The sequence below is a fragment of the Phocoena phocoena genome, chromosome 9, assembly GCF_963924675.1.
Source record: "Phocoena phocoena chromosome 9, mPhoPho1.1, whole genome shotgun sequence".
NCBI lineage: Eukaryota > Metazoa > Chordata > Mammalia > Artiodactyla > Phocoenidae > Phocoena > Phocoena phocoena.
Genome location: NC_089227.1, coordinates 24,746,376 through 25,752,463, shown reverse-complemented (window position 1 = coordinate 25,752,463; position 1,006,088 = coordinate 24,746,376). Strand labels below are relative to the sequence as shown.

General features: G+C 37.4%; 2 protein-coding genes across 8 annotated transcripts; one reads left to right on the top strand and one right to left on the bottom strand.

Annotated features, from left to right (window-relative positions):
- Positions 1–51,459: 51,459 nt before the first annotated feature.
- LOC136128472 (josephin-1-like) lies at positions 51,460–52,290 on the bottom strand. Its single transcript, XM_065884320.1, has 2 exons — positions 51,878–52,290; positions 51,460–51,658 (listed from the first exon to the last, which is right to left on the bottom strand). The coding sequence occupies exons 1-2, from the start codon at positions 52,288–52,290 to the stop codon at positions 51,460–51,462; spliced, it is 612 nt and encodes a 203-aa protein (XP_065740392.1).
- A 305,548-nt stretch (positions 52,291–357,838) lies between these two features.
- Positions 357,839–862,714, top strand: CACNA2D1 (calcium voltage-gated channel auxiliary subunit alpha2delta 1). 7 transcript variants are annotated; one of them, XM_065883779.1, is made up of 40 exons: positions 357,854–357,948; positions 442,969–443,050; positions 459,572–459,688; positions 617,619–617,678; positions 659,286–659,327; positions 677,315–677,444; positions 715,978–716,109; positions 735,218–735,287; positions 737,839–737,889; positions 740,046–740,145; positions 766,277–766,435; positions 771,264–771,368; positions 782,742–782,820; positions 783,710–783,759; positions 784,913–785,002; positions 788,859–788,936; positions 790,821–790,895; positions 791,169–791,243; positions 794,440–794,496; positions 798,248–798,319; positions 799,574–799,645; positions 802,192–802,253; positions 808,983–809,059; positions 810,348–810,368; positions 811,037–811,097; positions 818,830–818,927; positions 828,731–828,818; positions 829,916–829,978; positions 830,654–830,757; positions 831,648–831,734; positions 834,469–834,536; positions 834,919–834,957; positions 836,716–836,787; positions 837,650–837,802; positions 837,889–837,941; positions 839,559–839,614; positions 840,018–840,147; positions 842,349–842,458; positions 843,598–843,680; positions 858,617–858,733. In XM_065883779.1, exons 1-40 carry the CDS (start codon positions 357,854–357,856, stop codon positions 858,731–858,733), a joined length of 3,333 nt encoding a protein of 1,110 aa, XP_065739851.1. The 7 variants fall into 7 exon arrangements, with proteins under 7 accessions (XP_065739854.1, XP_065739851.1, XP_065739852.1 ...); XM_065883780.1 differs by lacking the exon at positions 810,348–810,368 and adding an exon at positions 808,594–808,596; XM_065883782.1 differs by lacking the exon at positions 794,440–794,496 and having other exon boundaries at positions 357,839–357,948; positions 858,617–862,714.
- The last annotated feature ends 143,374 nt before the right edge of the window (positions 862,715–1,006,088 follow it).

Genomic DNA, 1,006,088 nt, shown 5'->3' with positions numbered 1-1,006,088 from the left:
GCTAATGATTAATGATGTTGCACGTTCTTTCATGTGTTTGCTGGCAATCTGTATATCTTCTTTGGAGAAATGTCTATTTAGGTCTTCTGCCCATTTTTGGATTGGGCTGTTTGTTTTTGATATTGAGCTGCATGTAAATTTTGGAGATTAATCCTTTGTCAGTTGCTTCATTTGCAAATATTTTCTCCCATTCTGATGGTTGTCTTTTGGTCCTGTTTTTGGTTCCCTTTGCTGTGCAAATGTTTTTAAGTTTCATTAGGTCCCATTTGTTTATTTTTGTTTTTATTTCCATTTCTCTAGGAGGTGGGTTCAAAAGGATCTTGCTGTGATTGATGTCATAGAGTGTTCTGTCTATGTTTTCCTCTAAGAGTTTTATAGTGTCTGGACTTACATTTAGGTCTTCAGTCCATTTCGAGTGTATTTTTGTGTATGGAGTTAGGGAGTGTTCTAATTTCATTCTTTTATACCTATCTGTCCAGTTTTCCCAGCACCACTTATTGAAGAGGCTGTCTTTTCTCCATTGCATATTCTTGCCACCTTTATCAAAGATAAGGTGACCATATGTGCGTGAGTTTATCTCTGGGTTTCTATCCTGTTCCATTGATATATATTTCTGTTTTTGTGCCAGTACCATACTGTCTTGATTACTGTAGCTTTGTAGTAGAGTCTGAAGTCTGAGAGACTGATTCCTCCAGCTCCGTTTTTCTTTCTCAATATTTTTTTGGCTATTCGGCAGCTTTTGTGTTTCCATACAAATTGTGAAATTTTTTGTTCTAGTTCTGTGTAAAATGCCATTGGTAGTTTGATAGGGATTGCATTGAATCTGTAGATTGCTTTGGGTAGTATACGTATTTTCACAATGCTGATTCTTCCAATCTAAGAACATGGTGTATCTCTCCATTTGTTTGTATCATCTTTAATTTCTTTCATCAGTGTCTTATAGTTTTCTGCATACAGATCTTTTGTCTCCCTAGGTAGGTTTATTCCTAGGTATTTTATTCTTTTTGTTGCAATGCTAAATGGGAGTGTTTCCTTAATTTCTCTTTCAGATTTTTCATCATTAGTGTATAGGAATGCCAGAGATTTCTGTGCATTAATTTTGTATCCTCCTACTTTACCAGATTCATTGATCAGTTCTAGTAGTTTTCTAGTAGCATCTTTAAGATTCTCTATGTATAGTATCATGTCATCTGCACACAGTGACAACTTTACTTCTTCTTTTCCAATTTGGATTCCTTTTATTTCTTTTCCTTCTCAGATTGCTGTGGCTAAAACTTCCAAAACTATGTTGAATAGTAGTGGTGAGAGTTGGCAACCTTGTCATATACCTCATCTTAGAGGAAATGGTTTTAGTTTTTCACCATTGAGAACATTGTTGGCTGGTGCTTTGTCATATATGGCCTTTATTATGTTGAGGTAATTTCCCTCTATACCTACTTTCTGGAGGGTTTTTATCATAAATGGGTGTTGAATCTTGCCAAAACATTTATTGCATCTCTTGAGATGATCATATGGTTTTAATCCTTCAGTTGGTTAATATGGTGTTTCACATTGATTTATTTGTGTATATTGAAGAATCCTTGCATTCCTGAGATAAAACCCACTTGATCATGGTGTATGACCCTTTTAATGTGCTGTTGGATTCTGTTTGCTAGTATTTTGTTGAGGATTTTTGCATCTTTGCTCCTCAGTGATATTGGCCTGTAGTTTTCTTTTTTTGTGACATCTTTGTCTGGTTTTGGTATCAGGGTGGTGGTAGCCTCGTAGAATGAGTTTGGGAGTGTTCTTCTCTCTGCTATATTTTGGAAGATTTTGAGAAGGATAGGTGTTATCTCTTCTCTAAATGTTTGACAGAATTCGCCTGTGAAGCCATCTGGTCCTGGGCTTTTCTTTGTTGGAAAATTTCAATCCCACTATCAATTTCAGTGCTTGTGATTGGTCTGTTTATATTTTCTATTTCTTCCTGGTTCAGTCTTGGAAGGTTGGGCTTTTCTAAGAATTTGTCCATTTCTTCTAGGTTGTCCATTTTATTGGCATATAGTTGCTTGTAGTAATCTTTCATGATCCTTTGTATTTCTGCAGTGTCAGTTACTTCTCCTTTTTCATTTCTAATTCTATTGTTTTGAGTCTTCTCTCTTTTTTTCTTGATGAGTGTGGCTAATGATCTATCAATTTTGTTTATCTTCTCAAAGAACCAGCTTTTAATTTTATTGACCTTTGCTACGGTTTCCTTCATTTCTTTTTCATTTATTTCTGATTTCATCTTTATGATTTATTTCCTTCTGCTAACTTTGGGGTTTTTTTTATTATTCTTTCTTTAATTGCTTTAGCTGTAAGATTAGGTCGTTTATTTGAGATTTTTCTTGAGGTAGAATTGTATTGCTATAAGCTTCCCTCTTAGAACTGCTTTTGCTGCATTCTTTAGAATTTGGGTCATTGTGTTTTCATTGTCAGTTGTTTCTAGGTATTTTTTTATTTCTTCTTACATTTCTTCAGTGATCTCTCGGTTATTTAGGAGTGTATTGTTTAGCCTTCATGTGTTTTTTTGTTAGTTTTTTTTTTCCGCAGTACATGGGCCTCTTGCTGTTGTGGCCTCTCCCATTGCGGAGCACAGGCTCCAGATGCGCAGGCTCACTGGCCACGGCTCACGGGCCCAGCCGCTCCATGGCATGTGGGATCCTCCCAGACCAGGGTACGAACCCGTGTCCCCTGCATCGGCAGGCAGACTCTCGACCGCTGCGCCACCAGGGAAGCCCAATGTATTTTTTACAGTTTTTTTCTTGTAATTGATATCTAGTCTTATAGCATTCTGGTAGGAAAAGATGCTTGATATGATTTTAATTTTCTTAAATTTACCAAGGTTTGGTTTGTGACCCAAGATAAGATCTATCCTGGAGAATGTTCCATGAGCTCTTGAGAAGAAAGTGTGTTCTGTTGTTTTTGGATGGAATATCCTATAAATATCAATTAAGTCCATCTTGTTTAATGTATCATTTAAAGCTTGTGTTTCCTTATTTATTTTCCTTTTGGATGATCTGTCCATTGGTGAAAGTGGGTTGTTAAAGTCCCCCACTATGATTGTGTTACTGTCAGTTTCCCCTTTTGTGGCTGTTAGCATTTGCCTTATGTATTGAGGTGTTCCTGTGTTGGGTGCGTAAATATTTACAATTGTTATATCTTCTTCTTGGATTGACCCCTTCATCATTATGTAGTGTCCTTCTTTGTTTCTTGTAATAGTCTTTATTTTAAAGTCTATTTTGTCTGTTATGAGAATTTCTACTTCAACTTTCTTTTTATTTCCACTTGCATGGAATATGTTTTTCCATCAGCACACTTTCAGTCTGTATGTGTCCCTAGGTCTGAAGTGGGTCTCTTGTAGACAGCATATATACAGGTCTTGTTTTTGTGTCCATTCAGCCAGCCTATGTCCTTTGGTTGGAGCATTTGATCCATTTAATTTAAGGTAATTATCGATATGTATTTTCCTATTACCCTTTTCTTCATTGTTTTGAGTTGGTTACTGTAGGTCTTTTCCTTCTCTTGTGTTTCCTGCCTAGGGAAATTCCTTTAGCATTTGTTGTAAAGCAGGTTATGTGGTGCTGCATTCTCTTAGCTTTTGCTTTTCTGTAAAGGTTTTAATGTCTCCATCAAATCTGATTGAGATCCTTGCTGGGTAGAGTAATCTTAGTTGTAGGTTTTTTCCCTTTCATCACTTTAAATATGTCCTGCCACAGTCTTCTGGCTTGAAGAGTTTCTGCTGAAAGATCAGCTGTTAACCTTATGGGGATTCCCTTGTATGGTATTTGTTGTGTTTCCTTTGCTGCTTTAATTTTTTTTCTTTTATTTAATTTTTGATAGTTTGATTAATATGTTGGTGTGATTCTCCTTGGATTTATCCTTTATGGGACTCTCTGCGCTTTCTGGACTTTATTGACTATATCATTTCCCATATTAGGGAACTTTCCAACTATAATCTCTTCAAATATTTTCTCAGTCCCTTTCTTTTTCAGTTCTTCTTCTGGGACCCCTATAGTTCACATGCTGGTGTGTTTAACATTGTCCCAGAAGTCTCTGAGACTGTTCTCAGCTCTTTTCATTCTTTTTTCTTTATGCTGCTCTGTGGTAGTTATTTCCACTATTTTTTCTTCCAGGTCACTTATCCACTCTTCTGCCTCAGTGATTCTGCTATTGATTCCATCTAGAGAATTTTAAATTTCATTTATTGTTCATCATTGTTTGTTTGCTCTTTAGTTCTTTTAGATCCTTGTTAAATGTTTCTTGTATTTTCTCCATTCTATTTCCAAGATTTGGGCTTATCTTTACTATTACTCTGAATTCCTTTTTCAGGTAGACTGCCTATTTCCTCTTCATTTGTTTGGCCTGGTGGGTTTTTACCTTGCTCGTTCATCTGCTGCATATTTCTCTGTCTTCTCATTTTGCTTAACTTACTGTGTTTGGCGTCTCCTTTCCTCAGGCTGCAGGTTCATAGTTCCCGTTGTTTTCGGTGTCTGCCCCCAGGGTAGGTTCAGTGGGTTGTATAGGCTTCCTGGTGGAAGGGTGTTGGTGCCTCTGTTCTGATTTATGAGACTGGATCTTGTCTTTCTTCTGGGCACGACCTCATCCAGTGGTGTGTTTTGTGATGTCTGTAAACTTATTATGATTTTAGGCAGCCTCTCTGTTAATGGGTGGTATTGTGTTACTGTCTTGCTAGTTGTTTGGCATGGTGTGTCCAGCACTGAGCTTGCTGGTTGTTGAGTGAAGCTGGTTCTTAGCATTGAGACGGAGATGTCTAGGAGAACTCTTGCCAATTGGTATTATGAGGGGCCAGGAAGTCTCTGGTGGACCAATGTCCTGGACTTGGCTCTCCCCGCTCAGAGGCTCAGGCCTGACACCCAGCCAGAACCTGTCAGCCACATGGCTCAGAAGAAAAGGAAGAAAAGAAAGAAAAAAGAAAGAAAGAAAAAGATAAAATACAGTTATTAAAATAATTTTTTTTAATTTATTAAAATTAAAAAGTAATTAAAAAAAGAGAGCAGCCAAACCAATAAACAAATCCAATTATAACAAGTGCTAAAAACTATAATAAAAAAATGGGCAGACGGAGCCTAGGGCAAATGGTAAAAACAAAGTATACAGACAAACTCGTAGAAAGAAGCATACACATACACACTCTCAAAAAGAGAAAAAGGAATAATATATGTGTGTATATATATATATATATATAGAGAGAGAGAGAGAGAGAGAGAGAGAGAGAGAGCAACGAAATCAATAAACAAATCTACCAATGATAAAAAGCTCTAAATACTAAGATAAACATAAAAATAGGAACAAATTAGATGTGGAAAACAAACCCCAAGTCTAGAGTTGCTCCCAAAATCCACCACCTCAGTTTTGGGATGATTCATTGTCTATTCAGGTATTCCACAGGTGCAGAGTACATCAAGTTGATTGTGGAGATTTAATCTGCTGCTCCTGAGGCTGCTGAGAGAGATTTCCCTTTCTCTTCTTTGTTCTCACAGCTCCCGGGGTTCAGCTTTCGATTTGGCCCCACCTCTGTATGTAGGTCGCCTGAGAGCATCTGTTCCCCACGCAGACAGGACGGGTTTAAAGTAGCAGCTGATTAGGGGGCTCTGGCTCACTCAGGCCAGGGGGAGGGAGGGGTACGGAATGTGGGGTAAGCCTGTGGTGGCAGAGGCTGGCATGACGTTGCAACAGCCTGAGGCGCGCCGTGTGTTCTCCTGGGGAAGTTGTCCCTGGATCACGAGCCCTGTCAGTGGCGGGCTGCGCAGACTCTCAGGAGGGGAGGTGGGGATAGTGATCTGTGCTTGCACACAGGTTTCTTGGTGGCTGCAGCAGCAGCCTTAGCAGTTCATGCCCATCTCTGGTGTCCGTGTTGATAGCCACGGCTCACGTCATCTCTGGAGCTCGTTTAGGTGGTGCTCTGAATCCCCTCTCCTCATGCACCCCAAAACAATGGTCTCTTGCCTCTTACGCAGATCCAGACATTTTCCTGGACTCCCTCCCGGCTAGCTGTGGTGCACTAGCCCTCTTCAGGCTGTGTTCACTCAGCCAACCCTAGTCCTCTCCCTGGCATCTGACCTCCAAAGCCCGAGCCTCAGCTCCCAGGCCCAACCCACCCCGGTAGGTGAACAGACAAGCCTTTCGGGCTGATGAGTGCTGGTTGGCACCAATCCTCTGTGCGGGAATCTCCCTGCTTTGCCCTCCGCACCCCTGTGGTTACGCTCTCCTCCATGGCTCCGAAGCTTCCCCCATCTGCCCCCTGCAGTCTCCGCCCGCAAAGGGGCTTCCTAGTGTATGGAAACTTTTCCTCCTTCACAGCTCCCTCCCAGAGGTACAGGTCCTGTCCCTATTCTTTTGTCTCTGTTTTGCCTTTTTACTTTTGCCCTACCCAGGTACGTGGGAAGTTTCTTGCCTTTTGGGAAGTCTGATGTCTTCTGCCAGCATTCAGTAGGTGTTCTGTAGGAGTTGTTCCACATATAGATGTATTTTTGATGTATTTGTGGGGAGGAAGGTGATCTCCATGTCTTACTCCTCCGCCATCTTGAAGGTCCTCCCTTTGGTTTGGTTTTTAATATGAGAGAAGATTGAGTAAATTGCAGTGTCAATGGAAAAAACGAATTTGAGAGGGAGTGATTCTCTAAACTCCCTCTATATATAAAGAACAAACAAATTAGTTTGAGTGTATGATATGAGAAGATGGAATGTTAATACTTGTTCAGCAACTCCTCTTTAAGAGGACAAAGAAAAATTTTTCTAAGGATTGATTCCCAGCCTTGACTACGCATTAGAATCATATGAGGAGCTTTCAAAAACATGGATACCCAAACTCCAACCCAGACGATTTAAACCAGCATCACTGGTGTTTGAGCCCAGGCAGAAGTATTTTTTGAAAGTTCCCCAGGTGCTACTATCAATGTGGAGCCAAGGTTTGAAACTACTACTCTAATGAAACAAAAAAAGAAAGGGAGATCTTTAGTACAGAAGTAGACATTGTAAGTTTGATAGGAAGAGGTTAAGAGTCTTTGCTTCTGATGGCTATATTTTTCTCAGTGAGCTATGAGGTCATCTTCTTTGAGTGAAGAGGAAATGAATAGAAGTTAGATATTTGAAGAGCAAAGGAGGTTTAAAATAGTCCTGGAAATGAGTGGGAGAGCAAGTAGACAGGAAGAGAAGGATGCTGTGCTGTATTGAAGGCTCTTTGGAGCTTAGTGACAGCACATAGTCTCACCAATCTTCCTTCCACATGGCTTTCCCCTGCCTTGACTTGGTTTATTTCTAGGAGCAGAGAACAGACACTGTAAATTTTAATTAAGTGAATTAGACAAAAAGATAGATGTGCAAGGGAGCACAGGTCTCAGGATCTTTACATTGCCAGACCATAGAAGGTATAACTTTGGCTGTGTCAGGTCTTTGTTGTGGCACGGGGGATCTTTGTTGAGGCATACAGGGTCTTTCATTGTGACAAGTGGGCCCTCTTGTTGAGGCACACGAGCTCAGTAGTTGTGGCACGTGGGCTTAGTTGCACCACTGCATGTGGGATCTTAGTTCCCTGAGCAGGGATCAAACCCACCCATGTCCCCTGCACTGGAAGGTGGAGTCTTTACCACTGGACCACCTGGGAAGTCCTGGTATAATTGTTAAGGAGGGAAGTAAAGAAAGTGAATGATGATTGGATTGGGTAAAAGAATAATATAAAAAATTAAGTAAGATGGAATAACTAATTCTTCCTGGGAAAATCAGGGAAATTTTAGGGAACTATGAGTAAAGTTTTAGAAGGGGACTAGAATTTACCAGTTGAAACAAGAGACTAAGAATTAGGCTAAGGGAATATTGTAAACAAGTGTTGTGAAAACGCATTGCTTATTTCAAAAATACTGAGAAACTGTATTTCCCAAGCTTACAATGGTAAAGAAGACCTGAAAAGAGAGGTTTATAAAGTATCAGGATCAGATTGCATAAACTGTCATAAATTCTGATTTTTGGTAATAATGGTATTGCTATAAAATAAGTGTTATGATTCCAGGGGGGCAATATCTGATTCTATCTTTTATTTATCAATTGAACATTTTGCAAATAATATATTTCTAAACATATTTTAGTCTCTATTCTTCAAAGAATGTTTCCCAAAAAAATAAGAGATTACCACTTTCTTCAACATATACAGTATTGCACCTAAAAGTTTGAAAAAAGCTGAACCAGAGACAATAACTGATTATTAGCGAAACTGACCAATTTTCCTTCATCAGATGACATTTCTGCTTTCAATGAAGAAAAGTTTCTAATGTGGGGGCCAGCTTTATTCTGTTGAGCTGGAGAATTTAATTTTCTGTTCTACCTGTGAAATTCAAGGAACTATTTTTGTCAATTGATTGGAGCTTTTGAATGCTTCCCATATTCCCTTGAAAGGGACTACTCAAATCTGCTGTAGACCTTGAAAAGAAAGTCATACACTATTGAATTACTTCCTTTTAACAGTAGTTAGGACTTGCACACTAAATGAATTACAGCTGCCTAGAATATTTGATTCAGTTATGCCTCATTCAGACTCTATCAACTCCTACTTGGATTTCCACAGTAGCTTCTTAATGGCTTTGGCCACCTCCTCTCCTTCAAATGCATCCCCTGCACAGTCACCTGTGACTTATCTAAAATCCATATCTGACCATAACAGGTCCCTTCTAAAACGTCATAGTGGTTCCTATTGCCAAACCATACCAAGAAACTGGACAACATCCTTGACACCTTCTTCTCTTATACTCTCCCCCTCAAATTCAAGCCATTAAAAAAACTGCATCCTTCTGTTTTTCTAATTCTCTCTCACACTTGAACTATTGCAAATGCTTCTTGTTTGGTTCACTCACTTGCATGGGGAGTTGTTTTTCCATTGGTATAAAGTTTCAGTTGTGCAAGATGAGTAAATTCTAGAGATCTGCTGTACAATGTAGTGCCTAGGGTTAACGATACTGAATTGTGCACTTAAAAATGTAAGTGGGTAAATCTCATGTTAGGTGTTCTTATCACTAAAAAGGGAGACATGAGGAAAGTTTTGGAGGCGATGAATATGTTTACTAACTTGATTGTGGTGATGGTTTCCACATTTGTATATGTCCAAACTCATTGAATCTTATCCATTAAATATATATCTTTTGTATATCAAGATTATATTAAGAAATTAAAATTAAAGTAAGCTCTAAGGAAAGAGAGGTCAGGGGCCTAGAGGCAGAAAGAAGCCTGTCTAAAGTTTGGCAAAGCTGAATGAAATGTTAAGGCCATTTTGGTCACTAACTTATTTCTCACTCACCCCCCATCCTCAACATACACACAGACACACACACACACAGACACATACACTTACACATACATACTACATACACACAGACACTTTTCCTTTTCTCTTGAAAGAAAAAGGATAAATACCAGGTGGGATGAAAGTCAGGAGAAACACTGATAGAACAGAGAGTTACATCTGTCTTAGTCTTTATAAGCAGTAAGGTTAGGAGGGAGGTGATGGCTTGTCAGAAAGTGTGGTGTGGAAAGGGAGAAGGGGAAAAAGGACTTTGAGGCCAGAATGGTATTGGTATAACAGTAAAAGATTTTCACGAGTTTCAGTACTTTAGAGAATAGGAGAGTGGAAAAATCACTTTAACTTTCTTGGCCTTATGTTATTTCCTTTCTGATTCTAGCATTCAGTCAAATCGTAGACAAGTGGACCTTTTTTCTTACAATTTCTGATAGAACATTTCTTGTCATTCAATATTTTTGTCAATGAATTTAATGTAAGGTGCTCATACAAAGTACATTTTACATAATAAAAAATATTTCACAGTAAAAGGCTATCGAATTTATAAAATATATAGAGAAGAAGGAGAAAATTATTCTCAGATAAACTTTTGTCACCTTATGATCTCAGAATCATCACCTGAGTGATGAAAATACTTACACTGATGAGGAATCTGAGAAAGAAAAAAAAAATTCAAGAAAATCGGTGTGAAATGCTGATTAGCTAGTGCTACAGAAATAATCTGAAGTTTAGAATCGGAAATGGGAAAAACCCTGAAAGTGAGCTCTTGTCGGTAAACTGATCAAAAGCAAATTTAAATTTTAAATGAAATCTTAGAGTTGAGGATGGATAATCTATAACCTCATCTCAGGAAGGTACATGGTAATCAAAGAAGAGTGTCCAGGGGTAGAATAGGTTGATTAACATTTTCTAAAAAATGGCACTATTAAATATGTGAGAAAACAGCTGGTATAAATTAATAATTTAGAAAATTACCTGTTATCAATGTTCATACTTTTCAGCATTATCACCATATCCTCAAGTTGCATTTTTAATTCTTCTTTTTTTTTTTTTTTTTTTTTTTTGCGGTATGCGGGCCTCTCACTGTTGTGGCCTCTCCCGTTGCGGAGCACAGGCTCCGGACGCGCAGGCTCAGCGGCCATGGCTCACGGACCCAGCCGCTCCACGGTATGTGGGATCTTCCCGGACCGGGGCACGAACCCACGTCCCCTGCATCGGCAGGCGGACTCTCAACCACTGCGCCACCAGGGAAACCCTAATTCTTCTTTTGAACAAAGCAAATGCAGGATTTATTCAGGGCCACCATTAAGACGAATTAAGAGATCAGTTATTTCAAGGAATATGAATTTCATGTAGGTAACAACAGTATTTTCAAATAACATTATTCTAAGTACAATAGATTATATGACATAGTGGAAAAATAATAGACTGTCAGAATAGCTGGATTCTAACAATAGTTTTACCACTAATTAGTGCTATGACACTGTCTTCCTTCTCAAGGCCTGATTTTCCCAGACTAAAGATTTGAACTACATAATCTGCAAGGTACCCCCACAAATCTAACAAAATTGAGAATGCAATTGCATTCCTGAAACAAAACCGTTCTGCTGACTCATTTGCTCCCATTTTATGTAATTTCTCCCCCCACCCCCACCAAATCACTATAAGTAGCCATGTTTTAAAACAAGATTTTTCTACAAAGTCTGAGTCAAAATCTGAATCTAAATAAGTGCTATCAATAAAGTAAAGCTCGGACTTCCCTGGTGGCGCAGTGGTTGAGAGTCCGCCTGCCGATGCAGGGGACGTGGGTTCGTGCCCCGGTCCGGGAAGATCCCACATGCCGCGGAGCAGCTGGGCCCGTGAGCCATGGCCGCTGATCCTGCACGTCCGGAGCCTGTGCTCCGCAACGGGAGAGGCCACAACAGTGAGAGGCCCGCGTACAGCAAAAATAAATTAATTAATTAATTAAATAAAGTAAGGCTCACTTTCTGTGGAACTTACTGTGCTTCTGGTTGAATACTGTCTTGCTACATAATTCTGGTATTGATAATTTTCTTCTAAACCTCATGACTTGTTTATGTAATTCTTGGTTCTATATTTTAAACACAATAGAAACGTATGGGGACAATTAAAAGCCAAAGCAGTAAGCATAAACATCCTTTAAGCTTTGCCCATTAAAAAAAAAAAATCTTTGCCCATGATCAAGAAATACCCGTAGTGTGACTGTGGCCATTCCATTCATGTGTCCCTAATGCCAGTTCTAGACTGGACAATGACAAAAGTGGCTAATGTCAACTGAGCCAAATCATTTTGTCTCCTTCATTGTTCAGTGCCTCTTCTTTGGTGGATACTTTCTGTTAGGCGTTAATATATGATTCAAAAATTATACTCAGTGCCAACTCCCACATATCCATCCACAGCTATCCCAGACCTTCTCGTCTCTGATTTTCCAATCTTTTCCTTCCATGCTCCTGACCAGTCTACTAGGCCATTAGCAAATGGCCAGAAATGTACATATGTTCTCCCCTTAGGTCACTTCTCCTTCCACAAAGAGTGGGTGATCAGATTCTCCATTTGGACTTCTACCCATTGGGCAGGTTTTCTCTCTTCACTATTATCAAGAAATACTGCTCTCCACTGTTATCCAGTTTCAGTTTGCATTCTTATACCCATCTAGAAATTAAGCTTAGGCCTTTTCCTCTTTCTTCAGCTGGTCATAGGGAATTTACCCACAAAGGGGCTCTAGTACAACAATTGTGAATGACGTGGGGTCTGGGCCACCTGCTCATGCAGCTTGCCTGTGCCCTCTGTTGTCATTTACACTTGATCCCAAATGCACTGTTTCTAACTTACGATGGACTGCTGCTCAGCCTTCTGCTTTTTGAGGTTGTGGGCCTAAGAGAATTCAACCCATCATGGGCAGTTCCAGACACATGGTCACTTGGTGCCCCTTTGTCAAGTATCATGCCAGGAGATGATTCTCTAATGAAGTAGAATTCTCCACTGCAGATGGCATGGCCTTGTTCCAGAAGCCCAGGAGCACGCATTAGGATTCTCTCGCTAAGGTTTGCCGTAAACTTGGATTCCATCTTTCCCACAACTGACACTTCTAGCAATATAGAACCTACAAGATTATGTGGCCCGAGTAGCAGGACCGCTTGTACCGTAGCCTGGGCCAGCTGCAGAACCTTTTCTACTCTGGGATTTTATTCGATTCTGGTAAGCTTCCATATCATTGTACTTAAGCATCATAACATTTCTATGTGCACAATGTGTTCCGGCCAGAACCCCAAATGTTCTACCATGTGCTGTGGTTTCTTTCCTATTTTTTTTTTTTTTTTTTTTTTTTGCGGTACACGGGCCTCTCACTGTTGTGGCCTCTCCCGTTGCGGAGCACAGGCTCCGGACGCGCAGGCTCAGCGGCCATGGCTCACGGGCCTAGCCGCTCCGCAGCATGTGGGATCTTCCCGGACCGGGGCACGAACCCGCGTCCCCTGCATCGGCAGGCAGACTCTCAACCACTGCGCCACCAGGGAAGCCCTCTTTCCTATTATAGGAATTGTAAGACACATCAATTTGTCTTTTACCTTTCAGGGGATATTGCAAATGTCCCTGGCCACTGGACCCCTAAAAACTTTACTGAAAAAGCAGTTCTCTGAAATGTGTCTTAGCAAGGCCTCCAATTTAATAGCCACCAGTTTTTCATAGTGCCTAACTTAGCATCAATGTAATGTCATCAGTGTAATAATGTGATAATCTGTCCAGATAATATATTCAGAAGAAATCTGAATTATGTCAGAGGAGTGAGAGAGTTAATATAGTCCTGGGGGAAAGCCATAAGTAAATGTTGTTTTCCATTCCACAAAAATGCAACTTTTTCCTGATCTTTGGTGATCAGATTTTTTTTAAAACACATTCGCAAAACCCATGTCTGTATACCATGCACTTGAAGCCTTATTAGTAAGCTTCTAAAGCTTACTTATTAGTAAGCTTTAGCAGCAATACCACATATAACATAGCAACTACGACCAGAGCCGTTACTTACCATTGTAGTCTGTGGTCACTCTCCACAATCCATTCATTTTCTCTGAGGGCCAGAATGAGGAACATCAGGGCCATGCATCCTTTACGTCTGTAATGGTGGTGCTAATTTCTACATTCCTTCCTGTCCCCCAGGGATGCTTTGATTTACTATCTTGGCTGGGAGGAGAGTAGAGGAAATTATTTTGGAGTCTTCCACTTGGTCTTTCCAGTAGATTTGAGGACTCAATATGGGGAATACACCAACTTCCAAGTGACATGCCAATTGTGTATTTGGAGACCAAGAAATGACTATCAGTTATATCTATTGACACAGTGGATCCACTGTAAGCCAGATTTTAGCAGGATTCCATTTATTCCATGGCTCCTGTAATCCGCAGAGTAACTAGGGGGTCATGATGATACACTAAATCTACAAGTATCACTGTCAGCTCAGACTCTGTGTCTAATAGTCCTCTGGGTGTTTCCGTCTCCCCAGTATATAATCACATGGGAAAAATGGCTGTAAGTCTCTTTGGGGAAGGACCTGGGGAATCAGTACAGCATATACTTGCTGTGGTGTTACAGACTTGTTCCTCCTGGATACGTGGTCCTCTCTTCAGTCCATGAATTCTGTTTTAGGTTTGAGAACTGAGCAAGGAATTGCGAGTTTTTATTGAGACAATAGCCCTCAGCTTCCTGCTTTTCCGTTCTAGGCTGCTTCTGACTGTACAAGTCAAACAGCACACTCAGTGGCTACCTGTCTATTTTGCGTGTGGTGGTGTCATGTTCTATTAACAATCTCTGTAACTCCCTGCAAGTCCAGCCCCCTTTGGCTACTACTCCAATCCTACGGGCCCCTTGTTTCCGGCAGTTAATCACTGCCACCTAGACTCAATTACTTCAGGGCTTGTCATCCTCAAGGATGGCGATCACACCAGCTCTATGAGCACTTCTTCTAATGACTGCCCTGTCACTCCGAGATGAGCTGCCCCTGGACTTATGGATGCTGGTACCCCTACCAATGCATTCCTGACTGCCCTGCTGAATGCTGGATTCCCCTGAATGCTGGCATCCTCTAATGGGTCTTCTGACCTCACATAACATCAGTTCCACCGGGCCCACATTCCTGAGTCTTCTTCTTCTTCCTCTACAACCTGCCAGGCAACAAAGGCATTTGCACTTTGCTCAGTGTAAGCCATCTTATTTTTAGCTTCTAAGAGCCACTCTTAGCGGTGAGTGTTCCGTTTTCTGGGGTCCTTACCCAGGTATAAAATAAAACATTCCAAGAAGATGCTGCCGAGTCAATATATTGCTCTTGTTCAGTTTTTAATTCTGGCCCCCTTGATCAAACAGCCTCAAAACCTAATCCCAGTGGTATTCCCTTGGCTACCACTTGTAGCTTCTTCAGTGTATAACCTCATTCCTCCCTTCTCAGGCCCATCACATCTCTCATTAAATGATGCTAGGATTTAATCATAGTCATCAGCCTAGTAGCCAGGATGCAGGGGGAGCAACTCTTGAGAAGGGCACCTGCTTGGTGCCTTGCAGGCTATTCCTGCCTGGAGAAGCATTAGCTCTTACTAAGGAGGGACAGGCTCCTCCCCTCTGTAAGTCCCCAAGGTCAGAGGGATCTGAAGAACTACTATTCTCAGGGATGTTGTTAAAACAAAAATTGCACAGGAAAACTTTACTCAAGGCTGTTGAAATAGGGGAGAGAGGCCAGAACTCATCTGACCTCAACCCCATGGAAACAAATGTCAAGAGGGTTTTCCAGCTCCGGCGTGACCTAGCAGAAGTGTGCTGGAGGATGTCAGGGGCAGGGTTGACAATGGGGTGTGTCTAGCACGTTGAGTCATTCCTGAGTTCACAAATGTTCTTCTCTGTTACTAGGCCTTCTGTATAATTGGTGCCCATGGAAGTTAGGCTCCTATTTTCCCAGAGAAACTGGGAGAAGATGCCCTAGCTTCCAGATGGTTAGGTTTTGAAAGGATGGCTCCCAGTTCACCCCAGAAAGACTTTCCTGGGTTGTAAAGCAGTCAAGATGTTTTTTAAAGGATTTACATAGGAAAAGGACAAAGAAAAATGTATAACACATTTTCTAAAGTAAATGCTCGAAGGAAAGAGAGGTCAGGGGCTTAGAGGCAGGATGAAGCCTGTCTAAAGTTTAGTCAAGGAGAGGGGAGCATTAAGGCCATTTTGGTCAGCATTTCCAAGGTTCACGTTTTTCCAGCCACTGCCCTGACCTCAGGGTACCAGGACTGTCTGTGCTGAACATCCAGTTGTCTCTGGAGCTCTGCAGTTCTAAACATGAAATCTGGGTCAGCTCCCCTACTGCATCTGCTCTTCCAGTACAGGAAACAAGGGCTTCTACTGCACACTACAATAGTGGTCCTCCAGCCATCACATTTTAATTACTTGTTAACTGCCCTCAATTTGCCATTGTCCTTCTATAAAGCCTCAATTTGATTCAGTAGTAAACAGTCAGCTGTGCTGTCCTTACAGGCTTTTTTAACCCTATATCTTTAAAATGCCTTAATCATCACACCAGCAAGGACATTCCTCTCCATGGGGACATCTTCCTAAGTCACCACTCATGAAATCATGGCAATTGGGCTGCCTCTTTTTTCTTTTTTTTTGCAGTATGCGGGCCTCTCACTGTTGTGGCCTCTCCCGTTGCGGAGCAACAGGCTCCGGACACGCAGGCTCAGCGGCCATGGCTCACGGGCCCAGCCACTCTGGGGCATGTGGGATCTTCCCAGACCGGGGCACGAACCCGTGTCCCCTGCATCGGCAGGCGGACTCTCAACCACTGCGCCACCAGGGAAACCCTGGGCTGTCTCTTTATGCAGGAACTTTCTTTGCCTCACATTTCATTCAAGATGAGGTTTCACTTGCCAACTGGACAGTGACCCCAAACCACATCTTGTCACCTGTATACAATTTGTGTCCGTTTGTGTCTTCCAAGAAGAAGACATCTGGAGTAGACATCTGGGCAGGATTGGATGTGTCAGGGATTTGGGGTATTACCTGTGAAGGATGAGGCGGTGGGGAGGGGAAGCAGGCAGGGAGAGCATTCAGGATGAGATGGAAGGGTGACAACTGTGAAGACAGAGAAGAAGAGGAAGGCTGGGCAAGGAAGGGAGCCTCAGATCACAGAACAAGTCTGAGAAAATCTTAGACAAGCTAAGGGAAGGCTCCAAGGAAAATTCGTTCCTTAGAAGTATGACTTCAGGCAGGCCTGGGCTGGGTCTCATCCCCTGTCCTGCTTAGCCATTGGCTGGGAGTAGTTGGGATGCATGGCTTCAGGGCTCATGGGGGTAGCTCATTAACGTGCTTGATCCCCTAGTCTCCACACAGCAGGTTTTCATGAAGGCGTGGCCACTTCCCCAGCTACCACAACTCATATGCAAGAATCCACTGTACGACACAGAAACAGGCTAGAGAAGTTTAAAGGCAATGAAAACTTAAGACTATGGAAAAATTGGGATTGGGTTTAGAATTAGAAACCAGTGTACCTCATATTCCATTCTACTTTGGAAAATACTGAACACAACTTTTTGTTTGTTTAAGTAAAATTTAGATATTTAACCCAAATGAATGTTTCCCTCAAATAGTCTATTTCTTACACCAAATACAATGCATAGGTAAAGTTTGCCCTTTAAAAAATTACACAATTTGCAATTGTATAAATGTGCAATTAAAGAGAGATACAATGTTTCAGCTGTAGCTTCAAGTCTGGTGATCTTGGAATTTTCAGAAATACGTTGTGTGAACTATGTTATCTACTTATTCCTTTAGTTCAGAGGAGAGGCTTTCGAAATGTTTCCCAGAGTCAGAAATTTAGTGGTCTTAGGTTAGAATCTGCAAACTCTAATTTTAGTGTTCTCTTAAGTTTCCTTTCGAGAAAAAGATTTTTTATTTGTGGAATTTTTGTTTGCTTACTAAAGAAAAACAGTTTTGGAAAACAAATCATGCCTTCTAGCTAAATTCAAATAATTTGAGAAGTTTGAGTGCAGGAATAGGGCTAAACATTTTTCCAAAAATCAGATGTGAATCTGATAGTAAAAATTTTAGGAAGCATAAGTGTTTATGTCTTTATTACTTGTAATAAATAAAAATAATAAAAAAATTATACAAACAGAACACTAAAAATGCTAAGAATATGCTGGCCAAGTGCTTTATTTGTTGATGAGTAAACAAGAAGAGCCCTTTTTAACAAATGATTTTGGATGGCTTGATGTTCTTTTAATGTATGAAAGAAATGTTTGAGCCTAGTGTAAACATGCTTTCGGTCCCTGAATTTTAATACTGGCTTTTAATGATAGCGCAGCAGACATTTAGTAGAGCTTGAAATGCCTCCTTAGTAAATACTTCAAAGGAATGCCGAGCCACTGCCTCTGCAGTTCTTTGGTACTCTCATAAAATGGAAAATGAAAGTGTGTCTGCTCCCAAGGAAGAAGAAAAATCCCAGGACCTACATACATTTAGATATGTAATTGAGATGGATATTTTATTTTTTTCATTGGGGTCCAGGACCTCATTTGAAACAGCCTATTGCCCTTTCTATTCGTATTTGTTTTCCATGTTCTCTATTGTTCTTTGTTCTATTTGCACAGTGTTGTTTTTCATTACCATTATCAAAAGTCACTATTAAAACTATCACTTTGCCTTCAATGTGTTATATGTTACCCAATCTGAGATAATGTCTGAAATCTCCTATGTGCAACAGGACAGATTCAGGACTGAGGGCCAAACACAAGCTAAAGCTAAAAACTCAAAACCCATCGTTTTCAGAAACATCGAGATCCAATGTTGGGATCTTGAGTCAGAAGGTGAGAGAGAGCTATTGGGGATTTTTTTCTTCCAGTCATCATAAAGTTTAGCCTGACTTGGACAAGGTGTCTTCGGTGGGGTGGGGTGACCCCACCCACAGAGGAACGTTGTACGGAAGCTGCTCTGAGGTCAGGACATTTTGAGTAGGCGAAGAAATCCTGATGATGGAGATTCGTCCCTCAGCTCCTCTACCAGTTTCCTCATATTCCCTGAATATTTTTGACCTCAGGAATATTTTTAAATTACAACATATAGATTTTAAGACACTCGCCTGAGAAGAAAAGCTAATTATTATTCAGTGGTGGGGTTTATGTATGTGTGCATACATGTGCTGTTTAGAATTCATTATTAAGAACTCTTATCAAGCTCTGGGTGCTTTCTCAACTGTAGCCACCTTTCCTTCCTAAGATAGGCTGTCAACTTGGCATTAAAAAATATGTTTTTTCCCCCTCCTTCAGTTTCTGGACTCAATAAGGCAGCTCATATCCATAAAGAAAGAAACATAGTCAGGCATTTTAAAGAAAAATGCAATTTGCCAAAAAGAATCATTTTTCAGTAAATATTTTATTCAATAATTAATCTCTCTCTAGAAAACCAGCTTCCTGTTTCTCATTACCATTTTCGTTTGTTTGTTTGTTTTGTTTTTTGCGATACGCGGGCCTCTCTCTGTTGTGGCCTCTTCCGTCGCAGAGCACGGGCTGCAGACGCGCAGGCTCAGCGGCCAAGGCTCACGGGCCCAGCCGCTCTGCGGCATGTGGGATCTTCCTGGACCGGGACACGAACCCGTGTCCCCTGCATCGGCAGGCGGACTCTCAACCACTGCGCCACCAGGGAAGCCCTCATTGCCATTTTCTAGGGTAAAAAACATGAAGTATATTAGCTTTCATTACTAACTTCCCTGAATGGAGCCCACTACAAAAGGAAAGCAATCTGAGGTTGAGAGAAATTGGAAATTTCAGATCCATCTCCAGATAGATGGATGGATAGATAGATAGATAGATAGATAGAATAAACAGATAACGCTTCCCCCTCTGCAGCATTTGTGAATCATGCCCTCTGCTGGAGTCCTACAGCTTTGGTTTAAAGATGTGGGATCAATACTGCATGATTATACTGAGCGCACCAAGAGCTCTTTCATCAGTGCCAATCCTGCTAATGGAGAAGATGCGCAAAGTGTATGCTCAGCAGTCCCTCAGAGACGACAGCTTTTCTATTGTGATCTATTTATGATTTATTTCTTAAATGACTAACGTGGCTTTGTCAGATTTTTCTGACAGCTTTGGGTCTTCAGCTTTCTGCTTTCATCATTTGTCCTTAATAGCAAAATCTAGATTTAAAGTGTTTTCGTTTTCTATTCACTTATACGTAGTTATATAGATAAAAAATGTCAACATCCTATACAAATGCACCCTTCCCTACTTCTACCTCTCATTATTTTGTGGAGACTTTTGTCTTTATGCAGAGAGTGTATTCGGAGTGGGGGGGAGCGGTGGGGGGAGGGGGGCCCCTGTTTAAATAAAATTGCATTTAATATAAACCAAAATCAATATTTTATACCATTAGTACCACCAATATGCCACTCAGGCTGTCCTAAAAGCATCCGTAAAGCAGTTCCTGTGGAAAACAGAAAACAGGCTGTTTGCAGTTCATGAAGAACACCCCAATGCTATTCCATTGTATTTTATGTCAAAAAAATCACGGTCTCTATCAATTTGAGACATCATGTTTTAGAAAATTCGGATATAAGATGCATTTTTTCCCTTTCCTAGTGAACCTAAATTAATAGCAAAAGTAATCATTTATTGAGCACCTACTATGTTACACAAATTATTTATAATCTTTATGACACACCTGCAATGTAGACATTATAGTTGCCATTTTTTAAATGAGGAAATTGAAACTCAGAAATACAATATAAGCTGAGCAGTTACACAGCTATTGAACAGCAGAGCTAGTATTTAAACCTGTCTTGTCATATACCAAAGTCTGTGTCTGTATTAAGATAGGAAGACTATAACTTTCTGATACTTAATACACCTTAAACAGTGAAATTTAGAGAATTTGAAAATTCCCCCCATATCAGAAAACTAGTCTAATTTTTAAAAGAAGTATCGTGAGCAGAATCAGGCAATGAAGTAAAAGTACTCTTCAAGTACACAAATCACCGTGATCATTGGAGAACATGTTACTGTCACATGAAAGGCAACGAGAGAAGAGTAGTGTTTACAGCGGTGGGAGAAAATTTCGATATCTTTATGCTTCTTTTCCTTTTAAAATGTTAATCTCATAATGATAAAACTAAAGGAACAATAAGGTTTTGTTTCCAAAAGCTGCTAATAATGATGTGTTCACTCTACCATAGGCTGGCTAGGCCAGTGTGTTTGTGCATTACTTGTTTATTTATGTATATACTTAATTTTTAAAATAAGTCTTTTATTATAAATATGATATACCTTCATTGCTACATATTCAAGCCATAGAGAAAGGCACAGAATCGTTTTTCATTATATTCTTCCAGATTTTATTATTTTTTCACTTCCTTTTACTTTCCTCCCTTTATTTGAGGTTGTTATTTATGGAAAGGCTGGCCCAAAGCTTGAAGTTTCTAATGACTCTATTAAGCTTCTACCATCCCACTTCCTGTTTCCAAGTGGCAACCGCTTTGAATTTTTCAGCTTGATCTTTTGGTATTTACCTCTGCATCTCCATGTAACATGTTTAAACATGTTTCTACTTCTTGTATTTTCTCATTGAAATTACCTTTTGACTTCCCATTTTTGGAAGATGAGGATTTATATCTTTTCAAAATGCCTTCTCACCCACCACTACACACACACACACACACACACACACACACACACACACACACACATATGCACACACATCCTTTCAACTTGGTAAGAGTGAAATTTTGGTTTCACTTTTTAGGACTGAATCCCGTATACTATGATCACTTTTTCTTGTACATTTTGTTTAACTATGAGCTAATATTTTCTTATGTACTCTGCACTAATTCACTCCCAAAGGCTCCTTCTCTTATATAATAAACTTCTTATTATATCCAAACACGTTAGGTCTTCTCCGAATTTTCTCTTCTTACTAAAAAATAACTTTCCTGGAAACTTCTGAACTGCTAAAATCTGGACTCAATCCTTTCTGTGCCCACCTTTGGTCCTGGACACACTTCACTATCATTTTGATTCCCTTCATTGTAGGATCTCCTATTTCCTGGGTTCCATCTCCTGTTGGGGAAGAAAGGAGTGTTTGTTTGTTTACTTCCTGTTTGGGTGGAGTGTATCTTCCAGCATATTCCTAATAAAGGGATGCATGTGAAACATTTTTTGAGAATTTGCATATGTGAATATTCCCTTATTCTATCATCTTTCTACTTAATAGCTTGGCAAAGTATAGAACACTAGATTGGAAATTGGTGTCTCACAAAATTTTGAAGGTATTTCTCTGCTGTCTTCTAGGCCCAAATGTGACTGAAATCATTCAAATTCTTATCTTTTCTTTGAAACCTAGTTGTCTCTCTCTCTCTCTTTCTCTCTTACCTTGTCAATATTCCTCTGATTCGCAGGTATATACTTTGATGGGCTCTGTTTCCTTCCATTATGTTAGGCACTCTGTGTGTGAATCCCTTTTGAGTGCAAATTTATATCCTCCAGATCTGCTAATCTTTTGAAAAATATTTTATTCATGACTTTATCCTTTCTACGGACTTTTTTTCTCTTTTTGGAAATTTCTATCAGATCTCTTGGACTGTTTCCTTTCTTTTTCCCCCTCACTGTTTCCTATTTATTTGCTTCTTTACCTTACTTTATGCGAGAATTGTTGACTTTATATTCCAAATCTTGTGAATTTTTTTCTTTTCTGCTCTAATAGTTTCAATTTTCAAAATATCTCTATTAGTTCTTTGAATGTTACTTTTTCAAAGCATTCAGTTTAGTTTATGAATGCAATATCTCATGGCTCTGAGGATACTTCTGATATTTTAATAATGTTTTTCTTCTCTCCACTTAATTCACATTTTCTTTTTCCTTTTTTTTCTACCTGTTTTGTTGCTTGCGTGTTTGCTCATATTTAAGAGTGGTACATTAGAAACCCAAATGGAAACTCTGAGAGCAGATGAATTTTTTAAACCATGATCTTTATGTAGAGTGATCTGGCGGGGACATTTCCTTGTGGAAATCCCAATGTTGACGTATTTAGAGCTTTCCTCTGGGGCTGCTCAAATTCCCAAGCATAGTCTTCCTCTGTCCTGTTTGGAGGGAATCCTCCTGGTTGCTACTTAGGGAATTTGTTTTTTCCCCAGCTTGCTAACACACACCCAATTTTGTGATTTATTATTAAAATTACGTTCTCTTGGGACTTCCCAGGTGTCCAGTGGCTAAGACTCTGTGCTCTCAATGCAGGGGGCCCAGGTTTGATCCCTAGTCAGGGAATTAGATACCACATGCCAAAACTAAGAGTTCACATGCCACAACTAAAAGATCCTTCATGCCACAACTAAGACCTGGCACAGCCCAATAAATAAATAAATATTTAAAAAAATAATAAATAAAATTACATTCTCTCACTTGAACACAATTTATGTGAAGGAACTAGGATAACTAGGAGGCAGAGGTGTCAGGCACTTAAAAATTATCTCAACGGAATTTTTCTTTTCACTGACGTCCTCAATACTTTATTGTTTGTGAGGGCCTGTTACAAGAGCAAACTCTTGGAGTTAAAAAAACTGTGTATAAGGTATGGGATTACGAAGTTGAGGTCAGCTGATAGAGAAAATTGAACCAGGTGACATTAGCACCACAATTCAGGGTTATATTTTTTCTGTAAACTACGGCACCAAAAACTTAATTGACTAAATCAAGTTGTCCTTCCTGATAGAGTTCACAGTCTATAATGTTGAAAGCTATTTTGGTGAGTGTGATTTTGCAATTTACAATAAAAAGTATATATTCAGTCTTCAAACCCTGTTCGTGCCACAAATCTCCTAAAAGTCTTGGAATTTCCTAAGTTATAAGGACAACAAAAGTGTGTTTTTACGTTAATGAGGTGACTTTTGGAAGAACCTAAGGATGGGGGCTGGTTGCTAGCTGAGTCAAAGATTTGATTAGAATGTTGGAACTTTCGCTTTCCTCCCCACCTCTGAACCTCCAGCCTCAGGGGAGAGGACAGGGCTGGAGACTGAGTTCAGCCATCAGTGTTGTAATCAGTCGTGCCTTTCAGGGAGCCTCCATAAAAACTCAAAAAGAGGGGTTCCAAGAGCTTCCGAGTTGGGGAACAAGTGGAGATTTGGGGAGTCACACCCAAAGAGGGCAAGGAAGCTCCATGCCCTTTCTCATACCTTACCCTAGGCATCTCTTTTATCTGCCTACTTCTGAGTCATATTCTTTTATAATAAACCAGCCATCAGTTAAGTAAATGTTTCTCTGAGCTCTGTGAGCCACTCAAGCAAATTTACCCCAAACCAAGGAGGGTCGCTGGAATTGCTGATCTATAGTCAATCAGTCAGAAGCACAGGTGATAACCTGGACTTGCGATTCACATCTGAAGTGTGTGTGTGTGTGTGTGTGTTTGTAAGGAGGTGGGTGGCAGTGGAGGGCCATGTGGTCTGGTAGGACTGAGCCCATAACCTGTGGAATCTGATGCTCTTTCCAAGTATGTAGTGTTAGAATTGAGTTGAACTGTAGGACACCCAGTTGGCGTCCAGAAAACTTCTTGGTGGTGGGAAACACCCTCCCTCCACACATTAGAAATGAGGTGTTCAGAGGACCAAATAGTGCGTTTCCAAGATAATTGAGATCGGTTCAAAAGTGACAGAGATGCGGGTGCACAGACACACACAAATCCTTCACTGTGTTCATGAAATTCACATTTATTTAATAGAGTAGGAGGTTTGTCAGTGTGTGGGGGGAAGAAAAAGAATACAAACCTCATTAAGTAGAAGTAAATAAACTCATATTGAATCAGACAACAATCTGTGACTTCAGATATTGAATAAAAATGTAGCACATGTGCTGGTAAATTTAAGAGGCCCCCTACAGATGACTTTAAAATTGTAAAATTACCTAATTTTATTTCCAAGTCAAAATCTAGAATAACTTTATGAATATCACCAGCTAACTCATGGCTTCTTGGGATAGATCCTCAACCACATGACAGCTTCTGATAACTGGAATATTACTTTTATGTATTAGTTCAAATTCCTTGGAAAGTGGATCGGTTTGGTCTAGCTAATCTTAATGAGCCTGTCCATCGAGTTCACTGGTTACCTGTCACCTTTGGAACTGCTGCTCATTAGTCACGTGCCCCCACCTGAGCAATGAACTCTGGAGGAAGGACAACTGGAGATGGGCTGCACGTCATGGTCACTAGGCAAGAAGGAACTGTCTGAAGGAAATCTTTTACCGAGAAGGGAAATATCATCATTTCCTCCCTAGCTTTAAGATTCAATGTTTTTCCACTGCTTTTTTTAAAAAAATTTTTTATTAGAGTGTAGTTGATTTACAATGTTGTATCAGTTTCTGCTGTACAATAAAATGAATTATATATATATATCTGCTCTTTTTTAGATCCTGTTCCCATATAGGTCATTACAGAGTTCTGAGTAGAGTTCCCTGTGCTATACAGTAGGTCCTTATTAGCTATCTATTTTATATATAGTAGTGTGTATATGTCAATCCCAATCTCCAAGTTTATCCCTCCCTCCCATCCTCGCTGGTAACCATAAGATTGTTTTCTACATCTGTGGCTCTCCTTCGGTTTGGACAATGATTTTTTTCTTTTTTTACATTTTTATTGGAGTATAATTGCTTTACAATGGTGTGTTAACTTCTGCTTTATAACAAAGTGAATCAGCTATACATATACATATGTTCCCAAATCTCTTCGCTCCCATCCTCCCTATCCCACCCCTCTAGGTAGTCACAAAGCACCGAGCTGATCACCCTGTGCTATGCGGCTCCTTCCCACTAGCTATCTATTTTACGTTTGGTAGTGTATATATGTCCATGCCACTCTCTCACTTTGTCACATCTTACCCTTCCCCCTCCCCATATCCTCAAATCCATTCTCTAGTAGGTCTGTGTCTCTATTCCTGTCTTACCCCTAGGTTCTCCATGACATTTTTTTTTCTTAAATTCCATATATATGTGTTAGCATACGGTATTTGTTTTTCTCTTTCTGACTTACTTCACTCTGTATGACAGACTGTAGGTCCATCCACCCCATTACAAATAGCTCAATTTCGTTTCTTTTTATGGCTGAGTAATATTCCATTGTGTATATGTGCCACATCTTCTTTATCCATTCATCCGATGATGGACACTTAGGTTGTTTCCATCTCTGGGCTATTGTAAATAGAGCTGCAATGAACATTTTGGTACATGACTCTTTTTGAATTATGGTTTTCTCAGTGTATATGCCCAGTAGTGGGATTGCTGGGTCCTATGGTAGTTCTATTTGTAGTTTTTTAAGGAACCTCCATACTGTTCTGCATAGTGGCTGTACCAATTCACATTCCCACCAGCAGTGCAAGAGTGTTCCCTTTTCTCCACACCCTCTCCAGCATTTATTGTTTGTAGATTTTTTGATGATGGCCATTCTGACTGGTGTGAAATGATATCTCATTATAGTTTTGATTTGCATTTCCTAATGATAAAGGATGTTGAGCATTCTTTCATGTGTTTGTTGACAGTCTGTATATCTTCTTTGGAGAAATCTCTATTTAGGTCTTCTGCCCATTATTGGATTGGGTTGTTTTTTTGTTATTGAGCTGAATGAGCTGCTTATAAATTTTGGAGATTAATCCTTTTTCTGCCATTCTGAGGGTTGTCTTTTGGTCTTGTTTATGGTTTCCTTTGGTGTGCAAAAGCTTTGAAGTTTCATTAGGTCCCATTTGTTTATTTTTGTTTTTATTTCCATTTCTCTGGGAGGTGGGTCAAAAAGGATCTTGCTGTGATTTATGTCATCGAGTGTTCTGCCTATGTTTTCCTCTAAGAGTTTGATAGTTTCTGGCCTTACATTTAGGTCTTTAATCCACTTTGAGCTCAGTTTTGTGTATGGTGTTAGGGAGTGATCTAATCTCATAATTTTACATGTACCTGTCCAGTTTTCCCAGCACCACTTATTGAAGAGGCTCTCCTTTCTCCACTGTACATTCCTGCCTCCTTTATCAACTATAAGGTGACCATATGTGCGTGGGTTTATCTTTGGGCTTTCTATCCTGTTCCATTGATCTATCTTTCTGTTTTTGTGCCAGTACCATACTGTCTTGATTACTGTAGCTTTGTAGTATAGTCTGAAGCCAGGGAGCCTGATTCCTCCAGCTCCGTTTTTCATTCTCAAGATTGCTTTGGCTATTTGGGGACTTTTGTGTTTCCATACAAGTTGTGAATTTTTTGGTTCTAGTTCTGTGAAAAAGGCCAGTGGTAGTTTGATAGGGATTGCATTGAATCTGTAGATTGCTTTGGGTAGTAGAGTCATTTTCACAATGTTGATTCTTCCAATCTAAGAACATGGTATATCTCTCCATTTATTTGAATCATCTTTAATTTCTTTCATCAGTGTCTTATAATTTTCTGCATACAGGTCCTTGGTCTCCTTAGGTAGGTTTATTCCTAGACATTTTATTCTTTTTGTTGCATTGGAAAATGGCAGTGTTTTCTTGATTTCACTTTCAGATTTTTCATCATTAGTGTATAGGAATGCCAGAGCTTTCTGTGCATTAATTTTGTATCCTGCTACTTTACCAAATTCATTGATTAGCTCTAGTAGTTTTCTGGTAGCATCTTTAGGATTCTCTATGTATAGTATCACGTCATCTGCAAACAGTGACAGCTTTACTTCTTCTTTTCTGATTTGGATTCCTTTTATTTCCTTTTCTTCTCTGATTGCTGTGGCTAAAACTTCCAAAACTATGTTGAATAAGAGTGGTGAGAGTGGGCAACCTTGTCATGTTTCTCATCTTAGTGGAAATGCTTTCAGTTTTTCACCATTGAGGACGATGTTGGCTGTGGGTTTGTCATATATGGCCTTTATTATGTTGAGGAAAGTTCCCTCTATCCCTACTTTCTGCAGGGTTTTTATCATAAATGGGTGTTGAATTTTGTCGAAAGCTTTCTCTGCATCTATTGAGATGATCATATGGTTTTTCTCCTTCAGTTTGTTAAGATGGTGTATCACATTGATTGATTTGCGTATATTGAAGAATCCTTGCATTCCTGGAATAAACCCCACTTGATCATGGTGTATGATCCTTTTAATGTGCTGTTGGATTCTGTTTGCTAGTATTTTGTTGCGGATTTTTGCGTCTATGTTCATCAGTGATATTGGCCTGTAGTTTTCTTTCTTTGTGACATCCTTGTCTGGTTTTGGTATCAGGGTGATGGTGGTCTCATAGAATGAGTTTGGGAGTGTTCCTCCCTTTGCTACATTTTGGAAGAGTTTGAGAAGGATAGGTGTTAGCTTTTCTCTCAGTGTTTGATAGAATTCGCCTGTGAAGTCATCTGGTCCTGGGCTTTTGTTTCTTGGAAGATTTTTAATCACAGTTTCAATTTCAGTGCTTGTGATTGGTCTGTTCATATTTTCTATTTCTTCTTGGTTCAGTCTTGGCAGGTTGTGCATTTCTAAGAATTTGTCCATTTCTTCCAGGTTGTCCATTTTATTGGCATAGAGTTGCTTGTAGTAATCTCTCATGATTTTTTGTATTTCTGCAGTGTCAGTTGATACTTCTCCTTTTTCATTTCTAATTCTATTAATTTGAGTCTTCTCCCTTTTTTTCCTGATGAGCTTGGCTAATGGTTTATCAATTTTCTTTATCTTCTCAAAGAACCAGCTTTTAGTTTCATTGATCTTTGCTATCATTTCCTTCATTTCTTTTTCATTTATTTCTGATCTGATTTTTATGATTTCTTTCCTTCTGATAACTTTGGGTTTTTTTTGTTGTTGTTCTTCTTCTTTCTCTAATTGCTTTAGGTGCAAGGTTAGGTGGTTTATTCAGGATGTTTCCTGTTTCTTAAGGTAGGATTGTATTGCTATAAACTTCCCTCTTAGAACTGCTTTTGCTGCATCCCATAGGTTTTGGGTCATCGTGTCTGCATTGTCACTTGTTTCTAGGTATTTTTTGATTTCTTCAGTGATCACTTCGTTATTAAGTAGTGTATTGTTTAGCCTCCATGTGTTTGTATTTTTTACAGATATTTTCCTGTAATTGATATCTAGTCTCATGGCATTGTGGTCGGAAAAGATACTTGATACAATTTTAATTTTCTTAAATTTACCAAGGCTTGATTTGTGACCCAAGATATGATCTATCCTGGAGAATGTTCCATGAGCCCTTGAGAAAAATGTGTATTCTGTTGTTTTTGGATGGAAAGTCCTGTAAATATCAATTAAGTCCATCTTGTTTAATGTATCATTTAAAGCTTGTGTTTCCTTATTTATTTTCATTTTGGATGATCTGTCCATTGGTGAAAGTGAGGTGTTAAAGTCCCCTACTCTGAATGTGTTTCTGTTGATTTACCCTTTTGTGGCTGTTAGTATTGGCCTATGTATTGAGGTGCCCCTATGGTGGGTGCATAAATATTTACAATTGTTATATCTTCTTCTTGGACCAATCCCTTGATTGTTATGTAGTGGCCTTATTTGTCTCTTCTAATAGTCTTTATTTTAAAGTCTATTTTGTCTATTTTGTCTGATATGAGAATTGCTACTCCAACTTTCTTTTGGTTTCCATTTGCATGGAATATCTTTTTCCATCCCCTTACTTTCAGTCTGTATGTGCCTCTAGGTCTGAAGTGGGTCTCTTGTAGACAGCATATATATGGGTGCTTGTTTTTGTATCCATTCAGCCAATCTGTGTCTTTTGGTGGGAGCATTTAGTCCATTTACATTTAAGGGAATTATCGATATGTATGTTCCTATTCCCATTTTCTTAATTGTTTTGGGTTCGTTATTGTAGGTCTATGCCTTCTCTTGTATTTCTTGCCTAGACAAGTTCCTTTAGCATTTGTTGTAAAGCTGGTTTTGTGGTGCTGAACTCTCTCAGTTTTTATTTGTCTGTAAAGTTTTTAATTTCTCCATCAAATCTGAATGAGATCCTTGCTGGGTAGAGTAATCTTGGTTGCAGGTTTTTCTCCTTCATCACTTTAAATATGTCCTGCCAGTCCCTTCTGGCTTGTAGGGTTTCTGCTGAAAGATCAGCTGTTAACCTTATGGGGATTCCCTTGTGTGTTATTTGTTGTTTTTCCCATTATGCTTTTAATATGTTTTCTTTGTATTTAATTTTTGACAGTGTGATTAATATGTGTCTTTGTGTATTTCTCCTTGGATTTATCCTGTATGGGACTCTCTGTGCTTCCTGGACTTGATTAACTATTTCCTTTCCCATATTAGGGAAGTTTTCAACTATAATCTCTTCAAATATTTTCTCAGTCCCTTTCTTTTTCTCTTCTTCTTCTGAAACCCCTATAATTCGAATGTCGGTGCATTTAATGTTGTCCCAGAGGCCTCTGAGACTGTTCTCAGCTCTTTTCATTCTTTTTTCTTTATTCTGCTCTGAAGTAGTTATTTCCACTATTTTATCTTCCAGGTCACTTATCCGTTCTTCTGCCTCAGTTATTCTGCTATTGATCCCTTCTAGAGTATTTTTAATTTCATTTGTTGTGTTGTTCATCATTGCTTGTTTCATCTTTAGTTCTTCTAGGTCCTTGTTAAATGTTTCTTGCCTTTTGTCTATTCTATTTCCAAGGTTTTGGATCATCTTTACTATCATTATTCTGAATTCTTTTTCAGGTAGACTGCCTATTTTCTCTTCGTTTGTTAGGTCTGGTGGGTTTTTATCTTGCTCCTTCATCTGCTGTGTGTTTTTCTGTCTTCTTATTTTGCTTATCTTACTGTGTTTGGGGTCTCCTTTTTGCAAGCTGCAGGTTCATAGTTCCTGTTATTTTTGGTGTCTGTCTCCAGTGGCTAAGGTTGGTTCAGTGGGTTGTGTAGGCTTCCTGGTGGAGGGGACTAGTGCCTGTGCTCTGGTGGATGAGGCTGGATCTTGTCTTTCTGGTGGGCAGGTCCACGTCTGGTGGTGTGTTTTGGGGTGTCTGTGGACTTATTATGATTTTAGGCAGCCTCTCTGCTAATGGGTGTGGTTGTGTTCCTGTCTTGCTAGTTGTTTGGCGTAGGGTGTCTAGCACTGTAGCTTGCTGGTCGTTGAGTGAAGCTGGGTTCTGGTGTTGAGATGGAGGTTTCTGGGAGATTTTCGCCATTTGATATTATGTGGAGCTGGGAGGTGTCTTGTGGACCAGTGTCCTGAAGTTGGCTCTCCCACCTCAGAGGCCCAGCACTGACTCCTGGCTGCAGCTCCAAGAGCCTTTTTTCCACATGGCTCAGAATAAAAGGGAGAAAAAGAAGAAAGAAAGAAAGAAAGAAAGAAAGAAAGAAAGAAAGAAAGAAAGAAAGAAAGAAAGAAAGAAAGAAAGAAAGAAAGAAGGAAAGAAAGAAAGAAAGAAAGAAAGAAAGGAGGGAGGGAGGGAGGAAAGAAGGAAAGAAGATAAAATAAAATAAAGCTAAAATAAAATAAATTTATTAAAATAAAAAATATTAAGAAAAAATTTTTTAAAAAAGAAAACAAAAAAACGGATGGATAGAACCCTAGGACAAATGGTGGAAGCAAATACAGAGAAAATCTCACAGAGAAGCATACACATACACACTCACAAAAAGAGGAAAAGGGGAAAAAATAATAAATCTTGCTCTCAAAGTCCACCTCCTCAATTTGGGATGATTCGTTGTCTCTTCAGGTATTCCATAGATGCAGGGTACATCAAGCTGATTGTGGAGCTTTAATCCGCTGCTCCTGAGGCTGCTGGGAGAGATTTCCCTTTCTCTTCTTTGTTAGCACAGCTCCCGGGGCTCAGCTTTGGATTTGGCCCCGCCTCTGCGTGTAGGTCCCCGGAGGGCGTCTGTTCTTCATTCAGACAGGACGGGGTTAAAGGAGCCGCTGATTCGGGGGCTTTGGCTCACTCAGGCTGGGTGGAGGGAGGGGCACGGAGTGTGGGGCGAGCCTGCGGCGACAGAGGCCATCGTGACGTTGCACCAGCCTGAGGCGCGCCGTGCGTTCTCCCGGGGAAGTTGTCCCTGGATCCCGGGACCGTGGCAGTGGCGGGCTGCACAGGCTCCCTTGAGGGGCGTGTGGAGAGTGACCTGTGCTCGCACACAGGCTTCTTGGCGGCAGCAGCAGCCTTAGCATCTCATGCCCGTCTCTGGGTTCCGCGCTTTTAGCCGCAGCTCACGCCCATCTCTGGAGATTCTTTAAAGCCGCACTCTTAATCCCCTCTCCTCACACACCAGGAAACAAAGAGGGAAGAAAAAGTCTCTTGTCTCTTTGGCAGGTCCAGACTTTTCCCCAGACTCCCTCCCGGCTAGCCGTGGTGCACTAACCCCTGCAGGCTGTGTTCACGCTGCCAACCCCAGTCCTCTCCCTTCGAACTGACCGAAGCCCGAGCCTCAGCTCCCAGCCCCCGCCCGCTCCGGCAGATGAGCAGACAAGCCTCTCGGGCTGGTGAGTGCCGGTCGGCACCGATCCTCTGTGCGGGCATCTCTCCGCTTTGCCCTCCGCAACCCTGTTGCTGCGCTCTTCTCCGCGGCTCCAAAGCTTCCCCCTCCACCACCTGCAGTCTCCGCCCATGAAGGGGCTTCCCAGTGTGTGGAAATCTTTCCTCCGTCACAGCTCTCTCCCGCTGGTGCAGTCGACCATGATTTTTGATTCCACATATAAGCAATATTATATAATATTTGTCTTTCTCTGACTTACTTCACTCAGTATGACAATCTCTAGGTCCGTCATGTTGCAAATGTTACTATTTTTTGTCATTCTTTTTTATACCTGAATAATATTCCATTATGTATATATGTATACACACACACACACACACATACACACACACACACACACACACACACACACACACATCGTGTCTTTTTTATCCATTCATCTGTTGATGGACATTTAGGTTGCTTCCATTTCCTGGCTATGGTAAATAGTGCTGCAATGAACATTCGGGTGCATGTATCTTTTTCAAATTATGGTCTTCTCTGGATATATGCCTGGGAGTAGGATTGCTAGAACTTACGGTAGCTCTAAAAACAATTAATGCTGGAGAGGGTGTGGAGAAAAGGGAACCCTTGTATGCTGTTGGTGGGAATGTAAGTTGGTATAGCCACTGTGGAGAACAATATGGAGGTTCCTTAAAAACAAACAAAACCGGCGAGGTGGTGGTGGTGGTGTGATGAATTGGGCGATTGGGATTGACATGTATACACTGATGTGTATAAAATTGATGACGAATTAAAAACAACAACAAAATCTACTAAAAATAGAGCTTCCATTGCTTTTAGGATAGATCCTATAAAGGCTGATGTGACTGGGCCCCTGCCTCGCCTCCTCTCTCATCACTCTCCCCTCCTTCTTTCTGCTGCAGCCGTGCTTACTTTGCAGTTTCTCAAATCACCCTTGTTTCCACGTTGCCACACAATATTTGCCTAGGCTTTTCCCTTTGCCCACCTAATAATCACCCTTTAGATCTCATTTCAAATTACATTCTCAGTGTCTGTGAAGAAGTCTGCAGAACAACTTACTTCCGGAAATTAGAGCTGCCAATTAAATTCCATTTTGTTATGAAACTAATTGTGTGAATCTGTTGATTGGGGTTCAGGACACACTAACCCAAAATATGACACCGTGGCATACTGAATATTTTAAGCTGAAGGAATTTGAGAAAGAGCATATGTAAAAAGGACTCTCTGACCTTCCCCTGAAGGAGACCATAAGACCCTTATGTGAGGGGTGCCTTTTCTTTACCCAGAGAAAATGTTCATCCCCATCTCCAAGATGTCAAGAGGAATTAGACTGAAAAGGCTTTGCTGTTTCCCCTAATTTACCGCATTAAACTCATACCCCTTTTTGTCCTATCATATTTTCCATGACTTTCCAGTCTTCTTCCAACCAAACAGAAACACTCCCAGGTTTAACCACTTCTTCAGGTCTCCATTTTTCTAATGAAGTTTCCAGTGTCACGTGAAACTTACAATAAACGAATTTGTATGCTTTTCTCTTGTCCATCTGTCTTTTGTTAGAGGGGTCTCTGTCAAGAACTTAGAAGGGTAGAGGAAACAGCTCTTTTTCTTCCCTACTTCAGTAACCAGGTAAGAGGCTTTCAAGGTAGCCAAAAAAGAGGAAGTGTCTAGACGGTGAGAAGGGTCACACTGTGTTGAGTAGTGGTTAGCAAGGAGAGAAGAGTTAGTAGCAGGGGAGTGGTACTGCTCTCAGAAGTCATCTCTCCCATCTCTGAAGTCTCCTCACATTTGCTACTTAGGCAGTGAATTGTTCCCATAGTATATTTTTTTTCTTCTCCTTATCTGAGATGCTCATTAAAGACCACATTTATAAGGTTCAATTTGATAAATATATGTGGATGGCTTGGTGCATTATATTTGGAAAATTTTTAATTGTTATTGAGTAATAAGTAAGCTTTGTTGAAGCCTTGTCTTTTTTTTTCAGTGTTTGTAATATACTTTGATTTGATTTTTTACTGAAGTATAGTTAATTAACAATGTTGTGCTAGTTTCAGGTATACAGGAGAGTGATTTAGTTTTCTATATGCATATATTAAGATTAAGTTATATATATATTCTTTTTCAGATTCTTTTCCATTATAGGTTATTACAAGATATTGAATATAGTTCCCTGTGCTATACAGTAGTTGCTTTTTCATGTTCTTATTAGGTTTCCTCTTCCTGCATTTTGTTTTTTAAGATGCATTTTTTTTTAACATCTTTATTGGGGTATAATTGCTTTACAATGGTGTGTTAGTTTCTGCTTTATAACAAAGTGAATCAGTTATACATATACATATGTTCCCATATCTCTTCCCTCTTGCGTCTCCCTCCCTCCCACCCTCCCTATCCCACCCTGCATTTTTTTTTAAACGGGAAACTTTTTTCTGATTATGTTAGTCTATGGACTATCATAGTTCTCTAAATTCAGAAATATATATTAGTAAATGTTCCCTTCCGCATCCCTACATTCATGGGTAATCTCCTGCTAATTATTAGCATAGTGAAGTAAATTAAGGAAGCTATTATTGGGTGTATATGTTACTAGAGTGATAATTGGATACCAGTGGGTAAGAATTAAGTAGGAAATGGCCAGGTGAATTCAGAGACGTTTCCTTAAAGAAAAAAATAGGAAAATGCTGAGGAGCTTACAATCAATTGCTTATTTTACACCAAATGGCTTTTTAAAATTAATCTCATCTGGTCACAAAAAGTGGATAAGCAGTAGAATCTACATTTGAGCTGATACAAATTGTCAGAAGAGAAATAAATATTGACACGTTTCACATTTGAGGTCGACTAGATAAATGTTTGATTTTTGAACATTCATTTCAAACAACAAAATTGAAATAACCTAACATTTTCATGAAAGCTGTGCTGACCTTCTAAATCAGTTATGCCATCATTTTGAAAATGGTCAAGATGGGAAGGGGAGGTAGGAAGATGGGATTCCACGTAAAATTCATCCGAAATATTTTTCTAAGAGGATTTGAACAACACACTTAGGATTTCAGGGATGCCCATTCTGTGTATAACGTATCTATCTGCAAACGTGTTACGGCAAGCATCACTTGACTGACACACCTGCCTACTGTCCTACCTACAGTGAGCTGTCTGAGATGTCGTGGGAGTTGCCTCTAACCGGGACCTGATACCCAATGCCCTGACACCGCTGCCTTTTCAAAGCTTGAAACTGCGGCTCTTCACTTGGCTTCGCAGGCCCAGGGCAACTTGAACACCTGGCAAGACAGTAAGTTGGTAGATTCCTGCCTCTGAAAGATTTGCAATTTTCAAGTGAGAGCCACATTTCTCAATTTTACTTTTTTGTTTAGGGATTGGTTTGCTTATTTGTTCACTTATTCATTCACACATTTACATTTATCGGCCAATATTTGTACAATTACATTTTGTTTCCTTACTTGAATAAATAATTATTTTCTCCGTGATGACTAAGGAACAAGCTGGTAAATGGTTGTTTTCTCTACAGTCATTTTGCCACAAGGTGGTGGTATAACTCTTTGAAGTTAAAAAAAACTTGCAAAAAGTGTAATTTCAAGATTTATAAAAACAAATATAACTCATGAGAACGGCTTATTTTTGTTTCATAGTTTAACTTCTCTACAGCTTTAATAACTGTAGAAATTAGATTTCTATTGCAAATGAATTTTTCTTAAATGATATATAAATTCTAAGAATTGAAGTCACTCTGATAATGTTGATGATATGCAGTTATCACAGCTAACATTATCTAAGGCCTTATTTTGTGCCAGGCACTGTGCAAGGTGTTTTACGTACAGTGAGTCAGTGCTTACTGTCCTATCATTACTTGCATACAATCACTGCTACCCTCTTTGCAGATAAGAAAACCAACACTTATATTAACAAGGATTCTTATTTATCTGGTCTTTTAATACTGTGTCTTATGTTAGGTTTTATAGTTGAATTAGAGCTATGTTTCCTGAGTTAGCAGGACAGTAATCTCCAGGGGGTACATTTTTCCATAAATAATTTTTGCAGAGTCCTAACCGGAAGATTCTAATTCCGAGGGTCTGGAATTGGGGCCTAGTAAACTGTACTTTGAACAAATGTCCCTTATGATTCTTACTGTTAAACAAGTTTAAAAACTATTGATTGATAGTTAGTTGTCTTTGAGTTTAACTGCTCTGCTTAAAAGATGCTTAAAATCACTTATTTCCAGCACTGCATCATTTACCTCAAGATTTTAAAATCAAGATTATAAAATTACAATAATGTTTCATTAAGGCTCTTCAATACCACTTTCACCCTGATTTTGAGGATTTGGGCAAGTGATGTATTATAAAGAGGTGAATGCTTTTGTATTTTATTGTAAAAAAAAAAGTGATATGTAAAGAAAGTATTTTGTGCTCTGTTACAGAAATATTTTGGTGAAATTCATACTACACAATGTAGTAAAAACAGATATAAAATGCTTTATCAGTTTAAAAGCACTGAAAATTCTAATTTGTCTTTTAGGGACCCATATAAACTATTAATTCAAATATTATATGGCAATATTGAGTTAGTAAAATCTCTTATAACATAACTGATCCCAACTTTTTAAAAAGCATATAATATTTCACCTCACAAGCTTTACACTGGTGGAGTCTTTAAGGTTTTCTATATATAATGTCACATCATCTGCAAATAGAAACAGTTTTATTTCTTCTTTCCGTCCTTCCAAACCTATACCAAATAAATGTGACAAGACTGGGCATCCTTGTCTTATTCCTGATCTTAGAGAAAAAACTTTATGTTTTTCACTGTTGAATATGATATTAGCTGCAGGCTTGTCACATATGGCCTTTATTACGTTAACATATGTTCCCTCTATACCCACCTTTTTGAGAGATTTTTCATAAATAAATGTTGAATTTTGTCAAATACTTTTTCTGTGTCTATTAAAATGATCATATGATTCTTACCCTTCATTTTGTTAATGTGGTTTATAACATTGATTTGCAGATAGTGAACCATCCTTGAATCCCTGGAATAAATCCTACTTGATCATGGTGTATGGTCTTTTTAATGTATTGTTGACTTAGTTTGCTAATATTTTGTTCAGAATGTTTGCATCCATCTTCATCAGGGATATTGGCCTGTAAATTTCTTTCCTTGTAGTGTCCTTGTCTGGTTTTGGTATCAGGGTAATGGTGGTATCATAGAATGAGTTTGGAAGTGTTACCTCCTGTTCTCTTTATTGGGAGAGTTTGAGAAAGATTGGTATTAATTTTTCTTTAAATGTTTGGTAGAATTCACCAGTGAAGCCATCTGGGTGAGGACTACTGTTTGTTGGTAGGTTTGATTATTGATTCAATCTCCTTACTAATAATTGGTCTGTTCAGATTTTCTGTTAATTCATGATTCAGTCTTGGTACGTTCTATGTTTCTAGGAATTTATCCATTTCTTGTAGATAGTCCAATTTGTTAGCATATAATTTTTATAGTAGACTCTTATGATCCTTTGTATTTCTGAGGTATGAATTGTAACATCTTTTTCATTTCTGATTTTATTTATTTGAGTCCTCTCTCTTCTTTTCTTAATGAGTCTGGCTAATGATCTATTTTGTTTATCTTTTCAAAGAACCAGCTCTTAGTTTCACTGATCTTTTCTGTTGCCTTTTTAGTCTCGATTTCATTTATTTCCTCTCTGACCTTTGTTATTTTCTTCCTTCTACTAACTTTTGTCTTAGTTTCTCCTTTTTCTAGTTCCTTTAGGTTAACAAAGTTAGGTTGTTTGATATTTTCTTTTTTCTTCATGTAGGTGTTTATCCTCATACATTTCCCTCTTAAAACTGCTACTACTCTATCCAGTAAGTTTTGGTATATTGTATTACCATTTTCATTTGTCTCAAGATTTTTTTTTAATTTCTTTTCAACCCACTGGTTGTTCAGTAGCATGCTATTTAATCTCCACATATTTGTGAATTTTCCAGTTTTCTTCTTGTAATTGATTTCTAGTTTCACACCACTGTTGTTGGAAAAGATACTTGATATGATTTCAATCGTCTTAAATTTAAGATGTGTTTTGTGGTCTAATACATGATCTATACTGGAGAATGTTCCATGTGTAAATGAGAAGTATGTGTATTCTATTGCTTTTGAATGGATGTTGTGTAAATGCATGTTAAGTCCATCTGGTCTAACATATTGTTTAAGTCTAATGTTTTCTTGTTGATTTTCTGTTTGATATTCTATATCTGTCCATTGACGAAAGTGGGGTGTTGAAATCCCTTACTATTACTGTATTGCTGTCTTTTTTTCCCCTTTGTGTCATGAATATTATATATTTAGGTGCTCCTTTTTGGGGTGCATAAATATTTACAAATGTTACATTCTCTTGTTGGATTGACTGCTTTATAATTATATAATGACCTTCTTTGTCTCTTATTACAATCTTTGTCTTAAAGTCTATCTTGTATTATATATTACCTCAGCTTTCTTTTGGTTTCCATTTGCATGGAATGCCTTTTTCCATCCCTTCACTTTCAGTCCGTGTGTGTCCTTAAAACTGAAGTGGCTCTCTCACTTAAGGCAGCATATATAAATTGGGTCCTGTCCATTTACCTTTTATAACTCCCAGTGAGATACATTTATCATGGAATAATATATTTAATAATATAAATGCAATTCACTATTAGCATTATTATGAAGAATAAGAAATATGAAAACAATTCCTGGGCTTCCCTGGTGGCGCAGTGATTCAGAGTCCACCTACCGATGCAGGGGACACAGGTTCGTGCCCTGGTCTGGGAAGATCCCACATGCCATGGAGCGGCTGGGCCCGTGAACCATGGCTGCTGAGCCTGCGCGTGCGGAGCCTGTGCTCCACAACGGGAGAGGCCACAACAGTGAGAGGCCCGCATACTGCAAAACAAACAAACAAACAAACAAAAAACAAACAAAAAACCAATTCCTATATTTATTTGTCTATTGTTATTCAAGGAAGTGAGTTTTTAAAAAGAAAAGTCTGATCAAATAAGTTACTGTTAAACTCTAGAAGGAAACAAGTGAAGAAATCCCTTCTCCATTCACTGTTCTCTCCTTTGCTCACTGTGCTCCGGCAACACTGCCTTTCTTGCAAGCTTTCTAACATGCTGGGGACACTATCCTTGAACCTTTATTCTGGCTGTTTCTTCTGTGGGTCTAGATGTGGTCAATCCAGGTTGCATCACAACTCGTGAACGAATTTTGTAAGAATTTCTCTCCCTCTCACTGTCTCACTTTTTTCTTTTCTAATTAATTTTAATAATGGGGTATAGCAGATTTTCAATGCTGTGTTTCTTCCTTCTGTACATCCACTTGATTCACTTACAGAGAGACATCAATAAATCCTTTTTCAGATTCCTACCAGTCTTAAATATTCTTTTCCAGTGACTAGAGTGTGCTGACTAAAGTGCTTTGAGCTATAGAGTAGGCCTTGTTGATTACCTATTTGGTCTATGGAATGGTATCTGTGCTAATTTCAACCTCCTGATTTATGCCTCACACCACCCCACCTTTCCCCTTTAGCAGCCATAAGTGTGTTTTCTAAATGTGTGACTCTGTTTCTGTTTTGTCATTTAGTTCATGTGTAGCCATTTTTAGATTCCAACTATAAGTGATATCTTATGATAAGTCTCTTTTACTGTCTCACTTATGTCACTTAGAATGATCTTACCTAAGTCCACCCGAGTTGCTGAAACTGGCCTTCTTTCATTCATTTCATGGCTGAGTAATATTCCATTTTACATAAGTACCACTTTTTTTTTTTTTTTTTTTTTTTGCTGTACACGGGCCTCTCACTGTTGTGGCCTCTCCCGTTGCGGAGCACAGGCTCCAGATGCGCAGGCTCAGTGGCCAGGGCTCACGGGCCCAGCCGTTCCACAGCATGTGGGATCCTCCTGGACTGGGGCATGAACCCACTCCCCCTGCATCAGCAGGCAGACTCCCAACCACTGCGCCACCAGAGAAGCCCAGTACCACATATTCTTAATCCATTTTTTCCTTCCAAGGTCATTTACGTTGTGTGCAAGTCGAGGCTCTTGTAAACAGAGCACCACTAAAGGTTGGGGTGCCTGTGTCCTGTCGATTTTTGATTTCCCAAGAAATATGCCCACGGGCTTCCCTGGTGACGCAGTGGTTGAGAGTCCGCCTGCCGATGCAGGGGACGCGGGTTCATGCCCCTGTCCAGGAAGATCCCACATGCCGCGGAGCTGCTGGGCCCGTGAGCCATGGCCTCTAAGCCTGCGCATCCGGAGCCTGTGCTCCGCAACGGGGGAGGCCACAACAGTGAGAGGCCCACGTACCGCAAAAAAAAAAAAAAAAAAGAAAGAAATATGCCCATGAGCAGAAGTGCCGTTTGCTCTGTAGCTCTGTTTTTTAGACTTTTAAGGAAACACAATACACTTCTCCAGAATAGCCTTGGCAATTTACATTCCCACCATCAGCGTAACAGGGCTCCCTTTTCTCCACCCCCTGTCCTGCATTTCTGGTTTTTACACTTTGTGAGGATGGCCCTTCTGAATGATGCGAAGTGATACCTCTTTGTAGTGTTAATTTGCATTGCCTGCTTGTTTGGTTGGCCAAAAAGGGCGTATGCGTTTGTCCTGAATATATTCAGGACAAACGCATACGCCCTTTTTGGCCAACTGCATCATTGGCAAAGTTCAGCCGATTTTCATGTGCTTTAATGACGAGTCCATTCTACCTCTTGAAATCCCTTTCCTGCAATTGTGCTTTGATTACAAGTCCTTTTCGATGACTTACCTCAAGACATTTTTCGATGATAGGTATCATTTACAAACCTGCTGGTTTGTGAATTGCAGTGCCCCTGAGCTCCATTTTTCAACTTGTATTTTTGGGAACGGGCCACAAAACAGTAGGATTGCTTCAAGCCCTATTCTGGTTCCAGCGGTAAAGTGAGCCTTTGGTCAGTTTCTCTTCCTGATTGGTAATTAGCGTGGCATGTGCCTGTCCAAACACCTAGGGCTTGTCTCTCATTGGTTTCCCCCTCTTCCACTTCATCCTCCAGACAACTTCCAAACTGTGTGAAACAGGGTGTTGAAGGTGCTGACTTCCCCAAGTGGGGAGATTTTTAGGAAAGAGGCTGCAGGGGAAACCCGAGCACCTGGAGATGAGGAGATGAGGTGCCTTTTCCAAACTCTTCCCTATCAGACGGTGTACCATCCTCTGGGTGTGACAGGCGTGTTTTAGGTGTAGGAAGCGTCCCCTCCAAGTAAGGGGAACGCCAGGGACCTTTCCAAAGTAGTGTCTCCCCGAACCCTAAAACTGGGGATGTTTTAAGCTACGGGTACTTGCATGTTCATGAAGGGCCTTGGACAGTAGGCAGAGTCCAAGCTTTAGATGATTGAAGTCTTGAGTGTCAGAAGCGGTCATCATCGGCCTCCCTTAGGTTCCATTTTATCTGGCGTTTATAGATGATGTACATATAGATATCTATTCATTTTCAGATTCTTTCCTCTTATAGGTTATTACAAAACGTTGTGTGTAGTTCCCTGTGCTATACAGTAGGTCCTTTTTTATTATCTATTTTATACATAGCAGGGTGTATATGTTAATCCCAAACTCTTAATTTATTCCTCCCCCCGCCTTTCCCATTTGGTAACAATAAGTTGTAAGATTTTATATTCCTCAGAAATGGGGGAGCTGAAAGAGGGGTGTCATTTTCAATAGAAAATTGTTCAAAAGAAGATTGAAGCTTCAGCCCAGATTATTAGATGTACATCCTTGGAAAAAAATCACTTAGTTTCTCTAAACTTGACCTGACAAATAAGACGAAAGCCCTTCACTGAACTTGCTTATAATAAAGTGATGGAAAAATCAAGTGGAAGTGTTAGAAACATCTTATTTTACCTGAGCCTTATACACTGCTCTATGTTAATTACAGTTTGGCTCACACATCTGTTCATTGAAGTTACAATGTTCTCAAATTCTGTCACTGATCCTCCAGAATGGGTCCCAACAAGGGTCCCCCTGCCCAGTGTCATTGGAGCCAACAGAACAAGACTGAGTTTGGTTCAGAAGCAAAGGAAAACTTTATTACTGTTATTTTTGCGGTACGCGGGCCTCTCACCGCTGTGGCCTCTTCCGTTGCGGAGCACAGGCTCCGGACGCGCAGGCTCAGCGGCCATGGCTCACGGGCCCAGCCGCTCCGCGGCATAGTGGGATCTTCGCGGACCGGGGCACAAACTCACGTCCCCTGCATCAGCAGGCGGACGCCCAACCACTGCGCCACCAGGGAAGCCCAGAAAGCTTGATACTTTAATCGGAGAATGGAGAGGTGAGAGCGTGCCCTCCCCCGCAGCTGTGGGCGGAGCTGCTGTGTAGGGATCCCGTTAGCGTCAGCGGGAGGGAAGAGGCGGAGCTCTCGAGGGCCGGGTTGGCTGCAGCTCAGGCTCTACGTCGCGGAGTCTGCACCGGGTCCCGCGAGCTGAGGTGTCGGCCCAGCCATTCTGCACTAGGAAATCGGGTCTGAAGTGCCGGGTGTGGGACCTCTGCATGTGGAAAGCTAGGAGCAAGTGAAATTAGACAAAGCACAAAGGAGAAAAAGGTTAGACTTTATTTTATTGCCCAGATTCTATTTTTATCTCCCAGGACTTTTTCATGGGCTTTGCCGGTGACAAACCCCTCCTCTGCCTTTTGTCCCGTTCCTCATTGTTGGGGTGCTGAGGGTGCAGACCCCTCCTCTGTAAATGCTTCGTGCTGAGTTGGGAGTCCTCATACCCGGGGGGAGGGGCAGAACTGCTCCCCAGCAGCCTCCAGGTGAGGTTGATTGTCCCCAGGCCTCCTGCCTCCCTGCTTATCCGCCTGAGCGCCAGCATTGGAAGTGTTATAGATTCTAAGGACCTTTAAGGGTCCAGGAAAGAGATGCGCAGAGACGCTGGGGGGGCCGGTTTTACCCCGCCCCACATTTGTTCGGCCAACTTAGGCTGACGGTTTCTGCCAGCCTAGATGCTCTGACCTGTAGTCTGCGCTTTCTTCAATTAGGCCCCTGGATTAACGTACAAACAGCACCAGGTGTCAGAGCCCAGCCCGTTCAACTCCCAGACAGTCCAGGGCCGGTGGTGGTCCAGGACCATGACGGCCACTGAGTCAATGGCCTTTTGAAGTAGCCAGGAGTCCAGCGGGTCTTATTGGCCGCCGTCACCGCGGTGTCTGTAGGCTTTTCTATGGTGACAGCGTGATATACGGTTCCCCCGCCAAGCTTATTAGCTCCCCTCTGGGTGCAGTAAGTCCTGCAAGCAGCAGTCTGCTCTTTTGGGGCACACTCGTGTTGTTTTCTGAGAGAAGCTCCAGGTCAAGTGATGGTCACACGAGTCGTCATGGGGGCCCGTTGCCCCAGGTTGTCTCTCTGGAGGTTGGAGTTGGAGGGCCTCCTCACTCGAGGTCAGTGTGCCCACGGAGCGACCCCTGCAACTTCAGGGAATGGTGGGTGGTTAGGATCACCACGGGGGTCCTTTTCCCTTAGGAGGGAGCTGGCCTTGCGGGCTGCTGATTTCCAGGTTTTTAGATACCCCCAGTATCCTGGCCGGATGGCACGGCGGGCCAAGCCCTTGGTGACCGTAGTTTCTCCTCCCTGGAGGGCATTCTTGCGTTGTTCCATTTCAAATGGTCCCAGTTTTTGCACTAATACTCCAAGGGCGATTCACCTTCTATGGGAAAGTAAAGGTCAAAGGGTTTAGCTAAATTAGGGAGTTCCAGGGCAAGGGTCTGGATTGACTGCTCTTTCCATTCTTGAAAGGCTGCTTCTGGATTCTATTCGAAAGGATCATCATCTTTTCCTTTCAGTGTTTCCTATAGAGGCCCAGCTATTAGACTGTAGTTAGGGATCCTGATGCAGCAATCTCCAGCCTCCCCAGGAACCCCTAAGCAGTCTTCTAGTTTTAGAAGGGGTAAGGCTGCAAGTGGCTTCTTCTCTTTCCTGGGATGGGCTTCTCCGACCTTCTGTGAGAATGAAGCCCAGGCAGGTCACCTTAGTCTGTGATATTTGAGGCTTTTACTTGGACACCTTCTATCTTTTATTGGCTAGGTAATTCAGAGGCCTCCTTAGTAGGGCTGGTGATCAGAATGTCGTCTGCATATTGAAGTTTCCTTTCTCCAGAGGTAGATCTTTTAGGTCTTTAGCTGAAGTTTCCCCCAAAGATGGTGGGGGAATTTTTGAACCCTTGGGGCAGGACGGCCCAGCAGTATTGTTTTCCTTGTATGTTGAGTCCTGCCACTCAAAAGCCAAAATTTTTTGGGACTCTGGGACTAATGGAATACAGAAAAAGGCATTTTTAAAGTCTAATACGGAATACTAGGTCCTGGTGGATGGTAGAATGACCAGCAGGATGTAGAAATTAGGAACTACTGGATGTATATCCTCGGTGGCTTCACTGACTATCCTGACATCCTTTACCAGGTACCCAGCAGCCCACGGGGCTCTCGTGGTCAGGCCCCTCCCAGGATATGGAGCTCGCCTGGGCACGTACCCAGCAGCCCACGGGGATCTCATGGGCAGGGCCCTCCCAGGATACGGAGCTCCCCTGGGCAGGTACCCCGGCAGGGCTGGGCACACAGGAACCGTGCACATAGCCCTTATTGCAGAGCACCCCCAGCTCACCTGTCACTCAGGGCTGACACAGAGCACCTCAGAGCAGGACTTGAACTAATAAACAGCAGCTCCGACAGGTCTGTGACCCTGATCTACAGTCTGTGCGGCCTCCCTCCACCTGGTCTTCCAGAGGCTTCCACTGCAGCCGGAACGCCAGGCCTCTGTCTCCACCCACCACCCCTCCTCTCCCTGACTCCTGGGTTCCATTAGGGGAGGGTCTTCTTGAAGTTGTCTCCCACTCATGAACCATATAAAAAGATTAGAAAACAAGCCAGAGCTGCAGTTCCTTGTCTAGCCTGTCTCTAAATATCCTACACCTGTTCCTTGGACCTGGCGGGTGCAGCAAGGCCCATTTTCTGCAACTATGAGCCCCTGATGTGTGAGGATTCGCTGAACTGGGCAGCCCGACCCGGCCTGCGAACCCTCCCCAGGTGTGCCTGGGTTGAGGTCAATATAAATACCACTCCAGGCAGCAAGAGCCCCTGCAGCTGTGCCTGACGCCGTATTCTCTGCCCCGTCAGCAGTGTCGGGGCTGGGCTGGTGGTAGGGCGTAGGGCCCACGGCTCTGTGGGTGGCCCGGTGTGAGTGGGGCTCTGCTGGACTTTCTGCAGGAGTTTCCAGGCTGCCACCTGCTAAAGAGGAGGATGTGTCACCCATACCTGCCGTTGGAATTTCTCCCCGGGCAGAGGTGAGGAAGGAAAAAAGTAGTGGGGGCTGGGACAGGAGGGGTAACTCAGGTAGGGAAATGGAAAGCTTCCAGAAGAGCGTCCGGGTCCAGGACCATCCTAGCTGCCCTTCAGGCACCATCTCGGGCCTGTGTGCTGTCGCTGGTGTGACTGCAAGCCCCTTCCTCTAGGCTTTCAAGTCCTTGCACACATTCAGGTGTTTTACCTGGGAAGGGTAAAAGTTCAGCAGCAGCTGGCCTGGGGCTCAGCTCACATTTACTGAGAGATGCCTCGGCACGGTCCCCCAGCTTTGCTATGAGAATGCTCCTTGCGGGGGTGCTGCCGGCTGCATGGGAGACGATTCCCCACCTCTGACCAACTTCAGAATTGTTTACCACTGGAGCAAGTGCCCTGATAGGGTTTTCCTCTGTATAACCAGTAGGTTCTGTTTTTTATTTTTTGGTTCAAGGTAGGTTTTATTCCTCTTTTTTGTATTTATAGATATAAGCGTGGAAATCATTCATTCATTCATATAAATAGGTCTATGGGAAGGGAAGCAATTCTTTTTAATTTTATTTTTTTTAATTTTTGAGTTTTATTTATTTTTTTATACAGCAGGTTCTTATTTGTTATCTATTTTATACATATTAGTGTATATATGTCAATCCCAATGTCTCAGTTCATCCCACTCACTCCCCGCCACTTTCCCCCCTTGGTGTCTATACGTTTGTTCTCTACATCTGTGTCTCTATTTCTGCCCTGCAAACTGGTTCATCAGTACCATTTTTCTAGGTTCCACATATATGTGTTACTATACAATATTTTTTTTCTCTTTCTGACTTAGTTCACTCTGTATGAGAGTCTCTAAATCCATCCACATCTCTACAAATCACCCAATTTCTTTCCTTTTTATGGCTGAGTAATATTCCATTGTATATATGTACCACATCTTTATCCATTCATCCGTCGATGGGCATTTAGGTTGCTTCCATGACCTGGCTATTGTAAATAGTGCTACAGTGAACCTTGGGGTGCGTGTGTCTTTTTGAATTATGGTTTTCTCTGGGCATATTCCCAGTAGTGGGATTGCTGGATCATATGGTAATTCTGTTTTTAGTTTTTTAAGGAACCTCCATACTGTTCTCCACAGTGACTTGGTATGTTCATACAAATTGAATGTATCAATTTACATTCCCACCAACAGTGCTAGAGGGTTCCCTTTTCTCCACACCCTACAGCATTTGCCGTTTCTAAATTTTCTGATGATACCCATTCTAACTGGTGTGAGGTGATACCTCATTGTAGTTTTGATTTGCGTTTCTCTAATAATTAGTGATGTTGAACAGCTTTTCATGTGCTTCTTGGCCTTCTGTATGTCTTTTTTGGAGAAATGTCTATTTAGGTCTTCTGCCCGTTTTTGGATTGGGTTGTTTGTTTTCTTAATATTGAGCTGCATGAGCTGTTTATATATTTAGAAGATTAATCCTTTGTCTGTTGATTCATTTGCAAATATTTTCTCCCATTCTGAGGGTTGTCTTTTCGTCTTGTTTGTAGTTTCCTTTGTTTTGCAAAAGCTTTTAAGTTTCATTAGGTTCCATTTGTTTATTTTTGTTTTTTATTCCATCACTCTAGGAGGTGGATCAAAAAAGAACTTGCTGTGATTTATGGCAAAGAGTCTTCTTCCTATGTTTTCCCCTAAGAGTTTTATAGTGCCTGGTCTTACATTTACGTCTCTAATCCATCTGGAGTTTATTTTTGTGTATGGTGTTAGGGAGTGTTCTAATATAATTCTTTTACATGTAGCTGTCCAGTTTTCTCAACACCACTTATTGAAGAGACTGTCTTTTCTCCATTGTATATTCTTGCCTCCTTTGTCATAGATTAGTTGACCTAGGTGCGTGGGTTTATCTGTGGGCTTTCTATCCTGTTCTGTTGATCTATATTTCTGTTTATTTGCCAGTACCATATTGTGTTTATTACTATAGCTCTGTAGTATAGTCTTAAGTCAGGGAGTCTGATTCCTCCAGGTCCGTTTCTTTCCCTCAAGACTGCTTTGGCTATTGTGGGTCTTCTGTGTCTCCATACAAATTGTAAGCTTTTTTGTTCTAGTTCTGTAAAAAATGCCACTGGTAATTTGATAGGGATTGCATTGAATCTGTAGATTCCTTTGAGTCGTATAACCATTTTCACAATATTGGTTCCTCTAATCCAAGAATGTTGTATACCTCTCCATCTGTTTATATTATCTTTGATTTCTTTCATCATTATCTTATAGTTTTCTGAGTACAGGTCTTTTACCACTTTAGGTAGGTTTATTCCTAGGTATTTTATTCTTTTTTTTGCAATCGTGAATGGGATTGTTTCCTTAATTTCTCTTTCTGCTCTTTCATTGTTAGTGTATAGGAATGCAAGAGATTTCTTTGCATTGATTTTGTATCCTGCTACTTTACCAAATTCACAGGTCAGCTCTAGTAGTTTTCTGGTGACATCTTTAGGATTCTCTATATATAGTATCAATGTCATCTGCAAACAGTGACAGTTTTACTTCTTCTTTTCTAATCTGTATTCATTTAACTTCTTTCTCTTCTCTGATTGCTGTGGCTAGGACTTCCGAAACTATGTTGAATAATAGTGGCGAGAGTGGACATCCTTGTCTTTTTCCTGATCTTAGAGGAAATGCTTTCAGTTTTCCACCATTGAGAATGATGTTTGCTGTGGGTTTGTTATATATACCCTTTATTATGTTGAGGTAGGTTTCCTCTATGCCCACTTTCTTTATCATAAATGGGTGTTGAATTTTGTTAAAAGCTGTTCCTGCATCTATTGAGATGATCATATGGTTTTTAGTCTACAGTTTGTTAATATGATGTATCACATTGTTTGAGTTGGGTATATTGAAGAATCTTTGCATCCCTGAGATAAACCCCGCTTGATCATGGTGTATGATCCTTTTAATGTGCTGTTGGATTCTGTTTGCTAGTATTTTGTTGAGGATTTTTGTGTCTCTACTCATCAGTGATATTGGTCTGTAATTTTCTTTTCTTATAGTATCTTTGTCTGGTTTTGGTATCAGGGTGATGGTGGCCTCAATAGAATGAGTTTGGGAGTGCTCCTTCCCCTGCAATTTTTTGGAAGAGTTTGAGAAAGATGGGTGTTAGCTCTTCTCTCAATTTTTGATAGAATTCACCTGTAAAGCCATTTGGTCCTGGACTTTTGTTTGTTGGAAGATTTTTAAGCACAGTTTCAATTTCTTTACTTATGATCGGTCTGTTCATATTTTCTATTTCTTCCTGGTACAGTCTTGGAATGTTATACCTTTCTACGAATTTGTCCATTTCTTCCAGGTTGTCCATTTTATTGGCATAGAGTTGCTTGTAGTAGTCTCTTAGGATGCTTTGTATTTCTGTGGTGTCCGTTGTAACTTCTTCTTTTTCTTTTCTAATTTTATTGATTTGAGTCCTCTCCCTCTTTTTCTTGATGAGTCTGGCTGAAGGTTTATGATATTTGTTTATCTTCTCAAAGAACCAGCTTTTAGTTTTATTGATATTTGCTATTGTTTGCTTTGTTTCTGTTTCATTTATTTCTGCTCTGATCTGTATGATTTCTTTCCATCTACTAACTTTGGGTTCTTTTCTTCTTTCTTTAGTTCCTTTAGGTGTAAGCTTAGATTGTTTATTTGAGATTTTCCTTGTTTCTTGAGGTAAGCTTGTATAGCTATAACTTTCCGTCTTAGAACTGCTTTTGCTGCATCCCATAGGTTTTGGATCATCATGTTTTTGTTCTCATTTGTCTCTAGGTATTTTTTGATTTCCTCTTTGATTTCTTCAGTGATCTCTTGGTTATTTAGTAACGTAGTGTTTAGCCTCCATGTGTTTGTGTTTTTTACATTTTTTTCCCGTAATTGATTTCTAATCTCATAGCTTTGTGGTCGGAACAGATGCTTGATATGATTTCAGTTTTCTTAAATTTACTGAGGCTTGGTTTGTGACCCAAGATGTGATCTATCCTGGAGAATGTTCCATGTGCACTTGAAAAGAAAGTGTAATCTGCTGATTTGGGATGGAATGTCCTATAAATATCAATTAAATCTGTCTGGTCTATTGTGTCATTTAAAGCTTGTGTTTTGATTTTAATTTTCTGTCTTGATCTCCAGTGATGTAAGTGAGTTGTTAAAGTCCCGCGCTATTATTGTGTTACTCTCGATTTCCTCTTTTATAGCTGTTAGCAATTGCCTTATATATTGAGGTGCTCCTATGTTGGGTGCATATATATTTATATTGTTATATCTTCTTGGATTGATCCCTTGATCATTATGTAGTGTCCTTCCTTGTCTCTTGTAACATTCTTTATTTTAAAGTCTATTTTTTCTTTCTTTTTTTAAATTTCTGTATGGAGTTTTCCATTTTTAATATTTGGTTAAACAAAATACATCTTTTGTAAACAAACCCAGCACGAGGCCAACAAAAAGGAATAAAAGCAAGAAAAACAAAAAGCCTAGGATTGCCCCTTACTGGGCATCAGGGTCAGGACTGCCCCCTTTCTAAAGGAAGTGGGGCTTTTTGCCCTTGGGCATCAGCATAGGTCCCTGTTCCTAAGCACCAGAATTGGATACGAACAGAGAAACCAGCCCTGAAATGTTAAAGCGTCTTTGCATATATCCCACTGGCTCACAGACTCCAAGTGCATGGGGACTCCTTTGAAGTGCCATTTGCACAGGCCCAAGCAGACTGGTGGCGAGGAGTTTCCTTCTCCTCCCAGGAAATGGCTTACATCACTGACAGTGCCAATGGACACAAGGTCCTGCTTGTGACAATGAGCAAGGTTGGCTGGAACTTCTGGCTGGTGGTGGTTGGAATGTCATTGTGCGGGGGCGAAGAGCTCCCTGTGGTGCCAAGCAGGTCTGCTGTGGAAAATGGTGCAGAAGACAATGCGGCCACTTGCTGAGAGGGTGTAATGCAGTTGCCGCTTGGTGGCCTCTGTTACTCAGTAGAAAAAATGGCCTTGTTGGATTGAAGATACATGTGCAGAGAAAGTGCTGGCGTAAACGTGCACTCCAGTCACAGTGGGGAGAAAGCCTCAGCTTCATCCCGTTAAGCTTGCTCAGCCTGGACACGCAAGCCCCAGGCTGGCTCTGCTATTGGAGAGGTCTGGCCAGTGGGGCAGCTCTCAGACCTGCCAAAACCACTGACCTGTGAGGGCTGGACAGGCCATCCTTGCCTGCCCGCCTGCCCTGAGAAAACCACAGCCCCTGTGGTTACAGGCGGTGTAGCATGACCCTTACTTCTCCTTTTGTTTTCCCGAGTTACGGGGAGAATAGTGGCCTACAAGTATTTAAAGAGGTAGGGGGCAGGTCTATCCTCAGTTGATCTGTAAAGGAAGCTACAGAGAGATGACAAAGCGTAATGCACATGTCCACCCAATGTGAGGGCTCTGCTTCTTGTCACTATAGTGACTCCAAGCCTAGGATTTCTACCCATTCTAGCTGCTCCAAGTCTCTGAAGGCTTATCTTCCCAATACTTTCCTTGCCCAGCTCTGTCTCAAACTAGTAGAATTTGATGTCAAAGGCAGTCTTATTTTTTTCCTGATTTTTGCCAGAGTGGGTCAGCTGGAAAAACTGCCCTTTTGACTATCTTGTGCCCCAAAGCCTCCTAAACCAATGCAATGCAGTGAAGTGGGAGGGATGATGCTGGAGTGAGGCGGACAGGCTGCCCATGCCTTCCCCAGCCTGGTTCTGGCCACATCCTCTTAGGAATCTAGCTCACCCTGTCACACTAGACTGTCACAGGATTCAACCACCCGGCATGGAATATTAGAGAACTTTTCATTATAAAACTCCAAGGATGGCCATAAAACACTCTTAAAAATGGGGTAAGGGCTGCATTAAGTGTTGGAGACAGCATGCTGTACTGCTGCTGCAGTTTTGGAGATGGTTTCCTAAGAGGCCTTTTTGCTCTAAGTCCTTCAAACCCGTCCACATGGGCTTTGCCTGTACTATGTCTTCAGATCCACTGGTTGCCAGGAAAGGGGAATTGAAGGCAATATCTCCAGGTGAGTCAGAGTAGCAGTGAACTCCAGCAGAGCCTCTGCCAAGTCCTCAGAGAAATGGGGAAATAAGCTAAGACCCACCTTTCTTTCTCCTCTCTTAAATAAAACAAAAGTCTTCCATAACTTTCCCTAAGCACACAGAGCTCCCACTTTCCTTCCCCAGAACAAGCAACACTGGTTGGTTCTGTAACAGTCTACACGTCTGTCCTATTGCACTGTCAAACCTGAGGGGGAAAACCCGTTGAGACGTTTGGGGACGTGGCAAGGGCAGACCCACTGTAGAGGCCACAGCACATCACAGAGGATTTCGGGGTTTGAGGTGAGGGAAGGCTGGGTAGAACTGTTACACATCAGCCCTCCAGCTGTGATGGGCCTCCACCTCTTCTGGTACCACCAGCAGGAGTTCACAGTTCTTTCCTCGCAAAAGATGTTTTAGAAATTTCCTGAGCTTGCCCTCCCCTCCAATCCATTCGGGAGTCTTCAGTTCGGAGTCGACGTTGTAATGGGCACCTCCCACCTCTCGAACACAGATCCAGTGCTGCCTTTTTTTTTTTTTTCCCGCGGTACGTGGGCCTCTCACCGTTGTGGCCTCTCCCGTTGCAGAGCCCAGGCTCTGGACGCGCAGGCTCAGCGGCCATGGCTCACAGGCCCAGCCTCTCCGCGGCATGTGGGATCTTCCCGGACCGGGGCACGAACCCGTGTCCCCTGCATCAGCAGGCGGACTCTCAACCACTGCGCCACCAGGGAAGCCCTAGTGCTGCCTTTTGAGTGGCAACTTCAGTGGACCCCAACACAGGCTGGAGGGCAGATTCATGATGAAGCCCATAACGTTAGTGAGAGCAATGGCTCCGACATCCTTGAGCTTGTCCCACCAAACATCTTCACAGTCTTTGGTTTGAAGTGCTGCCATAATGACGTTCACATCGTAGTTCCCATTTCCCAGCATGCTCTTCTTGTGGGGGGTCATCACCATGGTGTTTGGAGACAACCTCTGGAAAATCTCTCGCAGCGTGTCCCGGGTGAAGGCATTGCTGTCCTGGAAGACGTTATTGAGGGCGTGCAGAGCACAAAGCTCCCTGTGCTGTTTCTCATGGTAGATTTGTAGGGGTGCAGCCTGGGGCAGCTCCAGTGATTCGGATTTGGCTTTGTCTCCTTTCCATGGCACGCAACTCATGTTTTTCGTTTTAGGTTCCAGAGAGGGCGAAAAACACCCCACTCTTCCCTCCTGAGGAGGAATGTAAGCTTCTCAGTCTTTGCAGGATTCCTGAGGTCTACCTTATTTTCTGGTGTCCATGATTTATGTTTTGTCACGGGGAGAAAAGGTTGTAATCAAAAGGAACAATAATCCCCCTCTTCTCAAAACAAAGATAACTTTTGGATTTAGTGTATTTTGCCACCACTGTCGAAATGCAGCAGTTTAAAAAAAAATCATATAAAATCTAAGACCTTGTTTTCCTTCTTCCACCCTCCTCTTCGACCCCTTCCAAAAAAACACGATTTTCTTGCTGTATTTTCCTTTCTGCAAATGCCAAATAGGCCTCAAGGCTGGAGGACCGAACGGAGTCGGTCACATCGCTCCTTTTCTTCCATTTCTTTGGTACCACAACGCCACTGACTCAGCAGACAAGGCCTAGGTGGCGGATAAAATGCAAATTTCAAGCAGCTAGCGAGGGTCGGCCAGCGTGGGATCGCGGGCCCTGCTGGGGCGTCGTGGGAGGCTCTCCATCCTCTCGGGTGCGGTGGGACCCCGCGGGGCCGAGGACAGCGCAGCTCCCTCGGAAAGCACGGACTCTCACCCTCTCGCCGCGGCCCGCTGCAGGCCGCCACCTGGGCCGCACTTGGGCGGGCGAGCGAGCGCGCGCACCTGAGCCCGACGTCAGCGGCCCCAGCCCGGCGCCGTGCTCTGAAAACGCCCTCCTTCGTCGTCCCAGCCCCCGCCCCGCTGCGGCATCCCCTCTGATGTCGGCCTGACGTCAGCAGCGCCGGCTTTGGGGCCGCGGCCGCCGTGCGTCTGTTGCGCGGGTGCAGGCTGCGTTGGGCCCCCTGGCGGTGTGGGGTGGGTAGCCCGGCGGCGGCTGTAGCGGCGACTCGCCGCAGGTAGAGATAGTGCCCGGCTCCTCGGCTGGTGCCCGGATCCTCTGCTCTCTCCCTCCGGGGCTGGGCAGGGCGGACGGAGTCCCGCCTCCGATGCCTGTCCAACCCCTCTCCTTCCCCGGGGCGTCGGCTCAGTTCCCAGTCGATTTTTTCTGATATGAGTGTTGCTACTCCAGCTTTCTTTTGATTTCCATTTGCATGGAATATCTTTTTCTATCCCATCACTTTCAGTATGTATGTGTCCCTACGTCTGAAGTGGGTCTCTCCTAGACAGCATATATATGGGTCTTCTTTTTGTATCCATCCAGCGAGCCTATGTCTTTTGGTTGGAGCATTTAATCCATTCACGTTTAAGGTAATTATCCATATGTATGTTCCTATTACCATTTTCTTTATTGTTATGGGTTTCTTTTTGTAGGTCCTTTTCCTCTCTTGTGTTTCCTACTTAGAGAAGTTGCTTTAGCATTTGTTGTAGAGCTGGTTTGGTGGTGCTGAATTTTCTTGTTTTTGCTTGTCTGTAAAATTTTGATTTCTCCATCGAATCTGAATGAGACCCTTGCTGGGTAGAGTAGTCGTGGTTGTAGGTTCTTCCCTTCCATCACTTTAAATATGTCATGCTACTCCCTTCTGGTTTGTAGAGTTTCTGCTGAGAAATCAGCTGTTAACCTTATGGGAGTTCCCTTGTATGTTATTTGTTGTTTTTCCCTTGTTGCTTTCAATAATTTTTCTTTGTCTTTAATTTTTGTCAATTTGATTACTATGTGTCTCGGTATGTTTCTCCTTGGGTTTATCCTGCCTGAGACTCTCTGTGCTTCCTGGACTTGGGTGGCTGTTTCCTTTCCCATGTTAGGTAAGTTTTCAACTATAATCGCTTCGAATATTTTTTCGTGTCCTTTCTCACTCTCTTATCCTTCTGGGACCCCTATAATGGGAATGTTGTTGCATTTAATGTTGTCCCAGAGGTCTCTTAGGCTGTCTTAATTTCTTTTCATTCTTTTTTCTTTATTCTGTTCTGCAGCAGTGAATTCCACGATTCTGTCTTCCAGGTCACTTATCCGTTCTTCTGCCTCAGTTATTCTGCTATTGATTCCGTTCAGTGTAATTTTCATTTCAGTTATTGTATTGTTCATCTCTGTTTGTTCTTTAATAATTCTTCTAGGTCTTTGTTAAACATTTCTTGCATCTTCTTGATCTTTGCCTCTATTCTTTTTCCGAAGTCCTGGATCATCTTCACTATCATTATTCAAGGTTGCCTAACTCCACCTCATTTGGTCATTTTTCTGGGGTTTTATCTTGTTCCTTCATCTGGTACAAAGTCCTCTGCCTTTTCATTTTGTCTGTCTTTCTGTGAATGTGGTTTTTTTTCCACAGGCTGCAGGGTTGTAGTTCTTCTTGCTTCTGCTGTCTGCCCTCTGGTGGATGAGGCTATCTAAGAGGCTTGTGCAAGCTTCCTGATGGGAGGGACTGGTGGTGGGTAGAGCTGGGTGTTGCTCTGGTGGGCAGAGCTCAGTAAAACTTATTCTGCTTGTCTGCTGATGTGTGGGGCTGGGTTCCCTCCCTGTTGGTTGTTTGGCCTGAAGCGATCCAGCACTGGAGCCTACCCGGCTCTTTGGTGGGGCTAATGGCAGACACTGGGAGGGCTCGCTCCAAGGGGTACTTCCCAGAACTTCTGCTGCCAGTGTCCTTGGCCCCACGGTGAGCCACAGCCACCCCCTGCCTCTCCAGGAGACCCTCTAACACTAGCAGGTAGGTCTGGCTCAGTCTCCTATGGGGTCACTGCTCCTTCCCCTGGGTCCCAATGTGCACACTACTTTGTGTGTGCCCTCCAAGAGTGGAGTCTCTGTTTCCCCCAGTCCTGTCAGAGGCCTGCAATCAAATCCCACTAGCCTTCTAAGTCTGATCCTCTAGGAATTCCTCCTCCCGTGGCCAGAACTCCAGGTCGGGAAGTGTGATGTAGGGCTCAGAACCTTCTCTCCAGTGGGTGGACTTCTGTGGTGTAAGTGTTCTCCAGTTTGTGAGTCACCCACCCACCAGTTATGGGATTTGATTTGATTGTGATTGCGCCCGTCCTACCATCTCATTGTGGCTTCTCCTTTGTCTTTGGATGTGGGGTCTTTTTTGGTGAGTTCCAGTGTCTTCCTGTCGATGATTGTTCAGCAGTTAGTGGTGATTCCGGTGCTCTCGCGAGAGGGAGTGAGCGCACGTCCTTCTGCTCCGCCATCTTGAACCAATCTCCACTGGTGAGTTCTTAATTAGCAGTGTGAATGGTATTGTTAAAGGTCCTGAATCAGGATTGAAATACCCCCCCACACACGTAAAGGTGTAAGAACCTGGGGAGGCCGTGTGCAGACAGCACCCTTAGGGCTTCCGACTTGACCCCTCAACACTCTGGTGTCCAGCCACTGCTTTAGGATTTCTGGGGGCCCAATGCTGACTTTAAGGGTTCCATAATCCAGCCTCTGTCTGCCTTTAGTGAGACCCACATTTCCAGGATCCAACAGAGCAGGGTCTGTGTGACTGTTCTGTGGCTTCTCTAACAAATGACCACAAGCTGAGTGGTTTAAAACAACAGGAATTCATTCTCCCCGAGTCCTGGAGATCAGACATCTGAGATCAAGGTGTTGTAGGACTGAAGTCCCTCCAGAGGCTCCAGGATAGGGTTTTTCCTGCCTTATCCAGATTCTGGGGGCTCCATGCGTCCCCAGGCTTTTGGCTGTATCCCTCCCATCTCTGCGTCTGTCATCACGTGGCTTCTCCTGTGTCTGGGTTTCTCCTCTTTTGTCTCTTGGGAGGATGCTGTCATTGGATTGGGGGCCACCCTAACCCAAAATGACCTCACCTCGAGATCCTTAGCTACATATATGAAGACCCTTTTCCGACATGTGGTCCTGTTCACATGTTCTGGGGGGGGACACATCTTTTGGGGTCACCATTCAACCCATTATCTGTGTATAAAATAACCCTAATTTTAGGAGATTACCAAGGTCTCAAACAAATTGGCACAGACAACAGCCATGTGGGTGGGGGTCTGGTGATGATGAGGACTCTAGAATCACCTGGAAAGGATCAAGGCCTGGCTTCATCAGAAAGTGAGCTCTTCTACCATGGGGCCCGTGGAAACAGCCACTCCTCTCTTTCCGTGGAAAGAGACACAGTGCCAAGTCCAGAAGTGGTTACATTGCAAAGCTGGCTTTTCTGGGATTTCCTCATCAATAGCATTATGTAACCAATAACTACTGGCTTGGAGAAATCGCTTTCTGGTACGTGATGACAGCACTGTCACTTTAGGTGCAGCAAGCCTAGAGTAGGAATGTTTGAAGGAGAAGAGTTTGAGAGATTGTGAAGCTTGTTTGTTAAGGAAACTGAGCAGATTTTTTAAGGTTGTCAAAGAAACTTCTCTCTTAAACCGAAGGCAGGGCCGAGAGAGCTGAACTCCAGGGACCTTTTAAAGGGGCTGGTCTGAAGCACCATCACCTAAGTGGTGGTCTCAGCATGAGCTGGGGTTTGCCAAAAGTGGGATGAGATTAAGCCTCACTTTATGTGACAGGTGGGGAGGGGTTCGCAAAGCACCTTGGCTTTTAGAGTAAAGGTTTGTCTCCCAAAAATGGGCCGAAGCTGAAGATGCCTCTGTCCCCCTCCTTGTGAAAGTCCAGGGAAGGTGGGTGTCAGGGCCCAGGCTATTGCTGTCAGTGGAGGTGGTGGAGCCAAAGATCCACAGTCCAGACTAAAGGTGCCGATGTACATACAGGAGAAAACCATCTCATGTGAATGTAGTTCAGGCACGTTTAACATGAATGCAGTCGTGTTAATGCCTAACATCTTCTATCTTGTGCCTCCCCTCTGGGACCCCCTCCTCAGTTCCTGAGGCTCCTGTAACACATGTACAGGGGAATGGAGAGTGAGCTCTGTCCCGTCTGGGCCCTGAGTTATCCTGTGTGTGGGTCTATTTGGGGCTGCCGTAACTAATACCACAGACAGGACAGCTTAAACAACAGACATCTCCCAGTCCTGGATGCTGTCTGAGATCAAGGTGTTTCTTCTCAGGCTTCTCTCCTTGGCATGTAGACAGCCATCCTCTCCCCATGTCCTCACATGGTCTCCCCCTGTGCCCATCTGTGTCCTAATCTCTTCTTGTAGGACATCAGGTTTTTGGATTAGGATCCACCCTAGTGACCTCATTTTTACCTTGATCGCCTCTTTAAAAACCCCGTCTCCAAATACAGCCACATCCTGGGGTCCTGGGTTTTAGGGATTCAACACGTGAGTTTGTGGGGGACATGGCTGAGCCCACACCATCCTGCTTAGGAACCAACATGTGCCTCGGTCCCTGCTTCCCTCACGTCCCACGGGGATCATGCAGTGGCTCAGGGAGAGTCTGGGCAGCGTCTGTGTCCCGGCCGGGGAACCCTTCTCTGCTCCCTTTGATCATGCAGTGGCAGTGGATTGCTAGCCCCGTCCTGAGGTGAGCAGTTCTGGGGTTTTGTGCCGTGTCGCCTAGCCTGCTGAGATGCTCACTGTCAGGGGACGCAGGAGCCAGCAGCCTAGTGGGGATGCCAGGGACTCTCAGGGCCATGATGGATGCCTCCCCCACCAGACACCCCAGCAAAAGTGGGGAAACTTTGCGGGGGTGTACAGGTGGGAGAGAGTCAAAGTCTCATTTATGCTTCAGAAAGACCACTCTTTGGGGTGGGATGTGAGATGCACTTTGGGGGCAGCGAGGTTTGTCAGGGCCTAATGGAGGGATCGGGCTTGGGCCAGGGCTGTGGGTGTAGAGGTGAAATAGTGTGGAGACTGGCCACAGACTCTGGAGGAGGAGCTGACAGTCACTGGGGCACAGGGAGAGTGAGAGGCTGGGAGGCCCCAGTGTTACTGAACCAAACTTGGGTCCCCTTGCCCAAGCGCAGTAAAGCCAATCTACTGACACCGGTTGTGGTGAAGGAAAGTAGAGCTTTAATTGTAAAAGTGCTGATACATGGAGGACAGGTGGCTTTTGCTCTAAAACCCCGAACTCCCTGAGGGATTTCAGCAAAGCATTTTAAAGGCCAGTTTAAGAAGGGAGGTCACAGGGTATGTGATCAGCTGGGGCACAGCCCTCTGGCTGATGGTAACAGGGCAGTTAACATTGTAAATTCTTAGGCACCAGAAGCTCTGGGGCTACCTGTTCATGATCATCGAGTAGTGAATTTCTTCCACTTAGTGGTAGTTTTAACATCTGTAAACAACTCAGAAAGCGTACATCAGATACTGTTATCCTGGTACTTCAAAGAGGAGCTACAGAAGAGGATATGGGGGAGGGGTCTGTCCTGGGAAGGCCCCATAGGGTCCTGCTCGGTTACACCTGGTGCCTGGGCTCGGCAACCTGGGAAGGTGGGGCTGCTCCTGGGTGTGGGGAGCTGCGGGATCACAGTCCTCTGAGGGGCCTGGTAGCCCCCAGGGTGAGATGGGGATGCAGTGGCTGGACAGAGGCGTCTGGCCTGGGAGAGGGGTCCAGGCTGGAAATGTCACTGGAATCATCACAGGGAGGGAGAGGAAAGGCCAATGAGGGCAGGTAGGTCACAGCAGACTACGTGCAGGTGACGACTGCGGTCCTCATGGAAACACCTCAGAGGCAGAAAGGAGTGGCCGTCAGGGACTCAGCTTCATTCTCTTGTTCCTTTGTAAAACCACTGTGTCAGAGTTTGAGTCACTGCCAGGAGACTTCTGAGCCCAGTGCTGCCATGGCTTCATCAAAGGGCCCAGGTGGAACACAGAACCACTGCAGGCCCCGCCCATGTCCCCACAGGGAATGAATCCCATCAGGGCACCAGGCATCACAGACTTCAGAGAACCTCTGTCCTCAGGACCAGTCTTCCTCCTTCCTCTCACCTGCTGGTCAGAGGCCCAGGAACCCTCAATCTGGCTCCACCCCCAGGGCCTGGATTCTGGGACAGCTTAGGGGTAAGCAAGACCCTTGGGCTCTGCTATCTGCCTAGTGGTGAGGATGTCTTAAAAGCTACAATTGACTGATTATGCAGGACTGAGTGTTTCCAGCAGGTATGGGTGGAAAGATGGGGTGTGAAGTTCCTATGCCTGCAGGGTCTTCCCAGCGTGAAGATCTGTGCGTTTCCCCCGGCCAGTCACCATCCTCCCAGGAAGCCCAGATCCAGGATTATGAGGGCAGAGGCTCTCCCCTTGCTTACTTGTAACTTCCCACTCCCACACCAAGGAACCTGGCTCCCACCATCTGCCATTTATCTATGCATTGCTCCTTTCCAGGTTACACGTGCAGAGGTTTCAGAATTGTTAGCTACTACACCCTGGAAAGAACTTCATAAAATAAAGCCCACTGTTTATGTATGGTCAATTTTACCTTTAGTCTACAGATTCTGTTCATTTCCAAAGGTTACTTAGGTCAGCACCTTTTGCCCTATCCCTTACCCCTACTGTGAGTTTTTTCCATACATTTCTTTCTTTTTTGGGGGAGGGGTTGCATTGGGTCTTCATTGCTGTGCATGGGCTTTCTCTAGTTGCGGCGAGCGGGGGCTACTCTTCGTTGTGGTGCGTGGTCTTCTCGTTGTGGTGGCTTCTCGTGTTGCAGAGGATGGGCTCTAGGCTCGCAGGCTTCAGTAGTTGTGGTGCGCAGGCTCAGTAGTTATGGCGCATGGGCTTAGTCGCTCTGCAGCATGTGGGATCTTCCTGGACCAGGGCTCGAACCGTGTCCCCTGCATTGGCAGGTGGATTCTTAACCACTGAGCCACCAGAGAAGCCCCTTCCATGCATTTCTAATGCAGTTACATTCTGACACATTATGTATTCCATTCTGTGACACTCCTACATTCTAAATAGCTAAAGTTGAATAGATTATGATTGACCCCTTGGGCTATACAAATCTATGGGCATAGACAAATGTATAGTGACAGGTATCCATCCTAGAGTATCACATGGAATACTTCAAACCCCCACCCAGGATATGCTTATCATCTATGTAGCTTTGTCTTTCCTAGTGTGTCATAAATGGGGTCATGCTGGGTGCAGCCTCTTCAGACTGGGTCCTTTCACTTAGCAGTATATACTGAAGATTTATCCATATGTTTCCATACGTTGCTGGTGCATTCCTTTCTACTGCTGAGTAGTGTTCCATTGCACATGTATGGGAGGAAAAACAACTTTCCCTCTACTTTTCTAGGTTCTTGGTTGAGACGCCCCCCACCCCCAATAATAAAAGACAGATTACCAGGAGAAAAACAGAAGTTTAATAACATGTATACCCTCCTGTGTACAGGGGGGATACCAAGGAAAACTGACTCACTCCCTGAAATGAGCAAAGCCATCACCTTAAATACCATCTTCAGCTAAAAACAGAAGATGTTGGGGAAGGGGGGAAGCCAGTTACGGCAGGTTATCATGCAAAGCACAGCAAACAAATGTATGATTGTTAGCACATTTAAGTCAGGACTTCTTCACTGCTAACAGTTACTTGAGATTTCATTATCCTTCTTTCTGGTGCAAAGAGGGACATGCCCTTATAAATAGAGACTTCTATATTGTAAATGTCCTTCACAAAAGGGAAATCTCTACTCAGTTTTCTGAGATTCCTTTTTTTTTTTTTTTAAGCAGACTGAAATAAACCTTATGCCAGAGAGGCATATTTTGGGGTGGCATATTCTACTTACCTTGACATGGATGTACCCCAGTTTGCTTATGCATTCATGTATTGAAGGACATTCTGATTTCCTCAGGTTTTTAGCCATTTATGAGTAGAGCTGCTGTGCATTATTGCATCTTTGTTTGCATTTGGACATAGATTTTCAAAGCAGTTGTCTAAATACTGAAAGCACGATTGTTGGATCCCAAGGTGAGACTTGTTTAGCTTTGGAAAGAAGTGACAAACTGTCTTACAAAGTGGCTGTACATGCATCCCACCAGTAAGCAGGGAGAGTTCCTGTTGTTCCTCACCGTCCAGCAATTGGTCTTGTCATTATTTTTTTTGAGTTTGGCAGTCCTGATTTTGGAGAGGCAGCAGTGAGTGGTGGTGTGAAGTGAGATCTTAATTCCCTGCCCAGGATTTGAACCTGGCTATCCTGGATGAAAACTAGGAATGCTAGCCACCACACACCCTGGCTCTTGCCCCAGTGAAAAATGCATTTCTTAAAGAGGCAAAACTGTAAAAACAGGTACAAAGTTTATTGTTAGAGACATAGCACAACAACAGGTGGGAGAGCACACAGAGAAACAGTTTGTTTAGTTAAGACAGAAGCAAGGCAGAGATGCACACCCGGAGAGAAAGCGTGTGGGCATCCCCCCAATGAGAAGGAGCGCAGTAAAGAGGTGGTTAAGTCACTTATATAGGGCAGTTCTTCCAGGTCTCTGTTTACCTCTGGCCAATTATCTGGTTTCTTTTTCCGCACCTGCCCTGCCCTAGGACCCTCCCCAACATGCGTGTGCAACTTTTTTCCAAGATGGATTACAGCCCAAGCGACCTATGGGACGTCCTTAGCATCACCTATTTTGGTGTGGTGCCCCTTCCTTTTTGTCCCCCAAGGAGGCTTTCTGCACATGTGCAATGTCTCCCTTGCCCCAAGGATGAGAAATGTATGACCTCTTGATCTTTTAACAGGGTTTAGTCCCACTCTGTCCTTGCCATAAAAATGTCCAATGTCCAGTTACTTACCCTGTTTCTGTTGCTGGTTTTTGTATCGAGGTGCAGATCTCGAAATATAGACAGGAGTCCAGTCATAAACAGGTAGCCCTGGAGCCCGTTTGTCTCTTGCTTCAGGAAATGTAAACAGGGGGCTGCTAATGAATGTCCGGCCTGGAGCCCATCTTCTTCTCACCCCAGGAAGTGTGAACAGGAGGCCAGTTTTAAATGTCTATCCTGGAGCCCATCTATCTCCTGCCTCAGTCCTAATAGGTGTGCTGTGGTATCTCATGATTTAAATTTGTAATTCCCTAACGGTGTATGATGTTGACCATGCTTTTGTATGACTTTTACTATCTGTATATCTTTTTTGGCTGGGTGTCTGTTCAGATCCTAACCTATTTTTTACGGGGTTGTTTTAGAGGTCTTTGTCTATTTTGAGTCCAAATCCTTTATCAGATACAAGTTTTGCAAATATTTTTCTCCCAGTTTGTGGCTTGTCTCTTGATTTTCTGAATAAGGTCTTTGAGAGTAGAAATTTTTAATTTCACAAAGCCCATAAGATTACTTTTTTCTTTTGTGCATTGACATTTGTGTTGTGTGTTAAAGCTCACAGCTCATGATCTCCAGACCAAACCCAAGGTCATATAGATTTTCTATGTTTATCTCTGTAATTTTTATAGTTTTACATTTTAAATGTCTGTTAATAAATTTGAGTGAGTTTGGCTTAAGTTTTAAAGTTTGTGTCTACAGTCATTTCATTTCATACAGTTTCCAGTTAATTGTTCCTTAACTATTTTGGAGAAGTCATGGGATACTTGACAGTTTGAATTTTCACAGTTTATCGGATGCAGCAGAAGTGCCCTTAAAGGGCGGGGCCTCCACTGAACTGGGAGGTGGCTTGGTCTGCACGTTTCCATTGGCTGGCAGGGAACGTGAGCCCGCCTTCCTGACCCTCGGCAGGAATGCGCATTTTGCCTGCGGACTTGGCTCCCCGCGCAGTCGGCGGGAGCCCCGTCTCCTCAGGACCTGCTGGGGCTTTGGCTTCTGGAACACGCGGGGCTGAGTCCATGCTGACGGCCAGGCTTCAGGACAACCCAGGGTCGAGTCCACACTAAAGGAAGCCGGGGTCTCCTCAGGACCCACTGGGGCTTCAGCTTTGGGACATCGTGAGGTCCATTTCTCTCTGACAGGAGCCTGGGCTCCTCAAGACCTGCCAGGAGGTGATGCCGCTGAGGGAAAAGGTGTGGAAAAGTGGGGAGAAGGTTCCTGTGTGTGGCTGACCACTGAGGGTGTCTGTCTTCAGAGGAGCCAGGAGAGGAAGGGCTTTATGTGGAAAACTGGGTTTTGGGCCACTTTTGTAGTGTTGTTCTTTGGTGTGTGGCGTCTGGTTTTCCCAGCACCATTTATTGAGAGGACTGTCCTTTCCCTGGTGTATGTTCTTGGCTCCTTTCTTGTGAATTAACTGACCACATACCTGTAGGTTTATTCCTGGACTCTCTGCTCTGTTCCTCTGGTCTGTGTGCCTGTTTTTGTGCCAATTCCACACATTTTTGGGACTGTAGCTTTGTAATGTAGTGTGAAATCAGGGAGTGAGATGCCTCCAGCCGGTTCTCCTTCCCCAGGGTCGCTTTGGCTCTTCTGGATCTTTTGTGGCTCCACAGAAATGTTAAGATTGTTTTTGTTTCTATGAAATGTCATTGAAATTTTGGTAGTGGTCACATGTATGTGTACATTCCTTTGGGTAGCACGGACATTTTCACAATATTTTCACCCACGCGCGTGGGATACCTTTCCATTGATTTGTGTCTTTCAGTTTCATTCATCAGTGTCTTAGTTTTCAGTGTGCAGGTCTTTCAAGTCCTTGGTTAAATTTATTCCGAGTTTTTTGGGGGATGAAATTATAAATGGAATTGTTTTCTTAATTCTTCTTTCTGATAGTTCATTATTAGTGTATAGAATCACAAATGATCCTGCAGTTTTACTGAATTCATTTTTTCAGTTCTGACAATTTTTTTGGTGGTTTTATGTGAAAACCTAGAATTCAGAAATCCCACTGTTTTCCACTACACCCAGGTCATCCACAGCACCCAAGACCTAGTGAATCCTAATATTATCTTCCCACAGTGCCTCTTAATACCATGTGGACAAAGTGATTAGCATCACTGCTTTGGTTGAATTTGGTCTGGGTAAGTCTTGGCCTCTCTAGCAATGTTTGATGTCATCTCTGATTTTCTGGCATGTTACTGACATGGTTGTATTGAAAAGTATTTTCTAGTAAATTTCAAACTTTAAATAGCAGTACAAACTTTTCTACATTCACACCAAATACTGCAGTGTGTTTTGGCCAAAACAGGGCCAGTCTCCCAGGGAACCAGGACATAACCCCAAAATGAGGGATCATTATGGTTTCCACATTATAATCCTATCCACAGGACCACTTCAGCTTTCACCAGCTGCCCCAACTTTGTGGAAATGTCTTTCTCCATTCTAATCCAGTTTTCTTTTTCTGGAACCATCACTGGGGCTTTCCCTCATTTTAAAAACCTTCATGGATTTTAAGTGTACAAGATGAGTATGATCTGGGTGGCTTTTCCTGTATGGCTTCTTTCACTTAGGATGTTTTCAGTGTTTACCCATGTTGTAACATGCATCATTTTTTTCATTGTGATTGAAAACACATAACATTTACCATTTAAGTCATTTTAAGTATACGCTTCTATAGCATTAATACATTCACATTGTTGTAAAAACATCCTCACCATCCGTCTCCAGAACTTTTTCCTTTTCCCTCAAGTGAAACTGTAACCGTTAAACACTTACTCCCTTCAACCCCTGGCAAACTTATTCTACTTTTTGTCTTTGACTTTGACTTATCTGGATACCTCATACTAGTGGAATCATAGAATATTTATCCTTTTGTGTCTGGCTTGTTTCACTTAGCATAATGACTTCAAGGTTCAGACCATTGCAACCTGTGTGAGAATTACCTTAGTTTTAAAGGTTGAATCATATTCCATTGTGTATATACTACACTGTATTTATGCATTCATCTGTTGAAGGACACTTGTGTTGCTTCCACCTTTTGGCTACTGTGAATAATGTTGCTATGAATATGGGGTACAGATATCTGTTCCAGTGCTTGCTTTCTAATATTTTGGGTGTATGCCCTGGAGCAGAACTGAGGGATCATACGTTAATTCCATGTTTAAGTTTTTGAGGAGCCGCCATACTGGTTTCCACAGCAGCAGCACAATTTTACTTTATTTCTTTATATGACAGAATAATGCAGCTTATGGATCTACCTTATTTTGCTTATCCATTCACCCGTTGGTGGACATTTTAATTGTTTCTATCTTGGGCTATTGTGAACATTGCTGCTATGAATATTGATGTATAAGTTTTTATTTGAACACCTGTTATCAGTTCTTTGGGTGTATATCTAGGAGTAGAGTTGTTGAAAATATGATAATTATATTTGTGAGAAAATGCCAAAGTTTTGTACCCATAGATTGCACCATTTTACATTTGCATAAGTAAAGTTTAAGGGTTTCAATTTCCCTACATTGCTGCCAACATTTGTTATTTTTATTTATTTTTAATATAACCATTTTAGTGTGTGTGAAGGGGGATCACACTGTGGTTTTAATTTGCATTTCCATCATGACTACTGATGTGTGACATCTTTTCATGTGCTTGTTGACCATTTGTATGCCTTGTCTGGAGAACAGTCTATGCAAGTCCTTTGTGCATTTCAAAAATTGGGTTGCTCTTTTATTGAGTGGTAAAAATTCTTGATATATTCTGTAAAGACTCTTAATCAGATATATAATGTGCCTAAATCTTCTTCCATTCTGTGGGCTGTCTTTTTACTTTTTGGATAGCCTCTTTTGATGTACAAAAGTTTGTAATTTTGAGGAACTCCAGATTATCTGTTTTTTTTCTTTCATTGCTTGTGTTTTAGTGTCAGATCTGAGAAACTATTGTTAAATGCAGGGTCATGAATCCCTTGGTTTATTCCAGAGTACCATCATCCCTCTGTATCCACGAGGCTAGGGTTTAGGTCTGGGGTTTGAGTCAGGTCATGGGGGTCAGGGTAGAGGGTCTAGGGTTCTGGGGTTAGGGTGTTAGGGTTAGAGGTTAGGGTTCTCTAGGGTTAGGGTTAGGTTTAAGCATAACTGGCCCCCATTACCCTTCCTTTCTCATCTCTGAGGTCTCCAGGATGGATAGCATTTGCCCAGGATCACACACGAGTCAGGGAGTTGAGCTGGACCACTGTATTTCTACCCCCGAGTCCTGGGCTCTGAGAGAAGAATGAAATGTCTGTACTGTCTCTGACTGTTTCAAATCGAACTCGATGTCAGTCATGGGCTGTGGAGGGTGTCAGGAGTCATGCATGGTTGCTTCCTGCCCTCCCATCTGGGAAAGGTGGTGCTGGCCTACTCTGCCTGAGCAGCCCCAGTTCCAGCAAAGTGCCCAGAGAGGAGGGCACTCAGTGGACATGTGTGGATTAATGCAGGACTGGGTGTAGCAATGTGCCAGCCCCCTGCCTACTTGAGGGCTGGTGGGGCCCTCCTGGGACTGCAGGCATCCTTTGTCCCATCTGAGTGGGTATCAATAGACAATCAAGTCTCAGGACAGTCCTTGACCTCTGACCATTCAGGGAGGCATCTGTGGTCCTCTAGCTCAGTTCAGCCTGGGCCCTGTCAAGACCCTGTGGACAGTTAGTGAGCTGACCATGGTGGTGAGCAATGGAATAGCCATGTGGGCAATGTAGCCTTTCCTTTGAGATGTTTCAACTACCAACATCCATGTGGTTGAGACAAGGGCCTCCCCTTCACAGCCTTCACAGCCTCATAGCCTGCTAAGAGAGGTAATAACCCTCTAAATATTTGAGTGTGTCCCTGACACAACAACCATACAGCAGACCATGGCCCTGCAATCCTTTGTCCTTTTAGTTGTTAGAAATTTTGACATTCATATTCATTAAGAGTCAAAGTTATGGGAGTAACTGGGCCTCCCAATGGTAGGTTCACACTGAGACTGCATTGTCTTGGAGAGACGTGTGCATCCATGTGGCCTCTGGAAAGCCTGCCAATGTGGGTTCCATGGCATGGAATAATTCTGAGCCTCCCATTACTTCATTGCACAAGAGTTTCCTTACCACCCTAGCATTTGGTTTCTTCCCTTAGTAAAGGAGACAGAAGAAACTGGAAAAGGAGCAGTATTGTTTCTCAGGGATGGGTAATTAATATGGCAAGGGGGATGGCATAACTCAAGGGCTCCCACCTCTCAGGGGCAGGAATGAGGTCTGTGTGTCTTCTGAGGGCACATGGGCTGTTCTGGGCCAGCCTCTGAGATGTGAGGACCTGATGCCCAAGGCAGGAGACTTGAGTTTACCAACAACAATGATCCTGCCTTTTCAGCAAGTCAAAGAACTTCTTGCAGTCTTGGGAAGACAGTAAAAGCACTGGATGAGTAGCTGCAGCCCCTGACCCTAAGTGAACCCCTTTTTTCCTTTTGTGTCAGATTGTGTGCTATGCTGTGAGCTGTTATTGACATAGAATCTGCTGCTTTCTCACAGCCAGCATCTGTTCTCATGCTCAAGTCTAGTGCCTCAGTTTTCCTTTGGGAATTACATCTCACCTGCTTCCAGTCCAAATAGTTCCAGAAGAATGAGCCCATGTTCCACCCAGCTCGAAGATGGGTTTACAACCCACATCTAGCCAGTTCCATTTTCCATCTTCTGGTGATGGGTCAAGGATGAGAATGAAACCCAAGCCAGGCCAAAGGTATTCAAAACCATGACTTTTCTTAGAAGCCAGGAAAAGGAGAAACTTTTTATCGGAAAAAGGATGGTGAGTGGTTGTCAGCCTAGAGTTGCTGTTGGCCCAAGGGCAGTGAGAGAGACTGTGCCTGTGAATGGGGTCCCCCAAAGGCACTGAGCAGGACAAAGGTTTGGTGAGAAACAAGGTCACACGGAGAGTGTGAGACACTGGACCTGCCAGGTCCAAACCCATTCTTAAACTTGCCACTTGCAAGTATTAATTTATTTCTACCCTTATAATAAATACTAATTTATTTTACTTCATTAAGTGTGTCCATTTCCTGGGAATAAAAAAAGTCCTAGTTGACACATCCAAATGAATAATCCCTGATCCATCCTCAGGTGTCCTCACTGGGTAGGTGTGGCTGGGGGAGATGAAGACACTGGCTGGGGTCATATACTAGGGGAGCTGCCAAACAGCTCTTTCCCTGTCCCGGGAGAGGAAAACCCTGGAACAGTGATAGGATAACCAATAGGGGAAGAGGTTCCTCAGTGGTTAATTAGTCTTTTTGTATTTTCCTTAATTTAGGGTTCATTTTGGTAATGTGTTTTTACAAAGAAATCACCTGTTTCCTCTAGATTTCCAGTTTGTTACAATAGGTTTCTCTTATTTGACTTTTAATTTTTCCAGTCTAATTTTCTACAGAATCATCACAAATAATGAACAAATATTGATACTTTATTATTAACTTAAGTCTCTATTCATGTTTCCTTTGTTATACCTTTCCTTGTTCCAGGGTCTCAAAGGACATGGGGTAATCATGTCTGTTTAGTCTCTTCTGGGCTTTGACAGTTGCTCAGACTCTCCTTGTTTCCATGACCTTGACAGTGTGGAGGAGGACTGGTCAGGTATTGTGTAAGCTGCCCTGCACTGGAATTTGCTTGGTGTTTTTGTTGTAATTAGACTTGGCTTTGAAAAAGCAGATCACAGAGGTAAAGTGCTTCCTCTTCACTGTATATCAAGAGAACAGGCTCTTAAGGGAACTGCTCACTTACATTATTAACTTTGGTCACCAGGCTGAGGTAGTGTTTGTGAAGTTTTCCCACAGTGCAATTAATTTTTTCCCATGTCCATCCTGTGTGTCTTATTAGGAGGAAGTCATAATGCAGAAGCCACACTTGAGGAGAGAGGGGTTAGCTTCACATCCTTGATGGACAGCTGATGTCCATCCTTGATGGACAGCTAGAGTTGCTTAGTCTACATGAATTGTTTAGAAGCTTTCTGCCTAGGAGATTTCTATTTAACATCATTCATCAAAAACTATGTAACTTATTTTTACCAGTTTGGACACGTGAATAATTATTGTAAACTTTTGGTTATAATCCAGCACTACATTATTAGACTGCTTAGTTCATTCTTGCTTTGGCTGTTGAGAGCATTTTCTATTTGCTCCTGTTTTCATTTTACATAATTTTTCTTTTGTGGGTTTTTAAAATTTTTGGTACTTCTTTACTCTCTGATATTTTAAGATTATCCTGCTTCATATATTTACTGTCTCAGTCCTAGCATCAGCCCTTTCTTCAAAGAGCCCTTGTTCCTTTTATTAGAGAATGGTGTTGAAAACTTACATGTGGGAGCTAAATATGCTCAGCTGACAGTGCGTGGAAATATATGCATGTATCCCAGCCTATGCATATACACATAATTATAAAGATTTCCATGTGGAACTATGTGTATCTCTATTAGCCTAAAGATAGTTCATACTGATGCCTCCAACCTGATCTGTTATGACATGGATATTGTAACCTTCTCACTTTGTTTGTCTGTGACTTCCCACTGCAGTGGTAAGAAACCTGGCTTCCACCATTTGTCATTAAATTCAGTGCTTGTTCCATTCGACTACTGATATAGTAGTTTCAGTACTGTTAGCTACTACTCCCCATGGGAAAGAACTTATAGAGTCCACTGTGTATGTACTGCATATTTTGCCTTTGGCCTACAGAGTCTGCTCATTTCCAAAGTTAACTTAGGTCAGCCCATTTTGTCCCACCACCAACAGTGAGTTTTTTCATGCCTTTCTAAGTCAGTTAGATTGTTTGTTACATTCTGTATGCCAGTCTTTGACACTCCCATATCCTAAGTAAATAATTTGAATAGATTATAATTTATTTGTCGGGTTGTAAAAAATCTGTGGGAGTAGACAAATGCACAGTGACAGGTATTCACTAAAGTATCATATGGACCTTTTCAACTACATATACCATAGACTGTTTACCATGTCTGTTTTGCCTTTTCTAGAATGTCATATAAATGAGGTCATACAGTGTGTAGCACTTCAGACTGGATTCTTTCACTTAGCAATGTGTTAGATTCATCTATTTTTTTTTTTTTTTGCACGGGTTGATGATTCATTCCTTTATATCTCTGAATACTATTGCATTGCACTTATATGAGAGGAAAAATAATTTTCCCTCTACCCTTCTATATTCTTCATTGAGATCCCCCTTGTAATGAAAGGGAGATGAACTGGAGAAAAACAATCAGAAGTTTAATATATACCATGCATACCTCCTGTATTCTTGAAAGATACCCAGGAAAACTTAGTCTGGCCCAAGCCATTACCTTAAAGGCTACCTTCAGCTAAGAACAGAAGAACGATGTTAGGGAATGAAGGAAGCCATTTAAGGGAGGTTATTAGGCAAAGCACAGTAAACAAGGGTATGGTTGTTATGCAGATTTACATCCAGACCTATTTCATTGACAAGCTTTTTTTTTTTTTTTTTTAATATTTATTTATTTGGCTGTGCCAGGTGTTAGTTGCGTTATGTGGGATCTAGTTCCCTGACCAGGGATCGAACCCAGGCCCCCTGTATTGGGAGTGTGGAGTCTTAACCACTGGATGACCAGGGAAGTCCCAACAAGTTTTTCTTGATATTTATTCATCATTCAATTCCTGGTCCAGAGAGGGACATACCCTAATAAATGGAGATATCCTCAATAAATGTGAATTTACCTCATAAAAGGGCATTTTCTACTTGGTTTTCAAAGATTCTCCTGGGTCTGCTGTTTTTTAAATTAATCCGTCCAAAATAATCCTTTTGTCTAATGAGCATATTTTGGGGTGGTGTATTCAGCTCCCCTTGACATGTATGTGCCCTAATTTGCTTATGATTTCATCTACAGAAGCACATCGTGATAATTTTAAGTTTTTAGCCATTATGAATAGAGCTGCTGTGCATTACTTGATGCTAGTTTTTGTTTGAACACAGGTTTTCAAAGCAGTTGTCTAAATACAAGAGGTACGCTTCTTGGATCCTAAGGTGAGACTATTTAGACTTGGAAAAAACTGCCAAACTGTCTTCCAAAGTTGGTTGTACATGCATTCATTCCACCAGCATCTTGAGTATATTCCTGTATGCTTATTTAGTATCTGTTTATCTTCTTTGGCCAGGTGTGTGTTTCAATCTTTATCAAATTTTAATGGCATTGTTTGGTATAATTTGGGTACAAACCCTTTATCAGATATGTGTTTTGGTAATAGTTTATTCCAGTTTGTGGTTTGTCTTTTGGTTTTCTGAATAAGTTCTTTCATAGAGTAGAAATTTTTAATTTTATAAAGTCCACATTATCCATTATTTTTCTTTTGTTGATAGACTTTTGGTGTTGTGTGTTAAAAACACATCACCAGACCCAAGGTCATGTAGATTTTCTTTCTTTTTTTAAAATAAATTTATTTATTTACTTATTTTTGGCTGCGTTAGGTCTTCGTTGCTGCACGCAGGCTTTCTCTAGTTGCGGCGAGTGGGGGCTACTCTTTGTTGCCATGAGTGGGCTTCTCATTGCGGTGGCTTCTCTAGTTGTGGAGCATGGGCTCTAGGTGCGCAGGCTTCAATAGTTGTGGCATGTGTGCTCAGTAGTTGTGGTGCGTAGGCTCTAGAGTGCAGGCTCTGTAGTTGTGACGCACGGGCTTAGTTGCTCTGTGGCATGTGGGATCTTCCCGGACCAGGGCTCGAACCTGTGTCCCCTGCATTGGCAGGCGGATTCTTAACCACTGCACCACCAGGAAAGTCCTAGATTTTCTTTTTTCTTCTAGAATTTTTATAGTTTGGTAATTTAAACTTGTCTATGGGCACTTTTGAGTGAATTTCGGTTTACATTGTAAAGTTTGTGTCTACATTCATTTCATTACATATGGTTTCTAATTAATTGTTCCTTAACCATGTTTTGAGAAGATAAAGAGAGATACTTGTCTCCATTTCAGTTTGGCTTTCCAAACTTAGTATGTACAGCAGAACAGCATTCTGGATGAGGCCTCTGGGTTTGTGAGTGTGGCACTCCCGGCACTTTTCTGATGTCCCACAGGGGGCGCTGTCTGACCCTGGGGGCACAGGTGCATCCGGCCCACAGACTTTGCTCTGTGACAAGCAGACAGCAGCTTTGACTCCTGTCAGGGTTTAGGTTTCTGGACCATGGGGCAGTGTCTACACTGACCGGAGCTGGCTTTTCTCAGGACCCATTGGTGAGGAGATGCCACGAGAGGAAAAAGTGAGAAAGTGTGGAGAATCTTCCTGTGCAGCTGACCGCTGGCTGGGTGGGGTGCATCTTCAGGGCACTCAGGAGAGAAAGGGTTTAATGTGGAATACTGTGCGCTTTTAGTTAGTTTTATGTGCAGTGTAGATGGTGACCAGTGTTGTTCTTTGGAGCCTGGTGTCTAGTTTTCCTGGCACTGTTTGTTGATGGCTTTGGGTAGAATAAACATTTTAATAATAGTCATTTTTCTCATGCATGAGCATGGAATATTGTTTTCTATTGTGTCTCCAATTTCTTTATCAATACTTTATAGTTTTCTGAGTATAGGTCTTTCATGTCCTTGGTTAAATTTATTCCTAAATAGTTTGTTCTTTTTGATGGAGTTGCAAATGGGATTGTTTTCTTAATTTTTCTTTCTGATGGTTCGTTTTAAGTGTATAGAAACAAAACTGATTTGTGCGTAATGATTCCATATTTTGCAAATTTACTGAATTTATTTTTTTAACATTTTTTTGAAGTAACGTGAGAAACTGTAATGCTAAAATCTCATTGTTTCTACTGCATCCCAGGTAATCCACAGGACCCAAGACATGGTAGCTACTAATGTACTCCTCTCACGGTGCCTTTTTTTTTTAATTTATTTACTTTTGGCTGTGTTGGGTCTTTGTTGCTGTGCACGGGCTTTCTGTAGTTGCGGCAGCAGAAGGTACTCTTTGCTGCAGTACGCGGGTTTCTCATTGCAGTGACTTCTCTTGTTGTGGAGCACGGGTTCTAGGCGCATGGGCTCAGTAGTTGTGATGCACGGGCTTAGTTTCTCCACAGCACGTGGGATCTTCCCGGACCAGGGGTTGAACCCGTGTTCCCTGCATTGGCAGACTGATTCTTAACCACTGTGCCACCAGGGAAGTCCCTCCCACTGTGCCTCTTAATACCATGTGGACCCCTACAAAGGAAATAACAATCACAACTTCGGTTGAACTTTGTCTGGGTAAGTCTTGGCCTCTATAACAAAGTTTGATGGCTGTCTTATCTGATTTTCTGGCATGGTACTGACGTGGTTGTTTTGAAAAGTAATTTACTTGCCAGTAATTTAAAATGTACAGAAAAGTTTCAATGATGGCAGAAGTACTCACATTTGCCACTTCACACAAAATGCTCAGTGTGTTTTACCCAAAACAGGGACACTCTCCTGAGGAATCAGCATATAACCCCTAAATGAGGTTAGGGGTTAAATGAGGAAATCAAGATGTCTACATTATAATTTAATATAATTTAATTATAAATTATATTAAATGTATAATTTAACATACAGGCCCACTTCAACTTTTGCCTGTTGTCCCAACTGTATGAAAATGTATTTTTCCATCCTGATCCAGTTTTCTTTTTCTGGAACCATTACTGAGTTTTTTCCTCATTTGGACAACCTTGATGGATTTGAAGCAGACAAGATGAGTATGGGATCTGGGTGGCCTTTTCTGTATGGCTTTTTTCACTAAGGATGTTTTTAATATACATTTAGGTTGTAAGAAATATCAGCAGTACACTTTTTTTTTCATTGTTATTAAAAATACAAAACATGACATTTACCATTTAATTCATTTTACATATATACTTTTGTGGTATTGACTGCCTTCGTATAGTTGCACAAACAAGTTAACTAACATGTACCTCCTGTGTGCATGGGAGATACACAGGAAATTGAGTAACACCCTGAAATGGCCGAAGACATCACCTTAAATATCGTCTTCATCTCAAAGGAAAAAAAAAGGAATGTTATGGTTGTTTCTGTCTACATTCATTTGATTGCATATGGTTTCCAATTGATTGTCGTATTACTAGTTTTGGAGAAGTCATGGAATAGTTGGCTTCATTTCAGTTTGAATTTCCAAATTTAGTGGATTCTGCAGGCTTGATACAAGGTTTACAAACTTGATATTGGATCAGGACATCCCATGGTGTAATCGGTATTAATGTTTTTTTCAACAATTAAAGTTCTGTGTGATATGAGTTCAGACTGGAGTAATCCTGGTTAGTTTCTATCTGTTATACATTTGTCCCAGGATGAAAGGACGAGAAAAACAAGGCCTACTTTATAAAAGTGCCTTCAAACTAATTGATGGTATAATCTCCACCTAATTTTTTTTTTTTTTTTTTTTTTGCAGTACGCGGGCCTCTCACTACTGTGGCCTCTCCCGTTGCGGAGCACAGGCTCCCGACGCGCAGGCTCAGCGGCGATGGCTTACAGGCCCAGCCGCTCCGCGGCATGTGGGATTTTCCCGGCCCGGGGCATGAACCCGTGTCCCCTGCATCGACAGGCGGACTCTCAACCACTGCACCACCAGGGAAGCCCTCTCCACCTAATTTTTAAAAAATTTATTTCATTGAAGTACAGTTGACTTACAATGTTGTTAATTTCTGCTGTACAAGTGATTCAGAGAGATATATATATATACACACACACACAAACATACTGTTTATTACATATATACATATGGTTTACTACAGGGTATTGAATATAGCTTCCTGTGCTGTACAGTAAGACTTTACTTTTTATCCATCCTATATATAATAGTTTGCATCTGCTAATCCCAAACTCGCAATCCATCCCTCCCCCGTCTTCCCCTTGGCAGCCACAAGTCTGTTTTCTGTGAGTCGGTTTCTGTTTTGTAGATTGATTTGTCTCATTTTAGATTTCACATATAAGTGATATCATATGGTATTTGTCGTTCTCTGTCTGACTTCACTTAGTATAATTGCTAGGTCCATCCATGTAGATGCAAATGGCATTATTTCACTGTTTTATTGTTGAGTAATATCCCATTGTATATATTTATCATATCTTCTTTATCCATTCATCTGTTGATGGACATTCAGGTTGCTTTCTTGTCTTGGCTATTGTGAATAGTGGTGCTATGAACATAGTGGTGCATGTATCTTTTCGAATTATAGTTTTGTATGGATATGTGCCCAGGAGTGGGATTGCTGGTTCATATGGCAATTCTATTTTTATTTTATTTATATTTTTATAAATTTATTTATTTTATTATTTTTATTTTTGGCTGTGTTGGGTCTTCATTGCTGTGTGCGGGCTTTCTCTGGTTACGGCGAGTTGGAACTACTCTTCATTGCGGTACACGAGCTTCTCATTGCAGTGGCTTCTCTTGTTGGGATCACGGGCTCTGGGCGCATGGGCTTCAGTAGTTGTGTCATGGGGGCTGAGTAGTTGTGGCTCATGGGCTCTAGAGCACAGGCTTAGTAGTTGTTGCTCATGGGCTTAGTTACTCCACAGAATTTGGGATCTTCCCGGGCCAGGGCTCGAACCCGTGTCCCTTGCATTGGCAGGCGGATTCTTAACCACTGCACCAACAGGGAAGCCCCAGCAGCTCTATTTATAGTCTTTTGAGGAACCTCCATACTGTTTTTCATAGTGGCTGCACCAATTTATGTTCTGACCAACAGCATAGGAGGGTTTCCTTTTCTCCACACACCCTCCAGCGTTTATTTGTAGACTTTTTATTGATGGCTATTCTGACCACTATGCGGGGATACCTCACTGTAGTTTTGATTTGCATTGTTCTAATAATTAGCAACGTGGAGCATCTTTTCATGTGCCTATTGGCCATCTGTATGTCTTCTTTGGAGAAATGTCTATTTAGACCTTCTGCCCACTTTTTGATTTTTTTTTTTTTGAGTTGTATGAGCTGTTTGTATATTTTAGAAATTAGGGCCCTTGTTGGTCACATCATCTGCAAATATTTTCTCCCAAACAGTTAGCACAGGTGCTGGGACAGGTGGATACTGACACACAGAAGAAGAAAGTTAGACCCTTACCTTCCCCCCATCCCATAAACAAAATCAACACAAAATGGATCAAAGGCCTAGATCTAAGAACCAAAATTATAAAACTCATAGAAGAAAACATGAGAGTAAATCTTCATGACCTTGGATTTGGGTATGATTTCTTAGAGCTGCTACCAACAGCACAAGCAACAAAAGATAAAATAGATGAATTGGACTTCCTCAAAATGAAAAAAACATTGTTTATAAAAGGAGCAAGGAACAAGATAATCCACCATCCGAAATGGCACAAGATGTTTGCAAACCATGTATCTGATAAAGGACTGTAGCCCACCAGCCAAGCCCCCGGTGGTCCAGTGGAGTGTCTGTGTGGCTCCTCCCGTCCTAGGTGATCAGGAGATTTCAGGCCCCACAGCACCCAAGGGGTGGACACTGGTCATCCTCAGCACCCTCAAGGAGTGAGTGCCAGATTGTTTTGAGCCCACATTCCCTCCCATTACTGCCCTCAAAGGCTGGAGGCCTCAGCATGCCTCCAGAAGGACACAGAGTATTTGCAAGTCTTTGAGAACCAAGAGAAGAGTCTTTACTTTTCTGAAAAAGGCATCTTATTATTTCACAACATGAACATTTTCAATCTGGCTCCCAGGGGCGCCCTCCCACCTTCTTTATTTCTCTGAAAGTGGGCATGGTGGTTTGGATGTCCCCAGTCCCCACACCAGGTGACAAGGCCAGTGGGGCCAGCTCCTGGTGGTCCTTAGCTTCATTGGAGATTAACCCAGACTCAGCCTGAGATTGCACATGGACGCCCTTGCTTCTCCCCATCATTGATTCTCATCTCCTGCCCTGTCTCGTTTCCTCTTGCTTTTCAGAATCAGATTTACCTGGTGGTTACCACTCACAGTTCCCTCAGAATCCAGAGATTTCTCCTCGAAGGAAAGGTTCTGGAAAAATCAGAGGGATAAATAAAGAATGCAGCTGATTCCGGCCTTGTGCTGATGCCTAAGAGGGTGATGAGAATGAGTGTTTTCATTAGAATTTTAAATCCTCCAAGTGATAGATCCTTGGGGGGGGGCATCCTGTGCCTTCCTGCTCATTCTAATAATGTCATTCCTGAATTTTAATGTGGCAAATAATTTGTATTATAAATATGCCGAGGGGGAGATCCATTTAAAAAATGTTAGAGGTAACTCCAAGGGTTTTACAACAAACAAGGACACAGAACCGTGTCCAGACACTGGCTGAGTGATTCCTACCCTGAGCCGCAGTCCCCTGGACGGCAGAGTGGCCATGACCCTCCTCCCGCAGGTCAGCTTATTCAGGCACATCCCACGTGGGACCACTGCATCGTAGAATCTTAGGGTGGCAAATGGCAGGCAGCTGGCTAGAGATGCGGACAAGAGAAAACTGCCCATCAGCCTGGGACAACCCCGATGTGAGGCCTTAGTAAGGGCCAGTGTCATGTCATTAGTTAGGGCCAGCATCAGGACCAAAGTTAAGACCATTCTCAGGGCATTAGTGAGGGATATAATTAGGGTGTTAGTTAGATAAAGAGTCAGGTCATTAGTTACAGACTGTGGCAGGGCCACAGGTAGAGACTTTGACAAGGCCTTAGATAAGAAGAGCGTTGGAGCTTCATCGATGTTAGGGACAGCGTCAGGACATTAGTTAGGGCCAGCCTCAAGGCCTTAGTTAGGGATAGTGTCAGGACCTCAGAGAAAACTTGAGGGCCTTAATATAAGACAGTTCAGGCCGTTAGTTAGGGACACATCAGAGACTTTCTTAGGGACATATTCAGGGCCTTAGTAATGGTCAGGATCGGGGTGTTATTTAGTGACAGTAAATGCTATTAGGGACAGCTTCAGGGCCATGGTTAGGGACAGCGTTAGGGCCTCAGAGATAACTTAGGGCCTTAGTAAAGAGAGTTCAGGCCGTTAAGGACATCGTAAGAGACTTTCTTAGGGACATATTCAGGGCCTTAGTTATGGACAGGATCAGGGTGATAGTGTCGGATATCTCAGTCTATTAGGGTCACCGTCAGGGACTTAGTTAGAAATAGTTCAGGCTGTTCTTTAGGTATATTCTCATAGACTTAAATAATGCCAGAATCAGAGCTGTAGATAGGGTGAGTGTCAGGGTATTATTGTGGGATGTCTGCAGCTATTAGCGACATCATCAGGGTATTAGTTAGGGAAAGAGGCAGGCCATTATTGTAGACAGTGTCAGGGCCTCAGGTAGAGACAGCGTCAAGGCCTTAGTTAGGAAGAGCATCAGGGCCTTAGTGTCAGGACCTCAGAGAAAACTTGAGGGCCTTAGTAAGAGATAGTTAGGGACACCTCACTGACTTTTTTAGGGACATATTTAGGGCCTTAGTAATGGACAGGATCAGGGCATTATTTAGTGACCACTTAGGCTCTGAGAGCATCAGGGCCTAAGTTAGGGAGAGTATCAGGGTCCTAGGGACAGGGTTAAGGACTTTGCAAGTTCTAGTTCAGACCATTAGCTTGGGACAGCATCAGGGGCTTCGTTAGGGAGAATGTCAAGGCTTCAGTTAGAGATAATTTGCGGGCCTTAATTGGACACAGTTCAGGCTGTTACTTAGGGACATCTTCAGAGCCTCAGGGACAGCATCAGTGTGTTAGTTAGGGAAAGAGTCGGGCCATTATTATAGACAGTGTCAGTGTCTCAGGTAAAGAGTGCATCAGGGCCTTAGGGACAGCATCAGAGACTTACTTAGGGACATATTCAGGGCCTTAGTTAGACGGAATCAGGGCATTATTGAGAGGTATATGAGGCTATCAGGGACAGCATCACGGTGTTAGGGAAAGAGTTGGGGCATTATTATAGACAGTGTTAGTGCCTTAGGTAGAGATATCATCACAACCTTAGATAGGAAGAGGGTCAGGGCCTTGGTTAGGGACAGGGTCAGGCCAACAGTGAGGGCATCTAAGGCTATGAGGGACATCATCAAGACCTTAGACTGGGTCAACATCAGGGCTGTTGTGTCGACCAGTGTGAGTGCATTAATGAGGGACAAAATTAGGGTGTCAGGGAAAGAGGTCATTAGTTATAGGCAGTTTTAGGGCCTCAGGTAGAATCAGCATCAAGGCCTTAGGAAGAGCATCAGGGCCCCAATTAGGTTCAGCATCAGGACGTTAGTTAGGGCCAGCAACAGGGCCTTAGGGACAGTGTTGTCAGGACCTCAGAAATAACTTGAGGGCTTTAGTAAGAGACAGTTCAGGCCGTTACTTAGGGACACTTCAGAGACTTTCTTAGGGACATATTCAGGGCTTTAGTAATGGGCAGGATCAGGGTGTTATTTAGTGACAGCCTGGTCTATGAGGGAAAGCGTCAGAGCCCAAGTTAGGGAGAGTGTCAAGGTCTTAGGGACAGGGTTTGGGTCTTCACAAGTTATAGCTCAGGCCATTAGCTTGGGATGGCATCAGGGGCTTGGTTAGGGAGAATGTCAAGGCTTCAGTTAGAGATAGCTTGAGGGACTTGATTAGACAGTTCAGGCTGTTACTTAGGGCCATTGTCAGGGCCTTAGTTAGGACTAGTGTCAGGGTGTTAGGGACAAAGTTAGGGTGTTAGCTAGGGAAAGAGTCAGACAATTAGTTACAGAAAATGTTAGTGCCTTAGGTAGACACAGCATCAAGTCTTTAGGAAGAGTGTCAGGGCCTCAGTTAGGGACACTGTCAGGACATTAATAGGGCCAGCCTCAGAGTGTTAGGTAGGGCCATTGTTAGGACATTAATTAGGGGCAGATTCAGGGCCTTAGTTAGGGACAGCGTCAGGGCCTCTGTTAGAGAAAACTTGAGACCCCTAGTAAGAGACAGTACAGGTGTTAGGGACATTGTCAGGGCCTTAGGGACAGTGTCAGGTACTTAGGGGTAGCGTCAGGACCTTAGTTATCGACAGTATAAGGGCCTACGTTAGCAACACTGTCAGTATCTATTCAGGGACATGTCAGGGCCTTTGTTAGTGCCAGTGTCATAGAGTAATTAGGGAAAAAGTTAGGCCATTAGTTAAAGACAGACTTAGGGAATTAGAGACAGCGTCATGGCCTTAGTTAGGACCAGCGTCAGGACATTAGCTAAGGATAGTGTCAGGACCTTAGTTATTGACAGCATCAGGGCCTACTTTAGGGACAGCACCAGCGTCTAGTTAGGACCAGCATCAGGGCCTTAGTTAGGGAAAGCACCTCAGTCATTATGAGAATAAAATATGTTGTTTATAAACTACCAAGTCTCTGGTATTTCATTTTAGTAGCCAAAGAGCTGGCTGAGGATAAATATCTCTCAGCTTGAATACCTATCAAGAGAAACCTTCAAATCTCAAAAGAAAAGAGAAAATGGGCTGGAAAGAAACCAACAGAACCAAATAATTGTGGAACAACTAAAAATGCTATGACATATACATAATGGGTATAGCAAGAGAAGAATAAAGATAGAAAACAGAAGATATTTTTTAAATGACTGAGAATTTCCTCAAATGAAAGTCTGACACCAAAAACACAACGTGGGAACTCAGACAAAAATATGAATAGTAAAGGAAACTACTGACCAATATCTCTCTGGAACTTAGATGCAAAACTCCTCAAAAAAAATATTAACGAATTAACGAACCCAACAATGTTTTGACAGAATTGTGTACCGTGAATGAGAAGGATTTATTCCAGATATGCAAGGCCTGTTCCACATTCTAAAATCCAATAATTACAGCCATCATATTAACAACCTAAAGAAGAAAACTATATTATCATATCAATAGATGCAGAAGACTTTTTAAAAAAATCCAACACTCATTCTTCATGAAAACTCTCAATAAAATAGAAATAAATAGGAGTTTTCTCAAGTTGATAAAAATCTACAAAAACTTTCACCACACATTGTGCTTAGTGGTTAGAAACATGAGATTTTCCCACTAAATTCAGTTAAAAATCAAGGATGTCCCTTGCTCATGCAGTAAGGCAAGAAAAGAAATAAAATACAGGTTGGGTCGAAAAAAAAATAAGAAAAGCAGCTCAGTTAAAAAGTGGACCAACACAATTTACAGCCACCTCACCAGAGAATACAGACACTTTGCATGTAAGTATATGGAAGAATAATCCAGATTACATGCTGTCATTAAAATGCAAATTAAAAATACAATGATATACCAATTTGTAACTCTCAGACTGGCCAAAATGTGGAACAATGACAGCAACAAATGCTGTAGAAGATGTGGATCAATAGGAGCTCTCGTTCATTGCTGGTGGAAATGAAAAATAATAGACCTACTTTGGAAGACAGATCGACACTTTCTACAACGTTGAACATACTCTTACTATACAATCCAGAAAGTGTTCTCATGCATGTACTGAAAGGAGTTAAAAACATTTGTCCATAAAAAATCTGCATATGGATATTTTTAGTACCTTTATTCAATATTGCCAAAATGTGAATGAAACTAAGGTGTCCTTCAGTAGATGAATGGAAAAATATGCTCTAGTATATTCTGGGAAGGCAATAATATTCAGCACTAAAAAAGTAAGCTATCAAGCCATAAAAATATATGGGAAATTCTTTTTTTCTCTTTTGAAGTATAAATGATATAAAATAATGTTAGTTTCTGTTGTACAGCATACTGATTTTTTTTTTTGCAGATTCCATTCCATTATAGGTTATTACAAGCTACTGAATAAAGTTCTCTGTGCTATACAGTAAATCCTTGCTGCTTATCTATGTTATGTATAATAGTTTGTATATGTTAATTCCATACCCTAATTTGTTCATCTTCCCCGCCTTTCCCCTCTGGTAACCATAAGTTTGTTTTCTATGTCTATGAGTGTGTTTCTGTTTTGTATATAAATTTATGTATTATTTTTTTAGATTCCACCTATAAGTGATCATATAGCATTCGTCTTCCTCTGTCTTATTTCATTAAGCATAATGTTCTCTAGGTCCATCCATGTTGCTTTAAATAGCATTATTTTATTCTTTTTTATGGCTGAGTAATATTCCATTATACAGGTACATACACCACATCTTTTTAAAAATATTTATTTTATTTCTGGCTGCGTTGTGTCTTCATTGCTGCGCATGGCTTTCCCTAGTCGCGGCAAGTGGGGGCCACTCTTCGTCGTGGTGTGCAGTCTTCTCATTGCGGTGGCTTCTCTTGTTGCGGAGCAGGCGTTCTAGGCACGTGGGCCTCGGCAGTCGTGGCATGCAGGTTCAGCAGTTGTGGCTCATGGGGCCAGTTGCTCCACGGCATGTGGGATCTTCTCAGACCAGGGCTCAAACCCATGTCCGCTGCATTGGCAGGTGGATTCTCAACCACTGTGCCAGCAGGGAAGTCCCTACCATATCTTCTAAGGTCAATTGTCTGTTGATAGTAACTTGTGTTGTTTCAGTGTCTTGGCTACTGTAAATAGTGCTGCTATCAACATAGAGGTGTAAGTATCCTTTCGGATTAGTGTTTTTGTTTTTTTCAGATTTATACCAAGTAGTGGAATTGCTGGATCATATGGTAGCTTTTAGTTTTTTAAGGAATCTCCAAACTCTTTTCCATAGTGGCTGGAATTCTTAAGTACACATTACAAGGTGAAAGAAACAAGTATGAAAATGGTACAAGATATATGATTCCAAAGATATGATATTATGTTAAAGACATATGTATAAGACAGTTAAAAGGTCAGTGGTTGCCCAGGGTGGCAGAGATGGGACAATGAATAGCTTAAGTCTAGAGAATTCTCAGGATAATTAAAATAATCTGTATAATACTATTGATATAATGATGGATTCTTATCATTATGCATTTGTCCAGTCCCACAGAATGTACATCACTAAGGATGAACCATAAGGTAAACTGTGGTCTTTGAACAATTATGATGTATCAATGTAGATCCATCGACGGTACAAATGTACCACTCTTTTGTGGGGTGTTGAGCATGAGGGGCCTATACCTGTGTGGGAGCAGGAAGCATATGGGAAATCTCTGTCATGTTTTCACTTTTGCTATGAACCTAAATGGCTTTTTTTTTTTTTTTTTTTTTTTTGCGGTACGCGGGCCTCTCACTGTTGTGGCCTCTCCCGTTGCGGAGCACAGACTCCGGACGCACAGGCTCAGCGGCCATGGCTCACGGGCCCAGCCGCTCCGCGGCATGTGGAATCTTCCCGGACCGGGGCACGAACCCGCATCCCCTGCATCGGCAGGCAGACTCTCAACCACTGCGCCACCAGGGAAGCCCCCTAAATGGCTTTTTAAACAATCACTTAAAATTTAAATATTTACATTGGTAAGTGGAGCATGAAACACTTATTGGCATATATTAAAAGATTCCAAAACTAAAAATAGAACTACCATATGACCCAGCGATTCCACTCCTGGGTGGATAACAAAAACAGCCCCAAAACACTAATTCAAAAAGATACATGCACCTCAGTGTTCATAGCAGCATTTTTTACAACTGCCAAGATATGGAAGCAAGCTAAGTGTTCATCAACAGATGAATGGATAAAGATGATGTGATATATATACACACAATGCCATCCTACTCAGCCATAAAAAAACATAAAAATTTTCCATTTTCAGCAACACGGGTGGAGTTGGAGGGCATTATGCTAAGTGACATAAGTCAGACTGAGAAAGGCAAGTACCGTGTGATATCACATATATGTGGAATCTAAAAAGTACAACAGATCAGTAAATATAACAAAACAAACTCACAGATATATAGAACAAATTAGTGGTTACCCCTGGGGTTCATGGAGGAGCAATATAGGGGTTGGGGAGTGGGAGGTACAAATATTGGCTGTGGGTGGGGATGTATTTTACAAAACAGGGAAATAGCTAATATTTTATAATAACTAAATGAAATGTAAACTTAAAATTGTATAAAAAATTAATTAAAAAAATACAATTTTTAAATGATTCAGTATTCTCAAAGAATATTTGAAAAAGTAGATATGCTTTTCTCTAATTTTTATTTAATTAATGCACTTTAAAGATGTTAGAAAGTATAAAGTGGGGGTCAGGAGAACAAACTGTGACTCTACAATTCATAACACACACACAGTAAGCAAATTATTCTGATCTGTTGATTCATTTATAATGTGCTTTATTAATATAGATCATGACTTTTTTTGTTAATCATCAGATACGCATTCATGTCATTATTTTCAAAGGTTTCTGTCCATTCCCAACCCAAAATGTTAACCCACCCTCCATCACTGCCTTCGGTTTATTTTCAAACAAATCTGTGATGTAAACAACTTTGTGCTCTGCATCTTTTGGGGTATGGAGTCTCAGCTTACCTAAGGACAGGTGGTCATGCTCTGCCCCCAGGAAGTCCTGTGGGTCAAGTGGGCCCTGAGAGGAGAGGGGGCTAGAGGACCTGAGGACTAAGGGTACCTTTCAGTAGATTTCTATGGGTGACCCCTCACATCTCCCTAAACCCACCACATGATTTCCACCAACACAGTAGCATCTACCCTAGGCAACAGCAAGGCCACACTCATTCCAGGAAGAGCTCAGTCCCTAGGAATCAGGCCCAGGGAACCTGCACTTCTAGAAGGTCTTATCCCAAACCTTCACGCTACACAGTGGACTCAGGTGTGCTATGCCTAATATCTCTAGCTCAGTGCTGCTGAATACGGGTCTGAGGGAGTAACATCTACTCCAACAAAAAGCTTGTTAAAGATGCCATTTCATGAGCCCCATAAGGAGGATCATAACTTAAAGTGGGGCCCTGATCTCCCTCAAATTTATATGCACTTTGAAGCTGCAGAAGAAATGTTTGCTACGTGGTTCCCATGCAGTTTTCCATTAGTACTACATGATGAATATTTAGAAATAACATCATCTGTGCCCTCCCCACAGAGTCTGTCTATTGATCTGGGTGGGAGCATCCATGTTGTTTTAATTCCAGGTGATTCTAAGGTGAGGCCAGGTTTAAGCCCGAGGGCTGCTGGGTAATCGGTGAGAGTTGCTTCCAGTCTTTGGTCCTTCTTCCTTTGGGGAGGCATCAGTGTCTGCTCTACATGGGACTGGAAGGGGCGGGGCAGTATAGTCCACTGACTCTGTGCTGTAGCAGAGTTTTGGGGCATCTGCGTGAGGGGAGAGTGTGTGTAGACAGGAAGGAAAAAGCTCACAGTTTGGTCTCCATTCAGGGGTCATCGTTCCTGAATCTCTCTTTTTCAAAATGTTGGCATTTCAGCATTTCGAGGTCCATTTGTCTGTGGCTGTAGTGGGAACAGGTGAAGGAGCTGTGCTGATGGTGCTGAAAGCATATTCTCAACATGCTGATGTGGTGCCTCAACATAATGTCCATGAGAAGACGACCAAAGCAGGAGGAAGATGAGGGAATGGCAGCTCCCCAGGTGAGTGTCCTGTCCTGGGTCAGAGGCTGTGTCTGCTTTTCCTCCTGAAATTTCATGGATTGCGAACCTACAAACCTTTACTTTTCTACTGATGTTCCTGCCTTGCAAAGTTCTTTTCAACTACTTATTTTTTTCCTTCTTATGATAGTCAGAGTCCACTCTTTAGGGTACCTCTCCCCTGTGATCCAGAGCCTTTTCCCCATTGTCTGCATCCATGCTCCCTACAGAGCATGGCAAATTCTCACTATGAATAAATGACATTCAACTACTGAAATTATTCTCTTTGTGAAAGATCAACATGGGAAGGCAGTAATAGCCGAAATGCCCTATGGCATAATTTCAGATGCTGGGTATTAGTGAAGAAGGGAAAGTGGAATGATTAATGTACATCTGAATGCAACAGAAACGTCAGCTTATCAGAGCAGGATTAAGAAAATGCTCTTTTAAGTGGGATGGCATTAGTGGCCCAGATAACTCAAGGTTCTGGGACAAAAAGTAATTAGGAGAGATTTGCTCTGTATATTGATAAGAAAGACTATTTAAATACAGTGTAACAGTCAGGGAACATGGGAGGTATATGTGGACTGAAATTTGCATAAAAGTGACATTTTTTTCATGATAGTTTCAGATTTTGCTTTTCTTATGTATTTTCACCTGGAATACCACAGTAGTGATAATGTGTCTTGTGAGCTTCAGTCACCTGATAACCATTTGTCCCATTACACCTGCCGTTCACTGGTTCAGGTGCTTTCCGCAAGATTCCTCCACTATGAAGTTCATATATTTTATCTTTAGTAAATGCCTGGTGTGATTCACTGAGAAAATGTGCATAAACCATTAAGGTAAATCTGGAAAATCCCATTTCTTCTTCTTCTTTCTTTTTTTTTGCTTGTAGTTTTCTTTGGAAAATGAACATTGTCACCTTTGTTTATTAAAGATATTGGCTTTTCAAGTGGAGGTTGCAATTGGTCAAGCCTTGTTCTTGTAAGTTTCTGTTATACTCCATACTAATGTAACAGACATACTCTTCTTTATCACTTCTTTGTATTTTCAAAAAAGTTTACAAAAATCTCATTATTAATGTATGCTCATTTGTGTTTAATTTATGAAACAAAGCTCAACTCAAATGATAAATAATTTTTCAAAGAAATCAGAGATTAAGAACCAGTAGCTCTTATTTTATATCACTGTGGGTATGTCTCCCCTAGTGTATTTATAATATACAAAGTGTATCACCCACAAATAGATTTATATGATTTACCCAATTAAAAATGATTCATATTAATTCTTCTTTAAAAGTTTCGTAGAATTCACCGGTGAAGCCATCTAGTCATGGTATTTTTTTGTTAGAAGGTTTTTGAGAACTGATTCAATCTCCTTAATAGTAATTTGGTCTGTTTAGATTGTTTCATTTCTTCATGATTCAGTCTTCTTATTGATTTTTTAAAATAAATTATTTGTTTTTATCTTTGGCTGTGTTGGGTCGGCGTTGCTGCATGCGGGTTTTCTCTGGTTGTCGTGAGTGGGGGCTACTCTTTGTTGCGGTGCACGGGCTTCTCATTGCGGTGGCTTCTCTTGTTGCAGAGCACGGGCTCTAGGCATGCGGGCTTCAGTAGTTGTGGCATGTGGGCTCATTAGTTGTGGCTTGCGGGCTCTCGAGCACAGGCTCATAGTTCGGCGCATGGGCTTAGCTGCTCTGCAGCATGTGCGATCTTCCTGGGCCAGGGATCCAACCCGTGTCCCTTGCATTGGCAGGCAATCTCTTAACTACTGTGCCACCAGGGAAGCCCGTGGTCTTTTTATTTAGTTTTTTCCTTTGGCCCATTGATTATTTAGGATCATGTTGTTTAATTTCCATATATTTGTAAATTTTCCAGAGTCTGTCCTGTTCATTTCTGGTTTCTTACCATTATGGTTGAAAAAATACTTAGTATGATGTCAGTCTTCTTAAATTTGTGAAGACTTGTTTAGTGACCCATCACATGATCTGTCCTGGAGAATGTTCAATGTTCACTTGAGAAGAATATGTATTCTGCTGCTGTTGGATGGACTGTTCTGTTTTGGTCTGTTCAGTCCATTTGGTCTAATGTACAGCTCAGGTTCAGTACTTCCTTATTGATTTTCTTTTTGGGTGACCTATTCATTGTTGAAAGTTGGGTATTAAAGATGCCTACACTTTTTTTTTTTTTTTTTTAGTATTGTCTATTTGTCTCTTCAAATCTGTTAGTGTTTGCTTAATATATTAAGATCCTCCACTGTTGGGTGCATATTTATTTATGATTTTTGCCTTGATAAATTGAAAACATTATCATTATATAATGCCCTTATTTTTTTTTTTCCTTGTTGCAGCTTTAGGCTTAAAGTCTATTTTGTCTGGTATAACTCTACCTACCACTGCTTTCTTTTGGTTTCCACTTGTATGGAATATCTTGTACCAGAGCTTCAATTTGAGCTTATTTGTGTTTTTAACTCTGAAGTGAGTCTCTGATAGCCAGCATATAGTTTGATCTTGTATTTTTATCTGTCTAGCCACTCTATGACTTTGGACTAAAGAATTTAATACATTTATGTTTACAGTAATTATTGACAGTTAAGGACTTTCCGATGCCATCTTATTGTTTTCTGGATTTTTTTGTTGTTTCTTGTTCCTTCCTCTGTTGCTGCCTTTCTTTGTGAATTAGTGATATTCTGTAGTGGTATGTTATGATTCCCATCTCTTTATGTTTTCTGAATCTACTGTAAGATTTTTGCTCTGTGGTTCCATGAGGCATACAGAAAACATCTTACAGATATAAGTGTATTTTATGTTGATAATAATATAATTCCATGACACAAATGCAAAACTCTTTTACTCCCCTCCATGAATTTTTGTATATGGTGTTACAGCTTACCTCTTTGTATATTGTTTACATGTTAAAATTATTATAGCTGCAGTTATTTTAATAATCACATACTTTAACCTTTATACTAAAGTTAATCGGTTAACACACCACCATATCACATTATTAAAAGTATTCTTACCTTAACTATATACTTATGTTTACAAGTCTTGCATATTCTCGTATGTTTTCATGGTACTATTTAGTTTACTTTTATTGTAGCTTGAGGAACTCTTTTAGAATTTTTTAAAGACAGATATAGTGATTATGAACTCAGCTTTTTTGGGAAAGTTTTTAATCTCTTTATTTAAGAAGGACAATTATGACGGAGAGGATATTCTTTGTTGGCAGATTTTTTTTTCATTGGGTAATTTGAATGTATTATCCCATTCTCTCCTAGCCTGTGAGGTTTCTGCTGAGAAATCAACTGATAACCTTATGAGGTTTCTCCTGTAAGTTATAAGCTTCTCTCCACTTGGTGCTTTTCAGATTCTTTGCTTTTGATGGTTGACAGTTTTACTATAATGTGTTTTGGGGAATGTTTTTCTTTAATTTTTTTTGTTTTGGTGCCCTGTGAGCTTCATGAACTTGGATATCCAAATCTCATCCCTGATTACAAAAGTTCTCTGCAACTATTTCTTTAAATAAGCCTTCTCTATCTTTTCCTTTTAAGACTCCAAAATTCACAGAAGGTTTCTTTTGATGGTATCTGATAGATCACAAAATCCTTCTTCACTCTTTTTTTCGTTGTTCTCCTCTGAGTGGATATTTTCAACTTACTGTCTTCTAACTTACAGAAAATTTATTCTGCTTGATCTGTTTGTATATTGATTATGCTTATTGCATTTCTTTTTTCTTATACTTAACATAAAATATTACTTGAATTTAATGGTGCTTTGATACATTTAAGTGTTATGCTTTGCCACTGTAGCAGTAGCTCTCACCTCTGTCATGTCACATAATTATTATTTCTTTATTGTGGTTAGAAAAATTAAGATCTAGTCTCTTAGCAAGTTTGATGATTATAATACAATACCATGGTCTGTATTGACTATCGTGTGCATCAGATCTTTAGGAATTATTTACTATTAGTTAAAAGTTTGTATCCTTAAACAACATCTCTCCTATTCCCCACATGCCAGCCCCTGGTGACCAACACTGTATTCTTTATTTTTATAAGTTTGGCTTCTTTTTATTTCCATATATAAAGGATATCACATAGTATTTGTCTTTTTCTTTATGACTTATATCAGCATAATTACCCAAGGTACATCAGTGTTAAAAATGGTAGAATTTCCTTCTTTCTAATGGCTAAATAATATCCACTGTGTGTATGTAAATATAGGTAAGTATATAGATATAATATCTTTCTTATCCCTTCATCTTTTGATACGAACTTAGGTTGATTCCATATATTGGTTATTGTGGATAATGCTGCAAGAAATATGGGAGTGCATATTTCTTTTCAAGTTAGTGCTTTTATTTTTTTTGGATAAATACCCAGAAGTGGAATTGCTGAATTGTGTGACAGGGCTATTTTTAACTTTTCTGAGCAAGCTTCATATTGTTTTTCATAGTTGCTGCAAAATTATATCCCCACTAACAGTTCACAAGTGTTCCCTTTTGTCAACATCATCACCAACACTTATTTTCTCGTCTTTTTGATGATAGCCATCCTAACAGGTGTGAGATATCTCATTGTGGTTTTTATGGGCACTGTACTGATGATTAGTCATGTTGAGTACATTTTTGTATACTTATTGGCCATCTATATGTCTTTTTTGGAAAAATAATGTTTCCTTTGCCCATTCATACATTGGATTGTTTGATTTCTTGTGGCATTTTATGAGTTTTTTTTTTAAATGTATTTTGATTACATGCCCTTATCCAGTCTATGGTTTGAATTTTTTTCCCATTTGGTAGGTTTACTTTTCATTTTGTTGATTGTCTATATTGTTGTACAGTGGCTTTTTTTTTAAGCTTTATTTATTATTCATTCATGTATTTTATTTATTTTTTGGCTGCACTGGGTTTTAGTTGCGGCATGCGGGCTCTTTGTTGCTGTGTGCGGGTTTTTCCCTAGCTGTGGTGTGTGGGTTTTTTTTTTTTTCTTCTCTCTCTCTAGTTGTGGTGTGCAGGCTCCAGGGTGCGTGGGCTCTATAGTTTGCGGCATGCAGGCTCTCTAACTGAGGTGGGCAAGCTGAGTAGTTGTGAGCACGGGATTAGTTTCCCCATTTCCGGCATGTGGGATCTCAGTTCCCCGACCGGGGTTCAAACCCGCGTCACCTGCATTGTAAGGCAGATTCTTTACCACTGGACCCCCAGGGAAGTCCCTAGAAGATTTTAAGTTTGATTTCTTCTTGGTTGTGGATTTCTGCTTTTGTTGTTTGTGCCGTTAGCGTCACATTAAAAAAAATAATCATCAGAACCAATGTGGAAGAGTTTTTTATGCTTTCTTTTAAGACTTTTATGGTATCAGTCCTTAGGTTCAAGTCTTTGATCCATCTTGACTTAATTCTTGTGACTGATCTAAGATAGGGGTTCAAATTTCTGTTTTGCTTGTGCTTATCCAGATTTTCTAACCCCATTTATTGAAAACACTATTATTTCCCTATGGTTGCTCTTGGCTACCTTGTGAAAAATTAGTTAACCTTAAATGTAGGGGTTTAATTCTGGGCTCTCTGTTCTGTTGCATTGGTCTGGGTGTCTATTTTGATGCCAGCACTTTATTGTTTTAATTAATATAGATTGTAGTATAGTTTGAAATTAGGAACTGTGATGCCTCAGGTGTTGTTCTTCTTTCTCAGGACTGTACTGGCTATTCAGATTTTCTCTGGTTCCATAGAAAGTTTAAAATTGAATTTTTTATTTCTGTGGAGAATGTCATTGGATTTTTGAGAGAGATTGTTAGAATCTACAGATGGTGTTAAGGACTTCTAATCTTAGAAATTCCTCCAATCTATAAACATAGGATATCTTTCCATTTTTTTAGTGACTTCAGTTTATTTTATCAGTGTCTTGCAGTGTTCAATGTAGAGACTTTTCAACAACTTTGTCAAATTTATTTCTAGATATTTTATTATTTTTGATGCTATTGTAAATTAGATTATTTTCTCAGATGTTTTACTATCTGTGTATAGAAATACAACTGATGATGTATGTTGATTTTATATACTGCAATTTTACATACTTTCTTGATTAGTTACAACTTTTTGGTGAATTCCTTGGGATTTTTTACATACAAAATCATACCATCTTCAAATAATGATAATTTTAGTTCTCTCTTTCTGATTTGTACACCTTTCTTTGTCTTGCCTAATTGCTCCAGCTAACACTGCCAGTACTATATTGAATAAGAGTGATTAAGTGGGCATCACTGTCTTGTTCTTGATCTTAGAAAAATAGCTTTTACCTTTTTACCAACGAGTATGGTGTTAGCTATGGGCTTGTTACATATGGCCTCAATTATGTTGAGGTACATACCCCCCTATACTCAATCTCTTCAGAGTTTTTAATCATAAAAGAATAGCATTCTGCCCATTGCTTTTTCTGCATGTATTGAAACGATCATGTGTTTTATATTTTTACTCTATTAATGTGATGTATCTCGCATATTCACTTGTGTATGTTGAAACATTCTTAAATCCCAGCGATAAATCCCACTTGGTCACAGTGTATTATCCTTTTAATGTATTGTTGAAGTTGATTTGCTAATATTTTGTTCAGAATTTTTACATCTGTGTTAATCAGTTTTATTGACCTGTAGTTTTCTTTCCTTTTCTTTCTTTTCTTTTTTGCGGTATGCGGGCCTCTCACTGTTGTGGCCTCTCCCGTTGTGGAGCACAGGCTCCGGATGCACAGGCTCAGTGGCCATGGCTCACAGGCCCAGCCGCTCTGCGGCATGTGGGATCTTCCCGGACCAGTGCACGAGTCTGTGTTCCCTGCGTTGGCAGGCGGACTCTCAACCACTGTGCCACCAGGGAAGCCCCTGTGTTGGGAGTTTTTTGATTACTGATTCAATCCCTTGTTATTGGTCTTAGATTTTCTATTTCTTCCCGATTCATTCTTGGTAGGTAGCGTGTTTCTAGGAGTTACCAGTTTCTTCTAGGATATCTAATTTGTTGGCATATATTTGTTCATAGTAGTCTCTTATGACCTGTATTTCTGTCGTATCAGTGGTACGGTCTCCTCCTTCATTTCTGATTTTGTCTTCTCTCTTTTTTCCTAGTCTAGCTGAAAGTTTGTGAATTTTATGATTTTGAAAATACAGCCTTTATTTTGTTGATCCTTTCTATTGATTTTCTTCTATTGATTTTCTTTTATGTATTTTATTTATTTCTACTCTAGTCTTTATTGCATCCCTCCCTCTGCTAACTTTGGGGTACATTTCTTCTGTTTCTAGTTCCTTGAAATGTACAGTTAGATTATTTAGGTGCTTTCTAATTTCGTGCCATATGCACTTATGGCTGTAAACTTTCCTCTCTGACTGCTTTTGCAGCATCCCATAGGTTTTGGTAGGTTGTGTTTCCATTTCCATTTGTTTTGAGGTTTTTTTAAATTCACTTTTTAAAAATTTATTTATTTTTGGCTGTGTTTGGTCTTTGTTGCTGCACAGGGGCTTTCTCTAGTTGTGGTGAGCAGGGGCTACTCTTGGCTGTGGTGTGCAGGCACTACTCTTCATTGCAGTGCACTGGCTTCTTATTGCGGCGGCTTCTCTTGTTGTGGAGCACAGGCTCTAGGCGTGTGGGCTTTAGTAGTTGTGGCACACAGGCTCAGTAGTTGTGGCCCGTGGGCTCTAGAGCACAGGCTCAGGGGTTGTGGCGCACGGGCTTAGCTGCTCCGTGGCATGTGGGATCTTCCCGGACCAGGGCTCGAACCCATGTCTGCTGCATTGGCAGGCAGATTCTTAAGCACCGCAGCACCAGGGAAGTCCTTTCAATTCACTTCTGATTTTTTTTGACCCATTGATTTTTCGGAAGTGTACTGTTTAGTTTCCACATTTTTGTAGGTTTTCCAGATAGACTCTTGTTGATTTCTAGTTCTATATCATTGTGTCCAGACAGTTGATAGGATTTTGATCTCCTTAAATTTGCTAAGACGTATTTGTGTTTTATGATATGACCTATCCCTGGAGTATGTTCCATGAGAACAAGTTGTTGGATGAAATGTCCTGTAAATGCCTGTTAAGTCCATTTGGTGTAATTATAGGTCAGAATCTTGATTGTCAGGAAGTTGCAATGGGGGATACGGGGGATGCTGTTCAAATGGTATAAAACTTTGGTTATGAAAGATGAGTGAATTCTCGATCACTGAATACAGCCTGGTGAAACATTCAATTATGGAATGTATTATACTTAAAAAAAACCTTAGATTTAAACAACAAATTATCAATAACATTCTGAAACATACCGTGCATTACAACAGAGTTCACCAGTTAAAGTATAATGTTAAAGCAAATCTTCTGCGGTGAAAAATTACTCCTTTTCCAAACTATCCTTGCACTCATATATCTTTTTTAATGCAATTTATTTTTTATATTTTTTATTGAAGTATAGTTAATATACTATATTCCTCCCCCCCATCTTTCCCTTTTGGTAACCATAAGTTTGTGTTCTTTATCTGTGAGTTGATTTCTGTTTTGTAAATAAGTTCATGTATATCATTTTTTTTTAGGTTCCACATACCAGTGGTATCATACGGTATTTGTCTTTCTCTGTTTGACTTACTTCACTTAGTATGATTATTTCTAGGTCCATTCATGTTGCTGCAAATGGCATTATTTCATCTTTTTTATGTCTGAGTAGTGTTCCATTGTATATATATACCACATCTTCTCTGTCCATTCATCTGTCAATGGATATTCAGGTTGCTTCCATGCCTTGGCAATTGTAAATAGTGCTGCAGTGAACACTGGGGGTGCATGTGTTTTTTTATTAATATATTTTTAACATCTTTATTGGACTATAATTGCTTTACAATGTTGTGTTAGTTTCTGCTGTATAACAAGGTGAATCAGCTATACTTATACACATATCACCATATCCCCTCCCTCTTGCGTCTCCCTCCCACCCTCCATATCCCACCCATCTAGGTGGTCACAAACCACCAAGGTGATCTCCCTGTGCTATGAAGCTGCTTCCCACTAGCTACCTATTTAACATTTGTTAGTGTACATATGTCAATGCTACCCTCTCACATCATCTCAGCTTAGCCTTCCCCCTTCCTGTGTGCTCAAGCCCATTCTCTCCATCTGCGTCTTTATTCCCGTTCTGCCCCTAGGTTCATCAGAATTATTATTATTATTTTTAGATTCCATATATATGTGTTAGCATACGGTATTTGTTTTTCTCTTTCTAACTTACTTCACTCTGTGGGACAAACTCTAGGTCCATCCACCTCACTACAAACAACTCAGTTTCGTTTCGTTGTATGGCTGAGTAATAGCCCATTGTATATATGTGCAACATCTTCTTTATCCATTCATCTGTCAGTGGACACTTAGGTTGCTTCCATGTCCTGGCTATTGTAAATAGTGTTGCAATGAACATTGTGGTACATGACTCTTTTGGAATTATGGTTTTCTCAGTGTATATGCCCAGCAGTGGTGTTGCTGGGTCATATAGTGGTTCTATTTTTAGTTTTTAAGGAACCTCCATACTGTTCTCCATAGTGGCTATATCAATTTACATTCCCACCAACAGTGCAAAAGGGTTCCTTTTTCTCCACACCCTTTCTATCATTTATTGTTTGTAGATTTTTTGATGATGGCCATTCTGACCAGTGTGAGATGATACCTCATTGTAGTTTTGATTTGCATTTCTCTAATGATTAATGATGCTGACCATCCTTTCATGTGTTGGTTGGCAATCTGTATATCTTCTTTAGGGAAATGTATATTTAGGTCTTCTGCCCATTTTTGGATTGGGTTGTTTGTCTTTGTGACGTGGAGCTGCATGAGCTGCCTGTATATTTTGGAAATTAATCCTTTGTCAGTTGCTTCATTTGAAAATACTTTCTCCCATTCTGAGGGTTGTCTTTTCATCTTGTTTATGGTTTCCTTTGCTGTGCAAAAGCTTTTAAGTTTCATTAGGTCCTATTTATTTTTTGTTTTATTTCCATTTCTCTTGGAGGTGGGTGAAAAAGGATCTTGTGATTTATGTCATAGAGTGTTCTGCCTATGTTTTCCTCTAAGAGTTTGATAGTGTCTGGCCTTACGTTTAGGTCTTTAATCCATTTTGTGTTTATTTTTGTGAGTGGTGTTAGGGAGTGTTCTAATTTCATTCTTTTACATGTAGCTGTCCATTTTCCCCAGCACCACTTATTGAAGAGGCTGTCTTTTCTCCTTTGTATATTCTTGCCTCCTTTATCAAACATAAGGTGACCATATGTGCGTGGGTTTATCTCTGGGCTTCCTATCCTGTTCTATTGATCTATATTTCTGTTTTTGTGTCAGTATCATACTGTATTGATTACAAAAGCTTTGTAGTACAGTCTGAAGACACGGAGCCTGATTCCTCCAGCTCCATTTTTCTTCCTCAAGATTGCTTTCGTTTCTTTGGGGTCTTTTGTGTTTCCACACAAATTGTGAAATTTTTTGTTCTAGTTCTGTGGAAAATGCCATTGGTAGTTTGACAGGGATTGCACTGAATCTGTAGATTGCTTTGGGTAGTAGTCATTTTCACAATGTTGATTCTTCTAATCCAACAACATGGTATATCTCTCCATATGTTTGTATCATCTTTAATTTCTTTCATCAGTGTCTTATAGTTTTCTGACTACAGGTCTTCTGTCTCCTTAGGTAGGTTTATTCCTAGGTATTTTATTCTTTTTGTTGCAGTGGTAAATGGGAGTGTTTCCTTAACTTCTATTTCAGATTTTTCATCATTAGTGTATAGGAATGTAAGAGATTTCTGTGCATTAATTTAGTATCCTGGTACTTTACCGAATTCATTGATTAGCTCTAGTAATTTTCTGGTGGCATCTTTAGGATTCTCTATGTATAGTGTCATGTCATCTGCAGATAGTGACAATTTTACTTCTTCTTTTCTGATTTGGATTCCTTTTCTTTCTTTTTTGTCTCTGACTGCTGTGGCTAAAGCTTCCAAAACTATGTTGAATAATAGTGGTGAGAGTGGACAACCTTGTCTTGTTCCTGATGTTAGAGGAAATGGATTCAGTGTTTCGCCATTGAGAATGATGTTGGCTGTGGGTTTGTCATATATGGCCTTTATTATGTTGAGGTAAGTTCCCTCTATGCCTACTTTCTAGAGAGTATTTATCATAAATGGGGTGTTGAATTTTGTTAAAATGTTTTTCTGCATCTATTGAGATTACAATATGGTTTTTATCCTTTACTTTGTTTATATGGTGTATCACATTGATTAGTTTGCATATATTGAAGAATCCTTGCATTCCTGGGATAAACCTCACTTGGTCATGGTGTATGATCCTTTTAATATGCTGTTGGATTCTGTTTGCTAGTATTTTGTTGAGGAATTTTGCATCTATGTTTATCAGTGATACTGGTTTGTAGTTTTCTTTTTTTGTGACATCTTTGTCTGGTTTTCGTATCAGGATGATGGTGGCCTCATAGAATGAGTTTGGGAGTGTTCCTCCTCTGCTATATTTTGGAAGAATTTGAGGATAGGTGTTACCTCTTCTCTAAATGTTTCATAGAATTTGCCTGTGAAGCCATCTGTTCCTAGGCCTTTGTTTGTTAGAAGATTTTAAGTCACAGTTTCAATTTCAGTGTTTGTGATTGGTCTGTTTATATTTTCTATTTCTTCCTGGTTCAGTCTCAGAGGGTTGTCCTTTTCTAAGAATTTTTCCATTTCTTCCAGGTTGTCCATTATATTGGCATATAGTTGCTTGTAGTAATCTCTCATGATCCTTTGTATTTCTGCATTGTCAGTTGTTACTTCTTTTCATTTCTAATTCTATTGATTTGAGTCTTCTCCCTTTTTTTCTTGATGGGTCTGGCTAGTGGTTTATCAATTTTGTTTATTTTCTCAAAGAACAGCTTTTAATTTTATTGCTCTTTGCTATTATTTCCCTCTTTTTAATTTATTTCTGATCTGATCTTTATGATTTCTTTCTTTCTGCTAACTTTGGGGGTTTTTGTTATTGTTCTTCTTCTTTCTCTAATTGCTTTAGGTGTACGTTTAGGTTGTTTATTTGCTTGTTTCTCTCTTTTTTTTTTGTGGTATGTGGGCCTCTCCCATTGTGGAGCACAGGCTCCACACGTGCAGGCTCAGCGGCCATGGCTCACAGGCCTAGCCGCTCAGCGGCACGTGGGATCCTCCTGGACCGGGACACAAACCCGTGTCCCCTGCATTGGCAGGCGGACTCTCAACCACTGCACCACCACGGAAGTCCTACTTGTTTCTTGAGGTAGGACTGTATTGCTATAAACTTCCCTCTCAGAACTGCTTTTGCTGCATCCCATAGGTTTGGGCTGTCGTGTTTTCATTTTATTTTGCTTCTAGGTATTTTTTGATTTCCTCTCTGATTTCTTCAGTGATCTATTGAATAGTTTAGCCTCCATGTGTATGTATTTCTTACATATTTTTTCCTGCAACTGATATCTAGTCTCATAGCATTGTGGTCGGAAAAGATACTTGATACAATTTCAATTTTCTTAACCAAGGCTTGATTTGTGACCCAAGATATGATCTATCCTGGACAATGTTCCATGAGCACTTGAGATGAAATTGTATTGTGTTGTTTTTGGATGGAATGTCCTATAAATATCAATTAAGTCCGTCTTGTTTAATGTATCATTTAAAGCTTGTGTTTTTAAATTTATTTTCATTTTGGTTTATCTGTCCATTGGTGAAAATGGGGTGTTAAAGTCCCCTACTATTATTGTGTTACTGTCGATTTCCCCTTTTATGGCTGTTAGCATTTGCCTTGTGTATTGAGGGGCTCCTGTGTTGGGCGAATAAATGTTTACAGTTGTTACATCTTCTAGGATTGGTCCCTTGATCCTTATGTAGTGTTCTTCTTTGTCTCTTGTAATAGTCTTTGTTTTAAAGTCTATTCTGTCTTATATGAGAATTACTACTCCAGCTTTCTTTTGAGTTCCATTTGCATGGAATATCTTTTTCCATGCCCTCACTTTCAGTCTGTATATGTCCCTAGGTCTGAAGTGGGACTCTTGTAGACAGCATATATACTGGTCTTGTTTTTGTAGCCATTCAGCCAGTCTGTGTCTTTTGGTTGAAGCTTTAACCCAGTTACATTTAAGGTAATTATCAATATGTATGTTCCTACCATTTTCTTAATTGTTTTGGGTTTGTTTCTGTAGGTCTTTTCCTTCTCTTGTGTTTCCTGCCTAGAGAAGTTCCTTTAGTATTTGTTGTAAAGCTGGTTTGGTGGTGAATTCCCTTAGCTTTTGCTTGTCTGTAAAGGTTTTAATTTCTCTGTCAAATCTGAAAGAGATCCTTGTTGGGTACAGTAATCTTGGTTGTAGGTTTTTCCCTTTCATCACTTTAAATATGTCCTGCCCCTCCATTCTGGCTTGCAGAGTTGCTGCTGACAGATCAGCTGTTAACCTTATGGGGATTCCCTTGTGTGTTATTTGTTGCTTTTCCCTTGCTGCTTTCAATAATTTTTCTTTTTAATGTTTGATAGTTTAATTTGCGTTTTGGTGCATTTCTCCTTAGATTTATCCTGTATGGGACTCTGAGCTTCCTGGACTTGATTGACTATTTCCTTTCCCACATTAGGGAAGTTTTCAACTATAATCTCTTCAAATATTTTCTCATTCCCTTTCTTTTTCTCTTCTTCTGGGACCCCTATAATTCGAATGTTGGTGTGTTTAATGTCCCAGAGGTTTCTGAGAATGTCCTTCATTCTTTTCATTCTTTTTTCTTTATTCTGCTCCATGGTAGTTATTTCCACTACTTTACCTTCCAGGTCACTTATTCGTTCTTCTGCCTCAGTTATTCTGCTATTGGTCCCTTCTAGAGAATTTTTAATTTCACTTACTGTGTTGTTCATCATTGTTTGTTTGCTCTTTAGTTCTTCTAGGTCCTTGTTAAACGTTTCTTGTATTTTCTCCCTTCATTGTAGTTTTGATTTACATTTCTCTAATAATTAGTAATTTGAGCATCTTTTCATGTGCCTGTTGGCCATCTATATGTCTTCTTGGGAAAAATGTCTATTTAGATCTTCTGCATTTTTTTCATTGTGTTTTTTTATATTGAGCTGCATGAGCTGTTTGTAGTTTTTAGAGTTTAATCCATTTGTTTATTTTGGATGGATGTCCCATTGGTTTATTTTTGTTTGTATCATCATTACTCTAGGAGGTGGATCCAAAAAGATTTTGCTGCAATTATGTCAAAGTGTCTTCTGCCTGTGTTTTTCTCTAGGAGTTTTATAGTATCCACTCTTACATTTAGGTCTTTAATTCATTTTAAAATTATTTTTGTGTATGATGTTAAAGAATGTTCGAATTTCATTCTTTTACATGTAGCTGTATAGTTTTCCCAGCACCACTTAATGAAGAGGCTGTCTTTTCTCCATTGTATATTCTTGCCTCTGTTGTCATAGATTAATTGACCATAGGTGATTGGGTTTACTTCTGGGCTTTCTTTCCTGCTCCATTGATCTATATTTCTGTTTTGTGCCAGTACCCTGTTGTTTTTAGGACTGTAACTTTGTAGTATGGCCTGAAGTCAGGAAGTCTGATACCTCCAGCTCCGTTTTTCTTTCTTAAGGTTAGTGTGGCTACTAGGGGTCTTTGTGTTTTCATACAAACTTAAATTTTTTTATTCTAGTTGTATGAAATATGCCATTGGTCATTTGATAGGGATCGCATTTAATCTGTGGATTGTCTTGCATTATATGATCATTTTAACAATATTGATTCTTCCAGTCCAAGAACATAGTGTATCATTCCATCTGTTTGTATCATTTTTAATTTCTTTAATCAGCATCTTATGATGTTCCTAGTATGGTTCCTTTGTCTCCTCAGGTAGGTTTGTTCCTAGGTATTTATTTCTTTTGATGTGTTGGTAAATAAGATTGTTTCCTTCATTTTTCTTTCTGATCATTCATTGTGCCTTAAGGCTCCAGTTCCCCCCTCTACTCCCGGTCCAGCCACACACACAGGGACCTTGCCACCTGGCTTTCAGTCAAAACCTTGTAAAGATCCATGAAAAATCTGGACTGCAGAGGTGGTCCCTGGGGCCTCCAGCTTAAGAAGTGCTGCCCCAGAGGTTCCAGAAATTGAGAAAGGAAAAGTGAATGGAGTAGTGGGGTGGCATAGAGAAGGGTGAGTGCCCTGGGAGATTTTGAGAGAAATACCTTCCATCCAAAACCCCTGTCCCTGCAGCTGACCCAATGGTGCCATGGGATTTCAGTGTATTTTGTGAGGTGATGGCTCTGCTTCTTTACTCCTGTGCTCAACACTGTGCCAAATGAAATCCTCGCCTCTTACTGATTTCCAATGTCTTTATATGCATGTGTGTGTTTATTTGTTTATTCATCATTTATTCAGTCTCTCTTTTTCTTATTCTTGCTAACAGTTTGTCAGTTTTGTTTATCTTTTCAAAAAGAAACTCCAATATTATGTATCCTTGTATTGTTTTTGTAGTCTCTATTTAATAATTTTTAAATTTTTTTGGAGTATAGTTGATGTACAACGTGTGTTCTGTAAAGTGAATCAGTTATATGTGTGTCCACTCTTTCTTAGATTTTTTTCCCATATAGATCACTACAGAGTATTGAGTAGAGTTCCCTGTGCTAGACAGTAGGCCCTTTTATAACTGCTCTAATCCTTATTATTTATTTCATTCTGCAAATACTGGGCTTAGTTTGTTCTTTTCCTAGTTCCTTTCATTGTAAAGTTAGGTTCTTTGAGGTTTTTTTCAGAGACAAAAAGTTTTATTACCTATGGCACAGCAAGCGTGAGCATAATTTGTGTTGGTTCTCCTTCCCTATACCCCAGTTCCCACTGGGATGACAGAGAGGGATCCAGTTGAGTGCTATGCATGCACTCGGTTGTGTTACACTGAGGAATCCGGTATTTGAGGACTCCACTGCTTTTAAAATGAGAGGTTAGCAGGTTCCTGTGTGTCTGAGGGAGAGACATTAGCTCATTCTTCAAGGCTGTTCATTGCAAACACACTCCCAAGAAATGGCTCAGGGGAAATTCTGTCAGGGCATGCTTTCTTTTTCTTTCTTTCTTTTTTTTAATTGAAGAATAATTGACATAATATTACATTAGTTTCATATGCACAACAATGATTTAGGATTTAAGTATATTACAAAACGATCACCTGATGAGGCTAGTAACCATCTGTCCCCACCCACAGTTACTGCAATATCATGAACCATATTCTTTATTCTGTATATTAAATTCTTGTCAATTTTCATCATATAACTGAAATTGTGTACTTCTTACACCCCTTCACCTACCTTGTCCAAGACTCACTCACCTCCCCTTTTGCAACCACCAGTTTGTTCACTGTGTATGTAAAACTGGTTTTGTTGTGTTTGTTTTTAGATTACACATATGAGTGAGATCATGTGGTATTTGTCTTTCTCTGTGTGACTGACTTCACTGAGCATAATACTCTCTAGGTCCATCCATGTTGTCAAAAATGGCAAGATTTTATCTTTTTATGGCTAATACATAACTGTATATGTACATTTGTATACACATATATACATATATGTATCTATATGTATATCTACATACGTATAGATACATGTGTATATATGTGTATGTGCGTTGTGTATATTCGTATGTGTATACATGTATGTGTGTATGTATATATATATATATATATATAAAACACTTTTTTATCCATTTGTCTATCATTGAACATTTAGGTTTCTATCCTATATCGGCTATTGTAAGTTATGTTGCAATAAACACGGGTGCGTGTATCTCTTTAGTTTTTTGCTTTGTTTTATTTTCTTTGGATAAATAGCCAAAAGTGGAATTGCTAACTCATATGTAGTTTTATTTTTTTGTTTTCAGAACCCTTCGTAATGTTTTCAATAGTGGCTGCACTGATTTACATTCTTAGCAAACAGTGCAGGTGAGTGCTCTTTTCTCCACATCCTCAGCAACAGTAATTAATTGTTGTCATCTTGATGATAGCCATTCTAATACGTTTAAGGAGATCTCTTTTTGTGGTTTTGATTTGCATTTCCTTCCTGATGATTAGTGATGTTGAGCATGTTTCCATGTGCCTTATAAGCCATGTTCTTTTTTCTTTTTTTTTGGCAAAATGTATATTCAGTTCCTCTACCCAATTGTTTTTATTTTTGTTTTATCTTTTAAAAGTATAGATTATTTACAATATTATAACAGTTTCAGGTGATCTGGGAGTTTTTACAAATTACACTTGATTAAATGTTTTTACAAGAGAATGGCAATAATTCCATCCTATACAATATATCTTTGTTGCTTATCTATTTTATACATAGTAGTTTGTACCTCTTAATCCTATATGCCTAATTTGCCCCTTCCCACTTACCTGTCCCCACTGGTAACCACTAGTTTGTTTATAGGTCTGTGAGTCTGTTTCTGTTTTGCATATACATTCATTTGTATTATTGTTAGATTCCACATATAAATAATATCACAGAGTATTTGTCTCTCTCTGACTTACTTCATTAAGCATAATATTCTTGAGGTCCATCCACGATGCTGCAAATGGCAGAATTTCATTCTTTTTATGGCTGTGTAATATTCCACTGTACATATATACCATATCTTATTTATCCATTTGTCTGTTCATGGGCATTTCGGTTGCTTTCATATCTTGGCCATTGTCAATAGTGCTGCTCTGCACATTGGGGCTTAACATATTTTTTGAGTTAGTGTTTTCATTTTTTTCCTAGATAGGTACCCAGGAGTGTTATTGAGGAATCATATGGTAGTTGTATTCTTAGTTTTTTGAGAAAGCTCCATCCTATTTTCCATGTTGCCTGCAACAATTTACAGTCCTACCCACAGTATACAAGGGTTCACTTTTCTCCACATCCTCTCAAAAATTTGGTATTTGTAGACATTTTGATGAGAGCTATTTTGATATCTCATGGTTGTTTTGAATTGAAATTCTTTAATAATTAGTGATGTGGGGCACTTTTTCATCTGCCTTTTGGCCATCTGTATCTTCTTTGGAAAGATGTCTGTCCATGTCTTCTGACCATTATTGATTGTGTTTGTTCATTTTTTATGTATGTGTTATTGAGTTGTATGAACCATTTATATATTTTGGATATTAACTTTTTGTCAGACCATTTGCAAATATTTTCTTACACTTTGCACTTTGAATTTTGATTTTGTTGATGGTTTTCATGGCTGTGCAAAAGCTCTTAAGTTTTATTTAGCTTCTATTTGTTTATTTTTGCTTTTATTTCTTTTGCCTTAGAGGCCAGATCCCAAAACAATATTGCTACAATTTATGTCAAAGAGTGTTCTGCCCATGTTTTCTCCTAGAAGTTTTATGGTTTGGTGTATTACCTTTACATCCTTAATCCATTTTGAATTTTGTGTCTGTTTGAGGAAATGTTCTAAAATCATTGTTGTACATGTAGCCCTCCAGTTTTCACCACACCACTTATTGAAGAGACTGTCTTTTCTCCATTGTATATTCTTGCATCCTTGGTGGTAGATATTTTCACCATGAGTGTGTGGGTTCCTTTCTGAGGTCTCTGTTCTATTCCCTTGATCTATGTGTCTTTTTTTGTGATTACTGTAGCTTTGTACTCAGGGAGCATGCTATCTCCAGCTTTGGTCTTTTTTTCTCAGGATTGCTTTGGCAGTGTGGGTATTTTGTGGTTCTATATTTATTTGGGGATTATTTGTTCTGTTTGTGAACAATGTCATGGGTATTTTGATAGGGACTGCTTTAAATCTGCAGGTTGCTTTGAGTGATAAGCCTATTTTAAAAAGATTAATTCTTCTGATCCAAGCGCATGGGATATCTTTTCACTTATTTGTGTCATCTTCAATTTCCTTCATCAGTGTCTTATAATTTTTAATATAAAAATCTTTCACCTCCGTGGTAAATTTATTTTTGGTACAATTGTAAATTTTTTTCTTAATTTCTCTGATAGTTTGTTATTAAAGCAGAGAAAAACTATATATTAATTGTGTATACTTCAATGAACATAAAAACAAAAATTAACAGATGGGACCTAATTAAACTTAAAAGCTTTTTTACACAGCAAAGGAAACCATAAACAAGACGAAAACACAACACTCACAATGGGAGAAAATATTTGCAAATGAAGCAACTGACAGAGGATTAATCTCCAAAATATACAAATAGCTCATGTAGCTCAATATCAAAAAAGACAAACAACCCGATCAAAAACTGGGTGGAAGGCCTAAATAGGCATTTCTCCAAAAAAGACATACAGATGGCCAACAGGCACATGAAAAGATGCTCAACACCATTAATTATTAGGGAAATGCAAATCAGAACTATAATGAGGTATCACCTCACACCGGTCAGAATGGCCATCATCATAAAATCTACAAACAGTAAATGCTGGAGAGGGTGTGGAGAAAAGGGAACCCTCTTGCACTGTTGGTGGGAATGTAAATTGATACAGCCACTATGGAGAACAGTATGGAGCTTCCTTAAGAAACTAAGAATAGAGCTACGTTATGATACAGCAATTCCACTACTGGGCACATACCCACCCAGAGAAAACCATAATTCAAAAAGACACATGCACCCCAATATTCACTGTGACACTATTTACAGTAGCCAGGACATGGAAGCAACCTAAATGTTCATCAACGGAGTAATGGATAAAGAAGATGTGGTACATATATACAACAGAATATTACTCAACTATAGAAAGGAACGAAATTGGGTTATTTGTAGAGATGTGGATGGACCTAGAGAGAGTCATACGGAGTGAAGGAAGTCAGAAAGAGAAAAACAAATATCATACATTAACGCATATATGTGGAATCTAGAAAAATGGTATAGATGATCTAATTTGCAAAACAGAAATAGAGACACAGATGTAGAGAACAAATGTATGGACACAAAGGGGGGGAAACGGGGATGGGAGAAATTGGAAGATTGGGATTGACAGATATACACTATTGATACTATGTATAAAATAGATAACCAATGAGAACCTACTGTATAGCACAGGGAAATCTTTACTCAGTGCTCTGTGGTGACCTAAATGGGAAGGAAACCCAGAAAAGAGGGGATATATGTATATGTATAGGTACTTCACTTTGCTGTATAGTAGAAAGTAACACAACATTGTAAAGCAACTATACTCCAAAAAACTTAATAAGAAGAAAAAAATTGTGTATACTTCAAATTTACTGAGTTTATTTATGCTGATAGTTTGATGGTGAGATCTTTAGGGTTTTCTCTAAATATTATCATGTCATCTGCAAACAGTGACAGTTCTACTTCCTTTACAAGTTAGATCCTATTTTTTATTTTAATTTTTGTCTTTTGGCTGTGGCTGGAACTTTTCATCCTGTGTTGAATAAAAGTGGTGAGAATAGGCATCCTTGTCTTGTTTCTCTTCTTAGAGGAGATGCTTTCAGCTTTTCACCATTAAGTACGATATTAGGTCTGCTTTTGTCTTATATCCCCTTTATATTTATTTATTTATTTATTTATTCATTCATTCAGGCTGCACCACACAGCATGGGGGACCCTAGTTCCCTGGCCAGGGATTGAACCCACACCTGCTGCAGTGGAATCGCGAATTCCCAACCACTGGACTGCCAGGGAAGTCCCTGTCCTTTATTATAAAAAGGTATGTTGCCTCTATACCCACCTTGTTGAGAGTTATCATAATTCAAATACTGAATTTTGTTTAATTTTGCCAAATCCTCTATTGGAGGTATGAAGTTGATCATATGATTTTATCCTTTGTTCTGCTAATCTAGATTGTCACTTAATTGATCTGCATAGACTGAATCATTCTGCATTACTCAGATGATCCATTTGATCATGGAGTATGGTTCTTTTAGTGTATTGTTGAATTCAGTTTACTAATATTTTGTTGAGGGTTTTTGCATCTATGTTCATCAGGGATACTGGTCTGTAATTTACCTTTTTTGATAGTGTGTTTCTCTGTTTTTCATATATGGGTGATGTTAGCCTCAGAAAATAAGTTTGGAAGCATTCCTTCATCAATTGTTTGGAATAGTTTGAGAAGGATAGATGTTAACTGTCCTTTAAATGTTTGGTAGAATTTATTGGTAAAGCTACCTGGTCCTGGACATTTATTTATTGGGAGTTTTTTGATAATTGATTGATTTCATTTCTAGTAATTGATCTGTTTAGATTTTTTATTTATTGCTAACTCAGTCGTGGAAGATTTATGTTTTTAGGAATTTATCCATTTCTTCTAGGTTGCCCCATTTGTTGGTGTATAATTGTTTGTTGTAATCTCTTAGGATACTTTGTATTTCTCTGGTGTCTGTTGTAACTTCATCTCTATCATTTCTGTGATTTCTATTTGGGCCCTATCTTTTTAAAAAAAACATATTACTACAGTCTTTCATTCCTTACAGAAGATTAATAAGTGTTTGATCTACTACCCTTACTCTATGTATACTTTTTGCAGTGAGATTTTTACTTTTGTGTTCTTGTTACTATCAATAATTAGTGAGACTTCTTTTAAGCCTAAGTAAATTCCTTCAACGTTGCTTATAAGGCTGTTTTATTAGTGATGAACTCTTTTAGCTTTTGCTAGTCTGGGAAACTCTTGATCTCTCCTTCAATTTTTTTTTTCCTTAAATTTACTTATTTATTTTTGGCTGCGTTGGGTGTTCGTTGCTGCGCACGGGCTTTTCTCTAGTTTTGGCCAGCAGGGGCTACTTTTTGTTGTGGTGTGCGGGCTTCATTGCGGTGGCTTCTCTTGTTACAGAGCACGGGCTCTAGGTATGCGGGCTTCAATAGTTGTGGCTCGTGGGCTCAGTAGTTGTGGCTTACGGGCTCTAGACCACAGGCTCAGTAGTTGTGGTGCACAGGCATAGTTGCTCTGTGGCATGTGGGATCTTCCTGGACCAGGGCTCGAACCCGTGTCCCCTGCATTGGCAGGCGGATTCTCAACCACTGTGCCACCAGGGAAGCCCTCTCCTTCAATTCTGAATCATAATCTTGCCAGTATTCTTATTGTAGACTTTTTCCTTTTAGCCCATTGAATATATCCTGTCATTCCTTCCTAGTCTGCAAATTCTGCTGAAAAGTCAGCTGTCTTATGGGAATACCTTGAACATAACTAGATGCTTTTATTTCACTGCTTCTATGGTCTCTTTTTACCTTAAATTTTTGGCACTTTATGTCTTGGTTTGGACCTGTTTGTCTTCATCTTGTTTGGGACTCTGTGTTTCCTGGACCTGGATGTGTGTTTCCTTCCCTAGGTTAGGAAAGTTATCAGTTACTATATCCTCTAATAAGCTCCCTGCCCCTTTCTCTCTTCTCCTCTTTCTGGCACCCCTGTAATGCTCATGTGAATATTCTTGATGTTGTCTCAGAGGTCCCTTTACCTATAGTCTTACTTCTTTTTTCTATTCTTTTTTCTATTCATGCTATTAAGCTTGGGTGATTTTCACTACTTGGTTTTCCATTTCACTGATCTGTTCTTCTGTATCATATAACTTTGATTCCCTCATATGTGTGTGTGTGTGTGTTTTAATCTCATTTATTGTATTTTTCAGCTGTTTGGTTCTTTATGACATGTTATTACTCTCTGTTGAAATTCTCACTATGTCCATCTATCCTTCTCCTGACTTGGGTGAGCGTCTTTATAATCATTACTGCGAACACTTTTTTTATCAGGTAGAATGCTTATCCCTGTTTTATTCAGTTCTTTTTCTGATGTCGTGTCTTGTTACTTCATTTGTAACATATTCCTCTATTTCCTTATGTTTCGTAATTCTCTGTGCATTTCTATTCATGAGGTTCAGGTTGTTACATTCCCAGGTCTCCGAGAAGTGGCCTTATATAGGAGATGACTCAGAGGGCCCAGCAGCACATTGTCCTCTGGCCAGCACAGCCACATGCTCCAGGGGTGTCCCCTGTGTGGGCCGCACACACCTTTCTCTTACAGCAGGACCAACTACTGTGGACAAGCTGGTAGGCGGTGTTGGACCCTGGCCTAAATGGCTGTGAGCCCCTGCAGTATGTGATTGCTGTGGGTGTGCTGGTAGCCAAGGAAGCCCTCCGTTATGGGTGGCTGTGTGGTGCTCCAGGTGCACAGATGGACAGGGTAGGCCCCCAGTGTGTCTGGTTGTGAGGCCTTGTGGTGCAGGAGTGCTATGGGCATGTTGGTTGATGGGGCAGGCCCCTGATTCTAATCAGTTCCAGGGAAGACGCTAAAATGTTGCTTGCCAATGTCTCAGTTCCTAGCGGGAATCTCAGCTGACTCTTGCCTCTCCAAGAAGCTCTCCGACATTAGCAAGTGGGTCTGACCCAGGTGTCTTTCACACTGTTGGCTCTGCATAGGGACTGAGAACATGTGAGATTTGTGTGTGCCCTATGAGAGCAAAGTCTCAGTTTTCTTTAGCCTCCAGTTTTCCTGAAAGTAAGCCCTGCAGGTTTTCAAAGCCACACCTGCTGTGTTCTTTTCTTCCCAGTGCAGGAACCCTGGGCTGAGCAGCCTGATGCAGGGTTCAGACCCTTCCCTTCGTGTGGAGAACCTATGCAATTGTGGTATCTTCCAGCTGTGGGTCACTTTGCTCGAGGTGTGGGTTCCAATTAGACTGTGTTTCTAGTGCTCCTACCTGCCTTGTGGTTTCTCCTTCCTTATATCTTTAGTTGCGGAAATTTTCCCTGCTAGTCTTCAGGTCATTCTCAGAGATAATTTCCCTGTACATTGTTGTAATTTGGGTGTGTCCATGGCAGGAGGGCAGCTCAGTATCTTCCTACTCTATCATCTTGATCCCTTCTCAAGAATTTTTTTAAATATATGCATTTATTACTGTAAACATAACTCTTTGAATTGCATTGTTTTTCCTGTATTCCATAAATTTAGGTACTTTGTGTTTTCAATTTTGTTTAAGATTTTTTAAAAATTTCCCTTTTGATTTATTCCTGTATGCATTGGCTATTCAGGAGCTTATTGTTGAATTTCTAAGTGTTCTTGAAGTTTCCATTTTTCTTTTTAATATTGAATTTCAGTTTCATACCATTGTGGTTGGAAATGATACTTGATATGATTTCAGTAGTCTTGGATTTTGAAGAAGACTTGTTTTGTGGCTTAACATATAATCTACGCTAGGAGATCTTCTTTGTGTACTTAAGAAAAATGGAAATTTTGCTGCTGTCAAGTGGAATGTACTGTATATGTCTGTTAGGTTCATTTGATATCAATTGTTATATGCTGAGAGGCTCCAGTGTTGGATACATACATATTTATCATTGTGATAATTTCTTGATGAATGATAACCTTCTTTCCTTTGAGAGGTTTGACTTCAGGTGTTTTCTGCCTGATAATAGACTAGTCAGGCAAGTATCATTTTTCATGGAGTATCTTTTTTCCAATCATTCAATTTTATGCTATATATGGATTTAAAGTTAACATGAATCTCTTGTACACAGTACATAACTGAACTTTCTTTAATCCATTCAGTCACCCTAGGGATTATTTAAATTGAAGTATAGTTGATTTATGATATTACATGAGTCTCAGTGCTACAACATATGGATTTAATATTTTTATAGAGCATGCTCCACTTAAAGTTATTATAAAATAGTGGCTATATTTCCCTGTGTTGTACTATATATCCTTGTTTATTTCATACATAGGAGTATTAGATTTAGAGAAACAAACTACTATCTTTCCCTCCCCACTTCACTCGCCCCACCAGTAACCACTAATTTGTTCTCTATGAGTCTATTTCTATTTTGTTCCATACATTCCTTTCTTATATTTTTTAGATTCCACAGAGAAGTGAGAATGTAGGGTATTCCCCTTTCTCTAACTTATTTAAGTAGGTATAAATATTGTAGGCCTATCCACTTTGTTGCAAGTGGCAGAATTTGATCCTTCTTAATGGCTGAGTAATAGTCTATTGTGTATACATACCACATCTTCTTTATCCACTCATCTGTTGATGGACATTTAGTTTGCTTCCATATGTTGGCAATTGTAAATAATGCTGCTATGAACACTGGGATGCATGTATCTTGTCAAATTGGTGTCTTCATTTTCTTTGGACATATACCAAGCAATGGAATTGTTGGCTAATATGGTAATTCTACTTTTAGCTTTTTTCAGGACCTCCATATTGTTTTCATAGTGCTTGTACCAATTTACAATCTCACCAACAGTGTACTAGGATTCCCTTCTCTCCATGTCAGGAACAACATTTCATATTTGTAGACTTTGGAATAACAGCCACATTGAGAGGGATGACGTGATGTCTCACTGTGGGTTTTTTTGTGGGTCATTCATTAAGTTTAATTTACAAAAGAAGGTGATAGGCTGGATGTGATCTGCAGGTTTAGTTTGCTAATACCTGGCATAGGTTAATTTGAGGAGAAGTAATACCTTTACAACGTTATTTATTGCTTTTTTCAGGGTGACGTTTTAAAAAACTTTTCTCCCTAAAGGATATCTGAAATCTGTCGGTTTCTGTTTTATAAATTAGTTCATTTCTATCATTTTTTAGACTCCTGTAAGTGATATCATAGGATATTTTGTCTTTTTCTATCTGACTTACTTCACTTAGAATGAAATAATGCCATTTGCAGCAACAGGGATGGACCTAGGGATGATCATGCTTTTTCATTTCTGAGTAATAATCGATTGTGTACATATACCACCTTTTCTTTGTCCATTCATTTGTTGATAGACATTTTGGTTGCTTCCATGTCTTGGATATTGTAAATAGTGCTGCAGTGCATGTTTGGGTTTGCGTACATTTGTCTTTTTGAATTCTGGTTTTCTGTAGATGTACTCCCAGAAGCAGGACTCCTGGATGATATGGTAACTGTGTTTTTACTTTTTAAAGGCATCTTACTGTGCTTTATAGTGACTGTTACCAGCTTACATCCCACCAACAGCATAGGAGGGTTCCCTTTTCTCCATGTCCTCTCCAGCATTTATGGTTCATAGACTTTTTGATGATGGCCATTCTGACTGTGCCGGTGATACCTTGCTGTAGTTTTGATTGCATGTGTCTTATATTTCGAGATGTTGAGCATCTTTGCATGTGTTTTCTTAAACACTGTGAGAAAAAGTTACAGTTGACATTGGCTTTTTGAAAGTCTATTTTGAATTTTTTTTCTGTAACTACCACAGGACATTTGTTAAGAGCAGGTGTCATTTACACCCTGGCAGTCCTTGTGAATATTAAGTGCCCATAAGCACATGTTTTATAGTTGCTATTGTGGAAATGGGCACAAGCAGTTGGATTTCCTTCATGCCCCTCTCTGATTACTTTGGTAACCAGAGCCACTGTGGAAGATGGGCACCTGGATTGTAAATGAGTGTGGACTGTGCCACGACAAACACCTTGGGTTTTTTTTAATTTAATGTTTCTTTTTAATTGGAGTAAAGCTGATTTAACATAGTGTGTTTGTGGTAGGCATACAGAATCTTGTTCAGTTGTGTATACTCACATGTCTATTCATCTTCAGATTCTTTTCCCATTTAGATTATTAGAGAGTGTTGACTAGACTTCCCTTCGTTATACAGTAGGCCTTTGTTGATTACCTATTTTATATGTATTAGTGTGTAAATGTTTATTCCCAACATCCTGATTTATTCCTTCCCCCCACCTTTCTCAGTAGGTAACCATAAGTTTGTTTTCTAAGTCTGTGAGTCTGTTTCTCTCTCTTTTATTTCTTTGGCTGCACTGCGAGGCAGGGATCGAAACCACACCCCCTGCAGCAGAAGCTCAGATTCTTAACCATTGGATCACCAGGAAAGTTCCTGTTTTTCTCTTGTAAATTAGTTCATTGGTATCAATTTTTAAATTTCACCTATAAGTGGTATCATATGATATTTGACTTTCTCTTTCTGACTTCACTTAGTCCGTCCATTATGCTGCAAATGGCATTCTTTCATTCTTTTTCATTTCTGAGTAATATTTCACCGTGAACATGTACGACTTATTTATCCATCCACCTGCTGATGGATATTTGGGTTGCTTCCATGTCGTAGACATTGTAAATTGTGCTGCGGTGCACATATGGGCGCATGTGGGTTTTCCAATTCTGGTTTTCTCTCGATATACGCCTGGGAGTGGGACTGCTGGATCATATGGCAGCTCTAATTTTACCTTGTAAAGGCACCTCCATACTGTTTTCTATAGTGGCTGTTACCACCTTAGATCCCAACATCAGCATAGGAGGGTCCCCTTTTTTCTACAAACTCTCAAGCATTTATTGTTTGTAGACTTTTTGATGATGGCTATTCTGACTCCTGCTAAGTGATCCCTCATTGTAGTTTTGATTTCCATGCTGCTAATAAACATGAATTAGAGCATCTTTTCAAGTGTTCTTTTATACAGTGTGAGTAAAGTTTACCTAGTGAAATAGGATCCTGAAAGTCTCTTTCTTTTGAATTTTTTTTTGTTTACCTACCCCTGGACATTTCCTGATCGTAGGTGTCATTTACAGCCCTACAGACCTTGTGAATATTAAGAACCCATAAGCATTGGTTTTAAAGTTGCAGTTGCAGGAAAGGGAAGCAAGGCAGCAAAATTTATTCATACTCAACTTGATAGCTAGGGCAAACAGAGCCTCAGTGGAACTCCTGTTCCTAGGTTGTAAATTAGAGTGGAAAATGCCAGGACAAATACCCAAAAGCTTGTGTCACATTACTTCTTGTTAATTTAATATTTATTTCTTATTGGAGTAAATCTGATTACAATGTTTTGTTTATACTAGGTGTACAGAATCTGGATCATTCCTACATATACACATATCTAATCAGGTTTAGATTCTTTCCCATCTTGGTCATCAGAGAGCATTGAGTAGATCTGCCTTGGCATCCAGTAGCTCCTTCCTGATTATATATTTTATATGTATTATTAAATGTATGTTAACCCCAACCTTCTAATTTTTACATTCCTTTCACCTTTTTCTAAGTCTGTACGGGTCTTCCTCTGTGGAAATATGTTCATGGGTATCAATTTTCAGATAACACCAGTAAATGATATCATCAGATATTTGTCTTTCTCTTTCTGACTTACTTTATGTAGTATGATTATCTCTAGGCTCATCTGTGGTGCTGCAAAAGGCATTGTTTCATCTTTTCCATAGCTAATATTCCATTCTGTCCATGTACCACTTCTTCTTTGTCCATTCATCTGTAGATGGACATTTTGGTTGCATCCATGCCTGGCTATTTTAAATATCACTGCAGTGCATGTTTGGGTGCTGGGTCTTCTGAATTCTGGTCTTCTCGGGTTATAGGCCCATTAGAGGTTCGGCAGGATCATATGATAGCTCAATTGTTACCTTTTAAAGGCACCTTCATTCTGTTCTGATTAGTGGCTGTTACCAGTTTACATCCCAGCAACAGCACAGGAGGGTACACATTCTCAGAAACCCATTCAGCATTTGTGGTTTGCAGACATTTTTTTTCTGATGGCCATTCAGACTACTGTGAGGTGATACCTTTCTGTAGTTTAAAATTGCATGACTAATAATTCTTGATGGTGAACATTTTTTCATGTCCCTTAAAAAAAAAAGAAAAACACTGAGCAAATTTACCTGTTGAAATTGTCTTCTCGAGAGTTTGCCTGCTTTGGATATTAATGTACATCCCTGACCCCATGATATTTTTTGAGGGCAGGTGTCATTTACAGCCCTGCAGTCCTTGTGAATATTAAGTGACCATTAGCACTGTGTTTAACGCTGCTGTTGTGGTAGACAGCCAAAAGGCGGCAGCATCATTACGTTCTCAACTCTTGTTACTAGGGCAACAGAGTCTTCCTGGATGTTCCTCCGATGTAAATTAGAGTGGAATGTGCTCGGAGAAACCCCCGGAAGTTTGTTTCCTTACTTAGGTTTGTTTTTTAAATTTAATTTATATTCCTTATCGGAGTCGATTTGATTAGAGTGTTGTGACTGTCTGGCTGTACAGAATCTGGTCAATTATTCATATATATATCTTTTCATCTTTGGATCCTGTCACCATGTATGTTATTACAGAGTGTTGAGTAGACCTCCCTTGGTATTTGGTAGGTGTTTGGTCATTATATATTTTGTATGTATTAGTGATTATATAATTCTTATAGTTTATATGTTTATATACATTTAACATACATTAGTATATGTATGTTACCCCCATAATCCTAATTTATCCATCCTCCCACCTTTCATTTTGGTTAACCATTGGTTCGTTTTATAAGTCTGTGAGTGTCGTTTTCTGTGGAAATATGCTCACTGGTAGACATCTATAAATGATATCATAGGATATTTGTCATTCCCTTTTGACTTACTTAACGTAATATGATTATTCCTAGGCTCATCTGTAGTCATGAAAACGGCATTGTTCATTTTTTTCCGGGGCCAATATTCCATTCGGTACATATACCACTTCATCTTTGTCCATTTATCTGTTCATGGACATTTTGTTGGCTTGCATGTCTTGGCTATTGTAAATATTGCTGCAGTGCATGTTTGCCTGTCTGTGTCTTTCTGATTCTGGTCTTAGGTTATAGGCCCATTAGGGGATCGGCTGCATCATATGGTACCTCAATTTTTAGCTTTTAAATGCAGCTCCATTCTGTTCTCATGATTAGCTGTTACTGGTTTACATCCAACCAACAGTGGGTATGCATTTCTCCACAAACCCGTCAGCATTCATTGTTTATAGACTTTTTACTGATGGCATTTTGAATACTGGGTGGAGAAATCTTTTTGTAGTTTGGATTTGCATCCAACTAATAATTCCTGATATTGAGCTTTTATCCATGTTCTTCTGTTTTTTTTTAAATGAGTAAAACTTACCTCTTCAAATTGTTTTCCTGAAATTTTTGTTTTCCTGAAATGTTTTCTGTGTTTTTAACATTTTTGCCATTACCTACCCCAGGAAATTTTTTGAGGACACGTGTCATTTACAGCCCTACAATTACTGTGAATATTAAGTGACTGTTAGCCCTGTGTTTAAAGCTGCTGCTGTGGGAAACGGCCACAAGGTGGCAGCATTTCTACATTCCTAAATCTGGTTACTAGGGCAGCACAGCCTTCCCGGAAGTCCTGTTCCTAGGTTGTCAATTAGAAAGGAATCTGCTGGGAAAAACCCCAGTAAGATTATGTCTTAATTGTTGTTCGTGGTTTTAATTTTTTAAATTGGGGTAATGATTAGAATATTGTTTTTTCTAGGTTACACAATTGGGTTCAATTAACATATATATATATTCATGTATAGGTCCTCTTCCAAAGTAAATTATTATTATTTGTTTTAATTATTCATGTATTTTTGGCTGAGTTGGCTCTTCATTGCTGTATGTGGACTTTCCCTAGTTGCGATGAGCGGGGGCTACCCTTCATTGTGGTGCATGGGCTTCTCACTACAGTGGCTTCTCCTGTTGCACAGCACCGGTTCTGGCGTGCAGGCTTCAGTAGTTGTGGCTCGTGGGCTCTAGAGCGCAGACTCCATACTTGCGGTGCACGATTGTAGTTGCTCTGCAGTATGTGGGATCTAGCTGGACCAGGGACCAAATTCGTGTCCCGTGCATTGTCAGGCAGATTCTTAACCATGGCACCACCAGGGAAGCCCCTATGTAAATTATTACAGAGCATTCAGTAGACCTCCCTTGGTATATGGTTGGTCTTTTTGATATATTATGTATGGTAACCCTAATCTTTTTTTGTGTGGTACGCGGGCCTCCCACTGCTGTGGCCTCTTCCGTTGCCCTGGATGTGCAGGCTCAGCAGCCATGGCTCATGGGCCCAGCCACTCCGCTGCATGTAGGATCCTCCCGGACAGGGGCATGAACCCGTGTCCCCTGCATGGGCAGGCAGACTCTCAACCACTGCACCAACAGGGAAGCCCCACACCAGGGCATTACTTGAAGGCAGCTGTCATTTACAACCCTGTAGTAATTGTGAATATTATGTGACAATTAGCACTCGGATTAAAGCTGCTGTTGCAGGAAACGGCCACAAGGTGGCAGCAATTCTATATTCCCAATGCTGGTTACTAGGGCAACAGAGCCTTCCTGGAAGTCCTGTTTGTAGGTTGTAAATTAGAGTGGAATGTGCCAGGACAAATCCCCCAAAACTTATCTCTCCTTACTTTTATCAGAGCAAATTTGATTACACTGTTGTGTTTGTTCTAGGTGTACAGAATCTGTTTCATTGCTACATATATCTTTCATTGTTTGGTCATTATATACAAATATTTTGTATGTTTTGAGATATAATACACATATCTGTGTATACATTAAAACGAATGTATACACCAAAAGGAAACAAAGCCACTAGCAGCACCATAGAAGAGTCAAGAAGTAATCACACAACTTGTAGTAACTGACAAAGTGAAAGACATATCCTATCATATCACTTAGAGGTGTTACCTAAAGAAAGTTGTGAGGATTTGATACATTACGACATTGGGGTTAACAGAGATATACAAACACTTGTGAAATAAAGAATTACCCAAGACCTACGGCATACTAAGAGAAGACTACTCAACATTGTGTCATAACCAACCTGGGAAAAGGATCTGAAGAAGAATAGACATATGTATCTGTGTAAAAGAACCACAACTTGCACACACCTAGAACAAACAAAATATTGTAATCGAATTTTCTCTGATACAAAATAAAAATTAAATTTAAAAAAGCGAACAGCAAGTAATGAGACATAAACTTAAGGGGCTTTTTCCTGGCACATTCCGTTCTAATTTACAAGCTACAACACAACTTCCATTATGGCTCTGTTGCCCTAGTAACCAGATTTGGTAAGGAGAAGTGCTGCCGCCTTCTGGCCGTTTCACACAACAGCGCCAATGGTCACTGAATACTCAAAATAACTGCAGGCCTGTAAATGACACCTGCCATCAGAAAGAAAAGGGGAATGGAAAAATGCTCAACATCAGCAATTAAAAAAGCCTTGCAAATCCAATCTACAGAAACGTTCACCTCACAGCCGTCAGAATGATCATCAGGAGAATGGTCTACAAAGAATGAACGCTGAAAGGGTTTGAGAGACCTGTGTACCCTCTGGCTGCTGGGGGGAGAGAAAACGGTAACAGCCAGTAGTGAGAAGAGAATGGTGGTGCGTGTAAACTTAAGAATTGAGCTACCATGTGATCTGGGAGGTCCTTTGATGCGCCTATCACCTGAGCAGACCAGAATGAACAAAGGAACAGGCCGGCCATCCTGCACTGCAGGAACGTTTACCACAGCCAAGACATGGAAGACACCAAAATGTCCATCAGCAGGAAAATGTGCAAGGAACAAGTGGTCCGTGGACACAATGGAATATTGGCCATGTTAAAGAATGAAACTGCCGTTTAGCGCCACCATAGAAGGACGTAAACATCATCACCCAACTTGAAGTACGAAAGAAACTGAAAGGTGTTCTATGACATCACTTACAGGTGTTACCAAAAAATTGATACCCACGAACTTACTTCCCAGAGAAGGAAAAGCATGGATTAAGAAAACAAAATTACGTCTAGCCAAATGGAAAGGTGTAAGGAATGGATGAATTAAGATCTGGGGGTTGGGGCTTCCCCGGTGGCGCAGTGGTTGAGAGTCTGCTTGCCGATGCAGGGGATACGGGTTCGAGCCCCGGTCCGGAAAGATCCCACGTGCAGCGGAGTGGCTGGGCCCGTGAGCCACGGCCACTGAGCCTGCGCTCCGCAACAGGAGAGGGCACGACGGTGAGAGGCCCGCGTGCCGCAGAAGAAAACCAAAAATAAGATACGGGGCTTAACAGACACGTGCTAATCTATATGAAATACATAATCACAAAATACCTATGGAATACCAAGAAAGGTCTACTAAACACTCTGTGATAACATACACGGGGAAGCATCCAAAGATGAACAGACAGATGCATTGATATAATGAACCAGATTCTGTACACCTAGGAGAAACAAAATATTTTTTATCAAATTTGCTCTCATAATTAATAAAAATTAAATTGAAAAAGTAAACAAGGAGATATGAGCTCTTGGGGGTTTGCCCTGGCACATCCCACTCTAATTTGCAGCCTACTAACACGATCTCCAGGAAGGCTCTGCTGCCCAAAACCCCGGAGTTGGAAATGGAGAAATGCTGCCGCCTTGTGGCCGTTTCCCGCAAGAGCGGCTTTAAGCCCACAGCTAATGGTCACTTAACACTCACGACTCAGTGCTGTAAAGGACAGCTGCCCTAAAAAATTGTGCTGAGGTAGGCAATGGGCAAAAAAATTTAAAACAGGCAAATGTGTCAAGAAGATAGTATGAAGAGGTAAGTTTCACTCACTCTCTTAAAAAAAAAAAAAGGAAAATGGATAAAAGCTCAACCTCAGGCATTATTAGACTCATGCAAACATAATATACAAAAAGTTTTCAACTCACACCTGTCGAATGACGATCAGCAAGATCTTAGTCTACAGTCAATAAATACTGAAGGGGTTTGAGAGAACTGTGTACCCTCTAGCTGCTGGTGAGATGTAAAGTGGTAACAGCCAATAATGAGAACAGAAAGGAGCTGCCTTTAAAAGTAAAAATTGAGGTACCATTCAATCCAGCAGTCACACCACTGGGCCACTCTCCTGAGAAGACCAAAAGCGAGAAGACCCGGGCTGCACTGCAGCCTATTAACAATCGCCAAGAGAGTGAAGCTACCAAAATGTCCATCAACAGATGAATGGATAAAGAAAAGCTCCATGTACACAATGGAATATTAGCCATGGAAAACAATGCAACACTGCGCTTTGAGGCACCATAGATGAGCCTGGAGATAATCACAGAACAGGGGGTAAGCTGGAAAGCAAAAGACCTACATCCTATGATATCACTTACAGGCGTTATCTAATAACTGACACAAATGAACATATTTACACAGAGATTCACACAGAGAAAGGAAATCACAGACTTAGGGGAAAAAAAACTGTGCTTATCTAAAATGAAAGGTGGGCGGAATGGATAAATTAAGATTAGCATTACAGGGCTTCCCTGGTGGGGAAGTGGTTGAGAGTTCGCCTGCCGATGCAGGGGACACGGGTTCGTGCCCCGGTCCGGGAGGATCCCAAATGCCGCGGAGCGGCTGGGCCTGTGAGCCGTGGCCGCTGAGCCTGTGTGTCCGGAGCCTGCGCTCCACCACGGGAAAGGCCACAACAGTGAGAGGGACGCGTACGGGGGGGGGGGGGGGGGGGTAAAAAAAACCATTAGCGTTACGATACGTATACAAATACGTATTATATACGTATATCAAGAAGACTGACCATGTATCAAGGGAGGTGTACGGAACACTCTAATATATTACATGGGAAGAGGATCTGTACATGAATAGACATATATAATATACAAATGAACCAGACTGTGTACACCTAGGACAAACAATACTCTAATCATTACCCCGATTACAAAAATTTTAAAAACCAAGAAGAAGTAATTTAAAAACCAAGAAGAAGTAATGAGACATAAATATAGGGGCGTTTCTCCTGGCACATTCCACTCGAATTTGCAGCCGACTAACACGATTTCCAGGAAGGCTCTGCTGCCCAAAAACCCAGAGCTGGAAATGGAGAAATGCTGCCGCCTCGTGGCCGTTTCACACAACAGCAGCTTTCAACCCAGTGCTCAAGGTCACTAAATATTCACCAAACCTGCAGTTCTGTAATGACACCTGCCCACCAAAACAATCGTGGGGTCGAAAATCGACCACAAAATTCAAAAAACGGCAAGCTTCCAAGAGGACAATTTCAAGAGGTATATTGTACTCACACTTTTCTCTCTCTCTCTTTTTAACAGAAAAGAAAAAGGCGTGGAGAAACGATGCATTTTAGGCGTTTCTAAAGACACGCAAACCCAAATTACAAAAACCTCTCGGCTCACAGCAGTCAGAAAAGCCATTAGCAAAAATGCTGCAAGCAATAAATGCTGAAGGGATCGGGGAGCAATGCGTACCCTCCGTTCTAAGGGGGACGTGGTAAGAGCCACTAATGAAAACACACTGGAGGTGCTTTGAGAAGGGAAACACTGAGCTAGCAGTCAATCAATCACACCCACTGCCGGGCCTATCCCCTGAGAAAATGAGAATCAAAGAGTCACAGGCTGGCACTCCAGCAATACTTACCGCAGCCAACACTTGGAAGCAATGAAAATGTCCATCAACAGAGGAATGCACCAAGAAGAAGTGGTCCACGTACGCAATGGAATCTGACCCCACTAGAAAACATAAATTAAATTTAAAAATCAAACGTAAGCAAGGACACAAGGTTTTGGGCGTTTATCAGGGCACACTGCACTCTAATTTGACTCTGAGGAACACCACCGGCAGGAAGGTCTGTTTCCCTAGGTACCAGGGTGGGGAACGTAGAAATACTGCGGCCCTCTAGCTGATACCTGCAACAGCAGCTTTGAAATCTCTGCTAATGGTCACTTCATAGGCACAAGTACTGCAGGGCTGCAAATGAAACCTGCCCTCAAAATGTCCTGACGCAGGTGAAGGCCAGAACATTTCAAAACGTGGCACGTATTTCAAGAAAACAATTTGAAGAAGTAAGCTGTGGTAACAGTTTGAAAAATAAAAGGACATGCCTGAAAGCTCAACTTCAAGGGATTAGGAGACACATGCGGATCCAACCACAAAGAGGTATCAGCTCACCCCGCCAAGAATAACCATCAGCAAAGAAACTACAAACGCTCAATGCTGAAGAGGTTGTGGAGAAAGGCATACCCTCAGTTTGAAGTGGGACGTAACCTGGTAAGAGCCACTAGTGGGAAGAGAATGGATGTGCCTTTAAAAGGTAAACACTGAGCTACTATATGATCCATCAGGCCCACTCCTCGGCCTATAACCTAAGAAGACAGAATTGGAAAGACACGGGCAGGAAATATGCACTGCAGCAGTATAACAACAGCCAAGACACGGAATCAACCAAAAAGTCCATCAAGAGACGAGTGGAGCGAGAAGAAGTGGTACGTGTACATTTGGAAAATTGGCCAAGGAAAAAAATGAAACAATGACATTTTGCAGCACGGTAGATGAGTCTAGAGGTAATCATGCAACTGGCAGTAAGTGAGAAAGCGAAAGACACATATCCTACCGTATCACTTACAGGTGTTACCTAAAAACTGATACCAATGAAGATGTCTCCACAGAGAAATGTAATCACAGGTTCATCAGGCAAACCTATGGCTCACCCAATGGAAAGCTGTGAGGACTGGATACATTAGGACGTTGGGGTTAACAGAGCTATGCAAACACACGTGAAATGTATCATCACCAAAGACCTACGGCATACCAAGAGAAGACTACTCAACATTGTGTCATAACCTACGTGGGAAAAGGATCCGAAGAAGACTAGATATGTGTGTATGTGTAAAAGAAGCACATCTTGCACACACCTAGAACAAACAAAACACTGCAATCGAATTTTCTCTGATACAAAATAAAAATTAAATTTAAAAAAGCGAACAGCAAGTAATGAGACATAAACTTAAGGGGCTTTTTCCTGGCACATTCCGTTCTAATTTACAAGCTACAACACAACTTCCATTATGGCTCTGTTGCCCTAGTAACCAGATTTGGTAAGGAGAAGTGCTGCCGCCTTCTGGCCGTTTCACACAACAGCGCCAATGGTCACTGAATACTCAAAATAACTGCAGGCCTGTAAATGACACCTGCCATCAGAAAGAAAAGGGGAATGGAAAAATGCTCAACATCAGCAATTAAAAAAGCCTTGCAAATCCAATCTACAGAAACGTTCACCTCACAGCCGTCAGAATGATCATCAGGAGAATGGTCTACAAAGAATGAACGCTGAAAGGGTTTGAGAGACCTGTGTACCCTCTGGCTGCTGGGGGGAGAGAAAACGGTAACAGCCAGTAGTGAGAAGAGAATGGTGGTGCGTGTAAACTTAAGAATTGAGCTACCATGTGATCTGGGAGGTCCTTTGATGCGCCTATCACCTGAGCAGACCAGAATGAACAAAGGAACAGGCCGGCCATCCTGCACTGCAGGAACGTTTACCACAGCCAAGACATGGAAGACACCAAAATGTCCATCAGCAGGAAAATGTGCAAGGAACAAGTGGTCCGTGGACACAATGGAATATTGGCCATGTTAAAGAATGAAACTGCCGTTTAGCGCCACCATAGAAGGACGTAAACATCATCACCCAACTTGAAGTACGAAAGAAACTGAAAGGTGTTCTATGACATCACTTACAGGTGTTACCAAAAAATTGATACCCACGAACTTACTTCCCAGAGAAGGAAAAGCATGGATTAAGAAAACAAAATTACGTCTAGCCAAATGGAAAGGTGTAAGGAATGGATGAATTAAGATCTGGGGGTTGGGGCTTCCCCGGTGGCGCAGTGGTTGAGAGTCTGCTTGCCGATGCAGGGGATACGGGTTCGAGCCCCGGTCCGGAAAGATCCCACGTGCAGCGGAGTGGCTGGGCCCGTGAGCCACGGCCACTGAGCCTGCGCTCCGCAACAGGAGAGGGCACGACGGTGAGAGGCCCGCGTGCCGCAGAAGAAAACCAAAAATAAGATACGGGGCTTAACAGACACGTGCTAATCTATATGAAATACATAATCACAAAATACCTATGGAATACCAAGAAAGGTCTACTAAACACTCTGTGATAACATACACGGGGAAGCATCCAAAGATGAACAGACAGATGCATTGATATAATGAACCAGATTCTGTACACCTAGGAGAAACAAAATATTTTTTATCAAATTTGCTCTCATAATTAATAAAAATTAAATTGAAAAAGTAAACAAGGAGATATGAGCTCTTGGGGGTTTGCCCTGGCACATCCCACTCTAATTTGCAGCCTACTAACACGATCTCCAGGAAGGCTCTGCTGCCCAAAACCCCGGAGTTGGAAATGGAGAAATGCTGCCGCCTTCTGGCCGTTTCCCGCAAGAGCGGCTTTAAGCCCACAGCTAATGGTCACTTAACACTCACGACTCAGTGCTGTAAAGGACAGCTGCCCTAAAAAATTGTGCTGAGGTAGGCAATGGGCAAAAAAATTTAAAACAGGCAAATGTGTCAAGAAGATAGTATGAAGAGGTAAGTTTCACTCACTCTCTTAAAAAAAAAAAAAGGAAAATGGATAAAAGCTCAACCTCAGGCATTATTAGACTCATGCAAACATAATATACAAAAAGTTTTCTACTCACACCTGTTGAATGACGATCAGCAAGATCTTAGTCTACAGTCAATAAATACTGAAGGGGTTTGAGAGAACTGTGTACCCTCTAGCTGCTGGTGAGATGTAAAGTGGTAACAGCCAATAATGAGAACAGAAAGGAGCTGCCTTTAAAAGTAAAAATTGAGGTACCATTCAATCCAGCAGTCACACCACTGGGCCACTCTCCTGAGAAGACCAAAAGCGAGAAGACCCGGGCTGCACTGCAGCCTATTAACAATAGCCAAGAGAGTGAAGCTACCAAAACGTCCATCAACAGATGAATGGATAAAGAAAAGCTCCATGTACACAATGGAATATTAGCCATGGAAAACAATGCAACACTGCGCTTTGAGGCACCATAGATGAGCCTGGAGATAATCACAGAACAGGGGGTAAGCTGGAAAGCAAAAGACCTACATCCTATGATATCACTTACAGGCGTTATCTAATAACTGACACAAATGAACATATTTACACAGAGATTCACACAGAGAAAGGAAATCACAGACTTAGGGGAAAAAAAACTGTGCTTATCTAAAATGAAAGGTGGGCGGAATGGATAAATTAAGATTAGCATTACAGGGCTTCCCTGGTGGGGAAGTGGTTGAGAGTTCGCCTGCCGATGCAGGGGACACGGGTTCGTGCCCCGGTCCGGGAGGATCCCAAATGCCGCGGAGCGGCTGGGCCTGTGAGCCGTGGCCGCTGAGCCTGTGTGTCCGGAGCCTGCGCTCCACCACGGGAAAGGCCACAACAGTGAGAGGGACGCGTACGGGGTGGGGGGGGGGGTGGGGGTAAAAAAAAACCATTAGCGTTACGATACGTATACAAATACGTATTATATACGTATATCAAGAAGACTGACCATGTATCAAGGGAGGTGTACGGAACACTCTAATATATTACGTGGGAAGAGGATCTGTACATGAATAGACATATATAATATACAAATGAACCAGACTGTGTACACCTAGGACAAACAATACTCTAATCATTACCCCGATTACAAAAATTTTAAAAACCAAGAAGAAGTAATTTAAAAACCAAGAAGAAGTAATGAGACATAAATATAGGGGCGTTTCTCCTGGCACATTCCACTCGAATTTGCAGCCGACTAACACGATTTCCAGGAAGGCTCTGCTGCCCAAAAACCCAGAGCTGGAAATGGAGAAATGCTGCCGCCTCGTGGCCGTTTCACACAACAGCAGCTTTCAACCCAGTGCTCAAGGTCACTAAATATTCACCAAACCTGCAGTTCTGTAATGACACCTGCCCACCAGAACAATCGTGGGGTCGAAAATCGACCACAAAATTCAAAAAACGGCAAGCTTCCAAGAGGACAATTTCAAGAGGTATATTGTACTCACACTTTTCTCTCTCTCTCTTTTTAACAGAAAAGAAAAAGGCGTGGAGAAACGATGCATTTTCGGCGTTTCTAAAGACACGCAAACCCAAATGACAAAAACCTCTCGGCTCACAGCAGTCAGAAAAGCCATTAGCAAAAATGCTGCAAGCAATAAATGCTGAAGGGATCGGGGAGCAATGCGTACCCTCCGTTCTAAGGGGGACGTGGTAAGAGCCACTAATGAAAATACACTGGAGGTGCTTTGAGAAGGGAAACACTGAGCTAGCAGTCAATCAATCACACCCACTGCCGGGCCTATCCCCTGAGAAAATGAGAATCAAAGAGTCACAGGCTGGCACTCCAGCAATACTTACCGCAGCCAACACTTGGAAGCAATGAAAATGTCCATCAACAGAGGAATGCACCAAGAAGAAGTGGTCCACGTACGCAATGGAATCTGACCCCACTAGAAAACATAAATTAAATTTAAAAATCAAACGTAAGCACGGACACAAGGTTTTGGGCGTTTATCAGGGCACACTGCACTCTAATTTGACTCTGAGGAACACCACCGGCAGGAAGGTCTGTTTCCCTAGGTACCAGGGTGGGGAACGTAGAAATACTGCGGCCCTCTAGCTGATACCTGCAACAGCAGCTTTGAAATCTCTGCTAATGGTCACTTCATAGGCACAAGTACTGCAGGGCTGCAAATGAAACCTGCCCTCAAAATGTCCTGACGCAGGGCTTCCCTGGTGGCGCAGTGGTTGAGAGTCCGCCTGCCGATGCAGGGGACACGGGTTCGTGCCCCGGTCTGGGAAGGTCCCACGTGCCGCGGAGCGGCTGGGCCCGTGAGCCATGGCCGCTGAGCCTGCGCGTCCGGAGCCTGTCCTCCACAGCGGGAGAGGCCACAACAGTGAGAGGCCCGCGTAACGCATAAAAAAAAAAAATGTCCTGACGCAGGTGAAGGCCAGAACATTTCAAAACGTGGCACGTATTTCAAGAAAACAATTTGAAGAAGTAAGCTGTGGTAACAGTTTGAAAAATAAAAGGACATGCCTGAAAGCTCAACTTCAAGGGATTAGGAGACACATGCGGATCCAACCACAAAGAGGTATCAGCTCACCCCGCCAAGAATAACCATCAGCAAAGAAACTACAAACGCTCAATGCTGAAGAGGTTGTGGAGAAAGGCATACCCTCAGTTTGAAGTGGGACGTAACCTGGTAAGAGCCACTAATGGGAAGAGAATGGATGTGCCTTTAAAAGGTAAACACTGAGCTACTATATGATCCATAAGGCCCACTCCTCGGCCTATAACCTAAGAAGACAGAATTGGAAAGACACGGGCAGGAAATATGCACTGCAGCAGTATAACAACAGCCAAGACACGGAATCAACCAAAAAGTCCATCAAGAGACGAGTGGAGCGAGAAGAAGTGGTACGTGTACATTTGGAAAATTGGCCAAGGAAAAAAATGAAACAATGACATTTGCAGCACGGTAGATGAGTCTAGAGGTAATCATGCAACTGGCAGTAAGTGAGAAAGCGAAAGACACATATCCTACCGTATCACTTACAGGTGTTACCTAAAAACTGATACCAATGAAGATGTCTCCACAGAGAAATGTAATCACAGGTTCATCAGGCAAACCTATGGCTCACCCAATGGAAAGCTGTGAGGACTGGATACATTAGGACGTTGGGGTTAACAGAGCTATGCAAACACACGTGAAATGTATCATCACCAAAGACCTACGGCATACCAAGAGAAGACTACTCAACATTGTGTCATAACCTACGTGGGAAAAGGATCCGAAGAAGACTAGATATGTGTGTATGTGTAAAAGAAGCACATCTTGCACACACCTAGAACAAACAAAACACTGCAATCGAATTTTCTCTGATACAAAATAAAAATTAAATTTAAAAAAGCGAACAGCAAGTAATGAGACATAAACTTAAGGGGCTTTTTCCTGGCACATTCCGTTCTAATTTACAAGCTACAACACAACTTCCATTATGGCTCTGTTGCCCTAGTAACCAGATTTGGTAAGGAGAAGTGCTGCCGCCTTCTGGCCGTTTCACACAACAGCGCTAATGGTCACTTAATATTCAAAATAATTGCAGGCCTGTAAATGACACCCTGCCACCAAAAAACATCCTGGGGTCGTAAATCGACCAGAAAATTCAAACGACGTCAACATTTCAAGAAGACAATCTCAAGAGGCATATTTTATGCACATTGTGTCTTTTCTTTCTTTTTTTCTTTAAAATAAAAGGGAATTGAACAATGCTCAACATCAGCAATTAATAAAGCCATGAGAATCCAACCTACATAAATGTTCACCTCACAGCCATCAGAATGACCTTCAACAAAAAGCCTACAAAGAATAAATGCTGAAGAGGTTTCAGAGAACTGTGTACCCTCTAGCTGCTGGGGGGATGTAAACCTGTAACAGCCAGTAGTGAGAACATAACGGAAGTGCGTTTAAGGGTAAAAATCGAGCTACCGTGTGATCTGGTAGGTCCTTTGATGCCCCGCCTATCACCTGAGCAGAGCAGAATGGAAAAGACACAGGCTGGCAATCCCGCCCTGCAGGAACATTTAACATAGCCAACACCTGGAAGAACCCGATAACGGTCCATCAGCAGGAAAATGCACAAAGAGGAAGTGGTCCACGCAAACAATGGAATACTAGCTATGTAAAACAATGAAACAGTGCCCTCTGCACCACGATATAAGGACGTAGAGATAATCACCCAACTTGAAGAAAGAAACTGAAAGACAGATATACTATGACATCACTCATAGGTGTTACCTAAAAATTGATACTCATGAACTCATTTCCAAGAGAAGGAAAAGCACGGACTAAGAAAACAAAATGATCTTTAACGAAATGGAAAGGTGTATGGAATGGATGAATTAGGATATGGGGGTTAACAGACATGTACTAATACATCTGACATATATAATCACAAAATCCTATGGAATACCAACAGAGGTCTACTCAACACGGTATAAGAACCTTTCCTTTGGAAAGGATCCAAAGATGAATAGACGGATACGTTGATATGATGCAGCACATTCTGTACACCTAGCAGAAACTGCATGATTTATCAAATTTGCTCTGATAATTAATAAAAATTAAATTAAAAAAACAAACACGAAGTAGGAGATATAATCTCTTGGGGGTCTGCCCTGCCACATTCCACTCTAATTTGCAGCCAACTAACACGATTTCCAGGAAGCCTCTGCTGCCCAAAAACCCAGTTGGAAATGGAGAAATGCTGCCGCCTTGTGGCCGTTTCCCGCAAGAGCGGCTTTAAGCCCACAGCTAACGGTCCCTTAACATTCACAAGGACTCAGGGCTGTAAAGGACACCTGCCCTCAAAAAATGTCCTGAGGTATGGAATGGCCAGAAAATTCAAAACAGGCAAAATGTTCAAGAAGATAACATGAAGAGGTAAGTTTTACTCACTCTCTTTAAAAGGAAAAGGAAAATGGATAAAAGCTCAACATCAGGATATATTAGACTCATGCAAATCTAATCTACCAAAAGGTTTCAACTCTCACCAGTCGACTGACCATCATCAAAAAGTCTTCAAACAATAAGTGCTGATGGGGTTTTAGAGAGCTGTGTACCCTCTAGCTGCTGGTGAGATGTAAAGTGGTAACAGCCAATAATGAGAACAGAAAGGAGCTGCGTTTAAAAGTAAAAATGGAGCTACCATTCGATGCAGCTGGCCCACCGCTGGGCCTCTCACCTGACAAGACCAGAATCCAGAGGACACTGGCTGCAAAACCTGCACTGCGGCCTTATTCACAATAGCCAAGACATGGAAGCAACCTAGATGTCCATCAACAGATGAATGGATACGCAAGAAGTGGTCCATGTACACAGTGGAATATTAGCCATGTAAAACAATGAAACACTGCACTTTGAGGCACCATAGATGAGCTTAGGGAGAATCACAGAACATGAGATAAACTGGAAAGCAAAAGACAGATATCCTATGATATCACTTATAGGTGTTACCTAACAACTGACAAAAATAGACATATTTCCACCGACAAAGACACACAGAGACTTTAAAAAACAAACTGTGTATCTAAGAGGAAAGGTGGTGGCAATGGATAAATTAAGATTAGATTTACCATACCTATAGAAATACAGATTAAGTACATATATCAAAAAGACGGAGCACATAGCAAGAGAGGTCTTTGGAACACTCTGTAATCTTTTACATGGGAAAAGGATATGTACATGAATAGATATATATGATGTACAAATGAACCAGACTGTGTACACCTAGGACAAACTGTATTCTAATCATTACCCCGATTAAAACAATTAAAACAACGAACAGGACGTAATGAGACATAAACTTCAGGGGTTTTTCCTGGCACATTCTATTCTAATTTACAACGTGGGAACACGACTTCCAGAAAGGCTGTGCTGCCCTAGTAACCAGATTTGGGAATGGAGAAATGCTGCCGCCTTGTGGCCGTTTCCCACAACAGCAGCTTTAAACCCAGTGCTAATGGTCACTAAATATTCACACTCATTGCAGGCCTGTAAATGACACCTGCCCTCAAAAAAAAATTCCTGGGGTGGAAAATCGACCACAAAATTCAAAAGATGGCAACCTTCTAAGAAGACAATTTCAAGAGGTATATTGTTCTCACACTTTTTTTCTTTGTTTTTCCTAAAGAAAACAGAAAGGTGTGGAAAGATGCTGAACATTAGGGATTATTAGAGACATACAAATCCAAATTACAGAAACCTATCAGCTCACACCAGTCCGAAAGGCCACGAGCAAACATTCTGCAAACAATAAATGCTGAAGGGGTTGTGGAGGAATGCATACCCTTGGTGCTAATTGGGATGTGGTAAGAGCCACTAATGAAAACACAATGGAGGTGCTTTGAAAAGGGAAACATTGAGCCAGCAGTCAATCAATCACACCCACTGCTGGGCCTATCACCTGAGAAAATGAGAATCAAAAGTCACAGGCTGGCAATACTGCACTCCAGCAATATTAACCATAGCCAACACTCGGAAGCAACGAAAATGTCCATCAACAGAGGAATGCACAAAGAAGTGGTCCATGAATACAATGGAATATTACTTCACTAAAATATATAAATTAAATTAAAAAAACAAACATAAGTAAGGAGACATCAGCTTTTGGGGGTTTATCAGGGCACATTGCACTCTAATTTATAACTGAGGAACACCACTGGCAGGAAGGTCTGTTTCTCTAGGTACCAGAGTGGGGAACGTAGAAAGGCTGCCGACCTCTGGCCAATACCTGCAACAGCAGATTTGAAATCTGTGCTAATGGTCACTTAATATTCAAAATAATTGCAGACCTGTAAATGACACCTGCCATCAAAAAAAAATCTTGGGGTTGTAAAGCGACTACAAAATTCAATAGACGTCAACATTTCAAGAAGACAATTTCAAAAGGCATATGTTACGCATTTTGCCTTTTCTTGCGTTTTTATCTTTAAAAAGAAAACGGGAATGGAAAAATGTTCAACATCATCAATTAATAAAGCCTCGCAAATCCAATCTACAGAAACCTTCACCTCACAGCTGTCAGAATGATCATCAGGAGAATAGTCTACAAGGAATGAATGCTGAAGGGGTTGTAGAGAACTGTGTACCCACTAGCTGCTGGGGGTAGATAAACTGGTAACAGCCAGTAGTGAGAAGAGAATGGCGGTGCGTTTAAAGTTAAAAATTGAGCTACCATGTGATCAGCGAGGTCCTTTGATGCATCTATCACCTGAGAAGACCAGAATGAAAAATATACAGGCTGGCAATCCTGCAGTGCAAGAACCTTTACCATAGCCAAGACTTGGAAGAAACCAAAATGTCCATCAACAGAAAAATGTGCAAGGAACAAGTGGTCCATGGACACAATGGAATATTAGCCATGTTAAAGAATGAAACTGTGCCATTTGCACCACCATAGAAGGACGTAAACATCATCACCCAACTTGAAGTACGAAAGAAACTGAAAGACAGATATCCTATGACATCACTTATAGGTGTTACCAAAAAATTGATACCCATGAACTTATTTCCAAGAGAAGGAAAAGCATGGATTAAGAAAACAAAATTACGTTTAGCCAAATGGAAAGGTGTAAGGACTGGATGAATTAAGATCTGGGGGTTGGGGCTTCCCCGGTGGTGCAGTGGTTGAGAGTCTGCCTGCCGATGCAGGGCATACGGTTTCGAGCCCCGGTCCGGGAAGATCCCACATGCAGCGGAGTGGCTAGGCCCGTGAGCCATGGCCACTGAGCCTGTGCATCCGGAGCCTGTGCTCCGCAACGGGAGAGGCCACAACAGTGATAGGCCCACGTGCTACAAAAAAATAAATAAATAGAAAATAAAAAAAAGATATGGAGGTTAACAGACATGTACTAATATATATGAAATATATAATCACAAAATACCTATGGAATACCAAGAAAGGTCTACTCAACACTCTGTAATAACATACACGGGAAAGCATCCAAAGATGAATAGACAGATACATTGATATAATGAACCAGATTCTGTACACCTAGGAGAAACAAAATATTTTTAATCAAATTTGCTGATAATAAAAATTAAATTAAAAAACAAACATGAAGTAGGAGATATAAGCTCTTGGGGGTTTGCCTTGGCACATTCCACTCTAATTTGCAGCCGACTAACACGATTTCCAGGAAAACTCTGTTGCCCAAGAACCCAGAGTTGGAAAGGTAGAAATGCTGCCGCCTTGTGGCCGTTTCCCGCAAGAGCGGCTTTAAGCCCACAGCTAACGGTCCCTTAACATTCACAAGGACTCAGGGCTGTAAAGGACACCTGCCCTCAAAAAATATCCTGAGGTAGGAAATGGCCAGAAAATTCAAAACAGGCAAAATGTTCAAGAAGATAACATGAAGAGGTAAGTTTTACTCACTCTCTTTAAAAGGAAAAGGAAAATGGATAAAAGCTCAACATCAGGATATATTAGACTCATGCAAATCTAATCTACCAAAAGGTTTCAACTCACACCAGTCAATGACCATCATCAAAAAGTCTTCAAACAGTAAATGCTGAAGGGGTTTTAGAGAACTGTGTACCCACTAGCTGCTGGTGAGATGTAAAATGGTAAGAGCCAATAATGAGAACAGAAAGGAGCTGCGTTTAAAAGTAAAAATGGAGCTACCATTCGATGCAGCTGGCCCACCGCTGGGCCTCTCACCTGACAAGACTAGTATCGAAAACACATAGGCTGCAAAACCTGCACTGCGGCCTTATTCACAATAGCCAAGACATGGAAGCAACCTAGATGTCCATCAACAGATGAATGGATAAGGAAAAAGTGGTCCATGTACACTATGGAATATTAGCCATGGAAAACAATGAAACACTGCTCTTTGAGGCACCGTAGATGAACCTAGAGATAATCACGGAACATGAGGTAAGTTGCAAAGCAAAAGATCTATATCCTATGATATCACTTACAGGCGTTACCTAATAACTTACACAAATGAACATACTTCCACAGAGAAAGACACTCACAGATTTAGAAAAAAGCTATGCTTATCTAAATGCAAAGGTGGGGGGAATGGATAAATTAAGATTAGCGTTACGATACATATAGCAATACATATTATATACATATATCAAAAAGACTGACCATATAGCAAGGGAGGTGTATGGAACATGCTGTAATAATTTACATGGGAAGAGGATAATAGATATATAATGTACCAATACTTCTAATCATTACACAATCAAAAAAAATTTAAAAAAACAAGAATAAGTAATGAGACATAAAGTTATGTTCATTTCTCCAGGGACATTCCATTCTAATTTACCACCTAGGAGCACGACTTCCAGAAAGGCTCTGCTGCCCTAGTATCCAGATTTGGTAATGGGGAAATGCTTCCTCATTGTGGCCATTTCCCAAAACAGCAGCTTTAAACCCAGTGCAAATGGTCACTAAATATTCACCAAACTTGCAGGTCTGTACATTACACCTGCCCTCCAAAAAAATCCTGGGGTCAAAAATCGACCAAAAATTCAAAAGAGGGCAACCTTCCAAGAAAACAATTTAAAGAGGTATATTGTACTCACACTTTTTTCTTTTTTTTTTGAAGAAAAGAAAATGGCATTGAAAAATGATGAATTTTACAAATTTTTAAAGACATGCAAACCCAAATTACAAAAACCTATAGCTCACAGCAGTCAGAATAGCCATTAGCAAAAATGCTGCAAACAATAAATGCTGAAGAGATTGTGGAGAAATGCGTACTCTCGGTTGTAAGGGGGACGTGGTAAAAGCCACTAATGAAAACACACTGGAGATGCTTTCAAAAGGGAAACATTGCGCTACTAGTACATCAGTCACACCCACTACTGGGGGTACCACCTCAGAAAGTGAGAATCAAAAAGTCACAGGCTGGCAATCCTGCACTGCAGCAATATTCACCATAGCCAACAATGTTGGAAGCCAACAACGTTGGAAGTAACGAAAATGTCCATCAACAGCGGAATGCACCAAGAAGAAGTGGTCCATGTACACAATGGAATATTACTTCAGTAAAAAATATAAATTAAATTTAAAAAACAAAATAAGGAGATATCAGCTTTTGTGGGTTTATCCGGGCACATTCCACTCTAATTTATAACCAAAGAACACCACTGGCTAGAAGGTCTGTTTCCATAGTACCAGCGTGGGGAACGTAGAAAGGCTGCCACCCTCTGGTCGTTACCTGAAGAAGCAGCTTTAAAGCCTGTGGTAATGGTCACTTCATGTGAATCCTGCCCTCCAAATGTGTTGAGGGAGGTAATGGCCAAAAAATTTCAAAATGTGACTCATACTTTAAGAAAACTCTTTGAAGAACTAAGCTGTAATTAGTTTGGAAAATAAAAAGGACATGCGTTAAAGTTCAATTTCAACGGATTATGAGACACATGCAAATTCAACCACAAAGTTGTATCAGCTCACACCTGTCATAATATTCATCAGGAAGAAAACTACAAACAATAAATGCTGAAGGTGTTGTGGAGAAATGCATACCCTCAACTTTAAGTGGGACATAACCTGGAAAGAGCCACTAATAAGAAGAGAATGGTGGTGCCTTTAAAAGGTAAACACTGAGCTACCATATGATATACAGTAGGACCACTCCTGGGCCTATAACCTAAGAAGATAGAATTGGAAAGACACAGGCAGGCAAACGTGCATTGTAGCAGTATTACAATAGCCAAGACATGGAGGCAACTAAAAAGTCCATCAAGAGGTGAATGGACAAAGAAGAACTGGTACATGTACAGATGGAATACTAGCTAGGGAAAAAAATGAAACAATGCCATTTGCAGCACCATAGACGATTCTAGAGGTAATCAGGCAAATTGTACTAAGTCAGACAGTAAAAGACACATATCCTATTATATCACTTATAGGTGTTAGCTAAAACTTGATAGTAATGAAGATATTTCCACAGAGAAAGGCAATCACAGATTCATTAAACAAACTTATGGTTCACCAAATGGAAAGGTGTGAGGATTGGATACATTACGATATTGGGGTTAACATAGATATAGAAATACATGTGAAATATATAATCACCAAAAACATACAGAACACCAAGAGAAGACTACTCAACACTGTGTCATAACCTACATGAGAAAACGATCCGAAGAAGTATAGAGATATGTATATGTGTAAAAGTATCACATCTTGCACACCTAGAACAAACAAAACATTGTAATCAAATCTGCTCTGATAAAAAATAAAAATTAAATTAAAAAAACAAGAAGCAATGAGATATAAACTTAAGGGGCTTTTTGCTGGCACATTACATTCTAATTTACAACCAGAACACGTCTTCCATTAAGGCTCTGTCATCACTTATAAAGCAGCTTTAGAAGCAATGCTGAAGGTAGCTTAAAAGAAGTCTCACTAATTATTGATACTAACAAGAAAACAAACAAAAGTAAAAATCTCACTGCAAAAAGTATACATAGAGTAAGGGTAGTAGATCAAGCACTTATTAAACTTCTGTAAAGAATAAAAGACAACAGTATTGTTTTTTTTAAAAAGGAGAGGGCCCAAATAAATCAGAAATGAAAGAGATGATGTTACAACAGACATCACAGAAATACAAAGTATCCTAAGATACACAAAGGTAACTCAGGGCTCAGACTGGACAGAGCCCACTCTCCATTCCCCTGTACATAACTTACAAGAGCCTCAGGAACTGACGATGGGGTCCCTGAGGAGGGGCACAAGATAGATGTTAGGCATTAACATTACTGCATTCATCTTAAACGTGCCTGAACTACATTCACACGAGATGATTTTGTCCTGTATGTACATCGGCACCTCTAGTCGGAACTGCAGATCTTTGGCTTCACCACATCTAGTGACAGCATTAGCTTCACCTGCTGTGGACCGTCTCCTATAGGATATCTAGAACCACAAAGCATCAAAGCTTCATAGGACCCAGAGTCTGTGCGACTCCACTCAGTCTCAGAGTCTCAACTGCACTCATAGACTCACAGTTTCAACAGACTCTTGGAGGGCACACACAAAGTAGTGTGCACATCAGGACCCAGGGGAAGGAATAGTGACCCCGTAGGCGAATGACCAGACCTACCTCCTAGTTTTAGAGGGTCCCCTGCACAGACGGGGGGTGGCTGTGGCTCACCATGGGGACAACGACACTGACAGCAAAAGTTTTGGGAAATACTCCTTGGCGTGAGCCCTCCCAGAGTCCGCCATTAGCCCCACCAAGAGCAAGGTAGGTTCCAGTGCTGGGTTGCCTCAGGCCAAAAAACCAACAGGGAGGGAACCCAGCCCCATGCATCAGCAGACAAGAGGATTAAACTTTTCATTAAAGTTTTATTTAATCCACAGACAAGCAGATTAAAGTTCTGCCCACCAGAGCAACACCCAGATCTACCCACCACCAATCCATCCCATCAGGAAGCTTGCACAAACCTCTAAGATAGACTCATCCACCAGAGAGCAGACAGCAGAAGCAAGAAGAACTACAATTCTGCAGCCTGTGGAAGGAAAACCACATTTACAGAAAGACAGACAAAATTAAAAGGCAGAGGATTTTATACCAGATCAAGGAACAAGATAAAACCCCAGAAAAACAACGAAATGAGAGGGGATAGGAAAACTTCCAGAAAAAGAATTCAGAATAATGATAGTGAAGATGATCCAAGACCTTGGAAAAAGAATGTAGGCAAAGATGGAGCAGATTAAAGAAATAGTTAACAAAGACCTAGAAGAATTAAGGAACAAACACCTAGAAGAATTAAAGAACAAACAAACAGAGATGAACAATACAATAACTGAATTGAAAAATACACTAGAAGGAATCAGTAGCAGAATAACTGTGGCAGAAGAACGGATAAGTGACCTGGAAGACAGAAAGGTGGAAATCACTGCCACAGAACAGAATAAAGAAAAAGAATGAAAATAAATGAAGGCACCCTAAGAGACCTCTAGGACAACATTAAACTCAACAACATTTGCATTATAGGGGTCCCAGATGGAGAAGAGGGAGAGAAAGGACTCGAGAAAATATTTGAAGAGATTATAGTTGAAAACTTCCCTAGTATGGGAAAAGAAATAGCCACCCAAATCCAGGAAGCGCAGAGAGTCCCAGGCAGGATAAACCAAAGGAGAAAAATGCAGAGACACAGTAATCAAACTGACAAAAATTAAGGACAAAGAAAAATTACTGAAAGCAACAAGGGAAAAATGACAAATCACATACAAGGGAACTCCCATAAGGTTAACAGCTGATTCCTCCGCAGAAAAGCTACAAGACAGAAAGGAGTGGCATGATAAATTTGAAGTGATGAAAGGGAAGAACCTGCAACCAAGAGTACTCCACCCAGCAAGGATCTCATTCAGATTCGATGGGGAAATCAAAAGCTTTACAGACAAGCAAAAGCTAAGAGAATTCAGCACCACCAAACCAGCTCTACAACAAATGCTAAAGGAACTTCTCTAAGTGGGAAACACAAAGGAAGAAAAGAACCCACCAAGACAAACCCATAACAATTAAGAAAATAGCAATAGGAACATACATATCGATAATTACCTTAAACGTCAATGGATTAAATGCTCCAACCAAAAGACACAGGCTCGCTGAATGGATATGGAAACAAGACCCATACACACACAGGCTCGCTGAATGGATATGGAAACAAGACCCATACACATGCTGCCTACAAGAGACCCATTTCAGACCTAGGGACACATACAGACTGAAAGTGAGGGGATGGAAAAATATAGTACATGCAAATGAAAATCAAAACAAAGCTGGAGTAGCAATACTCATATCAGATAAAATAGACTTTAAAATAAAGAAAGTTACAAGAGACAAGGAAGGACACTACATAATGATCAAGGGATCAATCCAAGAAAAAGATATAACAATTATAAATATATATGCACCCAACATAGGAGCACCTCAATATATAAGGCAACTGCTAACAGCTATAACAGAGGAAATCGACAGTAACACAATAATAGCAGGGGACTTTAATACCTCACTTACACCAATGGAGTTCATCCAGACAGAAAATTAATAAGGAAACACAAGCTTTAAATGACACAAAAGACCAGAGAGATTTAATTGATATTTATAGGACATTCCATCCAAAAACATCAGATTACACATTCTTCTCAACTGCACGTGGAACATTCTCCAGGATAGATCACATCTTGCGTCACAAATAAAGCCTCAGTAAATTTAAGAAAAGAGAACTGAAATCATATCAAGCCCCTGTTTTGACCACAAGGCTATGAGATTAGAAATCAATTACAGGGGAAAAAAATGTAAAAAACACAAACACATGGAGGCTAAACAATACGTTACTAAATAACCAAGAGATCACTGAAGAAATAAAAGGGGAAATCAAACACTACCTAGAGACAAATGGCAACAAATACACGATGATCCAAAACCTATGGGATGAAGCAAAAGCAGTTCTAAGAGGGAAGTTTACAGTAGTACAAGCCTACCTCAAGAAACAAGAAAAATCTCAAATAAACAATCTAACCTTATACCTAGAGGAACTAGAGAAAGAAGAACAAAACCCAAAGTTAGTAGAAGGAAAGAAATCATAAAGATCAGAGCAGAAATAAATGAAATAGAAACAAAGAAAACAATAGCAAAGACCAATAAAACTAAAAGCTGGTTCTTTGAGAAGATAAACAAAAATGATAAACCTTTAGCCAGACTTAAGAAAAAGAGGGAGAGGACTCAAATCAATAAAATTAGAAATGAAAAAGGAGAAGTTACAACAGACACCACAGAAATACAAAGCATCATAAGAGACTATTACAAGCAACTCTATGCCAATAAAATGGACAACCTGGAAGAAATTGACAAATTTTTCGAAAGGGTAAACCTTCCAAGACTGAACCAGGAAGAAACAGAAAATGAGAACAAACCTATCACAAGCAATGAAATTGAAACTCTGATTAAAATTCTTCCAACAGGGCTTCCCTGGTGGCGCAGTGGTTGAGAGTCTGCCTGCCGATGCAGGGGACACGGGTTCATACCCTGGTCCAGGAAGATCCCACATACCGTGGAGCAGCTGGGCCCATGGGCCATGGCTGCTGAGCCTGCGCATCCAGAGCCTGTGCTCCGCAACGGGAGAGGCCAAAACAGTGAGAGGTCCGCATATCGCAAAAAAAAAAATCTTCCAACAAACAAAAGCCCAGAACCAGAGGGCATCACAGGTGAATTCTATCAAACATTTAGAGAAGAGCTAACACCCAACCTTCTCAAACTCTTCAAAAAAATTGCAGGGGAAGGAACACTCCCAAACTCATTCTATGAGGCCACCATCACCCTGACACCGAAACCAGACAAAGATACTACAAGGAAAGAAAATTAGAGAGCAATAACACTGATGAATATAGATGTAAAAATCCTCAATAAAATACTAGCAAACAGAATCGAACGACACTAAAAGCATCATACACCATGATCAAGTGGGGTTTGTCCCAGGGATGCAAGGATTCTTCAATATATACAAATCCATCAATGTGATACACCACATTAACAAACTGTAGAATAAAACCCATATGATCATCTCAATAGATGCAGGAAAAGATTTTGAGAAAATTCAACACCCATTTATGATAAAAACTCTGCAGAGTGTGGGCATAGAAGGAAACCTCCTCAACATAATAAAGCCCATATATGACAAACCCACAGCAAACATCATTCTCAATGGTGAAAAACTGAAAGGATTTCCTCTAAGATCAGGTAAAAGACGAGGATGTCCACTCTTGCCACTATTATTCAACATAGTTTTGGAAGTCCTAGCCACAGCAATCAGAGAAGAAAAAGAAATAAAAGGAATCCAAACTGGAATAGAAGTTAAGCTCTCAGTGTTTGCAGGTGACATGATACCATAGATACAGAATCCTAAAGATGCCACAAGAAAACTACTAGAGCTAATCAATGAATTTGGTAAAGTTGCAGGATACAAAATTAATGCAAAGAAATCTCTTGCATTCTTATACACTAACAATGAAAGATCAGAAAGAGAAATTAAGGAAACAATCCCATTCACCATTGTAAAAAAAAGAATAAAATACCTAGGAATAAACCTGTAGAAGACCTGTACTCAGAATAAACCTGTAGGAAGACCTGTACTCAGAAAACTATATGACACTGATGAAAGAAATCAAAGATGATAAAAACAGATGGAGACATATACCATGTTCTTGGATTAGAAGAATCAATATTGTGAAAATGACTATGCTACCCAAAGCAATCTACAGAATCAATGCAATCCCTATCAAATTACCGGTGGCATCTTCTACAGAACTCGAGCAAAAAATCTTAAAATTTGTAGGGAGACACAAAAGACCAAGGATAGCCAAAGCAGTGTTGAGAGAAAATAAAGAGCTAGAGGAATGAAACTCCCAGACTTCAGACTATACTACAAAGCTACAGTAATCAAGAAAATATGGTACTGACACAAAAACAGAAATACAGATCAATAGAACAGGACAGAAAACACAGAGATAAATCCACATACCTATGGTTAACTAATCTATGACAAAGGAGGCAAGGGTATACAATGGAGAAAAGACAGTGTCTTCAGTAAGTGGTGCTGGGAAACCTGGACAGCTACATGTAAAAGAATGAAATTAGAACACTCCCTAACACCATACACAAAATAAACTCAAAATGGATTAGAGATCTAAATGTAAGACCAGACACTATAAAACTCTTAGAGGAAAACAAGCAGAACACTCTATAACATAAATCACAGCAAGATCCTGTTTGACCCACCTCCTAGAGAAATGGAAATAAAAAAATAAACAAATGGGACCTAATGAAACTTAAAAGCTTTTGCACAGCAAAGGAAAACATAAAGAAGACGAAAAGACAACCCTCAGAATGGGAGAAAATATTTTCAAATGAAGTAAATGACAAAGGATTAATCTCCAAAATTTACAAGCAGCTCATGTAGCTCAATATCACAAAAACAAAAAACCCATTCCAAAAATGGGCAGAAGACCTAAAGAGACATTTCTCCAAAGAAGATATACAGATAGCCAACGAACACATGAAAGGATGCTGAACATCACTAATCATTAGAGAAATGCAAATCAAAACTACAGTGAGGTATCACCTCACAGCAGTCAGAATGGCAATCATCAAAAAATCTACAAACAATAAATGCTGGAGAGGCATTTATTGGAGAAAAGGGAACCCACCTGCACTGTTGGTGGGAATGTAAATTCATATAGCCACTAGGCAGAACAATAAGGGGGTACCTTAAAAAACTAAAAATAGAAGTACCATATGACCCAGCAATCCAACTACTGGGCATTTACCCTGAGAAAACCATAATTCAAAAAGAGTTATGTATAACAATCTTCATTGCAACTCTATTTACAACAGCCAGGACACGGAAGCAACTGAAGTGTCCATCGACAGGTGAATGGATAAAGAGGACGTGGCACATATATACAATGGAATATTACTCAGCCATAAAAAGAAATGAAATTGAGCTATTTGTAGTGAGGTGGATGGACTTAGAGTCTGTCCTACACAGTGAAGTAAGTCAGAAGTAGAAAAACAAATAACGTATGCTAACACAGATATATGGAATCTAAAGAAAAAAAAGTTTACAAAGAACCTAGGGGCAGGACAGGATTAAGGACACAGATGTAGAGAAAGGACTTGAGGACACAGGGAGGGGGAAGGGTAAGCTGGGACGAAGTGAGAGAATGGCATAGACATATATACATTACCAAAGGTAACATCAATAGCTACTAGGAAGCAGCCACATAGCACAGGGAGATCAGCTCCGTGCTTTGTGACCACCTAAAGGGGTGGGATACGGCGGGTGGGAGGGAGATGTAAGAGGGAGGGGATATGGTGATATATGTATAGCTGATTCACTTTGTTACACAGCAGAAACTAACACTCCATTGTAAAGCAATTATACTCCAATAAAGGTGTAAAAGTAAAAAAAAAAAAAAAAGAAAGGCCAGAGATAAACCTACACACCAATGGTCAACTTACCTATGACAAAGGAGCCAAGGATATACAATGGAGAAAAGACAGTCTCTTCAATCAGTGGTGCTGGGAAAACTGGACAGCTACAAGTAAATGAATGAAATTAGAACACTCCCTAAAACCATACACAAAAATAAATTCAAAATGGATTAGAGACCTTAATGTAAGACCGGACAGTATAAAACTCTTAGAGGAAAACATAGGAAGAATACTCTGACATAAATCACAGCAAGATCTTTTTCGATCAACCTCCTACGGTAATAGAATAAAAAAGAAAAATAAACAAATGGGACCTAATAAATGTAAAAACTTTTGCACAGCAAAGGAAACTACAAACAAGATGAAAAGTCAACCCTCAGAATGGGAGAAAATATTTGCAAACGAATAAACGGACAAAGGATTAATCTCCAATATATATAAACAGCTCATGCAGCTCAATATTAAAACAACAACCCAATACAAAAATGGGCAGAATATCTAAATAGACATTTCTTCCAAGAAGACATAGAGATGGCCAAGAAGCACATGAAAAGCTGCTCAACATGACTAATTATTAGAGAAATGCAAATCAAAACTACAATGGGGTATCACCTCACACCTGTTAGAATGGGCATCATCAGAAAATCTACAAACAACAAACGCTGGAGAGGGTGTGGAGAAAAGTAACTCTCTTCCACTACTGGTGAGAATGTAAATTGATACAGTCACTATGGAGAACAGTATGGAGGTTCCTTAAAAAACTAAAAATACAATTACCATATGATCCAGCAATCCCACTACTGGGCAAATACCCAGAGAAAATCATAAATCAAAATGACACATTCACCACAATGTTCATTGCAGCTCTTTTACGATAGCCAGGTCATGGAAGCAACCTAAATGCCCAGACACACGAACGGATAAAGATGTGGTACATATATAAAATGGAATATTTCTCAGCCATAAAAAGGAATGAAATTGGGTTATTTGTAGAGACGTCAATGGATCTAGAGACTGTCATACAGAGTGAAGTAAGTCAGAAAGAGAAAAACAAATATTGTATATTAATGCATATATGTGGAACCTAGATAAATGGTACAGATGAACCAGTTTGCAGGGCAGAAATACAGACACAGATGTAGAGAACAAACATATGGACACCAAGGGGGTAAAGCCATGGCGGGGTGGTGGTGGGATGAATTGGGAGATTGGGATTGACATGTATACACTTATATGTATAAAATAGATAACTAATAAGAACCTGCTGTATAAAAAAATAAATTAAAAAATTTTTAAATAAAATTATAAAAATAAAACAAAAAAAGTTCTTCCCTTCGCATAGATGTATTTATATGAATGAATTATTTCCATGCTTATATCTATAAATACAAAAAAGAGGAATAAAATCTACCTTGAACCAAAAAAGAAAAAAAAAACAGAATCCACCAGTTTCTGTTATAGAGAAAACCAGTTATAGAGAGGAAAACCCTATCAGGGCACTTGCTCCAGTGGTAAACAATTCTGAAGTTGGGGAATCATCTCCCATGCAGCCAGCAGCCCCCCTGCAAGGAGCGTCCTCGTTGCAAAGCTGGGGGACCGTGCCGAGGCGTCTCTGAGTAAACGTGAGCTGAGCCCCAGGCCAGCTGCTGCTGAACTTTTCCCACCCTTCCCAGGTAAAACACCTGAATGTGTGCAAGGACTTGAAAGCCTAGAGGAAGGGCCGTGGAGCCACACCAGCCACAGCACGCAGGACGACTTGGTGCCTGCAGGCCAGCCAGGATGGTCCTGGCCCTGGGCGCTCTTCTGGAAGCTTTCCATTTCCCTGCCTGAGATACCCCTCCTGTCCCAGCCCCCAGTACTTTTTCCTTCCTCACCTCTGCCCGGGGAAAAATTCCAGCAGCAGGTATGGGTGACACATCCCCTTCTTTAGAAGGTGGCAGCCTGGAAACTCCTGCAGAAAGTCCAGCAGAGCCCCACTCACACCGGGCCACCCAAAAAGCCGTGGCCCTTCACTCCCTCCCACCAGCCCAGCCCCGACACTGCTGACGGGGCAGAGAATACGGCGTCAGGCACAGCTGCAGGGGCTCTTGCTGCCTGGAGCAGCGTTTATAATGACCTCAAACCAGGCACACCTGGGGAGGGCTGCCCAGCAGGGTCAGACTGCCCAGGTCAGCCAATCCTCACCCCTCAGGGGCTCCCAGCTGCAGAAAATGGACCTTGCTGAACCGGCCAGGTCCAAGGAACAGGTATGGGCTCCTGAGAGTCAGCATAGACAAGGGGCTGCAGCTCTGGCTTGTTTTCTAATCATTTTATCTGGCCCATGACTGGGAGACAACTTCAAGAAGACCCTCTCCTAATGAGAGGAACCCAGGAGTCAGGGAGAGGAGGGGTGGTGGGTGGAGACAGAGGCCTGGTGCCCCAGCTGCAGTGGAAGTCTCTGGAAGACCTGGTGGAGGGAGGCCCCACAGAGTGATGCCCAGGGTCACAGACCTGTCTGAGCTGCTGTTTGTTATTTCAAGTCCTGCTCTGAGGTGCTCTGTGTCAGCTCTGAATGACAGGTGAGCTGGAGGTGCTCTGCAATGAGGGCTATGTGCACGGTTCCTGTGTGCCCAGTCTTGCCGGGGTACCTGCCCAGGGGAGCTCCGTATCCTGGGAGGGGCATGACCACGAGAGCCCCATGGGGTGCTGGGTAGCTGCACAGGTAAGCTCCATACCCTGGTAGGGGCCTGACCACGAGAGCCCCGCGGGCTGCTGGGGACCTGGTAAAGGATGTCAGGACAGTCAGTGAAGCCACCGAGGATATACATCCAGTAGTTCCTAATTCCTACACCCTGCTGGTCATTCTACCATCCACCAGGACATGGTATTCTGTATTAGACTTCAATGATGCCTTCTTCTGTATTCCATTAGTCCCAGAGTCACAAGAAATTTTGGCTTGTGAGTGGCAGGACTCAACATACAACAAAAATACTGCTGGGCCGTCCTGCCCCAAGGGTTCAAAAATTCCCACACCATCTTTGGGGAAACGTTAGCTAAAGACCTAGAAGTTCTACCTCTGGAAAATGGAACCCTCCTTCAACATGCAGATGACATTCTGATCGCCAGCCCTACTAAGGAGGCCTCTGAACTACTTAGTCAATAAAGGATAGAAGGTGTCCAAGAAAAAGGCTCAAATATCACAGACTAAGGTGACCTACCTGGGCTTCATTCTCACAGAAGGTCGGAGAAGCCCATCCAAGGAAAGGGAAGAAGCCATTTGCAGCCTTACCCCTTCTAAAACTAGAAGACAGCTTAGGGGTTCCTGGAGAGGCCGGGGTTTGCTGCATCAGGATCCCTAACTACAGTCTAATAGCTGGGCCTCTATATGAAACACTGAAAGGAAAAGATGATGATCCTTTTGAATAGAATCAAGAAGCAGCCTTTCAAGAATGGAAAGAGCAGTCAATTCAGACCCTTGCCCTGGAACTCCCTAATTTAGCTAAACCCTTTGACCTTTACATTCCCGGTCGAAGGTGAATCGCTCTTGGAGTAATCACCGTCGGCAGGTGATTACTGCACAGGGACTGAATGGAGCTTGGACCTACCCAACAGCAAACCTGCTCTAGCAGTGGGATCAGCATCATACACCAACAGGCACATACCAGCTCCAGGCACACCATAGCCCAGCAGCCTGTGTGACCAGAACACTCACTTGCAGGCCACAAGGAGCCATGGACTCAGCTGGGTCCTGACCCTGCCCATCAGAATGCCAACACAAGATTAGGGATACCCCAGACCCTGCAGAGAGCTGTGTCAGGAACAGTGATCCAACCCCAACTCTGCGACTCCTGGGCCCTGAAGCCAGAACTCAGGACCTGTGTCTTCCTCCCAGTAGCCAGCATAGCCCCAGGACCAGTGACTGGGCACTAGCCCTGATATCACCTAGACTGCAATTCTACCCATAAGTGAACCAGCACTAGATGTGCTGTCCCCCAGAGTTGTGCAGCCAGCTGCCTTATGATTTAGCCTCACCAAGCAGCACAGACAGCCTCCATACAAGGAGAATCTGGCAAACAAGCACTCTGGGGGCAGCCAAGCCTACCAGACCACCCCCAGTAGTCAGCCCACCACAACAGAAGAGCCCAAGCAGCCCACATAGGGGGTACAGCTAGAGCATATAGCCTAGTGACCAGGGGACAGTGGGCTGCTGGGACACATAGGACCTCTCCTACAAAAGGCCACTTCTCCAAGGTCAGGAAATATAACGAACCTACTACATACATAGCAATAAAAACAGCAAGTTAAGAAAAATGAGGTGACACAGAAACACGATCCAAATCAAGGAACAAGATAAGAACTCAGAAGAAGATCTAAAGCCAGTCTCCTCAAAAAGGAGTTCAAGGTAATGACTGTAAAGATGATCAAAGAACTCAGGAGAAGAATGGACGACCAGAGCAAGAAGTTAGAATTTTTTAAAAAAGAGTTAGACCATTAAAGAACAACAAAACAGAGATGCGGAATACAATAACTGAAATGAAAAATACACTAAAAGGGAACTACTGTAGACTAAATGATACAGAGGAATGAATCAGAAAACTGAAGGACAGAGTACTGGCAATCACTGAAGATGAACAGTAAAACGATAGATAAAAATGAAATAAGGAAAGCTGAATAGACTTGTGAAACAACATCAAGTGTACTAATATTTGCATTATACTGGTCCCAGAAGCAAAAAGGAAAGAGAAAGCAGTGTAGAACATACCTGAACACATAAGAGCTGAAAACTTCCATACGCTGGGAAAGAAAACAGACATCCAAGTCCAGTAAACACAGTAAGGCCAAAACAGGATCAACACAAGGAAGACCACACCAAGACTCATTGTAATTAAAATGGCAAAAAAATAAAGATAAAAAGACACTAAAAAAAGGAGCAAAGGAAAAGCAACAACTTACAAACATGGGAACTTGCATAAAGTTATCAGCGGACTTTTCAGGAAAACCTCTGCATGCCAGAAGGGAGTGGCATGGTATATTTAAAGTTATGAAAGGGAAAAGCCTATAAACAAAAATACTCTACCCAGCAAGGCTCTCCTTCAGATTTGATGGTGAGATCTAAAGTTTTACAGAGAAGCAAAACTAAAAGAGCTCAGCATTGCCGAACCAGCTTTATGAGAAATCTTAAAGGTGCTTTTCTAAGTGAAAAAGAAAAGGCCACGACTGAAACATAAAAATTAGGAAAGGAAACTTACTAAAGGAAAAACCTCATTGGATAAGACAAATATTCAACAAAGGTAGTAAATCAACCATGTACACAGCTAATAGGAAGGATGAAAGAAAACAGTAATAAAATCATCTATATTCACAATAAGAAGTTAAGGGACACACAAAACAAGTAGATGTAAAATATAAGGTCAAAATCAGTAACTGTGGGGGAGCAGAGTAACAGTGCAGGGTTGTTAGTGCCCATGTGAAATTAAGAGCTCAGCAACTTAAATAATCACACACAACGCGCACGCACGCGCACACACACACACACACACAGACACACACAACTGAAAGAAATCCAAACATAATAGTAAAGATAGTCCTCACATCACAGATGAAGGGAATAAAAGGGGAAGAAAGGAACACTGAAGAGATTAAAGAGGGATTCTAAAAATACCCAAGACAAATGAAAATGAACACACAATGATCGAAAATCTATGGGACACACACAGCCCATGCAGTTCACAGGGGCAAGTTACAGTGATACCAGCTTATTCTTAGGAAACAAGAAAAATATCAAATGAACAACCTAACATTACAGCTGCAGGTATTAGAAAAAGAAGAAAAAACAAAACTCAAACCTGTCAGAAAGAAAAAGATTAAGAAAACAATACCATATGCAATCACACCAAAAAGAATAAGATACATAGGAACAAACACACCTAAGCAGGTAAAAGACATGTACTCAGAAATCTATCAGCCATTGGTGAAAAAAGTTGAAGGCAACAGAAAAAGATGGGAAAATATAGCAGGTGCATGGACTGGAAGAATTAATACTGTTAAAATAACCATACTACCAAAGACAATCTACAGATTTAATGCAATCCCTATCAGAATATCAAAGCATTTTCACAGAACTTGAAAAAGTAATTTTAAAATTTGTATAGAAGCACAAAGACCCCAAATAGCCAAACAATCTTGAGAAAGAACAGAGCTGGAGGCATCACGCACCTTGAATTCAGATTATACTGTAAAGCAACAGTAATCAAAGAGAATCGAACCGGAGCAAAAACAGAAACAAAGATCACTGGAACAGAATAGAGATCCCAGAAATAAGCCCAGACACTTATATTTAATTGATTTATGACAAAGCATGCAATATGGAGAAAAAACTGTCTCTTCAATAAGTGGTACTGGGAAAACTGGAAAGCTACATAAAAAAGAATAAAATTAGAGTATTTTAGCACACCATATATAAAATAAATGCAAAACTGAATATAGACCTAAATGTAGGACCATAAAACCCTTAGAGGACAATACAGAACATTCTACAACATAAATGATAGCAGCAGTTTTAGGTTCAGTCTACTAAGGCAAATGAAACAAAACCAAAGCTAAACAAATGGGATTTCACTAAAGTTAAAAGATTTTGCACAGCAAAGGAAACCAAAGACAAAATGAAAAGACAGCCTGCTGAAGGAGAGACAATATTTGCACATGATAAGAGGTTAACACCAAAAAGATGACCAAGCAAGGGTTAATATCTAAACTACAGAAACAGCACATACAACTCAAGTTCAGAACAACACCCAAAATCTTTTTAAAAAAATGAGAAGACATAAATAGACATTTTTTCCAAGGAAAAAATACAGATACACCCCCAGAACTCACAAAGATGCTAAACACAGCTAATCAGCAATAAAATGCAAATCAAAACTATGAGATATATCACCTCAGTCTTGTCAGAAAGGCTGTCATCAAAAAGATCACAAATAACAAAGGTTAGTGAGGATGTGGAGAAAGGGAAACTCTTGTACACTCTCGATGTGAATGTGAAGTAGTGCAGCTACTGTGGAAAGCAGAATGGAGGCTCCACAAAAAACTAAAAATAGAACTACCATAATATCCAGCAATTTCACTCTTGGGTATATCAGAAGAAAACAAAAACACTATTTCAACAAAATAACTGCACACCAATGTACATAACAGTGTTATGTGCCATAGCCAAGATACAGAGTCAAACTAAGTGTTCATAAGTAGGTTAGGGGATAAAAAAGATTTTTTATGATGACTTCAGCAAAAAATGAAATTTTGCCATTTGCAAGAACATGGATAGACTTGGAGGGTATTACAGTTAGTAAAATAAGCCGCAGAGAAAACAAGCATGGTAGGTTATCACTTACACATGGCATCTAAACAACTGAATACAACAACAGCAACAACAAAACAGATTCACAGATTAAAGAAAAACTAGTGGTTACCAGCAGGGAGAGACAGGGTGGAGGAGCAAAATAGTGGTAGGAGATTCTGAGGAAGAATCCACTGTGTATAAAATCAATAATCTACAGTGACGTATGTGTAGCATGGGGAATAGAGCCACTCTTTTATGATAAATGTAAATGGATAAGAACCTAAACATTTATGAATCACTACGTTGTACCTCTGAAACTAATATAATAATGTAAATTAACTATAGATCAATAAAATATAAACTAAGAAACAATAAAGGGGAGACACAGATTATTAGATAGAAATCAATTAAATAAACACAAGTTTTGGAAATCAAGGAATTAAAAAACAACATGTAAGACACAGCATTGGCATTTAAAGTGTACAATCTATTCATTTAAAACAAATCATTTAAGTGGTGAAAAATGGTACCCATTCTCACAATTTTGTATATCTAGGATAAATTATTATCTACAAAATGTTACAGATATTCACTCAAAAAGAAAGAAAAAATTTGGACTAACCCCTTTTAGTATACAAATTTAATATCAAAGTCTCTATGTAAAACTGATTTGAATAAGTTGTTAGCCACTTCTAGTTTCTTTGTGATGTAAAAAATTTTAAAGCATAAAAATCTGCCTTTCTACATTATTCCATTAGACATACATAGAAGTTAAAAGAAATGAGAAGACAGAACAATCAACCAGGAAGGTGAATTTACTAAGAAACAGTCATTCGTTCCTCCTCCTTTTCTTTTCCTCCTTTTCCAGGTCTCTTTCAGTTCCAATCAGGAGAAGTCTTGAGAGTTCTGAGAATATTTCTTTGAGGGCTTCAAAATACCATACCTATATCCTCTGCCACAACTACACACACGGGAACAAAAATAACCTCTGCTATCTACTCATGTAGGAGGGATTCATGAAAAAAAAAACTCCTACGTGGAGACCAACAGGTGAGTTTTCTACCTGTTCTTTATAATGTCCTTCCATTAGAGTAAATCCCACTATATATAAATATATATTGGGTGGCGGTGAATGGGCTCCCGCAACCATGCACCTCCCCATGTAGAGTCTGGAGAAACAAAGGGCGGTCACACCGCAGTCAGCCTGTCAGGCTGTCGGGCCACTGGCAACCCCACCAGCCTGGAAGTGCCCCATCAGCTGCTGAAAGCAAAACTTTGTCCCCCCTGTGAAGCCAGGCAATTTGGACCAGAGAGTCAGAGGAGACCGTTAATCAACTCCTCTCTGCTCATTGTCCTCCTCCTTCCCTAGTCCTGGGGGCTGCCTTGGCCTCCTGCAGCTGCTGACATGATTTCATTCTTGTTTTTTATCCAATTACAATGAAGTGTCCTACAGAGGTCTGGAATCTCTTGAAGAAGGAAGATCTTTTAGTCAATACACCTTTACCGTGAGAAGTTGGTTTCAAGAATGAACCTGAAATACTCTATTTCTCTCCTGATGATTCCAAGGAGACACAGCTCAAGTTTTCTAAATCATAAGAAAAACCAAGGTAAATACGGTATTCTGAGCCAGAGATGAAAAGGCCGTTTTTAGCACGCCCTCCTCATGTCATATGACCGGGATTTAAATCAGTCAACTGCCACTGGTTTCTAAATCACATGACCCAACTTTAAATCAATCAGCTCCTTCCCTGTAACTCACGTGACTTGGCTTTGAATAGTAAGAAATGCAGAGGTATAAAAATGATGTTTGAACAATAAATGGAAAAACAACATTTTAGAAAGTTTTCTTCTTTTCAAATGGACCATTCATTGCATACAGAATATAGGATTCTCTTGTGGATTTCCTGAACTGTAAATGCATACAATGTCTCCACTGGCTTGATTGCCTTAGTTTTTTGGGGTTTTTTTTTTGTACTTGTTAACATCTTTATTATAGTATAATTGCTTTACCATGTTGTGTTAGCTTGTGCTGTATAACAAAGTGAATCAGCTATTCGTATACATATATCCCCATATCCCCTCCCTCTTGGATCTCCCTCCCACCCTCCCTATCCCACTCCTCTATGTGGTCACAAAGCACTGAGCTGATCTCCCTGTGCTATGCTGCTGCTTCCCACTAGCTAATTCACCTTTGGTAGTGTATGTATGTCCATGCCACTCTCACGTCATCCCAGATTACCCTTCCCCCTCCCTGTGTCCTCAAGTCCTTTCTCTACATCTGTGTCTTTATTCCTCTGCAGTGACTCCTGCTAGGGATGGATACTTCCTTTAATGCTCAAGGAAATCCTCTAGTTTGAATATGATTTGAGTTTGCTCCTGTGAAACCATCAGAACTTCCCACCAGAGATAAATGAGGAGATTCTGGCCTTTATTAGTATGCACGATGAACACGGGTGTCCTGGCTGTACTTGCCAACCCTCCTATTTTACCCACCCATTTTTATCCAGCTTCCTCCCTGTAAGTACCTTTGACCAACCCTTAGCTCAGACTCCTGACCTATTACAGTGACTTTGTCAGTCTTTCTTTAAGAATGGACAGGTAGGGCTTCCCTGGTGGCGCAGAGGTTGAGAGTCCGCCTGCCGATGCAGGGGACACGGGTTCGTGCCCCGGTCCGGGAAGATCCCGCATTCCGCGGAGCGGCTGGGCCCGTGAGCCATGGCCGCTGAGCCTGCGCAACCGAAGCCTGTGCTTCGCAACGGGAGAGGCCACGGCAGTGAGAGGCCCACGTACCGCAAAAAAAAAAAAAAAAAAAAAAAAAAAGAATGGACAGGTAATAAAATGAAATTAACCTAGAAGCAGCAGATCAGTAAGGGAAATAAAATCACCAGACATTATCTAATCACAGCCACAGCCATCCAGGGCTCTGTCTTATCTGCTGGGTCTTAAGAATGGAACCTTCCTAAACTTGAAGGGCATCCAATCAAATAAGTAATGGTGTTGCTCACCTCTGGCTCTTGGAGGGATTGCTACACAGTCTACCCAGTATATACTAACTGCAAAACACTGTCATGGGTTTGAAACACCTATGTTCCAGGAAAGCTTTTTGGGGTGTCATGGGGAAGGTTTCTTTTTGACATCAAGCAAAAAATAAATCACCAAGCTCTTTGAGCACAGGGGTTCTTAAGAGGGCAGTAGAAGTAAAGAATGGGCAAAAAAGACGATCTCCTCGGAAGTGAAGGTCGTTTTTCCAAAAGAGTAGGATTTAGTATCAGTTTAAGGAGAACACGTTTAAATAGCTGGGACAGCTCCAAACTGCAGTTTAGGGAATGAGCACTTCAAAAGAACAGTGATTTAGAAGTCCTGGCAAGGCAGCAGGAGGATGAAGAGTTGGTTTTGTGTAGTTCTGAACACAGGAGTAAAGAAGCAGTGGCATCTCTGACTAAAAGGCCCTGAGATCCTATGGCATCAATGGGTCAGTTGCAGGGGGCAGGGGGTGTGGGGGGCGATATTTCTCTCTCAACGTCTCCCAGGGCAGCCACCTCTCCCTACCCCACGCCCCTACTCCCTTCACCCTTCCTCCCTCCACTGTTGGGTCCCCAGGGACAGCACTTCTTAAGCTGGAGCGCTCAGGCACAATCTCTGCTATCTGGATTCTTCCTGGAGCCTGGCAATTCTGGGACAGGAAGGCAGGTCTGCAAAGCCACTGGGGTGCAGTCGGACCTGGAGGCCTGGAGGGGAATTGGAGCCCTGAAGCCCACCCACGTCCTTGAAGCCGTGGGAGGAACACATCCTCCTAACAGTACTTCTCAGGGCTCAGCATGCTCCCCACCCGACGGTGATCCATACTCATTTGAGGCAACAAGGACTGCCTCTAACTGGCCCCCTCGATTCCACCTTAAGGGTCCTCGCACATATGTGAGAGCGCAGGCCGAGGCTCTCTTTAGTCAGCTGAGGCCAGCGATGCCGGGGTCCCTCCAGTCCCATCCCCCAGCCCCTCCCTCTGGGACCCTATCTAATAAAAGAAAGAGCACAGAGGGATTGGCTGAATCAAGGGACCTGGGAGGCTGGGTATGAGTTTGAAGACCGAGAACCTAAGGAGCAATTACATATTATTGGAAACTCTTGTGGTGTGTGGAGGGAGGTTAGGAGGCTGAGAGGCTGAGTCAACCTGGTGAGTCCAGACCCAAGACACCACACAGGCCCGCCCCCCTTTCCCTGCCATCAGAGGGGGTGCCGAACTCCAGCCGGGACTCTGCACTTCCCGCTCCCTGATTCTCCTCAAGAAGTGCAGGTGGCCCCCCTCTGAGGGCAGGGGCAAGACAACAGACCAAGTCCCCCTGCACTAAGGTGCTACTGGAAGCTCTTCCTCAACAGCAGTGCTGGCTTAGAGTGAACCTGTGCACCACCAAAATTGGTCTCGTCCTGCAGCTGAGGGACTCAGGCTTTAAGTCAGCTGCCTTGGCTTTAAATCAATCAGTCCCCCCTTTAAGTCAGGTGACCCGACTTTAAATCAATGTGTGCCCCTCAAGCCTGCAACTTCAAAAGTTGGGAACTTCACTTTGATCCCAGCACCTAACATAGCTGAATGCACACTGTAGTCACCCCCAAGCCTGGCTTAGAGGCAGGATATAAGGTAAGGGGATGGGCGTGCACACATGGTGATGAGGGTGTACTTCATGTACCAGAACGGTCTAGGCACTCTGGGGTACAGCGAGCAGTGCACGACGCAGCAGCTCCCTGGCAAAGCTGGTGATGAACAGGGAGAGCAGGCACACGCAGGTATGCAGAGGTTCCAGGATGGGAGGTGGGGCACAGCCAGCCGGGAGGGTGTGAAAGCAGAGGATGTGAGACTTCTTGAGAGAGGCAGACACAGAGGATGGATGAGAAACAAAGACCAGATGAAATATGGATTTGAAAAACACACCGTGCTCTTGGAATTGGCGTCTGGGGGCACCCCAGATTTGAGTCTTCTTACTCCCCAGTACCTAGTGCTTTGGCATTTGCCCCATTACTGATAAAATTTACTGATAATATCTAAGCCACAGAATATTGCATTTGTAGTGGCATTGCGTGTTAATGTTTCTATAGTGGAATAATCTTTTCTACAAGAAAAATGTACACTATCTGAAATAAATTAAAACCCCTCTATAAAAAGTACTATATCGGACTTCCCTGGTGGAACAGTGGTTAAGAATCTGCCTGCCAAAACAGGGGACATGGGCTTGAGCCCTGGTCAGGGAAGATTCCACATGCCACGGAGCAGCTAAGCCCATGCGCCACAACTACTGAGCCTGCAGGCCACAACTACTGAAGCCCTCGCCTAGAGCTGGTGCTCCACAACAAGCGCAGCAAGAGAAGCCACCACAATGAGAAGCCACGCACTGCAAAAAAGAGTAGCCCCAACTCACCGCAACTAGAGAAAGCCCGCACATAGCAACGAAGACCCAACGCAGCCGAAAATAAATTAATTAATTAATTAATTTTTAAAAGTACTATATCCTTCTGTACAACTTTTCTGGGAAGAACAGAGAGATAGTGTGGGAGAGTGAGAAAGACCAATATTTAGTGCTCATCTCTCATGCAGATGCTCTGCTGGCTCAGATAGATTTATCCCCACTTTGCGAAGGAGGAAATAATCTCAGAGAGGTTTAGTAATTTTCCCAAAGCCAAACACATATTGAGTGGCAGAACCAAGATCTGAACCAAGTCTGTTACCTTCAAAGCCTAAGTTCTCATCACAACAAAACTCAATTAATATTTACATTTATCGAATTACATTGCAACCTGGGGAGTTCTTGGCATAATCCTGAATAAGAGTGAGAAAGAAAGAAATAGCGTTGTTCCTACAGTCAAGCAGCTGCTAGATGCCTGGCCCTTTTGGGGGTTCAGCAGTGATCAAGACAGGAAGAGTCCTGCTTTCATGAACCATGTAGTGGGGAGGAGAGACGGGTGCAACTTGGGTGAGGGATTTCACCTTGCTGGGCCTCTGTTTTCTCATCTGGAAAATGGGACGGGTGTTTCTCATTTTCTGGGATTGTCCAGCCCCCACATTCTCTGATTCTATAAGAAACATTTGTTTTCCTGTTTCTTTAAAATTCATTCAGGCCGTGAGCCATGATGAATGTTGTTAGCTGCTCCCCAAATCACTCTATTTCCACCCTTTTCCTGTGATCAGGTCTTTCCCAAAACATGATTCACAATCAATCAAGTCACAGAACCTAAGGGGCACCCAGCAGAAACATTCCAACCCTTGCTTCTCAGGAGCTCTGCGGTCTACCTGGCCAGGTAAACTTAACACACCTGGCACAAGTTGGCCACTCCTGGTTTCACATCAACATGATCTCAGGCACAAACCTCCTTGTTCTTCCATTTTGTCTTTAAGTTACTTGTTGAAAACACTGCACAAATATGACAAAGATATAAAGTCAGGCATCTTCTGCCCCTAGTGCCTACTAATAAATGATTTTCTGCCACTTTAATGATAAAGATAGAACATTTCAACATTCTGCTGCCCTTATTTGTCATTTTTGTTGATATTTCTATTGAACACATCTTTCAATATTTTAACAATGGAACATTTATTTAGGTTGTTCCAGACCCAGCCTTTAGTGGTAAAGGTTTTCTTGTTATATTTCTATTATGTTTCCCTTAAAAAATCATTATCCTATTTAAATGGATTAAGTCTCTAGGCATTTATCTTATGATATTGATGAAATTAATACATAGAGGGCAGTAGTACAAGTTGATTGGACTTGAGAACCTCTATTAGCACAGTTAAGTATAAATATTATCTATATGTAAACGAAAGTACATGCCGAGTGAGATTCTCCAACTCTTTTTCACTGTCTGCCCCTCAAGCCTGTGAGAAATGGAATATTTCTTGCCATATCAGTAAACAAAGGATGTCACAGTCATCAGCACTTGCAGCCCTCCAGTGTGAGCCGCGAGCCCTGAGGAACTCAGGATAAGAAAATACGGAATGCAGGCCCCAGAGAGCTGAGGTGCACATCAAAGGAAGGATTTCAGTGAGCCCAGACTCTGGCATCTTCGCATTCAAAGAAAAGCGCTACATTCCTCACGTTGGGAAAGCTGGTTTTCCTTAGTTAACAATCACCTTCTGATGTTCCCCATTACCTGCGCCAGTCCCCTGCCCTATCCCCTCCCCCCAGAAATTTAGCTCAGGAAGGAAGGAGCGCAGAGGGACTCGGCGGAATAAGGGGCCTGCGAGCCTTGGGAGGAGTGTTCAGCCGCTTTCCCCGCAGTCGGGAGGAGGGGCGCTGACGCTGCAGCCGGACCCTGCGCCTCGCTTGCCACGTTTCCCCTCAGGACGCTCAGGCCGACCCCCTCCCCACGCCCCCAAGGCCCCGCGAGCCAGGCCAAGGGCAGGGGCGAGAGGAGGGACCGAAGTTCCCCGGGACCAGACGCTGGGGGCCGCCCTTTCTGCACAACAGCGGTGGGTGGAAGCGAACCCCCGCCCCTCAGAAGCTGGTCTTGCGCTGCCGCCCGGGCACCGCACCAGGCGGAAGGTCGGCGCCCACTTACCCGGCCCGCCGTCCCCACGACTGTCGCGGCTTCGGCCGCCGGGGCCCCTCCAGAGCCGGCAGCCTCAGCGAGGCCGCCATCCCCTCGGGCTCCTGGTTAGTTTCCGTGACGGCGAAGAAAACGAGACCCCGAGACGGAAGTTACAACTCTGCGGAAACGCCGGCTCTGTTCCGGGCGGAGGGGGTGGGACCGCTCTGCCCCGAGGCCTTCTGGGAGGGAGAGGGGCGTCGGGGGAGGGAGCCGCCAGGCACGCAGGGCCCCGTCAGGGGTCCTGGAGGGGCGACCCGGCCTGGGGGCCCCAACCACTGTGACCGCAGCCCAGGCCTTTTTCCTTATTCCTAGAATCCTACACAAAAAAGTGAGAAAGATACATGGTCTACAGTAAATATTCACAAATGATTGTTGCTGCTGTGCTTACTATCCAATTAACGGTGTAAAATCCATAAAACACTTTAAGTTCAAAATTAAATATGAACTTTTACCTTTCTAATTATGTCTCTGCTATTCACAATTGTCGTTAATGAATCAGAGTCTGTGGCATCACTAGTTAAAAATAAGCTTGTTAAAAAAATAGAACTCAGGGGCTTCCCTGGTGGCGCAGTGGTTGAGAGTCCGCCTGCCGATGCAGAACACCGGTTCGTTCCCCGGTCCGGGAAGATCCCACATGCCGTGGAGCGGCTGGGCCCGTGAGCCATGGCTGCTGAGTCTGCGCGTCCGGAGCCCGTGCTCCGCAACGAGAGAGGCCACAACAGTGAGAGGCCTGCGTACCGCAAAAAAAAAAATAGAACTCAGGCCCACGAGACCTGCTGAATCACAATCTGCACTTTTACAATCTCCCCAGTGTACTTGTGTACCCATGAATAGTTGAAAGGTACATTGCTACCTCGACATGTCTTTTATGTCTGAGAAATACACACATTTTACCCAATTAGATATAAATAAAACACTCAAAAATGCATATGCCTGGGTTGAAACCATCATTTTACCATTTCTTTTCCAGATAAGTATAGTCTCTGTTACTGGTTTTGTGGATCACATGCCATACTCTTTTCTTGTAGCTAGAAATAAGGTAGAGAAAGTTACTTTGCTATATATATATATATATATATATATATATATATATATATATATATATATATATTAGTGGATAATTGAAGACACTCTTCTAAATTAAAACCAATTCTCTTAACTTGCTGTTTTCTTCTTGGGTCACATTATGAACTCTTCCCGTGGCCAAATGGCATGTGTACTTTTAATTTCAGGGACTGCTGACATTCCAGGATATGGCCATAGATTTCTCTCAAGAGGTGTGAGAATGCCTGAACCAAGATCAGTGGGAATTGTACAGGTACGAGTTTTTAGAGAAGTATAGGAACCTGCTCTCCTTGGGTGAGGATACCTTCCTTCCAGAATTCCTTATCCAACCACAGCGTTTAGAGTCCTTCATTTGTAGAATGTCTCCCGGAATCTTCTGCTTCCTACAATAGGGTTTCAGATTGCAACGTTTCGGGAAAGATTAGGAGTTTGTGGGTATAATTTATCTTATTCTTTTAAAATTGCAGCCTCCCTTTTAATATATTTTTTAACTGCTTGGGATGTGTCTCTATGAACTGTGTACTATATGCTTCTGTTATAGTCCTTACAATATTTTATTGTCTTATTTTCTGTAACAATTTTTCATGGATTCTTTGGGCTTAAGGTATATTAAAAGGGAGACTGCAATTCTGGGACTTCCCTGGTGGTGCAATGGTTAAGAATTCGCCTGCCAATGCAGGGGACACGGGTTCGATCCCCGGTCCAGGAAGATCCCACGTGCCACGGAGCAACTAAGCCAGTGGGCCACAACTACTGAGCCTGCACACCACAGCTACTGAAGCCAGTGTGCCTTGAGCCCATGTGACCTTCATTTTTTGGAGAATAAAACCACCTCTGAGTGATTAAAATTTAGACCAGCTAGTCAAAATGCTTTATCACCTGTTCTAAAACACTGATCAACGGAACAAGTTTTACTAGGGATAACAGTGTAATTGTATTCTGGAGTTCATATCGGCAATATGGTTTATGACCTTGATGCTGGATCACGACATGTCCATGGTATAACTGCTATTAATTGTCTGTTTGTTCATGATTAAAGTCTCATGTGATCTGAGTTCAGACTGGAGTCATCCTGATTGGTTTCTGTCTATTGCAGATTTCTTTTTCCCATTGCCCCATTGCCCCATTACAAATTTCCCATTGCCGCCTTTCCTCTCTTACCATTTAGACCTAAACTGTTTCTCATTTCTCAAAGTAACATCTTCACATCCATCATTTCCCATTGTGTTTTCCCTACAATTTCAGTAAAATCAATTCTCTGCCATTATTTATCCTGGGGAAAAAATACATCTTCCTGATGGTGACCAATATTATAGCAAAAAAAATCATGTCATTTATTACATCACATTTTTTTTTTTGCGGTACGCGGGCCTCTCACTGCTGTGGCCTCTCCCGCTGCGGAGTGCAGGCTCAGCGGCCATGGCTCATGGGCCCAGCCGTTGCGCGCCACGTGGGATCCTCCCAGACCAGGGCACGAACCCGTGTCCCCTGCATTGGCAGGCGGACTCCCAACCACTGTGCCACCAGGGAAGCCCCACACAGTAGGTTCTTATTAGTTATCTATTTTATACATATTAGTGTATCTATGTCAATCCCAATCTCCCAATTCTTCCCACCACCACCACATTACCCCCTTGGTGTCCATACGTTTGTTCTCTACATCTGTGTCTTTATTTCTGCCCTGCAAGCTGGTTCATCTATACCATTTTTCTAGGTTCCACATATATGCGTTAATATACGATATTTGTTTTTCTCTTTCTGACTTACTTCACTCTGTATGGCAGTCTCTAGATCCATCCGCGTCTCTACAAATGACCCAATTTCATTCCTTTTTATGGCTAATATTCCATTGTATATCTGTACCACATCTTCTTTATCCATTCGTCTGTCAATGGGCATTTAGGTTGCTTCCATGACCTGGCTGTTGTAAACAGTGCTGCAGTGAACATTGGGGTGCATGTGTCTTTTTGAATTATGGTTTTCTCTCCGTATATGCCCTGTAGTGGGATTGCTGGTTCATGTGGTAATTCTGTTTTTAGTTTTTTAAGGAACCTCTATGTAAGGTCGGATCTTAACAAACGGCACCACGAAACAGAGGAAAGCTTCAAGTGAGCTTTATTAGGGAGCGCTCCCGGGCGAGGTTCACTGGTCCGAGAAAAAGGGGCCAGAGAAGTCGCACCCGGGCGAGGGTTGGGCAAGATTTTATAGGGGAAGAAGGGAAAGGGGTGTGGTGAATCTGGGAGGGCGCAGGGTATTCCTTATTTGGTGGTCTTTTCGGGTATCCTGGGGGACTGTTAGTCCCGCCCCTCGAAAGGCGGGAAGGCTGGGCTGGGTTCAAAGTCCCCAGGTCAGTTCCTGGAACTGGGTGGTCCGGAATGTCTCCAGGGCAGTTTCTGGAACTGGGTGGTCCGGAGAATTTCGGTCTGATGCAACCTGTGAATCTGATTGTGTTTCCCTGCCTCGGGCCAGTTGGCCTTACACTCTATACTGTTCTCCATAGTGATTGTATCAATTTACATTCCCACCAACAGTGCAAGAGGGTTCCCTTTAGTATTTTTTTTTTAAGCCTTGTACCATGGACATATAAGTAATTCTATTTATATGAAGAACACATGAATAGTTCCATTTATGTGTAGTTCTAGAGCAGGCAAAACTAAGCTATGGGGGAAAAATCAGAATATCATTTAACTGTGGAAGTGGGGGTGGGCAGTGATTGGAAAGGAACGTCATGGAACTTTCAGAGACCTTTAGTGATGTTACACTTAAGATTGTGTATTTCATCTGGGATTTCCCTGGTGGCCCAGTGGTTAAGACTCTACACTTCTGCAGCACAGGTTTGATCCCTGGTCAGGGAACTAAGATCCCACATGCAGTGAAGCGTGGCCTAAGTAAGTAAATAAATAAGTAAATAAATAAGCTTGTGTACTTCATCATATGTAAATTTTACCAGAAAAAGAAACTGTAAACAAACATTCTGTGGGGCCTTTAGGGACTTTCCACCCCCTCACTTGTTCCCATAAACCAATTCTTCTCCCTATCGTGCGCCACTCCTTCTCCCTATCGAAACCAATTCTTGGAGTTTTTCAGTTGACGGGGACTTTCCAGCCAGCGGGTAATTTTCCAGTTGCCCGTAACAGGTATACGCCCTAACCGCCATAATGAACAAACAACTGTAACGGCCAGAAGGTGGGGCAAAAGTTCCTAAGCCAATGAATTCAAAAGTCACCACATTTACCCAATCATTGTGAGAATATACCCGCCCTATGAGTAAATAAACCTATAAAAAGTATGTGATTCCGCTTTTAGGGGTTCCCCATCGGCCTCCTGCGTGAGATTCAGGGAACCCCGGTGCATCGGCTCCTAATAAACCTCTTGCGTGTTGCAGCGGCTCTCGACTCTTGGCGGTTCTTGGGCGAGTTGGAATCCCTCATAGACGGTTTGGGTCTAACAATTCTAGCTAATTATATGCATAGGCATATGCTAAAGAGTAAGTGTGTTAAAATATTAATTATAGAATCTAGTTGATAAGTATTTGGGTGCTCAATGCACAATTCTTTCAATTTTTCTTTTGAAGATTTTCATGTTAGAAAAGTACAGATGGATCAAGAAGCTCAATCTAATAATTGAGAGAAGTTAAAATGAGGACAAAGAATGCAAATGTACAAATATGGAAAGCTTAAGTTGTAAAATTAAACTCAGGATATCAATGTGGCTTTCCTTCTTCCAGCTCTTTTCTTTTCAAGAAATGTAATAAAAATGAATGTGAAAATGTAACTAAAACCAAGTGACTCTTCAGTGGCAACATGATTGATTTTTAAAGTATTAAGTTGATATGATAGTTTTATATGACATTTGTCATGACAATAATGAAAAAACAGAGGAAGTAGAGTGAAAGCAATATCCCAAGATGTGTAATAAAGTTGGTCAACGGGTAGACATTTTTTCCCACTGAATATATTTGACATATAACATTATGTAAATTTAAGGGATATAGCATGTGTATTTGATACATTTATATATTGTATATGGTTGCCATTTTAAGGAATTTTAGCACTTCTATCACGGTGTAAGTTAGCATTTCTTTTTTGTGGTGGGAATAATTAAGTTCTAGGTTCTTAGCAAGTTTGATGATTATAAAACAATACCCTGTAGTTTTTTAAAATAATGCTTGCCCACTCTACCAAGGCAGCTTAGCCTTCCTCCCCTTTCCCTTTCTCTCTGCCCAGGTCATGCCTGGCTCTGCCCTGAGAACTCAGCCCCAGGGTCTCTCCACTAAATGTTAGAAACTCCCCACCTTCACTCTTCCTCCGCTGGAGTTCCTTTTTCAAGGAAGCCTGATGTCATCCTTCAGGCAGATTTCATGAGCAGCTTTTCTTTCATTGAACCCCTTATCTCACTTGTCAAATAAAAAACAAATCTGGACTGAGTAAGGAGAGACTTTATTTGAAAGGATTGTTGCAAGGGGTGGAGAGGGAGTGTGGAAGGAGGTACTATTACAGTAAAGAAAGCTCTGCCCATAAATTCTGGAAGCTTCCTAGGGTTAGGCAAAAAGGGTCTTTGTTTTACAATGAGGAAGAAATAAGCCTGGAAAAAAGCAGTGTGGGGAAGCAGAGTGAAAAGGTGGCTTGGTTGGATAATACATCAAAGAATATTTACCTTGAGGCCCATGTATACTCAAGACAGGCTGTATGCTGGATGAGGCTGAGGATGGGTCAAAGTTCATGTGTCTGGAAGAAGAAGAGAAGCTTAACGTTTAATAGTCATTGCACCAAGCTCACTAATTATTTCTGAGGCAAAGAATGGGAATTTGGAGCGTCTGTGTTTGGCCTTGATGTAGGTAAACACAGGGGTGAATCCATGAATCTTATCTAACTCATATAAGGAAGTATGGTTCTCTGCAGTAAGCCATTTCCTAGACACAAGGTAGGGGGTTTCTTTAACCAGTGCTCTTTTCTGGTATCACAGGTATCCAGTAAAGTTCAACAGCGTCACACTTGGTAATTATCCATTCATTAGTATGACTATCTGACTTTTGTGTGTCTCACCCATGACTTTATGTTACAGGGAAACATGGGCCGAGTCTATTTTTGCTGCATACAATTATAACCTCAGAGCTGGGCATTCTGAATACTAACTAGTAGTCATAGTATAAAAAGGAAAGAATGAACAAATGGTTTCAGAATAGTCAGTAGAAATTTTACTTCTTTTTTTCCACATACATTAAATGAAGGATTTATAGAGCTGTCTTCCTATTCTGAAATATTTTAGTTTTGTGAAAACAGGTTGTTTACACAAACACATAGTATATGGATGGAATTGATTTAACAAAACTTTTAACTGTTGAGGGCAAAATGGCATTTCATTGGGTATTTTATCTTGGGCATTTGAAGTTTTGTTGAAGTATAATTCATATAGTAAATGATTGCAAAAATAGAGATTTTAATTTGTAACATTAAAGTGTAACATTTTAGTTTAATTGCCTTTCTTCTCCATCTTCCTGAGAAACAGAATAAGCACTATCATCAATCTTGTGAGCACACCTGCACAATGTCTGATGACTCTCATGATGCTTTTTCTTCCCTTAGAATCTAACCTCACTTCCATCCATTCTCCTTTTAAGAAATTAGCCAATCCACAAGCACACTCTGCTTCTGATGTCCTGCCTGAGCAACTCCATAGCTCAATGCAATAAGCAATACAAACTTGCTCTCCTTCTCCTAATGAGATGCCATTTGGAATTGTCAGTATAAGGTGTTCTTCCTTGAGGCAGTAAGTCATTAAAACTTGATTTGTTTTTATAATTACAGGTTACTTTATTCAAGAGGGCTTTTCCACACTTTATTATGATGAAACTGGAAGAAACATGACCTCCTTTAAGAAAAGGAAGCATTTGAAGAAACTATCATGTAACTAAGCAGCCCTTCCAAAACATACCTCTCTTGAGGGTAAGGCCAGGTGGGAATTCTCTTTTAGTAAAATAGGGTCAGAGTTATATGCAAAATGGGAATCTCATATCTAACGTAGACCAACTGAGGGTTTCAACAGGAAAATGATTCTCAAAGTCCAAGATATGTTTACTATTACAGGTACTTGAGAAAAAAAATAATGGCAACTTGGGAGTCTAAGGAACCAAGGGTCATTTTGCCCCCTTCCAAGGTACCTTGAACTTAAGCAGAAGAAGCAGAAGAAACTTAAACACCAGAACTTTAGAAGGAGAACTTTAAAACGCAGAAGGGAACCTGAAACTCAGTAATTTTAGTGGGGGAGTGAAGTAGGATTTCCGGAAATAGTTGATTTAAAAGACAAAGCGCTGTGAGAAGTGGGTGGTCTGTGAGCTCCTCAAGAACCTAAAGCAGTGCTTCTCAGTGTAATGTGCGCATAAATCACCTAGAGATCTTGTTAAAATGCAGATTTTTATCTATTAGGTCTTGAGTAGTGCCTGAGATTTTGCATTTGAAACAGGCTTTCAAGTGATGCTCGTACTATTGGTCCTTGGTCCACACTTTGAGTAGCCAAGTCCCTGTAGAATGTCACAAGGCACACCCCAAAGACAGAGATGTTCAGCAGTAACAAGGAAATGGTACCAGGAAGTGTAGCCCCTGATCATCAACTGAATGGCTAAGCTCCATCTGGATTTATAAAAGGAATCCTTTGTAAGGATCTTTGCAAGTTTTCTTCAGTGAGACGGAGATTTGTATAGTACCGGCATGTGTCAAGCAGGCATGTTTAAGGATTTCTTCCTTGTGAATACTAAAATTTAAATTTCTTTTTTATTCTTTAACCCTCAAGGTGGTTTTTATATTGTCAATGAAAAAAAATTAATCAATAGTTGATTGAAGAAAGAAATGGAAAATTTTATTCAAGCCAGTTTGACGATTTTAACCTGAGAGACAGTCTTCAGAAAACTCTGAGATTGTCTTTCATTACATTTATGGTTTCCTTTGCTGTGCAAAAGGTTTTAAGTTTAATTAGGTCTGATTTATTTTTGCTTTTGTTTCCATTACTCTAGGAGACAGATCCAAAAAAAAATTGTGATTTATGGCAAAGAGTGTCTGTCTATGTTTTCCTCTAGGAGTTTTATAGTATCCAGTCTTACATTTAGGTTTTTAATCCATGTTGAGTTTACTTTTGTATATGGCATTAAGGAATGTTCTAAATTCATTTTTTTACATGTAGCTGTCCAGTTTTCCCAGCACTACTTATTGAAGAGACTGTCTTTTCTCCATTGTATATTCTTGCCTCCTTTGACGTAGATAAATTGACCATAAGTATGTGGGTTTATTTCTGGACTTTCTATCCTGTTCCATTGATCTATGTGTCTGTTTTTTGTGCCAGTACCATACTGTATTGATTACTGCAGCTTTGTAGTATTATAGTCTTAAGTCAGGGAGCCTGATTCCTCCAGCTCCATTCTTCTTTCTCAAGATTGTTTTGGCTATTCGGGATCGTCTATGTTTCCATACAAATTTTTAAATCATTTGTTCTAGTTCTGTGAAAAATGCTATTGGTAATTTGATAGGAATTGCATTGAATCTGAAGACTGCCTTGGATAGTATTTTCATTTTAACAATGTTGATTCTTCCTACCTAAGAACATGGTATGTATATCTTTCCATCTGTTTGCGTGGGCTTCAATTTCTTTCATCAGCACCTTACAGTTTTCGGATTACAGGTCTTTTGCCTTGTTAGGTAGGTTTATTCATAGCTATTTTATTCTTTTTGATGCAGTGGTAAATGGGATTGTTTTCTTAATTTTTCTTTCTGATATTTTGTTGTTAGTGTACAGAAATAAACTTAAAAGCTTTGCATAACAAAGGAAACCATAAACAAAATGAAAAGACAACCTGCAGAATGGGAGAAAATACTTGTAAATGACACAACCAACAAGGGCGTCATTTCCAAAATATATGAACAACTTATACAGTTCAATATCAAAAAAACTAAACAAACCAATCAAAAAGTGGGCAGAAGACCTAAATAGACATTTCTCTGAAGAAAACATACAAATGGCCAACAGGCACATGCAAAGATCCTCAGCATCATTAATTACTAGAGAAATGCAAATGAAAACTGCAATGAGATACCACCTAAAACCGGTCAGAATAGCTGTCATCAAAAAGTCTACAAATAATAAATGGTGGAGAATGTGTGGAGTAAAGGGAACCCTCCTACACTGTTGGTGGAAATGTAAATTGTTGCAGTCATATGGAGAACAGTATGGAGGTTCCTTAAAAAACTAAAAATAGAGTTACCATATGACCCAGCAATCCCACTCCTGGGCATATATCTGGAGAAAATGATAATTCAAAAAGATACATGCACCTTAATGTACATAGAAGCACTATTTACAATAGCCAGCACTTGGAAGCAATGCAAATGTCCATCAACAGAGGACTGAATAAAGAAGATATGGTACTTATATGCAATGGAATATTACTTAGCCATAAAAAAGAATGAAATAATGTCATTTGCAGCAACATGGATGGACCTAGAGATTATGATACTAACTGAGGTAAGTCAGACAGAGAAAGACAAATATCATGATATCACTTATATGTGGAATCTAAAAAAAAAATAAAAATGAACTTATTTACAAAACAGAAATAGACTCACAGACATAGAAAAACTTATGGTTACCAAAGGAAAAAGGGTGGGAGGGATAAATTCAGAATTTGGGATTAACAGATAGACACTAATATATATAAAATAAATAAACAAGGGCTTACTGTATAGCACAAGGAACTTTATTCAATATCTTGTAATAAACTATAATGGAAAAGGATCTGAAAAAGAATATATATATATATATATATATATATATATATATAAACATAACTGAATCACTTTCTGTACACCTGAATCATTGTAAGTCAACTATACTTCAGTTAAAAAAAAAAAGAAAACTTAAAAAAAAGAAAGCTCTGAGGTCACAGTTATTATACACAGTTTTTGAGACAAAGGGTTATGTGTCAAATGACATACTGACAGTTTACACAATCCAGATCTGCATATGCAAAGGCAGTAGTGGGTCATCTTGACCCTTTACAAGATGAAGAAGGAATGTTATCTCCTAAGGACGTCTGGTTAAGGAAGATGCACAATACACACCAAAGAGGAGGGGGTAGGAAAAAAAAAAAAAAAGAGGAGGAAGGCCCAAAGGGGCAGAGAAAATTTTGTTTAAATTTTTCTTGTCTTGCTATAAAATATGAATTTTATTTCATTGATATAAAAATATGGTCCTGGTTACAAATTTAACTTTAGTGTTAAAAAAAAGAGTTTCTGTTTATTGAGTCAGGACTTTGTCAATCTTTGAATTTAGCCTTGTCAATCTTTTCTGGCGCCTGCTCATTAATCCCCATAGAGGCTTGAGGCTAAAGTTGTGACTAACTAAGTACTTAACACTGAATGATGAAGAAGTGAAAGACATCTTTTTCCCCTGAAGCAGAATGTAAATTCATGCCTAATGGAAATCATGGCTTTCAATCTCTAAGTACATTAGTGAATTCGTATATCATCTCTAGCATGTCAATATTTGAACCACTTTAGGAAGTATTTCTCACAATAACCAGTCTATTTATCAGAAACATATTTAATTTTTTTCCCTGGAATTTTTAATGCTTTTAATTTAAATTTTTTGTTTTATAATACAGTTTTATGTATTTTGTAAAAAGCTGTTTACAAGTAGTGCATCCCTTTAACTGTATAGTAATTTTCAGTGGAGGTTGTTTAGAGCATGCCGTTGAAATGTAGACTCAAGCATAATCAATAAAAATACATGTACCAGGGCTTCCCTGGTGGCGCAGTGGTTGAGAGTCCGCCTGCCAATGCAGGGCACACGGGTCCATGCCCCGGTCCAGGAAGATCCCACATGCCGTGGAGCGGCTAGGCCTGTGAGCCATGGCCACTGAGCCTGCGCGTCCGGAGCCTGTGCTCTGCAACAGGAGAGGCCACAACAGTGAGAGGCCCGCGTACCGCAAAAAAAAAAAAAAAAAACATGTACCAGTTCAGCTGTCCCTAAACTCAAAGCTAAAGCATGCGTGTATCCTGAACAAAATAAGAAAGATCTATTTAATGAAAACTCCATCTCGCATGGCTGGAGCAGATGGATCTCTTTAAATTGAGTCACAGTTGATAACCATTTCTCCAAGATTTACATTTCATACCCAGTATTCCTGTAGAACTCTTATGCTGTTCAGTATATAGTTACTTGATAGGAAAATTTTCTAGAGACCATGTAGAAAATGAATTCATTATTTTAAATAATTTTAAAAAATATTATTTGCTTCCCAGTTAATGGTTCTGGAGGAGAATGTATAGTGAGATAATTGTTATTAAATACTTGACCTTAAGATTTTCAATCATTCTATGGAGTTGGGTATTTTGGATTTTTTCACTTAAAGTTAAAATGTGAGTATTTTTCTATTATTAACTACACTTTGAAAACATCTGATAATGTTTGTATAGTTTGTCATTATGTGGATGCTTTTACATTCAGTTTGGACATTTTTTCCTTATTTTTTCCCTAGTTTTTCACTAATTTTAGCAATAAATTTTGTCTGCTTGACCGTATGGTTTCTTCAAAAGACATTTATGTATTGCTTTATTTTTCTACTATATTGCTTAGAGATATTTTTTAAAACATTTTTTCACTTAAGGATCTTATAAAGCACTGAAATTTCCTATTTTTAACAGTTTTTTAGAGTTATTAACTGTGTCTTTTAGCAATCTAGAGACTTCTTGTTCTATCCATGTACATATTTTAGAAGGGAGAAAAGCTAACTTTATTACTGTGCCCTTTTTCTGTTTTAAGGACAGACTACATCTGATGTATTTCAAAAGATATATGGAACTTTCCAATTGTATTCTAATTACACTTTTTAATGATGTTTAATGTTGTCATATACAGTGAGCCATAAAATGCTATATATATGCCGAGGATGCAGATGTTAATGACTGCTTCAAAAGACTATAGCTTAGGGAATGTGCAGCATTGCAGACCGGAATATTTTTTTCCTATCTCTGGAGGGATTTTCAATGTAGCAGTACGTAGAGAAACTGCATCTATGATTCTGCTGAGTTTACCTCAAAGATATTTTCTGTTTTATCCTTTATTTACTAAGCAGCCTTCAAGCAACAAACTTACATGAGAAAACCGTAGTGTACTAACTTAATTAAAACTGCACACCCGGGGCTTCCCTGGTGGCGCAGTGGTTGAGAGTCCGCCTGCCGATGCAGGGGACACGGGTTCGTGCCCCGGTCCAGGAAGGTCCCACATGCCGCGGAGCAGCTGCGCCCGTGAGCCATGGCCGCTGAGCCTGCGCATCCGGAGCCTGTGCTCCACAACGGGAGAGGCCACAACAGTGAGAGGCCCGCGTACTGCAAAAAAAGAAAGAAAAAAAAAACTTCACACCCAAAATGCATTGGGATTGAATTTCAATATTTAATCAAAACACAGCTTTTAAATGAAAATAACAAAGGAGGGATTTGAGACTAAGTTACTGCCTGACTAAGAGACACTTTGATTTAACCATGACAGGTACACTGATGGGTCACTGTCTAGGGCACGCTTCTGACCTATGGATCACTAAATTTGTCTTGCTAATGAATAGCCCCTCCTATGTATTTTGCAGGCACTAAAGCTCAAGTCAGCCAACATTAAAATCATCATCCCATCATTCTCCTATACTTTTTCTTGTGGTGAATGACACTGACATCCCTCTAGTTACGAAAGCTTGAAGCCCTAATGTCTCCTACTCCCTCCTTCTCCTTAATAATCAGTGTCTTTTATGAAGACACCTTGGCACACAGCTCTGCCTACACAGGGACAATGCTAATTGACTGGCTTCATCAGAGTTTCTTTTTCTACAGTTTGAGCAAGGAATTTAGAAGAACACAAGATCAGTGGAGTCAAATCAATTCTAGCACACTCTTGTAGAAATCAATGAACTCTTGCTCTAGAGAGGGCAGCAAGGTCATGTGAAAGCCAGAGTGGCATTGAATTCAGAATGGTGTTGCATCCAATGAGTTGTGTCTGCAGCAATTCTTGTGTCTTCCCTGAAAGTTGAGCGTGTAGCTTTTGCTAGGTCCCAGTGAGATTTAGCCACAAAATACAATTCCTGTTTTTAATATTCTCAAATTACTTGAGGAAGCCTGAGCACGCCTTTTCTGCTAACAACCAATGCATAGATGATCCTAAACCATAAATGTTAAAGGGTATTGTTCAAGCACTGTATCAAATGGGCATTAATGGTGATAAGCATAGTTGGATTGAGTCCTGGCTCTGCCACTTACCAGCTGTGTGACCTTAGACAGATCATTTAACCTCTCTGTACTTCAGTTTCTTTATGTGTAAAATGATGATAATAGGACTTACCTCATGAGAATTTTCTGATTATATGACTGGAATTTCTTCTCTCTAATGGGCATTTTGTGTTTTTCTTTTGATTTATAGGAATTTTAAAAGTATTATGGGATAAATTTGATAATAAAATTAAAAAGTATTATGGGGCTTCCCTGGTGGCACAGTGGTTAAGAATCCGCCTGCCAGTGCAGGGAGACACGGGTTTGAACCCTGGTCAGGGAAAATCCCACATGCTACGGAGCAACTAATCCTGTGCGCCACAACTACTGAGCCTGCACTCTAGAACCGGCGAGCCACAACTACTGACCCCGCGTGCCACACTACTGAAACCCGCTCGCCTAGGGCATGTGCTCTGCAAGAGGAGCCACCGCAGTGAGAAGCCTGCGCACCGCAACGAAGAGTAGCCCCCGCTCGCCGCAACTAGGGAAAGCCTGCGCGCAGCAACGAAGACCCAGCACGGCCAAAAATAAATAAATTAAATAAATAAATTTATTTTAAAAATAAATAAATGAAATGTATTATGAATAGTAATTTTTATATGCATTTTGTATATTTTGAGAGATATGTGTGTTCTAACGTTCTTTTACTTCTGGCCTTGTCTATAGATAAGAATTATTCTGATCACTTGACACACTATTACAATGTTGATCCAGGAAGTTGTTATGTACCAGTGCAATCACCTTAAAGACTGTTTCCATTCACTTCCTAAATTCCATGATTTATTTTTCTAAATGTAGATCTCAAAGGAAATAGGTACTTGCAGGAAGACCACACCCAAAACAATGCACGATATGAAAAAGGAGCTATTTTGTATCATTTTCCCAAAGATTATATTTTTTTCTTCTATGCTAAAGCAATAATAAAGTAACATCAGTTTGGTGCAATAAGGGCTAAAATTTATTTTCCACTTTTACTTAAAAGGGGAACTGTCATTCTTCTTTGATCAGGTCATCCATGACCTTGAAACTCGTTGCTAAAAATAAATTTCAGTGTTTAATTCACTTGTGTGCTGAGGTCAGCATGTAATGGCTTTCACAAGCATTGACGTTTTAGGAATCTATAAGCCAGTTGACATGACGTTGGTGACTTGAAATTGTAAACGGTAGGAGTTCTTACATCAAGAATATCAGCAAATGCTACAAATTAGGGTTGGGTTTTTTGGGTTTGCTTTCTTTTTTCAGAGAGTTGGCTTTTAAGTGTTTGCCAGCACACCACTGATACCATTTTTCCAACATCCTGTGTTTTTCCCATTTGAAACCGAATGACTCTTTCAAATCCACTCAAACATTTGGCTGTAATACTCATTCCACAGTAAATGTAAGTAGATTTATGATAGAAGCCTGGTATCTTCTGTCCTTGGTAGAAAGCAAGAACATAAATCCATTCTGCTCAGAATATGGTCAGAGTAAAGACTTGCTCTGTCTTTCTTATCCCATCTGTCATCATAGGTAAAATTTCAGCTAAACCTTTTGAGAAATCTGAATAGAATATTTACACAGTCTTATAATTCAGGTCGTACTCAGCAATTTCAGTTACAGAAAAAGTAGATTTTCATCCAAGAAAAAACCAAGAATGTTCTCTAAACGAATATGCATAGAAATCAGAGAAAACTTTTTTACTTATCTTGGTAAATAAGCAATTCAGAAAACATTAGCTCCTAATCTCATTCAAACTGCCTTTGAGAGAATTATTAGGTCATCTTATTCTGGTGGTAATATTTGGGGCTCATAGAAAAACCTAGACTTGTTTCCCTTTATTTTTTGTTTGATAAGGAAAATTCTCATTAATAAAAACTAAACATAATGGATAAATGTAATTCATACAACTTACCAGGATTCCCTACTTACCTGTGGAATCCTCAAAATTACCCTTCCCAAATGTAGAGCAACAGGTAGATTTGTTATTCCCTTTTAGAGTTTCTTTTAGAGTATCTGAGCTAGTAGTATTTAGAACAACACTATCAACCAAAAAGCAGAAATTCTGGTTAACAAATAGCTTGATAAAAAGTTTTATCCATATAACGTAAGGTAAGACATCTCTCTGTATGAGTTGGTTGAAAGAAAAAAGTTATATTAGTCTAATTTGTGTGTATTTGTTTAATAATCACAATGTATAATGCATTTTACTAAGTGTTATTGGGAGTAGTAAGACATGACCACAGACATCCACAGAGAAGCTTATAATTATTTTCATGCTGAAATGATGCAAAGCCAGCAAGTACATCTTAGGCAATTAACCCAAAGACATATATTGTGCTCCCATTTTTCTTTACCTGTTTTTTCCTTTATTGAGGTATAATTCACATGCAGTAAAATCTACCTGTTTTAAGTATACAGATTGATGAGTTTTGGGCAAATATATATTGTCAGGTAATCACCATCACAATCAAGATATAGAATATTTCCATCGCCATAAAAAGTTCCCTTTTGCCCTTTAGAAGTTAATTCTTTGATTTCTAGTCCAAATGATCACTTGCTTTCTAGCGTAGATTAATTTGCCTTTTCTAAACTTTCAAACAAATGAAATCATACAGTGTGTATACACTGGATCTGGCTTCTTTTGTATCTGGCTTCTTTCACTCAGCATAATAATTTTACATTATCTTATTGTTACATACATATATCAGGAGTTCATTGAATTCACCTACTGATGGGCATTTAGTTGTTTGCAGTTTGGGGTTATTTTGAATACAAGTGTGCAATTCTTTGGTAAGACGTGCTTTCATCTCTCTTGGGAAAGTAGTTAGGAAGTAAATTGCTCAGTTACATATTAAGTGTATGTTTAACTTTATAAGAAACTGCAGAACCATCTTCCAGAGTGGCTGTGCAATTTTGTACTCCCACAAGCAATATATGAGATTTCTGATTACCCCATATTCTCACCCAACACTTGGTATTGTCCGATTTTTAAACTTTTTGATATTCTAGTGGGTCTGCAGTAATATTTCTTTTTAGTTTTAATTTGCATTTCCCTAATGACTAATGATACTAGTCATCTTTTCTCGTACTGATTGTTTGTCTTCTCTTTTGACCCCTAGTTTTTCTTCTACATGTCTATATCACATGCTAGTATTTAGGCCTCTTTCATATGTAAGCAAAAGAAACTCACTGGATGGTTTTGACCAAAAAGGCACTTTACTCACAAAATACCAGAGAAACTAAGAAAAGTTGTACAGTCAATCCTTGGGTGAAGAAGAAACAGGAGCAGGTATCCTTTAGTATGAATTTAAATATAAATAGATCCGTTTCTTACAGAGTTGACATTTAAATGACTCACTTCCAAAGCCTGCATACATCACAATTCCAAATTTTAGATTTCTGGAAGAAACAGTGCTTCTATTTGAATTAGGATCTTCTTTAGCAAATTATACTTCTTAAATGCTTTCCCTTTAAATTGTGGGTTGGGGGGGAATGTCACATTTGACACAATTTCCTCTCCTATGTTATAGTTCCTTCTCATTGCTCTGATCTTTCCTTACAGAATAGCTTATCCTCATATTCACCTTTATATGGTGATGATAAAGATTCTAAATGCACTGGGCAGAAAAGAGGATGGAAATCTGCCTCACACCCACCTCTTTGATGATGAAGAGAAGCAGACCATCAAATGGATTGTGCCCAGGTGTAACAGGTCGACATGGAAGGCAGAGTGGATGGTGGACCACAGAGCCTGGAGAACTGGGCAGAGAACTTGCTCATGCCAGAGAAAATGGACACTGGACCCCTGGGGCAGAGACCGGTGCTTCACCTGTGGAGGCAAGAGGTGACTGTGGATGCATGAGAATTTGTAGGTAAGTGATTTGAAAGTTGAGAAACTTCATGCCTAAAGATCTTATTTTCTTGGTCAAGAATTCTGACGGTGAGAGGAGAGATGGTGGCACTTGAAGAAATAGGGAAGAAAATAGCTTCAGTGAGGAATAGCTTTAAGAACCAAGGAAAATCTGAACTTATCACGCAAGGCTGGAGAGAGGCTCCAGGAGAGACTGTAGCCCACACATTTGTAATGATTCCTAAATGCATACTTTTGTAATATTTTCTCTTAAAGCCCAGCAATCTGGAATAGGGAGAGAACAGCAAGACAATTAAATTATTACTAAGACTGAACTTTTTAAGGAAGTTGCTGTAGAAGAGAAGGACTAATGTGATACAACATACTGTTTATTCTGGAAAGAGAAAAAAGTGGAGCCTTGCGTGTGAAGCTAAATTGACCTCATTGGGGTTTTTTTGTTGTTTTTTTTTTTGCGGTACGCGGGCCGCTCATTGTTGTGGCCTCTCCTGTTGCGGAGCACAGGCTCTGGAGGCGCAGACTCAGCGGCCATGGCTCACAGGCCCAGCCGCTCCGCGGCATGTGGGATCTTCCCGGACCGGGGCACGAACCCATGTCCCCTGCATCGGCAGGCGGATTCTCAACCACTGTGCCACCAGGGAAGCCCCTGACCTCATTGTTTTTGGTATTTGGTTTTGCTTGCGTGGTGAAGTCCTTCACATTAAGAAAGTAAAAGGAGAGACACTTGCTAATATTTCATTATATTTAACACTGGTATTGGTACTTTGCTGACTGTAAACCCCATTTTTTCATGTATTTTGTGATGAAATATGTTATTGGTAATCTTAATGGTAAGGTCATCAATATAATTACCTCTGAAAACCTCTGCTTATCCTGTAAGACTCACTTAGCTTAAAACATCTCCTCTGTATTAAATTTTCTTTAACCCCTCCAGGTCCATATATATTCCTTAATATTTTGTAAAAGTTCTCTGTTAACATAAGCCACATTGGCAATTTTGGGCACGCATATATTTCTATTTCCTCTACTAGTAATTAAGCACTTCCAGGATAGAACCAACATCTTTCTCTCATTCTTGCCTTAATACCTAGTACTTAAAATATTTATTCAGTAGATGAAAATTTTGGGGAATCAAGAGATAAAGTAGTACATCAGCCAATCACAATACATCTTTTAGAGAAATGCTTGATAATGGTAATTACTAATATTTATTGAATGCTTATGTTGTGACATTCCCTGCTGCAAGTGCTTTTCTTATTACACCTTACTACAACCCTATGATATGGGGAAACTGAGGGTTAGGTCAAGTAAGATGCTTAAGTCCACTGCTAGCAAACAGTAAAGCTGACATTTGAGGCCAGGAAGTATGACTGCAGCCTGAGTGATTAACCTGATGTCATTTTATATTACATTGGTGATGAATATAAAAGTCAGTCATGGATACATAACACACATCTACACAAAACCACAAGTGTATATCTATATATACAGAACATTGTGAATTATTTCCCCTGTTATATTTGCTATTTATTACTAGCATTATGTTCCTTAAAAATGGACTTGCTTTGATATACTAATGAAAACCTGCCTACCCTAATGGTTAATTACATTTTACTAATTTGCAGTGATGGATTGCTTTCTATATTAAATTAACCCTTGTGCTTAAATACTCATTTTCCAATGGCTTTGTAAAATCCCTGACAACAAAATCAATGCTTTAAAAAATAATAAGGCCTTCCTTCACCTGTACTTTCTTACCCTATATGCTGTTCATTCTCTCAATCATTTTTTAATTTATTTAATAAGACTGACTAAAATATTAATTAGGTTTCTAAATATTTATCTAAATGTAAAGAAAACACAGTAATCACTGATCAAAGTCCATTTGTTCTTGCAAAAATATGTAGTTAACTACATATGTGGTTAAAAATAAATGTTTATTCCTGGAAATTTAATGCAAATGTATTGTATGGAAACCATATTGTGGGGATGAACTCCGCTCTTTGGGCCTCTCACTGTTGTGGCCTCTCCCGTTGCGGAGCACAGGCTCCAGACGCGCAGGCTCAGCGGCCATGCCTCACGGGCCCAGCCGCTCCGCGGCATGTGGGATCCTCCCGGACCGGGGCACTAACCCGCGTCCCCTGCATCGGCAGGCGGACTCCCAACCACTGCGCCACCAGGGAAGCCCTGAGCTCCTCTCTTAATAGATTCTAACCAGACTTGGCACTCAGTAACCAGTGAGCTGACACTGACTCACACAGTTTGGGTTTAGGTTTGTTTTTATGTAAATTTGATATATTTGGCAACATTTAAAATGAAGGAGAATTCATACAAACTCTGATTTCTGTTTTCCCTTTTAATAATCAGATCTGGCCACTGAGCCCATCTTTTTTCAAGGCAACAATTCGCTCCTCCTGAGCAACGATAACCCCTTTAGATTATGAATATGACTTTATTTCCCTTTGTTCTCCCTAGTTACTGAGTTCACCCTGGCCCAACTCACTTGACTACATAACCTAGCCCATTCCTGCAGACATTTAATTTTGTCCCCCTTATTCCAAGCTGACTTTTTTTCATATAAGCACACGTAAATACCATTTATAATTTATTATTGTTTATAATTATTAACTATAATTATGTCATTATTCAGTAACTCTTTGTTTTCTACTTCTTAAACTTTAAAATAAATGGCACAGAAGATGCTAAATGAGCTAAGCTATTTTGAGAAACCCTGCAATATCTTTGGATTTTTATACCCGGGTCATAGTGCTTAATGAAAGTGACTGTTCATCCTTGACATGCTAAGAAACATGGAAGAATGCAAAAAATAAATTATGTGGCCTTCAGTTTGACAGCATCAATGTATCTTAAGGTTATGACTTTATACCCTCAATTTCTATTTTCAAGTGCAACAAAGAAAATGAAATCATGCATGAAAACTTCTAGGACAACAATGAAAGGAGTTTTCTTGATCAAAGAAAATTTGGAAATGAGGTACAACTGTTAGACAAAAATTTTTGGTCTTGGAAAATAATTTCTATTACAAAAAATATTTTTAGCATACTGAGTTGAAGTCATATTTTTCATCAATATTTTAAACTTCATATAGACTTCATCTAACCCTACCCCCACTTTTAGTCCCCTTGATGGAAGATTGCCCATTTTCTGAGGAAAAAAGTAACCAGTGTTAGTATACAGATTTTAAGAAATATAATGGCCTTTAGGAAAGCTGATGTAAAAAGTGGAAAAAAAAAGGTGACTTAAGACAGATATAATAGTTATGGACCAGCACTAAGGAAAGGTGTGAATAGGGGTGCATCTGTCCTATAATTTTCTTAAAACATCACTACAAACTATACAACTGGCCTTTAAAAATATTTTGAAAGCAACGTTGATTACACGTATGAAAGGTAGTTAGATTTCCAGTAAGCAATGAAGAATTATCTTTTGGGACTCTGTCTCTATTCACAGTACCAACCTGACGTTTTAAACTAGCCAATCCATTTATTGGTTAAAAATACACTGTACACATCAATGAACAGGTTATTTCCACCCTTACCATTATCGTGTTGACCATATAGACACTCAAATCTTGCCTTAAATGTTTTCTGGAAGAAAACATGGAATAAATATAAATAAGTAAATGAAAAGAATAAAAGGCCACACTTCCTCAATGGAGTTCTACAAAACCAAACAAAAACGAAAAGAGAATGTAGAACTAGTAATTCCTCAATAGCATACATTTAGGAGTTCATAAATATTTTAAGACATAGTTGTTGAGAGCAGAAAAACTGACCAAGAAACTAAGATATATTTATCCACAAGCTGTTAAATGATCATTTGCTTATATTTTAGCATCTTGTTCTCTCTTTATCTACCTTATATTTAACATACTCTGATAGAAACCACATACTTTCATTGGAAACACTTTTCTTGAGACTAGCTTAAGCTTTAAAAACACGTATAGGGTCTTCCATGGTGGTGTGGTGGTTAAGAATCTGCCTGCCAGTGCAGGGGACATGGTTTCAATCCCCGGTCTGGGAAGATATCACATGCCTTAGAGCAGCTGAGCCCGTGTGCCACAACCACTGAGCCTGCGCTCTAGAGCCTGCGAGCCACAACTACTGAGCCCACGTGCCCTAGAGCCCACATGCCACAACAGCTGAGCCCATGTGCCTCAACTACTGAAACCCCATGCTCTAGCGCCTGTGTGCCACAACTACAGAGTCCACATGCTGCAAGTACTGAAGCCCACGCGCCTAGAACCTGTGCTCCACAGCAAGAGAAGCCACCGCAATGAGAAGCCTGTGCACTGCAACAAACAGTAGCCCCCGCTCGCTGCAATTAGAGAAAGCCTGTGCACAGCAATGAAGACCCAACAGTCAAAAATAATAATAAGAAGAAGAATAACATGTATGTGTGTGTCTATATTCATATTCAAAATATTGATTTTTTTTCAAAATACAGAATAATATATAAAATAGTCCCAATTCTTACCATTTTCTCTTTTATTATTGAGTAACAATTGGGGATAAATGACAAAAGTATATATATTTAAAGTATACAATGTGGTGATTTAATATACATATACATTGTGGAATGATTACCAAGGTCAAGATAATGAACACATCCTGCACCTCACATAGTTAACATTTTTTTTTTTTTTGGTGGTGAGAACGCTTAAGATCTACTCTCAGTAACTTTCAAGTACCATATCCTTACCCTCTTGACTCCTATGACAAATAAAGTATTACATAAAGTTAGAAAATTTATATTTTCCAGGAAATTGCAAAATGCTTACCACCAGTTCCTCTCCTCAAAACATTCACTATTAACAGTTTCTTATGATTCCTTTCCCTCATCAAAATATACATTTATTCACATACATGTAGCTAGTTTTAAATTTACTTTCACAAAAATGATCTTATATTATTCTGTATTTTTCGTTTTTCCATTAACATAGATCTTAGAGATCTGTTTGCACTAGCATGTATATTAATATTTTATTATTTATCATTATGGTAGAGTATACCATCATATTCATACATTGTAATGTATTAACGTGTCCCCTTTTGATGAACAGCATTTTGGTTGTTTTTAACATTTTGCTCTTATGAAAATTTCTGCACTGAGCATGCTTGTACATAAATTTTGACAGGCTTTTGTAAGGCTATTGATAGATTAAATTTCAAGAAGTGAGCAAAAGGTATAAATATTTTAAATTTTGATAGATGCTGTGAAATTGTCCTCCAGACAGAATGGAGCAACATTTATATTCCTAACAGCAAAGTATGAGAGAGCCCATTTATCCACACCCTGGCCAGCACTGGAAAAATCAAAGTATTTTAATTTTTGACAGTTTAATAGGAGAATAATGTACTTTTTTCATAATTTGCATTTTTCCATTGTTACCACTGTTACTGAGGTTGAGCATCATTTACATGCCATTTATTGTCATTTGTATTTTTTTAAAAATGCCTTGCCCTTTTAAGAAATTGGTTCATTTTTTTCTTATTGATTTGCATAAGCTTTTTGTAAATTAAGAAAATTACCATTTTGTTATTTTTCAAGTTGTTATTAATTTTTCAGTTTTGATTTTGAAATGTATTATCATCCAGAAGTTTTGTTGTTAATTTTATAAGATCAATTTTTCAATCTTTTAATTAACAGCTACTCAAAAGCCGTTTTATATTCCAATATTGTGACTAGCTTCACTCACATTTTCCTCACTTTTATTTACGGCCTCATTTTTTTTTTTTTTTTTTTTTTGTGGTACGCGGGCCTCTCATTGTTGTGGCTCTCCCTTTGCGGAGCACAGGCTCCGGACGCGCAGGCTCAGCGGCCATGGCTCACGGGCCCAGCCGCTCCGCGGCATGTGGGATCCTCCCAGACCGGGGCACGAACCCGCATCCCCTGCATCGGCAGGCGGACTCTCAACCACCGCGCCACCAGGGAAGCCCATATGGCCTCATTTTTTAAAATGCTTACTCCTTTGTGCTATTGGAAACTTATCTTGTTTGATTGTTTGTTCCAATTTTCAGTCATTTTTACACCACTTATTGAATGATACATTTTGTATTGTACTTGAAATTTTGATATGCCACAATTACCATCAATCTAATTCTTCTAGGTGTTTAGGTCTATATAAAAAAAAATCTCTTTTCTGCTTCATGGCCCTGACATATTTCTCCCTCTATCATACTATCTTAAGTATTTTCAGTAAGAATAGGTACACTTTATTGAGTGACTTTGCCTTGAAACACTTTCATTTGTTTGTTTGTGTGTTTAGTTATTTAATTAATTTTAGGACTATGACTCCCTAGAAGTGAGAGGAGGTGTGGTACACCTGACTTTCCCTGAACGCCTGTATTTGCTATCTCATTGAATTGCTTAATTTATTCCTAACCATCATACTTCTATGCAGGTATTAATTATCCAGTGTTGCAGATGGTAAAAATAAACTTCAGAAAGGTCATGTATCTTGTGCAAAGTCACATAACTAACAAGTGGCAAAGCTGAGATTCAAACTATATATGTCTGACCCTAAAGCCCATGCTTTTTCCACACCCTACAGTGTTAGATGCACTTGAAAATACTAGAAAATACTTGACAGAGTCAATTGCAGAGCAATTTCTACCAGACAATTTTTTGTTGTTATAAATAAATTTTATGGGAACACAGCCACTGCCATTTGTTTACATAGTATCTGTGAATGCTTCTGTGCTACAAAGACTGAACTGAGTAGCTTCATATTGCATGAAAAGTCTAAAAATCTGTCCTTTATAGAAAAAGCCTGACAACCCTTGTACTAGTGTATTTTCTCAAAACCACACTATGGTTGCCCTGCATAAACAGATCAACTTTGTTTATGTGAACAAAATGCCAGGTAAGAATTTTCAACATTGATTCAATATTGACTGATTCTTCAACTCCCGTCACCTTGTATAAATGCTTGAGGCACCATTTATATTAAAACTTGTACTTATTTAATTTTGTCACTATACGATGAAACCCTTTAACTCATTGATGTCATTCAGAAAAGTGAATAAAATTTCAGAAGGTAAATTGATCAGTGGAGATATTTATAAGGCCTAGATATGTCATAAAATACCTTGGAGAACACTCTTTTAAGCTTTGCAGTAATATGAAAAATTTTAGAAATATTCAAGGGATACATCAAGAATAAAAAACTGAGTTCAATGTAATAAGGAAATAGTACTGTCTATATACTATGCAAATTTAAGAGGAGGCCAAATAGACATTAATGATACTGATTATTTACTTGAATTTTCATTGCTAAAATACTTGAGCCATTAGCCAATTAACATAAAGTGCAATTTGTGAGATGTGGGAGAGGGAAAATGTCGCTAGAGTATATCCAAAGTGATTTGATTCAGAGAGCCAACTGAGCTCTCAGCAGCTCTGCCTCTTCAGCTCCTTGACTGGCGACCACATCCTGTGGTACTCAAAGCGTCTCCTGCAAATGTCACCTTCCTGCTGAATGACCTCTTCCTTCTGAACTTGTATAGAGCTTGAATTGCATTTAAATCAATTGTGAATAATTTTTAGAAAAATGTGAACACAAAAATTCAGGGCTTATTTAAATTGATAAGGAGTAAAAATTAATAATATGCTTCTAATCAGGGTAAAAATGACTTCCTATCATTATTTACTTGAAGAATAAAGCTTTTCATATTTCAAGGCAACCTATATTTTTATCCGTACCCTAGACCAAAGTTTCTCATCCTTGGCACTGTTGACATTTTGGGCCAGATGGTTTTTGGATGTGAGGCTGTTCTGTATATTGCAGGATGTTTTCCAGATTCTCCAGTCTCTACCCACTGGGTGGCAGTAGCAACCCCCGGCCCCTTGCAAACAGTGGCAAAATTAGCCCTGGCTGAGACACTGCCCTAGATAAAGATGTGTGAAAACCTGTATCAGAACCTGTACTTTATCATCTAGTTAGTCATAAAAACCATGGTTTAAATAGGCAGCGTGCTGCTCCTCTTGTGCTCTTTTTCTTGAGAATTATATTTATTTATTCATCTTTTATGGGGAAGCAATGTGAAGACTCAAATGTTTAATCTTCAAATTAAACTATCTTTACCACTAGGCTCTGCCATTTGCTAGCTGTATGGCTTGACAAATTGCTTGACCTCTAGGGGGTTTCAAGTTTCTTCTGACAGGAATAATATAAAGTACTTAGCACTATGCCTGATATATGTTAAGTGATTAACAATTTGGGGTTATTATGGATGATTATATTAAACTGTATTATGATTAAAAATATTTTTTCCTTCCCTATAAAAATATTTTATACTTTCATCTTATGAATTTCCTGTATGGCTTGCTTTGGCCAATAAGTTGTGAGTGAAAGTAACCACTTTCAAGAAGAGGCTTTAAGAACCGTTGTAATGGTCTACTACCTCTACCCTGGCTCTCTCCTGAAACCAGCGATGTCTCAGATAGGGGCTGTTCCTTCAGCCTAGGACCTGTTCCCCCAGAAGAAAGATGACATGGAACAGAACAACAGCCTGTGATAGACATATAACTTGAACTAGGAATAAACCTTGGTTGTCCAGAAGGAATGAGTCGTAAGTTTTTTGTTTCTGTTTTTAACTGCAGCCTGTCCTGGCCTAAGGTAATTGATAAAATTATTTATCAAACATTTCTTGAACGTATATCACATGCCAGACATTATGTTATGGATAAAGCGATTAGCAAAACTCTCCATGCTGTTTTAGAACATAGATTTCAGTGGTAGAGAAGAGAAAAAATGGTATTAAACATAACACACTGTGATGGAGGCAGCTACCGATAGGGGACAGGGAAGAGCCTCTTTGAGTTGAAACCCTGAACAGAAAGGCAGAAAAAGAATCAAGCTAAAGGAAGTATAAGGCAGAGAAGCGTGGGAGCATGGGACATTTTCCTTTAATGGTGAAGAGTTGGGAGGGAATGGAGCATGCAATGCATCAGAACAGGAAACGGAGATGCCACAGATAGTTTAAAGACATATTGACGCCCATGTTCTGAAATTTGAGATTTATCTTTCAGTCAAAGGGAAACCATCAAACATTTTTTAAAATAATTTTTTAAAAAATTATTTATTTTATTTTTAGCCGCATTGGGTCTTCGTTGCTGCACGCGAGCTTTCTCTGGTTGCGGTGAGGGGGGGCTACTCTTCACTGCGGTGCCCGGGCTTCTCATTGTGGTGGCTTCTCTTGTTGCAGAGCCCAAGCTCTAGGCGCGTGGGCTTCAGTAGTTGTAGCACACAGGCTCAGCAGTTGTGGTTCGCGGGTTCTAGAGCGCAGGCTCAGTAGTTGTAGTGCACGGGCTTAGTTGTTCCACGGCATGTGGGATTTTCCCGGACCACGGCTTGAATCCACGTCCCCTGCGTTGGCAAGCAGATTCTCAACTACTGCGCCACCAGGGAAACCCCCCATCAAACATTTCTAATCAGGAAAATGACAATGTCCTAAATTATCAATTTGATCATTGACTGTCCCTACTTATTGCCTCTTTAGAAGACTTAATGCCCTTGCAACATTACTTACAGATGTTCATCTGTGTCTGAATATCTTATTTCTCAGAGCCAACTCAAAGAATATACGTGCTTCTAATGAGCCAACATTCAACTTTTCTAAGATTGAAGTTATTACTTTGAGAGATTATGATCCTAAAAGTAATCTGGAAAATTCACTTATTGAATATCATTAGATGTTTACTTCCTGTTGAAATGTTGCCAGTGATGGTGCACTAAGGTAGTGTTTCAGGGAGAAAGATAATAGCAGCAAGAGAAATAACAACAACAACAAAAACACAATACTGAGCAAGTCCAAAATAGAAATGCAAAGTTGTCATTGAAAAGGTTTCTGGAAATGGAAGACTCATCTCTTCATTATTTGAATTCTCCCTATGTGGGATTCATAAGGAATCATTGTCATTTTGTCATTTTTTCATTGGGGCTGGGTGGATCTATTCCATTGATAATAATGCCATCCTTTATAGATTTTCTGAAAGCTGTTTCTTGCTACAGAATACATTCCTAACTGATAAATCAGGACACTCAGCCCTTCCAAGAACTGTGTATCCATTATTGTCATCATCATCTTATTATTATTATCATATCATTATCATTATTGCTATTATATATCAAGTGGTTCTGTTCTCATGACTACACTCTGAGATACAGCCTCATCGATCATAACTGTGATACATGGCCACAGTCAACTGCAAAGGGATACAGAGAAAATGAGTTCTTCGTTTTTTAACTTCTATAGCCACTCTGTCCAATTTTATAGCCACAAGTGATTATTTAAATGTAAATTTAAGTTAATTTTTTATATTGGACTATAGTTGATTTACAATGTTGTGTCAGTTTTAGAGTACGACAAATTGATTCAGTTATACATATACATATATCTCTTTTTCAAATAATTTTCCCATTTAGGTTGTTACAGAATATTCAGCAGAGTTCCCTGTGCTATACAGTAGGTCCTTGTTGGTTATTTATCTTATATATAGTAGTTTGTATACGTTAATCCCAAATTCCTAATTTATCCCGCCCCGCCACCTTTCCCCTTTGGTAACCATAAGTTTGCTTTCTAAGTCTGTGAATTTGTTTCTCTTTTGTAAATAAGTTCATTTTTACCTTTTTTTTTTGGATTCTGCATATAAGCAATATCATATGATACTTGTCTTTCTCTGTGTGACTTACTTCACTTAGTATGACCATCTCTAGATCCATCCATGTTGCTGCAAATAGTTAAATAAAATTTAAAATTTAGTTCCGTGGTCTCAGTAGGCAGGTTTCAAGTACTCAAAGCTGTATGTGCCTAGTGGCTACCATAGTCCTCTGTGCACCAGGTATAGGACATTTTCATCATCACAGAACATTCTGTTGGAAACTGCTGCTCTATAGTAAAGACATGTAGTGGGGAAGAAGTTTTGCGAAACTTCCATACTGCCAGCATGGCTAATATAGAGCAGATCCATGTGCAAGGGTTCTTTTAAAAGATTAATAATCATTTGTCTATTTTTGTTGAAACCCAAATATTTTATCTCCTTACTAACATTTTATATTTAGAAAGGGGAAGGTAACAGTGGATAAATTAAAAAGTGACTGTACTCTATTGTCTAAAATTCAATGGAATCACCTACAAACTTTGATCCTCTACTGCTACTACAAAATTCAAGTAAAGGCGTAAAATAAAAAAGACAGCAGTCTCTCAGAGATTTAATGTCACTTTCTTTGCCAGCCATTCTATAAAATATTAATGAGGACATTTGTGGTAATAAATGTTAATACATTCTTCTGAACGTGTGAACACTGGCAGATGATTCTTTATAGTGGCATTCAGTAGTAGGAAGAGATTATTAAAACAAAATTTTAATTTTTAGGAAGCTAACAATAATGCTTAAATTCATATCCAAAGTTTTTAATAGTTTTCTATTTCTTTTCAATTGGAGGAAGGTAATATTTTGCATCAGAAAGTGTTTGAAACCAGGAACCAAAATACTGGGTCCATAAAGTACCTGAATCTTACTGTCATTTCTTCATCACAACAGTGCTAGGGTCAGGAAAGAATAACTAACATCTTATAAGCCTCCCCTCTATGACTGAGAGACACACTAATCCATCCCTAGTTACTTAATGGACATGACTTAAAGTATAGTATCACTCAATATGTGGTGTTGGGAAACAGTTCAAAAAACTCTTTCATATACTAAAAGCCAACTCTAGTTTGTGTATATACCCCCAAAATCCTTATTTGAGAAATAAATTGAATGGATACTCTCTTTTCCTCTGTTTTGTTGTAACAACTGTGGTCTATATGTTATTTATGTGGTATTTCTTAGACCACTCAAGGATGAGAGCATGATTTTGAAATTTATTTTTTCACTAATCTGTAGATCATGTCACTGTTGACATGCGTGTAACTGGCATGATTTTTGCAAACACTAATTACATTTGCCTTCTATAAGGTCGATAATTTTGTTTGATATTTCTGTTTATGGTCATAGTGATGTAACCTTACCTTTTTGGAAATTAGGAAGTGCAAGTAGAGCAACCCAGAGTAAGATTCAAAATTCTATTCTAGTGATCCTCATTAAGTAGTAAAGGCATGCCAAGAATATTGTAAGGCCTCATTTATTTAGCAAATATTTATGAAGTACCTTCCTCAGGCAAATCTTTGTACTGCATGTTTTGAGGGGCCAACGGAGAGTTAAAAACAAAACAGCAAAACAACTTAATAGTTGGTTTGTAGTCCCTACAAGGGTCATTTTCTTCTGGCAGCATACTGGAATCACCTGGGAAGCTGTGATGACCTGAATGTGTGTTTTCTCCCCCAATTGATATGTTGAAGCTTTCCCTCCCGATGTGATGGTATTGGGAGCTGGGGCTTTGGGAGGTAATTAGAGTTCGATGAGGTCATAAGGCAGGGCCCGCATAATAGGATTGGTGCCCTTATAAAAAGAGGCACCAGAGCGCTTATTTCTCCTGCCATGCGCACATTGCATAGGGGTCACGTGAGCACAAAGCAAGATGGCAGCAACTTACAAGCCGAGCGGTGAGACCTCTGAATGAAACTTGCCTTGCTAGCGCATTTATCTTGGACTTCCCAACCTCCAGAATGGTAAGCAACTAAATTTTTGTTGTTTAAGCCACCTTGTTTACGGTATTTTGTTATGGCTCCTGAGATGACTAATACAGAAGCTAAGAGAATTTTTAAAAGCCAACAACAAAATCTCAAACCCAATCCCACTTCCGGGTATTCTTATTTAATTGGGCTTGTCTTCAGGGCATTTGTATCGTTTTAAAACTCCTTCAGGTGAATTTAATGTGCAGCCAGGTGTGAGAAGTACTGTCTTGGGAAGGAGTCTGTTTTTGTTTTCAGTTCTTGTACTCCCGAGGGATGTAACAGTACCCACAGAAGCTTCTCAGTTAGCAGAGTCCTCTGGGTAAGGATATTAGTCTGCCCAGCTTGCAAAGTTTCCTAGACTAATGTGTCATTTCTTCTCTGTTCCCATCGGGAATCACTGTGTAAGGTAAAGAAGTATTAGGGCAGAAGATACGGCTGTTGTTTTCATGAGAGGCTTTTTGAGACCAGTGTTGTTGTTACTTTGGTGCTCAGGTGATAACAGTTGGCTTAGTGTTTAATGAGAGGCAAACCTACCTTTTGCTACATGGACTCCCTTTATTTCCCTTAGGTCCTGAGAGAACTGCATCTTAGGGACATATGTGGGACAGCAGGAAGCATGTGAGAGTTCTCAGAAGGTGCTATGTCTTGGCATGTATGTTATTTTTGCTCTTGGGAAGACTCACGAATTTTGCAGGGAGAATGGGAGGTCTTAGGGTGTAGGTTTGAGCTAAAACTGGGATGTGGGGTTATTTATGTGACTAGATTTTTTTCAGTTATAGCATTGTAGAGTCTGGGCGTGTAGTCACTTATATCTTTGTATGAATTTAAGCTGATTTGCCAATAATAATACGTATTATTCAGAAATTAAAGTCGAAGTTCCCATTATAGGAGTTTTAGTGTTGGGGGTTAGTGGGAAAGGCAATATTAGTTGCTTTCTCCATCTCATTCCAGTAATTTAAAATCATACGTGTAACTGGAAGAACAAAGTACATTATACTCCACGTTCCAACAACTCTGAGCAGGACAGGGCGGTACCTTCCCTGAGGGGCATTATCTTATCAATACAAGAAAGAATTTCAAAGCATTTATAGTCTGTAGAGAACACTGAGGCCAGAGCTGATGCAGGGGGTACCAAAAGCTGCATAAGAGAATGAGAATAATTTGCCATTATTCCAGCTTTTTTTTTTTTTAATTTATTTTATTTATTTATCTTTGGCTGCGTTGGCTCTTTGTTGCTGTGCACAGGCTTTCTCTAGTTGCTGCAAGCGGAGGCTACTCTTCATTGTGGTGCTCGGGTTTCTCATTGCAGTGGCTTCTCTTGTGGCGGAGCACGGGCTCTAGGCGCATGGGCTTCAGTAGTTGGGGCTCCTGGGCTTAGTTGCTCCGTGGCATGTGGGATCTTCCCGGACCAGGGCTCGAACCCGTGTTCCCTGCCTTGGCAGGTGGATTCTTAACCACTGCACCACCAGGGAAGTCCCTATTCAAGCTTCTTCATCCTTCTTCATTCTCATAATCTGCTCACTTGTGTCTCAGAGCTGGAGAAAATAAAATAGAAATTGGTTAAGTAACGAGAGTGCACAAAGAACTCTGATTTCATCCTAGTGGAGAGGGTCAGATAGTCAGTGATCAATTGGTAAACAAACTGGTTCTTTGGTTAAAATGTAAAACTTCCTCCATGTCTCTAAATCTTTGGTCAGGTCCACACATACATTTGTGTGACTGTTTGTTTGGTTTTGGTCAATCTCAGGAAAACAGACTGAGTCCCACATTTAGGTTAAAGCCAAAATGAAGCTGGAGGATATAAAGTAGAATTGAGGAATTCAGAAAGCACAAACATGAAATGAAATACAGGTGTAAGCCCTTATAAACTTGCTAAAATTCAGAATAAGAATTTGTTCTGAGCATATGGTATGGGATTTTAAGACATCCCTATCTAGATTATATGAGTCAGGTGAGTTATACCGTTTCCAGAGGAACACTCTAGTGGGGAAAAATGAGCCTTAAAAAAAAAAAAAAAGGAGTCCCACATTAAATAAACAAACCAAAAAACAAAAAAAATCTTCACTTGCTATTGAACAAAATGAGTCCTTTTTTCTGCATGGACCCTGATCTCACTTTCAGTATTTTAGACACACACACACTTGATGCAGCTCCCTGTGAAATTTTAGGAATTCAGTTACTTAGGAGACTTCAGGAACCTGCTTAAGTCCCTCAAAACATAGAAACAGTAAAATATGTCCCCTGCGGTTGTGAAATGAGCTATCTCCCTGCACCCTTCCTTTTGCTTGGGAACAATCAACACAGAAGTCTTTGCAAGGTAACTTTGCAGCAGTGGTTCTCAAAGGGTGTAGGTGGTGGTGGGTGGGTCAGCTGCCACAGCATCACCCGACACCAGTCAGAACTGCTGATTACTTGGAATCAGAAGCTCTGGGGGTGGGTTCAGCAGTCAGAGCCTCAGCAAGCCTTGCAGGTGATTTGGATGCAGGCTCCAATGTGAGAAGCATTGCTTTAAAATAACATCAGCTGTGGAGAGGTACAACAGTTGCTGCAGAAACAGTATTCAGTGGACACCTACAAAATAGGGGCAATGATAAGCCTGCAGAACCGTGACTCTGTGACAAGCACTAGGCTTTATACTTATTAATCAGGGACAGTGTAGTACAGTGATTAAGAGCATAGACTCTGGAACCAGATTTATAGGCTTGAATCCCCACCATTACCATTAAAGAGCTCTATTGCTGTAAACAAGTTCCTTAAATTCTTTTTTTTTTACATCTTTATAGGAGTATAATTGCTTTACAATGGTGTGTAGTTTCTGCTTTATAACAAAGTGAGTCAGTTATACATATACATATGTTCCCATATCTCTTGCATCTCCCTCCCTCCCACCCTCCTTATCCCACCCCTCCAGGTGGTCACAAAGCACTGAGCTGATCTCCCTGTGCTATGCGACTGCTTCCCACTAGCTATCTACCTGACGTTTGGTAGTGTATATATGTCCATGCCTCTCTCTCGCTTTGACAAGTTCCTTAAATTCTGTGCCTTAATTTCTTTGCCTTAATTTCTTCATCTGCAAAATACCTAACTCAAAGAGTTAGGGGGATTAATGCATTAATATGTGTAAAGCATTTCAAACGGTGTCTGGAACACAGAGCTCTAAATGTCTTGGCTATTATGTTTACATTTATCAATATAATGTATAATTTTATATTATTAAGACTCCTTACTCCAATTGTAAGCTTTGCATTATCTCTTTTTTGTACATATAAATACTGCATCTTCAAGAGTTTAAAAAACTTGAATTAGGATCCTTTCAATTACAAGTATCAGATCTAATCAAGGTGCTTTTTTTTTTTTCCTTTGAGGGATTCTATTGACTTGCATAGCTGAAAATTCTAGAGAGAGATCCAGGAAAGGTCTGTATTCATGGCGTTCAAATAATGGTAGCAAGACCTGTGTTCTCTCCATATTATTTCCTCGGGAAGACAACTGTTTACCCTGGCTCTGCCTCACCCATTCTGCTAACTCCTAGCTGAAAAGAGTGATAAAGTTAATTCTTAAATTGTGACCCACAAAAGGGAGACTGCCCCAGTGGCCTGGCCCACATCACAACTCTAAACCCAAGTCAGCCTACACTAATGGGAAACACCTGCCAAGGCATCATACCGTACGCTAGTCACAATCTTCCAACTTAGCTACCTTCCCTTGGTATAGAAAACAGGACCTGCTAGTCTTACAAGAAAATCCCCAAACTCCTGGCCAGTCATGCCGTTTCCACATTGCCTCTTCTAACTCTCTGTAACACTCACTCTTGCCCCTAATCTCTTGGGAACCGAGTTCTACTGCTTGTACGGCACTGTACTGCCCCAGTCCATGGATTGTTTTCCCTGGAATAAAGGACAGCAAACTTGTTACTAAGTTGTTTTAGTTTGGTCATTTGACAAGAGGCTTTCTCTTCCCCTGTAGTTTTAACAAGCTCCAGGCTTACCTGAAAAAGTCTGATGGATGATGTACCTGTCTTGAAGACAGGTTATTTAGCCTGGGTCCTGTGACCATCTTTCCAAACTGGGATGGGGGTCAGACCACCTGATCTACATCCTCTTTCTTCCGAAGAAGGGGAAAACTCAGGGTTCCACAACAGAAAGAAGGGGAATCATGTAGGAATTAAAACAACAGATGTTGACTGTTCGGTTTTTTTTAGTACATTTGTCTAGGTATCCAGTGGTTAAAGCCGTGCCTCAAAGCCAGATCTGTTTGACTGGGAAGACAGTGCTGTTAAATACAACTTCTTTAAATATGTTTGCTTTTCCCTGTGTGCTAATCAATGTCCTAGGTCCTACCTGGGAATGTAAAGATGTATAAGAATACTCTCGCCCCGAGGAGCTTTATTTAATGGTGGAGGCAAGTGTAAAGATGACAGTGCCGTAATTAAGGTGCTCAGAAAGAGGCTTGGAGGGCTCATTAGCAGCAATTAGAAGTACTTCCTGAATGATCATTAATCATCAACCCACACTTCTGAACTCCAGAATCTCCACTCTTCCTTTGCCAGGGAGCACCACGGGAGAGACTACATGAATACAAGATTTACCTCCCGGAGGGAGGAGAAATTGTCCTCAATTATTTTATTTTATTTATTATTTTTAAAATTAATTTATTTATTTTTGGCTGCTTTGGGTATTCGTTGCTGCGTGCAGGCTTTCTCTAGTTGTGGCGAGCGGGGGCTACTCTTTGTTGCGGTGCACGGGCTTCTCATTGCGGTGGCTTCTCTTGTTGCAGAGCATGGGGTCTAGGCGCACGGGGTTCAGTAACTCTGGCACCCAGGCTCAATAGTTGTGGCTTGCGGGCTCTAGAGCGCAGGCTCAGTAGTTGTGGCATACGGGCTTAGTTGCTCCGCAGCACGTGGGATCTCCCCAGACCAGGGCTCGAACTACTGTCCCTGGATGGGCAGGCGGATTCTTAACCACTGCGCCACAAGGGAAGCCCCCAGTTACTTTAATTTGACTAGAAAACCTTGATGTTTATGGTCAATTTCAGGGAAGTTACTGTACTGGATAAACAAAATTAGCAAAAAAAAGAAAAGTAAGAAATTAAATATTCTGTGATGACATATTAGAATAGATATTCTCCAAAAGTGGATATCTTGCCTAACCCCCTTACCCCACGGTTTTTCTTTCTTTTTTTTTAACATCTTTATTGGAGTATAATTGCTTTACAATGGTGTGTTAGTTTCTGCTTTATAATAGTGAATCAGCTATACCCCCCAATTTTTCTACACACGTTTTTTAGTACATTATGGATAGCCTGAATTCATTCACAAGGGAATAAAAACAAATTCATTTTCCTTTGGCACTTAATGGTGAAATGGTTCATTTAATATAAAAATGACACATTGGGTGAAACCAGCTCCATCTGGATAAACTAGACAGCTGACGTTGAAGCTACACTGAGTGCCAATTAAGACTCTGCATTTGACATTAAATGCTGTGCTTGGCTTGCAAGACAGAATGACCAGACTATAGTAGACAACAGAGAATTTTTCATTCATTTCAAGTAAATTTTGTGAATTTACAAAGAGAAATAAACACAAGTTGAAGAACCCGCAGCACTCCACGGTTAAATCTATGAGATGAAGGGAATAATGCAATAGTGATGCTACGTGTCTGATTTAGAATTAAATGATTCTGGTACAAAGAGAGAAATGAAAACTATTCTGGCATTTTATAAAACTTCAGTGATTTGTGAGACTATATGCCGTAAGTTCTAAGACTGTTAGCGTTGCTGAGCACTTGAAAGGTTTAAACTGTTCATAATGGACTTGTTCAGCTGCTGTCTGGTCTGGCAAATTCTTTAGGAAGAGTAGCACCCTGCTCAATAGCATTGCACCTATCAGTGGTCTCATTTTATACAATCTGTCGTGGACATCTGCTAAGGAAACATTTTGAGTAAAAAAAGATAAAAGCATTCAGAATTGAACAGACTGTGCAAAAAGGAATGCAAGAAATTTGAAAATCAACTCTATATGCTTTGATCATAAACAATAAAAAGTATACTTTCTATTTAGTATTGAACCTATAAAGAGTCAGGTTTAGTATTTGACAGAATTGGCTGATGTATCCAATTAAGTGGCTGATTATTTTTGTAGAATAATTGTCTTCACTATTTCAGTAGCTTACATATAGATAGATGTATGGACTGAATGGTTGTATACCCCACAAATCCAAATGTTGAAGCCCCCAAATCCAAATGTTGAAGCCCCCACCTCCAGACTGGCTGTGTTTAGAGTGAGGAAGTGAAGATAAATGAGGAGCTAAGGGTGGGGCCTGATCTGCTAGGATTAGTGTCCTTCTGAAAGAGAGATGACAGAGCTCACACTCCATGTGCGTGCTCAAAGGAAAGGTTGTCAGCTGCTTTGATTCTACTGGATGAGACCATAGAGCTATTCAGCTTTAAACATGCTTTAGCCTTCAAGACAAAGGAAGAATGACCCCAAAGGTGATTATATCATCTCAGGGCTGCCACCTCTACCACTTCTACCAGGTCCACAGGACAAGGCTGGTTCCTCCATTTTGAAGAGTGGGGCTAGATTCTAGTGCCTCAGGGGCAAGGCCTTGGCCCAGTGTTAGAAAGGCAGAGTTGCTCTACAGCCAGAGGGGTGATGTGGCACTCCAGTGGATCTAGAGAGCAGAACATCAAGCCAGAGAAATATTATCGAGCCTTAAGATCTAATGGAATTTGTCTTGCTAGGTTTTCAACTTGATTGGGATCTATCACCCCTTTTTTCTTCTAAGTTTTCCCTTTCGGAATGAGAATGTGTACCCTATGCCTGTCCCATCATTGTATCTTGGAAGCACATAACTTGTCTGGTTTCACAGGCTCACAGCTGAAAGAGAATTTGCCTCAGGTTAAATCATAGTTGGAGTCTCACCCTTATCTGATCTAGATGATACTTAGATGATACTTTGGACCTTAGACTTCAGAGTTGTTGCAGGAATAAGTTAAGACTTTTGAGGCTGTCGGGATGGAATGAATGTCTTTTGCTTGAGAGAAAGACATGAATTAGGGGTTGGAATGAAATGTTATGGACTGAATGTTTGTGTCTCTCCAAAATCCATATGTTGAATCCCTAACTTCCAATGTGGCTTAGAGTAAATAATTAAGGTTAAATAGGATAATAAAGCTGGGCCCTGATCCCATAGGATTAGTGTCCTTATAAGAAGAGACACCAGAGAGTTGGCTTTTGCTCTCTCGGTGCATGCTCAGAGGAAAGGCCACATAAACTTTATCTATTTACAAGCCAGGAAGAGGATTCTCAGCAGGAGCCAAATTCTGCCAAAACCTTGATCTTGGACTTCCCAGCCTCCAGAACTGTGAGGAAATAAATTTCTGTTTTTAAACTACCCAGCCTATGAGCTGACAAAATACAGTAGATAAGACCATGTTCCTATATGTTACTATTATATACACCCGTCTATATTAATGGAAATTACTATCTATTATTAATGGAAATTAGTATCTATTATTGAATTGATTCATTGATAATGTAAATTATTTTTCCAAATATACTGTTCTAGTAGCCCTTATATTGAAAAGAAATAATACTTACCTAGTATAAATTTTCCTAACTATTTCTACCTTAAGATTCTGCCATCTCTCACTTTATCTTCCTATCTAGCAATGAACCATTTGCAATTCCTAGCATACATAATATTTTATACCTTTATATGATTGAGCAAAATGTTCTCTTCATAGAATTCCCTTTTGCCTTCTGTGGAACTAACAAACTTGTAATCTTCCAGTGTCTGAGTTACATACTACATTGACATTCTTTGTGAAGCCTAACCTTGAAAGGCAGAAAAAACTCTTTCCCCTGAGATACCTGTGTATCATGTACATAGTTTAATGTGTTTAGACAAATACATAAGACGTATGCAAGGAGAGGGCTGGAAGAATAAGAGCTTGTCAGAGTTAGTGCTGATGTACAATATTTCTTAGATGTAATTAAGAAGAAGTAATTAAAGTTTTTTTTAGTACAAAAGTACAGGATGATGCCAAGATCCAGGTATCATCCAGAGATGGAGTAGCTGATGTTTTTTATAAATTTAGTTTTTGATGAGTCTAATCGATGCAGATTTAAGTGCAAGCTAGAATTCAGAGTTCAGTGACGCATAGGAGCGACTGGGAGGTCATTAGGGTTACTAGATTATAGAACAAGAAGAGTTACAGTTGGGTTACTAGTATGAACTTCAAAAGAGGATGAGCCTAAAGATGGGGATGGGAGAGTAATGGTCCAGAATGGGGAGTGAAATGGTCCATATCAGCAGAGGTAGTAAAATGGGGGGAAATACATCCCTTAAATCTCCTCAGTTACCCAAGCTAGAAATCTCAGAGCCTTGTTTGACTATTATTTGCTATTCATTTGGTACAGTTAGGCCACTTCCTGGTTATCATGCTTTTTACCTATTTTTCAAATCCTACCATCTTCTCTATTCCCAAGACCTTTGCTTATGTTACTAAATTAGAATCACAGCAATAATGGGTATCTTTGGTTTATCCTTCAAGATCCACTAGCTTGCCTTCTCTACCTGGCCCTGTGCCCTGGGAGGCTATGCGCCCTAGTTTCAGTTGGGATTGGCCAGTGGCAAGCCTTAGCAGGAGATGAGAGTGAGGGAAGAGAGCGAGGTTGGGGGTATTGAATCTCCTGGTTCCTTCCATGTGAGGTATTTAAGGATACCTGTGTTGTGGCTGCAGGTCACTGTTCATTTTGAAGCCAACCAGTCTGCGTGACTCTTTGTCCACGTTCCTATAACCTTTCATTCTCCTGTCCTTTTGCCCTTAGTGCCTGGTTCATGCACCATCCTTTGTGATTCCCCTACCGTCTGTCCATGCCTTTGGAAGTACTCCACGTGCATACCCTCTCTGGTTTATCCTACGTTGAGTGAGTGTGCCGGCTGTTGGGATCCTGCCAAATATTAACTCTTAGCTCCTCTCCTGAGTCAGTCCCACTCTGATAGCTGTTTCTGCGATCTTCCAAACACATTTCAAAAGGAGGCTCTGATCACGTCATTCTACAAACTTATAAATTGCCCTACAAGATGAATTCCATTTCTTTGACATGGTGTTTAAGACCATTTAATCATTAACCTTTTAGGGAAGAACCTCCCCCTCACCATACTCACAGAGGGACTCTGCACTCAGGCAACGATGAGCACTCAGGCCCTGGGGCAGCCTGTGGCCCTTCCTGTCTCTGCGCTTTTGCATAAATTGTGTTCTCAATGTGAAATGACTATCTCTTCCTTAGTTCACGTGGAAATGTCTCTATCTATGATCCCAAAACAAATAATCATAGGAGGCTGGCAGTAATTTCCTAACTTACCTCTGGCAAATTGTACCTACTTCTATTGCCTTGCCAGTGATACTGAATTTTCATGATTGTTTGGCAGATTTTCTTAGGTCTCCTAGATTCTGGGCTTCTTAGGGAAAGGAATGTGGTCTTTCAAAATCTTTACCTTATTCAGTGTCTACAATAGAGTAGATGCTCAATAAAATACATGGAATAAATATGCCAGCCTGTACATTATTACTCTAGAGATCTCATAGCTGGTTAAAAGGTGAGATGATCCAGTTGTGAAATTTTATTCTATTTATTTATGGCTAGAATGTGTTTATCTGATCCATCTGGCCAGGCAGATGTCCTTCTCCCCCAGCTGCTCATTCCATATATATCATTCCTAAACTTCAAACACAGAAAAGTTGATATGGGCAGAATATTATGAATGTTTACACTAAAAGTTAAATTTCATAATCATTCATAGGGGATAAAATTCATACCATTTTCTATCAAAAACAAATATTTACTTGCAGTTTACTTAGACATCTAATAATTTTTGAAAGAGCAGTAAAAAAAAAAAGTCCATGCCTTTTGACTATAGTTCAATGATTGAGATATATATAGTGGAGGTATAGTTAAATAAGACAAATTCAGTTTATTCTATTATAACATAGGTAATAAAATATTATTACATGGATAATTTATACCTAATAAGTTAAATGGAGACCATCTTTCTTAAATCTATGATCCTATTTTCCTTTGGTTTAATGAACTACCTACCTATAAATAATTGGTAAGTAAAATGCAAACTTCTAGTAGGATTTTTAACTCAGCCCTTTGCCACTCTTAGTTTAATAAACAGTAAGCTAAGGGGTATGCTTTCTTTGTTTTCCTGCACAGATGAAGCTTTCAAATAAAGTTTCCCACCTTCTGTTAAGCTTTCAGGGAGGCATCTGTGCCTCTGTAACTAAGCAGCTAAGAGGCTAAGGCACGTATTTTTCAACTGAAAAGTCAGATCTGGATTCCTCTGCTGCCTCATTCACGTGAGACTCTACGGCAGCCCTTGCAACCCTGCTCTGGTGAAGGACAAAGGTGAAAGAGTACGTTTGAGTTGTACTGAAGTTGTTCTAAGGCCAGACCATTTGGTGGTTCACAGATTTCCTATGATAAAACGTTCTATGAGACACTGGCCCACGAGGAACAGGAAGGATCTTTATTCTCAGGAGCAGGTTATTCTTAAAAGAGGTCAGAGAATGAAGACTGAAATGTAAATCACATTCAGCACTGAGGGTACCTGTTGAAGGAATAGCATAGATTCTTGTCATTATTTCTTCCCTTAGAAGAAACACACTATTGTAGAGAAATTAATAAACTCGTTGAGCTTGAACAGAAAAATGGTCAGTTGAATAATTTGGATAAACTCAAACTATTTCCTGGCACAGGTATATCATAACATATGAAATAAAGGTTCAGTTTAAGAGTTTATGTAAACCAAATTTTCCCAATGAATTAATAATAAATGCATTGGTTGAGTTTGCCTTTTAAGGAAGACCTGAGGATTCCTTGGGAAAAATCATTAATTTGGTAAAACGTATTTTTGGATCCAAATTTATCTGAACCAATTTAAATTTTTGTGTTCAGTGATGACGTTACTTCAGGTGATACCTGTACACTGTTTTTTTGCCACTTGGCCCATTTAAAGTGGTTTGAAGGTAAAGGTAGGATTACATCATCAGCAGTCTGTGTAGCCATCTAGTCTTGCAGCTGTTCACATTTGGAAAGTAAATGGAGTATATTCCATTCCCAGGGAAGACCTTCAGCAGTACCTCTTCAAAGCACTAGATCACACCAATAACCCGAAGACAAAATAAGCTGTCTAATCTGTGTCCATTTTATAAGACATTTTGCTTCATAGTTAAGTTTTGCTTAATACACCAACTCTTTGAGAAGCCATGGATCTTGAAGGAGATGAGGTCTGAAAATAAAGCAAGGCACGAGTTTCAGACCCAGAAATGCCTCAATTTTTTATGAGTTATGATCAATACCATTGTGTATGCTTTATTATTTCATAATAAATATTTCCATGTTAAGAGACTTACAGAATGTTGCCTTATACTGAGGTTCCACGATTACGGAATCATCTTTGTAGATTATTTCAACTTAAAAAAAAATAGTATAGGTAATACTGCAGTGGGTACCTTTATTTATAAACTTGTTTTTATTTTGACTCAATACATAAATGCTCGGTAATGTTACTTTCATATGGCAAAGAATTCTGCACAGTTACATCCTTCATATTGCTAGAGCTGAAGTTATCACAGTGCCACAACAGTGGTTGGTACAGACCCTGATCACTGTACTGTAGTATGGCAGCACTGGGAGATTGTCCTTCAGAATTTGTTCTTGCTAAATTGGTGTATATAAAAGAGTGTCTTAAGATAGCAGGTCTTTTACCTATGTGTTCGGTGATCTATCTGCAACGTGTCATTACCATCAAACATCTAAACTTGCAGATAATTTATTCCAGGGAGATACTCTATTGCTTCCATTAAATAATCCTATTGCTTCCATTAAATAATCCTCAAACTATATAATGAAAAGCATGGTGCTTCCTTCAGAAGCATTCCTTCTATAGGCAGCTGGACAAGGCCCTGACAGGTTTCGTTTTGTTTTGTTTTTTAATTAATTTATTTTGTTATTTATTTATTTTTGGCAGTGTTGGGTCTTTGTTGCTGCGCGTGGGCTTTCTCTAGTTGCGGCGAGCGGGGTCTACTCTTCGTTGCGATGCGCAGGCTTCTCATTGAGGTGGCTTCTCTTATTGTGGAGCACGGGCTCTAGGTGCGTGGGCTTCAGCAGTTGTAGCGCATGGGCTCAGTAGTTGTGGCTTGCGGGTTCTAGAGCGCAGGCTCAGTACTTGTGGCGCACAGGCTTAGTTGCTCCACGGCATGTGGGATCTTCGCGGACTAGGGCTCGAACCCGTGTCCCTTGCATTGGCAGGCGGATTCTTAACCACTGTGCCACCAGGGAAGTCCAGGTTTTGTTTTGATAACTTCAGAGAACTAAGGAATACAACAGTGCCTGGTGCAGGAAGGACAAAAAATTAACAGTGCTAAAGATGTATTAGAGACCTTTGTGAACCCTCCAAATTTATGAGTAGACAATGATATGAATAGCATGAGGACTTGGAAAAGTTTTATCCAAGACCTCATATGCACTCAGGAGTAAATGCTCAGGTAATTCTGTCCTTTCACATACACTTGTGCTTCCTTGTGTAGGTTTAATAAACTTTGTTTAGGGAGTAAATTCCTCTCCTTGATTTTTGAAAATCAAATTGCCCAGTTGCAGCTTCTTTGATTTCTTCCCTGTCATTGGCAATGGCTTATACAAACACACACTATATTTCATATAATTTTATCCCATTATTAGGATTACTAGGTAAACTAAATTAGAAATCAACACATCAAAATAAAAATTGTAAATGCTGTGCAGATGGCTAGGCTCAATGTAATGTTAATTGATTGAAACTAAAAATTCAGATTATAAATTACATGTTCAGTGGGCCTTCCAGATAACTCGTATTTAAAACTATAATTATTCAATTGTTGAAAAACAAAGTTCTATATTTTGAAAACTACTTTATAAGAATGACTCTCAGCCTTTATGCCTGGAAAGAAGAAACTCTATTTTACTTGAGGAAAAAATTTCCCTTGTGCTGGCTAATATTGAATAGTTTTATTAACCTGAAAGTTACTAATTTACAAAGTTTTAAAAGATCTTTTAACAATTTAAGGCATATGGTGATATATGTATAAATATATATGTATACATTTAGGGAGTGTGGTGATATATATTTCTAGGCTCCTAATTTCCCTGACCAGATGCAAGTGTACCTATCCCAGCCATAGTCTATGCATATACCAGTTCATATGACTGTGGATGTGCTACATAAACACACACCCTTTATAGTTTTGATACGTAGTATAGACCATCTTCTGCCCCTTATTTAAATTCTTTTTTCATTTTAAAATGTCTTGGAAATTATTCCATATGTGTCTTATTCTTTTTATAAGCCACACAGTGTTCCATACATCGTTAGGTATTGGTCAGCTCCAGTCTTTCACTAATATAAAAATACAGTGATGGATATTCTTATAAAAATACCATAACATACATATTTGATAATATTTGTTAAATAATTTAAAAAATTGAGTTGGTGTATCAAAGAATAGGTGCATCTTTATAACTAATAATTGCTACAGAATCTTTTTCCAAAGAGTTTGCCACCTTGCCCTCTAACAAAGAATGTGAAATCAGCACACTGCATACTGCATGGACATTTCAGATGTTACCTTTGTCAATCCTGTAGGTGGAAAGTATCTCCACGTGGTTAGTTTGATTTACATTTCATTAGTTAAGACTGAGGTTGAGCATCATTTCACATGCTCTTGCTGTCAACTGTGCTCTTTGTGAATACATGCTTTTTCCAAAACACATGGTAGGCTTGGTTTTTGTTTATAATAAACCTTTTATACAGACATTAAAATTTGGGTGGTCAAATTTATTAATTCTTTAATAGTTTAAAGGTTGGAGTCATGCTTAGAAAGACCTTTGTACTCAAAATTATTTTTTTATTCTTTAAAAAATATTTTAGATCATTTACTCACATTTAAATCTTTGATTCTTCTGGAATTCTCATAGGTAAAGGGAATGTGGAAGAGATTCAGCTTGTTTCATAGCCATTCCCCTCAACCTTTAAGAGTTATTACACTGCCTTAAGACTATGTATTCATCAATATTTACTCTACTAATCGGAAATGCCATATTTACCATACACTAAAAATTTATGTCTGTTTTTGAAATCTTCACTTCTGTCTGTATGTTCATGCTTCAGTACCAAACTGTTTTTTAATTCATATGGCTTTATGCAATCATAGAACTAGTCTTATTTTTTTCTCTTTGTGTTCCATATTTTTTATGAAGTCTAGTAATCTTCTCCAGTCACCTAAAATTCCTGTTGGTATTTTATTGCAATTAATTTAGGGAAACTTGGGGGGCTTCGCTGGTGGCGCAGTGGTTGAGAGTCCGCCTGCCGATGCAAGGGACGTGGGTTCGTGCCCTGGTCCAGGAAGATCCCACATGCCGCGGAGCGGCTGGGCCCGTGAGCCAAGGCCGCTGAGCCTGCACGTCCGGAGCCTGTGCTCCGCAACGGGAGAGGCCACAACAGTGAGAGGCCCGTGTAACACAAAAAACAAAAAAAAAATTAGGGAAACTTGATATTACTTTATAATTGAGATTTTCTATTCAATAATATTCTATAGAATAGAAAAGTATACATTTAGAATAAATCAATATTTATCTCCTCACTTTCAGAAGTTAGGTTTTGTACAGATCTTACAAATCTTATTTCTAGATACTTTACTTTTTTTTTACTACTATAAATATTTTTCTTTCAAATATATGGCTATTAATTTTGTTAATTGTATAACCTGCCGTATTTACTGGATTATGTTCTTAAAATACATTTTCATCAAATGTTTAAGTATAAAATTATTTATTGAAAATTTTGTATCTTCCTTTACAAATTTTTTGGGGACCCAAACTCTGGATCTGTGGATTTATAATCTTCTTCAAAATTAGAAAATTTTGGCCATTATTTTTCAATTATTTTTCTGCATACTGCCCTCTTCCCCTTTTTCTGGGTTTCCAATTTTATGATGTTAAACTACTTGATATTTTTTCGTAGGTCATGGATGTTCTTTATTATTTTTCAGTCTTTATTTCTATGCAGTCAGGAGCTCAGCTGAGCTGAAAGAGCTGAGCTGAGCTACCAGGTGTTGGAGTAGCTGGTGAAAGCAACTAGCCCAAAATAAAAGAGTTAAACCTTCATCACTTACTGTGATGGTGTAAGCAAGAGGATAAAACCAGAGATAGCTTCCACTTCCCCTCTTCATTGTCCTCCATAGAACACACCTGGTAGAGGGGAAAGTGGATCAGTGCAGACTCTTGGAGTCTTCCCACTGTTGAGCACCCGCACCTCACACCCCAACAAAAGACCTGGGCAGTTTTGTGTTCACTGGGGTCAGAGAGAAGGCAAGGGGGAAAGGCTGGGGTGGAGAAGGACTGTGTACTGAATCTGAGTGGGGAGAAGTATTTTCAGTGTTTCCCTCTGTCCTCAAGGCCTGATCTCCCCGCTGCCCCATAAGGACTGAGCAGATGTACTTGAACACCTCTTTTCAAGGCCGCAGTTAAAGAAATCCGAGAATGAAGGTGCCTGGGCCATGGATGCAAATATGCAAAGAGCATGGCCAGCCATCTGAGTCCTTGACCTCAGCTCCCTTCAGAAACAAATGTGCCTGAGTCCAATGCAGGGAGGGCAGCTTTTCCAGTATGGCCTATCAGATAAAGTCTCTGTAATGGCCTATGGTCAGGGCTCAAAAGTCACACATAGGTTTTTAACCAGGAACCAGATCCTCATGTGCTTAGTTGTGGGCAGTTTCTATTTATTCAAGTTACTGATAGGTGTTTTCCTACAGTGTCTGATTCAGTGTATTTTTCATTTCAGAGATGATATTTTTTTTTAAACATTTTATTTATTTATTTGGTTGTGCCGGCTCCTTAGTTGTGACATGCAAACTCTTAGTTGTGGCATGCATGTGGGACCTAGTTTCCTGACCAGGGATCGAACCCGGGCCCGCTGCATTGGGAGCGTGGAGTCCTGTCCACTGCACCACCAGGGAAGTTCCATATGTCTTTTTAAATATCATTCATTTTGCTCACTGTGCTCATGTTTTCGTCTGATTTCTTGAATGTACACATCATATGCACAATAGCTGCTTTAGTGCGTCTCTGTCTGTGTGCCACATCCACCATGTCTGTTATTTCATAGTTTGTTCGTATTACTGATTTTTCTCCTAATTATGGAATATATTATATATTTTCTTGCTTCCTTTGCCTGCCTGGTACTATTTTACTGGATGCCAGATATTGTGTTTTTTCACTTTGTTGATGGCTGGCTTTGTTGTATTCCTTAAAATCACTTTGGATTGTGTTTTGGCAAGCAGTTAAGTTAATAAAAAATCAGTAAAAACCTTTCGAGTCTTGCTTTAAAGCTTGGTCAGGAAAGGTCCAGAGTAGCCATTGTTCCAGGGGTAATTTGGCCCCTCTACTAGGATGATACCCTACAGAGGAGTCTACCTGATGTCCATGTGTTACAAGGTCTTTCCACTGTGGGACACAGACTAGGTATATATGAACAGATTAGCACTCAGGCAAAGATGCAAAAGGACCCCTGTGCAAATCTCCAGAGCCCTCTCTCAATCCATGTAATAATTTTCTTTTAGTACTGTACCCCATCAAATCTAGCTGTGTGGGCCTCCCTAACCCAGTGAGGCCACAGACATCTTTATAGATTCTTCCTCCCTGCACTGTAGCCTAGACTTTGACTCCAGGCAGAAAGCTGGTCAAATCATATAGCTCACTTTGTTCCTTATTATGGATATCACATTCCTTTGTACTGCTGGTTATCTAGTGTCTGAAAATTATTTTCATGTATTTTGTCTGGATTTTTTTTAGTTATTGAAGTGTATATTAGTTCCTATCACTGTGCGTTGACCTGAAATAAATAGCCTGCAAGATATTTAATTCTCTGGCAAAGATACGTTTATTTGGGATCAGTAGAGAATTGCAGTTTGAGGTCTGCCAGCCATAGCGAGGTATGTGCAAGTCCCTGCTTGGCAAGGGGAGGAGAACTGTTTTATAGAGCAGAAAAGAAAGCTGGGTGGGTTAAGTAAACAAAGAGTCTAGGACTTTTACCTAGGAATAAACCTACCTAAGGAGACAAAAGACCTGTATGTCAAAAATTATAAGACACTGATGAAAGAAATTAAAGATGATACAAACAGATGGAGAGATACACCATGTTCTTGGATTGGAAGAATCAATATTGTGAAAATGACTATACTACCCAAAGCAATCTACAGATTCAATGCAATCCCTGTCAAACTACCACTGGCATTTTTCATAGAACTAGAACAAAAAATTTCACAATTTATATGGAAACACAAAAGACCCTGAATAGCTAAAGGAATCTTGAGAAAGAAAAACGGAGCTGGAGGAATCGGGCTTCCTGACTTCAGACTATACTACAAGGCTACAGTAATCAAGAGAGTATGGTACTGGCGCAAAAACAAATATAGATCAATGGAACAAGATAAAAAACCCAGAGATAAACCCATGCACATATGGTCACCTTATTTTTGATAAAGGAGGCAAGAATATAGAATGGGGAAAAGACAGCCTCTTCAATATGTGGTGCTGGGAAAACTGGAAAGCTACATGTAAAAGAATCAAATTAGAACACTCCCTGACACCATACACAGGAATAAACTCAAAATGGATTTAAGACATAAATTTAAGGCCAAACACTATAAAACTCTAGGAGGAAAACATAGGCAGAACACTGTATGACATAAATCACAGCAGGAACCTTTTTGACCCACCTCCTAGAGAAGTGGAAATAAAAACACAAATAAACAAATGGGACCTAATGAAACTTAAAAGCTTTTGCACAGCAAAGGAAACCATAAACAAGACGAAAAGACTACCCTCAGAATGGGAGAAAATATTTGCAAATGAAGCAACTGACAAAGGATTAATCTCCAAAATTTACAAGCAGCTCATGCAGCTCAATATCAAAAAAACAAACAACGCAAAAAAAAAAAAAAAAAAAAAAAAAAACAACGCAATTCATTCAAGTTTAAATTCAGAAACTAAGACTCTGATCAATGTAGTACCTAGTTAGAAATTTTAAGACACTAAGTTTGATATATATATAAACTTAAGAATTATGTTCCATTGTTGTTCATTTAGATTTTGACAGTCTATATTATAAGCTGAAACTGTTTGATTTTATAATTTTTTATCCATGGTAGTAAAAATCAAGAGTTCTGAAAATTGAAAATTTTTTCTTAAATCATCCAGCTGCAAACCTTGGTGAGAAAAAAATAAGAAAGGCTGAGTTTTTATTTATATTTATTTTGAATATTCATATGATTTATTGCAGATATTTTAATGTACTTGATTATGGAGTGCTGCTTCAGACCCTGCTGGGGACTTAGGTAATATTGGTATCAGTATTCTACCTTTCAGAAACCCAAGCCATATTAAATTCCAAAATACATCTGGCTCTTGGGATTTCTGATAAGGGATTGTGAACCTATCTTTTTGCTAGAATTTACCTCCTTAGAGCAAATATATATAGGATAGATTTAGTTTGTTACCTTTAATATTGATAAGATATAGTCTAAGGTAAGATATTTTTCAGAGTTTTATAAAATACTTTATTCATCCACTTTTTAAATGTTGTAAAAAAAACAGTGTAAACAACTATTTATCAAAAATTAAAAGCAGGGATAACAACTACATTTCCTTTTATAGGGGAATAAAATATTTTATAAGTTTATATCTTCACACAAAATGTTTCAATTACGAGAAATGATGTTAAAATGCCCTGGGGTGCAAGTTAATACAATGGAATTTTCAGCTACAATAAAAAGGACTTAATAATTAAGTCCTTAGAACTTTTCAAACAAACTCCTAAAGGTAGAATCCTAATTAAGTTTATTGTTGACCCTACTCCATTTTCTTTCCCTGTCTTCCACAGAATCTGTACACTTAGTACTACAGATGTGTCCAAATGTACTGTCTCTACCCTAACTTTCAATACTCCAAACTTGTATAATCAATTCAGTTATTCACACTTGCTGCCAACAGTCACCTAAGCACCCAACAGAGATGAGGAGTAGCCCTAGATGCTGAATTCTTGGCGGGGGGGAGGGCAGTATGGGGACAGAGAGAGACAGAAACAGAAAATATATAATAGTATTACCATTTCTGGATGGCATAATGGAAGTTACAAAATGCTATGGGAAACAAATAGAAATAAGACACCAGTTTGCCCAGAGCATGAAGGAAGGCAGAGACAAGAAGAAGTATGGAAAAGCATTAGACGTGAACCTTAGAAATTGGCAGAAATTTTCTAATTAGTCCATTGTAGGAAAGATGTTAATTGACGAGGGAACAGCAACTGCGAGGCACAAAGATACTTAGAGAGGAAAGGCTGAAGACAGGTGGAAAGAAAGTTGACGATAAATGTTGTTTAGGGGTTGTATGTCTTGCTAGATGCTTCTGGCTCTTTCCATGACCGTATTACTGAAAGAAGACTGATGCATCATCTATCCTCCCATGTCTTGCTGCAGATTCCAAGCCATTATTATACTGAATGTGTTTTGTAAATTATAAACAGTAACACAAACGTTAAGTATTAGCTCCAGTGGGTTCCAAGATTGGTCCATAAACTTAAATATGGTACATAATTATCCTAGCTTTCAAATGACAATGTTCTAAAACTGATCATTGAATAAAATGAATAGAATGCTGATGGTAGCGTAGCTATCTTAAGTGGATGTGATGGTAGTGAAGAATTGTGGAAGGAAAGAATATTGTGCAGAAAAAAGTAATTTATTTTAATTTAATGTCACATAAGACTTGGCACTTTTATAAAAGGGAAGAGGTTATTAATCGTTTACATTTTTAAATTGTATATAGGCATTTTGCATTTCATGTTTTACTAAGCGGCTCATTTGACATTATCTATTAAATTCCTGGGCTTTATATTTCAGCACCTCTGTGCTCACTTTATCACTGTGGCTCCTATTAACAATATGTGTTTTATCTGTTTTTTATCATGGCCCAAGGAGAAAGTTCTTGGATTGTATTTTGTCAGATAATGGGAACTACTTAATAATAATTTATAAAGGGAAAAAGATGAACACCAGCAATTAATTTTTGCCTCCCTTTAGCTTTTCTGTATGAATAGACTGCAAACTATCTGAAACTAAGGACTTTCTTTTCAACTTCAAATTCTTAGTGTTAACTAGTGTTTGATCAGAAATACGCATTCAATAAATATTATTGAATGAATGAATAAATTCATGAAAGAAATTGTATTATAAAAGAGAGAATATTGATCATTGATTAGTCAACAAAAAGTTCAAACTCAAAAGTATAAAAGACAGGTCAATTAACTGAATAAGTTAACCTTTTTTCATCACATTAACATAATAAAGATGTTAATAGCAAGGGCACAGAGAAATTGGTGTATTCAGACAGTTCTTATGAAAAATAAATTGAACCAGTCTTTGAAAAACACTTTTCTCCTTAAAAAGTATTTATATCCTTCTATTCTAAATTCTTTTCGGAATCTATCCTAAGGAAATAATCCAAACTTTTAAAACAGATATATGTAAAGAGATAATCATTTTAAAAAGTGCAAAATAATTGAAGCAGCCTAAATGGCATCTAATGGAGAAATGTGGAGGTAAATTCTTGTACCCTTTTAGTGGAGCACTAGGCAGAAATAAAAAATTATGTTTAGGAATACAGTCGTAGAAACAACTTCTTAAAATGTCAGGCTGTTTTGTCAAAAGCCTTACTTTCGGTTTCAATGTTCGTAGGATTCGTTGGCAAAATAACCACTCTACATTCAGTTAATCAAGAATTTAGAGATAGTTTATTGAATTAACAAAGATTACAGTATACTAATTAAGAAAAGAATAGTATAACTAACCAAGCAAGAATAGTAAAGACAGAGGTTTATACGTCACCGAATTGGGGAAGCACCTACATCCGGATCCAAGCAGCGCAGGGAAATCCCTTGGACAGCAATCTGGAGTCCCAGTTGGGAAGGTCCCGGGCGGTGCGTCCATCCCACGGGTGACATTTCAGAGTGTCATCCAAAGGAACCCTGCTTTTATTGCCAAGCAACAAGCTGATAATCATCAGCTTATGTGTGCAAATGTTCAGCTCTGGCTACTATGTTAAGTGCTTGTATTTCTAATCATAAGTCTCAGAATGTTCGCTGATCCCCAGGAGCTGGCTAGATTCCCAGGGCCCAGGAAGCTCCGTGACCCACTCCCTTCTTTGTGACTTGCTCCCTTCCTTATCTGTTGGTTCTCAAGACCTACTTTCGTGGTTTCTGCCAGTCAGCAGTTTGGCATGTAACTCTTTCCAGGGTCTCTGTTCAGTCAAAGACCTGTTGTTGCCTCTGAAACCTGAACAAGACCATTTTACTAGCTTCCCCAACACAAGCAAAATTATTGGGATAAAAATTTATACATATAATCTTTTGACGCATACGCATGTTATATGCATAGGAGAAAAAATTAAAGTGGTCAATTCAAATTTTGCGTATGATATTTCTATGGGTACTTTTTAAAATATCTTGTAATTTGTATGGCAGTTACTTAATGACTTTTGCCAGTTCCATTTCCATGACTGTTGTTATGTATCCACTCACTGATAGTGAAATAATAGTGAATGTTTACTATATGCTTGACAGTCTGCTAGGCACTGAGAACATAAATTGAATGTAATGTACTTATGATGCTAGTGATCAGTAAAATGCCATCTATGGGGGAAGTTTTTGCTGAATTTCAGCCTATTATCTGCAACCCTGCTAGCCTTTCCAGGTATTGCATTTCCAGGTAGTGCATCACTAACAAAGCTGTTGTGAGGAAGGTAGTGACATAAGAGAGCTTAAAAACTTTATCTTTGGAGGTGATGAAGTCAAAAGAGGGTTTTATCAACAGATAGCTTTTCCAAAAAGCAAGTGGTGGGGAAGGGGTGAGGAGAGGAAGTTTTTTAGAGAGTAATTTAGGTGTTTCTATAAAATTATGAAAATATATAAAATCTAAATACTTCAGCTTTGTAGTAGTCTCCTGGCCCCAAATCCAGACTTGTAATACTATAGTATCCTGAGATTTTTCTCTGCCCTTGACTTTTCTCTGCTTGATACAATCACAAATGTCGTGGATTCGCTCACACGACTTTTTGAATTTAAAGGTGGTGGAATGCTATTGAAATGAATATCTGGAAGAAGAGAGAGCAGTGCCTAAATGTCACTTAATAAACCATAAAACAGATGATCTGAACTTAGGAACTGACTGTATTAGCAGCTTAGTGTGATTCAGAAAGACACTGGAGTTGGAATCAGAAGACTAGTGGTTGAGTTTCTGCTCTACTGCTGCTCAGAATAAGATCTTGGACAAGTCTCTAATTCATTTTCTTTACTTGTTAATCGATGATGAGGAATCGCTTTATTTACCTACCTACCTATGTTATCCGTTTATTAAGATCAGTTTAAAGTTTAAATGAGAAATGTAAATGAAAATGTGTTTCTCCACTAAAGTGGTATACTATATATACATATATAGTATGTATATATACATATGCATATATATATCATTATAAGTGGTAGTAACCCTGATAACATCAAGATACCATATTTTGCTTATGACCCGTATGCCTTTGCCTGAAAGAAAATGACCAAGAATATTTTAGTATTCTTTCTACTCTATTTTAACTACTTCTAGAATTTTTAGCAAATATTATAATTAAAACAACTGTAAGAAGAATTTCAGTAGTTAAGATTGACAGGGATAACTTGGCTATGCTACAAAGCAAGTTTGACTTCCATAGGGACAAAATCTCTTCATGTAGTCCATTTGTACAGTTGTCATCCTCATGTAATAAATTTTATACTTTCAAATTAATGGAATATTTTTAAAAGGTAGAATAATTGATACCGATGGAGAAATCATCCAAAAATTATTCTTAAATGTTCAAGTGTGTCCAAATTTCACTGCCCTTTTGAGTCTGAGAGCATTGTCTTTATAATTTTTGAATATTTTTATTGAAAACTTTGTAAACAACTTCATCATATGGGATTTTTAATCCATTTTCATTTCTACTGTGTGAAAAAGAATTGAGCTCTCTAAGAGAAGCAACTTGAACTTTTTTCTCTTTATGACATCTAATGAAAAGGCATATACATAGGTCCATAGACAAAAGGATGAACCAAGTGATAGAGAAATGGTTAATGACATTTATCATTGCATAAACTCTACATTTAGAATGTGGAGGGGTTTGAATTTGTCAGTAAATCTCTATGGAGAAAAAAAGCAATTTCAGTATGGCACATCTAATATTTATAGCATATGAGCTGGCACAGAAGTTGTTCTATTGAGATCATTAAAAAAAAAAAAAAATCTATTGATGGACTTCCCTGGTGGCACAGTGGTTAAGAATTCGCCTGCCAATGCAGGGGACATGGGTACCAGCCCTGCTCTGGGAAGATCCCACATGCCGAGGAGCAACTAAGCCCGTGTGCCACAATTACTGAGCCTGTGCTCTAGAGCCTGTGCTCCACAACAAGAGAAGCCACCACAAGGAGAAGCCTGCGCACAGCAACAAAGAGCAGTCCCTACTCACCACAACTAGAGAAAGCCAGTGAGCAGCAATGAACACCCAACGCAGCTAAAAAAAAAAAAAAAAAATCTATTGATTCAGGCATGCCTGGTACAAATTATCTGCTTCAGAAAACACATCATTATTCTTCCCTTTTATAAGTTTGACTAAATGGGCAGAAAGTCCAGTCTGGCGTGTGTGTGTGTGTGTGTGTGTGGTGTGTATAAATATTCATCCAACTTAAAGTTTAAAACAAATTTATCTCTATGATGACAGAAAAGAGTAACTCAGGAGAAATGGAAATACATAGAAATATTCAGACCCCATCATTCTGTCCTGCTTTCCCACTATCCTTTCCCCAAGACACATACCTACCTTAACTGAGTTGCATCAAAGTAGTTACTGAATGGTTCCTGGTCCTTACCTAGTCATATATATAATTTGTGTTAAATATTTGTTAGTTGCTTTTTATTTTCTTTTAGTTTTTAAGAGCCATGAAAAATAGACCCATACAAGAACTTGAAAAACATTTAGAACTGTCAAAGTTTATAAAATTGCTCCTAGCTAACTTAAACAAATTAAGTGTTTGTTTAAAGCACTCATTCAAAATGCTCTGTTTGTACCTCATCACATGCAAGCTTTGTTTTGACATTTTATTAATGTAACGCTTTTAGTAAGATTATATTATATAAATATTGTAAATATTAACAGTGAAAGAGCATCTGAATCGGTTATTCAGTAAATACCCACTAATATTCACAAATACTTCTTGTTACCTTTAGAAAAAGAGGCAAGTTAATTGCAAAATGATAAACACTTTCAATATTCAACACATTTAGAATGCAGACCTAGTTTGAGATATTTGATTTACAAGTTTCATATACAATTGCCCACATTCATAAAACATTGCCTACTGAGTAATATAAGAAGTCCTTGTAACTGTATACCTACAATAAGAGGTAGCACTGCCAAACAGCTAGTTGTGTCATTTTAGATTCCAGATTAATAGCCAGTCTACTTGGAGCAGATGATAAATCCTCGTTTACCCTGCTGTGCATCTATTGTCTATTTCCAGTGGAATGGGTTTTGCTCTGATCAATAAGTGTATCAGCCTAGTTGTTCATCTTATTAGAGAGGTCAGAGCAGTGACAGAGGTACATCTATTTTCATGTCAAATAAGGTTGGAGGTAATGAATCCTCCCCAAGTAAATAAACAACACTTCTGCGATTGTCCTTCGGTCTTCTACTACAGAGCCTATCATGATTAAGCGCAGGCACTTGGGGAATTGGAAGTGTTGGCACAACCTAAAGCATTTTTTACTCTGAAATTTATTTTCATCTCTGTGGTATTTTCAGTTCTTGAGTAGTGACCCGGTTGCATTACATACATCTAAGATGATGCTTGTTATATAATGCATTTACGTAAGTGGGAAAATGTAGCAGAGAGATGGTTCCAAAATACAGCCAGTTGAAATTGTTTGCAGTTGCCTTCGTAACAGTGAAACCCCTCTGCAAGCTTAAATATTACACTTATCATGATAATAATTAATAAACATGCCTAATGAGCACGATGCAAAAGTGCATGTAAATGCATGTTAACCTACATAGCTTGTTAACACTTGGTGGATGGAAGTCTAATATGGTACTCTCTTAAATGCCTAAATGAGGCCAACACAAGTCTACAGGGAGGTGAAGCACAAAAAGATGTTCAGACAAATCTAGAAAGTTTCTATATGGAAGTTGAGTTGTTTTAAAGGGAAAAATAAGAAGGTGATGTCTTGCTTGCTTGATGGACAGAGCATGTTGTTTCTGGTGGATTAAGTTACTGTATTTCATCAGGCCTATTTCCTGTAACAGACTTGGATGTGATGAGTAGGTTCAGTCACTCTGATTTGTAGTCACTTGCTGAACTGCTAGCATTCATTTTAGCCCCCATTTTGACCTTGATTGACCAGGTAGCCTTGTCCCTTGAGCCTTGTAGTCATCAGTAACTAGATTGGTAAAATGGAGAAAATAACCCCTCACCAAACAGCCATCGTTGGGGACAGAGAGTTCTTCATGTCATTAGAACAAGGTGAAATCTTGCCAATTATCAGAATAATTGACAGCCGTGGTAGTGGACAGGCCGTGAGCCTGTTGTTGGCCAGACTCTGGAGACCCAAGACCAGAATGCAGTTTCCAGAGGTCCAAAGTAGACAGCAGTACTTTGGTGTCAAGGCTGGGGTTCACAGGCCAACTCCAAGCCTGAGGGCAGCACCATGGATTTAGAGGAAGCAGGAACGGGCCAGGTTACTGAGGCCAGACTCAAATTTGAAGAGCAACACATTGAGACCAAGTCTCTAGGGCAAGGGCAAAAGTCAGTGATAACCATGTAGCTGAGCTAATAGTTCTGGCGTAAAAGCAGGAACAAAAGAGAAGCTTAACCCTGAATCTCCTCAGTTTCTGGCTTAGGAATAGTCTTTAAATTATGGAAAATGAAAGACACAATTACCATTGCTAAGGCCAGAGCAGAATCTTTATGTAGCAGTCATTTGCCCTGGTATCCAAGTGAGAGAGTTGTGGATTCAGGGCTCTTCATATCTCACTACATTGAAGGATGATACGGAGTGGTCCAACCCTATGCTTCGTGGGAAGCCTCTCTGTAGTCACTTCTTATTTCTCTGGAAAACTTGGTAAAATGTTTACATATAATTTTTTGCCTGTGGGATGGCAAAACAAAATACATATCCTTGTAAGTCCTAAAAAGCCAATAGCATGATTCCCACTCTAGGGTGAAAACTATGTAGCATTAATTGTATGGCAATTCATCAGCATGTAAGTCTTCTTGCATTTGCCAACAATCACTCTTTGACTTGTAGTTGGGATAATTAAGCATCAAGTTTATAAAAAGGTACAATATATGAATCACAACTTTGCATAGACATCTACAGCTAATAGTATTGGGTTTTATTTTTGTTATTCATTAAATCATATAGCTACAATTAAAATTGTTCCCACATTTTCTTAACTATTTTAAAGATGTTCAAATTTCGCTGAAGCATCTTTTAACTCAGTGGTTGGGTTGACAGACTACAGCCCTCAGGCCACATCCAGTCTACCACCTAATTTTCTATGAACTTCAATCTAAGAATGTTTCTTATTGATGAACATCTTCAGTTGATTTGTTGATGGGGAACAGTAACTTTGAACACAAATTGAGCAAAATATTGTTCCCTCAAAACAATTTTATTCTCATTAGTAGACTAATATTACAAAATATTATACTCAATTATTCCTATATTGAAGTTTGTCAATAAAAATTGTGGACTTTACGTTTTCCCTGTTACATGAGAAACGACATAATACTCTCAGTTTTGCCTCTTCTCCACAAAACCCAACATACATATTATCTAGTCTTACAGAAAAATTTGCTGACCCCTGTTATAAATCATCAAAGCAAGTTTGCTTTCTGTGCATTATACATTTAGACATAGGACAACTTTTAAGTCTTTAAGAGAATATTTGATATTTAGGGCAAATCTGGTTAATGACTGTTTCTATTAGCAAGGAAATAAATGATAAGGATAGTTGAGCTTAGTAGATTCTGTCCTACTAAATAATTCAAAACATTCACATTGATAAAAAGAATTTTGTTTCAAAATCTAAAATTAAAAAACCCTAATATCAAAATCTTATATTTAGTACTATATTAAGAAATTTGATATATCTATAGGTAGTTCAAATAATACCAAATTAGTAAAACAGGATATTAATGGAAAAGAATTATAAAGAGAATGAGAGCAAATGTTTTATATCAATATAATGGAAGTAAATCATATTTTTTGAAAACTTAAATGTTTTCAAAAGTATAAAGAAAAAATGAAAACAATCAATTGTATAGAAAGACAAAGCTTTTTTGTCAAGTTGCATAATTCTTAAGTTTTTAATTATCCACTAATAGGCACATTTACAGAAATACTAAATTAGTGATGCAATGAAGTCATATAGAATGTTACAGCATGGCCAATAGACCACAATAATAAAGGAGGTATCTTGTCATTAAAGATGGAAAAAGTATTACTTCTTGCCTTCAGTTTTTAAATAACATGCATTTATATTGTGTTTTGTATATTTCATTTCTAAACAGTGACATGAAGAAAGATATATTTTGTACCATGAAGGTAATTAGATTCTTGAGAACTCATCAACTAAAGTAACTTTAGTGATTAGAATATATGCAAACATTACACATTTTTCTTCAAAAAGCGAGACTGAATTAAGACGACAAAACAGTTTTTAAGCTCGAATTTTAAAATCAGAGATCAAACGATAGGACTGTGACCTGTTATTTCTCCTTTTTAATAAGGGATCCATTTCACATGATAAGTAAATTAGTAAGATGGAAATGGATAGATAAGATTTAATGTCCTTATTAACATTTTAAACAAAGATGCCTAGATAGCTAAATGTCACCTATCTTTTATTATTTTGTCTAGTTATTTCGATGATACCTCAAGTCCCCATACCTGGTCACCAGAACCACCAGGACCGTAAAACGGTTAAATGTAATAAGACAGTTAAAGCCAGTGGTACAGGGTCATGACAGTACATGGCACAGCCTGGATGCTAATACAGCCCTGCCTGAGTCCATAGGAATAAGAAGGAACGGTTCATCACTGTCATACTTTGCTGCTAAAAGTCCTCATTTTTAAGTTGAAGAACCTAAGACGTAGGAAGAAATACATTGTCTCAGATTGCCTGTATTATACTTCAGTTGTGCTCTGATCAATAAAATCCTGAAATTTAGATAGTTCTGTACAACTTATACCTAACGATTTTTATTGAAAACTTTTATTCTATTGTATATCCTGACATAATTTTGCTATGCAGATATGACTAACTAGTGAATGACCATTCATTCCATTTCAATAGAGAATAACATTTTAATGTCATGAAATATTTCAGTATTGCTCCTTGACCTGATGACAGCTGTGAGAAAGAGTTCCCCTTCCTGTAAGCTCTTAACATTCAATAGTCTTCTTAAGCTCTTTAACCAGCACCCATTTGAAAATCAGCTTTGTAAAATAGCTTTTATATTTATCCCTCTCTCATACCTGTTAATTCTCTACAGAGGTTAGAGTTACATGACTTAGTAAAAATTTCCTTTTGAACGATCTAAAGGTTAAACTCAACATACCCTAAATGTAATTTTGTTCACCACTAATACCCATACCTCAAACCCACCTTGGACATTAACTTCCCCTCATATTTCATTAGTATTTTATCACTGTAATCCTAAAATATTCACCCAGATCACCCCCAAGTCTTTATCCCTATGAAAATCATCTTATTTCACAGTTTCAACATGTTTTAAATCTGTTACAATAGTCTAACCTCTTCACACTGGAATTCATCCTCCACACTACTTTCCGAACAAACACACACACACACACACACACACAAATACACAATCTGACACGGACACTTGTCTGTTTGAAACTCTTTGGGATAGTCTAATATCTGCAGAATAAAGTTTGTCTCTTAGCATTAGAGGCTCTTCGTGATCTGCATCCATTTCTTCTCTAATCATCAGTTTTTCCTTGTCATGTTGCCCAATCTTTAGGCACAAGCTTGCTCCTCAGACCCAGATTTAGTTATGTCACTTTATGCTACTTGAAATTCCTTTTTATCTCACCTTTTCCGCTTATCCTTCACATTCTAGACCTTTCTCCTCTGTGTAGCATTTTTAGACCTGTCCTTGCTCCATTCAGAATTATTACTTTTTTATGATTTTATAACATGTTATATAGCATGCATAGACTATTCTATTGCAAATTTTCTCTTTCTTACCCCTACTAGATTGTGTGTGGCTAGATGACAGAGGTTGAGTGTTATTAATCTTTTTTTTTTTTTTTTTTTTTTTTTTTTTATGCGTTACGCGGGCCTCTCACCGTTGTGGCCCCTCCCCTTGCGGAGCACAGGCTCCGGACGCGCAGGCTCAGCGGCCATGGCTCACGGGCCCAGCCGCTCCGCGGCATGTGGGATCCTCCCAGACCGGGGCACGAACCCGCGTACCCTGCATCGGCAGGCGGACTCTCAACCACTGCGCCACCAGGGAAGCCCTGTTATTAATCTTTTAATTCTCCATAAGCTATTTGAGCTATTTAGTAGTGGCTCAAATATATTAGAGAACTAATAGTTTCGAATGAATAAAAGCATGAATAAAAATGATTCTATTCTTTTTTGGCAAAAAATCACATCTTAACTCCTAACCATAGTGTTAAGCCCTTTCATAGCACAACCCTAGCCTGCTCTAGGGTATTGTTCTGCTTTGAGTAAGTGTTCACAAACTTATACAATGAACAAACCATGTAAACAATAAATCTATATTGAGTACATTATGCCTCTAACTAGCTTATTCTTATGCTTGAAAATTTTAATAATATATAATTAACATTTTAATATATATTATATAATATACAATATAATTACAGATATGTATTAAATTATATATACATTTATTGTATATTTTATAGAGAAAATAAATTATGAATTGATTATAACATAATTATATAGTAATTGTTATTTAAATGCTTATTATTGAAATAATAAATGTTATATATTATCCAGGAAATAATAATTTGCATTTGTAAAGCACTTTTATAGCTGTAATGCCCTTCCATATAAATCTGACATATTTTTTAAAACTTGGTATTTGGCAAGACATATAATCCCCATTTTGTAGAAAATGAAATTGAGCTTTGAATTGCTGAACTAATTTGTTCAAGGTCACAAAGTAAGGAATGAACCAGGATAGAACACATGACTTCTGTTTCCCAGTGCAGTTTTTTTCTACCACATCACATTCACAGAAAAACAATGGGGTAAGTACACAACAGCATAATTTTATTTTGTCACCTCTTATATAATAAATGTGTCTGAGAAAATTAGATTCATTCCAGGTATGTGCTTAGCTCCTGTAAAGTTCCAGTACTGAAAAGCTGAAGGAGATGACAAAGGTGATTCTGTTGCTTATACACCAGTTGTTTCATTTAAAATTCTTCCTAAAGTTAGCTGTACTAGAATTTTTCCGCTCAGCAACCTCTTGTGACTGTTTACCCCCTGAGCTGTCAAAATTACATCGTAATGGAGGGAGAAATTTTTTTATCTTAAAATAAATTTTCTCTAAAAATAAAAGCAGCCACCCAAGTTCACCCTGTCCCTAGCCATCTTAGATAATGTGCATCTCTCTGACATCCTAGCAGAGCAAGGGTTGAGGTCTTTCCTGGCAAACTGAAAGTTGCTCCACTAAGAGAGGAAAGGGGGGAAAGGCATAGCTACGTCTCTGACCGATGTCTTCTAAGCAGACAGTGTGCTTCTACTGAGTTGAACCTCCCAAGCAGAAGACACCTCCTTGAGCAGAAAGACGTTTCTTTCACAATATCTATGTGTTAGAAGAAAACACCTGCACTGACTGGCAGTTTCCTACTTCACATGAAGGCCATGTTTGAATTTACTGATGATAGAACATTTGGACTTCTCATTAAAATAGTTAAAAAATTTTCTGCGCACCGTAGAACTTAGGTGGAACACATATGTAATTTTCTATCTATATCTCAGTAACCTAGAAATGACTGCTCACCAGTGATAAAAGAAAAAGACTCGTTCTCTTGGAATTTATCAATTCTAATCTATTCGATCCATTTCATTCTTTAAAAAAAATGTTTTTATTGAAGTATAGGTGATTTACACTGTTGTGTTAATTACTGCTGTACAGCAAAGTGACTCAGTTATACACATGGAGAGATTCTTTTTCATATTCTTTTCCATTAGTTTATCACAGGATATTGAAATAGTTCCCTGTGCTATACAGTAGTACCTTGTTTTTTATCCATTCTATCTGTACCAGTTTGCATCTGCTAATCCCAAACTCTCACTCCATCCCTCTCCACCCCCCTCCCCTTTGGCAACCACCAGTCCATTCTCTGTGTCTGTGATTCTGTTTATGTTTCACAGTTAGGTTCATTTGTGTCATATTTTAGATTCTACATACAAGTGATATCATATGGTATTTGTCTTTCTCTTTCTGACTTCACTTAGTATGAGAACCTCTAGTTGCATCCATGTTGCTGCAAATGGCATTATTTCATTTCTTTTTATGGCTGAGTAATATTCCATTGTATATACGGAATATTTTGATTCATTCATCTGTAGATGGACGTTTAGGTTGCTTCTATGTCTTGGCTATTGTACATAGTGCTGCTCTGAACCTAGGGGTGCGTGTATCTTTTTGAATTATAGTTTTATCAGGATATATGCCCAGGAGTGGGATTGCTGGATCATGGAATATTTATTCTTGAAACAAAATTATATATCTTCTTTGTGTCAGTAGTTAGGCATAAATAAAATACCTAGGTAAAAATGAGTTAAGAGTTGAATATATCAGGGAGAGCTTTCTGGAAGATCCAATGCTTTTGCTGATCCCTAAAAGACAAAGACAGAAAACTGGTCCCAGCAGAAGGACCAGTATGTGATGAGAACTAAAGACAGGAGAATACTTTACATATCTATGCAGAACTGTAAGTTCAATAATAGCAGAGCTAAGTGAGAATCAGCAGGGATGGAGAAAAGAAAACCGATTCTAGACATTGTAAAGAGGTAGAATTGAAAAAACTTCAGTGTTTGTGTTGGGAGTAAGTCAGAGAAGTGTGACTTTTAGTTTTTGATTTGGGTGATTGGCTGAATTACAGTGCTACTTCCGGCTTGGAAAAATACAAGAGGGTGGGGAGGGGGAGGGGCACATGAGGAGACAGGAGGAAGCAGCGGCAGGCTGGGAAATAAGGAGCTGGTTATGGACCAGGCAATGGGGGTGTCAAAAACTGGTAAGACAGACCGGTCCGGAGAGATATTTGAACTAGTATTTTAGTTTGGCAGTTATCGGCATAGAGTTCTTAAGTGGAAATTCTATTTTGAATCTTCTCATTTAGTTTTTAAGAAACTTATTATATGTTCATAGTTTAACAAGTCAAAATTTCTACCAAAGTTTAATGCAAAATGGTAGTGTCCTGCCTCACCTCTACCTATCCCCTTTATTTCACTCCCAGAAGTAAGCTTTTTAAACTCTGTAGCTCTTTATTCTCTTCTTTGCCTCCATATATCTAATATCATGCTCTACAACCATTTCTTGAATTGTTTGTTTTTTTCAGTTTTAGGTATGATATATTGACTTCCTATTACAAAAGCTTAGGATTTTCCTTTTACACCTACCCTGCCCATCTTTTTGATAGTTATGTCACAGTTTTCATTAGAAAAATAACCCATGTTTTTATCACTGTAACTATGAAAATCTTATTCATAATTAGCCATGTAATGTGCTATGCTTGTGTTTCCTTTCTTGTACAACTCTGTTCTTCTCCATGGAGTTAATAACTGCCACATTTTTTTTATTTGCTTAGTTTTATTTGTACATATCACCAATTCACCCTCAGATCTGCAGCGGACTAAATATTATCTCAATATTTTCAAACGCTTCAGGTAAATCTATGAGTTTACTGTTTCTCTTGTGGAAATCACTGGGGGAGTCTTGTATCTTCCTGTTTCAAGCTGTACTGGTTACTCTCTGACCTGCTGAAGCTGTCATGCTGGGAAGGTCACTAAAGCATCATCCGTGAGACTAACCTTGTTTCATAGACTCCTGCTATGGATTAAATTTTCTTTCTCCAAAACTCATATCTTGAAGCCCTAACCCCTGGTACCTCAGAATATAACTGTATTTAGAGATAGGGCCTTCAGACACATAGTTAAATAAAAATGAAGTTGTTAATATGGGCCCTACCAATCTGACTGGTATATTCATCAGAAGAGGAGATAGACATACAAAGAGAAAAAACAGGGACAAGTATACAGAGGGACAGGTATTAGAAGGGAGAGCAACAGGCTGGCCATCTTCAAGCCAAGGAGAGAGGCCTCAGAGGAAGCCAGCTCTCTCTGCATCTTGGACTTCCAGCCTCCAAGAACTGTGAGAAAATACATTTCTGTTGTTTAAGCCAACCCATCTCATTCTGGCAGCCCTAGTAAACTAAAACAACCCCATATATTATTCTCGCTTTTTTGCCTCTCCGCCCCACTACTTTTTAGGCAGAGTATATTTTCCAGATGTTTTTTGAAAAAAAAAAAAAAAAACACTGAGGAAATCTATTTTATCCTAGTCTACTCACATGGCGCAATGATAACCCAAAAATATGGCATCAAGAACTTCTAAGTTGAGTTGATCAGGTTCATTGGAGATGTATGACGATACAGAAACAGCAAAGATTGTTAAGTACATCACAAAGTGGGTGGTGATACAGATATTATTTTCAACATGTATATTTTGGGGGGTTATATATTAGCATCTTTTCTCAGAGATCTGGAACTTTATCAGTACTGAGGACAAGGGAGACTATCAGTGTAACCGTAATAATCCATCTGTACGCTAAGGGGCGCCAGGACCATGTGTTTAACACTACGTTTCTTGATTAGAATTAAGAATTTAATTATCAAACCTCAAGTATCGGTCACTTCTCAGTATAAGCCCCCTTCATTGTGACACTAAATGGGGGCCATCATTGTTTAATAAATATTTCCCCCAAGCAAAAGTTCATCGCGGTGCTTGAAATTCCAACTGAACCACACTGAAGAAATTAATGTCTTTTATTGTCCTTAATATTATTAACATCATTAAAGAGCTTTCCATAAATTAATTCATGTAGCAACATCTTACTAAATCTCAGTAAACAAGAAATTCTTAGTCTAAGTTTTGAAAAGCCCTGAATGAGACTAATGAACTATTATATGTTCGAAGCTTTATCTGGATTGAAGATCAGATAGTCCCATGTGTCTTTCCACTCTGCCTAATAGGAGAAGTCAGGTTCAGATTAACATCAGGGAATTTTTTTAGAGAGACCGGGCTATATCCTAAGATATAGGCGACCTCTCGAACTCCTCCTCCTCTGCCACCTAGAATCTCTGCTCTTTTTTTTTTTTTTTTTTTTTTTTGCGGTACATGGGCCTCTCACTGTTGTGGCCTCTCCCGCTGCGGAGCACAGGCTCCGGACCCGCAGGCTCAGCGGCCATGGCTCACGGGCCCAGGCGCTCCGCGGCATGTGGGATCCTCCCGGACCGGGGCACGAACCCGTGTCCCCTGCATCGGCAGGCGGGCTCTCAACCACTGTGCCACCAGCTAAGCCCGAACCTCTGCTCTTTTCAGGAGCATGAGGTGCTTCCAAAATGTCAGGATCATCACAGTTCACTATCCATCAGGGAAAGATCTACATATAAGAATACTGTTACTCTAAGGAAGAAGGGCCTTATAGAATCATACAATAAATCTATGAAGAAAACCCATTTAGTAATAACTTCTATAGATAGTCATGTTCACTGTTGCTTTAAATGTTATGTAATCCTCACAATAACTAAGCGGCAAGTATTCATCCTGTTTCAAATGTAGGAAAACAAAAGCTTAGAGAAGTTAGGTAAACTTGCCCTGAGCCTTACTGGACATAGATGCTAGAGCCAGGATTTTAATTAAAATCTGATTCCAGGGCTCTTAGTTCTGATATGTAACTATCACTTTAATTGCTGCCAAACAGTTGTACTGAAAATAATTTTTCTGTATTTATTATATTTTCCTTCAAAGATGGTGCAAAAGTACATTTTTGTAGTGGAAGCATAACATGATGTAGTTTTTACACCAGATCTTCTAAAAGTTACATTTACTCTGAATTCATGTGATTTATTTAAAATGAGAATAGTTAGATATAGATTTGACAGGCAGTATTCTTCATAGGACCTGACTTATAGATATCATTTTACAACTTATAATCAAAATCTATGAATTTCATATGCTGGTTTGTCTCTAGGGGGCTATAATGGTGAGAAGTTAACTAAGAATTAGAGTTTCAGCCAAATTGGGACTTTATTTTCCAAAGGCTTGTCACATCAGTGGGCTGTCTTATGTGTCAATGAGACTGAACGTATTAATATCTGTACACTTTAGTATATAATAGTGTGTTATCTATTCATCAACAGTACTTGAATGCTTTAATAAGGCAAAATAGGTGTATACAGTTAGAACACGGAAGGGTTTGAGCTTGTGAAAAAAGGAAGCAAAAGAAGCAAAAAAAAAGTTTAATCCAACATATAGTTCAACCATTTTTATGTTAATATCAAATAAGATCAATCGGTTTTCACATTCATTGATTAGAAAGGACATTTTCTGCACTTTGCTTCTTTAATTCCTAAAGCTGAAACTGGATCCAAAAAAAATTCTTATCACTAGTAGGCTGATGGCCAAACATGCAACTTCTGCCTTGTAGGTGATAAATATTCTAAGAGCATGGATTTTTAAAATATAAATAAAAAATTTACTTTGTTATCAGAGTAGAAGAAAGTTTTGTTAGTAGATACAATTATGTACTAGAAGTATGGGATAGCAATGTAACATTGGGAAAAAATGGAATGAGCGATATGAACTCATAACCATAGAGAGAACTTACGACCTTATGGAACTTATATCCCAGTTGTGCTGTAACCAGTAGGCCAAGAGCTATATCTTTCTTTCTATATGTCCTTCTTCAGACCCCAGTTCCTCCAGTGCATTTCTAGTGTCCACTTTTGGCTCTATCTTATTCTCACCCCCCTGAAGATTCAGTGCTTCTTGGAGGATGACTGATTGACCGTGCCAGGGCAGAAACTATCAACGTGGTGCTGATCATTTTCTGGAATACCCTTCAAAGATCTCAGGGGCAATGCTAAAAAGAATTAATGTCTAACTTAAACTAGGTCTTAATGGTCAAATTTGATAATTTGAGCAATAAAATAATAGTAAAAATGATGTTGATTACAATGGTGATGAAAATGACAACTGGAACATAGTGAATCTATGAAAGGGTATGGACGTACAATAGTCAAAAGAGGAATGTTATTTTAAAGTATGTGGGAAGATAATGATCAAGCAAAATTAGAGGGAATAGAAGAGGAAATGACTAGTTCTTTCATTCGCCTTAATATGTAGTAAAGCGGAGTATTCATTTTTATAGATATTGTTTTATTTTCTATGTCACTTTTAGAAACATAAATAAACATGTGTCTATCTGTTTAATGGAAGAATAAACACAAAGAATAATGAGTAAACCAAATAGAGCAGGGAAAGTAGATACTACGTGGAAAACAGGAAGGGCTAGTCAACATCAGTGGTCACAAAAAAAAACCAAATATGAAAAGAATTAACAAAGTGATGGATAGAAAGGTATTATTTATTAATAATATTTCATGGTAATAATAGCCCTATGTTCCAGTGCTTGACATATACTAACTCATTCGATCCCTCTAATAGCCCTGTAAATTAGGTGTTATTATCATTCCCAGGTTATAGGAGGAAACTGAAACACAGGTTCTGTACTGTGAGCTGTGATTTAATTCCAGGTAGTTAGACATAAGACCAGTGCATTTAACCTCTAACCTCATACATTTCACAGGGACCCTTTGAGTCTAACTACTCGGACACCTTCCTGACTTCCCAGAAGGCAACACCTTTGACGCACCTATGAATTAAAATTATTTTAAGGAGTTATAATTACATGCCATACATTGGTCAAAGAAGACTTTTAAAAAATCATTTTGTGGGAAAGACACCAGGCTCAAAATTATAATATATATGAGGACTTAAAAACCCACATTGATGAAACAAGCAAAATGTAGCTATTAAAAGGAAGTTCAGAATGACTAATGCCTTGATTTTTGAATCTCCTTGGCAGAAGCAACCAAGAATCAATGGATCCATTTTTATAGTTATATTGAGATATAATTCACATATATTTAATTTACCCATTTAAAGTATATGATGTAATGGTTTTTCGTGTATTGGCAGAGTTGTACAACCATCACCACAATCTAATTTTTCCACCCCCCAAAAACCCATTTAGCTATTAGAATCAATTGATCTTCTACCCAATAACTATACCTCAGCAGGTCTGAGAAGGTATTATTTGGGAGATGGGGCTCTGCAAGCGTTACTGAAACCCTCAGAAAGAATCAAAATGATATCACTGAATCCCTTATTGTTATCACAATAAGAATGATGATAATATAAGAAATATACAAAAATAGGTACAGGAAAATAGAACAAAGATATTAAGTCCATGGTGCTGACTGTTAAAGAAGGTGTATGTACATCAACTTAATGAGTTTTGCGGTCTTTTTTGCATGTCTGCAGTTTAAGGGGTTTGATGAACTAACCATAGCAACGTATAATTAAGGAATACAGTCAATCAAATTTATAGTAAATATTTCAATGCTCAAGAAAAACTTCCTTTTTTCTTCGATTTATTTGATTTCAGAGTAATAAATTTAGCATTTAAATTGTATACATCATCCTGTGTGCCCCTCTCCACAAAACCCTCTCCATACGTTAAAGTTCCCATGAACATGTATAATCTTTTTTTTTGAAGGTAGCATTTTATTTTATTTTATTTAACATCTTTATTGGAGTATAATTGCTTTACAATGGCGTGTTAGTTTCTGCTGTATCACAAAGTGAATCAGCTATATATATATAGACATATCCCTATATCCTCTCCCTCTTGCGTCTCCCTCCCACCCTCCCTATCCCACCCCTCTAGGTGGTCACAAAGCACTGAGCTGATCTCCCTGTGCTATGTGGCTGCTTCCCACTAGCTATCTATTTTACATTTGGTAGTGTATATATGTCCATGCCTCTCTCTCACTTCGTCCCAGCTTACCCTTCCCCCTCCCCGTGTCCTCAAGTCCATTCTCTACGTCTGTGTCTTTATTCCTGTCCTGCCCCAGGTTCTTCAGAACCACTTTTTTTTTTTCAGATTCCATATATATGTGTTAGCATACGGTCTTTGTTTTTCTCTTTCTGACATACTTCACTCTGTATGACAGACCCTAGGTGTATCCACCTCCCTACAGATAACTCAATTTCATTTCTTTTTATGGCTGAGTAATATTCCATTGTATATATGTGCCACACAAAGGTGGCATTTTATTTTATTATTTTTTTAATATTTATTTTATGTTATTTATTTTCTTTTTTTGGCTGCGTTGGGTCTTAATTGTGGCATGTGGGGTCTTTGCTGAAGCATGCAGGATCTTTCGTTGTGGCACAGGATCTTTACTGTGGTGTGCGGTCTTCTCTTTATTTGTCACATGCGGGTTTTCTCTCTCTAGTTGTGGCGCAGGGGCTCCAGAGTGCATAGGCTCTGTAATTTGCAGCATGTGGGCTCTCTCGTTGAGGCACGTGAGCTTAGGAGTTGTGGCGTGTGGGCTTAGTTGCCCTGCGGCATGTGGGATCTTAGTTCCCTGACCAGGGATTGAACCCACGTTGCCTGCATTGTAAGGCAGATTCTTGACCACTGGACCACCAGGGAAGTCCCTGAACATGTATAATCTTAATTACACATGGTATTAACTGTTACACTGTATACAATGAAGCCTTTCATAAGAGTATCTGGACTGTGTATTGTTAGAGTTCTCCTCACTCAGACCCTTATCTATACAGTTATTTACAAGAAGTTACTCTTGAATGTTGGTTATTCAAGAGAATTTACTAAAAGTGACTAAAGGGTTATATGAAATGAAAATCCCTTAATCACTTTATATACATATATATATGCTTAAGTATGTATATATACATATACATACATACATATAGCTCAAACCAGAAATACTTATACATGTGTTTTTTTTTTTAATTTAATTTAATTAATTTATTTATTTTTGGCTGCGTTAGGTCTTTGTTGCACGGGCTTTCTCTAGTTGTGGCTAGTGGAGGCTACTCTTTGTTGTGGTGCATGGGCTTCTCATTGCAGTGTCTTCTCTTGTGGAGCACGGGTTCTAGGCGCGTGGGCTTCAGTAGTTGTGGCTCGCAGGCTCTAGAACGCAGGCTCAGTAGTTGTGGCATACGGGCTTAGTTGCTCCACGGCATGTGGGATCTTCCCAGACCAGGGCTCGAACCCGTGTCCCCTGCATTGGCAGGCGGATTCTTAACCACTGCGCCACCAGGGAAGCCCCATACATGTGGTTTTAACTTCTGCAAGCTTTTCACTAAGGATCCGGTGAAAACACAAAGCTATCCATGCTATTCCTACTCAGATTTCAATCTTTCATCTTTCAGCTCTGCACCACCTGCTGGCCTCTTCTAAGTCCCATGAGCCTCATATCCTGCTCTGTCTGCATCATTGTAGTTGCTGCTTGATGCCATGGCATTTACTATCGGTTGCAGAGAGAACTGTTTACAGTCTAGACTTTGTTTACAGAATTTGTCTGTTTTATCTCTAGCTGTGCAAACATCTGTGCCCCCCTAGAATTTAAGAAAGTGTGTACTCTTTCAAACTGGACCCTTGAGAAAGACTTTCTCTAGTTGTTTATCATCAAAGAAATTGTATATATTCCTTGCATAGTTTTCAGCTCTGTCTTCCGTTTTTAGCTTTGTTCTGTTTTCTTCTATCTTGTCCACTATGGGATTAGAAGGTGTTTTATACAATGGTGAGTTTTTAATAGAAAAATAGCTTCTGGGCATATGTTGATTTTTGTTTATTCAATGTTTAATAGGTTCCAAGCTGATCTAAGTGCTTTACAAACATTGATTCATTTACTCTTTTGAACAACCCAATAAGACAGGCATTATCATGATCTCCATTTTACAAAAGAGGGAGCTGGGGAACAGAGAAATACAAAAATAAAAGTCTGCACTGAAGCTAGATCTTCATGGAAGTTATTGGAATTTAACTGGTGAAACTATCTCCTAAGGGGAAATGGCATGATCAGGCCAGTCCTAAGGAGCCACGTTTACAAGGGTGTTTTCCACTAAGAGTATCTCTAGTGTTGTAACAGAGTGAATATTTTGTGACAGCTAAAAGTGGCACAGATGGCATTTGAACCCAGGCAGTCTACCTCAAGTCCATGTTCTTAATGTAACATGGGAAGAGTTCCTCTCTTCCCAGAAATCACTGAATTCCAAGATTATTTTAGCCTAGAACTATTGCTTCAAGTCTCACTTCTCAGTTTCCCAGATGCTACTTTACCTGTAGTCTATTTCATGCCCAAGCCTGTGTATGCTTTATTACCCCCTCATTTGTCGCACATAACCAGTTTAAACTCAATAAATACTTGATGGTGGAGATAGGGACTAATACTGCACAAGAGTGGAAGACACTGTAATTAAAATCTGTAGAAAAGATGTGGTAAGTCTACTTTCAACACCAAAGTTCTGCTAGTGACCAGTCACCATAGTCCTAGGGGTTGTGCAAATCTAGAAGACAAAACCAATCAGTAAAAGGCACCTGTTTCCTTTGTACCAAGTTATAGTCACTGAGGTTTGTTTTTTTTTTTAAATAAATTTATTTATTTTTGGCTGCATTGGGTCTTCATTGCTGCGCGGGCTTTCTCTAGTTGCGGCGAGTGGGGTCTACTCTTCCTTGCAGTGCATCGGCTTCTCATTGCAGTGGCGTCTCTTGTTGCAGAGCACGGGCTCTAGGCACGCGGGCTTCGGTAGTTGTAGCACGTGGACTCAGTAGTTGTGGCTCGAGGGCTCTAGAGCTCAGGCTCAGTAGTTGTGGCGCACGGGCTTAGTTGCTCCATGGCATGTGGGATCTTCCTGGACCATGGCTCAAACCCGTGTCCCCTGCATTGGCAGGTGGATTCTTAACCACTGCGCCACCAGGGAAGCCCAGTCACTGAGGTTTGATGAAATTTTTTGAATTAAATGGAAAAAAATAAAATTGAATGTTTGAATAAGTAATTCTTTTTAGAATACTTAACACATGACTTATTTTAAACTACCACTTTCTTTTTTTTAACATCTTTATTGGGGTATAATTGCTTTACAATGGTGTGTTAGTTTCTGCTTTATAACAAAGTGAATCAGTTATACATATACATATGTTCCCATATCTCTTCCCTCTTGCGTCTCCCTCCCTCCCACCCTCCCTATCCCACCCCTCCAGGCTGTCACAAAGCACGGAGCTGATCTCCCTGTGCTATGCGGCTGCTTCCCACTAGCTATCTACCTTATGTTTGGTATAAACTACCACTTTCTGACTGACTTTGGTGATAAATAAAATTCTGTACTGGTGCTAGATCCTCCCATAGGTTATTGGGATTTTATTGGTGAAATAATCTCTTGAGTGCAAATGCACAATCAGATCAAGCCTAAGAAGCCACATTTTTGAGGGCTTTGTTTAGTAAGAGAGCTTTCCTAGTTTGTCAGAGCCAATATTTTATAAAGTTTAAGCTGCATCTTTATAAAGTTTTAACTTCCCTGATTAGATGAGGATCCATTATGGTCTCCCATCTTTAAGACCAATCTTGAGTATTATCATTCCAAAACAAGAGGGTGGGGTAGGGCAGTAAAAATGTGTCCTCTTTTCCAAGATAATTGTTTCAAGGCTTGATTTTGTGGTGAGGTGATTTGCTAAATAAATGGGATGACCTAGCATAGAGGATTCTTCCACAGAACTTATCCAAGTCCCTGGACATAAAGTCTGTGATAGAAAGAGATACTTGCAGGGAAAGGGAAGTCTGTCTCTTCTGGGCCTGGAAAGTTGTGGGAGGAGGAAAGAAAAGATTACCAGAGTAAGCGATATCATAAGATACTTGTTCACTATCTGGCTTACTTTACTTAGTATGATAATCTCTAGTTGCATCCATGTTGCTGCAAATGGCATTATGTTATTCTTTTTTTTTTTTTTGGCGGATCGCGGGCCTCTCGCTGTTGTGGCCTCTCCCGTTGCGGAGCACAGGCTCCGGACGCGCAGGCTCAGCAGCCATGGCTCACGGGCCTAGCTGCTCCGCGGCATGTGGGATCTTCCCAGACCGGGGCACGAACGCGTGTCCCCTGCATCGGCAGGCGGACTCTCAACCACTGCGCCACCAGGGAAACCCATGTCATTCTTTTTTATGTTTGAGTAGTATTCCATTGTATATATGTACCACATCTTCTTTATCCATTCATCTGTTGATGGGCATTTAGGTTGTTTCCATGTCTTGGCTATTGTAAATAGTGCTGCAGTGAACATTGGTGTGCATGTATCTTTTTGAATTATAGTTTTATTCAGATATATGCCCAGGAGTGGGATTGCAGGATCATAATGGTAGCGCTATTTTTAGTGTTTTAGGGAAACTCCATGCTGTTCTCCATAGTGGCTATACCAATTTCGATGTGGAATCTTAAAAAAAAAAAAAAGAAAGAAAATAAATGACACAAATGAACCTATTTACAAAACAGAAATAAACCCACAGGGTCATAGAAAAAAAACTTAGAGTTACCAAAGGAGAAAGGTGGAGGAGGGATAAATTAGGAGGTTGGGATTAACATATACATACTACATAAAATAGATAAACAACAAGGACCTACTATATAGCACAGGGAACTATATATTCTGTAAGAACCTATAAGGGAAAAGAATCTGAAAAACAATAAATACGTGTATATGTGTGTATATATATATATATATATATATATATACACACACACACACACACGTATATATTTTTATATATATAACTGAATCACTGTGCTGTACACCTGAAACTAACACAATATTGTAAATCAGCTATACTTCACTAAAATTAAATTAAAAAATAAAATATTCTTTGTAAATAAAATAAAACTTCACCTACTATTTAAAAAAAAAAAAATTACCAGAGTAAAGGAGGAAGTTGTACATAGGTTTTATTCTCCTATTGCCTAGATTCCAACTGGGGGTGGGTCACTAGATAAGGTAAGAGAATCACAATGGGCAAGGGGATTTTCCTCTCTTCCTGGGTGTCTAGAAGAAGATAATTTTAAATACTAATTTTACTTGAAGTGGTGTGGAGCAGAAATCTAAAGGTTGTGTGAAATGGCACTTTTAAATGACTTCGATGAGATAAGCACTTCCTGACTGAGAAGTTCCTGCCGCTGACCTCTATCCACAAGGCCTGAACCGACAGCAGAGAGACAGCTGCAGATGGGAGATGACCACTGTCTCAGAGATCAAGACCTAGCTGAAAAAGTATGAGGCCTTTGAGGAAGCCCCAGCTTTTCAACAGTATCCCAAGACGACTGTTTCTGCTCAAAACCTAACAAGCTGCATTTTATAGCACACTCGGTGCAGGTGCCTCTGACTACTGTTAAAAATTGTCGGCGACTCCCACCCACTGCTCATTTCACTTCCAACAACGGTGCACCACGCGAGGTCCGCAAGTGGCGGCTGGGATGCTGAAAAGCTGAGCAAAAATCCTGGCTGACTCACAGGGCAGAGGAGTTAAAACTGGACTCCAAGACTTGCTGAGGCTTTTGTTCACAACCTAAAAGGCCACCTAGTCATCAATAAGAGTGGCATGAAAACAGAGCAGCCCTCACAGGGATTATAATTAGAGCCTCAAATTATTTCTACAATTTTGCATAGGTAATCTGACATTCAATCCAAAATCACGCAATTGAGAAGGTGGCACTTGACAGAAAATCAAGAGAAAAGAATAAAGTAGAAACAGAACCCTCGCCCCTGTGAGCTCACTGTCTATCAGGTGTTTCTATATCACCTCCCCTTGCTTTATTTTTCTTTTCACCTTTCAACATACTATATAATTTATTTTGTTTATGGTCTGTCTCACTCACTAGAATGTAAGCCTCCTTGAGACATGGATTCATTTCTGTTTTATTCAGTGTTGCCTGATAAATAATAGGTGCTCAAGAAATGTTGAATGAAAGAGTGGTCAAGTTAATTTACATACCAAATAATTGCTGTGAAATTTTAGAGATGCGAGTTTTCGCTTGAGAATGGTCAATAAAAGAAAAACCTTACAGAGGTTATAGAGATAAAGCAAGAGTGTCTTAGGTGAAGACATGAAAAGAAAAAGAGGAGGGAGGAAGTGGTGGTGAAGGAGGAGAGTAAATCTTTTTCTAATGTACATTAGTATAGGAAAAATGAAAAAGAGAGTGGACGTTTGTGAATTCCAAATACATATTACAATGTTTTACCCAATATCATGATTGTCATCAATACTAATACATTTGAGAAATAATCAGAAATAAGAAACATAATGATAATAAAACACATGAGTTTCTGTATATTTTAATGAACTTAACTGAATCCAAGTCAGCAAAGCTGTATATTCAACTCTATAGAAGGGTCAATGAAGTAGTGATGAAATGAATCAGAATGTCTGCTACTCAGAATTAACTGAACCCATACTGAACCCGATTTTGATTTCTCATCTAAGGAAGGAGTTGAAGCCTTAAATGGTTTTTAGAGTCAAAATCGAGAAATTTTTGAAAAGTGAACCCAAAAGGAACACTTTAAAAAAAAACTTTGAGGAAGGAGAATTTTTTTAATGTATGGAATACACTAGTTGTGAATGAAACTATTCTTAATATACAAATGATAAATATTTAAGATGACTGAGGAAAGTTGTAGAATCATCCATCACATTTTAGAGCAAGGATTAACCATACATGGATGTTGTATTTTCTTATCTCAATTTTGTTTCTAATTCTTTGATTCCATTACTTGTATAATTATTTATTTATATGCTGTTTTTGAGTACAGAAATTCTTAGAATGTTTCCATAAAATAAAGGTTAAAAATTCCCTAAGAACAGACCACAGCTACATATTTTTATAATTAATATATCATGGATGCTAAGTGGTTGCTGAATCATAGCCAAATTAATAAAGTACAAACTATTCAAGCTATAACAAAAGTTTCCTGGAGTATGGTTGAAATGAGGAAAGGGAGAGAGTAACAAGGAAAGTGTATCAGGGATTAACAGTGAAAGCTAATTGAGTTTTTAATGGCGAATCTCATATGGATTTGGACAACCTTAAAATTGCAAGGAAAGCAGAATATGTAGCAAATCACTTTTTACACATTGAAAGTTTTATTGTAGGAAGATTTCTACAGAATTCAATAGCCATGGAAAATTGACATAGACTATAATTAATTATTCATCAGGAAAAAAATCCCTGGGAGAAATCAACAAAAATCAAATTGCAGACACATAGAAGAAAATGGTAGAAGGCCAAATAAAATCTATGCTTAGCCTGCCAGAATGGCCTGCCTCCCTCCTAGGAGATAGAATTAAAATTGATAGATGTGAGCTTTCAAACCCACCATGAGAGCTTGAATTTTTTTTTTCCTGGCATGTTTTCTGAATTTCTCTGCTTTCTTTTTCTGCATACAAAACAACTCCAAAAGGTCTATTTTTAAGCAAAATATTTTAAATCGTATTTTAAATTAAATTTAGGAGGGGGAGGACATAATTGATTCTGCTTAGTGGGGTTTTAGTGGCAGAAGCTGAAAACTCCCCCCAGTCTGACCCTTCACTGTGTTTTTGCTCTTCATCTGGTAAGATGGCTCTCAACACCTAAAAATAACCTGGCTGGTTTAGCACGAAGAATGATCCTGAAGTAACTGTGAGAAATGGAGTCCCCCAAGGCTGGCTAGATATTAAAAGCTTTGTGCAAGCGGGATCCAGTGGAGTTGATGAAACAAAAACCAGACAGCTTTCTCTCAGCTCAGTTTTACCGAGAACAGAGCAGTGCGGCGGGGACCGTAGCCCGTGGTCGGTTCTCTTCCTTAGATGTGAGGAGGGATTTTTCTTTTCACTTCGGTTAGAGAGAGCTCTGTTGCTTCCCAAAGAGAGAAAATACTACATCAGCTTTTAAATACTGGCTTTCTGTCTTAGCCGTGTTAAGAGCATAGGAGACGTGGAAGGATTTAAATAGGTTCCCATGCTCACAGTTCCTTAGCAGCACCTCCGTACAGGTTGAACCTTTCATGTGTAACTGAGCTCATGTTTAGCCGTACAGCTCAAAGCTGGAGGTACTGGATGAGATTGCATCTTCCCATATCAGAAATCCTTTACTCTTTATCCAGCCTCCTCTTTTCATTAAGCATTACTTTAAAAAAATTCGTCTCTGTGTATTATAAATAAACCAACAGACAAAGGCTGGTTCAGATGTTCACAATGGCATGGGAGATTCACAAGGTTTATAGTGTGTACATTTAAACACAACCAAATGTGTATACACGTGTGCACACAGGCTGTAATTTTGAATATGACCATTCTGTTTGGGGGAAAATAATTTTTAAATAAATCAATTGATACCTGATTTATTTAGTAATAATTGTATCTTTTGGAGCTCACAACAAATTAGTGAAAAAATGCACCAATAGTGAGAGTTTTTATCATGTACTTATGCGAACCTAGGCATTAAGCTGCATTTCACTCCTACCTACGAGTAGTCATTAGTCACTGCAGCACCTGAAGGTTCCATATGCCCCTGACAGTCCCCCAGGACAGATGTGCTGTTTTTTAAGATTGATGGTTATACCCGTGAATCATCACTATATATAATTCAAAAACTGGCACTTGCCTTGCGCTAGAACATTGATTTTTCCCATTCTATCAATGTCTACATCTTATTTTTAGAAGTTATAATTAGTTTTTCTTAATAAAAGAGGTAATGATATATGGTTGTGAGCCAAATGTTTACAATTTAAGTAGGAGAGGAAATATTATCTCACAGAAATAAATATATGTTTGAATTGTTTGGGTTAGATGTTTGGGTAAGTAGAAAAGGTTTGGTTTCGAGAGAAGGCCAAAATTATTTGAGCATGGAAGTCAAACTAGAGAAGAAAGCATGGCCTCTAGGACAACGTCAAGTCTGTTCCACATGCCTAGTCTGCTTCTAGGAATGAAGATGAAATGCGAGGAGCAAAACTGATGGTATCTGAACTGAAGCAGGTAAGCATGGTGGTCTGCACACACAATACAAAGTAGGTGGGCAGTTACGTAAAGTAATTGGACATTCAGGAAGGTAGATTCTAATCCTGTAAGTAGGTATAACAGTGCTAAGATTAACCATCAGAGACTCATTCCCCAGCTTAGTCCCCACCCTCACCCCGCTTTGGCTCCCTAGTGCCTAAAGGATGGAATCTGGAATCTGTGTTTTATCCTGTCATAAAATATCTCTCAGAATCTATCTTGAGCTTCGTTCCCAAATTCCCTCTGTCCTTTCCCATATATCAAATTTCTCATCGTCTCCCAGGAAACTCCTATGATTTTATAAAATTCTCTTTTCTCAGAATGCTGTTTCCATTTTTTCTTTAAAAACAAAACAAAACAACCTCTTAGACACCTTTCAAGACCAAATAAAATATCCCTCTTCTCTGTATGCTTTCCCTCTCTCTCCAGGCAAGAGTAATTGACACCCTCTGCTGTTACCCTTTGCACTTTGATCTATGTCTCTACTTGAGTTCTTACCCCACCATATGGTAAGTGTATGTGTATAGTTATTTATTGCCCATTAGACTTTAGAAGAATTTAAAGTCTAATGCATCTTAGAATAACTTAAATTCTCTTCTGAGTTCACAAACTGGAATGCATGATAATGGAGGGTTTTTGGAACATCGCAGCACAGTTATGACGATACATGGCAACTCACCGAGAGGGATGGAGACTGAATAACTGCAGGACACATGCTGAAAAATGCAGCTAAGTGATCTGAAAACACAAGTCAGGCAATGTCTCTCTATTGCCTAGTGCCTCAATGTTTTCCCATTATTTTACACATAGCTAATCAAGTCCTGCCTGACTTGAAATCTCCTGGCCTTTCTATGCTCACTATCACATTCCTTCTTGCTCTCTTCCAGCCTTCCTATCCTTATATCTTCGATCCTCTGTCATATGGCTTTTGACATGCTTTTTCTTCTCTCCTTCCTTTATTAACCCTCACTCATCTCAGTTTCTATCTCAAGTTCATCAACCAAACCACCAAACACCTCTGTTTGTACCACTAACCGCAATGTAGCACTAATTACAATATGTAAGTGGTAATCATGATTATCTGCCTCTGTAGATACATTCTAAGTTCCAAGAAGGCAAGGATCCTTTAACCATTGACTCTTACCATATTCCCAGAAATAAGCATAGTGCCAGGCAGGAGGTAAGTAATAAATATTTGTTGAATAGATGAATGAGTAAATAAATGAATAATACTAAGAATATATTATTAATTTTTAAATGGATGGATGGACGAATGGAAATGGGGAAGCCCTCAAAATTCCATGATTCTAATCACACAATAAGAGGATAGGTCTGTGAAAGAGACAAAATTATTTAAGATCTTACTGTACACCTTTAATTTATGCATGGAGTCACTATGCCAATAGCAAAATTATTAAATAGTAATATTTACATATATATTAGATGTCTGAGTTTATTAACATCGATGTAAATAATTTGATACCAGAAAGACGAAAAGTACTTTTAAAAGGTTCTTTTTCAGTTTCATTTGTGGTGGAGAATAGATAGCTTGGTGAGAAAAGATAACCTTTAGTCCTCAGAGAAGTGCTTCTGCTTCTAGTGCCAGATATTTTCTAGCCAAGGTTTCTGTACATCATTCTATTGTAGACTGATCTTTCCCCTTTTGTACTCAACTCTGGAGAGAAATAATATTTCACCAAGTGTTATTTTAACCTGAAAACAAAAATCCATATATAACAATACTAATTCCCTGCCACAAAATAGGAAATAAAAATCAGTAAAGATCAAGAAAATGCTTAACTGCTAAAAGACAAGAGAAGGAAACAAAAATACTTTGAAGGTGTGATAGGAAATTACATAATAAAATAGTCTTAATGCTTTCAGCATTTAAGTTTGAAATGTTTTTGTTTTTCTCAGTAAGATATTTAAATGATAATTCCACTGCTCTTAACACAAACAAGTTAAAAAATACTTTTTAGATTTCTTTTCAAATATGTGTTATATCCATATATATTTTTCAAATACATATGTGTAAATTATATGGTCTTCAAATATATCTAGAATATATTTGCTATATATTATATAAAATTATATTATATAATTACATTAAATTATATATGTAAAATTTTATATTACACATACATATATACATTTATGGAGAGAGACTAAGAATTTGGGAAACAGACGTTTTCCTGGCAGTTTTTAACCATTTACCATTTAAAAAAATATAGACTCTTTGCTCCCCAATTGACTTTTTTTTTTTAAATAAATTTATTTCTTTGATTTTTGGCTGTGTCAGGTCTTGATTGTTGCGCACGGGCTTTCTCCAGTTGCGGCGAGCAGGGGCTGCTCTTCGTTGCTGTGCATGGACTTCTCATTAACGGTGGCTTCTCTTGTTGCGGAGCATGGGCTCTAGGCGTGTGGGCTTCAGTAGTTGTGGGTTGTGGGCTCTAGAGTGCAGGCTCAGTAGTTGTGGCGCACGGGCTTAGTTGCTCCACGGCATGTGGGATCTCTCCAGACCAGGGCTCAAATCCGTGTCCTTTGCTTTGGCAGGCGGATTCTTAACCACTGTGCCACCAGGGAAGCCCTCCCCTATTGACTTTTCATCCACTTCATGGCTAGGTATTTGATGTACAGTGAAGTTTATTACAGGGGGTTTAATTACAAATGATTTACCACATTATCAAAACTGTGGAATGTCCTGTGTCCTCCTTCCTACCCCACAGAGGTAACCACTATCCCAAATTTTATGTGCATCTTTCATTTGCTTTTCTTTGTTTTTTACCATATTTCTGCACAAAAAATATTTTTTTCTGTTTGCTTTACATGACTGTTCAATCTGTACTTTGTAACTTAATTTTTCATTGAAATATGTTTCAGATAATCAGCCATGTTAATATGTGAGATGTAATCAGCCATGTTAACATGTGAGATGTATTTCAGTCATTTACACAGGGGCATAGTATTTCGTTGTAGGAATATGTTCTATTGTATTTATTTATTCTCTTTTGTTTTCCATGTTAATCTCTTAAGAACAAGGCTCTTATGAATAGTGTAGTTCTTCTAGTGGATGTGTGCAGAAGTTTCACTACAGTATATATCTAAGCTAAACGTGGCGAAATGCAAAACTGTTTATCAAAGTGACTCCACTAATGTGTACTCCCACTAGCAGTGAATGGGAGGGCCCACTGCTCCATATCCCCCGTTCTTGGCAGTATTTATTAGCAGACTTCTAAAATAGGCCAATCTAGTTAAAATGGTATCTCATTGTGTATGTGTATAAGAATACAATTCAGTGAATTTTAATATATTCGCAGTTTTGTGACCATCAACACAACTTAATTTTGGAACATTTTTATCACTCCAGAAAGAACCCATTAGGAGTCACTCCGCATAAACTTCTGCTCAGCAGTAGGTAACAATTTCTGTCTGCATAGATTTGTCTACTCTGAATATTTCATATACACGAGAACATACAATATGTGGTTTTTTTTTTTTGTTTTTTTTTTTTTTTTGTTTTTTTGCGGTACGCCGGCCTCTCACTGTTGTGGCCTCTCCCGCTGCGGAGCACAGGCTCCGGACGCGCAGGCCCAGCGGCCATGGCTCACGGGCCCAGCCGCTCCGCGGCATGTGGGATCTTCCCGGATCAGGGCACGAACCCACGTCCCCTGCATCGGCAGGCGAACTCTCAACCACTGCGCCACCAGGGAAGCCCCAATATGTGGTTTTTTGTGACTGGTGTCTCTTAGCATAATGTTTTCAAGGATCTTTGTTCACGTGTATCAATATTTCATTTCTTTATATTACTGAATAATATTTCATTGTATGGATATACTGCATTTTGTTTATCCATTCCTCAGTTAATAGACATTTGAGTTTGAACATTTTGGCTGTTATGAATAATGCTGCTATGAATATTTGTGTACAAGCTTCTTAGTGGACATATGTTTTCACTTAAGTGTATACCTAGGAGTGGAATTGCTGGGTTATATGGAAACTCTGTTTATTTAACATTTTGAGGTACTACCAAACTGTTTTCCAGAGTAGCTGCACCATTTTACATTCTCACCAACAGTGAATGAGGATTCTAATTTCTCCACAGCTTTGACAACAATTATTATCTGTGTTTTTGGTTATAGTCATTCTACTAGGTATGAAGTGCTTTCTCATTGTGGTTTTGGTTTGTATTTCTTAATGGTTCATGTGGGGAATCATTTCATATGCTTTTTTACCCTTTTTATATTATCTTTGAATAGATATCTATTCAGATCCTTTACCCAAATTTAATTAGATTATTTGCCTTTTTTACTCTTGAGTTGTAAATTTTTTATGTGTTCTAGATGCAAGTCTTGTACCAGATATATCCTGCAAGTGAGTCCATGTCAGGTCAAATAATGACAGCACTCCGTAAATAGGTATTTGCCAAGGCGCTGTAAGGTTAGCTAATAACAGTTCTCTGGCCATGGGACTTTTTGATGAACTTCAAACCTGGTCTGCCCCCCACCAGTGGCTGCAAGGCTGTTGGTTCTCACAGCTCTGAGGTTTTGAGGCTGATAATTTTCAAGGCTACTGTGGAGCTGGGAAGAAGACGACTTGTATCCAGAATACTGAAATAACCCTCACAATTCAATAATAAGAAACCAAAAACTCAATTTAAAAATTGGCAAGAGATTTAAAGAGACACTTTACAAGACAGGAATGACAACTTAGAACATGAAAAGATGCTCAACATCATTAGTCATTAGGGAAATGTAAATTAAAATCTCAATGAGATAACACTTCATACCCACTAGAATGGATAAAAATAAGACTCTTAATACCAAGTGCTGGTGAAAATGTAGAGCAACTGGAATTCTTTCACTCTGCTGGTGGGAATGAAAAAAATGGTACAAATACTTTGGAAAACAGTTCTGGAATTTCTCACAAAATTAAAGAATTTCTTACATGCTTCAGCAGTTCCACTCTAGAAATCTACCCAACAGAAGTGAAAACTGTCCACGCAAAATTCATTAAGTGAATGTTCATAGCAGCTGTATTCATAATAACCAAAATCTAGAAACAAGTCAAATGTGGATTAACAAATTGCATTACATCCATAGAATCTGTTCGGCACTAAAAAGGAAAGAACTACTGAAAGGTGCAACAATATGGATGAATTTCAGATGCATTACACTGAAGAAGCCAGACAAAAAAGGCTATATACCATAATGATTCTATTTATACGACATTCTAGAAAAGGCAAAATAGTAACAGAAAATGGATCAGAGTTTGACAGAGGCTGGGTGTAGGGGAATGGAATTGCCTGCAGTGAGGATCAAAGGAACTTTTTGGAGTGATGGGAAATTTTCAATATCTTGATTGTGGTGGTTTCCATTATTATAAATATTAATATAAAGTAGAATTTACATTTAATAGAGTGAATAAATAGACAAAAATAGCATTAAGTCCATAGCAACAGTGTCAACAACAGCAAATGTGTAAGGTTTACAGGAATAAATCTAATATGTGTGAAAACTTCATGTTGGAACCTTATAAAGGCTTATTAAAATATTTTAGAGAAAACATTTATAGATGGGGAGAGCCATTATTTTCATGGAGCAAAAAAAATGGAATGTTATAAAGATGTCAGCTTTCCCCAGATGAGCCATAAATTCTAGTTAAATTCATTGACTCAGCAAATATTTACTGAGTAGCTATCTTTACTCAAGCATGATCTGTTTTAGGTACTTGAGATGTACCAATGAACAAATCCAATTTTGAGTTTATAGTCTAGCTGGGTAGGAGATGGCTGGGTGAGAGGGAGATAAAATAATAGGCATACGAATAAATAAACCATACAGTATCTTAGAAGGTAATACTTGACTATGAACAGAAAGTAGACACAAGTAATTGATTAGAAGTAGTGGGGAGGGGATTGTGACAGGTTACTATTTTAAGTAGAGTTTTCTTTAAAAAAACTGTATTCTAAAATATATACATGGAAGATCAAATGGGCCAAAAATACTAAATAATTACTGAAAAAAAAATACTAGAGAGATTCTCTAACAGATATTAGGATTATTTTAAAGTTTTACTAATATGGTAGTATTGTATTGGTGACTGATAGGGAAAGGAACAGAATACAGAACTCATAAGTATACCGAAAGAGCTATGGAAGCCATATAAGTAAGGAAAGGATGGATTATTTATCAAGTGGTCCTGGAATAGAAATCTACTTCACATATACTGAGAAATAATTTCAAATGGATGAAAGACTTAAATATAAAAGACAAAGTATTCAAGATGGTAATGTAAGAGGGGAATACCGTCATGAAATTAAGGTAGGAAAGAAGTTCTTAAGCAGAATTTTAAAATTGGAAACATTTCTTAATGAAGATTTAAAAAGGAAGCTACATTATATTTAACTGTTGAATCTCACTATGAATATCCACTGTATTAGTAATTAGAAAATTTGAGTTAAATTCACAGCATCATTTCACATTCGTCAGACTGACAAAAATAGAAACTTAAAATTTCAAGTAACAGCAAGGATGTGGAACAATGGATACTGTTATATTTTGCTCACAGGAGTAGAGAGTGGTATAAATTCTTTGTGAAGAAAATCACGATGCCTCGAAAGTTTTGAGTATAAGGTCCTAAAGTCATGAACAAGAATGTTCATCAGATCATCATTTTAAATAAATTAGGGTGCAGGAAATCCTCATGAGTACATCTCAGGAGCATAATACTGAGCATGCAAAAAAAGTTACAGTGGAAAGCCTGTAGTACGGTTCTATTGACGTAGATTTCAAAATCAAGCAAAAGGAAACATACTGTTTGTGGATAGTTATGTATATGGCAAAACGATATAACAAAGTATGATGAACACAACTTCTGGCATTTACTTCTTTTTTTTTTATTTATTAATTTATTTTTGGCCGTGTTAGGTCTTCGTTTCTGTGCGAGGGCTTTCTCCAGTTGCGGCGAGCAGGGGCCACTCTTCGTTGCGGTGCAAGGGCCTCTCACTGTCGCGGCCTCTCCAGTTGCGGAGCACAGGCTCCAGACGCGCAGGCTCAGTAGTTGGGGCTCACGGGCTTAGTTGCTCCGCGGCATGTGGGATCTTCCCAGACCAGGGCTCGAACCCATGTCCCCTACATTGGCAGGCAGATTCTTAACCACTGCGCCACCAGGGAAGCCCTGGCGTTTACTTCTTAGAGGTAGGGAAGGGAAGTAATTGAGGAGGGCCACATAGGAACTTCAAGCATTAAAATATTCTATTTATTAAGCTTCAGTGTGGGTAGGTGGGCATTGTCTATTTTAAGCTATTACAAACATATATGTTTATAGATATACTTCATGATGTAAACATTAAAAGAATTGAATATATATTCAACTATCAAATTTCAGCCCTATGTTCATCTTATCCATTCCGTTTTACAGTAGATATATGAAACCCCATCTAATATTTTGTTTGCAGAGGTTAAGCAACTCTTAACTGTTTTTGAATAAAAGTTAACTTGCAAGTTTTTTGTTGTTGTTGTTGTTGTTTTAAATGGGGCAGATTTAACATTCTCTGGAGAAATCAGGGACACTTTAGAAAATAAGTGCTGTTAATGCTATCATAGAGAGGTTAAAATTGTTTTCTCTCTTCTCCCCATAGCATAGACCAGAATGTATTCACAAGTAATTGAGTCAATCATAACAAATTATAATAGTAAGAGTTAAAGCTTGCTGAATACTTACTATGTGTCAGGAACTTTTTTAGGTGAGAGAACATAGCCGGCAAAAACCTCTACCCTGATGGAGCTCACGTTGTCATGGGAGGAGAGAGAAAATAAACAAAATGATATAAACATGCTGTGTGTGTTAGAAGGTGATCCCAGATATGGAGAAAATTGAAGCAGAGAAGGGCCAAGGAAGTGCCGAGGTAGGGGGTGGGTGAATTTTAAATAGGATGATTAGGAAAGGCATCCCTAAGAAGATGACAGTCTGGCTCATGACTTGAAGCTGGTGAAGGAGACTGTTAAAAGGAATCCAAGGGGAAGAGCATCCGGGAACAATAAACAGAGTTACAAGCTCTGAGGCCAGAGTATGCCTAGTGTGCAAGAAATAGCAAGGTCAGTGATAGATGGATGGAGAGGGTCATCAGGGGCAACAGAGTAGGAAACAAAATTAGAGAGGCTTGATGATGGTAGATGTGTAGGTGTGGTTATGGGAGCTGGGGAAAGAAATTAGAATTTACAGTTTATGATGAGAGATCTTGCTTTTATTTTAAATGAGACTGACAAATTGTATTCTAATTGTATTCTACTGACTTACATTGTAACAGGATCATGCAGAATGTGGCAGGGAACTGAAGCTGGCCAAGGCAGAAGGAGGAAGACAAGGCAGAAGGCTATCACAATAATCCAGGTCAGTGATTATGGTGTCTTGGACCGTGTTTTAGCAGGCAGGGAGTGAGGTTTTTGGATTTTGAAGCTAGGACAGACAAGACATGCTTACAGAATTCCTGTGGTTTGTTAGAGAAAGGGGGAGTCAAGGGTGACTCCAGTGTTGTTGTCCTGAATAACTGAAAAATACAGTTGCCCTTTTTCCACCCTAAGGTGGGGAAAACTGCAAGTGAAGCATGTTGGGAGAGAAAGATCATGAGTTCAGTTTATTGTTCAGTTTGAGATTTATATATGAGCCTGGAGTTCAGAGGCGAAGCGTGGGCTGAAGACATAAATGTCACTTAAATATATGGTACTTATGGTCCTTAAGGGAGTGATAAAAGAGGAACAATGCCTGAGCCCTGGAGTTTTCCGATATTACAAGATCAGGAGAACAAATAAAAAGAACAGCAAAAGAGAGGAAGGGAGTGTGATTGGTGATGGGGAATGGGGAAGGACAAGGAGTGAATTTTGTCCTGGAAATGCAGGACATGTTTCAAACCAGGGGAGGGATATTAACTTTGGCAAATGCTGCTCATAGTTTGAGTAAGATGGAGACCAAGAACTGACTATTGGATTTACCTGTATGGAAATCACCAGTGACCAAGATAAGAGAAGTTTCCTGGTGGGAGTGGGGTTTGGGCTAAAGCTGATGTGAATGGGTCTTAGGGAGAAAATAGAAATTGGAATCAGAAAAGATAGACAACTACCTGGAGTTTCGCTATAAAAACAAGCAAACAAAAATAAGATGGCTGCTGCAACAGAATATGGGGTCCAGAGATTTTTTTTTTTTTAATGATGAGAGAAATGTCAGTGTATTGTACATGCAAAAGAGAATGATCAAGTTCAGAGGGTGATTGTATGAGCCGGTCTTTGAGATGGGAGAGGAAATGGGACCTAGTGCACAAGTGGAGAAGGAAGCTTTACAAAGGAGCACAGAGCATCCATAGTTACAGGATTGAAGGTTGAGTCCAGGAATGCTTGATGATGGTAGATGTGTTGGTGTGGTTATGGGAGCTGGGGAAAGAACTCTTTCTTTGAATTTTCTCCATGGCGAAGGAATCACAGATATTAACTGAGAGCAAAGATGAGAGAATAAATTACAAGTTTGACGAAAGAAGAGAGAGCTTAAAATATTTTTTTATGAGAGTAGAAGTCTGAATAGACTAAGAAGGAATGTGTAGTATTGCTAGAGAGCTCCAAGGACCCACTTGAAGTCAGTGGTCATGAAGTTCAAGTGAAAATGGTGATTATGGCCATATGTTTTTCTCCTACCGAAACTGATGCTTTGGTAGAGGCAGAGAGTACAACAAAAGACGGAAGAGATTTTGGGTATATGTAAGAGAATGAATAGAAGGTTTGATTGTGGAATGTAAACTTGGTAAAAGGGAGATGAGTTCGTAAGGGAAACGCAGAAAAGTGAAGTTTTTGTAAGATTAACAGATTGTATTACTGGGTTTGAAAGATTGTTTGATAATAGAGCGGGCACTTGAAATTGAGATGATGTGGGTTTGCAATGACTGCTAATGACAAATCCTCAGAGATGTATGCATTTGTTGATCTTTACCTGATTGTAACTTTTTAATAATTATAATCAATAGTATTCATTGTATTTTTATTTCTTAGAATAATATACTTAGTTTATTTATCACTTTGTTTTGTTTTTTACTGAGGTATAGTTGATGTATTCAATACAATATTATATGTTTCATGTGTACAACATAATGATTCACAATTTTTAAAGGTTATACTCCATTTATAATTATTATGAAATATTGGCTATATTCCCTGTGCTGTACAATATATCCTTGTAGCTTATTTATTTTATACATAGTAGTTTGTACCTCTTAATCCCCTACCTATATCTTGCCCCTCCCTCCTTCCCTCTCCCAACTGGTAACCATTAGTTTGTTCTCTATATATCTTTGAGTCTGTTTTTTGTTGTATTCACTAGTTTTGTTTTCTAGTTTCCATATATAAGTGATACTATACAGTATTCATCTTTGTCTGACCTGTTTCACTTAGCATAGTACCCTCCATCCATGTTGTTAAAAAAGAATGGCAAAATTTCATTCTTTTTGCCATTATGGTTGAATAGTATTCCATTGTGTGTGTGTGTGTGTATACACACATACATGCGCACACACACACACACATATATATATATATATATATATATATATATATACCATATTTTCTTTATCCATTCATCTGTTCTTGGACACTTAGGTTGCTTCTATGACTTAGCTATTGTAAATAATGTTGCTATGAACATTGGGGTGCATGTTTCTCTTTGAATTAGTGTTTTTGTTTTGGATAGGAGTGAAATTACTGGGTCATATGGTCGTTCTATTTTTAGGTTGTTCTATTTTTTGAGAAACCTCCATACTGTTTTCCACAATGGCTGCACCAATTTACATTCCCACCAACAGCGCAAGAGGGTTCCCTTTTGCCCACATCCTTGCCAACATTTGTTATTTGTGTTCTTTTTGATGCTAGCCATTCTGACTGGTGTGAAATAATATCTCATTGTAGTTTTAATTTGCATTTCTCTGATGATTAACAATGTTGAGCATCTTTTCATGTGCCTGTTGGCCATGTGTATGTCTTCTTTGGAAAAATATCTATTCAGGTCTTGTGCTCATTTTTTAATCGAGTTGGTTTGTTTTTTGATGTTGAGTTGTATGAGCTGTTTATAGATTTTGGATATTAGTTTCTTATGGGTCATATCATTTGCAAATATTTTCTCCCATGCAGTAGGTTGCCTTTTCCTTTTGTCAGTGGTTTCCTTTGCTATGCAAAAGTTCGTAAATTTAACTAGGTCCCATTTGTTTATTTTTTGCTTTTCTTTCCTTTGCTTTAGGAAGCAGATCCAGAAAAATATTACTACGATTTATGTCAAAGAGCATTTTGCCTATGTTTTGTTCTAGCAGTTTTATGGTTTCTGGTCTTACATTTAAGTCTTTAATCCATTTTGAGTTTATTTTTGTATATGGTGTGAGAAAATGTTCTAATTTCATTTTTTTACATGTAGCTGTCCAGTTTTCTCAGGACCACTTTTTGTACAAACTCTTATCCACATTATATATACTTGCCTGCTTTGTGATAGATTAATTTCACAGAAGTAGAGGAAATAATTTTAAAATTTGTATAGAAACACAAAAGACCTCAAAAAGCAAAAACAATCTTGAGAAAGAAGAACGGAAAGAATCATGCTTCGTGACTTCAGACTCTACTGCAAAGCTACTGTAATCAAAACAGTATGGTACTGGCACAAAAACAGACATGTAGATCAATAGAACAGAATAGAGAGCCCAGAAACAAACCCACACACTTATGGTCAATTAATCTATGACAAACCATGCAAGAGTATACAATGGAGAAAAGACAGTCTCTTTTAAGTGGTGCTGGGAAAACTGGAAAGCTACACGTAAAAAAAAAGAAATTAGAACATTTCCTCATGCCATATACAAAAATAAAATGGATTAAAGATTCTGCTTAGTTTTTATAACAGTTTAATGTTTACATAAGTAGTTTATTGTATTAAGGCATTGAACACTTTAATTCTACATAAAAATGAACTATTATTTTAATTCTTAAAAACATTTTTTCTTCATTCTTTTAATTCTTAGTAAAAAGTTGTAAATAGTGTTTCTTTCCTGTAATAAATAGAAGTTGGTAATAAAGAATATATTACTTATGTGTAGAGTGCTGCCACAAAAAGGACTCAAAAGTAGGTTGGCTTAAATTACAAAGCTATTTCTTTCTCTCATGAAAAAATTTGTGTTGCATCTTTTGGGCTGTGAGGAAGTTCTGTCAGGAAGTTCTTTCTCTTGTGGTCATTTAGGGACTCAAGTTCCTTCCAAGTTCTTGTTTCTCCCATCCTCCAGGGCAGGCAGGGTTCTTAAATTTTTTGTGCCATGGACCTCTTTAGTAATCTGCTAAATTATATGGACTTTCTCAGAATAATGTTTAGTAAATGCATAAAGTAAAATGCATCAGATTAAAAAGGAAACAAATTACATTAAAACACCATGATCAAAATATGTAAATGTGTGCTTCCTTAACACTTTAAATTATAAGATATAAAAAGTATATTATGGGTATAAATACCATAAGTTTGAAGCAATTAGGAACAAAAGCAATATTTTAAGATATCTGCAATGGCTATAATATGATTCAAAAATCCCTATGATTTCTATTTTTGCCAAAGCCACATGTGTACTATTAATAGTACTATAGTTTATTGTCTACATTTTCAACAGAAGAAAATCTTAAATTTTATCTTTATTTTTTATTAATTTTTCACCATCCAGATTTCATGAGCACATTGAATTCTATGTAGTGTTGGCCCTTGGGTTACAGGTTAAAAGCTCCTTTTCTATGGTGTTGATGTTATGTTCTTGGTCTACTCTGAGTGGAGGTGGAAGGAGAATGTGAAGGTCTGAAAACTTAGACCTAGACGTTGGCACATTGTCCTTCCAGCCCATTCCATTTGAGATAAATCAATCACATATGACACCCAACTGCTAGAGACCTGGAGAACTGTAGACCAGTCATACATCAAGAAGATGAAAGGACAAGTTAGAGTACCACCAGCAGACTCTGCCACAAAGGCTACACCCTTCATCTCCCCCGTTTGTCCTTCTCCTTCCCTTTCGGTGTTTGTTTTATTTTGTTTAAAGTCAATTAATTTTCTTGTAGGTATGTTCCTTCTGGGTAGTCTCTGAATCTATTAGAAAATCTTCTAATATTAGGATTTTCAGAGAAAATTTTACTTCAAGGTACATTAATCATATGAAGACATTTTTAGCATCATAATGCAACAAATGCTGGGAAGATTATTCAGAGATAAGAAAATGTAAGTATATTATACACCATCAAGTGTATGATTAAGTTGGTCTATTTTTCTAAAATTTTATTAAATAAAGTTCTTAAAATAAATGTCATCTGACAAATATGACATTAACTCTATATATATGTATTGTTTAAAAATTTCTTATATGTATGTACATGTACATATTGCTTTTACTTTTTAAAAATTCTAAATCACACAGATTTATTTTTTTAGACTCATACAAATTAGTAGCTAACATAATAATCTTGTAAACCAACAATATGATTATAAGCTGACCTTCTAGCATTGCCTAAGGAAGAAGGACCAATTCCGGACAATGAAGATGACTGTCCATCAGATTATTCTACTGCAGTATCTCTGGTATAACCAGTGAGACCCATACAATTATGCCTTCTGGTAGTTAGATGGGAGAGAGGAGAATCCACTTTTACTAACTTTTTATTTATCAGAACATTTTAAACTTGAAAAATTATTAGTTCTGAGAACTTTATATCACTTGTAATCACCTCAAAAAAAATTTTTTTAAAGGATATAAGAATGAAGGTAAAATTTGCTTCCAGGGAACCCAATTCCATGGGATCAATCTGCCTGAGGCCAACCTTGACTTCATCCAGGGCAGAGGTGTATAAATCAGTGCTTATTTTAATGGTTTATCTAGTCCATCTTTAAAGCAACAGTTCTCTTATTTAATAGATAATGATGAGTGATTTTTTGGTAATTATAAATAAAATACATTCTCTTGGATCTATTTAGTATTGATAATTACATAATTATACCACCATGTTCCATCAGTGTTTCTTAACCTTTTGCAGGGTACCACTGTGGAAACTTGGTAAAAGCTATGGACTCTTTCCTCCAAAAAAAAAAAAAAAAAAAATATATATATATATATATATATATATATACACACACACACACACACACAAATAAACACAAGTTTTGCATAAAGTTTAGGGGTGTTTACTGACACCTCAATACTCTTCCAGAGGCATCCTTAGAATTCAATTCAGGACCTGTTTAAAACCCTGCTTCTGAGTTTTCATGTAATGGCAAAGGAATCTATAAAAGAGTGGTAAGACCATTTTTCTCTAAGTTTCTTCTATAACAGATACTTTTTTCATTATGCTGGTCTTCTTGCTAGCAAAATCATCTTGGTGATATTTTCTTGTTCATTCTTGATACAAATATGTTAACTCTATCTTTCTACTATAGTTTGGTTCTCACCAGTACAAACTAATGGAAGTAAGTGATGTGAATCATCTAAAATAATACATTATTTACAAGGCTCACTTGTTTACTTACATTTGTTTAAAGCAAGATCCTAATTATATTTTAATTACTTTAATATTAAATTGTGTGCACTTCTCAGTGTATATTACCCTAGAAGAGACAGAAATCCAGAAGTGTATTGAATGTCGGAGGAAATTTCTCATGTATAACAGGATGATGAGTGGGAATTTTCTGGTTGTCCCAGAATTGGTGACTAGAACCCAAAGACTAGAACAAAGAGGTACTAGATACTCACTTCTGAAGAGGTACTCCAAAAATGGAGGCCAGAATCCTCTCTGTGGGGTTTACTAGGCAGGATCAGAACCAGCCCTGGAAAGCTGCGGAGTAGTTAGTAGCACAGGTGCTGTACTGAGTCCACTTGCTTCAAATCCTGGCCCGGCCACACTAGCTGTGTAACCATGAGCAAGTCACTTAATCTCCCTTCCCCCCAGCCTTCCCAGTAAAATGGGGATAATAATAACTACAAAAATAGTGCTCACAACAGTTACACTTAGCGCACAGTAAAGGCTCAATGCTGCTCACGTCTAGTGGTTAGTAAATACGACTCGGTATTTCCTCTGCTGCGCTGTCCTCCTTCGTAAATACCTACTTCATAGGGTTATTGTGACGATTAAATGCCAGCACAGGCGTAAATAACAAGAAAAATACCAGGGCCTAGATTAAGTACTCAATAAATGTGTGGTTTTGTCCTTAGTTAATACAACCGTTCCCCCGAGTGTGTGCACGTGTGCGTGTGCGTGTGAAAAACTGGAGGGGAGAAGAGACACAGTTGAAGGCATGGGTGTAGCAAGCCCTGTGGAATGGAAAGTGTGCTCTTTGATAACGCTCTTTCTGTATGAGAAAAGGTGTTCCCCCCACATCCAAAGCAAAATAAGGAGGAGGTTTCATTAGAATCACCCAATGAAGCCTCCCTGTAGAAAGAGCAGGGACTCCATTTCCTTCTTGAATGCCTGTTTAGCAAAAGACTTGCTGACATGCCATGTTGCCAGTATTCCTCCCCAGTCCATTTAATGTCTCATCATTCTTTAGGTATCACCTCCAGTGTCACTTCCACAGGTAGCTTTTCCTAACCCTCAAACCAGGTAAGATCTCCTGTATAGGCAGGTAACTCTTCTCTTTATAGCACTTACCACATCAGAGTTGACACTTTCATATTCATTTTATGTCTACTTAATAATTATCTACCTTATTAAGATATAAGGTTTAATAAGACAGGGACTGTGTATTCATATCTCACTCCAGTGCCTAGCTGGATGACTGGCTTATGGTTAAGTACTTGATAATTTGGGGGTAAATAAATGATGTAAATTGGGGGAGAGACTTATCAGTGTTGAGTTGAAATTGAATGGGGTTGAATGTTAGGTTCACATGATCCTAAAGAAACACAAGTGCTGTATTAGTTTAGCTAGGAAAGAATGAGATTAATTCTGGTTACATGATCATAGGAGGTTTATCATATAATGGCAGATTAGAATGGGAATTTTAAGGTAGGTACATTTAATAAACAAGTTCAAGAGGAGAGACATTTAAGAGAACGTGTGCTAAATAGACTGGATTATGAATAAATGAATATGGGAAAGAAAAGAAGGGAATTTATGAAAAAATAATGAAAGATACATCTATAATTGTGAAAAATTTGTCATTGTACAGCCCCTTTGGTGTGATGCTAATTATTTAGATTCCCACAAAGAGTGGTCAGGTATTAAAGCTTTTAAGCAGAGAAGGACATGAGAGGTAAAATACACAAGGTTTATATAGAAAACCAAAACTACGTTAGGTACTTTGTGCAGAAAGTGACTTGACAGAAGATTGTGTACAAAAATTTCTGGAACAGTTTGAGAAGTAAGCACCAGCCTGGGTCTTCAGAGGTGGCTGTACAATGATTCTCAAAACCTGAGAAGCTAAGACGTAGAACACTAAAACTCTGCCAGGAAAGTTTTAAAACTGCTGCAGGAAAACTTCATATCCATATGACTTTGAGCAACAGAAACAAACAAACCAGGTCAAACATACAAAATGTCTCCATATTAGTCCCGCCTTTCAAATACCCCAGCATTGCATGTAATTGGCAAAACCTAATTTGCATCAAGAAATCCAGCAGTGGAACTTCCGGGCTGATGAACACAGTGAGGTGCTGGGAGGATAGTACACCCAGAGCGGGCGTGAAAGCCCCTCACCCACCGTGCCTTGTCCTGTGCGTCTCTTCCATTTGGCTTTTCCTGAAATGTATCTTTTTTTTTTTTTAATAAACTGGCAATAGAGGCTGAATCTTGAACTTTATAAGGAACACGTTTGGGTTTCAGAGATCCTACCTGGTCTACCTATAGCTCCAATCAACTGCAGTTCTGTCACACCTTCATGATGTTTCCCTTGGCCAGAAATGCACTAAGTACAGTTGATTTGAACAACACAGGTTAGAATTGTGTGGATCTACTTATATGTGGATTTTTTTTTTCAGTAGTAAATACTATGATACTCATGATCCTTGACTGGTTGAATCCTTGGGTGGGGAACATCACATATATAGAGGGCTAAGTTTAAGTTATATGCAGATTTCTGACTGCACAGAGGGTGGGCACCCCAAACCCCCTCATTGTTCAAGGGTCAACAGTAGTCTCAAAAATCTAAGCATTCAGAAAGCTACAGCAAGAAAGAGCCGCTGAAAATACTTACCATATGACCCAGCAATCCCACTACTGGGCATATACCCTGAGAAAACCAAAATTGAAGAGTCATGTACCACAATGTTCATTGCAGCTCTATTTACAATAGCCAGGACATGGAAGCAACCTAAGTGTCCATCGACAGATGAATGGATAAAGAAGATACGGCACATATATACAATGGAGTATTACTCAGCCATAAAAAGAAAGGAAATTGAGTTATTTGTAGTGAGGTAGATGGACCTAGAATCTGTCATACAGGGTGAAGTAAGTCAGAGAAAAACCAATACCCTATGCTAACACATATATATGGATCTAAAAAAAGAAAAGAAAAAATGGTTCTGATGAACCTAGGGGTAGGACAGGAATAAAGATGCAGATATAGAGAATGGACTTGAGGACACGGGGAGGGAGAAGGGTAAGCTGGGACAAAGTGAGAGAGTGGCATGGACATATATACACTACCAAATATAAAATAGATAGCTAGTGGGAAGCAGCCACATAGCACAGGGAGATCAGCTCAGTGCTTTGTGACTACCTAGAGGGGTGGGATAGGGAGGGTGGGAGGGAGACGCAAGAGGGAGGGGATATGGGGATATATCTATATATATATAGCTGATTCACTTTGTGATACAGCAGAAACTAACACATTGTAAAGCAATTATACTCCAATAAAGATGTTAAAAAAAAATACTCACTGGATTTTCGTGACAAATTTGGTAATGCTGTGCTAGCCAGCCGAACCATTTTCTGTGTTGTTCTGTGGGTGCATGCAATCACAGGATGGAATATAATGCAACCTGGTAGAGTCACCCCAAAGGGGTAGAGAGATAAGTAACCATTACAATTGCTCTAATACAGAATTGTTTCAAAACAAATTTGTCATCTAAGCACTCTGCTGCTCATTATAGCATAATTGATGAAAGAAAATACATTAGAAACCTAAAGAAAGAAACAAAGCCAACAAACAAAAATCCAGCAGCAAAGAAATCAAAGAAATGCAGTCTTGGTCTCTGTCTCTGCCATCTCAATCCCTCTCTCTCTCCATACCACACTCTCTGTCACCACACTTTCAGGGAGAAGACGCAGAGTTTGGGTCAGTGCACTGTATCCATCACGAAAAGTTTCCTTTTTGATTAATTCAGTGCCAATGTACTAGTTGGCGTGGAGTTAAAAGATTGATTGAAGTTGTTGGTGAGGGAGAAAAGTCACCAATTGCTTACCTCCTGGGACATGTGTCGTGCATTCAAATAAGACAAAGAATTCAGCCAATGTATTAGATGACGTTTTCTTTCAGGGTGGTATATAATCACTTATTCCTTTTATATAGTCAGTATGTTTAAAAAATCCTTTAGAAGCGGAATTTGAGCTGTAGCAACGTTTCAATTTATATTGAGGGACCAAAAGCGCCGTAAACATTTTGAATTGTTTTCCACTGAAAGAAAGAAGATAAGCGGACGAAAAATGTAATATTTGAAAGTGTGTAATGTTATGGTATTAGCTTTTAAAAAAAGAGGTATCTGGGGGCTTCCCTGGTGGCGCAGTGGTTGAGAGTCCTCCTGCCGGTGGCAGGGGACACGGGTTCGTGCCCCGGTCCGGGAAGATCCCACATGCCGCAGAGCGGCTAGGCCCGTGAGCCGTGACTGCGCGTCCGGAGCCTGTGCTCTGCAACGGGAGAGGCCACAGCAGTGAGAGGCCCGCGTACCAACAAAAAAAAAAAAAAAAAGAGGTATTTGGTGTAATCACCACATTTCATTAATTTTTAAATATTAAGGAAATATGGCCTATGAGTATTACATTTCCAAGAATAGCATCCACACTTGGTTAATCACCAATAATCCATTCATGTAGTTTATGTACAGCCATGACCAGTCTACAGCCCACACCCCAGTCTACATTTTGCTTTTTACAGTCCTTCCATTTGGAAATGAAAGTCAGGATCCTTGCCAATAGCAACCACCTCCAGTGTTTTCAATATTGCTGTCATCACCCTGGCAACACAGAAGACAGGACATAAATAGTTGCTCTGCCAAACATATCTATTGCCTTATTATACTTGTGGGAGTTAGAGTTGTCAAGGGAAGTTTATACCGAAGTTAAAAGTAAATTTGGACTTATCAATAGCAAGATTTTCTAAAAAGTGCAACCCCACTATATGTAGACAATCAAGTGGAAGTGTAAATAAAATATAAGCTCCATGATATCAAAAAAAAAAAAAATAGCTGTCCTGTTCCCCAGCACTGAGCATTAGTAGATGCTCTATAAATATTTGCTGAATGAATTTGTTCAATGCATATGTGGGTTTCTCAAGTCAAAGCATACAGTTTGACATTATTTATTATCATGTTACTGTGTTGGTTGCATTAAAACATTAAAAAAAATCATAGTCCACAATATTTTTAGGTGACAGAGTTGTAAATGGGTATGGAAATTTAATTAATTAGTTTCACTTGAACCGTCTGGTATGTATAATTAGACATAATGTTATCAGATGTCATCAATGCTCTTGACACTGACTTAGGTGCTTTTTTATACATTTGTGGCATTTGTAGCCTCTCCAATGCCACGTGTTGTAGGTATTTTGCAGATAAGAAGACCTAGACTCTAATCAGTCAGCAAAGTTGACCGATATTAACTCAGCTTGTCAGGGGAGGGCAAGACGTGAGCTCAGTTTCAGCTGGCATCAAAGCTTACACTCCTGCTCATTCCCAGACTGCCTCTCCTGGTATCTCTGCTCCATCTCTACAGCTATTTGGGCCTTTCCGGAGGTAGGAAGCTAATCTACCAATCATACTGTTATGTGAATCTGGTTTTACTTTCTTAGAATCCCTGCTATCATCTCTCTTGAGTAGCGATCTTGGCACCTTTTCCATACTTCAGAAACTCCCCACTTTCAAAGGAGAGGGACTGTGGGCTCAGAGCAGAATGGAATATCCCACGTGTGTATTGAGGATCTTTTTGAGAGTGGAACTAGCTTTTGGAAATGGCTTAAGAAAAGCACTGGGTACAGTGGGTTTTGTGTCACTTTAGAATGAGCATAAGTTCACTTAAAAGAAGCCATTAGGGCTTCCCTGGTGGCGCAGTGGTTGAGAGTCCGCCTGCTGATGCAGGGGACACGGGTTCATGCCCCGGTCCGGGAAGATCCCACATGCCGTGGAGCAGGTAGGCCCGTGAGCCACGGCCGCTAAGCCTGCGCGTCCGGAGCCTGTGCTCCGCAACAGGAGAGGCCACAACAGTAAGAGGCCCGTGTACCGCAAAAAAAAAAAAAGAAGTCATTAAATAAGAGACTAATGGGGAAAAAAAATGAGATACATTCACTGATCTCCCAGATGAGGAAATACTGTGGCCTGGTAGTGAAAAAATGAAATTTGGAATCAGAAATTCCAGGTTTGAATCTTAGCCCCATAAACTACCAATTTTTCTCACTTAGACAAATTACTTAAAGCCTGATTCCTCCTATTTGTAAAATGGCCCATTACAAAGTTTGACATTCGAGGCTATTGGGAGTTTAACTGATAGCATAGGGAAGCATTTTGTAAAGGGTAAAGTGCTGCACAAATATGTTATTTGTGATAACAGTATGTTATCACAGTAGTGTTACCTTAGTGTTAATTCTAGGGCAGAACCCAGAGTATTTAATCCAACATTGTAGTTTTACAGATAGGAGAACTGAGGCATAGAGGAGTGAAGTGGGACAAAGATTCCCAGTAAAGGTGGAATAAAAAGGAATGTGAGGGCTTCCCTGGTGGTTCAGTGGTTGAGAGTCCGTCTGCCGATGCAGGGGACACGGGTTCGTGCCCCGGTCCGGGAAGATCCCACATGCCGCAGAGCGGCTGGGCCCGTGAGCCATGGCCGCTGAGCCTGCGCGTCCGGAGCCTGTGCTCCACAACGGGGGAGGCCACAACAGTGAGAGGCCTGCGTACCACAAAAAAAAAAAGAAAAAAAAAAAGGAGTTTGAAAATAGACACACACAATATTGCCCAGAATCTATGTATTCCAGTACATTGTTCAACCATATATACAAGATTTTAAATGGCAATCATTGCTTTCTGTATTTGACTAAAGTTTTCTTAAAAACTGAATAAAACAAAAATAATCATTATGATAACTGCTATCTGGTCCAGACAGAAAAGTCCAATTTGTAAGCTACTAAAAGTTTGCATGAGAATTTTGGTATTTTAATAGAGTAGGATCACTCACTCTATTTCTCACTCTGTTAGGGACCAAATGATTGTGTCTCCCTAAAATTCATATGTTGAAGCTTCAGCCCCCAATGTGATAGTATTTGGAGGTGGGGACTTTGGGAGGTAATTAGGTTTAGATGAGATCATGAGGGTGGGGCCCTCATGATGGAGTTAGTGTCTTTATAAGAAGCTTACTATCTCCCCCTGCCCTGGAGGGTGTGAAGGCAGCTGTGTACAAGCCAGGAGCTCTTACCAGAACCCCTCAGCTGAGCTGGTACCCTGATCTTGGACTTCTCATCCTCCAGAACTGTGAGAGATAAATGTCTATTGTTTAAACCTCTCATTCTATGGTATTTTGTTATAGCAGCCCAAACTGATGAATCCACACTCTGCTCTTTCAGATTTCTAAAGTGTTGGCCTAGGCCATGTATCTGTTATGCCTTGATTTTTCATACCTTATTCAAATCATTTTTTCAGTATTTGGAGAGGGTCCTCTGACCCCCACCAGTCCTTTAGTGGAAAACGATGCTTGTGATGATCCTCTCGACCCTACTCTATTAAAACAGAGAGCTTAACTTCCACCAGGTGGCGCCAAACCATAGCAGGGATGGGAAGGGATAGATTTAGCTCCTTCAGCCTAATTGCTGGAAACTGGGGGCCGGCTTCAGTAGGTCAGGCCTGGGCACTTGAAATAAAGCAACCCTTTACTTTATTCAGTTGTATTTTCAAGGCAAACTTCTCGGATATGGCAGATTTTACTGTAAGAATGAATGCTTCTTCCTCACTGCTTCTAAACATGCTGTTTCCTTACTAGGGCTAATGAAACTTCCTGACCTTTCAGCTAAGGCTTCCAATGCCAAGGTCTTTTGCAACCGGCATGTTCAGATACTTTTATTGACCATAAGACTGGATAGAGTTTGTTTTCCATTCTATTCACTTTTCGAAATTTTTTAATAATAGTAATTTTAAAAATTTAAGGACAATTTAGATTGATTCCCCCAGTACATCAACTCAGTGTATTAATATAACAGTGCCAATCTCCATCTACATTCAACTTGAAGTTGCTTAGCCAAGCAGTGCCATGTTGACAGTGTTCATTACGGTCAAAGTTCTCCAAAGGACGCTATACTTTAATCAACATTACAAGAAGCTTTGAACATTCGATCTTCTGTTTAGAACTATTAGGAATCTGCTTCTTGAGATTTTGACTACATAAGACAAACATTTCCAAAGGCAAACCACCCTTTTCTTCTAACCTCATTTCCATGGAAAGAACAGGAGCCATCAAAGTCCAGGTGGTCTGCTTTTGTTTAAGCATTATCTGTTAAAACATGTAAGGTCATCCCTTGGGACTTCAATCTCCCTGATAGTCTTTACCATCAGTCTTGCTGACATGAAAGGAATCCAAAATTTATTCATCAAATCTCACTATTTTTAATAATTTATTGTCAAAATTGGTTCTTGAGACTCCAATTGGAATACAAAATTACCGTGTGTATATTTCCACAATTGAGGCAAACATAAGTTTTTTTTAAATGCTCAACTGAAAGTGTTATTAGAGAACAATGAATCAAAACCCACTAATTTTACAATGAGAAAGCTGTGATATAGAAAGAACTTATTGAAACTTATACAAAATTAGTAAAAGAATAAGGACTAGAAGTTAATGTTTGTTCATATTTCCTTATATTCTGTGTCTTAAACCGACAACTTCACAGCTCATTTTAACAGGAGACCTTAGGGAGATTGAGGAGTCTTGTGGTGCCTAGTGAAAAATCCCTCTGATAGGTTTCTCTCTTGACTGATTCTGGATTCAATTAATCTGTTTCTCAGCTTTTAGAGTCTATTATCATACAGATGACCTTTTTGTTGTGGAAGAGTACAGTGCTCCAGACCAAAGCCATTGAAGTCAGACAGACCTCATTTTGAATTCAAAATGATCTGTTACATAATCTTGGGCAAATTAATTCATCTCTTATTTAATCTCTCTGCATCTCAGTTTCCTTACCTTTAAAAGGGGACAGCCAACTGTCTTTTTTTTTGGAGGTAGTCTGAGGATGAAGAAGATATCATGCTTATGATGGAGTCTGGAAATCTTCAGTAGTGTTAGTTGTCGTTACTGTCATTGTTGCTGTCCCAATCATCCCTGCAATGGTCATTTTAGTGTAAGTAATCCCAGATGGGTTTATTCTAATTTATAAAATCAGTAGAAGGTGAATACAAAATTTAAAAGACAACTGTAGAACTCAAGTATTACATCTCTAAATCCTCACTAATGTGTACAAAGTCAAACTGAGTAATGGGTGAAAGATGAAGTGATGGGGATATAGCAAATAACATTTACCACAAATAGTTATATCAGTGGGGGTGGGGGTGAATAGCATGTTTATAATTCATGAGACTATTTAACACCATTTGAAAAAAAACACATTTTTTGAAGGGTGTTAGAGTTTCATTTATTATATTTTCATTGGAGTAAACTAAGAAAGTATCAAGGTGTTCAAATAGACAAGGTTGGAGAGGAACCAAGATGGCAGAGTAGAAGGATATGCTCTCACTCCCTATTGTGAGAACACCAGAATCACAACTAGTTGCTGGACAATCATCGACAGAAAGACAGTGGAACTCACCCAAAAAGAGATCCCACATCCAAAGACAAAGGAGAAGCCACAATGAGATGGTAGGAGACGTGCAATCACAGTAAAATCAAATCCCATAACTGCTGGGTGGGTGGGTGACTCACAGACTGGAGAACACTTATACCACAGAAGTCCACCTACTGGAGTGAAGGTTCTGAGCCCCACATCAGGCTTCCCAACCTGGGGCTCCATCAATGGGAGGAAGAATTCCCAGAGAATCAGACTTTGAAGGCTAGTGGGATTTGATTACAGGGCTGCGACAGGATTGGGGGAAACAGAGACTCCACTCTTGGAGGGCACACACAAAGTAGTGTGTGCATCGAGACCCAGGGGAAGCAGCAGTGACCCCAGGGGAGACTGAAGCAGACCTACCTGGTAGTGTTGGAGGGTCTCCTGCAGAGGGGGGGGTAGCTGTGGCTCACTGTGGGGACAAGGACACTGGCAGTAGAAGTTCTGGGAAGTACTCCTTGGCGTGTGAGCCCTCCCAGAGTCTGTCACTAGCCCACCAAAGAGCCCAGGTAGGCTCCAGTGTTGGGTCGCCTCAGGCCAAACAACCAACAGGGAGGGAACCCAGCCCCACCCATCATCAGACAATCGTATTAAAGTTTTACTGAGCTCTGCCCACCAGGGCAACAGTCAGCTCTACCCACCTCCAGTCCCTCCCATCAGGAAACTTACACAGCCTGTTAGATAGCCTCATCCACCAGAGGGCAGATAGCAGAAGCAAGAAGAACTACAATCCTGCAGCCTGTGGAACAAAAACCACATTCACAGAAAGATAGACAAGATGAAAAGGCAGAGGGCTATGTATTAGATGAAGGAACAAGATAAACCCCCTGGAAACAACTAAATGAAGTGGAGATAGGCAACCTTCCAGAAAAAGAATTCAGAATATTGATAGTGAGGATGATCCAGGACCTCGGAAAAAGAAGGGAGTCAAAGATCAAGAAGATGCAAGAAACTTTTAAGAAAGACCTAGAAGAATTAAAGAACAGACAGAGATGGACAATACAGTAACTGAAATGAAAACTACACTAGAAGGAAACAATAGCAGAATAACTGAGGCAGAAGAACGGATAAGTGACCTGGAAGACAGAATGATGGAATTCACTGCTGTGGAACAGAATAAAGAAAAAAGAATGAAAAGAAATGAAGACAGCCTAAGAGACCTCTGGGACAACATTAAACACAACAACATTCACATTATAGGGGTCCCAGAAGGAGAAGAGAGAAAGGACCAGAGAAAATATTTGATGAGATTATGGTCGAAAATTTCCCTGACATGGGAAAGGAAATAGCCACCCAAGTCCAGGAAGCACAGCGAGTCCCATACAGGATAAACCCAAGGAGAAACACGCTGAGACACATAGTAATTAAATTGGCAAAAATTAAAGACAAAGAAAAATCATTGAAAGCAGCAAGGGAAAAACGACAAATTACATACAAAGGAATTTCCATAAGGTTAACAGCTGATTTCTCAGCAGAAACTCTACAAGCCAGAATGGAGTGGCATGATATACTTAAAGTGATGAAAGGGAAGACCCTACAACCAAGATTACTCTAACCGGCAAGGATCTCATTCAGATTCGACAGAGAAATCAAAAGTTTTACAGACAAGCAAAAGCTAAGAGAATTCAGCACCACCAAACCAGCTCTACAACTAAATGCTAAAGGAACTTCTCTAAGTGGGAAACACAAGAGAAGAAAAGGACCTACGAAAACAAACTCAAAACAATGAAGAAAATGGTTCTAGGAACATACATATCGATAATTACCTTAAACGTGAATGGATTAAATGCTCCAACCAAAAGACACAGGCTTGCTGAATGGATACCAAAACAAGACCCATATATATGCTTTCTACAAGAGACCAATTTCAGACCTAGGGACACATACAGACTGAAAGTGAGGGGATGGAAAAAGATATTCCATGCAAATGGAAATCAAAAGAAAGCTGGAGTAGCTATACTCATGTCAGGTAAAATAGACTTTAAAATAAAGAATGTTACAAGAGACAAGCAAGGACACTACATAATGATCAAGGGATCAATCCAAGAAGAAGATATAACAATTACAAATATGTATGCACCCAATATAGGAGCACCTCAACACATAAGGCGACTGACAACAGCTATAAAACAGGAAATCAACAGTAACACAATAAGAGTGGGGGACTTTAACATCTCACTTACACCAATGGACAGATCATCCAAAATGAAAATTAAAAAGGACACAGAATCTTTAAATGACACATTAGACCAGATAGATTTCATTGATATTTATAGGACATTCCATCCAAAAACAGCAGATTTTCTTCTCAAGTGCACATGGAACATTCTCCATGATAGATCACATCCTGGGTGACACATCAAGCCTCAGTAAATTTAAGAAAATTGAAATCATATCAAGCATCTTTTCTGACCACAACACTATGAGATTAGAAATGAATTACAGGGAAAACACACAAACACATGGAGGCTAAACAATATGTTACTAAATAACCAAGAGATCACTGAAGAAATCAAAGAGGAAATCAAAAAAATACCTAGAGACAAATGACAATTAAAACACGCTAATCCAAACCTATGGGATGCAGCAAAAGCAGTTCTAAGAGGGAAATTTATAGCTATACAAGCTGACCTCAAGAAACAAGAAGAATCTCAAGTAAACGATCTAATCTTACACCTAAAGGAACTAGAGAAAGAAGAATAAATAAAACCCAAAGTTAGCAGAAGGAAAGAAATCATAAAGATCAGAGCAGAAATAAATGAAATAGAAACAAAGAAAACAGTAGCAAAGATCAATAAAACTAAAAGCTGTTTCTTTGAGAAGATAAACAAAATCAATAAATCATTAGCCAGACTCATCAAGAAAAAGAGGGAGAGGACTCATATCAATAAAATTAGAAATGAAAAAGGAGAAGTTACAATGGACAGTGCAGAAATACAATGTGTCCTAAGAGACTACTACAGGCAGCTCTATGCCAATAAAATGGACAACCTGGAAGAAATGGACAAATTCTTAGAAAGGTATAAGCTTTCAAGACTGAACCAGGAAGACATAGAAAATATGAATAGACCAGTCACAAGTAATGAAATTGAAACTGTGATTAAAAGTTTTCCAACAAACAAAAGTCCAGGACCAGATGGCATCACAGGTGAATTCTATTAAACATTTTGAGAAGAGCTGACACCCATCCTTCTCAAACTCTTCCAAAAAATTGCAGAGGAAGGAACACTCCCAAACTAATTCTATGAGGCCACCATCACCCTGATACCAAAACCAAAGATACTACAAAAAAAGAAAATTACAGACCAATATCACTGATGAATATAGATGCAAAAATCCTCAAGAAAACACTAGGAAACAGGATCCAACAACACATTAAAAGGATCATACACCATGAACAAGTGGGATTTATCCCAGGGATGCAAGGATTCTTCAATATATGCAAATCAATCAATGTGATAAACCATATTAACAAACAAATTGAAGAAGAAAACAAATTGAAGAAGAAAAACCACAAATTGAAGAAATTGAAGAAGAAAAACCACATGATCATCTCAATAGATGCATAAAAAGCTTTCGACAAAATTCAGCACCCATTTATGATAAAAACTCTCAGAAAGTTGGATAGAGGGAACCTACCTCAACATAGTGAAGGCCGTATATGACAAACCCACAGCAAACATCATTCTCAATGGTGAAAAACTGAAAGCATTTCCTCTAAGATCAGGAACAAGACAAGGATGTCCACTCTCACCACTATTATTCAACATAGTTTTGGAAGTCCTAGACATGGCAATCAGAGAAGAAAAAGAAATAAAAGGAATACAACTTGGAAAAGAAGAAGTAAAACTGTCACTGTTTGCAGATGACATGGTACTATACAGAGAGAATCCTAAAATTGCCATCAGAAAACTACTAAAGCCAATCAATGAATTTGGTAAAGTTGCAGGATACAAAATTAGTGCATAGAAATCTCTTGCATTCCTATACACTAATGATGAACAATCTGAAAGAGAACTTAAGGAAACACTCCCATTTACCATTGCAACAAAAAGAATAAAATACCTAGGGATAAACCTACCTCGGGAGACAAGAGACCTGTATGCAGAAAACTATAAGACACTGATGAAAGAAATTAAAGGTGATACCAACAGATGGAGAGATATACCATGTTCTTGGATTGGAAGAATCAATATTGTGAAAATGACTATACTACCCAAAGCAATCTACAGATTCAATGCAATCCCTATCAAATTACCAATGACATTTTTTGTGGAACTAGAACAAAAAATCTTAAAATTTGTATGGAGGCACAAAAGAGCCCGAATAGCCAAAGCAGTCTTGAGGGAAAAAAACAGAGCTGGAGGAATCAGGCTCCCTGACTTCAGACTATACTACAAAGCTACAGTAATCAAGACAAAATGGTACTGGCACAAAAACAGAAACATAGATCAATGGAACAAGATAGAAAGCCCAGAGATAAACCCACGCACCTATGGTCAACTAATCTATGACAAAGGAGGCAAGGATATACAATGGAGAAAAGAAAGTCTGTTCAATAAGTGATGCTGGGAAAACTGGACTGCTACATGTAAAAGAATGAGATTAGAACACTCCATAACACCATACACAAAAATAAACTCAAAATGGATTCGTGACCTAAATGTAAGACTGGACAGTATAAAACTGTTAGAGGAAAACATAGAAAGAATACTCTTTGACATAAATCACAGCAAGATCTTTTTTGATCCACCTCCTAGAGTAATGGAAATAAAAACAAAAATAAACAAATGGGACCTAATGAAACTTTAAAGCTTTTGCACAGCAAAGGAAACCATAAACAAGACGAAAAGACAACCCTCAGAATGGGAGAAAATGTTTGCAAGTGAATCAATGGACAAAGGATTAATCTCCAAAATGTATAAACATCTCATGCAGCTCCATATTAAAGAAACAACCCAATCCAAAAATGGGCCAAAGACCTAAATAGACATTTCTGCAAAGAAGACATACAGATGGCCAAGAATCACATGAAAAGCCGCTCAACGTCACTAACTATTAGAGAAATGCAAATCAAAACTACAATGAGGTATCACCTCACACCAGTTAGAATGGGCATCATCAGAAAATCTACAAACAACAAATGCTGGAGAGGATGTGGAGAAAAGGGAACCCTCTTGCACTGTTGCTGGAAAGGTAAATTGATACAGCCACTATGGAGAACAGTATGGAGGTTCCTTAAAAATCTAAAAATAGAATTACCATATGATCCAGCTATCCCACTACAGGGCATATACCCAAAAATATATATATTTATATATATATTTTATATATATATATTTATATATATATTTTTTATATATATTTATATATATATAATATATATATTATATTTATTTATATAATATATATAATATATATAATATATATAAAATATATATATATAATATATATAATATGTAATATATATTTATATATTTTTATATATATTTATATATATATTTTATATATATATATAATAAAAATACCCTAATAAATATATATATATTTATTATATATATATAATAAAAATACCCTTCAAATTTCAACCCCAAAAGACGCATGCACCCCAATGTTCATTGCAGCACTATTTACAATAGCCAGGTCATGGAAGCAACCTTAATGCCCATTGACAGACGAATGGATAAAGAAGATGTGGTACATATATACAATGGAATATTACTCAGGCATAAAAAGGAACGAAATTGAGTCATTTATTGAGACGTGGATGGATCTAGACTGTCATACAGCATGAAGTAAGTCAGAAAGAGAAAAACAAATATCATATTTTAACGCATGTATGTGGAAGCTAGAAAAATGGTACAGATGAACCGGTTTGCAGGTCAGAAGTTGAGACACAGATGTAGAGAACAAACGTATGGACACCACGGAGGGGAAACTGCGGGGGGTGGGTAGGGTGGGGTGGGGATGGTGGTGTGCTGAATTGGGCGATTGGGATTGACATGTATACACTGATGTGTATAAAATTGATAACTAATAAGAACCTGCTGTATAAAAAAATAAATAAAATTTAAAAATTAAAAACAACAACCCCAAAACAAATAGAGGATTAAAAGTCACCTTAAATTCCACCATGTGGAGAGAACTAGTTAAACGTGTGTGTGTGTATTCTATAGACTGTAAAGGTAACATTTTGGTATACATTCTTGAATACTTTTTTCTATACATCTTTAAAGACTTGAAGAGAGTGAGGGAGTAGGCCATATGGCTAACAAAGAGAACAGTGGAACAGTTTTAAAGGCAGAGAAAATAGTAAGTACAAAAGCCCTAAATTGGGAACATGCCTAGTGTATTCTAGGAGCATTGAGGTGGGTAATGTAACTGGAGTAGATGGATGAAGAGAAAGAGTAAACTAAAAAAAATGTAGCTAATTAGAAAGCTAAAGATGATGGTAGTTTAGATCAGAGTGGTGGCAGTGGGATTGGGGGAAATGTGATGTATTTGGATGTCTGGATATATTTTGAAATTATAAACAAAATGATTTATTGGTGAATTGGAAATGAGATGAGCTGAAAGAGACCAGTCAAGTGCGACTCCAAGTTTTGTGTATGGATAATCAGAAGACTGCAGCTGCCAGCTACTAAGATTGGAAAGAATACAGGAGGAGCAGTTGAGTAGCTGGTGGAGGTATGTCAGTGATTCCATCTTGAATACGTTAAGCTTGAGTGGTAGGGCACAATTCCAACTGGAGACATGAAGTAGGCAACTGCATATACTAGCCTGGAGTTCAGTAAATAGTTCAGTTGCATATATTCTACCTGAAGTAGGCAATTGCATATATTAACCTGGAGAAGTCTGGGCTGGAGATATAAATCAGAGAGCCAACTGCTCATAGATGGTTTTTAAGTCAGAAGAATGGATAAGATCAAGATCCTCTAGGGAGCGTGGGTAGAAAAAGGGTTTTCAGGGTCTGAGCTGCGGGGCACTTCATAGAGTTTATAGAAATACTTGCAGGGCTAGCAAAGGAGGCTGAGATGAGTGGTCAGAAAGTTGGGAGAAAATCAGGAAAGTATGTGAAGAAAGTATCGTAAGAGGAAAGGAGTGATAGACCATGTCAAATGTTGTCTGTCATTCAAATTATACACCTGGGAATTGACCAGTGGATTTAGCAAGGTGGAAGTCATTCGCTGTTCTTCCGCTCTGTTAGAAAATTCTTTATCATACTTACAGAATTCTCTTCAAATTTCAAGCACCTCCTCTCACTCTCAGCTAATGACCTGCTACTTATTTCAATATGAAAACAGAAATAGAAAAGGATTTAGGCAATCTCACCTGTGTCTCTGCCCAGAGTGTACCTTGTCTCCTGTCACATGGAGAGACTCTCTGCGCTCTCAACTGCGCCAAGCCATCTGCTTGGGCAAGATCCCATCCCCTCCTGACTATCCATGAATACCGTTTCAGCAGTACTCCCTTCCAGCATCAGTGTTTTCTCCATATTTTATTACTGTCATCGGCATTCAAATTTCTGGAAGTAAGTTTGTTGGTCAGGTGAGTATGTACTTCTTAAAGGATGCACAGAATCTCCTTTTTTTACAGAAATGGTTTAATAATTATCACTATTCATGCACAGTCATAAAACCCCTGATCTGTAGTTATTCTCTTAGTATCAGAACCCATCTGTGTTGAGATTTAACTTTCTTTTAAATGGGGCAAAAGGGGCTATCCTAACTCTGACTTAGGTATAAGTATATACCTGACTTGGTTTGCAAGTCATCACAACTATCTGGTGATGGACGATTCTGATTCCATAGATCTAGAGAAGAACACCATCATTTTCTAGGTTGGGGAACAGCTGCCATACAGCATCAGATCTAACTTTACTCTAATGTGTGCCTGGAGTGGCCTGAACCTCCCTGTTACGTGATTCCTTCAGGCAAAGTATCTTGGATATATTTTATCAGGGGCAAAGAGGTTATTTGCAGTTGTACACACTGGGCTGGGTAGTAGAGTTCAAACAGTGATTAGTATGCAGTTTCTTTTCTCAAGTTTAAGTTCAGTAAGGGTACCCATACACAAACAACTTGCTTCAGTGCAGTGTCATTCATTCTTTGATAGGGTATTATGGGAACACATAGAAGGGAGAGTTAACCCAGCTTAGAAGGTTACAGAAATTTGATCAAAAGAGCACATACATGTAAGAGGTGAGGAGGATGGAGAAGGAGCCAACAGAAAGGAGTCAGGCAAAACCCAAAGACTCTGATGTCATGGAAGCAAAGACACCTCCCTATATTTCGAGACAGCAAAGTGAGGAAATAGAAGCAGAAGTTAGAGAAATGGGAGGATAAAATCAACAGTCTAGACTCATAGAAAAAATGGAAACCAAATTTAAAGACAGAGATTTAAACACATTCACCTCAGAGGTCATAAAGACACTGATTTTTTTTAAACCACTTTATGACTTTGCGTGGAGGACTGTGCGTATGTATGGTAATCACTTAGTAGGCACTCGTTAACCAGGAATAAATAAAGATAGAGGACAAAAGGGGGCAAGCCAAATAAAAAGGGAAGCAGACACAACACCCCAAAGTGGGTATGTGGAAACGGAAACAAAATCTGTCATAGTCTTCTAATGGCCAGGTTTCCAAGATAAAAGTATTTAACTCTTAAGGTGTACAGTAGCATTTCTGGCAGTTGCTTGAACTAAAACTGTCTTGTCTGCATGCTGGTCCAACAACATCTTTAAATGTGAAAGAAATTACTCAATAACCACAATATTTAATCCACATAATGTCAAACAATCAAGTCCTTTACTGAATTGAGGGATTGTTTTGGCATCCACAATCCATCCCATCTATAAGCACCCAAAGAACTAATCTTAAAAAAAAATAAATTTATTTATTTATTTATGCTGTGTTGGGTGTTAGTTGCTGTGCGCAGGCTTCCGCTAGTTGTGGTGAGTGGGGGCTACTCTTCGTTGAGGTGCTCAGGCTTCTCATTGCGGTGGCTTCTCTTGTTGCAGAGCTCAGGCTCTAGGTGCACGGGCTTCTAGAGCTCAGGCGCAGTAGTTGTGGCGTGTGGGCTCAGTTGCTCCGCAGCATGTGGCATCTTCCCGGACCAGGGCTCGAACCCATGTCCCCTGCATTGGCAGGTGGATTCCTAACTACTGCACCACCAGGGAAGCCCCCAAAGAACTGGTTTTGAACCAAAGGTACTTTAGGCAGATTGTGAAATTGTGAACTACATTTAGTGCTCGAAAATGCCAGAATGTAATGTGCTGAGAATCTAGTTTTTTAGAGGTGTGGCAAGGGACACGGCCAGTCTTGACAGCCATGGGAAGTAGGCTGTTTGCCCAGGGTGTCCAAGGCTTCACCTTTCCGTACCTGTTTTCTTGTTCCTGGGCTTCACTCTCCTCAAGACATTTTTTTTTCTTCAGAGAGGATCTCATGTCAGGACCTCATGTCAGGCAGTTATATTTTAATTTGAGTTGAGATAAGTGTGTTCTCCAGCCCAGGGTTATTTTGCATGTTAATTTCAGGAATTAGACAGCAGGAAGACTTTGGACATTGAGAGAAGATCCTTCTAGGGTCTCTAAACACACCAACCCATACATTTCAAATCCAGCTGAACATAGAAGCCCACTAAAGAGGTCTCCAGGGGACATAGAATTATACCTTAATCATGGTGCAACCTATTCTTGCTAGCCTGCCCTGAATCCATTTTCCCTTTTTTGGTTACAGCATCCTATTTTTCTGTAAGGGATTGTTAATCCCTCACTCTACCTCTCTGGTTTGTGTAGGGTTAATTCCAACTCTGGCTCCCAAAATGAGCATATGATTTAAGTTGAATTAATTTGGGCATCAGATTCCCCTAGACTCAGTGATTATTTATCATTAGTCAAACCATGAGGCCCTGATGTAAGGAAAACAAAGACACATTGACAACGTTCTGAGCAGGGCAAACCAGAACCAATGAAACTCAGTCTCGGGACTTTGCCTGGACCTATGCGGGAAGGAAGGTCTGTCTTTTCCTGAGCCGCTGAGTGGAATGCACGTAAGATGGAACTCTTGCTGTAAAGGGGAGTAGCATGCCTCAGAATACAGCCTGGAAAGGAAAGTAAGGTCAAGACAGGAGAAAGTGTTTCCAAATCTTCATCATCTTATTTGAGCCAACTGGTCTTTTCAGTTACGTGCATCAGTACTTTTTAGTCAGTTTTTGTTAGTCATCTACAACTAAATAAAGCGTCAAAATATTCCCATTTCTGTCTGTTTGATTGGATTTCTTGAACAAGCCCAAGCTAACCCTTTAATGATGTTCCAACTGCAGTGAAATCTCTGAGAACGTCAGGCTGCTACACTGACTCCCTTGCTCTCCTAGAATTTCTTCCCCTTTACCTCCAAAGCCCGATTTATTTTTCACATTTAATAGAAATTTACATAGTCATGACTCCTGTCCTACCTTACAAATATTAACCCGTTGACTTAGTTCAATAATCCCATGAGGTAGTTACTCTTTTCTCATCCTCATTTTATAGATGAGTACACTAGGCCACGATCGTACACCTGGGGGTTGGAGGCAAGGGGAGAGCCAGGAATCCACCACTAAGAGGGCCTAATCCTTACTAAATTACTTACATCAGTGTTTATCAACCCAAGCTTAACACGAGCATCTGGGGAATTTTTAAAAAATTAAAAATATTCAATACTATTTCCCAAGTTCCAGCCCAGAGATCCTGATTTAACTGGTCTGGACTGGGGCCTGGACATCAGTGTTTTCTGAAAGCTTTATAGGTGATTGTAACATGCAATTTGTGTAAAAAACCACCTGTTCACGGAAAAGACCAATTATCTTGTCCCAGGTTCTGGGTGTCTAAAAGGGAACTTGCTCTACAGCCTCACTGGCTTCTATACTATTCTCACTAGGGAACAATTAATGCTTTTAAAGGTTTATAAAGACAATCCATTATGATATACGTTTAAGTTATAGATAATATTTGCTAAGACTAACGGGGGGACTCTGGCTCATGAAACTATGATTATACCTAATGTGGGAAGTGGATCCGAAGCAAAAGCAAAGGTACTTAAATTTTAAAAACTACGAATGACCCAATCTTAGCTTTTCTTTCATGCTAAACTGAGAGTAAAATGGGATTTTTTTTCCATACATGACTCGTACCTGGCCCAGATAAATTTAATAGCAGTAAAATACTGTTCATTTGCATGTTGTCTATCTCCTAGGAATATAGACTCTTTCAAACTTGGTCCTCTCCTTTGTGTTTGGACTCTAAAATGAAGGAAGAAATAATGTCTAACTCTTCTTCCCATTTTCTACGCCCTTGTTACCATGCTCAATTCCCCAACTACTGTCTAGGACAGTAGTGTTTAGGGTCACAGATATATTATACTTTTTCAGAAATATATGGGTATAAGAGAGGAGTCAAGTTGTGAAGACATCTTAAAAATAATGGATAAAATACTTTGCTTTAAAATTTTTTCAGTTGCATTGCTTCTGATGAATTAATGGCCTTCATATCTTGGACTATTTGTGTAGCATAATTAACACTCTCTAATCCTCCCTCTGCTCCAACTTCCAGAATGTCTTTAAATATTACCATTCCTGTTCAATGTCATTCATAAATCTGCATGTTCAAAGTAGAGAATAAATACTTAAGCTTGGTTTCTAATTTCTCTTTCTTTGGGGGAAATGGGAAGCCAGTTTCCTGAAATATAAAAATATCGTGAAGCTTTTTAAAATAAGAATCTATGATCAGCAACTATGTTTGTAGTTCAGATAAATATAATTCTATGTCTAAATATTTTAGTTTATTTTGTGTGTTTTTAAATAAGGTACTTTTCCAAAATAAAATTTAAAAATTCTTGTAAAGGTTTTACTTAGCTCACCACAGGCTAATGGCACCCTGTCATCCTCACTCAGACTTTCCATAAATCATTTTGTATTTTAAGTAAATAAATTTCAACACTTAGAAGAACATAAAGTTATTAAAGTGGTGACAATAGAAAACAAAATCTTTCCACATTCTCATTATTTAAAGTTATCAAGAATATGTAAGTTTTATTAATTATTCCTTAATCCGAGAAAGTTAATCAGGGAGGGTAAAGTGGCACCCACTCCTTTAGATTAGTAATAGTTATTTATAGAATTCATGCTTGAGACTTACAACCTTTCAGGAGGGAATAAACTGCATTGTCTTCATGCAGTCTAAAACAACCCAAACATTTGTTGGTATTATTTGTGAAAGACAGCAGGAATAGATTAAAATATGCTTTTAACTAAGAGGGAACATAAGAAAACTATATTCTTAGTTACTGAAGGATAATACAGTTTAACAAGTAGCATTTAGCCATCTTTTTGACACAGCACTGGATTCTGAGTGAATTGTTTGATTGATTGTTGAGGCTTTTGTTGTTTATGTATCATGAGAGAGAATTTGGGAACTAGTGGTGTTCAAAGATTTCTCATTTGCACCACCGGCGGGCACATTCAATAGTTAGATTGCCTTCTAAAAAGCAGTTTCTCTATTCAATAATCACTCCTTGCTTATGCTTCCTCTTAAAAAAAAAAATCTCTTTTTTTTTAAACACAGAAATTTCTAGCATTTCTACTGAACCCCCTACAGCTCATTCCTTTCTTTCTGAGTCTCCTGAGTTGACAGGGTCAATTGGGTCTTGGATTTTTATCATATGTGTGGTAATAAATACCAAGGATGTTAATAATTCTAAAAATACAACAATGAGATGGGAAAGACATTCTCCCAAACTTTCTTTACTGAGTGGGCCAGCCAGTCCCACATTAAACTGTGAAACGGATAAAATATGCCATTTTCCTTCCATAGGAACTTGACTTCTTTGCCAGGTTCCTGTGTGGTTCAATAAACATGTACTGATATTTTAGTATATGCAAGGCACTGTGCTAAGTGGTTGGAATACAAAAATGGATAAGATGGATGAGTCATTGTTATTATAGTCTGTTTCTCAGTAAACCCAGGAAATTCTCCTCTAAATAGGATGACCATACACTCCAGTTTGCTCTGAACAGTCCTTGTTTACTCCTGTTGTACCAGTGCTTATAATTCCCCATCTTACTCTCAGGGAATCTGGTTTAATCTACGTGTATATGTGTGTGTTTCCTTTTATCCTTAATGACATCAGTCACCCGTTACAAAGAAAATGATGTTAAAAAGAGCTTAATATATGACTGTTTCTTAATAGGTATTGACCTGTATCCAACGATGACTTGATGCTAAGGAATGGTTTTTAAGTTTAAACATTTTTTTATTTTGAAATTAATCATACATACAACGATTTTGCAAAAATTGTCTAAAAATTCCTGTTTACCCTTCAACCAGATTTCTTAAATGTTAACATTTTATAAAACCACAGTAAAATGATAGAAACCAGGAAATTAATATTGATATGATGCTGTTTTCTAATCATAGACCTTACTCAGCTGCCCCACTGATGTCTGTTTTCTAGTCCAGGATCTCATAAAGGATCATGCACTGCATTTAGTTATAATTTCTTCATAATATTCTTTTAAGTCTGGAATAACTCTTTGGTCTTTCTTTTATTTCAAGACCTTAGTTTTGAAGGATACTGGCAAATTATTTTGGAAATATCCCTCAATTTCAGTGTATCTTACATTTTGTATGATTAAATTGGACAATGTCTTTTTAGCAGTAACACCAGAGAAGTGAAGTAGTATGTTCATTACCTCATATTAGGATATACTCACAGAAGTCCTTAAATTATAATATTGTACAAACACAAATTTTCACTTGTCTGTTTTGCAGTGATAGTCTTATCCACATGTTAGACCTTTTAAACCTTATATAATAAAGTCCTTTATGATACTGTACTTTTTCTGTTGGTTTTGTAAATCAAAGATTCATACTGATCTCCTCGTAGGAGGTTGACTGTGAGGACAGTTAACCCACTTACAAATTAAATTTACCTGAGTGAACTAGAGTGCCCAGCTCTGATGTTGAAAAGTTCTCTACGTGGTCTACTTTATTTAAAAATTCAGCCTGAACAAGCACCTGAAGAGAACATTTCCTACACCTTGTCCCCAATTCATACATGACACTGATGAGTGAATGATGTGAAGAGCTTTTTGAGTATGAGTTGAAAATTTTTTGAGCATTTATGTCTGTCTTAAGGGTAAATGAGAGTGGAGGGTTTTTTTCTGGAATTCAACAATGTATCTAATCAGTAAACACTGCCCTCTTCAAAAAAAGTACTTTTCTTCCCTTAGGAATTTACTTTTAAGGGCATCCAATTTTTTATATGTGTATCATCTTATTTATTAGATTTGCCTGTATCTTGGAAAAGAACAGGAAAGAAACACTATCTAAATTATCTGCAACTTCTTATTTGTTGACCCGATAAGGATTAACTAAGTATAGTTACGCTATGTTAAATTAATCTTACTGCTATATCACAAAATTATATATTCAATTGTTGGGGTGGAGTTTTGTTGGTTTTGTTTTTGTTTCCTTCTAAAAGAACTGTAGCTGTTCAAAAATGTGATAAAGCATAAAATGCTGTTTTGGTAACTTAAGTTTTTAAGGCTTTAAAAGGGAAAATGAATCAATATTTTTCATCCAAAGATTCATAGAAAAATGTTAGGATGATCAAAGACTACTTGTGAAGATGTGTTTTTTTATTTAAACATAGCTTCGAAAGAAAATATACTTTGTTCACTGAAAAAACATTAGAAATGAAAAATTTGACTGCTTATTTATTTATTTATTTATGGCTACGTTGCGTCTTCGTTGCAGTACGCAGGCCTCTCACCACGGTGGCTTCTCTTGTTGCGGAGCACGGGCTCCAGGCGCGCGGGCTTCAGTAGTTGTGGTACGTGGGCTCAGTAGTTTTTGATCACGGGCTCCAGAGCGCAGGCTCCGTATTTGTGGCGCACGGGCTTAGTTACTCCCCGACATGTGGGATCTTCCAGGACCAAGGCTCGAACCCATGTCCCCTGCACTGGCAGGTGGATCCTCAACCACTGTGCCACCAGGGAAGCCCTGACTGCATGTATTTTTTATAGCAGAGCTGCCTCATTATTCCTCAACCTTTGTTTCCCTTGTAAGTTAAGGGAAAAGAATGGCAAATTGTCCGTATGGGTGTTGCTGTGAAAGGAGACGGATTTTTCTGTGTGATTATGTAATTTATATCTGTACTTTCGTCCTCAAACCCCATATGTGCATAGGATGCTGGACTGTAAAATAATTTATTCATAAACTGCCTGAAAAAAATTTTAAGCCTCTTGTAAAATACAAATATTATACATTTTAAAACGAATGTTGAAGCAATTTGTTTTATTTTACCAAAATGCAAGTAGACAACACTCTAATGATTCCATTCTACTGAATTTGTACCAAAAGAAACATCAAAATGGGGGCCATATGTTCATGGCACGGGATAATCAGATAAGAATAAAATAGTAGGAGGTTCTGGTTTGTCACCACCTAATTATACATCTTTATGAGTACAGAAATTAAGAATTTGCAGACCTGCTTTTTATAATATTTTTAAATTAGCTGTAACAAATCAAATTACTGAAATTTTTGGTTATATTAAATTCAGTCATGAGCCTATAGACACAGCATGAGAAATGTAGTTATGAACAGACATGTCTACCAGTTGCTAGTAGTAACAATTACTATTTACACGTATTTTCTCTTGCGATATGTTAAACATTCCGTCTTTGGTTTCTACTTTTAACACAATTTTAAATTAGCACACTAAAATAATAGTGAAAACTTTACATTTATAAGTGATATAAATTCTCTGAAATTTAATGTCTCATCTGCTGAAATATAGTTACACTACCTTAGAAGTTTTTGAGAATTCAATGAGATAATGTATTGATATATGAAAACACCTCTCACTTTGCTTCATACATAATAGAAGTTTCTTTTATTTTTTAGCTACAGTATATGGTAATATTTTACCTTTATTGTCTTCTGATAATTTCAGCAGATCCAAATTCACATTCATTATAACAGCCTGGAATATCTTTGACCTTTATCATTCAGGCTAATTTTTTTTCTATTTATTAGAGAGCTCCACAAACTATTCTTTGCAAATCATTATTTCTGATGCCATTCTCTGAGGTGTGAGCATCTGCTAGCTGCTAACAGAGGGTGCAGCTGTTGTTCAGGAGACCGGCTGTGTTGTGTTGCCAAGCAACTGCTGCAAACCAAATCCCTGGGCAGGTTGCTTGCCCAGGCGCACCTGCCTGCCGACCCAGCTATTTATTTAATTAAAAATCTGTTCCTGCACGACAGCCTGGCCAGAAAGGCAACAGCAGCCATAGATTTACAACTATATTAAATGATCTACCCATATTGTTTCACTGACTATTCATTGCAAACCAAAGGTGTCTCAGACCACCCCCACTTACTCTTAATGACTTTTCAAAAAGTGTGTAAGAGCAAGGTAGAGATGGATTCTATGTGCATGTCAGAGAAGCTGAAACCAATTTGCCAGGCACATCACTTTCTGTAATCAAACGTGCAAAATGTTTCATCAATAAGAGAGCTTCTAACAAGGCATTATTGCATTTTTATGTGCAGTGCGGAAGAAAAGGATGTAAAATATGTATTTACTGTTAATTGGGAATTTGGAAAGTCAGTGTTTTCATAGACCAAGTTGTTTTTTCCTTTCAATTAAAAAAAAAAACCCAAACACTTCAGGTGCCTTAGAGTTCACTCTTAGATTACACTGGTTTTCTCTTCTCATTCTGCTCTCCTCATTTTCAAAATTTACAGTGGCTCTTTTATGTCAACCAGATGACATTAGAAATGAAACTGTCAAGAATTAATACCAGCCATTGCAGTTTCTTTTAAAAACCACAGGGAGTCTTGGCAATACTTATATACATGTCAACTGTGCTCTGTCCTTTGAAGCTCATTCCAGCTCCTCTTAGGAATAACTGGCTCTTATAAGGATTTCAAGAGAAAAACATAAAGGTTTTGGTTGTGATTGCCTTACAGATTTATTTTTATTTTTTTTTTATAATTTTTTTTTTTCGGTACATGGGCCTCTCACTGTTGTGGCCTCTCCCGTTGCGGAGCACAGGCTCCGGACGCGCAGGCTCTGCGGCCATGGCTCACGGGCCTAGCCGCTCCGCGGCATGTGGGATCTTCCCAGACCGCGGCACGAACCCGTGTCCCCTGCATCAGCAGGCGGACTCTCAACCACTGCGCCAGCAGGGAAGCCCTGAGATTTATTTTTGATACCTGTGAAGGAAAGACTTAAAAGTGGGACTCCAGTAACTGAAGTATTCCTAATTTTTATGGCAACTATTAAAGTCAAGAAAGGTCTTTATTAAGAATTCAATGTTTGCTATATCACCAAGAGCAGCAGAAATTATTATTAAAAAGCCTAGAATTCTCTTTGAGTGATGTATAAATTACATGTGCAAAGGAAGCTTGTTCTCAGAAAAGGTACTACATAAAATATAAGTAATGATAATTTGATATTAACTGAAGCTCACATTTAGAGACTATAAGAAAGTGTTTTTTAATAATGTATGTGTGTGTCTTATTTTTTTATTTGTGTCTTATTTTCTTTTTTCTTTTTTTACGGTACGCGGGCCTCTCACTGTTGTGGCCTCTCCCGTTGCGGAGCACAGGCTCCGGATGCACAGGCTCAGCGGCCATGGCTCACGGGCCCAATCGCTCCGAGGCATGTGGGATCTTCCCAGACCGGGGTACGAACCCGTGTCCCCTGCATCGGCAGGCAGACTCTTAACCACTGCGCCACCAGGGAAGCCCTTGTGTCTTATTTTAAAATGAGAGTGTTTTAAAGTTGGGATAAAAGTATAAAAAGTTCTGCCAACAAACATACCAGTGATCTCCCTTGTTTAATGCATTTTATACTTTTACTCAGATATACAACTCATAGGCTTCTGTTTTCACTATCTGCTGCTTTTCTGTGCCATATTTATATTTTCATTGTTGACATAGAAGTTATGTCTATTGATTGTATAGACAATGCTTAATCTTATTAAGTGTCTTACACCCATAAGGCACTGAAATTTCACAATACCTACTTCCAACCAAATGTCAAAGGAGGATCTTCTATGAATTTATCTGGTTCAGTCTCTTTTTATTCTACACAGAGTTTCACCAATGAAATGTCTACTTTTGTAGACACTAGCATCTACCAGTCATACAATTCTCCATACTATGCCTACTTACAGTATTTTTTGCTTTTTTTCCTTATTCCTTTTCCTTCTAATGAAATAACACATACACTGAATCTTCTATTGGATGTAATTTGGGAGCCCAAAAGTCATTTTAAATCTAAAACAGATACAATGTTTTCAGTCCAGATTGATGACTCCTAACCATACAGAGAGACAATATTTAATCAGATATTTCTTTTTTAAACCTGAAGGCTATTAGCTGGACCATCACTGAGTTTGAGATAATAAATTCATGTGAAAATGTTGCTCTCATATCAAGTTCCCAAGCTTTAGAATTTTTTCTGCTTCAGCATACTCATTCAGAACCTACCCATTCTTCAAAGCCTGGCTAAATGTCATCTCCTGTGTGAAGGCTTATCTTTACTAGTGTGTCGTGATTTCCCCTTTTCATCTGGTATTTAACATTTATGTCTGTATGTCTTGATTCCTTGAACTATTGATTGAAAATTATAGTGTACGTTCATGCATTCAACCATTTGTAAGCCAGGGATTGTGCTGAAAATGAAAAGGTAAATTACTTCACAACATCAAAGATTTCAAAACTATAACTGAAATTATTTACTAATTTAATTAGTAAATTGCTAGATTATTGATAGAGAACAGCGATCACAAGAAAAGCTATAAGGAGATTACATTCTGGTGTCTGGAAGTGGTACTGTACTACCGACTCTGTTTCCAAAATCTATATATCTAGCAGACAGATCCTCTTAAAATTCCCAAACCTGAACATGAAATTGCTCTCTAAATTTGCTCCTCCATGCTCAGTGTCAATGTCATCATCATCACCGAGTTGCTCCTTCCAGAAAATCTAGAAATCATTCTTACCATTCTTTTGTTAGCTCACAGATTGCATTTGTGGAAAAAAAAAAAAAAAAGACTGCCTTTCATTAACGTCTGCTGTCCATGCTTATTACGACCAAATAATTTTAATAGTCTCCTAACAGTCTCTCTGTTTCCAGTCTTGATTCTCTTTATGGATTCTGCGTGTCGTTAGACAAATCTTTCTGAAATACACATCTTGTTAAATTACCTGCTTAATCTTTCAAAAGCTACTTATTGCCTACATATCAAATCTGAAGTCGCTACTCTAGCATTCATGACCTTCCAAGAACTGGTCTTCATTTTAAACATCCAACTCAAAATTACTGCCTTCGTCAGGCTCCGCCTAATCCCTCCAGCTATAATTTAACACCCCATCCTGTGTGTATCCCACAAACTGCAATTATACTCCTGTCATAGCACTTACCATGATTTAATAGTCTTACTGAGACTCAGTAAATACTTGTTGACTGATTATAATCTCTTCAACATTCCAAGACTGTGACAGCTTCATCCTCTTCAGTTCTTCTTTTGTCACCTGAAATTGTATCCTTATTACCGACATAATGCAAGAGACATGGAGTCTTGTAATAAATAATGGAATGAGTATGTTTTAATATAGAGGGATAGAAGAGGTTAACACTGATAAGAATAATTTGGTCACTCTTAGGATTTATGACAAAACTTCCCAAACCTATAAAATTACCAGAATATTGGGAAGCTTTATTTAAAAAATAAATTTTTCATAACACCAATATATACCTTCTGAATTAGAATTAAGAAGGCTTCTCAGGTGATTCTAATGATTAGCCAGCTTTGGCAATCTTCAGAGGAGGAGACCTAGTAGAATAAGTATTAACATTTTGTGAGGGTGTAGGGATTTGATTTCTTATCTCCTATCCCCACATTCTGGAACCTGGCATACATAAATTCTAATACAAAAGGCAATCCTGTATAAGATCTTGGCTAGATATGGGCACCCTTTTAACATAATTTACAAAACTTATGTTAACAGGACAGTAACGTGTGAGCAGTATAATTTTATTTTTGATATGGCATCTGGAGCCCTGATCACCATGGAGGTTCCTGTTCCTTCAGGCCTCATCCTCAGGACCTGAAGCCCCATGAGTACTGCTCCCCTGTCACTCTTTCCAGAGCAGAACGGGATCAAGTAGTGACTTACTGCCAACCCAAGATGAAGTCAGGGTCTTAGGAGATTTATAGGGTGAGAAGTTGGAGAAGAAGCAAAAGAGAGAGAAAGCAGTTAGGGCATGGAGCTCCATGCCCTTTGAAGGCCCTCTTTCCAACAGGAACCAGTTTGATATCTTAGAAAAACTGCTCTCAAATCTCTACCACACTGTAGATTCAGTAAGGGTTGAATTACATTGTTTGCACCTAAAATTTTCAAAAAAGAAAAGGAAAAGAAAAGAAGAAACAAAAAGAACGCATTTAACATTTGCAAGATTTATTATGTGCTCAATGAGCTAACAAGAAACTATTTTGCTTACCAAGTATAGCAGCCATTTTTTACACAGTAGAGTTTAGTGTCAGAGAGATACATAATGATGCAGTGTTCTTGTGAGTGTTTATTCTGTGTTCCTTTTCTAGAGCTAAGCTCTGTGATAGACGGCAGGATCAAAGATATATATGATCTCTATTCTCAAGGAACTCACAGACGGAGGAAAATCCTATTAGAAAACAAGCAATTACAGTTCTCTGTGTTAAGTATCAGGGTGGAGACTGGAGGCTTGATCTGTGACTTCAGTGGAAGGATATACAGGAATTTTTCTGGTGGAAAAGAATAAGGACATTTCCAGCAATGGACGTTGAGGACATAAAGACGTGAGGGTATTAAATAGCATGGTGGTTTACGAGAAGTGAGTAGCAGGCTGTATATATAGCACCGAGTAGAAGAGCCTAGGCTTGGGATCATGTGGCGATAGGAATCCTCTCATTTGCTACCGACAATGATACTACAGCCTTGCCTGACTTTGTCTAAGTTTCCATTTCTTCTCCAGTGAGATGAGGGTTATTTAACAGTATGTCTGTCATAGAGTTGTTGTTAAGTTTCCTATTAGGTATGTAAGGTGCTAAACACAGTCCCTAGCAGTAGCAAAGTACGACAAATAGTAACTTAATAGTAGTTCAGTGTGGTTGGACCAAGGAGTACATAGAAATGAGTGATGGAATTTGAGTCTGAATTTATACATGACTAGATCAAAAGTGGCCTTACACCATACCAAAGAAAATCACTGCATCTTCAAATCATACTGAAATATCTTTTGTCCTTTTATGTCTTGCAATGGAATATAATTGATTTTGAGTATTTCCCCTGATATTTACAACCAGCAAATACCTCAAAGAAAAGAAGCCTCAAAGAAAAACCGGAAATGGATGCGTTTTTTACAGTGTTGTGAAGTATATTTATACAAACAGCTCAGAGAAATGTATCTATAAAGAAGATCTGTACTGGTAATAGACCTCAGGGTAAGTAAACAAGAAAATAGTAATATAACCTCCCTCTTATAACATACATTATTAGTAAACAAGAAAATGGTAATATAACCCCCCTTTCACCATATGTTATTGTATGCCTAACACAAAAATCAATAAACAAAGAACACATGAAATTATATAGGCTTCCTGTGATTTATTTACTATTGATGCTGTTCTTTTTTTTTTAACATCTTTATTGGAGTATAATTGCTTTACAATGGTGTGTTAGTTTCTGCTTTATAACAAAGTGAATCACTTATACATATACATATGTCCCCATATCTCTTCCCTCTTGCGTCTTTCTCCCTCCCACCCTCCCTATCCCACCTCTCTAGGTGGTCACAAAGCACCGAGCTGATCTCCCTGTGCTATGCAGCTGCTTCCCACTAGCTGTCTATTTTACATTTGGTAGTGTATATATGTACATGCCACTCTCTCGCTTTGTCACAGCTTACCCTTCCCCCTCCCCGTATCCTCAAGTCCATTCTCTAGTAGGTCTGTGTCTTTATTCCCGTCTTACCCCTAGGTGCGTCATGACATTTTTTTTTTCCTTAGATTCCATATATATGTGTTAGCATACGGTATTTGTCTTTCTGACTTACTTCACTCTGTATGACAGACTCTAGGTCATTCCACCTCACTACAAATAACTCAATTTTGTTTCTTTTTATGGCTGAGTAATATTGCATTGTATATATGTACCACATCTTCTTTATCCATTCATCTGATGATGGACACTTAGGTTGCTTCCATCTTGTGGCTATTGTAAATAGAGCTGCAATGAACATTTTGGTACATGACTCTTTTTGAATTATGGTTTTCTCAGGGTATATGCCCAGTAGTGGGATTGCTGGGTCATATGGTAGTTCTGTTTATAGTTTTTTATGGAACCTCCATACTGTTCTCCACAGTGGCTGTATGAATTTACATTCCCACCAACAGTGTAAGAGGGTTCCCTTTTCTCCACACACTCTCCAGCATTTATTGTTTCTAGATTTTTTGATGATGGCCATTCTGACTGGTGTGAGATGGTATCTCATTGTAGTTTTGATTTGCATTTCTCTAATGATTAGTGATGTTGAGCATTCTTTCATGTGTTTATTGGCAGTCTGTATATCTTCTTTGGAGAAATGTCTATTTAGGTCTTCTGCCCATTTTTGGATTGGGTTGTTTGTTTTTTTGGTATTGAGCTGCATGAGCTGCTTATAAATTTTGGAGATTAATACTTTGTCAGTTGCTTCATTTGCAAATATTTTCTCCCATTCTGAGGGTTGTCTTTTGGTCTTCTTTATGGTTTCCTTTGCTGTGCAAAAGCTTTTACGTTTCATTAGGTCCCATTTGTTTATTTTTGTTTTTATTTCCATTTCTCTAGGAGGTGGGTCAAAAAGGACCTTGCTGTGATTTATGTCATATAATGTCCTGCCTATGTTTTCCTCTAAGAGTTTGATAGTTTCTGGCCTTACATTTAGGTCTTTAATCCATTTTGAGCTTATTTTTGTGTATGGTGTTAGGGAGTGATCTAATCTCATACTTTTACATGTAGCTGTCCAGTTTTCCCAGCACCACTTATTGAAGAGGCTGTCCTTTCTCCACTGTACATTCCTGCCTCCTTTATCAAAGATAAGGTGACCATATGTGCGTGGGTTTATCTCTGGGCTTTCTGTCCTGTTCCATTGATCTATATTTCTTTTTTTGTGCCAGTACCATACTGTCTTGGTTACTGTAGCTTTGTAGTATAGTCTGAAGTCAGGGAGTCTGATTCCTCCAGCTCCGTTTTTCATTCTCAAGACTGCTTTGGCTATTCAGGGTCTTTTGTGTTTCCATACAAATTGTGAAATTTTTTGTTCTAGTTCTGTGAAAAATGCCAGTGGTAGTTTGATAGGGATTGCATTGATATTCTGAATTCTTTTTCAGGTGGACTGCCTATTTCCTCTTCATTTGTTAGGTCTGGTGGGTTTTTATCTTGCTCCTTCATCTGCTGTGTGTTTTACTGTCTTCTCATTTTGCTTATCTTACTGTGTTTGGGGTCTCTTTTTTGCAGGCTGCAGGTTCGTAGTTACCATTGTTTTTGGTGTCTGTCCCCAATGTCTAAGGTTGGTTCAGTGGGTTGTGTAGGCTTCCTGGTGGAGGGGACTAGTGCCTGTGTTCTCGTGGATGAGGCTGGATCTTGTCTTTCTGGTGGGCAGGTCCACATCTGGTGGTGTATTTTGGGGTGTCTGTGGCCTTATTATGATTTTAGGCAGCCTCTTTGCTAATGGATGGGGTTGTATTTCTGTCTTGCTAGTTGTTTGGCATAGGGTGTCCAGCACTGTAGCTTGCTGGTCATTGAGTGAAGCTGGGTATTGGTGTTGAGATGGAGATCTCTGGGAGATTTTCGCCCTTTGATTTTATGTGGAGCTGGGTGGTCTCTTTTGGACCAGTGTCCTGAAGTTGGCTCTCCCAAGTCAGAGGCACAGCACTGACCCGTGGGTGCAGCACCAAGAGCCTTTCATCCACATGGTTTTTAATGGGTGATCAACCAAAAATTTCCAAAACATGCAGTGGCATCAGGCCTTCCAACCTTGGCTTCAGGTAGGCTTCTTTCCAGCCTTTTCATGACAGAGTGACGATGCAGTGGTTTCCTGGCTGAAGAATTTTGTATCAACATCTAGTCAACGCTGTCCACAGATGAGAGAACAGAGTTTCCCCCTGTGTAGCTGAGAAGTAGTCAGCAGGACCCTCGCCTCCCGGGGCGAGGAGCTTTCAGGTGGCCGCAGCACGACGGGGAGTGAAGGACGAGGCTGTGATCCCACGTTCACTTAGAAGCACATGCATGCTTGATGCTGTTCTTAAAATTCAGAGCAACACATGACCCACAGTTTCACTTACTTAAATGTCATTTGTATTACCATCAGGACAGGAAATACATGAGCCTCTGTCGTTTGAGGATGTGACCCTCTTGCTCTTGTGACATGTAGTTCACTTTAAAATTTCAAACACTGGACCTTTTGTTAGACTCATGCAAGGGCTTCCCTTTCCTTCCACTTCCTGCTGCTTTGTTTTATTTGTATTTAATCTATTCCCATCCTCCACCTCAAGATGCATGAATATTATGAATTAACATAAATAAATTTAGCAAAAGAAAAAAATTTAACCAGAAATGTGTATGAGAATTGTCACCTGTTCAGAGATTATGGAAGTGTACTACAATAGGAAAAGAAAATGTGTTTTACTCCTATTTTGCCCATTAAATGAAATTAAGCAACTATTTAGCCTATATGAGTTTGAGTTACTATACCTAGAAAAGAGGTCACTTAAATAGTTGTACTCTAAAATCTATCTCAGAACTAAGGCTTTTTGACTGCCATAATTTTATTTATAAGTCAAGTGTGTTCTAGTGAAACATAAAAATACCATTGAAAAACCAACAAAATGGGTATGACTTAACAGCACTGAAAAACCGATGAAAGTATCAGTATTCTTTAAAAGAGGTATCAGTAATAAAGTAAAGGTAATAATTAAGTCAAGGTTACTTACTATAGAAGTAATGGAATAAACAAAACACAGGACAGTAATTTCCTTGGGGGATACATTTTAATTACTCTGAGTGACACTGAAAGGCAAAACAAGTTCTCGCTTATTAGGAGGTTTCTAAATCCTTCTTTTGAAAAGAAGCAAAGAGGTCAAGTGATTTAGAGTCACTCGGAATGAACATTAATAGTTTTTCAGCTACTCCTTATACGTCTCCTATCTTTAGTAACTGTATCCTGATTTTTCCCTGGGAAACACTTCGAAATAGTTCAAATGTTTCTCGAAGGAGTGAACTCTACTTATCTGTCCTAAACACCATCATATTCCACTTGTCCTTGAGATTAATTAGGTTGGGTATCTGGCCTACATAGTCAAACCACAATAAATCCCAGGACCTTTATTGAAACACAGAAAAAACACCATATCTTGTTCATAGCAGCGGGGCATTGAATAACGGGGAGCAGAAGCTGCCAAAGGCCACCACCCATGTCTTTTTGAGTAAAGTACCATGAAAAGAAAGAATTTAGGCATTTATTTCACAGAACCATGGACAAGTCAATCTTATGTCAAAAAACTCCTCAATTATGCAAGATAAATGAAATATAGATGGTAAATATAATTTATTCATATATTTTGTTTATTTTACATTTTCAGATATATGCAAAGAGTTTAATGTTGAGGTCAATTCAGTATAAAATGCCATTGCTTAGAACAGTACGTGCGATACAGTAGATATGCTTCCATATCTTGGCTATTGTAAATACTGCTGCAATGAACATAGGGCTGAATATACCTTTTCCAATTAGTGTTTTCATTTTCATCAGATAAATTCCAAGGAGTGGCATTGCTGGATTATATGATAGTTTTATTTTTAATTTTTTGAAGACTCTCCATACTGTTTTCCACAATGGCTGCACCAATTCACATTCCCACCAACGGTGCACGAGGGTTCCCTTTTCTTCCCAACACTTGTTATTTGTTGTCTTTTGATAATAGCCATTCTGACAGGTGTGAGGAAATGTCTAATTATGACTGTGCATTTCTCTGGTGATTAGCGATGTTGAGCATCTTTTCATCTTTCTGTTGGCCACACACATGACCATATGGCATATAGTTGTTCATAGTAATCTGTTTGATCCTTTGTATTTCTTTGGTGTCAGTTGTAACTTCTTTTTTACTTCTGAGTTGATTTGAGGCCTCTTTTTTTTTCTTGATGAGTTTGGCTAAAGGTTTATCAATTTAAAAAATATATATTTTGAAAGAACCAGCTCTTAGTTTACCTGACATTTTCTTGCTCTCTCTCTTTTTTTTTTTTTTTTGTGGTACTCAGGCCTCTCACTGTTCTGGCCTCTCCTGTTGCGGAGCACAGGCTCTGGACGCACAGGCTCAACGGCCATGACTCACGGGCCCAGCTGCTCTGCGGCATGTGGGATCTTCCCAGACCGGGGCACGAACCCGTGTCCCCTGCATCGGCAGGCAGACTCCAACCACTGCACCACCAGGGAAGCCCTCTCTCTTTTTTTTAAAGCTTCTATTTCATTTAGTTCTGGTCTACTCTTTATGATTTCCTTCCTTCTAGTCACTTTGGGTTTTGTTTGTTCTTCTCTTTCTAGTACCTTTAGCTGTAAGGTTCAGTTGTTTGAGATTTTTCTTGTTTCCTGAGTTAGGCGTATATTGTTTTAAACTTCCCTCTTAGAACTGTTTTTGCTGCATCCCATAGATTTTGCATTATTGTGTTTCCATTTTCATTTGTCACTAGGTATTTTTAAATTTCTTCAGTTATCCATTGGTTGTTTAGTAGCATATTGTTGAGCCTACACATGTTTGTGGGTTTTGCAGTTTTTTTCTTGTAGTTGATTTCTTGTCTCATAGCATTGTGGTCAGAACAGATGCTTGGTATGATTTCCATCTTCTTTAATTTTCTGAGATTTGTTTTGTGGCCTAGCATGTGAGCAATCCTGAAGAATGTTCCATGTGCCCTTGAAATGAGTGTATGTTCTGCTGCTTTTGAATGGAATGTTCTATATATATGTATTAAGTCAATTTAGTCTAATGTTTCATTTAAGGTCAGTGTTTCTTTATTGATTTTCTGTCCAGATGATATGCGCATTGATGTAAGTGGGGTGTTAAAGTCCCCTACTGCTATTGTGTTACTGTCAGTTTCTCCCTTTGTGCTGTTAATATTTGCTTTATGTATTTAGGGGCTCCTATGGTGGGTACATAAATATTTACAGTTGTTATATCTCCTTGGGTTGATCCCTTGATCATTTTGTACTGTCCTTCTTTATCGCTTACTACAGTCTTTGTTTAGAGTCTATTTTGTCTCATATAGGTATTGCTGCCTTGGCTTTCTTTTCATTTCCATTTGCATGGAATATGTTTTTCCATCCCGTCACTTTCAGTCTAGGTTTCTCTTTAAATCTGAAGTGAGTCCCTTGTAGGCAGCATATATATGGGTCTTGTTTTTATATCCACTCAGGCACTCTATGTCTTTTGACTGGAGTGTTTAGTCCATTTACATTTAAAGTAATTATTGATAGATATGTACTTATTGCCATTTTCTTCATTGTTTGGGGGTTGTTTTTTTGGTTCCTTTCTTCCTCTTTTGCTCTCTTCCCTTGCGTTTTTATGACTATCTTTGGTGATATATTTGAATTTTTTTCTCTTTTTTGTGTGCATATCCATTACAGATTTTTTATTTGTGGTTACTGTGTGATTCATGTATGTGTATGTGATTATTTTAAGTTGCTGCTCTCTTAAGTTTAAATACATTTTAACAACCCTGCATTTTTACCCACTCACCATGTTTACTGTTTTTGACATATTTTACATCTTTTTGTTTTGTTTGTCCCTTAACTACTTATTATGGATATAGATGGTTTTATTACTTTTGTCTTTTAACCTTCCTACTAGCTTTGTATGTGGTTGATTTTTTTCCTATTAAAAATAATCAAAGTATAATTATTCTACATTGATACAGTAAGGTTTACATTTTGCATTTTACATAGAGCAGCTTTACATTTTAAAGCCCTCAGATCCTTGGACTTCCAGAGTCCTTGGTCTGAATTTACAGGTTATATATTATGTACACCTTATGTAATCACTATATCTTTTTCAGTTTTACATAATGGTGTAGATATATCTGTATTTATTTCAAGAAATCGAATTTAATAGCATATTCAACTGTATCATTTACTGTGGAATAATAATAATTTGCCCAATTGTGAAGTAACTGATCCAAAATTTTATCTTTTTTTTTTTCAAAAATTTATCTTAATTTCAAACCAATTTAATAAAAATTCAGTAGAAAGTGCTGCCAGATAACAATCAGATATTTTGTTAATTTATGCACAAATTCAGCAGAATTGATGTTACCATATATCATAAATAATACTTATCTTGACTTTTAACCAAATTTTCTATGATAACTACCAGGTAATATTAAATAATTAGACTTTTCTCTAGTATCAACGTATTATCATGTGTGATGTCATGTTATGCATGACATAAAATCTAGACAGTAACATCTACTTTGACTATAGAGGTAAATTTTCTGTACTGCTATGGAGCTGAAACCAAAGTGGTCATCCAACAAACTTAACAAGGATGATAAATCATTGTCAAAAATCCAATTGAAATTGTGTTAGTTCTTGATATTAGTACTATTTCTTTAGAGTACGTTTATTTAAAAAAAGAAATCATTATTGAAAAGTTTTGTTCAGTAATTTTTTAAATAAATTAATGAGTTTGACTAGAAAATATTCTCCTTACAAACGAGAATAAGGATGCCGTAATATATATAGTAGAATTATTGGAATTTAACTAATTATTTTTTTTTTTAACTAATTATTATAATTTAAAAATGATTTGTCTAACAAGACCTTTCTAGCCCTGGTATTCATTATTATAATCCACTTTTAATTAATTCCTTGGGGCTCAAGGTTTTTTTATACCGTTTTATCAACTGCAAAAATATTCCTTAAATATGGTGGTCAGGAATTCTATTTCCAAACTCCATTCACCATTCTAATTAGCTTGCTTTTACAGAAGGAAAATGTGAAGTCTTGTATGCCCTGAATAAAATAAAATAAAAAGAGTATAATTCTTTTAAAACTGACTCTCCTCCTAGTTAGTTAAATATCTGATTAAAACTCTATGAAGGAAATGGGCATTAGGAATTAGTGAGGGTTCTTTATAGCAGTGGTTGAAATTATAAAAGATAGAGGCAGAACAAGTCTTGGACATATGATCACACCGTATTCCAGAAGTATCAATTTATTGAATAGATCCCCTGTGGTACCTGTGTCCCACCAAGAGAAATGGCAGTTAGTAAAATCATCCATTTTAGGGTGGCTCCTAAGTAGCTGAGAGTGCTGGATTTTATTTGCTGCCTTTCTAAGTATGCCAAGATCACCGTAGCTTTTAACAAAATGGAGACAGTTTTCAAGAAAAGAGTCGTGGGCTTCCCTGGTGGCACAGTGGTTAGGAATCCACCTGCCAATGCAGGGGACACGGGTTTGAGCCCTAGTCTGGGAAGATCCCACATGCTGCACAACTAAGTCTGTGCACCACAACTACTGAGCCTGCGCTCTAGAGCCCGCAAGCCACAACTACTGAAGCCCACACGCCTAGAGCCTGTGCTCTGCAACAAGAGAAGCCACCACAGGGAGAAGCCCACGCACCACAACGAAGAGCAGCCCCCGCTTGCCCAACTAGAGAAAGCCTGCGCACAGCAACAAAGATCCAATGCAGCCAAAAGTAAAATAAATTAAATAAATAAAATTTTAAAAATTCACTTAAAAAAAATGATCAAGGCAGTCAAATATTTCTAGACACTAAATCAACATAAGAACTAAGAAATGGTCATCTGATTTAGTGATGTGGAAATTGTTGATTTCCTTGGCAACTGCAATTTCAATGAAATTGTTGGTGGGAAAAAACCAGATTGCAACGGGTTGAGAAGTGGGTGGGAGATAAGAAAGAATTCATTATGAGTGTAGAAAACTCCTTCAAAGTGTTTTGTTATGAATCAGGACGAAAAAGATAGCCAGAGAGGGTTAGGGGACTAAAAGAGAGTTCTTTCTTTATTTTTTAAATGGAAGTATTTTTAAATGCTAATGGAATACAAGCAGCAAAAAAGAAGTTGAACTAGAAGAGAGAGGTCAATGTAGCAATTTCCCTGAGAAGGGGCAGAAGACTCTCAGGTAGGAAAAATGACATCACTTCCAACTTTAACAGAAACAAATGCCCAAGTGTTTATATGGGCATGTTTACTAATCCACTGGCAGAAGGTTGAGGGCTTTTCCTTCTAACAGCTTTCAATCTGAAATAGCAGAGAGGTTACCTGTTGAACATGATGTAGGTAGGAGATGAGGGAAGTGGCACCGTTAAAAGCTCAAAAAATGAATGTTATGAAAGTGGAGAACTGGAGAAAAAAAACTGACTTTATTTTTTGAGGTGGGCATTGTTACCAGCACAGCCAATATTAACACTTCAACAACAACAACAACAAAAATCAAACCTTAATCTAATTAAATCTCTATGTTATCTCACAGGAACTATGAGGGATACAAAGATATGTTTAGTGATATCAAGAAAATGTAATTAGCCAAGTCCATGGTATATGTGATCCAATTGCTTCAACAAAAAACAGCAGTTTTGAAGGGTAAAGGAACACTTTTTTAATACAACTAGGAAAAATTGAGCATTAATGGGGTACTAGATCATTTAGGATTACTATTATTTTGTTAGGTGTAGCATTAATAGTGTATTTATTTAGAAATGATTTTATCTCAGAGGTATGGGAAAGTATTTATGAGCAAAAAGATATGATGTCTGAGATTTGTTTTGAAAAGAAAAGAGAAGTATGAAATAGTACTGGAAACCCAGAAAGTGCTTTTCAGTGGGATCTTTCTTCTAACGAGTCTCGATAAAAGCGTCTGTTTATATATTAATGAAGGCTGTGATGTGGTTATAAAGGGAATGAGTACCATGTTTCTTAGATTATTTTCCTATGAAATCACTTTACTTGACTTTTGAGCGTCTGGGTAGTGAACAATTCTCAGTCATAGACTCTGATAAGGCTACTTACTTGCAGATAATCAAGCAAATGAAGAAAGAAAGGTATTTGTGACCCTCTTGCCACCAGGCGCTTGTGCCTCTCATTAGCCTTCAAACTGTATCAGCTGTTCAGACAGTGAGGTTCCACATGGCTTTATGTAGGAAATGCTACTGCGGATGCAGTGTCTTTCTTTACCTTCTTTGAAGATGTATCCTTTTAAAATCTCTGTAGAAGGACAGGAGAGTGATTAAAGGGAATACTCAAATGACACAATGGAACTTCGTTAGCATATCTGAAACCAGACTGTGTTCCCTCTGTGCCAGGTAGCACATATCATGTGAAATAATAATAGATTAACACAACATCCTGGTGGAAGTGGGAGTTTGAAGGCCAATTAGACAAAACACTTTTTTTTCTAAGGTGTCAAAACAGTGTAAGCGGCTGTGCTAAATAAATTCATGCTGGTGCACTGCTGTGAAAATCGAATGATTAATAACCTTCGGTATTATCCCTGCTTCGTTTAAGACCGGGTAGACTAATGATTAGATATCGTGCAGTGATACCCTTCTATATGGATTTTGCAAATTCCATGTTAATTCTCTGCTTTCTATGTGTCATATATTCCCCCCGATTTGCTTTTGTCCATTCTGAAAATTAATATAAAACCTCAGGCCCTAGACTTGAAAGAAAGTGAGCTTTGAAACTATAACCTAAAATGATTTTGCTGTGTGGAAGCGTGTTACTAATGAATTCAGTGTGCCCGAAATGCTCCCAAAATTTTGGGCCAAATTAATGTAGGAATATATATATTAATTTGTTTCTACCTGTAATGCTTACTCCATTTTGACTTGATATAAAGAGTCATTTTAAGGAAAAAATGAATTTAAAAATACTTTATCTGCATCAAAAAGGTAGTGCTTTATCATGGCTCTTTATGATTTAAAGTTTTTATAAAAATATTCGTGCTATTTGAGTCTTTCAATTTTACAGTGACTTTCATTAACTTATTGACTGTTTCCTTTATGTGGATTCAATAAATTATGAAGAAATAAAGGATAAATATTAACCCTTGAGGTACCTTCGTCATCTGGACACACTTCGTTTTCTTTGAGAAGGTTTTCTTGATACGGGATACAACTAATTTTTTTAAATTATGTGGTAAAAGTTTTATAAAATGCTATATGTCATGTTTCTTAAATTGAATGTGCATATATAATTTAGTTTTTTCATCATCCACTCATTGCAAGAAAATAATGTGAAACAAACAAAACTAGATATAATCTTTGCGAATCTCCCTACAGGAGAAGTCTGCAGTGACTAAACCAGCATATAGATTAATAGTCTCATTTCAAAGTTATTACATGGAAAATTGGAGTTTTGACATGCTATATAAATATTTAAAAACTGAAGTTAATAAGTGGCATTTTATTTAGCATTTTTAATGAAGTGATATAATCAACAATAGGTAATCACTTAGACACTTAGAGTTAGAAGAATTATAAAGCCCCAGAAGCCAAATCAGTTCATTCAGAGCGTTGCTAGATAGGACTGCTCTCATTTGCATACTGATATAATATACTCTTCTTTCCTTCATAATTTTAGTTTATAAAAGCATATATTAAGTAAACAGATTGTATCAAAGTTAAATTTCTTGAATTAAATAATTGTATTGTGGTAATAAGAGAGAACAGCCCAATTCTTAGGAGACATTTGCCGAAGTCCTGAGAGATGATGTGTAGTGCCATGATGTCTGAAAATTAGTCTTACTGTATAAATGTGTGTGCATGTGCACCTGTGAGTGTATGGGGGAGGGGAGAGAGAAAGAGACTGATTGCTGTATCAAAAAGCACTAAACATGTGGCATTGACTTTGGGAATGAGTGGTCAAAGTTGGAAGAGCCGAGGAGACTGTTAGTAAGGGTTTGAAAATATTAGTGTGAGATGGAGAGAAAGGAATCCTTGTTGTAGAGTAAAGGAAGGTTTGATAATACTGGCACCTGCAATTGAAAAAAAAAAATAGAAAGTGTACCTAATTGAGTTTGTCAGTCTGACTGCAAAGGTCTCCAGGAGGAATTGAGAAAGTGGCAGCTGGCTGTTTCTAGCTGCCTGCTATAGGTTGAAGAGGATCCCACCCCCAAAAGATACTTAAAGTGCTAACCCCAAGTTAGTGAATTTGACCTTATCTGGAAATAAGATATTTGCAAGTGTAATCAAGTTAAGTGAGGTTATTAGGGTGGGCCCTAGTCCAATGTGACTGGTATCCTTATAAGAAGAGAAGAGACATAAACACATGGACACACAGATAAAATCCCATGTTAAAATAGAGGCCAGTATTGCATTGATATGTTTATAGGCTAAGGAACACCATGGATTGCTGGCAACAGCAGTAGCAAAGAGAAAGGAATGGAACAGGTTCTCCTCTAGAATCTTCTGAGTGAGCATGGCCCCCTCCCAACACTTGATTTTGTACTCGTAGCCTCCAGAACTGTGAAAGAATAAATTCCTGTTATTTTAAGCCACCCGGTTGGTGGCAATTTGTTATGCAGTTCAAGGAAACTAATATACTGTCTATGGTAAAATAAAAGAAGAAAGAGATGAACTAACAAAGAGTCTGTTTGGTTTTGGGGAATTTATAAAATAATATAAAGGAGCTAAGACTTCCTGGATTTAAAAATAAAGCTGTTTCATATCCCCAGGCTTTCCCAGAAAGAATTCACAACATAAGACATGATTTCAGGGCAAAGATCAATCCAGGGTACCCCTGGAGGACCTTCTGTTTCTGTAACACAGAAAGAGCTAATTAACCTTCAGTTAAGCAAAAAACTTTCTAAGGTTCTGAAAAAGTTTCCTTGCAGTCTTTCTCAGTTAAACAATAGACTTCCGGGAACCTTAAAGCCACTGTCACACGGAAGCTTCACTTTGGGTATGAAATAGAGAGAGGCCTTCCTGAAGAGATCTGTGGGTGTGACTTTTAGATAATAGAGTGAATCCCATTATGATTCATAGGAAAGTATGAGACAAAGACAGCACGAAGTGAAAAGAGGCCTTTGGTTGCTGAACCTTCCAAAGGCAGTAGAAAACCCACAAATCTATTCAGTTGCAAGTACAGGCTATTTCTTATCAAAATGGCAAGATGACTCAGCCAGTAGAACCAGATGATGGATCCAGGGGTTTCATAGAATCATTCCCAGGGAATAGGACTAGATCATAATCAATTGAGACAGGTGCTTAGCTGGCTTGCAGGATTGCTGTGGATGAGTAACTACTATGACTCTGTTTCCTACTCTCCCTTCCCTTTCAGTGGTAATGTCAATTGTGATTATTGTATCTCAGCTTCACCATTTTAGGTTGGGTCTGTGGACAGCGGGTAAATTCTCTCTTTAGTTTATAGGTCTTCATATTGCAAGCCATCATGCTCAATAAATATCATCCATGTAGCTTCACCTGCACCTGGAGCTGAATTAGAAGACAGGATTCTAGGCTAATGCTGTAATTGTTATTACATTTTGGGTTCTGGGGATGGTGAAGGTGCGAAGTACATTTTACATATGAAAGAGATGTAAATAATTTATAGACACAAGGTGGACTATGGCAGACTAATGATGGCCACAAACTCTTTGATGTTCATTCCAGTAAGGGGTCAGGTTCAGGTACCCTCTCCTTGAGTGTAGGCAGACTCTGTCACTGTTCTGGCCAATAGAATATGGCAGGAGTGGTACAGTGCCAGTTTCTGGGCCCAAGCATTAAGAGACTAGTGGAGTTTACATCCTATGGACACTCACCATGCTATGGGAAACCTAAGAGATGTTTTTAAATGTAGGTTTGGTTAATTTTCAGCTATGGTGAGACCAACAGTTGAAGAGACAACTACTCTGGAAAGGATTGTTTGTTGCTCACAGTTGTCAAGAGGAAAGGACACATAGTACGACCCAGGGCCCTGCAGGGATCCACTAGGGTGGGTCAGGAGGCAGAAGGAGTGGGCAAAGTATGGAGTAGGAATCTTCATTGTGATGTCCCTAGGAAAGGCATGGCCAACAAGGTAAGAAGTTTTAGGATTGGCTAGTGTGAATAATTTCAGCAGGCTCTGGGATGTAGGGGCTGTCTTTACCGGTCTGGTACCTGGTGCTGGGATAACTAGACCAGAGGGAAGATTGCCCCATAGAGTGTAAGAGCCAGATAGAGGAGGTAGTAAAGAATATGGGCTTTTGATTGGTTAGTTACATACAAAGGGCATGCTCCCTTGCATGTCATTTGCTATCTCTGAGAAATAGCCAGCGCTGGGAGTGGCAATCTCTCTCTAGGCAACAAGGCCTCAGAGGCCAGCATATCAAGAATACAGAAAATGGTCTGTTTTTCCATCAGTCTGGAAGGACATTGTTGTTGAGGAGAGTAAGTACCACGGCTTCCAATTCTTTGATGAAACCTCAGATGCGTGGCCTTTTGGCCACGCATCTGAGATTTCATATTGTTGGAGCATTCATTGTAACCCTGGGGGTTGCAGCTTTCTATAAGTTTGCTGTGGCTGAACCAAGAAAGAAGGCATATGCAGATTTCTACAGAAATTATGATTCCATAAAGATTTTGAGGAGATGAGGAAGGCAGGTATCTTTCAGAGTACATAGCGATTCTGAATGTAAAGAATTTCTTTGGGTTGTGTTCCATGGAAGTTTGTCACTGACCTGTGTTCCTGAACCTTGAAGCTATGAACTGTGAGTATCTGGGCTAAGGAACACTTTCTCTTGGTAAATTAACAATACTGTGGGAGGGAAAAGAATACAGAGGAAAAGAAAATATAGTTAATACAGGAGACCGCTTTAGTCAATGCATGGTGGTCATGTGAATGGACCGTCTTGAGGGTTCAGTTAACTGAAACCATCAACTGACGTCAGCCGCATGAAAGACCCCAAACAAAAATCACCCAGCTGAGCCCAGTCAACCCACAGAACCATGAAAGGTAATAGTCAGCTGTGTTTTAAGCTCTAAGTTTTGGGGTGTACAATCCCAGCATTTGATAACCAAAACAAAATCTGTGTGTGCCTATGGATATACGTGTATCTGTACACACACACACGCACACACACACACACACACACATACAAACATACACAAACATACACAAGGGGAGAAGAGAAAGAGAAAACGTGGCAAAATAGTGCCAACTGATCAATCATCTAGGTAAAGTATTTAGGGATGTTCTCTGTAATATCCTTTTGACATTTCTGAGGACTTGAAAATCTTTTTAATTAAAAGTTTGAGGAGAAAAAAAGCACATAGAATACCAAAAAAAATCTTACGTGCAACATGGACACAAATTCAAATTGTATTATGAAAGCCAGAAGAAAGGACTAAATTTTTTGTTAGGTTGATGATCATATGAAAAGTATCCCCATTGTGAGTGAAGCCTGCATAATTAGAGGCCTAACTTCTCTGCTAAACTATTAAAGTGAAAGAAGCTCTGTAAATAAAGGAAATGTGAAAATACTGCCAGATTTAAAAATACTCTCACATTAGGCTTCTTCCAGAGATCTGGGAATTATTATTGTTGCCTCCCAGCAAATCTTTGAGGAAAAAAAAAAGTGTTCTTACATTCTGATAATTGCAAAATAAAAATGTCTCTAGCATTCAAAAAGTAAAATACACTTTATTAGCTCATATAACTGAGAAGTCTAGAGGTAGGTGAGGCTTCATATAAAGCTGACCATAATTTTTCAAATATATTAACAAGGGTCAAGTTTTTTCCTGTCTCTTCCCTGTGCCTTTCTCAGTGCCAGCTTGATCCTGAGCCTGATTCCAATATGGCAGCCACTGCATCCCAAGGCTACCTGCCTTCTCATTCCTTCAGGAAAGAGCAAGTGTCTTTAAATATCTGAGATTCCTTAAGACCAAATGCTCACTATGCTCACAAGTTTCCAGGCCATCGTCATGTCTAGAAGATGGAATGTGATGATCAGCCCTGCCTGGGTTTTGTGGTTTGCTCCACAAGACAGGAGTGATAGGAGCATCTTTCATACCACCTACAGGAGACGTAGATGTGCTGATAATTTAAAAAGAGAAAATAGATTTTCCATGGGCAACCAATCAATAACCACCACAGGATGTATTCTCTCTCCAGTTCTCATCGGTTTCGCTTTGTACAGAGCTTCATTTTCCTGTTATGCTGCAAAATGACTGCTGGCTACTATATCTGAGTTTAGAATACCTCTTTTCAAGAAGATAGCCAGGTTTACACTGGGAACTTCTTGTCCCAAGGCAAATTTACAGGAATCAGATACTGCCTGGCCTAGTCTGAGTCACGTGACCAAATAAATGTGGTCATGTCCTTGAGTCATTGCTGGTAAGCAGGAGGTATCTGGTGCACCATTCCATTTGTGGATCATGGATGTCACTGAAAAAAGAGGTTCACGGGAGGACCGTATAGTCAACCAAAAGTGGTGCACTCTAGGTTTCATCATAGATGAGGTATTGATTATTGGTTTAAGATAGTGTGATAGCCAGGCTCCAAGATGGCTTCCAGCCCTTCATTCTTGGTATTCATATCCTTGTGTAATCCTTTCCCACCATGAATGGTCTGTTCTATGTGAATACTGTGAACACGATGGAATGACATCTAAGGCTAGTTAATAAAAGACACAGTAGCCTTAGCTTTGCTCTCTTGGATTGCTCACTCAAAGGAAAGCCAGGTGCCATGTCATGAGGTCTCTCAAACAGCCCTAAAGAGGGGCTCACATAGACAGAACTCTGGCTTTCTCCAGCAGCTAGTCTCACCTGGCTAGCCATGACGTTTTGGCAACATGGGAGACAGAAATTGGAACCCCACTTAAGCTTTCAGATGGCTACAACCTCAACCAATATCTTGACTACCATATATCATAAGAGACTCTGAGGCCGAACTGCCCACTCTTGTCTCTTCTGAATTCTGGATCCACAGAAATTGAGAGATATATAAAAGTTTATTGTTGTCTTAAGCTGCTAAACTTTGAGGTAATTTACTATGTAGCAGTAGTTGGCTAATATAGATTTATATTCTTTATTTTATTAAAGAAAAATCATTTTATTGCTAGAGGGTATCTGTGTGTGTGTGTGTGTGTGTGTGTGTGTGTGTGTGTGTGTGTATGTGTGTTCGTTCTGTCCTGGAGTAGTTATATTAGGTATTATACTTTATTAAATGTTTTCTTAGAAGCAAAGGAAGCTACTCTTAATTTTTTCTTTTTAAGATTTATTTTTTATTTATTTATTTAATTTATTTTTGGCTGCATCAGGTCTTACTTGCAGCACACGGGATCTTTGTTGAGGCATGCGAGATCTTTTGTTGTAGCACACAGGCTTTTCCTTGTGGTGCGTGGGCTTCTCTCTAGTTGTGACGTGAGGGTTTTTCTCTAGTTGTGGTGCACAGGCTCCAGGGCGTGTGGGCTCTGTAGCTGTGGCATGTGGGCTCTCTAGGTGAGGCACATGAGCTCAGTAGTTGTGGCACACAGGCTTAGTTGCCCCGCGGCATGTGGGATCTTAGTTACCTGACCAGGGATCAAACCCGCATCCCCTGCATTGTAAGGCGGATTCTTTACCACTGGACCACCAAGGAAGTCCCTTAATTTTTTTCTGATTAGGTAGTTACTGATGTATCTTCTACTTTTAATAATAATTAGCTAGAGGGTGTATATATATATATTATATATATATGCATATTTCAGTTATTTCCCACCACAGTATGAACTAGGTTATTAAGGAAGAAACTGAGGCTTAAAGAGGTTTGGGAACCTATCCAAGTTCACCCAGGTAGTAAGCGGCAGCCCAAGGATTCAGGCCACGTTATTTTACCTCAGTGCCTATATTTTTCATCATTACATGTGATACAGATCTTCTATTCCTAGTCTTGACCCTAATTGCTCATGATTTAGTCTGGAATTTGGAATGGTGATATTTTACTTAGGATTTTGTATTACGTAGAGACTGCTGTCTAGTCATATATACTATATTTTGGCATTTGAGTGTCAGAATGATGTTAACTTCACAAACCAAATTGAACTGTTCTTCCTCTTTTCCTAGATTCTGCACCAGTAATAGTGTGAAGATTATATTATATATTCCAATAAAATATGAAATAACAAAATAATATATTTTGGAAGTTTGGAATCAAACTCCGTGGTTTCAGAATCATTTCAATAATTTTTTTGAGTCGATGTATTTTTTCTGTTTTTAATATCTTTGTTGAGAGATAATCACAAAATTTACAGAACAGTAGATTTTTCTGTTAAGTATGGTTGATTTACAATGTTGTGTTAGTTTCTGGTGTACAACAAAGTGATTCAGTTTTTTATATATATATTCTTTTTCATATTCCTTTCCATTACAGGTTATTACAGAATATTGAATATAGTTCCCTGTGCTATATAATCGGTCCTTGTTATTTATTTTTTATATAGCAGTGCATATCTGTTAATCCCAAACTCCTAATTTATCCCCCCCACTCCTTTAGTAACCATAAATTTGTATTCTATGTCTGTGAGTCTGTTTCATAAATAAGTGCATTTGTTTTTTTTTGTTTTTGTTTTTGGTTTTTTTGCCATACGCGGGCCTCCTACTGCTGTGGCCTCTCCCGCTGCAGAGCACAGGCTCCGGACGTGCAGGCCCAGCAGCCATGGCCCATGGGCCCAGCCGCCCCGTGGCATGCGGGATCCTCCTGGACCAGGGCACGAACCCATGTCCCCTCCATCGGCAGGTGGACCCCCAACCACTGCGCCACCGGGGAAGCCCTGTATCATATTTTAAATTCCACATATAAGTGATATCATAAGATATTTATCTTTCTCTCTCTGACTAGAAGAGTAAGATTTTTTAAATGAATGGTTTAGTTTGCCAAACTGATAGCGTATCACCGTCAGATGCCATATCGTGTAATTCCCATAAATAAAGACTTCCCCCTATACAAATTAACACTGATACATTTTCCCATCTAATTCTCAGATACCGTTCAAGTCTCACTACTTGTTTCAAAGATGTCTTTCTTGCAAAATGATTCAGTTTATAACTACTGGCTGCACTTAGCTTTCATATCTCTTTAGTCTTCTTCAGTCTGGAAGAATTACTCAATCTTTACTTGACTTTGGTGACCTTGGCATTGCTATAGTTTGCAGTTATTTTGTGGAATGCCTCTCAATCCGGATTTGTCTGATGGTTCTTCGTGATTGAATTCATGTATGGATCTTTGGCAGGACTGTGACAGAAGTGGCTGCATCATCCTCTTTGCAACCTTTCCGGAGAAACATGATTTCAATTATTCCCATCGCTTTTGGTGGTTCACTTTGACCCCTTGATAAGCTGATATCTACCAGGATTGTCCACCGTCAGTTTACTCTTCTCTTTTTGAAATTAGTAGGTATTTTGTGTGGAGGTAATTTAAGGCTATGTTAATATGTTTTCTATGTATTTATTAATTTAATTTTTTAATATGGATTTATTGTTTCTCATTTTATTCAATGGGTTATAACCCATTATTATCACTATTGGGTTGTTCATGTTCTTTCTGATGAGACAAGTGGGAGCCATTTCAAGCCAGCTCTTGTGTCCTCTTCACATGTCCCCGTTATTCTTTGAGCAATGCCCAGTCTCTGGCATAAGATATTCCAGATTCATCATGTAATTTCCTTGCTCCAGGCATGATATTATCATTTCTTTCAGGAGACCTGGTCACTTTTAGTGGAGATGGTTTTGGGAAGCCAGTGTCTGAGCTCTAGGTTTGCTTATGTTACTGAAATGTCACTGATTCCAGATAGAGAACAGAGCTAGGGAGTATATGCATGTATGTCTGTATAGATGAATGCATACATACACACACACACAACGTGCTCTGTATTTATTGCTTTATCTGTCTGTATCTCTACATTGGAAACTCTTAGTTCACACTAGCACGTGCAGTTTCAATTCAACAGCACAAGCTTCGTTTTTTTCTCCCTGTCCATACCCCTAACTCCCTTCTGCGATATTGAGGAATCCGGCTCTCACACTGCTTGACGTGTTTACTTATTTGATGAACCCCGTTTGTGACCTATCTCAAAATTTCCGTCACCCCTCTTTCACAGAGAAGCGTCCCTCTTCCTTTTTTGATCTAACTCTTCACAGTGGCCTCCCCATTTCCCCAGAGTGAATGCCAGCACAACCTGTTGGAGCCCAGTGTGTCACTGTCCTCCACACCTAGCTTGGGTTGTGACACCGTACTTTCTATTAGGCCACCCTCCTATGCAGTTGCTGTCCTTATTTTGCTCAAGATCTGACACTTCAGGCCACAGTCCCATGAAGTATCATCCTTCTCCCCCTGCTTGGGTTCTGACCTCAGTGACGCCTTCAACTGCTTGTGTTGATACCCCACTTCAGGCTCATTCCCCTCCCAGTACACTATAGACACCTACTTTTCTCCGCCACATCTCATAGACTTGGGATCCAGTTGTCTGGGAAGGGTAGGGAAAGGAGTGGAAAAGAAAGGAAAAGAAAAGGGTGGATAATTTTTCAGTAACTTTTCAATTTCCTCTATTAGTCTTTTTTTCCAATAATTTCAGGTTTGAACGTATTTAAATGTATATATTTTTTTCAGATAGATTTAGTCATTTCAAAAATTTCCAAGCGCAGAATAAAGAGGCCAAAATTTTAAATCACACCAGTTACAAATTTTGAAAAAGAATTCTCTGTTGATCTCACATGTGTGCACATCTTGTGAGAAGAGGCATTAACTGCCAGTTCTTCACAATGTTTCTACATGTGATCTTTTGTGAGATTTTCTTTTTCTTAGACTTAGCAAACAGCTTTGGAAGATAGAGGTCATTTTAGAGCAGAGGACAGATTTTTTTTTTTTTTCTTCCCAGTATAATAAAGATGTCTCTGGGCAAAATTTGAGCAGGTTTGCTTGCAGCCTATTATAGAAGATTGAGGTTTTCTCTCTTGTAACACAACCCCCTGTATGGTGAGACCGTTATCCTAACACTTGTGGGAGTTGCAGCTTGGGAAATAAACATAAGAAAATGATGATACTCCAGCTTCTGATGTTGCTGTAACAACTACCCTTTGTCTTTAACTCAGGTGTCTTGTGTCTCCTGCCAACTTCTAGGAAACTGTCAGCATAACTTGTGAGCTTGCAAAAATAGCAACATATCAGATACTTCATAGTTATTACAAGAAATGCATTTGGCTGCAAATAACAGAAAATCTAAATACCACTGGCTTAAAGATTTGGTTTTATAAAATATACAAATAGATAAATAAAAATCTTGAGGTAAGGGGTGCAGTAATGATGCAGTTGCTAAAGAATGTCATCAAGGATCCGGATTCTTTCTGTTTTCCTGCTCTTCCATTTTTGTCAAGCATTGTTTATTCTCATGGTACAGGCATTATCCATTTACCAGGCAGGAAAATGAGAGAAGAGAAAAAACGATGGATGGGACCATCAGTTTTGCCAGAAAAAATTTTTCCTGGGAGCCCTAGCCAAGCGAACTTCCACGGCCCTAGGGTCTAAGAGCAAAAGTTTGAGAATATCTCTTAGGTCAGCCAAGAAATGATATGTGCCATAAGTATTATCCTATAATACTTAATCTTCTTTTATTATCCTATAATACTTAGTCTTCTTTGAACATGTTACAAAGCTTTCTCATTTCTAATTTTGTGGATTTGTGTTTTCTCTGACTTATCTTGAATATATTTGCCAAGTATCTCTTTATTATTATTAGTTTTTGTTTGAAAAAATCATCATAGGGAACTTCTGCTTCTGACTACTGTGAAGTAACAGGAACTGGATTTACTCTCACACCTGAAAGAATTGAAAATCAGTGCAAAATATATTAAACAATGATTTTCAGACTTTTGACATCAGACAGTATAGGAAGGTGACACCTGAGAGAGGAGATGTCACATAGTCAAGCAGTTCCTAAGCAGTGGCATGGCGGTAGCTGCTAGGTGGATTTGCCCCAAAATGGATCTGGACAGTTTGATTCTTGCAGCAACGGTAACAACTTAGAGCTGATTTTCCAAAGTTCAATTCCCACAAGTGTTACCTGTATACCCACTGGGGGTGCATTACAGGAAAAGTACCTTGAGCTAGCAAGCCTGGCCAACCCATGCCCTAGAGGAAGACATTGTATTTATTATCTTGGTCAAATCTCTCTCCTCTGCCCCAGAGGGAAAACTATCTCTTGATGTTATACAAACATCTTTGAAAAGATAGTCCAGGACAAAAACTGTCACAAAACATGTAGAAATGCCATGGAGGATTGGCAACAGGGAAAACAAACAAGGTGAGCTCTACAATAGCTTCAGTTTACTGCCTGGAGAGGGTTACCAGGGTGCAGGGCAGGGATGGGCAACCAAGGCAGAGCTTAGTCCTCTGTCTGCCTTGAGGAACCTTCTGTCCAATATTAGTTAGAAGCGGTGAGTGTAGGGGTTTTTCCTCCTTGAAAAGCTCTGCCTTGCCTCGATAAATCACATCCAAATTTCTGTCTCATGTTCTGCTTCTGGAGATTTCAAACTATGATACAATTTTATAGTCAATTTTTTAATAAGTGCTTCATAGATACTTTAACAAGAATGTGTATGTAAGATCTACATTTATACACATATACCTATATTTATACATACAGGTTTTATGATCATATTTTGAAATAGTAATAGGGGTTTCTTTCCCCAAGTATCCTTATTTCCATTTCCCCCCTTAACAGTGAAGCAGCAGGACTAACCTTCTATATGCACCATCATGAGGAACGAGATGGATACAGCTTAGACTCATGAGTCACAATCATTTTTATGCTTTTCCAAGTGTACTCTGGAAATCAATAGCAGGGCAAATGATGTTGACAGCAAAGATGTGCAATTGCAAGACCTACCCTGTTCTTCCTCATCTCAATAAATGCCGGCACCATTTACTAAATGGTTAAAGTGAAATTTTTGGAGCTATTCTTGACCCTGCTCTTCCTATCACATTGCACATCCAATCTTCAAGTAAATATTATCAGCTCTACCTTCAAAATATAACCCAGTCTAATCTCTTTGCAACACCTCTACTACCATACCCATCTCTCATCTGGATTACTGCCATTACTTCCTAATTTGTCTCCTGCATCTGCTCATGCCACCATCTCATAATCTTCTCCCCATCACAACTGGACTAATTTTTTTAAACGTACGTGAGATCATAGCACTCCCCTGTCTGGAACTCTCCATGAACTTCTCACCTGATTTAGAAAATAGTTTTTCCTCCAGTCTTTTGTCTTTTCACACTTCCTCTCATTCACTAGATTCCAACCATCTTTGTTGCCTTCATATTAGTACATGGTCCTGCATCAGGACCTTTGCACTTTCTGAAACGACTTTTTCCCTACAGATCTAGGCTACTGTCTCCCTACTTAACTCATGTTTCTGCTTAAATGTTACTTCCTCAAGGAAGCCTTTCTTGACCATCATTTTAAAAATTATATTCTTTATCACTCTCTCTGTTCCAATCATGCATTAGATTTCTGCAAGGGACCTTTAACTAACATATTATCTGTGTCTTAGTAGTTTATTGTCTACCTCCTCCATTTAATAAAAGCTTAGAAGAGACATATCAGTTTTGTTTACTGTTGTTTTCTTCCAGGTATCTAACAGTGCCTGATACATATTAACAACTCATTGTTAAGGAATGGATAAATGAATGAATTATTCAAACTAATGCCACATTATGTTTAGTTTTATGTTTGGGTCATGAATATAGTGTACTGTTTTGTTGTTAGTTTCTTTTTTCTTGGAGCTTCTGACTTACTGGGGGAGGAAGAGGAAGAAGCATTTGCTTATCTCACTTAATCCCTAGTATCTTTAATCTCAATCACTCCATTTATTTCCTCATTTTATTCTTCTTGAAGTTACAGATTTTTGGCTCTAAGTTGCATTTATGTCCACATATTTAGACCACACATTTTTGTACAGATTTAATTGACTGTTAAGTTTCAAAGGGCCACTTTTATTCCCTCAGGCTCTTAAAGTAAAGGATTTTTGGACTTACACTTGACCCTCTTCTTTCTTTCACATAGAACACGTGTCTTCCACCAAATCCTATCAACTCTACCTTTAAAATATAGCCAAAATGTAATATTTTCTCATTTCCTCTACTACCATGCTTATTTCTCACGTGGAATATTGCCATTGCCCTCTTTTTTTAAATATATAAATTTATTTATTTATTTACTTTTGGCTGCATTTGTTGGGTCTTCATTGGTGCGCGCAGGCTTTCTCTAGTTGCAGTGAGTGGGAACTACTCTTCGTTGCAGTGTGTGGGCTTCTCATTGCGGTGGCTTCTCTTGTTGCGGAGCATGGGCTCTAAGAGTGCAGGCTTCGGTAGTTGTGGCACACAGGCTCAGTAGGTGTGGCTCGCAGGCTCTAGAGCACAGGCTAATAGTTGTGGCACACGGGCTTAGTTGCTCCGTGGCATGTGGGATCTTCCCAAACCAAGGCTCCAACCCGTGTCCCGTGCATTGGCAGGAGGATTCTTAACCACTGCGTCATGAGGGAAGTCCCTGCCATTGCCTTTCCATATCCTTAATTTATTTTAAATTTGTATTTAAATTTATATTTGTATATTTGTATTTATTTTAAATTTGTGTTATTTTAAATTTGTAGTCACATTGTCTTTGTTTTCTTTTTTTTTTTTTTTCCCCTGGAAATATCCTCCAAGAACCTTCCTTCCTTCTGTTCCAATTTGGACAGATTGCTCTTGTTGACCTAAAACAAATAGGCTGCCAATTATTTCTCCAGCAAAATGGGTTTAGCAGAGAATTGTAATTTGTGGTGTGCAAGCGTGGTGAATCACGTGCAAGTCCCCAGAAAAAATGGAGAACTCTTTTATAGAGGGGGAAAGGAAGTTGGGAGGGCTGTCCATAAACAAAGAGTCGAGGGCTTTTCATTGGCTGAGTTGTTGCCAGGAAAGAAGTCTTTCTTCTTCCTATTGGGCTCTGCTGTTGTAGCCAGGTGTGAGAGCTCACACTTCTGGTCTCCCTACTCTATTTACTTAAGGTTTCTGTTTATTAATTTTTTACACTCTCTAGACATGCTGTATGGCTATCGCCTCAGGACTTGCCTTTATTTCTAGTAACACTTTTCTAGAACCAGTTTCTTAACATTCTTCATGAAACCATTATTTTGCCAAAGTATATCCTCAAATTGATCTCTCTCATTCTTGCTCTCTCTCCACACAAACACACACACACACACACACACACACACACACACACACACAGACCTCTAATATCTTTCCATTATTCTTAGATCTTTTTTGATTCATCTGCATCAGCTCTCCATGGGAATATTCGATCTGAACATTTGTCCCTGGTGTATGTTTTTTCTTTCATAATTTCCTCTATTCCCACCACATTTGTTTTCTCTAATTTAGACTCAATCTGAACTACATTTAGTCAGATGTTGGGACATTTAGATTAATCATTTATATCTTAGATTTTTCTTTTATAACTTTTTTACTCTACACTCTTTTGATCTACATTCAGGGAGATTTTATTTACTTTGTTTTCCAAATCTAATATTGGATTTATGTTCATCAGTTGTACATTTTATTTCCAGTAGTTTTTCAATTTTTTAGTTGCTTTCACACAAGATATGATTATTTTTCATGGATGCGATATTTTAGTGAATGTCTTTAAGGACAGCAAACAATTTTTTAATGTTCTCTTAAGTTTTGGAAATTACCTTAGTTTCCTTTATTGTAGTCTTTTTATTTTGGTCTTGTACTTTCAAATACCTGATTATCAGTTCATAATGATAATATGACTAAGATCTTGGTCATTAATTCATAATTAAGAGGAAAGGGCGCATTTTATATATGCATAGACTATGTTGACTGATTCTTTTAAGGGTAGAGTCAGGGACCTGGCTTTTATGCTATGTGTGCCTTAAATTCCAGGATTAGAAGAGATTTGTGTGGGATGCCAATAAACATACTTGCTCTTTTACTTCTCAGTAGAATTCTGTTAAGTTATTTAGAGCACTATACTCTGTTGGAGGTTTTATTGCATACTTGCTAGCAGCAGGCTGTTCTCCATGCAGAAGTCTGGGAAGGGGGTGTCAAGTGCCTAATGCTCATTAATTCATGACATTTCCATGTTCAAATCTGGACTCCCTCCTCTTCACTTCCTCTGTCAGAATTGTACAGTGGATTTCCACTGCCTGCTCTGTCTGTTGGCATGCTTCAATCCACTTACTGTCTTCCAGATATTTGATTAAACCTTTTGTCTGCTATACTTTCATGTAGTAGAATACAGTTTTAGAAATTCTGTTGTTGCCAATGAAATGTGATTTGGGGAGAGAGAGGAGATAAGTGTAAGTTTTCAGTCTACCCTGTTGACCCAGAATCATTTAGATATTGTTGCTGCTTTTTTTAAATGTAACGAAATATTTTATTCAAGAGTTTTCTTCCCCCTCTAATAAGAAATAAAAGTTCAACCAAAGATCTCAGTCCTAGTGTCATTTCTGACCCTCACAGGAGATCTTGGCCAGGGAACTTCTGTGGACCTCAGACTCAATACTTGTAAAATTGAGCAGCTAGATAGAGAGATTTCTAAATTTCTTTCATCTCTAAATTATAATTCCAAGTGCTCTGTAAAATATTTATTAATTAATTTAAAAATATTCTGCTGGTTATCACAGAATGTTTTCTGACTGTATATTCTGGAAAGACAAAGCAAGATTAGAAGACTTAGTGTCATTAAACAAGGAAAAAAGTCTCATTCTTCAAGAAAAGAATCCTTTTTCTATTATAAATTGTATTCTGAGGGGGAAAACAAGCTGGCATTAAAACAGTAAAGTTTTATTTATAGAAAAAAAGAAAGACAGCTCAATTCACTTTAAAGCGAAGCCACACCAACAGCTCATAAGAAGAGATCCTCTCCTTTGCAAATGTTCATATTGCTGTCTGAATCTTTCCAATTATGAAAACCAGAGAGCATCTCATGTGCAGTGATAGATTTGCTTTTGTTTACAGCATGTTCACAACAATGTTACAGGTTTTGGGTCAGTAGGCTGCAAATGAGATTTTAGATTCATATTCTTAAAAGATTTATTTTTTTAGTTCTAGGGAGATGGACAGAGAAAGACAGTTGTAATTTTTTTTTAAGAACAAAATTGTACCATCATTTGAGACTGTTTCCTTTCATTGGTTCTTGCTTTGAGGCCCCTCACTTAATCTGAGTTAGTGCCTGCCTTTTAACATGTCATAAATGTGATATTATTTGAAAAGCTAGTAAAATACATATTAGTTCTCATTTCCCCCTTGGAGCTAAAGTGCTGTTCATTGGTGAAGCAATATATGGAATCCATGTTAGTAAATTCCAACACATACAAGTGGAAAGTTTTACTTGATGGGCATAGAGAAGAATTGGAAGGAGGCATGAATGCATCACAAAACATAATTGGCTGTGTTTTACCTAGGTCTCAGAAAAAACCTGTGCTTTCAGCTTGAGGTTTTTCTTCTGGGAATAGGAAAACCATGGCTCCTTTCTTACCAGTTTTATTCTTATACATCTTTAGCATCAATTTAAACTGCAGAGATAATGGTACTAAAATATTTATTAGAAAAAAGAAGTTAAGTAAACTTCATGGAAATAACAGCTTCATAAATCTGATCCTATGTCATAAGCTGTGCTTTTTTCAGCAAACTTGTTTTCATTGTATTGAGTGATTTAACCTATGTTTGTATTATGTATATTTTAAAAGCAATTGTAAGCCTATGGGAAGAGAAACAAAATAATTTCCAATTATAAAAATTATATAGGGCTTCCCTGGTGGTGCAGTGGTTAAGAGTCCGCCTGCCGATGCAGGGAACACTGGTTCGTGCCCCAGTCCGGGAAGATCCCATGTGCCGCGGAGCGGCTGGGCCCGTGAGCCATGGTCGCTGGGCCTGCGCGTCCGGAGCCTGTGCTCCGCAACGGGAGAGGCCACAATAGTGAGAGGCCCGCGTGCCGCAAAAATTATATAAATTAAGATTATTTGCAGAGCTAGGCAAGTTAAAGTAGAACCACAGGATCAAAATCTTTCATAAAGGATTTGTTGCTTTCTTTGGGTGACGGAATGTTTCTAGTTTTCTGTTATTACTAAAGTAGGATATTTAGAAAATTTTAAATATCAATTCTCACATTCATTACAGGAATAATAAAAAAGTTTTTGTCCTAGTTTTGTTTTGAATACTCTGTGTTGACAAACTTAGCCTCTTTTTTTTGGCCTTACGCGGACCTCTCACTGCTGTGGCCTCTCCTGTTGCGGAGCACAGGCTCCGGACGCGCAGGCTTAGAGGCCATGGCTCACAGGCCCAGCTGCTCCGCGGCATGTGAGATCTTCCCAGCCCGGGGCATGAACCCGTGTGCCCTACATTGGCAGGAAGACTCTCAACCACTGCGCCACCAGGGAAGCCAAACTTAGTCTCTTTTTAATTGCTCTTTTTACTCTAGTCCCAAATCCCTTTGTTCCTCAACCTAGCATGGGCCTCATTATGTTTATCTGCTTGTCTTTTTTTCCTGCATGTGGCATTTTTCTCAGTCTTGTGAGATTCCCGATGTCAGAGATCATATTTTATTAGTTGTGTTGTTCCAGTACTTAAATTGGTACTTGCGAGGGCTAGGTAGATATTTGTTGAATTTATTATTGAGTTATCTAGATTAAAAAAAAAAACAAACTAGTTCTTTTTAATCTTTTTCTCTTTCCTCTAAATTCATAGAGGACTGTAAATGTAATAAGAGAATATTGTACTTTGACCAAGTTGCTGAAAAGTAAGAAACAAAATGAACCAAGTAAATTGTTACAAATAACAAGTCAGACTAGATTTTTGAGGAATCTAATCAAATAACTAAGACTTAATAACTACAAGTTGACCCTTGAACAATACGGGTTTGAATTGTTAGGGTCCGTTTACACATGGCTATATTTCGATAGTAAATACTACAGTACCACACCATCCAATATTGTTTGAATCCGTGGATGCAGAGGAACTGTGGATATGGGGATCAACTATAAATTATAGGCATATTAACCCCTGTGTTGTTCAAGGGTCAACTGTATTTTTATTTTTATTTCTTTGGGTCAACTGTATTGAAAGAAATTTTATTTTTCAGGAGAAGATTCAGAAACAACAAATTATCATTGCAAAGTGCTTTAAACACAAAAATCGCTAAATATTCTAGGTGTGAATGTATTGTTTGTAAGCTGGATTACTGTTTCAATAATTTTAAAATGCCTGAAGTAAGAGGACCATGTCTTGCCCTAATGAAAACATTCATCATTTTCTTAAAAAAATTCTGTAACTTTAAAAGCTTATATTTTCACTCTCACCTACTTTAACTGTGTGTTTGAGTGTGTGTGTCTGTGTGTGTGTGTGTGTGTGTGTGCATGGCCACTTCCCTAAAGAAAGCGATTTCTGAGATACAGCCATTTGAAATGAATAATTATTAGATCATGACTAGAGAAAAGAATTATTTAGCCAATACCTTATTTTAAGTCAGCTGAATACTGGTCTGTCACACTTCCTTTTTCCTTTCTCCACCTTCCTCTCTTTGGCCATAATCTTTGGTTTCTGTTAAAGAGCCTATTCTTACACTGTTTGAACCTTGTCTTTCACCCGCATGCATCCTGCTGCTTTTCAGGTAACCATGACAATATTTCACAGTATTGAGGTTATGTGCCATATAAAATGCAGCCATGCTGTCTTAAATTTATTAGCAAACACACCTTTCCCAAAATACGCACATGCAAACAAATATCATATTAAAGCTGCGTGACATTTGGAAACTCTTAAAAGACCAAGTATGCAATCAAATGACTTAATGGGTGGGAAGAGATCATGATTCTTTTGTTAGGAATAAATAAAAGCATATGAATCCTTGCTAATACAGAAATAGTATCTTATTGTTTTGTAAATTATTTTAAATACTTTCACTTCTTCAGTATCTGCCTTCTAATATTTGCATTATAAGAAACATTTGCTAATTAATAATCACAATAAGGTTGGAAGTATATACATTTTCTGGTAAAAAAGAAGTATTAATAATTATTAGTTGCTTAATATCTCTAATCAGACAACTGTAGTACAGCATAAAGACACTGGTCAAGAAGTGAGAAGGTCAAGATTTAGATTCTGGGCAGCCATAGAAATCACTGGATCAATTCACAGCTTTTCAGCATACAGGCTATATCCTAAGGTTTTGTTAACCCACACTTAAGGATTTGGTTATCACCTCTTCAAAAATAGATCTTTTTTGAGCTTTGGTGGAAACACCTACCTCGACCCTGAGAATAAAAGAAAGATGTTAGATGTTAAACCAGAACTTGGAGGATTTACAATTAAGTTGGAGACATGTCATGTTTTAGTGAGCCTTTTTTCTAAATATTTTTCCCTTGTTAAACTAGTACATATTCAGTGATCGATATGGTTATACCCTCTCTTAGATGTGCACAGGAAAGTAAGACACAGTGCCAGCCCTCAGGGAGCTCATACTTTCCATCCCAGTCTTTTTCCTTCCACTTGCTCCCTTGGTTCATGCTCCTATCTCCATACTAGAGTCAGTCTTCTTTTCTTGAACCTCCTCTGTTGTCAATTAATTATGTATCAGATTAAACTCTTAAAAACAAACTTCCCAACATACCAACAAATGTGAAAGTTTCTAACAGGATGAAGTTTGTTATTGAAGGGCCTCCAAAACCTAGCACTTAGTAAACCTTGTGTTATTCCACTGTCATACTTTTGCCAACATTTTTCCTTCTACGTATCATTTCCTTTTGTTTATAGCTTATCAATATTTCAAGACCAATTCAGGCTACAACTGCTCTTTGAAGCTTTCTCAGACATTCAGAATGACATCATTAATGATAAATAATAAAAGCAATAATACTATCTAATAATTAGGAAATAGGTCTGCGCTTCAGATAAGCACTATGATCAGTGCCTTCCACACATCATCTCACTTAATCTCAGTATGAGTTTTTATTACTGTTGTAACAAATTGCCACAAATTTCCTGCCTTAAAAACAACACAGGACTTCCCTGGTGGCACAGTGGTTAAGAATCCACCTGCCAAGTCAGGGGACACGGGTTCGAGCCCTGGTCCAGGAAGATCCCACATGCCGTGGAGCAACTAAGCCCGTGCACCACAACTACTGAACCTGTGCACCTACAGCCCATGCTCTGCAACAAGAGAAGCCACGGCAATGAGAATCCCGCACACCGCAACGGAGAGCAGCCCCTGCTCACCGCAACTAGAGAAAGCCCGCACACAGCAACGAAGACCCAACACAGCCAAAAATAAATAAATTAAATAAATAAATTTTACAACACACACACATACAAATTTATTACCTACAGTTCTGTAGTTTAGAAGTCTAGTGGCTATCGCTGGCTAAAGCCCACGGTGTGGACAGGGCTGTATTTCTTTCTACAGGCTCTTGGGAGAATGTTTCCTTGCCTTTTCCATCTTCTGGAGGAACTGTTGTATCACCCCAGCTATCTTAGAATATATGGGTTGTAGGAGGGTGATGGTTAAAAATATGAGCTCTATATTCAGAAAGCCTGGGTTTGAATCCTAAGACTTCTGTTAATTCTCTGTGGCCTTGAGAAGTTGCCTTTACTAATAAACGGTGCTTCAGTTTCCTTTTCCTTAAAATAGGGGTAATAGTGGTCTTTATCTCATGGGGCAGTTATGAGGATTAAATGAATTAATCCCTGTAGGACTTGAAGCAATAAAAAATACACATCATAAAAAAATAAAATAAAATAAATACACATCAGTGGGACTTCCCTGGCTGTCCAGTGGCTAAGACTCCGTGCTTCCACTGTAGAGGCCATGGGTTCAATCCCTGGTCATGGAACAGATCCCACATGCCGTGCGGCATGGGCAAAAAAAAAAAAAGTTTTAAAATTAAAAAGTATGCATCATTGCCTAAGAAGAATCCTTGCCAAAAATTATCCAACTTGAATCTTATCATGTGAAAAGCACCCAGACAAATCCAGAATGAGAGATATTCTACATAATAACTGACCTGGAATCTTCAGTAAAATAGTTCGCGTTACGAGAAACAAAGGCAAGGCTCTTGTTCTAGATTAACAGAGACCAGAGAGACAAAACAATATTGTAATATGTAAACTTTCATTGAATCCTGGATCTGAAAGGAAAAAAAAAAAGCTCTGAGAGACATTTTGGAGACAATTAGAGAATTTTTTCATGTGAACTGTATATTGATTATATGGAATTGTTAATTTTCTTACAGATGAAAATGGTTGTGTTTTTTTTTTATTGCTACTGTACCAATTTGCCCAAAACTTGGTTAAAAACAACAAGTACTTATTATTTTAAGGATTTGTTGGTTAGAAGTCCCGCATTGGTCTAACTGAGCTAAAATCAAAGTATTGACAGAGCGGCCTTCCTTTCTGGAGGCTCTGAGATTTTAGAGGCCACCAACATTCATTGGTTAGGGGCCTGTCTTCTTCCATCTTGTAAGTTAGCAATGTTGCGTCACTCTAACCATTCTTTCATAGTCACACCTGCCTCAGACCACAACAGGAAAAGGTTTTCTACTTTCAAGGATCCATGTAATTAGACTGGGCCCACTCAGATTATCCAGAATAACTTCCCCATCTCAAGGTCCTTAATTTAATCACATCTGCAAAGTCCCTTTTGCCCTGTAAGTTAACTATTCATAGGTTCTGAGAGTGGAATTTGGGGGAGATGCGGTGGGAGGGGAACATTATTCTGCCTAACTCAACGGTATTGTGGTTATTTAGGAAATTATTTTTATTCTTAGGAAGCATAGTTAACTAGGAATAAATCAGCAGCTTAAATATTATATATATGTATAAAATACATATTATATATATACACACATACACACAACCACAAACACACACAGATAACCAAACAGCAAAATGTTAACAACAGTTGAATCTAGATGGAGGGTTTATGGTTATTTTTCTTCTGTTCTTTCAACCCTTCGGTAGGCTTAAAATTTTTCAAAAGATAAAAGAGAGGTTCTGTTGAACACCTTCATTCCCCTGACAATCCAGGAAGTAAATTCGAAGTGATTTTAGAAAAAGGAAAGTGGGGGTAATTCCCTGGCGGGCCAGCGGTTAGGACACTGTGCTTTCACTGTCAAGGGTGCAGTTTGATCCCTAGTCAGGAACTAAGGTCCCACAGGCTGTGTAGAGCAGCCAAAAAAAAAAAAAAGAAAACAAAAGTGGGGACAATTTTAAAATGAGATATTTCAATAAATATCTATAGAGAGAGCCAGCTAGAATAAAGATAAAACAGTAACTGGTTAAAAAAAAGTCACTCATATTTCTTGGGAAAGGGAGGTGTGTAGTAGTTTGTAGGTGACACGGTGACCTTGTTTGGTATGTTTAAATAAAATCACCAAGTGACCTTGTTTTGTCTCAAAGTGATCTTGTCTGATGTTGATGTTCTATAAGAATGTTTAATATTCAGCAGGATAGCATGGTCTAGCTGTGAGCGGCAGGCCAGTTTCTGACAATACTAAGTCCTAGCTGTCAATGTCAGACCAGTTTTAAGCTGGGTAGGACTGCTTTTTTCTTCCTCATTTTTTTTTTTTAATATCAAAGGTCAAAACATAGCAATGAGTGAGTTAATTTTAATTCCAATGGCAAATTTGCAGAATGCAATCCTTAAAAATGGTAACTAAACCTAGGATAAATATTTCAAGGAAAATGAATATTATTCATACACGTGCATTCATTTGACAAATATATTAAATATCAAGTAGGTGGAGAGTACTCTCAGTAGCCCAGAGGGGAATCTATAGATTCATAGGAGACAATAATTGTCTTTAAAAACTGTACACTTGGGCTTCCCTGGCGGCGTAATGGTTGAAAGTCCGCCTGTCGATGCAGGGGATGCAGGTTCGTGCCCCGGTCCGGGAAGATCCTACATGCCACGGAGCAGCTGGGCCCGTGAGCCATGGCCGCTGAGCTTGCACGTCCGGAGACTGTGCTCCGCAACAGGAGAGGCCACAACAATGAGAGGCCCAAGTACCGCAAAAAACAAAACAAGAAAAAAACTTACACTTTGGTCATATTTATGATAGATATTTCTAACTTAGACCATTTATTATAAATAAGGAAAAACTATCTGCATATTTATTAACTAAATCTTGGTTTAAAGCTGAATTCTAAATAATCATATGTGATAACTTTAAGAATATTGTCAGGGAATCCTTTTGGAATTATTTAGCTTGATATGTTTGTGAACATATTTGTGAAATTCAAATACTTATCTCCCATAGACTTTTATCAAGGCTGCTATACACTGAGTTGTCAGTAGAAATAAATACATGACTGAACTTAACCAAAGAATTCAGTGTTAAATAATATATGACAAATAGCTGCTACCCATAAGGATTGCCCAGCCACGCAGTCTCTAGCAATGCTGTGCATTCACACTGATACGATAGATGGATGATATAAAACCAGAATTGTGTCATATAGTCTTGGATATTCACGTATAAAATAAGTATTTCTTAGTAATTTTTTCCCATTAAGTCACAGCAAAATGTGATGCTAGGAACCATTGTTCTTTTTGCTATTGTCATCAGCCTTTTATATTCAATAACTACAATCCTCTGAAAGGACACAGTGCACAGGGGAAAGCACCCGCTTTAAAGGTGTTATTAACAAAGGTAATTGACATGCAGAAAGAGAGCCCTTTAAGTCCTGCCCACACTCCCTTACTAGTTGCTCTACAGAGGTCCATTTGAGTGAGTACAGTTTCTATGAGCTTAAAAAACTCCAAGTTACCCAAAATGAATGAAGCAGTTCCTCTTTTTGTTTTATGGTCACTTGAACATCCAGCTGGATTGGGATATTAAACTGAGATTTACCTTAATTTTGCTCTCATGTCTTCTGTTCATTTTCTAATTGTTATTTAGTTTGCCACTATTGAGTTTTGAGAGTTCCTTATTATTCTAGATACTACTTTTCAGTCACAACATCTCAGTACTTTTTCAGTCCTGCCCTCTCCCTACTTTGCTTCCAGGACTCTTGGAATGATAGAAATGTTAGATCTTTTGTTATTGTCCCACAAGGCCCTGAGGTTATGTTGATGCTCTCCCCTCCCCCCCACCTATTTTCTCTCTGTTGTTCCAATGGGTAATATAGGTCGTTCTGTCTTACAATTCACTGATTCTTTCCTCAGTCCTCTCTATTCTGCTGTTGAATCTAACCACTGAGGTTTTTTTTTATGGCAGTTATTGCATACTTTAGCTCTAAAATTCTTTTTCCTTCTATTTCTTTGCTGAGACTTTGTTTTTGGAAACTTTCCATTTTTTTCATTTATTTCCAGCATGTTTATAGTGCTTGTTAAAGCATTTTCAAAATTTCTGCTTTAAAATCTCTGTCAGATATTTCTAACATGTCATCTCAGTGTTTACTGTCTTTTTTTTTTTTTGTGGTACGTGGGCCTCTCACTGTTGTGGCCTCTCCCGTTGCGGAGCACAGGCTCCGGACGCGCAGGCTCAGCGGCCATGGCTCACGGGCCTAGCCGCTCCACGGCACGTGGGATCTTCCCGGACCGGGGCACGAACCCGTGTCCCCTGCATCGGCAGGCGGACTCTCAACCACTGCGTCCAGTTTCCTACTCAGCCTCCAGCGAGACTGGGGAAGGTCTTTTTCTGCTAGACAGGGGTGGAATTCCAGTTCCTCTCTAGGTCTCTGCTGATGCCACCCTGCCTGGGAGAGTTAGGAGTGCTTCCTTTCTACTGAGTGGGGATAGGAGTTCTGGCCTCCAGTGACATTGGGGCATAAGGAGTGATCTCATTATCACTGGGTTTTGGGGAAACTCCTGATTCCTCACTCATCCTCATCTGCCCTCACCTTGGTGGGGAAGGGAAGGGATGCCCAGTCACTGCAGGTGGTAGCAGAAGACTGTGCTCCCCACATGGGCTCCATGGCTACCGTGGGAAGAGTGCTCTCTTTACTGCTCAATGGGGATGAAAGTCTTAAGTTCCCAACTTGGCCTTCTCTTGCACCACCTGGGAAGGTGGTTATGGAATATTGTTAAAACATTTCCTCAACCTTGGCTGATGTGGGAGGCACATTTGGAGCCCTAGTTTTTTTCTCTGGTGTTTGGCTGGAGTAGAGCAGTTATTTATTGTTTAAAGCACATTTCCTGGTCTTGGGGCTGGAGAGAACAGGCTTTTGTTGGAGTTATTTTTGTCCGTCCCTATTTGTATTTCCAGGTTGCCACTTTTCCAGCACACAGTCTGGGATATATGAGGCTGGAAGAAAATAAATGCTTTTTTTTTTTTAAATCCATGCTTTAATATCACGCTTTTTTTCTGGTCCCAAGATCTCTAGCTGGTCTGCCTCTTCTCTTCACCTTTGAGAATTGCTATTTGTGTTTTATATATAATGTCCAGGTTTTCAGTTGTAATTAGTGGGAGGTATGTGGAAAAAAAAAAATCGACTCCACCTTCCCGGAAGTGGAAATCCCCAAATAAATTTATTTTATATATCTAAATTTATAACTTTTATTTATTATAAATTTTATTAGTGAGGACAGTGAGACTATTTGATGGTAGTCTCAGATGACCTTCAGCAATTGATTTATTTTGGTAGCTTTTTTAGCCTTATAATGAGAAAATACTGCTTGACACAAATAAGTAGTCACCACAATATCCCTTTTTATTTCTCCTATGACTCATAGACCACATCTCACCCACTGCCTGCTTTGGTAAGCAAAGTCATATTGGATCAGAGTCACACTGATTTATTAACATCTTGTATGTGGTTACTTTTGCAGTACAGTGGCAGAGTTGATTAGTTGTGACAGAGACATTATGGCACACAACACTGAAAATATTTCCTATGTGTACCTTTAGAGAAAAGTGTGCCAACCTCTACTTTAAATGTTTCACTTTACCTTCTCAGAACACTAGTGTGTTAATCCAACACAGAAGTTGGAATGAGGAAGAGTGGAATATGTTTGTCTCAAAGATGAATTGCTAATTATCCTCAATAATTCACTATTTTAGTTAATAAAGGAGTCCTTAGCCATGTAAATATTCATTTATTGGTGCAAAATATTTTTAGATTAATTTTTGTTAATGTGGCACATTCAGTATTGTCAATTAAATAAAATAATTGATGTCTCAGTTGGAAAGCGCAAGTTTTTATAAGCCCATTTATTAAAACGTGTTGAACCTAAAATCTTAAACTTATTGAATTGCTTATACTTTTTAGTCTCAGTGGAAGCACTGTAGTATTCAGACCCTGCGTTACCCAGGGGAGTTTTTCTGAGCAACATGCAGATGAGTGCAACTGCTCCACAAGTGAGACACAGGTGAAGGTGAAATAAGGAAAAAATCCACGGGAATAAGTGCAGAAGTTTTTTCTAAGACTGTATTGAAAATTTGAGAAGTAGTTAGGAAACTGTCATGGGTATAAAGAGTGAAGGAGGTGGAGATTGATCGAAGATGAGTTCAGATACATGGCCATGGACCAGTTTATGTAGGACCTCATTTACCATGTAAAACCTTAGCTTGTATAATGAGTGAACTAAGCAGCCATTGGAGGCTTTGAAGAAATCCTTCAGCTGATGTGGGGAGAATGGGCTGAAAGAAAGTAGAAGAATAAGAGGAATAACATTTTGGGAGCCATTACAATAGTCCAGGCAAGAGATAATGGTAATTTGGGCTTGTGCGGGGGTGGTGTATAATAAAATTTTGAGTAGCCTTGGTCTCTGGTTTCTGTGAGGTAGCCTCTCAGTCCTTGGAATTTCCTGAGTGATAGGAATGTCTTTGTTTTCATGTTGGGCCCTGATAATTTAAGCTAACCAAGTGACTTGTAGTAGGTCCCAGCATATTTCAAGCTGGCAAGATGACTCAGCATGGTTTTAATTCAGGCCAGAGAGACCAACCATGTGATTGGAGGATTGAGGCTTTGAGCCACATACCGTCAGCCTGACCCCTAGGGAAGAGAAGGCTCTGGAGAATCAGTTCAATCATGTGCCCAGTGATTCAATCAATTGTGCCTATAATGAAACCCCAATAAACAAAACTGGACACCAATGCTCAAATATAGAGATGTGTGCAGAGAGATTTTATGAAAAGAGGGTAAGTGTCACTTGGGCACCCTTTGGGTGGGTTAGTATGAAGCTGTCATGTTTGGAGAGTCATATCTGTTTTTGATACTATGATACTTTTTCCCTTAGAAGTAAGACATTGTATTTGACAAGTTGTTGGTCATGAAAATAAAATAAACATAGAGCTTACAATACTTTTGTAGCTAGAGGAATTTTCCACAACATGGTACATCGATATTTGCACTTAGTAAATACTGGGGTAGTTACAGTGTGATCCTGGCCACATTTCTGCACATTATGGCACCTTGGACTTTTAAAGCATGTGTTTGCTTTGATAGAAGATTAAACGAATACTATACTTGCCAATAACTACATTGTCGCTTACATCTAGAGAATTGGGGACACTCCTGACCCGACAATGCCACAGCTTTAAACAGTTTCATGTGTATATGTCAAATCACAAAGACTAATATGAAGTGACTGGCTAGATGGGATGTTCAAATAAGTGCATACAGCTTCAAAGGATCTGTAGATCTTAATTTAGACAGAAACTTAGACTTCATTTAGGCTTCAAAACTTTACCTGAAAAATTCTTGAAGGCATGGGAATAGCATTGGATAAAGAAACACTAAGAATTGGTGATAAAAAAATTATAGGGCTTCACTGGTGGCGCAGTGCTTGAGAGTCCGCCTGCTGATGCAGGGGACACGGTTTTGTGCCCCGGTCCGGGAAGATCTCACATGCCGCGGGGCGACTAGGCCCGTGAGCCACGGCCGCTGAGCCTGCGCGTCCGGAGCCTGTGTGCTCCTCAACGGAAGAGGCCACAACAGTGAGAGGCCCACGTACTGCCAAAAAAAAAAAAAAAAAACAGCCAAAACTTTGATGATTTGTCAGCAGCTCTATATTGTTGAAAGTTTAGCAGCAGTATACAGAACTCCTCTGATATAAAGGAACTGAAGGAATGTGTTCTTTTGCATTATGTTTAATACAAACAGTGAAATTAACTGAATGATTCAAATGCCTGGATTATCATCACTCTGTTTTTAGGTCATAAAAGGATATTGAATTACATCAACTAGACTCATGCAGGTGGTTTGTACTCACTCCGAATCTGTAAGCAGATATGAGCTAATTGGCCTAACTGGCTTAGATCCCAGTGTTATTTTAAAGGCATGGAGACTGTCTCAAATAAACTTATCAAAGATGGTAGGAAATTTATTTTGAACATGTGTATTTAAATAGCAGGGAGCAAAGCAATTATTTAGCTTTATCTGTAGACATTGATTATTGCTACTTGAAACCAAGACTAGTATTTAATCAACAAGTGTCAAGGCCCAGTGCTGTGGATAAAAATATATATATATGAGAAATAATTTCTGCCTTAAAGAAATTTATGATACTGTGGAAGGTATAAGATATGTTCACATGAAATAGAATTTATACAAGATAGTGCGATTACCAGGCAGTTAGGGCATAAGATAAATATCTCTGGCCTAAGACAGCAAGATAAAGTTGTTCACAGTAAGTATATGTTTACACGTAAGGGTATGTCACAGCTGAATATAATAAGGAGAAGGGTGGTTTCGACAGAGGCAAAGGATGAAGCAAATGCTCTGCGTGTTTAGAATTGGCAAGTTGATATATTTCCCAGGATATTTGAATATATGTGAGAGAGCAGCAAAAGTAAGATTGGGTTTGTTTGTGGAGGATATTAAATTCCAGATTGAGAAGTATGGATCTCAAACACTGTACTAATACTTTCATCTGGATCCTGAGTCACTACATCCATAAATCAAAACATAAGCTTAAGGTCTGGATCAGTTAAAAAGTGATGAACTTGTTTAGCTGAAAACAGCCGTTGTTCATTCCATGCCTCTTTGACCTGAGAGGAGATTTTGCAAAAGGAAACTGATGTAAAAATTTTAAACATTTGGCTGAAACAATGCTATGAATATCTTTATTAATCTTAAGAACGAATTCAGGTCTCTGAAAGAGGATTTCTCACTGCTGAAACATCCCCTGAGATGATTCCTCAGTGCTATCCAACAGTACATGGTGGGCTTTTGTGATTTTCCTGCCCGGCACCCTTTCCTTTGACTTCGCCTCTACAATAGAGGAAGCAAAACTTCACTGAAAGTTCTGCTTTCTCTGTTGTGGAAGATTTGCCAGTGAAAATGCCCTGACCTTCCCTAACCTTGAGAGGGACACACGACCCATACGAATCAGATTCCCTGTGTCCTTGGCACTGAAACCTTGGCAGAGTGCCACCAAATCTGAAACTCCGAGGCAAAATATCCCAGTTTGTAGCAGCACCCTAACAAAACTGTTAGTTTGTTTCTGTGACCTAGACTCCAGGAGCTGTTCTGCTTCCTGGGCACTGGGACACTGGCTCTTCAGTTTTCTCTTTATATGCTTCCAAGAAATTCATTGTTTGCTTCAGTTTTCCCAAAGAGTTTCTATGGCTTGCAACTCATAATACTGACTGGTAGCAGGCAACTTCTCATAATAGTTAGGGGGTTTCAGTGTGACATGCTATTGTTGATGGGTTATACTTTGGACTCATTAATGTCTTATAGGTAAACTAACTATAATTTATGATCTTAACCTGGGACACTTTTGGGAATCGAAGTGCGGGCATCACGCAAAATTAAGCTGTAACCACAGATGTAAAACAAAACTAGGACATAGGTCTTGCTCTTATTTTAGTGTATCTTGTGTAAAAAACTTCAGATAATAAGCTCCTTTGTTAATAGTAATGGTTTGCATTTTGGCTTCTTTGTTTTAAGAAGTAAGAAGGAGTGGGCTCGTCATTGAACAATCATCTCTTTCTATGAAATTTTGAGTATGCCCCCCCTAAGATGCTGGGATAGTGGTTTGCTATCTTGGGAATTTATCTGACCTTATAGTCAAGGCTTATGGTTTAAAAAATTATTGCTGAGGTTGTTACTGTAGCGGAAGTAATAGAGGAACAACAAACAAAACCAGCAACAAAGACAAAAAGTCCAGTTAATGCTCTACAAAAAATGTCACCTGTATGAAGTAGCCTACTTCTCAGATTCTTCTGAACATGTTGCGTTCCAAACAGGCCAGTAGCGTTCTTTGTTTTTTTAAGGAATAGAAAATTTGAAAAAATCCTTTTAATAGTAACTAAGCCATGCCTACTATATGTATATATCTATCTATATACACACACAATACATACATGTATATGTACATATAGATAGATAAATACTGATCATAATTTTCACCTACTGAGATACACAACACAGATATTGTGAATGAATTATGTGATAATGTAGGAATGTCCATATACCAAAAAAATACCAAAGAGAAAATGAAGAGAATATAAGTATAGTTTTGTAGTGTAAACATAAATGTAACTTGGTAGTTCACTTTTTAGCTATTTTCCACTTTAGAGCTTTTTTTTTTTTAACCTAGGGAAGATTTTTTTTTTAATGAACTATAGTTGATTTATAATGTTGTGTTAATTTCTGCTGTACATCAAAGTGGTTCAGTTATATATATACATACATTTCTTTCTTTTGTATTCTTTCCCATTACGGTTTATCATAGGATACTGAATATAGTTCTCTGCGCTATAGAGTAGGACCTTGCTGTTATCCATTCCATATATAAAAGCTTACATGTGCTAACCCCAAATTCCCACTCCATCCCTCCCCCAACCCCCTCCTCCTTGCCAACCACAAGTCTGTTCTCTGTGTCAGTGAGTCTGTTTCTGTTTCGTGGATAGGTTCAATTATGTCATATTTTAGATTCCACATATAAGTTATATCATATGGTGTTTGTCTTTCTCTTTCTGACTTACTTCACTTAGTATGATGTCTAGGTGCATCCATGTTGCTGCAAATGGCATTATCTTACTCTATTTCATGGCTGAGTCATATTCCATCGTATATACATACCAGATCTTCCTTATCCATTCATCTGTCGATGGACATTTAGGTTGTTTCCAGGCCTTGGCTACTGTGAATAGTGCTGCTATGAACACATGGGTGCATGTTTCTTTTCAGATTATAGTTTGTCTGGATATATGCCCAGGATCTGGATTGCAGGATCATATGGTGATTCTATTTTTAGTTTTCTGAGGAACCTCCTTACTGTTTTCCATAGTGGTTGCACCAACTTACATTTCCACCAACAGTGTAGGAGGGTTCCCTACCTTAGGGCTTTTAAGCCTACAGTTCTGCTGCCTGGAAAACTTGTTCCTCACTTTTTTTCTGGCTGATTCTTACTTATCTTTCAGGTTTCAGCTTAAATATTATTTCCCCAGCAAAGTCTTACCTACCTGCCCAAATCAAAATCACATACTTCTGATCTTCATTATATTCTTAATTTTACTTCATTGCAGAATTTGTAATCATTCATTTATTTATATTATTGTCTTATACCTTCTTAGAAGAATAGAAGATACCTGAAGCCAAAGGTCTTATCTGTTTTGACTCTTATTATATGTTCATCCAAATTAATGAAAATCCAGCTAATTTCCAAAACTGCTTATTTTTCTCTTGGTCATATCTTGATTCTGTGCCAGGATCACATAAGCAAAGAGGAAATAATGCACAGTCTTCTGTATGATTAAATTTGCTTCAAAAAATATATATGTAGTTACCAAGTATTATCATCATTGTGGTAACCATAAATTTTGTAGGCAATACTTAATTTCCTTTCAGTCAGAACAGCAAACAGATGATGGAAAAATCATAAAAATTCAAACCTATTCCTTATTATGTAATAATTAAAGGTAGGGCAAACTTTAGTGTTATTGGAATAATTAAAAACATGAAGAATATAATGTGACCTGAGAATGTTATCAGTGCTGCTATCAGATAATAAAATGCTTGAATTCTGAATCCTCCCATAAAATTATTGGGAGAAAAAAAAAGAAGAGTGCTATTTACAGAATTTAAAAATCACTCACGGACTGTCATTTTCTCCTTAATGGGTCTTAATGAAAAGTTTCTTGCATGGTTGTTTACAAACAATCATTTTTTACATATAGTCAACGTCATTGAGGGAATCCATGTAATTCTAATAAGACTTTTTCATGCTTGCTTACTTCACATTTTGGTCAAAACCAAACAAAAAAAATATAGTATCATAACAACATAAATGGTTAAACTTAAAGACAGAAACCAAAATAGCATAGTTTTTCATCTGTTAGCCATTATGTAGAAACTGGAATATATTTCATACTTCCAAATTAGATTAGTAAAAGGTGTGCATTGATCCTTCCTTTGTCAAGTTAATGATCTTTTACCACCTTGTTATGATTTTAAAATTGATTTAAAGATGAGGAACATTTGGGGGGCTTCCCTGGTGGTGCATTAGTTAAGAATCGCCTGCCAATGCAGGGGACACAGTTTCGAGCCCTGGTCCGGGAAGATCCCACATGCCACAGAGCAACTAAGCCCATGTGCCACAACCACTGAGTCTGTGCTCTAGAGCCCATGAGCCACAACTACCGAGCGCTTGTGCCACAACTACTGAAGCCCGTGTGCTTAGAGCCCGTGCTCCGCAACAAGTGAAGCCACCGCAATGAGAAGCCCGCACGCTGCAACGAAGAGTAGGCCCTGCTCACTGCAACTAGAGAAAGCCTGCGCGCAGCAACGAAGACCCAACACAGCCAAAAATTTAAAAAATAAGTAAAATGAATTTATTAAAATAAAAATAAAGATGAGGAACATTCGGAAGAATGTCAATTACTTTTTCCCTCCATGAAGATCTTTAGAGCATGTTTTGGAGGTATGACATACTCAACAAAATATTTAATTAGAAAAGCATGGGTAGATGGCACAACTCAAGACTTGAGTCCTTAGTCTATAAACATCATTAAAACAAAATAAATCCATTTTCTTTCTATGGCTATAAGAGTAGAATTTTAGTATAGACTAAAAAACTGTTATGCATGACTTTAGAGGTGATTAAATCATTTAACACTGAACTATAAAACAATGGTTACTCAAAGAGAGTAGAGACTACTGTGAATTGGTCCAAAGGGATAATGCAGTTTTAGAATAAGGCCACTAGAGGGCGAAATGAAAAACACAGCCACCATTCCATATGAAAACAGTTTTGCAAAACAACACTTTATTTAATCAATATATGACCATTTATTACATTTTAAAATATTATTTACCTTCATAGAATTTTATTATAGGAAAATATCCAACTTATACTTTGAGATAATTTATAAACACAGATGATTTGAGCCACTTGACTAGACAAATAGCTCTCCTTTGCTTTTACTTTGACAAACATTTTGATCCGTATTTTTTTTTTTGATCCGTATTTTTAAAGGGGGTTTATTTGAAAACAAACCAAAAGCTATTTTCAGTTATTATGATTATTTATTACTTAGATAAATCCAATAGGCTCAATTTAATAAGATAAACCAATAATTACTTTAAATGATAAAGCCTGTTATTCAAGGATAACCACACACTCAGTGGTAGAAGAGAAATCTGGCAATACACTTACAAAAAATGTTTAGATTGGTTAGAATTCATGATAAATCCTAAATTTACTTTTTAAGTATCAAAAAGGCTCACAAACTTCTTCAGAGTGTCTCCATTTTACCCATAAATTAGATGTATTTAAATCAACTTGATTAAGCCTTTGCAGCTAGATATCATTTAGTTCTTTTATTTTTAACCTGAAACTGCTGTTGGAAAATTTGTAATCTTCTGGGTATGTGCTTCCTTTTCAAATTTTACAAGTATTAATTTCATAGACTTCTTATTACTGTTTTTGATGATGAACCTGATGACAATGTTGATGGTTGGCATTACTGAACCAGGCACTGTTCAGAGTCCATAACAACCTCGTTAAATGTGCCAGAAACTATCTTGAGCGTGTCACATGAATTAACTCATCAAATCCTCAAAACAAACCTATGAGGTAGGTACTATCATTGTCTTGGTTCTATAGACAAAGAAACTAAGAAACAGAGAGGTTTAGTAACTCACTCAAAATCTCACACCAGTATGTGGTAAGGTCAAGATTTCAACCCAGGGAGTTTAGCATCTTATACATTGACAGATTTTTGGCTTCAGTTACTTAGAAGCAATTAAGTTCTGCTACGTGGAAACAACATATTGTTAAAAGTTACCAAGTTCTCATCTCTTACCATACAGTCTTGAAGTTTATTCACATTTTTTGTTATTTATTATTCCTTTCTATGTCTTAATATTTCCCAATGATATGACATATCTAAAAATCCTGTTTTCTGAATTATCAAACCATATAGATTTTCAATTTCACGCCACGTCTGAATAGTGTACATAATATTGCTCCAGGTGTCAAAAGAACTGACTGATTTATTTTTAATCTCTTTTCACATGTGTTCTTGCTATTCTGTTAAAGCTATATTAGTAGATATTTAATTATGTAAGTATTACTTAATATTATTTGCCTGTCTTTATGTAATACTAATGTTGATGATGCTAAAAAGAGTTCATATGATAACATGATACTGATGCGGTTTCTTAGTGTGAAAAAAAACAAACGTTGGATTAAGTATCAAAGATATAGATTCTGTTTCTGACTCTGCTGCTTAAGTGATACCAAGCAAATGACAACTTTTTGAGCTTCAGTTTCTTGACAAGAAAACTGAAGATAATTCCAACTGTGGTAGTCCCATCACAGAGTTTTCCAAAAATAAAACAAGACTATGTATTAGATGACATTTTTGCAAACTGGAAAAAATGCAATGCTGTGTTCATTATCATTGCTTTGGGTAGTGTTACCTCAAAGTCAGTGATCAAAAAATATGTATCAAAAGATGACAAAGGAGCATGTGACAGCTTATAATAAGTGCATAGCATAATCAAAGAACTTAAAAGTTACTATTTAAATAAGATAAATTCTAATTAAAATGCTTCAATTTATTTTTGACCAGAAAAAAAAAACCACCTAAATAAATAGTTTATGGTTTAGTTCTGCAAGCTATTACAATCCATGAAAGAGTGTAGAAGGGAATAAGTTTTGAAAAAGGTTGGGGACTTCCTTGGTGGCACAGTGGTTAAGAAGCCGCCTGCCAAAGCAGGGGGTCGATCCCTGGTCCAGGAAGATCCCACATGCCGCGGAGCAACTAAGCCCGTGCGCCACAGCTACTCTGCCTGCACTCCAGAGACTGTGAGCCACAACTACTGAAGCCCACGCGCCTAGAACCTGTGCTCCGCAACAAGAGAAGCCACCGCGATGAGAAGCTCGCACCCCGCAACGAAGAGTAGCCCGCAGTTGCCGCAACTAGGGAAAGCCCGTGCGCAGCAACGAAGACACAAAGCAGCCAAAACAAAACGAAAAAAAGGTTAGATTCAGATTATGGAGGGTTTTGAATGTCTAAGTCATTTGCCCTCCATCTAAGAAAAAATTGTACTCAATGCTTTCCAACGGAATAATGATGCAATACCTGTAATTTAAGAAAATTAGTTTTACCGTAGTGTTTAGGACAGACTGTTAGCTAACAGCTGAGAAGACAAAAGCCAATTATAAAAGGGTAGGTAACAGATATAGAATGCTTGCATGTTTTGCAATGACAGTTTAACTTCTAATAATTTGCTTCAAACTTGAAAATAAATTAATGATGGTAGGTAAGTTTAAATAAAATCAGTAACTTTGAACTGCCTATATTCTAGTTTATTGCAAATAATTTAGGCTCAGTTTAAAAACAAATTGTCTAGAGCAGTTAAATTATTTATTGATAATAAGATCCTACTAATTGTAAATAGGTTTGCTAAGATAACTTCCTAATCCCCATTTTAGTGAATTCCTTTGATCATTTAATTTCGAAAGAGCACATATATATTTCTGTGAGTAACAATGTTTTGATTAAGTGCTATATACTTATCCATTTATCAATATTTTAGAAATTTGGCTAACCATAATTTAATAATATAATAGAGATTAATCCATATTGACTTCTATATAACAATGGCCCATATTATCAAAAAAGATTAAAATATGAATACACACACATACAATCGCTTAGTGGTAATGCTGTGGATGGTTTTGTTTATTGGTAGTATAATGGCATAAAACCAACGTGAGTGAATCACAGCAGCTAAGAAGGGAGTGAGTATAAAAACAGAAGTACTGGGTCAAGATTTCCCTAGAGAAAGCTAGAAAAACAATATTAAGGTGTTTTCACTTGTGTTTGGCAATGAAGGAATGACAGGCTGGCAAGATTATCTTGGAGTGAGGCACCAAACTACAAGCAAGAAAGCAGGAGACTTTACAAGAGAGAATGAACAAGCCTTTGAATTAAGTATAAAATGACCACAAGGCAGAACACTGTGCATTTTGTCACAGCTTTTAAGATGTGAGGATAATGTCTGATTATCTTACAGAGACTCACTTTAACTGGCTAACGCTTCATGAGAAATCCATTTTGGTTTGTCTCTCCATGAATAATGAAACCTCATCTAAGTTTAGCTGTGCTGTGAAACTGAATCTCACTTATTAAATAATAAGTGGCATCTGTTGGCAAGTTAAGGAATAAGCATGTTCTATGGTAACTCAACCTCTGTTAGGTGCAATGTGAGAGCATATTTCTTTTTAGAAGTTCAGCTGATTGAACAAATCACAGCGAGTTCAAGTATATGTTGGTTTAGATAAGGAAATCTTTGTTCACTCATGGCTTCCTAACTATACAAATTCAAGTACGTTTAGAAGGCTTATGAACCTAGGAAACACAAGAAGTGGTCTTAAGTAACAATAGGATCTAATGCTACTGCTACTTTAAGGAAAAACTGTCTGTGTCGTAACAGCTGTTAACAGCTGTGCTCAGACTCTTCACACTGTTGCTTCTCATTTAAACATAGAAATGACTGATGTCTGTAAAAATAGTTCTCACTGTTTAGCTGGCAGTGGATACACTTCCTAGTTACCAGCCAAATATCAAGAGCTTGCTAGATAATATTATTTCTGTTGCTGATTAGACAGGGTAGCTCTGCAGCTCTGAGGTAAGAGTAAAATTAGAAGCTCATTGGAGTTGATTTAAAATAAAATTCTCAAGGTTGGTTAGAGATAGAAATCAATCATTCTTAAAGTCAAGCTGCTCCACAAACAGAGTCGTAAATAAGATTACACATAAAAGGAAAAAATGATATATGGAAGCTTCTTGGTGGATTCAAAAGAGGAATTATAATCAACTTTGGAACATGAAATAAAATATTGTTATTGCACTTAAGAGAAAAATACAAATTTTAAATTTGTATCTTCTCCACAAAAAATATAGACAAATTAGACCCAACCTAAACTGGTTTAGTCTGTTAAAATGTCTTGTGGTGTTTCTAGTAGCAAAAGGATTCTTATTCTATGTCTATGTATGCCTAAAAACATGTTGTTAAGGAAAATTTGTGTGTGTGTGTGTGTGTGTCAAGCACCTAAATTTTTATCCCAGATAATCATGGATTTGCTTTATTCTCTCAACTGACCAGTCCAGGGAACTAATTAAAGGAATAAATGGATGTTGCGATGCTGGTAACATGCCCAACATCCCTTCTGTGTTGATGATTTGCTCATAATTTCTCTGAATTCCTAGCTAATAGGACTTTTGTTTTTGAAAGTAAGCAGAATTATGAAATTCCAGATTGGATGGGTTGTTTTTTAAATAGAATTTGCTGGCAGTAGCAGACCATAGGAGACTGGGGAGCCTCAGCTGTAAACTTTACCCTTTGCTTTTACCTCCCTTCTGTGTTATTTCCCTCTTCAAAATACATTGTTTTTCAAAACATCCCTCCTTCTTGGCACTAAGGGATTAACAGGGAAGACAGAACAGAGGAAACAAGTGTATAAAGCACTGTGGAGGGGGAAATTACCTGACAATCAGAAGTCTGAATTCATCCTGTATTATAACGAACAAAAGCAACTCCTTAGCATGTGTGAGTTTTTGTTTCTTCATATGCAAAAGTAGGAGTTAGAAATTATGTTCTCTGAGGTTCTTCTAGCTCTATAATGTATTATTCTGAGTATGTGAGAATGGATAAAATAAATCATCATATATTATTGAAGCAATATTTGTGACAACAGAATGGCAGTATTTTCTTCACAGAAGCAAATGTGTCAATTTCAAAACATCATAATTTCATTCCTAGTTCAAGAAAAAGGTAGAATATAAACTTCAAGTGTTGGTAGAATCTGTGGAGAGTTTTAGAAATCCTATTATAATATACACCCTATGTCTGTTCAAGATACCTCATTTTACCAAATGTTTGCAACTAACAGCTCTTTTTCTAGTGGAAATAGCAGTCAAAATCATTTACTTAAGGCTCGAAAGTGCACAGTTTCTGTACGTTTTCAAAGAGCAAAAACTTTATGTAATGGGAGAATTATTGGGGGCTAAATATTAAAAGCTAGAAAGAAATCATTGTTTTCATGATCTTAAGCTTACATCACTGAGGTACATAATATGTATCAAGTACATTGGAAATTTTATCATACTTGCAAGCTAATGAGTTGGCCTGCCACAGTTTCACAGTTGCTGACGAAAGACATGAGACTTCTGAGTCAAAGACAGAGGACTTTATTCCTTGTGGTATGAGTTGATATTAGAGTATCAGGATTTATGTCTGTGCCCCACTTCCTACAGGGAGATTTGAAGAGGGACAAATGTTACCCATACACACAGTAGGTTACATTACTGCAGAGGAGTCCTGAGCTTAGGGAACAAGTCCTTTAAAATGGATATTAAGTCTGACTGACCTTTGCCGCAGTAGGAGACACATTTACACACAACAGTAAGCAAACCAGCTTTTTGCTCCAGAGGGAGACACTATCTTCAATTTCAAAGATTATTCCCTATATGTACTACAAACATCCTTGGGAAGACAGTCCAGAACAAAGGCTATCAGTTCCACTGCTAGCAGGATGTACAGAAATCCAAGAGATCTATGGAGAATTACTCCCAACAATATGTTAAATCAAGCTGTATAAGAGTGGCTAATCATTAAGGCCACATACAGTAAAAATATGTATTGGTCATCAAAAACCCCCATTTTGCTGAAGCCATTGGTCAATCCAAAGTCCTTCTCTCACTCCACCACTCTGCAGCACTGACAAAGTTGACTGCCTCTCAGCCCTGAAGCACTTCCTTCTATGATTTCCAAGATGCCACAATATCTTGATTTTCGTCTCACCTTATTGGTAGCTCCTCTTTGGGTTACTTTGCTTAACTTTACTCATCTGATAAAACTCTACATTTTAGTATGCCTGTCGACTGAAAAAACAATGCACAACCTAAAAGTTGAGAGTTATGTTTTATTTGGCAGACATTCTGAGGACCTCAAGCCCGGGAGACAGGACTCTCAGATCACTCTGAGGGACTGCTCCAAAGAGTCAAGGTCGGGGAGCCAGGATATATAGGAGCTTTTGCAAAAAAGACAAGGTAGCTGGAACATCAAAAGATTACCGTTAATTAAAGAAACCCAGATAACTGAAGTTAAGGAATTTAGCACTCTTCTGTGTATGGGAAGATACAAGAGTCTGGGCTCACTGAAATCATTCCTTTGATATGCACCTCAGTTATCTGGGGCCAGTATTTACTGTTTTCTCATCCTGAGTTCCCTCAGGGCTCACCATCAGCGGTAATGTGATGGCTCCTTGGCTGCAACATCCTTTGTTTACTGATATAGCAGGCAATATTTTTCATTTACATGACTTTGGATATAGTTGTTAACCCTCTTCTCCGCCTAACTTTTTTCTAGGTGATCTTACCTAGTCCCCCAAATTAAAATCACCATCTGAGAACTCTGTCCAGATCTCTAGCTCACATATCCAACTCTCTGTTCATATTTCTACTAGGGTGTAATCAGCATGTCAAACTCAAAATGTCCAAAAAAGAACTTTTGATTAGCCCCAGGTCAACAAGATCAGTTTCTCCTCAAGAATTCCCCACAAATATCAACTCATTTGCTCAAGCAGCAAACTCAGAAGTTATGTTCGGTTTCTCTCTTTTCCTTGACAGATGATCCCTTGACAGATATCCTTGACAGATGATCCCTTGACAGATATCCTTGACAGATGATCCCTTAGTAGGTCATGTCAGCATCACCCCAACATACACCTGGCATCTGACTCCTGCTCACCATCTTTAACACACTACTGTCATCCTAGCTATTATCATTTCTTGCTTGTTCTACTACATTAGCTTCTTAAATGCTTTTACTCTTGGCTCAGTGTAGTTCGTCCCTATACAGCAACCAGATTGACCATTTTAAAATGGCTTAAAACTTTCCCAGGCTTAAAAATCTTACAATGACTCCCAGTTACCAGTAGAAATAAATCCAACTCCTTCCAGTGGCCTACAAGATATTGGAGCTTTAGTTAGTGCTTATTTCTTGGTCCTCTTCTCATGCATTCTCCCCGATATTCTCTGACCGTCACACTGTCTTTCGTATGTTCCTCAAGCACATCAAACTTTTCCCTATCTTGGGTCCATTTCTCTTGCTCTTCACTTTGCCTGCAGTACTATTCCCCCAGACTTCTACGTGGCTGTGTCTTTCTCATCGATCACATCTTAGTTCAGTTTTATCTCAGAGAGATTTCTTGGAGCTCCCACTCCTTCCAAACCAGCCTTTCACTGTAGCAGACACTCTTATTTGCTTATTATACAGTTATTCTTCTTTGGTAACAGAATCTTGACATCCACTAAAAGAACAGAGTCTTCAAGGGAGACTGGACTCTTCCCAGCCCCAAGGCATGGCTCCGTTAATGTAAGGCCATCAGGACGATCTCAGACTATTGCCAGTCAGTTTAGGCATAAGCCTATCAAACAATTCACAGGAAGCTCTGGGTGGGGACAAGGCATTGCACTTCTGGAAAACTGTATCTCTTAAAAAGAATGCCCACTTTACTACCCCAGGATATCTGACATCTGAGACCCTCTCAGCTCTTTTGGAATCCTGAGATATCTAGGCAAAAATGACGGGCCAACATGCTGAAAATGGCAAAGAAGAAAGAATTTCTATAACTGATGAGATGACCGAGCTCTTGAATTAATCATCCTGGAACTTTTCTAGCCCTTGACTTCATATCACGTGAGGTAATAAATGTCCTTACTGACAAAAAATATTTTTTTTTCCAGTAACTTGAAACAGGAAGCATCCTGAGTGCTATATTAGTTAATCTCATTGTCCTATGTTTTTCTTCCTAGCACTTTTCTCAGTGAGGCTAGGGACCTTTTCTATCTCATTCATCCCTATTTATATAGCACCCAGGGTAGTGCTTGGACCACAGTACGTACTCAGTAAATGTTTTTAAATTAAACGAAAAAAGGGAAACAAGATCAGTGTCCAATGAGGCTTATAATATATTAAAAGGAATTAAAAATTTTTCATACATACTCATCCATGTGGTAGATGTAATAATCCTTTAAAATATGTTAAGGTTCTTTTCTCTCATCTTTCTGTGCTATGTAATCTTCTCCTAATCAGCTATCTTTGTGTGTGTTTGTGTGGGGGGGTGTTGGTGGTGGGAGGGGAAGAATGGGGCTGTTAAAGAAAGAGAAAGAAGTAACTGTTCAGTTTTTAAGAACAAAAGTAGTTTTTTTGGGGGGTGTGTGTGTCTTGCAAGACAACTGTCTAAACTCCAGGTGATTTTGACAAAGAAAAGAATTTTCTAAATTCTTTAGACATCTGTAGCATACTAAGATTTCAGCCTTCTGAGCTGGAGTGTTAGATCTCTTGTGAGAGAGAAACATCAAGAAAGTGAGTCTTGCCACCTGCGGAAGAAAATGTCTTAAAGAGGTTTCTAAGGTTGGGAGCAAGGAGAAATTACAGGAGAGAAAAAGGAAAAATATTTTCCCTCTTTCCATGAGATTTGTGAGTTTGAAAAACACTGTAGAAATATCAAGACAAGTATCAGAGGAAACTAAAAATATTTGGAGTTAGTACCTCATTTTCCTGGGCAGATCATGGAAGAGGCTGCAAGATTGTTGGAGAATTCATCTTTGTGATCCATCCCAAGGAAGGAAGGAGATGTCTAGATGGAGGTGCCCTGGGGGAATGGGAAGGTTGGTGTAAAAGGTAAAGCCTTAGAGGTTTTCCACAAAGCAAGTACAAATGCCTGGAATGAAGAGCTTTAGAGAGTGTCAATAGGGTGCAACAAAAGGTCAGAGCCCATCTCACTAGAAACATGGTGAGACCAACCATCCCACAGCGGAAGCCAGTAAGGTTCCCCAGGACAGTGTATAAATCTGAATATGTGCTACCTCTTTGCCACAAGTGTCTATGTGTAGTCTAAACCTCGCAAATGTCTATCTACCGTCCAAGCCTCACCTCCAAACATACCCAATGGCCTACTCAACATTTCCACTTGCATGACAAACTGAAGTCTTAAAACAAACATTCCCCCTCAAAACTGGCATACCTAAAATGGAAATCACATTCCTTACCCCAAGGCTATTCCTCCTCCTGCCTTTTCTCTCTCCATAAATGTTCACCTTACCCACTTGTTCACCTGGAAATCTTCAACATCAGTCTTGACTCCACTCTTAAACTAATACTTAATTTCAAATCCATCAGCAGGTTTGACCATCTGTAAATTCAAAGTACACTCAATATCTGGTTGCTTTCCACCCATTTCCTCTACCACCACTTGAATCTAAGCCACTATCATCTTTTGCCTGATAATCTCTTAACTGGTTTCCCTGTTACTAGTTTTGCCCACTCTAAATCTATTCTGCACACACACACCTGTCAATATGATGTTTTTAAGATAAGTCATATTATGTCTCTCTGTGCTTAAGCCCTGCAGTGGTTTCACAATGTACTCACAATAATATCCCTATCTCTCACTGTGGTCTAGGAGGCTCCTCTTCATCTGGTCCTTAGGTACCTTTCTGATGCACTCACCAACTACTGCTCACTCTGCTACAGGCTCACTGGCCTCATGATTATTCCTTTGCCGAGGCAAGAAGCACCTGCATTAGGGTCTAAGAACCCACTCCTTGGACTCCTTTGTCCTTCAGTGGTCCCATAGGTTGCTCCTTCACTTCATTCAGGTCTTTGATCAAGTGTCCCTTCGTCAGCAAACTCCTTTATGACCACTATCAAAGGGGGGGCAAACATATACCTTTACTATCCTAATGCCAAAACTTTTTCTTTACAATTCTTTTCACTGTCAACCAGACTGTAGTGTGTCAAACGCAAGCTGCAATCCTGTTACAAAAAATATAAGACAAAACTTAGAAGATGAAAGCTTATTATTTAAAATATACCAATAAATTATATAGACTATGCTCAAATGAAAGAGAAGTCATTTCCAATGAATGAAATGAGAAAAATCTTTATTTAGTAGGTGGCATATAAGATAGACCTTGAAGAATGCATATGGTTTATCAAGACCCAGTCAGAGGGAGTTCCCTGGTGGTGCAATGGATAAGACTGCACACTCCCAGTGCAGGGGGATGGGTTCGATCCCTTGTCAGGGAACTAGAGCCCACCTGCGTGCTGCAACTAAGAGTTTGCATGCCACAACTAAGGAGCTGGTGAGCCGCAACTAAGGAGCCCTGGAGCTGCAACTAAGGAACTGACCTGCCGCAACTAAGACCCGGTGCAACTAACTAAATAAATAAACATTAAAAAAAAAAAAAAAAGACCCCATCAGAACCTGAAAACCAATCAGATCCAAGCAATGAATTGCAAACATGCTTAGAAGGTACCATGTGTGTCCAGCTTCTAGGATACTGGATTCTATGATCAAAAGAATGGTTTTCGTTGGAATTGCAAGGTGAGAAAAGGCAAAGTGACAAAGGCTAAAGTCATAAAGTACCAGGTTGCAAGGCAACAATATAGGGATCAAGAAGCAAGAATTTTCTTTGTTTTGCAAGACTCTGGTACCTAAAATATGATTAATTGGTATATAAGAAAATGTAATAATGCACTTCATAGGTTTATTCAGGAAAATAATAGATATTTGAGGCTGGTTTGAGGTTGACACGCTCAGATTTTGGACTTTTCCTGTTACCCCTGCCAGAAAACAGGGTGGTATCTAGGACCCAAGGTGGTCTGTACCTAAATATCAAGGCTAAGTGTTTTGGTCCGCTCGGGCTAAACTATAGACTGAATTCTGTCTTCCCAAAATTCGCATGTTGAAGCCTTAACTCCCCGTGTGACTGTATTGGAGATAGAGTCTGTAAGGAAGTGACTAAGGTCAAATGAGCTCATAAGGGGCTTCCCTGGTGGCACAGTGGTTGGGAGTCCGCCTGCCCATGCAGGGTACACGTGTTCGAGCCCTGGTCCAGGAAGATCCCACATGCTGCGGAGCAGCTGAGCCCGTGCACCACAACTACTGAGCCTGAGCTCTAGAGCCCACAAGACACAACTACTGAACCCACATGCCACAACTGCTGAAGTCCACACACCTAGAGCCTGTGCTCGGCAACAAGAGAAGCCACCACAACGAGAAGCCCACACACTGCAACAAAGAGTAGTCCGTGCTCATTGCAACTAGAGAAAGCCCGTGCGCAGCAACGAAGACCCAATGCAGCCAAAAATAAAGAAATAAATTTAAAAAAATGAGCTCATAAGGGTAGAGCCCTAATCCAGTAGGACTTGTATCCTGATATGAAGAGGAAGAGACAACAGATCTCTCTCCCCTCCACGTGAGGTCATAGCAAGAAGATAGCCATCTGCAAGCCAGGAGGAGAGTTTTTACCAGAACCCAACCCTGCTGGCACCCTGATCTTGGACTTCCAGCCTCCAGAACTGTGAGAAAGTAAATTCCTGTTGTTGAAGCCACCCAATCTATGGTATTTTGTTATGGCGGCCCAACCTGACTGACATGTGGAAACAATCAGAAGTCTTCAATTTCATGATTATCCACATGCCAAAATGAGCAGACAACAGTCAAATAAGAATTCTAATATTACTGCATAAAACGTTCTTCAGATAACAGAAATAAGGCAGTTCTGAGAGATTGAGGGCCTCCTAAATGACATTTCCCTCTAGTCTTCCTGCCCTCTGATAGGAGCTGTACAATGCAGAAGGATGGCTCTACTGTGCCAACCCGATCAGGACCTTGGCTTGCTCTTCAATAGCAGCTCATCTATGGTATTAAATTCACACTGATCCTGGCAAACAGAGCCCTTTGTGATCTGGCGCCAGTGTTGCTCTTTTGATTCATTTCCTGCCATTTCCAACAACACCCTAATTATCAGCCTGAAGGAACTACCTCAAATTTCCCATGTTGCCATGCTGTTTTTACAGCTTTAAGCTTTATACTCTGCCTGGGAAACTGCCTCTCCTTCCTAAACCTCATCCATTTTTAAAACAGCAACACATTCTTCAAGTTCTGGCTAAAATTTTACCCTCATTCCTAACCCCAGAATCACTCCATTGCTACATTGCATCTTGAACATTCATCCACTGTATGTAATCAATTGCCATATCTAGTGCATGTCCTTCTCTTTACTGGATTTATTTCAGAGCCTCAGTGCGTCACATGTTATTCTCTTGGTCTGGAGATCTCTCTCTCTCTCCACCCCCCTACCCCCTACGATGCTTCTCTGTTTTGCTGGTAAAACTCCTGTTCATCAACCAGTCCTTGGCTCAAAATATTTTTAGAAAAACTTCCCAGTCTCTTAAGATTAACTGGTTTCTTTGTAAATACCCCTCATCATTTGCATCACACCTTGATTGCACTATATTTATTTATTTGCTATTTTCCTCACCCTGGAATAATGAATGAATAGCATCTATCTGCTAACTATACTGTCCAGTTCAGTAGCCACTAACCACATGTGACTAATGAACACTTGAAATATGGGTAGTCCAAGCTGAATTATGCTGTAAATGTAAAATATGCACTGCATTTTGAAAATAGTACCAGAAAGAGAGTACAGAGTATCACAGTAAAATTTTTTATTTTGATTACATGTTGAAATTGTAACATCTCAAATATATTGAGATAAAGTATATTATTAGAATTAATTTCACTTTTTTGTTTTACTCCCTTTAACCTGGCTACTAGAAAATTTACAATGTTCATATATGCCACACATTATATCTCTATTAGATTGCACTAGCCTAGATCATGGTCTTCAGTAGAGAAAACATCTTATTGATCTTCTACATATCATCACATGGCCCAAACTATGTATTGAACGAATCAATTAATAAATGGCAAGTTATCAGTGGAAAATACCTGCATTATTTAATTACCAACAAGTAAAGAAATTTGCACAGGTTTTATGTTACTCATCCAGCAAAGTGATTTTAGATCCATCATGGTAACACTCTCTTTTTTGGTATGCTTATGAAATGGAAGGAATCAGGGAAAAAGAAACCAGCTTGAAAGCCTTATGATGGTAAAGTTCTGACTTTAAAAGAAATATACATCCTGACTTTTCTTTAATATATTTTTTAAATTTTTCATTTGAATCTGTGTTTGGGGGGCAATTCTGAATGTGCCTGTCATAGGCAGATGCTTCTGTTCTCCAAGACTAGAGACATAGGAATCAGTAGGTGGTGGTGCAGATGGCAAAGAGAGGGTGGGGTGACATTTCAAACTGTGGGCGGGACTAATGCAAATTTGGCAGCCCAAATGGAATTTTTGTGGGCCTGATAATTTTTGTAAGACTCTTGCTTCCCAAGCAGTCTTCGCCCAACCCCACCCCCCAGCATATACATATATATATATTTTTTTTTTGCTAATGATACCAAACTTTATACTTCTCTAACATTGGACACCACAGTAATTTCTATTATAAAGAATATTAAATATAGAGAAATAGATTTTTTTAAGCATTAATTATTGGAAACATATGCAGACAGTTTCAACAGAAAGTGCAAATTATTTCATCTGATTTTTTTAGCCATTCTCATTGGACTTAAAAGAGACATAGAACGCAAATGGTTTGAGACAAGTCGGCGTTCACACCAAGCTTAGCTGGCATGACTCAATACTATTTCCAAAAAGTCATGGCAGAGGAATTTCATCTCTGTATCCTTGATCCCTAACCTTTCTATAGAGAATGCCCTTCAGCTTGTCAACATCCTCATATAGCAATGTTATGTTTCCAGCTGTCTAACCATATAACCCTCTGTGTTACATCCTTTTTTTTTCTTTTATGTGCTTGATCACAGGAGGGCCGATTATGTTACTGAAAAATTTTTACAAACTATTATTTCCAATATTCTCATCTACCAAAGTTGTAAGAATATTAGAAGTTTCAAAGATGAAACTGCTAACTATGATAAGACAATACATGTCTTTAGGCCTAGCAAAATACTGTAGATTCTTAGGCTCTGAATTCCAGGTAAATTTCATTTTAAGTTCTTGCTGTAGCAGGAAAAAAAAATACTATCAAGTGTAAGTGAGGCTCTGGAATAGCCCATATTCTTATATATTGTTAGTTAGGATGTGAAGCATGATAGCTATTGTGAAAAATAAATTGGCATTATCTAGTAAAATTGTGCATGCCCAACTACTCAACAATTCATTCTTAGGATTGTATGCTAAAGAAATTCTCAAATATGTGAGCCAAGAAACAGGTGCAAAAATGTTCACAGAAACACTGTTGGTGAGAATAAAGAATTAGGAACTATGTAAGGATCTATCAGCAATAAAATGGTTCAAAGAATTGTGGTAAATTTATACAATGGAATGTTAACCAGCAACAACAAACTCAGCATGAATCTACCTTGGAGTCATGAGATTAAGCAGGGAAATAAGATATGGAAGAGTATATACAGTAAAATCCCATTTATATAAAATTTTAAAACATGTACCATAAAACAGTACACTGATTGATTGGAAATACAGACATAGGAGATAAAAATACTTAGAGATTAGGAATTCCCTGGTGGTCCAGCAGATAGATCTAGGCGCTTTCACTACCGAGGCCTGGGTTTGATCCCTGGTTGGGGAACTAAGATCCCACAAGCCACGGTGCATCCAAATTAAAAAAAATAAAAAATAAGCAAAAAAATACTTAGGGATAAAGTTATGGCAAAGAAAAAGTTCGATATTAGTGAATTCATGGTAAATGAGAAGGGTTGATGGAACCAGGGCGGGGCAAGCAGGGGCTCTCAAGGTGTCCCGGTAATGCTCTATTTCCTAACCTGAGTGGTAGGTATGGAAGTGTTCAGTTTATAATTATTCATTTCAGTTTACAATCTGTAATAAATATTTTATTATTTTGTGCATGTCAAATATTAAATTTAAAATAATTTAAAACATGGAGTTATAAAGGAAAGGAAGGAAGTGAGGAAGAAAGGAATGAGGGAGAGAGGAAGGAAAAAGCATGGAAAAATAAAGATGGAAAATAATGACTAAGAAAGAGGAGTAAAATAGTTAAGCAGTCTGAGAAAATAGAAATCGCAAAGGGAAGGTTGGAAAGAACAGAGAAATGCTGGTCATGTGACATGTTAACAATAACATTAAAATGATGATGATGATGTAGTATTTAATGTTTATGGAGTATTTTCCAGACAGTGTTCTCAGTTTATATACATTAACTGATTTAACCACTTCAATAACTCCATGGGATATAGGTCCTACTTCTATTTCTATTTTTCACATTAGTAAACTAAGCAAATAAAATCTCAGTAAACTTGAAAAGGTTTCACACTGGTAAGTGGCAGAATGGGGATATTAATCTCATTCCTGATGGGTTCGTTCCTTCTGTTTTTGTTATTTTAATTGAGATATAATTGACATTGAACATATCAGTTTCAGGTATACAACATAATGATCCAATGATCATCACAATAAGTCTAGTTAACATCCATCCACCATATACACAGTTATACATTTCTTAACACCATAAAGTCTCCTAGAATCATGGTCCCCAGATGAGTGATTGATTTTTCTTAGTCAATCTGGCAAAGCTTCCATGAACCTCCCTCAGTCTGGCCTAGACTATAACTAGGTCATTTATGGGGATTTTGTTTGATCTCATGGAAATTAGGCAGACTGTGTCAGGGGCTATAAGATTAAAAGTCTGTCCAAGCCTCTACGTTCACCTTTTAAGAAATTCAACAGTTTCCTGACTCTTCTCAAGACTAGTCACCTTTCTTAAGATACTGAGTTTGGAATCTGTAGCAAAGGTATTAGGTCACTTTTATTAAAGGCATTCTTATGCATCACTGTATCTCTCTCTATTTCAAGTCCCTCTTCCCAAACAATGTCTTATGCGATGTATAGGATTTTCCATGCGTCACATAATCTTTCATTAAAGATTAAAATTGGATAATACTATTTCCCATAATTTCAGCTCAGTCTTAACTGAAAACTGACTAAGGGTGGTGCCACGTTTAGAGGTTTATACACAAACAGTCACAAACTGTTAGAAACAAAGAGAAATGATTAGATTCTATATATTTTTTCTAAAATGTCACTGTATGTTGTAGTTGTCTCTTGTTTTATTTCTTCTATCATTGTGATGACCTTATTCTGTGGGATTCTGTATGCTTATTAATATTTTACCATTCTCGTTAGCAGACATCATCATAAAACAAAATTATATGTGACTCACCAAGCTGGGCAAAAAACAATCATAATAATCAGTGAGTCACCTTCTCTTTATTACCCTACCCTGTGGTCCTGCAACCTGAGACAGCAATGATGGTACCTTTACCAGCCTAACTTTCTGTAGAACCCAAATTCCTCCTTCACTTCAGTCTTTCCTGAAAGCTGTGAACAAGGTTGTGAATATCTAAAGAGCAGGATAGAGTAAAAATACTACACAGGCTTTAAAGTCCATGACCTCTGTTTATTTCCAGTGCTGCTATTTGGCAGTGTGCCTTCCTAAACAAGTTTGATAATCCCTGTTTCCCTCAACAAATCATTTAAATTTAGCCTCAATTTTCTCACCTGTATAAGGGATATAAGACCTCCTTCACATGGTGGTTGTGAAAATTCAGTGAGATGATATATATATAAAACATATAACACAGTGTCTGACATGAATAAGTGCTTAACACTTGTTATTTTCCTTAACTTCCATTAATCCAATTAGATTTTTTATCTGTATTGTGACTATATGTAGCCTCAACATCTTTAAAATTATATAGATAAAAACAAAATAATGGACAAAGTATCTTTTCAGGATCTATGAGCAGAATCACATTGCTAGATCCTCACCTTGGCAGCCTTTAATTCCCCACAGACTTGATCACTGATCATTGGACCCTGTCCAGTCATTTCAGTCTTGACAGTATCCCAACAGCCACTGGTTAGAGGCATCTTTACAAGATCTCACTCACCACATGGAGACCTTGATGGTAGTTTTTCTCTTAACTTGTGCATAGTCATTCCAAATGTGCCTCCATCTTTAATATTTTTTGCTCCTAATTCTGGTAACCAGATTCCTATCTCCACTATTTATGCTTCCTGCCCAATCCATTCTCTTCAAAACTGCAAAGGTAAACTTTTAATTGTGCATATTTGATCATGCAGTTCCCAAATTCAGTCCTTCAATGACTTTTTATTACCCTAAGATAAAATCTAAAATCCTTCAAGATTCTCTGTAACTTTACCTGTTTCTTCCTTTTGCAGCCTCATATTGAATCACTCCTCCTTTATTTATTTATTTATTTAAACTGAAGTTCAAGTTTGACTTTAAAAATTTTTTCCTCAAATGTGGCAAACTCTTCCTGCCTCTGTTTCATTAAACTGCTTTCAAAAATTTCTCATTGTTTTTGATTTTCAGCAGTTTGTTATGTGCCTAAATGTGATTTCCTTTTTATATATACTGATTGAGTTTCACAGTCCTTCCAAAATCTCTGAGCTGATATCTTTCCTCAGTTTAAAAAATTCTTAACCATTCTCTCTGCTTCTGCTCCATTCTCTCTCCTTTCCTTGTGAGACTCCAATTACATGTATGTTAGGCCCTTTTCACTCTGTCTTGCAGGTCTGTACATACTTTTCTTTTCCTTTCTTTTCTTTTTATCTGGATAGTTTCCATAAGTCTGTGTTCCAGTTCCCTAGTTTTGTCTTTTGCATGTCCAACATGCTGTTAAGTGCAGCTATTTTTCAGTTCTAAAATTTCCATTTGATTCTTTTTTTTTTTTTTTTTAGTTTTTGATTTTCTGGCAGAAGTTTTCAGAATTTTATTTATTTCTGCATGTTTTTCTCTCTTTTCTTGAATACGTTAATCATAATTATTTGAATGTCCTTGTCTGCTATCTCCACTATTTAGATCACTGTAAATCTATTTTCTTAAGTTTTCTAAATGTTTAATCACGTGATTTGATCTTTTAGCATCTCTAGAATGTCTGACTAAATGCTGGACATTAAGCACTTAAAAAAAATAGAGATTCCAAATTATGTTATCCTCTCCTTTCTTCTTCTAAGAAAATATAGAGACTGATCTCCTTAATATAATCACCAACTTCTGGGTTGAGATTTTGATGATATTTTGTCTACTTCTGCATTTCTCCTGCTCCTAGGGCATGCTCCTCTAGGGCTTTAAAATGAATGAGCTCTTTTCCTGGAAGTCTAGAACTGTAATTCTTGTCCCCTAGGCACAATGAAACTATTGAAAACTCTTATGCTTTTCAGAAGCTTTCTTTTTAGCTAGTTAAACTGGCCACGCGTCAGACATAATTCTCCAAACCTCTCTTCTCATCAGGAACTTGGATCTTGGCCCTGCAGACCTTTTTTTTTCTTTCAGCCTTACAAGACTGCTGAGATCTATTGTCATTTCCCTGTCCTCCAGCAGTGAGTGATCTTCTGCCCAAGAAAAGCCCATATTCTCAGGCATTTGCTGAGGAATATTAGCTTCCCTCTCCACAGTTCCCACTTCTCCAGACTTCTGGCATCTTTACCATGGTTGATTTTGAAGATCTTTGGTGCTTTCTAAATGTTTTATGTGACTTTTCTAGTTGTTCTTGAAAGAGACTTTGTTTGCTACCAGCTACCTCATTCTATCAGAATGGAAACATGCCTCCATGTCTTCACACAGTTTTCCTCTCCCTGGGGTGTCTCAGCCCCACTCTTTACCTTCCTAACCATCATTCCTCTTCTATCTTCCTTTCTCTGAGAAATGACTTACTAATTCATCAACTGGTGTTAAGTCTTACTGTTGAACTCTCTTATAGTACTTTAGACTTTTCATCTATAGCACTTCTCAGCTTTTGTAATTATATGTGTGATTTATTTAATGCTTTTCCTTGACAAAATTGTAAGGTCCAAAAGGGCAGGGATCATCGTACTTCTTCTTTTTTTTTTTTAATGGTTTTTTTTCCCCAGAGCCTATTACAGTCCCTGTGTTTTCCTGACCTTTATCTCGGTACCTATTCAAGTATTCATTCTCCAAAGAATCAACATTCTTATGCTTGCTACTCCTCCTCCCAGGATGTAGCATAATATCTCTAAAGCAGTGGTTTTCCATCCTGGCTAGGGACATCGTCCTAGTTAGCAAAACCTTTATATATAAGAAAAATTTAAAAATACTCTGTTTCGAGTATGATGAATATGTATTAGTAGCAAAAACAGCTCACTGTCTAACAAAATGTGTAGCCCTCCTTCCATAGTATAAAACTATACCATAGCCCATGCTATGAAAAAAGACTATATATTCCCAGCATCTTTGCACCTAGACAGGACCATGTAATTAGTTCTTTCCATTGAAATGTGAGCAGAAATTCTGTGAGTTATTCTTATATCAAATGTTTTGAAAAGAAAGCCTGCCTTCTCCTCTCTATCTCCTGCAGGTGACTGTGAGTTTCAGGGAGGTTGGGGACGCAACCTGATAACATCTAGGTGAATCCCCATGTTGTGCTGTAAACAGAGTGAGGAAAAAAATGCCCATTTTGGTGGGCCACTGAAACGTATGGGGTTATTGGTAAAATAGTTAACATTCTCAAACTAATGCAGTGGTTGATTCCTTGAACTGGGGTGATACTAGAACAAAAACCTAAAATATGCAGCATTGGTTCAATGGTCAGGAGGTGGTCAGCAAAGAAACTGACCTAACAGGCTAGTAAAAGAGACTCATGTACACTGATTTCATCAGTGTCACCAGCAGAACTTAGTAAGGAAATTACGTAACTACCAGACCTATAGCTCTTTCTAAAAAAGGGATAGAAAAAAAAAAAAACCCATAATGAAGATAATGGATGTTTCTTATGTGACTTAAAGGAATTTTACAAGAAGGGCTCATGAAAGAACAGAATGAAAAGTCAGCCCTATGGCAAAGATTAAGAGTATTTCAATCCAAAGAAGTTTATAATCTCAAATCGTCCTAATGCAACGATATTAAGGGGAGAGAGTGAGAAATATAGGGATAGATAGAGGGAAGGAGGAAAAGAAAAGAACTAAAGCTGACGAGTAGGATGTCTAAGAAAGAACTTTTGAGTATGGTAATTGTAACTTGGTACTGATGGAATTAGATCAGAAGCCTCTATATTTTTAGATAATTTTATTGTTAATAACAAAACAACATAACAAAACATGAGCCTGGCCTAAAAAAAAATTTTTTTTTTCTAAAGCCTCTGTTCCCCCCTAATTTATAATAACAGGAATTGTGCTCTAATATCTATTGCTGCTATTATAAATTACCACAAATATAGTGGCTTAAAACAACACAAATTTATCATCTTACAGTTCTGCAGGCCAGAAATCCAAAATGAGTCTCACTAGACTAACTAAAATCAAAATGTTGGCAGGCCTGCACTACTTCTTCTAGGAGACAATCTGCTTTTTGCCTTTTCCAGCATTTAGAGACCATTGCATTCCTTAGCTGAAGTTCTTCTTCCATTTTAAAAGCCAGCAATAGATGGTCAAATCTTTCTCACTCAGCATTATTCTGACATTGGCTCTCCTGCCTGTGGCAGAGACAGCTAACAGTTCACCAAAATTTGTGCTCCAGCTTCCATAGTATTTATGGGAAGTTACTGCTCTGAAAGGGACCTCATCTGTCAACCTCCACTTGCATTTAGGCGGGACCATTTGACTAGTTACCACAAGGGAATGAGAGAAGAAGCTATTAAGAAGTGGAGATTCCTTGCCCTGTCTCCCTTTCTTCTTTTGTTCAGATGCAAAGGCCTCCAGGGCCCTAGGAAACAGAGGAGCTATGAGAAGGAAAGAACCTGTTTCTTTTAATTACCACCTGGAGCAACCTGCCTGGTGACAAGCGAGCCTGCATTGGATTACCAAATGAGCAAAAACAAAACCAAAACAAAAAACCTTCTATGTTAAGTCCTTGAATGCGAAGTTTTATTTAATATAAATAAACCAATGTTAACCTAATATCGAAACTACCAATATAACTAGTAAAAATAAAACAAACAAAAACAGCTTAATCTTATAAGACAAAAAATTAACTTTAGAGTTGGCTCATTTTTCCACCATTGAAACACCAAAATTTATGAAAACCGCAGTGTGATTGTGCAGATAGTTAGTTCTGCGACTATTTTAGTCAGTGTTAAATTTATAATTCTTTAGGTACAGAAATGCGTATTCTGTTGAATATTCCTTTAAAAGTAAGAATAAGATGAAACATTGGTATAATCTAGCATGATGCTCAATTTTTATTTTTAAGGGTCTTGGTTATTTTTAAGGATCTTGGTTATTTTGGTATGTGTGAATATAATCTTGTCCCATCAACTCCAAGGTTAGAAAAATTTTTGTATTAAAGAGAAACATATGTATATATATATATATATGACTATTAACAGCAGTCTTATTATTGTATATAAAAGAAGTATAAATAGAACCAAATTTTATAGGTGATAACACTTGGAAATGAGTATATCATAATAATAATTAGCCTATTTCGTTTTTTTTTTTTTTGGCGGTACGCGGGCCTCTCGCTGTTGTGGCCTCTCCCGTTGCGGGGCACAGGCTCCGGATGCGCAGGCCCAGCGGCCATGGCTCACGGGCCCAGTAGCTCCGCGGCACGTGGGATCCTCCTGGACCGGGGCACGAACCCGCGTCCCCTGCACTGGCAGGCGGACTCTCAACCACTGTGCCACCAGGGAAGCCCTCGTTATTTTTGTTTTAAACCCAAAATTTTATTTTTAATTAATTAATTTATTTTCGGCTGTGTTGGGTCTTTGTTGCTGCACGCAGGCTCTCTCTAGCTGCCACGAGCGGGGCTACTCTTCGTTGCAGTGCGCAGGCTTCTTATTGTGGTGGCTTCTCTTGCTGTGGAGCACAGGCAAGCGGGCTTCAGTAGTTGTGGCACGTGGGCTCAGTAGTCGTGGCTCACGGGCTCTAGAGCGCAGGCTCAGTAGTTGTGGCACACGGGCCTAGTTGCTCCGCGGCACGTGGGATCTTCCCGGACCAGGGCTCGAACCCGTGTGTCCTGCATTGGCAGGCGGATTCTTAACCACTGCACCACCAGGGAAGCCCGAACCTATTTAGTTTTATATATTATTGCTAAAGTTGCCCTAACATTTCAGGAGTTTAATTTTTTTTTTTTATGGTATCAAGGTATTTAATGATGTCACTTGTGCTTTAAACCCAAGAATTAGCTTGCTGAGTCACATAACATACACTAAATATAATAGTGAATTACCAAATAGTTACAATTACAATGCAGTATTTCTTAACAATTAAAATATTACATATGTACTTTTTGGCTTTGCAAATGGTTGTCAAAAGTCACTGTGCTCACAAAATTCTAAATTAAACTTCCAAATCTTACGGTAACCCAATCCATGTATTTACCAGTGTCAATCTCTATACTAGTGTGCCTATCTGTTTATTCATATTGACAAAATACAAATAAAGAACAAGCATCTATCTCCAGATGCTACACATTTCTTTGGTAAACCTGGGGAACTGAAGAAAAAGTAAGACTGGATTACATTTTACATTTCTGTACTTTCTCTACTGAATTCTTTTGGTTTTCATAACCCTATTTTCTTTGGAGCATCCAGATTACTTTTCTGCCCAAGGCACTTAAGGCCAATTCCTATCCAATAAGGAATTTTGTTTATTTTTTGCTTTTGTTCTCTGAAAGGATTCTGTGACCTATATGGGGCTCTAAGTCTTATTAAAAAGAGTGAAAGTGAATGAAATTGTCCTTCAATGTCACACAAAGTAGTTTTGAGAAACAGCTAAGACTATGTTTAAAGTACTCTTCGTTAATAATGCTTTCTTGTAGATTATGGTTCTTGCTAATTTATTTTCATGGTAAATTAAGTAAAATATCTTAATCATTTTATTTCAGAATGAAATACTTGGAATGAATCCAGTCCGTACTGACTTTTCTTACCAAAACCAAAGTAACTTCTAATAGAGCCTGGAAATCTCCTTTCAAGGTGATAGCTAGTTCATCTGATAAACAAATTTTTGATAACGACAAATGGATATTTATGTCTCAGTGGGAGAGGTGTTTCCACCTAATGGCTCATGCATTTGAATGTATTTCTTAACTAACCTAATGTAATAAATTTGATAGTGGAGTTTGCAGCTAAGTAGGAGAGGGATATGGCCTTGAGAGGTACATGTTTCAGGAAGAATAAGGTCTTTGATACATTCGAACTCTTATAATGAAGAGTGGACTTCCAACTTGGCCTCACATGTTGCTAGAACTATTTTAGGGGCATGCCGGTATCAGTGAATTTGAAACATGTAAGGTGGCAGGAGATCTGACAAGCAGTTTAACTCAGGAGTTGGTATTAAGGGCATCACCTGACAGTAAAGCTCACTCACTGAATCACGCCTCTCACCCGGTACCAAGATAATCTACCAGTGCTGGCAGCTTTGCTCTAAGTTAGTTTAACGACTTACAAAATTTGTATTCAGTGTGTCATTTCCTCTACTTTTCCCTAGCTCACCTCACATCATCTCCCACTTACAAACATTTAATTTATGAATGAGCAGCAGAATTCCCCTGACCAGCAGGATCAATATCACTTGTGAATTTTTTAGACATGCAAATTCTCAGGCTCCATCCAGACCTATGGAATCAGAAATTCAGGGCTTGGGACCAGTAATCTGTGTTTTAACAGGTCTTCCAGGTGTTTATGTTACCTGGTCAAATTTGAGAACCATTTGATATGTATGAATGGTAAGGTAGCTTCAGAGTTACAGCTATAGCTTTCTCCTGTCATTAGGATTTTCTACCTTCAACACCTCAGTCCAGCCTCTATCTCAGTTTCCTGGTGCTGAATATGTCCTTTGAAACTGCTTAGGAGGGATAAATCCTCATCTCTACAAATTCACCCCTCCCAGGAATTGATCTTGGCTCTTAGGAGGATAATTAAAACAAATTTCAGCTATGCTGGATTTACTTTAAACAGACAGAATACCAAATTTTGCTTAATTTTTCTTGCAAGTAATGCTTTTGGCTTGTTTACCTTCTGTCTTGTTTCTTTCATGATATAGCTGGAGAGTGCCTTCCACAGCCCAGATACTTGACTAAAGGCAGTATTGTCTACAAAATTTGCAACGTAGTAAATTGTACCATATATATCTATGGTATATATCTGAACTATAATCGAGGTAGAGTTGGTATGCCATTCACCCATGTAAAATATACGATTCAATGGTTTTTAATGTATTTACAAAGTCAGCAGCCATCATCACCACAATCAATCTTAGAATATTTCCTCACCCCAAAAAGAAACCTGATGCCAATTAGCAGTCACTCCCCATTTCCCCCAACAGCCCACCATAGTCCTAAGAAACACTAATGTACTTTCTGTCCCTATGGATTTGCCTATTTTGGACATGTCATATACATAGAATTACATAATATGTAGTCTTTTGTGACTGGCTTCTTTCACTTAACATATTTTCAAGGTTCAGCCATGTTTAGTGTGATCTGTACTTCAGTAATTTTTATTGCCAAATAATATTTCATTGAATGGATATACCATATTTTATTTATCTATTAGTTGATAGACAGTTGGCTTGTTTCTACCTTTTGGCTATTATAAATATTGCTGCTATGAACATTTCATGTACATGTTTTTGTGTACACCTAAGTTTTCATCTCTGTTGGATAAATACCTGGGAGTGGAATTGCTGGGTCATATGGTAACTCTGCTTCACCTTTTCCAAAGCAGCTGCCTTATTTACATTCCCACCTGTGGTGTAATTTACAAGGGTGTTTGACCTGGTATTCTGGATATAAATTTCAAGTTCTGAAACTTTTTTTTTTAGTAACAAAGGGTATCATGCATCCTAAGACTAGAAAGTAAGTGGGTGTCTCATCTAAACATTTACATATAACATACAAACACACACATTTCACCCAACTTCTGGGTGGTGAGTAGAAACATATATAAATTTATGATTTATATATGATAAATACATGATTTATCATGATTCCTATCAGAATATTTAGCTCTTAGCAAGTTCTAATGACAAGTGAATAGATTACTGGCTGAAAGAATAAATACGTGAACAAATTAATAAAGACACGGCTAAATTTCTAGTTTGCATCAAACAATTTGGTGAGTTTTTAGAGTTCTGTTATGTACTCCTGCATATATGCAACATGTGTGAAAGAGAAGATGTGTCTTTTTTTCTTAATGGAGTATAATAAATTACTCTTAATGCTATTAATGAGATTAAGTGATGACCATAAATCCACATTCATCAATTGGTACTTCCAAGGTTATTTATTTAAATGTTATTTGAAGTCTGTTAGACTTTATGACTAGAAATGGTAATTCTATACACAGCATTTGAAGCTAAGTGGAAACCTGAATGCATACTCAGGTTGCCAACTAAAATCTACATGTTCTCTCTATGAGAAAATGCAGCCTTATAAACACAGGCTGATATAAAAACAATTGTTTGGAACATATGTTTATAATTTGGGGATTAACTGTATTTTTGGATTACTATTACTATTATGGTGTTCAGAAAGTGTTTTTTTTTTTTTTTTTTTTTTTTTATGCGTTACGCGGGCCTCTCACTGTTGTGGCCTCTCCCGTTGCGGAGCACAGGCTCCGGACGCGCAGGCTCAGCGGCCATGGCTCACGGGCCCAGCCGCTCCGCGGCATGTGGGATCTTCCCTCAGAAAGTGTTTTTACTTAAGTTTTTAAAAACACTTCTAAGACAATGTGCTCAATTCAGTTTGTTGTCTTAATATTTCACTGAGAAATAAAATGACAAATACTCCACATATGCTACATTTGAGGATCTAACAGAGGTTATCAAAATAAAATGCATTTAGTTATGGATTTTATTGATCTAATTTTTCTGGTACTTTCATGTTCAGTTTTTAAAGCTTCTTATATACTTGATCAAGGTGAGAATATTTCATCTCTATAAAATGTTTCTGTCTTTCTCATCTCCATTGAAAGGCTCAAAAATCAGAACTATGAAGGTGTCCTACTGAGACATTGCTGTATATGGAAGAACAGTACATGAAGCAATAAATAGCTCTAGGCAGTGTTTAAATGTTGAAGCAGAGTTGATGCATCTCATGAATGCAAATGCCATTTTTAGCCTCATATCCTTCAGTATCATAAATACTATTCTCGTTGTAAAGATGGCAACACAAAACAAACTCCAGAGCATACACTTAAATGATACAAATGAAGAAGTAGGTGCATATGACAATCTGAATTATAATTTTTTTTTTTTTTTTTTATGCGGTACGCGGGCCTCTCGCCGTTGTGGCCTCTCCCGTTGCGGAGCACAGGCTCCGGACGCGCAGGCCCAGTGGCCATGGCTCACGGGCCCAGCAGCTCCGCGGCATGTGGGATCTTCCCGGACCGGGGCACGAACCCATATCCCCTGCATCGGCAGGCGGACTCTCAACCGCTGTGCCACCAGGGAAGCCCCTGAATTATAATTTTTATATGTTTTTATATGAATCTATCAGAGTGAGAACCAAATGATTATTTTTTTTCATATAACTTTAAATATAAAAATTTATAGTGATTAGTTGCTTGAGGTGGATTATGTGGAGAATATAGGCTAAGGTTTTATGTTTGGAAATACCCTAGTCATCAGTAGTTTGTATAATTTAAGTATCAAGGTCATTAAAATTTGTTTAACATTAATGTTAAGTTGAATTAATATTTGTTATGTCTGCATAGCTAAAACTTGCAGGTCTCATTAAGTACTCTCCTAGTTTCAATATGTAATGATTGATTTTTTAAAATAGAAACGGTAGTGAAAATCTTTCTGTAATACTAAAAGGCATTGGAACATACCCTTTAAATGGGTGAATTATATGATTTCTGAATTGTATATCAATAAAGCTGTTAACAATAACAAATTGGGAAAAAAAAAACCCTATCATATATTTTCAGCATCTATTTTTTCCCAGTCAAATTTGCCTACCTAAATTGAGCCTTGAAAATGGTTTTACTCTGAGACAATTTTTTCTTTATTATATGCTTTTTTTTCCTAATTCAGTAGTCTCTATCTTTATTGATCATTAGTATACTAATATATTATGTACATTTTAAGGCATGCACACATACAAATTGCAGAATGAGAAAAATAACGATACTTCCTTAGAGCATGTGTGTACCATACAAGTAATTAAGTGTATACTACCTGCCAGTCAATTGTTCTTACATATAATTGTTTAGTTTTCTTTAAAATGACTTGTTATAACTAGAGTTTTTTTCAACTCTTAAGTCCATAGAGATGGAGAAGTTTTTCCACCTTGCATGGCTAAGTGTTTTACCTGTTGTCTTATAGCATCCCTGACTTTGGGTGTGACTAAGGATGCATGAAGGAACTATGCTGTATCCTTTAATCCTCACAGGATTATTCCAATACTTAAAAATTGAAAAGCGAGGCTCAGAAAAGCAAATATATTTGGCCTACATCTCTGAACTACGATATTTGGTTTTGTAGTTAGGTAGGTCTGTGCCATTTCTAGTACACCACTGCATGTGATCATACTTTTGTGTAGTTACGGGGGAGTTTCTAATGATTTTAAGTCAGCCAAACATCTGGGGTCAAGAACTTGAGTATTTGATGGAGGTCATACAGGTTGATGAGTTGAAGTTTTCTCACTAATTAAGAACAAATTAATGTAAGACCTGGGATGAAACCTTGGACATTCGACACTTAGGTTTCCTGAATATTATCTAAATGTGAACAGTTTTTAGGGTGAGAACAAAGGCATCGAAGCAGTTAAGTCACTGTTGACCTTTCCTCCTAATCTCATTTACACATTCTTATTGTTCATGAATTTTTCTGGGGGGAAGAAAAAGAGTATTGGGAGAAAGAAGTGGTTCTGGAAGTTGAATATGGAAAGAATATAGGCTCATTAACGTTCCAAAGTGATTTACTATAAAAGTATTTGTTACATACAAATCAATGTTCCATGTGAAATGGATTATTTTTTTTTACTAGAGTTCATATAAAAATCCTACATGTCAAGTGATGATATTTTCTGTCCCTATCAAATACATAGGGAATTTGTAAACATATACAGTAGTTGTACCTTGTATAATGCTTTAGTATCATTTACATTTTTTATTTAAAAAAGTGGTTAAACATTAGCATCACGTAACCTGGCTAGAGAAAGAATCTTGAAAAATTATTCATGTTTTCTCTAAATAGGGAGGTATTGAAGATTATGTATCATATTTGTTTAGCAATAAAATTTTAGGTGATTAAATATTGAAATCAGTGATCTGCCCGACTCTTTTGCCTCACATATGCTACTAGTTTCATTCCCAGTTTTGGCCTTCATGTTTCTGGCTCTGTCCTACCTCTTTCTCATTTGTATTGTGTTCATCTGTGTTACAGGAACAAACTCATTCTTTGCTTCGCATTGTTCTTCCTTCATGTTTCCATTTTCTTTTTTATGGATAATTGCTCTTTGCATTCCCTGATTTTTTCACTTCCTTTTCTCCTTATTACTTTAAAGAAAGAAAGAAAAAAAGAGTCCCTCTTGTGGTATTGTTTTAAAGGCAGTCAACTATTGTATGTGAGGGAAGAAAAAGATAAAAAGAAGGGGTGGAGAAGGGGTGGAGTGGGGCTGGTTGGTTGACTTGGGGAAGAAAAGAGGAAAGAACAGCAGAACTGGGCTCTGTTCCTGGACACTGATGAATCATGGACATTTGTTAAGACTTGAAGTTTTGTCACTCAGTTGTAACTAAGTTTATGATGACAGTTCATCTTTGATAAGTATTTTGTTGTTGTTGAAAGGGAAAAGTGTTACACATTTTGAGGAAAAAAAAAGTTTAAAGGAAATGTATAGTCAGTCCAATATATAGGAAATCCAAAAGTACTCTCATAATATTCTGAGAAACATCAGGTCTCGCATATAAAGAATTTTCAGGTACTAACAGAGAAAGAGACAGAGATGTGTGAATATACACAGTCTTCCCAACAAAAAACATGCTTCTTCTTATTACAAATAATGACTACTAACCACTTGAGTGATGTAATTAAATAAATTATATCATTATCAATGGCAGCTAGATTATGAAATGTTACGAGAATATTATAAAGACAAAGATCTTCATTTTGAAGGTATTCATTTGATATTTTAAAGTTATGCATTTGGTTTAAACTTAGGCAAATTAATCTGCAAGTATCCTGACAAGTATAAATTCTATCCACAAGATGAATGACATCTTGGCAAAAGACAGATTGATCTCTATGTAACAGAAAGACTGGCAGTAACATCCAGGTAATAAATAGGCTCAGCTTGAAACTCAGGATTCAGTTCACCGTTTTACTTTGGACTATCGTCACCTAGGTTGGCAAATTTATGAAATCAATTCTTTTCTTCTAGGTAGCTTGGACATTAAGAGCATCATATTCGTAAAGAACAAGTTACCTTATAGTAAAGTTTAAGGAATTTGAATAAGAAAGAGAAAAATCAATTTATATAAATTGAGATTGTACACAATGCAAGCTATCTTTAGTATTGTTCAAATCTCTGTTCTTAGTTTTAAAGGTATAAAATGTTGAAATATTACTGATTCAATTATGAAAAAAACAATAGAATATTTGATAGCATATGACAATATCCTTCAGCCAATAAGGCATTACAGTATTTCTTCCCCAAATTATCAGGAACCCTTAGAAATTATATCCCACCACCTTATATATCTTGAAGAAAATACTGTTATTATATAAAAATGTTTGCTCTATTGATTTACCCGTGTTTCCAGATACAAAAAGTAGAAGTTTTCATCTCCCATTTGTTATAGATGAGTAAAAAAGAGATTGTATCATTGTCATCTGTTAGTGGAATATGGGATTTTAACTCTAAGTTTACTGACCAGATCGTCATGTCTTCTTTGTAATAACAGTAGGCATTTTAATCACCTAAGTCTAAAATATGTGGCTCCAAAATCAAATGATTGCTCTTTTATTTTCTCTCCCATGCTCATTACTGCAGAAGGAGAAATTCCTAGGAACACCCTTTTGTGGTGCTTCAATGGGCACTCATCTAATTAATTAATTATACGTATCTGTACCGAAGGTGAATTTAATTCCTAGCATATCCAAATGCTTATAGAAATATGCTAGGTTATAATGGTGTTTTATTGTGTGTAAAGCATATTAAAAACCTAGTCTCAGGAGAATCATATCAAAAAATGATCTTTTCCTTTTCCTCTCATAGATATCTGCATCCATGAAATTAAAAAAAAAACAACAAAAAACAACTGAAAAGCATGCCAACAGTTATTAGTTTTTGTTATTTCAAATGTTGCTGTCTCTTATTGACTACTTCCCATTGCATTTTTGTTGCTCGTGAATACTTAAATAACTGAATTCTCTACTTCCCTGTGTCAGTGTAGGTCTAAGGAAATGAATTCCATATACTTTGTTCTATAACTTACAATTCAAACAGCAACAACAAAACTCCACATCTATTTATGGAGAAGGATCTTACTATGAAATCTAGATTTTAGAGTCTAATAGAGTTTTTTTGTTTTTAATGGAAAGTCATACTGTAGGTGCTGATTTTTTCTGAGATATGCTTGAGTTTAATGGCTGAGGGAGGAGAGGAAGAGCAAAAATAAAAGAAAAATGAATGAAACATACTATGATTAGCAGAGATTGAAAAACAGAATAGCATAAAAACTACTGCTTGTTGCAGATATGGTATTTTAAACATAAGAGCTAATTTCTCTACATACTTAAGTTAGCATAAGTTTGCCAATACGAGACTCTGAAGGGCAAATGATAAACTTCCAATAAATACTTTTTCGTGTTACTTTGTGTCCATTTAGAAAAGGCATTTCTTTCCTCAAAAGCTTAATGCGGTATCTGTCAATAGCTGTATTATTCAGGCCAAGCAAAAATGTCTTCTAAATATTTGTCTTGTTTTTAGGAAATATTTGACCATATTTGTTATCTAAGATAGTGTCTTTTCTGTGTTGTTTTCTATCATGGCCTCAACATGCTGATTTAGTATAAAAGTACTGAATGTGAATGCTGACTTAAAAACCACTACACACTTTCTTAACAATTCTCCTGGGAATTGAAGCTTCTGAGTTGCTTTCTTTCGTATTCCCATGTCCTGAAAATATTCCCCAAGGACACAGATAACTGAAGCTTTCTGTCCATTTGTCTTTAACTTTGACCTTCTTCGGCACACATCTGTGTGTGTGCAGAAGCATGATAGGGCCTCAAATCACAAGTATTTCTGATTGTGGCTCTTCAGTATACATTTATCTCAGAGACAGGTCATTTACTCTATTTGCATATAAAAAAATAAGGTTTGTTGTCACAGTTTTTCCCTTACTTTTAAGATATGCTAAAAAGCTAGAAAATTCATCATTTCCTTTAAAACTTTTCTAGCCAAGGAGAATTATTTTGCATTCTAGTGTCTGTGTCTGTGTCTGTACATGAGAGGGAAAAAAAAAAAAAAAAAGGAAAAAGAAAGAGAGGCCATTTTTAGAGTTTCTTTGTCCTATTCTTTAATCCAAAATATTGAAGAAATTAATTTGATGTACTGAAAAATAAATAATAAAAAGCATGCTTATACATACATACATACAAAAATGTATGTATTCTTATACATACATACTTACAGAAAAATACAACAGAAATATCAATAGAATTTTATGCTACCAATATACATAGTATAACCTAAAACAAAAAGGGAGTAATAGGGAACATTTTGTGGCTATTATGTTCATATTTTTCTTAGTTCATTTCTAATTAATAAAAATGAAATGTATATGAACAAATTAAATATTTACATATAATAGAAATTGATAGTCAGACAAAAGTTACACATCATAAATATGTCATAAGTAAAAGTCAGTGCTCTGCATGAGATCTTTAAACTTTATTAAAGAAATGATTAAATACAAACATCTGTAACTCTTAACTAATCTTTATCAGAATATTTCCTCTTAAATGAATAGTAGATACTGATTTTTCACTTCTTGCTCACAGCCTATAATTCCAGCTTTGTCATCAATCTTTATGATTTATAAACATTTTATCTTGAATGGCAAATTTTGGTGACTTAATAAAATTTTATTAAAATTAATGGGATAGGATCTGATTTTCATGGAATTTTCCAAAATAACTGAACAGAAACAGTGCATTATGGAAGGCTATGGTTAATCCAGTAGACACATAATGCTATGTTGTGAAAATGGTCTTGGTTTACCTTTCATACACTAGAAACAAAGCCACATTTTGAATATCCTCATTAAAAAAAGCTTTAGCTTGATAAAAAGCAATTAAAGGCAAACTTCAAAACAGAGCATTAAGCAATGATTTAGGCTTATAGTTGACAACCAACCCTTTCAGAAAGAACTGCAGAAGCAATATCTTTCTTCAACAGCTTCAGATATTAGAGAACACAGTGCTTCATCAGAGTGATCCAAAGAAATTGCGATTTGGCTCAAAGGCCAGCAAAGTTAATGAAGCCTGTCTTACCTTCTCTAGAACTTTATTACATTCTCTTATTCCTTAAGCTCTTTCTCTTAAACATATAAAATTGGAAATGGTGTACCTTAGTAGGAAGTCTGAAGTCATTATTGAAATAATTGACAGAATATAATATTTTTCTGCAGTGTGGCTATTATGATACCAACATATCATGTAGACAGTAATGGACATCTAATTCTGCCATTCCTAATCCCCATGCTGGGGAAGAAAATCTGCTTTTGAATCATTTAAAAAAAAAAAAGTTGGATTTGACTATTTAGTTCTCTAATTTTGGAGTGGAAAGCTACCTTCAGTTATTTAAAATATCCATCTGAGCTCAAATTCTCAATCTCATTCCATCCCACTTCATCTCTCATATGCTACTCAAGTCACGGTGGGGTGCCTTTTATGAGGCCACTCAGAGTAAGAAGAAAGAAACAGAGAGCAAGATAGAGATGTAGAGAAGTTAAAGAAAACAAATAAGGCACACACACACAAAAAAGAGAGGTAAGGGGGAAGGAAAAATCACTGGGTCAAGAATCATAAAATCGCATCACCTTTTAAAACGTTGCTAGTAAGTACTCTCAGTCTTCCCTGTTTGGGGAGGTTGCCTTTAGAGAGATGGAAAATCAATTACAAATTAATAAGTGTCCTTCTGTTTTCATAAGCTCTACTGAAACTAAAGAAAGGCTAATTAAAAATCTGACGTCCTCCCCATAATGACACCTTTTACGCATACGCAAGATGGTCTTTTTTTTTTTTTCATCAGGAATGGTGTCAAAAGTGCTCTAATATACTACTACAAGGGGCTTAAGAATTTAAGATGTTCAAGGAAACCTTTCCACCCGGTACATCAGCGCCTTCCTGAAGGAGGCCTGTGTGGTCGGGAGAAGAGGCCTAACGCAAGACCCTTCTGTTTTTTCCTACGAGGAGGCCCGGGCACGCCTGCCACTGCTTCTCCTGGGGATGGAGGGAGGTGAAACTGGTCCGCAGACTTCTACTGTCTAGCTCTCTCTCCCTCTCTATTCCTCCTCCATATTTCAGGGGCATTTTGCAAATTGCCACCTGTTCCTGTTGCTTACCCTTTTAATGCCCTCACCGGGACAAAGTGAACTCATCCTGTAGCAACACTGTCAAGGCAGGGCAGCCCACCGGCCAGACCAGGGCATTCGGGACTTTTTGGAGGTAGTTACAAAGCCTTTGTCACGGCACTATGCTCCCTGGGTGTAGAATTCGTCCCTTCACCCCTGTCCTACCACACGGCAGGGCTAGGAGGATTTTACAGCATCAGGTTCTTCTCTGACTGTCCTCAGCCCGGATCCCGAGGCTCTGTCTTGCCAGGTGAGCGGTACCTGGGCATGGGGCCGCCGCCACAACTGGCACTCAGCCACGCCGGAGGCTCTAGCCTTTGGCACTCCCGGGCAAATAAACAGTGCCACCTGGTAGGGAGTCAAAAGTGGTGCTTTAAAATGCAAATACAAACCCCTCCTACATTTGTTGTCAAATCACTTCTCCATGATTCCTAGGCAGGCGGTGGATTCTGCGTCTGGGAGAAGGGCCGGGGGAACGCTGCCTGCCTGGGCAAAAATAACCCCCAAAGCCACGAGCCAAGTGCTCGGCCGGAGCCCCTGCAGCCTGTGGATACCCTGCGGGCGGCTGGCGGTCCCCGGGGAGCCCCGCTGGGCCGGCTCCGCTCCGCCTCCGCGCGCCGGGCGGCTGGGGCAAGCCGGCGCCGACTTTGGGAGTTCCTGTCTCCCTTGTATGGAGGGCTGCTCCGGCCCGTCTCCGCCCGACTGCTCTGACGCCCAGCCCTCCCGCTGCCCACCCCCAGCCGCCTCCCTCCGACTTGCCCAGAGAAGCCAGACGGAGCCTTTCTCTCTCTCTCTGCCACAAGTCTCTCCGCCTGCCATTCCCCCATTCCTGCAGCCACCCTACCCCTCCCCAGTGCCGTCACCCCTTCTCCGCCCCCTTCTCCGCCCCCGCCTTCTCCACGGCAATCGCGGGAATAAATCAAGGAGGAAACCGAGAGGGAGCGAGAGTGCGAGCGCCGGCGGGCTTGCCCAGGTCTGTTTCCAAAGTCGCCCTTGATGGCGGCGGCGGCGAGGCAGCCGCGGCGCAGAGCAGCCAACGCGCGCTAGTGGGTCCGCCCGCCGCCGCCCCTTCCCCCGCGCCGGGCTTCGCCCCTGCAGACCCCGGCGCGAGCCCGCGTCCGGGTCCCGGCCCTGGGCGCGCCGGCCCTCAGACGCCCGCGGTCTGGGCTGACCGTGCTCCTTCTCCTCCCGTGGTTTCCAGCACCGGTCCTTCCCCAGGCTGGGAAGGGAGGCGAGATTGATCTTCGATAGCGAAGATGGCTGCTGGCTGCCTGCTGGCCTTGACTCTGACACTTTTCCTATCTTTGCTGATCGGCCCCTCATCTGAGGAGCCGTTTCCTTCGGCCGTCACGTAAGTGCCCGGGCAGGGCGGGGAGTGCGGGCCGAGGGGTGCAGCGGAAGCCCGGCGTGGGCTCCATTCCCGAGTTGAGGGGCTTCTCTGCTCGTGGGGGTGGGCAGTGAGCCGGACTTGGTTCTGGAGAGGCCGAGCGGGAGATGCGCGCTGCTCGCCGCCGGAATGCGCACCGAGCACGCGTCTTGGGAGCCTCGGCGGGGCCGGGCTGTTCTGGGGAACGTCCGCCAACAACTCGCGGCGCCTCAGCCCATCTCTAAAAGGATTCCTTGGACTTAAAAGAGTTTAGGTGTACTGTGGAAAAAGTTTCCAGCCAGATACCCGCTCTCATCAAACCCAGTCCTATAAAAAGTTGTGTTTGGGTTGGGTATTTTGCACATAGGTAACTGCAGGCTGGCCAGGGTAGCGTGGACTTTTCCCGCACTTTCCCCGCACTTGACCTCTGGGATGCTCACTAATTGCTGTGGTATCCAAACTCGTTTGGATCCCAAATTACTGGGTGCGCTCGACAGCCTTCCTGATGAGAGGAGTGCTCGCTTCACGCGGTAGAGGTGCTGTCCACCCCAGGGACTCGCAGGTACCGGGACCTTGCCACCCAACCTCCCTCACCCTCTATTTGAAACATTTAAGTGCCGTAGGACACGCGGTTCCTGTTCTTAGAATGAATAGAACCTATTCTTTGGGGGAGGGACTGAGTGTTTCCAGTCTCCTGCAATTTTCTCTTATTTTTACCATTTCTAAAATAGCTTAAAAAAACCTCGCTGCTGTTCTGGAAATAGAGTGTTTGAAGGTAGCTGTATAGTTACAGGGCAGGAAGGGAATGAAAAATAATAATTCTCTTTTAGGCTGGAAAAAAGACAAAGTCAGTGGCACATATAAATATACACATATTTTTAAATGCGCGGAATAGCCTATCAGGCATTCTGGGAAAGCATTTTTTTTTTGGTTCTTGAAGCTACTTTAAAGCCTCTAAGAGTAGGTAATCGGAAGTGGCTGAGTCACTTTAATGAATTTTACATAACAAAAACAAAGCCCAAGGTAGCCTTCCCGGTATTTTTGCTATTGGGAATTATTTGCTGTCCTTTGTTGGCCAAGTGCTGAATAGTGGAGTTTGTGGTGGATACTAACCGTGAATCTTTACCAGCTGAAATCCTGCAGCTATTATTTAAGGTTCAGCTTAAAGTATTTATTACATTAGGTGTCAGTGCAAGAATCTGAAGGATGCACGTTCTAACCCGGCTAAGGGGAATGTCTAATATTTTTGTCATTGATTTACAGTCATGTACATTTTAGATAATCTTCCATAAAAATGATTGCAGATCCTTTTTGTTATGAAGCACGAGGCTAAATGCCATCTGTAGATCTTCCTGTAATTGGCAGGATGTTCCAAGCGGATATTTTGAAACATGAAAAGAGTAAGAATTACACCGAAGATGCTTCAAAATTATTCACTCTTATTAAGAAATTACACTTCTATATATTTGTTTCTTTAGTCTCTTTGTAGCTTGGCCTGTAAAGCTAGAACTCAAGTGAGTCGCTTGCATTTTGTGTCAAAGAAGTGATGCTTTAAAGCAGTCAGTGTGTTCAGTTTACACATTTTTAAAGTGTTATTTTTAACTGACAATTTACCAATATTTCTCTCATTTGGAGGGAATACTTCATCACACCATTGGGGCAAACTATGACTTTTTAATATACTACAAAATACAACCTTTTATTCCTGAACAGAGCATGCTAAAATATTAATAAAAGAATCCTTGTTGTAAGAAGGACATCTGCAATAAATGTTTTTCTAAAATTAAAATAGCTCAATTTTCATGGTCAGAAATTCACTAAAGACAAGAAAGAAAATAAATAGTGGGCAAAAATAGGACTTAGGAAGCCACAGTTTCTTTTCTTTGAAAGGATTTGAAATTTATTTTTTAACAATGAAAACTTAAGATATTTTCAAATAATATGAAACACTATTTTGTAAAAAAGAGCTTAATAAAAGATTTTGTAGAGCTAAGTCAGTCTCTTTTAGGAAATATTGGCAATGTTTTTGTAAGGCTTATGCATCTTTATTTTTTTGAAAAGTTAGTAACCTGAGGAAAGGAGAAATGAGAGTTGACATTTGTACTTCATGTTGTATTTCTGAGTAAACTTTATGAAATTAAAAAAAATACAGCATTAATTTTATTAAGATGTGGTGCTGTTTACTTTTCTTGCAAGAAAAGAGTTGATGCAGAGAATTTATCAGGATAAATCTCAAATCTTTGGGAAAAATTCCAAGTTCATTAAAAACTCAGTACAAAGATTATAGTGTCACTAAAGGCAAATTATTGTGCTTCTATATATACGTTTCTCTGGAAATCATTAGTAAATTCTTTTGGTTTTTTGATCATTTTATTTTTTCCAGAAAAAGTAATGTAAGAATTTTTTATCATCAGAAGAGGAAGAATATGCCATCAACACAGTATAAAATTCATTATGCACTCATGGGAGTGGGACCTGAATTAGAATTAGTAATACAAAGGTTTTTGTTTTTTAGAATGTTTACAATAATATTAAGGGGTTAAGTATTGTAATAAAACATAAATACCATTCTAAATATTTTCTTTAATTTTCTCTGGTTTAACATACATTCTCATGTAGCATATTCTGAATTAAAATAGTAGTTAAACTGTTCTAAGAGGTAACACTAAAAAAACTGGTTTTTTTTTTCGAAGGAAGGAATTTTGATACAATTCTTTTGCTAGGTTAGGTTTTTCTTTTGGCAGTGATTGTTTCAATAAGGTGTGAAACGTGAATATGCCATCTGGTAGCAGCCACCTAGTGCATATTGGTTTGTATATGAGTGGAAAGTACATCATTTTCATGTTATAGTATGCACATGTTATATTGATAGTTTAAAATGTAGTTTTCTAAAGGGAATTCTCCCTTGCTTTAGAAATAGTTTTTTGGCACATATGTGAAAACACTTCTATTTTAAAACTCAGGATAATAAGTATGGTAGCCAGTATTGTAATGTTAATTTAAATCGGTCGCTCCTAATTTTAGAATCTATTTACAAATCCAGTTTTTAAAAAAAGCACATAGTTATAACTACTATTCATGTTAAACTTTTATCTCAGTCGTATCAAAATGCCAATCAGTCCAGAATAATTGGCTGTGAGCCCTTTGGTATATGGGAATTTTAATATATTTAAACTATATAATGGGATAAATATATTAGTAAGAATTACTGGTATCTGTAGGAAATAAGCATAAAATCTCATAAAAGAATAGTACTTTGGGGTTTGACTGCTTAGGATATAAATATTTTTCTATTATTAGACAAATTTACATATAAAGTCTACAGAAAATAAATTCTGTGTCATAACTTTGGAATGGATATCTTTTTCATATGTTAGAAGTGATATAATTATTCTCATTCACATACAACAGAGAAGGAAATGTGCCTTATGATAAAATATGAGATACAGTATTAAATGTGAAATAATACCTAAAAACAATGAACATTAATAAATCCTTTTCTCAGATCTTTGATTAGTTTTCATCAGCTTAACCACATGACAACATTTATTATTCCACAGGTGTACATTTAAAATATGCAACAGTAGATATATTCTTCCAGACAAGTAGTAACATGATATTAAATTTAGTAATGTTTATACATGGTTATATGGGTAGCTGTTTGGATAGGCATTTGAATGAGCATTAGGCAGACTGAAATGGATACAGTCTGAAAAAACATTTTTGGGAAGGTACAAGAATCTAAGCTTATTATGGTTTATAAAAGGAAATAAAATGTGCCTTTTTTATTTTCCTATGGCTTTCACCAATTTAATTTTAATTTAATAAATACATATAAAATCAGATTCTATCGCAAGTTGTTCATTTTGAAAATAGGTAAAAACTTTACCACTCTCTTTCTTCAAAGAGACCTTGCTTTGTAGACGCCTTTCCAATACTTCTCCAACATTGATAAAAATAACATCATAAAATCCTCTTCCTTCTAGGGTTTACCCATGGTGATGTTTTGCAGAAACATAAATAACACGTGGAAATTATGTATTCAAATTGACTGTTTACATTTAGAAGTATATAGTCATAAGAAATGACAATGCATTTAGGAATTTAAAAAATAATACCAAAAAACATGCCCATAACAAACTGTATTATTTAAATTAATGTGTTCTCTGGAGTATTTCTATATTCAACACATGCACAGAAATTTCTCTTCTTCTTATTTTTCAATACAGATGCAAATATTCAAGAAAGTAATCTGTTCTTCTGAATTCACATCTTGTACCTAATATGTGTCGTCAAACTACTTATAACCTAAAAAGTGGGGATTTAAATGGTTAAAGTGAAATATTTTAGGCATATTGTCCAGTTTGTTGATTTCTTTCAGTGTCTTCCATGTGTGGACATAATCAACTCTGATATGAGCATACATAGATAGAAGTTTGGAAAAAAAAATCAGAATTTGTTTCAGTATTTCTGAAGAGTAACATTTTATTGTTATTAAAGTGACAGCCTTCCATCATTTGTAATAAAAGAGATGTCTATCCTAGTAGTTCAAAAAGTATGTAAGCTGCTTACCATGGGGAATGACCTCTGTTCTGTTACATTTATTGCACATCTACCTAAGGCATATGGTATGTATCAGGCACTGTGTCACACTGTGTGAGCGAGTCTTTCTTTTCCTGGACTATTTATGCATAGTACCACAACTGTTCCCTAAGCTTTCATATGGTTGCTTTCCAATAAACTTGGAACTGCACCGAGATAGTCAACCATGTAGCTTACACATGGTTCATGTTTTCTTCTGTGTGCACAAAACCTGGAAATTATTGTGTCAAATTGTTTACAGAGTTTAAGGAAAAATAGTGATTGACTTCAGTGTTAATTGAGATGAAATTGATAGCACTTTGTGAACAATATTGTACTTACCACCTTTTCCTTGAGGGTCCAAAATATGTTAACATTGCATCATTATATAATTTGTCTAGTTTATCTTACTGTAGTATTCTATTTAATAGATAATATTTTATGTGTCTATGTCTTTCTCTATGTATATATATGTGTACACACACGTATTTATTTTTAAACTTCTTCAGGTGTTTTGCTAGGGTAGAAGAACCTGAGTAAGGTAAGGTTGTTAACAAAGGTGCATGCTGAAAGCTCTCTGCCGATCCACAACTGTTTATGGGGAGTAAATCTCATTCAGAATATTTTATAACACCAGCATTTAAGAATAATTTTTTTAAGAGAATCAGATGAGCTATTGAAACTGTTCAGGTCCTGTTGGACAAGTTATTAACATAATTGATGAGTAACAACAGAAACGTGGTTCTAAAGATAGGCTTGCAGTCTGTTAAGCAAAACAAATATGAGGAAGGGACTATCGCATTTGAAGTGTTGGGCTCTTATTAAAAGGTCTTTGCATACTAAGCAGTTTTATTTCTGCCATTTAATTATGGGATATTTTGAAATTTTTAAGAATTAAACATTTGACGTACCATGTTTTAGGATTCAGGGATAGAACTTGCACAGGTTTTAAAATTTTGTTTGTAAAACCTAAACTTTTAGGTTTTTCTTTCTTATAGGCTTTATCTTATTTGTGGTAGTTCAATTCCACTGCTCCTTTAAAATTTGCCATTTATATAGATTCTAACAAGATTATAAACAAGGAAAAGATTGACATTGTGGCCTCAACAAACTGGCACACTTTTATAGTTAATTTCAATAATACAGAATCAGGCTGTTATATATGAAGCAATATTTAAAGTTCTCTTTGAATATGAATGTGGGATATTTCTGGCTAAATGTTATTTTAACATTTGCTTCTGCTGGTTTTTTTTTTTTTTTAACCATATGCTTCTGCTGGATTAAAAAAATTCAGATACATTTTAAATTCTATATCATAAATGGAAGAACAACTTAAACTAGAAATGATGGCAGTGGAAAATAATGGTGTTGCCCATTTAAAATGATTCAGATTTGGGGATAATCCTACTGTGTATCTGAAGTTCTTGAGTAATTAAAAATTTATTACAAAAAAAAAAATTTATTACAGTAGTCTCCTGGCAAATTTTGAAAAATAATTCCTGAATTCTTTTATTCAAATAATTAATTACTAATTCTTCTCTTTCTCTTTCTTACACACACACACACACACACACACAATTACTATTCATCATAGTTTATTATTATTATTATTATTTTTTTTAAATTTATTTATTTATTTTTGGCTGTGTTGGGTCTTTGTTGTTGCACGCGGCGAGCAGCGTGGCGAGTGGGGTCTACTCTTCCTTGCAGTGCACGGTCTTCTCACTGCGGTGGCCTCAGTAGTTGTGGTACATGGGCTCAGTAGTTGTGGCGCACGGGCGTAGTTGCTCCGTGGCATGTGGGATCCCCCCAGACCAGGGCTCGAACTCGCGTCCCCTGCATCGGCAGGCGGACTCTCAACCACTGCGCCACCAGGGAAGCCCCCATAGTTTATTATTATTTGTACATAACATCAAGTCAAATGGAGAAAAAGTTTTGGATTGTTTTCCATCAGGTTACCTGTGACCAGACCTCAATTTTGGGTCCTGTGCACTTGAATCTTCACTCACTGTGTCGGGGATCTCTTACTACTAGATTTTTCTCTCTATAGGGAAATTGTTGAGGGATTTTGATGCATAGATAAATCTGAAATACATTATCAACACTTTCACCAAAATTGTTAAACGGCCTAGACTGTTGTTCCTTTGACATTTGCCCACATACTGTGGGGATAATTGGGGAAAGAGTGAAGCGAGCTGTTGAGGTTGTCCTCTGTCAGGCTATATAAAGGGATGGTTAGACGTTAATGATGTTTCATTTTGAGGATCAGAGGAGGAATGGCTCAGTAAAATAAATGAGCTTATGCACACTGGGAAAATCTGTTTTAAACAAATAATCAAGAGGTGTTGTGGTGGTGGGACTTCCCTGGTGGCGCAGTGGTTAAGAATCCACCTGGCAGGGCTTCCCTGGTGGCGCAGTGGTTGAGAATCCGCCTGCCGATGCAGGGGACACGGGTTCGTGCCCCTGTCCGGGAAGATCCCACATGCCCCAGAGCGGCTGGGCCCGTGAGCCATGGCTGCTGAGCCTGTGCGTCTGGAGCCTGTGCTCCGCAACGGGAGAGGCCACAACAGTGAGAGGCCCGCGTACCGCAAAAAAAAAAAAAAAAAAAAAAAAAAAAAAAAAAGGCTGGAAAAAAAAAAGAATCCACCTGGCAGTGCAGGGGACACGGGTTTGAGCCCTGGTCGGGGAAGATCCCACATGCTGCGGAGCAACTAAGCCCGTGCACCACAGCTACTGAGCCTGCGCTCTAGACCCCAAGTGCCACAGCTACTGAAGCCCGCACGCCTAGAGCTCGTGCTCTGCAACAAGAGAAGCCACTGCAATGACGAGCCTGCACACCGCAACAAAGACCCAACGTAGCCAAAAATAAACAAATAAATAAGTTTATTAAAAAAAAAAAGAGGCGTTATGGTGGAGATGCTGTGAGGAATGATGCGTGTGTAAGTGGAGCAGAGGAGCCCTCAGATTTGCAAGGTGCAAAGTTACATTAAAGATGCTAAAGGTTGGCAGTTAGTTATTTTGTTTTGCTTTACTTTATTTTCTTCTTTTTTCCCATTTTCCATGTGAGCTCGATTATCCTGGAAATACTGTTTACTGCACATTGTTTTTAGAGACCTAAATATTCATATATGGAAATTCACCTTAGAAATCAAAGACAGTAAAATGGTCTAGAGCTCAAAAACTAGGAACAATTAAGCGTTCTTATTTTTTATATAACTCTGGGAAAATGGTTCATTGGATAAGAAATATTAGTACCTGGGAAAATGGTTCATTAGATAAGAAATATTAGTATAACACTTTATTAAAACCTTAAATGCTAATAATCAAGAAAGAAATTCCATTAGTAAATTCCATCCCTTAGATTATAAGAAATGAAATAGCTTGCAGGTTCTAGGCTTCTAGGTAGTACACTGAAGACTATTTAGACCTCTAAGTACATAGTACCTCTTACTTTTTAAAAATAGTTTTGATTTATGCTCTTTTAATGTCTCCTGTTTCAAAGATTTTTAGCCTCAAATGTAATTTAATTCAATGATTAATGCAATTATTATTATTCAGAGCAAATTACGTAGTGCACTGAACTACATGCTGAGAATCCACATTGAGGAAGAGAGTCCCCAAGGAAGACATTCCCAACTCCAGGCTGATTGTGAAGCAGTGGAATCTGACAAAGCGTGATCAAGAAAAAGCACATAACGTGGTGAAGAAATACGCCCGGGCTGTTTCGTGTCAGCCATAGGACTCCTGGGTGGGAAGAGATGTTGATGGGACTGAATCGTGAGTCTGAGTCTAGGTGATACAATTTTTGCATCAGAACTTTCTTCCTACGCGACCCAAAGGGGAGTCGGGCATTGTTCACAACACATGGACATTTGTGGTAGCCCAGCTCTGGGTACTCAAATTTGGCTTTCATCCTAAGACTTTTATTTAATTAAAAATAAAATTAATAGGTTTTGAATCATAGTATGTAGAAAATGGATTAAAGAGACAATATTCTAAGCAGGGACAATGGGAGCAGTTAGTAGACTCTTGCAGCATCCCAGAGTGAGAGATGCCCATTGTCTAAAGAGAATAGTGGCAGTGGGAAAGCAAAGCAGGGATGAAACATATTGTAGAGGTAAACATTCAGGTGCTATTGGTTATGGGATTGGGGGAATCAGGAAGAGAGAAGTGTTGGAGATGGCTCCAGGCTCTTTAACAGGTAGATCATGTTATACTGAACTTCCTAGGCTAAACACAGAGGAGGAATAGCAAGTTGGTGGTGGGGTGAAAGTAACATGCTCGCTGTTGGACATTTTGAGTTTGTGGTGTCTCTATAGATGACTATTGGGCCATTGGAAATACGTATCTGAAGCAGATTTGGAGGCGAATTGAGTAACTTTGAAGCCAGAAAATGGGTCCATTCATTCATTTAGCAAATATCTATTTGGTATCTATTATGATAGGCACTGTGAGTTTCAAAAGAAGAGTCTTGATCCTTCATATTGCAGAGATATTGGATAAGATGAGCCCTTTAAGGAAATCACGAGGTTGTTGCTGATGTGACAGCAGTTTCAGTAGAAGGTTTTGGATGCAAGCATGGTTTCCTTGCCTTGAAGAGTCGGTAGCAGGTGAGAATATGAAGGCAGCAAGTGCAGACTGTTCTTTAAAGGAACTTGACAGTGTGAGGAAAGGGAGAGAGTAGCAAGTTCAGAGGAAGATAGTGTAAGGGATTTGGCGTTCTTTTGTTTTGCTTAGAGAATAGGAGTTAGAATAGGCCATTTGGGATCGCAGGTAATAGAAAACCATAGGACTGTCTTGAACCAAAAAGGGAAATATTTTTCAGTGATAGTTGGAGCTGGATGGTCGGTCATTGGAGTCAAGGTGAAGGATATGCCAACACCTATAGAAAGTGGGGGTGGAGCTTTTATTAGGATCGTCTCTTGCTCTAGCCTCTGGTTTTCTTTTGTTTGACTCCTTATTCTTCTCTGTCCTCACAAACGGACTTTATCTGCTTCCTGACCCTCATGTTGTTGAATGCCTGTGAGGGTTTACAATTTCCCTGTTGAAGCTTTCAAACAGTTTGAGACCAGAATCCTAGTCCAAAACACAGCCTCCTAAAGAAAGATATGTTGGTAATTTGAATATGGACCAGATGACCATCTGTAGCTCATTCATTTGAGACCAGGAGATGGGATTTGGAAAAAGGATTTTGGTTGCCTAAGCTTGGGTCACTTCTCATACCCTGGTCCAATCTCATTAAGAGGTATTGCACTGCAACAGGCCAGTTGCTAGTACCATGGATAGAGGAAGAAGCAATTCTTAGAAAAAGGTTCCTGGGTGGCAGGGGAGGTTGTAGAGGCAACTAAGTAAGTGTTAACAGAGGGGAGATTTGAGCATATCAGAGAGAGAAGCCCAAATGGCAGAGAGATGAAAGGGATGGAAGAGGCCATGATTGATGGGTGAACCGAGGCAGCTGAGGAAGGGATCAAGACAAAAAACAGTGTCTTACAAAGTAACTTTTGAAATATGAAACAGCCTTGAGAATTAAAGCAGATGGTTGGAATATAGGATAGATACACTTTTAATTTACTGGGAGATGTTTTTGGAGGAATGTTCCAAGTTATATATTCCATGCTCAAGAAGGAATGACATGATTCAGAAATGTAATAAATGCACATTAGTAATGTTCACATTTTGAGATGTACAGACCAGAGTTTTTCTTCATTTGGTAGTAAGTAACAAGGCTCTAGTGCATCACTATATTTCCTTTGGACACAGCAACGTTTGGTTCTCTTTTGTCTTTCTCTTTCCTTTCCTTTTTTAAAATAGAGATTGTCATCTTGAAGACCCATGTAGTTTTGCAAAATGTCATTAGATTTAATAAGTGTATGTGCTTATGATAGTAAGATGTTACAGGAGTATCAAGCAAAAGAAAACAAAAAAAGAACAAATAGTTCTTGATTTTGGCAATTTAGCCTGAATCACTTATTAATTTTTTGGCAGATAGGGGTGACTTATGGCCCTACTTTGTCCGTGCTTCTCCCCGCCGCCCCCCACCTGCCCAAACCCCATGTCCATTCTTTAGCAGAGGGCAGAAATTTGAATTGAAACAGATCCTTGTAAAAAAACCCAAACAGTATAATGAATTTGATAAGACAACAAACCACTGACAAATATTCCTGCAAAGCATGTCCCTGGTCAACCCTTACAGAGGCATCTCAGGTCTCCTGAAGGTCTGAAAATCACTGGCAGCTGCCATCACAGCAGTTCCCTGAGTTTCCAAGATGACTGAATGAACGGTTAGGATTGCAAATGCCGGCAGATCTAAGAATCAGTCTTGATCTCATTGGTCCCAGTGCAGTGTGGAAAAACCACCCTTGTGGTCTGTAACAAGAGATGAGGAGAGTTAGGGTGGGTATTTGTTTCCATTTTGTGACTGCTCTTTTTTCTCTTCCATAGCTATTCACAGTTTACTTGAGCTAATTTTGATGTCTCTACCCACAGAAAGTCTGGACGCTAATAATTACAGCTATCTTTCAATTATTGTTATATTGCTTTCTAACATATTTGAGCTCCTGAATGTGAGGCACTGTGAATTAATACTCTGCATGTTTTTTAATCCATCCAACCTTTAAGTCAGTCCCTTAAGATAAGTATTATCCCTGTTTTATAGATGAGGAAGGTTAAGTTTTGAGTATGAAGGACTTTTCTGAGTTTTTTTTAGGAAAAAATTTGACCCCAAGCAGCTTGATTCTACAGTCCTACACTTAGCTGCTGTACTTTGCTGCCCTTACATGGCAGGAGCCTGGATTTCTTTGCACCCATCATCTTACCTGCTCCAGTTGTGGCTGGCTGCATATTCTAGCAATGTGGCCAAGAGGGTAAAGGAGTCAGTGTAAAGTAGAGCAGACTTAACACTAAGTCCAACTTCTCCATCTGCAGAACAAGGGTAATATTGACCTAATCCTGAATCACAGTATTATATCATGGGGATCAAGTGAATGGATGCATGGGGAATCTTGAAGGACTGTTTAATGGCCTGGCTTTATTATTTGTACCACGTGTGATTTTTCTGTCTTCAAGGGATCATGAATTGATGACTGAGGGTTAGTGAGCTAGATTACTGTGCTAACATATCATTTGGTCTGTTGTTTTCTTTCAGGAAAACCTGAAATGAATGGGAAAAGGGATGCTTATTAGCAGCCTTAAAAATGTTTCTTCTTAAAAAGTTGTGTAGCCTTTAATCATAAAGAGGAAATGAAAAGAGATGCAGTGGACTAGAGTGAGTGAAGTGTTCTGTCTCTAGGTTCAGGACGCAACCTATATCTTAAAAGGGACCACGAAGCAAACAGGACCACAAAGGATTTGATGTGCTTCGTCCTGACATTTCAGCCAGCACCTGTTGTATGAGATCTGTGCCACAGGAGATTGAGTCTATTTTTAAAAGTCACAACTTTGCCACTGATAGCCTCTCATTGTCAAAGATGGAAGTTTTCAGCTTCAAGACAGAATATTTGAAAGTGAATAAAGCAAGCTATCCACGATGTTTACAGAAATGATTTCAGACGACCCTGCAAATTGAGCGAGCACAGAATAGTAAAATTGAGACCAGTTGCATTTTTAGTAACGAACACAGAAGTCAGAAAAAAAATCTGCCAAGAGCATACTGAGAAAGGCCAATTTTCGTTTGACTCATCCAATTGATGGTTCGTTACACTCACTGAACCCCACTCCTTCGCTTTATATATAAATGGAGTTTAGCCTTTCACGAGCACTGTTCTCTTATTGGTAGAAATAAAGCGGTTACGTGGAATTTCTGCACATTTTTAATTGATTCGTGGAGGGAAGAGATGCTTTAGACGAAACTTTACATTAATACCAATGATTAATGAGTACAGCTTGATGATAACCATTGAAGCAGCAAGTTTTCAAGTGCCAGGAAGCTGCCTTTCTAGGGCAGTCATTTTGACATTTGTTACAGAAAGGAACGTAAAATTCTTACGACGTCTGTCACTTTAAAAATACCAACCCTGGGCTTCCCTGGTGGCGCAGTGGTTGAGAATCCGCCTGCCGATGCAGGGGACACGGGTTCGAGCCCTGGTCTGGGAGGATCCCACATGCCGCGGAGCAACTAGGCCCGTGAGCCACAACTACTGAGCCTGCGCGTCTGGAGCCTGTGCTCCGCAACGAGAGAGACCGGGACAGTGAGAGGCCCGCGCACCGCGATGAAGAGTGGCCCCTGCTTGCCGCAACTAGAGAAAGCCCTCGCACAGAAACGAAGACCCAACACAGCCAAGATACATAAATTAATAAACTCCTATCCCCAACATCTAAAAAAAAAAAAAAAAAAAAAATTATAAAAAAAAAAAAATACCAACCCTTCTTTGCCATAACATTACATTAGAATTGACTGAAACTTGCATCTGTGAAAATGTTAGGAGAGACAAACAAATGGGCCATGTGAAGCCTCAGGAGGATGGGCACAATGGGGTGTGTGCAGATTGCTCTAAATTAAACATGTAGAATGCTTGGTTGTTTCTCAAAACACCTGATTTTCCTGTCGATATAAATGTAGAAAACCGAATTAATTTTCATGAGGTGAAATTTTATTGTGCATGTGTAGCTGAGTTCCCAGGGGGTTTGATACATGGTATTAAGGTCGGCTGGTGAGTAATTGTTTAAAATTTATATTAATACTCGATGGTGATAAATAAACATAGGGGAATGGCAACTCATCACAGTGCAAACCATGCCTGATAATTAGATGAGGTCATTCATCTCCTTAAATTATCAGAGGTGACACAACCTGTCTGTGTGGTGTCTAAAAGCCAGCTGAGTCCCTGGGTGTAAATGACCGTGACAGAGGGGCAGTTTGAGGGTTGCAAGCTTTGGATTTGGTCCTACCCCTTCTGTTGTTTTCCGTAAGTGAAGTAGATTTGCCCCTGAGAGTCTGCTTTTATAATATACACAGGGATCTAAAACCTGAGTTTAATAGGCTGCTCAGTATGTTTTTCAGTTTTATTTTTATGTTTCTGTACCCCTGCCTTAATTACAAGCAAACACATTATTTATATATATATATATATATAACTGTATAACTATAACTAAATATATGTGTGTGTATGTATATATATACACATATACACAAACACGTAATGTATGAATATTAGATGTTGGTTCCATGCTGAGTGTCAGTGAAGCTGCGTTCTTGTAGGTGACTATCGAGTACTTCTAAATTCTAAAAAGTGACCATTTATGGTGTGGTTGCAGCCTTTCCAAGTTTTGTCATCTGAACCACAGAACACAGATAATGGTTTGAGTGACGATTTTTTCAGTTCTCTGAAAAACGGTTCATGGCTAGTACCATTCTAGAGGCATAGAGGAGAACTTAATAATGGATGGTTTTGAACGTTAGGGCTTAATTCCCTCTTGGAATTTGCCTGGTTGGTTAATAATGTGGGTTCAAAGCTCAGTTCTACCATTTATTAGCTGGGTAACTTGAACAAGTTAACTCTTTCATGGCTAAAACTTCATCAGGTTGTTGTGAGAATTAAGAATGTTAATTCATACGAAGCACAGCACATGGAAAGTACTGGATAAATATAATTTGATTAGAAGCAGGAGAATTTGGTGGAGTCAGGTGACTTGAGTTCCGGTTTGCCTCCACCACTAACTAGGTGTGGGACCTACCTAGGTAACATCTTGTGAGGAACAATTCCTGGCTTTAGCACCTTCTATAATTGCTCACCGCCCAACCATTTCCTAACAACTAGGTCTTAGTTGTCACGTGTCTGTTGAGCACAAACGAGATGTTCCTTGGTACCCGAGTACTCCACTGCCTTTGAGGGTGCCTCTGAAAAGGTCCCACCCCCAGCCCTCACATTTTAGTCTTCTCTCTCACAGTCTTTCTGAAAGCAAAAGTGCTAAAGTTCGATGTTTTCCTACCTTTTTAATACTCTGTGCTCTCCCCAGTTGTACTCAAGCATCGTATGGTACCAGACTCCTTTCTTTGTTTGAAGGGCCCGTTAAGAAATATATAAGGAAGTCAGTGACCTTGCATTCTTGTGTGCAGAGAAATAATGTTAGTGGCCTGTTGTCATGTGAGATCTTGATTCTGTGAAATAGGCCCTAGATGTTCTCATCTGACAGTATATTTCTAGCACTTGTTGCAAACTGTCTGAAAATGGTAACTTTTAAATATCAGCATATAATAGTGATACTTGTGTAACATAGAATGGTGCTTTCTTTTTCTTTTAAGATGAGCAAAAGATACATAATCCTATCTTACCCAAGGAATAAATGAATATTATGAAGTGTTTTTAGAAGCGTATAAATCAATTATATTGTACTGTTTAAAATACTTTTTCAAGGAGAATTAATATTAGGGCTCATTATGCATCTTTTTAAAAAATTTATTTATTTTATTTATTTATTGTTGGCTGCATTGGGTCTTTTTTGCTGTGTGTGGGCTTTCTCTAGTTACGGCAAGCGGGGGCTACTCTTCATTGTGGTGCTCTGGCTTCTCGTTGCGGTGGCTTCTCTTGTTGCGGAGCTCAGGCTCTAGGTGCACGGGCTTCAGTAGTTGTGGCACACAGGCTCAGTAGTTGTGGCTCACGGGCTCTAGAGCGCAGGCTCAGTAGCTGTGGTGCACAGGCTTAGTTACTCTGCAGCATGTGGGATCTTCCTGGACCAGGGCTTGAACCCATGACCCCTGCATTGGCAGGTGGATTCTTAACCACTGCGCCACCAGGGAAGCCCTCATTATGCATCTTAAAGTTTGGAAGAGGTGTGTGTGCAGAATCACATTAAGTATGGCCTTTCCTTCTGCCCAGTTAATTAGCTTTCCTCCTAGTAAGGTAATTCCTAAATGAGAGAAGTTAGAGAAACAGCTAAATCCTTAAGATTTATGCAAAAAAGATGTGGATCAGACTAAATGAAAGAGATTGAAGACTGACCGTGATCACTGGTTTAAAGTACAGTGAATGAAACAAATGAGACAGAATCTTCATAAGTGCATCTTATATGAAGACTGAGAGAGAAAATGAATTTAGAATTCAGTAATCTAGACTCACTTATTTTAGTTTGGTGTTTTCTACACTGTGTAATGTATTGCCACAAACCCAGTTGTTTCAAACAATGGACATTTCTTTTCTCACAGTTGACACAGTGACGAGTCCAGCCAGGGCTTCGCTGGTTCCTTTCCTCAAAGTCTCATAAGGTTGCAGTGAGGTGTTGACTGGCCTGTGTTCCTTTCCAGGGCTACTTTTCTGCTCCTTTTTCAAGCTTTGGTGGTTGTGGACACTTACTTGTGGTTGTAGGACTACCTCCCCTTTCCTGTTTGTTCTCAGCTCCTAAAGGCCCCTCACTCCCTTCCCACATGGCCCTCTCAAAGGTCTTCTCACAACATGGCAGTTTACTCTTTCAAGGCCAGTGGGAAGATCTCTCTTTTCAGAAAGGGGGCCCAGTCCCTCTTTTAAGGACCTTCAATTAGTTAAGTTAGACCATCTGCGATAATCTTTCTTTTGATTAACTCAGAATCAAGTGATTTGGGATCTTACTTACATCTACAGAATCCCTTCACCTTAGTCATATAACAGAACAGTCATGGGAGTGACAACTCTTCCTGACCCCAGCTCCCAGCCCCCCTCCAGTAGAGTAGATGATGCATGGGAGCCATCTTAGAATTCTTCCTCCCTTGGGTTTTATTATTAGACAACCATCCTAAAGACACCAACAACTAGAAAATGGGAATACTCACTCCTTTTGACTTTAGATGTTCACAAACTTTGGAGATCCTTGGAAGCAGTCAGATGACTATCTTCCTTTTTGCCTCAGGCAAAGTGTGATTTGCCACATTGGTGCCGATCCATCCTGTCAGGAGTCAGGAAAGTAAATCCCAAAAGTTCATTAACTACTTATTACTAGTGTTGTCATAATTAGTTAGCTGAACGTTCCCCCCTCTACAAAGAAAAGAATTCTCTGTGGTATGGTTTAAGCCAGTTTACACAATTGTTGTTAATAAATATGTAGAAAAATTGTAAGACAGTTCTTTTGAAATGTAAAGGATTAAGTTAACTCTAAATTAAGGTGTATACTTCGTGAAATCTTGGGTCTCTCCTTAAATTGTGTGCATTTCCCTGCCTGTATAAACTAGTGATTCTGTAAAATCCTAACCAGCATCTGTTTTTGCTTATATGTATCTTTCTGGACTGGTCACGTTCTCTGGCTAATGCTCCAGTTATAAAGTATTAATGCAGGAATGTTCACATGTAACTGAAAGCATCCGTATGTGATTTCTCCTCTTCACTGACTGGATTTTGGTGAATAGTTATGATATGACTTCTGCTTTTCAAAGCAGATGCTTTGAAAGATGCTTCTTCACAATACCTTAAGTACTGGGTACTAAGTAAGTTTACCTAAAAAGGGCCCCTCTTTTCTTGCATACAGGCGCTCCCTTGCTCTGCACTATGCATACCTAGTCATTTCATTTTGGAAGTACAGCTGATTCTCTGATTTGTTCAGGATTTATCTTGTTATACCTCTAGCACTAATTAATTTGCTAACACCAGGGGATTCTGGCCAGAGTAATTATCTATCTAATTCAGTGCTTTTCACACTAACTGTCCTAAAGGAACAGAGTTTACTATTTGTAAATTTCATATTCATTGCAAATGTATATTTTTGTAGAATATTACAATGAAAATCAGTTAGTAGAAAAATGAAAATAAAAAAGATATGAACCGTTGTTTTTAAATAATTAGATTCAATAGTCATAACATTACTTCTTCAAACTGTTATAATGTGTCTAAACACCCTCCATTTCTGTGCTTTCCTTGAGCTAGATTTGCAGAGCATAATCTGAGTATCTCTAGTTTAATTGATTTGGCTGTTTAAGGTAACTAAATGACTGTTTTCAGTTTAAAGTGGCATGTAAAAACACCTAAAATTGAAGATTTTCACATTGAATGAATTTTTAAAATGATGTGTCCCACTTTAATGCTTGCCTTTTATTTTGGCTATTAGATAGCTATGACTTTTTTCATCAAAGTAATCATAATAATTTGGCTCAAAAGGAGCTGCCGATTTCACATCATTAAATGCTGTAGTTCCTTACTGGAATTTTATGTTCTTCACAAGCAAATTTATTTGACTTTTAATGTACTCTCTTTAGAACATTTACTATTTGCAATGGGTCCAAGCATTTGCTGTCAGCAAAGCAAATATTTTGGTACTGTAATAAAGTTAAAGGCTGCATACCCTTTTTAGGACCAGTTCAATAAATCAGGACTCATGTGAAGGTAGCTATTATTCCCTTTTGATGGATTATGGGATTACTTGGATGTATTCAAGAAACAGATGGATACAAAATTTTTACTCCACAAAAATTTTATGTCCCAGTATCAAGATGAAAACACCATAAAACATTCTTGGGACAGGTTGAGGTTTTTGTTTTTGTTTTTTTCCCCCACTTTGTTTTTTTAAAAATTATCTGTATAAGACGTACTTGGTCTACGAGGCTGAGGCTTTGTAAAAATCTCCACCTATATCTCAGATCTCAGAGTGTCTGCCAAAGTATAAAAGTATAAACTTTCTCACTGTATTGAAACACATCCAGAATCAAACATAATGATTCTTGCAAAAGGCAATTAAAAGATTTTTTCAAAGAATGGAATGTGCCATTTACCTTCGGTTCAAATGTTCACTTAGTAAGTAGAGTGAATTGCAGAACTTTTTCATTTTGTAGAGTCCACTTTCTCCTTCAGCATCTGTTCACTTTGAAGTTGAAATGTATTAAAAAAAACTTGACTTTTTTGGACGAAGAATATTTTTATTTTCTGTTGGTTCGATGAGAGATTTTTCTGACCGTCTGTTGGCCAAAGATGTTCTTAAATTGCATGTAGGATTTTACCTAACAAAACTGAGGCATATTAAATTATATCAATAGACTGGTTCAACAAGATTATCTGCTCTTTATTTTATGCTTTTTCCATGCAGTACTTCTGAGTAATATCTGTCTATATACACTTATTCCTGAACGATTGTCTCATGGATTTTTATAGAGTTTTTCCAGACTGTTGAGATAAACTAGTTTCCTAAAAAATCAGAATTATATGTTTTAAGAATCTCTTGAAGGGTTCTAACTCTGTTCTTTAGCGGGTCACTTAAAACAAACCAAATTAAATTAGATCTTTTTATAAAGATGCTGCATCTTCCAGCTAATAGGATGTCAGGTCAAGAACAATACCAATCTTAACAGTGCTAGACACACTCTTGCTAAACTCAGAACAGCTGTCCCTTTTAAGTGACTTTCAGGATAAGCTCACAAAAAGTACCTTGTTGACAAATTTTCTTCTAACTTCATGGATTGTACATAGTAAAAATTATAGCTGTTTCTATGTCGTTTGAAGAAAGATTTCTTTAAGAAAGAGAATGTTCAGTTTAGCACATTACAAAGGCCATGATTCTAAGAAATCAGCTGAAATCTTACCAATGGAAATTATCCAACACCTTGGTACCCATTATAGTTAATTATTGCAATAAAATATTATTACATTTTATGTGCATATCATTTAAAATATCTTGGCAAGATGACCCTCATACATGAATATTTTAATGTAATTTAATATATTTGCAATTTGGCCAAAATTAGGGTGAGAATTTAGAGCCAGATGTCATTGTCTTATAAATGTCACATCTGAAAATAAAGTATTATCTTTTTTGTGAACAGCTTTGGTTAGGAGTTAGTTAGGCCTGTTTCTTAGAGCTACAAGGAAAAACAGGAAGGGAAAATAAGGTTAAAGACTGTATGACGTAAAATAGAAGGTTAAAGACTGTATGACGTAAAATAGATAACTAATGAGAGCCTACTGTTGAGCACAGGGAACCCTGCTCAGTGATCTGTAGTGACCTAAATGGGAAGGAAATCTAGAAAAGAGTGGATACGTATAACTGATCCACTTTACACAGCAGAAACTAACACAGCATTGTAAAGCAACTATACTCCAATAAAAATTAATTAAAAAAAAAGATCTCAGAGAGAAAAAAAGACTATATGAAAAAGGCAACCAAAACCTTGCTGCTTCGTGGAATTTTTTTTTTTTTTTTTTTTAATCTGTGAGGTTATTCTATTGACCTTAGGTGGTCCGGAAATGCAAGTCTCTGCATGGTTCTTCCTCTTCCCTGAGCATCCCCAGTTTTTAATTAGATTGCGAATTAAGGCACACCCATGCATACATGATCTGATTAAATCTGAGCCAGCCCTATCTCCAGGTGAGCATCCTAGAATTGACATGGCATCATATTTAGTGGTATTAGAGGCAGTCACCAGCTGTGGCTTTGTGTTCATCTTTGTGTTCATCTCCCTCTCTTTCCCTATCCCTCTACCACTGTATTTACTCCCTTCCTGATGGAACAGGTATACACAAGCTCTTCCTTGGTTTTATGTTCCATCCATGATTTGAGACCCCTCCCCACTTAAAAAAAAAATTCAAAGGACCTCTCATTTCCCAAACCCTTAGATAAACAGAATCTTCCTAGAAATGTCATTTTAAAGAGAGTTTATTAGCACTGATAAATCCTGAATACGTAGACCATATAAATGCAAACCATAGTTTTCGAGAGGATTTTTCTGTAGTTCTCTTTAGACTTTGTGATTGCAGCTGCCAAACACTGTGTCAGAAGAAGAACATTTGGGCTTTCTTCTACTGAAAGTGTGTTCGCCAGTGTCTTGCCATAGAGTCCTGGAAAAAGTTGTGAAAGCATGATTTCTTGGGGTTTTCTATCTAACTTCAGATACTACCCCTTAGAACTCCTGATACTATTCTGAAGTCATCATTGAAGATAGTTATCAGTGGCACATAATAAAGTGGTGATAAGAAGCAGGACTTAGCCAGTATAGAACTATTCTGGATATATGTGGTATTTTATGATAAAGCAAGAGTGCTATTTTATAAAATTATGGATAGTGGGACACCAGTGTGGTAGCTTAAGAGGGGAAGACGGTTGGATAAAAAAGACAAAGATGTTTTGAAGGACATGCACTTGAAGAAGTATAAAGGATAATTGAGTTACCATACTTCAAGAACTAAGTGATACAACCAATGTTAAATTGTGGCCTGATGTGGTTTTTTTTTCCTGTTCTGATTTTTCTGTTTTATGTCATTCTGAATTGAAGGTTGAAAATCTGCTCCACGTAAAACATAATACAAATTTTTATCAAAGACAAGTACTCTGCAGAATTGTTGTTGTTTAAAATTTGGAAACAAGAACCTCAAAACACTTAAAGCATTTATTCTGTAAAGTATATCAGAGAGAAGATATTCTGGCATTTTTTAAGAGAGAGCACTAGATTTCCTCTTTATATTCATTTAGGTACATTTCTGGAACCGTTTCTCATGCTTTTATCTTTCAGTGAGCATGGTTCTGTTTCTGGCCTTCATGATGTGGTGGGTTAAAAGCAGTGTTTTATAAAGAAAACAAAATCACGAGTTGGTTATGGGGTGAAAACTGGAAATTAAGAGGTTTTGGAATCCTCAATTAATATTACATGCAGTTCAGTTTTAATTCATTTATATTTCTTACCAATCTTGGTTTCTCCTAAATTCAGACACAGCATGATAAAGGCTAGACTGCTTAATTTTATAGTATTTTTTAGCATTTCATAATAATTTTATAGTATTTGGGAGCAATTCAGAATTATAATTTTGAGAAGTTAGAAAAATCATATCAGAGAAACTTCACTGAAAACAACTGTTAAAGTCTATTAAAATGTACCTAGGAAAGATAATATTACCACATGGAATTTATAAAAAAAACCCCACTAATTTTCCCACACAATCTAAGGCTGGGTTTCTCAAGCTGGCACTATTGGCATTTTGGAGCAGACAGTTATTTGTGATGGGGGTCTGTCCTGCAGTTTGGTCTTTACCCTATTAGAGGCCAGTAGCAACTCCTTCCCAAGTCATGATGATAAAAAATATCTCCAGACATTGTTAGATGTCTGCTGGGGTACAAAATCGCTCCTGGTTCAGAACCACTGACCTAAATGGAATCAACACAATAAATTGGCCCCTGATATGTGTTCCTTTTGCCAGTGATATGTATTTCCGGTTCTCTCCCACAATGCTTACGTGGTGTTTGCATTTTGCTAACGTTTTGTCGCATCAGTGAGTTTTATTCATTAATCCCTGATAATAAGTGTGCTATTAAAAAGGGTAAGTTAGCTAGTTCAAAATATTTTCTAAATTAAGCTGTTAAATTTAGTGCTTGGTGAAGCAGGAAGTATAATTATTTAACATATAGTCAAATGTGCAGGGGTAAAATTCTCCTGTTCCTGGAGATCTCTGAATTTCCTGAAGGAAAATTTGGTAGTGAAACATGTCTTTAACAGAAGCATACTGGTGTCTGCTCTTTCCTGCTGGGTCTGGAGCGGAAATGAGACAATCTCTCCTGTCCTTGTGCACACTGGATAAAAAGCTTTGTAGATAACAGAAATGCTGGATAGCTGCCAGGGTGGCCTGTGGGCAAACTAATTAACAAGGACACACACTCTTGATAGGGGTATTTGTTTCACCTGGGAAAGCTGCATAGTAAACTAATGAAGATTTTTCTTGGTTGAAAGTGCTCCATTTTTTTCAGGGGAGAACAATTAACAGAGACTCCAAAAGAATACCAGCACTTTTGCATCGAAGTCACCGTACTACTGAGCTTTATTTGTAAGTGTATTATATAGTGCTCTGTCTTATATGGAGCTTTGAAATTTTATAGGGCTGGTGTGAACTGATCACACACCAAAAATATCTTGATGAGTAAGAAAAAGAATACCACGTGTTTCTGCTCATCTACTTTTTCTGTAAATGGAGAACAGCTACATGCTGTTTGTTCTCTTTTAGGACAGTGCACTTACAAGAATGGCAACACAAAGTGGTGTAGTATAGAAACAGTTATCCTAGGGATCACTGTCTAAGTTGGTTACAAGGGAATGCTATTTCTCGAGGGAAAATGGAAACCCAGAATCTCTGGTCCAAGATACTCTGTTTTTCTGTTGTTCAGTCAAAAGTAATTTCTCTGCTTCTTTTTCTTCTGTTTGTTAAAAAAAAAAAAAAATATGAATAGTTGACCTCTTCAGTTGATTGGGCTTAAATGGGGCTCTTGAAGTACTTCAGATCCATTCTACTCTGATCAATTTAGGGGAGGCTAGAAAGATCCCCTTTTATGCGGTTAGTATCTCCTTTTTATATTGTCCACTTTCATACTTTTCTCATGCATATCATTTTATTAACAAAACATAAATGTATTACACTCTCAAACTATACAAAATCTAGTGCATTTCCACATACTTTCTCCCTTCTTTTAGGTATTCATACTGGAGCAGAATAATCACTGCCTTTCCCTTTCTCAACTACACACAAATGGAGGAAAAGGTATCCTACGCCTTCCAGCATTTTATTTCAGCCCAGCTCTTTTGCTTATCCTCGTGTGGGGTTTGACCAGGATGCTTTTGGTTTCTGCCTGTTACCCAGCGTAGCTGTTAATAATGCCCCTTCACTCTCACAAATGTCCAGGTTCAGACACCAAATTATATGATCACCCTGAGCTCAGGGTATATCACCAGTATGCCATACTGTGTATTCCAGTTTATGGTGTCACTGTTATGAAATTTAGATGATATATTATTAATATGTATATGTAACAGTAGAAATATTTGAGTATTTATACACTTCCATACATATGTCTGGATTGTGGATATCTTAACTCTAAAGAAACGCAATGATTGAGACATACTTGTTCTAGCTTCTTCAATATCTTGGATATACTTTTTCCTTTAAATGCATTAAGAAATGGAGTATTTATTATATATTACACAGTATTAGTTTAGACTTTTTAAACAGTTGTGAATTACCAAGTTATGCAAACTATTAATGTGAAGAACAATCCTAGTTTATGCATTACTTGTGAGACTGCTTTTGAGTCCCAGCACAGGACACGATTTTAGGTTGACTTGTGTTCTCCCAAAATTCATATGTTGAAATTCTAACCACCCTTGCCTCAGAATATGACCTTATTTGAAAATGGGGTCTTTGCAGATGTAATTAATTTGAATTAGGTCATACTGGAGTAGGGTGGGCCGTAATCCAATATGACAAATATCCATATAGATAGGGAAGATTTGGACCCTAACACACACACACACACACACACACACACACACACACACACACACACACACACACACGGACGGCACTATGTGACGATTGGAGTTACGCTTCCACAAGCCAAGGACCTATCAGAAACTAGGAGAGAGGCAAAGGGCAGATCTTCCCTAGTGCCTCCAGAGGAAGCATGGCTCTGCTGACACCTTGATCTAGGACTTTGAGCCCTCAGAACTGTGAGATGATATATTTCTGTTCTGTGCCACCCAGTTTGTGGGCTTTGTTAGGGCAGCCCCAGGATGCTGGAACGGACCCCATGTCTGAGCTGCTCTACTGGTGTGCTCAGGACATCACATTCAGTCATTTAAGACATGGTGGGTCAGATTGTCATAAGATACCATAATTATTAACGTGGTTGCATTTTAAATGAGACATCATTAAAAATTTAGAACATTTAGCTATGAATACTTCGTATATTTATATTCCCGATGGTCTTTTGCACGTACTAACCCTGCACACACACTGACCCTGCTATCTTGCCTGTTTTCTGGATATTTTTTTCTCTTGTAAAGAATTTAGATTGAACTAATGAACCTGATTTTTCCAAAGATAAGGTGCAGTACATTTAAGCTAAAGAAAAATATTCAAAGACTGCTGTTGCATATTCCTACACAGCCTGTGCAGTGGATAAGACTCGTGCATAACCTACCTGACTAGAATCAAGATTTATGCAGCGTAGCTTATCTTTGAGGTCTTAGGGGCAAAAATTGTAGGGAGTTTGATGCACCTCCTAGTCTTCATGTCCACGGCATTTCTCTTACAAAGAGAGACTTTTATCTGATATTATTATGTCCTGTACTCCTCTCTGGCACAGCACCAATTAGCCTGCTCCAGGTTTGGAAAAATATGTGATGGATGAATAGGATGATTCTTGCCAGGCAGACTTCCCAAGAAATAAAGAGGCTTTTAAAGATTAGTTTAATTAAAAAAAAAAAAAAAAGAGGCCAAATTGGAAAGCTTTTATTTCTTCTTATAAAATAAGATAATGTAATAATAGTACCTTCTACTTTGGGATATTTTAAGTTAGAAAAGTATGAATTTGTTACTGTGTACATTTGTAGAATGTTGATGATGTGATTATAAACATAAATGGATGGCTAGAGCCAGAACGTTAAACACACAGTTTCACAGAGGTGTATGCTCCCAGGGTGTACAGTCTCATAGAATCAGAGGTCATGCTCACTATGAGCTATCAGTGCTGGTACTATGTTCACCTTCTTGAAAAAAACATTTTTACAATAAACATTCTGGACACATGCACCTCCCTAGAATGGATCAAAATCCCTCGTACGCTGAATCAATACTGTGTGTATGCTCTTTCAGGACTTGATGTTATTTGAACCCTGGCCTCCCTGGATAGATGCTTGATATGTGCTTCTGACACTCATTGCTACTCTTGCTTCCCACAAATTAATACTCAGTATTTCATTGTTGGAGTTATGTTTAGTAGTTCTTTCCGCTAGTAATTTTTCCTGGCTTGTTTGATGCTTCCAATAACCAGCTGTATGATATGTGTGTAGGTGTCAGTTGTGACTTTGGCTTTCGTGCTAGCTGTGGGCCCATGGGTACAGTGCTTGATACCTCAGTTTCCGTTTCCTCATCAGTAAAATGCATTCAAATGCTCTGTCTTACTGAGTTCATTGTGTTATCATGACATTCAAATGTGGCAGTATTTTGGAATAATTTGAACAAACTCTAGAGCACAATTTTTAAAAAATTTTATTTATTTTTGGCTGCGTTGGGACTTCGTTGCAGTGCATGGGCTTCTCATTCCGGTGGCTTCTCTTGTTGCGGAGCACAGGCTCTAGGCATGCAGGCTTCAGTAGCTATGGCACTCGGGCTCAATAGTTGTGGCTCGCAGTCTCTAGAGCGCAGGCTCAGTAGTTGTGGCACACAGGCTTAGCTGCTCCGTGGCATGTGGGATTTTCCTGGACCAGGGCTAGAACCTGTGTCCCTTGCATTGGCAGGTGAATTCTTAACCACTGAGCCACCAGGGAAGCCCTAGAGCACAATATTGACATGTGATCTTAGACTGTTCATTTCCCTCATTTAAACCAGTGTGGTGGATTTGTATAACATTAAATGCACCATTAAGGTTGGTAGTGGGGCTCCGTTTCAGAACCTTGCTTTTTCTGCGCCCATCTTATGTTTGAAATGCAGTATAGACACCATGTTGTTTAGACACCAGCATTTGTATGCTATAATTTTAAAATTATGACTGTGTTACAGTTATATCTTGGTTTATTATTCTCATATTTCATTGGTTAAAATTCTGGCATATAGATTAAGTTATGTTATCCATGATAATAGATCCTCATTAGTAAACTATTCAGTGTATATGTATCTGTAAATATACATTGTATCTATAGATGCACATGCACATCATGTATCTCATATGCATCTATATAATATAGGCATATATGTATATATATTTGTATATATAATATATATACTAATTAGATTAATAGAATAATTTAATTAAGCATTGCCAATCATGGGCTAGGCAGTATGTTAGTCCGTGAAGAAACAAAGGCATTGAACAAGTTCATACCTTAGGTAATTCATAGGATAGTTATAACAATATTTAATACTTACTAAACATTAACATCTACTATTTTAAAGCTTTATTTTAATTTTACTTTTTCTAGATTATTTTGGGTTAACAAATGTTTTGATTGTAATGAAGAATTTTTAAAAAACTCAACTTTTCCATATGCATCCAGTAGAATAAACTCCATTTATTTTTCTAAGGAACAGTGGGGCTGTAGAGCCAAACCCAGTGTCAGCCATTGTCCTCAGGGAGTTGTTGGTCATAAGAATGAGACACGTGCAGCCAGGCAGAGATGGGAAGACTTCTGAAGAAACAGTCTCAGCCCAGGTCTGAAAATGCAGACACATCGCTTCTTTGGCTGAGAAATCAGGGCACGAATAGAAATAAACTTGCTGATGAGCCATTTTTCTTTGGGCAAATGTTAGATATTATAGAGGGAAAATTAATAAATCAATACAATGTTTCTTTTGAACAGACATAAAAGTGGTTCCTCAGTCAAAAAGAAAAAAAAAGTGATTGAGAAATATCCAGTTGAGAACTGCTCAGAGAAGTTATCCAAGAAATACTAATATAGTCTATAAATCTGTTTAGTTTATATAACAAATACAAATAGATATGCGAACTAGTTCAAATAGACAGAATGATTATAGTTAGAATAATTTAGCAAGCTAAATACCTTACTTTCATCAAACTGTTAATACTTATTTCACTAGTTCATAAGCAATTCAGAGCTTTTTTCCTCATCATTTTATATCTGAAACAACTTGGGAGATACTTAAATTAATTCTGAGTTTAACATAATGTTTTCTTAATCTCAAGGGAGGTATATGATGTTTACTCTAAATGGGCCTTCTAAATTTCAAGTATTCTTTTTAACATAGGTTTCTGCATAATTTTCTTCATTTATAGCAAGAATCGATGATTTCTGGTCTAAAGAGTAAGGTAAGAAGGAACTTAGTATATATTTCAAAAATAAAATGAGTACTTACCATATTAACAACCGGTTTCTATCTTCTTTGAGAACCAGACCAGTGGAAATGGTTTAAACAGGGCACAGATAGCTTCAAACACAAATACAAATGTGTAATTGAAGCCCTGAACAGTCTCTGGGAAGACTGATCAAGAGTCCAGGGGTGATGTCTGTGAGGTGAGGCCAGACTTTTGATCAAAGTTTACTTTTTAAAATGACTTCTCGTGGGTTCAGTGACACCTTGGTGGGCGGCAACTCAATGACATTGTTTGAGATTTAGGTAAAGTGATAATGATTTACCATGCATCAGGAATTTTCTGGGATCTGCAAATATAGATAATTGTGTTTGTGTGTATGTGTAGTTTTAGTTTGGGCTTGAGATTAGGAGTTGAGCATCTTGAGGCACTCTCAATTTCTATGAAATAATTTCATCTTTTCTTCAAATGTAGACGTCTGTAGTACATGCCTGTTGTGACAAATGTACCAAAATGCAGAATTTCCTCCAGCAAAGTTTACTACTCAGGAAAAAAAATTCCCCGAGGTATTTTCTACCCCTATTATATTATGCTGTATGTGCCAGGAAAACGGGAAGAGGCAAGCCTGTCTAGAAAAAAGGCTTTGAGATTTTGGATTGTTAGATATAAATATTGATAGTATTTGCCTATTTAAAAATATCAACAACATTTTAAATAACATTGCTTCTTGATGGTTGGATCATCAGCTGCTCATGGAATAATAATTTATTGTTAGCAGTAACCATCATTGGTAGTATTTATTGAGTGCTAGGGGCCAGGCAGTAAGCTAGTGTTCTACTTATATTGTCTTATTTAATTCTGACCTCAACCCTGTAAAACAGGGATAGACATTATTTTCCTCTTTTAATTAATTAATTAATTAATTAATTAATTTTTTTTTTTTTGCGGTACGCGGGCCTCTCACTGTTGTGGCTTCTCCCGTTGCGGAGCACAGGCTCCGGACGTGCAGGCTCAGCGGCCATGGCTCACGGGCCCAGCTGCTCTGCGGCATGTGGGATCTTCCCGGACCGGGGCACGATCCCGTGTCCCCTACATCGGCAGGTGGACTCTCAACCACTGCGCCACCAGGGAAGCCCTATTTTCCTCTTTTATAAGTGAAGAAGAAGCTGAGGTTTTGAGCAGGTGAATAACCTGTTCCAGAACACATAGGTAGTAACAGTGGGAGAGGGGATAAAACTCTGATCTGATTCCAAACTTGCTCTCAGCCTCAGCATTGTGTTACCTTCTCATGCAGAACTGCCTTAGACCAAGCATTTAAAATAAAATTGAAAATAAGGATGACCTTATTTGGGTCACTGAATATGTTATTAGAAAGTCTATAGTTTTCCTTTCTCTAGACCAGTGATTTTTTTTAATGGAGGACATTTAAACTGCTATTTCTCTGGGTACGTTAATGACTCTTTTAACTCTTGCTTCTTAAACATGAGTCCCAAAAAGAATACATAAAATATTAACGGATACACATTTTTTCCTCAGAATAATACATGTGAAAGAAATCTTCAAAGTAAAATAGGCAAATGAATATCAAAGAAGCTTATTTTAGAGTGTAATCCTGAGAGAGAACAGTCTTGAAAGATTAAAAAAGATTCTCTTTATGATTATGAACTTGAAACAGTTGGAATGAATTCAGTCATGACAACATAACTGAGGATCATTTCTGAAAGTGAGGGATATAGAAAGTTAAAAGACTCGCTTGGTTCCGAAGTCACCTGCTTCGTAAGGGACTAAAATAGAAGAGAGCAAGTGTTAAGAATTCATTCTGCCTTCCCAGTGCTTTTGTAGTTTTATTTTTAGAGCTCTGCCAACAGCAGTCGGAGCACTGTTTGCTCTTATGAGCCTGCTCCGTCTGACTCGCCCTCTCTCTTGCAGTGTTTGCTTCCCTTGACAGGTGTGAGGGACTTCCTCAGTGTCGCAGCCAGTCACCTGTCATCAGCCACCCTGATGTAGTTTGCTTCTTCACCCACTGAGCTCATAAGAGAGGTAATTTTTCTGACTGTTAACATGCATTACTTTCTTCTTAAGGCTGAAGTAATCAGAATGAAAGGGTGTTGGGTAGATAGTGGTGCAGGAGTGGTAGAACAATACTTAATAAAGAATATCTGTTTCAAATACTTCAATATTTAAAGCCCAGGAAGCAATAGTGGGCAGAAGAGATCTTGGACAATAACTTTCTCAGGAACTGTCAGCAATTCGTGTTGTTCATTGGAATTAAGAGAGAGACAGTGGTTTTAAGCACAGATGCATATTTGAATCACCTGGGAAGTTTTCAAAAATTACCAGTGCTTAAGTCCTACCCTAGAGACGATAGTAATTGGCTTGGCATTGGTATCTAAAAAAAAAAAATCTCTCCAGATGGTTTTATTGTGTACCCAGTGTTGAGAACCACTGACTTAGAGAATGCAACAGCAATTAGTTCTGCTTTTGCCAATATCTACATCGTTTTGGGTACCATACTTCACTTTGTATGTCAGTGTCCTGTATTAAGAACTATTAGAAGAAATAACGTATTTTAAAAACTGGAGACCTGGGCTTTCCTGGTGGCGCAGTGGTTGAGAGTACGCCTGCTGATGCAGGGGACGTGGGTTCGTGCCCCGATCCGGGAGGATCCCGCGTGCCGCGGAGCGGCTGGGCCCGTGAGCCGGGGCCGTTGAGCCTGCGCGTCTGGAGCCTGTGCTCCGCAATGGGAGAGGCCACAACACAACAGTGAGAGGCCCATGTACCGCAAAAAAAAAAAAAAATAAAAAACTGGAGACCTGTGTAAGGTGCTTTCAGAATTATATACAAACAGTTATATTTGGCTTGCATGATTTGTAGGAAATAACATTTTAAAATGCACTAGCATTATTTAAAAAAAACTCCACAAGTCTTTCATTGCTTGATAATCTACACATGATAGTCATTTCAGATATTTGTTGAATACCTACTATGTAGAAGACACTGATAGAAAGACTGAAGGATCTGGCATTTTGTTTGTTCTGAAGGGATTTGGGTTCTGGGGAACTAATAGATACAACTTAAGAAGTAATTAACATTCCAAAGCTATGTGTGCCTCACAGCAATGTACAATAGTGCTATAGTGAATGCAGAAAGTGTAACAACTCTGAGCTCATGTGGTCATGGAGAGTTCATAGGAAGTATGACACTTGTAAAGTTTACCAAGTTGTTGGTTTGCAGTCCTCCCCATCACAGATTTTCTTTTAAAGCCTCAGTTAGAAACTGATAGTGAACATTTGTTGGTGCCTTCAGATCGCTAATTTAGACCTATCTGGTCTTCCCCTGTAGATAATTTCTTCTCATTGAGTAACATTATGTTGGGACCACGCTTACTTAGCTGATTACCCCTTGTGTTTACAACTGCTTGGTACTTGAATATGATGTTTATCTAAGATAGAGTAGCTTTTGAGCTGGCCTTACAGAATGAATGGGATTTAGGTGCAAGTATAGAAGGTTGAATTTCCCTGTTTCAGATTAGCACGAGGAATATACTAAATTAAGGTTAAGAGTATACAGTCTGATTGAAAAAGGACTGTTATTGTAATGGGAGCACAGTTCATACAATTTTTCCTTTGTGTGCCCTGTCTGCTAGGTGCATTTTGATTATTATGTTTACAACTTCTGCCAGGTATTAATTACTTTTATTTAGTAAAATGTGAGGTTCAAAGAGTTTGTAATATCATACATAAGTAAGTCATCAAGTCAAGATTCATACATAATTCAGTAGCTATTCTGATATCAAAAGCAGTGGCCTTTCAACTCTGCCGTGTTGCCTTTTATAAAGGAATAATGAGAAGAGACAAAAGGAAGGTGCAAGGGAGAGGCTGGGTGGTGGAATGCCTTGAATGGATTTCAGCCTGATGGAAGTGGGCAGCCATTTAAGATTTTTGAAGGGGGAACATATTTTACGTATTTAGAAGGTTAATCTAGCAAAGATATATAGGTTATATTAGTTCAGTAAAAATGCTTATTCATTCAAAAACTATTTATTGAATACATATTGTGTTCTGCACAGTATTTAGTCCCTGGGAGTGGAGTTGCATTAATGAGTGCTTTTAATCTAGAACTCTCTTTGTGTAATACACTGTGCTACACCTTGGAGATAAAGAGAAATAAGACACAGCATCTGCCCTTTACATATCTTATTGTTGAACCAGCCTGTTGGATAATTGGGTCTGTATTGGTGTTTTTGTGTGCCCAGTTGCAACAATGATGGGTTCCAGGGGAAGAAGTCAATACTGGGATCACCAAGGCTTTTGTAGTGGTCCAGGTGATTTCAACTCAAGGGGTCAAAAAAATGGAAGGATGAAAAAAAAAAAAATGGAAGGATGGGAAGAAGAAATAATATAAAGGAAGAGTGGGCAGAATTTAGTTACATGATAAATATGAGAAAAGTAGGGACAGTCAGGACAGAATCAGAAGTATTAGTCTGGGTGACATTTTAAAATTTCCCATCTATTCACTCAGCAAAGATGTGAAATTGCTTAAACATAACTGTTAATTTATAATAATTACTGAAAAAAATTTTAAAACTGATTAACTGGTAAGGTTGATAAGAAAGTGTGGAAAGTCTAAAAATAACAAAGTAGTGAGACAGATTGGTTCAAGATGGCAGAGTAGCAGGACGTGTGCTCACTCCCTCTTGAGAGAGCACTCGAATCACAACTAACTGCTGAACAGTCATCAATAGAAAGACTGAAAAAAGAAAGACTGGAACTCACCAAAATAGACCCCACATCCAAAGACAAAGGAGAAGCCACAAAGAGATGGTAGGCGGGGCGCAATCACAATAAAATAAAGTCCCATAACCGCTGGGTGGGTGACTCACACACTGGAGAACACTTATACCACAGAAGTCCACCCACTGGAGTGAAGGTTCTGAGCCCCCACATCAGGCTTCCCAACCTGGGAGTCTGGCAATGGGAGGAGGAATTTCAAGAGAATCAGACTTTGAGGCTAGCGGGATTTGATTGCAGGACTTCAGCAGGACTAGGAGAAACAGAGACTCCACTCTTGGAGTGCACACACAAAGTAGTGTGTGCATCGAGACCCAGGGCAAGGAGCAGTGACCCCAGGGGAGACTGAACCAGACCTACCTGGTAGTGTAGCAATCAGAGAAGAAAAAGAAAGTAAAGGAATACAAATTGGAAAAGAATAATTAAAACTGTCACTCTTTGCTCATGACATGATACTCTACACAGGAAATCCTAAGGATGCCACCAGAAAACTACTAGAGCTAATCAATGAATTTGGTAAAATTGCATGATACAAAATTAGTGCACAGAAATCTCTTGCATTCCTATACACTAACAACAAAAGAGCAGAAAGAGAAATTAAGAAAACAATCCCATTCACCATTGCAACAAAAAGAATAAAATACCTAGGAATAAACCTACCTAAGAAGGTAAAAATCTGTACTCAGAAAAGTATAGTACACTGATGAAAGAAATCAAAGACGACACAAACAGATGGAGAGATATACCATGTTCTTGGATTGGAAGAATTAACATTGTGAAAATGAGTATACTACCCAAAGCAATCTACAGGTTCAATGCAATCCCTATCAAATTACCAATGGCATTTTTTACAGAACTAGAACAAAAAATTTCACTATTTGTATGGAGACACAAAATACCACAAAGAGCCGAAGCAATTTTGAGGGAAAAAAACGGAGCTGGAGGAATCAAATTCCCTGACTTCAGACTGTATTACAAAGCTACAGTAATCAAGACAATGTGGTACTGGAAGAAAAACAGAAATATAAATCAGTGGAACAGGATGGAAAGCCCACAGATAACCCCACTCACCTATGGTCAACTAATCTATGACAAACGAGGCAAGGATATACAATGGAGAAAAGACAGTCTCTTCAATAAGTGGTGCTGGGAGAACTGGACAGCTACATGTGAAAGAATGATATTAGAACACTCCCTAACACCATACACAAAAATAAACTCAAAATGGATTAAAGACCTAAATGTAAGACTGGACACTATAAAACTCTTAGAAGAAAGCATAGGAAGAACACTCTTTGACATAAATCACAGCAAGATGTTTTTTGATCCACCTCCCAGAGTAATGGAAATAAAACCAAAAATAAAATGGGACCTATTGAAACTTAAAAGCTTTTGCATAGCAAAGGAAACTATAAACAAGACGAAAAGACAACCCTCAGAATGGGAGAAAATATTTGCAAATGAATTAACGGACAAAGGATTAATCTCCTAAATATATAAATAGCTGATACAGCTCAATGTTAAAAAAAAACAAACAACCCAATCCAAAAATGGGCAGAAGACCTAAATAGACATTTCTCCAAAGAAGACATACAGATGGCCAAGAGGCACATCAAAAGCTTCTCAGCATCACTAATTATTAGAGAAATGCAAATCAAGCCCACAGTGAGATATTACCTCACTCTGGTTAGAATGGGCATCATCAGAAAATGTACAAACAGCAAATGCTTTAGAGGGTGTGGAGATAAAAAGGAACACTCTTGCACTGTTGGGGGGAATGTAAATTGATACAGCCACTATGGAGGACAGTATGGAGGTTCCTTAAAATACTAAAAATAGAACCACCATATGATGCAGCAATCCCACTTCTGGGCATATACCCAGAGAAAACCATAATTCAAAAAGACACATGCACCCCAATGTTCATTGAAGCACTCTTTACAGTAGCCGGGTCATGGAAGGAACTTAAATGCCCATCGACAGATGAATGGATAAAGACGTTGTGGTGTATATATATATATATATATATATAAATGTATATATACACACACACAATGGAATATTACTCAGCCGTAAAAAGGAATGAAATTGGGTCATTTGTAGAGATGTGGATGGATCTAGAGACTGTCCTACAGAGTGAACTAAGTCAGAAAGAAAAACAAATATTGTATATAAACACATATATGTGGAATCTAGATAAATGGTACAGATGAACTGGTTTGCATGCCAGAAATAGAGACACAGATGGAGAGAACAAATGTACGGACCCTAAGGGGGTAAACGCAGGGGTGGGGGTGGTGGGATAAATTGGGAGATTCAGATGGACACGTATACACTAATATGTATAAAATAGATAATGAATAAGAACCTGATATATAAAAAAATAAATAAAATAAAATTTAAAAAGGAAACTAAAGCAGTGAGATAAAAAAAAAGCTTCCATGATTAAAATAGATAAGGATTTACAGAAAAAAAGCAGTGTGATTAAACATCAAAGGTATGATTTCTCAGCCAGGTTTTCTCCAAAATTAGAATTTTTTAAAAAAGATTCTATATTTTAGAATAGTTTTATGTTCACAGCAAAATCGAGAGAAAGGTAATACAGAATATTCCCATGTCCCTCCTGCCCCCACATGTGCATAGCCTCCCTCATTATCAATATCCTATTCCTTTTACATGTAGCAGGAGAATCCCCCAAAGGTGGGAGGAGTTGAGGATGTTACAGTCTTTGAAGGTAGGTTGAGGAATGTCTTCTGACAAACACCATTCAGATTCTAATCCCCACACTTGAGAGATGGTTCCCATTGTACAGACTTGATAATTTGTGGTGTATAATACATGCTGAGCCATATTCTTTGGAATCCCCTTATGAATTCCACAGACAACATTGCTACCGGACACTGAGCCATACTGTGAATTCCTAGACTTTGTCCTTTATTTTCCTACTGACTGGCTCCTATAGTTCTATCCAGGTTTTGTTTTTCATTTTGGGTGTTTTTTTTTGGGGGGGGGCAGGGATGTTGTATTTTCTTTAGTTGTAAATAATTTCCCCAATTTTAGAAATATGTTTCTGTTCACATAAATTTAACTTACCTGTGTACCTCAATTTGTATATTGATTTTAAACCTTAATTCTGTGTCTTTTTTAGACCATTCTGCTAAATTTTAATATACAATTTCATATTTAAATTTTAATACATTTAAATGTAATGCATATTAATGGTCTATTATTTTCATGTTACTTTTCCCTGTATTAGACATACATCTGCACTTGTAAATCGAGAGCACTTGCTGTATTTCAACACTGATCATATTTAATGTTCAGAATCCTCACGAACAGTGACATGAAGTGACTAGTCAGATAATTAGAAAGGTGGTAAAGATTAAAATCAATGTTTTTTGCCAACCCTCCCCTTTTACCTCAAGAGAATTTATTATAACACCAATAGGGTTTTATTTAACTAGTTTTGAAAAACTCTAGCTCCATGAGAGTAATTCTCAAAAGCAGCTAAGTCAGGACAGGAAAGTATCTTGGATGCTTTGGATTCTTCTCTTTAAATCTCCACTTACTGCCCCATGTAAATATAGATTTAGTATTTGAGTGACAGCAACAAATGCTGAAACCTAACCCTAAATTCTCAGTGATGTGATGGACCATATCTGGCAAATCACTGTTCTCTCTGGACTTCACTGGTCTAGCAGATACCTTTTCTGTTGACACCAGAGAGAGAAACTACGTGAGACATAGGGCAGATAGGTTCATGGGTTTCTTTTCCGAGTGTAAAATTAGTAGTACTGACTGAGAAATAGCGAGGTAGTTTTAAGTTATCTCATGGTGCCAACTGTAGAATTAAAGTTTGGCTTTAAGTGAATGTTCTGTGGTGCATAAAAAAGCAAGCATGCAGGAGATAAAGCGAAATTTATTCACCTATAATTGAACTTTATTTTAAATTTGAGCCTTAAGCATGATAGTAGAGAACTTAAGCTGGTTACTTACAACTAACTTCCATCAATTTGAGGATTGTTCACTAACCCATTTGAACTAGGGGTGGCAGTTTGAGATCTAAGGCAGGCCTAAGTCGTTTCTAGGCTTTGGAAAGGAAGATTTCTTCTAGCATCCTTTGAAATGAAGCGAGTCTGTTTTGGCCTCTGTCCCTACTGCAGATCCTTAGATACGCATGTTCCTGCACATGTCGCTCTCTGTGCCCCTCACTGCAGCCCTGAGGTTCCTTCAGGTCACTGGCCTCTGTCAGCCACTTACATGTCTCTCTATTGGCCAGGGTTTCAAGAACTTATTTAGAGCTCTCATCCAAGAATTTGACTCTTACATCTGTGTACTTTGGTGTCCTCCTTTGACTACTGACTCAGTGTTAAGTATTGGGGGTGGAGGGCTGAGAAAGGGGGAAGGAAGTGAATTCTCAGTTTACTGCACTAGATTTTATCCCTTCACACCTACAAAAACTATTCCATATTTACAGTATTAATATATTTTCTCATAGAGCTTGAATATTTCCATTGTCACTACATCTGGCAAGAGAGTGTGGTTGGATTTGGGTGATGTTGGAAGCTTAATCAGTCTTAAAAAGTCCATAAATCACAGATAAATATTTTTTTCTTTGATATGGTTTTAAAAAAATAATTTCCTTCAGGGAAATGGAATAATAATAACCACGTCAGTCTTGGAAGGCAATTGAGCAGGACACTGGGATTGCTTCCCCAGCATTCATTCCAGTTTTCCCCCACTATGTGGTCTCCACATAGCTTAGGTGAGCCCTGATTCCATGCTAGTCAGTGCAATCCCATCCCTCATGACGGTGGTGGGAATGACACCCAAGTTGGTTAGAATGATGTCTAAGGCTATTTTTCAGTAAGTAGGGAAGAAAATATTTCTCTTCTGGAGTTTGTGGTCAACATATTGAATGAATGAATGAATGGTTTATTTATCTTTTATTTCTAATGCCTAACACATTAGCTGGCATATCTTAGGTATCAAAAAAAGTTGGCTGAATAAATGAATGAGTGATGCTATAAACCTGGAAAATTGGAAGAATGTGGGTTGGTGACTTAAATGTAGAAGGGTCTCTGTGATGGTTTAGGTACATTTAATTTTAGAGACTGTGGGTACGAATTGTAATGATAACTCTCAAGTGCCTCATTTTGGGCTTTTTTGTCTTTTTGAGATGGAGGGTATAAAATGGAAAGAAAAGGTGAGATGGGAGATGCAGCTTCTTAGTTTTCACCCATTTACAAATAGATAGTGAATTAAAATGGTGATATAAAAGTTTCACCAATCAGTTTATAAAAGGGAAATGTAAACCTAAAGTTGTTTTGTTGTTAACAGTATTTTTTTCTAAATTCTTTTACTATCTTGTGAGAACAGTTCAATTCCTACATAGCTATTTAAAACACAAAGCTTTGTTAAATCACAACATAGACAAATAGAATTGAGTAGAAGCAAGAGTGCCTTTTCATGTTGATTGTGACTTTTTTTTTTTTTTTTTCGGTACGCGGGCCTCTCACTGTTGTGGCCTCTCCCGTTGCGGAGCACAGGCTCCGGACGCGCAGGCTCAGTGGCCATGGCTCACGGACCCAGCCGCTCCGCGGCATGTGGGATCTTCCTGAACCGGGGCACGAACCCGTGTCCCCTGCATCGGCAGGCGGACTCTCAACCACTGCGCCACCAGGGAAGCCCTGATTGTGACTTTTATGTGACTGAAAACTTTACTCCATTTCACAATAAGAGTCCAGCAAGATTTTGGTGACTGACTGTGTTGTTTAGATTTGAATTGGTGAGTTAATTGTAGAAGGTTCTCTGTTCCAATATCAAAATATCTCCCAGCTTATAATTCAAAGAAAGAATGAAAGAGCAAAAGGATGAACAAAAGAAGGAAGAAAAGAAAAAAGGACAGATGGAAGGAAGGGAGGATAGGAGAAAAGAAGGAAAGAGGGAAACTACAGTAATTTTCTAGTGAAACCTCATTCAGAAATGAGTAGAGCAATTCTAAAATGTTACTTATTTTATTCATTGTGTCTATTAGCAGCATATTACGTCTCTGGGTATAGTAGTGTGAAGAGATACATACACACGCATATGTACACATGCATATATTTATGTAATAATAAATGGTTCAACACATAATTCATAATAAAGAATTAAAACATGCACACAAACTGACTTGAAAACTATATTGTTAAAATAAGCTTCTGTAAATGGAATAATGTTTGTACTGGGGCAAAGACAGTTAAACGATAGGAGGGGTAAATAAGCTGATTCTCTGTGATTAAAAATCATGAAGAGGTCATGATCCTTCTCTCTCAGCTCAGTGTTCTTTCTTCTTCACCCTCTGTAAGTCTCTCTGTCCTAACTGTTTATTAGGACCGGAGCTGTAAGGCTACTGAGTTCTTTCTTGTATGTTGATAGTTGTGGTTTAACCTGAGTTTCCTATAGATGTAATGTTTAAGGAATGACTTCACCTATAGATATTTAGGTAAAAAAGCAGTTGGAAGCAGCCTCTTTATGAGGCTTTGTCCTTGGCCACTCTCTCTGTCTGTCCAATCCTGTCCCGCTGGTGCCTCTCACCAGCCTGTTCACATAGTCATGACTATTGGCTGTTAGTCATTTTATTCCCACCACCGGCTTGCTCTTTTCCGCTTTTATCACCTATTGAGAAACATTTCATCTTTCAAGATGCAGTTTAAAGTCTTTTCTAGTAAGTGCTATGCATCTTGACCCACTACTGTGTTACTTTGGTAAGTTATTTAACCTCTCTACACATCTATGGTATGTAAGCGCCTATCACAGAACATGGCAATGATGATTAAATGACCTCATATGGGCTTAGCAGATTCTATAATATGGCAATATACATTCAGTAAATTTGGCCGGCAGAAGAAATTAGTTGCTACCTTCTGTACTAATATTGCTCTTTCATTGTTCAAGTACCTCATTAAAACCCTTATTGCATTATATTGTTATCACTGCTTTGCCTTTGTGTTTCTCCACTAGTTTGTGGGCTCCATCAGCATAGACGTCTACATTTTCAAATGCTCAGTTCTAGACAAAATGAATATTGTTATTAAGAATAACCACAATCTAAGAATATCATCATAAGCACAAATATATAAAGCCTATAAATATATTAAGAAAAGGAAGAAATATTGAGTACCGTTCCCTGTGCTATGCAGTAGGTCCTTGTGAGTTATCTACTTTATATATAGTAGTGTGTATATGTTAATCCCAAACTCCTATTTTGTCCCTCCCCCCTGCCTTTCCCCTTTGGTAACCGTAAGTTTGTTTTCTGTGGCTGTGTGCCTATTTCTGTTTTGAAAATAAGTTCATTTGTATCATTTTTTAGATCCCACATATAAGTGATATCATACAATACTTGTCTTTCTCTGCCTGGCTTACTTCACTTAGTATGATAATCTCTAGGTCCATCCATGTTGCTGCAAATGACATTATTTCATTCTTTATTATGGCTGAGTAATATTCCATTATAAATATATACCACATCTTCTTTATCCATTCTTCTGTCGATGGACATTTAGGTTGCTTCCATGTCTTGGCTATTGTAAATAGTGCTGCAGTGAACATTGGGGTGCATGTATCTTTTCGAATTACGGTTTTCTCTAGATATATGTCCAGGAGTGGGATTGCAGGATCATATGGTAGCTCTATTTTTAGTTTTTTAAGGAACCTCCATAGTATTTTCCATAGTGGCTGCACCAGTTTACCTTCCCACCAACAGGTTTCCCTTTTCTCCACACCGTCTCCATCATTTATTATTTGTAGGCTTTTTGATGATGGCCATTCTGACTGGAGTGAGGTGATACCTCAATGTAGTTTTGATTTGCATTTCTCTAATAATTAGTGATGTTGAGCACCTTTTCATGTGCCTCTTGGCCATCTGTATATCTTTGGAGAAATGTCTGCTTAGGTCTTCTGCCCATTTGTGGTTGGGTTTTTTGTTATTTTGATATTGAGCTGCATGAGCTGAGTGGTGGTTTAGATCTTGGTTTCAGCGTAGATCTATTTCCTTCATTATTTGGATACAGAAAGTAGGATTGCTGCCAGGAAAACCAAGCTTCAGAATAATAGTGAGTTTTACATAGAAAGGTTGTACATAGTGAACAGAGATGAAGGGCGATATTCTAAATTGAGGAATAGTTATTCGGAAGTAAAGAAGTAGCAAGTAGGGGCTTCCCTGGTGGCGCAGTGGTTGGGAGTCCGCCTGCCAATGCAGGGGACACGGGTTCGTGCCCTGGTCCGGGAAGATCCCACATGCCGCGGAGTGGCTGAGCCCATGAGCCATGGCCGCTGAGCCTGCGCGTCCGGAGCCTGTGCTCTGCAACAGGAGAGGCCACAACAGTGAGAGGCCCGCATACCGCCAAAAAACCCAAAAAAACAAAAAAAAGAAGTAGCCAAGTACAAGGAATCCCCAGGGCAGAAATATGTTGTAGAGCCACTAAGTGGTGAATCAAACATGAGAAATGCTAATATTAGAGAAATGTTAGCTGACTTGAGATTATCCAAATATTCATCTCCATGTTTAAAGACCTAGATTATGGGACTTACCCAGTTATACCTAGAACTCTGCATTGCTTAAAAATTACACAAAAGTTGAAAGCGGGGAAGGAGAAACTTGGAGAGTAAAGGACCAATATGGCAGTTCAGAGGTAGTATCAACTCAGAAATAATGGTTACTAAAACTTGAGTTTGGGTTAAAGAGTTAAGGGAAGGGTACATTTATTTTGAATTGTACATAGGCAAAATTCAACTAATAGTTACCAAAGTAATAAAATATACTAGAAAGTCCAAATAATTCTGTAATTTTGTGAAGAGAGAATGATAAAGAACAGTGCATTCTTTAGTTTGCATAGCATTTTTACATTTATCTCACTTAAGCCTATCAAACAAATGTCAGGAATGTGTCTTATGCCGATTTTATTTTTTACATACATGAGTGGAGACTCAGAGTAGTTAGAGGCATCTGCTTGGCTCTAATTACAGTGTTCTTTCTGTTACAGAATATTTCTTTAGGCTGAGAAAATATGTACTTACTACTAAACATTGATTAAAATGTCAAGTGTTTTATTTAAGTACAGATAGATATGCATGCTATTCTAACTTCCTTTAGGCTATTAATTGGACTCAAATAAACTATTAATTGTAATCAACTGTTTCTATCAACGAACATTGTAATATTCAGCTTAGTTCCTCAAACACTTTTAGAATCAGCATTTTTACTTTGCATATTTTGAGTTTTGTGCTTAGAGGTTTACTTTTTTAAAAAATATAACTGTATTACATTGAATTACTACTAATATAATATTTAGTGGGAAAATCTAAAATCTGAAAAGTAGAATGCCATGCCCGAGCCCTGGCAAGTGTGCTCTTACATCCATAGCAGCAAAGCACATGGTATGAGCGAATGGGTCCTGGAATCAAATTGCTTGACATTGCACTTGTCACTTACCTGGTGTTCAGTGCCCGGCAAATATCTTTTAAGTTCTCTGTAGCTCAGTTTACTTAACCAGATTGTGCAATCCATCGGAGTTGTGGTTTTTTGTCTTTTTTGTTCAATATTGTATTTCAAATGTCTACATGTAATAGACATTCAATAAGTATTTTTTAAATACATCTGCAAAGGGCTGATTATATTATCTACCCATAGGTTGCTTTGAAAGTAGCCCATTTACCGTAATTTTTGGCAATAGGAGAGGCCATCTCCTCTTGCTGCTATCATTATCATTATTAGTGTCTCATATTGTGGCTGAGGGTGAAGAGGTTTAAAAGACAAGGAACTGTGGACTGTTCCAAGTAAGAAAGCTGGTGTTTTGGAGAAGGGCTGTCCATTCTGGTAAAGTATGTTAGTACCTGGTAATTTGTTTCGTTTTAGTCAAACACAGAGAGAGGAGCGCAATGGCTTTACGGAAGTCCTGACGAATAAAGATCTGAAGTGGCCTTGAATCTTTTGGCTTCTTCTCCTGTTCTCCTTCTCCCTTTCAAACATAATCAGCCTTTGATTCTTTTACTTCTGATGGTTAGGTTTATTGTGTATTTGAGGCTGTAACTTAAGCCATTGGTGGTGTGGCTTAGTTTTTCTCTTCCCTGTCACTTCTCTTTCTATTTATGCTTTCATATGCAATAGCTCTAGCTAATTAAATGTAATGACTAGTGTGTAATTTTTCTCTTCCAAATGTAGAACTAATTTGGAAAGTCACAGGTCTAGTACAGTATTTTAAGGGTTTAGGGATTTTGTAATATACTAAATGTTAATAGTAGCCTGAAATGCTTGTCATTTTTTGAGAAATCTTTTTTGTTAAATAGAAAGGATTCTAGGAAGACAAACACAAAACAAACCAAATAGCCAACAAACAGAAGCAAAGAAGCCCCGAAAAGCTCCCCCAAATATACCTTATGCATGTGGCTTTTTGGGGAGCTGTCTCTTATTCTTTGTTCTCTATACAGGATACACTGCTCTCAGAAAGGGTCTGTGGGGCAAACTAGCTGGCAAGTGATATTAATTATCGATAACTTGACACTAATGCTCTCTCTTATCTATCATGATAGATTTCAGTATGGAAAATTTAGTTTTATTTTTTCCTTCCTTTCTTCTCTTCCTTCCTCTCTTCCTTTCTTCTTATTTTCTTTATCCTCCCTTCCCCTCCTTCCTTCCGTTTGTCTTTTTTCTTGTAAGCTATTTAAGATTTATAAAGAGGACTGAAGGTATTAATGATAAAATCACTAAATTCTGACTTAAATTCAGGTAGATATATCCAGAAATGTGTTCTCTAGAGCCCACTTTGATTCCTCTCAACTTCCATTTCACTGCAGAGTTAATCACACCGTCCTCTGGGTCATGTTGCACTTGTGCTTGCCTTTATTGATGTACTTAGTATACTTAATTTTTTTTCTGTATTATCTGAGAGTAAGAATTGAGTCTCTTTTATTGCTGTTCCTTGCATTGTATACCAAAGGCTGAGTAAATGTTGATATTTTACCCTTAACCTTTAGCAAATTTTTTTTTTCACTTCTTCTCACTCTAAGTTCCTGTTTCTTTTCAATGCTTATCTCAATAAACTGTCGTTTCTGCCATTTTCTCATTGGTATTGCATTAGTGGTGTGTAAGATAGCCATCTATAAATAAGATAGTGTATATAAATTATATATGTACCTATATCAGTAAGTCAAATGTCTATTTAATATTTATTTGATAATTTTACATTTTAGAATATCAGAATAAATATTTCTTTACAATTATTTTTCTTAGTCTTCTTTATATCAGACACAAGTGAAAGCTTTAGGATAAATACAATGCAGCATTTGGTAACTATGCCCAAGAGAGATTAGCTACTAGCAGATATTATAAATGGATTTTATGTGTTGGAAAGTTTTTTTCAAGTTTTTGTTTTTATTATGTTAAAATAATTTAAGAATGGACAGCAAGTACATCTTTTTTCTTTGCTTATTACATTGAAATAAAATACTCACGGGCTTCCCTGGTGGCGCAGTGGTTGAGAGTCCGCCTGCCGATGCAGGGGACGCGGGTTCGTGCCCCGGTCTGGGAAGATCCCACATGCCGCGGAGCGGCTGGGCCCGTGAGCCATGGCCGCTGAGCCTGCGCGTCCGGAGCCTGTGCTCCGCAACGGGAGGGGCCACAACAGTGAGAGGCCCGCGTACCGCAAAAAAAAAATACTCACGATTAAATTTTATTTTTAATTCCATTTCTAATTTAAATGTATATCTTATTAGCTCCTCCTTTCATTTGCATTTTTGTTCACATAGATACAGTACTATTATTTGAGCCATTGCATAACTGGACCACATCCCATATGTAGGTATATAGGTAAAAATTTTACATGCAATTGCCGTTTCAAGGTAATTCAAGGTTATTGCTCTTTTCCTTCTTTTTTTTTTTTTAAAGTATTTTTTATTTTTTTATTTTTGGCTGAGTTGGGTCTTCGTTGCTGCGTGCGGGCTTTTCTCTGGTTGCGGCGAGCGGGGGCTATTCTTCGTTGTGGTGTGCGGGATTCTCATTGAGGTGGCTTCTCTTGTTGCGGAGCACGGGCTGTAGGCTTGCAGGCTTCAGTAGTTGTGACACATGGGCTCAGTAGTTGTGGCTCGCAGGCCCTAGAGCGCAGGCTCAGTAGTTATGGTGCACGGGCTTAGTTGCTCCGTGACATGTGGGATCTTCCCGGACCAGGGCTCGAACCCTGGTCCCCTGCACTGGCAGGTGGATTCTTAACCACTGCACCACCAGGGAAGCCCTCCTTCTTTTTTTCGTAGTCTGTCATTTTATTATATTTGAATCTTTCAGCATTGATCTGGAAGACTGTTTACTTATAACTTCATATTTACAAAATCCATGGAAATTGTTTATAATACAATCAAATTGATATCACTCCTAGAATATTACCTGGAAAAAGGGAACATTATGTTTCAAAGTGAACGATAATAAATTTATTTCTTATCTTTGCTGTTTCCTAATGACTTACAGAGGCACTTGAACCTTTAAATCTAGGGGGAAACATTTATAATTAGGATTTTTGCATTGACATGGAACAGAACCCGGGGATTTTCTTTTTTTTTTCTCTGAGGTACTTAGTGTTCATATATTATTGCTTTATCTATTTTCTCAATCATAATAAATTCATTAATTCTTAGATGATAGTGCTTTAATATGTCAACCCTCACAGGGCTATTTTAAAGTAAAAGAACACTTCAGGGAAGGGAGAAAAGTTTATATAAAACAAAGAATGACTAATTACAGATGGGAAGGACGTTAATCTTCCCAGCTCCACTTAAATCCCACCATATGGGACCACCAACTTTACTTCTGCAAACAATTCCTGCCTTCCGTTTGGTTTGAATCTGTGCAAGGGAACAAAACAAAACTTAAGGAAAAAAATCTATTGTGTGAAAATATTTAAGGTATTTTTTTTTTTTTTTTTATATTTAAGGTATTTAAAGGCCAAATATATTTTTGTGCTGTAGTCTACCTTAGTCTGCCATAATATTAGTACCCCTTTATGACATGGATAATTAAATTTCACTGTACTTTGAATTTAAGCAGGTTACTTTGGATAATCTGAGGCTTCAGCGTTAGATGAGGGGGCAAAATGTCAGGTGAGTCAGCAGGAGAAGTGGAGATTACCCTGTATAATTTGCCAGTCCTGTTCAATCTACTGCTAGAAATTATGAGGAATTTTTCCCGGACACATAAAGCATGCAGAGGACATAACTTGTTTTCATCTAATTATATACTTGTGTGGTGAATGTGTTGTCAGATTCTAAAACCATCTTTGAATTAGCTTTTTTTTCACCTTGGTACCCTGTGCTTTCTGAGATTTTGTATGGTCATATGCACTGTGAGTGATGCTCAATATTGACAAGTACAGTGCAAACAGCAGATGGTAAGATATTGATAGAGGCATTTGTTAATGGGCCAGTTGTCTTGCTTGGAAGTACAGCTTTTTGGCAGAGTTTCTGGCTTTTTTTCCCCTCTGCTTTTCTACTCTATGTACCTGAGAAGGAAGAAAGAATCCAAAGGTTCTTTTGTGTTTTTTCATGGGAAAAAAAAGTTGACTATCAGGATAGCATCGACCTTAGATGAAAACACCCTTAGTAAATGGAGTCACTGTATCATGATAAAGAACACTTTTTCTAGATATACTTGGAAATAAACACCAGCTCTGTCATACGCTAGTTGGGAAGCTGGGACAGATTACCTAACCCTTTTGAACTTAAGGTACTTTTACTCTATGTTGAAGATCACAATATCTACTTTATTGTGTTTTCCATATACTAACACAAAGTAATATATGTATAGGGAATGGTACATAGTAATGCTCCTGGATATTATTATTGGATATTATATAAGGAATGTCATGGGAGATCATGGAGTCTACTAGCTTCAAGTATGGGCTTCAGACCCAGAAAGATCTGGATTTGAACCCCAGTCCTGCAAATTCCTGGCTGTTTGAACATAGACAAGTTACCTACCTGGTTTAAGCATTAGTTTGTTTATTTATAAGATGGAGATACTGGGGCTTCCCTGGTGGTGCAGTGGTTGAGAGTCCACCTGCCGGTGCAGGGCACGCGGGTTTGTGCCCTGGTCCGGGAAGATTCCACATGCCGCGGAGCGGCTGGGCCCGTGAGCCATGGCCGCTGAGCCTGCGCGTCCGGAGCCTGTGCTCCGCAACGGGAGAGGCCACAACAGTGAGAGGCCCGCATACCACAAAAACAAAACAAAACAAACAAAAAAGATGGAGATACTATTACCTTATAGTATTATTGTATAAATAGTGATATTCATACATAAATTAATCCCGAATTAGCCTGAAGTGAGTGCTCTATAGGTGGTAATTACTGTCCCTTTTTTTTCTCCTCACCAGTGACCATGCTGCCGCAGGACAGGTCATTCGTAATAGAATAACTATTTGAAGGAAATGTGGAAAGTTAAAATTATTTTTGACAGGTAGAAACATTAGCCATAGCTAAAAAGATGAAATTAAATGAGGATGAATGTAAAATCCTACCTTTAGGTTTATGAAAAATGTTTAAAAATGCAAAATGAGAGAGAGGATGAACCTTGTAAACATTATGTTAAGTGAAAGGAGCTAGACACAAAAGACTACGTATCGTATGATTCCACCTGTATAGTTATCTGAATAGGCAAGTTAATAGAGACAGAAAATATTAGGCTGGCCAAAAAGTTTGTTCAGGTTTTTTCTGTAACAGCTTGCGGAACGAACTTTATGGCCAACCCAATAGATTAGCAGCTGTTCAGGGCTTAGTTGGGGGACAGGTGGAAGAAACGGGAATTGACTACTAATGGGTGCATAGGTTCTTTCATGGAGTACAAAAATGTTCTAAAATTACATAGTAGTAATGGTTGCACCATCCTATGACTTGGCTAAAAAAACATTAAACTTTACATTTTAAGTGGGAAATCGTATGATATGTCAATCTCAGTGAAGCTGTTTAAAATTGAAAAAAAATACTACTTTAAAAATAATTTCTGTGATGAACATTAAAAGATTGATTTCACTTTTGGAACTCTGTTAATTCCTTCAGTAACATTTTCTACATTAGAGACATAGTTTTGTATGTGTTATGTACCAATGTGTGTGGTAGGTGCTTTCCCATGACCGATTGTAAACAGCTCAAGGGAAAAAAGATGTGGAGCAGGCTTCCTTAGTTCTCGGGAACTGTACACACTCACAGTTAATAAATCCCTTTTCTAGAATTGGTGTTTTGCATCTCTTCTGTTATTTCATTGTTAATTGGCTATTTCTTGTTGATGATGTGGTCCTTAAGACCTGCTTTCAGGAATCCCTAAAGAGTCTATCAAGCTTCAACTCTGTTTCACCTCCAGGTTTGCACATTTACCTGAGACCGGGGAGAATACTCAGTTTTCCCAGCAGGCTCTTCTTATACTCCAAAAAAATAGGAAGGTTAGCACACAGATAAGGGTTAGTGACCCTGCTTTCTGTTAGAGGCAGGTGAAGACCCAAAGAGAGGAATTGCTCTCTCCAGTCTTCTTTCTTCCGATAATATTACTGACTCTGAGTAAACGAAAGTGTTCTACTGATTGTCATTCAGATGACCACACCCTCATTGCCCTTTCTGTAAACCTTTGCTGATTCTGGAATGCTATTTCATCCTCATTTTGCTAATTATATATTAACCCCTGAAGATCCCAGGGAAAATCCTGACAGCTCTAATTGTCTTCTCCCCTGTTGCATGTCCGTATTTTTAAACCTAACACAAAATAGCATGTGAGATATATTTAACTTACCTGCTTACTTATTTCTACATATGCTAGTTAATATAATTCTCCCAACAACCCAGTGAATTAGGTATTGTTACCTGCATTTTAAAGATGAGGAAACTGAGGCTGACAGTTTCTTTTAGAAATTAAAAAAAAATTTTTTTTTATGTCTCGGCTGTGTTGGGTCTTCATTGCTACGTGTGGGCTTTCTCTAGTTGCGGCGAGTGGGGGCTGTTCTTCATCGTGGTGCACGGGCTTCTTATTGCAGTGACTTCTCTTGTTGAGGAGCATGGGCTCTAGGTGCTCAGGCTTCAGTAATTGTGGCACGTGGGCTCAGTAGTTGTGGCGCGGGCTTAGTTGCTCTGCGGCATGTGGGATCTTCCTGGAACAGGGCTCGAACCCGTGTCCCCTGCATTGGCAGGTGGATTCTTAACCACTGTGCCACCAAGGAAGTCCCAGGCTGACAGTTTCTGTGGTCACACATTAAGTAAGAATGAGGCATCAAATTCACGTATTAGCTAAGTGGGCCAGCTTCATTATTAGAAGGATGCTGGGGCAGGGAGACTAAGATCATCATAGTAGAGGTAACACCTCCATACTAATGTGCACCTACATGTGGCTTTACTAATAGAATGCGTATTTAAGAATGGAGATGAAGCTTCCTTGGTGGCGCAGTGGTTGAGAGTCCGCCTGCCGATGCAGGGGACGCGGGTTCGTGCCCCATTCTGGGAAGATCCCACATGCCGCGGAGCGGCTGGGCCCGTGAGCTATGGCCGCTGAGCCTGCGCGTCCGGAGCCTCTGCTCCGCAACAGGAGAGGCCACAACAGTGAGAGGCCTGCGTACCGCAAAAAAAAAAAAAAAAAGAAAAAGAATGGAGCATTCAAACCTTATTAACCTCTAGTGTGCATTAAAATGTTTGGGGTAGAAATGACAGTCAAAATGATAACTTTCTGTGAAAGAACATAGTCTAGGGATTACAAAAAATCTCCTATCCTTGTTGTCTGATTTATCTTAAATTATTTTCAATTGCACAGTTTCTTTTCTTTTTTTTCTAGAAAACAAAATTTAGAGTATTAAATATTGAGGTGAGTTCCTGAATATCCTACCTTTGAAGTAAATTCATATGGTCTCACCTTGTCTGCAAAAGGTGAACATTATACAGGACCTCACACTAATTTCAAGCATGTCTTTTGCGCTTTTTTTTTTTTCCTGTGAAGAAAATGCCACTTGACAGAAGCCAGTGAGCCTCAAGTTTGGTGAACTTTGATGCCCCTGAATATTGTTTGACTGTATCCTGCTGCTTATTTCCTCGTGTAGCCTAGAGCTGCTCAGGGCAGAGAGCCTCTCACCTCGCTGATCATACATGAAATGGAAAATGCTCTGCAAGATAAACAACCCACCTGAATTCATTTTCATTGTTTTGTGAATTTTGCTGTCAGAACAGAGTACTGTAGGTGGTTAGAACATCTGGAATTTATTTTCTAATCTGTTGTTAGCTAGTCACACCTCCACTTAGCCACTAGTAAAGTAAGCCAACACAAAATCAAACCATGACTCACCTCTTTCTTTGATTGCCAAGTAGAATGAAATTTCTAGAATATTTGCTAATTCATAGACTGAAAGTGAATTTATAAGTAGAAAGTCAGTAATTCTCTGTTTTCCTATAAAAAGATGACAGCCCTGCCAATGGAAAGTCAGATCTAGAGATGGAGAGATTAGCTCTGATTTGAATTTGAACTGAGGAACCTTCACTGTGAACCTGAACACTTTATGCTATTCTAATATATTTTAATTTCCTTTGCTACTTCTTATTTGCATCTAGCTAAGAAAATAAACTATTCATACTGTGTTCTCAGGTATTTTGAAATGGAAAATGTCTGAAATACTGTAGGGAAGTCAGGTTTTGATTAAAGTTTTTCCTCTTGACCATCTGAGTACCTCAGAGAATTAAGGGTCATTTACAATGTGAAAACTGATATTTTCATGGTAATTTTCATTGTTGGATCATCATATCAATACATTATAACTTCGTAAATAAAATTTGCCATCCTTGGCACTTACAAGCATGAGAAAACATTTGTGAATGTGAAGAAACATTATTAAATTTGGCAGTGCAAAACAAGCTAACAATATTGTCAAAAATGTGTATTTTTGACTCAGGTCTGATCTTCCTTGATCCAGCGCTGATCTTCAGTTTCACATAGAGAATAATATTCAAGAAAATGCCGTTTAAGGTGGGGAGGGACTGGAGCAATGAATGCTTTAAATTTTGAAGGATAAGAACGCTTCACTTATTTCCAAGAGTTATTTCACAAATATTTCTCTTTGCTAGTACTATTTCTTATGGTTGTTTATTAAAAAAAAAAAAAAAAGAGCCTGAGGAAGGGCTAACTGTGGATTCCTTTACTAGCCATCATAGTAAGGGCATTTATTGATTTATAAAGGACATATGGCCATTGTAAATGATACATTTTTTTCAAAGAAATATCTCAAGTGCAAGTAGTTAATTAAACTGCCACACTGTTCTTTAACCACATGATAAATAATTCTTTAAATTGCCACTACCTTATACTATATACATTAAGTGTGTGTGTGTGTTTGTGTGTGTGTGTGTGTAGAGGGTGCTAATCTAATTGCCTTATAATAATTCTAATTTCATTGTTAAAAGCCGAATTTTCATAGTATACTTTTTACAGTGAAACAACAATGGACTTGTTACTTTTGCATATAGAGTCTCTGAATAGGTATGGGAGTGTATTTTATTTCATTCTTCATGCCTGCATGTGTATTTCTGCTAAGTGCTTGTTCTTAATGGACGCTCCCTTGGCTATAGAAGGTTATGATTATTATGTTGAAATGTAGTTTGGGGCTTCCCTGGTGGCCAGTGGTTAAGGATCCGCCTGCCAGTGCAGGGGACACGGGTTCGAGCCCTGGTCTGGGAACATCCCACAAGCCGCGGAGCAACTAAGCCCGTGCGCCACAACTACTGAGCCTGCGCTCTAGAGCCCGCGAGCTGCAACTACTGAAGCGCACGCGCCTAGAGCCTGTGCTCCTCAGCAAGAGAAGGCACCACAGTGAGAAGCCGGCGCACCGCAACGAAGAGTAGCCCCCCGTCGCCGCAACTAGAGAAAGCCCGCATGCAGCGACAAAGACCCAACGCAGCCACAAGTAAATAAATTAATTTTAAAAAGACCCTATTAAAAAAAATGTTGTTTGAAACAAGAGCTGATTTCTTCCCGCAATCTCATGTGCAAATGTATCTCTAACGTAGTCTTACTATTTTTCACTTTATAATGATGTACAGTTGGATTTGATATAAAAGTTGCCACAGGAGAATAAAGCACAAAATAAGACTTGGGAATCTGGTTGATTAAAGCAGAGGGGTATTCAATACTATAGCAGTTTTTTCCCCCCTTGCTGAATGTGCTTATTGTAATGGTTATTGCCATTTAAGTGAGCAGAATCTGCTGCTTACTTAATGGTCGTGGGTAGTCTCTAGGGGACTTTGCAGAAGATTCCAAGAATGCATATTCATTCCATGAACCAAAAATATTTTGAAATTACCTGAAAAAAATCCTTTGTCAGTTATTTCTAAATGTGTTGACAACTCTAAATATTAATGCCAGGATATAGTTAATGTTATATAGTAAAAAACAAATGAAATGTCAGAAAGTATATCCAGTATAGGTGGTATCTTGCCGTAGTGTTCCAGAAGTGTATTTTTAAGTACATTCGTTGGAAAATGAACAATATATTTTATTACAAAAACAGTAGGTTCCCAGCTCAGTTGGTAAAGCCCATACATGTCCCAGACAGAAAATTTAAATAGAGCTATTTCACCACCAGGGTTTCTTGCTCATTTACTCACCATGAACATCAGTGGGAGACATATGTAGGCACTTTGGGTGAAGGATGGAGGTGTGAGGGGCAGAAGAAATATGTATAGAAAAGTCCCTTTCTCTAGAGATTTCTCTGATTACCGTGGCTAGGATTTCCCGGCTTTGTTGAATAAAAGTGGTGAGAGTGGACATCACTGTGTTATTCCTGATCTTAGAGGAAATGCTTTCAGCTTTTCACCGTTGAGTGTGATGTTTGCTGTGGGTTTGTCATACATGGCCTTTATTATGTTGAGGTATGTTCCCTCTGTGCCCACTTTCTGGAGAGTTGTTTTTTTTTTTATCATAAATGGGTATTGAATTTTATCTGAAAAGCTTTTTCAGCATCTATCGAGATGATCATATGGTTTTTACTCTTCAATTTGTTGATGTGGTGTATCACACTGTTGACTTTGAGGATATTGAAAAATCTTTCCATCCCTGGGATAAATCCCACTTGATCATGGTGTATGATCCTTCTCATGTATTGTTGGATTCAGTTTTCTAGTATTTTGTTGAGGATTTTTGCATCTAGGTTCATCAGTGATACTGGCCTGTAATTTTCTTTTTTTGTGGTATCTTTGTCTACCTTTCTCTAAAGATTTAATAAATTCCTTCCATGTTAAGTTATGGTCCATTCCAGTTTGACATTCTGAAGTATCTTCTTTCTTCCAGCAGTAGGAGTGAAGACCCACTCTCTAGCTCTTTGGGCAGCAGTAGCAGGGGTGGAAAGGGAAGCACAGCACAGCTCAAGCTGAGCCAAATGTGATCCTGCTCCTTAGGGGGCTTGTGAGCCGGAGGGAAGGCGGACAATTCTTAGTTTCACTGGTGAAATAGTGAAGTTTTGTAGGAGAGTTGAATGGAGGAGGAAGCTATTAATGCAGACAGAAAAGGATTTGCAAGGCCCAGTGTTTCAGTATGGGATAAGGGCGCAAGAGCATTTCCATACATTGTGATTTGTGGTTCATCTACATGCATAATTGATTCTTACATCATGCCCAGTTTTCCCTTGTGTCTTGCATCAACATTCAGTTAAAAACAACTCCATCTTTGCTATTTTCAGCAGCGAAATATACTTTCTGTTGATTTCTGCCCCAACTTCTACTGATTTCAAATTATGAAAAATATCTCTTCCTCAACCAGCCAGGTATTTTTGTCATTTATATACCAGGCAAAACAAATAACTTTACGTTTCTTTTATCTTGAGCATTTTAATGCAGTATTTATTTCATATCATAAAATAGAATTTTTTCTAGGGCAAAAGTGTTTTTTATTTCATTTTTTCTGTTTTCTCATTTGACAGTGATCTATTTTTTTCTTTTTTCAAAATATTTTACAACTAGTTATATTAGTCTGCTTGGGCTGCTATAACAAAATACCATAGACTGGATGACTTAAACGATAAGACTTTTTTTTCTCGCAGTTCTAGAGGCTGAGAAGTTCAAGATCAAGGTGTTGGCAGATTTGGTTCTTGGTGAGACCCCTCTTCCTGGTTTGCATACTGCCACCTTTTTGCTATGTCCTCACGTGGCAGAGAGGGAGCATCTCTCTCTTCCTCTTCTTGTAAAGCCTCTAATCCCATATAAACGCCCTACCCCCATGACCTCATCTAACATCAGTTATTTCCCAAAGGTCCCATCTCCAGATACAGTTAGCCACGTTAAGGATTAGGGCTTCAACATATTAGTTTTGGGTGGGGCACACCATTTAGTCCATACCACTGAAATTGAAAACAACAACAACCCTGGATTTTCTTCAATTGCTGCTTTAATTCTCTAGGGTTTTTGTCAAATGAAACTTGGGAAATGAGAGATTTAAGTGTATACTCTAACTGAAAAGGAGCTAGTTTTTCTGTATATTTTACCATGTCATATTTTCAGCACTTACTTGGCTATGCATGGTGGATATTCCCTTCATATAGACTTGCAAATTTTTCCAGAAGCTGCCTTTGGCTTGTTTAGTTTTAAATAAATAATTTGGCTTTTCAAATATGTAAAAATGATGCATGCAGGGAGAGTAGAGTTCAGGTGAAAAACAGAAAGCAGTGTAAACACTGTGTTTGTTCCTATTCTGAAAGCCTCGGCTCATTCAGCATTTCTTTGAACATTTCATGCATATTTGCTACCAATTTAATTTGCGTGTATGAACACCAAGGATGCTGTTTTTATTAGAATTGCTGAGGACATTCTCCATATTCCTTGTTTCAAATATCTTCCTTCTGTGATGCTCCTTTCCTCATAACTATTAAAAATCCTTTTCCTTCCTTCTCAGTCTACATATTTGCTGCTCTATTTCTCCTTAGTGCTCTCTCTTCCAAACAAGGGCTGAATATGAATAATTGAATGGCAGGTAGTTTTTAGTTCAGAGTGGCAATGGTACAGCTGGCTGTCTTGCCTACAAGCCTCCCTGGGATGGAATAGTTCAGCCTCAGGTCCAATTCTTCTCTTTTGGAATAGATCAGTGCCCAAAAATCTCAATAAAAGAGGCTGAAGCACAAGTTCTGTAAACTCGTCTAGTGGAGAAAAATACCCAATATGAATTATGATCTATTTTCTGATCAAGACTGTATTCTAAGTGACAAATGTGTAAATATCCCTAGTGGTTCATTTTACAACCTCTACTGACTTTTAGGTTACTAGAGAAAACATCATTGTGAGTCTTTCTTCTATGACTCTGCAACTGATGATTTAGAAGAAATCACAGTATCGCTTCGATGGAAGCAGTTAAATGATCAAATCCCAGACCTTAGGGAGAGAGACCTAAGTCATCTGCAAATCCCTTGTTACCATTGTATGTTTTCATGCAGAAATGTCTCACATATACTTACCCTTTTGTTTTTAGAACAAACATAGTAAATATTTATGAATACCAGTCATGTGATAGATTTTGTACTCTTTCTGTGTATCTAAACATGTCACTTGATTAGTCTTAAAAACCAATAATTCATCTAATCTTTTTGGAAGCCCCATTTTAGGCCATGTAACATTTACGGTATAACAAAGCGTATTATAGAGGAGGTGGTCCCCTTACACTACTTAGACAACCAATGACAAATAGAAGGTCATTTTCTGATTTAAGAGGTCACTTTCCTTTCTTCTCTGGAGGGCCACCATCCCGCCCACTGCCCCTCCCCTAACAGTTCTCTGAATAGTCTCAGTGAATGGGCCAGCATGCCTCTGTTTAGGCCTCAGGCACTCTTGGTGCAAACTTGAAAAGAACAGGTGCAGGTCAGAAGTGAACAGGACAGCCCAGGATCACTGCTGGGCAACACGTGCAAGCAAGTCTCAAACTAATCTGGGAATGACTTCGAACAAAGAAAACAAAAGAACACTTTAGGTTCTAAATCACCCACTTGACAGAGGAGGGCTTCAGAATGAGAAGGCCGGTAAGGACTAGTTAGTTGCTCCTGTTTTCCTTTCACTATAATTCTAGTGCATTTCAGAGGTGAAAGACAAAACTCTGACCATCTGAAAATTTCCTTAAATTTAAATGAATTCCTATATGAGATTATTCATCATGTATGTCTTCCTTCTCACTATAACTCTGTACTTCTACAACCCAGATTCAATTCAAACTTCATTGCTGTTACTGTGGGGTTCAAAATATCTTTATTAAGGATGCATTCTTCAAGTCTCTCCCCAATGTCTGTGGTTTTTTTTAGTAGTCTCTTACGTGATATGGGCAAAATTAGTCCATTAGGAAAGAACTGTGTCTATTAACATTTTTGTGTTTAGAAACACAAATATAAGAATATAAAAAATATGGTAGAATATGAAAATAATACATAGTTAAAGACAGGAAAAGGGTGAGTATGAATATGAGGCTAGGATAGTTTGAATGCAACTATGTAAACCACAGGATATTATTTAGTTTTTAAAAATTGACCAGCAAGTTTCTCTCCTAAATTTCCTAGAGGCCAAAGCAAGAAGGGAAATAAATCTATTTAATAATTTATATACGGATATACTGTATTCGTTTTATAGGGGAACTCAAGTATTTTATTGGTCTGAAAGAAAGTCTTCCCATGAATTTCCAATGCATGAGTTGCTGAAGGATTAATAACTGAAATACTGGATTTTATAAACTGTGTTCCGTTACAGCTGAGGGTATAATTGCAATGCCAAACTTAGTAAAAGTAATTTTACAGGGTTTTAAGATAATGTGGCCCAAGAACATAGCTTTGATTCACAAATAAAATCTAGACTCCCGAGTAATGTCTTTTAAATTGTTGTCCGTAAATATTATGTCTTTTCATCGGGCTAATGGTAAAGGCAATCACAAATAAGTTGAGAATATATCCTCAATATTTTCCACAGGACCCTGGAGTCTCGATAGTTTTTGTTGTTTATAAAGAACATATTTATGTACATTAATGGTTAAAGAGTGGTTGGTAGATCATGAAGTATTGTGAAAATTGAATTTACCGTATCAAAATGTTTTTTAAATGGATACCCTTCCCTCCCACCTGCCAGTTATGCTTTTCTTTATATAATAGTTCTGTATCGCCCCAACACATGCAAAATTGAATGGTCAATTCTGCAAACTTATTCTTGAAACAACCAATAACCATGGTGTATTTTTCTCTATGTATGAGCTCTGATACATAGAAAGTGTTGACAAAAAGTTGATACTATGAATTATCTGAAAGCACAAGCTGGAGTTGTTGTAGACTTATTTGACTTATACCTTTCTTTTCTTTTTTTTAAGTGAAAGTGAGTTTATTTAGAGAAACACACATTCCACAGGCAGAATGTGGTCCCTCTCAGAAGGTGAGAGCATCTCCGGGGTGTGGGGTAACTTATACCTTTCTAATCAGTCATAAAACTAATTTTTCTATTTAAATTTTATCACCTTCTCTAGAGGTGAGAAAATTTGAGATTTGAGACGAACCATGCTTTAATGACATAGAAACTTTCTGCTTCTTGGGTAATGTAATGGGAGACAGTTATAGTTAGAGAACAGAAAGTAAATGTAATAAATGCTGACAATTTAAAAGTAATGCTATAGTGGAGGGAATCTGGGTTTTGAGTTGGGGGAGGCGGTGGAGAGGGATATGGCAAGGTACTAATTTTTTCACTTTTCGTACTTAAGGAGTAAGTAATATTGCCTAAAGCCTAGGGATAGTCCAATAGATTCTATTTTTTTAAAAATGTATTTTATTGAGGTATAGTTGATTTACGATGTTATGTTAATTTCTGCTGTACAGCAAAGTGACTCAGTTATACATAAATATACATTCTTTTTCATATCCTTTTCTATTATGGTTTATCACAGGATATTGAATATAGTCCCCTGGGCTGTACAATAGGACCTTGTTGTTTATCCGTATCTATCTGTCTATCTGTCTTTCTGTCTATCTGTGCATCTGCTAATCCCTAAATCCCATTCCATCCCTCCAATACCAATAATAAAATACCGATTAAGTTATTATTTGTTAAAATGAAAATAATGGAAACGTTAAAAGTAAAATAAGTAGCAAAAGTTGGAAGAAGGGAGAGAAAAAGACAGATGGATATATGGGGGAAGAGAGGAAAGTCATACATGAGAGAAGTAGCAAAAGTTGGAAGAAGGGAGAGAAAAAGACAGATGGATATATGGGGGAAGAGAGGAAAGTCATACATGAGAGTTAAGTCCCATATATTTCATAGAAGGAGTGAGTAGGACTCCTTACAGCTGAAGAATCAAGAAATGGAGGTGAAAACAGATTATTTCAAGTTCTGAACATGGCCAAAACAAGGAATATAAAGAGAAACTGAAAAATATAGTTGTACTTCCATGGAATAAAACTGGGTATGGGATGAAAAGAAATGTTTACTTTTCACTTTATAACTTTCCATACCATGTATTACTTTTATATTTTTAAAGAGGTAATGAGTGATTCAGTAGAGATATTAGGTCTGAAATTTTTGGCCATTTTCTGAGTAGTCAATAATATTTTAACATGTCTGAGGGCAGTACAGATACTTAACACACACATTTTCCTAAATGCGATTTTCAGAGAAATTCAGATAAATGTAAATTACATAATCATGATTATTTTTGTAAAATCAGTTCATACAGTTGTTATAAAGGTAAATAGGAAAGAGTATGTTTGTTAAAGTGCTTTGCTAATTTTAAATGGTAAAAAATGTTATGTGCTTCTATTATTTATCAAGGTTATCTTTGAAGTGTTTTTCTAGGGAGAAGTAAATATTTAATAACTATGAGAAAAAATGGTGTATGAGTTATGTTTCCATGGATTCTTTTTTTTTTTTTTTGTGGTACGCGGGCCTCTCACTGTTGTGGCCTCTCCCGTCGCGGAGCACAGGCTCCGGACGCACAGGCTCAATGGGCATGGCCCACGGGCCCAGCCGCTCCACGGCACGTGGGATCCTCCCAGACCAGGGCACGAACCCGCGTCCCCTGCATCGGCAGGCGGACTCTCAACCACTGCGCCACCAGGGAAGCCCTCCATGGATTCTTTTGACCCATGCTCTGAAATTCATTATTCAGCAGACATGGGGCTGGACCAGCAAATGTGTAATTTTTTAAAAAAACTTTTATTTTATATTGGAGTGTAGTTGATTAACAATGTTGTGTTAGTTTCAGGTGTACAGCAAAGTGATTAAGTTATACATATACATGTATCTATTCTGTTTCAAATTCTTTTCTCATTTAGTTTAATACAGAATACTGAGCAGAGTTTGCTGTGCTGTACAGTATGTCCTTGTTGATTATCTATTTTAAATATAGCAGTGTGTACATGTCAATCCCAAACTCCCTAATTAGCCCTCCCCCACCTTCCCATATGGTATTTGTCTTTCTCTGTCTGACTTACTTCATTTAGTATGATCATCTCCAGGTCCATCCATGTTGTTGCAAATGGTATTATTTAATTTTTTAATGGCTGAGTAATATTCCATTGTATATATGTAACAAATGTGTAATTTTTAAAAGCATCTAATTTATTATAATGCAAGTAGTTGGAGAAACAGATTTGAGAAACTCTGAATAAAAAGTAACTGGTACAGGTCACTAAAAAATAGTTCCACTTTCCCAGTCTCTTCCCTCACTCCCATTTAAAAAAATACAGTTTCACAAGGAAAATACAAATTCATAGTTTAGGTTTACGATCTATAGTATGGAGTGGAGAAGAACTGGCTTGGGTACAGCTCCTGAGTTTAACTCACACACACACACACACACCAGCAGCGGCAGTAGCCAGTTGACTATAAGCAAAACATATCATCCCTACTGAGACGCAGAACTGTACCCTGGTCAGATGACAAACTTGAATGTTGGCTTCAGGTCTCAGAATCAAAATTTTATTTAATAAGGTTATTGACAAATCAGATTATTTTCAAAGAGACTAGGATGTTAAAGTAGCAAGGAATCATATTCTAGGAAGAATACCAATTAATAATTTGGTATTTTTTTAGCAAGTCCAGAGAGTTCATGACAGAAATAGACATGTAAGGAAAGCATCAGAAATTTAGGCTAGTGAGTGAAAATCATAGGGAGGCAGAGAATGGTTCAACTTAAAGAAGTTCCTTTTATAAATTACAAAGTTTAAAACAAACTCTCAAGAAGCTGAGCTTGTCATAAATCATAATGTTTAATATAATTCTAATAATTGCTATTTATTGAGCACTTGTATACGAAATATTCTTAAACCCTTTTAATCTTTCATTCTATTTAATCCTCACAACATCCCTAAGAGACAGGTACTGGTAAATAGCTCTGTCTTACAGGTGAGAAAATAAACATTCAAGAAGACTGCGTGTCCTGCCTAGGACCTCACAGGCTGCACACAACAGAGAATCAAATCTCAGCTCTTGTGAACATTGAACTCCCAAAGAAGAAGATAAAGTCAAAGTTTAACATATTCAGATTACATATGTTTGGAAGAGGGTCTGAGTTAGATAACATTAGGGGTTTTGTTTTCTTTTTTGAATGTCAACCACATTTCTTAATGGTTTTCTTTAATCTTACATAGATCCAGATTGACATGACCTCTTAGTAGTTACAGTTGTTGTATTTAACAGTAGAGGGTACGAAGGTCAATCCTGTTTCCCACCAAGTGGAGTTTGGATTTTATCATCTTGGGGGTTAGAAGAAAGTGTTTTGGTCTTACTCGATGGTATAACAATACAAAGAAGGGTCTAGAAATGCATGAATTCCTGCCAAACACTGCTCTCCTTTTTTGGAGTTTTCAGAGAAATTGTTTATACAGGCACGTAATTCTGGGAAAAAAGTACTATCGTAGGTGCTCACCAAGTGATTGATAGCCTCATCCTGTGTTTGGAGCTAATGGTTTAGCTGTAAATAATCTCTTGTGAATCTAATATTCAAGCCCAGTATGCTTGAGTGCTTGTGGAAACAGTGAGAGCTAAAGCAAGACAGAAAGAGAAAGTTAGGTCCACAAAGGGCACTTGTGCTTTTTTTCCCATCCAAATTCTTAGGACCAGGAAGAGAACGAGAACACGAATGATATAGTCTGAGGTCAGATAATCATGTGGCAAAGACCAAAAGGTGCAACAGAGAGAGATCTTTTCTCTTAAAGAATCCTTGCCCTTTAAGCCCTAGTAACCCCTGATCGTTAGTGTTCACTGGATAATCAGTGTTTCAAGTGTGAGGCAATACGATTATGAAATCCTTCTTTTGGATAGGGCAAGCTGACACGGTGAGATCCCATCTAGGAAGATGGAGACAAATGTTTCAGGCAATGGAGAGAAAGCAAAAATATTCCTTCTGTTGGATTTTTCTGCTTACATTCTTGACAATTTCCCCAAACTTCCTAAGAACCATACTAGTTATACGAACTCTGTAGATAAAATATGGGCCAAGACAAGCGAATGTGAAGAGCTGAATCTGACAGATGGCCACAAGTGCATTGATCTAGTATAACAGTCCTGATCTAAATGGAAAGGAGAATCTAATACCTTCCAAAGCAACTCTGAAGCTTTAATCAATAACTGGAATGTTAGATTTTGGCCAAAGAACAGATGTTAGAATTTTAAAGCTGACTATATGACCCCAATAAAAAAGAATCAGTTTTTATTAGGAATGGAGCCTGGCAGTTTTGCACAATAATCTAGACTTACCTTGACAAAATTTGAGTAATGGATTAGCTCCAGTGGGAATTAGGCAATTTTTTTGTGTGAAACGTGATGCACGAGAAGCTTCAATCAATACTACTTGCTTTGGCAAACAGTTTTTAAGTAGGCAAGCAGCGCGTATAATACTGTGTCATGTGTATATAATTATCTCAGCATGCCAAAGGGTGGAAAACAATCTTCAAGTGGTAGAGAATTAATAACACCCCATTTCATTGTTCAGCATTTTCCTCCAAGTTGTGTTGGTTTTGTTTCTGTTTTCCTTCATTGCCTGAGATTTTCTTAAACGTATAAGCCTGACATTGCTCAATACAGCTTTCTTTCATCAACAGTGAGCTCAATGCTGTTTGAAAGCCAAGTATTTTACTTATCAGTGTCTGAGAAGGCTAGTCACAAGGAAAAATTTAATCAGTCTAGATACTATATGGAAATTCCGTGAATATATAGATTTAAGAGTCTAACCCACATGAATTCTTCTAAATTAGATGCAGAGGATATATTTGGAAAAGAGGTGTGAAACTGTTCATTTCAGGTGAGAAGAGTTTAACCATTGCTAACACTACTGAATTAAGATACCTGCTGTTTTAGAATATCTATTGTTTACTAACTGTGACAAGAATATACGGTCCATAGTCAAAGATTATATTTTGCCTCTTAGTTCTTTCTCTTTGAAGAGAACATTAGCCTTGTAATAAGGAAGTCAAGCAAGGACAACATCTACTGGAAATCCTGAGTGCTTTGTTGGCATTGCCACGTTCCCAGCTGTTTTATGTTTATAATAACAATAGGGCGAACTGTAAGAGTGGTGCTATGTGCATTAAAGCTTGTTTCATTTCTAGTGTGTGATGACAGGAATTTATTGAGACATATAGCAAGATGGAAAAATATCCATTAAAAGCTCCTAGTCATTTAAAAATATATTTTAAAGAATTCAAAACTAAATTTGGTAGTTTTGGGGATCCAACTACATTTCTTACCAACTTCCCAAGCTGGTGAATTGGACAAAACCAGTCATAGGTTTTTTTGTTTTGAGAAAAGAAACACAGATTTCCTATGTTTCATAAGAGGGTAGGGTGCCCAGTGCCCTGCAGATCTCCTTTGTGACACCTGTTTTCTGTACCCCCAGCTCTAGTTGACGCAGAAATGCGGTGACACGTGGCCTTGTTCCACTGAGGGGCAGCCAGTGTGTTTTCAGTCATTAAGCTTGCTCCTGGAGCCGAGAGAGCCCGAGGCAATCACCCGTAACTGATTTTCACCCAAGACTTTGCAGACATGCTGTGTGGGCTGTAGGCAATTAAGACAGTCTACAATGAAGTCAGTCATATCTGGGGGGCATTGAGTATATTTACTAAGCACCGTGCCACATACACACATGCGTGTTTCCTCCCCACAAAAATCTGCATCTTTGTGGAGGAGAAAGTACACACAGACAGCTTGTTAACTCTATAATAAAAAATAACAAATACAAAATTGTAAGAAGTGTTGAAAGCAGTAACTGATAAGTGAATGAATAAGGAAGTGGTGTAGATAACAGGGGCTTCGGGAAGAGAGGAGGGAGGCGCCATGAGGCTGGGGCAATTGGGAATGATCTGTAGGGGAAGAGGCTTGAGCAGAGCCCACACCTCCACACTCCTGGGAATTTATTTGGGCACTTACAGCTCCAATAGGAGAGATTTTATGATGTGGCCAGGGAATCTCTCCGTCACTGAAAATGCCTAGGAACAATCCTGACAATGTCATCTCTAGAATCTGAAATGCAAGCAGTCTTTGAAATAAGTCCTTTATATTCTCCGGTGGCTTGAAATATGACTTAGGGTGATGGGCAACTAGACGACGCTTTTTTGTATTCTACAGACTCCTCTATGGGTGATGGGGCAGGGCAGATAGAATAGTGGCAAACCTAACTGTACTGAGTGTGTGTGTGTGTGTGTGTGTGTGTGTGTGTGCGTGTGTTAGGAGCATTCAGTTTGAAAGTTGTGTTTCTACATCTTTTCTGCTCCTTGTTTTTATTTTCTGTATTTCTGACCCCAATCTTTCATTTGAGTTATTCCCAGAAATTCAGATCCAGTGTGATACTCATGGGAATAAATCTGTTATATTCCATGAATTTAATGCCCTTAGCTTCTTGAGTATAAGAAAACTGGAATCTGTTTTCTAAATTCTAAAATCCAGCTACATCTTTAACCCGTTATGGAAATGCCTTATTTTCTCCCTTTTAGATGCTTTTGGTTAAGAGAGGTTTTCGTAGGGGTAAAGTGAAGCTACCTTGGTCAGCAGATGCTATATGCAGTACATCTCTGAGACGGCTGTTAATCAAAAGGACAGGAAAACATAATTGTGTTAACTTTCTGGATTCGCTGCCTTGCATAATGATGTGAGAATTGCTTGGCATATTTCAGGACTTCCGAGCTCCCCCTGATGATGTCTGTGGCTGATCTAATCAACAAACCCTGCAACTGTAGTAATTGTGTATCAGGTCCTTGTGATGAAACAAATGTTTCACGGTAAATTGCCAGAAGATTCAATTCTTCTGTATTCTGTGTGTATGTTTTTCTTGATTTGTTTTGTTTTTCTTTTTTGGATGTTTTGTTTATTGTGCTCTGTTTTTTACTAATTTTTTTAAAACAACTATCTTATGAAAAACATTGCTGTGTAAGAAATTTGTAGTAAGGTGTTGCTGAATCTGAATTCTGTTACCTTTCATTAGCTTTATTTTTCCATCTGTTTATTTGATCTTCTAGTCCTGACTGGAGCCACCATAAATTCTCATTTGCAGAGATGGATGTAACAATGACTAAAGCATGGATCAAAGCTTAGAAGGGGTGTCTGTGTTTGTCTGTGGTGTGTGTGTGTGTGTGTGTGTGTGTGTGTGTGTGTGTGTGTGTATGCATGTGAGATGTCTTGATCCATTTGTTTATTTCGCCAGGGAATTCTCAAGCAATTAAGTCAACCTATTGCAAATAGAGCCCTCTCTGTACATTCTGATTTGATAGGAGAATGGGTAATTCCTGTTAATGACTAGTACATCTGTTCAATTATATTGTTTTGTATTGATGCTTAATTAGGTGTCAAGTTGGAAGAGGGGGAGAATGTGAAAGCATGATTCCCTTTTAAATGTCAGAAAGGCTTCCTAAATTACCTGTCTTTTTAACGTACACAGAACACTTTGACAGGCATTGTGTTCTTCTGACCTTAAAACATTTATACTGTCTTGGAGAAGTGTAATGTTCCCTAGGAAGTGAGCTGTATGTATTGGAACTGGTTTGCCTTGAATGTCACTCAAGTCCAGTTTCTTGTGGAGTGACCCTTGTCAACCTTCAGCTGGCAACAGAAGGAGAGCTTCCCATCGATAATACATTTTTTGGTTAAATAGCTTTCTTTTCTCTGGGAGGGTTTTCTTTAGAAAATATTGTTCCAGATAAAATTGAGGCTATATTGTTTAAAAGTATAACTTGCTTTTTATCTAGATGTATTTAGATATAAGCAAATGAAAGACCAATTGCATATTTTTTTTAAATGATATGATCACACTGAACCTGTTTCTAGAATACAGAAAGACTAATGCATAGGCTTATTCAGTGAATAACAGCGAGTATTTATAAATATAACTCTTGAAAACAGAATGGGAAAAGATTTGTAGTAGAGTGGAGAGTGACTAAGGAGCTAACTACATTATTGGGGAGTTATGAGTGCCGCAGTATGGAAGCCTTTTAGCTGGCTTGTAGGTGTAATTTTCATTTTTTATTGATGTCCGTGGGTCAGTTGAGGTCAAAGATTATTACTCTTTACTGACAACTCATGCTGTGTCACAAGGCAATGTGATGTGTTCTAATAAAAGTACGTATTATGTATGAGATCCTGTAACAATTAAAAAGGGGGAATTGACAGCACAGAAAATCAAGTTCTTAAAAAGGAATACTTGAGGCTTGCTTGAGTAGACGACTGATCTTGTTTAATCACCTAGTCTATCAGCATTTGGAGTGTTTCTTGTGGCTTTCCATAACAAAGGAGAAGGATGTTAATATGATATTCAAAAAATGAATAAAGCAGTGTTGATTGTAGTAACTTCAGTTAGAAGCCTCTTGCCAAAAGAAAAAGAGTTATGTGGGTTAAGGCAGTCTAGTAACAATCTGGCAATTTTCAAGTCTCTTCAGTTCTCTGTTTAATATTGTTCATATTAGTAATCCTTTTTTCTAACTATACCTTAAGATAGTAAAATAGAAGAATATGTAAAGGAAACTGTAAGCCATCTCTAGATTCTAGACACAGTGGATAATATTTAATCATCCATTGTTGTAGGTTCTTTGCAAGTCCTCCCTTTCACACATTTTATCAATATTTAATGTTTTGTAAATAGTGCTCAGGATTCTTCTTTGTAAACTACATTCTAAATTTGGATAAGATTATTTTCTTTTATATTTTAGGTAAGATTAGAAAATAAAAATCTACTTTCCATTATATATTGCCATAGTTTTATACGGAATGAAATTTTACCTTACTGAATTTATTTCTGTTTTCTTTGTATCAGTTCTGTAAGTTATTGCTTAGAGAACTAATCCATGCATATCTTAAATGCAGTGAGGAATCTCACACTAATTTCCAGAGAACTGGACAAATATTTTGAGGAATGACTGTGCTAAAATTACCCAATAAGTTTGGAAATGCTATAATGAGATTACATAATATCTTAATCTTTATAGTTTATTTTTGTGTTAATATTTACTTGCTAAAATTTTTATTTTTGACAGTATTGGAGTAGAAGTTATATGTAAGTTAATGCTGTAACTGAGCATACTTTTTGTATTATATTGATGCAAAAATATGTATAATGATATATAAATCAAATAGCTGCAGTTTTTAAGCTTCTTACTAATTTGTTCATCATATAAAACTGAAGATCAGTTAATTTCATTTTCTTTTTCTAATAATAGAATGTTTCTTAGACATAGAAAAATACTGAGGGGGATTTTAATAAAAGCATGAAAATGACAAACAGTTGTATAACATTCTAGGCCTGCACTCTTGTAATGAAATTGCACATTAAGCATCTCATAGAATTTCATTATAATGAAAGTTATTTTTTAATCTTCTCTAGAACAAGTGATTTTTTAGTGGGGCTCTGTGTAAAGGGCACAGTTATTTCAATGTTGTAACTTAGAGTTACAAGTACTGGATGCAGAGGAAGTTAGTGTCAGATTGACCAGTTAGCGGGCTACTGCATAAGTCCATACACTAGAGGGAAAAGTCCCTAAAAGCAGTGACAGTGAGAATGGAAAGGAGGAAGGGATGGCAAAGAGTTACTCATGTAATAGAATTAACATTAATTCACTAAACATTTAATGAGTTCCTACTGTGTGTCAAGTTCCTACTATAGTCATTTTGATTGTTGCCATGAAGATAAGAGTGAGCTTGGCAAACAACTAATTACTATGAAATTCAATACCATTGTGATATTGTAAGTAAATTGAATGATATCCGGAGAGATCTGCTGAGAGGCAAGTATTTGCATTTGGTCTTTAAAGGATGATTGGAAATTTTCTAGGAGAAGGATTTCAAGGAATAGACGATTCCAGCAGAGAAAGTAGACTGTGAAGAGTTTGTACATTAGGATAAAGAAGAGTATGTGTTGTTGTCATACTCATGTTGTCAAACATGCCACACTGAAATTATTTCAGATTTGTGAATTTTTATACAAAATGATGTTAAGATGAACTCATGTTATTCTGGAGTGAGAATGATATAAGGATCATTGTTACTTGCAGCAAAAGAAGAGAAAATATTGTTAGAAGTTAGGATTGGAAATATAGGAGGTGCCAGTTTATGGAAGCTTCTCCTAAAACATTAAAATGTAACTTACTGGGACGTACTTGGAAATTTCTGAACAGGGAGTGAAATGATACGTTCTAGTTATTCTGAGTAACAAATTCATAGGGCTTTAATTTGTTGTTGTTGTTATTGTTGAATAATAGAATGCCAATCCTTAAGCAGCTACCTAGGGAAATGAGGCTGGATTAAAGAATTTGTAGAATATGTAAAATAACACATTCCTTGGAATTAATAGTCTCTAACAGTTTAAAAGAAAATAAAGTGGTATGTTGGTTTGTTTAAAGTCTAAAAATGCAGAAATAGAGATATTCTGTTTCCACTTTAATTTCAGATTCTACTTTTGGCTGTGAATGAGATATCAGCTATGGTGTCATTACTTTCCCACCTCATAGAACTTAATAAGCTTTTAAAAGTAATTTTAGCCATCAGCAAAGCCAGACAATGTTAAATAGTAACCTCAGTGTATTGCTACACAATTTGTGTAGCTGCTTTTCTCTGAAGAATCTAAACATTTACCCTAGTATGCCAGTACTTCAACTTCATAGGGAAAGACCTTTAATAATCCCTTGGGTTGAAGTTTCTGCAGATGATGCGGAACCTTCCCGTCATCAAAGCAGTCGAAGTCTGTGTAGCTGGGCAAATTGGCAGTGGCATGAAGTGCTGGATCAAAGCTGGTGGAGGTGGACAGGGCCCCAAAATTGTTAGCTCTGATTGCATTGCCATTGCTGATGCAGTGGCTTCATCCCTGTTGGATTGTCTAATTTTTGCTCTAGGGAAACAATGTTCCCTTTATTTTTCTCATTCCAAAATGACCTGACATAATTTTATAGATATTTTATATGAAAATTCAGACATTTGAAATGTAAGTTTTTCCCCACATGACTTTAATAGAAAGTTTATAGTCTCTGTGTCAGCCCAGATTATGTTTACCTATTCTCCATTCCATTAATTAAGAAAAAAAGAGAAGTTATGCTTTCCCAGTTGAGCCTTGTTTACCATGCCTTGTGCATAAATGTGGATATCCCATTTTGGCCATTCTCCTTGCTTTCCCCCAAAGAGTTGTTCATTTTTTAATTTAATATTTTATTAATACTTTCTTGGGCAACTATTTTATCCCAGTGCAAAGCTAAGTGCTTTGGATTTCAGGTGAGAAAGACCTTCCCTTGTGCTGTTTACATTTTACAAGAGGAAAGAGACTGAAAACAAGTAAATAGACGAATATCATAATTGCAAAGTTGTGAGTGTCCTGAAAAAACAATAAGGGCCTGACGTGAAGGACAGGAGGCAGGACAAAGAGATGGATTTAGCTAGTGTGGGCAGGAATGTGTCTGTGAGGTGTTGACCTTTGCCCTGGGGTTTAAAGGAATGAGAAGCCGTGGAAGGGAAATATGGTAGGCAGAAGAAAGCGTAGGCAAGAACATGCTATTCAGTGATGGTGTCAAATTCTAGAGTGGCAAGTTCAAGATCTACGTCTCTTACATCTCTGCTGTAGCAATGAGTGGTCTAGGAGAAGGGTTGGCTCAGGAGTTATTTGCCATTTGGGTTCATTTTCCCTTTTGAGGGTCCAAGTGCTAAAGATTCTCCAATTCATTAGCTGAAATGTTAGGGATCAAAACCCCCAGCCAGGGTTATAGAGCACAACCAAGACCACCTCCCCATAGTAGCTTGACTACCCAAATCTTGCATCACCCACTATGTTCAGTAGAAAATAACATGTATGGTTATACAACTCAAAAAATATGACTTCAGTCCTTCTTTAAACCTTTCCTTATTAGCCACTTAGAACTCCTGAAGAGAATGTGAAAGATGGGGGCCTAAGGTGTAGAAGTAGCAGATGCTACAGCTCTTCAGTATTTAGTGCAATAAAGTTGTGTTTCATGGAAATGTTCAAATATAAGTATAGGTAACATGTGGAGATGCACAAATATGAGCTACATTTCTCTGCAGGGAGCCAACCTAATGACTGCTGTAAACAAATCACCATTCATTTATTGATGTGTCATTGATCTACACAGTAAAAATCAGTGTTATTCAAATCCATTGTCCACACTGAAAAGATGTGTACTTGAACTGTAAAGATAAATGAACATTATTTTTCCTAACAATAGCTTGAACATAAAAAAATTCATACAAATAAACAGTCTTAAAAGAGATTTGGTTTCACAATTCCATGTGAAATAGAGCAAAACAGTCATATGTTCCATTATAATTGGATTAAAGGCTATATCATTTTAGTTTATAGGACTGTTGTATATCTTAAAAGTTTTGATGATTATTTGAACAATAGTAAATAGTGCATTGTTTATTAAAGTTTTTGGTAATGAGTGAAATATTCAGATGTGCAAAAGTAAATTTTCATCTTTTTAGGAGAAACCACATTATTTTTTAGAAATATGTATTTATTTTTAGTCTTCTTTCTCTTTGTATACTCTCCTCCTCACTCCTCCCAACTTCCATGTGTCCCTCTTCCTCGCTCCTTCTCCTGAGTTCTTTTCCTTTGGGGCCATTGAATCTCTTTCAATTCCTTCTGCTTCATTTTTCTTCATTTAATCTTATATACTACCAGGCAAGCTGTGTTATAAATTCAGGGAGAGTTGGTTAATCAGGAACATGTTATTTCCCCTGGGCTTCCCAGCTCTGTGCACTCCTCTGGATTTTTCTGATGAAGAGGAGAGATATTGTGATGGGTATAATGGAGTCTCTTCCATTAATTCTGTTGCCTACCCATTCATCCCGTAGACATCCCCTTCTGTCAGATCAGAAGAGTGAACATAGAGAACAAGACCAGCTTGGCTGGAAATGAGAACACCTTTACCATAGTCCTGAGAGAGGTGTTTGCTTTAGATGGAAAATATATACACTGTTCTTGAATTGATCCAAAGATATTTCCATGGCCTTTCTGAAAAATCCAGCAGGAAGAATCTGATTGAGAGAGTCAAGAATAAGGTTCTCATTTGTGCCCTGGCATTAATATAAAGATAAGTATATTTACTTCTTAAACTTTAGTTGTCTAAAAGAAATAGAAAAACCAAATTAACTTCCCATTTTAGTGGCATTTTGCATGATGCACTTTGTGATCTCAGAGTAAAAAATTATATACAGAGTAGAGTTCTTTAAACAAACCTTCATGGCCGTCTCTCTCATGGCCTAGTTGGGGCTTTTAGCAGCTCCCTTTGTATCCACAGGTAGACAAGAACACAGGAATTCTATAGATAGGTCCTTAACCACGTTTTGAAATTATTGGGCTACTCCTTTGATCCAAAATTATGTGCTGTTTTTGGCTTTTGCTCTATCCTTGTCTCTAGTGCTCTTCTCTTCCTAGAGCTCTCTACTCTTCTTATCTAGCCTCTTTGAACTGTTATTTCTGTGGGCAACTTCTTTGGTTCTTGGTTCCAACTTTCCTTTTGGACACTTGTGTTGGAGCGTCTTTATATCCATAGTCCAAAGAACCTGGCTGAAACCAGACGCAATCCGCTCCTAAACCCCAAACCCAGGTTCTAGAACTTACCATTTGGCCAGAAAAAATACTAAACTTACATGGGATAGTTATTAATCATTATCACCTGTTTTGCCCTTAGTTGCTGATTGTACCTGTATTTTTTTTTAAATAGCAGGGAGAAGACATAAATTCTCACTTTGCCCTTTACATGCATATATTTTTATTCACCCTTTTCATTTTGTTTAAATCTTAGTGTGAGCACAGACAAAAATAGGGCAGTCAGATGGCCACAACTAAGTCAGCTGCATCCATTGTTTTCTGCTAGGCCTTAGGAATTGGATGTCTGAAGACACTTCTAATTTTTTCTGAAAGTTTTATAATTTTACTTGTAAATTCCACAGTTAATGATCATTAAAAAGCAATATAGAAATGTTATAAAAGGTAGATCTTATCTTAGATAGTTGCCTAATAATTTGTAAGATAAATACACCACAATTTCTTTTGCACCAGAAGAACTTTCTCACAGTTTTGCCTCCATACAAAGATTGTTAGTAAGATAATGAACAGCTACCCCAGGAAGTATTCGGAGAATTGGCATGATAATTTTTTATGGGTAATGTATATGGAAAGCTTCCATTAAGTAGGAAAGTGGACTGCAAGCCTGAGGTATATGCAGTTTCTAGGACTAAAATAATGTTTATTACATGCATTAATTGGATAAATAACTTCAGTTAAAGATTCATTTGCAAGTGGCACAGTGGTTGAGAGTCCGTCTGCCGATGCAGGGGACACGGGTTCGTACCCCGGTCCGCGAAGATACCACATGCCGCGGAGCGGCTGGGCCCGTGAGCCGTGGCCGCTGAGCCTGTGCGTCTGGAGCCTATGCTTCGCAACGGGAGAGGCCACAACAACGAGAGGCCCGTGTACCACAGGAAAAAAAAAAGATTCATTTGCAGGATGTTCAAAGGTGATGTAAATGCCTGTGAAGCTACTTTTTCCCTGCTGTGATCAAGAGATAGGAGAACATGATGTGGAACTTGGAGGCAGTACACCATGGATAGTTGAAAAGACAATTCTCCGGATAGCAAGAGATGTGGCATTGGGCTTTTTCTTTTCCTATACTACAGTGACCTAGAACTGATAGCGTGAATTCTAATGGAGTGCCTGCCCTCAAATTCCTTTGTATTTTCTGAGTAGCCATAAGGGAGTCCATTCAGCCTCTCTTTTACAGAAGGAACATTTTGAGGGAAAATATACAGGATGTCAGGCCTGTGGGAGGCTGCTGAGTCACATATGATTCACAGATCTGGCTTCAGAAATCTTTAGATTTTCACATTACTAAACGGGGTGGTCAGTTTTAAAACTGCTTGTTGAAATCCACATTGGGGTGTGCTCTAAATGGAGCATGAGGAACGGTGACTGAATGACTATTAATGAAAAAAAAATTAGAAGCCTGCAACAGTTCATTCGGAATGTTGATGTTTAATTCATGTTGCTGGCTGCTTTGTGATTCCTTCCTGTTCCGTAAAGGCGATGAGTTCTGTGGGTCTTACAGTTGGCCCCTCGAGCCGAAGTCCTGTCTTCTTTTCATCAGGGCTTGTGAAATGCTTCATACCTGTTTCTAAAATGACCGAATGAGATCAGTTTCTAAGCCTTTCCTTCTGACTGCAGAAGAATTATTTCAAATGTGGAAGATACAAATGTCAGTACAAATGAGTCTTTCTGTGAAGAGGTTGACCATTGTATTTTAAAATGCTTATTTCATATTTATAGAAATAGTTTAAATTCCAGTAATCATCTTGTCATTTGTTTCATGGTAAAGGAAAATAACCTAAGACTTTTGATTTTTAATTTTTTGTTATGAATTGTGAATTATCTGATATTAAAGATTATTTTAACTAGACAAATAATGTTTTTAGTTTGTATTTAAAATGGACTTCTAAGTAACTATACATACATGAATCATGCTTTACAGTGTATTTTTATTAAAAAAAATTTTTTTTTTTTTAAATTTTGGCCGAGCCACGCAGCTAGTGGGATCTCAGTTCTCTGACCAGGGATCAAACCTGGGCCACGGCAGTGACAGTGCTGAATCCTAACCACTAGGCCACCAGGGAACTCCCTACAGTGTTTTTTAAATTTACTAAATGCATGACATAGAAGCTTCAATTGGATTTAGCTAAAGTGCAAACTTTTTCTCCCTGATATTTTTTTCTGTTTAATTGCCTAGATTTCAGTCTATTTTTCCACATGTAATGCATCAAAGGTCATGATTTTATAATGTTATTTAAACATTAGCAATTATGACATAATTTAGAAAATTAATTCAAATAAAAAATGTTTGAAATTGTGACCAAAATATTGAAAATGATTTCTTTTCCTGTAGTACTTCGACATTTATATAAACTTCTCACCAATGGCTGACAGTCTTTGCGAGGAGTTATTTGATAGTGCTAAAAATTGTAATATTTTCACCATTTGGTAAGCATAAACTCATTTTAAAACACAGTTATTGTTAAGTTCACTACGTTAATGGAGAAAAGAGTATTTGATTAAAAACAGTAGTTTAGCTTTGTGTTTCTGTTGAGCAGATCAGGAAGGGGAGCTGGCTCTAATTCCTATCCAAGAAGCAATCTTCTGCTTGGAATACTTAGTGCGCTCAGACTATTGGAGGGGAGCACAAGGGCAGTGAACATGCTGCTCAGGCAGAGCGCCAAAGAGAACCACAGGTCTGCGGACAAAAAGGTTGAAAGCAATTAAATTGTAATGTATTTTATATTTGAAAAGACCTTTCCTATTTTTCTAGAATCCTGTGCTTAATACTAAAAGGAATAAAAATGTTACAGAATGGCTGCTTTTAAGATGTTCCTTTCTGACGGTCTTCAGAGAGAGTTTTTTCTAATTTGCGAGTTAACCCGTTTGCATGGACGGCTTTTTAATCGATAAATAAACTCTGTCCTGGAATAGCTATCAGACAAACTATACTATGAGCTATCTTTAAAAGGAGCACCGGGCTTCCCTGGTGGCTCAGTGGTTGAGAGTCCGCCTGCCGATGCAGGGGACACGGGTTCATGCCCCGGTCTGGGAGGACCCCACATGCCGCGGAGCGGCTGGGCCCGTGAGCCATGGCCACTGGGCCTGCGCGTCCAGAGCCTGTGCTCCACAAGCGGGAGAGGCCACGGCAGTGAGAGGCCCACATACCACAAAAAAAAAAAAAAAAAAAAAAAAGGAGCACCATACAAGTTGGTCTGGGCCCAGACTTTTATATTCTTGCATTTGTTTGTGTATTTGAACCTGCGTTATGAACACAAGGCCAACCAAAAGAGTCATATTTTCCATTCATAGCTGAAGGATTAAATGTTGCTTCCAGAATATTTTATATTTAAAAACACATCAGGGCTGACTCTACATCTGACCTGCTACTCTGTGTCAAATCTGTGTGCCGTGTTGTGTATAGTATGAGAGTCAGTGGCTGTGTACCTAATGCTGAGGATGCCATGATGTTATGTTAATGAAAGCAAATTCATGGTTTTGTAAATACAGCAACTAGTGCTTGTTTATTTGATAATCTGGATGAAAACTTACCTTGAGGAAAAATTGTGGCATTAAATAATCATGTGCATATTTCTTTTAAGGAAGAAAACACCTGGGTTTTCTCAGTTGCGGTATTTAAATCCTTATTTTCTAACTATAACTTCCTCTTGCTGTGTAAAAGTAAGACTTCGGTAATTGTCATTTTCTCTATTTACATCAGTGAAACAGACTTATAACCCAGGCCTATGAAAGTATATAAAATAGAAAACACAAGACATTTGTAAGTTAGGATTGAGAGGAGTGTTGGGGGTAATCTGGTGGTTTAATGATGAGAGCAAGCCATGTTTCAGATCATATCGATTAGCATTTATTAAGATGGTAGGCTCTATTGGCTTCTAAGGGCAAATGCTCAGCTCTGCCACTTACTAATTCTGTGACCTTCGGCAAGTAATTTAACCTCTCTATGCCTCAGTTTCCTCAGTCTGTAAAGTGAGATTCATAATAGTATCTGCCTCATAGAATTTTTGTGAGAATTAGAGTTTTTTCACATAACATGTTTAGAACAGCTCTTGGCACATAGATGTGAGATAGATGCTGTCTCTTGTCTATTGAGCATCTAATATATGTCCAGAAATGTGCTAGATATTCTCAGAATACAGAACTGGAAGCCGTGACCCATCCACTCAAGGAAAGCAAGTATTGTTGGGAGAAAATAATACTAACGTAAGACAGTATATCAACGAGTGTGATGTTTTGTAGGACAGGCTATATCTATTTTAGGAGCTTAGAAAAAAAATTTCTGAGCACTTGAGGACTTGCCCAGAAGAAGGAACTGAAGTACAGACTTGAAAAATGATTTTCAAGCCCTGAAGAGACTTAAGAGAGGTCATTTCAGGCTAGTGGAAAACGTGATTAAATAACATGACAAAACTGACATGTTTGTGAAACACTTAAACTGGCCTGACTGCAGATACCGATCTATGTAGGGAAGTAGATGGGGCATTTAAGTCAGAATCCAAACATAATAAACATTGAGGATTTTGCAGTATTGGAAATATTTTGGATGTACAATTAATAATTCAGAGAAGAAAGGAATGAGGAAAATTTGATCATGACATTAAGTAATATTTACATGCTTGAATTAGACAAAAATATGTTTCGTGAACTATCAGCAATGGCAGAGAAAAAATAAGGTAAACAATGAAAGAGAAGATCCTCAAGAAAATGAATGGAAGTTATGTAATGTGCAATTAGAAATTCAACCCATTTGGTTCATAGAAACACCAGCAGCAGATTGTGTGGCCATTTGGGACACCTCCCTTGGCACCAGGCTGGAGGGACAATGCTGCAGGTTGTAACTAACTGTGATGTGGACTTAAAAAACAAAGCTCTCCAGGCCTCCAGGGAGCAGATCCCTTGTATGAGAACCCTCCTCCACTCTAGCTAATCCAGGGAACTACATTAACATCAGCCCTAAAGTGTATATTGCTCATTTGTTGTCTTGGAAGCTGGCAGCAAATTGCTGCAGCTGAGACAAAAAAAATTAACTAAATAAAGAAACAACAAAAATGCTGGGATAAAACAAAAATCAATCCGAGATGGTGGGAAAGGTAGATCTCATGAAGAATCTTTGAGAATTATCACTATGTATATTTGTAAAGCAGATCAGACACACACACACACACACACACACACACACACACACACACGCAACAGTGAAAAGCAAACAGAAAATGAAGGCAGAGGAACACGAACAGCATAAGAATCCGATTTTTAGTGATAAAACCTTCTTTCTTCTTCTCTCGAGTACTTTACCTTTCCACCCTGATTAGCATGATCACATCCCTTTCTGCATTTCTTTCAGGACTGACTCTAGACACAAATGGAATACTAAAGCATTTCACAAGTCTAAACAGCTTTCTAAAAACAGAGCAGCAGTGTTATTGAAAATGGTTTAAATCGAGAATAATTTCAGGAACTAACGTTACTGGCATGACAGCCATCTCACAAGCAGTTTTAGATTTATTGTAGATACCAAGTGTTCCTTTCACTCACACACACACACACACACACACACACACACACACACACACACTGTATTTTTCATGATAGAGTTACCCATGTTATAAGAAATGCATATTTAGCAAAATAGTGTGTCTAGGTTATCTAAATCTTTGGCTTACTTATGTTATTTTTTACCCAACTATAAGAACACTGTGGGTGGTTTATTATATAACAAAAAAAGGAGCAGTTTGGCATTGATGGGATATTTATAGCAAGTGGAACAGTTTTGAAATACATGGTCTTATTACTTCAAATTTATTAATAACTATTTATATATCAACACAATTGAAATGGTCAGTTTGTTAGATCTTGTGATATTTTTATTTTTTCCCAGGTCCACAGGGCAGAACTATGTCTCTGATTTCCTTGGGTTAAAAATAAAATTATTTCTTAAAAATAGTGGCATAGGCAGAGAATTGCTTTAGGACAAGGGCCCCAAAGGGTACAGGCTTCTCACTCTCCCTCTCCTCCTTTCATTCCCATACTATTCCAGCTCTTTTCCATTCCCATTTCTTTTCTGTGTATCTCCTATTATTAAAAAAATTTGTTTTTAATTAAATTTTATTGGAGTATAGATGATTTACAATGTTATTTACTGCTGTACAGCAAAGTGAATCAGTTATACATATACGTATATCCACTCTTTTTTAGATTCTTTCCCATATAGGTCATTACAGGGTATTGAGTAGAGTTCCCTGTACTATACAGTAGGTTCTTATGTAGAAAACAAACTTATGGTTACTAAGGGGGAAAGGGGGAGTGGAATGGGTAAATTGGGAGATTGGCATTGACATATACACACTACAATATTCCTTTTTTGCTCTAGTCTCTATGATAATTGCTAGTGGGATAATTCAAGATGGATGTGGAAGGAAGATGTCTGTTTTAATACTCTCTTTTTACTAATAGCAGGAAGTTCACACATTCTTTTTTTTTTTTTTTTTTTTTGTGGTACGCGGGCCTCTCACTGTTGTGGCCTCTCCCGTTGAGGAGCACAGGCTCCGGACGTGCAGGCTCAGGGGCCATGGCTCACGGGCCCAGCCTTTCCGTGGCATGTGGGATCTTCCCGGACCGGGGCACGAACCCGCGTCCCCTGCATCGGCAGGCGGACTCTCAACCACTGCGCCACCAGGGAAGCCCCACACATTCTTTTCTGACAGAGGACTTACTACATGAGATATAGGAAGGAAGGACAGTCTTTGTAAGACCTATTGTAATATTTCTTAGCTATCACTTTGGCTCCATTATGACAACCAGTAAAAAGGCAAATTCTCTCTGTAGCATTTAAAACAATTAAATAGACAACTATGCAGACTTGACACTTTGTACTCAACTGCTGCACTTTACAATAGATGAAACGGTGTAATTTATGGTGTTCTCAATTTGATGTTCCTCAAATGCATGCAAAATGAAATGGATTACCATCTCTCTTTCTTTCTTCTTCTTCTTTTTAAAATAGTTTCCTGAACTATGCTATATACTCTTTTGAAAGCCATCCTACAGGCAAATCTAACCTCAAAAGGAGCAATATTGGACTTCCCTGGTGGCGCAGTGGTTGAGAGTCCTCCTGCGGATGCAGGGGACACGGTTTCGTGCCCCGGTCCGGGAAGATCCCACATGCCGCCGAGCGGCTAGGCCCGTGAGCCATGGCTGCTGAGCCTGCGCGTCCGGAGCCTGTGCTCCGTAACGGGAGAGGCCACAACAGTGAGAGGCCCGCGTACTGCAAAAAAAAAAAAGGAACAATATTAATTGCATGGCGAGTATTCTTCTCTCAAATTTAGTGAAAACTTGAGTATTTTATATTATTTGCCTTTAGAATTTGGGCTATTTCTGTACAGTAAAGTGAAGTAGAAGATATAAAAGATTATCTCAACTACTCAATAAAATATTTGCATTTGCCTCAATTTTTAGAGATCTCATATAGAATTCTCCAAAGTACACTGAGCCGGCAGACATCATCAAACAGTTGGGAACATATACTGCTATTTGACTCTGTACTGAGTTATTGTAGAGGTAGAGAAGGATTACAAGACTTCATTTTTTTCCTATGAAATTCAGTGTCCACTTGAGAGATTTAGAATTACAAGGTGTGCGTTATACAGATTTAAAAAAATTTCTTTAAAGTATTAACTTGCATTTAAAAGTTCTTCTACTGGGCTTCCCTGGTGGCGCAGTGGTTGAGAGTCCGCCTGCCGATGCAGGGGACACGGGTTCGTGCCCCAGTCTGGGAAGATCCCACATGCCGCGGAGCGGCTGGGCCCGTGAGCCATGGCCGCTGAGCCTGCGCGTCCGGAGCCTGTCCTCCGCAACGGGAGAGGCCACAACAGTGAGAGGCCCGCATAACGCATAAAAAAAAAAAAAAAAAAAAAAAAAAAAAAAAAGTTCTTCTACTTGTTGAAAAGTGAGTGCTGTTTATAGATGCATGGGTCCAGCAGTTCGTTTTTTTCTGATGTGGATTTTGGAGGGAAGAGGAAATTTAGTAAGTAAATTATTTACTCTGCATGCATTAAGTAAAGATAATTGGGCGTTTTAAAAAACAATAGTGCAATTACATTTTATTTCAATACATTTTCTATTTATTCAGTAAATATCTGTGTGCCTGTTATATGCAAGGCACTGTAATACTGTAATATTGAGGATTCAGTGATGAATGAGAGTAAAAGTATATCCATCTAATCATGAAAGTCTACAGAAAAATAAACACAAAGCACAATTAAAGTGCTTTGGAATTTAGTGGATAGAAGAGGACAGTTTTAGTTTGGGAGCTTGTGAAGGTGACATTAGAGTAGTTGGGAAATTTATTCACAATGGAGGTGGAGGATTAATTTCAGGGAGAGGTTATAGAGCCAAAGCAGAATGTGGAAAAGGACAGTCGACACACATGGAAATGTGTGAGGTTGGTGGAAGTAAAATGGCTTAGAAAAGTGGAAGCTACAAGGCTGGGCTGTTAAACTTCTCTCAACTTGAAGTTTTCCCATCTATGAAAAGTGAGCACTAGTTTTTCTGATGACTGAATGGGAGAGTGAATGTTAAATACCTTTGGCAAGAAGTTTGGCATGAAATAAGGTCTCAGTGCATTCAGCTCTCAGGTATGTATTGGGAAAAACACTGAGATACCATTATTTTACAAAGGATTGAAGGAGGGATATGATGAAGAAATTGATGGCATGGACCATCATGGATGACTGAGGAGATGGTTTGCCAACAAGAAGAAGGAACACAGAGGGTTAGTGCTATGGGCAGGGAAGATTTTAAGTTTAGTTTTATAGATATCTTGAAAAAGAAGGCTGGAAAATCAAAAGGGAGTGATCTAGAAAATTGTAATTAAGGCAGAAATGGAGCTCAAATGTAGGAATTATGTATGTACAGGTGGCAATTGCAGTCATGAGATATTGACGTTTTGGGGTTGTAGGAGCTTAGAGAAACACAGGGTTTCAAAAGGCAGTGGAAAATTGGGAGACGGGAGAGAGCAGAGAGATAGGAAGGAGCTTTGTTGCATGCGTTGACTGCATACCCAGTCTCTGGAGCTTCTCATCATTCTTCTCTATGAATACCATCCATTCACACTCTCCTGACTATATCATGCTCAAGTCCTAACCTGCTAATCCTCTGTTACCACTTGACACATGAAGTCAGGGAGTTACATTTCTAACAAGCAGAGTAAGTATGTTCCTGACATCACAAGTTGCAAAATCCAGAGCATATTCTCATGGAAACAGTGTACCTGTTAGTTCAGTTCTGTTGTATCTATATAACCTGATATACATTGATTCAACTTTTTTTGAGCTGCTCAGATATTGTAGTGTATATTTATTTCCAAGAGAAAGATTTTCAAACGAACTGTAAACTTTCTGAGAGCAATCCATTTTATTTCAGTGATTTTTAGAATTTTTACTTTTAGAAATTATATTTTTATTCAAGTGATTTAAATGTGGGATATGTGTTCAGGCCACTTTCTTCATTTAGTCTTCCAGAATATTCTTTTATGAGATTATTAGCCTACAAACCCCCAAAATGATGAGAAATTTGAAATTTGGCAATACAGTATTTTCACATTTTCCTAGAAATATTGTAACAGCATTTTTGGTTCCATAAGAAAAATGTTTAGAAAATAAGTGTTGTGTATAAATATAATACTGTAACATTTTAATGAATATTTTTGGTAGTCTTTGTTATTTAGAATTAGTAGAGATCTTAAAGTTTTCAGGCCCTTCAGTTCACCTTTCCTTGTCCATCTTTCCCACCTGCTGGTATCTGCCCCATATTCATCTGAATGCCTTTTTTCTCCCATCTCACCCTCTTTAGCCTAGTACTGGTGGAGAAATTCACACAGTCATGCTGATTAGTACTGATGAAAACTGGTGACCCCCAGTATAGGGCTTGTCCTTAAATACTCTCCAGTCATTGTTCTTCTGAAACGTCCAACTTTTCTTTTCAACTACCCTGCCTTAATACCTCCTGCCTATCTTTGAACTGATGACTCTGTCTACTTTATTACAAAAAAGAAAAAAAATAGAGACCGATAAGTAGAACTGTCTCCAGTTTTTGATCGAGTTTTTTAGCTATTTTCATTTACTTAAAACCGTTTACGTTTTCCCTTCGATCTCCATGGAAGAAGTAACCTACTTTCCAGCCATGGATTAGGATTCTCCTGTGTTCTGCTTATTTCTTCACTCATCCTTCACTCGATCATGTTTGGAATATAGAGGTGAGCAAGAAAAAGCTGCAGGAATCTAGTCTTTTGAAGGCCCTTGCCCTGTCAGTAAGTTGCATGTTCTCTCCTGAGATTTCTCTGTGATGTCTCCTCTCCGTCCTTTCTCCTTTTGCATGGAACCATGCCTATATCTCTCCGATTATAAAACAAAAAGGAGCACTCACTCCTTGTTCTCCCTTTTTTCCTAGGTTCCACACTTCTCTCACTGTCCTCACATATAAGATAGATAAATTTCTCTCACCTTGTTTGATGACTCTCTCTGGATATTCTTACCTTCCCTGGCTTTTGTGATACCATTGTTCTTGGATTCCCTTCTTTCTTGCCACTGCTCAGATTCCCGTCTCTTTTTTCAGTGTTATTTTCCGGAGTTCTAGCTGCTGTGTATTTTCTTTCTCCCTTTATAAACTCTCCTTTGGGAGTCATACACTGATTTACCTTTGTCCTTTGAAACTACCTGATCTTTAAATGCTATGGAAACGTCTGAGAGCTTCAAATCTATGTATGTTCAATTGCCTACTGGGTTTCTATACGTGAATCTTTCAAAAACATCTCTACCTGAACCAATAAAAACGAACTCATCAATACCCCTCTAAATCGTTCTTCCTCTTATACTTACTATAACAGAATGTCCTAACATTGTCTAACTGAGGAACTCCGTGAGTCATCTGCGAATCCTTTCTCCCATTCACTATTTAAATCTAGTAGTACATGAAATCCTGTCATCCATCCTTCAGAGTTTTGTTGAGCTGGTTTCTTCTACTTGGTCTCCCTTTTGTCTCCCTCTCTACTCTCGCTACTACTGAGCTAGTTTGAACCCTCATTTCTTCCATCTTATCTAGCCCCTCCCTCCTCACTCTTTGTTCTCCCTCTAAGCCACCATCCACTTGGCTATCAGAGAAATTATTTTATCATGTTCATATACCGTTAATCTTGTTACTCGCTAACTTCACATTTTCCATTATTTCTCCATTATTTTGAGGATACAATATAAATGCTTCAGAATGTTATTTAAGACCCTGGGTCTGGCCAACTATTTGCCAGAATTTCTTCCTGACCATTCCTGCCCCCATTCCATACATTTGATGAACAACCTTGGACTCTGGCCACGCAGACTACTTGTGGTTGCTGACAATGCCACGTTTTAAATTCTCCCTGCCTTCGTTGTTTCTTCCTTCCCTTCTCGATTTTCTTAAATTCCACTTGTCCTTCAAATCTCACTTTAAGTAGCTACTAGTCGAAAGCCTCCTCTATCCACCTCCCCACACAACTATCTAATAAACTTTAAGTGACTCTTCTGATTCCTGAAGCATGTCCTAGAGATGGGATTCAGGATGGGCTAAATATGGTTACATAGCCTATTGAATATTTTAAGCTGAAGGTGTTGGGGAAGTGGCATCTTCAGGAAGGACTTTGTGACCTTCCCCTCATGTGAGCGTTGCTTCCCTATACCTGGGAGAAAGGAGCATCCTTATCTCTGAAGACATGGGGCAGAAAGAGAAATGTGAATGAATGGTCTCTGTTAAGTTTCCCCCAGTTTGCTATACTTAGCTCATATTCTTTGTCCCATCATATCTTTCTGTTCTTCATCAAACCTAGCATAAAGACACTCAGGTTTAACCATTTTTTTTGGGGGGGGGGCAGGTCTTCATTTCCTTTTGAAGCCTCCCGTGTCATGTAAAACTTGAATCAATTTGTATGCATTTCACTTATTAGTCTGTCTTTTGTTACAGGTTCTCAGTCAAGAATTTAGAAAGGTAGAAGAAAAGATACTTTTTCCTCCCCTACACCACCTCATTCTTGTTCTCTTCTGCCTCTTTCCTGTCAGACCCAGTTTTAAACCTAACCAAACTGTAACACATATATCTTTCGTTTCTGCCCTGCCAGCTTTTAGTATCTTCTCCAGCAGATACTAGTTCTTGTTGAGTGGGCTGACAAAGAAGAAACAACAAATTCTTCCTCATGGAGTGCTATGTTCATTTCTTATTATCTGAAAAGACTATATATCCTCTGTAACTTTCTCCAAAATATTATAGTGCCTTCTGGAGACATTTAATAAAATAGTGCTTAGTGATTATGCATATGTGGTTGACAATTTACCTAGAAAGAGAAAGACTGATAGAGAATTTGCCCATATGAATATTGTCCCTTATGTAATTTTTCACTTTCATGATCAGTGAGATCTTCGCTTATTTCCTAGCCATTATAATCTTCTAATTCCAGGTTTGAAAGGCAGAGTGCTTATGTATTTTAGGAAAAGCAGGTAATACCGCATGTCTATAAAAAATAATCTTTGTTCCTATACTATTTTTTTTTTGTGGTACGTGGACCTATCACTGAGACCAGTCTTCTCTGCCCCACTGACAAGCTGTTAAGAACATAGTATAGGGGGCTTCCCTGGTGGCGCAGTGGTTGAGAGTCCGCCTGCCGATGCAGGGGACACGGGTTTGTGTCCCGGTCCGGGAAGATCCCACATGCGGCGGAGTGGCTGGGCCCGTGAGCCATGGCTGCTGAGCCTGCGCGTCCGGAGCCTGTGCTCCGCAACAGGAGGGGCCACAACAGTGAGAGGCCCGCGTACCGCAAAAAAAAAAAAAAGACAAGGCTGACAGACGGGAGCCAGGGGGCTCGGTTCAGGGTGAATGCTCACTGGACAGAGCCAGCGCTGCGGTGGGGAAACTGGCTTCAGTCCTTGAATTACAGCTTACTCTCTTATGACAGAAGAGTTAACCTGTTTAAAAAAATTTTTTTATTGAAGTATAGTTGATTTACAATGTTGTGTTAATTTCTGCCGTACAGTGAGGTGACTCAGTTATATATATCCTTTTTCATATTCTTTTACATTATGATTTATCACAGGACACTGAATATAGTTTCCTGTGCTACACAGTAGGACCTCCGCTGTCTATCCATCCTGTATAGTATAATAGTTTGCACCTGCTAATCCCAAACTTCCAATCCTTCTCTCCCCCCACCTCCACTCCCCCTTGGCAGCCACGAGTCTGTTCTCTATGCCTTTGAGTCTGTTTCTATATTGTAGATATGTTCATTTGAGAGTTTATGTTCACTGTCGAACATATCTAAGAGTTACCTTTTAAATGTATAAATTATTTGTATGCTACTGCAGTATACTGAGACTAAATAAATCACAATGTCAATAAAGAAAAAAGAGGGAAAACATTTAGTATTTATAAAATCCAAAGAACAGAATAAATAAGCAATGATAGATACACATACCATATATATGTAGAGAGAAGTTCAAATTCAAATCATTTCCTATCCTTATTAGTGTTTTCTTATATTTGCATGGACAGAAAAGAACACACACTTTAGGTCTTTTTGAAACATGAGGATGAATAAATGAAATATATGAAGGGATTGCAAATTAAATTTAATTTATTAGAATGGGGAAAATTGTGTGGTATTTGGTAATCGCTAATGACAGGAAAAATAAGATAGACCATCAGTTTAGAATTTTCTAAAATGTTCTGACATCCATAGCTTGTATTTTAAGATCTCCATTACGTTAAAGTATATACAGTTGTCCCTTGAACAACATGGGTTTAAACTTCGTGAGTCTATTTATAGTAGATTGTTTTCCAGTTAATGTACAGTACTACATGATCCATCATTGGTTTAATCTGTGGATGCCAAACCACGGATGTGGAGGGCTGACTGTAAAGTTATTTGCGGATTTTCAGCTGCCTGGGGCTTTGCACTCCTAACCCCCCACATTGTTCAAGGCTCACCTTTACATGAAAAGGATTTGAACTGCAACCTTCAATCATAATTTTAATGCTCAAAACCATTTCTTTAAAACTTAAGCCTTGATCCAGTAATTCCAAATCTAAGAGTCTAGCTAAGGAAATGAAATACTTTTAAGCTTAATGTGTACTGAGATATTTGTTGCAGTGAAATTTTTAGCAGTCAAAGCTGATGACATTCTAGTTATCTTTTTAAAAAGGGGGATGGTCAAGTATATTATGGGATTTAGAGATAAGGGAATATTAAGTGGCCATTAAAGTACAGTGTTTATAAAATATCTGTAATGACATGGAAGGGTATTTATCATGTGACTGATGGAAAAAAAGATATGTGAATTTTACATAATATGTGCTTGACCTTGTGAAAGAATTTTAAAAAACTTGAAGGGAATACATCAAAATGTTAAGTGATTATCCTTGGGTATTGGAATTATAAGAAATTTAAAAATATTTGTCACTTTCTGGCAGTTTTCAAATAGTCTACATTTAGCACACCCTTAGTATTATATTACAAAGGCTTGTAAACTAAAGGGTAAAGTTTAGTTTAGAATATTCCATTTAGTAACTTTTTTTAATGGAATTTTCGTAAAAATTAAGCAAACGTTTACCCTCATTTGTCATTTTTCTCTTTTTGAGTTGGGGATATTTTAGCATCCTAAGAGGTTGCCCCTAAAGGTTCATTGGTCTTGTCACTTAAAAGTGGGCTGGAGGGGTGGGTAGGTATAGTAGGAGCTGCGAAGGAGGAGAAAGACTTAAAGGTAATTTAATGAATTATCTGCGGATAATCTTTGCATATAGAATGTCAGTCTGTGGCCTTACTTTGTGAGAGATCTGATAGAACATTCTCTTCTCTGATTTCTGCAGCATCAAGTCATGGGTGGATAAGATGCAGGAAGACCTTGTCACCCTGGCAAAAACTGCAAGTGGAGTCAACCAGCTTGTTGATGTGAGTAAAGTCTCCCAAAACTTACTAATCATTTCTTTATTTTGCATGCAGTTCTTTCCTCTAAGAAACTGTCTTTCTATATTATAAATAGGACAGTTTTTCATGTGAATCTGATAGTGAAATTCTGAGAGGGACTTTTGGTGCTGCCAGTTACTGCCATTCCTAACAATTAGTGAGGTGTTCTCACTGCACTTTACAGTTTGTATACAGCCTTCCCTTACATGAGTTCATATGATACATAGTCATCCCTAAAATTCAAATTGGGGTGTCCTGTTTCCTCCCATCTTCAGAGGATATTAGGATCTTTTGTATAGTGGTGACTTTAAGCCCTGTGAGGGATTCTTTTGAGTATCCTCAGTGGGAACATATCTTCACTCTTTGAGGGTAGATTTTATTTTCAAAAGCAGTTTACAATGTTTATAGCCATGCCTAGAGGCTAGAGTGAATCACTGAGATGGGTCGTACAGACTTTTGTGCAAGGAAAGGAGACACTATGAAAGATGGTTTTTCTTATGATTTATGAAATGACTATGAATGTCACTCTAAAATGATTTTTGATAATAATAGCAACATGGAAATATTTGTGTAACATCTTAAATCGATCATTTTCCTTGGGTAAGAGCATGTACATATATAGCTTCCGTAATATTTATTAAATTTTAAGCATCATTTCTTTAGAGTCTCACTGCTTTCATTTCAGTGTAAGTAATCTAACAATTTGAAAGTACCTTCATGTTGTGTTGTTAGTGATGCAGTGAGGTGTTTTGTTTTCCAAAAATGTGGTGGATCAATGAGGTGAAATGGTATAAAAGTGGTTTCATGTATGATCTGTGAATATTTATTGTATGAATATTTATATGTGAATATTCCTCTCTGGGAGAAACTAGAATGAATGGTTACCCTGTGTATTAATAGGAATTCATAAAGAAACCTTACTAAGCGTATACTTCAAAATATTATTCCTGAATCTCTTCATAACACAATTGTAGGTTTCAAACCGAGTATATGTTGAGTAAATTTCAATATTTATGAGATGACATAAGGAATATATTTTGAAATGAAAAGTGTTCTTTCTGAATAACAATGATCGAATTAATTCTAATGAACAGTTACTGAGCACGCAGCATGTCCCAGGCACTGTGCAGGCTACCAGGGGTTGACAGAGACACAGTTCCTCTCCTCAGAGAACTGACATGCTAGTAATCAAAATCTCCATTTTTGAAGGTGCAAAGATGCCTGAAGGCTACTGTTAGCTGATGTTTGGGATCTGCAATGATTCACTGTGGGAAAATAAATTAGAATATGAAAGTGTGTAGGGTAATAAGTAAGCCTCCATGAAAGTGATGGCATTTGTGGAATGAGAAAAAAAGAAAAGAGAATTGACAGATTCTGGTTAAAAGTTATGTAACTCTTTTTATTGACAGATTGAAATTAAAAGTAAACTGCTTTTGGGAGCTCTTCTTTACTCCTCAGTGTTTTATCAGCCTCAAAAACCACTTTCTTGGCTGAACTCTTTTTTTACTTTTGGTGTTAATATGTGAACCCTCTCTTGCCAAATCTGCGTTTTTCAATGAGTCCTTAAGAAAAAAAGTCTCACCTGATGTCCATTATGCTTTATGAGTTGTAGATGACTAAGAAGAGTGTAAATATTGATGGCATGATTAAATGGCCTTGTGTAAATTATGATAACAAAATAGAATGGACAGGATGGAAGAAAATCCCCACAATGCTGCTTTTATGAGGCATTGTACCTCATTACAGTGATAGAAAAAATACAAATAAAAGAATTATATGTATGTAACAAGGGAGGGAAAGAGGAATTTATTGCTGGAAGAAGAATTTAAGTATTAGGGGACAAGAAGATAGATAAATGTGTCCATATGCCTCTTTCCTTTTGCCCAGAGAGAAGGTGGTCCATGATGGGGGCAAAAGAGGTGCATTTCTTTTTTTTTTAATTAAAAAAATTTTTTTTGGGCTGCATTGGGTCTTCATTGCTGTGCAGGCTTTCTCTAGTTGTGGTGAGCGGGGGCTACTCTTCGTTGTGGTGCATGGGCTTCTCATTGCAGTGGCCTCTCGTTGCAAAGCATGGGCTCTAGGCACGGGGACTTCAGTAGTTGCAGCACACGGGCTCAGTAGTTGTGGCACACGGGCCACAGAGCGCACGGGTTTCAGTAGTTGCAGTGTGTGGGTCCAGTAGTTGTGGAGCGTAGACTCAGTAGTTGTGGTGCACGGGCTTAGTAGTTGTGGTGCATGGGCCTAGTTCCTCCACGGCATGCGAGATCTTCCTGGAGCCGGGATCAAACCCATGTCCCCTGCACTGGCAGGAGGATTCTTAACCACTGCACCACCAGGGAAGTCCCAGTGGTGCATTTCTTTTTGGCCACAGGAACTTAAAGCGCAGACTAGCTGAAGGATGCCAGAGTTGAGAGTGAAATTTGTGTTGAGACTAAGGGTGTTAGATGCATGGTAAGGATCAAAAGTTCAAAAAATAGAGGAATTTAGCAGGTTTGGGGTTGAAATTCAATATTTAAAAAATGATGATTCCCAAATTATTGAATGTAGTTTTTACTGGCATCACAGGGCACATCTCGCTTTTTACCTGCGGGCTCAGCTGCAATGAGGGAACATAGCTAAAATTGGACATCTTTGCAATTTTATGAAAATTACTTTGGGTATCATAAAATATTAGCCCAGGGAAGTCTGATAAATAGTATTGAATAAAAGCAGTACCTTAACTTTAAAAATTAGAGATTTTGCCCAGGTACCTGATTAACTTCTGTTAAAGATCAGGAATGAATAGGCTTATGTAGTACTATTAGCCCTGATACATTCAAGTTTTAAGATATCTTTTATTGGATTTTTCCATTTCTAATCACATATTGGGAGAATGCATGTCCTTCAATTGCATATGATCATCCACAAAGTAGATTAAATAATTGAGGAAAGAGGGGCTTCTCTGGTGGCACAGTGGTTAAGAATCTGCCTGCCAATGCAGGGGACACGGGTTCGAGCCCTGGTCCAGGAAGATCCCACATGCTGCGGGGCAGCTAAGCCCGTGCACCATGACTACTGAGCCTGAGCTCTAGAGCCCACGAGCCACAACTACTGAGTCCGCGTGCCACAACTACTGAAGCCCCCACGCCTAGAGCCCAGGCTCTGCAATGAGAGGCCACTGCAATGAGAAACCTGTGCACCGTAACGAAGAGTAGTCCCCGCTCACCCCAACTAAAGAAAGCCCGCTTGCAACAGCGAAGACCCAAGGAGGCCAAAAATAAATAAACAAACAAATAAATAAATTTATTTTAAAAATTGAAAGAAAAAATAAAATTAGGAGAAAGAGATAATGCATTATACTTTTCCTTAGTATAGTACTTAATATATTAGAACCTTTTAAATACAACTGAGGACTACTTTTTTTTTTTCTAAATTAGTTCAAGTGTCCAAGCACTGTCCTAAGCCCTTTACATCCATTATCTTATTAATCCTCAGGATAACCTTGTGAAGTGAATTTCATCATCATTAATATGCAGGAAGAAATTATTTGCAAGGTTAAATTTTTGTTCTAGGGTATACAACTACTAAATGGGATATAACTCCAACCATGAAAAGAGTCTTGTTATGCTTTAGAATATATGTTAATATTTTACCTTTTTATATTACCACTTGTATTTTGAGAAGGTGAGCAGATCTTCAGTTCGGTACAAGGTTAATATATCTGGTTATGCTACTGCTCTTTTTATAAAAGATATAAAGAAGAAGTGAAAGCTCTGCCACCAAGTATTTACTCATGAACATTTCCATTTGAGTTTCTTTAAAAAAGAAAAATGTAGAAGGAAATTCTATGATGTAAATTTACATGCAGAATTTAACAACTTCCATTATTGTTCATGTGCACAGAAATGGTTTTGTGTGTATTTCAGTTGAAAGAATTGCTGCGAATTGTACACGAGGTTTTTCCTGATTTTTGTCTTCATGGTCTTCTAACTGAAGAAAATATACATTATTTTTTATAGAATGTTATAACATATCCTTTTAAAAAATATTAAAGACTATTATACCAGTAGTTCTTAGAGTTGATAGCTTTGTGATCTAGCCAAGATGTTTATTTATTAACCTCATGGTGTTGCTGACATAGTTGACGTAATCCATGTAAAATATTTATTGACCTATAATCAGAACTCAACAAATGTCATTCATTTGTTATATTAATTGAGGGTATAGTATTATATTAGTTGGAGATACAGGTGGAACCAATGTAACAAAGACGTAAGGTAACCGTGTATTTTTCTCTCCATCTTGCGCCCATTCTGGTGGTCAGAACTTATTCTCATGGCCACATCTTAACTGGAAAGGAGTCAGAGAAATGGAGTCTTTAGCTGGCTAATGATACGCCTACTCTCTCACAGTGGAAGAGGGCAGAACAAAGAGTGGAGGACAATTAGTCTTCCACTGATAGGTACTATTTTTTGAAGAGCTATATCTAAAAATGTATTAAAGACACATTAATAGAAAATGCAAGGTATATATGTATATTTAAACATAATCAAGAATGAAATCATAGATCAAGAAAAAAAGACCCCCAGATTATGAAACATATATGTATTTTTAAACAATTTGAATTATAGAAATTTTTGGAGACATTGTATTACTTTTGTTTATATTTTATTGAATAAAATTTGACATCATGTAAATTGAAGTTGCACATCATGTTACTTTGATACATTTACATTTTTTAATATGGTGGCCATTGTAATGATATTTATCACATTACATACTTATAGTACAGTATTATTGTCTGTGTTCAGTAAACCATACATTAAATCCGTATCACTATTTTAGTATTTGTTACAAGTTTGTACCCTTAAATGCTATTAGTTTTATCCCACTGTCCCCTCTCCCCTGGTAACCTCTGCTTTACTCTGTTGTTGTTTTTTTACATGTTTGATTTTTTTTAGATTCCACACATAAGTGATATCGTACAGTACTTTCCTTTCTCTGTCTGGCTTATCTTACTTAATGTATGTGCTCAAGGTCCATCCATGTTGTTGAAAATGGCAGAATATTCTTCTTTCTCATGGTTGAATAATATTTTATTGTATATATATACTACATCTTTTTTTTTTTTTTTTTTTTTTCCCGTACCCGGGCCTCTCACTGTTGTGGCCTTTCCTGTTGCGGAGCACAGGCTCTGGACGCGCAGGCTCAGCAGCCATGGCTCACGGGTCTAGCCACTCCGCGGCATGTGGGATCTTCCCGGACCGGGACACGAACCCGTGTCCCCTGCATCGGCAGGCGGACTCTCAAGCACTGCGCCACCAGGGAAGCCCTATACTACATCTTTTTATTCATTCATCCGCTGATGGGCATTTGGGTTGTTTTCATTTCTTGGCTATTGTGAATAGTGCTGCAAATAAACATGAAGGTACATATGTCTCATCAGACTCCTATTTTCTTTCCTTTGGGTATATCCCCAGAAGCAGAATTGCTGGATCATATGGTAGGTCTATTTTTAAGTTTTTGAGGAACCTCCATATTATTTTCCATAGTTTTTGGACTACTTTACTTCCCACCAGTACTGTGTAAGGATTACTTTTTCACCAGTACGTGCCAGCACTTGTTGTCTCTTGTCTACTTGATGATAGCCATTCTAACAGGTGTGAGGTGATAGCTTGTGATTTTTATTTGCATTTTCCTGATGATTAGTAAGGTTAAGCATCTTATCATGTGCCTGTTGCTCATTTTGATGACCTCTTTGGAAAAAATTTCTATTCTACCCTTTTCTTCCATTGGATTATTGTTGTTATTGTTGTGTTAATATGCAAAATATATTTTAAAACTAACCCCTTTCTGATATTTAGTTTGCCAGTTTTTCTCCCATTCTGTAGGCTACCTTTTCATTTTAATTGTTTTTTTTTGGTTGCTGTGCAGAAGCTTTTGAATTTGATGTAGTCCCATTTGATGATTTTTGCTTTTGTTGTTTGTGCTTTTGGCGCTGTGCCCAAAGAATCATTGCCAAGACCAATATCAGTGAGCCTTTTGCCTATGTTTTCTAGGATTTTTATGGTATCGGGTCTTAGTTTAAGTCTTTGTTCCATTTCGAGTTAATTTTTGTGAATGGTGTGAGATAGAGGTCCAGTTTCAATGTCCTGCATGTGTTTTTTTCAGTTTTCCCAGCATCATTGATTGAAGAGACTAACCTTTCCCCCTTGGGTGTTCTTGGCTCTCTTGTTGAATATTAGTTGATCGTATGTACCGGGATTTAATTCTGGGCTGTCTATTCTGTTACAGTGGTCTATGTGTTTATTTTTGTGCCAGTACCATACTGTTTTTCATTACCATGGCTTTGTAGTATAGTTTGAAAGCAGCAAGTGTGATACTTCCAGTTTTGTTCTTTGTTCTCAGGATTGATTTGGCTATTTGGGGTCTTTTGTGGTTCCAAACACATTTTAGGATTATTTCTTCTACTTCTGTAAAGAATGCGTTTGGTATTTTGATGGCAATTGTCTTGAATCTAAAGATGGCTTTGGTTAGTATGGCCATTTTAACAATATTAATTCTCCCGTTCCATGAACACAGGATGTTTTCCCATTTGTTTATGTCTTCTCCAATTGCTTTCAGTAAAGTGAAGGCATTTTATTACTTTGAGACACACACACACACAAACACAAACTTTTTTAGCTATTGTGCTGGCAAGTGGAGAGGATGATAATCATATGTTAATAAATAGATGACATTTTAGAAATTAAAGTGGTCTTAATATTCTTGGAAACAAGGTTAAGTTCATAAAACATTCACTAGCAACCATTTTTTCCTTTAATACATTAATAAATTATTTCATGATAAAGTTATACCAAAATTTCAATGACCAGGTATTCTAAATTAATGGTTTCTATAACAATAAGAATTTGCTTTATGCAAAAGGTTTCTAAAAATAAATTGATGAATAGAAACTGCTCTTTATTTTTTCTATAAAATGCCTTGCTGAATCTGCAAAAAGTTATATTAAAAGGAAATAGAACTTTGCAAATATGTCAGAAATCCTCAGTTGCTGCACTTGATTGACTCTGCCCTGGGGAAAGCAAACCACAACTGTGGAAGCAAATTACAATCATCCGGGAGGTTAGTTGTCTCCTTTGTGTGCTATTTTATTCACACTTCTGCCTTTCCCTTTAGGAATCCAAGACTTTCTTGTAGACTCCTTTTTATTACAAAAGGAAGGGATTGATAGTTATTTCCACTTGGTTATTTAAGTCTTTGGTTACTCTTTGAGCCTTGGAGCAGAACATATTTGGTATTAGGAAGCCGATGTGAAGACCGTATTTTGGGAAGAGGTAGAGTTTCTCCTCATTCCAAATAGGTCTCTTATTCCTGGCAGGGGACAGGTGGGGACAGGGGACTAGCAGAACCTGGACTGAGGTGAGGCACATGATACACTGAAGGTGAAGAATTTAAGGAGGTGCACTTGTTCTGAGGGTCATAAACTTGCACGATCCTTAGAGTGAGTTAGGGGCTCCTAAAATTTTGTGCTCTCGCTACCTCACTTGCCTCACCCTCGTCCTACCCCTGAGGCCCAGGGACAGGAAAGGCCTAACTTACTCTGTATCTTCTGCTCCCCATGGCTGAATGCAGAGACATTTGCAGCCTTTGGACATCACACAAATTACAGGCTACATTTTCTTTCCTGTAACTTTCCCCCCAATGTATAATGTCACGTGTTTCTTACAGCCTTGTTTGATGTTTTGTAAGTTTCCCAGATTCCTCTTATGCCCCTGTAAGGTACAATGGCTATTCTTCCAGTGTTAGCAATATATGCATTTTGAAATCTCACCCACGTTCTCTGACATTGGTCCATACTTCCCCTTCTATTTCAATTTTAATGTGCTGTGTCTTCTTATAATGAAGGATGTTAGGGAAATCCAAACTTTTTGTTAACAGAGACTATTGTATCCCTCTTGTTACCTAAGAGAGTTGAAATGATGCTTGTCACCTTGTTATTATAAGACTATCATCTTCTTTATTTTAGTTGTTTTTTTAATTTTTAAATTTTATTTTATTTTATTTTTATACAGCAGGTTCTTATTAGTCATCAATTTTATACATGTCAGTGTATACATGTCAGTCCCAATCGCCCAATTCATCACACCACCATCCCCCCGCCCCCCACGGCTTTCCCCCCTTGGTGTCCATACGTTTGTTCTCTACATCTGTGTCTCAACTTCTGCCCTGCAAACCGGTTCATCTGTACCATTTTTCTAGGTTCCACATACATGCGTTAATATACGATATTTGTTTTTCTTTTTCTGACTTACTTCGCTCTGTATGACAGTCTCTAGATCCATCCATGTCTCAACAAATGACTCAATTTTGTTCCTTTTTATGGCTGGGTAATATTCCACTGCATATATGTACCACAACTTCTTTATCCATTCATCTGTCGATGGGCATTTAGGTTGCTTCCATGACCTGGCTACTGTAAATAGTGCTGCAATGAACATTGGGGTACATGTCTCTTTTTGAATTATGGTTTTCTCTGGGTATATGCGCAGTAGTGGGATTGCTGGGTCATATGGTAATTCTATTTTTAGTTTCTTAAGGAACCTCCATACTGTTCTCCATAGTGGCTGTATCAATTTACCTTCCCAGCAACAGTGCAAGAGGGTTCCCTTTTCTCCACACCCTCTCCAGCATTTGTTGTTTGTAGATTTTCTGATAATGCCCTTTCTAACTGGCGTGAGGTGATACCACATTGTAGTTTTTTTTTTTTTTTTTGCGGTACGCGGGCCTTTCACCACTGTGGCCTCTCCCGTCACGGAGCACAGGCTCTCGACGCGCAGGCCCAGCGGCCACAGCCCACGGGCCCAGCCGCTCCGCGGCATGTGGGATCCTCCCAGACCAGGGCTCGAACCCGTTTCCCCCGCATTAGCAGGCAGACCCTCAACCACTGCGCCACCAGGGAAGCCCTGCTTTTCAATATTGTCCTATTCCTTGTATTGCACACATTCAGATTTCTTTCTCTCCTTATTAATGCACATTTCATTTGAAGCGTGGCTGTAATACCATCTTTCACCATGTTTTTGACTATCGTAATCCATGTGATTTAATTTCCTCTGAATTCTGACAGCACAATTTTCTATACGTCTAATACTCTTCCTCATATTGATCATTACCTTATTTTGTGTATTTATTATTAGAATCTAATTGTCATTTAGGTGTTGTGTTTTTATTTCATTATGTAACTGCATAGGTCCTTACATAGCCTCGTTTGTTTTTGGTTCAGAATAGATATTTATTTTAAAATACAAGGAAGCCCTCGTTAAAGTAAGCATTCACATTCCTAGAAAAGCCTGACATAGTACCAGTGTCACTGTCCATTCAGTCATTCATGCCATCAGTATTTACTGAGTGCTCACTGCATGCCAGGCACTATACTATGTGCTGGACTGTACCAGTGAACAAAATGGGCAAAAGTCTCTGTCTTCTTGACACTAACATTGTGGTTAAGAGAAGTAAGAAATACATAATAAACATGATACTTATATGTTAGATGATCTTTGCATATGCTTAAAGGTAGCAAAATAGAAATCTGAAGCCATAAAAATTTCAAAGGTAGTATGGTGGGGGAGGGAGGTCCAAGAGGGAGGGAATGTATGTGTATGTGTAGCTGATTCACTTCATTGTACAGCAGAAACTAACACAGCATTGTAAAGCAAGTATACCCCAATTAAAAAAAAAAAGCAAAAAAAGAACTAGGTTATTGGGAAAAGAAAAAAAAGGAGGGGGGCTGTAATTTACCTAAAATGAAGTTGTAGACTATCAAATTTGATTTTTTTTTTTTTTTTTTTTTTTGCGGTACACGGGCCTCTCACTGTTGTGGCCTCCCCCGTTGCGGAGCACAGGCTCCGGACGTGCAGGCTCAGCAGCCATGGCTCACGGGCCCAGCTGCTCCGCGGCATGTGGGATCTTCCTGGACTGGGGCACAAACCCGTGTCCCCTGCATCGGCAGGCGGACTCTCAACCACTGCACCACCAGGGAAGCCCAAATTTGATTCTTTTAATGATATTAATATAATGCCTTTCATCTTATGAGTGCTTATATCTTCATAAATTTACGCAAACTATTGGATTAATATATTTCAGCAGTTGGTGTTGGCATTCCTTTTTTACCCAACTGTGTTAGCTGACGTAACTGACAGTATAATAGAACTAATGCATTTTAAAAGCTTGACTTTTGTTTAAGAGAGTGCATTATTCACTTTTTTAATCAAAGGGTAAGAGGAGAGAGTTTGAAGAGCTTAGGGGTTAACTAGGAAATACTGCATATTTTTTATGGCAAAGTTCACTTTTTAAAATTCAGCTAATTTTCAAAGGAGGAAGGTAGGTGTTTTTTTTCTTTGTTTTTTGGTAAAATATATTCCTATATCAATTCAGATTTAGTGTCACTAGTTACTCTTTACCTTAGATAAAGGAGTCTTCCCATATCTCAACATCTCTCTGTGTTGGCCAGCTTAGATGATGATGAGATTTATGGTAAATTAAAAGAAAGACCTTACTTTTGAATCGTAAAATTTCTTAAGGGAACTTTCATCCTTGAAAGTGACCAAGAAAGAAAATTATATCATACTTTTGTGTTAATGCATCTTTTAGAAACAAGACTTTCTAAGTTGCTAGGGAACATGTATTTCAAAAGCCCATGGAACACTTAATAAAGAAAAAAAACCCCAAAAAATAAACCATCCCACATTGCAAAGTTCAACTAAAAGTAAAACTGATTTTGTGAATATCTAAAGCGGTTGAGGAGACAGTGAATCTCTTTTCCTGCCTGTGTTAGTATTGAAGTTATATGAATTTAGCCAATAAAGATAGTGAAGTTAGAATGATGATGAGACTTATATTGTAACATTTTCTCTTAATCCCGCCTTTCATTACTATGAGGTGGAATCATATTTATTCACCCAATTCATATATATTTTTGTACAGTGTGCCATCTATGCTTTATATTTTTAGCTCTTCTGTCTAAAATTTCTTTTCAGAATCCTATACAATTATGAAGGTTATAATGGGAGTCTTGAGATAATTTCATTATATCATAAAGTCTAACGGAAATTGTACATTTCTCACGCTAGAGCTCAGTTTTCATTTCAGTGAAGTGAATCTGGCGACTAATGAAATGGACATGCAAAGTAGTAATAAATAATGTTAATCACAACTTACAAAAAATGCTTCTTAGCATTTTTAGTTTTTGGCAGAGTGAATCACTTGGGGAGTGTATCATAGAACTACCTGTAAAAGAAAAATAAAGGTAGTACATTTAAGGGAACTCAGGAAGAGCCTGGGTTTCAGCAAGAATTAAAGGCATTTAGAAGATAGTTTGGGCAGTGGGAGGGAAGGTCTGGAGCTAAGGCAGCCCCAAAGGCTGAGTATTGTTTGCCTCTCAGCTGGGGGCTCTTCACAGCTAACTCACTGTGTTAGTTTTCTCTTGTTAGTGTGACAAATTACTATATATTTATTGGCATAACACAGATTTATTATGTTACAATGCTATAGATCAGAAGTCCTTTCCTTGACTCATGGCCCCTTTCCTCCCTCTTGAAAGCCAGCTACACGGGCTGATTTCTTCTCACGTTGCCATCTCTCTGGTTTTCTCTTGCATGGTTACATTTTCCTCTTCCATTTTTAGGACCTTTGTGATTACATTGTACTCACCAGGACAATACAGGAAAATCTCTTTAAGTGCAGCTGATTAGCAAAACTTCTGCAAACTTAATTCCCCTTTGCCTTGTAATAACATAGTCACAGGTTCTAGAGATTAGGATGTATCTTTGGAAGGTCACTATTCTACCTACCACAGCCATCACTTATGTCACTCAATAGTATCTGAAGACTGTTTTCCTCCTTTCCTCTTTTCACTTTTGATGCTGCTTCTGCCCTTGATCCATCCAACTTGTCATGCTATGGTGAGAGAATCTGATTGGTTCAATATATTATCCTTGTTTATATGGATCCTTTGTACCTGACTCCTCACAGGCCATTAATTCAGAAATTAGCTGCTTCAAGGTCTGATGTGCCCTGATGCAATTAGGTAGGGGCCAAGGGCAAGGTCTTACATTAGAATATTGCTACCGATTTGTAAGGAAACTCCTGTTTCATCAGGGACTGTCCAAGGAGAAATGTCCTTCAGAAAGATGGCAGAGGTCTTGCTGGCTTGTCCAGGACAAGTTCCATTGGAGGGAAGTAAATGTAAAAGCACTGAGGGAAGGGGCTGTCAAAATTTTCATATTTAAAGTTTAATATGCAGAAATTTGACTTTGTTTCTCTTTAGGGCACTTAACTTACCATGGGCTGCCATTCTCTCTCCCAGGAGGGGAAAAAAATTAGTCTCAGCATTTCAAGGTTAGTCTCTTTCAGTTTAAAACAGCCTCTTGTGGTCAATTATGTATTCAATAAATTCTAAGTTCCAACTCTCTTTCAGTATTCTCTGATTTTCTTAACTTTTCTCCTGGGCATCTGGGTGTAAGGGGAAACTTATGTGGCAAGATATCTGGTGTATTTGCTCTCTTCTGTTCTCTCGATATGGTTATTAATGTAATTGCTGCTAAGAACTCGGCCAGTCTCTCCAGCCTGTGTAGGGCGCCTCAGCTCTGGATGATTGATTGTCACCATCGTCTTTCAGCTGGACCTCTGCTTCCCACTGTCCATCTCTGTCTCTGCATTAGGATCTCCCTGAACCTGCACCGAGACGGTCTCCTAGCAGACATACTGATCCTTAATTCTCAGCTACCTTTCTTGTTCATCCGAAGGGGCTTTCCTATTTCTTTACATTCTGCTGAAGCCAAGGAAGGTCCTGGGCCTACAGTGGCACTGCAGACTCCCTTTACCTAAACATGACACATTATCATGTGACCTGCTGCTCTAGGCAGTGGTTTGCTCCTGAATGATGTGAAATGGGATTTAAACTCCCTCCACTCTGATATTCCAAAGCCTGAAACCTACTTTTCTCACTAATACAATTGGTTAATTAAAGATATTTTTTAGATTTCTTAAAGTGAGTAAATGATGTGTGTGAAACACCTCAGAGTAGCTGCCTGAATGTGATTGCTAATATAATCGTCTAGGTCATCCAAAACTTGGAAGCCTGTCTAGCTTTTAGTAAACACCTCTGGTGTATTGGTATTATTTCATGGCGTAATTCCATGGTGTAATACTAAGTATTATGACTTCTGAAACATTTCTTTAGGTATGTTTACTAAGCGATTATATCAATGAGTGATGTCACTTTTTAGATATTACATATGAAGTAATTTCTAAGTGTATTATTCTGAAAAACCATGGACTTATATAGAGCCAAGAGACTTAGAAAGAAGTTTTCAGTGAAAAGGGTAGGGAAACCATAGTCTGTTTTCATCACAGCAAAACTTGGCCTGTGAATTTAGTAGTGAAAGAACATTAAAGCCAGTTAATTAAGATTGTAGGAAAGAAGGAATGTACAAGCAACAGGTATTCTTTTTGTCAAAACTAGTGTCAAGGGTGGCAGTGAGAAGGTTTGAACTATACAAAAAAATTAAAGCATATTAATATACAGTCAGGAGGAAAAAGATCCTGTCTTGAATTCTCTTTATGTGCTGCGTTCTTTCTAGTAGAAGAAATGGAAGCCAATGTCACATAGCGTGTGAGGAGTTGACATGTGATTTGAGTTGAGCTCTATCTGGTGCCAGAAACTCATATTATTTCCACCATGCTCTTTTTCTTGCAGGAAAAACATAGGGTAAAATGGTAAAGCAGGTAATTAATTTTTTAAAAAGGAAAAGAAGCTAGGAAGAGGGAAAGAAAAGATGCTTTAGACTCTTTAAAATATTCATGTTAACATGCTAAATATTGGAGAAATGTGGTTTATTTTAGTGGTGGAAAGAATTATAAATATCTGTAAATTATGGAAATATATCATCTTAAACATCCACGTGAAACCTTCTACTCTGAAAATTGTTTACTGAACATACACCAGGAGACTTTTTGAGAGCCTTCACAGTATCTCATGCAACAAAAAAAATACTGCATTCTTTGAAACCAGAAGCAAGGTCCAGTTCTTTTGGTGGGGGCAGTTATATGGTTCTAATTCATTTTTATTACAAAGAAAACATTTCAAATGTGGTTTTATACATAAAAAAGTAAACGGTAGGATATTTACATTGGGGATCTAGACTTAAGCTTCCTTTCCTTTATTTATTATAGTTTATTTGCAACCTAGACCTTAGTTTTTATTTTCTACGCATTTAAAAATTACAATATAAACAGAATTTGTGAGAATATTCTGTATCTGAGAAAAATACACATACTTGAACTAAAATAGTTTCTTCTGATTTATAATTCATTCATTCTTTATAGCACCTGTAATGTGTCTGGCATACATAGATAATGACTAATAAATGCCATTAACTGTAGTATATAATGCGAAATAGAGATTGTGCGTCCTGAACTAATCTTTACCAACTCTCAATTCTATTTGAGTTCCTATACCACAGGAAGGAGGTTAGACTTCAGACAGAAATGGACAAGATATTAATGGTACAAAGCACAACTGCCTTTCACACCAATTAGCTATATCCGTTTTGCTGCAAAGAACTAAATATCCTGGATCAGTTAAAGTGATGTTGAGGTTTGTCTGTTTGTACTCCAAAATCAATTAATCTATTCAGGAGTACATGTTCCTGGATGGCATTTTAGGCTGAAATGAAAGAGGCAGCCTTGGGTTGGAGGGAGTTCTTCATGGATAACCTGGGACTTTAAAAATAGGACTCAATAATCTACTCATCAGTAGAAGAAAGCAGAAGCAATCCAGTAATATGCAGGAATCCTGAATGAAACTAAATATAGGAATTTTATATGGCTAAGTTATTGTGCCTTGAATAATTGGAATGAAAACCTGCAAGGTCAAAATTCAAACAAATGTGAGAAAAGCCTCACGGTTTGAAAAGGATAATTTTAGCAGTAAGAGTTTGATTGAAATCTTAAACTATTGATTAGTTTATTAATTTAATTATAGTTAATTGTTTTTAATTTATTAATTAAAATATTGGTTGTTTTAATCACTTAAATAAAAATGTATAACTTCATGTAAAACCAAAATACTTAAAAAAATAAATATTAGCATATGTATTTGTGAACTTTTTATTTATTTATTTTTTTTGCGGTACGCGGGCCTCTCACTGTTGTGACCTCTCCCGTTGCGGAGCACAGGCTCCGGACGCGCAGGCTCAGCGGCCATGGCTCACGGGCCCAGACCTTCCGCGGCATGTGGGATCTTCCCGGACCGGGGCACGAACCCGTGTCCTCTGCATCGACAGGCGGACTCTCGACCACTGCGCCACCAGGGATGCCCTTTGTGAACTTCTAAAGCCAGTGTTCACCAGCAGCATCCGTGCTCAGCTGGGAACAGGCTGTAGAACCTGTTGGTAGTAACACAGAATGCTGGCGTTATGCCAGTAAAAAGCAGGGTTGAACTGGTTCCTACTTATGCCTGGTTTCACTTCTCATAAGACGGTAGAAACCTGCCAGTCCCTGGCTTTCAAAGATGGTTTAGTCATGCATGTGCAGCCCATCTGTTGGATGCATAAGGGATTTCCTTCTCAGCTCAGCCCTCCAGTCACAAACACAGTCACTGTTTTTTTTTTTTTTTCTCCCTCCTTTCTTTGATTCTTCCTCTCTTGCCAGGAGAGTACAAGCTCGGTAAACCAGGTACATCTTATTGCCACTCTGGGGAATTCCTTCCATAAACACTGACGTGAGCCAGAAACGTAGTTATTTTCCTATTGCTGTCTAGCTTACTTTCAGTATAGTTTTATTTGGTGAGTTAAAAAAAATTTCAATTTCATAATAAAAATGTTTATACTATTACAGCTTTAGCCAAACTTTAATGTAGAGCTCAGTGACCTTCCTCTTCTCTGTGAAATGAAGCTCCCTGGGTCACCAGGATGAACCTGAGCAGGGGAAGGGTTTCATTCTCCGTGTCTCTCTTTCTGGTCATAAAGCTTAGCAGCATAGTTTTTAGCCTCAGTGATTGCAGCGAGGGAAAAAGTGCAAGTCTCCCTCATCACAGTATCGCATTCCCCTTCCCCCGACCTTTGTTCGTTGCACACATCCTCCAGGTTTGACCTCCTGTGCTTAAATTCTTCTGTTTTCTAGAATGGCCTCCCTCTTTCTTTAAAATGCTGAAGGCAGTTAATACCAGGTTTTGAGGTTGGGGGTACAACTTCAGGTCACAAAATTGCATACACAAACCACTGTGGTACAAGATGTTTTACAGCCTGTTAACATGACACACTATTTTGGTGAGGTTGTGGTCTTACAGCAAATTGATATTTATATATATATTTCGGACACACCTAAACTCAGAAAAGATCAAGATGAAGAAAGGAAAGGGGTTGCCTTTCAAATCAGTTGTTTATGGTTTTAAATATATTCTAATGAGCATTTAGGAGCCAAATAAGCAATTATTGTTCTTATTAATTTTATTTTCCCTCCATATAGATTTATGAGAAATACCAAGATTTGTATACCGTGGAACCAAATAACGCACGCCAGCTGGTGGAAATTGCAGCCAGGGATATTGAGAAACTTCTGAGCAACAGATCCAAAGCCCTGGTGGTGAGTTTAAATTGTATCTGCTCATTTTATTATTTTCCATTACTCATTTATTATTTATCTTTCATGTTTTATTTGGAGGTTTTCTTTAGTATGCTTTCTTTTCCTGAGAAACTGTGTTCAGTGTTATGTTCATAAAAGATGAACTGTGAACACCAAATAATGAATTAGCTTATATCAGTTTATTTTTTTATATTAGGTGATTTAAATACAGAGAAACCGTAATTTAATTGGTACATACATCTTTTTATACATATGTAAGTTATGATGCATAATAATCATGTTTAAATAGATCATACAATGTAAAACCCATGAATATTGCCAGCATCCTTAAAACTGCCTTTGTAGTACTTTCCTATCTCATCACCCTGCCTCCCTGCCAGGGGTAGCCAATACGCTAGACATTTCATTACTCATTTCTTTGCTCTCTAAAAGTAGCTGTACCTCACATAAATGTTTTGCTAAACATGTGTTAGCTTGCTTGTTTATCAGCTTTATTAAAATCACATTATGCTATTATGTAGTCTTCAGCCACTTGCATTCTTCTGTCAACATTATGTTTGCATGATTTATCTAGATGTTTGTGCTTAGCTTTAATTCATTTTTATTCATGGTAAAATACTATCTTCTGAGGATATATCTTAATTTATTCATTTATTCTCTGCTGGTAAATTATTATTTGGATTGTTTCCAAATAGGTGCTACCATGAACAGGGTGGCTACATTTTCTTGGAACAAGTCTCCTGGTACACATGTGCAAGAATATCTGTAGGGTCAGTACGTGACAGTAGAATTGCCTGACTGTAGGGTATTCACAAAATCACCTTTATACAAGTATGACAATGATTTTCCCAAATAGTTGCATCAATTTAGACCTCCACTAGCAGTATTTGAGTCCGCATTGGTCCATATTCTGGCCGATAAGTGGCAATATCAGACTTCTTAATTATAGGTAACCAAATGGGTACCAAATGGTACCTCTGCTTATTACTAATGAGGTGGACATCTTGTTTTATATTCACTGACCATTCTTGTTTCCTTATCAGTGATATATCTCTTCATACCTTTGCACATTTTAATTGTTTAAATTGATTTGTAAGTTATCTGTTCTTGATGGTAATTTATTTAAGTTACATGTGATGCAAATATCTTTTTCAAGTTTGTGACTTGTCTTTTCATTGTCTTTATGGTATATTTTGATAAAGTAAGTTCTCAATTTTGATGCAAAGTCAACTTTAAAAAAATTATTAGTATTTTGGGGTGTGTTTTGTTTAAGAAAGGCTTCCCTACCCTGAGGTTATAAATATTTTTTAAGTATTCTAAAAGGTTCCATTTCTTTCAGATTTATTTAACCCACCTGTAGCTAATATTAGTACATAGTTTTTAAAAATAATTTTATAAATTCATTTATTTATTTTTGGCGGCTTTGGTTCTTCCTTGCTATGCGCGGCTTTCTTTAGTTATGGCAAGTGGGGGCTACTCTGTTGTAGTGCGTGGGCTTCTCATTGTGGTGGCTTCTCTCGTTGCGGAGCATGGGCTCTAGGGTGCGTGGGCTTCAGTAGTTGTGGCACACGGGCTCAGTAGTTGTGGCTCACAGGCTCTAGAGCACAGGCTCAGTAGTTGTGGTGCATGGGTTTAGTTGCTCCAGGGCATGTGAGATCTTCCTGGACCAGGCCTCGAACCCATGTCCCCTGCATTGGCAGGCAGATTCTTAACCACTGAGCTACCAGGGAAGCCTTAATATATAGTTTTAAGTTGCAATACAAATTAAATTTTTTTCTAATCAGTCTTCCTGGGGCCATTTATTAAATAGTTTACCTTCCCCCAGTGAAGCCCATTTATCAAGCTGGTAGACACACCTTCTCACCATGTTCCTCTTCAAAAGGATCTTGAGTATTCTTGAACCTTCATACTTGTACCTAAATTTTAGATTCAGCATGCTATTATGCAAAAAAATCTTTACTGGGATTTTGAATGGTATTGCGTTGACTCAGACCAAATTTGGAAAAATTGATATCATTATGATATTTTGTCTTTCTCTTGATAAACATGATATTCTTTCCACTTAGCTACTTTAATACCATTTAGTAAAGTTTAAAAATTTCTTCATAAAGTTCTTATGCATCTTTTGTTAGAGGTAATGCTGGAGCTGAAGTTGAGCTCCTCTTTTTCTACAGATCTCAGCACTGTTACAGGTGTTTGTTCCAGGATAACTCTGAATTCCCTGTTTACTTATCACTTACAGCTCAGATTTTTAGATTAATGTATTATATATATATCTTGGCACTCAGAAATTGTCCTTGTGTGTTTTTGGCCCTTATACATTTTTATGTTTCTTAAAGTATCCAGGATCTTGTTGAAATAGGAGGGGCCTTTGGAATATTTGCTATGCCGTATTGCCAGAAGTTGAAACACTTAATTTCTTTTTAATTGATGTATAGTTGATTTACAGTGTTGTGCTAATTTCTGCTGTACAGCAGAGTGGCTCAGTTATACACATATATACCCTTTTTTGAGTATTCTTTTCCATTACGGTTTATCCCAGCCAACTGGGTATAGTTCCCTGTGCTCTACAGTAGGACCTTGTTGTTTATCCATTCTAAATGTAATAGTTTGCCTCTACTAACTCCCTTCCCTCCTGCCCCTTGGCAACCATAGGTCTGTTGTCTATGTCTGTGAGTCTGTTTCTGTTTTGTAGATAGGTTCATTTATGCCATATGTTAGATTCCACATGTGAGTGATATCATATGGTATTTGTCTTTCTCTTTCTGACTTTACTTCACTCAGTATGATAATCTTTAGTTGCATCTTTGTCGCTGCATTTGGCATTATTTTGTTCCTTTTTATGGCTGAGTAGTATTCCATTGTATATGTGTACCACGTCTTCTTCATCTGTCAGTGGACTTTTAGGTTGTTTCCATGTCTTGGCTATTGTGAATAGTGCTGCTATGAACATAGGGGTGCCTGTATCTTTTTGAATTATAGTTTTGTCTGGGTATATGCCCAGGAGTTGGATTGCTGGATCATATGGTAACTCTGTTTTGAGTTTTCTGATGAACCTCCATACTGTTTTCAATAGTGGCTACACCAACTTATACTCCCACTAACAGTGTAGGAGGGTTCCCTTTTTTCTACACCCTCTCCAGCATTTGTTACTTGGAGACTTTTTAATGGTGGTCATTTTGATTGGTGTGAGATGGTACCTCATTGTAGTTTTGATTTGCATTTCTCTAATAATTAGTGATACTGAGCATTTTTTCATGTGCCTGCTGGCCATCTGTATGTCTTCTTTGGAGAAAAGTCTATTAAGGTCTTCTATGAAGCAATTTTTAAGAAATGTATAAATGGTAAGGTAAACTTTCATGACTAGAAGATTCAAAGCATTATTATCTTCAGTTATGGATATGTGAATACCCTTTTAAAGCATCATTTATGGATGTAAATATGTTTTCATTAAAAGTTTATCTAATAGAAATTAGGTGCTTTCTACTTAAGTGATTAATATTCACTAATGACAACTGAAAATGATTCCATTTATATTGATTTTTATCAGCTTACATTTTTTCTCCAGATGTAGGAAGCAGGTAATCTGGACATCACAGTCCTTTGAAAAAGGTCATAGAATGAAGTAGGATGTATCTTGCCTTAATTGGATTAAAATGAGAGCCTAATGAGACTTTCCTTTTTATCATTTGGAATTGAAGGTCTAGACATCTGGTGCATTATTTGAGTCCTGTGCGATCAGTGACTATCTTAAGCACATGGTGGCAGAATACACAATGACTAATTAAATGTAGAATTAGTTAGATTTTATGTGAGGGAGAAGGATTCATGTTTGTTTTCAAACTAGATTCTTTATTTAACTTTTTTGATTCTATGAAAATAAAATACATTATTTGGAAGAGGAATATTTTGAGTCTAATTGAAAAACAGGTGCTGCATTGTATTGTAAATGAATGCAAGATGGCATTATTAATTTACTTCTACTTTGTTGGAGGCTTATACTCAGACAGACTTCTGGATTAAAGGAGCTTTAATTTATCTGGGTGGGGTACCAATGTCATTACATAAATAAATATATTGGAAAATATCTTGAATATACAAATTTGAGGTAGATGATAAAATTTAATGCCAGTTAGATCTTACTGAGTGTTTACCAAGTAGCATTATCTGATTATTTCTCGCAATAATGCTGTGCTCTAGACACCATTATTAGTCTCATTTTTCAATAAGGAAGCTGGGTCTTTGAGGATTCCTTTAACTTGCCCAAGGAAATGTATTTAACAAGCAAGGTAGGCCAGTGTTTCTCAAACTTTAATGTGCATTTGGTTCACCCCTGGTTCTTGTTAAAATGCAGATTTCTATTCAGTAGATCTGGTCAGAGATACTGCATTTCTAATAAGCTCCCAGGGGATGGTCCTGATACAAAGACTATATTTTGAGTAGTAAGAATGTAAGAGGATTCAAATTCAGGTATGTCCAACTGTAAGTTCTCATTCTTACCTATTACACAAATATATCCTTAGGTCTAAAGAAGTATATAATCATAACTCAGAAGAAACAAAGGCTAAGTAGTATGCTGTAAACTACTGTTCATTCAGACTGATTAAGAATTGGATGTGGCAGTTCATAGAATATTCTGGAAGGCTATGAATTTGTCAGTGAATCCTATATCAATGAAGCACTTTCAAAAAATGATTCAATGAAATAAAATATACAGTATTGAAAAAAATTTCATTTTTATTTGAATGTGAAGACTTAAAACTGTTACTGTTCTTTAGCATCAAGGTTCTCAAACTAAGTTACCTTTGAAAATATATTATAGATATAAAATCTATGAAAGAGAAGTAAATAGAACTGTTTTTTCTTACATATGTACTAAATAAATTACCTAACAGTTTATGTTTAATAATTCAGCTTTTTTAAAAAGAAGATGAACTAGAGATTTTTTTCTTTAGTAGAATGATTACTCTTCAGTATCTGCAATAGTTTTTTCGTGCATGCATGTACACAGTTTTTATGTATTTGGACATTAAAATTTTAATTCTGTTTTTTATAGCCTTTTGATTAAAAACTAAAATACCACTTATTTCATTGCTTTATGCTTACGTTGTGTTAGTTATATGTTTAGACTACTTTGACCAATATTTTCTTTTTCAATTTCAGCATTTATTTTGACTTTTTATTCACATTCATTTTGTGCCATGGTCTTTGATCTGCTCCATCAAACCAGCCTTAGGAAGAGCTGAAAGAGAAATTGATTAAAAAAAAAAAAATCACTTGCCTTTGCACTAAAACCATGCCTTTGCTAGCAGAACAGAGTTTGCACTCAAATAGTTGTTTATTTGGCTTTGTTTTGTTTTTGTGACTGTACAGAAACGTTATGATTCTGATGATTCATATACATTAGGCTCTTCCAGAAATCTATGACGTAGGCACATGAAAAAAGTGTATTTACCCTTGTTTTGTCACTTAGGAATATTCAGAGGGGACCCAGGTTCTTGCTGAAGACTATAGATAACCTGAGGTAGTGGTGGAATTCAATTTTAGGACTTCTGTTTCCAAATCTATTTTTCTTTTTTTCCCTCTAAGCCAACACTGGTAATTTCAGCTCTTTATTTCAAAGCTAGGTCTGTAAATGACTGTTTTTCTGACACTTGCTTCTTCTGTGTGTTAGGAACTGGCTCAGTATGATGATCATCCTGCTGATATTGTTGAATTTTTTTTAAATGATCTCAAATCAATGTTTGGAAGCAAAGAAGAAAAAATTATTTAACATTGTTGTTAACATTTGTTGTAGCCTGAACTAGGCTGAAAAAGAGTTAATGAACAGTTTATAGGAGAAAGCTTTTCAATAAAACAGTGCAGCCTCCAGTGGTGCCTCCAGAACGATGGAGGTGAATGAAACCAATGGTCTCATTATTCACCAACCAGCCCAGCCAAGGGGACCTGCTGAATAAATGGAGGTCTCTAGACATTTTGCTCAATGGAAACAGGATCAAGGTTATCATAAACAGCTTTTTCTAGTGATACTTTTTCAATTATGGTATATCCTGTCTCCCTCTGGTTGTCCTGGTAACTTTAATTAAAACTGCTCCCATCTATTATGAAGCTTTGAATATTGTAATATACTCCATCTCTTAATTCAACCTTGATATTTAGTTTAGGATTAGTTAATGAAAAGGAGATGACAAATGTTTTTAAATAACTATTAAAGTAGGGTTTGTTTTCCTAAAACTAGATTATTGTTTAATCCAATTGTTTTCTCGTGTTACTTCAGCCCTTATTTCCAGTAGTTCTGTATCTTTTATGTGTGTCAAAAGTGCCTACAGAATTTGCTAAAAATGTAGCCTCCTGGCCTTCACCTCTAGAAATCTGAAAATTAGGTCTAAAGAAGTGATGAAGAGATCCAGGAAAAAAAATGTGAAATTCTTCAGAGACGCAAAGAATTAAAACTGCCTTGTATTTGTGTATTAGTAGCCATTGTTTTTCTTTTGTGAGAACAGATTCAGTAGAAGCTGTGTTGGATTGAGTAAAGACTACAGTGTTAAAGAGTGATTAGGAAATGAGAAACTGGCAAGAAATGTGTCTACATTTTTATGAAGTTTGGTACGACAGTGAAAGAGAAGTACGGAGTACTACTAAAGACTTCTTTTTTCTTTTTTGTTTATTTTTGAGAATGAAGGACATATAAGTATGCTTACAGACCGAAGGGAAGGAATCTGTGAAATTTGAAAATAAGAAAAATCTGAATGTTGAAGTTTGATTCTCAAAAAAACAGACACAGAGAAGATCAGAGTCATGCAGTTTATCTTTGAAAAGATGATGGTATCTTTCACTTGAGACAAAAGGGATATTAAATATGAATAGAGACAATTGAGTTTGCAGATAGAGAAAGTTTGAGAGTTACACTAGGTGACCAATTTTCTCTTGGTAAAGTACAAGTTGATATTTATGCAAAGAGTGTAGGGGCCATGGGAGTGATTTGGAGGGCAAAGTAAGAAAAAGTGAAGAGTCTACTTTGGATAACTGAAATGACTGATAAATAAATCAGGAGCCTTCTTTTTTTTTTTTTTTTTAAATTTATTTTTTTATTTTTTGGCTGTGTTGGGTCTTTGTTTCTGTGCAAGGGCTTTCTGTAGTTGCGGTGAGCGGGGGCCACTCTTCATCGCGGTGCGCGGGCCTCTCACTGTCGCGGCCTCTCTTGTTGCGGAGCACAGGCTCCAGACGCGCAGGCTCAGTAGTTGTGGCTCACGGGCCCAGTTGCTCCGTGGCATGTGGGATCTTCCCAGACCAGGGCTCGAACCCGTGTCCCCTGCATTGGCAGGCGGATTCTCAACCACTGCGCCACCAGGGAAGCTCCCAGGAGCCTTCTTAACATTGAGAAAAAACAGAAGATATAAAATACCCTCCTGTTCTAGAAGTGAGGTTGAACAAGCTCTCTGAAAATTGTGTGTGTGCGTGCGTGTGTGTGTGTGCGTGTGTGTGTGTATGTATCATTAGCCCAAAATCTCTCTGAGGATATAAACTTATCCATGTTGAAGAAATTCAATATTTGATTAACTGAGACTGTTTTTAGGTATAAAAATTGTATATACAAAGGTGAATGGAAAAGTTATGGGACCTGTAGTCTTGAAGTTGTGTTCAAATATGATTAATACCAGCCAAGTAAAGAGTGATTAAAACAGATTGCCGGTTTATTTTCTCTGAAAACAAGAAATCTGGCTGTAGGTAGCTCAGGAGATTTCCAGAAATCCCATTCTGTTATTTCTGTGTTTATCTCACTGGGTAACCCTTGGCTGCAAGGGGGGGATAAGAGATGGAGTTCGTAGCTGGGCCATCACCTCTTTGTACTGAATTGTAGTACTCTTAATTAAAATGTGGATCCAGCCAGCTGGTGTCTGTGTCAATATCTTTTCAAGGTTTAATGGGAGTTTTAGGGAAGGAAGTCTAGAGAAAATTCATTCTGAAGAAGCGGAGGAGAGAAAGGAAAATGTTGCTTACTTTTTTTCATTTTTAAAGATTTTTTTTGATGTGGACCATTTTTAAAGTCTTCATTGAATTTGTTACAATATTGCTTCTGTTTAATGTTTCGGTTTTGTGGCCATGAGGTATGTGGGATCTTAGCTCCCCGGCCAGGGATTGAACTGACACCCCCTGCATTGGAAGGCGAAGTCTTAACCACAGGACCATTAGGGAAGTCCCTCTTTGGCTTTTTATATAGAGTCCCATTCCTTCAATATAATGATTGCATGCATATTCAAATCAGCTTTTTCTATCAAGGCCTGGCATGGTGTGAACAGTAGTAGAATGAAAGGACTGTTGAATCCATCTTGGATTAATACTTATCAGAGTAAATTTTATAAACATCAGGGATACTTAAGAATTAGTCAGCAGTGGTTGAAATATTTGAAATCATGAACCATGATAAGTAGCGTCTGATAATGGTCAGGAATTACGAGTTCAGGAGCAGACATTTTTATGTGTATATAGTATACATTTATATGGAACAATGGAGAAGCAAGAAATTATGATAAATGATAGAAATTAAATCAGGAGTCCTAGGTGATAACAAGGTTGAGGTATGAATGAAGGAGTGGGTTATTTAGATGGAGAAGAATGAAAGTCTTTGGATTGTTAATAGTAAGGAACAAAGGAATAGTTAGCATTTACTGAATGTCCAAGCAGTTTGCTAGGTTCTTTTTATATATTTCTAACACATTGTTTATTCTGCAGAATAGGTATGTGTTCTCATTTTACAGATGAAAAACTGAAAGCTCAAGAAATTTCCATAGTAAAGAATTCAAACCCATATATGTATGTGGGGGTGTGGATGGATACAAACATGATGTATTTTTTCCATTTAACAAAATAAATACCATAATAAACGATATCATAGTTTTCACTCAGAACATATGATTTTTCTGAAGTAGATGACAGGTTTAAATGGGAGATGCCTATATTTTTTGATACCATTTGCTCATGTGTTAAGTGGAAATCTCCAGATACACCAGCACATTTCCTCTCTCAAGTTACACACTTTAGTAGCATCTTTATGGGCTTTAAATCTAAAGTAATTATAAAATTTGGGGCCAAAGAGAAGGGATGGGGAAAACACTAAGTGCTGTGTTTAGGACCTCTTAAACTACCCTAAGAAGGAAACAGATCCATATACCTGTAACAGTGCTGCTACTGGGCTACCACACTCAGCACTTTAATTTTTGTAACATCTGTTCTGATTAATATGTTATTTAAAGGTTAGCAGTGAAGTGTTTTTTTTTTTTTTTTTTTTTTTTTTTTTTTTTTTTTTAGTGAAGTGTTTTTAAACAACACCTCCTGTTGTAAATCCCTCTGTGTTACACAGCACTTTCTCTCTCCCCCATTCCATGAAGTAGTGTTTGCACTAAATGACTGAACAAAGACACTTTTGTAAAAAAAAGGAGCTGCCAAATATACCTTGAAGATAGAGAATACAATTAATGGTAAAGTGCACCTCATTTTCTAATGGAAGGTGTTGAGACAGGGAAAGGTTCTGGGCAGCATTGATAATCTCTACTAAAAGAAATCTCTTTTGGAAATCAGATTCTCATAGACTTGAGTTGGCTTAATTCTTTAGGATCTGAAAGTAATATTGAAAGTATCCACAACAGCATTACTGTGTTGACAATTTGAGAAAGACAGTGTATGCTCCGATAGCACAACATTTGCAAAAATTGCGGGAATGGGAGAGTTGGGTTGTTGATTGCATGGAGGAGAATGAGAGTTAGATGAAGTGAATTGCAAAGCTCACATAGGCAGTAATGACTACATAGTCTGTGGTGCCTTGCACCAAATGAAAGTGTGGGGCACTTCTTAAAAAGTTATTAAGAATTTCAAGATGGCAGCAGCAGAGCTTTAGACCAGTTGTGACATCCCTCTGGGTGAAGGGTCCTATGTGACTGCAGGGGCCCCACACCCATGAAGCTGGCCAGCGGTCACACCCAGGTGATTAGTGGCAGAACTGGAACTGGGCTTGGGATTCTTAACCACGTGTACAGTGCTGTTTGTACAGTGATAATCGTTGAACTCTACCTGGGGACTTGGGAATCTACGAAACCTGTGATGACTGTTAATCCCAAAATGAGGCAAAAAAAAAAAAAGTTCATATTTCATTTCACTTCTGTTTTATAAAATTGCAGACTTGGCCCAGCAGAGCAATAGACATGCTCTGATCTAAATGTGTAGTGAATGATGTTTACATAAAAATAAATATAGAGAAACAGTGTTAATCCAAGACCACCATCTTTGATTCACATAACGGAGTCTTTAGATAAACCCTTCATAACATGCCTTAGATAAACCCTTCATAACATGCCGTATATTTGGAGACAGTCTAATCAAGTAGTGTTAGATAAAGGTAAACACTGTTTTAGCTGTTGAGAGAGTTCAACTTCAAATGGTCGTCTGATTCTTAAATGTTATTAACTTTATTTCTTTTAACCTTTTGATGTTTAGTTTTACCCTTTCCTCACTAACTCCTTATTGTCCTCAGAAATATATAAACTCTCAACCTTCCTCTGAATTCATTTTCTAACTTTAATGGAGGACGTGCAGGCAGAAGTCCTTTGTGAGAGACCCAGTGCCATCCAGCTTTTTTTTTTTTTTTTTTTTTTTGGTATATACAGGAGTTCTTTTGGGTCTATTCTTTTTAGACCTTATAAAATCAAGAACTGCATTTGCAAAGATGAGCTGTCTGTGCTTTGCTTAAAATCCCCTGACACAGTTTACCAGGAGAATGATGGAATACCCTGTTAATTTAATGGAAGTATTATAGAATCATGAATCTTGAAGGAATTTGGGAATTCATTTTTCTGATCCTCTTTTCTCAGGCAGGTGAATGTCTAAACCACCAGGTTAAGGAGTTAGCTGTTCTTTTCTCAAATATTTTGGTGATGAAGCTTCCACAGTTGTAATACCCCATTATTGTTGCTTAGCTTAGTATTCAAGAAATTATTTCTAACATCCATGTCCTTGTCTAGTTAAACTTATTTTATTTTCTGTTCCCTATATATGTTGAAATTTAATTGGCGTTATCCTTACAAGAATATCTCATTGCATATGTGTGTTTTGGAGGGGGTGAAGTTGGGGGTGGTAGGAGCCATCATCAACTCATCATAGCTGAGTGTTCTTGGCAGATACATAATGATGACTCTCAGTTGCTAAGCAATCATTATTGCCAGACATTGTGTTAAATGCTTTACACACATTCTCACATTTAATCTTCAGGACAGTTTTATGAGCCAGGTGTGTTGTAGGTTGTTTCTGAAAATCAGAGGTGTTACCCAATAAGGTTGAGCCGTCTCAGAGTATCAGGTAGAAGAGATTTTCAACCCAGGTATCCCTGACTCTTCTAAAGCCTATGCTTTCTGACAGTATGCTGTAGCTCCGTAACCTAATGGACGCTAATTTCTTTAACTTTCCTACATAGAAATATTTTCTGTTCCTTTTTTATTTCTATATTCTGGAAATTATGAAATATTTATTCTTCAACTTTCTTAAGACATAGAGGCTGGAATCAAAGGTGGTACTTTTATAAAGGAGTGCTCTGATAAAGCACAATATAACTGCAAGTCAGCCATTTTTATTGGCATGTGATCCAACTACAGTGAGAACTGCTTTATTCTCTGTGGGTTGTATGTCAGATGATTCTGATATATTTTATACTTATGTTGCTAGATATACAAGTGTATACTTGTTGTAAATAATTTAAACAATATAAAATGTATTATAAAATGAAAACAAAAAATTCCCTAAAAGTTCACCATCCAGAAAAAAACTACCTTTTATAGTGTGGTGACTACCCTTTAGGACTTGTGTGTGTGTGTGTGTGTGTGTGTGTGTGTGTGTGTGTGTGTGTGTGTGTGAGATCAATAATTTCAAGGAGATTTTTATGTCACTGGATATGAATATATAATTCTTTCTAATGGCTTTGTATATATGAATATATTGTTTATTTAACCAGTCTCCTATTGACAGATATTTAGTTTATTTCTATATTTTCTAATACAGATAGTATTAATGTTATTTATAGCACACTTTTATTTATGGGAAAACTTTTGATTATTTATTAGAATGAAGTCATGTAAAATGGAATGGTCAAAAGGCATATGGGGCATTATTTATATTTTTCTTTTAAGGAAATAGAAATCTTTAATCTTTCCACTAATTTCTTCTCGTCTTTTTCTTTATTTGTTTTTAAATAGCAGGGCTTCTGATAGACTTAGGTAGGAGTGACCAGGTTGCATTTGGCCCAGTATAGTAAGTTAAATATGGGTCCGCAGGACAGAACCATGCCATTTAATTTTAAATGATAGATATATTTTTAATTATTATAATAATGTCAAAAACTCATACTGTTCTCTACAGATTAGTGCCTTTGTTGTTGGCAACATAATCAGTTCAAAATTAACAGGCTGGCTGGGGCAAACATCTGTCTTCTAGATTCATTTAAAAAAAATTCAGCCTAGGAGTTGCAGTTGCTGATTACACATACCAGCTCATATGCTCTATCTTGCATGCATTATCTCAGGCACAGGCGGCATGCCAACATGCTACACGGTGGATGCGTGATCCTGCTGCCTACAGACCTTGTATTCTGCGGCAACTGACACCATCAAGGCCCAGTTAAGAGTAAAAACCAAGTTATGTCTTGACAGCCAAGGCATTAGTTACAAGAGACTGTCTCTGGTTAATTTATTCATTTAGTCCCAGGACTCATTAGTTCTCAATTACAGCTACCCCTAGAAATGTTGGTCTATTGTTGCCTGAGAAACCAATCACCTCTGATTATTTACACTGTCTTTTATGAGGAATTCTAGGTTGGCTGACTTAAAAGTCCAATAGTAAATAATAATGACTCATTTTCTCCAAGAGGGTTTACAGAGAATTTATTGCCCTGTATATATCACTGTGCCATTTTTTTCCCCCAGCATAACAACCTAATATGACCTCTTAAAAAGGAAAATAATTAAATAACTCATCCAGTATAATATTTATGTGCTTGGGATATTTTTTTAAAATGTGGATGTTCAGTAGTCATTTCTGCTTGCAGTTAGTTCATAGTAATGAGTGTGACTCTTGCAGAAATGTTCATTTTCATTAAATAACTTTGTATACATCAACTCTCCCCTCTTAAATAGGCATTTTTAAACTTGAGAGATCAAAATAGATTAGTCAAGTGTATAATTTATGATGCCTTTATTAATAAGTATATTTTGACTTACTAATTATATCTTTTGAAATGAAATTGATTCTCACGTTTCCTCAGTAGAGAGTGATGACATCTCTGGTTTAAATGTTAAATTGCTTTTGAAAATAGCATTATATGCCACCTTAATATAGAAGGATAATAGTAGTAACAATTTATTAAGTGCTTACGCTATACTAGGCACTGTGCTGAGGACTTTATTTGCATTTATTTATTTAATTCTCACAACATACTTCCACTGATATTATTACTATTTTGTAGAGATATTTTCCGCAAGGATTTGAACCCACATGCATTTTTTTTTTTTTTTTGTGGTACGCGGGCCTCTCACCGCTGTGGCCGCTCCCGTTGCGGAGCACAGGCTCCGGACATGCAGGCCCAGTGGCCATGGCTCCCGGGCCCAGCCGCTCTGCGGCATGTGGGATCTTCCCGGACCGGGGCACGAACCCGTGTCCCCTGCATGGGCAGGCGGACTCTCAACCACTGCGCCACCAGGGAAGCCCATTTCCAAGTCTTATAATAGTGTTTCTGCACTTATTATGTATGTGGCCGGCGCTCTGCTGAGTATTTTACATGTATAATTCCATTTAATAACTTCTCTCTTTCTCCTCCTTTTCCTCCTCTTCCTCCTTTGACCCATATCTTCTTGTTATTTTCATATAAGGTGATAAGGTGGGGAAGTATAGAATTAGAAAGTTTTAAGTGTATTATCCAAGGTCATGTAGTTCTCGGTTGATATTTTTGTTTCCAAAATAGTGTTATATGTTATTGTGTTTTATTTTATATAAGATGTGCTGTACAGAAGAAGTGGTAATGATAGCTTATTTTAATTTTAATTACAGTGTATGTGAAAGGAAAGAAGGACTGAAAAAGAAGGGAGGAATGGAAGGAACAAAGGAGAGAGGATCTAGCCTTCCTATTCTCTAGACTTACTATTATTCTTCATGCCTTAGGTATTTACATAACAATGTGTGGCTGTCTGCTGATGAAGACAGAGATCATAAGATCCAAAAGTGTTATTAAGCTCAGTGTAATTACTTGGGATTTTATCTGAAAACCAACAATTTTAGAGTATCGACAAGCCACACACTGTTCTGGGGCTTTTACACCAATAAGTGAATGCAGTTTGGGAGCGTTTTAAGGAAACGCTGGTCTAGATAGTACGACATGTACAGTCGTAGCCTAAAGATCAAAATTAATTAGAAAGGTTCTTATTTCTAAACATGAGCTTAAATACCATGTAGATATTCACTGTCTTATTGTAACCGATGAAATCAACAACTTTTCTTTGATGCTGTGCTCCTCACTTGGTATTTCAAGGAGTAAATTTTACTAGCTCCTAAACATAGGTTAAAGGCAGAGATGCTGAGCTAAGTAGATTATTTGCATTTCTGAACCTAAGGTATTCTTAAATTAACCAACTTTCAATTATAGTGAGAAACTGGATGTGAGGTTCATCTGGCTGTGGACAGCTGTCACCCCAGTGATCACCAGGGTTGGTTCCGCTGATCTCGTGGGCTGGTTGGTGTCCCCGTCTCCCTCATGGCTTCAAGTGTGTCACCCCTGAAGCTGTGCACTGGGTAGAAGAGGATGACCTTCCCTGAAAGAGGCGGACCTTTCTTCAGTCAAGGTTTCAGGAGTAGCTGCACTCTCCTGCTAGATCCTCCAGATGTGCTCTCAAGGGTTATTTGTAGGAGGACAGGACTCCAGGACTCCAGACACATCCAAATGAGGTGCTGCATGTGGCAGTCTGTCTTTCTTATGTTGCAAGAAATTCAGGGCATGGTATATAGTTAAAGGACAAAAACACTCCATTAGAGGAGGGAGAAGAGGCATCATGGGAATAGGGAAGGTAAAATATGGAGGCCAGCTGAGTTCATGTAGCAAAATACAAAGAACCTATGTAAACTCCTAGACTTTTCCTTCTTCCTCAGATTTATAGTTATTCAGTGTATTCACTGTCATTCCTTTACCCCCCGCATAATTGTTTACTGGAGCTTTATAATTTGAAAGTGATGTTATCTTTTGGGAATTTGGAGGAGGGTAGCTCTTTCTTTAATTTCAGAGATGCCAAATGTCTGCCAGTCATCTGGCCAGGAAAATCAGGGCTGCTTACTGTTGCTGCCATTCCGTGATCAAATTTCCCTTCACTAAATGGTAGTGTCTGGTCCTTAGCTCACATTTCACACCAATTGCCCCATTGCTGTTGGAAGCTAAATCAGCATGTTGAGAAGCAGCAAGTAGCACCTAATGCCTGTCCTGAGAAAAGTCACCACGTTTGAGTCACCTCGAAGGTCCTCAGCTGCTCTCGCTGAAGGGATTCAGAGGTGCTCGTTGATTTGAAACAGCATTTCTCAGCTGCGTGGAAGGCACACTGAATAAATACTGGAAGGAGGACAGTTTAAAGACATAAAGGCAGTTTCTGTCAAGGCAGGCCATACTTTTCCTCTCAGCCGCACACACGGGAGGAATTAGCCCTGCGATCTGCCAGTGTTTTATAGCCACGTAAGTAGTCGGGCTGGCAGAATACATTTTTGTTGTGTTTGTGTGACAATAGTAATTTCCCACCTCTCCATTTACTGACAGTGTTTACAAAGGAAAATAATGTATGCATTTTAAGAAAGCGTGCACTCTAAAAGGCTCTTGGGAGCTTATATAAATGCCAATCATATGAATCGTATGTATGGTACAGCAAATGTTTAAAAATTGGATAATATTCAACTGACGTTGACCAATGAAAGACCAGGGTCTGCCTAATGTGCCCTTGATGACATTGGTATATCCTCTTCTGATTCCCTTTGTGGTATTACCTGTTCAAGTATTGCTGAATTAGATATTTTGATTTTGTGTATTAGATCCTGACTCAGTTGCTTTAGTTTTCTTTTCTGGTCATAGGAAATCATTCCATTATATTTAGTTCTCATTATCAAAGAGGTTCTCAGTAAGTTATCCAGCATAACTTATGGCCATGTTTTCTTGTAAGGAACTGTCTTTTTTCTCTTTATGAGAAGTTGGGAGTGGGGGAAAGAAAAGAAGAATTGGAGTTAGAACCAGCAAGGCTGAGGAGTTTTGCTAGTATTTTTTTTCAGTTTTAATCAGAAAAGAAAGATTAATGTTTATAAAGGCAATTAGAAGTGAAAGGAAATAATTGAGTTATCAAGAATATATACCCAAATACAAAAAGCAGTACTCACTGAGAGACACAGATTGAAGGACAGTTTTTTAAAAAAAATTTTAGTGAAGTATAGTTGATTTACAATGTTGTGTTAATTTCTGCTACAGCAAAGTGACTCAAACATATGTATTTTCTTTTTCATATTCTTTTCCATTATGGTTTATCACAGGATTTTGAATATAGTTCCCTGTGCTCTACAGTAGGACCTACAGTATACATCCATCCTATGTATAATAGTTTGTATTTGCTAATCCCAAACTCCCAATCCTTCCCTTCCCCACTCCCCTCCCCCTTGGTAACCACAAGTCTGTTCTCTGTACCTATGAATCTGTTTTTGTTTTGTAGTAGGTTAATTTGTGTCCTATTTTAGATTCCACCTATAAGTGATATCATATGGTATTTGTCTTTCTCTTTCTGACTTACTTCACCAAGTATGATTATCTCTAGGTCCATCCATGTTGCTGCAAATGGTGTTATTTCATTCTTTTTAATGGCTGAGTAATATTCAATTGTATATGTATACCTGAAGAACAGTTTTGTCCTATCAGTGATGAGAACAGTGTGTTAAATATGCTTAAAGTAGTTACTTTAAATGGTTAAATGAAGTTGTTACTATATAAAATAATCAAAACTACCCTATTCATTATCTACTTCCTTTAGTAATTCTTAATGGTTCTTTTTGAAACTTATAAACTGGATTTTAAAACATAAGCAGTATTATTATTTGTCAAGTAAAATATATATTTGAACTTTCAGACTGATAATTCAGATATCCACAATGAAACCCTCTCCTTTAATTCATCTCCTTAAGTTTTTGTTCATAGAAACTCGTGATTTTATTTTATTTTCCCCCCAGATTCATTTCTTTTTTTGTTGTTGTTGTTCATGAGTTTATCTGTCTCCTTTATATGTTTTGTTTAAAAAAAGGATCTTCTGATCATTCTCCTTGGTCTTTTCTCTGGACTTAAAATTTTTCTGTCTGTCATGGGGCTATAGTCTGGTTATTGAACTACACCTAAAGCAGGAATCCCACAAGGGTTGAAAGGCAAAGGATTCTTTGGGTCCATGTTGTAACAGAGCTTTCTGCCAGTCCTCTGGCCTGGGGTCTTCCTGCACATTGTGAGCCTCTAGAGCAAGGGAAACTCATCTTACTTACTTAGTTCCTTCTGGAATTTTGTTTAGATTGGTTTAATTAAAAAAATAAGGGGCTTCCCTGGTGGTGCAGTGGTTGAGAGTCCACCTGCTGATGCAGGGGACACGGGTTCGTGCCCCGGTCCAGGAGGATCCCACATGCCGCGGAGCGGCTGGGCCCGTGAGCCTGTGCTCCGCAACGGGAGAGGCCGCAACAGTTAGAGGCCCGCGTACCGCAAAGAAAAAAATAAAAAAAATAAAAAAATAATAATTTAAAAATAATTTCAAACATACAGAAAAGTTGCTAGATCAGTAAAAAAAAGCCAGTCATATCATATTCACCCCTATTTCCCCAAAGTGCCCCATCATTAGCCCTTTCCCACTTCCCCAATGCATACAGGGAACAGGTTGCTGAAATCATCTGTCTTGACTTTTTTGAGGTCAAAGAGCCTTACAGGGGACTGCCTTCACCGTGGGGTTGGGAATGGGCACCGTAGATACTAGATGCTAACTCTTCCTGGATTTTCCACCTTTGAGTTCTCATACTGGGTTTCCATACAGATTCCAGTAAATGTTTTGTCCTATTGGGGAAGGAAGACCTGGAAAATTTTTTCCTCTTGGATCTTGCTATGGGCTGAATTGTGTCCCCCCCTGCCCCCTTGCCTCCAAATTCATATGTTGGAGACCTAACCCTGCCCTCTTCCTCAGAATGTGACTATACTTGGAGATAGGTTCTTTAAAAAGGTAATTAAGTTAAAATGAGGTCATTAGGGTGAGCCCTTATCTAATGTGACTGGTGTCTTTGTAAGAAGAGGTTAGGACCTAGACAAGTACAGAGGGAAGACCGTGTGAAGACACAGGGAAAAGATGGCCATCTACAAGCCAAGGAGAAAGGCCTCAGAAGAAACCAGCCCTCCTGATAACATGAACTTGAACTTCTAGCATCCAGAATTGTGAGCAAATCTGTTTTTTAAGCCTCCCAGTCTGTGGCTTTGTTATGGCAGCCCTAGCACTTTAAATGCAGATCTTAATAGATGGGTTGCCCAGAGGTTCTAGTAGGTGATTGACTCAGCAGAGGCAAATGGCTTGATTGATTGATTCCGGAGAAGCAAGGAGATGGCAGCAGAGGAAAAGGTAGCTATATTCAGGTCATTATGCTATCAGAATCTCCCCCACCAAGTGAAATTCTGTTCATTAAATGGCAAAATGGTACACGATTATTAGTCTTACTCCAATCATGTGAAAAATGTTCAGAAGGTAAATATTTGGATTCTTGTTAGCAAACCATAAATCTGTCTTGCTTTTCAATTAGAAATATATATTTTAGGATATGTTATCTAGTTGTAAATTACACAAGACTCTTACCATGTCATTAACAGTAAGGAAGCATTGCTTTCAAAGTTACGTTTAGGTAAATATGGGGAAAATCCAAATCTGACAGTTTCTGTTACTTCCAATATCTGTGACAAAATTTCCTGTGGGAAGATAAAATTTTTTATTCATATTAGTTTGTGGACTTCCTTTAGCTCTGTTTCCTTTCTCATTGATTATCCAGCACTGACTATATTATATAAGATGGTAGCATGCTTAAAAATCTAGAGCAGGAGAAACAAAGCTATTTGTCCTTTCTTCCCACAGTGGAATATGAAGTGGAATGATGAAACAGAGGGTGCTGAAGCCATTGTTAACATTAGTCGCATTTGCTTTGAATCATCACGTTATCATGGGTATAATGATAGATAAGGTTATCTCATGCATTTCTGTGCCATATAAAATGTTATTATTACTGCTGCTAGGGTGATTGGACATTTTTCGAATTGGGAAAGAATGCTTGCTGTTTAAAATCACTAATTAAAATAGGTGAATATTTATTGCTTACCCAAATATGAACCATGTAAATTAACTAAGGTTTTAATATTTTTTAAAGGAAAAGGTGGCATGCAAAGGTTCAAGCAACGTATTTCTCTCAAGAGCTTTAAGACTGCCAACGTTACATTTTCTTGTAATTCTTCCTACCTATTGTTGATATTCACTACATTTATTTGGTATGCTGACTATAGGAATAACTTAGAATACAGTTTTTGCCAGAAGTCTCATTATCCTGGTGTTTGGAAGAATTGGACAAAAACAATATTCTCTGACTTTCTCACATTCTTTAATTACCAGCACATATAGCTGACTGGAAGAACAAATGCTTTTAGCATTTTGAACACAAGTACAGATCCTTTAGTGTCTGTAAAAAATTAATGAAGACAAATATAACTTTTTTTCTTCAATTTCTAGCTAAGCTAAGATGGAAACTATAACAAATAGAAAAAAAAATCAAGTAAACCAAAATATTTACCTGTCTGCCTTGGCATCCTTTGATCCTTAGGGATTCAGATATAAAAGAAACCAAACATTATTAAGATCGAAAATGTAATGACTTAAGCATTATTTATTCATCTGATTCTTTGAGAAAGCATGTGTTTTTTCAAAGCAGCATTGGATATAAATAAAAATAGTCAAAAAGAATGTTTACTGTTTTGCCTTAAAAATATATTTAAACTATTGGTAGAAATCATTGACATAATATGTAATATAGTTTTATTTTTTATTTGGTACTTATTAAAGTAACATTTTTTGTCACAAAATATACATGTTCAACATAAGATATATGAGAATGAGAAATATATTAGATCCTATTATCCAGATACAACTATGATTTACATTTTTGGTGTATATTTTTTGATTATTTCTATACACATATTTACTTTAAAAGTTGAAAGTAAAATACAAATATGTACTTTAAAAATATTTACTTAAAAAATGATGCTGACATATTTTTTTGCTTATACATGCATGTACCAGCCTCTTGCAAAATATTTCAAATGCAGTATCTCAGTTAATTTTCACAATTATAATTTTAGAGAGGAGTTATCTGAAACTCAGATAAATATATTTTCCAAAATCACAAGATTAATTAGTAGTAGAGTCAAGATCATTTGAAACTGATAACAACAGATTCGTTAAAAGTTATAGTGTATCTTTTCCCTAACGTATCACACCTCCTACATTTTCCTTATTATTGACTATGTCTTTATAACATGGCTTTTATCACTCTCTAAACTGTCCTGAACATAATGCCATTTACTTAATCCCCCTTTGGTGGGCAATTAGGTTTGACTTATATTTTGTCTATACATAAATAATGTTGGCATGCATGTCCTTGTAGGTAGACATTTCCCAAATTCTGAATTATTCCCTTAAGTAAATTAAGTAAAGAAGTAGATATCACAGAGCTGAGGCCGTACACATTTCAGGGCTTTTTATTACACTTCCTTAAGTTGAGCTCTGAAAGTTTCTGCCACATAATCACATAAGGTCAGTCTATTAGGTTAACAAAACTTCCCTTAGCCATTCACCTTCCTACCATTGCAACTTTTATGCAATTATAATGAAATTGTATTACGTAAATTAAGTTGCGGTGATTAAATTTGGATGTTATTTATCAACTCATTTTTCTTTTATAAAATTTATATTTGGATGTTGCCACTGACTCTTTATAATCACTAATACCAGTCATCCAGATCCTACTTCCTTATCACTATATTGAATTATTTAAACTCTCTTTTGAAGGATGAGCTTATGGGAATAAAATATTTTAATTTTAGGAACTATATTATACAATACTTATACTAAATATTTATAATATTTTAGTTCATTTTATATTTTGTTTTTATTCCATTAAGAAGACAGATACATGGATTAGATGTAAATTATCAGTATTCTGAATGCTGTAGTCTCAGTATGCTAAATGTTCTAATTTAAGAAGCCTTCTTTTGGTTGACTTTTACTTAATAATGGCCCTCAGTTGAAAAACATGGTAGACAGTATTCATACTTAAGGAGATAGAAATAATTACTGCTAAAAAATGGTATTTCCTGCATACTTATGATAGCAAAATACAGTAAAACACTGGGGCTTTTTATCCATATTCTGTATGAAACTCTAATTTTATGAATGATTCAGTGTTCTCAGTTTTGCTTAATGAGGTCAACATGATCTGTATGTTAAATCATACAAGAGCTTTCAAATGCCCATCCACTTGCACATAAAATATTACAAAATATTATTCATTTAGAATAAAATCTGTATTCCTATCAAGGCCTGTGAGCTCTTATACATCTGGTTAGTTTCTTCCTCTCTGACCTCCTTCATTCCTCTTGACCTCTCACACTGCTTCAGTTCACGGGTCTTTATCTTTATTCCCACCTATGCCTATTTCTGTATTGTTTCCTTCCTCAGCTCAGTGCTTTCTGTTCATTCCTTAGATCTCATTGTAAGGTCAGTTGCCAGAATAGCCATGCTTGACTGTATTGTTTAAATCAGACAGCCCACCCACAGTTGTCATTCTGAATTAGAGACTGCTGTATTACCTTCAGAGCAGTGATCCAAATTGGTAATTATTTAAGTTTTTGTTTTTTTTTTAATTGTTTTTCTAAGCAGTAATGTCCGTTAGGGTCCATTTCAGTTTTTATTCATTTTTGTATCTGCACTGCTTCTAGTAGTACCTGATGTATGGTGAATATTCAGTCAATATTTTCTGAATAAGTTCCTTAATGATTAAAATATAGTTTTGTTTCCTTAATGATCTCTCTAATACTTTCTGGTTTGCTATAGTCCTAATCTTTTAGAGCTCTAGAAATTATTTTGAATCATGTTTATTTGATTGCTACTCAAATAATAATAAAACTGAAAGTTTGAATGAAATAATACTGAGGAAACTTTGATGTTAAACAAGCATGTTCTCACTTTTTACATTAAATGATCTTTGCTCTTGTTTCTGAGAACACGATGATTAGAAAAAAAACCCAAAAACAAACAAAAAAGACCAGTAATGAAAAAATAAAAGTTTCTACTTTAACCTTTCCCCTAAAAACAGCAAAAACAAACAAACAAAAACTACCGAGAATAGTTTGGTGTAAGATCAAGTTTCATTTTATGTGTTAACATCTCTTTAATGTTAGCAATTCGTCTATATGACAAGTAGAGATTTTTTTTTCCAGTTCACTAGGTCAGAAAAATATAATTGAGCATTTACCATCATTTTCTCCTTATTAATTTATCTGTGCCTACTTTAACTTGCATCACTGTGAAAGACATTTGTGGGACCATTCAGTTTAAGTAAATTCCATATTGTGATTGAGCTATAACTATGAAGTTTAAAATGAAGAAAGAAAACTAATTCATGAGGTCTACTCTCCAGTTTTAGATAAAGATAGAAGATACTGTCATTCAGATGTCAATAGTATTATAGAAAAGAATGGAAAACCTGGATTATGACAACTCCTGAAATATATAAGCAGATGAGAAAGGAAGATAATGGAATCTCAGAAGACTTCGTAATGTGACTCTGTAATATGTCTTTTAGTGGCAATTAAAATTATAGTCCTTTTCTCTAATATTATTTATTAGTAAATTCAGAAATAAAAAGATGGGTAGTCTATGGGAATGTCTACATCTCTCTCGGATTCCCTGTTTATGGAAAATATTTATATGATACAGATCTTTACAGCCATTATTCAGTACCAGAGTACTTTAAAAATTTAAAAGTTCACAGTAAATATTATTTAGTAATTCTAATTGATATTTATGGTTCTGCAATAACTGCACACATTTCTTTGTATTGAATTGAAAACTTTGAATAACATTTTCTAATTAGTCCTGCATTTTATGATAATTTTTCTTTAATGTATTTAATAAAGAAAGTCTTCTTTTTATTGTTAAAACTTCAATTGTGACCTATTTGATTTTAATTAAAATTACCCCTTGGCAATAAATTCTGCTTCTCAGATGTTCATCCTACAAGAGTAATTGTGAAAATTATGGTTGGGTCTCATTTGGTAATAAGGTTGTTTATGAAGGTGAATGAATACATAATTATTTTTAAGATTGCTTATTACTCCTTCTGTTATATAGTAAAATTCTTTATTACTGGCCTCCAGCACCTTAAATATAACACATTCCTGAGAATTTGTGTTATATAGAATGAGCTGAACAGTGCCACAAGACACAGATATTGATGAAGACCACAGCTAGATTAAAAGATTGAAGGTAATCTCAGAAATAAATGTAGCCCCTACCTCCTAAAATCTGTTATTATTTTTAACAAGGATGCTGCTTATTCTGTAATCATAATGAAACTTCTTTTCATTTTAATTTCCTTTGAAAATGAAAGTTGACTTTGCTTGAGGCTTGCTAGTCTACCAAATTTTGTACATTCACTCTGTTACTGCTTTTATGATAAGATTAGAAGAAATACACTTCTAATTAGATACAGTTACATATGGAAAACCAGTGGTAGATTGTCTTTCAACCTTTCCCTCTCCAAAAAAGGTAAGTGTCTTTTTTGAATATTGACTGTCAGGAGATATTTATGTCACATATCTATTATCAAGATTGTTCTTATACTGTTTATTTTAATTTTTTTCTATTTTTATTTATTTATTTACTTTTAGCTGCATTGGGTCTTTGTTGCTGCAGGTGGGCTTTTGCTAGTTGTGGCGAGCGGGGGCTACTGTTCGTTGCGGTGCACCAGCTTCTCATTGTGGTGGCTTCACTTGTTGCAGAGCACAGGCTCTAGGCGTGTGGGCTTTAGTAGTTGCAGCATGCGGGCTCAGTAGTTGAGGCACAGGGGCTCTAGAGTGCGCGGGCTTCAGTAGTTGCGGCTTGTGGGCTCAGTAGTGGTCACTCATGGGCTCTAGAGCGCAGGCTCAGTAGTTGTGGTGCACGGGCTTAGTTGCTCTGCGGCATGTGGGATCTTCCCGGACCAGGGATCGAACCTGTGTCCCCTGCATTGGCAGGCGGATTCTTAACGAATGTGCCACCAGGGAAGTCCCAAGATTGTTCTATACTATTGAATGGGGTAATGCATTTAATGTGATTTTTTTTTTTAAGTGAAGAAACATAATTCCTAGACCCTGAAATATAAAAGAATCTTTGCAGATATATAGTCAGTCTCCAATTACATGCACAAATCCTTTTAACATCTGGTGTCAGAATCTTATTTACTGAATATATTATTATTTTCCAGGAATATAGATGTTGGCGATGCAAGACTTCATATTCATATACAATTAATTAGGATATTTTACACGTAAAACCATAAAGAACATACATGGTACAGTGGTAGTACATAGGAGAGAATGATTAACTCTACCTTGTTGGGGGTGAGATGGGGTCAGGGAATGCTGTAGCTACCTTGTAAATCAGTACATACTTCAAAAGTTAAATGTTCAATTAGGTCTGTTAGGTCTAAATTTCTCTAAATGCATCAGAATCTTCCCTCATACTCCAAGAAGGTTTCTAATTATGTGTCTTTTGCTAATTTATTGTGGTAGCTCAAAGCCTCAACTATAACAGCTATGGCTCTTAAGGCTGCAGTACTTGAACTTAAAACATTGAGCAGACTGCTTCAGAAGTCACAAATGCTCTGAGATGTTAACCCGTTTTAAATGGGTCACTTATGGAAACAGCTTTTCCTATTCAATATCTAAGTTTAATACATGTTAAACTTAGTATACTCACATTTTTTCCCCTACCCTTTAGTCCTTTATGCTGTCACAGAGTTGTCCTGTGTTATAGCAATAGTGACTCGTTTATGTGCATATGTAAATCACTGAACCATCTGTCCTACTAAATTTTGAAACTATCCCTCCAAGTACAATGTCTGAGTCAGCATGCACTTGAGAGGGAATTGGTTTTTTCTCTGGACATGCTTAGGAGGAAGTGGCGCAGGTGCTCTTGTTACTCAGATTGAGATGAATAAATCCTTCCTGCTCTATTATTTGTTATTTTACGATAACAAGAAATATTTTACATTAACTTACACGTTTGAGAATTTTTTTTCCCTTTATAGGATATTTGAGGGAATAGGCAAAATGGATTAGTAGAAATACCTGCTTTCTTCCCCTCAAACTGATATTTCATATTTCATTTCCTTTCCTGAAAGATTTTACGCAGCTAATAATTAGATGGCAAGTCTTTCCTCTGTTTCCTGTTTAATTTAGCATGTAAAGATCTTGATAACTGTAGGTCTCTTTATACTTGTTATCTTCAGTTGATATGTTTTAGACTGGTTAACTTTTTCTTTGTTCTTTTGTTAATTAGATTTTTTATAAAGTGAATATATAAGCTTATAAAAACAAAAACTATTGTAACAATATAAAATATAGGTAGAAAAATATAAATTAAATCAGCTCTTAAACTTATTAGTGTAATCCCCTTATGAAACTTCAGAAAGATAGTATTGGTGCTTTTTAGACTGTTTAAGTTTTGTTGTACATGGTTGGGATTCAGGGATACAAATGATCTAAACCTGGGTAACCATCTATTTCGTTACAAGGGATTTCTCTTTAATTATTTTATGCTTTATGGATTCCATGACCTTTGAAATAGGTTTTTAATATTAAGAGATAGTATTATATCATAATATTAATGATACAACTTACTATTATCATTTGATCAGTCTTTTCATTTTTAGACATATTTCCTAAGAATAAAACAGCTTATCTCAAACTACAAAAAATCATATTTTTGTGGCTGGAGAATATTCACTTACAGTAAAACTAAATGATGAGTCATGCGACCAGGTAGAAATTTTAAGTGTGAATAACTCTGAATTCCTAAATTCAAGAGGAAAAGACCTGTGATAAAGGGGCCTGATATCAAGTTAAAACAATTTTTTAATATCATGCTTTTGTGTAAAACTGACCTTCACATCAAACAAACAAACAAAAATCTTTGAATTTTGTGTAATAAACACAAAGTTACTTTATTATCAGTTTTAAGTACTTTATAATAGTAAGCAGAAAATTTACTAGCATGTTTAACCATATCAAAATATAGCTGCCCCAGCTTATGTTAGTGTTAAACAAAATAATTTAAAGGTGAGTTATGATTAATCATGGTGGTTTAAACAAGCGTGTTTAGCTCTACTTCCTCCCCAAATTCCATTAAATAAAATTAAGGGGTAAAAGGCGTAAATCCATGAGGAAAAAGATTATAGAAGAGACGATAATGTCAGATAAGGGATGATAACATAAGTTTAGTGCTGCCTCAAAATATAAGGCAAATGCTAACAGCCATAAAAGGGGAAATCGACAGTAATGTAATCATAGTAGGGGACTTCATCACCCCACGTTCACCAGTGGACAGATCATCCAAAATGAAAATAAATAAGGAAACACAAGCTTTAAATGATACATTAGACAAGATGGACTTAATTAATATTTATAGGACATTCCATCCAAAAACAACAGAATACACTTTCTTCTCAAGTGCTCATGGGACATTCTGCAGGATAGTTCATATCTTGGGTTACAAATCAAGCCTTGGTAAATTTAAGAAAATTGAAATCGTATCAAGTATCTTTTCTGACCACAACGCTATGACACTAGATATCAATTACAGGGAAAAATCTGTAAGAAATACAAACACATGGAGGCTAAACAATACACTACTAAATAACCAAGAGATCACTGAAGAAATCAAAGAGGAAATCAAAAAATACCTAGAAACAAATGACAATAAAAACACGATGAACCAAAACCTATAGGATGCAGCAAAAGCAGTTCTAAGAGGGAAGTTTATAGCAATACAATCCTACCTCAAGAAACAAGGAACATCTCAAATAAACAACCTAACCTTACGCCTAAAGCAATTAGAGAACGAAGAACAGAAAAACCCCCAAAGTGAGCAGAAGGAATGAAACCATAGAGATCAGATCAGAAATAAATGAAAAAGAAATGAAGGAAACGATAGCAAAGATCAATATAACTAAAAGCTGGTTCTTTGAGAAGATAAACAGAATTGATAAACCATTAGCCGGACTCATCAAGGAAAAAAGGGAGAAGACTCAAATCAATAGAATTAGAAAAGAAAAAGGAGAAGTAACAACTGACACTGAAGAAATACAAAGGATCATGAGAGATTACTACAGACAACTCTATGCCAATAAAATGGACAGCCTGGAAGAAATGGACACATTCTTAGAAAAGCACAACCTTCTGAGACTGAACCAGGAGGAAATAGAAAATATAAACAGAACAATCACAAGCACTGAAATTGATACTGTGATTAAAAATCTTCCAACAAACAAAAGCCCAGGACCAAATAGCTTCACAGGCGAATTCTACCAAACATTTAGAGAAGATCTAACACCGATCCTTCTCAAACTCTTCCAAAATGTAGCAGAGGGAGGAACATTCTCAAACTCAATCTACAGGGCCACCATCAACCTGATACCAAAACCAGGCAAAGATGTCACAAACAAAGAAAACTACAATATCACTGATGAACATAGATGCAAAAATCCTCAGCAAAGTACTAGCAAACAGAATCCAACAGCACATTAAAAGGATCATACACCATGATCAAGTGGGTTTTATCCCAGGAATGTAAGGATTCTTCAATATATGCAAACCAATCAATGTGATACACCATATTAACAAATTGAAGGAGAAAAATCATATGATCATCTCAATAGATGCAGAAAAAGCTTTCAACAAAATTCAACGCCCATTTATGATAAAAACCATCTAGAATGTAGACATAGAAGGAACTTACGTCAACCTAATAAAGGCCATATATGACAAACCCACAACCAACATTGTTCTCCCTGGTGAAAAATGGAAAAAATTTCCTCTGAGATCAGGAACAAGACAAGGTTGTCCACTGTCATCACTATTATTCAACATAGTTTTGCAAGTTTTAGCAACAGCAATCAGAGAAGAAAAAGAAATAAAAGGAATCCAAATCGGAATAGAAGAAGTAATGCTGTCACTGTTTGCAAGTGACATGATACTATACATAGAGAATCCTAAAGATGCTACCAGAAAACTACTAACGCTAGTCAATGAATTTGGTAAAGTAGCAGCATACAAAATTAATGCACAGGAATCTCTTGCATTCCTATACACTATTGATGAAAAATATGAAAGAGAAATTATGGAAACTCTCCCATTTACCATTGCAACAAAAAGAATAAAATACCTAGGGATAAACCTACTTAAGGAGAGAAAAGACCTGTATGCATAAAACTATAAGACACTGATGAAGGAGATTAAAGATGATACAAACAGTTGGAGAGATATACCATGTTCTTGGATTGGAAGAATCAATATTGTGAAAATGACTATACTACCCAAAGCAATCTACAGATTCAGTGCAATCCCTATCAAACTACCAATGGCATTTTTCACAAAACTAGAACAAAAAATTTCATCATTTGTATGGAAGCACAAAGGACCCCAAAGAGCCAAAGCAATCTTGAGAAAGAAAAACGGAGCTGGAGGAATCAGACTCCCTGACTTCAGACTATACTACAAAGCTACAGTAATCAAGACAGAATGGTACTGGCACAAAAACAGAAATATAGATCAGTGGAACAGAATAGAAAGCCCAGAGATCAACCCACACACATACGGTCACCTTATTTTTGATAAAGGAGGCAAGAATATACAATGGAGAAAAGACAGCCTCTTCAATAAGTGGTGCTGGGAAAACTGGTCAGCTACATGTAAAAGAATGAAATTAGAACACTCCCTAACACCATACACAAAAGTAACCTCAAAATGGATTAAAGCTCTAAATGTAAGGCCAGACACTATCAAACTCTTAGAGGAAAACATAGGCAGAACACTGTATGACATAAATCACAGCAAGATCCTTTTTGACCCACCTCCTAGAGAAATGGAAATAGAAACAAACAAATGGGACCTGATGAAACTTAAGAGCTTTTGCACAGCAAAGGAAAACATAAATAATACCAAAAGACAACCCTTAGAATGGGAGGAAATATTTGCAAATGAAGCAACTGACAAAGGATTAATCTCTGAAATTTACAAGTATCTCATGCAGCTCCATATCAAAAAAACAAATAACCCAATCCAAAAATGGGCAGAAGACCTAAATAGACATTTCTCCAAAGATGATATACAGATTGCCAACAAACACATGAAAGGATGCTCAGTGTCACTAATTATTAGAGAAATGCACATGAAAACTACAATGAGGTATCGCCTCATATCCATCAGAATGGCCATCATCAAAAAATCTGCAAACAATAAATGCTGGAGAGGGTGAGGTGAAAAGGGTACCCTCTTGCACTGTTGGTGGGAATGTAAATTGATACAGCCACTATGGAGAACAGTATGGAGGTTCCTCAAAAAACTAAAAATAGAACTACCATACAACCCAGCGGTCCCACTACTGGGCATATACCCTGAGAAAACCATAATTCAAAAAGAGTCACATGGGACTTCCCTGGTGGTGCAGTGGTTGAGAGTCTGCCTGCCAATGCAGGGGATGTGGGTTCGTGCCCCGGTCCGGGAAGATCCCACATGCCACGGAGCAGCTAGGCCCGTAGCCATGGCCACTGAGCCTGCGCGTCAGGAGCCTGTCCTCCGCAACGGGAGAGGCCACAGCAGTGAGAGGCCCGCATACCGCAAAAAAAAAAAAAAAAAAAAAAAAAAAGAGCCACATACCACAATGTTCACTGCAGCTCTGTTTACAATAGCCAGGACCTGGAAGCAACCTGAGTTTCCATTGACAGATGAATGGATAAAGAATATGTGGCACATATATACAATGGAATATTACTCAGCCGTAAAACGGAAACGAAATTGAGTTATTTGTAGTGAGGTGGATGGACCTAGAGTCTGTCATACAGAGTGAAGTAAGTCAGAAAGAGAAAAACATATACCTTATGCTAACACATATATATGGAATCTAAAAAAGCAAAAAAAGGTTCTAAAGAACCTAGGGGCCGGACAGGAATAAAGATGCAGATGTAGAGAATGGACTTGAAGACACAGGGAGGGGGAAGGGTAAGCTGGGACAAAGCGAGAGAGTGGCATGGATATATATACGCTACCAGTTGTAAAATAGGTTGCTAGTGGGAAGCAGCCTCATAGCACAGGGAGATCAGCTTGGTGCTTTGTTACCACCTAGAGGGGTGGGATTAGGGAGGTTGGGAGGGAGATGCAAGAGGGAGGAGATATATGTATATGTATAGATGATTCACTTTGTTATACAGCAGAATGTAACACACCAGTGTGAAGCAATTATACTCCAATAAAGATGTTTTTAAAAAAAAAACAAAGAAAAAAGTTTAGGGCTGGAAGACTGATCATTGACTTAGATGGGCAGAAAGAACAAGAAGATAAGTGCGTGTATTGGGGTAATATATAAGATATATGTACTACTTTGAGGGAAAAAAAAATCCCATTTGTATCTCAGAACTCTGGAGGAGACCAGAAATTGCAGCCACAAGGTGACTTTGAAAGTTTAGATACAAGATAGGGCTGAAGACAGAACAATACAGTTGGCTCAATGTTTAAAAGAAGTTCAATTCCCAAATCCCTTTCTCCCTGAACTCAGCCTTGGGTTGAACCGTAGAAGCTCTGCACTCAAAGATACCAGGAGATAAGAGAAGTGTCATCATTCTAAAAGAAGGATCATCAGATTGAAAGAGGAAACTCTTTTCAGAGTTAAATGAAGTCTGTACTTTGAGCTATGAGATTCCTGATTTCCTTCCCTCTTGAATCCCAAAATTAGAAGTTTGGGACTTAATATCTGGAGATATTGGCCCAGGACATGAGATCTATGAAGTCTGATATTTTGGGATTCACCAACAAAATGGCCAAGTCACTAAGTGATCACCCTGTAGTAAAGCCCATGTATCAGCAAGATTGTCCAAGCAGAGAGAACTGTCAATATGCTTTTCAAAGCCTTACTCTTCTATAGGTAGACAGAGTACGTATATTTGAGCAAGGCCTGAACATAATGTTAACGTCAAAATGACAAACAGGAGAAAAAGAAAAACACAAAAGCAAAACAGAGGCAACAGAGACAGTGCAGGAAACAGAAGAAAACTTCAAAAAACGATAATAAATATCCTTAGATAAGAGATCTTTCATTTCTGAATTAAGACCAGAGTGCTATGTTCAGAGAGCATATAAAAATTTATCACAGAAACCAAAAACGTTATGTAGAAGGTAAGGAAGGTAAAGTTGAGTGACACTTTCCTAGAAAAAAAGACAAAGAAATAAGAGACAAAGTCTTAGAAAATTGGTCTAGGGAATCCCAAGTAAAATAAGAGTTCAAAAAAGAGAGAAAAGAAAATGAATAGGAAGAAATAATATGTAAATGTGTGTATATCTGTATGATTTTTCTTATATATTTTTATATACATCATGAATGCATATTCATGTATTCATATAATTATTTATATATTTCAATTATGTGTACATATGTATAATTCCTTGAAACCTAGATTGATGGGAATCAGTAAGTATGAAGTATAAGAAAGAAAAGACATTGGCAAGAGGTTTAAGAATGTTAGAGATGATATTACAGGCCCAGAGAGAAAAATAAGGGATACTACATTGGCATAATAGTCAAAAGGCAATAGACATTTGCAGAACAACACTGAAAGCTAAAGACAGTGGGAAATGCTTTCAAAATTCTGAGGGATGATAATTTCTAAACAAGACTATATATCCAGTCAAGCCATCAATCAAATGTGAGATAGGGTAAGTAAATTCTTAAAATATTGTTCTCCCATGCACTCTTTCTCAGGAAGCTACTGACGGAAATACTCTAACATAACGAGGAAGCAAGTAACAGGAGGAATGCATGGATTTTTTAAAAAACAGGGAATTGGGGCTTCCCTGGTGGCGCAGTGGTTGAGAGTCCGCCTGCCGATGCAGGGGACACGGGTTCGTGCCCCGGTCCGGGAAGATCCCACATGCCGCGGAGCGGCTGGGCCCGTGAGCCATGGCCGCTGAGCCTGCGCGTCCGGAGCCTGTGCTCCGCAACGGGAGAGGCCACAACAGTGAGAGGCCCGCATAACAAAAAAAAAAAAAAAAAAAAAAAAAACAGGGAATTGAAAATGGGAAAGGGAAGGTAATTACCTGCATGTCAGCAGAGTGGCAGGCCAGTAGTTAATCAGTCCAAACATGTCCGGGCGATGGAGGGGTCCAGAGTGTGGTCTCCACAGAAAACATGAGCAGATAGATTGCTCAGTGTGTTAACCCTATTAGAAGGACTGAGTTTTCCTTTAGATAGCCTGGCAATATATAACTCCAGGGAAAGCAAAAGGTTGTAAAAGAAAGGAAATGTTATCCCAGTACACTACATGGCTTAACTATGAGTAATATTTATATTATAATTATATCAACACTGAGAACTGAATTCCTTAAAAAATCTGACTACCTATACTGGTAAAATTGAGGGAGGGAAAAAATGTGTGTGTGTGTATGGTGGGGAAAGGGAAGAGACATAAGTCACTTATGACATTACTTTTCATAGGAGAAGTTTTATGGATAGTAGCATGTCATATTTTAAAATGGAGGTATATAACAGAAGGAAGATAATATGATTGAAAATGCTTGGCTCAGGGAATCAACTGGGAGTGGGGAAGGGTGTAACAGGATTAAAAAAAATCTTGCTCTTTCCCTTTCTTTAAGACATAATGCTGATTGACTTTTAAACGAAGCGTCTGTATTATTTGGGGAAAATAAAATTTAATTAACAATAAAATATTGTATGCAGCTTCTAATTGGAAATAATTTTATAGAAGCAATACAAATGCAGTATATTTATGTATCGCCCCCCAAATTTAGCTTGAACTCTTGAATCTTTGCTACATTTATGCCTAGTTTTAGCCACCATAATACCGCTGAATGATATATCTGTTTTCTTCTTGAAAACTGTATTTTTGCATTTAATAAGATTGAAATAGCAACAATTTGTCACTCCTTCTATGCCTCAGCATGCAAATGTTTGAGACATCCTTTTGATTCTTTCTGTGTTTTGCTGGCCTCTTCCTTTTACAGAAGTTTACTACTTCTCACCTGGAATATAGCAACAACTTCTGGAATGATAGCCTACCTGCCTAGTCCCTTTCTGCTTCAATTTGTTCTACAGTGCTTACAGGTTAAATTTCAGAAGTCAGGACAGTGATGCAAGTTCTTTCAGTAAACAAAAAAGAGTTAAGGGGTAGATGAGGCAAAACATTTTCAGTAGAAAATAATTATCTTTGGGTAGGCATATTACATCACTATTCCTGGTGCCAGTGATAGGCTATTCACTCAACAATATTTACTGATTGTTGATACATGCCAGACACTCTACTAGCTACTAGGGTTATAAAGATTAGATAGATAGTCCGCTGCCTTTTAAACTACATTGGTAGAAAGGCAGTGAATATTAGCATTTTCACAGAAATGGCTGGGTGGGGTATCAGAGCCAATAGTTGGCTAAGTACTTGCTAAGAGAGATACAGGATCATTGAAGTGTATTTCAGCTATGGTAGGTTAAATGGTGGTTCTTTTCGCCTCTTGTGTCTTTACTCACTGAGAATAATATTTAATTTTTTAATCGAAGCCCTTTCAATTATCATAATTCAAAGTTAAGTATGTAGTTGGTTACATTCTTTAGAATGGTGTGCCCCTTTTCTCTGGGTCCATTTGTATTCTCATTTTTATCTACCTTTTTATTCTGGGCCTCTGCCCACTTCCATCCACAGACAATTGCAACTTCAAAATGAATAATTCATCTGGTTCGTTTTATCCTGAATCGGCATATCCAAGAGCAAATATAATCCTGTGTGTTCATACAGGAAACCTTTTGTTCTTTTGCAAAAGGAGTAGAAAAATGTGAGGAGTCAAAAGATGTTTGTGTTAAATTATTTACATGTAGAGCATTTGATTCTTACAGTCCTGCTAAGGGGTATATTTAAATGTGGGGATATATAACTAGGTTTCATTGTACTTTTTGCATTGGATAAATTTAAATAATACCATTTCAGCTCTCACATTATTATAAACAAACAGCATTCATCTTTTCCTTTAGAAAGAACAAATAGATAACTACTTCAGGTGGATCCCATCAAGATATACAACCGCGTGGAATTAAATATTTGCACTATGTGGTCGTGGCGCCCTTCTGATGGTAGTGGCTGTTGCATGCTGGCTACATGGCTGTGATTTATTATTTAACCATGGGCTGTGTTCATTTCAGCAGGGAGCCTCTCTTCCGGCAGCTCCTTTGAGATGTCTGACTGTCATCGTATTTGCACAGTGGCATGGATATTGTTCTCAGTTGCAGATCCCTCTGAATTCCTCCAAAAGGGTTCATTTTCGTAATCTCAGTGGAACACACAGAGAACGCATGCCTGAGCTTATTGCCTCTCTGATAGCCAGTGTATTCATAGGAGCATAAAACCATAGGCAGCTGTTTTGGGTCCCAGTTGTCAGGTGGGAAATTACGAAGAGCTTCGTGCTGCTCTAAATAATTAAAATTAATACCAGAAAAAGCCTGCTCAATTAGTATCAGATTCCTTATAGATATGGAATATTAAACTGGTGTCTGGAAGAGACGTGTGTATTTGTGAGATACAAATACTTAAGTAGGAATAATTTTTTATCTGCCTAGACTACTCAACAAAGTATATCAATTCAGTGGCTCAGTAAAGAAGCTAAGCATTCAGGTAGGGGTGTGTGTGTGTGTGTGTGTGTGTGTGTGTGTGTGTGTGTGTGTGTGTGTGTGTATTTATTACATCGGGAGGCCAAGCTTTTGATATGAGTGCTACTTCTTCTATCTTAACCCCCAAAGCAATCCTCCCTCCCCTCAATTTCCTTAAAATAATTCATAGAATAACTTTTGGGGGATAGGAATGGGACCAAAGGGAGCCAGGAAAAAACATTTTTTAAAAGAAATATTGAATAACAAAAACAAATTCTAATACTGGAATGGATGTCTAGAAGACAACAGCAGGAAGGTTTACTCTGTGGCACTTAGCGACCTATATATAAAATACTTGGGAAGATTGTACCTCAAGCATTCATAACAATTCATACAGCAGAAAGATACAATTAGCAAGCATCTAGCATCCAGTGCTCTGCTCCACATACGAGCTGAGAAAAGCTGAGAAAAGCATCACAGTGTGAAAGTCTGTAACCAGGGTAAAAGTAAGAATATAAACAAGTTCTATTCTTAGTCCTTGTGTCTCTCAGAGCTTTACCCCTTTATAGTAATGTCATTAGATAGTTTATAGTTTGTTTCCATTATTTTAATTGTCTGCATCATTTTTAAGAGGCTTGTCAAAGATAGCTTGCTAAAATACATGACATTTGAATCATTAAGGAATCATATTATGATATCCCAGATCTGAAAGTAGAAAGTGCATTTTAATGCTATCATTTGAGAATTTGGGTCAGTACTCCTGGGAGTTCTGAATTTGATATTCATTTTCTTTCTCAGCTGCAATTTTTTTTTCACTGAAAAGACAGTGCAGTGAAGCATATAGAACAGATGTGTATGAGAAAGAAAACTGAAAACAAACACAACTGTGCAATGGAATGTGATTGGGAAGAGATGTAATAGAATTCAATATGGTTATTTCTGCAGAACATTCCAACCAGATATAGCATCCATTCTTGGGACCCCTGACCTTACAGCCTTACTTGCCTGCCTAAATATAATTTAAATTAGTAAAATTTGCTTTTAGAAATAAACGAGAGACCCTCTAGTGTGCAAAAAGAGAAGTAAAAAGTCCTGGCTAGACTTCCCATGTGTTAATTGATTTGTATGTTAGTAACCAGACAATTGGTCTTGAAGCTACTTTCTGGAGGTCCAAAAAGAAAGAAAAGAGATTACATTGGTGCTGATTGTCACTGCCCTGGGTTGAAGACATATGTTATTAAAAAAATGAATGTTCAAAAGACAGTGATAATAAATTGTAAATGAACTGTAAATTAGACCAGCTGATGAGTAAAACAAGAGGAAATTACTCTTTTAATCCGTATGTGCTTGTTAAATGGTGCAGGAGACAGAGAGTGCCTGCCTGCCTTTTCCGTGCCCTGGACCTGCTGTGCTTTTGATGCCTCTAGACAAATCAAGTATGTTCCCAGCAGCCCATGGAGTCCATTTTATCTTTATAAATGGAAAAACACACATGTAAGTAGGTGGCAAGACAAAGTAACTTGGCTAAGGAAGTTAAAAACCTATTGGGAAAAATTTTTTTTAGTAAAACATTTTTCTTTTTGCTTCCTTCTTCCTTTCTTATCAGAACAAACTAAAGCTTCTTAAGGCCAAATGAGGTACTGAGACATGTTCTAATCTGCCCTCCTCTGACCAGGCTGTGCTAACATCAATAATCAGAGTCAGCTGTCAGAATGTAAAAGTAGGGAAGCTTAGGGGAAAGAGCAAAACTAGAAACTTTAAGACTTTGAGAAAATCAATTTGGTATGTTTCTGTAACATTGTATTTTGTTATCATAGACTACAAAAAGCTATAGGATACTTGCATATCTTTTTTTAAATTATTAAATTAGGTTGAACATGTGTCCATTTCAGTGAGGTTTTTTTTCTTTTTCCTTTTGAATGGACTGTGTGTGTGTAAGAGTGTAAGTAAATACTTGATCAAAATTTCCTGTGAGTGGTTATAAATCCAAGTGTAAGAAGAAGATAAGGAGTGTGGGGAGTGGCAGAGTCAGGAAAGAGAGACGGGAGCAAAGATGAGGTAGGAAGAGTAGAGACTTCTGGGAGAGGCCATTCAACCTGCACCACAAAGTGGTGTTTCTCAGTCGTCAGGATACGTTTCCCCCAGAGACCTTTCTGTTCCTGTCTGGGTGACTAGGCCTACAGCATGGCAGGTACTATCCATGGGACACTAATGACAGACACAAAAATGGTAGGTATAGGAGAGAAGGAAAAACAGGAGAAAAAGTAGGAAGCGATGGTGTGATATAAGGGGCATGTAGAGCAGAGAAGAAAGAGGGATGAAAAGACAACACAAAAGGAGAACAACAAATACTGCTACTGGATTACCTTTGAAACTGCTCTCATCTTCTAAGGAGTAATTTAGTGGACTCTGTGGCTTTTTCATCTTTGCTCTACAAGTAATAGAACTAATTATTCATTCAAATACCTGCTCCTAACTGTATTTTATCAACTGTGTGTATTTAACCTATTTAACTCAGTGCATGACAAAGTGGGAGAGATTCTTCATGACCCATATTCTCCATAGAGGGTCTTGTGGGCTCCAGTCCCAAATTCATCAGTATGTTATTGCCAAAATAATGAGGATACCCTTGTGGTCCAGGTTGCCTGGGGAAGTCCAGATTCTGTCTGTCATCCAGCGTAATTATACATACCACTCAATTTTACTCTTTGAAAGGGTTCCATTTTAATAAAATGTTATACGGTCCACTTAAATGAACTCCAAGTGAAAGCTGTCATAATATGTGTACAGGCCTGCCTCTGAGACCTTCTTGTCACCCCCTACCTGGAGCTGAGATTTCTTATAACAGTTATCTGGCTCTTTAAAGAACTGAAGAGTTAACAAATATGCAAAGTCCTTTATATGTTAAAAGTAAATAAGGAAATAACTATTTCAAGAGTAGCTACTACATACTGTGACACTTTGCAATCTGTAAACGGTGCCCTGGCTAGGACTGCAAGACTATCCAGGGCTGGGCTGTGTAGGGGTTTTGAAGGATTTGGGACCTGATCAAGGGAAAAGACATGACCATGGTAGGCAGTAACATACAGCAAGCTTTATTGGGTGGCACTTGGCCATGGTTGCATGAGAGGAGAAGTCCCTCATAGCATGTGATGGTCCAAAAGCTTATGGGACAGAGGCCACGCTCCAGAAGGGGTGGGAGCAAGGGGACTCGTGGAGGTGAGGGGCATCAGAGATGCATGTCTAGGTGGTGTCTCTTGGCAGTCTCTTGGCAGTCCTGCAGGGAGTCTCTGGGTCAGAGAACTCTGAATGGCAGCAGTGTTGGTGTCTTAGCCTCTTTATGGCCCAGGGTTTATTTGTTGCTAGCAGATGTGGGGTAGGAGTTTGAGCGGGTATGCAAAGGAGGCAGGTGCTGAATGGCTCAAGGTCTGTTTGGGTTATTTTTAAAACAATTGGTTGTGTAAATTTTGAGTTTGGTGCTAGTGAGCTTTTGAGCTCACAGAACTCAGTCTGCTGAGAAGATATAAACAACCTAGGGGCCAATATACAGGGGTCATCTTGGGCTCATTTATATAACAGGCTGATCCGTGCAGCTTCCCAGAGTCAATTGAATGAAAGGACTGGACCGTTCTGGGTCAAAGGATTGTTACAGAGACAGTCCAAACAACTTAGATGAATATTAACCCCCATAATGTGAGAGAAAATAGCAAATAGCTGGACAAACTCCAGTGGCTTTTTATGGATCAGTTAAGCCTCTAAAACATTTTTTTTCAAATATGTAGCACTGATGACACCACTGCTCCATCTCAGACTCATTGCCATCATAGGCATCAGTCTTGTACTTTTTCCTGGTACAACTCCTGGTATAGCATACGAACAGGAAGACTTTGGTTTTATTTGATAAATTTAGGTTTATTTAGAGTTTGCCCAAGTGTTTAGTTAAATACCTTGGGTCTTTTCTGTAATAGAGATCTTATAGTCTCTGGGTGCTTAGAGATGGTCCAGGCTACTAGACCATTGGTAACTTTAGTAATAATAGCCCTTTGCATACGTTTAATGTTTTACATTTGTGAAATAATCTTCAGTAATCTGGCCCTTCCTGCAAACTTTCTTACATGTGTCTCTTCTTCTTGCATTAACTTCTTTCTATAATCTTCTAATATACTCAAATATAGGCACTTCGCTTCAACTCTTGAGTCATGCAAACTACTGGTTCACTTTTCTCTTTTCTTTGACTTCCAGGTATCATCATCTTTACTTAACTCACTTTAAAAAAGAATCTTTATTTTTGTTTTTTCCTGTAAACAGTTGGGAAAATTCCAGTATAAAGAAAAATATATAACCTCTAATTTCTCCACCTAAAGATAGCTGCTGTTAATGTTTTGGTATATTTCTTCTAGTCATGCATATTGCTGGAAGAGGGGGAAGAGAGAAAGAATATACATGTGGGAGAGTTAAAGGGTGAGAGAGATGGAGATTAAGATGAGTCAGAGCTATAGGTAGGTATAAGGTGTGGGGAAGTAGGGAAGGAACGAGAGAGAGAGAAGAGGAGAGGAGAAGTAAAGGGAGCGATTACATATATATATGGGCTTGAATTTTGTGTCATACCGTATATACTATTTTGCAGTTTGCTTCTTGCACTTCTGCAATCATCCCTCGGTATCTGCAGGGGATCAGTTCTAGGATCTGCCACAGATACCAAAACCTGAGGATGCTCATGTCCCATAGTTGGTCCTCCGTATCTGCATTCCACATCTGTGGATTCCACCAGCCACGGATTGTGCAGTACTGTGGTGTTTATTGAAAAAAATCTGTGTATACGTGGAGCCGCACAGTTCAAATTCTTGTTGTTCAAGGGTCATCTGTAGTTATATTGTAAGAATTTAATATTTTTCTGGAATATTTAAGATCACTATAATGCCAAATTGATGTCATATGATTTATTTATTACATCTTGACATTCTTTTCATAATTTATTTCAATAAAAACACCAGTAAATATGTTTGAAGGTAAAGCTTTATATGTTTCCTTAAGGTTATAATAGTTATATTGTGAAAGTTTAGCATTCTTCTAAATTATTTTAAATGTTGTAAATTCTTCTAGAACATTCTGTAAATGAAGTTACTCTTCCAAGGCTGTGTTGTGCATTGCTAAACTGGCCTCCAACACACTTGCTTAGATTCACTACCAAGTTCTTACCTTCCCAAACCTTAACTCATAGTATACCTATATTCCTTTAAAATGTTTTCTCTGATTTTCGATTAAAAAAAGACATCCTACCATGTATTTTTTTGGTCACCATATGGTTGAATAATTTTAAGTACTTGTATTTTTTTGTTACTTGCTTTTCATTTTTTCAGTAAATTTCCTATTTAGATCTTTTGCAAAATTTTATTTCATGAGTTTATTTTTTTGTTACTGATGTGTATGAACTTTTATATATTATGCTTTCACCCTTTATCGCTCCTTGAAAATTCGTTAGCTGAGTGTTGGTTTTGATAAGCACAGAGGGTACAGTGCCTGCCTTAGCCTGAATGGGCCCCGTGCTTGGAGAGTCACGATGCCCACATTTATTCCAGCTTGCCTTGTCTTTCTTTTTTTTTTTTTTTTTTTTTTTAATAGTTTCTGTCTTCACTGTTTTGCTTAGAAAGAACTTCTCTAACTTGAACTACTTCTTTTTTCTTTTAATTAATTTACTCTTTCATTGTTTTTATAACACTTTTATCGCCTCCTATTTAACCTCTTAATCCATGTGAATGGTTATGGCACTTGCAGTGAAGGGGGCACCTTACCTTTTCTTTTCCTTTTAAAATAATTAACTGATGATTCCAGGATCATGTCCATTTATTAAAGAATTTATCGTAAAACTGCTAATTTGAAATGACACCTCTGTGTCTAGGCTTTCAGTTCTATTCCCTTAATCTGTGCGTATGTTATTGTACTAGTAACATGCATTAATGTTACTTTTTTCTTTATTGTGTAGTTTAATATCTGAAAGTCCAGGTATAGCCTTATTTTATTTAAAAATGGATATTCTTCGTTGTGATTGTAGTTTTTTTTAGAAATTTTTCATTATCTTATTTCCTCAAAAACATACCATTTAAACTCCTAATTTCTATAATCTTGCTTCCCATATTCACAGATAATGTTCTCCTGAAACTCTTTCTTAATATCTTAATCCCCAGATCCAATTGCTTGTTAGCAAGTCTACGAGGATCTCAGTCATTTTATTGCATATTATAGTGCTTGAATAAATATCTATTCTCCCTTTATAAATTTTAAACTTTTGCAAAATCCTAAGCTCTTTAGTTGCTGGATCGTTCCTAACGTTTTTATTTACCTTGCCCTCACCTTGTATATAGTAAACACTGAGTGTTCTCCTACTGTTAGAAGGAACCTTTAGGACAGGTAGCTTTGAAAACATACCATAAAACAGTAAATAGCTTGAGGAAGGTTAGGTTGAATTCTGGAGTACAGGCTGGAAAAGACTGAAACACTCTTCATCTATTTTCTGCAGTGAAATTGTTTTAACTTCAGTTTGTTTTATGGCAGCAGGTAGGTTGGTGTACTCTTCAGGGAAGGTCTAATATGGTCTAAAACACAGTTGTAGGAGCAAGTTTTCTTCAGTGCTTTGTAAGAAGTGTGGGAGACAAAAATCTAGCTTTTGATTCAGTTGCTTAAATTAAGGTTAGCTATAAAAATTACAGACACTTGAAAAATTCTGAAAGTACAGTCACCATTGTCATAGCATTGATAATTTTACTCAGTTTGATTCTTATTGATTCAATTGCAAAGTTTCAATTTATAATGTATGGCAGGAGGGTGCATGTTGTACTTGAGTTGCTCCCCCTTCCCCCGGCCCACCATACACACACGTAATAGATTTGAACTAAAGGAAAAAAAAAAGTCAGAAATAACCTAAGAGATGTGTTCTCACTTTGGAATCCATTTCATTGATTTGAATATCCTTATAGATAACCCTCTGTGACTTTTCTTCCATTTTACAATTTTATCTATATTGCATTTTCTTTAATGAAATGAAATAATGAATTTTAAAAATTTTATTGTCAGTATGGGAATTAGTTATAAATGTAAGAGAATGGGGTAATCACTTGCGCTGATTAATTCTGAGAGAATCAGACATGCCTGCCTTCTGCTAAGAGTTTTCCTCATAAATCCCCCTAACCTCTTGACCCCTAAATACTTACCAGTTTCATAGGGGTTACTCTTGGGTCAGGATGCATCGATTTCAACTCTAGACAGATCTGCTATCTGGCACTTGTGGGAGCCTGCTGTTCTTTTTTGGTTTAGATGTTCGCCAACTTCCCCAGGTCACCCAGTGGCTGTAAACATAATTGCGACAACAGATTAGATGTAGCTTTGGTATATGGAGTTTACTTGCCTGGTTTTCTTGATATTTACAATATTATGAAAGATACTAGAGACTGCTATCATAAAAAGAAAATCTCCATTAAGTTATTTCAAGAGGTGTAACTTTACATTCATGGGGGAAATGCCATTTTTAAATGGAAGTAAGGAGTTTTAAATAAGCATTTTGAATTTATAAATTATTTTAGCCATTCAGTTAAATTTCACAATGATATATATGTGCATTTGATATTTTTAGTCATATTGATATAAATCTATATAAAAATAGCATATCTCTTTATAAAATACCCACTATATTCTTAGTCTTTTAATTATCCCTTCTTTCTTTGTAGCAGTATTTGTGTAAATAAAATGAAAGGCAAGCACAACTCTTTGAATTTTATATACAGTACTTTTTTTTTTTTTTTTGTGGTACGCTGGCCTCTCACTGTTGTGGCCTCTCCCGTTGCGGAGCGCAGGCTACGGACGCACAGGCTCAGCGACCATGGCTCTCGGGCCTAGCTGCTCCATGGCATGTGGGATCTTCCCGGACCGGGGCACGAACCCGTGTCCCCTGCATCAGCAGGCGGACCCTCAACCCCTGCGCCACCAGGGAAGCCCTACAGTACATATTTTAAAGGGTGGAAAGCTTTTGGGGATAATGTTACTTAGTAATCTAAGTAAAACAACTCAATATAATTGAGAATGTTCACTGTCTATGGTATAACAATTAGTAGTAACCGTTTTTTTTTTTAACATCTTTATTGGAGTATAATTGCTTTACAATGGTGTGTTCATTTCTGCTTTATAACAAAGTGAATCAGCTATACATATACATATATCCCCAAATCTCCTCCCTCTTGCGTCTCCCTCCCACCCTCCCTATCCCACCCCTCTAGGTCGTCACAAACCACAGAGCTGATCTCCCTGTGCTATGTGGCTGCTTCCCACTAGCTATCTCTTTTATGTTTGGTAGTGTATATATGTCCATGCCACTGTCTCACTTCGTCCCAGCTTACCCTTCCCCCTCCCCGTGTCCTCAAGTCCATTCTCTAGTAGGTCTGTGTCTTTATTCCCGTCTTAGCCCTAGGTTCTTCATGACCGTTTTTTTTTTTTGTTTTTTGTTTTTCCTTAGTAGTAACTGTTGGTGTGAAAAGTTAAGTTCCCAGTTGTCTTGTGTAGTAGACATTGAGACTGTTTCTTTAACAACCAGTCCACCCCTCTCCTTGGTGTAACATCCATTTGGTTTGGATGACACTGACCAGTTGCTCACATGGCACTGTGTCTCTTGAAACAGTGACCGTTTTTTGTAACAACCCAGGACTCCCTTATTTAACACATGGCCCTCCACTGTTTAGAATGATTGGTGTAGGGATGATCTCATCAGCCCAAAGCTCAAATCCCTCCTTCTGTAGTTGTGTGAGGAAGAGAAACCTCTCTCCTTCCCACTGATCTGGAAGCTGGCTCTCCTAAGAACACGTGTGGAGCCTTTGGATGATGAGACACTTGAATCCTTGATGAACATTGAGTCCCTCCCTTACATCTGGACTTCTCTGTGCCCCAGTCCAATAAATCCCTTACTGATGAGGCCAATTTGAATTGGGTTTCAAGTTATTTGCAGATGAAAGAAACCCACTTTTTGGGGTTGATATACTTGTTGTCTTGGAATTAGCCCTGAACTGGGTTCCAAATCAGAAGCCTAAATTCTTGTCTTAGCTCTTCCATTTATTTGTGGTTTGACCTGATTCAAATAAGTTATTTTTGTGTAAAAAAGGTATGATGAGATTACATAAAAGTCTCTTTCTAGCTCTAAAATTCTAAAATCCTCTGATCCTAGATTGGTTTCTGAATTGAAAAGTGGGGGATAAAAGCAGTCTGAATTTCGGTTAATGAGAAGTTCATTAGCTTCTTTCAGAGCTAGTCTAGTCCTCTAAGCTTTTATGAGAAAACTACAGACCTTCAGAGTAGGATGGCAGGCCTGTGCACTCTTTGGGATATATTAAGATGGTATAGATCAAAGTTGATCTGGGAAGATATTAACACGAGCAAAAAATATCACAGAATTCCCTTATGGATTACATGAGCTTTAAGTTTTATTTCTCTGGAATCTTTTGTCTCTGGGATTCTGAAAATTATATTTCTCAGTACTTTTGTCACTCGAATATTTCTTTCCCATATATATGAAGGTGTGTACATGTGTGCAAGTGTATGCACATACACACAAACACAATTTTTACATGCTCTTTATTCTTTTTTATTTTTTATTGACGTATAGTTGATTTACAATGTTGTATTAATTTTTGCTGTATAGAAAAGTGATTCAGTTATACATACATATATATGGATATGTGTGTGTGTGGGTGTATTTTTTTTTTAAATATTCTTTTCTGGGCTTTCCTGGTGGCACAGTGGTTGAGAGTCCGCCTGCCGATGCAGGGGACACGGGTTCGTGCCCTGGTCCGGGAAGATCCCACATGCTGCGGAGTGGCTGGGCCCGTGAGCCATGGCCGCTGACCCTGCGCGTCCGGAGCCTGTGCTCTGCAGCGGGAGAGGCCACAACGGTGAGAGGCCCGCATACCGCAAAAAAAAAAAAAAAAAAAAAATATATATATATATATATATATATATATATATATATATATATATATATATTCTTTTCCATTATGGTTTATTACAGGACACTGAATATAGTTCGCTGTGCTATACATAAGGACCTTGTTGTTTATCCATTCTATATATAATAGTTTGCATCTATTAACCCTGAACCCCCAATCTGTATTTTACATATTGAATATTGAATAATGCCTTAAAATAGAAACTAGCCAAAACCTAACAGTCAAAAATACCATTACAGGGAGCATTTATTTTCACTTGTGATTCAAGATAAATTACATTATTTATATTTTAAAATCAATATATCTTTAATTCCTGCCTTTCTCTAATTCAAGGATTTACTTTCATTTTAATAAGTGGATGCCAGCTGTTGTGTTTTACTTTTTTAATCCCTGTGACTTTTTTCATATTGGTTAAAAGTGCAGATATGAAAAAAGGTGTGGCTATTACAAGATTTTTGTGTTTTTACAGATATCCAGTACAGTTTACTTTTGATTATTGGAGCTGTGAACAGAGACTGGATCTCATGAAAATTATCTGGACCAAATTTATTCCTGTCATAAAATACAACCTAATAACATTTTAGTTTTTGTTTTCTTTTATTAATGAATACAAAGGTTCAAGGTACAGATAATAAGCATTTTATATAATAATTATTTGTTCAGGGAAAACTAATTTTTTCCGGGTCCTAACAACAGATCAGTTTTTAAAAGACAGCTATTAAAGGAACAACAGTAGGTTATGGAAACCCTGCAGCCTAAGATGATAGCAACTCTGAGAAGAGGAGTTTGGGTATTATTTAAGCAATTTGTTTAGAGGTTTGACCTCATGCACATTTATCTACATTCAGATAAAAATAAACTTGGAGAAGAGGTCTTTATCTCTGTGTAGTTTCTGAGGAAACATCTTAGAGTGAACATTATTGGCCAGGTATTTTGGTTTCTAAGAAATAAATGACCCTTTGGTTGATAATCAGGTCCTGTATATCAGTGGTCCCCAACCTTTCTGGCACCAGGGACCAGTTTTGTGGAAGACCATTTTTCCACGAACTGGCGGGGGTTGGGTGGGGTAGGGATTGTTTTGGGGTGATTCAAGTGCATTACATTTACTGTGCACTTTATTTCTATTATTATTACATTGTAATATATAATGAGATAATTTTACAACTCACTATAATGCAGAATCAGTGGGAGCCCTGAGCTGGTTTTCCTGCAACTAGAAGGTCCCGTCCTGGAGGGATGGGAGACAGTGACACCTGAAGTGTGTTGCTTATGTCCAGTCTACTCCATAAGATGCAGCTTAATTGTCACTTTCCACTCACTGAGTTTTGATATGAGTCTGCAAGCAATTGATTTATCATGGTCTCTAGGCAGTCAAAGCTCTCTGCTAATGATAATCTGTGTTTGCAGCCGCTCCCCAGCGCTAGCATCACCGCCTCAGCCGCACCTCAGATCATCAGGCACTAGATTCTCATAAGGAGCGCACAGCCTAGATCCCTCGCACGCACAGTTCACAGTAGGGTTCGCGCTCCTATGAGAACCTAATGCGTCACTGATCTGACAGGAGGCGGAGCTCAGGCAGTAACGTGAGCGATGGGGAGCGGCTGTAAATACAGGCGAAGCTTTGCTCTCTAGCCTGCCGCTCACCTTCTGCTGTGCGGTCCGGTTCCTAACAGGCCACGGACTGCTACTGGTCTATGGCCCTGGGAGTTGGGGACCCCTGCTGTATATGAACTGTTAATCTACAAAATATATAGGTTGTGTTTTGGCCACTTTTCAGAAGTGGCTATTCACTGTCAATCTCTGTTACTGCTGGAAATGGGCAGATTGCAGCCTGGAATAGAAAAGAGGAGCAGAAGGGGCCCTGTACTCATATATTTTTCCAGAACATACTCAATTCAGTTTATTGCTTCTTTTATTACAGATACTCCCTGGGACAGGTAAATCTATCTGTCATAAGGAAATTAGCTTAATAACAAGGTTCTATTCTTTTTCCCTTCAAATACCAAGATAATGTAATTGGCCCACAAGATACAATGAAGTTTTCGTGAAAAGGGAGGAAAACTTTGGAACTGATCTTTCTGCAGAGCTTCTCTAAATAGAAATGCTGTGACTGGTGGCTAAGGGTAGGTCAAGAGCTGAAAAGGAAGTCAGGTGGTTTTTGCCTAGATTTCCAGAGACCTTTGAAAATTACCACGTCGTGTTCTGTTGACACTTACACAGGAGTGTCTTACATATGCTTGCCTTTCAAGTCTTGCCCTGTATTCCCTGCACTGTTAACTTAAATTTTGGATGCCTATTCAAGTGAAACTAAGAAAACTTTAAACATGGGGATTAAATTACAATCTTATAGTTTACAGTTAATGTTTATTTGAATTGTTACATTATTTACTTCAAACAAATGAGAGAAGAGGATTCATGAATTTTATGATAAATTTTACCAAAGTTCCATTTTTGGAGCTTACTTGGTTTCATCCAAAGATGGGAATTTCTTTATGTCAGGAAGATGTAAATTTTGTTCTTTGATATCAATATATTAAGTCTATCAGTGATGTTTCAAAAAAATTAATAAATTGCCTTCCATCTGTGTTATAAATTGTATTAACATAATAGGTTGACGGTAATCTCCTGTTTTTGTATGTGATACATTACTAAAAGTTGTATGTATGAAAGTTAGCATACATATTGAAGGAGAGAAAAGCCCTGCTATCAAAGAGCTAAAAATTAATAGAAATTTCTATTATGCTTTCTTTTTTATGATATAAGCTTCAATGATATATTCTGAAGATTTTGAATATATATGTATGCATGTTTATATACACACACTAACAATTCCATATATGCCTATATCTCCAGTTGAGGTTAGGGGTTGGTCAGTTTTGTTACGTCAAATTTCTATCATTGTCCTGACTCTATTAAGTAATCATATTAATGCTTCTGTCCCCAATATAAGCTATTTTGCTTTCAGTCTGCAATCATTTTATAAAATAAAGAGGCAAAATGCAATTAAAAGTTCAACTACAGGATCCTACTGATAGTGCTATACAGAGAAATGTGAAAATGCTGTCCAGTAAAGCCATACTCTTAGGTAGTAGCACTTGGAACCAGCTCTAAATGGTCAACATGAGTTGATTTAAAAAAAAAAAAAAAAAGTCAGTGTATAACCTATCAAACTGTCCATTACTCGAAAGTTGTCCTAGTGGTAGTTCAAAGTTTCAAATAACAGAGAATGACAAGGTGACTTAAACAGCAGACATATTTAATTGAAGGAGTATATTGGGTAATTCATAGAAGAAAATTGCATACAGAGCCAGCTCAGGAGGACACATTTGTCACCACCCCTAAACATGGGCATCATCCTGGCTTATGCTACTGCCATCAGCACTGGTCAGCTGGAGCTGTTGTTGCTGCCCCTAAAACTGGATATTGCTGCCACAGCTGGGATGGGTCTGTCACTGTCCCTGCTTCTCTGGGTCACTAGATTTTCATTCAAAGTTCAGGGCAGTTCCGTCTGATTGGTGGAATCAGAGTGGTTGGCCAAGTCTCAGCGGCAAAAAAAACAGGTAAAACAAGCTTTTGATTTCTGTACTTGATGTGGGCACTGCCTCCCAGCATAATTTATATCTTTAGAAATTCTCTAAACATAGAGACTCAAAAACAGAGAAGTAAAAACTCAGACAGATGTCTATAAAGTTTAGCCAACTGCAGTTAAGTACCTCTAAACACACCTGTAGAAATAATTTGACATTTCACGTTTCCCTGATTACTCTAATCAGCCAGGGTAAAGTAGACTCGACTCTTTTCAAGAACATGATAAAGTAAAACTGCTTGTTTGATTGGTTTGCCTGTCAGGAAATGAGAACAGTTAAACAGTTACTTAATTGGTGTAGATATAAATGAGATAATGTGAGTGGAGACCCTAGAAGAGCATATCCTTTATGGTGGGATATATTTAATAAGTGACAGTTCAAAAGCCCATTATGGTCTGCTTAATTTGCTCTTTAAAAATCTGTTACGTTTCAGCAGAAAATCAGTAATTATACTGTGTCAAAGGTCAAAAATAATATCTCCTCAAACAATTATTTAGTGTTTACTGTGTGCATGCCAGTGCACTGTTGCTTACAAGATATATACCCACAAGATACATCGCCTGAGCACTGTTGCTCTTTGCCTTCCAGTGTATATTGCCTTTAATCAGCCTGGCAGGATGAAGTGTGGCTTGTGGAAAGTAATTACAGGCTTTCAATGGAAATGACAGTGTAAAGCCAGCTAGATGATGTTTGTCACGCTGGAGAGTGTATGAAAAGCGTACAGAAACTATGGGCTCTCTGCAGAAAGACCCCGTCCAGAGATGATGATAGAGCTGCTTTGGGGACGCATAGAATCAGAGAGCAACCTGATGGGGGGTGCTGCCTTCACCTTGGGGGGATAGCTGTGCTATTCAAGAAGATCAGGGAAGTTAAAAAGAAAGTGTTAAATAATGAGCACACACTGCTGGGTACGTTCTCTGAGATGGACTGGAATTTAATATGGGGAGAAGAGGGGATGCTATTGAAATTTTGATTGCTTAGGAAAACAGTTCAAATGTGGTATTGTTGCCAGGTCTTTTCAGGGAACTACATGACAGACCCAAGGATCTTGCTATAGGTCCTGAGTAAATTTTGATGTTTAATTGAAGTAATAAATTTGCACTGTGACTTAATTGGCGGCACTAGAGAGCTGGCTGCTTGATGGAAGAAGCTTGCACTGTGCAGCTGTGTATATATTTCATATCAAACTTAATGCTTGCGTGTGAGATTGGTTCACAAACAAGTGATTTTCATTCAGTATACATACTTCTATTGCTACACACTTGAGGTCACAGCGTGTGTGTCCCTGTATAGAATTACATTTGGCTTGTTTTTTCCATTCCCTTATGTTAATGTCATTTTTATGGATGCAGGGAACAAAATATATTGGCGATTCCTCATTCAATCATTCGTAAATACGTGTATTCAACAATTTTTATTTATTCATTGAGTGCCTAATTTATATCAGACATTGATTTAGGGGCTAGAAACAAACAAAAACCACTGGCCTCCCTCATAGAGCCTGTATTCTAGTACTCTTTGAGTGTGGGAGTGTATTGCATTCAGAGGAGTGCCCACACATTGTTGATTATATAGGTCTGGTGGTCTCCACTTTGCTTGATGCTTTGTTGTGCTTTAGTAAGGATAACCAAGTGACAGACTTCAGTGAATGAGGAAACAGTGGAAACGAAGAAGGAAAAATTAGAGAGTGCAGTACCTATAAGCCAAGGCCCTCATTCCAGTCCTCATTCATTCAGAAAACATTGCTTGAATTGCTGCTATTGAGTAGGCATTTTTCTAGGGACAAGGGGTATAGCAGTTATCAAGATGGACAAGTTTCTTGCTGTAATTTTATATTTATAAATAAAAGGAGCTATACTATAAACAATCAAGAAAATAAAAAAGAGATTTTTGGGGCTTCCCTGGTGGCGCAGTGGTTGAGAGTCCGCCTGCCGATGCAGGGGACACGGGTTCGTGCCCCGGTCCTGGAAGATTCCCCATGCCGCGGAGCCTGCGTGTCCGGAGCCTGTGCTCCGCAACGGGAGAGGCCACAGCAGTGAGAGGCCCGCGTACCCCCCCTCCCAAAAAAAAAGAAAGATTTTTGTATAGTATGAAGTACTCTGAAGATTGGTAACCAGAGGGACATAATTCTTAATTTGTTGCCTGGGCAGGCTGCTTTGAATGTGATGTTCAGTAAAGGTCCTCTGAGCTGACGTGAGAGGAAAATGCAATGGAGGAAGCAGCCAAGTGCAGGTGTGAAGGCGCCGTTCCAGGAAGAGGGCAGGGAGTGGTTAGTGCAGAGACCCTGTGGCCCACGGAGCTTTGTGTGGTCCCAGGGTCAGAAGGACCAGAATGACTGGAACTTAATGAACAAGTGTGAGAGTGTCTAAGAAGAGTTCAGAGGGGCAGTCAGGGGTCAGATGATGTATGGTTTCTAGAAGAGCATTCACAGTGTGTGACAATGACTGTTATTTTCTTCACTGGAAAAATTACTTTCTTATATTAAGATACTGATAAGTAGAAGAGGAAAATAAAATATCCTTTTAATTCTATACTCAGGAATAAGTATTATTAACATCGTGGTACTTTTATTTCTGTTCCTCTTTCTATCCTTATATACCCACATGCACATGCATACAGGCACAAACACATGTGCAAACAAGCATGCACACACGTGCAACTTTTTATTAAATTGGAATTATACTCTTTACATGTTTAAAATCAGTTATTTGCACTTAATGTATTGAGAATGTTTGTCTCTGTCATCAGATGTAATAATAAAAATAAGGCTATGTTACATAATATGTAAAACATACAATTATTTATAAAACAGTAAATAATATATAAAATTTAAAAAATATATTTTAATGGCAACATCATAAGGATATACCAATATCTGTGGCTAATTTAGTGGAACCCCAGTTTTTTTAGCACCACATATATCAATCCCATGAACATTTTTATATAAAAATATATGTACAAAATTCTTATTTACTTAGCATAAATTTCTAAGGTGGAAGCATATCAAAAGATACGTTATTATTTTTTTAAAAAATATGGATAGAGTTTGCCAAATTCTCCATCTGAAACTGTAAGCGGTATATGAGAGTGTCTTCATATTTACTCTCCCTGGAACACTGGATAGTATCATTTCTTAAATATGTAAGTTGATAGATAAAAAATGGTATCTCACTTTACCTATTTCTTTTGTAGTTTTATTTAGGACATGAAGTCAAGTTTGTTTATTATATAGTTGTGTTAGTTATCCATTGCTGTGTAATGAATTACCCAAAACTATAGTGGCTTAAAACAACAAACGTTTGCTGTCTCCTAGTTTCCATGGGTCAGGAACACAGGGGTGGCTTATCTGGGTAATTCTCAGCGTCTCTTGTGGGGTTACAGTCATCTGCAGCCTTGACTGGCACTAGAAGATCTGCTTTCAAGATGCCTTGCTCGTATGGCTATTGGCAGGAGATCTCAGTTCCTTACTGTATAGGCTTCTCTCCATACTGCTTGACGATGGTAGGTAACTTTCTCCACAGCGAATAATCCAAGAGGGCATGAGGAGGAATTCACAATACCTTTTTATGACCTAGTCTCTTAAGTTATGCCCTGTCATTTCTACTTTATGCTATTTATTAGATGTAGTCACTGAGTCAGGAGGCCTCACCACTTGAAGAAGGGAATATCAAAGAATTTGTAGACATATTTTAAAGCCACTCACTAGGTTTTACCATTTTCTCACTGGCATATTGATAGGGCCTTGACTGTATTGCTACAATTATTGTTACTAATGGACAACTAATGACACCACCTCCTTGTCTATAGTACAGATGTTACTCAGTAAGGGCTATTTTACATGTTTATCATATATTCCCATTCCTGTGCTGTCAAAATTGTTCTTTTTAAAAATTTGGAATTCTACAAGTTAGGTTATATTCATATTGTATAGAATACCTCTCTTTTACAGATTGTATTGAGGGAAAAATATTGTCATACATTTTGATTCATAGATTAATTATTTTGGATTTCTGCTTAAAGGAGTTTTGACTTCTGAACATTTATAATTCTTGTGTGTATGTAGTGTTTGGATTGTTATTCCATCATCTACTGTCTAGGATTATAAAACTGCTTATTTCAAGTAGGTTAAGATAGATTCAGGAAAGAAGAAAATGATTATTCGAGTTTTACACTGTAGTGAACTGCTTTCCTGGCTCTAGCCATTTGCCTTACACTTGAAACCTTTTTATCTCCTTGGCTCTAATTAATAGCTGTCTTTCTAAAGCTCAATTTCTCTCAACTTCCAAGTAGGGATAATAAATGAACTTTATCCACAGAGGAGTTGTGATATTAGTTAGTTATTGCTTTGTTAGTGGTGGGATAGTGGTGATAGTCTGAGGACCAAAATCAGCAAATTGAACAGCAGCAAGTATGTGTGAAATTTGGCCAATTGGAATGGGTTAATTTATGGATGGTAGAAGATACATAAAATTATAATTAAAATTTCCATTTTAATGGAATAAGTATATTTTATGGGAAAAAATGGGAATAAAATTTGAGAAAGAATCAAGATCATTCATTCTTTTACTGCATATAGGGAAGAAATGAGTAAAAATAAATGACTCAAGATTTTGAGATCGAATGACTGGGTGAATAATGGTATTTTGAGTAGTAAAAGGAAACTCTAGATGGGAAGCTAGGTTCTAGAGAAAGCAGTGGCTTTACTTTCCTACATGATGAATTTAACGTGATGGTTAACTTTCTTGCTGTAGCTGGTTAACAGCCAGTGAAGTTAGAGGATTGACACTTCTGAGAGAAAGGATGGTAGTGGACGTGTAGTTTCATTTAGGTGACAGTTGACATGAAAAAACAAGAGCAGAGGGTTGAATCTGTGGTTAAAACACGATATTTATAGGGTGGAAGTGGGGAATAGAGCCAGAGTCTCATAGGAATTATGAAATTAACATGTCATTCAGTGTAGCAAGGGGAGGAATTTGTAGTTAAGGAATACAGTTCAAGAAAGTTGATTATGTAAAAAATTATGTTGAGCTTCAAATCGTGGATATTAGAGTAATTAGGCAGAAGCCATAATGAAATAAGTTAAACAGTGATTGAGACATAAAGGAGTAGTTAGATGGAGTTGAGTAATGGAGACATTAAGAAAGTCTGTGTTTTCAGATTTTTAAACCAGAATGGCCAAAATTTTTAAACGACTCACAGTTCCAATTGTTGGCTAGTATGTGGAACAACTGGAATGTAAATTCATTGAATGTGGGGATGCCCATTTTTATAGCAATTTCTGTGGAAGACTCTTTGGCAGTATCTAACCCTATGACCCACCGATTCTTAGAGCACACCCAAGAGAATGAGTACATGTATCTTCCAAAAGTCATGTAGAATTATTCACAATATCTCTTACCTGAAAACAACTCAAATGTCCAACAAAATATTGGATAACCTTTAGTAAATTCATACGTTGGAGTGTTGCACAGCAATAAAAAGAATAAAGGACAGCTACACACAACAGCAGTTGCAGATCTCATAGGTACAGTTAAGAGCCCAAGAAGCCAGGCAGAAAAGACTACATACTGTATGATTCAATATAAGTGAAGTTCAAGAACAGGCAAAACTAATCTGTGAAAACAGAAGTCAGAATGGAGGTTACCTCAGGCATGTGGGCAGGGGAGGATAGCTCTTGACTCAAATGAGCATAAAGATATGTAAATAAAGTCTAAAAAAGTAAAAAGTAATGGGGAAAGTTAGAAACAGCTGAAGAGAGAACAGCTTAAGAACTTAATTAGCTGAAGCCAAGTGATGGATCTTTAATTCAAGATACGGAAACCAGAGAGGCAGAACAGCAGTGTAGAACTTTATGACAACATAAAGCAATAGAGTCTCTCTTGTCTACTGTTGATGTCTTAGAAGTCCCAGTTTAATGCTGTGAGTTGGGTACAGGGGAGACTATAAATGAAGAGGTTAATTCTTTCCTGCCACTTTCTTCCTGGTATCTGTTATCTCAATCATTTGCTCAGAAACTTTTTACTTAAGTAAATGTTCAAGACATTGAGCTGGGTACTAAGGATATACAGTTGAGAGGTGATGTCTTCGCCTTAAAGAATTTATAGTCCAGTGGGGGAAGACTGTCAAATAGACAAAAAAAAATTTTTTTATTGAAGTATAGTTGATTTACAATGTTGTGTTAATTTCTGTTGTACAGTGAAGTGATTCAGTTATATACATATCCTTTTTTATATTCTTTTCCATTATGGTTTATCACAGGTTACTGAATATCGTTCCCTACACTATGCAGTAGGACCTTGTTTATCCATTGGACCAACAATTTTAATCGATGTACAAATACTATAGAAGCAGGTAGAACATTTCTCAAGTTCCTGAGGTGAAGAGAAAGCCTAAGAGACTTTCAGAAGGTGCACAATGAGGTTATGGTGCGTAAAGGAAATGGTGAGATGTGAGACTAGAGAAGTAAGAAGAGGCCAGATAATAAAGGGGCTCATATGGCCTATGCCCTTAGAAGCCTCCACACTTGAGAGTGGACACATCTGGACTTGCCTGTAAAATGGAGAAAATGGTGTCCATTTTGCAGTGTTGTGAGAATTACAGGCTTAAAGCCACGCTTGCTGTTGTTTTAGATATTAAAGATACTAAAGAAGGAGAACAGGAATTGGTATCATTGCAAATTCACATTGACAGCTTTAGGAGGATTTCAAAATCAGATTTCGGAAGACCAGTGAGTAGGCTGCTGCAGAAATCCTGGAAAGTGAAGGCAGCTTGGAAGGAAGCAGTTCTCTTGCAAATGGAGGAGAGGTGGGAGATAAAAGAGGAGAATATATGTCATGCTGAGTCACTGAACATGACCTTTGAGAGAAAAGAAGATATTTAGGTTTCTGATAATCAGGTGGATGCTGGCCTTTCCCACTAAGCAAGTGTGCAGAGAGGGGCGTCCACTTTCTGTCACAGACGGCTTACACTTCCTGGCATTTTTCCTTGCCATTTCATCTTGTGCTCTGATTCTGGACCCGGGAACTGCCGTCTTTTCAGTTTCTTCCCTTTGCCTTCTCTTACAGATCGGGAACTCTGGATTGAAGCTTCCTGACACCCTCTTCTTGTCTTTTTCCTGTATCAAGCTATTTAGCCGACTCTTCTGATTTACTCTTGGAAAGGTTCCTTGTCATAGTGTTCTGTTCACTCTCCTTAATTTTATCCTGTTGTTTTTTGTCTCGGGGGTCTCTCCTGTCCTCTTTCCATTCCCATTTTCTCTAAAGCTCATCTTAGCTTTTCATCCTTTTAATCACTATGCAGGACACCTTGCTCCATGTGGCCAAACTGCTTTCTCAACTTTTTGTCGAAACGTGGTCCACATGATTCTAGCAAGTAACTCTTCTTCTGGGTATTTCTAGTTTTGTTTGAAAAATAGGGTGGAGAGGGGAGAGAAGTCAGAGTGGACCATGTGTGACTGGAGGGAGAGTAAATAATTGGGTGATGCCCATACCTTGTTGTGATTAAATAAACCCCCCACAGTATGCCTTGGGTTCTCTCTATATTAGGTCCATTGGCTGTTTCATCCATTTCTGTGAAAGAACCATTAGAAGTTAATTTTATAGCTGTGATATTTTGTGAGTTTTTTTTTAGTTAAAGTACAAACGTTCAGTTAAAGTACTTATTGAGTACTCATAGAGATAATATCTGAAGCATTAAATTTTAGCCATCTAGTATGGAATTTATTTTTTAAAAGACAAATTTTAACTTTAGTGTAGTTATAGTACTGTATTTCTTTTGATCAATTTCAGTCTTGCCATACTCTGTTTATATTTTACTAAAATTAAAAAAAGAACATTAGGGGCTTCCCTGGTGGCACAGTGGTTGAGAGTCCACCTGCCCATGCAGGGGACATGGGTTTGTGCCCTGGTCCGGGAAGATCCCACATGCCGCGGAGTGGCTGGGCCCGTGAGCCATGGCCGCTGAGCCTGCGTGTCCGGAACCTGTGCTCCGCAATGGGAGAGGCCACAGCAGGGAGAGGCCCGCGTACCGCAAAAAAAAAAAAAGAACATTAAAAACAAAATTTTACACCAAAAATAGGTTTTCCCTCTGCCTATATGAAATATTTAAATGACTTAATTCACCAAAAGTAGTAAAGTAATTTTTACTTATTAATTTATTGATTTTTGTTTTCCAAATAGGTAGCTTGTAGAGTCTATAGGTTTAAAGATGTTGGCTTTAAAAGCTTTAGTTTCTTCAATTCAGTAGGAAAATCATGTGTTTCTGTTGTATATGAGGAAAAGTGTGAGGTGATGGTTATATCAAGGACACTATTTAGTACCTGTAGTCAAGGAACTTACGGGCTAGTGGGAGAAACAGACAAGTGCCAGTAGTATTACAGTAATACCATATTATATGTTTAGGTGCTGTAATTGAATGTCTTATGATGAATTGTTAGCAAACAAATTATTCTGAGCTGTTTTCTTGATCTGCATATAATATCAATTGGTGCTGGGCCATAAATAATTGTGATGCTTATAGACTGTATCGAGTATCTATATCAGAAAGTCAGACTTTCTACACATCAATAAGCAAAAAATTAATAATCCAAAGAAAAAGAAGCAATGTATAAGAAAAGTCATTACACACACACACACACACACACACACACACACACACACGCACACACACCAATACCAATAACCTGAAGTGCTTATTCTGTTCCAAGACAAATGCAAATCAAAACATTGGTATATCCTTTTTCCCCAAATATATTTTTCACTGAATAATAAATATTATCTTTTAATAAGGGATCTTTTAGGTTTTGATATTTGCCTCAAATCTATTTGAATCTAAATTAATTTGTTAATTTTTTAAAAGATTAATTTTATTTATTTTTGACTGCGTTGGGTCTTCATTGCTGCATGCAGGCTTTCTCTAGTTGCGGTGAGTGGGGTCTACTCTTTGTTTTGGTGCATGGGCTTCTCATTGGGGTGGCTTCTCTTGTTGCGGAGCATGGGCTCTAGGGTTCACGGGCTTCAGTAGTTGTGGCATGTGAGCTTAGTAGTTGTGGCTCGCGGGCTCCAGAGAGCAGGCTCAGTAGTTGTGGTGCATGGGCCCAGTTGCTCTGCGGCTTGTGGGACCTTCCCGGACCAGAGCTCGAACCCATGTCCCCTGCATTGGCAGGCTGATTCTTAACCACTGCGCCACCAGGGAAGCCCTTAATTTGTTAATTTTAAGGGAGCTAGATTCTGTATACATTTGTTGGAAGCTTCTAGGTGATGAATTTGGTAGATGAAAATGTATTTCAGAAGTAGTTTGTCCTGTGTTTGAAATGTAGATATAGAACAAATCAAATATGTCCTGGATTCAGTCTACTTTAGCGTAATTTAGTTCTTCTTACAGTTTATCTGGGCAAGAAGAAAGGTTGAACACATTTTTGTTAATAATTAGTCAAAGACCTTTTCTTCCAGTAGACAGTCATGGAAAGCTTTCAAGCCCTGACCTGGTGTATTTAGGGTTTTGTAAGATACTACTTATGAGTTGATTTCTACAGCTATTATGATTTATTTTACATGGAAATGAGAGTAAACTCAGCCATTCTCACAATATGGTCTTCTAAACTAACTTAAGAGTATTTGGAGAAGGTATCCTTTTTTTTTTTTTTTTGCGGTACGCGGGCCTCTCCCTGTTGTGGCCTCTCCCGTCGCGGAGCACAGGCTCCGGACACACAGGCTCAGCGGCCATGGCTCACGGGCCCAGCCGCTCCGCAGCACGTGGGATCTTCCCGGACCGGGGCACGAACCCGTGTCCCCTGCATTGGCAGGTGGACTCTCAACCACTGTGCCACCAGGGAAGCCCGAAGCTATCCTTTTTGAATCAGTGGAAGCACAAATGTATTTTGACAGCAGTAACCTATGGAGGAGTCTGTCTGCTGATAATTAGTAGCACCCTGGACTTATAAATCTTAAATCAATACCTGGATTTCACATAGACAAAGGAGACGTACCTCATTATTATCTAAAGGCCAGGCAATTTCTCTTTCATTTTCCAAATTGGTTTATTGAATAAAAATGCTTTTGTGGCTTTTTTCAAGGTAATTGAATGGCTCCTATAAGACTGTGTATCATTTTATAAAAAACAGTGCATTAGATGCACACACACAAATAAATATGCTACCATGTAGGTCAAATAGATGATTTAATGAGGTAGAATATATTTTCATCTAACTGTTTTATCATCATATAGACAGAACTAGAACCATTAAAAATAGCTAACCAAAAATACAGTTATAAGATTCTGTATTGCCTCTCACTTCTCAGAATCAAATCCTGGATAAGGGAGAAGGAAAATAAAGAGGAGAATGATTGAAAAATCAGAAGTTTATAAGAAAATGGAAAATGGGCTGCAAGTAATGGCAGGTTGTTGAAGAATAAGATACAGTTTTAAGGTAAATTTATCTTGAGACAGCAACATTATAGTCTTACATAGAGCCCAATAGATTTTTCCAAATCTTTCATTAGGGGTTGCAGTAAAAGGCAGATATTCAGAGAAGAAAAAGAACCCAGAGCAGGTTGAATAAATTTTTGGATGTATATCTCTGCATCGCCAAAATAAGCCAAAAGGACCTGTTGCAAATGAGACTGGGGGCTTTTCTTGAATGAAATCCAAATGTGTTCACTGTTAAATAAAGGGACAAAAACTGTACAGATATCAAAAAATGAAAAAATAAATGATTAATATGCATGGGTTAGGTTTGGCCCCAGAGATCTTAGATTAAATATGGCTCGGTTTGCCTCGCTTTAGGAAAAGTGTAAGGCAGTATTTAGAAAAAAATTGTACAGTGAAATTTAGCATTTCAGTTTGAGAAATAGCACTTTGCTTCTAATGAGCAGATGCTCAACTGTGTATTGCGAGACCTGATGCAATTAAAAGATGTTTTTAGGTGGGAGGAGATCATTGAGCCATGTATCGCCTGTGAGATCTACCTTGGCCAGCTTTCCAGGCGACAGATGCAGTTAGATCTTCCTAAGTCTATTCAGCCAGCCTTTAATTTGGCAGCGATCCCTCCAACAATAACTTATAAGACCTGGGTTTGGAAGAAGACTTATGTGTCCCTTTTTAAATATAACAGAGATCAGATGTGTCACTGCAGTGATAGGGACATGCCTGGCAATAGGATGAACCCCGCTGGATTTTCAGGAGAGAAGAGAGAAACTGAAATTGGAAATGGAGGAGATACCTAACTGGGAGAGGCTGCTGTAATATAGGTATATATTTTGATCTCTAGGTATATATGTATATATATATATATATATATATGTGTGTGTGTGTGTGTGTGTGTGTGTGTGTGTTTGTGTGTGTGTGTGTGTATACACATATGTGATATATAGAGAGAAAGGTCTTTAAAGTAAGCGCAAGAATGCCTCTTTTTAGAGTGAGTGGCTCTGTCATCATTGGTGTATCTTGGATGACGCTAATTTTATTTTCAAAATCTTAGATGAGGAAGCAGGTGCATCGTGAGTAAGAAAATTGAGCTTTGAGATATCAAGTCATTTACTGGAGGCAAAATTTGATTCAACTGATATGCTTTCCCTTGTCCATTCTTTTCCTTTTCTTTCTTCATTTCTCTTCAGGTCAGAGGCTGGCAGCATAATTAAAATTTGAATTATTTATGAAGAGCCATTAAAGTGGGTGGCTTGCAGATTAGTCAAAGACAGCAGAGCTGACACTAAGCTGCATTTCTTTTACTCACAGTAAATGATATTGTATGCCCTGAAAATAAGCATATGAAGTTGAAGCTTTTAAAAGAAAGAAAAAAAATAAAAGATTGTGGCCGTTTACACTGAAGCAAACCTAAGTGTGTATCTATAATCATTATAATGTGCAAAAACATCTTTGGTGTGTGCATATATACATACAAGATGTTTCTTGGCCAACTGTTCATTAATATTGAATAGAAATATAATTACCAAGGGGAACAATTTTTTGTAGATATATAAAGATATGACTGGAACTATAAATACACACACATGGGTATCATTAAGTGTGTATTTTATATTTGGACAGGGACATTGAAACAGTTCAGAAACATCTGTCACCAGCACGACATGTTGAGAAGCAAAGAAATGGAAATGGGTGTCTGTTTTCTCAAAAGCATTAGAATCTGTAAACATAAACATCATTTTTTAAAAATCTGCCAATTAGAATGAGTTTATGGGCCTAATGCAATTTTTCAAAACAGTGAGAGCCTACATAATAATGTTAAACTAGAATATTCTCCAAATTAACAGAGAGAAAAAAATTCCCATATGATGTGTTTCTTTATAGCTTTATCCTGGTCTTGGGGGAAAAACAGCATACTGTGATATGTTTCATTTTGCACAGAGATTGAAGCAAGCCTCTGTTTTTTGTTTACCATACCCATGTAGATTTATTCACACCATTTAGAGGAAAATCAAACATACCTTTGCTTTCCTGGTTTTATTCTTCCTTTTCATGAGAAATGGCCCACAACGATTGATAATAGTTTTAATAGCACTAAAACTGAAAAATATTAAATATACTCATGTTTATTTTCATTTTAATGTCTCTTTTAAGACATCTCTAAGCAGAATGTATTAATGCTCTATTGAAATAATCACTTTTATCTAATATTTTTTGTGTCATACTCATTTCTAATTGCAGAGTTAATTCTGTGGATAGGGTCAATCTTCTGATTTTTTTTTTTTTTTAAGGAAAAATACCAGACTGTTTTTTTGTTTGTTTGTATGTCTGTTTTTGAGTCAGTATCAGTGTTTTAAAAATAACACCATTCAGGTTTAATCATTTAAGTTCAGGCTAAAGTTCTCCCTATTTGTCTGGAGCCAAATGACCAAAGCATGAAGATTTCCCCAGCATGTTGATGTATATATGTAAAAGAGTAACACATCTCTCCCTCTTCTTGCGTTCTCTCTTTTATGTGAGATTTTGAATCGCCTTCAGCAGATTTTTTCTTGTAGGTCAGTGAATTACATGATAAAATAATAATAGCAATAGCATTACAATAATAATGAAAAACTTACTACTCTTTGTTATTTGTCAGCACGGAAACATCACATACATTGTCATTTTCAGAAGAAAGGGCAGGTTGGTCACCTTCCTCACTAGCATTTGAAATTGACATTACCTCCAAATAAGTCATTAACAAAGGGGGTTTAATCTACTTTAACACTTTTAATGCCAAGGTTATTGAAAGAAGAGTACCAGTGACATACCGGGCTTCACCAACACCAAAAAATCATTTACCTCATTTTTTTCACTTACGATGAAAATGTTGTATCTATTTCTAACGTCTTCTCCTTATACAAGTGCTCTCTCTGTGATAAGATAGCTTATATTTGGTTAGAAATGATTAATAGAATACCATCCTTACATGTAGATGGAGTGACTACCTTTATGATGTGATATCAGGAGTGCTTAGAAGACAACGCTCCTTTCACCGGTTCTTATCCCCTCATTGATTCATACCTGAAAGGAGACTTCATCAGTCTAGGGAAGGCTTATTAGAATGGAAATACCAATGCAAGGGGATACACTTTCCATTGGCCTCAGTCACACTCGGTCATGTGAGAAAAAAGGAAAAGAGTAGTCTGAGAAGTCTACACATAATGAAAATTTTAGAGCCATACGTACTGCTAAGGAGAGGAAAGGTAATGATGCAGTGCAGGGTTTGCCCAAACGTGTTCCATAGCACCCAGGTTCAGGGAGACAGTCTATAAAAAGAGGGCCATGATCCAGTAAACTTTGAACGTACTTTATATATCTTTCCTCTTAGACTCATTAAACCCTTGGATATATAAAAGACATGGGTAAAGTCCTACATTTAGGAAATCAATTTACGTTTGTGTAGTCCAGTGATTCATATATATTCAAATGATATCATATGTATGTGTGTAATATATCATTGTGAAAATTTTTGAATATTACATATGTGTGTATGTCTGTATCTCTATATATATTTTTTTATGGACCAAAAAAACAAAGTAGAGAGAGAATAAGAAAGTAGCTCAAGGTAGCAAAGCTAATAAGTGGTTGAGTTAGTAGTCAAAGCAAGCAATAGGACTCTGGAGACTAGGCCCTTCACCACCACAGTATATGGAGAGAAAGGGCCTCGTGAAGAGCCCTGGTCCTCACTTCCCACCTGCATGAGCATGTGACCCATGGCAAGCCTATCTTTCAGTTATTTAGCCTTCCATTATCAGTGTTCCTGGATAGTTATGCTGTGGCTTTCTACTTACTTTATAACCCCTTTAGCATTTAGGACCGAAATTAGTATGTACTTAATAAGTATTTAAGCAAAGAGTTCTCATTATCTTTTAACCCTTAACGACCAATCAAACCAAACAACACGCCTCTAGAAGTTATTCTCCCTTGAAACTAACGTTATCAGCTGAATGGTTCTCAGATATGTTCTGCTAACAACTATGTTATCCTCCAATAGACCTTTATGGGAAAGGATGAGTTTTATTTCTTATGTTGTAAAAAGTTCCTAAAAATCTCTGAATAGTTATTCAAATGATATTCATTAGATGTTTGACAATCAAAATGTAAATATATCCAGAGGATCCTTGGAATCTCAAAATTTGTAGAGTGTTCTGCTATTTCAGTCCCTGCTTGTTTTCGTTTATAATGGAGGGATATTGATACCCACCTCACAAGATTGGGAGACTATGGTAGTAAGTAGCAGAAGAGGCCTTCAGTTAAGCTCAGTGACAATAATTCACATTCAAATTTAGGCTTATGACATAAATAACTCAATAGTGTATCATAGAAATATTACAAGGAGGTTCACATTAAGGATTTAGATTACTTACATATAATCCAAACAACAAATGTGATATGAATGTTGTATATGTGCATGTGAAAGGATACTGAGATATCTATAATTTAAAGTAAAATTTTAAAACTGCATTTTGTGTTTTAACCTTATCATCACCTAAATTGTTTGGGTTGAGGCCAGACATAACGGTCCTTTCTTGGATAGAAGATGCCAGGATCCGCAAAGAGCCTACAATACTCCGAGCATGTGTATGTGCACATCTGTCTGTGCATCCATCCATCCTTCTATCCTTCTGTATCTGGCCCGTCTATACGTAGATCTGCATCGTCATCTGCCTATCTACCCAGTGTTTATTCAGGGATAAGATATAGGATTTTATTTTCTTAAGTACTTATTATAAGCAGGAAACACACTTTCAAAAGTATTGGCTAGTGTGTTCCTGTTAGTTCAGATGAATGATTTGATGTTGAGTGAAGAGAACACCGTGTTTGGAAGATAGGGGTGTGATTAATATTTAAATACCTTCATGGGAGCTTTCTCGGTGTTATATGTTATCTTGTCATCTGAAATTGTTTCGAGTGATACTCCAGGTTTTAAACTAGAAATTCATTGTTTGTCAGAGCAGTAGTGGTTATGAATTGGGAACCTTAGTTCTATAAACCCTGCTGACTCAGTAAAGTTTGCATAAAGCTGGAGGGCTCAAATAGTGTGTCTGCCAGGAATGCTCAAGAGGAGAAATTCCTTAAGGAATTTTTGTCCTTTGACAGCCTTTGTTGCCCATTGTACTGGACAGTCTTACATGCTTTCAGATTGGCCAGGGAACTATTTCCTTGGATGAAACTCACAAAGGCATTATTTTTCCTTCTTCTCCTTGTGGAGAAGTGGAGAACTAAGTGAATCGGACTGCAAAACTGTAATCTCTGAAGGATATGGAGAGGGGGAAAAAGTCATTGTGAGTATATACTCTTTAGAATGGAGAACATTTGATTTACTTTAGTTGTGAGAGTGGTGGGCAGGTTTCCTTCTTTCAGCTCTAATATCTTCAAACTTTATCTCCACTTGTACCTCTTTCCATCCAGTCCCAGAAACATGTCCTTTCCTGTGCTAGAAGTTAATGGTATGGCCTGTTTTTTTTTTTTAATGATTTTTTTCTGTTTATTTTTTTCTTCCAGTTTTATTGAGATACAGTTGACGTACGTCACTGTATAAGTTTAAGGTGTACAGCATAATGATTTGACTTACATGCATCATCAAATGATTATCACAATAAAGTTTAGTGAACATCCATCTTCTCATATAGATACAAAATTTTTAAAATAGAAAAAAATTATTTTCCTTGTGATGAGAACTCTTAGGATTTACTCTCTTAACTCTCATAAATAACAGACAGAGGTGTTCATTATATTTATCACATTGTACATTGCATCCCTAGTACTTATTTATCTTATAACTGGGAGTTTGTACCTTTTGACTGCCTTCCTTCAACTCCTCCTCGGTATGGCCTGTTTTTAAAAATATTTGCCCCCATCTCTCCCAACTTGGGGGTCTCCCTCCACCAACAATCCGCGTTCCTATTTTATTTTCAATCTCTTCCATTTTGCTAGCTCCTGGCTCAAAGCTTGTAAATTTATGCATGCTCTAATCTCTCCCATCTTTATAAGATAAATCTACAAACAAAACAAATATTCTTAAACTCTGCGTTCTCTTTAATTAAAATGTTTCTTCTCTCCTTTACTTTATAGCCACATTTTACCAGAGCTTTCCATTTTTAGATTTCACAGACCAGTATATTCTTTTAAATGTGAGAATTAGTCTAGATTACTAACAACTACCATATCTCACCAACTGAATTTCATAAAAGAGAGGATCTTATAACACATAAAAGGAGGAAGGACATGTTTATGTTTTTCTATTCTGACTATCTGTTTTAGCGTTTACGTAGTCCTGGAGTGTAGAATTTTTACTCTCATTAATTCCTTCCTTCATTTCTTTATTGTGATCTCATTGTTGCAGTTTAGTGCCTGTATTTAGATTTTAGGCATCACTACATTGGCTTTGAATCAAAACAGGGAATGCGATTTAACTCAGTGGATTGCGTTGCTAGTTGTAAATGGAAATTATCCCAAGATGCATATGTCTTTTCCCTGAATATAGATGACTGGCACTGAGTGTGTGTTTTCAGTGTCAAGACAGGGGTAATATATATGACTGGTGGTAAAATATAGACTGCTGTGGGCTTAGGGCCAGAATCCTGTCTCCTATTCTGTGCCAGTCCCTTAGATGAGCAGAGCCGATGAGACCTGATTTGCTCAACTAAAATGTCATATGTAAGATACCATACTGAGTGTCATTAAAGGAGGGAAGATAAACTATTTTTTTGACTGAAATTTTATTTTTCTTTGTAACGAAAAGTATTAAAACTTAACAGAAATACAAATAACAAAGACAGTATACTATAATCTGGTTAGTATTGGGAAATACTAAGAAAATACTTCCGAAGTTAGATTTGTTGCTACCACCTTCATTGTTGATATCATCCCTAATGAATTCTCAGCACTTATTGTGGGTAAGGCTTTTAAATTTTTGAAACTTGCGATATGTGTATTATTTCCAATGATGGTAGTGTTATCAGAGCATGTACTAAGTAAGATATTCTTTTATGAAATATGTCTTATTTAAATTTTTTGCTTCAAATTTTAAGTGACTTAGAGATTCAGGTTATTTCAGTTCTTTGTGCTTTTGTCACAATAATATTATCATAGTATCTTTTTTTTTTAGTTTTTATTTTTTAACTTCTTTATTGGAGTATAATTGCTTTACATTGGTGTGTTAGTTTCTGCTGTATAACAAAGTGAATCAGCTATACATGTACATATCTCCATATCTCCTCCCTCTTGCGTCTGCCTCCCACCCTCCCTATTCCACCCCTCCAGGTGGTCACAAAGCATTGAGCTGATCTCCCCATACTATGCGCCTGCTTCCCACTAGCTATCTATTTTACATTTGGTAGTGTATATAAGTCCATATCATAGTATCTTTTAATGGATGGCTTGATTAATGGTCTTCTAACTAATTAAGGTTCTAACTAATTAAGGTTTTCTAAATAGGACAATAAACTCATATTGAAAGATTCAAATGTACTTTAAAAGCAGTTCTCATAATTCTATACCACTAATCTTTATTCTCTTTTCGATGTATAAAATATTAACATATGTCTGTATTTTCCTGTTTCTATAAATGCATACAATGATTACATGCACTATGAAATCAGTTACTCTATGGCTAAACTTAATGCGATTTTTAGCAAAATATATTAGAAAATACACATAGTGAATTATAGAAGATAAGAATAAATTTATACTTTTATATATTCTTGTCAGTACTTGGAAGCTAGAGTTGAGGCATCCCACAACTTAGAAAGAAGATCAGAATTTGATAGTCAAATTTTAATTGCTATACACAGACACATATTGGAGGGCTGAAACATGAGTCTTAGGAATCCAGAATCCAGAATGTTTTCATAACTTGACTGAATGTATTCACTTATTTAAAAAATGAGAGTACTTAGTTAACTAACTTACTAAGTAAGTTAGGCAGTTAGTTGGTCAGTAGTAGTTCAAGTAAAGAAAGAAGGAAGATCATAGAGAAAACCGTTTCAGTGACCAAATGTTACCTCTAGAGGGAGACATTTAGCCATTGGTCATTGACATTTAGGTACCATTGGTGAGATTATCCCTAGATGCATCAGTCTATTCTAATCATTCCCATTAACTATTTTATTCATCTAAGGCCCCTCATTCTTATCACATGATCAAAAGCTATGTATCATTTGGCTTTTCAAGAAGTTCTGCCTTCAGGGAGATTAATGTGTAGGTTATGTCAACTATAGTAATCCAGAAAATGATATTTCTTATAAGTAATTGACAATTTTGTATTATACCACAGTCTTATGAACCAAGTTAATTCTTTCCTTCATGAAATGTTTATCAGGAGTCTGCTAATGGGGTCAGCTGTATTTTGTAATCAAGATAAATCAGTGAATAAATAGGTAAGTTGCTTATTCTCTGAAACCCTATATTCTGGACTGGTGAGATAGACAAGATACATTCACACTGAGAAAAATATAGTAAAGGAAACTAACATGATGTTATAATACAGAATAACTGCGGGGGAGGAAAGAAGTAGTTTGGGGGGTGGAGTCTGTAGGTCACTTTTGAAAGGAACTAAAGGCTCCGAGCACTTATTTAGCAAGTGAGAGAACAGTTTTCCGAGCAGAGAAAACCAAATGTTCTGAGCAGACCAGAGTTTTAGTATATAAAGAAGGCTAATAGAGGTAGGGATAGATAAGCCTAAATACAACCTTGTAGATCAGTGAGTTTGGATTTTTTCTAAATGCAATAAATAGATAAATTGTACATCTTCACCTGAGAGATGGATCTACTTCAAGGGTACTGATGAAAACGGGATTCTAACTCTCTAAAGCTGAAAGCCTGATTCTGGAATGTGGTAAATTTAAACAAGGTCATGAACTTTATCCTATGAGGTCTTTTGAGGTCAGTTTTTCTCACAGCCTGAGCCTGTAGACTCGTCCTGTATATGCTAGCAACGAAATGAATGAGAAGCATAACATTATATATATCAACAATGCCTCATAAAATGTCATGCTTCTGATCATTATTGTTTCAAAACGTAGGACTGACCTTACAATGCTAACTCAGAGAGTGATACGCTTATTTGGGCAAAAAGAGACCATACAACCTAAAGAGACATAAATGCAGCTTTATAGCTAGGTCTTAAACATATCCTTCCTTCCACCAATAGGAGTCTCTACCAAAAAGGCACACAAAGAATTATAAACAAGAATCATAGGAGAACAAATGAAAAATTAAAGAAAAGTAAACCAGTAAAAAAAAAAAAACAAAAAACATATATATATATATATATATATATGAAAACAAGCAACCATTTATGGCTCCTTTTTCTTATAATTACCTTCAAATTGTACTACACTTTTCCTCCTATTAAGCATATTTCAGGAAAACACAGGATATCCAAGGGATTTATGCTGAATGCTAATTTGTTTTGTTTGTTTTATATTCATTTTTGGAAGGACAGAATAAGAACTAACCAAATTGAATTCTGGAGTTGGAAAAAGGTGAGAGGAAGGAGGATGTGATCTTTTTAAGTCCTTACTGGTATATAATTCACTTTTTTATAGCCCCCATTTAGTATGTAGCAAAGCAAAAATATAATTTGAATTTCCTTATTGGTAAATTAAAATAAAGATTAGATGAATAATCTGTTAGTGGCATCAGTTTTTGATGTCATTTTATTTTTAAATCAGAATAAAAACACTCCCCAAGCACAGATCAGGGGAAGGGTGAAGCTACTCATCAAATTGAATTGTCAGGGAAGAAGAGCGTTCCTTTACAAAAAACCTGCCACTTAAAAAAATATTTTGACCTCATGTTTCTTAGCCATATGGGAACATACTAAATTCAAGGTTCAATAGCTTCAGGGAATCTGCTGTAAAACCTTGCAAGTGTCTGGAGAATAAACAGTAAGTATATTTTATTTCTGGTATAAAAATCATATGATAAAAATACATTATGTGGGACCGTGGAATTTATTAAATGAAAAATACCAGAAAAGGATTTAATATGAAATATCATTAACAGCACTCATGCACATTTCTTTTGTATGCCAATATTGTATGTCTTACCAGATGTTTTCTGGTTGTCTTCATTTTGTGTATTAAAATATTTATTGATATCTGTCAGATTTTTTTATAAAGCAAAATCATCTTCCAGAGCCAATAATTTTTGTTATTATGTCTTTGACTAATATTCTTGGACATTATACGTGAAATATACAGTACCGTATTTACAAAGTTCCTCTCTCTCTTTGAGGATCCCCCTTTTCAAGCACGTTTAAGAAGTCTTGCCCTGGGCTTCCCTGGTGGCGCAGTGGTTGAGAATCCGTCTGCTGATGCAGGGGACACGGGTTCGTGCCCCGGTCCGGGAAGATCCCACGTGCTGTGGAGTGGCTAGGCCCTTGAGCCATGGCCGCTGAGCCTGCGCATCGGGAGCCTGTGCTCCTCAACGGGAGAGGCCCCAACAGTGAGAGGCCCGCGTACCGCAAAAAAAAAAAAAAGAAGTCTTGTCCTGATGATCATCCCTACCTCAGTTCACACCTTTATCGTTTCTGACCTGTGTTTCTAACTGTCCTCTTGCTTTAGATCCCCACTGCCCTTTGATTCAGTTCATTTTCCACATTACTGCCAGTCATCTTTTTTCAGATTCAAAAATTTTATTTCCCTACCCCAAATCCCATACTCATTTCTCATCCCGTTCAGGATATAATTCACATTATTTTCAAATTCAGACTGAGCCTGTGTTCCAGCACAGCCCCTGTTTCCCCAGCTGTTCCTCTCTCCCTTCTCTAGGGCCACTCACACTTTGTTTCCCTGAATGCTGACACGCTGTGTCCTGACCTTTGAACACCCTTCATTTTATTCAACAGATGAACTTCTTATCCTTAAATGTGAGTTTTCTTCACAAAACCTTTCTAGATTATAGTCTCCCTGTTATGTCCCGCAACTCATTCTCTCTACCTTCCGTAGTTTGTCTCTTGGTTGAGTGTTTTTTCTTAAGCAACTTACCTCTTAACACACTGCAGTGACATTTTGTAGTGCTCTGACGCTTCCTATTTTGTAACTCCTTGAGCCCAGGAACTCTGTATCTCCATTGATGAGTACAGAGGACATTCAGTAAATGTATATTTAATGAGTGAGCAAAGGCATGTTTAATTAAGACAGGGAGTAGGGCTAATGTAGTTGTGATAAGGCCAGGCAGCCCTGCCAGTTTTCAAATCCTGGCTCTACTACTTACCAGCTATTACTAACAAGCAACTTGCGTAAACTCTCTGTGCTTAACTTTCCTGATTGGAAAATGAATGCTACAGAAATAACTAGCTCAGAGTATAACTGCAAGGACTACAGAAAGCAATTAGCAAAATGCTTGGCGTATCATCAATGCTCAAACAAATGCTAACTATTATTATTATTGCAAAGGAGGGAAGTTTATCAAAATTATAGTATACAGTCTATTTTGCCTATCCCAAAGCTTACTCACATCCTCATTTTAGAGTACAAATAAGAATAGGGTAGAACATATTTAGAAAATAGTCATTAGTGTAAAGTCTAACAAGTGAACTCTAGTAGATAACAGATAAAAAATTTGATGCACTTATATTTTAAAGGACATAACTTCAGGTAATGAAAAGTAAATAAATCATAGAAATAAAGTAATGATTTGCTAGACTTTATCACTCACATCCTTTGTATTTCTACAACTGATAAAAAATGTTGACAAAACACTGACAAAAAATGTTAAAGGTCCTTAGGAAACTAGGCATTGGCATCAGGCAGATCCAGGTTTGCATCCCATCTCCTGTTCCCTCCAAGCTGACCACTGATGGACTACTTGACATTTCCTAATTATCTGGGGAGTTATTTTATTTTTTTGGCCGTGATGCACGGCCTGCAGGATCTTAGTTCCCCAACCAGGGATCGAACCCGTGCCCCTGGCAGTGAAAGCACAGAGTCCTAACCACTGGACCACCAGGGAATTCCTGGGAGTTATTGTAATCAATCTAATGTATGGCATACAAAAGTCTGGAAAAATATTTTTAGTATATGTTTCTGAACATAAAAAGAACAAGGAGCATAACTGCGTTAAATCAGTTACATACCCGAAAGGAAATGGAAACGTACATTAGAGCTCAGTTCTTTCACACCCATACCTCTTCATGGGGGTAGCTAATGGAGTGAGTGATTGCTTTATAAGGATCCCATTGCATCATCACAATGATAATATATTGTACTTTGGGGGATTATTTCATATATGTGTGTGTTTATATATTTAATTTGAGGTACAGTTTATATACAGTGAAATGCTCAAGTCTTATGTGAAACTATGAGGTTTTTTTTTTTACATCTTTATTGGAGTATAATTGCCTTACAATGGTGTGTTAGTTTCTGCTTTATACCAAAGTGAATCAGTTATACACATACATATGTTCCCATATCTCTTCCCTCTTGTGTCTCCCTCCCTCCCACCCTCCCTATTCAACCCCTCCAGGCGGTCACAAAGCACCGAACTGATCTCCCTGTGCTATGCGGCTGCTTCCCACTAGCTATCTACCTTACGTTTGGTAGTGTATATATGTCCATGCCTCTCTCTTCGCTTTGTCACAGCTTACCCTTCCCCCTCCCCATATCCTCAAGTCCATTCTCTAGTAGGTCTGTGTCTTTATTCCTGTCTTACCCCTAGGTTCTTCATGACATTTTTTTTCTTAAATTCCGTATATATGTGTTAGCATATGGCACATATATGCAATGGAATATTACTCAGCCATAAAAAGAAACGAAAGTGAGCTATTTGTAATGAGTTGGATAGACCTAGAGTCTGTCATACAGAGTGAATGAAGTAAGTCAGAAAGAGAAAGACTATGAGTTGACTGACGCTTACTGCAATGTAACCCTGACTCCTATCAAGATACGGACAATTTCCAGTACCCCAAAAGTATTGTTCTCAGCGCAAGATTTAAAATCTCTTTGTTTTCCAATATCACAACAGCGGCCTGTTTTAGGTGCTAGTATACTGACCATTACATGAGCCCTTTAAAAATAAAGAAATTATGCGGGTGGCAGAGGCAAGTGGTATTTTAATACTGTTTAGTAACTTCTTGTTACATCTTGGCATTGAGAGATGGGCAATGCAGGGGAGTTATTAGAGATCAACATTCTTTATTTCGTCTGCTTTAATGAAGAGTTTTGAATTCAGATATAGACTGACTTGTTATTTTTCTTATGACTTATTGTTCCTGGCTTCATTTATTTAAATACATAGATAAATATGTAAAACGGACTCTCTTAACATTTGAAAATATCTGGAAAAAGATTACTAAAAATTATACAAATCAAGTCCTGAGGTGTTCCTGTGGTAAAATGTTTAAGTGATTTTTGATTGCTGATAGCCTTTGGAAAAACTGATAGTGATGGAAAACAAAATTTCAAATGGCAGGTATTTGAAATTACTAGTAAACCATAAATCTTTTTTAAGAGGAAAAAGAACACACAAAAGAGCCAATATTTAATTTCTTAGGAGAATGCTGCATACTGAAAGCAGAAGGCTAAATATACATTAAATTAAAGTGGTAAGAAATTGATATTCATTAAAATTTGAGATTGGTTCCACATAAATTATTTGCTTAATCAAGAACAATTGAAGCTTAGACTCCTCCTGTAATAGTGATCACCCTCAGAGGGAAGATAAGTGATGCTACTAACTGTGGGTCCTTAAGAATTGCCTTGTATATCCTAAGTTATGTGATGAAGTAAAAAGGAGAATAATCTTCAGTACATATCATTAGGAAATGATAAGTTCTTATTTATATGGTGTTTAAGAAACAAAACACTTTCCCATTCTAAAACTCATTTATATAGGGCCAACTCTGTCCTCTACATAATATTATCAAGCTTCTTTATTAATAATTTTTAAAAAGTTTATACAGTTTTTAAAGATTACTTTCCGTTTACAGTTATTACAAAATATTGGCTACATTCCCCATGTTGTACAGTACACCTAGTAGTTTGTGCCTTCCACCCCTGTAGTGCCCCTCCCCCATCCCCACTGGTAGCCACTAGTTTGTTCTCTGTATCTGTGAGGCTGCTTCTTTTTTGTTATATTCACTAGTTTGTTGTATTTTGTAGATTCCACATATAAGTGATGTCAGACAGTATTTGTCTTTCTCTCTCTGACTTATTTCACTTAGCATAATGCTTCCAAGTCCATCCATGTTGCTGCAAATGGCAAAATTTGGTTTTTTTTTTTGTGACTGAATAGTATTTCATTATGTGAAATACTATTCACATAGTATCCATCTTCTTTATCCATTCACCTGTCGACGGACACTTAGGTTGCTTCCATATCTTGACAATTGTAAATAATGCTGCTATGAACATTGGGGTTCATATATCTTTTGAATTAATGTTTTTATTTTTTTCAAATATATACCCAGGAGGAATTGTTAGGTCATATGGTAGTTATATTTTTAGTTTTTTTAGAAACCTCCATACCGTTTTCTACAGTGACTGCACCAATTTATATTCCCACCAACAGTGTACAAGGGTTCCCTTTTCTCCACAACCTTGCCAACATTTGTTATTTGTGTTCTTTTTGGTGATAGCCATTCTGACAGGTGTGAGGTGATAACTCATTGTGGTTTTGATTTTTTTTCCCCCTGATAATTATATCAAGCTTCTTTAAAATGCAGAGGAATTGGAGGGGAGGTATAGAGACTGTTTTGCTAGTTGTCTACTCACAGTTCATTTCCTATTTTCTCCCTTCTCAAAGTTCTCCTATGGTATCAGTCATAAGATTTAGGTAGGACTGATTCCAGGCCCAGAACCCATCACTTAGGAGTGGATTTTGATTGGTGTAAACCATCTCAGTTCAGGATTGGAGATAAAATCTGCCTGTGCCAATCAGCACAAGATCTGTCCTTGATTATGGAGTGTTCTAATAGTTAGGATTAGGAATATGGTTTGATAGTTTTGAGAATATGACCCATGTTCTTTCATTGGATAAAAATAAGGATGATTTCAGCAATTCCCAGCCATTTTGCAACCATGAAGTTGGCATAGCTGAAGATGATGTGTTGAAGATAACACCAACACAGGGAGGAGGTCAGAGACCAGGTCGTGTCTTTTCTTTTTTAATGTGGCAAAATTAGTCTTTCATGATCTGGTTGTTTCACACCTTTTTCAGCCTCACCTCCAGGCTCTTCCCTGCTATACTCTTTAACCCAGCCACATGATCCTGTGAAGAATTTCCAGATTGTCCCATCATCTTAATTCTATGAAATTCTTTTTTTCCTTTAAGCCCCTTTACCTAAAATCCTTCATATAATCGTGCTTCTTCAATGCCCGACTACCATTTATTCTTCAGGATTCAACTCTAAGAAAACTGTCTGCTATGGTCTGAATGCTTGTGTGCCCCCCAGATTCATATGTTGAAACCTGATGTCTAATGTGATGGTATAGGCAGGGAGAATGGGGAGGTGAACCTCCCTATGAGGTGGAACCCTCATGGATGGGATTAGTGCCCTTATACAAAAGGCTCGAGAGCTCTCCTGCCCCTCCTGCCATGTGAAGTTACAATGAACAGATGACCCTTGAGGGCCCTCACCAGACACCAGATCTGCCAGGAGCCATGGTCTTAGACTTCTTGTCTTCCAGAAGTGTGATAAATAAAGGTTTGGTGTTTGTAAGCCACCAGTTGATGGTATTTTTCTTACAGCAGCCAGAATGGACTAAGACACTGTCTCTTTGAAGTATTTCTCAGTATCTTTTACTTACCCCTGTTGCATCTACTGATTATGGTATTCCTCCTCTGTTTTCCTAGGACACCTTGGAAAGTGGAAAGACTCTTAAGTTGAATTTTAATTGGATAATTTGGCCTCTTTCCTCCTAAAGAGCTCCTCCTAAAGAGCATCTTTAGGATTGATATTTTTTTTCATTACTGTGTCCAAAGAACTGTCCCTTCATCCTGATAGTACTATAGCAGAGTTTTGATAGACTATGTCAATTCTGTCTTTTTATAATTGAGATATAGCTGCATTCTGATGATATTCTGCCCTCTATATGAAACTGTTAAAAATAATTATCTTTCAAATGACATCAGGTGCAAAAATGATATTACTAACTTGGGTTCACATTGTGAACTTTCACTTTCAACTCTTGGAAAACAAATCACTTGGTTATTTGAAGTATTAGCCTGTGAATAAGAAAACATGGATTCTAATTTTATCTTTTACATTTTCATAATTATCAAAATCCTGTTTTAAATGATTGTGAGAGCAAAGTGCTTAGGAAAATAAACAGCACAACTCAAATAGGGTCACACCTGGGTTTCGTTCCTGTGTGGACGAGAGAGCTTCCTTCTCTTATCAAGTCACCAGAATTGCCCTGTCCCCAGTTATGCCTTTTAAAAGGAGGGACATAAGAGAACTCTCGTGGAGGCATGTATAGTCCATGGAAATCTGCCAACAATTTTGGAAAAAACAGTCAAAGTAAATGCCTGACTGCTGAGAGAGCATTGTTAACTTTATGCATGAAGTACTTTATCATTTTATTATGGTTATTGTTATTATTAATACACATAGTCATGACCTATGGCAGCTTGGAATCTAAAACAGGCCTGCGAATATCTCCAGATATCCTTTGTTTGGCCTGCTCAGTGTGTTAAAGTTGTTAACTTGGTTGCAATATAAGGTGTGGAGTGCCTGTTCCTTATACATGGGCCTTTTCACACATTTGTGTTTTACTTCCTAGTTTCATTTCTCTGAAACAGGAATAGCTGGGATTCTTCTTATCAGATATTGAAGTCTATGTTTGAAGAGCTTAGGGCTTCTCTCTCTCTCTCTCTTTCTCTCTCTCCAGATTTTAGGATTACTGAATAATGAATTTATAATGCTAAAACTTAATTTATCCGAAGGAAATCTTACAGACTAGATGAAAATGATCACGGGGGCTATCTCCTTATAGTTAATATTAAAAAAAAAAAACGGTTTTGTCAACATGGTACCATCAAATCAAGCAAAGCCTTTGTTTCCATGACAAAGTACCAGCAAGTCCAGCAATACATGATTGGATGTGTTTTAGGGCAGAGCTAAATGGCTCTGTGAGAAGAGTTTGGTCCTTTCACTTTGAATTACGCATTCGAATTGGCTTGAAAAGGATTGGTATGGTTTAATTCCATATCAGTTACTGAAATGTTATTTCTTCATGCCAGATCCTTATTTTAAAGTTCCAAAGAGACATAAAAGAGGAGAAAGCAACTAATAGGGATAGCAGTCCTAAAACTTATACTCGTGCTCCATCCAGCTTCCCTTCTTTTCAAAGCGGGTTGCTTTGGTTGATAAGCGATGGTCCAAGGGATCAGGAACAAGACCCTAGGAGTGGGAGCCTTCTGTGCCTCGTGTGCTCTCGGCGGGAATGTGTCTGTGTGCGTGTGTGTATTTGTCAGGTGGCAGTGGGGAGGGGGTGGGAGTGTAGAGTATATTGATAAATAGAACCAACAGAATTAAGCCAAAAGGGCCCCAGAATCTCACCTCCCTGTGCCCCAGCACTGTGGGTCTGTATAACCAGGCAAAGATGGTTTGCCCTTTTCATAAAGATCAAGTGTCTGAATATTCCCCAAAAGATGTTTAAAACACTTCTACGAAGCAACTGGTGATTGGAGGAGCTTGCACAGATATCTCAATCATTTTGTCAGCTGATCAAAGAATAAAGTCCCTTCTCTCAGCACTCCTTCCCCCACCCGCATTCTCCACATCCTGCTAACGCGTGCATGCGTGCACACACGCACACGCACACGCACACGCACACGCACAGATCAGACAGGGCTTAAAGCAGAGACTTTGCCTCAACAATACTAACAAAGTAGTTTTTAAAATAAAATGCTTCTCTTGGAATGCTGAGAAAGTTCTGTAATGTTTCTTGCATGTTTTGTTATCAAATAATAGTAGATTGCTAAATTAAAAATGATACATGTTTATAGTACCAGATATTTGTTTATTGATCTGAAAATACATTCGTATTCTACTATCATGTGAGCAAGAACAGGTTACACAAGTATATTTTTAATGTGATAAAATATATAATGTGTATATTAATATCTCTACATATGCATAAAATATGAAAGTATATATAGGTGTCAGATATACTTTACGATATTAACTGAGTGGGCTGTAGAGTATTTGCTCTTTTTGCTTATCAGTATTTTCTAGTTTTTTTTTCTACAATGAGCATGAAGCACTTAGAAAATAAGTATTTTTTGTTGTTTTTGAAAAACTTAATGATTGATCAGGGTTCTTGGATGCAGAGGCTTAGGGCTTTGAAGGGATGTGACTTCTGTGATAGCCTGAAGTAAGTTTACCCTGAATGCAGAGGATCCAATACACACAAACAAGATAACACCTGACCTTTAATGAGCTGAGGCCACAAATTTATATACATGCATATTTATAGAACACATATATAGTAGTAAGTAACGTGCTTATAAACTGTAAACTACCGTAGAAGGGATGTTTAAGTATAAACCTCTAGCTTATGCTATGCAAGAAAGTGAAGTATCAGGGCTTTTATAACTAACCACCAACATGTGTTTTACTCTGTAATGTTCTCAGTTTCTCCTCCTTGAAAATGAAGACTTGATAGCATTTTATTTAAAGTGAACTTTACAAAACTAACTAAAGGTTGTCTAAAGCGAGAGAGAGAGAGAGAGAGAGAGAGAGAGAGAGAGAGAGAGAGAGTGTGTGTGTGTGTGTGTGTGTGTGTGTGGCTGGACAAAGAAGTTTCAACATTTTGAATTACTGAATGTTTAAGAATATTTGGCTTTCTTGCAAAATTTGGTGTTCCATTTTATTTATAAAACAAATATCCTCACCAATCTTACTGTATATAGTGTTTAGTTATTCTATCACTAGAGTTTTCTTCCATCTTGGGAAATACCAAAACGAAGAGTTCAGTTGTGTCGTGGAGACTTTTGCATGAATAGATAATTATCCAGTGGTTTATTCAAGACAAAACCAAATTTTGCATCAGTGCAGAGCTGGGCAGGCTGTAAGCTCAAGAGGATTTGGAGAATTTTGTCTCACCTGTGACGAAGGTGCTTGGAGTGAGACAGTTATCGTTAATACTATGAAATATTAATGTTCCATGGCCGGCCTAAGATTGGCCATGGACTTGCTGCCCAGGGGACATATTATAGTTCTTCTTGGTATCAGTGCTGCTTCCTGGGTTTAAGTGGACATGCTGGAGGATGCTTTAAGCTTTGTTGGAAAATCAGCACTGAGCCATTGCGACATTTTCAATTTTATTACACTTTTCCAAAGTATGAGAGACATTAATGATCAAAGATTTTTTTCTCATGTATAATTCATATGATGCTGATGGAAAGCACATCGCCATTGTCTGTAGTAGTGGAATATAGTTAAAATTATATGTTTAAAATAATACTAGTAATTGTGTTCGTATGTGTTAAAGTCGGAAAGTTAGGACTGTTAGGAAAATATTTTGATTTTTGAAAGGCCTTAGTGTCTTCATCTTTTAGCTACTCTTTAAAACAGACCTCTAGGGTATACTTTATCAAGCTGTCAATATATGCACCTTACTGAAGATGAAATTTGTAGAACATTCATGATCTGTATTTGTGACCTAGGCAGTCCTACTCTTGACACCTTTTAAGCCACTTTTGGAATACTGCTTTGCCTCCTGTGGCTTAGCAAGTCACTTAATTTAAGAAATACATGTTATCCATACCCATGTACAAATTGTGTGTGTACATTAATATTTTCTAATGCCTAGCATTGCATTTTCATTACCTTTATTTATTTGTTTCTGATTGCCCTTTACGTTTCTCTGTCATGTAAATTTAGCTGCATAATTTTGCCCCCAGATTTATCTGTCAAATTTTGCAGATCCATTCCTAAGCTTTGAAGAGAAAGACCCACCGAAAATCTTACATAAAGGAATAGGTACATAATGACAATAATCAAACCTCAGTTTTAACACACACACAAATAAAATTTTAAACTAAGTGTACTACAAAAACATTAAATTAATAAGGTGAATAATTACGAGTTCTGCTTCTACCATCCATTTGCCCATGTGAGATTTTATAAAAGTAAGTTACTCATTTATGATACAGGGAAACATAGGAAAGCTGCTCACAATAAACTTGTAAAGATCAAATATGATAAAAGATGTGGTGATACTTAAAAACAAAATTAAAGTTACTATCCATAGAGAAAATTTGAAAGAGGATGCTGCATCAAGAATTCTTAAGTAATGAAGAACTTTCTTCCTATTAAGAATAATTTTCCTTTGTGTGACCTTGTTTTCTGGCTATTAATTTCCTCTAATTATAATCATTCTGTGTTTTATTCCTTTTTTTTTCTTGTTTAATTTCACTTTCTTTTTATTTCAACTGATGTGCAGGCATTTGGCCATGTTGTGTTATTTCCACATGGGCTTTAAGCTCATCTCTTAGTAGTTATTACTTGATTCAGTTTAACATAGGTTAGGGTTGGTGGTCTACCGTAGAAAACTTTATAAAAGTAAACCTAAACCTCCAATTTGCACCTAAGAAAATGTAAAGGCCATTTTTAAATGCAATTATGATTAATAGTTATTTTAGATTGCTTCCTTCCTCAAGCTCACTTTCTTCTTTTTGTCTTACGGGATTATAGAAACCTCTTTGATAAATAAAAGGATTTGTATGCAGCTTTGGATACCTCATCCCTTAGTGGCATGAAGGATTTGAACTTAGAGCTGATTAAAATCCTAATAAATGAATACACATAAGTATTTATCCATTGAGATAAAAATGGTAATTTTAATAACAAGAGTGCACTTTGTTTCTATGAAATGTTCTCCCTTGAGGAGATCAATGCCTTTGAAAAAATTATAAAACACACAAATTATCTCAGTATTGTGCACATTAATTAATGAATGAAAACTCTTTTCCCTCTCATTTAAAGATACAAATCAAGGTGAAATATGAAAGGCTTTATACCTCTAAATTAGTCTGTTGAAAGAACGGTGAGCTCAGCCCAGAAAATTCTTAAAAGTCTTTTGTCTTTATTCCCTTTATGAAGCCAACATGAGGTTTCTGGTCACCTTTGAAAATGGGAATTTTGACATTTAAATGCAAGAACCTCAAATCATACTTTTAAAAACTCAAAAGCTAGAGCGAAAATGTAAATAATTCTGTGATTTCACTATTGGAGGCTATATAGAATAAAGATTAAGGTGTGGGGATCTAGAGTCCTACTATGTGGGTTTCCTTCTGGCTGCACCCATGCAGTGTACGGGGTAAGAGTGGGTTAGAGACATGGCCTCTTGCTACCTCAGCCGTCTCACCTCCAAAGGGGGATCACGACACCTTGCTCCTGGGTTTGTTGTGGGGGTTGGAAGAGATAATGTATGTAATACGCCATACTGCTTGGCAGGTAACCCCTACTCAGTAACAGTTGCCTATTTTAATAATACTTTGATAATAATAACTGACAATAACAAATAAATATTCGGATATCTTATCTGTTCTAATTGGGAATTTTGTTTCCCCATTTCAGGAAAAGATGAACCAATTATATGTCAAGCTATTTTTAAAAAAATGCTTGCAAGGCATGGAATCCACTGTAGAATTGAAGTTTTAAATGATCTATAACTAAAATCAGCCAGGATTCTTCTCTTTGGAAAAATGTATTATACATAAAACTTGTCCTTTAATGGTGCTTGTGGAAGGTGTTCTGGTGGAGGGAGGTGAAAGATGGGGAAGACTTGAAATAAAAAAGAGGTAAACAGTTTAGTTCTGTACACCATATTTAAAGGTTTGCTTTCATTATAAAGCAAAAGATCAGAGCAGCACAGTTTAAAATGTCTTGCTACAGAACTTAAATAGATAATGGGAGCACAAATATCTATTTAGCATGTAACAAAATGTTTTGGTATCCTAACTATCCAGAGTTAAATATACAACTTTTCAGTGCTTGAAAGATTTTCTTGAACATTTGATTTGTGATTTTAAAAGAAGATTGACTTTCATGGTATGATGAACTATTTCTTTTTTCCGGAGCACAGGCTCCGGACGCGCAGGCTCAGTGGCCATGGCTCACGGGCCCAGCCGCTCCGCGGCATGTGGGATCTTCCCGGTCCGGGGCACGAACCCGTGTCCCCTGCATCGGCAGGCGGACTCCCAACCACTGCGCCACCAGGGAAGCCCCTGAACTATTTCTTTTTTTTTTTTTTTAACATCTTTATTGGGGTATAATTGCTTTACAATGGTGTGTTAGTTTCTGCTTTATAACAAAGTGAATCAGCTATACATCCCTGAACTATTTCTTAACTGTGACACTAAGTATGATTTTAAGGCACACTCTTAATTTTAATAAAATGTGAGCAAAATACATGTTCCCTGCTTTTGCAAAATACTTTTTTTCTTCAATAAATTCAGTATGAGCCTGACTCAAAAAATTGATTTGGAATGTGTGGATGTGTATAATACAAAACAAACAAATGAAGCAAAAAAATAAAATAAAATAATGCAGTGAGTTCATTTGGCGAAGGAAAATTTTATAGTTTATATAATGAAAATCTCTTCCGTGTTATTTGATTTGCTGAGTAAGATCTTCTGCATTTGACAGAGCCATGTTGTTTCAGTGATTACTACTATAAAAAACATAATGCCAGTTAGCGTATGAGCATGAAAAAGTGGACTTTATTTAAAAAGATTCAACCTAAAAAATTCTTACTAGGAGGAATGAGTATAAATTAGTTTAAATCCCAAAATAAAATTCTTTGTCTAACAGAAAAGTGAAATATTTGTAGTGAATCTGAATATGATACAAATAACATGTTCACTCTCACATCATGAGAATTGCTTCTGGTAGCTATGTCTGCTGTTAGCTGTGTTTAAAGATAATAATGTCTCAGGTAGGTTAGATACTTGAGTAAAACATTTGGTATCACTCATTATTTTAGTCTAGTGTATTGCATGCTACTCTCTGATATTATTTCTTATTCTTGGCAATAAAATTCATTTACTGTTACTTCAAGGATATTTAGATTCACATAATGTTAATTAATCCGTAATTAATCCCTAGCTCATGCATTATAAGAGACATTATCACCTTTTTTTTTTCTTATTCAAACCTCATAGCAAACTTTTGATGATAGATTTTATCTTCTTTATGAAGGTGAAGTAATTGAAGAGTTTTGGAGAATGATTTTCGAAGCTTACATCTGAATGATTAAATGCACTTGAGGAGGTACCATCATAATCCTGCTCTTACAGCCCAGGACATTATATTTTTTCCTGTACTATGGTTTTCAGTAGACCAATACTATGAATAGTGAGGCAATTTACTCCTAGAGGAATTAAAGATAGTAGCGTATATTTCTGCTGTTAACTTGACGCTATATTTATTTATTTTATTTCTTTCCCTCTGGAAGCTTGCCACTGTATATAAGTTCATACTGTTGATATAAACATATTAACACTAAACATAGAAATTATTTCCACATATGTATGCCTGGGCCCAGCATTATCCCTTCTGACCTAGTCTCCTCCCACCTCTCCTTCCATTCATACACACACACACACACACACACACACACACACACACATTACCCCCTCCCCACCCCTAAACATTCCAGAATGATTAAGAGATTAACATCTGAAAGGTGACATGGTGATGGTATAAGTAGACCTCTTGGGACCCCTTTTGTCGTGAGTCTCCAAATTGATCCCACAGAGATGAAGTGAGTATTCCCGGATGGTTGAAATTGCATTGTGGGGTATTGGCTTGTCTTCAGCTGTCTGACCTTAAGTAGGTTCCAGCAATTCACTGGAACTCCAGATATCCCTGAATTAATGCAGAATATAGTCTAGATTAGCATGATTCTCTCTGAAGCTACTTTATAGTGTTGAGAGCAAAATATAGAAAAAAAAGTATTTAGGTTAAATGTTGAGCTACAGAAACATAGTTTTATCTTTAATAAGTAAACATCTATTAATCTAAACCATTAATAAAGCTTATCGAGGTGTCTGATTCATAATTGGGTTAATAACTACTGAAAAAATCTGAAAAATTATTTTCAGTTTACATTCGAGTTACATCAGTCCTACTATACAACTGGTAGAATTGGAATACTGAGAGCCTGCAACCAAATTAAAGATGTTTTAAGGAGTGCTTTAGATCCTTAGGTTTGCATACTCTTAGTTCAGCTCTAATCTTTAAATAATTCTATAACGACACTTTAAAGGTGCCTTTTAGGTAAAATTTAAGGAAGAGTACTTTATGTATTTATATAACAAATTATTACATTAATTGATGAATTAATTAACATATAAAGCAATAGGAAACGGAAGATACATGGTTTGTAAGAATTCTTCGACGCATTGACACTGCCAGGTCAGTAGTACAGTTAGACTTGCCGCTCGACTTTGAGATTTTAAAGCCCATTTTATGTTTCATTTTCTCATAAAAGGTTAATATTTTTCTAAACTCAGTTATAGATTTAAATCCAAAATGTAAAATGGGATTATTAGCTCAGGAATGAAATTTGAATTCTCTTGAAGTTTATAGTAAATTAGGAGATGGAGAAGGTGAAGGAATATAACATATTGAGAACCTGCTGTTTTAGAGATTCCATTTAATTTAATAACCACAGTAAACTTATGATGTCAGTGATGTTATTATAGTTTTATAGAGAGGAAACAGCCTCATCGACATTAATTAATTTGTCTGAGTGATGCAAGAGTTTAGGGGCTTCCCTGGTGGCGCAGTGGTTGAGAGTCCGCCTGCCGATGCAGGGGACACGGGTTCGTGCCCCGGTCCGGGAAGATCCCACATGCCGCGGAGCGGCTGGGCCCGTGAGCCATGGCCGCTGAGCCTGCGCGTCCGGAGCCTGTGCTCCGCAACGGGAAAGGCCGTAAGAGTGAGAGGCCTGCGTACCGTAAAAAAAAAAAAAAAAAAAAAAAGAGTTTACGCATCATAAGCACATAGATAAGTTCAAGTCGACCTTGTGGATAGACTAAATACTTACAGTAGGTCTTCCTTGCCTTCGACAAAGTCATTTACTCGGCAGGAAAATGCAGTCGGCTTCTAACATAATTTTTAAAAGAGGCAAATAATTTAGACTTACTTCTACCCTATGGAAAAAGTCTGGCACTGGCTTTAACAATATAGGTTTAAAATGTAAAATAGCTAGTGGGAAGCAGCCGCATAGCACAGGGAGATCAGCTCAGCGCTTTGTGACCACCTAGAGGGATGGGATAGGGATGGTGGGAGGGAGACGCAAGAGGGAGGGGATATGGGGATATATGTATATGTATAACTGATTCACTTTGTTATAAAGCAGAAACTAACACACCATTGTAAAGCAATTATACTCCAATAAAGATGTTAAAAAAATGTAGGTTTTGATATCTTTATAATGGATATTGGGAAATTAATTTTTGTCTTTTTTGTGTAGTGAAAGAAAGGCTTTGTAGCTACATAAATGTGCCTTAAAGAGAAAAATTAATTTGCTAGAAGAAATTTATCAGATAACACAATTATTTTTAGCTGCTACTCCTGTAATTACTAATGAGGAGAAACTTGGAGGAAACAAGGGAAGTATCCCTATAGCAGTGGGGTTTTTTCTGTTTGATTTGTTTTGTGGAAGGGGTGGTGCTTACCGAATATTTTAAAATGATTAGTCCATTGAATCATGACTGAGTGGAGCTAAAATTTTAGTTCCCTTATGGTGTCTCTATATAGGCCTGATGTTTTTTTTACGGCGTACTCTAAATTTATCACATGTGGCCCACATATATAGCTTCATTTGGCTAAGTTACTGGTATTTAGAGGGAATAAGATTTAGGTCTCTACTAGCAGCATGGTCTTTAATGTCTTTTATTTTCCTGACACAATAGTATTTCTCAAATAATATTCTGTTGCTTTTAAAGAAATTAGAGAAAAAGGAGAAAAGAGGTGGATTTAACTAAAATACTGTTGTAAAAATAAGCATAGCTTACTAGAGCTTCTGTCCGGTTGCTATTCCCTTTTTATCGGTTTAATGTATTGGCTCCTAATATTATAAGGGGCCTCCTAAGACTGTATTACTTAGTAGTATTTTACTTACCTCAAAATGTCCTTATCCTAATACATCATTCGTCTACTCATTAATTTTTTTTTCATTCAACAAAGGGTTCTTCCACATGTATTTTGTGTCAGATATTGTAATGAGTTTTGAGAATAATAAGATGAATAAATTCAGTTGCCATGTTTGTTCTCAAGCAACATCTAGTCTATCCGCAAAGACAGATCCATCAGAGTCAACTACATGTGTGGTATTAAGCAGTGACAGTTTTCTGTTCAGCAAACATTTAATGAGTGTGTGTCGTGTGGCAGGCACAGTGATGGCAGTGAAGGTACAAACATATCTAAGTCTAGGTTGTGCCTCTTAAGGAACTCAGAGACTCTTTAGCAAATGGAGGTGTAAGCATATGGTTTGTCTTGACCATGGCTGTTAGAATTAGATTCATGGTTCTGGGAAGCACAGAGGAAGGGCTGTTTACCTGTGGGGGGCTAGGAGTAACAAAGGGACTGCTACTACCTGACTTGGGCAATGCTGAATGAGAAACATGCTTGGCAATGACAACAAAAAAGTAAGTTGATTGGACTAGAGAAACTCCACAGTAGAGAGAACTTAATTTGGCTTCTGTCCTTTCGGTAGCCACACAGAATGTTATATTAAAGAATTTGGGATTTTTCTTGAAAATGACATGCGGCTATACAGGGACTTTAAGTGGATCACGTTAGTTTTTAAAAATACTTACTCCAGGAGTGCAGGAGACCTCTTAGAAAGGGTTAAGGCCAGAGGCCAGAAGACTTCTCATTAACAAGAAATTTCACTGTTACGGACTGTGGCCGCTGGCTCTGTGTTGAAAGTTGGCAGTTTATTTGATCAACTGAATTCAAGTTCCTATAATTTTCTGGGCTCTGTGTTGGGATCTGAGACTATGAAGAGGCTGTGACATGGGCCTTCCCATAGGCATTTTCTGGCATACAAGTGTAAAAATGATTCATAGTCCCCCTCCCTGAGGTTGTTAGAGATGATCTTTAGCTGTGTTAGACTTATTGAAGACCTTTCCTCAATTTGCCTTCCACATATTTTTTCAATTAAATTAAGCTTAATAGAGAGTTTCATTGGTTTATACCTAATGGATGTTTTAAAATTATACATCATATTCCTAGAGACCAGCAGTTTATAAAAGACATGCTATAGAAAAAGTGAAATATGTATGAAAGTGTCATGTGCCTATGAACTTTGGACCCTCAGAGGTACCTCAGAGGTACCATAGATAAATAATGATAAATAATAAAGGAAATCATTTCAGTGGAATTACTGATTTTCTAGCAGGTTTTGCTGTTATTTATTTTCCTAATCCATAAATACTGAGAGCTCTGTTATGGGACAGACTCCACTATACTTTGATAGTAAGAAAAGTTTGCAAAGATTTTGGATATCACCCTTAGAGTCAGCACTGATGTGTTCACACCTGGCCTCTAGTTATATGTTCATAAACTCCTGATGGTTTTAGCTCGGTGCTGGCCTGTAGCCCATGTTAGTTTCGAAGGCTTAGCATACTTGGGTATTTTCAAGTCCAGTGACCTTGGTCTTTGCAGGTTTCTGTTAGGACCTGATCTGCTTACGCAACATCACTAATCATCAGGGAAATGAAAATTAAAACCACAGTGAGATACCACCTCACACCTGTCAGAATGTCTGTTATTAAAAAGACAAGAAATAACAAATGCTGGAGAGGATGTGGAGAAAAGGAAACCTCATGCACTGTTGGTGGGAAGGTAAATTGGTGCAGCCACTGTGGGAAACGGTATGAAGGTTCCTCAAAAAGTTAAAAACAGAACTACCATATGATTCAGTAATTGTGCTCCTGGGTATTTATTTGATGAAAACTAAAATGCAAATTAGAAAACATATATGCACCCCTATGTTCATTTCAGCATTATTCACAATAGCCAAGATATGGAAGCAGCCTAAGTGCCCATCTATAGACAAATGGAAAAAGAAGGTTTGGTATATATATGCAATGGAATATTTCTCAGCCATAAAAAAAGAATAAAATCTTGCCATTTGCAACAGCATAAATGAACCTAGAGGGCATTATGCTAAGTGAAATAAGTCAGACTTATAAGTGAAATACTGTATAATTTCATTTATATGTGGAATCTAAAAAACAAAACAAATGATCAAGCAATAGAAACAGAGTAATAGATACAAAGGACAAACAGGTAGTTGCTAGAAGGGAGGAGGTGGAGGGGAAGAAATAACTAGATAAGGGAGATTAAGAGGTACAGACTTCCAGTTGCAAAATACATGAGTCATGGCTATGATATGTACAGTGTGGGGAATATAGTCAATAACTATGTAATGTCTTTGTATGATGATGATATAACTAGACTTAAAGTGGCAATCATTTTGAAATGTACAGAAATATCAAATTACTATGTTGTATAACAAGAACTAACATAGTGTTGTAGGTCAGTTGTATTTCAAAACAAACAAACAAACTGATAGAAAAAGAGATTAGATTTGTGGTTACCAGAGGCAGATGGAGGAAGGAGAGGGAATTGGATGGAGGCTGGCAAAAGGTAAACACTCCCAGTTATAGGGTAAATAAGTACTAGGGATATAATGTACAACATGATAAATATAATTAACACTGCTGTTAAAGAGTAAATCCTAAGGGTTCTCATCACAAGGAAAATGTACCTTTTCTATTTCTTTAATTTCGTATCTGTATGAAATGATGGATGGTCACTAAACTTAGTGTGGTAATCATTTCACGATGTATTTAAGTCGTCATGTTGTACCTTTTAAACTTACACAGCGCTGTGTGTCAATTATATCTCAGTAAAACTGGAAGAAAAAAAGATGTGATCTGCTTCCAACCATTGCTGATGTGACTGATTAATAACTTCAGCATATGTGTGGGAATGACTACTGGTATGATGTAATTTTTCTGCTCTCCTTTTAGATTGGATTTAAGTAAATTGTGGTGTCAAAATAAGAACTTATTCAAAAGGTTAGCATAAGTCTGCTTGCCAGTGAGGAACACAAGAAAATATAGGTCCTGGGATTTCCCTGATGGCGCAGTGGTTAAGAATCTGCCTGCCAACGCAGGGGCTATGGGTTCGAGCCCTGGTCCGGGAAGATCCCACACGCTGCGGAGCAGCTAAGCCCGTGCGCCACAACTACTGAGCCTGCGTGCTGCAACTACTGAAGCCCACATGCCTAGAGTGCGTGCTCCGCAGCAAGAGAAGCCACCCCAACGAGAAGCCCTCACACTGCAACGAAGAGGAGCCCCGGCTTGCTGCAACTAGGAAAGCCCGCACGCAGCAATGAAGACCCAATGCAGCCAAAAGTAAAATAAAGTAAATCAAAAAAAAAAAAAAAGAGAGAGGGTCTTCCCTGGTGGTGCGGTGGTTGGGAGTCTGCCTGCCGATGCAAGGGACGCGGGTTCGAGCCCTGGTCTGGGAGGATCCCACATGCTGCGGAGCAACTGGGCCCGTGAGCCACGGCTACTGAGCCTGCGCCTCTGGAGCCTGTGCTCCGCAACAGGAGAGGCTGCAACAGTGAGAGGCCCACGCATGGCAATGAAGAGTGGCCCCTGTTTGCCGCAACTGGAGAAAGCCCTTGCACAGAAACGAAGACCCAACACAGCCAAAAATGAATGAATGAATGAGTGAACTGGAGAAAGCCCTCGCACAGAAACGAAGACCCAACACAGCCAAGAATGAATGAATGAATGAACGAATAAATAAATAAATAAAACCCTTCTTTGTTTAAAAAGAAAAAAAAAGAGTGCATCTGCCAATGCAGGGGACGAGAGTTCAATCCCTGGTCTGGGAAGATCCCACGTGCCGCAGAGCAACTAAGCCCGTGCACCACAACTACTGAGCCTGCTTTCTAGAGCCTGCGAGCCACAACTACTGAAGCCCGTGCGCCTAGAGTCCATGCTCCACAGCAAGAGAAGCCACCGCATTTGAGAAGCCTGCGCACTGCAAGGAAGAGTAGCCCCTGCTCACCACAACGAGAGAAAGCCTGTGCACAGCAACGAAGACCCAGAGCAGCCAAAAATAAATTAATTAATTAAAAGAAAAGCAAATATAGGTTCTGTAAAACACAAATTAGATAGTGGTTGAATGCTGGACTTGAAGACGGACAACACTGAATCCTCCTGCTCTTGTGTCCAGTATGAATTTGTTGTGTGAGTTCAATTTCCTTATCTACAAAAGAAGATAGTACCTACTTTAAAATGTAGGATGGTTGAGAGGATGAAGTCAGATTATGTAGAAGATAGTGTGTGAAAAAATGTTACTGTATAACAACAAATACCTGTGAGTAAAAGTAATAATGTGTAATGCTTACATCATTCTAAGCATGCTTCCTTATTTTTTAAATTGACATCTCCAGTTTCTAAGTAAGCCACCAATTGGACCAGTTACTTTGGCTACCGAAAGTACTTCCATTAGGAGATCAGAATGTTAAAGTGAGGTTAATAATTGTTCACGATTTGGTTGTAAAATTAAAAGTACTTAAATAAGTAGGGTTAAACACAACCTATTCATACCTGATAGTCCCAGTAGAAAAAAAATAGCAGAAGATAGAAAAAAGAAAAATCTAAAAAACAAGACAGAAGGATATGTTTGTGTGTATATATGTGATGTTTTGCCAATAACACATATAACTCTGATATCTTGCATTGAGTATTTACTCACTGAGCTAGCTTTAGAAGTTCTAGTTATTAGATTTTCTGTTTAGTTCCTGATGTTACTCCACATTTTAAAAAAGTACAAAGGGGAGGAATTATTTTTAGTATCAATATTTTGAGTTTTATTAGTAGGAAGATACTTGAAAATCTTGTTTTTAGGATTTAGAACACTCTGGTTCTAAGTTTTTACATAATTTGTAAAAGTGTTGGATAATAGTACTCAGCTATTAGAAAAAGACACTTTAAAATATGTTCATAATAAGCACAGTGTTATAGAATTAGTGTGATAATTTTTACTTTTACAGGTGCTAGTATATGATTTAGGTGGACCCATTACAATAAAGAACATTTTTATTTATAATTGTATTTTAATACCCAGTTAGCAATATAAGTAGATTCCACCATTGCTGAGGAAACAGATTTCCTTTCACAAGGTCTAGCTAATTGGATTATTCATTATTTTATTTCCCTCTTCAATAAAAAATTTTAGAATTTAGAATAAAAATCACCTGCAGTAGATGGTAAATTAGTTTTATGGCATGGAACGCTGCCATAAGTGAGGAAATATTGTTAAGAACATATGAGTCAAATAGAACTTAAAAATAGTAACATTTTTCTTCTATTTTTGTTATATCGTCAAGTTGGATACTTTTCGAAAAAGCCCAGTATAAGAAACACTCCTAAATATAAACAGACAAAGGCTTCTAATAGCTTTATTTGAATTCCTTTTTCTACCTTAAATCAGTGAAGAAAATGGCTTACTCAGAGTCAGTTTTTCTGATATACAATTGGTTAGTGTAGAGATTACATTATGAATGTCACATTTAATTTAAAACTAAAGAGAGAAATAGCATTATCACAGAGAATGTGCTCTTTTGTGAATGTCAAATGCAACTTGTTGAAGGTCTTTTGAAAAACAAGTAAGACTGTACGTTAGTTATGCGTGCCTGGAGCACCTACCAGTTTGGCATACAGATGCCAAGTACACTATTGATCTGCACTGTTTATAATGCAGGTTGGCTCTTGGAATGACACTTGTCTCTATTTTCCATTTGAGAGGAATGAGTCTGTGCTTCGGAATGGATCCAAAGCCCCTGAAAATTTGCTTAGAAATAACATTCTCGTCTAGGAAGTTGGTTTTCACTTTCCATGTTTGCGATTTACCTAGTAACAGCAGAGTTTCTAGAGAGGCCTTTTCTCTCTGTGCTGCATTTTTCTTCTCAAATCTTGATTTTCCTTAACAAACAGGTGTCTTTTTGTTAGGATGGTGCTACACAACTGAGAATGTTGTCATATGTTGTTAGCCTGCTCATTTCTGTTCCCTTCTTGGCCTTTCACATGGGTTATTGGGAGGGTTAGGAGGGTTCATTCGTGGAAAGTTCATATACAGTTCCTAGCACATGGTCAGTCATCAGTAGGTCAGGTGGTGAGTATATCTCGATTAGAGAGATGAGGGAAATGAGTCATGGAAATATCAGCTCGTTAGTACAGAGACATCATTGGGCCTCATGTACAGTGACATTTTAGGAAACATCCAGGCCATCCTCATCTCCTTAACTGTGGCCCATTGGCTTGTCATTATCCCATAGCTTCAAAGCTAAAAGTCCAGCCATCAGGGTAATTAGGTAGTGTTCCTTGGCATCTTAGGCAAAATCTAGTAAAAAATATGGAAAATCCAGACATGATGAAATCATGAGAATGAATATAAAAGATAAAAGTAGAAGAGTCATCAGATCTTTTATCAGTATTCTGATGATTAATCTTTGGTTATTCCAGCTGTTACTGTCATCACCATCATCAACATCATCATCACCACCATCACTTCATTTCTCTGGTTTAACAGAATTTAAAGTGATGTGTGAGAGTGGAATGAGTTACTGGCAATTAAAAGGATAATTGGATATAGTGAATTCATAATGCTGCCGGTGCTCGGAAGGAAGCTTCCCCTCCTCTCAAATGAAAGTGCCTTTGCCTTTGGTGGGTGTGCTGGATAACATGTCCTCAGGCACCAACTAAAGGATTAAAGGATAACTGGTTTAGTTCCACTTTACATTAGGACTGGTTGGACTGTTTCTTTCAGGAGACAAGCATTATAACATTTTTATCTGCAGAGAGGAGTTGATTTTTGCTAATTACACCACAGAGAATATTTGAGCAAAATGTTTAGTTGCTTTATATAGCTTACCAGTCCACCTGTTTTGTAAGTAATTGTAATTAAAAGGAAGAGGAACAGAATTAAAGCGTACTGTTGTTAGACGTCACTTTCATCATTTAGTTTGATTGTTTAGCCTGGTGAACGTGTTTTGGTAATTTTACTCTTTCTCAGGTTTCACCTCTGGTCACTGGGTTAGACATTGGAGAGAGGTTAATATTTGTCACGTGATATGTTGCAACATTTGAATAGTAACAGCTTTATTAGTAATTCTCATAAGCCATCATATTTAACACTGATTCTGTGTGAAAGTCTATTATGAGCCCAGAGGCACAAGGGTATGCCTGTTTTGGAGAGAAAAGTAGGAAAAAGTTTCTCTCTTCAAATGTATAGCATGTATGGGACAAACCAAGGTAATTCATATTCATTTTTACTTTCAAAAATCAGACTTTTACGTTAGTAAACGTTTCCTTATGTTAACTACTTAATTTTTATTTATTGTTTGACTCCATTTTCAGTTTTCCCTGCTAACTGGGTTGTCTAAAAAATTCAAAGAAGATAATTATGGCCCCCTTGTGGTGAAATAATGTAAATTTTGAAGAATAACTATTTTTTTCTAAAAAAATTAGTTCTTGAAAATTCAAAAACTATAGCTTCAAAACTCATAAAATAGTTTGATGAATAATAAAGACATAAGTTCACTGAACATATATTTAATTAACATGTGGCCAAATACCTAATTTTTTACATGAAGAGATAAATGTTCATGCTTATGTGAATAAAATATTTGAATAATTATATTCCTTACCCCACCTTCTGTGATATTTTAGTTCAGATATATTAATAAGGTAGTTTAAAAGAGTATGTCTCATATGATGATGAGTCTGTTAACTATATATTATTTAACACTTAAAACCTAGTAAGATAGTAGGATGTGAAACAGCATATGTATATGCTTTTGGTAATTAAATCTTAACATTTTAATTAAAAGAATTATCTAGTTTCTCATGTAATCCTACTTAGTTTTGATTAGGAGAGGCATCTTGCACCATTTCAGAGAAAATATACATTAAGGAAAGTAAATTTTTGAAGTTGTTTCTCCTATGTTCAGTTTTATGTTTTGCATAAGGGTTCAAGAGGTTGATATCAGGAGACATCTTAATATATTCATCATATATCTTAATATATCCAAATATATCATCTTAATATATGCATTATATATCTTAATGCATATTTCAATTAATAATTTATTATAAATGGAACAAGCAATTTTTCTTTTCAGCGTGTAGTAAGACTTTAAATTATTTATACTGAAAAAAATATTGACCTGGAGAGTCTCTGTCTTACCTTTTGGTAATGACTGTATATACATAGAAAAAATAATCTAGATTTGGGCCAATTGCTCTCTAAAATAGAATGTGAAAAGTTATGTAAGCTTGTTTTATATATAAATCTTTCTACTTAAAATATGAAAACAGATGGTAGTGAACTAAGCAGGAATAAATCATGTTATGCAAATATTACTACTATCTGTGAGTTGTTTTAGTGAAACATAATCTTTTCGGTTTTGATGTGGTTGTAAGAGTGGAAGGGAAAAATAGAACCTGCAATGTATCGTATGCGCCAATGACAGACGTTCAAAGGCTGTCCTGATGCGTGCCAGTTTGATATTACTATTTTCATCAGGTCTGCTTTACTTGATCTCATGGGATAAACTTCCATTTTCAGTGAAAAAATGGAAGAGCTAGCAGAAATTAAATGAGTACTTCAGTAAAGGTCACAAAGAATTTATCAGAGCTTTGCTAGATTAAAAAGTATCTGTGAAGGTAAAAGTAATCTCTGGTTTTAGAAGTTAGAACACGAGGGAGATTTCTTAGATGCTGGTAATTCTGTTTTGATGTGAATGCATTATACGAGTACTTCCTCCTTGTTGAAATCATTATGCTTTATACACTTTTCTGTATGGATACTAGTTTTCAACAATAAACTAACTTAAAAAGTGAAAAAAATATTTCTGAACACCTGAAGAAAATTATAGAAATGTTCTAAGATGCTTTAGAATTAATTCTTTCATCTAAAATAAATTTTATGAAGTGTTTCTTTTCTATAATTAGCTCAAAGTCAGGAAAGAAAAAGTTGTCTTCTCAACGACCAGTTAATTGCTTCCATGTTGTAAGAAATTATCTACCCAGTTTTAGATGTTTCAACACTTCTGCTTGAAATCAATCCTGAAGCATAAGTATTAGTTTATTAGTTTTTTTCTTATATATTTCAGATGTTATAGTAGAAACAACATGGACTGTACTTCACCCTGAATTTTGTGGAAATGAGAGCAATTACTATAGGCTTTGCAGTCTTAGAAAGCACATGAGAAAGTCTATAGCGTAAGGTTTGGTACATGATGTGTTTTCAATAAAAGTTTGTATATTCTTTTTCTCCCATGGAGATATTACCTCAGTCTACAGTTGGAAATGGATGGATTTTCTGACTTGCTGGCAACACAAAGAAGGGAACATTTGTTACTTTGAAATATGCAGCATTTTATGAAAGCATTAGCCAGATGAAAAATCTTTATGTTATGGATGACACTTATCAATGTGATGTGATTATGGGCCAAATGAGGGTGGTGTTCTAATTTGAGGTGCTAGTTAGTTTTAAATTTTAATATTGTGACTATTTAAATTTGTAATACTGGCAAAATTATTTTGGAAACAATAAGTGCATGCATCCTCTTTGGCCTCATACTCCCGTTGCTGGGTATATATCCTCAGAAAATAATTTATAAAGTAGGAAAGCTACAAAGCCACAAACATAGAATAGTAAACAATTGTCTATACATAATAATAGAATATTTAGAATTTTAATTTATCCAGTGGGTAGAGTATTTTATAATTTAAAAACAAATATTATGAAGCATTTGTTTCAATATAGACAGTGTGTCATGGGGTCAAGTAAAATTTTGAAAGTGTATACATACCATGATTACCATTATTTATTAGAATACCATTATTTATTATTGTACAATTGAACAAAGAGTACAAGAATTAGGAAAACATCTGTTGAATTAAAGTGGTGGAATTTGGGGGGATAATGTTCCTTTAATGTTGTTATTTTTGTTCTTTCCACTTGGACAGGGTGAGGTGGAGGGCGAGAGTACATAATAAACTTCAGGGCAGTTTCTTTTTAATCAGACCAATGACATTTTCCCTGGCATACTGATACCTGTTTACCTTACAATGTGATTTTTTTTTTTTTTTTTTTTTTTTGGTGACATTATATTACAGTTTTACAAAATTGAGGTGCTTTGCTACAGGGTTCTGTCTGGTTCTCCCCAAAACATATCACTGAAATTTGACCTAACCATCTCTTAGAAAATGTAAAAGGTAAATGTCAGTTATTTAATAAGCACAGTTAACATGGCAACAAATATGAATCGAACCATCTAGGTTTGGTGGCTTACTTGAATTTCTGATTTCCCCTTCTTGTGCCCAATTCTAGCTACATTGACATTGAATGGAATCTGTCTCCATCCAGGCTTAGGGTTGGAGGGTTCTTACACGAATGCATAGGTGAGCAGTCTGTGTAAGCAGAGTGGGTAAAATGTAAACACTTACTTTTTTTCCTCTTTTGGTTCAAGTCCTTTCCAGCCTCCCACAGAGGGGCATGACCTGTCTGCAGGGTCTTGGCACTGTGGTCTAGGGCCTGAAGCACAAACAACAAAAGGCCGGCTGGGGAGGCAGATTTAATTAATTTTATCAAGTGCCCTACCACCTCATTAAAAGAACATTTCAAGGGGAACATTTGCTGATGTGGCTTTTTGAGGATTCATTTATTCCACAAGCGTTTAGCCAGAGCCTTCTATGTACCGGAGGTACAGATGTAGGAATATAAAGATGAATTTGACCTGGTCCCTACCTCAAGTAGCTTATATAAGGGAAAAGTTTGTCCTGCTTAATTTTAAGCCTCCCCAAAATGCAAATAGCTTCTTCTCTTTTTATACTACATAGAAGGAAAGCCAAGGATGCTTTTTAATATACTGGTATTCTCAGATATATATTTCCAGTAGATGTAAATTACATTTCACAAAAGCTAGTCTGTATATTTCTAGAAGTAAAACTGGCATAATGTCTCTCTTCCTTCCTTCCTTCCTTCCTTCCTTCCTTCCTTCCTTCTTTTCCTTCCTTCCTTCCTTCCTTCCTTCCTTCCTTCCTTCTTTCCTTTTCTTTTTTGTAAGAAAAGTTGAAAGCAATCTTTTCAAGTAACATTAGCATGATAGAGAATACAAGATTGGGGTTGTACCTATTTGGACACTAAATTTCTTCCTTTAGTTAGTTTTTTTGTTTTTTTCTTCCTTTAATTTTAATTGAGAGCCAGTACATGGTTTCTATGATTTCTTTTTTAAAGACAAATTTTTGTATCTGTCAAAGTGAAACATATGTATACACTATGATCCTGCAGTTCCACTCTTAGATACATTCCTAGTAGAAATATCTAAGTTGCCAAAAGACATGTACTAGAATGTTCATAGCAGCACTATTTTTTATAAATTTTATTGAAGTATAGTTGATTTACAATGTTGTGTTTAATTTCTGCTGTCTAGCAAACCGACTCAGTTATACATATATATATATTCTTATTCATATTCTTTTCCATTGTTTATCACAGGATATTGAATTCTCTGTACTCTACAGTAGGACCTCTTTGTTCATTCATCCTATGTATAATAGTTTGTATTTGCTAATCCCAAACTCCCAATCCTTCCCTTCCCCACTCCCCTCCCCCTTGGTAACCACAAGTCTGTTCTCTGTATTTCTCAATCTGTTTTTCTTTTGTAGTAGGTTCATTTGTGTCCTATTTTAGATCCCACCTGTAAGTGATATCATATGGTATTTGTCTTTCTCTTTCTGACTTACTTCACCAAGTATGATAATCTCTAGGTCCATCCATGTTGCTGCAAATGGCGTTATTTCATTCTTTTTAATGGCTGAGTAGTATTCCATTGTATATATGCACCATATCTTCTTTATCCATTCATCTGTTGGGGGACATTTAGGTTGTTTCCATGTCTTGGCTACTGTAAATAGTGAGAAGCACTATTTTTAATAGCACCAAACTAGAAGCCACCCAAATGTCCATCAATAGTAAAATGGAAGCATAAATTGTGGTACATTTATCACACGGTAGTGAAAACAGGCAACCGTAAGGACAAAACTGTAACGTAGCATTGAGTGAAGGAAGCTAGACACCACAGGTGGATACTACTCTCTGATTCTATATCAATAAAATATAAAAGAGGCCAAACTACACTGTGTGATTAGCAGTTAGCATTGAGGTCACCCTCTTGGGGGAGACTGTAGTGCCTGGAAGGGAGCAGAGAGAGGGTCTTTGGGAGCTGCTTGTTACATGGAGTTTTTTCACCTGGGTGCTGAGTACACAGATGTGTTTAGTTTTTGAAAATTCACTAAGTTTTATACTTATGAGATATGACCTTTTCTGCGTATATGTTATACTTCCACCCAAAGTTTCAAAATTAACAGTTAAAGTAAGTGAATATATGGGAAAATGTAACAGGAAATGGAGCTGTGCTCCAAACATTCATGTTCCTCATCCACTGAACTCCTGAAGTAAATGAAGACCTCACCTATTAGAAAAGACAGAGGCTGTCTATTCAGAGTTTTCTATAGCAGCCGCCATCACTTGCATTTGGCGGAGACTCAGGGGTAAGGAGGGGAGTGGGACAGCATTACAGTAAAAAAAAAAGAGAAAAGGAAAGCTTCCGGTATGCTGTGATTGGAGGATGTTGGCAGAGGAAGCTGAGGTGGGCTGGTGAGAAGTGGGGCATCTTATGTGATTGGTTTGGGGAGCATAGATGGCTTTCTCTGTTTGATCCTGAGTTGGAAGCCAGGGCAAGAATATAGAGAGACTGGTGGTCTTTAACGAAGTTCTGATAGTACTGGGCAAGTTGCTGCAGAGTTGTGGTGTGGTTTCCCAAGTTGGTTGCTTCAGAAGTTGTGGGTCACAGTTCTGTTGTCACATGTGGTCCGAGGGATCTGTTTGAATATTCAGTCTCATCATAGAAGGAGTCATGTAGAAGTTGAATCATTAGACAGGGTACAAGGAAAGTGATGTGTTCTGCTGGAGCCTCACATTCGGTGCAGTTTGGGTCTAAGGCTTGGTCTCTTGTATTTGGGGGGCTAGACCTGTAATTTATCAGTTTTCCTCAAAGTAATTAGACTGTGAGAAGGTACCTACTAAGTCCATACACACTGAACTAATCTAACGGATTTATAATGGAAAGATCATTTATATATGTAAAGCAGTAGGCATATCTTATTCAACAATTGGACATTCTCTTTTTTGATGAGTTTGTTCAGAAATAGCCATTAAATGCTAAAAAAAAAAAAAGCAGCAGCAGCCAGGATTCTCTGTGACCATATATTTGGAGTAGTGGTTTTCAATCTGTCTGAACATTAGAATCACCTAGGGAGCTTTTAGAACTGCCATGGTCCTGGTCGTACCAGCAAACATAGAGATGCCAGTGCAGTTGATAGGGTGTGGGACCCAGGCATTGTTTTTTCTTGTTTGTTTTTTTAAGATCCCCTTGTGTTTTTAGTGTGTGGCTAGTATTGAGATCCACTGGTTTAGAGCAAAGGTTGTAAAATTAATAACAATACAATAATAATAACAAATAAAAGGTTTGATGGCATGCTGATTCCCGATATTCTATCCAGTGTTTTACCTACACTCTTTAATTAAATTATTATCATCAGCATCCTTTGAGGCAGTTTTTGTTATCTGCTTTTTAAAGATGAGGAATCTAAAGCTCATAGTAATTAAATAACTTGTCTATAGCAATTAAGTAATTTATCTAAAGTCACACCACTATAGGTACATGAATCCTTATTTACAGAGACAAAATCTGACTTAAATTAAATATGGCCTTTAAAATCTGACTTACATATTTTCCCACACAGTATGAATATTCAGACATTTCACTGTGTTTAATACTGGGTTCTGGGAATATTAATATAATATACAGAATATTCATCTGTATATACTCATCTATAAAGTTCCCTTCTAAAGTTTAAAAAAGGAGTAAATTCCAAACTCTGGCCTCAAATTTTTAGATAAAGGATTATGAAGCAGGAATAAGAACAGAAGCAGGTGTAATCAAATCTAGAGGAATCCCTCTTAACCACTAGGCTATACTGCTATCATGTGATGTTTTTATTAAGCTATGTTAATCTAATAAATTTTTTTCTTCATTCTAGGGACATGTTTATCCAGAGAACCCAAACCAGTCACTATGATTGATAGGCCTATAATTTCTGGTTTAGAAGAGATCTTAATAGCTTGTTAAACCAATCACTAATCAGATACTTGATGCTATTCTGTCTTCTCAGGACTGAAAACCTATGCTAGAGCATTTCCCAGAATCAATACCAAACACTCAGCTTTGTCGTTTATACAATTTATTTTCTTTTCCTTTCGTAAGATCAGTTGCACTTATGTATCTCGGCTTTTAAAGCCCTTTTCCTGTTTTCTGTGAGCCACTTAAGACCATGATAGTAGTTTTGGCTGACTAATTTTTAACTTCTCCCAGACTTTCAGGCTGAAGGTCCTGAGCTTATTTAGAATAAATAACTTTGCTCTCACAAAGTGGGGGAATGGATAATGTTTTATTATTTTTTCAACTCTTTATATCCTAGAGACTATATTTACCTCTATAGCAACCTTTTTAAATTATATTAACCTATAGCCAAGATTTTTTAAAAAGGTATTTTTAATTATTAACATGAAATTCCGAGAGCAAAAAATAACAAGGTAGTGTAAATTTGTTCACTGTCCTTGTGCAAATAAGAATTGTAATCTTTTATGTATTTTATATAATGCAAGGGGAGGACCTCATAAGACAGTTTTTATATTACAAGTTAAACTGAGCACTCTGTCTGGTTCAACTGATTCTTCAATTAGAAGGACTGTTGAAAATATCCAGTACATAATAAAGTAGATAAAAACATACAATTTGAGGCTTAATTGAGAGGTGCAAAATAACAGCCGGCTAAGAGACTTTCTAGGTCTAATATTATTGGATTAAGCCTCTGAATCCCATATTTCTTCTTCCTTTAAGATATTAATTGCTTTGTTTCTCCGGATCTGTTCTGATTTCTAATATGATGGATGCTTGAATGGACCCTTCCTCGTCTGTACTCAGGAAGTCTGCTCCATTGGTCCTGTAGCTCAATTGCTTTTTAATCGATCACTCTGAAGAGCTGATACGCTAGCAGAATGACAAAATGTCTCAGAACCTGCACACCTGTCTGAGAAGTTAAATCACTTCTTCCATTTCTCCAAAAAGAATGGGTAATAGGAGAAGCCTTAGTCCCAGAAAGGAGGTCTAGGTAATATATAATAATCCCTTACCTCATCTAAAATGCACTTCAGTCTCTTTCCTTTCAATCTCCTGTGAGGACAAATGAGAAAATATGTATGAAATGCCCAGCAGAGTGTGAGTCAGCCCCAATAAATGGTGGCTGTAGAGCAGCGGAGGTGGCTGTGGTCATGTTGGTGACAGCATCTTGAGCTATTCATACTTCTTCAATCAACGAGAATCAATGAGTCTTTAGTGTAAGAAAGTCATAAATGGACCATAAATGAACTGTTATTCACGTGTGTTTTGCAGAAGATGTCTAAGAAGAACTGACTACCTAGTAAGCCAACTAAACAACTACCTAGGACACAATTTTTAAAGTATAATTTTATATTTGGTATTAAAACAACATTAAAGTAGAATAATGTTGGGTTTTCTAACGTGTACTTTACATTTGGGAGTTGGTTTTATTTTGAATGATGAATAACCTATTATCTTTATCGCATTTAGTTTCTCTACAGACCTTAGTCCTACTCCAAGTCTACATTTGCATCGAGAGCCATGATAAATATGCATGGGTGCTTGATTAAATGTGTCATTGCTAGCCATTTTAGAAATATCCTTATGTTGAAAGAAAATAAGAATCAGAAGGAACATCTCTGTCTACTCAACACATTAATAAACCAGCAGTTTAAAAACTGTCCTCTGGTAGAGGATGGGTCGACATTCCTTTATGTAGGTCGGTTGTATCCCCAAAGGAAAAGCTTGGTTGCATGTCTTATAATACTTCTTTTCAGTGTATTTGTATATGTATGTGTGTGTGCACACATAAAGTGTACAAATATCAAATAGCACCTATTTTTTCATGATCATAGTGAGTAGGCTTTTTTCTTAAACTCTGTTAGGTCATGGATTCCCTTGGAAAATTGGTATAAGATATGGAACTTTTCCCAGAAAAATTGTTATATAAGTGCCTACACAAAATTTTGCAGACAGTTTCTAGAGATTGATGAGTCCAGTTCTGGTAAGCGGTTCATGAATCTCAAAGTCAGCACCATTCTTCAGAGAACTTTGAGTTGGGAGGAAAATCCAAGCGATTAAATTAATTTTCCAGTGAATTTGTTGAAGTACAGAGTAGATAAGCCACTCAACTACCTTTTTTAGGGGGAAAAAAAAAGCCTAGTTCTTAATTCTTATATTAGCAATTTCTTCCCTTATTTCCTAGCTGTATCCATAGTGATTTAACTCTATAATCAGCAGAGCCTGTAGAATGTGTTCTACATTGCATAACTACTTCTGATCATAATTCTTACTGCTCCTTGCATTATTTCTGTCAATTTATTTTCCACATTTGGCCACTTTTCTCAGCAAAATAACAAGGTCACAGACAAAATTTAATGTATAAATGTGAAAACAGAAAAAGTTAAGAGGGAACAGTTTTTGTATAATTCTACCTACTAACTTCTTGTCATGAATATCAACTAGTGAATGTATTTTTACATTGGACAGTCTTATCAAGCATGAATTTTGTCTCATTAGTGATCTAAGTTTGTTTTCTAGCAGTGAGACATTCCAACTTAGTTTTGAATTTTACATCCAAATGGGAACAGAGATTTCATCTGTCATTCCACGTTTTAGTTTTGCTGAGGAGAAGATCCAGGTGCCATGTGGAGAGAAATGTGGCCTGGGGATGAGTAAACAGCCACTACATGATTGATGAACAGGAGCAGTTCACACAATTTCTGTTGAGACAGGGAGCTACATCTCCTCAGACCTCTATGAACTATCAGTTGTGGGCTGACTGAGAAGTAGGTCCTGTCTTATTTCCTATCCTTCCCAACATGACAGGAAAAAATGCTCCTTGAATCGAAACAAATCATTTGACCCGTAGGTAACAGTAGATCAAAATGATTTTATGAACCCTACAAGGAAATGAATGTTGTGAGGACACCAGAATATTTCTGTTGTGAAGTTCTTCTTGGAAATTAGTGTGTTGAATCAGATAGACTCTGAAACGGGAATATCTGAGTTAAAAACCAGATGCTGTCATTCGCTCTGTGGCCTTGGGCTAGTTATATAACTTGCTAAACCTCAGTTTTTTTCATCTGTCAAACAGGGGCAATGATTATCCCCACAGTATCAGTTTTGTGTGAGGACTGAATTAGTTAATGCCTGATGTATAGTAAATAAGCTTTCAATGAATACTAGCTATTCTTATTTTTAAATTTAAGGTCATGAAAAATGTTCCTCCATAATTTTATAAATCTGCATGCACTTAGGATTAAAAAAATTATTAGCAATAATTATTTATTCATTCAGTGCGTATGTTTGAGTAGCCCCCACGTAGCAGACACTGCTCTAGATCCTAGGCAAATAGCAGTGGATGAAACAGAGTGACAGGAGTGGGGCTGAGGGAGGTTGCTAGGGTGGAATGATGATACGGAATATTCGAGTAGACCATTGAAGTAAAGTAAGGGAAGTGAAGGGAAGAGCATTCCAGGCAATGGATCTTTAGATGCAGTAAGGCTCCAAGGCCAGAGTGTACCTGGCCTGTTCAAGGAACCAGAAGGAGGCCAGAGAGGTAGTGGTAGGAATGTCACCACGGGAGATGAGGTGGAAGGTGATGGTGGAAGCAGAGGGCGCGTCACGTCAGACCTTCCATAACAGGCAGAAGAAAGGGAAGCCACTGGATGATTTTGAGCAAGAGAGTGACATATCTGATTTATATTGTAAGAAGGATCACTGCAGCTATGTGTGGACAATGGGGGATCTTCATGAAATCAGGAAGATCACTTAGGAGCAACTGAAGTGGTTTAAGGCAGAAATGATGGTGTTTGGGACCAGCCTGGTAGTGGTTAAGGTTTAAAAAAAAAAAGACCTGATAATCATATGTTAAATACCTACCATGCACGAGATGCTTTCTATATATATTGTCTAATCCACACAACAGCCCTAAAAGGGAAATCTCGGGTTTCCCTGGTGGCGCAGTGGTTGAGAGTCCGCCTGCCGGTGCGGGGGACACAGGTTTGTGCCCCGGTCCGGGAAGATCCCACATGCCGCGGAGCGGCTGGGCCCGTGAGCCATGGCCGCTGAGCCTGTGCGTCTGGAGTCTGTGCTCCGCAGCGGGAGGGGCCCCAACACTGAGAGGCCCGCGTACTGCTAAAAAAAAAAAAATAAATTAAAAAAAAAAAAAGGAAATCTCATTACTATTCAGAGGTATGATTTGCCCACAAGGTCATACAACTGAAGTGCAAGTATGGCGTGATGCTCACCGTGTTCCCTTATTTCTACATCCAGACGTAAAAGAGAAAAGAAAAATGACAAGTACTGCACATTGATCACGTTGCCCAGCTAAGTAAACTTTTCTTTTCACATAGACTATGGATAGTTTCAATCCTAGTGGACACCTTGTAGGAAAAGTTTGTAAGGTTGGCAGATTGAAGAGAATGGAAGAAGTTGTATAGCTTCAGGTTTTGGAGTTTTTAATGTTTAGAGATCTAGTACATTAAAAGTAAAAAATTTATTTTTGGAACAAGCTGAACGGCAATTTAGCATTTTAGGATAAAACACTAGAAGCAGAATACAAAAATAAACACTAGGAACAATAAAAAATCCTGAAAAAACGTTTAACTTTTAATGGGATATTTATGTATTCAGTTAATCATTGCAATTGTTTAGTGCCTAGTCTGTGGCAGGTACTGTGTTAGAAACTTGGGCTTAAAAAAAAATGAGTAAAACATGATATCTGCCCTCAAAAGCTTAGCTGTATAATAAATGGTAATAGCTTGTATTAAAGGAAAAGATAAAGTGTCTGGTAGAAAGTAGAAAGCAGTAAGTAGATGTGTGTCTTGAGGATGGCAGGGAAGTCTTCAAACGGGAGAAAGTATTTGTGATAGATCGTCTCTTCTGTTACCACTGGACACAATGGAAAAGTTCACTTGATTCATGGAATAAAAATCTTCATTCTTCAGTATAGAAAACCATATAACTGTAGCCACAGGTACCTATGACTGCAGTTACAGTATATATGTAGCATATCTGTAGTCTAGAATAGCTTTCTCTGGCCACCCAGATCTCAACTGACCATGAAAGATAAGCTTCTGGTAATGACTCTCAGAAGTTGTTGTTTTCAACTTGAATTGAATCTTTGGGCTACTTCTTTCCATTCTGGGACCAAAACTATTTTTTCTATCTTCCTTTATTAATTTTGCTCATATTATAATGATATTCTACTAGCATCTAAAGAAATGGGTTCTGATTTTGAGGAGGGGCTGGCATTCTTCATATACTGGTAAAAACCTTTGGTATTATAGACAGATTAAAAGGAAACTTATTTAAAAATTTTTTTTTTTTTTTTTACTTTTGGCTGCGTTGGGTCTTCATGGCTGCACGCGGGCTTTCTCGTTGCGGCGAATGGGGTCTACTCTTTGTTGTGGTGCACAGGCTTCTCATTGCAGTGGCTTCTAGTTGCGGAGCATGGGTTCTAGGTGTGCAGGCTTCAGTAGTTGCAGCACGCGGGTGTTAGAGCACGCGGGCTTCAGTAGTTGTGGCATGCAGGCCCGGTACTTGTGGCTCGTGGGCTCTAGAGCGTAGGCTCAGTACTTGTGGCGCATGGGCTTAGTTGCTCCACGGCATGTGGGACCTTCCCGGACCAGGGATCGACCCTGTGTTTGCTGCATTGGCAGGCGGATTCTTAACCACTGCACCGCCAGGGAAGTCCCTAAAGGGAAACTCTTATTTTTATTATAGCCGGCAGGCCTTTCATTACCCAAAACTGCTCAGCTTTTTCGAGTGCAGGAGTTTTTCTTTGTATCAAAATCATGGTATTAACTTTAAAAGCACCATTATAGAAAGTATCCTATAACTTGTCTGGGAGCCATTTTGATGTGCATTTGTAAGTACTCTAATATTCTTCTAACAGTGAGCTGATTTCACAATTAGTTGGAATTCTAAGGCCATGTCATAGCTCTGATAGGAATTTCAAGAATCTGTTGTAGAAAAAGTGTTATGAGTGAGTCTTACATGTAATGTGCAAACCCGAAGTGTAATATTTATTTGGTATGTGTATAATGCAAAAGTGTTTTAGAAGTTATCTATATTAAAACACTCAAAATCATTGGTTCTCAAGGTGTGGTCTAGGCTCAGCTGGGAATCTCTAGAACCCTTTGAGAGGGTCTGCAAGTTACAAATTATGCATGGGTAAAAAATATACTTCACGTGCAAGACATACCAATAATTAAGTTTTAATGTAACACAGAAGGAAATGTTCATTGATAGGGTTTCTGATTTTATATTGCACTAACCTTTAAGAAACTTCAAGAAATGTCTACTTGTTGAGTTGTGATGTAGTATCACAAAAGTTTATCGACAGTTCTCTATAAAGGACACTAAAATATTCCTTTGTTTCATACTGCGTATCTTTGCCACCCTTCTCATTGTTTTAAAAAAATTTATTTTTCATTAAAATATGTCACTTAATCATGTAATGGGAGGGTTATTACTTTTACTAAAATAATCAATAGATAATAATTTAAAGATTCTCAGTTTAGTTGCGTATATACAGTAAATGCTAATAGATATAACCACCCCACAAAAAACCTTTTTGGAGTCCTCAATAATTTTTAAGAGTATAAACACATCATGAGACTGAATATTGATTGCGACTTCCAGCTTTCCAGACTTAATAGTGTGTCGTTTAAGCCGCCCAGTGCACAGTAATTTGTTATAGCAACCCAAAATGAGACGCTTATACGAGCTTTTTATTAATGGCTGTGACTTCTGCCATTCTCAGAAGCCATGCTAACTATTTTTAAAGAACAAACCAATGAACAAATCTACAGTAATCTTTATATCATTAAAAGGGGAAATTGTCATCATTTCATAAAGATTCTACCTATGAAAATCCATTGGTGACATTGTAGACTTTTTTTCTGTCTAAAATATTTTCTATGGATATTCTACTCTTGGTAGGTACCTTTTATATATTATATATATATATATATATTTTCTGCGGTACGCGGGCCTCACTGCTGTGGCCTCTCCCGTTGCGGAGCACAGTCTCCGGACGTGCAGGCCCAGCGGCCATGGCTCATGGGCCCAGCCACTCCGCGGCCTGTGGGATCTTGCCGGACCGGGGCACGAACCCGTGTCCCCTGCATTGGCAGGCGGACTCTCAACCACTGCGCCACCAGGGAAGCGCTTGGTAGGTACCTTTTACATTGATATTTCAATGTCCTCATCAGAATAGGATAAAATTAATTACAAGGCATAGATGAGAACGTTGCTCAGGTATTTTTGTAACTAAAATGTAGCTGGAATTTTAGGATCAAGTTTGTACTTTTTATTTAAGCATGACTAGATTTAAAGTTACTTTGTGACCTTTTCTAACAGTTTTCTTGTTTATAAAAATTTACAGTAGGGGAACTATGACAATAGATTTTTTTTTTATTCAAAAAAAATGACTGTCCTTTGAAGATATTCCTACTATATTAAAATATAAGGTCACCTAGACTTTTGGCTATAATTCTTTGTTTAAAAATAGATACAACAGATAAGTAGTCTTTTAATTGTTATACAGTAAATGTCACATATAAACAGCAAAAATAGTGAATAGCTCAAACCTTATGATTTTCTGTTACTATTGGAAACAAAATTGTAGCGGTGGAAAGAATCATGATGCCTTTATTTAAGTGACACAGAAATTGAAAAAAATAATTATATGTAAAATCAATTATGTCATTTTCCAAGTTTTAAAAAAAGCTATATAAGGTGATTTTTATGAAGTATGCAGTATTATGACTGTCAATAATATAACTATCAAATTCTCACTAAATCACAAATGTTTCACCTATACTATTTTATCCATATGATCATAGGCTGTATAGGTCTCTCTCTCATAAGACTCTGTTATCCCAAAACACTTTGTATTTATTAGATAAATAATTCACACAGTTGTAAGTTCCTTAGGCCATACCATTGTCATTTTACAAGTGAATAAATTTTTAAGACATCTTTTTGATAAATATTTTCAATTTACAATTAATTTTAACATCACAGAAGGGAAATGAAGCAGTCCTGAAGTGGTGGATCTCATTAAGACCATTTAGGCAAAATTTGGCTACCCTGGCTCCTTTCTCACAATTACAGGCTAGTTTCTTTATTCTGATAATTTTAAAATGTTAAAAAAAAAGCAATCCAAAATGTCTAACTGTTCAAAATTTTAATTGGCTCATGTCATAACATAAACCACTTGGAGTGCTTGAGATTTCTTGAGAAAAATGTATCACATTCTAGCAAAAGGCAGACATGTGTTGTGTCTATTTCTTAGCTGCTATAGAGAAAATGAAACTTTGCATCAATATCAGAAATTGGACCACTCTTCTCTGATCTGTTCTTTTTTCCTGGTGATTAATAAATTCGTAGCTAAGAAAAAATCTTTGAATTTATGATGCAGAAAAAACCTACACTCTTATTTTACAGTAGGGTGTCATTGGAAATATTATCAAGTGGAAAACAATTTGGAATAAAGACTTGCAGATAACTTTGCTGTTTCCTGGAGAAGCAGCATATTGCAGGCTTAATAATTCTAGGTCTAGAGGAAAAGTTTCTCTATTTTAGGATCAGTATTTACTAGTTGTCTGAACTTCAGAAAGTCAGTGAGCCTCCTTAAGCATCAGTTTTCTTATCAAGTGGGAATAAAATATAGTACCTATCTGTAAGGGTTTATCTGAGAATTGAATAATAGTGTTGGTGAAGCTGTAGCTTAATCTCTCCCGCATTAAAAAGAAAATCTTAATGTGTGTTATCTCCATTGATGTTGATGTCAAGAATGATGAAAAAAGAACTGGAAAATATTTCAAAATGAAAGATTAGTGATATTTTTGCCCCTGAAATTATTCTGCATTTTAATAACCTTAAATTTATTTTTCCTTTTCTTTTATTTGAAATTAATGAAATGGACATATGGTTGTTTCCATGATAAAAATATTATTTTGTGTGCGTGTGAAACTTCACCATGAATGACAGTAGATCTTGCTTGTGGCAGTAATATGACAGCTGCCGTAAAACTATTGCAATTCTATCTGTACCTGAAATGAAATTTCCTGTCTCTTTAATTTTAAAAAAATTTTAGTTGACTTTGGAAATGTATGTAATTTATTTGAACCTGGCTCTGAAATTTCTTTATGTCAAAGTCATGTTTCTTTTCCTGGTATTAAAACAAAATCCCAAAAAAAAGGATGTAACAGACATCAGTGTAACATGAAGTACAAATCTTGATTTCTAGTTGTTCTGATGAGCTTCCTCCTTTAAATCTTATAGCTTCAGGATACTGTCACCTTGTGTGTGTGACTTGCAATTAATTCAAAGTATATTGTTTAAAGAGTTCAGAAAAAAAGTTTTGAGAGGAGCAAATTAACGCACAGAAATCACTCACCAGCTAGGCCAGTCAGACAGGTGATAGGAATAAAAGAGTGAGATTCTGTCCTTAATGGCGATGGTCAAAGACATTATGAAGAGAAAGAAAATAGGACTTTTAAAGTAGGTGGCTAAAAGGTAATTCTCCACTGGTTTGGCATTAAAAGAGTATCATATAATGTAATTTTAAATGTCTTCCACCTCATCTTTTTAGAAAAAAAGTGTATTCCTTGGATTTCTTTTTCTTCCCTCCCTTCCTTCTGTCTTTCCTGTTTTTATATCTGTCTTTTTCAAGTATTTCAGCCGTCAGATTTTTAATGATATTCATTTAGGTTTATAGCCAATTTGAAGATCAAGAAGTTTTAAATTTATAGCTATTTATTTGGTTGTTCATCAGATATATTTACTAGTTTTTCAGTTGTTTATTTATGGTGCTTTCTTTGATATTTGGGACATCGTTTCCTTTTGTACTTTACTTTTGGATTCTTTGTGCTCTAGTTACTTGATTTTGCTACAAATCTGGTCTTTGGGTAACTGAAATACTTGATAAAATAAAACCATTCTTGGGAGTAAACTGTCTTATTATGATGATGCTTTAAGTTCCAGAATAAAAGTAAGAATATATCAGTAGTTTAGTTTTTGGAAAAGGAAAGTTCAGAATATTTACAATGAAATATCTCATGAATATGTAGCAAACCAAATTGATTTTGATAAACTCCTGCATATTCTACTTTTATTACTCTGTCTAGAAAATTTTGCTTTGTGTGGTGAGAAATTGAAACAATATAAGGAATATTTGGAAACAAAAAGTGGTATGAATGTCAGGAGAATGAAAGGAACAAAGAGAAGCTACCCCTTACTTTAAAAATATGCTAGAACAAACTCAGTACAGCAGTGCTTTGCAAGGATGGGCCTGTGTTCAAGACCAGAAAATAGTTTGCTGATATCTGTTCTGGTGGGCCTTCACTTCTGGTTTCCTTATGACCTTTCTAATGGATTATTCCAGGCTTGGGGACAGATTGGTCCTAGACTGAACTATTGTTTGTGAAAAGTTATTTCACCCACAGCATTCATTTGAGATGCTTTAAAAAAGGTTTTTGCCTGTTTTCAAGTGTCTATATGTGGTGTGATTAAGTGTATTTGAGGCTACATAACTCTATAGGATAAGAGGTCTACTTACCTGAAGGCCACAATGTAATACCTCTTAATGTTGAGGACAGCACATACTAGAGAATGAAGAGGCATAGTTTTATAATTAGATAGTATGGCCAGGGAATCTGTGATAAAGTGAAAAAGTAATGTGTTAAGCTGGAAACAAAACTCAATTTGAGGTAAAATGGTTTTTGACTAGTTAATTTTAATCAAAGGCACAATCGAGATTTATTGTATATATGTTTTTTTATGTCTGATTAAATTGGGTTATATGAAGTGTTTATTTTGCACAGAAGTTTTCATGACCTATCAGAGTAAATCTGATTACAAGAAAAAGATGCAAAGATATTAGTAGGACTAATCAGAAAAACAGTATTTTTAGGTGAAGCAAATACTGAATTTTAGTGATTTAAGGAAATGATTACTGTCAAAGAGGTTTTGGTATAAAAGAAGAACTCATGGTGAAGAAGAAATATAATTAAAAGACCAAGGCATTGGAATTTAAAGGAGTATTAATCAGCTAAAATTATTTTAACTGCCAAATATATCAGAACATGCTAAATAAATGAAAAGGTTTAACAGGAGAAATTTTAAAAATAGTTGTAAAAGAGATCATACATGAATTACATTAGACTTTATATTATGTATTATATAATATCGTTTATTTGTAAATCATTCTGAGAAACTAGGATTTCTTTTTATGGAATGTGAAATAGAAGTGTTGAGGCTCAGATTCTGCATGTATTTGGAGCAACATTGTAAGATCTCTTACTTGCTACTATGGTTCTACTATATGGCTAACTGCTTTCTATAAAAGCTTCTTTTAAATTAATTGTTCTTTGGAATGTTGACTTCAGGGATATTTCTTTCTGATGTTTCCTAAAAGAAAGAGACTTGATAAAGCTGGAATGATATAGTCTATTATTTTTAAGTTACTTAACAGTTAAACCCTTTGGAAATTTATAAATGCTTTTTAGGGTACCGGGGTATTATTAGAACAGTAAAGAGTTAATTGATTCTCTTGATACTTAAATTGCTACAAGAAGGAGTTTTGATATATTATAAACAGAAGCTACTATATATACAGGAGCTTTGCTACAGTCACTTATACTGTTTTTCATTTTAAATGGACCGTGTCAACTATGCTCATTATTGTAAATTATAGACTGTTTTGTTTTCTCTCTGATAATATAATCTCATTCCAAACTCCCCTAACTTCTAGGATGGGCACTGTGTGCTGTGTTGCCCCACTTAGAATCCCACTTAGGTTCCCCCCCACCGCCCCCCACCGCGGACTGAGATCCTTATTTTCTCAGCTACTGAGAGCTTTGGTGATTGACGGTTGTCAGCCAAAGGAAAGCACACAAGGTGTGCCCCCTCTTCGGAGGAGACCTACATTGAATGACCGGTTAATCAAAGGTTAAGTAGAGCACGAAAGAGGCATCCTGCCCACTGAATTCTGTCATAAGTAGAAGAGCATTATCTGACCAGTGAGGGGTGGTAACAGATCAAGGAAGGCTTTCTCAGCGGAGCCACATTCAGTTACTTTTCAACTAGTTATAGCAGTGCCTTCCAGGTACACAGAACAACACGAGCTGTTTGGAGGTTAAACAAGAAGCGTGGGTGGGATACAGAACTCCCAGAAGTTTATCATGACAGGCCAGCAGGTACAAGTAGAGAATGTTAAAAGACTGGGACGTGAAAGCTGACAACGGACAGATAATGACAGTTTTTGCATGTCAACAAAGGGAAAATATACTTTGCGGGTAAGTAGGGGACTGCCATGATCAAATTTGTATTTTAGATGTGTATTCTTTTATAAGTTTAATTATAAACAGGTTTTGTTTTAGATTTTGGTTTTTAGTGACCCTGGCTTTTAAATCTACTAGTTGGTTTGCAGTGGGAGAGAGTAGAATGTTATGGAAGTACAACCAGAGTAGGAGGGAGAGCTGAGTTTCGTTAGTGTAGTTAGGAGGTATAAATCTGCCCCAAGTTATATGAGCCATATGTATATACCCAGGGGTGGATTCTTCAACCTGCCAGCCTGAAAGGACCGGCCTCCTAAAGAGAGTGGCTCTCTTTGAGTGTGTGTGTGTAAATATTTTTTTAAAAGAACTCTTTACAGTTTATTGTGTTATATATTTATTTTTTAGAAAGACAGTTTAGAATATTGTTTAAGAACTAGAATATTATACCCAGACTTTGTTTTAAATCCCAAATCTACCACATACTTGCTCTGAGATCTTAAATATCTGTTTCTTCATTTATGGGTATGATAATGACATATTAGGTCAGAATATTTCATTGCCATGTGACATAAACCAAATTCATGTTTCAATGAAAAAAATGTATTGGCATAATAACTTCAAATTGTACCCACTAAGACAAATTGCAGAGGCCGTATTGGATCCAGGGGCTCATGTGATGTCATCAGAACCTTGGGTCTACGCTACTCTGTGAAGGTTTCATTCCTAGGCCGACTTTCTCCATGTTGAACCAGAGATGGCACCCAGCCAATGGTAGGCCTATGTTCTCCAAATTTAGCTATTGCAGGAAAAATATGAAGTACTTCTTGTCCAGTGGTTCAGTATAAGTCCTGGACTGACTCTTACCATCTCTACTTGTAGGATTTCCAGATACAATTCAAATGTATTTGAATTTCAAATAAACAATGACTTATTTTTTAAGGTTGTGGTCTAAACATTGCATGGAATGTACTTACACTAAGAAACGATTTCTTTGTATATCTGAAATTCAAATGCAACTGGGTATCCTATATTTTTATTTGCTAGATATGATAACCCTTCTTAGAAACCTGTCAGTTTGTGAACCCGTAACTCTGGTTAGTGTGAGAGAGTGTTGATTCGGCTTGGTTATATGCCTTATTAGTTAAATCCTCCACCTCAAAGCAAATGGATTGAGACAGGGGGAAAAGTAACTTCATACAAAAATTGAGATGCTATTGTTAAAGAAGAGATGCTGTGCATATAGAAAACAAAAACATGTACACACATGAAAATGTTTTATAAAAGTGGTTTCTGATAGAACTCCCGAGGAGAGTCCATCATAGGAGATAATCCTTTTAAACCTGTTAGCACAGTGCCTGGCACATAGAAAATCTCAGTAAATGCTTTCCATTGTACATACTATTACTGTTCTACTAATTCTAATACCTAAGTATTGACTCCATTCATTAAGCAAATATGTATTGAGCCACTTCAGTATTACTCCGCAGTTTTCATGTTTTAATCTTAATTGGAATAAAGGACGTAATAATAGAAAGGTGAAGTAATTGTGTTGAACATCTTTGTTCATTAGACATTTCCCCCTCCCAAAATGAAATTTTTCCTAGGAAGAGAGAGAAGTTACTAGCTCAGAGGGAATGAATGTTTTGAATCTCCAGTTTCTTGTGTTGAACTGCCAGTTACAGTTCTGTAGGAATCTGTGTTCCAAACCACAGAGGCCAGTTGTCTCCCTTTACCCACAGATTCAGCCCTATTTCCAATAACCTTCGCACAGACCCATCCAATAATCTAAACTCTCAATCCAGTTCCCAGCTCATACGACCCCTTACTGTTAAAGTTACAGGTCAGGGTTAAAAAGTATTGTTCCTATAATTCCCAGGCCTGAGAGAGACACTCTCAACTTCCACCCCAATACAAGAAAAGTCCCATCTTAGAGAGAGTTCAGGAGACTTGGAAATTTATTGTTACTACTCTTTTTCCAGAGCTACTTATTCCTTCTCTGGTGACTTCTTCCAGTATATCTTTAACCTTCTGAGGTCAGTCAGTCCTCCTAGGCAATCCGCACAACAGATAAAATGAACAGTACATAAGGAGATTTACTTAGGAAAGCCTTATCACAATAAACCTAATAATACTAGAGAAAAACCAGATTCCTGAGGTTGCTCAAATGACCGTTTTGAGGTGGAAGAATAATCTCTAGCCATCCCAGTTGATCAAATTGATCGGCTTTGCATAATGACAGAGGTTCCCAGAATTATTCTTCTCACTTTCAGTTCTTTCTAGTTGTTCCTTTTATTCAGAATACTGAAGAGAAATTGACTAGGATTGCAATTAATTTTTATAGGAACTTCAAGGAAGTTTAGTTGTGTTGATGTTCAGTTTTGTCTGTTAAAGATAAAAGTTCAGCGAAAAAGTCCCCATAACAAGGATCTGACTGGGACCACAATAGGGGGTTTCATTCATACTTTAACTGTGTGCTAATTTGGGTACACATAGGAAGCCAGCCAAAAGGTTCTCCTGAATTGCTGTACACATCTCTCTAAAAGGGGATTGAAATTTATCTCTTAGAAGTAAATTGGTAAATATCTAAAGTTTAGACAACAACAGTCACTGTCTTAACCTAATATTCTTTTAACCAACAAAACTTCCCAATCCCACCAAATATTACCTTTTCCCCAATCTGTACTTAAATATTTATACAAGTGGTAATCACTCAACTTCTTTGAAAGTCAGCGATCAATCACTACTTTCCATTAATGTAAAATACTGTCTCTTTTTGAGTCTGAGACTGATGCTGTTGCACGTCTTTGCTCTTATGGGCCTGGATTTTAGGAGTGTTTTTCCTCATATCCAAACACACCCATCAACACTCATGAAGTTTCATCATACCTTTCATTTGACTGTGTATCCAAAGGTTCTCTGACTATGTCACACCACTGACTATGTCACAGAGAGGCTCACTGAACTCTTTGAGGATAAGAAATTCATTGGCTTGTATAACACGTCAGATGGTTGCTAGTTCAACACTAATTTATCCCCCCAAATACTGTGAAATCATATAAAGCATAGCTCAAAGAGCCACAAGGAAAATTAAGTTCATAATGCTGAACTTGTTTTCTGCATACCAAAGAATAATGAAAATGTATGATCAGCTTTTTAAATTGATAGTAAGAATAATCATGATAAAACTAGCTGACACATACATCATAATTTAGAGAACATTTTCATAAACATACCAGGCAACATATAAAAAGATATCAATATGTCAGTTTTCCTTCCAGTGTTCGGAAAGAATTGCTTGCAAGAGGCATATAATTTAGAAAGTGAACTCCATCATACTCTGATATTTATGCTTTGCTTATCCAATATTGTGGTAATGTAACTCTGTGTTTATGTAGAAGAGGAAACCTACGTGGAGCATTGTCTTTACTTTGACTGTATTTCCTTTCTTTAATTATAATTCTGTGAAAGAATAGTTATGCATTGTTTGACCAAGTGCCTCACATTATCCTATTAACTTTACTAGGACCTAACAGAGATAACGTCCCTTTATTCAGCGCTTAGCATGTGACAAACATTAGCTAATTTAACTCTCACAGGGCTGTGATATAGCCGTTGGTACTCCCATAATCAGATGGGAAAACACGCAGAATTTTGTTGTAGTTAGGGAAACCTTGAGGATATTCATATGCTCAGGAGGAAAGGCCTATAGATAGGTAGACAGAGAAAACAATCAAAGAGAGGCTACTGTGGGCTTCCCTGGTGGTGCAGTGGTTGAGAGTCCGCCTGCCGATGCAGGGGACACGGGTGCGTGCCCCGGTCCGGGAAGATCCCATATACCGCGGAGTGGCTGGGCCCGTGAGCCATGGCCGCTGAGCCTGCGTGTCTGGAGCCAGTGCTCCGCAACAGGAGAGGCCGCAACAGTGAGAGGCCCGCGTACTGCAAAAAAAAAAAAAAAAAAAAAAAAGAAAGCGAGGCTGAGCACAGGTGAGCAGAGATTAGTCTTCAGAATTAAGGAATATTTTCCTCTGAGGTGAAAGTAGGAGGAGAGAGTTGTAGCAAATATTAATTAATTAAAAGGTAAACATTAATGCGAGTTTGGTTGACTATGATTATGTACTGTCTTTGGTTTTGGCAACTATAACAAAATACCATAGACTGGGTGGCTAAGAAACAACAGAAATTTATTTTTCATAGTTCTGGAGGCTGGAAGTGTGAGATCAGGGTACCAGCCTGTTGTTAAGGTTCTGGTGAGATCTCTCTTCTGGGTTGCCAAGGGCCGACTTCTTTTTTCCTCACATAGCAGAAAATAAGAGAGAGACAGTACGCACTCTCTAGGGGTCCCTTTTATAAGAGCAGTAATGCCACTCATGAGGGCTCCACCCTCATGACCTAATTACCCCCCCAAAGACTCCAACTCCAATACCTTACATCGGAGGTTCGGATTTCAACGTGAATTTTGGAGGAACGTGAACATGTACCATAACATATACCAATTTGTAAAGTGGTGTAGCTGCAGAAAAGAAGGAGATTGTGCTGGTCCAGGACTGAGAAATTTCAGGCAAGTTAGGACAGAAAGGCAAAAGAAGTTTCCATATTGAATGTTAACTAATTATTTGGTTTTCAAGTTAATAATTATATGTAGGGCAGTTGTATGTGTCTCACACTGTTACAGAATAGTCTCTGCTCTAAGAATCTCACAGTCCCATCGAGAAGACAAAACATACAGGTAAAGACATAATACAAGGAACTAAGCTGTCAGTACGACAGTGGATGTTAGAGTCAGTTAACATGGTTGATGATCGGAGTAATGTCAGAGTAATATTAAATTCAAAAATATTCTTTAAATCTAGGGTGCCACTCATTGTAGGACACAGGATAATACTGCATTTAAAAAAAAATCTACAAACTGTGAGTCATCATTCATTGTAAAACCAATCCAGATTTTATAGATGTTAGTTAAAATGGGCAAAAATGTATCTCTCTAAGGTGATAAATAGATGCGAAATACTTAAATTAGAATTACAACTTCAAATGTATTGCGAATTCAGCATAATCTTAAAGAGACCTGTTGCGAACTTATCTTAATAAACAAAACAATGAACCCATTATTAATTACCTCCTCAATGCATTTATACAGCGAAACTTGTATAGTTCATGCCATTCAATAGGCATGGTTCTTGGTGATCATCATTTTATTTACATTAGCATCTGTGAAAAAATTGATTTCATGTTTAGGTTGAGAAATTTTGACTAACTTAATGACTGCTGATTTCAAAGAATTCTGGTACATAGGCTGTTTCCTTTATAGTTGGCAGTTCTTTTATATATTTTTTTGTTTGTTTGTTTTTGCTTTTGTGGTACGCGGGCCTCTCACCGCTGCGGCCTCTTCCGTTGCGGAGCACAGGCTCCGGATGCGCAGGCTCAGCGGCCATGGCTCTCGGGCCCAGCTGCTCTGCGGCATGTGGGATCTTCCCGGACCGGGGCATAAACCCGTGTCCCTTGCATCGGCAGGCGGACTCAACCACTGTGCCACCAGAGAAGCCCTCTTTTCTATTTTTTTAAGTTCAAGATTAACATGATGATTTAAGACTCACACTTACATTGAGGGTGTTTTTAGACTGTGTTGTAAATGTTGGTCTGAAGGTACCAAAAATATAACTTAAATTGTTAATTTTTAGAAACAAAGAGGCAAGACTTATTTGGTTCACACGGTGCAAAAATGTGGCACTGGCTATATAGGGAGCAATTTGGCAACAGTAAGCCATTTCACAACAATCATTATTTCAGAAATAAGCCTGTTTTGTTTCTTTGACTATAAGAAAGAATTAGAGATAGAACTTTCCTGGCGTATATACAGAAATGAGCTCATTATCGTTGGAAAATCTTCTTATAACTGTTGGGAACAAGAAAAGAAAAACCAGTCTGTTTGTTCCCTATTTCATATTCATGAGGCTGCTCAGAGGCAGTTTGATTGACACCATTGGTATATGTTGTCTGCTTTCTTTAGATCAAGCTGGGGGTTTTGGTTCACCTATCACTCACTTCCCACTTTGCTACCAAGGTCTATTGTGGCTCTCTAAATTGTGTAGTGATGAATTGCCCACTTGGGAATTTTTAGGACATCTTAATCCCAGCCTGACAGAAATCCCTTCGATAAATAATCTACCAACCTTCTGCCAAATGCAAGTGGATCAGTGGACGTAGATTTATGACAGCTTTCACAAATGAAAAGTAGCAGCAGGGAGTATATGCTAGTGTACTCAGAATCCATGAATGGTCTCTATTTCCCAGTTTAATTTTCCCCAGATACATTTGTTTGAAATGTGTTCTGCAGGATTTTCTTTAAAGCTGTGTGTGTGTGTGTGTGTGTGTGTGTGTGTGTGTTTGTGTGTGTGTGCGCGCGCACGCACGTGCGCGCACGTGCCTGTGTGTGTCTGAATGCGTAGTCGCTTAAATGATAAAAAAATGCACAATTACTTTATAAAGCAATCACTGGAAATCATTTTTATAAGTTGGGCTTTTCTTGGATAAATATAAGGTGATAAAATTAGATAATAATGAGTGGTAAAAATTCTGATTAAATGATTGAAAATGATTTCAAAATCATTTTTGAAATCAGTAGCTTTAAGAAAATAATTTGAGGAAACCAGTTTGAGAGGAGTTATATAACTAATAGATTCAGAATCTGAATGATAAGAATAGGTCACTCATTTTAAGTGATTAAATTTTCTCCAAAAAAAGTGTTTCTTCCTAAAAAACAAATGAGAAGTTACCTGTGGTTTTGTTCATATGATTACAATTTTATATTTGCATCTGAGCTGTTTGCATATATCCCATATGATACAGAAATAGCAAAAAAGAAATGTTTGGTAGATTGGACAATTAGCCTGTAATATTTTTTTTTTTTTTTTTTTTGCCGTACGCGGGCCTCTCACTGCTGTGGCCTCTCCCGTTGCGGAGCACAGGCTCCGGACGTGCAGGCCCAGCGGCCACGGCTCACGGGCCCAGCCGCTCCGCGGCACGTGGGATCCTCCCGGACCGGGGCACGAACCCGTGTCCCCCGCATCGGCAGGCGGACTCCCAACCACTGCGCCACCAGGGAAGCCCCAGCCTGTAATATTTTTAATGTAAATTGTAAATTCTATTGCTTTATGATAAATTATTAAGGATATCGAGTCAGTAATGCTATGGAATGAACTTATGTTATAGAATAGAATCTAAGTACTGGGCTTCATGTATATTATATACATACATATAATACATTTTATTTATTGAACTTTTAAAAATGAGAAGCAATTTTAGGGAACAAATCTGAAAATGAGTCATTTTTTAGTAATTCTTGCATTATCACACTTAGACTGTGAATTTTGTCAGTCTATTGCAGAAGTACCATTTTTACTATAAAGTGACAGCCACCTTTTCTCGCCCTTAAGGTATATGGCACAAGTTAACAGCAAGTTAGAATGTGACATGTTGCTATTTGCCATTACAATTTAGACAGCTTTATAATCTTCTTATGAGGCCAAGAATTTTCTTCAGTAATGAAGGAAAGAGAGAGTTTTTGTGTGTGTGTGTGTGTGTGTGTGTGTTTTTGGTATACATTTGTATACCAAAGTGGTTTTTTTGGTATACATTTGTAAAAACATTGGGGGAAAAAACATGGACTGAAAAAGTCTGTAATTTACTAAATCCATAGAAGTAAGTTAAAATGAGCATATCGTTGTTAGTTAAAAAAAAACCCCAAAAAGCTGGATTTTCCAGAACAAACCCCGAAGAGGTTATTAAATTCCTACTAAGTACCAGCTGCTTTTCCTTTGCTAACAGAGCTACCAGCAGGTGACTGGAGCCTCATTAAGGCTGTAACACAAGGTCAGGTGTAGAATTGCTTCTGGCTTGGATAACTGAAAAAATCAGAGCCTTCAAATTAGTGCACTTCTGTTCAAATTAGACAGTAATACATGCTTTTTTTTTTTCCCTTCAAATCTTTATTAATTAACCATGAAAAGTATGTCGTAGGATAATTGGTAAATGAAACCAGATGTTTTAATTTTGGGTGGCACTGACATTATGCAGAGCTTTTTCATTGTCAGTGTCTCCTTTGGTTCATACGGTGATTTTTCTGAGGCTTGAGGGCAGCTCTTGTTGAACCCACATCACAGAAGAATAAACTGAGGTACAGAGAGAGCGGAAATTTTCCTAAGATCACAGACCTACTAGGATCAGGTTTGCTGAATTCTGTCTGCTCCATTCTGAGCCCTTCGATCATGTTTTCAACCAGGGGCTGATGTAATAACCCTCCTGTCACCGTCTCTCTCCCCTTTCCCGCCAAGAGAGTTTTTGTGTGAGGATGTTTGGGTTGTCATAATATAACAGCTGCTGGCATGGAGTGGATGGGGCCAAGGATTAGTTCCACACAACCAGCACTTTTTCTCCCTAAAAATCCTGTGATGCCTCTGTTGAGAAACGTTTACAATCGTGAAGCATACTAGGAAAGTGGTTCTCATAATTTTATATGTATGTTTAAATTCCACTCAGTACATTTATTCCTATTTTCATTTGTTTTATAAATAAGTCTAAGAATGTATGGTTAATAAAATGTTACTCTCTAAAGAATATTATAAATAGAACTAGTAAAATAACAAATGAACAATTATAATTCCTCATTCCTTTTATGGCCTTCAGCTATCACACATAACACATAAAAACATATCTATATCTTTCTATAGATTTTAATATACTCCATTTATTATTCTTCCAAGTTAGAAATATCGTTATTGGAACAATAATTTTTACCCTCCGTTAAATTTGGTATCCTGTTAAACTGTTTTACCAGATGATCTGGTTAGCTCCTGCTATTCTGAAACTGAGGGGAAAGGTAATAAGCCTCAGGCTTTGCCTGAAGAAAGAGCAGAAACTGTTCTTTTTGCAATTAAATTTGCACCTTTTTTGCATATATTTAACATTTGATTTGAAGCGTGCTAATTATCTTATTTCCTAAATATCTAATTTGGTTTATGGAATGTTAATAGTGGTAGTATTGTTACCATTTGACAAATTAGGAAATAAAATATACAGGGTTGTTACTTGTTAAGAGTTAACACAATTAAGTAAAATAAATGTTTAATTTCATGGTCATTGTAGCCTTACCTCCTCTACCTTCTTCATTCATCAAAGGGAATAAGAAAATTGGTAAATTTTTGACAGTTTTAGTATATAATAGCATAGGTTTTTTTTTTTTTTTTCGGTATGCGGGCCTCTCGCTGTTGTGGCCTCTCCCATTGCGGAGCACAGGCTCCGGACGCGCAGGCTCAGTGGCCACGGCTCACGGGCCTAGCTGCTCCGCGGCATGTCGGATCTTCCCGGACCAGGGCACGAACCCGTGTCCCCTGCATCGGCAGGCAGACTCTCAACCGCTGCGCCACCAGGGAAGCTCATAGCGTAGTTTTTGAATTAAAAATAATGTATGTATGTAATACATTCATCTGCCTATAAATAACGAGAGGTATGGCTTATATGGAGTTAATTGACTCACAATGAGTTTGTACTTATGCTTTCAGAAATAATAGATTAGGATTTAGTTAATAAAGTTAAAAAGAAGCCATAAAATTCACATTCATGTCATATTTCATTAAATACATATATTAAGGTCATGATTAATAGAAGTCCAATATACCTCAGAAACAAAATTTTCTTTAGATATTAATGGGAAACTTGCACTTTGAAGCACATTCTTGGTGCTTATATTTTCCTTACTTTTAATTAGCTGATTTTTCAAGTAAAGAATGTTTAAAGCTGTATATCTATCAAAATGAAAAAGAGTAGAAAAGACATGTACAATAAGATTGAAATTACTGGAGTGAGTCAGTTGAGCTTGATTTCGTCTTTTTTATGGGGACTGTGTCACAGTGCACCATAGCTCTGTGGTTTTTGTGGTTAAGCTTTTTAATACTTCAAAGCATCAGCAATTACACATTATATGAGTTGAATTTATATTTGCATAGATCTGATTTTAAAAATCTTTTTGTAGGGAAATCTGTTATTTGAAATGACATACAATATAAAAATAATTGGGACTATCTACATTCTTCTAGTAACAGAATATTTGGGTTTTCATCATTTCTGACCTAAAAATTAGTTGGCATTTCTAAAAATGTATATATATGACTTTATTCCCTTATTTCATTTCTGTCCTCTTCCAAGAGTGGAAAGACGTAGCCATGCTATCCTAGTTATTATTGCAATTGTATATAGAGAACAACCTGCCCAGAAATTAATAGCAGAATTTCACTCAGGGGTATTATAGCGAGCAGCCTTAAGAATAGATTACTTTTGGGGGGACTTAAAATAGCAGAGGTCAGTGTATTAAACTGAATAACATATGAGTGAAAAAAATATACAGTGTGCAATACCAAGAGGTTAGAAAACTGAATACTGTGTAATAAATTTGTTAGTTTGTATAAGTTCATTTTGATAAACTGTTGGTCGCTGCTTGTTAACATAAATTTTTAAGATTTTCATTGCAATAGTATTTTCCCACATACAGGGCAAGAGAGATCACTTAGTTGAGAACAATACTTAGCTGGAAGTAAAAAATTTCATAGGTATTCTTCTCTACTCTAGTAGTCTTTCTTTTTTTTTTTTAACTGAAGTGTAATTAATTCACAATGTTGTGTTAGTTTCCAGCATACAGCAAAGTGGTTCAGATTCTTTTCCATTATAGGTTATTAGAAGATACTGAGTATAGTTCCCTGTGCTATGCGGTAGGTCCTTGTTGTTTACCTATTTTTTATATAGTAGTGTGTATGTGTATATGTTAATCCCAAACTCCTAATTTATCTCTCCCTCATCCCCCGTATCCCCTTTGGTAACCATAAGTTTGTTTTCTATGTCTGTGAGTCTAACAGAAGCAGTCTTGATGAGCTAACAGTTCCACCAAGCTTTGTCAATACGCATTCATTACACATACTTATTTATATATATCCTCATTGCAAATAAGCATAAATATAGTTTAATAATTTTATATATATATAAAATTGTCTTAGGTCTCAAGCCTCCTAAAAGCAGAGTTTGAGATGGGAATTCTTGTTTGTTCAGCAGATGCTTTCAGGTAATACTGGGATGGGCAAGACATGCTTTCAGCTCGAAGACTCACTTTAAGCTGGATCCCATGAGGAACACTTTAGCATGAACCACACCACAAAACTGGTCTCACATCAGGGATGGCGTTGGCCTTTTGTCTTCCCATGTGAAACAGTTGTTGGTTGAAGGTTGCATGAAGGAAGCAAGGGGGGCAGGGAAGGGGAGCAAAACATCTTGGGAAAATGTGGGCACTTGAGGGTAGTTCTCCAGAGAAGGGACAGCTATAAACTGTTCACAGCTACAGCTCACTGCAGCTAGGGGATGGGTGTGCCTGGCAACGGAAAGTTCCACGGAAAGAGAAGTGGGCTGGCATCAACACTGTCCAATCAATTGATGTCACATTTGAGAATCTGGTAGTATTTGCTAAGTAAATTCTGTGAGTCTATGATACTGGTCAGATTATTCAGACCCATAATGTAGTGTTTGAAGTATTTTTGTGAGTGATACACATTCTCTAGTGTTTAAAACAAATGTGATTAGAACTATGAGACACAAAATGCAGAAAACATACAAAACATGTTGACCGAAATTCTCTTTGAGGTTTCAGTGTCAGTAATGGACACTTCTCTTTCTTCAGATCATTTAGCCTTTTCTAACACCCTCACCTTCTCCTCTGTGGTTCTTAGCACACAGGTTTCCATGGTTGATTACTCTTAAGCAGGGGAGGAAAGCCCAGTTAATGTTACTACTGGGTCACACGTATCTCTCTCAATGCCTGGTGTCTCATGGTCCCTCACACGTATTTGCTGAGTGAATGAACAAGGGACACTGGATGTGAATGGAGCCACCAAGTGTTAGAGATAATTGAATAATTAATACATGTATACACTCTGTGATTCTTTTTACACTGTTTTATTAAGAACACTTTATAAAGTGCACATCTCTGTTATGCAGAACTTACGTGCATGAGTGCACGCATAGGCGCTACTGTTGTTCAGTAGCAGGTTTTCTAATTTCAAAAGCTACATCTTATTGTATTTCTTCTTGTGTAATTGGCTTCAGATAGATAAGCCAACATCTTCACAGTCCTGAATCACTTGATGGTTTTACACGTCATTCCTCCTACAATGTTCATTTGCATTTTCAGTGTTCATCCTCTTTTTCAGGATGCATTATGTTCAAAAGTATGGAATAGCCTGTAATTAGGATATGTTCACAGAAGCCAACATTTTATGACAGAAAAAATAAGATATTGAAGGATCAAGATAAAGGAGTAAAAAAATGTATGAAGAAATATATTAAGAGCAAAATTTTAAAAGTTATACAGAGTGCCATGGTACAGATTCAGAACCATGCAAATAATGTATACATCATGTTCTTCATTCGTCCGGAAGGACATAGAAATAAAGGTAACCTCAACTGTTACGTTTATTCTTTTTCAAGATAGAAATATTCTTTTTTATAAAAATATATGCTTACTATTAAAAAGGAAAATAAGGCAGTATGGAAGATTTCAGGAAAAAAATAAAAAGATGTAAATATTTTAATACCCAAAGGTATATCCTCATTAATATTATGATGCATGCATATTTTGTAAATATTTATATGAATATTTTATATTTATATATGTGGTAGATGGATAAATATTTACATCTTTCTTTTTGCTAAGTAATATATAATATACCTTCTATTTGGGTCTGTAAGGAAAGAAAGTTAAATAGGCATTAATAATTTCTGTATGCTATTTTGCTGCATTGTCTTTATAACATCTATGTATATGTATGTATACACACATATATGTTTTAGATATTTTCCCCTATTTAAGAATAATTGTACTTGTAGTTTGCCCCAACCCCAGGCCAACACATTCTGATTTCTGTCTTGTAGCAATTTTGCTCATTTTTGTGTTTTATAAAATGAAATCCTGCAGTTTGCATTCTTTTTGTATCTGTCTCCTTTCACAGAGCATAATATTTTATAGAGTCATTTATGGGTTGATTTGTTTAGTAGTAATGTCTTATGAATATACCACTATTTGTTTATCTTTTCTCCTGTTGATTTACAGTCATGTTTTTTTCTGATTTCTTTCTTGCTATTATGAGTAAAACTGCCATGAAACTTTTTCTGTAAGTCTTTTTATAAATATATGTTTATATGTTTTTATAAACGTATGTTTATATGTTTTTATTTTGCGTGTGTGTTGGGGAGAGCCATATAATAGGAGTGGAATTGATGGATCATAATACTATGTGAAATTTTATAAGAAACTAGCAAAGAGGAAAACTCAGAATTAAGGTTTTTCTTGGCTGACAAAAGTGTCAGTCGGTTCTAAGTTCTCTCTCATAAGGTAAATAGGGTTAAAAATAAAGTGTTCAGAAGCAATTAGAATTCTTGCCCTTGTATATAACTCATACAAAGCCTTCTCTCACAAAGTCAGCATAATTCATTACTGAATAAAAGCTTTTAGAGTGAATTATTTTCAAGCATTTTTACGTGTTCCAGAGCCCACAGACTAATACTCTTTCATGATAAAACAAATTTACTTTGAAGTTAACATTAGTTATCATAATATAACCTAACAGGTCATCTTGTTTTCATAAATTTTTCTAGAATATGTCTGCTTCCTCCTCTTGCTCTGGGTTGTTGGAACACACTGTACATCAAGGCTATACTCACAGACAAAACACACGTATGATCATCAATATTTATGTAATTGACCCATCCATGTAAATCATTAATAAGTAAATACAGGCCATGTAAATAATTAATAAGTAAAAGCAGAATAAATCAGTGAAAATTATAAAACATATGTAAATAATACCTCACTCTTTGAACAAGTTGATATCATGGGACACAATGGCTGTGACTGTCAAACTATAGACTAAAATCATGAATGTCCGGGAGGGAGGATGTCTGCCTATTGACTCTTCTATTAAGTCAGAGGCAAGGGAAATCCAACCCTTCCTTGTAAATGTGAAGAAATGAGAAGTGATCATAACCCCAATTTGGGGCGTATAAATGAAACTCCTCACAGAACCAAATTTTCATAATACCTATTGGTAGTTTGAACCTACAAAAATTGTGACTCAGTTTTAAACAAAAGGTAAAAATTCCAACTTTCACTAGAGAAGCATTATTTTAAAGGAGTAGAGGATTGGGGTTTTATTAGGTTCCTTCTCCATAGTCCATTTTCTTTCCTTGGTGGCAATCCAGAGGGCAAGGGTATGCACTTTTTAAAAATGTTCAGTTTCAAATATATCTCTTTGATTGGTTGGAACATAAACAGAAGGGACCAGCTTGTTTTCCCATTCTCATACCAAACTAGGAAGTAACCCAGGCCCATTAAAAGTTCTGCATAAATCTGGATGTCTGGCTCCCATCCCCAGACGTTCTGTTTCAACTGGTCTGGGTCCAGCAGTGGTATCAAGATATATGGAAGCTCCTCAGTATTTCTAACATGCAGCAACATTTGGGAACCAGCATCTTATTGCTCCATCTACCTGTTTTGCAGGTGGGAATGATGAGGCCCAGAGAGGGGGAAGGACTTGCCTAGGTTCACAAAGAATGTTTGTGGCTGAGCCAGGTTTGGCTATACTATTCTTGCACCCCACTGACATACCCCTCCCATCCTATTTTTTCACTAGGTAGCTAACCTCTCTGTGCCTTGGTTTCCTCATTGGTAAAATGGGGGCCTTAATGGTATCTACTGGTAGGGTGGCTGCGCTGATCACATGAGATTATGACTAGAAAGTGCTTATTAGCACAGTGCTTAGCTTTCAGCAGATGTTATCCATTTATTGTTGTTGTTGCTGTTTTGTACTAGGGGTATAGAAATGAATGGGATGCCCAGAGGACAGTGATCTCACTGGGGACAGAAATTGGGATTCCTCTCTCCATACCCGGCATTCAGTATAGACCCTGACATTTAATAAAAGTTTTTTCTTTCAATGTGGAAAAAAAGTGCTGTGTATCCTTTCCCTTTAATATGTATATTGTGTATGTAATATGTATTAATATATATATTAAAATTTTTAATTGATATCACTGACATTAGGGTAACAAGCTAACTTGAAATCACAGGGCAGCAGATTAGATACATGATTGTTAAAGAGATATCAGAAGGATGAAAGATGTAGCTTAATCTTCTTGGAAATCTTATTTTCATGCATAATGTGTTAAAAGTTATTGTAGTTGAAAGTTTTAATTCTTCTGAAAAGTGGTTTCTAACTTGTTTGTGTCATGTTTGTGGCACATCTAGATAGCAACAGATTTTTTGAAGAATGACCAGGTTTAACAAAGCCTTTAGGTTTCTTAAGTGCTTGCAACGTATCACAGTGCATTAAAAGTACCTTTCATCACACAATAAAAGGACTATTTGTAGTTTAATTTTCTGCCTCATATATTAGAAATTATATGCCTGTCAGTTCTCATCTTTGCAGTAGAATGCCTTACATTTATATTGTGATTTATGCTTCACAAAGTTGTAACACGTACATGCTTCTCAATTTTTCTAATATTCTTGAATTATAAAACTCAGTTTTTTTTCACAATGTATTCTGAAGCACCTAAAAGATCAGATGTATTATTCAGAGAACCATGGATAGGGTGAAATGAAAAATATCCTATTTCTATTCACCTCATAAATTACCCTTAAATTTTAGATTTTCTCTTTGAACCTTCCCAATTATTGTATCCTGCCACAATAACAGTCTTTTAAATTAAATAATATTTAATAAAGATTTATCTCCATATAATTTTTAATCTCTAATGAAGTAATCTGTTTCCTTTTTTGTGTTATAATAAAGTCATTTATGTGGTAGTTAAATGCTTAATTAGCCACAATTTTTCATTGACTGTTTTTGTGTCGTTCTGAGTTTTTTCAATTTATTAAGACAAGGGTATCTTTCCTTAAAAAAATTATTGAGGTTTATACAATCTATTTATCCTTAGATAATGCTCTCACTCAGTTCACCAAAAAAAAAAAAAAAAAAAAAAGTATTATTTCAAACCTGTACTCCTTTCCTTCCACTCTACTATACCCACCTTCATTTTCAAGCACCTGACCTCTGTTCTTTCAGAGATGAAATAGAGGGTGTCAGGTGGGAATTTCCTCAATTTCTTTGCCCACCTCTTGTCATCTGTAGCCATCTTCATCCATTTCTTTTATTTCTGACTCAGGGAAATTGGACTCTACTTTGCTCAAGTCTAACAATCTTCTCTTGTTATTGGATCGTCAACTATTCCTGTTTTCTCCTGTTCTTTCTTTAAAGCAAACAAATTTACAAACAGACCAACTAATGAACCATAAAAAACAAAAACAAAAAGCCTAATGGCAACAGTATCTTTAGGCCCTCTAGACTCCAGTCCTCTCATTTCTACCTCCTTATTATTTGTAGAATCTTCTCCACATCACCCTTCCTCATGCCCCTGGTTTAATCTGGGATCCCATCATTTTCTTCCTATTATGTTAGTACGGTAAGTATCCAACAGAAATTCCTGCCTCAGGTATGTCTATCCTGTCTATCTTTCCAAGCATCCATCATAGAATTCTTTAGTGGCATTGTCTTTATGATAAATTCTGAACCTCATAGCATATTAAGCTGGTAGTTAACATGAGACTCTTCTTGTCTGGAAATTTTGGCTAGCCCCCAAAGCTAAGGGTTGTGAGTGCCAAATATCTCAATTCTAAAGAGAGTTATTAGACCATGTATGTAGGATTTGAAAACAGTGGTTCCCAAATCTAGTTCTAGCTTTAGCTAATCTCCTACCTTGGGGCTAGGTAATAAAAAGTGAAGAATATACCTGGTGGGAGTCAAGATGTCCCCAACCAGAAGAGCCTGGCTTGAATTATCAGAATCTACATTGCATGGAGAGGCTTACAGTCTAGTGGGGAAGGAATCACCATTTCTAGGTGATTACATTGAGGTATCTCCAGTGAGAGACTTTCTGTCGAATGGTTAAGGTTTCCTAGGAAACAGATTTAACACTGGAATTCCTTCAAACCCTCCCACAGCAAATTATAACTCTCTGCAGCCAAGGGGGACACTCTCTGCCATCATTTCTCCTTCCTCCCCTGAGCCAACTCTTAAGGGTTGCAGCAAGGGTGGGAGGGTAGTCGCAGAAACTGGTATGTAAATATTGCAAGTTATTCTGTAGATTTCTCAGCCTGAATCAGGACAAGAGAGGACAATGTTCAATTTGACAGAGATTTCATTTAGGCCAGCTTTTTTTTTTTTTTTTTTTTTTTTTTTTTTTTTTTTTTAAGATCTGAAATTATAGCGTCAGGAAGAGGTAACATCCTGGGTTAGGGAAAGGAGATTTGACATTGCAAGGAAGAAAGGGAGTTACTTGCACTTAGTGTCTTACAGACCTTAAAAAATTCCAGTTCTGATAGCAGATTAAAGGCAAAATCTTTAATATTTGTTGCCTGTTTATGTAGCCTCATCTTTTACCACCAGTCCTTCAGTCCCGAATGCTGTGCCTTATCAAAACACTTTGAGCACCCTTCCTCATCTTCCTTACTTGATTAATTCCTCTTTGATCTTAAGGCACAGTCCAGGAATCACCTTCTCAATGGAGCTTCCCCTGATGTCACACCACACCCTATTTTATATTACATTGTTCCCTTTTATGTTTTTTATGGCACCCCACTCACTTCCATCCAGTCACTCATCAACCTGGATAATGGTGGTTTTGTCAGTCTCCTTTGTGAGACTATGCAATTCTTTAATGCAAGGACTCTCTTTTCGGTCTGCATCCCTGACACCAATTGCAGTGTCTTTTTTTTTTTTGGTTAATGAAAATTAATTGTTAACGGCATTTTTGAATTGAGATACGATGTAAATCCAAGAAATACTTTAAGTATAGCTCGCTAATTGAAACATTTAAAAATTGCATTAAAAAAACCATTTTCTGTAAAAGATAAGAGTAAAATTCAAAATGTTACCTTCGTGTGACTACTTGGAAGCACTTTATGCGTGCTTTTCCCTGCCCCTCACCCTCATTCTCTCTCACTTTCTCCGTGTGCTGAGCAGATGTAAGAATACAATACTACTCACCCTCCATCTATCAAGCACTTTCACAGTCTCTTATCTCATAGAATACACTTGAGAGTTCTTTTTCATTATAGGTTTTTCAGTCCTTTCTTACAGATAGTATTATTTTCTTTACTCTCTTTCTTCACCTTGATATGACCTTTGCCAAACATTATGCCCTTTCTCAAAATCTGATCTGAACGTGTTTTCAGAATTAATTTTTTAATTAAAATGTACCATAATATATATTAAATAAAAATACTATGTAGTTTTGTTTGCCCTCTCTTCTCATTAAGATTTCTAATGTTTGTGGTTAGGCTTTACCTTACTAGCTACAATTCATTAAAACAAACAAAAAAAAAGATTTAAGGAGAAATGGGTGTGAGATCCACCATGTAAACACCTCAGTCCTTGCATGGTATTTCCATGTGCATACACACCCATGCATGCACATCATTACGGAAAGAAAATGTTCATTTTTTAGCTGTTCCAGCCTAGGAAGTAGAGACATATTTTCCTAACACTATGTGAACTTGAGAAAGTTTATTTACTTGTTATTTTTTATCTTGGCACAAAGCATAATTGAGCTTGTCATCTTGAAGGGCACAGTTGAGGCAATCACAGGAGCCCCTGTGCCTTGACATGAGTCCCAGAGCACTTCAGAGAGGCTGCCCCAGCTGGAGGTTGGTTATGGTAACCAGTGCCCAGGTCCTCTGAGCAGCTCATGGGAGAACACTGTAGACTCTGCCAGTGACTGGTCCTAACTTGTATGGAGGTGCATAGGGCTTTCAGCAGCTGCTTTAAATCCTACTCTAATAAGGTTGGTTAGTTTTAGAAATTTAATGCAACACAAAATCTCTTATTTAGGGGGATTTGCTACCAGAACAACAGTGTAGTCTTACATTAATTTTGATGCCCAAATTATTAAAGTAAGAGTCCATTCTGAAAGTAGACGTGTCTCTTTTTAAAAACAAATTATAAAATAAAGATGATAAACAAATAAAAGGAATATTTTGAAAGCATTTATAAATATATATGTTCTTGGATTTCATTTAGGAGCAACAAATGAATTTTCGTGTTATAAAGCAGCTAAGCAAAGATAAACATACCAAGTATCATAACTAGCTAGCATGCTAAATACATTTGTTTTTTTTTGTTTGCTTGTTTGTTTTTTCGGTACGCGGGCCTCTCACTGTTGTGGCCTCTCCCGTTGCGGAGCACAGGCTCTGGACGCGCAGGCTCAGCGGCCATGGCTCACGGGCCCAGCCACTCCGCAGCATGTGGGATCCTCCTGGACCGGGGCACGAACCTGTGTCCGCTGCATCGGCAGGCGGACTCTCAACCACTGCACCACCAGGGAAGTCCAGTACATTTGTTTTTAATAATATGTACTGTTCAGGGACTTCCCTGGCAGTCCACTGGTTAAGACTTTGCCTTCCAATGCAGGGAGTGAGGGTTCGATCCCTGGTCAGGGAGCTAAGATTCCACATGCCTCGTGGCCAAAAAACCAAAACATAAAACAGAAGCAGTATTGTAACAGATTCAATAAGGACTTTAAAAATTGTCCACATCAAAAAAAATCTTAAAAAAAAAAATAAGATGTATCCTTCAGATGTTGAATTTTAGGTGGAGTGGAGGAGAAGATAAACCTTCAATCATTCCACAAGGTTTCCAAAACATTGCCAAAAATGATTTAGGAAACGCTAGGAAATTCAGTGCATTAACTTTTTAATACTCATTTCGATGTAGTATGCATTTCCATATATTATGATATGCTCAGGTGTAATACATGTTTTGCGTAGATTCATTGTTTTAATGTGCTATAGAAATCAGACTTTTCATTTTGTCCATGCTAAATCTTTTATAGACTTAAAAATACCACTACAAACCCACACATCTCAAAAAACTTGGCAAACTGTAATGAAAGCAATTGTTAATTCCAAAGACTGCTGAAATATCCCAGATATTTGTCAGTTTGCCCGGGTCTATTCTGGACACACATGGCAGGAGAGATTAATTTTCTATTGTCATATGGCCATTAGTCCTAAAAAAAAAAGTAGATAATGTGTAAATGTGTATTGTTTGAAGTTACTTCAGAAAAATTTCCAGCTGTGTCTACCATTAACAGTATTCAAACATTTCTCTCAGCTGTTTGGCCTTGTTTAATATTTTGGATCGTGAGGGGTTAGAACCCAGGTTAAATGCAGTTCCCTATCCAAATGTAACTCTAAGACTTCAGGATAAATCTTTGTGCACCCCTGAGATCAGCATATCACTCACCAATACAGTCTGGTAGAAAAAACATCAGACAAAGGGTATTAGGAACTAGAACAGAGGGAATCTAGTTCCAATTTAGCTAATGATTCAAAGCTGATCTTTTTTTGTATCAAGGAAATTATGACTAAAATATCATTAATCCACTAATATTTTTTACATAGGTCAGGATTTTAGGTGCCATTGTACAAAAGAATAATACTTTCTGGAGCTAATCTCAAAGTACAGAGACAGAATGTATAGGGTGGGTGCAGTATTTAAAAAAAAAAAAGCAATGGCCGCTCATGTTATTAGCATCTGAAAGTCTATGTAGAAAATACAGAGACAGTGGAGAGTAGTGAATAAAAGAAATAGGGAAATCTACCAGGCAGTTGGCCTCTGCCAAAAGGAGTTGATTTAATATTTACACCACCATTCTTTCGGCTTGTGACCTATACGTTTTGGAATCCTCTCTGAAGCATCCCTGATGCTTACATTCTGTTTCCTTTCCTGGTTCTATTGATCCTTCTACCTAACAAGTACATATTTCTCAATGATTGATCCTTGATTCTCTTTGCCATTCTCTTTATGTTCTCCTCTGTGATCACATTTAAAATTTCCACATACGAGAAGATGACTCGATCGTCAATACTTCTGCATTTTTAAGCTCTTGTTCCCCATCCCCAAACACTGAAATCTCTACTCAGATTTCCAGATTCCACATACACCTCAAAATCCCAAACTGAGCGGTTAATATTTCCCTCAAAAAGTCCTTCCTCAAAATTTTATACCTTTAAAAATAAGTGTTCTTTTTGTGTTGAACTTCTGTGTCCACAGTTGTAGCCTAATTGGCCCAAAAGAAGCTAAATACATTTCTTCAGTTTCCCAAAGTGATCGTGTGTGTCGTACTGCAGATTTCAGGGGAAAGTTAGAATAGGGGATTAACTCTGTGACAAAAGTCAGGCTAAATTGAAAATTAAGCTTCCCAATTATTTAAAATTTTTTTGACTATCCAAAAATGAGAAATTGTCCCTGGTCTCTCATTCTATCTGTTCTATGTATATGTATGACCTTGAAGTGTCTTATTTTCTTCCCTTCCTCATACCCTTCAGAATTGCCTCAGAATTGTAATTTCATTTTACCTTGTGCAGAGTAATTCTGCTTTTCTTAGCTTGATTCCCAAACTTGTATACGTAAACCCAGTTAGATGCACAGCAGAACAAAATGTACTTCTATTTCATAGGATTTAGTGTCCTTAGGAAAAATTCATTGTTTCTAGGAATAATTTTCCGTGGTGCCAGCTACCCTTACTCTGCTTCTTCCCTATGCAGTCCCCATATTCCATTTTGATTCAGAAATTGAAATCAGCTCTTTGTCAGTCTCCCTTTTCTGTGAGGCACACACCACCTGGACCGTCGTTTTTAAATTTTTTCTCCAAATTTAGAGATTGATTTCATTTGCTATCAAACAGAATGATATACATTTCCTGTTTTAATTAGCGAGGTGACGTTGGGCCTGTTTCTACACAATGAATACAGTGATGATAATACCTTTTGATAAGGTTATTGTGCAGTTACCTAGCACCATGCTTGGCCCTTAGCACTAAGTGATTAAATGTCATGTTCCCCTTATTTCTTCTTTGGAATTCCATATTTTATTAAGTGACTTTAGGATACTCCATTAGTCATCCTATTTAATTCTTTTTTTTCCTTTTCTGTTTCTCTGCATTAAACTGTAAAAATCTTGAGTGCAAGAACTGTATCTTGGTGCTCATGTATATATATCTCACAGAGCAAAGTGGAGCTGGGTAGAGAAGAATCAAACACTTTTTTACTTGCATGGATTTCTGAAAATACGACTTTAAGAAGTTCCCTGTAGTATGTGGTGAGATTTTTTTGGAGGGGTGTGGGGATTAAACTTTCAGTAAGTAGTGATAAGTTTTCTTTGAGTTTCTAAGATGATTGTGAATCTTAATTGAGAGAAAATTGTATCTGACCAAGCCTGCTTATAGCAGCCTGTTTGTTTGAAATATATCCATTAACACTATGATTCAGCTTTTTCATTTTCTTTACTCTTCTTTGTTCCTGTCTTTTGATTAGTTGCTTTCAAATGCCAATTTATTCTTGAAGATTATTACACAGGCACACACAAACACACACTCCCACACATGGATGCTCTCTTAACAAGAGAAGAAAGAAATTAGTTGCGTTTATTCATGCTTTGATTTTTTTTTTCTTTGATTTAAAAAAATACAGAATACTTTAAAAACCAAACTTTTCCTGGATAGAAGGTGGAAATGAGTGGAAGGAAAAACCAAGAGTGTTGTACAGGGTAATATTCAAAGCAACTTACATGCGTACTTTGAGTTTGAAGGTGGTGATTAGGTTTTCAGATTTAGAGAAGTGTGAGACAACCTAATTAAACACCTTTTTGCTGAAAAGCAGCTCAATAAATTCAGATTGCTTTGGGAAGCTCTCAGAGCTTTTATCAGTAAGCTAATATTGCAAAAGTCCTTTAAACTAATAGCTTTTGAAAAATTATTCCCCAGACTGGAAATAAATTATAAAGATATTTAAATAAATACACTTGCTAGAATCCTTACATCGAATAGGTGCAAAAATATATCTTAAAAAGTATGAAATATACAGTCAGTAAATGTGTAAGTACATATTTTCTGGTAATAATTAAGGCAAATTAGCTTTTTGGCCCCTTGCCTCTTAGATTTCTCTTTACAAATCCTTAGTAATTGTTTACGAAGGGGATCGTATGGAGATCAGGATGAAGAAAGAAAAGCAAATCTTTGTAGATAATAGGTTTATTCAAGTTGTACATAAAACCTTCATCTTCTTTAGGAGCATATTGTTTATTATTGCCCTCATTAGCAGTATTCTTATTAAATGTGAATTGTTTACCTGTAAATACAATGGATCAGATTTTGTAATTTTGTGGTATCATTCAATAGCACACCTTTCTTTCTAAGAAAAATACTTTTGGGTTGCCTTGTTCAATGCCCAAACTGACAGGTCTTTATTTCATCTGTTTTGTCATCCCTCTGTGAGAGGCATGGACCCAATGGCCTCTGAGATCCCTTCCAATCTTTCACAGCATAAGATTTTTTTTCTTTTAATTTAATTTAATTTAATTTATTTTTATACAGAAGGTTCTTATTAGTCATGCATTTTATACACATTAGTGTATACATGTCAATCCCAATCTCCCAATTCATCACAACCCCCCCCCCCCCCCACCACCACTTTCCCCCCTTGGTGTCCATACATTTTTTCTCTACTTATGTGTCTCAATTTCTGCTCTTCAAACCGGTTCATCTGTACCATTTTCTAGGTTCCACATATATGTGTTAACATACGATATTTGTTTTTCTCTTTATGACTTACTTCACTCTGTATGACAGTCTCTAGATCCATCCATGTCTCTAGAAATGGCCCAATTTTGTTCCTTTTTATGGCTGAGTAATATTCCATTGTATATATGTACCACATCTTCTTTATGCATTCGTCTGTCGGTGGGCATTTAGGTTGCTTCCATGTCCTGGCTATTGTAAATAGAGCTGCAATGAACATTTTGGTACATGACTCTTTTTGAATTTTGGTTTTCTCAGGGTATATGCCCAGTAGTGGGATTGCTGGGTCATATGGTAATTCTATTTTTAGTTTCTTAAGGAACCTCCATACTGTTCTCCATAGTGGCTGTATCAATTTACATTCCCAGCAACAGTGCAAGAGGGTTCCCTTTTCTCCACACCCTCTCCAGCATTCGTTGTTTGTAGATTTTCTGATGTTGCCCTTTCTAACTGGTGTGAGGTGATACCTCATTGTAGTTTTGATTTGCATTTCTATAACACTTAGTGATGTTGAGCAGCTTTTCATGTGCCTCTTGGCCATCTGTATGTCGTCTTTGGAGAAATGTCTATTTAGGTCTTCTGCCCATTTTTGGATTGGGTTGTTTATTTTATTAATATTGAGCTGCATGAGCTGTTTATATATTTTGAAGATTAATCCTTTGTCTGTTGATTCGTTTGCAAATATTCTCTCCCATTGTGAGGGTTGTCTTTTCGTCTTGTTTATGGTTTCCTTTGCTGTGCAAAAGCTTTTAAGTTTCATTAGGTCCCATTTGTTTATTTTTGTTTTTATTTCCGTTACTCTAGGAGATGGATCAAAAAATATCTTGCTGTAATTTATGTCAAAGAGTGTTCTTCCTATGTTTTCCTCTGAGAGATTTATAGTGCCCAGTTGTACATTAGGTCTCTAATCCATTTTGAGTTTATTTTTGTGTATGGTGTTAGGGAGTGTTCTAATTTCATTCTTTTACATGTAGCTGTCCAGTTTTCCCAGCACCACTTATTGAAGAGACTGTCTTTTTTCCGTTGCATATCCTTGCCTCCTTTGCCATAGATTAGTTGACCATAGGTGCGTGGGTTTATCTCTGGGCTATCTATCGTGTTACATTGATCTATATATCTGTTTTTGTGCCACTACCATATTGTTTTGATTACTGTAGCTTTGTAGTATAGTCTGAGGTCAGCAAGTCTTATTCCTCCAGGTCCGTTTTTTTCCCTCAAGACTGCTTTGGCTATTTGGGGACTTTTGTGTCTCCATACAAATTTTAAGATTTTTTTGTTCTAGTTCTGTAAAAAAATGCCATTGGTAATTTAACAGGGATTGCATTGAATCTGTAGATTGCTTTGAGTAGTATAGTCATTTTCACAATGTTTATTCTTCTAATCCAAGAACATGGTATATCTCTCCATCTCTTGGTATCTTTAATTTCTTTCATCAGTGTCTTATAGTTTTCTGCATGCAGGTCTTTTGTCTCCCTAGGTAGGTTTATCCCTAGGTATTTTATTCTTTTTGTTGCAGTGGTAAATGGGAGTGTTTCCTTAATTTCTCTTTCAGATTTTTCATCATTAGTGTGTAGGAATGTAAGAGATTTCTGTGCATTAATTTTGTATCCTGCTACTTTACCAAATTCATTGATTAGCTCTAGTAGTTTTCTGGTGGCATCTTTAGGATTCTCTATGTATAGTATCATGTCATCTGCAAACAGTGACAGTTTTACTTCTTCTTTTCCAATTTGTATTCCTTTTATTTCTTTTTCTTCTCTGATTGCCATGGCTAGGACTTCCAAAACTGTGTTGAATAATAGTGGTGAGAGTGGACATCCTTGTCTCGTTCCTGATCTTAGAGGTAATGCTTTCAGTTTTTCACCATTGAGAATGATGTTTGCTCTGGGTTTGTCATATATGGCCTTTATTACGTTCAGGTAGTTCCCTCTGTGCCCACTTTCTAGAGAGTTTTTATCATAAATGGGTGTTGAATTTTGTCAAAAGCTTTTTCTGCATCTATTGAGATGATCATATGGTTTTTATTCTTCAATTTGTTAATATGGTGTATCACATTGATTTGTGTATATTGAAGAATCCTTGCATCTCTGGGATAAATCCCACTTGATCATGGTGTATGATCCTTTTAATGTGTTGTTGGATTCTGTTTGCTAGTATTTTGTTGAAGATTTTTGCATCTGTATTCATCAGTGATATTGGTCTGTAATTTTCTTTTTTTGTAGTATCTATCTTTGTCTGGTTTTGGTAGCAGGGTGATGGTGGCCTTGTAGAATGAGTTTGGGAGTGTTCCTTCCTCTGCAATTTTTTGGAAGAGTTTGAGAAGGATGGGTGTTAGCTCTTCTCTAAATGTTTGATAGAATTCACCTGTGAAACCATCTGGTCGTGGACTTTTCTTTGTTGTAAGATTTTGAATCACAGTTTCAATTTCATTACTTGTGATTGATATGTTCATATTTTCTATTTCTTCCTGGTTCAGCCTTGGAAGGTTATACCTTTCTAAGAATTTGTCCATTTCTTCCAGGTTGTCCATTTTATTGGCAAAGAGTTGCTTGTAGTACTCTCTTAGGATGCTTTGTATTTCTGCGGTGTCTGTTGTAACTTCTCCTGTTTCATTTCTAATTTTATGGATGTGAGTCCTCTCCCTCTTTTTCTTAATGAGTCTGGCTAATGGTTTATCAATTTTGTTTTTCTTCTCAAAGAATCAGCTTTTAGTTGTATTGATCTTTGCTATTGTTTTTTTTTTTTCTATTTCATTTATCTCTCCTCTGATCTTGATGATTTGTTTCCTTTTGCTAATTTTGGGTTTTATTTGTTCTTCTTTCTCTAGTTCCTTTAGTTGTAAGGTTAGATTGTTTATTTGAGATTTTTCTTGTTTCTTGAGGTAGGCTTGTATAGCTATAAACTTCCCTCTTAGAACTGATTTTGCTGCATCCCATAGGCTTTGGATCATCGTGTTTTCATTGTCATTTGTCTCTAGGTATTTTTTGATTTCCTCTTTGATTTCCTCCATGATCTCTTGGTTATTTAGTAAGGTATTGTTTAGCCTCCATGTGTTTGTGTTTTTTACAATTTTTCCCCTGTAATTGATTTCTAATCTCATAGCGCTATGGTCAGAAAAGATGCTTGATATGATTTCAATTTTCTTAAATTTACTGAGGCTTGATTTGTGACCCAAGATATGATCTATCATATCTGGAGAATGTTCCGTGTGCACTTGAGAAGAAAGTATAATCTGCTGTTTTTGGATGGAATATCCTATAAATATCAATTAAATCTATCTGGTCTATTGTGTCATTAAAGCTTGTGTTTCCTTATTAATTTTCTGTTTGGCTGATCTGTCCATTGGTGTAAGTGAAGTGTTAAAGTCCCCCACTATTATTGTGTTACTGTTGATTTCCTCTTTTAGAGCTGTTTAGCAGTTGCGTTATGTATTCAGGTGCTCCTATGTTGGGTGCATATATATTTATAATTGTTATATCTTCTTCTTGGATTGATCCCTTGATGATTATGTAGTGTCCTTGCTTGTCTCTTTTAACATTCTTCATTTTAAAGTCTATTTTATCTGACATGAGTACTGCTACTCCAGCTTTCTTTTGGTTTCCATTTGCATGGAATATCTTTTTCCATCCCTTCGCTTTCGGTATATATGTGTCCCTAAGTCTGTAGTGGGTCTCTTGTAGACAGTATATATATGGGTGTTGTTTTTTTATCCATTCACCAAGCCTGCGTCTTTTGGTTGGAGCATTTAATATGTTCACGTTTCAGGTAATTATGGATATGTATGTTCCTATGACCATTTTCTTAATTGTTTTGGGCTTGTTTTTGTAGGTCCTTTTCTTCTCTTGTGTTTCCCACTTAGAGAAGTTCCTTTAGCATTTGTCGTAGAGCTGGTTTGGTGGTGCTGAATTCTCTTAGCTTTTGCTTGTCTGTAAAGCTTTTGATTTCTCCATGGAATCTGAATGAGATCCTTGCCAGGTAGAATAATCTTGGTTGTAGGTTCTTCCCTTTCACCACTTTAAGTATATCATGCCACTCCCTTCTGGCTTGTAGAGTTTCTGCTGAGTAATCAGCTGTTAACCTTATGGGAGTTCCCTTGTATTTTATTTGTTGTTTTTCCCTTGCTGCTTTCAGTAATTTTTCTTTGTCTTTAATTGTTGCCAATTTGATTGCTGTGTGTCTCAGCATGTTTCTCCTTGGGTTTATCCTGTATGGGACTCTCTGCGCCTCCTGGACTTGGGTGGCTATTTCCTTTCCCATGTTAGGGAAGTTTTCGACTCTGATCTCTTCAAATATTTTCTCGGGTCCTTTGTCTCTCTCTTCTCCTTCTGGGACCCCTATAATCCAAATGTTGTTGCATTTAATGTTGTCCCAGAGGTCTCTTAGGCTGTCTTCATTTCTTTTCATTCTTTTTTCTTTATTCTGTTCGGCAGTAGTGAATTCCACCTTTCTGTCTTCCAGGTCACTTATCCATTCGTCTGCCACAGTTCTTCTGCTATTGATTCCTTCTAGTCCATTTTTCATTTCAGTTATTGTACTGTTCATCTCTGTTTGTTCTTTAATTCTTCTAGATCTTTGTTAAACATTTCTTGCATCTCTCCATCTTTGCCTCCATTGTTTTTCCGAGGTCCTGGATCATCTTCACTATCATTATTCTGAATTCTCTTTCTGGAATATTTCCTATGTCTGTTTCATTTAGTTGTTTTTCTGGGGTTTTACCTTGTTCCTTTATCTGGTACATAGCCCTCTGCCTTTTCGTCTTGTCTATCTTTCTGTGAATGTGGTTTTTGTTCCACAGGCTGCAGGATTGTCATTCTTCTTGCTTCTGCTGTCTGCCCTCTGGTGGAGGAGGCTGTCTAATAGGCTTTTGGAAGTTTCCTGATGGGAGGGACTCACAACATAAGATTTTATGACTTGATTTTTTATCATAATGCCAAGAGGACTCGGTGATGTGTTTAAGGATATTGGAGGAATCCTTTTTTCAGTTGAAAACAGTCCAAAGTACTAGCAGAGAATATTTAATAAGATGATATTACAATTTGAAGAGGGCATGAGATTGCAGTTAGATAATGAGTAATGGTGGTATAAACAAATCCACACACTATTGGGTTGATTAAATTTATCTTTCTGGGAATTGAATATATGGTGGTCTTTTATATTACAAATGAGATTTGAGCAAAGTTAATGAAGCTGAACCCTCACTAGGTGGCCATGCTTTTCTGCCTGTTTGATTGATAGGAAAGGATTGCTGTTGTTTTTTAGTAATTAATCTCCTTTGTGTCATAGAACAAGTTTTTTTATTTAAAACAGTTTATTCAAGGTTAATACAGTTATGGATATGAAGCAATTAAACATTGGCTTACATTCAGGATAAAGAGAAACTAATTGATAAACTGAATTCTCCATGCATAGAACAAGAGCAATACAGTCTTAACTGTGGAGATAATTCTTTCTGTGGATGTGAATAGCAATATTATTTTTGCTTCTATGATTGTTACTTTTAGTTATACAATTTTGCTTCTATGACTTAAAAATCATTCAGTCAGGAGTCCAAAAATGGCAGTTTCCAGTAATTGGACCCTCCACTGTTTGATTATAAATTCTATAACAGGGAATTTTTTTCAAGGCAAGGCAGGTTTAGCTAATAATTTCAAACAATAAACTCATTTCAAATTGCTCATCTTTGAAATGTATATGAAATAAAGTTTGTGGCTCCCATCATTTCCATTTATTTACTGTAAACTTTTAATTCATTCATGATTTTCAAAAGATAATTAAAATTCTTTCTAAAGCAAAATCACATCTATCCCTTTGAGTAGCCCTAATGCAGCTATGACTCTTTTCTCATCTATGTATTTCCAGAAACTCACTGAATAACAACTCTGTGAATGAAGCATTTTCTGTGTGTGTTCTTGTCCCTCCTGTATCCCATTTTGTAAAAATCAAATTCTTCTCTGCTCTTTCATTTCTTCCCAGGATCTACTGCTCTGAACCTTTCCCTGGACATGCCATAATCAGGTGGTACCTCTTAGTCTAAAGTAATGCTTTTATTCGTCTTTGCTTGTAAATTCTTGTGAAATTTCACATTTTCTGGTATCCTGTTTGTCTCCCATCTCTAAAAACAGTATAATAAATGAAGTCACAGTAATTCCATGCTAAGAAAACTCATGATGACTATTCCTATGGATATTTCAGTTTAGGAGCACTTTTGGAATAAGTAATACAGGTTTAGGCCAAATGAGTAAATCTTGTATGGAGAAACTTTAGAGCACTATTGGCCAAGCAGGGAAAAATTCAGGGACACATGCAGCCTTTTACATCCTTCTGGATTCCCAGTCAGCAGTCTGTATTACTGTGCTTACCCATTAAATAATCCCATTAATACTGTTCTTATGCATTAAATAAGACCAGAACACTGTAGCCCAAATACTCCTTTCATAGTGTTCAAGTTGGTGGATTCTTAAAAACCTAATTTCCTTTACTGGTTATTTAGAAGGTACACATCGTACCAATTTCCTACAGTGATGCTTTCAACAACATATTACCTTATTTTCCTAGACAAATTTATGCTCCATTACTTTATTTGACATACAAGCCAAACAAGTAAACTATTCCTTAACTATGAGCACTGTATTGTTTTGTTTTTCGCTGTCTTACCCACCAGATATCATTTTCTCCCTGTCTGCTAAATTCTTGTTCTGCTTCCTACCTTTTTCACAAATCCATCTAATCGAAACTAATATTTTCTTAGTATACTTTTGGTCTATTTTATGTTTCTTTCTCTTTGTGATCTTTTCCCCAGGTAGATTATGAGGTGCTATGATCTGAGCATGAAGTTTAGCTCTCAGCTTATCACAGCATTCTTCATAGCTCCCAAAATCAAGCTCTTCAGATAGAAAGGAAGTGATTACAAATACACATTGATTGATTTGATTAATTAAATCATTTTTAATTTGTTCGTGGCTATTAGCAATTTCCTCAGAAATCTTGACTATTACTATCTTTATTTCTTGTTATGTTTACCTATTTATGTGTAGATGATCTTTTGACCTTTTCTGATGTTGTAATTGAAATGATTCTCACCTACCGATATTGCTGGTTTAATAAATACTATTGTACATTGTCCTTATTTCCATTGTTAATATTCTGTAGGCTAGATCATTTCAAGATTCTATGATACTTGAAAGGGTTCCAATTTAATACTTTTCTATACAGTTTTTACTTTCAGATGAGTAATCCTTTCGGAATGTACTCGTTTTATGGATTATTATGGTGCTTACCTTCAACCTGTGAGATTGATTGAAAGTAGAAACGTAGATTTCATGTGCATTCAGTTGAAAATAGGCTCATATGTTTTAGTATTCACCAAATCATTTTTTCACTTTGCCACATTTTATATTACTGATGTTTATTTAAAAGTAGATAGGTGTGACGTATAGATTCATGGATTTTATAAAATCATTTATTATCATTTGTGACCTTAAAAGTGGATCAAGGAAGGAAAAGACAACTTTAGAGATATGATTAAGTCTTAGATGGTTCATGTCTACTGTGACATTAAATTTTCACCATAAACTTGTGAGGATATTTGAGATCATCATCTTCTTTTTATACGAGAAGAAACTGGGGTTTAAAGATTATACATAATAAGTGGGAGAGCCACAGTTAGAATTCAGATCTGTGTCTAAAGCCATCATGCATCTTTCTTGGATGCATCATATTATCATATATGGATATATACTCGTTAGCTATTATGATCACTATTAGATCACTTTTCAAGGAGTCTTCCATTCTATTCCCTTTGCTTTAACATGCTCCCCAACATGTTACTCAACCTAGAGATAAAAAAGGAGTGTGATAAGCTTTTAAACGCATAGTTGGCCAAACATATTTCTTTGAGACTGTCTCTGCATATGGCAATAACCCTCCATCTCTGTCAGGCTGAGGCATTTTGGAGCCTGCTGCCTTGGTCACACCACAGTAACACGAATGACAGTAACACCCTGCACCCTTCACTTCACTTCGCTCTGTAACACACATCAAAGTTGCACTTTGGGCCATTAATCCCTTACAGAGATTTTGGTAAAATAATTTTTAGCATTTTTTTCACAAGCCCTTGGGGGCTGGGATAAGCACAACTAGAGGTATATTGAAAGCTCCTAGATACCTTGGGTAAATAAATCTCTGTAGGAACATTTCATCTGCTGTTTCAAACTTGGACAGAGTAGGTACAGTCTGTGTGTCCGAACTAGGCACCATTCTTCCCCTTCACTTGCCTTTTTAATCATTAGGTATCATAGATCTCTCTCGAAGGATTGAGTTAATGGAGTTTGTAAGGAGCGAAACTTACCTCCACAATGCATTTTTTGTTTGTTTGTTTCTGAACTGATCATTTCTTCCATTCTTGATATTCATTCCTATTGATAGTGACATTGCCACTTTTGAGTTATCAGGGTGGATAACGCTTATCTAATTTTTAGCTCTGCAACTTTATCTCATTTCACCTATTGTGTTAGCCTAGAAATGCTATGGCAAAGCAGTGGAGTGCAGTGGGGTGGGGACAGAAAAATAATCAGATGTGAAAGAATTCTCCTAATTAGAAAATGAGCAAGGCATCAAATGCTGAGGGTGACTTACTTAAAGTGCTTCATTGGTTGTTTGGTACATACATACCTGAGCTCCTCTCTACTGAATATGGAATGAGAAGAAATTACTTCTTGTTCACAGTTTGTCTTCTACTTATGTGATATTGAGGGCAAGTTGTATAACTTCTTTTAAAAGGTAGGCTAGGGGCAGGGCTCTGGAATAGGTAGCCTTATTCAAATTCCAGCTCCTCCACCATTGTCTCTTTGCTAAGTACTTTATAGGAATTATCCCATCCTACAAGCATAGTAGATACTATCATTAATTCCATGTGTAGATGAGCAAACAGACCTCAGAGCTGTTTAAGTTACCCTACATTACTGGCTCTTCGAAGTGTGTCTACTCCTCTGTAAAAGGTGTATCTACAAAGTTTGTAAGAAAGACAGATGGCATCGTTCCTGTAAGGTGCTTGGCAAAGAATAAATACCTAAATGATGTCAGCCCTTCTTATTTTTTATCTCATTATGATGGTCAACAGAGGTGCCATCTGTAAAAGATATTCCATAAATTGCGAAGAGCTACACACATTTTAACCATCATTATTCTTAATAGCATCATGTGCCTTGTATAATGAATGTACAATTTTAATCTTCTTAAAAAGGAAAAAGAAAAGCCTTCTTGAACTTTCCACCTGAGAGCCAAGGGTTTAAAATTTTATCACTTCTTAGAAGTTTATATCTAAGAAATATAAGCCGAAAGTTATAGGATAATAGTGTGAGCATTATTAAGAGAAATTTGATATTATTTACTGGAAGCTTTTTACTCAAATTGTTAAAACTTACTTGAGGGTAAGGAGAAATAATAATATTACTCAAGTTAAAAGTAAAAACCAAAAAATACTGAATATCAGTCCTTTAACTGTCGTGGCCTGGGTTCAATCCCTGATCAGGGAACTGAGACCCCACAAGCTGTGTGGCACAGCCAAAAAGTAAAAGATAAAATAAAGAAAATGAATTAAAAAAATAAAAACCACCTTCTCTGTCAAAGGGAGGAACAGGAATGGCATGTCTTCTGCAGATTAGTAGTGGATGACGTTTCTGATATATGAAAAAACCTAGTAAATTACATATTTTGCCAATTCGACGGATTTACATATCATAGTGATTTTCCAGATCCTTGGAGGAGAAATTATACAAGTGGGGGAGGAGCACACAGTACACACTTTTGTCTACCACAGAATGTGATACATTCACCCCCAATGTATTAGCAAAAACAGAAAATAAAAGGAATATTTCCATAGCAACCTTAGCAAAATAGAAAATTTGCCTACCGTGTAAAATTAGATTTTTTTTTTTTTCCTGAGCCAACAACCCACTCACCAGATTGGCAGCCTGTGAAGAGTTAACGAACCTCAAAGGTAAATTATTTTAAACTAAAAAGAAATGAAGATAACATGGCAGGAATGATAAATAGTTTACAGCCAGTCAGAGGGTAGCCCGAGGTAAAGGAAACAAATCTCCTTTGATAGAATAAGAATCAAAGGGAGGGTGGTTGGAGGGGAGCTGGAGATGCAAAATGGTTATTGTAAAATTAAAAGGATGGAGGGTGGCTCAAGCAGCTGTAATCTGACAGGACCTCGGACACACTGCAATTTACTTAGACCATAGTGACATATATTGATAGCTGTTTGATTATACCTTCAATAAAGTGAAAGAACTCCTTTTTCCCCTTCTTAATTCCTAAAAGCTAATGTTGACGAAGATGTCACTGCTGTGTTTATTTAGCAAAAATCTCATTTAATCCCTAAACAATTCTGTGAAAAGGTATTGTTATCTCTGTTTTACAGATGAAGAAACAGAAGCGTAGAGAAATTAAATAAATTCTCCCCTATTTTCAAAGTCAGTACATCTTTTATGGTTTCCAGAATTGTTGAACAAGCCCTGCACAAAATTTTAACCAAAAATAAGAGCTAACTTCAAAATTAAATTCAGAATAGCTGAATACTTTATGTAATAACTTTAGTTACTATGTAATACTAGGAAGTTAATGCATTTACCAGTACTTTAAATTTATTTATTTATTTTTGCTGTGTTGGGTCTTCATTTCTGTGCGAGGGCTTACTCTAGTTGCGGCAAGCGGGGGCCACTCTTCATCACTGTGTGCAGGCCTCTCACTTATCGCGGCCTCTCTTGTTGCGGAGCACAGGCTCCAGACGCGCAGGCTCTGTAGTTGTGGCTCACAGGCCTAGTTGCTCCGCGGCATGTGGGATCTTCCCAGACCAGGGCTCGAACCCATGTCCCCTGAACTGGCAGGCAGATTGTCAACCACTGCACCACCAGGGAAGCCCTTACCAGTACTTTAAATTTATGTGTTGTAACTACCCTCTTAAATTATCTGCTCAAAGAGTATTCAGGGCAGTGGAAGGTAATGGATGTCTGTCTGTCTGCGAGTTGATTTGGAAGGTTAATAATTCAGGCTGTTTTAAAACTCTTGAATTATGATAAGGGAAATATGGTGATAAACACTTTAGTGATTATTATGTGCTGAAGAATAAGTTATATATAAAAAAATGATCCTTTACTGACAGGATAAACCTCTTAAGTTAGTTTTCACTTTAGGATATCAAAATAAATTTGGTAGATTTTTTTAATCTGCCCTTCCTGATAATATTTTTTTCACTTGTCCTCAGTTTATTACTACATATGTAAAATCATAGGTATGCATATATGAAACTAAAGATAAATTACAAATATACGTTCTGTGACCAGATGTATTTATTTCTATTCCTGTGTCTAGTTATGGTCTTTTAAGAGAGTTGAAGCTTTTGGTCTCACCTTCTGTTTTTTCTTAAAAACAAAAGATTAGCAAAAAAATAATTTCAAAGGTACTTCTCATCTATTATACTACATCTTTTTTTATTAATTATGTCAATTTGCATCATGTTCAATTAAATAGTATTTTTACTCTTTTCATAGACTAGTAAAACTCATGTGAACTTTGCTGCATTCCTAGATTTACAGGAAGGCAGAGCCTCATGCAGAGCATATGACAGTGAAAAATGGTCTTAACACGTCTTTTTCCTTCTTTTTAAAAGTGGTTGCATACTTCACCAGTTTTTTTTATATTACCTGCTTCCTACAAAATTTGATCACTTTCTTATAAGTAAAGCAATTTCTCCCTTTCTAACTTGCATATGCTTTATGCTGTATTTGCCAACCAACATATGAAAAACAAAATGAAGCCTGAAGCCTATAAAGGTGCCTACAAATTGTGAGTAGTGGGCTTATAAGAACTAAGCAAGTTTAACCCACTTAGTATCCTGTATACAAGAAAAAAGGGAAGGAAGAAGGGGAGGAAGGAAGAAGGGGAGGAAGGAAGGAGAGAACCATAAAGACCATAAATTAAGGCAGATTAAGGCAGTGTGTTTCAATAATATATTTCAAAGAAAAAAATTGTAAGAGAAGGTAATTTTAGACCATGGCTAAAGATACAGATATATTGTGCATAAAGAAGATGTGGCACATATATACAAGGGAATATTTAGACTTCTGAATCATCTCCAGTATGTCTGATTTACAAGGTTTGTTCTTTCAAAAAGAGGGCTTTAGGACAAATAATTTGTTCTCATTTTATTTCCCACAGCTTCAAGAGCTTGCTGTTAAGGTAATAGCATTGTTCTACTTGAACAATGCTATGCATTTTTATTTTAGAACAGTGCTTCTCAAACTTTAGTTCATATTAGAATCACAGGAAGGTCTTGTTAAAACATAGATTGATAGGACCCACCCCCAGAGCTTCTATTCTGTAGGTTTGGGATGGGACCTAAGAATATGGGTGTCTAACCTTTTCCCAGGTGATGCTGCCCCTGCTGGTCTAGACACACTTTGAGAAGGGTGCAAAATGCAGGCTCAGGAAAGAACTGAAGACAAAATAAAGATTACATCAGTTATTTGATGGTGAAAGTTTGAAGATATGGAGATGGACCAGTGAACATTTTTATGGAAGCAGGCTCAACCAGGTATGGTATATCAAGTAGTGGGAAGGATCTGAGATTTTACCCTTCGTGCAAGCTAACAAGCTAGCCAACCACCATCACTGTTTCAGGAGCCTCCCTGAGTTGCACACAATGGATTTGTATGTCCCCACACAGGAGGCAGCATGGGCTTTGTGTTCCCGTGGGTAACTCCTGACCATCAAGTCTAGGGAGCCATACTGAGTAGCCCAGGTGGACAGTGCCTATGACATGAGCTTGTGTCATAGCTGAGGAACACTGAACCCTGAACTTGGGAAACCCCACTCTTTTAAAGGGCGCCTACCAGCAAGCCTGCCTAAATTTTACCCCACAGGATTATTTTTATTTTCCTGAGCAACAAATAAATCTGTCCTCTGCCCTGCAGGGAGACACTCTCTGTCTTCCAAGGCTGTTTGCTACACAAACATTCTTGAGAAAATAATCCAGAGCAGAGGCTGTCCCTGCCTCTGTTCACATGTGGTGCAGAAACATGAGATACCCATGGAGAATTGTCTCCCAAATGGTGACTGGTTGTAGGATTAATTCAGAGGGAAGAGTGATGACATAATTAAAATCATTTAAAAATCAGAATGGAGGAACTCTGGTTCAGGCAGCCAAAATGGACCCGGGTGGCCATTGTGGATGTGGTTTCTTGGATTTCTGAACCTGCATTGGTATTCGACATTTAAAGAATAAGGCAACTGATTATATTGATAGATTAGTTCTAGAATCCCAGGGTGGAATTACGTGGATTAGTCTGGATCCCTATCACATTCACAGCTAAATTCTACTAAATTTTAAGGATGAGGTGGTGATGAATTAATCCAGCAATTTTTAAGAATTAGGTAGTGATGTACTGATTCAGGAATATGCTTGTCATGTGGGAACAAGTTTTGTGGCCTCTCAAAGTATCACGATAATGAATGGTGAATGTAAGTGAACCTAGTTATAAATCTTGATAAATCTTGATACAACTGAGATAAAACCTTGACAGGGTTTGAAAATGATTACTTATACATTTCTACGCACAGCAATTGAGCGTCAGCTCTCTGCCACACATTGTGTGAAATACTGGATGTGTACAGACATGAGAGAACTGTGTCCTGTGCCTAATGAACCCGCATTTAGTAGTTTATTGAAAGTGTGTGTGAGAGAGAGAGAGGAGAGGGAAAAGGAAATGAGGGAGCAGGAAGGAGGAGAAAAAAACAGAAAAAGATGGAGAGAGATAAATTACGTGATGGGAGTCAGGATAGTGTAAGGATAGGGCACTAGTGGGTTATTTTTGTTTCCGTCTATCAAATTGTGCTTCTATTTTGAACGGTGTTTTTCAAAGAGTAATTAAATCCATATGTCTAATATAGCTAAAAATGTTACCCTCTAGAGGAGTGTTTTCAAAGTTTAGTTCATGGAAAAGGTGTATTATATTAAGCATGTAGATTTCTAGGAATGATACCAAGTATAGAATCAGAATCTTTGGATGGTCATGGGGTTGAGTGGGTTTGTATGTGGTCCAGGTGATTTGAACAGGCTTATCTGGTGATTCTTCTCAGGTGTCAAAGTGTAGAGCTGATGTAGAAATTATATTCAGTTCAACAGTCTTTTATTTTAGTGTTGGTCCTATAGAGCCAAGAAAAAAGTAGTGATAATTGCGAGTTGTGTATTAATTTACTTTCACTACTGATAAGAGGGGTTTTGCTGTTCTTACCAGATGACATCTCCTTTACCTGGCTTATGTATTCCAAGAGTCTGCCAATTTATTTGGAGCTAATTACATCTCTGAATATTAGACTTGAAGCTTTGTGGTTAATTTCAAAAGCATTTCCTGAATATGGCAGATCCAGGCTGAAATCTGTACAACAAGATCCAGAAGCCATGTTCCAAAAGATTTAATTTTCACTGGGCCACAAATAGGAGAATAAATGATGACTGGCTTGATTTCAGCGACTTTTATTTATATGTTTTGCATATATTATACGCCCTTAAATCTTACACTAGAAAGAAGAATAGTATTTGTATTATAAAATTTTTATTTCATATAACCTGGAATGAAATCAACTGTAGGAAAATGATAGGCCATCTAAAAGAAATAATCTGTAACCTTACATTGTATCTTATGAGTACAGTATAAGATTTCTATATGATTTGCTTAATATAGTCAAAAATTGATGTTTTGCTATTAATCTTGATAATCCTCTACTTATGTCACAGTTCCAGTACATACAGAAGTGTTAAAATATTTGAGTAGACATAAATAGCAAAATTACATACTTTATTTCTTCTTGGTCAGTCTACAAATAATTTTAATCAAAATATGTATTAAAAGTTATATGTTATGTAGTCTTTTCTGTTTCACTTGAGAAGCAATGCTCAAAAAGGCAAAGTCCTTTTTTTTAAACCCCTCCATAAACTCAAGTAGATGAACTGATGCTAAGTTATTTTTCCGAGTTTGGTAGAATTCCTCAAGTCATTGGAATATATTTTTCTAAATTAAAATTGGATTTTATTTTTTAAAAAACACGTTTTCTGGGCTTCCCTGGTGGCGCAGTGGTTGAGAGTCCGCCTGCCGATGCAGGGGACGCGGGTTCGTGCCCCGGTCTGGGAGGATCCCACGTGCCGCGGAGCGGCTGTGCCCGTGAGCCATGGCCGCTGAGCCTGCCCGTCCGGAGCCTGTGCTCTGCCGCGGGAGAGGCCACAGCAGTGAGAGGCCCGCGTACCGCAAAAAAAAAAAAAAAAAAAAAAAAAAACACGTTTTCTTTGTCTTGGATCAATTTGGGACTACCCTGCTAGAAAAGTGAAAATGATTTGAAGAAAAGAAAGATAATAATTATAATTTTGTGCTCATGTTTCATGTCATTAAAAGCAGAAAGTCTGCAAAAGTATGCTTTAGGCAAGCATAAGTAAAACATAAAAACAGAATTTAGTCATCTGTGTAAGAGTGGGCTTGCTAAGCCATAGAACCATATTGAAAGGGGATTGTCATGTCTTTGGATAAGTTGCCTTGCTTAAGTGTTGATTTAGCATCTTTCAAACTGCATAAGAAGCGCCTATGAGAACAGAATGATGGTCTCTTGACGGAAAGATGGAATAGGTAGGACTGTGTTTACAAATAAAGCCTCTTCTGTGTTCTGACGATAAGGATGCAATAAATGCATAGGCTTTTGGTGCTGAAAAGGGGACTTAGAGATGGTTCCAGCTTTGTTTCCCTGAGGGTTCTTCCCTCCTCCGTGCATTATCTGTACTTTCCAAAACGACCAGCAAACCATTTCTCGAAACTCATTGACATTAACCAAATCTCTTGTCCAATCTAAACCATCACTTGCAAGTGTGATAGGTTTCACTTTAGACAAATCATTCCCCCCATGAAGCCGGTGGAGTTTCCCTTCAGTATTCAACCTGCATGCAGCCTATTAGAAAGAAGAATCAACAACATCAGTGTCAGAAAACGTTCACATAATTTAAAAAAATGCGTGCCACACAATGCCGGAGGATACAGACAAATTCATTTATAGTGATTGCTGTGGGTAGGGAAATTGGTCAAGGGATGAATAAGGTGAACTTCAAGGTTATTTGTACCATTTTATTTTTCACATTAAAAGTTATAAAGACAATTTTAATTAAAGATAAAAATGAATTCTGGGTGATGAATTCCAGATTGTTTGTTTCTCTACTTTTCAGTGCTTTTAATCTCCTCCCAAACCACACAAATAAAAAGACCTAAGGCTAGGGCTTCCCTGGTGGCACAGTGGTTGAGAGTCTGCCTGCCGATGCAGGGGACAAGGGTTCGTGACCTGGCCCGGGAAGATCCCACATGCCGCGGAGCGGCTGGACCCGTGAGCCATGGCCGCTGAGCCTGCATGTCCGGAGCCTGTGCTTCACAACGGGAGGGGCCACAACAGTGAGAGGCCCGCGTACCGCAAAAAAAAAAAAAAGACCTAAGGCTAAAACTTGTCATTGGCTAGCAGTACTCATTCTTTTTAGAATCCTTCCTGTTCTTTATTTTTGAGACATTGCCATTCTTGATAAAAGCAATATTTTAAAAAATTTATTCACCATGTCACTGATTCCACTGTAACTAAACTAAAACGAACAAATGTATATTGTAACCATTAAGAAAGCATCTGTCGAACACTGATCCTATGATGTTAAGTGTGTGTGTGAGTGTATGTTATATAGGATATGATATATGGTATATGAATGTGTGGCAGTTCCCTTTAGAAGCAGGAACTGAGTCCTGTAGTTTTTCCTAAACACTTCTGTGTAGCAAGTGCTAAGTAAATGTCTGTTGAATAAGAGCAAATGCACACTGTACTTCTCCTCCTCCCAGTCAGGATGTATATTTACCTATAGCGATCACAGTCATCAGGTGTCAAAACATGGCAAAGGTAAAACTCATCCTACTTAGCCTATTCAATTTTTATAACTCTTCTCAAATCCCAGCTTCCAGCCTGGCTTCTTTAGCCAATAGATCTTTTTCAAAGTACCAATAATGTTCCTTTATAAAAACGTTTTAAACAATACATAAGTATAGCAGGTGTGAGTTTTAAAAAAAGTATAAAGCAATTTCTCTACACGTGAAGATTTTTATACTAAACTCCTTGTTCACTAGGATATAACAAGTTGTTAGAAGGCTTTGGTATAATTCTGCTGGGTATATATATTTATATGAATTTAAAGAAACATTGTTTATACGTTGTTTTATGTGAATTTAAGTGAACATTTTGCATTGTTTCCCATTATTTGGTGAAAGGTATTAGAAAGAAAAGAGTATTTTTACCTTTTAGATGGAACATTATACTAAATATTCATGGGGTTATGATGTTATCTTTTCTATTGAGGTCTTCAAGCTTTCTATCACCTTAAGAAATGCAAAAGAAATGTCACACCTCAATCTTTTTTTTTTTTTTTTTTAGTATTTCAGGAAATAAGGTGAGAAAGCAGAACATAATGATCTCCTCTCCTTTCTCATTTTATTTGTAGGAAAAATAAAATGAAATAAACTGAAGAACTCATTTTATTGACTACTGTATTAAACTGCTATATTCCCTAAATTGCATTTGCTTTTGGCCCATCCTATAGTTCCATAGATAAGAGCTTTCTTGCAGAGCAAAATACAGTGAAAATTTAGGGGCCATTAAGATGTTTTCATTCATTTCACTCACTTATGTACCTATTGAGGTGGTCATCAGTGAGTACAGTTCTAACATATTCTGTTCTAGGTATTTGTGTTTGTAAGATTCACATGGAAGTAAAACTTTGATACATGGTTTTGAACATACCAATAGAAAATATATCAAATAAATATTATTGTTAAATGCTGAAAAATGTTAAGTCCATTGCCTAAATCCTATAGTTAGTGAATAGCAGCACCAAAATTGTAAACCAGATATGTCTGATTCAGAAGCGCATGCTTATTTTAGCTATAGCTCCAAAGTTATTGATGGCACCTGTACACTTTTCTTCAGAGCATAGAAGTCTGTTCTTTGACGTAAGTTAGCTATTTTCAATAGATATCGTTAGACCATTCACATGATTATCCTGATTATTTTGATATGTTAAGAGCATTTGATGAGGTTAGGGAAAACTTGTCAACAGAGGCATAATACAATAATTTGTTCATCCTTATTGGGTGTTAACTATTTGAACATTAATCATATAACACACATATTTTACTGGTAAGTCTGAAAAATCTTGACATATACTAGCCAAAGAAACCGTTTTGAATCAGAGATGTTTCTTTGAATGATATTTCAATTCTTGATATTATTAATGTAAGTACCAACATTGTTGGAGTCTAGTGGAACTGTCATATGATCCCTAAAGGTTTACTTTCAAAACTATCAAAAGAAAATTCTTTGTAATTAAATGTTTCAGAGAACTTTATCTTTCATCTGCAATAAACATACAGTCTAGGAAGCAAGTTATTTACAGGTTTGGAAAATACTCTTATTTCCAAGAAAAAAATACATTTAAGTATTGTTAAGGAGAATGATAGAATTATCTTTTTATACTGTACAGTTATACTGCTTTTATTAAACTTTCATATCACTTGCCAGATGCAATGCTAGTGGAAGAGATAAAGATGACAAAAGGGTGAAGGTTGAGAATGAATAGGCCTTCAAGGGAGCTGATCTTTCTCTGATCTGATAAAACCTCTCCCATTATCTATTTCTTTCTTTTTTGTTTTTCTTTTTTTCCTTGCAGATCACTACATATCAAGAGCTTTTTCTCTGAATAGCAGCATTCTCTCAGGATTTGAGGGCAAGACTTATATAAAGATAGTTTCCAAATTGACATACGACATGTTGTGCTGTTTTTAGAATTTGCCTTTAGAAAATTCTAAAAATTACTGGGAAATTTTCCATTAATCTGAAATAGTTTTCCACCAGTGTTTTTTATTTTGATACTACTATGTCTTCATGTATTCTATGAATGCCAAGTGATGTTAACACTTTGATGGGTTTAGTGGGAACTAAAGATTGGTCTTGTGGAATAAGAATAAGCTTTGGAGTCGGAAGGCTTATGTTCAAGTCCATTTCGTTAAACTTGTGAGTCCTTAAAAATCTTTAAAATGAGTTTTTATTTTAAATGCTCAAACCAGTAGGTAGGTAGGGATGTACATATTATTATTACCTTTATGACATTGTATATATACTTATCATTCCATACCCAAAGGATTTTCATATATACATGTGCTGTTTCATTTATAATAAAGCCGTTTAATGAAACTTTCTCATTTACCTTAATATGAGCAGAATTTTCAATTTTCTCTTGTAGGTATTTATGCTGAACTGGGTTTTTTGTTTCTATCTGATTCTCCGTCTGGTTTTAATGTTTGATACTATATTAAACTGTACTGTGAATTAAATGAGAAAAGATACATTTTCTTTTTCTGAAGTAGGTTATTGCTATGGGTCTATTTTTATATATCTATAGCTAACTATGGAAACAGGGATGTCCTACTGAGCAAATATTCACATTTTATTAGGTAGGAATTTTATCAGTCTTAACACAATTTGCCTGTGGCATTTAATGGTAGGTCATTGGCTTTAAAAATAAAATGTCACTTGGCTAGAATAGAAGTTAATTAGGGACTTGCAGTGTCCAGAAGACATGTCAGTTTTCTATGAGTCATGGCTAGCTGGTCTTTTGCCACAAGAAAAAGCACCATCAGCAACTATTTGTATCACTCACCGAGGTAGGCTAAGTCTCCAAAGTTCTGTATTTTGCTTTGTTGTGAAATCTGCTAGGTAAAAAAAAAAAAAAATTACTAATTTCTTCATGAAAAAAGAAGATAATAGTAGTGCATTTTCATGATTATATATCCCTAGATTTCCAAGCTGGGGATATATAATATTTAGCAACTTTCCAGCTCTAAACTAACCTTTTAAAATACACTTTTTTTTTCTTGTACATAACTACAGGTCTTTAGGTTTCTAAAACTATCTCAGAATCTTGCAATAAATATCATTTACTTGATAAAATTAGTGTTTATGTATATTAGAAATAAAGATGATTTGGACTCTCCTCCCCCTAGGAGAATTGTCTGATAGTTTGTAACCATTGTTCATCCCTCTTTAACTCTTTTTTTCTAGAAATAATTAACTGTGATGATTACTGTCACTCTGGCTTATTAAACATGGATTAAGTTCATATTATAAGGCATGTGATTCTGAGTCAGATCATTAAGTTATACCTTCTCCTGCTCTCCAGAGTAGAGAACAGCATGGTTGAGTTAGAGCTGGTGTCTTGCAAACCACGTATGGCGTTGTGGGTGAATACCCCCCAATGTGTTTTGTTTGTTGGGTGGCAGCCTCCTTCTGTGTGTCTCGTGAGGAAAACATGTTAATATCCCTCTTCAAGACATTTTAGAGTTCTAATATTTCTTAATCTAAAAAAATACTTATTTATATTTTACCCAGTATTTTGTTTAAATTCACAAAATGCTTAATTTTATTATTGGCCCCATACATATGAACAATTTAGTTGTTCTTATGTGGGCTGTTAAAAATGCGGGAAGACTTATGTTCTGAATTTTGTCAAGAATATGCCTTTGTGTTTATTTTCTCATCTGTCTTTTCTTTTTCAATCTTTCCTACTAAAGTTTTCCTATAAAGAAATGGCTTCCATTTCCATTTGTTTTGCCATTTTATTCACTTTTTTGCAACATTTTCACACGGAATTTGAGTTTCCAAAAATATTGTGATAAATATTACTGAGATGTATACATTTTTCCCTTGGTTTTTCTCTGTTTAGGTTTTTGACCTTGTAGGGATAGAGAACCTTTTCTGGGTTACTCTCCCTGCTACAATATCTTACATTTACTAGCTTCTTTTATGTTCCCTTGCTGTCTAGTAGTTGATAAACTGAAACCATTGTCATTTAAGCACACTGGAGAATTTTTCCTGTAAATTGATTTAGTTTAGGGGTTCTTAACTTGAGATTTCCCACTAGGCAGTATTTTTTAGTCATTGGTAATACCTATGTATGAGTTTAGAAAAATGATTATAATATTAAAGAAGAGGGAATAAAAGCCAATACACTAATATAAAGCTAGTCGAAAGGGATGTTTCCATTCCCCAGTGTGGGCAAGACTTCCACATCAAGAGCACACACTGAAGTATATAGTTCATAGTGAAAGATCAAAAACGTGAATCAACAAACCACTATGAGATTATCCTTTTCTAAAACCTAACCTGATCATTTCTATCTCCTAATAAATGAGTTTAATACATTTATTATATTTACTGATATACTTGTCCCATTTTGCCTGCCTCCTAGCTGTGTGGGGGGCAGGCTACAGGTGAGCTCAGTACTCAAGGGACACAGTGTACAAATGGAATCTTAATTGTCCTTCATAGTTAGATAGCTGACATGTATATTTGCTTACTGTCTGCCAGGCACTGTTCTAAGCACTTTATATATAGTATCTCATTTCATCCTTTCAACAACCCATGAGGCAGATTTTGACATTATTCCTATTAGAAAAGGGGAGGAGAGACTTAACTTTTCCGAAGTTTGCACAGCTGGTATGCAGCAGGGTTGGTATTTAAACCCAGGCAGTCAGATTTCAAATCTGTTGTTAATCACTAAATGTTACTGTGTCTTGTGAAAGTTTAGCACACGGAGAATATGATAATAACACTGGAAAATACTAAGAGAGAACTCTAAAAACTATTAGACAAGGGGGAAAAAAAGAATTTATCCACAAAAAGTCATTAGCAGGCTGACAATAGGCATTTCATCTCTAGCTGAACCTAACGGAATAACATTTTAAAAGTGCTAAAGGAAAATAGGTCAGGCTAGAATTCTCCAATGACTTTGGCATATAAGAGTGAAGGGGAAATAAAGCCTTTTCAGATGTGTGGATTATGATTGTTTGTTACTCATGGGTATTTGAATAAACTCTTAAGAATGTACTTTAGCAAGGAGAAAATTATTACATTTTTGTGGCTTTTGGTAAAAAACTAAAAATGCTATTAAGAAGGTGCCTATATAGCACTTAGCACATATTTATTGATTCTCATTGTTATTTCATTTCCAGTTATATAGAAATATATGCTATAAGGATATTTATGAAAAGCAGTATTCTACTAGGATTAAAATAGTGATTAAAGCTTTTTTTAAAAAAAAACAAATGAAATGTTAGTCATTGACAGAAAGCACTGGAAGTGGACACTGCTGCCAGTGATGGCAGAGGTAGTAAACTTAATGGTATTCAAGAATACTATGCTATTTATATTACTGAAGAGTAAATATATATGTATCAACTTCAGTAAATTAAAGTATTAAATGATTTAGAATTTATGAATCACAAATAAGGAATCTCTTCTTTTTTATGTGTCTTAATAATTGATTTGAAAACCCAAGCACTATATAACAATTATGTATTCATGTGGTCATTTGAATTCTAAGATTTCTTGTTTTCTTTCCAGCGCCTGGCTTTGGAAGCCGAGAAAGTTCAAGCAGCCCACCAGTGGAGGGAGGATTTTGCAGTAAGGACCCTTTTTAACCACTTGATTTAATAAGTACATCGATGTTTTGTGTTTGGATAATTATGATTTCATTTAAAATATTTTTTTTAGTGATGGACTCTTAAGGTATTATGGGACCAAAAACAGCTAGCTGTACTTCGTTGCTTTAAAAAAATACTTTGAAATATTCTCATACTCAAAGGTATTTATAAAATTAATAACAGAAAAATAACATTAAATTATAGCATTTGAATAATCTTTATAGGTATTATGAATATACTAGTTGAAAAACAAGTGACATTTTTTAAGAAGTGACATGCATATTGTGGTCACTTTGACAGTGGGCAATGCAATTAAAGTTAGAACAGATGCATTAAAGCCTCTTAAAATTTAACTTGCTCCACATTAGTTAGAAGTTATCCTTCGTCTGCTCTGGCCTGCTTTTAGAAACGTCAGCTGATATTAACTTCTGCACCTATTTTTTTGATAAACTGCTTTTGTGCTCCAAGAGTCACTGGGCTAATTATACAAATTGCAGAAATTCTTCTTGTGATGAGTTCCTTCCCTCCTTCCTTCCTTCCTCCCTCCCTCCATCTCGTCTCTAGCTATCTGTTATATCTTCTTGCATCCATGGTACACAATGAAGAAGCCTGATCTTAATAGTTAAAATACTTCTGTTACATATTTGAATTGTATCATTTATAGTGAAAATCTCTTTAGTTTCTTTTCTTTTTTTTTAACATCTTTATTGGAGTATAATTGCTTTACAATGTTGTGTTTCTGCTATATAACAAAGTGAATCAGCTGTATGTATGCATATATCCCCATATCTCCTCCCTCCTGTGTCTCCCTCCCACCCTCCCTATCCCATCCCTCTAGGTGGTCACAAAGCACCGAGCTGATCTCCCTGTGCTACGCAGATGCTTCCCAGTAGCTATCTATTTTACGTTTGGTAGTGTATATATGTCCATGCCACTCTCTCACTTCGTCCCAGCTAACCCTTCCACCGCCCTGTGTCCTCAAGTCCATTCTGTATGTCTGCGTCTTTCTTCCTGTCCTGTCCCTAGGTTCTTTAGAACCTTTTTTTTTTAGATTCTCTCTCTCTCTATATATATATGTCAGCATACAATATTTGTTTTTCTCTTTCTGACTTACTTCACTCTGTATGACAGACTCTAGGTCCATCCACCTCAATACAAATAACTCAATTTTGTTTCTTTTTATGGCTCAATAGTATTCCGTTGTGTATATGTGCCACATCTTCTTTATCCATTCATCTGTTGATGGACACTTAGGTTGCTTCCATGTCCTGGCTATTGTAAATAGAGCTGTAGTGAACATTGTGGTACATGACTCTTTTTGAATTATGGTTTCCTCAGGGTATATGCCCAGTAGTGGGATTGCTGGGTCGTATGGTAGTTCTATTTTTAGTTTTTTGAGGAACCTCCATACTGTTCTCCATAGTGGCTGTATCAATTTACATTCCCACCAACAGTTCTTTAGTTTCTGATCAAAGAAAAATTCCAGACAGCTCATTTGGGGGATGTTAACCCCCCTCGCCCCATTTAAAATACGATTAGAATTTGAGTGACAGCTTGATAATGCTGTTCAATTGTCTTTGAATGTTTTGCAAGACATCTCAGATTTGAAGGTAAGAAAGTTGTGGTTCAATAGAACACTAAACTGAGGTTTAGGAGTTGACACTTTTACTTCGTGTTTATGTGATTTTATTGTCTATCAAAGGAAAATATGGAAAATGATACTTCATTCACTAATAATATAGGATAACAGTTAAATAGTATTTCATGCTTGATGATTCTGATATTATTTATTTTTACTGTCTTTTCCACAAATTTATATTTCTTAGGTAAAGTCTTAGTCTACTCAGTTGAGACTCTATTTGACTGTCAGTTTGATTCTTTCACCTGAATTGATCATATTGCTTGATTTGTTGGTATCATGTAGGTACTGGCTTAATCCACAATTGTTTGTTATAGGTACATTAAGAAAGATCAATATGTCTTCCATAATATATAAAGAAAAAATCAGTGATTAAGTTAAAAACACAACTTTTCTGAGTATATAGGACAAATTTTAAGCTCATCCAGTGAAGATTTTACAGTGCAGTTTGTTGCTGTTAGATGTAAGGAAAGTAAACCTGCATTTTTTTGTGTGTCTTGAACAGACCAAAAACAGCCCAAGTAATTTATCCCAATAAATATCCATTCGAGAACTAATAATTAGTGACATTTACTTTTCTTCTCCATCTTAGAGGTGGCATAGTAAAAGCAGTGTAAAGGCATAATAGTTGTGAAGTTAGATGTTGTATTTTGCCTAGTCTTGGTATATAAATTGGTGCTGTTTTAGTTTAAATCCTGAGTACTTCTGAGAATCCAAAAAATCATTAAGTTCATCAAATCAGATTGCATAGTATATAGATTCTATTGCTGTTTCAAAAAGCTTTTCTTGCATTAAGGGAATTTGGTAATATTTCATGTAGTCATTTATTGGTTGTATGTCTTTTCCAGCTTTCTAGGGAGAAATGATGTGTTAAAAGTAACTTTACAAATAGGAATGTAGTATATAAAGTTTCCTTTCCCAGATATATTGGCTCATTAACACTAAGTTAACATTTTGGCAGTGATTTATTTTTCCTTACAAAAGTAATGGGTGACCACTGTAGATGACACAGCAACTCTCAGTGTGTGCTAGCCATTACTCTATTTTACTGAATCCAAACCATCATCAATTGTAAGGGTAAGAAATAAAAAAAGAAGCTAATTAAATTGTGATGCACCAACAATTTTAAGCAGTATTCATATTTGTCGGATGTCAAAATGTGTAAAAATTTACCTTGAAACGTAACTCCTTTTATCTGTTCTCTCAGTGCCTATATCCAAACAGAAGTATTGCTAGGAAAAGTCATGCAAGAGGACAAATCAGTTCCACAATGACACAGATACCATTACTAGATCTTCTGTGGTTAAATAGAAAATACATTGTTTACCCAGTAAATGTTAGGAGTTCTTAGCAAATAGTCGTCACCGTGTGGGAGAATTCTTGAACAAATTCTGTTTTAAATTTCCCCTTAGGTCATCTCACAATTTATTTAGGACTTGTGAATGTACTGATTGACATTAGAAGAGACTGTTAAAGGGAAAACAAATTAGAGAACTTTAGAGTCCTGTCAACTCATTTCCCCAGTACCCTTCTTGATGGACTGTAAATGATGTTCACAGGACACATATCTGTCACAGTTTGCATGTTGACAATTGATATTTTCCCTAAAGCCTTTACAATAGCACTTCCTTTGAAATACCATAGGTGATAGACAGTTGAGATAGTAGTGATTTTATATTTGAAGAATAGAACCTGAAAGAAGATTGCCTTCAAATTCAAATAAGTAAATAGTGCAAAAATAAGCGACCCTTTTTCCCTTTTTCCTTGTTTCTTTTCTGATAAACTAGATGATGATTCAATTCGTATACATACAATAAGGTGAAACACATCCTTCAAGACCATAATAAAAATCAAATTCATGCATGGTTGGAAATTAGAAATCATCAACATTAAATGTCTCTTTATTTTGTGATTACATACAAAACAATCAGAAATTTTGTCAATATCTTAACCAAACATTTAAAAATGTTTAATTTGAAGTTAAATGCTGCCATACTCCCAAAGGTCCTTGTTTTAAACTTTATAAGCCTTTTATCTTTTAAGGCATTTAACTGTATGCATCAGTGCAATACTTCTTTAATGCCAACCTTTAATAATTTAACACTAGGATGATTTAGAAGGCAGAAATAATTTCCTAAAAGGTACATTAGCATTTCAAAATGAAATATAATATGCCGATTCTTCCCTCTAGTATAAGTAGGGAAGTTTCATTAACATTACTTAGGCAAAATGTTGATTAACATTCTGTACTCTGTAGTGTAGAGAAATCTCAAGAACAACAAGAACAAAAGGCAAAATACTAAAATGCTGGCAACAAGAAAGGGCTCCTGTAATTCACACTCTCCCTCAGCTCCACTCAATTCCCAACTGGATGTACAATTGAGGGAACAAAGGGCATACACTTTAAATGGATCAAGATTTATGCGGTCATGCATTTACAAGTTCAAGCCAATATTTGTAAATAAGCTGTGTCTACCAGCTGCCTTTCAGGTCTGCATGCAACTTACTGGCATTAAAGGGCACCTCTTATGTCACTTATGATGGACAAATTATTTTATAAAGGGCAGGTGGGAGAAGGAAAAAGGAGCTTGGAAAATTAATTGTTCTGCATAAAATAATTGCTATTATTTCTACTGAACAGATCTTTTCCAGTTGCTTTTGAAATCTCTTTTGATTGCATTGCAATGGTTGGTTAACTAAAGCAATTTTGTTTCCAACTAAGCCTGCGATATTAATTGTACATACACATGTATAAACATAAGGGGTGCCTAATTTGTATTTTAATAAGTAGGATCTTTATGTATGGCTTATTAGCATCAGCTTGTTATTGTGAATGCTGAGTACAGACAGTCTAGAAATTGGGCAGTAAATAAAACATTTAGGGAGCCTTTTTTAGCTCCAGCTTCACAGGGAAACTAAATTAGATGGTGGGAATTTTTCTAGTGAAGTTGAATGTTATTGAGTGTTAATCAGGCTAATTTAATTCTCCTAATTGAGTTTTAATTATATACATATATTTTTTAAAAATTACCTTACTCAAATCATATTTTGAAATGTTGCTTTAAAAGTTGTACTATGTAGAATTTTGTGTTTATATGAGTTAAATTAATAGGCACTGGCATTCTGTATTTTATTATTTCATCTATCCTAATCATTTCATGAAATAATATCACCTCTGTTGATTGCAGCACAAACAGTTGTGACTATGGGAACTATGAAATCATACTGTATTTATTTTGGTTACGATGTATAAAGAGAAACACTATTCTAAATTATAATTGTGCAGGTTCAGGGTACAGAAGTGCTGGCTTTTTAGGAATAAAAAGTGGGGAGTACTTACAGACAATGGAATATTATTCGGCACTAAAAAGAAATGATCTATCAAGCCATGAAAACACGTGGAGGAACCTAAAATGCATATTAACTAAATTAAAGAAGCCTATCTGAAAAGACTACATACGATATGATTCTAACTATGTGACAGTCTGGAAAAGGCAGAACTGTTGCTAAGGAAAAAAAAAAAAAGACAATCAACCCCAAATGGAGACACATATGCTAAGCCCCACATCACCAAACCATGACTTAACTTACAGGTTCAACTCTCCTAGAAATGGAATCTTAAACCAATTGGTCAGGAATTACCTGATGAGCCCTAGTTAGGAATCTGCCTGATAGACCCCTGCCATCCTCTAAAGGACAGTAACCTTGCAATAACCAGCCTGCCTTTTTTGCCTAGTACAATTTCCTTTTCCCCACTCTCTTCTGCTGTAAAAGTCTTTCATTTTTACAGTTCCTCAGAGCTCCTTTCTATCTGATAGATTGGATGCTGCCTGATTCAAATTGATTTTTGCTCAAATAAACTCTTAAAATTAAAAAAAAAAAAGTAGGGGGGAGCGGCATTTTCTTAATGAATGAATGAATTTAATAGATTATCAAAATGATTTTAGTCTCTAGCTGGATTTAGTCTTTCTTAGTTTCTACATTTGGTTGAATTGTCCTTTTGGAATCAAGAGCTTACATATTATGCAACAGTTCTTATGTAGAGAAACAATCAATTTTTTACTACTACTTTTTTTAAAGAGTTTTGTCAGTTTCTCCTCATCATCAAGATAGATGAAAAGGAGCCACAATGCAAAACTGATTTACCCTCAAATTGTGGGAAACCATTTTAGTGGAAAAGAGCCAGGCAAATTCATGGTACCATATTCTTTTTGCTTACACATACATATAAATGCCCATGGTAAGAGCATTATAAGATAGAAGAGTAGAAAATAGTAACCGTGGGCTTTAAATGATTAATTATCCTGGATGATAACCCCTCTCTTTTGTTTCTTATGTTGAATAAAAGAAGAAGCAAAATATTTATCCAGTAATTACCTAGCCAATAATCTTGGTTTTATTTTTAATAATGTTTAATATGTTCTAATGATCTTCCTGTTCTCAGTATTATTTCTTTTAAAACGAAGGTCACATGATAGCACATGATGATACATTAGAACTCCCTAAGTAAGACCTCATGACAGCATGTCCTGGGATAATGCAAACTTAGATCTAATTGGAGCTGGGTAAATTTCTTTCTTTCTTTTTTGTCCCGCTCTCAGGAAGGTAGAGAAGAGTTAGAAAGGGCAGGCATCTCTAACTTGGGAAATGGGGAGGTGGATGGGGTCTTTATGTTTTTCAAGTCTAATCTGCTGCCTCAGTGTCCTGGTATTGAGCTGATGAAAACATTGTTAAATTATTGGGAGATTCCAGGAATTGCTGCCAATATTCAAAAATTGTAGCCATGAAGAACACACAAATATCAATACCTCATTGATATTTAAGCTACAGTTATTTATTGCCATCTGCAGGTATCAAATTGTAGTTGTCACAAGAGAGCTTTTGAACTTAGGTATTTCATTAACCTTTCTATAACTTGAGCTACATTTAATTAAAATTTTTGGACACCACTTATTTGCATTAAGGTGGGGTTTACTATATTAAAAATGTCTCAACCACAAAAGAAATAAAAAGATGAAGAAAAATGTATAAGCATTAAAAATTACTGCATAGTTTACAAAGATTTGCTCTATAAACTTTTGTCCACTTCATTTCCTTATTTAAAAATCTTCAGTTACTTTCCATTTAGCATAAATGATATACAGGCCCTTCATGATCTGGCCCCATCTTATTTTTCATACATTTCTACTGGAACATTTCCCCAGCAGCTATTACCATTCTCCTGAAATTCTGAGTCCCAAACAGAGTAAATTATTTGATGGTTCCCTAAAACAATATTCTTTCCTTCATCCTCAGACCTTTTGATAATCTCTGCATAGAAATCTCTCTCATCTCTCCCCAATTTCCTTTTGGCTTTGATCCACCAATCTTGGATTTGTTGTCTGTTTTATATGGCCCTCTAATGTCCAGTATATATTCATACTCAAGTACGTACTCCCTGTATAATTTTCCTTTTTCCACATTTTTTCAGCACTAAAATGTAAACTTCCTGGGGATAAGAACTTTGGCTAAAGCATTACTAAAAAAACTGTAGTCTAGTACAATGCATAATAGACATAATAGTACAATGCAGTAGCCTATAAGTAATTTTTAAACTAAAAATAGTTACTTTTAGTGCTGAGGTATCTATTTTTATTCTAAACATTTATTGTCAATTTTACTGGAGAAATAATAAAAAAGACTTGGTTTAAACTGTACTTTTTAAAAGTCTGAATATATTTGCCCATAGCTGTGACATAGTTACAGAACACTGGGCTTGGAGTTATGCAAATCTATACTTCAAATGTTGGCTTGGCCACTAACTTGCAATGCAATTTTAGAAAAATAACAGTCTTTTGAATATCAGTTTATGTAAAAACTCTTAGTTCTGTAGTCTCCACCAGCATAATTATTTTTTGAAGATGCTCTGTGCTTTCCCTATTTCCCTATGAAGGAAGATATTTTCTAGAAACCTTGTGGTATGTCTCAGGTGTTCACAGACAGGTTGATACAAGTCCCTGGATGGCTGTTTGCCTAGTCCAGCAAGTATCTGCCAGCTCCCATGACTGTGGTGCTCAATTTGCTGTCATTGCTCCAGTGAAAGAATACCACTCTGCTCAGGCTGCTGTCAACTGGTGCATCCCAAACTGCAAAGCACTTCAACTTGAGTCATAGTGTAGTCTGTGCAGAAAGAAGGGTGAATGACCCTACTTCCAGCCATAGATTTTTTTTCAAACCTAGATAAATCATATTTTAATGTACTATTTAAAAAAGTCAAAGTTCATAAGAAAATCCACAGTGAACAAAATATTAAATTTATTTTTCTTTAAAAACATTTCATTTTGATAAGAACACAACATGAGACCTACCCTCTTAACAAAGTGTAGAATACATTATTATTGACTACAAGCACAATGTTGTACAGTAGATCTCCACAGCTATTTATCTTGTGTTGCTTAGTTGAAATGTTATGCCTGTTGATTACTAACTCTCATTTCTCCCTCCTCCCCAGCCCCTGGTAACCACCATCCAGTCTTTGATTTTATTGACTATTTTAGGTAACTCATGTAAGTGGAATCATGCAGTATTTGTCCTTCTGTGTCTGCCTTATTTCACTTAGCTTAATGTCCTTGAAGTCCGTGCATATTGTATTGTAGAATCATCTACTTTTTAGAGGCTGAACAATATCGTATTGTATGTATATACCACATTTTTTAATGTCCATTCATCTGTAGCTTGTCTCCACATCTTAGCTACTGTGAATAAGGGTACAATGAAAATGGGAGTGTTAATAATATTTCTTCCAGATCCTGATTTTAAGTCTTTTGGATATATATCCAGAAGTGGGATTGCTGGATTATATAGCAGTTCTCGTCTTAACTTTCTCGAGAAACCATACTGTTTTGTGTAGCTACACCATTTTGGATTCTCAGCAACAGTGTACAAGAGTTCCAGTTTCTCTACATCCTTGCCAATGCTTGTTGGTTGTCTGATGGATGAAAGACTTAAAGGTAAAACCTGAAACTCTAAGACCTCTAGACCAAAACATAGAGGAAAAGTTTCATGACATTGTTCTTAGCAATGATTTTATGGATATGATACCAAAGCATAGGCAACAAAACCAAAACGAAACAAGTGGCACTATATAAAACTAAAAAGCTTCTGCACAGCAAAGGGAACAATCAGCAGAGTGCAAGGCAACCATGTATCTGATAAGGGGTTAATCTCCAAAATGTATAAGGAACCCATACAACCCATTAACAAAAATTACAACCCTAGACAGTTTTAATCACCAGACTCTGAAGCTAGTTCTCATATTCTCATTTATTTAATTCTTCTCCCAAAGAAGGCAGAAACACCTTTCCTTAGGAGCTGGTTCTCATATTCTCATTTATTTAATTCTTCTCCCAAAGAAGGCAGAAACACCTTTCCTTAGACAGTTTTAATCACCAGACTCTGAAGCTAGTTCTCATATTCTCATTTATTTAATTCTTCTCCCAAAGAAGGCAGAAACACCTTTCCTTAGGAGTTTGTGAGGAGACTTATTTTTTACCTTATCCTCATTTCATTAGTGTCCCTGTGAACACTTGTTTATGTTTTTTTCCCTTTTTTAGGAAAGTCAGTCAGCTTCCAGCAAATGAATGCATGAAAATAGATTTCTGATAATTTTTCGGCTTTAATCCTGTATTGTCATAGCTCATGTTCAGCCTGGAAGGCTTCTATTGGAAGACCTCATACATTTGTATTTCCAAAAAGTTTTTTGAAATTAAGTGAGATAGTTTATGGGAATATACTTGGCACTTTGAAAGGTCTTAAAAAATGATAATTTTAATAGAGGAGATGCTATCTCCTAGATTTGTTTCTTTTGAGAAGTTGAAATACTGCTTTTTAATGATTAAGTGTAGCTGGTTATACCTTCTCAAGAAGGAAAATATACATTGCACATAATAGGCATTGGATGAATGCTTTTTGAATTGACTTAAACCCATTTTACTTACATTCCATTTATGTATTAAGACTGCATTGATGAAGAATGACTATATTTGGAAGTGACAAGTACTCAGCATGAGACTAACAAAATTTTTTGTTCTTATCGATGTTTGTCTTTATGTCTGTATGAAGTTCTGGTTTACTCGGTGCCTAAAACAGCCCTGGAAGATCTTTGCAGAAACAAATCAAAACAAAACAGCTGTATCTAAAGAGATCTTTAGGGAGTACAGACACTAATGCATATTTTTATTTACTGTAGATCCTTTAGGACTGAGCCCTGGGGCAATAACTCTATTCTCAGAGATAATTTTTATCTTCCGAATAACATTAGATGTTGGAATAATTTCAACTTGATGGAATTATGTTAATGGCTTTGTTCCTATTGCTATGGGAAAGAGAATGTTTTAGGAATTGAAGAACTGGCCTAGAGAGCTTTTTTCCTAAAGGATTGATACCATAGTGAAGAAACTTGGAGCTTTAAAATAAAGCAACAAAGTGTAAGATGCAGGCAATTAAGGTAGGTCATGGGGTTTAGTCACTAGTAGGATACATTTTGACTTTGGGAGATACCTAGGAGAATTGACCATGAGAACTGAGGGCTTAGTACACTAATTTCAGTAGAGGGATATTATATGTCCAGAATATAGGAAAGCTGTGGAAACAAGGGTCTGGATAATATTGAGAGTGTGGATATTGCAATCAAAAGCTTAGTCAAAAAAAATAAGTCTTGGGCTTCCCTGGTGGTGCAGTGGTTGAGAATCCGCCTGCTGATGCAGGGGACAAGGGTTCGTGCCCCGGTCCGGGAAGATCCCACATAACGCGGAGCCGCTAGGCCCGCGAGCCACGGCCGCTGAGCCTGCGCGTCCGGAGCCCGTGCTCCGCAACGGGAGAGGCCACAGCAGTGAGAGGCCCGCGTACCGCAAAAAAAAAAAAATTCTCTAAGTAGATGGAAGACATTTTTAAGAGGTCTCTGATTTAAACTTATAGGTTAAAGAAAAAAGAGACAAGAAAACCTAGAGAATATTCATCTACAAGTTTAAAAAAGTATGTAACTAGACTTGAGTGCTGGACCTTATTACATATGATAAAAATGCTAAGGGAATTGAGGGGAATAGCCAATTCCTCCTTTTATGCAAAATCACTGCTTCTTTAAAGTTCATGCCTTTGGTCATCTTCTAACCTTCCAAGCCAGTCTATCAGTGGAGTTTTTCCCATGCTATCCTCTCTCTCTAGTTAGTCAACCTTTTTGTTTTCCTTTTACTTTGTCATCAACATACAAACTGGCTCCCATATCTTCTATCATTAAAAAAATTTTTTTGCTATCTCTTTTAGTGTTGCCACATTTCCTTGCTGTCTTATTCTGCAAACATCAAAAGAGATGTAGACCTACACCATCTCTTCGTCTTCACCCAGTGGCCAGCCCACTCCAATCTGACTGCAAAATTCATCCGTGGTGAAATTGTTCTTAGGAGTTGCATTTACCTCCAGGTCATCAAGTCTTATGGACATTTTTTGTTTATCTTTGTACTTGGTCTTTTCCTATCTTTTTAATGTACCACTTCCTATTTCCCCTTTCTTCAAACACAAGTTTCTTCTGTTAGTTTTCAGGAAACCCCATTTTCCTATTTTCTTACCATTTAGTCCTTCTCAATATCCTTCTTAGTACTTTTTTCTGTACTGTAGCTCTAATATTACCTAAATTTAGGGCACAGTCTTAGCCCTCTTGTCTTTAATGCCCATACTTTCTCCCAGGACACCTCATCCATTGCTTTGAAATTAAATAGAATTCCACCCAAATGTCTTTTCTGAGCTCTAGGCTCATTTAAGTAACTGACCACTTGCTGTTTCCATTTAGCTGTCTCACCTGCATGGTGCTAACATGGCCAGATGAGCAAGTGTTTCCATTCCTCCCTCCCCCAGTATCCTGATGATCTGTTAATTTCCCCATCATAGATGAGATCACCTTTTCCCAGTTCATCTAGCCAAAATTAAGGAGTAATCCTTAATTTCTCCCTGTGCCATAACCCCTCATATAATCCACGTGTAAATTCTGTCAGTTCCAACTCCGTATATATCATGCAACCATTCATTTCTCTTCAGCTTCATAACCACCGTCTTTGTTCAAACCACTGACATCCCACAGGCAGAATAATCTTGAAAATATTAAACAAATTATGAATCACAGAGTCCATTCTACTGTCCTAGGGAATTCACAAATTTGTTTTACAGAATTGTAGTGGTCCAACACATACATAATAGTTAAACAGGACTTTCGACTGTCAATTCGATAGAAGAGAATGGTGAGACTTTTAAAAAAATCAATACACAATTTTATAAGATAGTGGGAAATGTAACTTTGTATATCCTTCTGACACAAACGTTTTGGAGACCAAATAATATGGACGAGTTGTAAGAATTTTAAACCAGTAAGTCAGGCAAATATAAAAACTGAGTAGTTTTAAGTAACACATACCTGAATTTAGAAAGTAATGTGCTGCTTTTCTCAAACCACCCATGAAAAAATGTGTCTGTGTAGCAGCAACAATAAAATCCAGGCAGAACAAGTAACAACTAGATTAAAAAAAGAGCAAAACATTACTTTTAGTCAAAATTAGTGATACAAAATGTGAGGTTTTGTATGAATTCGGTTGTAACATAGCAATTTCAAAGTGCCTGCTTCTGCTTTGTTAGAAGGCATATTATGGTCTGAGAGAAAACGTAATCAAGAGAGCTTGTAATTGCTGAATGTTGTAGAAAATCAGCTATCGTGGAATTGTAGCATTGTGTGCCATGGCATATATTATATGTTAACTAAATTATTAGATTCCAAAAATTGCAAAAACTGCTTTACTTTGTTATAATGTTTCACCACCATGTGGACAGTTCTCCTGCGGATCTTATAAGAATCACCTAGAATCCTGTTTTTCAAAGTTCTCTATTACATTCTCCCCTCAAGGTTCTCAGTGGTGTCCTATGGGGGTGAAGTCAAGACATTGAGAATCCTTCTGTAGTGAGCCAGTGTGACTGAGTGGAATATGATCTCTCTCTCGTGGGCGTTAAAACTGAAGAAAGCTTGACCAACACTAACTGGAGGGCTTATTAATTATGAAAATAAAAGTGATCAGTCTAAATGCAGTTCTAAAGCTTGGGAAAAAAAGAGATTGAGTGTAAATAGATTTGATGTAGAAAAGAAAATTATAATAAGCAGCCAGAGTCTCAAAAAAATCTAGTTGGGTTTAGTTAATAGCAAAATAGCAACAACAACAGGCTTACTCAATCACTTTTCTTCTAAAATTATAATACCTTGTTTTTGTAAAAATATTTTAATATCATTAATTAAAAATTAAAATGATATAGATAGCTACAAAAGAAAAATTAAAATCTCCCCTAATCTCCACAACTACGTTTATTCCTTGTTTATATTTAGTGAGTCTCATGATGTTCAATTTATCTGTTTATACCTTTTTTCCATGTATTTTTTTCATGATATATACACAAAATTCATAGATACAGTCATATAATAGAATGTACAAACTTATCATCGGAGAGTGTGTTCTATTTTGAATAAATTAACATGTTTCTGTGTTCTCTCACTTTCTTCATACATCCCCAAATCTTATTAAATTATTACTTTTACATAAAGATTTGTCTTATGTTGTGTAACCGTAGTTTCCACATTGTTAATCCTGGTTCTGGATCCTCCATTACTCACCTTATTTTTTTGTTTTTGTTTTCTCTTTAAATTCATAATTTGATTGAGTGGATTTTGTTGTGAAGTAGTTTGATCAAGAAGAGCCGTGAGATGCTTTAATTCCTGAGTTCTTATGTGTTAGAGAATATCTGAGTATTTCATTTTGGACTTGAAGAAAACCTTGGCTAAGTAGGCATTTTTCCCACTCAAAATTTTGGGGTATTGCTTCACAGTCCTCTGCACAGTCTGTCATTTTTAGTGGCTGTCAAGAACTCTAAAGCTGTTCCAGTTTTAGCCCCTGGTTTCCATACTGAATTGACTTGATTGTTTTCACTGATTCTCTAACGATATGTTCTTTGTTCTTGAAGTTGAGCTAGGAATGATGCATCTGATTGTTGATTGTTTGATGTCTTCTTACTAAAGTTGTAATTTCATTTCAGAGATGTAGATGCTTACTTTCAGCATAGTTTTGAATATTTCTGCATAAAGTTTTTTCATGATCTCTTTTTCAAGAATATTATTTAGTGTAAGTTGGGCCTCCTTTTCTGTTTTCCATAACTGGTATCTTCTCTATTACAGTTTTTAAAAAATACATCTTTATTCAGTTACATTTCATTTGGCATGATTTTCTGAAGCCTGTCTGGAATGACGGTCTTTTCACCTGCATCCATGTCTTGTTGTTTTCTTCGCTAAATTATCTTTTTTGTATCTCCCAGTTTTCTCTATGTTCTGGCAGCTTCTTTGCCAACTTATATTGGATTATAATCTAATCTTTTGAACTCCTTTATCTTTTATTTTCTTTCATTTTTTCCCCTGGCTATCTCCCTCCACCTCCTATCTTAAAGAATAGGTCTACAATTTGTCTGGGACTCTGAAGAACCATGGATCTTAATTCTTTCTTTTTATTTTAGGATTTCATATATTAAATTAGTTTCCTTTCTTCCTTCCCTTTTCCAAAAATGGCTAGGCACAGGTTCCTGAATCTTCTTGAGTAAAGTAATGTTTTGATGGAAGATGATGAAGTAAAGTTAAAGAGAACTCAAAGATACTTTAGGGCTTCCACTAATAAAACTGTTCCACTGAGGTGAATAGTCTCAGCTGTATTCCAAAATATGCTCTTTCCTTTGCACATTTCCAGTCAGTTTTTAACATTCAAGAAGCCTGTAAGATTTATGGTAAAAAACAATTAAGTCCTGGCTTTTCTTGAAGCAAGATGATGATTGCCATTTCTCTTTCTTACTGGGATTTATTTTCTTTTATGTTTTTCAGCTAGAATTTATTTAGTAAAAAAATAGAAAACTGCAGGTAATAGTAGTATTAATTGCATTTTCAAAGCCACAATAGGGAATGCCCAATGTAAGTGTTCCTGAAGAAATATATATCTAATTATCCACTTGATACCAGCTGGATATTATAAATGCTACTTTTAAACAAATTATTACAAAATATGATGAAGAAAAGAAAATACAGTGTAAACCAGTGCGAAGATAAAGCAGAAAATACTCTAAATAGAAACCCTAGTTACCATTTGCTCATGAGAATTATTGATTCTCAGCTTATAATGTGCTTCTGACTCCAATAGGATATTTTGTTGTCTAGTATTCAGTCTAAAATTATTTTTTGAACCATGAAGCAAGTCAAAGCCATGATGTTTAGAAGTGGCATACTCTAATAAATAGAATTGCCAACCAAGGTGCCAGAAAGAGTTTGGTTTGGTTGTTTCCTATTGTGCGATTTTTAGCTCTATAATGTCTAAGCCACAGTTTCTTCAACAATAAAGAGGGGATAATATTGGTACTAATAGCACAGAGTTATTCTGATACTTAATGAAAATTATGCATGGATGCCTTCACGCAGGTCTTTGACAAGTAGATTCAAGCATTTGAGATAACTGAAATTATCTTGGCAATCAAATTTACTTTTCTTTAAAAACTTGGCTTATATTCTTCCTGCTTGGTTTCAGGTGCCATCATTAGACACACATCCTGCCATCATCAGACACCTTTAACATATACATAATCAGTACATTTCATTGAAATCAGTTATTCTTGCAAATGTGTTGTTTCTCTTTTGAAACATGTCTGTAAAGATTAAAAAAAAAAAAAGCCCACTATGAAATGTTAAATAAGGAGAGCAGTACAGAATCAAAATATCCATTTTGATAAATTATATTCTTGCTTTGAGCAAAATACACATTTTTTTAGCACAGCTATTTTAAGCTCTTAAAATGTATGAATATTGGAATCCCATTATCTTACAGCTTACACTCTGTAAAATCTAATAAATTTTACATTTCTGCCCTTTTATTTCAAAATCTTAACTGTTTTTCATGTTTCTTTGTTCTGAGGGTTCTTGATTGTGGAATAAAGAGCATTCATTAAACTCAGGAGAGATGACAGAATTTAAGATGTAATCAATCTGAAATATATGTTTCATGGTTGCTAAATTCTTTTTTCATCATCTTTGTGCTGAGTGAAAATAACCAAATCATGTACTCAGGCTGACTTAAGCCTGTTTCTTTGACTAGAAGGGTAATGAAACTACCTGTCAGAGAATGTCAATGTTTCTGTTATTTTAATATCATAGATGTTAATCTTAAGGCTTCCCAGAAGTCTCTAGTTTTTACAGAGTTTTCTCTGAAATTCTGATTCATAAAGTTATTCATATGATAACCTAGATTTTAATCTCAGGTTTCTTCTATCTTACAGACTTTTAGTTCTAAATTCTGATTCATAATTAGTTACCAGTTTGTGGTGGAAAGGGGAAATGGGGGAAAACATGAATAATTTTAATGCATAAATGAGTATTCACGTTGTACGCCATTTTCATCAAACCCTATTTTCTCATCTGAATGAACACAGAATAAGCACCAAGAGTTGTGGAACTTTAGAACATTGGATTCTCTGGCACTGGAAGCTTTGTATGGCTTACTTGCTGTTGTTTCCTTTCTCAGTACTCTCAAATGTCAAGGATATTTCAGTGATGATTATGAATTGTCTTGAGTCATGCCATGTGACTCAGAAAAATACAGCAATGATAAGAAAAGCCAAGGTCTCTCTACAAAAGTACCACTTGGCCATGTTGAAAGCTTTGTGAATTTAGAATGAAGATGGGCAAATTGTACTATAATTCATAGCTCTGCTTGAGTGCCAAGGAGTCATATCTTTCAACAGCTTTCAAGTTCTTCAGGACATGTAAAATTCAAGGTTACTGTTGAGCAAATTAAATTCATCAAATACTTTGACTTCAAAGGGTATAAACATCTATTGTGTGGTTTGAGAGAAAGTCTGTTGAATCATGTTAGTTCTAGTCAATTTGGTAACACAGAAACTGTAAAACTTAAGGAACTTTCACAGCATTATGTTTATAGAGAAAAAGTTCAAGCATATTTTCATGAAAAAGTGAAATTTAATTAGCTTTCCATTTCAATTCCCCTCTCCATCCCTCTACAAAAGAAGAAAGAAAAAAAATTGTGATTAGTAGTGATGGATAGCTTGGTTATTACCTGTTACTTTAGATTGTATACATGAGTCTCGTTTTTTGGGAGAAAGATGGATTTATTTACTATTATACTAAAAATTGTAGTTCTTAATTATGCTTTTTAAGAGGTACAGTGAATGTAAATGGATATATACATATTTTTTTTTTAATTAAGAAAAAGTAGGGTAGCAATATATTATTTGGGATGATAGAGTACAAGTTGATTACCCGGAAAATCTGGGAGAACTGATGTCTAAGTAGCTTGCAGATTGATTTCTGGGCTTCTCCCTCCTTAAAAACTGATACATGGCAGGAGTTTAGCTGCTTTCAAGCTTCCCTGCAGCTTTATTTGTACCAGGCAGTTTGGTTACAAACGGTTTCCTGCTGGGATACCTGATACCAAAAGTAAAACCAAAAGGGCAGCAAAACAGGTAATTAAATAGGCATTACTGGTGTTGATTGTCACTAAATTTAAAAGCATGTTTATTGAATTAAAGCAACAGTGTGGGCAGTTGACTGCATAGTGTGCCCACATGTCTTGTGTAAAATTATTATTATTATTTTTTTTTTTTATGCGTTACGCGGGCCTCTCACTGTTGTGGCCTCTCCCGTTGCGGAGCACAGGCTCCGGACGCGCAGGCTCAGCGGCCATGGCTCACGGGCCCAGCCGCTCCGCGGCATGTGGGATCTTCCCAGACCGGGGCACGAACCCGTGTCCCCTGCATCGGCAGGCGGACTCTCAACCACTGCGCCACCAGGGAAGCCCGTAAAATTATTTTTTATAATCTTGCCAGTAGGTATTTTGTGATGACATCTTGGTATAATTTAATATTTTAAATCTTACATATTAGCACTGAGTCTTTAATGATAGAAAAGTCATTTGTTTCTAAACCTGCTTCTTTTTTTTTAAGTAAATTGAAATGTCCTAACAATTAGATGAGGGAGTAAATAAAATATTAGTAATACATGAATACTGACAGTGTATAAACAGATATACCATACTGAATATATTTCTATCCAAATATAATATTTTGCTTCTGTATTTGAGTTTCTCCTTAACTTTTAGCTGTCTGTTTAGGCTGCCCTCTAGTGAAATATATAGTAATGAAGACAGTAATTTGTTACACCCTGTTTTCATGCTGGTGAAACCTTATTTTCTGTACCCTTTCCCTCTTTGATTATCATTTTCCTCTTTATGTCATCTGCATTATACTTGGGCTTGCTGGCAATAATCAGTGAGGGAGATTTGGAGAAGCACAGAGACCAATTTAGAGAAAATTCTAGCGTTGTTGAGATAATTTCCTTTTGCTAATGGCAAAAAAATACCATTTCAGAAGCTCACCAGGAAGGAACGTTGTTATTCAGAAACTGAGAGATTAGGATTTGGTATTCCCAAACTAAAGATGCTTGTTTGGTTTATTATTATATTTATTAAACATCCACAGTTTAAAAATATATAGTATACTAGTGTGAAATTAGTAAACGAAAAAATGATGTTCATTTGCTCTAGAGGAAAACAGGGAAGCTTTGGTGTTACATAGATCTTGATTCCAATTCTATTTTGCTACTCACTAAGTAACTTTGAGAAGTTGGCTTACCTTCCTGAACCTCTGTTTCCTCATCTGTAAATTATAATGCTATACATATCTTTTTTAAAATAAATTTATTTATTTTATTTAATTTTGGCTGCATTGGGTCTTCGTTGCTGTGCGCGGGCTTTCTCTAGTTGTGGTGAGCGGGGGTACTCTTCGTTGCAGTGCATGGGCTTCTCTTGTAGCGGAGCATGGGCTCTAGGTGCGTGGGCTTCAGTAGTTGTAGCGTGTGGGCTCAGTAGTTGTGGCTCGTGGGCTCTAGAGCTCAGGGTCAGTAGTTGTGGCTCACTGGCCTAGCTGCTCCACGGCATTTGGGATCTTCCTGGACCAAGGCTCCAACCCGTGTCCCCTGCATTGGCAAGTGTAGGTTTCCATACTAGATTGTCAGTAAATGGACATAACATTATTATCGTTATTATTGTTTACATCATGTTTTACAAAAGATAGCTCTACGAAGATTAACTGGCATTTATTTGTTGAATCATGTTTTATACATCCTTAAATTCAGTACAAGTCTTTTCAATATTAGGTGAGCACGCATATGTGCTTTATGTGTTGTATCATTGTTTCCTCTACTGGGATGAGAAATCAGTGCTAATAATCTTAGGTTCTCTGTTCTCCTCTGTACATGTATAAAACTCACATTTCTTAAGAAAATATTTCACTTAAAGTTTTGTGCTGGCAAATGTACAAAAAAAAATCTTGAAAGATTGATATTAGATCATTGTCTATTGTCTATATATACAAATATATAATACTATGAATGAAGGTTATGGAAACAGAGAGAGAGAGAGAGAGGGAGACAGTGACTATTTGAAGAATCTTTCTGTGTTTGCTCAGAAAACACCTTTGAAGACCTCTGCCCACTATATTTTTCAATGTTCATCAGGCTTTGGTGACAGGAAGAACCTTATGACTCAGGGCAAAATTTCATTTATCCTTTTCATCAGACAAGGAGAATGATGCAACTTTCTTTCTCCCAGTCTGTCAAGAAATTCATGGCTAAATTTCATGCTTAATTACAGGATTATGGGGTTCTATAACAGTTATCCTTTTTCTCCTTCTAAGTTTTTAAAAATTATTATTGTTGAAATAGTTATTTTAACTGGCCTGTTGAATAGGTGTTTTGCAATTTGCTCTAAGAATGGAATTATATGTCTTAGAACAATGATGCTTAATGGGGGTTGGTGGATGGAGAGAGGAATTCAGAAGAATCTCCATCAAAGCATTTCAAATACAACTTTCTTGATATCCCTGCACAAAATCCAGTTATAAATCAATGGCTGGTTAATTAAAAAATCTATAAGTGGTCATACAAACATAGATGAAAGCTGTGGTTAAAAGTTTTAAGGCACTGGAATTTGTGAAAGTGATGTTTTGCCACAAATAAGTTTATATTATACAGGTAGAGACCCAATGGTCTATTATACTCTTTTATATAATCTGTCATTTTTATTTTTTTAATTTTTATTTAATTAAAAAAATTTTTTGGCTGCATTGGATCTTCGTTGCTGTGCACGGGCTTTCTCTAGTTGCGGGGAGCGGGGGCTACTCTTTGATGTGGTGCGCGGGCTTCTCATTGCGGTGGCTTCTCTTGTTGTGGAGCACGGGTTCTAGGCGCGCAGGCTTCAGTAGTTGCAATACTCGGGCTCAGTAGTTGTGGCTCACGGGCTCTCGAGTGCAGCCTCAGTAGTTATGGCGCACGGGCTTAGTGTTCCGCAGCATCTGGGATCTTCCCGGAGCAGGGATCAAACCCATGTTCCCTGCACTGGCAGGTGGATTCTTAACCACTGCACCACCAGGGAAGTCCAATCTGTCATTTTTAGAAACTGCTGCATGTTCGAGTCATTTAAACGAAGAGTGAGGAAAAATGGTAAAATGAGCAAAGTTCAGTTGTGTTATTGAGCAATTGTCTTATCCTTACAGAAATTGGAGTTTATCTTCAATGACTAAATTATAGGAAATAAAATCTTAAAAATAGATTTATATTTATTTTATTAATTATGTGTAATTTATTACTTAGTTCTTTCCAACTTGCTTTGTTTTTTTATACATGACTAGTTTGCCTTTAGTTTGGAAATTGTGTCCAGAATTTTTATGGCAGATGGTCCTGAGTCCTTTTCATAGACTAGCCAGCTGCCTAATGATCTTAACAAAATGACCAATGGCAACAGGATGAGCATTGCTTGGGGGTGACTTAAAACACTTAGTTTACAGGTTCTAACAAGTTGTCAGCCTTTTGTGTACTTTTGATAACAGGAACGTCCTTGGTCTGGGAAAGTTATACCATTTGACCTAGTGTGGGAGTTTAGAAGATCAAATAAACTATAGTTTGAATGTGTGTAAATACCTGACTGGTCAGGTCATGGATATCAATTTAGGTGATCTGTGGGATTGTAGATATGACAGCCATCTTTCTCTAACCATCAAAAATTAACATCCTACTGCTGTTATGAATGCAGCTGTTTTGATGACATCTTAATGTATTTCAAAATGAGAATTAAATGAGCAATGCCAGATAAATATATATGTAAAGTTGAGAATATCATTGAAGCATACAATGCATTTGATTAAGGATTTATTCCACTTTGCAAAAGAAACATTCCTTGGCCTTCCTGGGTAGTTAAGTTTTCTGACGTCTGGAGCAGTTTGTAATTTTGATGTCACTCCTTTGAGATCATTGTTCCAAATTTCATTTCCAAGGTAGTGTTCAATGATACAGCATCCTTCTCCCCTCCAAAATAATTCCTGCAACACATTTACTTTTTAAATTGTTGGTAATAATATAAAATATACTTAAATGATATTATAGTATCTTACAAATTAGGGTTGCCAGATTTAGCACATAAAAAGACAGCATGCCCAGTTACATTTGAATTTCAGATAAACAAAATATATATCTCTTTTGTATAAGTTTGAACATTGTTTTAACTAAAAAAATCCATCATCAGAAATTCAAATTTAATTGATCTCTATTTTATCTGGAAAACTGTATTTTAAATACCAGCATTAAGTTCTTAAATGAAAATTCTTAGCTCAACCTTTCCTCAACTTCCTATGTTTATTATTTCTTTTTTTGCATAATCTCCAAGCAATTTCTAAACAATACTAGTTCAATCATATAACAGTAACTTTTGTATCATTTATTTGATAGCGAATGGAAAGGACATTATGTATATTTATCAGTTTGATTAGTCATTTTTAGGTTTATCTTGCACGCTGTTGATATATAGCTTGACAAATTTACCTTTAAGATGTAAAATACAGAGGATAATTTCACTTGATCGGCTTTCAGTTTACTTGTTCCTCTTCGGTGTTTCTAGAGCTGCTATTTTTACCAAACAAATAATCCATGAAAGTGGCCAAAATATACAACAGATTGGAGGAAAAAACACAGCCTTCTAATTTTTTAGGGAGGAAATTGTGTCTGTAAAGGTTAATTGGCTGCTAATATATTCCATTCCTACTTCTCACCTGGGTAGTGACTTTGAAATATCTTTATTCTTTAAATGTAAAATATTTTTCATACTGAGTTTCTTATGTACTGGGAGAGAAGTCATTTTGATCAAAAGATGAGTATGTTGATGTGTTCCTTTGTTCCGTAATACATCTGGAAGCATAGGTTAAAATGTAGACAACTCTATAATTGGCTTGGCTTTTCTGCAGGATTTCTGCTCTCCATTGAAGTGACACCAGCATCTTATGATTGAAGTAACTTCATTTAGCCAAGTCCTTTAGGTGGTCAATCTATCTTTTTTCTCAAGTTTTTGTTTAAAAGCTATCTAAATTTTATTATTTACACTTAACCAAGATGAATGCCTTTTTTTATTTTTAGGACATTTTTATTTGCTGTTTCAACCTTCTCTTATACTATTCTATTTATGTAATTACATCACTGAAACAAATATACTTTGGGTACTTAAGTAATGGCCTTGAGTATAGTTGTATAAAATAGTCTTAGAATAATTTGAATACTACAAAGTAATATTATATATTATTTATATATTATCTGATACATCCTTAAAATTTCAAAGTTCTTTCCGATAAATCATAACATTAAATTATCATTGCAACCCTTTGAAGTTAGAGTTCTTTGCCTAGCTGAAAATGAGAAGACAAAACAACTTTGGCCATACTAACTTATTTGTTTGCTGCCACAGGGTAAGAATTGGACCACGGAATAGAATTCTGAAAGTATGTCTGAGGAACGGAGGATGATCCACAGAATTCCCTTTCCCTGTCCCTCCTTTTAAAACTTTTGGACAACAGATGAAATGCAGTATACAACTTAACTAGGACTATGTTGGGAGTCTTTTGGATGAGAATCTTTTGGATTGTGGCTTTCATAAATTAACACTTTAACATGTTTTAATTAGAGACAAGTTATATCTGAATCAGTGAACAGTTTGAATTTAAAAAGCTCTTTGAAATATGACTTAAGTACAATTACCGAAACTAGGCTAATGAAGTATAGGCTACTAGGAATTTTTTTGTTTCTTTCCAAAGCAATTATATATTATTCAAATGGAATGGAGTGCTTCTAAAATGTCAGAAATTATTCCATTTATTTCTTCTGCAGTAACCTTTCTTTCTTTGTACTGTGAGCAAAATTATTTTCACACAAAGGTAGTTCAAATTATTTAAACTGTAATCTGTCCCCTAGAAAAAACACTTTCATTTCTACTCCAGTTAAATGCAAATGAATGGCGTTCCATTATATTAATGAAAGGTAGCAGCGGTTGATCTGGAGCAGTTCATTTCTGCCATAATGGAGAGATTGCCAGACTTTGTGTGGTAGGAGGGAAGGGGTTGATTTAAGCTAGTTTGAGGATGCTTCTTTCTCAACACATCCCTCCTCAGAAGCAGAGTTCCTATTTTTCAGAGATGAATGAATATACTTTGAGTTGACATTTCAAGACATAAGGAAAAATAATGATGTTGCAGTTCTTCTTTTACATGTTTCTACAGAAATATGTCAGACATTTCCAATGGCAGGGTGGGGTGGGGAGTGGGGAGAAGCAGCTTTGCCTTTGGTTTTTAGAATTGAAAGATGTCTCTCTGAGTTCTGTTGGATGTACACATGAGAAGAGAAGCAAATCTATCAAAGATTCACTGAGAAAAATAGATGAGCACACAGCTCCTAGGTCTTATGTGACCTAAAGAAAAACAGTTACTTAGTGGAAACATCAAAATATATAGATGGAAGAATTCTAGAGACCAAAGTTGTCAAATGACTCAGCATTTCACAGATGAAGAACCGAAGCCTCAGGAAGTCATACTGCCAACTAGTCAGTGCTTAAAATCATTTGTTGATTTAGACACACGCTCGGTAAAACACTCACATTGAGCCACATTTCTAAAACACTTACTCTGTGACTCTGGTAGAGGTTGGTTCCCTGCCCACAACTACTCAGCGCACACACACACAGTTGTATAGCTTCCTACTCTACGCACCTGCAGATGTTTGCTTGAGGGCTTTCTGTGGTGGCAGGAATTTGCAGAACACTTCCAACCAGTGATGACTGGTGGGGGTGAAAACTACCAATCTTCTCACTCTTTGGATATAACAATGTTGAGCCATGTTGTAAAGCCTCCCAGCAGTTCTTGGAGGAACTTCGTTGCCCATCTGCTTTTTAGAAAACCATGTTTTGAATTTCTTCAACTCCATGTCTCACTTCTCCACTTTGCTAGTGGTATTTGCTGGGATCAGCTCCCCAATAAAACCTAGTTTTAGTGTCTGCTTCTGGAGAACCAAACCTAAGGCAGTGCTAGAAACCTGTCCATAAGGAACTCCTCTGTGGAGGGGATAAAGATCATTAAGAAGAGGAGGGCAGGCTTGTCCAGTAGTCCCTGGCACCTAACTGTGATGGGCCTGTAGCCACACGTTGAACCCAAAGATAAGGGGAACTGTCTGTCCCCTCATAGGGCTCAGACATGTGGACAGAATATAGTGTGGTAAGTGTAAGGACTGCAGAAGGGGTTGTAGCTGATCTTTGGATCAAACGTTCACTCCTTACTTCCATGTAACAAACCAGTAAGGTAGCTACTGTTGTTCTCCCTGATTTATAGAGGAGAAAAATAACAGAGGTTGCTGTGAAAAGCATTAACAGGGATACCTAATTTTGACTTGAAGTGGGAAAGCTGGGGAAGTTTTCCACAACAAGGAAGGCTTCTTGGATGTAATTTAGGTATGGAAAGAATTTATTCCAGAGTCCCAGATAGGAAGGATGGCATGTTCTGGTCTGCTCTAGAATTTCTCCCAGACATATCTTCTCTTTCCCACTGTGTTTTCTGCCTGCAAGGGGAGCCAGGTCATATACATTTCATTTCACTCTTAGATCTCCCCTTTAATATTTTTCAGTGTTTAGACTTCCTAGTTTCATCTTTCTATATAAAGTTATCCATTTTTGAAGTTTGTAAATCTCCTTTCTACTTTAACAAGCCACCTGGCTTTTAAGAATATTGCCTCATAGAGACTTAATCCGAATACAATATCCAGGCTATACAATGATGTGTTTGTATTAGCCAAAATTTTCACTGTCTGAAAATAGTGAGGAGTTGGGATGGAGGGGAAAGAGGGGTGGGAAATCCAACAAGAAATATGATACTGGGATACAAGGTTAATTAAATTTTTACCAATTTATTATTTTCAAGAAGATCACAGCTATTGTATATCCAAGGAATTTTGTAAGGTTTAAATGATATATGTAAATGCCTGTCTCATAATGGACACATGACAAATATCTCTTCTTCTCCTCCTTCTTTCCCATCCTACATAGCCCCTCAAATCCAGTGAAAGATGAGTTAAATTGATGTAGTGATTACCAATTTACTGTTCTTTGAAGGTCTGATTTTAGCCAAATTATTTTATTTTCAGTAATTCAATGGCCATAGTGTAAGTCTGTATATTTTGCTTTAGCATTATAATATTCTGAAGTTGATAATGATTAATTTGGAAAGGGAGTGCTAATATTACATTTGGAAAAATTAATACAACTCTATTACTAGGACATCATATATTGTTATGATCAAGTGCTGTTAACTTTGATCATGAGCCAGGAAAATCTGTGAATTGTCTAAATCAATAGGAAGAAGCATAGAAAATGGAATATTTTGGTGGATTAAATTTTAATGTTTTAGTTGATTATACCCCAAGCTTCATTAGAAACACAGATAAAGGAGATTAAAGCAAGGTCCTCAGTATTAGAGATATGTTTGTTCAATTCTCGACTGAGTTTCCTGGGAGATTTGGTGGATGAAAATAACATATTTATCTTCTTATATTCTACTTTGGCTTTTATCCTATAGTTTAAATAATATATTTATCGATATCCTTTGGGACACTAAAAAAGCTTACAGGCAGATTCTTATTAAAGTTTATCAGATGCAGAAATAAATTGCTATAGCTCTTAATGTTTAATAGGAATTGATCTCCTCTGAAGTTCAAGACCACAGAACTCTGAGATCACAGTCCACTTGGAATTCCGCCTTGGTTTCTTATAAGAGTGAAAGTGGTCCATGTTTTAACTTATTTGAAGCTTTTTAAAGGCTATATACTTTTTCTCTACTCTGATGCATTGTGTGTGTGTGTGTGTGTGTGTGCATGCATGTATATGTGTGTGCGTTTGGTTGTTATTTTTACTCTAGAATTTCTAAAATAGTTCCTTATAAGCTCATGATGGTCATTTATCCATTTATCTGTCCATTCAGTGGTAGTTCATACAGTTCAGACAATAGCATCGAATGTGCACATAATAGAACGTGTCTCTACTTAAAACAATTTTTCTCTCCGTTTTTAAAAATTCTTATTTTATGTAGAAATAATGAACATTTTATGTAGAAGAAATGAATTTGGTGAATATTATGTGTTTTTTTCATCTAGGATGATAGTTCCAATTGTGTCATGAGCCTCATAATAAGTATAGCTTGAGGCTTGAGTACGTGAGCATGTTTGTAACTAGGTCATTAAACATAGTAAGACACCTGAATTTATTCTCTCTTGCTTTGGTGGCTCTTAGAGGGCCTTGCTGGTTGATTGGTTAATGTGGTGGGCCAGGTATTAAGTAGTACTTCAATTTACGAGCACCATAATGGCGACTTAAAAAAAAACAACAACTATATTGCAAATATATACTGGCAATTAACTGATAAATACTATAAGATGGTGTTTGCTTAAAGTAACAGAAGCAAGCTTTTTTAAAGGAAAGCCAAAATTAGTTTCTAGTTTTTTCTTCCAGTAAGCTAAAGAAATTAGTATTAAATTCAATTCACATTTTAAAACAAATGGTAAGGCGATGTTAAAAGAACAGCTAAGACGACTGAATGTGCCTCAAAGATTATTAGCCATTCTCTTTATTACTAGGTGGACATTGAGTATATAAGGAACTCACTGTCTCTAAGAAGTAGATCATTCCGCATTCATAGCAGCAGGATATGTGAGGAGTAAGTACTCAATTAGGGATAAGAAGACCTCTGTTAGTCTCGGATTGACTACTGTTAGTCCTGGCTTTCAAATATACAAAATTGAGATTGGTAATATCTTACTCACTGATTTAATTTTAACAGGTTCTCAAAAAAGCACATGTATTTAGGTTTCTAGCACAGAGCTTGGCATATATACAGAGCTCAATATATATTTATTCTTCTGAATGAACACTGAGAGTTCAGAGAAGGGATAGATGTGTGTATTTTTTCACTATAATCATTGCTCATTGAGCAACCTCTTAGCAATAGCATTCTACTTTCATCTTCTTTGATAGAAACTGTGATACTCAAGGATATAATCAAAATTTATGTAGTCATTCCATGCTGTATAGTGCAACTAATTTCTAAAGGCTAGTGAGTTGAGATAAAGAAATTGATAGAAATTATTTTTAATGGTAATTACTTGCTGATTTACTACTCACAAAATATTAACTTGACACTAAGAGATTTTTTTCCTTTAGTTCATTAGAGAAGTGGTAGAAAAGTATTAATGGTTTCTCTTTATATATGAGCTAAGAAAATTTTCATCTCGTGCCTTCTTTGATTTTTTGTTTTAATCTTCTACTAGAATTTTAACTTTTAGACAAAAAAAGATGCCACAGCACATCTGGATTTTTATCCTACAAATCTTCTTTGCAAACCACTGAACGTGATTAAAGAGAAGGTGGACACACAGGAAAGACAAGGGATGAAGGAATGGGATCTTTCAGGATGTAGGAGGGGCTGACATCCAAGACACAGAGAGGGGAGTTCGTTCCAGAACAGTTATAGTCTGATAATGCCACCAACAGAAAATTAAAATTCAAGCAAATACTATTGACTGTTACTAACAGGAAATTAGAATGGAAAAACACATCGTAGGTAGTGTGGTATTTGCATTAGTACTATCAGTTGTAGGCGTTAGCACCTTGTAACAAGCTTAAGAAAAAAAAATTATTGGTTCTGTCATGAAGAAGCCAACAGATACAGGTAACCTCTGACACAAGATTCAGGTTTTTTTGGGGTTTTTTTTAACATCTTTATTAGAGTATAATTGCTTTACAATGGTGTGTTAGTTTCTGCTTTATAACAAAGTGAATCAGTTATACATATACATATGTTCCCATAACTCTTCCCTATTGCATCTCCCTCCCTCCCACCCTCCCTATCCCACCCCTCCAGGTGGTCACAAAGCACCAAGCCGATCTCCCTGTGCTATGCGGCTGCTTCCCACTAGCTATCTACCCTACATTTGGTAGTGTATCTATGTCCATGCCTCTCTCTCGCTTTGTCACAGCTTACCCTTACCCCTTCCCATATCCTGAAGCCCATTCTCTAGTAGGTCTGTGTCTTTATTCCTGTCTTACCCCTAGGTTCTTCATGACATTTTTTCCCCTTAAATTCCATATGTATGAGTTAGCATACGGTATTTGTCTTTCTCTTTCTGACTTACTTCACTCTGTATGACAGACTGTAGGTCTATCCACCTCATTACAAATAGCTCAATTTCGTTTCTTTTTATGGCTGAGTAATATTCCATTGTATATTTGTGCCACATCTTCTTTATCCATTCATCTGATGATGGACACTTAGGTTGTTTCCATCTCCGGGCTATTGAAAATAGAGCTGCAACGAACATTTTGGTACATGACCCTTTTTGAATTATGGTTTTCTCAGGGTATATGCCCAGTAGTGGGATTGCTGGGTCATATGGTAGTTCTATTTGTAGTTTTTAAAGGAACCTCCATATGGTTCTCCATAGTGGCTCTACGAATTCACATTCCCACCAGCAGTGCAAGAGTGTCCCCTTTTCTCCACACCCTCTCCAGCATTTATTGTTTCTAGATTTTTTGATGATGGCCATTCTGACTGGTGTGAGATGATATCTCATTGTAGTTTTGACTTGCATTTCTCTAATGATTAATGATGTTGAGCATTCTTTCATAGGTTTCTTGGCAGTCTGTATATCTTCTTTGGAGAAATGTCTATTTACGTCTTCTGCCCATTTTTGGATTGGGTTGTTTGTTTTTTTGTTATTGAGCTGCATGAGCTGCTTGTAAATTTTAGAGATTAATCCTTTGTCAGTTGCTTCATTTGCAAATATTTTCTCCCATTCTGAGGGTTGTCTTTTGGTCTTGTTTACGGTTTCCTTTGCTGTGCAAAAGCTTTTAAGTTTCATTAGGTCCCATTTGTTTATTTTTATTTTTATTTCCATTTCTCTGGGAGGTGGGCCAAAAAGAATCTTGCTGTGATTTATGTCATAGAGTGTTCTGCCTATGTTTTCCTCTAAGAGTTTGATAGTTTCTGGCCTTACATTTAGGTCTTTAATCCATTTTGAGCTTATTTTTGGGTATGGTGTTAGGGAGTGATCTAATCTCATACTTTTACATGTACCTGTCCAGTTTTCCCAGCCCCTTTCTCCATTGTACATTCCTGCCTCCTTTATCAAAGATAAGGTGACCATATGTGCGTGGGTTTAATCTCTGGGCTTTCTATCCTGTTCCATTGATCTATCTTTCTGTTTTTATGCCAGTACCATACTGTCTTGGTTACTGTAGCTTTGTAGTATAGTCTGAAGTCAGGGAGCCTGATTCCTCCAGCTTCATTTTTCGTTCTCAAAATTGCTTTGGCTATTCGGGGTCTTTTGTGTTTCCATACAAATTGTGAAATCTTTTGTTCTAGTTCTGTGAAAAATGCCATTGGTAGTTGAATAGGGATTGCATTGAATCTGTAGATTGCTTTGGGTAGTAGAGTCATTTTCACAATGTTGATTCTTCCAATCCAAGAACATGGTATATCTCTCCATCTATTTGTATCATCTTTAATTTCTTTCATCAGTGTCTTATAATTTTCTGCATACAGGTCTTTTGTCTCCTTAGGTTTATTCCTAGATATTTTATTCTTTTTGTTGCAAGGGTAAATGGGAGTGTTTTCTTGATTTCACTTTCAGATTTTTCATCATTAGTGTATAGGAATGCCAGAGATTTCTGTGCATTAATTTTGTGTCCTGCAACTTTACCAAATTCCTTGATTAGCTCTAGTAGTTTTCTGGTAGCATCTTTAGGATTCTCTATGTATAGTATCATGTCATCTGCAAACAGTGACAGCTTTACTTCTTGTTTTCCCATTTGGATTCCTTTTATTTCCTTCTCTGATTGCTGTGGCTAAAACTTCCAAAACTATCTTGAATAAGAGTGGTGAGAGTGGGCAACCTTGTCTTGTTCCTGATCTTCGTGGAAATGCTTTGTTTTTCACCATTGAGGACGATGTTGGCTGTGGGTTTGTCATATATGGCCTTTATTATGTTGAGGAAAGTTCCCTCTATGCCTACTTTTTGCAGGGTTTTTATCATAAATGGGTGTTGAATTTTGTCGAAAGCTTTCTCTGCATCAATTGAGATGATCATATGGTTTTTCTCCTTCAATTTGTTAATATGGTTTATCACACTGATTGATTTGCGTATATTGAAGAATCCTTGCATTCCTGGAATAAACCCCACTTAATCATGGTGTATGATCCTTTTAATGTGCTGTTGGATTCTGTTTGCTAGTATTTTGTTGAGAATTTTTGCATCTATGTTCATCAGTGATATTGGCCTGTAGATTTCTTTCTTTGTGACATCTTTGTCTGGTTTTGGTATCAAGGTGATGGTGGCCTCGTAGAATGAGTTTGGGAGTGGTCCTCCCTCTGCTGTATTTAGGAAGAGTTTGGGAAGGATAGGTGTTAGCTCTTCTCTAAATGTTTGATAGAATTCGCCTGTGAAGCCATCTGGTCCTGGGCTTTTGTTTGTTGGAACATTTTAAATCACAGTTTCAATTTCAGTGCTTGTGATTGGTCTGTTCATATTTTCTATTTCTTCCTGATTCAGTCTCTGAAGGTTGTGCATTTCTAAGAATTTGTCCATTTCTTCCAGTTTGTCCATTTTATTGGCATAGAGTTGTCTGTAGTAATCTCTCATGATCTTTTGTATTTTTGCAGTGTCAGTTGTTACTTCTCCTTTTTCATTTCTAATTCTATTGATTTGAGTCTTTTCCCTTTTTTTCTTGATGAGTCTGGCTAATGGTTTATCAATTATTTTTATCTTCTCAAAGAACCAGCTTTTAGTTTTATTGATCTTTGCTATCATTTCCTTCATTCTTTTTCATTTATTTTTGATCTGATTTTTATGATTTCTTTCCTTCTGCTAACTTTGGGGTTTTTTTGTTTTTCTTTCCTCTAATTGCTTTAGGTGCAAGGTTAGGTTGTTTATTCGAGATGTTTCCTGTTTCTTAAGGCAGGATTGTATTGCTATAAACTTCCCTCTTAGAACTGCTTTTGCTGCATCCCATAGGTTTTGTGTCGTCGTGTCTCCATTGTTATTTATTTCTAGGTATTTTTTAATTTCCTCTTTGATTTCTTCAGTGATCACTTCGTTATTAAGTAGTGCATTGGTTAGCCTACATGTGTTTGTATTTTTTGCAGATCTTTTGCTGTAATTGATATCTAGTCTCATAGTGTTGTGGTCGGAAAAGATACTTGATACAATTTCAATTTTCTTAAATTTACTGAGGCTTGATTTGTGAGCCAAGATATGAGCTGTCCTAGAGAATGTTCCATGAGCACTTGAGAAAAATGTGTATTCTGTTGTTTTTGGATGGAATGTCCTATAAGTATCAATTAAGTCCATCTTGTTTAATGTATCATTTAAAGCTTGTGTTTCCTTATTTATTTTCATTTCGGATGATCTGTTCATTGGTGAAAGTGGGGTGTTAAAGTTCCTTACTATGAATGTGTTACTGTCTATATCCCCTTTTATGGCTGTTAGTATTTGCCTTATGTATTGAGGTGCTCCTATGTTGGGTGCATAAATATTTACAACTGTTATATCTTCTTCTTGGATCGATCCCTTGATCATTATGTAGTGTCCTTCTTTGTCTCTTCTAATAGTCTTTATTTTAAAGTCTATTTTGTCTATTTTGTCTGATATGAGAATTGGTACTCCAGCTTTCTTTTGGTTTCCATTTGCATGGAATATCTTTTTCCATCCCCTTACTTTCAGTCTGTATGTGTCTCTAGGTCTGAAGTAGGTCTCTTGTAGACAGCATATATATGGCTCTTGTTTTTGTATCCATTCAGCCAATCTGTGTTTTTTGGTTGGAGCATTTAGTCCATTTGCATTTAAGGTAATTATCGATATGTATGTTCCTATTCCCATTTTCTTAATTGTTTTGTGTTCATTATTGTAGGTCTTTTCCTTCTCTTATGTTTCTTGCCTAGAGAAATTCCTTTAGCATTTGTTGTAAAGCTGGTTTGGTGGTGCTAGAGTCTCTCAGCTTTTGCTTGTATGTAAAGGTTTTAATTTCTCTATCAAATCTGAATGAGATCCTTGCTGGGTAGAGTAATCTTGGTTGCAGGTTTTTCTCCTTCATCACTTTAAATATGTCCTGCCAGTCCCTTCTGGCTTGCAGAGTTTCTGCTGAAAGATCAGCTGTTAACCTTATGGAGATTCCCTTGTGTGTTATTTGTTGTTTTTCCCTTGCTGCTTTTAATGTTTTCTTTGTATTTAATATTTGATAGTTTGATTAATATGTGTCTCAGCGTATTTCTCCTTGGATTTATCCTGTATGGGACTCTCTGTGCTTCCTGGACTTGATTAACTATTTCCTTTCCCATATTAGGGAAGTTTTCAACTATAATCTCTTCACATATTTTCTCAGTCCCTTTCTTTTTCTCTTCTTCTTCTGGAGCCCCTATAATTCGAATGTTGGTGCATTTAATGTTGTCTCAGATGTCTCTGAGACTGTCCTCTGTTCTTTTCATTCTTCTTTCTTTAATCTGCTCTGCAGTAGTTATTTCCATTATTTTATCTTCCAGGTCACTTATCCATTCTTCTGCCTCAGTTATTCTGCTATTGATCCCATCTAGAGTATTGTTAATTTTATTTATTGTGTTGTCCATCATTGCTTGTTTCATCTTCAGTTCTTCTAGGTCCTTGTTAAATGTTTCTTGCCTTTTGTCTATTCTATTTCCAAGATTTTGGATCATCTTTACTATCATTATTCTGAATTCTTTTCCAGGTAGACTGCCTATTTCCTCTTCATTTGTTAGGTCTGGTCGGTTTTTGCCTTGCTCCTTCAACTGCTGTGTGTTTTTCTGTCTTCTCATTTTGCTTATCTTACTGTGTTTGGGGTCTCCTTTTTGCAGGCTGCAGGTTCGTAGTTCCTGTTGTTTTTGATGTCTGTCGCCAGTGGCTAAGGTTGGTTCAGTGGGTTGTGTAGGCTTTCTGGTGGAGGGGACTATTGCCTGTGTTCTGGTGGATGAGGCTGGATCTTATCTTTCTGGTGGGCAGGTCCACGTCTGGTGGTGTGTTTTGGGGTGTCTGTGAACTTATTATGATTTTAGGCAGCCTCTCTGCTAATGGGTCAGTTTGTGTTCCTGTCTTGCTAGTTGTTTGGCATACAGTGTCCAGCACTGTAGCTTGCTGGTCATTGAGTGAAGCTGGGTGCTGGTGTTGAGATGGAGATCTCTGGGAGATTTTCGCTGTTTGATATTATGTGGAGCTGGGAGGTCTCTTGTGGACTAGTGTCCTGAAGTTGGCTCTCCCACCTCAGAGGCACTGCAGTGACTCCTGGCTGCAGCACGAAGAGCCTTTCATCCACACGGCTCAGAATAAAAGGGAGAAAAGGTAGAAAGAAAGAATTAGTAGAAAGAAAGGAAGGAAGGAAGGAAAGAAAGAAAAGGAAAGAAGGAAAGAAAGAAAGGAGGGAGGGCGGGAGGGAGGGAGAAAGGAAGGAAGGAGGGAAGGAAGGAAAAAAGAAAGAAGATAAAGTAAAATAAAGTAAGATAAAGTATAATAAAATTATGAAAATGAAAAATAATTATTAAGAAAAATAAATTTTTTTAATACGGACGGATAGAACCCTAGGACAAATGGTGGAAGCAAAGCTATACAGACAAAATCTCACACAGAAGCATACACATACACACTCACAAAAAGAGGAAAAGGGGAAATAATTGTAAATCTTGCTCTCAAAGTCCACTTCCTCAATTTCGGATGATTCGTTGTCTATTCATGTAATCCCCAGATGCAGGGTACATCAAGTTGATTGTGGAGCTTTAATCCGCTGCTTCTGAGGCTGCTGGGAGAGATTTCCCTTTCTTTGTTCTCACAGCTCCCGGGGCTCAGCTTTGGATTTGGCCCCGCCTCTGCGTGTAAGTCGCTGGAGGGCGTCTGTTCTTCGCTCAGACAGGACGGGGTTAAAGGAGGGGCTGATTCGGGGAATCTGGCTCACTCAGGCCGGGGCTGGGGAGGGAGGGGCACTGTGTGCGGGGCGGGCCTGCGGCGGCAGACGCCAGCATGACGTTGCACCAGCCTGAGGCGCGCCGTGCGTTCTCGTGGGGAAGTTCCCTGGATCCCGGGACTGTGGCAGTGGCCGGCTGCACAGGCTCACCGGAAGGGATGTGTGGATAGTGACCTGTGCTTGCACACAGGCTTCTTGGTGGCGGCAGCAGCAGCCTTAGCGTCTCATGCCCGACTCTGGCGTCCGCTCTTTTAGCCGCGGCTCGCGCCGGTCTCTGGAACTCCTTTAAGCAGCGCTCTTAATCCCCTCTCCTCGCGCACCAGGAAACAAAGAGGGAAGAAAAAGTCTTTTGCCTCTTCGGCAGCTCCTGACCTTTTCCCGGACTCCCTCCCGGCTAGCCGTGGTGCACTAGCCCCTTCAGGCTGTGTTCACGCCGCCAACCCCAGTCCTCACTCTGCGCTCTGACTGAAGCCCGAGCCTCAGCTCCCAGCCCCGCCCGCTCCGGCAGGTGAGCAGACAAGACTCTCGGGCTGGTGAGTGCCGGTCGGCACCGATCCTCTGTGCGGGAATCTCTGCGTTTTTCTCTCCGTTTTTCCCTCCGCACCCCTGTGGCTGCGCTCTTCTCTGCGGCTCCGAAGCTTTCCCCCTCCGCCACCTGCAGTCTCCGCCCGCGAAGGGGTTTCCTAGTGTGTGGAAACCTGTCCTCCTTCACAGCGCTCTCCTACTGGTGCAGGTCCCGTCCCTATCCTTTTGTCTCTGTTTATTCTTTTTTCTTTTGCCCTACCCAGGTACGTGGGGAGTTTCTTGCCTTTTGGGAGGTCTGAGGTCTTCTGCCATTGTTCAGTAGGTGTTCTGTAGGAGTTTTTCCACGTGTAGATGTAGTTCTGGTGTATCTGTGGGGAGGAAGGTGATCTCCGTGTCTTACTCTTACGCCATCTTCCCCCTAAATCTCAAGATTTAGGTTTTAAGCAGTACAGCGTTTGCAACCATACCGCTCCTGGAAAATGATATTCTGCTGAAAAAGGAATAGGGAGATGAGATGCTATTTTTGGATAGATTTAGGCTCCTGTTATTTTCTGTGGTCAGAGAAATAAGGTGGTTTGATTTGCCAGCCATCAGAATCATGTGATTGGAAGAAACAGTTCCCCAAAGATAGGAGGGTTTCTGAATTAAAAAAAAAATTACGAAACAAAGTTTACTGCAGTTTTTAAAACATAGAACCACTGACTTACTCTATGTGAGGGGTGCATGTGTAATTTTCTCCAGCAAGATTCCACAGTTTGGGTGTTAGGATGGACAAACAAATTTTGCGTTAAATATACAGTCGGAGTTTTTCTAGGCAGGAGTGGATGAGGATGGATGTTTAAAGGAGATGTGGGGTTGGAAAGAGTGTGCTTAGAATCACAGAGGAGTTTGGAGCATAACAACATATTTAATGGACAGGTTGCATATAGAACCAACACTTAATTACCATTTTACTAGACTTTCTTATAAATTACCTCATTTAATTTATCAGAATAAAAATAGCAATAGCAGCTATAATATCATTTCTTCTCCACTCTGCTGTATGGAATCTTTGAAGAAAGGACTTTAAATGATTAAATAGACTCATAGCATAGTAACTGATCTAAGAAAATAAAATTGTATGCATTTTACGTTAATTTCTATGTAAGTGCTAGATAAAGCTAATAGATAAATTCTGTGGATATTTCTTTTTCAGTATATAAAATAACAGGCCCTGTGCTCAACACTTTACGTTAATTATCTTCTTTATTATCTCTTGTCACGTAATGTGAATGCATGTAGATTTATCACATGCCTTCAGTCCAGTAATCTGGTAACATTGATCTCTAGAGGGACCTGTGCCCATCTTTATTTTCCCTTTTTATCTTCATAAGCAATATTTCATGCATTCCAAACCCCAAACAGATAGAATGGCATAAAAAATATCTTTTTCAAGAACCACTGTCTTTACTGCTTCAGCTACTTTTAGCTATCTTTGGAAAGTTCACTTACATTCTTACCCCCTCTCGGACACACACATGGATGTATACACACACACCCTCCCCCAACACCTTGCTAAGTTGTTTTATTCACACAATGCTATAATCAGTACTGCTGGTTAACCCATGTCATGTAGCGTGGTTGACTTGGGCACAATCAATAGTGGTGCTGTGTCTGGTTACCAGGACAAATTGTTACAAAGATATAATAATCAAAAAATTTGAATTTTAAATGATTTGAGCTAAACAGTGTGGATCTTGGTTGGTAGGAATCATTAACACAGCTCATTTATGACAAAGAGTATCCTTAATATTCATCCTATTGACAGCATATTTGGAACTAAAGAAGGATAAAATGACAGTAAGAATGAGGTTTTTTTTTAAAGGTGATTTAACAGGCAATAGAGTTGCGCCAAATTGGTCAACGCTGTGGATCATATGCAGAGTCAAGTGTATAACAGAGAAAAGAGAATTAGTAAATTGGACAGGAAGTTAATGTCTATTTGAGTTTTGAATGTGTGATATATTTCAGATGTTACCTATAAAATCCTAATTTTCAGTTCCATTATTTAAATTTTATCCTTGGCAATATCTTACTCCTAGGTTGAAGCTTTGTACTTATGCTTCAGATTTTTAACATAAACTATTCATCAGAGGCCACGTTTTACAGGGAAGTGGCATGCAAGGGACTGTCACTCACAATATACATTTTTAAGATGGAATGGTCTATTTTGTCCAGATTTAATTTTTGACTCCCAGAAGACACTGGGAAACTAAAGTCATTCATCTCTCAACTTGCTAGGGGATGTTTTAAATTTCAGTAAACAGCAGCATTGTATTAGCGTGAACCATTTGGGTAAATTTGTTTCAAGGAGATAATAAATAAACTACTTGGTTAAAAATCAGAAATGAAACAGTTTGTTCTTGTCATCTAATGGTGCTTAAATTATGAAAAATTGCTCTCTAAAGGTTTGACTAATCTATGAATCTCGTTTGAGGCTGTTGCTAGCTTTAGCCTATCGTACTGCACATAATGCACTGAAATCCACTGAAAACCTGTGTTTGGAGGTAAAATACCTTCCAAGATGATGTTGTTTAATAATTTACATGAAAATGTTTACCTAGAAGGATAGTAGGGAAAGAAGATTACTCAATTCCGATCTGTGCCTGCGATAATTAGTTTATATGCTATGGTTTTAAAGTCTTAAATGATAATGATATAACTATGTACACTCTGGAAAAGGGACGGAGGGAATTTTGAGTGATAGGGTAGGTAAATGATTCAGAAAGAAACACACACACACACATTTTCAAACACACATCCTTGAATTGATCAATAGAGGAGGAACGTCTCAAATATCTGAAATTCTTAACTCTTGCCTATTTTGAAACCTGGGAAGGTTTTGGCTTATGTGGTCCTACCATCCGAGGATAGTAAGAGATCTTCTTCAGTTACAGCAGATTTGGGGCAACTGGCCCAGCTGCCTGCTCATCTTGTCATGTGTGAATCAGGAGGGCAAGAACTTGCCTCTTAGGTCAGTGTGTCCATAGTGTTCATCTCTGTTTCTCCAACACTTAGCACAGAGTGAAGGCGCCAGAGTACTGTTGAATGAAGGGGGCGTGGCTCCCTCTGTTGGTGGTGAGACCCCCAGCCCCTCCCTGTACAAAGTCTAGGTGAGATGGGGGCAGGGGCAGGATAAAGGGAGAAGGAATTCAGCTGATACTCTTCCTCCTCCCCTCTAACTTCCCCCACTCAGATCATCTAACTGTTTTTCTACAATATCCTCTCCTAATTTTCCTTTAACACAGTTAATTTTAGCCAAAAGTCATCCCTGTAAAAACATCAGGACGTAGAAGTAGGGCTGATTCAGTGTGAGTTGTCTTTCATTCCTGAGAACTGTCCTTTAACCCAATTCTCTTAAGACTGTTTCTGGATATATTTTGGTGATTCAGTGACTTACATGATGTGATTTCAGACAGATATAGTTTAATGTAGCTGCACACATCTGAATATATATATGTATATATTTTATAATAGAGCTAATATGTATTTCCATAAAGCAGAAGAAATGGCTCTAAATGAATGTGATAGGAAAGAGAATTATGACCACCAAATTATGATTTTTCTCAAGCCTGCTTTCAAAATTATTTCTGAACCAAATAATTCTGAAACTATATAAACAAAAGCCACTACGAACTGAGACAAAAAATGTTTTTATATAATTATACAAATTAAAGGCCCTATGAATGTTTGCCATTTATTTTAGCATCATGCTGCCATGCAGGTGGACTAGGTTGACAGATTAAATGCAGAATTACAGTTTCCCCAAATCCTGATGCCCTGTAGAGATTTATCTTTGCGAAAATTGATCAGTCAAGCCTTTCTGCTAGATAGAGTAAGGGAATAATGAAATGTGCGTGCTATCAATGCACAGTCTGAGGATTGAGAAAGGAACGTGTATTTATAAAAAATGAGGTTAAAAAAAAGCTTCTGAGGGCTTCCCTGGTGGCGCAGTGGTTGAGAGTCCGCCTGCTGATGCAGGGGACACGGGTTCGTGCCCTGATCTGGGAAGATCCCACATGACGCGGAGCGGCTGGGCCCGTGAGCCATGGCCGCTGGGCCTGCGCGTCCAGAACCTGTGCTCCGCAACGGGAGAGACCACAACAGTGAGAGGCCCGCGTACCGCAAAAAAAAAAAAAAAAAAAAAAAGCTTCTGAGTCAAAAGCAATGTCATTTATTGGAGGGAAGAAATTTTGTTTTAAGACAGTGGATGTAATCAGTTGTACATTCCACTAAGGCCTGTGTTCTCTTATTGAAACATGACCACCTGTCTAAGCACACATGTTTGATTAAGTGCTTCCTAGGTATGTTGTTTTTCTATAAAAAAGACACGCTTTGTTTTCCTTTGCATTTATATTTTGACCATGTAAGAAATGGATGTTGTATAAGCAAAGAGCTTCTTAAAAGTAGAAATATAAAATACCTAGTCACAAGGAGTACCAATGTTTGGCCTGCAGTATTATTTTATGACTAATGTATTTTGTTTCCAGTTTACTTAAAAAAGCCAGGTTTTGGAATTATACGTCTTCCAAAGTCCAGAAAATTTTGTGCAAATGCATAAAAGTTAAATAAACTTAGGAATACACATTTTCAGTGACAGTTTTAGAAGCAATGTAGACCTTCTAAAAGAAGAGGCAAGTAGTGTGGCTTTATGTAAAAAATAATACAGTAACAAAGAAAAGAAACATTTGGAAATTCTCAAATAAACTTAGGTTTTCTCCATTTTCATTTTATCAATCACAGTTTATCTTGGTAGAGTCAAAATACTTAGTTTGAGTGAAAACTAGCATTTATCATACTTTACCCTCTTCTGACACTGTATGTGATACTCTTCATCTTAGGTTTAATAAGTAAATTCTCTTTGTTAATGTGACCATGTGTCACACATAAGAAGAAAATTTGACTAATCAGTTCAGTCCATTAGCTCTGGCACCAGGGGCCAATTGTAATCCTAGACAAATAAATTGTTTTATATAGTCATCTGAACATGTTATTTTACCTAAAAATAGGGGTAGATGTGTTTAACTTATTTTGTGTCTTTTTTGGCGCAGAAATATATACAAATAGGTATTGAATGAATGTTGAAAATGATGCTGCTGAACCGCTTGAAATTTAATGCAGTTTCACCTTGTTTTCCACACGTTTCATTTCTGTAAATGTAAGCAATCAGTTGGCAGACATAATATCTAAAATGAAGTAAACTCTTTCAGTGTTTTAACTTTTGATGGAATCCACATTCTAGATTGAAAATTGTCTCCTGAGTATAAATTACAGGGTTCCATGAGGGATCAATAAACTGGTAATTGGATTTGGATCTCAGGGGAATTCAGAAGATTCTCTTTCTTCCTGTACGTGATGAGTTCTGACATTGTATTTTAACTTTGTTACAGAACTATCTTCCAGGAAGTAGAACTTTTATGTATGTGAAAATTCTCTAGCTACTTAGTTCTTTTTAAAAAAACAATTAAATGGTAATTTTAAAAGTTTTAATGATTCTAAATGAAATAAATTGAAACTCATGGATTTCATTCAGTATTACAAATCATATGTTCTTATATTCATCTATGTAGTTTTTGGTTTGGTTATTTGGTCTTCAGAGATACCTATATTTTACAGATCTTCATTATCATGGTATGTTTCTCAAATAAAAAAACGGGGGCAGAATCTGTGGCAAAAATTTGGAAACGAAACAAGATCTCTTTTCCTCTTGGAGATTTATAATGTGCATTCATACAATAAGGCTGTATGACTTCCTGCTGAAAAGACACAATTTTAACTTTATTGTTTATTGTAAAATCATGACCACAGACTACTTTTGCCCATATAAGGTCGACTGTAGCTTCAAGAACTAGTGATTTTCTTTAGAACATACTTTGAGAAGCACTAATTTAGTCTATTTTTCCCAAGCGATTTTTAAACATTTTTGTGAATTGTGTTTTCTTTTAACAAAGTTTTATATTGTCCATGTCTGTAAATGTTTAAGAGACACAGAAAAATGCACTTTTACACGGTACCCAAGTTACTACTAAAGATGTACAGAAGATGGGTAATACGTATCTTCAAACAGTTCAGGAGGAGAAGAAAGAAAAAAGATATCAGTATATGCAGATTATTTTTATATTGCACTGAACTAGCCTTGTAGACAGAATTTAAAATTCATTGATAATTGTTTTATCCATTTTTTCCTGTCCATTTTGCCTCTGTAACACAATTTATGTCCATACTTTATATTTATGGCATATTCAGCGACGTTGATGGCTAGCAGAAATGTCCACACACTTTCATTCTTGAAAAGCCAACACTCACTCGATACTTTGGTAGAATATGAGAACATTAGTATGTTGGATTATCTGATATTCTTTGCTATCTAATTTCACAGATACTCTTAATCCCTTATCTGAATCTCCTGAAGGAATTCCTGCCAGTATAGTGCAGATATACCTTTCTTCAAGAATAATTTCAATGTTAGATGTATATTTTTTAAAAGTCATGGTTTCAGCAAACTCTTAAGCAGCCACTTACAGTATTCACTTTTCTTGAATTATCCTATTTATCATTTCATTATTTAGGTGTGTGTGTTTGTATGTATGTGTGTGTGTATATATATATAACTTATTTGCATTAGGAATTCAAAAATCTTTTTCTTCACAAATTGTTCTCAGACCTATGCTGAGAAGTTTTCCCGCAGTACAAGATGTGCTTTTCTAATATCACTGCTATAGTGTTTGAATATGTTCTTAGAAAATATTGGCTAATCTTTTCGATCTTTGTGGAATATATTGTAAAAGGAATACTATGAGAGTTTTATTATTTAAAATATGAATAAAATGTATTCAGTGTTTGATCCAGTATATTATTATGTTTTTAATCAAATCACTAAAGCATTCTTTTTTTTTTCCTTTTTTCATAGAGCAATGAAGTTGTCTACTACAATGCAAAGGATGATCTCGATGTGAGTATTAAAAGTTTTACATTAAATTCCAGGGTAAACGTAGGTATACTAGGGTGATTGGCTTTACAAACAAGCTGCCCTAGCAGGTTTAGTTGGATTCATGTACCAGTCCAGCCTTAAAACTGTAGTTGCCTAAGGGCATTAAAACATATTTAAATTCAAACTGTTTTTCTCTCATCTAAGACATGCTACAGTTGACTCGGTGATCCATAAATTTCATTTTAGTTCTGCATATTCTTGACATCCTGCTAACTTTGTCAAGTTTGCTGGAGTTGGACTATTTCACATAAAATTTTTGAGAATTTATAAAGAAATGTAAGACAATACATTTTATACTTCACTAAAACTTTTTGTTGGGGAAGTTCATAGCCCTTTAGATATGTTAATACTATTGCTCTTGTAAACCCTTAGATAGTGAATAAAAATGAATCATGTTTTATGATTAGTATATTGGTTTGGCTATTACAGAGAGTCTTAAAGTAAAAGTGCTAAGACAAGCCAAAAGATTATTCCTCTCTCATGTCACATTCTGTGTGCAAGGCCTAATATAACAACTCTCCATCGTCCAGGCCCTACAGTCCTTCTCTCATGTTTTTTGCTCTCCTCAGTGTAACTTTTCCATATTTTGGTCCAAAATGGATGCTCCCATATCCACAATGATTTTTGCATTCTATGCATCAGGAAGGAGGCAGATGGCACTGAAGGACACACACTTTGCCTTTAAGGGTATGTTCTGGAAATTGCAGACAGCATTTCTATCTGCACCCGTTGTCCCCAACTTAGTGACTAGTCTTGCCTAGATACGGATAGAACAGATACGGAACATAATTTTCTTTCCCCTTCGATAAGCATGTACCCAAATAAAATAGAGGACTCCATTACTGAAGAGAGAATAGGGAGAATACTAGTTGGGAGTTAATTAGCAGTTTGTGCACTTAATTTTGCTCTTCTTGGAATATTAAAGTTAATGCCCAGACTCTCCCCGCTCGTCTGAGTGACTTCTATCAATTAAGTATAGTCAAATTCTTCAACTTGGAACTGAGGAAAAAATTCTCTTTTACAGGAAAATGATTATAAAATTATGTGCTGTGTTGAGTATTATTTAGTCCTTCTTAAAGCATGTGTTTTGATCATTACAATCAAATTGTTTTCTGCAATGGAAATATTCACTATCTTAGAATGAAAGAAAGTTAAGAAATGTAAGTAAATGTTGAACTTTGATATTCACCTTAGGATTTTTAGTGCTTATAGCTTTTTTTGAAGATTGTTGCTTATCAGATGAAGTTGGACTTACATGGATGATGAGATTTATTCATCCTTACCAAAAGTTTTGCTGTATATAATTGGATTTAATTGGTTGCTATACTCCAACTTTATACACATAGTGCTTGATGTTTTATTTATCAAATATTTGTATAATCATAATACCATCTTGTTTTGATTTGAATTGGCTTACCGTCACTGTTTGTTGTACTTTTCTATATTCCAATTTAGTTGTAAATTTTTATTGCTCAAATTCCACAAAGCCATATTCATTATGAAAAATTGGTGAACGGAGATTATATAATGTGAGTTTATAATCTCATACATTAATATCTAATATCTAATGAACACAGGAACTAATTGGAATACTAAATATTGAAACAATATTATCAGTTAATAAATATATCCTCATATGTTTGAATGGGGATATAAATAAATTTTCTATTTTCTAGAATAGTTCTATATTTAGCCTATGAGTGGACTTTGAAAACAGGTGGCTGAAATCTTCCCAGCAAGTGTCAAGCTATAGAAATAGGAAGGCCAGATTTAACTACAGATGTGTTTTGGTGTGCTGACACAGAAACAAAGTGAGTTTGATTGCCTTTGGATGTGATGCATTCTCCAGCTTGCTGCAGTTCCACTGCTCCTGTTGCCTTACTCTGCCTACATCACACATCCACACATGTAAAGAAAAGAAAAGAAAAATGCCTTAAGATAGTATAGGGGAGAATCTTCATCACACCAACATTTAAGGAAGGTGAGGGCAGGGGTAAGGTGTGTAGGATATGAGTAGATGGAAATGAAGCAAAAGTAGCTTTCATAATAGAAGTAAATCATACGAAAAGTCCATAACTTTAGTTTATGTTGGATTCAGGATTAAATTTAGAATCTCCTGGTTCCTCTTATGCTCCCATGTTAAATATGCTGGTCCATCACCAAGTTAAGATTTGCATATAAAGAATGACATAGTCAAGTGTAATCAATTGATTTTGTTCATTATAATGGTGATACATGGCCTCACTTAAAGGTAAAACAAGCATTTAAAGTGCTTTTTAATCTCATCAGTTGCCTCTCAATGAAGCTCAACAGCTATCTCTTTGGAGGGTAACTTTCTATGAGCTACGTCTGAATTAGCTAGTTTGTGGAGAGCTGTCAGGTTGTAAGCCTTTCAAGGACTTTGATACCAGACAGTCCCTCAGGGGCATTTTATAATATCTGTGCCACTCAGATCGATGCTGTTTATATTCACCTTCTGGGTATAAAAATAAATACCTAGTGACAGGCAGATTTAGCTAAAGCAGTGACTGAAATAAGGGGTAAAGTCAATGTCCCTTAGGATTGTGTAATGTGATTTAAAAATTATGACTCTAGTCATTTACACAAATTTTTGCTTTGGAATTAAAAAATGCACATATAACTTGGCGAAATTATTTGGTGAGCCACAATTCATATGGAAGGTGTAAGGTACATAGCCATGCTGGAAATTTAAGACAATGATTCCTGTCCCTGTGCTAGTTAATGTTAACTATTCTCTCCTCTAATTACCTGATTTTGATATCCTACAATTTTTCCAATCAGATGCTAAGTACTCTTTAAAAACTAATTCAAATACTACCTCCTCTTGAAGCCTGCCTTGCTTTTCCTAAGTAGCATTCCTCTGGGTGCTAGAATAACTTGCTACACGTTTCTGGTTTCAGTGGTGTAATATCTTATACTATGGTATTTTTATACAGGGATAATCTTCTCTATTAAAATTTTAGTGTCTTGAGGTAAGGGTCTTACTCATTTTTTCTGTTTAATGATTTAGAATAATTGCTGAGATAATGCTTGTTAAATTGGGTAGGTGTTTGTGTGTTTCGGTCCCCCTATTGCTTACATAGCATTTGTGAAGATTGTTCGCTTTTTTTTTTAATGTCAAAAGTTTTTTTTTTTTACATCTTTATTGGAGTATAATTGCTTTACAATGGTGTGTTAGTTTCTGCTTTATAACAAAGTGAATCAGTTATACATATACATATGTTCCCATATCTCTTCCCTCTTGTGTCTCCCTCCCTCCCACTCTCCCTATCCCATCCCTCCAGGTGGTCACAAAGCACAGAACTGATCTCCCTGTTCTATGCAGCTGCTTCCCACTAGCTATCTACCTTACGTTTGGTAGTGTATATATATATCCATGCCTCACTCTCTCGCTTTGTCACAGCTTACCCTTACCCCTCCCCACATCCTCAAGTCCATTCTCTAGTAGGTCTGTGTCTTTATTCCTGTCTTAGCCCTAGGTTCTTCATGACATTTTTTTCCCCTTAAATTCCATATATATGTGTTAGCATACGGTATTTGTCTTTCTCTTTCTGACTTACTTCACTCTGTATGACAGACTCTAGGTCTATCCACCTCATTACAAATAGCTCAATTTCGTTTCTTTTTATGGCTGAGTAATATTCCACTGTATATATGGCACTACTTTAAAAAGCGAACAATCTCAAACTACAATGAGATTGTTCGCTTTTTAAAGTAGTGCTGTATTTGCAAAGTAAACAGGAAACCCTTTGCAAATATGGTGGAAACGAAAATGTTTGTTTTGTTTCAAGGTTGAGTGGAAACAATATTAAGAGAGGAGTGGCAAGACTGACTTTGACTGTGGACTGTATTTGAATTAATTTTTTAATATAGACATTTGTTTCTTTTTGTTCATACAGTGGGGCAGGCTGCAGAAGATGGGAGTGGAGTGGACCTTTTTCCTTCTTCTTCTCTCATCTGTCCCTTCCTCTCATTAGCCCCTGGTTCAGTCATGAGAACTAAGTAAAGTCAGACAGACAATGTGCTTTCCCCTGTGTCTAAAACTGATTCAAGTTGGGAATAAGTAGCAGAGTTAGAATATTTGTTTGCCATACTACAAGCAATATAAGGATCAAGATTTTGGGTTCCAAGTCTGGAGAGATCTGATAATCTAAGTTTTTATGAATCTCTGTGAAATATGAAATCAAGCTTATTTTATTAGTCCATCAAACTAAAGTTTTGTCTAATTATACATGTAAGTAGAATAAGTAAGTTGTCAAATTCCATTTACAAAGAGACCACAGCATTAACGTGGGTACAGTGTTTTAATGTAAGATTTTTTTTTTTTTTTTCTTGCGGTACGCGGGTGTCTCACTGTTGTGGCCTCTCCCGTTGCGGAGCACAGTCTCCGGACTCGCAGGCTCAGCGACTGTGGCTCACGGGCCCAGCCGCTCCGCGGCACGTGGGATCTTCCCGGACCGGGGCACGAACCCACGTCCCCAGCATCGGCAGGTGGACTCTCAACCACTGCGCTACCAGGGAAGCCCTAGTTTTTAACTTTTTATCAGGAAAAATATTTTAAATATAAAGAAGAGAGAACAGTAAACAGAGTCTCCATAGTTGCTGTATGTATTGTTTGCTAAATATTTTAAGATAAATTAGAGATGTGACATTTCACTCCTAAATACTTCCATAGGAAACTTTTATCCCTAATTAATAACAAGACATACATGTATAAGTGCTGTGTACATTGTCATACGGAGGAAGAAGCAGAGCTTGATGATTAAGACATTATACTCTGGAGGCCCACTGCCTGCATCTGAGGCCCATCTCTGCCCATTTTCTAGCTTTGTGATATCGGCAGAGTCACCTAAAGTCTCTGCGCTTCACTCTTTTGGTCTGAAAAATAAAGGTAATGTGATACCTACCTCATACTGTTACAGTGAAAATTAAATTAGTTAACACATATAAAGAATTTAGAGCATTCCCTGTCTTACAGTAGGCAATCCAGAAATGTTAGTGAGTATAATTTTAAAAATAATTATTAATATTACTACAATACATTTAATATTGATTTGAAGTGATTTGAGTTCCAAATGGAACACGTTTATGTGTGGATGTGTTAACAATAATTGAAGGGTACTAGTTTGACCTCTTTCATTTTATTGTTATGAATATCCTTACATTTGTGTGAAAAACTTAAGAAAATGCGTAACGAAATAAAAATCAGAATCTTCAGAAAACGTTTAGAAATAAATGTGACCTCAGTGCAAAAATTTGCCTTGAAATCCTTGTAGGTTTTATATATCTGGGTTTGAAAAGATAATTAAATGTCAAGATAAAATGGAAAAAAAAGCTAATAATGCAACAGTTATTTATGAAATTCCACATTCATGTTCTCTTTAGTTTTGAAATTTATTTAGGTTCTTGTTTAGGTTTTTAGAGACATCTGTCCCAATAAATCCTTAACTTCCCTAAAGATGTAGTGAAGCAGATTCCCCAGAAGATTTCAGTTGTGCCAGCAAGCAGCACTATTTTCTTAATTCCCAAAGCAAGCAAAGAGAAAGCAGATCGTTACAAACTCTTATTAACCTAATTCCAAGACCTATGTTTCAGACTGAAATCCAAATGAAATAAATTCAGCCCAGAATTCCCATGTCAATAACTTGATTTATTTGCTACGTTTTATTATATTGATCATGCTAAAAATTTGACCTTTCTGGGACATTTGGCTAGTCTGCTGAATTCCCTTGCATATTTATGTTGCTATTTATTTTCTTACCAGTCTTGTCTACATTAAAACTTATTCCAACATAATGTCCTATCTAAATATCTTCTTAAAAGCCTAATCATTCATGATTTTATTTTATTTTGTAGAAATAAATCAGTGTGTTTCTAGAATGAACCAATAGGGATATGTATCAGACAGCGACGACTCTGTTCTAATTATTAAAGAAAGAAAGTCTAGGTTTCTTTGGCGGTACGTGGGCCTCTCACTGCCGTGGCCTCTCCCATTGCGGAGCACAGGCTCTGGATGCACAGGCTCAGGGGCCGTGGCTCACGGGCCCAGCCACTCCACGGCATGTGGGATCTTCCCGGACTGGGACACGAACCCGTGTCCCCTGCATCGGCAGGCGGACTCTCAACCACTGCGCCACCAGGGAAGTCCTCTTTGGCAGCTTTTTAAAAAAAACTGTCTAATAGTATACAGCCTTTATTTCAGGCTCTGCTAATGACTATTGTTGAATCCTCAAATAGGAGATGGCATAGAGATAGAATATTAATTGCTTCTGTATAGTAAATGGTACAATCAGAGTTACCTTTTTGTGTGTGTGCATCTAAAATAAGTGGTATAAATATTTTCAATGCTATATGTTTGGATTGGATTATAATAGTAATTAACATGTATACTTATTCTATACTAGAAAGTAAATGCTTTGCAGGTAATGTTATGTTTAAAGTTCACACTCATCCTTTGTGGCAATACTATTATTTTCATGATATCCAGAAAAGATAAGTAAAATTTAGTGAGCTTAAGTGACTTGTCCGCTGTCACACATGTGGGATTTGGTAGTGCAGGGAACTGAATGCAGTGCAGTCCGTGTGATCCACAGCAGGAGCCGTGTGTCCCTGTGCTGTGCTACACTGCCTATTCCGTGGGCCCCCATGGGGGACGGGAGAAGGCCATGTGATGGAACTGTTGTAAATCAAGGCTTAAGATTAAAGGTTTTGAAGATGGTTTTGGTTTAAAATTTTAATTTATTATACCTATCCATCATTCTGTCCGTATTTAATTTTGATGTATGTGGCTTGTACTTATCCAACCAGCTTCATCATTGACAGTTGTTAGTTGACAGTGACTTGCAGTAGGTAAAATAAAATCGCTGTGATTAAAAAGATTGTTAGACTTTAAATCATAAATCTTCAGTGAGCTGATCCATCATTCCTAGTGATACTTACCATGGAGACCTTAAAATTAATGCATGCACCCTTGTGTGAAATATATAGCCATATTAGGATTCATTGGGGGGGAAAACTGTTAAAACTAATAAAAAGGAAGATAAGATTAGATTCCATTTCTTCTAGGAATAGCGCCGTATGTTTTTTGGGCCTTCTTCCAAAACTTTTGAGTCTATTTTTGTAATGCTTTGTGCGCTTGGGCATGTGCTGCTTTTGCAAGGATAGTTAAAACGTTGGTCCTCAGCTGCTTTGGGGTGGTGGCATGCATAATTCTCTTTTAGATTCCACATCCATTTCTTCCTTTCCAGAGGCTGGTGTATGGTGTATTTATTTAGAACTCACTGAATATTCACTGTTTGGAAAGTTGGGTGGCATTATGTGGGCATTATAAACTCACCCTCTGTACAGCATTGGGTAAACAGAGATATGGGGACTGGACTATTTCGAATGGTATCTTCAGCCTTTTTTTGCTTGCACATGCATGTCAGTTAAAAAAATTCACCTCTCAATATAACAATATTTACTTATAAATTCTCTCTATATACTACTGAACTAATATGCTGAGAAACCTCCCAAGAGACATCTAAAATTTTAAGATAAGTGAAATTTTATGAAGTATTGGTTTAAGTGGCATTTGACATTAAAAATCACCAGAAAAAAAGTATAGGTCTTTTCTAGATGCTTAGTTATTGAATGCCTTTAATTATGATGCCTTCATAATGCCATAGGAAATATCTCAACAGCCCATATGAACACAGGACATTGTTACCGATCTAGTAAATCTAAATCTATATTTATGATAATCTTCTTGATAATATTAACTTTTTTGACCAACTTGCCGGTTGAACTAATTGAGTCACTTTTCTATCTGGTAATGAGACTGAAGAAGAGCTAGTGCTGGGAATAGAAGCATCATCTCTGTCATTCTCTTATTGTTCAGTGCAACTTCCATTACTAGAATTTCAACTTCAATCATTGTTAATTTCAGAAATCTTTTAAAGCTGGTAGCACGTATGGAGTAGGTTAAACCCAAGAAAATAATAAGTAAATTAACATATAGAGTGAAGAACAGTACATTGAAAGGGACTGTGTAAGGGAGAAGGTGGCTCATTGTCAGTATGTGGGGTTTCCACTTTCTCCTTGTGGTACCTGGAGGATGACAGATGACTTGAGACCAACCCACACACAGTAAGGCCAGGGGAGAGGGAATACTAAGGTCACTCTTTTTGGTAAATATTACTAAACTTTAATTTTTTTCTTATTTCATTTGCTAGAAATGGGTATAACTGTAAGTTCTAATGTTCTCTTCCACCCTTCCAGTGAATTTCTTTGGAGACCACTGACGCATGGTGTGTTCATTTTTATTTAAGTTCTTCTCAAAAAGATGGCCTTGACTGTCACTTGAGTGAAGTAATCGAAATAATTCAACTCGTGAAGTGGAAGTGAAAAGCCCAGCTAATGTTCTAACCCATGTTCACCTACACATTGTCTGTTTGATTGATATCTATAGCTCTGTGCTTTGAATGCATTGCCCTAAATTAAAATGTAAATTCTCAGGGTCAAGGGGTTTGGATACCAAAAGAGTCTTTTGGTCAGTGGTCTCCAAAGGAATTCACTGGTGGAAGAGAACATTAGAACTTACAGTTATACCCACTTCTAGCAAATGAAATAAGAAAAATATTAAAGTTTACTAATATTTACCAAAAGGAGTCTTTATACCAGCCTTTCATCATTTACATGTTCTTGCAGTTACTTGGCATTAAAAAAAAAAAAAGCCTTGGAAACAATTTGCTTTTAGTTCATAGATTTCAGAATGAGAATTTTCAGAGCTAGAAGGAGGTTTACAGATCTTGTTACCCTCTGTTCCTTAAAAAAAAAAAAAAAAATCTGAGAAGCCATAGCAAGGACACACAGAGTTGTACACAGAGTTGAAATGAGATTGAGAAGCTGGGTTCCTGACTGAGGCGCTGTCTGTCCATTCACCGGACTGCTTCTGGTGTTTGTCCTTGCTTCATGCTGAAGTAGAAAAAGCATGAGTCTGGGGACTAGGAAACAGTGATTCAAGTTTATTTATTCACTCAACAAATGTTATAAATAGGGCAAGCAGATACAGTTCTAAGCGATTTGCTAGGTGCTAGGGCCACAACCGAGTGATGTCAATGAAGCCTCTTGCCCTCGTGGTGATTATATTTTAGTGTAGTGAGATAGCAAACATGGGGCAAATTAAAAATTTGATAGCGTTTTTACGCATCCATATATCCTCAAACACCATTTAGAATATCAAAGTGTTGATGCCAAATTTCTGATTTTAATAAAGAGAATTCTGATCATTTAATGAGCATTGTTGCATTACTGATTTTTAAAAGATACCTGGAAAAAAAAATGTGGTAAAATTATTGCTTCCAAAGTTAAGTTGGCACAATCTGTGCAAGACAGAATTGAAACAAAAGTCAACCGCACCAACGCAGTTACATAACCAATCTTGATCCCTTCCTTTGACATTTTATACAAAATTATTATTTTATAGTCTTTATCTTCAAAGGAATGTCCTGCCATCTAGATACATAAATTTTATCAATGTTAAGATATATCCTAGGTTTATATCTTAGGATATGACTTAAATTTTGCAGGTTAAGCAGTACAGTAAATGTTTGACAAACCTTAATGTGAAATTCTATAAAATCAGTAATGTCTGCATTGCTCTGAATGTAACAAATGAAGTGTAATGTTTTCAGTATTCTGTGGGGGAAATTTAGATGGGAGAATCTCCAAGAGAGTATTTTTCAACTGCGATCTGAAGAGTGAACTGACACTATGAAAAAAGACCAGGGAACAACCTACCAGACAAAAGGAATAGCAGACCGAAGGACGTTAAACCAGGAAGAGCATAATGTGTGTGAGGACCAGAAAACAGTCCAATGTGGCAATGAGCAAGGGAAGGCAGGGCAGGAGATCCGGATGAGGAGTCAGGCTGGAAATAGATCATTCAGAGTCTTATGGGCCATAGAGAGATTTTCATTTCTTTGTAAGTATGGTGGGATCTTGGCGTCCTGGACTCCAGGCTTTGTTTTTTTTCTGGTACACAGGCCTCTCCCTGTTGTGGCCTCTCCCGTTGTGGAGCACGGGCTCCGGACGTGGCCATGGCTCACGGGCCTAGCCGCTCCACAGCATGTGGGATCTTCCTGGACTGGGGAACGAACCCGTGTCCCCTGCATCGGCAGGCGGACTCTCAACCACTGCGCCACCAGGGAAGCCCCTCCAGGCTTTTTTTTTACTGTATATTAGTTGTAAGGTGTTAGTCAATCTTTGCCTCAGGTATCAAGGGAAAATAATTGATCTTTCTACCTTCCAAAGCTTTTTTGTTTAACCTGTTTTGTCCTGACAGTATTTTTTAAAGTATATTTGTCTGTCATAATCTTCATAATACGAAAATTTGCTTTTAATTTTTTAACAAATAGATTGGCCCCACTGAAATGGTTTCCTTTCCTAATATAATATATACCACTATGTGGTTTCCGGAGGGGTGGGGCGGGTGCTTGAATTGAACTTTCAGACTATCTGAAATCACATAGTGCTTTTCATAGGCAAGACACCATTTCACAGTCCCTTAGCAGAGAAAATACCCTATCAGCCACTCCCCAAAATTTAGGTTACATATTTATGTATAAAAAAGATATGTATATATATGTTCAGAGTATCACATCCCTTTCTAATGCTGATAATTTGAAATTTTCATACTACTCGTAGAGTTTAAACCAGCCCTCAGTCCTTGTCATCACACTTACCTGTATTGTGACATTGTGATGGCTCTCATGCTCATTGAGGGCTAGATTCTGGGATAGGTGATTCACACGCATTCCTCCATCATGCAAACTAAAAATTCATCAGTTTTATTTTGAGGATGTCCTCAGATTCTGTATTCCACCTTATTAAATCGTTATTGTAATCTTTATCAGCAACCTCAATACATTTTATTTAAGGAATGCCTCTTTTTGCTTTTAAATTTTAATGAACAAGTTCTTGCAGTGATCAGTATCCGTTTTTGACTTATTTTAGTTGTTTTATGTGTTTCAAAATCATAGTTGTCTTTGATTCGCTTCGTCATATTAGAAAATGTATATTTTTTTGCTTTAATATCACCTATGTATTTTTTAACTTGCTATCTTTCTCTGTGTATTGCAGTTTCAGTTGCTTACTGTTCCCCTACCTCCAAAGTCTGCTTATTTCAGACTGTTTCTTCCTTCTCTTTTATATATCATAATTAATAGTAGAAGAATATGCAGAGACTTAACAGTAGATCTATTTCTTCAAGTTTCTTCTGACCACTAATGTTATGTTTATTTTTCATGTTAACTGTAAAACATTCTTAATATATTGAGTAAATTGTCTCCGAGGAATTAATGCTATAGTTTTTCCATAGGGTAAATCTAAGCAGCTAAAACATTTTAGCTACTTGAAGAACTGGAGAAATCTTCTCAGTTCATAAAAAAAAAATCTCTTTATTTCCTCATCAAATATATTATGATTAGCTGAACTCATATGTTTTTTCAAAGGACAATATGTCTGTTCATTAAATTATAATTAAAAATTGTTGTTTTCTTATTGTTATGATTCAGTAAAGCAAATGGACAAATATTATATTTAAGCCCTTAGTGTCATGTATTCAGTGTCATCCAACTCATATTTCCTTTTCAGTTCTAGTCATCCACTCAGTGTGTCTCTGAGTCACAGCATCCTCAAGGAGAAAAATAGCAGCTTAAACCAATTAACTCAGGAGACTCAACAGTGCTCTTATTGCCACTGTAACTGGACTCATTATTTACTATTCAGCCTGGCCTCACACCCTGACCAGAACAACTATAATTGGCTGAAAGCTCAGCACCTTTTTCTCTATTTATTATTCATTAATTGGGCATGGACAGCTGCAGCTGCTTTGATGAATCTCCACTTCTAATTGATGCATGTGATTTACTAAAAAGGAGGCTTTCCTATGTGTGGGTAAGAACTGGTAACCAGCTTACATTCCAGTGGTGAACTAGTGGCTACGGAAGCAACCTTATTTTTTAATCCATAGAGTAGATACCAACATGTCAGTATAGCAGCCTTTTCCGCCTTGCTGGCTGTATGAAAGTCGATTGTAAATATAATACATCCATGATAGTTATTTACATTGGATGATAATATCATACGTAAAAGCATATTGTGTATCCAAAATTTTGTTTGATATTGGGAATACAATTGAGACTAAAAATTTCAAGAATCAATAATGTGTATGTTGTGAAAGTTGTAAAGCCCTCTTGTAAACAACATCTGTGAAATAGTTGTAAAAAAGAAAAGGATGTATTTGGAGGTGGAAGTTTTAAAATATACTCATATACACTGTGGAGAATTGTATACAAGTCTGTAGTCTCTGGTTATTGAAGAGTTTGGTTCATTACACAAGAACACGTTCATTTACCCCCTTCACTAGTGGGATAGAAATACCAATTGTGATGCCCCTGTAGAGGGTCTCAGCTCTTATTTAGTATCAACTAATTTTCTCACAGTTTTGTGAGATACACAAAAATTAGAGAGCAGGGGGAGGTAAACCTAACCATAATGTGATTGTGAGCAAAGTTTCTCAGTGAGCATGTTCAGCCTGAATTGTGCACAGTAATTAAGCTAATTTTTATTGTAATTTAAGTGAAATATATGAACTTTTAATTTCTGAACATTTTACTGTTGGTAGAAATAGTTTTAGCATGAAAAAGATTAAAAATATTAAAAACAAATGTTTTATTATAAAAATCAATTCTAATAGTGTTTCATTTGAGATAAATATATTAAATATACAAAAGTCTTTTGTGTCTGTCATAGACATCATTGTGACTTTCCAAATGAAATTTGCGAATAGTTACTGCTTGCAAAATCGAATGACCCATCCAGGATTAGCTGGTACCTCTGTCTCTGAGTGATCTAATCTGTTATTTAATAAATGAAATTATGTTGAGATGAATAGTCAGAGGAACATGCTTCTCATGTTTCACTTATGTGTTTTACCAGATACATTTGAATACATTTTGGAATTTACCTCCTCAGCGTCTCTGTACACATTTATATAGGGTAGTCGGGAGACTTGAGAAGAGATGTTTTGGGGGAAAAAATTGGCAAGAGACATGCTGACTTAATTTTTCTTGTGGTCTGGCAAACAATGAGATTTTAATTCCAGGAGGACAATTGATTTGAAATTTTTAACTAACACACTAAACAATATGTGTTAAGTAGCTTTTCTCCACTTTCCTTTTCTCAGTCAGTTCCTCTGTGTCTAGTATTTGCTCTATGTTAATTATACTGTGTAATGCCATAATATATCAAGAAAAGTAAAGATGGATTATGATGGTATCAGGAACAATAATTTCAGAAGTTTAAGGAAATGAGTTACATTTAGAAATTTTAATCTTCATGAAATGACTTCAATTTATGGAGAGTGTAATAAAGGGCGGGGGGGGGACCATGGGCAACAACCATATTATTTTTTCTTAATATATTTAGCATCTGTACATTAAAACTAGACTTGATACATGATTATACAAGTTGAGAAGTACATTATTTTAAATTATTCCTAAAAGCCCTTTATATGGCTATTTATTTATTGGCTGCACCATGCAGCTTGCAGGATCTTATTTCCCTGACCAGGGGTTGAACCGGCCTCAGTAGTGGAAGCACTGAGTCCTAACCACTGGACCACCTGGGAATTCCCTCTTTGGCAATTGAAAAGTGAAAGAATCTCTATTAAAATACATTTAAAACATAATTTTTAAGTGTGAGAGGGCTCAGAGGAAATAGAAGCAACTTCCACCTTAGTAAGATAATCGTATAGTGCTTAATAGCTCTCTAGAAAGGACTTAAAACAAAAATTAGTATTTTAAATTGCAAATATACTACATGTTTATTGTATTACATTGGAAACAACAAGAAAGCACAAAGATGGATACCGTCAAGACTATAAAAACCAGTGATAGTGCTACTAGTGTTTGCTATGTACTCATCCCTACGTTTCTCTCTTTTCCTCTCTTTCCTCTAAAAATATACGCTGATTTTCTCTTCTTTCTTTGTGCTTAACACCTACATTTAAGCTTAAAACCATTTAAAAACAAATACAGCATATATGTACATTCCCAATGTAATTACTCTCTTATATTCCTTAATAACAATATAAAATTGTATTTGTCATACTTATTGTGACTATTTTACTATTGTTGCACATTTGTTTCACGATTTAGATATTAAATGACATTTCTATAAATGTTATCATTAAATCCTCCACTCTACCAATAAATTATTTCTTGAGTGAGTGAATGAATGAAATAATTGCACTTATGCACATATTCCTAACCCTAATTCATAGGTATAGTTCGCTCTCTCTTATTTATCATCAAATCTTTCTACTTTTCATCTATCTAAATTTTGCTAGAGATAGATATAAATAGGATTTCTGGAAAAGATATGCTTACAGAAACTAATGTAATATTTTCTAAAATTATAGAAATAGGACTATAATTTTTTCATAACTGAAAATAACATAGATTCTTTAGTTTGAGTGTTCTTAATTTAAGTAGGAGAGGATATTAAAACCAACTGAGAGATTCTTTCCAAAGATGTCCTCCCCGTTGTGATTCACTGCTTTATTGGTGGGGGAGAGGGCTCCCCAGGTGATTCTGATATGCCCCAGGGAATAAGGACCACACCTGCAGCCCAGCGTTATTTGTAAGTCAGAAAGCTGAAGCCCAAGAAACAGTGACTGGCCCTAGTCTGAGGTGTTATTAATACGACTGAGTAGAAGCAAATCTCCTGATGTCTTTACTTTCCACGATGCCTTTCCACAGTTTTTTGTAAGTATGTTCTTTGTAATAGGTTTTGTATGGAAAAAAAAAAAATTCCAGGGTCACATAAGCTTGAGAACACTGGGTTAAACATGGTTTTCTTTAGTGACACTTATTTCAGAGCTTTTGATGTTCCAATGTGCTTTGTTATTCTCTTGACAGAAGAGTAGAAGAATATTTCCCCAAGTTATTTCAGGTTGGAGTTAACCCTTAGAGTATCTTGAGAAACTACTGTCTTTTGAAATATCCTTTGACAGATATTACTGGCCATATTACCATGTGCACACATCTATTATTCAGTAATAATAAAACAGTGTTTCTACCCTTTGGAGGATAGAAAAATTCAGACATACATTAATATGCTTATTATTAATCCTAACTTTTTCATGAGTAGTTCTAAACAAAAATGTGTGTGCAATTTAAACTGTTGATTTTAAAGCAGTGGACTTGCAGTTTTAGTGTGTATTACAATCACCTGGAGGGTTTGTTGAACTACTACTTGCTGGATCCCTCCCCTGACGTTTCTAATTGACTAGGTTTGGGGTGGGGCCTGAGAGCCTGAACTCTAAAAAGTTTCAGTGGTTGCTGATGCTGCTTCTTCAAGGACCACACTTTGAGAAACCTCTGCTTTAAAATAAATATTGAGGCTTTTCACTAATTCAGGATGTTTGCAGTTGAGAAGAAAAATGACATCATTTATTAGGTGAGACCCTCTTTACATTCTTGTTATTAATGAAAGTAGTTTGTTTTAATGATCCCTTCTCTTATTCAAGTCAATTGTGCCCAGGAACAGAGAGCCATAGAGGATGAATTTTAAAATATGTTAAAATTCACGGTTGAATCCAAGACCAAACCCCAGTTATTAGTTTTATTCTTTCCTTTATTAGCAGTTGGAATGCTGGTAGATGTGTTAGGTTACGTGTTCTTTGGCGCTATGGTGTCTCTTTTTCTTAACATCTTTCTCCTTTCTTTTCTTATCCTTCATGCTGTACACACCTAACCTCTGTTTAGAAAAGAGTATGAATTAGTGATTCCTGCGTGTAGGTATTTTGCCAAATTTTAGACTTTCAGCACTACTGTTTCATTATTTTGTATATTTAGTTAACGGGGGACCAATTATATCTTTGTGGCTTTCACATGGATAAAAAACAGTGATCTGTCTTCAACTTTTTTTTTTTTTTTTTTGCGGTACGCGGGCCTCTCACCGCTGTGGCCTCTCCCGTTGCGGAGCACAGGCTCCGGACGCGCAGGCTCAGCGTCCATGGCTCACGGGCCCAGCTGCTCCGCGGCATGCGGGATCTTCCTGGACCGGGGCACAAACCCTCGTCCCCTGCATCGGCAGGCAGACTCTCAACCACTGCGCCACCAGGGAAGCCCCCCCCTTTTTTTTTCAATTTTTATATTCACATTAAATTGACTCATAAAAACATTCTAAAAATGTAGTTTTTCCTTTTCAACAAAGTATAATAAAAATAAACCCCCCCAAAACAGAATACCTAAACCACAGTTTCCAAATATAATCCTTCCCCTTATTATAGAGAGTATTTTCATATTTTCTTTCAACATTGTTTCATTTGAAAAATAATTTGGTCATGACCAATTAAATTGATTTCATTACATAATGAGTTGGACTTGCAGCTTTAGAAGTCATTGATTAAAAAAACAAAAGCCCTGGGCTTCCCTAGTGGCGAAGTGGTTGAGAGTCCGCCTGCCGATGCAGGGGACACGGGTTTGCACCCCGGTCCGGGATGATCCCACGTGCCGCGGAGCGGCTGGGCCCGTGAGCCATGGCCGCTGAGCCTGTGCGTCCGGAGCCTGTGCTACGCAACGGGAGAGGCCACAAAAGTGAGAAGCCCGTGCACCGCAAGCAAAAAAAAAAAAGCCGTTTTGCTAATATTTGTGTCTAAATAATCTTTCCAGTGTTGCAACTTCCTTAGGGAAACACACGCGCGCGCGTGTGTGTTTTAAAATATCTTGGGATACTGTTGGGTTATCTGGTTATAGAAATTTTCAGAGCCATCTAAAAAGTTGGACACTATCACTTCTTTGTAGACTTCGTGTTGCCACATTCTGCCAGCCTTCTTATGAAATTTTCTGATTATCCTTTTAAGTCTTTTCTCTTGCTTATCAGTTGCATTACTGCAGTGTGCTGCGAAAATAGTCAAATGTTGTGATTCTTTTTTCAGTTTTGTTTTGAGGAAATTACCTGGGGAATATGGAATACATTAGTCCCTAAAATGGAGTTGATAATACAGGTCTGAATTTAATTAAAAAATGTTTACTTAGGAAGAAGTTAACTATATTTGAACTGGGGGAATAAAAAGTTTAACATAAGTAGCCAAAAACAATTGTTAGAGAGATGCATTTTGGATAAATGAGTGAGGTTCTTAGTTTCTTGCCAGACGAGAAACTGGATAATCTTGCCAGGGTAATTCAGTATCACAAGCATAGTTCAAATAGTTCAAAATTAATCTTTAACCTGAAACTCTTGTGGGATTTTCTTGAATAGTTATTGATTGGATCTTTTCTCCTACCTTGGGAGACAAATTGGTTGAAGTTAGGATTCGATTGTACTAAGAGTTACAGTAGATCTCTTCTTTCCTAGTATTTGTACTTACTTTTTTAAAACAAAAATTGATACACCTGGAAAACATGCAGAAATCAAGGGAATATGACATAAAATAATCCTTCATTGCTATTATTTTTACACAAAGGTCATGTGTACCTTTGGTTATCAAACTAAAAATTATAGAAATTTGGTAACATAAGTGGTGAAATTTATTTCAAGGGGAAACTTTTACGTTGGTTGTATTTAAAGGTACTTAGGCTATTCTTTAAATGTACATTCTAATAAGTACTGGATGTGGGAAAGCTCTGGTCCTCTCAGGATGATCCCGAGTGATTCCAACGTTGAGGAAATTAGGAGAGAAGTTAGGTTATAATGTGAAAGCTAATACCTGAATGGAAATTTGTGTGTCTGATGTCATCATGGGACTATATTTTAAAATATTCTTGTAGATCTGTTTTTTAAAGACTATGCATTTGGCAAATGAAGAAGTGAATGTGAGAATACCTGTGTTAGCATAAGTTGTAATATTCTGTTTATTGTCTATTTTTTCTTTATAGCCGGAAAAGAACGATAGTGAGCCAGGCAGCCAGAGGATAAAACCTGTTTTTATCGATGATGCTAATTTTGGGCGACAAATATCCTATCAGCATGCAGCAGTCCATATTCCCACTGACATCTATGAGGGCTGTAAGTAAAAGAATGTGAACAACTCTTGGAATACCATGTTCTCATCTATCTTAAATATCTAATATTTGAAAAAAAAAGGAGCAACTGTGATAGTGTTTTGTTCACATGTCATTTAAGAGTCTGTGGTAAACTTTGATTTATGCAAAAGAAGAAACTTGATTTTCATGAGCAATATATTGTTCATAGGCTGTCACTCTGTGAATTCACTCTGTGAATAAGCTGTCACTCTGTGAATACAGGAGAGCCTGTATCCATGGAGGTGTCCTTCTACTCTGTTGTTTAACAAATAATTCTGCCTTTCCAATTGATACCAATAACTTAAAAAGTAATAGATGTATTTTTTTAAAAATCAAAACTGTGTAGCAGTAGTCCAGACCCACAAATTGCTAAAGGAAGCGAGGTGTACATTGTAGACTCTCTAGTTCTTATCACATCTTACTGTGTTTTACTGTCTCTCTGTCTCTCTCTGTGTATCTCTGCCTTACTCTAGGATATAAGAAAAAGATACCACTGTCTTAGTATATTGTGGACTCGATAAAAAGTGTTGGTTAAAGGAATGAATGATAGACCTAAAGAAATAGAAAAACATCAACTGGAAGACTTGATTGAGAAGGCTTCACTGTGAGGAAGGGAGGGGGAATAAGTTATTTAGGAAGATACAGGGGAGGAAGCTTGTGCCAGTGGTATTTCTTAGAGACACCCTATATACTAATAAGGGCAGAACCTGACAATTCTAAGTAGGAATTCTTTTAAGTGCAGCCTCATCATCTATGAGGACCAGCTGTGACCCAGAAAGCAGGGTCTTTGCCCATTCACAGCTCTGGTTTTAGATGTTATCCATTTTCTAACTCGTTCCCACTTTTCCCCCTTGTACCCTGCCTTTCACATAAGTAAATGGTAAGGAGAAAGAACCACTTGAGAATTTAAAAAGTACTTTTTTTTTTTTTTGCGGTACGCGGGCCTCTCACTGTTGTAGCCTCTCCCATTGCGGAGCGCAGGCTCAGCGGCCATGGCTCACGGGCCCAGCCGCTTCACGGCATGTGGGATCTTCCTGGACCGGGGCACGAACCTGTGTCCCCTGCATCGGCAGGCAGACTCTCAACCACTGTGCCACCAGGGAAGCCCCTTTTTAATATTTTTAAAAGTACATGTTGTTTTCATCATATCAAGTCTTTAAAGATATTAAAATTATGATTTTTCTCTATAATAGAAACAATGGTGCATGTAAGTAGTTTCTAATGTTACATGAGAATTAAACGTAATCTGACTTCTTTACAACTCACCCTATTAATTCCAAGTCCTTTTAGGAATTACTGGGATGTAGGTTCAGTTTTGTTTTTCTTATTTTTCGTTTTTAACTTTGTCTATTGCATTCTTTTTTCAAGAATTATTTTTGATGTTTGCAATTAAATGTTGCAACTATTATAACAACAATTAATCAGATAATACTGAGCTGTACGGTTGTGTTTCTCATTTTTTTAAAAATTATTTCATCCATTTTATTTCCTTTCAAAATTGTTATCACCTGTTGTCGGGTATGTCAACAGGATAATAATCTTATTACTCTACAATTATATCTTTCTTTTGAACTTACTTTAGAAGAACAAACTGGCTGGATATAGAAGTTTTGAGTCAAAACATTTTTATATCAGTACTCTGCCTATAATGTCACTGTTACCTGATCTGTAGTACTATGTTGAACAAACTTGAGGCCAGCTTGAGTGTTTTTAATTTGTTAGCAAGCTTTCATGATTGTGTTTCTCTTTTGTTGCCAATAGTGATTATCCAGAAATCCTCAAACTTTCCATTAAATTCCCAAGGAAGGATATCAGAACTTTGTCTAGGGAGGGGGAGATTCCACATCCCTACCCCCACCCCCCGCCCCAGCTCTTCTGGAGTTCTTTTGGCTGGTCTAATAATTGACACAAGACAGATGAAAAGATTAATTAAAAAAATTAATTTGTATGCATGTAAGTCATAAAAATGGGACCCCCCCGAAGTGTCCAGAGCAGGCCAATAATATATCATGTTTAGACAAAGAAACAACTATTTGAAGAGATGTAACAAAACAAGGGGGCTTGTGTTTGGGGTAGCAGACTAATGAAGTAACAAACTTTGTCTATACAGCTTGCTTAGCCTTGAATTCCCTAACTTTGGTGATACGGATGCTTTCTATCCTCCTGGTATCACATGGGAGATGTATTTCCCACTTTTAGGGGGAAAAAGGGGCATCAGAGTTTTTCTTTTTTATCGTTTATTTTCCATTGGTTGTTTCTCACATAACTTTATTCAAAATAATCAATATGCCATTGAGGTGCATTTTGGGGTGGGTTGCCCTGGGCCCCAACAACCTCACACACTTAAAAACAGATTTCTTTCTCTTTCTACAAGCCATGTACCACAGTAGCAGAAATTTCAATAGTGCGTGTGTATTTAAGATAGAAGATGAAAGTCTCCAACTGTAACACCTACTGAAGCTAATCATGACTAACAGTTTGGGGTACAGTCCTATGAAATATATATTCAAATGTGAACACTTACTAATGAAATAACCCAAATGAGATTTTTCATATTGCTTTTCAACTTGCTTCCTCCTTCCCCCACCCACCTCACTTACAGTAGAGACTTACTGTTCTGTCGTTCTTGAACTATTAAAAAGCTGAAAATAGAGAGGAGGAACGTATCTCTTCAGGAGTAGGTTACCCAGGAATATCAAAACAAAATAACTTTGCTTAATTTTTCAATGGGCTGATGTTTAAGAAATCAATGAAAAATGCATTTTCCCCTAGATTATTAGAACCTAAAATAATAACATAATTCACCAGTCTAGTAAATTATAATATCTCATTTATTTAAATAACTTTGCTCAATAATTTTGAAGAAGGAGAAATTGAAGCTGAGTCTTTAATGAAAGTCCACATCATTGGTAAGAAATGGGGTCAAATTTCATATAAATTCTAATGCTAAACTTTATACTTTTAAGTACTACAATAGATAAAATTTCTTTTTTTAACATCTTTATTGAAGTATAATTGCTTTACAATGGTGTGTTAGTTTCTGCTTTATAACAAAGTGAATCAGTTATACATATGTCCCCATATCTCTTCCCTCTTGAGTCTCCCTCCCACCCTCCCTATCCCACCCCTCTAGGTGGTCACAAAGCACCGAGCTGATCTCCCTGTACTGTGCGGCTGCTTCCCACTAGCTATCTACCTTACGTTTGGTAGTGTATATATGTCCATGCCACTCTCTCACTTCGTCCCAGCTTACCCTTCCCCCTCCCCGTGTCCTCAAGTCCATTCTCTACCTCTGCGTTTTTATTCCTGTCCTGCCCCTAGGTTCATCAGGACCATTTCTTTCTTTTTTTTTTTTTTTTTTTTTTTTAGATTCCATATATATGGGTTAGCATATGGTATTTGTTTTTCTCTTTCTGACGTACTTCACTCTGAATGACAGTCTCTAGGTCCATCCACCTCACTACAGATAACTCAATTTCATTTGTTTTTGTAGTTGAGTAATATTCCATTGTATATATGTGCCATGACTTCTTTATCCATTCATCTGTTGATGGACACTTAGGTTGCTTCCATGTCCTGGCTACTGTAAATAGAGCTGCAGTGAACATCGTGGTACATGACTCTTTTTGAATTATGGTTTTCTTAGGGTATATGCCCAGTAGTGGGATTGCTGGGTCATAAGGTAGTACTATTTTTAGTTTTTTTGAGGAACCTCCATAGTGTTCTCCATAGTGGCTGTATCGATTTACATTCCCACCAACAGTGCAAGAGGGTTCCCTTTTCTCCACACCCTCTCCAGCATTTATTGTTTCTAGATTTTTTGATGATGGCCATTCTGACTGGTGTGAGATGATACTTCATTCTAGTTTTGATTTGCATTTCTGTAATGATTAATGATGTTGAGCATTCTTTCATGTGTTTGTTGGCAATCTGTATATCTTCTTTGGAGAAATGTCTATTTAGGTCTTCTGCTCATTTTTGGATTGGGGTTTTTGTTTTTTTGGTATTGAGCTGCATGGGCTGCTTGTAATTTTTGGAGATTAATCCTTTGTCAGTTGCTTCATTTGTAAATATTTTCTCCCATTCTAAGGGTTGTCTTTTGGTCTTGTTTATGTTTTCCATTGCTGTGCAAAAGCTCTTAAGTTTCATCAGGTCCCATTTGTTTGTTTTTATTTCCATTTTTCTAGGAGGTGGGTCAAAAAGGATCTTGCTGTGATTTATGTCATAGAGTGTTCTGCCTATGTTTTCCTCTAAGAGTTTGATAGTTTCTGGCCTTACATTTAGGTCTTTAATCCATTTTGAGTTTATTTTCGAGTATGGTGTTAGGGAGTGTTCTAATTTCATTCTTTTACATGTAGCTTTCCAGTTTTCCCAGCACCACTTATTGAAGAGGCTGTCTTTTCTCCACTGTATATTTTCACCTCCTTTATCAAAGGTAAGGTGACCATCTGTGCATGGATTTATCTCTGGGCTTTCTATCCTGTTCCACTGATCTATATTTCTATTTTTGTGCCAGTACCATACTGTCTTGATTACTGTAGCTTTGTAGTATAGTCTGAAGTCAGGGAGCCTGATTCCTCCAGCTCCATTTTTCGTTCTCAAGATTGCTTTGGCTATTCGGGGTCTTTTTTGTTTCCATACAAATTGTGAAATTTTTTGTACTAGTTCTGTGAAAAATGCCAGTGGTAGTTTGATAGGGATTGCGTTGAATCTGTAGATTGCTTTGGGTAGTAGAGTCATTTTCACAATGTTGATTTTTCCAATCCAAGAACATGGTATATCTCTCCATCTATTTGTATCATCTTTAATTTCTTTCATCAGTGTCTTATAATTTTCTGCATACAGGTCTTTTGTCTCCTTAGGTTTATTCCTAGATATTTTATTCTTTTTGTTGCAAGGGTAAATGGGAAGGTTTTCTTAATTTCTCGTTCAGATTTTTCATCATTAGTTTGTAGGAATGCAAGAGATATCTGTGCATTAATTTTGTATCCTGCTACTTTACCAAATTCATTGATTAGTTCTAGTAGTTTTCTGGTAGCATCTTTAGGATTCTCTATGTATAGTATCATGTCATCTGCAAACAGTGACAGCTTTACTTCTTCTTTTCTGATTTGGATTCTTTTTATTTCTTTTTTTCCCTCTGATTGCTGTGGCTGAAACTTGTAAAACTATGTTGAATAATAGTTGTGAGAGTGGGCAACCTTGTCTTGTTCCTGATCTTAGTAGAAATGGATTCAGTTTTTCACCCTGAGGATGATGTTGGCTGTGGGTTTGCCATATATGGCCTTTATTATGTAGAGAAAAGTTCCCTCTATGCCTACTTTCTGGAGGGTTTTTATCATAAATGGGTGTTGAATTTTGTCGAAAGCTTTCTCTGCATCTATTGAGATGATCATATGGTTTTTCTCATTCAATTTTTTAATATGGTGGATCACATTGATTGATTTGCACATATTGAAGAATCCTTGAATTCCTGGGATAAACCCCAGTTGATCATGGTGTATGATCCTTTTCATGTGCTGTTGGATTCTGTTTGCTAGTACTTTGTTGAGGATTTTTGCATCTATCTTCATCAGAGATATTGGCCTGTAGTTTTCTTTCTTTGTGACATCCTTGTCTGGTTTTGGTATCAGGGTGATGGTGGCCTCGTAGAATGAGTTTGGGAGTGTTCCTCCCTCTGCTGTATTTCGTAAGAGTTTGAGAAGGATAGGTGTTAGCTCTTCTCTAAATGTTTGATACAATTCGCCTGTGAAGCCATCTGGTCCTGGGCTTTTGTTTGTTGGAAGATTTTTAATCACAGTTTCAAGTTCAGAGCTTGTGACTGGTCTGTTCATATTTTCTATTTCTTCCTGGTTCAGTCTCCGAAGGTTGTGCATTTCTAAGAATTTGTCCATTTCTTCCAGGTTGTCCATTTTATTGGCATACAGTTGCTTGTAGTAATCTGTCATGATCCTATGTGTTTCTGCAGTGTCAGTTGTTACTTCTCCTTTTTCATTTCTAATTCTATTCATTTGAGTCTTCTCCCTCATTTTCTTGATGAGTCTGGCTAATGGTTTATTAATTTTGTTTATCTTCTCAAAGAACCAGCTTTTAGTTTTATTGATCTTTGCTATCGTTTCCTTCATTTCTTTTTCATTTATTTCTGATCTGATTTTTATGATTCCTTTCCTTCTGATAACTTTGGGGTTTTTTTGTTTTTCTTTCTCTGATTGCTTTAGGTGCAAGGTTAGGTTGTTTATTCGAGATGTTTCCTGTTTCTTAAGGTAGGATTGTATTGCTATAAACTTCCCTCTTAGAACTGCTTTTGCTACATCCCATAGATTTTGGGTTGTCGTATTTTCATTGTCATTTGTTTCTAGGTATTTTTTGATTTCCTCTTTCATTTCTTCAATGATCTCTTGGTTATTAAGTAGTGTATTGGTTAGCCTCCATGTGGTTGTATTTTTTACATATTTTTTCCTATAATTGACATCTAGTTTCATAGTATTGTGGTCGGAAAAGATATGTGATACGATTTCAATTTTATTAAATTTACCCAGGCTTGATTTGTGAGCCAAGATATAAGCTGTCCTGGAGAATATTCCATGAGCACTTGAGAAAAATGTGTATTCTGTTGTTTTTGGATGGAATGTCCTATAAATATCCATTAACTCTATCTTGTTTAATGTGTTATTTAAAGCTTGAGTTTCCTTATTTATTTTCATTTTGGATGATCTGTCCATTGGTGAAAGTGGGGTGTTAAAGTCCCCTACTATGATTGTGTTACTGTCAATTACCCCTTTTATGGCTGTTATTATTTATTTGCCTTGTGTATTGAGGTGATCCTATGTTGGGTGCAGAAATATTTCCATTGTTATATCTTCTTGGATTGATCCCTTGATCATTATGTAGTATCCTTCTTTGTCTCTTGTAATAGTCTTTGTTTTATAGTCTTTTTTGTCTGATATGAGAATTGATACTCCAGCTTTCTTTTGATTTCCATTTCCATGGAATATCTTTTTCCATCCCCTAACTTGCAGTCTGTATGTGTCCCTAGGTCTGAAGTGGGTCTCTCGTAGACAGCATATACACAGGTCTTGGTTTTGTATCCATTCAACCAGTCTATGTCTTTTGGTTGGAGCATTTAATCCATTTACATTTAAGGTAATTATCGATATGTATGTTCCTATTACCATTTTCTTAATTGTTTTGGGCTGGTTTTTGTAGGTCTTTTCCTTCTCTTGTGTTTCCTGCCTAGAGAAGTTCTTTTAGCATTTGTTGTAAAGGTGGTTTGGTGGTACTGAACTCTCTCAGCTTTTGCTTGTCTGTAAAGGTTTTAATTTCTCTGTCAAATCTGATTGAGATCCTTGTTGGGTAGAGTAATCTGGTTGTAGGTTTTTCTCCTTCATCACTTTAAATATGTCTTGCCACTCCCTTCTGGCTTGCAGAGTTTCTGCTGAAAGATCAGCTGTTAACCATATGGGGATTCCCTTGTGTGTTATTTGTTGTTTTTCCCTTGCTGCTTTTAATATTTTTTCTTTGTATTTAATATTTGATAGTTTGATTAATATGTGTTTTGGTGTATTTCTCCTTGGATTTATCCTGTATGGGACTCTCTGTATTTCCTGGACTTGGTTACCTATTTCCTTTCCCATATTAGGGAAGTTTTCAACTATAATCTCTTCAAATATTTTCTCAGTCCCTTTCTTTTTCTCTTCTTCTTGTGGGACCCCTATAATTCAAGTGTTTATGCGTTTAATGTTGTCCCAGAGGTCTCTGAGACTGTTCTTAATTTTTTTCATTCTTTTTTCTTTATTCTGCTCTGCATTAGTTATTTCCACTGTTTTACCTTCCAGGTCACTTATCTGTTCTTCTGCCTTAGTTATTCTTCTATTGATTCCCTTCAAGAGAATTTAAAATTTCATTTATTGTGTGTTCATTACTGTTTGTTTACTCTTCAGTTCTTCTCTGTCCTTGTTAAACTTTTCTTGTATTTTCTCCATTCTGTTTCCAAGATTTTGGATCATCTTTGCTATCATTATTCTGAATTCTTTTAATGGTAGACTGCCTATTTCCTCTTCATTTTTTAGGTTTGGTAGGTTTTTGCCTTGCTCCTTCATCTGCAGTTTGTTTCTCTGTCTTCTTATTTTGCTTAACTTACTGTGTTTGGGGTCTCCTCTTTGCAGGCTGCAGGTGTGTAGTTCCCATTGTTTTTGGTGTCTGTCCCCAGTGGCTAAGGTTGGTTCAGTGGGTAGTGTAGGCTTCCTGGTGGAGGGGACTAGTGCCTCTGTTCTGGTGGATGAGGCTGGATCTTATCTTTCTGGTGGGCAGGTCCACGTCTGGTGGTATGTTTTGGGGTGTCTGTGGCCTTATTATGATTTTAGGCAGCCTTTGTGCTAATGGATGGAGTTGTGTTCCTGTCTTGCTAGTTGTTAAGCATAGGGTGTCCAGCACTGTAGCTTGCTGGTCGTTGAATGGAGCTGGGTCTTTGCATTGAGATGGAGATCTCTGGGAGATTTTAGCTGTTTGATATTACATGGAGCTGGGAGGTCTCTTGTGGACCAGTGTCCTGAACCTGGCTCTCCCACCTCAGAGGCACAGCCCTTATGCCTGGCTGGAGCACCAAGAGCCTGTCATCCACACGGCTCAGAATAAAAGGGAGAAAAAAAAGAAAGAAAGAAGATAATAAAATAAAGTAAAATAAAATAAAATAGTTATTAAAATAAAAAGTAATTATTAAAAAAATTTTTAAAAAGAAAGAAAGAAGAGAGCAACCAAACCAAAAAAACAAATCCACTAATGATAACAGGTGCTAAAAAGTATACTAAAAAACAACAATGACAAAAAAACGACAGACAGAACCCTAGGACAAATGGTAAAAGCAAAGCTATACAGACAAAATCACACACAGATGCATGTACATACACACTCACAAAAAGAGAAAAAGGGAAAAATATATATATTTCGTTGCTCCAAAAGTCCACCTCCTCAATTTGGGATGATTTGTTGTCTGTTCAGGTATTCCACAGATGCAGGGTACATCAAGTTGATTGTGGATATTTAATCCGCTGCTCCTGAGGCTGCTGGGAGGGATTTTCCTTTCTCTTTGTTCTCACATCTCCCAGGGGCTCAGCTTTGGATTGGGCCCTGCCTCTGCGTGTTGGTCGCCTGAGGGCGTCTGTTCTTCACTGGGACAGGAGGGGTTAAAGGAGCAGCTGATTCGGGGGCTCTGGCTCATTCAGGCCGGGGGTAGGGAGGGGTATGGAGTGCGGGGCGAGCCTGCGTCGGCAGAGGCCGGCGTGACGTTGTACCAGCCTGAGGCGTGCTGTGTGTTCTCCCGGGGAAGTTGTCCCTGAATCAGTGGACCCTGGCAGTGGCGCGCTGCACAGGCTCCCCGGAAGGGAGGTGTGGATAGTGACCTGTGCTCGCACACAGGCTTCTTGGTGGCGGCAGCAGCAGCCTTAGCGTCTCATCCCTGTCTCTGGGGTCCGCGCTGATAGCCGTGGCTCGCGCCCGTCTCTGGAGCTCGTTTAAGCGGCGCTCTTAATCCCCTCTCCTCGCGCACCAGGAAACAGAGGGAAGAAGTCTCTTGCCTCTTCGGCAGATCCAGACTTTTCCCCGGACTCCCTCCCGGCTACCGTGGCGCACTAACCCCCTGCAGGCTGTGTTCACGCTGCCAACCCCAGTCCTCTCCCTGCGATCCGGCTGAAGGCCGAGCCTCAGCTCCCAGCCCCGCCCGTTCCGGCAGGTGAGCAGACAAGCCTGTCGGCTGGTGAGTGCCGGTCGGCTCAGATCCTCTGTGCGGGAATCTCTCCGCTTTGCCCTCCGCACCCCTGTTGCTGTGCTCTCCTCTGCGGCTCCGAAGCTTCCTCCTCCACCACCCGCAGTCTCCGTCTAGGAAGGGTCTTCCTAGTTTGTGGACACCTTTCCTCCTTCACAGCTCCCTCCCGCTGGTGCAGATCCCGTCCGTATCCTTTTGTCTCTGTTTATTATTTTTTCTTTTGCCCTACCCCTTTTGGGAGGTCTGAGGTCTTCTGCCAGCGTTTTCAGTAGGTGTTCTGTAGGAGTTGTTCCACATGTAGGTGTATTTTTGATGTATTTGTGGGGACGAAGGTGATCTCCACAGCTTACTCCTCTGCCATCTTCAAGCTCCTCCTCAGTTAAAATTTCTGATATTTTACTTTTGAGATAATTTTGACTCAGGTTTATTCCTTGGGAGCCAGGATTGTGCACAGGAGTTAGTAAGATACGTACTTTGTATGAGAATCTTCAGTTTCTTATTTCTTTTGCTCTCTCATTGAAATCACGTTCATGAAAGTCTTCATCTATTTTTTGCTGGAACAGACATAAAATATGGCACATAAAGTAAATCCGAACATGTTTTTTTCAGATTGGTATCACATAGTATACACATCTTTTTTTCATTATCCTACGGAAGAGTCTTGACTTGGTGTAAATGTTTTTCTTTCTAATTTAGAATAAACCGTGAATATTTACAAAGGATGATTTTAATAGTCTCAGAGAATAAAAAGTATTACTTTGATTACTTTGAAAATCAATAAGATAAAATATTGATATAGATGTTTTCAGAAGTTGTAAGACACTTTGGTATGTGGCATAATTTAAAATAACAAAGGAAAAGAAGCTCTGTCTTTGGATTATTTATTTAGTCCCGTTTATGTTAATATTCGCTTCTCCTTCCTTGCTGAGATCTCATCCATAAGCCTCTGACCTTGCCTGGCCTGTGCTACTTTAAAATTCATATCCAGTGTTACAGGCTGTGTGGGTAAATGACACAGGAATAAAATCAGAAATGTCAACAAGATCTTGAAAAGTTAATAATTACTGGCTTTTTTCATGCAGCTCATCAGAACATATCAGATATCCAGGATCATTCTAGGTTTCTGAATTTAATAAATGGGAAAGCATACTCTAATTGAAGGCATAACTGAAGGAAACGGCCTCTTCTTTTACTCAGTTTGTGTCTCTGAATTCTCATAAGATACCTTGTGTTCTAATTTTACAAAGGTGATTACTTTCGAAAGAGTCTTGAATTCAAATGTGATTATTTTTTCTCCATGATGTATTTAAAGTTTTCAAATAGTATATTTAATTAAAATCCTATCTGAAAGTTTCTACTTTTGAGGATTTCACTGGTCGGTACTTTTATTTTAGCGGGCACCCAAACCACACTTAATGTTCAGATCTAATTTATCTGTTTAAGAGTATAAAAAAACGAGCAATGAACTCAGTAAAAATAGCTGAATATTCTGACTTAATTTGTTTTAATCACAGAACTTTATTAATTTGTTATGTCTTCGTGGAATGTCTTCATAGAATTTTCTTGTCATTTGTCATTAGAAATTTATGTTGATATTTATTTGTAGAATTATTATAGTTATATAAGAATATGCTAAGAGAAAATAATAAGGAACCTCAACTTGCATAACTTTCAGGTACTAGATACTTTTGTCCTTACACTTACCTTGTAATGTAAGCAAGGCAATTTATAATTTCTATTTTAGAAATTTTAAAATGAACATACTTCTATCACAAAGGTACATTGATTTTACTGAAAGAAGACAGGAGAATTTTCAGGAGTTGTATTAATATCCTTGGGGGTCTCATATGCCTTAACAAAAATACTTGCTTTTTATAAATTGAACTGTCTATAATACTGTGTTGTAATTTATCACTTTTAAAATTGAGGTATAGTTAATGTACAATATTATATACAGTATAGTGTACAGTATAGTGATTCACAATTTTTAAAAGTTATACTCCATTTATAGTTATTATAAAATATTGCCTATATTCCCTGTGCTGTATAATATATCCTTGTAGCTTATTTATTTTATAAATAGTAGTTTCTATCCCTTAAGCCCCTACCCCTGTCTTTCCTGTCTCAACGTTTGTTTGTTTTATTACAGAAAATATAGCTACTGTACGTCATATGATGTTAGTATAGAAATTATAGAGGAAAAAGCTTTTTGGCCTTTACTGATTGCTTATGTGATAATCTTTCATAAGCAATTAATCTGTTCCAAGACATGGCCAATATTGTATTAGAGAGTGCTAATAGTTTACATTTACTGTTTTAAAAAACAGTTTATAATGGGCATATAGCACTGAAGAAATAGAGAAAAACCCCTGTACTCATGGAGCTTACATTCTGATGGAAATAGGGCATAAAATAAACAAATAGACAATGAAAATAATGGGATATATTGTAGCATAATAAATGTTTGAGGTAAAAATAAAATAGGGGGCTTCACTGGTGGCACAGTGGTTGAGGGTCCGCCTGCTGATGCAGGGGACGTGGGTTCGTGCCCCAGTCCGGGAAGATTCCACATGCCGCGGAGCAGCTGGGCCCGTGAGCCATGGCCGCTGAGCCTGTGCGTCTGGAGCCTGTGCTCCGCAACAGGAGAGGCCACAACAGTGAGAGGCCCGAGTACCGCAAAAATAAATGAATAAATAAAATAAAATAGGCAATAGTTGTAGGTAGTTCCTGGGTTAGGAGTTGGGGAGTTGATATTCAAAATGTGTGGATAAGGAAGGCTTTGTGGATAAGGCAGCATTGTGGCAAAAGTCTATAGTTGGTGAGCATGAGAGTCATGAAGTCTTCGAGCAAGAAGGTTGCAGGCAGAGGTAACCGAAAGTACCAAGGTCCTGAGCCTGGAGCATAGTGGGTGCATAAAGAACAGGAAGACCGTGTGGGCAGAGCTGAGGGAGCAGCTGAGGGTAGCAGCAGAGGCCTCCTTTTGTACAACCTTGTGGATAATTACAGTTGATTTTTATTTTGAGATTGTCTAAGTCAATTTGGGCTGCTGTAACAAAATACCATAGGCAGGGTGGCTTAAACAACAGATATTTAATTTTACAGTTCTGAACCCTGGGAAGTCCAAGATTAAGGTTTTGGGAAGATTTGACTCCTGGTGAGGTCTCTCTTCCTGTTTTGCAGATGGCTGCCATCTTGCTATGTACTCACGTGACCTCTTCTTTGTACACATGCGGAGAGAGTGAAATCTGGTATTTTCCCCTCTTTTTATATGGATAGCAATCCGATTATGAAGGCAGGACACTAATTCCACTACTGAGGTGCTACCCTCATGACCTCATCTGTGCCTAATTACCTTCCAAAGTCCCCATTTCCTAATACAGTCACATTGGGGGTTAGGAGTTCAAAATAGGAATTTTGTGAAAACTCAAACATTAAGTCCATAACAGATGGAACGGGACTTTGTTTTTTTGAAGGGGAATTACGTAATCGGCCTTACTTTCATTAAAAATTAGATACTGGATACTTTGTTGAGAACAGACAAAAAGGCAATAACGGAGGAATGGGGCCTTGGATCAAGGTTGTAGCCCAGGGAAGTATTCCTATTAAAATGTGTAAATCTAGTATATTTTTGAGGTCTAGATTCTTCCTTTAATTTTATATGATGAAGACATTCTGTTCAGTTGACTTAATTATCTGAAAGTACTGTGACATAAAATTTAATCCTCAAACTTTATAAAAGCACTTTTAATTGACAGCTAATGAGCTAAGATAAAATTACTGAGATCTTTAAAAAGTAGTGAATCAATTCAAACTACAGTTCAGTAGAATATCAAAAGAGGGTCTCTGTCTTTCTCTACAACTTTTAAATTTTCTTTTCAAGTTAAAGGAATTGCATGCAAGTTAGTTTCCTTCTGGTCATTCAGTGATACAAGGAACAGGGGGTAGTAAACCTAGAGGAAAACAGAGGGAAAATATGCAGAGAAATTTCTTCATTTTTCCTGTTTACATAAGTCCTTACACATTGGTGCAAATTGTTGAGCTCCCTTTTTGGGCGTGCCTGGCATATTTCCTGTGATAGACTTCTGGTTTGGGATTTACATCTCAGTATGTACAATGTAGTGTTTTGGCTGTTGTTTTTTATACAAAACAAATAATCTTGAGTTAATGCCATGCTCTGTTTCTTTGAAGTAAAAATATTAATTGGGTTGTTCCACTTACCAGAATCTTGGTTGAAATAACATGTTTTCCTGCTAAACATCTTACAATTTTTAAAATTGCTTTTCACATAAATGCAGCATTAAAATACTTTTTTCTCACTATAAAGGAAACACATGATGATTTTATGAAATACAAACTAGTGTGAAGGAAAAAAATCTTGATACTATACATGTGTGTATGTTCATTCAATATATTAATAGCAAGTATATACCAAACTAAACAAATATATAAATACTGAAACACTACAAAGTTTATACCTGACCTTTTAACTTACCAGGAAGCTTTATCATATATTTAATAACACTTTTTGAGAATAATATTTTAATATTATATGTTCCAAACTAATTTACATTGTTACCATTTTATCATGGTAAATAAATAAATCTCTGCATTTCTCATTATCACTTTAAGATATAAAATACAAAAACTGGTATTAAAAGCTCGAAGCTATTGATAAATTTCCTTGATCTTGTAGGTTAGTACCAATTTAGATCATACCTTCAATGAATTAGTGCCTTTCTAACTCCACCTTTGTCAGCACCAATATTATAATGTTTTATCGATTGTGTAGATTATTGATAATATGTTGGAATAGTTTACTGCTAATTTTTTTGCAGCTTTAATATCATACGTTTCTTTTTTCTGCACTGGGTTCCGATGCTGTGTGAAATAAAATACTAGGGCACTATGAAAAGTAGCATCAGTTTGTCTAAGGGAGGATAGCAAACTCCTTTAGAAATTACCCTGATTTTCCTGCATGCCAGATCTTTCACAACGTATATTGTAGAGTTTTCACGTTTACCTGAATAGCCTGAATTTAATGATTATGTTTAATTGAAGTTTAATAAATAAGCAAATTTAAAATTTCAAAATAGCAAATGTGTTAAAGTATACTTTAGCAATAAAATCACAAGCTTTAAAAAATTGTCATGGCTGTTGAAAATGAGAGAAAAATATTAAAAATAAGTATAACTCCAGATAAAATGAAGATTAAAATCATAAAAGGGCATTTTGTACAGTTTTACAATGAAGTATTATAATGTGTAAGAAGAGTGGATGGTTTATTATAAAATATAAATAATCAAATCAACTTAATGTTAGGTCAGTAATCATAGAATAAATTGGGAACATATTTATATTTCTGGCCAAAGAAAGTACCTCATGCTGAGGCATTTTTATAAAATTTTCAAATAAACACTTTCAAGTTTTAAAAACTTTACAAGAACACATAAAAATGTGAAAAGTTAACTCATATTACTTCTTTTTTAAGAAAGATATAACAAAAAAGGGAAAAAAAGAAAACCATAGGCCGATTTCACTTTACGAATAATGTTGAAAAATTAAAAAGAAAACATTTGGGGCTTCCCTGGTGGCGTAGCGGTTGAGAGTCCGCCTACCGATGCAGGGGACACGGGTTCGTGCCCTGGTCGGGGAAGATCCCAGATGCCGCGGAGCGGCTGGGCCCGTGAGCCACGGCCGCTGAGCCTGCGCGTCCGGAGCCTGTACTCCGCAACGGGAGAGGCCACAACAGTGAGAGGCCCGTGTACCAAAGAAAAAATAAAAAAAACATTTGCCAAGTGAAGCATCAATGAAAGAATAATGCCTGATAACAAAATAACTGACTTAATAGTTGAATAGTTTAGATGTCTAATAATGCTTTTATATTCTATATTAATTGAAGCAAATTAAGCATTCACCTATTTTTTCCCAGTTTTATTGAGATATAATTGACATACAGCACTGTATAATTTAAGGTGTACAATATAATAATTTGACTTTTACATACATCATGAAATGATTGCCACAATAGATTTAGTGAACATCCATCATCTCATATAGATTTAGTATTAAAGAAATGGAAGAAAATAATTTTACACTCATTTTTTAAATTAAAATCTTATCAAAATACTGCTACCAACAATAAAAACTGCTCTGATGATTAAGGATGCTGAGAAATCCCACTACTAACTTGTTATTTTTTTCAGAGTAGTTGTTGTCTTTGCTGTTATTTATTACAAATATGAATGTGGCTTAAGATACAATAATATAAAATGTTTATAGCATTAGTGCATTCTGAAGTTTTGTGTTAATTTTTTTTAACCAGATAATCTACCAAAAAAAGTTTTTGCAATTCTGGATGGTGCATCATTCCATGCTATAGAGTTGTGTGTTTAATAACTAAAAAGTGAATGACTTTAAAATGTTATCATGGTTATGATATTAACAAAGTAGCTTTTCTTTCTTCTTTTAAGATTCTAAATCATGGAATCAGAAATCTTATAAGTGCTAAAAAAAAAGGACACTTTTAAGAAATAAAATGAATTCTGTAACAAAATGATCATCGTGTGTGTGTGTGTGTGTGTGTGTGTGTGTGTGTGTGTGTGTGTTTAAAGGATTAGCTTAACTAATTAACATCACTCCTCATTAGGAGCAGAGCAATGAAATAGTACGAATACCATGAAAAGACATCGAGGACAGTCCTGAGGTACAAATTATAAATTTTTAGGATAGGGTAATTTGATCATGTTTAATAAGAGACAAAGAGAAGCAGTTCCACTTCTGAGGGAAAGTTTGCGCCTCCTTTCGTTGCTCTTGTCTGATGGTGTTTCTCTAATACATTCATGTCATAGATCGCAATATAGTATTTATTTTCTGATAGGAAAATGTTGACCACAAGTAAACCCAAATGCCAAAGATACAGTATTCTTCTGATCTTACAGGTACTAGTCCTTTAATTCATTCAGAATGATAGAATAACAGACCAATTAATAGCAACAGTTTTATGGGTTTTGTAAATTGCTATGGACTGAATTGTGTCCCACCTGGATTCTCATGTTGGAGCCTTAACCCTCAGTGTGACTTGATTATATTTGGATAGGGCCTTTAGGAGGCAATTAAGGTTAAATGAGGTCATTAGGTTAGGGCCCTGATCTGGTAGGATTGGTGGTTTTATAAGAAGAGGTACACATACACACAGAGGAAAGGCCACATGAGGAGACAGCAGGAAGGCAGCTGTCTGCAAACCGGAAAGAGTGCTCTCACCAGGAACCAAATTGTTGTTCACCTTGATCTTGGATTTCTCGGCCTCTAGAACTCTGAGAAAATACCTGGTCTGTGGTATTTTGTTATGGCAACCTGAGCTGGCTAAGAAACAAATTTGTTTCCAGAGAAAACTTGCTATAGGCTTAAACTCAGGTTTAAAAGAATAAATATAAAATGAGCTATGAAAAAGTTAAGTTGGATATTTCATGCTTTATACTGAAATGTATGGTTTAGAAATATTTGGCTGTTTAAATTTGGATTTGCAAGACCCTTTTTTGCATTTTAATTTAGAATCTTAATTTCTGTACTTCCCTTTACAGTGATTGTGCTGTGGAAATCAGTTAATGCTCACCAACTCAATAGATAAATAGAGTTGAATTGGAGAGATATTTAATTTGCAATTTTAGGCATGTATAGCAATAATAATTAGATTGATTGTTTTCTTGGAGCATTCCCGAAGTTATAGTTCCCTAAATTCGTGGGTCCATAAGCTCTGCAGATGTAGAGCCTGAAATTTATAGTTACTGAAGCATGGTTTTGTTTGTTATTTTTTAAGAGGACAGAAGAATATTGTAACAACCTGACTGATTGTCCAGTCATTTGATCATGGTGTCCTGTGTCCAAGGTGGTGCCAGAGTCACACTGACAAGTTTTTTGTTACTAGTCTGTGCAGATAACATTGTCCTGTGTACATTACAAAGTGATTATACTTTCAAATACTCTTCCCTGGTTGAATCTGTGAAGCATCCCAGTCCCTTATTTGAAATGTGAGAGATATTTTAGACCACAGTTATATTTAAGATTTATAAAAACCTCTAGATCTCATTGAAAATAAAGTTGTAAATTAGCTCTTGAGATAGCTTCTACTGCAAGATCGACTCAGCTCTTATATATAGACATCTATCATGGTGGTTGTATCTGTCTTCTGTATCACCTACCATGTTATTGACAACTGTTCATTCGAACATGCCATGTTTTCTCAATTCTGGTATAGGCAATAAAATTATGTCAGGATTCTTAAGTGGGGTAATGGTTTTCTGGCCAAATAAACTTGGGAAATGTATTTTATAGCTCTGTTTTTGGAGATTCATAGATACATTAGTTAATCTTTAAAAGCTCAGAGAAATTATGCTAGGGATAAATATAATTTAAGTTGTTTTACTGATAATCGTTCATATTTCTCTATGTAACATTAACATACTACAAACGTGTATTTCATTTAATTCACATAATAACTTTATCCAGAAATTTTTACATTATTGACAAGTGGGCACAATACTTCTGATAAAATTTACAACTCATTTTGTTGTCTCTGTGAATCACCTTGTCCAAGTGTGACATGTGGTTTGTTGTAAGGATCTAACTTTATTTTGTTAGACTCAAATTTTTTCAGTGAATGACTGGATAAAGATGACTTTCTTGATGACAGATAATAAAATGGCCTTGGTCCCTTTTAGACATAAAAACAGTCTATAAAAAAAAAGTCTCAATTCCAAATTTGAGTTAGTATTAACCCCTGTCCCCCCCGTCACCCTAGATTAGGGCTAATGGAGGCCTACAGTGGAAAAGAGGCACAAGGGTTGGGGTACTTCCTAGCTGTGTGTATTTTGCCCCCACCAGGTAGAAGTGCTAAGGGCAAGGGAGGGCAGAGAATGGTTGGCATCTGGCTGGGTGACTTTGGCAGGGCTAGGTAGATGTAATTATCTTGTAAATAATTTAAGCTAACTTTTTCTCTTGGGGAGAGATTTTATGAGTTATTTAGAAATTTCTTACTGGGCTATCCTCTTCTATAGTTCCTTTGACCCAGCAGACACACATCTCTATACTATGTGAAGACTTTTTGCTACTTGTTTCCTTGGCCTTGGGTGACATTTTGGATCTGTCTCCTCAGAACTACCTAAGGTACTATAGGAGAATAGTGCATCCTTCATGCTGCATGCCAGCCTTAGCAGATGCTACCAAATCAGACAAGATTTGGGCATAAAATGTTGCATCATTCTTAATGTTTTATAGTATGTCTTATACTATATTTCATTGCAAAGTTTATCCCATATTGTTGCATATTTGGGCAAATATATAAGAAGGAGCCACTGGAAAGTCTTCTCTTCTTAGGAGCCTCATGAAGAATATTCGGTGAGTCCAGAGGACTTAGAAAAGTTTTTTAAGAATATCCTGTCAACATATATGGTTACTCTTGATATTGCATTGGTGTTTCTTACCTAAGATTAATGCCCATATGTAGGTCACCTAGGTCCCAGCCCTCTGTCTAGTGTATATATAACTCACTAAGGAAAATCACGGATCTTTCCATAACTTCTCAGAGATGAAATATATTTCTCAGTGTTCTTTCTAAGGAGGGGGGCCCTCAGATATTGTATAGCATGTTTATTAAACTTCTTTAATTTCTATTCATTTTTCATATTTTATTAGGAGTTGTGGAAAAAATATTCTGTCAATTTTTTAAGTTTGTTACTGAACAAGAATATTCAGGGGTTTGTTAAAGGTCCAGTTATTGCTATAGTTAAAAAAATTGTTTAGAGGGGGAATACAAATAAAAATTCATCATTTCTTTGTTTTTAAAAAGGGAACATAGAGGGAAGACATCAAAAAGAATGTGTGCACAATTCAGTGCCTCTATAAATTGATAGCTGGAGATCAGAAGTGTACTTGGCTAGCTTTTTATGATGGCTATAACAAGTGACAGGCCATTCAAAGGCTGAAGAAGAGAGATAATGAAATATTAAATTAGAATAGCTTCCAAAACAGACCGACAGTACTGTTCGCAGAAAATTAAAAAGGGATTGACAATTGGAGAGAAAATAGAGGTCTGGAATTTGAGATGAGAATGTTTTAATCATCTGGCATTTTGCTGCGTGGATAAGATCTTACACAGATTTCTCCCTAGAGATAAAGAGGCATTTAAAAGATATTTCTAAAATCCAGTTATTAAAAGAGAACGATTTTAAATGGGCTAGAGATTTCAAAACTATTTTGTCTCAGATACAAAGATCGGAGTTCTAAAGAATAGGGCTATGAGTTATGCTTGTATTGAGATGGAATTTAGTTAATATTTTTGTCATTAGAGCAAATCAAGTCATATACAGTTTTAACCTAATGAATAATACATGATACTTAAAAAATACTGCAGGCCTTGCTAACTGTTTCAGTCTTACATAAAAATCGTTTTGTTTTTACTTGTGTCTTGCAAATGATAGCAGCTGGAAGCTATGAGGAAGTTCATGGTAGGTGCCCATGAACGTGGGGCCCTTTAGTACCTTACATTAATCCAGACTGGAGCATGTCTGAGGAAATGGTCCATTAGTATCCTTCCACGTCTGTGAAGACCAGTTGTTGTTCTTGTACTTTCTTGGTAGTCACTACCCATCATATAAAAAATACATCAGCAATAATTATTACGTACAGAGCTTAAGTCCCCAGGAGAATTACACAAGTAGTGGAAGACTTTGTTTTTGAAAGAAATGATTGTATGGGGATGGTCTCTTTCATACTGAAAATGGTTTCTCTATTTAATCTTCATCTTTAGTAAATCACAGGGCTTCTTTGACCCATAGAAAAACATCCTCATTCCAGAATAATTTAATTCCTTGACCCTCTTCAGTTATCAGCTCTACCCCAAAGCTGGAAAACAAAAACAAACAACAACAACAAAAAAAACCCACAAATAAATAACAAGAAAAACTGGTTTCAGTCATTTTTCAATAAATATACCTGACGTTTTCCCATTTCTAATAGAATTAATGGAAAAAAATCAATTATCCCCTGTATTTTATTTGTCAGTTAATATTTGAAATTTCTATAGTCTCAAATTTTTAAAAAAATGTCTTTTTAATATAAAAATGTTTTTTCTTCTAAATGTGAACAAGTTTTATTCAAAAATTTTGCATATACATTTTAGTTATTTTTGGTATTTTGACATTACAACTCCTTTTTGTATTCCTATTACCAACTCCTATTACCTTCCTATTACCACTTCCAATTCCTATTACATTCAATACCAGTGTTCCAGTTCTAGGAAAAAAATTAAATAATTACCGTATTTTTAAATAGAACAAATAAATAATAAAACAGCTAGACTTTTTCATCACGCTTAATTCTAAAGGAGTTACAGCTATTTGAAAAATAAAATAACTCATGAAAGGACCAAAATATTTGTCATCGATTTAAAATATAATTCAAGATAAGGATTTCTAAAAATGTTTCAGGGAAAGGAGCTTCCCACAACTGTAATTGATGTAACTGAATGGTAACCGTCTATAATTTAAAAGATCATACAAGTGTTACATGTATAATCATTTTGATGCAGAATGCTTTTTATTTATTTTGGTTTCAGTAAAGTCAGTGGTCATATTTGTTTATTTGTATTTCACTTCCATCACATCTTGTTTTTTTTAACCCAAGTCCTGTTGTTAAAATCTTGTCACAGGTGTCCAAATTTATTCAGTTTATTGTCTAATATTTGTTATTTTCAGAAGGATCCTGTGTTTTGCTTTTGTACATTATTGAAAGACTTTCCAAAGTAGAAAAAGTCAAGGAAGAAGTTATACAGTATATGGAGTACATCGGATAGCCTTTGAGAATGGTACCAAAAATTAAAAATTGAGGGATAAGAATTAAAATTTAAAATTATAAAAGGAAAGTTGGTGATACATACGTGAATTTTTGTTTTTTTTTTAATAGTTTTGGCTGAGTTGGGTCTTCATTGCTGCACGCGGGCTTTCTCTAGTTGTGGCGAGCGGGGGCTATTCTTCGTCGCAGAACGCAGGCTTCTCATTGCGGTGGCTTCTCTTGTTACAGAGCACGGGCTGTAGGCACACGGGCTTCGGTAGTTGTGGTGCGCAGGCTCAGTAGTTGTGGCTCGTGGTCTCTAGTGCGCAGGCTCAGTAGTTGTGGCTCGTGGTCTCTAGAGCACAGGCTCAGTAGTTGTGACACATGGTCTTAGTCGCTCTGCAGCATGTGAGATCTTCCCGGACCAGGGCTCGAACCTGTGTTCCCTGCATTGGTAGGCGGATTCTTAACCACTGCGCCACTAGGGAAGCCCTGTCAGTGAATATTTAGATAAACAGACCTTTAGCAAAATACGACAAAGTTGCCATTTGTAAGACTAATCTAATACATATCATACTTGTCTCAAAGGACTATTATGAAAATTTTAAAAACATGTAAAATAGACTACTCCTAGATTAATGTTAAACTAAAAATCTATTTTGTATATCAGCAGGTTTTATTTTCCTAAGAAAATGTATTATTTTTGTATAAATTATTTTTCTCTCAGTCTAATGAAAATATTGTCATCTGCTGAAGTTCTTAATATGGAATTGCGTACATATATACATCTTTTCATTCATGGAGTTAAGAAAAATAATTGTTTCAATAAATATTAATGAATTATAGAATTAAATTTATTTTAATCCAAATTAAGTAAGTTAGAAATATTTGATATTGATTAGTTTCTTTTCATAGCTCTTTGGTCAGGGTCATTATGGTATCATAGTAAGTAGCTTGGGAACATGAAGTTTTGTTGCTAGTTTTGAGATACATTTTAATATTTTAATGAATGGATTGTGAATCTGAAAATTTGAATATGAAAGCATATTTACTTTAAAGATCAAGTTACTAATTTACAGTCTCCTTTTGTGTAATAAATTAATATATTTTAGAGTTCGTAAGGTTTCAAGTTCAGTTAAGTTTACTACACATACAATAATAGACGCAAAACATTCTTTTGGTACCATAAAGCCAGTTCTTATGAATGAGTAGAATTTACTATACATATCTGGGATTAAGTACGTTTTACTCATAGGGCATTAAGCATATTGTTCCTATCTCACTCAAAAAGGATGACTGAGGTTAGAAGTGATCTCTATTTTTATGTATTCCAAAATGTCTGAAAATATGTATACAAAGGCCTAAATTATGACGATCTAATTGTGTAACTAGCATTAATTTATACAGCAAATATAAGAAAATCAGAATATAAAAATAAAGACAAGGCTGTTGAGTAATTGGAACTCGTGTATTTTAGTCTATTATAGTATTGTAGCAGACTATATGTAGTATAAATTATAGTAAACATTGAGACTTAGGTACAAAGACTAGTTATTAGGGCTCTATGTCACATAGTAGCATAATCATAATATTCGTTCTGCCTTTCAAGAATTTCAATATGTAGCCAACCTTTTCTCTGCTCTTGATCAAAACCAGCCTTCTGCTCCATTCAAACAGTCTTCTCCGTGGAACCTTGTTCTACAGATCATTCCAAAGCATTCCTGACTGTCTGTCTTTTATTAGGTTGTTCCTCTTGTGTTATTCTACATAAATTATTATTAAAAGAGAAGCCATTGCTGTCTAGTTTAATGTTTTTCTTTTTTAATGAAATTAAAAACCATCATTCTACCAATACACCTTCCTCAGTGTGGTGTGCTATATGACAAGGATTAGTACAGACTGCATTGCTCAACTGTATCTGAATCTCTCTTTTAGACACGTAGGAGAATTACACATCTTTTCCCACCTGCAACAGGGTAGGGTGACATGGCTAGTGCTATCCAATGGGTTATGGTGGAAGTGATATTTGTGACTTTCAAGCTCGTAGGTTTAAAATTGCCAGAATTAGACTCTCTGGAACTCTCTTCCTGCCCCAAGATCAGATGGGCAGAACCACATAGAAGGAACCTCCATCAGTCTACATCCCTGGGTTGAATGAGCAAATACTACAGACACTACCCCCTCTTCCACACTTGGATTCCATCATTGATAAGCTGTGGGTTTGTAGGATGAGTGAAAGAAAGATACAGGCAAACAAACTACTTTGATGTTTAACCCACTGAAATCATATGCATGTGCATATATATAATATGCATATAAATACACACACACACACACACACACACACACCCTTACTCACAGAACAAATAATATTCTAATAGTTCTACCTAACAATTCTTCCTAAAATACAGCTATTCATCTACTTATCTTTACATCATCGTTCTATTTATAAAATGACTAATATGGCTTTCTCTCTTTCTCAGGATTTTTTCCCAAAATATTTAAAACTGAAAAATAGCAATCTAAAAGTTTTGTCTCCAAAATGAAAGTAAAGACTTAATATTTGGCAAGTCATAAAGCCTTTATCAAACAGATTTATCTAGAGCTACAAAATAAATATCACTTCCATTCACTTATTCTCAATCTTTCATTCTTTTTCTCTTTCTCTTTAATCCAGATTTCAAAAATATGACAGTTTAGGGAAAACAAAAACTCACTGCTTACTCGCCAAGGAGGTTGGATGTTAGATTGATTTTAGACTCTGACACTTTAAAATCTACATTTTTGCTCATTTCCAAGTCAGCAAAGTATTATAAAAATGCATAAATCTTACATGTTGAAATGATATTGTCTCCAATTTATCAGTTTGTTTTATAAAACTCAAAAGTAAACCATTATCCACAATATTTAATGTTAACTACCCTCCCACTGATACAACTGTACTGCTTATAATTTATGAGAAAGTAAAATTGACTAGGCTAGAGTACATACTCAAATGAGGAGATTTGAATTTAACCTGGGTTAGTAGGCTATAAAGTATATACATATATGTATATACTGTATATGGTCAATAAAATACAACATTTTTACATTACAGGGGACGGTATATTATAATACCATTACTATAATTATGGCATTGCTATACTCACCTTAATTTAAATATTTTCCATTAATTCTTATGATGAACCATAAAATTCTAATGAAAATTGAAAAAACTACAGGCTTGCAGTCAAATAGGAATATTATACACCTTGCTGATTTTCAATTTAACAATAAGGTACCTTATTTAGTAGTTTTATTTTGGAACTTATGGATTTTCATTTGTCTTAGGAGTTCAGTCTCTCATTAGGCATTTTACTGGTGCTCATTTGTTGAATTTCTGGGTAAATAATTTAGAAGTTGTGTGTGGCCCATCATCTGATCTGCCTCCCTTAGATTTTGGCCATACTTAGTTCAGACCTTCTCTAGTAGTAAGGGCATGGGAGATCTTAACAGTGAAAGTTAAGAATTCTGTTCTGACCAAGACATTCTTAATTTCCAACTTCAAATTCTTTTGGTAACATACAGTGGTACACGTGCATAGTTGTTTTCTCCTTTTTGATTTTCAGAAGTTATGTTAGCATATAGTTACTACAACTTTATTTATGTAATGTTATATACTTAAGAATCCCCCATGTTCGGAGTCTATAAAGGAATATTACATTTACACACTTATTGTGTCTGCATCTACATTTGTGTGTTTGGTATAAATAGTGAGGTCTATATTTCAATGTAAAATAGTGCCAAATAGTTTAATTCTGCTTTACTTCAAAAACTTATCCACAAACCCATGGTCTTGACTATGATTTATACATATCAAAAACCATAATTACAAGTTGTCTACATGTCAAAAATTAAAATCATGAGCTCTTCTTAGAAAATGACAATAAAGCATTTCCAAGAAAACGTGTAAAAAGGTTAAGGGCATGAGTCTTGATCCAAAATAAAAACAGTAATTTGAGAAAAAACACCTTTGTGTGAAGTATTCTGAAAATTCAAATATTTAGAATACCATTTCAAATCCCCACTTAATCCCCATTTTACTTTGCATAAATGTACAAATACATACATTTCATATATGTCTATCAATCAAATATAGAACTCTTTCCAGTAAGCTGTTTATTGAATCAAATTTCAGATAAAAATATGCTTCCATAGTCTGTATTTTGATGTTGATAGCATAAATTTCAACTTATTCTGACCTAAGGAAAAAAAGAGAGTTGTTTAGAAATGGGCATAAACAATGTTCATGGGTTTCAGAGAAGTTTTCATTTTAATGAGCACATCTTTATGCTCCAAAAAACTGATAAGTACCCATGAAAGATTTATTAATTTTAATAAAAGATGCTAAATTCTAGACAATAAGATGAGATTTTTTAATGGTTTTTTAAAAAGAAAATTTTCTAGGAAATGATTAGTAAGATAGGTTCCAATAGTAGAAAAGATCACTAGGCATACCTTTGGAAGCAAGGGAATAAATGTGCACCTAGGGGAAACCTCAGAATATTACAAAGAAACATAAAATTCAGTCTTAATCTCATTATATTTGCACCTCCCAAAAGCATAAAAAGTTATTTGTCCTCACTAAAAAACAGTTATGTGAAGTTTTTGCAGTGTCTAGAAGAGCTATTATAACTAAATGCTTTTAAAAGAATTAATTGGATGTTATTGGTTAAGTGTAGCATAAACATGTATCTTTTTTAAAACATCTTTATTGGAGTATAATTGCTTTACAATGGTGTCTTAGTTTCTGCTTTATAACAAAGTGAATCAGCTATACATATACATATATCCCCATAACATGTATCATTTTAAATAGAGAATTGAATAATATGATCTGGTGCCCATAGTGATTCACACACACGCATACAAACACATCCCTACATTCTTGTCTAAGAAGGTATTGCTACCTTGTTTAAGGGTAGGCAATTTTAAAAATGGGAGAAAAAAATACAAAAATAGTTAAACAATAAAATGCACAGGCTTTTGGTTTTAAACAAAAAATGTTGCAGATGTCACATTTAGGAATAGGAGATGAAAGGGCAAGAAATGGGGAGATTGATACTTTAGTAGAATAAATATAAAAGAATTTCACTAAGAAAAAAAAAAGAAAAGGCTTCAAATTTATTTGGAAGGCCAGAGAAACACAAATAATGTAAAAGATTCTGGCTTCTATGCATTTGATGCGGAACGCAAAGTGACAAGAAAGTAAAGGCTTGTTTCAAAATCGTGAAAAAGATTAATGTCAAAGAAAACACTTGTTGCAAAGAATGGTAAAATTCATTTCAATAAACCATCCATGTTTATATTAGAGAATGGTAACTATGTGTTTAAAATTAAATTGAGTTTATAACCTCTTAACATTGATGTTTTATGAAATAGAAGACTTAAAGTCTTTATCTATATGTTACCTTCTGATATTAAATTTTATTGAAAGGCCAATTGAAGTTTCGTTTTTAGGAATAAATACCTAAGATGTTTCTAAGTAATTAAACCTTGTCACTCTTGTACTTCTGATGAATGAGGGTGGTTGGCATTCGTGCTTTTAGAGCTACTGATGCAGGTTTAAATCATTTCCGAAAGTCAGAGGTGTAAGTGAATTGCAGAAGAGAGCCACACAATGATGGAGAGAAGTGCATGGTCGGCAATTTGAAGTGTTTTTTTTTGATACATATACGACTCCTGTGGTAGAACTTTATGGTCTTACAAGACCATGTAATCGTTGAGCTTCAGTCTTGTGGGGCTCTGTGTAAGTGTAACGGCACAATAGATTACCTCATCATTCTAACCGAGCAGAAGGGAAGCTGCTTATTCTCCAAGTACACAGCAAGCATTAGTTAAAGTGCTCTACATGCAAGAGTTTCAGGCATTGTATCCCTGGGTACTTGATTTAAGTCAGTAACTCTTTTAAAAAGGCAAAATTCAAAACAATGCATTAGAAGATAATGGGTTTTTATTGGTTCCAATATCTTTTCGTATTATCTCTTCTTGATGGACTGTGAGTCAGGCATAGATAAACTGAATTTGTATTCAGTGCATTTATTTTAATGCAGTTGTGAAAATTATATTCGAAAGGCACATTTTGCTGTTTTTGTTAAATGCAAACAGTAGGTACATATTAAAGCATGCTATGCTGATTACTTCTCATAGGAAAAGGTGTTCTTGTTTATGAGAGTTAGGTCCACATTATTTCCTTTTGGCAGTGTTTCTCAGAGAAGTAAAGCCACTACAGTACTTAAGGATCTGTGGAGCTTATTAATGTCAATACCGTGAACATCCTTCAAACAGTTAGTTTCGACTGTCACTGAAACAATGACTTCCAAATCCGATTCGTCCATATGGATTCATGGCTAAGCTGCAGATTCATTTCTCTAATTACCTTTTGGATAACCCCTTTCAATGGATTAAATGGCACAGGCACCACTCATTATGACACTGATATCTTCAAATATGTCCCTCCTCCAGTGTTCACATCTTTGTTAATAGTATCATCCAGGCCCAAGCCAGAAAATGAGGGCTCCTCTCTTCCCCTTCCCACCATCTGTCACTGTGGTCTGTAGATTACTTCTCCCCAACATCTTTTTAATCTCTTTCCACTCCCTATGTCCAGCACTGCTTTTTTAGTTCAGACCATTGTCATTCCTCGCCAGCCTGACCGTACTTGTTTTCTGTCTTGTCTTCCCCATTCACATCTGGCTTGTTTCCAATCTACTTTCAGTATTTTTCCATGCTGGCTTCTGAGTGAAGACTCAAGAGCAAATATGATTATTTCATACGTTAGCTTATATGGCTTTCTGTAATTCTCAGAATAAAATTATTTTGTGTTTAGTACTGCTGGGTCATCATAATAGTGTGTCTCTAATCTTGTCTTGGCTGCCTTATTCCATATTCCTCTTTCATTCAACCATTTTGAAGAACATCGAGCTCCTGAAATGCCTTGTGCCTTTTTTTTTTTCTTTGCCTCTTTGTTCTGCACAGGGCATTCACTGAATTAGTCATCCAGCTCCCCTATCACTTCTCCACTCTTCTTTAAAACTGTCTGGGGCTTCCCTGGTGGCGCAGTGGTTGAGAGTCCGCCTGCCGATGCAGGGGACACGGGTTCGTGCCCCGGTCCGGGAGTATCCCACATGCCGCGCGGAGCGGCTGGGCCCGTGAGCCACGGCCGCTGAGCCTGTGCGTCCGGAGCCTGTGCTCCACAATGGGAGAGGCCACAACAGTGAGAGGCCCGTGTACCGAAAAAAAAAAAAAAAAACCTGTCTGTACCACCTCCTCCAGGAAGTCTTTTTTGACCACCACTCCTTCCCCTGACCCTCAGAACATTTACTTAGCTTCTGATAAGCAGTAATGTTGTTAATAGGGCCTATGATACAAAAGCAAAATTGGATGTAAGATGCTTTGATTTATCTCTCTTTCTCTATTAGATTTAGAGCAATTTGAGAAGAATGATCACAATTTTTTTATCACAATTTATATGAGTTTAACTCCAAGAGCCTAGTCAAGGGTTATTAATGTGCTTTGAATGATAGAATACAGTGCTGGAAATAGATCTTCCCTTCTCTAAAATGCCATCTATTACAGTAAAAAGACCCAAACCACTTTTAATGTCACAGTATTCCTTTTATGCCATATGTTTCTGTTTGGATATTTTGGTGTGGCAGGAAAACTGTGTGAGATTCTGTCCTTGAAATATCACACTAGATCCTACAGCCATTCTGTTGATAAGGAGAGCAGTGGGAGAGGAGGTTGGAAGGTGGGGTAGAAGCAATCATAAAAGACCAACTTTTATGGAGACTAACTGAAGACTTTTCATTAGGGAGGGCATTTGCCAAATAGAATTCTGTGGCAATAGTGGGAAGAATGGCTGAAAGTGAGCTGAAATTGGAGGGAGGCTATTTAAAGGTTGTTGGGAGAGACCTAAGTGAGTTTCGCCTTGGAGTGAGAGAAGATAGACTCAGAGCTAGAACCAACATGACCTGGTCACTTACCATCTCTTATGATATTTCATCAGATCAAAAACCTTTAAGCCATTTTTAAAAGCTTGTATGCAGAGTATTTGTTTTGACCAGGTATTGAATCCTTTATAATATTTTAAAGCTATGTCAGAATAACTTGAGCTTCTTCAAACAATTTGAGTGATGCATTTATACTTTTATGGGATATTAAGCTATGAATGAAAATTAAAAAATATGATTAATTAGAATAGAAAAAGAATTATTTCTTTATTAAGGTATTTGTTGAACTGGGCAGTAGCTAGGACTGTTAAATATAAATTTAACATGTCTATAACTGTAATAAATACATTAAAACCTGAACAAATCATGGTCACTATGTTGTAAGCATCCTGAAAACTGAAATAGTTGATGTATTTGTTTTTTCTTTTTATATGTAGGTGTCTATCTGTAAAAATAATAAGTTATGAGTGCTCTGCATGCATGATGCTTATAGGCATATGACAATTCTTTATTCATGTGCAGGTAGAGATGTAAGGATACTAACCTCATGTTGTCTTAGATATGGTGTTAGATTTCATCCATACCTTTATGGAACATGACTCTGTAACAACCTGTAGTTCAATTTCTTAGATTTATTTTGTGTTTAGTTTCACTCTGAAGCAGTGCATGGTGTTTAAACCAAGCGATTGTTCTTCTTGATTATAGCTATCTGCTATGTACTGTGTTTCAGTGCATCTGATCTTTCCATCTTAAAATCACCAGGCAACTCTTTGTTCTAAAACTAGTTGACACAAACCCTTAAGTACTAAGCAGTGTGTGCCTCACTGCCAGTATCACCCTTGCCCCCAGGAGCCTTGTTATCCTGCAGCCGTATCTCATTAGTCAGCTCCAATACTTTTTGATCCTTCTTTATGAATTCAGCAGTCCAGGTTTATATGTAGACACTAAATTCCCTATGCAGTTAGGCAGTCTCAGAGCAAAGGCAAGAGATTTCCCATATCTAATTTGGTCTGTAATTCTCGGCCAGAGTTTCCTCTCTGCTTTAACAGAACTGTGTGTACACCATTCTGTGTGTGTGCGTACATGTGCCTGTGTTGTGTCTGATATGTATATTAGGTCTTATATAATTTAACATCTTCTTCCAGAATTTTAGTGTGTCTATGCTGTTTCCAGGGCCACAATCACCAGCGAGGTTTGATTTCAGGAGTGCTGAGAATATTTTATAGTAAAAATTATCTCTACTGAAATTATATAGTACATTAAATGCTATCAGAGAAATTTGTTTTTTCATTTTTGCCTTCTCTTGAAACAGTGTATCAATAAATGGTTTGGAAAGGTTAACATGCTATTTTATTCATGCGATATATAATAAGAAAATTAAGTAGTGTTGTTGGACATTAACTTAGGACTGAGGTAAGAGGAAAGGTCCCTTGAGGAAAGAGAGGCTGCTAGATTTACATCACTCATCCTAGCATTTTAGCAGTGCAATCAGAACGGCTCCATTAAGATGTTTAAAAAGGCATATTTTAAGGCTTCCCTGGTGGCGCAGTGGTTGAGAGTCCGCCTGCCGATGCAGGGGACACGGGTTTGTGCCCCGGTCCGGGAAGATCCCACATGCGTGGAGCGGCTGGGCCCGTGAGCCATGGCCGCTGAGCCTGTGCGTCGGAGCCTGTGCTCCGCAACGGGAGAGGCCACAACAGTGAGAGGCCCGCGTACAGCAAAAAAAAAAAAAAAAAAAAAAAATATAGTAAATGCTGAGTATTAAGAGGTAAATAAGAAAATAATGGTAATGATAAGGGCAGGTAGCATTTATTGTGCAGTTACTAAGTGACAGAAGATGTTCTAAGTACCTGTAATCCTCAGCACAGATCTGTGAGGCAGACGCTATTATTATCCCCATTGTGCAGGTGAGGAAAATGAGGTTTAGAGAAAATAAAATGCTTTCCCAAGGTGAAATGGATACTTCTGGCACAAAGACACACAGCCTTTCAGTGGGAGGGCAATAAGTAAGAATAGTCTTTGCTTATACTACATATATGCATATACTGAATTCTTAAATGCCAATTATTTAAAGGAAAAAGAATCACCAGCATGATAATTAGGCATTTTAAAAAACAAACAAACCTCAGTTTGGAGTCCTTTATATTTGGGCTTAATTACATATTTATTCTTATATGGCTTCCAACTTCATTTCTATGTTCTCATAGTTTCTGATTTCTTTTTTTTTTTTTTTTTCCCCTAGTCTTTTTGGGCACACTGTGTGTCATATGGGATCTTAGTTCCCTGACCAGGGATTGAACCCACGCCCCCTGCATTGGCAGGGCGGAGTCTCAACCACTGGACCACCAGGGAAGTCCCTCTGATTTCTTTTTTAAACTCATGCATTTTATTTCCCTTTTTAAAGTTTAAATTTAAAAAATGTTTAGAGCACTTTTGGCTATTTTTCATTTGTTCAGAATTTAGTAGGCTCTGTGTTTACTGAAGTATTGCTCTAATATATAGAAACAGATTTTTAACAATTTTTCTTTTAACAATTTAATTACAAATAGTCACACTTATGATGAAAATGACATTGTGAAGTCGTATCAGTGGAAAAAAATTGTATTGTCTTCCTCAGGTAATCACTGTAAAGTTCAGCCTTATATTTACAAATTATACAGTGTTATACTCTCATTGCTGTATATAAAAGAAATGTGTTATTGTTCAAGTAAAAGAAAATAACTGACTAAATAATATGCCAAGATGTAAAAAGAAACTGTTTTTCTATGTAAGGCATCCTTCAATTAATAAATATGACATTGGGTCCTAGTGTCTCCTATTCCCCTTGCATTATTCTTATTTTCTGTAGTAATAAAGTGGTTTCTCCTGAGCTCCTTTTATGTGCTGGGAAACTAAAGACATAGGGAGTGAGACCAAATATCTCAGTAATACGGGCCTTAGAGAATTGACAAGGACAACAGCCTTTTAATATTTGTACCTAATTAATGGTAGGAATAAGGCTTATCTCCTCATCAGGGCCCACATGTGCCCTGGAGCATTCTGTTCTCCCGTCCTCAATGGGAGGTGGATGCTGGTGCCAAAGTCATGATTAGAGAGATTAGATTTGGTCTTCCCATCTCCCTGTACTTTATTAATCTTTCATTTACACTGGGATTAGGTGAGATTCCTTTAGCCAAATCCGCTGAAAAGATTTGTTCATTTTAATATTTATGCACACTGTCTAGTCCTTGAAGTGGCTTCTTTTTGTCTGTGCGCTTAATTGGATCAGTGGGTTTGTTCTTATTAACGTTTTCCTTTTTCAAGATTAAGGTTGATGAATAAAGTTAGTGGCATCTGGCTCAGCTCACCGGCTAAATGCAACTCCTTTAATGACTAACTTATATACTATGGGATAAAATGAACATTTGCTCTAAAGATAAAATTCAGTTTAGAATCTCACAGTGTTGAATCTTTAAAGAAAAAGCAAAACTCTAATATTCTATGAATGTCCAAAAGCCAGGAGGTGGGGAGGGATGACATTTAATGGCACTAAAAAGTAGCTTTGAAATCCTACTTACTTGCTCAGGTATGAGAATAACATGTTAGAATTTTGGGGACTAAAATGAAAATTTGCTCCACCCAAAGGGTGTCAAAATGTAGCCTGAAATATTGACATAATTTAATATGAAACAGTAATATTTTTTAAATGTATCAACTTTCAGTTTGAGGTTGTGTTGTGGCTTTTTGTTGACAGTATTCGTTGGGAATACTGCTTTTTACAAAGCAGATTAATTGTCTTGTGTTTATAGTTGTACTTTAGCAAAGTTTGTAAACCTGGGCACTATTGACATTTTGAACTGGGTGATTCTTTGTTGTGGAGATTGTCCTGTTCACTGTAGGATATTTAGGGCATCTCGGGCCTCTGCCTGCCACAGGCCAGTAGGCTCCCATCAGTGTTGATAATCAAAAATGTCTCTAGACGTTGCTGAATGTCCCCTGGGAAGGAATATCTCTCTCAGTTGAGAAACACTGTTACAAAGGCATAGGTGATTTTTACTTTTTTCAGATTTAAAATTCTAAATCAGAGCTACACATATAATGAAAGCTTAGAAATAATAAATAGCTCATAAAACAGTAAGAATCTTAGAATCTGACTTATTTGGGTGCTCTCTCTACAGCTCTTACTGTATGATTTTTGACAAATTACATGCCCTTTTATTTTTATCATCTAAAAATAGGTTTTGTTTTTGTCATCTAAAAAAAGAGTATCTCACTCAAAGTGTCATATTTAGTTAAGTGAGATAATGCATACAAAATGGTTAACACACCTGCTGGCACACAGTAAGTTCTTAAAAAATTCCTGACTTCATTTGTTATTAGTGGCAATAGTTTAGCTAGTTTTATCTTAATGAAAGGCTATGATGATGGAATGGTATTATTAAATGGAAATAGCGTAGTAAACATTTTGGACAATTCTCTTGTTTTAATTATTTAATTGTATCATATTTACTATTCAAAATAATTTTTAGTATCCAGTCCCTTTACATAGCTTTAAGATTTACAGAGCTTATCAAAGACCTGTCAAAGCTACTTTATGTTGTATAAAATGTATTTTTTGATGCAGATTTGTCAAAGTTATTTTATATTTTAAGTGAATCATAAAAAATGTTTCTCTTCTTTTTTCTAGCGTATTTCCACTTCATTTCAAAGCCGTAGCTGACGTTATAAATAACCTTAAGGTTTTTCAAATAGTTATATAGTGCCTTCAATGCATGGTGAGGCCCAGAACCCTGAATAAGTCAACAAAATGTACTCAAGCTTAAAAGGGAGCAATAGTGCAACCCTTCATGGCTGAAATTTATAGGAGAAAATTGGATTCCTAACTTGTCAGCAATTCTGTATTCATGTCATAAATGAGATACAGATATGTCACGTATTTTAGAAGAATTAGCAGCAAATGTAAGGTGCTTCTTTTGTGCTGTTACAAATTAGATTTTTCTTTCTTCCCTTGAGAAGCCAGATTGAACAAAAGAATCCTCCAAAACAGAGAACTGCTGAACATCAAGGCCCTGTTCCTGAAAACTAAGTAGAAGAATAGAGACGTATGCTTGGTGTTCTGAATCAATTATCAGTGAAATGCTGTTATACCATTCAGAATAGAGGCCCCAAAGTCAAGGTTTGCTTTCCCAGCATTCACTGCTTTTAATAAGCTTAGCCTTGGATATCTATGAAAGACTTATTTTCACAAACTCTAATTTTCAAACAAAGATAAAAATCTTCATTTCTTAAAAGTTGACAGAAGATGAGGACTAATTTTACTCTGAAAGAAGCCATAAGACACTTAGCTAAGTTCATTAGTAATTGGCAGTAGGTTCAAGGCTAGATCACGATTGACCAGTTTGTCTTACACAGCGAAAAAAGTAGAAGCCACTCATGAATTTCTGTGTACACTCATGTACTCCATTCAAGCAAGACATTAGAAGTTTGAATGTGTGAATGTAGAACATTACTATTTTAGGAGATAGAGAAGGAAGACATGGATGAGTATAGTATACAGTATATTAAATAATGCAATACGTATCCAGTATATAATTGAGAAACTTAAATACGATGTAATTTTAAATACTGCCTAACGATTTATGGAAAACCAGTCAGAACTATTACCCATATTCTTGAGTATATCTGTCCAAATAAGAGGTAAAGTTTTATTTTTGGCCAAGAACTATTTCAAGTCCTTTTAAAAAGATCACTTATTCTGGAATTATTTTAAGAAATATTATTCGGCTACTAGTTTATACCAGTTTTTCTGCAATTAAATAAAATCCTTTGAATTTTTATTTCTTGCTCTAGACATTTATATAAAGACTGTGCCTTACAGAAAAATAATTGCATTTTAAAAGTTTTAGCATGGGCAGTATTCTGCATTAGTTTTATTATGCCATGATCTACAAATGACCCAGTTATATCATTATTGTTTTTCCTGAGTTATGCTAATAAAGTAGAAATGGGGAAATGTTGGGCACCTTAGTAATCCTGGATTAGGTATTTAATTTTTAGAAGGTTAAGAAGATAAAAATCTGCTTATTATAGGATACGTAATATATATTTATTAGCCAAATGTAGTTCATAATGTGGATCTGAAAAGTATAGCCAAATCACCAAGAACGATCTAAAATGGTATTCATACTTGTTTATTTGCTTTGATGTTTTACATGTTTTCTTTTACATTTTTAGCTGCTTTCAATATAATTTAAGAAAAAGAATTTCCTACTGCAGCAATTTATTTTACCTTCCAGTTTTGGTGTTTTACTATGTTTTTATACATAGTATAAATCCCTTGAAGTAGAATTGTTGGACTAAAGACAGAGAATTTTGATAGACAGCTACAGCCAAACTCTCCTCTAAAGAGATGGCACTAATTTTGTACTTGCGTGGCAGATCCTTTGAATTTTGATTTCTTGCTCTGGACATTACAATAAAAATTGTGGCTATTAGAATAATGATTGCACTCAAGCGTCTCTATAAATACACAATGACAAATGGAAGTATCTGTACCCTCACTCCTTGCTTCGCACTGTCATCAAGTTTATAAACCTTGCTCATATGATACATATACAGTACCATTTCTCTCATTCTGAGTAAATCATTCAAGTGTCTATTCTGAAAATATTTATGCACCTTGCTCATTTGCATATGAACAAATTTTGAGAAAAACATTCTGCAATGTCTTATCTGAAAAAGAATTTTCAAATATATAAACTACAATTTTAAAACGTATCACCATGATGGTAAGAACATTCCAGAGCTTGACTTTTTCCCCTGAGTACATAAAAGTACAATTCACAATCACTGTATCAGAGCCTAATACTTAGTAATTGTTATCAAATAAAACGAGAAAAAAATTAGCAGCCCTGTAAACAAATAAAACTTTATTAAAAATAATTAGATATCAGTTGTTGCTTAATGTGAATTAAAAAGCCAAGGAAATTGAATAGATAGACTTCATTAATCCCCAATCTATTCTAACTATCTGGAACATAAATAAACATGATTATTTTGCTGAGTAGAATATTACTCTAAAATTCATGAATGTTTAAAAAAAGGTAGAATGCCCCTCTTTTTCTGTGATGTTTTGTATAGTACCATAAATATTCATGAGTAGTGAGCATCAGTTCAGGTTATCTATGTGAATATAAATTTTCACATAACTGGCCACTCAGTGTTCATTGGATCATGCTTTGGAATATGAATTCACTAGTATCTCAGATGCACTGTGGATCTGACCCAGCTCATGAATATTCACACACACAACTGATCTTTTTGAAGGTAATCACATCCATAAAGATGGAAATCTCATTAGTTTTCAGTAATGAGAAATGCATGAAGATGTTGGTCCCAGAACAATTTCACAGTATACTTGCTTTTCATTTTTTGGTAAATGATAAACTTTAAAATATAAATACATATGCTATGCCTCTTTCTTGATAGAAGCTCTTTTTCCTTTTCCCTTTAAAAAATCTTGTGTGTGATCTAACCATGATCACATTTGTTTCTTTTACTTACTGTGGTCACAGAAAAGAATGGAAAGAGTTAAGCAGTATCTCCAGTCCTTATCCCAAACTCACGTCCACTATTTAGGCTTAGTCATAGATCCTCAAATGCAGAGTGTCCCAATCTGCTAATGTGCTTGTGGGCATGGTGCATATTTTACATATAAAGACCCCTCTAAAAAAGATGAGATTATCTTATGTCATCTTTTTTGCATAAAGGGGAAATAATATCCTAAGCCAATTAGAATTTTAATACGTTAGACGTAGGATGCTATGATCATGGAGGCCCGTAATTATAAATTATATATTAGCCCATGTTATATCCCACATTATCATTGTTTCTCTTTCATTATAATGACTGGCATATGGTTGTGATACCTATCCCAGATCAGTCACTGTAAGTAGGTATCAAAATCAATGACCTGTCCCTCATTAGCACCGTGCTCTAGTTATTAGTTGAACTAACCAGAAAAAAGAAAATTATTGTTCGTAAAGGTAGTGATAAGGTATCAGCCACTTCTTAGTTCTAACACTGATATTGTCAAGCCTGTGAATGAGTTTTTCTTTATCAACATGTACGCATTTTTGGTTGTTACATAAGCACAGTTAATAAAGTATGCTCAGTAACAAACATCTGTTTGTTTGGGGTTTTTTTTTTTTTTTTGATTCAGGTAACAGACCAAACTATGTTAGTGTATCACAGAGAATCCTCAATACTGAGCTATGCTGAATTCTCCTCTGCTCAAGCCCCTTCGTGAATATGCATATACCACCCAAGCCCCTTCGTGAATATGCATGTACCCTTAGCTTAAAAATTCCCCAGTTTTGCTGTTTGGGGAGACAGTGCTCTGGGGAAAATCCCTGGTATTCTCCTTACTTGCTGCAAGTAATAAATCCTTCCTTCTCCCCCCACCCCCCCCCCCCCCCAAAAATACTGAGGGCAGTCGTGGTCACACGACTGTGTGACTGTGGTCACACTGTGGTGCCTTGTAAGCATCTTCAGAACTGCCTCAGTGCAAGAGATACCTCCCAGCAGCAGGGTTCTGATACTGCCTGTTTTATGCATCACAGTGGTTCTCAACAGAAAGTAATTTGGCCCCCCAGGGGTTCTGTGACGTTGTCTAGAGACAGTTTTGCTCGTCACACCTGGGGGGATGTTACTGACCTCTAGCGGGTAGAGGGCAGAGGTGCTTCTAAACATCTACAAAGCACAGGACAGGTCCCGCACCATCATGTAAACGTGTTTGAAGAAATGATTCCATGTCTAAACTTTTGATTACCACCAGGTTAGAGCGCTTTTATAGGTAAAGCAATGAAAATGTGTAACAGTATTTTGCAAGTAAAAGAAGACAGGTTCAATTATTAATTCCAAATTTGAATTAATTGATTTTTCTTATTTTTGGGGGGTAGCAACAATTGTGTTAAATGAACTCAACTGGACGAGCGCCTTAGATGAAGTTTTCAAGAAAAATCGGGAGGAAGATCCTTCATTGTTGTGGCAGGTGTTTGGCAGTGCCACAGGCCTGGCACGATATTATCCGGGTAAGTGCTTAGTGATCAGGAGGTACCAAATAAAACTGTAAGTACCGGACTTCGTTCTTCTTGAACACTCTGTTACTTTCTCTTACTTGGTAAAAGATGGTTATCACACTACTATTAAAAGGAAAGAGTATTCCTGCTTCCTTGGCTCTGTATCTACCAAAATTATCTATCTACCAAAATTATCTACCAAAATTATTTTAAACCAAAACACCTGAGAAGCAGCTGGCCCATGGAATCAGGTGGGCTGCAGTGAGACCGTGGACAGGTATCTGTGGACCGGGAACAGGAGGTTATCATGAATCCTAAAACAATTCTAAGGGTCCAGCTGCATAGCATGGACTATGAGTCACATTAGAGAACTGAATAGAATTTTTAGAAACTAAATAAAATTTTTCTTTCCAGATTTCAAGTCTTTGCTTTTATGTGAAAGGTACTGATGCTTTTCTTTAATCAGTGAATGTGAATTTGTTAAATGAAATGAATATATTTTACAAATTAACATGAATAAACCCTTTTGTAATGTCCTTTATTCTTATAAAAAAAGGATAAGGAGAAGTAATTTTATAATGAAAATGAAATATTAATCACTAGTAGATCCCAAGAACCTATTGAAAACACTTTAACTGAAATGTCTGTTGGTATTTTTAACTTCTCCACCTTTCAGAACAAGATGACAAGCAAAAATGCATTTACTTTCTCAAAGCGTGACCTGAGTTATGGGATACATGCTAGGTAATTTGGCTTTAAACAGCTACAATATATATGACAATTTTTTTCTTAGACTTGAGTTTTCTAAACATTTAAAAAATAGTTATTAACAATAAAGGTCACAAGAGTGAAAAGGAGGTGAAATAGAAATTAGATAATGTCTATCTTTGTATGGCAATAGCAATGAATAAAAGTATGTGGGCATTATCAGACTAAATAGCACTCAAATTAGGTAACGATATATAACTTCTTGCAACAAGTGCCAGATGGTAAGATCATTGACAGTTATTTTTCTGCAGAAATCCAATGGAATACGAAAGGCCTACTCTGTATTTCAATGTAGAAAAAAATCATGAGTTAGAAAAATATTAATGTTAATATCTGATGTCAAGAAAATATTACCATGTAGGTTAACATAATAGTGGAATTTTCTACTTACAGAAATATTGTTCAGTACAATACAACACTTCTAAAATACTCTTGTTATTAATATGTTAAATACCATATAGCAGGAATTTGAAAATATTCATATGTAATATAAAGAAAAAAAGTATTATTACTCATGTACATAGTAAACCTAATATAATAAACTTTAAAGTTATAGCAGGTCTTTTAAATTTTTATTTTATTTTATTCTTAAAATTTATTTATTTTTATTTTTGGCTGTGTTGGGTCTTTGTTGCTATGCACGGGCTTTCTCTAGTTGGGGCGAGCGGGCTTCTCATTGTAGTGGCTTCTCTTGTTGTGGAGCACGGGCTCTACGCACTTGGCTTTAGTTGTTGCAGCACACGGGCTCAGTAGTTGTGGCTTGCGGGCTCTAGAGCACAGGCTCAGTATTTGTGGCACACAGGCTTAGTTGCTCCACGGCACGTGGGATCTTCCTGGACCAAGGCTCAAACCTCTGTTCCCTGCACTGGCAGGCAGATTCTTAACCACTGCACTACCAGGGAAGTCCCTATAGAAGGTCTTATAAAGACATTTATAAGTACAATTAAAAAAAAATACACAAGTAATAACAATAATACATGAATATAATTATTTATATTTATCAATAACTTATTGCATTATGTAACTTTTAAGTCTTTTAAAATATATTACCTCAATACAAAATTCCATATATATGCAGTTGAAGGAAGGAGAAAAAATAAGTAAGAGAAAATTAGGATAATGAGGAGAAACAAAGAGCCCAGTACTAGAGGGAAATTGATGATGCCATGAATAAAAGAAAGACACATAAGGATTATGAGAGAGAAATAGGAATGGGAGTGGGAGGGAAGATTGTATAAGAAAGGGGAGAGAGAACATTGGGGTCAAGAGGCGGAAGGAAAGATAGATCATATTTTGCACACTTTTCAAAGATGGCTCTTTTTACAAATAGCAATTTGTAAACATACCAATAAATCATCTTTTATGTTTTTTCTTTTAAATGCTAATTGAGGGATTATGGCTTTAATTTTTTTTAAACCCTAATCATATATTTCCTAATATGTTGACATTTGTCCATTTTTACCTTGGGAAAGATCTTTAAAGGTTTAATTTAGCTGAATCCATGTGGTCCCCCCAGGACATTAGCTGTGGAAGCAACGCTGGGCTCTTCTGTGATGTCTTGTTTTTCAGCAAGTGTTTGACAGACAAGCTGACTCACCAAATGATCTCCGAGCCCCTGTAATGGCTCTCTTGACTGCTATGAAACACAACACTCAATGAAATTTCAGTTTTAGTGAGTCTGTTGCTGAGTTGCTCTTTTTATTTTATTTTTAAATTATTTTTTGACATACAAAAAGCTGTACGTAGTTAATGTATACAACTTGATGAGTTTGGAGATAAGTAGTACATTGGTGATACCACCACCACAATCAATGCCATAAAGCCTATCTTCCATCTGTATAAGTTTCCTCCCACCCTCTTATTTATTATTATATGTTTTGTGATAAGAACACTTAACATAAGACCTACCCTGTGCAGGGAGATGAGCAGCCAGGATGGCTGTTCTCTTGCTCTCCATCCATCCCCTGCTCAATTAGTCCCTGCTTCACCTACACCCTGCTCACCTGACTGACCTTCCCTCCTAATAATACAGCCTAATCAGTAAATGCCTACTTACTTGCCACCAGCCCCAACTTATGATTATTCTAAGCTTTAGATGAGAACATCGCCACCTGATAGATTACCAAAGGGACAGTGAGGGGCATGCTTCTCTGCTGGTTTCCCTGGTAACCGATGAGCCAACTAGACATCAGTGTCAGTTCTCCTTGTAACTGGGAACCTCCCCTCCCCGCCTCCCCTCCCCACCTCCACTCCTATCAAAGCCTGCTGCCATGTTCTGCCCGCCAGCAGCTGTACACGATGGGGTGTCACTCCAGGACCTTGTTTCAGACACATAAGCTCCCCCATCCATTAAACCATTGACGTCTCTGTCACTGACTCTAGGCTCTTTCTTCTTGAAGCTGAGAGAGTACAGGGCTTGCAGGCCTGCGGGTTGCAGCCCGACATACCCTTTTAGCAAAATTTTAAGTGCACAATACAGTATTGTTACTTACAGGCTCTATGCTATACAGAAGATCTCTAGGGCTTATTCATTTTTTATAACTGAAGCTTTGTACCCTTTGATCGATACCTCCCTATTTCCCACTTTCCCCAGCCCCTGGCAACCACCATTCTACTCTGCTTCTATAAGTTTGACTATTTTAGATTCATCATATAAGTGATATCATGTAGTACTTGTCCTTCTGTGTCTGCTTATTTTATTTAGCGTAATATCCTCCAGGCTCATTCATGTTGTCACATGTGGCAAGATTTCCTCTTTTTTAAAGCTGAATGAGTGCTCTTTATGGTAATAATGCTGTAATAGAACCAAATTTCTTTAGCAAAAACACTAAGACAATATTATAATTAAAGGTAGACCACTATATTTCTTTTTATGCTAAGATGTGTTTTCAGCACATTTCACACTTCTTTCAGGTTTAAAGACTTTTTAGAGTGAAGTGATTCTTAAAAAATTTCTCGGTAAGCCATACTTTCCTCTCTGATTTTAACCTTGCCATTTTGATACCAGCCAAATTAACGTAGAGCAGCTCATCACTGATTACTGTCTGTTAAAGCAAATATCAAAATAGCCTTTAAATATTGTTAATTATCTTAATTGTGAGTGGAAATAGAATAAATGTTACTTAATTAGATTTTCAAATAACAAGATTTGGGCCTCAGGCTAGAAGCTCCCTACTAGCTGTGAGGAACTGGGTGAGTCTCCTAAACTTTCTGAGCTTTAGTCATCAAATCTGAAAAATAGGAACACCAAGGCCTCAGTTTATCCTCTGAGGGTTGTTGTGATCAATGAGATAATAGAAGGAAAAGTACTTTGGAAAATGCAAAACAGTAGGCATTTTTACAAGAGTGAGTATCAACCAGAATAATTTTGCCTAAATCCAGATTTCTCTTCATGTGAGAAATTAAAAAACATAATTGAGGTCACAATCAATTGACAAGGGAGCAGAAGCTGAAATATAAATGTGGAAGGAGTTCTAGACAGATGACTAAGCAATAATACCTAGCAGTACCTCCACACAGTGGAGTTGGTCAGAAGATGTAGGTTTTAGGTGATGACCATGGTTAAGTCACCTCTCTGTAGGGAGGCTAGATAAAATAAAGGATGCCCGGGCTTCCCTGGTGGCGCAGTGGTTGAGAGTCTGCCTGCTGATGTGGGGGACGCGGGTTCATGCCCTGGTCTGGGAGGATCCCACGTGCCGTGGAGCGGCTGGGCCCGTGAGCCATGGCCGCTGAGCCTGCGCGTCCAGGGCCTGTGCTCCGCAGCGGGAGAGGCCACAACAGTGAGAGGCCCGCGTACCGCAAAATAAATAAATAAATAAATAACGGATGCCCAATTAAAGTTCAGTTTCAGATAGAGAAGAACCTTTTAGTGTAAGTATGCAATTCTTGGGAAATATTTACATTCAAATGTGTGGTTTTTTAATCAAAATTCAACTTTAACTGGATGTCCTGTATTTCTTTTTCCTAAATTGGTTAACTTTATCTCTCAGGCTCTGAGTTTGTGAGAAAATATGAGAAATCAACTTCCCCACTACCTCACAAAATTGTGAGGATCAAACAATCTATTTCATATATTAATGTTGGGTTGGCCAAAAAGTTCATTCAGGTTTTTCCATATCATCTTACAGAAAAACCCGAGCAAACTTTTTGGCCAACCCAATACAAATGTAGAATTTTGTAATTGTCATTTTTTTAATTCTGTAAACTACCTTTAAAATATGTTGCCACATTATTGTAAATAAAGTGTTTTGTAGAAATTAGAATTCTCTGACTCACAATAGAGTCTAAAAAAATAGTCTTTGTCAGTGCTAAGATGCTACTTAGAACAGGGCTACGTGATGTGAGTGGGTTAAGCAGGTATATACCCAATAGCCTGGGTATAAATCCCGCTGCCATCAATTGAAGTGGTGGTAAGCTTTGGAAAACAGTCACAGACTTGAGCTGTGAAACGAGGATAAAATGGTTAAATTGTAGAATTGTTAAGAGGAAAAAGGAATTAAATATGTTTCTTATTTGCTAAAATGTGTAGGAGAAAGTCAGTGATGGTTAGCCACCCTCATGATTTCCATTTATTAGGTTGTTTAAACTGCATGGAGACAACTACTGCTTCCATATAAGGAGGGCTCTAGAGCTGACATAATATAAAGGCACCTCTGCAGAGTGATTCTGAATAGCAGTTTGGTAATTAGTGGGAATTTGTACTCTAACATCTGTCCTTAGACTGAATATCAGTAAATTGTCTGTTTTCTAATTTGGTTGATATGTATGGAAATAAGTTATAAAAATGACTTGTATTTCTTTTTTCCCCTCTTTCTCCTCTCCAAATTAGAAGGTAGGTAGGCTGGCTGTGTGATAATAGAAGGAGCATTATACTGAGGGAAGAGAAGTTCTTGATTCGTATTAAAGCTGCCATCAGCATAGGTGTGTACTTCCGCTAAGTCATGTTCTATCTGTGAACCTATTTCTTCAGCAGTAATTTGGGAGGTTGAAGAATGTGATTTCCAAGGCAGACCCTATCTTTATTTACTTACGCATTTAGACCTTTAGCATTTGCTAAGTTCACAGTCTTTGTAGGATAACTAGAGGGGCTTGCCTTAGTTATACAGCTTGTTTCATGGCAGAGTAAAGCTGGAACGCATGTCTGGTGACATCTTCGTTGAATATGTGATGACTGGACAATCAGTTTAATTTATGAGTGCTTTCCTTTAGAAGCCCTTAATTGATTTATATAAATTAACCTTAATGCTAGTAAAACTGCTTTCAAGGGCTTCCCTGGTGGCGCAGTGGTTGAGAGTCTGCCTGCCGATGCAGGGGACACGGGTTCGTGCCCCGGTCCGGGAGGATCCCACATGCTGTGGAGCGGCTGGGCCCATGAGCTGTGGCCGCTGGGCCTGCGCGTCCAGGGCCTGTGCTCCACGACGGGAGGGGCCACAGCGGTGAGAGGCCCGCATACCGCAAAAAAAAAAAAAAAAAAAAAAAACTGCTTTCAAGAGCTATCAACTTTGTGAATTTTTATGCATCATAAAAACAGTACATACAAACTACGCATTTCATCTATTAGTGTCTCTTGAAATTGTACCAATTACTGTAGTAATTGGGATTGTAATCAGGACTTAGTGGCTTGTCAAAATGCCAATGTAGGCAGCTTACTCTTTTTAGATAATTAGTTGCACTTAAAAAAAAGAAAGAAAACTAAAAATTTCCTAAATTTCATATTACATTTTTAAAATATCTTATTAATCATTTGTTCTTTCTTTATCCTCCTTCATTTGTTCATTTCAAAAACGTGGGTTTACAGTACAGGAACCTAACATATGTTGAATTAGTTTTAAATATTCCTTAGGGAGACACTTCCTTGTTCTTATATCTGCTAGGATTTTGGTAGAAGAAAATGCAAAAGGACCTGTGTGCAAAGTATATAGAAGGACATATTTTTGCCATGTGGATAGCCAGTTGTCTTGAGCTGCTTAAGTCTTTTTTTTTTTTTTTTTTTTTTTTGCGGTACGCGGGCCTCTCACTGTTGTGGCCTCTCCCGTTGCGGAGCACAGACTCCGGACGTGCAGGCTCAGCGACCGTGGCTCACGGGCCCAGCCGCTCCGCAGCATGTGGGATCTTCCCGGACCGGGGCACGAACCCGTGTCCCCTGCATCGGCAGGCAGACTCTCAACCACTGTGCCACCAGGGAAGCCCCTCTTTTGGAAAATACTTTAAAAATGTTTTAAACAGCAAATAGCAGATGACAAAGTAGTCCAAAGAATCCGTTTTTGGTTATTTAGGAAGGGAGCATTTGATAGATTTCTGGTTGATTTGAAGAAAACAAGATAACAGTGGATCTTCAACATTTTGGGGCATTTATAAAAGAACTGCTTGCATTGATCAATTATCTTAAAAAAATACCTGTATTTTTGTTTTTTACTTTGATATTTGTGAATGGATACAAAGTATAACTATAAATATGTTTAACTACATTTGTTGATTGCTGTATAAATGCACTTTATGTTGAAATGATTACTTCACTTTTTTTTTATGCTAATAATGATTAAAGTCCAGTGTATCAGTTAGGACTAGTATTAGCTACCAGTTAAAGAAAAGCCAGAATAATGGTGATTTCGACACTATGGAGGTCTGTTTCTCACTCAAGTCAAAGAATATCAGTTACAGAGACCAGGACTGATAAGGAAGCTTCACATATAAGGGGTTGACAACTCCTATCATTTCTCTGTCATCCTCTGAGTAAATTGTCTGCTGCAGTGTCTACCACTGTTACTTGTGTTTTTTCTTAAGGGACTAAGAGTGGTATTCCCTCCCTTTTTAAGGCACTTTCTGGAAGTCATACAAAGCCTTTCACGTGACATTGGCCAGAGTTTAGTGGTCTCATGGTCACAGTTAGCTTCAAGGCGCCATGTACACAGCTAAAAAGCATAAGCTATACCAAGGAGGAAGGGGAGAAGAGATATTGGGAGACAAAAAAATCTCTGTCGTGGTTCCTCTACTCTTTCTGTGAGTTTTGGCTTTTTTAGGTTCTACCAATAAGTGATGTCATACAGTATTTGTCTTTCTGTCTGACTTAGCCCTCATAAAAGTGTATCAAATCAACACATTGTACACCTTAAACTTACACAATGTTATATCTGAATTATAGCTCAATAAAAAAAGATAAAATGAGAAAAACATAAAAATGAATACGTGAATTTAGTGACAGACATAGGATATAAGTTAAGATGACTAATTTTTTTTTTTTTTTTTTTTTTTTTTTTGCGGTACGTGGGCCTCTCACTGTTGTGGCCTCTCCCGTTGCGGAGCACAGGCTCCGGACGCGCAGGCTCAACGGCCATGGCTCACGGGCCCAGCCGCTCTGCGGCATGTGGGATCCTCCCGGACCAGCGCAGGAACCTGTGTCCCCTGCGTCGGCAGGTGGACCCCCAGCCACTGCGCCACCAGGGAAGCCCTAAGATGACTAATTTTTAATTTGGATATGAGAATGCTTACTGAAATAAAACATCAGAAATATTTTTATTTGGGGACTAAAATGATGAGTTTGACTTAGAATAGTAAAATTTGATGTATTGACAGGAGAGTCCACAATAATTCTATTTACACCCAAGCACAAGGTTTATATTCTGAATTACATGATTTGCTTTTCTATATACCATCAATAAGTTGTGTTGTCTGAGGGACACATCTTATATATATACAAATTAATGTATTATTTTGAAATTCTCACATGATGCTGATTTACAGAGGTATTTCTGTAGCCTTATTTTTGTTTCCTTTTACATAACTTCATCTCTTGCCTGAGTCTGTCTTATTTTTCTCATGGAAGGGTTGCAGAGTTGCTAACTTTGCAATCACCTATGGATCCAGTCACACTTTAACTGATGAAATGATTTCACAGGTGAGAGCAGTTAAGTAGGATGCTAATATGAAAATGGAAGGTGCTCTTAATTTGATGGGGGATAACACTGTATATAAAATATGTGAATAAATTTAGTTTAAAAGCTTTAGCTCTTTGTAACTTCTAAAATATCTCATTCTGTTCCTTTTTCTTTGATATATTGCTAAATTTGTATACCTTATGCTGTCCATTTTTAGATGCATAGAACCATCTTTGATATGTAATTCATTTTATATTCAGTATATTTTATTAAGAAAAATTAAAAACATTTTTGTCAAAAATTCAGACTTTTTAAGTACTTCTCTCAGGTATACCAAATATAAAATTTTTAAGAAATATATCCTTCCCCCATTATCTAAGAAGATTTACTGACATAAAAATAAGAAATTTGTTCCTGTAGAATCACTGTTTGTTTTTATAAATATGTCATTATCATCACCTAACTGGATTTATTTGCTTGCAAAAACAGAAAGCTTTTTCTCTGTTGGAGTTCACGTTTTTCTCTATGTAGCACACATCTGCAATTATTTTCCAGTAAATCCTTCTCATCTTTTACTTCATAGAACTTAATGTGTTCAAGTTTATTTTTGAGCCACAGCTAATAACTACATATGGACCATCTAAATGATTAAGTCTTTGTGTACCATTTACTTTATGGAATATTTCACTTAACCACACAACTTGACCTTGTTATCTGTTACTTCTGTTGACAAACAAATATCCCTTCTTAAATGGAAATGTTTTACCTGGTCTATCTGACATCTACAGAATTACCAGAAAGTCACTTTGTAATAAGTACTTTAATTTTTAAAACTATGATCATTTATCCTTGGCTTTAATACTATGTATCTGTATGTGAGTTTCCAATGCTTATTTTTCTATAAATTAGAGAAGTGTTCTGGACATATTACAGTGGAGATACCAAAGGCGCTCTGAAGCCAATATAACACTATCGTTGAACCTCAAGTCTCATTGTTCAGAAACGGTATTAAAATCTAAAAAGAATTTGATTATGTCAGTATAGTCAAGTGTGAGTTGGAAGGAGGAAAACTGATAAGAACAAGCAAAAACTGCTGTTTCTGAAGAAATTGAGGTATCCTAAGGATTCTCAAATACCAGTAGGAGAGAATTTTGCTCTGGAGGAGCTCACAGGTAGATGAGACAGAGCAAATATAAAGACATTAACACACAGTGCAAAGAGACATCTAATAAATTTATTAAAAAGTTATCTGGAGTTAACTTAGATTATCACTTCTCCAGTAAAATTAAACAGTCTGGAACTGTTCACTTAATTCCATTTGACTCACTTGCTGTGGCTTGAGGCCATCCAAAAACTCTAAACCAGCCTACATTTTGAGTTTTGTCTCTTACTGTACAGTTAAACCTTCACCATGTACCCCAAATTGCCTTTTTTTCCCCTTTTTAAACTCTTAGTTTCATTTTATTTTCTACAACCTGACCCCCCCTTTTCCTATCTCTATATGCTTTGATCCCAGACCTCCATTTCTGGTCATATGCATCTTATCCATCATTCAAAATAGAGTATAGACATGTGAAGGCTTTCCTAAAAGCAATCTTTCTTTATTTTGTTCTCTCAGAGAACTTGGTTTTTATCTAGATTGCAACAGCTATCAAATTTTTTCTTCCTTCAGAATTTATTTTCATATGCTCTTTTTAAAAAAAACATGGCAATATAAGTAACTGCAGGTAAAGAGGTATATAAATCTATATCTATATCTAATGTGTGTGTGTGCGTGCCCCTAGCACCTAAGGCAGAGCCTTGCATGCAGTGAAGAATAGGGATTTGCTGAATTAAGCTAGATAAACAAGTCAGGATCATATCAGAGCTGAAAACAAGTTATCACAGTAGAACTCAGAGAATCAGTTTCTAAATAAAATGAAACAAGGGGAAAAATGCAGATAGGAAACAGAGTTACCATTATCTGTGTCCCTGCCTATACACCTTTCCCATCCTGCCCTCTTCCTTCTGCCAGTATTCTCCAGGGGCTTCTGGGGTAACCTCATGAAGTCAGTTTTTAGATTCGCAGGAAGTTTATTGAGTGTGTGACACCAGCCTGCATCATGGGGAGGGGGTAGGATGGGAAAATGGTACGAGGTTCCAAGCCCTAGTCATAAGAGTATGCATTTACGTAGTTAAAATCTAAGCACGTTTTATAGTAATCTATTATTTTAAAAAATCTACAACCTATGATAAGTAGTTCCAGTGACTCAATGATGCTGTTTTCAAATATCCACATAGGGAGTACTTATTATTGTGTCACCACTAGTTCTAAATGTTTACGTGTATAAATAATTGAATCTTAGCTATAACCCTTGGAGGTGGAAACTATTACCCCCGTTTTACTGGAAAAGGTTAAGTAATTTATCCAATGAAAATCTAGGTAGACTAGCTCTAAAACTTCTCTCTTAAGTGCTACGCTAGGCTATTTCCAGTCAGAGGAGAAAATTTTGAAGGGACAAGGGAATAGACTCTTCTTACTAGCATTTACCCAGCTGGAATGACTGCCTTCAGCCTGTGGATCCCACTGGTGCTTCTACGCTGTAAAGCTTCAGTTGTTCAGGATTTGAAAACTTGATCTGGGAATGGTTATTGTTTGGGGACCAGTCACTGTTCAGAAACATATGTGTACCCTGAAATTCATCATCGATCCATGAAAGATAAGACAGACATCACAACTGCCTAGATTCTAGCAATATAAATATTATATAACAATAAGCAGTTTCCTAGGGCCAAAATAATACTCTCCTAAGAAGACAATATAAGAAAAAATAGTGAAATAGATTTCAAACATTCCATGAAGCTTTTGCCTCTTGCACTTTCTCCGAGCTTTAAAACTTGACTCGGGTCTGTGTCACTGGGTACAGTTCTGACCTGTATCAGGCTATTAATTCAGTTCCATACACAATAGCTAGCACAACAGAGACTATAAATATTTCTCTCAGGTAGAACTCCTACTTAGTAGGTAAATCAGTTGGTTGGGGTAAGTCTGGTCCATGAGATTTCCAGAGACTGAGGGTTCCATCTATCTGCCATTCCTTAGGTTGTTGCCCTCATCTGTAGGATCAAAACTGGATCAATACTACTACATCCACAGTTGAGGCCAAAAGTAAAGGGGAAAAAACTGGAAGGGAAGCAGCATGACCCCCAAATTGTACATGTGTCACTTCTGCTCACATGCTATTGACTGAAATTTTATCACATGACCCCACCTTGGCAAAAGAGACTGAGAAGTACAGTTTCTTGTGGGCAGCCAACTAAAACTTTAGGGTTACTTTTACCAGAAGGAAAAACAAAAGTGTATTCTGAAGCCCTGTCACAGTCTGTTCCTCTGGGAGTGTAAGTATCTGTGTACACTTTCCCATACATAGAACATACTCACTTCCTTTCCACAGGAGATGTTCCAAAGTCCCAACAAGTTGGTACCTTCAGCTCAAAATTCAGTATCTCCAGGTCACATGCAATTCTCTCCATCATGTGGATATGACTTTTCCTAATTTGGCTACCTAACAACGCAGCAGAATACCCGTTACTTTCTCTGCCCTATTCCCATCACTGACCAGATATCTGATAGGCAATGGTGCTGTCTTCTGGATGACAATAAAAACTTCCATATGGAAAAAGTGAGTGGGAAAAAGAGAGCAATCACTGGTCCATGATATGTATCATAATCCTCCAGGCAAGGGAATATAAAGACCTCCTACTCCTGCATAAAGTTTCTTGGTTAGCCCATCTGACTGTTCCCGGTAGTGTTCTGTGGTTGCAACTCTCTTGTCTGTAACCCTTTCAAGCACATGTGAAGGGGCGTGCTTGGGGTTAAACAGCTTTCATACCTTGCTGTTTCTGGTGCAGGTTTAGAGCTCAAAAACTGCTTTAGGGTTCACAACAGTTGCAAGATTTCTGCAGACTAGGTTTGTGCTTTCTTTGGTAACACAAATATCAATGACAACACGTGGTTGGCTTCCAATTTTTTTCTTCTAGCAAGTTTCTTGTGCAAGCAACCCCAGCCCTAGGATTTAGTCTAGAAGTCATTCTTAAGCTCAACGTGCTATACATTTACTGGGTTCTGTATTTAGCCCTCTCTTATCTCTCTCATCTTAAAGGTGGCTTCCTTGACAACATTGCTGAGAACAGAACATTTGGTGTTATCATAGTAGTGGACATTACTCATTTTTACGTTGTCTATCTGTACCTGTGGCAGAGGCTGCTGGCTGTCTACGAAAGTTCTGTCTTCCCGTTCCAGTCTAATGTTTTGCTTTTGGGCATGACTGCCTAGCCAGGACCACTCTTGCATCTGTGTAGGACCATGTGACTAGTTCTTACCAGCAGAATATGAGTGAAAGTAAAATATGTGTCACTTCAAATCTGAGGTTGTTAGGACTTGGTTGTTCCTTCTCCTTGGAACTTCCTGCCTCCCTCTGTCAGCTGCATGTCACTGTCCTAGGTGACCTTGGAAACCAAGCATTGAAGAATGCAAAAGCTGCACCAGCTACAGGCCTCTGAATACCTGTTTGGAGCAGAATCTGTGCCTTGTGACTAGTAGTATCTAACTTAATCTGCTCGATGAGACAGAAATAATCTTTACTGTGCAGAAACAGAAGATTTGAGATTGCTCAAGTCACTTTGTGTTACCATAGCTAATACAGAATTCTCTTTCTATGTTTAGGGTATTTCCCAGGTTAAAAGTTTTATTGGGGAGCAGAGCCTATCTGCTGCCTCAAAATCTGAAGAGGACAGCTATTTGCTTTCCAGGAGGCACTGAAACCTTGATATGTGTACATAACCCTCACTCTGTTATGTACCTGACCCTTGATGGTGGAGCCATGATGCAAATAAATTAGGGACTGTGTAGAATCCATACTGAGACGGTAGTAGTTGCTCAGCAACACTCAGATTCCGGGAAATTTTGTGAGCTGTGCAGTACAGATTTATTGAATTAATTTCTCCTTAAAAGAACAGTCCAAATTCATTATCTTGGCTAGCAATTCCAGAACCATGACTAATACTTCATAGGAGATGATTGAGACAAGCCTAAAAAAAATGATTCACATAACATAAATTAGATCCAGGCAGTAGAAACAGGGTTGGTTTTTATAGGCATTTTTGAGTATGTGAAATTTACTTTTTTTGTCTTTCCATGAGACTAAAAATTGAAGTCTTTTAGAATTAGAAAATGCATTTTAAGTTAATTGGAAATGCAGTTAGATGCCATTTGAAATAGTGTTTCTACCAAGGGAATCAGCCCTCAATTCATCATTTTGTACTTTATTGTCTCCTAGCAGAAATTTTAAAAATTGATACTCTATTCTTTTTAGACCGTATTAACTAGAAAATGCCTCTACAATCTGCATACTTCCTCAAGAATATTTCAGTATCCTAAGTTAACGTACAGGTAAACACCTTTTTTAACTCAGTGGTTTGATACTGACATAGCACACCCTAAATGTCATGTGAAGTAGAAATGTCATCAGATAGATTTAGTCAGATACACCCACAGTTCATTTTTTGTCAGGAATAAAAAGCATAAATGATCATTATCACCATTAATGATGGCATTCAGAAATGAGATGCCCACATTGTAGGCTGTCATTTCCACTCCTTTCTCCTGTCATTCCAAAATCTTACTGAAAAGCAAAAGGGACATCTAAAATGAGTGACATTTCACTTTTTACAGGGACTGTAGAAGCTCCGATTTCCTTTCATGGAGCCTTTATTGTACCTCATTATGAAACTGATTATTTCAGGGAATTGCAGTATATGGTTGTTATCTGTTTTTACTATTTGACCTTCCATATTTCTGAGCCTATATATATAATGTACCATGTAAGTACCACAGTGGGATTTTACAACAAACTAATTAGTAATATCACAGAAGAAACTACATTATTTAATTTTAAAATAATATAAATAATTTAATGTAACCGAGGGATATTTCCTAATAGTAAGTGTCTCAGCAGACTTCTAAGGGAACATTATTAATATTTTTAAATAGAAACCATCTAAGATTATAAAACATGTTAAAATGTAATGGTCTGGCTCCTACTATAAATTATAGCCCTTTTTTCTGTCTTTAAAGAAATAAATTTTATAGAACATAGTAATATATATCACAGTTCATTTCAATTAGCAGTTATACTGAAAATAGATCCTAGGTGAATGTGCTCTGCAAAAAATTTAGAAATCTAATTTAAGCGTGACTTTCAAATTCCAGTGTTTTGACCACTTTCAGCTCATGATGGCCACTATTATATTGGCAGTGGCGATTAATCTCACTTCTCAACTCAGTGGAATATTTATGTAAGTCTGAGTCCAGTCAGGAGAGAGATAACACAATGTCTTGAACAGGAAAAGTTAATTTTTTTTAAGGATAATTTTATTTTTTTTTAATTAAATTATTTATTTTTGGCTGCGTTGGGTCTTCGTTTCTGTGCGCAGGCTTTCTCTCGTTGCGGCAAGCGGGAGCTACTCTTCGTTGTGATGTGCAGGCTTCTCACTGCGGTGGCTTCTCTTGTTGCGGAGCACGGGCTCTAGATGTGTGGGCTTCACTAGTTGTGGCTCACGGGCTTAGTTGCTCCATGGCATGTGGAATCTTCCCGGACCAGGGATCGAACCTGTGTCCCCTGCATTGGCAGGTGGATTCTTAACCACTACGCCACCAGGGAAGTCCTAAAAGTTAATTATTTAATAAAGAATTATTAACTACAGCAGGGATTAAGGAGGGATTGGCTAGAAGTATAGAGAACTCTAAATAATATTGGACTAGCAGGTGAAATGTTATATAATTTAATATGATAACTACCACCCATAGGGCAGAAATAGCCCAAGGAAGAGACTTTGGTCCCCCAGTGCCCCTGGATTGAGATGCAGATCTTTTTACAGAGGACATGGTCGTGATCCGCCAAATGTCAGAGAAGGTACTACAGTGTCACACTGGTAGGACTTGCAGGAAGTTCACCCTTAAAGGTTCCTGGTGTCTCATCAGAGGCTCTCCACTACAAAAATACCCAGGGGTACTGCTGGAAAACCAGAGAGCTCTCCAGAAGCCTTGGTCTGGAGAAGCTACCCACGAGCTCTGGAGAATACTCAAGCACTGCAGGAGCCAAACACCAGGAAAGCTACATTTGCTGCCAGAGCGTTTGAGCAAACAAACCAGACCAGGAATCAAAAACCACTTTCTCATTCAGCATCTTTCTTTCTTCATCTGCGGACAAAGCTTAAGATTGTGCTTGTGGGTAAAAGAAAAATATTTGAAGGACCCAGAGATATTTTCATAGAACAAGATAAATGGGTGAATTCGGAGCTGAGGCAATAAATGTACAATCAGCATAACAGTATACTAAAAGAAGAATAAAAGTTATTTAAATATGTAGTTATTACAAAGACCCTATCTTGAGGAGTTAGATAATAGTTGAAAGTGAACTGATATGTCTGCCTGCATGCTTGTAGCTTAATTCTAGTGCTACCAAAAAAAAAGTCATTTTATCTCACTGGCTCTATGTTTCTGCAAATGCAAATGGAAAGAATTAAAGTAAATTTACCATTTTAGTTGCATTGACTATATCAGTAAATGGTTGTTGGGGGAGTGCTATATTTAAACTTAACTGTTTCTTATAAATGTGATTAGTCATTTAAAATGAATAAATTGTTTTATAATATAGCTGCTAATAAGAAAGAAAATTCACAGTCAAGGAGAGGCTCAGTAGTATATGTTTTTGACATATCCTAAATGGCCAAATTATCTTAGTTGGCTAATAAACATGATTCTCAGAAAAGTTCTCTGTAATTTTCATCATTTCTCAATAAATAAAACGGCAAAATAGATTGAAGGGCATAAGTCATATGAATTATTATTAGGAATTTTCCAAAGAGCCATATGTTTAAACGTGTTCAAGGAGAGGAGGACTTCAGCATAAAATTATCATCCAATTCATCAGCATTTATTGTTCTCCATTGGGTCTAAGGGGTGTGTGTGTGTGTGTGTGTGTGTGTGTGAAGCTTTGTAAAGTATTTTACAAAAGTATTTTAGATTTAATTAGAATAGTGTAAATTAATTGCATTTAAAAAGCAATACAGTTAGATGTACTATTTTTCTGTTTACTGCAAAATGATAAAGGCTCTGAAACTAACAGAAGATTCTTTTGTTTTTAAGTTTATTATTATTTTTTAAAATTTATTTTGGTTGTGCCAGGTCTTAGTTGCAGCAAGCAGGCTCCTTAGTTGTGGCTCGTGGGCTACCGTAGTTGTGGCACATGTGCTCCTTAGTCGCGGCTTGTGGGCTGTGCTCCTTAGTTGTGGCACGTGTGCCCCTTAGTTGCGGCCGGCGGGCTTCTTAGTTGTGGCTAGTGGGCTCCTTAGTTGTGGCATGCAAACTCTTAATTGGGGCATGCATGTAGGATCTAGTTCCCTGACCAGGGATTGAACCCACATCCCCTGCATTGGAAGGCAGATTCTTAACCACTGTGCCACCAGGGAAGTCTCCTAACAGAAGGTTCTTGAATCTGTACTTGAATTACTTCAGATGATTCAAATAAATATCAGGAAAAGTTTTTGTGCAGTTATGTTAATTATAATGTAACTTTTAAATGATAATTTCAAATGGGCTGGCCATTATCAAATATGGGAATAATAAGGTCAAAAAATTATGCTATTATGTGATAACAATCCAAGAAAAACAGTCTTTTTGTAGACCAAGATAATATAGCATTGAATGAAAATATAAGGATCAAATAATTGTAAGTACAGTTTTCATTAGTGGCAAATAAATTTTCTTTTAAGGTAGATTTTTCTGTTAGTAGAGAAGAAAGAAAATGTATAACCTCTGGACACCTGGTAAAACATATTCATTGTCACCCAGAAAATCCCAATTGTGAACAAGTTATTTCTGAAATAATATGAAAAAGAAATTGACTTATACAACTTTCTTTTGTATTGCTGTGTTGTTTTAAATTTTAAAAAAGAAAAAGGTTAAGGGCATAAAAATGGTATCTCCCATTTTAACATTACTGTGGATAAGCAGAATGTGTCCTTGGTACTTTGTGACTTTTAAAATTATTACTTTCCTAGATAAAATCTAATATTGGGTCAGCCAAAAGGTTTGTTCAGTTTTTTTCTGTAAGATGGCTCTAGTAGCACTTAGTTGTCTTTAACTTCATTTGAAGCAATTTTGTTAGACAGTATGTGACAGCTGTCATATCAGTGTGCATTTAAAAAAGACTTATCAAAATTGGTGAACTTTTGTGTAGCCATTTTAATACTGATGATGGAAGAAAAAAACATTTTTGGCATATTATGCTTTATTATTTCAAGAAAGGTAAAAACGCAACAGAAATGCAAAAAAAATTGTGCAGTGTATGGAGAAGGTGCTGTGACTGATCAAACGTGTCGAAAGTGGTTTGCGAAGTTTCGTGCTGGAGATTTCTTGCTGGAGGATGCTCCAAGGTCAGGTAGACCAGTTGTTGATAGCGATAAAATCGAGACATTAATTGAGAACAATCAACATTATACCACGTGGGAGATAGCCGACATACTCAAAATATCCAAATAAGCATTGAAAATCATTTGCACCAGCTTGGTTATATGTTCATCACTTTGATGTCCGGGTTTCACGTAAGTTAAGCGAAGAAACCTTCTTGACCATATTTCCGCATGCGATTCTCTACTTAAACATAATGAAAACAAATTGTGACGGGCAATGAAAAGTGGATACTGTACAATAATGTGGAATGGGAACAAATCATGGGATAAGTGAAATGAACCACCACCAACCACACCAAAGGCCAGTCTTCATCAAAAGAAGGTGATGTTGTGTATATGGTAGGACTGGAAAGGAGTCCTCTATTATGAGCTCCTTCCAGAAAACCAAACGATTAATTCCAACAAGTACCGCTCCCAATTAGACCAACTGAAAGCAGCACTCGACAAAAGGCATCCAGAATTGGTCAACAGAAAACACATAATCTTCCATCAGGATAATGCAAGACCACATGTTTCTCTGATGACCAGGCAAAAACTGTTACAGCTTGGCTGGGAAGTTCTGATTCATCCGCCGTATTCACCAGACATCATACCTTCGGATTTCCATTTATTTCGGTCTTTAAAAAATTCTCTTAATGGAAAAAATTTCGATTCCCTGGAAGACTGTAAGAGGCACCTGGAACAGTTCTTTGCTCAAAAAGATAAAAAGTTTTGGGGAAATGAAATTATGAAGTTGCCTGAAAAATAGCAGAAAGTAGTAGAACAAAAAGGTGAATACGTTTTTCAACAAAGTTCTTAGTGAAAATGAAAAATCTGTCTTTTATTTTTACTTAAAAACCGAAGGCACTTTTTGGCCAACCCAATGGTTTGATTTAATTCTCTATTTGAAGTTTAAATTCTCTCTCTCGCTCTGTCACTCTCTTGCTGTCTCTCAATCACTTTCTCTCTCTCTCTCTTTTTTTAAGCTTCTCCATGGGTTGATAACAGTAGAACTCCAAACAAGATTGACCTTTATGATGTACGCAGGAGACCATGGTAAGAATTTTGGGGTAGCCATGAAAAGATGAAAAAGACAAAATAAAGTTTCTTTTTTTTTGTTTGTTAAAAAGTTGCAAGGGATCTTTCCATTATTAGGATGAATATTGTCTGATTATTTAAAAACCTCTTTTTTTCCTTCTATACATTTGAATTTTTTATACATTTATACTTTAAAACAGTTAAAGCTAAATGAAGATGATGAGTTCAATGGGCAGTGATAATGAAGTTGTTGAAATGATTCATCAAATGCATTTCAAGTGGACTACTTTAAGTTTTATAGTCAATGTCATTTCTAAATCTCTTTTAGCTGGTGGGGATTTCTATTGAAAGTCTCCCAGTTTGCTTGGAGTAGGGCTCTAATAATCAACATCTAGACAGAGTAGAATATAGTTTGCCTCCGGTGGTGAACTAATGAGAACTAGCCGCAAGGTAAGAGCTGCCCCTAGTTATAGTCATATAGCTCACGTTTCATTTTTCCAAAAAAAAAGTTTATTTGTTCCTTACTACTAAATAAACTCATTTTCCTAACATATGAATCAAAAAATACCAAATACATCATAATTACACTCCCTGGGAAACAATTATTAAACTTGTGCATTTTAATTCATTTTTTGAATGTGTTTAATCGTGTGGTTCTATATTTTTTAATGAGTTCACATGTTATACAATATAGTTCTTTGTAACCTACTCTTTCATATCAATATCTTTTCATAAGAGACACAGTAACATCATTTTAAAAGAATGACCAGATGGTAACTTATTTTAAAAATCCCCTATTATTGTACATTTAGGTTATTTCTGACTTTTTGCTAGGGTTCAGACAAATTCTAAGAGACATAATAGTTGATTCAAAGAAACGTATTTAAGGCTTTTAAAGTGCCCTATTAAACGTCCCAGTAGCAATTTACATAAACACCAACCATGTATAATAGTACCAGGTATTATTAATCCACATATTATTCTTGATAATATTTCTCTAAGTTAGTGGCTTTGGAGCCATGGGTTATTGAGTGGAGGCAAAGCCTATGACATCACATGATTTGGGTTCAGGAACCAGTTGTTTCGGCGGAAACTTAGAAACTAGGTCCCAACTAGAAGAGACAGACGATATCCTGTCCTCCGTCTTCCTCATGGAGAGGCATGTCAGGACCATTTGTCAAGATGCTAGACATGAACTAGATTTGCCTTCCACTGGAATATCCACTGGAATATCCCAGCAACCCTGCCATTTTACCTTCTAATAGAAAAACAAACTTGAGTGCAAGCTGTAAACTCTGTTTCATGAACATATAGTGCTGAATAGTTACTAATTGTGCTGAAATGTTGCCTGAAAACTTATTGGCAAGTTATCTGGCAGGCTTCTGAGAAGTTAGATTTAGAATCTTGGACAATAAATAGAACACTGCGTTCAGATGCAGCTCTTCTTGTTGGGGAAGGCAGGTCCCCACTTCCCATCAGCCTGTGGCCAGGCAGCATGAGTTTTCGGGATCATTCACCTGTAGTTATCTCTACAGTGGCTGAACTATTCTCCTTGAGTCTCTTTTCACGTGCAGAGATTCTGAATCTGTAGGGCTGGGGTTGAGTGTGGAAATCAACATTTTGAACTGGCTCTCCAGGTGATTTTTAAGATACTATAAAGTCTGAGAAGCACTACTTGAAACTCTTGGAAGCAACATTATATATTGTTTTTAATTACTTTATTGTCCCTTTGTCAGTCTTTATTCCTTTGTCAGATTAGACCACTCATCTATTTTTGCCGGGTTTTTTTGTGTGTGTTTAAATATATGATACGATCTTATTATTTGTTTTTATTATTATTATTCTTTATGTATTTATTTAGTTAGTTTTGGCTGCATTGGGTCTTCATTGCTGCTCACGGGCTTTCTCTAGTTGTGGTGAGCGGGGGCTACTCTTCGTTGCGATGCGCGGGCCTCTCATTGTCGTGGCTTCTCTTATTGCAGAGCACGGGCTCTAGGTGTGAGGGCTTCAGTAGCTGTGGCAAGTGGGCTCAGCAGTTGTGGCTCGTGGGCTCTAGAGCGCAGGCTCGGTAGTTGTGGTGCACAGGCTTAGTTGCTCCGTGGCACGTGGGATCTTCCCGGACCAGGGTTCAAACCCATGTTCCCTGCATCGGCAGGCAGATTCTTAACCACTGCGCCAGCAGGGAAGCCCTATTATTATTCTTTAGAGTGAGTTTTAGAACCTGTGGTCAGCAAAATGGAATTTAGGATAACTTTTTTTTTTATGGAAATGTTCTTTCAGATGTTAATTTCTTTTGCTCCTAGTATTAAAGCACATCTCTTATTCCTTTGTTATAAATATCTGTAAAACATACCTTATGTATTATGCCTCTGACATTTCTTTTATGTTAAATGTAGCTTTTCTAAAGTTGATGTTACAGAATTGTGAATAAAAGAGCATCATTTACCTAGATAGAATGGAAGTAGGGCCTTGCTTGGAAAATATCTGAGATTAGTAAATAGCAGTTCAACAAATATCAATGCTTGATATTTTACAAGAGAAAAACTTATTCGTATGATATTTGTTACAGGTACATCCAAGGAGCCGCATCTCCTAAAGACATGCTTATTCTGGTTGACGTGTGAGTAGTTAAATATTACGTAATTTTCATATATTGAGAATATAGGGAGGAGTTTTAGATAACAGTAGTAGGTTGGGACTAGAAAATAGGTTGAAAAAAAGACAAGGAATAATTGTGATGGCTTTTATATCCAGACAAAGAAATCAAATTAAGGCAGTAACAAAACAAACAAAAATTCTCTTATTGAAAATGAGAGGAATCTATGTCAAAATTGAAAATTATGGCTTGGTTCTAAATCTGAGCTTTTTGAAAAATTATTGATTTGCTTCCAGTTTTTTGCTTTATATTTTAAACAATATTAAAGTACATGGTTGCTAAATCTAAGCTGTTTCTGCTTCCATAAAAAGTAGAATAATTAGTTGGCACTTAGTTATTAATGATTCAGATATCTTTTAGGGATTGGCCACAAAATATCAATAGATAAATATTACATATATTGAATGTCAATACTAGGCCTTTCTCAAGGGCAATGCTGAAATACAAGAAAGAATTTCATGAGTTTTTATATTGGTCATTTTATTTTTTTGTCACATTGCTTCAAGTTAGGGTGTGTGTGTGTAATCTTCCAATAAGATAGAAGGTGAAGCGGTAGAACATAGTGAAGAATATATCCTGCTTTGGAGATTTAGTTTTTAAGAGCAATACCAAGGAACTAAAAACGTGAGGTATAAAATGCTTATATTATTTTCCCTGAGAGAATAAAAGTATACCCTCATCTGTTCTTTGCCACTGGAAGAAACAGAATCCAATGTTTTATAGGCAACTAAATTCATTTCACAGGATAGTGTCAGCGTTTGAAAATTTCTCCATTATAATGTGAATTGAATAAGTTTAAAATCTTATAACCTTGCCTGAGAAAGAGAAGATAACTGAATTTGACAAATGTAACAAATATTAAATCTCATTTCATTTGTTACAATGCATTTAAACTTCATCTTGTTTTAATTAAGTTATAGAGTTTGTACATATGCTAATCCTTGATATTCTTCTGAAATATAAATCTGAATGGTAATGCAATATGTTATAATCCTATTGGATATATGCTAATTTCCTGAAATAATTTCTTTTATTAAAATCTTTGGAACCCATGTCGGATACCAAGTGGGATAAAAATGTAGATGAAGTTGTAATGCCATTTTAAAAAATTATTTCAACAGAAATGTGTTGAGGGTATCCTATATACAATGTGATGATACAAAGATGATTAAGACATGGTCCCTGATCTCAAAGATGATTCAGATGTATTAGTGAAATTAAACCATATTCACATCAGTAAGTTAAAACAATTGTAGGAAGTGAGAGATATAAAGTATGACACAGCACTGAAGGAATACATAGGTGAGAGAGCACATTTCATTTTAAAGTGTCAGGAAAGACTTCATTAAGGAGATAAAATTGGAATTGAATCCTTATAGCTAAGATTTAACAAGGCAGGCATGGGAAGGGAGAGGAAAGAGACTGAAATTTCAGGTGGAAGGATGACAGAAGCAAAGTGGCATAGATGAGACCTCTGATATCAGCTAGAAAAGTAAAACTGGGAAGAAGATGGGAACTAGAGACATAAAAGTGGAAGTTAATTGCCTAGAGATGAGCCCTGCAAATAGATGTGGTCATACAGGATCATAAACTATGTAGAGACAAGAAAAATGAAGACTAAACCCCAAAGAATATCTACTTTAGGATATAAAACAAAGCATTGCGTTTACAAATCTATTATGAAATTATTATGCTGCTTCATAATTATTGGTTTAATCAAGTCAAACAATGAGCTCCCTAGGGCAATGGCTGTATCTATTAACCTCTGTAGCCCTCACTACTAACTTGGCTAACAGAGCTGGTATTCAGTGTATATTTCCTCAGTAAGTGAATATGCCACGAGTATCCACAGTTTCTTAAAATTGTCACGTGACGTGTAATTTTCATCATTGTAGTTAGAAAAATATACATTCTGATGCTTGTTGGAAAGAAAGACAAGGTTTTTTGTAATTTATTTCTACTTGCTATCAAAAATAGGACTTTTTCTACTACTGGTTTTTTGAAGACAAAATTATTTGAATGTTATGATCTAGAGTCAGTGCATAAGTTGCGTTTCCTTAGGGTGTATGATGTTAATTAACTACATGGTCATTAACATGTGTGGACTCATTTTTTTATAGGAGTGGGAGTGTTAGTGGATTGACACTTAAACTGATCCGAACATCTGTCTCTGAAATGTTGGAAACCCTCTCAGATGATGATTTTGTGAACGTAGCTTCAGTAAGTATATGTTGACTGCATTTTTGCTGAGTAAAATCTACAATTTTTATCTCCCTCTGGTTTTAAATACTTTATAGTGTTTTGTCATAGATAGGCTGAGATATTTCTGGTCCTATTACAAGACTGTCTTACTGAGCTATCCTCTCTTGTTACTCATTCTCCCATACTTCCACACAAAGGTCCTTTCTGAATGTTTGTGGATTTACCCATGAATGGAGTGATTGAAGCAATGAACATGAAGGAAAAACATTATATATATTCTCTTTGACTCAGAGGTGCTTAAACAGTTGACGTGAACCCCCGTACTCATTGATATCATTGTAACTCCCAATAAGTAGTGACTCGGCAGTGTAATTGTATGGCAATTTTCTGTTCATTGTGATGCTCCTTTTTCATACTGGACACATATCCATAATGTATTATGTTTTTTAAGTTTTTTTTTATTATTAACATGAGAACCAATAGATATTTGAATGTGCTTTCTTAAAATTCTTGTTTCCAGGAACCATTTTAGGCTTTCCTCCTCATAGCTAGAGAGCTTTGAACTCTGAAGCAAATGAAACAGGACAAAATGAATGTTACTGTATTTCACTTTAATTCATAGAATTTTGGCAGAAAATTTCATGGCCATGTACTGGTTGATATAATTTCACATTTGAAGTGGTTATATTCATAGAGATGCATGTGAGGGAAGAAGTATTTGTGGTGAGGTCATTTTGTATTGAACATAGGAGAATGGATCTACCTCTAAAACCACATGGGAGGAAGTTAAAGCAGCTGGCCTACAGTCAATTTACTCCCTTCACTGGAAGGGTACCCCCTGGAAAAAAGTAGGCAGAGGAACTGAATATAGTCTCTTGTCAACCAGAGCCTCAAGTAACTAGATAAATCATATTTACTAAGAGGAAGAGGAATCACTCCAAAAATGCTTTTAGCAGGATATTCCCTAGCTAAGGGTAACTGTCATAAATAGAACCCAAGATCAATGAAGCAAGATTCCTTTAAAACTATCTAGTAGGTAATATAACTCTCTGGGTAATAAACTGGAGATATTTCATAGTTTAAATACTCACCCTGCAAAGCTCTTTTTGAGACCACTTTCATCTGGGCCCAGAGAAATGTCTCCAATACAGTAATGTAGGACCTGGTCTATTAATTTTCTGAGGCTAATTAATTAACAGAATAACACAGACTGGGTAGCTTAAACTACAGAAATTTTTCTGTCACAGTTCTGGAGGCTGGAAGTCCAAGATCAAGGTGCCGGCAGGGTCAGTTTCTACTGAGGCCTCTTTCCTTGGCTTGCAGATGGTTGCCCTCTTGCTACCACTTCATATGGTCATCCCTCAGTGCAGACTAGTGTCTCTTCCTCTTCTTATAAGGACACAAGTCATAGTGGATTATACCCTCACCCTAATGGCCTCATTTTTAACTTAATCACCTCTTTCAAGAACTTATCTATGATTACTGTTACATTTGGAGGTACCAGGGGTTGGGACTTCACCATAGGAGTTTGAGGGGGACACAGTTCAGCTCATAACATCTGGGGAACTGCCCTCCATACCCAGATCTTTCTATGCTTTATCTGAACGTTTAGCAGTCCTTTAGCTTGTCTGCATCCTTGATATTATTAGTAAAATTTGATACTGCTTAAGAGCTCTGATTAATGTCAGTCTGATTTTATAATCTGACCCTGGGTGTTAGCTCACGACTTATTCAACAAAATGAGAACAAGTAAAATGTAATGCTTGGTCTCCCAAATAAAATGATCAAAAAGATAGCCATTTAGTTTAATTTGTACATAAAAATATTGTTTATTACAAAGGCATTGGAAAGGTTGCTAACAAAATATTATCTTTGGCAAAGCAAAAGAGAAAGTTGAAAAACATTAAATTCAGTACAGATTTGGCATATCTAATGAAATTTAGATAAAACCAGCAGACATTAAATATGGTTAATGTCTTAATCTCGCTTCCTCCTGATTCTTACTCATGGATTCAAGTGTAAATGGTTTTATTGGGACAGGATCCCAGGAAACACAACCAATTAAAGGAAATTAGGCAAGGGAAGGAAGGAAGAATGCCAATTAAAAGAATTTAATTTAAAGGGATTTTAATCCTATTGAGGTATCCTAGAAGCTGTGTAGAATATGAACTTCAAAGTTATTCTGCCTCAAGGCCAAGTGAGCTGTGGTTTTAAGTACCAGCCTTCCATATATGTGGGCAGAATAGACTCTGACCATAAGAGAGAGAAATGTAACAAAAAGTTGCAGGTGACAGTAGTTAGAAACCTGTCCAGTATGTCCACTGTATCCAGTTAATGATCCTTAAAGATGGCGTCTAACATTTAAAGCCAGTGTTTCCTTATTGATTTTCTGTCTGGATGATCTATCCATTAATAAAAGTGGGGCATTAAAGTCCCCTACTATTATTGCACTACCGTCAGTGTCTCCTTTTATGTCTGTTAATATTTGCTTTATGTGTTTAGGTGCTTTATACTGCATGCATAGATATTTGCAAGTATTATATTCTCTTGTTGGATTGATCCCTTTATCACTTAAAAATTCCTGAAAATGTAACATTGTTTTTTATGAGTGGATACAGTCTGATGCCAGCACATCAGTGGACTTAGCAGCATGATTCAAAGAACATGCTGCCTCTTGAAGGACAACATTCCTACTCAAAGACTGTCATCTGCAAGCTGGAGCTTTAGATGCACACCTAAGAGACTATCCCAGTGTTTTATCGGGCTGGCTGTTTCTAAGTGATGCAGTATATGGTAGACCCAGTGGATCCTGTGGTCATTTGTTTGTTGTTGGACCTCCTTCACCATAAAATAGATTGCTTGATTTGAGGAGATATTATGTAGGATTCCATGATGGTATCCCATGATGATAAATCAGAGAGTGTGTGAATCCAGAGGATTAATGATACTGCATGAGGCATTGCAAACAGGAAAGGGGAACTCTTAACTGAAACATGTGTCAATAGCAAGAAAAGCAAAATTGACGCCACCCCATTCCAGAGGGATAAAATCGAATACAATCTGTTTGAAATCAAGTTGTTGAATGTCTTTTTGAAGAGTGATACTGTATTAAAGACTCAGCATCGGACAGTTTCCAATGGGTTAGCCATTCACTAATGGCGATAGCTATATCCCGCTTGATGAGAAACAGGCCATGTTTTTAGGCCCACATATATCCCCTCTTTCTCTGCTACCTGGCTGCTGCATTTATGGACAGTTGCTGCATACAATGGACAAATCCTCCTCTCCACTCAGTTGTTCAGTACCTCCTCTGTATGAATGTTCTCTAGTGGGGATTGATGTGAGACAGAGATCTGCACATTTCATGCCTACTCCCATAGGTCCATCCTCACGCTTCCTCTCCAGAACTCTTTGTCTGGGGAAGGTCTTCCATTCTTGCTTCTTCAAGGGCATTGGCCAACCAGCTAAGCCATTTGCCCCTATGCAGGAGTGGGGTTGTCTTATCTCAGGCTACTTGCTCCCTCACACCAAGTTGATGACCGGTTGTTTTTTGCCTCAAGATCCATCAACATCCATCCCCTGGCATGTTCTCCCAGTAACTGCTGTTCACATTAGACAGATCTTGCATCTCTTTTGTTGAATATTCTCTCTTTCTGTTTTCCTGGAACAGAGACTGTTTTTCCAGGTAGGCCATGTTGAGACCTGGTCTGTTTGTTGCCTAGAGCCATGAGGGGAGAGGAGATCAGATCTTAAGGGAGAGCATCATCTTTTATGGTCTCTAGGAATGGGAGAAGCTACTACCTTCTAAGAGGAAGAGATTACTTCTCCATACCCAGAGGGTATAGGGAAATCTGAAAGTTCATTGTTCTCAATAGCATCTACCCATGTCCCCATTCTACTCTTAAGATCCCATTCTTTGCCTATCAGTGCCGTGACTTTTTTTTATTTATTTATTTATTTTTGCGGTACGCGGGCCTCTCACTGTTGTGGCCTCTCCCGTTGCGGAGCATAGGCTCCGGACGCGCAGGCTCAGCGGCCATGGCTCACGGGCCCAGCCGCTCCGCGGCATGTGGGATCTTCCCGGACCGGGGCACGAACCCACGTACCCTGCATCGGCAGGCGGACTCTCAACCACTGCGCCACCAGGGAAGCCCAGTGCCGTGACTTTTGCATAGAAACCTGCCATGCGTGTGGATGTGGCCTCGTTATGTGACTTTCAAAAGCAAATTCTGTGTCTGTTTCTAGCACACGTCATCCTTCTCACATCAAAAAATTAGAATCTCTTTATTGGCTCCTGTGTATCTTCTGGCTTTCACACTTTGCCTAGTTGGTAGTTGGCTGATCTGAGGTTGTCACTTTTTTCATTGAATTTAACAACCAACCAACTCCAAGCCCCTATAATTACTGTTATCACCATATTTCTCAAATGCTAGGTGCCTCCCCTTTATTCTGTATTGTGTTCCAGTCACTACAGGTAAAAATCTTAGCAGTTATAATGCTGGCCTCTGAGGGGTTTTCTTTACTCCAGTTACCACTGATATATAGCCAATTACCAGAGGAATATTTATTGCCACATGGCTGGTGAATGATATAATTCTGGAATCCCATCCTGACCATGTTTCCTAAGACCTCTGCTAGTATCTTATATTGTCTTTCCTCTGAAATAGTTCATGAGATAAGGATTCAAGTACAAATGGCTTATTTGGAAAGTAATTCTAAGAAAGATTGAGAGAAATGTGAGAAGTAAAGCCAAAAAAGGAAGAGAACTGATAAACAGTGGGTTATCAAACAAGTTACCACTGTGAGTGAGTAGAGCTTAATCCTCTGGGCAATTCTGTAAACCAAGGTAGATTGCATGAATTGAAATTATTCTTTCCAAGGGAACAGTGTGCTGTGGTATTTGAAGTTAATGACTGCTCCCAAGGGACGTTAATTCCCCAGTGTTCCCAGGCCACCATGTGCACAAGCAAAAGGCTCCCAGAAATCTTGGACAGTTAAATTTGGGCTGATATGTGAGGAAATATGGATGGGGCACCAGTAGCATCTGCCTCAGTTAGAAACTGAACAGTGCTATTAAAAAATACGCTTCAAAAGATTTTCTGACTGAACAGTAGAAATGGCTTTGAATGAATTTTATGCTTTCAACTTTTAGGCAGCAATCAATGATTCTTTCCTAATTAAAATAAAAAACTTAGATGGGATTGCCTTTGAGATTCGTTTTTTTTTTTCCCCACACACACACTGTATTTTATTTTTACAAGAGATAAATCAACTGACACCAAGCATTGTAAATGGATGACCACAACAAAAGCAACAATGATTGCAATTACCAAACACAAAACACACTCACAGTATGTCATAATATTGACATTCAGTCCAGGAATCCTCCACTGTAACAGCTCCTTTACTTTGCAGTGAAAATTGATTTGTATATTTTTTGCCTCTGAGTCCTTGTGGGATTTTCTTTTTTATTCAAACAGAAAGTCACAAAAATTATAATCATCCTCGTCAGTTCACTCAGTCCCATGTAATTAACTTTTTTTTCATCTTGATCTTTTATGAATTCATCAGTTTTCCATTAGAGTTCTGAAAATGCTTCATTCAGTTTAGCAGTGTAGTCAGTTACCAGAAACCTGTACTTGTCAGAGTCTTTTCTATGAATTCCGTGAAGATGAAAGCCTTTTATAGGAACATTTTTGCAAAAGCATCAGACACCCAGAACTCTGGAAATGACAAAAGACTTAAAAATGACCACGGTTAAAGATTTGATGAAAGTTCATAATAATGCAATTGACAAGGAAATTTAGTTATTTCTGAGATATACACTTTAAAGTAATAACTAGAATTATGACTTATAACATTATACCAGAACACGTAAGATTTTTAGAAATTTCATGTAATGTCTGAAACATTTATATTAACATATTTCCATACAAATAACCCAAAGAGAGTTTAGTATTAGTTGTTTTTGTTTGTTTTTTTATACTGCAGGTTCTTATTAGTCATCAATTTTATGCACATCAGTGTATACATATCAATCCCAATTGCCCAATTCAGCACACCACCATCCCCACCCCACGGCGGTTTTCCCCTCTTGGTGTCCATACGTTTGTTCACCTTTGAGATTCTTAATGCCTGACAAGTTTTAAGGACCTTTGCTTCTCCTAAAAATATTATGGTTGTTAAAGGTGTATTTCTTTTTTTTTTTTTTGGCGATACGCGGGCCTCTCACTGTTGTGTCCTCTCCCATTGCGAAGCACAGGCTCCAGACATGCAGGCTCAGCGGCCATGGCTCACGGGCCCAGCCGCTCTGTGGCATGTGGGATCTTCCTGGACCGGGGCACGAACCCGTGTCCCCTAGCATCGACAGGCGGACCCTCAACCACTGCGCCACCAGGGAAGCCCAAATGTGTATTTCTTTAAAGAAAATTGTTAGCTAACTTCTTAAGAAACAAAATTGCAAGGTCTTTCCTTGTGATTTCTGTGAATCAGGTTAATATAAACTTTATTGATGCCTTGACAGCTCTTTGTAAATCCTTGCTGGGGTGTCCTCACTTGATGTAATTTGAATATGTGAACTGAAAGCACATAGGCAAAGTGAATATGTTGCTTGTAGAAAGAACTGGGAATGCATTTGATATGGAAGTAATGTATCTCAGTGTGTCGTTTAAAATTATGAAAATATCTCAGTTATGTATTCAAAAATAGGGAGAAAGTGATATTAAAAGATGTAAATTCTAAGGTGAATATTGCAAAAGATGCTTCATCGTACACTATGATAAAGTCATAGTGATATCCCACTCTACTCCCAGAGAAATTTTTTACTGGTCTCAGTTCCTAGTATATTGGCTTATTTAGTTGAGGTTCATTAATTTACTTTGTGGTTTATGGTCCTTATTTACCATAAGGAGATATTTTTGTCAACTATACTCTGATTTTTTTTATTGACTATATATTTTTGTTTAATTCTGTTATCTGAGAAAAAAACATTAGTACATTTTCATGGTTGAAAAGTCACTAAATGATATTGGCTGATCATATTATTCCAGACATAGATTTACCCTTCAGAAAATCAATACGAACAAGACCTAAAGTAGGTATGTGTTCATTATTTATCTAATTTGTGTATTAATCTTCAATTTAATCACATTATAATGAATTATTAGAGTTAATTTTTTTAACATTGCTCATGAGACAGGAACTGTTCCATGTGTTTTTCAGAGTAACTCATTGATTCTTCACAACAACTTGTAAAGGAGATAATATTATTGACCTAAATTTTATAGATAAAGAAACATAAGGTGTAGTAACTTTTCTAAGTGAGAAGCCAGGATTGGAGCACAGCTGTTTTCATTTATTAGTCTAGCTTTATCCACAAAGTTATGTGGTTGGATCCTGAAGGAAAATATAAAGTAAGTTTACTAATTTTAGTGCATAATCTGATATATTTAAATAAAATTCCAAGCTATTCGAATTCTTAGAAATTCTGAGATAAAATATGATGAGGTTATAATAGCAAGGAGAAATGCTTCTTTTAAATCTAAATTTATTATTAATTTTTGAAGAAGAAGGTTATTTATGTTTCAGTGGAGGACTTGTTTTAAGAAATCTGCCGTATTTTGGCTTGAAAAAGCATATATGAATTGGATTATTCTTATAATTACAAATAAACACTTAAACATTATATCTGGATTATACGTTTTTGCTTAGGTAATGTGTCTCCTTTTATAAATTTATTTACGTTATCATGTGTCCTTCTGCTTCTATCAAACTACATACATTGTTATTTACATTTATATAATATTTAATGTCAGCCACATCAACTTCATAATTTAAAAGAAATTCTTCATTTTTATTAGTTGGGTGAAAAAAATACCTGAAAGTGATACATTTAAAGAGAATTAAAACTAACACAACATTGTAAAATAACTATACTCCAATAAAAATTAATTTTAAAAAACTTAAAAGAATTAATTCTTATGTAACATTTTGGTCAAAGAAAAGTAAAATCATATTTTTGTCTTTAAAAGATAGGCCTTTCTCATTAAATAGAAATGTAATAACTTAATGATGTAGAGATTCTATGGAAAAAAAAAATCCCTTCTAATATAGTTATAATCTCCTGGGCTTTGTGTGTGTGTGTGCACGCAGATGTGCTTGTATATTTTTCTCTCTGAAACTGCTTGAAAGTCTAGGAAAGAAGCAATATAACTTTTAGCTTTTGTAACTTCAGGGAGGCATAATAATAAGGCACTGAGGAAATCTGGTAGTGATTCTATAATTAATTCTGACAGTAATCTTCCCACAAAGCCCTCATGCATTTCTCTTCATCCTCATAACCTAAGATCATGTCTGTCATCCAGAGTTATGATGCAGTCTGTATGAACGCTTTCCCAATGTTGCCTAGAACCATCAGACAGAAAAATTAAGCAGCTTCTCACTTTTAGGCTTATGTATCTAAGTTTCTTTATTTTTTTGAGAACGGTAATTTTTATGCTTCAATCACACATAAAATGTCAGAACAAATGTTGATCATTTCCTAGTGTTTCTATAATCTCCAGGGCTGTTCTTTGTTGCAGACAGGAAGCCTGCTGTTAGGCAAAGCTTAAATGCAGGCATAATATAGCTGTTTTCCCACTAATCCAGTTATATACTTTGATAGAACTAAGTGGTAGATGATAAGAGCAGCAATTCAATCACAGCATGTTCTGATTTGCAGGCAAAATTTCAAATGTTGACACAAAGAGTGGTATTTGTTTATGAAAGTGAGGAAGTTTGACGTATTAGGAGAAAAATAGTGCAAGCCAGTGGAGGATGAAAGGAAAATGTATGCTGATTATGGACAATATATGAAAAATTAACAACTGAAGAAGATGGCCTCGTGTTTCAGTAAAATCACATATTTTTATTTAAGAATTAGATGCAAATGTTAGGATTTCGTTAATGATCTTTGAGTCAGTTTTCTTGCGGGAAGCTTTCCTAACTTGTGGTCATTTTAAAATGCTATCTTTGATTATTCATCAGAAAGAAATAATCAAAATACTCCTTATAATATCTTTGCTATTAGTTGTAGGAGATAACTTTTAAAAAAAATCAACTCTACCCCTTGCCCCAACTGTAGTCACTAAACAACAGTTCTAGAGGTGACAATCTCTAAATGCCAGTGCAAAATGAGGAGTGAGGATCCGTAGCCACCTAGGAGGCTGGGAAGGGATGATCATGATGAAAGGATCTGGTGACATTAGTCAGGCTACTTCCCACTCTCCTCACAATCCTGCCTCTTATATGTACTCATAGAATTGCATAGGAGTAATGCACAGCCTTTGAAACTGATCTCAGGTGGCCTTGGCCTGCAGCGCCTTGAAGCAGGGTTTCAGCTCCCAGGCAGAGATTGAGGTCGGGTCGCAGCAGTGAGAACACCAAATCCTAGCCACTAGACCAGAGGCCAGTGACGAGGCCCTGGCCCTTCGGCTTTGCAGAAAAGAATTCCCACAAAGATAGAAGGTAGTGGAACAAGTGAAGTATTTATTAGGAGGGAAAGGAGTACAGTACATGTGGCTAGACACATGGGCGGACTCAGAGAGAGAGTTGCACCCTCGCGGTAGTTTGAATCACTCTTTGGGGCATTTCTTCCAAGTTTCCTTTGGCCAGTCATTTGATTTGCCTAGTTCTGAGTCCGTATTTGGTGTATCTCAGGATCCTGCCACTTGTGCCTGTGCATCTCTGAGCCAAGATGGATTCTAGTGAAGAGGCCTATGGGTAGTTGACATCACTTACTATGGGGTGGCGCCCCCTCCCTTTTTGACCTCCAAGAAGCTTTCTAGTTCTAGTTGGGAGGGTCTCCTTGACTTCGAGAATGGAAATATGTGGTCTCTTATCTTCTATTTGGGCAGCACCCAGCCTTCTCTCTCAATTGTCCTGCTATTCTCGTCTTGGAGTATCCGTCTACAGGGAAGGAATCTCCAATTGCTGGCCATGGGGGGCGGGGTGCCCATCTGCCTCCTGCCTCAAAACTACTAGTTATGTGAGCTTATACAAGCTACTTAAGGCTTACAGATCTGTTTTCTCCTCTTTGAAATAGACAGAACCATATTTAACTTGCCTTTAAGTTATTGAGCACCAAATGGAATAACACATGAAAAGTGCTTATTTATTGTAATCATTTTTCTGGTTATTATTATTGTTGCTGTTGTTGTCATCTTCCAACACTTTTCTACCAACTGTTCGGAGACAGTTCTTCAGTGAATGTGTCACATTGCTTCAAGTCTGAGCATTTACAGTCAGTTTGCCCAGATTTATGTACATTCCAGGATAAGTAAAGATAGAGATGTCTCCTTCCCCAGAAGAGATTTACATACAATGCAGAGTAATTAAGATATTGTCTATCTGGAGAGGAGGATGGGCCAGCTGCCAGCAGCCCCTGTATGAGATCAAGGCCTTCCTCATCTTGGGATTCCTTGCCTGAAACACACCTACTGCCTATGCAGGTGACCCCCGGCCCTCTTCCCATCCTCCTGTGGGAATTGACTTGTGAGTGTGAGCAAAGGTGGCAGTCTGGATCTTGGTACTGCTATTGGTATTGCTATGAGTAGTAAGCGGCCTTTTCTCTCTGACCCAAAGGGCTTGTATTTTTCTGCCAGTGTCTGTGAAGCTGTGGGTGGATTACTCATTAGCTTGCAAGAAGGATAAATCTCAGACACTTCCCAGTTCTTGGCTTGACAGTTTAACACCTACTAATGTCAGAGTGGGGCTTTGTTTAAGTATCGAATTGCACTGTATGTGCAAGAAAGACGTGATTTGGATTGTTCCTTGTCCTATGTGCTTTAAATTTCAGTTTCCTTTCTAAAATATCCCTCATGTGTTCCCAGACAAGGGCATGGTTTTCTTAGCTTAGGAACTTTCCTACTCTGCATATGATAATGAGCACATTTGTAAGTTGTGGCACAATTTAAAAGTGATTTCTCCACCCTTGCAAAACAGACCCTTTTGCCAGAATTCAAGTAAAATAAAAGATATTTGGCACACCAGTACAGTTTTGTGACATATGAATTCTAGGAGAGTAATTTCATTTCATGTCTTATCAAATAGTCATCCATCTAGATTTCAGGAAAACTTTATGTTGATTCATATCTCATTTATGTCAACGAACAAGAATCTTGTAGTTTATGCCCTTCCTTCTTAAGGTGAGGTCTGTGGCCAAGCAGCCTGAGCAGCGCCTGGCAGCTGGTTAGAAATGCAGAATCCCAAGCTCTAGCCCAGACCTGCAGAGCCAGAATCTGCATTTAGCAAGTCTCCCAGGTGATTATTAAGCAATGAGGAAATCAGGGTACCTTAGGGAGGTACTTTTAGCAAAGTCCAGCAGGCATCTGTCTGGGGCTTGTTATAACTAATTATGCATATCATTGACTTAGATTTTAAGACCATTTAATTCATAGAATTGCTAGTTTTATGGACGTTTATGAATATTTTATTTTGTAGCCATTGACTTTTTGGAGGGAGGTATTAAAAAAGAGCAGAAGGAAGGAGTAGAATTAAGTTCATTAAGAGAACCAGAGTTTTCTCTCTCTTATATACTTGTTTCTTTAAGAAAAAAAAAAACTAAATCACTATACTGTACACTTGAAGTTAACACAATATTGTAAATCAGCTATATTTCAATTTTTTTTTAAGTACTGTTAAGGCAAAAAAATCGGTGCTTCTTAGAATTATCTTCATTTAAAAGACATAAAATTTACAGACTGTGAAGAAAAGAGTCTGAAATAATGGACAAATTTAGTAATTATATTACTTGCAGGGCAAGTAATCCAGGTTATTTAATTTTTCAAAAGAGAGATTGCCAGAGGATAACTTAATTGCTTTGCAAGTATAAGGAAAGTTTATAGGAAGGTGTTGACAAGTATGATAAATATTTTTCCATTAATTACATGATGCACCCAAGATAAAATTAGAAATTAACTGTATTTGCAGTTTTTGAAATAGCAAAGTAATTCTTAAGGTGAGGCAGAGGGAATACTTTCATTTTGAATTGAACTATAGTTTTTAAAAGTACAAAAGTTATTGATTTATTTGCTGGGTCTAGGACGACTATGAAAAGACTTCACGTCCAGTAAACACATATGAATAGCTGCACCTAACAGGTAAAAATTTTCAAAGTTCAGGGATACCTCAGAGATATTACCGGTTCAGTTCCAGACACCACGATAAAACAAGTTTCACAAACTTTTTAGCTTCCCAGTGCATATAAAAGTTATGTTTACACTAAATTGTGGTCTATTAAGAGTGCAATAGCATTGTCTTTAAAACATGATGTACATACTTAATTTAAAAATATTGCTAAAAATGCTAATCATCATCTGGGCCTTCACTGAGTCTTTTTTTTTTTTTATAAATGTATTTATTTTATTTACCTTTGGTTGGGTTGGCTCTTCGTTGCTGCGCACAGACTTTCTTTCGTGGTGGAGAGCAGGGACTACTCTTCGTTGCGGTGCACGGGCTTCTCATTGCGGTGGCTTCTCTTGTTGTGGAGCAAGGGCTCTAGGTGCGTGGGCTTCAGTAGTTGCAGCACGTGGGCTCAGTAGTTGTGGCTCACGGGCTCTAGAGCACAAGCTTAGTAGTTGTGGCGCATGGGCTCAGTAGTTGTGGCTTGCGGGCTCTTGAGTGCAGGCTTAGTAGTTGTGGCGCTCGGGCTTAGCTGCTCTGCGGCATGTGGGATCTTCCCGGACCAGGGTTCGAACCCTGGTCCCCTGCATTGGCAGGCAGCTTCTCAACCACTGCGCCACCAGGGAAGCCCCCTCCACTGAGTCTTAATCTTTTTGCTGATGGAGGATCTTGCCTTGATGCTGACCATTGACTGATCAGGGTGGTGATTGCTGAAGGTTGCGGTGGCCGTGGCCGTTTCTTAAAATAAGACAACAGTAAAGTTTGCTGGGGCAGCGGGGAGAGTGCTATATAGATGTCATTTTATAACAAATTTCAGTCAGTGATAAAATATCTTTGTGTTTTAAGTGACCAGAGTCATTCTCACTCATATTGTCAGTATGACAGTATCTCTACTCTGCAAACACATTAGGTGTGTGTATCTTGCTCATTGTGTTCTTTAGGCAAAGCCAGCCGTCATCACAATTTTTTTTTTTTTCAATTAGGGAAGATGTTCCAAGTACTCAGCTTCATGTACCGTGAAAATATTAGACGTATTGGTCAGCTCTGCATCACAGTGTGGGTGAAGAGGAAGTGATCATAGAGTATGTGATCATTTGGTCATTTCAGTAAAGCTTCGTCTTTGGGAGCTGGCACGCAAATTTCCACAGGGCTATGAGAAAAATACTTATATTAGGAATAATACTGATAGAATTATTATATCGAGAATGATAAAGAGAAAGCTGCCCATATTTCTAGTTGGATGAGTGCTCTGGAATCAGAATTGCACACTGGTTGATTAAAAGATGGTTGAGAAAATATAAATATCAAGTTGTTATGAGCAAGGAAGCTAAATACAAATTAATTCTGAAGCAAAAGAGTAGCACACTCTCAATTGCTTGAAATTCTTATAAATGCCTATAATTAGAGAGGTTTAAAAGTTTTCTGTACCAACATGTAAATAGAATATATTAAAAAAGATAGACTTGGGACTTACTCAGAAATTCTTTCAAGTTTTTGACAAAAGTCAACAGACTGAATTTGGGGCATGTCATGATTCAAGTTAATGGGAATATTTGTTTAAAAATGACAACATTTATCAGAAGTTTTGATGGGCCATGATTTATAATTAGAGGCAAACATAAATTGTGTCAATAATGTTCTCTATTTTCACTTTTTATTGATGCCATTTTCTTTTGGTATATACAGAATTTATTATTCCTATGCATTTATGTAATTTTTCCATCATAGTTAAAATTATCAGATATAAATATGATTTTAGAATTTGAGGGGCTTGCCAAGTGATCTAGCAAAGGCTTTTATTTCAGAAAGAAAAACCTGAAGCTCAGAGGAGATAATGGAATCAGCCATGGCTGTGGGTGCTTATTACAGGCAGGGCCTGGACTAGACCTGGTTTTCCTAAACTGAATTAAAAAATGGTCAATTCTTTATTAAAATTTTTTTTCTACAGGCCAAGGAAACTGTAAGCCAGCAGCCAGTGGGACAGCAACATCAATTTGAGGACAGGAGGGTCAAGTCCCAGAGTGCTATTAGCAAAGATACTTGTGGCACCTCTAACCATGGGAGAGCGACCACATGTCTGATTTTCGCTGAACAAGGATTAATAATAGAAATTAAAATCACATTCACAATACTAGCAAAAGCCATGAATTACGTAGCAGTACTTTTACTAATATATTTAGGACCTGCATTTTACTTTATTTTTATAGAAGTATCTTTGATTTAAAATATTTTACCAGTTTTGGGTGTACAGCATAGTGATTCAATATTTTTACAGATTATACTCCATTAGAAGTTATTGCAAGATAATGGCTATACTTCCCTGTGCTGTACAATATATCCCTCTTGCTTATCAATTTTTTTTTTTTTTTTTGCGGTACGTGGGCCTCTCACTGTTGCGGCCTCTCCCGTTGCGGAGCACAGGCTCCAGACCCGCAGGCTCAGCGGCCATGGCTCACGGGCCCAGCCGCTCCGCAGCATGTGAGATCTTCCCGGACTGGGGCACAAACCCGTGTCCCCTGCATCGGCGGGCGGACTCTCAACCACTGCACCACCAGGGAAGCCCTTGCTTATCTATTTTATACACAGTAGTGTGTACCTCTTAATCCCATACCCCTATCTTGTCCCTTCTCCTTCCCTCTTCCTACTGGTAAGCACTAGTTTGTTTTCTATATCTGTGAGTCTATTTCTGTTTTACTCTTTACATTCATTTGTTTTCTTTCTTAGATTCCACATATAAGTGATATCGTATGGTATATGTCTTTCTCTGACTTACATCACTATGCATAATATTCTCTAGGTTCTTCCACATTGCAGCAAAGGGCATATTTTCATTGTTTTATGGCTAATATTCCATTGTAAATATATACCACATCTTCTTTATATATTTGTCTGTTTATTGACACTTGGGTTGCTTCTGTCTCTTGGCTATGATAAACAGTGCTACTATGAACATTGAGGCGCATGTATCAGTTAGAATTAGTGTTTTTGTTTTTTCTGGATATATACCCAGGAGTGGAATTACTGAATCATATAGTAGTTCTATTTTTAGTGTTTTAGGAACCTCCATACTGTTTTCCATAGTGGCTACACAAATTTACATGCCCACCGTTGGATATTATACTAACTGGGAATTTGTCATAAATGGCCTTTATTATGTTGAGATATTTTCCCTCTGCACCCACTTTGATGAGAGTTTATATCATGAATGATGATGAATTTTGTCAACTGCTTTTTCTGCATCTATTGAGATAATCGTGGTTTTTGTCTTTCCTTTTGTTAATGTGGTCTATCAAATTGATTGATTTCCATATGTTGAGCCATCCTTGTACCATGGAATAAATCCAACTTGATCATGGTGTATGATCTTTTTTATGCATTGTTGGATTAAATATACATTTGAAGTAATTATTGGTAGGTATGTACTTATTGCTGTTTTATTACTTGTTGTCTGGTATTTTTTATAGTCCTTCTCTGTTCATTTCTTTTTCTTTTTGCTTCTTCCCTTGTGGTTTGATGATTTTCTTTAGTAGTATGCTTGTGTTCCTTTTTTTTATTTTTTTCTACGTCTATTGTTGGGTTTTGATTTATGGTTATTATGGGGTTCATACATGTTGACCTATAACTGTATCTAGTTGTTTTAAATTGATAGTCATTTAAGTTCAAACACGTTCTAAAAGATCTACATTTTACTCCCCTCGCCCACATACTGTGTTTTTGATGTCATATTTTGCATCCTCATGTTTATCCCTTGTTTGCTGTAGTTATGGTTCTTTTACAATGTTTTGTCTTTTAATCTTCATACTGGCGTATTTAAGTGGTTGATCCTCAATATGTGCAATATGTTTGCATTTCATAGTGGGATTTCCCCTTTCATATAGATTCTTCTTTTTCACTTAGAGAAGACTTTGTAACATTTCTTTTAGGGTATGTTTAGTATTGATGGACTCTTTTGCTTGTCTGCGAAGTTCTTTATTTCTTCTTCTATTCTAAGTTATAATCTTGTTGTGTAAAGTATCCTAGGTTGCAGGTTTTTCCCTTTAAGGACTTTGAATATATCATGTCACTCTCTTTCGACCTGCAGAGTTTCTGCAGAGAAATCAGGTGATAGCCTTATGTGGATTCCCTTGTATGACTCTTTGTTTTTCTCTCATTGCCTTTAGAATTTTAACTTTTGCCATTTTTATTATGATGTGTCTTGGTGTGGGTCTGTTTGGGTTCATCTTGTTTGGGACTCTCTGTGCTTCTGGATATCTGTTTCTTTCTTCAGGTTTGGGTAGTTGTCAGCTGTAGTTTCCTCAAATACATTTTAAATACCCTTTCCTCTCTCTTCTCCTTCTGGGACCCCTATGATGCAAATGTTGGTATACTTGTTGTTCCAGCAATCTCTTAAAATGTTTTCATGTTTTTAAATTTGTTTTTCTTTTTGCTGTTCTGTTTGGGTGGTTTCCATTATTCTGTCTTCCAGATGACTTATGCATTCTGCTGTATCACTTGGTCTGCTACTCATTCCTTATAGTGTGTTGGGGGTTTTTTGTTTGTTTTCTCCAGTTACTGAATTCTTTATTTTTGATTGGGTCTTTGTAGTATTTTCTAGTTCTCTGTTAAAGTTTTCACTGTGTTCATCTATGCTTTCCAGTTAACATTTTTATTACCAATGCTTTGAATTCTTTATCTGGTAAATTATTCCTGTTTCATTAGTTCTTTTATTCAGGGATTTTCTTTTGCTCTTCTAATTGAGAGCAGTTTCTCTGCCTTTTAATTTTGCTTAAATTTCTCTGCCTCTATGAATTTAGGTGAAGCAGTTACCTATTGCAGGTTTTTGTTGGTTTTTTTTTGCTGTACACAGGCCCTCTCACCATTGTGGCCTTTCCCGTTGTGGAGCACAGCCTCCAGACGCGCAGGTTCAGTGGCCATGGCTCACGGGCCCAGCTGCTCCGCGGCATGTGGGATCTTCCCAGACCGGGGCACGAACCCGTGTCCCCTTCATCGGCAGGTGGACTCTCAACCACTGCGCCACCAGGGAAGCCCTGCAGTTTTAAATGTGTGTGCGTACGTGAGAGTGTCCCTGTACAGGCTGCATGTGCCCAGTGCCTTTGGTGGGAGAGCTGGATTTGACGTGGATGTAACATCTTTCTTCAGGATGTGCTGGCATCTGTCACCCTGGTACGGGGTGGGACTGCACACAGAGGGGTAAAGCTGAAGCTGGGTGTGAGGCAAGACTTCCCCTCTGCTCACTGGGCATCACTGCCCTGTTGTGGGTGGGGTCTGATCCCAAGCTGCCGGAGCAAAAGCCTTGATGGTCAGGCCTGAGTTGGTTCTGTTCTCTTTAAGTTTGTGTTTTCCTCTCTCCCCCAAAATAGGATCCTTGCCCCAGAGTGGGGGGCGTGCTGAAGCCAGGGGGGCCCATGTGAGCTCTTGGCTCCTGTTGTCCACAGACGGGAGTCAGCTGTCTCAGATGAGCTGCTCTTTCAGGTGCCCGCAGTTGTTTCCCTTCCTCTGCTCAGACACAGCCTTGGGTGCCAGTGCCTTTTGTCCCTCACAGCTGATCACAACCCTAAGACTCTGCTGCCCCCACTCTGTGGTAGAGCCACACCACAGGGCAGGCAGGGCGCACATGGACTCTCAGCATATATTGGGGCATGAGCTGTGATGGAGCAGCTGCCGTCAGAAATCTGCGCTTCTTCTAGGCACTGCTTGAGTAAGTGCCAACAATGGCCACTGCCAGTCCACCCAGGCTCCGCCCTGGGATGGGGTCGCCTCTGTGTCCCCATGTTAAATCTTCTTCCCAGTTGTGGCCACCCCAGAACCAGTGCCGCACTGTAACATGGGATGAGTGGGACCAGGGCGTTCTCTCAGGTCGGGCTGAGCCAGGCTGCAAGGTGGTCATGGGCCACCAGCAACCGCTAGAGTAGTCTTCTCTTCACCCTGATTTGGGAGCAAGCCAGCACATGCATGCACCCCTCACGTGACATCCAGGCTTCCCGCAGCCCTCCTGTTCATTGCAGAGGTCCTCCCACCAGCCAAAGGGTGCAGGACACCAGCACTGGGCTGCCCCGTCTGTGGCTCACACCGCACGCTCCCCAGGGATGGTCTCCATCTGTGTAATCTCCCTTTTCCTTTGAGTCCCCTCCCAGGGGCACAGGTCCTGACCCAATCACTTTTCTTCCCTTCCTACCCAATTACATATGTATCTTTCTTACAGCCTTGGTTGTACAGGAGTCCTGATGACAGTTTCCAGTTAGTTTTCAGTGAGAATTGTTCTACATGTCGATGTATTTTTGATGTGTTTGTGGAGGGAGGTAAGCTTCACATCCTCTTACTCTGCCATCTTGATTGATCTCATTAGGACTTGAAGTTTAAGAAAGAGAAAAGAGTATATGAGATATATGTATAAGAGATGAAATGGAGGAACAGATGTGGAATTGATGAATAATTTTTCCTGGAATGAAAAGCTGACTCATGTGAAGATACCAGTTTGTCCCAAAATTATTGGAAAATGTGGTTTTAATTTGACAAAAGATAGTTCTGGAGTTCAGTAGGAAAATAGTGGTGGAAAAAGTAGCGTGACAGAGTATGGCAGCTTATTCTTCTGGCATAAATTAAAAGTGATTAGACACCATAGAGGAGAGTTTCAGGGGTTTGGGTTTGAAGTAGAGTCCTGACCTTGGTTGTTGAGTGACTCTGAACACTTTCCTTGACACTCTAAGCCTCATTTCCTCAACTGTATAATGGAAACCATATTACAGCTAAGACTTTAAGCTTGGTCAAGGTTAAGTGAATTAATACATGTGATGTTCTTAGATAGGCATAGCTGTGATTTTCAGTACATGTTAGCTAATATTTTTATTATTAACATTAAAAAGTAAGAAGCTGGTGAAATAATGGGAACAGTAAAGGAATATGTATCCAAATAGTAAAGGAAATGTATCCATAATCTTAATTTATTATATATAGTGGATCAGGAACCAATAATTACTCAATAAAAGGGAAAATTGGCTATTTGAAAAAAAAAATTACTGAATCTAATTGTCCCCTCATACTATTGGGGAAAATAATTTCCACCATGACTAAACACCAAAATGTAAAATAAGCAAACAAAACCATCAAATATTAGTAGAAACTGTAGATGTTTATTTACCTGAATAATGGATGGTTTTCTAAGCATAAAAATATTTTAAGAAATCATAAAGAACAGGATCAAAAGTTAAAATTAGAAGGTAAACAACAAACTGGAAAAAATAGGACTTAAAATTCACAGGTTTATATGACAATTAATATGTGAGAAAAGTTTTCACTTCATTAACCACTGAGGAATTCAAGTAATTATTGAATATTGAAATATTATTTTAAATTACAGTTTAGCAAATAAAAATGTGTGTCTGAGAGTGCAGTGAGACTCTCACACATATTTAAATTGGCGCAATATATCTGGAAAGTAATTTGGCAATAGATAAAACCTTAAAATCATTCTTAACTAGGAATATGTACAAATGCATGTGGGTAAATGCTATAAGCTATTTTCTCTGGATTTTAGAATAACCATTTTGTTTCTTTATAATATTTCCTAGTTTCCTATGAAAAATGGGAAAATAAAAATAAATAACAAATATTTTAGTAGGAATAAAACAACCAAGATTTTTAAGATCACAGCCTCTGTCCACTTTCCTTTTACTTTCCTTCATTGCCATCTGGTGTCCAAAATGTAGATCGCTTCTGATACCACAATTTGTAACTACTGCCTGATATGCAAAATTGTTTGCAGTTTATTTAACTTAGTTTATCCATTTAAATTACTCTATATAATATAAATTTGTTATATAAATTATTTACAGTAGTTAATTATGTAAAGTAGTTTACTTATATTTTATAATTTAAAAAAATCCCATGTTCCAAAGCAGGCCAGTCTGAATTTGAGTTGTTTTTGCTGATCATCTACACAGCGGGAGCCCATAATTTCGCAGTGTATTTCTTTTTCATGGCAAAAAAAAAAGAGTTTGAAATACATGGATGAGGTCAGGGGGTGGAAATTAAGGACATACTGAATGGTCAGACAAAGATTAAATGGGCCACTTTTTCTCTGCAGTTCCAAGTGGAAGAATATCACCTTTGGATTTATTTTGCCTTTAATTCTTCTTAGACTGCCTTAAACTTCTTAGACTGCCTTAAACAGTCTAGGGGAAAACTACTTGAGCCCACCAACCTCTTCCGTGGGAGCCTTGGTACTCCATGAAGGTGTATTATAGGTGCCATTTCTAGACAAGGTTGCTTTTCAGGAACTTGATGCCTCTTTGACTTGTGTATATCAATGCAATGTCAGCATTTCATCGTTTGTATCCCAGGTTAATCCAATGAGCAGCAGAGTGTCCTCTCAGAAATATTTTGTGGATGATTTCTTATTCAGCACAGGACTTCAGAACAAAAAATAGACCTTGCCTTTACAAAACCAAGAGTTTAAGTTATTTCATTTGAGAAATTAACAATTTGTTTGGATCTTAAATTATCTTTTAATTTGATATGTGTACTTGATTGTGATATTTAATAGGAAGGTTCATTGGAAGTATTGAAATTTACTGTTCATGGTTATTCCCAGAGACTGTTTCAAGAACTAAACTAATGTTTGAGGGCTACTTGTACCATCCCAGTAGAGAGCTTTATTTAAGGGTCACTAAAGCTGGTTTTGTTTATATGAATCTTTCTCATGAATCTAGGAATCTATTCTTATTTCTTATGAAGTATACTAATGTTTTTACTAAAGTAATTTTTAAAACAATAGAGTTGAGGTTGATTTACTATGTGCCGGGCTCCATGCTAGGTGTTCTGCATGCATCTTCATTTGGATATTTTAATAGTGTCTCTTTGGACAGAGTATTTATATTTATAAATGTACAAATTTAACAAGATATTGCAGAACTAAAATACAGGTTCTGTACTTAGAAGCCTTTAGCTAAATTATTGATCAGTATTTGTGCACTGTCTTCTAATTTTCTTAAACTCCATACGTTCATTCAGTAAATATTTATTTTGTATGTTTATTGTACACCAATTATATGGATACCTATTAATATGTCAAGTACAGTGGTGGGATGGCTATTTTCTTTTTTGGCCATGGCTTTTAATCCAGTCAAAGAGTCTATAAAGATATCATACAAAGAAATAGAGAATTATGACTGTGATGTATTCCATAAAAAAGATATATCTAGGCCTGTGAAACTTTTAATGGGGTGATTTGACCTAGTCAGGGAAGATCATGAAAGCCTTTTATAAGGAAAGAATGTTGAGGTAAGTGGGACAAGTGTTGTAGGCGGAAGGAGCAGGGTAGGTGGAAGAGGAAAACAAAAGAATGTGCAAATGCTGGGGCAGAGAAAGAAATCCCTCCTCATTGCTACCCCAGATGCTCACATTAACCCACACACCTTCCTGTCTCAGCGTGCTAGCAGAGATTTTTCTCAGCATTTCTGATAAGGGACCTACTTGGTTGAATTTTCTAGAATTGGGAAGGAATGAGCGCGACGGTAGTTTGGATTTGGGGCTCTGTAGGATTAGTTAGTTAAGTATACATATTTAAAAGATGTATTTTCTTAAGAGTTTACAAAAGCAGGACCCCTTAAGTCTATTTTCAGTCACCATGTAGTATTTCAAAGCTTTATAATGCTATATTATTAGACTTTTGCCCTAAGTGGTGGTTAATGTATTAAATATGTGGTTTATAAATTACAGTCTGGACACATGTCACCAAAGACAGTAATTTCAGTTCGTGAAAGTAAATCTGTTTTTTTTTTTTTTTTTTCTATTCTAAAAACAAGTGAGTCTAAGATGTCTGTGAAATATATACTTACCTAAGTCAGAACTTTTCACATTTCTCATTCCTTTCTTGGAGAATAAGGTTTGCCATAGGGACTTATACTTTGTAAGTTATTCCTTTCTCTGCATTATTTATGAGTTTTGTTATGAGTATAATTGGAGTATTTCTGTTATACACCGCTGAATTTGTATTTAATGAATTGAATTTACACTTAATCAGTTTGTGTTAAAGTGACTTAATGAGATGCTTCACTCTTCTGTGTTAAAAGCAGGTTAAGGCCAACCAAAAGACTCCGGGCAATACATTATCCAGTGTTCATTTTCTGCATAACTTGTAATTTTATCAAGTTTCATGATTTAACTAAATCACATACTAGCATTTCCTGTAATCATTTCTAATGATTCTTTAAGGTCAGATGTTTTACCGTTAATGTATTGGCAATCTATTTTTTATTTTTACTTTATTTTTTTACTTTCTAACACGGGAATTCTCATATTCTTTTGCTTTCAAAACGGGATGTGTAGCATAAGATTGTGTCAGACTATCACATAATGGGGCGGGGAGGCAGTGGGATTTGGATCTGAAGATACTGACTTTTCAGTGTTTGACTTTATTGAAAACAAGTATATTGGAGCTTTGTTCTCATATATATGATGTACCCAAAAGTAGTGTTCCAAGTAAAAGTGAGAGAGAACTCAGTATTTATCTTTGCAAGACATTTTACTTCCTGTTTTATCTATACTCTCTCCAAACCTTCCACCTCCTGTTTTACTTTATCCCGATGACCTTGCTTCATGGTCCACTGGAGACAAAAGCCACAGGCAATAATATCATTTCCCCACACCAAATCTCTGTACACCCAGCGGGGGGACTCAGCCCTCGCTCTTCTTTCCCAGTACAATGAAGTGGGTACATGGTTTCTTACAGGCTTGTTCCTCTAGGAGCATCTGTGTCCCATCCTTCCCCATCTTCACAAGAGCTTCGTTTTTCACCTCTGTTCTGTTGCCTGCAACGTTTTCTTCCTTCTCTCTTCAAGGTAAATCCTCTCTTGCTCTAGTGACCCTTCACTTTCCTGGTGGCTCAGTGGTTAAGAATCCGCCTGCCAATGCAGGGGACACGGGTTCGAGCCCTCGTCTGGGAAGATCCCACATGCCACGGAGCAACTAAGCCCGTGTGCCACGTCTACTGAGCCTGCGCTCTAGAGCCCGCGTGCGCCAACTACTGAAGTGCACGCGCCTAGAGCCTGTGCTCCGCAACGAGAGAAGCCACCGCAATGAGAAGCCTGCACACTGCAACAAAGAGTAGCCCCCGCTCATCGCAACTAAAGAAAGACCACGTGCAGCAATGAGGACCCAACACAGCCAAAAATAAATAAATAAATAAATAAAATTAAAAAAAAAAAAGAAACCTCTCCTTGACCCCCGTCCACCCCTTCAGGGACCACCCTGTTCATTCTCTGCCTCCCAGCCGAGGTGCTCTGAAGACTTGCCTGTGCACGGGCTAATCCCTCCCATTGTTGTTCAGCGCGCTCCATTGTGTTCCACCCCCACCCCCCCACCCCCGACCTCCAGACACTACCTGTGTAACGGGGATGAGTGCAGTGGGTGCTTTTAAGTCCTCATCTTTCCTGTCTCTGTCCCGCAGTGTGTTCTTCTTGAGACTGTTTTCCTCTCATCATCTAAGGCAGTCCAGTCTCCTGACTTCCTTCCTGCCTCCAAGGAATCTTACTCCTGTTCAGTTTTCTCAGAGACCCCTCCTCTGCTTCACTTTTAATCACATGGCTTTAAACCAAATTTCTCTGCTGAAGCTTTCCGTGTTTTTTATATTAATCAAGACTTCTTCGGAGCCTCTTGCTTTCAATGTTATTTCTTGACATCTTCATTTGCGTATCTCACATACTGAAATCTCACCCGCACTTGAACTGTGTGCTTCTCTCCCCTAATCCTGAAGTGTCCCTGAACCCGTCCCTCCTCCGGCCACGCAGATGCCCATGTCAGAATTCTCTTCTTACTCAACGCAGACCCAGTGCACCATCACAAGCTAGTGATTATTTCTCCAAAATAGGTTTTGAACCCCTCTTTTCGGACTATCTCCACGAATAACAAAGCCACTTTGTCTGTTCAGCTGGGTTACCGCAATAGCCTCCTAATTATTTTCCATCCTTTGAATTTTGCTCACCTTACATCTAATTCCTAAACAGCAGCTAGGGCTAGCTGTTAAAGTTCTAGATTAAATTATTTTGCATTTGGCTTAAAATCTTTTGTGACTGGCCGTTCGACAGAGAATACATGCCTAATTGTCTAGCATTTCCATTAGACCCTGCCTCCGTCCCTGAGATCATTTCATGTCATTAGTCCTCATATGAAACTGAGCTAAACTCTCCATCTTTATGTTTCCCTAAGAGGCTTTTTTTTTTTTTTTTTTTTTTTTTGAGGCTTCTTTTCTTTTTGTCACATCAGGGCCTTTTTACGTGTTGTTCTATCTGCCTGGAATGTTCTTCCTCCATAGTCTTCAAGGAAACATTTCTGTGGAATCACAGGAAATGCCAGTTCTTAGGGAATTTTCCCCCCAACTGCTTACAGTCCGAATCAGAACCCATTCTCCAGATATTATCTCTTAGAGATTAGGATTATATTGCTTTACATAACTCATCATGATTTATTGTATATTGAGAGGCACTGGGGGAGTAGTTAAAATCCCAGGCTCTTGCTACAGTGCTAGTCTGAATCCTGACTCTCTATTACTTATTTGTTACGTGACTATGGACAAGTCATTTAACTATGCTTAAGGTTTCTCATGGATAATAATACTACTTACTTGCAGCGCATTTTCAAAGAGGAAATGATTAATATTTGTAGAGCAAATAGTCGATGCAGCACAAAGTAAACACGTATAAGTGCTTACCTACATATATAAATGTGTGTGCATAATTTACCTCATGTCTGAAGGCACAGAGCTCTCACCTACCACAACTCTGGACATATAACAGGCCGCCAATGAATATTTGCTTAATGGATTGATGAATTGTACAGTGTACCTTATCACTAGGTTTCAGGGATCTTCAGAGAAAAAAGAATGATGCATTATATTTATGAGAATGGATAATCACTTACGTAAAAATATATTTTGGCTTGTGATCCACCTATTAAAATCATTATGTGCTTTTGATCTGAGAATATCTTCAACATCTGATCTGGCCAGCCCCTTTCCTTTTAGCAAGTATGCTTTTATTATCATTCTCATTTTGCTTTTGCAGATGTGACAGTCTAGGCCCCAGGAGCCTAAGGGGCTTGTACCCATAGCAGAGTTAATAAATGATAGGATGATCCCATTCATTTTAGCGCCCTGATCTTCTCGCGAGTCCTATTCTTATCTTTTTGGAAATATACAGTGAACTGTGTGAATACTTTTTATATGGTTGCTGAAATTACTTTGGTGATCATTCTTAAATTTTCAGTTGGGGCAGATATTATTGGAGTTCGTTTTCTCCTCCTACAGACTCATTGTTGTTCAGGCCCTTATCACTCACAGCAGTAACTCTGCCATGACCTGCTTGCCCTTTCTCTGGCCTCTGTGATTCTACTGCATTCCCTATATTACCTCTAGAGTGATAGTTCTGAAAGGCCACTCGTTGTTCTTGAGTCTTTCAGATTACTTTCCTGTTTTAACCCCCATGGAAAGACTACCGTCAAATTTCAAATTTACTAACCATCTGCTCCTGTCGTTCTTTGAACCACTTTTCCGTTTAGCGTTTCCTCACGCGAGGCGCGTAAAGTGCTCAGTTTCTCCCTGTATTCTGTGCAGGCATCATCATATCATTTCTGCATTCTGAATATATTTCATTGTTGGTTGAGAGTTTTGTGTTGTTGTTGTTTTTTGTAATCTAACTGCTCATAAAATTTGAGAGCTGGGAGGGCCCTCACATAACTCAAATCCCAAATTTATAATCAGGGGAACCAAGCTGGGTTCAGGAAAGTGTCAATAAGCGACAGGCTGATACAGTAGGGGTTGGGGCATGGATGAAAATTACTGTTTGATCTTTAGTGCACTTCTGTTACCAGTCTACTCACTTTGCTTTTTGAAAGAGAAAGCAATGCAGAAGCATTGAGAAGTATAACACAAATTCAGTAAAAATTACATGATTGATTTTAATGTTGGTTTATACATTTACCTTTTTATCTTTTGCAGTTTAACAGCAATGCCCAGGATGTAAGCTGTTTTCAGCACCTTGTCCAAGCAAATGTAAGAAATAAAAAAGTGCTGAAAGATGCAGTGAATAATATCACAGCGAAAGGAATCACAGATTATAAAAAGGGCTTTAGTTTTGCTTTTGAACAGCTGCTTAATGTAAGTATTAATACTACCCCCTTTTGTCTTTTATTATTGAATTGTAGGATCTGAATTTCAATATCCTTGTAGTTACAGCTCTGTAGGGTTAGATAACAGTTCTGTTTTTCATTCATTTAGAAAGCAGATGTGTCCAGGCAGTAGAAATGTTTGAACTTTTTTTATTTTTAAATCCAAAATTCAGAAGGTATACAAAATGTAGATTTTCTTTTTCTTTTAGATCTTTTCTTCTGCCCTCTTTTTTCAAACTTAGTTTAAAAAAACACATCTGTAAGGTAATTATTTAATTTTGAAGAAGCACTGGAAACTTAGTTGGGACATTTAGAATATCATCTCTTTTGTCTTATCTCAGTTAGTACTGTATTTATTTGGAAACTTGTGCTGTCAGTCATCAAATGGTTTCTGGAAATATTTCATTTTTAAACATCTAGTTTGAATCTTCAGGTTGTTCCTAAATGTACAAAAGGGTCCAAATGGTTAACATCAAGGTAGACAGGAAGAGCAGAAATTCCTTCCAAAGAGAAAATTCCCTTGACTGAATCATCGATGTCTATAGTTAGGCTTTTAAATTCTGGCACACCTACTACCTGTTCCATATCATAACAATATTGTAACATGAATCTCACACTGCGGACTAGTATTTTCAAATGGCCATGTTGTCTGTTTCATTTGAACTATTTGAAAGCAGGAGCTATCATTCAGGTTTGTATCTCTTCTGAAGCAATATTATTGCAGTGGTTCAGAGTATGGACCTAACATCTCTCTGCCTTGGTTTCCTAACTGGGGTTGTGTAAAGAATGTCCACAGAATCGGTGGACATAGCAAAGCACATAGAAAAGCACATGAGACTGTAGGCTGTTGAGTTGGTGTTATAATTAATTAATAACTAGCATGTGGCTGGGACAGAATCAGCACATAATTCCTATCATGTTTGCTGAGTCACTAAATAAGCCCTTATATTTGGTCTTTTCTGCAAACTTGATTTCGTTGTTCCCGAAGTAAATCTTCTAAACAGTTTTCAAGATCTCTGATTGGGTGATGACTCATTGATTTGTTCATTCAGCCAGTATTTATTGAGTGCCTCACAATTTATCCTGTCACAGTGCTATTGCTGAAATTCCAGACATAAACAAAACCATTTGCTCTCAAGAAGGTCGAGCATAACATGCTAAATCATCATTTCTCATATAACATGTTAGTGCTGTTACAGGGTATTCACGGTGTGTTTGCTCGGAGCAGCTTGGGGAAGGGGGCTTAACTTACCCAAAGGAGGTCAGAAAATTGTGGCACTTTCTTGAAAACAGGATTTTGAAGAATGAGCAGAATCTAGGTAGGTGGTGAGGGAGATAAAATGAACAGCATCGACAAAGGCACAGAAGCATGGGGTGTCATGCACATGGAAAGAATTGCAGGTGGATTGGTACGGCTGGGCCATAAGCAGTAGGGGAGAGGCGATGGAAATGGGAAGACCATAAGCTGTCTTTAAATGAAGTGTGTAGGAGCAAATGAAAAGTTTGTGGTAGGAGAAAGACATCATCTGACGAGTGTTCTACGTTAAGAAGCTATTGTAGAAATCCTGGTGTTGGACTAGACGTGCAGAGATGTTAAGGCAAGTGACCTGATTGGGTGGGTAGGAGGGGTTGCGGGGAGGGGGAGGGGGTGATTCCAAGTTCTCTGAACTGGAAAACTAGGTGGATGGTGGCACAGGAGTCTACAAAGAGGGAATGTGAGAGTAGAATTTTCAATTATTTAGAGTTTGAGGTAGTGATATTTTTTTTAGATACCATTAGATAAGCAAGTAAGGAGTTAGAAAAGCAAAGAAGTTCCACACTGCAGTTTTCAGGGGAAATTATCTTTGGTAAAATGCATATGATTATTAAATAATGTATGTTTATTAATAAAAAAATGAAAACTCAAAGCTTTGAAATTCAAGCATAATTGATCATTAGAGTGGGATATATTCTTTCTGTAGTAAAGGAATGTGAAAGGTTTTTATATTAACTTTTTTCTCTTGAGTCAATAATCAAGTTTTCTAGATCTTGGCATTTTAATTATTCCTCTTAGTGTTGTTAACTGGCCTCACTCATTCCCTCCTATTCAGGTTTCCGTTGTGAAATGATGATGAGAAGTCTCAAGCCTAATGTACTATTTCAGAGGCAGTCATGTAGAGGGGCCACGTTAACTCGCACGTTCATTATTAGTTGCTGATAAAATATGATCTAACTCCTATTGGCCTCTCCTACTGCCTTTACCAAAGTTGTAAATCATTTTTAATATGTGCTCAATAGTAAACCTCATGTGTTTTGCTTTCCACATGTCGCTTAGATATTGCAATTCTTCATTTTAAAATAATTTTCCCAAACGCCATGGCTTGCCTTATTGAGCTGAAGCATGTTCTGTTACCTCTTTCAGACACTTCTAGTCTTTTTCTCATCATGCAATGCCATTCCTTCTCTTTTGTTTGTCCCGGCAAGGTTTACCCTTAAGATCACTGAATCAAGTGTCAAATAGAATTAGACGTTAAGATTTGAATTAGTCTTCAGTTAGCATTTCATAAAATACTGACAAATATATTGAGATGCATTTTTCCAAAAAAATTTTATTGAGTGCATATGATAGATGCTGTGCTACATACTGGCCACACAGAGATACAACAGTGTGTCATGAAATACCATATTAACGTAATTTACCAACCCTAGCTGTTGTATTTTTATTGACATAATCAATTTCTTTCCTTGGCTTAGTTCCTTCCAAGCCAGTTACGTATACTTCTTGTGACTGTGTGATTCTTTAGCTGCAAACCCAGTGAAAAATTGCTGAGATAGACTCTGCTTTCCCACAAGTCCTGAGGAAAAATGATGTTGAAAACACATTTCTGCGTTCCTCTTTTTGTGGGTGTCTTACGAATGATCAGCAAGACTCAATGTGCTAAAAGTAGCTTTGATACTTGTATTTAGTGATAATAATAAGAATACCTCCACTACTTCAAAAAATGAAACCAAATTCTGTTCTAAAAACTTTAGTTACTTTATCACTTTTCTGAGACAGTCCTTTAGGTAAATATTATTTTGCCCATTTTACATTCGCAAATAGAAAACACAATTCATTAGAGAAACTAATTTTAGTTTAAGGGACTTCAACACTTTTCACAAAATTATTTTGATGATAAAATATGTAAATTTTTGTATGGTCAAATTTTCAGATAATTATCTTCAAAAATAAGAATGGTGCTTGAATGTGATAAATTGTATTAGTTAATACTTGAGTTTTCACAATACTTGGTTAAAAGCCTTAACTCCGCATGGTCTAATGGCCTAGTCAACGGGGTAAGAATATATGAAACAGGATCTTTTCATCAGTAAAGCAAAATGTTGTCTTCATTAACTTTTCCACAGGAAATGGGATTTCCTTTTTTGACAAATAGGAATAGGGACCTTCAATAAGCTTAAATACTATAGGAGAATTAGTGATTTTTTAAAAAATGTATTAGTCACTTAAACACCAAAACTGTGCTGTCCAGTGTGATAACCATGATCACAAGTGGGTGTTGTGCACTTGAAATGTGCCTGGTCTGAACTGAAATGTGTTACAAGTACACACTGAAATTTTAGTACTTATTATGAAAGAAAAAAAAGTATATTATCTCAGTAACTTTTATATTATTTGATGTTGAATTGATAACATTTTTGAACGACTGAGTTAATATGTTATTAGAATTTCAGATATTTCTTTTTACTTTCTTTAATGTGACCATTAGAGGGTTAAAATTACAAATTAGGCTCACGTTGTATCTCCTTTGAATATTGCTGAACTAGAGGGTTGATATTTTCGAAGAAGCTGAGCATTCATAAATTGGTGTGAATCTTTTGTTCTCAACACTTTCACAAACACATTTCACAACAGTAGAAAGGCTGAGATTATAATTTCAGACCTCAGAGAAATACAGCTTTCTAAATTAATTGTGCATTTTCATGGCCCTTTGATGCTAATCCATTGTTTACCTAAATCCAACTCTTTGGGGACCTTAAAGAAAGTGTAAGAAAGGATTTAGCACTGGAATTGAGTCTTTCAGGATTAGAATATGTGTGGCTGCTTGCGAGCAGATAGGAGAATATTCTGGAAGTAGCTGTCGACATTTACAAAGATAGGAAAGAGCACTGGGCATTAGGGATCAACACTGCAATTTCAGAAATGTAAAGTGAATAAAGTGAGATGAAGGAGGGAAGAGAGGAACAAATGTTTGTGAATAGATTGAAAATATATGTGAAAAGCTATGCACATTTTATTAATATTCTTTCTTTGTTTCTCGTGTAAATTATAGGGGTATACAATTGACGTCATGGCCATTAATTAATTTAAAACCCATTTATTAATTAACCACTGAGAGGTTATTATGTGCTAGGCATTCATCTAGGCAAGGAAACGACACTGAACAAAAACGACACAAGTTTATGCCCTTTTGGCATTTAACATTCTATTGGGAGAAGCCAATAATAAAAAGACAAGTAAAATATATACTACATGTAAACCAATGTGAAATGCTATGGAGAAAAATACAGCCTGGGAGGGGAAAGTTATCAGGAAAGTCCTCACTGGTAAGGTGACCTTTGATCAGAAGCCTGAAGGAAGGGAGACCCGTGGGTGTTGGGAATGAGGCAGAGCCCCTGTGTAGGGATGCGTAGGCCTGGCTTGATCCAGGAACTGGTTCTTAGAATTGACTTATTGAGCAGATACTTCGGTCATTACTTGCAACCTGTGCATGCTCTTTCCATATTACTTTTATACTCCCTCCCTTTTATTATGAATGATATACATTTTGTTTTAACAGTATAATGTGTCTAGAGCCAACTGCAATAAGATTATCATGTTGTTCACGGATGGAGGAGAAGAGAGAGCTCAGGAGATATTTACCAAATACAACAAAGACAAAAAAGTGAGTGTGATTTTTCCAATGTTTTAAATTTAATAGTAATTTAGGTGGTTTTTAAAGAGAGAGTGGCGGGGGTGGTGAGGGAAGACATTTTTGGTTAAAACATTAGTGTGCTGATTATAAAGTCATACAGATGGATTATAAGCTAATCACTGAATTAAATGTTAGATATCTTCTGTGAGATTCATAAGTACCTTATGACTAATTCATTAATAAAATAATTTGAACTTATAGAAGCCTATATAGGAATATATTTGTTTCTTTGTTTGTTCTACTGCAGAGGAAAGTATTGTAGAAAGACCTGTTTTGAAAGTTCACCCATGTGGCTGAACCTACTGATAGTGTGGAAAATATCAAATGTAACTGTTTTTTCTAGCACTGCTACTATCAGCTTATTTCAATTTTCTTACGGACTCTCCAAATTTTATAAAAGAACAATGATTCTCAACTTGGTTTGTTAAAATGCTAAGGATCCATAAATAAGTAATGAAAAATTATAACCTATATCTTATGTTTCCACAATTTCAACAGAAATTGTATATTTCACAAGGGGACTCTTAAGGGTAAAATGCCAGTTGACTTGGCTTTTAATTGAAATTTTTACCATTTTGAGAGGTGTGACTCGTCATTAACTCTAATGAATTGTTTTATATGTGTGTGAGGAATTAAAAAGAGAAAAAAATGTATATTAATACAGTTAGGTAAATATATATAAGATATATATTTTGGCAGGCAAAATATTGTGAATAATGGGGTAGAGTATTGATGAAAAAATCTGGGACACTTTGAAACACCCTTAGGTACTTTAAAAATGATTGGAGTTGAAAACATAGACATATTGGGTTGGCCAAAAAGTTTGTTCAGTTTTAAGTAAAAATAAAAGACACATTTTTCATTTTCACTAGGAACTTTATTGAACAACGTATTCATTAACCAAGTGACCTTTTTGGCCGACCCAATACACATACCTTCAAATTATTCACAAAATTTTTTAATACTCAACTCTTTGATATTGCATATGCTATTAAAGTATAATGTCATATGACATAAGTTTAATGCAAGGGTTAAGTTTTTTTAAAAACACCTGGTGACTTTGATTATAAAGAAGAGCTGTTCCTTTTGAAAAAGTTGATAAATGGACTGAACTGTTAATAGACTGAATATTTTCAAATAGTAACTTGATTTTGTGAATATTTGTTTCAAAAACATCAGTAGAATGAAAAGTAATGGGAAGATACAGATGTATTAATCTAAGATGTAGTGTGCATTACTTACTTTATTTAGTAACTGCTACTCATTGTTCAGAATCCTGGGCAATCATCACCCCCTGAAGGATGTTCCTGACACTTTTCTCCCACTTCAGGCTCGTGCTCTGATCCCATATAGCACAGTGTATTCAGCCCTACGCGTCCCTCACACTGTATTCTACCCACAAAATCTCTTCTCTGTTCCCTCTCTAGATGACAAGGTCCTATAAGACTGGGCCTTTGTATTGTTTAACTTTGAGCTCTCATCATCCTGCAGAGAACACAGATTCAGAGATAGTTCTCAATACATGGCAATAAGTAACTTGAGTATGTCTTAACAAAAGTTGGAAGCATGATTTCTGTTACAGAACAAATTCATAATTAAAAAACATAACCTGGAGTAAGGACTATTTCACTTATTTAAATATTCTCAATAATGTAACATTACCATGTTTTGGAGAACTCAATGGTAATAAGATAAATTTAGCCCAAATTGAACTCTATTAATATAATACATTTATCTCAATATTCTACTAATTAATCATACACTGATAATTTGGAAGAGACTTCTTAGTATCTTGTAGTCATAATTTCAAGTATATTTTATTATTTTGTGATAGAGGTATATAAGTGCAAGCCCCACTACTTTTCATTTTTTAATGAATATAAGTTTAGATAAATCTTTTCTTTAATTTTGATATCATCTGAACCAACCAGCAGGAATATCATTCACCTCTGGATATTTTTCTTCTAAAAGGAAGAGTTTCTTAAACAAATATGTTAATGAATGTTACAATCTATATCATAATTTGTGCTTAAGATAGATTCTGATTTCAAAGAGTAAAAAAAAAACTTCAACAGGTTTAAATAAAAGAATTTAAATGTATAAAAAGAGAAGAAATTTTCATCTAAACTTTTTTTCTTTCTCTCCCCAAACTCTGTTTGTATATAGAATTAACACAATAATATGTCTTGGAGGCATATCATAAGTTTATGTTTTTCCTTTTTTTAAAATATAAGAGGTTTTATGCCATAAGGAAAACAATTGTATTCTACCCTCTGTTTTCACAAATTGTTCAGTTGATTGAATATATGAAGAATTAACTAGTTGAAAATCATTTTTCTATGTATATATCCTAAAAATGTCCAATCTAAGTATTATTATCTTGAAACACTACTTCTCATCCCCTTCACCTTTTATAGGAACTCCACGTTTTAAACAAAGGCATTTTGCAACATGCTAAACCACCTAAGAAATTACTCATATTGAATTCATTTTTGTAAAACTGATGAATCTAATCTTACTCAGTAATCCTGCTGTTTGCCTATGAATGTTGCTGTGCTTTAAGGACACACACTTCTCCTAAGGACATATAATTTTTGTGAATTCCAAAGCAACTTTGAAAATTAAGTAGTCAGTGCTTAGTTTCTGTGATTTTAAAATAAATGTATGATTAGCTAAGAAACGTTAAGATGTCCTTGGAATTAGGTACTACATTTTTTATGTGAGTCTAATTTCAGTGGTGTAGCAAAGTTCTGTGATACACACTCATACATGTATACGTACTTACATACACAGATATATGCGCACATATTTATATCTGTTTTAAATGGACATTCCTTCTGTCCATCGTATTTCCAGGAACAAGGGACCATGTGTGTAACTTTGGCTTAGCTCTCTTATGTAAAGTTCAGTGAGTAAATTCCGACAGGTAGTTGAGAAGTGCTTAAGGCATGAGGACGTAGAAATCTGAACATAAACTATTTTTTCTAAAATCTTTGCAAATTTGCTAAGAAATACTAGGAAAAATATAAGACAGTCAGTTCTGGGTGAAGCTGTGCACACACACATATGTGCATGCATACATTTTGTTTTTTTAAAGATGGAAGAGCCCAGTCATTATTATATGTTAAGGTTAGTAAAGGGATACCCAGACAAGAAATCTTATAGTTACAAAACAGAGGAGAACCTTGAAAGAGGAGGGATTGAGAGAGATACAGAGCACAGATATCTGAATTGGACAAGTAGGAATTATATTTCTGGAAATATTGTTGTACCACATTTCATATGCACTTTACTTCAAGTTCAGTGGCTTTTTGAATTTCCTAATGTGGGAAAACCACATTAAACACAAAATTTGTCTCTTGGTATTTGTATGTTCTGTGTCCACTAACAGTGAAAATAGATGATGGCAGACAAACACTTTTAATTCACCTATATTTTTGAGTGTATTTGTACTTTGTCAAGACAACATTTACATAGTTAATTGTTTATGCCAAGGGTGTATGTGTGCAAATAGTGTGTAAAGGTACCTACTAAAAACAGTGTGTATATGTATAGGAGAGGTTTTTTCCACCATCTTCAAACATGGCTTCAAACGGTTTTGGGTGAATTGTCAAACCCTTTCTAACTTTCCCTCCTTATTCAGACTTCTCTATATCTTCCATTCATCCACCCAGTCTGAGAGATTTGCTGCCACAGACACTGATACGGAAGATCATTGTCTATCTTTGTCATCTAAGGATGGGTATGGGTATGACGGACCAATTCTTTACCTGCAAAATTCATATATTACATAATAAGTTTATCAACTCAGAACTTCACTAGCCACATTATCTTTCAAATGGCTGATGTATAAAACTGAATTTGATAGAGTTAGTAAAATAAAAACTTTCAATACATTTAAAAATTCTATATTCGATTATAACTTTATTTTAAAGCATGCTTTTCAAGATAGAAGTTCACTTGTAGCTTAAAAATATCAAAATTGCAAAGTCACAAAGTTTGGAGAGCTTTTAAAGAAAAAAAATCTGAAAACTACTCTTTGAATCCTACTTCCTCCCCGAGCCTCTTGCTTGACATTAATGTGGCTGCTGAGTGATTCATTTAAAGTCATTTTTCATCCAGATGACATTAGAAATCATTCAGAGCAACCCAGGTAGGTGTGATGAGGTACATCCATAGAGCTGATGAATGAGGCTGCAGATATACAGCACAATTTAATGAGGCCAAAGGTTTAAGAATTAGAACAAAATGTTTGGGTTCTTTTGAAATGTATTACTCTTGGGAATTAATCTACCTGATTATAGATAGGTACAGTTTAAAACTGAGTCCATGGTAATCTCACACAGCTGTTCCACATTAAAATGCATTCACTTTCTAATCTTTACCTGCAACTATGCCATTCCTTAGGGCTCACCCGTGTGTATGAGACTTCCTTAAAAATGGTGCCAAAACCAAAATGAACTCTATCATAGAGTGCAAACAAATGAATAAAGGAAAGTAAAACCAGACACAGAGTTGAAAGATAATTCCCAGACCTAGGAAAATTAAAAATATTTGATTTTCTGTATAATAGCAAAGGGATTTTGGTTAGCAGTACACACTTAAAATTGTCTAGCCAGCTAGAAAATAGTTCTCAGACCCTTAGATTAATTCTCAGAATTAATCAAAAATAAAAAGGCATTCAAAATCTATAAAATGAAAATTTCAAAATAGTAAATCGAAAGAGAAGAACAAATGGGAAAAAAACATGATAGATGTGGAATAATTTTTAAAATAAAGAATGCATAGCTAAAGTTATAATTGCCTGACAATAGATTCATTATTTTTTTAAATTCTTTAAAAAATGATTGGCAGTCTTTTCTATTTTTTTGTCAGATCCAAAATAGAGAGAAATAATTTATAGGCTACAAAAATCTAAATCAAATCACAAATGGCTGAATCTGCATATGTGTTTTATACAATAAGAGTGAAAACTGTCAATTACTTTTTCAACAGATGGTAGGGAAAATAATTCATGGCAAATAATTCATTGCCTTCTCAATTGTCTCTGCCTGGCTTCTCCATCAGGAAAGAATGAAGCCTTTGGAAGGAATGTTCAAACATGTGATAATGAAGGGCATTCAGACTTGTAGAATATTTAATACTGTTTAACAAATACACTGCTTCTGAAAAGTTACATTTCGTGTATTTTGGCACTTTCAACAGTTTCCCAAAGATTTTTCAGCTTTAGATTAGGACTGTACCTGTGTTCTAAAAACGAAATATATTATTTATGCTGGACTTACGGTATAGCTGAAAACAGTAATTACAAGTAACACTGGCCCAGTAGAGAGATGATCAATTTAAAATGCGTGTGTGTGCGTGCATGTGTGTATGTGTCCTTCTCTCTGACAGATTTATTTACATTTGCTTTCTTAGAATAAAATTAATGTTGATAATTCATTATCTAAACGAAGGAAAATATTATCAGGTACATTCTCTTCGGGTCTGAGTAATATTACTTCCATACATTTTACAGAGTCCTTAATTTAGTAGCTAAAACAAATCTAATGAAAAATGAGAATAAGTATTACATTAAGCACAAAATGCATTGCAAGACTTAAGCCATAGAGTGCAAAAAATGCACTCGAAATAATTTCTAGGTAGAATTGTGCCACCTAAAACTGGGATTGCCTTTGGTTTGTGTGAAATCATTCTACCAGGAGAGGCACTCTGTTCTGCTTCTTCTGTGGCTGCCTTCTTCTCAGATTGAGAATTCTGCTTGCCACGTATCTCTGCGCAGAGGTCTTCCCTGCTCAGTCTTTCTAGTGTGGTCTCCTTTCCCCACACACCTTCTTTACCGTTCTCTATTTCAGCACCATCTTTCCTCTGTTTTCTTTCTCCCAGATTACCATTTTTTATTATTTTAATTATGTATTTATTCACCTGTTATCTTGAACTCTCCTCTATTAAAAGCTCCATGAACTAGGGGTTGTGTTAGTTTGTAAACCTACCATTGACTCCTTAGAGGCTAGCAAGGGCTTGACTCACAGGGGTTGCTAAGTGTATTTACTGAGGATGCCCAGCATAAATAAATATAAATATGCAATAAATAAGCTCGAAGATAAATTATAAAACATTCGTAAATGTTAAAAAATTCAATAGCTTTGCTCTTTTTAAAAGCAAATAATTTAAAACAATTTTTTCCGTATAAGTGGAATGTAAAGTAAAATGTATGTTCCACTCTTGGATATGTCATTTTATAAGTAAGTAGGGAGGGCTTAAGTTTATATAAAAAACAATTGTATTGATGGCACCTCTCCATTCACCCTCACCAGTCCAACACATAGTTTTTCATGAGTATTCTCATAATTAGTGTCAGTGAAGTATTTAGCATTATCCAAGAAGAACACCTGAAATAAATCAGTATATTGCTTATTTCCTGACCTCTGCTGACAATAGTCTTTGCAGAGCTGTAACTGCTTGGAAATGAAATGCGTCCATAGCTTATTGCTCCTGTGTCAAGTACTATAAATGTGTGCAGAGGGAAGGGAAACCCAAAATTACTTCCTTATAATCTGATAATGCAAGGGTGATTCATTATAATTGTTAAAAATTTTAAAGACCAACATAATCCTGAGGCATGTATCTGTGTTATGTACGCACATGCAAGAAATGTGAGAGAAATATCTGCTTGGTGTTGTAAGATCATGTAGGCAAAACCTACTGCATTTTGTTTTCCTTTTTTAAAGTTGCTTTGTGTGTTTTACTCAGACTAATTCAAAGGTCACTTGTGAAATTCTTGCATTTGTCAGACCCTGGGCAATTCCATGATATATCTTATATGGACACAATGGCATTTAGACAATATTGGCTCATTTTCTTTGGAGTTTATTGCTAAATGCAATAAAGCAAGCCAAATTTGTTCCTTTGGGAAGGTGTTACTTCAGGTTATTTTAAGTTCTTTTTAAGGCATGAAAGCCTAGTATCCCACTAATGGAAAATGTTACCTCATTGAATTCCGATAGCTTGACTGTAGGAGACATTGTAGTCATCATATAGATAATATTTATTGTGCTTATTATTTTCCATATAATACAAAAGATTTTCATGTATTACTTCATTCACAATTATAATAACCATATGACAAAAGATGTTTATTACCATCAACATCATCCGCATTTTGGAAATAAAACCAAAATTTGAAACGTTAAGAAACTTGTTGAAAGTTAAACAGCTACTAAGTGGCAAAGTCAGTCATTTAAACAGTGTACAGTCCAAATTTCATAACCTCATGTAGAATGCACTGTCTGGTTGTGTGTGTCTCTCTCTCCAGGGCAGCCTTGTGGCCATGCCAATCATCATTTGCCCACCCAGGATCTTTCCTTCTGGTCGGATAGCAAGGCTTTACTGCTAAGGGACATATTTCTCACAGCCTTAAGAGGCTAAGATGGATTAAACTAAGCCATCAGATCTTTGCAGGCTTGTAAGAACCTTTCAGATCACTGGGCTTTATAAAATAAAGTGTGAAAGGTGCATTTGGACACTTTTATTTATTTCATAATGCTATAAAACTAGAGATGTAGGTTATTTTAAATGCTCTGGATTCTGGTACACTTGTGAATTATGGAAACCACTGTAGAATTTTCTCCTAAAATATTCAGTCCAATCTAGTATTTTTATAGGCCTCATGCCAAAAATTTTAGTACGCACAGTAAATTAATAAAACCCATTTCTGACATCATTTTTCTAACATGAGTCGATAGCTGAAGTTTTTATTTTAGTTTTATTGGCTTTCTTTTTTCATAGTCTCATTTCCATTATTCCTTGGAGATTTGCCTATTATAAATTAAACTTGAACTCTGGGTAACTGATAATTGTTGAGGTGACAGTTTCCAGTAACTGGGTTCTGCTGGGAAACAAGAAATTCCTATGGCTTTTATGACCCTGTGGTTTTGGAAAAATCTTAATTGAAGACAAGTATGTTAGTCTTCAACAAACAAGACAAAATAAAAACCAGAGTTGTGGAAGTCTAGAACTGAAGAATAAATCAGTGGTGTATTGTAAGAAACCAATCAATAACCCAATTTGCTGTTAATTAAAAGTTTTCTCTGATCAAGTAGGTCAGGCTTGACATGTCAAATTTACATCTTGGAATTATAATGTTCTGTTCAGAGAAAAAATGATTTTTGAACCAACTGAAGGCCGAGTTATATAAATTTGCAACTAATAATAGAGACTGATTTTTAATTGTTTTAAGTTTAATTTTATTAAATACACTCTCAAATTACAATTTATTTTGTGAATATTCTTATATAACTACGCATGAGTCAATAATTATGACTTATTTTCATTCTCTAGGAATAATACAGCACATAAAAGGTTTAAGTGTATTATACATACTTTAATTTGCCTGAAAAAGTTTGCTCATCTCCATTGAGCAAGTCAGCGTAACATAAAAGAAAAAGAGTATGAATTTACCGTGATATAAGTATATGAAACAACCCAAATTATAAAATGCTAGACGTATATCAGTCCGGTTTTGGCTCTACTCTGTTATAATAATGAACTGATTTATATGTCAGATGATATCAAAGTTTGTCTTACGTCCCTCTGGGAAAACGTTAAGACCACTCATTTAGCTATTTAATTTCTTTTCATTTAATATTTATTTCTATTTTTATATAAGGCACTATAATAGATACAGTAGTGCAATCTTGGAACTGTTTTAACCCTAGCCAGCGTTTATTCAGTACTACCTTTGCACATTATTTCTGTTAGCGACCTAGACTCCAGCATTATGAAGAATATTTTTCAAAGCCATCTATAACTGTGTATGTTTCATATATGACCCTCACAGAGCTGAACATTCTGAAACATGGCCTAAAATCAACCAGTTCAGGATCATTTAGCAAATTTTCTAGGAACATTTCACTTAGAAGTCTCCAGTATGTATTTGTTACATGGATCTCGTATTGTAATTATCAATGTAAAGTTAACTTTGCTTTAATGAAGCCCTGATTTAAAGTAATAATTTGCTTAATGGAGACTTCAGATGAAATATTTCTCTTGTATGACTGCACGTTGTGTTTCAAGTTATTTTATATGTCATTTTATTTGTTTTTATGTAAGACCATGTAAATACACTAATAAGAAAAGAACTCTAAAAATACACCTTTGAGAATGTAATTTACCTTAATTTCTAAATCATGCCTATTTCAAGGAATCACTTTATTTTTTCCTTTCCCCAGAATTATAGCTAAGGAAGAATGGTACATTTAAAGAAGTGAAAAACACCAGAAGAATGAGGGGATAGCAATCATCTCTGTGGATTTGGCATCTGGAATTTTAGTTAGTTCATTAACTCTTCCACGGGGTGGCAGTAATATAGTGTGGAATAGGAGGAATGAAACTATCTAAAACTCCAAGTGGAAAGTTAGGATATAAAAATAATCAAATTTCACCAATTCATTGTGAATGAGACCTCCATGGAGGTCTCCATGGAGGCCAACAATGGGGGTCAGGCAAAACTTTTGTAGTAAAACAAATAAAACAACAAGTTTTGTTGTTGGTGGTGGTGTTTTACTAGTATGTTTTTTGGCTGAGTTGTGTCTATTTGGACTATTTGATGAATAACATCAGTCAAAATAATCACATGGTGTGTGTCTAAGTGTAGCCTCTATGTTATTAGAGATGCTTGATTTCTAGGGATGTAGATATAATAATTCATTTAGTCTTATTATTTATTTCTTTGTACTGAAAAGTATTCTATGGAAAGCATTTTACTGGAACGCTGTCGTGGTAAGAGGAGCGACCAGACAAAGCAGTGCTTTAAACTGAAAGTGTGAGACATGCTTTCAAATGTTAATTATGAAAGCCATCCCCAAGTGCTTTCTGGAGCATCTTGATTGTTTCCCTGCCCTGAATTCACGTGACAGTTTTTTAAGGTATGGCAGTTAAATTGAATTGTTAGTAGGGTTGCCAACCTGTTTATAAAAATATTTCCATTTAGGAGTAAATTTTACGATGTAAGTAGTGACGCTACATTGAAATACATAGCCCCCAAAATGAACCAGTTGAAAATTTTAAGGAAATGAGACTGCATTTTGCATTTTGAGGGATTGAGAGAGAGAGGTAGGTGTCACCAGCTTCTGTTAAACTAGAACCAGTCATTTGTCCTTACAGTTTGAGGTGATTAAAACTCTGACGTATGGCTTCTTACATAACTAGCCGAGGCAAACCCGGATGAACTAAGGGTGGCTCACGTAAAACTTTACAAGTGAAACAATATCCCTGATGTACATTTTAGGGCAAGGATTGTCATGATGTGATCTCGGGGCAGTCAAGACCAGCAAAAGAACAGAGAACAAATGTGAAATCTCTTTTGAGATTTGTGCTCTGCAGTTGTGCAAAAGATGAAACAGATGAAACAGTTAGAAAATGTCAATTCAAACAGTCAGTCGACATGAATTAGGGAAAAGCTCTTAACATAGTTCAAACCAGACCATAAATTCATGGAAAAGTGATTTTCTGCATGTTTATCTTCAGAAAAAGCTAAAATGATCAACTTAGAGTACCTGTTTACTTAGATTACTAAATTGGTAAAAATCGATATGAGTCAAATAGCCATTTTATTAAATACTTATTGACATTCAATTTATCTTCTATGCTTTTATACTATTTAAATTCAGTGGCTTCCAATGAATATATAAATTACTATAATTAAATACTATCTCAATTAAATTTTTAAACATTTGCATATTATATATTAGAGACAGTCAATATTTTGATTCTTTTTAAAAATGCTAGGAGCTTAAAACATTTATCATATATGCCAGTCATCTTTTATAGAAAGTAAGTAATACGACTAACATCATAATCATACATGTGCATCCTGAATATTTCTATGATGTGAAAGTAGTGAAACCATCATTAAGTATAATGCCCTAAGCAACTAAAAGTATCATGACTGCCTTTCATACCTATGAAATAGGACTTTTTTTTTTTTTTTGCAGTGACTAAATATGTGAATAATATATCTTAACCAAGTGAGATAGGTGAAGTTGGGTTGAACCTGAAAGATGCCATTTCTACTAATGAAACCTTAGTCATGATCCTGCCACAGGATTGACATATGGTGCAGAGCACCCAAGTACTAACTTAAATTTAGTAACTGAAGTCTATATTTACAGTAGATTATGTGGTTTCTCTCTGGTGCCTTCCTGAGTGATTTAGTGGCCTCAATTTTTCTTATCACATTAATTAACTGAAAACCATGCTTTTACATGTTTTTTTAGTTCTTTTGTTTTGCCTTTCAATTAAATTCTTTGCAACCTAACAGATACCCATTTTTCAATTCACCAGGTACGTGTATTCACATTTTCAGTTGGTCAACATAATTATGACAGAGGACCTATTCAGTGGATGGCCTGTGAAAATAAAGGTAACAAGTCTGTTCACTTGACCACATTTTATTATAAGAAGAAGAATTTGGTAGTTGTTAGTCCTACATCTTATCATTTCAAATACTCTAAAGTTATGGCTAATTTTTTATAGGAATCAAGGCAAGAATAGGATGCTGAAGATGTTTTGTATTAAAAAAACACACATAAGCAACTTTGATATTAGTGTTACATTACATAAAAATGCAGACATCTGATCATATTGTACATTTTATAAAGGAATATATTTTATTGCATGATACTAATGATGCTTATCAAATATAACTTGACATGAAGAATTAAGAATGAAAGAATATCTGAATTATGTAAAAGTTAGATATCAGGAAGTGTGACACAATATGCACATTTTTTTCTCTGGTTAAATTATTGTTTTTTTAAATGTCTTCTTATACATTCCTAGATAATTCAGACTTTGTGTAGTGAACCTATATTTCTTTTATACTCAGACAAAAAAAACATGTTATTTGAAAAATGCCACATGGCAATAAAAAGAACGTAGATTTATTCTGAAAGCTATTTTTAGGCAGGTATTTTATATGAATATAATAATTGTTAGATACCAATCATTGTGTATTTTTAATAATTTCTTCAATGAAAAATTTTAATGATACCAGGTTCCCTACTGCTTTGTAGAAAAATAACATTTGTTTTATACAATCTATGAAATGTAGTGAAATTTCTCATAAAGCCTGTGTATTTGCTATGAGAATACATTCATCAGACATTTTACAGATTTATCAGTGGTGTTGATATTTTAGTGTTTGCTCAGTTAGAAGTGGTCAGTGTCTCCTACAAAGCCATAAAATAATTTTGTGGTCTTTTATTATATTGTAATGTTTATATGTATAAATCTGTATATATATATTTCAGGTTATTATTATGAAATTCCTTCCATTGGAGCAATAAGAATCAATACTCAGGTATGGTTTTTTAAAACTTGTTTAAAGTATTTTTTCAAACTAGGATATTTCTTTGCTGCTTTAAATATGCTCAGTATGGAGAAAATGGGTGAAAATGAATAAATGATTCATACTATTCCATTTTTAATAAAATGATGAGTATCATGGTAATGTATTGGTTTTCATTTCATTAAGGTTCCAAGTGTTTTTAAACATCCAGAACCCAGGCAAAAATATATGAGTATTTTTTTCTTCTCAGATGTTAAAAACATAATAGAAAGTAAATAAAATCAGTTTACTAACAATCTCATCATATAATTTCAACTTGGTTCTATTGCAAATTATTTAAATGAGTTTCTCCAAGTTGTAGGTACAACATAGAAAATTAGACAATAATTATTACAACTTACAGCAAGGAGATGATTTTTCTACAACCATTCAGTTGAAAACATGCTTGTTAAATAACCAGGGAGATTGAAGCAATTAAGTTAATTTAAATATGTATTATTTTTAAATATTCCTAAATTGCTATTTAAGCTCATTAATTCTAAACATAACTGAGGGTCTACAAAATAAACTAAGTCAAAATTTAGCACAGATAACGTGGCATTTGTGGAAATGAATACTGAATACATTGAATTTTGAAATGAAACAGCAGCTGCATTTAAGCCTGATGTCTAGATTTGGCACAGTATTTCATGTATTCTTTGATATGTTTAAATGTAGTTTTGAATTTCAGCCAAATAATCTGTGATACGAAAACAAGTACGTGGCTGCTTTATTATTTCAAATTTGTGTAGTTCCATCCAGTAAATCACAGAGCCTTAAATAGTTTAGATTAACATAAAACAATTCACAAGGAACGTATTTCACTTATTGTTGGCTGAACCTCAGAAAGAGAATATTTTGTTACTAGAAAAAAAACTGGGGTAGATACATTGTATAAATAATGTAAGTCAAATATTGTTGATTCTAAGTACGCAGACATACCATTTATGGAGTACCCAAAGTAGGAATTGAATGATTATATGCTTAACTTTCTTAATAATTTTGATTCCATCTTCATTTTTAACTCTAGATAATTTTTTCTCTGTGGAGTTTTTTTGGGTTTTTTTTAGCACTGCATTTCTAGTTTTCAACCACGTAACTCTTTTTTATGTATATGTATACATAGGAATATTTGGATGTTCTGGGAAGACCAATGGTTTTAGCAGGAGACAAAGCTAAGCAAGTCCAGTGGACAAATGTATACCTGGATGCACTGGTAAGCTAGGCTGTTCAACCAAAAATTGTCATAACAAAAGCACACAGTTGACTGCTATTTCTTTCTAGCTTCCATTTCTCTTTTCCTGTTCATGAAACCCTTTCAAAATTCCTTCTATCACAACATTCTTCGCTAGAATTTAGATAATTTACGTAAAAACGTAGACTTATGTGTAGTGGAGAACCACAGATGTAAAGTGTTATATTTCAGTTGCCATTGAGGATGTAGAATTTCAAACCTCTAATCTTGAATTTAAGACCATTTTGATAACTTTTTGAATTTTTATGTAAAATAATACTAAAGTCACATAAATTAGTACCTATTACTGCAGATTTTGAACAGGAATTGTGAAGAAGGTATTTTTAAAATAGACTTCAGCTAGCAGAAGCATGTATATCCTCCATATCTCAAACCAGACTCAACAAAACTCAGAAAAGTACATGCAGTTAAATAGAAAGTATCTTACTCTATCCTGGAACAATCACAAACCTAGCCACCTCTTCATATATAATTTCTTGCTTTAGATTCAACCCCAAATATTTATGGAAATAGCCATTGAAGTGATCAAATCTGGTGTGAAATAACAAATAAAAACATGTTAATCTGTCCACTACACAATAGAAATTTTAGTACAGGTATGCCAAATTTCAAAGCAGTGGTTCTCAACTGGTGGTAATTTTGCCCCTTAGGTCATTTGGAAATATCCATAGGTATTATTGATTGTCATGACTGAATAGGGAGGGGTTGCTACCGGCATCCAATGAATAGATGCCAGGGATGCTGTTAGACATCCCACACAATGCACAAAACAGTCACACACACCCCCAACACACACACATACACACACACAACAAAGAATTATCCAGCTCAAAATATGAATAGGGCCAAAGTTGGGAAATCATGTTTTAATGTAATTTTTACTTTCCTGGTATGAAAGTTATCAATAGTAATTATCATATTTAAGATTTACTCATACGCTTAACTTAATTAGAGAAGACTTCATTAACAATTTTACTAATGTAATATATTGGAGAGACGTAAAATATTAAGCCCTGAAAAGTAAATGCTAATTCAGTAGCCCCTTTTCCTACTTGGAGTTCAATTATATGCTGATACTACTTTTCTGAATGCAATGATGAACCCAAAGGGCAGAATGCAATCCATTTAGAATTACTTATCATTTGGTTCTTGTAAAATAAACATACACAGGAAGTTAGAAGAAAAATAGGCACTATTAGCAGCAGCCTTGCGTGCTGAGAAAGATAAAGTGAAGCTTGCTTACCTCAAGCCCTCGCTAAAATTACTGTCCAGTGTTCCTCCTTGACATCACATATTTATTTAAGGCCACATGGTCAACTAAATCTATGGTCAAAATGTTTCACGTATCCAAATCCATCACAGGACAAAATATGATAGGAGGAGTCAATAACTATGCCCTGTTGTATTTCCTATGACCAGAAGTTCATTAACCAGCATGTCTGCCTTGTTGGTGAGGTTCTTACTGATAGCATAAATGACTTTAGGAAGAGATTTGGGTTCTAAATATGCTGTTCTACCAGCTGAAACTAAATATAAAAAAAAAAAGGAAACAAATGAAGCAAATTAATTGTCTAGTCAGTGGATATACAGAGCATTCATTTTACTGACTTGAGAATAAAAAGTGACCCGTCTTTCATTTCTAAGTATTTGTTTATAATCTCTGCACATAGCAGATTCAAAGTATATGCTGATCAAATTAACAGTTATTTTAAGAAGAAAAAGGTAAAAATAATCCAACACAAAATGTAATGAATATAAGAAAAACGAAGAGAGCTCTGGAAATCAGAAGAAAGAAGGCCATATATTTGGGGATAGAGTAGAGTGAGGTTAAAAAGACAGTGTCATGTTAGCTAAATATATGAGTCTAGGTAAGGTTTCTAAAATTGGTGATGAGTAGTGAAATCAGAGAAGGGAGGTGCAGTATGAAAATTGGAGAAGTGCTGGGTATATTGAAAGAATGATACCTCAGTCACTTTGGGAGATAATGGGAGATGAGAACAGAACCAAGACTGGGACAAAATTGTGGAGGGTTCATTTTATTTGGGAGACAAAGTAAGGTTCTTTATGTTAGAGAGATGAAAAGATTTGCACCCTAAAAACTAAACATCAAGTAAATTCCAGGAGGCAGAAATCTTATTTCTCTTTTTTAGAGACTTGCACAGTGCCTTGGAATAGAGTACAATTTTTTTGGTCTGCTTAATGAAGGAGGGAGAAAATGGAAGTCAGGCACAAATAAGTTCATAAATTTGTCTAATATGTTAGAAGACTAGTATCTCATTTGGGGAGCACATATTACCATATTGAGAAGCAAATTATGGTATTCTCTGTAAATGTAAAAGTTATGCAAAGAAAAAGAGTGCACCCATATATACCTCATCTTATACCATGCTACCATTTTTAAAACTGTGCGTATACATATACGGTCAGTCCTCCATATCCATGTGTTCCATGTCTGTAGGCACAACCAACTGCAGATTGAAAACATTCAGGACAAAAGAATTTCAGAAAGTTCTTAAAAGCAAAACTTGAATTTGCCAGGCACTGGCAACTGTTTACATAACATTTACATTGTATTTACAACTATTTACATTGTATTAGGTGTTATAAGTTATCTAGAGATAATTTGAAGTCTATGGGAAGTTGTGCATGGGTTATATGCAAATACTGCCCATTTTATATAAGGGACTTGAACATCCGTGGATTTTGGTGTCTTTTGGATACTAGGTTTCTGAATTATCTGTAATCTGCCTTTGAGGTGGACAGTTTTCATTGCAAATATTAATTTGCATATTCATTTAAGGATTTTTCATGGTCACATGTTCTTCCTTAGGATTAAGTAGAAAGCCAACATGTATATATCATACAGCCAACTACGTGTAGTCATTTCCTTAATTTTAATTATTTTTATTATACTAAAAGGCTTCATGACTGGACTTTCATATTTGATGCTTGCAGTTGTCTTGTCTGCATCATTTCACTTTGTCAAAAATCCCTATTTATTTTGGAGAGTATTTAGAAGCAATATTGCTTCTTTTGAACATCATAGTATACTTACCTAGAATATCCCAGAGATGCAGTATCAGTAGCATGTTTTTTCTGTTTATAATGTTATTCTGCTACACATCTGTGGTTTAGCATGAAGCCTTTGGCTTAGGGCATGAAAAAAGTTAAGGATGAAGCAAAAAGAAAGGAAGGTTAAATAAATCATTTGAAACAATATATTTTTTTTAATAAATTTTTTATTTATTTTTGGCTGCATTGGGTCTTCGTTGCTGTGTTCTGGCTTTCTCTAGTTGTGGCGAGCGGGGTTTGCTCAGCAGTTGTGGCGCACGGGTTTAGCTGCTCCGCGGCATGTGGGATCTTCCTGGGCCAGGGCTCAAACCCACGTACCCCACATTGGCAGGCGGATTCTTAACCACTGCGCCACCAGGGAAGTCCCTGAAACAATATTTTAATATCACTCTGCTCATGGTGGTCCCAGGTATTAGGTGAACTATCACTCACTATGAAAAAAAGAGTGGAGGGGCAGGGTTATTGAAATGCTTGGTGTAATTTGATTTTTATAGTTATTTGTAATGCTCTCTTAAGAGTGTTATTTTAGATGTTGCATGCTTAAAGAACTGCCTACTAGATCCTGCTTATTTCTAAGGCATTTCATTGCCTTTTTAAAAAGTAAGCTTTCAAAATCAAGTACTAATTTTTTTGTGGCTGTTTATAAAGTAACTAAAATGCACTGTCAGATATCAAAAACTAATGCAGAATGATAAAGTTTAAATTGTAATTTTAATTTGACTTTTCTCTCTGAATCTATTTTAAGGAACTGGGACTTGTCATTACTGGAACTCTTCCGGTCTTCAACATAACCGGCCAAAATGAAAATAAGACAAACTTAAAGGTTAAAAGTTAATTGATAAAATTAATAATAATAAATGATAAGCTATGACGTTGAAGCTCAGTGTGGATAAGATATTTCTATAAGGAAATACATACAATGTAACTGTCTCGTGAGGCGGGAAGTAAAAGGCAGCAGCTGCCTATGTGATAACCACCTGGGAAAAAGGAAATGCAGGTCAAGTTCTCAGTTCCCCAGAGCCAAGATTCAACTTAACTCTATTTAACTATGACTTGATGAGAACACAAGTTCAGACTCTGGGAGTAATTACATGATAAATGGACAGTACTATTGTGTGCACATTTTTAAATGCATCTAAGATATCCTTGGAGTTCAGAAAGAAAAATCCAAAGAAAAAAACCATGGTGATGTTTGTATCAGGTGTATAGGTACCTTTTTAGAATCACTGCTCCTCCAACGTACATTCAAAGGATAGTTTTTTTAATTGTCATGTAACATAAGGATCTGATTTAAATGATAGTTCTCATTATTTTTTCTCTTTTTTTACGATTCAGGAAAGATACTTAATGAGTTTCATTAAAAATCTTGATTTCTATAGTGCTGGTAATATTGTCAATGTAATATAATGCTACCAACTTGAAGTTCTACAGGTTTTGAAAAATATGTCTCTTGTACTTGTTAAATTGTCTCATTTTTTAAAAATACTTTTGATTTAAAAGTAGGTTTACATTTCTGTTTCTTAGCTTACATAAGAAGGAATTTAAGAATGTGGGAGAAGTTAAGATTTTTTAATGCTAAATACTCATAGTTCGGTTGACATTCCTGATTTGAGGGAAATTTATTTCCAGTTTATAATGAAATGAAGTCGGTTGCACTAAAGTATTGTTTGTTCACTTACTATAAATGTCAGTGGAACTCCTTATTTTAATAATGTGGCCCTAGAAAACATTGGTCATTCCTCTTTGGGGGCCCATTACCATTCTTAACTATCTGTTGGTTCTAGTCATCATAACTCAGGAAGGAGTAATTCTCTAACTTCTCATGTAGATTATCTAAGGGATTGCTTGAATTTGGGGTACTTGCTCAGACTAGGGTTGATTCATGGGAAAAGAGCACAGTTGTTGACATAACTTTCTCGTTCTTTGTGCACCTACACAAAATTTAAAATGTTCTTGTGATAACTATTAACTGGATTTTATGATTTTCTTTGTAACGTTTTGATTTATAATTTATATAATTACATTTTAGACAAAAATTCCTGATTCTAAATTTTAACACCATTCACATCCTATGTCCCATAGAAGATTATGATAACAGTTTACCACATCGCCTTTTTGATTTGCAACTAAAACGGTGATGCCCATTGTTTGGTATTTAGAAGTTAGCAGCAACCAGAAATAGTGTTGTAAGAATTTCTGCTGTTTTATTACAAATAAGGTCACATATTGTACTTTTCACGTATACACAGGTATTATCAGCAGCAAAAATCCATGGTTTTCTCATTCCATATTGCCTAATTAACTTTAAACTGGACATTTTTGTGATTTCTTAAACATAGCATACCAAAAAGTTAGTTTACACTCACAAACACACACACACACACACACACCTACAGCTGCTGACTGTACAGCAATTAAGTATTAGTACAAGAAGTATCAAATTTAAAATTTCATGTCTTTTATACTTTAGCTTTAATCATCAAGATTTCACTTTTAAGCTAAATAATAATGATACAGTTGTGGGAATATAATCAAAGCTGAGAATCATTGCAAGTTGATAGCAAAAGTGCCTCACCCTTACATATATATATGATTAAGCTAGTATGGAATACAACCATTGTCAAGCAGAAGGATGAACGTATATAATAATTGTGTAGAAATATGTAAATTTTCGGTAGAAAATACACTGCCTTTTGCTGTCTTATAGAACCAGCTTATTCTTGGTGTGATGGGAGTTGACGTGTCTTTGGAAGATATTAAAAGACTGACACCACGTTTTACAGTAAGATGCAATTTACTCTGTTGGTAACTTCTGTTTTAAAACTCTGTACTAATTTAGCTTGTTTTTAAAGCACTTAAAAGGAATTCTCAAAAATTTTGTGCCGTTATCTTAGCAAATGAATTAAATATTTAAAAGAATTCTTAAAAGAGTGTAAAGATATCACGTTCTCTTTCTTTATGCTTTAAGATATGTATTTAAGAAATTTTTTTTAAAGAATGTGGATTTCTGATTGCGACTCAGGAATCTTTAAGGTTGTTTCTTATTATTTTTCAGCTGTGCCCCAATGGCTATTATTTTGCAATTGATCCTAATGGTTATGTTTTATTACATCCAAATCTTCAGCCAAAGGTATGTATATAATTTATTTACAATGATTAGCGTTCTGTAAAATTAATGATTAATGTTCTTAAAAGGTTCGTCACTTTTAAATCCACTATACAGCACTAAGTATAAAGGAACATTATACCTGTAACGTTATAGATGACAAGACCACAGTTTATAATATATGAAGGTGTGAAAACAGTTTTCGTTTTCTCTTACCTGTTTAGTTCTGAAATGTTTCTATCCACTATCCAGCTAGCCAATATTCCTATCTCAGGCAGCCATTATCACCTCCTGGGCCTGAGCTTCACACATCCCACTTGGTATTTTGATTAGGCTGTAGGTGGTGAAGGAGATGGCCTGGATAGGTGTGAACTTGAGATCATTATTCATGTTCCTCTATGCGTAGGCCATTTGCATTGCCCTTTTTTTTCTGGTAATTATCTCCCCTTTCCATCTGCCAGGCTTATAAAGATATGTATGAAATTCAAAAAGAAAAAGTCAAATGGGATGGGCTTCAGAAATGGGAGGGGTTTATTCATCAGGGAGTTATATGGAAGTGATAAAATTCCATACATGAACCGTTTTATCCTAATCTTTATGCCTATGTTCCCAAGATATAAAATACTTTCCTAAATGTCTCATCCAACTCATTCCACTTTTCATTAACGCTTCACAGGTAAAAAACTTTATCCAGAAGTAAAATTGGCAAAACCTTATATATTTTTAATTTATAAGCATCTTCAAGTTATTGTTTAACTCTGAAGATAATATTAAGGATACTTTAAACCATGCTGGATGGAAATATATACAGACTTTTGCATATTATTTCCTTCTCCCCAGGCATGGAGATTTAATGTTAGTGATGTTTTAGGACACATACAAGTATGTATGTGCATACACACACACACACAAAGTTGGGTCATTAAAAACTTCAAAAAGTAATAATTAAGAACCATTAATATTGAATGTAAAAACATATTGAGTGGTTTTAATTAATGTCTATATTTTATTTCTCACTTTGGAACTTATTTTCATATAAAATCCATCATGATCTAAATATTTGCTAATCATATGCAGCTGCTGATCACCTTGCATTATTTTTAAAGTTGTTATTTTATTGTAAATGTGGTATAAGCATATTTTCACATTATTATTAGTCTATCACAGCTCTTTGAAAACACATCATGTTAAGTTCCTCTTAGAGTTGTTCATGATTGGCTAATCATTCTATGATTTTTCCATAATTGAAAATTTTTAAGTCTTTTTAAGAGTTTTTAAAATTTACAGTATTATTTTGTATTATGTTTGTATATCCAGTGTATTTTAAATTATATTCCTGTAAGTAAAGTGATTTAAATGCAGTAATAATGTAATGTGCTGAAGGGTGTGAAGGATCCCAACTTTTACGTAGTTGGACATTTTATGATTGTAGGTCTTAACTCCTTCCCCAGAAAGAACTAAAATATGTCATAGACAAAATAATAAAAAAGAATAATTAGAATAATCACGTATGATGTATATCTATAAAACCATCATTTAGAGGTAATTATTTGAAAAGGGTTTTCCCCTTTTCTGCATTCTTGTACTAATAATCAGTATTTATGTAGAAAGTATTTTATTACTATTTGAATGCTGTTAACATATTTGACTCATATTTGGAATAATCAATTTACTAAAATTTGTAAAGTTACAAAGAAAATATAAATTCTTTAGAAATTCTTATTAAAGCCCAGGTGATTTTTCTTCAGGATTATGTTAGCTTTTCATATTTTTAATATAGGAGATTATTATAAGTAAGTGTGCAACAGAAAAAACTTTTAGAAAAAATACTTAGAAAACCATTAAAAATAAAATGTTTGAACAATCAATGTATTATTTTTTTCAGAAATTCATGCTTGTGAATTAAATATGCTTATCAATTCTCATCATTAACAGGTTAAATATTATAATTTCTTTTTGTGGGTGACAGTGCTTGCTATACAGACAGATACAAGAACCTGATAAAGGATGATATAGTATAAGATAGTTGTTTTAGAAATTGACAAATACAGAGGACCAATATGGTTAGAGAGTATACTAACAAAATTAATCTTAATTTTTGCATCCAAAATTCACCAATAGAAATAAAGGAAAATAATGCTACATTCCATAGTATCCATTATTATTTAACAAGATCAAAGTCTAATCTTACGCAGGTATCCTTTGCTGAATGCCTTTTGTTTTCTTCTTGAAACTGTAATCTTAATTCACATTGTTTCAATACAATTTTGAAGTTTATAGAAGGCAGAACAAGTGTCCTAAAGCCAAGAATATCAGAAAATAAAGTAGCTATGAATCTTTTGCATATCTAATTTTCTGAGGAATCATTACTTGTCTTCTCGGAGAGACTTTTCAAAGTCTCCACCATGACCACATTTTGACAAATGCTGAATTATGTATCCTCCTTTATTCCAGAATGCATTTGAGAATTCCTCTGTTGTGTTTCAATGAAATAACCAGATTAGGTATACTTATTAAAACCTCATTTTTATCAGTCTAAAGAAATATTTATTGTATAAGGAAATTGTGCATAATTTACATTTTAGAAGTCCATATTTAAAATAAACCTACAGTGTTATGACTGAATTCTTCATTTGTTCCATGGATGTAACATTTGATGTCACTAACAAAGGCACAAGTTTTAATGTTTAAGTCTGACTTTTTAATATCCTGTCGTATTTATATTTTAACACATTTGAATCATATACATTCTAAAGAATTCCTGTTTTTTCCGTTTTTTAAATCACCATAGGGAATTCTCCGACAGTCTAGTGGTTAGAACTCACTGCTTTCACTGCGGTGGGACTGGGTTCGATCCCTGGTCGGAGAACTAAGATCCCTCAAGCTATGGGGTGCGGCCAAAAATAAAATAAAATCAGCAAAGAAGTTGTCTGAGACAAACCATCTTTCTCATTTCCTACATTCTCACTTTTTTTTTCCCTAGGAATAAAAGGAAAACATTAGTCATTTTGCTAAAAAAAAGTTTGAGCATTTTTACTAGCATTACATATTTTATTCACTAAAAATATTTTTGAACTTTCATTTCATTTATTGACTCATCATGAGCTTGATGATACCTGTTTCTGATCGAGGAAATATCTGACCAAAATTGATGACAGGATAGAACGCTTACCCATGTTGATATGTAGTATGATGAATTACGATCTTTCTGTTGCTTCAGCCTATTGGTGTAGGTATACCAACAATTAATTTAAGAAAAAGGAGACCAAATGTTCAGGTAACTGTGAACGAAGTTAGCAGTGCCTTCAAATTTGCTAAATCAGAGTTGCAATTAAGCTTCTCTTCCTAAAAGCATATGATTAATGCTGCCTTTCCTGACAGCAAGCTTCCAGAGCATGAGATGGAGATGAGCATCATTTCTCAATAAGCCAGAGCAAAAATGTTATTAATAATGGCAGAGGGTATGCATTTGCTGACTAAAGATTGCTAACAAATGATGTAATAACAATGATAATCGGAGTAATCGCAATTAAATGGCTTCTAAAAAATAGATGTGTTATTAAATATTGTGAAGTTAGTGTCAAATCCATGTAATCCTAACAATTTGCTTGTAAAATTAACTTCTTAGTAGAAATGAAAATACAATTCTAATATATAATTTCTATAAACCACACAATGTAACCCAAAATTTCTTTGGATTTCTAAGTGTATTTTCAGATTAGCAGTTAGAGGAAGTTCCCTTCACCTAATTAAAAATGTCCAAAATTGCAAATAAATATCATCTGGCAAACTTACCACAAAATCTTTTCTCTGATGGCAACATATTTAAACATTATTCTATGTATGCTTATTTCTATAAGTGCACTAAAAATAATCAGCATAAACGGTTACTTCCTGTAGTTTAGTAGAATTTAGCAAGAACATTTCAAAATTTCAGAGAAAGTTCAATATGACTTAAGGTTTTCTGTGTAATCCTATCATTTCTTTTAAAAAGTTGGTGATGTTATAATGGAGAGGTAGTGTGATATTAAGAGATCATTAAGCTATGAATTAGTAGAACTGAGTTCCAGTTTGTTCTACTTATAGCCAACACTGTATCCTTGAGTAGTTCACTAAACGCCATAGTACTTCAGTTTCTTCATCTGAAAAGCAGGAAGATTAAACTAATAATTGTTTCCTATCCTACACAATATATTCCTAGGAAATTGAATACATATATTGATCCCCAGCTCCATCTCCTGAAAATTCTGATTTAATTTGACCAGGGATGGGAGCCGGGCTTCTGAAATAGTTTTAAAGTTCCCAGGTAATTCTAAAGTACAGAGCCAATGGATTAATAGAAGCTTCAGTTTCCTTCTAGCTCTAGAATTATATGACAATCTGAATTTCGTGTTGTTGCATCAGTCTCCATTTCTTTTGTGATTCCTGTAGAGGTTAAAATTATGTTTATGTCTTTTCTTGATTTATTAAATTGTTTTATGTTACTCCTCTTGCATGTTTCTTTTTGTGGATTACCTTGGATTATACTCATTGCAGTCATGTACATTTTAGTGAATTTTTAGTTTTGCCGTACTTTCAAATATTGCATGTAAATATTGTGATATAATTTAAAAATAAACAACCTGAAAAATGGTTTGTTTTATTTTTGTTTTCCTTCCAAGGAAACTCCAAATGGCAAACTAGCAACCACACAAGACGTCTGAACTTGGAAAATATTTTTTGAGCTATGTAGTATTTTTAATAATACCAACTAATAATTATTTCAAAACATTGCCTTGTGCCTTTTATTTTAGTTCCACAAATGGTATGGTCTTTATATCAGTTGATATTCAGATTTTACACATGAGAATTGTTAGATATTTAAAACATCAAACAAAAGTACTGGGAGTGCAGGGACTGGATTCCAGTTCTCAAGCCTCTCTTGGTGCTTTCTGATGAGAAGAGTTCTGCTTTTGAATTTTTCAATCACTGTACCTGTAATGAGTCTTTTAAAAAATGGTCAGCCAGATTGCCATTTAAAAAGTACAAGTGATGCATTGACATTTTTCTTTTATGATTTCCTTTTCCTGTCTGTGTCTTTGTATGTTGGATTGGGACGTGATCTTCATATTGCCCATTCTTCCTGATAATGCCTCCTCCATGCATGCTGTTTGGGTCTGGTCATGCTATGCATTATCCATTGCATGTAAGATAATATTCTTATTTATGTTTATATTTTATCATTTTATTTTGACTTTGTTTTGTGGTGAGTTAAAATGTTAATACTGATGTGAGGGTGTTTGTGTAAAGATAATTTATTTCATGAGACGTGAAGCAATTCAGAGTAATTTGTCAGCTTTAGAGTAACTTTCTCAGTTTTGTTTTTTAAACAGAGGACTAGAATTATTTTCAATGCTGATTTTTATTTTCTTCTTATAAAATATTACTTTCCAAAGAGTATTTGCTTCTGAGCCAATAAGATGCTGCCTAAACAATGATCAGTATTTTCACCTATTGAACAATCTAATACTTACTTTCAATATTCTAGAACCTTGTGAATCTAGATATGAAGTTCATAAGCAGTGAATATTTTTTTAATAAAAATGCCAGGCACAGTTGGGTTTTTTGTTTTTATTTGCCTTTAAGAATCCCCATTCATCAAAACCAGTGGGAATCATATATTTTCATTATTTAAATGGAGCTACTCTTTGAAGGCATTTTTGTCTTTATTGTAAAATAAATACATGCCATGTATACCGTGTCATTCAGCATTTGAAATAAATATGTTTAATTTTAATGCATTTTTAATTATTGGCATTGTCTTGGGTAGTCAGCCCTACTAAAACATTGTTTAAAATAATGATCTGAACGTATTTTGGAAGAGCCTGTGAGGCTGAAATTTTTAAAATTCCAGTGACCTTGCACTAATACAGCATAATTTCTATTTATTTATTACTTCTGTCTAATTAGTTATCATATATTGATGGCATTTATTTTAGTAAATATTAAATCCAGTTTCTAAATTTTTACAGTTGTAAAATAATAGACACCTCTTATGATTTTATGTTCTAGTGAACTTTGAAATTCTATGGCGTGTTACATTACTTAGTAAGTGTTATAAGAGGATAGTATATTTTTGTTTATCAGATATTTTGATATCCTCATTTTATGATTGAGAAATTTTTAAACTGTCATGTGAGGTAAATTTACCAGGTTAACAGTTTCATTTGATATGTTTATGTAAATAAATAATCTGCCTGTTCCATAGTGAATTTGATTTCTTATTACACACCAGCAAGAAGCAGCAGTAGGACGTGTAAAGCAGGAAAACAGTATTTAGTGAACCTAGGGGTTATTATTCAAGTTACACTTCAGTCACAATAGCTAATCTTTATTAAAATCCTTATGACTTTACCATAAATTTTATCTTACAAAATTGACTTAATTTGACTCATTAAAATATATTGTAAAATTTCTGAGTTTCAAATGCATGAAGCAAACTTGCATCTTTTCTTTATGCATTTGAAGAAGGAAAAATAAATTTAGAAGAGTTTGTTCTCCTTAGCAAATTCAAACATTTTTAAAACATTTTCCCTCATATAATTTTATTTTTTATGGAATACAAATAATGTATATTACTTACACATCGCCTTTGTTTTATTGCCAAATATGTTATCCACATGGCTGTATTTTGCTCCTTTCACATCCCAATTAAAGATAAAATCTGTAAGTGGATCTTCAAAAGTCATATTGCCACAGAATTTGTGATTATAAATGTCCTACCTAACACAGGACTCAAAACTCTTCAGTTGGTTATCAATTAAAATTTGTCTGCTATACTTAAAGCTCAAATCCCTAGCCTACTTATTATTATTTTTAAATATATATGAAAGAATATACCTTTATATAATTATTTTGTCAACTTTTTAAGGTACCTTAGGTAAGTAACTTTTATGGAATTAATTTCATATTTAAATATCTATTGAGTTATTCTATATACAGCATCATTTTACAATGTCATATATGCTTAATTACTATTTTCTGTGTAGAACCCCAAATCTCAGGAGCCAGTAACTTTGGATTTCCTTGATGCAGAATTAGAGAATGATATTAAAGTGGAGGTGAGTGCAATCAGTCAGCTTGAACAGCACCCTCAGGTCAGATGCTGGTGTCCTTCCAGTCCACAGGGATCTGTTGAGCAGCTTCATTGTGTTGGTTCTGTCTTAGGTGCTATACACACAAAGATGAATGCTTTTTATCTTTAAAAATTTCTAGATCCTGGGCTCTCTCATCCGAAAGATCATATGAAAAGGAATAAATATTTTAAATTGGGTGTGACCTTAGTGTTTTTCTTTCTCCTTCCACAGGTAGAGTTATTTTCAGTATTTCGATACAAATGTAACTTGTAAATTTCAATAAAAAACATAGAGAGGGGGACGTTGCCATAGAGTTGAAAGAAAAGTTGCAGGGAATTTAATCATCCAACCACCCAGTAAGCAACATGATGAAAGAAGCTGCCATGTTTGTCTTAGTACTCTGTACTCAGAAAGTTTCTATTTTATTTCAAAACCAAAATTGCAAGAACTTCCTCCGAGAGGTCCTTCCATAATAATAGGGATAATCATTAATAATAACATTTATTGAGTACATGACATGTGTCAGTCATGGATTCTCAAGAGCCTTTGAGTAGGTACATTGTTATTGTTATTATTATTATATCTGTTGTACTGATGATCTGTTTGAGGTACAGGAGGTTAAATAGCTTATCTCCAGTTACTCAGCTAGTAAGTAGCAGAACCAGGATTTGAACCTGGCTCTTGCACGCCAGAGCAGAGATTTTTAAGATTCTTTCAGATGAACTAACTCCTTCTCTTATCTATTCAAAGGCCACCGTATTTCTTTTACAGTTTGTCACAGTGTGTTTTAATTTGTACTTGCTTTACACACTTTACAACCTTACTCCCTCAATGTAGAAAAAGAGAATCTATTTATCATAGTTACCTTAGACTGAGGCATAGTGCTGGGATGTTTTAGGTAAATAATGAATATTTGTTGTAAAGTATTTTGACAGCATAAAGTAGGATCATGTAATGTTGAAGAGCTTGGTTTCTGGACTCTCATACCACTGAGTAACTGTAATTGTATTTAACCTCTCAAGTCTCAGTTTCCCCTCCATCAATCCCATAAAGTAATTGAACACTTTTATTAATTACATTTCAAAAATTAATGACTGGTTGAAAATATTTCATTAAGAATGTTTTTATCATTTTAAGATAATGTAAAATAATGATGTGGTAACTTTTAAAAGAATATTTCCACACTTCAGTAGGTCAATTTAGTATCTGCTATAAAGTAGTTGTTTCAATTTCCCTTAGATTCGAAATAAAATGATAGATGGAGAAAGCGGAGAAAAAACATTCAGAACCCTGGTTAAATCTCAAGATGAGGTAAGAATTAAGTCAGGTTTATTCTTAAATTAAAATGTGTATATTAATAATGATGATTGATATTAGTGGTAAAGCAATATTTATTCATAAAAAGGGACATTTCTAGAAAAGAAAAATTGTTTAAGGCACTCTTTGCTGGAGGGACATTTTTAATAAGATTTTTAACTCTGAAATTTCTATAAAATGTTGCTTTAGATTTCTTGATGTATTCTTCTATCATTTACAATATGTTCTTGAAAATTATATTTTTTAATTTTTTTAATTGATGTATAGTTGATTTACAATATCATGTAAGTTTAAGGTATACAGCACAACGATTCAGTTATACATACATATATATACACACATACATATATATTCTTTTTCAGATTCTTTTCCCCAAAGTTTATTACATAATATTGAATATAATTCCCTGTGCTATACAGTAGGTCCTTGTTGGTTATTGAAAATTATATTTATGTCTCCATTTATTTTTTTACCAGTATAAGAAATAGAATACACAATATAATGTTTGCCATGTTCTTTTAGGCCATTTCAGTCATACAAATTTGAAGTTAATATTTAAGAGCTGTATGTTTTGTATGGTTTGTGCATGCAGATGTTCTAATTGTTGAGTTCCATATATTTTTTGTTTGTTTCTTGTTTCTGGCTTCATTTATCTTCTTTTACTATTTAAGCACTATTTCCCTGAATTTAAACCTGAAATTAAATCCAAAGATAACACAGCTACTGCCATAAAATCACGGGTACAGCTATGTAACACTTGTATTGTTTTATGTTGACGTGGAAAAACTCCGTCTATATGAGAAGTGTGTCTATTCATTATCAGTCACATGTGGAATAAATACACATTCGTATGTTTGAGGATTTGAAAAATGTGTAGAACTCCCAAGCTTTTGAGCCTGGAAATTAAATTTAAGCTTTTATGTATAATTTATGTCCGTTTCCTCACAAGCTCATCCCTTTTAAGTGTAACATTTCTCCTGAATTTCTCAGCAGAGCTTTCCCTAAGATGGAGCTAGTATCTAAATACAGTACTTCATTAACACGTGCCTTTTCTAATTTTAATATCATCAGGAGTCCCTATTATCAGAACCCAAGGGGAGGTATATACCAGCGTCAGTCTTTGTTGAAATGTCAACTCTGTTTACTTAGACTTTACGTGTGCTGTTTACCACTTCACTTTTCAGAGGAAAGATGTAAACCATTCAGCAGTTCTGCCAGCTTCTCCGTCTTGTTCTGCCAGCAAGAACTCTGGGACCTGCACGTTCTTTTTTCAACTTACAAATCAATTTTGTCTTTATTCAGTCACTTTGATATTTCTTTCCTTCAATTCACTTTAAATTCTTCTTTTTGACCAATATCCACCCATAGACTTTTCCTATTAATAATATCGAAGAAAGTAGTGTTTTGTATGCTTATTTCTCTAATCCAACACAGTTTTTGATATTCTGTTTTTTATAACTTGCTGAACAATACTAGTTTGCCATGGTTTTTTATGAGTATTAATAAATATGTAAACATTATTTCTTTTAATTTTTTAATGAATTTTAGGAGTCCAAAAATTTCCTGAGCACTTCCTGCCCTCCCTCCCCCCATCCTCCACACACCTCAGTAAAGCCATGGGGATATTTGATGTATAGAAGCAACACTGTGTAGTTGTTATAAAATGAACTTGACATCATACATTCTCCTTCATCCTGCTGACTAAAGTCCTCATTTCTTCATCAGTAACTTGTGGAAAAGAACAGTATTTCATTTACTCCAGGGAGTTGATTAAATGATACAATGACTGTAAAATGCCTAGATATTGCCCCAAACCAAGTTATATTCAGTGAATATTATTGTTCTGATGAGGATGATGAAGCTGGTGATAACTAAAAATGCTAAAAGATACATATGTGTCATCACCATACCTAATGGAAGAAGTAATGATCATTTCTTTACTACTGTTCGGTAGCTCCATAAGAAAGATTCAATATCCATGAAGTTATTTAGCTCTTACTTCCTTACCCTAGTGGATATAGTTGTCTTTCTAACCTTCAGTGATACTAAGTAATTAGTCTCTTATAATAGATACGTACTATAATAATGGCTTAATAAGAACAGTAATGTGCTAACCATACATTTGGGTCTAGACACAGTGCGCTAATTTCCTGATATTATCAATTTCTCTTCAACATACCCTACTATGGAAATATCTGAGCATTATCTGTTATTTCAGTCCTGTTTCAATATTAAAATGTATTTTTCAGGAAATGTTTTTAAAGTTTTGAGGTTAATAATTTGGCATAAATTACTAAGATTTTGCACTTAAACGTCCTTAAAATTTATTATGTGGGTATTTTTTTCCCTAAAATGTTGCTTTACACACACACACACCTCATAACAGAATAAATAATTGTAGAATAGTATAGATCAGATATTTGTGAAGAAGGTATTGAATGGTGACTGAATTTATAAATAGAGCCTAGCATTCTGTTCTTCATATAAATTCACTTCAAATGAAAAGTGATGATAACCATGTCCAACTCTTTTTTTTTTAGAGGTATATAGACAAAGGAAACAGGACGTATACATGGACCCCTGTCAATGGCACAGATTACAGGTAATTAACCTTATTTATTTCTATGTGTGCTGTATAAAAGAATGTTCAGTGCCTTTCACCTATTTTTATTTTTTATTTATTTATTTATTTATTTATTTTTGCGGTACGCGGGCCTCTCACTGTTGTGGCCTCTCCCGTTGCGGAGCACAGGCTCCGGACGCGCAGGCTCAGAGGCCGCTCACGGGCCCAGCCACTCCGCAGCATGTGGGATCTCTCCGGACTGGGGCACGAACCCATGACCCCTGCATCGGCAGGCGGACTCTCAACCACTGCGCCACCAGGGAAGCCCTCACCTATTTTTAAGTAGCCATTTTTCCAGTGGATGAATGTTGTCTTTACATACTCATAAGCTATTTTCAATATAATTAAAATAGAAATGTTATCCTTTCCAACATTAAAATGCATTAAAGTTATACATTCTGATTTTCAAAATGAGAAAGATGGGAAAAGCTAGAAATATAAAATTTAGAAATGAAAACTTGTATGATATACACATATTTGGTGTTTTATATATTTATGTTAGTAATAATAAATGTTGACATTTATTACTTTGTGGTCATCACCTCCACTGACCTCCTCATTTAAATTGTCATTCAGTTTACATTCCTTACATTTAGGTAGCAAATTAACTTAAAAATGAAACTTATTACATCATAGTATAATCTTATATAAAATGCTCAATTGATATAATTTAATCCCATGAGTAGAAATTCTGTAATATCCTGATCCCTTCAATTGACTGGACCTTGGAAAATTGGACAGACTAATACCCTAAAATTTCTTGGAAATTCTTCAGCACTTGCTGAGCATTTTTTTTTTTTTTTTTTTTTTGCGGTACGCGGGCCTCTCACTGCTGTGGCCTCTCCCACTGCGGAGCACAGGCTCCGGACACGCAGGCTCAGTGGCCATGGCTCACGGGCCCAGCCACTCCGTGGCACGTGGGATCTTCCCGGACTGGGGCACGAACCCGTGTCCCCTGCATCGGCAGGCGGACTCTCAACCACTGCGCCACCAGGGAAGCCCTTGCTGAGCATTTTTTGTTCTGTTTGCTCTAAGGTCACTGCTTTCCCTGTGGTCCTGCTTCATACAGCCTCATAATACTGAGGCTGTTACGAAAATGTCCTTCTTATTACTTATTCTCTCTTCCTCCTCTCCCTAACACCTTCCATCTTTGGATCTCATGTCACCGGACCACACCGCGCACCATTCTTCCCTTTGAACAGTCATCTCCCTCTGGTTCCTGTAAGATATCAGTTTCTGTGTGGTTGCCACCCTCTCCTCCATTCACATGGATCAGTGTTTCTCAAAATATTTGAGACATACCCACGCTTATATAAAATAAAACGAAAATTGTTTACTAAAATAAACTAAAAGAGATGAAAACTCAAGTGGAAAAAAAATGTTTATTACATTTCATAGACATGAAATTCATGTGTCAAATTGTTATAAAATTCTAAATGCTTACTCTCACTTTCTATGCTTAATTAATCATGAGCTGGTAATAGATAGTTTGCAAGTGGGCCAGGTCCCTTGACACACTTTAAATACCAGTGACGTAGATGATTTTTCTGGTGCCTGGACTCTCTTTTTTTTTTTTTAATCTCCTCCCCTCTGATGATCTTGTCATTCCCCTATCTTAGCTACCTACTCCAAGGTCATGTTTTACAACTCTAACATTAAGACTGCAAGTCCTACATAATCTTAATTTGAGATTTTTTTTTTATCCAACTCTCAGAGTAATACATTTTAGCTTTCCAGCCCCTCCTTCTAATAGTCCAACTGCAACAATCCTTTGACTCAATTGAGACCTGAAATCGATCAACCCCTTCGACCTTTCACTGTCCTTGCCTTCCTCACGTCCTTGTACCCCTCTTTATTCAACATAAATTCTTTGGGGCTTACTACATTCACTCTCTTACACATACCATCAACTCCTACATCATACTTAGGTTTGGCAAACAGTAGTTTGACCAGTCCCAATCCTGGTTAAATTATTACCAACACCACACTGCACCCACACAGCTACAAACGGGAGAAATAAAATATTCCTTGACTGGTGACATCCAAAATTCAGGACCTTTAACCTTAAGTGTACTTCAGTAGTGCCTGCTGATCTCAGTAGTCCAGTAAATTTAGGATGCTTCTAGATGACTTTTGATAGCCTCTCTTCACTCCTCAAACCCGTCTCTTTCCCATCCATTTTTCTCTCAGGTGATGTCTTTACTTCTGTTTTTCTCAGTGAAATAGGAAGCAATCAGAAGAGACCTTCTACCACATAACGACTTGCATCTATATCTCCATCTCCTATCTCTATTTCTATTCACAACACAATAACAAGAGTGATATTATTAATACTTGAGTTATATTGTTTCATTTCTCTAGTCAAAATTCTCCAATAATTTGCTATCTTAATCTCTATAAAATCCGAAGTTTGTCATGACCATTAGAGAGGACTTACAGCATCTGACCTAAGTTATCATCAGTTCTCTGAAGTTACCTTCTCACGTTCTCCACTGAACCACCTTCATGTTAGAGCTACACTATCCTCCTTGCTAGTCCTCATAAACCCGGGACCATTCTGCCTCAGGACCTTTGCACCCGAAGTTATTTCTGCCTAGGATGAATTTTCCCCAGGTATTCACATGCTTACTCCATCTTCACACCTTCACTTACTTTTTTGTCGCCTCAATAAGGCCTTCCCCAATAATCCTACCTAAAATGTAAAGTGCCTCATTATCATTTGATATTATATATGTGTATATGCACATACCCACACATATATATGAAGCATATATAAAGAAATTTATTTCTACTGTTTGTTGTTTGTCTTCCTTCACTATAAGTTCTAAGAGGGCAACGTTCTGAGATTGTTGGACTCTGAGATTCTAAGATTGTTGCCTGCTTCATTTATTTTTGAATCCTCAGCTCATAAGTCAGTGGCACACAGTAGACATTCTGTAAATATTTACACAGTTAAATAGTTAGATTTTCAATTTGTCTCATTCTGTCAAATCCAAATAATAGTTTCCAAACTTCCACTGCAATACTCAAATATGAGGGCCTCTTTAACTACATATTAATATACAGTTAATATGTAGCCTACTTAATAGGCTGTGGTGGACTCAACTGTTCTTTTCCTAATAAAACGAAACAACCCTCCTCCGCCCTCTGCCCCAGAACATACACATAACTTTTCAGGGGAGCCTAGAGTGCTGGGGATTCCCCTAGTAGTGGGTTGCTAGCATGGCATGCAGACTAGGTCTAGAAGAGGGGCACACGGTTACCAATGTCATGAGACACTACCTGCCAGTCTTTCTCCAGTTTTCCAGTTTTTGACATAATTTTGAACCTACTGAATGACACCAGAATGAATGTTTATTTTACTTGTGTCTCTTGATTTCTCTCTCTCATTTCTATTAGGCATCTCTTTACGCATATACAGTCTTTATGTACATACATAAGTAATTATTTTTCTTTCCGTTTCCATGGTTATTACCACCTTTCATTTTTTTGGATAAACTTGTCAGAAGGTGTGACAGCCAACAGGAAATCTGGGAGCCCTGTCTCGTTAGCGATGATTTCATGATAAAAGGAAATGTTGGATGCACATGTGGGAAAGTGCTCTCTGCCTTTGTTTCTTAGACAAACAAATTCTAAGTTAGAAAAACCATTTCTTTTTGACCCTGACGGTGAGTCAGTCTGATGGTTGGTCCTACTGCAGTCATAATTATACTCTGGGGGAATTTTAAATTCTTACTGTACCTTACTTAAATATGTTTTTAATAGTCTCACAAATGTCTCCTGCGTTCATCCCCTTTCCCTCACACACCAAGTTGTAATACAGGTGGCCAGATTGATGTTCTTTTCTCCAGTTCTGAGTACGTCTCTCCTTGTTCACAAAACTTTAGTCTCTTTCCATTTTTATCCAAGTTTGGATTCCAAGTCTGAAATTCACATCACACATTTCTAGCCTGACCTGTCTGCCCTGTCGTTTCGCCCACTGCACTGCACTACCCATACGAACCACTGTTCTCTGAACAAGCCCTAACTTCACACCTTTGCATGTTTCCTTCACACATTCTCTTCACAAATCTACAACTCAGAGCCAGATTAAATCTATTTCCATTGTAAGTACTCCCCTGAATCTCCGTACAAATAAATCCACAAATAAGAAGCTAGAAAACATATTACATCTAAATTGAAGGGAAAAAATGGCAGTGTTTTTATTTAATGAATTAGGTATCAAATTTCACTTAGTGATTTCTGTCTCCTTAAGCCTTGATATAACTTGATATAACATATTTTGAAATATAGTAGTTATTTTAACAGAATGTCCTCTTTTTTTAATGAAGAGTTTGATTTTTATGGTGATATAAATGAGTTGAAAAGTGTGTTATAATCCATTTAACTAAGTTAACCATGTTTATGGAAGTCACAAAAATATTGCATGGGCTCTACCATCCATCTGGTGGCCACTGGCTTTATTAGACTTTTATCCCTGGGAGAAAATAAAGCAGACTTGATTTGTTGGTTTTATGAGAGAGACAGCAAACACTGCATATGGCAGCATCCTTGACTCAGAATCTTGATTGAAGAGCTTATCTGCTATAGGTTGAAGAAATAACTGTTGCCTGAAGAAAAAAAATCATTAAATTATGTGTAACCATATTTTTCTATAAAATAAAGTATAGCTATTAATAGCAACCTGAGACTTGCAGGCCAATAAAATGTATATTCGATATGTCAGTTTTAAAATGTCTATTGTGTTCCTCATGGGTTTCCACACTGTTTTTTATGGTACATGAGAGGTAACCCAAGCTTACAGTGTGACACTGTAGCAGCCACATGATGTAATGTTATCGGTCTTAATTTGAAGTTTCTCTTAGCAATAAATGCTGATAGGGCAATAAAAATGTCCTAATTTCCCTTGAGAGGCATTTGTGGGAGACAGTCTTCAAATGCTCACTAATTCTGCTCTACATTTTATAAATGGCGAGTGAATCATGCAAGGTCATCTTGCTTTCAGACTAATTGCACTGCTTATTTTAATTTTAATCTCTGCCTCCCCTTAAAGGAAGTTACCTTTAAAATGAATGTGGAGATTTTCATCAAATCTACATAACATTTTATTTCTCTGACCTTTTCCCATAAGGAAAGTTTATGAATTACTTAATGATGGAGAAAGATTTGGGAATTGGAGGTAACAAGCATCCACTTATTTTGCTATCTTAACTGCATAATTAAATTGTAGCAAATAAGCCCTTGCATTTTTCCTCTTCATAGAGTGAATTTTTAGCATATATTCATAAGAAGAAAAACCTGACATTTTATATTTTGTCCTGTTCTATATTGCTCATAAAAAATGTATAACAGCATTACACTTTGGACATCCATCCTCAAAGCCTGGGAAACATGAGGCTTGAGTGATTTAAAAGAAGATCTTCTGCAAATGCCTAGAAATACTCAGAAGCCTAGAAATGCACACATTTTTTCTGTGCATTGCTAAATTTGGGGTTAAATTGTAAAAATGAATGCTGAATAAATTGCTCACATTAATTAAGCGTCGTTTTTTAATAATAGTTGCATTGGAAATCTTAGAGATAACCTCATTTTTGGCATTAGTTTGTTAGTTTCCTTCTGTATTCAAAGGATAGCAGAGACCATTTGCAACTGTGAGTATGGATGTGGAATAATTAGTTATGTTCTGCACACGTGTATCAGCCATCGTGAGAGTAGAGGAATTACACATATGCAGTTGTTACGGGAGAGTGCATCATATTCTGATATCTTTTAACAATTCCAATATTTTGTGTGTTTTATTAATTGTCAGCTTCAAAATGAGTGCGGTTACCTGCCTGTCAGCTTTTTAGTTTGTACAGTCATATTAAGACAGGGTTGGATGACGGGCTTGTTTGACAGTCCTTGCGCCTAAGATGTTCAGAATTTGGCTTAAGATTTGCACTGGAGCTTTCCTCCAGTGTGTACATGTACCATGGGACTAGAGTAGCCCATGGCTCTTGTAAACTATTAAAGTCAAGATGTTTTTCCTACTGTGCCTAACAGCAATCTGCCAAATGAACTTGAAATAAATACAGTTACACTGTTGGGTAAGAACCAATGGGATGAGCAAGTGCTAGAAAGGAACCTGAATTTCCCTTCCAAAAGACATGGGGGAAATGGCCTAGAAAAGAGTTGTACAATATTAGGTATTTAACCCCTCAAAAGAGACTATTTCAGATGATTTTATGCATTGTGTAATTAGTAATGATAATACTACTTCTTTCATTTGTAATTTTGAGTAGTGTACATTTGCTAGCAAGCATTGTAACATTATGTATAGTTCGTTAGGGAGGAGATAGCCAATTGGCAGGATATAATTACTTTGCTTAAACGTAGCCCTAGTATTCTTCTATTTTTGTCCACAGAGTATTTTAATATAGTTTTCTGAAAATACAGTATCCATGACATTTCTTCTTCAGCTGATTTATGGGCACATTTTGTAGCTTACTTTCCATGTGTCTCTTCTGATTCTCTACAGTGTAGAGAGCTGGATGGCAAGACCAAATTAAGTACCCTATTTGGTGAAAGCATTTCCTGTCAAAGTAATATGTCTTTTCCTTCCCACGAGGAAGATCTTCGGATTTTCCATGAACTTGATGTGTCTTTTTTCTTTAAGTTATGTTTCATTTTTGTTTGTTTGTGTTTATGCTTCTCTTGTTTCTATTGCAGTTTGGCCTTGGTTTTACCAACCTACAGTTTTTACTATATAAAAGCCAAAATAGAAGAGACAATAACTCAGGCCAGATGTAAGTACTGTGAAAGCGACTTCAGGGTCTGTTTGTTATCTCCTAGTGCCAGAGGTTTAAATACGTCTAGAATTTGGAATACCCAAGGCTTATACATTTTAGTGGGTGTTATTACCAAATCAGCAGCAATGATTCTAACCCATTCCAAACATGCAAGGAACAAGAAGTATTCTACATGGATAGAATATGAGCAGGTACTCCAGTCTCACTGGCAGTCCCTACCACCCTCCCCTGCCTTGCTTTGTGCTCATAGAATCATTGCAGCGCTGTGTCCTCTGTTGCTATTGTTTTAAGGGTCTGCTAGCTGGCACAAAATGTTTCACACAGTCTCTACTCATGGCACTCTGCTGGTAGTAGTAAAGTTTTTCTTTTCTTTTTTTTTTTTTTTGCATTTGGCAAGAATGATATTATGCTCCACATCGTCGACTTTGTTGGAATAAATTAAATTTTACTGGTCTTTGGCTTTGGTTTGGCAATCAACTTTCTTCTAATTATCCAAATTAATGTTTTCAGTAACTCAAATGGATCAGTTTGGGGGTTTTTTTAAGCGTCATTTGGAATGTGGAGTAATTATTAACACTAGTGCATATTTCAAGTCATTATTAATCTTTATTTTGTTTTGGGTGACTAGCTTCAGTAAAGTAAAATGACCATCATATCCTTTGCATATCACTCAATTATTCCTAACCACCTAAATTTTGTCCGTTACAATAAAGTAAAAAATATATACGCATATATATATGTATATACCTTTTACCTCTGACTGTACATGAACTACAGTTTCTTTCCTTTCTCTGTCAGTTCTTTTTTGGTCTCTGCAGTCCTGATTCTCATTGCACATTGTGGTAATTTAGACCTTTATATTTCCACTTTCACTTCATAGATAGATATGATGGTCTTTTAACAGCCACCAACTTTGCATGAGCTAGTTCTTCACTTGATAAATGAGGGGGTGCCTAGTGGGTCTTTGATGATTGGTAAATGCTTCTGTTTATAGGCTAGCATCATTGGTATTGCACTTGCGTTAGCCACTTTGCAAAACAGACCCCTGAAATAACCACAGTACAGAGAGGGTGCTCTAGTAGTAATTGACAGGACATATTTTCCAGTCTTCAAAAATATGTGTCTTTTCTTGCAGACTACAGCTGTACATAAGTAAACCTTTGATCTATGCACAATATTTTTATTCAAGAAAGTCATTGAATAAAATATTGTTTGTGACCCCCCTTTGCTTTTACCCTCTTTTTTTTTTGTTTCCCTGCTTTCTCTTTCTGATGGATTTTCCCAGCAAAAAAGGGCAGAATGAAGGGCAAGTATTTTCTTGTTGCTCAATTTCTTTTTGTTTAGTACACTTGACATTTACACTGATATTTCCATTCCTATTGGATACTATCCTCTGTGCTTCTCATTTGCTAGATTTTCCTCCATGATCACTTAGACCTTAGCGGCAAAAAAGGGGGAAAGAATATGCCTGTGTTTATATGCGTAACCTATTTCACTTTCTGTTTTTTTTCTTAAATACTTGTGTGTTTTTATCCTTGCACTTTCTAATTCATACTAATATGAAGAATGCTATTAATTCACTAAAGGCATTAATGGGTTTATTAAAATCATTTTCTTTATCATGATATTGGTAAAATATTTGACATTTTAAATAAATACCCCTGGTGTAACATTGACAAAAGTCACTTTTTAAAGGATATCTTGGTTATAGTAGGGTTAGTTAGTAAATGGGAAAATTATAGACCTAACATTGTCTTTGATATAACTGTTGTAATCCATGTTATGAAATTAAAATTGATTTTATTACTGTAAAGTATTGGGGATCTTTATATTCATTCATGTGTTTCAGTTTAGGATGGAAATAGTCTGTTTTTATTTTTCCGTGTAAGGTTATTTTTCTAATGCCTTCCTATTGACATCAAATCTCAGGATGCATATTCCGGTTTGTCTAACCCTGTAACATTATCTTTGCAGATTCAGAAACATTGAAGCCGGATAATTTTGAAGAATCTGGCTATACATTCATAGCACCAAGGTAGGTTTTGTTTTCTTTTTTTATAGCTCATTGTGGATATGTAGGGCTTCAAGAACAGGTCTGAGCTGGGGTCAAGACTGCTGTGGATTATGCCATGCCAAATTATGGAACCAAAGGAAACAATAACTTTAAAACTGAAAGAGAATGCTGTTCTTTCATTCATTTACTCATTCAGGTACTTAGCTACTGTGTGCTAAAGAATACGCTGACTTGGGGATACAGCGGTGAATAGGACAGATGGAGGTTTTGCTTTTGTTGGAACCAACAGTATATCCAAGAAAAACGAAGAGTTGTGAATTTGCATTTGTGACTATGTATACACATACAAACTCTCACTCACTTTCTGTCTCTACACACACACACACACACACACACACACACACACACTGAGATAGATATGCATAGATATGTACAGATATATACATATATGTGTACATATACACAAGAATGTGTATGCCTCATAGAATGACAACATCATTGATTTTTTTTAACCGAAGTTTTTGGGAAATATATTTTAATACAGTGAGATTTTCTCACATAATTTTTAAGATTAGCATTCTTTCCTCCTAACCAATTTTACTTCTCTCGCTTATAATCCCCCTTCCGTAGCTCTAATATACATCTTCACCTCTACCTCTATTTTCTTATAATTATTTGAAACTCCATTCAAGGATCCAAGATTATTCTTTATTTCTATTTCTTTCCTTAGTTTTTGACTCCCACTCTCCATCAGACACATGTAATAAGACAAATCAACAGAAGTCCTATTACCCTAGGCTACTGAATAAAATAGATTCAGAAGCTTATAGTATCCAATTCTCACAATTTTTCCTTCTTAAAGAAATTGCTCTAAGAAGGCTCCTAACAACTGGTCTCAGTTATTCTTTCTGTTTCTGCATAAGACTATCTGAATTTTTGGTTCTTATTGAAAGTAGGGAATATATATAACTTTTTGAGAAATCTCTGTTAACTAAGCATATTTCTGGCTTTGTGAGTGACTCTGCCCTCAAGCAGTGTTCCTGCTTGAACTGCCTTCAGGCTTGGACACTGCTGATCCCACGCTTTGACATTCTGCCTCCTCTTGCTTAATGACATACTTTTCTGGTTTTCTTCCTCCCTCCCTGGCTGCATATTCAGTCTCTTTCATGAGCTTCCCTTCTTGTGCACATCACTCATATGAAGCTGCTGGCCTGGGCTCTCTTATCTTCCTATTTTGAGTCTACAGACATAGCACAGACGCCCACTATTCTGTGTCTACAGTTTGGGGTGATGGCTCCCAAATCTACAGGATGTTGGTAACATCTAGAAACAAAATAGGCATACTGTGTGGTTTATTGACCTTACATTATAATATAAGATCAAACAATATATTTCCAGACTTTATGTCTACCCTACATATTTTAATATGAGACTTCATGTTTATGGAGCCTAATAGGAATCTCTCTTCAAGGTGCTCCAATTCATGATCTCCTGAACATTTGTCCTCTTTGGAAAACTCTTCTTTCTGTGTTGCCTCAGTGACAAAAATACTGTTCTCCCCAAATACCCAGTCTTGAAACCTGATAGATGTCTTTGCTCCCTTTCCTTTATGTGGAACTTCTGGTCGATCAACAAGTCTTGCCCCATAGAATTGATCTTATGAGTATCAGGTATGTCTGTCAAACTCTGCTGCCTTTGTTCTAGTTCAGGCTAGTGCCTTCCTCACTTAAACTACTAAGGCTGCCTCTTAATTGATCTCCCTGCCTCCAGTATTTCTCCCTTACTTCCAATTTCTGTCTCCTTTCTGTAAGCAGAGCGAGTCTCTAAACTTTCAATAACATTATGTTTCTCATCTGTTAAATACTAACCAGTGGCTTCGTATTATCCCCATGATAATCGATACTGTATAGGAAAGCTTTCAAATCTTCTGTCACTAGGTCCCAGTTTACCAGTGTGGTTCCCTATACTCTAAATCGGGGGCTGACAAGCTACAGCCTGCAGTTTTACGTATAAAACTTTATACGTAAAGTTTTATTAGAACACAGCCGCAGGCATTTGTTGACGTATTGCCTGTGGCTGCTTTCACTACAAAGGCAGAGCCGAGGGGTTGTGGCCTAGACCTTTTAACCCATAGAGCCTGAATCATTTACTCTCTTGCCCTTTAAGAAACAGTCTGTCAACCTCTGCTTTAAAGTCTAGCCACACTAAACTTTTCTTATTTCCTAAAATGCATTGTTTTTTCCTCCTTACTGCTTTTCATCCACTAATTTTCTTTTCTATTTTGGATTGAACACACACACCTCCAGTCCTTCCCAAACTCCAACTTCAAAGCTCCTTGATCTGGGAATTTCTTTCCCATCATCACTGGATTAGACATCCTTGCTGACTGCTTCATAGAATCCTGTATTTCCCGTACTAGAGTACTGGCCACATTTCATTTTATTTTCCCCAACACAGACATGACGGCATCTGTTGGACTTACCATTCAATACTCAACATCAAATCTACTGATTGGCACACAGTGGAGGCCTCATAAATAGTTGACGACTGGAGAATCTATAAATGTATGAAAAGTATTTTTAAAATCATATTATTATAATACCTACAATCTTACTAGCAATTTTTTGATACAAGTTACTTTGGGCCACTGCTAAAACTAGTTTTAGCTGGAAAGCAGAATATTACTGTAGCACAGGGGTGAGAAGAGGTTGAGATACTGGGTGCCCTGTGTTGATGAGACTCTCCCTTCGAGCATGGTAAACGTCCAGGAATTCCCAGAGAAGATAAATATATCTCTCAATCTCAATTCCCAATTCATAGACAGTGGATTTTGTTATAGTTCAGCAAGGATTAGCATATGGATCATTTCTGTGGCCTGTCACGTTCAATATCAATATGACTGGCTGGAAGACTAGAATTCACCTGTGTGTTCGGGGAAGGAGCAAATAGCAGAGGAGGGAAGAAATGTTGTAGCTTGTGGGAGAAACAATGAGTGTTCACCCCAGTTAACATGTGTTAAGCCTTTTACATGTATGATTTACATGTATGATTTGATTATATTTACCCCTCAAAAGAGCTCTATAATAAATTAGTGTTATATATTATCCTATTTCACAGATCCGGAAACAGTTTTAGAGATGTTAAATAATACGGGATTTGAATCTGTTTCCTTGCTACTCTAAGGTATAAATATCTACACTGAATATGCAAATACTTAGTTAGGGAATCTCAAAAGAATGTCTAGTACAGCTGAGTAAAATAGTTTTGTAGGGAACATTTCCTGGAAACATGAGCATTGGATGTGTATTCAAAGATTTGTGGAAAGTAAACTGATAGAAAATTGGGATAAAGAAAAAATTGGTGAGAAAAGGGAGACGTTTATGTAGCATAGAATATCCAGCATATGTTTTTGTCACTGTTATTAATGGGAAACAGTGAAGCAAACTCTAGAGAAAGACTTTCAGGATCTGTTTCCCAGATTTTCATGGTCATAGCTGTGTTACTCAGATTCTCTGCATCTTAGTTTCTTTACTTGCAAAATGGTGCTAACAATAATACCTACCTCGTATAGTTTTTATAAGCTTTAAGTGAGATAATATTGCATGCAGAATATTTAGCATACCTCTTGGTATGACATGATCTTAAATAAATATTATTTATTATTTTATTTATTTATTTTTTTGCGGTACGCGGGCCTCTCACTGCTGTGGCCTCTCCCGTTGCGGAGCACGAGCTCCGGACACGCAGGCTCAGCGGCCATGGCTCACGGGCCCAGCCACTCCGCGGCATGTGGGATCTTCCCGGACCGGGGCATGAACCCGCGTTCCCTGCATCGGCAGGCGGACTCTCAACCACTGTGCCACCAGGGAAGCCCTTATTTATTATTACTGATGGTTATATTAAGAGGTCAGAGCAGGAGGGATAGTTATTTAATAAAACATGTTATGGGAATTTCCTGGTGGTCCAGTGGTTAGGACTTGGCACACTGCCATGGGCCCGGGTTCAATCCCTGATTGGGGAACTAAGATCCCGCAAGGCATGTGGTGCGGCCAATAATAATAATAAAGGATGTTAAAAAGCAGTTATTTTAAAATAATTTAAAGAAGAAAGCTCATGAAATTTAAAGGTAGAACCATTTTTGTTAATTCTTAAATAATTAAACTCTTTGATCCTAGTTAGTACTCGGTTTTTGCAATTTCCTTAAATTTTGAAAACTACTGGAAAGGAAAGCATGGAGAATACAGATGTGTGGAGCATTATTCCTATCTTTAAGAGAATTACAGTCATAGGGATGAAAGTCTACAACATGGATTAATTTTTCTATCTTTCTTGGATAATCAGAAATGAAAAAGCACTTCAAAGATAAGTTAGAATAAGAAAGAAAAGTATGTGATCACCAGTAATTCAATGCTAATCTGAGATGTATGACCTATGTAAGTTCGTGGAATAGAATGAGAACAAACTGACTTTCTAGAAATAAATAATTTGCCAAATTTCTAATACCAAAGATCTTTTAGTTTGCAGCCATTTAAGTTACAAATCCCATTTTGGTCAGAAACACAAAGTGACCAAAAAAGATTATATAGCTTTGAGGCCCTGAAGGTATTTTCAGCAAATCGAAATTGAATTTGTTCCTTTAAAGCCATCCAGAGGTTTCTCCACCTTGCTACTTTAATCTTTTTTAGGGGAAAAAAAAAAAAATTCCTTAGAAAAGTAATGATCAATATGCCTAAGATTGATCTCTTTTAGAAAAACAGTGCCTCATAGAAAGTTTATCAGCAGAGTCTATCCCACACGTCCTGAGGGAACGCAGCAGTGGTGGTAACCACAGTTATTGCCTGTCATGCACTTTCCTGGGGTGGTTCCTTTGGGAGAGACCTTAAGAAATGCTGATTATCTCCAGTTGTCAAGCTCCCAGGCCTATGCTGAACAATCCTTAGGCTAACAGGCAACCGATGTTGATGCTGTCTGTCTAGACGTACATTCACATCCCAAATATTTCAGTCAGGCTCTTGCTACTTACTACCTAGTGCACAGGCACCCTGCTCTGCCTGGTGTGTGACTTTCTGTTGTCCCGGCTCATTCTTACTACTGGAGAACTCATTCCCCTGACACAACATTCAGCGTTGTGTTTTCTCACGTCGCAGTTGTTTAAATTCTTTCACTTCTGCTCATGTCCTAATTCAACAACTCTCCTTAATGGTAGTTCAGCACTTTCACTGCTTTTGCCATTAGGATACATCAAAAGGTCAATAATATCTTTAGACTCCTTCAGAGTTGGGCACAGGCGAGCCAGCAAGGATCAAAACAGAAACAAAACATAACATGATGACGTTGTCTAAACTAACTGCTCACAACACGGACAGCCTTCTATCGGTAGAGGTCAAAGCTGCTTTTGGCCTGAAGCTTTGTAAGTATAAAAGCTCACAGAGTGAAAGTTCAAAGCACAGTGTAGGTTATGTTAAAACACTAATTAGGGATCTGAAGACTTGGCTTCCCCTCAGGGCTCGACCACTTGCTAGTTAGGTGCCTTTGGGTAAATCTTTTTACATCTTTGAATCTCAGTTTCCTCACTATTAAAATATTAAATTACCTTCTGATAAAGGTATTTTTAGGATTAAGTGATTAAAAGAAAATTTTAGAAATGCCTTCTAGACAATAACATGGAATTTTTAAATTCCATGTTTTATTAATGATTTTATTAATAATTATTTCATTTAGTCCTTCTAAAACATTCTATTTAATCCTTCTAAAACCTTCCCATCAGCTTCTAATTCTGTGCGATCCTAGTTCAACGTAATTGGCCTTTTGACTTCCAGGCTAGTGTTATTTCCAAAAAAGCATAGCATTGTGGGAAGAAATCAACTTTAGCTCTGTCAATAATTTAATGGGTATTATGAAAACTTTTTAAACCTTGTCTCTAAACGAAAATTTTCCATGAACCGAGAAGTCTTGTTTTTGAAGTTCTGACATTCTTTTCCTCTCTGCAGCTTTGTATTTAGATGTTTACTTTTTGCATCTGAAAATGTTTACTTTTTGATTGCATTTTTGTCTTGACTATTTGATTATCCAGTCTGTTAGTTGTATTAACCTAGTTATTATAATTGCAATCTTCTTATAATATTTATGTTGCCTTACATTTATTCTTAATTTCCGAAACACTTAGGACAGCAGTTCTCAAAGTATAGAACCCTGTGGGGGTTCGTTCCAAAGTCTCTTTCAGAGAATCTGCACGGGCAAAGCTGTTTTCCTAACAATGTTAAATGGCATTTGTGTTTTTCATCGTATTGACATTTGCAGTGACAGTACAAAAGCAATGGTGAGCTGATACCTTATCAGGAATCAAGACAATGGTACTAAAGACTACTGGTAGCCACCGTAATCTTCATTGCCAGGCACCCACATTGGGGAAAAAGCCAGTGTCACTTTAAAATATCCTTGATTAAAGCAGTAAGAATTATTAATTTTACTGAGGTTTACCCATGAGTATATGTCTTTTAATACTCTGTGTAAAAAAAAAAAAAAAAAAAGGAAGTTTTACTGCATACCAGAGTAACTTGCCTATCTCCAAAAATTGTGTGAATTGAGAGCTAAAATAGGAGCTTCTTGCTTTTTTTCCATGAGATATCATTTTACTAGAAAGAATGAATGACAGAGGAACTGTGGTTATTCAGACTTGGGTATTTGGCAGACATTTTCCCAAAAATTAGTTAAGTGAGCCTTTTACTTTGAAGAAAACAACTGAAAGTATTTGTTCCCAATGACAAAACCTGAACTTCAAACAAAAATTAGAATTTTAGGAAAGTTACATATTCATTACTGTAAGCATGACAGCTTCCCCATAGTTATAGACTTATCTGGTGAGATCAGTGATGTTATTAATCAATGTGAATTTTCATTATTGTGTAATAAAATATGTTACCGTTTAGAACATCTGCATTATTCATATCTTCCAAGTAACCAATTTATGATGTGATAAAAATCATGATGGGTAAAAGATTCATTCAAAATGTAAGATGGTACATTGAATTTTAATATAACAGAGTACAAAATGTTCATTGGTATTGTTTCAGATTCCATAGCACAAATTACGAATCAAGAAATTGCAAATAATCAAGTTTTAGTGTGTTACTCAAGAAAAAAGAACACCCACAATTATCTGAAAAGATTATTAAAATAATTTTCCTTTCCAACTGATGATCTGTGTGAGCACTTACTTCTTTCATGTGCCAAAACAATCTTGCAGTCAGCTGAATGCAGAGACATTAGTGTCTTTTCTTAAGTCGGTAATTACAGATATGTGCAAATAACTAAATCAATGCCACTTTATTTTACTCGATTTTTTAAAATAGTAATTTCTCAAAAACACGTTAACACAATGGGTTTTTTGTAGATATTTGATAAATATATATCTTTAAATTTCTCAGTCTTAATTTCTATATGTAAATTGCTAACCTACCGCATAAAATGACAATAGTACAGTAGGAGTAACAGAAGCCGACACTTATTGGGCACTTCTGTCCAGAGTTCAAATGGTTAATATATTTAATATATATAATCCTGACCACTTGATTTTAAAGTATTATTCCATTATAAGGAGGAGGAAATGGAGATAACCAGAATTCAACAGCTTGCAAAGTCATGCAGCTAGTAAAAAGTTTAAAAATTAAGTGTTTTCACTACCTATGCTTACTGTGTACATTTTTGTCAAGTTGTGATTTTAACACCTAATATCCTAAACTATTTTTTTCAGAGATTACTGCAATGATCTTAAAATATCAGATAATAACACCGAATTTCTTTTAAATTTTAATGAGCTTATTGATAGAAAAACTCCAAACAACCCATCATGTAAGTATGCATTAATTTGCAGTAATTGCTTCACTGTGGTTATATCCAAAGTAGTCAAATCGTGGTTCAATTTAGTTTGTTGGTATGCTGGTTTATTTATTTACTTTTTGAAGTTTTAATAGTAATAATTTGACCCTTAATTTTTTTAATATATTACAGAAATTTTATTCTGTTATTAAGTAAAATCCAATGTTCAAATCTAGGTATTCAATATTTGCAAAAGGTTAGATGTAAATAGTATATGCTTATTACCTTGTTCCTCTCAAATTTGGGAAACTGAATTTGGAATGATCTTTTGAAGGTTCTTTATTGCATTGTTCTTTCCTCTACGCAAAGGAAAACACATTTTATTTTATTTATTCTTTACATCTCTATTAGAGTATAATTGCTTTATGGTGTGTTAGTTTCTGCTTTATAACAAAGTGAATCACTTATACATATACATATGTTCCCATATCTGTTCCCTCTTGCACCTCCCTCCCTCCCTCCCACCCTCCCTATCTGACCCCTCCCGGCAGTCACAAAGCCCCGAGTTGATCTCCTTGTGCTATGCGGCTGCTTCCCACTAGCTATCTATGTTACATTTGGTAGTGTATATATGTCCATGCCTCTCTCGCGCTTTGTCACAGCTTACCCTTCCCCCTCCCCATATCCTCAAGTCCATTCTCTAGTAGGTCTGTGTCTTTATTCCTGTCTTACCCCTAGGTTCTTCATGACATTTTTTTTTCTTAAATTCCATATATATGTGTTAGCATACGGTATTTGTCTTTCTCTTTCTGACTTACTTCACTCTGTATGACAGACTGTAGGTCTATCCACCTCATTACAAATAGCTCAATTTCGTTTCTTTTTATGGCTGAGTAATATTCCATTGTATATATGTGCCACACCTTCTTTATCCATTAATCCGATGTTGGACGCTTAGGTTGTTTCCATCTCCGGGCTATTTTAAATAGAGCTGCAATGAACATTTTGGTACGTGACTCTTTCTGAATTATGGTCTTCTCAGGGTATATGCCCAGTAGTGGGATTGCTGGGTCATATGGTAGTTCTATTTGTAGTTTTTTAAGGAACTTCCATACTGTTCTCCATAGTGGCTGTATCAATTTACATTCCCACCAACAGTGCAAGAGGGTTCCCTTTTCTCCACACCCTCTCCAGCATTTATTGTTTCTAGATTTTTTGATGATGGCCATTCTGACTGGTGTGAGATGATATCTCATTGTAGTTTTGATTTGCATTTCTCTAATGATTAATGATGTTGAGCATTCTTTCATGTGTTTGTTGGCAGACTGTATATTTTCTTTGGAGAAATGTCTATTTAGGTCTTCTGCCCATTTTTGGATTGGGTTGTTTGCTTTTTGTTATTGAGCTGCATGAGCTGCTTGTAAATTTTGGAGATTAATCCTTTGTCAGTTGCTTCATTTGCAAATATTTTCTCCCATTCTGAGGGTTGTCTTTTGGTCTTGTTTACGGTTTCCTTTGCTGTGCAAAAGCTTTGAAGTTTCATTAGGTCCCATTTGTTTATTTTTGTTTTTACTTCCACTTCTCTGGGAGGTGGGCCAAAAAGAATCTTGCTGTGATTTATGTCATAGAGTGTTCTGCCTATGTTTTCCTCTAAGAGTTTGATAGTTTCTGGCCTTACATTTAGGTCTTTAATCCATTTTGAGCTTATTTTTGTGTATGGTGTTAGGGAGTGATCTAATCTCATACTTTTAAATGTACCTGTCCAGTTTTCCCAGCACCACTTATTGAAGAGGTTGTGCTTTCTCCACTATACATTGCTGTCTCCTTTATCAAAGATAAGGTGACCATATGTGTGTGGGGTTATCTCTGGGCTTTCTATCCTGTTCCATTGATCTTTCTGTTTTTGTGCCAGTACCATACTGTCTTGATTACTGTAGCTTTGTAGTATAGTCTGAAGTCAGGGAGCCTGATACCTCCAGCACCGTTTTTCGTTCTCAAGATTGCTTTGGCTATTTGGGGTCTTTTGTGTTTCCATACAAATTGTGAAATTTTTGTTCTAGTTCTGTGAAAAATGCCAGTGGTAGTTTGATAGGGATTGCACTGAATCTATAGATTGCTTTGGGTAGTATAGTCATTTTCACAATGTTGATTCTTCCAATCCAAGAACATGGTATATCTCTCCATATATTTTTATCATCTTTAATTTCTTTCATCAGTGTCTTATAATTTTTTGCATACGGGTCTTTTGTCTCCTTAGGTAGGTTTATTCCTAGATATTTTATTCTTTTTGTTGCAATGGTAAATGGGAGTGTTTTCTTGATTTCACTTTCACGTTTTTCATCATTAGTGTAAAGGAATGCCAGAGATTTCTGTGCATTAATTTTGTATCCTGCTACTTTACCAAATTCATTGATTAGCTCTAGTAGTTTTCTGCTAGCATCTTTAGGATTCTCTATGTATAGTATCATGTCATCTGCAAACAGTGACAGCTTTACTTCTTCTTTTCTGATTTGGATTCCTTATATTTCCTTTTCTTCTCTGATTGCTGTGGCTAAAACTTCCAGAACTATGTTGAATAAGAGTGGTGAGAGTGGGCAACCTTGCCTTGTTCCTGATCTTAGTGGAAATGCTTTCAATTTTTCACCATTGAGGATGATGTTGGCTGTGGGTTTATCATATATGGCCTTATTATGTTGAGCTAAGTTCCCTCTATGCCTACTTTCTGCAGGGTTTTTAACATAAATGAGTGTTGAATTTTGTTGAAAGCTTTTTCTGCATCTATTGAGATGATCATATGGTTTTCCTCCTTCAATTTGTTAATATGGTTTATCACATTGATTGATTTGTGTATATTGAAGAATCCTTGCATTCCTGGGATAAATCCCACTTGATCATGGTGTATGATCCTTTTAATATGCTGTTGGATTCTGTTTGCTAGTATTTTGTTGAGGATTTTTGCAACTATGTTCATCAGTGATACTGACCTGTAGTTTTCCTTCTTTGTGACATCCTTGTCTGGTTTTGGTATCAAGGTGATGGTGGCCTCACAGAATGAGTTTGGGAGTGTTCCTCCCTCTGCTACATTTTGGAAGAGTTTGAGAAGGACAGGTGATAGCTCTTCTCTAAATGTTTGATAGAATTTGCCTGTGAAGCCATCTGGTCCTGTGCTTTTGCTTGTTGGAAGATTTTTAATCACAGTTTCAATTTCAGTGCTTGTGATTGGTCTGTTCATATTTTCTATTTCTTCCTGATTCAGTCTTGGCAGCTTGTGCATTTCTAAGAATTTGTCCATTTCTTCCGTGTTGTCCATTTTATTGGCATAGAGTTGCTTTTAGTAATCTCTCATGATCTTTTGTATCTCTGCAGTGTCAGTTGTTACTTCTCCTTTTTCATTTCTAATTCTATTGATTTGAGTCTTCTCCCTCATTTTCTTGATTGAGTCTGGCTAATGGTTTATCAATTATTTTTATCTTCTCAAAGAACCAGCTTTTAGTTTTATTGATGTTTGCTATCATTTCCTTCATTTCTTTTTTATTTCTGATCTGATTTTTATGATTTTTTTCCTCTTGCTAACTTTGGAGTTTTTTTGTTCTTCTTTCTCTAATTGCTTTAGGTGCAAGGTTAGGTTGTTTATTCGAGATGTTTCCTGTTTCTTAAGGTAGGATTATATTGCTATAAACTTCCCTCTTAGAACTGCTTTTGCTGCATCCGATAGGTTTTGGGTCATTGTGTCTCCATTGTCATTTGTTTCTAGGTATTTTTTTATTTCCTCTTTGATTTCTTCAGTGATCACTTCGTTATTAAGTAGTATATTATTTAGCCTCCATGTGTTTGTATTTTTTACAGATCTTTTCCTGTGATTGATATCTAGCCTCATAGCGTTGTGGTCGGAAAAGATACTTGATACAATTTCAATTTTCTTTTTTTTTTTTTTTTTTGCGGTACGTGGGCCTTTCACTGTTGTGGCCTCTCCCATTGCGGAGCACAGGCTCCAGACGCGCAGGCTCAGCTGCCATGGCTCATGGGCCCAGCCGCTCTGCGGCATGTGGGATCTTCCCGGACCAGGGCACAAACCCGTGTCCCCTGCATCAGTAGGCGGACTCTCAACCACTGCGCCACCAGGGAAACCCTCAATTTTCTTAAATTTACCAAGGCTCGATCTGTGACCCAAGATATGATCTATCCTGGAGAATGTTCCATGAGCACTTGAGAAAAATGTGTATTCTGTTGTTTTTGGATGGAATGTCCTATAAGTATCAATTAAGTCCATCTTGTTTAATGTATCATTTAAAGCTTGTCTTTCCTTCTTTATTTTCATTTTGGATGATCTGTCCATGGGTGAAAGTGGGGTGTTAAAGTCCCCTACTATGAATGTGTTACTGTCGATTTCCCCTTTTATGGCTCTTAGTATTTGCCTTATGTATTGAGGTGCTCCTATGTTGGGTGCATAAATATTTATAATTGTTATATCTTCTTCTTGGATCGATCCCTTGATCATTATGTAGTGTCCTTCTTTGTCTCTTCTAATGTCTTTATTTTAAAGTCTATTTTGTCTGATATGAGAATTGCTACTCCAGCTTTCTTTTGGTTTCCATTTGCATGGAATATCTTTTTCCGTCTCCTTACTTTCAGTCTGTATGTGTCTCTAGGTCTGAAGTGGGTGTCTTGTAGATAGCATATATATGGCTCTTGTTTTTGTATCCATTCAGCCAATCTGTGTCTTTTGGTGGGAACATTTAGTCCATTTACATTTAAGGTAATTATCGATATGTATGTTCCTATTCCCATTTTCTTAGCTGTTTTGGGTTCGTTATTGTAGGTCTTTTCCTTCTCTTGTGTTTCCTGCCTAGAGAAGTTCCTTTAGCATTTGTTGTAAAGCTGGTTTGTTGGTGCTGAACTCTCCCAGCTTTTGCTTGTCTGTAAAGGTTTTAATTTCTCCATCAAATCTGAATGAGATCCTTGCTGGGTAGGGTAATCTTGGTTGCAGGTTTTTCTCCTTCATCACTTTAAATTTGTCCTGCCACTCCCTTCTGGCTTGCAGAGTTTCTGCTGAAAGATCAGCTGTTAACCTTATGGGGATTCCCTTGTGTGTTATTTGTTGTTTTTCCCTTGCTGCTTATAATATGTTTTCTTTGTATTTAATTTTTGACAGTTTGATTAATATGTGTCTTGGTGTATTTATCCTGTATGGGACTCTCTGTGCTTCCTGGACTTGATTAACTATTTCCTTTCCCATATTAGGGAAGTTTTCAACTATAATCTCTTCAAATATTTTCTCAGTCCCTTTCTTTTTCTCTTCTTCTTCTGGAACCCCTATAATTCGAATGTTGGTGTTTTCATGTTGTCCCAGAGGTCTCTGAGACTGTCCTCAGTTCTTTTCATTCTTTTTTCTTTATTCTGCTCTGCAGTTGTTATTTCCACTATTTTATCTATCAGGTCACTTATCCGTTCTTCTGCCTCAGTTATTGTGCTATTGATCCCATCTAGAGTATTTTTCATTTCATTTATTGTGTTGTTCATCATTGTTTGTTTCATCTTTAGTTCTTCAAGGTTCTTGTTAAATGTTTCTTGCATTTTGTGTATTCTGTTTCCAAGATTTTGGATCATCTTTACTATCATTATTCTGAATTCTTTTCCAGGTAGACTGCCTATTTCCTCTTCATTTGTTAGGTCTGGTGGGTTTTATCTTGCTCCTTCATCTGCTGTGTGTTTTTCTGTCTTCTCATTTTGCTTATTTTACTGTGTTTGGGGTCTCCTTTTTGCAGGCTGCAGGTTCGTAGTTCCCGTTGTTTTTGGTGTCTGTTTCCAGTGGCTAAGGTTGGTTCAGTGGGTAGTGTAGGCTTCCTGGGGGAGGGGACTAGTGCCTGTGTTCTGGTGGATGAGGCTGGATCTTATCTTTCTGGTGGGCAGGTCCACGTCTGGTGGTGTGTTTTGGGGTGTCTGTGGCCTTATTACGATTTTAGGCAGCCTCTCTGCTAATGGGTGGGGCTGTGTTCCTGTCTTGCTAGTTGTTTGGCATAGGGTGTCCAGCACTGTAGCTTGCTGGTCGTTGAGTGAAGCTGGGTGCTGGTGTTGAGATGGAGATCTCTGGGAGATTTTTGCTGTTTGATATTATGTGGAGCTGGGAGGTCTCTTGTGGACCAGTGTCCTGAAGTTGGCTCTCCCACCTCAGAGGCACAGCACTGACTCCTGGCTGCAGCACCAAGAGCCTTTCATCCACACGGCTCTTCAATTTGGGATGATTCGTTGTCTGTTCATGTATTGCACAGATGCAGGGTACATCAAGTTGATTGTGGAGATTTAATCTGCTGCTTCTGAGGCTGCTGGGAGAGAGTTCCCTTTCTCTTCTTTGTTCGCACAGCTCCCGGGGTTCAGCTTTGAATTTGACCCCGCCTCTGCTTGTATGTCGCCGGAGGGCTTCTGTTCTTTGCTCAGACAGGACGGGGTTAAAGAAGCAGCTGCTTCGGGGACTCTGGCTCACTCAGGCCGGGGGGAGGGAGGGGCACGGAGTGCGGGGTGGGCCTGCGGTGGCAGAGGCCCGCGCGAAGTTGCACCAGCCTGAGGCGCACCGTGCGTTCTCCCGGGGAAGTTGTCCCTGGATCCCGGGACCCTGGCAGTGGCAGGCTGCACAGGCTCCCCGGAAGGGGGGTGTGGAGAGTGACCTGTGCTCGCATACTGGCTTCTTGGTGGTGGCAGCAGCAGCCTTAGCGTCTCATGCACGTCTCTGGGGCCCGCGCTTTTAGCCGCGGCTTGCGCCTGTCTCTGGAGCTCCTTTAAGCAGCGTTCTTAATCCCCTCTCCTCGCGCACCAGGAAACAAAGAGGGAAGAAAAAGTCTCTTGCCTCTTCGGCAGGTCCAGACTTTTCCCCGGACTCCCTCCCGGCCAGCTATGGCGCACTATCCCCCTTCAGGCTGTGTTCACGCCGCCAGTCCTCTCCCTGCGCTCCGACAGAAGCCCGAGCCTCAGCTCCCAGCCCCACCTGCCCCGGCAGGTGAGCAGACAAGCCTCTCCGGCTGGTGAGTGCCGGTGGGCACTGATCCTCTGTGCGCGAATCTCTCTGCTTTGCCCTCCGCACCCCTGTTGCTGCGCTCTCCTCCGTGGCTCCGAAGCTCCCCCCTCCACCCCGCCACGGTCTCCGCCCGTGAAGGGGCTCCTAGTGTGTGGAAACCTTTCCTCCTTCACGGCTCCCTCCCACTGGTGCAGGTCCCGTCGCTATCCTTTTGTCTCTGTTTATTCTGTTTTCTTTTGCCCTACCCAGGTACGTGGGGAGTTTCTTGCCTTTTGGGAGGTCTGAGGTCTTCCGCCATCGTTCAGTAGATGTTCTGTAGGAGTTGTTCCACGTGTAGATGTATTTCTGGTGTATCTGTGGGAAGGAAGGTCATCTCCTTGACTTACTCTTAACGCCATCTTCCCCTCGTCCTGGGGTTTTATCTTGATCACAGTTAACGTTAATCTTAAAAGTATGCATCTATAATTTACCATTTTATGAAGTAAATCAAGTTAGAATGGCTAAATTTTAGTAGTTTTTAACAATTTTATTTGTCTTTCAGAGAAATTTGCATCATTTATACTCTGAAACCTCATAGAGATTTGTGGATTCTGGGCTCTTAAAACATTTAAAAATCTTAACTGTTTTTTCTTCCTAAAATTACCCTATTTATTAAAAAGTACAATCAGGAGAAAAGGCAGTATACTTAGGAAATAAGAGAGAAAAACCAACTGCCTGGCAAAAATTACCTTAGTAAATATAACTTGAAGATAAAAGTACACATAAATGACTTGTTTGTTCTCTTTCTCCTCCTTCCATCTTCTCCCTTCTGCTCTCCCTCGTCCTTCTTCTCTCTTTTTCTTTTCTTCTTAAAAGTTATTTCTCCTGCTATCAGGAAAGGTTAAATAAAGCATTTCCTCAGTTATAAAAAAAGAAAATCCCTTCTTAAAGCTGTCTCTCAAACCTATATTTATCTCATAAGAAATTACAACTGAGCACCTCTAAGACGAGTTAGCCGGTTGCTCGAAAGAGCCACTCTGGAAACCTGTCATGGGTGGGTGAAGTCTGCATTGATCATGCCTGAACACGCGTGATTTCAAAACTTTCTGCTCAGTGTGAGCTCGTTCTGAGCAGAACCTTTACAATGTTATTATTTATTTCCAAGAGAGAACTGAAATAATAAGATCATTGAATACTCCTTTAATTGGATGTCTCGTCTCAGAGAAGTACAAGTGTTTAAAGAAAATACTTTTAGTAAAATAGCGCTAACATCCATAGTGTTATTTATGTTCTTCAGTCTCTTTCTTCATTTCAATTAACTTTTTTCTGCCTCCCCTATAATTCTGTGGGAAATGTTTGAGATGATTATATAAAAAATTGAGAACTTACTAGATGTTTTATTATAAGAGTTAATAGCTATGAAATAATTTCTATTTTCCTGTGACAGTGTTATAGATTTTTCTCAATCATACTTTACCTCATGTTATCAATAATCTGTAAAACCAACTCTAAAAGTAGATATCCGTGATTGAAATGTAACTGTCCTAAATGTTTTTTTTTAAAGAGGTACAAGTTTAACTTTGCTTTATAAAAGTACTTAATCCATCAGTAAAATTACAATTCTCATCTATTGTTTAAGTTAATTTATTAAACTACCTAAGTGTGAATGCTGTAGAGTGGTTGTCTTCTTCATATTCTTCTTTATTTTTGAATTAAAGTAAAAATGAAAAGTGTAAATGTATAAAATGGTAAAGCTTAATACTAATAATCTATTTATTGCGTGTAACCAGCTGCAGGAGACAGATTTCAGGATTGATTTTAGGCTTAGAGCATAATGAAAATATGAATCAAACTATGAAATTACTTGCAACATTGATTTATATTACAGATTAAAACAATGGTCTCTTGTTTTACCTAAAAGGATTTAAGAATTAAAAGGATTTAAGAATTAAAATATATCACTCACTTTCCAAAAGGATTATTTTTTTATAGTGATTGTTTCTAAAACAATGTAATAAAAGTTCCTAGAATGAATTGAAATGAAGTCTAAAATATGGATTAAATTGATCCTTTAATCTTGAGTGAAAGATACATTGAGGTAAAGTAATTAAAAGGAACTAAAATGTTTTCTAGCCTATGCCACCCCAAACTCTTGTGGTAATACAATATTAACTAAGACCATATATTCCATATCTGAATAAAATGAAATAAGAAGTGTGAAGTTTCAGTCGGTACTTGTAGGTTATTTCAGAGCTTTATGGGCTTAGAGCAGAGAAGCCAAGAGAAAGGGAAGAAGGCAACATTTTTGGTTTAAGAGAGTGTATTCATTGACCCTTGGTCCTCGTCATCTCTTCCCTCCATTACCTTCAAACCTGGGCTAATACTCTCTTCAGTTACTCCAGAAGTGACAGCCTGAAGCCTGTGCTCTTTCATCAGTACCAGCAGATTCCAAAAGCCGGTCTTGGAGCAGTGCTGGTCTGTGATACGTTATTCTGTTCCTTGGCCCCAAAACAGAAAACAAAGAAAACCCTATACGTATTATGTAGTTTTATATTTAGGCATAAAATCGTCTGTGAAATTATGATACTTTGGAATCCTTATCTTTTTGATAGCATTTATAAAATAATTTGCCTAATTTAGAATTGGTTTTTCCACTTCTAATTTTGTCCATATCCTGAAAAATGGAAGAGGAACAATATAAAAAAATGTAGAAAATTAATAAGGTTACATTTTTAAATTCATAGAAATATTATCCACTCTAAATTGCTTCAGGAAATAGAAAATGTTTGTTTCATTACTATCCTAATTAAACTATATGGGTGTAATTGAGGCTTTCCTTCTCTGTTAGGCAACACGGACTTGATTAATAGAGTCTTGCTGGATGCCGGCTTTACAAATGAACTTGTCCAGAATTACTGGAGTAAGCAGAAAAACATGTAAGTGTTTGTCTTATTAATAAAAGATACATATTCTGTATCTCAGTTTAGCTTCTCTCTGGGAAATTTTTGGAAAATAAGTCTCAAATTTAAAGTTTATTATTTATCTTTAATAACCGTTTCCCAAGAAAACCATTTTGCAGTTGTTGACAACTTGAATTTTCAGTTGTGGGTGTGTGTCAGGACTAACATCTACCGTTACTCAGCTTTACGCATGTATATGCCACAGTGTGAATGATCAAATTAAATAGGTGTGCTTGCGTGTGTCTCAGTGTTGGTGGTAAACTAGGGCTTCTAGTGAATGTTCAGTTAGCTTTCTAATAGCCCTGCCCTACAGCCAGTCAAGACAGGGAGAAATCTGACGATGGTTCTCGTTTCCAGTCTCTTCTCCGCCCCATTTCCAATCAACCACCAAGTGCTAAATATTGTTTCTAAAAATGTTTTCCTCTCTGCTTCATACTCAGGGTTCTAATTGTTTTCCATATCTAAGAAATCACAGCAGCTGATGTCTCTGCCTTTAGGGCTTCCAATTCCTCTGCCCACGGGCCCCAGGCTGTTCTCCATGTAACTCATACTTTCCAGAGTCTCACTTTTAAAATGGAGCCCTAACTTCAGGGTGAAGGTGAAGCAGCCTCTCCAGCGTGGATTTCACGATCACTCATGAGCTGACCATTCTTCAGAAGCTTATACTTGCAACTTTACCTCCTGTTGTTTCTCACCTCATGCCTTATGCTTTTATTACAGCAAATACTATACCACTCTTCACTAGCTTTCCCTTACATGTACTCTTTTCTTTACATGTGATGTCTTCCTGTCATCTGTGTTAACTCCCATTCCAGCTTCAGCATGCAGCTATCTCATTATTTCTTATGAAATGTCTTCCTTAAGCATCCTCCCTTTAACTATTTCTTAGATATTTTAAGAAATATCTAAAAACTATGTTTTATTAAAACATAGTTTACATCTATTGATACATTTACTTCGGCTTCCTTTATCTCAGGAACTCATTCTGTTTCTCTTTGTACCACCAGCACCTAAACTAACACCTTACAAAGAATAAGTTGAATGAAATTTCCTTCTTTTGTCTTCTGTTCCAGCAAGGGAGTGAAAGCACGGTTTGTTGTCACTGATGGTGGGATTACCAGAGTTTATCCCAAAGAGTAAGTTCAAATAGCATCTGTAAAAATTACTAGATTACAAAGGACTACTCCAAGGATCTGTACCTTACTGTATAAGGAAGCCATTCTTCAGAGAAACTGATCATTATTAGTAGTTAAATTGGAATTCACCTGAAGTACTTAATTATTAAAATACTCCATTTCTTTCAAAAATGCTATTATAATTCTTCAGTGATGTTTTTGCTTGTAATATATATTACAACATTGAAGAGGTTATCAGAGATTTCTCTCTTCATAGACATAAGCTAACCTGGTTAAATGAACATAATGCTTATTACATATATGTCAATTGGCAATGTTTGCATAACACTTCATTGTTTTCACTGTTCTATGGATTTTATCTGTGTTTATCTTCAGAAGAGTCCATAAAGTGGGCTGTGTAGGCTTATTAATTGACTTATTAACTGACTTGTCTATAATAACCTAGCTAGTAAATGGCGGAGTAAAACTAGACGTCAGCTTTTTCTGCTCCTTAGTTTAATTCTAAGCAGATCTGTTGCTTAGTAGTGAATGTCATTTACACCATCAATTACCACTAACTTCCTTAGACATACCTGAGATACAGACATATCTGTAAAGTTTAGTGGTGTCCACAAAGAGAAAAGTAAGTTATCGAGTAGATTAAAGAATAAAAATGATGACCCATTTCCTCCTTAGGGCTGGAGAAAATTGGCAAGAAAACCCAGAAACATATGAGGACAGCTTTTATAAAAGAAGTCTTGATAACGATAACTATGTTTTCACTGCTCCGTACTTTAACAGTAAGTATTGCTTTAGAATTCAGCCATCTCAATTCCTTTTTTAAAAATAAATTATTGCTACTACCTGCTTCCCCCCACACAAACAATATATTTTATATTATTTGCTCAGAATAGTCATCATTAAGCATATACCATGTGCACGACATTGGAAGGACAGAAGCATCCATTTAGTTGAGGAAGTAAAATGCATCTACAAGAAATCAGCCACCCAGTAGTGTAAAGACAGCATATCTACAGGCATGCATAATACATTGAAACACATATAGATCATCCCTCATTTCACAAACTGCAAATATATTTAAGAATGTTTAATGAATTTTAAAAATGTAATTAATCAGTTTGCTCTTTAATCGGTATTAGTTGCATAACATTTATAAAAATTAATAATAGCCTATATTTTAAAATACTTTATTGGGTTCTTTCCCTAAAACTTTCTAATTTAATCCTTCATCCTTTCTGGGGGTTGGTTCTACCATCACCATTTTCACAAATGGGGAAACTGAAGTTCAGAGAATTTCAGTTTTTCCAGGAATATGTATCTTTTACAGTTTTACAGCAGTTTTGTGAATCTAAGGTCAATCTTCCTGCTTTACTTCAGCAGCCTCCCCAATATTGTAGTAAGTGTCAAAGCAGGGATTTGGTGTGCATCCTTTATTGTGAGAGTGATGCAGCCAAGCTGAGTAATTCTCATTCCAGAGTCAATTCATGCAAACCAATTCCTGGACACTCTAATTAGCCTGCTATAAAATGGAAGGAAAGGGAAGAGGAGACCACTTCTTGATAACATATTTATGCTAGAACATTTAAGTAAAACAGTATCCACCTGTACCTATTAAAAGAAATGTAATATTATTTGATTTATCTAGATAGGTCTATTTTTCCTTTTTTAGAAAGTGGACCTGGTGCTTATGAATCAGGCATTATGGTAAGCAAAGCTGTAGAAATATACATCCAAGGAAAACTTCTTAAACCTGCAGGTAAGCACATATATTATACACATACACACAACCAAAATTAAATGTGACCTACTGTTTATATTATCAACTGGCACTGATTATCAGGAAGGCTATCAGAAAGCTTCAATGAAAATAAAGTCAAATTTGAAAAATAAAATGAAACACAATTAGTTACATATGAGATTGGGGATAAAATAAGAGTTGAGTTTTCAAAGAAGTGTGTATGTTTAAACACTCTTGACATAAATTTAGGGAGTCAGTTTCGTGTTGTATATCAAAATTCTAATTGCTGGATTGATCCAGCAATTCCACTCAGAAGTCTATCCTATAAAGTATTTCAAATATACAAAAGTAGATATGGGCAAGGATGTGAATATTTGTAATAATTTAAACATGAAAAGTTAAGTTTCCATCATTGGGGGAAAAGATAAATTGTGGCATATCTATACTATGTATCTGTTAAAAAGAATTAGGTAGGGATCTATTTTTTAAAAACCTTACAGTAAAATATATAGAATAATGAGTCTTTTGGTAAAAGAAATCAAGCAAATGAAAAAGTTCATAAAACTAAGCATCAGTGGGAATTAGAAGTGGGCTGGAATGAACAGATGCAGTAAAAGTTAAAAAAAAAGTATAATTCAGTATTGTTGAATTTTAGGAAAAAAAGGCCAGATTGAGAAGGTAGATAAACTCCTGTCTGCTCCTGAGGGCAGTTTCACCCCCCAGTGGTTGAACTGCATCACTCATTCACGTGCCACCTACTCACCTACCTACTCATCCACTCATTTATCCACACTTCAGCAAGCATTTCTTCTTTTGTCTTTTTAAATTTTTTTTAACATCTTTATCGGAGTATAATGCTTTACAATGATGTGTTAGTTTCTGCTGTATAACAAAGTGAATCAGCTATACATGTACATATATCCCCATTTCTCCTCCCTTTTGCGTCTCCCTCCCACCCTCCTTTTCCCACCCCTCTAGGTGGTCACAGAGCACCAAGCTGATCTCCCTGTGCTATGCGGCGGCTTCCCACTAGCTATTTTACATTTGGTAGTACATATACATCCATGCCACTCTCTCACTTCGTCCCAGCTTACCCTTCTCCCTCCCCATGTCCTCAAGTCCAGTCTCTACATCTGCATCTTTATTCCTGTCCTGCTCCTAGGTTCTTCAGAACCTTTTTTATTTTTTTTAGATTCCATATATATGTGTTAGCATATGGTATTTGTTTTTCTCTTTCTGACTGACTTCACTCTGTATGACAGTCTCTAGGTCCATCCACCTCACCCCAAATAACTCAATTTCATTCCTTTTTATGGCTGAGTAATATTCCATTGTATATATGTGCCACATCTTTATCCATTCATCTGTCTGTGGACACTTAGGTTGTTTCCATGTCCTGGCTATTGTAAATAGAGCTGCAGTGAACATTGTGGTACATGAGTCTTTTTGAATTATGGTTTTCTCAGGGTATATGCCCAGTAGTGGGATTGCTGGGTCGTGTGGTAGTTCTATTTTTAGTTTTTTAAGGAACTTCCATACTGTTCTTCATAGTGGCTGTATCAATTCACATTACCATCAACAGTGCAGGAGGTTTCCCTTTTCTCCACACCCTCTCCAGCATTTGTTGTTTGTAGGTTTTCTGATGAGGCCCATTCTAACCGGTGTGAGGTGATACCTCATTGTAGTTTTGATTTGCATTTCTCTAATGATTAGTGATGTTGAGCACCCTTTCATGTGTTTGTTGGCAATCTGTATATCTTCTTTGGAGAAATGTCTGTTTAGGTCTTCTGCTCATTTTTGGACTGGGTTGTTTGTTTTTTTGATATTGAGCTGCATGTGCTGCTTGTATATTTTGGAGATTAATCCTTTGTCAGTTGCTTCGTTTGCAAATATTTTCTCCCATTCTGAGGGTTGTCTTTTCATCTTGTTTATGGTTTCCTTTGCTGTGCAAAAGCTTTTAAGTTTCATTAGGTCCCATTTGTTTATTTTTATTTCCCTTTCTCTAGGAGGTGGGTCAAAAAGGATCTTGCTGTGATTTATGTCATAGGGTGTTCTGCCTATGTTTCCTCTAAGAGTTTGATAGTGTCTGGCCTTACATTTAGCTCTTTAATCCATTTTGAGTTTATTTTTGTGCATGGTGTTTGTTAGGGAGTGTTCTAATTTCATTCTTTTCCATGTAGCTGTCCAGTTTTCCCAGCACCACTTATTGAAGAGACTGTCTTTTCTCCATTGTATATTCTCAGCAAACATTTCTTAAGCACCTACTGCATGCACTGGTCAGGTTAGGGAAGCCTCTTAAAACCCACCACCTTGAATGACCTCATATTTATAAAGCTATTCCTGACACTCCTTTTTTTAAGCCTCCTTTATTAGTTAATTAACCAGGTTATAGTAAATAAATGTGTGTATAAATGAAGTTTATATAACAGTTTAAGAGCTATTAGCATTACTTTTTAATGAAAACCCCAAGAAATATATGTCTGTAATAAACATTATAAAATAGCATTAAATTGAATATAAATTATCATACCCTAGAAATTATATTGTAGCTAATTAAATTTGCCACCTTTTAAATGAATTTGAATCAGCTTTTCAATGTGTATCTGCAATTAAACAGATTTTTTTTTTTTAATCTTAAGAAACTTACATTTGCCTGCTCAGGAATTTTTAAATGTGAGAGGAAAAATAAATGAGAATTATAGCTACATTTTTTAAATGTATGTGTCAATTTTTCTTTACATGATTGTTTCAGTTGTTGGAATTAAAATTGATATAAATTCCTGGATAGAGAATTTCACCAAAACATCAATCAGGGATCCGGTAAGATAACTTTTTTAAAAATTCTTATGCTACATTTACTGATCTTAGAAAGCAAAGTCTTATACAGTGACAAAATAAATTTTCGATGCTACTACATTGAAGCAGAATTATGAATTACCATTTTTTCAAAGAATTTGTTGTTTAGTCAACTAATAAAAAATAGGAAAATATTTCAGTATTATAATTTAAAATGCTAGTTTAAATATTTATTGGCTGATATTTTCTAATTGGTAAAGATAAAGCTATTGACTAGACTATTGTTTAATCTTTTATACTAATTGTTATAAAATTTCTAATTACAATATGGTAATAATTAAAATGATATAATTAAAATCCAACTAGAAAGATAATATGAGGTGATAACTGTATTTCTGTCTTTCAGTGTGCTGGTCCAGTTTGTGACTGTAAGAGAAACAGTGATGTAAGAAAACTCTTTAAAATGGAATTTTTAAGTACAATTTTTTGTGTTACTCTTCCTTAGACTCTAATGATAAAGAAAGATGCAGGAAGGTTTAGTCAAATGCTAAAAAAATATTGTATAGGATTGTGAACTAATTCATAGATAAGAATTTGAATTATATGCTTTTAATTCCTAACCTTAAACATTAGAAGCATTTTAAAATATTCATTAAAAAGCCATATCAATATAGACTGTATTCGCTTCAGTCTCAATTGTGTTAGATTCTTTTGTACATATAAGTACAAATTCATTTCTGACCAGAGTTTCTAAACTGAAGCATATTTATTATCAGTGCAATCTTCCCTCATCTTTTGCACTTTATCTGAATTTTTCACACTGTGTTTATAGTAGTGAGAAAGGTTTTTTAACTAAACCTTGGTATTACATAGTTTTACTTGCCTGGATTGGATTTTACATTGTCTTCTATTACTTCCATTTCTGTTTGAGAAATTGAAAAAGCAAATGTCAACTTGCTTTGTTCCAAGCTGAAGATGCTGTAAGAATGGTACTAGATAAATTATTCATATAATGAATAAGAATGACAAATTCCACTATTTTCTTTCAGTCCTCTTATGTATGTCTATGTATTTCCAAAGGGAGCAGGGGTTTCATATCATTTTATTCACTCCTAGTCTTGTGAAATCATAAGCCAGTAATTTTAATTATTTTTGTAACATTCATTTTACATGGACTATGTATCAGCTGTTTTTAGAGCAAAGGTTTTAGCAAGCTCCTTTCATATTAGAAAAATAGAGTGCATTACGTCCCCAAATCTGAAAACAATGTTTTTGTGATTTTATACAATAAAAATTATTAAATTGATTCATGCATTTAAACATAAACTGGATGGGAATACTTTAGGATATATGATTATTTTTCCTCTGTCAAAGGCATTTTTTTTGACTTGTTTCCTGCTTTTACATCTGAGATTATCCAATCAAATATTTTTAGTATAAAATAGTTATAAATAACCTCATGCTGCTGCTCTTTATTTTTAAGCGTGTGATGAATATTGCCCCAAATGGATTTTTCTTAATGTCTTTCTTGTCAGAATCTTAAGTATGTGTTTAAAATAATAATTGTACATTATTAAATGTTTTGGTTTATCCAGTTTCCTGGTTCATTTAGATGACAGTGGGGTGGTGAAAAGATTATTTCTAATTTGTTCTTATGTTCTCGTTCAGACTGAGTTGACTTTCTTTTTTTTTTTGGTCTACGTTGGGTCTTCGTTGCTGCACGCGGGCTTTCTTTAGTTGCAGCAAGCAGGGGCTACTCTTTGTTGTGGTGCAGTGGCTTCTCTTGTTGCGGAACACAGGCTCTACGTGTGCGGGCTTCAGTAGTTGCGGCGTGTGGGCTCAGTAGTTGTGGCTTAGTTGCTCCGCGGCATGTCGGATCTTCCCGGACCAGGGCTGAAACCCGTTTTCCCCTGCATTGGTGGGTGATTCTTAACCACTGCACCACCAGGGAAGTCCCTGAGTTGACTATTTTAACTAGACGGATCGTGGTGGAATTTCAAGCCTTGATGGTTTGATAGCAATCTATATGCATGCCCTTAATTTACTTCATCAGAATCTCCTGAGCATATATGTTCAAGAGAAGATACGGTTATCTAAGTTTTTCTCCTATTTTTATTGTTATAATCATCTATATAATGGAGTAATGATTATGTAACCTAACCTTCCTAAAAAAGTGTATTAACTGTTATTTTTGTTTTGCTAGGTAATGGATTGTGTGATTCTAGATGATGGTGGGTTTCTTTTGATGGCAAATCATGATGATTACACTAACCAGGTATGTACCTAAAGTGGCAAGGAGTAGGGTTTCCAAAGTGTGTTTCCCTGATCAACATTACAAAACCCCTTCACACCACTATAAAAATTGATAATTGAAGTTCTTAATGTAAATATAAACCATTAAGAAATGCATCCTAAAACTAGTTTTCCTTATATTTGTTAGCTGAGTTTACTTTCTGGTACAGTTACCATTAAAATATAGAGCTAAGGATTTTAACATCATATGAACTTTTTATTTTTGATCTCTCAGAAATTTAGAAAATGTTCACATATTCATCAGTTGATAATGTCAGTCCTAATACATAGCTGGTTTGAAACAGATGAAAATTCTAACCTGAAATTTGGAAATTGGCAAGTTAGGCTCTTTGGTTTACACAGGATTTTAAACAAAGTAGAATTAATTGCCAACTAATTTCATTTCTGAATCTGTATATCTGGCTTCTCTTTAAAAAACAAACAAAAAAGATCTCTCAATACTGGACAGTTTTCCTAAATTACAATATTTATGGGTTGGAGTTGGTGAGCTACAGGTTGTCCCTATAGATGGGACTCACTCCAGTTCAGCACAGTCCCTACAAGTTTCTTTTTCTAGTTTCACCATTTCTCTTATTGGATTGTGACTTAAGGCTTAGTAAACTGTCCATTCCTTCCAAATAGCACAGGGAGCCATTCAGAAATGAGAATAGCTAATCTCACTGGGGTTCTTTCAGAGTATCATATACCGGTTTATTACTTGCTTTTGTTTTCAAGCTCCTCAATAGTTTTAGTTCTGTTTCTTTGTATCATTTCTTTTGTTTGTACTGGTTCAGGTGTTAATATTTGGCTTACATTTGACACTTTATTATTTTTTTCTGTACCAGATTGGAAGATTTTTTGGAGAGATTGATCCAAGTTTGATGAGACACCTGGTTAATATATCAGTTTATGCTTATAATAAATCTTACGATTATCAGTCAGTGTGTGAGCCTGGAGCTGCACCGAAACAGGGAGCAGGGCATCGCTCAGCATACGTGGTTAGTAATATGCAACTCACCCTTCCATCCTCTCAGAGGGACACTCAGTGTAGATTAACGTAATACCTTTTTATTCTATTTTATAGCCATCAATAGCAGACATATTACACATTGGCTGGTGGGCCACTGCTGCTGCCTGGTAAGTCAAAATTGTAGTTTTATTGGTATTGAGAGCAAAGTGTTGTGAAATAGTAAAGAATGTGATGGAAAGATGGACGTAGATAATTATTATGGGAACTAGTTTTTTCATTTCCTACAGCACGTATTGGTAATATTCATAAGTGTTTTTCCTTAATGATCACTGTAAAACCGTTACAGCCATTCAGCGTTTTATATGAAAACAGTATTGTGCTCAGGTACACTTCAGCCTTTTCAGGGGCTTCTTTTACCTTTGGATCTGTTGAAACTCTTTTCATTTGTATTTTTTGTTTATATTATACTCAGTCCTTACATTTTAGGCATATTGATCTATAAAAGTTACTATTTATTGCCTTCATTACGCAAGTTAAATGTCTTCATCCATCAAATTCATGACATGATGACTTATCTTTCTACCTCTTCATTTTTCTTACAAAGGCTGGCATCGTTTTAGAAGCATCATGTTCCTGAAATGGATCTAATTCTTTTCACTGGTTCTACCCTTCCTCCCTCCTTCCCCCTCTTACCTATATCCTGCCATCTATGAAAAGAAGACATTTAAACTGCTTATTGAGGCACTGTGGAAAGTCTGGAAGATCAAATTTGTCATTGTTTGGGTCTGATCAGTCAAGTAACTAATCCTCCTGTTGTGTCTGGGTCCATTCTCTCCCTCCCTCCCTCCCTCCCTCCCTCTCTCTCTCTCTTTTGTATCATTACCCTACTGTATTGTATAAGTTTTATTCCATGTATATTAATCTATAACGTTCACTTGATGTTGTGGCTTTCCCAGCGAAAATTAAATGATTATGCCATTTTATTAAAATAGCAAAGATGTTAGATTAAAAGTCCAATTTATTCTTAAAAAAATTGTGAAAAAGGGTGCTTTCTGTTCTGACAGTGACATTTGTATATGAACTTACATAGGTTTTCTGAAGCTCGTAGTCATCGTGAAATACTTGATTGTCTTTATGCTATTTTCAGGCCAGAACCTTCCCCCTCCTCAACCTCCCCCCAACTTTTGTTTTAACTAAACTAAGTTCCAGATGAGTTTTTACGAATATTTGGCTCAATTGTCATTTATTGTAAAACTGATATATAGGGCATGCCATATGCCCTATATATAATTATGTATATTTTATTTCATGAATGCCACATGATGTATTTACAAATATGTTCTATATTGTAAAGTAAATAGCTCGTAAACCCATGGTACAAAGTCATTTTTGTTTAGGGTTTTTTTCCTACCACAGAGCTTTAATAACTAAAATAAGGAGAAAATCTTGAGTGTGAAAACTACGCACCAGAATGATGACATTCTCCCTCTTAGAGTTATCACTTCTCCTGGCTCTGATTTTGTATTAGGTGTCTTGACACATATGTGTCGCTCACTGGGTCCTGAACACATCTGACTTCATGACTTCTTTTACAGAATGGAATTGACAATGTCTTGCATAATTTAAGAAATACTTATATAAAAATGCTCAACTTTCTATTAGCAAACTCTCAACTTTTTCCAAAAAGATGAAAAAGAAACGTGTTTGTGTACATGCCGAAAATACTCTGGTTTTTGTTAATTTATGAAGGAAAATATCAATACTTTTTCATATTTAAAATTCAGGTCTATTCTACAGCAGTTTCTCTTGAGTTTGACCTTTCCACGACTTCTTGAGGCAGGTATGTAAATGCTCAGATACTGTCATAATAATTAACATTTTCTTTTTGGATGCTCCGGGTTCAAAACTCAGAAAGTGCGTGTGTGTGAGAGAGAGAGAGATCGTCCATTTAACACTTTTGTAGGTTGAAATCTCTTTGTCAGAACTTTCCTACTGCCTTAGAAACATTCCTAGGTCACATTGGCCTCTGTTTTGCAGCTGTATTCAAACTCAAATGTATTCAAATTCATTTATTCTATTGATAGTTATTGGGCATCTTTAAGGGCTGCCACTACACCACACGGAGTAAACAAGCCAGTTGAGGTGCCTGCCCTCATACATTTGTTTTGCTCTGTGAGAAATGAAAGCTCTGGGAGACCGACTGAAGTGTCCTCTCATGGCGATGGTCTTTATTTTCCCCACAGTTGAGATGGAAGATGACGACTTCACAGCCTCTCTATCAAAGCAGAGCTGCATTACCGAACAAACCCAGTATTTCTTCGATAACGATAGTAAATCATTCAGCGGTGTATTAGACTGTGGAAACTGTTCCAGGTAATTTGTTTCTTCATTTCTGGACTAGTCCTGTTTGACTAAGAAACTGTATTCACTTTTATAATCGTCACAGAAAATAACGGAGGTTGTCTTTTGAGTGCGAGAGATCTGAATAACTGCTTTGAAAATAATCAGAGCTCTTCAGTTTCTCTGAAAGTTTTTAAAATTAATTCTAACTCTGATAAGTTGTAATCCCTTCAACAGTGATAATTACGTGATCAAAAAAATTATACCCACTTTTAGGCAGAGCACAGAGTAATTTGATTGTATTATATTTTGTCTAGAAGAATCCATATTAAAATTTTTCTAATGTCGAGATAGTTTCAGAGATTATTTTCTCTGATAAGATTAGAATTAATTATATTTACTAAACAGGTTAACAAAAATATTCTTGGCTAGTAAGTTTTACTTGTAGTCTTCACTTAAATTTAGAATTGAATGTATCTTTGAGTTGAAACTGAAAGAACTAGGAGAACATATCATTTCCTAAAATCAAGCTTAATGTTAGTCATCACCGCCCATAAAACATCTTGAAAACATTTTGGAAGAGATGGAGAGGTTTCATTTTGTTGTAATGAGAGAGAGAAAGGCAAGGTGGGAGATTTTTGAAGTTTTGAAAGGAAAGGGATAATCCATGTCACAGGATCCCTGAGAACGGAGCAGAAAGGCACAGAGTTGGGACACTTTGTTTTCAGTAGCTGAGGACAGCTTGTTCTAGAAGAAATGTTAACAGAGAGAAGAGGAAAGATGAGGAGGTGAGGTAATCTGAGCAGCTGACAGGGATGGAATAGGTAGTTGCTAGGCGATTTGGAAAAGAAGTCTATAACAGTTAAAAATATATATATTTTCGGGAGGGGGTTAACTGAAACTAGCACAAATTTTTAATAGACATGGTCAGTATGATTTTATGACTTACTTTATTAAACCTGTATATCCTAGGAGGAGGAAGAGGAAAGGGGCAGAGTAAGGCATGTACTCAGAAAAAAGCAGACCGTCTTGTTTCGAGATTAGTATATCAGGACATCACCTTCAGGAAACAGAACTGTGGCATGTTTAATGGGTACATCAGAAAGAGTTTAGAGTCTTTGGGCTTTCATTGATTGATGTTCAGTAACAGCAATATATACTTTAAAAAATGACTAAGTTAGGGGCTTCCCTGGTGGTGCAGTGGTTGAGAGTCCGCCTGCCGATGCAGGGGACACGGGTTCGTGCCCCGGTCCTGGAAGATCCCACATGCCGCGGAGCGACTGGGCCCGTGAGCCATGGCCTGCGCGTCCAGAGCCTGTGCTCCACAGCGGGAGAGGCCACAACAGTGAGAGGCCCGCATATCACAAAAAAAAAAAAAAAATACTAAGTTAAACTGTAAAGATCGTTATAAGATATTAAGTTAAATCATGCTTACATTTGCGCTGTGTAACTTTATGCTGTGTCCCAACTCCAATAGGTTAAAAAAAAAATCCCATTCTTTGAAAAATAAATTACTCTTTAATGACAGATCTACATTTTTATTGTGGAAGGTAGAAGCAGCTTAAGATGTGGAAAAAAACACTGCATGGAATTCAAAGCCCATAATTCTGTCTATGCCTGTGTTGTCCAACTCAGTAGTGACCAGCCACAGGTGGCAATTTTAATCATCAATGGCATTAATTAATATTACAGTTCTGTGCCTCCGTCACGCTAGTCACCATTTCAGGTGCTCAACAGCCTCATGTGGCAGTTGTTTACCATGCTGGTTAAAGCGGAAGACGTTTCTGTCTTCACAGAAAGTTGGTTGAACAGCACTGATCCAGACTTCAGTCTGCCATGACTTGGGGAAATGCTGAGCCATTTTTGTGCTCCTACTTTCCTTTACTGTAAAATAAGGCAACTTGGGCACATTTTCAGTGATAGATACCACAATTCCCTAAATATGTAAAATGAAACAACTAGATGGTGTTTATTTTGCATTGAGGACTATCATTTAAGAAACAAAGGTCACACTTAAAACATCTGTTGGAATTTTTTTAGTATTCATTTGAGAGAGAGCATGTCCATGGTAATCAAACATGGTAATCTTTCTCTTCTAAAATCATTCAGTGTTACTGTTCGTGTAGGTGATGCTTTGTTTCAAAGGTCCTATTTTCTTTCATTTTAATGTGTAAAAATCTTTGAAATCTATTTTCTCATGATAATTTTTTCTGATTTTTAAAAATATTTTACAGAATCTTCCACGTAGAAAAACTTATGAACACCAACTTAATATTCATAATGGTTGAGAGCAAAGGGACTTGTCCCTGTGACACACGATTGCTCATACAAGCAGAACAGACTTGTATCCTTTGACATTGGAGAGGTTCGGAATGGAAACCCATCTTAAAGCTGTGCATTTTTAACCTCGTCACGTTGTTCGTGCCCAGAAAGAGAAAGATATCACAGAGCGCTGAGATCACCTCACAGAGGCAGAATGGACCCTCCACACAAAATTTCATTTGGATGTCAAGACTGATGATGCTACACCTGCAGCAAGAGGATGTGAAAGGCTTCCTACTGGTACCGTGAGTCTTTGTGGATAGAGCAGTGAGTCTTTGTGGATAGAGCAGTGCAGGTTCCCAAGTAGCCCTGAAAATGGCTAGAGAGAGCAGGGAGAAGTCCTGGCTTGGGGTTTTATGGTGGTTGGGGACCATGCTGGGCTTTTGCCAGTGCTGCCTGGGGCTTGTTGGCCCAAACTTCCAGGCAGTGGAAAAAACTTTCAGTCTTTCCTGTCAGCTCGCCCAGGTGTGGGACAGAAGGGAAGAGGGATTGTTGTGGCTTGAAAGCTGTCAACAGCCAGTAATCAGAAATGGAGTTGAATGTGGTCTATACCTACAATGGAATATTATTCAGCCTTAAAAAAAGAAGGTAAATCCTGTTGTATGCTAGAACTGCCATGGCAGTAATGCTAAAAAGACTTCGGGTAGTAAATATGCTAAAAGACAGTGAAATGACGATTGAAGCATTGCAGGCAGAGGTTCGGTAGACTGCCTGTAGTTTTTGCTGTTTCTGGAAAAAAAAATAGTCCTCACCTATGTTTGGAACTGATGTTTATTACTAGGAATTAGTTTCTATTTCTGTCTTGCTAAATAGGAGGCACCCAGGCCCTCCCTTACGGTCTTACGTGTATGACCCTGTCTTATATGCTACGTCATTTGCACATTTCATCCACTTGTATTGTACAAATATTTACTGAGTACTTCCTCTGTGCTAGCGACCATGCTGTGTAAAGCGTTGATCTCTTCACACAGGCCCTAGGCAGGAGAAAATTTGTGGCAGTTCAGTACTTTAAATCCCATAGTACTTGAACTGGTTGTGTGGGGCCAGAATAATGGCATCGGTTTCTCTGGCTTGCTTTGAGAAATGAGTGTGTTGCATTGTATTTTTTTAATTGTGTAAAAAATAAAAAGTAACTTCATATTCCTTAACAAGTTTCTTTAGCTGATGGTCCAGATCCTTGTGATATGGTGAAGCAACCCAGATACCGAAAAGGACCTGATGTCTGCTTTGATAACAATGCTTTGGTAAGTAAGACCAAACATTTGCTGTATTAAAATATATAACTCAATGGTCACGATAATTTAAGGAGACAAAGTGTAGTTTTAACTCCAGTGTAATGTCTTAACCATAACCATAGTGTTTCTCATTAACATGACATACTTGCTGGTATATAGATTTTTTATTTCAGTATTTTTCATGGTTAGCATAAGCTTAACAGTTGCCTCTTCTGTCCTTTCCACAGAAATTGTACTTTCAAACACAATGCCGACCAATTTACTAATAATCCAAGATCACAAATCTGATGATTTTAAAACTTTCTAATGACCAGTAACTGACAGTAAACATTACAAATGGTATATGAGTTGCCCACCTTCATTTATATTCCAATCCTGAAGATATAACAGTTATTTTTATTATAACATTTTCTGTGTTTAGTCTTCAGTCGGTGTATTTAAAAACCTGTTAAATCACTATCATCCCCTTAGTTTGTAATTGTACTTTACATGGTTTCTAATTCTGCCACCTGTTAGGTTTGTATTATTTCTCTTAATTGTATTACTTTTTATATTGTTTGAAACCTGGCCAGGTCAATAACACAGGGTTAAGTTGGTATAGTTTTACAAAGCATATTTAATGTATGTTATTTAAGATGACTACTACTTTTCCTATAGGTCAGCTGTCTTTCTCTCATAAACACTATTTGGACTTACTGTGTATAGAAGCAGCTTTATGCTTTTCAAATTATTTTAATTTTTAAGAAGCTTTACTCTCAAGCATAAAGCCCATATAAAAACTTCTCACCACTTATAAAAAACTGAAATTTTAAAAATAATATTTCTCAGTTCTCCAGTCTGTCATGTCTCTTTGCATAAAGTGGCTTGCAAACATAAAGCGTTATCATCTGGGGAACTGTTTATTCTAAAACCATGTCAGATCATTTATCGATTAATGTGCATTTCTAGAGGTGGTTGTTTATTTAGAACAGATTTACCTAATATGTACTTATTTACTCAAATACACATAGCCACATTTGTTCCAAAAAAGAATAAGGCATTTCCATAGATGCATAACATGCAAGTAGATAATATAAAGTGGAGCAAAGAAGAAATAAGATCAGTGATGGGGAATAAGGCTAAAAAAGCAAAATGTTTTAGCCAATAAATCCCAGTTATCTCTGTAAGGACTATTATTGATCATTCCTCTCTGAGGGGGAAAGTGATTCAAAGTTGCAGCTACTTGATTTTTTTTCATTTTACAGTGAGCCTTAAATGAAATCCAGATATGAGGACTTCTGTTGTTCTGTCTACTATATACCTTCAGGAGCTTTGGCCACGTCAAATCATTCCCCAAAGAGTGTTGTTCGTGGGCCCAAGGGTAGTATCACTCATTAGGGAAACTTCCCTCATCAATTATTTGTCACCAAAGACTGAGATTAAGTTTACTCAGATGCGCTTGAAAGATCATATAAAAACCATTACCCCCACTGTTTGTTTGCACCATAGGTAACTATCTTTTTGATCAAGGCATAATGCAGATTTTACAAAGACAAAAATTTCCAATACTCAAATTCCTATAAATTATACAGTGGAGTGTGTGTGAAAGTACAACTTTTGCTCAGTAGCTTAATGTGCTAATAATGTCTTGTGTTTTTTTGGCAGTGGAATATTTTGGTAATGCTTATTTGCAATGGTCACTGTGAATCTGCTCTGGATGGAGGCTCACATAAACTGCTAACTGCCAGCAAATTGCATGAAATCTCATCTTGTATGTCTTCTGTGTTTTCCTTCCTTTTCCTGTACTTGCTACTTTGCCCGTTATTAATAGGATCAACTTATATGCACAACGAGTCGTGCCTGTACCATGATGTCAGCTCCTATCTTCATTTTACTGCAAGTTTTCATGTGGTGTGGATGGTCAGTCACTTTCTCTAATTTTTCTTTGTTTTTGCGTTTGGCTTGAAATTTTAAAAAGTAATCCATATCCCTAAATCCACTATAATAAATGTCCTGAAACCAGGTTATTAAAATGCCAGTAGTAATGTTGTTTTGAGAATAGCAGCTTTCAAATGTTACATAAGGTTCTAATCCTGAACAGAGCATATCAGTTTCCTATATTTATTTAAAAATCAGTAATTTCTCATAAGGTTTTATATAAAGATTAAGTCAGTGTGGAGAAAAAAATTTTTATATGCTTCACAACGTCTTACTTTTTACTTTTTACTTAAAAGAAATACCAAGGACAATTATTAGAGTTGGTCATCAGTTTTGTTTCAGAAGATGCTAACATAAAATTAATGATCTGTTTCAATTTTATTAAGCATTATTCGGTACCTTCTAAGCTCATTATCTAATTCTTCTTTTCCTTTCTAAACAGATATGGTTTAAACAGCATTTTTAGATTTTTTTAGATATTGATATTCTTAGTGAAGTGCTTTAGTATAACTTACATTATCTAGGTGAAGATTATCATTATTTGTTACTCTTTGACAAATTTCTGAATTACATACTCAGTACGACTGAATAGATATTTTAGGGCCTGAGTTTACATTCAGGGTTCCATTTACAGTTTTGCACTTTCTTTTTTGATGGTCTGGAATCATGATTGTTGTAACTAGACCACTTTTGTTGTATTCCTTCTTCATTGCTGTCCAGGTATTCATTGGTTAGGAAACCACTAGATGGAGATGTGGCCATTACTATAAATGCAGTGAGCTCATCAGAGGAGGGGAAAGTGGAGAAGCAGAGGGAGTGTCAGAAAAAACTAAATTTGTTCTGGGATAGTAAAATAATGGTTTTGAAGATTTAAGTGGTAAAGAAAAACAAAGCTAAAGTTTATCAAAGAAGAAAGTAAAGCAAGCCAATAACATGTACTATTGAGGAAGTTCATTATCTTATGCAACCATAACTGATAAATGCACGTTACTGGGTACATGAAAAATGAATATGCAGAATAAATGTGTGTATATGTATGTATACACTTACGTACATTAAACCTACCTCCTGAATTAATGTGGTAAGTGTGTTAAGGTTCTCTGTAGGAAACTATTTGTTAGGGCTCTTATTCCGATTAAAAGAGTTACGTGTAGTATCTACCTGCCTAAATAATTTTAAATATGCATTTTCTTTGAAGCTGCTGTGGGTGACGTAAGTATAGACCTATCTAAATTCAAAAGTTAGCTATTATTTGGTGGATGTTCTTACCAGTGATTTGAACTCTTACCGTTTGCAAATAGTCACCCCAGGTTCTGGTTGGGGAAAGAAAGGGAGAGTAAGGGTTTAGTAATACTTGTCTAAGAGAAAAATGAAGAGGATTTTACTCACTAGCGTACCTGGTTTTAAAAAGTAAGCCTTGGGGTGAAATCATGAATATAACTATGGCTTTTCTTTTAATTAGTAATGGGAAAGAAAAAATGAATGAGGGATTCTTAGTTGATATCTTTACTAAGAGTAGTTTGAAAGAGATCCCTAGAAGGAAATCAAATAAAATTACTCATATTTTAGAATTACTCATTTAAAATTATTTAATTTTAAAATTAAATTTTTGAATTACTCATATTTTAAAACGTATGTATATAATGTTGGCACTGTATCCCTTTACTATTTTAAGCTGAAACCAGCTACCAGTCTGTTGTTATTATCTACTACAATAATCAGAGTTTTCTGGTCGTGGTGTTAGTGGGATTTTGGTCTCTTTAAGATAGGAAAAAAATGCTGAGGTTTCTCCCACATCTATGCATTTGTGATTTAGAATGTTTTTAGAATGTATCTCATAATTTACTTCCATATAATAATTACAAGTCTTGGTAGATGTGGTTGCCCATGCAAAACACATGAGAAAACATGATCAGGAAACTGAAGGGACAGATTTTTCAGTGTGAATCTACATGCAGACTTCAGGGACTCCAAATAAGTTATCTGAACTACCACCTCCCAGACTGAAACAGACATATCTCATCATCACACAGAGGAAATGAACCCCCCCCCACACACAAAAACCCACTAGAAATATAAAAATAAAAACAATGGAAGCAGAGCCAGAGAGAATATTTTTCTTTCCATAACATTGCTAGAACATAAGGATGTATTTGACGTTAATACATCAGTGGGTCTTGTATGTGTGCTAATTTTCCATTCCATCAAATTAATACTTGACTAGAACTGGGGAGCTCTCCTGGTGAAGTGACAATTAAGCCTTTAAATTAGTATTTTACATTTACAGTGTTTCTAACCAATCAATACATGCAGTGCTTCATTGGCGTACACAATACTCATTTATCGAGTACTTACAGTACACCTACTGTGTATCAGGCCATTCTTCTATGCATGAGATATTTAAGATGCATTTATACTAAAATATAATTTTTTATCTCAAGTTCATATGTAACTCAGCACCCTGTTTTTTTAACCTGGTTAACCTACTTAAAGGGAAAGGTATTTGAACAAAGAGAAGAGGAAGTGCAGAAGTCCTGAGATAGTAATACCTTGACCTGTTGCAGAGAAAGTCAGTGTTATAGGAGCAGTGTGAGTGGTGAGGGGAGGGGGAGGAATATAGGATGAAGATGGAGAAGCAGCCAGGCTGCAGACCACCTAAGGCTTTTTAGGCCTTCATAAGAAATTTGGATTTTGTTATGAGAAATTTCAAGAAGAGCATGAAAGGATTTGATTTACGGTTTTAAGAAGACTGCTTTTTGGAGAAAAAGTTGTTAAAGGGCAAGAGTAGAAGCAGAGAGAGAGGTGAGGCAGCTTTTGCAGGAGTGTAGGCAAGAAGTAATGGTAATTTGGACATGATATGGTAAGTAGTAAGTTTAGGGCTATATTTTGAAGCTAGAGTTAAGAGGACAAGCTGATAGATTAGATTTGAGGGAAAAAAGGAGGAATCACAGATGACTTGTTGTCTTTGACCTGATCCATTACTCCTAGAAGTGTCATTCAGAAAAATAATATTTGGGGACAAGTTTGAGATCTTTCTGCAGATCAGAAGGAGAGGTGATAGTGATCAATGAATGTGGAGGTCAGCGGAACTTTCAGGGCTGAAGATATAAAAGTGTGAGTTATTGAGGTTCTGGTCCAAGATGGCAACATAGGTTGCCTAAAGCTCACCTGAACGCACAGACCTACCAAATCTACACCTATAAACAGAGCAATTCCCTCTGAAAGACATCTAGAAAGTATATAAATCTAGAAAGTAGATGAGCAACCCCTATGCGCTGGGCAAACGTAATATACATCCAAATGCGTAGGAAAGGCTGAGGAACTTTATCTCCATAAACCCCACACTGAGCACAGCAACATAAAATTAGAAGGGAACTCACAACACCCAGCTTCTCCCTGAGCAGTGAAGGGTTTAGATTGAACATCTGTCACCCCAAGACTCTCATGGGGGGGTGGGCCCCCAAAACTCCTAGCTCTGAACGCCTAATGGCGCTTGTGTCCATGAGACCCACAGGACTATAGCCAACAAAGAAACAATTCTTAACAGATTCCCAAGGACTCACCATGGCTATCCTTCCAAAGCTCAGAGAAACAGGAGCCGAGAGAAATGCACTTCTCCCAATCATTTCCTGACAGAGGTTATTTGCATACTTTAAAAGTTATTGCCTGCAAGTAAGGCTTCTAATTTAGCTCAGCTTTGGGGGCTTACTGCAAGACTCCTTGGAGACAGGGGAAGGGGTAGGCTATGCCTACTGACCCTCTGTCCCACTCCAGGTCAGTGGTGCCTTCCTAAAAGAAGCTTGTGAACCCACCTGGCATCCTGGCCTTTGAGGTGGCTGCCCAAAGGGCACACCCCCTTTATCACTTGGCTCTGGTAACCAGCAGGGCTGGCATTCACAAGCACCAAAGGATCCTGGACCATAGCAAACAAATAGTTCTCAACTGGCTAGTCCCTCAATTCAGGACAGAGGCAGTGGAGAGAAATGCCCGTCTCTCAGTCTTGCCCTGAAAGAGGTCTTTTGGTATGCTTTGAAAGCTACTGCCTGAGAATCCAGCCTCCAATCAGCCTGTACCTGATGCTGACTGAAGTCTTCCCCACTGAGACACTGACAGGTATTAGCACGTCCTCAACTACGGGGATCCAAGAAGAAAAAGCCAATTCAAGACGGGGAGAGGTGGTTCTTCTATCTAATGCAGAAAAACCAACACAGAGAGTCAAGGAAAATGAAGACACAGAAAAATATGTTTTAAAAGAAAAATATAAAACTCCACAAACAGACCTTAATAAAACAGAGAAGAGTGACTGACATGAGAAAGAGTTCAAAATTTGGTCATAAAGATGGTCACCATGTCAGCACAAGAATGCGTGAACTGAGAATTTGAACAAAGAAAACACAAGAAAGTACCAAACAGAAGGCACAGAGCCAAAGAATACAATACCGTAAGTATATTGAAAAACTCAGTAGTGAGGAGTTCAAATAGCAGACCGGAGGAAGTGGAAGAAAGTATCAGTAAACTCACAAACAGGGCAGTGATTCATCCCATCAAGGAGCAAAAAGAAAAAAGAATTTTAAAAAAGAGTGAAGATAGCTAAAGGGACTTATGAGACAACATCAAACAGACCGAAATTCACGTTACAGTGTCCCAGAAGAAGAAAAGCAGACAAGGGCAGAAAACTTTTTGAAGAAATGAGTGAAAACCTTCTTAACCTAGGAAAAGAAACAGATGCCCAAATCCAGGAAGCCCAGAGAGTTACAAATAAGTTATCCAAATACATCCAAACCAAGTGAGGAAGAGGTAATACCTCCAAACTCATAGTGAGGAAAGAAGTAAAACTGTCACTCTTGGCACATGATATGATTCTGTACATAAAAAACTCCAGTAAAAAACTGTTGGCACTAATCAACAATTTGACTAAGTTTCAGGATATAAAATCAACATACAAAAATCAGTTGGCATTTCTATACACTAGGATGAAATGTCTGAAAAATAAAACTGTCACACTCACAATAACATGAAAAACAATGAAATACCCAGAAATTACTTTAACCAAGGAAGTGAAAGTTCTGTACAATCAAAACTACATGACTTTCCTAAAAGAAATCGAAGTTGACACAAATGGAAAGACATCCATGCTGATGGACCATAAGAACTGACAGTTAAAATGTCTGTACTACTCAAAGTCACCTTAGATTCAACACAATCCCCATCAAAAAACCAATGGCATTCTTCACAGAGTTAGAAAAAAAAAATCCTAAAATTTATATGAAGTGACAAAGTCTGCAAAATAGTCAAAGCATTTCTCAGGAAAAAGAACAAAGCCAGAGGTATCGAACGTCCTGTTTTCAGACTATAGTACAAAGCTACAGTAATTTTTAAAATAGGGTAGGATACTGGCATAATAGACAAAGACTAACAGAACAGAAGAGAGCCCAGAATTAAACCCCTGCATACACAGTCAACTAATATTTGATAGTGGAGCCAAGAATACCCAATGGGGAAATGATAGTCTCTTCAACAAATGGTAATGGGGAAATTGGATAAACAAATGCAGAACAATGAAACTGGACCCCTATCTTACCGCTCACAAAAAATTAACTCAAAATGGATCACAGATTTAACACAAGTCCTAATAACTATAAAACCTAGTAGAAACAGAGAGGAGGCTCCCCAACAGTGGTATTGAGAATGCTTTTTGGATATAACACCAAAAGCACAAACAATAAAAGCAAAAATCAGCAAGTGGAACTACATCAAACTTGAACACTTGTGCACAGCAAAAGAAACAACCAAATGAAAATGCATCCTACAGAATGCAAGAAAAATTTTGCAAACCATGTATCAGATAAGGGGTTAGTATCCAAAATATATTTAAAAACTCATAAAACTCAAAGACAAAAAGAAAAAGAAACAACAAATAATCCACCTAAAAAAAGGGCAGAAAAGCTAGACATTTTTCCAAAGAAGACATCCACATGGCCAAGAGGCACATGAAAACATTCTCAATATCACTAATCATCATGGAAACACAAAACTACAGTGAGCTATCACCTCACACCTGTTAGAGTGGATGTCATCAAGAAGACGAGACAACAGGTGCTGGGGAGATGTGAATAAAAGGGAACCTTTATACACTGTTGGTGGGAATGTAAATTACTGCAACCAATATGGAGGTTTCTCAAATAATTAAAAATCTACCACATGATCCATCAATTCTACTTCTGGGTTTATGTGCAGAGGAAATGAAAACAGGATTTTGAAGAGATATCTGTACTCCCACATTCACTGCAGCGTTATTCACAGCAGCCAAGATATGGAGACAACCTAGATGGCCATCAACCAATGAATAAAATAAGAAGTGGGATTTATACTTACACAATGTAATATTTTTCAGCCATGAGAAAGGAAGACAGCCTGCCATTTGCAACAACATGGATGGACCTTGGGCACATTATGCTAAGTGAGAAAGACAAGTACTGTGTGTAGAATCTAAAAAGCCAAACTCATAAAAACAGAAATAAATGGTGGTTACCGTGGAATGGGGGTTAGGGGATAAGACAGATGTTGTTCAAGGGTACAGTCTTACAACAAGCAGTAAGTAAGCCCTAGAGAGCTAATGCACAGTACAGTGAACATAAAAAACGATTATATTCATCAAATATGCTAAGAGATTAAAAATGAATTATTACAACTACTGAAAAAAGGACAACTGTGTAATGTGATAGAGGTGCTAATTATCACTTCAATGGCAATCATATTATAATACATAAATTATATTAACATGTACGCCTTAAATTTACACAATGTTATATTTCAAATATATTTCAATTAAAGTAAAAGAGACCCATACAAAGACATATTCTAATTAAATTATCAAAAGTAAATCTATGACAAAGGAGGCAAGAATATACAGTGGAGAAAAGACAGCCTCTTCAGTAAGTGGTGCTGGGAACACCGGACAGCTACATGTAAAAGAATGAAACTAGAACATTCTCTAACACCATACACAAAAATAAACTCAAAATGGATTAAAGACCTAAATGTAAGGCTGGATACTATAAACCTCTTAGAGGAAACAGAGGCAGGACACTCTTTGACATAAATTGCAGCAAGATATTTTGGATCCACCTCCTAGAGTAATGAAAATAAAAACAAACAAATGGGACCAAATTAAACTCCAAAGCTTTTGCACAGCAAAATAAACCATAAACAAAATGAAGACAACCCACACAATGGGAGAACAGATTTGCAAGCAAAGTGACAGACAAGGGATTAATCTCCAAAAGAGACAAACAGCTCATGCAGCTCGATATCAAAAAAAAACAAACAACCCAATCAAAAAATGAGAACATCTAAAAAGACATTTCTCCAAAGAAGACATACAGATGATATGTGGAATCTAAAAAAATGGTACAAATGAACCTGTTTACAAAGTAGAAATAGAGTCACAGATATAGAAAACAAATGTAAGGTTACCATGGGGTATGGGGGGGGGGGGGCAGGAGGGATAAATTTGGAGATTACTAACAAGAACCTACTGTATGGCACAGGGAACACTACTCAATACTCTAATGACTTACATGGGAATAGAATCTACAAAAGAGTGGATATATGTATATGTATAACTGATTCACTGTGCTGTACAGCAGAAACTAACACAACATTGTAAATCAACTATACTCCAATAAAAATTAATTAAAAATAAATAAGACATACAAATGGCCAAAAAACACATGAAAAGATGCTTAACATCACTGATTATTAGAGAAATGCAAATCAAAACTACAATGAGGTATCACGTCACACCAGTCAGAATGGCTATCGTCAAAAAGTCTACAAACAATAAATGCTGGAGAGGATGCAGAGAAAAGGAAACCCTCCTACACTGTCAGTGGGAATGTAAATTGGTACAACCTTTATGGAGAACAGTCTAGATGTTCCTTAAAAAACTAAAAATAGAGCCACCATATGATCCAGCAATCCCACTCCTGGGCATATACCTGGAGAAAATCATACTTTGAAAATATACATGAACCCCAACGCTCATAGCAGCAGTATTTACAATAACCAGGATATGGAAGCAACCTAAAAGTCCATCAACAGAGGAGTGGGTACAGAAGATGTGGCACATATATACAATGGAATAGTACTCAACCATAAGAAAGAACCAAATAATGCCATGTGCAGCAACATGGATAGACCTAGAGATTATCATACTAAATGAAATAAGTCAGACAATGACAAATATCATACGATATCACTTATATGTGGAATTTTTAAAAAATGGTACAAATGAACTTATTTACAAAACAGAAACAGACTCACAGACTTCAAAAAGAAACTTACGGTTACCAAAGGGGAAACGTTGGGGGAGGTATAAATTAGGAGGTTGGCATCAACACATACACACTGATCTATATGTAAAATAGATAATCGAAAAGGACCTACTGTAAAGCACAGGGAACTCCACTCAACACTCCGTAATAACCTATATAAGAAAAGAATCTGAAAAAAGAGTAGATATATGTCTATGTGAAACAATCACATTGCTGTACACCTGAAATTAACACAACATTGTATATCAACTATATTCTAATATAAATTTTTTTTAAAGTAAATGACAAGGAGAGAATCTTAAAAGCAGCAAGGAAAACAACTTGTAACATACAAGGAAACCTCTAAGGCTACCAGGATCTTTCCACCAGAATATGCAGGCTTGCAGGAAGTGGCATGATATATTCAAAGTACTGAAAGAAAAAAACCTGCCAACCAAAAATACTCTACCTAGCAAAACTGTCTTTCCACTTTGAAGGTGAAAAGAAGAGTTGTAGACAAGCAAAAGCTAAAGGAGTTCATCACCACTAGACTGGCCTTACAAGAAATGTTAAAGGTGTTCCTTTAAGCTGAAACAAAACAGCACTAATTAGTAACAGGGAAACATACGAAAGTATAAATCTCACTGGTAAAGACCAATATATAGTTAAATTCAGAATAATCTAATATTGTAATGATAGTGGGTTAATCACTTATATATCTAGTATGAATGTTAAAAGACAAATATAGTAAAAATAACTATCATGCAATAAGTAATGGATACACAGACTAAAGATATGTAAATTTTGAAATAAAAAACAAAACATGGAGGAGGAAGTAAAGTGTAGGGTTTTAGAATGCATTTGAACTTAAGTTGTTATCAGCTTATTATGAGGCTTATCAACTTATTTATAACACTAAATGTTATGAGGCTTACATAAAATGTTATATTTATAACAGTTGTTATAATAACCACAAAGCAAAAACCTGTGGTAGACACACAAAAGATAAAGAGAACGGAACCTAAGCATGCCACTATAGAAAATGATCAACTCACAAGTCAGGAGAGCAATAAGAGAAAAAGAACAAAGGACTTTCAAAATAGCTCAAAAACAATTTAACAAAATTGCAGTAATAATAATTACCATCTATCAACAATTACTTTAAATGTTAAATGGACTAAATTCTCCAATCAAATGACATAGAGTAGCAGAATCTATTAAAAAACAGGAGATGATTTTATGCGGTGTATTAGAGTCAACTAATTTCAACTTTAAGGACATACACTGAAATGGAAAAAGATATTCCATGCAAATGGAAACCAAAAGAAAGCTGGGGCGGGTATACATAGGCAAAATAGACTTAAAAGCTGTAATGAGACAATCAAGGTCATTACATAATGATAAAGTGGTCAATCCAACAAGAGGATAGAAACATTTGTAAATATGCACCCAACATAGGAGCACCTAAATATAGTAAAAATTAACAGACTTAAAGGGAGAAATAGCAAGACAATGTAAAAATTGCCAAAAAATTCGACAACCTAGAAATGGGTAAATTCCTAGAAACATACAACCTATCAAGACTGAATCATGAAAAAATAGAAATAGAAAATCTGAACAGACCAATTACTAGTAAGAAGATTGCATCAGTTATCAAAAACCTCCCAAGAAACAAAGTCCACGACCAGATGGCCTCACTGGTGAATTCTACCAAACATTCAAAGAACAATTAATACCTGTCCTTCCAAACTCTTCCAAAAAATTAAAGAGGAATGAACACTTCCTGATTCACTTTTACAATGCCAGCCTTATTACCATGATACCAAAACCAGACAAGGATACTACAAGAAAATTTTAGGCCAATATCCTTGATGAAAATAGATGAAAAATTCCTCAACATTATCAAGGTTAATTCAACAACCCATTAAAAGGGTCATACACCATGATCAAGTGAGATTTATTCCAGGAATGCAAGGATTGTTCAAAATCCACAAATCAATTGATGTGATACATACATTAACAAAATAAAGGCTAAAAATCATATGATCATCTTAATAGATGCAGGAAAAGCATTTACAAGATACAAAACTAATATACAAAGATCATTTGCATTTCTATACCATAATAATGAACTATCAGAAAGAGAAATTAAGAAAGTAAATAATTCCACTTGTATTTGCATCAAAATGAATAAAATACCTAAGAATAAAGGTAACCAAAAAGGTGAAAGACCTATACACTGAAAACTATAAGACATTAATGAAAGAAACTGAAGACAACACAAATAAATGGAAGAATATTCAGGGCTCATAGAGTAGAAGAATTGTTAAAATGTCCATAGCACCCAAAATAATCTACAGATTGCATGCAATCCCCATCAAAATTTCAATGGTGTTTTTCACAGAATTAGAGCAATCCTAAAATACATATATGAAACCACAAAAGACCCAAATATCCAGCACAATCTTGAGAAGGAAAAACAAAGTCGGATGCATGATACATCCTGATTTGAAACTAGATTAAACAACTACAGTAATCAAAACAGTATGGCACTGGCATAAAAAAAGACACGGACCAATGGAACAGAACAGAGAACCCAGAAATAACCCATGCATATATGGTCAATTAATTTATGACAAAGCCAAGAATATACATTGGGGAAAAGAAAGTCTCTTCAATAAAGAGTGCTAGAAAAACTGAACAGCCATATGCAGAAGAATGAAACTGGACCACTATCTTACACCATACACAAAGATCAACTCAAAATGGATTAATGGCTTGAAGACCTGAAACCATAAAACTCCTAGAAGAAAATATAGGTAGTAAGCTCCTTGGCATTGGTGTTGGTAGTGACTTTTTGGACTTGTCACCATAAGAAAGCAAAGGCAACAAAAACAAGAATGAAAAAGTGGGACTACATCAAACTTAAAAGCTTGTACACAGCAAAGGAAACCAACAGAATTAAAAGACAGCCCATAGAATGGGAGGGAATGTTTGCAAATCATGTATGTGATGAGGGGCCAGTATCCAAAATATATGAAGAACTCATATAATTCGAGATCAAAAAACTAATCTGATTTTAAAATAAGCAAAGGATCTCAATATGCATTTTTACAAAGAAGATATACAGATGGCCAACAGGTATGTGAAAAAATACTCAACATCAGTACACATCAGAGAAATATAAGTCAAAACTACAATGAGTTATCACCTCACACCTGTTAGAATGACTATTATCACAAAGACAAGAAATAACAAATGCTGTCAAGGATGTGGATAAAACGGAATCCTTACACTTAGTTGGTGGGAGTGTAAATTGGTGCAGCCACTGTGGAAAACAATATTGAGGTTCCTCAAAAAATTAAAAGTAGAATTACTATATAATCCAGCAATCCCACTTCTGGGAATTGAAAAATAAAATTTTCCTTAATAGATTTTTTTCCTCAGAATTCTCTTTAACAGACTTCTGCCGCCTTAGAATACAATTCAAGAAGAAAATGTTATTTACTTGGTGGCAGGCACTGTATTAAACCCGAATGAGCAAAAACAGCCAATGTTTTGGTCTCTGGGAGCTCAGAGTCTTTGTAAAATCATTCAGACTAGAAAATTTATTTTCTTACATAACCTATTATTTTGATTATTGGATGATGAACCTTGGATTAGTGAATTCTTGAAAGATGTTTAGGAAAATAATTAGAAGGGAGGTTTTCTTGTTTTTTTTTTAATTGAAGTATAGTTGACCTATAATATTATTTAAGTTACAGGTGTAAAATACAGTGATTCACAACTTTTAAAGGTTTTATTCCATTTATAGTTATAAAATGTTGCTATATACCGTGTTGTACAAGATATCCTTTTAGCTTATTTTATACCTAATAGTTTGTACCTCTTAAGATAGGAAGTTTTTTTAATGAAATTCAGTATATTTAAAGGAATCAGAGGATGCAGAAAATGTTACAGAATACAGAACCTAGGAATAAAAGGTAAAATTTTGTGTTAGCAAGGAATCTAACGATCTGCCACTAGACAGGGGGGGGATCCAAATGAGCAAATATGTAGCTTCGATTTCATGGTTCTCTAAACAGGATAAACCTCTCCTGCTAGCTTAGCTCTTTATTTTGGATATAGGTTTTCAGAGTGTCCTTTCTTTTAGGGTTCAACTACATTATTCTTCATTTTAATTCTTGATGAAGGTCCAGATGCTACATGTGCAGCATGATATGTTCACGTTTGAAATTCGATATAAGGGGTAGGGAAAATAGAAGTTCATTTCTCAAATTTATTTATTTTACCAATCTCAGACTTTGCCTTATTGAGCATTAATTGCTAATATCATAATTCTTGGGAATTATAAAATAGACTATGAAATTTTATTTTTATATCTTGTACTTATAAATATAGAAGGATATTTAATACTGTGAAAGGTTTTTCAATTTAGAAATTGGAATATCACTCAAAACAGCATAAAGTATTTCCTTTCATAATCATCAGAATCTACAACTAAAACTGTAAAGCATTCTTCAAACGGTACTAGGAAAACGGCTTTATCTAAAATTGTTGAACAGTAAAATCTAGGACAGTGTAATTTATCTGGATTCAAATTAAAGCAGCTTTATAAGGTGAGTTCAGAAGTGGACTAAACACGGCGTGCTCTGGGAGATGTCTTACTAAATATTTTTCAGGAGTTTTCTGTTTTCCTTTTCTTTCCAACAGGAGGATTATACCGACTGCGGGGGTGTTTCTGGGTTAAGTCCCTCCCTGTGGTCCATCATCGGAATCCAGTGTGTACTACTTTGGCTTTTATCTGGCAGCAGACACTACCAGTTATGACCTTCTTAAACCAAATCTGCATATTAAACTCCAGACCCTGCCAAAACATGAGCCCTCCATTGCATTAAAAGAGGGTCAACTGTGGAATCAGCAGACCACTAGCTCAGACCATCCCATGGCCTCACTCTAAGACACAGACTCTTAAGGCACCCGCTGGCTGCATGTCAGGGTGTCAGATCCTTAAGTGTGAACCCTGCATCATCTATATATAACATCAAAGCAAAATACTATACATGCTCTCTATTGGAAAATTTGAGAATTTGTTGTTGCATTGTTGGTGATTACGTGTAAAAGGGCTCCCCCACACAGTTGTTTATGAATCATACAAATTATCTTAATTTTGACCTGGAATTCTGACTTGCTGCAATCCTTGTTCTTTTACCAAGAAAATCTCTAGGGGAAAAGAAAGTTATTTTTTCCTTATTCTTCTGTTCAAAATTATTTGCTGCTTTGAGTAATTACTGTTGAACGTATACATAGAGAGAGAGAGAGAGGGAGAGAGATAATTAACATTGGTGTAATCTGTCAAAATAGAAATTATGGCTTATTTTCTACGATAAAAATTGCCATGAATAAAATGCTTTATGAAGAATGGCTTCTCTGCCAGAAATATAACACAAACGATGACCAAGTTTTGGTGGGGTAATGAATTGGTTGTTTGAAAATAATTAAGAAATTAAAGGTGCTTGAGGGTAGAATTAATATGCGACATATTTCCTCATAAATGTGAGCCCTTAATAAACGCTTTGATGCAATGTTCTTTTTGTTCACAGTAAAGTTCTGTAGTGCTAGCCAGATATTTCAAGATGCTCTAAGGAAAGCTTGTTGGGGGGAGGGGAAATGTTTTTTCTTGTGATAAATGAACTTTGGTCACCAAGGGTATTTTGCATGATGCTGCTATTTTAACTTTCGGTTTGTTTTTCTCTTACTGTAGAGTGTAGTCCGTTGAAAAGTTAACTGAGTGACATTATTGTTATGTAAGAATCTGAACCTTGCAACGTAATGCACTTAAGTCATCTTTTAAAATGTCGTTAAACTACTCTGAATATACTGTACAGTGTAAATGCTGAATGATTGGATTAGGTAAATGGTGAAATGGGAATTAATGGATTTTATACAGATTCGTGCTCTTGCCTGAAAACCTATGTACAGATATTTTAAGTACATAAATCAGATTTGACACATTTATTTTTTGAAGAGTACATATATGTTCTCAATGGAGATTCACCCTAGGTTTCCTCTTTATTCGCTGGAAGAGCAGCACGTACAATCAATCCCCAATTTGCTGCTGCTGCTGCTGCTTTTGTTCCCTCTGTTTTAAATGGTATGATCACTTGACCAAAATTTCCATGCAGTTTGATGAGGGTTTTACAATAATCTGAACAAAAAGGAAACCTTGAATCTATATGTATGCACACGAATACTTGATTGTGAATAATCAAAATTGTTTTTATACAGCCTCATTAGTGAAAATGGTTAGTGTAGTAAATTAGATATTTCATTATAGAGTAATATGGTAGCAGAAATTATTTATGCTTTTAAAGATTATTTTCAGGGGTAAACAGTATTTGAAGAAAGGGTAAAAACAATGAATGTGTAACTCTAACTATAGGGAATAATTCTGCTGGAAGTATGCAGATATTTTTAATGGTAAAATGCATTTGTTCTTTTTTCAAACATGCCATATATTGGTGTGTGTCTATGCTGGAAATTTTCTTATATACCATTTTTAAGTAAAAATCTTATTAACATTATCCAGCATGCTTTAATATGCTTCATATATCAAAGATATAACCAATTCTTTAGCGTAGTTTAAAAGGTCTATTTGTTTTGTTTTTAGCTTTGCATACATTTGTAATTTCCTCCACCACCAATATACCCTAGGTACCATTTGTGTACATTTCCTTATTTAAAATATTTTTTTATTTAAAAATGGGGGGAGGGGAAAATGGAATCACTTTGCCAACTATTGTTCTAAGAGTTGACATCAGTTACCATTTCTAATGCATTGTTGTGATTTTGTAGTCTCATTTGTAACTGGTACTGACATTTTAGAAAACACCAAAGTGATTTAAAAAAATATGGAACTTCTCACTCTAGTAACAATACGTTTAAATCATGTTGTTTGTTAATTAAATATTTAAAACTTATTGTTAACTTTTGCTAGACTTTTTTCATGATTTTAAATCATGAAAGTGTTGGGAAGGGGATATCGAAATATACAGTTATGTTAGTTTGTGTATATAAACGACGCACATTTAAACAACTGAATTGCTTCCAGCATACAACAAACTACCTTAAAATTATCTTTAAAATCTATTAAATATATTTTCATGGCTAATGTCACTGAAATAATGTTTTCATCAACTACATTGTTGTTGTGTTAATGACAGTTAAACTTGGCATCTCTTGGCAGGGTCCTATTTGATTTCACTTGCCATCAAAATATATTTACATGCACGAGTCTTGCCGTGATCCTTTGTTTTCTGTTATAAGATAAACATATAACAACCACACATACGTTAATAAATTGGGTTAGAACGTTATTCTCGTGCCTAATACTAGTCTTCACGCATTTGGCGTAATTTTTTGAAAGACAGTAACACTCGTCCCATCCAATTGTTGTCTTTAATTTAGGATTTTTCTGTGAGTTCTATTGTTGACAAGAACTTAAATTTCAGCCTGTTATAAATACTGATTTTCAAAGACTAAACAGTACAAGAGATCAAGAAAAAAGCTTTTAAACCCCTTTTGCTTACTTAATTTTTGCTATGCTCAATGCAGCTTAAAGTATTTTGTCACTAACAGAATCAAAAGTCTTGCATTGCTGTTGAACAACAGGAATGAACTTTGCATTAATGGTTTGTTTGTATTTTTTCATTTGAACAACCAGCATTACTGCCAAACACCAGTCGTGGTCCATATTTGTAACAGGTTTTTAACATGACATAGTTAGCAAGTTTGATTGAAGAGACTTTTAGGTCCTGGGCCTATAAGATTTTAGTATGATCTTTTTCATGTTTCTAATGCTTGAGGCGTCATTGCTTAACTTGGAAAAAACAAGACAGTGTTGCCGCCATTTGTAAGTTTTCCTATAATATTCCTTTTATTAACTTTAAAACTGGCCTTACAGGGTTCAAATAGGCAGTATCCCTTTTAAGTGACCTTTGCAACCCAAGTGTTACTTGCTTATTTGATGCTCTCTTGTATTTTACATCTCATTTAAATCTTTCTCTCCACCAAAGCTTAAATTCTATGTCTTATTAAAACTCTGAACTATTCCATTAATCATGTTAGTTGACATTAAAGTGTCTAGAGGTACAGAGTCTGACCTAGTGTAACAAAATGGAGGTTGTGACTTTTTTTTTAAGCATAGCATAGAATGATGGTTTCACTTGCCCGCAGTTTCAAATATTTTACCATTATCTGGAATGTGTGTTGCTTTCCGATAGCAGAATGTTAACATTGCTATTATCCCATGTACATTTCTGTAAAGAGCAAATCAGTAGAGCAAAAGTGTGAAGTTTCTTGATTTCTTGAAAAAATTCCAGAATTTCAAAGTCTTAGACAACCCTTACCAAGTTTCATCTACTTTATTTCTAGTTCACAAGGTTAACTCAAAGAAATTCCACTGAGACTAATGGGATACTGTCTTGAATAGATGCCAGTTGGGTTTACAGTGTGACCTGACAAAGCTGTCTTTTTTGTTGTGCTGTATGTTGTTGGATCGTACTATTAGGGGTACTTTTATTGAAGTACTGAGTGTGCATCCATGCAAAAGGCCAAGTGGCTTTGTGAACAAAAGATCTTTTCTCCCCTTATGTTCTCTTGACACTTTTGTGGAAATTAGCCCGATAAAAACGTTTTGTAAAAATTTGTATATTACTGTTATAAAAATATTTATAATCCCAGAAAATGTTGTGTTAAATCCTGTGCAAAAACAGTATATTCAGAATAAAAGTTTATCATTTAAAGTCACCAGTTTTGATTATTTATTTAAAATCTAACTGAAAGAAACAGAGGTCTCTGTCATACATACAGTTTAAGAAAGCAAGCTTTCCAGTGCAGAGAATTCTAGATTGTGGAAGTAAAATTTGGGATTATGAAAGTTGCCTTTACAATTACAAACCTCAACTCACAAACAAATGAAATTGCAACTCCTTGAGACTCTGACACTTCTCACACGTGCTTTTGCCATCAGAGCGTTTAGAAACTTATTAAAACAGACTTTTGACTTACGTAAGAAAAAACTTTTTTCTAGGCAAAAATAATGTTTCCATGTTTCTCTAAGGACCTTGGGGAAATAGTTTGAAAGAAACAAGTTAGAATGTCTGAAACATGCATATCTTTTATACATCTGACTAACAGTTAAATATCTCTCCTAGCTAGTTTATAGCAAACAGAAGCTAGGGCAGTGAAGTACAGTATAAAGAGGTTTTTTTTGTTTTCGTTTTTTTAAACTGTTGTATGCCTTTTACCTTTAGACCAGCTTACCACCTGCCCCGCTATGTTCACCTAATAAGTAATGCGCCTGATGTTATGTGGAATCTAATATAATGTAAGCCTACTTCTCATTCTGGGGACTCCTATAAGAGTGAAAATACCTACACAGGGGAGGAATGTAGTATGTGGATACCAATGATGGTGATTACTGGAAAATCTGACCCTTAGTCTCTGATCAAGGCATTTTAACAGGAAACCCTACTTAAAAGGGTGAGGTGGATAACATTTGCTTTTTGAACATCTGGCTTCATTCTGTACCAATTTATCTCCTCAATCAATCCTCTTACTCCCCAGCTACCCTCATTTCCTCTATCAATCATCTTAATCCCATCCCCACCTCTTCCCTTGGGACCTTGCCTCATCAATTCTCCTTTCTCAAGCATTTTCAGTCTCCCCTTTGTACAGGCTTTCTTCCCTCTGCCTGCAAACACATTCAGAACACCTCTACTTAAAACAGACAGGAAAATCAAACATCCAGTACAGCACATTCGCCCCATTACTTCCTAGAGTAATAAACCTAGAATTAAAGAAAAATTTTGAACATTCACAGACACATATTGACAGTCTCTTCTCTTTGCAGTATACTCAACTAGGCCTTAGAATGTTAGATCTGAAAGGCATATTATCTCTGACCTTTAGTTTTGGGTGACCACTGAAAATTTTTAGTTACTGGTATGACGTTCTAATAAGTTTAAGGTCTTGGGCGCTTCTTGATTCTCAAATTCATTATATCTTTAAGTTGGGTTATTATTCACAAAGCACCAACACAATTTTCTATAAATTGGTATATAATCGACAATGCTGCTTAATAGAATTTTTATTTAAATGGACTCTTTTTTTATAAATGTATTTAAGAAATAAATTTGACATTACTGCATAATTGGAAAGCCAATATAATTTGCCATAATTAGTAATCATGTCACAGGTTCATATCTATTATAATGAACTTTTTAAAAATCAGCATATACCAGGGTCACTTGTGCTAGATTTAACCTAACACTTCTTCAACACATTTATTGTAATGATAAATTAGGCAGTTTTTCTGTTTCTGCCACAAATGTCTTAAAGTTTAAATCTGGACTCAGCCATCTGACTATACAGTGTAATTATTAGTACATTAAAATATATTTATCAAAATGCATACTCAAGAAATTTTTTTCAAATTTTGAGTTTCTTAGGTGCATGGATTTATTTTTTCAAAATGCTTTATCATAATAACAATAGTTCTTGAGTATCTCAGGACCCTAACATGTCTTTAAAGGTTACTTGTGGGCTTCCCTGGTGGCGCAGTGGTTGAGAGTCCGCCTGCCGATGCAGGGGACACGGGTTCATGCCCCGGTCTGGGAAGAACCCACATGCCGCGGAGCGGCTGGGCCCGTGAGCCATGGCTGCTGAGCCTGCGCGTCCGGAGCCTGTGCTCCGCAACGGGAGAGGCTACAACAGTGAGAGGCCCGCGTACCACAAAAACAAAAACAAAACAAAACAAAAGGTTACTTGTAACATTTTCATTGATATAAGGACAGTGCATAACGGACCAAGATTGGAGTAACATTGGCAATTTCCTATATTGAGAACAACTGCTCTTTTCCAGATAGTTTCTTTTCTTGTTTAGAATTGTTTAAGAAACAATGATCTATCTTTTGTGAAATTATGGGAAAGTTGATGATAACTATTATAAATAGCGAAATTGTTAATAAACAGGTTACATGTCATATATGCATTCTAATCCCTCCTTTTTTAATTTCAAAATTATACTAAGCTGTAAAATTCCTACATCTGATAACTACTGACTTAGTCCTTATCATGAAGGCAGTGTAGCCAAGTAGTAACTGCAATCTGCTGTTTAGATTTCGATTCTGACTTTACCACTTACTAGCTTTGTAACCCTGTGCAAATTACATAATGTTTCCAAGCTTCAGTCTCCTCATCCATAAAAGAGTAACTGCACAGCAGGGTTGTAATGATGACTCAGTGATATAATTAATGTATAGGGCGCAGTACTGTGTATGTTCTCAACAATGCTCTCCATTAGTATTATGAATTACTATCACAATCATCTTCCCAGTCATCATAATCCTCATTTTGGCCTAGAGCTTTTAAGATCCTAATTATCTGCATCATTTGTCATTTAAGACATTTACTAATTCTTTATACAAGTAAAGTGTTAGACGTAGAGCCTTATACAAGATAAAAAGCAATTCCTTCCTTGATGGAACTACTGGCTAGGAATAACCTAGACTGAGTGGCCAGAGAAGGCTGCCATGATTTTGAGTTGAGGGAAAGGGGTAGCAGTACTGTTTCAAATAGAGGAGGGTGTGTGAAAGCTGAGAGGTGCGTGCAAGAAACGAGGGAGCTGAATATGAGTTCAGCATGGCTTGAGGGGTGGGTGATAAGTAGGTAGAGATGAAGTGGAAGATGAGGCTGAAGAGAAAACGCTCCAGAGCCTGGAGTCCTCTCTGGATGACGTGGGGTGTTTAGGCAACTGGAAGCTGCTGAAGGTTTTTAAGCAGAGAACAGTTTGATCGGATTCGCATTTCAGGAAAAACACTGGATGAAATGTGGGTTACTGGTAGAACACCTACAGGGAAGAAGACCAATTAAGAGGCTATTGTCAAGTTGAGAACTTTTTGTTGACTGGCATAGGAAGCTAGATAAAGAAGAGCGGACTGATTTTAGAAACACTTAGAAGGGAAAAAGGAGAGAACGTCATGATTTCCTTGTGTACTAAAAAAGAGAGGACAAAATTTACAATTACTCCCAGGTTTTTGAAGTTTAATATCGTGCAGAGGGATGCAGTCCCCCAAGTTAGGCAACAATGGAGGGTACTAGAAGCAGGGATTGGCGGGACAAGTCTGGAGGAGAACATGAGGGCTTACTCTTCAGAAATATTGTGAATGAGATTTTTGTAAGGTGCTGAGGATACAAAGATGATATGCTCTCTCGTGCTCTGGAATATATACTCCAGAATAATGATTCTCAACACTGACTCATTTAGAAACCCTTATTGGAGGTTTCATTAGTTTTGTTTAAAATACTGACACTCAGGACCCACTCTAATTCAGAATCTCACCTGTTTCTAGCATACAGCAAGCATTACACTACCTGGGGGCATCTTAGATGACAGGTGTGACAGTTCTGATATAGGTTATTTCTGAATTAGACTTCTCAAAACCCAATTTAGATGTATGTTACTGGTTCAATTTTTTTTAATTAACCCCTTTTTTGAACATGTTTTATTGTAACATACAATATGATTCCAACTCAACTGCAATTTTTCTGAAGGCTATACTTTTTAATGTTTTATTTTCTCTTCAAATCCAGATTCTATAGCTGTACACAGCTGATAACCAATAGTTTTCATTGATTGTGGTTGATAATCACAACCACTATTAGGACAATTTCTACTACAGGAAATCCTATTCCTATTATATCGATGATATCAAATGTCTTATAGGGTTGAACCACAGATTTCTATAAATACTATCAGAGAACTTTGTCAATAGGTTCATTCTTATGGCAAATGATATGGCAAGTCAGAATTACATTAGGAAATATTATTACTTGACAATCTGGTTTCTATAGACATTGTATTTAATTAAGTAATGTTTTCCTTAATAAAATAAAAGGCTAACCAAAACTTTTTAAAACCCACTAAAAAGATTAGTGTTCAGATTGATTTCAGACTTCCCTGTCCATCTAATCCATAGAACCTCAAATATCTGACTGAGGTAAGACAATTGAGTACATAATACAGATGCCAGGCTCTCCAGTCAGACCACCTGGGTCCACATCACAGCTCCCCAACTTGGGCACGTTATGTAACATCTCTAACCTTCTGTTCCTTGTCAGTCTTATTTATACTATTGACTCCACCAATATTTGGATATAAAAATGATAATAGTCACAATCTAAGAGTTATTCAGCCTCTGCTTCTTATCTCGGAAGTTCAATCATTCTGATGCTGATGATTTCAAGAGTGCCTAGAGAAACTTGGCATCAAGAGGATTTCTAACGTGTGAGGAATATTGCCAGAACTTCAAAGTTTTTACACTGTGGGACGCTATGGATTCAATGATGAGAAATACAAGCAGCAAAACTGTAGAAGAACATGGGGAGAAAATTCATCCAAAAATTCACGTAAATAAACATTATTACTAACTGTAAAAAGTCACATTGTAATAAAAGATCTTGGTAATAAGAAACTGATGGTAAGCTGGAGAACAGGGCCACGTGGAAACTGAGCTGGGTTTAGCGACAGGGCTGGGAAGAAGGGAGGTGAAAGAGCCAAACTGTCCTGGGTGTCTTCATCCAAATATCAAAACCAACTAGACCAATATCCCAGATGGCTATACATGCAAAAATTCCAACAAAATATTAGCAAACCAAATTTAAGAACACATTAAAATATTATACGCCATGACCAAGAGGGATGTTCTCTGGTATACAAGGATACTTCAACATACGTTAATCAATTAATGTAATACATCACATAAACAGAATGAAATTTTAAAATCGCATTATCATCCCAATAGATATAGAAAGAAGTCATTTGACAGAAATACAACACCCTTTAATGGTACAAACACTTGACATATTGGTTGTAGAAGGAACACATACCTCAACATACTAAAGGCCATATGTGACAAATCCACAGCTAACATTATAGTTAAGGGACAAAATTTGAAAGATTTTTCTCTAAGATCAGGAACAAGACAAGGATGCCCACTCTCACACTCCTATTCAACATAGTGCTGAAAGTCCTAGCTAGAGCAATTAGGCTAGACAAAGAAATAAAAGGGATCCAAATTGAAAAGGAAGAAGTAAAACTGTTACTATTTTCAGATGATATGATTTAGTACATAGAAAATCACAAAAATGGTATAGATTAACTTATTTGCAAAGCAGAAATAGAGACACAGATGTAGAGAACAAACGTATGGATACCACGGGTGGAGGACGAGTGGGATGGATTGGGAGATTGGGACTGACGTATATACACTACTATGTATAAAAGAGATAACTAGTGAGAACAGGGAACTCTACTCAATACTCAATACTCTGTGCTGACCTAAATGGTAAGGAAATCCAAGGAAGAGTGGATCTATGTATACGTGTGGCTGATTCACTTTGCTGTACAACAGAAACTAACACAACATTGTAAAGCAACTATACTCCAATAAAAAATAAATAAAAAGACTCCACCAAAAAACTGTTGGAACTAATCCATGATTCCAGTAAACTTGCAGGATATAAAATCAACATACAAAAATCATTTGCATTTCTATCCATTAAAGATGAAACATAAGAAAAAGGAATAAAGACTAACTAGCCCATTCCCAATAACATCAAAAAAACAATGAAATAGCATCTATTAATCAAGGAAGTGAAAGATATGATCAAAATGATGAGACTTTACTGAAAGAAATCAAAAAAGACAAACAAATGGAATGACACCCCTTCTTCATGGATAGGAAGAATTAATACATTAAAATATCTATACTACCCAAAGTCTTCTATAGATTCAATGCAATCCCCATCAAAATACCAATAGCATTCTTCACAGAAATAGAAAAACCAATCCTAAAATTTGTATGGAATTACAAAAGACTCTGAATATCCAGTACCACTGTGGGGAAAAAGAACAAAGCCTGAAGTGTCACACTTCCTGGTTTCAGACTATACTACAAAGCTACAGTAATAAAAACAGTATGGTACTGGCATTAAAAATAGACACAAAAACCAACAGAACAGAATACAAAGCCCAGAATTAAAAACCCTACTTATATATGAAAGACAACATACTGAATGGGAGAAACATTTTGCAAATCGTATATAAGAGGTTTATATCCAAAATATATAAAGAACTCATACAACAGAACAGAAAAAAAAAAAAGACAACAAACAAACAAAAACAAAAAACCTCCAAATAATCTGATTTTAAAATGGGCAGAGGAGCTAAGACATTTTTCCAAAGATATCCGAATGGCCAACAGGTACATGAAAGGATGCTCAACGTTACAACTTATCATGAAAATGCACATCAAAATCACAAATAGATATCACCTCACACCTGATAGAATGGCTATTATCAATAAGCAGGAAATCACAAGTGTTGGCAAGGATGTAGAAAAAAGGGAACACTTTTGTACTACTGGTGGGAATGTAAACAGTGCAACCACTATAGAAACAATATGGAGGTTCCTCAAAATATTAAAAGTAGATCTACCATATGATCTAGCAATTCCACTTCTAGATATATACTCAAAGGATATGAAAACAGGATATCGAAGTGATATATGCACTCTCATTTTATTGTAGCATTATTCATAATAGCCAGGATATGGAAACAACCTAAGTGCTCACCAGTGGGTGAATGAATAAACAAGAAGTGGGGTATATTTATACAGTGGTTAAGAATCCACCTGCCAACGCAGGGGACACAGGTTCGAACCCTGGTCCAGGAGTATCCCACATGTCACAGAGCAACTAAGCCCGTGCACTACTACGTCTGAACCTGTGCTCTAGAGCCCGCAAGCCACAACTACTGAGCCCGTGTGCCACAACTACTGAAGCCCGCGAGCCTAGAGCCCGTGCTCCGCAAGAGGAGAAGCCATTGCAATGAGAAGTCCATGCACGGAAACGAAGAGTAGCCCCCGCTCCGGCAACTGGAGAGGGCCCGCGCGTGGCAACGAAGACCCAACACAGCCCCAAATAAATAAATAAATTTTTTTTAAAAAGACCCTATTTCCAAATGGAGTCACATTAAAAAAAAAAGTATCTACCTCAGTATACAAGTTTGTTACCTTTAAAAAAATACAATGTACATACATACATATATAAATTATTATTATTAATAATTACAGAATATTATTCAGCCATGAGAAAGAAGGACATCCTGCCATTTTTGACAACATGGATGAACACTGAATGTATTACACTAAGTGAGATAAGTCAGGCAGAGGAAGACAAGTACTCCATGATATCACTTTCATGTGGAATCTAAAAATCCAAACTCCTAAAAAGAGTAAAATTATGGTTACCATGGGATGGAGGTGGGGAGATAGAACAGATATTTTTTAAGGGTACAAACTTGCAACAAGTCGTAAATACGTCGTAGCAATCTAATGCACAGAACAGTGATTACAGGCAACAATACTGTATTGTTACCATTAAACTTGCTGAGAGACTAGAATTATTCCAACGACTAAAAAGAAAGGATAATTATGTAACAGGATAGAAATTATAATTATCACTACAATGGCAGTCATATTGCAATATATAAAATGTATCAAATTAACATGTCTTGAACCTTAAATTTATACAATATTATATGTCAAATACATTTCAATTAAAAAAAACAATTAGACACCTGGAGCACAGTAAATATAGACATAACAGTGTAGCAGATGGTGATGTTAGCCCTGAGGAGAACCTTTGACTTCAGATAACAGCTTCGGCTGTGCAAGAAGGAACTCGTTCTTACTGACGGGCCTATACTTAAATTTCCCTGAACTAAAATATAGCCCCTTATCCATTTTCTCTGCTCCTTTTATTGCAAACCTTCCTGAAATTTTTCTGTGCTCAATTACCACATGCTTTCCTACTATTACTTCTAACCTCTTGAAATTTCATCTCCACCTCTCTCCAAAAACTGCTTTTGATGACATTCCAATCTCAATGTGTTCTACCTGTCAAATTCTGTCTCCTTAAAACTCAAGATTTCTCTGGGTTTCAATGCTCCACTGACTTCCTGCTCACTCTCTTTCTACTCCTTCTCAAGATTTTCCAACTCACCTGACTCATAAATATGTTTGTAGAATTTCATCCTTACTTCTCTACTTATCACACTCTAAATTAGTCACTTCTCTGATTTTATTAAATTCATGCCTTTTCATGGACATATATACACTACCAAATGTAAAGTAGATAGCTAGTGAGAAGCAGCCACATAGCACAGGGAGATCAGCTCGGTGCTTTGTGTCCACCTAGAGGGCTGGGATAGGGAAGGGGGGAGGGAGACGCAAGAGGGAGGAGATGTGGGGATGTATGTATACGTATAGCTGATTCACTTCGTTATAAAGCAGAAACTAACACACCATTGTAAAACAATTATACTCCAATAAAGATGTCCAAAAAAATGGTAAAGCAAAAAAATAAAAATTATATTTATTAAAAATAACTATATTTTCCAAAATAAAAAAAATTAGTGAGAAGAGTAAAAAAAAAATTCATGCCTTTTTATATCCTGTGAGGTCCAAATTTCCACGTGCCATTTGATACCCATTCCTAGATATCTTAAACACATGCCAAGAAAATAATTATTATCTATATTTCAATATATTCTTCTCCTTTTTGATTCTGCATGTCAAGTACAGGTTTCTGGTAACTGTACTGCTGAACTGAATGAATAAGCATTTTCATAACTAACGGAAAACTGATGAACTCATAAAAGTGCTAACAAAAGATCAAGATGAAAAAAGTTAATTACATGGGACTGAGTGAACTGACGAGGATGATTATAATTTTTGTGACTTTCTGTTTGAATTAAAAAAAAAAATCCCACAAGGACTCAGAGGCAAAAAATATACAAATCAATTCTCACTGCAAAGTAAAGGAGCTGTTACAGTGGAGGATTCCTGGACTGAATGTCAATATTATGACATAGTGTGAGTGTGTTTCGTGTTTGGTAATTGCAATCATTGTTGCTTTTGTTGTGGTCATCCATTTACGATGCTTGGTGTCAGTCTATTTATCTCTTGTAAAAATAAAATACAGTATGTGTGTGTGTGTGTGTGTGTGTGTGTGTGTGTGGAAAAAAAAAAAAAAGACCTAGTTAGAGAGGCCTAGCCACCTAAACTAGAGTCTTTGGTGCCATTAAGTTACCAAATTCTGACAAGCCTACTTAGCTCTTAAATACGTTTTAATTATCCACTTATCATGTCCAGTGCTACTTTCTTGCTTCAGAATTTCAAATGCCCCAGACTATTTAAATGGTTCCCAACTGGATTCCCTACTTTGAGTTTCCTTCCACTTCAATCCATCCTGCATGCTATTTTATTTTTCTAAAATTTATCCCTAACCACATCATTTTCTGGTTTAAAAACATTCCATGACTCCTCATTGCCTATTAAATAAAATACAAATTCCTTTGGAAGACATATGACATCAATTAGGAGTTGACCTCTACCTAAATCCAACTCAATATTCCCTCCCATTCCCATCCCAACACCAAAAAATGCAATTTTTACCTCAGGTCTTACCAAACTACCTACAGTTATCCAAATACAACACATTTCAGTGCCTGAACACACGATTCTCACTTCTAACTTCCCCTATTAACTTCCACTTCCACTTGAAAACCCAGTTCAAATGCTACCATCTCTCTGGAGCCTTCTCTGGTGTGATTATACCTCCTTCCACAGACTGCAATAATATTTGGAACATATCTCTGTTACAATCTATGAAAATGTGGTGTATTAAAAAAGAAAATGTGCTTCTTGGATATTTAAGAAGAGAGTAGGTGGGAGGTGGCCATGATGACAGAGTAGGAAGACCCTGAGCTCCCATGTTCACCTGGGCACACCAAACTTACAACTATTTATTGAGCAACTGTTGATGAGAAAACCTGGAATCTAATAGAAAAGATTATCTACAACTAAAGATATAAAGAAGGAACCACAACAAGGCTGATAAGAAATGACAGACACCCAATATAGTCAAGACCCATACCCTCAGGGTGGGCAACCCACAAATAGGAGGATAATGAAAAGTTAAAAGAGGTCTCCCCAAGGAGCAACAGTTCTGAGACCCACGTCACGCTACCCAGCCTGGGTCAGACACACCTGCTGATATTACGGAGGCTACTAGAGGCAGGAGGCATCTGAAGCTCACTCTGGGGACAGAGACACTGGCATCAGCCATATTTGGGAGCTTATTCTACCTTGAGGACACTGGTGCTAGTAAGCACCATTTTGGAATCCTCCCTCTAGCTTAAAAGTGTAGGGACACAGCCTCACCCACCAGCAGACAGTTTTCCTTAAGACCCCCTGAGCCCATAGCTGCCCCAGGACATGGTCTTGCCCATCAGAGGACCCAGGCCATGGTCCCACACCAGTGCTTCAGGACTAGCTCAGGAACAACCCCCAGGGTCTGCAGCCAGAGACCCCAGGACCTGGCTCTGCCTACCAGTGGGCAGGCACCAGATTCAGGAGTTCCTGGGCCAGGGGCCCACCCACCAGTAAGCAGGCACCAGCCCCAGGACCCTGTGGGGCCCTAGCCCCACCCACCAGCAGGTCAACACCAGCTCCAGGACCACCAGGGTCCTACAGCCAGAAACCCTGGGACCTGGTTCTGCTCATCAGCGTGCCACTGCTAACCCTACAACCCACATCACACACCAGTGGGCAGGCATCAGACCCGGGACAACCTGGGCCCTAGACTCACCCAACAACGTGAGTTCACAAGCCCCGAGACCACTGCAGCCTCACAGCCTGCCATGGCAAAACAGAGACCACCCACTAGCAGGCTGGCACCAGCCCGGGGACCTCCTGAGCCCTGGCCCCACCCATCAGCAGGCCATCACTAGCTCTGAGACACCTCAGGACCCCTCGGCCATCCTCCTTGGGACTTGGGCTCACTCACCAGCAGGACAACACCAGCTCCAGGACCCCTAGGACCCTTCTTCCAGATATCACAGGACCTGGCTCCACCTGGCACCCATGATCCCCTGGGCCTTGACCACACCCACCTACAGGCAGACACAAGCTGCAGGATCACTGCAGCCCCACAGCCCGGCTTGTCAGGACCCAGCCAATCAACCAGCAGGCCTGCATGAGCCTCGAGTTCACCTTGTCTTGGCCCTGCCTACTAGCAAGCCAACACCAGCTCTGGGACATCTTGGGACCACAAGCCTGCCACCCCAGGATCCAGCCCCACTCACTAATGTGTCAGCACTAGCCTTGAGATACCCCAAAACCCACAGTAGCCATGTCAGGAAGGAACCCCACCCACCAGCAGGCTGACACAAGATCTGGGAACGCCAGCTTAGCAACAATTACCCCAAATCCACCCACCAGTGTGCCACAGCTCTCATTCCATCCATCACAGGCCAGCAACACTGAGATGCTGGCTGCTTTATCAGCCTACACCCAGAGTGAAGAGCTGTGGAACAAAGATCCTGGTCTCTACTGTTGTTAAAGTCACTAAATTTTTTGGTTGGTTTGTTTTTTATCTTAGCAAAATCTAATCTATTCTTAATTTGCCTATTGTCTTATCCAAAAGTTGGGGGAGTGGGGAGGGGCAATCCAAGGCTTTTAGGGTGGACATTGGTACCCCAGCATTTAGCCCTTATCATTCCAGTATTTGGAGTTTCACACAAATAAAGGAAAGGACAAAAACAGATTTGCCATGAGATACAATTTTTAGAATGAAAGAGTTCATCGACTGCCCATTGCTTCACATTTTAAAAGTCTCACACATACATATTTTCATTAAACTTCAGAAAAATGAAGATATTAAAAGCTTTGAAAGACATTTTCTTAAAAAGCCCCTCAAAATCAATGAGAGACAGCTAGATGGCCAAGAAGCACATGAAAAGATGTTTATGCTCTAATCTGAACAAACGTTATCCTATGCTAATTTATAGTCCCCAAATTAGCATTTTTGGATTTACATATTAAATTACTGTTCTACATTATGTCCCATATATGAAACAAATAAAATTCTGAAGTTTAGTGAATGACACATACAGCCAGAACTGATTTCTAACACATTACAGCAAAATGTGGATTGTAAATTAAAAATAAATAAAAGGAAAGAAAAATTAAGAAAACAAGCCCACCTATCATTACATCAAAAAGAACAAAATACCTAGGAATAAATCTAAATAAGGAGGTAAAAGACTTGTACTCCAAAAATTCTAAGACACAAATGAAAGAAATTTCATATGACACAAACATGGAAAAATATACTGTGTTTATGGATTGGAAGAATATTCTTAAAATGACCATACTACCCAAGGCAATCTGCAGAATCAAAGCCATTCCTATCAAAATATCAATACAAATGACATTTTTCACAGAGCTAAGACAAATAATTCCAAGATGTGTATGGAAACACAAAAGACCCCAAATAGCCAAAACAATCTTGAGAAAGAAAAACAGAGCTGGAAATAGCACACTCCCTGATTTCAAAATATACTACAAACCTACAGTAATTCAAAGAGTACTGGCACAAAAAATAGACACATATATTGGTGGAACAAAACAGACCTCCCAGAATGAACTCACACTTACATGGAAAATTAATCTATGGCAAAGAAGGAAATATGTACATTGGGAAAAGACAGACTTTTCAACAAATGGCACTGAGAAAACTGGACAGCTACATGCAAAATAGTCAAACTGGACTGCTCTATCACACCATGAACAAAAATAAATTCAAAATGAAGCCATTAAACTTCTAGAAGAAAACTAGCAATATGCTTTTTCACACTGGTCTTCACAGTATTTATTTTGTAATATGTCTCCTCACACAGGTGAAACAAAAGCAAAAACAAACAAATAGGATTACATCAAATGAAAAGCTTTTGCACAGGGAAGTAAACTATCAATGACCAAAAGAACCAACTACTGAATGAGAGAAGAAATGTGTAAATGATGTGACTTATGAGGGGTTAATATCCAAAATATACAAAGAACTCATACAACTCAACATCAACAGAACAAACAGCCCAATTAAAAAATAGCAGAGGATCTGAATAGACATTTTTTCTACAAAGACATACACATGGTCAACAGGCAAATGAAAAGATTTTCAACATCACTGACCATCAGGGAAATGCAAATCAAAACCACAATGAGGTATCACCTCACACCTGTCAGAACATCTATTATCAAAAAGACAACAAATAACAAGCACTGGTAAGGATATGGAGAATATGAACCTTCATGCTGGAGGACTGGAGTGTATGTAAATTGGTGCAGCCAGTATGGAAAATAGTAGGAGCTTCCTCAAACAACTGAAAGGTAATTACCATATAACTCAGCAATTCTATTCCTCGGTATACATACATCAGAAAAAAACCCAAAACCCCTATTAGAAATCATATATGCACCCCTATGTTCACTGTAGTATTATTTACAATTGCCAAGATATGGAAGCAACCTAAGTGCCCATCAATAAATGAATGGGTAGGGCTTCCCTGGTGGCACAGTGGTTGAGAGTCCGCCTGCCAGTGCGGGGGACACGGGTTCATGCCCCGGTCCGGGAAGATCCCACATGCCACGGAGTGTCTGGGCCCGTGAGCCATGGCCGCTGAGCCTGTGCTCCACAACGGGAGAGGCCTCAACAGTGAGAGGCCCGCGTACCGCAAAAAAATAAACAAAATAAAATAAAATAAAAATAAATAAATGAATGGGTAAAGAAGATGTGGTTTATATGTACAATGGAATATTCCTTAGCCATGAATAAGAATGAAATCGTGCCATTCATGACAACATAGATGGATCTTAAGGGTATTATGCTAAGTGAAATAAACCAAAGTAAGACAAATAGTGCATGCTTTCAGTTATATGTAGAATCTAAATAAAACAAATGAGTGGGGAGGTCAAGATGGCAGAGAAGTAGGAGGACATGAAGTTCATCTCTCCCCACAAATACATCAAAACTACCTCTACAAATGGAACGATTCTCACAGAGCACTGGCTGAACACTAGCAGAGGACCTCGGACACCTAAAAGGACAAGAAAGATCCCCATGAAACTGGGTAGGATGAAAGAAAGAAGAAGGGAAAATGAAGAGAAGAGGAAGCGGGCGGTAACAACACCCCTGGGTGGGATGTTGAAGGTGAGGAGAGGTTCCCGCTTCCAGGGAAGCCCCCTCATCGGTGGAGAGATCAGTTGGGACAGAAGGGGAGCTCGGGGGCTATCAGAAGAGAGTGCAGCAACCTTTCTGTGACAGGCAGGACAGAGTGAGACCTACACAGATGGCCCGTGCCACAGCCCTGCACGCCTCAGCCTGAGTCGCGTGTCCCCAGTGTGCACGTGGGCTGTGTGCTGGAACGGGGGGTTGGAGAGCAAACCTGGGAAGAGGACTGCTGTTGGCTGCAAGGAGAGAGCCTGAGAGGACAAGAGTGAGGAAGTCCACAACCGAGAATGCTTGTGAAGGAAATCCAGGCTGCCACAGAAGTAAAGCACCGTTGTTAAGTGACACACAATGGGTGGAGTCGCCATTGCAACCTCCCTCCCCATGTGCCAGGCCCTGCCTCCCAAGCACTAGAAAGGGCCTCCACCAGGGCCTGCTCTCACACAGGCAGCCGGGCACTAGAAACGGCCCTCTCTGGGGCTGGCTCGGTCAAGCCCACGGCTGCTAGCTCCCCAACACGTCTCGTTGCCACTGGGGCTGGGTCTCTCATGCCCATGGCCTTGCACTAGGAAGGGCCCCCACTGGGGCTGGCTCTCTTGGACTGGTGGCCGGGTGTTAGGAAGGCCCCTGGTGGGACCTGTTCTCTCGCTCGGGTGGCTGGCGCTAGGAAGGGCCCCTACTGGGGCCAGCTTTCTTGTGCTTGTGACCCTTGGCTCCCTTGTGTGCCTTGTCACTGCTGAGGCCAGCTCTGTTATGCCCATGGCTGCTGGATCCCCCACGCACACCTCGCCACCAGGGCTCCCACGACCCTGGCCGCTGCACTGCTGCCGTGCCGCCTCTTTGCCTGGGCAGAATCATGTGCTCCGGGGCAGCCTGGGGAGTAGTTCCCTGTGGGTGGCCCACATGCAGAGGTGTGGCTGAAACCACAGCTGAGTCCCAGGGGCTGTGCAAGTAAAGAAGAAAAGCTGAAATCTCTCTTCACAGCTATGCAAACTGCACCCCTGCGACCGGACTTGTAAACTCAGCACATACGGAACATCTGAACACACAGCAAGTGCCTGTCTCCATAGACAAGACAGGCCTAGTTCTAGCAGCTGTAGACTTTGTGAGCACATACACATGGGTGTTGGGCCAGGCTAGAATCAGAGTTGCCCCCACAGCACCCAAAGCAGGTCCATATCCATGATTACTGCAATCCTAGGACCTGACATCAGTCGATCTACACTGGTGGCCTGGTGAAAATGTCTGAGAGACACCAGGTCCAATTACCGACATACCCACAGTTAAGACGGGGCTGAGAACAGTGCCAACAACAGTGTAATCTAAGGGCTCCCACAACGGGTGAAAGGTGTCACCACAGAGCACACTCACAAGTGAACAGCTCCAGAGGAGGAATTCTTAGTGGCTTCCCTCCCAGTGGAAGTGCTCCAACCCCACGTAACTCACACTGCTGACCAGAAACACAGCTAGGAAACAGATGTGGGGGAATCTACTCCAACAACTAGGAAGCAGACCCCACCTCTGATAGGGCAGTGACAACTACAGAGCAAAGGGGAGGCCCTACTCAATATCCAGTGGAGGTTCTTGTCACAACATCAGTCACACTGCCTATAAAGAGGTAACAGCCAGCAAACACTGAGGAAAGAGGTGGCAGACATCTATACTAAAAACAACACTCACATCAAAAAATATTAAACCCATTCAGGTGACATAGGGACACTGCCACATAAAATAGTCCTCCAAGACAGTCTGAGGGTCTGACATTGGGTGGAAGGACTGCCACAGCATTTAGCCTTGAAGGCCAGCTGGGATTGAGTGCAGAAGCTCCACGGGGCTGGAGAAAACAGACACTCCACTCTTGGAGGGCATGCACAAGGTCTCACACGCACTGGGACCCAGCACAAAGAAGCACCTCCATAGGAACCTGGGCTGCACCTACATAGGGGTCTTAGAGGGTCTCCTGAGAGGTGAAGATCGACTGTGGCTCACTGTACAGGCAAGGACACTGGTAGCGGAAGACACAGGGAATATTGAATGGCCTGAGCTTTCCCAGAGGTCCCTATTTCGGCACCAAGATCCAGCCACACCCAATAGCCTATAGGCTTCAGAGCTGGAATGCCCCAGGCGAAACAACCAGCAAGACAGGAACACAGCCCCACCCAACAGCAGACAGGCTACCTAAAGTCATAGTGTGATCACAGCTACCTCAGAACAGAACACTTGATGCGGCCCTGCCCATCAGAGGAAAAAGACCCAGCTCCACCCACCAGATGGCAGATACCAGTCCCCCCACCAGGAAGCCCACACAAACCTATGGACCAATCTCACCCACCAGGGGGCAGACACAAGAAGCAAGAGGAACTATTACCCTGCAGGATGTGGAAAGGAGACCACAAACACAGGAAGTTAGACAGAATGAGAAAAGAGAGAACTATGTTGCAAATGAAGGAAAAAGATAAAAACCCACAAGAACAACTAAATGTAGAGGAGATAGGAAATCTACCTGAAAAATAATTCAGAGTAATGATCTCTGAAAAAGAAGAGAGGCACAGATTGAGAAAACACAAGAAATGTTTAAACAGGAGCTGGACGATTTAAAGAACAAACAGAGATGAACAATACAATAACTGAAATGAAAAATACACTAGAAGGAATCAATAGCAAAATAACTGAGGCAGAGAAATGAATAAATAAGCAGGAACACAGAGTGGTGGAAATTACTGCTGTCAAACAGAATATGGAAAAGAATGAAAAAACAAATGAGGACAGTGCCAGAGACCTCTGGGACAATATTAAACTAGAGGTGTAATGTACAACATGATAAAAATAACAGTGCTCTATGTTATATATGTATGTTATTAAGAGAGTAAATCCTAAGTTCTCATCAGACAAAAAAAATTTTTTTCACTTTAATTTTCTATCTCTGTGAGATGATGGGCGTTCACTAAACTTACTGTGATCATCACTTCATGATGTAAGTCAGATCATTAAGCTGTACATCTTAAACTCATACAGTGCTCTATGTCAATTATATCTCAGTAAAACTGGAAGAAAAGAAAGAAAACAACTCTTAATTGTTGTGTAAGGCCTAACTAAAAGGAAGTCTGAATATTAAGGGCCAGCTTGACATCTGAAACTGGGATGGCTCAGTGACAAGTTCCCCTCCCTTCTCTATTCCTGTGGATAAGATGTCTATCAAATATACCAGGGACCGTTTCTGTTTATACCACTGTAACAAGTTTCAGTTCACTATAAGCACATAGAATTATTCAAGGAAGCCAATCATATTTTCCCATTGAACCCAGATGGCATTTTACTATCTTGATACTCCAAAGCTTCCCACCATACCTGGTTGTTCACTCTGTCCTCAACTACAAACCCCATGTGGACTTTTAGTGTGTACTGTGTCATCCTACCCCAGGCTGTGAGTACATGTGACTAATCAACTACTATCAGTCTCATCTGCCCAGAGACTGATGTTGTGTACAGACATCCCTATAACTCTAAGCTGGGGAACTCCTCTCTCGCCAGTGGGGTAAAAAAGCAGCAACTAAACAATAACCAAGTAGATAGGACAATGAATTCTTCAGAGTTTAGTCTGCTGTCATTTCTTGAAGCAAAAGAACCCTAATGGAAACAAATGGAACTAAACTGAACCATGATTCCAGATACAAGATGGAACCATTCACTAAGTAAAAGATTTCAGGAGAGGGACTAGATTGGGAGAGAAAGAAGGAGTTCATCTGGCAAGGTTCAGTTTCATGTACCCATGGGATAACATGGTATAGAGTAGCTGTAGGATATAAGTCCACATTTCAGCAGGAAAATTCGTAGGGAAAAAGACAGATTGGGTTCAATCTATAAATACCACTTGAAGTCATCAGTTTAGACATGGAAGGCCAGGGAAATAAAAATAAAAGTTGGCAATGATCATGTATTTAGTCTAATGAATCTTTTGATTCTAAACTTTATTTGTGCCAATCTTATTTAAATTTCTTATAAATGTAGATTTTTAAAGGATATAACAGATGTTTTTAAGAAACATGTTTACTTGCATGAGTATGTCCAAATAATCTCTTGCTTTTTAGGTAAGTTTGATAACAAAACAATGTCTGAGGTCTTAGATAACATATGAAATAAGCCCTAAATATTGAGTAGGTATTTTCTCAAATTCCTGTGAAGGAACTGAACATGTCCCATACTTAGCTGAAACAAACTTATGGCAGAGCCAGAAAAAACTAGAATATGTAAAGAGAAGTAAAGGAGGGGGTGGGTAAAGAAGTGGAGGAATGTTCATTTCAAATATTACTTCTCCTATGCAGACATTCTTGCATTTGATAGGTAAAAATAATTTATTCCTTTTCTGTAATTCTGTAGTTGTTTTGTAATTAAAAAAATAAAAATAAAAAAACACTGTATATCTGTGTTTATGTATCTTCCCTCACTGGTGAAGCCTGAGTTTTTCGAAACAATGGCCAATTACCTTTGTAATCCCACTGTGACATAGAAGATGAAAAGTCTGATATTTGTCCCATAAATCTAGGAAGAACAGATCTATAGTGTAATTTTGATTTGTAAAAAGATGTGATCTCAAAGCACTCAACGCATTTTTCCTCATATATTTACATGCATCTCAATGAATGAATAAAACATGAAGCTGAACAAGGGAAAAAAAGTGTTCTGATTTCAGATTGAGATGTCAGATAATACGTATAGTTTTCCCCCCTTCTCTGTGAGATTCCTCTGGAATAGGTGGAATGAATTACAAAGAAGAAAACAGTATAACCCTGAGGAAAACATGAGTTGGGGTGTGAGCATCACTGACCCATGAGAAAGATCAACACTTTTATTGAAGAGGGAGAGAAGCTGCAACTGAGAATAGGCTAGGAGAAGGAAGGAGGGAGCAAGTTCTCACAGAGAAACTCTCAGAAGCTCTTATGTCAGAGTGAGGAGGAGGCTAAAGCACAGAAATGAAAAATAGGGCTGAAGTTCAGTGAAAGTGTCCCTATGGAATAACTGTCCTTAGACGTGAATGCACCTTTGTCTAATCTTGAACACCCAAATCACAAGCAAACTGGGACTTCCCTGGTGGTCCAGTGGCTAAGACTCCATGCTCCCAATGCAGGGGGCCCGGGTTCGAGTCCTGGTCAGGGAGCTAGATCCCGCATGCTGCAACTAGAGATCCCACATGTCGCAACTAAAAGATCCTGCGCGTGGCAACAAAGATCCCGCATGCCACAACTAAGACCTGGCGCAGCCAAATAAATAAGTAAATAAAAAAATAAATATTTACCAAAAACATAAAATAAAATAAACCAAGAAAACCATATTTGTTCCCAAGCCACTTCTTTTTTGGTCGTACAGGACAATGTGACTAGTTATGACAAATGAACAATCAGAAGTGATCTGTGTCATTTTGGGGACAGGATCATTTCATTATTACCCTTCCAGAGCTGTCTTTCCATCAATCACAGGCCAGCAACATTGAGATGTTGTCTGCTTTATCAGCCTACACCCAGAGTGAAGAAATGTGAAATAAACATCCTGTCTCTACTGTTGTTAAAGTCACTAAGTTTTTTGGCTTACTTGTTATCTTAGCAAAATATAATCTATTCTTACTTTCCCTATCGTCTTTTCCAAAAATTGGGGGAAGGGGAATGGGAAATCCAAGACTATTAGTGTGGACATTTGTACCCCAGAATTTAGCCCTTATCATTCTAGTATTTGGAGGTGCACACAAAATAAAGGGAAAGGATGGAGAGGAGAAAAACAGATTTGATATGAGATACAATTTTTAGAATGAATGAGTTCATCAAATGTCCCTCACTTTAAATTTTAAAGGCTCACACTTAGACATATTTTCATTAAACTTCAAAAAATAAAGGAAGGAGAAGATATTAAAATCACCGAAAGACAGTTTTTAAAAAGGCAATCAAAAAGTAATGAGAGGGCTTCCCTGGTGGCGCAGTGGTTGAGAGTCTGCCTGCCGATGCAGGGGACACGGGTTCGTGCCCCGGTCCGGGAGGATCCCACGTGCCGCGGAGCGGCTGGTCCCGTGAGCCATGGCCGCTGAGCCTGTGCGTCCAGAACCTGTGCTCCGCAACGGGAGAGGCCACGGCAGTGAGAGGCCCGCGTACCACAAAAAAAAAAAAAAAAAAAAAAAAGTAATGAGAGAGAGACAGAAGGCCATGAACAGATACTTGACAGGACTACTTACTAGAGAAATGCAAATCAAAACTACAATGAGATATCACCTCATGCTAGTCAGAATAGCTCTCGTCAGAAAGTCTAAACAATAGGGCTTCCCTGGTGGCGCAATGGTTCAGAGTCTGCCTGCTGATGCAGGGGACACGGGTTCGTGCCCCGGTCTGGGAGGACCCCACATGCCACGGAGAGGCTAGGCCGGTGAGCCATGGCCACTGGGCCTGCGCGTCCAGAGCATGTGCTCTGCAATGGGAGAGGCCACAGCAGTGAGAGGCCCGCGTACCACAGGAAAAAAAAAAAAAGGCTAAACAATAGATGCTGGAGAGGGTGTGGAGAAAAGGGAACCCTCATACACTGTTGGTTGGAATGTGAATTTGTAGAGCCACATGGAGAACAGGATAGAGGTTCTTTAAAAAACTTAAAGTAGAACTACCATATGATCCAGCAATCCCACTCCTGTGCATATAGCTGTAGAAAACCATGATCTGAAAAGATACATGCACCACAACATTCATTGCAACACTACTGACAATATCCAAGATCTGGAAGCAACCTAAATGTCCACTAACAGAGAAATGGATAAAGAAGGAATGGATAAAGAAGATGTGGTACATATATACAATGGAATATTACTCAGCCATAAAAAAGAATGAAATAATGCCATTTGCAGCTACATGGAGGGACCTAGAGATTATCATACTAAGTGAAGTCAGTCACACAGAGAAAGACAAATATCATATAATAGGACTGACATGTGGAATCTTAAAAAAAAAGATACAAATGAACTTATTTACAAAACAGCAACAGACCCATAGACTTTGAAAACAGTCTTATGGTTACCAAAGGGGAAGCACTGGGGGTGGGCGGGAGAATAAATTAGGAGTTTGGGATTAACATATACACACTACTATATATGAAATAGATTATCAACAAGGATCTACTGTACCACACAGGGAACTCTACTAAATATTCTGTAGTAACCTATACAGGAAAATAATCTGATAAAGAATGGATATACGTGAATCCCTTAGCTGTACAGCTAAAACTAATACCACATTGTAAATGAATTACACTCTAATATAAAATAAAAATTAAATTAAAAAAATTTGCCAATTATACCCTATCATTGCTAGGATGTAAAATTCATACACGTAAATGCAAACATTAAGAGAGGATGTGGAAAACTGAAAGCTAGAATGTGCAAATTTGTAGTAATTTAAAATATATTTCAGTCATTTTGTTACCTTTATCAAATGTTTAAAGAGTACCTCCACAGTAGTGCTGTTTAGGTAAACAGATTCAAAATTATAATTAAAAGCATCATGGGGGCTTCCCTGGTGGTGCAGTGGTTGAGAGTCTGCCTGCCGATGCAGGGGACACGGGTTTGTGCCCCGGTCCGGAAGGGTCCCACATGCCGCAGAGCGGCTGGGCCCGTGAGCCATGGCCGCTGAGCCTGCACGTATGGAGGCTGTGTTCCACAATGGGAGAGGCCACAGCAGTGAGAGCCCCGCGTACTGCAAAAAAAAAAAAAAACACAAAAAACAAAGCATCACGAAAATAAATGCTTCCTACCTAACAGGTCTGACTTTAATTGAAATTGTAACATGTATGTACTCTAATCAGAATAAACGTTATTCTGTCCTAATTTATAGGCATCACATTAGCATTTTTGTGATTTTTATATTAAATTACTATTGTAAATGTTGTCCCATATATGAAACAAATAAAATTCTCAAGTTTAGTGAATGACATAGACAGCCAGAACTGATTTCTAACACAGTACGGTAAAATGTGGATTGTAAGTTAAAAATAAATAAAAAGGAAGAAAAATTAAGAAAATAATCCCATCTACCATCACATCAAAAGGAACAAAATTCCTATGAATATATATATATATATATATATATATATATATATATAACTAAGGAGGTAAAACACTTGTACTCCAAAAGCTCCAAAACACAAATGAAAGAAATTGCATGTGACACAAACATGCAATTTTATACAGTGTTCATGGAGTGGAAGAATATTATAAAAATGACCATACTACCTAAGGCAATCTATAAATACAATGCACTTCCTATCAAAATACCAATGACATTTTTCACTGAGCTACAACAAATAATTCCAAAATTTGTATGGAAACACAAAAGACCCTGAATAGCCAAAACAATCTTGAGAAGGAAATACAAAGCTGGAGGTAGAACACTCCCTGATTTCAAACTATACTACAATGCTACAGTAATCAAAACAGTACTGGCACAAAAAACAGAAACATAGATTAGTGGAACAAAATAGAGATCCCAGAAATGGACCCACACTTATAAGGAAAATTAATCTACGACAAAGAAGGCAGGAATATACAATGGGGAAAAGACAGTCTTCAACAAATGGCAGTAGGAAAACTGGACAGCTATGTGCAAAAGAGTCAAACTGGACTTATCTATCACACCATGCATAAAAATAAATTCAAAATGAAGCCATAAAACTTCTAGAAGAAAATTGGTAATAGACTTTTTGACTTTGGTCTTCACAATATTTTTTAGGTATGTCTCCTTGCACAGGTGAAACAGAAGAAAAAATAAATAGGATTACATCAAACTATAATGCTTTGGCACAGGGAAGTAAACTATCAATAAAACAAAAGGACCAGCTACTGAATGGGAGAAGATATTTGTAAATGATGTGACTAATAAGGGGTTAATATAGAAAACATGCAAAGAATTCATTAAACTCCACATCAATGATTAAAAACAACCCAATTAAAAAATGGGTAGAGGAACTGAATACACATTTTCCTACAAAGACATACGCATGGGCATCATGCAAATGAAAAGATTTTCAAAATCACTAATATTCAGAGAAATGCAAATCAAAACCACAATGAGATATCACCTCACACCTGTCAGAATAACTGTTATCAAAAAGACAACAAACAAAAAATGTTGACAAGGATATGGAGAAAGGGAACCTTTGTGCTGGAATGTTTGAGGGTATGTAAATTGGTGCAGCCAATATGGAAAATATTATGGAGGTTCCTCAAACAATTAAAAAGGGAACTACCATATAACTCAGCAATTCCACTCTTGGGTATATATCATAAGAAAACCAAAACACTAAGTAGAAAAGATATATGCACCCTTATGTTTATTGCAGTATTATTTACAATCATCAAGATGTGTAAGCAACCTAAGTGTCCATCAGTAAAAGAATGAATAAAGAACATGTGGCTTATATGTACGATGGAATATTACTTAGTCATGAAAGAGAATGAAATCTTGCCATTCAAGACAACATGGATGGATCTAAAGGGTATTATGCTAAGTGAAATAAATCAGACATAAAAAGACAAATAGTGCATGATTTCACTTATATGTGGAATCTAAATAAACAAAACAAATGAGTAAAAATAAAAGAGAAACAGAGTCATAGGTATAGAGAACAAACAGCTGATTGCCAGCAGAGAGGGTGGTGCTGGGAGGAAAGAAATAAGTAAAAAGATTATGAGGTATGAACTTCCAGTTGCAAAATAAATGAGTTACAGGCATGAAATGTACAGTGATGGAAATATAATCAATGACTCTAAAAGATTTTTGCATGGTGACATATAACTAGATTGTGATGATCTTTTTGAAATGTACAAAAATATGAAGTCACTATTTTCTGTATCAGGAACTAACACAGTGTTGTACGTCAACTATACTCCAAAAATAAATGATCAAACAATCTCATAGAAAGAGAAATCAGATTTGTGATTACCAAAAATGGGGGGGTGGGAATTGGATAAGGTAGTCAAAATGTACAAACTTCCAGTTATAAGATACATAAGTACTAGGGATGTAAAGGACAACATGCTTCTATGTTATATATGAATCTTATATCCTAAGACAACACAAACTGATGGAAACATATACCATATTCTTGGATTGGAAGAATCAATATTGCCAAAATGATTATGCTACCAAAAGCAATCTACAGATTCAATGCAATCCCTATCAAATTACCACTGGCATTCTTCACAGAACCAGAACAAAAAAATCTTAAAATTTGTATGGAGCACAAAGGACCCTGAGTAGCCAAAGCGACCTAGAGAAAGAAAAAATGGAGCTGGAGGAATTAGGCTCCCTCATTTCAGACTATACTACTAAGCTATAGTCACCAAAACAATATGGTACTGGCACAAAAATAGAAATATAGATAGCATACAAAGCCCAGAAATAAATCCACACACCTATGGTCAATTAATCTATGACAAAGGAGGCAAGACTATACAATGGAGGAAAGACAGTCTCTTCAGCAAGTGGTGCTGGGAAAACCAGACAGCTACATGTAAAAAAAATGTAATTAAAACATACTGTAACACCATACACAAAAATAAACTCAAAATGGATTCAAGACCTAAATGTGAGTCCAGACACTGTACAACTCTTAGAGGAAAACACAGGCAGAACACTCTCTGACATAAATTGCAGCAATATCTTTTACGAGCTGCCTCCTAGAATAACAGAAATAAAAACAAAAATAGACAAATGGGACCTAAGTAAACTCAAAAGCTTTTGCACAGCAAACGAAAGCATAGACAAAACAAAAAGACAATCCACGGAATGGGAAAAAATGTTTACAAATGATGCGACCTGTTGGTCTCCAAAAGGGAGATTAGCCTCCAATAAGGGATTAGTCTCCAAAATTCACAAATAGCTCATGCAGCTTAATATCATAAAAACAAAGAATCCAATCAAATACTGGGCAGAAGACCTAAATAGACATTTCTCCAAAGAAGCCATACAGATGGCCAAAAGGCACATGAAAATGTGTTCAACATCACTAATTATTAGAGAAATGCAAATCAAAACTAAGATATCACCTCACACCAGTCAGAATGGCTATCATCGAAAAATCCACAATAAATGCTGGAGAGGGTGTGGAGAGAAGGGAACCCTCTCACACTGTTAGTGGGAATGTAAATTGGTACTGCCACTGTGGAGAACAGTATGGAGGTTCCTTAAAAAACTAAAAATAGAGCTACCATATGATCCTGTAATCCCACTCCTGAGCATTTATCTGGAGGAAAATCATGGTCCAAAAGGATACATGCACCCCAATGTTCATTGCAGCACTGTTTACAATAGCCAAGACATAGAAGTCACCTAAATGTCCACTGACAGATGAATAGATAAAGAAGATGTGGTACATATATACTATGGAATATTACTCAGCCATTAAATAGAATGGAATAATGCCATTTGTGGCAACATGCATGGACCTAGAGACTGTCATACTGAGTGAAGTAAGTCAGACAAAGACCAATATCGTATGATTATCACTTACGTGCAGAATCTAAAAACAATGATACAAATGAACTTATTTACAAAACAGAAACAGACTCACAGACTTAGGGAATTAACTTATGGTTACCAGGGGGAGTTGTGGGGGGAGGGTTAGTTAGGGAGTTTGGGATTGACAGGTACACAGCGCTATACTTAAAATGGATAACCAACAAGGACCTACTGCATATCACAGGGAACTCTGCTCAATATTATGTAACAACATAAATGGGAAAAGAACTTGAGAAATACACACATGTACAACTGAATCACTTTGCTATACACCTGAAACTAATACAACATTGTTAATCAACTATACTCCAATATAAAATGTTTTAAAAATATTCTGTAATAACATACATGTGGAAAGAATCTGCAAAAGAATGGATATATGTATATGTATAACTGAATCACTTTGCTGTAAACCTGAAACTAACAACACTGTAAATCAACTCTAATATGAAATAAAAACTAAATTATAAAAAAGAAAAAGTACAACCCCTAGGAGGACAGGAGTTGGGGCGTGAGCATCACTGACCAATGAGAAAGACCAACACTTGCGTTGAAGAGGGAGAGAAGCTGCAACTGAGAATAGGCTAGGAGGAGGAAGGAGGGAACAAGTTTTTGCAGAGAAACCCTCAGAATCGCTTACCTCAGAGTGAGGAGGAGGCTAAAGCACAGAAATAAAAATTAGGGCTGAAGTTCAGTGAAAATGTCCCTATGGAGTAACTGCCCTTAGACACCCATTCCCCTTTCTCTAATCTTGAACACACAAATTACAAGCAATACATATTCATTGCCAAGCAAATTCACTGTTGGTTGTACAGGACCATGTGACTAGTTATGACCAATGAACCATCAGAGAAAGTGTTATGTGTCCATTTGGGGGCAAGGTCATTTAATTGGTACCCTTGCAGAATTCTGTTTCGATCAATCACAGGGCAGCAACATCGAGATGCTGGCTGCTTTATCAGCCTACACCCAGATTGAAGAGATGTAAAACAAAGATGCCCGTCTCTACTGTTGTTAAAGGCACTAAGTTTTTTGGTTGGTTTTTTCTTAGCACAATCCAATCTATTCTTATTTTGCCTATTGTCTTATCCAGAAATTAGGGGGGAGGGGAGTGGGAAATACAAGCCTTTTTTAATGAAAATTTATTTATTAATTTATTCATATATTAATACATTTTATTATTAATAAAATTATTTATTTTAATAAATTTATTTATTTATATTTTTGGCTGCCTTGGGTCTTCGTTGCTGTGCATGGGCTTTCTCTAGTTGCAGCGAGCGGGGTTACTCTTCGTTGTGGTGCACAGGCTTCTCACTGTGATGGCTTCTCTTGTTGTGAAGCACGGGCCCTAGGCGTGTGGGCTTCAGTAGTTGTGGCATGTGGGCTCAGTAGTTGTGGCACGTGGGCTCAGTAGTTGTGGCTCGCGGACTCTAGAGCTCAGGCTCAGTAGTTGTGGCTCACAGGCTTAGTTGCTCTGTGGCATGTGGGATCTTCCAGGCCCAGGGCTTGAACCCATGTTCCCTGCATTGGCAGGCAGATTCTTAACCACTGTGCCACCAGGGAAGTCCCTACAAGCCTTTTATTGTGGACATTTTTAGCCCTTATCATTCCAGTTTTTGCAGGTTCACACAAAATAAAGAGAAAAGATGGAGAAGAGAAAAAAACACATTTGACATGAGAATTTTTAGAAAGAGTTCATCAAATGCCCCTCTTTAAATTTTAAAAGGCTAACACTTAGACATATATTCATTAAACTTCAGAAATATAAAGAAAGGAGAAGATATTAAAAGCTTCTAAGGACTTTTTTTAAAAGCCACTCAAAAAGCAGTGAGAAAGTGCCTGTCATGAGAATCTCTGTGATGTAGTATCTAAACACATGAGGTCTAGATCCAGGAGCTGCAGTTTATTAACCATGTGACTCAGGCAATTTATTTAACTTGTGCTTCAGTTATTTCAACTATAAAATGGATATAATAATAGTTGCTATCTTGTTAAGACCTTGAAGTGCTTACTTCAGTACCTAGACCTAATAAGCTGTTAATGTGTTTACTACAATAATTTTCAGACTTATCAAAGAACAACCCTGAATGTGAGAAGAGAGTAGGGCAATGCACTCAGAATTTATAATATGCTTTAAATGGTTGCAGTTATGAAATGAACACAATTACAGTGTCCATTTATAATGTCCATATTTCTTCCTAACTGAAATTTGTTTTTAGCTCATGAATCCCAAAGAGTGTTTGGTAGTAGAAATTATTAACTGGCCAATTCAAGGTTAACTCAGATACTTAGGGTTTTAAAGCTTGGGCTCTTGGGACTCTTATCTTGCTTCTCCTGTTGATAGAAGGAATGAGTGGGAACGGGAGGTACCTAGGAGTGTTATGTCTGCTCCAAGTACTGATGTCTATCCTTGATAGCCTCCCATGTCCGGCCTAGGATGCTGGCCACTGTCTCCATTGCAATAATTTGTTCCCAGATGGAATAATTTATGTCTCTGCTTTCATAGGAAATGTAAACTATTTTTTCTGGAGTGAATCTTTTTGATTCTCCTCCTGTCAATCTGGGTTCCATCTTGGTCTTTGTTGCAAAGACTAATTCTCTTAACTCAGCTATCTCCCAATACAGCTTGGACTATCTTTCTATAGCCTCAGCAACAGGGTCCCTTTGCCCCATTCCACTGTGAACCCTCAGCAGGCATGCTGGTTCATAATGCCGATCACATTTTGCATCACACTCAGAAATTTCCCAATCTTCTTCATGCTGGTGACAGCCACGAATATCTGAATTGTAGCTAGCTTTTACACTAAGTGGCAACTATGCTTTTGCATCCAGGGCACATACTAAAGGATGTGTAAATAAATCACGTGACTAATGTGAAGACGTTAACTAGATTTAGAGATGAAAGAAATTACAGTATCACACAGTTACTGGAATCCATGGGAGAAAAATAATGAGTTTTATTTATAAAAATAAATCATAACATGAAATTAGACCAACTTACACTTTAGGCATTTCTGTTGAGAAGAAACTTATTCTAAACTCAACCTTTCCCTAAGATCTCTATCCCAATGCTCAATCCATATGTGGTGGGTACAGTTTTACTCTTCACTGTTTAGGCAACTGTCACAATCAATGAATGGATGAAAATAAGACTCAGTCCTTAATGTGATGTGATACTTAGAGAATGGGATCTAAGGCTCTGTTTTGATCTTTAAAGTATATAAATGTCTCTGGGATTCACATATAATGCCATTTGGGTGTGGTTTCCTATGGTTAAAACACAAATAGTTTAATATTTTATGGTTTTTTTCATTTTGCTCTGCCTGTATTTGATATATAACTTTGAAAACCACAACATTTGCTATTATTTCTTGTAGGACAAATATATGATACCTCTTTAAGTTTTTAGTGATCCAAAGATTAAACTATATAATGTGATGTGTATATCTAGTATGATAGCTTAATTTACAGAAATATGATCTTTAGCTGTGGTTTTAAATACCAACATCAATGACAAAAAATTTAAAATTTAAAGAGAAAAAAGATAAGAACGTTATGACTTCTTGTAAGAAACACCAGTAACCAATACTTTAAGTCACATTTTTGCTGTTTTATTTCAAGATTCTTTCAGTATTAGAGTGAAAAATAATTTGTATTTTAATTTGTTATAAAGTATAGCTGTAGGGACCTAGATGAAAAAGTTATGTCTTTAAAAAAAATTAAGACATCATAATTTCTCATCAAATTATTATGCCTTTTTATAGCACCTAAGTTCAAGGACATGTGGAATGAAATGTGATAAAGAGTCTATATACATTACATATTGCATTACCAATGTCTAGCTTCAATAAAAACTTCATCCAGCTTCTGTACCATGTGGTATATGAGTTAGACTCACTTTAATTGACTCCAGCTGTTAGTTTCTATGTGGAATAATGAATCATGATCTTTTCAGCAATGTCTAAAATGAGATATGTGTACAAAGGGCGAAAATGTGTAAAAAAAATAAATAATCACTAATCTATATTTATTGAGTGTACTAGGCCCAAATGTGGGGAAAAAAAGGAGAATCTAGAACATGGCAAAGTAAATAATGAACTAAATTAAAGGCATTCAGGCATAATGCAAAGAACAGATGTCTAGAAGTCAGTACACCTGGTGGCCCTGGCTTTACTGCTAAATACCCATGTGAGCAACTAAAGTGTAAATTATGCTTGCTCCCTACAGCCTAGGCTACATAAAGAGAGAGGCAACAGTTTACCAGATTTGAATAGGCTGACAGGTGAGCTAGAGTGACAAAAGAGCATCTACCAGGGAGATAATACGGAGAACAGTGGTCAAAGAAAACTGGTAAAGCCAGGCTAATCTAAGGCCATAGTCCCCTACAGGTATCCATGCACTGGTAGAATGTCATCTAGAAAGACAGAGAAGAGGGGCAGACAGTATTTTAGAGTCAAATAAGATCCGTGGTTCTCAAACTACTACACAGTTGTAGATCCCCATCTCATATTAATGAAACCAGATATTTAGGGTCAAAACCCAGACATCTGAGGTTGAAACACAGACAAGTATAAATTTTTTATGCTCCCCCAGATAATTTTAATATGTTGTCAAGGTTGGGAACTAGTGGGTTACCTGGTCATTTTAAAGTTTTGACCTTGAAGTGGCAGGTCACATGACATTGGACTGGGGCTCAGTCCCTCAGGGAAGCCAAGCTTCAGTAATAGGAATATGGCACAAAGGGTGGGGAGAGCTATAGCTCCAGGATTAACGTGAGTGACCAGTGGAACCAAGTGGACGGTAGACCCCACATTTAACTGGTGGCACATCTGAGGAGATGACCACACTTAGCCCTTAGTACTAAAGAAAGACCAGAGAATAGTGGGAGGTGATGGCCAGAGTAGATTAAGAACCCCTATCAGTATTAGAAACTGGTTAGGAGAAAGACAGCAAACCAAATGATGCTAGGTAAACAGAGAGAAAAAGTGAAAGGCAAATGCTACTTCTGCTTTGATTACTTCATCAACAAAATGAGGTTGACAGATATTTTTTGCAATACTCTGTCCACATCAGTCATCTGTTCCACTTCAGAAGCTTCTCACAAGGCATCACTCTCATAGCTACGTTCTCATTTATTCTGTTCATCAGTACTTCAAAACATTCTAAAACATACCTCTTTCCCAAAAACTTGCAAAATGACCCAACAAAATTATGACATTTTAGCTCAAGTCATTTTGAATAATACTATATAAATAGTGCAATGAGAAAGAAAAAAGTAAATGAGTTAAAAAATTGGGAAGGAGAAGGTAAAATTATCATTATATGTTGATGAAATGGCACTAGTTAAACTCTAGAGAATATCACAAACACTAAGCTGTATAGTAAAGTGGCAGGTGCAAAATTAATGTACAATATTAGGAGTCTTTCTATAAACACAGAATACATTAGAAGATAGGAATAAAAAGATTAAATATCTAGGGGAAAAGGCTAACAGGAAATGTGGAAAAATACATTTAAAAATAAATGCTGCTACACCTACCACCTCCATGTTAGCTGTTTTTTCTTTTCAATGTGACTTGCAGGAATAATCTATGGTCCAACATTCAAAATAAATAAATAAATAAATACTACTAAGGAACTTAAAATAAATGAATAAATGGAAAAGTATGTTTTGAGCATGATGAGAGAATCTGTAATAAAAACATCAGTTATCACTAAATCAATTTTTTAAATTAACAAATGTAGTAAGAATTTATTTTTATATTAAACACATTAATTTTAAAGTTTATAAGGAAAAGGATACCCATAATATTAAATTTTCATAAGGCAAAAAATGAAAATGACTTTAACAATCATATTTTGGTTGTCTAGAAAAGACCACATCAAGGAAAAGGAAACACTATGAAAAGACATGGGATTTTTGTCCAGGCAGGAATTATTTTCTGGATGAGGGTATTAACTAGTAGAGAATCAATTACAGATGGATCACAGACAGAGTCTGGGCTATGTAGTTGGGTTCTTTACTTCACTTTTTTTTAGAAATCCACACATAAAAACTAGGCTTTCAAGGTTAATTTGATATAGAGGGCATTTATGTCGTTCATCAGCTTCAGTCTCCTTATTAAATCAGATACAACATTGCATTTTCTTAGAATACAACATAACACTTGTACTCTTCTTCTGATCTCACCCACACTTTCCACTTTTGTGTCTCTTCTGAGGCCTTCCTTCTACCTCCCAAAGCTTACCCATACCTTGGCCTCATTTCTTCCACCATCAGGTTTTCAAATAATACAATTCCTTCCTATAGATTCCAAGACAAACAATACTGTTTGGATCCATTCTATTTAACTGCAACTGAAACTACTAAGCATTCTTATATTTGCTGTAATAAAGATATGATCACTGTCCCTTGCCTTTACATAATGATTCAATAAACCTTGATGACATCACTATTTATTGGATCTTAATGTCCTTATCACAATTATAAAATAAATTATTATGACATGTTTTATTGGAAAATAATCTGATTTCAGAGTTTTAAAAATTATTAGCTTGTGAAGTTAATTGTGTGCTATATGCTTTGTGGATTTATTCCATACTTTCAGATTCATTATTAATTTATTCAAACACTGACCAGTTTACAGTTTCATAATTCACTGTATTACTTTAGATGTATGGTATATTCATGAGCTTTGGGGAAAAACATTTAGAACAGCAATATTTTAAGCCAGAAAATGAAACCACATTTTTTTCCTTTTGCTAAAAACATATATCTAGTTGACTTTATTTTTTTCTGATGTTCATCCATATGGTTGAGACATAAGTAAGCTTTTTAAGACTGATGTGACATGGTACTACATTTTAGTTTAAAGCTTTGTTTTTCTGTGAGTACAAACTGCATTTATCTTAACACAGGGGTGAAGCAAAGCTTATTCTTCACAAAGAGGTTCTTTTATACTTTATAGTTTATCATTACTGATAGTCATAGCAGAGAAAATATATTAAACATTTCTTTCCTCTAAGTAAACTGCCCGTCCATACTGTTCATTTAGAAAAGATAGATTTTTGTTCACCTGAAGCATAGAATTTGGCTCTAGGTCACTGAAACAGCTTGAAAAATGACCTTTAAAATGTTTATATTAACAAAAAACCTGTATTGTATGTATTCATTTTTGTTTCAGAAGAAGTCGTTCATTTGACACCCTTTGAGCAATATGGTTAATCTATCACTGAGGTTCATTTTATGATATAATTTAGAAAAGGCATATTGTTTCAACTGAATTACACAAATAGCATTCAGGTCATCTGAAAAGTTTGTTTTATTTTTTACACCTCCAGAATATTTTTGCCACAGTGTACACACAGTTTACTTGAAGATGGAATTATTATTTTTAACTTTTTCACTGCAGATTTATTTCATGTCCAGCATCAGGAATGTACAAGAAAAGGAGGGAATCTCATGCAATGAAAAGGAGGAGGAGAAAGGAAGGGAAGGAGCAAGAGAAGGAAGGAAAGGAAGAGGACAGAAGGGAGGGAGTAAAACAGTAACCTATTAGGTTAATGGTGTTGATGAGATTAAAGAGAGTGGGTAAAAGACAGCAAACCACTGACCTTAATGACTGTGATTACAATGAAGTGTTAAGGACAGAAACCACCCTTGATGAATTAAGCAGGAATTGAGATAACAGCATTAAAAGCATGTTATGTTGCTAGAGAGTCAATGTGTTTTGCAGAGAATAATTGTAGAGAGATATAGGGGAAGGCTGGGTTCAAGTTTCCTTTCTTGAAACAAATAGGCATTTTGACCCTCTCCACATATTTGCATTTGAATTGAAAAAATCTGTAGGATTAAAATAGCCTCCAAAGAAGTCTGAGGAAAATTAAATGAGGCAATTGTCATCATTAATTTGTAGTATGAAATTGACATAAATCCTTTAGTTTTTAAATTTTGCAAAAGAAAACCTTTTTATCCAATCTCAATAGTCTCATATTAACAAGTGTCTGAATTATTTGTTGTAACCACACATTATTCAATCACCCTGCTTCAAACAGATTTTCTTAGAACTACAGATCTATTCTTGATGCTCTTTGTAACCTTTCAAAATAATCCACTAACTCAATAAAAAAATGTATTTGATTAAAATGGAAATTAACTAGGAGTGTATCAAACAGGAAATTAATGTATCATCATCAACTCTGTTCAGACATACAATTCTGGCAAGCTTGAGAGATTTACTTTTCCTTCAGTAGCATATGCCATGCAACACAAAGTCTTAATGTGTGGCAAATGGCTTTTTGATTGCAGGTGTTATTACAAAAGAATTGTATAGTATTTAAAACTTCACATTTTCCAATGTACAGGATTAAATGCATGTATTATACCTTAAAAGAATAGTTTGACCTCAAATTAGTACATGGATCTCCACAACCTATAAGTCATTAAAAAGGTAATAATAGTTGTATAATTGCAAATGTTTCCATTATAATATTAATAAGAACATAGAAACATTTTAAGATAAGCTGTGGAATATAAAATGTATAATTACTTCTTCCAGTGTTTCCAGGATGACCTCAGAGCCTCATAAAAATTATATAACACATCAGAAGCATTCTTAGAAATATGTGTACAGAATATGTTGATAGAAAATTCTATAAAAACTTTAAAGGAGGCATTATATATTCACGACACAAACCAAGGATGCTGCGCAAATAACTTCTTATTTAAATTGAAAAAGTATAAATTAAAATACTGAACTATGTTATTCACTACTAGCACATAGCAATTTTCACATGGTTAGTTCCATGCACCAGGATCATTTTGATTGAGTTAGTGATTGATCAAAGGGGAGCTACATATCTTTGTTAGCTTGATTTAGTCTCATTTTGCCTTCTTTTGCAAGGCAGAAAATTCTAGATTTTTCTTTTCTTTTCTTGAAGTATAGTTGATTTTCCCCAGTTTTTTCTATAAAGTGCTTACTATTCAATCAGACTAGAATTACTAAGGTTTACTACCATAGTTGTTTATGGTAATTGTCATTAAGGTTTAATTTTTGTGCAGTGTAACCAGAGAATGTTGTATATAGTGGTACTACTGGTTTGTACTTTTAGAACATTTTCTTTGTGAAATAATATATGGTCCATTTTTGTGACTATTCCATTAACCCTGGAAAATAAGATAATTTCTTCATTTTTAGAGTACAGAGTTTGATGTATATCAATTAGCTCTTCCTTCTTAACTATGTTATTTTGGCCTACATCCTTCTTTAATTATCTTCCTGCTCTCTTAGAGAAAAATATAAATTAAAATGTTGTATCTCTTATAAATCACATTCTTTTATTAGGTGAAGCCTACATTCTACCTCAGCTAACCAGGAAGAAAAGTGAGGAGACAAAACTAACCAATATCAGGAATCAAATGGAGCTAAAACTACTGATTAAAAGGATAATAAAAAATGCTATGCCTCCCCCGCAAAAAAATCACCATGCCCATAAATTCAATAACTTAGACGAAATGGAGAAATTCCTTGAAAGACACAAACTACCAAAATTCACCAAGAAGAAATAGATAAACCAAATAGTCCTATGTCTGTTAAAGAAATTAAATTGTAGTTAAAACCTATTGAAAAAATTAAATTGTAGTTTAGGTTATAGGTTTTGAGAGCTTGGCCAAGATGGTGGAGTAGTAAGACCCTGAGCTCACCTCCTATCATGGGTACACCAAAATTACAAATACTTACAGAGCACATATTGATAAGAAAGACTGGAATCTAGCAGAAAATATCTTCTACAAATATATATGCACACACACACACACACCACAATGAGACAAGGAGTGGCAGAGTCACAGTATAGTCAAGATCCTTATCACCTGGGTGGGCAACCCACAAATGAGAGAATAATTACAACTGCAGAGGTTCTCCTCAAAGAACAATGGTTCTGAGGCCCATGTTGGGCTCCCCAGACCAGGGGTCCTGCATCAGAAAGAGGAACCCCCAGAATGTTTGGCTTTGAAGGCCAGGAGGGCTTACTTTTGGAAGGCCCATAATGCTTTGGGAAATAGAGACTCCATTCCTAAAGTGCACACACAAAATCAAACGCTCCAGGTCCCAGGGCAGAAGCAATAATTTGAAAGAAGCCTAGGTCAGACACACCTGCTGATTTTGGAGGGTATACTGGAGAGGCAGTAGGCAACTGGAGCTCATACTGATGAGACAGACACTGGAAGGAGTCATTTTTAGAAGCTCATTCTACCTTGTGGACACTGGTGCTATCAAGCATCATTAGGAATCCTTCTAGCTTATTAGCACCAGGAACCAGTCCCATGCATGAACAAGCCTGTTGGCATCAGTATTGAGAAGCCTCAGGCCAAGCAACTAGCTGGACAGGGACACAGCTATACCCACCAGCAGGCAGGCTGCCCTACCTCAGCCACAAAAGGACACAGGCCTGTCCCACAGAAGGCCCAGGACCTTGTTCCAAATCAGAGGGCCAGCACTAGCCCTGGACCATCCTCACTTACTGGTGGGCAGGTACCAGCCCCAGGACACCTGATCCTGGGTCACATACACCAGCTGGGGGACACCAATCTCAGGACCACTGCAGTCTCACAGCTTGTAGTGGCAAGCCACAGAACAAATCTCAGTAAGTTTTAGAAACCTGAAATCATATAAAGCATCTTCTGCATCCACAACACTATGGGACTAGAAATCAACTACAAGAAAAAAACTGCAAAAAACACTAACATGGCTGGCTAAACGATATGATACTAAACAACCAATCAATGAACAAATCAAAGAAGAAATAAAATAATATCTAGAGAAAAATGAAAACAAAACCACAAAGATCAAAAATCTATGGGATGCAGCAAAAGCAGTTCTAAGAGGGAAGTTTATACCAATACAAGCTCAATCAGGAAACAAGAAAAATTTCAAACAAACAACTTAAACTTACACCTAAAGGAACTGTAGAAAGAACGAATGAAATTGAAAGTTAGTAGAAGGAAAGAAATCATAAAGAGCAGAGCAGAAGTAAATGAAATAGATACTAAAAAAAATAAAAGAAAAGAAAGATCAATGAAAGTAAGAGGTGGATCTTTGAAAAGATAAACAAAATTGATAAACATTTAGCTAGACTCATCCAGAAAAAAAAGGACCCAAATCCAAGAAATCGGCAATGAAAAAGGGGAATTAACAACCGATGCCACAGAAATACAAAGGATCATAAGAGGCTACTATGAGCAACTATACACCAATAAAGTGGAAAATTTAGAAGAAATGGACAAATGCCTAGAAATGTACATTCTCCCAAAACTAAACAAATGGAAACTTTCTTCTATCTTCTAGAACAAACCAATTACCAGTAATGAAATTGAATCAGTAATAGTAATTTTAAAAAACTCCAAAAAACAAATGCCCAGAACCAGATTCTTCACAGTAATCGAACAGTGCAATATTGGCACAAAAATAGACGTATGGATTAATGGAACAGAATAGAGAGCCCAGAAATAAACCCACTCAACTATGGTCAATTAATCTTTGACAAAGGTGTCAAGAATATACAATGGAGAAAAGACAGTCTCTTCAATTAGCAGTACTGGGAAACTTGGACAGCTACATGTAAATCAATGACACCCTCAGGCCATACAAAAAAATAAACTCAAAATGGCTTAAATACTTAAATATAAGACATGACACCACAGAACTCTTAGAAGAGAGTATAGGCAAAACAGTATCTGACATAAATCATACCAATATTTTCTTAGGTTAGTCTCCCAAGGCAATAGAAATAAAAGCAAAAATAAACAAATGGGATCTAATCAAACTTACAAACTTTTGTACAGCAAAGGAAACCATAAACAAAACGAAAAGCCAACCTATGAACTGGGAGAAACTATTTATAAATGACATGACAAAGACTTAATTTCCAAAATATACTAACAGCTCCTACAGTTCAGTAACAAAAAACCCCAAATAACCCAATTGAAAAAGGGGCAGAAGACATTTCTCCAAAGAAGACATACAGATGGCCAACAGGCACATGAAAAGATGCTCAACACTGTAGTTATTAGAGAAAGGCAAATCAAAGCTACAATGAGGTACCACCTCACACTGATCAGAATGGCTGTTATTAAAAAGTCTACAAATAACAAATGCTGGAGAGGGTATGGAGAAAAGGGAACCCTCCTACACTGTTGGTGGGGATGTACATTGGTATAGCCACTATGGAGAACAGTATGGAGGTTCCTCAAAAAACTGAAAATAGAGTTGCTGTATGATCCTACACTCCTACTTCTGGGCATATATCTGGATAAAACTGTAATTCAAAAAGATACATGCACCCCAATGTTCATTGCAGCAGTGTTTACAATAGCCAAGACATGGAAACAACCTAAATGTTCATCAACAGATGAATGGATAAAGAAGATGTGGTACAAATATACAATAGACTATTACTCAGCTATAAAGAAGAATGAAATAATGCCATTTGCAGCAACATGAATGGACTTAAGAGATGATCATACTAAGTGAAGTAAGTAATAAAGAGAAAGACGAATACCATATGATATCACTTCTATGTGGAATCTAAAATATGACACAAATGAACTTATCTATGAGACAGAGACAGACTCAGAGACATAGAGAACAGACTTGTGGTTGCCAAGGGGGAAAGAAGGTGAGGGACGGATGGATTGGGTGTTTGGGATTAGCATATGCAAACTATTATATATAGACTGGGTAAACAACAAGGTCTTACTGTATAGCACAAGGAACTATATTCAGTATCCTGTGATAAATTATAATGGAAAAGAATATGAAAGAATGTATATATATGTATTACTGAATCACTTTGCTGTACAGAAGTTGACACGTTGTAAATCAACTATACTTCAATAAAATAAATTTTTTAAAAGAAGAATAAAAAAAAAAAGAATAAAAAAACTTAGGGATAAATGTAACCAAGGATGTAACAAACTTGTAGACAGAAAAGTATGAGTAACTAATGAAGAAATCAAAGACACATAACAATAATCAATGGTCATAGATTGGAAGAATTAATATTAAAATTTCCATACTATCCAAAGCAATCTAAAGATTCAATGTAATCCCTAACAAAATTCCAATGGTATTTTTCACAGAAATAGAAATAAAATCCTATAATTTGTTTTTGAAACACAAGAGACTAGAATAGCCAAAGCAACCTTGAGAAGGAAGAATAAAACTAGATGCACCACACTTCCTGATTTCAAACTATATTATAAACCTATAATATAAAGCAATCAAAACAGTATAGTATTGACATAAAAACAGACACATAGATCAATGGAACAGAATAGAGAACACAGAAATAAACCCAAACATGTATGGTCAGTTAATTTATAAGAAAGGAGGCAAGAAAATACAATGGGGCAAGGACAGTCTCTTCAGTAAATGGTGTTGGAAGAAATGGACAGCCATATGCAAAAGAATGAAATTGGATGATTATATTACACCATACACAAAAATCAACTCAAAACAGATTAAAAACTTGAATGTGAGACCTGAAACTATAAAACTCCTAGATGAAAACATAGGAGGTAATCTCCTTGACATTGGTCTAGGCATTGATTTTTTGGATTTGACACCAAAAGCAAAGCAAGTTGGCAAAAACTAACAACTGGGACTACATCAAACTAAAAAGCTGGAGCAGCAAAAGAAACCGTTAACAAAATGAAGTTATTCTATGGAATGTGAGAAAATATTTTCAAATCATACAACTGATAAAGGGTTAATATCCAAATTATATAAAGAACTCATACAGTTTTATAGCAAAAAAACAAACAATCTGAATAAAAAATGGGCAGAGGAACTGAAGAGACATTTTTCCAGAGAAGACACCCAAATGGTTAACCGATAAATGAAAGGTGCTCAAGATCACTACTCATCGGGGAAACACAAAGCAAAACCACAATGAGATATCACCTCATACCTGTTTGAATTGTGATTATCAAAAAGACAAGAAATATCTGTTGTTGGGGATGTGGAGAAAAGGGAACTCTTGTACGCTCTTGGCGGGAATGTAAATTAGTATAGTGACTGTGGAAAACAGTCTGGAGGATCCTCAAAAATTTAAAAACTATCATATTATTCATCAATTCCACTTCTGGGTATTTATCTGAAGAACTGAAAATCACTCTCTCAAAAAGATAATTGCACCTGCATGTTCACTGCAGCATTATTTACAATAGCCAAGACATGGGAACAAGCCAAATGTCCATCATAGATAGAGAAAATATGATACACACACACAGCAATGCTCTGAAAACTAGCAATAGAAGGAAATTTGCACAATATAATAAGAGGCATCTCTGAAAAACCTAAAGCAAATATCATACATTATCAGTGACATTCTAAGTACTTTTCCTCTAAGATAAGTAACAACACAAGGATGTCCCCTCTTAGCACTTTAACTCAACATTGTGCTGCAGTTTCTAGCCAGTGCAGTAAAGCAATTCAGGGTAATAAAAGGTATTCATATTGTAAAGGGATAGGTAAAACTTTTATTATACATTGGTGAGATTTAAAAAATAATTTTAACAAAACTAAAATATTGATAGCAGAGCAAAATTTTATATTTTAGGCAGTAAATAGAATAGACAGCGTAGAAATCAATTAAGTGGAGAACAAATCTAAGAAATTATTTCAGTGTAGTATTATAATGAAGTGTAAATGGACAAGTAGGTCATAAAAATAAAATATACACATTGAGAACAGAGAGAAAAGGAATCAATGTGTGAAAGCTTTTGACAAAGTATCAAAATAATACATATGACATAAAGAATGCATTAACCAAACATGTAATAAAACTCCAGACTTAAAAAAAGTGATACCCAGCTATGCAGAAAACTAACGGGCTTTCCTTATGTCATGAAAAATTAGTGAAAACTTAACAAATATATTTTAAACTAAAGCAATATAATAAAAATTTTTTGATACTATTCTACAATGTAAATTTTAGAGGGTGAAAATTGTTTAACACAACAAAAATCAGATCAGAAATAAAGGTGATGATCTAGAACATGAAATCATACAATCACTATAGTTTTAAAGTAAAATGTTATAAAATAAGAATTTCACCTGCAGTTGGAATTTTTTTATGTTTGAAACTATAGTAAGTTTCTCTCACATATGAAAATGGCTCAAACATATTTAATACACATTCTCAATATATAAAAATAAATATTTAAAAACAAAAATAAAAAGAACTAGCAGTTAGATACTGAAGCATTTAAACACATAGAGTTCTGAATAATTTCAGTAAATATGAGGGCAAAGTGGGGGGCTAACTACAAAATCACTCCTTCAAAGTTCATATGGCTATTAAAAAATATAGTACTTAACAAACAGGATCTGAAAGTGAAAAATACATTCAATAGAGGAGAAATATATTGGGCTCCAATCTTAAGTGTTTATAAAATAACGTTAAACTCTTCCTTTTACATAATATGGAAGTCTAAAGACTTGTCATTGCTCAACAAAAAAAGTAAAAAGAAAATTTTAAATACATGCAGATAGAATATATAGATTGCCAATTATTTAAAAATATAACAACAAAGGAAGTAAACCATATAAAAGTGACTCAATCTTTTAGAGCCAAGTACCTTTTTAAGACTGAAGAAATGTACAAAACTCTTCCTCTCTTGTTTACTCCAATATGTATCAACACTTGTAGTCAAAAGTTTACTTAAAATTCATTGCATTGCATTAGAAATTAATTTCTTTTTCACAATTAAAATTCAAAAAATTATGTTTCGAGGATTTGCTGAAGATGGTGGAGTAGAAGGACATGCTCTCACCCCCTCTTTTGAGAACACCAGAATCACAACTAACTGCTGAACAAGCATAGACAGGAAGACACTGGAACTCACCAAAAAAGATACTCCACATGCAAAGACAAAGGAGAAGCCACAATGAGATGGTAGGAGGGGTGTTATCACAGTAAAATCAAATCCCATAACTGCTGGGTGGGTGACTCACAGACTGGAGAACACTTAGATCACAGAAGTCCACCCACTGGAGTGAAGCTTCTGAGCCACACGTCAGGCTTCCCAACCTGGGGGTCTGGCAACTGGAGGAGGAATTCCTAGAGAATCAGACTAAGAAGCCTAGCTGGATCTAAACGCAGGACTTCTGCAGGACAGCGGGAAACAGAGACTCCACGCTTGGAGGGCACACACAAAATAGTGCGCATATCAGGACCTAGGGGAAGGAGCAGTAACCCCATAGGAGACTTAACCAGACCTACCTGCTAGTGTTGGAGGGTCTCTTGCAGAGGCAGGGGGCAGCTGTGGCTCACCAAGGGACAAAGACACTGGCAGCAGAAGTTCTGGGAAGTACTCCTTGGCATGAGCCCTCCCAGAGTCCACCATTAGCCCCACCAAAGAGCCCAGGTAGGCTCAAGTGTTGGGTCACCTCAGGCCAAACAACCAACAGGGAGGGAACCCAGCCCCACTCATCACCATCAGCAGACAAGCAGATTAAAGTTTTACTGAACTGTGTCCACCAGAGCAACACCCAGCTCTACCCACCACCAGTCCCTCCCATCAGTAAAGTTCCACAACCCTCTTAGACAGCCTCATCCACCAGAGGACAGACAGCAGGACCAAGAAGAACTACAATCCTGCAGCCTGTGGAGCAAAACACACATTCACAGAAAGATAGAGATGAAAAGGCAGAGGGCTATGTACCAGATGAAAGAAGAAGATAAAACCCCAGAAAAACAGCTAAATGAAGTGGAGATAGGCAATCTTCCAGAAAAAGAACTCAATAATGATAGTGAAGATGATCCAGGACCTCGGAAAAAGAGTGGAGGCAAAGATCGAGAAGATGCAAGAAATGTTTAACAAAGATCTAGAAGAATTAAAGAACAAACAAACAGAGATGAACAGTACAATAACTGAAATGAAAAATGGACTAGAAGGAATCAATAGCAGAATAACTGAGGCAGAAGAACAGAAAAGGACCTGGAAAACAGAATGGTGGAATTCACTGCAGTGGAACTAAATAAAGATAAAAGAATGAAAAGAAATGAAGACAGCCTTAGAGACCTCAGGGACAACATTAAATGCACCATTATTTGCATTATAGTGGTCCCAGAAGGAGAAGAGAGAGAGAAAGGAACAGAGAAAATATTTGAAGAGATTATAGTCGAAAACTTACCTAACATGGGAAAGGAAATAGCCACCCAAGTCCAGGAAGCACAGAGAGTCCCATACAAGATAAACCCAAGGAGAAACACGCCGAGACATGTTGGCAAAAATTAAAGACAAAGAAAACTTACTGAAAGCAGCAAGGGAAAAATGACAACATACAAGGGAACTCCCATAAGGTTAATAGCTGATTTCTCAGCAGAAACTCTACAAGCCAGAAGGGAGTGGCATGATATACTTAAAGTGATGAAAGGGAAGAACCTACAAACAAGATTACTCGACCTGGCAAGGATCTCATTCAGATTCCATGGAGAAATCAAAAGCTTTAAAGAGAAGCAAAAGCTAAGAGAACTCAGCACCACCAAACCAGCTCTACAACAAATGCTAAAGGAACTTCTCTAAGTGGGAAACACAAGAGAAGAAAAGGACCTACAAAAACAAACCTAAAACAATTAAGAAAACGGTCATAGGAACATACCTATCGATAATTACCTTAAATGTGAATGGATTAAATGCTCCAACCAAAAGACACAGGCTCACTGAATGGATACAAAAACAAGACCCATATATATGCTGTTTACAAGGGACACAATTCAGACCTAGGAACACATAGAGACTGGAAGTGAGGGGATGGAAAAAGATATTCCATGCAAATGGAAATCAAAAGAAAGCAGGAGTAGCAATACTCATATCAGATAAAATAGACTTTAAAATAAAGAGTGTTACAAGAGACAAAGAAGGACATTATGTAATGATCAAGGGATCAATCCAAGAAGAAGATATGACAATTATAAATAGATATGGACCCAACATAGGAGCACCTCAATACATAAGGCAACTGTTAACAGGTATGAAAGAGGAAACCAACAGTAGAACAGTAATAGTGGGGGACTTTAACACCTCACTTACACCAAGGGACAGATCATCCAAAATGAAAATAAATAAGGAAACAGAAGCTTTAAATGAACCAATAGACAAGATAGATTTAATTGATATTTATAGGGCATTCCATCCAAAAACAGCAGATTACACTTTCTTCTCAAGTGCACACGGAACATTCCCCAGGATAGATCACGTCTTGGGTCACAAATCAGGCCTCAGTAAATTTAAGAAAATTGAAATCATATCAAGCATCTTTTCTGACCACAATGCTATGAGATTAGAAATCAAATACAGGGAAAAAACGTAAAAAACACAAACATATGTAGGCAAAACAATACGTTACTAAATAACCAATAAACAATACGTTACTAAATCACTGAAGAAATCAAAAAATACCGAGAGACAAATGACAATGAAAACACGACGATCCAAACCCAATGGGATGCAGCAAAAGCAGTTCTAAGAGGGAAGTTTATAGCTATACAAGCCTAACTCAAGAAACAAGAAAAATCTCAAACAATCTAACGTTACACCTAAAGGAACTAGAGAAAGAACAAATAAAACCAAAAGTTAGAAGGAAAGAAATCATGACGATCAGAGCAGAAATAAATGAAACAGAAACAAAGAAAACAATAGCAAAGATCAATAAAACTAAAAGCTGGTTCTTTGAGAAGATAAAGAAAATTGATAAACCATTAGCCAGACTCATCAAGAAAAAGAGGGAGAGGACTCAAATCAATAAAATTAGAAATGAAAAAGGAGAAGTTACAACAGACACTGCAGAAATACAAAGCATCCTAAGAGAGTACTACAAGAAACTCTATGCCAATAAAATGGACAACCTGGAAGAAATGGACAAATTCTTAGAAAGGTATAACCTTCCAAGACTGAACCAGGAAAAAATAGAAAATATGAACAGACCAATCACGAGGAATGCAATTGAAACTGTGATTAAAAATCTTCCAACAAACAAAAGTCTAGGACCAGATGGCTTCACAGGTGACTTCTGTCAAACATTTAGAGAAGAGCTAACACCCATCCTTCTCAGACTCTTCCAAAAAACTGCAGAGGAAGAAAAACTCCCAAACTAGTTCTACGAGGCCACCATCACCCTGATACCAAAGCCAGACAAAGATACTACAAAAATAGAAAATTACAGGCCAATATCACTGATGAATATAGATGCAAAAATCCTCAACAAAATACTAGCAAACAGAATCCAACAACACATTAAAAGGATCATACACCATGATCAAGTGGGATTTATCCCAGGGATGCAAGGATTCTTCAATATACGCAAATCAATCAATGTGATACACCATATTAGCAAATTGAAGAAAACCATATGATCATCTCAATAGACAGAGAAAAAGCTTTTGACAGAATTCAACTCCCATTTATGCTAAAAACTCTCCAGAAAGTGGGCATAGAGGGAACCTACTTCAACATAATAAAGGCCATATACGACAAACCCACAGCAAACATCATTCTCAATGGTGAAAAACTGAAAGCATTTCCTCTAAGATCAGGAACAAGACAAGGATGTCCACTCTCACCACTATTATTCAACATAGTTTTGGAAGTCCTAGCCACAGAAATCATAGAAGAAAAAGAAATAAAAGGAATACAAATTGGAAAAGAAGTAAAACTGTCACTGTTTGCAGATGACATGATACTATACATAGAGAATCCTAAAGATGCCACTAGAAAACTACTAGAGTTAATCAATAAATTTGGTAAAGTTGCAGGATCCAAAATTAATGCACAGAAATCTCTTGTATTCCTATATACTAATGATGAACAATCTGAAAGAGAAATTAAGGAAACACTTCCATTTACCATTGCAACAAAAAGAATAAAATACCTAGGAATAACCCTACCTAGGGAGACAAAAGACCTGTATGCAGAAAACTATAAGACACTGATGAAAGAAATTAAAGATGGTACCAACAGATGGAGAGATATAACATGTTCTTGGATTGGAAGAGTAAACATTGTGAAAATGACTATACTACTCAAAACAATCTACAGATTCAATGCAATCCCTATCAAATTACCAATGACATTTTTTATAGAACTAGAACAAAAAATCTTAAAATTTCTATGGAGACACAAAAGACCCCGAATAGGTAAAGAAGTCTTAAAGGAAAAAACAGAGCTGGAGGAATCAGACTCCCTGACTTCAGACTATAACATAAAGCTACAGTAATCAAGATAATATGGTACTGGCACAAAAACAGAAATATAGATCAATGGAACAGGATAGAAAGCCCAGAGATAAACCCACGCACCTATGGTCAACTAATGTATGACTAAGGAGGCAAGGATATACAATGGAGAAAAGGCAGTGTCTTTGATAAGTGGTGCTGGGAAAACTGGCCAGCTACATGTGAAATTAGAACACTCCCTTACACCATACACAAAAATAAACTCAAAATGAATTAGAGACCTAAATGTAAGAATGAGCACTATAAAACTCTTAGAGGAAAACATAGGAAGAACACTCTTTGACATAAATCACAGCAAGGTCCTTTTTGACCCACCTCTTAGAGAAAGGGAAATAAAAACAAAAATAAACAAATGGGACCTAATGAAACTTAAAAGTTTTTGCACAGCAAAGGAAAGCATAAACATGACGAAAAGACAACCCTCAGAATTGGAGAAAATATTTACAAACTAATCATTGGACAAAGGATTCATCTCCAAAATATAAAAACAGCTCATGCAGCTCAATATTAAAAAAACAAACAACCCAGTCCAAAAATGGACAGAAGACCTAAATAGACATTTCTCCAAAGAAGACATACAGATGGCCAAGAAGCACATGAAATGCTTCTCAACATCACTAATTATTAGAGAAATGCAAGTCAAAACTACAATGAGGTATCACCTCACACCAGTTAGAATGGGCATCATCAGAAAATCTACAAACAACAAATGCTGGAGAGGGTGTGGAGAAAAGGGAACCCTCTTGCACTGTTGGTGGGAATGTTAATTGATACAGCCACTATGGGGAACAGTATGGAGTTTCCTTAAAAAAGTAAAAACAGATTTACCATATGACTCCACAATCCCACAACTGGGCACATACCCAGAGGAAACCATAATTCAAAAAGACACATGAACCCCAATATTCATTGCAGCACTATTTACAATAGCCAGGTCATGGAAGCAACCTAAATGCCCATCGACAGACGAATGGATAAAGCAGATGTGTTACATATATACAATGGAATATTACTCAGCCACAAAAAGGAACGAAACTGGGTCATTTGTAGAGACATGGATGGAACTAGAGACTGTCATACAGAGTGAAGTAAGTCAGAAAGAGAAAAACAAATATTGTATATTAACGCATATATGTGGAACCTAGAAAATGGTATAGATTAACTGGTTTGCAGAGCAGAAGTTGAGACACAGAAGTAGAGGAAAAAACGTATGGACACCAAGGGGGGAAAGCATTGGGGGGTGGTGGTGGTGGGATGAATTGGGAGATTGGGATTGACATGTATAGACTGATGTGTATAAAATGGATGACTAATAAGGAAAAAATTCTTTTAATTATGTTTCAAAAATTAAGTGTCTTTCATTAATAATTTTGCTACAAATCCTATGACCATTTCCTCTAAAAATGGAACTAAGTTCACCTTGTGCAAATCAGTTTAATTCTGCTCCAAGTAACTTCCAGTATGAGGACTGATGTTGTGGGTATGAATAATAATTTGAATTGGTGAGTGGTCTTTCACATGGTAATGCACATGCTATTGTTGACAAGCAATTAATGTTGACCATTTTCTATTTAACAGCAGGCTGCAGAAAATCCATACTCATACAAGTGTGTGTTAGCAAACAGAAACAGAGCGAATTCTCATAGCCACTTCTCCAGGTAAGGGTAGCTTATGTTAAGAAAACCCAGAATTCTCTGGCATTTCTTTGAAATCATGTCAAATCTTTTCTTTCATCTTCAAGGCTGACATAATCCTTGGCAAGGTATACCTTATTGATGTTGTCTTTGTCAGGCAAGAAATGAATAAGAAATCCACATTTCAATTCTGAGGTTGACTGAGCAGAAGTTATCTTCAAAAGAAGGGTGCAGGGTTCCCAGGTGTCTTTAGATTCTTGCTGTTAGTGAAGCTGATATATAGACTCTTGACTTCGTTCTGCAGAAATAGTTCCAGCATAGAAAGTTCACAGGCTGTTGATCTCCCATCTCCTCTAGGGTAGCAACTTATATAAATAGACTAAGTATTTCAGGAGAGACCATAATATTGCCTACAAGGCCAAGGCAAAAATATCCACCAAAAAAGCTGTGTTAAGTGAACTCTGATGTATAGCAATTCAGAAAATGGAATTTCCTTTGAATTTTGTGAGAAGTAAAAGTCCTTAATGGGAAAAGAAACTGACCTCAAGTAATTTAATGGGGGAAAAAAGCACCACCCCGTTTTTCTGGGATGTATATTGGGATTATAGAATAGATAGAAAATTAAAAGAACCACGGATTCTGAGTCTTACTGCTTCTAGGATATTCTATAAGGAATCATGTACCTATGTTTACCAGTCTTGATGTTTTCTGGCAATACTCACACTCACTTATTTAGCAAGCATTAGTGGTAACTTCTCTGATAAAATACCTTGCTCCCAAACTGAAGCTACAGTCTCAGCTTTTACCTCCCCTACACAAATGTGAGACAGATCTAATATGCCCACTGCTCCATGTTGCATTCATGAAATCCCATTTTATGTTGCAGGGAAGGGAGGTGAAAATGTTACTATTCTGGGCAAACAGTACACAGCAGAGTTAATGCAGAGGTGCCTAAAGGTTTCCCATCTCTACCCATCACAACCCAATTCAATCTTCAATTTTGTGCCTTTGCCCATGTGAACTTGAGCATGTGGCAGAGAAGTAAACTGTTAAGAGTTCTGTAGGACTCTTTTTGGAATTAGTCATTTTACAAACTTGTCCATGAGAAGGATTTTTTTAAAAAACAAAATTCCCTTTATGCCTCTTTAATGTCTCTTCCTTTCTTAAGAACTTACTAAAGATCACAAGAAATAGATTAAAATATTCCACTGTTTTAAACAAAGGCCCCCAACCTCCTGCCATGGTAGACTTTGTTGTGGATTTCAAATTACAACATGAAGCATTTTCCCCAGTTGTTTCAATAACATAAAACAAGGATTTTAACTTGCCACACTTGCTTAGAGAATAAATCACCACTGAGAAAATGTTCTGCTTATTTTTTCTCACAAGAGAAATCAGATTATTTTAAATTGATTTCTAAAACTTAGGAACATTCATTTAGTCAACTAAAAATCAACATGGAGATTCACTCACAGGAGGTTCCATTTTCGGTGAACTCAGAGTGAGAGTTGGTAGAAGCCGAGAGATGAGTTTAGGATTCGGGTGGTAGGGGAATGAGATTTTAGTTGAATCTTTGTCCTCAAATCTTCTTTTGAAAATTTTACTTAGAACCACTATGTTCCTAAAAAATACCTTCCTAAAATCTTTTGGGAGGGATAACAATTATAAGCTAACTATTTGTGTCTTCATAATTATCCTGTGGTTGGAGAAGGTTAAACAGCAGGAGAATCTCACTAAATCTGGTCAGGGAGATGGCTCAAGTTGTTCAGGCTGACTAGAGACGAATCAGAGTCAAGATTTTATTTTTATCTCGTCCAAATTGTCCTATAAAACGTGATGTCTTCCTCGCTCTTTCTCACTTTTCCCCTTTCTTTTCCTCAAATTAAGATTTTTATGTGTAAATGGTGTCAAAAGAAAATTCAGGGTTTTACTTGATATGGATATTTTACTGGGTGAGAAACAAATTGTTCTTGAACAAGGACGCTTCAACACCAAAAGCGCTAAGAAGTTTGTTTCAGGGCTACAGTAAGGCTTATGGAGCATAAAAGAGGAAGTTCATAGAGCTTAATTCTCATTGGTTTGGACAAGCAGTTTACTTAGGTCATTGCTGATTGGCTACAATGTGCTGTGTCATCCTGACAAGGAAACTTCACTTACAGCTTAAGTATTTCAGTAAATGGACTTTTATGAGTTTTGCTAAGATCTGTGTGGGTCATTGGCTTGGAAGAAAAGGTAGGTCCTTGGCCTCCATTTTAGCTTTTATATAATAAGGGATTATATTATTGTCCTACAGCTTCCTTTTTTATTTCCAGATTGGAAGAATAAAGCATGGTGTAGTTTAAAAATTTGTTTCAATCTTGAGATATTTCCATGTAGGAACTGGAAAATACTTGACATAAGGAAAAAGCCTTGCTCTTGTTCTCCTGAGCTATCTTTGCTCTGAATTACAGTTCCCGTGGTAATGATATGACTCCCAAAGTGTAATATATTTCCTAAAACTACGCAATAAATTTAGAGCTGGCAGAGAATTCCCTGGGTCTGGAGAGACATCTCTATTGAGAGAGACAGATTCCTGAAAAACTGTTGACATATGGCTGCCTATTTCTACATGTATAGGCATGACTTTTGCCCAGAGAACTCATGACTGCCAACTGTTTTTGACACATCGTGGCTGGTACCCTCCAACTCCCCTTTTTCCATGGACTAATCTCATTATTGGAACAGTTGACTGCTCAAAAAATTCTCTGGGTTCTGGAGGGTGGGGATGGCATGGGGCTAGGTGGTTTTACAAAGTGGTGGCAATGTGCCACCTTTTCTAATTCTACCTACCTCATCAACCATTGGTCTTGGTTTTTGCCTTATTGCCTGACTACTTGATCCAGGTTTAATCAGTTAGTGCTTCGCCTGTATACAAAGGCAAGTTGATGGACCATAAACCATTCACAGGTAGGCTGCCAAATTTTAATCTATGTGTAAAATGTATTTTTGTTTTCACTGAAGACGCATGCTGTTATGTTGCTGTTTGTCATACTGACTTTTTAACCAAACAGGTTGTAAAGCATGATATAGGGCAGTTTATAACTTAAGGGGTAAGGAACATAGTGTCATAATAACTCGGAGCCAGACCTACATAGTATTTACTTGGGTTATCAGATAGTTTTGTCGGGTGCACAGAAGAGAATAGTTACATCAGGGAAAACAGCTCTGCTAAGCAACCACACAGTTCTACAGGATGACTGACTAAATAGCACAATAATTGTGGATCGTTTTTTATAACATATATTCCGCAATTTGCTATCTGTCAGTCAGTATTTGCCTCTTAACCCTTCCAAGTTGGAGAAAAAACAAGTCTAGTCTATTTATTCTAATACCCTTCTTTTGGAAATGAGTATACTCACAGCCAGAGGGAATGGTAAAGCAATTGCCCAAACTCATTGTTTTCTTGGTCAACCTAGGCAGACTGCCAATTGTGAAACCATGGAAATGTTAAAAAAAAAAAAAAAAAAAAGTCTAGATATTCATTCCCAGAGCTGAAATTGTTAGCATATCTGAAGCATCTGTATTGGTGGTAACTGTCAAACTTTGCATTGCAAAATTCAAAGCCGGAACTTGAGTGGGATATTAAATATGAGGATTCTGTTCTCAAGCACTGTAAAAAGCAAAAAAGAAACTAAATGCCCGAAGGCAAATATATTGCACTGACATTTGAAACTCTTCCAATAGATTTTATTTATTATGCTTTTTAAAAACAGAGAACTAGAAGTACACATTTCATTTTGCAAGGTGAGATATAGTCTCTCTATGACAATAAGAATGTAAAAATAAGGTATTTTATGCATTGAAATCCCAATGAATTTGAAATTTGCAAATGATCTCTTTCAGAGGACCTCAGGACAATAGTTTAAAAACCTCTGGTGACTATATAGTGATTCATGTCCAGAAAGTGCTTGAAAATTGTTAAACACTGATGGTTTGTAATACAAGTTGAAATAGCCCAAATTGAAATGACCTCTGGTGAATTGGACTCGGGCTGAAAAAACTGTTTTGCCAGGGATCACGTTAAGTGAGCGCTAGCAAGCAGAGAGACAGGTGTTTCCTGTTCCCAACCACATGGCATAACCATATAGATTAGCTGCAGGGAATCTAGCCAGAATATTTTTTTTAAACCTAATTCAATTTACCACCCCTCATATGGAAACTGGTTTAGGTTTAAATTATATTCTAAATAATTTGGAACTCATAATTAAGATTTATATGCTTTTCTTTATTCCTAATATAGCAATACAGTACAATATCCCAGAATCATAAATGATAATAAGAGGATGGGCTCTTGAAATATCTCTTTCAAACTCTGTTAATATAGGCATTCTCTCTACTCTTGCCCTGGAAGATAGGCCACCATCCTCTGCGTGATCACTTCCAGTGCAAGGAAGGGAGGAAGAGAAACTCAAAGATGATTGAGATAGACAAATTCACTCTTATAGACACCTCTGAGGCTACTGTTTCTTGCTGACCGTTCAGATATTTAAACTAGAGTTAAAACATTAAGTGCTGCATATGCAAAATGAGAAAACCTCTTATACATCCTGCCTCTTTAAGTTGAGCATACATTAAATATATTAATGCCAACTTGGATTACCACACAATATTGCTTTTACATTCCTCAAAGAATTTTGTTATGTCTAAAGGAACACTAAATTGGAAGGGATGTTTTCTAGGGATAGCACTAACAATGACATGCAGTGATTAAGTGTTATCTGTATATGTGTAGCTCTCATTCCCATGGAACACAGCCATCAATACACTCTGGGATGTTGAGCATTGCAGGGCCCTTAAAGAAGAGAATTTCCAGATTCTGTATCACTGCCCTGCCACATGCTATAGTAAATCATCTGATTAGGTGTGTAAAAGAGTGACAGAATGAAAGAGGCTGACTGAGTTTTGTGGCACCCCATTGGGTTATGGAGGGGGTAGTCTTGGGGTGTCACAGAGGACAGAATGACATAGGGAATTTCTAAAATAGCATTTGCTACGGGTTGAAGACTGTGTGGAAATGATGGTCCCCCAAAGGAACAGATCCCCCCCCACACATATTCTCTTCCTCTTAAGAACTAAAAAAAGTAATTACAACACTATATTATCTGGGGTGCTATGAAGGTTCTAAGAAAGACGCATAGGTCTTATGCATAAATCTAGTGATGGGACAGCACAGGTCAGTGTTCCAGTTTGTGGGAGTCGGAGACTCATGAGTCAAATCCCAGCACCACTACTTAAGTCCCAGACCTTTGGACAATTTATTCAGCTTCTCTGTGCCTCAGTTTCTTCATCTATAAAACAGAGATAATAATCTGTAGTAAATAGAGTTGAGGTGATGAGTAAGTGAGTAAACTCTGGCCCAGAGTTTTCACTCGGTGAATGTATTATTTTTATTGTTATAAAAATATTCTTAAACGTCATTAAGGGTGTTCTGTATGTTTTGTTTAGTTTCCACTTACAAGGGAACACACATTTCTGGCTCTCTACTCTGCTTTGTGTGTAACTCCGGCTATGAAACCCTAAAAGATGTTGAGTATTTTGGTGGAAGAGGCAGAGATTTCCTTCTTTCCTCTTCTCTCTCTCTCCCCCCTCTACCTTGCCCCCATCCTCTGCTCCCCCCTCTTTATTCTTGCTGAGTCCTCAGTTTAGTGGGACCTCACAGTTAAGCACTGAGGATCTGCCCACACAGGTAGTAATTTCCTGGGCTGCAGGCTGAAAGCACAAAGACTGGCACGTGGTGGCTGGGACTTCCTCCACTCTGGACAGATGTGAGCGTAATTTTGGCCAAAAGGCAAGGGGGTGGGAAAGGGAGAGACTTCTCACGGCAGTGCTTTGCTGGTGTCTTTCAAGAGGGAAAAAAGATTATACCTCTAGGTTAAAAAGCAAGACTAAACCACAGTTATGTAATTTTGAAAGATTCCTAAATCTGTATTGGCATTATTTTTAAAACATTAAACTTCAAAGAAATAACCAAAGAATTTCTCCTGACCTCATACTACATATAGTCCATTAAAAATTCAATTTGTAAAACATATTTCAAATGGTTATTCTCAGGAGGATATGCCTCAGTAAAGACCAGACACATGGAATATTTCAACTGTGTGGGGCTCTTCATTTTTTTTTCTTTTTCTTCACATACAGGATAGGACTTCTAGATGAATAAAGATATGCTGTATTTTCCAGGACTAAATTATCTTTGAGCTGTGATCAAGCATGAGAAATTTCCACCCTGAGGAAAAATATTTGAAGGTTGCAAAATGAATGTAAGTTCATGGGTAATACTACTTTTCTACTGTAAACATACTGAATTCCAAATATATTTTCAATGGAAAATACCCAGGAATTCCTAAGTTATGTATTTCCTGGGAATATATAGATTGGTGATCTTCATATAAATGTCAGTGTGGCAAAACCTTCAGAGATTTTCTAGTCCGAAGTTCCCATTCTGCAGATAAGTAAACAAAGACCTAAATGTATTCTAACTTTGTGACAGAAAATAGCTTTGTGTTTGAGTGCTAACTAAAGCCAACTGCCAGTGCCTGTGTGCAGATTTCTTTTGGGAAAGATTAAGAGGTTAAGTTCAGATTCAGCTGGAAAAGGTGCTGTGATCCAGTAGCAACTGCCCCAGACTCAGGATCAGGTATAAGAAAGCAAGAATGTCATGTGGTTGATGATGGTAGTTGCTGATTACCAACAGCAGAGCCTTTAAAATCAGTTAAGGTCTGGCAGTGGGTCATGGTGCTGCTTCTGCTTTTCGAGTAAGTGTAGACTCATTTTTTAACATTTCTGCGTGTCAATTTCCTCATCAATCAAGTAGGAATAAATTATTTATTGGGAAGACATTTATTGATATAACCAGAGCTTTCTCTACAGTCCTAGATTTACGTTTCAGAATCAATGATCCTTTGTTTCATATTGGCTGACCTATTCTCCAGGCTGGATTTGGTAGCCCATGACTATGATAGTAAAAAAGACACTTGAGGGAAGCTGTGAAAAATTTGGTATGATCAAATATACCAAGAAAATGAAGAGCATTGAGCAAAAGTCACATGGAAGGAAAACATGAGGAATATCACTATATATGAATGTAAATACTGCTTGTAAGAAATCTGAAGAGCCATATAAAAACCACCTCTGTGGCGCTTCCCCCAAGAGCAGGTTGGAGAAATAATGGTCATATCAAGCCTATTGGAGGGTGGCTGTATTTTGTGCTGGAAAAACAACACTTCCATAAGAACAGCAAATTGGTATCACTGAGTGAGAAACGTTGGAAGACTGCAGGTAAGCCAGGACCAGAATAACAAGCATGACAGTGGAAGCTGTCCTGTCAACAGTTTTGATAATGTGAAACAAAATGGTGGCATCAAAATAGAGGCATCAAAATAGAAACTTCTCTCCCTTTAAAGCTATAGATAAAATTTGAAAATACATATCTTACCTATAGGTTTATAGATAAAATATGGACTTTTCTGCTTCTGTGGACCATGCATATGAGAAAATGTGCAACACTAAAGAAAGGCCTTTCAACATGCTGTGGCTAGTGTGAGTATCATCTTTGTGGCTATCTTCGGTAACACAGATAATTTCCAATAAATGTTGGGTTTTTAATAATGAAAATTGTTTCAGTGGTCAGTTTATACTTGATCCTGTTTTCCTGTTTCTAAGCTGTGGTATAAGAACTATATTGTAAGAAGTAGCTGTTGTGAGAGTTGTGAAGATGGAGAATTTATAAAATGACCAAGTGCAAAGGAAATCTATGGTTGAGAGAGAGGTGTAATCATATCCTCTCAACCTGGGGAGGAAGTGAAATGCGGACAGGCCATAAGAATGTTACTAGAACTGCTCAAGCCCAGAAAATTCCACAAGAAAGACAATTTTTAGAGCTGAAGAGAACATTAAAATGTTACTGACTATTTTAAACACACTTGTGTAAAACACGTTCGTCATGTTTGACTTGGCAGGTGAAATTGATATTTTTGTGTCACATGAGACTTTCTATTCTAACCTACATAAGTATTTATTATTATTAGTTTTAAATATTTATTAAGTACCTACTCTATGCCAGGCACTGATAATTTCTTTCAACTATTTTTGATGATTAGGAAAAATAAATTTATGGCACCTGAGAGGGTAACTCCTCACTGAAGGGTAGCTATTATTTTTCCCACATCCAAACTGTTAGGAAGGGATAGAGTATGAACTGGAATCAAGCCTGCTCTCTTTTTTCTACTATGCTATGTTTGAATTTCTGGAAGCTAGTCATATTATCTTAATAGTCTCCTGATGGATGACTCATTTTTACCTTTCATTTTTTTCCCCATCCCCGATTCTTATTTTCCCACTTTTCTATATTATTGCAGTCCCCCCCAAATAACCCATTACTTATTTTCATAATAAAAGCTACATTTATAGGTGTTATTGTCTTTATTACCTCATAGCAGATTAAAGGAAATTAGATACTAATGGCAGAAATTCATGTTTATTATGAGAGTAGGAAACACACACACACACACACACACCTGGTAATACCCTATTGTCTTATTTTTTAATGTAGACCATTAACTGGTAAAACGTCTATAATATCTATCACTTATGTTGTATCATATATTATGGCATATCAAAAGATGGCATTAGTCTTGAAGTTCCCTTTAAAAATGAGTTAGGGGACTCGAGTGTATGGTGATGTATGGTAAGTAGACTTTTGGTGATGATCACTTTGTAATAAACACAGATGTCGAATCATAACGTCAGCACCGGAAACTTACATAATGTCATATACCAAGTTTACCTCAATTAAAAAAATAAATAAGGTTTAAATATGCCATCAGTACAATGTGTTTGTAAATGAATAAATATAAATCGGTCATTATACGGTGAATGAAGATCTGGTTAGTGTGTAAACAACTGGACAGAATAGACTCTCAGAATAAGGGAAGATATTTTAAACAGAAAAGACTTAAATTTTACTGTGCAAATGTTTTTGACTTTAATTAGGTCTCATTTGTTTGTTTTTACTTCCATTACTCTAGGAGACTGATCAAAAAAGATACTGCTTCAATTTATGTCAACGAGTGTTCTTCCTATGTTTTCCTCTAAGAGTTTTATAGAATCAGGTCTTCTATTTAGTTCTTTAATCCATTTTGAGTTTATTTTTGTGTATGGTGTTAAAGAGTGTTCTAATTTCATTCTTATACATGTAGCTGTCCAGTTTTCCTAGCACCACTTATTGAAGAGACAGCTTTTCTTCATCGTAGAGTCTTGCCTCCTTTGTCATAGATTGACCATAGGTGCTTGGGTTTACAAAATGAAAAGACAGCCCACAAAATGGGAGAAAATATTTTCAAACGATGCCAATGATAAGGGATTAAGGTCCAAAACATATCAATATCAAAAAAAACCCAACCCAATCAAAATATAGGCAGAAGACCTAAATACACATTTCTCCAAAGAAGACTTACAGATGTTCCAAAATCATATGAAAAGAAGCTCAACATTGGTAATTACTAGAGAAATGCAAGTCAAACTAACAATGAGATGTCACCTCACACTGGTCAGAACGGCCATCATCAAAATGTCTACAAACAATAAATGCTGGAGAGGATGTGGTTAAAACGGAACCCTCCTACACTGTCGGTGGAAATGTAAATTGGTACAGCCACTATGGAGAGCAGGATGAAGGTTCCTTAAAAAACTAAAAATTAGAGCTACCATATGATCCAGCAATCCCACTCCTGGGCCAATATCTGGAGAAAACCATACTTCGAAATTATACGTGCACCACAGTGTTCATTGCAGCTCTGTTTACAATAGCCAAAACACGGAAGCAACCTAAATGTCCATGGACAGAGGAATGGATAAAGAAGATTTGGTACATACACACAAAGGAATATTACTCAACCATTAAAAAGAATGAAATTATGCCATTTGCAGCAGCATGGATGGACCTATCTTATCTTACCTTGCTTATCATACAAAGTCAGTCAGACAGAGAAAGACTATGATATTGCTTATATGCAGAATCTAAAAAAAAAACGGATACAAATGAACGTATCTAAAAAACAGATGGAGACTCACAGACTTAGAAAACAAACTTACGGTTACCAAAGGGGAAAGGGTGGGGGGAGGGATCAATTGGGAGTTTGGGATTGACATATATACCCTACTATATTTAAAATAGATAACCAACAAGGACCTACTGTATAGCATAGGGAACTCTGCTAAATATTCTGTAATAACCTAAGTGGGAAAAGAATTTTTAAAAGAATAGATTACATGTATATGTATAACTGAATCACTTTGCTGTACACCTGAAACCAACACATTGTAAATCAACTATATTCCAATATAAAATAAAAATTTAGAAAAGATTTAGATTTTATACTATATTCCCATAGTTTTGTATTGTCAACAAGATAGCTTGCTTCAAACTGGAGGACCAAACATTATTTTACCCAGGAAGGCAAGTGGATGTTTATGAGGAAGCCAGCATGCAAAATCTTGTGTTATTTCCATTAAAGGGAATATTGTCCTGCCTAAGGTTCTTTTTTTTTTAATATTCAAAAACTATCCCTTAAACACTATCATTGTCAACCTCTTTATTTTCAGAAAATAATCCTATGTGAGAATCGAAAGAAAAATATGTGCTGTATATTAGAGTTTCCTCAGTGAAAGCAGTCATGTGCAAACCTCATTATTCATTAAATGGTCACTTATAGGAAGTTACCTTAGTTGTTTTTGTTTGGATTTGTTTTACTATGAATAAACTTTTTGGATGGATTAGATTAAAAACGCTAATATGAACTGGACGAAAAAGACAGAAGTGTAGAGCATCTTCCTCCATACATGGAAGGAAGCTAGACATACAGTCATATTCCTATATTATATATGGCATATGTTTATATTATTCAGTTTTATGATGGTTATTTTAATTTAAATATGAAATTACTATATGACTTTAAAAAATTAAAAGTATAAAAAGGGAAGAGAATAATCATCCTAAGTCCACCACTCCAAAGTAATTACTAATATTTTTTCTTTTGTTGCTTTTCATCAATGACTGCACAGTGTGTCAAATTTTCACTTAACATTATACCACTGTTAGCATTATCTTATCCCCTAAAAGTTCTTTGAAAATGTATTACCCACTTTCTGTCTATAACAAATGAAATTTAGTCATTCTATTATTAGACCTAGAGTTCTAGGTTTTGTTTATTGCAAATAGATTTACATTAGCTAAAAATAAAAAAAAACTCTGTATATAAAATTTTATATACACTTATCGTTGATAACTCACTTAGAATAAATTCCTTGAAACAGAATTGCAGGGTACTAAATGATGATCATTTCTAAGGCTTTTGATATTCAGTTTTTGTGTGGTCAACTGCTAGAATGCAGATTTGCTTTGATTCTATTTCCTTTTAGCTTGTTTTCATAATTTATACCTAAATCCTGAACAAACCTAGATTTTGCTGCTGTTATTATTTTTATAGAAGATGAGACTATTAATCTTGTATTTTCCTAAGTTATCACATGGTACGATTCATTTTTTAAATATGCTTTTTAGGTAAGATACTAGTGTATCATCACCATAAAATATTGGGATTCTGAATACTCTATGCATATTTTTGCTGATATCCATTATCCAGAAAACTCTTGTGGAAATGGTTCTCTCAGTTTATTAGAGGAAGCAAAAGGGCAAGTTCATTTCTGGAAGAGCTGTTCAGGGATGCGGAGGCCTAGTGCAGAATGAACAAATATTTGTTGAAGTGTGTAAATAAATAGTTGTTGAACTGAATGCTATGTAAAACTTATGAATCAAAAGCTGTCCCAGGATGGTTTATGGATCGCCATTAATTTTCTCATTATGACATAAAAAATAGAGGACACTTACTGAAATAGTTGAATTTAAAGGATCAGAAGTTGATACAACTGGACTAATCAGAAGTTGGTCCTGATCCCATGGAGGCACAGAACCACTCTTTGCCACTTTTTATTTCCCCATTATTGGCCTGTTACCTGTTCTGTCATCTAGTATCAACTGTCACTCATAAAATTGACACTACACCCTTATCTGGACCTTTAAGGAAATCATACTTGGTGGCTTTGTTGTCTGTGCAAATGCAGCTGTTGAAAAATCACATAACCCATGTAATCAGGATGACATTGTAGCAAACACACAAGAGAGACCTGGGTTACAATTTTCTGGTTCTCCAAAAAACAATTTCCTTTGTTGTCTTGCTGTTTTCAAGTCACCTTATTCTTAAAAGCTATATTCTCAAAATACTTAAACCGTGTAAATTCTCAGTGGTTAACTATAGCTGTAGGGGAAATTATGCGTTGGAACAAAATTTCAAAAAAATCTCATAGGCAAAATTCAGGCAGTTCATTTTAGATCAATTCCAGAGAGGATGAGTATTTTTGTGTGTGCAGTTCCAGATAATTTCACCATAGACATCATCTCTGAGAGCTTAGGATTTATGCTGATTTTTATTATAGTCATAATGAATCTGTCATATTGCTTCTAGAACTGACACAGGGCACATTAATAGTCTGAGCAAACTGTATTCTTAAAATAACAACAATAATAATAGTAATTCTATTTGGTGAAGGTTAAATTAACTGCTCATAGAAAAATATTACAAGAGACTTTGCCTCGGTTCTGTCTCTACTCATTATGAGCCTTTTATTCAACAATGTTTTTTTGGTGTGACTGAGCTGGATGTTGAATAGAGTAATGGTAACAGTGACTATAAGTTACTGAGGTACTACTATGGGTCAAACCCTTCACAATTAAAATGAACAAAAACTGTATGTTTGACATTAGTAACCTATTTCTCATATTAGGAAAACATGCTAAAACAATGAATCTATGTGCTTAAATCCCAAGGCTTATAAGTAATACAATCAGGATTTCAAACCCAGATTTGAATGACTCAAAAGTCCTGCTCTTTTCCACTATGATACATTATTTTTACTTGATGAAAAGGATCCCAGCAATGTTGAATCAGAACTTAGTTTAAGTAACACACATGTGACATCAGTGCTTGATGTGAGGAGAAGTATCATGTATTTTCTATGTGAAGTTAATGCATTGCAACAGCTGGAAAGTCACATCATATTTCTGTGAGACTCTAGACCCAGAGTGCCGAGGAATTCTTGCGTCTGTGTCAGTTGTTATGAAACCACAGAGCACGTGAGCCACAGGGCTAACAGCCACACTCTTTGCCTATAATAATGCAGTTAAAGAATATTGGTCCAAAATTTGTCTCCACACAAAATAATCTATGTGTAAACCTAGTTCTGTGTTTCCTCTCTCAACTATTTATAGAAAGATTTTTTTCTTTTGGCTATATATCTTTTATTTGTTAAATGCTTACAGTATAGCAATACATAAAACAACTTGAATAAAGTTTGTGACATGATCTTAGAAACATGATTTATGTTTATGGAGTTACCTTATCATGGCTGGTGGCTGCAGCAATCAAAAATTTGTCAAAATCACGTTGCCATTACACTCCCAGTTTAAAGACAAAAATTTAGTCCAAAAAATATACATAACCTGGCTTAGTAGTATAGACACAGCCATAGTATTCTCAGTCTAGGCTGAATTGCCTTAAATTGGTAAACAGTTTCTTCATTGCTTTTTTTTTTTTTACTTTTTAAATAATTCTACATTTCTTATTGTATTAAAAAATATAAGCATAATGAATATTTATTGTAAATGAACAAAAAATTCAATATGTAATTATAAAGTTCACCTACCCCCCAATACTCTCAACCCCCAGCCCAAATGGTATCTTGTGATATATGCTATTTTTAATTTGTTCATATAATGCACTGAGGCAAATTCCAAGTACTAATTTATCTCCATTTTCTTTAACAGCATCATAAAATGTCAAAGGGTTCAAGTGAACGAATTTTCAAAAAATAAGTCTTCTGTTATGAATAATGTTGGTCAGAACTCTTAGTTACAAAGACAGAAATCAATTTGTAGCAACTTAATCAATAATAAGTAATGGATTGGACATATATTGTGGTAGCACAGAGAACTGAAAGAAAAGCTAAACCACCAAATCTCAGACAAGACAGCTCCAGAGTCAGACCAGTTCAAGCCAGGCAACAAATGCCTGTAAGATTCTGTCTATCACTGGTTTCCATTTCTTCCTGTAAGTCATCTTTATTATCTTAACCATAGATGGACTTCTTCATGAGATGGGGGTGGAAACAGCCATCTGCATCTCTGTCCTCAAACACTCTCACCTCTGAAGCTAGAGAAAGGGGACTACCTCTGCTGTTGAAAAAAATCCTTTCAAAAGATTCTGCCTTTCAAAAAAGGGCCAATTTGGGGTACTTGCCAACATGAACCACTATGGCTGGGCGAATAAAATATCATTTTTGACCCAGCTCGGGTCTCTGCTGTCTCCAATGCCTTGTAATGGACAATTCTCAACAAGTATTTATGGAATTAATATCCCAAAGACAACTTTATTAAAATAGGAACATTGAAAAAAAGCCCAAGTACTTAAAAAAATCCTGTGTCTGTTATCTGCAATTATGACTGTAATTTTACAACATGATGTATGTGTTCTCTGCAGTTACAATATTTTAAAATGTAATTCTGACAAGATTATTTCTACATAATCATCAAATCCACCATTTAATCAACCTGTTGTTTGTTATTTAAGATTAATTAAAAGGCAGGTGACTGCATGCCCAGTTTATTGAGTGTGTGACAAAGTCAGCTCCTCAACTGGCTTAAAGCACTGAATAAACTTTTTTTTTTAAATTAACAGTTTAAAATCTTTAATCTATCCTTCCTTCCTTCCAGAAACACTCACTGAACATATACTAAGTGTGAGGCCCTGGTCCAGGTGCTAGAAATAGAGCTGTTTATAAGACAATCCTTGTTATCCTTGAGCTTATAATTAGAGGAGTCAATAAATACAAAAATATGCAAATCAATATCAGATATTGAAAAGAGTTATTAAGAAAGTACAAATACTAGAATAAAGCAAGAGAGTAATGGCGTACAAGGAGCTGATATCTTAGGCGTGGTGCCCAGGTCAGCTAGTTCTCTTTGAGTGCTGTTTGAGCAAGACCTAAATGAGGGAGAGAGACATGCAAGTAACTCAGGGCAGAGAGATTACGTGTTTAAGGACCTTAAGGAAAGGATCCAGGGCTCGGAAAACTGCCAGATATCTACTGAGGATTGAGGAGGCCTGAGAGTGGTAGGAGATGGGGTTGGGTCATGTAAGGCTTTATAGACTATGTAGGAAGTAAAACAATCTGATTTTTGTTTTAAATCTTCTCTATGACTGTTAGCTATCTATTGTGTTGAGACTATTTTGTTAGGAGAGCGGGTCTGCAGAGGGAAGTGGAGGGACTCCAACAATTGTAATTATTAATATATTAATTTTTGCCTAGCCTCTATTTTGCTAGCAAATTTTATTCGGTGACTTCAAATAAAATAAATTCTCTGCAAGAAATTTAAACTTCATTGCATCAAGCTAATTCTATGATTTAGTTGGGGGAACCACTAAGCATTGGGAATAAAAGTACGGAACACACTTAAGCAACTTCCAGTTAGATAGGGAAGACTGACGAATAAACAAAATGATTAATAGATTGGGATGCTATGGTAAGACAAAAGGACCCCCTAAACCAGGCCTTAAAAAGGGTCTAACAAGGCTTATTGAAAGATAACTTTTAAGTCAAAAATTGGTGGAGAGAAAAACATGTACAAAGACTGGAGGCAAAGTTGTAGGGGAAGTGTCTTAAATTCAGCAAAGGAAGTCAGCATGGCTGAGACAAAGGGCAGAGACGTTTTGGTTTGTGTGTTTGCTCATTGGGATTTGGAGTCGAGAGGTAGAGTTAGGGAGGTTGGGGAAGGTAAGGAGCAAAGATAAGCGTAAGTCAGTGAGAGAGACATGAAGAAAGAATTACTGATACCTGTTCAACTTCAACATTTGGGCAATGCCATCAGGCAGGTTACTATGAAAAATGACTGAACAGAGTAAGATGAAAAAATACTGAGTCCTCAAAAACCCACCATCACTCTCTGTGCCTACCAGTGAAGTATGTTCAGTTCATCCTGAAGGAGGAGGGTGAACATAAAAGAGAAATCATGGGGCAAATCAATGACATCCAAAATCATATGAACTTTCCAAGAACAGATTCACAGCCGAAGTTAACCCAAGTGAAGGCTTAAAGTTATATTGTATTCAATAAAAACAGGTAGCATTATTTAATTTATAAAGAAGCATTTTGAATGAACTTTAGTGTGGTTCATCATTTTTTACACTTATTTTATAATGACTGAATAAATGCTTTTATTTTAAAGAAAAGTACCTTGTAGTCTTACTAATGACTTTGGATATCATCTTTGGAGCAATGGAAAGCCCTGAGGGGCTTTAAACAAATAAATGGATCATATTCGTATTTCAGAGACATTTCTTCTATCTTTGTCACTGCAGTATTGAGAATCACTCAGAGCAATTCAAGATTGCGTGTAAAGGCTAGATATAGGCTCAGTAGTAAAATATACACCGAAGAGATATTTAAAAGCCATTATTGAATGGAACTGGATGGTTAGGGGTAGAGTCAAGAGGAACTGAGGACAACACTCAGTTTCTGGCATTAATTTATGTTCTACCAATTTAGACTCTGAAAATTTCATCAGGAGCCAGACTTAAACTGACTTCTCATAGGTTTTTAAAAATATTTCTCAATGCAAATTAATCGTGCCCACAAAATGGGGCAGAGAAATTTTAAAAAGAAGTGCTACTTACATGCAAAAAACTGTTATAGGTATATACTTTAATAATAAACCTAATGAAAGAACCCATTAATGTAGCCTTTAAATGCTTATTAACACAATTACACTGAAATGGTCATTTAAATTGTTTATACATTTACATCTGCCTTCTATGTTTTTCTGGGTTAGTAAGGCCTCATTGTATGTTTCATTCTATTATCATTCATAAAAGTATATGTGCAGATACTATTCTAAGGGGTATTGATGACTGCAAATTGGGTAGATTTAGCATGTTATTCTTAAATAGGTATTGATTAATGAGCAACAAGAAATTACCACTAGATATTCAGTTCTTAGGTGAGTTAGCATTGTTTAGTGGACCCATTCAAAACTGGCCTGTTGACTTTATATCTAGAGAGATATGAACGTATAGTATTAAAGACTGATTTCTTTTAAATACATGACTTTTCATAATCTAAGTCATGGTGTACCATACGTACAAATCAGTTAGATTGGCCCCCATGGGGTCATGATAAGAATTACATGAATTAATATAATTTCAATTATTAAAGGATTGAAATTCTAAAGCCCTAATACTACACTGTTGTAAACATTGGAATGGTGATTTTCACTCTTATTATTACTTCAGACATTCAGATATGATTTTCTTCTCTATGTCCTTTGCCCTTGTCAGGCTTACATTTGAAATTTTAAAGAGTAAGAAAAGTTAATCTTTCAGTTGCCTATCATTAAATAGTTCTCTAAAGAAATAATATCCCGAGGAAAAGAGATGCATCAAATCTTGCACTGAAAGGAATCTAAGGCAACATTCTCTTACTTCATGACTTTTCCTTGATGAACCCATGTTTGGATAATGAGTTTAATGGTGTTTAACTTAAATTATCTCCACATAAAAATTTAATAAACTTCTCTAAGTTTCAATAAACCTTTTTAAAGAAAATATAGAGCCCAGAACATCTTAACAATTCATTGATATTGTTCATTTTTATCTTACGCAAACTGTAGGACCAGTTACAGCAATAATTCCAGATTCTTTTAGATAAACATCAGATTCTAATTACTGAAAACTGAAACACATCTAAGAAAACAATGTGTTTAATTTATGAAATTAAAAAAAACCCTACATCTGTTCTTGTGAGACACATCATCGCTTTGACGTCAGTGACCTAACCATATGCACGATTTTTTCTTGAATTAAAAAAAAATAAAGCACCCTGACGGTAGGTTTTAGGATCTTCAAAGTACTAGCCATTCCCAGGAAACAGTTCTATCATTTTTTAAGTACTACAAGTGTGTTATTCACAAGGAAAAAAGATGAATGATTATCAAGTGAGTAGCCATTATCAAACAGTTTTTTTTAGGTTTATACAGCCTCTTACACTGTATTATAAAAATAAAGCATGAAAATCCTGTGTGCTTTTAAAATGAATAAATTAAGTTGTGAAAATTTCAACTGGTTTGCTATTTAGAGAATCATCACACAACAATGTTACAATAAAACAATATGTAATATATCAAAAAAACCCAAACCCAGTAATTTGGAAAGATACATGCACCCCAATGTTCATAGCAGCATTATTTACAATAGCCAAGACATGGAAGCAACCTAAGTGCCCATCAACAGATGAATGAATAAAGAATATGCGATACACACACACACACACACACACACTCTGAAATGCTACACAGCCATTAAAAAAAATGAAATTTTGCTATTTGCAGCAATATGGATGGACCTGGAGGGCATTATGCCGAGTGAAATAAGTTAGACAGAGAAAGACAAATAGTATATGATATCAATTATATGTGAAAAATAAAAAATTCAACAAACTAGTGAATAAAACAAAAAAGAAATAGACACACAGATATAGAAAACAAACTAGTGGTTACCAGTGGAGAGAGGGAAGTGGGGGAGGGGCAATAGAGGGGTAAGGGAAGAAAAGGGTTATTATGGGGTTATATGAAATCATTTGTGTGAAACTTTTGAAAACTGTTAAGCATTATAGAATTTAAAGAATGTCATTCAATAAGAAAAACAATATGTAACTTTTTATATCTTGTAGGATAAAGCAGACAAAATATTGAGTTTCTTCAGAAGGACTAATGGGTGAATTGATTATAAAAACGAGTATTCTGTTTTCCTTTGAAACAATTCAAAGATCATCTCAATTCATGGTGAGTCTGATCTTCCCATTGGTCAGACAAAGCAGCTATAGACACTCCTGACTCTCTTATTTATCTCACATTCTTTATCCAATCCATAAGTAGATACTGCTGGTTTTACTTTCAAAATGTATTGAGACTATGACTACATCTCATTACCTCCACAGCTATCACTTGGATCCAAGCCACCATCATCTCCAGCCTAAATTACTTCATGATTATTGCAACTATCTCTACCACACTGGCCACTACAGTCTGCTCACAGCACAGCAGAGTGATCCTGTTAAATAATTTATCTTTTGCATTTGAACCTCCCAATAGCGTCCCGTTTTACAGAGTAAAACCCAAAGTCGCTACAACAAACTTTAAGTTCAACCAACCTGTTCTCTTTTCCACTTCATTTCCTACAGGTCTTCCCCTTCCATATTCCACTTTAACAAAATTTGCCTCTTTGCTATTTCTCAAGCAAGGATGATGGTCACACTCTTGCCTCAAGGCCTTGGTGTTTCTCTTACCTCAGTACAGAGCACTCTTTCCCAAAATATTCACATTGCTTGCTGCCTCTTAAAATATTTTTGCAAACCTTACCTTCTCACAGCTCTGTCAGACCTTCCATGTCGGCCAGCGTCCTGGCAGAAATGAGTTGGTACCTCAATTTCAAGAGATCATTAGGGATTATTTGCAAAGACTGTGAAGTCTCATGGAAACTACGCAAGGATGGTGACGCTTCCAAAAATTAGCAACAGCTGGAAGCCATTACCATCCCTAGCGTGAAAGCACCAGGGAGAGAAACTCTTACGTGAAAGTAGAAAGAGCTGTAATATTGAGGAAAGTTACCTGACAGAAGCTTGTAGCTGTAAATAGTGAAACAAGGGCGCTAACAAACTGCACTTCATCAAGGGAATAAATACCCTGATCCTTCTTTCTCTTTTCATCCTATGATTAAATGGTGGGACCTTACATTTGCTGTGTTTGAATAAAGGCCAAAGAGTGAGGAATTCTGGGATATATACTCTGTAGAAGAAAGCCTCTGAGAGCACAGAATGGGGGTAAAGAAAGCAGAGAATAGATCTCGTGAGTAAAATGGCAAATAATCACAGGTGTGCATCCCTTCCCCACTCCCAGAATCCACTTTTAAAAAAAAATAATAGCTGTACAGACATAATGTTTTACGTGCCACAAAACTGACATTTTAAGGGTCAATTCCCATCAACAAAGACAAGTAGAAGTGATTGGCTTGCACCTGGAAAAATCAGCCATCTGTGCTCACTGCCATACCTCAGGTCTATGTCATCTCTTCTCTCTGTTGTATTATAGTCCCGAGGAACCACATCATCTTGCTGACCCATTACAAGGACATCATACCAGACTATTACAGTGTATCTAATGTGCTTGCTCATTTCTGTACATCACGTCCAGCAAACAAAACTCTTCCACCTTTCCAGGTGCAGGTTAACTGCTTCTACTTCTCTTTGTCGATGGGAATTGAAAAAAAAGTGATGTCTTATCAATGGCTGTATATCAAGTATCAAGAACTGATTTGCCACGATCATATCAAGAAGAGCAGCTGGGATTATCATCTTTAAGAAAATCAGCTGATCATCCTTAAGAAAATCCAGTCATTATCCAAGACACATTTGGTTTCCCAATGGCTAAAGAGACAAGTTAAACAGGGCTGTGAGAGGAATTACAAACCCTGCATTTTTCAAGACCTTAATGATAGTGTTAATCTCTGTAATTCTCCTATAGATGCAATGTTGCCTTGAATGCACTATTTTGGGTGGAGAGTAACATTTATAGAGGCTTCCACTAGAATTTTTCTATCATAATAGCACTTACTCCATGGTCAGGTAATTAATGTGGGGAGTTTGGCCAGTTGCTAAGTAGTATATATATTCTTACTGAGTGTGCTTGGACTGGGTAAATAACCACAGGATGGCTCACTGGTCTCACTGTGAGACAGATTCAGACCAAGACTCCATCTATCATTGTACTTCGATTAACCTCCACTCTAAGCTGTGGATATCAGTGGTATTTTGGGTTTCTGGGGATTAGCCTCAGTGAAGAGCCTCTGGGTATGTCTAATAATCTTCTGAAAACTCTGTGTATTTTTATCTCTGGTATAGAGTTCTACCACCTTCTCCCTCCATTTGGAGAAGACTGAGAGAAAGATTCATGGTATAACTTGTGGCCACATTGCAACGGCCTTTTTCGAATACTTACAGTGAGTTGTCTTTAATGGTTTAGGCCTGCTTCTGGCACGTTTGACCAGGAGTTTCTTATTAAAATTAAACTCAAAGATCTCAGCTCCAATCTATCATCTCCCATCATTATCTACAGAAGATCGTCATCCCAGAGCTTTCACTAATGCTTTGGAAAAGAGCATATCTTCTGGCCTTTCTGGGAACATAGGATGTGGCTGAGCAATTTGCACAAGTGGATCCACTCTGACATTCCTCAGGCCTTCACACGCCTTCCTTTGGCATGCCAGAAAGTACTGTCATTTCAACTTCATTGATAGTATTTCACCACTGAGTTCAGTTTTCACTTGGTTAATGAACCAAGCCACTGTGAACTCTGCTCCCAAGTGCTTGAGCTAACATGTTAAATTCATCCCAGGTTCCCTAAGTTCAGCTAAAATCAATCTTATATTTTATTCTCTTTTTTCTCCTACTCTTGTAAATAATTCCCACTTATGTCGCCTAAACTCTTGACTATGCAACTAAGTAAGATCCTTTGTTTGAGCTGCCTCATCCTTGGAGAAGATTTTTCACTTTTACGTCTTGCCTATGCTGAGATATAAATCTCCTTCCCATGGGCCTGGAAGTGAGGGGACCTGGTGTGAGTGACAACAAAGAGAATCTGTAACTGTTTGTAATTAGTAAAGTTATTGAAAGGTTTTTATAGAAGGGGAAGCTTGTTTCTCAGGGGATAGAGTGGAGGAAGAAGGAGTTTTCTCTTCCAGGGAAGGTTGAGAAAAATTGGAAAGTTCAAGGCTTTCTATATTGTCTGCATCTGCCCAAATGTCTCTATGCCACATCTCAGGGACTATTCCTACTAAGCCTATATCTTTCTCTCAGGAGAAGAGACTGAAAGTGTTGCATATTTAATTAGAATTGAAATTTTATAATGCTAGCAATCGGGCCTTGGGCTGAATCCTTAGCCATGTCTTTCCTGTGACTAAATAAGATAATTCTTTTATATTTCCTGAAAGCCAATTGATTTTCCACCCATGATTTGAGTTCTGAATTCAGGGCTTTTAGTGTATCTCTCTTTTTCACGCTTTTCAGTTATTGAGAAACGACTAGCTCATCCCACAGTTTTTATAATCATCATCACCATAGTGACCAAAGGCTTCACTACTGCAAGATTTGCAAATGCCTTATCCTCCACCAGCTTTCCATCCCATGCCACTACCAGGGATAATTTGAGTAATCCTAATACCAATGCAAGCCACAAATTGTGTCCCATTTTACTCCAACAAAGGGTTTCTTAGTTTGCGTTCTTTCAAATACATGAGCAATAGTTCTAAATCTAATGTAGAAGATCTATTTTGGGGTGCTGAAATTTGCTAAAAATTAAAGTATCAGAAATTGGCCAGGCAGGAAACAGTACACTCAAAACAGTATTTCAACAGTTCAGTGGAAGAACAATTTAAGTAGGTGTAAACAGAGTAAAGAGAAGCAATAGGGGATGGCATGGCACCCAGAAAGATTCATTGATGAGAAACCCTTAAAACACTTAGGATTGACAGACAAAGGTAGGAAATTAAGAGAAACTTGAGAGCTGTTTCCATAGTATACAAGTTTCCCAACAGTATCCGTGGCTAGGCTAGTGCACCAAAGCCATGTCCCACAGCGGGTAGTTGGGAGAAATAAATAATCAGACTTCTCTCACTTCAAGTTACTCTCTGACTGGTAACCTCCTTTGCCCAAATTCAACTAGAATCCAGAGGACAAGAGAACCCGGAAGATGCAGTCATAGAGATAGTTTTCCTGGGGCACAATACAGGAAAGTACTGTGAAGTGTGAAGAATAGATCTGAGTAAGAAAATGGGATATAACTAGCACCCTTCTCTGGCCTCTGACTTCCCTATTAAAATCTGCAACACTCCCTCCCCTGGCATTGCCTCTGTAGGCTTCCCTGCTTAATTTTTCTCCATAGCACATATCATCTTTAATAAAGTATATAGTTTGCTTACTTATTTTGCTTATTATCTGTCTCTTCTATTAGAATGAGAACTTCATAAAGTAGGAATTTCCCTGTTTTGCTCTATTCCCGGTGCCTAGAGTAGTGCTTGGTCCATAATAGGCATTCCATAAATATTTGGTGAATGAAACTCTATTTCAGGCACAACCTCAATTGTTCAAGTTTAAGTACTCAAAAATTGTCCAAAGGCTAAAGGAAGAACCTGCACCTATACTCTGCTGTAATTACAATGACCACTTTACAACCTAATATTAGATGAAAAATGTTCTCACAATATATTAAAACAATTTACAACAATAATATGTCCATTTTTTGGACTCTGATGTTTTAAGACTTATTAAAAGGCTAGTGCTTTAAGATTTTTAAAACGCTGATGACCATACAGGACAACCCAAATTAGCAGGTCAGATGGTAAAGAATTGAACATACTGCCTCCCCCTTTTATTTTGCTATTATCCATCATCACATGGCTATTGTGTAGTCTTAGACACAGTAAGGAAGCAAAAAAATACCCTTACATTTGATTGTTTACACAACTTGTTGGTGTGTATTGTGTCACACATTCTACATAAAAAGACCATAGGAGAATGGCGGAGGAGTAAGACACGGAGACCACCTTCCTCCCCACAGATACATCAGAAATACATCTACACGTGGAACAACTCCTACAGAACACCTACTGAACGCTGGCAGAAGACCTCAGACCTCCCAAAAGGCAAGAAACTCCCCACGTACCTAGGTAGGGCAAAAGAAAAAAGAAAAAACAGAGACAAAAGAATAGGGATGGGACTTGCACCAGTGGAAGGGAGCCGTGAAGGAGGAAAGGTTTCCACTCACTAGAAAGCCCCTTCGCGGGCAGAGACTGCGGGTGGAGGAGGGGGAAAGCTTCGGAGCCACAGAGAGCACAGCCACAGGGATGCGGAGGGCAAAGTGGAGAGATTCCCGCAGACAGGATCGGTGCCAACCAGCACTCACCAGCCCGAGAGGCTTGTCTGCACACACGCCGGGATGAGCAGGGGCTGGGAGCTGAGGCTGCGGGATGCGCGGGGGCTGGGAGTTGAGGCTGCGGCTTCGGTGGATCCCAAGGAGAGGACTGGGGTTGGCTGCGGGAACACAGCCTGAAGGGGGCTAGTGTGCCACGGCTAGCCGGGAGGGAGTCCAGGGAAAAGTCTGGACCTGCCTAAGGAGCAAGAGACCATTGTTTCAGGGTGCAGGAGGAGAGGGGATTCAGAGCACCACCTAAATGAGCTCCAGAGATGGGTGCGAGCCGCAGCTATCAGCGCAGATACCAGAGACAGGCATGAAACGCTAAGACTCCTGCTGCAGCCACCAAGAAGCCTGTCTGTGAGCACAGGTCACCATCCACACCACCCCTCCCAGGAGCCTGTGCAGTCCACCACTGCCAGTGCCCTGTAATCCAGGGACAGCTGCTCCGGGAGAACACACGGCATGCCTCAGGCTGTTGCAACGTCACGCTGGGCTCTACCGCTTCAGGCTCGCCCTGCATTCTGTACCCCTCCCTCCCCCCGGCCTGAGTGAGCCAGCGCCCCCTAATTAGCCGCTCCTTTAACCCCATCCTGTCTGGGTGAAGAACAGATGCCAGAGGGCAACCTACATGGAGAGGTGGGGCCAAACCCAAAGCTGAACCCCAGGAGCTGTGCGAACAAAGAGAAAGGGTAATTTCTCCCAGCAGCCTCAGGAGCAGAGGATTAAAGCTCCACAATCAACTTGATGTGCTCTGAATTTGTGGAAAACCTGAACAGACAATAACTCATCCCAAAATTGAGGCAGTGGACTTTGGGAGCAACTATAGACTTGGGGTTTGCTGTATGCAACTGATAGTTTCTGATTTATATGTTTATCTTAATTTTTAGCGTTTGTTGTCATTGGTGGATTTGTTTTTTGGTTTGATTGCTCTCTTTTTAAAAAAATTTTTTATTTTAATAATAATTTAAAAAATTTTCTATTTTAATAACTTTATTTTATTTTGTTATTCTTTTCTTTCTTTTTTCCCTCCCTTTTCTTCTGAGCCATGTGGCTGACAGGGTCCTGGTGCTCCGGCCGAGTGTCAGGCCTGAGCCTCTGAGGTGGGAGAGCCAAGTTCAGGACACTGGACCAGCAGAGACCTCCTAGCCCTACATAATATCAACTGGGGAGAGCTCTCCCAGAGATCTCTGTCTCAATGCTAAGACCCAGCTCTACTCAGCGACCAGCAAGCTCCAGTTCAGGACACCCCATGCCAAACAACTAGCAAGACAGGAACAAAACCCCACCGATTAGCAGAGAGGCTGCCTAAAATCATAAGAAGTTCACAGACACCCCAAAACACAATACCAGACATGGTCCTGCCCACCAGAAAGACAAGATCCAGCCTCATCCACCAGAACACAGGCACCAGTCCCCTCCACCAGTAAGCTTACACAACTCAGTGACCCAACTGTACCAACTAGGGGCAGACAGCAAAAGCAACAGGAACTATGAACCTGCAGCCTGCAAAAAGGAGACCCCAAACACAGTAAGTTAAGCAAAATGAGAAGACAGAGAAATACACAGCAGATGAAGGAGCAAGGTAAAAACCCACCAGACCAAACAAATGAAGAGGAAATAGGCAGTCTACCTGAAAAAGAATTCAGAGTAATGACAGTAAAGATGATCCAAAAGCTTGGAAAAAGAATGGAGAAAATACAAGAAATGGTTAACAAGACCAAGAAAAACTAAAGAGCAAACAAACAATGATGAACAACACAATAAATTTAATTAAAAATTCTCTAGAAGGAATCAATTGCAAAATAACTGAGGCAGAAGTAGGATAAGTGACCTGGAAAATAAAATAGTGGAAACAACTACCACAGAGCAGAATAAAGAAAAAAGAATGAAAAGAATTGAGGACACAGAGAAATCTATGCAATATATAATATGTCCAGATTAGTTTTCATCTGGGGGAAGAAGTCCTGAAATAACCCCAAAGCACTTTACTCATAAATTTAAAGTCTTCCAAAAATAGAACTATTGGGAAACCATGACGAATGGGGTGGAAAAGAAAAGCGCCCTCAGTTTTTTGGAGGGAATAACTTTAAAAATACTTAAGTAGCTGAGTTTACTTGGTGCAGTTAAGATTTAAACTTGTTGATTTTAACAGAGCTATTACGTCTTAGATAAACTTATGTAATGTTCTGGTAGGAAAAAAAAAAAGAATTGAGGACAGTCTCAGAGACCTCTGGGGCAACATTAAACACACCAACATTCGAAATATAGGGGTCCCAGAAAATGCAGAGGAAAAGAAAGGGTCTGAGAAAATATTCGAAGAGATTATAGTTGAAAACTTCCCTAATATGGGAAAGGAAATAGTCAATGAAGTCCAGGAAGGGCAGAGAGTCTTAAACAGGACAAATCCAAGGAGCAAAACACCAAGATACATATTAATCAGGCTATAAACAATTAAATACAAAAGAAAAAACATTGAAAGCAGCAAGGGAAAAGCAACAAATAATATTTAAGGGAATCCCCATAAGGTTAACAGCTGATCTTTCAGCAGAAACTCTGCAAGCCAGAAGAGAGTGGCAGGACAAATTTAAAGTGATGAAAGGGAAAAACTTACAACCAAGATTACTCTACCCAGCAAGGATCTCATTCAGAATTTAGAGAGAAATTAAAATCTTTACAGACAAGCAAAAGCTAAGAGAATTCAGCACCACCAAACCAGCTTTACAAAAAATGCTAAAGGAGCTTCTCTAGGCAGGAAACACAAGAGAAGGAAAAGACCTACAATAACGAACCCAAAACAGTTAAGAAAATGGTAATAGGAACATACATATTGATAATTACCTTAAATGTAAGTGGATTAAATGCTCCAACCAAAAGACATAGACTGGCTGAATGGATACAAAAACAAGACCCGTATATATGCTGTCTACACAAGACCCAATTCAGATCTAGGGACACATACAGACTGAAAGTGAGGGAATGGAAAAAGATATTCCATGCAAATGGAAATCAAAAGAAAGCTGGAGTAGCAATTCTCATATCAGACAAAATAGACTTTAAAATAAAGACTATTACAAGAGACAAAGAAGGACACTACATAATGATCAAGGGATCAATCCAAGAAGATATAACACTTGTAAATATTTATGCACCCAACATAGGAGCACCTCAATACATAAGGCAAATGCTGACAGCCATAAAAGGGGAAATCGACAGTAACACAATCTTAGTAGGGGACTTTAACACCCTTCTTTCACCAATGGACAGATCATCCAAATTGAAAATAAATAAGGGAATAAGCTTCAAATGACACATTAAATAAGATGTACTTAATTGATAATTATAGGACATTACATCCAAAAACAACAGAATACACTTTCTTCTCAAGTGCTCATGGAACATTCTCCAAGATAGCTCATATCTTCGGTCACAAATCAAGCCTTGGTAAATTTAAGAAAATTGAAATCGTATTAAGAATCTTTTCCAACCAGAACGATATGAGACTAGATATCAATTACAGGAAAAAACCTGTAAAATATACAAACACATGGAGGCAAAACAATACACTACGAAATAACCAAGAGATCACTGAGGGAATCAAAATATACCTAGAAACAAATGACAAACCAAAACCTATGGGGTGCAGCCAAAGCAGTTCTAAGAGGGAAGTTTATAGCAATACAATCTTACCTCAAGAAACAAGAAAAATCTCAAATAAACAACCTAACCTTACACCTGAAGCAATTATAGAAAGAAGAACAAAAAACTCCAAGGTTTGCAGAAGGAAAGAAATCATAAAGATCAAATCTGAAATAAATGAATAAGAAATGAAGGAAATGAGAGCAAAGATCAATAAAACTAAAAGCTGGTTCTTTGAGAAGATAAACTAAATTGATCAACCATTAGCCAGACTCATGAAGAAAAAAAGGGAGAAGACTCAAATAAACAGAATTAGAAATGAAAAAGGAGAAGGATCAACTGACACTGCAGAAATACAAAGGATCGTGAGGGATTACTACAAGCAACTATATGCCAATACAATGGACAACCTGGAAGAAATGGACAAATCCTTAGAAAAGCACAACCTTCCAAGACTGAACCAGGAAGAAACAGAAAATATAAACAGACCAATCACAAGCACTGAAATTGAGACTGTGATTACAAATCTTCCAACAAACAATAGCCCAGGACCAGATGGCTTCACAGGCAAATTCTATCAAACATTTAGAGAAGAGCTAACACCTATCCTTCTCAAACACTTCCAAAATATAGCAGAGGGAGGAACCCTCCCAAACTCATTCTATGAGGCCACCATCACGCTGATACCAAAACCAGACTAAGATGTCACAAAAAAAGAAAACCAGAGGCCAATATCACTGATGAACATAGATGCAAAAATCCTCAACAAAATGCTAGCAAACAGAATCCAGCAGCACATTAGAAGGATCATATCCCATGATCAAGTGGGGTTTATCCTGGGAATGCAATGATCCTTCAATATATGCATATTAATCAGTGTGATACACCATATTAAAAAACTGAAGGATAAATATCATGTGATAATCTCAATAGATGCAGAAAAAAGTTTTGACAAAATTCAACTCCGATTTATGATACAAAGTCTCCAGAAAGTAGGCATAGACGGAACTTACCTCAATTAATAAAGGCCATATATGACAAACCCATAGCCAACATCATTCTCAGTTGTGAAAAACTGAAACCATTTCCACTAAGATCAGAAACAAGACCAGGTTGCCCAGTCTCACCATTATTAATCAACATAGTTTTGGAAGTTTTAGCCACAGCAATCAGAGATGAAAAAGAAATAAAAGGAATCCAAATCAGGAAAGAAGAAGTAAACCTGTCACTGTTTGCAGATGACATGATACTATACATAGAGAATCCTAAAGATGCTACCAGAAAACTACTAGAGCTAATCAATGAATTTGGTAAAGTAACAGGATACAAAATTAATGCACAGAAATCTCTTGCATTCCTATACACTAAGGATGAAAAATCTAAAAGAGAAATTAAGGAAACACTCGCATTTACTATTGCAGCAAAAAAATGAATAAAATATGTGGGAATAAACCTACGTAAGGAGACAAAAGACCTGTATGCAGAATACTATAAGACACTGATGAAATAAATTAAAGATGATACAAACAGATGGAGAGATATACCATGTTCTCAGATTGGAAGAATCAACATTGTGAAAATGACTATACTACCCAAAGCAATCTACAGATTCAAAGCAATCCCTATCAAACTACCAATGGCATTTTTCACAGAACTAGAACAAAAAATTTCACAATTTGTATGGAAACACAAAAGACCCCAAATAGCCAAAGCAATCTTGAGAAAGAAAAATGGAGCTGGAGGAATCAGGCTTCCTGGCTTCAGACTATACTACAAAGCTACAGTAATCAAGACAATATGGTACTGGCACAAAAACAGAAATATAGATCAATGGAACAGCATGGAAAGCCCAGAGATAAACCCATGCACATATGGCCACCTTATCTTTGATAAAGGAGGCAAGAATATACAATGGAGAAAAGGCAGTCTCTTCAATAAGTGGTGCTGGGAAAACTGGAAAGCTACATGTAAAGGAATGAAATTAGAACACTCCCTAGCACCATACACAAAAATAAGCTCAAAATGGATTAAAGACCTAAATATAAGGCCAGATACTATAAAACTCTTAGAGGAAAACATAGGCAGAACACTCTATGACATAAATCACAGCAAGATCCTTTTTGACCCACCTCCTAGAGAAAGGGAAATAAAAACAAAAATAAACAAATCGGACCTAAGGAAACCTAAAAGCTTTTGCATACCAAAGGAAACCATAAACAAGATGAAAAGACAACCCTCAGAATGGGAGAAAATATTTGCAAATGAAGCAACTGACAAAGGATTAATCTCCAAAATATACAAGCAGCTCATGCAGTTCAATATCAAAAAAACAAACAACGCAATCCAAAAATGGGCAGAAGAGCTAAATAGACATTTCTCCAAAGAAGATATACAGAATGCCAAGAAACACATGAAAGGATGCTCAACATCACCAATCATTAGAGAAATGCAAATCAAAACTACATGAGGTATCACCTCACACTGGTCACAATGGCCAGCATCAAAAAATCTGCAAACAATAAATGCTGGAGAGGGTGTGGAGAAAAGGGAACCCTCTTGCACTGTTGGTGGGAATATAAATTGATACAGCCATTATGGAGAATAGTATGGAGCTTCCTAAAAAAACTAAAAATAGAAAAATTGTATGACCTAGCACTCCCACTACTCGGCATATACCGTAATGCAGACCATAATTCAAAAAGAGTCATGTACCACAATGTTCATTGCAGCACTAGTTACAATAGCCAGAACATAGAAGCAACCTAAGTGTCCATCGACAGATGAATGGATAAAGAAGATGTGGCACATATATACAATGGAATATTACTCAGCCGTAAAAAGAAATGAAATTAAGTTATTTGTAGTGCAGTGGATGGACTTAGAGTCTGTCATACAGAGTAAAGTAAGTCAGAAAGAGAAAAACAAATACCGTATGCTAACACACACATATATATATGGAATCGAAAGAAATAAAAAATTGACTCTCAAGAACCTATGGGTAGGACAGGCATAAAGATGCAGATGTAGAGAATGGACTTGAGGATACCGGGAGGGGGAAGGGTAAGCTGGGACAAAGTGAGAGAGTGTCATTGACATATATATATACACACTACCAAATGTAAAATAGATAGCTAGTGGGAAGCAGCCGCATAGCACAGGGAGATCAGCTTGGTGCTTTGTGAACCCCTAGAGGGGTGGGTTAGGGAGGGTGGGAGGGAGATGCAAGAGGGACGTGATATAAGGGGATATATGTATACTTATAGCTGATTCACTTTGTCATACAGCAGAAACTAACACAACATTGTAAAGCAATTATACTCCAATAAAGATGTTAAAGAAAAAAAAGGCCATACCATGCAAATTCTTGATAATCTTTACCAATTAAAATCTAGTTTTTAATTTCACTTTGGCAAATAATGTAGCAGAGATACTCTCCCATATCCATAAATCGGTGTCTACATAATTTTTTTATCAATTCCTATAAAGAGTTCTACTTGTAGATATTTAGTTTTAAATTATTATTATTATATATATATATATTTACATTTAACAAGCACTTATTTTTGGTACTGGGTTTTTTTCCTTATTTAGAAATTTTAAAAATATGAATGAACATATTTATTCATATATTCCTATATGATATCCTTATAGTACCTTGGGGTGAATTCCCAGAAGCAAAATTCCTTAATCAAGGTGGGCCTGGTCAACAGAGATAGCAGTTTCCCTCCAGAAATTGGATACCAACTTACATACCTTACAACAGTACATGAGAATGCATATTTCTCCCTATACTGGCCAACATTCAGCACAGTCATTTTTGTTAAAGTTGTACAATCTGATAGAATGAAAATAGCATGATGTTGTTTTAAATAATTTTCTTATTAATAATTGCTTGTGTTTAAAAAAATGTAATGTTAGAATAAGTGCGTAACAGATTAAGAAGTAGTGGCACCTCAGTGCAATCACATGTCTCTGCAACATCCACGTACAACTTCAGTTCACTAAAATATTACATATACACATCTGAGAACTTTTGTCATCCATGAGGATTTTAGAGGAAGACTGAAAGTCAGATGGAATCCAAGACGTTTCAGTAATCCACTATTGCTAATATGTCAAGTTCATCCACAACCAAGTCTCATCTCCTTGGAAGCCATCAAGCCACATATTTACAACAGAGATAGTGCTGGGCCATAGCTTATTCTTCCCTTCAAGCTTTCCCCACCTCCTGAGTTTTTCTTGGGCCCTTCTTGACCTCAATTTTCAGTTTAAAATTTATGCTCTCAGGTCTAACTTCTCTTTTTCAATTCATCACTTTGTGTTATTTTAATATTCTGATAACTTATTTTCAAAGTTAACCTAACATTTTTCCCATAGTGTTCTAAATGTCAGGCTGTTGTTCCTGATGAGATTTCAGTTCCTACATTGCAGACCAATATAGTGGACGGACTGATTAGGTCTCCGTAGAGCTCCACACACGTTGCACATTAAAGTATTAATTAATTAATTCATTAATTAATTAATTCTAGAGTCTGCTTGGTAGGATATACCTTTTATTGAAGCAAGGATAACACAACAAGCTTGGAAATCCTCTGTTATATTGAAATAATCTGAACATTCCAGGTGTATCCTAGCCACTCAATTCTTCAGTTTCTAATTTGTGGATTATTATGATTTTCCTTGATCCTTTTCTTTTTATGGTTCTCTTTTATTGATGGTTCTCTGCCACATCTGTGAAATAGCATAACTTCTCAGCATGCTTTCAGAGTGTTGTATAACTTGTTAAATGTGTGGCTGAGAGATTTTTTTGTAGTATTCTTATTATTTTAGGTAGCTGTTTTTCAAAATCATTTTCTATTTACCTCAGCAGGTCTGTGATCACACACAGTACATTATTATTTCAGTAGGATATGAAAAACAATAACAGCGTTGATCGAAAGAGTTTGAGGAAAGACATGATTACAATTCAGGAAAACAAAAGACAAAAAAGCGGATGAACAGATACAATCTATTATAACTGGAGACTGAGAGGTCACTACAGCTGGAATGACCACAGAATAGGTGGGTTTTTAGATAACATTGTTCTATTTTTTTTCCTGATTTATAAAAGTAACATATGTGTATGACCATTAGAGAAAATTTGAAAAAGAATATAAATATATAATAAGGAAAATAAAAAACTATGGCACCTAGAAAAATATCTTTTGACAAATGAATACCTCAAAAAACTGTGGTAAAAAAATTTTTTTTTACTTTAAATTATTTCATTAGTATTTTACTATATGTTAAAAATTACTTAATATATAATTTAAAGTCCTTATTACTATGTAAATAATATGTATTAAAAACTTTTTTATTATAAATGAAGCTTTTATAGCTTTGTACTTAAGTTTTTACATATTTCCAACTATTTCTAGAGAATACATTTCTCAAAGTGAAATCATTGTGCCAAAGAATATGAACATTTCACATCTCAATAATTATTGTTAAATTTCCTCCAGAAAAGTTGCCAAATCTTTGACAGCACATTATGAGAATGTCTGTTTCTTTGAATCACCACAAGCATTTACGTATCTGTCATGGGTTGAATTGTGTCTCCCAAAAAGACATGTCGAAGCTTTAATCCCGGGTACCTGTGAATATGACCTTATTTGGAAGTAAGCCTTTGCAGGTATAATCAATTTAAGATGAGCTCATACTGGATTAAGGCAGGCCCTAAATCCAATGACTGGTGTCTTAATAAGAAGAGGGAGCTTTGGAGATATTCAGAGATACAGAGGAGACAGGGAATAAGGCCCTCTGAGACAGAGGCAGAAATTGCAGTTATGCTGCCACAAATGAAGGAAGGCTAGGGATTGCTATGAGCCACCAGAAGCTAAAAGAAGCAAGAAAGGATTTTCCCTTACAGTCATTCAAGGGAGCATGGCCCTGCCAACAACTTGATTTTCGACTTCTAAACTAAGCCTCCAGAACTGCGAGAGAATAAATTTGTTTTGTTTTTAATAAATTTATTTATTTATTTATTTTTGGCTGTGTTGGGTCTTCGTTTCTGTGAGCAGGCTTTCTCTAGTTGCGGCGAGCGGGGGCTACTCTTCATCGCGGTGCTCGGGCTTCTCATTGTCGTGGCTTCTCTTGTTGTGGCTTGCGGGCTCTAGACACGCAGGCTCAGTAGTTGTGGCTCACAGGCTTAGTTGCTCCGCGGCACGTGGGATCTCCCCAGACCAGGGCTTGAACCCGTCTCCTGCATTGGCAGGCAGATTCTTAACCACTGCACCACCAGGGAAGCCCATTTCTGCTGTTTTAAGCCAGCCAGTTTGTGGTAATTTGTTACAGCAGCCTTAGGAAACTAATACAATATCCTAAAAAGAAAGTCTATAATTATATAGGCTTTTAAAGATGTATGTCTCTCAATACTAGTGAGGAGAAGCCTTTTTTATTATGCTTGTGGCAGAGTAACTGTTGTCTGGCATGTCTGCTTTGGCACTGAGGGTTTAACGAGGCTATTTTGACAGACCCCTTATTTACTGGTTCTTCCTTATGGCAGACGTTTTCTAACCGTGGCTTTCTAATTTTTATTTGTGAGATTCCCCCTTTGCAACAGCAACCCTCCACTGAAGGGGGTCATATGCACAGAGCTGTGTAAAGCTTGGAATTTTTACTTCTTATCAGAGACTGTTTTTCGACACCAAAGTCCTGACGAAGGCAAAATTTCCCTGTTGTTACAATAGGACAAGGAAAACTATAGTTTTAGACCCTCTTCTTTGTTTGTCTTAAGTGGACAAACGTTGAGAGTCCCACCTGTATTTAGAAGTCTTATTTCCAACTCTACACTAAATTCAGATTCAATACCATGTTTTCTCTTGTTGTTGGTTATTAAAACTACAGTTCTCTAAGATGCAGACTCTGTATTGGGGCCTAATTTCTCCTCTTGAAGCCTGAACTAGTGAATTTTCCAGTTGCCTTTACATTGGCTCTTCATTACTGGAATTAAAGGAAGCTTCAAATTTCCTTCTGGAAGCTTCAAGTTTCCTTTTCTTTAGTTCTATAGTTCAGCTATGATAAAAAAAATACATAATAGTTACTACTTGTTAATGCTTTTAGCTAGTTTGGCTAGTGTTTATATCTCAAGCAACGAAGAGAGAGAGAGAGAGAGAGAAAGAGTAAAGTTATTGAGGCAAAAGTTATGAGACATGTAAATATGGTGTTACTATAGTGAAATGGAAGATGTTTAACTCAGGCTAGAAGTATTAGTCAAGTAAACTAATGCACGTGTTTGTAACGTATAACCACCCAAATTCAATGGCTTAACATGATAAGGGTTTATTTCTTGCTCATATAATAAAAAGATAATAGGTTGAGCAAGCAGGAGCTCAGGGGCCCAGGCTCTTTCACCTTGTGACCCTGCTGTCTTGATCATATGACCTCCAAGATCCCTACTGAAATAGACCAGAGTGAGAATGAACACACAGGCCAACAAGAGGCCACACCTGAAGCACAAGTCAGTCACACGGTCCAAGCTTAATTTGAAGGGATCCTGGACATGTCTTCTTCCTGGATTCCTAGGAAGAGAAGTAGATATGAGTGTCCCACTAGGTGAAGTGACGAAGATCCCCAGGAGTTGCTAATAAAACGTCTATGCCATTATGTTCACAGTTTCCCTAAGATAGGGATAGTCAAATATAGTAAAGTTCCTTAAATCCGTGCACTGAGAGGAATGCAAGAAATTGAGTCCACAAATGGTATATGTTCAGAAATAAACCACCACCAAATATATCTCATTTTGGATCCTGCCTTGTCGAAAGGAAAACTAAGATGGTGGAAAAACCATAATTCTCTTTCAGTAATATATCAATAGGCTTATAAAACAATGGACAACTAGTGTAATTCTATATAGCCATCTCTTAAGGGAGCTAAATGTTACATTGCTGCAAGTTATTGATGTTGTTTCCTCTTCTAAAGCTTTTAGTGTTGTATTCAGCTCTCATCTTTTAAAGTATCTTTCAAATTTATATACACCTGCTTTTAACCTGAAAGCAAAGCCTCCTGGCCAAGGCTAGCTTTATAAAATGCTTACTATTACTTAATATTGAAACTTTCATATACAGAAGTTTCTGCCACTGAACTCTGGATACTAGAAAACTCACTAAGCCAGAGTTTTCTATTATCCTCTCAGTCATTCCCTCCAACTAAGCTTATTCCAATTCCTAATTAGACTGCAATTTCCTTGTTAGGTTGAAAGCTTACTCAGAGCTCACACCTTCATTGAAAATCAGACTAAGTTCTTGTCTCGTAGGGATGAATCCTATACTCTCTTTGTGCTTTCATTTGCTGATTGGGATACTATTTTAAAATGAACTGATATCCTGATCAGTAACATTGCCCCCTACCCAATGTAATATGATTCCCTGACGAGTTTTAGCTGCTGGTTTTGCCTCCACCAAATCAGGCAACCTTCAATATAGAAGCCAGTCAAAATCAAACCTATGTTGATCATATCCCTTTGGATCACAGAATTGGGTCTGCTGGCCATCTTCCTTGATCAAAGAGGTTCTCTAGGTCAGTCCTCCAAACTGGTTTGATACAAAGTTCCAACAACACTGGCATCACCTTTTCTTAATCATTCTAGCTAAGATTTTCTTCTTCCTTCAAGTTCACTTATAAAGTTTCATATATGACAATACACCTTCATTTCTCAAACTCTTTGAGTACCTATAGAGACAGCAATAGCGCTGAGTACTATAGAGAGAAACAAGAGTAAGAATGAAGTCTTATTTTGAGATATTCATAGTCTAATCAGAGTAATAGATATGTAAACATATATATATATATATAATACAACATTATAATTGCTACAATGACTATTTGAACAAAGTACTGATAATCTGTCAAGGAATAAAAGCAATCAAATATTAAGGAATATGTCAAATTAATGAATATTTCAACATCTTCTTCCCCCTCTACTAGGCCTTTTGAAAGTGCTTCTTCATTTGTGGCCATTATATTTTCCCCACGTCTCAACATGGCTTTCATTTTCCAACCATACTCAGAGTCTAAATGTTCTAGCTGAAGTTTCCTATGGTCTACTGAGGGACAGGACCTGTTGGGTGAATGAGGCACTGGAGGATGGCGACAGTACAGTAAACTTGTTTGGAGGAGGGGAAGGCTGAGATGGGGCAACAGCTGGTGCAGACACCAGTGTGTGGATGGGCAGTGGGAAGGAGCCAGGGACTTGCAAGAAGCTGCCCACTGTTTAGGAAAGATAGTAAGCTGAGACTATGCTCCTGTGTGAGTCAATACATTTCCTTTCACAGGGTGTGTGCTTTCATAATGCTTTCTATTCTCCCTGGTAAACTTATGTTGTAAACTGCTGTTTATCATTTGCTCCTCTGGCTGGGTGGTAATTCAGTTGCACAAGGAATAGTATGACATCTGAGTTTGTTCTGGTAATTGAATTTCATTTTCTAATCTAGCTCTACTGGAAGTAAAGAGAAAATTTGGAGTTCCAGCTGATCTTGTATCTATTTCTCGATTGGTTCAGCATACAATGGGTATGTTGGGCCAGAAACCTTGAGAAACAGACTTAAGAACTAGTATCTTGGGACTAATTGTATAGGGAGACAGCAGCTTTTTCTTAATATGATGCCATGCTTAGTAAGCACAGCTCCATGCGTCTTAAATCTTTTCATGAGGCAGAGAACTCAAATTCTGAGATAATACATAGGTGTTGTTTTAAGCCATTAAATTGGTTAATTGTTTTCTGCAGCAAAAAATAGCTAAAACAGGTGGGGTGGGTGGAAGAGGAAGGGTCATGAAACCAAGGAAGAAGCATGAAGGTAAAAACTATCTTATTCCTAATGTTCTAATTCTTAAGTGAAGGGGGGAAGGGGGTTCATGGTTGCTCTTTTACTGTGCTTTATAACATATATGAAATATTTAATACCTGTTTCTCTTGTATGTATCTCATATCACATGGAAACAGTTTAAACCTCTTGGGCTGTTTCATTAATGGTTTTGTGGCAAAAGCAACTTATAGTAAATTACCAATACTTTCAAGTGAAACTTTCCCTTCAGAAAAACACATATTGCACAATGTATTTTCACAAAGGACAGGAGTGAGGTTCTCATTCAGGATTTTTGATTCCTGTTGATTCCACACTAACATCAGAAACACTGAAAATTTGCTTCCCCATCACATATAATTAAATTTTAAAAACCCATATGAAATCTTTGCTTTACTTTTTGTCTTTTACATTTTTTACATTACATGAATTGTGGTATTAAAAGAGAGATGCCATTTAGCATACATATTTATTGAGCACCTACTAGGTGCCTGGCTCTCTGCATTTGGTGGTGCCTGTGCCTATTTAATGGTCTGTAATTAAAACTGAAGGGTGTGTTTTCTTTAATTTATACTCTTGGATACCATATTAGTTTCCTAGGGCTGCCAAAATAAATTACTATAAAGTGGGTGGTTTATAACAACAGAATTTATATTCTCACAGTTTTGGAGGCCAGAAGTCTGAAATTAAGGTGTCAGCAGAACCAAGCTCCCTCCAAAGGCTCTAGGAGACAATCTTTCCATGCCTTTTCCAGCTTCTGAATGCTGCAGTCATTCCTGGGTTTGTGGCTGCAGAGCTCCAATTTCTGACTCTGGCTTCACTTGACTTTTCTACTTCTCTCCGTATGTCTTTCCTCTGTGTGTCTCTTCTAAAAACACTTGTCACTGGATTTAGGACCCATCCTGATAATGCAGGATCATCTCATTTTGAGATCTGTAATTTAGTAGCATCTGCAAAGACACTTTATTTCAAATAAGATCATACTCTCTGATTCTGGGATTAAAATACAGACATACCTTTTGACTGCCACCATGTAACCCACTTTAACTGTAATCTAGAATTCACAACATAGAAATGATAATAATATATTTTCATTAGAATTACATGACTCCTTATACCACTTTGTTGTTAAAATACCTAAGTAACAAATGGAAATTTCCCCCAAAACAATTTTAAGTGTTTAAAGCAAGAAAGTGTTTCCCTGCTTTATTTGAAATTTGATTCATTTCAAATTTCATTCATGATCTTTTGATCCCTAATAAGAAATTCATCATTTTAGAAAGTCATTCTCCACCAGGGTTAGACTAAAAAACATATCCTCTGAGGAAAGGGCTTACCAAATATCCATGTTGTAGATAGGAAAAGTATTCTGGAGTTTATGAAAAAAACTCTTTGATAATACCTACTGCCTTAATCACCCACACTAGATATCAAAACTGAAAAAATATTCATACCTTGGAGGGATAGTGAGAAAGGATTATAGGGTTAAAGTGTAAAAAACAAAAAACCAACCTCTAATCAGTAATCATACCATTAGTAGCCTCATGTTGTTAATGTCTATTAAATACATTCCTCTGTCACACTGCTTTAGCAGCCAAAACTAAATATGCTAATTGTTTTGCAAAACTGTGCAATAATCCTTTGGGCTAGAGTGATGACAGTTGGTTAACTAAACATACACCTTAAAACTTCTGTCTTGTGTAATCTAGTCATCATAGGTGTCCTTATGTACTTCTGTTCAATTTCTTTGCATAATTTCCTTAAAATACTATTCCTAAATCTGAGTTTTAAAACATGAAGAATATATTACATATTTTCTTCCTGTATTGAGAGCTGCATAAAATTTAGAAAACATACTTCACCTATTATAAGAGAAAAAACAAAGAGTAATAACATTTTATCTCACATCAGTGATAACATGTTTTCTTCAAGACTTACATGGACCTAAATGTTATGTCAATTCTTGTGTCTTTTTTATTGCATTACATTCCCTCTCCCTTTCCATATCCTTTAAAATATGCATATGAAAAACACAGGATTTTTTTTTTTTTGGCCAATTCCTCCTTCTATTATAAGAGCATACTTTAATTTCAGGGGCTACTCCAAAGAGCAATTCATATCAGGAGATTTGTACACAAAGAAAAAAAAATGAAAAAAAAAACCATGCAACTTAATGAAATACAAAATAAAATAAAATCCAAAATATAAAATACAAAAAGTCTGGAGTGTACCTGGAGACATCTGATGTATTTATAGCATGCTGGGATTTGATTAGCAGGTCAGACAAACTGAAGGGCTGTTCTGTTATTCAGAGTACAGATCGAGACGCACCCACGCGAAGGAGAATGACTCTGAGTTCAGAAGTTTGGGTCAGGTGTCTGTTCCTATACCACATCATCGTATTCATGTCATCGTGATGAATGCAATGTAACTTAACACTAATACTGTCTAAATCCAGCTGAAAAGAGTATGCGACTGTATCACGATCTAAGGCTGCTTGTTTTTTCATCCTACCACTTGACAGCACAACAAAAGTCAAGGGTTATCACCAGTGGTGAGTAACATTCTATAATAATTCCATGTGAGCTAAGGAGGGACTTTTGTACGCTCCCCCCAAAAAGCAAATGTATCCCAAATTGTAAAACTCGAAGCATCTTCTGGAGACTTAATCTGGACATATTTTATCTTTGCCTTAAACTAAGAATGTAAGGTTAAAAAGAGTGATAACCCATGCGGTTTCTAAATGTATTCTTTGCATATAAATCAAACTGTATGCAAATAATCATTTAAGTAGAAAAATGCCAGGAATTCTGTCCATGCGTATCAATAAATTCAGCTGAAAGCGCATGCTCTGTAATATTACTTATAAAAATAACATTGTCCAGTTTAACCTTTTCCTTTTTTACAGAAGGTGACTCCTTTTCAATAGTCTGATTATCAGGATTAGATGATAAGTCAGAATAAGTTCTTCTGAGGTTAAACAGAGATTTTTTCCCCCAGTTTTCATGAATTAGAAGTTTGTCGCCATTGCTTGTCTTAATCACTAAACAACAACCACAATAACAATAAAACTCAAGTGCAATACAGGGGGCTTTCTTCGCTTTGTTTTGAGCAAGCTTAAGGTGCTCCAGGTTTTCTGAAATGCCTACATGAACTATGCTAGTTGTGAAAAGATACTATGATTTATGGCTTCTTATGTTTACACCGGATCTATATTTAATTACCAGTACATGTCTGTGAGAAAGTCATATATTTGTAAAGGATGAAACCAAAAAACTTAGGCTCCTTTTGGATGATTGTAAGAGTAGGTCTAATTAAAACATATCAATTACCAAAGTCACTTTAAGAAATGACTTTGAAGTACGATACCTCCTTATCATAAAAATTCATTGGGAGTTAAACATTCACCTTCACCACAACAATGACCTAACAATGAATTACATGAAAAATTTACTAAGATTAAGAACAATCTTATTCTGATAGTTATAATGAAAACCTAACCAATAAGGAAGATTGCCAAAATTAGATTTAAGTGGAAGAAATACATGTATTTTTTTTATCTTGAGATAAATTTATTTATTTTGAGATGATTTGAAAACTGCCTTCCATCAATTATGTGGGATTTGGTTAGGTCAAATGAAGTTCAAGGTTAACCATGCATTTTCCCTTTGATTCTCATAGAGCATATCTTGTTACTTGGAAAGGTTTTCCATAAGGGTGAATTTGAAAAAGTTTGGAAAAGTACTCACAATTTTACAGTCATGGAAAATTTGTCATATGGCCAACACTTAGCATAGTTTCGTTACTCTGATATATCTTTATATTGAAACTGCCTTATTCCTTGCTGTCTTATCATATATAGATACGCCTCATCCAACTATACAGAGTTTTCTAAATCCACTGGATACTAGGCTTTTGAGCCACAAAAAATGTATTGTTCTTACTCATATTTACTGAAATATTACCTCATTAATATATAACATACTCTATTTGCATAAAAGTCTCCTTTATTTGTATGTATGGGCAGGGAGGAAGAATGAACCTATTTGCTATTAGGAAAGATCTCCAGAAGCAAGCATTTTCCTCCTCTTTCAGTGAGCTTTGTATATTTTGGCAGTCACTGACGCCATGGGCATAGAGGCAAGGCAGCTTCCTACCTGACAGTCAAGCTTTCCAGAGACTAGCAGCAACAAGAATTAAAGCACAAGAGAGTGTAGTTCAAACAGTTAATCTTATTAGCTATTTTTTATTATGGATTTTTTAAAATTCACGCAAAAGTGAATGGAATAGTAAAATGAAACCCGTGCATATATATTCTAATTTCAACAATATGTCTAATTGTTTTATCTACTGCTTCCCTCCAGATTATTTTCATGCAAATCTGAGACATTATTTCATCTATATGTACATCAATAAATCTCTAAAAGACAAATACTCTTTAAACAAAAACATAACCACAATATGATTATGACAACTAAAAGTGAATAATAATTCCTTCATGTGATTAAACTTTCAAATAGTTAAATTCTTACCCCGCAGAATATTCTTATCTAGGTTTTAGCTGCTTGGGCTGCTATTGATTCAGGTGCTATGCTAACTTCTCTACTCGAAACAGAATTTAGTCTTCTGAACAACACTTTGTAGTAGGTATTATTATTATCTCATTTTTTTCAGATCGAAACCTACATGAAATGAATTTCCGAAGGTCATAGTGGCAGAACAGGTTCAATTCCTGGCATCTTGTTCCACTACCTATACTCTTTCTTACCTAGATCCATATAATTTAGTTTATTTCAGAGTAGAAGAATATGAGTCGAATTACACCCAAATATATACATCACTTTTTTCTAAAATTCCATATGTATTTGAATATGTACAAAAACATACTTTTCTTTCTTATAGCCTACAAATACATTTTTCTTTCTTTTCTTTCCCTTTTCCTTTCCAGTTGATAGTAAACATACTTGGGTTTTGCTCATAACTCAGAAATGCCTATTCTATATTCTATAATAATATTCTATATTCTTAATAACGAATTTACTAGAAGCTTCTGTTTTATTTTCTATAAAATAGTTTATGCATGCCTTGGCATATAAGTGTAAAGATAAATGTTTTTTTCCATCTAGCTAAAATATTTCAGACAGCAAGACTATTAGAGAATTAATATTTAAAATATATTTTGACTTGTAATTCTACATTTTCAATTCAAAAATAGGTTCCATAATTGATATTGACTTCTACATTAATGTAAAATGAAAGGCTTAACAGTTTTAGGACCCCCAAACTATAGGAACTATAAAATCAGGGAAAATGCTAAAATCAGGGACTTGGCATACACAAAATGAGTGCTGGCTGCAGCAAAGGAAACTCACTTAAAAATGTATTGGCTTGAACTAAACTGTGACTGAACCTTGTTTGAAGGTTTACATGTGGTTGTGAACACTCCTGGAAATTTGACTCCAACTGTTCCTTGTATTTTCACCTCATGCTTCCCATTGTCCTGAGACGTCAAAGTATATAAATATTGATGAAATTAATCACCTTTGTGAAATGATTCCTACATCTGGATTCCTTATTTCAGTTATTAGGGTAATCTACTATGTGGAAGACATTCTGCCAAGCTTTGCAATGGATGTAAGGATGAATACAGCTCTGCAACCTCCAGTGCAGAGATTGAAAATATAATACTATTCAGGAGATTATGTGTTATATGAGATATATTTATAAAGTTCTGAGTGTGTTTAAAAGGAGAAAGACCATAGAGACTAACTGGGGAGAAACCAGGATAGGTTTGCAGACAGGATTTTTTAAAAATTCATTTCTGTGTGAAACACTTGTTCCTCCAGCTAACCAAGCTGAAAACCTTTGAAGGCATTTTAAATTTCTCTGTATGTTAGCCTTCACTTCCAAAAAGATGTTGTTGCTACAGATTCTACCTTGGGACTGTTCCTTTCTCCATTCACAATCAGCACAATAAATCAAGACCTTAACTTATTTCTAAAGTTTCAATTTCTCTTTGTTGAATCTAACAAAGCTTCCAGATTGATCTTCCTAAAGAGCAGTTTTACATTGTTATTAGAATTAGGGCTATAGGAAACATGGATGAGAGGATAATAATTCTCTGGAAAGCAACTCTTACCCAAACATCAAGGGATTATTATTGTCCAGATCTGTGGTTCTCAAAATTTAAGATGCATCAGAGTCACCTGGAAGGCTTATTAAAACTCCGATTGCTGTGTCCTAGATTTTCTGGTTCAGTAGGTCTGGGAAGAGACCTGTGAGTTTGCATTTCTAAGAATTTCACAGATACTACTTAGGTTGCTGGTTCTGGGATCGTATTTGGAGAACTACTAGTCTATATCACTATGATTAGCATGGTGAATAGAAAAACCACTAGACTTGTGAAATGTTCTGAGTTCTCTTTCAGATGTTCCATATGCTAGAACTATGAGATTATGGAATTGGCGTAGTCTCTTGAGATTTTGTGTTTTCATCTTGAGCTGGCTTGAACTGGCTTGCAAGGATCAATTTTGCGAATCTCTTCTAAACGCTGAGTTCAGTGACCTCCTTGAAGCTGGAAATCAGCCTGAGTGGGAGTATTTACACTATGAAAATGGACAATTGTTCCAAATCAGCTTCTTTTTTCAGTTTTGAAGAACCAATTGTGAAATAATTACCAGCACACCATTGATTAGATCTCTATTAATTTCCATAAGATTTTGGATGCTCTAATAATTTTGCAACTTCTCACTCTCTTTTGAATCATCTGTTTTTCTCAGAGCATCAGGTTGCCCTTTCTCAGTCTGCCTAAGGCAGGACGGGAATAAAGACGCAGACCTACTAGAGAACGGACTTGAGGATACAGGGAGGGGGAAGGGTAAGCTGGGACAAAGTGAGAGAGTGGCATGGACATATATACACTACCAAACGTAAAATAGATAGCTAGTGGGAAGCAGCCGCATAGCACAGGGAGATCAGCTCGGTGCTTTGTGACCACCTAGAGGGGTGGGATAGGGAGGGTGGGAGGGAGGGAGATGCAAGAGGGAAGAGATATGGGGACATACGTATATGTATAACTTATTCACTTTGTTATAAAGCAGAAACAGACACACCATTGTAAAGCAATTATACTCTAATAAAGATGTTTAAAAGAAAAAAGTCTATCTTCATTATAAAAAATATTATGAATCTAGGACTTAGAGAAGTCAGTTGGTTGGGAGCAAAGACAGTAATGACCATATTTCATTTAAACTGATTCGAACTTCATGGAAAGTTCTATATCACGATGCATAGATGCAGGAAAATAAAAGAAAGAAAATTTGAAATAAATGTAGACCATATTTTCCTGGTTTTCTTCTGAAGAGAATGTTCTTAAAGATCAGGCCCTAGACTCTCTTCTCTTCAAACTTCTCTTTATACTCTCTCCAAAGGAAATTTCATCCAATAGTATTCATTAACTCACTTTGGAAATGACTCCTAAATTTGTATCACCTATGAAAAAACTCTTTATTGATCTCTATATGGGAACCTTACTGTTTTCCTTTCAATAAACAGTCCCTGGAGGCTCACGGCCTTTGCACATGCACTTCCCTCTGTCTTTTATCACTTCACTCCCTCATCTTTTCTTGTAATTCGGAGCTCAGTTCAAAATTATTTCATTGGGAAACCCCTGCCTCCCAAATAGTACAGAAGAACCTTTTTCCTATAGCACTGTGTACTTTTGGTTTCAAGCCTTTTGTCATTTATAATTTCATAGGCATTTCTGTTTTATTTGACTAATGTCTGTTTCCTCTCAATAGACTATAAGCTTCACCATAGTGTGTTTATAGTCACCACCATAGCTGTCAGTATTTAACAGCTATCCAGTAAGAACTCCGTATTAATGGGGAACAGCCAGAATTCACTTATTTACTTTCCTCTTTTCCTTTCTTCCTTTCTCTCTTCCTTTCTTTCTTCCTTCCTTCCTTTCTTTCTTTCCTTTCTTCTCTCTCCCTTTCTTTCTTTTCCTTCCTTCCTTCCTTTCTTTTCTTTCTTTCTTTCCTTCTTTTCTTTCTTTCCTTCTTTCTTTCTCTTTCCTTTTCTTCTCTCTTTCTCCTTCTCCACATCTTTTCCTCTTTCTCTATCTCTTTCACAGTTCCCTCTCCCTAATAGATCAGCGAGAGATGTTCATTCATATAATCTGCAAGGAATTCTAAAAGCCTACCTATGAGACTGTAATGCAGTGATTCTTAACCCTGGCTGCATATTAGAATCACCTGGGGAGCTTTCAATAAATACCCATGCCTAGGCCCACCACAGACCAATTCAATCAGCATTACTGGAGGTGGGGCTCAGGAAGCATTTTTTAAAAGCTCCCTAGGTGAGCCAGGGTTGTGAAACACACTCTAATGGACGAAATCTGAATACCCATCTGTTCATGAACCATATAAGCCATTATTTTTGGCCTAGGAAATTTCTAATTCTAATTAAATTATCCTTATATTCATTCATTTATGCATATAAGCCTTCAAAACTTATAATTTGAAACAGTATGTTATTAAATCCTCTATTTGTTGCACTAACATTAAATAGTGTATTTATTACTAGAAGCAAAGGTTTCTACTAGGAGCTGTTTCTACTAGCTAGGTTTCTACTAGCCACAGTGTGGCTAGATACTTTCCAGATTCTGATATTTTTGAAGGAACTCTTTCCTCACTTTGTTCATATCATGGGTTTAAACCATAAATTTAACCTTAGAATTTTCTCTGTTTATCTTCTCACTGTATGTAGTACTTGAATACGTAGTAGCCTTTCACACTGATTGTGCATATGTGATAATGCAGACATTGTTTATGCAAGAAAACCCGTGAACCTCTTCTGTAAAATAAGCACATCCATGCAAAAACATTTCTGCTTTGATCTAAAAACTGTGAAAAGGAGCCTTTGTGATTGCCATAACATCTAGGGGACAGTGGTTAGAGATGTTGCAAAAAGAGAAGCTGAAGGGCTGTTGGGGGTGGGCAGGAAGGGTAGAAATATTTAAACAGAGACATGGTGAAATCAGGAAGCTTTCTCCTCAAAGGGCAGTTGCTGCTGGAGCAACTGAGTCATCGTCCCAGTGTTGTCTGTCCTAGATCCAGTGAACAGGAAGTGAAAGTTCAGTGTTGCTTACTCTCAGTTACCATCCACATAAACAGACACAGGAAGATCAAGTCATGTTACTTAGCCTTACTGCCCTTGGATGTTTTGATAAATATGTTAGCTATTTACTCAGTATAAATACTAAACTTATATACCCCCAAGGCCAAATTTTATAGTTTCCCTTTTGAATTCCTTTCTTTTAAAAGCACTCTCTTTTCCCACATATTTTCCTTTTGAATTCACCAACCTCTGAGCCACCCGCCTCTCCTCACCTTCTGCTTATGGGAGGGAAGGGCTCATCATGCAGGCCCCTCATAAAGGTAAACTTGGTGCCAGGGAGTAACCCCCTTGGGTCACTAATGGATAGTCACACATCTGAGAATGCTGTTAAGAAGCTTCTGAAGTGGAATGCGATTCCAGCCATAGCAATTACGTACTGCTCAGATTTCCTAGTTTAGGCTCTGGGGAGTTCAACCACTGCCTATTAGCAAGATGACGATGGAAGGAAGCACTGTAAATCTCACAGCAATGATAAAGCTGAAGCTCCTGGAAGAAGTGGGAAAGAGTGAATTGCAATTAAAAAACAGAACCATGAACCTTGGCCTTTTAAAAGAACAACACCCACAGTAAGTTAATGAAGAACACGAGAGGATAAACCAAACTGTAAACATTTCTTATATCTCTTTTCAGTTATCTGGGCTGCGAGCAGAATGAAAGAGGAAACTAAACATCAAGAATCCAAATTAGTCTGTAAGATACATCTAATTCTCAAACAAATACCATATCATTTTGAACTTTTTAGAACATTTGGTTTACATATAATTTGGTCATTTCTGTTAAGACAGAGAGGCAGAGTTTATAGCTCCTATTACATAGGCAACATTAAGGAAGATTATTTAGGACTTTAAAAAAATAGCTCTCCAAAGAAGAGTTGACCTTAATTGTTATAGAAAGAAGAAAATGCACTAAATATCACACATAGAGAGTTTACTAAATGTAGTAGGTTGTATATTAAGCTTTATAACAACTTAAGAGGTTTTCTTACTGTGCTCACTTGACAGCTATGAACGCTGATGTTGAGAAAGATCATGTAGTTCAATGGTGAGATTACGCAGTTCAAAGGTAAACCCACAAACACAAAATACCAAATTAAGAATGGGGACCCAATTCTGTCTTATTCCAAAGTTCACGTGTTTTATTTCACCTGGTGTTTCCTACTGTGAACCTAACTAGGATCTATTTGAGGGAGGTGGAGATAGGAATCTAAAGACCAAAAAGGAGGTATCAAATCACAAATGTTTAACTAGAAATGTTGGATTTTTAAAATGACATTATGGTGAGGTGACAACTCATCTCTTCCCATTGTTTAAACACAGCAAATTTAAAATTTGGAAGATGAGGTAAATTTTCTGGCCATACCCCACAGAATGGCTTCATTGATTAATGACTGGTGGGGAATCTACCCTATGTGGAACAAAGGGAGGGCAGCTTGATATTTAGGCTGAAGGATAGGGAGAGGGAGATAATATAATAAAAAAGACATAAGAATTAAGACATAAGAATGATGACGAATACCTTGCCTAGTTTACACTTTCCATAGTGCTTTTACTTATATTACCTTGTTTTACACTCACAGTTTGAAGAGTACGATCCACTCTCTATAAAGGCATGGGACACTTCAAAATAAGAAAAAACAAACACTGCCATACATCACAAAACAGTAGAGCATTATTGTCCTTTTGCTTGACCTAAAAGAGGTATGAAATTTTTAAGTATTTTGCTTTTGTTGATTGCTAATGTCTCATCGTACCATTGCTAAGTCTGTAGGAAAGATAATTACATTCCTTACTGTCAAATGTACCGAAACAATAAAATAACATCAGACGAGATAGGACCATCCTAGCTATAGCTATCAACAGCCCATTTTGAAATAGGGATAAAAAGGAACTATGAATTTATGATTACGTTTGTAAAGCATTCTAAGGCGTACAATTTAATCACTTTTACAGTTTAAATACCCTGACTTTGTACTGCACTGATAGTAGGTAAAAGGTTAATCTGTAAAATTCAGTTTACCAAGAGCTTACGAAGTACCAGTGAAGAACGCATTTTTAACATGTGGAAGACCCTACCTGCTAAAAATAATCATTTTGTCTCCCTGCAAATACTTTTAGCTGCATTGCAAATGAGTTTACAACATTTTTTGACCAAAATCTTTCAGGCCATTGGCTTTAAGTAGAATTAGTGACCGCTCCTTTCTATATAATGGAAATTCCTATTCCATTGCCAGCAATCCATTAAGATGATTCAGGGAAAATTTGATGAACCATATTTTGTGATTGCTAGTCTTATTTACTCAGTCTATCTCAAAAAACCAGTGAGGACAAATGAACTTTCCAAATAATCTAGATTCTGTGTAAGTTAAATATATGCAATTTCACTTCTTAATTTTAAATGACACTTTGGAATTAGTGAAAAGGAATGTTATCTGATGATAGTTTTTCAGAGAGATCTTTTTATTAATTAGACCAAAAATATAGTTTAGATAGATTTTAGTGGGTTCCCTATGAACTCCTGTAAGTACACAAAATCTGCAAAAAAAAACCTCCTAAAATTTCAATACTATGTGCACTATGTATGCATATCTTCAACAGTTTTCTTTAAATTATTCTATGTGTATATCACATAATATTAATTGATGCACTTGTTTAATAACAGTACGAAAGAGCCATGTTAGATAACACCAGTGGTAAAGAGTCGCAGACTCTGGAGCCAGAATGTCCAGACTGGTTCATACCAGTCCTGGTTCATACCAGGATTTATCTAGTCCTTATCTTCTTATAATTCAGCTTTTTTCATCTGTAGAATAGTTTATCAGTAGTACCTACTTCATAGGCTCATTAGGAGGATTGAAGGGGTTGATGTTTGTAAAGTGCTTATAACAGTTCCTAGAACCAAGTGTTGTGTGTTGTCCTCTCCTCCTTTATTTTTTTTTTATAAATATATTTCTCCTATCTGGGCAGTTTTTATTTTCTGACAGATTAATACCGTTTCTTAAACGGTATTAAACAGTTTATTAAACAGTATTAAACGATGTAAATGTGGAACTATTACAATAACTTTACTAGAAAAGAGTATAAATAAACAGGTGTGGTGGTTGCCCTCATGTTCCTTAGAATTTATTGAGTAAAATGGGAAAAAATATAGAACTTATGAATGGACGATTAAGTTTGAAAGGACTGAAAATCAGTAAATATACAAATAAACAGATGATCACAAACTGGGATAAGTAATGTGAAATCGCAGTGAAGAGTCAATGGTAAAATGAATTGATTGTCTCCCAGGAGTTCGCTGAACAGCCAAGGAGACCTAATGGAAAGAAACGAAGGATGCCTCATTTTTTAAAGTATTTTCATGAAATAAAATTAAATAATATTACTAAGAGTTTAAAATTTAAACATATATACAGACAAAGAAGAATCCCATCTAAGTTAATGCCCATTAAAATCTGTCATCCATTTGCACACACTTGGATATTTATTAAACACATATAATTTATACCCTGCTTTCTCACTTGTTATTTTTGTCAAATATGTTGTATCAGGTTCCGACAAAACTTTGTAATTGCATTTTAATGTCTGTACAATTTTACATCAGATAACATATTCTCTTATTGTTGGACTCATATGCTGGTTTTAATACTTTACAATGATAAATTATGATCCAATAAAATATTTCTGTAGATTTTTCTTATTTTGAATTATTTTTCTTTGGATTAACTATAGTAAGTGAGATTATTGGGTCCAAATGTATGATTTGTTTTCTGATCCAACTTTTCTTCCAAAAGTGAACTGACATTAATGTGTTGCAATTACAAAAATAATATTTGATGCGTGTGAAAAATTCAAGCAGTAAGAAAATATATGAAGTAAAAACCTAAGATTTAACATTTTTTACCCCCCAGTAATCATTCGAATTATTTGATGTATATTCTTCTAGACTTTGTCTTAATAACTGGGGATTATACTCCATAGCATAGAGACAAACTGAATAGCAACCAGCTTTATTTTACTTGATGTGTTGTGGACATCTGTTTATTACCTCTATCATAATTCAGAATATTTAATGACTGTATAATAAATATTTTCCTGCATGGTTGTGCTGTACTTTTTTCATGAATAATCCACCACTGATGGTCATTCAGGCTGTTTCCAAATTAGTATTATTATATTCAAAGAACCAAACATATATCTGCTTTTTGTACTTGTCAAATTATTCCCATTTAATCAATTCCTAGAAGTAAATTTGCTGAGTAGAAATTGTTGTGCACTTAGAATGTAAAGCCCTTCTTCCAAATTGCCTGTCAGAAATGTACTGATCTCTGTCCACAGTGTTTGGAGCCTCCTTCTCGATAGGTCTTTCAATCATTCTCAATTTGACTGGCTGTTTAAAATTGCAGCTCTTGGATTACTAATGAGGTAAAGTATGTTTTCACTTGTCAAATGAATTTTCAGACTTCGTTTATGGTGACTTTTGTTGTGTAGCGACTTTTATTTTTATATTTTATGTAAACAGATATATCCGTTTTTTCCTTTACGATGTTTGGTCAAGGTTTCTTTTTTCTAAATTTAGACCCTCCCTGCACCAAGGTGATGAAAATATTCTCTTAAATTTTTCTTAAATTTTTATGGTTCTATACTTTAAATCTAAACTTTTAATCAAACTGGAGCATTGTGAATGTGCGTGTAATACAGGGGGAGAGGGTATAACTTGTTTGAATAATTTTTTACTAGTTTTCAATTAGAATTTTATTACTTGTGAAGTTATTGCCCGAATTTCTTTTATGTTTGTTCATCTATGTTTTTATTCTTGTTCCTTCCTACAATAAACAGGGCTTATTTGTTCTGTTTTTATTATCTGATGGGAAGATACACTGCATGATACTTGTAAAGTTGTCCTATTTTCTGTATTTGTTTTTCAAATAAAATGTAGTATTAATTAGTTAAAAGTCACACCCTTACAGTGGAATTGTGATTGCAGAGAATTATAATCATTAATTTGGGAGAAAACTTACATCTTTACTGATTGAGTCCCTCCACTCAGGAGCAACATACACCTAATTGCTCATGTGTTCTTTTGGTTTTGTGATTGAACTTTACTTTCTTTTTGTCCTCCGTATATCAGTTTTTTAGTTCTTTGGGTGAAAGCAATAAAACTGCTTTAACAAACAATTTCAAATCAATTGAACCTTTAGAGGGTACCTCTACAAACAAAGAAAAATAATGGGTTCAGAAAAAGATGGCCAGAGCAGCTCTGGGGATCGAGGTAGCAGCATGTAACGGACATCCCCAATTCCCCACCATAGAACGAGGAGGTTGCTATACAGAAAAGGAGGAAGAGATGGTGGGTAGCCAAAAACAAAAGATAGGCTCTATTTTAAGCTTATTATCATTATTATTAAAGTGAACAGAATAACAATTTTAACTCGATGATTAGTTGATTATTTCTAGAATTAATTTAAAATTTTGCTTTAATAAAATTTTCTGTATTCTTTCAATAATTTGAATATTTTTCTATCTTTTTTCTTGAATTCTCTAAGCATTCAAAATATATATAGGTAATGATTATTTTGTCTCTTCCATTCTAAAATTTATATTATTAGACCTTTTCTTGTCTTATTATAATACAGAGTATTACCCAACACAGTGATGAATGTCACACTTTTCTTTTTCCTAATTCTGATGGAAATATCTACAGTAGTTCACTATTGAATAAGACTTTTAAAATTTTAATATATGCTTTTTACCGTGTTAGAAAGGTTCTTTCATTCACTAGGCTAGGATTATAAATTTTAATTAGGGTTGGATACTGAATTTTTTGAATACTGTTTGGGATACGTTGAAATGCAGTTTTTCTCCATTCTTTTTGATATTAAATATTGTCAGGTTTGCTTTTGTTGAATCATCCATGCACTCTTGAAGTAAAGTCTTCTCCGTCATGTGTATTATTTTAATAAGAACTTTGCACTTTCTCATATTTTATTGATATAACTGCATCAACAAATGTAAGTAAGCTTTATTCATAATTTTATCCCAGCCATCTTTGATAGTCTTTAGTTTCGGAATTTCATTTGCCTTCGAACAGAAACCAAGAATAAGCTTTTTTGCATTTTACAAGTTTTTCTTCTGTGCTAGAATTTCTCAACTTTGGCACTCCTGACATTTTGGGCCAGTAATTCTTTGCTGCGGGGGCTGCCCTGTGTATTGTAGCGTGTTCAGCAGCATTCTGGCCTGTTCCTACTGGAGGCCAATAGAACACCCTCGCCATCACCACCACCACCTTTCCCAGTTGGGACAAAAATATCTCCAGACATTGATGAATGTCCCCTGGCAAACAAAAAAATCCTCCCCGGTTGAAATCCACTGGTGTATGCTTTGGAAAAGTTTAATGTTTGTGAAACTTCCCTATGAAACCATTTGACCTTGGTGCCTTATGTGCAGTGGTATGGAGTTTTTGGCAGCCTATCCAATTTTTTAAAATATTATTTTTCCAGTGGGGTAGTTAATGTCACAATTTAACCAAGTGCTCTTATGTCCCTCAACGTTCTTTCTTCTGCATGCTCCTCTTTCTCATCTGTATGTTTTTCTTGAGCAAGTTCATCATTTCCTACGGCTTCACACCGTACCTGTTTTACTAATGAATTCCAGATCTTTTTCTCCTCTATAGACCTTCTATAGTTTCAGATTAATATATCTATCTGTATTTTATGTATCCATGCCTGGATATCCCACAGGACCCTGACACACCACACCTCTACAATATAGTTTATTGTCTTACCTCTTCGTAAGGCCCATCCTCTGTTGGCCGTGGTACTCCATACACTCCATCACACACCACACACATAGCAGACTTAGAAATCAGACTAGATTCTGCCTTTCTTTTTTGTAACCTCACTTTGAATTAGCCCAAGTTCTATGGATTCTATGCTCAAATATTTACTTATATCACTTATACCAGATACCTACCACTTCTACCTGGACTGTTTGTATTTTACTGGTGAAGAAGAAATTTTAACTATGAATTTTAAAGGCCAGAATCCATATTTATTTACTGAATGTTTTCCAACTACTAAAAACACCAATGTTACAGTAAGAAGAAAGGAAAAGGCTAAAACTCAAGGCCTAATGGCACAGTAAATCAAGAAATATATTAACTCAGAGAATTGTCTATAGAAAAGAGCTGCATGTTTCCATACTTGGCCTGTTCAAAATTTGCTTTAGTTACTTTGTAGATAATAAGGGGATGATTATCATTTTTTTCAGAATCTTTAAAACTAGAATGCATATGTAATATATTGTATAACTTAAGGTTGAAAAGGTGTTTAAAAGTGAAATGAAAGGCTATATCTAACTAGGTAAATGTAGTAGGGACATCTATAAAGTTCTACATCGAGGTTCAAAAACTAAACTCTAGCTTATAGTTTATTGCTAAAACAAGCAACATGGAGGTTGATGGTAACCAAAAGGAAAGAGCAATTGGAAAACACGGACACTGTAAAGGCCCTTTGTGAATATTTTGGGACTGTAACTCTATGCTAATTTAAAAATAGTCATGTACTTACATCATTAATTATACTGCTGGTAAATATTGTTATTAATTCAGACTAAAAAATTCAAACTGTTACACTACGAAGACTCAGTTATCTACTATTCAGATTTAAGAAGATAAAAGTTGGTATGGTTTACTTAGCAGATCATGTAGATCACTAGAAGTGGGACCTGGATCTGGGCTTGCCTGCTCATAGGGTTGACACTGAGGGATCCAGAGCCTATGCAGAAGGGGGCAAATCAATCCAACAGGTAGAACAGGAACAATTACAAATGAGGATGCTGGGATAACAGAGACAGACAACAGCCAGGTTCATTATCAGATACAAGCAATTTACCATTCATCTAAAGTCAATAACAGCATCCGTTACTGTGCTAGGGTTTAGGGACCAGGCACATGTTCTGGAATGACAAGGTTCCAAGCATGAGCTTCTGCACAGGTAAATAAGCAGTGATTCAGTTATCACAATAAAGATTCAAGTGAGAATAAGGTAAAAGCTGAGTTATTAGAACATAGCTATGTGTCATTTCGGGGGTGACTTATGTTTAGTCTCACAGTTAGCTAGAGCTCCAAGTATTCCTCTAGGCTGTAAGGAAGTGCTGAGTCTGCAGGTGGTTTTCAAGGACTTCCAGCTTTGTAGAAAGGGCTGCTTCAGCCTGGAGAATTTTACTTGACTGTGAATTGAATATTTCGGATACTTAGGAATATAATACAGTTGTTATTGCATATAAGAGTATAGCATCATGATCAAAGAGAGTGGTCTAAAAAGTGCTGTATTGTGCTTAGTTCTGGACATAAAGTTTTATAAGGGATAGTGATGTCTGGTTTAGGAGCAAATTTAATTGCTTAAGATACCAGGCATGTAATGTAAAGAAATGAAGTTGACCCAGAACTGAAAGAAGGAGAGAAGGAAGAAAGGAAGGTAGGAAGGAAGGGAAAAAAGCAGGGAAGAAGGAGGGAGGAAAGAGAGTGGGGTGGGAGAAAGAGAAAGAAAGAGCAAGATGTTAAATGGCAACTGCCACTTGGCCTCCCTCAGGCAATAAGAACAGGTGAAGGCTGTGGTGAGCTGGGTAGTGCATGATGTGGTTAAGGGGCTGCTACTCCAGGGGCCTTTGATCTTGGGACCTTGAAGTATTTACCAAAATGTGAGATATATTTATTATTATGTGATATCTTCTGATTTTTAATCTTGGCAATTGATTTTTTAAACTATATATGGGTCAAGAAAAATATTCTGCAAACATGGGCCCCTAATCTGGAACTATTCCTTAGGGTAGCAGCTAGAAAAATGCAAGTCATGACTTTTCCCCCACAAAGGACAAACATAGGAATGTTTAGTCCAGACAAGTCATGAGACATACTTCAAATATGTCCAAGACTACCATGTGGAAAATGTACTGGTTTTTATTTGAAAAGTAGTATTAGGACTAATGAAGCAGCTTTTAGTACAATGTAATTTTGGACTTTCTAATGATTAGAGTTGTTCTGGCACAGAAATATCAGAGCGTCTTCTCCTTCAGGGCATGCTGTACTTGGTGGATAAATATTTACTGAAGGAATGAATGAAACTTTGAACAGGGTTGGGAGGTAAGATTTGGATGCCTCTCTAGGACACTGGAGGACATCAGTTTTCCATCCTTTGACAATATATATACCTTTAAGTTGATTGACAACAGTACTGTTCCAGGAATGTAAGGAATTGAACTTTTTTAGATATGTATTCTCCATCATTACCTTTTATTTAATGCAGATGTGGCAAACAGATTTGCTACTTCCAAACATATTTCTTATAATGATATCCTTTTTTAAGAAAAATATTACCTAATTTTTTTTTTTTTTTTTGCTTTGCTTTGATCATTTAGTTATGAGTTTGCTCCTTGATCTTTTAAACATTTCTCACAAATGAGAAGGATCCCATTTGGACCTGTGGTGGAAATTACAGTATTTGAAGGCTGACGGAAACCTGTTAAAATCATGAGTCCTCCTTATGTGATTTATCTAATTTCTATGAGCCTTAGTTTTCTCATTTACAAAATATTTAGTTTGTTTTTGTAAACTATGCTTAGTTTTCATACCTATAATAGAATACAAGTATTTACTACAGTGTTGAAGGAATTATGGAGCTAAACCATGTGAAATGACTGACCCATATTTGCCCTAGAGTTTGCAATACATATTTACAAATAATCCAAATTCACACTCAAATGCTGTATTGCTTAAGGGGCAATGCAAGTACCTATAACAAGTACCTATTTCCTCCCTCTCTTCCCTTAAGCCATGGCTATCATTCATTTCACTTAACCACAAGCTATAATCACCAAATACATTGTTGTTATTATTTTGAACAAATTGTTATCTATTAGATCAATTAGGAATAGAAAAATAAGATATTTTACCTTCACTTACTCCTTCTCTCATATTCTTCCTCTCTTCGTGTAGATCTGAGTTTCTGACCTGTATAATTTGCCTTCTCTTTGAAGAACTTCTTTTAATATTTCTTGCAAGGCAAATCTACTGGCAGCAAACTCTCTGAATTTTTGTTTGAGAAAGTATTCCTGCTTCACTCTTTTTCTTTTTAACCTAAAAATGCAATTTTTTCAAAGACTTTATTTTTTTAGCAGTTTTAGGTTCAGAGAAAAATTGAGGTGAAGATATAGAGATTTCCCAAATACCCACATTCATAGCCTCCCCCATTATCAATATCTCTCACCAGAGTGGGACACTTGTTACAACTGGTGAGCCTACATTGACACATCATAATCACCAACATACTCTCCTTTTCTTGGAAGGATAATTTTGTTGGACACAGAATTTTAGGTCAGCGTCTTTTTGGTATGTTTTCCTCTTAACACTTTAAATATTCCACTCCATTCTCTTCTTGTTTGCATAGTTTCTATGGTTTCTGAAGAGAGGTCCAATGTAATTTTTATCCCTGTTTCTCTGTAGGTAATGTAGTTTTTTTTTTTTTTCCTCTGACTTCTTTCAAGATTTAATCTTTGTCTTTGACTTCTTAAAGTTTGAATATATGAGCTTAGGTACAGGATTTTTGGTATTTATCCTGCTTGGTATTTTTGGAGCTTCCTGTATCTGTGATTTGGTGTTTGTCACTAATTTTGCTAAATTCTCAGCCACCATATTTTTTCAAAAATTTCTTCTACTTTTTCTCTCTTTCTTCTTCTTTTGGTATTCCCATTTTATATATATTACACCTTTTATAATCATCCATCAGTTATTAGATAGTCTGTTCCATCTTTTTTCTTTTTTTTCTTTGTGTGTCAATTTTGGAGGTTGCTGTTGACATATCTTCAAGCTCACTGATTCTTTCCACAGCTGTGTACAGTCTACCGATGAGCCCAGCAAAGGCATTCTTAATTTCTCTTACAGTCTTGCAATTACTACTATTTCCTTTTGATTCTTTCTTAGAATTTTTATCTCTTGGCTTACAGTACCTATCTGGTCCTGTATGTTGTCCACTTTTTCCAGTAGAGCCCATAGCATATTAACCATAGTTATTTAAAATTTCCAGTGTGATAATTTCAAAATCTCCATTATATCTGGCTTTGGTTCTGATACTTAATTTACCTCTCAGAGTATATTTTTTTGTCTTTACCATGCCTTGTGATTTTCTTGTTGAAAGCCAGACATGACTATAAGGTAAAAGGAATGAGGTAGATAGACTTTTAGTGTGAGGTTTTATATCTCTCTGTCCAGGGCTTAGGCTGTGTGTATGTTTGCTGTAGCTATAGTTTCAGAGGCTAACATTTCATTTACTGTCCATGTTTTTGCCTCTCCTGTGATTTTGGGTTTTCCTAGAGACTTCTTAATAGGGTCTGAGGTTTGAACTTCTTCAGCTGTATTCTTCTTTTTATACTGGAACCCTATTGATATGGTGGTAAGGTGTGGGAGAGGGAAAGTGATCTCTAGTACCATGATTAGGTCTCATTTATTTTACTGAGTCGGAGTTGGGTATTTCCCTTCCCCACTGTCAAAGGCTAGAGGAGGCTTGAGTTGGGTATTTCCCTTCTCTAGGTTGGATAGCCTCTGGTAAAACCCCAATCAGTTAGACTTTGGTAAATAGTTTCCCTGGTGCCAGGAACAGAGAGATGTGAAAATATATCAAAAAGATTACTTTTTTCCCTCCCCCTGCTGGAAACATGAGGTAATTTTTCTCAAATCTTCACAGAATCTGATAGGGCAACTGGAAGTAAGAATCATGAAAGCGGTCCGCTCCCCAAACAAGAATGGGCCACCTCTGAGTTTTCAACTCTCACTGTGCCTCCAGCAATTCATCAATCATAGCTTAAAGTCTTCCTATTGATACTAGATCCATTGCAGGGTTTTGTTCCTGTGCTTCTGCTTCGGGTAAGCAGTGATTCTCTGTATCTGCCTGTCTATCTTTCCAGTTTTCAGGATAGCAGTTAGAGCTGAGACCTCAATTCTCAGCTGTATCTAAGAAGATTTGTTGATTTTCAATTTGTTCAGGATTTCTCATCTCTGGATGGGAGTGATGACTTGTAAGCTCTTTACATGTTGGATCAGAAATCAGAAGTCAACTGGCCCATATTAAATACTCAACAAGTATTTTGTCTCTTCTTTATTTTATGACTTTTTTCTTTTTACCTTTACCATACTTATAGTTATTTTGTTGTTGAAAGTCTAGTGTTTTGTTGCTTTAAATAAAATTCTTCTATTTGGCATAGCTTTGTAAAAAATAAAATTTAGATATACTTAACAAGTCATAATTAGATGCATTTTTGCCTCACATGTATTAAAATGTGTATTTTGTTATTAAAATAGTAAAGTGAAAATGTATGTACAGGTTGTTTGTGTGGGGATTCTTGGTCTTCACTGTGTAGAAACGTGTCTCATTATTTGAATAACACTATTAGCATAACCAGTGCCTGCATAAAGTAAGTCAGAAGCTAGAGAATCCAGTATACAAAAGCTACTAATTCATGATGGAAAATTCCTTGGCCAAAAAGGAAGAGCATTGCAGCCCACAACGCGAGTTTATACTCAGACACATTTCCCCCCTCACATAATTGGAAGAGTGCAACAGAATTATTTATGTTTTGCTTATATTTCCTATTCATTTTTCATGAGTCATCTCTCTATAATTTGTGACATACCTTAACCTTTCATCTTGGAGTTGTGTTTTCTAATTCTGAGGTATTATCCAAAGTCTACTTTCTCAGTTCAGAGTTAAAAGAAAAAAAAGAAAAATCCTTAAATCTCCCTTGGTAAAAAGCCGCAGGTGCTGCATTCTTTGCTAAACCTATTTTTCTCTTGAGGGGTAGCAGATTCTGTCTCAGATCCCATAATGTCTCATTTCTGTCTAATCAATAAACATGGCTTCTATCGATGTGTGTGTTCCAATAGAACCAGACCATACTGTGCGCACTCAGTAATGCTATTATATGTCAAGTATCCTTAGCCCAGAATTATGCCTGGAGTGATAGCTCTACTAAGCTGATACACTAATTTTCTTCACCATCAAACCTATCTTCTCATTTTGCAAGTATCCATTTCATTGATAGAAACCTGCCACGTTTAAGTATTTTATTTGACCTCCTATTGTTCATTGAAATGGTATGAAATTGTTTCCTAAACAACCTACTCTGGTCTCCATCACACTGGTATGGTGAAAATATGCCCTCTCTTTAAATTCCATACACGTCCTAACAAATAAATTGTCCTCCTTATTTTGGGGCTGTCTGTTATGTTTAAAGAATGTAGTAGGAAAACAGGCTGTGCTAATCCAATGTACTTTCCTGGTGGAAAGTCTCCTGAGGCATCTGTTCTAAGACCAAGAAAACGTTTGAAGCCTTTAAATCTGATTTTTTAGACAGCTCTGCTAATTTAAGTAAAAGGGTTAAAGAAGGGGATGGAGAAAAAAGATCTATAAAGTGTTTGGTCGACATTTGAAAAAGAAATTGGATATTTTCTGTATAGCTTTATAGCAGTGTATGTCATAAATTGTGACAATGTTCCCAGATTCAACAGAGACAGATTGAAATAAAAATAAGGCAAATAAGCATTGGAAAGCTTATTTCTAGATTTACAGGACCAAATAAATACAAATGGATATTAATTTGCATATTTAGGTACATATATGTATATATTGGTGTGAACAATATATACTTATTCATGTATGTGCTACACATATGTCCTAAATGTAGACATTTAATATATTTTGATTGAGAAGTGGTCTTGAAAAATAAAGGTTATGGGTAAATAAACAGTTGATATTTAATTCAGTATTTAAATAAAACCAAAAGCTGATTGAGTTTTCAAAAAAATGAAATATTTCAATAGAAAATGAATAATTCAGCTAGTTATTATATAGATGGTTATAAAAAGTTGGCTTTTTATGATCATAAAATTGGCATGGAAATAAATTGCTTTTTATTTTCCTAAAAATGGAATATGAGAATAGACCATGTGGAGTGAGATTAATCTTTTTAATGTTTGGAATAGAGGAATGAATAAATTATAGAAAGAGAGAGAGAAGAGGAAGCAGGAGTAGGGAGAGCAGGAAACAAGAAAACCATACAGTTCATTAAAAAAAGGAAGAATTTCTGAGGCTGTTTTGAGATTTAATCAATGGACTCCCACTTCTTGCTTAGATTGGGTGATCCATTTTTCCCCACTGTCTTCCTTCAGTTGAACAATTCTTTTTACCTGGATCATTGCCGCCTGGCTCCTGTGACAGGTCAAGGAGGGACTCAAAGTCCTGGAGGAGGCAAGCTATGATTTAACAGGGCCAGCCGTAAGATTCTGGAGAAATGAAATGGGGCAAAAATAATCTGTACTCAAGGGGGGTCAGAGTTGCCATCTTGTCTTTATTAAAAATACACCCTAATAAACTGAATCAACTAGCCAGAGATATATATTTTTCTTTGTTTTCTCTTTTTAATAAAGACTTTTTTTAACATAAAGCAAGAATTTAAGCAACTTATTAATAGTACAGAATGAGGACTGCTTTGACAGGAAGAAAAAGTTCCCCTAATATGGAATCAAGGAGATACCTAATCTGACAATATAACCTAAGAATCTTAATGAAAGGGCTAGATGCAAAATAATAGACATTATACGCATTACGTAATGCCAAAATACCAGCAAAATATCAGTGAAAGTACCCAAACTGGATACTTTGCACCTTGTAGCCAATATTCTCATCCACTTTTTCAAGTAGATATTTAATTTGCAAACACATGTGTCAGAATATTGTACTATGTCTATGCAAATAAGGAAAACAGAATTAACATTAATTGAAGGTCTACTTACATAAAATTAAATCCAAACAACAACTCTACCTGGTTAGTATTATTATTCTCAATTTTCTCCAGGGGAACCTACAGAAATGGCTTCCAGTGCAGCTAGATTCCAAGGCCTGCACCATATTGTTGCATGTTTTTACTTCCATTGAAGCAGGTGAGAAATACTACAGTAGAGATAAAAAGATTTTAGTATATTTGCTTTTCATTCTATACAAATACAAAAAAAAAATAAGGAAAGTAAACAGACAAAGAGGTTTTGAAAGAATCTCTATTGTTTGGGGGAGTCCAGATCAGCCCAATATGTCCAATAAATTCTTTTAAATAGGCTGCTTCATAGCCACAGACATAGGTCCTTTATCAGACAATTATGTGACTGTCCAACAAAACCACCTTTTTAAACATTCCAATATGTTGTTAAGAAAAAGATATGAAGTGTGATGTTAAGTATTAAAATACTTAAAAGCAAGCCTGCACTTTTTTGGAGAATAGACGTGCCATTAATGAAGGTATATAAACTTCAGTAAATAAGAGCAGAGTGTGTAAGGAGAGATTTACTTCAAGTGAAATCCTCTGCCCTCAAAGGGTTAAATGTTAACAAAGTTAAAAAGCAGAAATCAGGCTCCTATTAGTCTTGAACACTAATCTTGTTGACGGGAGAAGTGTTTCCTTATTTTATCCATATTTATTATATTGAAGGTGGGTTATATGGTGGTGACTAATGACCAAACATCTGGAGCTAGTGACCCTTAAAATCCTCCAGCCATTGCTGTTCACAATTAAATACCACATGAACTAAAATGATATTTTGGCTTGACCAGGACAAATTAGTGTGACAAAGCTAAAGAAATAGCATTTCCTTTAGCCTTGTAGAAATCATAGCCTATAGAAATTTTAAAATTTTTAAAAAAATAAAAATTTTTATGACTTGCATGTCTCATCATCATTACGGAACTAAGAAAAGTAAAATGAATATTTTCAGAAGAAAATGAGTATTCTGGTAGATCGATCATGGTAGATGTGAAGAACATTTGTTTCACAAGTCTTGCCTACCTCTCAGAATTTTGATTGAGGTGTGGAAAAATGGATTACTTCAGGTTAAATAATCAGCAAACCTCATTTCTAGAATAATTAATTTTATCTGCAGATAAAAGGCAAATGTCATCATCATCATAAGAATTATTCACTGAAGATGAATGAGTTTGTCTTCTTGCAGGTAGAAGTGCAGGGAGGCGACAATAGTAAAGATGGAATTGTCCAGAGAGAAACACAAAAGAGAAAGTGAGTTCCACAAGGATCTCTGAGGTTGTGTAAGTGCCCAAGGCAAGGGCCTCCCAGGAAGTTCTATTTGAGCTCTACAAACTTCGTCTAGTTTTCTCTCCTCTGGCTAAGAGAGGAGGTGGAGAGCTGCTGGGGAAATGTTGGCAAAAATGCACAGCTCAACTCCTCTGAGTCCTTGAGAGATGAAGCCTTCACGATTTGACTTTGATATTAAATTCGAATGTTTATCTCCTATTGGGTTAGGAGAGACTGTAACTAGGTGGTATAAAACGTTTAATAAAAAGAGATCAGCGGGCTTCTCTGGTGGCACAGTGGTTGAGAGTCCGCCTGCCGATACAGCAGACACGGGTTCGTGCCCCGGTCCGGGAAGATCCCACATGCCGCGGAGCGGCTGGGCCCGTGAGCCATGGCCGCTGAGCCTGCGCGTCCGGAGCCTGTGCTGCGCAACGGGAGAGGCCACAACAGTGAGAGGCCCGCGTACCGCAAAAAAAAAAAAAAAAAAAGAGATCAGAGACCAAATCCACCAGTCATGTCAATACACAGAATCTACTGACAAATCCATGCCTCCTATCTAAAATAAGCGCACAAAAATACAGACAGAACACAAACCAATAATAATCAGCCCTCAAACTTCATGATAGTCTGGGGTGGACACCAAAAGAACTCAGATAAGTGAGTAAAAGAATCACAGGGAATTCATATAAACTATATCTGGGGGAAAATATTCAGATATAACTACCCACATTAAATATGAGAAAGATGGAGAGAAAACCTCGGACTACTGTGGAAAAAAATGCCACCACAAATTTAAGAACATAAAATGCACTGCAGGCTTAAAAACACTTCTTATGGAATTTACACAAATACTGAAAAAGATTTTCTTAAAAAATACATTCAAATTTAGATGAAATGCTAAGAAAGATGAGATCAATGAAACAAAAAATAAATCAAGGACGAGATAATGAAACAACAGAGGGACATAAATTGAGATGGTGGAACCAGGAAACAAATTGAGAATCAAAACCATATCTTTACAGAATGAATAAATAAGTGACTATTAGGAAAGAATAAATATGCATATATAAAAACTAAAATAATGACATAAAGAAGACACAGAAAAGTAGTTAGAGAAAAGATCATTTAGATTGGGTACAGAATTAACACTAAACTTCTAGGGGAAGTTCCTAATGTTCCTGAACTAGAGAATGACTCATTATGCAGTAAATAGTAAATAGTCAAATACAGTTGACCCTTGACAACACAGACTTCAACTGCACAGGTCCACTTCTTCACAGATTTTTTTCAGTAGTAAACACTATACTACTATGTGATCTGCAGTTGGTTAAATGCTCAGATGAGGGACCGTGGACACAGAGGGCCTACTAAGTTATACACAGATTTTCTGTGGAGAAGGTCAGTGCTCCTAACCCCAAAAGTGTTCAAGGGTCAACTATATATTAAACAAGAAAGGCAGATTTTCAAAGATAAATCTATAGAAACAATAGAAATAAGAGAGTAAGTCAAGAAATCTTACATTCCCCCCAAAATCAGGTAGACAAACAAAAAGTTATAAATGTATACAGTTATTAATAAGGTTAATCCAAATATATGTGTGAATAAATATCATGGCATTAGGGTAAAACTTCTCAAGTTATTTTATAGCATTTCCAAAAAATAGTATATTTTAGACAACACATTCCAAAATACATATGGGAATATATGAATGTTTGTAAATATATTTAATATTCAGAGTAGATAGAAAATATCCAAAATGGAACCTCCACATGCACAAAATATATAAGATAGAGCTAAATTTAGGCTGAGATGAAAAATTTAGAGGCTTACACATTAATGCTACTTAATTTGATCTACAATAATGTAAAAGATTAAATTAAGCATTTAATAGAACAAGATAGAGATAGAGCACAAAATAGACCTAAGGGAAGAATAATGAAGGATACAAATACAGTTAAAAGCAGTAATAAATTGATTAATAAATAGAAAAAATAAAAATAAAGAACTAAATTTTTTAGATAAAATAATTTTGAACAAAGAAATGAAATAAAAAAACTTAGCTACACAATCATAAAAAACCCGAAAGGCACAGACACAGAGGTAAATAACTTGTAGTGCCCTATTTTGCAAAAGTACATGTGAATAAATGCAGAAACTTAGAAGAAATGAAGGATTTTCTACAATAAAAACCAAAGTACACAAATAACTAAAAAAACAAAAAACTAAAAATAACAACACCACCAAAGTGTTCCTAGAAAAGAGAAATACACTGAACAAACCATTAACCATGGAAACAAATCGCCTTGGAAGTTTATAGTCTTCCCGGTGTCAGTCTTAGATAATTTCCCAGGTAACTTTTCTTTTTCAATCCTTGAAGGAACAGACAATGCTGATCTTATTTAGTGTGTTCCATAACATGGAGACAAGTACATCAGCATACCTCTGACCATAAATCCATATACAAACAGATTTTTTTAAATTTAAAGAAAATTTATATATGACAGTGTGTTATATAATTTCTCCTGTTGTCCAATATCACTTTTCAAACAACAAAATCACTCCTAAAATATCCATTAAAGTCATCTGTCCTAACTCTTGACTTTAAGGTACAGCAGTAGTTTAGGAGCTGTAATTATTTCTCACAGCCCATGCCATTTCCTCCCATCACAAACCAGCTCAAATTTGTATAACAAGAAAAGAAAAATGAAACCCAAGTGAGTACTCCTTCCTTCTCGTGGTTTGCATTTGGAGATTATACACACACACACACACACACACACACACACACACATCCACACATCACTGCATATGAATATGTGAAACTGATGATTATTGCATCGAGTTCAAAAGTAAGTCAGTCAAATCAACGAATATTTGTTCAATCCCCTTTCCTCCCTGTCTAAGTAGTTTACAATCTGTAGGGAACCAACTGGAGAACAGTTAAAAACAATGCATCCTCAAAATGGATTTTTTTACAGTAGAGATTATAAATGACATATGAATTGAGATAAGAGAAATATCAAATTATCTAAAGAGGTCAGTATCTTCATAAAGAGAAAATAATGAATTTCTAAAATGTTAAATCCCTGTCCCAAAGTAACTTTCTTTTGTTACTGGTGTTGTCCCAAAGTAACTTTATTTTGATCAGGTAGTAAATCATATATGCAGAACAGCAGCGTGGTAAAAAAGCAAAAATTGTTCATGGGAAATAATTTCCAATTTTTGAAATGCAGTTATATTTTCTCAATAAATGAGTTGAGCAGACACCATTTGTTGATAAGCATCATATGGGAGAATGGAGTGGTTTGCCATGGTCAGAAAGTAAATCAATCATAGGTCTGAAAATAGAATCCACATGTGCAGACTTGCAGAGCTAGTTGAGCCACTGGCCAACACTCTCTCATCACACTATATTAGCTCTGTTCCTGTCCGGGGGAAGATTGTTAATGGTGAGCCTGATTAAACCATGAAATTCAATCCGAAGGGAACTGACAGAGACACTATCTCATGTGCCATTTAAAATAACTTTAGGACCTGGAGGATATCATTTGGTGTTAAGAAGTAAATAAAGGGCTTAATTATCCTGAGATATTTACTAAATCCATCCAACCTAAGTAAGCCACCTTAAGGATATTTTTCAGAATCACAAACCACTATGACCCAGCACCATGCAGTACGATAGTTTGAAAATAATTAATTTTTACTTGGGAAACTCTTTTTTTTCACTTGGGAGAAGGGCACCAAATTGTTGATGTCCTGGGTCTACAGCAAGAAATATGTATATATTTTTCTCATATTCCTAGGCTATACTTCATTTATTTATTTATTTCCATTCATCCATTCATTGCTTCTTTAATCAGTAAACAGAGTATTCACTTTGTTCCAAGTCCTGTCATAGAATAGAACAGGCAACTTCTATATCGCAGTTGTAGTGACAGACACAGACATGATGTAATAATGCAGACTCTTCTGGTTGCAAATGATGAAAACTCCACCCAAACTAGCTGAGAGTAATGTCCATTAGCAAGAACAGCTGGAATATCCAAGGGGTATATACAAATGGCTTCAGCACTAAATCCTGGCACTAAAATAATATTTCACTGTTCATTCTTTTCCTCTTGACTTCTTGATTTTTCTTTACTTTTTGATAACTTCACTCTCAGGTGGGCTTCCAATAAATGGGGGCAAATATGACCTGCAAATTTACATGATGCTTAGCAACTGCAATCCCAGAAAAGAGACCCTTTCTTTTCAAGTGTCAATATCAATTTTAAAGTGGAATCTGGCTTTTACCACTTGGGTCATTTTTTATTCCTCAGTTATTTGTTGCGGCCAGAGGCATTTTGTATTATGATTAGCTTGTGTATCTATCCTATGAGTAGCTTGTGTATCTATCCTATGAGCAGGAAGGTGGAGTCAGTTCAGCCCATACCATAGGGACCAAAATGAAGAGAAATAATTTTCCAAAAAATAACTAGGAAGATAAAATATGATGTCTGTCATGAATATTTTAACGATACATAACCTAGGTATTATAGAAATAGAGAAGTGCTTAATCAGAGCACAAAGGAATTGTTGTCCAGTATTCTAGAGGGATGGGAAGGGTCAAGGAAGGCTTAAGAGATTAGGAAAACTTTGGCCTGAGTTTTAAAATATAAAGAAGATGTTTAATTTTTGTACCAATGTAGTAAGACATGACAGCAAGAAGAGAGACCCTGAGTGAAAGTATAGAAATATTAAACAGCCTGGGAACTTATTTGTTAGGAACTCATAAAAATAACAAAAACTGGTAAAGCTTTAATCCACAGGCAGATTGATCACTATGTAACTGTGTCTAGATGATAGTAGTTATTCAATAAAAGTTTGTTGAGTGAATAAAAGTTGAACAATTTTCAAATCAAATTGGGAGGAAGAATCAAGTGTGAAATTAGGCAGGAGATGAATGAACATTTGCCAATTACATTGATGCTTTTTGCAACAGTAAAGGTGAGGACTTGGCAGAATTTGAGTTTTAGGGACTTTAATTGCTGGACAAGTTGTTAGAAGAAAATGTGAATAAGCTAATTTCTTCATTATATCTTCATCATCCAGCAGGACATTTAGGTATAGTCTTCTCCTTGAAAGAGAACAGTCATTTTAGATGACACAGAATGCTACTGAAGTCTAGAGGCTGTCCAATGGTGCCAAACATTTATTTCCTTTTCCTATTGAGTTAATTTTTAGCCCAATTAGGATTTTTCCAATGTTCTGAAATCTTGTGACCATAGTCTCCTACTGTCTTCTCTCTTCTCCTCACTATTTTCTCAACATTTTGCAATTCTCTGTCAAGTCCCCTACCTCATGACTTAGGAGAAATGTCCTTCCAATAATGCAGACCCTGAAGGGATGTAGGAGTGACTTACTTTTCTTTGCTAGAAGAGATTTTAACTATTTCATATATTTCCCGTTGAAGCATCACAAAAGCCAAATAAACTCTGCCTGCGCTGGTGTTGTCCATCTCTTTTACCAAAGACATCCCCTGCCCTAATCTTATCTTACTACCATGGGTGAAGAAGGGAAGGGAAAAAAATAAGGAGGGAGGTATTCTGACCTCCAGAATTTCAAAATTAAGAAATTTATATGTTTTTAAAGAACCTTATGGTGAATTAAGAACATATTTTCTTCAATATTTATTAGCCATTTCCTATTCCATCATCATATGTGTATATATTCTCCTAACAAAAATTACCATGTATTATTTAATCTCCATTTTAAAACCAATCATTTAAAAGTTTTCCCCTGATATTAGACATTTTCCAATATTCTATTAAAATTAATGTGCACTTGTTGATAAAACTGAAATATTTTCTCATTGAGCCTATGAATAGAATGAAGAAATGGACAAAATAAATAAATACATAAAATTCCAGAATCCTTTGTCTGGACCAGACAAATACATTGTTAGACAATCAGGTATCAAGTCTATGAGAGGTAATACATAAAGAGAAAGAAAACAGGACAAGTGCTTGGAATTAACAATGTCCTTTGTGAGTTGAACTATAAAAACCAATGCACAAGGCAATATGCCTAGTGGTTATGGCATTGGGATTTAAGTTAACCCAAAATATATTTGATTTCCAGCTTCACCATATTTTTTTTACTAGTTTTACTTTGGGCAAATAACAAATTTGCTGAAATTAGTTTTCTTTATCTCTAAAATAGGAGTAAGTTATCAAGGCAATTGCGAAAATTAAATGTGAAAATGTTTATAAACTATTTTGCATTAGATCTTGTAAATAATAAATCAGTGTTCATGAATATAACTATTATCTGAGAAATCTGCCTTTGAGGAAACAGAATAGATCCCAGTTGATAACAAAATCAAATGACGGTAGCAATTCATGTAAACAAAGAAGGTGTTGGTTAAAAAAGCAGTTATTCAGCCATAGGCATTTTGAGAAGGAACTTCACACGGGCAGTGCTCATTTACCTACATCCAAGGGACAGGAGATAAGGTTATGAACTGTTTAGCCAGGAGGCTGTTATATGTTTGATGTGGAGGTCAACTCATTTGATTGTCCTAGACTGATCCCAGTGCATACTAGATGATTGCTACATCATTCAACATGCACAGTGGTGCCAAAGAATTGTCTGAGTTGCTTTTAAAGTACAATTCCCATGCCCCACTCATAATCTCCAGAGTATGGCTAGATAATCTATATTTTTAGCAAGCTTCTGAGCTTATGACCAAGATGTGCTGCCTATGTAATTCTCTCTGTTCTGATATTGTGCTTATCACTTTGAGTTTTGGTTGGGATCCCCACACCAGTCTCCCAAATACAGAAAATGGTCACATGGGCAAGGTTTTCAATTTCCAATACACCTGTATTTCTTGCTGTAAATAGATAATTGTCATTCTGGCTTGTCCAGAGTTTACTGTGAACCAGATTAATACATTTGCTTTACACCACTTCTGCTGTGATGACTAAATAAGCTTTCTACACTTCCCAGTTACGAGGATCAGACAACTCCCTTAGGGAGCTGTGCAAATGTGAAGCCTCTTAGAAAGGCACATAGGTGGCAGAGTCCAGTCTCACCCTAGCGGCCTTCTTCTCAATGGTCCACAGTGCTGGCCACAGTGACACCATGTGTCCTGTGTTTACGTACACGTTGTGCCTTCAGTTAGTGTTGCTAGGGGTCACTGAATAGTAGGGACTACTGGGCTGACCCATTCATTCAGTGACTGATTTTCTTCACCAAGTATTGTACAGGACTTTCAGAAATTAAGACTCTTGGATGGTATTACAGAATTTGCTGCCTTCTCTTTCTCCGTAAAGTAGCCTTTGTGTGGTGCCAGAGCAGTCAGCTGAGAAGTGGAACTTTATTCCAGAGGCTTAGCTGTGCTGCATCAGGTCTTGGTGATCTGGTCAGAGCCTCCACATATGTATTGCCTTACTTAGGAAAGAAAAGAGGAATCTTCTCTCATTTGCTTGCTTTTTTTTCAACAACGGACTCAAGACCATTAAATAATACTTAAAAATAATCCTGCTGCCTCAGCAAGCAATCCCTGTGTTGTCAGCGCCAGGCTCTGGTGGACCACATGACCATACAGATTGGTGGGGTAAGTTCAGAGCCTTACACTGACCGCTGTAAGCAAGTCTTGTAGTATATCTTCATTCCTGAATCCCTGAGAGACTAAGGTTTCTTCTGAAGACAGTATCACTTGCTTCTCTTTTCATCTGTAAAGGACCATTGCTCTGGTGTTTCATTAAAACCAGACTCTTTTCAGCATGGTAAAACAAATGCCAGAAAGTATCAAAATGTAAAGATTATACCACTATAAATATATTTTTGTCATAAACTCTAAGTTCCCTAAATTAACTTTGGTATTTCTGGTGTGACCACATACTAAGCTCAGCTTCCCCCACTCAGTGCTTATCTCTGAAGGGGTCAAAGTGTCAGTCCTGTATTGTCTTATTTCAGTTATAGATGAAACTATTTTTAAAAAGTCTAAGAAGGCCTCTCTTATGAGCATGTAAGGTGTTTCCTGGCAGGCTGCCAATAATCCCAAAGCAGCATAGCAAAGATGCATTCAAGCTGTGCTTCTAAGATTTCTTTTCCCTTTAAAACTTGCTCTAATGTTCGGTTTAATGTTTTCGGAAGTGTCACAAACAGAATGACTTTCCCTTGGATCTGCGCTCTTCTAAGTGAGACCCGAGTGGAGATTGTTATAAACCAGCTGATAGAAGGCTGAGACGATGCCTCCTTGCAGCTGTACAGTCCAGGGTAGACAGTAAACCTTGTCCCTGCTACACTCTCTTGAGCGTCTGCAGTTAAAGTTGTGACTGACAGAGAAGCACACCCGAGGTCCAAAGAGAATATGAACTGAACTGTATTGCATTTTGTGTTAGTACACACCCAGCTTGTATTTATAAACTGTGGTTTCATTAGAAGACAATAAACAGGGGCTTTTCAGAACAGTGCCATTGCATCTTTCAGCCCTAAGAAGGAAACAGTGGGGTGTGTGTGTGTGTGTGTGTGTGTGTGTGTGTGTGTGTGTGTGTGCTGCATGTACACACGCTCATGCCCTTAACCTCCTGCTCCCGGGCCAGTGCCAAGCATGAAGGGGGTGCTTAACAGTTTTACTAGGTCTTGCGTTGCCTTCAGTGAGTTGCTTCATTGATTGCTCCTAACAGCCTAGAAAGAAAGGCCTGATTAGCCCCTATTTCACAGAAAAGGCAAAGGGAAATGAAATGACTTGCCCTGGAAGCCAAGCTGATTTTTGACTAACTCAGCCTTACTCCAGTGTTTAGATACTTTTGATGTTATCTCTAAATGTAGTAAAGACCAAGCCTCTGAAATTAAAAAAATATTTTATAAAAAGAATTCTATGTGCCAAACTCTGGAATAGAGGAAATTTAACCTTTTCCATTGAAGGCTGCTGGTGCCAGAGAATATAGCAGAATGTTTGTGAACGACTTGTACAGTATCTTTATGATAGAAATCACAACACTAAACGTGATTGTTTCCCTCAGAATGTGAATGAATAGAGAAAAATATCACTAATTTTCAGATGAGTAAACATACAATTGTACATTTCACTGATTAAATACGGAAATGCCTGTAGGAAGTTCAGAGGTTTAGCAAAATGGAGGCAAAATTTCTTAAAATGGAAATTATACATATATTATATTGCCCCATTATTAAAATATTTACTTAAATTTTAATTGAATACAAATGCATTTTATAATTTTGCTATGAATAAAATGAACTTAGTGCCTAAATGCATTAATATATAGTGAAAGAAAAGAGATGTGTTTATAATATACGAGTTATAAATCCTTAAAACTACTGGATTATTTTTGTTATAATTAAAATTTTAAAATTTCTATTTTAATCTTCATGATTCTAATAATCAATAAAAACTAAAGCTAAATTAAAAATAAATTTATAAGTTTATTTGCAATAGATTAAGACCATCTTCAATGCTTGTTTTCTGTTTTACCTGTGAAAGTAGGCACCTGGATGATTCTCTACATACCTGTTTTCCTGACACTGCCTTGATGATGGGACTAAAATGCTACTTAAATACAGAGCAGATGCCAACCGGGAGAGGAAAATTCTGCCAGTGGCAAACTGTGAGTGGACCAGGACTGCCTTATCTTCCAAGAACACAGGGGTAGGGGTGTCTATCTACTTGCTTGAAGTTCTAGACATCTGTTAACATTATTTTTATCCAACTTTCCTTTGCCTTAAAATGCAACCTTTTTCTCTATTTGAAAGAGATGTTTAAATCTTTATAAAATCAATAGTTTCTGAATTCAAAAATGTTTAATTCACAATACGAGTTGGTTACTTAATTCCATTATGCAAACTATTACTGATGTCATCCCATATTGCAAAACATTTGTGCTTCTCATTAAAGACTAATAAAAGATAGTACTTAAAGCTATCACCAAATACTAATATTTACCAAATGCTCTAATTACATTACCTAATGTAAAGGTCACAAGACCCCAGTGAGAGAAATATTATCATCTCAAGTTTACATTGAGGGAACTGAATTTCAGAGATGACATACACTTAAAAAGACTGAAATCAATGTGATGTGCCCAAGGCTCCTGAGGCAGAGTTGGGATAAGAATTAAAAAAAAAAATTTGTTCAGTGCTTTCTTTCATACAAAATTGTAGGGAAGTTCTAAAATATTTCATTAAAGAAACCAAGAAATCAGAAAATACCAATGACTGGATCTCACCTAGAGATTAAAAAATATGATAAAGACATTATGAACAGAACAATGGAAATTAGAATTCTCAAGGCGTAAATGCTAAGAAATCTTTGAAAATGTATTATGTGTAGTGAAAGGAGAGGAAACGGACAATAAAATCTTTACCTTTTCAGTGACATCAATTTCTTTTTATAATAGTGGATTTCGAGGTCAAGAACATCACTATCGTGATGGCACAACAGTGCAAAGGCAGAAAACTCTCTCATTTCTTACTGTTCCATCCCTTCTATGTCCTGCTAGATGTTGATGGATGATGATAAACCAGACTGACCCCAACTCTAGACTGGCGGCACTGTTTTCAATATTCTGGACCTAAAGATTCTGGAAAGCAAGGACTCCAGGTAGTGGGTAGAGGAGACACAGAAGAATTCAAGTATCAGCGGTTAGAGGCTGAGAAATAGCAGTGAAGTGTTAAAGTGATAAAGAGGGGCTCTAGACCACTTGCTGATGATTGAAAAGGACTTAACTTTTTCTCCTTTTCCCATGATTTATTCTCCTTCTCAACTTTACTCTTTGCTTCTTCCTTCTCCTCTTTCCTTTCTACTTCCTCTCTGTTGCAGCAGGAGAACTGTGGAATACTCTGGTTGCTAACACCCTGATGGCGTCTGGGACACAGGGCACTCTTTTCAGACCTCTGCTCTCCTCACTCAGCTGTCAGGGCAGCCATGACCCACTGCCCCCCATGGGCGTCTAGAATGGGAGAAGCAGAAGCAATCGGCGTTAGGCAGCTGTGGGGGGTTGCACTGGACTTGTTAGACATCAACTGGATCATGTTCCCCATCAGTTGGGTAAGGGAAGTGGTATATTTTACAATAACCCCGAGTGTAAGCCCCTTAGCTGGCTAGTTGAGGTAGCTATCAGGAAGTAACCAGCACAGACGTGCATAGTAGTCAGAAACTGCCATATATAGTTTATATCTTATGTACGTATCTTTGTATCACTAAGAGTTAAGAACAAAATACAAATACAAAAAAAGAAAAAGATTTTTACCTATTGGCTAATTGACTAACCGGGGAGTTTTAAAAATAAATATAAAGCATAATTAGGATAAAAATTTGGATACTTTCTTTTGAGCTGGGAAAGGCCAAGGTTATTATCCCCAGCTTACAGATAAGGAGAATGATGTGCAAAGTGGCTGAGGCACTTATCCAGGGTCAATAGATATTAAGTTTGAATAAATGAGATCTCTTAATATGGCAATTTGATTTTACTTATATTAAAATTGAAATTAGTTTAGGTTTCCCAGTTTCCTGTTTACTAATTTCTATGACATGCATCCAAGTGTCATAGAAACACTTACATCTCAAGAGACATATAAACATTTATATCTCAGGAGATATATATCCGATCTTTCAGCAGTTATCCTGAGTCACATTTCCAACTACTGGTAGGGCGTTACCACTGAACTGTCTGCCACTACAATTAATTTATCAAGTCCTAACTGCATCATATCTCTCACAGATACTATTATTCTTCTAGCCATCTGAATGAGACTAGAAATTTTGGAGTCATCTTTTATTCATTCTGCTCCTTCATCATCTAAGTACCATCTGTCCCCAAGAGTTATCATCCCTTCATCTTTGCCTCCCCTGCTGGGTTCCCACAGCTACCTCACTACTCAGGGCTTTCATCACCTCAGGCTTAAATTACTGAAAGAGGCTTCAGGGTGACTCCCTTGCCTATACTCCATCATCTGCCACTCTGGCCTCAGATCAGTGGCCTGTCAATATTCACAGCCACTAGCTAGTCCAAACACTTCTTCTGGAATTTTGAGTCTTTCTAATCTAAGTCAATTTTCTAGGACAGTCTTAACCTTTACTCTCAGCTCAAGGGAAGCCATTTTCCATCCATCCTCCTACACAAAGTCTCCTTATTTCTGCTTCAGAACTTTGTCTTGAATAATTTTCTCTTCCTTCCTTCTTCCCTCTCTTCTTTTATTCAAACTGTAACCACACTTGGAGGCCCACCTCAAAATCATTGTCCTCCATCTTCTATGATTAAGGACGTTTGTAATGATGTCTCCATTTTCTGGATTCACATGTTCTCATCAGTATCATATGCTCTGGTCCTTTACTGTGCTCTAACAGATATGGTGTACTTATTTTACCAAAGAGAATATAAATACTTATTGTGTAGAACTAATATTAATTGCACTTTTCATAGCACCAAAACAGTTAAAGTCACATAAAAGTAATATTTTGCTAATTGACTAATTCACTAAACAGGCATTATTATTTTTTATAAGCAGATAGGAAAAGCGGGCAAGGTATCCATCAGTATCAAATATCTCAAGGAGGTTAGTGACTTTCTTTAGATTTTACAAGTCTAATAATTTTGGCTTTATTTATATACTTATCCTGAGCCAAATATTCTGAATATTCTGATGACAAGGGAAGTATTGGAATAAGATGCATCCTTTACTTCATGGACCAGAGATTTACATGCAGAATTACATATTGACATTCTTCACTATTTCAAAATGTAACTCTGATGTCTGAGCTGCATCCTCTTTCTAATTGTCTTACCCTATTGAGATATCAAAATGGATGAGCATCTGAACACGTACACATGGGCTGAATTTCTGCATTTTTTTCATGTCAGCAGTAGAGTGTCACAAACCAAAAAACTAGAAGATACATAGCTCCCAGGTAGCTATCCTTGGACTAAAATAGAAAAACCTCTAAATCAGGTCTTTGCCATTCTTGCCACTTATTCAAAACCTTTGCAAGAAAAGGCAGAAAAGAAACAAGTTGCTCTAGTAAAATGAAACAACTGTGCATAAAATCCCCAGCAGTTCAAAACTTGGCTTTCTGGACTTTTTCACAAATTACAACTGCAAGTTTAACAGCCAGCCTTTGGGACTTCAATGCACCAGGTAGGGGATATTGTTCCATGGAATAATTGCTCTCTGGGGAAAAGGTATTTCGGTGACTTTCATGTTATAAGGCAGCACGAGCCAGTGGGTCATTAATCACTAGTGAGTGTCACTGAAGAGTTTAAATATAAAGAAAAGGGTCCAATGACATTAAATATCAGAGGAAAAACGAATCTTGCAAATTTTCATGGTAATCTGGCTTACTGACACTAAAGCTCCATACCTATATGTATATGCAAATATCAGGTTTAAAAGAAATCTGATAAAATAAATGTAAAGACTAATTTGTTACATTGAATAAAAGTTTATGTCTTCACAGTTGATTCTTTGGGGCTATGTATAGGAGAGCAGCAGAGTAGATGAAAACGGGGCAATGGTTTGATAGCCTGAAATAAAAATATACCATCTCTATTTTTTGATTAGATTTATTTTTTTTAAGTTCTGTTTTTTAGTTATTAATCCATTTAAGCATAAAGTGTGCAACCTGGAATACAAGGCAAATCTTTGTTAAAAATTAAAATAAGGTAAAAAACTTCAAAATAAGGTAAAGAAGTACTAATAGGAAAAAAAGGCATTATTATTTCCCCCCCAAATCATAGCTTAAAGATAGCTACTGTAGTCATGAACTATTTCTGGCCCTAAATTTTCTAGCAACTAAGCAAAAAGAGGAATAGAATAAATTATCTCATGGGAAGCATAAAAGAATGCCAGGAAAACAAATTTTCCCCTAGCACTAATTTTCAGGATTTTATCTCATAAGTGACACTGTACAGCGTTGATTCAGTTAGTCTTCAGTTTCAAACAGCAGAAACCACCTCTGGGTAACCTGAGGAAACTCACTGAAAAGATATGAGGGAGCTCCCAGAATCAAAGGGATGGTTGAAATCCCAAGCTTGGACCCAAGAGGAAGCAAGCTTTTTAAGAGTCTCAACAGCTGGAACAATCTGACAGCCTCTCCCAGGCAATAGCATTCCAGTAAGTCCCACTTTCCTGCTGACCCTGTGTCTGGTACTATAACGAAGTGACTCGTGTCTCAATAGTAGAAAGAATTTGACAGTTTCTCCCAGGCACTATCACGCTAATGAATTAGTCCAATTTTTCCACTGCTCTTGTTTCTATAACCAGTATTTACTTGTGGAAGTCACCTGAGATCTGGAACTGCTTTCCTTTTCTTGCCACCGTTATCAACCTCCACCCCTTCCCACTATGCCAGTAGCTAGTAGCCCTTGTCAGGTCAAGATAAATATGGTTAAGCAAATTATTCTGAGGGGAGAGGGAATACTGATAAGATCATTACACCCAGAGACAGAGGTTTTCAGGAGAAAATGAAACACTTTAAATGGGAATCTTAGTCTTTGCTCCTCCGCACCCTTACCCTCAGGCCAGAGTGCAGGAGGAAAGAGAAGGGGGAGGGAGTAAACCTATCACCCTCAGGGAAGGAGAGATAAAGAGCCACACCTAGAAAAGCAGAAGGTATATCAGATACTTTAAAAAATGGCTTCCTGTCGGTAAGGTACTCGGGATCAAGTCCCGCGAGGGAGTGGTTGGCTGAGCTTGGTGACACACAAGCCCATACAACTGCTGTATGGAGCAGAGTGAGGAAGGATCTGATGTAAGGAGGCTCCAGCGAGCTCACTGGCTTCCCTAGTGGTAAAGGAGGCTCTGAATTTACAATCCCCCCAAGCCACACAAAGCAGGGGAGTGGCAATTCCTCAACAGGAGATCAGTGTTATCTTAAAAAAGGGGAAATGGATTGCTGGGCAATCAATCCAAAAGGATCAAGGTCCAGTAAGGGTGGCAGAGGCAAGAACAGCAACCAACAGTACCTCACCCGACACTTAGTGAGTGTCTGTTATCTGCCAGGCACTGTTTGAAGTACTTTTACCTTACATTTGTTCATCTTCACAACCTCCCTATGAAGATGGGGTACTAATTTATAACTGTAATTTTAATAAATAAGTTGCCAAAGACACTCAGATGATCAGGGATGGTTCTAGGATTCAAACCCGACCTCTGGACTCATGTTCTTAATCCCTACGGACACCTTCAATAGCTGTTTTAAAATAGATGCAGAAACTGCTTTCATACAGCTTCTTCTCACAAAAATAAATGCAAAATCAGAGCTCCTTGAAAGCACTAAGTGTATAATCAAACATACTCAGAAAATTGTATGTCAAATATATTATTTAAAAACCCCCTCTAGGACACGGGTTCGAACCCTGGTCCGGGAAGATCCCACATGCCACGGAGCAACTAAGGCCGTGCGCCACAACTATTGAGCCTGTGCTCTAGAGCCTGCGAGCCACAACTACTGAGCCCATGTGCCACAACTACTGAAGCCTGCGTGCCTAGAGCCCGTGCTCCACAACAAGAGAAGCCACCACAATGAGAAGCCCGCACACTGCAATGAACAGTAGCCCCAGCTTGCCGCAACTAGAGAAAGCCCGTGCGCAGCAACAAAGACCCAACACAGCCAAAAAAAAATAAAATTAAAAAAAATAAACAAATAATTAATTTAAAAAAAAACAACAAAAAAACAAAACCCCTCTAGTATCAAGTTCATACCAAAAATAAGGCTAAATAAATGAGGTCATAGGTGAAGGTCAATATTAGTTTAGAAAAAATAAGAAGTTTTTATTTTCCTAATGGTACAGAATTTAAAATTGCTTTCTCTGAAAACGTATCTGTCTATTCTAGACAAGGTATTTTAATTTCTTTTTCTACTTGCATATTTTAAAAAACAAAAACAGTAAGGAATATGTTGCCAATAATTTTATAAAAATTCAGATATTCTCCAACTTCAAAGGAAAATTCCTTGTCACTGATGCCCATATCCTCTGCCAGTCCCATTCCCTAGATGAAAATAGTGTGAGGTGTCATTTTTTAAAACACCCCTGTTCACAAAAACAGGCAGACTCCTTGATGGCTGTGGGATATTTCTATCCCAGAATTAGAGCCAAATAATAGAGAAAGCTATTAACTGAAATTTTATGTCACCAAATCTTATATGTCTCATATTTCTCTCCAAGAAAATGATAATCAAATTATTTGAGTGGCAAGGTAAGAAATTGAAGAAATATATCTTCTACTATATCCCAACTTCTGTCACTGCTCTGTAGTCTTAGTTTCAAAAAAAAGGAGTGGGGCTTCCCTGGTGGTGCAGTGGTTGAGAGTCTGCCTGCCGATGCAGGGGACACGGGTTCGTGCCCCGGTCCGGGAAGATCCCACATGCCGCGGAGCGGATGGGCCCGTGAGCCATGGCCGCTGAGCCTGCGCGTCCGGAGCCTGTGCTCCGCAACGGGATAGGCCACAACAGTGAGAGGCCCGCGTATAGAAAAAAAAAAAAAAAGGAGTGATTTTTTTTAACTTTGTCAATGTTAAGATCCATGGGAGAATTTGATAACTGAATCTACTCCATCTCCTTCTTTTAGGAAAAAAAAAAAAAAAAAAAATATATATATATATATATATACATGTTTATATATGTATATATATATATATATATACACACCCATACAGACATATGTACTTCCCACAACACAAGTCTATAAATGATTTGGAGGGGGTTCATTGCACAATAAAGTCATTCAAGTGATAATAGTTTTATGGTAAGACCTCTCATTTTAATTTAGTATTCTTTCATTTGAGAATCGACTTATGGAAATGTGTACTAAGAGATTAAACCAGGAAATATGACTTTTATATGCAATGATGTCCATATATATTATACATGATATAATATGCTATAATATAGATTATAAATATATACTATATATGTTATATATGACATAAATAATAAAAGTTCTATATTATTTTGCTACAAATTTAAATTGTGTTTCTATCACATAGATTGACATGGTACAGTGAATTTCTGTTATTTTGAGTATATTCTGAGAAATATTATTGACTACTAGAAAATTTCACTTTTGGGGTATTTTTCAAATTTTCAAATTAGCAACACTTTGAATATGAAATGGGTGAGAATAAGACAGGTTAAAATGAAACCTGAGTTTACTAATTTTTCTCAGCATTCCCAGGCTTTTCTGAACATTTCTAACCCTCCTCAATGCACCAGCTCTTTCTATAATTAGAAATATGCAGGATGAGGCACCTCATATGTGTGTATGGGACACACAGGGTTTAACATTTTCTCATGTCCACAGTAAACATTAAAGAATCTTACCGTGAAGTTCCCTCAGTATCTTCTACACCTAAACCAACTTTCTTATAAAGAGGCTCCTTTAGTTACTCAAACAGCATTTCTTCCATTAAATCAACCTTATCATTTTCTATTGCTTAACTCTTGAAATGAGTCATTTGTTAGATGTTTGATGATAAGATTATGAGATCATCATAGAAGGTGGATTTTTCTAGGAAAATAATTTATATAGATGTATTCTGCTACATGTGGGGAGGATAAAGAGGGGTCTGTTTTCATTTGTACCTTGGAGTGACCCTAACTTGAAAGGTGATTGTATCAGTATTACATTTAATTAGAAATTTGTTCCATGAAGAAATTGAATGTCCCAAGAACAAGCTTTAAGTCCCTGCAGGAAGGGGAAGGCTCCTTGTCTGAGCAACTTAAGGCAAAGTCCTGTCTGTATACACAGAAAACCCAAGAGCATTTTTAATCACCTCACCTTAAAAAATGCATAGGCAACCAAAGATGACTAAAGAGTTGTAGAAAAGCAGCAGAATGAGGCAAACAATGAGAAGAATAAAGAGAAGAAGAAAAAGCAGACTTAGGACCTGGGACAGCCATATAATTTGTGGTGCCCAGTGAAAAACAGTTGGGTCCCTTGTTCAAAAATTATTAAATATTCCAAGATGGCTACAGCAGAGCATGAAGCCAAGAGAGACCTTCTAAGCAGAGGGCCTTGTGAGACTGCACGATTGCATACCCATGAAGCAGGCCTTCCCCGTTTAGAACACAGAGCAAACTTGAATAAATCTTTATGGGTTACCCTCAGAGAGACTTGAAATGATAATCATTTCCACAAACCAAGAATAAGACGAAATAAAGAAAAAAACAAATAGAAAACAAGAAATAACTCATGAAGTTTAAATACATTTAAAGCTGCACCAAAGTTTTCCTTCAGCCTTTAAATTTGGCATAAATCTGCTAATTGGCTTTGGCTTCAACCTCGCCCTTGGAAAGTCAAAAAGGTGAATGCTTCCACGTCATTTCTGGCATTTCTGAGCTTGTATATGAAAAGTAACTGGGTTCCCATGAACTCTAATTGCCTTATCAATGCCAGTAAAAGAAACAGACCATGCCATTCAGATTTATTTTTCATATCTGAATATTTACTTCCTTTGGAGTAAAAGATTCTTGGGTGTTTCATATGTTGAATCCTATTAGTAATTGAAGTATAAATATGTATGTATTATTACAAGTATAAAATTCTGTATTATTTATATGATGACTCCATAAATTTGCATTTTTGAGAGAAAAGCAGTTATTTTCAGAGTTAAACTGAGAAATAAACCAGCAATCAATTTGAATATTGAACAAAAACTCATAACCTGAATCTGTGGAAATTAGTGTCATAGTACAGAATGCGAATGTTATAAATATTACAAGCACTTTTATATATTTACCTTATTGGAAGCTCAAAACAGTTCTTTGAGATAAGTAGAGATCATCATGTACATTAGGTATTTCAGAACATGGAGGCTCAGAGAAGTTAGATTTGGCCAAGGTCACCCAGGTTGATAATGGAGGCAAGCAGAACCAAACCAGATTTTGTTGCTCAAAACCCACTGTTATTTACTTCATACCATTATGTCTTTTCAGAAGAACTGTGGATGACTCATGTCAAATATTTTTATAAATAAATGGAAGAGATAATTATTTTCTTTGAATCATCAAAAAGGGAGATATATTCTTAAGGAATGTGTAGTCATTGTTCTTAATGAACCATTGGACCAAACGTTTTTTTTTAACTGTCAAAAGACTCCTGAAAAGATTGTTTCAAACTGCGCATGGTGCACTAAGATGGTAAGATGGTTGGGACGAGGGTATGTAGGCCACTCTGCAAGCTGGAAGAATGCCAGGGTACCATCTGTGCTTCAGTCAGAGAAGATGGAGTTTTATCTGTCTTAAATAGGAGGCATATGAGTAAGCTATCTTTTGAAGTAAGGATTTCATGACTAAACAAAAAAATTTTTAAATAAATGGAATAAAATTATAAAAAGCCAATGACACACTGACCTAGCTTATTGTTAATAAAACAATGTGCCCAGTGTTTTAACTATGGTCCCACAGATAGCAAATGAATAACTGAAATTTTATCTCTTGCTTAATGATCCCCTCCATATAGATCTTTATGGACAGCACACTGCCTATCATTTAATCTTGAACTTCTTTTCGGTATTATTTTCTACAAAGTAAACCATGACAATGGGCTTGGGTATAATGGCATTTAAAAGAATTATTTTCTAGTATTTCAATATTTTCCTGAAAGAAAAGTCATCATTTCCATAATTCCTACTGTTATGGGTTCTCAGTAATTCCACTTTCTTCTATGCACGAATACCATGATAACAAATCCCCTGGAAAAAAAGCTCCATTTTACACAGTCAACCATGTGTAAAGCCAGATTTACTTATAAGTGCATAAATCATGCATTTGCACCTGCATAAAAAATGCTGCATTGTACAAATTATTTGCTCTTGCCAAGATGATGTTTAATAGAGCCAAGCCTAGCAAAACTGGCGTTTTCTATTCCTTTCCTCTGTCTGAAGTTTCTCCCATGCTTTGCTGAACCTATGTCCTCCAATCACATCAGTAACACTGGCTATCATTTATTAAACTCCTCTTCTGCACCAGGCATTTTACATGTGTTATTTGTGAAACTCAACACAACTCTGCAAGACATTTATTAGTTTCCATATTTTTCAGATGAGAAAAGTGTGGTTCAGGAAACTAAAGCGAGTCACACCAATAATCTCTACAGTTTCATAGCTACTTTATCATTTCACCTTCTGGAAGACTTTCTTTCCAGTCTTTGAAAGGAAACTCAAGATAAAATTTGATATATTCTCTTAATGGTGACTTTGTACCAAAAATAAAAGTAGCCTAGACCTATTCTGGAAATTAATTCGATCATACTTAGAGGAGTTGCTGAATATTGTTTTTATTCATATTTGATATCTTTCCTGACTTTCTGATACTTTTCAAGATCAAATCTCCAGGAGTAAAATTTGTCAAGAGTGTGTCACAATTTCATGATCAGAAGGTAACATTTTTACTTTGTAAAATAATGTTTATTTTTTCTTTTTATTTCACTCTGTAAAAATATCAACTGTAGGTATTGCTGAGTTTGTTTGTATTATTAACCTTATTATCAGTGACATTGTTTCAAGTCTTTCAAATGCTCATTTCCTTCCCCATGCTGAAGATCTGCACTTCAGCCAAATTGTTGACATTTTTGTTTGTTTTTTTTTTTTTTTTTTTTTTGCGGTACGCGGGCCTCTCGCTGTTGTGGCCTCTCCCGTTGCGGAGCACAGGCTCCGGACGCGCAGGCTCAGCGGCCATGGTTCATGGGCCCAGCCGCTCCGCGGCATGTGGGATCTTCCCGGACCGGGGCACGAACCCACGTCCTCTGCATCGGCAGGCGGACTCTCAACCAACCGCTGTGCCACCAGGGAAGCCCTAAAATGGAAACCTTTTATACAGGAATTTATTTAAATTTGTCACCTAGTTTTATATGCTTCCATTTAAACCTCTAGTTAAGTATGCCCACATTTTGTCAGTTACAGAGATACATGCAGAATATTTTATGAGAGACACTATGGAACTGTAAAAAAGTGTTCTGGACTTTGAATCAGGAAAACAGATCTCTAGCTCATGTTTGCGAGTAACTGTCTGTGCGCACTGCAGCAAGTCACTTCAGTGATCTGGGCTTTAGTTTCCTAATCCCTGAAGTGCAGTGGTTAAATTACATAATTTCTAACTCTTTATGCTCCAATATTCTAATGAGTCTATTCTTTCTCCCCACCTCAGTGGAAAATCACAATGATGGAGAATGATGAGAAAGACTTTATAAAGTTTTATTTATTTCCTTTAAACATGTTTAAACACAAATAAAACAGATGTCATGGTCTTCAGAAGAAATCTCTCTCTCAGAGCTATCTATAAATTTTAGGCATTGAATAAGTTCACTGTGTGTGTGTTCTTTGGTAGACTGGCAACTATTAACTTAATGTGACATTTCCTTCTTATTTTTCTTTTCAGAGAAAAGAAATCAAATTTAAAATTCAACATTATAACCCTTATTATTTCATTCTCTGTAACTGCATAAAATGGTCTACAAATGAGATTAGTATGTACTTGAGAGAGAAATTTGCAGGTTAACCTTCTTGATATTAGTTAATTGCAACCTTCTGTGAGTCTATGGTAACCTTATTTCCAGGGTTAGAGCCAGTTTTTTGCATTAGTTCTTCCAAAGGGACCACATGTCAAATATCCTTGGAACAGGGTACAATTTAAATTACTGGTGGTCTACTAGTTATTTTCAGTCTAGGAGAACAAACACCAGATGTATTATAGACAGACTTTAAAGGGCATTATAAAGAAAAGCGGGTGGCGGTAGGGGGAATGGTCTATTTCTCAAATTGTGGGATCCACCCATTGTTGCTCTGTGTAATAATCTCATTCCAGAAGAATTCAATTCATATTCGTCACCGTGTTCTTTGAAATGATTCCATGAATGACGACTGTGCATAAAGCAACCTCATATAAGCAAGACAGAATTCACTACTGATCCCTAGCAAGTGACTCGGAATTTGCATGCCTGATTTAAAGAGACGAATTGATGATGTACAGTGTGTCAAATCTTAAGGTTACCTGATAGTGTCCTGTGGTTTTGTTTGACAATCAAAATGTTTACTAATTCAAGAAACTGTTTCAAACAAAAGCCTACAAAATGAAGCTGCTTATTAAAGGTGAAATAAGTGTTAAAGCCCAAATCATTTTTCTCCTCTGCAGGGCAAGGCTTTCCTGGGAATTTTCCCGATATTTCTCTTATAACCCCATCTCCATTTTCCTTCCCTGATCTCCAACCATACACTGCTTTCAGGGTGACACTGACACTCAGCATAGCTATTAAACATGACTTTGTTAACTGCTCAATGAGGCCTGGTGTGAACTAAGTGGCCACCGTTGCCAGCTGTGCAAAGCCTTTGATCTTTATTTACATTTTGATTTCATGTTTTGGTGCTGGTGGTGGAGATTTTCTAACCAGCACTGGTTAAATGGATTTAACATTCTATACAAATATTTTTAGCCACTATCTAATTAGTTATAGTCTGTTAGTAACATTTTCAACATAGGGTTATAACACAGTGAAGAAAATAATGACCACTTACTTTTCCCAAACATAGAGAAATATACACACTATGTTTTAAGGTAAGCATATTTCCTATTGAGCCTTGACTATTTTCTACCCTACATCTACATTTACATCAGGAGTAATTTAAATAAAAGTTCTTATCATTTATACCATCTCATGAACTTCACTGAACAATGTGCATTATACAGTTCACCTGAAAATATTTGCATTTTATGTAACAAAGAAACACAATTCCTTAAGGTATTATTTAGAGAGATCAAGATCAATCAGGGAATTCTATTAAAGTATCTATGTATTTGTCAATACATATATTTTAAAGTTCTTTTAAATCAGAAGTAGGGGTTATAGAAAGAATCTCTCAGGCGTGACTAAATATGTCAGCATTTAAATCTGGAAATTTTACATGTTCTCATGCATTTTGATTTAGTAAAGCATATATATACTTGCAATCAATATGTATAGAACAATTTGTATATCTATCTCTATCTTATATGGGATCAAAGAATTATACGAAGCCAAAGAATATTTAGAAGCTAATGATATCATTCTCTTAGACATTTCAGAACACATAATCTATAATGTTTAACCTGTTTCTTAATGAAAAGATATTATTTTAGAAGATGAGGTATTTAATCTGTAACTATTTACTATAAATCTAGAACCAGCCAAATCTATAATAACCCTGTTGGTCACCTAAAGGAATATCTTGAATGATTAATCTGATGTAATTATTAGCCCCTAAAGATTCTGGAGGTATAAGTATTCCTTTTTGTCCTTTGAAAGAGTATCATATGGCATCTCCATTAGCATTTTAAGTGGATCACATTGTGTACTGAAATGTGGACTTAAAGCTTTCCCCAAAAAGAATGTTGTTCAAAGATAACTGACAAATCTTTCCTCCTGGGAATGGCTTTCCAATGGTCTCAATGGTCATTGCTTCTTCTTCCTTTTTTTTCTTTTTTTAAATTTAGTTTTTTTTTAAATTTAATGTTTCTTTTCATTGAGCAGTCTCAGCAATCTCAATGGTCATTACTTCTTCCTTTTTTAAAAATTTAATTAATTAATTAACTTATGGCTGCGTTGGGTCTTCATTGCTGTGTGCAGGCTTTTCTCTCGGTGCGGTAAGCGGGGGCTACTCTTCGTTGCGGTGTGCGGGATTCTCATTGCGGTGGCTTCTCTTGTTGCAGAGCACGGGCTCTAGGCACGCGGGCTTGCAGTAGTTCTGACTCTCGGGGTCTAGAGCGCAGGCTCAGTAGTTGTGGCGCACGGGCTCTGTTGCTCCGCGGCACGTGGCATCTTCCCGGAGCAGGGATCAAACCTGTGTCCCCTGCATTGGCAGGCGGATTCTTAACCACTGCGCCACCAGGGAAGTCCCTGGTCATTGCGTCTCTTGCTGTTACTCTTTAGTGCCAACAGTAACATCAGAATTTGTAAAAGCTGATTAATGCCCTGAGTTTTTGTTGTTTGTTTTACATATTATATGTGAGATAGATATGACTATCCCCATTTGCAAACAAGGAAATGAAACCCAAAATATTGTTTCCAAGCAGATTGTGGATGAACCATTCATATTAGGGACATTGGTTAATGGGCTTCCTGGAATTGGGATGGGGGTTGAACAAACTTCTGAATTCAAAAAAGTAACCTAGCAGTTCTATCAATCTACACTTCAGAATTAGTAGAAAACTTTTAAAAAATATATTCTTCTTTAGTCACAAAATATTTAGCATTTGTTTTTTCAACATTCATGTTTCGTTCCTCTAGTATGTGCCTCAAACTGAAAATACATGACATTAATAAAGTCCTTGCCCTCAAGGAGCTAAGAGCCTAAAGTGAGAGAGACAGCCACATGACAAATATTGTAACCAGTTCATTGTACAAATGAGGAGGGAGGAACTACTTTTGTCTGGTGAAGACAGAGAAGATAATTCAGTGAAGGTGTTGGATTATAAGATAGAATGATGAAGAAAGAGCCAGAAGGTAGATAACTGGGAAAAGTGTGTTCCAGGTGGAGGGGACACTCCATGGACACTTCTGAGTTAAGTGCATGGGACATTATAAAGTTTCCCAGTAGTTCTGATGAGCATTTCCTTGAGTGGAGGAATTTGCCATGAGATGAAACTGGAGATTTTGATTAGAACTGGGTTGGGTTCACCACCAAGCTGTGTACATGTGGATCTAACAGCCGACTAGACTTGGAGAACTGAATTAAGAGACAGACCACCACCAAGATTGCAGACTGGCTCCTGGTGATACACACATGGGGCATCACCGGTAAAGTCTTTGAAAAAAAGAAACATTGAAGGCTGATCAGAACTTGTGGTCTGAACCAAACCAAGTTTTCCTGCTAAAACTAAAATAACATTCACATCAGTTCCTCAGGCAAAGAGATAACATGATCATATTTTGAGATCATTCTGGTGTAGAATAAATTTGAAGACAGATAATGGAGACAATGGAGAAATGTAGAACATTATTAGAGTAGTACAAGAAAGAAGTGATGAGAATGTAAACTAAGTAGTAAAGAAGAGTAACAGAGGTTATTTGAAAAAAAAAATGCATGAACAGGTAGATATTGGGGATAGATTTAATATAAAAAGGTAAAAAAAGAAGAAAAAGTTAAAATGACTGCTGTTTCTTCCTTATGAAATTCCCACTAACAGAGATAAGGAGGAAAGGCAGTGAGGGTGTATGGAGAAGATACAGTCACTTTTGGATTTTAGGACTTTCAAAATATCCACATAGATGGTACTCAGTAGTTAGCAACTCAAATCTAGATCTCAGGAAGAGGTAGAGATGTTATGTAATAGTATTGTAGTCATGGGACTGTACAGAAAGCAAAAAATTAATTATTATAACAATAATATTATCAATATTAATAAACAAATACCATCTGTCTTAGATTAAGTTCCAGAGAGGCAAACTCTGAGACAAGGATACAGCTATGAGTGATTTATTAAGGAGGAACCCCAGATAAAGTGGGAAAGGAGGGGAGAATCAGGACAAGGTAGGGGAATAAGCCAAACCAAGGAGCATCTCAGGCAAAATCCTCCTGAGTGTAGCTTCAGCCTGATGCTGTAGAGGGACTCAGAAGTTTAGGATGTGCCTCAGGGTTATTGCCCCAGGCAAAAGGGAGCTTGAAAACCCTCAGGACTGCTTACCATTTAGAGATAAAATTCCTAAGCCCTTGCAGTCACCCTCAGAGGAAGAGGCACAGGTGCTGGATTTTGAAAGTGAAATCATACAGTGGATGGGTGGATGGGAAGGGCACACACTGGGGGGAAGGACAACAGCATCCACCACTATCTAAACACAGTGGTTAAGTATAATTTGTTTTTGATGTGGGAAGGAAGCATGAAGTGGCTGGAAAATTGGAGTAGGAATGAAGAGATTTGGCCTTTAGACTATCTCAGTCCAATGTAGTGGGAAGTGGTTAGTTCCTTGACCTCTTTATACTACAGTTTTCTGATCTGTTAAATGGGCAAAATAACATTTGCCTTGCTGCTTGGGAAGTAATTTGGTGTAATTAAAAAAAAAAAAAAAGGAAAGTAAAATTTCAAACTGGAGCTGAAGAATCTGTTTCAAAAGTTTCTTTTTTGGAATGTTACAACCATTAAATAATCTTTAATAAACTACATATAAATGCCAAGTGTTATGATCAAGACCTCTCTCTACTGTACTACCAATGCAAGAATGATTTAAGGACTGGGGAGAAATCAGCTTTATCAGTAATGATTAAATGTTTCTCTTGAACATTAACTCCTATTGTTCAAATTCAGAAGAAAGGGAATTGTTGCCATCAACAGCTAAGAACTTTGAAAAAACAAATATTCTTCTTTTCCTGGTTAAAAGTTCTGTTCATGGTTAATATTCTTGTATTCATCCATCTTCTGTGGAGAGAGATGACCTAGATTTATAACCACTAATAGCTGTATGAGTATAGGACATTTGTTTAACATCTCTGTGTCTCAGTTTACTCATCTACAAAATGGGAGATAATACATATTTCATCAGTTGTTGGAAATATTAAATAGGTAAAGTGCTTTGAGCAATTTCCAGCATGTAAAAAGATTTCTGTAGTTGCTGGCTGATATATATATTTATTATATATCATATACATTTATTATATATAAATATCATATCCTCTAGATCATATATGCATACATCTACTATATAGATATATATAATAAAACATAAATAATTTTTTGCATACCAGAGGATTATAACTGCTAAGGCCATAGAGAGAGTTCAAAAAATATATGTTAAATGAGTGGCTGAATTCTGTCCTATGATTCTTTGGCTTCTAAAAATAGGGATAATAACTTAAATTATTAAAAATAAAAATTAAAAATATTCTCTCTTCTATTCTGCCCCCAATAATGTCCATGATATATTGAGCCTGGGGAAATTTACTTACTTTTGTGATCACAAATGTATTTAGTGGATTATGCAATTTATACAGTTTATATTCTTAAAAAGGGGGTTTAGTATTTTGCTTTTATCTTGTATGTCACATATGGGATGAAATAGTTGAAATTTCAGTTATTTATAAAGTAGCTTTTTTTTTTTTTTTTTTTTTTTTTTTGCGGTACGCGGGACTCTCACTGTCGTGGCCTCTGGCTCCGGACGCGCAGGCTCAGCGGCCATGGCTCACAGGCCCAGCCGCTCCGCGGCATGTGGGATCCTCCCGGACCGGGGCACGAACCCATGTCCCCTGCATCGTCAGGCGGACCCTCAACCACTGCGCCACCAGGGAAGCCCTAAAACAGCTTCTTTTTACACATAAGATGGTGTTGGACTAATAGCCAAGATATTTACTTAACAAGATTGCTGAGAGAATGTCAACCAAATTAGAAAAATGTACAGGATTAAATAATTTACTTAAACATGATTAAAAAGAGAAATCCTTTTGAAGTGTTTCATTGTATATGCTATTTATGGAATATTTCATTTTGTAAATGTCATAATGTTTTCTGTTTGGTAGAATCTAAAGTTTTGCTCAGCATTAATGGTTCACAACTCTCTTACAGTTAAAAAGCACACAGCAGAACTGGTGGACCAGCTCCTATACCAAGAGTAGTTGGTTATCTGTGTCTCTAGAAACATCCAAGTTCCACATTTGTTTCTAGACCAATTAAATTCTGCCACCTATAATTACTTTACAAAATCCACTAAGGACCTTAGAGAATGATTAATCATTAAATGGACTGGAATACCTAGAGGTAGGATTAAATACTGTTGATATTATATCTATCATAAGAAAATGCTTGCAACATGGACAAAGCCGTGGTGAGGAAGGCAGCTGGGCTGCATCACTTTCTACTCATCCAACTTGACCATGGGTTACCAGGGTTTTCAAAGCCAATGCTCTTTTTATTAATGCCTTATTCCCTACATCACCAGGCTCGTTGTTTAGTCTAATATACTTTCTGCTTAGCCAGTTCCATTCAGGATTTTCTAGTTCCTTCCCATTTGGCTGTGGCAATGCATTCTTGTGAATGGGTGACCTTCTGAAAAGTTTCCATTTTTCTCTTTGGGAAAGAATGTGGAACATAGAGCTATTCTAATTTTTATTCAACAGAATTCCATTTAGTATGATTTTCCTGAGAAAATAATTATAGTACTGACAATGACAATACTAGCTGAAATGTACTGAGTATGTAATACATGCCAGGCGCTGTGCTAAACACTGTACATTTATTATTTTATTTAACACTTAAAACAACCGTAAAAAGTAAATGCTAGTATTATCACCATTTTATAGATGAAGAGAATGAAGTGTAGGGATGGTAGGCAGCTTACTTCTAGGCCCTGGCAAAAAGTGGTAGAGCCAGCTGACTCCAAAGACTGGGCACTCATGATAAGTTTTTTAAAAGATGCAGATAATTATCTCAGGAGCTTCTTGGGACTTATGAGAAACTCATACATTGAGTAAGTAATAAAAATGTATACAATTAAATACTGTACTTTTAGTAGCTACCACAGACAACCGAGAGAAATCAAAAGATAAATGTGAATCTGGGAATCTTCAGGGAAGATGGTCAGGTTTTTGCTTTTTTAGAAGAAAAAAAAAAAAGAAGAAAAGAAAAGATCAAGAATTGAAGGTAGGAGCATTGGAGTGTAAAAACAAGTTAGAGGGTAAAAAGGAGGAAGCATTTCAAAGACATCAAGAAAACAGCCTGGCTCCTTCTGAAAGGCCAAAGCACCAACAGCAGACAAAGATGCATGAATACTCCTCAAGCCCAGTGGCTTCCAAGGGCTCTCCTGAACTCTAAAATTCTTGGAGTCAAGTGACACCATGCCTGCTTCAACTGAAATTGCTCTGCATCTATCTGCACATATGTGGATACAGATGTACATTCTGGCAGACACACAGCAAGCTTAATCCAGCCTCATGGCTTGTTTCTTTGCCCTAATCACTTTTCTTGAAAAGTTAAGATCCACAATGACAGCTTATGTCTTTTTTTAGGTTTACAGTTCACATGAATGGGTTTCATGACATGATATCCTTTCATCTTTCTTACAATCTGGAGCATAGTAGGTGTTCAGTAAATGAATTAAAAAAGAAAAAAGGAAAAGGAAATCTGTCAAAGATGTATCAGGGACTCCTACTTTCTTGTTCCCCAAGAACAAGATTTTAAACTTTCGAAAGTTTATTTTCCACTAATTCTGCCAGATTAGATCTGAAAATAAAGAAATGTAGAGTACTGGGTCTCTTTCTCCCTGCTTGTAATTATTTCCTCCAATCCGGATGTAGTTTCAAGGGTGGCCAACACTGTCAATCACCTCTACCCTCCTTTGAAACTCCTTGATTATGGGAAAGTGCTTTGCATGTAATCACTTCAGTTACTCAGTAAAACTTCTCGTGTTCCTTCTGCTGTTTTTTGAATTTGGGTATTTAAAGAGGCTTTGCTACCTTTTCCTTACATTCTTTAAAAAATATATTTGGAAGGAATACAACAAGATGGCTTTTAAGTATGATCACACATCTAGTTGTCCAAATTAGCTTACCCAGCCTCGAGGGTCCCTAGGATTAGAGCAGACTATTGGGATGGCAGAGGCATCAGAATGAGGGGCTTTTAGCTGAGGGTTAATCTGAAACTGCAGATTCCAGGGAGATCACAAGCTGGGAACTTGGTAGCAAGCTGTTGCATTTGAAACCATTCATTTTGTCAGAAATTCCCTGGCATGAAGTTCTGGGGTAACTTTATGGGCGATACACTTCTCTGGCCTTGAATCTGTTTTTTTTTGAAAAAAAGCAAAAACAAAACAAAACCAAGAACAAATAAAGCGACCACAGCAAAAGACCCTCTTTGCTGGACCACCCAGTGCAGGGAATGATAGCTTCAGAAAGAGATTCTCTCTTGATCTTTGAGGGCTATGACCTGCTCTATGATATTATAGTCACTCTGCTGGCAAAATCTGCAGAGGAAGCTGCCAGGCTCCTGATCACAGGGGGTGGTGTGGGGTTTACAGGACTGGGCGAGGACTCCCTTCCCAATTGGCTCAGTGACTACAGTCCTTTCAGAATAACCAGTCACTCAAACCACATGGTGCCAGGGGTCACAGATTTCCCCACGTGAACCTCTGCACCCTTAGAAACTCAATCATGGGAAGTATGATGAACTTTCAGATTCAGTAATACATCCTCCTCTTATTTGAAAACTTACTCAAGACTGTATCAGCATCACTTGAAAGTAAATACATTTGTTAAGCACCTACAATGTTCTAGGAACTATGCTAGGCACTGGTGATACTGAGGTGAAAGAGATCTGGCTTTGACCTTCAGGAGATCACAGTTAAATGGAGAAGTTTCTCCTTCTAATGGAGATTGGAATCCTCCTTCTAACTTGCACTGGGCTTAGGCCTTCATTCCCAAGGGATTATTTCTGGTGGAGCAAAATCAAATGATAGTTGAACTGCCACAACTCTTCTCAATGACAGCTTCTGTCCCCTATAACCAATTCCAGTCAAAATCTCCAGGCTGTATGCTCCTGTGTCCCAATTTCCATTTGCTTGATATAAGAGAGCTAAAGGCAGAAGGATTCCGAATTTTTCACTTAACAGCCAAAAATTAGAGAAAAATTCAAGTAAGAAGAGATGAGGATTTGAATCAGATGGTGACATTGGGAAGATAAGAGCAAAACAAAACAAAACAAAACAAAAAAACCTGACAAAATATTTTACATCAACAGGAAAGTAGTTTCTATATTAATTCCTTCAGTTCCACAATCAAAAGGACAAGGAAGGTTGCTTAACGCTCATTAACTGTTTGTCAGGTTTTTTGGTGTAATATCTTCCCCTTATTCTTTATAAAACTCTTGTGAAGCAAGTACACCATTTCTATTTTATGAATTCTCTTTTTGTAAGATAAGGAAACTGAGATTAAGTTGTCACATAGAGACAGTGTGGAGAAAAGGGAACCTTCCTACACTGTTGGTGGGAATGTAAACTGGTACAGCCACTATGGAGAACAGTATGGAGGATCCTTAAAAAAACTATTAAAAATAGAGCTACCATATGACCCAGCAATCCCACTCCTGGGCATATATTCAGAGAAAACCATAATTAGAAAAAATACATGCACCCCAATGTTCATTGCAGCACTATTTACAAGAGCCAGGACATGGAAGCAACCTAAATGTCCATCAACAGAGGAATGGATAAAGAAGATGTGGTACAGGGCTTCCCTAGTGGCGCAGTGGTTGAGAGTCCACCTGCCGATGCAGGGGACACGGGTTCGTGCCCCGGTCCGGGAAGATCCCACATGCCGCGGAGCGGCTGGGCCTGTGAGCCATGGCCGCTGAGCCTGCGCATCCGGATCCTGAGCCTGTGCTCCGCAATGGGAGGGGCCACAACAGTGAGAGGCCCGCGTACCGCAAAAAAAAAAAAAAAAAGAAGATGTGGTATACACATACAATGGAATATTACTCAGCCATAAAAAAGGATAAAATAATGCCATTTGCAGCAACATGGGTGAACCTAGAGATTGTCCTACCGAGTGAAGTAAGTCAGATGGAAAAGGACAAAGATGATATTGCTTATATGTGGAACTTTAAAAAAAGGCTACAAATGAACTTATCTACAAAACAGAAATAGAGTTACAGATGTAGAGAATAAACTTATGGTTACGGGGTGGGGGATAAATTGAAAGATTGTGATTGACACATACACACTACTATATATATAAGAGATAACTAAGGACCTACTGTATAGAACAAGGAAATCTCCTCAGTACTCTGTAATAGCCTATATGTGAAAAGAATCTAAAAAAGAGTGGATATGTGTATATGTATAACAGATTCACTTTTCTGTATACCTGAAACTAACACAACATTGTAAATCAACTATAACCCAATTAAAAAAAAAAAAAAAAAGGAAAACAGACTTGTAGTTGCCAAGGGGGATGGGGGAGCGAGAGGGATGGATTGGGAGTTTGGGATTAGCAGATGCAAACTATTATATATAGAATGGATAAATAGCAAGGTCCTACTGTATAACACAGGGAACTATATTCAATATCTTATGATAATCCATAATGGAAAAGAATATGAAAAAGAATATATGTATATTCTATATATATCTCAATCACTTTGCTGTACACCAGAAACTAACATAACATTGTAAATCAACTATACTTCAGTAGGGGCTTCCCTGGTGGCACAGTGGTTAAGAATCTGCCTGCCAATGCAGGGGACACAGGTTCGAACCCTGGTCCAGGAAGATCCCACATGCCACAAAGCAACTAAGCCCGTGTGCCACAACGACTGAGCCTGCTCCCTAGAGCCCCTGAGCCACAACTATTGAAGCCCATGCACCTAGAACCCATGCTTCGCAACAAGAGAAGCCACCGCAGTGAGAAGCCCATGCACCACAACGAAGAGTAGCCCCCGCTCACTGCAATTAGAGAAAACCGGCGCACAGCAACGAAGACCCAACTCAGCCATAAATAAATAAATAAATTTATTTTAAAAAACCTATACTTCAATTAAAAATTTTTAAGAAGTAAAATAAGTTGGCACCAAAAAAAGCCAAAAAAAAAAAAAAGTAAAAACAAGTTGTCGCATTTCTGA

What these genes read in the sequence shown, in the direction of transcription:
- LOC136128472 (XM_065884320.1), bottom strand. Translation starts at nt 52,290, where the DNA reads ATGAGTTGCGTGCCATGGAAAGGAGACAAAGCCAAATCCGAATCACTG. An exon ending in CTGAAGTTGCCACTCAAAAG is followed by an intron (nt 51,659 to 51,877) that starts GCAGCACTAGGG and finishes AAAAAAAAAAAG; the next exon opens with GCAGCACTGGATCTGTGTTC.
- CACNA2D1 (XM_065883779.1), top strand. Translation starts at nt 357,854, where the DNA reads ATGGCTGCTGGCTGCCTGCTGGCCTTGACTCTGACACTTTTCCTATCT. An exon ending in ATGCAAAGGATGATCTCGAT is followed by an intron (nt 659,328 to 677,314) that starts GTGAGTATTAAA and finishes TTTTCTTTATAG; the next exon opens with CCGGAAAAGAACGATAGTGA. An exon ending in GACAATAACTCAGGCCAGAT is followed by an intron (nt 809,060 to 810,347) that starts GTAAGTACTGTG and finishes GGATTTTCCCAG; the next exon opens with CAAAAAAGGGCAGAATGAAG.